Source organism: Bos taurus, chromosome 4 (genome assembly GCF_002263795.3).
Source record: "Bos taurus isolate L1 Dominette 01449 registration number 42190680 breed Hereford chromosome 4, ARS-UCD2.0, whole genome shotgun sequence".
Lineage (NCBI taxonomy): Eukaryota > Metazoa > Chordata > Mammalia > Artiodactyla > Bovidae > Bos > Bos taurus.
Window position 1 is genome coordinate 37850832 of NC_037331.1, and position 1075278 is coordinate 38926109.

General features: G+C 37.2%; 1 protein-coding gene and 1 long non-coding RNA gene across 14 annotated transcripts; one reads left to right on the top strand and one right to left on the bottom strand.

Moving 5' to 3' along the window:
- The first annotated feature begins 302376 nt into the window (after positions 1-302376).
- Positions 302377-822346, top strand: CACNA2D1 (calcium voltage-gated channel auxiliary subunit alpha2delta 1). 13 transcript variants are annotated; one of them, XM_024990478.2, is made up of 40 exons: positions 302377-302984; positions 416222-416303; positions 438987-439103; positions 584344-584403; positions 616659-616700; positions 634538-634667; positions 676301-676432; positions 690855-690924; positions 693170-693220; positions 696643-696742; positions 731318-731476; positions 737557-737661; positions 751778-751856; positions 752691-752740; positions 753915-754004; positions 759136-759213; positions 761143-761217; positions 761436-761510; positions 764422-764478; positions 767720-767791; positions 769075-769146; positions 772266-772327; positions 778511-778587; positions 779855-779875; positions 780529-780589; positions 788069-788166; positions 789330-789417; positions 791153-791215; positions 791884-791987; positions 792890-792976; positions 794496-794563; positions 794892-794930; positions 796323-796394; positions 796901-797053; positions 797139-797191; positions 798732-798787; positions 799159-799288; positions 801289-801398; positions 802528-802610; positions 818273-822155. In XM_024990478.2, the coding sequence occupies exons 1-40, from the start codon at positions 302890-302892 to the stop codon at positions 818387-818389; spliced, it is 3333 nt and encodes a 1110-aa protein (XP_024846246.1). In that variant the 5' UTR covers positions 302377-302889; the 3' UTR covers positions 818390-822155. The 13 variants fall into 13 exon arrangements, with proteins under 13 accessions (XP_024846246.1, XP_024846244.1, XP_024846245.1 ...); XM_024990476.2 differs by lacking the exon at positions 818273-822155 and adding an exon at positions 804296-804497; XM_024990477.2 differs by lacking the exon at positions 818273-822155 and adding an exon at positions 804296-804497 and having other exon boundaries at positions 767735-767791.
- Positions 822347-966271: 143925 nt separating this feature from the next.
- Positions 966272-974439, bottom strand: LOC132345079 (uncharacterized). Its single transcript, XR_009494206.1, has 4 exons — positions 974124-974439; positions 970919-971551; positions 969868-970001; positions 966272-967210 (listed from the first exon to the last, which is right to left on the bottom strand). It is a non-coding gene; the product is annotated as an uncharacterized lncRNA (long non-coding RNA).
- Between the last annotated feature and the right edge of the window lie 100839 nt (positions 974440-1075278).

The following is a 1075278-nucleotide window of genomic DNA, read 5'->3' on the forward strand; positions in this document are numbered from 1 at the left end:
AAGCCTCCCATATCATTGGACTTAAGGGCTGTAACAATATTTCTATGTGCACAATGTTTTCTAGCCAAACCACCAGAGTCCTACCATGTGTCGTGGTTTCTTCTCTACTATCAGATCATATCAGACCAGTCATCCAGTCGTGTCCGACTCTTTGCGACCCCAAGAATCGCAGCACGCCAGGCCTCCCTGTCCATCACCAACTCCCGGAGCTCACTGAGACTCATGCCTGTAGGAATTAGTAATTTTGTCTTTTACCCTTCAGGAGATATTACAAATACCCCTGACCACTAGACCACTAAATGCTTGACAGAAACAGCTGTTCTTTAAAATGTGTCTTAACAAAGTCTCCAATGTACTAGCTACCAGTGTTTCATCAATGTAATGGCATCAATCCAATAATGCGATAATCTGTGACATGTCCAAATGATTTAGATTCCTTTTGAATATATTATGACAGAGAAGTGGGAGAGTTAATGTAATCCTGGGGAAAAACTATAAGTACATATTTTTGTCTATTCCACACAAATGTAGCTTTTCCCTGATCTTTTCTGATCAAAACAAACAAATATTTTTTAAAGTACACCTGCAAAACCCATGTCTGTGTACCATGCACCTGAATCCTTATTGGTCAGCATTTATCAACAATACCACATGTAGCATAGCAACCATGACCAGAGCTGTTACTTGCCTCAGCTTACATAGGCTACAGTCATTCTCCACAATCCATTCATTTTCTCTGAGGGCCAGAATAAAGAAGTTAGGGCCAGGCTCTCTAATGTGATGCTAATTTCCACTATCTCTTCCTATTCTCCAGGGATGCTTTGATTTACTATCTTGGCTGGGAGGAGGGAGAAGGAAATAATTTTGGAATCTTCCACTTGGTCTTTCCAATAAAATCAAGGATTCAAAATGAAGAACACTCCAGCCTCCAACTGGCAACTCAATTGTATATTTGGAGACAGAGAAATGACAGCCAGTTATGTCTGTTGTCACAGTGGATCCACTCTGAGCCAGACTTTAGCAGGATTCCATTCATTCCATGACTCCTGTGGTTTGCACTGTTACTGGAGGACCATGATGATACACGGAGTCAACTCAGACTCTGTGTCTTATAGTTCTCTGGTTATTTCCCTCTCCCCAGTACATTAAATCACATGAGTAAATGACTGTAAGTCTCTTTGGGGAAGGATTAGGGGACTCAGAACAGTGTACACCTGCTGTGGTGGTACAGACTTGTTCCTCCTGTGCACATGGTCATCTCTTCGGTCAGAAAGTTCTGGATCTCAGGATTGTTTTAGGTTTGAGAACTGAGCAGAGAATTGTGAGTTTTTATTGAGACAATAGCCCTCAGCTTCCTGTTCCCTTCTAGCCTGCTTCTGATCATAGATGTCAAACAGCACACTTCAGGGCTATCTATTTGGCGTGTGTTGGTGTCATGTTTTACTAGCAATCTCCATAACTCCCTGAAGGTCCAGCCCCTTTTGTCTATGACTCCAGTCCTATGGACCCCTTGTTTCTGGCAGTTAAGCATTGCCACCTAGACTCAATTACTTCAGGGCTTGTCATCCTCATGGATACTGATCAGACCAGCTCTGTGAGCGCTCCTCCTTGTTTCTGCCCTGTCGCTCTGGGATGAGCTGTCACTGAACTTCTCTTGGATGCTTGTACCCCTACCAATGCATTCCTGACTGCCCTGCTGAATGCTGCATTCCCCTATTGGGATTCTCTATTGGGCCTTCGGATGTCATAAAAATTCCATCAGGCCCACATTCCTGAGTCATCATCTTCTTCCTCTACAACCTGTCAGACAACAGAGGCATTTGCACTTTGTTCAGCATGAATCATCTTATTCTTAACTTCTATGAGTTACTTTTAGCAGTGAGTGTTCCTTTTCTGGGGCCCTTACCCAGGTGTAAAGTCAAACATTCCAGGAAAATGCTGCCAAGTCAATATATTGCTTTCGTTCAGTTCTTAATCCTGGCCCCCTTGATTAAACACCCTCAAAACCTCGCCCTACAGGTATTCCCTTGGCTACCACTGAAAGCTTCCTCAGTACATAATCTCGTTCCTTCCTTGTCAAGTTCACCATGTCTCTCATTAGATGGTGCTAGAATTTAATCATAATCAGCACCCTTGTAGCCAGAAGTGGAAGAGAGCAACTCTGGAGCAGGACAGCTGTTGTCTTGCAGCCGTTTCCTACAGGAGAAGTGTTAGCTCCTTAATAAGAGGGGCAGCCTCCTCCCCTCGGCCAGTCCCCAAGGTCAGAGGGACCTGAAGAGCTACTCTTCTTAGGGATGTTGTTAAAACAAAAAGTTGCACAAGAAGACTTTGTTCAGGCCTATTGAAATAGAGAAGAGGGATCAGAACTCGGTCTAACATAAGCTGTATGGAAACAAATGGTAAGAGGGTTTTCAAGCTCTAGGGTGAGCTATGGATGCATGCTGGAGGATGTCAGGGGCACAGGTTGACCAGTAGGATGTGTCTAGCACGTTGAGGTATTCCTGAGTTCACATCTGTTTTTCTCTGTTATTAGGCCATCTGTATAATTGGTGCCTATGGAGCTTAGGTTCCTACCCTCCCACAGAGCCTGGGGAATGATGTACTAGCTTTCCTGATGATTACATTTGAAAAAGATGGCTCCCAGGTCATCCCAGAAAGACCTTCCTGAATTGTAAATCAGTCAAGAGGTTTTTAAAAGGATTTACATCTGAAAAGGGCAAAAAATGTATAATTACACATTTTCCAAAGTGAATGTTCCTAAGAAAGAGAGTTCAGGAGCTTAGAGACAGGAAGAAGTCTATCTAAAGTTTAATTAAGGTGAGAGGAGCATTAAGGCCATCTCGGTCAGCATTTCCAGGGTTCAGCTTTTCCCAACCACTGCTCTGACCTTAGGGTATCAGTACTGTCTCTGCTGCACTTTTAAACATCTCTAGAGCTCTGCAGTTCTAAATACAAAATCTGGGTCAACTCTCCTGCATCTGCCCTTCCAAAGCAAGAAACAAAGGCCTCTATGTAGACTACCCTAACAGTCCCCCAGCTGTCACACTTTAATTATTTGTTAACTGCCCTCAATTTACCACTGTCCTTCTATAAGGCCTCAGTTTAATTTAGTACTAAACAGTCATTTAAAATACCTTAATCATCATACCAGCAAGGACAGTCCTCTCCATGGGGACATTTTCCTGGGTTGCCACTCATGAAATCATCAGCAGTTGGGCTGCCACTTGACTGCAAGGACTGTGGTGGCTCACATGGTAGAGAATCTGCCTGCAATGCAGGAGACCCAAGTTCGATCCCTGGGTGGGGAAGATCCCTTGGAGAAAGAAATGGCAACCCACTCCAGTATTCTTGCCTAGAAAAATGCCATGGACAGAGGAGTCTGGTGGGTGCTACAGTTCATGGGGTCGCAAAGACTTGGACACAACTGAGCGACTAACACTTTCACTTTCATATCTTCTTTGCCTGGCACTTCACTCAGGATGAGGTCTCACTTGCCAACTCCAAACCACATCTCTCCACCTGTGCCCTCACAGCACACTGTGTACAATTTGTGTCACTTTGGGTCTTCCAAGAAGAAGATATCTGGTGTAGACCCTTGGGCAAGACTGGATGTGCCAGGGATTTGGGGTGTTTCCTGTGAAGGATAAGGCAATAGGGAGGAGAAGCAGACAGGTAAAGCCTTCAGGTTGGGATGGAAGGGTGACAACCACGAAGACAGAGAAGAAAAGGAAGGCTGGGGAAGGAAGAGAGCCTTAGACCACAGAACAGCTCTGAGAAAATCTGGGACCAGCTGAGGGTAGGCTAAGTAAACAAGCAGAGACCATTTCCCCTGCATTGTCAGGCAGATTCTTTTCCACTGTACCACCAGGGAAGTCCTTGATGTTCTTTTAAAGGAATGAAAAAAAATGTTTGAGCCTGGTGTAAACATGCTGTTGGTGCCTGCATTTTAATGCTGGCTTTTAATGATGGTGCAGCAGACTTTTAGCAGAGCTTAAAGTTTCTCCTTAGTACACTCTTCAAAGGAATGCTGAGCCATTGCCTCTGCAATTGTTTGGTACTCTCATAAAATGGAAAGTGAAGGCTATCTGCTCCCAAGGTAAAAGTAAAATCCCAGGACCTAGCTACATTCAGATACATAACTGTGGTCAGGTCACACAAGACAGCTGTTCTCTTGCTCTCTGTATCCCGTTTGACGAGTGCCTGCTTCCCCTATACCTTACTCACGAGACTGACCTTCCACATGCTTGCCTCAGGCTCCAGCTAGCAACTGTCCTTATCAAACAGGTGGTTCAGTTCAGTTCAGTTCAGTCACTCAGTGGTGTCCGACTCTTTGCAACCCCATGAATCACAACACGCCAGGCCTCCCTGTCCATCACCAACTCCTGGAGTTCACCCAAACTCATGTGCATCGAGTTGGTGATGCCATCCAGCCATCTCATCCTCTGTCGTCCCCTTCTCCTCCTGCCCCTAATCCCTCCCAGCACCAGGGTCTTTTCCAAAGAGTCAACTCTTCGCATGTGGCGGCCAAAGTATTAGAGTTTCAGCTTTAGCATCAGTCCTTTCAAAGAACACACAGGACTGATCTTTAGAATGGACTTTTTGGATCTCTTTGCAGTCCAAGGGACTCTCTAAGGATTATCAAATCAGCAGTTTCTTATCAAACTGCTGCTTTCCCTAACGGGCCCTCCTGACTTAAGCTCCCCTAAAATGGGCATTGCCCTCTTCCCCTTGCCCCTGCAGGAAAGAACACTGCCACAATGACCTGTGTTGCACATGGTGGGATGTAGCTCTAGGACCCTGTTTCAGACTTATGAGCTCCCCATCCCTTAAACCAGAGGTCCCCAACCTCTAGGATCTAATGCCTGATGATCTGCGGTGGAACTGATACAATAATAAGAGAAACAAAGTACACACTAAATATAGTGTGCTTGAATCATCTTGAGACCATCCCCCCACCCGCTTCCACGGAAAAATTGTCTTCTCCAAAACCAGTCCCTGGTGCCAGAAAGGATGGGGACTGCTGCCCTAAAGGTAGATGTAACAGACATCTCTATTACAAACTCTGAGCTCTTTCTTCAGTCTTAAAGCTGGGCAAGTGCAAGAGTTACAGGCCTGTGAGGTGCAACCCCAAATTAGTTGAGATGGATTTTTTTTTAAATAAAGATCTAGGACCTCAGTTGAAATATATCTAGACTATTGACCTTTCTATTCATTTATTTTTCCTATATTTTTGTTCCTTTTTCTATTTGCACAGTGTTGTTTTTCATCATTATCATTAATAGCTTTATCAAAAGTCACTATTAGAAGTATTATTTGCCTTCAATATGTTATATGTTATCCAACCTGAGCTAATATCTGCAGCCCCCTATGTATTAATACAACAGGATTGTATTCAGGGCTGATTCAGGGCTAAGGGCCAAATACAAGGTAAAGCCAAAAACTCAAACCCATCTTTTTCAGAAACATCAAAACCAAAAGGTGGGCTCTTGAATCAGAAAGTGAGAGAGAGCTAACAGGGACATTTTTCTTCCAGTCATCATGACATTTAGCCTCACTTGAACCTGGATGTTGGGTGGGGGGGAGGGGGTGGGCTGACCTCACCCACAGAGGGACATTTGTATGGAAACTGCTCTGAGATCAGGAGATTTTAAGGAGATAAAGAAATCCTGCTCATGGACATTGGTCCCTCCATGCCTTCTCCAGTTTCCTCACATTCCTTGAATATTTTGACATCAGGAATATTTTAAAAATTCAACATACATATTTTAAGATACTTGCCTGAGAAGCAGAGCTTATTATTATTCAGTGATTGGGTGTGTGTCTGTGTGTGTGTGTGTGTGGTGTTTAGAATTCATTATTAAGAACTCTTATCAAGCTCTGGGTGCTTTCTCACTGCAGTCACTTTTCCTTCCTAAGATAGGTTGCTAACTTGGCATTAAAAAAATATGATTTTCCCCCCTACACATTCTGGACTCAATAAGGCAGCTCATATCCATAAAGGAAGAAACATATCCAAGTATTTTAAAGAAAAACAATTTAACAAAAGAATCATTTTTCAGTAAATATTTTAAAACACTTTATTCAATAATTAATCTCTCTGTGGAAAGCCAGCTTCCTGTTTCTCACTGCCATCTTCTAGGGTAAGAAGCATGAAGTATGTTATATTTGCTTGCATTGCCACCTACCAGACTGAGCTCACTGCAAAAGGGAGGGGAGCTGAGGTTGAAACAAACTAGAAATTTCAGATCCATCTCTAGATAGAGAGATAGACAATAGATCATTAGATAGATAGACAAGTATATAGAAAGGTAGATAGATAGACAGACAGATAGACAAATGAATAAATAGATATAACAGAGAAAACTTCCCCTGCTGTAGGCTTTGTGAATCATGCCCTCTGCTGGAGCCCCACAGCTTCAGTTTAAGGGTGTATGATCAATACTACATTGTTATACTGAGTGCACCAAGAACCTGTTCATTAGTGATGCTCTCGCTAATGGAGAAGATGCTCAAAGTGTATGCTCAGCAGTCTCTCAGAGACGAGAACCTTTTTATTGTGATCTATTTGTGATTTATTTCTTAAATGACTAATGAGACGTAGATTTTTCTGACAGCTTAGGGTCTTCAGCTTTCTGCTTGCATCATTTATCCTGAATAGCAAAATCTAGATTTAAGGAACTTTAGTTTTCTCTTCATTCACATGTAGTTACGCAGGTAAAAGATGTAATCATCCCATAAAAATGGACCCTTCCCCACTTCTACCTCTCAATATTTTGTGGAGATTTTTGTCTTTATGCAAGGAGTGTACCTAGAGGGCATGGGATGCGAAGGTCCCCTGTTTAAAGAAAATTACATTTAATGTAATTCAAAATTAATACGTTATACCCTTTAACACCACCAATATGTCACTCAGGCTGTCCTAAAACATCCCCAAAGGAGTTCCGTGGAAAATAGGAAATAGGCTGTTTTCAGTTCAATAAGGACACCCCAAATACTATTCCACTGTATTTTATGTCAAAAAAAAAAAAAACACAACCTCTATCAATTTGAAATATCTTTTAGAAAATTTGGATATAATAAGATATATTTGTTTTCCTTTTCCAGCTAACCTAAAGCAATAGCAATCAGATCAGAGCAGATCAGATCAGTCGTTCAGTCGTGTCCGACTCTTTGTGACCCCATGAATTGCAGCACGCCAGGCCTCCCTGTCCATCACCAACTCCCGGAGTTCACCCAGACTCATGTCCATCAAGTCAGTGATGCCATCTAGCCATCTCATCCTCTGTCATCCCCTTCTCCTCCTGCCCCCAATCCCTCCCAGCATCAGAGTCTTTTCCAGTGAGTCAACTCTTCACATGAGGTGGCCAAAGTACTGGAGTTTCAGCTTTAGCATCATCCCTTCCAAAGAAATCCCAGGGCTGATCTCCTTCAGAATGGACTGGTTGGATCTCCTTGCAGTCCAAGGGACTCTCAAGAGTCTTCTCCAACACCACAGTTCAGAGCATCGATTCTTTGGTGCTCAGCCTTCTTCACAGTCCAACTCTCACATCCATACATGACCACAGGAAAAAACATAGCCTTGACTAGATGAACCTTTGTTGGCAAAGTAATGTCTCTGCTTTTCAATATGCTATCTAGGTTGATCATAACTTTCCTTCCAAGGAGTAAGCATCTTTTAATTTCATGGCTGCAGTCACCATCTGCACTGATTTTGGAGCCCAGAAAAATAAAGTCTGACACTGTTTCCACTGTTTCCCCATCCATTTCCCATGAAGTGGTGGGACTGGATGCCATGATCTTCGTTTTCTGAATGTTGAGCTTTAAGCCAACTTTTTCACTCTCCACTTTCACTTTCATCAAGAGGCTTTTGAGTTCCTCTTCACTTTCTGCCATAAGGGTGGTGTCATCTGCATATCTGAGGTTATTGAGATTTCTCCCAGCAATCTTGATTCCAGCTTGTGTTTCTTCCAGTCCAGCATTTCTCATGATGCACTCTGCATAGAAGTTAAATAAACAGGGTGACAATATACAGCCTTGACGTACTCCTTTTCCTATTTGGAACCGGTCTGTTGTTCCATGTCCAGTTCTAACTGTTGCTTCCTGACCTGCATACAAATTTCACAAGAGGCAGATCAGGTGGCCTGGTAGTCCCATATCTTTCAGAATTTTCCACAGTTTATTGTGATCCACACAGTCAAAGGCTTTGGCATAGTCAATAAAGCAGAAAGAGATGTTTTTCTGGAACTCTCTTGCTTTTTCAATGATCCAGCAGATGTTGGCAATTTGATCTCTGGTTCCTCTGCCTTTTCTAAAACCAGCTTGAACATCAGGAAGTTCATGGTTCACATATAGCTGAAGCCTGGCTTGGAGAATTTTGAGCATTACTTTACTAGCATGTGAGATGAGTGCAATTGAGCGGTAGTTTGAGCATTCTTTGGCATTGCCTTTCTTTGGGATTGGAATGAAAACGGACCTTTTCCAGTCCTGTGGCCACTGCTGAGTTTTCCAAATTTGCTGGCATATTGAGTGCAGCACTCTCACAGCATCATCTTTCAGGATTTGGAATAGCTCAACTGGAATTCCATCACCTCCACTAGCTTTGTTCATAGTGATGCTTTCTAAGGCCCACTTGACTTCGCATTCCAGGATGTCTGGCTCTAGGTGAGTGATCACACCATTGTGATTATCTGGGTCGTGAAGATCTTTTTTGTACAGTTCTTCTGTGTATTCTTGCCATCTCTTCTTAATATCTTCTGCTTCTGTTAGGTCCATACCATTTCTGTCCTTTATCGAGCTCATCTTTGCATGAAATGTTCCTTTGGCATCTCTGATTTTCTTGCAGAGATCCCTAGTCTTTCCCATTCTGTTGTTTTCCTCTATTTCTTTGCATTGATCGCTGAAGAAGGCTTTCTTATCTCTTCTTGCTATTCTTTGGAACTCTGCATTCAATGTTTATATCTTTCCTTTTCTCCTTTGCTTTTCGCTTCTCTTCTTTTCACAGCTATTTGTAAGGCCTCCCCAGACAGCCATTTTGCTTTTTTGCATTTCTTTTCTATGGGAATGGTCTTGATCCCTGTCTCCTTTACAATGTCACGAACCTCATTCCATAGTTCATCAGGCACTCTATCTATCAGATCTAGGCCCTTAAATCTATTTCTCACTTCCACTGTATAATCATAAGGGATTTGATAGTAATCATTTATTGAGTACTTAGTATGCTATACAAATTATTATCTTTGCAAAACTCCTACGGTGTAGGCATTATAATTTCCATTTTAGAATGAGGAAACTGAAACTCAGAAAGACAACATAATCTGAGCAGTGTTGCACAGTTACTGAGCGGCAGAGCTAATATTTAAATCTGTCTAGTCATGTTCCAAAGCCTATGTCTACAATAAAATAGGAAGACTGTAATTTTCTGATACTCCCAAAAGAGTGAACTGTAGAGAATATGAAAATTCCCCCCAAATGAGAAAACTAGTCTAATTTTAAAAAGAAGCATCATGAACAGAATCAGGCAATTAAGCAAAAGGACTTATTCAAGTACACAAATCACTATGATCATTGAAAACATATCACTGTCATATGAAAGCAAAGAGAGGAGAGTAGCATTTACAGTAGTAGGAGAAAATTTCTGTATCTTTAACATATTTTAAAAGGAAAAGAAGTATGATCCCACTATGATAAATCTAAAGCAACAGTAAGGTTTGTTTCCCTCCTAAGGCTTGTCCAAAAGCTGCCGTTAGTATCTTCACTCTAGCTAGGTAAGGATACTTAACAGCACCATAACCTAGGTGAAGCTTTGCCTAGGTTGGCTAGGCCAGTGGGGCTTACATTATTTCTTTATGTATATATTTAATTTTTAAAGCCATCTATTTATAATTATGATATAGCTTTGTTGCTATATATTCAAGCCATAGAAAAAGGCACAGCATTTTGTTTTGTTATAGACTCCCAAATTCTTCTATTTTTACTTCCTTTTCCTTTCCTACCTGTATTTGAGATTGCTTTTTACAAAACCTTCTCTAGGGTTTCCAACCCAGGGATAAAACCCAGGTCTTCTGCATTGTGGACGGACTCTTTTGATCACTTTTTGTTCTTGTACAACATTTTAACTTTGAGCTAATATTTTATCTCTTTCAAGTTCTATTTATTCGTTTATATACTCTTCACTAATTTCACCCCAATTGCTCCTTCTGTTATATAATAAACTTCTTTTCTCTTCTTACTAAACAATAACTTTCCTGGGATCTTCCAACCTGCTACAATCTGAACTGATTCCTCTCATGCCCACCTCTGGTCCTGGACACTCTTCACTCTCATATTCATTCCCTTTACCTCTCTTTTGTAGGATCTCCTTTCTTCGGGATCCCATCTTCTGTTTGGGTTGAAGGAAGTATTTATTTCTTTGCCTCCTACTTGGGTGGGAGTATGTCTTTTGTCATATCCCTAATAAAGCTTTGCATGTGGAACTTTTTTTGAGAATTTGCATTGTGAATATTCTCTTATTCTATCATCTTTGCACTTAGTAGTTTGGCAACGTATAGAATACTAGATAGGAAATCAGTGCCTTTCAAAATCATTAAGTTATTTCTCCACTGTCTTCTAGGCTCAGAAATGACTAAAATCATTCAAATTCTTGATCCTGTCTTTGAAACCTAACTTCCCCCTTGTCAATACTCCTCTCATTTCACAGGAATGTACTTTGATTGACTGTTTCCATCCATTATGTTAGGCACTCTAAGTGTGAATCCCTTTTGAATGGGAACTCATGTTCTCTAGATTTGCTAATCTTTTGAAAATTGTTTTATTCATGATTTTATCCTCTCTATGCACTTTTCTTTTTGGAAAATTTTTTCAGCTCTTTTTAACTGCTCCCCCTGGCCCATTTCCAATTTTGAACCCTAATTTACGAGAAAATTGCTGGGCTTCCCTGATAGCTCAACTGGTAAAGAATCTGCCTGCAATGCTGGAGACCCCAGTTAGTTCCTGGGTTGGGAAGATCATGGGGTCGCAAAGAGTCAGACATGACTGAGTGACTAAGCACACACACACAACAGAGAATTGCTAACTATATTCCAAGTCTTATTTTCAATTTTTAACTTATGCTCTTATATTTTTAATTGTAAAAATATCTCTTTTAGTCTTTGAATGTTACTTTTTCAAAGCATTCATTTTAGTTTATGAATGCAATAACTTCTTTTTGCTCCAATGATATTTATGCTGTTTTAATGATTTTTTTCTTCTATCTGCTTAACTCACATTTTCTTTTTTTCCTACCTGTTTTTTTGCTTATGTTTTTGCCCATATTTAAGAGTGGTACATTAAGAACCCAAATGGAAGCTCTGAGAGCTGATGGGGCTCTTCAACTCTGGCTTGTACATTTGGCTGGAACATTTCCTAGTGGAAATCCTGGTGTTGGCATATTTAGAGCTTTCCTCTGGGGCTACTCAAATTCCCCAGCAAAGATTCCTCTGTCCTGTTTGGAGGGAATGCTTCTGGCTGCTACTTGGGAAAATTGTTTTTTTTTTCCCCAGGTTGCTAACACACATCCAATTCTGTGATTTATTATTAAAATTACATTCTCTCACTTGAACATGATTTATGTAAAAGACACTAAGATTGCCAGGAGACAGAGATGGCGAACAGTTACAATTTATCTCGATGGAATTTGTCTTTCTAATGATGTCCTTAATATTTTATTGTTTATGTGTTTATGAAGGCTGATTAGAAGGCTGGAACTTTCACTTTCCTCCTTCCACCCCTCAGCCTCCAACATCAGGAGAGAGGATAGGACTGGAGATTGAGTTCAGCCATCAATGGCTAGTGTTTTAATCAATCATGTCACAAAGCCTCAATAAAAACTCAAAAGGACAGGTTCAAAGAGCTTTCAGGTTGGTGAACACGTGGAGATCTGGGGACAGTGTCTCACCCAAAGAGGGCAGGGACGCTCCATGCCCTTTCCCATACCTTGTCCTGGGAATCTCTTTTATCTGACTATTTCTGAATCATATCCTTTTATAGTCAACTCACAACTGGATAAGTAAAAAGTTTCTCTGAGCTCTGTGAACCACTAAAACAAATTAACCTCAAACCAAGGAGGGGTCATTGAAATTGCTTGTTGGTCTATGGCCAATCAGTGAGAAGCACAGATGATAACCTGGGCTTGTGATTCATCTTGTGATTCATGTCTGAAGTGTGTGTGTGTGTGAGAGAGAGAGAGAGAGAGAGAGGAGATGGGGGCCAGTTGGTGGTCATGCAGTGTGGTAGAACTGACCCCATAGCCTGTGGAATCTGGTGCTACTTCCAGGTATGTAGTATCAGAATTGAGTTGAAGTGTAGGACACCCGTTGGCATTCAGAAAGCAGCTTGGTGGTGGGAAACACCCTCTCTCCACTCATTAGAACTGGAGTGTTCAGAATACCAAATAGTGAGTTTCCAAAAATACAGATCTGACACACCCAAATCCTTCACTGTGTCCCTGAAACTCACTTTATTTAATAGAGCAGGAAGTTTGTCAGTGTATGAGGGGAAGGGAAAAAAGAATACAAACCTCACTGAGTAGAAGTATTTACTCATATTGAATATTTTTGCTGTTTTAGAATAGACAAAAATCTGTGGCTTCAGATATTGAATAAAAAGGTAGCATGTCTGCTGGTAAATTTAAGAGGCCACCCTATAGATGACTTAAAAATTACAAGACTACCTAATTTTATTTCCAAGTCAAAATCTATAATAATTTTATGAATCTCATAACTAATTAATGGTTTCTCAGGATAGATCCTCAACCAAATGATAGCTTCTCATATTCCATTCCAATAGTTGGAATATTATTTTTAATTAGTTTAAATTCTTAGGAAAGTGAATCAGTTTGGTCTAGCTAATCCTAATAAGCCTGTTCACCCAGTTCATTGGTCACCTTCCCTCTGAGCAATGAATTTTGGAGGAAAAACAACTGGGGATGGGCTGCAGTTGAAGGAACAACCTGCATAAAAACTTTTACCTGGAAGGGAACTCTCATCAATTCCTCCCTAAAGTTAAGATCCAATCATTTTCCATTGTTTTTTTTTTTACTTTTTATTGGAGTATAGTTGATTTACAATTTTGTATTCATTTCTGCTCTAAAGTGAATCAATTATGCTTATACCTATATCCACTCTTTTTTAGATCCTTTTTACATTTAGGTCATTACAGAGTAGTGAGTAGAGTTCCCTGTGCTATACAGTAGGTCCTTCAGTTCAGGTCAGTCACTCAGTTGTGTCCGACTCTTTGCAACCCCATGAATCACAGCACGCCAGGCCTCCCTGTCCATCACCAACTCCTGGAGTTCACTCAGACTCATGTCCATCGAGTCAGTGATGCCATCCAGCCATCTCATCCTCTGTCGTCCCCTTCTCCTCCTGCCCCCAATCCCTCCCAGCATCAGAGTCTTTTCCAATGAGTCAATTCTTCGCATGAGTGGCCAAAGTAGGTCCTTATTAGTTATCTATTTTATACACAATAGTGTTTATATGTCGGAGAAGGCAATGGCACCCCACTCCAGTACTCTTGCCTGGAAAATCCCATGGACAGAGGAGCCTGGTGGGCTGCAGTCCATGGGGTCGCTAAGAGTCAGACACCACTGAGCGACTTCACTTTCACTTCTCACTTTTATGCATTGGAGAAGGAAATGGCAACCCACTCCAATGTTCTTGCCTGGAGAATCCCAGGGACGGGGGAGCCTGGTGGGCTGCCGTCTATGGGGTCGAACAGACTCAGACATTACTGAAGTGACTTAGCAGCAGCAGCAGTGTTTATATGTAAATCCCAATCTCCCAATGTATCTCTCCCTCTCTTTGCTATCTGGTAACCATAAGATTGTTTTCTACATCTGTGACTCTCTCTTTTGTAAATAAGCTCATATGTACCATTTCTTTTAGATTCAACATATGTGATATCACATGATATTTGTTTTTATCTGAGTTATTTCACTTGGTATAATAATATCTAGGTCCATTCATGGTGCTACAAATAGCATTATTTTGTTCTTTTTATGGCCAAGTAATATTCCACTGAATTTATGTGCCATTCCTTCTCTGTCAGTAGACATTTAGGTTGCTTCCCTGTCGTGGCTACTGTAAATAGTGCTGCACTGAAAGTTGGCATAGATGTGTCTTCTTGAATTACAGTTTTCTCTGGGTACATGTCCAAGAGTGAGGTTGCTGGATCATATAGTAGCTGTCAGTTCAGTTCAGTTCAGTCACTCAGTCATGTCCTAACTTTGTGATCCCATGGACTGCAACACGCCAGGCTTCCCTCTCTATCACCAACTCCCAGAGCTTGGTCAAACTCACGTCCATCGAGTCAGTGATGCCATCCAACCATCTCATCCTCTGTCATCCCCTTCCCCTGCCCTCAATATTTCCCAGAATCAGGGTCTTTTCCAATGAATCAGTTCTTCATATCAGGTGGCTTAAGTATTTAAGTTTCAGTTTCAACATCAGTCCTTTGGATGAATATCCAGGGTTGATTTCATTTAGGATTGACTGGTTGGATCTCCTTGCAGTCCAAGGGACTCTCAAGAGTCTTCTCCAGCACCACAGTTCAAAAGCATCAATTCGTTGGCACTTAGCTTTCTTTATAGTCCAATTCTCACACCCATACATGACTACTGGAAAAAACATAGCTTTGACTAGATGGACCTTTGTTGGCAAAGTAATGTCTCTGCTTTTTAATATGCTACCTAGGTTTATCATAGTTCTACAAGGGGAACCTACTAGAGGGTTAATAGGAATGTAAATCTGTATAGGACTGTGCAGAACAGTATGGAGGTTCCCCAAAACAAATGAAAAATTTTGCCTACTAATTTAACTAAATAAGTAAGTGTTAGTTGCCCAGTTGTGCCCAACTCTTTACGACCCCATGGACTGCAGCCCACCAGTCTCTTCTGTCCATGAGATTTTCCAGGCAAGAATACTGGAGTGTGTTGCCATTTCCTTCTCCAGAGGGTCTTCCCAACCCAGGGATCAAACCCAGGTTCCCTGAACTGCAAGCAGATTCTTTACTGAGTGAGCTACAAGGGAAGCAGGAGTACGATTTCAATCCCTGGTTAGGGAGCTAAGATCCCATATACCTTGTGGCCAAAAAAAACAAAAACAAACAAACAAAAAAACACCACCAAAACACAAAACAGAAGCAATATTGTAACAAAATTCAATAAAAACTTTAAAAATAGTCCACATTAAGAAATAATCTTAGAATTGACAGTAACACAATAATAGTAGGAAACTTTAACACCCCACTCACACCAATGGACAGATCATCAAAACAGGAAATTAATAAGGAAACACAAGTGTTAAATGATACATTAAATGAGATGGATCTCATTGATATCTTCAGGACATTCCATCCAAATGCAGAAGAATACACATTTTTTTCAAGTGCATATGGAACATTCTCCAGGATAGACCACATCTTGGGTCACAAATCAAACCTCAGTAAATTTAAGAAAATTGAAATCATATTAAGCATCTTCTCTGACCACAATGCTATGAGGTTAGATATCAATTACAAGAAAAAAACTGTAAGAAACACAGACACATGGAGATTAAACAACACATTTCTAAATAACCAACAGGTTACTGAAGAAATCAAAATGGAAATCAAAAAATTTCTAGAAACAAATGACAATGAAAACATGACAACTCAAAACCTATGGGATGCAGTAAAAGCTGTCCTAAGAGGGAAGCTTATTGCAATACAATCCTACCTCAAGAAACAAGAAAAACATTGAATAGACAACCCAACTTTACACCTAAACCAACTGGAAAAAGAAGGGAAAAAAATCCAAAATTAATAGAAGGAAAGAAATCATAAAGATCCAAACAGAAATAAATGAAATGAAAGAAACAATAGTAAAGATTACTAAAACTAAAAGCTGGCTCTTTGAGAAGATAAACAAAATTGGCAAGTCTTTAGCCAGACACATCAAGAAAAAGAAAGAGAAGAATCAAATCAACAAAATTAGAAATGAAAAAGGAGAGGTTACAGCAGACAATGCAGAAATACAAAGGATTAAAAGAGACTATTATGAACAACTATATGGCAATAAAATAGATAACCTGGAAGAAATGGACAGATTCTTAGAAAAGTTCAATCTTCCAAGACTGAACCAGGAAGAAATAGAAATTATGAACAACTCAATTACAAGCACTGAAATTGAAGCTGTGATCAAAAATCCCCCAAAAAACAAAAGCCCAGGACGAGATGGCTTCACAGGAGAATTATATCAAACATTTAGAGAAGAGCTAATGCCTATCCTTCTAAAACTCTCAAAAAATTGCAGAGGAAGGAACACTTCCAAATTCATTCTACAAGCCCACCATCATCATGATACCAAAACCAGACAAAGACAACACAGAAAAAGAAAACTACAGGCCAATATCACTGATGAACATAGATGCAAAATTCCTCAACAAAATTTTAGCAAACAGAATTCAGCAACATGTCAAAAAGCTCGTATACCACGATCAAGTTTGGTTTATTCCGGGGATGCAGGGATTCTTCAATACATGGAAATCAATCAGTGTGATACACCATATTAACAAATTGAAAGATAGAAACCATATAATCAACTCAATAGATACAAAAAAGCATTTGACAAAATTCAACACCTATTTATGATTAAGACTCTTCAAAAAATGGGCATAGAAGGAACCTACCTCAACAATAGTAAAGGCCATAGATGATAAGCCTACAGCAAACGTTATTCTACTGGTGAAAAACTGAAAGCATTCCCCCTAAGATCAGGAACAAGACAAAGGTGTCCACTTTCACCACTATTATTTAACACAGTTTTGGAAGTCCTAGCTACAGCAGTCAGAGAAGGAAAAGAAATAAAAGGAATCCAGAATGGAAAAGAAGTAAAGCTCTCAGTGTTCACAGATGACATGATACTGTACATAGAAAACCCTAAAGATAGTATCAGAAAATTACTAAAGCTAATCAGTGAATTTAGCAAAGTTGCAGGATACAAAATCAATACACAGAAATCACTTGCATTTCTATATACTAACAATGAAAAATCAGAAAGAGCAGTTAAGGAATCAATCCTATTCACCATTGCAACAAAAAGAATTAAATACCTAAGAATAAACTTACCTAAGGAGATGAAAGATCTGTACACAGAAAATTATAAGACACTAATGAAAGAAATCAAAGATGACATAAACAGATGGAGGGATATTCCTTGTTCTTGGGTAGGAAGAATCAATATTGTGAAAAGGACAATACTACCAAATGCAATCTATAGATTCAATGCAATCCCTATCAAATGACCAATGGCATTTGTCACAGAACTACAAAAAAACATTTCACAATTCATATGGAAACACAAAAGACCCCAAATAGCCAAAGCAGTCTTGAGAAAGAAGAATGGAGCTGGAGCAATCAACCTTCCTGACTTCAGGTTATACTACATAGCTACAATCATCACGACAGTATGGTACTGGCACAAAAACAGAAATATAGACCAATGGAACAAGATCCAAAGCCCAGAAATAAACCCATACACCTATGAGTACAAAGGAGTCAAGAATATGCAATGAGGCAAAGACAGCCTCTTCAGTAAATGGTGCTGGGAAAACTGAACAGCTACATGTAAAAGAATTAGAACACTTCCTAACACCATACACAAAAGTGAAAGTGAAGTTGCTCAGTCATGTCCAACTCTTTGCAACACCATGGACTGTAGCCTACCAGGCTCCTCTGTCCATGAGATTTTCCAGTCAAGAATACTGGAGTGGGTTGCCATTTCCTTCTCCAGGAGATCATCCCAACCCAAGGATCGAACCCGGGTCTCCTGCACTGTAGGCAGATGCTTTACTGTCTGAGCCACCAGGAAAGTACACCATACACAAAGATAAACTCAAAACAGATTAAAGACCTAAATGTAAGACCAGAAACTATAAAACTCTTAGAGGAAAACATAGGCAGAAAACTCGATGACATAAACCAAAGCAAGATCCTCTATGACCCACCTCCTAGAGTAATGGAAATAAAAACAAAAGTAAACAACTGAGACCTGATTAAACTTAAAAGTTTTTGCACAGCAAAGGAAACTATAAGCAAGGTGAGAAGACAACCCTCAGAATGGGAGAAAATAATAGCAAATGAAACAACTGACAAAGGATTAATTTCCAAAATATACAAGCAGCTCATACAACTCAATACCAGAAAAACAAACAACCCAATCAAAAAGTGGGAAAAGGACCAAAACAGACATTTCTCCAAAGATATACAGATGGCCAAAAAACACATGAAAAGATTCTCAACATCGCTCATTATTAGAGAAATGCAAATCAAAACTACAATAAGATATCACCTCACACTGGTCAGAATGACCCTCATCGAAAAGTCTACAAACAATAAATGCTGGAGAAGGTGAGGAGAAAAGGAAACAGTCTTGCACTGTTGGTGGGAATGTAAACTGATAAGCCACTATGGAAGGTGGTATGGAGATTCCTTAAAAAACTAGGAATAAAACCACCATATGACGCAGCAATTCCACTCCTAGGTATATACCCTGAGGAAACCAAAATTGCAAGAGACACATGTATCCCATTGTTCATTGAAGCACTATTTACAATAGCTAGAACATGGAAGCAACCTAGATGTCCATCGATAGGTGAATGGATAAAGAAGTTGTGGTACACATGCACAATGGAATATTACTCAGCTATTAAAAGGAACACATTTGACTCAGTTCTAATGAGGTGGATGGACTTAGAACCTATTATACAGAGTAAAGTGAGTCAGAAAGAGATAAATACTGTATTCTAACATGTATATACAGAATCTAGAAAAATGATGCTGAATAATTTATTTACAGGGCAACAATAGAGAAACAGACATAGAGAATAGACTTTATGGACATGGGGAACGAGGAGGAGAGGGTGAGATGTATGGAAAGAGTAACATGGAAACTTACATTACCATATGTAAAATAGATAGCCAACGGGAATTTGCTGTATGGCTCAGGAAACTCAAACAGGGGCTGTGTATCAACCTAGAGGGAGATGGGAGGGAGTTTCAAAAGGGACGGCATGTATGTATACCTATGGCTGATTCATGTTGAGGTTTGACAGGAAACAGCAAAATTCTGTAAAGCAATTATCCTTCAATAAAAAGTAATTAAAAATAATCTTAGAAAAAATAATAAAAATAGAGCTTCCATTGCTTTTAGGAAGGACCCGACAAAGGCTCCTGCAGCTGGGTCCCTGCCTCACCTCTTCTCTCATCACTCCCCCCTCTTTTTCTCAGCTGCAGCCACGCTGACTTTGCAGTATCTCAAATCACCCTTGTTTCCATGTTACCCCCACAGCATTTGCCAAGGCTTTTTCCTTTGCCCACCTAATAATCACCCTGTAGATTTCATCTCAAATTACGTCCTCAGTGTCCTTGAAGACGTGTACAGAACGATATACTTTTGGGAATTAGAGCTGCCAATTAAATGCCATTTTGTTATGAAACTGTGTGAAAATGGGATTCAGGAAAAGCTAACCCCAAATATGACACCAGGGCATACCGAATATTCTAAGCTGAAGAAATCAGAGAAATAGCATGTGTAGAAGGGACTCTGACCTTCCCCTGAAGGAGATGATTAAGACCCTTATGTGAGGGGGTGCCCTTTCTATACCTAGAGGAAAGGTCCATTCTAGTCTCCAGGATGTCAAGAGAAATTAAACTGAATAGGCTTTGCTTTTTCCCCTAATTTACCATGTTCAACTCACACTCCTTTTTGTCCTATCATATTCTTACAAGACTTTCCTCTCTACTTCTAACCAAACACTCAGATTTTAACCTAAACACTTTCAGGTTTAACTACTTCTTCAGGTTTTCATTTCCTTGTGACATTTCCAGTGTCACATGAAACCTAAAATAGACAAATTTACATGCTTTTTTTTAAGGTTTGCTTTAAAAAAAAAAAAAATTTGGCTGCATCAGGTCTCGGTTGTGGCATGCAAGATCTTCCTTGCAGTGTGCGGGCTCCCCTCTGGTTGGGGTGTGCTGGCTTAGCTGCCCTACTGCATGGAAGATCACAGTTCCCCAACCAGGAATTGAACCACATCCCCTGCACTGGTAGGTGGACTCTTCACCACTGGACCACTAGAGAAGTCCTGATTTGTATGGTTTTCTCTTGACAGCCTGTCTCTTGTCAGAGGAGTGTCAGTCAAGAACTTAGAAGGGTAGAGGAAACAACCGTTTTTCATCCCTATTTCAGTAACCAGAGGCTTCCTTTGTGACTCAAATGATAAAGAATCTGCCTACAATGCAGGAGACTTGAGTTTGATCCCTGGGTCAGGAAGATTCCCTGAAGAAGGGAATGGTTACACACTCCAGTATTCTTGCCTGGAGAACACCATGGACAGAGGAGCTTGGTGGGCTACAGTCCACGGGGTCGCAAAGAGTCGGACATGACTGAGTGACTAACAGTACCCAGATAAGAGGCTGTCAATATAGGCAAGAATGAGGAAATTTCTAGACAATCAGAGGGGTCACACTGTGTTGAGTAGTGATTGTCAAGAAGAGATGAGTTAGTAGCAGGGGGTGACACTACTCTCAAAAGTAACCTCTCCTGTCTCTAAATCTCCTCAGAGTTGCTACTTACACACTCAATTGATCCCATAATGGTTTTTTTTTTTCTCTTCTTATCTGAGAAGCTCATTAAAGACCACATTTCTAAGGTACAACTTGAGCAATATACATAGATGGCTTAGTGCATTATTATAGAGTAATAAGCTTTGTTGAAGACTTGTTGCTGTCATTTAGTCGCTAAGTCCTGTCCGACTCTATTGTGACCCCATGGACTGTAGCCCACCAGGTTCTGTCCATGGGATTTCCCAGGCAAGAATACTGCAGTGGGTTGCCATTTCTTTTTCCAGGAGGTCTTCCCAACCCAGGAATTGAACCCATGTCTCCTGCATTGGCAAGTGAATTATGTACCACTGAGCCACCAGGGAAGCCCTGAAGTCTTGTATCATCACTTAACCAAATAGAAGAGCTAGGAGTCTTTCATGTTATTTTTAATGTCTGTAATATACTTTATTTTTTATAGACATGTAGTTAATTTACAATGTTGTATTAGTTTCAGGTGTATAGCAGAATGGTTTGGTTTTATATATACATATATTAATATTGTTTTATATATACTTATAAAAGAACATAATACATATGTCCTTTTTCAGATTCTTTTCCATTATAGGTTATTATAAGATATTGAATATAGTGCCCTGTGCTATACAGTATTTCCTTTTTCATGTTCTTGCTAGGTTTAATCTTCCTGTATTTTACTTTTTAAGATGCATTTTTTAATGAAACTTTTTTTTCTAATTATGTTATTCTGTGAACTATCATGGTTCTCTAAATTCAGAAATTTATATTAGTAAATGTTCCCTTCCTCATCCCTACATTCATGAGTAATGTTCAGTTAATTATCAGCATGCTAAAGTAAATTAAGGAAGCCATTATTGGGTGTATATGTTAAGAGTGATAATTGGATAACAGTGGGTGAAAATTAAGTAGGAAATGTCAAGGTGAGTTCAGAGAATTTTCACTAAAGAAAAAAATAGGAAAATGCTGATCCTACAAGCAATTGCTTATTTTACACAAAATGGCTTTTTTAAATTAATTTCTTCTAGCCTGAAAAAGTCGCTAAGCAGTAGAAGCTACACTTGAGCTGGTAAAAATTGTCAGAGGAGAAATAAATTGTGATATGTTTCACATTTGTGGAAGATTAGATAAATGTTTGATTTTTCTAACATTCAAACAGCAAAAGTAAAATAATCTAAATAAATAAAATCTTATGAAAGTTGTGCTGACATTCTAAATCAATTATCCCATCACTTTGAAAATGGTCAAGATGGGAAGTGGAGGTAGAAAGATAGGTGCGCATGCTTGCTAAGTCGCTTCAGTCATATCCGACTCTATGTGACCCTATAGACTGTAGCCTGCCAGGCTCCTCTGTCCACGGGATTTTCCAGGCAAGAATACTGGAGTGGGTTGCCATGCCCTTCTCCAGGGGATCTTCTTGACCCAGGGGTCAAACCCACATCACCTGTATTTGCAGGTGGGTTCTTTACCACTAGTGCCACCTGGGAAGCCCCAGAAAGATGGGATTCCATGTCAAATTACTCGGAAATATTTTTGTAAGAGGATTCTTAGGGTTTCAGGCATGTCCCTTCTGTGTATAACATACCTATCTGCACATGTACTTTGGTGAGCATCAATTGGCTGGCACACTTGCCCACTGTCCTACCTACAGTGAGTTATCTGAGATGTGGTGGGAGCTGCCTCTAACCTGGACCAGACACCCAGAGCCGTGACACTGTTGACTCTTCAAAGCCCGATTTTTGGCTCTTCACTTCGCTCTGTGGGCCCAGCACAACTTGAACATCTGACGAGACAGGAAGTTGGCAGCTTCCTGTCTCTAAAGGATTTGCAATTCTCGAGTGAGAATTGTGTTTCTCAATTTTACTTTTATGTTTAAGGATGAGTTTGTTTGTTTGTTCATTTATCCATTCACATATTTACATTTATTGACAAATATTTGTAGAATTACACTTGTTTCCTCACTTTTATAAATAATATTTTACTCCATGATGACTAAGGTACGAGCTGGTAAATGGTTGTTTGCTCTACAGTAGTTCTGCCACAAGGTGGTAGTCTAACTCTTTGGAGGAAAAAAAAAAAAAAAATTCAAAAAGTGTTCATTAAGTGCAGCTTACTTTTGCTTCACAGTTTAATTTATGTACAGCTTTAATAACTGTAGAAATTAGATATCTATTGGGAATGAATTTCTCTTTTTTTTACTATGATTTGAATTTTCTTAAGTGATACATAAATTACAAGAATAGAAATTGCTCCCTGATAATGATGATAAAATACAGTTATAACAGCTAAAATTATCTAAGGCCTTATTTTGTGCTAGGCACCATATGAGGTGTTTTACATACAGTGACTCAATGCTCACTGTCCTGCCATTCAGTTCAGTTCTGTCACTCAGTCGTGTCCGACGCTTTGAGACCCCATGGACTGCAGCACGCCAGGCGTCCCTGTCCATCACCAACTCGTGGCGCTTACTCAAACTCATGTCTATTGAGCTGGTGATGACATCCAACCATCTCATCCTGTCATCCCCTTCTCCTCCCGCCTTCAATCTTTCCCAGTCTTTTCAAATGAGTCAGTTCTTCACATCAGGTGGCCAAAGTATTGGAATTTCAGTTTCAGCATCAGTCCTTCCAATGAATATTCAGAACTGATTTCCCTTAGGATGGACTGGTTGGATCTCCTTGCTGTCCAAGGGACTCTCATGAGTCTTCTCCAACACCTCAGTTCAAAAGCATCAATTCTTCAGCGCTCAGCTTTCTTTCTAATCCAACTCTCACATCCATACATGAAAACTGGAAAAACCATACCTTTGACTAGACAGACCTTTGTTGGCAAAGTAATGTCTCTGCTTTTTAATATACTGTCTAGGTTAGTCATAACTTTTCTTTCAAGGAGCAAGGGTCTTTTAATTTCAAGGCTTCAGTCACTATCTGCAGTGATTTTGGAGCCCAAAAAATAAAGTCTGTCACTGTTTCCATTGTTTCCCCATCTATTTGCCATGAAGTGATGAGACCAGATGCCATGATCTTAGTTTTCTGAATGCTGAGTTTTAAGCCAATTTATTCACTCTCCTCTTTCACTTTCATCAAGAGGCTCTTTAGTTCTTCTTCTCTTTCTGCCATTAAGTGTGATGTCATCTGCATATCTGAAGTTATTGATATTTCTCCCCACAATCTTGACTCCAGCTTGTGCTTCATCCAGTCCAGCATTTCTCATGATGTACTCTGCACATAACTTAAATAAGCTGGGTGACAATATATAGCCTTGACATACTCCTTTTCCTATTTGGAACCAGTCTGTTGTTCCATGTCCAGTTCTAACTGTTGCTTCTTGACTTGCATACAGATTTCTCAGGAGGCAGGTCAGGTGGTCTGGTATTCCCATCTCTTGAAGAATTGTCCACAGTTTGTTGTGATCCACACAGTCAAAGGCTTTGGAATAGTCATTACTTAAATACAATTACAGCTACCCTCTGCAGATATAAGAACCAACACTTTAGACCAATAGGGATTTTTACTCATCTGATCTTTTAATGGTGTGTCTTTTATTAATTAGGTTTTATACTTGAATTACAGCTATGTTTCATGGGGTAGCAGGATAGTAATCTCTAGGGGGTACATTTTCATAAAAAATAGTTTTTCAGAGTCCTAACCTGAAAACTCTAATTCCATGAGTCTAGAATGGGGACTGAGTAAACGGACCCTTTTGATTTTTTACTGTTAAAATTTTTTTCTTTTTTTTTCTTTTTTTTAAATTTTATTTTATTTTTAAACTTTACAATATTGTATTAGTTTTGCCAAATATCAAAATGAATCCGCCACAGGTATACCCGCGTTCCCCATCCTAGACCCTCCTCCCTCCTCCCTCCCCTACCCTCCCTCTGGGTCGTCCCAGTGCACTAGCCCCAAGCATCCAGTACCGTGCATCGAACCTGGACTGGCAACTCGTTTCATACATGATATTATACATGTTTCAATGCTATTCTCCCAAATCTCCCCACCCTCTCCCTCTCCCACAGAGTCCGTAAGACTGATCTATACATCAGTGTCTCTTTTGCTGTCTCGTACACAGGGTTATTGTTACCATCTTTCTAAATTCCATATATATGCGTTAGTATACTGTATTGGTGTTTTTCTTTCTGGCTTACTTCACTCTGTATAATAGGTTCCAGTTTCATCCATCTCATTAGAACTGATTCAAATGAATTCTTTTTAATGGCTGAGTAATACTCCATTGTGTATATGTACCACAGCTTTCTTATCCATTCATCTGCTGATGGGCATCTAGGTTGCTTCCATGTCCTGGCTATTATAAACAGTGCTGCGATGAACCCTGGGGTACACGTGTCTCTTTCCCTTCTGGTTTCCTCAGTGTGTATGCCCAGCAGTGGGATTGCTGGGTCATAAGGCAGTTCTAACTACTGATTGATAGTTTAACTGCTCTGCTTATAAAGATGCTTAAAATCACCTATTTTCAGCACTGCCTCTTTTACCTCAGGATTTTAAAGTCAAGATTCTAAAATTAAAATAAAATGTTCATTCAGGTTCTTCAGTACTACTTTCACTGTGATTCTGAGGATTTGGGCAGATGATAAAGAGGTGAATGCTTTCTCATTTTATTGTAAAAAAAACAAATACGTGGAGAATTTATTTTGTGCTCTGTTACAGAAATATCTAAATGAAATTTAGGCTACACAGTATAGTAAAATGGATATAAAATGCTTTATAATTTTAAATATTAAAAATTCCAATGTATATGTTAGTGATGCATATAAACTATTAAGAATTCAAATATTATATGGCAATAGTAAAATCTCTTACAAAATAACTGATCTCAACTCTTTAAAAGGCCTGTAATATTTCACCTCACCAACTTAACCCCCCTGAAACTTAAACATGAACAAAGTGCTAAAGTCTAGGGACAACAGCTACCAGAATATTTTCCTTTATGGCTAAAATGTTTATAGTGCTCTGTGTATTCAGATCTCTCTCATCCTAGATATCAGATATCAGGATTTTCATTTTTGCATTTTTTCAAAACACTTTTTGTTTGCTCTTCTTGTTTTTGCCTCAAGGTGGTGATATAATCTTCTATCTTAGATTCCTTGACACTCCCCAAACCTAACTGGATTAGAATTGCTTAGAGGAAAAGTATCCTATACCTTTGGAATATCTTAACAAACTTTAAGCTGTTTAATTAATTATTATGTGTTGCCAATGCACCTATAATTTCTGTTCCTTTTATACCAGTTTGACAAATGATATTTTCTTGAGAGTCCCTTGGACTACAAGGAGATCCAACCAGTCCATTCTGAAGGAGATCAGTCCTGGGATTTCTTTGGAGAGAATGATGCTAAAGCTGAAACTCCAGTACTTCGGCCACCTCATGCGAAGAGTTGACTCATTGGAAAAGACTCTGATGCTGGGAGGGATTGGGGGCAGGAGGAGAAGGGGACGACAGAGGATGAGATGGCTGGATGGCATCACCGACTCGATGGACATGAGTTTGAGTGAATTCTGGGAGTTGGTGATGGACAGGGAGGCCTGGCGTGCTGCAATTCATGGGGTCGCAAAGAGTCGGACACGACTGAGCGACTGAACTGAACTGAACTAAGATGATAGATCTAGTTTTAAAACTTTTGTGTGCTATACCAAGGGATGCCACTAGATGGCGCTAATCACAAGAAAAACTTAACCTAAATCTGGAGCTGCTGGAGCTGCTGGAGCTGCTGGAGCTGCTGGAGCTGCTGGAGCTGCTGGAGCTGCTGCTGCTGCTGCTGCTGAGTCGCTTCAGTTGTGTCCGACTCTGTGCGACCCCACAGGGGGCAACCCACCAGGCTCTCCCGTCCCTGGGGTTCTCCAGGCAAGAACACTGGAGTGGGTTGCCATTTCCTTCTCCAATGTACGAAAGTGAAAAGTCAAAGTGAAGTCGCTCAGTCGTGTCCGACTCTCAACGACCGCATGGACTGAAGCCTACCAGGCTCCTCCGCCCATGGGATTTTCCAGGCAAGAATACTGGAATGGGTTGCCATTGCCTTCTAAATCTGGAACTAGCCAACATTAACGGAGATTCTATAATGGGAGCAGTAGGATGGGGTCTCAGGATGTTTTTCATTGCCTTTACTTTTAGACCTTGGTAATTTATCTATTTAACGTTTACTCTGAAATTGAATTTTTCAAAGTTAATTTCTTCTTCTTTTAATACTGGTAGCAGCTTTAATCATAAGTGCCTCAGGACTTCTCTGGTGGTCCAGTGGCTAGGACTCTGTACTCCCAATGCAAGGGGCCAGGGTTCCATCCCTGATGAGGGAACTAGATCCCACATGCAGCAACCAAGAGTGCCACAACTAAAGATCCCGCATGCCACAGTGAAGATCAAAGATCCCATGTGCTGCAGTTAAGACCCTGTGCAGACGAATGAATGAATGAATGAATGAATAAAGAAATAAAATATTTTAAGTAAATAAGTAAGGGCCCCATATGAAACATTTATATATATCCATATTCATCAGGTGTTCAGTTCAGTTCAGTCGCTCAGTCGTGTCCGACTCTTTGCGACCCCATGAATCGCAGCACGCCAGGCCTCCCTGTCCATCACCAACTCCCGGAGTTCACCCAGACTCACGTCCATCAAGTCAGTGATGCCATCCAGCCATCTCATCCTCTGTCGTCCCCTTCTCCTCCTGCCCCCAATCCCTCCCAGCAACAGAGTCTTTTCCAGTGAGTCAACTCTTCGCATGAGGTGGCCAAAGTACTGGAGTTTCAGCTTTAGCATCATTCCTTCCAAAGAACACCCAGGACTGATCTCCTTCAGAATGGACTGCTTGGATCTCCTTGCAGTCCAAGGGACTCTCAAGAGTCTTCTCCAACACCACAGTTTAAAAGCATCAATTCTAAAAAAAAATAAAATTAAATTAAAAAAAACTGGAAATAGAACTGCCTTATGATCCAGCAATCCCACTGCTGGGCATACACACTGAGGAAACCAGAAGGGAAAGAGACACGTGTACCCCAGGGTTCATCGCAGCACTGTTTATAATAGCCAGGACATGGAAGCAACCTAGATGCCCATCAGCAGATGAATGGATAAGAAAGCTGTGGTACATATACACAATGGAGTATTACTCAGCCATTAAAAAGAATTCATTTGAATCAGTTCTAATGAGGTGGATGAAACTGGAGCCTATTATACAGAGTGAAGTAAGCCAGAAAGAAAAACATCAATACAGTATACTAATGCATATATATGGAATTTAGAAAGATGGTAACAATAACCCAGTGTACGAGACAGCAAAAGAGACACTGATGTATAGAACAGTCTTATGGACTCTGTGGGAGAGGGAGAGGGTGGGAAGATTTGGGAGAATGACATTGAAACACGTAAAATATCATGTAAGAAACGAGATGCCAGTCCAGGTTCGATGCACGATACTGGATGCTTGGGGCTAGTGCACTGGGACGACCCAGAGGGAGGGTATGGGGAGGGAGGAGGGAGGAGGGTCTAGGATGGGGAACACATGTATACCTGTGGCGGATTCATTTTGATATTTGGCAAAACTAATACAATTATATAAAGTTTAAAAATAAAATTTAAAAAAAAGAATTTCCATTTAGTATATATAATGCAGTCCATCCTGCAACAGATTCTCTCAAATTGTCTGAAAATATCTTTATTCAACCCTTATTTTTGAAGGATGTTTATTATATGTATAGAGTTACAGGTTTGGTTACTTTTTTCTTTTCAAAGATAGATTCCATTGCCATATGTTCTTTTAACAGACGGCAGTCTTAATTTTTCACCTCTATGTCCATGAACTTTATTAGAGTTTGGACTGGGCAATAGAGAATTGGTTGGTATTAATATTCCTTTTCTCTTCATTTCTTTAATAAAAATTTAATTTCTTCCTTTTGTAAATTATGTATTCTTAAAATTTTTTACTATTGAAGGTGGCCAATGAAATGTTGATATTTCTTATTATGTATTTCCAATAAAAGACCAAGATAAGCTTTCTCAAAAAAATAAAAATAAAAAATAAAAGCATCAATTCTTCGGCACTCAGCCTTCTTCACAGTCCAACTCTCACATCCATACATGACCAGAGGAAAAACCATAGCCTTGACTAGACGGACCTTTGTTGGCAAAGTAATATCTCTGCTTTTCAATATGCTATCTAGGTTGGTCATAACTTTCCTTCCAAGGAGTAAGCGTCTTTTAATTTCATGGCTGCAGTCACCATCTGCACTGATTTTGGAGCCCAAAAAAATAAAGTCTGACACTGTTTCCACTGTTTCCCCATCTATTTCCCATGAAGTGATGGGACCAGATGCCATGATCTTGTTTTCTGAATGTTGAGCTTTAAGCCAACTTTTCCACTCTCCACTTTCACTTTCATCAAGAGGCTTTGTAGTTCCTCTTCACTTTCTGCCATAAGGGTGGTGTCATCTGCATATCTCAGGTTACTGGTATTTCTCCCGGCAATCTTGATTCCAGCTTGTGCTTCTTCCAGTCCAGCGTTTCTCATGATATACTCTGCATATAGGTTAAATAAGCAGGGTGACAATATACAGCCTTGATGTACTTCTTTTCCTATTGGAACCAGTCTGTTGTTCCATGTCCAGTTCTAACTGTTGCTTCCTGACCTGCATACAGATTTCTCAAGAAGCAGATCAGGTGGTCTGGTATTCCCAGCTCTTGAAGAATTTTCCGCAGTTTATTGTGATCCACACAGTCAAAGGCTTTGGCGTAGTCAATAAAGCAGAAATAGATGTTTTTCTGGAACTCTCTTGCTTTTCCCATGATCCAGCGGATGTTGGCAATTTGATTTCTGGGTCCTCTGCCTTTTCTAATACTAGCTTGAATATCAGGAAGTTCATGGTTCACATATTGCTGAAGCCTGGCCTGGAGAATTTTGAGGATTACTTTACTAGCGTGTGAGATGAGTGCAATTGAGCGGTAGTTTGAGCATTCTTTGGCATTGCCTTTCTTTGGGATTGGAATGAAAACTGACCGTTTCCAGTCCTGTGGCCACTGCTGAGTTTTCCAAATTTGTTGGCATATTGAGTGCAGCACTTTCACAGCATCATCTTTCAGGATTTGGAATAGCTCAACTGGAATTCTATCACCTCCACTAGCTTTGTTCATAGTGATGCTTAGAAAGCATTTGACTTCACATTCCAGGATGTCTGGCTCTAGGTGAGTGATCACACCATCGTGATTATCTGGGTCGTGAAGATCTTTTTTGTACAGTTCTTCTGTGTATTCTTGCCATCTCTTCTTAATATCTTCTGCTTCTGTTAGGTCCATACCATTTCTGTCCTTTATCGAGGCCATCTTTGCATGAAATGTTCCCTTGGAAACAAAAAATCTCTAATTTTCTTGAAGAGATCTCTAGTCTTTCTTGGCCTATAAATTTCTTTCCTTTTAGAGTCCTTATCTGGTTTTAGTATCAGGGTAATCCTGGTGTCATAGAATGAGTTTGGAAGTGTTTCCTTCTCTCTTCTTTTTGGTAAGAGAAAGATTAGTATTAATTTTTCTTTAAATATTTGGTAGAATTCACCAGTGAAACCATCTGGGTGTGGAGTTCTGTTTTGGGAGTGGTATTTGACTGTTGATTCAATCTCCTTACTAATAATTGGTCTGCTCAGATTTTCTATTAATTCATCAATCAGTCTTAGTAGGTTGTATGTTTCTAGGAATTAATCCATTTCTTCTAGACACTCCAATTTGTTGGCATATAATTTTTCTAGTAGTCTCCTTTAAGACTTTGTATCTCTTTAGTATCAATTGTAACATCGTCTCTTTCATTTCTGGTTTTATTTATTCGAATCCTCTTTCTTCCTTATGAGTCTGGCTAAAGGTCTATTTTGTTTATCTTTTCAAAGACCCAACTCTTAGTTTCCTTGATCTTTTCTCTTGGCTTTTTAGTCTCAGTTTCATTTATTTCTATCTGATCTTTGTTATTTTCTTCCTTATACTAACTTTTGTCTTAGTTTCTCCTTTTTCAAGTTCCTTGAGGTGCAAAGTTAGGTTGTTTTCTTGAGATTGTCCATTTTCTTCATGTAGGTGTTTATCCATATAAATTTCCCTCTTAAACTACTACTGCTGCTTCCATAAGTTTTTGGTATATTATAGTTCCACTTTCACTTGTCTCAAAATATTTTTTTATTTCTTTTTGACCCACTGGTTCTTTGGTACCATTCTATTTAGTCTCCACATATTTGTGAATTTTCCAGTTCTCTTCTTGTAGTTGATTTCTAGTTTCACATCATTACTATTGGGAAAGATGCCTGATACTCTTTCAACCTTCTTAAATTCATTAAAATGTGTTTTGTGGCCTAATACATAATCTATCCTAGAGACTGTTCCATGTGTAAATTAGAAGTATGAGTGTTCTATTGCTTTTGGGTGGAATAGTGTTTAAATGTATGGTAAGTCCACCTGGTCTAAAATGTTATTTGTCTACTGTTCCCTTATTGGTTTTCTGTTTGGATATTATATATCTATCTGTTAATGAAAGTATGGTATTAAAGTCCCCTACTATTAATGTATTGCTGTCCATTTCCCCTTTGGTTCATTAATATTATATATTTAGTTGCTCCTTTTAGGGTACATACATATTTACAAGTGTTACATCCTCTTGTTGGATTGACCCCTTTGTCATTTTAAATATATAATGGCCTTCATTGTCTCTTGTTAGTCTTTGTCTTAAAGTCTATCTTGCCTTTTATAAGTATACTATCTCAGCTTTTGTTTGGTTTCCATTTGGGTGGAGTATCTTTTTTCATCCCTTCACTTTCAGTCTGTGTGTGTCCTTAAAAGTGAAGTGAGTCTCTCATAAGCAGCATATAATTGGATCTTGTGCATTTATCTTTTATAACACCTAACAAGATCCATTTATCATGGAATAACATGTTTAATAATATAAATGCCATTTATCATTAGCATTACTATGAAAAATAAGAAATATCAAAATAATTCCTATATTCATGTGGCTATTGTTATTCATGGAAGTGAATTTTTAAATAGAAAAATTTGATCAGAGAAGTTATTAACTTTAGAAGCAAACAAGTGAAGAGATCACTTCTATTACTGCTTCCACTCCTCTCTCCTTTGCTCAGTCTGCTCAAGCCACATCGGCTTTCTTGCAAGTTTTCTAACATGCTGAGAATTATCCTTAAACGTTTTTCTGGCTGGTTCTTCTGACAAAAAACTCTCTTATGAGATATGACTTTGTCACCAAACACAAGTTCATGTGTCCAACTCACAGTGAAATCAAACAATCTGAAAGGTTGGAGTTGGGAGCAGAGAGAAATTTATTGCAGAACCATACAAGGAGATGGGTGGCTCCTGCCCCCAAACCCCCAAACTCCTTGAAGTGTTTCAGTAAAGCATTTTAAAAAGCCAGGTGATACATCATAATATAAAAAAAAAAAAACAAGGTGAAGGAAAGATGTCATAGGACATGTGATCAGCTCATGCACAAGTCTCTGATTGATGGATGGTGAAGTAACAGGGCAGTGTCTTAGGGGTTAACACTACCAATTCTTGGGTACCAGAAGGCCCAGGGGCTATGTGCTGATGGTCATCACATAGTTCCATCTTCCATCTGAGTGGGAGGTGGGGGGGATATGAGGGGCAGGGTTTTGCACCTATAAAATAACTCGGGGAATGTGCAGTAGATACTGTTATCTAGGTGCTTCAGAGAGGAGCTAAAGCAGAAGGTACAGTTTGGCAAATTCTATCTTCTTATAGATGGCTGACCATTTTAATACAGTAACATCTTCCCTCCTATTCCCTCCCACCACCTCATTCCTCTTACCTTTCCTCTACTGTCTTCATTTTACATGCTGACAAAGACTCCCTCTTTGATGAAACTTGAAACAGGCTCTTGCAGGGAATTCCCTGGCAGTCCACTGGTTGAGACTTCATACTTCCACTGAAAGCAGCACAGGTTCAATCCCTAGTCAGGGATCTAAGATCCTATAAGCCATGTGGTGCAGCCAAACACTAAAAGAAAAAAAAGCAGACTCCCATGAACCCTTTTTGGACTAGGCCTTATTTCCTTAAGAGCCCAATTTTATCAAGAATCCTGCTAAGACAATTTAGCAAGAATATTCCACCATCAATAACTGATCATCCTCAATATCTGATCAAATTCCTCATCTTCTACCATCCCCCAGATTATATCTGACATCCATGGCCTGCCTTCAATAAGAATCCTGTCAAATTGGTTTCACCAGAAATCCCCCTTTATCCCTGATATTTCCTCTTTGTAATTTGCCATCCACTGGCCCTTCTGCCCCACTACTTGGCTATAAATTCCCACTTTCCTTGCAGTACTCAGAATTGTAGCCAGCTTTATAGTGAGGGATTTTCTTTTCTTAAATTACAATCGTGTCTGAATAAAATCTGTTTTTACTGCTTTAACTACTGTCAAGCTCTTGTTTTCTCTGACAGTAGTTCTTATCACATTCTATCAAGCTACATGTTTTATTATTATATGCATTGTTTTTTTGTCTAGCTCTACCTATTAGAAATGTAATCTCCACGAGGCAGGGATCTCTTCCCCCTGCCACTGATATATCACAAGCACCTGTAAAAGTGACTGGCATGTAATAGGCACGTAATCATATCTTTTGAATTTATTTGATTTGTTGACTTGAAATGAATCAACTATTTATTGTATACCTATGATGATACTCTGGTGGTTCAGAGGGAAAGAATCCACCTGCAATGCAGGAGATGCGGGTTCAATTCCTGGGCTGGCATTGAGTTAAAGCAGTTGATTGCTTCAAATTTGTGACTTATGCTACGTGTGTCTGTTCTTGGCATTTACTGTCCCTTAAACCAGTGGTTAATATAAATCTCAAGTTACTTTGATATTTTGCTTTGTCCCCATAATCAAGATATATAGATTACACTTCATGTGCTTGCACTTACTTTCCTGATTAGGAAGGGAAGAAACTGCCTTTCTATGTTTGGTCAGCGAGTGGAAAAGAAACGTTCCAAAGGAGAGGCAGATGGGGATTTGGTAAAACTGAAAGCTGTAGAACAGAAAGAGGAGCCCTGCCTTGAATGAAGGCAGCACTGGTTTGCTATTAAGAGGACATAACTTTGACACATTATCACAAGACAATGCATATTGAAAGATTTTTAGTCTTGTTTAGAATTTTTTTAAATGAGATTTTAATTGGTAGGAAATGTCCTACATTGTCAAATAGGCTGTTATTTCAATACGAGAAAATTTTACGTATAACCATAGGATAGAGGATGTGAGGCTGTTAAATGGTAAGTCTTTAAAATGCTGCCCCTTTGAGGGATTTTTAATAGTATTCCTCAAAAGAAACAGGACATGCATGCTCTGCCCAGGGAGAAGTGTACTCACAACTCAGATCTTGAGACCAAGATCCTGCCCAAAAAAAGAAAAGGTTAAGAACTTTTCCTTCGTGTTTCCACCTGCTACATTTTCATAGGACCCTATGATAAAATTAGGAAATGAAAGAAGTGGAAAGAGATGTAAATACAAGTTAAATACACAGTAACTAGGGTTAGGTCAATCCTCTCTAGCAAGAGAACAGATTGAATCTATGTTAAAAGTGAAATTTGACAGTCCTGTTAAGTGCATCATTATCCACAACTAGCAGTAAGGATCATGACAGAGAGATTTGCAAAATTGAAACCTATTTAATTCCTTGTCCCTCTATTGAATAATACTGAGGACAAGTAAATGTAATTTAGATATTAGATCCTGGAAATATTTGCTCCTAAAAGATAACAAAGAATAAATTAAAACGGCATAATTATCAAAATAAAAAGCTTTGTTCAAGGCTCATTTTAAGAGCTGTGTCTTTTTGTATGTATCAATCCAAAATCACTATGCCGTAAACTCAGCCAAGTCCCAACAAATTCTTCACCTTGCAAGAGCCACTTTAAAATCACATAGCCAAAGCCCTAAAACCTTGTAAATTTCTTCCCCTAAACTTTTCACTTTAAGATAGTCCTACTCCAGTCCTCTTGCCTGGAAAACCCCATGGATGGAGGAGCCTGGTGGGCTGCAGTCCATGGGGTCGCTAGGAGTTGGACAGGACTGAGCGACTTCACTTTCACTTTTCACTTTCATGCATTGGAGAAGGAAATGGCAACCCACTCCAGTGTTCTTGCCTGGAGAATCCCAGGGACAGGGGAGCCTGGTGGGCTTCCGTCTATGGGATCACACAGAGTCAGACATGACTGAAGTGACTTAGCAGCAGCAAGATTCTATCAAGCAGGGGTTCTGCAGTAGGACTAACAAACTTGGTTTCATTGTAGTCATCAGTAAGTGCCTCTGTTGGTCTTTGGCAGGTCAATGGTCCACTGATAAAAACAGCTCAATACTGAAAGACAGAGGACAAGTCAGTGCTTAATAGCCCAAGACAAATACATCTGTGGTTGAACAAATTTGGGGAGGGTTGTAATCTTTGCAACAGGGGAAAATGCACACTAGGGAGAATTGTGGGTATGTTTCATTGAGAATGAGTTTGGAATGCATTATAAAATTGGGGCTTATATTAGGTGATTCAGGACAGCTTGGAGGAAGTGGATCTTTGCTGTGGATTGAATGTTGTCATGAATTGGAGGCAGTTCTACAACTGGCTATTGTATTAGCTAGCTAATGCTGAATAACAAATGGCTACAAACTTAACAGTTGAAAACAACACACATTTGTCTCATTATTCTGTGAGTCAGGACTCTAGCCACAGACTGGATGGATTCTCTGTTTTAGAATTTTTCACAGGACCATAATCCAGGTGTCAGCTGGGGATGTGATCTCATCTCAAGGCCTGATAGGGAGAGGGTCCATTTCCATGCTCCTCCTATGGTTGTTGGTGGGATTCAGCTTTTTGTGGGTTGTCATACACTCACCTACAGCCAGACATCCTGGAATGCGAAGTCAAGGGCCATTGGAAGCATCACTACGAGCAAAGCTAGTGGAGGTGATGGAATTCCAGTTGAGCTATTTCAAATCCTCAAACTTGATGCTGTGAAAGTGCTGTACTCAATATGCCAGCAAACCTGGAAACCTCAGCAGTGGCCACAGGACTGGAAAAGGTCAATTTTCATTCCAATCCCAAAGAAAGGCAATGCAAAAGAATGTTCAAACTACCATGCAACTGCACTCATCTCACATGCTAGCAAAGTAATGTTCAAAATTATCCAAGTCAGCCTTCAACAGTATATGAACCATGAAATTCCAGATGTTCAAGCTGGATTTAGAAAAGGGAGAGGAACCAGAGATCAAATTGCCAACATCCTTTGGATCATATAGAAAGCAAGAGAATTCCATAAAAACATCTACTTCTGCTTTACTGACTATGCCAAAGCCTTTGACTGTGTGGATGACAACAAACTGTGGAAAATTCTTAAAGAGGTGGGAACACCAGACCACCTGACCTGCCTCCTGATAAATCTGTATGCAGGTCAAAAAACAACAGTTAGAACTGGACATGGAACAACAGACTGTTTCCAAATCGGGAAAGGAGTATGTCAAGGATGTATATTGTCACCCTGCTTATTTAACTTATATGCAGAGTACATCATGCAAAATGCTGGGCTGGATGAAGCACAAGCTGGAATCAAGATTGCCAGGAGAAATATCAATAACCTCAGATAAGCAGATGACACCATCCTTATGGAAGAAAAAGAAGAAGAACTAAAGAGCCTCTTGATGAAGGTGAAAGAGACAAGTTAAAAAGCTGGCTTAAAACTCAACAATGAAGATCATGGCATCTGGTTCCATCACTTCATGGCAAATAGATGGGGAAACAATGGAAACAGCGACAGACTTTATTTTCTTGGGCTCCAAAATCACTGCAAATGGTGACTGAAGCCTTGAAATTAAAAGATGCTTGCTCCTTGGAAGAAAAGTTATGACCAACCTAGACAGCATATTAAAAAGCAGAGACATTACTTTGCCAACTTTTGTCTGTCTAGTCAAAGCTATGGTTTTTCCAGTGGTCATGTATGGATGTGAGAGTTGGACTAGAAAGAAAGATGAGCGCTGAAGAATTGATGCTTTTGAACTGTAGTGTTGGAGAAGATTCTTGAGAGTGCCTTGGACAGCAAGGTGCTCAGGAAGCTGAAACTCCAATTCTTCAGCCACCTGATGTGAAGAACTGATTCATTTGAAAAGACCCTGATGCCAGGAAAGATTGAAGGTGGGAGGAGAAGGGGATGACAGAGGATGAAATGGTTGGATGGCATCACTGACTCAATAAACATGAGTTTGCTCAAGCTCCAGGAGTTGGTGATGGACAGGGAAGCCTGGCATGCTGCAGTCCATGGTGTCGCAGAGTCAGACACAACTGAATGACTGAATTGACTGATACTTGAGAGCCTCAATTCCTTACTGGTTGTCATCTAGAGGCCACCTTAGTTGCTTGTAATGCAGGCTTCTCCGTATGGCGACTTACTTCATCAAAGTCAGCAGCGATGGGTAGTAAATAGAGTCTGCTGGCAAGATGGGTATTTCTACCATCTTATAAAATGTAATCATGGAAATAAAATCTCATTATCTTTATCATATTACACTGGTTAAACGAAAGTTAAGGATTCTGTCTACATTCAAGAGAAGAAATACATAAGGGTGAGAACTAGAAGATAGGATAACTGGACCATTTTGGAGTGGGTCTGCTATAGGTATTTTAATGATTCTTATCTGGAATGATGGAAGAGTAGAATGTGGCTAAAATTCTGATTAGTATAGAAGCAGCACTTATTCATGTTACTCAGAAAAGGAGAATATTTGCTCATTTTTGTCCTTTTGATTATGTTCATGTTTTTAATCTGTGTTTAGACATATGTATGAAATGGTCTTATTTTGTCTTAATCCATTATAGTAACATATGTTAGTGACATCTTTGTCATTGTCTGATTGGTGTCCTATAAAATTGTTTATAATCAGCAGGAGGATACCAAGACATGAGATCAGCAGCTAACAAGACCCGGGTCTAACTGATGGTTCAAGAGCAGCTTCTAGGTGTCAGAGGCTACGTTTCTCTTTCTCATAAGAAATAAGTTAAGACACATAATAGAGAGATAGGAAAGCTTGGGAAACAAATGAGAAGGGAAAATATACACAAATAAGATCATAGATGATTTTCTAAATAAGCAAGACTAATTATTTTTTAATTGTTTATTTTTAGATTTTACTGAAGTGTAGTTGACTTAAACTGTTGTGTTAATTTCTGCTGAACAGTAAAATGATTCAGTTATACATGCATATACTCTTTTTACAAATTCTTTTCCATTATGATGAATCAGAGTATACTGAATATAGTTTCTTGTGCTATATAGTAGGACTTTGTTATTTATCCATCCTATATATATGAGTTTGCATCTTCTAATCCCAAATTCCTACTCCTTCCCTCCCCTACCTCCTCCACCTCTTGGCAACCACAAATTTGTTCTTTATGTCTGTGTTTCTGTTTCTGTTTTGTAAATATGTTCATTTATGGCAAGACCAAATATTAAAGTCGCATCTTTAATCAAAATGGATTTGAAAATGATCTCTAAGGACTCTTATATAAAATGTATAGATGATTATGCATAATTTTACTTAAGCTACCATTATAAATGAATATAGTTTTATCCAATCATGTGACTATATAACTTTTAACATTTGTTTTTTTGGCTTGGTTTTCTAAAGTCCTAGGCTAAAAGATAATGAGAGATATTTGAAACAAAAGAACTTTATTATTAATTATCAGGTTTCTTTGGCCAAAAATTGGCATAGCAAGAATTTCAACAAAGTTTTTTTTTTCTTGTGTTAGAAAAAAGACTTAAGAAAACATGAATTTGAAAATAACAGAAATTATAGTGATTTAAATATAATCAAATAAAAATTTAATGATGTCAATGGTTATTCCAGGGTTTATGATTGAAGAGGAAAGTGTAATATGGGGTTAAGCATTCTCCTCTCTTACACTAGAGTCAGATGATGAATTTTTGTTGGGCTGTTACTAAGCACACTTGTATATATGATAAAATGCCCCTGTGGAATCTACAAGCAAGCCATCAAACTGTAATAGCTGTTCCTGTGGGGAAACCATGACAAGAGAAGTTAATCATAAGTAGTATCAGCACTATTACCTTATGAAAATGGCAAGGTAATTTGTGGTCATGAGGTCCAAAATTATTCCCCAGTCAATTACCTTTCCCAAGATACTAGGAGCATTCCTCCTGATATGAAGGCTTTGTTCTTTGTTTTCTATTTGCTCCAGACTTTCTGAGTCGGATTAATCTTTCTATTAAAAAAAAAAAAAGTCTGCTTCCCACCCCTGCACATGCTCGTTACTCAGAATAGTTTCTTTTTTACCTGTTTTTTTTTTTTTTTTTTGTCTCATATGCAACACATATCAGCCATTCTAGAATCAAAGGCAGAATATCAATGAATATGTTTCTATTCCTGAAGGATCCTTTACTGCCTTGTTACTTGTTTTTCAGATCTCAAGAAAATTGTTCTTAGCATTTCAGCATCTTCCTTAAAAATACCTTTCCTCTTGTCCTGCCGTCCCTTGTTGGTACTGTTTTACTGTGGTTTGATAGTAGCTTACTCCTGCCTGCACTAAGTACTGGTCGTATTTTAATCTGAGTTACTGATCTCTCATTCCTCTCACTAAGAAAACTATCCAAAACTTATACATAAAGTAAAGAAATTGCTGTGTTTTCCTTCGGTGTTTTTGCTGAGCATTATCAGGCCAAGCCAAGGATTGTCTGATTTCTTAGAGTATGTGCCTTTGTTGAACTTGCTATTTTACTATTGGTTTAGATAATTGACAACTCTGTAAGGATAGTCATAACTGGTAGACTTACATGATGCTTGTCCTATATCAATGCAGTTTTATTGCCCAATAGGACATTAACCAGGCTTCTACTCAAATAAGTAATCTTATTTAAGCATTAATTTCTTTGGCTACTCTGAATACTTCCTTCTTTCTAATTCTTTTTGAACCATCCTTACCATCTTGCAAGTTCTATCATTCACTAGTGAATTAAATATTTGACATGTGCTCACTTTATGTTCATAGAAAGTTATATATTTAACTTCTTGAAAATGCTACTTTGACACCACTATTCTGTTAGAGTCTGTACTTTTCTTTGTTCACAGCGTTTTGAATATAGCAGATGTTCAGGAAATAGTTATCGAGTATTTGAGGGGAGTATTACAGGAAAAGCAACTGGATTTAGAATAAACACTTGGTTACATTCAAATGGCTTCTGATATAATAGTGAAACCGGATTGAAAACCCTCAATTTCTAGTTCAAGGACATTTTTATTGGCACAGGACAGCCTGAATACCATATATAGGACTAGATATTCAAATACTATGGTTATCACATGCCTGGGACAAAATATTCTGTTACCTGAAATAAAACTGAAAAATGGTATAACTGCTTTAAACATTATTATGATATTCAATCACCTTTATGGATGTCAAAATTATGTATAACCGTAATATAAAGTAGGCAGTTAACATAACAATATCACCCATTGCATATGCAGTGAACAGTTTTACTACTGTAATACCCAGATATTAAAATTTCAATAAGAAAAGGTAATAAATATGAGTTATTTTTAGAAAAAGGAGAATAGGTCAAAAGAGAGCCATATTTTTTCAGTTTTTATGAATCATAATATTTATATTACAGGTTCAAAAATGTGCATTTGTAGAACAAGAGAGAAAATCACACAATCTGGCATAAACTTACACTTATCTTTCAGAGGATAAATTCTAAAAATCTGGCCAAAATAATACCTTTGTTTTGACTTTATAAAAAGAGAGGAGAGGACTTCCCTGGTAGTCCAGTGGCTAAGGATCCACACTTCCCATACAGGGAGCCTGGGTTCAATCCCTGGTCAGGGAACTAGATTCCACATGCTGCAATGAAGACCCAATGCAGCCAAATCAATAAATAAATATTAAAAATAATTTTTTAAAAAAAGAGCAAGAAGGAGAAAGAAAGGAACCTAAGTGGTCATGAAAGGAGTCTTGGAAAAGTGACTTTTGAAGAATGATCTTGAGTTTCTTAAAATACATAAACAGACATGCCATCACAATCACTCACAAAAAATATATGTTGTTGACATGTTTAGTGATGACAAAATAAGATACTAAGGAGATTCCTGTGGATGGAGGAGCCTGGTGGGCTGCCATCTATGCGGCTGCACAGAGTTAGACACAACTGAAGCGACTTAGCATACATGCGTGCAAGGAACAATATTTCCCTAATATGTAAGTTTTGAATACATTATGTAAGTGTTATACCAGAAATATTTATGAAAATCTTCTCATACAGAAATTTTAAATGGTGCTGTTTATTTTATGGCTTTTTTTCCCTCTAGATATCCTCATTTGAGAAAATAATTATAATAAAATTAATATGTTTGAATTACTGATTTTCATAGGCAGCATTTAATTTGATAGGTCATATCCTCCTGATTCAATTCAAATACTTGATAATTTCCTGTATGTAGATTTTCTACCCTGCCCTGAGAAGAGAACTGTGACATTAAAGATAGCATTGCCTCTGCCCTCAAGAAGCTTTTATTTTCATAAGGAAAAAATGCATAAATAAATAGCAATTATCATGAGAAGAAAAATGATACAGAAGTCCCCAAACGGAAGACAGTATTTTGCCATGGAGGCAATTATTGTGAAAAGATGTTTGAACAGATTTTGAAACAATGGTTATCAATTCTACATTCATTCAACAAACTTTTAGTGATCTTCTACTCCCTTTATGTAAAATGTATGTGATAAAAAAAAAAATGTGTGGGATACAGAGGTGAAGGACCTTGATCTTGACTTCAGAAGGTATACCATCTAAGAGCAGAGATCAGAAATAGCAAACCATCTACACTCTTTCACTTTAATCCTGCTTCTCTCATAATTTCCCATGACCTCAGTCACATGAATGACAAAGCCAGCACTCTATTCTCCTCCTTCCTTGACATGTTTGCCCTCTCCACAGAAACACACCCCTCTGTCTCACCTGTGTCATCCATTCCCAGGGGCATACCTTGTTTCCTGAAGATACTGGTCGGAAGGAAAGAGTTGAGCCACTAGCCTATGGCCAGTTTCTCTTTCTTTACTGGGCGTATGTGGGAGATGTTACCAGAAAAGAAAGATTTCAGATGGTTTTGTCTAAAGTCAATTAAATATGCTAATACTTGACTAATGATCAAATCACTGTTGTATTCTAGATGTAAAATCCTTATCTAATGAAGACTTTTGGCAGAATAAGCTTCAGTCTATGACTTTATAAGGCACAGCTTCCTAGAGAATGTTATATAAACTATGTAACCATGCAGTTACACAAATGGGTGTATTTCATAGCCTAAAATGCTTCCTGTTGTGTGAGGTCACCAGCACAACTTGCTCAGACTGTTCACCTGTTACTCTGGGCTGAAAGGCAGATCTGACATGAAGGAAGAAGCTGAGGACCTATACTCTGGATACCAGAACAATTTCTGCTTTCCCCATTCTTCTTCATTATTTATATGAAGCTTAATAGTAAGATACTTAATTTTAGTGAATCTTATTTGGCAAACCAATTCCTTTCTGTTAGTTCAACCAGCAACTACTTCCTCTCATAATTTCATGTTTTGTTTTCTGTCCAGTACCTCCCATCCTCCCAGTTAAGCTCTGGAAGTAGTTGAGTTTGTATTACTACAGTATTGTATGAAATCGCAATACACTGTATTATATCACTAACAAAAAGTTTTTTAGTCTCTCTCTAGGTAAATGTATCTAGTTCTGCTTTAAATAGCATCTACATGTTAATGAATTGCACATTTAAATTTTTAACCCAGATTCTTGCCCTCTACTCCGTATGTCTTACTTGACATCTCTATTTGAATCTTTGGTGGACATCTCAGACTTAGTTGATGCTAAATAACCTCTTAAAATTTCCCATCTCTTCTCCTCCAGTGACCTTCTGTCTTAAGGAATGGAGCCATCAATCATCGAGTGGTGCAAGCCACAAATATGTAAGCCATCCTTGTCTCTCTTTTTCTCAACCTCCCTCCCTGACAGCTAATTTATCAGCAGTTCATGCTGCTCGACAGCCAAAATGTACCTGGAGGCACTTCCCTGGTGGTCCAGTGGCTAAAACCCCGTGCTTGTATTCAGGAGGCTGCACTTCAGTCTCTGGTGGGGGAACTAGATCTCACATGTGCAGCTAAGACCTGACACAGCCAAATACGTTAATTAATTAAAAATCAATAAATAAAGCATCGAAAAAACAAAAACAAAACAAAATGTACCTGGAATCCATCTAGTTATTCCGTCTTTACGGACAGTGTTCTAATTCAAACAACCATCATATTTAACCAGGACGGTTTAATTCCAGGCTGATCTCCTGCTTCCCCTCTTACCTCCTTACATTTCATTCTTCACATGGCACTCAGGGTAAACTCAAATTCTGATCACAACACCTCTCCTACTTAGAAACCCTCGGTGGCTCCCAAATAGTCTAGAATATTAATACAACCCAACTTCCTTATTATACCTTTACCACAATATGTGTGACTGGGCTTCTGCCATTGCCTCAGATCCCATCTTGTAAAACAATCCCTCATTCACAACACTTGAGTCAAACTGGCTTTGGGGGTCTCCCCTGCTGGCTCAGCAGTAAAGAATTTGCCTGCAGTGTAGGAGATGCAGGTTCGATCCCTGGGTCAGGAAGATCCATTGGAGGAGAAAATGACAACCCACTCCAGTATTCTTGCCTGGGAAATCCCATGGACAAAGGAGCCTTGAGGGCTACAGTCCATGGGGTCGCAAAGAGTCAGACATGACTGAGCAGCTAAACGAACTGGCTTTTGGTTACTCAAGCTAGCTAAATACATTTGGTCTTCATGCAAGCTCTTTATGTAGTCTACTTTTTAATTTTTCAGCTTCTAGACAAATGGCATCTCCTTAGAAAAGCTTTCAGTTCTTGCCCATCTTCAGCATTTCTTCCATCATTTCTATATGTTACAGAAGAATCACTCACATCATCTATTTAAATCCTCTTTACCTAGCTATTATCTCTCTACTCCCTACTAGATATAAACTCCTAAAGATGAACTATTTTGACTGTTTCATCACTGTCTCTAGGGCCAGGCACATTTTAAACATCTAATAAAGATTAGCTATTATATTTGCTATTTTAAAACAAACATTTATTAACTGCCTAAAATATTCTGGGTGCTTCAGATATATTATCTCAGATGTCTTTACAACAAATCTATGAGATATAAGCTTTTTGAGATATACATATTCATATATCCATATCTCTTTATATCTAAATACGTATCTATATATAGATATAGACATAATTTTTTTTAGTGGGGAACTGAATTATTCCCAAGGTTTTATTCACTAATAAGTAATGATATAGGGGAACTGGTGTTCAGTCCTCAAGAGTCCTTGGCCAAGTCTACTTTCAGTTGTTGCCTGTAAAATTCTTTATTCCATAATAGTTATTCTTATGTCAATTTATGGTAAGAAATTAGAGTAAAACAATACTGGGCTAAATAGACTTTGGTAAGCAACAAATTATTAATAACAGATAATTATATTCTGAGATATAAAATACTATTAAAAATTCTAATCCTTCAAATTATTCATAGTATTTACACTAGAAGTATAAGTTGGAATCAAGGGAAATAAAAAATACTCAGAAACTCTGTGATGCGTGAATATTCTTTTATTAGATTTCAACTCAAGTGTTTTTACAGAGACTTGAAACTTTTACTCAAATTGGAAACATATTCAGGAAGTATTTTTTGAGAGGGAAGATTTGCCTCATGAAAGATTTATAAAATTATCATATAAATTAATGTCCTATTTGGGGAATTATTACATTTAGAACATTAGGGAATTATTACTTTTCTGAGGGAGAATTTGGGACAATTTATATCTGAATTATAACAATGATACTTAGCTCTGAAATTCTCTTGAATAGTCTCATAGTATTTTCATCTTCTTGTCAATGTCTTGAATAATATTCTATGATAGCATTCACTCAAAAATTGTGAGAAAAACAAAACACCCCAGCACCAATAAAAGTATGATCTAGTTGATGAATATGAATTGAACCCAAACTCATTTTCCAAAGTTCACACTGGATATTTATTTCATAAACAAAAGGTTGAAAGAAAATTATGTTTAGAATACGAGTAAGAAAAATCACAAAAGGAGGTGGCAAAATTTGAATGCCCGTTAATTCAGCTACAGCATCAAAGAATATTTAAGTTCCATTGAAATAGATACAGGACATTTTAAGGGTCAAAGAACAAATATATATATGACATGACTTTTAAGAACCGTTATCCTTAAGCTTACTTTGATAGTTTAAAGTTCATTTTGTGTAGCTTCAAAAATAGCAATCTTTAGAAAAGTGATTCATTCAGTTTTTATCTCCATTACATTCCTATTCCAGTTTTGCTTTATAGCATTCTCACTTACTTTCTGAGCCACCAATGTTAGGCAATTCTCTAAACTCCTACTTTATTATAAATGCCTTCTAATTCTATGTGACAGACACTGTCTTTCAACTTTACTGTCCATGGCATTCATCTTAATGTGCGGAAAATGAGCAACAACCGCCCTGGGACTTCTTCACATTTTCTTTTTACTAACTATGATCTAATCTCTCAGCCTCAGTGACACAAGTATAAAACTGGGTTAATCCCAGTCAAGAAGATTTGGACTAATAGCTAAATTGAGGTAATGTTTGTATACACGCTTTGTAAAATATAACATGTTTTGTGAATATAAGGTATTATTTTTGACCTGATTTCACTGAACTCACTATCAGTTCAGTTCAGTTCAGTTGCTCTATTGTGTCCGACTCTTTGTGACCCCATGCAGTACACCAGGCTTCCCTGTCCATCAACAACTTCCAGAGCTTGGTTGAAGTCATGTCCATCAAGTCGGTGATGCCATTCAACCATCTCATCCTCTGTCATCCCCTTCTCCTCCTGCCTTCAGCCTTTCCCAACATCATGGTCTTTTCCAGTGAGTCAGTTCTTTGCATCAGGTGGCCAAAGTATTGAAAGGTTGTTGTTGAATCACGCGAATACACCGGGATTCTTGGCCCCCGGAGGAGAAGAATTCAATCCGGGGCTAGAGACGAGGCTTGATCGCTCAGAGCTTTTGTGTAATAAAGTTTTATTGAAGTATAAAGGAGATAGAGAAAGCTTCTGACATAGGCATCAGAAGGGGGTAGAAAGAGTACCCGCTTGCTAGTGTTAACAATGAGGTTATATAATCCAAAGAATGTCTGGAGGTTGTAAAGACCTCATCAGACCTACTCCCATAATTTACATTTTAAGATAACACTGTCCTCAGGTAAGATACACCCTTGTAAAGACCAGGTCTACTCCCATAATTAACATTTTAAAATAACAGAAGGTTGAATCCAAAGACTGTCCTTAGGCAGGATACATTATTGGTATATAATCCTAAGGAATGTGGAGAAAGAAAAAAAGTTTGTCCTTTCTTCCTCCTTGAGAATTCCAGACCCCTCTCTCCTTGGGGACCCCTAGACTCCCTATCAACCTGCCTAGGAAATGACTCTCTCAGTATTGGAGTTTCCATTCAATCATCTTATCCTCTGTCATCCCCTTCTCCTCCTGCCTTCAGCCTTTCCCAACATCATGGTCTTTTCCAGTGAGTCAGTTCTTTGCATCAGGTGGCCAAAGTATTGGAGTTTCACCTTTAGTATCATTTGCTGATCAACATGAATTAGAAACAAGAGATTAGATAGTTATTCTAGACTTATTTTTGCTTCTGTTTCTCAGATAATTATGCCTTATTTTCCCTTTAAAAGGAAATGATGACTCAAGATACTTTGGTTGGATACAATATCTATTAACATAGCAAAAGTGATACCCTAATTTAAATCCAATACTCACCAAGCAGAAATCTATATGAAAATACCTTTATTCCCCATTCAAAAATTGTGAAGCTTCCTTTAACAGTTATATTTCTTGTAAATGATACATCAAATACAGTGCACACATAGACACATACATACAGACACACACTTCTGTGAGAATTTGTTTACAATGTGTCAACCTCCAAATTTAATTACTTGCCAAAACTTAATTTTAAAAGTCTTTAAAAACTGAGGACAAGTCTTGGATATAGTGACAAATAAGGCTTCCTAAAAGCCAAACTAAACTGTATAATATAGGGATTATGTAGAGAGAATATTATTGCATAGATACAAATAATAATATAGAGCACAGCAGTCATTCTTACTCCAATTTTAGATAAAGATCTTTTTAAATCTTTATGCTCCAAACTTTGTCTTGAAGGGTCTTTATATGACTAAATGACATATAGTAATTTAATTCAAGTAATACTTATTACATGTCTAAATGGTCTGACACTGATCTAAATGCTAGAAATGCAACAATGAATAAAACACTGAAATAATAACTCCATTCATCCCTGAAACTGGTATTAACTATTGATGCGCTACTCTGTGCAGCATAACAAACATATTGTTGTACAACCCATAGGAAGACACCAGGGAGTTATGAACAACTCTAAATGTGCGTATGAGCTGAATGTTCAGCAAAAATCTAAATATCACAATAATAAAAAAATAACTTGGGGAAAACTTGGTTACTGATCTTTTAAACAATATTTTACCTTGAAAGTGTTTGTTGCATCCACTGCAACCACATGGACTGGAGCCCGCCAGGCTCCCCAGTCGATGGGCTCCTCCAGGCAAGACTACTGGAATGGGTTGCCATTCCCTTCTCCAGGGGATCTTCCTGACCCAGGGATTGAACCCAGGTCTCCTGCATTGCAGGCAGCTTCTTTACTGTCACCAGGGAAGCCCCGTTTTACGTTGAGGGTTGTTGGATTTGTAACAATTCAGTCTAGTCCCCGACTGGAACTACATCATATATCAAAAGTTTCTCTTCCTTGGCAACTTAAGGCTAATTACAGTAACATTGCATTTGCTTTACATCCTCCATTAGGATGTAAAAACTGCCACCATTGCTTTCATTGGACATACTTATATACCATTTTTCAGTGATTAATTACCCTTTATCTCTTTTTTTATTCTGCTAAGAACTGTTTGCCCAGCTGTTCAAATACAAGCTGTAACTAGAATATAAACTCATTAAAAAAACTTATTTTTTCAAACTAGTGATAATATCAATAGATTAATTCATATATTCTAATGTGTTTGACTATTAAAGAAAGTAAGTAAAATGATGCCCAGGAAATGGCCTTTGAGCCTTTTTTATAGTCTTTAAGGGTTTCCCAAGTGGCACAGTGGTAAAGTAGTTGCCTGCCGAGGCAGGAGTCATAAGAGAGACGAGTTTGATCCCTGGGTGGGAAAGAGCCCCTTGAGGAAGGCATGGCAACTCACTCCTGGATTCTTGCTTGGAGAATCCCATGAATAGAGTAGCCTGGCGGGCTACAGTCCATAGGGTTGCAAAGAGTTGGACATAACTGAAGCAACTTAGCATGCACACACATAGCCTTTGAGCTTCTCCACAACTTTACATTAAAGATGAATCTGAAAAGAAATGTGATAAAACTTTCTGACTTTCTTCAGGCATGGGAAAGACAGTGTTATAGAGCAGATCTATGTCCATATAGACAGGATTCTGAAATAAGTGAGAGTAGCAGAGAATATAGCTTGCATTCCTGTGTATGTATTTATTTACACATGTAAACTAGAGATCTTGTGTTCAACCAGTCTGTGAAATCACAAATGAATTAAATGTTTTTCTGGAAACAGAGCTCCAGAAATTCTGATTGTGAGTAGCATGATATTTTACCAGGTTCCCCTCCCTAAGGATTTGTGGAAGTTGCTGAAAAAATTGAACGTATTCCAAAATGCATCGTGAATGGCATTTACCAGTTCAACCAGCTTCCTGCCTCCTGTCATTTGCTCCACACCACTGCAAGAATATCTCAAATCTTCTGTAATCCAGGGATCTGCTTTACTCAAGTGATAGTTGTAATCTAATACATCACTTTCCCATGATTTCCCATTACTGCTTACAATCCTGTTATGCACTTTCTAATCTTCTACTTTCTGACTTATACTTCATTGATGGGAATTTTCTCACCACTCCCAGGAATCTATAAGCATGCCCTCAACTACGACCATGAAGTTCTTTCCTGTGACAGCAGAGTACATGTCCTTTCATTCAAAGACTGGTTGCTCTGTATACGTTCAAGTTCTCATTTCTTTCCCCATAAATAACTTTGCTTTCTCTTAAACTAACAGATGCTCCTTTGAAAGTCATCTGTCATTTCTAGTCTAGCAGCTTTAAGGATTTTCTATTTTTTTTCCAATTTTTTCATGATGTGTCTAGCTATAGAATTCCTTTCATTACCTGGATTTGGATTCTTTTTTTTTTTTTTTTTGCTACTTGATATTGTGAGTTCGTCTATCATCAGTACTGGAAATCTCTCAGCTGTTTAATTTAAATATTGACTAATTCTATTCTTTATTTTTTCCTTCTGAGATTCTAATTAAACTCATATTTTCTCTTTATATCCTCTCTATCACTTCCCTGCTTTTTTGTATTTTCATTCTTGTGTCTGTGAAATGAAAGTCACTCAGTCATGTCCAACTCTTTGTGATCCAATGGACTAAACAGTCCATGAAATTCTCCAGGCCAGAATAATTGGAGTGGGTAGCCATTCCCTTCTCCAGGGGATCTTTCCAACCCAGAAGTCAAACCTAGGTCTCCCTCATTGCAGGCAGATTCTTTACCAGCTGAGCCACAAGGGTCTGTACTAAACTCTGAATATTTAACTCTGATATAAATTTTATTTCACAGGATTTTCTCTTTAGCTATGTCTGATTGGTTATTTAAAAAAAGTATTATTTTGCTTATTCATTTGTTTATTTAACTGAAGTATAGTTGGTTTACAATATTGTATTATTTTCAGGTGCATAACATAAAGACTCGATATTTTAGGGTTCAGTTCATTTCAGTTGCTCAGTCATGTCCAACTCTTTGGGACCCCCATGGACCTCAGCACACCAGGCCTCCTGGTCCATCACCACCTCCTGGAGCTTACTCAAACTCATGTTCATCAAGTCAGTGATGCCATCCAGCCATCTCATCCTCTGTCGTCCCCTTCTCCTCCTGCCTTCAATCTTTCCCAGCATCAGGGTCTTTTCAAATGAGTCAGTTCTTTGCATCAGGTGGCCAAAATATTGGAGTTTCACCTTCAGCATCAGTCCTTCCAATGAATAGTCAGGACTGATTTCCCTTAGGATGGACTGCTTGGATCTCCTTGCAGTCCAAGGGACTCTCAAGAGTCTTCTTTGAACACTACAGTTCAAAAGTATCAATTCTTCAGCACTCAGCTTTCTTTATAGTCCAACTCTCACATCCATACATGACCACTGGAGAAAACCATAGTTTTGACCAGACAGACCTTTGTTGGTAAAGTAATGTCTCTGCTTTTTAATATGCTGTCTAGGTTGGTCATGGAGAAGGAAATGGCAACCCACTCCAGTGTTCTTGCCTAGAGAATCCCAGGGGCGGTGGAGCCTGGTGGGCTGCCGTCTGTGGGGTCGCACAGAGTCAGACACAACTGAAGCGACTTAGCAGCAGTAGCAGCAGGTTGATCATAGCTTTTCTTCCAAGGAACAAGCTTCTTTTAATTTCATGGCTTCAGTCACTATCTGCAGTGATTTTGGAGCCCCCCAAAAAATAAAGTCTGTCACTGTTTCCATTGTTTCCCCATATATTTGCCATGAAGTGACAGGACCAGATGCCATGATCTTAGTTTTCTGAATGTTGAAGTTTAAGCCAACTTTTTCACTTTGCTCTATCACTTTCATCAAGAGGCTCTTTAGTTCTTCTTCGCTTTCGGCCATAAGGGTGGTTTCATCTGTGTATTCCCACTGGTAACCACTGCTGCTACTGCTACTGCTAAGTCACTTCAGTCGTGTCTGACTCTGCGCGACCCCATAGACGGCAGCTCACCAGGCTCCCCCATCCCTGGGACTCTCCAGGCAAGAACACTGGAGTGGGTTGCCATTTCCTTCTCCAATGCATGAAAGTGGAAAGTGAAAGTGAAGTCGCTCAGTCATGTCCGACTCTTAGCGACCCCATGGACTGCAGCCCACCAGGCTCCTCCGTCCATGGGAGCTTCCAGGCAAGGGGACTGGAGTGGGGTCGCCAGTGCCTTCCCTGCTGGTAACCACTAGTTTCTTTTTTATAGCTGTGAGTCTGTTTGTTTTGTTAAGTACATTCATTTCTTTTATTTTTAGATTCCATATATCAATGATAACAGAGAGTGTTGTCTCTCTGACTGACTTCTTTTACTCAGCATAATATCTTCTAGAATCACCCACTTTGCTGAAGGTGGCACAATTTTATCTGTTTTATGCCTAAGTAATATTCCATTGCATATATGTGCCACATCATCTATACCCATTCATCTGTTGGCAGATATTGTTGTTTCCATTACTTGGATTTTGTCGGTACTGCTGCAATCAATGTTGAGGTTCATGTGTGTTTTCCAGTTATAGTTTTCTCCACGTATATGCCCAGGACTGGGATTGCCAGGTCATATGGAACCTCTTCCTTTAGGTTTTTAAAGAACCTCTATGCTGTTCTCCACAGTGACTGTTACCGATTTACAATCCCACCGGTCATGTGGAGGTTTCCCTTTCTCCCACACCCTTTCCATCATTCATTGTGTGTGGACTTTTGATGGTCATTCTGATGAATAAGAGGTGGTACCTTATCGTAGTGTTGATTTTCATTTCTCTAATAATGAGTAAACATGTATGGATGTGAGAGTTGGATCATAAAGAAGGCTGAGCACCGAGGAATTGGTGCTTTTGAATTATGGTGCTGGAAAAGATTTTTGAGAGTCCCTTGGACTGCAAGAAGATCAAACCAGTCAATCCAAAAAGAAATCAACCCTGAATATTCATTGGAAGGACTCACGCTGAAGCTCCAATAGTTTGGCCACCTGATGCAAAGAGCTGACTCACTTGAAAAGACCCTGATGCAGGGAAAGATTGAGGGCAGGAGGAGAAGGGGACGACAGAGGATGCAATGGTGGATGGCATCACCGACTCAATGGACATGAGTTCGAGCAAATTCTGGGAGATGGTGAAGGACAGGGAAGCCTGGCATGCTGCAGTTCATGGGGTCACAAAGAGTTGGACACAACAGTGACTTAACAAAAACAACAATAATGAATGATACTGAGTCTTGTTTCATGTGCCTTAAAAAAAAAAGTGTAAGTAAAATATACCTGTTAAAAATAGCTTCTTGAGAAACCTGAATTGTTTTGAATTCTTATTCGACTGCCTACCCCAGGCCATTTCTTGAGAACAGGCGTCATTTACCTGTTAGCAATGGTTTTAAGGGACTTCCGGGGTGGCTCAGCGGTAAAGAATTTGCCTGTAATGCAGAAGACTAGGGTTTGATCTCTGTGTCAGGATGATACCCTGGAAGAGGGCAAGGCAACCCACTCTAGTGTTCTTGCCTGGAGGATCCCATGGACAGAGGAGCCCAGCAGGCTGCAGTCTATAGGGTCGCAAAGAGTTGGCTAGAACTGAAGCAGCTGAACACCCTCACATGCTCCGGTTTTTAAGTTGTAGTTATGGGAAACAGCCACAAGGGGCAGCATTTCTTCAACCCCACTCTGGTTACTGTGATAAACAGAGCCTTAGGGAAAGGCATGTTCCTGAGTTGTGAATGAGACTGCAGTGCCACAACAAATGCTCAAGGGCCTCTGTCTCATTACTTCTCCATTACACTGCACCCCCCTAATCCTGAACAAATCACAGTTCCTGCAGGTCTTCTCTGCTGTTGTCTCTGTTCTCTGCTGTTCTCTGAAGGTGATGTTGTCCCTGTGTAGGGCAACTCAAAGTAGGGGGCTAGAGAAAGGAACCCAAGCACCAAGAAATATGAAGACCAGGTTACTTTTCAAAGCCCTTCAGGACCAGAAAGTCCACCATCCTTTGGGTGCACAGGCTTGGATTAGCTATTGGAGGTTCGCCTGGATATGGAGATTGCAAGCCTGACGGGCTACAGTCCACAGGGTCACAAAGAGTCAGACATGACTAAAGCAACTTGGCACCCACCTTTCAGAGGGGAGCAGGCACTAATGGTCCAAGGGCAGCTCATTTACTGGCACTTCCTTCCAAGCTCCCTCAGCCCCATAACAGTCCTGCCTTGGGAACTGAGTACACTTAGGCTCCAGGAATGACAGCCAAGACAGGAGGAAAATAGATGGACAATTTAAAAATTTAATCTTAAATTTATATTACAACGTACTTCATTTATGGTACAACATTGTGTATGGTTTACACAAACAGTACACTGATTCAGTTAGATGTAGATATATATCTACTACTTTTCAGATTATTTTCCCATATGCATTATTACTCTGTTGAGTAGGGTTTCCTGTACTTTATAGAAAGTCCTTGTTGATTATCTGTTTTATACACCTGAGTGTGTATATGTTAATCCAAACCTCCTAAATTATTCCAACACCCACCAACATTTCCTCTATAGTCATGATGAGTTTATTTTCTAAATCTAAGAGTCTGTTTCTGTTTGGAAAATGTAGTTCATTTGTAGTAATTTTTAGTTTCCTTCTATTAGTGATTTGTTATGACACTGTCTTTCTCTACCTGATCTACTTTACAAGGTATGTTCATCTGCAAGTGGACTTATGTGGTTGCAAATGGCATTATTTCATTCGTTTTTATTGCATACTAATATTCCCTTCTATATATGTATCATTCTGCATCTGACCATGGACTGTTTGGTGTTTCCCTGTTTTGGCTATCGTGAAAGTGAAGTGAAATCGCTCAGTCGTGTCTGACTCTTTGCAACCCCATGGACTGCAGCCCACCAGGCTCCTCCATCCATGGGACTTTCCAGGCAAGAATACTGGAGTGGGTTGCCATTTCCTTCTGCAGGAGATCTTCCCAACCCAGGGATTGAACCCGAGTCTCCCACATTGTAGGCAGATGTTTTACCATCTGAGCCACCAGGGAAGTGGCTATTATAAACAGTGCTAAAGTGAAACTTGGGTTCCTTTGTCTTAACCAACTATGGTTTTCTCTGGATGCACCCACGAGTGGGATGGCCTGATCAGATGGTAGCTCTATTTTTACTTTCTTAAGAAACCTCCATAGTGTTCTCGTAGTCCCTATTACCAATATACAGTCCCACGAAAATCAAGTGATGTTTCTTTTTATCCACATACTCTCCTGCAGTTTTTCTTTGTAGACTTTCTTATGGCAGCCTTTCAACCAATAACAAGTAACACGTCATTGTTGTTTCAATTTGCATTTCTCTACTGCTAAGTGACCTCAAGCATCTTTCAGTGTCCTTTATTTATTTACTTTTTTGATCAGTGTGTGTGAATTTCACCTTTTGCAGGTTGCTTCTTGAAAGTGTGCCCTTTAATGAATTCTGTTTCAATTACCTACTCCCAGGATATTTAAGGTGTCTTTTACATCCCTATGGACTTCCCTGGTGGTTCAGACGGTAAAGCATCTGTCTACAATGTGAGAGACCTGGGTTCGATCCCTGGGTTGGGGAGATTCCCTGGAGAAGGAAATGGCAACCCACTCCAGTACTCTTGCCTTGAAAATCCCACGGACAGAGGAGCTTGGTGCAGGCTACTATCCGTGGGGTGGCAAAGAGTCAGGCACAACTGAGCAACTTCACTTTCTTTCACTCTACATCTCTATAGGCCTTGTGAATGGAAAATAGCCCAAGGAACTGATTTTCAAGTTGTAGTTCCAGAAAAATGTCCACAAAGTGGAAGAATTTTTTAAACCCCACTTCGCATCCTTGGGGTAACCAGAGCCTTTGTGAGAGTCCTCTTCCTGGACTGTAAAGGAGAATGGACTGTGGTAGAATATATACCCCCTATCTTGTGTCTCTACTTCTTCCCCATTAAAGGACACCCTCTCAACAAGTCCAAGGACTGCCAATGTCCTGAGGGTGCTTTTGGCCATAGGTGCAATGAGTCTAAAGGAGGTGGAGGTGGGACCCCCAACGCCAGGAGTCATGGGTACCAGGTGCCTATTCAGAGCTCTTTGGGCCTCGAGGGTCCACCATCCTTTGGGTGTATTGTGCTTGGTTTTGCTGCCAGAGATCCCGAATGATCCTGGAGACTGTCACCCATCCCAAGGGGAATAGGCACTACGGTCCAGTGGGAGCTCATTTGCTAGCTTATCCTGCCCTGCTCCCTCAGCACCATACGTCCTGCCTTGGAAAACAAAGCTGCTCAGGCTCCAAGGATGTGAACAAACATGAGTTTCTATGGCCCAAGAAGAATAGAGTAGGCATTCCTATTTTTTTTTTTCATGTAATTTAACTTCATTTTAAAATTATATCTGACTAGAGTTGTTTTATGGTGTTGTGTTTGTTCTAGGATTACAGAAGATTGACTCAGGTATATGGAGACATATTTCTACTGTTTTTTCAGATTCTTTTTTTCAGGTTATTACAGTGTTGAGTCATGTTTTCTATAGTTTGCAATAGGGCATTCTTGATTTTGTATTGTACATAATAGCCTCTGTATGTTGATTCAAAACTCCTAATTTCTCCAGACACCCACTTACTTTTCTTTTCTGATCACCATAAATTCATTTTTTGAAATCTGTTTGAAAAATGGAGTTCATTTGTACTAAATTTCAGTTTCCACCTATCATTGATGTCTTACATTATATCTTTCTATACTTGATCTACTTCAATTAGTATGATTGTCAGCAAGTGAATTCATAGGGCTGCAAATGTCATTATTTCATTACTTTTCTGGCTGAGTAATATGCCCTCTATATACATAATATGTCTCCAAAATGAATCCAGCCATGGGTATTGTGCTGCTTGCCTACTATGGCTCTTATAAATAGGGCCACAGTGAAGGCTGGCGCCCATGTGACTTTTCCAACTATGGTTTTATTTGGATATATGCCCAAAAGCAGGATATCTGGATCATACGCAGCTCTGTTTTCAGTTTTTTAAGGAAACTCCATAGTGTTCTCATAGTGCGTGTTACCAATTTCCAGTGCCCCAAAGAGCTTGCCAGGATTCCTTTTTGTCCACATCCCCTCCTGTAATTTTCTTTCTAGACGTTTTTATCATGCCTCTCTGATCAGTGCCAAGGAATACATGGCTTTTGTTTAGATTTGCGTTTCTCTGGTAGTTCAGACAGTAAACAATCCACACGAAACGTAGAAGACCTGAGTTCGAACCCTGGGTCGGGAAGATCCTTTGCAGAAGGGAAAGGCTACCCACTCCAGTATTCTTACCTGGAAAATTCCATGGACAGAGGAGCCTGGAGGACTACAGTCCATGGGGTAGTAAAGAGTCGGACAACTGAGCAACAAACATTTTCCCTTTGGCTGCTAAGCAAGCTTAAGCACATTTCTATGTCCATTTTTTTAAAAACAAGGGTATGTGAATCTTGTGATTTGTAGGTGGCTTCTCAAAACTGTGCCCTTTAGTGATTTTTGTTTCGATTATCTACCGCAGGACATTCTTAAAGCTCAGGTATAAACTACGTTTTCACAGCCTTTCTGAATGGGAAATGCACCTAGACACCGGTTTCCAAGTTGTAGTTCCCACGTATTTCCACAAGGGGGCAGCATTTCTAAAACCTCCTCTCCTATTGCAGGGAGACGCAAGGCCCTGCAGACAATCTCCTTTCTGTGTTGTAAACAAGAGTGGACCATGGGAGAACAGCCCCCCAAAGTCTTTTGGCCCTTTACGTGTTTTCCCCTTAAAAATATACTACTGGTAAGGCCAAGGCGTGCTAAAGATGTCCAGTGGTTTCTTTGTGTCATAGGTTCAGTGAGTCAAATGAGGAGGCCTGAGGTGGGCCACTTAGCACCAAAAGCCCTAACGACTAGAAGACTTTTCAAAGATCTTAGGGCATAGAGGAACCAGAATCCTTGGGTGCACTAGACTTTATTAGCTCCCAGACTTTCCCACTGATCCCTCAGAGACTGTCACCTGTCCAGAGGGTTCCAGGCCCAATGGGTCCCATGGGATCTCTTTAGTAGAATATCTTGCCAAGGTCCCTCAACCCCATGAGAGTCCTGACTAAGGAAACAAGGCAACTCAGTTGCCAGACATGGCAACGTTTTTTAAATGTACTGGACTATAGTTATTTCACCAATTTGGATTTTCTTTTCTTTTCTTTTCTTTCTTTGGTATATAGCAGCTTCATTCAGAGAAGGCAATGGCAACTCACTCCAATACTCTTGCCTGGAAAATCCCATGGATGGAGGAGCCTGGTGGGCTGCAGTCCATGGGGTCGCTACAAGTCGGGTACAACTGAGCGACTTCACTTTCACTTTTCACTTTCATGCATTGGGGAAGGAAATGGCAACCCACTCCAGTGTTCTTGCCTGGAGAATCCCAGGGACGGAGGAGCCTGGTACGCTGCAGTCCATGGGGTGCACAGAGTTGGACACGACTGAAGCGACTTAGCAGCAGCAGCAGCAGCTTCATTCACTTATATGGAGACAACGGGTAGTATTTTTTAGATTTTTTTTCCCAAGTAGAATGGTACTGTGTTAGAGTTGAGTTTCCTGTGGTTTACAGGAGGGCCTTCTTGTTAAGTATGCCAGGTATATGAGTGTGCATGTCAACAGCAACCTCCCAATTTGTGTGGAACCCAACCGGATTTATTTTGTGCTCACCATGAATTTAATTTCTAATTCAGTGAGTCCCCTGTCTGAAAGATGTACGTCACTGGTACCATATTTAGTTTCTACTTATCAGTGATCATCTTGGGTATTTGTTTTCTCTACCTGGTGTAAGTCCTTTTGTATGACCATCTGCATGTGCAGTCATGCTGCTGCAAGTGTCACTATTTCATTCCTTTCCATGGCTCAGAAGATTCTTTATCTTACAATGTTTTCTCAATACTTCCCACCATGGACATTCTGGTGTGTCTTAGTGAGTGTAATTAAGGCTGCAGCAAAGGTTGGAGTACGTGACTTTTCCAACAGTAGTTTCTCTAAATATATCCTCACCCTTGGGGTGCGCAGCCAATATGCATCTGTCCGTTTCGTGTCCTGCAGGATACCCGTAGTGGTCTCACACACACTTCATACACTAATACACTCATACACACCAGTGCCAGAATTCACATTTTCCCACACTCACTCTTGGAATTCTTCATCATAGACAGATTTCCTGTGGTTTCTCTGATCGGTGACAATTAACACCTGGGTTTTGTTTAGATTTGCATGTCTCTACTTGTTAGTGATGCACTGATCCTGGGGAGGTTGTCCCCATGCACTGTCCATCCCCTGAGAATATACTTGCAGGCATAGTCGTGCCCCGCTTCCCCAAGCCCAAGCCATTCTTATCTAAGAAAAATAGGCTTCTAAGTCTACAGGACTCACTCAGGCTTCCAGGTCTCCATCAGAAAAGCGTGGATTTCCTTAGCTGAGGTTTGTTATAGTGGAATTGCTTTATTTCTTTTTTTCTCCTCTTTTATCTAATTTTTCAATGATATTGTCCATGATGACTTCAACGTGTCGTATTTCTCTTAGGCATAAAAATAGCTGGATTTAGTTATAAGTAATAAATCTGGAGTATTTTTCAGATTCTTAACCCATATACGTGGGTTAACCCATATACATGTACTATAGTGATTAGAGTTTCCTGTGTGTACAGTAGGTCCTTCTTGATCGTCTATTGTAGCTATTTGAGTGTGTATGGAGATCCAATCTCCTATCTGCCTTGGCACTCAAGTAGATGACTTTTCTAGTCAGCATGAATTTTATTTGTAAATCTGTTTTAGTTTGAAAGAGATACCTAATTCTGTCTTAATTTTTTTTTTTTGAAAAGGACTGTGTGTAAAGTTTACCATTTTAGGGTGCCTTCCTCAAACAGATTGGATTACTGAATGTTGTTTAGACTATATATCAGCAGCTCAAAACTTCAGGACACAAAAATAATTTAAATCTTCACAGGCTTTTTGACTAGGGAATGGCCCCAACACTGCTTTCCAAGTTGTAGTTCCCAACAGTGTCCACAAGACGGCAGCAGTTCTTCAACCACACTGCCAGTCCTGGAAGATGCAGACACTTGGAGCCAGTCCTCTTGCTGCATTGGAACTCAGTGGGTGGTGGGAGAACAGCCTCCTGAAGTGCTCTGCGCAGCTATGTGTTTTGGGTCAAAAAGCACACTGCCGATCAATCCCGACCGTGGCAAAAGTGCCCGGGGGTTTCTTTCAGTCTTAAGTTCACTGAGGCTCAAGTAGGTGGCTTGAGCTGGGACCCCTGAGAGAAAAAAATCCTCGAGACCAGGTGACTTTTCCAGGTTTTAGGACGTAAGCATCCGCGATCCCTGGTGCCAAAGCGTTAGTGGCTGCCTGAGTTCCGCCCCAGGCTGGGGAGAGGTCACCCGTCCAGCTGGCCCTCTACATCTCCTGGGACCTTCTTAGATGGCACATTCTCTGGCCCAGACCAGGTCTGTTTAAGGAAACAAAGGCTGCTCCTTTGCCATGCATGGGTATCATATCGGATATCCTTGGGCTGGGTTTATCCAGGCGGTCTCCATTCTTTTTCTTTCTCTTTTTGTCCTTTAAACCACTATTGGCATTATATTGATCACCAGTTATTTCACGATTTTTGGCTTGTTTAGGTGTACAGCAGCCTGCTTCAGTAATATGGGCGAATCTTTGGTGTTTTTCAGATTCTCCAGGCAGATATTTACTGTACTGAGTAGAGGTTCCCATGGTTGACAGAGGTTTGTAGATTCGGTCCTTCAGGTATCGAAATGTGCATGTCCACCCAGCCTCTTCATTTATCTTCATTGATGTCCACCATGGTCACCGCCAATTTGATTTCTCTTTCAGTGAGTCTGTTTCTGTTTGAAGGGTATATTTTATGTGTACCAAATTTTAGCTTCCGCCTCTCAGTGATGACTCTATGTATTGCTTTCTTTCTCTGCCTGATCGACGTCCTTTCGTATGACCTGGTGCAAGTGAAATCAAGTGTCTGCTAGGATCAATATTCCTTTCCTTTCCATAGATCAGAAGATTCTTTATGTATAGCACGATTTTTCCCGAATTTCACCTCCCGCCCCCTCCCCCCACAGATATTCCAGTGGTTTCCGGTTTCGACAACTGGAATAACTTCCGCACAGAAGGCTGGAGTCTGTGTGTCTCTTCCGACTAGGGTTTATTCCGAATTTTTCTTCAACCTCAGTATGCAGATCCTATGTACCAGTCAGTTTCAATTCCTACAGAATAACCGTAGTGGTCTCATACAAGCTGGGACCAAGTCCAGTTCCCTGAACTCCAGTCAGGTATCCCATTTTCCCACTCCCACTCTGAGAATTCTTCAGTGTAGACATATTTCACCTGGCCTCTCTGATCAGTGCCAATTAAACCCTGGTTTTTGTTTAGATTTGCATATCTCTACTTGTTAGTGACCCACTGATGCTGGGCATTTGTCCCCCATGCAGAGGGGACCAGGCACTGTCGATGCTATGGGGCTTTAAGCGGGCATATCCTGACCAGCATCCTCAACCCAATGCCAGTCCTGTCTAGGAAAAATAGGCTTCTAAGCCTACAGGGATCCTAAAGGCTTGGATTTCCTCGCCCAATTTTTAGGAGAGAAGGCTTTTGGCGGCGGGGCGGGGGGGGGGGGGGGGGGGTGGAGCTTTCACCTCGTTTTTCAATTATATGGTCCTCCAGTGATTAAATTATTTTATTTCTTGTAGGTGTAACATAGCTGCATTCAGTTATATGTGGTCAACCTGGAGTATCTTTTAGATTTCATTCCGCATAGAATAGTACTATAGAGAATCAACTTTCCTGTGGTTTACAGGTAGTCCTTCCTGATAGTCTGTGGTAGCTGTTTGAGCATGTATGGGAATATCACCACCTAAGCGGTCTTGACACTCGAACAGATTTCTTTTCTGGTCACCTTGAAATTGCTGTATACATCAGGAAGTCGGATTTTGTTTAAAAGAGATATACCTTTCAGTGTGTCCTTTTTCTTTTTTTTCATTTTAATCAAGTGTGTGAAGTTTCCCTTTTCAGGGTGCCTTCCTGAACGGGTGCCATTATTCTCAGTGCTGTTTGGCTTACCTCCCAGCAGGACATTCCCGCAGGGCACATATTATAGAAGTGTTCAGGGGCTTTGTGAACGGGGAATGCCCCTAGGCACTGGAGCATTTCCAAGTTGTAGTTCCCAAGAGTGTCCACAAGATGGCAGCATTTCTTCCACCTCACTCATTCCTGGGAGATGCAGAGACTTGGAGACCATCCTCTTCCTGCGTTGGCAATTAGAGTGGATGATGGGAGAACAGCCCCCTGAAGTGCTCTGCACTTTTATATGTTTTGGGTCAAAAAGCACACTATCGATTAACCTGGCAGTGCCAAAGGTGTCCAGGGGTTTCTTTGGGTCTTAAGTTCACTGAAGCTCAAGCAGGCGGCTCAAGGTGGGACCCTTAAGAGAAGAATTCCTCGAGACCAGTTGACTTTTCCAAGGTCTTAGGGCGTAGAGCATCCACGATCCCTTTCTTTAGTAGTGGGGAGAGGTGGGGAGAGGTCCCGTCCAGCCGGCCCTCCATATCTCCTGGGACCTTCTGAGGTGGCACATCCTCAAGCCCAGAGCAGTTCTGTCTAGAGAAACCGGGCTGCTCGTTTGACAGGGATGGCAATCGTCTCAGATATCCTTGGCCCAGGTTTATCCAGGTGGCCTCCGATTTTCTTGTTTGTTTGTTTTGTTTTTGTCCTTTTGCCCACTATTGGGATAATATTGATCATCCGTTGTTTCAGCTTTTTTGGTTTGTTTAGCTGTACAGCAGCCTGTTTCAATAAAATGGATGAATCTTTGGTGTTTTTCAGATTCTTTCCCCACGCATACCTTTACTGTGCTGAGTAGAGGTTCCCGTGGTTGTCAGAGGTCTGTGGATTTGGTCCTTCAGGTACAGGAGTGTGCGTGTCCACCCAGCCTCCTCATTTATCCCCATTCCCAACCCAATGTCCTCCAGGGTCACCGCAAATTTGATTCTCCATCAGTGAGTCTGTTTCTGTTTGAAAGGTGTATTTTATGTGTACCAAATGTTAGGTTCCGCCTCTCAGTGTGGAGAAGGCAGTGGCACCCCACTCGAGTACTCTTGCCTGGAAAATCCCATGGGCGGAGGAGCCTGGTAGACTGCAGTCCATGGGGTAGCAAAGAGTAGGATATGACTGAGCGACTTCACTTTCATGTTTCACTTTCATGCCTTGGAGAAGGAAATGGCAACCCACTCCAGTGTTCTTGCCTGGAGAATCCCAGGGATGGCGGAGACTGGTGGGCTGCCGTCTAGGGGTCGCAAAGAGTTGGATACGACTGAAGTGACTTAGCAGCAGCAGCAGCCTCTCATTGATGACTTTATGTATTGTTTTCTTTCTCTGCCTGATCAACGTCCTTTCGTATGACCTGGTGCAAGTAAAATCAAGTGGCTGCTGGTGTCGATATTCCATTCCTTCCCATGAATCAGAAGATTCTTTACTCTATGGATTACACATTTTTTTCCCTCAATTCATGCCACCATGGACATTCTGATGGTTGTGTTTTCAACAATTGCAATTACTTCTGCACAGAAGGCTGGAGTCTGTCTTTTTTGACTATGGTTTTCTCCGAATATTTCCTCCAACTCCGTATGCAGTGATCCTATGAACCACTCCCTGTTGATGCCTGGGTGTTGAGACCACCTGCAGTGGTCTCATACAACCCAGGACCAAGTCCAGTGTTCTGATCTCCAATCAGGGTTCCCATTTTCCCACACCCCCTCTGCGAATTCTTCATCTTACCCGTATTTCACTTGGCCTTTCTGATCGGTGCCAGTTAAACCCTGGTTTTTGTTTACATTTGTATGTCTCGAGTTGTTAGTGACCCACTGCTCCTGGGCACATTGTCCCACACGCAGAGGGGGCCAGGCACTGTCGATGCCATGGGGCCTTATGTGGGCATATCTTGGCCAGGTTCCTCAGCCTCATGCCAGTTTGTGTAGGAAAAATAGACTTCTCATTCTGCAGGAATCAGAAAAAGGTCTTTTTTCTTGGCCGACTTTTTGGGATGGAATCTTTTTTTGTCTGTTTTCACCTAATGTTTACATTATATTGTTATCCAGTGATTAAAAGTGTTGCATTACTTTTAGGTATAAAATAGCTGAATTCAGGTATATTTATTCAACCTGAGTGATTTTACTCCATATTAAATAGTAGCATAGCGACTAGAGTTTACTAGTGCAGTTTACAGGAGGTTCTTCCTGTTGTCAGCTGTAGCAATTTGAGTTTGTTGGAACTCTCACTTTGTAATTTGTCTTGTCAGTCAAGTGGATTTCTTTTCTGTTCACCAAAATTTGCTTTAGAAATCAATTAGTCCGTTTTTGTTTGCAAGAGATACTACTTTCTGTGTATCTTTTTTTATTTTATTTTTTATACTTTTTTTTGGTCAAGTTTACCTTTTCTGGTGGCTTCCCTAATGTGTGTCATTTACTCAGTTGTTGTTTGGATTGCCTACCCACGGAATACTCCTTCAGGGCATGTATCATTTGCATCCCCTCTGCTGAGCACGGAAGAATTGATGCTTTTGAACTGTGCTGTTGGAGAAGACTCTTGAGAGTCCCTTGGACTGCAAGGAGATCCAACCAGTCAATCCTAAAAGAAATCAGTTCTGAATATTCATTGGAAGGATTGATGCTGAAGCTGATGCTCCAATACTTTGGCCACCTGATACAAAGAACTGACTCATTTGAAAGACCCTGATGCTGGGAAACATGGAACGCGGGAGGAGAAGGGAATGACAGAGGATGAGATGGTTGGATGTCACCGCCAACTCAATGGGCATGAATTTGAGTAAACTCGGGGAGTTGGTGATAAGGAGGGAGGCCTGGTGTGCTGCAGTCCATGGGGTCGCAAAGAGTCAGACAGGACTGAGCAACTGAACTGAGCTTGGGAACAGTAAATGCCCCTAGGCATTGGTTAGACAAGGCTGTGGTCCTAGTGTGATTAGATTGACTAGTTTTCTGTGAGTATGGTTTCAGTGTGTCTGCCCTCTGATGCCCTCTTGCAACACCTACCGTCTTACTTGGGTTTCTCTTACCTTGGGCGCGGGGTATCTCTTCACGGCTGTTCCAGCAAAGCATAGCTGTTGCTCCTTACCTTCAATGAGGGGTATCTCCTCACCGCCACCCTTCCTGACCTTCAACGTAGGATAGCTCCTCTAGGCCCTCCTGCGCCCGCGCACCCACCGCTCCTTGGACATGGGGTTGGTCCTCCTGGCTGCCACCCCTGGTCTTGGGCATGGGGTTGCTCCTCCCAGCCGCTGCCCCTGGCCTCGGGTGTGGGGTAGCTCCGGGCGGCTGTGACCAGTGCACTAGAGCGTGGGCGGCTGCGACTGGCACACTAGCCTTGTCTAACTCAATGAAACTAAGCCATGCCCATGGGGCAACCCAAGACAGGAGGGTCATGGTGCAGAGATCTGACAAAATGTGGTCCACTGGAGAAAGGAATGGCAAACCACTTCAGTATTCTTGCCTTGAGAACCCCATGAACAGTATGAAAAGGCAAAATGATAGGATACTGAAAGAGGAACTCCCCAGGTCAGTAGGTGCCCAATATGCTACTGGAGATCAGTGGAGAAATAACTCCAGAAAGAATGAAGGGATGGAGCCAAAGCAAAAAGAGTACCCAGCTGTGGATGTGACTGGTGACAGAAGCAAGGTCTGATGCTGGGAAGAGCAATATTGCATAGGAACCTGGAATGTCAGGTCCATGAATCAAGGCAAATTGGAAGTGGTCAAACAGGAGATGGCAAGAGTGAACGTCGACATTCTAGGAATCAGCAAACTGGAATGGGTGAATTTAACTCAGATGACCATTATATCTACTACTCTGGGCAGGAATCCCTCAGAAGAAATGGAGTAGCCATCATAGTCAACAAAAGAGTCCAAAATGCAGTACTTGGATGCAATCTCAAAAACGACAGAATGATCTCTGTTCATTTCCAAGGCAAACCATTCAATATCACAGTAATCCAAGTCTATGCCCCAACCAGTAATGCTGAAGAAGCTGAAGTTGAACGGTTCTATGAAGACCTACAAGACCTTTTAGAACTAACACCCCAAAATGATGCCCTTTTCATTATGGGGGACTGGAATGCAAAAGTAGGAAGTCAAGAAACACCTGGAGTAACAGGCAAATTTGGCCTTGGAATACAGAATTAAGCAGGGCAAAGACTAATCGAGTTTTGCCAAGAAAATGCACTGGTCATAGCAAACACCCTCTTCCAACAACACAAGAGAAGACTCTACACATGGACATCACCAGATGGTCAACACCAAAATCAGATGGATTATATCCTTTGCAGCCAAAGATGGAGAAGCTCTATACAGTCAACAAAAACAAGACAAGGAGCTGACTGTGGCTCAGATCATGAACTCCTAATTACCAAATTCAGACTTAAATTGAAGAAAGTAGGGAAAACCACTAGACCATTCAGGTATGACCTAAATCAAATCCCTTATGATTATACAGTGGAAGTGAGAAATAGATTTAAGGGCCTAGATCTGATAGATAGAGTGCCTGATGAACTATGAAATGAGGTTCATGACATTGTACAGGAGACAGGGATCAAGACCATCCCCATGGAAAAGAAATGCAAAAAAGCAAAATGGCTGTCTGGGGAGGCCTTACAAATAGCTGTGAAAAGACAAGAAGATAAAAGCAAAGGAGAAAAGGAAAGATATAAGCATCTGAATGCAGAGTTCCAAAGAATAGCAAGAAGAGATAAGAAAGCCTTCCTCAAAGAAATAGAGGAAAACAACAGAATGGGAAAGACTAGAGATCTCTTCAAGAAAATTAGAGATACCAAGGGAACATTTCATGCAAAGATGGGCTCGATAAAGGACAGAAATGGTATGGACCTAACAGAAGCAGAAGATATCAAGAAGAGGTGGCAAGAATACACAAAAGAACTGTACAAAAAAGATCTTCACGACACAGATAATCACAATGGTGTGATCACTCATCTAGAGCCAGACATCCTGGAATGTGAAGTCAAGTGGGCCTTAGAAAGCATCACTATGCAAAACTAGTGGAGATGATGGAATTCCAGTGGAACTATTTCAAATCCTGAAAGATGATGCTGTGAAAGTGCTGCACTCAATATGCCAGCAAATTTGGAAAACTCAGCAGTGGCCACAGGACTGGAAAAGGTCAGTTTTCATTCTGATCCAAAAGAAAGGCAATGCCAAAGAATGCTCAAACTACCGCACAAATGCACTTATCTCACATGATAGTAAAGTAATGCTCAAAATTCTCCAAGACAGGCTTCAGCAATATGTGAACCGTGAACTTCCTGATGTTCAAGCTGGTTTTAGAAAAGGCAGAGGAACCAGAGATCAAATTGCCAATATCCGCTGGATCATGGAAAAAGCAAGAGAGTTCCAAAAAAAAAACATCTATTTCTGCTTTATTGACTATGCCAAAGCCTTTGACTGTGTGGATCACAATAAACTGTGGAAAATTCTTCAAGAGATGGGAATACCAGACCACCTGATCTGCCTCTTGAGAAATTTGTATGCAGGTCAGGAAGCAACAGTTAGAACTGGACATGGAACAGACTGGTTCGAAATAGGAAAAGGAGTACGTCAAGGCTGTATATTGTCACCCTGCTTATTTAACTTATATGCAGAGTACATCATGAGAAACGCTGGGCTGGAAGAAGCACAAGCTGGAATCAAGATTGCTGGGAGAAATATCAATAACCTCAGATATGCAGGTGACCCCACCCGTATGGCAGAAAGTGAAGAGGAACTCAAAAGCCTCTTAATGAAAGTGAAAGAGGAAAGTGAAAAAGTTGGCTTAAAGCTCAACATTCAGAAAACGAAGATCATGGCATCTGGTCTCATCACTTCATGGGAAATAGATGGGTAGAAAGTGGAAACAGTGTCAGACTTTATTTTGGGGGGCTCCAAAATCTCTGCAGATGGTGACTGCAAGCCATGAAATTAAAAGACACTTACTACTTGGAAGGAAAGTTATGTCCAACCTAGATAGCATATTCAAAAGCAGAGACATCACTTTGCCAACAAAGGTCCGTCTAGTCAAGGCTATGGTTTTTCCTGTGGTCATGTATGGATGTGAGAGTTGGACTGAAGAAAGCTGAGCGCCGAAGAATTGATGCTTTTGAACTGTGGCGTTGGAGAAGACTCTTGAGAGTCCCTTGGACTGCAAGGAGACCCAACCAGTCCATTCTGAAGGAGATCAGCCCTGGGATTTCTTTGGAAGGAATGATGCTAAAGCTGAAACTCCAATACTTTGGCTACCTCATGCGAAGAGTTGACTCATTGGAAAAGACTCTGATGCTGGGATTGGGGGCAGGAGGAGAAGGGGACGACAGAGGATGAGATGGCTGGATGGCATCACTGACTCGATGAACGTGAGTGTGAGTGAACTCCGGGAGTTGGTGATGGACAGGGAGGCCTGGCGTGCTGCGATTCATGGGGTCACAAACAGTCGGACACGACTGTGCTACTGACCTGAACTGAGGCGTTGGTTTCTAAGTTGCAGTTCTCAAATATGTTCACTAGGTGGCAGAATCTCTTCACCCACTCAGGGTGTGTGGTAGTCTGAACCTTGGTGACAGTTCTTTTCCAGGATTTTAAATGAGAGTGGAGGGTGAGAGAACAGACACTCGAGATCTTTCAGCTCATTCCATCTTCCCCCTTAAAGTACATCGTTCTATCAAGTCCGAGACCTGCCAATGCTGTCCTGAGGTTTCTTTCCGCCACAGGTTCAATGAGTTTTAGGAAAGAGCCTGGAGGTGGGACCCCCAACATTAGGAGTCCTTGGGACCAGGTGACTTTTCAGTGATCTTTGGGTCCTGAGCATCCACCATTCTTTGGGTGCATTATGCCTGGTTTAACTGCATAGGTCCTTAATCATCCTGGAGTGATTTTTGCCCTTTCAGTGGGGACCAGGCACTGCAGGTCCAAGGGGAACCTATAAACTGGCACAACCTGCCCAGTCCCTCAGCTCCATGGCAGTCCTGCCTTGGGAAGCAAGTCTGATTAGTCTCCAGAATATGAACAAGCCTGGGTTTCCTATGCAGGAAAAATTATTGTAGGCATTCTTTTTGTTGTTGTTTGTTGTTTTAATTTTGTTGTTAACTTCAATTTTATATTATATTGGAGTATACTTTTTTTTTTTTTGATTAGACTTGGTTTAGCACCCCACTCCAGTACTCTTGCCTGGAAAATCCCACGGACAGAGGAGCCTGGAAGGCTGCAGTCCATGGGGTCACTGAGTGTCGGACATGACTGAGTGACTTAGCTTTCACTTTTCACTTTCCTGCATTGGAGAAGGCAATGGCAGCCCACTCCAGTGTTCTTGCCTGGAGAATCCCAGGGATGGCGGAGCCTGGTGGGCTGCCGTCTATGGGGTCACACAGAGTCGAACATGACTGACGCGATTTAGCAGCAGCAGCAGCAGGCTTTTGTGGGTTTGTTTTTTTTTTCAAGTGTATAGCAGCTTGAGTTATTTATATGGAGACATATACCTACTCGGAGAAGGCAATGGCACCCCACTCCAGTACTTTTGCCTGGAAAATCCCATGGATGGAGGAGCCTGGTAGGCTGCAATCCATGGGGTCGCTAAGGGTCGGACACGACTGAGCGACTTCACTTTCACTTTTCACTTTCATGCATTGGAAAAGGAAATGGCAACCCACTCCAGTGTTCTTGCCTGGAGAATCCCAGCGACGGGGGAGCCTGGTGGCTGACGTCTATGGGGTCACAGAGTCGGACACGACTGAAGTGACTTAGCATAGCATAGCATAGCATATACCTACTATTTTTCATTTTCTTTTTCCATATAGCTTATTCCTATATTGAATAGATTTTGCCAGTGGTTTACAGTAGGTCCTTGTTTATTACCTAGGTTAGGTATGTTCATGTGTATTTGTTAGTTGCAACCTCCTTACTTAATATCCTGTCCCCCTTTCTCTGTTGGTCACCCTAAGCCTGTTTCCTAAATCTGTGGGTCTCTTTGTTTTGCAAATGTAGTTCATTTGTATCAATTTTTATTTTTCACATGTCAGTTATATCATATGGTATTTGTCTTTCTGTAGTTGACTTACTTCACTTACTGTGTTTATCTCTAGGTCATTTATGTTCCTTTTAGCAGGAAAATTTTATCCATTTTTATGGCTTTGTGATATACCTCTGTGTGTGTGTATGTGTGTGTATCTAATGTCTTCTTTATCCGTTCATCTTTTGATGGACTCTTAATTTGTTTCCATATATTGGCTGTTGTATATAATGCTGCTATGATCTTTGTTGGGCATGTGTGTTTTTCAAAATGTGTTTTTATTTTCTTCAGTATATAATAAAAAATGGAATTGCTTAACCATGTCATTGTTTTTTGGGTTTTTTTTTTTTTTTTTTGTCTTAGTATTCGGAGGAAACTCTATACTGCTTTTCATAGTGGCTGTACCAATTTACATTCTCAACAGGAGTGTACTAGAGTTCCTTTTCTCCACATTTTGGGAACATTTGTTACTTGTAGACTTTTGATGATAGCCATCTTGACAGGTGTGAGATGACATTTTCTTCTGGTTTTCTTTTGCATTTCTTAGATGGTTAATGATGTTGAACAATGTTTCATATGCCTGTAGGCAATCCCTGTATCTCCTTTGGAAAAACATCTATTCATGTCTTCAGCTAAATTATAATTAGGTTTTTTTTAAACAGACTTATGAGCTTCTCGTATATTTTGGGTATTAACCCCTAATTGGTCATATCATTTGCAAATATTTTCTCCTATTCAATAGGTTGTCTTTTTTTATTTTAATTGATGGTTTCATTGCTGTGTAAAAGCTATTCAGTCTAATTATTTACTTTTGCTTCTGTTTCTGTTTTTCTTTTTTTTTCTGTTTTTTTTTTTTTTTCCTGTTTTTCAATTAAATTTTTTTTTTTTTTTAGCTGTGCTGTGTCTTTGTTGCTGTGGCTGTGCTTTCTCCAGTTGTGGCCCAGGGGAGGCTTCTCACTGAGCTGGTTTCCTGTGTTGCAGAACATGGACTCTAGAGCTCCAGGCTTCAGGAGTTCCAGTGCACATTCTCAGCAATTGTGGCACACCGCTTAGTTGCTCAGCAGCAAGTAGGGTCTTCCTGGACCAGGAATTGAACCTGTGTTTCCTGCATTGGCTGGTGGAATCTTAACCATTGAATCACTAGGGAAGCCCTTCTTTGTTTTCTAGGTTTTGTTTTGTTTTTTTACCTTAAGAGACTGATCCATTAAGAGAGCCATGAGCTCTCCCCTGGGCCATGGGAGCCCTTGCCTCAGTGTGGAACGGTGTTGTGAAGGAAGCAGGGCTAAGGTGGGCACATGATTCAGTTTGCGACATACACCAGGGAAGCTGGACAGGGACTCAGGACCCAACTTCATCTCTTCTCTTCCCTTCCTACCTGATTCTCTGTGGGTCTTTCTTACAGCCTTCTTTGTTCAAGAGTCCTTCTGCTAGTTGCCAGTTAGTTTTCAGTGAGAATTATTCTACATGTGGATGTATTTTTAATGTATTTGTGGTGGGAGGAGAGTTCCATGTCCTTCTGCTCTACCGTCTTCATTTCCTCCCTAAAATTAAAAAAAAAAAAGTTTTAAAAATTTTTTATAAAATATTTGTTTATTTTTATTCCCATAAGTTTTTGGTTCATTTTAAATAATTCTGTGTCACTTTGGTTACTTTCCAGCACTTTTCCACTTTGGTTATCTGTTTCCAGCAGATATCGTCAAGCCTGTCTATTGCTTCTTTAAATATACTTGTCATGACTGTTTAATTTGAATATGATAATCCCAGTATCTTGCGCATTTGAAGGGCTGTTTGTGGTCCTGCTGTTATTTTTATTTTTTGATGTTTTTCACTCCTGAGATCTGCTTGTTTTTTCTGCCTAATTATCTTTAAATTTTTTTTTCCCATTTTGGTATTGTACCTAAAGTGAAAAATTAAAGTGAAATCTACTCAGTCGTATCCGACTCTTTTTGACCGCATGGACTACGTAATCCATGGAATTGTCCAGGCCAGAATCCTGGAGTGGTTAGCCATTCTCTACTCCTGTGGTTCTTCCTGACCCGGAAATTGAACCAGGGTCTCCTGCATTGCAGGCAGATTCTTTACTAGCTGAGCTACAAGGAAAGCCCCATTGTATCTAAACATTTATTTATAGAAATCATTTGAAGCCTATGATATAGTAAATAAGATAACTTCCCTCATTTGTTTCTGCCATGTGTAGAAGGTCATCAGTTTAGGACTACTTTAAGATAAAGGTCACAAAATTTCGAGACATCCTAGGACATTTTAGGAGACTAATTTAGTCTTATCTGTTCCATACTTAGTTCAGTCTAACCTTTAGAATACCCTATTTCTGGATGTGCTCTTTTTAGACCTTCAGTATCCAATGTGGTTGTTGTGAGGTTCTTGTGGTTTACTTAGAAATGGATTTCTGTGGCCTACTTAATACTGCAATGTTTACTTTATATTACTCAACCACACAAAGCAGTTAATTATTTTTTAACTAAAAATGAAATTATTTAATCTAATTCAAATAATATTTAGTTCCATTAAAAAGAATTTTAATGTAATGGTTCAGAAATTAAACAGTGAATAAACTATTATTCTAAATCCTATTGATAATTAACATCCTGATAAATGTACTTTATGTTTTTAATCCATTTATTAAACATAAATAGCCACCTGTCTGCATTTTTTTTTTTTTTAGAAAAGAATAGAAGGTGATGAGCATATATAAAGGCTTTGGAAGTGTAAATACTGTCTTCTGTTCTGAGTCAAGTACCTCCTGGGAGTATGCTATGATCCAAGTTTCAATTATAAGTTTAAAAATCAGAGAAGTAAGTGCTAATACTAAAATATATTGTCCTCTGAAACAGTTTATATTCTTGACACAATTTAACTACCAGTGAACAATAAGAAGGTTTTTTTTTTTTCTAGTTTTCAACTGTGATGTTTCTAAAATAGTCTACTGAAGAGCAGAGATGGGAAAAAGTAAAGAATGCTGTCTTTAGAAGTATAAGAAGCTGACTAGTGAGGATATCTAATCCAGGAGGACACACCAGGAATCCTTGTTAATGTCTATTCCCTGGAAATACACAACAAAGGTGGAGATTTCCAAGACAAGATTAGACCAGGACTAAAACAAGTGACGTGACTAAATTCATCCTCTTAAAGGTCTGGTCTGTAATACAAATGCAGACGAGTATCCTAACACCTTATCATTCAAAGCATGGTCCATGGCCTGCACCCCACTCCAGTACTCTTGCCTGGAAAATCTAATGGGTGGAGGAGCCTGGTAGGCTGCGGTCCATGGGGTCATGGACTCTTGTTCAGTCATTCCTTGACACTAAGCTAATAACAGAAATTTCAGTGGCCATACATGACAAAGGATGTAGACTTTAAAGAATTAATACTGGAAATTTTCTAAGGAAAAGTAAAAACAATGACAACAAGAAGAAATAGAAAAATGGCAAACCTGAGTGGGGACAGGGGGGATCTAATTTCCAGATGTGGTGCATTATTTTATTTCAGTATCTACTTTTAACAAAAACTTTAGATATGTAAAGAATCAGAAAAGTGTGGTCCATACATCAGAAGAAAAAAAAAAAGACACACAAAAAACAGCAGCCAAGAGAAGCTATACCTTAGGAAGCTCAGATGTTGGACTTCCCAGACAAAGACTTTAACTCGGCTGTTATAAATACGTTGACAGAACACAGGACAAGTCATACAAAATGCATTTTAATATACTTTTTATCTGCAAAGAGTACAACAACAACCAAAGCACTGGCATTTCAGGATTTTTTCCCTTTTTTCAGAAAAGCTAATTGGCTTTTTTTCAAAGATTCAAGAATTGGGCAGCAGCTCACCTAACAACTAGAAGAGCATTCCCATTTCAGGGAATTTTTAATTTAAAAATATTTAACATGCTAGGCATGGTAAATGGAAAAGGATATTAGGAAATAACACTCTTGTCTCAGAAAACTAAATTATATTCTTATTTATTGGGCATTGTTATTATATGATAGTAAATATTTTTAAAATTGTTAAATTTTTAAAACTTTGCCAACAAAGATCCATATAGTCAAAGCTATAGTTTTTTCCAGCAGTCATGTACATATGTGAGAGTTGGACCATAAAGAAAGATGAATGCCAAAGAACTGATACTTTTGAACTGTGCTGGACTCTTGAGTGTTCATAGGACAACAAGGAAATCAAACCAGTCAATCGTAAAGGAAATCAACCGTGAGTATTCATTGGAAGGACTGATGCTGAAGCTGAAATGCCAATAATTTGGCCACCTGATGCAAAGAGCTGACTCATTGGAAAAGACCCTCATGCTGGGAAAGATTGAGGGCAGGAGGAGAAGGGGGTGACAGAGGATGAGATGGTTGGATGGCATCATCGACTGGATGGACATGAGTTTGAGCAAACTCAGGAGATACTGAAGGAGAGGGAAGCCTGGCGTGCTGCAGTCCATGGGGTCACAAAGAGTCGGACATGACTGAGCAACTGAACAACGACAAATTTTAAAAATTACTGCTTTACATATAAAGCCTTAAGTCCATCAACCTTAGATCATAAAAACTTAAAATCACATTGGAGTAGTTCAACGACTAAACATGAGTGGGTTGCCATGTAAAGTAGGTCATTTTGTTTTGGTGGTGGTGAAGTGAAATATACATGTCTGCTTATCAGTGTTGCTTTGGAAAGGATTCTGGTTGAGAGTGAGAATCCTAATTTCCTTTCCAAAGTGATAAATTAAAGATTCTGTTGTGTCTATACAGAAGTGTTGTTTTCCCTAACTTACAAAGTCTCATTTTTATACAAATAAGGTACATTTTGCCTATATATTAATACATGGTGATATTCTTTCCAAGCCTACGTAAGGAAGATTTTAGAAATAGAAGTATAAGAGGCACACATAAGTAATGGAAAAATTAAACAGGAAATGACAACAACCCAAAACCTGTGGGACACGGTGAAAGCAGTCCTAAGGGGAAAGTTCATAGCAATACAGGCATACCTCAAGAAACAAGAAAAAAGTCAAATAAATAACCTAACTCTACACCTAAAGCAACTAGAAAAGGAAGAAATGAAGAACCCCAGGGTTAGTAGAAGGAAAGAAATCTTAAAAATTAGGGCAGAAATAAATGCAAAAGAAACAAAAGAGACCATAGCAAAAACCAACAAAGCCAAAAGCTGGTTCTTTGAAAGGATAAATAAAATTCACAAACCATTAGCCAGACTCATCAAGAAACAAAGGGAGAAAAATCAAATCAATAAAATTAGAAATGAAAATGGAGAGATCACAACAGACAACACAGAAATACAAAGGATCATAAGAGACTACTATCAACAATTATATGCCAATAAAATGGACAACGTGGAAGAAATGGACAAATTCTTAGAAAAGTACAACTTTCCAAAACTGGACCAGGAAGAAATAGAAAATCTTAACAGACCCATCACAAGCACGGAAATTGAAACTGTAATCAAAAATCTTCCAGCAAACAAAAGCCCAGGTCCAGACGGCTTCACAGCTGAATTCTACCAAAAATTTAGAGAAGAGCTAACACCTATCCTGCTCAAACTCTTCCAGAAAATTGCAGAGGAAGCTAAACTTCCAAACTCATTCTATGAGGCCACCATCACCCTAATACCAAAACCTGACAAAGATCCCACAAAAAAAGAAAACTACAGGCCAATATCACTGATGAACATAGATGCAAAAATCCTTAACAAAATTCTAGCAATCAGAATCCAACAACACATTAAAAAGATCATACACCATGACTAAGTGGGCTTTATTCCAGGGATGCAAGGATTCTTCAATACCCGCAAATCAATCAATGTAATACACCACATTAACAAATTGAAAAACAAAAACCATATGATTATCTCAATAGATGCCGAGAAAGCCTTTGACAAAATTCAACATCCATTTATGATAAAAACTCTCCAGAAAGCAGGAATAGAAGGAACGTACCTCAACATAATAAAAGCTATATATGACAAACCCACAGCAAACATTATCCTCAATGGTGAAAAATTGAAAGCATTCCCTCTAAAGTCAGGAACAAGACAAGGGTGCCCACTTTCACCATTACTATTCAACATAGTTTTGGAAGTTTTGGCCACAGCAATCAGAACAGAAAAAGAAATAAAAGGAATCCAAATTGGAAAAGAAGAGTAAAACTCTCACTGTTTGCAGATGACATGATCCTCTACATAGAAAACCCTAAAGACTCCACCAGAAAATTACTAGAACTAATCAATGATTATAGTAAAGTGGCAGGATATAAAATCAACACACAGAAATCCCTTGCATTCCTATACACTAATAATGAGAAAACTGAAAGAGAAATTAAGGAAACAATTCCATTCACCATTGCAACGAAAAGAATAAAATACTTAGGAATATATCTACCTAAAGAAACTAAAGACCTATATGTAGAAAACTATAAAACACTGGTAAAAGAAATCAAAGAGGACACTAATAGATGGAGAAATATACCATGTTCATGGATTGGAAGAATCAATATAGTGAAAATGAGTATACTACCCAAAGCAATTTATAGATTCAATGCAATCCCTATCAAGCTACCAACGGTATTCTTCACAGAGCTAGAACAAATAATTTCACAATTTGTATGGAAACACAAAAAAACTCAAATAGCCAAAGCTATCTTGAGAAAGAAGAATGGAACTGGAGCAATCAACCTACCTGACTTCAGGCTCTACTACAAAGTCACAGTCATCAAGACAGTATGGTACTGGCACAAAGACAGAAATATAGATCAATAGAACAAAATAGAAAGCCCAGAGATAAATCCATGCACATATGGACACCTTATCTTTGACAAAGGAGGCAAGAATATACAATGGATTAAAGACAATCTCTTTAACAAGTGGTGCTGGGAAAACTGGTCAACCACTTGTAAAAGAATGAAACTAGAGCACTTTCTAACATCATACACAAAAATAAACTCAAAATGGATTAAAGATCTAAATGTAAGACCAGAAACTATAAAACTCCTAGAGGAGAACATAGGCAAAACACTCTCCAATATACATCACAGCAGGATCCTCTATGACCCACCTCCAAGAATATTGGAAATAAAAGCAAAAATAAACAAATGGGACCTAATTAAACTTAAAAGCTTCTGCACAACAAAGGAAACTATAAGCAAGGTGAAAGGACAGCCTTCAGAATGGGAGAAAATAATAGCAAATGAAGCAACTGACAAACAACTAATCTCAAAAATATACAAGCAACTCCTACAGCTCAACTCCAGGAAAATAAATGACCCAATCAAAAAATGGGCCAAAGAACTAAATAGACATTTCTCCAAAGAAGACATACAGAGGGCTAACAAACACATGAAAAGATGCTCAACATCACTCATTATCAGAGAAATGCAAATCAAAACCACAATGAGGTATCATTTCATGCCAGTCAGAATGGCTACTATCCAAAAGTCTACAAGCAATAAGTGCTGGAGCGGGTGTGGAGAAAAGGGAACCCTCTTACACTGTTGGTGGGAATGCAAACTAGTACAGCCACTATGGAGAACAGTGTGGAGATTCCTTAAAAAACTGGAAATAGAACTGCCTTATGATCCAGGAATCCCACTACTGGGCATACATACTGAGGAAACCAGAATTGAAAGAGACACATGTACCCCAATATTCATCACAGCACTGTTTATAATAGCCAGGACATGGAAGCAACCTAGATGTCCATCAACAGATGAATGGATAAGAAAGCTGTGGTACATATACATAATGGAGTATTACTCAGCCATTAAAAAGAATACATTTGAATCAGTTCTAATGAGGTGGATGAAACTGGAGCCTATTATACAGAGTGAAGTAAGCCAGAAAGAAAAACACCAATACAGTATACTAATGCATATATATGGAATTTATAAAGGTGGTAACAATAACCCTGTATATGAGACAGCAAAAGAGACACAGATGTATAGAACAGTCTTTTGGACTCTGTGGGAAAGGGAGAGGGTGGGATGATTTGGGAGAATGGCATTGAAATACGTATAATATCATATATGGAACAAGTCGCCAGTCCAGGTTTGATGCACGATACTGGATGCTTGGGGCTGGTGCACTGGGACAACCCAGAGGGATGGTATGGGGAAGGAGGAGGGAGGATGGTTCAGGATGGGGAACATATGTATACCTGTGGCGGATTCATTTCGATATTTGGCAAAACCAATACAATATTGTAAAGTTTAAAAATAAAATAAAATAAATAGGAAATGAAAAAGTAAATTTGTATAATTTTTGTTTAAATTAAATACGGGTGGACCCACTTGAGAGGCTAAAATTTTTAAAAGTGACTTAACAAATGCTGACAGGGTGTGGAACAACACAAACTCATGCATTGTTGGTGCGAGTATTAAAATGGCATTACTGTTGCTGTCATTCAGGTACCAAGTTGTGTCCAACTCTTCGAGACCCCATCAACTATAGCATTCCAGGCTTCCCTGTCCTTCACCATCTCTCAGAGTTTTCCCAAGTTCATGTCCATTGAGTTGGTGATGCCATCCAACCATCTCAACCTCTGTCGCCCTCTTCTCCTTCTGCCTTCAATCTTTCCCAGCATCAGAGTCTTTTCCAATGAGTCAGTTCTTCACATCAGGTGGCCAAAGTATTGGAGCTTCAGCATCAGTCTTTCCAATAAATCTTCATGGTTGATTTCCCTTAAGATTGACTGGTTTGATCTCCTTGCTGTCCAAGAGACTCTCAAGAGTCTTTTCCACTACTACAGTTCAAAAGCATTAATTCTTCAGTGCTTTGCTTTCTTTATGGTCCAGCTCTCACATCTGTACACAGCCACCGGGAAGACCACAGCCTTGACTATATGGACCTTTGTTGGCAAAGCGGCGTCTTTGCTCTTTAACACACTGTCTAGGTTTGTCATAGCTTTCCTGCCAAGAAGCAACCATCCAATGTTTTAATACTGCCCTTCTTGGGAACTGGGATGAGGATTGACCTTTTCCAGTCCTGTGGCAACTGCTGGGTTTCCCAAATTGGTGACATATTGAGTACAGCACTTTAACAGCATAATTTTTTAGGATTTTTAAATAGCTCTGCTGGAATTCCATCACCTCCACTAACTTCATTGGCATCAGTGCTTCCTAAAGCCCACTTGACTTCACACTCCAGAATGTCTGGCCCTGGGTGAGTGACCACACCATCGTGATAATCCATGTCATAGCTACTTTAAAAATGCTCTGGCTAATTCTTATATAGTAATGGTAATTAACCTAGATTTAACCCATAACCCACAAGCAAAAACATATTCACAAAAAGTCTTATGCAAAACTGTTCAGGGAATTCTCTGGCACTCCAGTGGCTAAGACTCTGTGCTTTTTTATTGCAGTGATCCAGGTTTAATTCAGTCTCTGGTTAGGAACTAAGACTGTGCAAGCCATGCAGCATGGCCAAGAAAAAAATGTTTATAGCATCTTTATTCATAACAAAAAACTGGATACATTTCAGTTGGACTGTGCCAAAATCATACAATGGAATTTACTCAACAGTGAATGGCTAATATACAACGTACTGTTGTTCAGTCACTAAGGCATGTCCGACTCTTTGTAACCCCATGGACTGCAGCACACCAGGCTTTCCTTTCCTTCACTATCTCCTAGAGTTTGCTCAAACTCATGTCCATTGAGTCGGTGATGCCATCCAACAATCTCATCCTCTGTTGTCCTGTTCTCCTCCTGCCCTCAATCATTCCCAGCATCAGAGTCTTTTCCAATGAGTCAGTTCTTCACATCAGGTGGCCAAAGTATTGGAGCTTCCGCTTCAGCATCAGTCCTTGCAATAAATATTCAAGGTAGATTTCCTTTAGGATTGATTGATTGGATCTCCTTGCAGTCCAAGGGACTCTCAAGAGTCTTCTCCAGCACCACCGTTTGAAAAGTATCTATTCTTTGACACTCAGCCTTCTTTATGATCTAACTCTTACATCCATACATGACTACTGGAAAAAGCCGTACTACTAGAAATAGGTTTGACTGTGTGGACCTTTGTCAGCAAAGTGACGTTTTTGCTTTTTAATACACTGTCTAGGTTTGTCCTTGCTTTTCTTCCAAGGAGTAAGCATCTTTTAATTTCGTGGCTGCAGTCACTGTTCGCAGTGATTCTGAAGCCCTAGAAAATAAAATCTGTCACTGTTTCAACTTTTTCTCCATCTATTTGCCATGAAGTGATGGGACTGGATGCCATGGTCTTAGTTTTTTTAATATTGAGTTTTAAGCTGGCTTTTTTGCTCTCCTCTTTCACCCTCATCAAGAGGCTCTTTAGTTCTTCACTTTCTGCCGTAAGGGTGGTGTCATCTGCATGTCTGAGGTTATTGATGTTTCTCCTGGAAATCTTGATTCCAGTGTGTGCTTCATCCAGCCCAGCGTTTCGCGTTATGTACTCTACATAGAAGTTAAATAAACAGGGTGACAGTATACAGCCTTGTCATACTCCTTTTCCAATTTTGAACCAGTCTGTTGTTCCATGGCCAACTCTAACTGTTGCTTCCTGACCTGCATACAGGTTTCGCAGCAGCCAGGTAGCATGATCTGGTATTCCCATGTTTTTAAGAATTTTCTACAGGTGTTTATTGTGATCCACACAGTCACTGGTGGCTCAGAGGGTAAAGAATTCACCTGCAATGCAGGAGACCCAGTTTCTATCCCTGGGTCAGGAAGATCCCCTGGAGAAGGGAATGGCAACTCACTCCAGTATCCTTGCCTGGAGAATCCTCATGGACAGAGGAGCCTGGTGGGCTACAGTCACAAAGAGTCAGACCTGACTGAATGACCAGTACTTTCACTTTCATGCAGTCAAAGGCTTTAGCATAGTCAGTGAAGCAGAGTAGATGTATTTTTGAAATTCCTTTCTTTTTTCTGTGATCCAGTGGATGTTGGTAATTTGATTTCTGATTCCTCTGCCTTTTCTAAATCCAGTTTCTACCTCTGGAAGTTCTCAGTTCACATACTGTTGAAGTCTAGCTTCTCTAGGGTTAGGCAAAAAGGGTCTTTGTTTTACAATGAAGAGGGAACAGGGCTTCCCAGGTAGCACTAATGGTGAAGAATGCACCTGCCAGTGCAGGAGACATAAGAGACGTGGATTTGATCCCTGGGTTGGGAAGATCCCTTGGAGGAGGGCGTGGCAACCCACTTCAGTATTCTTGCCTGGAGAGCCCCCAGGGACAGAAGAGCCTGGCAGGCCACAATCCTTAGAGTCTCAAAAAGTGGCACATGATTGAAGCAACTTAGCACACTTGCAAGAGACAAGGCTGGAAAGAAGCGGTGTGGGGAAGCAGAGTGGAAAGGTGACTTGGTTGGATAGCACATCAAAGAATGTTTGCCTTTGGGCCAGTGGATACTTAAGACAGTTGTATGCTGCCTGAGGCTGACGATGGGTCAAAGTTGAGGTGCATAAAGGAAGAAAAGAAGCTGAAACAGGTTTAACAATCATTTTGTTCCCATTCATCAGTGGGGACAAGCAGTTCAGCTAATCATTTCTGAGGCAAAGAATAGGAATTTGGAGCATCTATATTTGGCTTTGATGTGGGTAAACACTGGAGTACATCCATGAATCTTATCAGAATCATCTGAGGAAGTATGGTTCTCTGCACTAAGCAGTTTCCTAGACGAAGGAGTCAGGGATTTCTTTAACCGATGCTGTTTTCCAGTATCACAGGATCCAGTAAAGCGCAGCACTGTCACAGTTTGTAATTATACATCCAATTGTATGACTGTCTGACTTGTGTGTGTCTCACTCATGAAATGATGTTACAGGAAAACACAGGCTGAGTCTGTTTTTTGCTGGACACCATGGAAAACTCAGAGCTGGGCATCGTGAATACTAACTTGTAGTCATTAGTAGACAAAGGAAAGAATAAGCAAATGGATTCACAATAGTCAATAGAAAGTTTATTTCTCTTTTTCACATCCATTAAATGAAGGATTTATACAGCTACTTCCTATTCTGAAATATTTCAGTTATGAGAAAACAGTTGTTTTCACAAACACATAGTTCAGGGATAGAACTGATTTAACAAAGCTTTTAGTTGTTGAGGGCAAGGTGCCTTTTCATTTGGTATTTTGTCTTGTGCTTGTGAAGTTCTGTTGAAGTATAATTCATACAAAAAATAATTGCAGAAGAGAAATTTGAATTTGTGAAAAGTGTAACATTTTAGTTTAATTGCCTTTCTTCTCCATCTTCCTGAGAAAGGGAATTACCTCTCTCATCAATTTTGAGATTACACCTGCACAGTGTCTAATGACTCTCGTGAGTTTTTCTTCCCTTAGAATTTCACCTCACTTCCATCCATTCTCCTGTTAAGAAATTAGCCAATCCACACTCTGCTTCTCATATCCTGCCCTAAGAACTTCAGTGTTCAATGCAATAAGCGATACAAACTTGCTCTCATTCTCCTAATGAGCTGCCATTTTGAATTGTCAGTATAAGGTGTTCTCTTAGGCAGTAAGTCATTAAAACTCAATTTGTTTTCATAATTACAGGTTACTGTATTCAAGAGGGATTTTCTACAGTTTAATATGATGAAACTGGAAGAAACATGCCAGAAAAGGAAGCATTTGAAGAAATTCATCATGTAAGTAACCACTCCTTCAGAAGACTCCTCTTTGGAGTAGATTGCCATGCCCTCCTCCAAGGGATATTCGTGACCCAGGATTCAAACCCATGTCTCTTACATCTTTGTGGGTAGGGTCAGGTGGAAATTCTCTTTTAGTAAAATAGGGTCTAAGTTATGTGCAAGATGGGAATATCATGTCTAATATAGCAGAGACATTACTTTGCCAACAAAGGTCCATCTAGTCAAGGCTATGGTTTTTCCAGTGGTCATGTATGGATGTAAGAGTTGGACTGTGAAGAAAGCTGAGCACCAAAGAATTGATGCTTTTGAACTGTGGTGTTGGAGAAGACTCTTGAGAGTCCCTTGGACTGCAAGGAGATCCAACCGGTCCATTCTGAAGGAAATCAGTCCTGGGTGTTCATTGGAAGGACTGATGCTAAAGCTGAAACTCCAATAGTTTGGCCACCCCATGTGAAGAGTTGACTCATTGGAAAAGACCCTGATGCTGGGAAGGGTTGGGGGCAGGAGGAGAAGGGGATGACAGAGGATGAGATGGCTGGATGGCATCACCGACTTGATGGACATGAGTTTGAGTGAACTCCGGGAGTTGGTGATGGACAGGGAGGCCTGGCGTGCTATGATTCATGGGGTCGCAGAGAGTCGGACACGACTGAGCGACTGAACTGAACTGATAGACAAACTGGGGGTTTCAGAAGGAAAATAATTCTCAAAGTCCAAGATATGTTTACTATTATAGATACTTGAGAAAAAACATTAATTGGAACTTGAGAGTCCAAGGAACCCAAGGTCATTTCGGCCCCTTCCAAGGTACCTTGATATCATCCTTCCTACTTGATATCATCCTTCCTACTCCCCAGGAGAAGAAACTTAAACACAGCAATTTAGAAGGAAAATTTTAAAACACAGAAGGTGGGCTTCCCTGGTGGTCCAGTGGTTAAGAATCTGCCTTTCAACCCACTTCCTGGGCTAGGAAGTTCCCCCATGCCAAGAGGCAACTAAGCCCATGCAACAACTGCTTAATCCACTCTCCAGAGCTTGTGCTCCAAATTAGGAGAAGCCACCTCAGTGAGAAGCACACACACCACAGTGAGGAGTAGCCCACGCTTGCCACAAAGAGAAAACGATTGATCAGCACCAGCAAAAACTAAAAATTAATTTTAAAAAACCACATGCACAGAAGGGAAACTGGAACTCAGTAATTTTAGTAGAGGAGTGAAATAATACTTTCAGAAGTAGTTGATTTCAAAAAGAAAGGGCAATGAGAAGGAGGTGGCTGGTGAGCCCCTTAAGAGCTTAAAACAGTGCTTCTCAGTGCAAATAAATCACCTAGAGATCTTGGTAAAAATGCAGATTCTTGTCCATTAGGCCTTGAGCGGGGCCTTAGATTTTGCATTTCTAACAAGTTTTTCAAGTGATTCTCAAAACTATTGGTCTTTGGTCCACACTTTGAATAAACAAGTCTCCGTGGAATATCTGAAAGACACACCAAAGACAGAGATACTCGTAGTAACAAGGAAATCATACCAGGAAGTACAGCCCCCAGTCATCAACTGAATGGCTAGGCTCTGTCTGGATTTCTAAAAGGAAGCCTTTGTAAGGATCTGCCGGGGACCAGCCCCAGCTGATCCAGGGTATTCGAAGGAGAGACGGCGTAGGCGAAGATCAGGAAACAACTGCTTAATTAAACGTTAATTAAGGATATAAAGAGTAATAGAATGAGTATAGCTCAGTAAAATTCAGTGAAGAAAAGAGGCTGAAATAAGGATAGCTCAGTGAGGAAATTCAGTGGAGAAAAGAGGCTGAATAATTCAGCCAGAAGGTAAGAGAAAGAACGACATGGTGAGACCAAGTTTCGGTGAACAAGGCCCACACTTTATTTTTCAAAGTAGTTTTTATACCTTAAGTTATGCATAGAGGATAATGGGGGAAGGGGTAGAGTCTTGCAGCAAACCAGGCTTTCTTCCTGCAAACTTATCATATGCAAAAGCTTAGGTGATTTGCATCATCTTCTGGCCCGGAGGCCTGTTAACATTTTAAGACCTTTTCTTCAGAAAACTTATTTTTCTCTAAAGGTGATTGGTCAGGAGCCACCCTCCAAAAGCATTAGATAAAGTTGCATTCCTACAGAGCAAAGGTGTGGTGGGCTATAACAAGAAAAATAATTAACTTAAGGGTCCCAGGTTACAAACATTAAAGCTACTACTTACACCAATTATATTAATCAATACACTGCCAGGGACACAGCAGGTAAGGGATATGGAGACTTAGCAGCAAACATTGGCCCAACAAGTGAAAATCCCTTCACCAATACAATTTCTAATCAATCGTTTAACTGCTCAAAGGAATCTGTATTTAGACAGTTTAGAACATTTCCTGCCTCTCACAGTTGGGAGGCTCTGAACAATCACATGTGGCTGGAAAAACCTATTCAGGCAGGCTAGAGGATTTCCAAAGGAGTTTGTAGGTTAAACACTGTCACAGCCAGGAATTATTAACTGGAGCTGTAAGCTAACTCTTTTTTCAGAGAGGTAGTGGGGGACAGCCCCCCGTAATGTCAGAGGTGTAGGTGAAAGCACAAAGCAGAAAGTAGGCAGACTCTGGTTTGGGGGGTATATGCTCGAGAATTTCCAGGGGGACTCCTGAAGCTCGATCCTGCCTTTGCGTATGCCGAGCCTCCTTCCTCATGACCTTTGTCATTGGCGGAGTTCCTCACGCTGGCTACCGGCAGTGATAGAATTCCAGTTGAGCTATTCCAGATCCTGAAAGATGATGCTGTGGAAAGTGCTGCACTCAATATGCAATATGCACTCAATATGCAATATGCCGGCTCCCGGCAAGGATCTTTGCAAATTTTCTTCAGAATGAACTCTGGGAGTTAGTGATGGACAGGGAGGCCTGGCGTGCTGCAATTCATGGGGTCGCAAAAGAGTCGGACACGACTGAGCAACTGAATAGAACTGAACTGAACATGCATCAAGCAGGTGTGTTTAAGGGCTTCTTCTGAATGAATATTAAACTTTAAATTTCTTTTTTATTCTTTAACCTTCAAGGTGGTTTTTATATTGTCAATGAAAAAGTTTAATCCATAGTTTGAAGAAAGGAATGGAAAATTTTATCCAAGCCAACTTGAAGATTATAACTTGAAAGAGAGCCTTCAGAAAACTCTGAAGTTGTCTTTCATTATGTTTATGGTTTCCTTTATTGTGCAGAAGCTTTTAAGGTTAATTAGGCCCCATTTATTTATTTTTGCTTCTGTTTCCATTGCTATAGGAGACAGATAAAAAAAGATGTTGAGATTTATGTCAGAGTGTTCTGAGTATGTTTTCCTCTAGGACTTCTATAGTATCCCATCTTACGTTTAGGTCTTCTTACATTTGGCGCTTCTCTGGTGGCTCAGATGGTAAAGAATCTGCCTGCAATGCAGGAGACTTGTGTTCAATCCCTGCATTGGGAAGTACCCCTGGAGAAGGAAACGGTAACCCACTCCAGTATTCTTGCCTGGAGAATCCCACGGACAGAGCAGCCTGATGAGCTACAGTCCATGGGGTTGCAAAGAGTTGGAAATGACTGAAGCTACTTGGCATGGCACATTTAGGTATTTAATATGTTTTTAGTTTATTTTTGTATATGCTGTTAGAGAATGTTCTAATTTCATTTTTTTACATGTAGCTGTCCAGTTTTCCCAGCACTACTTATTGAAGAATAAGTTTTCTCCATTGCATATTCTTGCCTCCTTAGTCATTGGAGAAGGCAATGGCAACCCACTCCACTACTCTTGGCTGGAAAATCCCATGGATGGAGGAGTCTGGTGGGCTGCAGTCCATGGGGTCGCACAGAGTCGAACACGACTGAAGCGACTTAGCAACAGCAGCAGCCTCCTTAGTCATAGATTATTTGACCATAAGTGTGCAGTTTTGTTTCTGGGCTTTCTATTCTGTTCCATTGATCTATGAGTTTGCTTTTGTGCCAGTTTCATACTGTTTTCATGACTGTAATCTTATAGTATAGTCTGGAGTCAAGGAGCCCAATTCCTCCAGCTCTATTTTTCTCTCTCAAGATTGTTCAGGGTCTTTTATGTTTCCGTACAAATTTTTAAGTTATTTGTTCTAGTTCTGTGAAAAATGGTGTTGGTAATTTGATAGGGATTGCATTGAATCTATAGAACTGCCTTGGGTCATATGGTCATTTTAACAGTATTGGTTCTTCCTATTTAAGAGCATGGTTTATCCTTCCATCTGTGTGTGGGCTTCAATTTCTATCATCAGTATCCTCTAGGTTCAGAGTACATGTCTTTTACCTTCTTAGGTAGGTTTATTTCTAGATATTTTATTCTTTTTCATGCAATAGTAAATGGGATTGTTTTCTTAAGTTTTCTTTCTGATATTTCATTTTTAGTGTATAGAAATAAACTTAGAAGCTTTGCACAGCAAAAGAAACAATGAACAAAACAAAAAGACAACTTACAGAATGGGAGAAAATTCTTGCAAATGATACAACTACCAGGGGTTTAATTTCCGAAATATATAAACAACTTACACAGTTCAATATCAAAAAAACAAACAATCCAATCAAAAAGTGAGTAGAAGACCTAAGTACACATTTTCCCAAAGGAGACATACACATGGCCTATAGGCACATGCAAGATCCTCAACATACTAATTACTAGAGAAATGCAAGTGAAAGCTACAATGAGATACCTCTTCAAAGCATTTAGAATGTCTATCAGCAAAAAGTCTACAAGAAGTAAATGCTGGAGAGGGTGTGGGAAAAAAGGACACCCTTCTACACTGTTGGTGAGAATGCAAATTGTTGCAGCCAGTATGGTGAACAGTATAGAGGTTCCCTCGGCTTCCTGGTGGCTCAGACAGTAAAGAATCCACTTGCAATGCAGGAGACCTGGGTTCGATCCCTGGGTCAGGAAGATCCCCTGGAGAAGAGAATGGCTATACACTCCAGTATTCTTGCCTGAAGAACTCCATAGACAGAGTAGCCTAGCAGATTACAGTCCATGAGATTACAAAAAGTCAGACATGACTGAGTGACTAACACTTTCACTTTTTTTCATAGAGTTTCCTTAAAGAAAAAACAACACTGAAATTACCATATGATCCAGAGATCCCACTTCTGGGTATATATCTGGAGAAAACTATAATTTGAAGACATATGCACCTCAATGTATTTAGAAGCACTCTTTACAAATACTTAGCCAAGACATAGAAGCAACATAAATGTCCATTGACAGAGGAATGAATAAAGATGCGGTACTTACATGAAGTGGACTATTACTCAGCCATAGAGAAGAATGAAATAATTCCATTTGCAGCAATATGGATAGACCAAGAGATTATCATACTGACTGAGCTAAGTCAGACAGAGAAAGACAAATATATGGTATCACTTATATGTGGAATCTAAAAAAAAAAAGATACAAATGAACTTATTTATAAAGCAGAAATAGACACACAGACATAAAACCTAAAGTTACTAAAGGGAAAAAGGTGGCAGGGATAAATTCAGAATTTGGCATTAACACACTATTATATATACTATAATAATACACACTATTATATATAAAATAAATAGACAAGGACCTCCTGTATGGCACAAGGGACTATATTCAGTATCTTGTAATAATCTAATGGAAAAGAATCTAATATACTATAAAAACCTAACATATGTAACATATGTGTATGTATAACTGAATTGCTTTGCTATACACCTAAACCTATACCTTAATACAATTTTCTTTTAAAGAAAGCTCTGAGGTCAAAGCACAGTTATATATATATAATTTCTGAGACATAGGGTTGCTGTCAAATGACATAGTGATAGTTTACACAATCCAGATCTGCATATACAAAGGCAGTAGTGGGTCATCTTTATAAGACTGAGAAGGAATGTTATCTCCTAAGGAGGTCTGGTTAATGCAAATACACAATACACACTAAAGAGGAGGGACAAGACCCAAAGGGGCAGAGAAAAGTTTGTTTATATTTTTCTTGTCTTGCCATAATATATAAATTTTATTTCACTGATATAAAAATATGATGCTGGTTACAAATTTAAATTCAGTGCTAAAAAAAAGTTTCTAAAGCAGGACTTTGTCCATCTTTCAATTTAGCCTTGTCAATCTTTGCCGGTGCCTGCTCCTTAATCCCCATAGAGGCTTGAGGCTAAAATTGTGACTAAATACTTAACACTGAATGATGGAGAAGTGAAAGACATCTTGTTTCCTGAAGCAGAATGTGAATTAATTCTCAATGGAAATCACGGCTTTGAATCTCCAAGTACCTTAGAGAATTAGTCGTCTCTGTTGTTTAGGCGCTAAATTGTGTCCGACTCTTTTGTAACCCCATGGACTGTAGCCTGGCAAGCTCCTCTGTCCCTGGGATTTCCCAGACAAGGATACTGGAATGGGTTGCTATTTCCTTCTCCAGGGGATCTTCCTGACCCAGGAATCAAACCCAAATCTCCTGCATTGCAGGCAGATTCTTTACCACTGAGCCACCAGGGAAGCCCCCAAATTGTCTCTAACATGTGAATATTTGAACGGTTTTGGAAGTATTTCTCACAATAACTAGCCTATTTATCAGAAATATATTTAATTTTTTAATGGGATTTTTAATGTTTACAAGCATTAAAATTTAATTAAAAGTAATTAAAATTTAATTTTTATAATACATTTTTAAGTATTTTATACAAAGCTATTTATAAATAGTGCATGCATTTAACTGTGTAGTAGTTTTCTAGTGGAGGTTGTTTAGAGCATGTAGTTGAAATCAGCCCCGAGCGTAATCAACATGTACCAGTTAAGCTCTCCCTAAACTCAAAGCTAAAGCGTGCATTTATCCTGATCAAAATAAGAATGATCTTTTAAATTAAACCTCTATCTCCCATTGCTGGAGCACAGGGATCACTTTATATTCAGTTGAGTCACAGTTGATAACCATTTCCCCAAAATTTATATTTCATATTCAATATTCCTATGAAACTCTTACACTATTTAGTATATAGTTAGTTGATAGAAAAATTTACTAGAGACCATGTAGAAAATGAATTTCTTATTTTAAACAATTTAAAAAGCATTATTTGCTTCCCTGTTAATGGTCCTGGAGGAGAATGTATAGTGAAACAATTGTGACTAAATTTTTGACTTTATAATTTTCAATTATTCTCTCTATGGAATTGTTGCAGGAAGGTGGACCCCTTCCAGGACCCGAAACTGGGCTCTTGTCTAACACTCAAAAATGAATTGTCCAAGGAGACACATGCGCTGATAAAGCAAGAGATTTTATTGGGAAAGGACACCCGGGTGGAGAGCAGTAGGGTAAGGGAACCCAGGAAAACTGCTCTGCAGTGTGGCTTGCAGTCTCGGGTTTTATGGTGATGGGATTAGTTTCTGGGTGGTCTTTGGCCAATCATTCTAATTCAGTCTTTCCTGGTAGCGCACACATCACTCAGCCAAGATGGATGCTAGCGAGAGGGATTCTGGGAAGTGGACGGACACGCGGTGTCTCCTTTAGACCTTTCCTAAACTCTTCCGGTTGGTGGTGGCTTATTAGTTCCGTATTCCTTATCAGGATCTCCAGTCATAAAACAACTCATGCAAATGGTTACTATGGTGCCTGGCCAGGGTGGGCGGTTTCAATCAGTGTGCTTCCCCTAACAGAATTGGGTATCTTTTCTTTTGCTAAGATAGTCATTTGTTGGGGGCCAGAGTGAGGTACTCCACCCATGGCAAAGGTCATGAGGAAGGAGGCTCGACATACGCAAAGGCGGGATCGAGCCTCAGGAGTCCCCCTGGAAATCCTCGAGCGTCTACCCCCATAACCAGAGCCTGCCTACTTTACTACTTTGTGCTCTTACCTACACCTCTGACTTTATGGGGGGCTGTCCCCCACGACCTCTTTCGGAGAAAGAGTTAACCTAGAGCTCCAGTCAATAAAAACTCTTGGGTGTGACAAGAGTGTTTTAACCTACAAACTCCTCTGAAGGTTCTCTAGCCTGCCTGACAGGCTCGTGGGGCCACATGTGATTGCTCACAGCCTCCCAACCGTGAGAGGCATGAGATGCTTTAAACCCTCTAAAAACAAGTTCTTTAGAGAAGTTAGAAAACTATAAGTATAGTGGGCTAATTAGAAATTGTGTTGGTGAAGGGTTTTTCATTTGTTGAGCCAATGTTTGTTGTTAAGTCTCCATATCCCCTGCCCTTACACACATTAATGAATATATAGAAGGAATAAGTATTAACCTTTGATATTAATCACGTTAGACCTTAGGCTAAGTAAATTCTTTCCTTAACTAAAACCCACTACACCCTCACCCTGTAGGAATGTAACTTTATTTGGGTGGCGTCTGTTTTGAGAATAATCAGCCCTGGAGAAATAAGTGTCCTGATTGACTGACCGCTGTCACAAGGAGAGGGTCGTAAATTGTCAGCAGGCCCCCCTGGCCAGAAGATGATGTAACACCCCTAAGACCTCTGTATACCTTTGTATGAAGCACCTGACTTTGATAAAAGTCAGGACTGCTGACCCCGCGTGACTTTTGCATAACATCTCAGTGTATAAAAGTAGACCATGGAAAATAAAGAATTGGGATCAGTTTCTCGAAATACTGGTCTCCCCATGTCGCTCTCTCTCTCTGGCTGAGTCTCCATCTGGAGCGCGGAACCCACCATGCTTACTAATTATGCCTGGGCTTCTAAGATCCGACCGGGGAGGCCTCAGTGTCTCCTCTCCTTCGGGAGAACGGAAGGACGCCTGCGGCCTACGTAAGTGGTGCAAGCTTCTTGTCTTGAAGTTTTATTGGTCCCCCGCGTAAACCAAGCTACTCAGCCTCTTTTCTCCACTGAATTTTCCTACTGAGCTATCCTTATTCTATTACTCTTTATATCTCTAATTAATATCTAATTGAAGCTATCGTATCCTGACCCTCGCCGACGCCGTCTCTCCTTCGAGTACCCTGGATCAGCCGGGGCTGGTCCTCGGCAGTCATTACCTTAAAAACATTCTTTCAGTCTTCCCTGGTAGCTCAGTGGTAAAGAATCCATCTGCCAATGCAGCAGACACCAGTTTGAGCCCTGATCTGAGGAGATCGAACATGCCACAGAGCAGCTAAGCCTGAGCTCCACAGCTACTGACCCTGTGCTCTAGAGCCCAGAAGCCACAACTATTGATCCCTTATGCTTCAACTGCTGAAGCCCACACACCCTAGAGCCCACGCTCCACAACAAGAGAGAAGCCACCACAATGAGAAGTCCAGGCACCGCAACTAGAGAGTAGCCCTCGCTCTCTGCAACTAGAGAGAAGCATGCACAGCAACAAAGACCCAGGGCAGCAAAAAATACATTAATAAGTAAATAAAAGTATTTTTTTTAATTCTTCAATTAAGGATTTTAAAAAGCACTGAATTTTCATATTTTTAGCATTTTAAAATGACTTATTATTTGTATCTTTTAGCAATGTAGAGACTTCTTTATTCTATCCATGTACATATTTTAGAAGGGAGAAAAGCTAACTTGATTACTGTGCCCTTTTTCTGTTTCAAGGACAAACTACATCTGATGTATTTCAAAAGATATATAGAACTTTCCATTTTTATTCTAATTACCCTTTTTACGATGTTTAATGTTGTCACATACAGTGAGGCCATAAAACACTATACACTGAGGATGCAGATGTTAATGACTGCTTCAAAAGACTATAGTTTAGGGAATGTGCAGCATTGCAGACAGAAATGTTTTTTTTTCCTATCTCTGGAGGGATTTTCAATGCAGCAGTACTCAGAGGAACTGCATCTATGATTCTGCTGAGTTTACCTCAAAGACATTTTCTGTTTTATCTTTCTTTATTTTCCAGGTAGCCTTCAAGCTACAAATTTACATGAGAAAACCACAGTGTACTGACTTTTAATTAAAACTTCACCCCCAAAAATGCATTGGGATTGAATTTAAATATTTAATTAAAACACAGCTTTAAAAAGAAAATAAGAAGGAGGGATTTGAGACTAAGTTATCATTTGAGTAAGAGACATCCTAATTTAACCATGACAAGTACCCTGATGGGTCCCTGTCTAAGGGACTCACCTGACCTATGGACCATTAAATTTGTCTTGCTAATGAGTAGCCCCTTCTGTGTATTTTGTGGGCACTAAAACTCAGGTCTCCCAACACTGAAATCATCATCTTATCATTCTCCTGTACTTTTTATTGTGATGAATGATACTCATATCCCTCTAGTTACCAAAGCTTGAAGCCCTAATTTCTCCCACTCCCTCCCTCTGCTTAATAATCAGTGTCTTTTATGAAGATAACTTGGCACACAGCTCTGCTTACATAGGGACAATGTTAATTGGCTTCATCAGTTTCTTTTTCTACATTTTGTGCAAGTGGGGTCAAATTGATTCTAGAATACAGTTTTAGAAATCAATGAACTTTTTCTCTAGAGGTGGCAAGATCATGTGAAAGTCACAGTTGTATTGAATTCAGAATGGTGTAGCTTCCAATGAGGTGTGGCTGTAGTACTTCTTGTCTCTTCCCTGAAAATCGGGTAGGTAGCTTTTTCTAGGTCCCAATGAGATTTAGCTGCAAAATACTATTCCCATTTTTAATAGTCCCAGATTACTTGAGGAAATGTGAACAAGTCTTTTCTGCTAACAACTGATGCATAGATGATCCTAAATCATACATGTTAAAGGGATATTGTTCAGCTGTTTGTTGTTCAGTCTCTAAGTTGTTTCGACCGTTTGCAATGCCATGGACTGCAGCATGCCAGGTTCCTCTGTCCTCCACTGTCTCCTAGAGTTTGCTCAAATTTGTGTCAAGTCAGTGATAATATCCAGCCATCTCATCCTCTGCTGCCCTCTTCTCTTTGGCCTTCAATCTTTCCCAGTATCAGGTTCTTTTCTAATGAGTAAGCTTTTCACATCAGGTGGCTAGAGTATCGGAGCTTCAGCTTCAGCATCAGTCCTTCCAATGAATATTCAGGGTTGATTTCCTTTAGGATTGACTGGTTTGATCTCCTTGGTGTCCAAGGTACTCTCAAGAGTCTTCTCCAGCACCACAATTCAAAAGCATCATTTGTTCAGATGCTGTGTCAAATGGGCATTAATGGCAAAAAGCATGGACTTTGGATTGAGTCCTGGCTCCGCCACTGACCAACTGTGTGACCTTAGGCAGATCATTTAACCTCTCTGTATTTCAGTTTCTATGTGTAAAATAATGATAATAAGAATTTGCCTTATGAAAACTTTCTGATTATATGATTGGAATTTTTTCTCTCCAATGTGTATCTTATGTTTTCCTTTTGATTTATAGGAATTTTAAAAATGTATTATAAATAGTAATTTTATATGCATTGAGTACATTTTGAGAGATATAGTTGAATACTAACTTCCTTTTACTTCTGGCATTTTCTATAGATAAGAATTATTCTGATCACTTGACATACTATTATGATGTTAATCCAAGAAATTATGTACTACTGCAATCACCTTAAAGACTGTTTCCATTCACTTCCTAAATTCCATGATTTATTTTTCTAAATGTAGATCTCAAAGTATATAGGTACCTTCAGAAAGACCACGCCCAAAACAATCTGCCATATGAAAAAGGAGATACTTTGCACCATTTTCCTTAAGATTATTTATATTTTTTCTTCTATGTTTAAAGCAGTAATAAAGTAACATCTCTTTGGTACGGTGAGGGCTAAAGCTCATTTTCTACTTTCACTTTAAGTGGAACTGTCATTCTTTTTTGATTAGGTCATTGATGAGCTTAAAACTCATTGCTAAAAATAAATTTCAATGTTTAATTCACTTATATTCTGAGGTCAGCATGCAATGGCTGTCACAAGCATTGGTGTTTTAGGAATTTATAAACCATTTGACATGACGTTGGTGACTTGAAATTGCAAATGTTAGGAGTATTTACATCAAGAATATCAGCAAATGCTACAAATTAGGGTTGGGTTTTGTGTTTCTGCTTTCTTTTTTCCAGAGAGTTGGCTTTTAAGCATCTGCTAGCACACCACTGATAACATTCTTTCAGCACCCCATGTTTTTCCTATTTTGAAACAGAATGACTCTTTCAAATCTACTCAGACATTCAGCAGCAAATGTAAATAGATTTATGACAGAAGCCTAGCATCTTCTGTCCTTGGTAGAAAATAGGAACATAAATCCATTCTGCTCAGAATATGTGCAGAGTAAAGACTGTTGCCCTGTCTTCCTTATCCCATCTGTCATCATAGGTAAAATTTCAACTAAATCTTTTGAGGAGTCAGGATAGAATATTTATAAAGTCTTATATTACAGGTGGTACTCAGAAATTTCAGTTACAGAAAAACTAGATTTTCATCCAAGAATGTTCTCTAAAGGAAAATGCATAGAAATCACAGGAAAGTTTTGAAATTATCTTGGCAAATATGCAATTCATAAAAACATTAACTTCTAATCTCATTTAAACTGCCTTTGAGGGAATTATTTGGTCATCTTATTCTGGAGGTAATATTTGGGTTTCACTGAAAAACCTAGACTTGTTTCTCTTTATGTTTGATAATGAGAATTCTCATTAATAAAAAAATAAACATATTGTGTAGAAATCAATGAAAATCATACAACTTTCCAGGGTTCCCTACTTAACTGTGAAATTACCCTTCCCAGATGCAGACCAAGAGGTAGATTTGTTATTCCCTTTAGAATTCCTTTTGAAGTGTATGAGCTGGTAGTATTTAGAACATTATCAACAAAAAGCAAAAATTCTGGTTAACAAATAGCTTGATAAACAGTTTTATCAATATAACATAAGGTAGGATATCTATCTGTACTAGTTGAAAGGAAACAAATTTATCTTAGTCTAATTTGTGGGTATTTATTTAATAATCACTATGTTTAATGTGACTTTACTAAATGTTGTTGGAAGTACTAAGACATAACCACAGACATCTACAAGCGAATCTTTTAATTATTTTCATGCTGGAATGATGCAAAGCTAGCAAGTACATCTTAGCAATTAATCCAAAGACATAACTTAATTGTGCTCCCATTTTTCTTTTCCTATTTTTTCCTTTACTGAGAAAGAAGTCACATGCAATAAGATCTAGCTAAGTAGACAGATTGGTGAGTTTTGAACAAATATGTATTGTCATGTAATCACTATCACAATCAAGATATAGGACATATCCATTGCCATAGAAAGTTACTTTTTATCTTTAGAAGTTAATTCATTGTTTTCTAGTGCAAATGCTCACTTGTTTTCTGAGGTAATTTGCCTTTTCTAAACTTTCAAATAAGTGAAATGATACAGCATGTATGCTTTTGTATACAGCTTCTTTCGCTTAGCATGATGATATTACATTTTGTTCTATACATATATCAGGAGTTCATTCTATTCACCTACTGATGGGCATTTAGTTGTCTGCAGTTTGGGGTTATTATGAATGCAAGTGTGCAGCCTTCGGTTGTGCATGTGCTTTCATTTCTCCTGGATAAATAGTTAGGAATTAAATTGCTCAATTACATACTAAGGGTATGTTTAACTTTACAAGAAACTGCAGAACCATCTTCTAGAGTGGCTGTGCAATTTTATATTTCCACAAGCAATATATGAAATTTCCATTTACTTCATATTCTTACCAATACTTAGTATTTTCCAATTTAAAAATTTTTGATATTCTAGTGGGTGTATAGTAACATTTCTTTTTGGTTTTAATTTGCATTTCCCTAATTCGACCCCATGGACTGTAGCCTACAATGCTCTTCTGTCCATGGGATTATCCAGGCAAGAGTACTGGAGTGGGTTGCCATTTCCTTCTCCAGAGGATCTTCCCAACCCAGGGATTGAACCTGGGTCTCCTGCATTGTAGGCAGATGCTTTACCACCTGAGCCACCACGGAACCCAATGACTAATGATACTGAGCAGCTCTTCTTATACTTATTGTTTGTCTTTTCTTTTGCCCCTAATTTTTCTTCTGTGTCTGTGTCACATGCTAGTAGTTAGGCCTCTTTCAAATGTAAGTAAATGAAACTCACTGGGTGGTTTTTACTAAAAATGTACTCATAAAGTACCAGAGAAATTAAGAAAAGTTGTACAATCAAGCCTTGTGTGAAAAAGAATAGGAGGAGGTATCCTTTAGTATAAATATATAACTAGATCCTTTCCTTACAGAGATGACATTTAAATGACTCTGTTCCAATGCCTGCATACATCACAATTCCAAATTTTAGATTTCTGTAAGAATTGTATTCTTCTATTTGAATTAGGATCTTCTTTAGAAAATTGTATTTCTTAAATTATGGGGGGGGATGTCACATGTGACATAATTTCCTCTCTTATAGATTCTTCTAATTACTCTGATCTTTCCTTACAGAACAGCTTATCCTCGAATTCACCTTTATATGGTGATGATAAAGATTCTAAATGCACAGGGCAGAAAAGAGGAAAGAAATCTGATTCACACACACGTCTTTGATGATGAAGAGAAGCAGACCATCATGGGGATTGTGCCCAGGTATTGCAAGTGGACACAGAAGGCAGAGTGAATGGTGAACCACAGAGCCTGGAGAACTGGGCAGGAAACTTGCTCATGCCAGAGAAAATGGACCATGGAGCCCTGGGCCAGAGACCAGTGCTGCACCCACGGAGGCAAGGATGGCTGTGGATGAATGAGAATCTGCAGGTAAGTGATTGGAAGTTGCGAAGCTTCTTGCTTCTTATTTTCTTGGTCAGGAATTCTGATGGTGAGAGGAGAGATGTGGAACTTAAGAAATAAGGGAAGAAAATAACCTCAGTGAGAAACAGCTTTAAAAAAGATGGAAAATCTAAACTCACCAGGTAGTGTTGCATAGAGGCTCCAGGAGAGGCTGTAGCCTGCACCATTTGTAGTGATCCCTACCTGAATATTTCTTTTTTTTCTTTATAAATTGTATTTATTTATTTATTTATTTGATTTTTGGCTCTGCTGGGTCTTTGTTCCTACTTGGGCTTTTCTGTAGTTGCATAAGAGGGGCTGCTCTCTGGTTGCCATGAGTGGGCTTCTCATTGCAGTGCCTTCTCATGTTGCAGAGGACAGGCTCTAGGGCGACTTCAGCAGTTGTGGTACATGGGCTCAGAAGTTGCGGTTCCCAGGCTCTAGTGCACAGGATCAGTAGTTGTGGTGCTCAGGCTGAGTTGCTCTGGAGCAGGTGGGATCTTCCCAGATGAGGGATCAAACCCATGCCTCCTGCACTGACAGGCAGATTCTTTACCACTCAGCCACCAGGGAAGTCCTACCTGCACACTTTTCTAAGATTCTCTGTTAAAGCCCAGCAATCTGGAATAGGGGGAGAATAGCAGGGAAATTAAATTATTACCAAGACTGAAAAAATTTTAGGAAGTTGTGAGAGAAGAGAAAGACTAAGGTGGTCAGTCTACCTTAGAGTTTATTTTGGAAAGAGAAAAAAGTGGAGCCTAGCATTTGAAGCTTAATTAACTTCATTGTTTTGGTATTTGCTTTTGCTTGTGTGAAGTCCTTCATATTAAGAAAGGAAAAGGATACAGATCCATGTCACTTGCTAATATTTTATTACATTTCACAGTGGTGTTGGTATTTTGCTGACTATAAATCCCATTTTATTAAATATTTTGTGATGAAATATATTATTGGTAGTCTTAATAATAAGTTCAACAATATAATTAATTTGGGGTACAATTTCTGAAATCTCATATCTTCTTTTGTGAAATATCAAGATATTCATGCGAATAGCATAAAAAGTAAGCAAGTCAATCATATAAATATAACTCATTATGCAGAATTATAAATAATTCTAGAAAATGACTAGTTTTTCTGAAATGAAAGTCATAAAATTTGTTGTTTTTTTTAAATGACCTAACCATTACTTTCTTTCCTATATTCTTATGTGTAAAAATGAATATCTTCAAAAACATAGTTTTTTAAAATATCCCACCAAGCTTATGTTGAGAAAGTATGACTATATGAGCATCATATTGCTATAGGCAAGAGCATGGAGTCAGGTGACCCAGCTCAGGACCCAGCTCTACTGTTTACTACAATATTTGTGTGTTGTCAGAACAGCAATTGAACATAATTATATTTGTTGTTCTTATTTGTAAAAATGGAATGACAACAATAGTACTAACCTCATAGAGTTGTGGGATTGAAAGCAAAATACTTAAGAGACTGGTGCATAAGAAACGCCATATGGAGTTTTGTGTGCAAATTAATTTGATCCACACGAGTACCATGATGACTCTCAAGATGACAGCATCTCAACTGCCCACTGAGTCAAAGCTACTTTCCGTTTCCTACTAGTGTCAACATGCCCTTGAAAACAATATACACATGCTGCTTCTTCCTTCACTCTGGATTCCTTTCTTTTCTCCATTGAAAACTTCTGCTTTCCCTGTAAGACTCACTCAGCTTAAAATATCACCTCTGTATTAAGTTTTCTTTAACTATTGCAGGCTCTTGTATATTCCTTAATATTTTGTAAAAGTTCTCTATTAACATAAGTCACATTGTTTGGAAAGTTTGGGCACACTTATGTTTCTACTTCCTCTACTAACAATTGAGCACTTCCAGCATAGAACTGCGGAGAAGGCAATGGCAACCCACTCCAGTGCTCTTGCCTGGAAAATCCCATGGACGGAGGAGCCTGGTGGGCTGCAGTCCATGAAGTCGCTAAGAGTCAGACACAACTGAGCAACTTCACTTTGACTTTTCACTTTCATGCATTGGAGAAGGAAATGGCAACCCACTCCAGAATTCTTGCCTGGAGAATCCCAGGGGAGGCGGAGCCTGGTGGGCTGCCGTCTATGGGGTCGCACAGAGTCGGACACGACTGAAGCGACTTAACAGCAGCAACAGCAGCAGCATAGAACTGACATCTTTCTCTCATTCTTGCTTTAAAAACCAATACTTAATCTACTTCACTGAATCACTTAACCTACTTCAGCTAATACTTATCTACTTCAGTAGATAAAAAATTTGGAGAATCAAGAAATGAAGCAGTCCATCAGCCAATCCTGATACACTTTTTTGAGAAATGCTTTACTAATATTTATTGAGTGCTTACAATGTGACATTCCCAGCTGCAAGTGCTTATTATATCTTCCCAGTAACAACCTTATGATATGGGGAAACTGAGGGGTAGCTGAAGTAACAAGCTCAAGTCCACAAGCCACAAATAGTAAAGCTGACCTGTAAGGCCAGGAAGTATGGCTGTAGCCTAAGTGATTAACCTGATGTCATTTTTTATTATATTGGTGATCAATATGAAAATCATTCATCGATATATAACACACATCCATATAAAATCACAAGTCTATATTTATATCCAGGACATTGTGAAAGATTTCCTCTTTTGTATTTCCTCTTTGTATTTTCTATTTATCACTATCATTGCATTCAAAATAAACTTGCTTTGATACACTAATGAAAACCTGCCTCACCTAACAGTTAACTACATTTTATTAATTTGCAGTGATGGATTGCTTAGTATATTAAATTAACTTTTGTGTTTGAATGTTCACTTTTTCCAGTGCTTTTGTAATGTCCCTGACATCAGTATCCCTGATTTTAAAAATAATAAGGCCTCCTCCACCTGCACTTTCTTACCCTATATACTATGCATTCTCTCAATCGTTTTTTAACTTACTGAATAAGATTGACTGAAATGTTAATTAGGTTTTTAACTAGTAATCTAAATGTAAAGAAAACAGTAATCATTGGTTAAAGTCCATTTGTTTTCACAAAAATATGCGGTTAACTACATATGTGGCTGAAAATAAATGTTTAGTCCTGGAAACTTGATGTAATTCTTAATAGATTTTAACCACTTGGCTCCCAGTAACCAGTGAGTGAGCTGACACTGACTCACACATTATTGTTTAGTTTTGTTTTTAGGTGAAAGTAAAAGTGTTAGTCACTCAGTCGTGTCTGACTCTTTGTGACCCCATGGACTGTAGCCCACCAGGCTCCTCTGTCCATGGGATTCTCCAGAAAAGAATACTGGAGTGGGTTGCCATTTCCTTCTCCACGGAATCTTCCCAACCCAGGGATTGAATCCAGGTCTCCCGCATTGCAAGCAGATTCTTTACCACCACCAGGGAAGAGCCACCAGGGAAGCCCCCAAAAGTACTCTACATGTTCAGAGAAACTTCTCTAGGAATGAACTATAGAAATAATCCTTGAAAGTATCATCTTTAGGTAAAGTTGTTTTTAACTAAATTTGATATATTTGGCAACATTTAAATTTCAGGAGAATTCAAACAAACTCTTTTTTCTGCTTTCCCTTTTAAAAATCAGATCTGGCCACACTGAGCCCACCATTTTTCAAGGCAGCAGTTCACTCCTCCTGAGCAGTGACAATCCCTTTAGACTGTGACTATGATCTTATTTCCCTCAGTCCTCCCAGTTACTAAGTTCAACCTGGTTCAGGTTCACTTGGCTACATAACCTGCCAAATTAACTTTGACATTTAATTTTGTGCCCCATATTCCAAGCTGACATTCATGGCAACACTACTAAACACCAAGGATAATTTATTATTGTTTACAGTTGTTAACTATAATTGTGCTATTATTCAATAACTCTCTGGTTTCTACTTCTTTCTTTCTTCAGTTTAAGTCTGAATTTGGCAAAAGGAGTTCATGATCTGAGCTGCAGTCAGCTCCCAGTCTTGTTTTTGCTGACTGTATAGAGTTTCTCCATTTTTGGCTGCAAAGAATATAATCAGTCTGATTTCGGTATTGACCATCTGGTGATGTCCATGTGTAGATTCTTCTCTTGTGTTGTTGGAAGAGGGTGTTTGCTATGACCAGTGCATATTCTTGGCAAAACTCTATTAGCCTTTGCCCTGCTTCATTTTGTACTCCAAGGCCAAATTCGCCCATTATTGCAGGTATTTCTTGACTTCCTACTTTTGCGTTCCAGTCCCCTATAATGAAAAGGACATCTCTTTTGGGTATTAGTTCTAGAAGGTCTTGTAGGTCTTCATAGAACCATTCAACTTCAAGTTCTTCAGCATTACTGATCGGGGCATAGACCTAGATTACTGTGACATTGAATGGTTTGTCTTGGAAACAAACAGAGATCATTCTGTCACTTTTGAGACTGTATCCAAGTACTGCATTTCAGACTTTTGTTGACTGTGATGGCTACTCCATTTCTTCTAAGGATTTTTGACCACAGTAGTAGATATAATGGTCATCTGAATTAAATTCACCCACTAGCGCATTCTGGTATGACCTAAATCAAATCCCTTATGAATATACAGTGGAAGAGAGAAATAGATTCAAGGGATTAAATATGATAGACATAGTGCCTGAAGAACTATAGATGGAAGTTCATGACATTGTACAGGAGGCAGTGATCAAGATCATCCCCAAGAAAAAGAAATGCAAAAAGGCAAAATGGTTGTCTGAGGAGGCCTTATAGATAGCTGTGAAAAAAAGGGAAGCTAAAGGCAAGGAGAAAAGGAAACATATACCCATTTGAATGCAGAGTTCCAAAGAATAGCAAGGAAAGATAAGAAAGCCTTCCTCAGTTATCAATGCAAAGAAAGAGGAAAACAGTAGAATAGGAAAGATTAGAGATCTCTTCAAGAAAATATCAACGGAACATTTCATGCAAATGATTAGAGATCTCTTCAAGAGATATCAACGGAACATTTCATGCAAAGATGAGCACAATAAAGGACAAGAATGGTATGGACCTAACAGAAGCAGAAGATATTAAGAAGAGGTGGAAACAATACACAGAACTATACAAAAAGATCTCCATGACCCAGATAACCACGGTGGTGTGATCACTCACCTAGAGTCAGACATCCTGGAATGGGAAGTCAAGTGGGCCCTAGGAAGCATCACTACGAACAAAGGTAGTGGAGGTGATGGAATTCCAGCTGAGCTACTTCAAATCCTCAAAGATGATGCTGTGAAAGTGCTGCGCTCAATATACCAGCAAATTTGGAAAATTCAGCAGTGGCCACAGGACTGGAAAAGGTCAGTGTTCATTCCAATCCCAAAGAAAGGAAATGCCAAAGAATGTTCAAACTACTGCACAACTGTACTCATCTCACACGCTACCAAAGTAATGCTCAAAATTCTCCAAGCCAGGCTTCAACAGTACATGAACCATGAACTTCCAGATGTTCAAGCTGGATTTAGAAAAGGCAGAGGGAACAGAGATCAAATTGCTAACATCTGTTGGATCATCGAAAAAGCAAGAGAGTTCCAGAAAAACATCTACTTCGTTTTATTGGCTATGCCAAAGGCTTTGACAGTGTGGATCACAACAAACTGTGGAAAATTCTTGCAGAGATGGGAATACTAGACCACCTGACCCGCGTCCTGAGAAATCTGAATGCAGGTCAAGAAGCAATAGTTAGAACTGGACATGGAACAACAGACTGTTTCCAAATTGGGAAAGGAGTACGTCAAGGCTGTATATTGTCTCCCTGCTTATTTAACTTCTGTGCAGAGTACATCATGTGAAATACTGGGCTGGATGAAGCATAAGCTGGAATCAAGATTGCCGGGAGAAATATCAATAACCTCAGATATACAGATGACACCACCCTTATGGCAGAAAGCAAAGAAGAACTAAGGAGCCTCTTGAAATTTAAAGAGGAGAGTGAAAAAGTTCGCTTAAAGCTCAACATTCAGAACACTAATATCATGGCATCCAGTCCCATCATTTCATGGCAGATAGATGGGGAAACAATGGAAACAGCGACAGACTTTATTTGGGGGGGGGCTCTAAAATCACTGCAGATGGTGACTGCCACCATGAAACTAAAAGACACTTGCTCCTTGGAAGAAAAGTTATGACCAACCTAGAAAGCATATTAAAAAGCAGAGACATTACTTTGCCAACAAAGGTCTGTCTAGTCAAAGCTATAGTTTTTCCAGTAGTCATGTATGGATGTGAGAGTTGGACAATAAAGAAAGCTGAGCACCAAAGAATTGATGCTTTTAAACTGTCGTGTTGGAGGAGACACTTGAGAGTCCCTTGGACTGCAAGGAGATCCAGCCAGTCCATCCTAAAGGAAATCAGTCCTGAATATTCATTGGAAGGACTGATGCTAAAGCTTACTTTGGCCACCTGATGTGAAGAGCTGACTCCTTGGAAAAGACCCTGATGCTGGGAAAGATTGAAAGTGGAAAATGGGGATGACAGAGAATGAGATGGTAGATGGCATCACCTGCTCAATGGACATGAGTTTGAGTAAGCTCCAGGAGTTGGTGATGGACAGGGAGGCCTGGCATGCTGCTGTCCATGGGGTGGTAAAGAGTCGTACATGACTGAGCGACTGAACTGAACTTCTACTTCTTAAACTTTAAAATAAATGGCACAGAAAATTCTAAATGAGCTAAGCTATTTTGACAAGCCCTGCAATATCTGGATTTTCATACCCGAGTCATAGTGCTTAATGAAAGTGACTAGTCATCCTTGACATGCTAAGAACCATGGAAGAATGCAAAGAATAAATTACATGGCCTTCAGTTTGACAGCATCAATGTATCTTAAGGTTATAGCTTTATAACTTTCAATTTTCAAGTGCAACAAAGAAAATGAAATCATGAATGAAACTTTTATAACAACAGTGAAAGGAGTTTTCTTGATCAAAGGAAATTTGGAAGTGAGATACAACTGTTAGAGAAAAAAGTTCAAGTCTTGGAAAATAATTTCTATTACAAAAAGATTTTTTTAGCATACTGAGTCAAAGTTACATTTTTAATTAATAATTTAAACTTCACATAGACTTCATCTATCATCTCCCCATTCTACCCCACTTTAAGTTCACTTAATAGAAGACTGTCCATTTTCTGAGAAAAAATGTAACCGATGTTAATATAAGGATTTTAAGAAATATAATGGCCTTTAGGAAAGCTGATATGGGAAGGGGGGGGAAAAAGCGACAAGATATGTACAATAGTTTGGACTAGCACCAAGGAAAAGTATGAGTAGGGCTGAATCTGCCCTATAATTTTCACCAGCATCTTGCAACATTACAACAAGCTATACAACTGGCCTTTTAAAAATATTTTGAAAGCAGTGTTGACTACATGTATGAAATGTAGTTAGATTTGCAATATGCAATTTTGGGACTCTGTCTGTAGTCACAGTACCAACCTGATGGTTTAAACTACCTAAGCCATTTATTGGTTCAAATATACTGTACACTTCAATGAAGGTTATTTCTACCCTTCCCATTATGGTGTTGACCATGTATACACTTGAATCTTGCCTTAAATGCTCCTGGAAGAAAACATGGAATAAATATCAATTAGCAAATGTAAAGAATAAAAGACCACATTTTCTCAATGGAGTCCTACAAAATTGAACAAAAATGAAAAAAATATAGAGAGAATGTAAAACTAGTAATTCCTCAACAAAATACATTTGGGAGCTCATAAATATTTTAAGAAATAGTTGTTGAGAGGAGAAAAATTGACCAAAAAACTAAAATACCAAGTGAGCTGTTGAATGATCATTTTCTTGGAGTTTGGCATCTTGTTCTCTCTTTATCTAACTTGTATTTAACACACTCTGATACCAACCACATACTCTCCTTGGAAACAATTTTCTTGAGACTAGCTTAACCTTTAAAAACATGTGTGTGTCTTTTTTTCAAACTACAGAAGAATATTTAAAGGAGCCCAAATTCTTACCATTTTATTTTTTATTACTGGGTAATAATTGGGTATAAATGACAAATAAAATTGTATACGTTTAAAGTATACAATGTGATAAGTTAATACACACATATATTATGCAATGATTACCAAGGTTAATATAATAAACACATTCTACACCTCACAAAGTTAACTTTTTTTTTTTTTTTTTTTGATGGTGAGAATGCTGAAGATCTACTCTCAGCAACTTTCAAGTACCATATTCTTACCCTCTTGACTCCTATGACAAGTAATGTAAAGTATTACATAAAGTTAGAAAATTGTTTTCCAGGAAACAGCAAAACGCTTACCACAGGATCCTCCCCTCAAAACACCCACTATTAACAGTTTCTTATGATTCCTTTGGGCTTCCCTGGTGGCTCAGCAGTAAAGAATCACCTCCAGTGCAGGAGATGAGAGTTCAATCCCTGGGTAGGGAAGATCCCCTGGAGAAGGAAATGGCAACCCACTCCAGTATCCTTGCCTGAGAAATCCTGTGGATGGAGGAGCCTGGTGGCCTACTGTCCATGGGGTCACAAAAAGAGTCATTCACGACTTAGTGAATAAACAAAAACATGATTCCTTTCCCTCACCAAAATATATATTTATTCACATACACATAATTAATTTTGAATTTACTTTCACAAAAAGGATCTTAATATATAATTCTGTATCTTTCTTTTTTCAACTAACATGCATCTTAGAGATCTGTTCACACTAGAACATATATCAATATTTTATTATTTATCATATGGTAGAGTGTACTTTCACTTTTCATTTCATGCATTGGAGAAGGAATGGCAACCCACTCCAGTGTTCTTGCCTGGAGAATCCCAGGGATGGGGGAGCCTGGTGGGCTGCCGTCTACAGAGTCGGACATGACTAAAGCGACTTAGCAGCAGCAGAGTGTACCATCATATACATACATTATAATATATTAATCTGTCCTCTTCTGATAAATAGCATTTTGTTTTTAGCATTTTGCTCTTATGAAAATTTCTGTACTGAATATCCTTTTACATAAATTTTGACAGGCTTTTGTAAGGATATTAATAGATTAAATTTCAACCAATGAGCTAAAGGTATTTGTATTTAAAAGTTTGATAGATGTTGTGAAATTGTCCTTCAGAAAGAATGGAGCAATTTACATCCCTACAATAAAGTATGTGACAGACCATTTATTCACACCCTGGCCACCACTGGAAAAATCAAAGTATTTTAAATTTTGACAGTGTAATAGCAGAATAATATACCTTTTCTCAAGGGCTTCCCTTGTGGCTCAGCTGGTAAAGAATCCGCCGCAATGTGGGAGACCTGGCTTCAATCCCTGGGTTGGGAAAGGCTGGAGAAGGGAAAGGCTACCCACTCCAGTATTCTGACCTGGAGAATTCCATGGACTGTATAGTCCACGGGGTCAAAAAGAATTGGGCATGACTGAGTGACTTCATCAGTGAACGAATACTTTTTCATAATTTGCATTTTCCACTGATACTGAAATTGAGCATTTTTTACACGTAATTTATTGTTGTTTGTATTTTTTGAAAAAATCCCTTGCTCTTTTAAGAACTTGGTTTGTTCATCTTTTCTTATTGATTTGCATAAGTTCTTTATAAATTAAAAAAATTATATTTGGTTATATACATAAAATGATTTTTACATTGTTATTAAATATTAATTTTTCAATTTTGGTTGTGAAATCTATTATTTTCCGGAAGTTTTGTTGTTAATTTTATAAGATCAAATTTTTCAATCCTTTAGTTAAAGCTATTCAGAAAACTGTGTGCCAGTATTGTGACTAGATTCACTCACACTTTCTTCATTTGTTTTAATAGCCTCATTTCCCCCTGTAATTTCCAATTTTATTTCTATTTTTACCGTGAGTAATAAGCAGAAATACATATTCATAATAATTTTGAGTAAAGCAGCTTTTAAAGCACAACCTTATGTATCTAGTAATCTAGCTTTCATTTGTCCATTTTTAAAAATCTTTTAAACATTTCATTTTGTATTGGGATATAGTTGATTAAGAATGTTGTGATAGTTTCAGGTGAATAGTGAGGGGACTCAACCATGTATGATGTTCACTCCCAAACTCCCCTCCCATCCAGGTTGCCATGTAACATTAAGCTGAGTTCCACAGTAAGTCCTTTTTGGCTATCCATTTTAAGCATAGCTACATGTACATGTCCATTCCAAACTCCTTAACTATCCCTTAGCCTTCTTCTTCATCCCTATAACTTCATTTTTTTTAAATGTTTACTTCTTTGTGCTATTGGAAACATCTTTTTTGAATGTTTGTTCCAATTTGTAATTTTTTTCATACCACTTATTGAATGATAGATTTTTTAAACATTTATTTATTTATGTCTTGCTGGGTCTTTGTTGCTATGTGGGCTTTTCTCTAGTTGCCATTAGTGGGGTCTGTAGTTGCAGTATGTGGACTTCTCACTGAGGGGGCTTCTCTTGCGTGGAACACAGGCTCCAGGGCATGTGGGCTTCAGTAGCTGTGGTGCATGGGCTTAGTTACTCTGCAGCCTTTGCTATCTTCCCTGACCAGGGATTAAACCTGTGTCTCCTGCATTGGTAGGTGGATTCTTACCACTGAGTCACCAGGGAAGCCCTGTACTTAAAATTCTGATATGCCACAATTACCGTTAATCTAATTATCTAATCCCCCTAGCTGTTTAGATCTGTATATTAAAAAAAAAAAATCTCTTTTCTGTTTCATTGCCCTGGCCTTTTATTTTCTCTGCCTTACTACCTTAAGTATGTTCAGTAAGAATAGGTACATTTTATTGAGTGACTCTCCTATAAACATAAGTAAATGTTCATTAAGAAACATTTTATTTATTTATTTAATTTTTAAACTATGACACCCTAGAAGTGGGAGGAGGTGGGGTACACCAGACTTTCCCTAAACACCTGTATTCACTATCTCATTGTTCAATTTGCCACATTGAATAATTTAATTTATTCCTAACCACAATACTTCTATGCAGGCGTTAATTATTCAGTGTCACAGATGGAAAAAAATAAACTTCAAAAAGGAAAAGCATTTTGCACAAAGTCATAAAACTTATAAGTGGCAAAGTTGAGATTCAAACCTATATATGTCCAACCGCAAATTCCATTCTTTTTCCATGACTCTCCAGTGTCAGATGCATAAAACTACTTGACAGAGTTAATGACAGACAATGACAGGATCATCCTCCAGTATTAAGCATCACTTAGACAGCAAGATTTTACAGTGGAATAATGCTAAATATTAAGGGAGGTAGGAAAAACAGGTATGGAATTAATACATTTCCTAGGGATCAGAAAATGGTTTATTGAGGTTGCTGATGAGGTATGCTTCCCAGGTGGTACTAGTGGTAAAGAATCCGCCTGCCTATGCAGCAGACATAAGAAATGAGGATTCCATCCCTGGGCTGGGAAGATCACCTGGAGAAGGAAATGGCAACCCACTACAGTATTCTTGTCTGGAAAACCCCATGGACAGAGGAGCCTGGTGGGCTACATACAGCCTGTGGGGTCGCAAACAGTCGGACATAACTGAAGCGACTTAGCACGTGAGGTATGCAAAGAGACATAGGAGAAAGAAAAAACTGATAATAGAGTTTGGGTCAGACAGTAGAGAGCTTTGACTACCTGCCTAGACAGCTTGTGTTATATGTATGATTTTATCAGAGGAACGTTTTTCAGTATTTCTCAAAGAGCAATTTCTACCAACCAGTGTTTTTTTTTGTTCTTGTTTTAAGAAAAAGAAATGAAAAAGGCAAAATGGTGGTCTGAGGAGGCCTTACAAATAGCTGTGAAAAGAAGGGAAGCTAAAAGCAAGGAGAAAAGGAAAGATATACCCATTTGAATGCAGAGTTCCGAAGAATAGCTGGGAGAGATAAGAAAGCCTTCCTCAGTGATCAGTGCAAAGAAAGAAGAAAACAATAGAATGGGAAAGATTAGAGATCTCTTCAAGAAAATTAGAGATATCAATGGAACATTTCATGCAAAGATGAACACAATAAAAGACAGAAATGGTATGGACCTAACAGAAGCAGAAGCTATTAAGAAGAGGTGGCAACAATACACAGAACTATACAAAAAGATCTCTATGACCCAGATAACCACAATGGTGTGATCACTCACCTAGAGCCAGACATCCTGGAAAGGGAAGTCAAGTGGGCCCTAGGAAGCATCACTACAAACAAAGGTAGTGGAGGTGATGGAATTCCAGCTGAGCTATTTCAAATCCTCAGAGATGATGCTGTGAAAGTTCTGTGCTCAATATGCCAGCAAATTTGGAAAACTCAGAAGTGACCACAGGACTGGAAAAGGTCAGTGTTCATTCCAATCCAAAAGAAAGGCGATGCCAAAAAATGTTCAAACTACTACACAACTGTACTCATCTCACACACTACCAAAGTAATGCTCAAAATTCTCCAAGCCAGGCTTCAACAGTATGTGAACCATGAACTTCCAGATGTTCAAGCTGGATTTAGAAAAGGCAGAGGAAACAGAGATCAAATTGCTCACATCTGTTGGATCATCGAAAAAGCCAGAGAGTTCCAGAAAAACATCTACTTCTGCTTTACCGACTATGCCAAAGCCTTTGACAGTGTGGATCACAACAAACTGTGGAAAATTCTTGCAGAGATGGGAATACCAGACCACCTGACCTGCCTCCTAAGAAATCTGTATGCAGGTCAAGAAGCAACAGTTAGAACTGGACAGAGAACAAGAGACTGGTTTCCAAATTGGGAAAGGAGTATGTCAAGGCTGTATATTGTTACCCTGCTTATTTAACTTATATGCAGAGTATATCATGAGAAACTCCGGGCTGGAAGAAGCACGAGCTGGAATCAAGATTGCCGGGAGAAATATCAATAACCTCAGATATACAGATGACACCACCCTTATGGCAGAAAGTGAAGAAGAACTAAGGAACCTCTTGATGAAATTTAAAGAGGAGAGGGGAAAAGTTGGCTTAAAACTCAACATTCAGAACACTAATATCATGGCATCCAGTCCCATCATTTCATGGCAACTAGGCGGTGAAGCAATGGAAACAGTGACAGACTTTATTTTGGAGGGCCCTAAAATCACTGCAGATGGTGATGGCAGCCATGAAACTAAAAGACACTTGCTCCTTGGAAGAAAAGTTATGACCAACGGAGACACCATATTAAAAAGCAGAGAGTGACATTACTTTGCCAACAAAGGTCTGTCTAGTTAAAGCTATGGTTTTTCCAGTAGTCATGTATGGATGTGAGCGTTGGACTATAAAGAAAGCTGACTGCAGAAGAATTAATGCTTTTGAGCTGTGGTGTTGGAGAAGACTCTTGAGAGTCCATTGGACTGCAAGGAGATCCAACCAGTCCATCCTAAAGGAAATCAGTCCTGAATATTCATGGGAAGGACTGATGCTGAAGCTGAAACTCCAATACTTTGGCCAACTGATGCAAAGAGCTGACTCCTTGGAAAAGACCCTGATGCTGGGAAAGATTGAAGGCAGGAAGAGAAGGGGACATAGAGGATGAGATGGTTGGAGGGCATCACCAATTTGATGGACATGATTTTGAGTAAACTCTGGGAGTTGATCATGGACAAGGAAGCCTGGTATGCTACAGTCCATGGGGTTGCAAAGAGTTGGACAGGACTGAGCAACTGAACTGAACTGATGGGAGCACAGCCAGCCTCATTTGTTTGCGTTATGTGACTACTTCTGTGCTACAATGGCTGAGTTAAGTAGCTGCATAAAACCCCAAAAGTCTGAAAAAATTCTGTCCTCTATAGAAAAAACTTGACAACCCTTGTACTAGTGTATTTTCTTAAAACCTCACTATAGCTGCCCTGAATAAACAGATCAATTTTGTTTGTATGAACAACATGCCAGGTAAGGATTTTGGACATTGATTCAATATTGACTGCTTGATTCTTCAACTCCTGTCACCATGTAAAAACACTTGAAGTACTATTAAAACTTGTACTTAATTTTGTCATTATCTAATGATACCCCTTGACTCATTTGATGAGTAAATAAAAATAAATAAGAGAAAGATCAGAATATAAATTGCAAAATTGGTGAAGATATTTATAAGGCCTAGATGTGTAATAAAATACCTTAGAAAACACTCTTTTAAACTTTGCAGTAATGTGAAAAATTTTAGAAATATCCAAGGGGTATATCATGAATAAGAAAATGAGTCTAATGTAATAAGGAAATAATAATGTCAATACTATGCAAATTTAAGTTGCTGCTGCTGCTGCTGCTAAGTCACTTCAGTTGTGTCTGACTCTGTGCGACCCCAGAGACGGCAGCCCACCAGGCTGCCCCTGTCCCTGGAATTCTCCAGGCAAGAACACTGGAGCGGGTAACTTACTCTTGTTCAAAATAGGACAAATGGACATTGATGGAAATGATTATTTATTTGAATTTTTGTTATTAAAACACTTGAGCCATTAGCCAATTAACATAAAGTGCAATTTGTGAGATCAAAAGAGGGAAAATGTCACTAGACTATAACCAAAGTGATTACATTCCAAGAGCCAACTGACCTTTCAGCAGCTCTGCCTCTTCTGCTCCTTGACTGGCCACCCCATTCTGTGGTACTCTAAGCCTTTCCTCCAAATGTCACACTCCTGCTGAATGATGTCTTCCTTTTGAACTTGTACTGAGCTTGAATTGCTTCTAAATTAATCGCAGATAATTTATAGAAAAATGTGAACATAAAAATTTAGGGGTTGTTTACATTGATATGAAGGACAAATTAATAAGCTTCTAATCAAGGCATAAAATGACTTTTTATAATTATTTACGTGAAGAATAAAGTTTTTCATATCCCAGGGTGACCTATATTTGTATCTGTACCCTAGACCAAGGTTGCTCAGGTTTGGCACTCTTGACCTTTTGGGCCAAATGGTGTTTTGGTTGTGCGGCTGTTCTGTGTATTGCAGAATGTTTTCCAGATTGCCCAGCCTCTACCCACTGGATGGCAGTAGCAACAGCCTGCCCCTTGCCAGTAGTGGCAAAATTAGCCCTGGCTGAGATCCACTGCCCTAGATAAAAATGTGTGAAAAAAACTGTATCAGAACCTGTACTTTATCATCTAAGTCGTTGTTAGTCACTTAGTTGTGTCCAACTCTTTGTGACCCCATGGACTGTAGCACACCATTTTCCTCTATCCGTGGAATTCTCCAGGCAAGAATACTGGAGTAGGTGGCTATTTCCTTCTCTAGGGGATCTTCCCAACCCAGGGATCAAACCCGGGTCACCTGCATCACAGGCAGATTATTTACCATCGAGTCACCAGGGAAGTCTTAATTTATCATCTAGTTAGCCATAAAAACCATGATTTAAATAGGCAGACTGTTGCTCTTAGTTCTGCTCTTTTTCTTGAGAATTATATTTATTTATTAATTTTTATGGGGAAGCATTACATGCATTCTCAGATGTGTCCCATTCTTGCGACTCCATGGACTGTAACCTGCCAGGCTCCTCTGTCTATGGGATTCTCCAGGCAAGAATACTGGAGTGGTTTGCCATTTCCTCTTCCAGGGGATCTTCATGACCCAGGGATCGAACCCATTTCTCCTGTGGCTCCTGCATTGACAAGTGGATTCTTTGCCATTGAGCCACCTGGGAAGCAATACAAATGTTTAGTCTTCAGATTAAACTATCTTTGCCACTAGGCTCTGCCATTTATAGCTGTGTGACCTGACAAATTACTTGACCTCTTTTTGTCGTTGCTGTTGTTTAGTTGCTAAGTCGTGTTTGACTTCTAGGGGGCCTCAAGTTTCTTCTGAGGAATAGTAGTACAATAATAAAGTACAATATTTAGCACTATGCTTGATATATGTTAAGTGATTAACAATTTGGGGTTATTATGGGTAATTGTATTAAATTGTATTATGATTAAAAATGTTTTTTCCTTTCCTATAAAAAGATTTTATATTTTCATCCTATGGATTTCCTGTATGATTTGCTTTGGCTAATGAACTGTGAGTGAAAGAACCACTTTCTAGAAAAAGCTTTAAGAACCATTGTGAGGGTCTAATGCCTCTACACTGGCTCTCTCCTGAAATCAGCAATGTCTCAGATAAGCTGTTCCTTAAGCCTAGGACCTGTTCCCTCAGAACAAAGATGACACAGAACAGAACGTGACCTGTGATAAACATATAACTTGACCTAGGAATAAAGCTTTGGTTGTCTAGAAGGAATGAGTCCTCTAAGGTTTTTTTGTTTTTTTTTTTTTCAGTTTTTAACTGGAGGCTATTCTGGTGTAAAGTAAGTGATAAAGTAATTTATCGAACATTTCTTGAACATACATCACATGCCAAACATTATGTTATAGAAGAGATTAGCAAAACTTTCCATGCTGTCTTAGAACAAAGATTTCAGTGGTAGAGAAGGGGAAAATGGTATTAAACATAAGACATTGAGATAGAAGCGGTAATAGATAGGGGACAATGAGGAGCCTCTTAGAGTTAAAACCCTGAACAGAAGGGCAGAAAAAGAGTCAAGCTAAAGGAAGCGTAAGTCAGGGAAACATGGGAGCATGGGACATTTTCTTTTAATGGTGAAGAGACAGGAAAAGGAGATACTATGGACAATTTAAGGACATATTGATGCACATGTTTTGAAATTCAGAATTTATCTTTTTAGTCAAAGGGAAACCATCAAACATTTCTAATCAGGAAAATGACAGTGTCCTAAATTATCCACTTGGTCATTGACTGTCCAAACCTATTGCCTCTTTAGAAGCCTAATGCCCTTGAAACATTATTTAAAGATGTTTAGCTGTGTCTGAATGTCTTATTTCTCAGAACAAACTCAAAGAATATTATGCTCTTATAATAAGCCAACATTCAACTTTTCTAATTGAATGTATTACTTTGAGAGATTAGTTATGATCCTAAAAGTAGAGTAATCTAGAGAATTCATTTATTGAATATCATTAGCTAGTTATTTCCTTCCTGTTACAATGTAGCCAGTGATGGTGCACTAAGGTAGTATTTCAGGGAGAAAGATAATAGCAGCAAGAGAAATAATAACAACAACAATAAACCTAACATCAGCAGGTCCAGAATAGAAACGGAAAGTTGTCATTGAAAAGGATTCTGGAAATGGAAGATTCATCTCTTCATTATTTGAATTCTTCCTAGTTGAGATTCAGAAGGAATCATTGTCATTTTTTCAATGGCAGATCTATTCCATTGATAATAATGCCTTCCTTTATAGATTTCCTGAAAGCTGTTTCTTGCTGTAGAATAAATTCCTAACTGATAAATTAGGATACTCAGCCCTTCCAACAATTGTGTATCACCATTATCATCATCATCATTATTATCGTATCATTATCATCACTGTTATTATATATCAAGTGGTTCTGCTCTCATGACTACACTCTGAGATACAGTCTCATTAATCATAATTATGACACATGGCCACACTCAACTGTAATGGGATACAGAGAAAATGAATTCTTAGTTTTTTAACTTCTATAGCCAGCCTGTCCAATTTTACAGCCCTAAGCCACATGTGATTATTTAAATGTAAATTTAATTATTTTTATTGGACTATAGTTGATTTATAATGTTGTGTTTCAGATATAAAGTAAAATTATTCTGTTATATATAATTGAATCATATATATATATTCTTTTTCAAATCCTTTTCCCATTTGTGTTATTATAGAATATTAAGTAGAGTTTCCTGTGCTTTACAGTAAGTCCTTTTTGGTTATCTATTTTATATATAGTAGTGTGTATATGTTAATCCCAAACTCTTCAGATCCATTTCTCCCCCCACCTTTCTTCTTAGGTAACCACAAGTATGTTTGCTAAGTCTGTGAGTCCATTTCTCTTTTGTAAGTTTATTTGAACCATTTTCTTAAGATTCTGCATATAAGTGGGTGTGATATGTTATTTGTCTTTATCTTTCTAACTTACTTCACTTAGTATGATAATCTCTAGGACCAGTCTTATTGCTGCAAATAGTTAAAAAATACAATTCAAAATTTAGTTCCAAAGTCTCAGTAGGCAGATTTCAAGTGCTCAAAGCTATATGTGCATAGTGGCTCCCATAATCCTCTGTGCAGCAGCTACAGGACATTTCATTATCACAGAACTTTCTGTTGGAAAGTGCTGCCCTATAGTATAGACATGCAGTGGGGAAGAAGTTTTGCTAAACTTCCACAGTGACAACAGTGTTTAACATAGGATCCGTGTGCAAGGGTTCTTTTAAAAGATTAATAATTACTTATCTATTTTTGTTGAAGCTCAAATATTGTTATCTCCTCACTAATTAACATATTTTATATTTAGAAGGAGGAAGGTAACAATGAATAAATTAAAAAGTGACTGTTGTCTGAATTTGTCTAAAATTCAGTTGAATCACCTACAAACTTTGATCCTGTACTGTGGCTTCAAAATTCAAGTAAAGGCATAGACTAAGCAAGACGGCAGCATCTCAGAGATTTAATGCCACTTTCTGTGCCAGCCATTCTATAAAATATTAATGAGGACATTTGTGGTAATAAATGTTAATACATTCTTTTGAACGAGTGAACGATGGCAGATAATTCTTTATAGTGGCATTCAGCAATAGGAAGAGTTTATTAAAACAATATATTAATTTTTAGGAAGCTAAAAATAATGCTTAAATTCATATCCAAAGTTTTTAATAGTTTTCTCTTTTTTTTTAATTGGAGGAAGGTAATATTTTGCAGCAGAAATTATTTAAAACCAAGAACCAAAATACTGGGTTCTTAAAGTACCTGACTTTTGCTGTCACTTCTTCATCACAGCATTGCTAGGCTCAGGAAAGAGTATCAGACATCTTATAAGCCTCCCGTATATGACTGAGAGACACGCTAAGCCATCCCTAGTTACTTAATGGACAAGATTTAAAATATAGCATCACTCAATCGTGGTGTTTAGAAACAATGCAAGAAACCTCTGATACACTAAAAGCCAACTCTAGTTTTATATATACCCAAAAAAATTCTCATTTGAGAAAGAATGGTATGGATACTTTTCATCTCTCTTGATGTAACAATTGTGGTCTATGTGATGTTTATGTGATATTTCTTGGACCACTCAAGAATGAAAGCACGATTTTGAAATTTGTTTTTCACTGATCTGTGAATCATATAACTGTCGACATGTGTTTAACTGTCATGATTTCTCCAAACACTAAATTTGCCTTTTACAAGGCTGACAGTTTTGTTTGATGTTTCTATTTATGGTCGTAGTAATGTAAAATTAAATTTTTGGAAATTAGGTAGTGAAAGTAGAGAAGCCCAGAGTAAGAGTCCAAATTCTATGCTAGTGATTTTAATTAAGTAGTAAAGCCATGCCAAGAATATTATAAACCCTCTGCTTTTATATGGCACAATTCATTTATTTAGCAAATATGTGTGAAGTACCTTCCTCAGGTGAATCTTTGTGCTGCATATTTTGAGGGGCCAAAGAAGAGTTAAAAACACTAACATGAAGAGTCAGACACGACTGAGCAACTTCACTTTCACTTTTCACTTTCATGCATTGGAGAAGGAAATGGCAACCCACTCCAGTGTTCTTGCCTGGAGAATCCCAGGGATGGCGGAGCCTGGTGGACGGCAGTCTATGGGGTCGCACAGAGTCAGACACGACTGAAGCGACTTAGCAGCAGCAGCAACAATTCAATAGTATGCTTGACATCCCTACAAGAGTCATTTTATTCTAGCAGCATACTGGAATCACCTGGGAAGCTGTGACAACCCGAATGTGTGTTTTCCTTCCAAATTCATATGTTGAAGCTCTATCTCCCAAATGTGATGGTATTCAGAGCTGAGTCTTTGCAAGGTAATTAGGGTTAGATGAAGTCCCATGGCAGGTCCCTCATAATTGGATAGCTGTGCTCATGAAAGGGCTTCCCTGGAGGCTCAATGGTAAAGAGTCTACCTGCCAGTGCAGGAGACTCCATTGTTCTCCAGTATTCTTGCGGGAAAAATTCCATGGACAGAGGAACCTGGTGGGCTACAGCCCATCGGATCGCACAAGAGTCAGACATGACTCAGCAACTGAGCACACGCGCAGGCACACCCTCATGAAAAGAGATACCTGAGCGCTTTCTCCCTACCTGCCATGTGCAGAGAGGGCACGTGTGCACAAAGCAAGATGGCAACGACTCACAAGCTGAGAAGTGAGGCCTCGGAAGGAAACTTGCCTTGCTAGCAGGTTTATGTGGTACTTCTCAACCTCCTGAATGGTAAGAAAGCTTTGTTGTTTAAGCTACTTTGTGGTGTTTTGTTATAGCATCCTGAGATAATGAATGCAGATGCTAAGAGAAATTTTAAAAGCCAAACAGCAAAATCTCAGGCCCACTCCCAATTCAGATACTCTAATTTAATTGATCTTGTTCTCAGGGCATTAGTATTTTTTAAAAGCTCTTCAGGTAGATTTACTCTATAGACATGTGTGAGAAACACTGTCCTGCAAGCAGTCTAGTGTTGTTGGTTTTTTTCCACTTGTGCACTCCTGAGGACTGTGACACTGCCCACAGAAGCTTCTCTGTTACTCAGAGTAAGGAGATGGGTGGGTACAGCTTGCAGTTCCCTAGAGTAATGAGTCTTAATTCTTCTCTGTTCCCATTGGGAACCACTCTAAGATAAAGTATTAGGGCATATATCAAAATAAATACGTTGTAGGTACAGGTATTTCCCCTCCCTTTTGAACTTCCTTTCCACCTCCCACCCTATCTATGGCAGAAACCAACATAATAATATAAAGCAATTATCCTCCAATTAAAAATAAATAAATTTAAACAAAAAAGAAGTATTAGAGCAGAATATATGGTCATTGTTTTCATGAGGCTTTCTGAGAACAGCGTTGTTACTTTGGTGCTCAGGTGATAACAGTTGGCTTAGTGTTTAATGAGAGGCGAACCTACCTTCTTCTACATGAACTCCCTTTACTTCCCTTATGTTCCGAGAATAGAACTGAATATTTGAGAGATGTATGGGACAGCAATGTTGGAAAAAAGTGAGAGTTCTCAAAAGGTGCTCTTTCTCGGCATGTACATTATTTTCACTTTGGGGAAGTCTCGTGAATCATTGCAAAACTGTGCAGTTCATAGAATGGGAGGTCCTACTGTGCAGCTTGGTGTCAAAAGAGGAATTTGGGGCTATTTATGTGGCTAGATTTTTTTCTGTTTATAGTGCTGTAAAGTCTGGGCATACAGGTGTAGTCATTTGTATCTTTGCATGAATTTAAGCTGATGTGCCATTAGTAATACCCATTATTTGGGAATTCAAGTTGAAGTTCCCGTTAAAGAAGTTTTAGTGTCGTACCAAAAGCTGCATAAGAGAATGAGAATTTACCATTATTTCACCTCCTTCATCCTTTTTCATTCTCTTAATTTGCCTGCTTCTGTCTCAGAACAGGAGAAAAGAAAATAGAAATTGTTTAAGTAATGAGAGCAGGTTTTCCTGGTAGCTCAGATGGTTAAGAATCTGCCTGTAATGCAGGAGACCTGGGTTCAGTCCGTGAGCCAGGAAGATCCCCTGGAGAAGGAAATGGCAACCCACTCCAGTATTCTTGCCTGGAGAATTCCATGGACAGAGGGGTCTGGCTGAGGGCTACTGTCCTTGGGGTCCCAAAGAGTTTGGACATGACTGAGAGACTAACACACACAAGTAATGAGAGTGGACACTTCAATTTTGTCGTGGTGAAGAGAGTCTGATAGTCAGTGAGAAAATGGTAAACAAATTCTTTGGTTAAAATGCAAAGTTTTCTCTTTTAGTCTTTGCTCAGGTCCATACATACATTTGTGTGACTGTTTCTGTTTGGTTTTGGTCAATCTAAGGAAAATAGACTGAGTCTTACATTTGGATTAAAGCCAAAACAAAACTGAAGGATATAAAGTGGAATTGAGGGATTCAGAAAGCACAGACATGAAATAAAATACAGATGTTAAGTTCTGATAAATTTATTGAAATTTGGAATGAGAATTTCCTAGGGTATGGAATGTGTTTTTAAGATATCCTTATCTAGATTATATAAGTCATGTGAGTTATACTGTTTGCAGAGGAATATCCTAGTGGGAAAAAAAAACAAAAACGTCTTTTTTTAAAGAACTGGAGTCCTGTTGTGCAAACAAAAATTCCCCTAAAACCCTTAATTGCTATTGAATAATATTGCTTCTTTTATTGCATGAACTCTGACCTCATGTTTGGTATTTTATACACACATATTTGCTGCAGCTCCCTGTGAAATTTTTGGAATTCAGTTATTTAGGAGACTTTAGGAACCTGCTTAAATCCTTCAAGTCATAGAAGTACTAAAATGTGTTCCACTTAGTTATGAGATGAACTATCTCCCCGAATCCCTCATCTTCCTTGAAACAATCAACATGAAAGTCTGCAAGGCAACTTTGCAGCAGTGGTTCTCAGAGAATATAGGTGGTGGTGGGTGGATCAGCTGCCGCTGCAACACATAACATTGATTAAAACTGCTAATTACTTGGAATCAGAAGCTCTCCGGGTAGGTCCTGCAGTCAGAGCTTCAACAAGCCTTGCAGGTGATTTGGATGCCAAGCTCCAACTAAGAAGCATTGCTTTAAAGTAACATCAGCTGTGGGAAGGTGCAACAGTGGCTGCAGAAATCAAGTATTCACTGGACACCTACAAAATAGAGCAATGATAATAAGCCTGTGAAATCCTTACTTTGTGAAAAGCACTGGGCTTTATAAATGTTGTCCAGGGACAATGTAGCACAGTGATTAACAGCATAGACTCTGGAACCAGACTTTAAGGCTTGAATCCCCACCCTTACCATTTAAGAGCTCTAGGGCTGTAAATAAGTTCTTTAAATTTTGTGCGTTAATTTCTTCATCTGCAAAATACCTAACTCAAAGAATTGTCAAGTGGATTAATGTGTTAATATGTGTAAAGCATTTCAGACACATCTGGAAAATAGAGCTCTAAAAGTATTGACTATTATGTTTATGAATATATAGTATATAATTTTATATTGTATTATTAACATTTCTTACTCCAACTGTAAATTTTGTATTACTCCCCCTTTTATACATGTGGACACTATATCTTTAAGAGTTTAAAAAACTTGATGAATTAGGATCCTTTCAATTATAAATGTCAGATCTAGTGCTTTTTTAAAAAATGGATTTTACTGACTTGCATAGCTGAAAGTTCTAGAGATAAATCCAGGCAAGGTCTGTATTCATGGAGTTCAAATAATGGTGTCAAGACCTGTGTTATTTCCATATCATTACTTTGGGAGGACAGCTGTGTACCCTGTCTCTGCCTCACCCTTTCTGCTAACTCCTAGCTGAAAAGAATGATCAAGTTGGATCTTATGACCCACAAGATGGAGGGTGCCCTAGTGGCCTGGTCCATATCACAACTCTAAACAAGTATCAGCCTGTACTAACGGGAAACAATGGTCAAGGAATCCTAACATACACCAAACACAATCTTCCAGTTTAGCTTAGCTTCCCTTGCTATAGAAAACAGGACCTGGTAGCCTTAGAAGAAGATCCCCAAACTCCTGGCCAAGCCATGCCGTTTCGATGTTGCCTCTTTTAACTCTCTGTAACATTCACTCTTGCCCCAAATCCCTTGGGAACAGAATTCTCTGACTTGTGAGGCATTGTACTCCCAATCTATGGACCATTTTCCCTGGAATAAAGGACAGCAATCTTATTACTGAATTGTTTTAGTTTTGTCTTTGACAAGAGGCTCTCTCTTCCACCATAGCTTTAAGAAGCCCCAGGCTTAACTGGAAAAGTCTGGATGGTGCATCTGTTTTGGAGACAAGTATAGGTTAGTTAGCCTGGGTCATGTCACCATCTTTCCCACTAGAGGTGGTGTCAGACCATCTGATGAATATCCTCTTTCTCCCATAGGAGGGAAAAACTTAGGGTTCCACAACAGAAAGAAGGGGAATCATGGTAGAAAAGAAAACAAAGATGTTGCCTACATTTGCCTAGGATCACACAGCTATCCAGTGGTGGTGGTTCCTCAAATCTAGGTCTGCTTAACTTGGAAGAAAGTGTTGTTGAACAGATTTAAATATTGGTTCTTAAAATTAAATATGTTTGCTCTTCACTATGTACCGATAAATACCCTAGGCCCTACCTAGGAATGTAAAGGTGTATAAGACATATTCCTGCCCTGAAGAGCTTTATTTAGTGGTGGAGACAAGTGTACAGTTGACAGTGCCATGATTAAGGTACTCCGAAAGAGGCATGGAGGCCTCATTAGCAGTGATTAGAAGTACTTCCTGGATGATCATTAATCACTAACCCACACTTCTGAACTCCAGAATCTCCACCAGGGGAGAGACTGTGTGAACACAACATTTATCTCCTGAAAGGAGAAATTGTGCTCAGTTATTCTAATTTGACTAAAAAAAAAAAAGCCACCTTGATGTTTTATGGTCAATTTCAGGAAGTTACTGTACTAGACAAACAAAAATAGGAAAAAAACTAAAATGTAAGAAATTATTCTCTACAATGACACATTAGAATATTCACTGAAAGTGTGTATCTTGGTCCTAAACCCCCTCAATTTTTCTAAACACTTTTTTAATGCATCATGGAGAGCATAAATTCATTCACAAAGGAATAAAAGCAAGTTCATTTTCCTTTAGCACTTAATGGTGAAATGGTTCATTTAGTATAAAAATGACACATTGGGTGAAACTAGCTTTGTCTGGATAAACTAGAAGCTGATGTTGAAGCTACACTGAGCTCCAATCAGAGTTCCGCATTTGGCATTAAATGCTGTGCTTGGCTTGCAAGACAGAGTGACTAGATTATAGTAGACAACACATTTTTCATTCAAGTAAGTTCTGTGAATTTATAGTGAGAAATACAAGAAGAATAACCCACAGCACTCCATGGTTAAATCTATGAGATGAGGATAATGTACTAGTGATGCTATGTGTCTGATTTGAAATTCAGTGATTCTGGTACAAAGAGAGAAATGAAAACTATTCTTGCATTTTATAAAACTCTAGTTATTTATAAGACTATATGCTATAAGTTTTAGGGCTGCTAGCATTGCTCAGCACTTTAGATGTCTAAACTGTTCTTAACGGACTCATTCAGCGGCCGCCTGGTCTGGCAAATTCTTTAGGAAGAGCAGCACTCCTCTGCTCAATAGCATCCACTTATCAGTGGTCTCATTTTACACAATCTGTTGTGGACATCTGCTAAGGAAATTTTTTTGACTAAAATAACAAAAGCGTTTAGAATTCAACTGTGCAAAAAAGAATGTAAGAAATTTGAAAATCAACTCTATATGCTTTGATCATAAACAATAAAAAGTAAACTTTCTATTTAGTAAACCTGACAGTCAGGTTTAGTATTTGACAGAATTGGCTGATGTATCCGATTAAGTGGCTGATTATTTTTGTAGAATAATTGTCTTCACTGTTTCAATAGGTTAGATATAGAAAGACATATGGACTGGTTGTGTATCCCCCAAATTCAAATGTTGAAGCCCCCACCTGCAGTCTGGCTGTATTTAGAGTGAGAAAATGAAGATAAATGAGGTCATAAAGGTAGGGCCTGATCTGATAGGATCAGTGTCCTTTGAAAAACACATCAGAGCTCACATTCTCTGTGTATACTCAAAGGAAAGACTATAGACTGAGTCTACTGGATGAGACCACAGAGCTCTTCAGCTTTAAACATGCTTTATCCTTCAAGAAAAAGAATGATACAAAGGGGACCGAGAGATCTTAGGGCTATTGCCCCCACCACTTCCTCCATGTCTTGGGGACAAGGCTGGGTCCTTCATTTCAAGTAGTGGGGCTATACTGAGTGCCTCAGGGGAAGGACTTGGCCCAGTGTTACCAGGGCAGAGCTGCTGCACAGCCAAAGGGGAGATGTGGCCCCTGCAGTGGGAGAGCAGAACATCAAGCCAGAAGAATATTCTGGTGCCTTAAGATCCAATGGAATTCACCTTAGCTAGGTTTTGGAATGGGAATGTCCACCATATGCCTGTCTGTTCTGTCATTGTATCTTGGAAGCATACAACTTGCCTGGTCTTTACAGGTTCACAGCTGAAAGGCAATTCACCTCAAGTTAAATCATATTGGGACTCTCACCCTAATGGATATAGATGATATTTAGATGACACTTTGGACCTTAGATTTTAGAGTTGATGCAGGAATAAGATGTTTAAGGCTGTTGGGATGGAATGAATGTTTTTTTGCTTGAGAGCAAAAAATATGGATTTGAATTTGGGGGTTGGAGTGAAATGTCCTGGACTGAATGTTTGTGTTCCTCTTAAATCCAAACGTTGAAGCCCTAACCTCCAATGTGACTTCATGTAAATAATTAAGGTTGAATAGGATAATAAAGCTGGGACCCTGATCCCAGTGGATTAGTGTCCTTATAAGAAGAGACACTAGAGAGTTGGCTCTTGCTGTCTTTGTTCATGCTCAGAGGAAAAGCCACCTAAAGTTTATCTATTTATGAGCCAGGAAGAGGACTCTCACCAGGAGCCAAATCCTACCAAAACCTTCTTCTTGGACTTTCAAGTCTCCAGAACTTTGAGAAAATAAATTTCAGTTTTTAAACCACCCAGCCTGTGAGCTGAAAAATTACAGTACATAAGATCATGTTCCTATATGCTACTATTATATACACCTCTCTGTATATTATTGGAAATTACAGATCTTATTAAAAATCTATTATTGAATTCATTCAATTGATAATATAAATTACTTTTCCTGATATACTATTCTAGTAGCCCTTATAAAGTAATATTTACCTAATATAAAATTTCCTCACTGTTTCTACCTTAAGATTCTGTCATCTCTTACTTTATCATCCTATCTAGCAATGAACTATTTCCAGTTCCTACTATAAATAGTATTTATACCTTTAGATGATTGATCATAATATTCTCTTCATAGAAGACCCTTTTGCTTTTTATGAAACTAACAGATTTGTAACTTTCAGTGTTTGAGTTATGTATTACATTGAGATTCTTTGTGAAACCTAACCTTAATAAGCAAAAAAAAATCTCTTTCCTCTGAGATACCAATGTATCATGTACATAGTTTAATTACTGTATTTAGACAAATACGTAAGACATATACAAGGAAAGGACTGGAAGAGCTTGTCAGTTAGCTCTGTACAATATTTCTTAGATGTAATTAAGAGGATATAATTAAGAGTTTTTCTAAACTACAAAAGTACAGAGTGACACCATGATCTAGGTATCATCCAGAGATGTAATAGCTGATTTTAAATTTAGCTGTTGATGAGTCTAATCCATGCAGATTTAAGTGCAGGCTAGAACTCAGAGTTCAGTGACCCATAGAAGTGACTGGGAGGTCATTAGCATTACTAGATTATAGAACAAGGAGAGTTATAGTTGGATTACTAGTATGCACTTTAAAAGAAGATGAGCCTAAAGAAGATGGGAGAGTAACAGTCTAGAATTAGGAGTGAAAATAGTCCAAATCAGCAGGGGTGATGGGGTGTGTGGAAATACATCACTAACACCATCACTTACATCTCAGGTACCCAAACTAGAAGTCATAGAGTCATTTTTGACTATTATTTGTCTTTGGTACCATTAGGTCACATCCTGGTTACTATGCTTTTTATATATTTTTCAAATGCTACCATCTTCTTTATTCCCAGGACTTTTGCTTATGTTCTTAAATTAATATCACTACAATATTGGATATTGTTCATTTATCCTCCAAAGATCCACTTCCTTGCCTTCTCTACTGGCCTTGTGCCCAGGGAGGCTATGCCCCATAGTTTCAGGGTTTGGCTATAGAAAGCCTTAGTAGGAGATTAAAGTTGGGGAAGAATGAGATTGGGGGTATCGAATCTCCTGGTTCCTTCCATGTCTTTAAGGATGCCCATGTTGTGACAACAGGTCACTGCTCCTTTTCAAACCAGCCACTTTGCATAACTCTTTGCCCAGGTTCCTTTAACCTTTCATTCTCCTCATCCTTTTGCTCAGAGTGCTTGTTTCATGCATCATCCTTCCTGATGCCCCTATGTTCTGCCCATGCCTTTGAAATTATCCCATGTGCACACCCTTTCTGGTTTATCCTAGGTTGAGTGTGCCATTTGTTGGAATCCTGACCAGTATTAACTCTTAGTTCATTTCCTGAGTCAGTCCCACTCTCATACTCTTTCTCCAATCTTCTGAACACATTTCAAAAAGGGGTCTATTCATTCATTCTCCAAACTTGTAGATTCCTCTGCAAGATTAATTTAATTTCTTTGATATGATGTGTAAGACAGTATAAGTCTTTTTGTCCTTTTGTGAAAGAACCTCACCTCTCATCATACCCACAGAGGGACTCTGCGCTCAGGCCACTGTGAACATTCAGACCACATGTGGCTCTTCTTGTCTCTTTGCTTTTGCATAAATTGTGTCCTCTGTGAAATACCTATCTCCTCCTTAGGTCACATGGAAGCATCTCTATTTATTATCCAGAAACAAATATCATAGATATGGGGGGATGGTAAGTTCCTAACTTATCTGAAGCAATGAAAGACTGTTCACTATAATCCTCTGGGAAACTGTACCTAGTTCTATCACATTGCCAATGATACTGTATTTTCATGATTATTTGGCAGATTTTCTTAGGCCCACTAACTAGACTCTCTTGGCTTCATTGGGAAAGAAATGTGGTCTTTCAAAATCTTGATATCTTACTCAGTATCTACCATAGAGCAGATGCTCAATAAAATACATGGAATAAATATGCTAGCCTGTACATTATTACTCTAGAGATCTCATAGCTAGTTAAAAGGTGAGATGATCCAGTTGTGAAATTTTATTCTATTTGTTTATGGCCAGAATGAGCTTATCTGATGCATCTGGCCAGGCAGATGCCCTTCTCCCCCAGTTACTCATTCCATACACATCATTGCTAAAATGTCAAACACAAGAATGTTGATATAGGCAGAATATTGTGAAGTTTACACTAAAAGTTAAAATTCATAATCATTAGGCATAAACATCATACCATTTTATATCAAAAGCAAATATTTACTATATAGTTTACTTACACATTTAATAATTTTCAAAAGAGCAGTGAAAAAATGTTTGTACAAGCCTTTTGACTATAATTCAATGGCTGATATATATATATATATATATACACACACACATATATATATGCATATATATATGTATATATAGTGGAGGTACAGTTAGTTAAATAAGAAAAATTGAATTTATCCTACTAGAATATAGGTAATAAAATATTATTACATTGGTAATTCAGACCTAGTAAGTTAAATGGAGACCATCTTTCCTAAATCTGTGAGTCCATGCTCCTTTTGGAGAAGGAAATGCAACCACTCCAGTATTGTTGCCTGGGGAACCCCATGAAGGAGGAACCTGGTGGGCTGCAGTCCGTGGGGTTGCAGAAGAGTCCGACATGACTTAGCAACTGAACAACATGTCCATTTAATGAACAACCTATAAATAATTGGTGAATAGAATACAATGCAAACTTCTAGGAGGATTTTTAACTCAGCCCTTTGCCACTCTGCTTAGTTTAATAAATAAACTTAATAAACTAAGGGTTGTGTCTTTCTTTGTTTTCCTGCACAGATGAAGCTTTAAAATAAAGTTTCCCACCTTCTGTTAAGCTTTCAGGGTGGCATCTGTGCCTCTGTAACTAAGCAGCTAAGAGGCTGAGGCACATATTTTTCAACTGAAAAGTCGGATCTGTATTCCTCTGCTGCCTCACTTATGGGAGACTCTGTGGCAGCCCTGGCAGCCCTGCTCTGGTGAGGATGAAGGTGAAAGAGTAGCTGTTAGGTGCGTTGAGGTTGATCTAACGCCAGACCATGGTGGGTCACAGATTTCCTCTTATACGGGGTTTTATGAGACACTGGCCCATGAGAAACAGGAAGAATTTTTCTTCTGAGGACCAAATTATACTTGAGAGGCCAGAGAATAAAGACTAAAATGTAAATCACAGATTCAGCCCTGAGGATACCTGTTGAAGGAATAGCACAGAATTCTTATCATTATTTGTTCCCTAAGAGCAAACACACTATTAAGAAGAAATTATTAATAAACTTGTTGAGCTTGAACAGAAAAATGATCAGTCGCGTGATTTGGAGTAATTCAAACTACTTCCTGGCACAGGTATATTGTAACATATGAAGTAAAAGTTCAGTTTAAAATTTGTTTAAACCAAATTTTCCCAATGAATTAATGATAAACGCATTAGCTGTTTGCCTTTTAAGGAAAACCTGAGGATTCCTTGTGAAAAATCATTTATTTGGTAAAACATATATTTGGATCCAAATGATCTGAATACAGATTTCAGTCTTCGTGTTCAGTAACAATGTTACTTCAGGTGACGTGTATATACTGTTTTTGCTACTTGGCACACTTAAACTGGTATGAAGGTGAAGATGGAATTAACGTCATCAGCGGTCTGTGAAGCTTACAGTCTACTTCTTACAGCTGTAAAAAGTAAGTGAAGTGTATTTCATCCCTAAGGTAGACCTTCAACAGTAGTACCTCTCCAAAGCACTAAATCACAGCAATAAAATGGAGACAAAATAAGTTGACTGTATCTTTCTGTCTAATCTGTATCCAATTTTTAAGACATTTTTCTTCATAATAAGTATTGCTTAATACAGCAACTCTTATATATTGAGGTGCCATATATATTGAAGATATGCTCTAAGAGTAAAGCATCTGCCTACAATACAGGAGACCCGGGTTCAATTCCTGTGTCAAGAAGATTTCCTGAAGAAGAAAATGGCACCCCACTCCAGTATTCTTGCCTGGAAAATCCCACAGATGGAGGAACCTGGTAGGGCTACAGTGCATGGGGTCGCAAAGAGTCAGACACGACTGAGCGACTTCACTTTCCTTTCTTTCTGAGAGTAAAGCTAAGTACATGTTTTGATCCTGGAGATGCCTCGATTTTTTAATGAGCTGTGATCAATACCATTATGTATGCTTTTGTTTTTTTAATATTTCAAAATAAATGTTTCCATGTTAAGAGGCTTATACAGTGTTACATTATATTGAGATTCTATGATTATGGACTCATCTCCTTAGATTATTTTCAGCTTTTAAAAAAAATAGTGTAAGTAATGCTACCACAAGTATCTTTATTCATAAACTTGTTTTTATTTTTACTCAGTACATAAATGCTCAGTAATGTTATTGTCATACATCAAATAATTTTACTTTGCACAGCTACCTTCTTCACATTGCTAGGGCTGAAGTCATCACAGTGCCATAGTAGTGGGTGGTATGTACAGCTCACTGCTGTGGCTATGGCAGCACTGGGTCATTCCAGATTTGTTCTTGCTAAATTGTTGTGTACAAAATAGTGCCTTAAGATAGCAAGTCTTTTACTTATATGTTTGATGATCTTTCTGCACTGGTATTTTCATGGAACATCTAAACTTGTAGACAATTGATTCCAGAGAGATACTCTGTTGCTTCCATCAGATGATTCTCAAACTATATAAAGAAAAGCCTGGTACTTTCCTCACAAGCATTCACTCTATAGGCAGCTGAACAAAGCACTGAACAAAACAAAACAGGTTTTGTTTTGTTAACTTCAGAGAACCAAGAAGTGAAACAGTGCCTGATACAGGAGGGACAAAAAATTAAGTGTTAAAGATGAATTCAAAACATTCGTGAATCCCCCAAATCTGAGTAGACAATGCTATGTGTAGCGTAAGGACATAGAAAAGTTCTCAGCCAAGGCCTTATAATGGAGTCAGGGGAAAATGGTCAGGTAGTTCTGTCCTTTCACATACTGTTTGTTTAGGGAGTAAAACTAAAGAAATTCCTCTTCTTGATTTTTAAAAATCAAATTGCCCAGGTGTAGCTTCTTAGATTTCTTCTGTATCACTGGCAATAGCTTGTACACACACACACACATTTCATGTAGTTTTATCCCACTATTAAGTTACTAGGTAAGCTAACTAAATTAAGAATCAATGAATCAAAATAAAAGTTGTAAATACTGTGCAGATAGCTAGGCTTAGTATAAATAAGTTAACTGATTCAAACTAAAATTTCAGATTATAAATCACATGTGTAGTAGGCTTTCCAAATAACTCATTTTTAAACCTATAATTACACAGTTGTCAAAAAACAAAATTCTATTGTACTTAGAAAATAAATTACTTTATAAGAATGACTCTCAGCCATTGTGCTGGTTAATGTTGAATAATTTTGTTAATCTGAAATTTCCTAATTTACAAAGAGTTTTTAAAGATATTTTTAAAAATTTAAGGCATATGGTGATATATATACCAATATATGTATAAATTTAAGGAATATGGTGCCTATTTACGTACTTTATTTCCCATTATTTACTAGTAGTTTTATTGATGTTTGAACTTTTTAATATATTGTAAAACTCTATCATTCTTTTTGTGAAATACATGCTTTTTAAAAAACACATAGAGGCATGTTTTATGTTTATAATATTCATTTTATACATACATTAAGACTTTTAGGTGATCAAATTAATTCTTTAATAGTCTAACATTCAGAGTCATGTTTAGAAAGACCTTCATGCTCATGATTATTTTTTAATCTTTAAAAAAATTTTAGAAGATATTTTACCCAGTTAAATCTGACTCTTCTGGAATTCTCACAGGCAAAAGGAACATGGAAAAAAGCCAAAAAAATGGCTTGTTTTATAGCCATTCCCCTTAACCTTTAAGAGTTTATATACTTCCTTGAGACCATTTATTGATCAATATTTACTCCACTGATTGGAAATACCTTATTTGCCACATACTAATTATTTATGTCTATTTTTAAAAATCTCCATTTCTGACTGTATGTTTATGCCTCAATATGAAATTGTTTTTTAGTTCATAGGGCTTTATGCAATAATAGAACTAGTCTTAGTTTTTTCCATGTGTTCCATATCTTTTATGAAATTTAGTGATCTTCTCTTATCAACTAAAAATTATTTTGGTATTTCATTGGAATTCATTTAGAGAAAATTGCACTCATCTCACATGCTAATAAAGTAATGCTCAAGATTCTCCAAGCCAGGCTTCAGCAATACATGAACCATGAACTTCCTAATGTTCAAGCTGGTTTTAGGAAAGGCAGAGGAACCAGAGATCAAATTGCCAACATCCACTGAATCATGGAAAAAGCAAGAGAGTTCCAGAAAAGCATTTATTTCTGCTTTATTGAATATGCCAAAGCCTTTGACTGTGTGGATCACAATAAACTGTGGAAAATTCTGAAAGAGATGGGAATACCAGACAACCTGACCTGCCTCTTGAGAAATCTGTATGCAGGTCAGGAAGCAACAGTTAGAACTGGACATGGAACAACAGACTGGTTCCAAATAGGTAAAGGAGTACGTCAAGGCTGTATATTATCACCCTGCTTATTTAACTTCTATGCAGAGGACATCATGAGAAACGCTGGACTGGAAGAAGCACAAGCTGGAATCAAGATTTCCGGGAGAAATATCAATAACCTCAGATGTGCAGATGACACCACCCTTATGGCAGAAAGTGAAGAGGAACTAAAGAGCCTCTTGATGAAAGTGAAAGAGGAGAGTGAAAAAATTGGCTTAAAGCTCAACATTCATAAAACGAAGATCATGGCATCCGGTCCCATCACTTCATGGGAAATAGATGGGGAAACAGTGGAAACAGTGTCAGACTTTATTTTTGGGGGCTCCAAAATCACTGCAGATGGTGACTGCAGCCACAAAATTAAAAGACGCTTACTCCTTGGAAGGAAAGCTATGACCAACCTAGATAGCATATTCAAAAGCAGAGACATTACTTTGTCCACAAAGGTCCGTCTAGTCAAGGCTATGGTTTTTCCTGTGGTCATGTATGGATGTGAGAGTTGGACTGTGAAGAAGGCTGAGCACCGAAGAATTGATGCTTTTGAACTGTGGTGTTGGAGAAGGCTCTTAAGAGTCCCTTGGACTGCCAGGAGATCCAACCAGTCCATTCTGAAGGAGATCAGCCCTGGGATTTCTTTGGAGGAAATGATGCTGAAGCTGAAGCTCCAGTACTTTGGCCACCTCATGTGAAGAGTTGACTCATTGAAAGACTCTGATGTTGGGAGGGATTGGAGGCAGGAGGAGAAGGGGACAACAGAGGATGAGATGGCTGGATGGCATCAGTGACTCGAAGGACATGAGTCTGAGTGAACCGTGGGGTCTGAGTGAACTCCGGGAGTTGGTGATGGACAGGGAGGCCTGGCGTGCTGCGATTCATGGGGTCGCAAAGAGTCAGACACGACTGAGCCACTGAACTGAACTGAACTGATTCAAGAATATTCTGTAGAATAGTAAGGTATATATTTAAAATAAGTCAATATTTATTTCCTCACTTTCAGAAGTTAGGTTTTGCAAAATCTTACAAGTATTATTTCTAGATACTTTAGTTGTTTTTTTTACTACTGTAAAAATTTTTTTCTTTCAAATATATGGCTATTAATTTTTAATTGTGTAACATGTTACTGGGTTATGTTGTTAAAATACATTTAAATCAAATGTTTAAGTATAAAATCATATTATTTACAAATGATAGTTTATATCTTCCTTTACAAAATTTTTTGGGACTCAAACTTTTTGGATCTGTGGATTTATAATTTTCTTCAAAATTTAGAAAATCTGGGCTATTATTTTTAGTTTAGTATTTTTAGTTTTTTTTTTTTTTTCCTGCATACCACCCTCTACTCCTTTTTCTATATTTCCAATTATATGCTGTTAAACTGTATGATATTTTTTCATAGGTCATAGACATTTTTCATTATTTTTCAGTCTTTTTTATTTCTGTGCTCTTAGGAACTCTGCTAAGCTGGAAGAGAGCTGATCTTAGCTACAAGTGTTGAGTAGCTCATGAAAGCAACTAACCCAAAATAAGAGTTCAGTCTTCAACACTTACTGTGATGGAGTAAGCAAGAGGATAAACCAGAGAAAGTTTCCACTTCTGTTCATTGTCTCCCATAGAATACACCTCTTGGAGGTTAAAGTGGACTGGATCAGTGCAGACTTGTTTTCTCACTGTTGGCCTACACCCCCGCCTCCCTGCGCAACACAGACAAGTAAAGGCCTAGGCAATTTTGTGTTTACTGGGGTAGAAAAGAAGGCAAGGGGGAAGGTCTAGAGGTGGAGAAGGACTGGGTACTGGAGTAGAGGGTGAAATGTCTTCAATGTTTTCTTCTGTCCTTAAGGCCCAATCTCTCCCCTGACCTGAAAGGAGGGCTGAGCAGAAGTACTTGAAGGTCTCTGCTCAAGACCCCAGATAAAGATATCTAAGAATGAAAGTACCTGGATTGGAATGGAAATATTCAAACAGCATGGCCAGCCAATTGAGTCCTTGACCTCAACTCTGTTCAGAAACGAATATGCCCAAGTCTGGTGTGGAAGGACGGTTTTCCCAATGTGGCTTGTCTCCACAATGGCCTGTGGTCAGACCTGAAAAATTACATGGATTTTTTACCAGGAAACAAGTTCCTCATGTGCTTAGTGTTAAACAGTTGCTATTTCTTCAATTTCACTGATATGTTTCCTGCACTGCCTAATTCAGTATATTTTTCATTTCAGTGATCATATTTTTTATTTAGATTGCATTGTGTCTTAAAATATCTTTCATTTCACTCATTGTGCTCATGTTTTCCTCTGCTTCCTTGAACGAACACAGCATATGTCCAACAGTTGTTTCAGTGCCTGCCTGCCTGTGCCAGATCTACCATCTCTGTTATTTCATAGTTGGTTTCTACTACTGATTTTTTTCCTCCTAGTTATGGAGTATATTTTCCGTTTTCTTCTTTCACCTACCTGGTAATTTTCTTTTACTGGATACCAGATATTGTGTTGTTGATGTTGTGGATTTTGTTGTTATTGTTTTTGTTGATTGCTGACTTTTGTTGTGTTCCTTAAAATCATTTTGCATTTTGTTTTGGGATATAGTTACATTAATAAAAACCAGTACAAACCTTTTTGAGGCTCGCTTTAAGGCTTTATCAGAAGTAAACAAAGAGCCTCGGACTTTTCCTTGGCTGAGTCCTTACCAGTAAAGAAGAGCAGTCTTCCTCCTGTTGGACTCTGCTATTGTCACAGGGCATGAGAGCTCCCCTTTCTGGTCTTCCAACTCTATTTAATGGAAGTTTCTGTTTATTTGTTTCTCACATGTGTATTAAATGGCCACAAACTAAGTGGCTTAAAACAACACACACACACTTATCTTACAGTTTCCATAGGTCAGAAGTCCAGGCATAGCATAATTGGGTCCTCTCATCAGGGTCTCATAAGCCTGAAATCAGGGTGTTGGTGGAACTAAATTCTTTCCTGGACCTTGGAGTCCTCTTCTAAGCTCTGTGTCTGTTAACAGAACTCAAGCTCCTTGTGGCTCTAGGTCTGAGGTCTCCGTTTTCTTGTCAACTCTTACCCAGGGGCCTGTCACAGTTATCAGAAGCCACCTGCATTTCCTTGTGCCCCTTAGAACATGGCAACTATGTTTAGGGCAGATTTTTAGAGTCAGACCCAGTCAGGACAGGATCCTTTTTGATTAGCTTTGAATCAGCTGATTTGGGACTTTTGTTCTGTCTACAGAATCTCTTCACCTTTGTCATATTCTCCTGACTAGAAGCAGATTACATCTCAAGCCTGCACTTGAGTGAAGGAAAGTATACAAGGATATGACTCATTGGGGATAATCCTAGAGTGTGTCTTCCACAAGACAGCAAGGGTCAATTTTTCATTATATTTCTTGGTTGGAAGTGGAAATGTAGTTTCATGTCATCTTTTCTAGTAAAGTCTGCCAGTATAGCCCTCACAATTTTAAATGAGGTTATGATAGACATTCTTCTCCAGTAGCTCATTTTAAAGAAACTTTTTTCAATATTGATCGTTGAATATTTTGGTATATTAAGAAATCACCTGTTTATTTGTTATTAAAGATGCACCTTAAATGTTCAGATGCCTTTGCATATCAATGGAGAAGATTCTATGATTTTTCTCTTGAGGTGAAGCAAATTCACTTTTGTAACATTAGCTTCAGTTGGTTGTCTTATTTTTCCTAGTATTTTATTTAGGTTTTCATTTTTTCATTAATAGATAAAATTAAAATTATTCTCCAGCTTTATTCTTTTTTTGTAATGTTTTATATATTAAAGATATATCTGTTCCTTTATAAGAAGTGGGAAGTTTTCCTTTGTTTATGTTTTGAAATGGTTTAAACAGTCTATCAAGTTTTTTCCTTAAGTATTTTATAGAATTCAATGTTTGACATTTTGAGAGAATTGGAATTATTTGATTATGTTCTCAGTTTCTTTTATAAAAATTGGTCTGAATTTCTATCTCTTCTGTAGTCAGTTTTATTAGGATTTTTCTAGAAAATTATCCTTTCATTTATATTTTCTAATATGTTTTTAGAGAGCTTGGAAAAGTAATAACTCATAGTTAATTCCCATTGTATGTTTATATCCATTTTCTTCCTTATTTTGTATATTTGCTTCCTTTTATTTTTAATTAGGTTTGTAAATAATTTTACTGTTCATGAAAAAAGATATTTCCCAGATTATTTCCAATAGATTATCTAATTTTTTATCTTTACTGATTATCAGTTCAGTTCAGTCGCTCAGTCATGTCCGACTCTTTGCGACCCCATGAATCACAGCACGCCAGGCCTCCCTGTCCATCACCAACTCCCGGAGTTCACCCAAACTCACGTCCATCGAGTCCCCTTCTCCTCCTGCCCCCAATCCCTCCCAGCATCAGAGTCTTTTCCAATGAGTCAACTCTTCGCATGAGGTGGCCAAAGTACTGGAGTTTCAGCTTTAGCATCATTCCTTCCAAAGAAATCCCAGGGCTGATCTCCTTCAGAATGGACTGGTTGGATCTCCTTACAAGGGACTCTCAAGAGTCTTCTCCAACACCACAGTTCAAAAGCATCAATTCTTCGGCGCTCAGCCTTCTTCACAGTCCAACTCTCACATCCATACATGACCACTGGAAAAACCATAGCCTTGACTAGACAGACCTTTGTTGGTAAGGTAATGTCTCTGCTTTTGAATATTCTATCTAGGTTGGTCATAACTTTTCTTCCAGGGAGTAAGCGTCTTTTAATTTCATGGCTGCAATCACCATCTGCAGTGATTTTGGAGCCCAAAAAAATAAAGTCTGACACTGTTTCCACTGTTTCCCCATCTATTTCCCGTGAAGTGATGGGACCAGATAACATGATCTTCGTTTTCTGAATGTTGAGCTTTAAGCCAACTTTTTCACTCTCTTCTTTCACCTTCATCAAGAGGCTTTTTAGTTCCTCTTCACTTTCTGCCATAAGGGTGGTGTCATCTGCATATCTGGGTTATTGGTATTTCTCCCGGCAATCTTGATTCCAGCTTGTGCTTCTTCCAGCCCAGCATTTCTCATGATGTACTCTGCATATAAGTTAAATAAGCAGGGTGACAATGTACAGCCTTGATGTAGTCCTTTTCCTATTTGGAATCAGTCCGTTGTTCCATGTCCAGTTCTAACTGTTGCTTCCTGACCTGCATACAAATTTCTCAAGAGGCAGGTCAGGTGGTCTGGTATTCCCATCTCTTTCAGAATTTTCCATTTATGTTTATTATATTCATACAAAATATTTCAAATTATGAGGTATGTTTAAATGTCCTGTAGAACAAGTTAACACAATGGAATTTCAGATAAAATGAAAGGGACTTCATGGTAATTAAGTTCTTAGGACTTTTCAGACAAACTCCTAAAGATGGAATCCTAATTAAGTTTATTGGTGAGCCTACTCCATTTTCTTTTCCTATCTTCCTCAGAATCTGTACACTTAGGTCTTCCCTGGTGGTTCAGTCAGTAAAGAATCTGCCTGCAATTTGGGAGACCTGGGTTTGATACCTGGGCTGGGAAGATCCCCTGGAGGAGGGCATGGCAACCCAATCCAGTGGGTTTCCTGGAGAATCCCCATGGACAGAGGAGCCTGGCGGGCTACAGTCCATGGGTTGCAAAGAGTCAGACACAACTGAGTGACTAAGCACATAGCACTACAGACAGGTTCACAGGAACTGTCTCTACCCTAACCTGCAGTGCTCCAAACTTGTATAATCAATTCCGTTATTCATACTTGCTGCTGACAGTCACTTAAGCACCCAGCACACATCAGGAGTGGTCCTAGGTGCTGAATTCTTGGTGAGGCGGGGTTGAAGGGGGAGTGGGGATGGAGGAAGGGAGAGGAAGAAATAAAAAATATTTAACAGTATTACCATTTGTGATGGTGTAAGGGAAGTTACAAAATGCTGTGGGAACAAAGAGAAATGAGTTTGCCCAGAGCATGAAGGAAGGTAGAGATGAGGAAAAATATGGGGAAATATTAGGGACATTAGATATTGGTAGAAAGTTTCTAATTAGTCAGTTGTAGTAAAGATGTTAATTGAAGAGGAAAGAGTAATCATGAGGCCCAAAGATATTTAGAGAGAAAAGACTGAAGATAGGTGGAAAGAAAGTTTATGATAACTGTTGTTTGAGTGTTATATATCTTGCTAGAGGCTTCCAGCTCTTTCCATAACAGTATTGCTGGAAGAGGACTGTGACGCATCATCTCTTCTCCCAAGTCTTGCTGCAGATTCCAAGATGTTATTATTCTGAGTGTGTTTTGTAAATTACAGACAATGACACAAATGTTAAGTATTAGCTCCAGTGGGTTCCAAAACTGATCCATGGGCTTAAATATGTTACATAATTATCCTAACTTTTCAAATGACAATGTCCTAAAAGTGATCATTGAATAAAATGAATAGAATGCTGATGGTTGTCATTTTAAACAGATGTGATAATAGTCAAGAATTTTGGAAAGAAAGAATATTGTGCAGAAAAAATAATTTACTTTAATCAAATGTCACAAAAGAAGACTTGGAAATTTTATAAAGGAGAAGAGGTTATCTGCATTTTTAAATCATATATAGGCAATGTTGTTTTACTAAGTGGCTCATTTGACATTATCAAATTCCTGTGCTTTGTATTTCAGCAGCTTTGTGCTCATTTTATAATTGCAGTGTGCTTTATCTACTTTTTTATCTATACTTCAAGAAGAAAGTTCTTGGATTATATTTTGTCAGATACTGGAAACTACTTAATAACAAATTACAAAAAGAAGAAGATGAACACCAGCAATTAATTTTTGCCCCCCTTTGGCTTTTATGTATGCAATAGACTACAAACAAAGGAAAGTAAGGACTTTCCTTTCAACTTTAAATTCTTAGTGCTAACTAGTGTTTGATAGAGAATAAGCATTCAGTAAATATTATTGAATAAGTTAATGAAAGACATTGTATTATAAAAGAAAATATTGATCATTGATTAGTCAACAGAAATGTTCAAACTCAAAAGAATAAAAGACAGGTCAATTAACTGAATAAGCTGACATTTTTTCATCACATTAACATAATAAAGATGATAATAGCTAGTGAACAGAGAAATTGGTGTATTCAAGTACTACTTATGAAAATTAAATTGAGCTAGATTTTGCAAAAATTTATCTCCTTAAAAATTATTTATATCCTTCTACTCTAAATTATTTTCTTAGCCATCTATCCTAAAGAAATAATCCAAGCTTTTTAAAGAGATATATTTGTAAACAGATAGTCATTTTAAAAATTACAAAATAATTGAAGCAGCCTAAATGGCATCTAATGGAGAAATGTTGAGGTAAATTCTTGTACCCTTTTAGTGTACCATTAGGCAAACAAAAAAATTATGTTTAGGGATATAGTCATAGAAACAACTTCTCACAATGTCAGAATTATTGTGATAAAAATCTGTAATTTATTGACTCATGTGCATGCGATATGCACAGGAGAAAAAAGTGAAAGAAAATGGTCAATTCAAATTTTGCTTATGATATTACTATGGATTCTTTTATAATATCTTGTAATTTTTATGGCAGTTACTGACTCTTGCCAATGCAATTTCTATGACTTATTATGTATTCACTCATTAATAGTAAACATTCACTATTATTTCACTATATGCTTGTCGGTCTGTTAGGCACTGAGAACATAAAATTGAATATAATGTATTTATGATGCTCACGGGGGATGTTTTCCCTGAATTTCAGCCTATTATCAGCAATCCTGCTAGCCTGTCCAGGTAGCGCATTTGGTCACTAACAAAGCTTCTGTGAGGGAAATATTGCAGTAAGAGAGCTTAAAAAGTTTCTGTGGAGGTGAAGGAAAAGTCAAAAGAGGATTTCAACAGATAGTTTTTCCAAAAAACTGGTGATGGGGAAGGGATGAGAAAAAATTTTTAAATAATAATCTAGGTGTTTCTGTAAAATTATGAAAATGTATAAATTCCAAGTACTTCAGCTTTCTAATAGTATCCTGGCTCAAAACCTAGACTTGTAATATTAATACAATAGTATTCTGAAATTTTTCTTTGCACCTGACTTTTCTCTGCTTAATAGTCACAAATGTCACGGGTTCTCTCACACTACTCCTTGAATTTAAAAGTGGTAGAATGTTACTGAAATGAAGGTTTGGCAGAAGTGAGAGCAGTGCCTGAATGTCATTTAATAAACTGAAAGGCAGATAAGCTGAATTTGGGAATTGACTGTATTAGCAGCTTAGCGTGACAGGGAAAGACACTGTATGTGGAATCAGAAGCCTAGTGGTTGAGTTTCTGCTCTCCTGCTGCTCAACATAAGATCTTGGACAAGTCTCTTAAATTGATTTTCCTTATTGTTAATTGATGATGAGAAATAGCTTTATTTACCTATCTACCTATTAAGATCAGTTTAAAGATCAAATGAGAAATGTAAATGAAAACTTTTTTATCCACTAATGTGGTGTAGATATATTAATCATTACAAGTGGTAGGTAATAATCCTGATAAAATCAAGATACTATATCTGGTTTATGACCCTTATGCCTTTATCTGAAAGAAAAGGACCCAAGGATATTTTAGCATTCTTTGTATTCAATTCTTTTTTTACCACCTCTAACTTGTTTCAGTCATGTCCAACTCTTTGGGACCCTATGGACTATATAGCCCACCAGGCTCCTCTGTCCATGGGATTTTCCAGGCAAGAATACTGGAGTGGGTTGCCATTTCCTTCTCCAGGGTATCTTCCTGACCCTGGGATTGAACTCACATCTACCTGTTTCTCCTGCATTGCAGGCAGATTCTTTACCCGCTGAGCCACGTGGGAAGCTCCTAAAATTTTTAGCAAACACTATATAGTTAAGCAACTGTAAGAAGAATTTCAGTAGTTAAGATTGATAATAAATGGGCTGTGCTACAAGCATGTTCTACTTGCACAGGGCTGACATCTCTTTAGTCCATTTGTACTGTTGTAGTCATTATGTAATAGGTGTTATACTTTCAAACTAATGGGCTATTTTTCAAAGGTAGAGTAATTGTTACTGATGAGGAAATCACCCAAAAGTTGTTCTTAAATGTTCAACTGTGTCCAGATTTCACTGACCTTTTGAGTCTGAGAGCATTGTCTTTATAATTTATTCATTTTTTAATTTAAAATTTTATAAACAATTTCATCATATGGAATTTCAATTAGTCAATTTTCATTTCTATTTTTAAATTCTTTTTTACCACTTTTTAAAAATTATTTTTTAAATTATTTTTAATTCAATTTTAATTTCTTTTGTATGAAAAACAATTGAGCTAAGAGGAACAAATTGAACTTTCTTCTCTTTATGACATCTAATAAAAGGGCATAGATCCATAGACAAATGGATGAATGGCTAATGATATTTATCACTGCATAAACTCTACATTTAAAATGTCTAAGGGTTTGAATTTGTCAGTAAATCTCTATGGGAAAAAAGCAATTTCAGTATGGCACATCTACTATTTGTATCATATGAGTTGGCACAAAAGTTCTATTGAGATCATTTTTAAAAATCTATTGATTTGTGCATTCCTGGTACAAATTATTTGCCCCAGAAAACACATTCTTCTTCTCTTTTATAAGTTCGACTAAATGGACAAAAAGTACAGTCTGAGGTATACGTGTGTGTGGTATTCATCCAACTCAAATTTTAAAACATGAATTTATTTCTATTTTATGACAGGAAAGAATAACTCAGGAGAAATGGAAATATATACAGACCCCATCATTCTGTCCTGCTTTCCCCAAGACATGTACACGCCTTAACTGAATTGAATTAGACTTGTTACCGAATGATCCATGGTCCTTACCTAGTCATCTATGTATATAATTTGTACTAGATATTCATTAGTTACTTTTTACTTTTTTTAGTGCTTAAGAGTCTTGAAAAAATAAACCCATACAAGAACTTGGAAAAGATTTAGAACTGTCAGAGTTTATAAAATTGCCTCTAGCTAACTTAAACAAAGTCATGTGTTTGTTTAAAACACTTATTCAAAATGCTGTTTGTAGCTCATTACAGGCAGGTTTTATTTTTGCCATTTTATTAATGTAACCCTTTTAGTAAGATTATATTATATAAATATTAACAATAGTGAAAGATCATCTGAATAAGTATAAAATACTTATTGGTACCCACTAATATTCACAAATGCTTCTTATTACCTTTAGAAAGAAGACAAGTTAATTGCAAAATGATAAACACTTTCAATATTCAACACACTTAGAATGCCGACCAAGTTTGGGATATTTGATTTACAAGTTTCATATACAGTTACCCATATTTATAAAACATTGCCTCCTGAGCAATACAAGAAGTGATTTTATCTGTATACCTACAATAAGAGGTAGTACTGCCAAACAGCTAGTTGTGTCATTTTAGATTCCAGATTAATAGGCAATCTACTGGGAACAGATGTTAAATCCTCATTTATATTGCTGTACATGTACATCTATTTCCGGTGGAATGGGTTTCACTCTGATCAATAACTGTATCAGCCTAGTTTTTCATCTTATTAGAGAGGTCAAAGCAGTGACAGAGGTACATCTGTTTTCATGTCAAATAATGTTGGAGGTAATGAATCCTCTCCAAGTAGATAAACAACACTTCTGCAATTGTCCTTCGGTCTTCTACTACAGAGCTGATTGTGATTAAGCACAGGCACTTGGGGAATTGAAAGTGTTGGCACATCCTAACGCATTTTTTACTCTGAAATTCATTTTCATCTCTGTGGTATTTTCAGTTCTTGAGTAGTGACCTGGTTGCATAATATACATCTAAGATGATGCCTGTTATATAATGTCTTTGCATAAGTGGGAAAATGTAGCAGAGAGATGGTTCCAAAATAGAGCCTGTTAAAACTATTTGCAGTTGCCTACATAACACTGAAACACCTCTGTAAGCTTAGATAGTACACTTATCATGATAATAGTTAATAAACCATGCCTAATGAGCACAATGCAAATGTGCGTGTAAATGCATGTTAACCTTCATACCTTGTTAACACTTGGTGGATGAAAATCTAATATGGTACTCTCTTAAATGCCTAAATGAGATCAACACAAGTCTACAGGGAGGCAAAGCACAAAGAGCTGTTCAGACAAATCTACAAAGTTTCTATATGGAAGTTGAGTTGTTTCCAAAGGAAAAATATGAAGGTGATGTCTTGCTTGATGGATACAGCACATTGTTTTTGGTGGATTAAGTTACTGCCTTTCATCAAGCCTATTTCCTATAACAGAATTGGATGTGATGAATAGATTCAGTCACTCTGATTTGTAGTCACTTGCTGAACTGCTAGTATTCATTTTAACCACCATTTTGACTTTGATCGAGCAGGTAGCCCTGTCACTTGAGCCCTGTAGTCGTCAGTATCTAGATTGATAAAATACAGAAAATAACACCTCACCAAACAGCCATCCTTGGGGACAGAGAATTCTTCAGGCTATAGAACAAGGTGAAATCTTGCCAATTAGCAGAATAATTGGCAACCCGGGGTAGTGGACAGGCTGTGAGCATCTGGGCAGCCTAGAGACAAGTAAATGCTATTTGTTGTTCAGACTGTCCTCTGTTCCGACGTTTGGGATTTTTATGAGGTTGTAAAATTTCAAAACTGTAGGCAAACGTATTATCCGCTTGCTTTTTCAACTGGAGACTTAAATATTAAACACTTAATGCCAATATTAATCCACAAATTAAAAGGTATTTTAACATCAAGATTGGGAAGGATGAAACTAAAATATATTAACAGTAATTTTTCAATATAATTTTCTTAATTTATTTCAGTACAGAAACTCATTTACTGGCCCCAGATGATGAGCAGACATTTGGGAAACATGATTACTAAGCACTAGCAAGGCCCTGAAATAAAGATTCTATTGTTGGCCAGACTCTGGAGACCCAAGACCAGAATGCAGCATCCAAAGGTCCAAGATAGACAGCAGTGACTTGGTGTCAAAGCTGTGCTTCACAGGCCAACTCCAATCCTGACTGAAGCACTAGAGGAAACAGGAGCTGGCTAGGTTACTTGAGGTCACACTCAAATTCGAAGGGCAACATATTGAGACCAAACCTCTGGGGCAAGGGTAAAAGTCCAGTATAACCACGTAGCTGAGTTCATACTTCTGGCATGAAAGCAGAAACAAAAGAGAAGCTTAACACGGAATCTCCTCAGTTTCTGAATTAGGAATAGTCCTTAAATTTCTGAGGATGAAAGACACAGTTTCCATTGCTAAGGCTGGAGTTGAATCTTATGTAGTGGTCATTTCCCCATGTATCCAGGTGAGAAGGTTATGGATTCAGGACTTTTCATGGAGTCAGGGTGGGACCACTCCATGGCTTCATGGGAAGCCTCTCTGTAGTCACTTATGTCTCTGGAAAACTTTGTAAAATGTTCATATATAATTTTTCCACCCATGGGACAGTAAAACAAAATACCTATCCTTGTAAGACCTGAAAAGAAATCAGTAGCATGATTCCCATTCTAGGGTGAAAACTATATAATAATATTAACAGTATGGAAATTCATCTACATACAAGTCTTCTTGCATTTGCCAACAATGACTCGTTGACATGTAGTTGGGACAATTAAGCATCAAGTTTATGAAAGGTTGCAATAGATAGATCATAATTTTCCATACACATCTATAGATAATAATATTGGGTTTCATTTTTGTTATTCATTAAATCATATAGCTACAGTGAAAACTGTTGTAACATTTTCTTAACTATTTTTAAAATGTTCAAATTTTTCTGAAGCATCCTTTAACTCAGAGGCTAGTTGGCAAACTACAGCCCACAGGCTAAAAAAATTAATAGCTGATTAAACTAAATAAAAACTGAGATTGAAAAACCTTAATAGAAAAAATATTTTATCAAAATTCTGAAAATAATACTAAATATATCTATAGGTATTTAATATCAAATTATTTTTTTAAAAGGACATTAATGGAAAAATAAAGAGAATGATATCATATGTTTTATGTCAATATAATGGAAGTAAATTATATATTTTTTTAATGAAAGTAAAGCATATGATTTTAAAAATCATATTTTTTAAAAGCTTAAATACTGAAACTTCCCTGGCAATCCAGAGGTTAAGACTTTGCCTTCCATTGCAGGGATTGTGGGTTCTATCCTGGCTGGGGAGCTTAAGATCCTATATGCCTTGCAGCAAAAAACCAAAGCATAAAATAGAAGCAGTGTTGTAACAAATTCAATAAAGACTTTTAAAATGTCCCACATCGAAAAAAAGCCCCCCAAACAAAAAATAAGCCTTAAGGGAACTTCCCTAGTGGTCTAGTGGTTGGAATTCTGCACTTTCAATGCAGAAGGAACAGATTGGATCTCTGGCCAGGGAACTAGGATCCCACATGCTGTGGAGTGGGGCCAAAAAAAATTAGAGAAAAACCTTAAATGTTTGCATAAGTAAAAGAAAAAAACAACAGCAGTAAGTTGTATAGAAAGACAAAATTTTTGTAGATGCATAATTCTTAAGTTTATAATTACCCACTAATAGGCACATTTACAGAAGTATTAAATCAATGATGCATCCAGGTTGCTTCCATGTCCTGGCTATTATAAACAGTGCTGCGATGAACATTGGGGTACACGTGTCTCTTTCAATTCTGGTTTCCTCGGTGTGTATGCCCAGTAGTGGGATTGCTGGGTCATAAGTCAGTTCTATTTCCAGTTTTTTAAGGAATCTCCACACTGTTCTCCATAGTGGCTGTACTAGTTTGCATTCCCACCAATAGTGTAAGAGGGTTCCCTTTTCTCCACACCCTCTCCAGCATTTATTGCTTGTAGACTTTTGGATCACAGCCATTTTGACTGGCGTGAAATGGTACCTCATTGTGGTTTTGATTTGCATTTCTCTGATAATGAGTGATGTTGAGCATCTTTTCATGTGTTTGTTAGCCATCTGTATGTCTTCTTTGGAGAAATGTCTGTTTAGTTCTTTGGCCCATTTTTTGATTGGGTCATTTATTTTTCTGGAATTGAGCTACAGAAGTTGCTTGTATATTTTTGAGATTAGTTCTTTGTCAGTTGCTTCATTTGCTATTATTTTCTCCCATTCTGAAGACTGTCTATGGATAAGAAAGCTGTGGTACATATACACAATGGAGTATTAGTCAGCCATTAAAAAGAATACATTTGAATCAGTTCTAATGAGGTGGATGAAACTGGAGCCTATTATACAGAGTGAAGTAAGCCAGAAAGAAAAACACCAATACAGTATACTAACGCATATATATGGAATTTAGAAAGATGATAACGATAACCTGGTATGTGAGACAGCAAAAGAGACCCAAATGTATAGAACAGTCTTTTGGACTCTGTGGGAGAGGGAGAGGGTGGGATGATTTGGGAGAATGGCATTGAAACATGTATAATATCATATATGAAATGACTCGCCAGTCCAGGTTCGATGCATGATACAGGATGCTTGGGGCTGGTGCACTGGGATGACCCAGAGGGATGGTACGGGAATGGAGGTGGGAGGGGGGTTCAGGATGAAGAACACGTGTACACCCATGGCAGATTCATGTCAGTGTATGGCAAAACCAATACAATATTGTAAAGTAATTAGCCTCCAATTAAAATAAATAAATTTATATTTAAAAATAAATAAATAAAACACACACACACACACAATCAATGATACAATAAATTCATAGAATGATACAGCACGGCCGATAGGCCAAAATGATAAAGGAGGTATCTTGCCAGTAATTAAAGATGAAAACATTATTGCTTCTTGCCTTCTGTTCTTAAATAATGTGCATGCATATTGAATATTGTATATTTCATTTCTAAAAAGTGACATGAATAAAGATATATTTTGTGCCATGATGGTAATTACATTCTTGGGAACCGATCAACTAAAGTAACTTTAGTAATAGAATATATGCAAACATTACCTATTTTTCTCCAAAAATCAAGACTGAATCATGACAACAAACCTGTCTTTAAGCTTGAATTTTAAAATCAGAGATCAAATGATAGGACTGTTCCCTCTTATTTCTCTTTTTTTAAAAAAAGAATGTGTCCCCATTTCACATAAGTAAATTTTTAAAATGGAAATGGATAGATAAGATTTGATGTCCTTATTAACATTTTAAACAAACATGTCTAGATACCTAAGTATCACCCATCTTTTATTATTTTGTTTAGCTATTAGTGTTTTGATGATACCTCAAGTCTCTTTATCTGGTCCCCAGAACCATCGATATCATAAAATGGTTAATTGTAGTAATATGGTTAAAGCTAGTGATGCAGGGTCATTCCAACAAGTGGCACAGCCTGGATGCTAATCCAACCCTGCCTGAGTGCATAGAACAGGAAGGAACTATTCATCACTGTCATATTCTCCTAATATCCTCATTTTCAAGTTGAAGAACCTAAGACATAAAAAGCAATAAATTGTCTCAGATTGCCTGTATTATACTTCAGCTGTGTTCTCATCAATAGAATCCTGAGATTTAGAAAGTTTTGTACAACTTACACCCAGGAATTTTTATGTAAAACTTCTATTCTATTGTATATCCTGACATAATATTGCTATGCATTTATGACTAATAAGTGAATACCATTAATGCCACTTCAATAAAGAATAACATTTTAAAGTCATGAAATATTTCAGTATTGTTCCTTGACCTCATGACAACTGTGAGGAAACAGAATTCTTCCTATAAGCTTTAACATTCAACAGCCTTCATATATTTTATATATATATATATGTAATAGTCATGTCTGACTCTCTGCTGCCTCATATGTGTGTGTGTGTGTATATATATATATATATATGTATATATATATATATATATATATATATATATATATACGTGTCTGACTCTTCTCCTGCCAGCCTCCTCCATCCATAGAATTTTCCAGGCAAGAATATTGGAGTGGGTTGCCGTTTCCTATTCCAGGGGATCTTCCTGACCTGAGTCTCCTGTGTCTCCTGCATTAGTAGGCAGATTCTTTCCCACTAGCGCCACCTGGAAAGCCCATAGTTATATTTATTCTTACTTATATATGCTTTTTTTAATTGGAGGAAAATTGCTTTGCAGTGTTGTGCTGGTTTCAGCCACACAACAACGTGAATCAGCCATAATTATGCTTATGTCCCCTCCCTCTCGAGCATCCCTCCCCTGCCTGCATCCACCCCTCTAGGTCATCAAAAAGCACCAGGCTTAGCAGCCTTTTTAACCTCTTTAACCATCACTCAAAAATTTGAATATCAACTTTATAAAATAATTTTAATATTTATCCCTCTCTCATGCCTGTTAATTCTCTACAGGGGCTAGACTTACTACACTTACGTTAACTTAGTAAAAACTTCCTTTTAAATGATCTAAAGGTAAAACTCAACATATCTTAAATGTAAGTTTGTTCACCAGTAATAGCCACTCCTCAAACCCACCTTGGATGTTGACTTTCCCCTCACATTTCATTAGTATTTTATTACTGTAATCCTAAAATATTCACCCAAATCACCTCCAAGCCTTCTTCCCCATGAAAATCACTTTATTTCACAGCTTCAATGTTTCAAAAATCCGTTACAATAATCTATTCTCTTCATACTGGAATTAATTCTCCACACTACTTTCAGATTTCACATTAATTCTCCACACTACACACACACAGAAACACACAATCTGATTTGAACACATGTGTGTTTGAAACTCTTTGGGATAGTCCACTGTCTGCAGAATAAGATTTCAGTTTCTTAGCATTACAGGCTCTTCATGATCTGCGTCCTTTTCTTCACTAATCATCAGTTTTCCCTTGTTGTGCTCCCTAATCTTGGCCCCAGCCAGCTTCTCAGACCCAGATTCAGTGATGCCACTTATGCTGCTCTGCTTGTATCACTTTAGAGTTCTTTTTATTTCACCTTTTCCCCTTATTTATCCTTCACGTTTTAGGCTTTTCTCTTCTGTAGCATTCATTTCTGGACCTGTCTTTGCTCTATTCAGTTACTACTTACATAGTTGATATACAGTGTTGTGTTAATTACTGCTGTACAGCAAAGTGACTCAGTTCTACATATGTATGCATTCTTTTCCATGTTATTCCCATTATGGCTTATCACAGGATATTGAACCTATGATTTTATAACATGCTATAGCATGTGTATTTTATTGCAATTTTTTTCTTATCCCTACTAGGCTGTGCATGGCTAGATAACAGAGACTGAGTGATTCTTATCTTTTTATTCTCAATATCTAACACAGAGCTAATTACTTAGCAGTAGTTCAAATATATTAGAGAACTAATAGATTTCAATGAATAAAAGCATGAATAAAAATGATTCTTTTTTATTGACAGCAAATCATGTCATAACTCCTAATCATAGTATTAAGCACTTTAATAGCACAACCCTACCTGCTCTAGAGAGTTATTCTACTCTGTGTTCGCTATTCTTATACAATATGCTAACCATGTAGACAATAAATCTCTATTGAATACAGTATTTCTCTAACTAGCTTATACTTCTACTTGAAAATATTAATAATAAATATATAATTACATATAATTTAATGTGTAATTAGAATGTATACAATATGAATTTAACATATCAAATTATATATAATAAATGTTAATTTATTGACAAAATATTATAAATTATAAATTGATCATGATAATATTATAATGCTTGTTACTAAAATGTTCTCAAAATAGTAAACTATGTATTATCCAAGAAATAACATTTTACATTTGTAAAGTACCTTTTATAGTAGTAATACCCTTCCATATAAATTTGATATATTTTTAAAAATTTGGTATTTGCTAAGATGTCTTATCCTCATTTTGTAGAAATTGAAATTGAGCTTCAAATTGCTGAAATAATTTGTTTCTGGGTCACAAAGTAAGGAATGAACCTACTGACAACTTCTGTTTCCCAGGGCAGTTGTTTTCTGCCATATCACATTCACAGAAAAACAAAATGGGGTAAATACACAACAGACAATTGTATTTTGCCACTTCCCACTTCTATTAAACGCATAAGAGGAAATTAGATTCATTCCAGTTACATGCTCAGCTGCTAGAAAGTTCCAGTTCCGGAAAGTTGAAGGAGATGACAAAGGTAATTATGTTGCTTATACAACAATTGTTTCTTTCAAAATTCTTCCTAAAGTTAGCTCTACTAGAATTTTTCCACTCAACAACCTCTTGTGACTGTTTACCCGCTGAGCTGTCAAAATTATATCATAATGTAAGGGAGAACTTTTTTTATCTTAAAATAAATTTCCTCTAAAAATAAATGCAGCCACTCAAGTTCACCCTGTCCCTAGCCATCTTAGATGAATATGCATTTCCCTGACATCCTAGAAGAGCAAGGGTTGAGGTCTTTCCTGGCAGACTGACAGTTGTTCCACTAAGTGAAGAAAGGGGGAAAGGCATAGCCAAATCTCTCATGGCTGTCTTCTAAGCAGACAGAGTGCTTCCACTAAGTTTAACCTCCTTACAGAAAGACGTCTCTCACAATATCTATGTGTTAGAAGAAAGCACCTACACTGACAGGCAGCTTCCAACTTCACATAAAAGCCATATTTGAATTTGCAGCTGATAGAACATTTGGAGTTCTCATTAAAATAGTTTAAAATTTTTCTGGGCAATATAGAACTTAGGTGGAAAAGACACGCAGTTTTCTTCCTGTGCCTCAGTAACCTAGAAATGACTGCTCCCCAGTGATCAAAGAAAAAGACCAGTTCTCTTAGAATATATCAATTCCAATTTATTTGATCCATTTATTTATTCATTCTTTATTTGAAATTTTTAAGGGTAGTTGATTTGCAGTGTTGTGTTAACTACTGCTGTACAGCAAAATGACTCAGTTATACATATGTATACTTTCCTTTTCATATTATTTTCCATTATACTCTATCATGGGCTTTCAGGTGGTGCTAGTGGTACAGAACCCAGCAGCCAATGCAGGTTAGATGTAAGAGATGTGGATTTGATCCCTGCGTTGGGAAGATCCCCTGGAAGAGGGCTCGGCAACCGGCTCTAATATTCTTGCCTAGACAGAAGAGCCTGGCGGGATGCAGTCCACAGAGCTGCACAGTCGGACACAACTGAAGTGACTTAGCATGCTTTATTACAGGATATTGAACATAGTTCCCTGTGCTATACAGTAGTACCTTGTTGTCTATCTGTTCTATATATACCAGTTTGCATCTATTAATCCCAAACTCCCACTCCGTGCCTCTCCAACACCTCTCCCCCTTGGCAACCACCAGTCCACTTTCTCTGTCTGTGATTCTGTTTCTGTTTCATAGATAGGATTATTAGTGTTATAGTTTAGATTCCACATACTGTATAAGTGATGCAATTTGGTATTTGTCTTTCTCTGTATGACTTCATTTAGTGTGATAATCTCTAGTTGCATCCATGTTGCTGCAAAGGACATTATTTCATTTTTTATATGGTCAAGTAGCACTCCATTGTATACATGTACCACATCATAATGCAGGCATTGTCGATGGACACACAGGTCGTTTCCGTTTTTTGGCTGTTGTGAATAGTGCTGCTGTGAACGTAAGGATTCCTGTGTCTTTTTGAATTACAGTTTTGTCTGGATATATGCCCAGGGTAGGACTGCTGGATCATATGGTATATTTATTCATTCTTGAAACAAAGTTAAGTATCTCCTTTGTGTCAGTAGTTAGGATGGGCACAAATAAAACACCTAGGTAAAAACAAGTAATTGGGATGAATACATCAGGAAGAGCTTTCTGGAAGAGCCAGTGCTTTTGCTGATCCCTAAAAGAGACAGACAGAAAATTCGCCCAAGCAGAAAGATCAGTATGTGATTAGAACTCAAGGCAAGAGAGTACTTGACACATTCATATCTAACTGTGAGTTTAATAATACCAGGGCTAAGTAAGATTCAACAGAGACAGAGAAAAGAAAACAGATTTCAAATACTATAAGGACGTAGGATTGATAAAATTCAGTGGTTATATGTTGAGAGTAAATCAGAGAATCATGATGTTTGGTTTCCTGAGTTGAGTGATTGGCTGAATAACTGCGCTACTTCTGCTTGGAAATAATGTAAGAAGAGGGGAGGGTCGGAGGAGTGGGGGTTGAACAAGCAGCAGCAGGCTGAGGAATAAGAAGGCAGTTATGAACCAGGCAATGCGGATGTCAAAAAGCAGTAAGACAGGTCCAGAGAGATACTTGAACTAGAATTTAGTTTGGCAATTATTGGCATAGAGTTCTTAAATGGAAATTGTTTTGAATCTTATTTAATTATGTAAAAATTTGTGATACATCTGTAGTATAACAGGGACTTCCCCAGGTGGCTCAGTGGTAAAGAATCTACCTGCAATGCAGGAGACTTGGGTTCAACACCTGGGTCGGGAAGATCCCCTGGAGAATGAAGTGGCAACCCACTCTAGTATTCTTGCCTAGAAAATCCTATGAATAGAGGAGCCTGACAGACTATAGTCCGTGGTGTCGCAAAAGAGTTGGACAGTACTTAGCAACTAAAACAACAACCTCAATAGTTTAATAAATCAAAATTTCTATTAATGCAAAGGTACAGTCCTGCCTCACCTTTCACTTGAAGTGAAGTGAAAGTGAAAGTCCCTTAGTCGTATTCTGCTCACTGTGACCCCATGGACTATATCTTCCTGACCCAGGAATCAAACCAGGGTCTCTGCATTGCAGGCAGATTCTTTACCAACTGAGCTAGGAGGGAAGCTCACCTCTACTTATCTCTAGTTATCCCCTTTATTTCACTCCCAGAAGTAAACTTTTTAAACTCTGTAGTTCTTTTATATATCTAATAACATGCTATACAAGCATTTGTTGAACTGTTTTTTCAGTTTTCAGTTCAGTTCAGTCGCTCAGTTGTGTCCAACTCTTTGTGACCCCATGAATCCCAGCACGAGAGGCCTGCCTATCCATCACCAACTCCCAGAGTTCACTCAGACTCACGTCCATCGAGTCAGTGATGCCATTCAGCCATCTCATCCTTTGTCGTCCCCTTCTCCTCCTGCCCCCAATCCCTCCCAGCATCAGAGTCTTTTCCAATGAGTCAACTTTTTTTTTTTTTCAGTTTTAGGTATTATATATTGACTTTCTGTTACAAAAGCTGAGAATTTTCTTTTTACATTTTCCCTGTTCATCTTTTTGATAGTTATGTCAGTTTTCATTAAAAAATAACCTGTGTTTTTATCACTATAACTATGGAAATCTTATTCATAATTAGGCATGTAATACGCTATGCTAGCGTTTCCTTTCTTGTGCAACTCTTTTCTTCTCCAGGGATTTTATAACTGCCACATTCTTTCTTTGCTTAGTTTTCTGGGTACATATTACCACTTCACCTTGAGGTATCAGCAGAAGAGTAACATCCTCTCAATGTTGTTAAGCACTTCAGCCAAATCTGAGTTTACTGTTTCTACTGTGAAAATCACTGTGGGAATCTTGTATCTTCCTGTTTCAAGATGAACTGGATACTCTCTGGCCTGCTGAAGCTGTCATACTGGGAAGTTCATTAAAGTATCATCCCTGAGAAGAATTTTTTTTTTTTTTACTATTCTTGTTTCATAGACCCCTGCTGTGGTTTAAATTGTGTTCCTCCAAAACTCCTGTCTTGAAGCCCTGACATCTGGTTTCTCAAAATATAGCTGTATTTAGAGATAGGGCCTTGAGAGAAGTAGTCAAGTGAAAATAAATTTGTTACAGTTAACCCTTCATTAATCTGACTGGCGTCCTCATCAGAAGAGGAGATAAACATACAGAGACAAACCAGGGACACGTGTGCACATAGGGGTAGCTATGTGAAGGGCAGCAACAGGAGAGAGACCTTAGAGGGTCAACTCTCTCTCTCTATCTTGGACTCCCAGCTTCCAAGAACTGTGAGAAAACGCATTTTTCTGTTGTTTAAGCTAACCCATCTTTTTAGGGCAGACCCAGTAAACTTTTTGTTTGCTGTTGTTTCTGTTACTAAGTGATGTTGGACTCTTTATGACCCCATGGACTGTAGCTGCCAGGATGCTGTGTCCATGGTATTTCCCAGGCGAGCGTACTGGCGTGGGTTGCCACTTCCTTCTCCAGGGGTCTGCCAGACCCAGGATCAAACCTGTGTCTCCTGCATTGGCAAGAGGATTTTTTACCATTGAGCTACCAGGGCAGCCCCAGTAAACTAATACAACTCCATATAGTGTTCTTGCTTTCTTGCCTCCCTATCCCACTATTTTTTAGGCAGAGTACATTTTCTAGATTTTTTTTTTAATTAAAAAAAAAAAGGGGATGAATAGGAGCAGGGATGATATTTTGACTTATCTGAAAATACCTGTATATGAAACTTATGTAAGTATGATCCATTTTCTGGTTATAGAATTCTAAGTTGATTATTTCCTGTCATCTTTTTCATCTCCCCTCCTATTATGAAGATTGTACTCTGTGTATCTATTATTTCAGTATTTACCTACATATGAAACTTAGCATTTGAAAATATACTTATTCCCTCTTCCCTAGAGTACTTCTAAACTTATAATTTATTGTCATAATATCATTTCATTCTTTTAATACATTAGAGCATTATTTTTTATTGTATACAGTCAAGGTTTGCTTAAATCACCTGTGTATTTTCTGTATCTTTTTTTTTTAAATTTCTTCTTGTTTCCAGAAGCTTCCAAATAGGACCATTTGCTTCCCCCTACAAATTTTGCTTGAAGCTTGAGTTTTGTGGGCTCTATAAATTTATATCTTTCACAAGCGGTGGGGTTATTATTTTTTCTGCACTTTTTTTTCTCTCTTGTAGATTCTATTTTAAACCATACTTTACAAAGTGAGTGAAGTTGCTGTCGTGTCTGACTCTTTGCGACCCTGTGGACTGTAGCCCACCAGGCTCCTCCGCCCATGGGACTCTCCAGGCAAGAATACTGGAGTGGGTTGCCATTTCCTTCTCCAGGGGATCTTCCCGACCCAGGGATCGAACCCAGGTCTCCCGCATTGCAGGCAGATGCTTTAACCTCTGAGCCAGCTGGGAAGCCCAAAAGCTATCAGTAATTCATAGTAATTTTACCGAAAGAGTCAGTTTAAAAAGTAAGTGCATCTAAAAAGAGAAGTATGTCTGTTAGGATAGACTACATGATGCTGCAGTCTGAAACAACCTCCAGATCTTTATGGTCTAAAGTTACAAAGGTTTAAATTCTCATTCGTGCTCCATTTCCAAACAGGTCATCTGAGGTCTCTACCCTGCATCATTTTCCTCCTGGGACACTAGGCAGCCTCCATCTGGAATACTTTCTCCATGGTTGTGAGGGGAGAAAGAAAAAGAGGGAGGGGAGTTAAGTAATTTATTCCTGAATTTTACCTCCCAAAGTAAAATGTGTAATTCTACCCACACATCGGTGGCCAAGGCAAGATATATGGCCACTGCCTAAATTCACTGGATCAGAGAACTGCAATTCTGTGTGTTCAGAGCACTGGAAATACTTGATGAAGAGCATTAATAAGAACTATAAGGAACAATGTAAATCAATTGAAAAAATCAGAGCAATAATAACTTATTGTTGATTTGAGGTAAATTAAAAACTGATAAAATTTTCCTTGGCTAAATTTCCAAAAAGCTGTTGGAACTGAAAAACATTTAAACAGAGTTGCCAAGATTTTATATTTTCTTCTTAATCCAGTTTACTTGTTACTGATCATAGAGGATCACAATCTGATTTTTTAATTAGAAAAGCGCAGTAGAACATTTTCAACCTAAATTAGGACCACATATGTCAAATAAGGGGAAAAGAACCTTAAAATTATGGCTTTGTATAGCATGAACAGTCTAGACCACATCCACACAGTGAGGAAATCTATTTTATCCTGGTTTACTCACATGGTACAGCAATAACGGTAATATATGGCATCAAGGTTGTTCCAGACTGTAGCATTTATCAGGTTCTAAATTTATCAGGTTCATTGAAAAGAAGTCTGTCAATACAGAAACAGTAAAGATTGTTAAATACATCACAAAGTGAGTGGTTATGCAGATATTCTTAACATGTATATATTGTGATTTATACATTAGCATTTTTTTCTCAAAGATCTCAAAGATTTATTACACTTATAGTTAGGGACGAGGGAGAGTATCAGTGTAACTGTAATAATCTGTTTGTACACTAAGGGGCGCCAGGGCCATGTGTTTAACATGACATTTCTAGATTAGAATTAAGAATTTAATGATCAAATCTGAGGTATTATTTCCCAGTAGAAGCTCATTTCATTGTGATACTAATGGGGGTCATCATTGTTTAATAAAGATTTCCCCCAAACAAGGGTTCATGGTGGTCCTTGAAATTTGAACTTAACTACACTGAAGAAATCGATGTCATTTAATTTCCCTTAATAATAACATCATTAAAGAGCTTTTCCATAAATTCAGGTAGCAACATCTTAGTAAATCTCAGTAAACAAGAAACTCTTTGTCTAAGCTTTGGAAAGCCCTAAATGCGAGTAATGAACTATCTTTTCAAGTTTGAAGATGGAATAGTCCCATGTGGGTCTCCACTCTGCTCAGTAGGAAAAGACAAGTTCAAAATAATATTAGGGGAATTTTTTTTTAAGACAGAACTAGCTATAGCTAACCATATAGTGAGATATAGGAGGAGCTCTCAAAATCCTCCTTCTCCTCCACTGCCACCTGCAGACTCTTTGTTTTTTTGTTTGTTTGTTTGTTTTGTTTTGTTTTTTATCATAGGATAGTTGGTTTACAACACTATTTTCTGCTATTTCCAGGAGCATTCAGTTCAGTTCAGTCGCTCAGTCATGTCTGACTCTTTGCGACCCCATGAATCCGCAGCACGCCAGGCCTCCCTGTCCATCACCAACTCCCGGAGTTCACCCAAACTCATGTCCATTGAGTCGGTGATGCCATCCAGCCATCTCATCCTCTGTCGTCCCCTTCTCCTCCTGCCCCCAATCCCTCTCAGCATCAGAATCTTTTCCAATGAGTCAACTCTTCGCATGAGGTGGCCGAAGTATTTGCTTCCAAAAATGCCAGGTCTTGAGGAACATCACAGTTCACTAGACATCAAGAAAAGATCTACATGTAATAACACTGTTACTCCAAGGAAGAAGGGCCTTTTAGAATCATACAATAAATCTATAAAGAAAACTCATTTAGTAATAACTTTTAGTTAGTATGTTCACTGTTGCTTTAAATGTTACCTCATATAATTCTCACAGTAAATCCAAGAGGCAAACATTATTCCTGTTTCAAATGTAGGAAAACAAAGCTTGTAGCGGTTAGGTAAACTTGCCCTGAGTTTTACTGGATGTGGATGCTAGAGCCAGGATTTTAATTAAAATCTGATTTCAAGACTCTTATTTCTGATATGTAATTAGCACTTTAATTGCTGCCAAACTGTTATACTGAAAAAATTTTTTTCTATATTTATTATAGTAATAATCTTACCAAATTTTCCTTCAGAGATGTTGCAAAAGTGCATTTCCCTAAAGGAAATGTAACAAGATACTATAGTTTTCATACCTAATCTTATAAGAAGGTTTACTCTGAATTCATGCAATTTATTTAAAATGAAAAGGATTGGGGCTTCCCTGGTGGCTCAGTGGTAAAGAATCCACATGCCAATGCAGGAGAACGGTTCACTCCCTGATCCGGGAAGATCCTACATGCTGCAGAGCAACTAAGCCTGTGCCCCACAACAACTGAGTCTTAGTAGTATTAGTCGCTCAGTTGTGTTCAACTTTTGCAACCCCATGGACTAGAGCCCGCCAGGCTCCTCTGTCCATGGGATTCTCTAGGCAAAAATACTGCAGTGGGTTGCTATTTCCTCCTCCAGGGGACCTACCCAACCTTACATAAAGGAGACTTAATTAATGTGCATTAGAGGATTCCCCAGGTTAACCTGTCATAGAAAACTGTCTCTTGAGCCTTTAAATTCTGTACAACCACTGAGCCTGCGCTCAGTAGCCTGTGAGCCGCAACTACTGAGCCCATGTGATAGAGCCCGTGCTCTGCAAAAAGAGAAGCCGCTGAAATGAGAAAGTCCACACACCGCAACTAGAGAAAAGCCTGCATGGCAGTGAAAACCCAGCACAGCCAAAAATAAATTAATTGATTAAATTTCAAAAAGAAAATGGTTAGATACAGGTTTGAGGGGCAGTATTCTTCATAGGAACTGACTGACAGGTTCACTTTACAACTTACGTTCAAAATCTGTGAATTATATGCTAGTTTGTCTCCAGGGCCTTAAAATGTTGAGAATTTTACTAAGAGTTAGAGTTTCAGACAAACTGGGACCTTTTGTTCCAAGGGTTTGTCACATCTCTGGATTGTTTCATGTATCAGTGAGACTGAATGCATTAGTGTAGGTTACACTTTAGTATATAATAGTTTGTTATCTATTCATCAACAATACCTTAGTTCTTTAATAAGGCAAAAATAGGTATATAAATTTAGAACTTGGAAGATATTGAGCTTGTGATAAAAGGAAAGCAAGAGAAGCAAAAAATGTTTAATGTAACATATAGTTTGACCATTTTATATGTTAATATTAAATAAGATCAAAAGGTTTTTACATTAATTAAAAAGGAGATTTTCTGTACTTTGTTTCTTTAATTTAAAACTGAAACTATGTCAAAGAAAAATTTTTTATCACTGGTAGACTGATGGCCAAAAATGCAACTTATGCCTTTAGGGCAATAAATATTCTAAGGGCATGGATTTTAAAAATACAATGAAAAATTTTACCTTGTTAACAGAGAAGAAGAAAATTTTGGTATCTACTAGAAGATACTTACATACTAGAAATATGGGATGGTAGTGTAACATATTGGGAAAAAATGGAATGAGCAGTATAAACTCATAACCATAGACAGAAGTTTTGGCCTTATGGAAATTATATTCCAGTTGTGCAATAACTAGCAGGCCAAGAGCTGTATCTTTCTTTCTGTACATCTTTCTTCTGACTCTAATTCCTCCAGTGCACTTCTAGTGTCCACTTTTTGGTTCTATCCTGTTTCACCCCTCTAAGGGTTCAGTGCTTTTTGGAGGATGACTGGTTACCTGTGCCAGCGCAGAAACTATCAGGATAGTGCTGATCATTCTCTGAAACACCCTTCAAAGCTTTCAAGGGCAGTGCTAAAAAGAATCAATGCCTAACTTAAACCAGCTTTTAATGGTCAATTTTGATAATTTGAACAATAAAATAATAGTAAAAATGAAAATGTTGATTACAGTGGTGATGAAAATGACAGGCAGAACATAGTGAATCTCTAAAAGGGCTTGAACATACAGTAGTCAAGACAAAAGTTATTTCCAAGTGTGTGGGAAGATAATGATCCAGGAAAATTAGGGTGACTAGAATAGGAAATCAGGAGTTCTTTCATTCACTTTAATATGTATTAGAGTATTTGTTTTTATAGATAATATTATTTTTACATTCTATGTCTGTTTTAGAAGTATACAAATGTATGTGTTTAATGGAAGGATAAACACAAAGAACAATGAATAAATCAAATAATGCAGGGAAAGTTGATACTACAAGAAAAATAGGAAGGCGTAATAAATATTATTTGTCACAAAAAATAATCAAATATAAAGAGAATGAAAAAGTGATTGACAGATAGGCATTGTGTATTAGCAAGTAATATTTCATAGTAACAATAACCCTTAAAATATTTCAGTGCTTAAAGTATACTAACTCATTCGATCCCTCTAATACCCCTGTTCATGCGTGTGTGAGCTCAGTCACTCAGTTGTGTCCAACTCTTTGGAACCCCATGGACTGTAGCCAACCAGGCTCCTCTGTCCATAGGATTTTCTGGAGTGAGGTTGCTGTTTCCTGCCCCAAGGGATCTTTCCAATCCAGGGATCGAACTCAAGTCTCCTGCATTGGCAGGAGGGTTCTTTACTACTAGCACCACCTGGGAATCCCAGTAGTCCTGTGAGTTAGGTGTTATTAACATTCCTGTCTTACAAGTGGAAACTGAAACACAGGTTCTGTATTGTGCTCAAGATGACACAATTCATAGCATGTATGGGGCTCTTCAAGTATTACTGAACTCTTCAGAAAGAATCAAAATGATATCACTGAATCTCTAAAACGTTGTCAAAATACGAATGACAATGATATAGTTCAGTTCAGTTCAGTTGCTTAGTCCAACTCCCTGCGACCCCAGGGACTGCAGCACACCAGGCCTCCCTGCTGCTGCTGCTGCTGCTAAGTCGCTTCAGTCATGTCTGACTCTGTGCGACGCCATGGACTGCAGCCTACCAGGCTTCTCCGTCCATGGGATTCTCCAGGCAAGAACACTGGAGTGGGTTGCCATTTCCTTCTCCAATGCATGAAAGTGGAAAGTGAAAGTGAAATCGTTCAGTTGTGTCTGACTCTTAGTGACCCCATGGACTGCAGCCTACCAGGCTCCTCCATCCATGGGATTCTCCAGGCAAGAGAACTGGAGTAGGGTGCCATTGCCTTCTCCCCAGGCCTCCCTGTGCATCACCAACTCCCAGAGTTTACTCAAACTCATGTCCATAGAGTCAGTGATGCCATCCAACCATCTCATTCTCTGTCTTCCCCTTTTCCTCCCACCCTCAATCTTTCCCAGCATCAGGGTTTTTTCAAATGAGTCAGCTCTTCGCATCAGGTGGCCAAAGTATTGGAGTTTCAGCTTCAGCAATAGTCCTTCCAATGAACACCCAGTCCCTTGCAGTCCAAGGGACTCTCAAGAGTCTTCTCCAACACCACAGTTCAAAAGCATCAATTCTTCAGCATTCAGCTTTCTTTATAGTCCAACTCTCAAATCCATACATGACTACCGGAAAAACCACAGCCTTGACTAGATGGACCTTTGCTGGCAAAATAACATCTCTGCTTTTGAATATGCTATCTAGGTTGGTCATAACTTTTCTCCCAAGGAGTAAGCGTCTTTTAATTTCATGGCTGCAGTCACCATCTGCACTGATTTTGGAGCCCAAAAAATAAAATCTGCCACTGTTTCCCCATCTATTTCCCATGAAGTGATGGGACCAGATGCCATGATCTTCGTTTTCTGAATGTTGAGCTTTAAGCCAACTTTTTCACTCTCCTCTTTCACTTTCATCAAGAGGCTTTTGAGTTCCTCTTCACTTTCTGCCATAAGGGGGGTGTCATCTGCATATCTGAGGTTATTGATATTTCTCCTGGCAATCTTGATTCCAGCTTGTGCTTCTTCCAGCCCAGCGTTTCTCATGATGTACTCTGCATAGAAGTTAAATAAGCAGGGTGACAATACACAGCCTTCACGTACTCCTTTCCTGATTTGGAACCGATCTGTTGTTCCATATCCAGTTCTAACTGGACAATGATATAAGGAATATGCAAAAACAGGAAAATAGAACAAAGATATTTAGTCTGTGGTGCTGACTGTTGATATAGGTGCATTTACATAAACTTAATGAGTTTTGAGGTTTTCTTTGCATGTCTTCCTCTTAAGGGGTGTCAAGAGTTAACCATGGCCATACATAATTGTTTAAAAACTAACATCAAATTGACAAATAGTTTAATACTAAAGAAAAAAATATTTTTTTCAGTTTTAATTTCAGAGTGCACCTCTCCATGAATCCCTTCCTATAAAGTTCCTATGAACATGTATAATGTTATAATTACACATGGTATTCATTGTTGTTGTTATGAAAAGCATCACTTTGTAAAGTCCGGGCTTTGGACTGTCTGGGCTTCCCAGGTAGCTCAGTGGTAAATAATCCACCTGCCAGTGCAGGAGTAAAAGAGACATGGGTTTGATCCCTGGGCTGGGAAGATCCCCTAGAGGAGGAAATATAAAACCACTCCATTATTCTTGCCTGGAAAATCTCATGGAAAGAGGAGCCTGGCGGGCCTCAGTCCATGGGGGTCCCAAAAATTTGGACATGTTTTAGTGACTAAGCATGCATGTGTCTGACTGTCTATTTTTAGAGTTTTCCTAATTCAGACCCCTATCTATGCAGTTAGGTACAAGAATTTCCTTTTAATGTTGGTTATTTAAGAGAATTTACTGAAAGTAACTAAAGGGCTCTATGAGATGAAAATCATTTAATCATATATGTGTGTGTGTGTGTGTGTGTGTATGCTGATGTGTGTATATATTCATATGGTGGTGATGGTTTAGTTGCCAAGTTGTGTCCATATACATACATACATATATCCCAAACCAGAAGTACTTATACATGTGGTTTTAACTTCTGTAAGCTTCTCACAAGGATCTAATGGAAACACAAAGCTGTCCAAGCTATTCCCACTCAGATTTCTATCTTCTTTCATCTTTCAACTCTGCACCACCTCCTGGCATTTTCAAAGTCCCACGAGGCTCATATCCTGCTCTGTCTGCATTGTTGTAGTTGCTGCTTGATGCCATGGTGTTTACTAACAATTGCACAGAGAACTGTTTACAGTTTAGACTTTGTGTATAGAATTTTTGTCTATTTTTATCTCTAGCTATGGGAAAATCTGTGCACTCCTAGAATTTAAGAGTGTTAACATGGACCCCTGGGACTTTCTTTCTCTAGTTTATTATCAAAGAAATTGTATATATTCTTCATATATTTTTTTAGCTTTGTCTTCTGTTTTTAGCTCTGTTCTGTTTAATTCTGTCTTCTCCACTATAGAAATAGAAAGTGTTTTATATAATACTGAGTTTTTAATAGAAAAGTAGCTTCTGGGCATATGTTGATTTTTTTTTATTATTCAATATGCAATATGTTCTAGGTTCTTCTAAGTGCTTTTACAAACATTAAACATTCATTTAATCTTTAAAACAATCCAATAAGACAGTCATTATCTCCAATTCACAAGAGAGGAAACTAGGAAACAGAAAAATATAAAAATAGAAGTCTGCACTAAATCTAGATCTTCCCAGAACCTATTAGAATATTATTGGTGAAATCATTTCCTAAATGGAAATGGCATGGTTGGAACAATCTTAAGGAGCTGCAGTTACAAGGCTATTATTCACTAAGAGGGTATCTCTAGTGCCGTACCACAGTGAATATTTTGTGATAGCTAGAAAATGACAGAGATGGCATTTGAATCCAGGCAGTCTATTTCAGTCCATGTTCTTAAAGTAATGTGGAAAGAGTACCTCTATTCACAGAAATCACTAGATTCCATGATACATTTGCCCCAGAATTATTACTTCCCAAGTCTCACTGCCCAGTTTCCCAAATGTCACATTAATTGTAGTCTATTTCATGTCAAAGTCTATGGATGCCTTATTACCCCCATAACAAGTTTAAACAATAAATTCTTGATGTACATAGGGATTAATATTACATTAGAGTGGTGTGTGCTCAGTCATGTGACTCTTTGCAGTTCCATGGACTGTAGCCCACCAGGCTCCACTGTCCATAGCAAAGACATGATTAAAATTTGTAGAAAAGATGTGATAAGTCTACCCTTAACAACAGCATTCTGCCAGTGACCAGTAATCATAGTCCTAGGGGTTGTAGAAGACTAATCAATCAGTATAAAGCAAGTAATTCCTTTGTACCAAGTTATACTCGGTGGGGGTTTTATGAAATCTTTTGAATCATATGGGGAAAAAAAATGTTGGTATAAGCATTTCTTTTTAGAATACTTAACACTTGATGCTTTATTTTAAACTACTACTTTCTGACTGAACTTTGGTGATTTAAAAAAAAAATCTGCACTGGGTGCTAAATTCTCACACAGGGTATTAGCATTTAATTGGTGAAGTAGTCCCTTGGGCCCAAATGCCAAAATCAGAACAAGCCTAAGAAGCCTCAGTCAGTAAAGAATCGGCCTGCAACGCAGAAGACTAGGTTTCAATGCCTGGGTCGGGAAGATCCCCTGAAGAAGGGAATGGCAACCCACTCCAGTATTCTTGCCTGGAGAATCCCATGGACAGAGGAGCCTGGAGGGCTACAGTCCATGGGGTTGCAAAGAGTCAGTCACAACTGAGTGACTAACACACACACACACACACACACACACACACACAGCCATACTTATGCATTGTTTAGTAAGAGAGCTTTCCTTCTTTATCTTTGCAAAGATTAAGCTGATGTTTTAATTTCCCTCATTAGATAAGGATCCATTAGATAAGGATCCTCATTAGATAAGGATCCATCTGTAAAGCCTATCTTGACGATTATCACTCAAGATAACAAGAGGGTGGAGTATGGCAGAAAACTGTGTTGCCTTTTACAGGATAATATTTTCAAGACTTGGTTTTATGCTGAGGTATTTTGCTAAATTAGACATACCAAGGGAACATTTCATGCAAAGATGGGCTCAATAAAGGACAGAAATGGTATGGACCAAACAGAAGCAAAAGATATTAAGAAGAGGTGAAAAGAATACACAGAACTGTACAAAAAAGATCTTCACGACCCAGATAATCATGATGATGTGATCACTCAACTAGAGCCAGACATCCTGGAATGTGAAGTCAAGTGGGCCTTAGAAAGCATCACTACGAACAAAGCTAGTGGAGGTGATGGAATTCCAGTGGAGCTATTTCAAATCCTGAAAGATGATGCTGTGAAAGTGTTGCACTCAATATGCCAGCAAATTTGGAAAACTCAGCAGTGGCCACAGGACTGGAAAAGATCAGTTTTCATTCCAATCCCAAAGAAAGTCAATGCCAAAGAATGCTCAAACTACCGCACAATTGCACTCATCTCACACTCTGGTGAAGTAATGCTCAAAATTCTCCAAACCAGGCTTCAGTAATACGTGAACTATGAACTTCCAGATGTTCAAGCTGGTTTCAGAAAAGGCAGAGGAACCAGAGATCAAATTGCCAACATCTGCTGGATCATCGAAAAAGCAAGACAGTTCCAGAAAAACATCTATTTTTCCTTTATTGACTATGCCAAAGCCTTTGACTGTGTGGATCACAATAAACTGTGGAAAATTCTTCAAGAGATAGGAATACCAGACCACCTGACCTGCCTCTTGAGAAACCTGTATGCAAGTCAGGAAACAATAGTTAGAACTGGACATGCAACAACAGATCGGTTCCAAATAGGAAAAGGAGTACGTCAAGGCTGTATATTGTCTCCCTGCTTATTTAACTTATATGCAGAGTACAGCATGAGAAACGCTGGGCTGGAAGAAGCACAAGCTGGAATCAAGATTGCCAGGAGAAATATCAATAACCTCAGATATGCAGATGACACCACCCTTATGGCAGAAAGTGAAGAGCAACTAAAGAGCCTCTTGATGAAAGTGAAAGAGAAGAGTTAAAAAGTTAGCTTAAGGCTCAACATTCAGAAAACTAAGATCATGGTATCTGGTCCCATCACTTCATGGGAAATAGATGGAGAAACAGTGGAAACAGTGTCAGACTTTATTTTGGGGGGCTCCAAAATCACTGCAGATGGTGACTGCAGCCATGAAATTAAAAGACGCTTACTCCTTGGGAGAAAAGTTATGACCAACCTAGATAGCATATTCAAAAGGAGAGACTTTACTTTACCAACAAAGGTCCATCTAGTCAAGGCTATGGTTTTTCCAGTGGTCATGTATGGATGTGAGAGTTGAACTGTGAAGAAAGCTGAGTGCCAAAGAATTGATGCTTTTGAACTGTGGTGTTGGAGAAAACTCTTGAGAGTCCCGTGGACTGCAAGGAGATCCAACCAGTCCATTCTAAAGGAGCTCAGTCCTTGGTGTTCATTGGAAGGACTAATGCTGAAGCTGAAACTCCAATACTTTGGCCACCTTGTGCGAAGAGTTGACTCATTGGAAAAGACCCTGATGCTGGAAGAGATTGGGGGCAGGAGGAGAAGGGGACAACAGAGGTTGAGATGGCTGGATGGCATCACTGACTCAATGGACATGAGTTTGAGTAAACTCCAGGAGTTGGTGATGGACAGGGAGGCCTGGCGTGCTGCGATGCATGGGGTCACAAAGAGCCGGACATGACTGAGCGACTGAACTGAACTGACTGATTTTGCTAAATAGGAAGACCTGGTTTCTTCTACAGACTGCGCCCAACTCTTTGGACATAATGCCTGTGCTAGAGATGAAAGTGAAAGTCAGCTCAGTTGTGTCTGACTCTTTGTGACCCCATGGATTATACAGTCCATGGAATTCTCTACACCACAATGCTGGAGTGGTAAGCCTTTCCCTTCTCCAGCAGACCTTCCCAACCCAGGGATCAAACCCAGGTCTCCCGCATTGCATGCAGATTCTTTACCAGTTGAGCCACAAAGGAAGCCCAAGAATACTGAAGTGGGTAGCCTATCCCTTCTCCAGAGAATCTTCACAACCCAGGAATCGAACTGGGGTCTCCTGCATTGCAAGTGGATTCTTGAACAACTGAGCTATCAGGGAAGCCCCATAGAGAAGTGATAGAGATCACTTGCAGGGAAGTGATAGAGATACTTTCAAGGAAAAGGAAAGTTTGTCTTTTCTGGTCCTGAAAAACTGTGGAAGGAGGAAAGGATAAAAGATTTCCAGAGTAGGTGATATCATATATTTGTCTTTCTCTTACTTCACATAGTATGATCATCTCTAGATCTATCCACGTCTTTGCAAATGGCCCTATTTTGTTTCTTTTTATGCCTGATTAATATTCCACTGTATATATGTGCCACATCTTTATCTATTTCTCTGTTGATGGGCATTTAGGTTGCTTCCATGCCTTGGCTACTATAATTAGTGCTGAAATGGCATGCATCTTTTTGAATTAGTTTTCTTTAAAAATATGCTCAGGAGTGGGTTTGCAGGATTATATGGTAACTCTTGTTTTTTAAGAAACTTCCATATAGTGGCTGTAGCAATCTACATGTAGAATCTAAAAAAAATTTAAAAGATACAAGTGAACTAACATTTTTATAAAACAGAAATAGACCCACAGACATAGAAAACAAACATACAGTTACCACAGGAGACAGGTGGTGGAGTGATATTGGGATTAACAAATACATACTACTATATATAAAATAGATAACCAATGAGGACCTGGTGTACAATACAGGGAACTAGGCTCAATATATTGTAATAACCTATAAGGAAAAAGAACCTTAAAAAGTATGTATATTTATATATGCTATATATAGAGGTGAATCACTGGTGTATACCTGAAATGAACACAACATTGTAAATCAAATATACTTCAACAAAATAAATATATGTTCTTTGTAAAAATAAAATAGAATACAATAAAATAAAATTTCATCTGCTCTTTAAAAAAAAAAAAAAAAAACAGAGTAGAAGAGGAAATGGTAGATAGGTTTTACTCTTCCAACTGGGACTGGGTCATTAGATAAGGTAAGAGAATTACAGTGGACAAGCGGGTTTTCCTACCTTCTTGAGTGTCTAGAAGTTAGTTTTAGATACTAATTTTACTTGAAGTGGTGTGGAGCAGAGAACTAAAGGTTATGAGAAGCAGCCATTTTAAATGACTTCAATGAGGTTGGCACTTCCTTACTGAGGAGTTCCTGCATCTGACCTCTGTCCACAAGGCCTGAACAGACTGCAGAGTAACAGCTGCAGGTAGGAGGTGACCATCCTCTCAGAGTCTAAGATCTGGCTGAAAAAGGATGAGTCCTTCAAGGAAGCCCCAGGTATTTTTTAAGGGTTTCACAGATTATTGTTGCTGTTTAAGAATCTAAGAAGCTGCATTTTATAGCAGTGTCAGTGCAAGGGCCTCTGACAACTATTTAAAATTGTCAGCAACTCCCACCTGCTGCCCATTTCACTTCCAACCACGGTACTCTACGTGGGGTCTGCAAGCGGCAGCTGGAATGCTTAGAAGCCGAGCAGAAATCCTGACTGATTCACAGGGCAGAGGAGTTAAAATAGGACTCCAAGACTTGCTGAGGCTTTGTTTGCAACCTAAAAGGCCATCTTGTCCTTTAATAAGAGTAGCATGAAAACAGATCAGCCCTCACAGAGATTATAATTAGAGCCTCAAATTATTCTATGATTTTTCATATGTAATCTGACATTCAGTTCAAAATGATCTTGTGTTTGAGAAGGTGGCACTTGATAGGCAACCAATAGAACAAAATAGAATCAAAACCCACATCCGAATAAGTTCAGTCTCTGTCATCTTCCCTTGCTTTGCTTTTTACCTTTCAATATGCTGTGGGGGGGTTTTTTGTTGTTTATGGTCTGTCTCACTAGAATATAAGCCTCCTTAAGACACAGATTTGTCTCTGTTTTATTCAGTGTTGCCTGACAAATAATAGGTGCTCGAGAAATTTTGTTGAATGAGAGCACAGTCAAATTAATTTGCACGACAAATGATTGCTGTGAAATGTTAGTGATTTGAGCTTTTACTTCAGAATGGTCACCAAAAGAAAAACTTTATGGAAGTTAGGGAAAAAAGCAAGAGTTTTTTTGGTAAAAAATGAAAAGAAGAATAAGAGGAGGAGGGAGAAAGTAGTGGTGAGGGAGAGGAAAACTGAGGTCACAAGGAGAAGAACTCTCTATGTATGTTAATGTAAGAAAAATGAAAGAGTGCAAGACTGCAAATTCCAAGTAAATATAACAATGTTTTAACAATATCAGGATTGTTGTCAATATTAATAAATTTGAGAAATAAGGAAAAAGAACCATATGCTAATAAAAAAGATGAGAGTCTTCACATTTTAATGAGCTTAACTGAATCCAAGTCAGTACAACTGTATATTTAACTGTATGGGAAAGTCAGTGAGACTGTGATGAAATGAATCAGAGCATCTCCTCCTCAGAATGAACTGAAACTATACTAGACTCAGTTTCGATTTCTCATCTAAGGAAGGAATCAAAGCTTTAAATGGTTTACAAAGGTCAAAATCAAGGAGAAATTTTTTTTTAAGTGAACCCAAAAGGATACTTAAAAAAAACCTTTATTTGAGGAAGGAGAATTTGTTTTTAATATATGGAATATACTAGTTGTGAATGAAACTATTCTTCATGTACAAATGATAAGTATTTAAGATGATTGAGAAAAGTTGCAGAATCATCCACCATATATTAGAGCAAGGATTAACCATAAATGGATTTTGTGTTTTTTTCTCTCAATTTTGTCAAAATTGATAAATCAATTTTATCAAAAATCAATAAATCTTTTATTTTATTACTTGCACAGTTATTTATGTGCTGTTTTTAAGTACAGAAATTATTAGAATGTTTCCGTAAAATAAAGGTTAAAAATTTCCTAAGAACAGACCACAGCTACATATTTTTTATAACCTAGTATATCATGGGGGCCAAGTGGCTGCTGAATCATAGTCAAATTAATAAAACAGTTTCTTGGAGTATTGGTTGAAATGAGAAAAATGACAATGTAACAAGGAAAGTGTATGAGGGATTAATTGTGATACCTAATTGAGTTTTTAATGACAAATCTCATATGGATTTGGACAACTTTAAAATTGCAAGAAAAGCAGAATACGTACCAAATCACTTTTTACAGATCGAAAGCTTTATTGTAGGAAGATTTCTACAGAATTCAATAGTCATGGAAAATTGACATAGACTATAATTAATTATTCATTGGGGGAAAAAAAAAATCCCTGGGAGAAATAAGCAAAAATCAAATTGTAGACACATAGAAGAAAATGGGAAGAGGCCAAATAAAATCTGTGCTGTGCCTGTCAGAATGGTCTGCCTTCCTCCTAGTAGACAGAATTAAACATGATAGATGTGAGCTTTCAAATCCACCATGAGAGCTTAATTTTTTTTTTTTTTTTTTGGTCATTGTTTTCTGAATTTCTCTGCATACAAAACAACTCCAAAAGGTCTTTTTTAAAGCAAAGTATTTTAAATCGTGTTTTAAAATTTAGGAGGTGGATGTATTTAATTCTGCTTAATGGGCTTTTAGTGACTGAATCTGAAACTCCTGGAGTCTGACCCTTTACTCTTTTTTTGATCCCCACCTGGTACCATGGCTCTCAAGACTTAAAAGTACCTGTTTGGTTTAGTACAAAGAATGATCCTGAAGTAGCTGTGAGAAATGGAGTCCCCCGAGGCCAGCTAGATATTAAAAGCTTTGTGCAAGTGGGATCCAGTGGAGCTGATGTAACAAAAACCAAGGCAGTTTTCTCTCAGCTCAGTTTTACTGAAAACAGCAGCACAGCAGAGTCTGTTGCCCGTGGTCCGTCTCTTCCTTCGATTCGAGGAGGAACTTTTCTTTTTCTTTTCACTTTGATTAGAGAGCTGTTGCTTCCCAAAGCAGGGGAAAGTACTACATCAGCTTTTAAATATGGGCTTTCTGTCTTAGCCAAGTAAGAGTGTTAGAGACATGGAAGGATTTAAATTAGTTCTCATCCTCACTATTCCTTACCAGCCTTTGTACTAGGTTAAACCTTTTATGTTTAACCAAGCTCATGGGTAGCTATCCAGCTCAAAACTGGAGATATTGGGTCAGATAACATCTTCCCATATCAGAAATCTTTTTCTCTCTTTTTGTCCAGCCTCCTCTTTTATTAAGCATTACTTTGAAAAAAAAATCACCTCTGTGTTTTATAAATCAATACAAAAAAAAGACTGGTTCAAATGTTCACAAAGGCACAGGGGATTCACTAGCTTTCCATTGTGTACATTAAACTCACACAGGTATAGACACGCATGTGCACACAGACTGGAATTTTCATGATCATTCTATTTTTTGAAAAAAGCAAGAGAGTTCCACAGAAATATCTACTTCTGCTTTACTCACTGCGCCAGAGCCTTTGACTGTGGGATCACAACAACCTGGAAAATTCTTCAAGAGATGGGAATACCAGACCACCTTACCTGCCTGTTAAGAAATCCGTATGCAGGTCAAGAAGCAACAGTTAGAACTGGACATGGAACAACAGACTGGTTCCCAGTTGGGAAAGGAGTACGTCAAGGCTGTATATTTTCACCATGCTTATTTAACTTATATGCAGAGTACATCATGCGAAATGGCAAGCTGGATGAAGCACAAGCTGGAAACGATTGCTGGGAGAAATATCAATAACCTCTGACACACAGATGACCCCACCCTTATTGCAGAAAGCAAAGAAGAGTTAAGAACCTCTTGATGAAAGTGAAAGAGGAGAGTGAAAAAGTTGGCTTAAAACTCAACATTCAGAAAACTTAAATCATGGCATATGGTCCTACCACTTCACGGCAAATAGATGGAGAAACAATGGAGACAGTGACAAACTTAATTTTTCTGGGCTCCAAAATCATTGCAGATGGTGACTGCAGCCATGAAATTAAAAGACGCTTGCTCCTTGGAAGAAAACCTATGACCAACCTAGACAGCATATTAAAAAGCAGAGACATTACTTTACCAACAAAGGTCCATCTAGTCAAAGCTATGGTTTTTCCAGTAGTCATGTATGGATGTGAGTTGGACTGTGAAAAAAGCTGAGCACTGAAGAATTGATGCTTTTGAACTGTGATGTTGGAGAAGACTCTTGAGAGTCCCTTGGACTGCAAGGAGATCCAACCAGTCCATCCTAAAGGAGATCAGTCCTGAATATTTTTTGGAAGGACTGATACTGAGGCTGAAACTCCAATACTTTGGCCACCTGATGAGAAGAACTGACTGATTTGAAAAGACCCTGATACTGGGAAAGATTGAGGGCAGGAGGAGAAGGGGATGACAGAGGATGAAATGGTTGGATAGCATCACTGACTCGATGGACACGAGTTTGAATAAGCTCTGGGAGTTGGAGATGGACAGGGAATCCTGGAGTGCTGCCGTCCATGAGGTTGCAAAGAGTCAGACACGACTGAGCGACTGAACTGAACTGAACTGAATATTTAAATAAATTACTTGATGTCGGATTTACTGTTCAGTCATTAGGTTGTGTTAAACTCTTTGCGACCTCATGGACTGAAGCATACCAGGCTCTCCTATTCTTTACTATCTCCTGGAGTTTGCTCAAACTCATGTCCATGAAGTTGGTGAGGCTGTCTAACCATCTCTGATTTACTTAGCAATAATTTTATCTTTCGGAACTCATAACAAATTAGTGGGGGGAAAATGCCACAATAATGGGAGTTTTTGTCATGTACTTATGTAGACATAGGCGTTTAGCTGAATTTCACTCCAACGTACAAATACTCATTAGTCACTGCAGCCCCTGAAGGTTCCATATGCTCCTGACAGTCCCCCAAGACAGATGTGCTCTGTTCTTTAAGATTGATGGTTATGCCCATGAATCATCACTATATATATAATTCAAAAACTGGCACTTGCCCTTGTGCTAGAGCATTCATTTTTCCATTCTATCAATGTTTACATCTTATTTTCTTAGAAGTTTTACTTATTTTATTTTAATAAAATAGGTAATGATATATGTTTATGAGCCAAGTGTCTTTTAAATTACAATTAATTAAATATGAGAGGAAATACGATTTCAAAGAAATACAGGTATGTTTGAGTTGTTAGGGTTAGATGTTTGGGTAAGCAGAAAAGTTTTGGTTTTTAGAGAAGGCCAACATTTTTTGAACTTGGAAGTCAAACTAGAGAAGAAAGCATGGCCTCTAGGTCAGCAACAATGCTGTTCCATGTGCTTAGTCTGCTAATAGGAATGAGGATGAAATGCAAGGTGCAAAATTGATGGTATCTGAACTGGAGCATGTAACTGTGGTGGTCTGTACACACAATATAAAGTAGGTTGTTGTTCAGTAGGTCAGTCATGTCTGACTCTTTGTGACTCGATGGACTGCAACTCGCCAGGTTTCCCTGTCCTTCACCACCATCTCCCGGCTTTTGCTCAGACTCATGTCCATCAAGTCAGTGATGCCATCCAGCCATCTCATCCTCTGTTGTCCCCTTCTCCTCCTGCCTTCAATCTGTCCCAACATCAGAGTCTCTTCCAACGAGTGAGCTCTTCACATCAGTTGGCCAAAGTATTGGAGCTTCAGTTTCAGCATCAGTCCTTCCAATGAATATTCAGAGTTGATTTTCTTTAAGACTGATTGCTTTGATCTCCTTGCAATCCAAGAGCCTCTCAAGAGTCTTCTCCCATACCACAGTTAGAAAGCATCAGTTCTTCGATACTCAGCCTTCTTTGTGAGGGGTGGGGGTTAAGCTGGGAGCTGCCCACAAAGTAGGTTTGGCAGCTACATAAAGTAATTGGACATTCAGAAAGATGAATTCTAATCCTGTAAGCAGATATCACAGTGCTAAGATTAACCTTCAAAGTCACTCCCAGTTTAAACCCTGCCTTTGGCTCCCTAGTGCCTTAGGGATGGAATCTCTGTTTTATCTTGTCATAAAATATCTCTCAGAATCCATCTTGAGCTTTTTTCCCAAATTCCCTCTGTCTTTTCCCATATATCAAATTTCTCATCATCTCCCAGGAAACTTCTGTGATTTTACAAAATTCTCTTATCTCAGAATACTGTTCCCATTTTTTAATTTAAAAAACAAAACAAGGCAACCTCTCAGATACCTTAGATGGAATAAATTCTCTCTCTTCTCTGTATGCTTTCCATGTCTCTCCAGGTGGATTAATTGACTCCCTCTGCTGTTTCCTTTTGCACTTTACGTCTCCACTTGAGCTCTTACCATGTTGTATGGTAAGTGGATGTTTATAGGTATTTATTGCCCATTAGACCTTAGAAGAATTTAGAGTCTAATGCATCTTAGAAGAACTTAAATTCTATTCTGAGTTCTGAAACACAGATGCATACAAGAGGGCAGGCAGATAATGGAGGTGGAGTTTTGGAACACTGCAGCAGTTATGACGATAAATGGCAACTCACTAAAAGTGTTGAAGACTGAATAACTGCAAAACACGTGCTGAAAAATGCAGCTAAGTGATCTCAAAATGCAAGTCAGGTAATGTCTTTATTGCCTAATGCCTCAGTGTTTTTCTAATGTTTTATCCATAGTTTAATCAAGTTCTGCCTGACTTGAAATCTCCTAGCCTTTCTATGCTCACGATATCATGTTCCTTCTTGCTCTTTCTTCTTGAAGCCTCTCTCTGTTCTTATACCTAGAGTGCTTCTACTGTATGGCTTTTTACATGTTTCTCTCCTTTATTAATGCCCACTCATCTGAGTTCTACCGAAAGTTCTTCATCCAAACTACCAAATACCTCTGTTTGTATCACTCACCACAATGTAGCACTAGTTATTAATACAATGTGTAAGTGGTAATCACAATTATCTGTCTCTGCAGACAGATCCTAGATTTTGAGGAGGCAGTGATCTTTTAACCAGTTATTCTTACTGTATCCCCAGAAATAAGTATAGTGCCAGGGAAGAGATAAGTAATGTATTTTTTAAATAGATGGTTGAATAAATAAATGAAAAATACTAAAAATACATTATTAATTTTTAAATGGATGGACAAATGGAAATGAAGATGTCCTGAAAATTCCATTATTCTAATTATACAATGAGAGAATAGGTCTGTGAAAGAAGAGACAAAATTGTTTAAGATCTTATTGCACACCTTTAATTTATGCATGGAGTCACTATTTCAATAGCAAAATTATTAAATAATAATATTTACATATATATTAAATGTCCATGTTTATTAACATCCATAAATAATTTGATATCAGAAAGATGGGAAGTAGTTTTAAAAGGTTCTTTTTCAATTTCATTAGTGGTGGAGAATAGATAGCTTGATGAGAAAAGATAACCTTTAGCCCTCAGAGAGGCGCTTCTGCTTCTGCTGCCAGATATTTTCCAGCCAGGGTTTCTCTACATCATTCTATTAGAGATTGATCATTCCCCTTTTGACTTAACTCTGGAGAGAAGTAATATTTCACTGAGTGCAGTTTTAACCTGAAAACACAAAAATCCATGTGTAACAACAGTCATTCCTTGATGAAAAATAGGAAATAAAAATCAGTAATGATCAAGAAAATATTTAACTTCTAAAAGACAAGAGAAGAAATAGAAGTTGTAATAGGAAATGACATAAAAAATAGTCTCATTTCTTTCAGCATTTAAATTTGAAATGCTTTTGTTTCTTTCAGCAAAATACTTAAATAATGCTAATTACACTGCTCTTAACACAAACACATTAAAAAAGACATATGAAATATATTTTAAAATATGTTATATGCATATATATATTTCAAATATATATGTATAAATGTGTTGTTGAAATACATCTAGAATCAGAGGAGTTCAGTTCAGTTGCTCAGTCGTGTCCGACTCTGAGACCCCATGGACTGCAGAACGCCAGGCCTCCCTGTCCATCACCAACTCCTGGAGTTTACTCAAACTCATGTCCATTGAGTTGGTGATGCCATCCAACCATCTCATCCTCTGTCATCCCCTTCTCCTGCCCTCAGTCTTTCCCAGCATCAGGGTCTTTTCAAATTAGTCAGCTCTTCGCATCAGGTGGCCAAAGTATTGGAGTTTCAGCTTCAACATCAGTCCTTTCAATGAACATCCAGGACTGATCTCCTTTAGAATGGACTGGTTGGATCTGCTTGTAGTCCAAGGGACTCTCAAGAGTCTTCTCCAACACCCTCAGCTTTCTTTACAGTCCAATTCTCACATCCATACATGACCACTGGAAAAACCATAGCCTTGATTAGACAGGGCTTCCCTGGTGACTCAGATGGTAAAGCATCTGTCTTTGCAGGAGACCCAGGTTCGATCCCTGGGTTGGGAAGGTCTGCTGGAGAAGGAAATGGCAGCCCACTCCAGTATTCTTGCCTGGAAAATCCCATGGACGGCATCCATGGGGTCACAAAGAGTAAGGCACGACTGAGCAACTTCACTTTCACTTTCACTTGACTAGACAGACCTTTACTGGCAAAGTAATGTCTCTGCTTTTTAATATGCTGTCTAGGTTGGTCATAACTTTCCTTCCAAGGAGCAAGCATCTTTTAATTTCATGGCTGCAGTCACCATCTGCACTGATTTTGGAGCCCCCCAAGATAAAGTCAGTCAGTGTTTCCACTGTTTCCCCATCTATTTCCCATGAAGTGATGGGACCAGATGCCATGGTCTTCGTTTTCTGAATGTTGAGCTTTAAGCCAACTTTTTCACTCTCCTCTTTCACTTTCATCAAGAGGCTCTTTAATCTTCTTCACTTTCTGCCATAAGGGTGGTGTCATCTGCATATCTGAGGTTATTGATATTTCTCCCACCAATCTTGATTCCAGCTTGTGCTTCTTCCAGCCCAGGGTTTCTCATGCTGTACTCTGCATATAAGTTAAATAAGCAGGGTGACAATATACAGCCTTGACGTACTCCTTTTCCTATTTGGAACCAGTCTGTTGTTCCATGTCCAGTTCTAACTGTTTCTTCCTGATCTGCCTACAGATTTCTCAAGAGGCAGGTCAGGTGTTCTGGTATTCTCATCTCTTTCAGAATTTTCCACAGTTTGTTGTGATCCACACAGTCAAGGCTTTGGCATAGTCAATAAAGCAGTAGATGTTTTTCTGGAACTGTCTTGCATTTTTGATAATTCAGTGGATGTTGGCAATATGATCTCTGGTTCTTCTGCCTTTTCTGAAGCCAGCTTGAGCATCTGGAAATTCACAGTTCACGTACTATTGAAGCCTGGCTTGGAAAATTTTGAGCATTACTTTGCTAGCATGTGAGATGAGTGCAATTGTGTGGTAGTTTGAGCATTCTTTGGCATTGCCTTTCTTTGGGATTGGAATGAAAACTGACCTTTTCCAGTCCTGTGGCCACTGCTAAGTTTTTTAAATTTGCTGGCATATTCCGTGCAGCACTTTAATAGCATCATCTTTTAGGATTTGAAAGAGCTCAACTGGAATTCCATCACCTCCACTAGCTTTGTTTATAGGGATGCTTCCTAAGACCCACTTGATTTCCCATTCCAGGATGTATGGCTATAGGTGAGTGATCACACCATTGTGATTATCTGGGTCATGATGATCTTTTTTGTATAGTTCTTCTGTGTATTCTTGCCACCTCTTTTTAATATCTTCTGCTCCTATTAGGTCCATACCATTTCTGTCCTTTATTTTGCCCATCTTTACATGAAGTGTTCCCTTGATATCTCTAATTTTCTTGAAGAGATCTCTGCTGCTACTGCTGCCAAGTCGCTTCAGTCGTGTCTGACTCTGTGTGACCCCATAGATGGCAGCCCACCAGGCTCCCCAGTCCCTGGGATTCTCCAGGCAAGAACACTGGAGTGGGTTGCCATTTCCTTCGCCAAGGCATGAAAGTGAAAAGTTAAAGTCAAGTCGCTCAGTCGTGTCTGACTCTTCGAGACCCCATGGACTGTAGCCTGCCAGGCTCCTCCATCCATGGGAGTCTCCAGGCAAGAGTACTGGAGTGGGTTGCCATTGCCTTCTCCAAATTCTCGTTCTGTTGTTTTCCTCTATTTCTTTGCATTGATCACTGAGGAAGGCTTTCTTATCTCCCCTTGCTATTCTTTGGAACTCTGCATTCAAATGGGTATATCTTTCCTTTTCTCTTTTGCCTTTCACTTCTCTTCTTTTCACAGCTATTTGTAAGGCCTTCTCAGATGGCCAATTTGCTTTTTTGTGTTTATTTTTCTTGGGGATGGTCTTGCTCCCTGTCTGCTGTACAATATCACGAGCCTCATTCCATAGTTCATCAGGCACTCTGTCTATCAGATCTAATCCCTTGAATCTATTTCTCACTTCCACTGTATAATTGTAAGGGATTTGATTTAGGTCATACCTGAATAGTCTAGTGGTTTTCCCTACTTTCTTCAATATAAGTCTGAATTTAGCAATAAGGAGTTCATGGTCTGAGCCACAGTCATCTCCAGGTCTTGTTTTTGCTTACTGTATAGAGCTTTTCCATCTTTGGCTGCAAAGAATATAATCAATTTGATTTCAGTATTGACCTTCTGATTATGTCCATGTGTAGGAACTTCTCCTGTGTTGTTGGAATAGGGTATTGCTATAGCTGGTGCGTTCTCTTGGCAAAACTCTATTAGCCTTTGCCCTGCTTCATCCTGTACTCCAAGGCCAAATTTGCCTGTTACTCCAGGTGTTTCTTGACTTCCTACTTTTGCATTCCAGTCCCCTATAATGAAAAGGACATCTTTTTTGGGTGTTAGTTCTAGAAAGTCTTGTAAGTCTTCATAGAACCATTCAACTTCAGCTTCTTCAGCATTACTGGTCAGGGCATAGACTTGAATGACCATGATATTGAATGGTGTGCCTTGGAAATGAATAGAGATCATTCTGTCATTTTTGAGATTACATCCAAGTACTGAATTTCAGACTCTTTTGTTGACTATGATGGCTACTCCACTTCTTCTAAGGGTGCTCCATGCTGGAGTGGTGGCTGCAAGGTGCTGGAATGGCTGTGAGGAGATACCCCACATCCAAGGACAGAGAAACCCCAGCAAAAGGTAGGCACTGGAGCGGTGGCTGCACAGTGCTGGAGTAGCTGTGAGGAGATATCCCATGCCCAAGGGCAAAGGAGAAGCCCCAGCAAGATGGTAGGAGGGGCGAAGTTGTGTTTATTATCAAACCTCATTCCTGCCAGAGACACTCAGAGGACCTAAACAAACCTTGTGTGCAGCAGGACCCAGGGACCCCACAGAGACTGAGACAGAACTGTGTCTGAGCATCTCCTGTGGAGGTACAAGCCAGCAGTGGACTGCCACAGGGGCAGGGGCTCTTGGTGCAGCAGACTTGGGTATGGCATAAGCCCTCTTGGAGGAGGTCACCATTAACCCCATCATAAAGCTGCCAGAACTTACACAGGACTGGGAAATAGACTCTTGAAAGGCATAAAGAGAACCTTGTGAGCACCAGGACCCAGGAGAAAGGAGCAGTGACCCCACAAGAGACTGACCCAGACTTGCCCGGCAGTGTCCAGGAATCTCCAGCAGAGGCGTGGGTTGGTGGTGGCCTGCTGCAGGGTTGGGGCACTGAGTGCAGCAGTGCATGCATGGGACCTTTTGAAGGAGGTCACCATTATCTTCATTACCTCCACCATAGTTTGGGCCCAGATAAAGAGCAGGGAGGGAACAAAGCTCCACCCATCAATAGGAAATTGGATTAAAGATTCACTGAGCATGGCCATCAGAACAAGATCCAGTTTCCCCCTCAGTCAGTCTTTCCCATGAGGAAGCTTAAGCCTCTTATCCTTCTCCATCAGAGGGCAGACTAACTGAAAACCACAATCACAGAAAACTAACCAATCTGATCACATGGACCACAGTGTTGTATAACTCAATGAACATATGAGCCATGCCGTGTAGGGCCACCCAAGATGGATGGGTCATGGTGGAGGGTTCTGACAAAAGGTGGTCCACTGGAGAAGGGACTGGCAAACCACTTCAGTATTCTTGCCTTGAGAACCCCATGAACAGAACGAAAAGGCAAAAAGATAGGACACTGAAAGATGAACTCCCCAGGTCAGTAGGTGCCCAATATACTGCTGGAGATCAGTGGAGAAATAACTCCAGAAAGAATGAAGAGATGGAGCCAAAGCAAAAACAACACCCAGTTGTGGATGTGACTGGTAATAGAGGCAAAGTCTGATGCTGTAAAGAGCAATATTGCATAGGAACCTGGAATGTTAAGTCTATGAATCAAGGCAAATTGGAAGTGGTCAAACAGGAGATGGCAAGAGTGAATGTCGACATTTTAGGAATCAGCAAACTAAAATGGACTGGAATGGGTGAATTTAACTCAGATGACTGTTTTCACCATATTTCTCCACAAAAACATTTTGTTTTTCTATTTGCTTTACATGACTGTTCAGTGTGTACTTTGTGACTTAATTTTTCATTGAAATACATTTTAGGTAATCAGCCATGTTAACATGTGAGATGTATTTCAGTCATTTACACAGGCACATAGTATGTCATTGTAGGCATACGGTGTATTGTATTTATTCATTCTCTTGTGGATATTTGTTCTGTTTTCCATGTTAATTTCTTAAGAACAAGGCTCTTATGAGTAGTGTGATTCTTCTAGTGGATATGTGCAAAGTTTCACTGCAGTATATATCTAGGCAAAGTATGGCTAAATGCAAAACTGCTTTTTTAAGTGACTGCACTAATGTATACTCCCACCATCAGTGAATGGGAGCACTCACTAGGCTTTGGATATCCCCTGATCTTGGTAGCATTAGCAGACTTTTAAAATTTGCCAGCCTAGTTAAAATGGTATTTCATTGTTTATAAGTTTGAGAATGAAATTCAGTTAATTTTAACATATTCACAATTATGTCACCATCAACACAACTGAATTTTGGAACATTTTTATTACTCCAGAAAGAACGCATTAGGAGTTACTCTCCATAATCTTCTGCTCAGTCGTAGGCAGTACTTTTTGTCTATATAGATTTGTCTAATCTGAGTATTTCATATAAACGAGAGCATACAATTTGTGATCTTTTATGACTGGATTCTCTTAGCATAATGTTTTCAAGGATTGTCAGTGTTCACATGTATCAGTATTTCATTTCTTTATATTACTGTATAATAGTTCATTGTATGGATATATTACACTTGGTTTATCCATTCCTCAGTTAATGGACATTTGAATTTTTCCACGTTTTGATTCTTATGAATGATATCGCTATGAACATTTGTATACCAGCCTTTATATGGATGTGCGTTCATGCTCAGTCGCTTCAGTTGTGTCCAACTAGCAACCCTATGTGCTGTAGCCTGCCAGGCTTCTCTATCCGTGGGATTCTCCAGACAAGAATACTCGAGTGGGTTGCCATGTCCTCCACCAGGAGATTTTCCCCACCCAGGGATGGACACACATTTTCATTTCTCTTAGCTATATGTATAGGAGTGAAATTGCTGGATTATATGGTAACTCTATTTGTTTAACATTTTGAGGAACTACTAAATTGTTTTCCAAAGTAGCTTCAGTATTTTATCCTCCCACCTGCAGTGGTTGAAGACTGATTTCTCTACAACTTCATCAACACTGATTTCCTGTATTTTTGTTTATAGTCATTCTACTAGATGTGAAGTGGTCTCTCATTGTGGTTTTTCTTTGTATTTTCCTATTGGTTCATGTAGATATTCATTTCATTTGCTTATTCACCATTTATATATCATCTTTGAACAGATGTCTATGCAAATTCTTTACCCAAATTTAATTAGACTGTCTTTTTACTATTGAGTTGTAGGTTATTTTTATATGTTCTAGATACAAGTCCCATACCAGATATATCCTTCAAGTGAATTCCATTTCAGGTCAAATAATGACAACACTCCATAGACAGGTATCTTCCAGGGAGCTGTAAGGTTATCTAATGACAGTTCTTGGCCATAGGCCTTCTTGCCAAGCCTCAAATCCAGTCTTCCCCCATCCAATGACTGCAAGGCTTCTGGTTCTCATAGCTCTGTGGTTTTGAGGCTGATAATTTTCAAGGCTACTGTGGAGCTGTAAAGAAGAGGGCTTATATCCAGAATCCATAAATAACCCTCACAATTCAATAATAAGAAACCAAAAACTCAATTTAAAAATTGGCAAGAGACTTAAAGAGATACTTTACAAGAGCAGAAAATATGAATGACATATTAGAATTTGAAAAGATCCTCAATGGCATTAGCTGTTAGGGAAATGTAAATTAAAATCCTTATGAGATAACATAACATACCCACTAGAATGGAAAAGACTCAATACCAACTGCTGGTAAAAATGTAGAACAACTGGAGTTCTTTCACTGTACTGGTGGGAATGAAAAAACAATGGTACAAATATTCTTGAAAATGGTTTTTTAATTTCTTACAAAACTAAAGAATTTCTTACATGTCCCAGCAGTTCCACTCTAGAAATTAACCCAACAGAAAGCAAAACAAAATCCATTAGGTGAATGTTCATAGCAGCTTTATTCATAATAACCAGAATCTAGAAACAATTCACATGTCTATCAAAAGGCAAGTGGATTAAATCCATAGAATGTGAGCAGCATTAAAAAGGAAAGAACTGCTAAAAGGTACAATATGGATGGATTTCAAATGCATTACACTGAAGAAGCCAGACACAAAAGACTGTATACTGTGTGATTCTGTTTATATGGCATTCTAGAAAAGGTGAAATAGTAGTGACGGAAAATGGATCAGAGTTTGCCAGAGGCTAGGTGTAAGGGAATGGAATTGCCTGCAGTGAGGCTGAAAGGAACTTTTTGGAGTGATTGAAAGTTTTCAGTATCTCGATTGTGGGGGTGATAACTATGTACATTTATCAAAGCTCATTGAATTATGTACTTATGGTGAATTTTGCAGTATGAAAACTATACCTCAATAAACCTGGCAGAAAATATTTACACAGATATTATATTGACCTTTATATTATTATAAATATTAAAGATATTTATATTTACATTTAATAGAGACTAGACAAAAATATGTATCAATAACATTACATACATAGCAACAGTATCAACAATAGTAAATGTATAAGGTTAAGAGGAATAAATCTAATAAATTGTGTGAAAACATCATGTAGGAAACTTATGAAGCCTTATTAAAATAATTTAAAGAAAATCTTTATAGATGAGGAGAGCCATCATAGTCATGCATCAAAAAACTGAATGTTATAAAGATATCAGCTTTCTTCAGATAAGTCATAAATTCAAGTTAAATTCATTCAATCAGCAAATGTTTACTGAGTACATATCTTTACTCAGGCAAGATTTATTTTAGGTACTTGAGATGTACCAATGAACAAATCCAAGAATAACCCTGCCAATTTTAAGTTTATAGTCTAGCTGGTGGGAGATGGCTAGGTGAGAGGGAGAAAAAATAGCAATAAGCATATGAATAAATAAACCATGTAGTATCTTAGAAGATAATCCTTTACTGTGAACAGAAAGTAGAGGCAAGAAAATGATTAAAAATGGTGGAAAGGGGGTTACAGCACTTTTAAGTGAGGTTTTCTTTAAAATCGGTTTTATTCTAAAATATGTATGTGGAAGGACAAGTGAGCCAAAAAAACTAACTCTTTACTGAAGAATACATACATACTAGAGAGAGATTCTCTAAGAGATACTAAGACTATATTAAAGCTATACTAATATGGTAGTATCATACCCCACTCCAGTATTCTTGCCTGGAAAATCCCATGGACAGAGGAGCCTGGTAGGCTGCAGTCCATGGGGTCGCTAGGAGTCGGACACGACTGAGCGACTTCATTTTCACTTTTCACTTTCATGCATTGGAGAAGGAAATGGCAACCCACTCCAGTGTTCTTGCCTGGAGAATCCCAGGGACGGGGGACCCTGGTGGGCTGCCGTCTCTGGGGTCACACAGAGTCGGACACAACTGAAGCGACTTAGCAGCAGCAGCAGCAGTAGCAGTATCATACTGGTGACTGTTAGACAAAGGGAGAGAATGGAGAATTCATAAATAGACCCAAAGAGATATGGAAACCATATAAGCAAGGAAAGGATGGATTATTTAATAAACAATCCTGAAATAGGTACCTACTTCACATGTCTCAGAAATAATTTCAAATGAAAAGACTTACAGGACAAAATATTTAAGATGGTAGTATAAGAGAATACCCTCATGAAATTGTGTTAAAAAAGATGTTCTTAAGCAGAGTTTAAAATGGCAAAAATTGCAAACTTTTTAATCAAGATTTAAAAAGGAAACTATACCGTATTTAAGAACTTTTAAATTTCAATAAGAATACCTACTGTATTAGTAACCAAAATCTGAGTTAAATTCACAGCATCATTTCATATTCATCAGGTTGACAAAAAGTAGAGACTAACAGTTTCAAATAACAGCAAGGATGTGAAACAAGAATACCATACCTTACTTCCAGGAGTACAGAGTGGTATGACTTCTTTATAAAGAAACTCATGATGCATCATAAGATACTTGCTCCTTGGAAGAAAAGTTATGACCGATCTAGACAGCATATTAAAAAGCAGAGACATTACTTTGCCAACAAAGGTCTGTCTAGTCAAAGCTATGGTTTTTCCAGTAGTCATGCATGGATGTGAGAGCTGGACTGTAAAGAAAACTGAATGCCAAAGAATTGATACTTTTGAACTGTGGTGTTGGAGACGATTCTTGAGAGTCCCTTGGAATACAAGGAGATCCAACCTGTCCATCCTAAAGGAGATCAGTCCAAAATGTTCATTGGAAGGACTGATGCTGAAGCTGAAACTCCAACACTTTGGCCACCTGATGCGAAGAACTGACTCATTTGAAAAGACCCTGATGCTGGGAAAGATTGAAAGTGGGAGGAGAAGGAGAAGGAAAAGATGAGATGGTTAGATGGCATCACTGACTCAATGGAGATGAGTTTGAGTAAACTCCAGGAGTTGGTGATGGACAGGAAGGCCTGGCCTGCTGCAGTTCATGGGGTCTCAAAGAGTCAGACACGACTGAGTGACTAGACTGAACTGAACTGAACTATGTGATACCATACAGTATTTGTCTTTTTTGACATGTTTCACTTTAGCATAATGCCCTCCAAGTCTATCTGTGTTGTTGGAAATGGAAAATTTTCATTCTTTTTTTAGTTGAATAATATTCCACTGTGCACATGTGTATCTTTATATCTTTATTCATTTATCGGTTCTTAGACACAGATTGCTTCTGTAGCTCAGCTATTGTAAATAATGCTGCTATGAATATTGGGATGCATGTTTCACTTTGAATTAGTGTTTTTGTTTTGCATAGGAGTTAAATTGCTGGGTCATATGCTCATTCTGGTTTTAGTTTTTTGAGTTTGGAGTTTTTGAGAAAACTCCACACTGTTTTCCATAGTGGCTGCACTAATTTACATTCCCACTAACAGTATACAGAGGTTCCCTTTTTCCACATCCTCACCAACATTTGTTATTAGTATTCTTTTTGATAATAGCCATTCTGACTGGTATGAAGTAATAACTCATTGTGGTTTTAATTTGCATCTTTCTGATTAACAGTGTTGAGCATCTTTTCATGTGCCTATTGGTCATCTGTATGTCTTCTCTGGAACAATGTCTGTTCATGCCTTCTGCCCATTTTTCAATTGAGTTTGCTTTTTTTTTATGTTGAGTTGTATCAACCATTGATGTATTTTGGATATTAATCTCTTATGGGTCATATCATTTACAGATGATTTCTCCCATTCAGTAGGTTGCCTTTTCCATTTGTCATTGGTTTCCTTTGTGGTGCAAAAGTTCATAAGTTCAATTAGATCCCATTTGTTTTTGTTTTATTTTGTTTTGTTTTGTTTTGCTTTAGAAAGAAGATCCAGAAATGTTATGGTTTATGTCAAAGAGAATCTGCCTATGTATTCTTCTAGGAGTTTTATGGTTTCTGGCCTTAAATTTAAGTCTTTAATCCATTTGGGTTTTTTTGGTATATGTTATGAGAAAATGATCTAATTGCATTTTTTACATGTAATTGTCCAGTTTTCTCAGGACCACTTGTTGCACAAACCTTTGTCATCATTATATATTCTTGCCTAGTTTGTTGTGGATTAATTTCACAGAAGTAGAACAACTAATTTAAAATTTTGTATGGAAAAACAAAAGACCTTAAAAAACTTTAAACATTTTTTTTTTTTGAGAAAGAAGGACTGAAAGTCACATTCTTCATGACTTCAGACTGTACTACAAAGCTATAGTAATCAAAACAGTATGGCACTGGCCCAAACACACACACACACACACACACACACACACACACACACAGATTTATAGACCAGTAGAAAAGAATAGAGAGCCCAGAAACAAACCTATACACTTATGGTCAATTAATCTATGACAAGCCATGCCAGACTGTATATTAGAGAAAAGACAGTATCTTTTAAGTGGTACTGGGAAAACTGGAAAGCTACATGTTAAAAAATGAAATTAGAACATTTCCTAACACCATACACCAAAATAAAATGCATTAAAGATTTTGCTTAGTTTTTATAGCTAAAAGTTTAATGTTTGCATAGGTATTTTACTGTATTAAAACACTGAACACTCTTTAGTGAAGTGAAGTCGCTCAGTCATATCCAACTCTTTGCGACCCCATGGACCCTACCAGGCTTCTCTATCCATGGGATTTTCTGGGCAAGCGTACTGGAATGAATTGCCATTTCCTTCTCCAAGGGATCTTCCCAACCCAGGAATCAAACCCAGGTTTCCCGCATTGCAGGCAGACACTTTACCCTCTGAGCCACCAAGGAAACCCAAACACTCTTTGCTGCTGCTACTGCTAAGTCACTTCAGTCGTGTCCGACTCTGTGTGACCCCACAGACAGCAGCCCACCAGACTCCCCCGTCTCTGGGATTCTCCAGGCAAGAACACTGGAGTGGGTTGCCATTTCCTTCTCCAATGCATGAAAGTGAAAGTGAAGTCGCTCAGTCGTGCCCGACCCTCAGCAACCCCATGGACTGCAGCCTTCCAGGGTCCTCCACCCATAGGATTTTCCAGGCAAGAGTACTGGAGTGGGGTGCCATTGCCTTCTCTGCAAACACTCTTTAATTCTATATAAAAAATAATTGCTATTTTAATTCTTAAAAATATTTTTCCTTATTCTTTTATTTCTTAGCAAAAAGTTATAAAGTGTTTCTTTCCTGTAATAACTAAACAGAAGTTGATAATAAAAGATATGTTAGTATGTGCAGAGTGCTTCCACAAAAATGACTGAAAAGTAGATTGGTTTACATAGCAAAGATGTTTCTTTCCCTCATGAAAAAATTTGAATTGCATTTTTTTAGGCTGCCAGGAAGTTCTGCAGGGAGTTATTTTTCCCTTGCGGCCATTCAGGGGCTCGAGTTCTTTCCAGGTTCTTGCGTCTCCCATTTTCCAGGGCAGTTAGGGTTCTCGAACTTTTTTGTGCCGTGGACCTCTTTGGTAATCTACTAAAGTATATGGACTTTCTTATCATAAATGCCTAAAATACAATTCATCAGATTAAAAAGGAAACATGCATAAAATAAAATGCATCAGATTAAAAGGGAACAAATTACATTAAAACACCATAATCAAAATATATAAATGTATACTTCCTTAAAAGTTTAAATTATGATGTAAAAAGTCTGTATTATGGGTATAAATACCATAATTTTGAAGCAATTGTGGACATAAGCAATATTTTAAAATATCTGCAATGACTGTAATGATTTGAAGATACCTGTAATTTCTATTTTTGCCAAAGTTGCATGTATTACAGTGTATTGTCTCTGTTTTCAACAGAAGAAAATCTTAAATTAATAAAAATGAGGATAAAAATGTTCACTATCCAAATATCATAAGCACATTGAATTCTATCTAGTGGTAGGCCTTAGGTTACAGGTTGAAAGCTCTTTTTCTATGATGTTGATATTATGGTCATGGTCCAGTCTGAGTGGAATTGGCAGGAGAATGTGCGGGTCTGAAAAATTAGGTCTAGAAGTTGGCATATAATTCTTCCAGCCCATTCCATTTGAGATAAATCAGTCTCTAGAGACCTGGAGAAATATAGACCAGTCATACATCAAGATGAAAGTACAGAATTAGAGGGCCACCAGCAGATTGCCACAAAGGCTACACTCTTCATCTCCCGTTTCCTTCTCCTTCCCTTTTGGTGTTTGTTTTATTTTGGTTAAAGTCAATTAATTTTCTTATATATGTTCCTTTTGGGTAGTCCCTCAGTCTTTTAGAAAATCTCCTAATATTAGGATTTTCAAAGGATGTTTTACTTCAAGGTGCATTAAGTATATGAAGACATTTTTAGCAACATAATCCAAATGCTGGGCAGATTATTCAGAGATAAGAAAATGCAAGTAAATTATACATGATCAAGTGTATGATCCAAGTTGATCTATTTTTCTAAAATTTCATTAAATAAAATAGTTCTTAAAATAAGTGTATTATCAGACAGATATGATATTAACTATATAAATGTATTAAATTGTTAAATTTTTCGTATATATTTTTGTATATGTACATGTACATATTGCCTTTAATTTTCAAAAGTCTAAATCATACAAATTTAGTTTTTTAGACTCATACAAATTAGTCAGTAACAAAATAACCTTGTAAACCAACAATATGATTATAAGCTGACCTTCTAACACTGCCTAAGGAAGAAGGACCAGTTTTGAGCAATGAAGGTAACTATCCATCAGATTATTCTGTTCCAATATCTCGGCTATAACCAGTGAGACTCCAATAATTATGCCCTCTGGTAGTCAGATGAGAGAAAGGAGAATTCACCTTTATTAACTATTTATTTATAAGAACATTTTAAACTTGAAAAGTTATTAGATCTGAGAACTTTATATCACTTGTAATCACCTCAAAAAAAGTTTTTAAAGGATATAAGTTTGAAAGTAAAAGAGGCTACTGATAGAAGGAAAAAATTGCTGCTGGGAAATCAGTTCCATGTGATCCATCTGCATGAGGCCCGTCTTATCTTCATCCAGTGCAGAGGTGTATATACAGTGCTTATTTTAGTGGTTTATATAGTGCGTCTTTAAAACCATAATTTTCTTATTTAATAGACAGTGATGAGTGATTTCTTTTAGTAATTTTAAATAGAATATATTATCTTGAATCTGTTTAATAGTGACAATTACATGATTATATCACTGTGTTGCGTCAGTGTTGCTTAACCTTTTGGGGGGATCACTTGGAAACTTGGTAAAAAGCTATGGACTCTTTCCCCCAGGGAAAAAAAACACATGCACACAAATAAACACAAATTTCACATAAAGTTTAGGGGTGTTTACTGACACCTTAGTACTCTTCCAGAGGCATCTCTAAGATTCAATTCAGGACCTGTTTAAAACCCTGCTTCTACATTTTCATGTAATGGCGAAGGAATCAATAAAGGAGTGGTAAGATCATTTTTCTGTAAGTCACTTCTACAACAGATTTCCTTTTTTCATTATGCTGGTCTTTTGGCTAGCAAAATCACCTTGGTGATATTTTCTTGTTCATTCTTGGTACAAATGTATCAACTCTATCTTTCTACTATAGTTTGATTCTCACTAGTACAAACTAATGAAAGTAAGTGATGTTGTGAGTCATCTAAAAAATACATTATTCACAAGGTTCAGTTGTTTCCATACACTTATTTAAAACAATATAAGACCCTAATTGTAATTTATTTACATTTAATATAAAATTGTATGCATTTCTCAGTATATATTACCCTAGAAGAGACAGAAATTCAGAAGTTTATTAAATGGCAAAGGAAATTTCTCGTATATAATAGGATGACCGACTGGGCATTTTCCAGATGTTCCAGAATTGGTGACTAGAACCCAAAGCTTGCATTTGAAGAGGTACTCGCTTTCTGAAGAGATACTCCAAAAATGGAGTTCAGAATCCTCTCTGTAGGATTTACCAGGCAGGATAAGAACCAGTCCTGGAAAGCTACAGAGTGGTTAGTATTAATAGCACAGGTGCTGTACTGAGTTGGCTTGCTTCAAATCCAGACCTGGCCACACTGTGTATCTATGAGCAAGTTACTTAATCTCCCTTCCCTGCAGCCTCCCCAATAAAATGGGAATAATAATAGCTAGAAAATAGTGCTCACAACACTTACACTTAGCATAGTAAATGCTCAATGTGCTTATACCTAGCAGTTAGTGATACTACTGGATAATTTCTGTGCTGCAGTGTCCTCCTTTGCAAATTCCTACTTCATAGGATTATTGTGAAGATTAAATGCCAGCACAGGCATAGACAACAGGAAAATTAACTGGGCCTAGATAAGTAATAAATGTGTATTATATACATTTACTAGTTAATACAGCCATTCTCCCAGGTGCGTGTACATGTGGACGGCTGTGTGTGTGTGGAAAACCTGGAGAAGAGACAACATAGAAGGCATGGGGGTAGCAAGCCCTGTGGAATGGAAAGTGTTTTCTTTGATGGCATTCTTTCTGTATGAGGAAAGGTGTTTCCCCCACATCCAAAGGAAATTAAGGAGGCTTCATAAGAATCACGCAGAGATGAGGGCTCCCTGTTGAAGGAGCAGGGACTCCATTTGCTTAAGTGCCTCTTTAGCAAGACTTACTGACATGCCGTGTTGCCAGTATTCCTTCCTATTCCACTTAATGTCTAACCATCCGTTAGGTATTACCTCCAGTGTCACTTCCATAGGTAGTTTCTCCTATCCCTCAAATCAGATAATATCTCCTATATAGGCACATAGCACTTCTTTTTATAGAACGTATCAGAGTTGACACTTTAATATTCATTTAGGTCTACTTAATACCTCTCTACCTTATTAAAGTAAAAAATTTAATATGGCAGTGACTATGTATTTGTACCTCACTCTAGTGTCTAGCTTGATGACTGGCTTATGGATAAACACTTGATAATTTGGGGGTAAATAAGTGAATGATGTAAATTGGGGGAGAGATTTCTCAATGTTCAGTTGAAATTGAATGGTATTGAATATTGGGTTAACAAGATCCTAAAGAAACACAAATGCTGATGAGTTCAGCTAGGGAAGAATGAGATCAATTCTCGTTAGGTGATCACAGGAGGTTTATCATATAATGGTGGATTAGAATGAGAATTTGAAGGAAGGTAGGTTTATCTGTCTTCCTTTATATGATAAACCTTATATGGTCATCTAACCAGGATTGTGAATAAATGAATCTGGGAATAAAAAGAAGGGACTTTATTTTTAAAAAAAGATACATATATAATTGTGAGAAATTTATCATTATACAGCCCCTTTCGTGTAATGTTAAGTATTTAGATTCCTATAAAGAGTGTTAGATATTAAAGCATTTAAGCAGAGAAGAACATGAGAGTATATTCGACAAGGTTGATATAGAAAACCAAAATTATTTTAGGTATTTTGCACAGAAAGTGACTTAACAGAGGATTTGGTAATTGAAAAATTGTTGAAACAGTTTAAGAAGTGAACACCAGCCTAGATCTTCAGAGTTGGCTGCACAATGCTTCGCAAAACCCAAGAAGCTAGTAAGTAGACACTAAGACTCTGCAAGAAAAGTTTTAAAGCTGCTGCCAAACTTTGTATCCATATGACTTTGATTAGTGGAAGAAACAAACAAACCAGATCAAACATACAAAATGTCTCCATATTAGTCCTGCCTTTCAAATATTACAACATTGCATGTAATAGGCAAAATGTAATTTGCATCAAGAGAACCAGCAGTGGAGCCTCTAGGCTGGTGAACACAGGGATGTGCTGGTGTACCCACAGGGGTCTGAAAGCCCCCCGCACACCCGTATTTTGTTTTATGCCTGTGTTCCATTTGGCTTTTCCAGAAATGCATTTTTTTTTTTTAATAGAAGCAGAATCTTGAAATTTATAAGGAAAGCATTGGGGTTTCACAGTTCCTACCAGGTCTCCTTACAGATGCAATCAATTGCAATTCTATCATACCTTGATGATGTTTCCCTTGGCCAGAAATGCACTAAGCACAATTAACATTGAACAACACAGGTTTGAACTGTGCATGTCTACCTATATGTGGATTTCTTTCTCAGTAGTAAATACTATGGTACTCAAGATCTGTGATTGGTTGAATCTTTGGATGGGGACACCATATACAGGAGGGGCCAACTATAAGTTATTCCTAGATTTCTGACTGCACAGAGGACGGCACCCCAAATCCCCTCATTGTTCAAGGGTCAACTGTAGTCTCAAAAATCTAAGCATTCAGAAAGTCATGATAAGAAAGAACCACTTAAAATACTCACTGGATTTCCATAACACATTAGGTAACGTTGTGGTAGCTAGCAGAACCATTTTCTGTGTTGTCATATGAGTGCTTGCTATCACAGGATGGAATAGAATGGAACCTCGTAGAGACATCCTAAAGGGGTAGAGAAATAAGCAACCATTACAACTGCTCTAATACAGAATTATTTCTAAATCAGTTTGTCATCTAAGCACTCAGCTGCTCATTATAATATAATTGAAGAAAGGAAATACAATTGAAACCTAAAAAAGAAAGCAAACAAAAAACCAAGCAGCGAAGAAACCAAGGAAATGTAGTCTTGGCCTCTGTCTCTTCAATCTTGACCTTCTCTTCTTTCTCTCCACACCATACTTTCTGCTGCCACCGAGTTTGGGTCAATGCACAGCATCCATTACAAAAAGTTTCTTTTTTAATTAATTCACTGCCAGTGTACTAGTTGGCTTGGAGTTAAAATATTGAAACAGGTGGTGAATGGAATTGTTCCCTTAATTTCTCTTTCTGTATTCTCATTATTAGTGTATAGGAATGCAAGGGATTTCTGTGTGTTGATTTTATATCCTGCAACTTTACTATAATCATTGATTAGTTCTAGTAATTTTCTGGTGGAGTCTTTAGGGTTTTCTATGTAGAGGATCATGTCATCTGCAAAGAGTGAGAGTTTTACTTCTTCTTTTCCAATTTGGATTCCTTTTATTTCTTTTTCTGCTCTGATTGCTGTGGCCAAAACTTCCAAAACTATGTTGAATAGTAATGGTGAAAGTGGGCACCCTTGTCTTGTTCCTGACTTTAGAGGAAATGCTTTCAATTTTGCACCATTGAGGATAATGTTTGCTGTGGGTTTGTCATATATAGCTTTTATTATGTTGAGGTATGTTCCTTCTATTCCTGCTTTCTGGAGAGTTTTTATCATAAATGGATGTTGGCCAGACATGGAAGCAACCTAGATGTCCATCAGCAGATGAATGGATAAGAAAGCTGTGGTACATATGCACAATGGAGTATTACTCAGCCATTAAAAAGAATACATTTGAATCAGTTCTAATGAGGTGGATGAAACTGGAGCCTATTATACACAGTGAAGTAAGCCAGAAGGAAAAACACCAATACAGTATACTAACACATATATATGGAATTTAGAAAGATGGTAACAATAACCCTGTGTACGAGACAGCAAAAGAGACACTGATGTATAGAACAGTCTTATGGACTCTGTTGCAGAGGGAGAGGGTGGGAAGATTTGGGAGAATGGTATTGAAACATGTATAATATCATGTATGAAACGAGTTGCCAGTCCAGGTTCGATGCATGATACTGGATGCTTGGGGCTGGTGCACTGGGACGACCCAGAGGGATGGTATGGGGAGGGAGGAGGGAGGAGGGTTCAGGATGGGGAACACATGTATACCTGTGGCGGATTCATTTTGATATTTGGCAAAACTAATACAATTTGTTTAAAAATAAAATTAAAAACAAACAAACAAAAAAAAAGAAATAGGTGGTGAGGGAGAGAAGTCACCAATTACTTACTCCCTGGTACTTTCAAATATGTGGTGCTTTCAAACATGACAAAAAATTCAGCCAATGTAATAGATAACTTTTTCTTTCAGGGTTAGTTTATAATCATTTATTCCCTTTAAAGTATATAATCAATATGTTTAAAAAATCCTTTAGAAACTGAATTTGAACTGTAGCAACATTTCAGTTTATATTGAGGAAACAAAAGTTCAGTAAACCTTTTGAATTGTTTTCCATGAAAAGACAGAAAAGTGGACAAAAAAAATGTAATATTGTGCAATGATATGGTATTAGCTTTTAATAAAAGTATTTGATGTAATGACCAAATTTCATTAATTTTTAAATATTAAGGAAATATTGGCTATCAGTATTAGTTTTCCGAGAATAGCATCCATACTTGGTTAATCACTAATAATCCATTCATCTAGTTTATGTATAGCCATGACCAGTCTACAGCCCACATCCCAGCCTACATTTTGCTTTTTACAGTTCTTCCATTTGAAAATGAAAGTTAGGATCCTTGCCAATAACAACCACCTCCAATGTTTTCGATATTGCTACCATCACCCTGGCAACACAGAAGACAGGACATAAATAGTTGCTCTGCCAAACATATCTATTGCCTTGTTATACTCGTGGGAGTTAGAGTTGTCAAGGAAAGTTTATACCAAAGTTAAAAGTAAATTTGGACTTAACAATGGCAAGATTTTTCTAAAAAGTACATTCTACTATATGTAGATAATTAAGTAAAAGTGTAAATAAAATATAAACGACATGATACAAAAAAAAATCTATTTTGTTCCCCAGCACTGAGCATTAGTAGATGTGCTATAAATATTTGCTCAATGGACAGATTTCTTCACTGCATATTGGATTTCTAAGGTCAAAGCATACAGTTTAACATTATTTATGATTACTATGTTATTGTAGTCATGTATGGATGTGAGAGTTGGACTGTGAAGAAAGCTGAGCGCCGAAGAATTGATGCTTTTGAACTGTGGTGTTGGAGAAGACTCTTGAGAGTCCCTTGGACTGCAAGGAGATCCAGCCAGTCCATTCTGAAGGAGATCAGTCCTGGGTGTTCATTGGAAGGACTGATGCTGAAGCTGAAACTCCAGTACTTTGGCCACCTCATGCGAAGAGTTGACTCATTGGAAAAGACCCTGATGCTGGGAGGGACTGGGGGCAGGAGGAGAAGGTGACAACAGAGGATGAGATGGCTGGATGGCATCACCGACTCGATGGACGTGAGTTTGGGTGAACTCTGGGAGTTGGTGATGTACAGGGAGGCCTGGTGTGCTGCGATTCATGGGGTTTCAAAGAGTCGGACACGACCGAGCAATTGAACTGATTGATGTTACTGTATTGGTGACATTAAAACTTTTTAAAAAAATGATAGTCCAGAATGTTTTTAGGTGACAGAATTGTAAATGCATATGGAGATTTAGTTAACTAATTTCAGTTGAACTATCTGGTATCTATAAATAGACTTAATATTGTCAGATATCATCAATGCTCTTGACACTGAATTAGGTGCTTTTTTATACATTTGTGGCATTTTAACCTCCCCAGTGCCACATGTTGTAGATATTTTGCAGATAAGATCTAGACTTTAATCAGTCAGCAGAGTTAAGCAAGATTAACATACCTTGTTAGGGGAAGGCAAGACATGAACCCAGTTTCATCTGGTATCAAAGCCTGCAGTCCTGCTGGAATAGTCCTCTGACTACCTCTCCTGGTATCTCTCCTCCATCTCTCAAGTTGTTTGGACCTTTCTGGAGGTGGTGTTCAGTTGCTAAGTCATGTCCGACTCTTTGTGACCCCATGGACTGCAGTACACCATGCTCCTCTATCCTCCAATGTCTTCTGGATTTTGCTCAGACTCATGTCCACAGAGTCATGATCCTATTGAACTCTCATTCTCTGCTGCTCCCTTCTTTTGCCTTCAGTCTTCCCCAGCATCAGGATCTCTTCCAATGAGTTGGCTTTTCACATCAAGTGGACAAAGTATTGGAGCTTCAGCTTCAGCATCAGTCCTTCCAATGATTCAGTGTTGATTTCCTTGAGGATTAACTGGTTTGATCTCTTGCAGTCCAAGGGACTCTCAAGAGTCTTCTCTATCACCTCCTTTCTGGAGGTAGGAGGCTAATTTAGCAATTAGGCTGTTGTGCAAACCTGGTTTTACTTGCTTAGAATCCCTGCTATCATCTCTCTTGAATAGGACCCTTGGCACCTTTTCCATAGCTCAGATACTTGCCACTTTCAAAGGACAAGGACTGTGGGAGCAGAGCAATATGGAATATCCCACATGTGTACTGAGGATCTTTTTGAGAGTAGAAAATTAGATACATCACTGACCTCCCAGATGAGGAAACAGTTGGCCTGGTAATGAAAACATGAAATTTGGAATCAGAAATTTCAGGTTTGAATCTTAGCCCCCTCATCTACCAATTATTCTCTTGTAGAAAAATTCCTTAAAGCCTGATCCCTCTTATTTGTAAAATGACTTATTACAAACTTTGGCTTTTGAGGCTATTGGGAGTTTAACTGATAACATATGGGAGCATTTTCTAAAGCATAAAGTGTTGTCCAAATATGTTATTTGTGATAACAGTATAGTTATTATGGTATTGACCCTAGGACAGAACACAGAGTATCTAATCTGACATTGTAATTTTACACATAAGAAAACTGAGACCTAGAGGAGTGAAGTGAGGCAAAGCTTCCCAATAAAGGTGGAATAAAAAGAAACTTGAAAACAGACACAAACCAATATTGCCCAGAATCTATGTATTCCAGTGCATTGTCTAACCACATATACAAGATTTTAAATGGCAATCATTGCTTTCTATATTTAGCTAGTCTGAACTTTTCTTAAAAATTGAATGGAAAAAAAAAAAAATCATTACCACAACTGCTATTTTGTCCAGACAGAGAAGTCCAATTTGTAAGATATTTCTCACTCTGTTAGGAAACAAATGATTGTGTCCCTCCAGAATTCCTAATCTGGAGCTTCAGCCCCCAGTGAGATGGTATTTGGAGATGGGGCCTTTGGGAGGTAGGTAGGTTTAGATGTGGTCATGAGGTTGACCTGGGGCCCTCATGATGGGGTTTGTGCCTCCCCCTGCCCTGGAGAGTGTGAAGGCAGCTGTGTACATGTAAGAAGAGAACTTCTCCACTGTGCTGGGACCCTGATCTTGGACTTCCTATCCTCCAGAACTGTGAGAGGTAAATGTCTACTGTTTAAATCTCTCATTCTGTGTGTGCTTAGTCACTCAGTCATGTCCAACTTTTTATGACCCCATGGACTGTAGCCCACCAGGCTCTTCTGTCCATGGGGATTCTCCAGGCAAGAATACTGGAGTGGGTTGCCATGCCCTCCTCCAGAGGATCTTCCCAACCTAGAGTTCAAACCCAAGTCTCCCACATTGCAGGCAGATTCTTGACCATCTGAGCCACCAGGGAAGCCCAAGAATACTGGAGTGGGTAGCACATCTCTTCTCCAGGGGATCTTCCTGACTCCGGAATCGAATCAGGGTTATTTGTGTTATTTTGTTATAGTAGCCCAAACTGACTAATACACTTTGCTTTCTCAGATTTCTAAAGTGTTGGCCTAGGCCATAGGTCTGTATGCTTTGCTTCTTTGATTCTTATTTAAATATTTTTTTTCAATATTTAAAAAGGCTTCTCTGACTTTCACCAGTTCTCTAATGGAAAATAATGCTTGCAATGATCCTCTATTGACCACTTAAAACAGAGAGCTTTATTTCCACCAGGTGGCACCAAACCATAGCAGGGATGGGAATAGATGGCTTTAGCTTCTGCAGCGAAAGGCTGGAAACCGGGGCTAGGGGTCAGGCCTGGGCACTTGCAGAAAAAAAAAAAGCAACCTATGTTTTATTCAGTTGTATTTTTAAGGCAGACTTCTTGGTTATGGCAGATTTTGCCGTAGTTAGAATGAATGCTTCTTCCTCACTGTTTCTAAAGATGTTATTTCCTTATTAGGGCTGATAAAACTTCCTAACTTTTCAGCTAATGCCAAATTCTTCTAAATGCTAAATTCTTCTTCAACCTGCATGTTCAGATAAGTTTTACTGGCCATTAGACTAGTTAAAGCTTATTTTGCATTCTGTTTACTTTTCTAAATTTTTTAATAATGATAGCAGTTTTAAAAATTTAAGGAAAGTTTAGTTTGATTCCCCCAGTACATCAGCTCACAATGTATTACTATAGAAGTGCCAATCTCTGTCTACATTCAACCTGATGTTGGTTAGCCAAGCGGTGCCATGTTCAGAGTGTTCGTTATGGTCAAAGTTCTCCATTAGACAGTATGCGCTAACATTACAAAAAGCTTGGAACAGTCAACATTCCCTTCATAACACTTAAGAATCTACTTCTTGAGATTTTAACTACATAAAACAAATATTTCTAAAGACAAACCACTCTGTTCTTCTAACCTCATTTTAAGAGAAAGAGTAGTAATCATCAGAGTCCTGGTGGCCTGCTTTTGTTTAAGCATTATCTGTTGAAAATATGTAAGGTCATCCCTTGGAACTTCAATTTACGAGATAGCCTTTACCACCACTCTTATGGACATTACAGGAATCTGAAATGTATTTATCAAATCTCATATTTTTAATAATTTACTATAAAATTAGTTGAGACTCCAACTAGAATACAGAATTGTCGTGTGTGTGTTTACACAGTCGAGGCAAACATTTATAAAATATTTTTTAAATGCTGAATTGAAAGTGTTATTAGAGAACAATGAATCAAAACCCACTAATTTTACAATGGAAAAGCTGTGATATAGAAAGGACTTCTTGAAAAATTATACACAATTAGGTAAAATAAAAAGGGCCAGAAGTTAATGTTTGTTCATATTGCCTTATATTCTGTGTCTTTAACCAATCATTTTATAGCTCATTTTAATAGGACAACTTAGAAGATTTAAGAGTCTTCTGGTGCCTAGTGAAAAAAATCCCTCTGATAGCTTTCCCTGCTGCCTGATTCTGGATTTAATTAATCTCCTCATCCTCTTTTGGAAACTATTATCACAGAGATGACCTTTTTGTTGTAGAAGTGTTGCTATTGGTACAGAACCTGCCTGCCAATTCAGGTTAGACATAACACACGTGGGTTCAACCCCTGGGTCGGAAAGATCCCCTGGAGGAGGGCATGGCAACCCACTCTAGTATTCTTCTCTGGTGAATCCCATGGACAGAGGAGCCCGGCAGGTTGCAGTCCTTAGGGTTTCACAGAGTCAGACACAACTGAAGCAACCTAATGCAAAGCACGGTAGTGTTCAGACCAAAGTCATTGAAGTCAGTCCTCATTTTGAATTCAAAATGGTTTACTTGTTAAATGCGAAAGTCTCTCAGTCATGTCTGACTCTTTATGACCCCATGAGCTGTACAGTCCATGGAATTCTTCCAGGCTAGAATACTGGAATGGGTAGCTGTTCCCTTCTCCAGGGAATCTTCCCAACCCAGGGATTGAACCCAGGTCTCCCACATTGCAGGTGGGTTCTTTACTATCTGAGCCACCAGGGAAGTCCTACTTGTTATGTAATTTTGGGCAAATTAATTAATCTCTTATCTAATCTCTCTGTATCTCAATTTCCCTATCTTTTAAAGGGGATTGCCAACTACCTCTTTTATGGAGCTAGTCTGAGGTTGAATCAGTTCAGTTCAGTCGCTCAATCGTGTCCAACTCTTTGTGACCCCATGAATTGCAGCATGCCAGGCCTCCCTGTCCATCACCAACTCCTGGAGTTCACTCAAACTCATGTCCATCAAGTCGGTGATGCCATCCAGCCATCTCATCCTCTGTCGTCCCCTTCTCCTCCTGCCCCCAATCCTTCCCAGCATCAGAGTCTTTTCCAATGAGTTAACTGTTCGCATGAGGTGGCCAGTACTGGAGTTTTAGCTTTAGCATCATTCCTTCCAAAGAACACCCAGGACTGATCTCCTTTAGAATGGACTGGTTGGATCTCCTTGCAGTCCAAGGGAGTCTCAAGAGTCTTCTCCAACATCACAGTTCAAAAGCATCAATTCTTAGGCGCTCAGCTTTCTTCACAATCCAACTCTCACATCCATACATGACCATTGGAAAAACCATAGCCTTGACTAGATGGACCTTTGCTGGCAAAGTAATGTCTCTGCTTTTCAATATGCTATCTAGGATGATCATAACTTTCCTTCCAAGGAGTAAGTGTCTTTTAATTTCATGGCTGCAATCACCATCTGCAGTGATTTTGGAGCCCAAAAAAATAAAGTCTGACACTGTTTCCACTGTTTCCCCATCTATTTCCCATGAAGTCATGGGACCAGATGCCATGATCTTCGTTTTCTGAATGTTGAGCTTTAAGCCAACTTTTTCACTCTCCACTTTCACTTTCATCAAGAGGCTTTTGAGTTCCTCTTCACTTTCTGCCATAAGGGTGGTGTCATCTGCATATCTGAGGTTATTGATATTTCTCCCACCAATATTGATTTCAGCTTGTGCTTCTTCCAGCCCAGCGTTTCTCATGATGTACTCTGCATAGAAGTTAAATAAGCAGGGTGACAATATACAGCTTTGACGTACTCCTTTTCCTATTTGGAACCAGTTTGTTGTTTCATGTCCAGTTCTAACTGTTGCTTCCTGACATGCATATAGGTTTCTCAAGAAGCAGGTCAGATGGTCTGGTATTCCCATCTCTTGAAGAATTTTCCACAGTTTATTTTGATCCACACAGTCAAAGGCCTTGGCATAGTCAATAAAGCAGAAATAGATGTTGTTCTGGAGCTCTCTTGCTATTTTGATGATCCAGCAGATGTTGGCAATTTGATCTCTGGTTCCTCTGCCTTTTCTAAAACCAGCTTGAACATCTGGAAGTTCATGGTTCATGTATTGCTGAAGCCTGGCTTGGAGAATTTTGAGCATTACTTTACTAGCGTGTGAGATGAGTGCAATTGTGCGGTAGTTTGAGCATTCTTTGGCATTGCCTTTCTTTGGGATTGAAATGAAAACGGACTTTTTCCAGTCCTGTGGCCACAGCTGAGTTTTCCAAATTTGCTGGCATGTTGAGTACAACACTTTCACAGCATCATCTTTCAGGATTTGAAATAGCTCCACTGGAATTCCATCACCTGCACTAGCCTTGTTCGAGGTGATGGTTGAATGGATACTGCTCATGATGGAGTCTGAGGAAGCCTCCAGTACTGTCAGCTGTGGTTGCTGTCATTATTGCTGTCCCAGTCATCCCTGCAGTAGTCATTGCAGTGTAAGTGATTCCAGATGTGTTTATACTAGTTTATAAAATCAGTAGAAGGTGAATACAGGATTTAAAAGGCAGTTATAGACCTCAAGTGTTACATCTCTAAATCCTCACTGATGTATGTACAAAGTTGCATCGAGTAATGGATAAGAGAATTTTAGCGGGATGGGAATAAAGCAGATAATATTTATCACAAATAGTTACATCAGTGGGGGTGGAAGTGAACAGCAACTTTATAATTCATGAGACTGTTTAACTCCATTTGGAAAAAAAATAACATTTTTTGAAATGTGTTCATTTCATTATTACCATTGGAGTAAACTAAGAAAATATTTAGGTATTCAAATATAAATTTAAAAATCCCCTTAAACTCCACCATGTGAAGAGAACTAGTTTGATATGTGTGTATTCTATAAAATGTAAAGATAACATTTTGATATATAATCTTGCATACTTTTTCTATACATCTATGAAGACTTTAGGAGAGTGAGGGAGTAGGCCATATGGCCAACCAAGAGAACAGTGAAGCAGTTTTAAAGGCAGAGAAAATAGTAAGTACAAAAGCTCTAAATTGGGAACATGCCTAGTATATTCTAGTAGCATCGAGGTGGGTAATGTAACAAAAATAGATGGATGAAGAGAAAGAGTAAACTAAAAAAAGTAGCTAATTAAAAAGTTAAAGTTGACAGTAGCTTAGATCAGAGTGGTGGCACTTGGTCTGGGGAAAATGTGATGTATTTGGATATCTGGATATATTTTGAAATTATAGACAAAAAATTTTTTTGGTGAATTGTAAATGAGTTGAGCTGAAAGAGACCAGTCAAGTGCAACTCCAAGTTTTGTGTATGAATAATCAAAAGACTCAGATGACTGGAGCTGCCAGCTACTAAGATTGGAAAGAACACAGGAGAAGTTTAGTAGCAAGTGGAGATATGTCAGGGATTCCATCTTGAACATGTTAAGCTTAAGAGGTAGAGCAAAATTCCAAGTGAAGACATGAAGCAGGCAATTGCTTATATTAACCTGGAGTTCAGTGGAGAACTCTGGGCTGGAGATATGAATTGGAGAGCCATCTGGACCCAGATAGTTTTTAAATCAGAAGAATGGATAAGATCATCTAGGGAGTGTTAAATAGAAGAGTTTAAGGATCTGAGCTGTGGGGCACATCATAGAGTTTGTAGGGCCAGCAAAGGAGGCTGAGATGAGTGGTCAGGAAGTTGGGAGAAAATCAGGAAAATATGTGAAGGCAATATCTTAAGAGGAAAGGAGTGATACACTATGTAAATTGCTGTCTGTCATTCAAATTGTGCGACAGTGGATTTAGCAAGGTGGAAGTCATTCACTGGTGTCCCATTCTGCTAGAAAATCCTTTATCATATTTTAGAATTGTCTTCTAATTTCAAGTACCTCCTCACCCTCAACTAATGACCTGCTGCTTATTCCAATGCAAAAACAGAAGCAAACAGAGAAGGATTTATGCAGTCTCACCTATGTCTCTGCCCAGAGTGTGCCTGTCTCTTGTTACACAAAAGACTCTGTGCTCTTAACAGTGGCCAACCCATCTACCTGTGCAAGACCCAATCTGTTTTTGACTATCCATGAACATTGTCTCAGCAATACTCCCTTCCAGTATGATTGTTTTCTCCATATTTTATTATTCTCATCAGCATTCATCTTTCTGGAAGTAAGTTTATTGGTCAGGTGACTATGTACTTCTTAAAGGATGCACAGAATCTTTTTTACTGAAATGGTTTAATAATTACCACTATCCATGCACATTCATATACGCCCTGATCTATAGTTATTTTCTTAGCATCAGAATCCATCTGTGTTGAGATTTAACTTCCTTTTAAATGTGTTAGGTATAAGGACCTGACTTGGTATGCATATCATCAGAAGTATCTGGTGATTGACAGATTCTGATTCCATAGACCTAGAGAAGAAGAGCATCATCATTTTCTAGTTTGAGGAACAGCTACCACACAGCATCAGAGCTAACTTTACCATAATGCATACCTGGAGTGGCCTGAAGTTCCCTGTTATGCAATTCCTTCAGGCAAAGTGTCTTGGATATATTATATCATGGATGAAGAGGTTATTTGCAGTTGTACTGGTGGGGCTGGGCAGTAGACTTCAAACAGTGATTAATATCTAGTTTCTTTTCTCAAGTTTAAGTTCAATATGGGTACTAATATGTAAACGACTTACTTCAGTGTAGTGTAATTAGTTCTCGAATTATGGAAACACATAGAAGGGATAGTTAACCCAGCTTAGAAGGATATATAAATTTGATTAATAGAACAGTTGCATGTTAGATCAGGAACACAGAAAAGGAGCCAGCAGAAAGGAGTTAGGTGAAACCCAAGGACTCTGATGTCACAGAAGCAAAGATACCTTCCTATATTTCTAGACAGCAAAGTGAAGAAACAGAAGCAGAAGGTAGAAAAATAGGAGGGTACAATCAACAGTCCAGATTCACAGGGAAAAAAAATGGAAACCAAATTTAAAGACAGAGATTTAGACATGTGCATCTCAGAGGTCACAAAAATGCTGATTTTTTTAAAAAAAATCACTTTATTAGTCTGCCTGGAGGACTGGGCAGATGCATAGTTATTACTTAGTAGACACTTGTCAACCAAGAATAAATACAGATGGAGGTCAAAAGCGGGGCAGGCAAGCACAGCGCTCCAAAGAGGGTGTGTGGAAAGGGAAATCTGGCAGAGTGTTTCAATGGCCAGGTTTCCCAGATGAGATAAAAGTCTTTAAATCTTAAAGTTACAGTACCATTTCTGGCAGTTGCTTGAACTAAAAATAAAACTCTACTTGTCTGCATGATGTCCCAGCATCTTTAAATGTGAAAGAAATTAGTCAATAACCACACTATTTAATCTACCTAAGTCAAACAATCAAGTCCTGCACTGAATTGAGGGAATATTTTGGCGGCCGCAATCCATCCCATCTATAACCACCCAAAGAATTGATTTTGAATCAAAGGTACTTTAGGCAGATTGTGAAATTTTGAACTGCATTTAGCACTCCAAGATGTCAGAATGTAATGAGCTCAGAATCTACTTTTTTAGAGTTCTGACAAGGGACATGGCCAGCTTTGGCAGCCACGGGAAGTAGGCTGTTTGCCCACAGTGTCCAAGGCTTCACTTTTCTGGGCCTGTTTATTGTTCCTTGGCTTCTCTCTCCTCCTTTGCCATTAAAACCATTAAAAAAATAAAAAAGAACACTTCAGAGAGTGTCTCGTATCAGTCAGTTATATTTTAATTTGAGTTTAGATACGTGTGTTCTCTATCCCAGGTTATTTTGCATATTAAGTCTTAGCATAACTTCTTCATTCTCTCTAAAGAATTTCAAAAATTAGAAGGCAGGAAGACTTGACAGTGGGAGATGATCCTTCCCAGGTCTCTAAATATGTCAATCCATAGATTTCAAATCTAGCTAAACATAGAAATTTAATAAAGAAGTCTCTGGGGACATAGAAATATTATACCTTAATTATGGTCCGTCTAGTCAAAGCTATGGTTTTTCCAGTAGTCATGTATGGATGTGAGAGTTGGACTATAAAGACGGCCAAGTGCCAAAGAATTGATGCTTTCGAACTGTGGTGTTGGAGAAGACTCTTGAGAGTCTGTTGGACAGCAAGGAGATCCAATCAGTCCATCATAAAGGAAATCAGTCCTGAATATTCATTGGAAGGACTGATGCTGAGGCTGAAACTCCAATACTTTGGCCACCTGATGGGAAGAACTGACTCATTTGGAAAGACTCTGATGCTCGGAAAGATTGAAGGCAGGAGGAGAAGGGGAAGAAGACAGAGGATGAGATTGTTGGATGGCATCTGCAACTCAATGGACAGGAGTTTGAGTAAGCTCCAGGTTTTGGTGATGGGCACGGAGGCCTGGTGTGCTGCAGTCTATGGGGTCGCAAAGAGTCCCACATGACTGAGCAACTAAACTGAACTGAATCATGGTGACACCTGGCTTCCCAAGTGGCGCTAGCGATAAAGAAACCCGCCTGCCAACGCAGGAGATGCAAGAGATGCAGGTTCAATCCCTGGGTCAGAGAGATCTCCTGGAGGAGGAAATGGCAATCCACTCCAGTACTCTTGCCTGGAGAATCCCATAGACAGAGGAGCCTGGCAAGCTACAGTCCATAGGGTTGCTCAGAGTTGAGTACAGCTGAAGCAACTTAGCATGCACGCCTGGTGACACCTATTCTTGTTAATCTGCCCCAAATCCATTTAACCTTTCTTGGGAATAGCATCCTATTTTTCTGTAAGGGATTGTCATTCTCTTACTCTTCTGATTTGTGTAGTGTTAATTTCAACTCTGGCTACCAAAATGAGCCTATGATTTAAACTTAATTAATCAGAGCATCAAATTCCCCCAAGCTCAGTGATTATTTACCATTAGCCTCAAACCAAGAGGCTCTGACGTAAGGAAAACAAAGACACATTAACAACATTCTGAGTGGGACAAACTAGAGCCAGTGAAACTCAATCTTGGGACTTTGCCTGGACTTAAAGGGGAAGAAATATCTCTGTTTTCTGAGCCGCCAAGTGGAATGCATGTAAGGTGGAACTCCTGCCATTAAGAGAAGCACCGTGCCTCAGAATGAAGCCTGGAAAGGAAAGTGAGGTCAAGAAAGAGGAGAAAGTGTTTCCAAATCTTGATCATTTCATTTGAGCCCACTAGTCTTTTCAGTTATGTGTGTCAATACTCTTTAGTCAGTTTTAGTCATTTACAACTAAATGAAGCATCAAAATATTCCCATTTCTGTTTCATTGGATTTCTTGAACAAGCCCAAGCTAAACCTTTAATGATGTTCCAACTGCTGTGAAAGCTCTGAGGACTTCAGGCTGCTACTCTGACTCATTTGCTGTCCTGGAATTTCTTCCCGTTAACCCCCAAAGCCTGATTTATTTTTGACATTTATTTAATAGAAATTTAACTTCTTAATTTCTATTTAATTAATAGAAGTTTAATTTCTTATTAATTAGAAATTTACATAGTCATGGCTACTGTCCTAATTACTTTACAAATCTCAACTTATTTAATTTGTTCAGCAGTCCCATAACGTAGTCACTCTTTCTCCATCCTTATTTTATAAATGAGGACACTAGGCAAAGATCACACACCTAGGGTGTGGGGGCAAGCGGGGAGCCAAGAACCCATTACTAAAAGAGCCTAATCCTTAATAAAGCATTTACATCACTGTTTCTCAACCTGTGCTCAATATGAGCATCTCAGGAATTTTTAAAAATCTAAAGAATACTGTTTCACAGGTTCCAGCCTAGAGACTTTGATTTAATTGGTCTGTCCAGTAAACAATACTGGACATGAGTATTTTTGAAAGCTTTATAGGTGATTTCTGTGGTTTATGTAAACAAACAAGCACCTGTTTACCTAAAAGCCTTGAGTATCCAAGAAGGAACTCATTTCAAATCCCCTGTTTATGTGATTCTGTATTATCACTAGGAAATAATGGTTTTAAAGGCTTATAAAGACAACCCATTGTGATATATTATACATTTAAGTTGAAGTTGATATTTACGAAGACTAGGGGTGGGGCTATGTCTCATGAGACTATGACTATACCTAATGTGGGAAATGGAAGGCAGCAAAAGTGAAGGTACTTAAGTTTAAATAACAAATGACTCAGTTTTAACCGTTTCTGCATGTTTAAACTGTGAGTAAAATGGAAAAGTTTTCCATATGTGACTTGTACCTAGCCGAGAAGAATTTAATAGCAATAAAATACTGTTTATTTGCATGTTATCTACCTCTAGGAATATAGACTCTTTCAAACTCACTACTCTCCTTTTTGTCTGGGTTTTAAAAAGAAGGAAGAAACAATGTCTAACTTTCCTTTCCATTTTCTATTCCCTTCTTACCACGCTCAATCCCTCAACTAGTGTCTAGTGCTTAGGATCACAGATATGCTATGCTTTCTGAGAAATATATGAATAAAAGGAGGAAGGTTTTAAAGACATCTTAAATAATGAAGAAAATATTTTGCTTTAAAAAATCTTCAGTTGCATTGCTTCTGATGAATGAACGTTCTTCATGTCTTGGAAAATTTATGTAGCATAATTAACAGTCTCTGGTCATCCCTCCATTCCAACTTCCAGTTCAGTTCAGTTGCTCAGTTGTGTCTATTTGCGATCCCATGGACTGCAGCACACCAAGCTTCCCTGTCCATCACCATCTCCCTGACCTTACTCAAACTCATGTCCATCAAGTTGATGATGCCATCCAACCATCTCATCCTCTATCATCCCCTTCTCCTCCCACCTTCAATCTTTGCCAGCATCAGGGTCTTTTCTAATGAGTCAGTTCTTCGCATCAGGTGGCCAAAGTGTTGGAATTTCAGCTTCAGCATCAGTCCTTCCAGTGAATATCCAGGACTGATTTCCCTTAGGATGGACTGGTTGGACCTCCTTGCAGTCCAAGAGACTCTCAAGAGTCTTCTCCAACACCACAGTTGAAAGGCATCAATTCTTTGGCCCTCAGCTTTCTTTCTAGTCCAATTCTCACATCCATAAATGACCACTGGAGAAACCATAGCTTTGACTAGACGGACCTTTGTTGACAAAGTAATGTCTCTGCTTTTTAATATGCTGTCTAGGTCGGTCATAGCTTTTCTTCCAAGGAGCAAGCATCTTTTAGTTTCATGGCTGCAGTCACCATCTTCAGTGATTTTGGGGCCCAAGAAAATGAAGTCTCTCACTGTTACCATTGTTTCCCCATATATTTGTCATGATGTGATGGGACCAGATGCCATGATCTTAGTTTCCTGAATGCTGAGTTTTAAGCCAACTTTTTCACTCTCCTGTTTCAGTTTCATCAACTGGAGCCTATTATACAGAGTGAAGTAAGCCAGAAGGAAAAACACCAATACAGTATACTAACGCATATATATGGAATTTAGAAAGATGGTAACAATAACCCGGTGTACGAGACAGCAAAAGAGACACTGATGTATAGAACAGTCTTATGGACTCTGTGGGAGAGGGAGAGGGTGGGAAGATTTGGGAGAATGGCATTGAAACATGTAAAATATCATGTAAGAAACGAGTTGCCAGTCCAGGTTCGATGCACGATACTGGATGCTTGGGGCTGGTGCACTGGGACGACCCAGAGGGATGGTATGGGGAGGGAGGAGGGAGGAGGGTTCAGGATGGGGAACACATGTATACCTGTGGCGGACTCATTTTGATATTTGGCAAAACTAATACAATTATGTAAAGTTTAAAAATAAAATAAAATTAGAAAAAAAAAAATAAATAACGTAAAAAAAAAAATAAAGTAATATTAAAAAAAAAAAAAAGAGGCTCTTTAGTTCTTCTTCACTTTTTGCCATTAGGGTGTGTTATCTGCATATGAGGTAACTGATGTTTCTCCTGGCATTCTTGTTTCCAGCTTGTGATTCATCCAGCCTGACATTTCTCATGATGTACTCTGCATATAAATTAAATAAGCAGGGTGACAATATACAGCCTTGATGTACTCCTTTTCCTATTTGGAACCAGTCTGTTGTTCCAAGTCCAGTTCTAACTGTTTCTTCCTGACCTGCATACAGATTTCTTAGGAGGCAGGTCAGGTGGTCTGGTATTCCCATCTCTTTAAGAGTGTCTTTAAATATTACCTTTCTTATTCAATTTCAGTTAGAGATCCACTTATTCAAGGTAGAGAATAAATATTTAAGCTTGTTTTCTGATTTCTTTTTCCTTGGGGAAATGAGAAGCCATTTTTCTGAAATGTAAAAATATCGTTGAAGATTGTTTTTTTTTTTTGGTTAGAGTCTGTGATCAGCAATCTATGTTCATAGTGCAGATAAATATAATCCTAGTGTCTAAACAGGCTTCCTAGGTGTCCATAGTGGTGAAGAATCTGCCTGCCAATGCAGGAGACTCAAGAGACATGGGTTTAATCCATCTGTTAGGAGGATCCCCTGAAAGAGGAAATGACAATCCACTCCAGCATTCTTGCCTGCAGAATCCCATAGACAGAGGAGCCTGGGGGGCTACAGTCCACAAAAGAGTTGGAGGGTCACAAAGAGTTGGAGATGACTAAGTTTCTGAACAAGTAGTGTATAAATACTTATATGTCTTTTATCGTGTTTTTAAGTAAGAGACTTTTCCTAAATAAAATTTTTAAATTCTTGTAAAGGTTTTACTAAGCTCCTATGGTCTAATGGCACCCTGCCATCCTCACCCAGACTTTCCATAAATCATTTTGTATTTTAAATAAATAAATATTCACACTCAGAAGAATATAACATTATTGGTTCAAGTGGTGAACATAGAAAACAAAATCTTTGCCCATTCTCATTATTTAATGTTATCACAAATATGTAAGCTTTATTAATTATTCCTTAATCTGAGACTGTTAGTCAGGGAGGGTAAAGTGACACCCACTCCTTTAAATTAGTAATAATTATACATAGAGTTCATGCCTGAGAATGCTGACCTTTCCGGGGGAATGAACTGTGTTGTCTTCATGCAGTCTAAAACAGCCCAAAGATTTGCTGGTATTATTTGTGAAAGACAGAAATATAGTTAATAAATATATTTTTTATTTATTTAATTTTTAATTTAAAAATAAATTTAACTACATTTAATTAAATAAGGAAATATATGAGAATATGTTTTTTACTGAGAAGAAACATAGGAAAACATATTCTTAATTACTGAAAGATAGTAACAGTTTAATAAGTAGCATTTGGCCACCTTTTTGACACAGCACTGGATTCTGAATGAATTGCTTGATTGAATGTTGAGGCTTTTGTTTATGTGTCATGAGAGAGAATTTGGGAACAAGTAGTGTTCAACGATTTTCTCATTTGCACCACCAGCAGGCGCATTCAACAATTAGATTGCCGTCTACAAAGTAGTTTCTGTATTCAATAATGACTCGTGGCTTATGCTTCCTCTTAAAAAAAATAACCAAAAAAACACCTTTAAACACACACACACACACACACAGAGAAATTTCTAGCGTTTCTACTGAATGTCCTACTGCTCATTCCTTTCTTTCTGAGGCTCCTGCTAGGTTGACAGGGTCATCTGGGTCTGGGATTTTTATCAATATGTGGTAATAAATACCAAGGGTGTTAATAATTCTAAAAATACGATAGAGTGAGAAAGACATTTTCCTAAACTTCATTTACTAACTCAGTAAATAAAAGTCAGCCAGTCCCACATTAAACTGTGAAACAGATAAAATATGCCATTTTCCCCCCATAGGAAGCTGACTTCTTTGCCAAGCCTCTGTGTGATTCAATAAACATGTATTGACTTTTAAGTATACACAAGGCGATATGCTAAGTGGTTGGAATACAAAAATGGGTAAGATGGATGAGTTGTTGTTATTATAGTGTGTTTCTCAGTAAACCCAGAAATTTTTTCTGTAAATAGGGTAACCATACACTCCAGCTTGCTCTGAACACTCCCTGTTTACTCCTGTTGTACCAATACTTATAACGCCCCATTTTACTTTCAGAAAATCTGGTTTAATCCACATGTATTTGTATGTATTTCCTTTTATCCTTAGTGACAGCAGTCATCATTACCAAGAAAGTGATATTGATGCTAAAAAGAGCTTAATATAGGACTCTTTCTTAATAGATATTGACTTTTATCCAACAATGACTTGATGTTAGAAACTAGTTTTTTAATTTTTTCTTTGAAATTAATCATATATACAGTTAGGCAAAAATAGCCTAAAAAATTTCTGTTTACCCTTCCACTAGATTTCTTAAATGTTGACATTTTATAAAACCACAGTAAAATGAAAGAAATCAGGAAATTAATACTGATACAATACTATTTATATTTTCTAATCATAGACCTTATTCAACTCCCCCACTGATGTCTTTTTTTTAGTCCAGGATCTAATCAAGGATCACACATTGAATTTAATTATAATTTCCCCGTAATCTTCTTTAAGTCTGGAATAACTCTTCGGTCTTTCATTTCAAGACCTTTTTTGAAGGATACTGGTAGATTATGTTGGAAATACCCCTCAATTTCACTTTATCTTTCTTTTTTATGGTTAAACTGAACTGTCTTTTTAGCAGTAATACCAGAGTATGCTCATTACCTTGCATTAGGATATACTCACAGAACTCCTTAAATTATAATACAAAGGCAGATTTTCACTTTTCTCTTTCGTAGTGATAGTCTTATTCACATTAGACATTTTAAACCTTATATAATAAAGTCCTTTATTATATTATATTTTTTTCTGTTGGTTTTATAAGTCAAAGATTCATACTGATCTCCTTGAAGAAGTTTAACCGTGAGGACAGTTAATCCCCTTACAAATTATTAATAAATTTACCTGCATAACCTAGAGGACCTGGTTCTGATGCTGAAAAAAACTCTACATGGTCCACTTAATCTAAAAATGTCTGAACAAGCAATTGCAGAGGGCATTTCTTATCCTGGAGAGGGCATTTCTTATCCCTTGTCCTCAATTCACATGTGACACTGATGAGTGAATAAGTTGAGTTGTTTATTAGTTGTAAAATACAAATCTTATAAATTTTAAAATAAATAATGAAGCAATTTTTAAGTCTCCCAAAATGCAAATAGACAGGCTCTAATGATTCCATTCTATTTAATTTGTACCAAAAGAGACATTAAAATTGGGGCCATGTGTTCATGGCATGGAATAATCAGATAAGAATAAAATAGTAGGAGGTTCTGGTTTGTCACAACCTAATTACACATCCTTATGAGTACAGAAATGAAGAATTTCCAGACCTTTTTACACTATTTTTTATTTAGCTATAACAAATCAAAGTACTGAAACTTTTGGTTATATTAAATTCAAGCATGAGCCTATAGACACAGGATGAGAAATGTCATTATAAACAGACATGGCCACCAGTTGCTAGTAGTAACAGTTACTACATTATTTTCTCTTGTAATATATTAAGCATTCTGTCTTTGCTTCCTATTTTCAACACAATTTAAGTTAGCACACTAGAATAATAGTGAAAACTTTACATTTATAAGTGAATTAAATTCTCTGACGTTTCATGTCTCATCTGCAGAAATATAGTCATACTTCCTTAGAAGATTTTTTAAATTTAATTTTTATTGAAATATAGTCGCTTTACAATGTTGTGTTAGTACATCAGTTATAGATATACATATATCCTCTTTTAGATTTCCTTCCCATTTAGGTCACCACAGAACACTGAGCTCGCTGTGCTATACAGTAGGTTATTAGTTACCTCTTTTCCCGGGTGGCTCAGTGGTAAAGAATCTATCTGCAATGCAGGAGACCTGGGATTGATCCCTGGGTTGGGAAGATCCCCTGAAGGAGGAAATACTGGAAACCCATGCCAGTATTCTTTTTTTTTAATTAATTAATTTTATTGATTGGAGGATAATTACCTTACAATATTGTGATGGTTTTTGCCATACATCAACATGAATCAGCCACACGTATATGTGTGCCCTCCAACTTATGTAGACCCCCCCCAACCTCCTTTCCCACCCTGTCCCTCAGGGTTGTCCCAGAGCACCAGCATTGGGTGCCCTGCCTTGTAATGGTCATCTGTTTTACATATGCTAATATACATGTTTTAATACTAGTCTCAAATCATCCCATCCTTGCCTTCTCCCACTGAGTCCAGAAGTCTGTTCTGTGTCTGTATCTCCTTTGCTGCCCTGCATGTAGAATCATTGGTACTGTCTTTCTAATTCCATATATATGTGTTAATATATAGTATTTGTCTTTCTCTCCCTGACTTACTTCACTCTGTATAATAGGCTCCAGGTTCATCCACCTCATTAGAACTGACTCAAATGTGTTCTTTTTATAGCTGAGTAATATTCCATTGTGTATATGTACCACAACTTCCTTACCCATTCATCTACTGATGAATATCTAGGTTGCTTCCATGTCCTAGCTATTATAAATACTGCTTCAATGAACACTGGGGTACATGTGTCTCTTTCAATTCTGGTTTCCTTGGTGTGTATGCCCAGCAGTGGGATTACTGGGTCGTATGGCAATTCTATTTGCAGTTTTTTAAGGAATCTCCACATTGTTCTCCATAGCGGCTGTACCAGTTTTATTCCCATGAACAGTGTAAGAGGGTTGACTTTTCTCTGCACCCTCTCCAGCATTTATTGTTTGTAGACTTTTTGATGGTGGCCATACTGACCAGAATGAGATGATACCTCATTGTGGTTTTGATTTGCATTTTTCTAATAATAAGTGATGTTGAGCATCTTTTCTTGTGTTTATTAGCCATCTGTATGTCTTCTTTGGAGAAATGTCTGTTTAGGTCTTTGGCCTACTTTTTGATTGGGTTGTGTTTTTCTGGCATTGAGTTGCATGAGTTGCTTGTACATTTTGGATATTAATTCTTTGTCAGCTGCTTTGTTTGCTATTATTTTCTCCCATTCTGAAGGCCACTCCTGTGTTCTTGCCTGGAGAACTCCATGGACAGAGGAGACTAGAGAGCTATACAGTTCATGGAGTTGCAAAGTGTTGGACATGACTAAGGGACTAACACACACATATATAGTAGTGTATATATGTCAATCCCTACCTCCCAATTCATCCCACCCCACCCCTCTTTTCCCTCTTTGTAAGCATAAATTCTCTACATCTGTGTCTCTATTTTTGCTTTTGCAAATAAGTTCATCTGTATAATTTTTATAGATTCTGCATATAAGCAATATTACATGATATTTTTTTCTTCACTCTGTATGACAGCCTCTAGGTCTATTCACATCTCTTTAAATGGCATGATTTCATTCACTTTTATGGCTAATATTCCATTGTATATATGTACCACATCTTCTTTATCCATTTATCTGCTGATAGACATTTAGATTGCTTCAGTGAATATTGGGGTGCATGTATCTTTTTGAATTGTGGTTTCCTTGGGGTATACACCCAGGAGTGAGATTACGGGGTCATATGGGGTTGTTCTATTTTTAGTTCCGGGGACCCTCCATACTGTTCTACATAGTGACTGCATAGTACCAATTTACATTCCCACAACAGTGTAAGGAGGGTTCCCTTTTCTCCGGCATTTATTATTTGAAGATTTTTGGATGACAGTCATTCTGTAGGTCTGTCTTAAGGATAAATGAGAGTGGAGGTTTTTTCCTGGAATTCAAAAACGTGTCTAATCAGTAAACATTGCCCTCTTAAAAGATAAAAACCGTACTATTCTCTTTGGAACTTAATTTTAAGGGCATCCAACTTTTCATATGCATATTCTCTCATTCATTATGTTTGTTTGTATCTTGGAAAAGAACAGGAAATAAACGCTATCTAGATTACCCAAAACTTATTTGTTGACCCAATAAGGGTTGATTCAGTATACTTATTCTATATTAAATTAATCTTATTGCTGTAGCACAAAATTATATATTTAATTGTTGGGGAGGGATTTTGTTGTTTTTATTTTCTTCTATAAGAACTGTACCTATTCAAAAATGTGATAAAGCATAAAAGGCTGTTTTGATAACTTACATTTTTAAAGCTTTGAAAGGGAAAATAAGTCAGTATCTTTCATCCAAATGTTCCATAGATAAATATTAGGATGATCAAAGACTATTTGTGAAGATGTGTTTTTATATTTAAACATATCTTTGAAGGAAAATATATTTAATTTACTAAAGAAAACCATTCAAAATGAAAATTTTGACAACGTATTTTTATAGCAGAGTTCCTTCATTACTCAAGTTCATTACTTCGAAGGTAAGGAAAAAGAGGAGCACATTGTACATATGGGTGCCGTTGTTAAAGAAGACAGGTTTTTCTGTGTGATTATGTAATTTATATCTGTACTTTGGTCCTCATATCCCATATGTGCATAGGATGCTGGACTGGAGAAATATTCATAAACTGTCTGAAAAAAACCAAGCCTCTTGTAAAATACAGATCTTATAAATTTTAAAATAGATGTTGAAGCAATTTTAAAATTCTATCAAAATGCAAATAGACAACCCTCTAATGATTCCCTTCTACTGAATTTGTACCAAGAGAAACATTAAAATTGGAGCCATGTGTTCATGACACGGAATAATCAGATAAGAATAAAATAGTAGGAGGTTCTGGTTTGTCACAACCTAATTATACAACCTTATGAGTACAGAAATTAAGAATTTCCAGACCTTCTTTTTATACTATTTTTAATTTGGCCATAGAAAATCAAATTACTGAAACTTTTGGTTATATTAAATTCAAGCATGAGCCTATAGACACAGCTTGAGAAATGTCATTATAAACAGACATGGCCACCAGTTGCTAGTAGTAACAGTTACTATATTTCGTGTATTTTCTCTTGTGATATGTTAAACATTCCAACTTTGGTTCCTCCTTTCAGCACAACTTTAAATTAACACACTAAAATAATAGTGAAACCTTTACATTTTTAAGTGATTTAAATTCTCTGAAATTTTATGTCTCATCTGCTGAAATGCAGCCATACTCCCCTTTTTTGAGAATTCAATAAAATAACGTATATGAAAAACTCACTTTATCTCATACAGAATAGAAGCTTATTTTTTAGCTATGATAATATTTTATCTTTATTGCTTTCTGATAATTTCACCAGATCCAAATTCATGTTCATTATAACAGACCAGAATATCTTTGACCTTTATCATTCGGGTATTTTTTTTCCTATTTATTAGAGAGCTCCACATACTATTCTTCACAAATCATTATTTCTGAAGCCATTCTCTGAGGTGTGAGCATCTGCTCGCTGTTAACAGAGGGTGCAGCTGTTGTTCGGAGGCTGCCTGTGTTGTGTTGCCAAGCAACTGCTGCAAACCAAATCCCGGGGCAGGTTGCTTGCCCAGGCGCACCTGCCTGTCGACCCAGCTATTTATTTAATTAAAAATCTGTTCCTGCACAACAGCTTGGCCAGAAAGGCAACAGCAGCAATCGATTACAACTGTATTAAATGACCTACCCACATTGTTTCATTGACTATTCATTGTGAACCTGAGGTGTCTCGGACCACCCTCACTTACTGTTAATGATTTTGCAAAAAGTGTGTAAGAGCAAAGTAGAAATGGATTCTATTTGCACGTCAGAGAAACTGAAACCTATTTGTCAGGCACATCACCTCAAGTAATCAAAGGTGCCAAAAATAAAATGTTTCATCAACAAGAAAGCTTCTAAAGAGGCATTACTGCATTTTTATGTAAAATAGGGAGAAAAGATGTAAAATATGTATTTACTATTAATTGAAATTTGGAAAGTCAGTGTTTTCAGAGACCAAGTTATTTTTTTCCTTCAATTAAAAAAAACAGACACCTTTAAGTGCATTAGATTTCACTCCTAGATTATACTGCTTTTCTCATTTTACTTTCCACATTTTCTAAATTGACAGTGGCTCTTTTATGTCAACCAGATGACATTAGAAATAAAACGGTCAAGAATTAATACCAGCCATTAAAATTTCTTTTAAAACCACAGGGAGTCTTGGTAGTACTTATATATATGTCAGACGTGCTCCATCCTTTGAAGTTCATTCCAGCTCCCTTTCCCTCTTAGGAACAACTAGATCTAATAAGGATTTCAAGAGAAAAACATAATAGTTTTGACTGTGATTGCTTTACAGGTTTATTTTTAATACCTGTGAAGGAATGACTTAAAAGTGGGACACAAGTAACTAAAGTATTCCTAATTTTTATGGCAACTATTAAAGTCAAGAAAGGTCTTTATTAAGAATTCAGTGTTTGTTATATCACCAAGAGCAGCATAAATTATTATTAAAAAGCCTAGAATTCTCTTTGAGTGATGTATAAATTACATGTGCAAAGGAAGCTTGTTCTCAGAAAAGGTACTAAATATAAGTAATGATAATTTGATGTTAACTGGAGCTCAATTTAAAGAATATAAGAAAGTATTTTTTAATATTGTATGTTTATGTCTTATTTGCATGTGTGTGTCTTATTTTAAAATGATAGTGTTTTACAGTTAAAACTGGGATAAAAGTAAAGAACAATTCTGCCAACAAACATATCAGTAGTCTCCCTTGTTTAATGCATTTTCTATTTTTACTCAGATATGTAGCTCATAGGCTTCTGTTTCAATTATCTGTTTCTTATCTGTGCCATATTTATATTTTTATTGTTGACAAAGAAGTTATATCTATTGACTGTATAGAAAATGTTTAATCTTACTAATTATGTTATACTCATAAGGTACTGAAATTTCATGATACCTATTTCCAAGCAAATTTCAAAGGAGGATCTCCTATGAACCTACCTGATTCAATTTTTCTTTTTATCTCTGCAGAGTTTCACCAATTAAATGTCTACTTTTATAAACACTAGAATTTGCCAGCAACACACATTTCTTCTGTGTATGTATATTTACAGTATTTTTTTCTTTTTTTCTCTCATTCCTTTTCCTTCTAATGAAATAATCTAAATCTTCTACTGGATGTAATTTAGGGGCCTGAAAGTCATTTTGAATCTAAAACAGTTACAGTGTTTTTAGTCCAGATTGATTACTTTTAACCACACAAAGAAGTAGCATTTAATCGGGTGTTTCTTTTTTTTTTTTTTAATCTAAAAACTATTAATTGGACCATCACTGAGTTTAAGATAATACATACATGTAAATATGACTCTCATATCATGTTCCCAAACTTACTGTTTTCTTCTGCTTCAGTATACTTATTCAGAATCTACCCATTCTTCAAAGCCTAGTTAAATATCATCTTCTTTGTGAGGACATGTCTTCTCTAGTGTATCATGATTTCCTCTTACACCAGGTAAGTATAATCGTAAGGGATTTGATTTAGGTCATACCTGAATGGTCTAGTGGTTTTCCCTACTTTCTTCAATTTAAGTCTGTATTTAGCAATAAGGAATTCACGATCTGAGCCACAGTCAGGTCCCAGTCTTGTTCTTGCTGACTGCATAGAGCTTCTCCATCTTTGGCTGCAAAGAATATAATCAGTCTGATTTTGGTATTGACCATCTGGGTGAGTCCATGTGTAGAGTCTTCTCTTGTGTTATTGGAAAAGGGTATTTGCTGTGACCAGTGTGTTCTCTTGGCAAAACTCTATTAGCCTTTTTGTACTCCAAGACCAAATTGCCCGTTACTCCAGGTATCTCTTGACTTCCTACTTTTTCATTCCAGTCCCCTGTAATGAAAAGGACATCTTTTGGGGGTGTTAGTTCTAAAACGTCTTGTAGGTCTTACAGAACCGTTCAACTTCAGCTTCTTCAATATTACTGGTCAGGGCATAGACTTGAACTACTGTGATATTGAATGGTTTGCCTTGGAAATGAACAGAGATCATTCTGTCATATTTGAGATTGTGCCCAAGTATGGCATTTGTTGTACTCTTTTGTTGACTATGAGGGCCACTCCATTTCTTCTAAGGGATTCTTGCCCACAGTAGTAGATATAATGGTTATCTGAATTAAATTTGTCCATTCCAGTCCATTTTAGTTCACTGATTCCTAAAATGTTGATGTTCACTCCTGCCATATCCTGTTTGACCACTTCCAATTTACCTTGATTCATGGACCTAACATTCCATGCTGTGTTCCAACAGTAATATGCAATACTATTCTTTACATCGGACTTTACTTCCATCACCAGTCACATCCACAACTGAGCGTTGTTTTCACTTTGTCTGAGCTTCTTCATTCTTTCTGGAGCTATTTCTCCACTCTTCTCCAGTATCATATTGGGCACCTACCAACTTGGGGAGTTCATCTTTTAGTGTCATATCTTTTCGCTTTTTTGTATTGTTCATGGGGTTCTTAGTATTCTTGGCTCCATGCCTCTATCAGAGGCTCCTAGACACTCACAGACCTCCAGAGTGGCAGCTTCACTGTCCTCAGCATGATGGTGGTAGCCGTGACCCCGAGCAGGTGCCTGGTGCCACATCTAACCCATCTCCCTGAACTCCCTTTCCAATCTCTGAGGACCACCTAGCATCCATGCATAAGCATCTTATCCTTATCCATCAGAGGGCAGCCAAACAGGCAACTACGTGTACATAAAACTAACCAAACTCGTCACTTGGATCACAGCCTTGTCTAACGCAATGAAACTATGAGCCATGCAATGCAGGGACACTCAGGATGGATGGGTCATGGTGGAGAGTTCTGATAAAATGTGGTCTACTGGAGAAAGGAATGGCAAACCACTTCAGTATTCTCACCTCAAGTTATATCCTTATTACTAACATAATTCAAGAGACACAGTGTCTTAGAATAAATGAGGGAAGAAGTATGTTTTAATGTAGGGGATAGAAGTAGTAAACACTGATAAGAATAATTTGGTTGCTCTCAGGATATAAGACAATACTTCCAAACCTATAATATTACCAGAATATTGGGAAGCTTTATTTAAAAAATAAAGTTTCCATAGCATCAATATTTATGTTCTGAATTAGAATTAAGATGGCTTCTCAGGTGATTCTAATGACTAGCCAGTTTTGGCAGTTTTTAGAGGAGACCTTGGAGAAGGCAGTGGCATCCCACTCCAGTACTCTTGCCTGGAAAAGCCAATGGACGGCGGTGCCTGGTGGGCTGCAGTCCATGGGGTCGCTAGGAATCGGACATGACTGAGCGACTTCACTTTCACTTTTCACTTTCCTGCATTGGAGAAGGAAATGGCAACCCACTCCAGTATTCTTCCCTGGAGAATCCCAGGGACAGGGGAGCCTGGTGGGCTGCCGTCTATGGGGTTGCAGAGTCAGACACGACTGAAGTGACTTAGCAGCAGTAGCAGCAGCAGAGGAGACCTAGTAGAGTAAGGATTAATATTTTGTGAGCATTTTGGGATTTGATATCTTATCTCCTACTCCCACATTCTGGAGCCCAAAGACTAATACAAAGGGCAACCTTGTATAAGATCTTGGCTAGATATGGGCATCCTTTTAACATAATTTACAAACCGTATGTTAACAGGAGAGTAATTGTTCCAGCGTGAGAAGTAGAATTTTTGATACGACCTCTGTGCTGTGATCACCATGGAGGTTCCTGTTCCTCCAGGCCTCATTATCAAGCCCTTAAGCCCCATGAGCACTACTCCCTTGTCACTCTTCCCAGAGTGGAAATGGATCAAGTGGTTATTTATTGCCATCCTAAGCTGAAGGCAGGGCCTTAGGAGATTTATAGGGTAAGAAGTTGATGAAAAGCAAAAAAGAGAGAAGGCAGCTAGTGCATGGAGTTCTCTGCCCTTTACAGACCCACTTCCCAACAGGGACCAGTTGGATATCTTAGAAAAACTGTTCTCAAATCTCCCACCATGTAAATTCAATAAGGGTTAAATTACACTGTTTGCACCTAAAATTAAAAAGAAAAAGAAAAGGGGAAGAAAAGAGGAAGTGTACAGAACAGATTTAATATTTACAAGATTTAATTATGTGCTCAGTGAGATAACAAGAAAATATTTCACTTATGGAGTATAGCAGCCATTCTTTATACAGTAGAATTTAGTGTCAGAGATACATAATGATGCCATGTTCTTGTGGGTGTTTATATTGCTTTTCCAGAGCTAAGCTCTGTGATAGACTGTATTATCAAAGATATATAATACGTGATCTCTACTCTCAAGGAACTCAGAGCCCAAGGAAAATCCTATTAGGAAACAAGCAATTACAGCTTCCTATGTTAAATATCCTGGTGGAGACTGAAGTGACTGGAAAAGCTTGATCATATCCTTCAATGGAAGGATATACAGGAATTTTTCTGATGAACAAGAATAAAGGTATTTCTAGTTAGGGAAGTTGAGGATGTAAAGACATGAGTGTGTTAAATAGCATGGTGGTTTATGAGAAGTGAGTAGGAGGCTATATATCAGCTTAGAATGTAAGGTTTGGGATCACATGGAGATTGGAATTCTTGCATCTGCTACTGACAGTGACACTGCAGCCTTGCCTGTCTTTGTTTAGATTTCTGTTTCTTCTGCAGTGAAATGGTTATAATAATACCTCTGTCAGTTTTTTAAGTTGCATATTATGTATGTAAAGTGCTTACTTAGCACAGTACGTAGCAGTGCTTAGCAAAGTACAACTTAAATAATAACTTAGTGGTTCAGTATGGTTGGACTAGGAAATACATAGAAATGTGTAATGGAATTTCAGTCTTAATTTATACATGACCAGATCAAAAGAGGCCATACAGCATTGCTATAGAAAAATCACTGCACTCTCAAACCATACAAAAGATCTTTTGTCCTTTTATGTCTTGCAATGAAATATAATTGATTTTGAGTATTTCCCCTGATACTTAAAAGCAAAAAATACCTCAAAGAAAACAATCCTCAAAAAAAAAAAAAAAACCTAAAATGGATGTTTTTATAATGTTGTAAAGTATATTTATACAAATGACTCAGAGAAATGTATTTGTAAAGAAAATCTGTACTGTTAGACCCCAAGGTAAGTAAACAAGAAAATGGTAATATAACCCGCCCTTCACCATATGTCATTGTGTGCCTAACATAAAAATCAATAAACAGAGAACACATGCAGTTTTTTAGCCTTTGTGTGATTTGCTCTTGACGCCAGTCTTAAAATTCAGAGCAAAACATGACCCAGAGTTTTACTTACTTAGATGTCATTTGTATTACCATCGGGACAGGAAGTACACTGGCCTCTGTCGTTTGAAGATGTGACCCTCTCACTCATGTGACATGTAGTTCACTTTAAAATTTCAAACACTGGATCATTAGCTACACTTGTGCAAGGGCTGCCCTTTCCTTTCACTTCCTGCTGCTTTGGTTTTATTTTTATTGAATCTGTTACTCCCCTCCACCTCAACATGTATGAATATTATGAACAAACATAAATTTAGCAGAAGAAAAAGAATTTGAACCAGAAATATGTATGAGAATTGTCACCTGTTCATATTATGGAGGTGTACCAAAATAGTAAAAAATGTGTTTTACTCCTGCTGCTGCCGCTGCTGCTAAGTCGCTTCAGACGTGTCCAACTCTGTGCGACCCCAAAGAGAAAGTGAAGTTGCTCAGTCTTGTCTGACTCTTAGTGATCCCATGGACTGCAGCCCACCAGGCTCCTCCATCCATGGGATTTTCCAGGCAAGAATACTGGAGTGGGATGCCACTGCCATCTCCATTTACTCCTGCTTTGCCCATTAAATGAAATTGAGCAGCTGTTTAGGCTATATGGGTTTCAGTTACTACACTTACAGAAGAGGTCACTTAAATAGTTGTACTCTGAAACCTATCCCACTGTGTGTGTGTACTCAGCTGCCTCTGACTCTTTGTAGTCCACCATGTTCCTCTCCCCATGGAAGTTTCCAGGCAAGAATACTGGAGTGGATTGTCATTTCCTATTCCAGAGGATCATCCTGACCTGGGAATCAAACTCCTGTCTCTTTCATCTCCTGCATTAGCAGGCTGATTCTTATCCACTGGGCCTCCAGGAAGGTCCTCAGTTTTACATTTTAAAGCCCTCAGATCCTTGGGCTTGTCTGAATTTATGGGTTATATATTATGTACACCTTATATAACCACTGTATCTTTCTTAAGTATACATAATAGTAAAGATATATCTATTTCAAGATATAGAATTTAATAGTTAGCTGTTAGCTGTACTATTTACTGTGTTATAATAATAATTTGCCCAGTTATGAAATAACTGATCCAAAAGATTTCAATTTTGAACCCATTTAATAAAAACTCAGAAGAAAATGCTGCCAGATAATAATCAAATATTTTGTTAATTTATGCACAAAAAAACAGAACCGGTCTTACCGTATATTATAAGTAATACTTACCTTGACTTTTAGCCAAGTTTTCTATGATAGCTAGCAGGTAATATTAAAAAATTAGACTCTTCTCTAGTATCGATGTATTTCTGTGTGTGCTGTCAGGTCATACATGATATAAAGTCTAGACAGTAACGTCTATGTTGATTGTGTTGATAAAATTCTCTGTAATGCTGTGGAGCTAAAACCAAAGTGGTCATACAACAAACTTAACAAGGATGGCAAATCATTATCTAAAATCTAACTGAAATTGCATTAGTTGTTTTTTGGTATCAGTGCCACTTCTTTAGAGTATGTTTATAAAAAAAGAAATCACAAGGTATCTTTATTGAGAAATTTTGTTCAGTAATATTTTTTAATATATTAATGAATTTGACTAGAAAATGTTCTACTTACAAATGGGCAATGAGAAAAAGGATGCTAGTGTATAACAGAATTATTGGAGTTTAGCTAATTGTTATAATATAAAAATAATTTGCCCAAGAAGACCTATCTAGCCCTGGTATTCTTTATTATAATCCACTTTTAATTAATTCCTTGGGGCTCAAGGGTGTTTTTGTTTTTGTTTAATGCTGTCATATCAACTGCAGAACCATTCCTTAAATATGGTGGTCAGGAATTTTATTTCCAGATCCTATTCACTTTTCTAATTAGCTTGCTTTATAGACAGAAAGGAGATCCAACCAATCTATTCTAAAGGAGATCAGTCCTGGGTGTTCTTTGGAAGGACTGATGCTAAAGCTGAAACTCCAGTACTTTGGCCACCTCATGCAAAGACTTGATTCATTGGAAAAGACTCTGCAAGGGATTGGGGGCAGGAGGAGAAGGGGATGACAGAGGATGAGATGGCTAGATGGCATCACCGACTCGATGGACAAGAGTTTGGGTGAATGCCAGGAGTTGGTGATGGACAGGGAGGCCTGGCGTGCTGCAATTTATGGGGTCGTAAAGAGTCGGACATGACTGAGTGAACTGAACTGAACTGAACTGATAGACAGAGAATGTGAGGTATTATTTGCCCTGAACAAAATAAAAAGAATATACTTTTTTATTTTTTTAATTTTTTTTTTTCAAATTTTAAACTTTTAATTTTGTATTGGGGTATAGCCAATTAACAACAATGTGGTGGTTTCAAGTGAACAGCAAAGGGACTCAGCCATAGATATACATGTATCCATTCTCCTCCAAATTCCCCTCCCATCCAGGCTGGCTCATAACATTGAGTAGAATACCACATGCTATACAGTAGGTCCTTGTTGGTTATCTATTTTGAATATAGCAGCGTATACATGACCTTTCCAAATTCCCTAACTTTCTCTCTCCCTCAGCAACCATAAATTCGTTTTTTTTAAGTCTGTGAGTCAAAAAGGGTATATATACTTCTTTTAAAACTGATTCTCCTCCTAGCTAGGTGCGTGCTAAGTTGCTTCAGTCATGTCCCAGTCTTTAAAATCCTTTGAACTGTAGCCCACCAGGCTCCTCTGTTCATGAGATTCTCCAGGGAAGAACACTGGCATGGGTTGCCATTTCCTGCTCCAAGGGATCTTCCTGACCCAGGGATTGAACCCGCGTCTCTTATGTCTCCTGCATTGGCAGGCAGGTTCTTTACCACTATCGCCATGTGGGAAGCCCTCAGTAGTTAACTATCTGATTAAAACTCTCTCTACAAAGAAAGTGGGCATTAGGACCTCTGCTCTCATTATATTCCAGAAGTAGCAATTATATCCGCTGTGGTTATTGTGTCCCACCAAGAGAAGTGGCAATTAGTAAAATCATTTATTTTAGGGTGGCTCCTGAGTAGCTGAGAGTGCTTGATTTTATTTGTTGCTTTTCTAGGAATGCCAAGGTCACCTTGTCTTTTAACAAAATAGAGAAAGTTTTCAAGAAGGGAGCCATCAAGACTGTCAAGTGCTTCTAGGCACTAAATCAACATAAGAACTGAGAAGTGTTCCTCTGATTAGTGTTGGGGAAATCATTGATTTCCTTGGCAACTGCAATTTCAATGAGATTATTGATAGCAAGAAGCCAGATTGCAATGGGTTGAGAAGTGGGTGGGAGGTAAGAAAGAATTCATTACAAGTGTAGAAAATTCTTTCAACTTGTTTTGTTATGAATCATGATGAAGAAGATAGCTGGAGAGGGTTAGGGAACTAAAAGAGAGTTCTTTCATTATTTTCTAAATGGAACCTTTTTTAAATATTAATGGAATAAAGGCAGAAAAAAAAAGAAGTTGAACTAGAATAGAGAGGTCAACGTAGCAATTTCCCTGAGAAGGGATAGAAGAGTCTCAGGTAGGAAAAATGACATCACTTCTGACTTTAACAGAAACAAGATGTCCAAGTGTTTATTTGGGAACATTTACTAAGCCACTGGCAGAATATTGAGGGGTTTTCTTTCTAACAACTTTCGATCTGACATAGCAGAGAAGATACTTGTTGAACATAATGTAGAAGATGGGAGAAGTAGCATGGTTAAGAGCTCAAAAAAATAATTTTTATTAAAGTGGAGAACTGGGGAAAAAAAAAGAAAACTTTTTTTTTTTTGAGGTGGGAATCCTGGGGAGTGTTACCAGCATAGCCAATATTAACACCTCAACCAGGAAAAAAAAAAAAAAGAATATATATATATATCAAAGCTTAATCTAATTAAATTTCTCTATCATCTCAGGGGAACTATGAGAGATATAGGGATGTGTTAAATGAAACTAGGAAAATGTAATTAGTTAAGACCCATGGTATATTTGATCCAACTGCTTCATCAAAAAACAGCAGTTTAAAAGGATAAAGGAACACTTTTTAAAAAATACAACTGAAAAAAAATGAGCAGTAATGAGGTATTAGGTCATTTAGGATGACTGTTATTTTGTTAGGTATAGAATTAATAGCATATTTATTTAGAGTTGACTATCTGAGAGGTATGGAAAAGTATGAGCAATAGGGAATGATGTTTGAGATTTGTTTTGAAATTTGTCAGAGAAAAAAAAACGGGGGTGGGGGGAGTAGAATTAGAAGAAGCAAGAAGGGGGAAAATGCCAATAATAAATGTTGATAACTGTGGAGACAGTGATCCTGGGCATCTATTTCAAGAGGTTTTGTTGTGAAAACTGAAACTGTGAGGCAGCTGGCAGGGATGTGGGACAAAGCAGATTACTTATTTTAAGATTTTAAGTGGTATTCAAGCATGTTTGCCTGCTGGTGGAACTATCCAGTAGATAGGAAGAAACCAGTGATATAAGGAGAAGAGTAATGACGGGCACAAAGTTGCTGAGCTGAGAGGTGATGGCGTCCAGAACTCAAGCAGAGAAGTTAAAGTTCATCTTTGATAAAAGCAAGGAGGTTTCATCCACAGCAACAGTGAAGGTGGTGTGTCTGTGTACAGATGTAGGTAGGTTACTTGTGGGAGGAACTCAGAGTTCCTCAGTGAAGTCTTCTCATTTCACAAGTCACATAAAAGGTGGGAGAGTAAGATTAAAGAAGCAGTGAGGAACTGGAAGAAGTTTGAAAAGAAAAGAGAAATATGAAATGGTCCTAGAAACCCAGAAAGTGCTTTTCAGTTGGATTTTTCTTCTGAGTAAAAGCATCTGTCTATATATATATTTTTTAATTGGAGGATAATTTCTTTACAAAGTTGTGTTGGCTTCTGCCATACAACAATGCTCATCAGCCTTGAGCATGTGTATATCCCCACCCTCTTGAACCTCTCTTCCACCCCAGCCCCTTATCCTACCCCACCCTCCCATCCCACACCTCTAGGTCACCAGGGAATGCCAAGCTGGGCTCCTTGTGTTACATAGCGGCTTCCTGCTAGCTATCTATTTTACCCATGGTAGTGTGCGTAACAAAGGTTCGTCTAGTCAAGGCTATGGGTTTTCCAGTGGTCATGTATGGATGTGAGAGTTGGACTGCGAAGAAAGCTGAGTGCCGAAGAATTGATGCTTTTGAACTGTGGTTGGAGAAGACTCTTGAGAGTCCCTTGGACTGCAAGGCAATCCAACCAGTCCATTCTAAAGGAGATCAGCCCTGGGTGTTCTTTGGAAGGAATGATGCTAAAGCTGAAACTCCAGTACTTTGGCCACCTCATGCGAAGAGTTGACTCATTGGAAAAGACTCTGATGCTGGGAGGGATTGGGGGCAGGAGGAGAAGGGGATGACGGAGGATGAGATGGCTGGATGGCATCACCGACTCAATGAACGTGAGTCTGAGTGAACTCCGGGAGCTGGTGATGGACAGGGAGGCCAGGCGTGCTGCGATTCATGGGGTCTCAAAGAGTCGGACACGACTGAGCAACTGAACTGAACTGAACAGAGTGTGTGTATGTCCATGCTAATCTCCCAGGTTGTCCCACCCTCTCCTTCCCCTAATGCGTCCACAAGTCCATTCTTTACATCTGTGTCTATTTCTGTCCTGCAGATATGTTCATTAGTACCATTTTTCTGGATTCCATATATATGCTTTAATTTATGATACTTGCTTTTCTGACTTCACTGTATAACAGGCTCTAGGTTCATGTTTATTTACTAATGAAGGCTGTGATGTGGTTCTAAAGGGAATGATACCATGTTTGTTAGATTATTTTCCTGTGAAATTACTTTATCTTAACTTCATCTTATCTTGAGGGAATCTGGGCAGTGAACAATTCTCAGTCGTACTCTAATGAGTCTACTTACTTGGAGATAATCACATGAAGAAAAAAAAGGTATTTTTGACACTCCTGCCACAGGGCGCTGTGCCTCTCATCTCAACCTTCAAAACTATCAGCTGTTCAGACTGTGAGATTCCACAGTGGCTTTATGTAGAAAATGCTACTGTAGATGCAATGTCTTTCTTTACCTTCTTTGAAGAAGTATCCTTTTAAAGTAGCTGTAGAAGGAGAGGAGTGATTAAAGGGAATACATGGATGACACAATGGAACTTTGTTAGTATATCTGAAACCAGGCTGTGTTCACTCTGCACCACGTAGCACATATCATATGAAATAATAATAGATTAACCTAACATCCTGGTGGAAGTGGGAGTCTGAAGGCCAGTTACACAAAACAAGTTTTTTTCCTAATGTATCAAAACAGTGTAAGTGGCTGTGCTAAATAAATTCACGCTGGTGCACTGCTGTGAAAATTGAATGATTAATAACCTTCAGTATTATTCCTGCTTCATTTAAGACACAGTAGACTAATGATCAGACATCATGCAACAATACCTTTCTATATGGGTATTATGAATTCCATTTTAATTATCTGCTTTCTCTGAGATATATATTCCTCCAGATTTGCTTTTGTCCCTTCTGAAGATTAATATAAAAGGTCTTAGGTCTTAGGCTCAGAAGAAAGTAAGCTTTGAAACTTTAACCTAAAATGGGCTAGCTGTTTGGAAATGGGTTTCTAATGAATTCAGCATGCCTGAAATGCTTCCCTAAATTGGAGCTGAATTAATGCAGAAATATATATATTTATTTGTTTCTACCTGTAATTCTTGTTCCATAGTGACTTGATATGAAGGGAAATTTTAAGGAAAAACTGAACTTAAAAATACTTTATCAAAAATGTAGTGCATTATCATGGGTGTTTATGATTTAAAGTTTCTATTAAAAATGAGTACTATTTGAATCTTATAATTTTACAGTGACTTACATTTACTTATTGATTCTTTCCTTTATGAGGATTCAATAAAAATATGAAGGAATAAAGGATAAATATTAAGACTTGAGGTCCCTTCCTCATCTGGACACATTTTACCTTCTTTGAGGTTTTCTTGATATGAGATGCAACTTAGTTTTTTAATTATATGGTAAAAATTTTATAAAATGCTATATGTCATATTTCTTAAATTCCATGTGCATATATAATTTAATATTCTTTTTACCATCCATTCATTGCAAGAAAATAATGTGAAACAAAACTAGATACAATCTTTGCTAATCAGGTGGTGCTAGTGGTAAATAACCCGCCTGCCAATGCAGAAGGCATGAGTGATTCAGGTGCGATCCTCAGCTGGGGCAGATCCCTTGGAGGAGTACATGGCAACCCACTCTGGTATTCCTGCCTGGAGAATTTCCTGGACAGAAGAGCCTGGCAGGCTACAGTTCTTAGGGTTGCAAAGAGTCAGACACAACTGAAGCAACCCTGTACACACACACACAGTCTCCCTATAGGAGAAATCTGCAGTGAATAAACTCGCATATAGATTAATTATCTCATTTCAAAGTTACTACATGAAAAATTGGAGTTTTGACATGCCAAATATTTAAAAACTGAAGCTTATAATTGACATTTTATTTGGCATTTTTAATGAAGTAGTATAATCAACAATAGGTAGTCACTAAAACACTTGGAGTTAGAAGAATCATAAAGTATCAGAAGCCAAATCAGTTCACTTAAAACTTTGCTAGATAGGACTTTGCATACTGATATAAGATACCTTTCTTCTCGTCATAATTTTAGTTTACAAAAGCATATATTAAGTAAACATATTGTATCCAAGTTAAATTTCTTGAATTAAGTAGTTGTGGTAATAAAAGAGAACAGCCCATTTCTTAGGAAAAACTTGCCAAAGTACTGAGAGATGATGTGTAGAGTCATGATGTCTGAAAATTAATCTCACTGTTTAAGTGTGTGTGCAGTGCACCTGTGAGTATCTGATGGAGGAGACAGAGAGACACCTGGAGGACCTTCTGTTTCTGTAAAAGAAAGAACAAGTTGACTGTTTCAGTGAAACAAACTTTCTGACGTTCTGAAGACGTTTCCTTGTAGTTCCTCTTGATTAAACAATAGATTTCTGGGAACCTTAAGGGCACTGTCCCCCAGAAGCTTCACTTTGGATACAAAATAAAGAGAGGCTTGTCTGAAGAGATCTGCAGGTATGACTTTTAAATAATAGGTTGAATCCCATTATGATTCATAGAACAGTACGAGCAGAGATGCCACAAAGTGAAAAACAGCCTTTTGGCTCCTGAACCTTCCAAGGGCAAGTAGAAAATCCAGAAATCTATTCAGTTGCAAGTACAGGCTATTTCTTATCAAAATGACCAGATGACTCAGCCAGTAGAATCAAGCAAGAGCCCAGATGATAGATCCAGGAGTTTGTAGAATTATTCCCAGGGAATAAGACTAGATTCTAATCAATGGAGACAAATGCCTAGCTGGCATTGAGGATTGCAGAGGATGAGTAACTTAGTACTAAGATTCTGTTTCCCAGTCTTCCCTCCCTTTCAGTGGGAGTGTGTGCTGTGATTATTGTATCTCAGCTTCACTATTTTATGTTGGGTTTGTGGACAGCAGGTAAATTCTCTCTTTGGTTGATAGGCCTTCAGATTGAAAGCAGTCATGCTCAATATATATCACCCATGTAGCTTCACAGGCACCTGGACTTGAATTAGACGACAGGACCTCAGGCTAATTCTGGACTCATGAGACTTTGGGTTCTTGGGATGGTAAAGGTGCTAAGTACATTTTCATATGAAAGAGATGCAAATAATTTATAGGCCTAAGATGGACTATGGCAGACTAGTGATGGCCACACACTCTTTGTTCATTCCAGTAAGAGGTGAAGTTTGTGTACCATCTCCTTGAATGCAGGAAGACTCTGTCTTTGCTCTGGCCAATAGCACATGGCAGAAGTGGTGCAGTGCTGGTTTCTGGGCCCAGGCATCAAGAGACTGGAAGACTCTACATCCGATGGACAGTCACCATGCTGTGAGAAACCTAACAGGAGTTTTTAAGTGTAGATTTGGTTCTTATTCAGCTATAGTAAGACCAGCAGTTCAGGAAACAACTACCTCTGAAAAAAAATAGCTTGTTGCTCATAATTCTCAAGAGGAAAGGATACACTGTACCATTCAGGGCCACACAGGGTTTCACCAGGGTGGATCAGGAGGCAGAAGGAGTGACGGAAAAGTATGATAAAGCGATGGAATCTTTATTATGATCTCCAGAGGAAAGGCAAGGCAAACAGGGTAAGAAGTTTTAGGATTGGCTAGTTTACATAATGTCAGCAGGCTTGTCATCTAGGGACTGTGTTTACTGATCTGGTACTGGTGCTGGGATGATTAGACCAGAGGGAAGATTGCCTCCTGGCAGTGTAAGAGCCAGTATAGAAGAGGCAGTAAAGAATATGGGCTCTAGATCAGTCACTTGCATACAAAGGGCATGCTTCCTTGTGAGTCATAAGCTGTCTCCCAGAATTGGCCAGCCCTGGGAGTGGCAGTCTCTCTCTCTGCAGTCAACAATGCCTCAGAGGCCAGTATACCAATAATATAGAAAATGTTCTATTTCTCCATCAGTCTGGAAAAGCCTTGTTGTTCAGGAGAATAACTACCATGGCTTCTAGTTCTTTGATGAAACCTCAGAGTCATGGCAGGAGCATTTGTTGTCTCCCAGTAGATTGCAGCTTTCTATACGATTGCTGTGGCTGAGCCAATAAAGAAGGCATATGCAGATTTCTACAGAAATTATGATTCCATAGACGATTTTGAGGAGATGAGGAAGGCTGGTATCCTTCAGAGTTCATAAGTGAGTCTGAATGTAAGAATTTCTTTGGGTTGCTTTCATGGAAGTTTGCCACTGACCTGTGTTCCTAAACCTTGAAATTAGGAACTATAAGTATGTGAGCTAAGGAATAGTTTCTCTTGATAAATAAATGATTAATGATACTGTGGGAGATGGAGGATACAGAAAATAAGAAAATATAGTTAGTACAGGCGGCTACTTTAGCCAATGAATGATAGCCATGTGAGTGGACTGTCTCGAGGGTTCAATTAACTGAAAACTTCAACTGACTTCAGCCATATAAAAGACCCTGAACAAAAACCACCGAGCTGAGCCCAGCAACCCACAGAACCGTGAAAGGTAATAATGAATTGTGTTTTAAGCCCCTAAGTTTTGGGGTATGCAAATGAATTGTGTTTTAAGCCCCTAAGTTTTGGGGTATGCAAATTCCAACCGTAGATAACCGAAACAGAATCTGTGTGTGTCTATGGATATATGTGTGTCTATACACACACACACACACACACTAACACACACACACACACTAACACACACACACACACGGGGAGAAGAGAACAAATGTGGCAAAACAGTAACGGTTTGTTAGTAATCTAGGTAAAGAGTTTAGGGGTATTCTTTGTAATTTCTTTTAACATTTCTGTGGATTTGAATTTTTTTTTAATTAAAAGTTTTGAGGAGGAAAAACACACATAGAAATACCAAAAAACTATCTTATGTGAAATGTGGACATGAATTCAAATTGTATTAAGAAAGCCAGAAGGAAGAATGAAGACTTTTCATTAGGTTGATGCTTACATAAATAGAAAAGCATCCCCATTGTGGGTGAAGCCTACATAACCAGAGCCCTAACTTTTCTGCTAAACTATAAAAGAGAAAGAAGCTCTGTAAATAAAAGAAATGTTTAAAAACACTGCCAGATTTAAAAATATTCTCACATTAGTTTACTTTCAGAGATTTGGGAATTATTGTTGTTGCATCCCAGCAAATCTTTGGGGAAAAAAGATGTTATTACATTCCGATAACTGCAAAATAGACATGCCTCTAGCATTCAAAAAATAAAATAAAGATACTTTGTTAGCTCATATAACTGAGAAGTCTAGAGATGGGTAAGGATTCATATAAAGCTGACCATAATTTCTCAAATACTTTAATAAGGGTCAAGTTTTTCCTGTCACTACCTTCTGCCTTTCTCAGTGCCAGCTTGATGCTAAGCCTGATTCCAATATGGCAGTGCATCCCAGGGCTACCTGCATTCTTATTCATTTAAGAAAGTGCAAGTGTCTAAAAATCTGAGATTCACTAAGACCAAATGCTTACTATGCTCATAAGGCACCAGGCCATTTTTATTTCCAGCAGATGTAATGTGATGATCAGCCCTGCCTTGATTATATGGTTTGCTTCATAAGACAGGAGTGATAGGAGCATCTCTCATGCCACCTAAAGGAGACATAGATAGGCTAATAATTCAGCAAGAGAAAATAGATATTCCATGGGCAGCCAACCAGTAACTACTGCAGCATATAGTCTTTCTCCTGTGCGCATGATTTTCTCTTTGTTCAGAGTTTCATTTTTTTCTCTCTCTCTTACACTGGCTGCCAGAGTCGAGTTTAGAATACTTCCTTCAAGAAGATAGCCAGGCTTACATTAGAAAGTTCTTCTCCCAGATCAGATCAGATCAGTCACTCACTCGTGTCCGACTCTTTGCGACCCCATGAATCGCAGCACGCCAGGCTTCCCTGTCCATCACCAACTCCCAGAGTTCACTGAGATTCACGTCCATCGAGTCAGTGATGCCATCCAGCCATCTCATCCTCTGTTGTCCCCTTCTCCTCCTGCCCCCAATCCCTCCCAGCATCAGAGTCTTTTCCAATGAGTCAACTCTTCACGTGAGGTGGCCAAAGTACTGGAGTTTCAGCTTTAGCATCATTCCTTCCAAAGAAATCCCAGGGCTGATCTCCTTCAGAATGGACTGGTTGGATCTTCTCCCAAGGCAAATTTATAGGCAGCAAATACTGCCTGGCCTACTCTGAGTCGTGTGACCAAATAAATGTGGTCATGGCCTTGAGTCAGTTCCAGTAAGCAGAAGGTATCAGATTCATCTTTCTTTATTGTTGGATCATGGATGTCACTTTAAAAAGGAGGTTCATGGGAGGACTGTAGAGTCAACCAAAAGTTGTCCACTCCAGGTGTCATCCTAAGTGGGGTATTGGTTATTGATTTAAGATCCTGTGATAGCCAGGCTCCAAGATGGCTTCCAATCCTTCATTCTCAGCATTCTCATCCTGTGTAATTCTCTTCCACCATGAATGGTTTGCTCTGTGTGAATACTGTGAGTGTGATGGGATGATATCTAAGACTGGTTAATAAAAGGTGTTGTAACTTTGGCCTTGCTTTCTTGGATTGCTCACTCTCAAGGAAGCCATGTACCATGTCATGAGACTTCTCAAACAGCCCTAAAGAGAGGCTCACGTAGACAAAACTATGGTTTTCTCCAACTGCTAGTCTCATCTGAATCGCCATAATGTTTTGGCAACAAGGGAAACAGAATTTTGAATGCTGTTTAAGCTTTCAGATGACTACAACCTCAAAGAGTATCTTGTTACCATGTCACAAGAGGCTCTGAGGCAGAACTCCTCTATCTTATCTCTTCTGAATTTTGTATCCACAGAAACTGAGAGTGATATAAAAGTTTATTACTGTCTTAAGCCACTGAATTTTGAGGTAATTTACTATGTAGCAACAGGTGGCTAAAATAGTCTTATATTCTCTATTTTATTAAAGAAAAAATGTTTTATTGCTAGGAGTGTGTGTGAGAAAGAGAATTCTGTCCCAGGTTAAGCATATTAGGTATTATATTTCATTATGTTCTTTTAGAAGCAAAGGCAGCTACTGTTAATTTTTTTCTGATTAGATAATTACTGATGTATCTTCTACTTTTATTTTTTTAATTTAATTTTATTTTTTTACTTTACAATATTGTATAGGTTTTGCCATATATCAAAATGAATCCGCCACAGGTATACATGTGTTCCCCATCCTGAAACCTCCTCCCTCCTCCCTCCCCATACCATCCCTCTGGGTCGTCCCAGTGCACCAGCCCCAAGCATCCAGTATTGTGCATCGAACCTGGACTGGTGACTCGTTTCATATATGATATTATACATGTTTCAATGCCATTCTCCCAAATCATCCCACCCTCTCCCTCTCCCACAGAGTCCAAAAGACTGTTGTGCACATGTGTGTGTGTGTAAGCTTATTTGAATGATTTCCCACAACATAATGAACTAGGTTTTAAGGAAGAAGCTGAGGCTTAAAGAGGTTTGGGAACCTAGCCAGATTCACCCAGCTAGCAAGTGCCAGCTCAAGGATTCAAGGTCATGATATTTTACTTCATATTTTAGCCCATGCTTTTCATCATTACATTTTATATAAACCTTCTATTCTTACTCTTGACCTTAATTGCTCATGATGTACTCTGAAATTTGGAATGGTGGTATTCATTTAGGATTTTGTATTACACTCACAGAAATGTTTTCTCTCTGTCATATATACTATATTGTGACATTTGAGCATCAGAATGTTAGCTTCATAAACCAAATTGAACTACTATGCCTAGATTCTGTACCAGTTACAGTGTGAAGATCACATATTCCATTAAAATATCAAATTATTTTGAAAGTGTGGAATCAAACTTCATGGTTTCAGAATCATTTTAAGAGTATCTCTGAATCAACATATTTTTTATGTTTTTAATATTTTTATTGTGAAATAATCACAAAATTTACAAAAGAGTAAGATTTTGTTATTGTTGAAGTATAGTTGATTTACAATGTGTTAGTTTCTGGTATATAGCAAAGTGATTCAGATATATATATATATTTCTTATTCTTTTCAATTTTAAGTTGTTACAAAATACTGAATATATTCCCTGTGTTATGCAGTTGGACCTTATAGTTTATCTGTTTCTACATATATGTATTAGTATGTATCTATTCATCACAAACTCCTAATTTATTCCTCTCCTCCTTCCCCTTTAGCAACCATAAGTTAGTTTTCTATGTCTGTGAATCTTTCTCTGTTTTGTAAATAAGTTCATTTGTATCAGAATTTTGATTCCACATTTAAGTGATAGCAGTGATAGTTATCTTTCTCAGACTAGAAGAGTGAGACTTTATAATGAATGATTTAAAAGTTAGTTTGTCAAACTGATAGCATACCACCCTCAAATACCATATTGTGTAATTCCTATAAACAAAAACATCCCCCCTATCCAAACTAACACATAATCATCTAATCCTTGGATACCATTCAAGTTTCACTAATTGTTCCAAAAATATCTTTTCTACAAAATGGTTCAGTTTGTAACTACTGGCTATACTTAGCTTTCATGTCTCTTTAGTCTTCTTCACTCTGGAAGAATTTTTCAATGTTTAGTTGATTTTGGTGACCTTGGTATTGCTGTGAAAGCGTTAGTCACTCAATCATGTCCAGCTCTTTGCAACCCCATGTACTATAGCCCACCAGGTTTATCTGTCCATGAAATTCTCTAGGCAGGAATACTGAAGTGGATAGCCATTTCCTTCCCTAGGGAACCTTCCCATCCCCGACATCAAACCTGGGTCTCCTGTGTTGCAGGCAGATTCTTTACCATCTGAGCCATCAGGGTAGTTTACAATATTTCCTGACTTGAGTGTTCCTTTGTAAATATGAATTTTTATTTCTTTTTAATTATTTTAAAATATTTAAACCTTTTTCTTGATCTTAAAGATTGTGTAGATTGGGGCTGGGGAGGGATGAGGGGTGAGTGAGTCTAAAGTGAAGTCACTTAGTCGTGTCTGACTCTTTATGACCCTATGGATTGTAGCCTACCAGGCTTCTCAGTCCATAGGATTTTCCAGGCAAGAGTACTGGAGTGGGCTGCCATTGCCTTCTCCAGGGGATCTTCCTGACCCAGGGATCGAACCCAGGTCTCCAGCATTGTAGGCAGCGCTTTACCCTCTGAGCCACCAGGGAAGCCCAGAAGGATAATAAATAATCAGTGACTGAAACCATTTCCCCATCATCCTTTGTTCTGAGCATTCTCTATGCCCTTTCAGATACCCATCTTTTTCATTTAAAACCCCAGTCTTTCACCTGAAAGATTTTATTGTATAAAAGTTCCACAGGTAAAAATATTTGGTCCAAAAAAAAAAGGAAAAATAATCAATATTTTAGGGCTTTTATTTTTTCTTTTGTAATTGCGTAAAAAAGGGGGAAAAAACACATAAAAAGCAGAATTTTAACGTGAAAACATTTTTTGCTATAATCATTGGTTTTAGGGGCATTGTTAGTTTAGCGTGTGTGCAGAGTCTGTTTCCCACATCTTTCCTCAAGTATCTTCTATTTTTATCATGAATTCCCTTTTAATCAACTGTAGGTTATTTAAAATAAATTCTTACAACTTAATGGGAAAAAAAAGTTTGGATTTATCTGCTGTTTTCTTATGATTGATTTCATGTATGGGTCTTTGACAGGACTGTAGCAGAAGTGGCTGCATCCTCCTCTTAGCATCCTTTCAGGTGACACATGATCTCAGTTTTTCCCATTACTGTTGGTGGTTCACTTTGATCCCTTGATAAGCTGATGTCTACCAGAAATGTCCATTGTCAGGTTACCCTTTCTTTTTAAATTAGTAGATATTTTGAGTTGGACTGTGAAGAAGGCTGAGCGCCGAAGAATTGATGCTTTTGAACCGTGGTGTTGGAGAAGACTCTTGAGAGTCCCTTGGACTGCAAGGAGATCCAACCAGTCCATCCTGAAGGAGATCAGCCCTGGGATTTCTTTGGAAGGAATGATGCTAAAGCTGAAACTCCAATACTTTGGCCACTTCATGCGAAGAGTTGACTCATTGGAAAAGACTCTGATGCTGGGAGGGATTGGGGGCAGGAGGAGAAGGGGACGACAGAGGATGAGATGGCTGGATGGCATCACTGACTCGATGGATGTGAGTCTGAGTGAACTCTGGGAGTTGGTGATGGACAGGAAAGCCTGGCGTGCTGTGATTCATGGGGTCACAAAGAGTCGGACAAGACTGAACGACTGAACTGAACTGAACTGAACTGTGTGGAGATAGTTTAAGGCCATGTAAATATGTTCTCTGTGTATTTATTAATTTATTTTGGGTATGGATTCATGGTCAGAAAGTGTCTGACCCAGGTTTGATCCGAAAGACCCGGGTTTGATCCCTGGTTTGGGAAGATCCCCTGGAGAAGGAATTGGCAACCCACTCTAGTACTCTTGCCTGGAATATCCCATGGATGGAGGAGCCTGGTGGGCTACAGTCCACGGGGTCGCAAAGAGTCTGACACGACAGAGCGACTTCAGTTTCACTTTCATGGTATAATTCAAAACTATCAGTATTGGATTGTTTATATTCTTTCTGAATATATGAGACCAATGGGAGCCATCTCAAGCCAGCTCTTATGTCCTCTTCACATGTTCCCGTCATTCTTTGAGCAATGCCTAGTCTCTGGCACAAGATATTCTTGATTTATCTTGTAATTTCCTTGATCAAACATGGTATTACCATTTCTTCCAGGACCCCTGGTTGCTTTTAGTATAAATGGTTTTGAGAAGCCAAATCTGAGCTCTGTTTGCTTATGTTATTGAAATGTCATTAGTTCCAGACAGAGAACAGAGCTACAGAGTATATGCATGTATGTGTGTATGTATGAGTATATTCATGTATGTGTGTATACACATGCACACACACACAGACACGCACACAATGTGCACTCTATTGCTTTGTCTGTCTATGTCTCTATATTGGAAACTCTTAGTTCACACTAACACATGCAATTCCAGGTCAATGCCACATTTTCATTTGTTCCCCGTCCACACCCCTAACTCCCTTCTATGATATTGAAGAATGTGGTTCTCATGGTACTTACTATATTTACTTATTTGACCCCCTGTTCATGACCTATTTCAGAATTTCCCTGCCACCCTTCCCCCACATAGAAGCATCCCTCTTCCTTTTAATCTAACTCTTCAGAGCATTCTCCCTATTTGCCTGGAATGAATGTCAACTCAACCTGTCTGAGCCTAGTGTATCATTACCCTCCACACCCAGCTTGGGCTGTGACACCCTACCCTGTTAGGCGACACTCCGATACAGATGCCATCTTTATTTTGCTCAGTTCTGACACTTCATTCCAGGCCACAGTTCTGTGAAGTGATATCCTCCTTCCCCTGCGTGGGTTCTGACTTCCCACGGTGAGCAACTTCTATAGCTGCTTGGATTGACACCCCACTTTGGGCCTCTCCCCTTCCCACTCCACTACAGACACCTACTTTTCTCTGCCACACCTAATAGACTTGGGACCAAGTTGTTTGGGAAGGGAAGAGGAAAAAAAGAGTGGATAACTTTTCAATAACTGATTTCAATTTCCTGTACCAATAGTCTTTCCAATAATTTCAAGTTTAAACTTATTTACTGTATAAATTTTTTCAAAGAGATGTAGTCATTTCAAAATTCTCAGAGCACAGAATAATGAGGACAAAATTCTAAGCCACAGCAGCTACAAATTTTGAAAAACAGTTGTCTGATATCATAGTTGTACACATCTTGTGAGAAAAGGCATTCGATAGCAATTATTCATGTTTCTACATGAATTGTGAGTTGTCTTTTTCTTTAGACTATCTTTTTTTCTTAGACATGGCACCCCACTCCAGTACTCTTGCCTGGAAAATCCCATGGACGGAGGAGCCTGGTAGGCTGCAGTCCGTGAGGTCACTAGGAGTCGGACATGACTGAACGACTTCACTTTCACTTTCATGCATTGGAGAAGGACATGGCAACCCACTCCAGTGTTCTTGCCTGGAGAATCCCAGGGACAGTGGAGCCTGGTAGGAGGCTGTCTATGGGGTCACACAGAGTCGGACACGACTGAAGCGACTTAGCAGCAGCAGCAGCAGCAGCAGCAAACAGCTTTGGATGATAGAGATTCTTTCAGAGCAGAGGACAGTTTTGTTTTCTTTTTGCCACCCAGTGTAATAAAGATGTCTTCTTCGGGGGAAAAGGTTGAGCAGGTTTGCTTGCAACATGTAATAGAAGACTGAGATTTTCTCTCTTGTAACACAACCCACTGTGTGGTAAGAACCCTTATCCTAACACTTGTAGGAGATGGGAACTTGGGAAATTGGCACAAGAAAATAATGATGCTCTAGCTTCTGATGCTGCTGGAGGGTAATCAGCTATCCTTTGTCTATAACTTAAAGTCTTGTGTCTTCTGCCTGCTTCTGTGAAACTGTCAGCATTACTTTGAGCTTGCAAAATGGGTAACATATCAAATATTTTATAGTTTTTATAAGAAATGCATTTGACTGCAAATAACAGAAAGTCTAAATATTACTGGCTAAATAAAAATTTGTTTTTCTAAAATAAATAAATATGTAAATAAAAATCTTGAGATGAGTGGTACAGTAATAATGCAGTTGCTAAAGAATCATCATGATTTGGATTCTTTCTTTCTCGGCTTTGTCACCTTTTCAAGCATGGTTTATTCTCAGAATATAGGCATCATCTATTTACCAGATAGGAAAATGAGAGAAGAGAAAAAACAATGGATGGGACCATTAATTTTGCCAGAAAAAAATTGTTTTTTTCCCTGGGAGCACTGGCCAAGCCAACTTCCACTTACCACTTATTGTCACAGAGACTGCCCTAGGGCCTAAGAGCAAAACTTTGAGAATGTATCTTAAGTCAACCAAGAAACAGTATTATTGAGTATTATTCTATAATGCTTAGTCTTCTTTGAACACATTACAAAATTTTCTCATTTCTAGTTCTTTGAATTCATGTTTTCTCTGACTGATCTTCAATAGGTTTGCCAAGTATATCTTTTTATTATTATTAGTTTTATTTGAAAAACTTATATTAGGGGACTTTTGCTTTTGACTACCATGAAGTAATAGGAACTCGATTTACTCTCACATCTGAAACAGTTGCAAATCAATGTAAAATATATTAAACAATGATCTTCAGACTTTTGACATCAGACAGCACTGGAGGGTGACACTGGAGAGAGGAGATGTCACGTAGTCCAGCAGTTCCTAAAGCAGGGGCATGGTGGCAGCTGCTAGGTTGATTTGCCACAGAAAGGAAGACAGTGAGCCAAAATGGATCTGGACAGTGCGATTCTTATAGCACCAGTAACAAGTTGGAACTGATTTTCCAGAATTCAGTTCCTACAAGTGTTACCTGTATACCCACTGGGGGTGCATTACACTAGGGAGAAGTATCTTGAACTTAGGAGACTCCTAATCACATCAGGAAACTCCAAGCAAGCCTGGCCAACCCATGACCTAGAGGAAGACATTGTATTTATTATCTTGGTCAGATATCTCTCTTCTGCCCTAGAGGGAAAACTATGTTTGTTATACAAACATCTTTGAAAATATAGTCCAGGACAAAAACTGTCACAGAGCATGTAGAAATGCCATAGAGGGTTAGCAACAAGGAAAACAAATAAGATGAGCTTTGCAATAGCTCTAGTTTACTGCCTGGAGAGAACCATCAGGGTGCAGTGCAACAAGGGGTAACCAGGCAGAGCTTGCTTCTGAGAAGCACGGCCTCAATAAACGACAGGCATCCAAATTTCTGTCTCATCTTCTGCTTCTGGAGATTTCAAACTATGAAAACCATTTATAGTCAGTTTTTATAAGTGCTTCATAGACACTTTAACAAGAATGGGTATGTAAGATGTACATTTATAGACCTATATTTATGGGCTTTTCAGGTGGCTCAGTGGTAAAGAATCCTTCTGCCAAGCATGAGACATGGTTTCAATCCTTGGGTTAGGAAGATCCCCTGAAAAAAGAAAAGATAACTTGCTCCAGTATTCTTGCCTGGGAAATCCCATGGACAAAAGAGTCTGGTGGGCTACACCCATGGGGTCATAAGCGTCAGACACAACTTAGGGATTAAACCACCACTGTGGTGAATGTGCAAGTTACCAGAAAAATGGAGGACTGTTTTATAGATGGAAAAGGAAGTTGAGAAGACCCCATAAACAAGGAGTCCATGGCCTTTCATTGGCTGAGTCGTTGCCAGGGAAGGAGTTTTTCTTCTTCCTACTGGGCTCTGCTATTGTAGCTGGGCATGAGAACTCACAGTTCTAGTCCCCTTACTCTTTTAATTTAAGATTTCTGTTTATTAATTTTTTATACCTTTTAGGCCTGCTGTTTAACTGTCACCTTAGGACCTGCCTTAACTTCTAGAGCCAGTTTTTTAGAGCCAGTTTCTTAACCATTCTTGTTCTCATTCAGTCGCTCAGTCATGTTGGACTCTTTTCAATCCAATGGACTGCAGCACACTAGGCTTTCCTGTCCTTCACCATCTCCTGGAGCTTGCTCAAACTCATTTCCATTGAGTTGGTGATGCCCTCCAACCATCTCATCCTCTGTTGTCCCCTTCTCCTCCTACCTTCAATCTTTCCCAGCATCAGGGTCTTTTCTAATGAGTCAGTTCTTCACATTAGGTGGCCAAAGTATTGGAACTTCAGCTTCAGCATCAATCCTAATGAATATTCAGGACTGATTTCCTTTAGGATTGACTGGTTGGATTTCCTGGCAGTCCAAGGGACTCTCAAAAGTCTCTAAAACCACAGTTCAAAAGCATCAATTTTCAGTGCTCAGCCTTCTTAATGATCCAACTCTCACATCCATTACACGACTACTGGAAAAACAATAGCTTCCACTAGATGTATCTTTGTCCACAGAGTAATGTCTCTGCTTTTTAATAGCTGTCTAGGTTGGTCATAACTTTTCTTCTAAGGAGCAAGTGTCTTTTAATTTCATGGCTGCAGTCACCATCTGCAGTGATTTTGGAGCCCAAGAAAATAAAGTCTCACTATTTCCATTGTTTCCCTGTCTATTTGCCATGAAATGATGGGACCAGATGCCGTGATCTAAGTTTTCTGAATGTTGAGTTTTAAGCCAACTTTTTCACTCTCCTCTTTCACTTTCATCAAGAGGCTCTTTAGTTTTTCTTTGCTTTCTGCCATAAGGGTCGTGTCATCTGTGTATGGGAGGTTATTGATATTTCTCCTGGCAATCTTGATTCCAGCTTGTGCTTCTTCCAGCCCAGCATTTCATATGATGTACTCTGCATATAAGTTAATAAGCAGGGTGACAATATACAGCCTTGACATACTCCTTTCCCAATTTGGAGCCAGTATAGTGAATCCATTATTTTGCCAAAGTATATCCTTTAATTGATCTCTCTTATTCTTATGCTAATGCAGTCTCTCTTGCTCTCTCTCTCTCTCACACACACACCCACAGGCATCAAAAGATCTTACCTTTATTCTTAGATCTTTTTTCATTCATCTGCATCAACCCCCTGAGGGAGTATTTGATCTAAACATTTTTTTGTCCCTGGTGTATGTTTTTTCTTTCATTATTCCCTCTATTCCCAACAGTTCTGTTTTCTCTAATTTAGACTCAATCTGAATTAAATTTCATCAGATATTGAGACATTTAGATTAATCATTTATGTCTTAGAGTTTTCATCTTCTTCTCTTTTTTTTTTTTGCTCTACATCCTTTTGATCTACAATCAGGGAGAACTTATTTACTCTATTTTCCAAATTTATTATACAATTTATGTTCATCAATTGTGCATTTTATTTCCAGGAGGTTTTTTATTTGTTACTTTTCCATAACATTGATTATTTTTCATGGATGCAATATCTTAGTGAATGTGTTTAATGACAAGAAACGATTTTTTTAAATGTTATCTTCAGTTGTGCAAATTAGTTTCCTTGAAGTTAGTCTTTATTTTTCATTTTGATCTTTTACTTTCAAACACCTTGATTATCAGTTCATAATGATATTGTAGATAATATCTTGGTATCAATTCCTAGTTATAAGAAAGAGGAAGGGGCACATTTTATATATTCATGTATTATATTGATTGATTCTTTTAAAGGTAGTGTCAAGGACCTGGCATTTATGCTATGTGTGCCTTGAATTCCAGGATTAGAAGAAATTTGTGCTGGGATGCCAATAATCATACTTGTTTTACTTCTCAGTAGAATTCTATTAAGTTATTTAGAGCACTCTACTCTGTTAGAAGTTGTATTGGGTACTAGCTAACAGCAGGCTGTTCTTCATGAGGAAGTTTGGGAAAGGGGTGTCAAATGCCTAGTGCTCAGTAATTCATGACATTTCCATGTTCAAATCTGGACTCCCTCCTCTTCACTTCCTCTGTCAGAATTGTACAGTGGATTTCTCTGTCTGTTGGCAGGCTTTAAGCCACTTACTGTCTTCCAGATATTTGATTAAGCCTCTTGTCTGCTCTACTTTCATATAGTAGAATACACTTTTAAGAATTCTATTATTATCATTGTTCTGTTATATGGGGAGAGAGAGGAGTTAAGCATAAGTTTTTAGTCTACCCTGTTGACCCAGAATCATTATGATATTGTTGATCCGTTATTTTTAAAAAGTAATCAAATATTTGATTCAAGTTTTTTCCATCTCTAAAAAGAAAGGAAAATTTAACAGAAGGTCTCAGTTGTAGTGTCATTTCTGACTCTCACAGAAGATCTTGGCCAATGAACTTCTGCGGACCTCAAACTTAACACCTGTAAAATTGAGCATCTAGATCAAGAGAGTTCTAAATTTCTTTCACCTCTAAAATTTTAATACCAAGTGTACTGTAAAATATTTATTAGTTGAAAAAAATTCTTCTGGTTATCATAGAATGCTTTCTTATTGCATATTCTGGAAAGAAAAAGCAAGAATTAGAAGACAGTGTTATTAAATAAGAAAATCTCATTCTTCAAGAAAAAAATCCTTTTTCCATTATAAATTGTATTCTGAGGGGGTAAACCAGCTGGCTTTAAAACAGTAAGGTTTTATTTATAGAATAAAAGAATGACAGCTCAATTCACTTTAAAGAGATGCCACACCAACAGCTTATAAGAAAAGATTCTCTCCTTTGCAAATGTTCATATTGCTCTCTGAATCTTTTTCCAATTATGAAAATTAGAGAGCACCTCCTGTGCAGTGATGGATTTGCTTTTGTTCACAGCACGTTCACAACACTTTTACAGATTTGGGGTCAGTAGACTGAGATTTTAGATTCATATTCTTAAAAGATTTATTTTTTAATTCTAGGGAAATGTACAGAGAAAGGCAGTTGTAATATTTTTATGAGCTAAATTATACCATCGTTGGAGGCTGTTTACTTTTATTGGTTCTTACTTTGAGCTCCCTAACTTAATCTGAGTTAGTGCCTGTTCTTTAACATGTCATAAAAGTGATATTATTTGAAAACCAGTGAAACACATTTTAGTTCTCATTTTACCCTTGGAGCTAAAGTGCTGTTGATTGGTGAAGCACTATATGGAACCCACATTAGTAAATTCTGACACAGATGAGTGGAAACTTTTACTCCATGGGCATATAGAAGAATTGGAAGGAGGCATGGATACATCACAAAACATAATTGGCTCTATTTTAATTGGATCTTGGGGAAAAATTGTGCTTCTTCAGCTTGAGGGTTTTCTTCTGGGAATAAGAAAACCATGGCTCCTTTCTTAACAGTTTTATTCTTATACATTTTAGCATCAATTTAAACTGCAGAGATGATGATACTAAAATATTTATTAGAAGGAAATACTTAACTAAACTTCATGAAAATATCAGCTTCATAAATCTGGTCCTATGTCATGAAGTTGTATATTTGACAGAAAACTTGTTTTCATTGTATTGAGTACTTTAACCTATGTTTATATTATGTATATATATTTTTTAATTGTAAATCTATGGGAAGAGAAACAAAATAGTTTCCAGTCATTAAAATTATATAAATTAAGATTATTTGCAGAACTAGGAAAGTTAGAACAACAGGATTGAAGGGATCGACATCTTTCGTAAAAGATTTGCTGCTTTCTTTGGGCTACATGATGTTTCTAGTTGTCTGTTATTACTAAAGTAGGATATTTAGAAAATTATTTTAAATACCAATTCTTACATTTGTTATAGGAATAATAAAGAAATCTTGTGTCTTAGTTATGTTTTGAATACTCTTTGTTGACAAACTTAGTCTCTTTTTAATTGTTCTTTTTATTCTAGCCTGAAGTCCCTTTGTTCCTCAGGCTAGCTCGGGCCTCATTTTATTTGTCTGCTTGTGTTTTTTGTGGGTGTGACATTTTTCTCAGTCTTGTGAGATTCCAGATGTCAGAGATCATATTTTATTAGTTATATTGTTTCACTACTTAGATTAGTGCTTGCTAAGGGCTAGATAGATATTTGTTGAATTTAATATTGGGTTATCTAGATTTTAAAAACTAGGTCTTTATAATCATTTTCTCTTTCCTGTAAATTCATAGAGGACTGTAAAAATAATACAAGAATATTTCACTTTGACCAAGCTGCTGAAAATTGTTGTTATTGTTCACTCGTTAAGTCATGTCCGGCTCTTTGCGACCCCATGAACTGCATGCAGCACACCAGCCTTCCCTGACCTCCATCATCTCCCAGAGTTTGAAGAAACTCATGTCCATTTAGTCAGTGATGCCATCCAACCATCTTATCCTGTGTCACCCCCTTCTCCTCTTGCCCTCAATCTTTCCCGGCATCAGGGTCTTTTCTAGTCGGTCAGCTCTTCGCATCGGGTGGCCAAAGTATTGGAGCTTTAGCTTCATCATCAGTCCTTCCAATGAATATTCAGGGTTGATTTCCTTTAGGAGTGACTGGTTTGATCTCCTTGCAGTCCAAGGGACTCTCAAGGGCCTTTTCCAGCACCACAATTTGAAAGCATCAAAAAGTAAGGAACAAAATGAAACAAATTTTTACAAGTGACATATCAGAGTAGATTTTGAGGAATCTAAGCATATAACGTTGAATTATTACAAGTTGACCCTTACAATATGGGTTTGAACTGCAAGAGTACACTTATACATGGATATATTTCAATAGTAAATACTACAGTGCCACACCATTCAAAGTTGGTTAACTCTGTAGATGCCAAGGAAATGTGGATACCAGGACGAAGTATAAATTGTAGGCATATTAATCTGTGCATTATTCAAAGGTCAACAAAGTTCAACTGTATTGAAAGAAATTTTATTTTTCAGAAGATTTCATAAAGAAAAAGTTATCATTGCCAAGTGCTTTAAATGCAAAAATTGATAATATTCTTTGTGAAGGTATTGTTTGTAAAATGGATTATTAATAATCTCAAAATACTTGAAGTAAGAGGACCATAATGAAAACATTCATCATTTTCTTAAAAATTTTTTTTTCTAACTTTAGTATCTTTTAATTTTACTCTCACATTCTTCAGTTCTGTGAAGAAAGCAATTTCTGAGATAAGGTGATTTGAAGCAAATAATTATCAGATCAGGCTTTCCAGGTGACTCAGTGGTAAGGAACTCGCCTACCAATGCAGGAGACATGGGTTTAATCCCTGGGTTGGAAAGATCCCCTGGAGAAGGAATTGGTAAACCACTTAAGTATTCTTGCCTGGGAAAATCCTAAAGACAGAGGATCCTGACTGGCTACAGTCCAGGGAGTTGCAAAGAGTTGGACATGACTGAGTGACTGAGCATACACACACATATATATAAAATTATCAGATCATAACTATAGAAAAGAATTATTTAATCAATGCCTTATTTTAAATCAGCCGAATCCTGGTCTGCTCACACTTGCTGCTACCTTTCTCCAATTTCCTCTCTTTGTCCATAATTTTTGGTTTCTGTTAAAGAGCCTATTCTTACGCTGTTTGAACCTTGTCTTTCACCCACATACATCCTGCTGCTTTGCAGGTAACCATGACAATGTTTCACAGTTCTCAGGTTATATGCCGTATAAAATGCAGCCATGCTGTCTTAAATTTATTAGCAAATACACCTTTCCCAAAATATGCACACGCACACAAACAAATACCGTATTAAAGCTGCATGACATTTGGAAACTTTTACAGGACTGAGTATAAAATCAAATGATTTAATGGGTGGAAACAGCTCATGATTCTTTTGTTAGGAACAAATAAAAGGATATGAATCCTTGCTGATATAGACATTGTAATTTTTTTCTGAATTATTTCAAATACTTTCATGTCTTCAGTGTCTGCCTTCTGAGATGTACCTTATAAGAAACATTTGGTTACTAAGCACAGTAATGTTGGAGATAGATGTATTTTCTGGTTAAAAAGTGCTAATAAATACTAGTTGTTTAATATTTCTAATTAGACAACCGTGGTACAGCATAAATACACTGGTCAAGATTCAGGTTCTGGGAAGCCATAGAAATCACTGGATCAAACATTCACAGCTTTTCAACATGTATATTGTATGCTGTTTGGGGAAACAAAGTATACTATACATTGTTTATAGTATACGTATAGTATACAGTATATGCTATATGGGAAAACAGTGGAACAAAGAGAGACTTTATTCTTGGGCTCCAAATTCACTGCAGTAGTGACTGAAGCCATGAAATTAAAAGACACTTGCTCCTTGGAAGAAAAGCTATGACCAACCTAGACAGCATATTAAAAAGCAGAGACATTACTTTGCCAACAAAAGTCCGTCTAGTCAAAGCTATGGTTTCTCACATGTATGGATGTGAGATTTGGACTATAAAGAAAGCTGAGCACTGAAAAACTGATGGTTTTGAACTGCAGTGTTGGAGAAGACTCTTGAGAGTCTCTTGGACTGCAAGGAGATCCAACCAGTCAATCCTAAAGGAAATCAGTCCTGAATATCCATTGGAAGGACTGATGCTGAAGCTGAAACTCCAATACTTTGACCACCTGATGCAAAGAACTGACTCATTGGAAAAGACCCTGATGCTGGAAAAGATTGAAGGCAGAAGGAGAAGGGGATGACAGAGGATGAGATGGTTAGATGGCACACCAACTAATGGACATGAGTTTGACTAAGCTGCAGGAGTTGGTGATGGACAGGGAAGCCTGGCGTGCTGCAGTCTGTGGGGTTGCAAAGAGTTGGACGTGACTGAGCAACTGAATTGAACTGATACTATATGCTAACATATTGTTTGCCCACACTTAAAGATCTGATTATCACCTCTTCAAAAATACATCTTCTTTTGAGCATTGGTGGAAACATTGATTTAGACCCTGAGATTTAAAGAAAGACGTTAGATGTTAACCCAGAACTTGGAAGATTTACAATTAAGTTGGAGATGTGCCATATCTTTGTAAGCTTTTTTCCTACCTTTTCCCCACTTGTTAAACTAGTATATACTCAGTGATCAGTATGGCTGCATCCTCTCTTAGATATGCCCAAGAAAGGAAGGCACAATGCTGGCCTTCAGGAACTTGTATTCTTCATCCTATTCTTCCTCAGTCTACTTGCTCCCTTAGTTCATGCTGTAATTTCAGTACTAGCATTAGTATCTTTTTCTTAAACTTCCTCTGTCAATTAATTACATAGCAGATTAAACTCTTAAAAACAAAATTTCCAGTATAACAACAACTGTAAAACTTTCTAACAGGATGGAGTTTGTCATTGAAGGATCAACAAAACCTAGCACTTAGTAAACCCTGTGTTATTCCGTTGTCATATTTTTGCCAACATTTTTCCTTCTACCTAGAAATTCCTAATATTTATAGCTTATCAATATTTCAAGACCAATTCAGGCTACAACTGCTCTTTGAAGTTTTCTCAGACATTCAGAATGACATCATTAATGATAAATAATAAAAGCAATAATAATAATAATATACAATATTTAGGGAATAGGCCTGTACTTCAGATAAGCACTATGATCAATGCCTTTACACATCTCCTTTAATCTCTGTATGAACTTTTTATCTGCTATAATAAATTGCCACACATTTCCTGTCTTATAAACAATAGAAATTTATCATTGACAGTTCTATAGTTTAGAAGTCTAATGGGTATCATTGACTAAAGCCCAAGGTATGGACAGGGTTGAATTCCTTTGTACTAGCTCTTGGTAGAATATTCCTTGCCTTCTCCAGCTTCTGGAGGAACTATTGTATCACCCTAGTTTTCTTAAGAGTATATGGGTTCTAGGAGAGTGATGGCTAAAAATAAGAGCTCTAGATTCAAAAATCCTGCATTTGAATCCTAAGACTTCTATAAATTCTTTGTGGCCTTGAGAAGTTGCCTTTACTAATTCTGTGCTTCAGTTTCCTTTTCTTTAAAATAGGGAAAACAGTGGTCCTTATCTCATGGGACAATTATGACTATTAAATGACTTAATCCCTGCAAGGACTTGAAGCAATAGAAGGTACATGTCATTTCCTATGAAGAATCCTTGCAAAAAGTCATCTAACTGGAATCCAATCATGTAAAAAGGATCCAGACAAATCCAGAATGAGGGACCTTCTGCAGGACAATTGACCTGGAATCTTCAGTAAAGCAGTCAGTCAGTGTTATGAGAAACAAAGACAAGGCTATCGTTCTAGATAATAGAGACTAGAGAGACAAAACAATATTGTTAACATGTAAACTTTCATGGGATCCTGGATCTGCATGGGGGGAAGTTTTGATAGACATTTTGGAGACAGTTAGAGAAAATTTTCATGTGAACTATGTATTGATTACAGGGAATTACTGTTAATTTTTTACAGGTGAAAATGGTGGAATTTTTTAAATTGCTACTGTACCAGATTGCCCAAAACTTGGTTAAAAATAATACATATTCTTTATCTTAAAGAGCTGTAGGTTAGAAGTCCCACATGGGTCTAGCTGAGCTAAAATTGAAGTGTTGCCAGAACTACGTTCCTTTCTGGAGGCTCTTTGAGGCTTTAGAGGTCACCAGCATTCAATGGCTGGGGAGCTGTCTTCTTCCATCTTCTAAGTTAGCAAATATTGCATCGCTCTAACTGTTCTTTTTGTAATCACACCTGCCTCGGACCACAACAGGAAAGGCTTTGTACCTTTAAGGATCCATGTAATTAGATTGAGCCCACTCAGATTAACCAGAATACCTCCCCATCTCAAGGTTTTTAATTTAATCACATCTGCAAAGTCTCTTTTTCACTGTTAGGTAATTATTTATAAATTCTAAGAGTAGAACTTTGGAATGATGGAGTAGGAGGGAAGCATGATTTTCTTAACTCAATGGTATTGTGGCTATTTAGGAAATTCTTTTTATTCTTAGGAGAAACATAATTAACTAGGAATAAATCTACAGTTTAAATATATATGCTGCTGCTAAGTCACTTCAGTCATGTCTGACTCTGTGCGACCCCATAGATGGCAGCCCACCAGGCTCCCCTGTCCCTGGGATTCTCCAGGCAAGAACACTGGAGTGGGTTGTCATTTCCTTCTCCAATGCATGAAAGTGAAAAGTGAAAGTGAAGTCGCTCAGTCGTGTCGGACTCCTAGCGACCCCATGGACTGCAGCCCACCAGGCTCCTCCATCCATGGGATTTTCCAGGCAAGAGTACTGGAGTGGGTTGCCATTGCCTTATGTATATTAAAAATATATACGCATATACACAACCATAAACACACGGGTAACCAAATATAGCAAAATGTTAACAACAGCTGAATCTAGACGGAGGGTTTATGGTTGTTTTTGTTCTGTTCTTTCAACTATCTGGTAGGTTTACAGTTTTTCAAAAGGTAAAAGAGAGGTGCTATCGAACACCTTCAAGTCCCCTGACAATCCAGGACACATCTGATTAGAGATGATTTTAGAAAAGGAAAGTGGGGACAATTTTAAAGTGGAATATCTCAATAAAAAATCTATAGTGAGAGCCAATTAGAATAATAAAACAGTAATTGGTTAAAAAGATGTTACTCATATTTCTTGGAAAAGGGAGGTGTTCACTAGTTTGTAGGTGACATAGAGACCTTTTTGGGACTGTTTAAATAAAATTACGAAGTGAGCTTGTTTTGTTTCATTGTGGTCTTGTCTGATATTGATGTTCTATAAGAATGTCTAATATTCAACAGGACAGCATGGTCTAGCTGTAAGCACCAGGCCAGTTTCTGACAACAGCAAGTCCCAGCTGTCAATGTCAGACCAGTTTTAGGCCACCTAGGACTGCTTTTCCCTTCCTTTTTTTTTTTTTTTTAAATCAAGGCTCCCAGCATAGTAAGAAGTGAGTTACTTTTCATTCCAATGGTAAATTTGCAGAATATAGTCCTTAAAAGTGGTAACTAAACGTAGGGTAAATATTTCAAGGAAAGTGAATATTACTCATACAAATTCATTCATTTGATAAATATATTGAGTATTGAGTAGTTGGAAAGAACTCTCAGTAGCCCAAAGGGGAATGAGTATGTAGTTGCATATGAGACAGTGATTGTCTCTTAAAAAAACGTACATTTTGGTCATATATATAATAAATATTTCTTCTAACTTAGACCATTTATTATAAATAAGGAAAAACTGTCTGTGTATTTGTTAACTAAATTCTTGTTTAGAGCTGAATTCTAAATAATTATATGTAGTAACTTTAAGAATATTGTCAGAGAATCCTTATGGAATTATTTAGCCTGCTATGTTTGTGACTATGTTTGTGAAACTCAAATATTTACCTCCCACAGAGTTTATCAAGGCTGCTATACACTGAGTTGTCAGTAGAAATAAATACATGACTGAATTTAACCAAAGAAATCAGTGTTAAATAATATATGACAAATAGCTGTTCGCCACAAGAATCACCCTGCATGTCGTCTCTAGCAGTGCTCTGCACTCACACTGATATGATAGATGTATGATATAAAACCAGAGCTGTGTCATGTAGTCTTGGGTATTCTTATATAAAATAAAGATTTCTTCGTAATTTTTTTTTCTATTAAGTCACAGCAAAATGTGATGGTAGGAACCACTGTTCTTTTTGGTATTGTCATCAGCCTTTTATAGTCAATAAATGCAATCCTCTAAAAGGAAACACAAGGGAAAGCAGCCCAGTTTAAAGATGTTGTTACCAAAAGTAATTGACATGCAGAAAGAGAGGTCTTTAAGTCCTGTATCTACCCTGTGGGGGTATATTTGAATGAGTATAGTTTCTATGAGCTTAAAATCTCCACGTTATCCAAAATGAATGAAGCAGTTCCTCTTTTTGTTTTATGGCCTCTCAGACTTCCAGCTGGATTGGGAGGAAGTTAAACTATTTGAAATTTAACTTAGCTCTCATGTCTTTTGTTCATTTTCTTTTTGAGTTATTTAGTTTTCTGCTATGGAGTTTTGAAAGTTCCTTGTTATTCTAGATCCTATTTTTCAGTCATTATGTCTTAGTACCTTTTCAGCCCTGCCCTCTCTTCTACTTTCCTTCCAAGATTCCTGGAATGATAGAAATGTTCCATCTTTTGTTATTATCCCACAAGTTCCCAAGGTGATGTTGACTGGGGGAGGCGGGGGGCGGTGTATTTTTAAAAAATTTTATGTTGAAGTATGGGCTTCCCTGGTGGATCAGTAGTAAAGAATCCGCCTGCTAATGCAGGAGACACAGGTTCAGTCCTTGAGTTGGGACGATCCACTGGAGAAAGAAATGGCAACCCACTCCAGAATTCTTGCCTGGGAAATCCCTTGGACAGAGGAGCCTGGTGGGCTACAGTTCATGGGATCACAAAACAGTTGAACACAACTTAGCAATTGAACAACAAATTGAAGTACAGTTGATTTACAGTGTTCTGTTTCTGCTGTCCAATAGAGTGAGTCAGTTATACATACACATACATCCACTCTTTTTAGATTCTGTTCCCATGAAGGTCATTACATAGCATTGAATAGGGTTCCCTGGGCTATTCACTGGGTTCTTATATCTATTCTATATATGGCAGTATGTATATGTCAGACTCAGTCTCACAATTTATCCTTCCTGCTCCCCCAACCTTTTCCCCCTGGTAACCACAAGTTTGTTTTCTACAACTGTGACTCAACTTCTGTTTTGTAAGTAGGCTCATGTGTACCATGTATTTATGTACCACATCTTCTTTATCCATTCCTCTGTCGATGAACATTTTGGTTGGTTCCGTGTCCTTGCTATTGTAAGTAGTGCTACAGTGAATACTGGGTGCATGTATCCTTTCGATTTATGGTTTTCTCTGGATATATGCCCAGGATTGGGATTGCTGGATCATATGGGGTCTATTTTCTTTCTGTTTTTCCAACAGGTAATATATATCATTCCATCTTAGACATCATTGATTCTTTCCTCAATCCTCTCTCTTCTGCTGTTGAGTTTACTTTATGGCAGTTACTGCTTGCCATAAAATTTCCATTTGGTTCTTTTTTCCTTTTATTTCTTTGCTGAGACTTTCTTTTCTGAAACTGTCCATTTTTATTTGTTTCCAACATTTTTATAATACTGGTTGAAGCATTTTAAAATTCCTTCTTTAACATCTTAGATATTTCTAATATGTCATTTCAGTGTTTATATTCTTTTTAAATTCAAATTGTGATTTTCCTATTTCTCAATATGAGATGTGATTTTTAAAAACTTAAAACCTGTACATCTAAGGTATTAAATTTATGAGACTCTGGATTTCACACAAATCTCTGCCAAGAAGTTGGCTTTCTCTGGCACTGCTGGAGCAGGGGAAGAAAGAGGTACCTTCTTGTAACTGCCAAATAGATGTCCAATTTCCTACTCAGTTTCCAGGGAGACTGAGGAGTGTCTTTTCCTGCTGGGTAGGGGTGGAATTCCAGTTCCCCTCTAGGTCTCTGCTGACACGACCCTGCCTAGGAATGCTTCCTGTCTACAGAGTGTGAGTGGGCACCCTGGCCTCCAGTGATATCAGGGCAGAAGGAGTGACCTCATTATCACTGGGTTTTGGGGAAAGTCCTAATCCTTCACCAATCCTCACCTGCCATTCACCTTGGTAGGGAGGAGAAGGGATGCTCAGTGGAGATGAAGTCTTAGCTTCCAACGTGGTCTTCTCTGGCACCATTCCAGAAGTGGGTTGCTGAAATTTGTTACAGTCTAGAGACAACTTTCTTCAACTTTTGCTGGGGTCAGAGGCCGAGTTGGAGCCATAGTTTTTTTTCTCTGATGTCTGGCTGGAGTAGTTATTTATTGTTTAAAATATTTCTCTGTGGCTAACCTGCCCATTTCCTGATCTTTGGGCTGGAGAGCACAAGCTTTTGTTGGAGTTATTTTTGTCTGCCCCTATTTGTATTTCCAGGTTACCACTTTTCCAGCATGCAGTCTGGGATATATGGGGCTGAAAGAAAACCCATGCTTTTAATATCATGCTTTTTTTTTTTTTTTTCTGGTCCCAAGATATCTAGCTGATCTGCCTCTTCTCTCTACCTTTGAGAATTGCTATTTTTGTTTTATATATAATGTCCATGATTTTCAGTTGTAATTAGTGGGAGATATGTGAAAAAGAATCTACTCCATCTTCCTGTAAGTGGAAATTCAAAAAGAAATTTATTTTTTATATCTAAATGTGTAAATTTTATTTATTATAAATTTTATCAGTGAGGACAGTGAGACTATTTGATGGACATCTCAGATGACCTCCAGCATACAATTTATTTTTACAGTTTTTTTAGCCTTGTAGTGAGAAAATTCTGCCTGACACAAATAAGGAGTTACCATAATATCCTTTTTTACTTCTCCTGTGACTCATAGGGCACATCTCACCCATTGCCTGCTTTGGTAAGCAAAGTTAGATTGGCTCACAGTCACATCAATTTTTTACATGTGTGTGGCTACATTTGCAGTACAATGTCAGAGTTGAATAGTCATGACAGAAACATTATGGCACACAACACTGAAAGTTTTTTCTCTCTGTACCTTTAGAGGAAGAAGTGTGTCAACCCCTACTCTACAAGTTTCACTTTACCTTTTCATGATACTAGTATGTTAATCCAACCCAGAAACTGAAATGAGAAGTGTGAAATATTTTTATCACAAAGAAGAATTGCCAACTATCCTCAATAACTCATTATTTGGTTAATAAAGGAGTCTTTAGCCATTTAAACAATCATTTATTGGTGTAAATATTTTTAGACTAATTTTTGTTAATGTGGTACATTCAGTATTGTGAGTTAAAGAAAATAATAGATGTATTAATTGGAAAGTCAAATTTTTTTAAGCCCCTTTATTAGAACATGTTGCATCTAAAATTTTAAATGTGTTGAATTGCTGATACTTTTTAATCTCAGTTGGAGCACTGTAGTATTGTGTTCAGACACTGCAGTACCCAGTGGAGTTTTTCTGAGCAACGTGCAAATGCGTGTCATTGGAAAAGACTGATGCTGGGAGGGATTGGGGGCAGGAGGAGAAGGCGACGACAGAGGATGAGATGGCTGGATGGCATCACTGACTCGATGGACGTGAGTCTGAGTGAACTCCGGGAGTTGGTGATGGACAGGGAGGCCTGGCGTGCTGCGATTCATGGGGTCGCAAAGAGTCGGACACGACTGAACGACTGATCTGATCTGATCTGATCTGATACCTCACATGAGACATATGTGAAGGTAAAATAAAGGAAGAGAGTCATGGGGATAAGTGCAAAACTTTTTTCTAAGACTGTATTGAAAATCTGAGGAGTAGTTACAAAATTTTCATGGCTGGGAAAGAGTGAAGGAGGAGGAGAAGACTGATAGAAGATGAGTTTAGATACGTGACCAGGGGCCAGTCATGTCAGACTCCTTTACCATGTAAAACGTTAACTTCTACAATGAGTGAACTAAGGAGCCATTGGATGGTTTGGGGCAAAGAAATCACATGATTCCACTGAAGTTTTGAAAGGATACTTTAATGTTTGGAGAATGGGCTGAAAGAAAGTAGAAGAATAAGTGGAATATCATTTGGGAAGCCATTGCATAGTCCAGGCAAGAGATATTGGTGATTTGAGCTAAGGGGGTGTATGATACAATTTTGACTGGTCTTCATCCCTGGTTCCTGGGAGGCAGACTTTCAATTCTTGGAATTTCCTGAGTGATAGGAATGTCTTTGTTTTCGTGTTGGGCCCTGATAATTATGCCAATCAGGTGACTTATAGTAGGCGCCAGCATAGTTTAAGCTGGCAAGATGACTCAGAATGGTGGTAATTCAGGCCATAGAGACCAAATTGTGTGATTGGAGGATTGAGGCTTTGAGCCACACATCATTAGCCTGACCCTAGCGAGGAGAAGGCTCTGGAGAATCAATTCAGTCATGTGGCGAGTGATTCAATCAATCATACCTATAATGACCCCATCCCACCCCCACACAGTCACACACAAGAGCTGGACACCAAAGCATGGATACAGTGATGTGTACAGAGAGATTTTATGGAAAGAAAACAAATGCTACTTGAGCACTCTTTGGGCAGGTCAGTAAGATGCTGTGATGTTTGGAGTCATATTGGTTCAGACAGTGAAGAATCTGCTGGCAGTGCAGGAAACCTGGGTTTGATCTCTGGGTCAGGAAGATCCCCTGGAGAAGGGAATGGCAATCCACTCCAGTATTCTTGCCTGGAGAATTCCATGGGCAGAGGAGTCTGGCAGCCTATGGTCCAGGGGGTCGAAAAGAGTTAGACATGACTGAGTGACTAACACTTTGACTTCTTTCACCTTCTTCCTTAAAAGCAAGATGTTACATTTGACAAGCTGTTAGTCATGAAAATAAATATAGAGTTTACAATATCTTTGTGAATAGAGAAACGTTCCATAATATTGTGTATCAATATTTGCACTTAGTAAATACTGGAGTGGTTACCGGTGTGATCTTGGCTACATTTCTGTATGTTACAGTACCTTGGACTTTTAAAGCATATGTATTTGCTTTGATAGAAGATTAAATGAGTACTATACTTTCCAATCCCTACCCTGTCAATTACATTTATAGAACTGGGGACACTCTTGACCTGACAATGCCACAGCTCTAAACAGTTCCATGTGTATATGTCAAATCACAAAGAACTATACTTATATGAAGTGACTGGTTAGAGGGATGTTCAAATAAGTGCATATAGCTTCAAAGGATCTGTAGATCTTAATTTAGACAGAAACTTAGACTTCATTTAGACTTTAAAACTTTAACTGAAAAATTCTTGAAGCCATGGGAATAGCATTTGATAAAGAAACACTAGAAATCTGTGATAAAAATTATAGATTTTCAATGTCATGTTAAAGTTACTACTATAAAAGTTAGAATCACCAATTCAGAGCAGACGACAAAGTTATGACATATATATAAAGCTGGCCTTAAAACATATATATATATATATTTTATATACATATAAAAATATATGTATATATATATATTAAATTTAATTAAGCTAAATTAAATCTTTGAGCTATGTTTGTGTATGTAGAATAAAAGAGGTTTTGAGGCACCAGAAAACTCCATTATAGGTGGCAGAAAGGAGTCTTCACCAAATATAGTACTGTATTTTAGCAAAAAAAATCTAGAACACAAAGATACCATGACTATAGTTACAGGAATAAATTGGGGCAGTAATAGATGTTTTTAATAAGAGAATTGCATGTTGCTTTTGAATTTTCCCCAAGCTCTTTCAAAGATTTATATAAAACCAGCCAAAAGCTTGATGTTTGTCAACAACTCTATATTGTAAGAAATTTAGTGGTGGTATACAGAGCTCATCTATTATAAGCTACCTGGAGGAATGTGTTCTTTTGTATTATGTTTAATATAAATAGTGAAATTAACTGAATGATTCAAATGCCTGGATTCACAGGACTAGTCATTTTTTAAATTACCATCACTCTCTTATTAGGTCATAAAAAGTATATTGAATTACATCAACTAGAGTCATGCAAGAGATGTGTACCCAGTCTGAATCTGTAAGCAGATATGAGCTAATTGGCCTAACTGGCTTAGATCCAGTGTTATTTAAAAGGTATGGATACTTTCTAAAATAAACTTACTAAAGAAGGTAGGATAATGTTATATTTTGAACATATATATTTAAATCTCAGGGAGTAAAGCAATTATTTAGGTTTATCTGGACATTGATTATTGCTACTTGAAATCTAGACTAGTATTTAATCTGCAAAAGTCAAGGTCCACTGGTGTGGATTAATAGATCAGATCAGATCAGATCAGATCAGTTCAGTCGCTCAGTCGTGTCCGACTCTTTGCGACCCCATGAATCGCAGCACGCCAGGCTCAGACTCATGTCCATCGAGTCGGTAATGCCTTCCAGCCATCTCATCCTCTGTCGTCCCCTTCTCCTCTTGCTCCCAATCCCTCCCAGCATCAGAGTCTTTTCCAATGAGTCAACTCTTTGCATGAGGTGGCCAAAGGACTGGAGTTTCAGCTTTAGCATCATTCCTTCCAAAGAAATCCCAGGGCTGATCTCCTTTAGAATGGACTGGTTGGATCTCCTTGCAGTCCAAGGGACTCTCAAGAGTCTTCTCCAACACCACAGTTCAAAAGCATCAATTCTTCAGCACTGAGCCTTCTTCACAGTCCAACTCTCACATCCATACATGACCACAGGAAAAACCATAGCCTTGACTAAACGAACCTTTGTTGGCAAAGTAATGTCTCTGCTTTTGAATATGCTATCTAGGTTGGTCATAACTTTCCTTCCAAGGAGTAAGCGTCTTTTAATTTCATGGCTGCAGTCACCATCTGCAGTGATTTTGGAGCCCAGAAAAATAAAGTCTGACACTGTTTCCACTGTTTCCCCATCTATTTCCCATGAAGTGGATTAATATATATATGTGATAAATAATTTCTGCATTTAAGAAATTTATGATACTATGGGAAGTATAAGATGTTCACATGATATATAATTTATGCAAGACAGTGCAATTACCAGGCAGTTAGGGCATGAGATAAATATCTCTAACCTAAGATGGGCAAATAAAGTTGTTCATAGTAAATGCATGTTGACATACAAGGATATGTCACAGCTGAATATGATAAGGAGAAGGGTGGTATCAGCAAAGGATCAAGCAAGGACTGTGTGTGTTTGGAATTGGCAAGTTGATATATTTCCCAGGATATTTAAATATATGTGAAAAAGCAGTAAAAGTAAGATTGGGTTTTCTTGTGGAGGATATTAAATGCCAGATTGAGAAGTATGGATCTCAAACAGTGTATTAATATTTTCATTTGGATTCTGAGTCACTACATCCATAAATCAAAACATAAACTTAAGATCTGGATCAGTTAAAAAGTGATGAACTTGTTTAGCTGAAAACAGCAGTTGTTCATTACATGCCTCTTTTCTTTGACCTGAGAAGAGATTTTTTGCAAAAGTAAATACGTAAAAAATTTAAACAGTTGGTTAAAATGATATGAACATCTTTATCAATCTTAATGACTTCATGTCTCTGAAAGAGGATTTCTCACTGTTAAAGCATCCCCTGTAATGATTCTCCAGGGCTACCCAACAGTATATATTAACAGGCTTTTGTGGTTTTCCTGCCCAGCACCTTTCCTTTGACTTCACTCCTGTTTTTCATTCTCCATTGTAGGGGATTTGCCAGTGAAAGCGCCCTGACCTTCTCTAACGTTGAGAGAGACACGTGACCCAAATGAATCAGATTCCCTGTCCTTGGAACTGAAATCTTGGCAGAGTGCCACCAACTCTGGAACTCTGAGGCAAAATACCCCAATTTGTAGCACCGTAAAAAGATAGTTCATTAGTTTCTATTACCTAGCCTCCAGGAGCTGTTCTACTTCCTGGGCTCTAGGACACTGGCTTTTCAGTTTTCTCATAATATGCTTCCAAATTCATTTTTTGCCTAAGTTTTCCCAAAGAGTTTTTGTGGCTTGCAACTCATGACGTTGACTGGTAGCAGGCAATTTCTCATAATATAGTTAGGGGATTTCAGCGTGACATGCTATTGTTGATGGGTTATGCTTTGGACCCATTAATGTCTTGTAGGTAAGGTAACGATATAATTCATGATCTTAATCTGGGACACTTCTGAAAGTCACAGAGGGCATCATTTAAAATTAGCTATAACCACAGTAAAGACCAAGACATAGGTCCTACTCTTACTTTTAGTATATCTTGTGTAAAAAAAAAAACTTTAGATAATAAGCTCTGGTTTGTATTTACACACCTTTGTTTTAAGAAGTAATAAAGAATGGGCTCGTCATTGAACAATCATGTCTTTCTACAAAATTTTGAGTGTGCCACTCCTGAGATTCCAGAGTGGTGGTTTGCTATCTTGAGAATTTATCTGACCTTATAGTTCAAGTCTTCTGCATTAAAACATTATTGCTAAGGTTGTTACTGTATGAAGTAATAGAGGCGCAACAAACAAAACCACCAACAAAGACGAAAAGGTCTGGCTGATGCTCTCCAAAACATATTGGCTGTATGAGACAGCCCACACTCAGCCCATATTCTTTTGAATATGTTCCATTCTATATAGGTCAGTAGTACTCTTTGTTTTTTAAGGAACAGAAAAGTTGAAAAAGTCCTTTTAATAGTAAAATTCTTTTAACCATGCCTACCATATATATACATACAAATATATATAATATATACATATACATATGTGTATACATATACATAAATACTGATCATAATTTTCACCTACTGAATTACCCAGTTTACACAGATATTGTGAATAAATTATGTGATAATGTAGGGATGTTCATACATGGAAAAAATTCCACAAAAAACCATGAAGAGAATAAAAGTACAGTTTTGTAGTGTAAGGATTAATTGTAAATATGACATCGTAATTCACTTTTTAGCTATTTTCCACCTTTAGGGTTTTTTTTTTAACCTAGGAAAGACTTTTTAAATGAAGGAAATACAGTTGATTTACAATGTTGCATTGATTTCTGCTGTACAGCAAAGTGGTTCAGTTTTATATACATTTATGTGTGTGTGTATATATATATATATATATATATATACACACACACTCAGTTCCATATTTTTTCCATTATGGTTTACCATAGGATACTGAATATAGCTCTCTGTGCTATGCAGTACGACCTTGTCGTTTAGCCATTCCATATATAATAGCTTGTATCTGCTAACCCCAACCTCCTAGTCCATCCCTGTCCCAGTGCCCTCCTCCTTGACAAGTCTGTCCCTGTGTCTGTGAGTCTGTTTCTGTTCATGGATAGGTCCATTTGTGTTATATTTTAGATTCCACATATAAGTTATACCATACCACATGGTATTTGTCTTTCTCTTTCTGACTTATTTCAACTAGTATGATCAATAGTTGCATTCTTGTTGCTGCAAAAGGCATTATCTTTTTTTTTTTTATGACTGAGTGATATTCCATCGTATGTGCCACATCCTCTTTATCCATTCCTCTGTTGATGGACATTTAGAGTGTTTCCATGTCTTGGCTGTTGTGAATAGTGCTTCTCTGAACACAGGAGTGCATATGTTTTTTCGAATTATAGTTTTGTTTGGATATATGCCTAGGAGTTAGATTGCAGGATCATATGGTAATTCTATTTTTAGTTTTCTGAGAAACCTTCATTCTGTTTTCCATAGTGGCCACACCAACTTATATTCCACCAGCACTGTCCTATACTCCTACCAACCTAAGTGTTCCCTACCTTAGGACTTTTAAGTTCTGCTGCCTGAAAAGCTTGTTTCTCACTTTTCTTCTGATTCTAACCTTTCAGGTTTCCGTTTAAATATTATTTCCTCAGCAAAGTCTTACCTACTTGTCCAAATCTAAATCACATACTTCTGATCTTCAACATATCCTTAATTTTCCTTCATTGTAGAATTTGTAGTCATATCCTTATTTATATTATTATTCTATACATTAGAAGAATAGAATATACCTGAAAGCAAAGGTCTTGCCTGCTTTGACTCTTATTAGATGTTCATCAAATTTAATGAAACTCCAGCTAATTTCTAAAACTGCTTATTTTTTTCTTGTCATGTCTTGATTCTGTTCCAAGAGCACATAAGCAAAGATTCAATAATGTACAGTCTTCTGTATGATTAAATTTGCTCCAAAAATTATGTATGTAGTTATCAAGTATTATCAACCACAGATTTTGTAGGCAATATTTAATTTCCTTTCAGTCAGAATAGCAAACAAATGATGAGAAAAATCATTAAAATTCAAACTTTATTATGTCATAATTAAAGGTGGGCAAACTTTAGTGTTATTGAGATAATTAAAAACATGAGGAATAGGAACTCCCTGGTAGTTCAGTGGTTAAGACGTTGTCTTCCAATGCAGGGGATGTGGGTTTGATCCCTAGTCAGGAAGGTAAGGTCTCATATGCCTGGTGACCAAAACGTAAAACAGAAACAATATTGTAAAAAAAAAAAATAATGGTCCACAAAAAAAATTTTTTTTTAATCCAAAAACCATGAAAAATATATTGTGACCTGATAATGTTATCAGTGTTGCTATCAAATAATAAAATACTTGAATTCTGAATTCTCCCATAAAATTATTGGGAGAAAAAAGAGTGTTACTTCACAAATTTTAAAAATCTCCCATAGACCATAATTTTCTCCTTACTGGGTCTTAATGAAAAGTTACTTGCATGGTTTGTTTACAAACATTTTTTACATACATTCAGTGTCACTGAGGGAATCTATAATTCAAAGAAGACTATTTCACGTTTGCTTAGTTGACATTTTGATAAAAATACATCATATCAATGTAAATGGTTAATCATAAAGACAGAAACCAAAATAGCACATTTTTTTCATTGGCTAGCCATTATATTTGGAGAAGGCAATACCAGTACCCTTGCCTGCAAAATCTGATGGATGGAGAAGCCTGGTAGGCTACAGTCCATGGGGTCGCAGAGAGTTGGACATGACTGAGCGACTTCACTTCAGCCATTATGTAGAAATTGATATATATTTCAAACTTACAAATTAGATTGGTAAAAGGTGTACATTTATCCTTCTTTTATCAAGGTAATGATCTTTTTTACCACCTCATGATTTTTAAATTGAGTCAAAGATGAGGAATATTCAGGAGAAAGCCAATTACTTTTTCCTTCCATGAGGATCTTCAGAGCAGATTTTGGAGGTATGGCATACTCAACAAAAATACTTAATTAGAAAAGTGTGAGTAGATGAACATCACTAAGACAATAAAATAAATTCATTTCCTTTCTATGGCTATAAGAGTAGTATTTTAGCATATGCTAAAAAGCTGTTATCCATGAATTTAGAGACGTTATTTAACACTGAACAATTGTTTGCCAAAGACAGTAGAGATTACTGAGAATTGACAAAAAGAGATAACGCAGTGTTAGCATAAGGCCACTAGAGGGTGAAATGAAAAACAGTCACAATTCCATATGAAAACATTTCTGCAAAACAACGTTTTATTTAATCAATATATGACCATTTATTACACCTTAAAGCATTATTTACCTTCACAGAATTTTATCATAGGAAAATAGTCATACTTTGAGATAATTTATAAACACAGATGATTTTATGTTTTGATTTGAGCCACATAATTGGAAATATAGCTCTCCTTTGTTGTTAGTGTGACATTTTGTTCCTTATTTTGAAAGGGATTTATTTGAAAACAAACCAAAAGCTACGTTTTAGTTATTTTGATCATTTATTACTTAGATAAATCCAATAGAGTCAATTTAATAAGATAAACCAGTAATTATGTTAAATGTTTGAAGGATAACTCTGCACTCTGTGGTTGAAGGGAAATCTGGCAATACACTTGTGAAAAATGGTAGATTGGTTGGAATTCATAATAAATCCTAACTTTACTTTATAAGTATCAGAAAGGCCTACAGGCTTCTTCAGAGTGTCTCCACTTTAGTCATAAATTAGATGTTTTAAATTTGACTTGATTAAGACTCGCGGCCAGATATCATTTGGTTCTTTTATTTTTAACCTGAAACTGCTGTTGGAAAATCTGTAATCTTCTATGTATATTCTTCCTTTTCAAATTGTACAAGTATTAATTTCATAGACTTATTACTGTTTTTGGTGATGAACCTGATGATAGTGCCAATGACTGGCATTATTGAATTAGGCAGTGTTTAGAGTCAATAATGATCTCTTTAAATGTACCAAAAACTATCCTGAGTGTGTTAGATGAATTAACTCATCCAGTCCTCAAAACAAACCTATGAGGTAGGTAGTATTGTTGTCTTTGTTCTACAGATAAACTAAGAAAGAGATTCATTAATTTGCTCAAAATCTCATGCCAGTATGTGGTGAGGTCAAGATTTTACTTTTTTTTTTTTTTTTTTTTTGAGGTCAAGATTTTAACCCAGAAAGTTTAGCTGCTCATACGCTGATAAATTTTTGGCTTTAATTTTGTTTTTGTTTAGTCTCTAGGTCATGTCCAGCTCTTTGCAGCCCCATGGACTGTAGCCCACCAGGCTCCTCTGTCCATGGAATTTCCCAAGCAGGAATACTGGAGTATTGCCGTTTACTTCTCCAAGGATCTTCCTGACCCAGGGATGGAAACCGTGTCCCCTGCACTGGCAGCTGATTCTTCACTGCTGAGCCACTGGGGAAGCCCCTTGGCTTCAGTTACTTAGAAGCAGTTAAGTTCTGCTACGTGGAAACAACACACTGTTAAAAGTCATCAAATTCTCATATCTTACCATACAGTCTTAAAGTTTATGCCCATTTTTGGTTATTTATTATTCATTTCTATTTCTTAAATTCATAAGATCGTAAAACTTCCCAATGATATGACATATCTAAAAATCCTGTTTTCTGAATTATCAACCATATAGATTTTTAATTTCATGCCACATCTACACAGTATATATTACTCCATGGTCAGAAGAACTGACTGACTTATTCTTTTTTTTTTTTTTATCACCAAAACTATGATTTAATAGAAAAACCTGTAATCACTTTTTAAAATCCAGATGCACATAAAAATTATCTTGAAACTTTTTGAAAAGTACAAATGCCCAGGTATTGCTTTTTCTCTCCAGAGTTCCAGATATATTTCTAATGAGTAGTCATGTTTAAAAACAACTGTATTATATGATGATCTTTTACTTTAATCTAATTTGTTTCACTTTTTCTATTTCATATTCAGTGCTCCCATTGCATTTAGTTTCAGTTCAGTTCAGTTCAGTCACTCAGTTGTGTCCAGCTCTTTGCGACCCCATGAACCGCAGCATGCCAGGCCTCCCTGTCTATCACCAACTCCCAGAGTTTACCCAAACACATGTCCACTGAGTCAGTCATGCCATCCAACCATCTCATCCTCTGTCATCCCCTTCTCCTCCTGTCTTCAATCTTTCCCAGCATCAGGGTCTTATCAAATGAGTTAGTTCTTTGCATCAGGTGGCCAAAGTATTGGAGCTTCAGCTTCAGCATCAGTCCTTCCAATGAATATTCAGGACTGATTTCCTTCAGGATGGACTGGTTGGATCTCCTTGCAGTCCAAGGGACTCTCAAGAGTCTTCTCCAACACCACAGTTCAAAAGCATCAATTCTTCGGTGCTCAGCTTTCTTTATAGTCCAACTCTCACATCCACACATGACCACTGTATTCATTGACTGACTTATTCTTAATCTGTTTTCATATTTGCTTTAGCTATTCTGTTAAAGCTATATTAGAAATATTTAATTATATAAGTTACTTAGTGATATTGATTTACATTTATATTTTGATTCGTTACCTGTCTTTTTTATTTAATAGTAAGGTTGATGATGCTAAAAGGTGTTTATATGATAACATGATACTGAGGCAGTTTCCTAATGTGAAAAAAACAAACACTGGATTAAGTATGAAAGATGTGGATTCTGTTTCTGACTCTGCCACTTAAGTGGTACCAAGCAGATGCAACTTTTTGAGCTTCAGTTTCTTGATGTAAAAACAGAAGATAATTCCAACTATGGTAGTCCTATCACAGAGCTTTTAAGAAATAAAGCATAATTATATATTAGACAACATTTTTGCAAACTGAAAAAAATGCAATGGTGTGTTTATTATCACTGCTTCAGTTAGTGTTAACTCACATAAACATATATCAAAAGATTAAAAAGGAGCATGTGACAGCTTATAATAACTGTTTGTAGCAAATAACTTGCGGTTTAGTTCTGTAAGCTATTAAAATCCGTGAAAGAGTACAGAAGGGAATAAGTTTTGAAGAAATTTGGATTCAGATTATGAAGAGTTTTGAATGTCTAAGACTTCTGTCCTCCATCTAAGAGAAAATCTGACTCACTGAATGCTTTCCCACAGAATAATGTATAATACCTGTAGTTTAAGATTGATTTTACAGAAGTGTTTAGGACAGACTAACATTACTAAGAGTCCAAAAAGGAGAAGGCCAATTATAAAAGAGTAGGTAGGGCTTCCCTGGTACCTCAGCTGGTAAAGGATCTGCCTGAAACACAGGAGACCTCGGTTTGACTCCTGGGTTGGGAAGATGCACTGGAGGAGGGCAGGGAAACCCACTCCTGTATTCTTGCCTACAAAAATCCAATGGAAAGAGGAGCCTGGCGGGCTATACTTCACGGGGCCGCAAAGAGTCAGACATGACTCAGTGACTAAGAACAGCTCAGCACAGGTACGAGATAAAGAATGCCTGCATGCTATTGCAAAGACAGTTTAACTTTGAATAATTTGCTTCAGACTTGAATATTAAGATTAGTGCTGTGCTATGCTTAGTCACCGGAGGAGGCAATGGCACCTGACTCCAGTACTCTTGCCTGGGGAATACCAAGGACGGAGGAGCCTGGTGGGCTGCAGTCCATGGGGTCGCTAAGAGTCAGACATGACTGAGCGACTTCCCTTTCACTTTTCACTTTCATTCATTGGAGAAGGAAATGGCAACCCACTCCAGTGTTCTTGCCTGGAGAATCCCAGGGACGGGGGAGCCTGGTGGGCTGCAATCTATGGGGTCGCACAGAGTTGGACATGACTGAAGCGACTTAGCAGCAGCAGCAGCATGCTTAGTCGCTCCAAATCTTTGTGACCATGCCCTCCTCTAAGGTTAATCAGTTCAGTTCAGTCACTCAGTCGTGTCTGACTCTTTGTGACCCCATGAATCACAGCATGCCAGGCTTCCCTGTCCATCACCAACTATAGGAGTTCACTCAAACTCATGTCCATCAAGTTGGTGATGCCATCCAGCCATCTCCTCCTCTGTTGTCACCTTCTCCTCCTGCCCCCAGTCCCTCCCAGAATCAGGGTCTTTTCCAATGAGTCAACTCTTCACATGAGGTGGCCAAAGTATTGGAGTTTCAGCTTCAGCATCAGTCCTTCCAATGAACACGCAGGACTGATCTCCTTTAGCATGGACTTGTTGGATTTCCTTGCAGTTCAAGGGACTCTCAGAGTCTTCTCCACCACAGTTCAAAAGCATCAATTCTTCGGTGCTCAGCTTTCTTCACAGTCCAACTCTCACATCCATACACGACCACTGGAAAAATCATAGCCTTGACTAGATGGACCTTTGTTGGCAAAGTAATATCTCTGCTTTTCAATATGCTATCTAGGTTGGTCATAACTTTCCTTCCAAAGAGTAAGCATCTTTTAATTTCATGGCTGCAATCACCATCTGCAGTGATTTTGGAGCCCCAAAATATAAAGTCTGATATTGTTTCCACTGTTTCCCCATCTATTTCCCATGAAGTGATGGGACCAGATGCCATGATCTAAGTTTTCTGAATGTTGAGCTTTAAGCCAACTTTTTCATTCTCCTCTTTCACTTTCATCAAGAGGCTTTTTAGTTCCTCTTCACTTTCTGCCATGAGGGTGGTGTCATCTGCATATCTGAGGTTATTGATATTTCTCCCAGCAATCTTGATTCCAGTTTGTGCTTCTTCCAGCCCAGGGTTTCTCATGATGTACTCTGCATAGAAGTTAAATAAGCCAGGTGACAATATACAGCCTTGACGTACTCCTTTTCCTATTTGGAACCAGTCTGTTGTTTCATGTCCAGTTCTAACTGTTGCTTCCTGACCTGCATATAGGTTTCTCAAGAGGCAAGTCAGGTGGTCTGGTATTCCCATCTCTCTCAGAATTTTCCACAGTTTATTGTGATCCACACAGTCAAAGGCTTTGGCATAGTCAATAAAGCAGAAATAGTTGTTTTTCTGGAACTCTCTTGCTTTTTCAATGATCCAGCGGATGTTGGCAATTTGATCTCTGGTTCCTCTGCCTTTTCTGAAACCAGCTTGAACATCTGGAAGTTCACAGTTCACGTATTACTGAAGCCTGGCTTGGAGAATTTTGAGCATTACTTTACTAGCGTGTGAGATGAGTGCAATTGTGCGATAGTTTGAGCATTCTTTGGTATTGCCTTTCTTTGGGATTGAAATGAAAACTGACCTTTTCCAGTCCTGTGGCCACTGCTGAGTTTTCCAAATTTGCTGGCATATTGAGTGCAGCACTTTCACAGCATCATCTTTCAGGATTTGAAATACCTCCACTGGAATTCCATCACCTCCACTAGCTTTGTTCATAGTGATGCTTCCTAAGGCCCACTTGACTTCACATTCCAGGATGTCTGGCTCTAGATTAGTGATCACACCATTGTGATTATCTGGGTCATGAAGATCTTTTTTCTACAGTTCTTCTGTGTATTCTTGCCACCTTTTCTTAATATCTTCTGCTTCTGTTTGGTCCATACCATTTCTGTCCTTTATTGAGCCCATCTCTGCATGAAATGTTCCCTTGGTATCTCTAATTTTCTTGAAGAGATCTCTAGTCTTTTGCATTCTTTGTTTTCCTCTATTTCTTTGCATTGATGGCTGAGGAAGGTTTTCTTATCTGTTCTTGCTATTCTTTGGAACTCTGCATTCAGATGTTTGTATCTTTCCTTTTCTCCTTTGCTTTTCGCTTCTCTTCTTTTCACAGCTATTTGTAAGGCCTCCTCAGAATAGGTAAGTTTAAATAAAATAGGTAAATTTGAGTTTATTGTAGATAAATAAACTCTGAGTTTTTTTAGTTTATCCTTATTTTATCCTTTGAGTTTACTGCAGATAATTTAAGCTTTGAGTTTATTGCAGATAATTTAGGCTTAATTTAAAAGCAAGTTGTCTAGAGCAGATAATTGTCTATTAAAATCCTGGTAAACTGTATATAGTTTTGCTAATATAATTTGCTAATTCTCATTTTAGGGAGTTCCCTTGATCATTTAATTTTGAAAAAGCCCTTGTATTTCCACATGTGAGTAACAGTGTTTGATTAAGTGCTATATATTTATCATCTATCAATATTTTAGAAATTTGACTAAGCATAATTTAATAACAGTTTAACCCTTATGTACTTCAATACAAAAATGGTCCATAATATACAAAATATTAAAACATGAATATGAATACACATGCATATGCAGTCACTTAGTGTTAATGCTGAGGATAATGGCATCAAACCAACATGAGTGATCACAGCAACTAAGAAGTGAGTGAGAGTATAAAAACAGCAGTTCTGGGTAAAGATTTTCCTGAAGAAAGCCAGAAAAACATTAGTAAGGTATTTTCACTTATATTTGATCATAAAGAAATGACAGGCTGGCAAGATTATCTTGGGAGTGAGCCATCAAAATACAATCAAGAAAGCAAGGGACTTTACAGACAGAATGAGCAAACCTTTGAATTAAGTATACAGTGGCCACAAGACAGAACACTGCATTTTCTGTCACAGCTTTTAAGATGGAAGGATAATGTATGATGACCTCAAAGAGACTCACTTTAACTGACTAACGCTTTCTGAGAAATCCATTTTGGTTTGTCTCTTCATGAATAATGAAACTGTTGAAGGAAAGGGGACCCCTTCCTGGGCCTGAAAGTGGGCTCTTGTCTAACACTCAGAAATGAATTGTTCGAAGAGACACATGTGCTGACAAAGCAAGAGATTTTCCTGGAAAGGGCGCCCAGGTGGAGAGGAGTAGGATAAGGGAACCCAGGAGAACTGCTCTGTGGCGTGCAGTCTCAGGTTTTATGGTGATGGGATTAGTTTCTGGGTTGTCCTTAGCCAATCATTCTGGTGGTGCATGCCTTGTTCAGCCAAGATGGATGTCAGCGAGGATTCTGGGAGGTGGTCAGACATGTGGTGTCTCCTTTTGATCTTTCCCAAACTCTTCCAGTTGGTGGTGGCTTATTAGTTCCGTGTTCCTTACCAGGACCTTCTGTCCTAAAACAACTCATGCAAATGGTTACTATGGTGCCTGGCCAGGGTCGGCGGTTTCAGTCAGTTTGCTTCCCCTAACAAAACCACATCTAAGTTTAGCTGTGCTGTGAAACTGAATCTCACTTATTAAATAATAAGTGACATCTATTGGCAAGTTAAGGAATAAACATGTTGGTATCCTCAATCTCAGAATAAACATGATTGATATACTCAAACTCTGTTAGATGTAGTGTGACTACTTATTCTGCATATTCTTGGAAAGATCAGTTGATTAAATAAATCAGGATGAGTTCAAATATATGTTGGTTTAGATAAGGAAATCTTTGATTACTCATGGTTTCCTAACTATACGAATTCAAGTACCTTTAAAAGTCTTATGAAACTAGGAAACACCAGAAGTGGTCTTAACTAGCAATAGGATATATTGGTGGTGCTAATTTAAAGAAAAACTGTCTCTGTCATAACAGCTGGTCACTGCTGTGCTCAGACTCTCCACGCTATTGCTTCTCATTTAAACAGAAATGACTGATGTCTGTAAAAAATCGTTTTCACCGTTTAGCTGGCAGTGGATAAACCTGCTAGTTACCAGCCAAATATCGAGAACTTACGAAATAATATTTTTTCTGTTGCTGATTAGATGGTGTAGCTTTACCGCTCTGAGGTACGAGTAAAATTAGAAACTCTTTGGAGTTGATTTAAAATAAAATTCTTAAGGTTGGTTAGAGATAGAAATCAATCATTCTTAAAGTCATACTGTTCCACAAGCAGAGTTGTAAACAAGAGTACACATAAAAGGAAAAAATGATGTGGAAGTTTCTTGATACACTTTTCAGTGGATTCAAGAGGAATTGTAATCAACTTTGGAACATGAAATAAAAGATTGTTATTGTGCTTAAGAGAAAAATATAAATTTTAAATTAGTATCTTCTCTGCAAAAAAATTAAATGTAGACAAACTAGACCCAATCTAAATTGATTCAGTCTATTAAAACGTCTTGTAGTGTCTCCAGTTGGAAAATCATTCTTACTCTATGTCTATGTAAGCCTAAAAACATGTTGTAAAGGAAAAAATTGTTTGTATATCAAGCACCTAAGTTTTTATCCTAAATAATCACAAATTTGGCTTATTCTCTCAACTGACCAGTCCAGGGAACTAATCAAAGGAATAAATGATTGTTGCAATGCCAGTAACATGTCCAACATCCCTTATGTGTTGATGATTTGCTCATGATTTTTCTGAATTCCTAGCCAGTAGGATTTTTTTTTTTTTTTTAAGTAAGCAAAATTGTGATTCCAGATGAGTGGGTTTTTTTTTTGTTTGTTTTTTGTTTTAAATAGGATTTGCTGGAAATAGCAGGCCAGTGGAGACTGAGGAGTCTTAACCTTTTTCTCTCACTTTCCTGCTGCATTATTTCTCTCTTCAAAATACATTGTTTTTCAAAATGGTCCTTTTTCTTGGCACTATGGGATTAAAAGGGAAAAGAGGGAACAACTTGTGGAAGGGGAAATTACCTGACAATCAGAAGTCTCAATCCATTCCTGTATTATAACCAACAAAAGCAAGTCCCTTAGCATGTCTGAGTTTTTGTTTCTTCATATGCAAAAGTAGGAGTTAGAAATTATGCTCTCTGAGGTTCTTTTAGCTCTGTAATTTATTATTCTGAGTATGTGAGAACAGATAAATCATCATATATTATTGAAGGAATATTTGTTACAACAGAATGGCAGTACTTTTTTCCTTCACAGAAACAAATGTGTTAACTTCAAAGCGTAATAATTTGATTTGTATTTCTAATGTTTAAAAAAGTAGAATATAAACCCCAAACACTGGTATAATCTCTAGAGAGTTTTAGAAATCCTATTATAATATACCCTGTCTTTTCAAGATACCTCATTTTACCAAATGTTTGCGACTAACAGCTCTTTTTCCGGAGGAAATAACAGTTAAAATCAGTTAAGGCTTGATAGTGCTGAGTTTTTGTAAGTTTTCATACAGCAAAAACTTAAATGGAGAATTATTGGGGACTAAATATTTAAAGCTAGAAAGAAATCATTGTTTTCATGACCTTTAGCTTTGATCACTGCGGTACATATATGTATCAAATAGACTGGAAATTTTATCGTACTTTCAAGCGTACAAGTTGGCCTGCCACAGTTTCATGGTTGCTGACAAAAGACATGAGACTTCTGTGTCAAAGACAGAGGACTTTATTCCTTGTTATATGAGCCAATATTAGAGTATTGACATTTATGTCTGTGTCCCAGTTTCAGCAGGGAGACTTGAAGCAGGGTAGATGTTATTCATGGGCTTCGCAGATGGTTCAGTGGTAAAGAATCCACCTGCCAATGCACGAACCCTGGGTTGGGAAGATCCCCTGGAGTAGGAAATGGACACCCACTCCAGGATTCTTGCCTGGGAAATCCCATGGACAGAGGAACCTGGAGGGCTACAGTCCATAGGGTTGCAAAGAGTCAGACACAGCTGAGCAACTGAGCGCAAATGTTATTCATATACATTGTGGGTTACGTTACTGAGAGGAATCCTGAGCTTAGGGAACAAGTCCTTTAAAATGAACATTAAGTCTGACTGACCTTTGCCCCAGTAGGAGACATTATATATATTTGCATGCAACAGTAAATAAACCAGATTTTTGCTCCAGAGAGAGACTTCAGTTTCAAATATTATTCCCTGTATGTTCAGACATCCTTGGGAAGGTAGTTCAGAACAAAGGCTGTCAGGATGTACAGAAACCAAAGAGACGTGTGGAGAATTATTCCCAACTATATGTTAAATCAAACTGTCTATGAGTGACTTCCCTGGTGGCTTAGATGGTAAAGCGTTTGCCTACAATGACAGAGTCCTAGGTTCAATCCCTGGATTGGGAATATCTCCTGGAGAAGGAAATTGCAACCCATCCCAGTGTTCTTGCCTGGAAAATCCCATGGACAGAGGAACCTGGTAGGCTACGGGTCCATGGGGTCACAAAGAGTTGAACACAACTGAGCGACTTCACTTCACTTAATGAGTGACTAATCATTAAAGCCACATACAGTAAAAATATGTATTGTGTTATATTAAAACTGTTTACCTTTCAGATGTCAATCACAATTGGAATTTGGGATAATAGTGAGGTAGGAAATAAAGCAAACCCAAAATACTGTTTTAACTCAACTCTTTAAATAAGAGTTGACTATATTGTCAATGTCATCAACAAACTTCATTTTGCTGAATCATCAGTCAATCCAAATTCCTTCTCTTACTCCACCACTCTACAGCACTGACAAAGTTGACTACCTCTCAGTCCTGAAGCACTTCCTTCAAAGATATCCAAGATGTTACAATACCTTGATTTTACTATTACCTTATTGGTAGCTACTGTCTAGGTTACTTTACTAAACTTTATTCATTTGACAAAATTTTACATTTTAGTGCACCTGTCTGCTGATATAAAAAAAGACAACCTAAATTTGAGAGTTATGTTTTATCTGGTGGACCATTTCTGGGGACTTTAGTCCTGGAAGATAAAACGTTCGGCTTATTCTGAGGGACTGCTCCAAAGAGACAAGGTAGAGGGAGTCAGGATATATAGAATTTTTTTGCAAAAAAAAAAAAAAAAGGCCAGGTAGCAAGAACATCAAAAGATTACTGTTAATTAAAGCAAACTGGATATCTCAAGTTAAGGAATCTAGTGCTCTTCTATGTATGGGAGGATACAAAATTCTTGGCTCACTGAAATGATTCCTTTGATATGCACTTAAGCTATCTGGGGCAAGTATCCAGTGTTTTCTCATCCTGAGTTTCATGAGGGTGCCAAGGGTGGTTGCAGTGGCTGACTGCTAGATGGACTTGGCAGTGGGCAGCCCATTTGTCTCCATCCTGGGTTCCATCAGGGTTCACCATCAGGGCAGCTGTAATGTGGTGGCTTGATGGCTGCAACATCCTTTGTTTACTGATATGGCTGGCAATATTTTTCATTTACATGACTTTGGATAAAGTTGTTAGCCCTCTTCTCCATCTAACTTTGTCCTAGGTGGTCTCACTCAGTCCCCCAAATTAAAATTGCCAGCTGAGAACCCTTTCTAGATATCTAGGCTCGTATATCCAACTCTCTATATTTCTACTGGGATACAACTGGTATGTCAAACTCAGAATATCCAAAAAAGAGTTTTTAATTAACCCCAGCTCAACGGGATCAATTTCTTCTTAATAATTCCCTACAAATATCAGCTCGTTTGCTCAAGCTCCAACCACACTCAGAAGTTACATTTGGATTCTCTTTTCCATATCCTTGACAAATGATCCATTAGTAAATCACATCAGCATCATCCCAACATAAACCTGTCATCTGACTGCTTCTAACCATCTTTCACACACAACTATTATCCTAGCTATTATCATTTCTTGCCTGTTCATTAGCTTCTTAAAATGCTTTTACTCTTGGCTCACTGTAATTCATCCCTATATGGCAACCAGTTTGACACTGGATTAAGTATGAAAGATGTAGATTCTGTTTCTGACTCTGCCAGCAATGCAGGAGACCTGGGTTTGATCCCTGGGTCAGGAAGATCCCCTGGAGTAGGGAATGGCAACCCACTCCAGTATTCTTGTCTGGAGAATTCCATAGTCAGAGAAGTCTGGCAGCCTACAGTGCAGAGGGTCACAAAGAGTCAGACAGGACTAACACTTTGACTTTTCACCTTTTTCCTTAAAAGCTAAATGTTACATTTGACAAGATGTTAGTCACGACAATAAAATAAACATAAAGTTTACAATATTTTTGTGGATAGAGAAACCTTCCACAATATGGTGTATCAATACTTGCGCTAAGTAAATGCTGGGGTTGTAACAGTGTGATCCTGGCCATTTTTAAATGGCTTAAAATTTTCTCAGGCTTAAAAACCTTACTATGACTTCCAGTTATCAATAGAAATGAAACCAATTCCTAGTAGCCTCTAAGACCTTGCAGCTTTAGTTAGTGCTTCTTTCTTGGTCCCCTTCTCATGCATTCTCCCTGATATTCTCTGAACTTCAGTCACACACACTGTCTTTCATATGTTTGTCAAGCACATCAAACTTCCCCATCTTGGGTACATTTCTCTCGGTCTTCACTTTGCCTAGAATACTCCTCCTCTAGATTTCTACGTGGCTGTGTCCTTCTCATCAGTCATATCTTGGTTCGATTTTATCTCAGAGAGATTTCTTGGAGCTCCCACTCCTTCCAAACTAGCCATTCACTGTAGCAGACACTCTTATTTGCTTATTACAAAGTTCTTCTTTGGTAACAGAACCTTCACATTCACTAAAAATTTTAGAACAAAGTCTTCAAGGGAGACTGGACCCTTCCCAATGCCAAGGCATGACTCAGTTATTTTAAAACATAAGCCTATCAAACAATTCACAGGAAGCTCTGGATGGGGGCAAGGAATTGTACTTCTAGAAAATTGTATCTCTTTTAAAAAAAAAAAAGAATGCTCCCTTTACTACCTCAGGATATCTAACATCTGAGACACTCTCAGCTATTTTGAAATCCTGAGGATATCTAGGCAAAAATACTGGCAAACGTGCTGAAAATGGCAAAGAAGAAAGCATTTCTATAAATAATGAGGCAACTGAGCTTTTGAATTAATCATCCTGGAACTTTTCTAGACCCTGACTTCATATTTTGTGAGATAATAAATGTCCTTACTGACCAAAAAAATTTTTTTCTGGTAACTTGAGACAAGAAATATCCTGACTGCTATATCAGATAGCCCATTGTCCCGTGTTTTCTTCCCAGCACTTTTCTCAGTGAGGCTAGGGAAATCTTTACCTTGTTAATCCTTATTTGTATAGCACTCGGGATAGTGCCTTGACATAGTAGGTACTCAGTAAATATTTTTAAATTAAAGAAAAAGAGTAAAACAAAATCAATGTTCAATGGAACTTATATTAAAAGGAATTTGAAAAAATTTCATACACACTCGTGTGATAGATGTAAAATCCTTTAAAATATGTTACAGAGCTTTTTTGTTTTACCTTTCTGTCCTCTGTAATCTCCTCATCAGCTATTTTTGTGTGTTGGTTAGGGCAGGGAGAGTAGAGGGGGTAAGGAATTAGGGTTAAGGAAAGAGAAAGACATAACTGCTCAACTTTTAAGACCAAAAGTAATTTATGGGGTATTTGTCTTGCAAGAAACTCTCTAATCTCCAAGTGTTTTGACAAAGAAAGGGATTTTATATGTTCTTTTCTTGAAAATATTGATTTTATTTATTTATTTGTGTCAGGTTGCAGCATGTGGGATCTAATTAGCTGACTAGGGATCAAATCCAGGCCCCCTGGATTGGGAGCACAGAGTCTTAGCCACAAGACCACTAGGGAAGTCCTGATTTTCTATATTCTTTAAGTGTCTGTAAGCATACTAAGATTTCAGCCCTCTCAGCGGGAGTGTTAGAGCTCTTGTAAGATAGAGAAACATCAAGAAAGTGAAGTGGCATTTGTGGAAGAAAATGTTTTAAAGAGGTTTTGAAGGTAGGCAGCAAGGAGAAATTACAAGAGAGAAAAAAGAAAAATATTTTCCTATTCTCCATGAGATTGTGTGAGTTTGAAAAACACTGTAGATGTATCAAGACAAGTATCAGAAGAAATGGAAAATATTTGAAATCAATAGCTCACTTTTCTGGGCAGTCATAGAAAAGGTTGAAAGGTAATTGGAGAATTTTCCTATGTGATCCATCCCAAGCATAGAAGGAAGGGACGTGTCTAGATGGAGGTACCCCAGGGGAATGGAAGGTTGGTGTGAAAGGTAGAAACAGAGGTTTTCCACAAGCAAGGACAAACGCTTGAAATGCAGAGCTTTAGAGAGTGTCAGCAGGGTGCAACAAAGGATCAGAGCCCATCTCACTAGAAACATGGTGAGACCAACCGACCCACAGTGGAAGCCAGTAAGGATCCTCCAAACAGTGTATAAATTTGTGGCTACCTCTTTGCCACAAATGTCTATCTATAGTCCAAATCTCAAAAATGTCTGTCTGTAGTCCAGACCTCACTTTTGAACTTTAACATGCATACCCAATTGTCTACTCAGCATTTCCATTTGGATGACAAATTGAAATCTTGAAACTAACATGCCCCCTCAAAACTAGCATACCTAGATGGGATGTGGAGGGAAGTGGTAGGGGGGCTCAGGATGGGGAACACATGTACACTCATGGCTGATTCATGTGAATGAATGGCAAAACCACTACAATATTGTAAAGTAAGTAGGCTCCAATTAAAATAAATAAATAAATAAATAAACTGGCATACCTAAAATGGAAATCATATTCCTTACCCTTGCATTTATTCCTCTTCCTGCTTTTTCTATCTCAATAAATGTTCACCTTACTCACTTGTTCAGTTGAATGTCTTCAACCTCATTCTTGACTCCATTCTTTAACTAATACTTCATTTCAAATCCATTACCAGGTTTGACCATCTCTAAATTTAAAGCACACTCAAAATCTGATTGCTTCCCACCCATGTCTTCTGCTCCCATTTGAATCTAAGCCACTATCATCTTTTACCTGATAATGTCTTAACTGTTTTTTTTGCTGATGCTAGTTTTGCCTACTTTAAGTCTATTCTGTACACACACACATCTGTCAATATGATATTTTCAAGATATGTCATATCATGTCTCTTGGCTTAAGCCCTACAATAATTTCACAGTGTGTTCACAATATAATATCCAAGTCTCTCACTGTGGTCTAGGAGGCTACTCTTTATCTAGTCCTTAGTACATTTCTGATGCACTCACCAACTACTGCTCACTCTGCTAGAGCCTCACTGACCTCATGATTAATCCTTTGTCAAGACAAGATATGCCTGCATTAGGGTCTAAGAACCAGTTCTATGGGTTTGATGTTTAGTGGTCCCTTAGCTTGCTCATTTACTTCATTGAGTTCTTTGATCAAATGTCCTTTCATCAGCAAGCTCCTTTATGACCACTACCAAAGGAGGGCAAACATATATATTTTTACTACCATAACACCAAAGCTTTCCCTTACAATTCTTTTCACTGCCAACCAGACTATAGTGTATCAATTGCAAATTGCAATCCTGTTATAGAAAATATAAGACAAACTTAGACAATGAAAGCTTTTATTATTTAAAATATACCAGTAAGTTATGTAGAGTTCAAATGAAGGAGAAATCATTTCCAATGAATGAAATGTGAAAAATATTTAGTAGATGGCAAATAAAACAGACCTTGAAGAATTCATACAGTTTATCAAGACCTAGTCAGAACCTAAATGTCAATCAGGTCCAAGTAATGAATTGTAAAAATACTTAGAAGTATTCATGTGTCTCCAGCTTCTAGGATACTAGGTTCTATTATCAAAATATTGGTTTTCATTGGAATTTTAAGATGAGAAAAGGCAAAGTGACAAAGGCTAAAGTCATAAAGTACCAGGTTACCAAGGCAACAATATAGGGATGAAGAAGCAAGAATGTTCTTTGTTTTACAAGACTCTGGAAACTAAAATATGATAGCTTGGTATATAAGAAAATGTAACAGTCCACTTTATAGGTTTATGAAGGAAAAAAATTAGAGATTTGAGATTGGTTTGAGGCTGACATGCTCAGATTTTGGACTTTTCCTGTTACCCTGCCAGGAAACAGGGCGCTATCTAGGATCCAGGGCTAAGTGTTTTGGTCTACTTGGGCTATGCTATAGCCCAAGATTCATATGCTGAAGCCTTAACTCCCCATGTGACTGTGCTGGAGATGGTCTTTAAGGAAGTGACTAAGGTTAAACAAGTTCATAAGGGTAGAGCCCTTATCCAGTAGGAGTGGTGTCCTGGTACAAAGAGGAAGAGACATCAGATCTCTTTCTCTTCCATGAGAGGACATAGCAAGAAGGGAGCCACCTACAAGTCAGGAAGAGAGCTTTTACCAGAACCCAACCATGCTGGCACCCTGATCTTGGACTCCCAGCCTCCAGAACTACAAGAAAGTAAATTTATGTTTTTGAAGCCACCCAATCTATAGTATTTTGTTATGGCTGCCCAACCTAACTAAGATGGCGCCAATCAAAAGTCTGCAATTTCATGATGATCCACATGCCAAAATGAACAGACAAGTCAAATAAGTGAAAGTCACTCAGTCGTGTCTGACTCTCTGAGACCCCAGGGACTGTAGCCCTGCCAGGCTCCTCTGTTTGTGAAATTCTCCAGGCAAGAATGCTGGGTTGGGCTGCCATTTTCTTCACCAGGGGATCTTCCAAACCCAGGGATCAAACCCAGGTCTCCTGCCTCAGAGGCAAATTCTTTATCATCTGAGCCATCAGGGAAGCCCACAAGAGTCAAATAAGAATTCCAATATTACTACATAAATTCTTCAGATAACAGAAATCAGGCAGTTCTGCGAGATCATGGGCCTCCTAAATGGCATTTCCCTACAGTCTTCCTGCTCACTGATAGGACCTGTTCAATGCAGAGTGATGGCTCTACTGCACCAACCTAATCATGACATTGGCTTACTTCTTCAATAACAGCAAGTCTGTGGCACAAAGTTAATACTGATCCTGGCAAACAATGTCCTTTGTGATCTGGCCCCAAAAGCACTCAGGATTCATTTCCTGCCATTTCCAGAAACACCCTAATTATCAGCCTAAAGGAACTACCTCATATTTCCCAAGTTGCCATGCTGTTTTCACAGCTTTAAGCTTTACACCTTGCCTGAGAAACCTCCTTTTCTTCCCAATCCTCATCCATTTTAAAAACTATTCATTTTTCATGTTCTGGCTAAAATTTTGCCCTCATTCCTAACCATATAATTGTACCTTTCTTCACTGCATCTTGAACATTAGTCCTGTATATATAATCAATTGCCATATCTGGTCCATGTCCTTCCCTTTCCTGGACTTACTTAAGAGCCTCAATGTATCACACATTATTCATTGATCTGGAAATTCTCTCTCTTTAGTGCTTCTCTGTTTGGCTTAATAATTTTTTGGAAAACCTTCCCAGTCTCTTAAAATTAGCTGGTCTCTCTGTAAATATCCTTGATCACTTGCATCACACCTTGATTGCAATGTTTTTATTTGCTATTTTCCTCAGGCTGGAATAATGAATGAATAGCATCTATTTGCTAACTGAATTGCTTAGTTCAGCAGCCACCAATGACATGTGACTAATAAACAATTGAAATCTAGTTAGGCTAGGTTGAATTATGATGTAAATGTAAAATATGTACTGTATTTTGAACATAGTACCAAAAAGAATATAAAATATCACAATAAAATTTTTATATTGTTTGCTGCTGCTACTGCTGCTAAGTCACTTCAGTCGTGTCCAACTCTGTGCGATCCCATAGACAGTAGCCCACCAGGCTCCCCCGTCCCTGGGATTCTCCAGGCAAGAACACTGGAGTGGGTTGCCATTTCTTTCTCCAATGCATGAAAGTGAGAAGTGAAAGTGAAGTCTCAGTTGTATCTGACTCTTAGTGACCCCGTGAACTACAGCCCACCAAGCTCCTCCGTCCATGGGATTTTCCAGGCAAGAGTACTGGAGTGGGGTGCCATTGATTTTAACATCTCAAATATATTGAGATAAAATATATTATTTAAATTAATATCACTAATTTTACTCCCTTTAACCTGGCTACTGGAAAATTTTAAATGTTCATATATGCCACTCATTATATTTCCTTTGGATTGCTACTACTGTAGCTCATGGTCTTCAGGAATAGAGAAAACATTTTATTGATCATAAATTTATCATATGGCCAAAATATTTATTGAAGGAGTCAGCTAATAAATGGCAAGTAATCAGTAGAAAACACCTGCATTCTTTAATTAGCAACAAGTAATTTGCACAAGTTGTATGTTACTAATCCAGCAAAGTAATTTTAAATCCATCATGATAATATTTTTATATGCTTTTTTATATGCTTATAAAATGAAAGAAATCAGGGAAAAAGAAACTACCCTGAAACCCTTATGATGGTACAGTTCTGACTCTAAAATAAATATACATCCTGACTTTTCTTTAATATATTTTTTAAATTTTTTATTTGAATCTATGTTTGGGGGGCAAATCTAAATGTGCCTGTCATAGGCAGATGCTTCTGTTCTCTAAGACTAGAGACATAGGAATCAGTAGGTGGTGGTGCAGATGGCAAAGAGAGGGTGGGGTGACATTTCAAACTGTGGGCGGGACTAATGCAAATTTGGCAGCCCAAATGGAATTTTTGTGGGCCTGATCATTTTTGTAAGACTCTTGCTTCCCAAACGGTCTTTGCCTACCCCCCCAGGATATACATATATATATATATATTTATATATATATATATATATATATAAAATAAATATATATGTATATGTGTGTGTGTGTATATATATATATATTTTTTTTGCTAATGAGATGAGATTTCATACTTCTCTAACATTGGACATTACAGGAATTTCTATGATAAAGAATATTAAATATAGATAAATAGATTTCATTCTTTCTCAAGCATTATTAAGATCATATATGCAGATAGTTTCAATAGAAAGTGCAACTTATTTCATCTGAATATTTTAGCCATTGTCACTGGAATTGAAGAGCCATAGAATGCAAATGGTTTGAGAGAAGTCAGCCTTCACACCAAGCTTTGTGGCATGACTCAATACTGTTTCCAAAGTCATGGCAAAAGAATTTCATCTCTATGTTCTTGATCCCTAATCTTTTAATAGAGAATGTCCTCCAGGTTGACAACATCTTCATATAGCAATGATGTGTTTCCAACTGTCTAACCATATCCCACTGTGTTAAATCTTTTTTTTTTTTTTTCTTTCCCTTTATGTGCTTGATCATGGGAGGGCCAATTATGGTATGGTACAAAAACTTTAAAAAATTCTAAGTTTTTGCAAACTATTATTTCCAATGTTCTCATCTATGTAAAAATATGAGAAGTTTCAAAGATGAAACTTAACTGGCTGCTATAAAACATTGCATGTCTTTAAACTTAGCAAAATACTGTAGACCATTAGGTTTTGAATTCTAGGTAAATTTCATTTTAAGCTCTTGCTGTAGCAGGAGAAAAAAAAGATACTATCAAGTGTAACTGAGGCTCTGGAATATCCCATATTCTTAACACATTGTTAGTTGGATCACAAAGCATGATAGCTACTGTGAAAATAATTTGACATTGTCTAGTAAAATTGTGCATTCCCAGCTACTCAACAATTCATTCTTAGGATTGTATCTTGAAGAAATTCTCAAATACATGAGGCAAGAAACAGGTGCAAAAATGTTCACAGAAACACTATCTGTGAGAATAAAGAATTAGGGGGTATGTAAGGATCTATCAACAATAAAATAATTCAAAGAATTGTGATAAATTTATGCAATGAAATGTTAACTAGCAATAAAATGAATGCTCTTTAGCTAAACTTAGCATGAATCTACCTTGGAGTCATGAGATTAAATAGGGAAATAAGATATAGAAGACTAAATACAGTAAAATTCCATTTATATAAAATTTAAACATGTACCATAAAACAATACATTAATTTTAAATAAAGACATAGATAAAATTACATAAAAATTGGGAGTTTCCTGGTGGTCTAGTAGTTAGGACTCAGCTCTATCACTGCCAGGGCCCAGGGTCCATCACTGGCTGGGGAACTAAGATCCTGAAAATTGTGTGTCATGGCCAAATTAAGAAAAAAAAAAGCTTAGAGAAAAGATTATGGCTAACTAAAAGTTAGATAACTGTGAATTCATGGTAAGTGAGAAGGGTTGATGGAACCAGGATGGGACAAGGAGGGGCTTTCAAGATATTCTGGTAATACTTTGTTTCCTAAACTGAGTGGCAGGAATGGAAGTGTTCAATTTTTTATTACTGATTTTAGCTTACAATCCATAATAAATGTTTTACTATTTTGTGCATATCAAATATTAAATTTAAAATAATTTAAAACATGGAGTTATAAAGGAAAAGAAAGAAAGAAGTGAGAGAGGAAGGAAAAATCATGGACAAATAAAGATGAAAAATAAGGACCAGACAGAAAACTGCCTGGAAGGGGGGTGGAATGGACCGTTTGGGATCATCAGAGAAGGGCATTCATTGAGCCCACTTGACTTTCCCTCACTACTCACAAAAAATGGGTCCATGCAGGATTTCAAACACCGTGGGCCATTCTAGATATGTACTGTTCAAAGCATCTAAAATAGAGCATACCTATGGCTAAGCAACCCACTCCAGTATTCTTGCCTGGGCAGTCTCACAGACAGAAGAGCCTGGCAGGCTATAGTCCATGAAGTTGCAAGGGTTGGACATGACTTAGTGACTAAACCACCCCCACCACCATGGCTACTAAAAAAAAAAAAAAAGAAAAATAAGGACCAGGAGAGGAGTAAATTAGTTGAGCAGTCTGAGCAAACAGAAATCCAAAGGGAAAGTTGAAAATAACAGGAAAATGTTGGTCACGATGACATATTAACAATAACATTAAAATGATGATGACAATGATGATATAGTAGCTAATGTTTATGGAGTAGCAGTTATTTTCCAGACAGTGTTCTCAGTTTATGTACATTAATTCATTTAATCATTTCCAAAACTTTATGGGATAGGTCTACTATTTCTATTTTTCACATTGCTAAACTAAGCAAATAAAATCTGAGTAAACTTGAAAAGGTTTCACGCTGATAAGTGGCAGAAGGGGGATTTTAATCCCATTCCAGATGGGCTGCTTCCTTCTTCTTTGGTTGTTTTAATTGAGGTCTAATTGACATTTAGACAGGTTAATTGACATTTAACCTGTAAGTTTCAGGTATATAGCATAATGATTCAATATCTGTATATATTGTAAAATGATCATCACAATAAGTCTCGTTAACCATCCATTTACCAGACATAGTTATAAATTTCTTAACATCATAAAGTCTGCTAGAATCATGGTCTCCAGATGAGTGATTGATTTTTCATAGTCTATCTGGAAACACTTCCATGAACATCCCTCAGTCTGTCCTAGACTCTACTAGGTCATTTCTGGGAATTTTGTTTGGTCTAATAGATTTTAGGCAGACTGTGTGAGAGGCTATAAGATTAAAAGTCTGTTCAAGCTTCTATTTTCACCTTTTAAGAAAGTTTCCTGCTCCTTCTCAAGACTAGTCATCTTCATGAGATACTGAGTTTGGAATCTGTAGCAAAGGTATTAGATCACTTATAATAAAGGCATTCTTGTGCATTACTGTATTTCTATTTCAATTCCTTCTTCCGAAACAAAGAGTAAGTCTTATGTGATGTATAGGATTTTCTATGTCACATAATCTTTCATTAAAGATTAAAATTGGATAAAACTATTTCCCATAATTTTATCTCAGTCTTAACTAAAAGCTTACTCAGGATGATGCCAAGCTTAGAGATTTATACACAGAAACAATTACAAATTGTTACAAAGAAGAATGACAAGGTTCTATATATTTTTCCAAAATGTCACTCTGTGTTGTAACTGTCTCTTATTTCTTCTATCACTGTGATGACCTTATTCTGTGGAATTATGTATGCTTATTAATATTTTATCAGTCTTGTTAGCAGAAGTCATCATAAAATTATATGCGACTCACCAAGTTGGGGAAAAATAATCATAATAATCACTGAAACTAAGTCACCTTCTCTTTATTATTCCATCCTGTGGTTCTACAGCCCATCTACAATGGGATTAAAAGCAATGATTATGCCTTTACCAGTCTAACTTCCTTTAGAACCTAAGTTCCCTCTTTAGTATTTCCTGAAAAGTGTGAATAAGAATGTGAAGCTCTAAAGAGCAAGATGGAGTAAAAACACCACACAGGCTTTAAGTCAGTGACCTCTGTCTATTTTTAGTTCTGCTATTTGACAGTGTGCCTTGCTAAACAAGTTTCATAATCCCTGTTTCCCTCAACAAATCGTTTAAACTTAGTTTCAATTTTCTCACCTGTGTAAGGAAAATAAAGACCTCCTTCATATGGTGGGTGTGAAAAGTCAGTGAGATGACATATATATATATATATATATATATATATATGTAGATATACAGATGAATAGACATAGATACGCAGAGTCAGACACGACTGAGTGACTGAACTGAACTGAACAGATACATACATATAACACAGTGTATGACTTGAATACTTGTTAGTTTCCTTTGTGGTTGTTGTTCAGTTGCTCAGTCATGTCCGATTTTGCAACCTCGTGAACTGCAGCTCTCCAGGCTTCCTTGTTCTTCACTATCTCCAAGAGTTTGCTCAGACTCACGTCCATTGACTCAGTAATACTATCCAATCATCTGTCACTCCCTTCTCCTCCTGCCCTCAATCTTTCCCAGAATCAGGGTCTTTTCCAATGAGTAGGTTCTTCACATCAGGCGGCCAAAGTATTGGAGTTTCAGGCTCAGCATCAATCTCTCTTCAGTGAATTTTCAGGACTGATTTCTCTTAGTTTGGACTGGTTGGATCTCCTTGCAGTCCGAGACTTTCAAGATTCTTCTCCAACAGCACAGTTCAAAAGCATCAGTTCTTTCTTGTTCAGCCTTCTTTATGGTCCAACTCTCACATTCATACATGACTACTGGGAAAACCACAGCTTTGACAATACAGACCTTTGTCAGCAAAGTCGGCTTTTTAATACGCTGTCTAGGTTTGTCATAGCTTTTCTTCAAAATAGAATGAGTCTTTTAATTTCATGGCGTCAGGCACCATCTACAGTGGTTTTGGAGCACTCCCCCCCCCAATAGTCTGTCACTGTTTCCACTGTTTCTCCATCTATTTGCCATGAAATGATGGGACTGGATGCCATGATCTTCGTTTTTTGAATGTTGAGTTTTAAGCCAGCTTTTTCACTCTCCTCTTTCACCTTCATCAAGGGGCTCTTTAGTTCCTTTTCACTTTCTGTCTTAAGGGTAGTGTCATCTGCATATCTGAGGTTATTGATATTTCTTCTGGCAATCTTGATTCTAGCTTGTGCTTCATCCAGACTGACATTTCACATTGATGTACTCTGCATATAAGTTAAATAAGCAGGGTGACAATATACAGCCTTAACATACTCCTTTCCCAATTTGGAATCAGTCCATTGTTCCATGTCCAGTTCTAACTGTTGCTTATTGACCTGCTTACAGGTTTCTCAGGAGCAAGTCAAGTGGTCTGGTATTCCCATCTTTTGAAGAATTTTCCGCAGTTTGTTATGATCCACAGAGTCAAAGGATTTAGCATAGTCAGTGAAGCAGAAGATGTTTTTCTGGAATTCTCTTGCTTTTTCTACGATCCAGTGGATGTGGGTAATTTGATCTCTAGTTCCTCTGCCTTTTCTAAATTCAACTTTAACATCTGGAAGTTCTCGGTTCACATACTGTTGTAGCCTGGCTTGGAGAATTTTGATCATTACTTTGCTAGCATGTGAAATGAGTGCAATTGTGCGGTAGTTTGAAAATTCTTTGGCATTGTCCTTCTTTGGGATTGGAATGAAAACTGAAAAGGCAAATAGGTTAGTTTCCTTAACTTCCATTAATTCATTTAGATTTTCCCCCCATAGTAAATATATGTAACCTCAACATCTCTAAAATTATATAGATAAAAACAAAATAATGAACAAAATATCTTCCAAGGATCTGTGAGCAGTATTACATTGCTAGATCCTCACCTTGGCAGCCTTTAATTTCCCACTGGTTTCATCAGTGATCACTGGACCCTGTCAGGTAATCTCAGCCTTGCCAGTATCCTAACAACCACTGGTTAGAGGCATTTTTACAAAATCTCACTCAACACATAGAGACTTTGCTTGTAGTTGTTCTTTGAAATTGTGCCTAGTTGTTCCCAATGTGCCTCCATCTTACTTTAATACTTTTTGTTCTTAATTCCGGTAACCAGATTTCTGATCTCCAGTATTTATACTTGCCCCCAATCAATTATCTTCAGAACTGCAAAGGTAAAGCTTTTAATTGTGCATATCTGATCATTCAATTCCCCAACTAAGTCCTTCAGTGACTTTTTATTATACTAAGATAAAATCTAAAACCCTTCAAGATTCTCTATAACTTTTCCTATTTTCTTCCTTTTCAGCCTCATATTGAATCACTCCTTTGTTTATTTATTTACTGAAGACCAACAAGTTTAGCTTTAAAATTTTTTTTCCTTGTGACAAACTCTGCCTATTTCATTGAACTGCTTTCAAAAATGTCTCATTGTTTCTTTTTTATTTTCAGCAATTTGCTATGTGCCTAAATGTGATTTTCCTTTTAAATATACTAATTGAGTTTCACAGTGCTTCCTAGATTGCTGCTGCTGCTGCTAAGTCGCGTCAGTCGTGCCTGACTCTGTGTGACCCCATAAATAGCAGCTCACCAGGCTCCTCTGTCCCTGGGATTCTAGAGGCAAGAATACTGGAGTGGGTTGCCATTTCCTTCTCCAGTGCATGAAAGTGAAAAGTGAAAGTGAAGTCACTCAGTTGTGTCCAACTCTTTGCGACCCCATGGACTGCAGCCTACCAGCCTCCTCCGTCCACGGGATTTTCCAGGCAAGGGTACTGGAGTGGGGTGCCACTGCCTTCTCCCCTAGATAGCTGAGCTGACATCTTTCCACAATTTTAGAAATTCTCAACCATTCTCTGTCCTTTCCATTTCAGACTCCAATTACATGTGTGTTAGACCTTTTTCACTCTGTCTTGCATGTCTATTCATATACTTTTCTTTTTAATCTGGATAGTTTCCATAAGTCTGTATTCCAATTCCTTAGTTTTGTCTTTTGCATATTTATTACATTGTTAAATGCACCTCTTTTTCAGTTATAAAATTTTCCTTTTAGTTTTTGATTTCCTAGAAAAAATTTTCTGAATCTTATTTTATTATGCATGGTCTTCTCTGTTTTCTTGAATACATTAATAATATTTGAATGCTATTGTCTGATACATCCACTATTTAGAGCACTGTAAATCTATTTGTATTTTCTTAAATTTTCTAAATGTTTAGTTATGTGATTTGATCTTTAACATCTCTAGAAATGTCTGACTAAATACTGGACATTAGGCATTGAAAAAAATGGAGATTTTAAATTATGTTATCTTCTTTTCTTTTCTAAGAAAATATATTGAGACTGATCTCCTCAATATAATCACAGACTTATGGGTTGAAGTTTTGATGGTATTTTGTTGACTTCTGGATTTCTCCTGGAGCATATTCCCCTAGGGCTTTAAAATGAATGTTTGAGATCTTTTTCTGGCAGTCTAGACCTCTAATTCTTGTCCTCTAGGCACAGTGAAACTATTGTAACCTCTCTTAGGGTTTTCAGAAGCGTTCGTCTTAGTTTATTAAACTGATCATGTGTCAAGCACACTTCTCCAAACGTCTCTTCTTATCAGGATCTTTGATCTTAGCCCCAGAGATCTCCTTCCCATGCACACCCCTCGCTCTCCTACTCCCTTCCAACCTTACAGGACTCCTGAGATCTCTAGTCATTTCCCTATCCTTCAGCAGTCATCTTTTGCCCAAGAAAAGTCCATACTCTTGGACATTTGCTGAGGAATATTAGCTCATCCCTCTACAGTTCCCATTTCTCCAAACTTCTGGCCTCTTTACCATGGTTGGTTTTGAAGATCTTTGGTGCTTTCTGAACATTTTATGTGACTTTTTAAGTTGTTCTTAATAGAGACTGGTATGCTACAAGCTGCCTCATTCTATCAGGATGGGAAACGTGCCTCCACGCCTTCACACAATTATCCTTTCTTTGGGATGTCTCTGATCCACTCTACCTAACGATCATTCTTCTTCTGTATGTCTTTCTCTGAGAAATGACTTATCCGTATTAAGTCTTATTGTTGGATTCTCTTATAGTACTTTAGATTTTTCATCTGTAGCACTTCTCAGCTCTTGTAATTGTATGTGTGACTTATTTAATGCTTTTCCTTGACAAAATTGTAAGGTCCAAAAGGATAGGGATCCCTGTGCTTTTTTTTTTAATGTTTTTTCCCCCAGAACCTATTACGGTGCTTGTGTTTTCCTGACCTTTCTATCAGTACATATTCAAGTACTCCATTCTCCAAAGAATCAACATTTTTGCTTGCTACTTCTCCTCTGAGATGTAGCATAATACCTCAAAACCAGTGGTTTTCCATCCTGGCTGAGGACATCGTCCTAGTTAGCAAAGCTCTTATAAATAAGAAAAACTTTAAAATACTCTTTTTCGAATATGATGAATATGTATTAGTAGCAAAAACGGTTCACTGTCTAGCAAAATGTGCAGCTCTCCTTTCATAGTATAAAACTGACTTTAGAGAGGCCATGCTATGAAAAGAGACTAGACTTCCTAGCCTATCTGCATCTAGAGAGGATCATGTCTCTCCACTGAAAAGTGAACAGAAATTCTGTGACGTGCTCTTATACTAAATCTTTTTAGAAAAAAAAAAAAAAAAAGCCTGCCTTCTCCTCCCCATCTCCTGCTGGTGACTGTGAGTTTCAGGGAGGTTGGGACCACAACTTGAAAACATCTAGGTGAATCCCCATATTGTACTGTTAGCAGAGTGAGAAAAAAAAAAATGCCCATTTTTTTTTTTTTTTGGTGAACCACTGAAACATATGGGGTTATTGGTGAGACAGTGAACATTCTCAAACTAATGCAATTATGGATTCTTTGAGCTGGGGTGATACCAGAACCAAAGCCTAAAATATGTAGCATTGGTTCAGTGGTCAGGAGGTGGTGAGCAAAGAAACTGATCTAACAGACTAGGAAAAGAGACACATATTATGCAGATTTCATCAGGGTATCACTAGCAAAATGTAATAAGGAAACTACATAGCTACCAGACCTATAGTTCTTTCTAGAAAAGAGATGGGGGGGCGGGAAAAACCCATAATAAAGATAATGGATGGTTCTTGTGTGACTTAACGGAATTTGATAAGAAGGGCTCATGAAAGAACAGAGTGAAAAGTTCAGCCCTATGGCAGAGATTAAGAGTATTTCAGTCCAAAGATGTTTATAATCTCATGTGGTCATGTGGTCTTAATGCAGCTTATATTAAGGGAAGAGGGAGAGAAATAGAGAAGGAAGAAAAGAAAAAGACTAAAGCTGGTTTGAGTATGATATCTAAGAACTTTTGAGTATGATAATGGTAACTTGGGTACTAATGGAACTAATTAGATCTGAAGTCTCTAAATTTTTAGAGAATTTTATTGTTAAGAACAAAGCACAAGCGTGGCCTAAAAAGAATTTTTTTGAAGTTTCTATGACCTGCTAATTTATCGTAATAGGAATTGAGATCCAAAATCTATTGCTGCTATAGCAGACCACCTGACCTGCCTCTTGAGAAACCTGTATACAGGTCAGGAAGCAACAGTTAGAACTGGACATGGAACAACAGACTGGTTCCAAATAGGAAAAGGAGTATATCAAGGCTGTATATTGTCACCCTGCTTATTTAACTTACATGCAGAGTACATCATGAGAAACGCTGGGCTGGAGGAAGCACAAGCTGGAATCAATATTGCTGGGAGAAATATCAATAACCTCAGATATGCAGATGACACCACCCTTATGGCAGAAAGTGAAGAACTAAAGAGCCTCTTGATGAAAGTGAAAGAGGAGAATGAAAAAGTTGGCTTAATGCTCAACATTCAGAAAACTTAGATCATGGCATCTGGTCCCATCACTTCATGGCAAATAGATGGGGAAACAATGGAAACAGTGGCTGACTTCATTTTCTGGGGCTCCAAAAGCACTGCAGATGGTGACTGCACCATGAAATTAAAAGACACTTACTCCTTGGAAGGAAAGCTATGACCAACCTAGACAGCATATTAAAAAGCAGAGATATTATTTTTGTCCACAAAGGTCTGTCTAGTCAAGGCTATGGTTTTTCCTGTGGTCATGTATGGATGTGAGAGTTGGACTACAAAGAAAGTCGAGCACTGAAGAATTGATGCTTTTGAACTGTGGTGTTGGAGAAGACTCTTGAGAGTCCCTTGGACTGCAAGGAGATCCAACCAGTCCATCCTAAAGGAGATCGGTCCTGGGTGTTCATTGGAGTGACTGATGTTGAAACTGAAGCTCCAAAACTTTGGCCACCTGATGCGAAGAGCTGACTCATTTGAAAAGACCCTGATGCTGGGAAAGATTGAGGGCAGGAGGCAAAGGGACAACAAAGGATGAGATGGATGGATGGCATCACCGACTCAGTGGACATGGGTTTGGGTAGACTCCAGCAGTTGGTGATGGATAGGGAGGCCTGGCGTGCTGAGTTTCATGGGGTTGCAAAGAGTTGGACCCGTCTGAGCGACTGAACTGAACTGATTATAGATTATCACAAATATAGAGACTTAAAACAACACAAATTTATTATCTTAGAGTTTCGGAGGCCAGAAATCCAAAATGACTCTCACTAGATTAAAATAAAATACTGGTAAGCCTAAATTCCTTCTGGGAGTCGGTCTGTTTCCACCCCCCAGCCCTGGCTTTCAGCATTAAGAGACCCTTGCATTCCTTAGGGCATGTTATTCTTACATTTTAAAAGCTACTGGTGGATGGTCAAATCTCTCTCATTCTGCGTTATTTTGACATTGGCTCTCTTGCAGGAGAGACAGGTCATCAAAATTTGTGCTCCATCTTCTGTTGTATTTATGGGAAGTTACTGCTCTGACAGAGATCTTCATCTGTCAACCTCCACTTTCATGTAGGCAGGGCCATTGGACTAGTTACCACAAAGCAATGAGAGAAGTAGCTGTTAAGAAGTGGAGATTCCTTATCCAGTCTGCCTTTCTTCTTTTGTTTGGATGCAAAGGACTCCAGGGCTCTGGGTAACAAGAGCTAGGAGCAGGAATCAATCTGTTTCCTTTAGTTACCACTAAGCACAGTCTGCTTGGTGATAAGCAAGCCTGCAATGGATTACTAAATGAGCAAAAACAAAACAAAAAACCTTGAAGTCCTTAGATGTAAAGTTATATTTCTCACATAAATCAATGTTAACCTAATATAGAATTACCTATATAATTAGTTAGAAAAACAAACAAAAAAACAAAATGAAAATACACCTTAATCTTATAAACCAAAACATTAACTTAAGAGGATGTTCATTTTTCCCCCCACTGAAATACCAAAATTTTACAGAGCATGATTTCATAATTAGTTCTGTGACTATTTTAATGAATGCCAAATATGTGATTATTTAGGTACAAAAATGCCTATTCTGTTGAATACTCCTTTAAAAGTAAAAATTAGATAAAATACATTGATAGAATCTAGCATGATCCCCAATTTATATTTTTAAGGGTCTTAGTTATATTAAGATATATATGAATATGATCCTATCATATCAACTCCAACATTCTGTGAAAAATTTTGTATTAAAGGAAAACGTATATATATGTGTGTGTATTATTATTAACAATAGTATTATTGTTTTATATAAAAGAAGTAAGCAGAACCAAATTTCATAGGTGATAACATTTGGAAATGTTGAGTATATCATAGTAAGAATTAACCTATTCAGTTTTATAAACTACAGCTAAAGTAGCCCTAACATTTCAGGGGCTCAATTTTTTTTTATGATATCAAGATACTTTAATAATGTTACTTATAGTTTAATTTAAACCCCAGAATTACCTTGCTGAGTCACATAATGCATAGTAAATGTAATAGTGAATAATCAAATAGTTATAATAACAGTGCTGTATTTCTTATAAATTAAAACATATATATATTTTGGTTTTGCAGATGGTTTTCAGAAGTCACAAAATCTAATTTAAACTTCCAAATCTTACAGTAACCCAATCCATGTATTTACCAATGCCAGTCTCCATATTAGTGTGCCTACCTGTTTATTCATATTGACATAATACAAGTAGGGAGCAAACATCTATCTCCAGATGATACACATTTCTTTGGAAAACCTGGGGAACTAAAGGAAAAGGAAGACTGGATTACAGTTCTGTACTTTCTCTATCGAATCCTTTAAATTTTATAACCATATTTTTTTTGGGCATCCAGATTACTTTTATGCCCAAGGCATTAAGGACAGTTCCTTTTTTTTTTTTTTTTTTAATCCAATAAGGATTTTTTTTTTAGTTTTTGCTCTCTGAAAGGATTCTGTGTCCTATATGAGGCTCTGCTGCTGCTGCTGCTGCTAAGTCGCTTAAGTCGTGTCTGACTCTGTGCGACCCCATAGACGGCAGCCCACCAGGCTCCCCTGTCCCTGGGATTCTCCAGGCAAGAACACTGGAGTGGGTTGCCATTTCCTTCTCCAATGCATGAAAGTGAAAAGTGGAAGTGAAGTCACTCAGTCGTGTCCAACCCTCAGAGACCCCATGGACTGCGGCCTTCCAGGCTCCTCTGTCCATGGGATTTTCCAGGCAAGAGTACTGGAGTAGGGTGCCATTGTCTTCTCCGATATGAGGCTCTAGGTCTTATTAAAAAGAGTGAAATTGTCCTTTAGGGTCACATAAAGTAGATTTGAGAAACAGCTAATAAGACTATGTTTAAAGCACTCTTTGTTAATAATGTTTCTTGTTGATTATTGTTCTTACAAACTTATTTTCATGGTAAATTAAAAATCTTAATCATTTCATTTCAGAGTGAAATGGTTACAGTGATTTAAATCTGTACTGACTTTCTTTACCAAAACAAAAATAATTTTTCATAGAACCTGGAAATCTCCTTTCAAGGTGATAACTAGTTCAGCTGATAAAACAGTTTTTGATAAGAACAAACGAATATTTGTTACCTCTCAATGGGAGTGGTATTTCCACCCTAATAGCTTGTGCATTTGAATATACTTCTTAATAAACCTAATGTAATAAATTTGATAACAGTGTTTTAAGCTAAGTAGGGGAGGGAGGTGATGTTGAGGGTATATGTTTGGAGAAGAGTGAGGTCTTTGACATATTCCAACTCTCATACTGAAGGGTGACCTTCCAACTTGGCCTCACATGTTGCTAGAGCTATTATAGGGGCATGCCAATATCAGTTAATTTGAAACATGAAAGGAAGCAGGAGATCTGATGGCAATTTAGCTCAGGAATTGGTATGAAGGGTATCATCTGGTAGTAAAACTCCCTTACTGAATCATCCCTCTCACCAGGTACCAAGATAATCCACCAGTGTTCGCAACTTTGCTCTGAGTTGGTTTATCAACTTACAGAATTTATATTCAGTATGTCATCCCCTTTCTCTACTTTTCCCTGACTCACCTCACATCACTTTCCACTTACAAACATTTAATTTATGAGTAAGCAGCAGAATTTCCCTGACCTGCGAGATCACTATCACTTGTGAATTTGTTAGACATGGAGACTCTCAGGCCCCATTCTGGTCTATGGAATCAAAAATTCAGGGCTTGGAACCATTTATGGTTTAACAGGTCTTCCAGGTGTTTATGATGCCTAATCAAATTTGAGAACCACTGATTTGTGTGACTGGTACAGTACCTTCAGTGTTACCACTATAGCTTTCTCCTGTCATTAGCATTTTTTTTCTCTGTAACATCTCAGTCCAGCCTCTATCTCAGGAAAGTGATTATGGGCTGAATATGTCCTTTGAAACTGCTTAGGAGGGATAAATCCTCTTCTCTATGAATTCACACCTCCCAGGAATTGATCTTGGCTCTTAGGAGGATATTTAGAAGAAATTTCAGTTATGCGAGATTTACTTTAAATATACAGAATACCAAATTTTGATTAGTTTTTCTTGCATGTAATACTTTTGGTTCATTTACCTTCTGTTTTGCTTCTTTCATAATATAGGTATAGAGTGTAATTCACAGCCCAGGTACTTAACTAAAGGCAGTATTTTGTATAAAACTTGTGATGTAGTAAATACACATACACACACACATAGATTATATAGTATATATGAGCTGTAATTCAGGTAAAGTTGATATGCCATTCACCCATGTAAAATGTACTATTCAGTGGTTTTTTAGTATATTTACAACGTCGGCTGCCATAACCACAATCAATCAAAAGTTCTACACAATCTAATGTTCTAAATCTTAGAACATTTCATCACTCCAAAAGAAACCCCATACCAATTTGCAGTCACTCCCCATTTCACCCAACAACCTAGTGTAGTCTGAAATGACAGTATTTAGACATGTCATGTATTAATACATAGAGTTACATTATTTAGCCTTTTGTGACTGGCTTCTCTCACTTAATATATTTTCAGGGTGTATCCATGTTTAGTATGATCAGTACTTCAGTAGTTTTTATTGCCAAATAATATTTCATTGAATGGGTATACCACATTTTATGTATCTTTCAGTTGATTGACATTTGGCTTGTTTCTGCTTTTTGGCTATTATAAATATTGCTGCTCTGAACATTTCAGGTACATGTTTTTCTGCAGACACAAGTTTTCATCTCTTTTGGATATATACCTGGAAGTTGAGTTGCTGGGCATATGGTAACTCTAAGCTTAACCTTTTCCAAAGCTCTTGCCCATCCGTAGTGTAATTTACAATGGTTTTTGACCTGGTATTCTGGATAGAAGTTTCAAGTTCTAAAAGTTTGTTTTTAGCACCAAAGGGCATGATGTACCTTGCCTTAAGGCTAGAAAATAAGTGGATATCTCATCTAATGTATGTATCACCTACACACACACACATTTCACTCAATTTCTGGATGGTGAGTAGAAACATATATACATTTATGAAGCTTATGATTCCTATTAGAATATATAGCTCTTAGCAAGTTCTTAATGACGAATAGATGACTGACTGAAAGAATAAAATATGAACAAATTAATAAACACACATCTAAGTTTCTAGTTTACATCAAACAATATACTATGTTCTTTATGTACTCATGTATATACGCTACATGTGTGAAAGGGAAGACATGGCTTTTTTTCTTAATGGGATACAATAAATTACTCTTTATTTTTGGCTGCACTGGGTCTTCGTTGTTGCACATAGGCTTTCTCTAGTTGTAGTGAGTGGGGGTAAATTACTCTTAATGCTGTTAATGAGATTAAGTGATGAAAATAAATCCACATTAATCAATAGGTACTTCCAAGGTTATTAATTTAACTGTGTTTGAGGTCTGTTAGACTTTGTGACTAGAAATGGTAATTCTATACACAGCATTTGAAGCTAAGTGGGAATTTAAATACATGCTCATGTTGCTAACTAAAATTCACATCTATGAGAAAATGCAACCTGGGTTTCAAAACACTGATATAATTGTTTGAAACATATTTATAAGTTGGAGATTGACTGTATTTTCAGATTACTATTACTATAATGGTGTTTAGAAAGTATTTTTACTTGTTTTTAAAAAATTAATTAATTTTAATTGGAGGCTAATTACAATATTGTAGTGGTTTTTGCCATTTACTTAAGTTTTTAACAAAACTTCTAAGAGAAAGCACTTGATTCAGTAACTGTTACTATTTTATTGAGTAATAAAATGACAAATCCTCCACATATGATAGATTTGAGGATCTCATAGAAATTATCAAAATAAAAAGCATTTAGTTATGAATTTTATTGATCTTTTTTTCTGGTATTTTCATATTCAGTTTTTAAAGCTTCTTATTTACTTGATCAGGGTGAGATTGTTTCATCTCTATAAAATGTTTCTGCCTTTCTCATCTCCATTGAAAGGCTCAAAAATCAGTACTATGAATATGTCCTGGTGTCCTACTGAGGTATTGCTGTTTATGGAAAAACAGTACATAAAGCAATAAATAGCTCTAGCCTGAGATTCAATGTAGAAGCAGAGCTGATGTATCTGATGAATGGCAAATGCCATTTACAGCCTCATATCCTTCAGTATCATAAATACTAGTCTCAATGTAAACATGGTAATACAAAATGAACTGTATAGTATATACTTTGGAGAAGGCAATGGCACCCCACTCCAGTACTTTTGCCTAGAAAATCCCATGGACGGAGGAGGCTGGTAGGCTGCAGACCATGGGGTCGCTAGAGTCGGACACGACTGAGCGACTTCCCTTTCACTTTTCACTTTCATGCATTGGAGAAGGAAATGGCAACCCACTCCAGTGTTCCTGCCTGGAGAATCCCAGGAACGGGGGAGCCTGGTGGGCTGCCGTCTATGGGGTCGCACAGAGTTGGACACTACTGAAGCGATGCAGCAGCAGCAGCAGTATATACTTAAATGATAGAAATGAAGAAGTAGGTGCATATGCCAATCTGAATTATAATTTGTTTTTATGACTCTATCAAGAGTGAGCTCAAAGTAATTATTTTTATCATTTAAATTTAAATAGAAACTTTTATAGTGATTAGTTGCTTGAGGTGGACTATGTGAAGGATATAGGCTAAGGTTCTATATTTGGCTATACCCTAGTCATCAGTAATTTGTATAAGTATCAGGTTGTTAAAATTTGTTTAACATTAATATTACTTTGATTAACATATGCTACATGTCTACATAGCTAATACTTGCAGATCTCATAAAATACTCTCTTAGTTTAAATATGTAATAACTGATATTTTAAAAAATAGAAATGATAGTGAAAACCTTTTTACAAAACTGAAAGCCATTGGACCATACTCTTTATTTTTAATTTATTTTTTAAATTGGGGTATAGTTGCTTTACAATGTTGTGTTAGCTTCTGCTGTACAACAAAGTAAATCAGCTGTTATGTATACATATATCCCCTCCCTCTTGGACCTCCTTCCCACCCTATGCCCCCATTCCACCCATCTAAGGTCACCACAGAGCACCGAGCTGAGCTCCCTACACTACATAGCAGTTTTCCCTTGCTATCTGTTTTACAAATGGCAGTGCACAGATGTCAGTCCCAGTCTCCCAATTCATTCCACTCCCCTCTTCCCTCTCCCCTCACTGTGTCCACAGTTCATTATTTACATCTGCATCTCTATTTCTGCCCTGCAAATAGGTTCATCTGTACCATTTTCTCTAGATTCCACATATATTCATTAATATTCAATATTTGTTTTTGTCTTTCTGATTTACTTCATTCTGTATTACAAACACTATGTCCATCCACATCTCTACAAATGACTCAATATCATTCCTTTTTATTGCTAATATTCCATATCTTTATCCATCCTTGATGGACATTTAGGTTACTTCCATGTCCTGGCTATTGTAAATAGTGCTAACAATGGGATGCATGCATTTTTTTGAATGATAGTTTTCTTAGAGTATATATGCCCAGGAGTGGGACTGCTTGGTGATTTGCTTTTAGTTTTTTTAAGGAATCTCCATACTGTTCTCCATTGTGACTGTACTAATTTACATTCCCACCAACAGTGTAGAAAAGTATCCTTTTCTCCACACCCTCTTCAGCATTTATTGTTTGTAGATTTTTTTGATGACGGCCATTCTGACTGGAGTGAGGTGATGCCTCATTATAGTTTTGATCTGCATTTCTCTAATAATTAGAGATGTTGAGCATCTTTTCATGTGCCTCTAGGCCATCTGTATGTCTTCTTTGGGCAAATGCCTATTTAGGTCTTCTGCCCATTTTTTGATTTATTTTTTTTGATACTGAGTTTCATGATCTGTTTGTATATTTTGGAGATCGATCCCTTGTCAGTTGCTTCATTTGCAAATATTGTCTCCCATTCTGAAGGTTGTCTTTTTGTCTCATTTATAGTTTTCTTTGCTGTGCAAAAGTTTTAAACTAGGCCCATTTGTTTATTTACATTACTCTAGGAAGTGGATCAAAAAGATCTCGCTGTGATTTCTGTCAGAGTGTTCTTCCTATATTTTCCTCTAGGAGTTTTATAGTATCCGGTTTTACACGTAGGTCTTTAATCCATTTTGAGTTTATTTTGTGTATGGTGTTAGGGAGTGTTCTGATTTTATTCTTTTACACGTAGCTGTCCAGTTATCCCTGTACCACTTATTGAAGAGACTATCTTTTCTCTATTATATATTCTTGCCTCCTTTGTCATAGATTAGGTGACCATAGGTTACATGGGTTTGTCTCTTAGTTTTCTATTCTGTTCCATTGATCTGTATTTCTTTTTTTGGGGGGGGGGACATATCCTTTAAATGGTGAATTATATGATTTTTTAATGATCAGTAAAGCTATTAAAAAGAACAAAAATTGGGGGAAATAAAGACCTTATCGTATATTTCCAGTATCTATTTTTTTTCCAGTCATATTTGCCTACCTAAATTGACCCTTGAAAACCACTGATTTATTGAGATAATTTTTAACTTAATTAATTTTGGGCTGTGCTGAGTCTTCATTGCCTTCCCCAGGTTTTCTCTGGTCGTGGTGAGCAGGGGCTACTCTCCAGTTAGGCTGCTCATTGCAGTAGTTTCTCTTGTTGCGGAGCACAGGTTCTATTGGTATGCGATTCTTAACCACTGGCCTACCAGGGAAGTCCATAACCTGGCTACTTTTAAAGTAGAAAAAGAAAAAAAACAAATAGAAAAAGAATTTTTTTTTCATATTTTTGTACATTCATGAAGATTTGTATCATATTTGTATCATATTTCTTTAGCAATAACAATTTTAGATGATTAAATATTTAAATCAGTGATTTGCCCTACTCTTTTGTGTCATGAATGCTACAAGTTTCATTCTCAGTTTTGGCCTTTATGTTTCTGTCTCTGCTCTACTTCTTTCTTCTTTGCATTGTGTTCATCTGTGTTACAGGAATAAACCCAGTCTTCCTTTCACATTGCTCTTCTTCATGCATCCATTTTTCTCTTCCCTGGATAATTTTTCTTTGCATCCCTTGATTTTTTTCCCACTTTTCTCCTTGTTACTTAAAAAAAACAAAGTCCCTCTTGTGGTATTGTGTTAAAGACAGTCAACTATTGTATGTGGGGGAAGAAAAAAAGATCAAAAGAAGGGGTGGAGAAGGGGCGGAGTGGGGGTGGTTGGTTGACTTGGGGAAGAAAAGGGGAAAGAATAGCAGAACCTTCTGTTCCTGAACAGGGGTGAATCATGGACATTTGTTAAGGCTTGAATTGAAGTTTTGTCACGAAGTTGTAACTAAGTTTATGATGAGGGTTCATCTTTGATAAGTATTTTGTTGTAGTTGAAAGGGAAACATTGTACACATTTTGAGGGAAAAAAAAAAAGAAATTTAAAGGAAATGCATAATCAGTCCAATAAGTAGGAAATCCAAAAGTACTCTCATAATCTTTTGAAAACCATCAGATCTTGAATATAAAGAATTTTTAGATACTAACAGAGAAAGATATAGAGATGAGTGAATCTACATAGTCTTCTCAACCAAAACATACTTGTTTTTAATACAAATAACTACTACTCACATGAATGACATAAGTATTTCACTATCAATGGCAGCTAGATTATGAAATGTTATTAAAATGTTATAAAAACAAAGATCTTTATTTTGAAGTTATTCATTTGATATTTTAAAGTTATGCATTTAACTTACAAAATTAATCTGCATGTATTCTGACAGCATTAATTCTATCCATAAAATGAATGAGATTCTGGCAAAAGATAGATTGATCTCTGTGTAACAGAAAGACTGGCAGTAATGTCTAGGTAATAAATAGGCTCAGCTTAAAACTCAGAATTTAGTTTACCATTTTACATTGGACTATCATCACCCAGGTTGGCAAATTTATGAAATCAGTTCTCTTCTTCTAGCTGGTTATGGACATTCTGAGAGTACCATATTCTTTAAGAACAAGTTACCTTAGAATAAAATTTAAGGAATTTGAATAAGAAAGAAAAATCAATTTATATAAATCCAGTTGTGCACAGTGCAAGCTATCTTTAGTATTGTTCTTAGTTTTAGAGGTATAAAATGTTGAAATATTACTGATTTAATTATGAAAAAACAATAGGACGTTTGATAGCATATGACAATATCGTTCAGTCTATTAGGCATTACAGTATTTCCTCCCCAAATTACCATAAACCCTATTATATCCCACCACCTTATATATCTTGAAGAAAATACTGTTATTATATAAATATGTTTGCTCTATTGATTTTCCAATGTTTCCTGATACCCAAATTAGAAGTTTATATCTTCCATTTGCAATAAGGGAGTAAAAAAGACATCATATCATTGTTGTTTGTCAATGGAATATGGGATTTTAACTCTTAAGTTTATCTTCTTTGTACTAACAGTTGGCATTTTAATAACCTAAATCTAAAATATGTGGCTCCAAAGTCAAATGATTGATCTTTTATTTTCTATCCATGCTCATTTCAGCAGGAGAAATTCCTAGCAACACCCTTTTGTGGTGCTTCTGTGGATACTCATCTAATTACCTATGTGTACAGAAAGTGAATCTGATCCCTAACATATCCATATGTTCATAGAAATATGCTGGGTTATAATGGTGTTTTATTATATAAAGTATATTTAAAAATCTAGTGTCAGAAAAATAATATAAAAAATGATTTTCCTTTCTTTCTCATGGAAGGCTACATCCATGAAATTAAAAAACAAAACAAAAAAAGAGCATCAAGAGTTATTAGCTTTGATTATTTCAAATGTTACTATCTACTTATTATTAACCACTTCACATTGTGTTTTTGTTGTTAGTGAATACTTAGATAAATAACTGAATTGTCTACATTCTTTTGTCTCTGTAGGCCTAAGTAAATGGATTCTATATACTTTGTGTTATAAATTATAGTTCAAACAACAAACTCCACCTCTATTTATGGCGAAGGATCTTACTATGAAATCTAGATTTTGGAGTCTGAGTTTTGTTTTTTTTTTAATGGAAAGTCATACTGTAGATGCTGACTTTTTCTGAGATGTGTTTGAGTTTAATGGTGGAGGAAGAGGAAGAGCAAAAATAAAACAAAAATTAATGAAAAATTCTATGATTAGTAGAGACTGAAAAATAGAATGGCCTAAACCTATTGCTTGTTGAAGATACAATGATGTTTTAAATGCAACAGCTTATTTTTCTACATACTTAAGTTAGCATAAATTTGCTAGCAAGAGACTCCTGTGGGGAAATGATAAACTTCCAATAAATACTTTTAACTGTTACTTTGTGTCCATTTTAGAAAAGGTATTTCCTCAAAAGCTTAATGTGGTTATCTGTCAACAGGTGTATTATTTAGGCCAAGGAAAAATGTCTTCTAAATATTTGTCTTGATTTTAGGAAGTACTTGACCATACCTGTTCATCTAAGACAGCGTCTGTTCCACGTTGCTTTGTATCAAGGCCTTCATGTGCTGCTTCAGTTTGAAAGTACTGAATGTGAACACTGACTTAAAAACCACTACACACGTGCTTAACCATTCTCCTGGGAATTGATGGTTCTGAGTTGCTTTCTTTGGTATTCCCATCTCCTGAAAACATTCCCCAAGGACACAAATAGCGGAAGCTTTCTTTCCATTTGTCTTTAACTTTGCTTTCCTCAGCACACATCTGTGCAAGGCAGCGTGACAGGACCTCAAATCAGAAGTATTTCTGATGTGATTCTTCCACATATATTGATCTTAGAACCAGGTCTTTTACTCTATTTGCATATAAAAAAAGAAGGTCTTTTGTCACACATTTTGCCTTAGTTTTCTACAGATATGACAAAAAACTAAAAATTCATCATTTCCTTTAAAACTTTTCTAACTAAGGAGGATTATTTTCCTTTCTAGTGTTTGTACATGAGAGGGGGGGAAAGTGAGGGGAGGAGAGGCCATTTTTAGAATTTTTTTGTCCTTTTCTTAATCTCAAATGTTGAAGAAATTAGATTTGACTTACTGAAAAATAAATAATAGAAAGCATGCTCATACATACATAGAAAAATATGGGAACATCCAACAGAAATAGAATTTTATGCTAGCAATACACACAGTATAACCTAAAACAAAAAGGTAGAAAGAGGAAACATTTTATGGCTGTTCTATTCATATTGTTTTTTGTTCATTCTTAATAAAAATGAAATTATATGAACAAATTAAACATTTACATATTATAGCAATTGATGGTTAGCTAAAAGTGACAGATTATAAATATGAGTAAAAGTGCTGTGCATGAAATCTTTAAAGTTTATTAAAGGAATGATTAAATACAGACATCTAACTTTTCATTAATCTTTACTTTCTTTTTAGAATATTTCCTCCTAAATGAATAGTAGATACTGGTTTCTTATATCTTTCTCACTTAAAGCCCATAATTCAAGTTTTATCATCAATCCTTATGGTATATAAACATTTTATCTTGAATGGCAAATTTTGGTGACTTAGCAAAATTTAATTAAAATTGATAGGCTATGATCTAATCTTCATGAAATTTTCCAAAATAACACAACTGGACAGAAACTGTACATTATAGAATGCTATGGTTAATCAATTGACACATAATGCTGTATTGTGAAAATGGTCTTGGTTTAGTTTTCATACAAAAGAAACAAAAGCCACATTTTGAATATCATCATTAAAAAGGTTTAGATTGATAAAAAGCAATTAACACAACCGAGGATTAAGCAATGATTTCGGCTTACAGATGACAATCAACCCCATCAGAAAGAACTGTAGATGTAATATCTTTCTTCAACAGCTTCAGAAATGAGAGAGCACAGTGTTTCATCAGAGCGATCCAAAGGAATTGAGATTTGGCTCAAAGGCCAACGAACTTAATAATGAAGGCTGACTACCTTCTCGAGAAGTTTATTACATTCTTTTATTCCTTAAGCTCTTTCTCTTAAAGATGTAAAATTGGAAATGGTGTACCTTAGTAGGAAGTCTGAAGTCATTATTGAAATAATTATTTCAGAATTTATTAAAATATTTTTCTGCAGTGTGGCTATTATACCAACATATCATGTAGACAGTAATGGGCATCTGATTCTGCCATTCTTAATCCCCATGCTGGGGAAGAAAATTTGCTTTTTAATCACTAAAAATTGGAAAAAAAAAAAAAAGATGGACTTTACTATTTTGTTATCTAATTTTGGAAAAGAAAGCTATCTATGGTTATATAAACTATCTTTGTGAGCTGAGTTCTCAATCCTACTCCATCACATCCCACTTTATCGCTCATTTGCTCCCTCCTGCTGCCATTCTCTTGGTTTAGCATAAAACAAACTAAGTCAAGTCACGGTGGGGTGCCTTTTGTGAGGTCACTCAGAATAAGAGGAAAGAAAGGGAGAGCAAGATATATATGTACAGAATTAAAGAAAACAAGGCGTGCACGCGCACGCGCGCGCACACACACACACACACACACACACACACACACGAGAGGTTAGGAGGAGGAAACATCACTGGGTCAAGAATCATAAAATCACATCACATTTTAAAATGTTGCTATTAAGTATTAATAGTCTTCTGTGTGAGCAGATTGCCTTTAGAGAGATGGCAAATCAATTCCGAATTAATAAGGGTCTTTCTGTTTTCATAATCTCAAGAAACTAGAGAAGGGCTAATTAAAAATCCCAGGCCTCCCATAATGACAACTTTTAGGCATATGCAGGATGGTAATTTTTTTTTTTTCCCCAATCAGAAATGGTGTCAAAGTGCTCTAATACACTACTAGAGGGGGCTTAATAATTTAAGGTGTTCAGGGAAACCTTTTTATCTGGTGCACCAGCTCCTTCCTGAAGGAAGCCTATGTGGTCCGAGAGGCCTACGCAAGACCCACCTGTTTTTTCTAATGGAAGGCCTGGGCACGCCTGCCTGCGGATGCAGGTGAAACTAGTCTGTACCGCAGTGCTGTTCCCTAGCTCTCTCCCTCAATTCCTCCTCCATATTTTAGGCGCGTTTCGCAAATTGCCACCTGTTTCTGCTTACCCTTTTCATGCCTTCATCCGGACCAAGTGAACTTGTTTTGCAGCAACCTTGTCAGGGCAGGGCAGACCACAGGCCAGACCAGGCATTTGGGGGACTTTTGGAAGTAGTACAATGCTTTTCTCGCGGCACAGTGCTCCTCGGGTATAGAATTTGTCCTTCCACCCCTCGGTCCTACCTAACACATGGCCAGAGTAGGAAGATTTTACAGCATTGGGTCCTTCTCTGATTGTCCTCAGCCCGGACCTTGCCAGGTCTGTCTTGCCTTGCTCTGTCTTGCCAGGTGAGAGGTACCTGGGCGTCGGGCGGCGCTGCCACAGTTGGCACTCAGCCACGCCGGAGGCTCTAGCCTCTGGCACTCCAGGGCAAATAAATAGTGCCACCTGGTAGGGAGTCAAAAGTGGTGCTTTAAAATGCAAATATAAACCCCTCCTACACTCGTTGTCAAATCACTGCCCCACGATTCTCAGGCAGGCAGTGGATTCTGCGCCTGGGAGAAGGGCCGGGGGAACACTGCCTGCCTGGGAAAAATAACCCCCGAAGACGCGAGCCAAGTGCTGGCCCGGAGCCCCTGCTGCCTGTGGATACCCACCCAGCGGCTAGCGGTCCCCTGGGAGCTCCGCGGGGCCCGCCCCGCTCTCGTTCTGCACGCCGGGTGGCTGGAGCAAGCCGGCGCCGACTTTGGGAGTTCCTTTCTGCCTTGTATGGAGGGCCGCTCCTGCCCGTCTCCGCCCGACTGCTCTGACGCCCAGCCCTCCCGCTGTCCACCCCCAGCCACCTCCCTCTGACTTGCCCGGAGAAGCCAGACGAAGCCTCTCTCTCTGCCACAAGTCTCTCCGCCTGCCATTCCCCCATTCCTGCAGCCACCCCCACCCTCCCCAGTGCCGTCACCCCTTCTCCGCCCCCGCCTCCGCCCCCCGCCTTCTCCACGGCAATCGGGGGAATAAATCAGGGAGGAAACCGAGAGGGAGCGAGAGCGCGCCAGCGCCGGCGGGCTCGCCCAGGTCTGTTTCCAAAGTCGCCCTTGATGGCGGCTGAGGCGAGGCAGCTGCGGCGCGGAGCTGCCGACGCGCGCTAGTGGGTCCGCCCGCCGCCCCTTCGCCCGCGCCGGGCTTAGCCCCTGCGGCACCCCCACGCCAGCCCGCGCCCCAGCCACAGCCTCGGCCGCGCCAGCCCGCAGACGCCTGTAGTCCGGGCGGACCTTGCTCCTTCTCCTCCCGCGGTTTCCAGCACCGGTCCTTCCCCCGGCTCCGGAGGGAAGCCAGATTGATCTTCGATCGCGAAGATGGCTGCTGGCTGCCTGCTGGCCTTGACTCTGACACTTTTCCAATCTTTGTTGATCGGCCCCTCGTCGGAGGAGCCGTTCCCTTCGGCCGTCACGTAAGTGCTCGGGCCGGGCAGGCAGGGCGGAGAGTGGGGGCCAAGGGGTGCCGTGGAAGTAGGACGGGGGCTCCGTTCCCGAGTTGAGGGGGCTTTTCTGCCCGTGGGGGTGGGGAGCGAGCCGGGCTCAGATCTGGAGAGGCCGAGCGGGAGGTACGCGCGGCTCATCGCCGGAATGCGCACGGAACCGGCGTCTCGGGAGCCTCGGCGGGGCCGGGCTGTCCCAGGAAAGGTCTGCTGACGACTTGCCGGCACCTCAGCCCATCTCTAAAAGGATTCCTTGGACTTAAAGAGTTTAGCTGCACTGTGGGAAAAAGTTTCCAGCCACATACCCGCTCTCATCAAACCGACTCCAGTAAAAAGTTGTGTTTGGCTAGGGCATTTTGCAAACAAGTAACTGCAGGCTGGCCTGGGTAGCATGCACTTCTCCCGTACTTGGCCTCTGAGATGCTAATTGCTGTGGTATCCAAACTCGTTTAGGTCCCAAATTACTGGGCGCACTTGACAGCCTTTCTGATATGAGGAGTGCTTGGCCCTCGCGGCAGAGGTGCTGTCCACCCCCAGGGGCTCGCAGGAATTGACACCCTGCCATCCAACCTCCCTCACCCTCTATTTGAAACAGTGTCGGCAGACACGCGGTTCCTGTTGTTAGAATGAATAGAACCCTCTATTCCTTGGGGGGGAGGGACTGAGCGTTTTCCAGAGTCTCCTGCAATTTTTCTCTTATTTTTAACATTTCTAAAATAGCTTAAGAAAACCTCGCTGCTGTTCTGGAAATAGTGTTTGAAGGTAGCTGTATAGTCACACGGCAGGAAGGAAGGGAGTGAAAAATAATAATTCTCTCGTGTTGGAGAAAGGAATCAAAGTCAGTGGCACATAAAAATATATACATATTTTTAAATGTGCTGAATAGCCTATTAGGCATTCTGGGAAAGCATTTATTTTGGTTGTTGAAGCTACTTTAAAGCTTGTAAGAGTAGGTAATGGTAAGTGGATGAGTCACTTTAATGCATTTTACATAACAAAAACAAAGCCCAAGGTAGCCTTCCCGGTATTTTTGCTGTTGGGAATTATTTGCTGTCCTTTGTTGGCAGAGTGCTGAAAACTGGAGTTTTTGGTGTATACTGACCTTAAAGCTTCACTAGTTGAAACCCTGCAGTTATTATTTAAGACTCAGCTTAAAGTATTTATTGCATTAGGTGTCAGTGCAAGAACCCGAAGGATGCACATTCTAACCCGGAGAAGGGGAGTGTCTAATATTTTTGTCATGATTTACAGTCATGTTATTTTTTAGATAATCTTCCATAAAAATAATAGCAGATCCTTTTTGTTATGAAGCAAAAGGGTAAATGCCATCTGTAGATCTTCCTTTAATTGGCAGTATATTCCAAGCGGATATTTTGAAACGTGAAAAGAGTAAGAATTACACTAAAGATGCTTCAATATTATTCATTCATTAAGAAATTACACTTTTATTCTTTTTTAAGTCTTTTTGTAGCTTGGCCTATAAACTGAAAACTGAAGTGAGTCGCTTGCGTTTTGTGTCAAAGAAGTGGCGCTTTAAAAAGGAGTCAGTGTGTTCAGTTTACAGATTTTTAAAGTGTTATTTTTAACTGGCAGTTTATCAATATTTCTATCATTTGGAGGGAATGCATCATCACACCATAGGGGGAAACTATGACTTTTAAAGATACAACAAAATACAATCTTTTGTTCCTGAACAGACCATGGTAAAATATTAATGTAAAAAATTCTTGTTGTAAGAAGGACATCTGCAATAAGTGTTTTCCCAAAATTAAGATAGCTAAATTTTCATGGTCAGAAATTCACTAAAGATAAGAAAGAAAAGTGAATAGTTGGCAAAAATAGGAATTAGAAAGCCACAATTTCTTTTCTTTCAAAGGATTTTAAATTTATTTTCTAACAATGAAAATTTGAGATATTTTCAAATAATTTGAAACTAATTATTTTGTAAAAAAAAAAAAAAAAAAACCTAAAAGATTTTGTATATATCAGTCTCTTGTAGGAAATACTATTTTTATAAAGCTTCTGCATCTTTAATTATTAATTTGAAAAGTCAGTCATTTCTCCTTCTCTTCTGAGGAAGATGTACTTCATGTTAGATTTCTGAGTAAACTTTATGAAATTTACAAAATGTAGCATTAATTATATCATGATGCAGTGCCATTTGCTTTTCTTGCAAAAAGAGTTCATATGGCGTATTTGTCAGGATAAATCTCAAATCTTTGGGAAAAATTCGAAGTTCATTAAAAACTCAGTACAAAGATTACAGCATCACTGAAGACAATTATTGTGCTTGTCTATACACATTTTTCATTAGTAAATTCTTTTGGTTTTCTTGATCATTCTAGTTTTTCCAGAAAAAGGTAATATAATAAATTTTTTTATCAGAAGAGGAAGAATATGCCACTAACAGTATAAAATTCATTATGCACTCATTGGAGTGGGATCTGAATTAGAATTAGTAATACAAAGTTTTTTGTTTTGTTTTTTACAATTTTTACAATAAGGGCTTAAATATTATTATAAAAACATAAATATCATTCTAAATATTTTCTTTAATTTTCTCTGGTTTAACATACATTCTCATATAGCATATTCTGAATTAGTGGTTAAATTGTTCTGAGTTAACACTAAAATAGCTTTTTTTTTTTTTTTCAGACAAAGGGAGGAATTTTGATACAGTTCTTTTGCTAGTTTAGGTTTTTCTTTTGGAAATGATTGTTTTAGTAAGGTGTAAAACATAAATATGCCATATGGTTGCAGCCACCTCATGCATATTGGTTTGTATATAAATGGAAAATACATAATTTTCATGTTACAGTATGCACATGTTATATTGATAGTTTAAAATGTAGTTTTCTAAAAGGGAGTTCTCGTTCTAGAAATAATTTGGCTCATATGTGAAAACACTTCTATTTTAAAACCCAAGAGTATTATGTATGGTAGCCAGTATTGTAATGTTAATTTGAATTTGTCAGTTCTAATTTTAGAATCTATTTACAAATCCAATTTTTTAAAAAGAAACATAGTTATAACTACTATTCATTTTAAACTTTTAGTTATAACTACTATTCATTTTAAACTTTTATCTCATCATATCAAAATGCCAATATGTCCATAATAATTGGCTGAGAGCCCATTGGCATATGGGGATTTTTAATATATTTAAACTATATAATGGGATAAATATACTGGTAAGAGTTACAGGATCTATAGGAAATATAGCATCTCATAAAAGAATAGGACCTTGGGGTTTAAGTACTTAGTTTATAAATTTTTTATGTATTATGAGACAAATTTATATTTAAAGGCTATTAAAAATAAATATTTTCATTGGAATGGATATCTCTTTCATGTATTAGAAGTGATATAATTATTCTTATTTGGGCTTAGCAATTTTAATTTGCATACTATATATAGAACAAAATGTACCTTATGATAAAATATGAGCTAATATATTAGATTGTAAAGCAAAATCTAAAAACAATGAACATTAATAAATCCCTTTCTCACATCTTTGTTCTCATCAGTTTCATCACACATTTTTCCACAGGTGTATCTTTAAAGTATGCAACAATAGATACATTTTTCCAGATGAGTTGTAACATATTAAATTTTAGTGGGTATATGTGTAGTTGTTTGGATTGGCATTTGAATATACATTAGACAGGTTGAAATGAATATAGTCTAAACATTTGGAAAGGTACAAGAATCTAAGCTTATTATGGTTTGTAAAAGGAAATAAAATGTGCCTTTATTATTTTTCTTTGGCTTTCACCAATTTTAATTTAAAAAAGAAATATATAATCAGAGACTATAGCAAATTGTTCATTGTGAAAATAGGTAAAATTTTACCATTCTCTTCCTTCAAAGAAATCTTGCTTTGTAGACAACTTTCCAATGTTTCTCCTACATTGATACGTTGTTAGGTTTTGCAGAAACATAAATAACACATGCAAATTATGTATTCAGATTTACTGTTTATATTTAGAAGTATGTATTCATAAGAAATGCATTTAGAAATTTTAAAATTAATACAGAAATTATGCCCATAACAAACTGTATTATTTAATTAATGTGTTCTCTGAAGTATCACTATATACAACACATACACAGAAATTTCTTGTTAGTTTTCAGTACTGATGCAAATATCCAAGGAAGTAATCTGTTCTTCTGAATTCATATCTTGTACCTAATGTGTGTCGTCAAGCTATTTAGAACCTTAAAGTGGAGATTTAAGTGGTTAAATTGAAATATTTTAGGCAATTGTCCAGTTTATTGATTTCATTCAGTGTATTTCATGTGTGGACATAACCCTCACATGAGCATATTTGGATGAAAGTTTGGGGAAAAAAATCAGAATTTGCTTCAGTATTTCTAAAAAGTAACATTTCATTGCTATTCAGGTGACAGCTTCCATCATTTGTAATAAAAGAACTGGCTGTCATAGTATTTCAAAAAGCATGTAAGTTGCTGGTAATGCGTAACTGATCTCTGTTCTATGACATCTATTGCAGGTTTACTTAAGGCATATGGTATGTATCAGGCACTGTGTCACACTGTGTCAGCCAGTCTTTCTTTTCCTGGACTATTTATGCATTGTACTACAACTGTTCCCTAGGCTTTCATATGGTGGCTTTCCAATAAACTTGAAACGGCACCGAGATAGTCAACCATGCAGCTTACACATGGTTTGTTTTCTTCTGTGTGCACAAAACTTGGAAATTACTGTGTCATTACTGTTGACAGAGTTTAAGGAAAAAAAAACGATTGACTTCGGTGTCAATTGAGATAAAATGGTAGCACTTTGTGAAAAATACTGTATTTACCACCTTTTTGTTTTTCTGAGGGTTTAAAATATATTAGCATTGCATCATTATATAATTTGTATAGTGTCTTATTTTAATATTGTATTTAATACATAGTATTTTATGTCTCTATATCTTTATGTATCTATTATCTCTATATGTGTGTATACACACCCGTTTTTTTTCTTAATTCTTCAAGTGGCTTGTTAGAGTAGAAGAACCTCAGTAAGATGTTTATTAACAAAGGTGCATGCTGAAAGCTCCCTGCCAGTCCACAACTGTTCATAGGGAGTAATCTCATTCAGAATATTTTTATAACAGCAGCATTTAAAAATATTTCATGAAGAGAATCAGATGAACTATTCAAAATGTTCAGGTCCTGTTAGACAAGTTATTAACACAACTGATGAGTGACAAAAGAAGTGTGGTTGTGAAGATAGGCTTACTGTCTTTTAGATAAAAGGAGGAAGAGACTATTGCACTTGAACTGTTGAGTGCTTATTAAAAGGTCTTTGCATGCTAAGCAATTTTATTTCTACCATTTAGATATAGGATACTTGAAATTTTTAAGAATTAAACATTTGGTGCACCATGTTTTAGGGTTGAAGGATAAATATGCACAGGTTTTAAAATTTTGTTCGTAAAACCTAAACTTTTCTTTCTTATAGGCGTTATATAATTTGTGGTAATTGAATTCCATTGCTCCTTTAAAATTTGCCATTTGCATAGATTCTAACAAGATCTTAAGGAAAAGATTGACATTGTGGCCTCAACAAACTGGCACACTTTTACCGTTAATTTCAATAATACAGAATCAGGCTGTTATATATGAAGCAATATTTAAAGGTCTCTTTGAATATGAATGTGGGATATTTCTGGCTCAATGTTATTTTAACATTTGCTTCTGCTGATTTTTTTTAACCATATGCTTCTGTTGGATTTAAAAAAATTAGGATAGATTTTAAATTCTATATCATAAATGGAAGAACAACTTAAGCTAGAAATGATAGCAATGGAAAACAGTGGTGTTGCCCATTTTAAATGATTGAGATTTGGGAATAATCTGTTTATCTGAAGTTCTTTTCCCTGAGTACTTAAAATTTTATTGCAGTAGTCTCCTGGCAAATTATGAAAAACAATTCCTGTATTCTTTTGTGTAGATAATGACTTGCCAATTCTTCTTTCTCTTTTCCTTACCCACCCCCCCCCCCCACACACAATTAGTATTAGTCATACTTGATTTTTATTTGTATGTAATGTCAAATCAATTGGAGAAAAAAGTTTTTGATTTGTTTTCCATCAGGTTACCTGTAACCAGACCTCAATTTTGGGTCCTTCAGACTTGAATTTTCACTCTCTGTTGCAGGGGACTTCCTTTTACTACTAGATTTTTCTCTCTGTAGGGATATTGTTTAGAGGTTTCGATGCATAGATAAATCTGTGATACATTATAAGTACTTTCATCAGAATTGTCAGATGGTTTGGACTGTTGTTGCTTTTGACATTTGCCTATATACTCTGGGAATAATTGGGGAAAGAGTGAGAAGAGCTGACGAGATTGTTCTCTGACTAAGGTATATACTGTCAGGCTATATAAAAGGATTGTCATACATTAATAATGTTTTATTTTGAGGGTCAAAGGAGAAATGGCTCAGAAAAATAAATGCACTTAGGTATACTGGGAAAAAAATCTGTTTTAAAAAAGTAATCAAAAAGTGTTGTGATAAATATGCTGTGAGGAATGGTATGTATTTAAGTGGAGGCAGACAAAGGAGCCCTCAGATATATGAAGTGTGAAATTACATTAAAGATGCTAAGGTGGCAGTTGATTATTTTATTTTTCTTTTATTTTCTCCCCACCCCCATTTTCCATGTGAGCTTGGTTATCCTGGAAATGCTGTTTACTTCACATACTTGATTTTACTGACCTAAATATTCATATATTGGAAATTCACCTGAGAAACCAAAGACAATAAAATTGTCTAGATTAAAAAAATAGAAGCAATTAGATATTCCTTTTTTTTTAATAGAACCTTGGGAAAATGGGGTTCATTGGATAAGACATTGGTGTAATACTGTATCAAAAGCTTAAATACTAATAGTCAAGAAAATTATCTTAGTAAATTTCTTCCATTAGATTATAAGAAATGAAATATCTTGAAGGTTATAGGCTTCTAGTTAGTACACTGAAGACTATTTAGACATCTGATACACAGTACATCTTATTTTTAAAGAATAATTTTGATTTATGCTGTTTCTTTTAACAACTTCACAGATTTTTAACATCAAATGTAATTTAATTCAACAATTAATGCAGTTACTGTTATCCAGAGCAAATTATGTACTTCTCGGAGTTACATGCTGGGAGTCCAAATTGAGGAAGAGCATACCCAAGGAAGACGTTCCCAACTCCAGGCTGCCTGTGAAGCAGTGGAATCTAACAAAGCATGACCAGGGAAAAACACACAGTGTGGTGAAGAAGTACCCATGGGTTGTTTCACGTCAGGCATGGGACTCCTGGGCGTGAAGACAGGTTGAGGCTGAACCAGCAGTCTGAGGCTAGGTTATACAATTTTTGCATTAGAGTTATCTTCTCACATGACCCGGAGGGGAGTTGGGCAGTGTGGTAGCCCAGCTCTGTTTTATCAAACAAATTTGGTTTTCATCCTAAGACTTTGTAATTAAAAATAAAAGTCATGGGTTTTAAATCATAGTATGTGGAAGATGGATTAAAGAGGACCATTATTTAAAGGGACAATGGGAGCAGTTAGTAGACCATCCTAGAGCGAGAGATGCCGAAAGACAAGGAGAAGAGTGGCAGTGGGAAGGCAGAGCAGGGATGAAACATAGTTTAGAGGTGCATATTCAGGTGCTGTTGGTTATGGGGTTGGGGGAATCGGGAAGAGAGTAGTGTTAGAGATGGCTCTAAGGTCTTTATTTCTAAATTTTATTTACTTTTGACTGTGCTGAGTCTTCGTTGCTGTCCGTGAGCGCTCTCTAGGTGTGGTGAGTGGGGCTACTCTTTGTTGCAGTGCATGGGCTTTGGTCTTAGAGCATGGGCTCCAGGGCACACAGGCTTCAGTAGTTGTGGTACATGGGTTCTAGAGGGTGGGCTCAGTAGTTGTGGCGCTTGGGCTTACTTGCCCCATGGCATATGGGAATCTTCCTGGACCAGGGATTGAACTTATGTCCCTGGGATTCTTAACCACTGGACCAGCAGGGAAGTCCTCCAAGCTCTTTAAAAGGTAATGCAGAAAGAACAGCAAGTTGGTGGTGAGTGAGGTAACATGCTTGCTGTTGGGCATTTTGACATTGAGGCATCTCTATAGATGACTATTAAGCTGTTAGAAATACCTATCTGAAGGGGATTTGGAGGCAAAATGAGTATCTTTGAAAATGGATCCTTCCATTTACTTAGAAAATATCTATTTAGTATCTTTTATGATAGGCACTGTGAGTTTCAAAAGATGAATCTTGATCTACAGTTTCATTTTGCAGAGAGGTCGACGATGGGCTCTTTAAGGAAGTCACCAGACCTTTGCTGACATGACAGCAATTTCAGTAGCATGTTTTGGGTGCAAGCATGGCTTCCGTGCCTTGAAGAGTTGTTGTGTGTGTGGTAGTCGCTCAGTCATGTCTGACTCTGTGACCCCATGGACTGTAGCCCTCTAGGCTCCTTTGTCCATGGGATTTCCCAGGCAAGGCTCCTCTGTCCACTGGATTTCCCAGGCAAGAATACTGGAGTGGGTTGCCTGTTTCTTCTTCAGGGGATCTTCCTGACCCAGGGATTGAACCTGGGTCTCCCATATTGCAGGCAGATTCTTTACCGTCTGAGCCACCAGGGAAGCTGTGAAGAGTGAGAATATGAAGGCAGCAAATGCAGATTCTTTCAAGGAACTTGGCAATGTGAGGAAAGGGAGAGAGAGAGCAACTTTAGAGGAAGATGGAAGGGATTTGGCTTTCTTTTGTTTTGCTTAAAGAGTAGGAGTTATAATAGGTTACTTGGGATTGCAGGTAGTAGAAAACTACAGGACTATCTTGAACCAAAAAGAGAAATATTTTTCAACGGTCGTGAAACTGGATGCTCAGTTATGGGAATCAGCAGGAGGAATATGCCCCCAGTTGCAGAAAGGGGTGGAGCTGTTATCAAGATCATCTCTTGTTCTAGCCTCTGGTTTTCTTTGACTCCTTACTCGTCCCTTTCCTTGCTAAGGCTTTATCTGCTTCCTGGAGCTCACTTTGTCGAATGGCTGTAAGGATTTACATTTTTTTCCCATTGAAACTTTGAACCAGCTTGAGAGTAGAATCGAAGTCCAAAACATAGCCTGCTAAAGAAGATGTGTTGGTAATCTGAATATGAGTCAGATAGTCATCAATAGCCCATTAATTTGAGATCAGGAGATGGGATTTAAAAAGGTTTTGATTGCCTGAGCTTGGGTCACTTCTCCCATCCTGGTCAAATCTCGTTAGGAGGTATTGCATTGCAACAGGCCAATTGCTAGTACCATGGATAGAGGAAGAGGCAGTTCTTATAAAAAGGCATCTGCTGGGAGGGAGAGGTTGTAGAGACAACTAAATAAGTGTTACCAGAGGGAAATTTAAGCATATCAGAGGAAACCAAATGGCAGAGAGATGAAAGGGATGAGAGAGGCCATGATTGATGGGTGAATGTTCTGACCAAGGCAGGTGAGAAAGGGATCAAGACTAAAAACAATGTCTTACAAAGTAACTTTTGAAATATGAAACAGCCCTGAGAATTCAAAACAGATGGTTGGAATATAGGATAGATGCACTTTTGATATACTGGAGATGTTTTTGGAGGATTGTTCCAAATTATGTATTCCATTCTCAAGAAGACATGACATTCAGAAATGTAATAAATGGACATTAGTAATGTTCACATTTTGAGATATACAGGCCAGAGTTTATCTTTTCTTGGTAGTAACAAGACTCTAGTATGTCACTGTGTTTCCTTTGGACACAACAATGTTTGTTTCTTTTTCTTTTCTTTTTAAAGTAGAGATTATCATCCCGAAGATCCATGTAGTTTTGCAAAATGTCATTGGTTTTAATAAGTATATATGCTTACGATAGAAAGATGTTTCAGAAATATCAAGGAAGAGGAAACAAACAAACAAAAAAAACAAATAGTTCTTGTTTGGGGCAATTTACCATTATTCACTTATAGATTTTTTGGCAGATAGGAACAGTTTACGGCTGGTTTACAGCCTTGCTCTGCCTGTGCTTCCCTGCACCTCCCAATCCCATGTCCATTTTTTAGCAGAGGGCAGAAATTTGAATTGAAACAAGATTGTTTAAAAAAAAAAGTGCATTTGATAACAGCAAACCACTGACAGAATATTCCAGCAGAGCATGTCCCTGGTCAACTCATACAGAGGCATCGCAGGTCTCTTGAAGGTCTGAAAATCACTGGCAACTGCTATCTCAGCAGTTTTCTGAATTTCCCAGATGACTGACTGAATGGTTAGGATCACAAATGCTGGCAGATCTAAGAATCAGTCTTGATCTCATTGGTCCCACGGCAGTGTGAAGAAACTACCCTTGTGGTCTCTAACAAGAGAAGAGGAGAATCAGGGTGGATATTTATTGCCATTTTGTGACTTTACTCTTTTTTCTCTTCCATAGGTAGTCACAGTTTGCGGGAACTAATTTTGATGTCTCTACCTGCAGAATGTCTGGACACTAATAATTACTCACAGCTATCTTTCAGTTATTGTGATATTGCTTTCTATAATTTAATTTTTGAGCTCTCGAATGCCAGGCACTGTGAATTAATACTCTGCTTATTTTTTAATCCATCTAACCTTTAAGTCCCTTCCCTAAAATAAGTATTATCCCTATTTTATAGGTGAGGAATGTGAAGTTTTGAGTATGAAGGAGTTTTCTGAGTTTTTTTAGGAATCAAGTTTGACCCCAAGCAGCTTGATTTTAGAGTCCTCTGCTTACCTGCTATACTTTGCTGCCTTTCCCTGGCAGTACCCTGGATGTCTTTGCATCCATTATCTTACCTGTTCAAGTTGTAGCTGGCTGCATATTCTAACAAGGAGACCAAGGGGGAAAAGGAGTCAGTGTAAAGTAGAGCAGAATTAACAATAAGTCCAGTTCCTCTATCTGCAGATCAAGGGTAATATTAAGCTAATCTTGAATCACGGTATTCCATTATGGGGATCACATGAGAGGATGCGTTGGGAACCTTGAAGGACCATTTTAGAGCCAGGCTTTATTATTTGTACCACATATTATTTTTTTTTGCCTTCAAGAGGTCATGAATCGATGCCTAAGGGTTAGTGAGTTAGATTATTGTACTAATACATCATTTGGGCCAACAGAAAAAACTAAAATGAATGAGAAAAGGGATGCTTAGCTGGCCTTAAAAATGTCTCTCCTTACAAGTTGTGTAGCCTTAAATGATAAAGAGGAAATGAGAAGAGATGCAGTGGATTCCAGTGAGGGAAGTGTTTTGTCTCTAGGTTCAGGACACAACCTATATCTTAAAAGGGACCGAAAGAAAGCAGGACCGCAAGGGATTTGATGTGCTTCATCTTGGCATTTCAGCCAGCACCTGTTGTATGAGTTCTGTGCCACAGGAGGTTGAGTCTATTTTTAATCGTCATAATTTTGCCCCTGATAACCTCTCATTGTCAAAGATGGGAGTTATCAGTTTCAAGACAGAATATTTGAAAGTGAATAAAGCAGTCTGTCTATGATGTTTATAGAAATGATTCCAGACAACCCTGAAAACTGAATGAGCACAGAATAGTAAAATTGAGACCAGTTGCATTTTTAGCAACCAACACAGAAGTCAGAAAAAAAAAAAAATCTGCCAAGAGCGTACTGAAAAAGGCCAATTTTTTTCGTCTGACTCATCCAACTGATGATTAGTTAAACTCATTGAACCCCACCCCTTCACTTTACAATATAAATGGAGCCTAGCCTTTCACAAATACTTTTCCCATTTTGGTAGAAATAAAACACTTAAATTTCTGCTGCACGTTTTTGATCGATTTATGGAGGGAAGAGATATTTTAGATGAAACTGTTTTAATACCAATGACAAATGAGCACGACTTGAGGATAACCATTGAAACAGTAAGTGTTCCATGCCAGGAACCTGCCTTCTTATGGCAGTCATTTTGACATTTGCTACAGAAAGGAATGTGTAAAATTCTTATTATGTCTGTCACTTTAAAAATACCAACCCTTCTTTGCCATTACATTACATTAGAATTGACTTAAATTTGCATCTGTGAAAATGTTAGGAGAGATAAACAAATGGGCCATGTGAAGCCTCAGGAGGATGGGCACAATGAGGGGTGTGCAGATTGCTCTAAATTAAACATGTAGAATGCTTGGTTGTTGCTCAAAACACCTGATTTTCCTGTCGATGTAAATGTAGGAACCAGAGTTAATTTTCATGAGGTGAAATTTTATTGTGCCTGTGTAGCTCAGTTCCCAGGGGGTTGATCCATGCTGTTAAGATCTGCTAGTGAGTAATTGTTTAAAATTTATAGTAATACTTGATGGTAATAAATAAACATAGGGGAATGGTAACTCATCACAGAGCAAACCATGCATGATAATTAGATGAGGTCATTTATCTCCTTAAATTATCAGAGGTGACGCAACCTGTCTGTGTGGTGTGTAAAAGCCAGCTGAGACCCTGGGTGTAAATGATCCTGACAGGGGCGATTTGAAGGTTGCAAACTTTGGATTTGGTCCTACACCTCTGTTTTTTTTTCCCCTATAAGTGATGTAGGTTGGCTCCTGGGATTTTCTGCTTTTATAATAAACACAAGGATCTAAAACCTGAGTTCAGAAGGTTGCTCAGAGTCTGTTTTTCAATTTCATTTTTATGTTTCTTCAATTTCATTTTTATGTTTCTTCTGTATTTTTCTGTATTGCATTTTAATCTTTACAAAGAAATGAATCAACTATATATATAAAAAACTATAAATGTGTATAAACACACATATATACATAGTTTATAAATATTAGATGTTGGTTCTATGCTGAGTGCCATTGAAGCTGTGTTTTTTGAGGTGACTATTAAGTACTTCTGAATTCTAGAAAGTGATCATTTGTGGTGTGGTTGTAGCCTTCCTAACCAGGTTTCCTCATCTGAACCACAGAACAGATAATGATTGTGTTTATTTAGTGACCATTCCAAAGGTATAGGGTGAAGTTAATAATGGATGCTTTTGAATATTAGGGCTTAATTCCCTCCTGGAATTTGCCTGGTTGGCCAATAGTGTGGGTTCAGAGATCAGCTCTACCATTTGAACAAGTTAACTCTTTCATTGCTAAAACTTCATAAGGTTGTTGTGAGAATTAAGAATGCTAATTCATATGAAGTATGGCACAAAAAAAGCACTGGAAAATATAATTTGACTAGAAGCAAGGGAATTTAGTGGAGTCAGGTGACTTGAGTTCCTTTTTGCCTCCACCAGTATCTTGTAAGGAAGAATTCCTGGCTTTAGCCCTTTCTATAATTACTCACCGTCCAGTCATTTCTGAACAAGTTGGTCTTAGTTGTCATGCATTTGCATTCACGTGTCTGTTGAGCATAAATGAGAAGTTTCTTGGTACTCAAGTATTCCACTGCCGGTAAGGATGCTTCTGAAGAGTTCTCACCTCCAGCCCCCACATTTTAGTATCTCTCTAATAATCTTTCTGATAGCAAAAGTGGTAAAATTCGATGTTTTCCTCCTTTTTCTTTAACTCTGTGCTATCCCCACTTGTACTTAAGTGTGATATGGTCTCAGACTCCTTTCTTTATTTGATTGAAGGGCCCACAAATAAATATATAAGGAGGTCAGTGACCTTGCATTCTTGCGTGCAGAGAAATAATGTTAGTGGCCTATTGACATATGAGGTTTTGGTTCTGTGAAATACACCCTAGATGTTCTCATTTGATAATATATTTCTAGTAATGGTTGCAAATGGTCTGAAAATGGTAACTTTAAATATCAGTAATAATTGTGTGTAACATAGAATAGTGCTTTCATTTTCTTTAAGATGAGCAAAAACCACGTTATCATACATTACCCATGGAATAAATGAATATTATGAGTGTTTTTAAAAGAGTAGAACTCAATTGTACTGTTTAAAATATCTAATTTTTCAAGGAGAATTAATATTAGGACTCATTATACATCTTAAAGTTTCAAAGAGGTATGTGTGTAGAATCACATGAAGTATGGCCTTTCGTTGTGCCCAGTTGACCAGCTTTCCTCATAGTAAGGAATGGAGAAGGAAATGGCACCCCACTCCAGTACTCTTGCCTGGAAAATCCCATGGACGGAGGGGCTTGGTGGGCTACACTCCATGGAGTCGTGAAGAGTCGGACATGACTCAGCGACTTCACTTTCACTTTCATGCATTGGAGAAGGAAATGGCAACCCACTCCAGTGTTCTTGCCTGGAGAATCCCAGGGACGGGGAAGCCTGGTGGGCTGCCGTCTATGGGGTTGCACAGAGTCGGACATGACTGAAGTGACTTAGCAGCAGCAGCAGCATAGTAAGGAAATTCCTAAATGAGAGAAGTTAGAGAAACAGTTAAATCCTCATGATTTATGCAAGAAAGATGTGAATCAGACTATACAAAGGGGATTGAATACTGACCATGACCACTCGTTTAAAGTATAGTGAATGAAACAAACCAACAGAATCTTTGTAAAGGCATTTTATGTGGAGATTGAGAGAGAAAATGAATCCTTTGTTTAGAATTAAGTAATCTAGACTCATGTGTTTATTTTAGTTTGATGTCTTCTGTGTCGTGAATACCACAAATTCAGTGGTTTCAAACAATGGGCATTTCTTTTCTCAGTTTCCATGGTGATGAGTCTAGCCATGGCTTTGCTTGTTCCTTTCCTCAAAGTCTCACATGGTTGCAATAAGGTGTTGACTGGCTTGCATTCCTTTCCAGGGCTGTTCTCTGCTCTTTTTTCAGGCTTTTGTGGTTGTGGATGCTTGCTTGTGGTTGTGGGACTACTTCCCCACTTCCTGTTTGTTTTCAGCTCTTGGAGGCCACTCACTTCCTTTCCACAGGGACCTCTCAGAGGTCTTCTCACCACATGGCAGTTTACTCTTTCAAGGCCAAGGCCAGCAGTAAGATCTCTAATCAGAAAGGGGTCCCAATCCCTCTTTAAAGGACCTTCAATTAGTTAAGTTAGACCATTTGCACTCTTGATTATATCTATAGAATTCCTTCACTTTAGCCCTATAACAATCATGGGAGTGACAGCCCTTCTTGATCCCAGGTTCCACCCCTGCACCAGGAGTGTGGATGATGCACGTGAGCTGTCTCAGAATTCTTCCTCCCTGGAGTTTTATTATTAGACAACCATCATATAAACACTAACAACTAGAAAATGGGGAAACTTACTCCTTTCCACTTAAGATGTTCACAAACTTTGAAGAAGCACTCAGATAACTGTCATCATTTTTGCCTCAGGCGATCTGTGCTTTGCCACATTGGTGCTGATCCATCCCATCAGGAGTCAGGAAAGCAAATCCCAAAAGCTCATTAACTGCTCATTACTGGTGTAGTTAGTTAGCTGAACTTTTCACCCTCTACAAAGAAAAGAGTTCTCTGTACTGTGGTTTAAGCCAGTTTGCACAATTATTGTTAATAAATGTGTGAAAAAACTATAAGAGTTCTTTTGTAATGTAAAGGATCAAGTTACTTCTAAATTAAGGTTGCTGCTGCTGCTACTGCTAAGTCGCTTCAGTCCTGTCTGACTCTGTGCGACCCCATAGACGGCAGCCCATTAGGCTCCTCTGTCCCTGGGATTCTCCAGGCAAGAATACTGGAATGGGTTGCCATTTCCTTCTCCAGTGCATGAAAGTGAAAAGTGAAAGTGAAGTTGCTCAGTCGTGCCTGACTCTTAGTGACCCCCATGGACTGCAGCCTACCAGCCACCTCCGTCCATGGGATTTTCCAGGCAAGAGTATTGGAGTGTGTTGGCATTATGAAATCTTAGATCTCTCCCTAAATTGTGTGCCTTTCCCTGCCTGAATAAACTAGGTGATTCTGTAAATTTAATCAGCATCTAGTTTTGCTTATATGTATTTATGGTATGGTCATGTTTTCTAACTAATGCCCCGGTTACAGAGTATTAATGCAGGAATGTTCATATGTAACTGAAAGCATCCATACGTGATTTCTCCTCTTCACTGACTAGATTCAGGTGAATAGCTGTGGCTTCTGCTTTTCAATGAAAGTATTATAAGATACTTCTTCACAGTACCTAAGTACTGGGTACTCAATAAGTTTACCTGGAAAAAAAAAGGCCCCTCTTATCTTGCATCTAGGTGTGCCTTTGCTCTGTACCATGTATGCCTACTGACTTTGTTTTAGAAGTACTGCTGATTGTCTAATTTATTCAGGATTTGTCTTGTTATACCTTTAACACTAATTAATTTGCTAACATGACGAGATTCTGGCCAAAGTAATTGTCTGTCTAATTCAGTGCTTTTCACACTAACTGTGCTAAAGGAACACAGTTTGTTTATTTTTTGTAAATTTCATATTCATTGCAAATGTGTATTTTTCTAGCATACAATGAAAATCAGTAGAAAAATAAGATTTAGAGAGGTATGAATCTTTGTTTTTAAATAACTATATTCGGTAGTCATAACATTACTTTTTCAGACTGTTATCAAAGTGTCTAAACACCCTTCGTTTCTGTACTTTACCTGAGCTGGATTTGCAGAGTGTAATCTGAATAACTCTAGTTAAATTGATTTGGCTATTTAAGGTAACTAAATGTTTTCAGTTTAAAGTGGCATAAAAAGAAACAAAACTCCCAAAATTGAAGGTTTTCACATTAAAAGATTTTTTTAAGTGATATGTCCTACTTTAATGCTTATCTTTTATTTTGGCTATTAGATAGAAATGGCATTTTTTCTCAAAGTCATCGTAATACTTTGGTTTGGAAGGAGCTGCCAGTTTCACATTGTTACATGCTGTAGTTCCTTACCGGCATTTTATGTTCTTCACAAGCAAACTTATTTGACTTTTAATGTGTTTTCTTTAGAACATTTACCATTTGCCATAGGTCTAAACATTTGCTATCAGTAAAGCAAATATTTTGGTACTGTAATGAAGTTATATGGGCTGCATACCCTTCTTAGGACCATTTCAATAAGTCAGGACTCATGTGAAGATAACTAGTATTCCCTTTTGATGGATTATGGAATTATTTGGATATATTCAAAAACAGAGAGACACAAAATTATTACTTTACAAAGATTTTATGTCCCAGAATCAAGATGAAAACATCTTAAACATTCCTGAGGTAGGTGAGGTTTTTTTCCTTTCCCCCTTCCTTACCTTGTCTTTAAAAAATCATATGTATTAGGTGTAGTTGGTCTCTGAGGCTGAGGCTATATAAAAATGTCTACCTATTTCTCAGATTTCAGTGTCTGCTGAAGTATAAAAGTATAAACGTTTTCACTGTGTTGAATAACATCCAGAATCAAAATGATTCTTGCAAAAGGCAATTTTTTTTTTTCCAAAGAATGCAATGTGCCATTTATCTTTGGTTCAAATGTTCACTTAGTAAGTAATGAAAATTCAAGAACTTTTTCATTTTGTAGAATTCACTTACTCCGTATGCATCTGTGCACTCTAAAGTTGACATGTATATTAAAAAGCTTTATTGGACAAGAATATTTTTGCTTTCTGTTGGTTCAATTAGAGATTTTTCTGACAGTTTGTTACCAAAGATGTCCTTAAGTTACATATATGATTTTACCTAACAAAACTGAGGCATATTAAATTATATCAGTAGACTGGCAGAATAAGATTAGCTGCTCTTTATTTTCTGTCTTTTCTTGCAGTCCTTCTGAGTAATATCTTTCTCTATACACTTATTCCTGAACAGTTGTCTCAAGGATTTTTATATGAATTTTCCAGACTGCTGAGAAATTAGCTTCCTAAAAAGTCAGAATTATATGTTTTAAGAATGTCTTAAAGGATTCTTAATGTTCTTGAGTGGATTACTTAAAACGAACTGAATTACACTAGATCTTTTTATAAAGATGTTGCTTCTTTCAGCTAATAGTTGGGATGTCAGGTCAAGAACAATACCAGTCTTAACAGTGCTAGACAAACTCTTGCTAAACTTCCCAGAATGGTAATCTCTTTTAAATGACTTTCAGGATAAGCTCACAAAAAATACCTTGTTGACAAATTCTTTAAACTTCATGAATTTTACATAGTAAAAATTGTAGCTGTTTCTATGTAGTTTGAAGAAAGATTTCTTGAAAAGGATGTTCAATTCAGCACATTACAAAGGCCATTGATTTTAAGAAATCAGCTGAAATCTTACCAATGAAATTGTCCAACACCTTGGTAACCATTATAGTTATTATTGCAATGAAATATCAATTATTACATTTTATGTGCATATCATTTAAAATATCTTGCTGAGATGACCTTCATACATGAATATTTTAATGTAATTTAATATATTTGCAATTTGGCCAAAAATATGGCTAGAAATTTAGAACCAGATGTCATTGCCTTTTAAATGTCACATCTGAAAGTAAAGTATTATCTTCGTAGTGAGCAGCTTTGGCTAGGGGTTAGTTAGGGCTGTTTCTTAGAGCTACATGAAACAATAGGTAGGGAAAATATGGTTAAAGACTATATGAACAAGAAAAACAGAACCTTTGCTGCTTAAAATTAAATAAAATTTTTATTTTAATCTGAGAGGTTATTCTGTTGACCTTAGATGGCCCAGAAATGAAAGTCGCTGCAGTATTCTTTCTTTTCCCTGACCGTCCTCAATTTTTAAATTAGATTTCATTTAAGGCACACCTTTGCACACGTGAACCCACTCCAGTGTTCTTGCCCGGAGAATCTCAGGGACAGGGGAGCCTGGTGGGCTGCCATCTATGGGATCGCACAGAGTCGGACATGACTGAAGCGACTTAGCAGGAGCAGCAGCAGCAGCAGCAGCAGCATGCACACGTGATCTGATTCCATCTGAGCCGCCCTTCCTCCGAGTGAGCTGCTTAGGACTGACAAGCGTCATATTCAGTGGTATGGAGGCAGTCTCCAACTGTGTTGAAATGTGCTTTTGTGTCCATCTGCCTCTCTTTTGCTATTTCTCTGCCACTATATTTCTTCCTTCCTTGATGGAACAGGTGTATACAAGCTCTTTCTTGGTTTTATGCTCCATCCATGATTTTTCATTTGACAGTCAGAAGCAAAGTTTTATTTATACATAAACTGGTTTTAAAACTTGTATTTAAAGTGGTGTGTTTCAACATCTGTTTAGTGATGCTGAAGTTCTAGAGGTAGAATCAGAAATGAAGATGGGATTACCTGGTTCTTGTCTTAAGCCAGAACCTAGAAAAATGTAAACTTAACCTTGCACAATTTCTCAATGAAAATAAAAGTTAGGAGAAGATATGATGAAGTTGGAGTCCTTTTAAAAATATCCTTTAAAGTTTTATTCCAGTCTTTGTTTTAATAAACTTATGCCTTTCAGAAAAGAGGGGATATATTTATACATATAGCTGATTCACTTTGCTGTATAGTAGAAACCAAATCCCATGGACGGAGGAGCCTGGTAGGCTGCAGTCCATGGGGTCGCTAGAGTCAGACATGACTGAGCGACTTCCCTTTCACTTTTTACTTTCATGCATTGGAGAAGGAAATGGCAGCCCACTCCAGTGTTCTTGCCTGGAGAATCCCAGGGACGGGGGAGCCTGGTGGGCTGCCGTCTATGGGGTCGCACAGAGTTGGACACGACTGAAGCGACTTAGCAGCAGCAGCAGCAGCAGAAAACAACACAGCATTGTAAAGCAACTATACTGCAATAAAACTTAAGAACAAACAAACAAACAAAACCCCAAAATAAAACAAAATAAAAAGTTACTGTTGTATGGAAATTAGAGAAAGTCTGATTCTTGTAGAATTTTCTGTTGTGTGATTCCACGTTACTGTAGCCTGTATTGAAGAAGATAGCATATGTCAGTGTGCTCCACAGACCATCTGCATCCGTCATGAATTTACTCAGAATCTAAGGTGGGCCCAGGAACCTGCTTTTTAACAGCCCTGCCAGGTGGTGCTTATGACTTTTCATGTTTAAAATCATGGCATTATGGACAACTTGTAAGAGTAACTAGCTGGCAGCTTACTTTGATAAGTTTGACTTAGATGTGGCAGATCTAGTGTAGAAACACCTCAGAACAAATTAAAAACGACACCTTAGGGCAAATGAAGTACCAGAAACTGGTTAGAAAGGCACTTACTTCCAGGGAAGACTATAATGAATCAGAGTTTCCAGCATTCAAGTTCAACAGTTTTCATTTTGATAGTTTTGTGATTCTTACCCTTAAAAATATTTTGATAATGCTGCGTGCATATTCTTTCCTAAGATGTTTGCATATGAGAGCCCACGTTTGTTTATGTTATGATGGTTTCTGGGTTAGAAGATGTTCACATATACATATTAATCATAGAGTTTTCTGTGTTTTTGGCATAGCAAAATATTGTATTAAAAATACTAATATGAAAAGAATTGTGACAGGAAGTCCACAATATAATAATTTATGAGCACAATTTTTTTCACTGTACATTTATATTTTGAATGAAATTGGAACTTGCCTGACTTAACACATTACTGACCAGGAAATTTTTGCAGAAACTTATGCCTGTGACTGGTGATTTGTTATGCGAGTGAATATTGAAACCCCCAATATTCAGGTGCATTTGAGTAAATAGCGACAAGGTTTTTTTGCACTTAAGAAACTTACAGCATGTCAAATCACTCTTCTTTCCTTCTGTAACAACCAAGAAAACACCTTTTATCCTTCTGGTAATCACCTCTCTTTATTATTTAGAAATATCCTAACACTGGAGAAGGAAATGGCAACCCACTCCAGTATTCTTGCCTGGAGAATCCCAGGGACAGAGGAGCCTGGTGGGCTGCCGTCTGTGGGGTTGCAGAGTCGGACACAACTGAAGCGACTTAGTAGCAGCAGTAGCAACCCTAACATTGAATCTGTTTTAATGATAATTATGCTGTTTTAGGTTTATTTACCAGAGGCCATTTATTCAAGTTGATGTTCTAAGATTGAGTTAAAATAAGACTGCTGTGCTTTTTTTTTTGAGCCAAACTGCTATATTATGTATGTATATGTGCTTTATAAAACTCAGGGATATGAAAGGAGTCCAAAGGTTACAAAGAATGCTTATTAAGCAAAAAGGAAAAGGCAGATGTGTTGTGATAAAAAACAATGAAAAATAGATGATTATTTTTCATTCTGTTGGCTCTGTCTTTTCCTGTGCTTCAAGTTCCTTATGTGAGCCTTTTTGTGAAATCCCTGTCTTTCAAAAAGTAATTTGGGATGTGGGGTAGGCAGGGAGAAATAAGAGTGTAAAAGGCGCAGAAAATACACTGTAAGTTCAAGTCTTTAGAAGCACATATAACTAAGTCCCCTTTAACCCATAGGCGGGCTATCCAAAGGAACTGCCATGGACTCATATTTAATAGTATGGAGGCAGTACCCAACTGTGTTGAAATGTGCCTTTGTGTCTTATCTGCCTCTTTCCCTATCCCTCTACCACTATATTTACTCCTTTCCTGATGGAACAGGTGTACACAAGCTCATCCTTGGGTTTATGCGCCATCCAATGTTTGAGACCTGCCCCCCCACCCCAGCCCCTTTTAAAAAATTCAAAGGACCTCTTCTCTCTGAAACATGGGATAAACAGAATCTTCCCAGAGAGGTGATTTTAAAGGTAGTCTATTACCAGTGGTATATCCTCATTACGTAGACCATGTAAATGCAAATCATAGTTTAAGGGAGGAGTTTTCTCTGATTCTGTTTTGACTTGGTGATTGCAGCTGTCAAACTGTCAGGTAAATATCATCTGGGCTTTCTGCTTCTGAAAGTTTTCTCACCAGTGTTTTGCCACAGAGTCCTGGAAAAAGCTGTGAGAGCATGATTTCTTGGGGTTTTCTATGTAACTTCAGATACTACCCCTTAGAACTCCTCATACTATTCTAAAGTCTTTGTAGATAGTTATCAGTGGCACTATAAAGAAAGCTGAGTGCCGAAGAATTGATGCTTTTGAACTGTGGTGTTGGAGAAGACTCTTGAGAGTCCCTTGGACTGCAGGGAGATCCAACCAGTCCATCCTGAAAGAGATCAGTTCTGGGTGTTCATTGGAAGGACTGATGTTGAAGCTGAAACTCCAGTACTTTGGCCACCTGATGCGAAGAGCTGACTCATTTGAAAAGACCCTGATGCTGTGAAAGATTGAAGGCAGGAGGAGAAGGGGATGACAGAGGATGAGATGGCTGGATGGCATCACTGATTCTATGGACGTGAGTTTGGGTGAACTCCGGGAGTTGGTGATGGACAGGGAGGCCTGGCATGCTGCAGTCCATGGGTTCTCAAAGCGTCAGACATGACTGAGTGAGTGAACTGAATTGATCAGTGGCACATAATAAAGTGCTGATAAGAAGCTGGACATAGCTAGTATAGAACTACTCTGAATATATGTGGTATTTTATAATAATGAAGCAAGAATGCTATTTTACATAATTATGGTTAGTGGAATACCAGTGTGGTAGATTAAGAGGACAAGACCATTGGAATAAAAAGGTAAAGATATTTTAAAGGACTTGCACTTGAAGAAGTATAAAGGATAACTGAATCATAAAGACATAAGTGATAAAGCCAGTGTTAGAGGAAGCTGTGGCATGATGACTTTCTTCCTACTCTGATTTTTCAGAATACTTTACATTCTGAATTGAAGATCGAAAATCTGCTCCACGTAAAACATAATAGAAATTTATCAAAGGCATGTATTCTCCAAAATTGTTGTTTAAAATATGGAAACAAGAACCTCAAACTGCTTAAAGCAATTACTCTGTAAAGTATATCACAGAAAAGATATTCTAGTATTTTTCAAGATATAGCAATAGATTTCCTCTTTATATTCATTTAGGTACATTTTTGAAAGCATTTGTCATTCTTTTATCTTTCAACAAGCATGGTTCTGTTTCTGGCCCTAATGATGTGGTGGGTTAAAAGTGATGTTTTATTAAAAAAAAAAAAGTTGGTTATGAGGTGAAAACTGGAAATTAAGAGGTTTTTGAAGTTGTCATTTGATATTACATGCAGCTCAGTTTTGATTCATATATATTTCTTACCAATCTTCATTTCTCCTAAATTCAGACAGTATGATAAAGGCTAGACTATTTTGTTTTAATTTTATACTATTTTTCTTAGCATTTCATAATAATTTTATAGTATTTGGGAATAATTCAGAATTATAATTTTAACAAGTTAAAAAAATCAAACCAAAGAAGCTTCACTGAAAATAACTATTGAAGTCTATTAAAATGTACCTAGGAAAAATAGTATTGCCACATTTAATTTATTTTAAAAACCCATGAATTTTCCCATACATTGTAAGGCTGGGTTTCTCAGGCTTGGTGCTGTTGATATTTTGGACTAGATAGTTCTTTGTGACAGTGGTCTGGTGTGTGCTTTGTACTTAGCAGCATCCTCGGTCTACCTGTTAGAGGCTAGTGGCAGTTCTCCAAGTCAGAGTAATAAAGAAACATCTCCAGACATTGTCAGATGTCTTCTTGGGTGCACAGTCACTCCTGGTTGAGAACCACTGATCTAGATGGAATCTGCACAATAAATTGGCCCCTGATATGTATTCCTCTTGCCAATGATGTCTATTTTTGGCTCACTCCCACAATGCTTAGGTGGTGTTTGCATTTTGCTAACATTTTGTCACACCAGTGAGTTTTATTCATTGATCCCTGATAATAAGTATGCCATTAAAAGGGTAAATTAGCTAGTTCAAAATATTTTCAAAATTAAGCTCTTAAATTTAGTGCTTGGTGAAGCAGGAAGTGTAATTATTTAACTTATAGTCACATGTGCAAGGGTAAAATTCTCCTGTTCCTGGAGATCTCAATTTCCTGAAGGAAAATTTTGTAGTGAAACTTGTCTTTAACAGAAGCATATTGGTGTCTGCTCTTTCCTGCTGAGTCTGGAGCGGAAATGAGACAATCTTTCCTGTCGTTGTGCACATTGAATAAAATGCTTTGTAGATACCAGAAATGTTGGACAGTTGCCAAAGTGGCCTGTGGGCAAAGTGTAATTAGCATGGACATACACTCTCCTTATGGGTATTTGTTTCACCTGGGAAAGCGGCATAGTAAGCTAATGAAGATTCTTCTTGGTTGAAAGTACTCCATGTTTTTCAGGGGAGAACAATTGACAGAGTCCCTGAAACAGTACAAGTACTACTGGGACAAAGTCATGGCACTGCTCAGTTCTATTTGTAGGTATACTGTATAGTGTTCTGTCTTATATGGAGCTTTGAAATTTTATAGTGCTGGTCTGAGCTGATCACGCACACAAATATCTTGATGACTATGAAATGAATACCAGGTGTTTCTGCTCATCTACTTTTTTCTGTAAATGGAGAATAGCTACATGCTGTTTGTTCTCTTTTAGGACAGTACACTTACAAGAATGGCAACACCAAGTGGTGTAGTATAGAAACAGTAATCCCAGTGATCACTGTCTACATTGGTTAGGAGGGAATGCTATTAAACAAGTGAAAATGGAAACCCAGGATCTCTGGTCCAAGATATTCTTTTTTTTTTTTTCTGTTGTTCAGTCAAAAGAAATTTCTTTGCTTCTTTTATTTCTGTTGTTAAAAAAAAAAAAAAAACAAATAGTTTACCTTTTTAGTTGATTGGCTTAAATGGGGGTAAGACCCCAAAAGAGTCCGAAATGCAGTACTTGGATACCATCTCAAAAACGACAGAATAATCTCTGTTTGTTTCCAAGGCAAACCATTCAGTATCACAGTGATACAAGTCTAGGCCCTGACCAGTAATGCTGAAGAAGCTGAAATTGAATGGTTTTATGAAGATCTACAAGACCTTCTAGAACTAACACCCAAAAAAGATTATAAGGGACTGGAATGCAAAAGCAGGAAGTCAAGAGATACCTGGAGTAACAGGCAAATCTGGCCTTGAAGTACAGAATGAAGCAGGGCAAAGGTTAACAGGGTTTTGCCAAGAGAACACACGGGTCATAGCAAATACCCACTTCCAACAACATAAGAGAAGACTCTACACATGGTCATCACCAGATGGTCAATTGACTATATTCTTTTCAGCCAAAGATGGAGAAATTCTGTACAGTCAGCAAAAACAAGACCGGGAGCTGACTGTGGCTCAGATCATGAACTCCTTATTGCTAAATTCAGACTTAAATTGAAGTAAGTAGGGAAAAACCATTAGACCATTCAGTTCAGTTCAGTCGCTCAGTTGTGTCCAACTCTTTGCAACCCCATGAATCGCAGCACGCCAGGCCTTCTGTCCATCACCAACTCCTGGAGTTTACTCAAACTCATGTCCATCAGATGCCATCCAGCCATCTCATCGTTTATTGTCCCCTTCTCCTCCTGCCTCCAGTCCCTCCCAGCATCAGGGTCTTTTCCAATGAGTCCATTCAGGTATGACCTAAATCAAATCCCTTACGATTATATGGTGGAAGTGACAAACAGATTCAAGGAATTGGATCTGATAGACTGAGTGCCTGAAGAACTATGGATGAAGGTTTGTGACATTGTACATGAGGCAGGGATCAAGACCATCCCCAAGAAAAAGAAATACAGAAAGGCAAAATGGTTGTCGGAGGAGGCCTTACAAATAGCTATGAAAAGAAGAGAAGTGAAAGGCAAAGAAGAAAAGGAAAGATACACCCATTTGAATGCAGAGTTCCAAAGAATAGCAAGGAGAGATAAGAAAGCCTTCCTCAAGAGATCAAGACAGAGAAATAGAGGAATACATTAAAATGGGAAAGACTAGAGATATCTTCAAGAAAATTAGAGCTACCAAGGGAAATTTTCATGCAAAGATGGGCACAATAAAGGACAGAAATGGTATGGACCTAACTAACAGAAGCAGAAGATATTAAGAAGAGGTGGCAACAATACACAGAAGATCTATACAAAAAGGATCTTCATGACACAGGTAATCACGATGGTGTGATCATTCACCTAGAACCAGATATCCTGGGAATGGGAAGTCCAGTGGGCTTTATGAAGCATCACTACGAACAAAGCTAATGGAGGTGATGGAATTCCAGTTGAGTTATTTCAAATCCTAAAAGACCATGCTGTGAAAGTGCTGCACTCAACATGCCAGCAAATTTGGAAAACTCAGCAGTGGCCACAGGACTGGAAAAGGTCAGTTTTCATTCCAATTCCAAAGAATGCTCAAACTACCACACAATTGCACTCATCTCACATGCTTGTAAAGTAATGCTCAAAATTCTTCAAGCCAGGCTTCAGCAGTACATGAACCATGAACTTCCAGATGTTCAAGCTGGATTTAGAAAAGGTAGAGGATCCAGAGGTCAAATTGCCAACATCTTGGATCATAGAAAAAGGAAGAGAGTTCCAGAAGAATATCTATTTCTGCTTTATTGACTATGCCAAAGCCTTTGACTGTGTGGATCACAGCAAATTGTGGAAAGTTCTTCAAGAGATGAGAATACCAGAGCACCTGACCTGCCTCCTGAGAAATCTATGCAGGTCAAGAAGCAACAGTTAGGACTGGACATGGAACAAGACTGTTTCCAAATTGGGAAAGGAGTACGTCAAGGCTGTATATTGTCAGCCTGCTTATTTCACTTCTATGCAGAGTACATCATGCGAAATGCTGGGCTGGATGAAGCACAAGCTGGAATCAGGATTGCCGGGAGAAATATCAATAACTTCAGATATTCAGATGACCCCACCCTTATGACAGAAAGTGAAGAAGAACTAAAGAGCCTCTTGATGAAAGTGAAAGAGGAGAATGAAAAGTTGGCTTAATATTCAACATTCAGAAAACTAAGATCATGGCATCTGGTCCCATCACTTCATGGCAAATAGATGGGGGAACAGTGGAAACAGTGATAGACTTTATTTTTTGGGCTCCAAAATCACTGTAGATTGGTGACTCCAGCCATGAAATTAAAAGACACTTGCTTCTTGGAAGAAAAGTTATAACCAACGTAGATGGCATGTTAAAAAGTAGAGATATTACTTTGCCAGCAAAGGTTTGTCTAGTCAAAGCTGTGGTTTTTTCCAGTAGTACTGTATGGATGTGAGAGTTGGACTATAAAGAAAAATGAGCCCCGAAGAATTGATGCTTTTGAACTGTGATGTTGGAGAAGACTCTTGAGAGACCGTTGGCCAGCAAGGAGATCCAACTAGTCCATCCTAAAGGAATTCAGTCCTGAATATTCATTGGAAGGACTGATGTTGAAGCTGAAACTCCAGTACTTTGGCCACCTGATGGGAAGAGCTGACTCATTCGAAAAGACCCTGATGCTGGGAAAGATTGAAGGTGGGAGGAGAAGGGGATGACAGAAGATGAGATGGTTGGATGGCATCACCAACTCAATGGACTTGAGTTTGAGTGAACTCCGGGAATTGGTGATGGACAGGGAGGCCTGGCATTTTGCAGTCCATGGGGTTGCAAAGAGTTGGACAAGACTGAGCGACTGAACTGAAATAATTCAGAAGTGTTGCTACTCTGATATATGTAGGAGAGGCTAGAAAGATCCCCTTTATGTGATTAACAATATTTCCTTTTCATATTGTCCACCTCATACTTTGTTCTCAGGCATATCATTCATTTTATTCACAAAAGAAATATATATTATGCTCTGATACTGTGGAAAATCTAGTGCATTTCCTCACATTTCTCTCTCCTTATAGGTGTTCTCCTTATAGGTATTCCTACGTGAGTAGAATAATCACTGCCTTTCCCATTCTCTACTACAGACTAATAAAGGAAAAGATATCAACCTTCCAGCATTTTCGTTCAGCCCAGTTCTTTTTCTTACGTATCCTCATGTTGGGCTTGACCAGGACCCATTTGGTTCCTGCTTGTTAATACTACACTGTCACTTTCAAAGTGTCCAGGTTCAGACACCAAATTATATAGTCCTGTTGTGCTCAGACTCTATCACCAGTATGCCTTACCATGCATTCCAGTATATGGTGTCATTAGTAGGAAATTTAGATTGTGATTTATTAATGTATATGTAACATATAGTAAAATATTGAGTATTTATAAACTAATATACGTATGTCTGGATTATAGCTATATCAACTCTAAAAAAACAAAATAGTTGAGACATACTTGTTCTAGCTTTTTCTTATCCTGAATATATGCTTTCCTTAAATACATCGAGACGTGGGATATTTATTATATATCACATAATATTAATCTTTTAAAAAATATTTTTATTTTGTGTTGGGGTATAGCCAATTAACAGTGTTGTGATAGTTTCAGGTGAACAGCGAAGGGACTCAGCCATGTATGCTGCTGCTGCTGCTAAGTCGCTTCAGTCGTGTCCGACTCTGTGCGACCCCATAGACGGCAGCCCACCAGGCTTCCCGTCCTTGGGATTCTCCAGGCAAGAACACTGGAGTGGGTTGCCCTTTCCTTCTCCAATGCATGAAAGTGAAAAGTGAAAGTGAAGTCGCTCAATCGTGTCCGACTCTAGCGACTCCATGGACTGCAGACTACCAGGCTCCTCCGTCCGTGGGATTTTCTAGGCAAAAGTACTGGAGTGGGGTGCCATTGCCTTCTCCACAGCCATGTATACATGTATCCATTCTCCTCTAAACTCCCCTAGTATCCAGGCTGTCATATAACATTGAGCAGAGTTCACTGTGCTATATAGTAGGTTCTTGTTGGTTATCCATTTTTTTCTCTTAAGATACATATTTTATTGAAGTATAGTTTCAGGTATACAACAAGATGGTCAATTATATACATATATTATTTTAAAAATTATTTTCCTTTTAATGTTATTATAAGATATTGACTATAGTTCCCTGTGCTAACAGTAAACCTGTTGCTTGTTGCATATCTTTTTTTTTAAAATAGGAATCCAACATTCTATTCATACTGAGTCAAACAAGTAGAATCAAAATGGCAAAGTTTTTAGTGAGGCAAAAATTCACAAGTCTTCTAAAGTATGTCTACTATAATCATTATGATGATCTTTTTCTTTTATCTCATTTGTTTCACTTTCTGTATTTCAGTTTCAGTGCTCCCATTTCATCTAGTTTGTTTTCCAATTTCTCCATCTCTTTTTCTTTTTCTTCTTTTGATCTTAAGCTTTTATCAAGCATAGGTTGACTTGTGTACTCCCAGAATCCCTGTGTTGAAGCTCTAACCACCTTTGCTTCAGAATGTGTCTTTAGTTTATAATGAGGTCTTTGCAGCTGTAATCAGTTTAAATTAGTTCAAGCTGCAGGAAGGTGGGCTGTAGTCTATCACAGGTATCCATATAGAAAGAGAAAATTTGGACCCTGACGCAAACATAGGGACAGTGCTGTGTGCTGCTTAAATCAAGGACCCACCAGAAACTAGGCGAGGGGCCTGAAACAGTTCCTCCCTAGTGCCTCCAGAGGGAGCATGGCCCTGCTGACATCTTGATCTTAAACTTCTAACCCTCAGAACTGTAAGGTGGTAGATTTCTCTTCTGCGCCACCCATTTTGTGGTAGTTTGCTTTATGGCAGCCTCAGTACAGTAGTACAGACACCAAGTCTGAGATGCTCTGCTGAGGAGGTCAGGATATCACACTGAGTCATTCAATATCTGGTGGCTTAGATTGTCATCAGATACCATAAACTTCAGTGGCTTCATTTTAAATGAGACATCATTAAAAATAATTCCTGTAGAACATTTAACTATGAATGCTTCATGTATTTATATTCCCAATATTTTTTTACTGGGTGTGTATATATGTACTTGTTGTTCAGTCACTCAGTCCTGTCTGACTCTGCGACTCCGTGGACTGCAGCACGCCAGGCTTCCCTCTCCTTCACCATCTCCTGGAGCTTGATCAAACTCATGTCCATTGAGTTGGTGATGTCATCCAACCATCTCATCCTCTTTCATCTTCTTCTCCTCCTGCCTTCCCTGATCTTTCCCAGCATCAGGGTCTTTTCCAGTGAGTCGACTCTTCCCATCAGGGGGCCAAAGTACTACAGCTTCAGCTTCAGCATGATGTACTGGCCATACACATATATGGTTGCCTGCTAACTGGTTTGTCTTTGAGATGTTTTTTTCTTTTAAAAATTAAGATTGAACTAATGAAAGATAAAGTGCAATACATTTAAGCTAAGGAAAAATATTCAAAGACTACTGTTGCATATTCCTGCACAGCCTGTGCAGTGGGTAAGAATTGTGCAAAACCTACCTGACTAGACTAGAAACAAGATGTATGCAGCAACAGAGCTTGTCTTTGAGATCTCAGAGGTAAAAATTCTAGGGAGTTTCATGCAGCTCCTAGACTTCATGCTGAAGGCATTTTTCTGGCCTTCCCTTACAAAGAGAGACTTTTATCTGATATTATTATGCTTGTACTCCTCTCTGGCACAACACCAATAGGTCTGCTCTAGATTTAGGAAAATATGTGATGGATGAATAGGATGATTCTTGCCAGACAGACTTCCCAAGAAATAACCCAGAACCCTTAGGCCTTTAAAGATTAGTTTAATTAAAAAAAAAAAAAAAAAAAACAACCAGAGGCCAATTGGAAAGCTTTTATTTCTTCTCATAAAATAATATGATGATAGTACCTTCTAGTTTGGTACATTTTATGTTAGAAGAGTATGAATTTGTTACTGTGTACATTTTTAGGATGCTGATGATGTGATTATAAGTATAAATGATAGCCAGTACCAGGACGTTAAACGCACGGTTTCACTGAGGTGTACACTCCCAGTATGTATAGTCTCACAGAATTGGAGGTGGGGCTCACTGTGAACTATCAGCCTGGTACTGTGTCCACCTTCTTGAAGAAAACATTGTTATAATAAACCTTTTGAACACATAGACTTCCCTAGAGTGGGTCAGAACCACTTGTCTGCGGAATCAGTACTGCATGTGTCTTCTTTCAAGATTTGATGCTCTTTGTACCCTGGTCTCTCTGGATAGATGCTTGATATGTGCTTCTAACACTCATGGCCACTCTTACTTACCATAGATTAACACTCTATATTTCATTGTTATTATGCTTAGTTGTTCTTTACACTTGTCATTTTTCCTGAAGCTTGTTTGATGGTTCCAGTAACCAGCTCTATAGTATATGTGTAGGGTCAGTTGTGACCTAGGCTTTCTTGCTGGCTGTGGGCCCATGTTTGCAGTGTTTGACACTTCAGTCTCCGTTTCCTCATCAGTAAAATGCTTTCAAATGATCTTTCTTACTGAGCTCACTGTGTGGTTGTGACATTCAAATGTGGTGATATTATGGAGTACTTTGAACAAGCTGTAGAGCACAATATTGATATGTGACATTAGACTATTCGTTTTCCTCATTTAAGCCAGTGTGTTGGATTTGTATAATATTAAACCCATCGTTAAGATTGGCGGTTCTGTTCCTTGCTTTTTCTGTGCTCATCTTATGTTTGAAAAGCAGTGTCGGCTTCCCAGGTGATGCTAGTAGTAAAGAACCCACCTGCCAGTGCTGCTGCTGCTGCTGCTGCTAAGTCGCTTCAGTCGTGTCCGACTCTGTGCGACCCCATAGATGGCAGCCGACCAGGCGCCCCCGTCCCTGGGATTCTCCAGGCAAGAACACTGGAGTGGGTTGCCATTTCCTTCTCCAATGCATGAGAGTGAAAAGTGAAAGTGAAGTTGCTCAGTCGTGTCCGACCCTCAGCGACCCCATGGACTGCAGCCTACCAGGCTCCTCCGACCATGGGATTTTCCAGGCAAGAGTTCTGGAGTGGGGTGCCATCGCCTTCTCCACCTGCCAGTGTAGGTAGATGTAAAAGACAAGGGTTCTATCCCTAGGTCGGGAAGATCTCTTGCATACTTTTGAATACTAAAGCAACCCACTTTAGTATTCTTGCCTGGAGAATCCCATGGACAGAAGAGCCTGGCAGGCTGTATGGTCTATAGCGTCGCATAGAGTCGGACATGACTGAAGTGACTTGGCATGCACGTAGACACCCACCGTCTTGTTTAGACACTAGCATTTGTGTTCTATAATTTTAAAGTTATGACTGTGTTACAATTGTGTCTTGGTTTATCATTTTCGTATTTCATTGGTATTCTAGTATTTCTGGCATATAGATTGTTATAAATACTATTCATGATAATATAGCCTCATTAGTAAAACATTCAGTGTAGTGTTTCTATAAATATGCATTGTATCTATAGATGCACATACACATCATGTACCTCATGTATCACATATGTATTGTGTCTATATAATATATAGGTACAGAGGATGAGATGATTGGATGGCATCACCAACTTGATGGACTTGAGTTTGGGCAAGCTCTGGGAGTTGGTGATGACAGGGAAACCTGGTGTGCTGCGATCCATGGGGTCACAGAGTCAGACACGACTGAACAACTGAACTGATGTAAATATGTGTGTATATGTAACATATACTAATTAATTAGATGAGTAAGATAATATATATATATTTTTTGTCCATGGGGTCACAAAGAGTAGGACACAGCTGAGCGACTGAACAACAACAAAATAATTAAACATTATTAGTCATGGTCTAGGCCGTATATTAGTTCTTGAAGAAACAAAGGCATTGAGCAAGATCATAGCCTAAATAATTCATAGGACAGTTATAAGAATACTTAATACTTATTTTTACTTATTAATACTTATTTTACTTTTATTATTTTTTTCTAGATTATTTTGGGTTAACAAGTGTTTTGGTTGTAATCAAGAATTAAAAAAAAAAACCTCGTTTTTTTGTAAACCACCCATACAATAGAATAAGCTCCGTTTATTTTTCTAAGGAATAATGAGACTCTAGCCAAAATCAGTGTCAGACATTGTTCTGGAGCCCTTAGGGACTTGCTGGTCATAAGGATATGACCAGCAACTCATAGAGATGGGAAGCTGTCTGAAGAAATAGTCTCAGCCCAGGCCTGAAAGTGCAGACCCATCACTTATTTGGCTGAGAAATCAGAGCATGAATAGAAATAAACTTGCTGATGACCCATTTTCCTTTGGGCAAATGTTAGATATTATAGAAGGAAAATTAATAAGTCAATACAGTGTTCCTCTTGTACAGACATAAGAATGGTTCTGCAGTCAAAAAAAGTGATTGAGAAATATCCACTTAAGAAATGCTCAGAAAAGTTATCCAAGAAATGCTCATGTAGGCTGTGTAAATCTGTTTAGTTTGTATAATAGATACGCAAACTAATTCAAATAGTATTGTTTCTTTTTTAGATACATTGAATATAGTTAAAATACTTTAGCAAACTAAATACCTTATTTTTAGCAAACTTACGTAGTTATACTTACTTAGAAGTAAGTATAAACTTCTAGTTTATACTTCTATACTTGCTAGTAGTTTATAAGCATTTTGGAACTTTTTTCCCTCATCATTTTACATCTGAAAGAACTTGGGAAATATTTCAGTTACTTCTGAGTTTAATACAATGTCTTGTTAATCTCAAGGGAGGTATATGATGTTTACTCTAAATGGACCTTCTGAATTTCAAGTATTTTTGCATAATATTCCTCTTTTATACCAATAATTAATGACTTCTGGTCTAAAGGATAAGGTGAGAAGCAAACTTAGTATATATACTGTGTAAAAAATAAAACTAGTTTTCACCAGATTTACAACTGGTTTCTATTTTCTTTGAGAACCAAACCAGAGAAAATGGCTGAAACAGTTAGGACACAGATAGCTTCAGATACAAATACAAAAGTGTAACATGTGAACAGTCTCTGGGAAGACAGCTCAAGAGTCCAGTGGTGATGCCTGTGAGATGAACCCAGAATTTTGATCAAAGTTTACTTTTTAAAATGACTTCTCATGTATTCCCTGACACCTTGGAGGGAGGAAACTCAAATACATTGTTTGAGATTTAGGTAAAGTGATAATGATTAACCATGAATCAGGATTTTTCTGGGGTCTGTATTAATGGATTGTGTGTGTGTGTGTGTGTGTGTGTGTATAGTTTCTGTTTTGGCTTGAGCTTAGGAGTTGAGCGTTTTGAGGCACTATCAATTTCTATGAAATAATTTCCACTTGTCATCAAATATAGGTATCTCTAGTATGTGCATGTTGTGAGAAATGTACCAAAATGCAAAATTTTCTCTAGCAAAGTTTACCACCCGGGAAAAAAAAATTCCCCAAGATATTTTTCACTTCTATTATGCTCTGTCTGCCAGAAAAACAGGAAGAGGTAAACCTGTTTAGAAAAAAGGCTTTGAGATTTTGGATTCTTAGATGTAAATAGTATGTGCCTACTTAAAAACAGCAGCAGCAGTTAAAACAGTATTGCTTCTTGATGGTTCGATCATCTGCTGCTCATTGAGTAATATCAATAGATTATTGTCACCAGTAACCATCATCTGTAGTATTTATTGAGTGCTAAGGGGCTGACAGTAAGCTAGTGTCCTGCTGATACTGTCTTATTTAATTCTGACCTCAACTTTATAAAACAGGGATAGACATTATTTTCATCTTTAATAAATGAAGAAGCTGAGATCTTGAGCAGTTGAATTCTGTGCTTCAGACCACCAACAGTGGATGGGGGATGCAGCTCTGAGCTGATTCCAGACTTGCTGTCCTCCTCAACATTTTATTACCTTCTCATGCAGAACTATTCTGGACCAAACATTTAAAATAGCATTTAAAATAAGGATGACCTTATTTGGCTCATGAAATATGTTATTAGGAAGTCTGTAATTTTCCTTTTTTTGGGCCAGTGATTTTTCAGTGGAAGACATTTAAATTGCTATTTCTCTGGATGTGTTAATAACTCTTTTAACTCTTACTTCTTAGACCAAGAGTCCCAGAAAGAATACATAAAATATTAACAGATAAACAGTTTTTCCCCAGAATAATACATGTGAAAGCAATCTTCAAAGTAAGATAGGCAAATGAATATCAAAGACACTTATTTTAGAGTGTAATCCTACGAGAGAGCAGTCTTGAAAGATTAAAAAAAGATTCTCTTTATGATTATGAATATGAAACAGTTGGAATGAATTCAGTCATGGCAACATAACTGAGGATCATTTCTGAAAGTGAGGGATACAGAAAGTTAAAAGACTCATTGCTTGGTGCTGAGGTCACCTGCTTCATAACAGACTAAAATAGAAGAGAACAAGTGTTAGGAATTCATTCTGCCTTCCCAGTGCTTTTGTAGTTTTATTTTTAGAGATCTGCCAACAGTAGTTGGAGCATTGTTTGCCCTTCTGCGCCTGCTCAGTCAGACTCAGCCTCTCTCTTGCAGTCTTTGCCTCCCTCGACAGGTGTAAGGGACTTCCTAAATGTTGCAGACCAGTCACCTGTCGTCAGCCACCCTGAGGTAGCTTGCTTCTTCACTCACTGAGCTCATAAGAGAGGTAATTTTTATCTGACTGTTAACATGCATTACTTTTTTCTTAAGGCTGAGGTAATCAGAACAAAAGGGTGTTGGATAGACAGTGGTGCAAGAGTGGTGGAAAAATACTTAATAAAGAGTATGTGTTTCAAATACTTAAATATTTAAAACCCAGGAAACAATAGTGAGCAGAAGAAGTCTTAGTGACTTTCTCAGAAACTGTCAGCAGTTCATGTTGTTCATTGAAATTAAGTGTGATTCAATGGTTTTAAGCACAGATGCATATTTGAATTACCTGGGAAGTTTTCAAAAAACCATTATTTAGTTCCTATCCTAGAGACTATAATAATTGGCTTGGTATTGGTATTAAAAATTTTTTTTCTCCAGATGATTTTATTGTATAGCCAGGGTTGAGGGCTACTGACTTAGACAACTCAGCAATTAGTTCTGCTTTTGCCAACATCTGCATCATCCTTGGGTACCATACTTCAATATGTCAGTGTCCTTGTATTAAGGACTATTAGAAGAAATAACATATTTTAAAACTGGAAAGCCGTGTAAGGTGTGTTCAGAATTACATGCAACCATTTATATTTGGCTTGCATGATTTGTAGAAAATAACATTTTTTTTTTTAATTTTATTTTATTTTTAAACTTTACATAATTGTATTAGTTTTGCCAAATATCAAAATGAATCCGCCACAGGTATGTACTGCTGATGCTACCGCTGCTGCTGCTAAGTCGCTTCAGTCATGTCCGACTCTGTGCGACCCCATAGGCGGCAGCCCACCAGGCCCCACCATCCCTGGGATTCTCCAGGCAAGAGCACTGGAGTGAGTTGCCATTTCCTCCTCCAATGCATGAAAGTGAAAAGTGAAAGTGAGGTCGCTCAGTCGTGTCTGACTCCTAGCGACTCCATGGACTGCAGCCTACCAGGCTCCTCCATCCATGGGATTTTCCAGGCAAGAGTACTGGAGTGGGGTGACATTGCCTTCTCCCTTAAATATACTAGCATTAATTAAAAAAGAAATAGCACAATGCTTTCATTACCTGACCATATACATATAATGGTCATTCAAATATTTGTTGAATACCTACTATGTAGAAAACACTGACGGAAAGCCTAAAGAATCTGGCTTTGTTTTGTTGTGAATGAATTTGTGATCTGGTGAACTAATAGGTATAACTTAAGAAGTAATTAACATTCCAAAGCTCTGTGTGCTTTACAGCAGTGTACAGTTAGTGCTACAGTGAATGCAGGAAGAGTAACAACTCTGGGCTTCTGCTGTCATGGAGAGGGAGAGAGTTCATAGAAGGTATGACACTTGCAACGTTGACCAAGTTGCTGGTTTGCAGTCCTCCCCATTACAGCTTTTCTTTTAAAGCCTCAGAGACTGAGAGGGAACTTTTTGTTGGTGGCTTAAAGTTCTGAGATCAGATCACTAATTTAGACCTATCTGTTCTTCCCTTACAGATAATTATTTTCTTACTGAATAACAACATTATCTAGGGCCCGCCCTTAATTAGCTGATTACCAATTGTGTTTACATCTGCTTGGTGCTTGAATATGATGCTTATGTAAGACAAGAGTAGCTTTTGAGCTGGCCTTACAAAATGAACAGAGTTTAGGTGTCAGTAATAGTAGGTTGAATTCTCTGTTTCAGCTATCAGGAGGAACATACTAAACAAAGGCTAAGGGTATATAATCTGATTGGGAAAGAAACATTACTGCAGTAGAAGCGGAGTTCATACAGTTCTTCCTTCCTGTGCCCTATCAGTTAAGTGTATTTTGATTTTTATCTTTTGTTTACAACTTCTGCCAGGTAGTAATTACTTTTGTTTAGTACAATGTGAGGTTCAAAGAGTTTGTAATATCATACATCAGTAAGCCATCAAGTCAAGACTCACACATAACTCAGTAACCATTCTGATATCAAAAGCAGTGCCCTTTCTACTCTGCCGTGTTGCCTTCTATAAAGGATTAATGAGCAGAGACAGAAGGAGAGTACCAGGGAGAGACTGGGTTGTGGAAGGCCTTTGATGGATTTCATCCAGATGGAAGTGGGTAGCCACTAAAAACTTTTGAAGTGGAAATATATTTTAGGTATTTTAGGAGACTTACCTGGCAAGAATGTATAGGTTATATTCGTTCAATAAAAATGCTTATTCATTCAAAACCTATTCTGTTGAATACTGTGTTCTACGCTGTGTGTAGTCTCTGGGAATGGAGTTGTATTAGTGAGTGCTTTTAATCCTGAACTCTCTATATAATATACTGTGCTACACACTTTGGAGAGAAAGAGAAATATGACACAGCATCTACCCTTTACACGTCTTACGATTGAACTAGCCTGTTGGATAATTGGGTCCTTGTTGGTATTTTTGTCTGCCCAGTGGCAACAACGATGGCTTCTAGGAGAGGAAGGTAGAACCGGGATCACCAGGCTTTTGTAGTGGTCTGGATGGTTTCAACTCAAGCGGTTAAAGAACTGGAAGTATGGAAAGAAGAGATCGCTGTAAGAGTAGGCAGACTTTAGTTACATGATACATATGGGAAAAGTAGGGACAATCAGAGACAGTGTCAGTAGGATTGGTCTGGGTAACATTTTAAAATTTCCCCTCTACTCACATAAAGCTGCCTAAATAGAGGAGCGAGCATTTAAAATGTTTCTCTATTGTCTACTTTGTTTCTTTGAACCTTTATGTTTTATTCCAAACAAACTTCTTAAAAGTTCTGTCACCATGAATTAATACGTAGCATGCTGTGATGTTGTGTATTTGTGCTGTGCTCAGTCATGTCGACTCTTTGTGACCTCATGGACTGTAGCCCGCCAGGCTCCTCAGTCCATGGGATTTCCCAGGCAAGAATACTGAAATGGGTTGCCATTTCCTACTCCAGGGGATCTTCCTGACCCAGGTCTCCTACTTTGCCGGCAGATTCTTTGCCACCAGGGAAGCCCTAGTGTTCCAAATATAATCAGTTTTTAACTTTCAGCATGGAAATAAGTTCATCTTATGTTATATAACTGTCTCTTTATGAAATGTGTGACATGTAAGACTATGAGAGATACCACTCCTTGCATGTTTCTTTATAGCAAAAGAGAATTCACATTTTGACATGTTGTGTTAAGAAAGATTATATTAAGCAAGAGAAAAATTATGTATTAAATTATATAATATTCTTCCTGCGAAGATTTAATAATTCACTAAATTTGACCAACATGTTTTTTGAACTGTCTTTCTTGATGGCAGATACTCTTTCAAGAAAAACTATGTGAATACCATTAGGTGTCAATATTATGTCTAGAGTACAGAGTAAAATTACTTCATTGTAGCATTAAACACGACTGAGCGACTTCACTTTCCCTTTTCACTTTCATGTACTGGAGAAGGAAATGGCAACCCACTCCAGTGTTCTTGCCTGGAGAATCCCAGGGACGGGGGAGCCTGGTGGGCTACCGTCTATGCGATAGCACAGAGTCGGACACGACTGAAGTGACTTACCAGCAGCAGCAGCAGCAGCATTAAACCCTCTTCCTGGTCTTCCTTAGTACAAGCTCTGACCTAGTCTATGTGTAAGCAGAGGCAAGAAACTCATCAAAACCCTATGGATACCACACATTATCTATAGCATAGACATAAACAGCTATCATGTTCATAATAATTATTGTTATTTCTCAACTGTATGTCAATTTGGTGTTCTCAATATATATTTGGACATGTGCCATTCCTTTTTGTTAAAAGGAACCCTGATTCAAAATTCTAGCAGCAAGCTCTTAGTCTTTTTTTTTTGGCCAATGTGGAGATTATCAAGAAAAACTTAGTTAATGAGTATATTAAAATAGCAGTACTTTTCCCATATTTGTGCGATACAGGAATGTATATTTTATGGAGGTACAGCAATATGAGACATTTTGCTTATGCATGTTTTATTTATCTAGTGATATGAAAAACTCATCGAAGTAAAACTACATTAATAGGGATGTCAAATTCATTTCCCATTGCGTCTTCAAATTTCAAATACATTTTCATAGCTCTAGAAAAACAATCTCACACACCTAGTGTGTGTGCTCTTTGTGTTCACACTACTTAGGGTGCTAGGCAAATCCCTCAGAAAATAATTGAAAAAAGAATTGGAGACAACTGTCAGGCAGCTATTAAATTAAGCTGTGCTAGAGTTTTCTGTCTGTGCCAATCACATTCTTCAATTCGGCAGAATACTTTTACCATTAACATATCTGCCTTATTGGACTCCTTATAATATTTTTGGAGGGGTTCAGTTCAGTTCAGTCGCTCAGTAGTGTCCGACTGTTTGTAACCGTGAGAAATGCAGCACACCAGGCCTCCCTGTCCATCACCAACTCCTGGAGTCCACCCAAACCCATGTCCATTGAGTCAATGATGCCATCCAACCATCTCATCCTCTGTTGTCTCTTTCTCCTCCTGCCCTCAATCTCTCCCAGCCTCAGGGTCTTGTCAAATGAGTCAGCTGTTCGCATCAGGTGGCCAAAGTATTGGAGTTTCAGCTTCAGCATCAGTCCTTCCAATGAACATTCAGGCCTGATCTTTAGGATGGACCGGTTGGATCTCCTTGCAATCCAAGGGACTCTCAAGAGTCTTCTCCAACACCACAGTTCAAAAGCATCAATTCTTCTGCACTCAGCTTTCTATATAGTCCAACTCTCACATCCCTACATGACTACTGGAAAAAACATAGCCCTGACTAGACGGACCTTTGTGGACAAAGTAATGTCTCTGCTTTTTAATATGCTGTCTAGGTTGGTCATAACTTTCCTTCCAAGGAGTAAGCGTCCTTTAATTTCACTGCTGCAATCACCATCTGCAGTGATTCTGGAGCCCCCAAAAATCAAGTCTGACACTGTTTCCACTGTTTCCCCATCTATTTGCCATGAAGTGATGGGATCAGATGCCATGATCTTAGTTTTCTGAATGTTGAGCTTTAAGCCAAATTTCCACTCTCCTCTTTGACTTGCATCAAGAGGCTCTTTAGTTCTTCACTTTCTGCCATAAGGGTGATATCATCTGCATATCTGAGGTTATTGATATTTCTCCCGGCAATAGTAAATAGAATATGTGATTGTTGACATTAGTTTATATATATATGGGCCTATCATTTGAAATTGCTTAAACATAACCGTTAATTCATTATAATTACTGAAAAAAATTTAAAAGTGATTAGCTGGTTAGGTTGTAAAGAAAGTGGGAAGTCTAAAATTAACAAAGTAGGGATGGGGGAAAAAAGCTTCCAAGATTAAAATAGGTAAGGATTTACAGAAAAGAAATGCAATGTGTTGAACACTAAAGCTATGATTTCTGAGCCAGGTTTTCTCCAAAATGAGAATTTTTTAAAAAGATTTTATGTTTTAGAGTCCTGGAGAAGGAAATGGCAGCCTACTCCAGTGATCTTGCCTGGAGAATCCCATGGACAGAGGAGCTTGGGGGGCTGCAGTCCATGAGGTCATGGAGAGTCAGTCATGACTGAGTGACTACACTATATTTTAGAGTAGCTTTATGTTCACAGCAAAATTGAAAAGAGAGTAGTACATTGATTTCCCACATCCCTCCTGGCTCCACATGTGCACAGCTTCAGTGTCAGCATCCTTTTCCTTTTACATAAAGCACAAGAATCCAGACTATTGCTCAAAGATAGGAACGCTTGAGGACGTGATGCTCTGTGATGTTAGTTTGGGGGGTGTCTTCCGACCAACACCATTCAAACTCCAGTGCCCACACTTGAAAAATGGTTCCAGTTGTACAGACTTGATAATTTGTGCTGTGTGATACATGCTGAGCCATGTTCTTTGGAATCCCCTTCTACTTTCCACCCACAACATTGCTAGTGGCCCACCAGCCACAGTGTGAATTCCTAGAGTTCATCCATTATTTTCCTACTGACCAGCTTCTATATTTTATCCAGGTTTTGTTTTTTGGCTTTTTTTAGGGGGTGGGCAGGAATGTTGTATTGCCTTTACTGATAAATAATTTCCCCAATTTTAGAAATATGATTGTGTTCACCTAATCTGTAAATCTGAATTTATATGATGATTTTAAACCTTAATTCTATGTCTTCAGACCATTCTGGTAAATTTTAATATACAATTTTATATTTAAAATTTAATATATTTAAAAGTAATGTGTATTAATGGTCTATTATTTTCATGTTACTATTATAATAATTAGAAATACATCTTCATTTTTAAATTGAGAGCACTTATTGTATTTTGGCATTGGTCATATTTTATGTTTGGAATCCCCATGAACAGTGACATGAAATGACCAGTCAGATAATCATAAACTGGTAAAGAGAAAGTTAATTTTTTGTTTGCTCATCCTCTACAAAATTTATGATAATACCAATAGAATTTTATTTAACCAGTTTTGAAAGACTATAGCTCCATGAGAGTAACTCTCAAAAACAGCTAAGTCAGGAAAGGAAAGTACCTTGGATGCTTTGGATTTTTCTATTTAAATCTCCACTCACTGCCCCAAGTAAATATAGATTTAGTATCTGAGTGACAGCGACAAATGTTGAAACCTAACCCTAAAGTCCCAGTGCTCCAGTGGACCATATTTGGCAAATCACTGCACTCTCTGGACTTTACTGATCTAGCAAATATCTTTTCTGTTGACACCAGAGGAGAAACTACGTGAGACATAGGGCACACAGGCTCCTGGTTTTCTTTTCTGAGTGTAAAATTAATAGTACTGGCTGAGGGTGAGAAATAATGAAGTGGTTTTAATTAAAAGTTATCTTGTGGTGCAAATGTAGAATTAAAGTTTGGCTTTAATCGAAAGTTCTATGATACGTACAAAAGCAAGTATACAGGAAATATAATAAAATTTATTCCCCTATGATTGAACTTGATTTGGAATTTGAGCCTTAAGAATAATGATAGAGAACTTAAGCTAGTTACTTATAACTGCTGCTGCTGCTAAGTCGCTTCAGTCGTGTCCGACTCTGTGCGACCCCGTAGATGGCAGCCCACCAGGCTCCCCCGTCCCTGGGATTCTCCAGGCAAGAACACTGGAGTGGGTTGCCATTTCCTTCTCCAATGCATGAAAGTGAAAAGTGAAAGTGAAGTTGCTCAGTCGTGTCCGACTAACCTCAGTCAATTTGAACCCATTTGAACCAGGGCTCGCAGTTTAAGGTCTGAGGATGGCTTAAGTAGTTTCTCCGGCTTTGAAAAGGAAGGTTTTGTCTAACATTCTTTGACGTGACACGAGTTTGGCCTCTCTCCCTGCTGCAGACACTTAGATATGCATGTTCCTCCACATGTCACTCTGTGTCCTCCTTATTGCAACCCTGAGGTTCCTTCAGGTCACTGGCCTCAGCCGCTTTCACATCTCTCTTGGCCAGGGTTTCAAGAACTTAGAACTCTCATCCAAGAATTTGACTCTTTTCTTTCATCTTTGTACTTTGGTGTCCTCCTTTGGCTACTGACTCAGTATAGGGGTTGGGAGTGGAGGGTAGAGAAAGGGGGAAGAAAGCGAATTCAGTTCGTTGCAGTAGGTTTTATCCCTTTAGTGGTTTAGTCACTAAGCTGTGTAAGACTCTTGCCACCCCATGGACTGTAGCCTGCCAGGCTCCTCTGTCCATGGGATTCTCCAGGAAGGAATACTGAAGTGGGTTGCCATTTCCTTCTCCAGGGTATCTTCCAGACCCAGAAATCGAACCCGAGTCTCCTGCATTGCAGGGAGATTCTTTACTGACTAAGCTGTGAGGGAAATCCCCACCCCTCCTTTTTAAATCCCTTTGCACATATTAAAAACTTCTGTATTTACAGTATTAATATATTTTCCTCATAGAGTTGGAATATTTCTATTGTCATTACATTTGGCGAGGGAGTATAGTTGAATTTGGGTGATGCTGGAAGCTTAATCAATCCTTAAAAAGCCTCTAAATCATAGATAAATAACTTTTTCTTCAATGTGATGTTTGAAAAATATTCTCCAGTTCAGTTCAGTTGCTCAGTCGTGTCCAGTTCTTTGCGACCCCATAGACTGCAGCATGCCAGGCTTCCCTGTCTATCACCAACTCCCGGAGCTTACTCAAACTCATGTCCATTGAGTCGATGATGCCATCCAACCATCTCATCTTCTGTTGTCCCCTTCTCCTTCCACCTTCAATCTTTCCCAGCATCAGCATCTTTGCAAATGAATCGGTTCTTTGCATCAGGTGGCCAAAGTATTGGAGCTTCAGCTTCAGCATCAGTCCTTCCAATGAATATTCAGGACTGATTTCCTTTAGGATGGGCTGGTTGGATCTCCTTGCAGTCCAAGGGACTCTCAAGAGTCTTCTCCAACACCACAGATCAAAAGCGTCAATTCTTCAGTGCTCAGCTTTCTTTATAGCCCAGTTCTCACATCCATAGGAATGTGACATTGTCCCTTAAGGAAATGGAATAATAACAACCACTGTCAGCTTTGGAAGGCAATTGAGCAGGACACTGGAAATACTTCCTCGTCATTCATTCCAGTTTTCCCCCACTGTGTGGCATCTACATAGTTTAGGTCAGCCCTCATTTCATGCTAATCAGTGTAATCCCATCCCTTGTGACAGTGGTGGGAATGACAGAGCTGGTGGGAATGATGTTTAAGACTATTTTCAGTAAGTAGGGAAGAAAATATTTCTCTTCTAAGCTGATTTTGTGGTCAGCATAGTAAATGAATGAATGTTTTATTTATCTTTTATTATAATGCCTAACACAAAAGCTGGCATATCTTCAGTTCAGTTCAGTTGTTCAGTCATGTCTGATTCTTTGCGACCCCATGAATCGCAGCACGCCAGGCCTCCCTATCCATCGCCAGCTCCCAGAGTTCACTCAGACTCATGTCCATTGAGTTGGTGATGCCATCCAGCCATCTCATCCTCTGTCGTCTCCTTCTCCTCCTGCCCCCAATCCCTCCCAGCATCAGAGTCTTTTCCAATGAGTCAACTCTTCGCATGAGGTGGCCAAAGTACTGGAGTTTCAGCTTTAGCATCATTCCTTCCAAAGAACACCCAGGGCTGATCTCCTTTAGAATGGACTGGTTGGATCTCCTTGCAGTCCAAGGGACTCTTGAGAGTCTTCTCTAACACCATAGTTCAAAAGCACCAATTCTTTGGCACTCAGCTTTCTTCGCAGTCCAACTCTCACATCCATACATGACCAGTGGAAAAACCATAACCTTGACTAGATGGACCTTTGTTGGCAGAGTATTGTCTCTGCTTTTCAATATGCTATCTAGGTTGGTCATAACTTTTCTTCCAAGGAGTGACCGTCTTTTAATTTCATGGCTGAGGTCACCATCTGCAGTGATTTTGCAGCCCAAAAAAATAAAGTCTGACACTGTTTCCATTGTTTCCCCATCTATTTGCCATGAAGTGATGGGACCAGATGGCATGATCTTTGTTTTCTGAATGTTGAGCTTTAAGCCAACTTTTTCACTCTCCTCTTTCACTTTCATCAAGAGGCTTTTTAGTACCTCTTCACTTTCTGCCATGAGGGTGGTGTCATCTGCATATCTGAGATTATTGATATTTCTTCCGGCAATCTTGATTCCAGCTTGTGCTTCTTCCAGCCCAGGGTTTCTCATGAGGTACTCTGCATATAAGTTAAATAAGCAGGGTGACAATATACAGCCTTGACGTACTCCTTTTCCTATTTGGAACCAGTCTGTTGTTCCATGTCCAGGTCTAACTGTTGCTTCCTGACCTGCATACAAATTTCTCAAGAGGCAGGTCAGGTGGTCTGGTATTCCCATCTCTTTGAGAATTTTCCACAGTTTATTGTGATCCACACAGTCAAAGGCTTTGGCATAGTCAATAAAGCAGAAATAGATGTTTTTCTGGAACTCTCTTGCTTTTTCTATGATCCAGCAGATGTTGGCAACTTGATCTCTGGTTCCTCTGCCTTTTCTAAAACCAGTTTGAACATCTGGAAGTTCACGGTTCATGTACTGCTGAAGCCTGGCTTGGAGAATTTTGAGCATTACTTTACTAGCGTGTGAGATGAGTGCAATTGTGCAGTAGTTTGAGCATTCTTTGGCATTGCCTTTCTTTGAGATTGGATTGAAAACTGACCTTTTCCAGTCCTGTGGCCACTGCTGAGTTTTCCAAATTTGCTGGCATATTGAGTGCAGCACTTTCACAGCATCATCTTTCAGGATTTGAAATAGCTCAACTGGAATGCCATCCCCTCCACTAGCTTTGTTCATAGTGATGCTTTCTAAGGCCCACTTGACTTCACATTCCAATATGTCTGGCTCTAGGTGAGTGATCACACCATCGTGATTATCTGGGTCATGAAGATCTTTTCTGTACAGTTCTTCTGTGTATTCTTGCCACCTCTTCTTAATATCTTCTGCTTCTTTAGGTCCATACCATTTCTGTCCTTTATCGAGCCTATCTTTAGGTACCAAAAAACAGTTGCTTGAATAAATGAATGAGTGATGCTATAAACCTGAAAATTGGAAGAATGTGATTGAAATACAGAAGGGTTTTCTATCATAGTTTAGGTGCATTTAGCTTTAGAGAAAGTGGATGTGAATTGTAATGATAAGTCTTCAGTGCCTTATTTTGGGCCTTTTTTTTTTTTTGTCTTTTTTTGAGATGGAGGGTGCAAAATGGAAAGAAAAGGTGCGTGGGAGATAAAGCTTTTAGTTTATACCCATTTACAAATGAAACTGTTATATAAAGTTTTGCCAGTTTATAAAAGGGAATTGTAAGCCTAAACTTGTTCTATTGGTAAGAGAATTTTTTTTTTCTAAATTATTTTACTATCTGGTGGAAAAGTTAAGTTTCTACATAGCTATTTAAAACATAAAGCATTGTTAAATCACAATGGAGACAAACAGAATTGAGTGGAATCAAGAGTGCCTTTTCATGTTGATTGTGACTTTTATGAGATGGAAAACTTTACTCAATTTCATAATAGTCATAGTCCAGTAAGATTTTGGTGACTGATCTTATTGGTCTGACTTGAATGGGTGACTTAACTGTAGAAGGTTCTCTGTTCCAATTTCAAAATAACTCCTAGTTGATAATTCAAAGAAGTAGTGAAAGAACAGAAGGATGAACAAAACAAGGAAGAAAAAAAGAAGCAAAAACAGATGAAAGGGAGGGAGGATAGAAGTAATGAAGGAAAGAGACAAACTACTGTGATTTTTCAGTGAAACCTCACTCAGAAATGAGTAAAGCAATTCTAAAATGTTATTTATTTTATTCATTGTGTCTAGTAGCATATTGCATCTCTGGGTATAGTACTGTAGTGTGAATAGATAAGTACACACACATATGTACACATGCATATATTTATGTAATAGTTCAATACATAGTACATAATAAGGAATTAAAACATACAGACTCTGATTTGAAAACTCCTTTGTTGAAATAAGTGTCTGTAAATGGAATAATGTTTGTACTGTGGCAAAGACAGTTCAACTGTAGGAGTGGAAAATCAGCTGATTGATCCTTTTCTCCCAGCTCAGTATTCTTTCTTCTTTACTGTCTGTGAGTCTCTCTCCTAAGTATTTATTAGGTCTGGGGCTCTGAGGCTGCTGAATCATTCTTTCTTGTATGTTGATAGTTGTGGTTTAACCTGAGTTTCCTATAGACGCAATGTTCAAAGAATGACATCACTATAGATATTTAGGTAGAAAAGCAGTTGGAGGCAGCCTGTTTATGAGGCCTGGCCTTGGGCTGCTGTCATCACCTGTCCGATCCTGTCCCTCTGTGTCTCTTTGACATACTTGTGACTATTGGCTGTTAATACATTTTGTTCCCATCACTGGCCTACTCTTTCCCACTTTTATCACCTAATGAAAAACATTTCATCTTTCAAGACCCTGTTTTGTCTTGAAAGTGAATCTTGACTCCGCTACTGGATTACTTTGGTAAGTTGTTTAACCTCTGTGTGTCTCATCCATATAAGCACCTGTCACAGAACACAGCAATGATGATTAAATGAAGTCATATGGGCTTAGTACATTCTATAATATGGCAATATATGTTCAGTAAATTTGGCAATCAGAGGAAAATTTGTTGCTGCCTTCAATACTAATATTGCCCTTTCATTGTCAGATACGTCATTAAAACTCTTAACTACATTATATTGTTATCCTTTGCCCTGTGTTTCTTGCACGAGTTTGTGGGCTCCATCAGCATAGATGTTTACATTTTCAAATGCTCAATTCTATGCAAAATGAATATTATTATTAAGAATGATCACTTAGAATCTAAAATAGTCCCATAAATACAAATATATAAAGTCTATAAGTATATTCAGTATACTTCCCTCATGCCTTTCTCCTTTGGTAATCATAAGTTTGTCTTCTTTGTTTGGGGGCCTATTTATACTTTGCAAAAAAATTTATATCATTTTTTTAGATTCCACGTGTAAGTGATACCATTCCTTCATTTGTGGATATGTAAAGTAGCAAGATAGCTGCCAGGAAAACCAAACTTCAGAACAATAGTGAGTTTTACATAAAAGGTTCTACACAGTGAACAAAATTGAAGGGCAGTATTACAAATTGAGGAGGGTAATTCTTGCCTGGAGAATCCCCATGGACAGAGGAGCCTGGCTGACTGCAGTCCATGGGGTCGCAAAAGGACGGACGCTACCGAGGGACTGAGAACACATGCACATATTACAAATTGAGGAATAATTATTCAGAAGTAAAGGAGTAGCAAGTACAAGGAATCCCCAGGGAAGAAATATATTGTGTAGCCACTAAGTGGTGAATCAGCCCTCAGAAGTGCTAATATGAAAGAAATATTAGCTGATTTAAGATTATCCAAATATCTTCATCTTAAAGCCCTAGATTATGGGACTTATATAGTTATACCTAGCACTCTGCATTGCCTAAAAATTGGATAGAACCTGAAAGTGGGAAAGAAAAAACTTGGAGAGTAAGGGAGCAATATGGCAGTTCAAAAGGTAGTATCAACTGAGAAATAATGGTTACTAAAACATGAGTTTGGGTTAAGGAGTTAAGGGCAGAATATTTTATTTTGAATTGTACATAGGCAAAGTTTAATAATTACCAAAGTAATAGAGTATATTAGGAAGTCCAAATAATTCTGTAGTTCTGTGAAGAGAGAATGATAAAGAACACTGCATTCTTTAGTTTGCATAGCATTTTTACATTTGTCTTACTTAAGTCTATCAAACAAATGCCAGGAATGTGTCTTATGCCCATTATTTATTTATTTTTAAATACATCGATGGAGACTCAGAGTAGAGTCATCTGCTTGACTCTAATTGCAACTTTCTTTCTGTTATAGAATATTTCTTTAGGCTGAGAAAATATGCTCTTACTACGAAACATTGATGAAAATGTGAAATGTCGTAAGTATAGACAGATAATGCGTGCTATTCTAACTTCCTTTAGAGTATAATTGAAATCATATAAACTATTAATTGTAATCAACTATTTATATCAATGACCATTATAATATTCAGTGTAGTTCCTCAAACACTTTTAGAGTTAGCATTTTCACCTTGCCTGCTTTTTGAGTTTTGTGCTTAGAGGTTTTGTTTTTTTAAAAAAAATGTAACCGTATTACAATTGAATTACTCCTTATACAGTATCAAGTAGAAAAATATAAAATCTGAAAAGCAGAGTGCCATGTCTGAGCCCTGGCCGGTGTGCTCTTACATCCAAAAGAGTAAAGTCAAAAAAAAAAAAAAAAAGAGTAAAGTCCATGGTATGAAGAAAGGGGTCCCGGAATCAAATTGCTTGACATTGCCCTTGTCACTTACCTGGTGTTCAATGCTGGGCAAATATCATTTAAGTTCTCTGTAGCTCAGTTTACTCAGCCAGATTGTGTAATCTATCAGAGTTATGTTTTATGTTTTTTGTTCAATATTGTATTCTGAATGTCTAGAGTAGTGTCCTATGTGTAATGAACATTCAATAAGTATTTTTAAAATACATTTGCAAAAAACTGACTATATTATCTACCCATAGGTTGCTTTGAAAGTAGGCCATTTACCATTTACCATAGCTTTTGGCAAATAGGAGATGCCGTCTCTTCTTTCTGCTATGCTTTTTATCATCATTATCATTATTAGTGTCTATTATTGTGGCTGAGGGTGAAGGAGGTTTAAAAGGCAAGACATTGTAGACTGTTCTAAGTAAGTGAGCCGGTGTTTTGGGAAAGGACTCCATTCTGGTAAAGTATCTGGTGATTGATTCTATTTAGTTAAACAGAGAGGAGGGTGATGGCTTTATGTTAGTCTCGACTAATAAAGGTTTCAAGTGGCCTTGACCCTCTTGGTTTCTTCTTCTGTTCTAGTTATCCCTTTTCATCTCCTTTCACAGATAATCAGTCTTTGATTCTTTTACTTCTGATGGTTGGGTTTTATCAAGTATTTGAGACTTGGAACTTAAACCATTGGTGTCGTTGCTCCATTTTTCTCTTCCCTATCACTTCTTCTTCTCTTCATGCTTTCATATGCAATGCTGCTGCTGCTGCTAAGTCACTTCAGTCGTGTCCGACTCTGTGTGACATAGCTGTAGCTAATTAAATTAACAACTAGTGTTTTAATTTTCCTCTCCGAAATGTAAAACTAATTTGGAAAGTCACGGGCCTAGTCCAATATTACAAGGGCTTAGGAACTTTTTATAATATACTAAACATTAATAGCTTGAGATATTTGTCATTTTTTGGAGAAATCTCCTTTTTTTAAAAAAAAAATAGTATTCTAGGAAAACAAGCACAAATAAGCCAACAACCAACAAGCAAAAGCAAACAAGCCCCTAAAATCCCCCAGATATTTGTTATGCATGTTGCTTTTTTGAGAGTGGTCTTTTATTTCATGTTCTCTATGCAGGATACACTGCTTTCATAAAAAAGGGTCTGTGAAGCAAACTAGCTGACATGTGATTGATTACTGATAACCTGACACTCAAGCGCTCTTATCTGTCATGATAGATTTCAGCATGGAAAGTTTAGTTTTATTTTTTTCCCTTCCTTTCTTTCCTCTTTTACTTCCTGTCTTCCTTTCTTCTAGTTTTCTTGATCCTCCCTCCCTCCCTTCCTTCTTTCTATTCTTTTAAACTCTTTATAAAGAGGATTGAAGGTATTAATGATAAAATCACTAAGTTTTGATTTAAATTCAGGTAGATGTATTCTCTAGAGCAACAATCCCCAACTTGTTTGACACCAGGGACCAGTTTCTTGGAAGACAGTTTTTCTATGGATGGAGTTAGGGAGGAGTGGTTTTGGGATGATTTAAATGTGTTACATTTATTGTACACTTTATTTCTATTACTATTATTACATTAGCTCCACTTCAGATCATCTGGCAGTAGATCCTGGAGGTTGGGGACCCCTGCTCTAGAGCCCTCTTCAAATCCTCTCATCATCCATTTCACCTCAGAGTTAATCAAACCCTCCTCTAGGTCGTGTTGCACTTGTACTTGCCTTTATTGATGTACGTACTACACTTCATTTATTCTCTATTATCTGAGTAAGAATTGAATCTTTTTTATTGCCATTCCTCATACTTGGCACGTACCAAAGGCTCAGTAGATGTTTATGTTCTACTTCTGACCTTTAGCAGAATTTTTTTCACTTCTCATTCGAAGTTTCTGTTGTTTCTGCTATTTTCCCACTGGTATTGCATTAGGGATGTATAAGATTATCTGTAAATAAAATATGCAAGTTATATGTACACACAATGTACATATATCAGTAAGTCTGGTATCTAGTTATTTTATGTTTATATGATCATTTTACATTTTAGAATATCAAGAATAGTTGTTTACAATCATTTTTCATAGACTTCTTTATGTCAGACACAAGTGAAAGTTTTAGTGTAAATGTGCATGTGTGCTAAATTACTTGAGTCATTTCCAACTCTTTGAGACTGTATGGACCATAGCCTGCCAGGCTCTTCTGTCCCTGGGATTCTCCAGATAAGAATACTAGAATGCGTTGCCATGCCCTCTTCCAGGGGATCTTCCTGACCCAGAGATCGAATCTGCCATCTCTTGCGTCTCATGCTTTGGCAAGCGAGGTGGGTTCTTTACCACTAGCACCACACGTTGCAACATTTGGTAGCTATGCCTCAGATAGATCATTCATTATCAGGTATTCTCATAAATGGATTTTATGTGTTGGAAAAGTTTTTTCAAGTTTTTATTTTTTATATTAAAATAATTTAAGAATGGACAGAAAGTACATCTTTTTTGGTTGCTTATTATATTGAAATAAAATAGATGATTAAGGTTTTTTTTTTTAAAGGTTTCTTTATTTACTTATTTTTTATATGTATATGTTTTGGCTGTGGTGGGTCTTGTTGCTGCATGCAGGTTTTCTGCAGTTGCCGAGAATAGGGGCTACTTTTCGTTGTGGTGCTCGGGCTTTTCACTGTGGTGGCTTCTTCTGTTGTGAAGCACAGGCTGTAGGCACACAGACTTCAGTAGTTGAAGCACACGGGCTCAGTAGTCGTGTCTCGTGGGCTCTAAAGAGGAGGCTCGGTAGTTGTGGCGCATGTTCTTAGGTGGCCCGAGGTATGTGGAATCTTCTAGGATCAGTGATTGAAACTGTGTCCCTTGAATTGCAGGGTGGATTCTTAACCACTGGACCATGAGGGAATCATTCAGTTTTATTTTAATTCCACTTTCTAATGTAAATATATATCTTATTAGCCTCTCTTTTTGTCTCTATTTTTGTTAATATAGATACAGTACTATTATTTGAGTTGATGGTATAACGAGCACATCTGTGTAGCATTTAGCTTGGATTATACATATACTTTTCAGGTAATAACATATGCAGCATTATTTTTTCTGTAAGAAATAGCATTACCCTTTTGCATAAAAATACTGCATCTCCGTATATAGGTAAAAATTCTACATGCAGATGCTGTTTCAAGGTAATTCAAGAATCACTGCCCTTTGCTTTTTTTGTAGTCTGTCATTTTATTGTATTTGAATCTTTCACCACTGAGCTTTGAAGACTGCTTACTTACAACTTTATTTTTACAAAATTCATGGAAATTATTGATAATACAATCAAATTGTTATCACTCCTAGAATATTTATTACTTGGATGGGGGAACACTATGTTTCAAAATGAAAGGTAATAAATTTATTTCTTCTCTTTGCTGTTTCCTGATGACTTACAGAGACACTTGAACCTTTACATCTAAGGGGCAATATTTATAATCAGAATTTTTGCACTGACATGGGATAGAACCCAGTGATGATCTCTTTTTCTCTGAGGTACATATTGTTCAAAAATATTGTTTTATCTGTTTTCTTAATCATAATAAATTTATTCATTCTCAGCATATAGTGCTTTAATATGTCACTCCTCACAGGGGCATTCTGAAATAAAAGAACATTTCAGGAAAGGGAGAAAAGTTTATATAAAACAAGGAATGACTAATTACAGGTGGGAAGGTAGTTAATCTTTCTAGCTCCCTTTAAATGCTGCCATATGGGACTACCAACTTTACCTTCTGTTTGGTTTGAATTTGTACAAGGGAACAAAATAAGCCTTAAGAAAAATCTATTGTGTGAAAATATTTAAGGTACTTAAAGGCCAAATATAATATTTTTGTGCTGTAGTCTACCTTAGTCTGCCATAATATCAGTATCCTTTATGACATGGATAATTAAATTTCATTGCATTTTGAATTTAAACAGATCAGTTTGGATAATCTGAGACTTCAGAATTAGATGAGTGGGAAAAACATCAAGGGGGTCAGCAGAAGTGAAGATTACACTGTGTAATTTGCCAGTCCTGTTCAATTTAGTGCTAGAAATTGAGTAATTTTTCATGGACATAGAAAACATGCAGAGGACGTAACTTGTTTCCATCTAGTTATATGCTTGTGCAGTGAATGTGTTATCCGATTCTAAAACCATCTTTGAATTAGCTTTTTTTTTTTTTTTCACGTTGGTACTCTGTGGTTTCTGAGATTTTGTATGATCGTACGAACTGCAAGTGATGCTCAATATTGACAAGTACAGTACAAACAGCAGATGGTAAGATACTGATGGAGACATTTGTTAATGGGCCAGTAGTCTTCCTTAGAAGTACAGATTTTGGGGAGAGTTTTTGGCTTTTTTAACCCACTGCTTTTCTATACTGAGTACCTGGGAAGGAAGAAAGAATCCAAAGATTCTTTTGTGTTTCTTCATGGGTAGAAAAGGTGAGTATCAGGATTCCATCAACCTTAGGTGAAACCACTGTTAGTAAACGGAGTTGCTACGTTAGGAAAAAGAATGTATGTAAACACCAGCTCTCACACACTAGTTGGTAAACTTGGACAGATTTCCTAACCCTTCTGAATTTAAGATTCTTTTAATGTATGTTGAAGATCACAATATCTATTTTATTATGTTTTCCATTTACTAGGATGAAGTAATACATGTATAGAAAATGTACATAGTGATGCTCCTGGATATTATTATGTAACTGGGAACTAAACAATGTCATGGGAGATCATAGATTCTACTGGCTTAAAGTATGGGCTTCAGAAAATCAGAAAGATCTGGATTTGAACCCCAGACTTACAGCTTCCTTTCTGTGGGAGCATAAACAAATTACTTTCTTAGTTTAAGCATTAGTTTCTTTATAAAATGGAGTATTGTTGTTATATGGATAGTGCTGCTGCTGCTAAGTCGCTTCAGTCGTGTCCGACTCTGTGCGACCCCATGGATGGCAGCCCACTAGGCTCCTCTGTCCCCGGGATTCTCTAGGCAAGAACAGTGGAGTGGGTCCCATTTCCTTCTCCAATGCATGAAAGTGAAAAGTGAAAGTGAAGTCCCTCAGTCATGCCCGACTCTTAGCGACCCCATGGACTGCAGCCTACCAGGCTCCTCCGTCCCTGGGATTTTCCAGGCAAGAGTACTGGAGTGGGGTGCCATTGCCTTCTCCCATGGATAGTGCTGCTGCTGCTGCTGCTGCTGCTGCTAAGTCACTTCAGTCGTGTCCGACTCTGTGCGACCCCAGAGACGTCAGGCAGCCTGCCAGGCTCCCCTGTCCCTGGGATTCTCCAGGCAAGAACACTGGAGTGGGTTGCCATTTCCTTCTCCAATGCAGGAAAGTGAAAAGTGAAAGTGAAGTAGCTCAGTCGCGTTCGACTCTTCCCGACCTCATGGACTGCAGCCCACCAGGCTCTTCCATCCATGGGAGTTTCCAGGCAAGAGTACTGGAGTGGGTCGCCAGTGCCTTCTGGATAGTGCTACTTATATGCAAATTATTCTAGAGTTAGCATGAATTAATTGCTTTATAAAGCTTCCCAGGTGGCTCAGTGGTAAAGAACCCATCTGCCAGCACAGAGACTGAGGTTTCATACCCTCTGGGGAAGATCCTCTGGAGAAGGAAATGGCAACCCACTCCGGTATTCTTGCCTGTAAAATCCCATGGACAGAGGAGACTGGTGGGCTACAGTCCATAGAGTCACAATGAGTCAGACATGATTGAGTGACTGAGTACCCATAAGTGGTAATTACTATCTCTTTCTCTCTCTCTCACTTTTTTTTTATCCCCCACCAGTGACCATGCTGTCACTATTTTTTGTTAGTAAAATAATAACTATTTGAAGGATTGTTGTAAGTTAAAATTATTTTTGACAGGTCAGAACATGAGCCATAACTAAAAAGATGAAATTGTATAGGGTTGAATGTAAAGTCCTGCATTTAGGCTTATGAAAAATATTTAGAAATGAAAAATAAGAGAAAAGATGAACTTTGTAAACCTTATGTTAAGTGAAATAAACTAGAAAAGAAGACTACATAGTATATGATTTCATTTGTATAAAGTTTAAAAGATAGACAAGTTACAGAGACAGAAAGATTAGCAACAACTCTGGACTTAGTCCTGGGGAGGACAGGTAGAAGAAATAGAAGTTGCTTACTAATGGAAGCATGGGTTCTTTCAGGGGGTACAAAAGTGATCTAAAATTACATAGTAGTAATGGTTGCACAATCCTATGACTTGACTAAAACAGAACACTAAACTTTACATTTTTAGTGAGAAATTGTATGTAAATTTTATCTCAATGAAGTTCTTTAAAAATGAAAATAATACTACATTCAAAATAATTTCTGTGATAAGGGTTAAAGTGATAGTTTCACTTTTAGAACTCGGTTAATCCATTCAGTAATGAGCATTTTCCACATTAGAGACATAGTTTTGTATGTATTATGTTTAAGTGTGTATGGGAGGTGCTGTCCCATGACTGTAAACATCTCAAGGGGAAAAAAAAAAAAGGGTCCCAGGCTTCCTCAGTTCTCTGAAACTATACACATTGTCAGTTAATAAACCCCTTTTCTAGAAGTGGTATTTTGTACCTCTGCTGTTATTTTATTGTTAATTGGCTATTTCTTATTGATGATGTAGTCCTTAAGACCTGCTTTCAGGAATCCCTAAAGAGCCTATGAAGCTTCAACTCTAATTTACCTCCAGGTTCGCACAGTTACCTGAGCCCTTGGAGAAGACTTAGTTTTCCCAGCAGACTTTTCTTTTACTCAAGAAAACAGGAATATTAGCACACAGATAAAGATTGGTGACTCTGCTTTCTGATACAGGCAGGTGAAGACCCCAAAAGAGGAATTGCTCTTTCCAGTCTTGAAAAGGTACACAACTATACAGGGGCTCACACTTACTTCAAACAAGTCTTTTTTGCTCTTTTTTTTCCTGAGAAGAAAATACTGCTCTAGAGAAGCCAGTGAGCCTCAAGTTTGGTGAACTTTGATGGCCTTGAATGTTGCTTGGCTGCTCTCTGGCCTCTTAGACAACATCCTATGGCTTATTCCCTCACAAAGCATAGGGCACAGGGCCTCTGACTTCGTGGACTGTATGTGAAATGGAAAATGCTGCTCAAAATGAGCAACCCACCTGAACTGATTTTCATGGTTCTGTGAATTTTGCTCTCAGAACAGAGTACTATGGTGGCTGGAGCATCTAGAATTCTAATCTGTGCTTTAAGAGCTCATCACACCTCCACCTAGCCACTAATAAAGTAAGCCAACACAAAGCCAAAACATAACCTGCTTTTTTGAATATCAGGTTGTCAGGGGAGTTTCTAATTTCCTTGGTTCTGCCTCGCCGCAGCAAAAATTTGAAGCAGTGGATGGACAAGTGTTACAGCTCAGTTTTATTTGGCAAGCAAAGGAAAATCAAGGCATGAGGGCGGGCTGACCCAAAAGACATGAAGAGAAGAGAGGCCTCAGGCTCAATTTTGGCTCCTCTTTTTACATGTTTTTTTCTCCTCCCCCTGAGCCTGCCCTGTGTAAATTGGGCTAGCCAGGGGGGTTGTTTGTTTCACCTGAGGTTCTCACTCAGGTCCTCAGACCTTCCTTTGTTCTATTTTCACAGGCTTTTCCCTTTCTTTATCTTTTAGCCAGCACCGTTTTGGATTCCTTTTTCCTATTCTAACTACCTAACATTCCCCCCTCAGGAGATGGGAGGCCCGATTCTTTGGGAATAGGGGTGTCGGTCTCTCTGGCTACTTCCTGCAGAACTGGGATGGCAGGGGGAATTGGGCCTCCCTCTCTTGCTAGTCTCAAGCCTCAGAGTTCTCACTGTGGTGTCCATCTAAGGGTGAGTGATATTTTCTGTGGTTGGCTGTAGTTTTATATATCCTTGTTGAAGTGGCACTGCATGTTGTAGTTTGTTGACCTGGGCAGAGACAAAACAGGTTAGACAATTGATAATACATGGAGCGATCATAAGCAGCATCAATATGGTGATAACAAGGGTTAGTAGGGGCATTAGCCAACTCCATATTCCCCCTCGCCAGGAGAAGGATCCCAGAAAGAGAGATTGTAGCCACCCCGAGGACTCTCCAGCTTGTTCTTTGAGGTCCTGTAGGCTTTGGAATGTTTTTCTTGAGGACTGTGAGACTTTCTTTAACTTAGCTGGAAGGTATTTACCCAGAAACAACACGTCTCATTCAAGATGGCTCAAGTCCCTCCTTGTTCAGGGATCAGAAGATCTGTCTCCTGTCTATTTTGGAGTATAATCCCTGCCAAACTGTGTTGGCTCGTTAGAGCTGTCCAGAGAAGCCTTATCCCCAGAAACTTAATTTTGGGGGTGTTCATTAGAATGATACTCATCTGTAGTCCAGAATAGGTATCTAATAGCTCCCAGGGGCTCACAGGTGGATTGAGTCCTCTTCTGTTTTCTTCCAAAGCTGGACTCATGAGTAGTGAATCTAGGAGTCGTGTCCTGGTACCTTGACTGCTGTGGGGATAGAAAGTATTACAGGGTAGGGGCCCTTCCATGTGGGCTGGAGTTGAGCCTTTGGGGACCCATCTTTCCAGACTTTAATTAGGACTCGAGCTCCTAGAGCATATAGTGGTGGCTCTTTAGAATCTTTTGTGTGCTGGTTGACACCCAACAAGCATATATCTTGTTGGAATTGCCCAATGGCCATGGCCTAAGACCGGAGGGTCTGAGCCTCTGGATCTAGGAAGAGGTCACTGACATAAACAAAAGGTCTCCCATATAGCATCTCATAAGGACTACGTCCAACCTGTTCCTTAGGGGCAATATGGTGTGGAGGAGAGCTATTGGTAAAGCCTTCTTCCATTTGAGAGAGGTCTCCTGGGTTATTATTTTTTATCACTGATTTTAAGAATTGGTTGGCTGTTTCTACTTTTTCTGAAGACTGAGGCCTCCAGGCACATTGTAGATAATAAATAATGCCCAAATGCTTTAGAGACCCCTTGAGTGACCTTAGAAGTAAATGATGTCCCATTGTCACTTTGTAATGACTTGGGCAGACCAAATCTCAGAATGATTTCATGGAGCAGTTTTTTTTAACCACCTCCTCAGCCTTCTCAGTCTGGGAAAGTCTTCAATCCGTCCTGTGAATGTATCTGTCATGACTAATAGGTATTTATACCCTTGAGAAACTGGCATCTGGTGAAGTCCATCTGCCAGTTCTCTCCTGGGTAGGTTCCACGTTATTGGATGGGATGGGCTGTCTGGGGTCTTTGAGCTATTTGGGGGTTGTTTAACTGGCAAGTGAGACGGCGGAGACTGGCTGCCTTATAGTTGTTTGGAGGCCTGTCCTTCTGAAGGACCTTTTTAGTAATCTTTGGAGGGCCTTTTCCCCTAAATGAGTGGTGGCATGTAAGGAGTTAACCAACTTCCGTTGGAGGTTCCCAGGCAGAAAAAGGAGTCCCTCCTTTTGGAACCACCCCATAAGATCTTCTTGAAAGTCCTCACTCTTAGATTTAAGAGTCTTACCTTCAGTATATGATGGAGTTTCTGGCATATTAGTCTGTGGAACTAAGGTGGCAACCCCTATTAGGTCATTGTTCTGTAATGCTGCTCTCTTAGCTGCCTAATCGGCAGTTTAGTTCCTTCGTTCCACTTCCTCGTGCTCCCTTTTGGTGTACTTTACAATGGGAGACTGAAACCTCGGTGGGCAGATGGACTGCCTCCAAGACCCTAAGGATGTGGTCAAGTGGCCTCTTTATTTCCAAATAGCGGCATGTGCATGTAGCACCAGAAGGGCAGGCTTGGAGTCAGTGCAAATGGCTACTCTTTTTCCTTTTCCCAGCTCTAAAGGTTGAGTCAGGGCTATGAGCTCAGCTAATTGGGCTGAAGTACCTGGTGGCAGCAGCTTAGTCTCTGTGGTCTCAAAATTGGAGACTACTGCATATCTGGCCCTTATTTTTCCATCCAAGACAAAGCTGCTTCCATCAGTGTACCGTATTTCCTCAGAATTGGTCAGAGGATCTTCTGACAATCCCTCTCGGGGTTTTGGCCAGTGGTCTAAAGTTTCTAGGCAAGCGTGAAAGGGGAGAGAGACCTCAGGTAGGCAGGAGGGTAGCTGGGTTAAGAACCTCACAAGGGGATGTAGTCAGGCCTGGATTTTCTTTTCTTTTCTTTTTTTTAAAATTAATTAATTTATTTTAACTGGAGGCTAATTACTTAATATTGTAGTGGTTTTTGCCATACATTGACATGAATCAGCCATGGGTATACATGTGTCCCCCACCCTGAACTGCCCTCCCACCTTCCTCCCTATCTCATCCCTCAGGGTCATCCCAGTGCACTGGCCCTGAGCACACTGTCTCATGCATCGAACATGGACTGGCGATCTGTTTCACATATGGTAATATACATGTTTTAATGCTATTCACTCAAATCATCCCATCCTCGCCTTCTCCCAGAGTCCAAAAGTCTGTTCTTTACATCTGTGTCTCTTTCGCTATCTTGCATATAAGGTCATCGTTATCATCTTTCTAAATTCCATATATATGCATTAATATACTGTATTGGTGTTTTTCTTTCTGACTTACTTCACTCTGTATAATAGGCTCCAGTTTCATCTACCTCATTAGAATTGATTCAAATGCATTCTTTTTAATAGCTGAGTAATATTCCATTGTGTATATGTACCCCAGCTTTCTTATCCATTCATCTGCCAATGGACATCTAGGTTGCTTCCATGTCCTAGCTATTGTAAACAGTGCTGCGATGAACATTGGGGTACCCATGGCTCTTTCAATTCTGGTTTCCTCAGTGTGTATGCCCAGCAGTGGGATTGCTGGGTTGTATACCAGTTCTATGTCCAGTTTTTTAAGCGATCTACACACTATTATCCATAATGGCTGTACTAGTTTGCATTCCCACCAACAGTGTAAGAGTGTCCCCTTTTCTCCACACCCTCTCCAGCATTTATTGTTTGTAGACTTTTTGACAGCAGCCATTCTGACTGGCATGAGATGGTACCTCATTGTGATTTTGATTTGCATTTCTCTGATAATGAGTGATGTTGAGCATCTTTTCATGTGTTTGTTGGCCATCTGTATGTCTTCTTTGGAGAAATGTCTGTTTAGTTCTTTGGCCCATATTTTGATTGGGTCGTTTATTTTTCTGGAATTGAGCTGCAGGAGTTCCTTGTATATTTTTGAGATTAATTCTTTGTCAGTTGCTTCATTTGCTATTATTTTCTCCCATTCTGAAGGCTGTCTTTTCACCTTGGTTATAGTTTCCTTCATTATGCAAAAGCTTTTAAGTTTAATTAGGTCCCATTTATTTATTTTTGCTTTTATTTCCATTTCTCTGGGAGGTGGGTCATGGAGGATCCTGCTGTGTTTTATGTCATAGAGTGTTTTGCCTATGTCCTCCTCTAGGAGTTTTATAGTTTCTGGTCTTACATTTAGATCTTTAATCCATTTTGAGTTTATTTTTGTGTATGGTGTTAGAAAGTGTTCTAGTTTCATTCTTTTACAAGTGGTTGACCAGTTTTCCCAGCACCACTTGTTGAAGAGATTATCTTTTCTCCATTTTATATTCTTGCCTCCTTTGTCAACGATAAGGTGTCCATAGGTGTGTGGATTTATCTCTTGGCTTTCTATTTTATTCCATTGATCTATATTTCTGTCTTTGTGCCAGTACCATACTGTCTTGATGACTATAGCATTGTAGTAGAGTCTGAGGTCAGGCAGGTTGATTCCTCCAGTTCCATTCTTCTTTCTCAAGATTTTTTTTGGCTATTCGAGGTTTTTTGTATTTCCATACAAATTGTGAAATTATTTGTTCTAGTTCTGTGAAAAATACCATTGGTAGCTTCATAGGAATTGCATTGAATCTATAGATTGCTTTGGGTAGTATACTCATTTTCACTATATTGATTCTTCCGATCCATGAACATGGTATATTTCTCCATCTATTAGTGTCCTCTTTGATTTCTTTTATCAGTGTTTATAGTTTTCTATATATAGGTCTTTTATTTCTTTAGGTAGATTTATTCTTAAGTATTTTATTCTTTTCATTGCAATGGTGAATGGAGTAGTTTCCTTAATTCCTCTTTCTGTTTTCTCATTGTTAGTGTATAGGAATGCAAGGGATTTCTGTGTGTTACTTTTATATCCTGCATCTTTACTATGTTCATTGATTAGCTCTAGTAATTTTCTGGTGTTGTCTTTAGGGTTTTCTATGTAGAGGATCATGTCATCTGCAAACAGTGAGAGTTTTACCTCTTCTTTTCCAATCTGGATTCCTTTTCTTTTTCTTTCTTATTGCTGTGGCTTAAACTTCCAAAACTAGGTTGAATAGTAGTGGTGAGAGTGGGCACCCTTGTCTTGTTCCTGACTTTAGGGGAAATATTTTCAATTTTTCACCATTGAAGATAATGTTTGCTGTGGGTTTGTCATATATGGCTTTTATTATTTTGAGGTATGTTCCTTCTATGCCTGCTTTCTGGAGGGTTTTTATCATAAATGGATGTTGAATTTTGTCAAAGGCTTTCTCTGCATTTATTGAGATAATCATATGGTTTTTGTATTTCAATTTGTTAATGTGGTGTATCACATTGATTTGCGAATATTGAAGAATCCTTGCATCCTTGGGATAAAGCCTACTTGGTCATGATGTATGATCTCTTTAATGTGTTGTTGGATTCTGTTTGCTAGAATTTTGTTAAGGATTTTTGCATCTGTGTTCATCACTAATATTGGCCTGTAGTTTTCTTGTTTTGTAGGCCTGGATTTTCCATCAGTACTATTTGATGCTTGAGGATTCTCTGATCAGACATCCATTAAATGGCCTCTCCCATTCAGGAGTTGTTTCACTTGGTGGCTGGTAAAAATAGTTATTTTGCCCCCAAAAGAGTTTTCACACATCTTCTATCAGGACTGTAATAGCTGCAGGATTTTGAAGGCAGGGAAAGATCTCTTCCCAATGAGGGAATAGGACTCTCAGGGGCCATCAGAAACTGGTGGGAAAAGATTTGTCCATCCCAGCAACAAAGAAGTGCTTGGGTGAATCTTTTTGTAATTGTTTTCCTTGTAGCACCCAAATTGGTACAGGTTTGGGAGGAGAAGGCTCCAGAGTATGGAGGTCAGAGTAGGTAGCCCCTGTGTCAACCAAGAAATTCTCAGACCTACCTGCCACATCCAGTTGCACCCTTGGCTCCAGCCCCATGATGGTTATTTGTGACAGGTGGGCTGGCTGGAGTGGGCTGCTTCAGTCCCGTTGAACCATTGTGAGGGAAGGCTTGGCGCTTGACCTTGAAACTCTTGGGTCCCCAGGGCAGAGTGCCGCCCAATGTCCCAATTGATGGCCTTTGTAGCAAGCTGTTTTAGGAAACTTGTCACGGTTTAGACACTCATTGGCCCAATGTCCCACCTGTCCACAGATTTAGGCATTTGCCTCAAGCCTTGTTGTTCAAGGACCCAGGGTTTGCCATAGGGCTTCCCTGGAGGGCAGCCAGCATCTGGGCATGCCTTATCTCTTTCCTTCTCTCCCTTTCCTGGGCCTTGGCCTCCCTCTCCTGTTCTTTGTTATAAAAGGTATTGGTTGCTGTCTGGACCATCTCATTTAAAGAGGCAGCAGGGTCCTGCTGCTATAGCTGTTGTAACTTTATCCTGATGTCTGATTCACATTAGAACAGGAATTTATCCTTTAAAATCACCTATCCCTTGTAAGAGTCTAAGTCCAGATTGGTAAACTTTTGGAGGGCCTCTTTTAGCCTTTCCAGAAAGGTAATGGGGTTCTCGTTGGGCTCCTGAGTTATTGCTGAGCCCCGGGCATAGCTTATTACTTTTTGCTAGGCTGCTTATAGTCCTTTACACAGATCAGAAAATGATCCCTTTCCCAGATGTGCTCAGGGTCATTATAATTCCAATTAGGATCTAAGGAGGGGTCCGCAGTTTTTCCTACTGAGTATTTATCGCTTGACATGTGAAGCCCTGTAGCATACCTTCTTGCTCTCTTTAAGATACTAGCATGCTCAGGGTCAGATAAAGTTTGACTAAATATGACCATGATGTCCTTCCAAGTCAAGTCAAAGGCCAAGGTAATGTGTTGGAATGTATCTATATATTTGCCTGGGTCATCCATATAGCTTCCCAGGTCTTTAGTTCTAAGAGGGAGAAAGGCTTAAGGACCCGGGTTGGTCCGAATTCTCCCAGTTTCGACTAATGGACAAATTTGAGTTGGCTTTTGTGGAGGGGGTGCTCCCAGATATGGAGGCACATTTGGATACAAGGAAGGAGCACCAGGCAACTTGGGAGCCATGGGAGGTGAGCCTTCAGGGGGGCTTCCTTCTCTTAGTTGTCTGTGCCTAATACCATTTGCCCAGTAGGCTCACTTTTAGGGCATATAACAAACCCATACTTAAGACAGAGTTCCTTCATATCTCTTAGCCGGAAGAAAATTTGAACACGGGGCGGGGGGGGGGTCTCTGTTCATTCCCTTGTCTTTTGCAGAATAGATCTAGCTGCAGGATTGTATTGTAATTTAAATTTCCATCCTCAGGCCAGTGTTCCTTGTCAGCCAGAGGGCACCATGGCCACACAGTGGTACAAAAGAATTTTAAGCGACTTCTCCTTAGAGTTAGAGGATCAAACAGCTTCCAGTTATCAAGGATGCATCTCAAGGGCATCTGTCTGGAAGTGGATTGGTTATTTACCATGTGAAAGACAGTGATGACAGGGAGGAAAGGAAAAAAGAAAAAAACTAATAGTCCTTCTGTTTTTATGGATGGACACCTTAGGGGTGAGTCTTTCTGAAGCTTGTTCTACCCAATAGTGTTGCAACCTGAGAGCCAGGCATTCCTAGGTCAGGGTGCAGATCCACAGGCAGGCTGAGGTATGACAGTCTCCTAAAGATCGACTCCCTGGGCAGGTCGAGGCAGGTAAGCCTCCTGAGAATTGGGTCCCTGGGCAGGTCGAGGTATGTCGACCTCCTGGGACTCCCAGACTGGAGTTGGGCATCCCCAAGGTATCCAGTGTGACCAATGCTGGGTAGGAGTTCAGTTCAGTTCAGTTCAGTTGCTCAGTCGTGTCCGACTCTTTGAGACCCCATGAATCGCAGCACACCAGGCCTCCCTGTCCATTACCAACTCCCGGAGTTCACTGAGACTCACGTCCATCGAGTCAGTGATGCCATCCAGCCATCTCATCCTCTGTCGTCCCCTTCTCCTCCTGCCCCCAATCCCTCCCAGCATCAGAGTCTTTTCCAATGAGTCAACTCTTCGCGTGAGGTGGCCAAAGTACTGGAGTTTCATCTTTAGCATCATTCCTTCCAAAGAACACCCAGGGCTGATCTCCTTCAGAATGGACTGGTTGGATCTCCTTGCAGTCCAAGGGACTCTCAAGAGTCTTCTCCAACACCACAGTTCAAAAGCAGCAATTCTTCGGTGCTCAGCCTTCTTCACAGTCCAACTCTCACATCCATACATGACCACAGGAAAAACCATAGTCTTGACTAGACGAACCTTTGTTGGCAAAGTAATGTCTCTGCTTTTGAATATGCTATCTAGGTTGAATATGCTATCTAACTTTCCTTCCAAGGAGTAAGAGTTTTTTAATTTCATGGCTGCAGTCACCATCTGTAGTGATTTTGGAGCCCAGAAAAATCAAGTCTGACACTGTTTCCACTGTTTCCCCATCTATTTGCCATGAAGTGATGGGACTGGATGCCATGATCTTCATTTTCGGAATGTTGAGCTTTAAACTAACTTTTTCACTCTCCACTTTCACTTTCATCAAGAGGCTTTTGAGTTCCTCTTCACTTTCTGCCATAAGGATGGTGTCATCTGCATACCTGAGGTTGTTGATATTTCTCCCGGCAATCTTGATTCCAGCTTGTGTTTCTTCCAGTCCAGCGTTTCTCATGATGTACTCTGCATATAAGTTAAATAAGCAGGGTGACAATATACAGCCTTGACGTACTCCTTTTCCTATTTCGAACCAGTCTGTTGTTCCCTGTCCAGTTCTAACTGTTGCTTCCTGAACTGCATACAGATTTCTCAAGAGGCAGATCAGGTGGTCTGGTGTTCCCATCTCTTGAAGAATTTTCCACAGTTTATTGTGATCCACCCAGTCAAAGGCTTTGGCATAGTCAATAAAGCAGAAATAGATGTTTTTCTGGAACTCTCTTGCTTTTTCCATGATCCAGCAGATGTTGGCAATTTGGTCTCTGGTTCCTCTGCCTTTTCTAAAATCAGCTTGAACATCTGGAAGTTCATGGTTCACGTATTGCTGAAGCCTGGCTTGGAGAATTTTGAGCATTACTTTACTAGCGTGTGAGATGAGTGCAATTGTGCTGTAGTTTGAGCATTTTTTGGCATTGCCTTTCTTTGGGATTGGAATGAAAACCGACCTTTTCCAGTCCTTTGGCCACTGCTGAGTTTTCCAGATTTGCTGGCATATTGATTGAGTGCAGCACTTTCACAGCATCATCTTTCAGGACTTGAAATAGCTCAACTGGAATTCCATCACCTCCACTAGCTTTGTTCGTAGTGATGCTTTGTAAGGCCCACTTGACTTCACATTCCGGGATGTCTGGCTCTAGGTCAGTGATCATACCATCATGATTATCTGGGTCATGAAGATCTTTTCTGTACAGTTCTTCTGTGTATTCTTGCCACCTCTTCTTAATATCTTCTGCTTCTGTTAGGTCCATACCATTTCTGTCCTTTATCGAGCCCATCTTTGCATGAAATGTTCCATTGGTGTTTCTAATTTTCTTGAAGAGATCCCTAGTCTTTCCCATTCTGTTGTTTTCCTCTATTTCTTTGCCTTGATCTCTGAGGAAGGCTTTCTTATCTCTTCTTGCTATTCTTTGGAACTCTGCATTCAGATGCTTATATCTTTCCTTTTCTCCTTTGCTTTTCTTTTTTTTTTAATTTTATTTTATTTTTAAACTTTACATAATTGTATTAGTTTTGCCAAATATCGGCCTCCCCAGACAGCCATTTTGCTTTTTTGCATTTCTTTTCCATGGGGATGATCTTGATCCCTGTCTCGTGTACAATGTCACGTCCACTGCAGATGTGAATAGATAACTTGATGTAAAGCAATCCATATCTGTGCCCTGAGACTTGGAACCTGGTGAAACACCCATAAGCCTTATCCTCTTATTGCTCTGAGGGAAGGTAAGTCACTGACTTCCTCCCCTAGTCTTTCATAAGAACAGCTTAGGGTGTTTTCAGTGGTAAACATTTCATTGTCATAGACCCACTTTAGGTAATAACAGAAGTAATGACAAAGGAGTGGGTGATTTGGTTCTGTTAGGAGCATTAGGAATATTTTAATAATAGGTGATGTGGAGCAATGTTGCTTACAAGGGGGCAGGGTCCTGGTTGTAGGAGTTAGTAAGTGGCTTAAGAACAAATTGATAAGAGGCAACAGACTGGATGTTCCATAAAAATGGAGTGGAGATTTGATCCAGGGGTATGTTTGTAACTTTAGGAGAAGGGTGGTAAGGATTTGGGCCCAAACCGCCTGCAGGGCTAACTCCCAAAGTGGCCAACATTACCCCTGGAAGCCTATTTGCCCTTGAAGGGATGCCAGCAACAGACGGAGTTCTAGCAGGCATTGTGTGCCTATCACCAGACCTAGCGGGTTCACTGAGATGCTTTTGTTGCACATGTTGTAGGAAACATGGAAAATGAAGGCCTGAATATCTAGAGGGATTGAATATTATGCAGTATTTCCTTCCCAAGGGCCAGCTGTTTTCTGGTTGTCCCTCCAGAAGATTGTAGAGGCAACATTGTTGGCCCAGACCAGGCTCAGGAAAAGAGCATGGAACTGGAGGGAAGGGGGCGGGTCACAACTTTCGAAAGAATAACATAGCCCAAGGGCATAACATAAACTGATTAAAATCAAATGTGTCTAAGAAGACAAGTCAAATTCAACTAAACCTTGATCCTCAATCTACAAGCTAAATGACACACCTAGAGGTGTCAGGACAGTTCCAAGGCACTGTCAAAAGTCTTGAGGAGTGGGTGATTCCCCAATTGTTGGAATGATCCTCCAGCTCATTAGCATATGAAATCACCCAGTTCAGGAAAACTAACTACACTATATTCCATGGCCTCTGCACTTGCCCTCTGTGATGGCCCACACCCTGTGGAGCATGCTTCTCCCTAAATCTGAACAAATCTACCTCCTACCTATTGCTCTGTTTCTCACTGAGCTTTTTCAATGAGACATCAAAACCTGAGATTGATTAGGTCCTGAAACCAGGCACTGTGGGTTTTGGCAGGGCTCAAATCCCAGTTGAACATGAATGAGTGACTAAGCATAGCACAGAGTCCCTGCCATGAGGATTTGAGTCCCAATCTTAGGTAAACGGTTTCAAACACAACTTTCAGAAATGGAAAGCTGATGACCTCCCCAGTCAAACAGTGGCATAGATGGAGAGAGGAGCTGAAAGGAGGGAGGAAAAAGCAGTAGGAAAAATGTGCTGAGGAATCTCCTTCATAACCTGCTGGAAAATCTGCTAAATACCTGACCTGTGCTCACAGTTTTTATTGGCCTGATCCTTGGCACAAAGAAGATTAAGGAAGGAAGAACCCCTACACCTTGGCAACAGCTACTAAGGCACAGCAGATAGTAGAGCCTTCAGGACACCCTGGAGCACCCATTGCCACTCGCCTGTTCCCAGGGGATTCGAGGAAACAAGAAATGAGAGATTGTAAAGAAATTAAGATTTTGTTAGCCATATGTCCTTCCAGCCATAGGAGGGAGGATTTCCTACTCCAACTGGAGGTCTTCTGGAATCTGAGACTGAGCTGCATGAGCTTTCTGCTGAGTTTGTTTTTGCTGGGTTCTTGCATGCTGGGCTTCTTGTCACTTCTACCGCGCTGAGTTTTCTTGATGTTTGGCTTCCACTGTGGGAACTTTCGCCAAGTTGAGCTTCTGCTGTGCTTGGCCTCCACCTCTCAGTGGCCAAGCTGAGGTTGTTTCAGCCAGGTTAAATCTGAGAAACGGCACCATATATGTCAGGGGAGTGTGTAAATTTCCTCTGTCTGTCTTGCGGCAGCAAAAATTTGAGGCAACAGATGGAAGAGCGTTTGGAGAAGGCAATGGCAACCCACTCCAGTGTTCTTGCCTGGAGAATCCCAGGAACGGGGGAGCCTGGTGGGCTGCTGTCTATGGGGTCACACAGAGTTGGACACGGCTGAAGTGACTTAGCAGCAGCAGCAGCAGCACGGAAGAGTGTTACAGCTTAGTTTTATTTGGCAAGCAAAGGAAAATACATCCTCGAGGCATGAGGGCGGGCTGACCCAAAAGACATGAAGAGAAGAGAGGCCCCAGGCTCAATTTTGTCTCCTCTTTTTACATGTTTTTCTCCTCCCCCTGAGCCTGCCCTATGTAAATTGGGCTAGCCATGGGGGGCTGTTTCACCTGAGGTTCTCACTCAGGTCCTCGGACCTTCCTTTGTTCTATTTTTGTGGGCTCTTTCCTTACTTTGTCTTTTAGCCACTGCCATTTTGGACTCCTTTTTCCTATTCTAACTACCTAACACGGTATAATGAAACTTCTAGAATATTTGCTAATTCATAGACTGAAAGTGAATTTGTAGGCAGAAAATCAATACTTCTCTGTTTTCCTGTAAAGGGAAGATAACTCTGCTTTATGGTATTCTAATGTATTTTAATTTTCTTTGCTACTTATTTGCATTTAGCTAAGAAAAGAGCAGAAGCATTCATACTGTGTTCTCAGGTATTTTGCAATGAAACATATGTGATATATTATGGGAAAGTCAGGTGTTGATTAAAATTTTTCCTTTTGATTATCTAAATAGTTCAGAAAATTTAATTCATAGCTCAGAAAATTGCATTTGCAATGTGAAAACTAATATTTTCATGGTAATTTTCATTGTTGGATTATTGTATCAGTACATTGTAACTTCATAAATGAGATTTGCCATCCTCTGCACTTCTGAGCATGAGAAAACATTTGTGAATATGTAGAAACATTAATCAAATTTGGCAGTGCAGAACAAACTAACAATATTACTAAAAATGTGTGTTTTTTACTCAGATCTGGTCTTCATTGATCTAGCATTGATCTTCAGTTTCACAAAGAGGATAATGTTCCAGAAAATGCTGTTTAAGGTGGGATGTGTTACTGAGCAGGACCCTATGAGGCTTCCGCCGTATCCTCTGCTTTAGTGCCTCTGAAGTATCTACCTAGATAGTGGTATTTGAGGCACATTTCATGAGTTGTTTTACAGATATGAAACCCCTCCCACCAAATTTTGGTGACCATACTTCCAGGCTTTCCAGAGCCTAAGGACTGATAATGTTAACTCCTGTGACTCCATTCTATTACTGCACCATCAGCCAGTCAGAGAATTGTACATGAACTGATTGCTTAACTCTGAGACCCGTTTCCCTCATCTGGCTTTAAAAATACTTTACCAAAACCCTTTGGGGAATTCAGGACTTTTTAGTCCTCCTTTTTCTTTTTTTTAAAAAAAATAACTTCTTTAGATTTTTGATTTGGTGTTGAGGAGGAGGTTGCTTGCTAGTCTCCTTGAATGGCCCTGAAGTAAATCTTTCTCTGCGCCAAACTCCAAGGTTTTGGTGTATTTGACCTCACTGCATGCTGGGCACATGAACTCATGCTAACAGATTGGAACAAAGAATGATTTAAAATTTGAAGGATGAGAGTGCTTATATGCTTGTATCCAAGGGTTATTTCACAAAAAATTTTGTTCTTCATTAGTATTACTTCTTATGGTTGTTTATTATACAAAAAAAAAAAGTCTGGGGAAGGGCTCACTGTGGATTCCTATACTAGCCCTCATAGTAGGGGCATTTAATGATTTATAAAAGACATGTGGCCATTGCAAATGATATATTTTTTCAAAGAAATATCTTCAAGTGTAATAATTAATTACCACATTAATCTTTAACCACCTGATAAATACTTTTAAGTTACTTCCACTTTATACACTGTATGTGTGTGTGTGTGTAGAGGGTACTAATCTAATTGCTTTATAATAATTTTAAATTCATTGTTAAAAGCCCAGTTAACATAGTATGTTTTTACACTGAAACAGTAGTGGATTTAGAGGCTTTGAATAGGTGTAGTGGTATATTTTATTTCATTTTTCATACCTGCATGTATATTTCTGCTAAATACTGGTTCTCAATGGATACTCCCTTGGCTTCAAAAGGTTTTTATTATGTTAAAATGTAGTTTGAAACAGGAACTAATTTCTTCCCTCAGTCTCATGTGGAAAGGTATCTCTAACGTATTGTCTTATGTATTTTTCTCTTTCTCATCGTGTACAGTTGCATTTGATATAAAAGTTTCCACTGGAGAATAAAGCACAAAATAAGAAATGGGAACCTGGTTCATTAAAACAGAGGGATATTCAATACTATAGAAATTTTTTACCTTTGCTGAATGTGTTTATTGCTATGATCATTGCCATTTAAACAAGCAGAACCTGCCGCTTACTTAATGGTAGCAAGTGGTCTCTAGGGGAGTTTGCAAAAGATTTCAAGGATACATAGTCATTCCATGAACCAAAAATATTTTGAAATTGCCTGAAAAAATCTTAGCTCACTTATTTCTAAATGTGTTGGTAATTCTAAACCTAAATATAAATGCCAGCATATAGTTAATGTTATATAATGAAAAACAAACTTAAATAAAAAGTCAGAAAGTATATCCAGTATAGGTGGTATCTTTCTGTAATGTTCCAGAATTTATAAGAATATTCTTTGGAAAATGAGCATATATTTTATCATAAAAGCAGTAGTTTCCCATCTCAGTTTGTAAAGCCCATTTGAACCAGATGTCCTACACACAAAAAAATTATTTCACCATCAGGTTTTTTGCTCATTTACTCACTGTGAACATCAGTGGGGGACACATAGGCACTTTGGAAGAAATAAATTTGGAAAAGTCCTTTCTCTATTTCTCTGATTGCTGTGGCTAGGGCTTCCAGACTATGTTGAATAAGAGTGGTGAGAGTGGACATCCTTTTCTTATTCCTGATCTTAGAGGAGATACTTTCAGCTTTTCACTGTGGAGTGTGATGTTAGCTGTGGGTTTGTTATACATGGCCTTTATTATGTTGAGGTATCTTCCCTCTGGGTTTCCCACATGGCTCAGTGGTAAAGGATCCACCTGCCAATGCAGGAGACATGCATTCAATCCCTGCATCAGGAATATCTGGTGGAAAAAGAAATGGCCACCCACTCCAGTATTCATGCCTGGAAAATTCCATGGACAGAGAAGCCTGGAGGGCTACAGTCCATGGGGCTGCAAAGACTGGATAGAACTGAGCAACTGAGCACAGCACACTGGGTACTCTGCCCATTTTCTGTAGAGTTTTTATTATAAATGGGTGTTTATGATTTGAATTTTGTCAAAAGCTTTTCAGGCATCTATTGAGATGATCATATAGTTTTTTATTCTTCAATTTGTTGATGTGGTGTATCCCACTGATTGTTTTATGGATATTGAAAAATCCTTGCATCTCTGGGATAAATCTCACTTGATCATGGTGTATGATCCTTTTAATGTATTGTTGGGTTCAGTTTGCCAGTATTTTGTTGAGGATTTTGCATTGATGTTCATCAGTGAAAACTGGCCTGCAATTTTCTTTCTTTCTTTTTTTTTTTTTTGTGATCTCTTTCTCTGCCTTTCTTCAAAGATTTAATAATCCTCTTATAGTAGGTTTTTGCCCATTCCAGTTTGACATTCTAAACTATCTTCCCTTTTCCAGCAGTGGGAGAGAAGACACTCTCCAGCTCTTTGGGCAGCAGCAGCAGGAGTGGAAAGGGAAACACAGCAAAGGACAAGTTGAACAAAATGTGATTCTGTGCCTCAGGGAGCTTGCGATCCAGAGGGCAGGCAGGCAGTTCTTTGATTTGTTGTCTTGAGAAATAGTGAAGTTTTGTAGATGTTGAAAAGAGGAGGAGGAAGCTAATAATGCAGGCAGAAGAGAAAGATTTGCAAAGCCCAGTGTTTCAGTAGAGGATTAGGATGCAGGAGCATTTCAGTGCAGTAGTGTGATTTATGTTCCATCTACATGCATTAATTGATTCTTACATCATGCCCCATTTTCCCTTGTGTCTTGCAGTTGAAAACAAGTCCATCTTTGCTTTTTTTTTTTTAGTAGTGAAATATACTTACTTTCTGTTGATTTCGATGCTAACTTTTACTGATTTCAGGTTATATGAAAAATCTCTTCCTCAACTAGCCAGGTATTTTTATCATTTATATATAAGGCTAACAAATAACTTATGAGGCTGAAACTCCAATACTTTGGCCATCTCATGCAAAGTGTTGACTCATTGGAAAACACCCTGATGCTGGGAGGGATTGGGGGCAGGAGGAGAAGGGGACGACAGAGGATGAGATGGCTGGATGGCATCACCGACTTGATGCACACGAGTTTGGGTGAGCTCTGGGAGTTGGTGATGGACAGGGAGGCCTGGCGTGCTACGATTCATGGGGTCACAAAGAGTCAGATATGACTGAGTGACTGAACTGAACTGAACTGAACAAATAACTTTACATTTCTTTTATCTTGAGTATTTGAATGCAGCATTTATTTCATACCATAAAATATAATTCTTTCTAGGGCAAAGGTATTTTTTCTTTCTTTCTTTTTTCAGTTTGACTGTCAGTCATCTATTTTTTTTTTCTCAAAATATTTTACAACTAATTGTGTTAGTCTGCTTGGGCTGCTATAACAAAGTACCATAGATTGGGTGTAAACAACAGACTTTTTTTCCTCATGGTTGTAGAGACTGAGAAGTTCAAGATCAGGGTGATGGCAGATTTGGTTCTCGGTAAGAACCCTCTTCCAGCTTTGCAACCTTTTTGCTGTGTCTTCACATGGCAAGGAGGGAACATTTCTCTCTTCCTCTTGTAAAGCCTTTAATTCCATCATAAAGGCTCTACCTGCATGATCTCATCCAACCTGAATTATTTTCCAAAGATCCCATTTCCAAATTCACTCAGTCACATTAAGGATTAGGGCTTCACAATTTAGTCCACACCATTGAAATTGAAAACAACAGCAATGACCCTGATTTTTCTTTAATTGCTGCATTAATTTCCTAGTGCTTTTGTCAAGTGAAACTTGAGAAATGAGAGATTCAAGTGTATACTCTAACTGAAAAGGAGCTATATACTTTTTCTGTATATTTTATTTCATATTTTCAGGACTCACTTGGCTATGCATGGTAAGTATGTATTTCATATAGACTTGCAAATTTTTCCAGAAGCTGCTTTTGGCTTCTTTAGTTTTCAGTAAATCATTTTGTTTTTCAAATATGTAAAAATGACGTGTGCAGAAAGAGTCGAGTTCAGGTGAAAAACAGAAAGCAATATAAATACTGTGCTTGTTCCTACTCTGGAAGCCTCGGCTCATTCAGCATTTCTTTGAATTTTTCATACATATTTGCTACTAATTTAGTTTGAATGTATGAAGACCCAGGATGCTATTTTTGTTAGAATTTCTGAGGACATTGTGTATGTCCCTTGTTTCAGTACCACCTTTCTTCTGTGATGCTTCTTTCCTGCATGCCTATTATAAATCCTCTTCCTTCCTTCTTGTATTTGCTGCTCTATTTCTCCTTATTGTTTTCTCTTCCCAACGAGGGCTGAATATGAATAATTGAATGGGAAGTAGTTTTTAGTTCAGAGTGTCAGTGTTCTAGCTGGCTGTCTTGCCTACAAACATCCTTGGGATGGAATAGTTTAGCCTTAGGGCTAATTCTTCTGTTTTGGAATAGATCAATGGCCCAAACATCTCATTAAAAGAAGCTGCAGCACAAGTTCTGTAAACTCTAGTGGAGGAAAAGTCCCTAGTATCAATTATGATCTATTTTCTAATCAAAACTTTATTCGAAGTGACAAATGTGTAAATATCCCTAATGGTTTATTTCTCAATCTCTACTGACTTTTACACTACTAGGTAAACTATCAGTGTGAATCTTTCTTCTGCCACTCTGGGACTGATGATTTGGAAGGAATCAGAGTACCATTTTAATAAATGCAGTTAAATAGTGGGAGACCTAAGTCGTCTTCATATCTCGTAATACCATTATATGTTTTCAGGCAGAAAAGTCTTAGATACACTTACTGTTTTATTTTTGGAACAAACATAGTAAATATTTATGAATGCCAGTTATATAATAGATTTTGTATTTTTTCTGTATATCTAAGCATGTCACTTGATTAGTTTTAAATACCAATAATTCATCTAATCTTTTCAGAAGCCCCATTTTAGGCCATGTAACATTTACGGTATCACAAAGCGTATTATAGAGGAGGTGGTTCCCTTACATTACTTAGACAACCAATGACAAATAGAAGGTCATTTTCTGATTTAAGGGGTCACTTTCCTTTCTTCTGTGGAGGGCCACCATCCCGCCCACTGCCCCTCCCCTAACATTTCGCTGAATAGTCTCAGTGAATGGGCCAGCACGCCTCTGTTTAGGCCTCAGGCACTCTTGGTGCAACACTTGAAAAGAGCAGGTGCAGGTCAGAAGTGAATGGGATAGCCCAGAATCACTGCTGGGAAACATGTGCACGCAAGTCTCAAGCTAATCTGGGAATGACTTCAGACAAAGAAAACAAAGGAACACTTTAGGGTCTAAATCACCCACTTGACAGAGGAGGGTTCCGGGATGAGAATGCCTATAAGGACCAGTTGCTTCTGTTTTCCTTTCACTCAACTTCTAGTGCATTTAAGAGATGAAAGACAAAACTCTGGTCATCTGAAAGTCAGAAAATTTCCTTACATTTAAGTGAATCCTATATGGGGCTATTCATCATATATATCTTCCTTCTTTCTAGAACTCTGTACGTATACAACTCAGCTTCAATTTAGACTATTGCTGTTACTGTGGCCTTCAAAGTATCTTTATTGAGAGGATGCATTCTTCAAGTTAGTTTATGTCTCTCCCCAGTGTATGGTTTGATTAAATATTTCTCTTTTGTGATATGGGCAAAATAAATCTATTTGGAAAAAAATTATATCTATTAATGTTTTGTATTTATAGAAATACAAGAATATAAAACAATATGGTAAAATATGAAAATAATACAAAGTTAAAGACAGGAAAAGAGTAAATATGAATAAGAGGTGTGGATAGTTTGAGTGCAATATGTAAACCACAGGGTATTATGTAGTCTGTCAAAATTCACAAGCCATCAGGGAAGACCCACATGCTAGTAAGGTAATGTTCAAAATCCTTCAAGATAGGCTTCAACGGTACGTGAACTGAGAACTTCCAGATGTACTTTCAGAAGCTGGATTCAGAAAAGGCAGAGGAACTGGAGATCAAATTGCCAACACCCTTGGAGCATAGAAAAAGCAAGGGAATTCCCAAAAACATCTGCTTCATTGACTATGCTAAAACCTTTGACTGTGTTCACTGTTGTGGATCACAACAAACTGTAGAAAATTCTTAGAGATGGGAATACAAAACCACCTTACCTGTCTCCGAAGAAACCTGTATACAGGTCAAGAAGCAACAGTTAGAACCAGACATGGAACAATGGACTGGTTCCAAATTGGGAAAGGAGTACTTCAAGGTTGTATATTGCCACCCCTGCTTTTTAACTTATATGCAGACTATATCATGCAAAATGCCGGGCTGGATGAAGCACAAACTGGAATCATAATTGCAGGGAGAAATATTAACAACCTCAGATATGTAGATAATGCCAGTCTAATAGCAGAAAGCTAAGAGGAACTAAAGAGCCTCTTGATGAAGTGAAAGAAGAGGGTGAAAAACCTGGCTTAAAACTCAACATTCAGGAAACTAAGGTCATGGCATCCGGTCCCATGACTTAATGGCCAATAGATAGAGAAAAAGTGGAAAGTGTGACTGGTTTATTTCTTGGGCTCCAAAATCACTGCAGATGGTGACTGCAGCCAGGAAATTAAAAGATGCTTGCTGCTTGGAAGATAAGCTATGACAAACCTAGACAGTGTATTAAAAAGTAGAGACATCACTTTGCCAACAAAGGTCCCTATAGTCAAAGCTATGGTTTTTCCAGTAGTCACGTACAGATGTGAGAGTTGGACCATGAAGAAGGCTGAGTGCCGCAGAATTGTTGCTTTCAAAATATGATGCTGGAGAAGGCTCTTGAGCATCACTTGAACAGTAAGCAGATCAAACCTGTCAATCCTAAAGGAAATGAATCCTGAATATTCATTGTGAAGAACTGATGCTAGAGCTGAAAATCCAGTACTTTGGCTACCTGATGGGTGAGCTAACTCATTGGAAATACCCTGGTGCTGGGAAAGATGGAAAGCAAGAGGAGAAGGGAGTGAGAGAGGATGAGATGGTTGGATGACATCACTGACACAAATGGACATGAATTTGAGCAAACTCTGGGAGATAGTGAAGGACAGGGAAGCCTCACATGCTGCAGTCCATGGGGTTGCAGAGTCAGACACAGTTTAGTGATTGAATGACAACAATTCTTGAAATAACCAATAACCATGCAGTCAAGGCTGTATATTGTCACCCTGTTTATTTAACTTATATGCAGAGTACATCATGAGAAACACTGGGCTGGAAGAAACACAAGCTGGAATCAAGATTGCCAGGAGAAATATCAATAATCTCAGATATGCAGATGACACCACCCTTAAGGCAGAAGGTGAAGAGGAACTGAAAAGCCTCTTGATGAAAGTGAAAGTGGAGAGTGAAAAAGTTGGCTTAAAGCTCAACACTCAGAAAACGAAGATCATGGCATCTGGTCCCATCTTGGGGAAACAGTGGAAACAGTGTCAGACTTTATTTTTTTGGGCTCCAAAATCACTGCAGATGGTGACTGCAGCCATGAAATTAAAAGATGCTTACTCCTTGGAAGGAAAGTTATGACCAACCTAGATAGCATATTCAAAAGCAGAGACATTACTTTGCCAACAAAGGTTCGTCTAGTCAAGGCTGTGGTTTTTCCTGTGGTCATGTATGGATGTGAGAGTTGGGCTGTGAAGAAGGCTGAGCGCTGAAGAATTGCTGCTTTTGAACTGTGGTGTTGGAGAAGACTCTTGAGAGTCCCTTGGACTGCAAGGAGATCCAACCAGTCCATTCTGAAGGAGATCAGCCCTGGGTGTTCTTTGGAAGGAATGATGCTAAAGCTGAAACTCCAGTACTTTGGCCACCGTATGCGAAGAGTTGACTCATTGGAAAAGACTCTGATGCTGGGAGGGATTGGGGGGCAGGAGGAGAAGGGGACGACAGAGTATGAGATGGCTGGATGGCATCACCGACTCGATGGACATGAGTCTGAATGAACTCCGGGAGTTGGTGATGGACAGGGAGGCCTGGCGTGCTGCGATTCATGGGGTTGCAAAGAGTCGGACACGACTGAGTCGGACACGACTGAGCGACTGAACTGATGGAGTTATGTTTTTTTTTTTTTTTTTAATTTCTGATACATAGAAACTGTTGACACAAAGTTGATATTATGAGTTATCAGAAAGCACAAGCTAGAGTTGTAGACCTATTTGACTGATACCTTTTTTTTTTATAAGTCAAAGTGAGTTTATTTATAAAGATACACATTCCACAGGCAGAATGCAGTACCTCTTTGAAGGTGCAAGTGGCTCTGAGATATGAGGTGACTTATACCTTTCTCATTACTCATAAAACTAATTTTTTTTAATTTTATTTTTATTTAATTTTTTCTATTTAAATATTTTATTTGTATTTGAGATTTAAGGTGAACCATGCTGTAATGCCAAATGGAAGCATTCTGTTTCTTGGGTAATGTAATGGAAGACAATTACAGTTAGAGAACAGAATGTAAATGTAATAAATGCTGACAATTTAAAAGTAATTCTGTAATGGAGAGAATCTGGGTTATGAGTGGGGGTTAGGTGATGGAGGGATGTGGCGTGGTACTAATATTTTTACTTCTAATACTTAAGGTCTGAGTAATATTGCCTAAAGCCTATGGATAGTCCAATAGAGTTTTTTTTTTAACACTTATTTTTTTGAGATATAGTTGATTTCCGATGTTATGTTAAATTCTACTGTGCAGCAAAGTGATCAGTTATTCATACATAGACACACATTCTTTTCCATATTTTTTCTATTGTGGTTTGTCACACGATATTGAATATAGTTCCCTGTGCTATACAGTAGGATCTTGTTCTTTAACCGCATCTGTCTTTCTATCAATGGATGTGCTAATCCTTAAATCCCAAGCCATCTCTCCAGTGCCAATAATAATAATACTAATTAGGGTATTATTTAATTGTTAAAATGAAAATAGTGGAAAAGTTACAAGTCACATTATGGCAAAAGTTGGAAGAGGGGAGAGAAAAAGATAGACGGGTTTATGGTGGAGGAGAGGAAAGGTATACATGTGAGCTGATTTCTATATAGCTCATCGCAAGAGTGAGTGGTACTTCCTACAGCTGAAAAATCAAGAAATGGAAGTGAAAACAGATTATTTCAAGTTCTGAACATGACCAAAACGAGGCATATAAAGAGAAACTGGAGAAAATAATTGTACTTCCATGGAAAAAACTGGGTAGGGAATGATAGGAAACATTTGCTTTTAATTTTTTAACTTTCCATACCATGCATTACTTTTATATTTTCAAAGAGGTGATGAGCAATTCACTGGATATATTATGTGTGAAACTCCAGACCAGTTTCTGAGTAGTCAATAATATTTTAATGTGTCTGAAGACAATATAAATACTTAACACATATTTTCCCAAATGCGATTTTGAGAGAAATTCAGATAAATGTAAATAAATTACAAAAGCATCGTTTTTTTTGGTAAAATCAGTTTATACAGTTGTTATAAAGGTAATTAAGAGTATGATAAAGTACTTTATGAATTTTAAATGGTAAAAATGTTATATGTTACTATTAATTTATCAAGATTGTCTTTGAAATGTTTTTCTAGGGAGAAATAAATATTTAATAACTTTATGAGAAAAAATGGTTTGTGTATTATGCTTCCATGGATTCTTTTGACTCATGCTCTGAAATTCACTATTCAGCAGGCATAGGGCTGGACCAGCAAATGTTTAATTTTTTAAAGTTTTATTTTATATTAATCAACTAACTACACTCCAATATAAAATAAAATTAAAAAACAATTACACATTTGCTGGTCCAGCTCCATGCCTTGCTAAGTAATGAATTTCAGAGCAGGGGCCAAAGGAATCCATGGAAGTATAATTCAAAAACCATTTTTCTCATAAAGTTATTATATATTTACTTCTCCCTAGGAAAACATTTTAAAAACTATCTTGATAAATAATGGAAGCATGTAACATTTTTTTTTTCAGTTAAAACAATGTTGTGTTAGTTTCAGGTGTTCAGCTGTGTGACTCAGTGTTACATATACGTGTATCTATCTATTCTTTTTCAAATTCCTTTCTCATTTAGGTTGTTAAAGAATATTGAGCAGAGATCTCTGTGCTATGTGGTAGGTCCTTGTTGGTTATCTGTCTTAAATATAGTAGTGTGTACATGCCAATGGCAAACTCCCAGTTTATCCCCGCCCCCCGCCACAACTCTTCTCCCCCGGTAACCCAAAGTTTGTTTTCTATGTCTTTGGGCCTATTTCTGTTTTGTAAATAACTTCATTTGTATTTGGTTGTTTGGCTCCACATATGTGTGACATCATGTGCTACTTGTCTTTCTCTTACTTCATGAATTATGATCATCCCAAGGTCCATCCATGTTGCTGCAAATGGCATTATTTCATTCTTTTTAATGGCTCAGTAATATTCCTTTGTATATGTACAACAAATATGTAATTTTTAAAGGCATCTAATTTATTATAAAGCAAATGGTTGGAGAAAACACTTTGAGAAACTGAATAAAAAGTAACTGGTACAGATCACTAAAAAATAGTACCACTTTCCCTGGTCTTCTCTTTCACTCTCATTAAAAAAAAATAGTTTCACAAGTAAAATAAAAATTCTTAGTGTAAGTTTACTGTCTGTAGTGTAGAGTGGAGAAGAACTGGCTTAGGTGCAGCACCTGAGTTTAACATACATGACACAGACACACTCCAGCAGCACCAGTAACCAGCTGATTATAAGCAAAACATATCATCCCTACTGAGACCCAAAACTCTATCCTGGTCAGATGACAGTTTGTATGTTGGCTTCAGGTCTCAAAGTTGAAATTTTATTTAATAAGCTGATTGACAGATTATTTTCAAGGAGACTAGGGTGCTCAAGTAGCAGGGAATATTATTCTAATAATTTGGTGTTTTTTAAACAAAAGATTTCATGACAGAAGTAGATATAATGAAAGCATCAGAAATTTAGGCTACTGAGTGAAAGTTACAGGGTGGCAGAATATGGTTTCAAAACTCAAAGTGAACTTGTCATTAATCATCTTTAATACAATTATAATAATTGCTCTTTATTGAGAACTTGTATATTAAGTACTTTTAAATCCCTTTAATCTGTCATTTTTTAAAATCCTTACAACATCCCTGAAAGAAAAGTATGGGTAAATAACTCCATCTTACAGGTGAGAAAAATAAACACTCAAGATTATTTGTCCTGCTTATGATCTCACTGGCTGTACATGGCAGGGAATCGAATCTTAGCTCTTCAGAACTTTGAACTTCCAAATAAGAAGATGAAGTCATAGTTTAATATACTCAGGTTACCTATGTTTGGAAGAGGAACTGAGTTAGATAACATCAGTGGTTTTCTTTTCTTTTTTAAATGTTAAGTACATGTTTAATGATTTTCTTCAATCTTATGTTGGAACCAGATTGATATGACCTGTTAATAGTTACAGTTGCCTTATTTAATGATAGAAGGTAGGAAGGTCAGTCCTGTTTGCCACCTAGTGGAGTTTGGATGTTACCATGTTGGGACTTAGAAAAAAGTATTTTGGTCTTACTCAGTGGTTGTACAAAAAAAGATCTAGAAATGCATGAATTTCTGCCAGACTTTTTTTTTTTTTTTGCCTTTTCAGAGAAGTTTCTTATAAAGGCACATAATTCATGGGCAAAAGTACTATCGTGGGTGCTCACAAAGTGATTGATAGCCTCATGCAATGTTTGGAGCTAATGACTTAGCTGTAAATAACCTCTGTGTATCTAAAATTCGAGCCCATTATGCTTGAGTACTTGTAGAAACAGTGAGAGTTGAAGCACGACAGAAAAAGAAAGCTTGATCCACAGAGGGGGCTTCTGCTTTCTTTTCCATCCACATTCTTAGAATCAGGAAGAGAAGGAGAAGGATGTAGTCTGAAGTCAGATAATCATGTGGCAAAGAGCAGAGAGTGCAACAGAGAGAGAGAGATCTTTTCTGTTAAAGAATCCTTGCCCTTTAAACCATAGTGATTGCTGATTATTACTAATAGTAGTCACTGGAGAATCATTATTTCAAGTATGAAGCAGTAAGATTATGAAATCCTTCTTTTAGGTAGGACAGACTGAGAGGGTGAGATCCCATTCAGGAGGATGGAGAAAAATATTTCAAGCAGTGGAAAGCAAGCAAAAATATTCCCTCACTTGGATTCTTTTGCCTACATTCTTGACAATTTTGCCAAACTCCCTAAGAGTCATACTGGTTGCAGTAACTGTAGATAAGCTCTGGACTGAGACAAGCCAATATGAATAGCTGAATCTGACAGATGGCCACAGCCTTGGTCTAGTATAGCAATCCTGATCTAAATGAAAAGGAGGATCTGATACCTTCCAAAGCAGCTCTGAAGCTTTAATCAATAACTGGAATGTTAGGTTTTGGCAAAAGAAACTGACTACATGACCCAATTAAAAAAGGATCAATTTTTATTAGGAATGGAGCCTGGTAGTTTTGCATAGTAATCCAGAATTTCCTTGACAAAATTTGAGTAATGGATTAGCTCCAGTGGAAACTGCGCAGTTTTTTTTTGTGGGTGTTTGACTTAAACATGATGCACAAAAAGCTTCAATCAATAATATCCTTGCGTTGCAGAACAGTGTTTAAGTAGGCAAGCAGTGTGTATAATACTGTCATATGTATATAATTATCTCAGCATGCGAATGGGTAGAAAACAATCTTCAAGTGGCAGAAAGTTAATAACCTTCTATTTCACTGTTCAGCATTTTCCTCTAAGTTGTGTTGGTTTGTTTCCGTTTACCCTCATCGCTTGAGATTGCCTTAAAAGTATAAGCCTGACATTGCTCATTACAGCTTACTTTCCCTCAACAGTGAGCTCAATGCTGTTGAAAGCCAAATATTTTACTTATCAGTGTCTAGGAAGGCTAGTTACAAGGAACAAAATTAATCAGCCTAGCTAGTATATGGAAATTCTGTGCATATATAGATTTGAGTCTAACCCACATGAATTCTTTTAAATTAGATACAGAAGTATATATTTGGAAAAGAAGTATGGAACTGTTCATTTCAGATGAGAAGATTTTAACCTTTGCTGACATTACTGAACTAAGATACTTGCTGTTTTGGAATATATATTGTTTACTGTTAATAACTGTGATAAGAATATATGGTTTATGATCAAAGATTATATTTTACCTCATGGTCATTTCTCTTTGAAGGGGATATTAGCCTTGAATAAGGAAGTCAAGCAAGGACAACATGTACTGGAATCATGAGTGTTGTGCTGGCATTGTGAAGTTTCCAGCTGTTTCATGTTTTTTATAGCAATAGGACAAACTGTAAGAGTAGTGCTATGTGCATTAAAGCTTGTTTCATTTTGAGTTTGTGAATGACAGGTATTTATTGAGTTGCTTAAGACATATAGCAAGATGGAAAAATATTCATTAAAAGCTCCTAGCCCCTTGAAAAATATTTTTAAAGAATTCAAAACTAAATTTGGCAGTGTGTGGGATCCAACTACGTTTCTTACCAACCTCCCAAGCCAGTGAATTGGACAAAATCAGCCATACCTTTTGTTTGTTTTGTTTTGAGGCAAGAAACACAGATTTCCTGTATTTTACAAGATGGTAGGGGTGCTCAGTTCCCTGCAGATCTCCTTTGTGACATCTATTTTCTGTACCCCCAGCTCTGGCTGACACACAAAATCAGTGACATGTGGCCTTGTTCCACTGACGGACAGCCAGTGTGTTTTTAGTCATTAAGCTTGCTCCTGAAGCCAAGAGAGCCCAAGGCAATCACCCGTAACTTGATTTTTCACCCCAGAGACCTCACAGACACGGCATTTGGGGCTGTAGGCAATTAAGACAGTCTAGAGTGAAATCAATAATATTTGGGGGGGGGGCATTAAGTATATTTATAAGCTTTGTGCCACATGTGTTTGTTTCCTGCCCACAAACATCTGCCTCTTTGCGGATGAGAAAGTACACACAGGCAGCTTGTTAACTCGATGATAAGAAATTGGAAAGAGAGAAGGGTTGTGCGGTGGAGCTATAACAACTGGGAATTATTTGTAGGGGAAAAGGCTTGAGCAGAGCACACACTTCCATGTCTCCACACCTCCACACTCCTGTGATCAATGTGACTGGGAATTTAATCGGGCGCTTGCAGTTCCAATAGGAGAGATTTTATGATGTGACCAGGGTATCTCTCTGTCACTGAAAATGCTAGGAACAATTCTGACATGGCATTGCTAGAATCTGAAATGCAAGGAGTCTTTGAAATAAATGCCTTGATTTTCTCTAGTGGCCTGAAATATGACGTAGGGTGATGGGGGGCTAGACGAGGCTTTTCTGTATTCTGAAGACCCCATTATGGATGATGGGATATGGCAGGATAGTGGCAAACCTAACTGCTCTGAATGTGTGTGTGTGTGTGTGTGAGGAGCATTCAGTTTGGAGTGGTTTTTCTACCTCTTTTCTGCTCCTTGTTTTTATTTTATATATCTCTGACCCAAATCTTTCGTTTGAGTTATCCCACAAAACTTAGATCCAATATGATACTCGTAGGGATAAATCTCTTATATTCTGTCAATTTAATGCCCTTAGCTTGTTGAGGATTAGAAAACTGGAATCTGTTTTGTAAATTCTAAAAGCCAGCTGCATCTTTAAGCCGTCATGAAAATGCCTTATTTTCCTCCTTTTAAAATGCTTTTGGTTAAGAGAGACTTTCCTTATGGTAAAGTGAATTATTTTGGTCAGCAGATACTGTATACATCTCCAAGAGGGCTGTTAATCAGAAGGACAAGGAAACATGATTGTGTTAACTTGCTGGATTCCCTGCTTTGCATGAAGATGTGAGAATTGGTTGGCATATTTCAGGACTTCTGAGCTTCAAAAAACCCTGCAACTGCAGTAATTGTGAATCAGGTTCTAGTGACGAAACAAATTTTAATTGCCAGGAGATTCACTTATTCTGTATATTGTGTGTATGTTTTTTGTTTTGCTTTGTTGGATGTTTTTGTTTATTGTGCTCTGTTTTTAGTAATTTTTTGAAAACAGCTATTTTATGAAAAGCATTGCTGTATAAGAAATTTGTAGTAAGGTATTCCTGAATCTGAATTATGTTAGCTTTCATTTAGCTTTATTTATTTTTCCATCTATGTATCTGATCTTTGGGTACTGAATGCAGCCACCATAAATTCTCATTTGCAGAGATGGATGTAGCAATGACTAAAGCATGGAACAAAGCTTAGAAGGAGTGTGTGTTTGTCTGTGGGTGGTGTTTGTGTGTGTGCATGTGAGATGTCTTGATCCATTTGTATATTTCTCTGGGGAATTCTCAGGCAATTAAGTCAACCTATTACAAATAGAGCCCTCTCTGTACATTCTGATTTGATAGGAGAATGGGTAATTCCTGTTAATGACTAGTACATCTGTTCAATTATATTGTTTTGTATTGATGCTTAATTAGGTGTCAAGTTGGAGGAGAGGGAGACCTGAATGCATGATTCCCTTTTAAATGTCAGAGACGCTTCCTAAATTACCTGTCTTTTTAACATACACAGAACACTTTGACAGGCATTATGTTCTTTTGACCTTAAAACATTTACACTGTCTTGCAGAAGTATAATGTTCCTTAGAAAGTGAGCTGTATGTATTGGAACTGGTTTGCCATGAATGTCACTCATGTCCAGTTTCATGTGGAGTGACCCTTGTCAACCTTTAGCTGGCAACAGAGAGGAGCTTCCCATGGGTAATACAGTTTTTGTTAAATAGCTTTCTTTTCTCTGGGAGGTTTTCATTAGAAAATATTGCCCCAAATAAAGTTGATGCTGTATTGTTTAAAAGTATAACTTGGTTTTTTTTCTAGGTGTATTTAGATATAAGCAAATGAAAGACCAGTTGCATTTTTTTTTTTTTTAAATGGTAAGATCACACTGAACCTATTTCTAGAATATAGATGGACTAATGTGTAGGTTTACTCAATGAATAATAGTGAGTATTTATAAATCTAACTCTTGAGAACAAAACAGGAAAAGATTTGTAGTAGAATGGAGAGTGTCTAAGGAGCTGAATAGTATTTGTTACATTATCTGGAGAGTTACAAGAGTACCACAGTATAAGAGCCTTTTTAGCCAGCCTTGTAGGTGTAATTTTCATTTTTTATTGATGTCAGTGGGTGCGTTGAGGCCAAAGATTATTACGCTTTACTTGACAGCTCATGCTATGTCACAAGGCAATATGATGTGTTCTGATAAAATTATGTATTATGTATGAGATCCTGTAACAATTAAAAAGGGAGAATTGACAGCACAGAAATTAAGTTCTTAAAAATGAATCATAATAGTCAAGGCTTGCTTGACTAGAAGACTGATCTTGTTTAAAGTGTTTGGAGTGTTTTTTTGTGAACTGTGGTTTTCCATAACAAAGGAGAAGGAGGTTAATACGATATTCAAGAAATGAATAAAGAGTTGTTGATTGTAGTAACTTTGGTTAGAAGCCCCTTGCCAAAAGAGTCATGTGGTTAAGGCAGTCTAGTAATAATCCAGCAATTCTCAGGTCTGGTCCGTTCTCTGTTTGGTATTGTTCTTATTAGTAAATTTTTTTTCTTAACTATATCTTAAGATAGTAAAATATAAGAATATGTAAAGGAAACTATAAGCCATCTCTTGACTCTGGACACAGTAAAATTTAATCATCCATTGTAGGTTCTTTACAAGTCCTCCCTTTCACAAATTTCATCAATATTTCAGGTTTTATAAATAGTGCTCAGGAATATTATTTGTAAACTATATTTTAAATTTGAATAAGGTTATTTTCTTTTATTGTTTAGGTAAGATTGGAAAATAAAAATCTACTTTGCATCATATATTGCAGTAATTTTATACTGAATGACATTTTGCCTTACTGAATTTCTTTTTTCTTGTATCAATTCTATAAGTTATTGCTTAGAGAACTAATTTGTGCACGTCTTAAATGCAGTGAGAAATCTCACACTAATTTCCAGAAGACTGAACAAATTTTTTGAGTCACGATTTGGCTCATAATATCTGAATTTTTATAGTTTATTTTGTATTAATACTTATATATATATTTGAGAATATTGTCTTAGAATGGAAGTTAAATGTAAGTTAATGCTGTAACTGAGCATACTTTTTGTAATATACAAAATGTATTCTAATGATAATACAAATCAAATAACTACAGTTTTTAAGCTTCTTATCTTATTAATTTGTTTAATATATAAAATTAAACAAATTTTATTTTTTATAAATAAAAAATATATTTATATATATTTGAAATATATATTTCAAATAAAATATATATTGAAATATATATATTTCAAATATATTTCAAATAATATATATATATAAATATATATATGTATTTCAAATAAAATTTTGAAATTTTCTTTTCTAAGAAAATTCATTTCATTTTCTTTTTCTAATAATAGAATGTTTATTAAACATAGAAAAAGTACTGAGGGGGATTTTAATAAAAGGATGAAAATGACGAACAGTTGTACAACATTCCAGGCCTGTAGCCTTGTAATGAAATCACACATTAAGCATTTCCTGGAATTTCATTATAATGAAAGTTTTTTTTTTTAATTTTTTAATTTTATTTTTAAACTTTACAATATTGTATTGGTTTTGCCAAATATCGAAATGAATCCACCACAGGTATACATGTGTTCCCCATCCTGAACCCTCCTCCCTCCTCCCTCCCCATACCATCCCTCTGGGTCGTCCCAGTGCACCAGCCCCAAGCATCCAGTATCGTGAAATAGAACAAGTGATTTTTCAGAGGAGCTGTGTATAAAGGGCACAGTAATCCCAATGTGGTAACTTGAAGTTGCAATTACTGGAAGACAGAGGAAGAGAGAGTCAGTTTGACCAGGTAGGGGACTACTGCAATAGTCTATGCACTAGATGGAAAAGTCCTTAAAAACAATGGCAGTGAGAATGGAAAGAAAGAAGGGATGGCAAAGAGATAATCATTTAATAGAATTAACATTAATTCATTAAACATTTAATGAATTCACACTAGCTGTCAGTCTAGTCAAGTTTAATGGCAAGCTTGTTGACAAATAATTACTATGAAATTTAATACCATTGTAATATTATAAGTAAAGTGTATGATATCCAGGAGAGATTTGCTGAGAAGTTAGTATTTGACTTTGGCCTAACAAGGAATTTTCCAGGAGAAAGATTTCAAGGAAGAGATGTTTCCAGTAGAGAAAGTAGAATGCAGAGAGTTTGTACATTAGGAAAAAAGAGTATGTAATGTTGTTAGTAATGTGCTATACCTAAATTATTTTGACTTTCTGAATTTTTATACCAAATAATGTTTTGTTGAACTCATGTTATTCTGGGATGAGAATGATATAAGAATCATTATTTATTACATACAGCAAAAGAGAAAATATTGATAGAAAAAGGATTGGAAATATAGGAGGTGCCAGTTTGTGGAAGCTGCTCATAAAACATTAAAATGTAAATAAATGGGATGTACCTGGAAATTTCTGGACAGGGAGTGAAATGATAGGTTCTGGTTATCTGAGTAACAGATTTGTAAGGCTTTAATTTGTTGTTGTTACTGTTAATCGATAATAGAATGCCAATCCCAAAGCAACTACCTAGGAAAATGAGACTGGATTAAAGCATTTGTAAAACATGTAAAAGAGTGCATTCCTTGGAGTTAATAGTCTCTAGACACTTAAAATAAAAATGGTACATTGATTTGTTTAAAGTCTAAAAATGCAGAAATAGAGACATTTTGTTTATACTTTAATTTTAGATTCTGCTTTTGACTGAATAAGATATCAGCTATGGTATCATTACTTTCCTGATTCATAGAACTTAAAGAGCTTTTAAAAGTAATTTTAGCCATTGACAAAGTCAGACAATATTAAATAGTAACCTGATTGTATTTCGACACAATTTGTGTAGGTGCTGTTCTCCAAAGAATCTAAAAATTACCCTTGTATGCCAGAGCTTTCAACTTCACAGGGAAAGTATGCCTGTGTGTGAAAGTCACTCAGTCGTGTCCGATTCTGCGGCCCCATGGACTGTAGTCTGCCAGGCTTCTCCATCCATGGACTCTTCCAGGCAAGAATACTGGAGTGCTTTTCCATTTCCTTCTCCAGGAGATCTTCCTGACCCAGGGCTCGAACCCAGGTATCCACGTTGTAGGCAGACATTTTCCCGTCTGAACCACCAGGGAAGCCCTCCTTAGTTCCTTGTGTTGAGGTTTCTGCAAATGATGAGAAACATTCCCACTATCAAAGCAGTTGAAGTTTAGGTAGCTGGGCAGATAGACAGTGGCGTGCAGTGCTGGATCCCACCTGGTGGAGATGGACAGTGTCCAGAAATTGTTACTCTGATTGCATTGCCGTTTCTGATACAATGGCATCATCCCAGTTGGATTGTCTACTTTTTGCTATAGGAAAACAATGATCCTTTTATTTTTCTCATTCAAAACTGACCTGACATAATTTTATGGACATTTTGCATGAAAATCCAGACATTTGAAATGTAAATTTTTTCCACATGACTTTAATAGAAACTTTATGGTCTCTGTGTCAGCAAACATTATGTTTACCTAATCTTCTCCATTCTATTAATTGTGAGTAGACTTAAGAAACAATAAGAGCCTGATATGGACAGGAGGTGGGACAAAGAGGTAGTTTAGCTAGTGTGGTTGGGAATGTGTCCTTGCCCTGGGTTTTAAAGGAATGAGGAGAAATGAGAAGCCATGGAAAGCAAATTTGGTAGGCAGAAGAAAGAGTAGATAAGAACATGCTATTCAGTGATGGTGTCAAATTCTAGAGTGGCAAATTTGAGATCTAAGTCTCTTATATCTCTGCCATAGCATTGAGCTAGCTAGGAGAAGAGTTGGCTTAAGAGTTACTTGACATTTAAGTTCATTTTCCATTTTGAAGGTCCAAGTGCTAAAGAATCTCCAATTCATTAGCTGAAAAGTTAGGGAGTAAAACCCCCAGCCAGGTTATAAAGCACTATCAAGACTACCTCCCCACAGTAGCTTGACTTCCCAGATCCTGTGTCATCCACTGTGTTCAATAGAAAATAACATGTATGGTTATGCAAATCAAACAGTATGACCTTAGCTCTCCTTTAAATCTCCGTTATTAACCACATAGAACTCCTAAAGAGAAGGTGAAAGATGGGGGTCAAAAGTGTAGAGGTAGCATATGCAATGGCACTTCAGTATTTAGTGCAATAAAATAAATGTGTGTCTTTCACAGATATGTTCAGATATCAGTGTAGCTAAGATGTGAAGATGCACAAATATGAGCTCTACTTCTCTGCAGGGAACCAGTTTTATGATTGCTGTAAACAAATTATCATTCATTTATTGGTATGTCATTGATCTGCACAGCAAAAATCAATGTTTTTCAAATATTTGTCCACACTGAAAAGATGTATACTTGATTAGCAAAGGTGAATGAACATTGTTTTTTCCTAACAATAAATTGAATGTAAACAAGAATTCATATAAATGAACATAGTCTTAAAAGTGATTTGATTTCATAATTCTATGAGAAATAGAGTAAAACAATCATATATCCCATTATAACCAGATTAAGGGCTATATCAGTTTATAGGACTATTAATTATATATCTCAAAAGTTGCAGTGATGATGTAAATAACATAAATAACGCTTAGTTTAAAGTTTTTGGTGATAAACCAAAATTTTTAAGAGGTGCAAAAGTAAATTTTCATCTTCTTAGAATTCAATTGATTTTTAGAAATATGCAGATATTTTTAATATCCTTTTTTCTGTGTGTGTACTCTCCTCCTCACTCTTCCCAAATTCTGTGTGTCCCTATTCCTCATTTCTTCTCGTGATTTCTTTCTTTTCCTTTGAATCCATCAAGTCTCTTTCAATTTCTTCTGTTTCATTTTCCTTCATTTAATCATATCTACTACCAGGTGACTATGTTATAAATTCAGGGAGAGTTGGTTAATCAGGAGCATGTTATTTCCCCTGGGCTTCCCAGTTCTGTGCACTCCTGGATTTTTCTAATGAAGAGTAGAAATACTGTGATGGGTGTAATGGAGTCTCTTCTGTTAATTCTGTTGCCTGCCCATTCATTGCACACACTTCTCCTTCTGTCAAATCGGAAGAGTGAAAGTAGAGAATAAGACCAACTTGGATGGAAATGAGAACACCTTTACCATAGTCCTGATAGAGGTGTTTCCTTTAGATGGAAAGTATATATACTGTTCTTGAATTTATCCAAAGATAGTCCCTTGGCCTTTTTAAAAAATCCAGCAGGAAGAATTGATTGAGAGAGTCAAGAATAAGGTTCTAATTTGAGTTCTGGCATTAACATAAAGATGAGTATATTTACTTCTTAAACTTCAGTTGTCCAAAAGAAATAGTAAAACCAAATGAACTTTCCATTGTAGTGACATTCTGCATGATACACTTTGGGATCCTCAGAGTAAGAATTTAAATAGATGTGCTTAGTTGCTTACTCGTGTCTAACTCTTTGAGACCCCAGGACCACAGCCCACCAGGCTCCTCTGTCCATGGGGATTTTCCAAACAAGAATACTGAAGTGAGTTGCCATGCCTTCCTCCAGGGGATCTTCCTGAGCCAGGGATTGAACCCAGGTCTTCCACATTGCAGGCTGATTCTTTACCATCTGAGCTACCAGGGAACCCCAGTATTGGAGTAGATAGCTTATCGCTTCCCCAGGAGATCTTCCTGACACGGGAATCAAACCAGGCTCTTCTTCATTGAAGGCAGATTCGTTACCAGCTGAGTTACCAGGGAAGCCCTTATAAAGATAGTAAAGGTCTTTAAACACACCTTCATGTCCATGGCCCAGTCAGGGCTTTTAGCAGCTCCCTTTGAATCCACAGATGGACAGGAACACAGGAATTCCATAGATAAGTCCTTAACCACATTGTGAAATTATTGGACTACTCCTTTGATCCCCAGTCACGCTCTATTTTTGTCTATTGCTGTATTATTGTCTCCAGTTGCTATTCTCTTTCTAGAGCCCCTGTTCTCTTTTTACCCAGCTTATTCGAACCTTTATTTCTATGGGCAACTTCTTTGGTTCTTGGCTCCAACTTTCCTTTTGGACACTGGCTGCTGGCTCTTCTTTAACATTCGTAATCCAAAGAACTTGACTGAAGCCAGGCCCCAGTCTACACCTAAACCCAGACCCAGGTTCTAGAACTTACCATTTGAGCAGAAAAATATTTCTATTAAACTTACATGGGATGTTCATTAATCATTATTACCTGTTTGCCTTTAATTGCTGATTGTTTTTTCTTTTTTTAATAGGAAGGAGAAGATATAAATTCTCATTTTTTCCTTTACATACATGTATTTTGTTTTCCTTTTTTATTTTGTTTAAATCTTAGTATAAAGACAAATACAAGTAGGGCAGTCAGATGGCCACAACTGTATTAACTGCATTCATTGTTCTTTTTCTAGGCATTAGGAATTGCATGTCTGAAGACAATTGTTTTTCTGAAAATTTTATAATTTTATTTGTAAATTTCAAAGTGATGATAAATAAAAATCAAGCCACATAGAAACATATATAAAAGGTATTTTGGATGGTTGCCTGATATGTTATAAGATAAATATACCATGATTTTTTTTCACCAGAAGAACTTTCTAATAGTTCTGCCCTTAAAACAAGAACATTGTCAGTAAGATACAGTAAGCCCCCTTCATACGAACCTTCAAGTTGTGAACTTTCACAGATGCGAATGTGCGTTTACATGTCTAGTCATGTTAGTTCACGTGTCTGGTCTACATTCTCGTGTGTGTGCATCCTCTCCCAGTGGCTGTGCTTTTGTGTACTTTACTGTACAATTCTAAATAGAGTACAGTACTACAGTATCTTTGTTTCAAGCGTAGGATGTCCGGAAGCAAGCATAAAAGTAGTGGTGATGTAGCTCATACTGCTAAGAGGTGCCGAGTGATAACACTGGGAACAAAAGGGAACATAATTGAGAGAGTGGAGTGAGGTGAAAAGACGGTAGACATTATTCATTCTTCTAACATGAATTGTTCAACCATCAGCATGGTTTTAAAGGACAAAACCATGAAACATGTGAAATCTGCTGTGCCAATGATGTCAACTATAATTTTAAAGAAGCATGGAAAAGTGATGGAGGAGATGGAGAAAATTCTCAGTGTGTGGATGTAGGATTAGCATCAGTGTTGAGTCCCACACAGCTTAATGCTGATTCAAGAGAAAGCTAAAAGCGTTTCTGAAGACTTCAAGAAACACAGCAAGAAGCATAGGGTTCACCTTTTAATGCCTCTCATGACTGGCTCCTGAGAAACCTGTATCCAGGTCAAGAAGCAACAGTTAGAACTGGACATGGAATGACAGACTGGTTCCAAATTGGGAAAGGAGTATGTCAAGGCTGTATATTGTCACCCTGCTTATTTAATTTATATGCAGAATACATCACAGGAAATGCCAGGCTGGATGAAGCACAAGCTGGAATCAAGATTTCTGGGAGAAATATCCATAACCTCAGATATGCAGGTGATACCAACCTTATGGCAGAAAGTGAAGAACTAAAGAGCCTCTTGATGAAAGTGAAAGAGGAGAGTGAAAAAGTTGGCTTAAAACTCAACATTAAGAAAACTAAGGTTATGACATCTGGTTCCATCACTTCATGGCAAATAGATGGGGAAACAATGGAAACAGTGACAGATTTTATTTTCTTTGGTTCCCGAATCACTGCAGATGGTGACTGCAGCCATGAGATTAAAAGATGCTTGCTCCTTGGAAGAAAAGCTATAACCAACCTAGATAGCATATTAAAAAGCAGAGACGTTACTTTGCCAACAAGGGTCCATCTAGTCAAAGCTATGATTTTTCCATTAGTCATGTATGGGTGTGAGAGTTGGACTATAAAGAAAGCTGAGCACTGAAGAATTGATGTTTTTGAACTGTGGTGTTGAAGAAGACTCTTGAGATCCCTTGGACTGTAAGGAGATCCAACCAGTCCATTCTAAAGAAAATCAGTCCTGAATATTCATTAGAAGGGCTGATGCTTAAGCTGAAACTCCAATACTTTGGCCACCTGATGCAAAGAACCGACTCATTGGAAAAGACCCTGATTCTGGGAAGTATACAAGACAGAGTGGGAAGGGGATTGACAGAGGATGAGATGGTTGGATGACATCACTGACTCAATGGACATGAGTTTGAGTAAGCTCCGGGAGTTGGTGATGGACAGGGAGGCCTGGCTTGCTGCAGTCCATGGGGTCACAAAGAGTGGGATGTGACTGAGTGACTGAACTGAATTGAACTGATGACTGGCTTCAGCACTTCATGGCTAGAGCCATCTTTCATAACATAAAAGTAAGTGGCGAGGCAGTGAGTGCAGATATGGTAGTTGCCTGGGAATTTCCTGAACCGATTTGAGAAATTATTAATGAGGCATGTACAGTATTTACCCAAGCAAGATTTTTTTTTTAACTAGTTAATTTATTTTAATTGAAGGATCATTGCTTTACAGTACTGTGATGGTTTTTGCCATACATCAACATGAATCAGCCATGGTTGTACATGTGTCCCCTGCATCCTGAAATCCCCTCCCCCTTCCTCCCCACCCTATCCCTCTGGGTTGTGCCAGAGCACCGGCTTTGAGTGCCCTGCTTCTTGATTCACACTTGTCCTGGTCATCTATTTGACATATGGTAATATACATGTTTCAGTGCTATTCTCTCAAATCATCCCACCCTCTCCTTCTCCCACATAGTCCAAAAGTCTGTTCTTTACATCTGTGTCTCTTTTGTGGCCTTGCATATAGGATCATTGTTATCATCTTTCTAAATTCCATATATATGCTTTAATATACAGTATTGGTGTTTCTCTTTTTGACTTACTTCACTCCGTATAAATGGCTCCAGGTTCATCCACCTCATTACAAGCGACTCAATGTGTTCCTTTTTATAGCTGAGTATCCATTGTGTGTATGTACTATAACTTCCTTATGCATTCGTCTGCCAGTGGACACACAGGTTGCTTCCATGTCCTGGCTATTGTAAACAGTGCTGCAGTGAGCATTGGGGTGCACGTGTCTCTTTTTTAGTTCTGCTTTCCTCGGTGTGTATGCCCAGCAGTGGGATTGCTGGGTCGTTTGGCAGTTCTGTTTGCAGTTTTTTAAGGAACCTCCACACTGTTCTCCATAGAACAGTGTTGTACCAGTTTGCATTCCCACCAACAGTGTAACAGTGTAAGAGGGTTGCCTTTTCTCCACACCCCTCTCCAGCATTTATTGTTTGTAGACTTTTTGATGGCAGCCATTCTGATCAGTGTGAGATGATACTTCACTGTGATTTTGATTTGCATTTCTCTAATAATGAGTGACGTTGAGCATCTTTTCATGTGTTTATTAACTATCTCTTTGTTTTCTTTGGAGAAATGTTTGTTTAGTTCTTTCATCTACTTTTTGATTGGATTGTTCATTTTCCTGGTGTTGAGCTGCATGAGCTGCTTGTATATTTTGGAGATTAATTCTTTGTCAGTTGTTTCATTTGCTATTATTTTCCAACATTCTGAAGGCTGCCTTTTCACTTTGCTTATAGTTTCCTTTGTATGCAAAAACTTTTAAGTTTAATAAGGTCCTATTTGTTTATTTTTGTTTTTATTTCCATTACTTTGGGAGGTGGTTCATAGAGGATCTTGCTGTGATTTTTGTCAGTGTTCTGCTTATGTTTTCCTCTAAGAGTTTTATAGTTTCTTGTCTTACATTTAGATCTTTAATCCATTTTGAGTTTATTCTGATCCAGTTTTTAATGTGGGTGAGATAGGACTGTACTGGAAGAGAATGCTAGGCCAAAGTTACATCAGTAAGGAAGAAAAAGTGATGGCAGCTTGTAAAGCAGCAAAGGCTAGGCTAACTCTGTTGTTTGGTGGCGGTGCTTCTGGTGATATGAAGCTGAAGCCTCTCTTAGTTTATCATTCAGAGAACCCAAGAACCCTTAAAAACATAGCCAAGGGTTCTTCTCCTCTTGTGGAAGAGTAAGCCCCCAAACATGGGTTACACAGGATGTTTTCCAGGAGTGGTTTTCCCATTGCTTTATCCCAGATGTAGAAAAATACTGCTTGGAGAAGGATGTCCCATTCAACATTCTTTTGCTGCCCAACAGTGCCCTGGGCCACCCCCCATAGATGGACAACTTTCATCCCAACATCAAAGTAGTGCATCCACCACTGAATACTACCATGCTTAGTCAACCAATGGACCAAGGAGTTATAGTGACTTTCAAGAAATAACTTTTACATTACAGTTTTTGTTAGGTGGTAAAGGCAAGAGATGAATCATGAACAACCTTGTGACAATTTTGGAAGGATTATTACATCTACAAAGCCGTAAAACATATTGACTTTGTCTGGCATGTGGTTTTGGCTGTCACCAAGAATGAGATTTGGAAGAACCTTTGCCTGCACTTTGTTCATGATTTTTGTGAATTTGAGAAGTTAGATGAGTTGTTCAGAGAGGTCTTCAGTAACTTAGTGACCCTCAGTGAGAAGCTGGAGCTAGATCTGCAAGTGGATGACTTCATGGAAATCGTTGTTCTACACCATGAGGAGCTTACCAACCTGATGGAATTGGAGGCCCAGAGAAAGGGTGAAGGGAGACAAGAGGAAGAAGTAACTGAAGAGATTCGTGACACAGGAAATGGTAAAGGGATTTTCTTTAGTTGACGAGGCACTGTTCGTTTTTGACTCACAGGCCCTGAATTTAGAATGGTATGAAGGTTGCAGCGGTTCTTCAGAATGCAGTCCAGTGCTACTGTGTTATGTATGATGAGAAAAAAAGAGCTACTACTCATGCACCACTGGATCACATTTTTCAAGACAGTAGATAGAATTGGAATCACAGGGAACCTGTGCCGTCAACATCAGTCATAAGCGAAGTTGCACCTTGCCTGTTGTCTCCTGTTGCTGATGATTCTTAAGCTCTACCATCTCCCATCTCCTCTCTCTCCTTCATTCAGGAATTCTTCTTGCCTGTTCACTCAGTGCCAGGCTCTGTATGCCAGCTGCACTGAACTACTGTAGTTTTCAAGGTACTATACTGTAAGGTTAAAGATGTTTAATTTTTTGTTTGGTTTTATGTATTATTTGTGTCAAAAGTACTATAAATCTTTTACAGTACTATATCGCCGATTGTGTTAGTTGCGTTCCTTAGGCTAAGTTTGTTAGACATAGGAACACATTGGACTTATGAACAGGCTCTCGGAAGAGAACTTGTCTGTAGTATGTAGGGGACTTAAAATAGTGAACACCTGCTCCGGGAAGTATTTGGGTGAATTGACATGATCATTTTTTATCGGTAATGATATGAAAATCATCCATTAAGTAGGAAACTGGAGTGCAGGCCTGAGGTGTATAAGAACTGAAATAATGTTTATTGCCTGCCTGAACTGGAAAAATAACTTGAGTTAAAAGATGTTCAAAGGTGATATAAATGTCTATGAGGTTACTCGTTCCCTGATGTGATCAAGAGACAAGAGAGCATGATCTGGAACTTGAGGGCAATATAATATGAATAGTTGAAAAGATAGTTCTCTAGATAGCAAGAGATGTGGCAATGGGCTTTTTCTTTTTTCCTTTTTTTCCCTCTATACTACAGTGACCTAAAAGTGGTATTGTGAATTCTAATGGAGCGCCTGAGCTCAAATTCCTTTGTGTTTTCTGAATAGTAATAAGGGAGTTCATTCAGCCTCTCTTTTACAGAAGGAACATTTTCTGGGAAAATATATGGGATGTCAGGCCTGTGGGAGGTTGCTGAGTCACATATGATTCACAGATCTGGCTTCAGAAATCTTTAGATTTTTGTATTACAGTACAGGGTGGTCTGTTTCAAAACTGCTTGTTGAAATCCACATTGAGGTGTCTAAATGGAGCATGAGGAACACTAACAGTAACTATTAATGAAAAAAATTAGAAGCCTGCAACAGCTCTTTCGGAATGTTGATTTTTAATTCATGCTGCTGGCTGCTTTGTGATTCCTTCCTGTTTCATGAAGATGATGAATTCCATGGACGTGCCATCTTACCTTAGACCTCTGGAGCCAAAGTTACCTTTTTGGGTGAGGGCTTATGAAATGCTTCCTCCCTGTTTCTAAAATGACTGAATGAGATCAGTTTCTCATCTTCCCTTCTGATTGTAGAATGAGTATTTCAAATGTGGAAGATAGAAAGTAAAAGTGAGTATTCGTTGCTCAGTTGTGTCTTATTCTTTGCAACCCCAAAGTGTAGCTCCCCAGGCTCCTTTGTCCATGGAATTCTCCAGGCAAGAATACTGGAATAGTTATGCAGTCCCTTCTCCGGGGGATCATCCCGACCCAGGGATTGAACCCAGGTCTCCCAAATTGCAGGCAGATTCTTGACCGATTGAGCCACCAGGAAAGCCCTGGAAGATACAAACATTAGCACAAATGAGACTTTGAAGAGATTAACCATTGTATTTTAAAGTGTTTATATGTATAGAAATAACTTAAATTCAAGTAACCATCTTGTTCACTGTGTGATAAAGGAAAATATGCCCAAGACTTTGATTTTTTAAATTTTTTAATAATTGTGAATTATCTGATAATAAAGATTGATTTTAACTAGAAAAAATTTTTTAGTTTGTATTTAAATTGGACTTCTAAGTAACTATTCATACATAAATCATGCTTTACAGTGTTTTTTTTTTTTTTTTTTTTCTTTTCTTGTCTTTCATTCATTTAAAAATGTATTTTGGCTTCACTGCACAGCTTATAGGATCTCAGTTCCTTGCTACAGGGGATCACACTGCGGCCACAGCAGTGGCAGTGCCAAATCCTAACCACTGCATCACCAGGGAATTCCATACACTGTTTTTAAAACTTACTAAATGCATGACAAAGAAGCTTCAATTGGATTTCATTATATAAAGTGCAAACTTTTTCCTCTTTGATATTTTTTTCTATTTAATTGCCTAGATTTTGACCCATCTTTCCATATATACTGCATCAAAGGTCATAATCTTACAATGTCGTTGATTAAACAATAGCAATTATGACATAATTTGGAAAATTATGTACATCATGAGTACCTCATGAGAAACGCTGGGCTGGAAGAAGCAAAACCTGGAATCAAGATTGCTGGGAGAAATATCAATAACCTCAGATATGCAGATGACACCACCCTTATGGCAGAAAGTGCAGAGGAACTAAAAAGCCTCTTGATGAAAGTGAAAGAGGAGAGTGAAAAAGTTGGCTTAAAGCTCAACATTCAGCAAACGAAGATCATGGCATCTGGTCCCATCACTTCATGGGAAATAGATGGGGAAACAGTGGAAACAGTGTCAGACTTTCTTTTTTGGGGCTCCAAAATCACTGCAGATGGTGGTTGCATCCATGAAATTAAAAGACGCTTACTCCTTGGAAGGAAAGTTATGACCAACCTAGATAGCATATTGAAAAGCAGAGACGTTACTTTGCCAACAAAGGTCCGTCTAGTCAAGGCTATGGTTTTTCCAGTGGTCATATATGGGTGTGAGAGTTGGACTGTGAGGAAAGCTGAGTGCCGAAGAATTGATGCTTTTGAGCTGTGGTGTTGGAGAAGACTCTTGAGAGTCCCTTGGACTGCAAGGAGATCCAACCAGTCCATTCTGAAGGAGATCAGCCCTGGGATTTCTTTGGAAGGAATGATGCTAAAGCTGAAACTCCAGTATTTGGCCATCTCATGCGAAGAGTTGACTCATTGGAAAAGACTCTGATGCTGGGAGGGATTGGGGGCAGGAGGAGAAGGGGACGACAGAGGATGAGATGGCTGGATGGCATCACTGACTCGATGAACGTGAGTCTGAGTGAACTCCGGGTTTTGACTCACCAACTCAGCCCACACACCAACTCAGAGTTGGTGATGGACAGGGAGGCCTGGTGTGCTGTGATTCATGGGGTTGCAAAGAGTCAGACATGACTGAGTGACTGAACTGAACTGAACTTGGAAAATTAATTATTTGAATAATACATGTTCAAAATTGTGACCAAGGGACTGAAAATGATTTCTTTTCCTGTATTCTTTGACATGTATATAAAATTTTCCCAATGGTTGACAGTCTTTGCAAGGAGTTATTTGATAGTGCCAAAAGTTGTAATTCTTTGACTGTTCTATAAGCATAAATTCATTGTTAAACGCAGTTTGCATAATTTCACTACGTTAATGGAAGAAAACCTATTTGTTTAAAAAAAGTAGTTCTGCTTTGTGTTTCTATTGAGCTCAGACCAGGAAGGGCAACTGGTTGTAGTCCCTACCCAAGGAGCAATTTTCTACTTGGAATATTTGGTGCTCTTCGACCATCAGAGAGGAGTGCCAGGGCAGTGAACATACTGCTCAGGCAAAGAGGGTCAAAGAGAACCACATGGCTATGAGGACAAAAAGGTTGAAAGCAATTAAATTGTAGTGTATTTCTGAGCTGGGAAGATGTGTACTATTTCACATTTGAAAAACAATTTTATTTTTCTAGAATCCTGTGCTTAAATATTCAGGAATAAAAATCTTACCAGTGGGCTACTTTTAAAATGTTCCTTCTGATGGTCTTCAGAAAGAAAGTTATTGTTTTTCTAATTTGTGCATTAATAAATAAATTTGCATGAAAATCTTTTTGATTGATAAGTTAGCTTTGTCCTGGAATAGCTATCAGACAAATTACACTATGAGCTGTCTTTAAATGGAGCATGATACAAGTTGGTCTGGGCCCAGACTTTTGTATTCTTATATTTGTTTGCGATCTGAACTTGCAGTATGAACACAATGAAGGCCAGCTGCGAGAGTCTCATAGTTGAAGGATGTAATGTTGCTTCTAGAATATTTTATATGTAAAAACACATCAGGGCTGACTCTACATCTGACCTGCTACTCCGTGTCAGATCTTTGTGCGTGTTGTGTATAATACGAGAGTCTGGCTATGTACCTAATGCTGAGGAGCCATGATATTATGTTAATGAAAGCAGCAAAATTCATGGTTTTGTAAATATAAGAACTAATGCTTGTTTATTTGATAATATGGATAAAACTTAATTTGAGGAAAAATTGTTACATAAATAGTCATGCATATCTTTTTAGGAAGATGCCTGGGTTTTCTCAGTTATAGGTTTTAAATTGTTATTTTTTAAATATAACTAATTCTTTTCTTACTGTGTAAAAATAAAACTTAGGTAATTGTTATTTCCTCTATTTATATCAATGAAATACACTTAGAACCTAGGCCTATGAAAGTCTATAAAAGTGAAAAACAGAAGACTTTTGTAAGTTAGGATGAGAAGAGGATTAGCGTCTACTGCCTGGTGAGATAAGAGATGAGAACAAGCCATGTTTTAAATAACATCGATTAGCATTTATTAAGATGGTAGACTCTTGGCTTCTAAGGGTAAATTGCTCAGCTCTGTCGCTTACTAATTCTGTGACCATGGACAGGTAATATAACCTCTCTATGCTTCAGTTTCCTTATCTGTAAAGTGTGATTTGTAATAGTAACTGCCTCATAGAATTTTGGTGAGAATTAAAGAGTTTGTTCACATAATGTGTTTAGAACAGCTGTTGGCACATAGGTGTGTGATAGATGCTATCTATTGTCTACTGAGCATTTACTGTCTGTTCAGAAATGTGCTAGACATTCTCTGAATACAGAACTAGAAGCTGTGTCCCATCCACTCAGGGAAATCAAGCATTGTTGAGGAAAAATAATACTAACGTAAGACAATATATCAGTGTGTATGCTGTTTTGTAGGACAGGCTATGTCTATTTTTAGGAACTTAGGAGGGCTTGAGGGCTTGCCCAGAAGAAGAAACTGAAGTATCGACTTGAAAAATGATGTTCAGGCACTGAAGAGACTTAAGAGAGGTCATTTGAGGCTAGTGGAAAATGTGATTAAATAACATGACAAAACTGACATGTTTGTGAAACTCTTAAACTGGCCTCACTTCAAATACCGATCTATGAAGGGAAGTAGATGGGCTCTTTAAGTCAGAATCCGAACATAATAAATATTTAAGGATTTTGCAGTATTGGAAATATTGTGGATGTGCAGTAAATAATTCAGAGAAGAAAGGAAATGAGGATAATTTGATTATGACATTAAATAATCTTTACATGCTTGAATTAGGCTAAAATAAAATTTGTGAACTATCTACAATCCCTAAGAAAAAATATAGATAAACAATGAAAGAGAAGATCCTCAAGAAAGTGAACGGAGGTTTTATAATATGCAATTAGAAATTCAGCTCATTTGGTTCATAGAAACACCAGCAGATTGTGTGGCCATTTGGGACACCTCCCTTGGCACCAGGCTGGAGGGACAATGCCTCAGGTTGTAACTAAGGGTGATGTGGAAGCATAAAAAACAAAGCTCTTCAGGCCTCCAGGGAGCAAATGCCTTGTATGAGAACCCTCTTCCCTCTAGCTAATCTAGGGAACTACACTAACATCGACCCTGAAGTGTATTGCTTATTTGTTGTTTTGGAAGCTGGCAGCACATTGCTGCAGCTGAGGCAAAAATAATAGCTAAATAAAGAAACAATGAAAAAGCTGGGATAAAACAAAAATCAATCCAAGATGGTGGGAAAGGTAGATCTCATGAAGAAACTTTGGTCTTTGAGAATTATGAGTATATATATTTGTATTATATATGTAGAGGATATATATTACATATAGTAATATGTATAGTATATATATTTGTATTATGAGTATATATATTTGTAAAGCAGATTAAACAGACAGACACGACAGCGAAAAGCAAACAGAAAATGAAGGCAGAGGAACACAACAGCATAAGAATCCATTTTTAGTTTTAAAACCTTTTTGCTTCTATTCTCATGTACTTTAGTTTTCCACTCTGATTAGCACGATCACATCCTTCTCTGCATTTCTTTCAGGATTGACTCTAGACAAAAATGAAATAGTAAGACATTTCACAAGTCTAAACAGCTTTCTAAAAACAGAGCAGCAGTGTTATTGAAAATGGTTTAAATAGAGGATAATTTCAGGAACTAAGGTTCCTGTCATGACATGCATCTCACAAGCAATTTTATGTTTAATGTAGATACCAAGTGTTCCTTTCACACACACATACACACACAGTATTTCATAATACAGTTATCCATGTTATAAGAAATGCATATTTAATAAAATAGTATGTATAGGCTATTTAAATCTTTGGCTTACTTATGTTATTTTTTATCCAACTATGAGAACACTGTGGGTGTTTTATTATATAACAACTGGGAAAAGTTTGGCATTGGTGGGATATTTATAGCAAGTGGAACAGTTTTGAAATACATGGTCTTATTACTTCAAATTTATGAAAAAGCTGTATATCAACACAATTGAAACGGTCAGTTTATTAGACCTTGTGATATTTTTATGTTTTCCCAGGCCCACAGGGCAGAATTGTTTCTAATTTCCTTGGGTTAAAAATAAAATTATTTCTTAAAAATACTAGTGTAGGCTGAGAATTGCCTTAGGACAAGGACTCCAGAGGGCATGGGCTTCTCACTCTCCTGCCTCCTCTTCCTCTCAGTCTCATACTGTACCAGCCCTCTTCTGTTTGCATTTATTTTCTGTGTATCTACAATAACTTAAAAAGATTTTTAAAGATTAATTTTTATTGGAATATAGTTGATTTATAATTTTGTTTTAGTTTTTGCTGTACTGCAAAGTGAATCAGCTATACATATACATGTATCCACTTCTTTAACGATTCTTTTCCCATATAGATCATACAGAATATTGAGCAGAGTTCCTGTGCTATTCAGTAGGTTCTTTTGTAGAAATCAAACTTTGGTTACCAAGGGAGAAGTGGGGGTTGGGAGGGGGGATACAGTGGGACACACCAATATCTTCCTTTTTTGCTCTCGCGTCTATAATTACTAGTGGGATAATTCAGGATGGATGTAGGAAAAAGATGTCTGTTTCAATACTCTATTACTAATAGCAGGAAGTTCACACATTCTTTTTTAACTGAGGACTTACCATGTGAGGGTAGGAAGGAAGACAGTCAGCCTCTGTAGGACCTGTTACAACATTTCTTAGCTTTCAGTTTGGCTCTATTATTCCAACCAGTAAAAAGGCAAATTCTCTCTGTAGCATTTAAAACAATTAAATAGATAACTATACAAACTTGACACTTTGTACTCAACTACTACACTTTACAGTAGATGGAGCAGGGTGTAATTTGTGCTGTTCTGAATTTGATGTTCCTCAAATGCATGCAAAATGAAATGAATTTCCATCTCTCTCTTTCTTTTTTTTTTTTAAATAAAGTTTTCTGAACTATGCAATACTCTTTTGAAAGCCATTGACAGGCAAATGTCATCTCAAAAGGAACAATATTAATTGCATGACTAGTTTTTTTTCTCAAGTTTAGTGAAAACTTGATTATATTATTTGCCTTCAGAATTTGTGCTGTTTGTGTACAATAAAGTGAAGTAGAGGATATAAAAGATTGTCTCAACTATTCAATAAAATATTTGCTTCAATTTTTAGCAATCTTTCCAAATTACACTGGATCTGCAGACATCATAAAACAATTGGAAGCATATACTGATATTTGAATTTGTAATAAGTTATTGTAGAGTTAGAGAAGGATTACAAGACTTAATTTTTTTCTGATGAAATTTAATATCCAGTTGAAAGATTTAGAATTATAATATAAGTTATATGCATGCTAGAGATTTAAAAAAAATTATTTAAACTGTTAAGTCATATTTTACAATTCTTCTACTTGTTGAAAAGTGGGTGCTTTTTATAGAAACATGGATTCAGTAGTTTATGTTTTTCTCATGTGAATTTTGGAGAGAAGAAGGAATTTAGTAAATAAATCACTTACTCTGTATGCATTAAGTAAAGATAATTGTACATTTTAAAAAACATTACAATTACATTTCATTTCAATACACTTTTCTATTTATTCAATAAATATATGTGTGCCTGCTATATGCAAGGCAGTATAATTTTGATTGAGTGACAAATGAGAATAAAAGTATATCTAATCATGAGAGTCTACAGAAAAAGAAGCACAAAGCATATTTTTAGTTTGGGAGTTTGTGAAAGGTGATATTAAAGTATTTGTGAAATTTATTCACAATGATGGTAGAGGCTTAATTTCAGGGAGAAGTTATAGAGCAAAAGCAGAATGTGAAAAAGGACAGTCTACGCACATGGAAATATGGGAGGTTGGTCTAAGTAAATGGTCTTAGAAAAGCAGAAGCTAGAAGGCTGAACAGTTAAATTTCAAATTTCTCTGAACTTTGTTTTCCCATCAATGAAACGTGAGCACTGTTTTTCTGATGACGGAGAGAGAATGTTAAATACTTAGGCAAGAATTTTGGCAGAAAATAAGATCTCAGTGCATTTAGCTATCAAGTGTGTGTTGGAAAAACACTGAGATGCAAAGGATTGATTGAAGAAGGGATATGATGATGAAATTGATGGCAGGGATGTGGATGACTGAGAATATGGTTGGTCAACAAGTAGAAGGAGCATGGGAAGATTAGTGCTACTGGGAGGAAAGATTTTGAGTTCAGTTTTATAGATTTTTGGAAAAAAATGGTGGAAAATCAAAAGGGTGTAATCTGGAAAATAGTTAAGACAGAACTGGAGCTCAAATTACATATGTAAAGGTGGTAATTGAAGTCATGAGATTTTGACTTTTTATGGTTGTAGAAACTTGAAAAACACAGGGTTTCAAAAAACATTGGAAAATTGGGAGACAGGGGTAGCAGAGTGATAGAAAGTAGTTGTGTTACATTCTGTGGTTGACTACATACCCAGTCTCTGGAACTTCTCACCATTTTCCTCTATAAATATCATGCATTCTCACTCTCCTGCTTAGATCATGCTCTAGTCCTATCCTTGTTACCTTGAAGCCTCTGTTACCACTTAACACTTGAAGCCATGGTTACATTTCTAATAAGCAGAGTAAGTGTGTTCTTGACATCACAATTTGAAAAATCCCATGCATTTTCTCACTGAAACACTATACCTATTAGTCAAGTTCTGTTGTATCTATATAACCAGATCTACATTGATTCAACTTTTTTTGAACTGCTCAGGTATTCTAATATGTATTTATTTCTAAGAGAAAGATGTTCAAGCAAATTGTTAAGCTTTCTGAGAGCAATCTGTTTTATTGCAGTAATTTTAAGAATTTTTTCTTTTAGAAATTATATGTTGTTTCAGGTGACTTAAAGTGAGATATGTGTTCAGGCCACTTTCTTCATTTAGTCTTCTAACATATTATTTTGTGAGATTATTAGTCTAAAAATGTCCCAAATGATGAGAAATTTGAAATTTGGTAATGTAGTATTAGTATTTTTGGTTCCATAAGAAAAGTGTTTAAGAAAATAAGCATTGTATATGAATATAATACTATAACATTTTAATGACTATTTTTGGTGGTCTTTGTTATTTAGAAATAATAGAGATCTTAAAATTTTCAGGTCCTTCAATTTATTTTTCCTGGTCCTTTATTTCCCCATCTGCTGGTATCTGCTGCATAGTCATCTGAATGCCTTTTTTTCCCATCTTGCCCTCTTTGACTTAGTACTGGTAGAAAAATTCACAGTTAAGCTGATTAGTACTGGTAAAAACTGATGACCTCCAGTATAGGACTGGTCCTTACTCTCCAGCTATTGTTCTTTTTAAACCTTCAGCTCTTAAACTACCCTACCTTAAAACCTCCTGCCTTTCTCTGAACAGAGGACTGTGTCTCTGTTTCTGTTATTAAAAAGAAAAAAATAGAACTTGTTTCCAGTTCTGTTTGTTTTTTCTAGTTATTACAGTTATTTCCATTTACTTAAAACCTTTTACATTTTCCCTTCAGTCTCCATGGAAGAAGTAACCCGCCTTCTAGCCATGGAGTAAGTTTCTCCTGTGTTCTGCTTCTCTCTTTACTCATCCGCCATCTCATCATATTTGGAAAATAGGGGGTGAGCAAGAAAAAGCTGAATGAATTTGGAGTCTTTTGAAACCTTGCCCTGTCAGTAAGTTACATGTTCTCTCCTGAAATCTCTCTCTAATGTCTCCTTTTCTCCTTGCCGTCTCCTTTTGCATGAAACCATGTCTTTGTCTCTTGTGGCAATGTAGTGTTTAAGACTCTGTGTCCCCGTGCGGGGGACATTGGTTTGATCCTTGGTCAGTGAACTGAGATCTCACATGCAGAGTGGCATGGCTGAAAACAAACGAAAAGGAGCACTGAACTGCTTGTTCTCCATTTATTCCTAGGTTCCACACTGTTTTCTCACTCTCCTCACATATAAGATTGATAAATTTCTCTCTTCTTATTTGGTAACTCTCTTTGGAAAGTCTCCCCTTCCCTGACTTTTTTGATACCATTGTTCTTGGATTCCCTTCTCTCTTGCCACTACTTAGATTGCTGCGTCTCCTCTTTTAGTGTTGTTTACAGAGTTCTAGGTCCCGTGTGTTTTCTTCCCCCCTCTAAACCTCTCCTATGGGAATCATATTAGTTTACCTTTGTCCTTTGTAACAACCAGATCTTTCAATTCTACGGAAACTTCTGAGAGCTTAAAATCTGTGTATATTCAGATCCTACTGAGTTTCTATACATCAATCTCAAAAATATCTCTACTTCAACCAATAGCAATAAACTCATCAATATTCCTTTAACTTGTTCTTCCTCTTATACTATCATCGTGTAGCTGAGAAATTCCCTGAGTCATCTGCATTCACTATTTAAATCAAGTAAGACTTGAAATCCTGTTGGCCATCCTTCAGAATTTTGTTGAGCTGGTTTCTTCAACTTTCTCTCTCTATTTTTGGACACTCCTATGGCATGGCGTGGCTTAGCATGTAGGATCTTCGTTCCCTGACCAGGGATGGAGCCTGTGCCCCCTGCAGTGGAAGTGCAGTGTCCCTAACTACTGGACCAGGAAAGTCCCTACTTGGTCTTCGTTTTGTTCCCCTCTCTACTCTCGCTAATACTGAGCTGTTTTGAATACTACTCATTTCTTATGTCTTGTCTTGACTTCCCTCCTCACTTTTTGTTTTCTCTTTAAGCTACCATCCACTCGGCTGTCACAGGAATTATTTAATAATGTCATTATATACTTAATTGATCTTGTTACTTGCTAACTTCACATTTTCCATCATCTCTCCTTTATTCTGAGGATACAGTTTAAATGCTTTAGAATGTAATTTAAGACCCTGGGTCTGGCAGCTATTTGCTTGAATTTCTTCCTGACCATTCCTGCCTCCTTTCTATAATTTGTTGAGCCAACCTTGGACTCTGGCTATACAGGCTACTTGTGGTTGCTGACTAGGCCATGGTTTACATTCCCTCTGCCTTTGTTGTTACTGCCTTCCCTTCTCGATTTTGTCAAATTCCACTTGTATTTCATATCTTAATTTAAGTAGCTAGTGCAGAAAGCCTCCTCTATCCACCCTCCCACACAACTGTCTGGTAAACTTTAAGGGACTCTCATATTGTACTGATGGGATTGAGTATATGCTACCCCAAAATATGGTTACATGGCCTATTGAGTATTTTAAGCTGAAGGTGTTTGGGAAGTGGTGTGTTTGGGAAGGACCTCCTGACCTTACTCTCTGGTGAACATTGTCTTCCCTGTACTTGGAAGAAAAGGGCATCCTTATCTCTTAAGACATGGGGCAGAAATAGAAATGTGTTGTTTTCCCCAGTTTACTATACTTAGCTGATATTCTTTGTCCCAGCATATCTTTTTTTAAAATTAATTTTTTGGCCACACTGCTATGTAGAATCTTAGTTTCCCGCATGGCATATCAATGAACCCGGGCTCTAGGCAGTGAAAGTGCAGAATCCTAACTATTAGACTGTCAGGGAAATCTCTATCATATCTTTCTGCTTTTCATCAAATCTAGCATAAAGATATTATGCTTAACCATTTTTTGATTAGGCTTAACTATTTTTTGAGGGGATCTTCATTTCCTTATCAAGGCTCTCGTGTCATATAAAATTTAAATTAGATAAATTTGTGTGCATTTCACTTATTAATCTGTCTTTTGTTACAAGGTTCTCAGCCAAGAATTTAGAAAGGTAGAAGAAAAAAATACTTTTTCCTCCCCTACATCACCTTATTCTTTTTCTCTTCTGCCTCTTTCATATCAGACTCGGTTTAAAGCTCAACCAGATAGTAAGACATGTATCTTTCATTTCTGCCCCTCCAGGTTTTAGTATCTTTTCCAACAATGTTGTGTTATATGGGTGGATAGAGAAGAAACAACACATTCTTCCTCATGGAGTGCTATGTTAGTTTCTTATCATCTTAAAAGGCTGTGTCTTCTGTAGAGACATTTAATAGTGCTTAGTGATTATACAAGGCTTCCCTGATAGCTCAGTTGGTAAAGAATCTGCCTGCAATGCAGGAGACCCCAGTTTGGTTTCTGGGTCGGGAAGATCCACTGGAGAAGGGGTAATCTACCCACTCTAGTATTCTTGGGCTTCCCTTTTGGCTTAGCTGGTAAAGAGTCCGCCTGAAATGCGGGAGACCTGGTGATTATACATATGTGCTTGACAGTTTACCCTAGAAAGACTGATGGAGAATTTGCCCATGTGAATATTTTCCCTTGTGATCAATGAAATCTTTGCTTATATCCTAGCCATTATTATTTTCTAATTCCAGGTTTGAAAAGCAAAGTGCCTATACATTTTAGAAAAGCCAGGTAACACCTTTTGTCTATAAAAAATAATCTTTGTTCCTATAAAATGTTGTTGACAGCTTGTCAGTGGGACAGAGAAGACTGGACAGGCCCTGAATTACTTTTCAGCCAAAACGGGTTCACCCCAGTGAACACTGGCAGTGACAGCAGACTCGGGTGTCAGGATAGAAAGCGCGTTTTGGATCAGTTTAGCATAAATCAGAATTCTAGAGTTAAGTTTTTTACATATATAGTCTTTGTCTCTCAGTTTCCCAGCCGAAGACTTGTATAACACTTCTTACTATTTTTTTTTTTTTTTCCTTTTTTTGCTGGGAACACTATTTGTCAAGGTTGGGAATTATATTTGAGAAGAGGTGATTCATTTTCTCTGGGTTTTAGGACTTGTTCAGTAATTGCTTGGAGAAATGAAATAGTTTCTCTGAATTTAGAGGATGATATCTATGTCTTTTTCTCCTACCCATCCCCTACTGTAATTGTTTGTTCTTGATATAAAAGTGGATTACATTTATACTTAACTTAATAGAGTAGTAAGAATTATTAGCAGTTATAATATTTTTCAAATATATACACCAGGTTGTAAGTAGTACAAAGTATAATATTATTCTAATAATGTGGTGTACATCATTTATTTTAATGGAACTATAAATTTTTCTTAATTTTACACCCTTTTTCCATTTATTTATGTCTTGTTTCTTGATAATCATGTTTAAAATCATACTCATATAGCATAATTCAATAAATATTCTTTCTTATTTTCATTTGTGTGAAAAGTACCTGTTGTTTTTTGTGTTTCATTTACCACCTATTTTGTTTCACATGTAAATCAAGCCTCTGTGTTTTCCTCTAAGGCATTCCATCCTTTTTCATGATTGATTTTCAATTTTCCTTGTTCCTCTTTAGTTAATCAGCTCATTATTCTTTTATATGTTCTCCTGTATATACCTAATTTAAATCCCTTTCCCATGTAGAAGTTAGACTTCTACATTTAAGTTTTAATACTGTTCCATTCAAAATTAGCAGAAAAAAGTTGATGACCTTGTAGTTCTGTCGAATTTTTTGTCTAAGGAGAAGACATACATGCTAAGTTAAATTCTTGTGATTCCCACTTGTGAAATACAAAGTTTATTTTCAAAACAGGACTTTTCTACTCCATTCTAGGAGGAGTGGAAACTAGGCCAGTGAAACCGGTGAACAGGGCTGGGCTTTGAAATAATGAGAACCAGTTCCCTTGGTAGGGGTGGTATAGCCACCTGCCATTTTAGATTCAGATTGTTGGTCAGTCAGAGTAAGACAGCGGTTCAGTGTTACTCTTCATCGCTCTATTTCCTAAGCGAAAATGTGCATAAGTGCCTTTTAGATACTAATCATGAATAATGTGATTTTCCTCAGGGTAAATTTTTCTGAAATGTTTGGGAGCCACTCACAAACTTCTGGAGAATAGGGAGAGGGACCAGAATTATTGTTCTTCTACAGAGTCAATCCACTGATGAGCTAATTCTCTAGCATTTTAAAGAATCCGTACATTTAGAGTTTCCTGGTGGAATCAGCAGAGATGATATCTACTCTTAGACATTTTCAAAGCCCATGCCCCTTGTCCTTCCATTGAGAAGGCTAGTAGTCAGGAGGGGGCAGGCTCAGTTCGGTGTGAATGCTGACTGGACAGAGTCAGTGCTATTGTGGGCAGACCAGCTTCAGTCCTTGAATTAGTTTACTGAAAGAAGAGTTACCTTAAAAAAATTTTTTTAATTGAAATAAAGTTGATTTACAGTGTTGTGGTAATTTCTGGTGTATAGCAAAGTGACTCAGTTATACGTGTGTGTGTGTGTGTATAAAAATGTATGAAAACTGAAAGTTGCCCAGTCGTGTCCAACTCTTTACGACCCCATGGACTACACAGTCCATGGAATCCTCCAGGCCAGAATACAAGAATATTAGAGTGGGTAGCTATTCCCACCTCCAGGGGATCTTCCTAAACTAGGGATTGAACCCTGGTCTCCCACATTGCAGGCAGATTCTTTACCAGCTAAGCCACCAGGGAAGCATATATACACACACACACACATACACACACACACATACATACATATATATTATTCTTTTTTATATTCTTTCATTTTGATTTATCACTGGATGTTGACTATAGTTCCTTGTGCTTTACAGTAGACCCTTGTTGCTTATCTGTTCTGTATATACTAGTTTACATCTGCCGATCCCAAACGTCCAATACTTCCCTCTCCCACCCCACTTTCTCCTTCGCAACCACAAGTCTATTCTCTATGTCTGTGAGTCTGTTTCTATTTCATAAATAAATTCGTTTGAAAGTTTATGTTCACTCTAAGATGAACATATCTAAGAGTTACATTTTAAATGTATGAATTATTTGCTATTTCAGTATAATGAAACTAGATCACACTGTCAAAAGGAAAAGGAAAGAAAACACTGTCAGTCAAAAAAAAAAAAAATTGAGGGAATACACTTAGTGCCAATGAAATCCAAAGAATAGAAGAGATAAGCGACATATAGCTACACATGCCATATATATAGAGAGAGAAAAATTAAAATACTGATAAATCATTATTTCCTATTGTTTTTATTAGTGTTTTATTTCTATTTGAATGGACAGAAAAGAATACACACTTTTTGCAACATGAGGATGAATAAGTAAAATAATATGAAGGGATTGCAAATTAATTTATTAGAGTGGGAAAAATTGTGTGGCATTTGGTAATCTCTAGTAGCGGGAAAAATACGACCATCAGTTTAGAATTTTTCTAAGATCTCTAGACATCCATACCTCCTATTTTAAGATCTCTGTTACATTAATCTAAAGTATGTACAATTGTCCCTCAAACAACATGGGTTTAAACTTTGTGGGTCTACTTATAGTAGATTGATTTTCAGTAAATGCACAGTACTACATGATCTGTCATTCGCTGAATCTGTGATGTCAGCCAATGGATATGGAGGGATGACTGTAAGTCATTTGTGGATTTTCAACTGCTGGGGGCTTGGTACTTTTAACCCCCAACATTGTTCAAGGCTCAACTGTACATGGAAAGGATTTGAACTGGATCCTTCAGCCATAATTTTAATGCTCAAAACTATCTCTTTAGAACTTAAGCCTTGATCCAGTAATTCCAAATCTGAGTCTAGCTAAGGACTAAGCTTTTAAGCTTTATGTACTAAGATATTTGTTGCAGTGAAACTTTTAGTGGTTAAAGCTGATGGCATTCTAGCTATATATTTATTTATTTTTTCTAAAAAGGAGTATGGTCAAGTGTATTAAGTGATTTAGAGATAATGGAATATTAGGTGGCCATTAAAATGCAGTATTTATAAAATACTTGGCATGGAAGAGTATCAAGTGACTGATGTCAAAGACATGAATTTTACATAATATGTGCTCAACTATACAAAATGCTTTTAAAAGACTAGGAGGGGAGTGCCTCAAAATGTTAAGAGTGGCTATCCTTGGGCATTGAAATTATAAGAAATTTTAAAATATTTATTATTTTCTTGAATTTTTCAAATACTCATTTATCACACCTTTAGTATTATATTAAGAAGACTTGGGCTTCCTTGGTAGCTCAGCTGGTAAAGGATCCACATGTAATTCAGGAGATCCCAGTTCAATTCCTAGCAGGAAGATCTCATGGAGAAGGAGTAGGCTACCCACACCAGTATTCTTGAACTTCCCTGGTGACTCAGATGGTAAAGAATCCACCTGCAATGTGGGATACCTGGGTTTGATCCCTGGCTTGGGAAGATCCCCTGGAGAAGGGAACAGCTACCCACTCCAGTATTCTTTCCTGGAGAATTCCATGGCCAGAGGAGCCTGGCAGGCTATATAGTCCATGAGGTTGCAAGAGTCAGGCATGACTGACTGTTACTTCACTTTAAGAAGACTTGTAAGCCAAAAGATTAAGTTTAGTTTAGAATATTCTATTTATTAACTTATTTTAATGGAATTTTCATAAAAATTAAGCATATATTTGTAATTTCTCTCTGTTTGAATTGTTCATATTTTAGCATCCTAAGAGGTTGGCCCTTAAAGGTTCATTGGTCTTGTAACTTAAAAGTGGGCTGGGGAGGTGTAGGCATAGTAGGAGCTAGGAGGGAGGAGAAATATTTAAAGATAATTTAAGAACTATCTGTGGATAATGTGTACATATCAAATGTCAGTCTATGACCTTACTTTGCCAGAGATTTGATAGAACATTCTTTCCTCTGATTTCTGCAGTATCAAGTCATGGGTGGATAAGATGCAAGAAGACCTTGTCACCCTGGCAAAAACAGCAAGTGGAGTCAATCAGCTTGTCGATGTGAGTAAAGTTCCTCCAAACTTACACATCATTTCTTTAATTTGAGTGCAATTTTTCTAAGAAATCTTATTTCTATGTTTTAAATAGTACGTAATTTTTCATGGGAATATGATAGTGAAATTGAGAGAAACTCTTGGTATTGCTATTTATTACCATCCTTAATAGTTAGTGAGGTGTTTATATACAACCCTCACTTACATGAGTTCACGTGATATATATTCATTCCTACAATTCAAATCAGGATATCCTGTTTCCTCCATCCTTCAGAGCATATTGGAATCTCACATGTAGTGGTTACTTTAAGGCTTGTGATGGATTCTTTTGAATGTCTCAGTGGGAACATATCTTCATTCTTTGAGGGTAGATTTTATTTTCAAAAGTGGTTTCCAGTGTTTACTACAGCTATGCCTGAAGACATGAGTGAATCACTGAGATGGGTAATACAGACTTTTGTGCAAGAGAAAGAGACACTTTTATAAAAGATAGTTTTTCTTATGATTATGAAATGGCTATGAATGTCACTCTAAAATGATTTTTAAAAATGATAGCAACATATAAATACTTGTGTGGCATCTTAAATAGATCATGTTCCTTGGGTAAGAGCATATGCATATAGAGCTTCTGTAAGATTTATTAAAAAGTAAATGTCATTTCTTTGGAGTCTCACTGCTTCCATTTTAATGTAAGTAATCTAACAATTTGAAAATATCTCATCTGTGTTCCTAGTGATGCAGTGAGGTCTTTTGTTTCCAAAAAAGTGATGGGATCAATGAGGTGAAATGGTGTAAAAGTGGTTTCATGTATGGATATATGAGTATTTTTTTTAACATGTGAATATTCCTTTCTGGTGGAAACTAGAACGAATGGTTGGTTACCTTGTGAATTACTAGGAATTCACAAGGAAAACATGCTAAGCATATACTTCAATATATTATTCCAGAATTTCTTTGTAAAACAATTGTAGTTTTCAAACTGAATATCTTGAGTAAACTTAAATATCTGTGAGATGACATAGGAATATGCTTTGAAATGATGTGTTCTTTGTTAATAACAATTATCACACTTAATTCTAATGAATACTTATCGAACACATGCTATATCCCAGGCACTGTGCAGGCTACCAAGGGTTTATGGGGAGATAGTTCCTCTCCTCAGAGAACTGACAACCTAGTAATCAAAAATCTCCATTTTTGAAGGTGCAAAGATGCCTGAAAGCTATTGTAAGCTGATGTTTGGGAACTGCAGTGATTCTCTGTGGGAGAATAAATTGAAATATGAAAGTGTGGTGGGTAATAAGTAAGCCTCTATGAAAGTCATGGTGTTAGTGGAATAAGAAAAAATAAATGAGAATTGACAGATTCTGGTTAAAGATTTCATGACAAAATAAAATTAAAAATAAGCTGCTCTTGGGAGCTCTCCTTCACTCCTGCAGTGTTTCTCCAGCCTCAAAAACCAGCTTCTTGACTGACCTCTTTTTTACTTCTGGTGTTAATATGTGGACCCTCTCTTACCAAATCTGCAGTTTTCAATGAATCTATAAGGGAAACAATAAGTGTCGTCTCATTTCCATTATGCTTTATGAGGTGTGGGTTACTAAGAAGAGTGTGAATACTGATGAATGAGGAAATGGCCTTGTCTGAATTAGGATAACGAAAGAGAATTGACAGGATGGAATAAAATCCTTACAATGTTGCTTTTATAAGACATGTACCTTATTATAGTCACAGGGAAAATACAGATAAAAGAATCATATGTATGTAACAGGGAGGGAAAGAGCAAACTTTACTATTGAAATTTAAGTATTAGGGGACAAGAAGGTAAATGAATGAGTCTATATGCCTCTTCCCTTTCATCCAGAGAGAAGGTACGTGATGGGGACAAAAGAGGTGCATTTTTTTTTTGGCCACAGGAACTCAAAGCACAGACTAGCTGAAGGACACCAGAGTTGAGAATGAAATTTGTGCTGAGACCGGGGGTGTTAGGTGCATGCTGAGGACAAAAGTTGAATAAATAGAAGAATTTAGCAGGTTTATGGGTTGAAATTCAATATTTTAAAATGATGGATCTTCCAAAATTATCAAATTTAGTTTTTACTGACTTCACAGGACACATCTTGCTTTTTACCTGCAGGCTCAACCTCAGTGAGTGAACATATCTAAACAGGATATTTTTGCAATTTTATAAAGATTACTTTATGGTATCATGAAATATTAGCTCAGAGAAGATTGATAAATAGTATTGAATAAATGCAGAACTTTAACTTTTAAAAGTTAGAGACTTTGCCAGGTGCCTGCCTGCATGTACGTGCATGCTAAGTAGCTTCAGTCATGTTTAACTCTTTGTGAGCCCATGGGCTGTACCCTGCCAGGCTTCTCTGTCCATTGGATTCTCCAGGCCAGAGTAATGGAGTGGGTTGCCATGCCCATGTCCAGGGGGTCTTTCCAACCCAGGGATTGAATCCATGTTTCTTGAGTCTCGTGCATTGGCAGGATTCTTTACCACTAGTGCCTCCTGGGAAGCCCTGATACTACCTAAGTTCGGTTAAAGATCACAGTGAATAGGCCTACATAAAACTGCTCTCCCTGATGCTTTCAACTTCTAAGATATCTTTTATTGGATTTTTCCATTTCTAATAATATATTGGAAGAATACATATGTCCTTCAATTGCATATGATTATCCACAAAAGTAGATTAAATAATTGAGGAAAAAAATAAGAGAGATAAATGTATTACACTTTTTCTTAATATAATATTAGAACCTTTTAAATACAACTAAAAGGCTACATTATTTTTTCTTTCTAAATTAGTTCAAGTACTGTCCTGAGCTCTTTTCACCCATTATTTTATTAATCTTTAGGACAACCTTGTGAAATGAATATCATCATCTTTGATATGAAGAAAGAAATTGTTTGCAAGGTTAAAGTTTTTTTCTAGGTTATACACTGTTGGAATGTAATTCCAACAGTGAAGAGAGTCTTGTTATGCTTTAGAATATATGTTAATATTTTATGTTTTTATATTGCCACATGTATTTTGAGAAAGTGAGCAGATCCCCAGTTAGGTACAAGGTTAATATGTCTTCTTATTCCACTGCTCTTTTTATAAAAAATATAAAGGAGAAGTCAAAGCTTTGCCACCAAATATCCAAATATCCAAATAAAAAAGAAAAATGCAGAAGGAAATTCTAAGACCAAAACTTACATGTATAATTTTAAAAACTTCCATTATTGTGGTGTGCATGGAAGTGGCTTTGTATGTATATCCATTGAAAGAATTGCTAAGAATGGTACAGAAAGTTTTTCTTGTCTTCATGGTCATTCAGCTGAAAGAAATACAGTTAATTATGTTTTTATATAATGTTATAACATATTCTTTTAAATATCATTTTAAGACTGTTATACCTTGTGGTTCTTTCAGTTAATATAGCTTTGTGATCTACCCAAGATGTTTAACCTCATGGAATTGTTGAGATAGTGGAGTGGGTTGCCACTTCCTTCTCCAATAGTTGACATAATCCATATAAAATATTCATTGACCTGTAATCAGAACTCAACAAATGTCATTCGTTTTATTAAATAAGGATATAATATTGTATTAGTTGGAGATACAGATGGAACTAATGTAGCAAAGAGATAAGTTAACCATATGTTTTCCTCTCATATAACAGTCTGGAGGTGAGCAGTGTAGGGTCAACAGAGTGGCTCTGCCATCCTCAGTATATGGCTTCCTTCCTGGGTCTAAGGTGATCCTTCTAGTTGCCCTTATTTCCCAGACTTCATGCAAAGGAGAGAGACTAGGAAAGCAGGTACACAGTCATATTTGCTTCCATTCAAGTGGTCAGAACTTACTGTCAGGGCCATATCTTACTGAAAAGAAGTCGGAACAGTGAAATCTTTAGCTGAGTGGTCATATATCTCCTCTATAACAATGGAAGATGAGAACGAACAGTGGAGGATAACTAGTAGTCTTTCACTGATAATGTATCGTTATTTGAAGAACTATATCTAAAAATGTATTAAACACCTGCTAATACAAAATGGAATATGTATGTATATTTAAACATAATTAAGAATAAAATTGTAGATGAAGGAAAAATAAAGACTCCCAGATTATGAAACAGATGGTATTTTTTTTTCTTTAAGATCATTTTATGTAAAATATAATACAGTCTCAAATTTTATCCTGCATACAACATTACATGGGAACTTTATGCATTTACAAAATTATTTGACAGGGAGGCCTGGCGTGCTGTGATTCATGGGGTCACAAAGAGTCAGACACAACTGAGTGACTGAACTGAACTGATACATTTATGAAGAAAGATTTAGCATACTATTCTGTCCTCATTTTTAAAAAATTTATTTTAATTGGAGGCTAATTACTTTTCAATATTGTGGTGGTTTTTGTCATACATTCACATGTATCAGCCATGGGTGTACATGTGTTCCCCATCCTGAACCTCCCTCTCACCTCCCTCCCCATCCCAGTGCACCAGCCCTGAGCACCCTGGACTGGTGATCTGTTTCACATATGATAATATATATGTTTCAATGCTATTCTCTCAAATCATCCCATCCTCCCCTTCTCCCACAGAGTCCAAAAGTCTGTTCTTTACGTCTGTGTCTCTTTCGCTGTCTCGCATATAGGGTCATCGTTACCATCTTTCTAAATTCCATATATATGCATTAATATACTGTATTGGTGGTTTTCTTTCTGACTTCGTTCTGTATAATAGGCTCCAGTCTCATCCACCTCATTAGAACTGATTCAAATGCATTCTTTTTAATAGCTGAGTAATATTCCATTGTGTATATGTAACACTGCTTTCTTATCCATTCATCTGCCGATGGACATCTAGGTTGCTTCCAAGTCCTGGCTATTGTAAACAGTACTGCAGTGAACATTGGGGCACACATGTCTCCTTCAATTCTGGTTTCCTTGGTGTGCATGCCCAGCAGTGGGATTGCTGGGTTGTATGGCAGTTCTATTTCCAGTTTCTTAAGGAATTTCCACACTGTTCTCCATAGTGGCTGTACTAGTTTGCATTCCTACCAGCAGTGTAAGAGGATTCCCTTTTCAGGTGGAGTCTTTAGGGTTTTCTATGTAGGACTTCCCTGGTGGCTCAGATGGTAAAGCATCTATCTACAATGCAGGAGACCTGGGTTCAATCCCTGGCTCGGGAAGATTCCCTGGAGAAGGAAATGGCAACCCACTCCAGTACTCTTGCCTAGAAAACCCCATGACGGAGGAGCCTGGTGTTTCTATGTAGAGGATCATGTCATCTGCAAACAGTGAGAGTTTTACTTCTTCTTTTCCAATCTGGATTCCTTTGATTTCTTTTTCTTTTCTTATTGCTGTGGGTTAAACTTCCAAAACTAGGTTGAATAGTAGTGGTGAGAGTGGGCACCCTTGTCTTGTTCCTGACTTTAGGGGAAATGCTTTCAATTTTTCACCAGTGAGGATAATGTTTGCTGTGGGTTTGTCATATATGGCTTTTATTATATTGAGGTATGTTCCTTCTATGCCTGCTTTTTGGAGGGTTTTTATCATAAATGGATGTTGAATTTTGTCAAAGGCTTTCTCTGCATCTATTGAGATAATCAAATGGTTTTTGTCTTTCAATTTGTTGATGTGGTGTATCACAGTGATTGATTTGTGAATATTGAAGAATCTTTGCATCCCTGAGATAAAGCCCACTTGGTCATGATGTATGATCTTTTTAACATGTTGGATTCTGTTAGCTAGAATTTTGTTAAGGGTTTTTGCATCTATGTCCATCAGTGATATTGGCCTGTTTTCTTTTTTTTTTGTGGCACCTTTTCTGGTTTAGTATTAGGGTGATGGTGGCCTCATAGAATGAGTTTGGAAGTTTACCTTCCTCTGCAATTTTTGGAAGAGTTTGAGTAGGATAGGTGTTAGTTGTTCTCTAAATTTTTGGTAGAATTCAGCTGTGAAGCCGTCTGGTCCTGCACTTTTGTTTGTTGGAAGATTTCTGATTGCACTTTTGATTTCTGTGCTGTGATGGGTCTGTTAAGATTTTCTATTTCTTCCTGGTTCAGTTTGAAAAGTTATACTTTTCTAAGAATTGGTCCATTTCTTCCAAGTTGTCCATTTTATTGGCATATAGTTGCTGATAGTAGTCTCTTATGATCCTTTGTATTTCTGTGTTGTCTGTTGTGATTTCTCCACTTTCATTTCTAATTTTATTGATTTGATTCTTCTCCCATTTTTTCTTGATGAGTCTGGCTAATGGTTTGTCTATGTTATTTATCTTCTCAAAGAACCAGCTTTTGGCTTTGTTGATTTTTACTATGGTCTCTTTTGTTTCTTTTGCATTTATTTCTGCCCTAATTTTTATGATTTCTTTCCTTCTTCTAACCTGGGGTGCTTCATTTCTACTTTTCTAGTTGCTTTAGGTGTAGAGTTTGTGATTTATTTGACTTTTCTCCTGTTTCTTGAGGTAGGCTTGTATTGCTATGAACTTTCCCCTTAGTACTGCTTTTACCGAACCCCATAGGTTTTGGGTTGTTGTATTTTCATTTTCATTCATTTCTATTCATATTTTGATTTCTTTTTAGATTTCTTCTGTGATTTGTTGGTTATTCAGAAGTATGTTGTTTAGCCTTCACATGTTTGTATTTTTAAATTTTTTTTCCTGTAGTTGACATCTAATCTTACCACATTGTGATCAGAAAAGATGCTTGAGATGATTTCAGTTTTTTTGAATTTACCAAAACTAGATTTATAGTCCAGGATGTGATCTATCCTGGATAAGGTTCCATGGGCACTTGAGAAAAAGGTGAAATTTATTGTTTTAGGGTGAAATGTCCTATGGATATCAATTAGGTGTAACTGGTCTATTGTATCATTTACAGTTTGTGTTTCCTTGCTAATTTTCTGTTTGGTTGATCTATCCATAGGTGTGAGTAGGGTATTACAGTCTCCATTATTATTGTGTTACTGTTAATGTCCCCTTTCATACTTGTTAGCATTTGCCTTACATATTGTGGTGCTCCTATGTTGGATGTGTATATATTTATAATTGTTATATCTTCTTCTTGGATTGAGCTTTGATCATTATATAGTGTTCTTCTTTGTCTCTTTTAATGGCCTTTATTTCCAAGTCTATTTTATCTGAACTATGGAATGAGGTTCATGACATTGTACAGGAGACAGGGATCAAGACCATCCCCATGGAAAAGAAATGCAAAAAAGCAAAATGGCTGTCTGGGGAGGCCTTACAAATAGCTGTGAAAAGAAGAGAAGTGAAAAGCAAAGGAGAAAAGGAAAGATATAAACATCTGAATGCAGAGTTCCAAAGAATAGCAAGAAGAGATAAGAAAGCCTTCTTCAGCGATCAGTGCAAAGAAATAGAGGAAAACAACAGAATGGGAAAGACTAGAGATCTCTTCAAGAAAATCAGAGATACCAAAGGAACATTTGATGCAAAGATGGGCTTGTAACAAAACAGGTAGTTTGACCATTAAAAGATTACTGTTAATTAAGGAAAACCGGATATCTCAAGTTAAGGAATTTAGTGCTTTTCTGTGTATGAGAAGACACAAGAGTCTGGGCTTACTGAAATCATTCCTTTCATATGTATCTCATCTATCTAGGGTCAGCATTCTTTGATTTTATTATATCTATCCTTAGTTCCTTGCTTATTGTAAGCAGTGGTGGCAGCTCAATGGCATTGTTCTTCCTGGGCTCAGAAACTCACATTTGGAGGGCTGGAATCCCTGATGGCTGTGATATCCTTGTTTACTGATTTGACAGGAAATACTCCATTTCACAGTGCTGTAGCCATTTTAACAATATTAATTCTTCCATGTACACAGGGTATCTTTCCATTTGTTTATGTGTTTTCTAATTTCTTTCAGTAAAGACATTTTATAACTTTTAAACTCATATACAGACACACAAACACAAACTTTTTACTATCATGCTGGCAAATGAAGCTGATAATCATATATTAATAAATAGATGACATTTAAAAAATTAAAGTCTTAATATTCTTTGCATATTCTTTGTCTTAATATATTTGGAAACAAAGTTTATAAAACATTCTCTAGCAACCATTTTTTCATTTAATACTTTAATAGCATTCAACATTGTGTAATATATAATTTAATACTATAGTTAATTATAGTATATATTAAAAATTAAGATATTAAATTTAATATTTTTAAAATTAAAATATTAAATATAATATAATTTAGTAATACTTAATATGTAATAAATTTAATAATGAATTTCATTTGAGAAAACATTTAATGATAAAATTGTAGCTAAATTTCAACCAATATCTAAATGATCAGATATTCTAAATGAATTGGCTCTATAACAATAAATTTTGGTTTATTTAAAAGATTTCTAATAATAAATTGATTAGAAACCATTGTTGATTTTATAAAATGCCATTCTGAATCCACAAAAAATTATATTAAAAGGAAAGCTAAGTCTGCTATCTGTCAGAAATGCTCCGTTGCTGCACTTGATGCCCCTACCCTGGGAAAGCAAACCCCAGTAGTAATGTCAACTACAGCCATCCAGGAGCTTTGTTGTCTCCTTTGTGCACTATTCTCTTCACACCTCTTCTTTTGCCTTTAGGAGTCCAAGGCTTTCTTATTCCCTCCTCTTTATTACAAAAGGAAGGGATTGATAGTTATCACTTACACTTGCTTATTTAAGTCTTTGTTTACTCACTTTAATCCCTGAATAGAACATATTTGGTATTAGAAAGCAGGTGTGAAGGCTGCATTTTGGAAGAGGTAGAGTTTCTCCTCATACCGAGAATGTCTGTCTTTTCTGGCAGGGACTGGGTAGGGATGGGAGATTTGCAGAATCTGGAACAAGATGAGGCACACGATGCACTGAGGGTGGGGAATTTAGGGAGGCTCACTCATCCTGAGAGTCTAACGCTTGTACGATTTTCAGAGTGAGTGAGCAGCTCCTGAAATTTATTGCCTCACCCTAGTCCTAGCTCTGGGGCCCAGGAACAGTAAAGGCTGACTTGCTCTGCGTCTTCTGCTCCTCATGGCTCAAAGGAGAGGTGTTTAAGCCTTTGAACATCACAGGAATTCCAGGCTACCTATTCTTCCCTGTGCATTTCTCCCCAACATATAATGTTAGGTCTTTCTTGCAGCTTTACTTGATGCTTTATAAGCCTTCCAGACTCTTATGTCAATGTAAGGTACAGTGGCTCTTCCTCTAGTTTTAACAATATGTGCGTTTTGAAATTTTTACCCCATTATTGGACACTCTTCTCTACTTTCCCTCTATTTCAGTTCTAATGTGTTGTGTCTTATAATGAAGGATGTTAGGGAAATCCAACTTTTTGTTGACAGAGACTATTGTATTCCTCTTGTTATCTAAGAGAGTTGAAATGATGCTTGTCACATTGTTTTTATAAGACATACTTCTTAAAAGTAAATCTTGTCTGGATTTTTAACATGTTAGGCTAGAATGTGCAAACACATTTAAGAAACTTACTGAATAATTTTTCCTGGAAGTTTATTCTTGAAGTAGACTCAGGCTGCAAAGGCATTATCATAGAATTTCCTGGCTTTTGATTCACTGTTATGATTTCATAATTTAAAATTTTGTTGACATTAATATCTTCATATTTTAATATGCTCTCAAAAATGTAAATATGAAATGTGTCTAAATATTGAACATTCAGAACTCTTAATTAAGTTAGTATTTACATAACTGTTTTAAGTGAAAAATTTATTTTCATTAGTTACTTATGGGACTAACAGACTGATGCTCTGACACTGTGGTCATGCCATCTTTATGTAAATAAAATATTTTCTAGAATCAGAATGTAATTAATCATTGGTGATTGTGTCTAGGAAATCAGCAAGATGCAGAGTCAACAACAGGATTGGGGAATCTTCTTTTCTACTCTAGGTGATTCTATTAAGTAGTACCATGATGCTAGCTTTCTCTTTACCTGCTTGTCCAGTGAGGCAGATAGTAATATTCTCCCTTGCTTATAGAAATGTTACAGGGGTAAAAGGAAAATAACATGAAATGTGGAAACAATAGTAGATGCTGTGAAGAAGTTAAATTCTTATTACTTTAAAAAAAGTAGCTTTGTATTACTTTGTAAAAGCAATATATTTTATATATTTATAATTACTTTATAAAGGCAGTATAATGATTATAAAGATAATATAATTACTTTTCGAACAAGGCTATTTATTTTTGTTTCATATGTCCTGGTTTTATTTAGAGTTGCCCTATTCCCTCAATGATGAAGTGTTGTAATTAAATCAGTTACCATTGCATGTCAGCAACCTGAGATTATTATGATTTTAGGGGTGAAACACTTTTTTTCTCTTAGGAGAAAGAACTCTATTTAACTATAGACTATATTATCAGTAGAGACTGTGGACCCCCTTTACCCAACTACTGGAGATTTTAAAATAAGAAGCTATTTTTTTTTTTTTAAGACTGTAGTTAATTACATTCATTTTCAAAGTTACAGAATACACTAAGGGAATTTCTAATCTTAAAGTGACTTTCAATATTTTATTAACAGATTTTTAAGTACTGTTGTTTCACACACACGAACAGTGAAGGATTATTACAGATGTTTTCTACCTTACAAATCTGTTCCATTGTCAATCAGTAATTAACACTTTAAATTATGCTAGTACTTGAAGGATGAGTGATTTGTTATTGTTTCTCCAAATAGCAATCAAATGCTTTGGTAATAATAATTAGAGAGTAATGTATAGTCGTTGTGTTCTTTGCTTGTCTATGAGCTGCACAGAGAGAGGAAGACTAAACGCTCATAAGTGTTGTAGCCAAGTGTTGACTTCTTGTCCAGAATGAAGATGAATGGTATAAAAGACGATGATTTACTACTGCACACTCTGAATATGCAACACGGAGCTACTGCTGCTACTTTCCCCCCCCCAAAGACGTCTGTCATTAATGTCTTTATATCTAGAGCAGTGGTTCTCAGCCAGGGGCAGTTTTGTCCCCCAGGGGACATTTGTCAGTGCTTGGAAACATTTGTGATTGTCACAGCCAGGGGCGGGGGAGGGGTGAGTGCTATAGGCATCTAGTGTGGAGACTGAGGATGCTGCTAAGCATCCCATAATACACAGGACGCCACCCCACAACAGACTTATTTAGTAAAAATGTCCACAGTGCAGTGCTTCTAGAGCAAAACCGCTCTAGAAGGACTTAAGAATTTAAGGCAAGGATAAAGCTCCCAGAATTCTTTAAAAGAATATACAGTTGTAAAAATTGGATCTCAGCATCTCTGGCTAGCAGTTTTACTTTCCAAAAGCTGTTTGTTAATAAAGTATTGTGGTTAAGGGCGAATTAAACTCTGCTCCTCTTCAAAATTCTTTTGTTGGCAGTGAAATGAATTTAGGTCGTTTGAGGTTAGGGACATTAAAAGAGCCTCTCACTCAGCCTATGGTTAATTATTTTTTTAATTTAGTTTTTATAAAATCTAATATTACCTCTTTTAATTACATATGAATTTTCTGGTCAAAACACATACACAATTCATATATAGCTTCAGATATTCAAAGGGAAACAGAATAGTTTAATAAGTTATTTCTGGAATTAAAACCAAACAGAAAACTAAGTAGGTAGGTTTTATACATATCTTAATATTTTTCTTGTTTTAATTTTAAGTATTCTAAGAGAAACTTAAAACTTACCATATGTGGGCGATGTTTCCAACCTAAAAACTGAAGAATTCTTGATCTGGATTTTTTTCATGCTCATCTTAGTCTTTGTTAGAGTTGTTTTCCTTATTCCAGAAATGACCCCTCGTATTTCACTTGTATTTTTTGTTAAAAATAATCACCGATTTCCTATGTGTAGTATGGAGAAAGTGAACAGGCATATTTATGGTTGTCACTTGTTCTGTTCTTTCTTACATTTTTAAATATATTGCTCAAAAGTGTCACCATAAAATTCTTGTGACTAGGAATTAGGGCAAGAAGGAGTATATGCTGTGGAAGACTAGGAATTAGGGCAAGAAAGTGTATGCTGTGGAAGAGTCACTAATTTTGACTTCTTTCTTAATATTCTTCCTCAAAATACTGTCCCAGTTGAAATGTGATCCTGTCCCAGCTAAGATGCTGTGTCATATCAAATGGAACGAATAGGGGAAGTAGGGAAAATATTATCAAACTCTGGTGTCTTATTTTAGAATGCCTGTTTGATGTAATTATGACAGGAAAAACATGCACTGTAGAAGTGAGAACATGACATATTGTATATGTGTATTTATGCATATGTGTGTATATGTACATGATTAACATGTGTAAATATGTTTATACATACGTATGTATATATATTTGGATCATGTTTATAATAAACAAGCCTATGTTATATTTTAAATTCTTCCTATATATGAATTGTTATAATAGGCACTAGACGTTCTAGGAGTCAGTTTAAAATAGCTTGGACTTGACTACACAGTAAAAGACAAACCAATATCTTGAATTTTAAAGCTTTTCATCATAGTGTTCCAGTTTGCCTTTCAGTATTGTTCAATAATTCCTTATATCACATTCATTCGGATATCTTTCTCTCCTATTAATACATATTTCCTCTAAAACATGGCTGTAATACCATCTTTTGACTGTCACAACCCATGTAATCTTTTCTTTGAATTCTGATAGCCACATTTTCTGTACCTCTTCAGTGAAACTGTAATAATATTCTTCCTCATATTGATCAATACCTTATTTGTGTATTTATTATTAGAATCTAATTATCATTTAGGTGTTTTTATTTCATTATATAACTGCAAAACACCTTATGTAGCCTTTTTGGGGGGTTCAAAATAGATATGCATTTTTAAAATATAAGGAAGACTTTGTTAAATAAGCATTTACATTGCTAGAAAAGCCTGACGTAGTGGCAGTATCAGTGTCCATTCACTGATTCATGTCATCGGTATTTATTGAGTGCCTGCTACATGCCAGGCACTATACATGAGCTGGGCTGAACCAGTGAACAAAATGGACAAAAATCTGCCCTCTTAATACTAACAATGTGATTAAGAGAAGTAGGAAATACATAATAAACATGATACTTACATGTTAATGATGTTTGCATATGCTCAAAGGGAGCAAAAATACAGAGAACTGAAGCTGTAAAAATTTCAAAGGCAGTATCCTATCTCAAAAAACTAGGTTATTAAAAGAAAAAAGGAACTGTAATTTACTTAAAATGAAGTTGTAGACAATCAAATCTGATTCTTTTAATGATATTAACATATTCTTTCATCTTATGAATGCTTATATCTTCATAAATTTACACAAATTCTATTGGATTAATATACAATTGATGTTGTTATTCATTTTTTTACCCAATTGTGTTAGCTGATACAACACATTTTAAAAGCTTGACTTTTGTTTGAGATTGCATTATTTGCTTTTTAAATCAAGAGGGAAGAGTTTGAATAGTTTAGGGGGTTATTTAGGAAATACTTCATATTTTTTATGGCAAATTTCACCTTTTAAAATTCAGCTAGCTTTCAACGGAGGAAGGAAGGTTTTGTTTTGTTTTGTTTTGTTTTTTGATAAAATATATTCCAACATCAATTCAGATTTGGTGTTAGTAGTTACTCTTTACCTTAGATGAAGGACTCTTCACATATCTTAATGTCTCTCTCTGCTGGCCAGCTTAGATGATGATGAGATTTATAATAAATTTAAAGGAAGACTGTACCTTTGAATTGTAAAAATTTCTCAAGGGAACTTTCATCCTTGAAAGTGACCAAGAAAAAAATATATATATATCATACTTTCGTGTTACTGCATCTTTTAAGAAACAAGACATTCTTAAGTTGTTAGGAAACAAGTAATTCAGAAGCCCACAGAACACTATTACAAAGGAAAAAAAAAAAAAATCCCAAACTGCAGAATTCAACTAAAAGTAAATGAAATTGATTTTATGATTATCTAAAGCCATCGAGGGGGTAGTAAACCTCTTTTCCTGCCTGCATCAGTAGTGAAGATATATGAATTTAGTTAATAAAGATAGTGAAATTGGAGTGATGGTGAGGTGTATATTCTTTTTCTCTTACGCCACCTTTCATTATTATGAGGTAGAATCATATTTATTCACCTAATTCATATATATTTTTGTACAGTGTATGCCATCTATTCTTTATATTTTTAGCTCCTCTTTCTAATATTTCTTTTCAGGCTCCTAAACAATTATCCAGGCTATAATGTGAGTCCTGAGATAGCTTCATTATTTCATAAAGTCTAATGGAAATTGTACATTTCTCACAATAGAGCTTATTTTTTCATTTCAGTGAAGAGAGTCTGATGACTAATGAAAATGGACATTCAAAGAGTATTTAATAAACAATGTTAATCGCAACTTAGAAAAATACTCCTTAGCGTTTTTAGTTTTTATAGAGTGAATCACTTGGGGAATTTATTGTAGGACTACATGTAAAAGAAATGTAATGGTACCACATGTAAGTGAACTCAGGAAGAGTGGGTTTCAGCAAGAATTTAAGGCGTTTGGAAGATAGTTTGGGCAGTGGAAGGGAAGGTCTAGAGCCAAGACATCCCCTGAGGCTGAGTATTAGCATTGTCTCCACTGCTAACTCCTTGTGTTAGTTTTCTATTCTGAGTGTGACAAATTACTCTAAATTTATTGACGTAACACATTTATTATCTTACAGTGCTGTGGATTAGAAGTCCTTTCCTTGCCTCATGGCCCATTTTCCTCCCCCTTCAAAGCCAGCAACACATGATAATTTCTTCTCACATTATCATCCATTTGGTTTTCTCTTGCATGGTTGCGTTTTCCTCTTCTGTTTTTTAAGGATCTTTGTGAATACATTGGACTCTCCAGGACAATCCAGGATAATCTCTTTAAATGCAACTGATTAGCAAAACTTCATCTACAAAATTAATTCCTCTTTGCCATGTAACAAAATATTCACAGGTTCTAGGGATAAGGATGTGTTTATCTTTGGGAAGTCCTTACTCTACCTACCATAGCCATCATTTATCGCACTAATAGTATTTGAAGACTGTTTTTCTCCTGCTAGTCTTTTCACTTTTGCTACTGCTTTTAACTTTGATCCATCTGTCATTCTATGTGGAGAAAACTTGATTTCTTCAATATATTATCCTTGTTCATGTAGATCTTTTCTATCTGATTCCTCACAGATTATTAATTCAGGAATTAGCTGCTTCCAGGTCCAATATCAGTTCAATTCAGTCGCTCAGTTGTGTCTTACTCTTTGCGACCCCATGGACTTCAGCACACCAGGCTTCCCTGTCCATGACCGACTCCTGGAGGTTGCTCAAACTCATGTCCAACGAGTCAGTGATGCCATCAACCATCTCATCCTCTGTCATCCTCTTCTCCTCCTGTCTTCAATCTTTCCCAGCATCAGGGTCTTTTCAAAAGAGTCAGCTCTTTGCATCAGGTGGCCAAAGATTGGAGTTTCAGCTTCACCATCAGTCCTTCCAATAAACACTGAGAACTGATCTCCTTTAGGATGGACTGGTTGGATCTCCTTGCAGTCCAAGGGACTCTCAAGAGTCTTCTCCAACACCACAGTTCAAGCCTCAGTTCTTCAGCGCTCAGCTTTCTTTGTGGTCCAGCTCTCACATCCATTCATGGCTACTGGAAAAACCATAGCCTTGACTAGATGGACCTTTGTTGGCAAAGTAATATCTGTGGTTTTAATATGCTGTCTAGGTTGGTCATAGCTTTTCTTCCAAGCAGCAAGCATCTTTTAATTTCATGGCTGCAATCACCATCTGCAGTGATTTTGGAGCCCAAGAAAATAAAGTCTGACACTGTTTCCACTGTTTCCCCATCTATTTCCCATGAAGTGATGGGACCAGATGTCATGATCTTCATTTTTTAAATGTTGAGTTTTAAGCCAACCTTTTCACTCTTCTCTTTCATTTTCATCAAGAGGTTCTTTAGTTCCTCTTCACTTTCTGCCATAAGGGTGGTGTCATCTACATATCTGAGGTTACTGATATTTCTCCTGTCAGTCTTGATTCCAGCTTGTGCTTCATCCAGCCCAGCATTTCACATGATGTACTGTGCATATAAGTTAAATAAACAGGGTGACAATATATAGCCTTGACGTACTCCTTTTCCAATTTGGTACCAGTCTGTTGTTCCATGTCTGGTTCTAACTGTTGCTTCTTGACCTGGATACAAATTTCTCAGGAGGCAGGCAAGGTGGTGTGGCATTCCCATCTCTTGAAGAATTTTCCACAGTTCGTTGTGATCTACATGGTCAAAAGCTTTGGTTTAGTCAGTAAAGCAGAAGTAGATGTTTTTAGAGAACTCTCTTGTTTTTCAGTTGATCCAGTGGATGTTGGCAATTTGATCTCTGGTTCCTCTGTCTTTTCTAAATCCAGCTTGAACATCTGGAAGTTCACAGTTCATGTACTGTTGAAGCCTGGCTTGGAGAATTTTGAGCATTACTTTGTTAGCGTGTGAGATGAGTGCAATTGTGTGGTACATTGAACATTCTTTGGTATTGCCTTTCTTTGGGATTGGAATGAAAACTGATCTCTTTCAGTCCTGTGGCCACTGCTGAGTTTTCCAAATTTGCTGGCATATTGAGTGCATCACTTTAATAGCATCATCTTTTACAATTTGAAATAGCTCAACTGGGATTCTATCACTTCCACTAGATTTGTTCATAGTGATGCTTCCTAAGGCCACTTGACTTCTCATTCCAGAATGTCTTGCTCTAGATGAGTGATAACAACATTGTGATTATCTGGGTCATGAAGATCTTTTTTGTATCGTTCTGTGTATTGTTGTCACCTCTTAATATTTTCTACTTCTGTAGGTTCATACCATTTCTGTCCTTTATTGCGCCCATCTTTGCATGAAATGTTCCCTTTGTATCTCTAATTTTCTTGAAGAGATCTCTGGTCTTTCCCATTCTGTTGTTTTCCTCTATTTCTTTTCATTGATCACTGAGGAAGGCTTTCTTATCTCCTTGCTGTTCTTTGGAACTCTGCATTCAAATGAATATATCTTTCCTTTTCTCCTTTGTTTTTAGCATAGGTCTGATATGTCCTGATGCTATTAGGCAGGGGCCAATGGCAAGATCTTACATTAAAATATTGCTACCCATTTGTATAATGCTGGACCTCATTGGGATAAGAAACTCAAGTACTACATCCCGAAAGTTGTTTACACTGGCGTCTACCCGTCTTATGCAGGAGGAGGCGGATTCCTCTACTCCAGCCATCTGGCCCTGAGACTGTACAATGTGACTGACCGGGTCCTTCTCTACCCCATCGATGATGTTTATACTGGAATGTGCCTTTAGAAACTCGGCCTTGCTCCAGAGAGACACAAAGGCTTCAGGACATTTGATATAGAAGAGAAAAGCAGGAGTAACATTGTTCCTATGTAGATTTGATGTTGGTACATAGTAGAAAACCTCAAGAGATGATTGATATTCGGTCTCGGTTGCAGAGTGCTCATTTAAAATGCTGAATTATGTGCAAACTACATTTAACATAGAAATGTATCTCAAATAGTTCCCATTTGTGTTCTTTTCCATTAGAGGTCATTTCTATGTAAAACCATCAAAATTGCCTTTATAGGTCATGTCCATTTGACGGCCTCTAAACCCTTCAGTTCAGATGATAAAGCGTCTGCTTGCAGTGCGGGAGACCTGGGTTTGATCCCTGGGTCGGGAAGATCCCCTGGAGAAGGAAATGGCAACCCACTCCAGTATTCTTGCTTGCAGAATCCCATGGATGGAGGAATCTGGGGGGCTACAGTCCACGGGGTCGCAAAGAGTCAGACACGACTGAGCGACTTCACTCACTTACTCACTCACTCACTCACCCATTTGTAAGGAAACTCCTCTGACTCCTGTTTCATCAGGGACTTCCAAGAGAAAACTTCCCTCAGAAAGATGGCAGAGGTTTTAATGGCTTGTCCAGGACAAGTTCCAATGGAGGGAAGTAAATGCACAACTATTGAAGGGGCTATCAAAATGTACATATTTTGATTTACTCTGCAGACATTTGACTGTGTTTGTCTTTGGGGAACTTAACTTACTGCCAACAACAACTTAACTGAGCTGCCATTGTTTCTCCCAGAATGGGGGAAAAATTATTCTCACAATTTCAAGGTTCAGCTTTTTCAGTTTAAAACAGTCTCTTGTGATCAGTTTTATATTCAGTTAATTCAGAGTTTCAACTCCCTTTCAGTATTTTCTGATTTTCTTGACTTTTTTCTTGGGCCTCTGGGTACAAGGTAGACTGACATGACAAGATATCTGGTGTATTTACTGTTTCTGTTGACATGGATATTAATGTTATTGGTACTAAGAACTTGGTCAATCTTTCCAGATAGTTTTCACCATTATTCTTCAGCTGGATCTCTGCTTCCCACTGGCCATTCAGTCTGCATTGGGATCCCCTTGAACTCATACCAGGGTCATCTCCTAGAAGAGATAATTATCCTTAATTTCCAGCCTCCTTACTTGTTCATCCCAAGGGGCTTTGCGATGAATATTTCAGCACATCCTGCTGAAACAAAGAGAGGTCCCAGATAGACAGTGGCACTCAGATTCCCTTTGTGTAACTATGATACATTAGAATTTCATTTCCTTCTGCTCTGGGCAGTGGTTTGCTCCTGAGCGATGTGAAATGGGACTTAAAGTCTCTCCACGCTTACATTCTGGAGGCTGACACCCACTGTTCCCATGAATAAAATGATTAAATGAAAGTGGTGGATGGTTTTGGCTTCCTGGGTGGCTCAGACGGTAAAGTGTCTGCCAGCAATGTGGGAGATCCAAGTTTGATCCTTGGGTTGGGAAGATCCCCTGGAGAAGGAAACAGCAACCTACTCCATTACTCTTGCCTGGAAAATTCAATGGACGGAGGAGCCTGGTAGGCTACAGTCCATGGGGTCACAAAGAGTTGGACATGACTGAGGGACTAAGCACAGCACAGCCTACATATGAACCTGCAAGATGCAAACTTTCAAAGATGCTAAAGTGCATTCTCATGATCAATCACATGAGATTGATCACAGTAATTCACATGTGTGAAATTCATCATTACATGCATGCATCCTCTCTAGGTGTTTGTGCTTTTGTGTACTTTACAGCATAATACAGTAGTACAGTATCTTTATTTCAAGCCCAGGATATCTGAAAGCAAATGTAAAAGCAGCAGTATGTAGCCAATTGTGTTAGTTGGGTACCTTTGCTAACTTTGTTGGACTTAACGAGAAAATTGGACTTATGAACGTGCTCTCAGAAGGGAGTTCATTCATATGTAGGGGAATTACTGTATTTCACGGTATAATTCCATGGTGTGATACTAATATTATGATTTTTGAAACATTTCATTAATTATGTTTATTTAGCGATGGTGTCAGTGAGTGATGTTGCTTTTTAGATAATTACAGGTGAGTTATTTTTAAATGTATTGTTCTGGAAATTATCGCTGAACCATGGGCTTAACTATAGAGCAAAGAGACTTAATGGATGTTTTCAGTGAAAAAGGTAGGGAAACCATGGTTTCTGTAATCACAGCAAATCTTGGCCTGTGAGTTTTGTAGTGAAAGAAAATTAAAACCAGCTAGTTAAGATGATGAGAAGGAAATAATGTACAAGGCGACAAATATTCTTTTTGTCAAGACTAGTGTTAAGGGTGGCAGTGTGAAGATTTGAGTTATAGAAAAAATTAATAGCATGTTAGTGTTATCAGTCAGGAGGAAAAAGATCCTGTCTTGAATTCTCTTTATGTGCTCCATTCTTTCTAGTAGAAGAAACGGAAGCCAGTGTCACATGGCATGTGAGGAGCTGACATGTGATTTGAAAGTAGCTCTGTCTGGTGCCAGAAACTCATGTTATTCCCATCATGTTGTTTTCTGTCAGGAAAGACATTGGATAAAGGGGTAAAGCATATAATTAATTTTTTATAAAGGAAAAGAAAAACTAGGAAGAAGAAAAAAAGATATTTAAGACTCTTTAAAATATTCATGTTAGCATGTTAAATATTATAGAAATGTGGTTTATTTTAGTGGTGGAAGGAACTGTAAATACCTGTAAGTTATGGAAATATAATATCTTAAAAATCCATGTGAAACCTTCTACTCTGAAAATTGTTCACTAAACATGCACCAGGCTGTTTCTCTTTGAGAGCCATTGCAATATCTCATGCAACAAAAACAACAAGATTGCATTCTTTGAAACCAGAAGCAAAGTCCACTTCTTTTGATGGTGGCTGTTACATGATTCTAATTCATGTTTTATTACAATGAAAACATTTCAAATGTGATATTGTACCTAAAAATGTATGGCAGGGCATTTGCATTGGGGCTCTAGATTTAAGCTTCCTTGACTTTATTTATTAAAGTTTATTTGCATTCTGGATCTTATTTTTTATTTCCTAAGCTTTTAAAAATTACTGTATAAGTGGAACTTGAGAGAATATTCTCTGTTTGAGAAAATATATATACTTGAACTAGTTTTTTCTTATTTATAATTCATTCATCCTTTATAGCATTTAATATGTCTGGCATACATAGATAGTGGCTAATAATTGGCATTAGCTGTAGTACATAATATGAAGTAGAGACTGTGTCCTGAACTAATCTTTACCAACTTTCAGTTCTATTAGAGTCCCAATACCACAGGAAGGAGGTTAGACTTTATACAGAAATGAGCAAGATATTCATGATACAAAGCACATCTGCCTTTCACAGCAATTAATTATATTGGCTTTTCTGCAAAGAACTAAATATCCTTGATCAATTAGAGTGATGTTGAGTTTTATCTGTTTGTACCTCAAATCAATCTGTTTAGGAGTTCATGTTCCTGGATGAGGTCTTAGGCTGAAACAAATAGCTTTGGACTGGAGGGAGTCCTTCATGGATAACCTGGGTCTTTAAAAACAGGACACAATAATCTGTCCATCAATAAAAAGTAGAAAAAATCCAGTAATATGCAGGAATCATGAATGACATTAACTCTTGGGATTTTATATGACTAAATTACTGTGCCTTGAATAATTGGGATGAGAACCTACAAGGTCAAAGTTCAAAGTGTGAGGGAAAGCCTCATGGTTTGAAAATGATAAACAATTTTAGCAATAGAAGTTTGATTTAAATCTCCAAAAATATTTATTAGATAATTAATTTTATTATAGTTAATTATTTTAACTTATTAATTAAAATGTTGATATATTTTAAATCACTTAAAACTGTGAAACTTCATGTGAAACCAACACACTTCAAAAAATAAATGTTAGCCAATGTATATTGCTCCTTTTGAAACCAGTGTTTACCAGCAGCATTCATGGTCGGCTGGGACCAGCTGTAGAACCTGTTGGTAGTAACCAGAATGCTGGCATTATGCCAGTAAAAAGCAGGGTTGAACTGGTTCCTGCTTGTGCCTGGATTCACTTCTCATAAGACAGTAAAAACCTGCCAGTCCCTGGCTTTGAAGATGGTTTAGTCATGCATGTGCAACCCATCTGTTGGATGAATAAGGGATTTCCTTTTCAGCCCAGCCCTTCAGCAACAGACATGGTCACTGTCTTTGTGCTCCTCACTGCCCCCCCCCCCCCCCGCCCCCGCCCCACTTTTCTTTTAATCTTTATTTCCTGCCAGGAGTATACACGCTTGATAAACCAGGTGCATCTTATGCTACTCTAGGGAAATCCTTCCATAAATGTTGATGTGAGCCAGAAATGTAATTGTTTTCTCTTGCTGTCTAGGTTACTTTCAATATAGTCTTATTCAGTGAATTTAAAAAAAAAAATTCAGTTTCATAATATAAATGCTTATACTATTACAGCTTCAACCAAACTTTAATGTAGACCTCGGTGACCTTGTTCTTCACTGTGAAATGTGAAGCTCCCTGTGCCACCAGGATGAACCTGAGGAGGGGAAGGTCTTCATTCTCTGTGTTTCTCTTTTTGGTTATAAGCCTATTTAGCAGCGTACATCTTAGCTTCAGTGATGGAAAAGGTGTGAGTCTCCCTCAGTGCAATATCTTATTCCCTTGTCCTGACTTTTGTTCAGTGCACACATCCTCCAGTTTTGATGTCCCATGCTTAAGTTCTTCTATTTTCTAGAATAACCTCCCTGTTTCTTTAAAATGCTGAAGGCGGTAAATACCAGGTTTGGGGCTTCCCTATAGCTTAGCTGGTAAAGAATCCGTCTGCAGTGCAGGAGACCCCAGTTCAATTCCTGGGTCGGAAAGATACCCTGGAGAAGGGAACAGCTACCCACTCCAGTATTCTGGCCTGGAGAATTCCATGGACTGTATAGTCCATGGGGTGGCAAAGAGTTGGACAAAGACTTTCACTTTCAATTTTTCACTTTGAGGTTGGAGGTACAACTTGAATTTGCAAAATTGCACACACAAATTGTTGTGTTACAAGATGTTTTACAACCTTTTAACATGATATACTGTTTTGGTGAGCTTGTGGTCTTACAGTTAATTGATATTTATATGTATATCAACATATATATATTTATATATGCATATATATGTATATTTTGAACACACTGGAACTCCAAAAAGATCAAGATGAAGCGAGGAATAGATTTGTCTTTCTAATCAGTTGTTTATGGTTTTAAATACATTCTAATGTGAGGACGGGAACCAAATAAGCAATTATTGTTCTTACTAATTATATTTCCTCTTCATACAGATTTATGAGAAATACCAAGATTTGTATACTGTGGAGCCAAATAATGCACGTCAGCTGGTGGAAATTGCAGCCAGGGATATTGAAAAACTTCTGAGCAACAGATCCAAAGCCCTGGTGGTGAGTTTAAATTGTATCTACTCATTTTATTATTCTGTATTACTCATTTATTATTTATCTTTCATGCTTTATTTGGAGGTTTTCTTTAGTATGCTGTTTTATCTGAGAAACTGTGTTCATCTAATATATGTTCATAAAAGATAAGATCATGGTTTCATTGTGGACTTGAAATAATGAATTAGCTTGTTTCTAATTATTTTATTTGTATAAGGTGATTTTAATACAGAGAAATAGTATATTTAATTAGAACATACATCTGTTTACACATATGTAAATAATCATGTGTAATAATCCTGTTTAAACTGATCATACAGTGTAAAACCCTTGAATATTGCAAGCATCCTTAAACCTGCCTTTGTAGTATTTGTCTCATCATCCTGCGTCTATACCAGAGATAGCCAGTACACTAGATATTTGATTATTTGTTTCTTTGCTCTTTAAAAGTAGCTGTACCTCACATAAATGTTTTGCTAAACATGTGTTAGTCATGATGCTGTATGTGGTCTTCAGCTACATCCTTTCTTCCATCAACATTATGTTTGCATGAGTTTTTTAGATGTTTGTGCTTAGCTTTAATTCATTTTTATTCATGGTAAAATATTTTTTGAGCATATATCTTAATTTATTCACTTATTCTCTGCTGGTAAATTATTATTTGGATAGAACCATGAATAGGGTGGCTTCATTTTCTTGAATGAGTTTCTCAGTACATATGTGCAAGAATACGGGTCAGTATGTGATAGTAGAATATTAGAGTATAGGGTGTTCATAAAATCAGATTACATAAGTATGACACTGATTTTCCAAAATAGTTCTATCAGTTTAGACCTCTACTACCAGTATTTGAGTCCCCATTGGTCCATATTCTGGCCAATGAGTGGCAATGTCAGAGTTCTTAACTATAGGCAGCTGAGTGGGTGCCAAATGGCATCTCTGCTTATCCCTAATGACACGGTTATCTGTTTTGTATTCTGAATATTCTTGTTTCCTCTTCAGTGACATATTTCTTCATATCTTTTACACATCTTAATCATTTAAATTGATTCGTAGATTGTATATTCTTGATGGTAGTTCATTTCAGTTACATGTGATGCAAATCTCTTTTTCCAGTTTGTGACTTGTCTTTTTATTGTCTTTATGGTATATTTTGATCAAATAAGTTCTTAATTTTAATGCTGTCAGAGTCAACTTTAAAAAAAAATATTTTGAGGTGTATGCTTTGTTTAAAAAATCGTTTCCTACTCTGATGTTCTAAATATTTTTGTGTATTTTATTGTAAAAGATTCCACTTCTGTCAGATCTATTTAAGCCACCTGTAGCTAATATCAGTATACAGTTTTAGGTCACAATACAAATGATTTTTTTTTTTCTGATCAGTTCTCCTGAGACCATATATTAAATATTTTACCTTCCCTTGATGAAGCCCCATTTATCAAGCTAGTATGCTCAGCAGCTCACCATCTTCTTCTTCAAAAGGAATTGACTAGTCTTGAATGTTCACACATTATTTAAAATTTATATTCAGCATGCAATTATTTGAAACAATCTTTACTGGGATTTTAAATGGTATTCCATTGAATTCCAAATTAAGACAAAATTTGGAAGAATTTATATCATTATGATTTTTGTCTTTATATTTATATACATGATTTTTTATCCAGTTAGCTGTTTTTTATGCCACTTTATAGCATTTTAAAATTTGTTTATAAAGTTCTTATATATATCTTTTGTTAGATGTAATGTTGCAGTTTAAGTTTAACTCCTTGTTCTACAAATCTCAGCACTGTTGCAGGTGTTTGTTCCAGGATAACTCTGAATTTTGTTTACTGATCACTTACAGTTCAGATTTTTAACTTTATATATATATATATATGTATACACACACATACACATCTCTTGGCATTCAGAAATTGTCTGTTTTGTTTTTGATCCTTACACATTTCTATGTATCTTAAAATATCGAGGATCTTGTTGTAACATAATAAGAGGATCCTTTGGAATATTTGGTACACATTGCCAGAAGTTGAAACACTTTTTTTTTTTTAAGTATAGTTGATTTACAGTAGTTTGCAAATTTCTGCTGTATAGCAAAGTAACTCATTTATACACATATATATATACCTTCTTTTCATACTGTTCATGGGGTTCTCAGGGCAAGAATACTAAAGTGGTTTGCCATTCCCTTCTCCGGGGAAATAGATGGGGAAACAGCAGAAACAGTGTCAGACTTTATTTTTTTGGGCTCCAGAATCATTGCAGATGGTGATTGCAGCCATGAAATTAAAAGACGCTTACTCCTTGGAAGGAAAGTTATGACCAACCTAGATAGCATATTCAACAGCAGAGACATTACTTTGCCAACAAAGGTCTGTCTAGTCAAGGCTATGGTTTTTCCTATGGTCATGTATGGATGTGAGAGTTGGACTGTGAAGAAGGCTGAGCGCCGAAGAATTGCTGCTTTTGAACTGTGGTGTTGGAGAAGACTCTTGAGAGTCCCTTGGATTGGAAGGAGATCCAACCAGTCCATTCTGAAGGAGATCAGCCCTGGGCTTTCTTTGGAAGGAATGATGCTAAAGCTGAAACTCCAATACTTTGGCCACCTCATGCGAAGAGCTGACTCATTGGAAAAGACTCTGATGCTGGGAGGGATTGAGGGCAGGAGGAGAAGGGGACGACGGAGCATGAGATGGATGGATGGCATCACCAACTCGATGCACATGAGTTTGGGTGTACTCCGGGAGTTGGTGATGGACAGGGAGGCCTGGAGTGCTGCGATTCATGGGGTCGCAAAGAGTTGGACATGACTGACTGAACTGAACTGATGGCCTCTTTTAAAATATTCTATTAAGGTTTATTTTGAGAGATTGGATATATTTTGCTTTGCTACACAGTAGGACTTGTTTTTTATCCATTCTAAATGTAGTACTTTGTATCTGCTAAACCCAAACTCCCAGTTTATCCTTCACCCTACTCCCTTCCCTTGGCTGAACCACAAGTCTGCTCTCTTCCATCTGTGAGTGTGTTTCTATTTTGTAGATAGGTTCATTTGTGCTATGTTTTAGATTCCACATATAAGTGATAACATGTGGCTTTTATCTTTCTCTTTCTGACTTCACCTAGTATAATAATTTCTAGTTGCATCTGTGTTCCTGCATATGGCATTATTCTGTTGCTTTTGATGGCTGAGCACTATTGCATTACATATATGCTACCACATCATCTTTATCCATTCATCTGTCAATGGATATTTAGGTTGCTTCCATGTCTTGGCTATTGTGAATGGTGGTGCTATGAACATGCTGCTGCTGCTAAGTCACTTCATTCGTGTCCGACTTTGTGTGACCCCATAGACGGCAGCCCATAGGGATGCATATATCTTTTTGAGTTATAGTTTTGTCTGGGTAAATGCCTAGATGTGGGATTGCTGGTAACTCTGTTTTTAATTTTCTGAGGAATATCCATACTGATCTCCATACTGGCTACAGTAACATATATTCCCACCAACAGGTATGAGAGTTCCCTTTTTGCCATACTTTCTCCAGTGTTTGTTTATTTGTAGACTTTTAATGATGGCCATTTTCACCAGTGTGAGGTGGTACCTCATTGTAGTTTTCATTTGTGTTTCTCTAATAATTAGCGATTTTGAGCATTTTTCCATGACCCTAATGGCCATCTGTATGCCTTCTTTGGAGAAGTGTCTACAAAGTCCTCTGTGAAGCACAATTTTTAAGAAATGTGTAATGGTAAGGGAAACTTTCTTGATTAGAAGATTCATAACATTATCTTCAGATTTTGTTATATGAATTTACCTCTTTAAAGCATCATTTATAGATGTAAATATATTTTCATTAAAAGTTTATCTAATAAAAATTACTTCTTAAGTGATTAATATTCACTAATGACTACTGAAAATGATTCCATTTATATTGATTTTTATCAGCTTACATTTTTTTTTTTCGCCCTGAATGTAGGAAGCAGATAATTTGGTCATCACAGTCTTTAGAAGAATGTGTTGGAATGAAGTAGGATGTACCTTGCCTTAACTGGATTAAAATGGGAGCTTAATGAGACTTTATTTTTTATCATTTGGAATTGAAGATCTAGATACCTGGTATATTATTTGAGTCCTGTGGGATCACTGGCTATCTTAAGCGCATGATGGGAGAGTACAGAAAGCATAATTACTAATGAAATGTAGAATTTGTTAGATTTTATGTGAGGGAGAAAGATTCATGTTTGTTTGCAAACTAAATTTTTATTTAACTTTTTGAATACATGGAAATAAATACATTATTTGAAAGAGAAATATTTTGAGGATAATTAAAAAACAGGTTCTATAATGTGTTGTAAATGAATATAAGATGAATATGAATTCATGAATAAATTAATAAATTTATCCATATTCATATTCATAAATTCATTCATACAAGACGGATATGAATGAATATAATATAGTAATCTTATATAAGAATATAAGATTACTATATTATTAATAGTAATGTATATTATTAATTCACTTCTTCTTTTGTTATTGGCTTATACTCAGGGAGACTTCAGTATTAAAGGAGCTTTAATTTATCTGCATGGGGTACCAATGTAATTGCATAAATAAATACTTTGGAAATATATCTTGAATATACAGGTTTGAGATTGATGATCAAATTTAATGCCAGTTATACATTATTGAGTGTTTATTAAGTACTGTTACGTGATGATTTCTCATAATAATGCTGTGCACTATATACCATTAGTAGTCTCATTTTTCATTAAGGAAATGGAGTCTTTGAATATTCTTTTAACTTTCTTCCAAAAACATATTTAATAAGCAGTGTATTCCAGTGTTTCTCAAACTTTAATGTGCATGTGGTTCACCTCTGGCTCTTGTTAAAATGCAGATTTTTATTTAGTGTGTGTATGTGTGTGTGTGCGCTCAGTCATGTCTGACTCTTTGTGGCCCCTGGACTGTACCTTCCAGGTTCCTCTATCCATAGGATTTCCCAGGCAAAAATACTGGAGCGGGTTGACATTTCCTACTCTAGACGATCTTCCCATCCTTTGGATCGAACCTGCATCTTTTGCGTCTCCTGCATTGCAGGTGGATTCTTTACCACTGTGCTACCCTTTTTATTCAGTAGATCTGGCCAAATATACTGAATTTCTAATAAGCAAACAGGTGACGGTCCTGCTACAAAGACTGTACTTTGAATCAGTTTAGTTCAGTTGCTCAGTCGTGTCTGACTCTGTGACTCCATGGACTGCAGCACGCCAGGACTCCCTGTCCATCACCAAATCCCGGAGATTGCTCAAACTCATGTTCATCGATTTGCTGTTGCCATCTAACCGTCTCATCCTCTGTCATCCTCATCTCATCCTGCCTTCAGTCTTTCCCAGGATTGAATCAGGATCTTTTCCAATGAGTCAGTTCTTCCCATAAGGTGACCTAAGTATTGGAGTTTCAGCTTCAGCATCAGTCCTTCCATTGAATGTTCAGGACTGATCTCCTTGCAGTCCAAGGGACTCTCAAGAGTCTTCTCCAACACCACAGTTCAAAAGCATCAATTCGTTGGCACTCAGCTTTCTTTATAGTCCAACTCTCACATCCATACATGGCTACTGGAAAAACCATAGCTTTGACTAGACAGACCTTTGTTGACAAAGTAATGTCTCTGATTTTTAATATGCTGTCTAGGTTGGTCATAACTTTCCTTCCAAGGAGTAAGCGTCTTAATTTCATGGCTGCAATCACCATCTGCAGTGATTTGGGAGCCCCCAAAAATAAAGTCAGTGACTGTTTCCACATGTTTGCCATGAAGTGATGGGACCGGATGCCATGATCTTCATTTTTTGAATGTTGAGTTTTAAGCCAACTTTTTCACTCTCCTCTATCACTTTCATCAAGAGGCTCTTTAGGTCTTCACTTTCTGCCATAAGAGTGGTGTCATCTACATATCTGAGGTCATTGATATTTCTCCCGGCCATCTTGATTCCAGCCTGTACTTCATCCAGTTCAGTGTTTCTCATGATATACTCTGCATATAAGTTAAATAAGCAGGGTGAAAGTATACAACCTTGACATACTCCTTTTCCTGTTCTTACCTTGAGAATTCCATGAACAGTGTGAAAAGGCAAAAAGATAGGACACTGAAAGATGAACTCCCCAGGTTGGTAGGTGCCCACTATGCTACTTGAGATCAGTGGAGAAATAACTCCAGAAAGAATGAAGAGATGGAGACAAAGCAAAAACACCCAGCTGTGGATGTGACTGGTGATAGAAACAAGGTCTGATGCTGTAAAGAGCAATATTGCATAAGCCAACTAGAGTGATATAAAAAGATTGCAAGTTTATTTTCTCTCAAAGCAAGAAACCTGGATGTAGGTAGCTCAAGAGATTTCCAGAAGTCTCATTCTGTTACATCTGCCTTCATCCCACTGGGTTACCCTTGGCTGCAAGGGGAAATAATAGATGGAGTTTTTTCAGCTGGGACACCACCTCTCTGTACAGAATTGTGGTAGTCTTAATTAAAATGTGGATCCAGCCAGCCAGTGTCTGTATCAAATCTTTTCAAGATTGAATGTGAGTTTTAGGGAAGAAAGTCTGGAGAAAATTCATTTTGAAGAAGCTGAGGAGGGGAAGGAAAATGTTGCTTTCTTTGGCTTTTTATATAAAGTCCCATTTTGTAAGAATATTTTATTGAAAATATAATGATTGCATGGGTAGTCAAATCAGCTTTTTCTAACAAGGCTTGGCACAGTGTGAACAGCAGTAGATTGAAAGGACTATTGAATCCATGTTTTAAGACTCGTAAGAGTAAATTTTTTAAATATCATGGGTACTTGAGAATTAGTCAACGATAGTTGAAATATTTGAAATCATGAACCATGGGTAGATCTGGTAATAGTTAGAAATTGTGAGTTCAAAAGAGTAAACATTGTTACGATAATTTGTAGTGAACAGTGGAGAAAAAGAAGTTTTGATAAATAATAGAAATGAGAGAAATTAAGAGTTCTGGGTGATAAGGTTGAGGCATGAGTGAATGCTCAAGGAATTTTGAAAAATGTGTTCAACTTTACACAGCAAAGAATTCATTTCTGTATATGTATATGGAAATGTGGTTGGATACAAGCATGAGGTATTTTTTTAACAAAATAAACATAATACATGGTGTCATATTTCTCACTCAGAACATATGATTTTTCTGAAGTAGATGACAGATTTAAATGGGAAATGCTTGTCTTTCTTGATACCATTTGCTAATGTGTTAAATGAAAATCTCCAGATACAACAGCACATTTCCTCTCTCAAGTTATATACTTTAGCAGCATTTTTATGGATTTTAAATCTCAAGTAATGATAATGCTCGAAATTTGGGGTCAGACAGAATGAATGGGGAAACACTAAGTGCTGTGTTTGGAACCTCTTAAAGTACCCTAAGGAGTAAACAGATCCATATACTCATAATGGTGCTGCTACTCACTACCACACTCAGCACTTTAATTTTTATAAAATTCTGTTCTGATTATTTGAAGGTTATTTATATTATTTAAAGGTTAGCAGCAAGGTGTTTTTAAAATATTTCCTGCTGTTACTCGCGCTCTGCTATACAGTACTTTCTTCCTTGTCCATTCTGTGAAATAGTGTTCGTACTGAATTGTCTGAGCAAAGACACTTTTGGAAAAAAGATAGCTGCCAAATACCCCTTTAAGACAGAGAGTAGAATTAATGGTAAAATGAAAGTGAAAAATTTTCTCATGGAAGGTGTTCAGAAAAGGAAAAGTTCTGGGCAACACTGATAGTCTCTTTTTACTAAAAAAAAAAAACAAAAAAAAACTTTTGGAAATATGATTTTCATAGACTTGAGTTGGCTTAATTATTTAGGATCAGAAACTAATGTCAACACCGCAGTATTATCGTGTTGATAACTTAACAAACGTAATATATGCTCCGATAGCACTGCATTTGCAAAAATTAGGAGAAGAGGGAGTGTTGGGTTGTTGATCACATGAAAGATAATGAAAATTAGATGAATTGAATTGGAAATCTCACACAGGCAGTAACAACTATGTAATTTGTGGGGTCTTGTCCAAAATGAAAATGTGGGGCGCCTCTTGAAAGAAGTTATTCAGAATTTAAAGACGGCAGCCACAGAGCTTTAGAACAATTGTGGGATCCAGCTGGGTGATTGCACAGGTCCCACACCCATGGAGCTGGCCAGCCCTCACACCCAGGTGGTCAGAGTCAGAACTGGAATTGGACTTGGGATTCTTAATCATGCGTGCTGTGCTGTTTCTACAGTGATAATCATTGAACTTTACCTGGAGACTTAGGAGTCTTCAAAACCTATGATAATTGTAAAAGAATGTCAGAGTAAGATCCGTATTTCATTCCACTTCTGTTCTAGAAAATTGCAAACTCAACCCAGCAGAATAATAGACATGCTCTTATCTAAATGTGCTAGTGAATGATGTTGACAAGGGAAAAATAAATAGAGAGAAGCAGTGCTAATCCAAGGTTACCATCTTTGATTCACATAATGGAATCTTTCAATAAAACTTCATAACATGCTGTACATTTGGAGACAGTCTGATCAAGTAGTCTTTGCTAAAGGAAGGTAAACAGTGTCTTAGCTGTTTATGGAATTCAGCCTTCCATGGTGTTCTGATTCTTTTTCTGAGTCCTTACTAACTTTATTTTTTAATCTTTTGATGTTTAGTTTTCCCCTTGCCCCCATTAACTCCTTATCATCCTCCTACAGAAATACATAAACTCTCAACCTTCCTCTGAATTAATTTTTATCTTTAATGGAGAACAGAAGGCAGCAGAAGCCCTTTGTGAGATACCCAATGCCATCCAGGTTTTTTTTTGTATATACAGGAATTCTTTTAAATCTATTCCAATAATTTTTTTTTTTAGAGCTTGTAAAATCATGAACTACATTTTGCAAAGATGAGCTGTCTGTGCTTTGCTTAAAACCTCCTGACACAATTTATTGGGAGAATGATGGAATGTCCTGTTAATTTAATTAAAGTATCATAGAAACGTGAAAGTTGAAAGAATTGGGGAATTCAGTTTTCTGGTCCTCTTCTCATAAGTAGGTGAATGTCTAAACCACCGAGTTTGAGAAAATAGCTGTTTCTTTTCTCAGATATTTTTGGTGATGAAGCTTCCATAATTATAATATCCCATTATTATTGCTTAGCTTAGTATTCAGGAAATTATTTCTAACATGGATGTCCTTGTCTAATTTAAATCTATTTTCTTTTCTGTTCCCTATATATGTTAAAATTTGTTTGGCTTTCTCCTTACCAGAGTATCTCTCTGTGTTGGGTTGAGGAGTGCTGTGGGTGGGAGGACCCATCATCAGCTCCTCATAGCTAAGTGTTCCTGGCAGATCCATATTGATGATTCTCAGTTGGTGAGCAATCTTTATTGCCAGCCATCGTGTTAAATGCTTTACACACATTCTCAGAACAACTCTTAAGAACAACTCTTAATCTTCAGAACAACTCTAAGAGGTAGGTGTTGTTGTGTTGAGGTTGTGTCTAAAGCTAGAGGTATTACCTAACAAAATTGAGCCATCTCAGTTAGCAGGTAGAAGAGATCTTCAACTCAGGTATCCCTGATTGCTAAAGCCTCTGTTTTTTTTTTTTTTTTTTTTCTGTCAGTATGCTGTACTCTGTAATCTAATGAATTCTAATTTAACTCCCTTATATAGACATATTTTTTGGTTTCTTTTTCATTTCTGTATTCTGGAAATTATCAAATATTCTCCAACTTTGTTAAAACATGGAGGATGCAATGGAAGGTGGTTCTTTTATTAAGGAGTAATTTGATAAAGCATAGTATAACAAGTTTACCATTTTTTTTTTTTTTGTCACATGATCCAGGTACAGTGAGAACTGCTTTATTCTCTGTGGGTTGTGTATTAGATGATACCACTGTGAATGTTAGATGATTCTGATATATGTTATACTTATGTTGCTAAATTTATAATATATTCTTATAAATAATTTAAGCAATATAAAATGAAAAAAAAATTCCCTATGAGTTAAAAACAGTACCTTCTATAGTGTGGTGACTACCCTTTAGGACTCTTTTGAGTGTGTGTGTGTGTGTGTGTGTGTGTGTGTACTTATGAGTATTCCAAGAAGATTTTATGTCTGTGGATATGAATACATAATTGCTTCTTATGGCTTTGTATATATGAGTATATTATTTATTTAACCATTCTTCCATTGATAGTTTCTATATTTTTTATATAGACAATATTTAATATTCTTTATGTCATACCTTTGTATATGGGAAAACTGATTATTTGAATTAAGACATATAAATGGAATGGTTGAGTAAAAAAGCTTATGGGATATTATTTATATTTTTATTTTAAGAAAATAGAAATCTTTAATCTTTCCACTGATTTCTTCCCTCCTTTTTCTTTGTTTTTAAATAACAGAACTTCTGATAGACTCAGGTAGGAGTGACTAGGTTGCATTTGGCCCAATATAGTGAGTTAAATATGTACACAGAACTTAATTTTAAATGATATATATATTTCTAATTATTATAATAATGTCAAAAACTGTTCTCTAAAGATTAGTCCCTTTGTTGTTGGCAACATAATCAGTTCAGAATTAACAGGCTGGCTGGGGCAAACATCTGTCTTCCAGATTTATGAAAAAAAACAAATTCCGCCTAAGAGTTGCAGTTGCTGATTACATATACCAGCTCATATGCTCTAACTTGCATGCATCATCTCAGCCACAGGCAGAGTGCCAAATGCTGCACTGTGGATACCTGATCCTGTTGCCCACAAACCTTGTATTCTAGGGCAACTGACACTGTCAAGGCCCAGTTAAGAGCAAAATCCAAGTTATGTCTTGACAGCCAATGTATTTGTTATAGGATTCTGTCTACCCTTTCTGTGATTAAATTTATTCATTTAGTTCCAGGACTCATTATTCCCCAATTACAGCTACTCCTAGAAATGTTGGTCTATTGTTGCCTGACAAACCAATCACCCCTGATTATTTACACTGCCTTTTATAAAAAATTCTAGGTCAGCCGACTTGAAAGTCCTGTAATAAATAATAATGACTCATTTTCTCCAAGAGTGTTTACAGAGAATTTATTGCCCTATACATCACTGCCTGTACCATTTTTTTCCCCGGTGTAACAACATAATATGACCTCTTAAAAAGCAAAATAATTAAATAAATCATCCAGTATGGTATTTGTGTGCTTTGGATGTTTCTTTAAAATGTGGATGTTCAGTGGTCATTTTTTGCTTGCAGCTAGTTCACAGTAATGGGTTTGACTCTTGCAGAATATTAGTTCACTTTCATTAAATAATATTGTCTACATGAACTCTTCCCTCTAAAACAGGTATTTTTTAACTTGAGAGATAAAAATAGATTAATCAAGTGTATAGTTTATGATGCCTTTATTAATAATTATGTTTTGACTAATTATATTATTTGAAATGAAATTGATTCTCACATATTCTCATTAGAGAGTGATGGCATCTTTAGTTTAAATATTAAATTGTTTTTGTAAATAGCATTATATGACATCTTATATTGAGGGATAGTAATAACATTTTATGAAGCACTTATGATATACTAGGCCCTGTGCTAAGGACTTTATTTGGATTTACTGATATAATTCTTACAACATGCTTCCACTTCATGTATTATTGTTACTATTTAATGGATATATTTTCCCCAAGGATTTGAAACAAGATGCATTTCACTGCCAAGTTTTATAATTGTGGTTTTGCACTTATGACGTATCAGGCACTCTGCTGAGTATTTTACATGTATTTTCTGTTTCATAACTTCTCTCTTTCTCTTCCCCTGTTCCTCCTCTTTCTCTTCCACTTTTCCTCCTCTTCCTTTGACCTTCAGCTTCTTGTAATGAGCATATAATATGATCAGGTAAGGAAGTATAGAACTAGAAAATTTTTAAGTGTATTATCCAAGGTCATGTTGCTCTAGGTTGGTATTTTTGTTCCAAAATAGGATTATATATTAATGTATTTTATTTTATATAAGATTTGCTATATAAAAGAATTAGTGAAAGTGAAAGAGTCGCTCAGTCATGTCTAATTCTTTGTGAGCCCATGGACTGCGGTCCGCCAGGCTTCTCTATCCATGGGATTCTCTAGGTAAGAATCCTGGAGAGGGTTGCCATTTCTTTCTCCAGGGAATCTTCCTGACCCAAGGATCAAACCCATGTCTCTTGTGTCTCCTGTGTTGGCAGGCGGATTATTACTGTGCCACCTGGGAAGCCCCGAGCCTTAATGTTATTTGTCTTGCCTTAAGTATTTACCTAAAAATATGTGGTTGTCTGCTGATGGAGATAGAGCTAATAAGATCCAAAAGTGTTATTAAGCTCAGTGTAATTACTTGGGCTTATATCTGAAAACCAACAATTTTACAGTATCTACAAGCCACATGCTGCTGGGGCTTTTACTTCAATAAGTGGATATATTTTGAGAGTGTTTTAGGGAAACTCTGGTGCAGCATATACAGTTGTGGTCTAAAGATAAAAATTAGAAAGGTTCTTGTTTCTAAACCCAAGCTTCAATACTATGTGGATATGCACTCTCTTAATGTAACCAATGAAACCAACAACATTTTTTTGTTGCTATGCTCCTCACTTGATATTTCAAGGAGTAAATTTTAATATCTTATAAATATTGGTTAAAGACAGAGATGCAGAGCTCAGTGGGCTATTTGCATGTCCCAGCCTAAGGTATTCTTAAATTAACCAACTTTCTTTTTTTTTTTTCCAACTTTCAATTATAATGAATAGTGGGAAACCCTGGCTGTGGACACCTGTCAGCCCACTGATCACTAGGGTTGATTCTGCTGATCTGGTAGACTGAGTGGTATCCCCTCCTCCCTCATTGCTCCAAGTGCATCTCCCCTGAAGCTGTACACTGATAGAAGAGGATGACCTTCTCTGAAAGAGGCAGACATTTCTTTGGTGAAGGTTTCAAGAGTAGCTGCACTCACCTGCTAGAACCTCCAAAGTGCTCCAATGGGGTATTTGTAGGACAATAGGTAGTCAGCTTCCAGAACTCCAGACACACCCAAATGAGGTGCTGCATGTTGCAGTCAGCATTTCTTAAAAACATTGTGAGAAAGGTAGGGCTATGGTATATATTGAAAAGGCAAAATCACTCCTTTAAAGGGGAGAAAGAGGCATCATGGGAAGAGGAAAGTTAGAACTTGGAGGCCAGCTGAGTTAGTAAAATACAAAGAACCTGGATCAACTCCTAGACTTTTCATTCTTCTTCAAATGTATAGATGTTTAATATATTCACTGTCTGTCATTCCTTTGTCCCCAAATGGTGACTGTGGCCATGAAATTAAAAGAGGCTTGCTTCTTGGAAGAAAAGTTACGACCAACCTAGACAGCATATTAAAAATCAGAGACATTACTTTGTGAACAAAGGTCCGTCTAGTCAAAGCTATGGTTTTTCCAGTGGTCATGTATGGATGTGAGAGTTGGATTTTAAAGAAAACTGAGCACCAAAGAATTGATGCTTTTGAACTGTGGTGTTGGAGAAGACCCTTGAGAGCCCCTTGGACTGCAAGGGGACCCAACCAGTCCTGAATATTCATTGGAAGGACCAATGCTGAAGCTGAAACTCCAATACTTTGGCCACCTGATGGGAAGAACTGACTCATGTGGAAAAGACACTGATGCTGGGAAAGATTGAAGGTCTTTCTGAAGGAAAGAGGAGAAGGGGACTACAGAGGATGAGATGGTTGGATGGCATCACCGACTCAATGGACATGAGTTTGATCAAGCTCTGGGAGTTGGTGATGGACAGGGAAGCCTGGCGTGCTGCAGTCCATGGGGTCACAAAGAGTCGGACACAACTGAGTGACTAAACTGAACTGTTGGTTTATAATTCAGAAGTGATATTATCAGTTGGGAATTTGGAGGAGGATACCTCTGTCTTTAATTTCAGTGATGCCAAATGCCTACCTGTCATCTGGCCAGGAAAATCAGGGCTGCTTACTGTTGTTGCAGTTCTGTGATCAGATTTCCCTTCACTAAATGGTAGTGTCTAGTGGGAGGGATTGGGGGCAGGAGGAAAAGGGGACGACAGAGGATGAGATGGCTGGATGGCATCACTGACTGGATGGACGTGAGTTTGAGTGAACTCCGGGAGTTGGTGATGGACAGGGAGGCCTGGCGTCCTGAGATTCATGGGGTTGCAAAGAGTCAGACACGACTGAGCGACTGAACTGAACTGAGTCCTTAGCTGCCATTTCACACCAGTTGCTCCATTGCTGATGGAAGCTAAATCAGCGTGTCAGGAAGCAGCAAGCGGCACTAGTGCCTGTCTTGAGAAAAGCCCCCAGGTTTGAGTCGCCTTGGAGTTCCTCAGCTGCTCTCCCTGAAGAGTCTCAGACGCTGATTTGAAACAGCTTTTCTCAGCTTGGTAGAAGGCACACTGAATAGATGCTGGAAGGAGGACAGTTTAAAGACTTAAAGGCAGGTCCTGTCAAGGCAGGCCTTACTTTTGCTCTCAGCTGCACACACACTAGAGAATCAGTCCTGTGACCTGCCAGTGTTTTATTGCCGTGTTAAGTAGGCGTCCATTACAGAAGTAGCTGCAAGGCAACATTTTTGTTGTGTTTGTGTGACAATAGTAATTTCCAACCTCTCCATTTAGTGACAGTGTTTAAAAAGGAAAATAACGTTTGCATTTTAAGAAACAGTGAGCTCCAAAAGACTCTTGGGAGCTTATAGAAACACCAGTCGTGTGTGTGGTACAGCTGATGTTTAATAGTTGGATAATGTTCAACTGATGCTGACCAGTGAAAGACTGGAGTGTGCTAGTGTGCCCTTGATGATGTTGGTATACCCTATTTTGGTTCCCTTTGTGGTGTTACCTGTTCGAGTATTACTGAATTAGATTATTTTTGATTTTATATATTAGATCCTGATTCAGTTGTTTTAGCTTTCTGGTCATAGGAAATCATTCCATTATATTTAGTTCTCATTATCAAAGAGGTTCTCAATAAGTTTAATTTAAGGGCGTGTTTCCCTTGTGGCTCAGCTGGTAAAGAATCTGCCTCCAATGCGGGAGGCCTGGGTTCAGTCCCTGGGCTAGGAAGATCCTCTGGAGAAGGGAAGGCTACCTACTCCAGTATTCTGGCTTGGAGAATTCCATGGACTGTATAGCCCAAGGGGTCACATAGAGTTGGACGTGAATGAGTAACTTTCTTTTCTCTTTTTTTTCCCTTTTAAGGAACTGGATTTTTCTCTTTATAAGAAGTTGGGAGTGGGGAAAAAGAATTGACGGTAGAACCAACAAGGCTAAGGATTTTTTTTTATTATTATTGAAGTATAGTTGGTCTGGTGGGCTACAGTACATGGGGTCACGAGAGTCTGACATGACTTAGCAACTGAACAACAATAGTCGATTTACAATGTTGTGTTAATTTCTGCTACACAGCAAAGTGATTCAGTTATGTGTATAATGCATTCTTTTTTAAAAAGTCCTTTTACATTATGGTTTATCATAGGATATTGAATATAATTCTCTTGTCATTTATCTATTCTATATAAAATAGCCTATATCGGCTAAACCAACCCCCTAAATCCATCCCTCACTCAACTCTCTACCCCTTGGCAGCCACAGATCTGTTTTCTATGTCCTTGTGTGTCTGTTTCTGTTTCATAGATAGTTTGATTTGTGTCATTTTTTAGATGCCACATATAAATGATATCATTTTTTTTTCTGACTTACTTTCTCTTTCTGACTTAAATCTCTAGGTTCATCTGTATTGCTGCAGATGGCATTATTTCATTTTTCTTTTTGTGGCTGAGTAATATTTCTTTGTATATATCTACCTTGTCTTCTTTAGCCATTCATCTGTGGATGGACATTTAGGTTGTTTCTGTGTCCTGACTATTGTGAATAGTGGTGCTATGGACATAGGGATGCATTTACCTTTTTGAATTATAGTTTGTTTTTCCCCACCCGCACCGCACCCCCCCACCCCCTGCACCGCACCCCACCCCCCCCACCCCCAGGTATATGCCCAAGAGTGGGATTGCTGAATCATATGGTAATTCTATATTTAGTTTTTTAAGGAATTTGCATGCTGTTCTCCATAGTGGCTATACCAGTTTACATTCCCACCAATGGTGTAGGAGGGTTCCCTTTTCTCCACATCCTTTACAACATTTGTTATTTGTAGCATTTTTAATTATGGCCATTTTGACCCCTAGAGGTGATATCCCATTGTATCTCACTGACTGTATTATATAAGAAGATAGTGTGCTGAAAAATCTAGAACAAGAGAAACAAAGCTATTATTCCTTTTTTTTTCTTACAATGTAATATGAAGTGGAATGGTGAAACAGAAGGTGCTGAAGCCTTGATAACTATAGTCATATCTGCTTTGAATCATCTCATTATTATGAGTATAATGATGAACAAGGTTATCTCATGCATTTCTGTACCACATTAAAATGTCATTATTTCTGCTGCTAGGGTGACTGGACATTTTTCAAGTTGGGAAAGAATGCCTACTGTTTAAAATCACTAATTAAAATAGGTGAATATTTATTCCTTAACCATATTTGAACCATATAAATTAACTAAGATTTTGTATTTTTTAAAGGCAAAGGTGGCATGCAGAGGTTCAAGCAGCATAATTTCTCTCAGGAGCTTTAAGATAGCCCATGTTGTATTTTCTTACAGTTCTTCCTACATATTGTTGATATTACTATGTTTATTTGATATGCTGACTACAGGAATAACTTAGAATGCAAACTTTGCCAAAAGTCTCATTATCCTGGTTTTTTGAAAAATTGGACAAAAACAGTATTATCTGATTTTCTTACATTCTTTAATGAATAGCACAAATACCTGACTGGGAGAATAAATGGTTTTAGCATTTTGAAAACAACTACAGTCCTTTAATGTCTGTAAAAAAAACAATGAAGTTACAAATAAAGCTTTTTTTCTTCATTTTTTAACAAACTGAAGATGGAAAATATAACAAATAGAAAAAAATAAAAATCAAGCAAACCGAAATACTTACCTGTGCGCCTTGGCATCCTTTGATCCCTTGAGATTCATATATAAAAGAAACCAAACATTATTAATATTGAAAATATGATGTCATAAATACTTTTCATCCAATTCTTTTAGAAAGCCTGTGTTTTTTTCAAAGCAGCATTGGATATATATAAAAATTGTTGAAAATAATGTACCCTACTTTTCCTTAAAAATATTTAATCTATTGGTAGAAGTCATTGATGTAATATAGTTTTAATTTTTATTTAGTACTTATTAAGGTAAATTTTTTTTTGGTCTCACAGATAAGCATGTTCAATATAAGAAATATGAGAAATGGAAATACATTAAGTCCTGTTATCCAGAGACAACCATGATTTGCATTTTTAGTATTTATTTTTCAATTATTTCTGTATACATATTTAAAAGTAAAAATTGAATTGTTCTCTGGACTGTTGATGCCTATATATTTTACATGCTTGTACATGTGTTCACCAGACTCTTGTAAAATATTTCAAATGTATTATCTCATTTAATCTTGACAATTATCATTTTAGAGAGGAGTTACCTGAAACTCAGATAAATGTATTTTCCAAAATCACAAGTATAATTAGCAGTACACTTTGTTGGCAAAGTGATGTCTCTGTTTTTTATATACTGTCTAGGTTTCTCATAGGTTTTCTTCCAAGGAGCAAGCATCTTTTAATTTCATACTGGATGTTGTTTATCAGGTGATTTTTCTTTTATAGCATTTAAATTTGGAAGTTGTCATATATTCTTTATAATTCCTAATGTCAGTCTTCCAGATCCTACTTCCTTATCACTATATTGGATTGATTTGGATCTCTTTTCAAGGATGAGATTATAGGCATAGATTTTTAATTTTAGAAACTATATTATATATACTTATGATATTTAATGTCATTTTCTGTTTTATTTTTATTCTACTACAAAGGCAGATACCTGGACTGGATGTAAATTACCAACATTCTGAATGCCTTCATCTCAGTATGCTAAATATTCTAACTTCAAAGCCTTCTTTTGGTTAACTCTTAGTTTTGGTCCTCTGTTGAAAAGTGTGGTTGCTTGTATTTATACTTAAGATAGGAATAATTACTGCCCCCAAAATGGTATTTCCTGCATACTTATAGAAAATATAGCAAAACACTGGGGCTTTTAATATATATTATCTGTAAAACTCTAATTTTATGAATAACTCAGTGTTTTCAGTTTTGTTTAAGGAAGACAGTATGGTCTATATATTAAGTCATACAAGAGCTTTCAAGTTCTCATCCACTTACATATTAAATATTATTTATTTAGATAAAGTTTGTATTCCTATCAGTGCCTTTGAGCCTTTAAACATCTGGCTTCTTTCTTTCTCTTTGGTTTTCTTCATTTCCCTTGTCCTTTCACACTGCTTTAGTTCATGGGTCTTTATCTTTATTCCCATCTAAGAGTATTTCCATATTCTGTTTCCTCCCTCAACTTAGTGCTTTATTCCTTAGATTTCATCGGGAAGGTCAGTTGGTCAATATATCCATGTTTGACTATATTTTTTAAATCATTCTGAATTAGAGACTCCTATATTATCTTTAAAACAGTGATCACAAATTGGTAGTTATTGAAGTTTTTGTTTGTTTTTTTTTTAATTGTCTTTGTAAGCAGTAATGTCCACTAGGGTTCATTTCAGTTTTTATTAATCTTGTATCTGCAGTGCCTCTAATAGTACCTGATGTATGATGAATATTCAGTCAATATTTTCTGAATGTTTAAGTTCCTTCATGATTAAAATATAGTTTTATTTCCTTAATGATCTCTCTAATATTTTCTGGTTTGCTATAGTCATAATCCTTTTGAGCTACAGAAATGATTTTGAATCATTTTATTGCTACTCAAATAATAATAAAACTAAGTTTGAATGAAATAACAGTGAGGACACTTTGATGTTATATAAGCTTATTCTTTTTACATTAAATAATCTTTGCTCTTGTTTCTTAGAACATCATGATTGAAAAAAATAAAAAGTAAACAAAAAAGACCAATAAAAGTTCCTATGTTAACCTAACCCCTCTAAAAACAAAACAAAACAAAAAACTACTAAGAGTAGTTTATTGTAAGATGATCTTTTCATTTTATCTGTAGCATTTCTTTAATGTTAACCATGTGTCTATATAACAAGTAGATATTTTTTTCCAGTTCACAGGTCAGAAAAAAATAGTTTCGCAGTTACCATTATTTCCCCTTATTAATTTGTGCCTACCATAACTTGCATCATTGTGAAAGACATTTGTAGGATTCTTCAGTTTAAATAAATTCCATAGTGTGATTGAGCTATAAATATGAACTTTAAAATAAAGAGAGAAAACTAGTTCATGAGCTCTAGTCTGTAGTTTTAAAGATAGAAGATAACTGTCATTCAGATGTTATAATATATCATTCAGATGTATTATAGAAGGGAATGGAATAACCTGAATTATGACAACTCTTGAAATATATAAGCATATGAGAAAGGAAGACAATGGAATCAGAGGATTTCATAATGTGACTCTAATATAGTGTATCTTTTAGTGAAAATTAAAATTATAGTCCTTTTCTCTAATATTATTTATTAGTAAAGTCAAAAATAAAAAGATGAGTAGTCTGTGGGAATGTCTACATTTCTGTTAGGTTTCAAGTTTATAGAAAATATTTATGTGATACAGATATTTACTGCCATTATTTAATACTATAGCACTTTAAAAATTCACAATAAATATTATTTAGTAATTATAAGTAATATTTATAGTACTGCAATGACAGTATATGTTTCTTTGTATTGAATTGAAAATTTGAATAATATTTTCTAATTAGTCATGCATTTTATCATTTTCTTTTAATGTATTTAATGAGGAAAATCTTTGTTTTATTATTAAAGCTCCAATTGTACTCTACTTGATTCTAATTAAAACTGCCTCTTGGCAATAAATTCTGCCTCTGAGATATCCATACTACAAGAGTGATTGTGAAAATTGTTTGGGTCTCATTTGGTAACAAGGTTGTTAGGAAGGTGAATGAAGACATAATTATTTATAAGATTGCTTATTACTTGTTCTGTTAGATAATAACATTCTTTATTACTTGCTTTCAGCACCTTAAATAACACAATCCTTAGAATTTGTCTTATATAGAATGGACTGAACGATGCTGAAAGACACAGATATTGGTGAAGACCAAGCTAGATTAGGGCTTCCCTGGTGGTTTCTTGCCTGTCAAATTCCCATGGACAGAGGAGCTTGGACAGCTATGGTCTATGGGGTTGTACAGAGTAAAACATGACTGAGGCAATGAGCATGCCCTCAAAGCTAGATTAAAAACCTGAAGGTAATTGCAGGAATAAATGTGGCCACAACATTTTAGAAATCTGTTGTTATTATTTTTAATGAGGATCCTACTTATTCTGTAATCATAATGAACCTTCTTTTCATTTTAATTTCCTTTGAGAATGAAAATTGACCTTACTTAAGGTTTTCTAGCACTCCAGTATTCTTGCTGGAGAGGGGCCTGGCTGGCTGCAGTCCATGGGGTCGCAAAGAGTGGACATGACTGAGGGACTAAGGATACACACACAAATTCTGTACGTTCCTTCCATTACTGCTTTTATAATAAGATTAAAAGAAATTCACATCTAATTAGACACAGTTACATATGGAAAACCAGTGGTAGATTGTCTTCAACCTTCACCTCTAAAGAAAGTATCTTTATTCAGTATTAGCTGTCAGGAGACATTTATGTTACATTATCTATTATCAAAATTGTTCTTAAACTATTAAATGGGGTAGGTAATGCATTTAATGTTATTTTTTTAAGTGAAGAAACATAGTATTCTAGACCCTGAAATATAAAAGAATTTCTGCAGATATATAATCTCAGTTACATGTAGAAATCCTTTTAACATCTTAGAAACTTATTTATTGAATGTGTTTGGTCATGTCGGACTCTTTGCAACCCCATGGACTGTTGCCCACCAGGCCCTCTGTCCATGGAATAGACAGAGCACATATATTTGAGGAAAGCTTTGAATATAATGAGAACATCAAAATGACAAACAGGATAAAAAGGAAAAAGAAGACAAAAGCAAAACAGAGACAACCATGACAGTGCAGGAAACGTAAGAAAATGTCAATTAAATGATAATAAATATCCTTAGATAAGAGATCTTTCATTTCTGAATTAAGACTGGAGTGTTATGTTAAGAGAACATGTAAAAATTTGTAACAGAAACAAAAACATTATGTAAAAGGTAAGGAACGTAAAGTTCAGGACACTTTCTTAGGAAAAAAAGCCAAAAGAAATGAGACAGAATCTTAGAAAATTAGTCTAGGAGGTCTGTAGTGAAATAAGAGTTCCAAAAAAGAGAAAATGGATAGGACGAAATGATATGTACATATGTGTATATGTGTATGATTTTTCTTATGAATTTTATATACATTTTGCATATATATTCATAAATATTTATGTATTTACATTATGTGTGATGATGAAATGGACTACAGCCCACCAGACTCCTCTGTCCGTGGGATTCTCCAGGCAAGAATAGTGGAGTGGGTAGCCATTCCCTTCTCCAGGGGGTCTTCCCGACCCAGGGATTGAACCCAGGTCTCCTGTGTTGAGCTTCCCTGGTGACTCAGATGGTAAAGAATCTGCCTGCAGTGTAGGAGATCTAGGTTCTATCCCTGGGTTGGGAAGATCTCCCGGAGAAGGGAATGACAACCCATCCCAATACTTTTGCCTTTAGAATTCCATGTACCGAGGGGCCTGGTGGACTACAGTCCATGGGACGCGAAGAGTTGGACACAGCTGAGCGACTAACATTTTGTCCTGCGTTGCAGACGGATTCTTTGTAGTCTGAGCCACCAGGGAAACCCTAATTCCCTGTAACTGAAGATCAAGAAACCCAGTTTGATGAGACTCACTCTCATCAAAGTATAAGAAAGTATACTCATCAAAGTATAAGAAAAAAATCATTGGCAGGAGGTTTGAGAACATTAGAGATGATAGTTCTGGCCCAGAGAGAAAAATAAGGGATATTACATTGGAATAATAGTCAAAAGACAATGGACTTTTGAAGAATAACATTGGGAGCTAAAGACAATGGGAAATGCTTTCAAAATTCTGAGAAATGATAATTTCTATACAAGATTGCATATCTAGTCAAACTATCAATCAAGTGTGAGATAGGGTTAGTAAATTCTTATAAAGTTGTTCTTCCATACATTCTTTCTCAGGAAGCTACTGCTGTAAATACTCCCAACAAAATGAGGAAGCAAGTAACAGAAGAAATGCATGGATGTTTTAAAAAAACAAGAAAATGAGAACAGAAAAGGTAGTGAACTACATGTCAACAGAATGGCAGGCCAAGAGTTTGGAGTTCAAACATGCGCAGGGTGGTGGCGAAGTCCACCGTGAGGTCTCCAAAGAAAACATGAGTTTTATATTGCTCAGTGTGTTGATCCTGTTGGAAGGATTGACTTTTCCTTCAGACAGCCTGGCAATATGCAACTCCAGGGATATTACAAGGTTGTAAGAGAAACAGAATATTTTCCCAGTACACTACATGGCTTAGCTTTGAGTAATGTCTACATTATAATTGTATCAACACTGAGCATTGAATTATCTAAAAAATCTGACTATACTGGTAAAATTGATGGAGGAAGAAAGTGTGTGTGTGTGTGTGTGTGTGTGTATGTATGGTAGGGAAAGGGAAGTGACATAAGTCACTGACGACGTAATTTTTCATAGGAATTTTATGGATATTAGTGTCATTTTTAAATGGAGGTACATAACAAAAGAAAGATAATATGATTGAAAATGCTTGAGTTGGGGGGTCAACTGTGAGTTGAAAAAGGTGTAACAGGAATTTAAGAAATCTTTTTCCTTTTAAGAGTTATAATGCTTATTGACATTTAAATGTTTATTTTTGTTATTTTGGCTGTGCTGAGTCTTTTCTGGTTATGGCAAGCGGAGCTACTCTTAAGTTCATAGGCTTCTCATTGCGGTGGCTTCTCTCGTTGTTGAGCATGGGCTGTAGGGCACAGGGACTTGAGTAGTTGTGGCATGTGGGCTCAGTAGCTGTGGCTCCCAGACTCTAGAGTTCGGGCTCGGTAGTTATGGTGCACAGGCTTTGTTGCTCCATGGCATGAGGGATCTTCTGGAACCCAAGGATTGCACCTGTGTCTCCTGCATTGCCAGGTGGATTCTTTACCACTTAGCCACCAAGAAAGCCCCTGAATGACTTTTAAATGAAACATCTGTATTATTCGGGGAAAATAAAGTTTAATTAACAATAAAATATTCTGTGCATTTTCTAATTGGAAATAAATATCCTGCATTTTTATTGCTTCTATAAAATTATGTATTACCCTACAAATTTGGCTTGTACACTTATATCTTTGCAACACTTGTGTATAGTTTTAGGCACTATAAAACTGCTGAAAGATATATCTATTTTCTTCTTGAAATCCTGTATTTTTGTATTTAGTAAGAATGAAATAGCAACAATTTATCACTCTTCTTTCTGTGCCTTAGCACGTAGGTATATGAGGCATCCTTTGGGGCTTCCTAGGTGATGCTAGTGGTAAAGAACCCCCTTGCCAACACAGGAGATGTGAGAGACCTGGGTTCAGTCCAGGAAGATCCCCTGGAGGAAGGCATGGCAACCCACTCCAGTATTCTTGCCTGGAGAATGCCCTGGACAGAGGAGCCTGGTAGGCTGCAGTCCATGGGATCGCTGAGTTGGACATGGCTGAAGTGACTTGTAGCATTTGTATTTGTATCTTTCTGCATTATGCTTGCCCCTGTTCTTGAGTCTTCTTTTTATAGATGCTATCTTAGCCTGGATTTTTACTACTTCATACCTGTCATGTAGCAACAACTTGTGAAATGATTTTCTACTCACCTACTCTTCCCATGCTTTAATTTGTTCTACAGTGCTTACAGGTTAAATTGCAGTAATCACTACAGGGATGCAAGTTCTTTCAATAAACAAAAAAGAATTAAAGGGAAAATGATGCAAAATATTTTCATTGGAAATTAATTATCTCAGGATAGTCATTTCACATCATTGTTCCTGGTGCCAGTGATAAGGTTATTCACTCAACAGTATTTATTGATTATTGAGCAGACACTCTACTAGGTTATAAAGATTAGAAAGACAATTCCCTTTCTGTTCAGCCACATTGGTAGAAAGGCAGTTAATACTAGCATTTTCACAGAAATGGCTGGGGTTTCAGAGCCAATAGTTGGCTAAGTATTTGCCAAGAGAGATTCAGGATCATTGAGGTATATTTCAGCTGTGGTAGATTAAAAGGTGGTTCCTTTTCCCTCTTATGTTTTTACTCACTGAGAATAATGTTTATTTTTTTAATCAAAGGTTTTCAATTATCGTAAGTCACAGTTAAAAATAAATTATGTAATTGGTTACATTCTTGAGAATGGTGTACCCTCTTTCTCTGTGTTCATTTCTATGCTCACTTTTACTTACCTTTTTATTCTGGGCCTCTGCACACTTCCATCCACAAACAATTGCAATTTCAAAATGAATAATTCATCTGATTCATTGTATCCTGAATCGGCATATCTTAAAGCAAATATAATCCTGTGTGTTCATACAGGAAGCCTTTTGTTCTTTTGCAAAAGGAGAAAAAAAAATGTGAAGTGTCAAAAGATGTTTGTGTTAAATTATTTACATGTTGAGCATTTGATTCTTACAGTCATGCTAGGGGGTATATTTAAATGTGGGGATATATAACTAGATTTCATTTTCCTTTTCTGCATTGAATACATTTAAATAATATCATTTCAGTTCTCACATCACTATAAACAAATAGCATTTATCTTTTCCTTTAGAAAAGACAAATAGATAAGTATTTTAGTTGGATCCTATCAAGATGTACAACTGTATGGAACTAAATATTTGTGCTGTGTGATCATGGTGCCCTTCTGATGGTAGTGGCTGTTGCAGGCTGGCTACATGGCTGTGATTTATTATTTAACCACAGGCTGTGTTCATTTCAGCAGGGAGCCTCTCTTCCTGCAGCTCCTTTGAGATCTCTCACTGTCATCATACTTTGCACAGTGGCGTGGACATTGTTCATAGTTGCAGATCTCTCAGAACCCTCTCTCCAAGAGGGTTCATTTTCATAACCTCAGCGGAACACACAGAGAACGCAGGCCTGAGCTTCTTGACTCTCTGATAACCAGTGTGTTCATAGTAGCATAAAACCATAGGCAGCTGTTTTGGGCCCCAGTTGCCAGGTGGGAAATTACGAAGAGCTTCATGCTGCTCTAAATAATTAAAATTAATACCAGAAGAAAGCCTGCTCAGTTAGCATTAGATTCCTTACAGATATGGAAGATTAAACTAGTGTCTGGAAGAGACAGATGTGTATTTATGAGATGCAAATATTTAAGTAGGACTAATTTTTAATCTGCCTAGACTATTCAACAAAGTTTATCAATTCAGTGGCTTGGTAAGGAAGCTAAGCATTCTGGTGTGTGTGTGTGTGTGTGTGTGTGTGTGTGTGTGCGTGCGTGTGTGTATTCGTTAGGTAGGGAGCCTAAGGTTTTGATGTGAATGTTCTTTCTTCTATCTTAACCTTCAAAGCAATCCTCCCTCCCTTCAATTTCTTTAAAATAATTCATAGAATAACTTTTGGAAGACAGACATGAGACCAAAGGGAACAAGGAAAAAACATTTTTAAAAAGAAATACTGAATATCAAAAACAACTTCTAATATTGGAATGGATGTACAGATGACAACTGCAGAAATGTTTACTCTGACACTCGATGACCTATATAAAATTCTTGGGAATATTGTACCTGAAGCAGTATTTCCTACAGCAGACAACTTCAGCAGGTGCCCAGCGTCCAGTGCTCTGCTCCACATATGAGCTGAGAAAAGCATCACACTGTGAAAGTCTGTAACCAGGGTAAAAGTAAGAATATGAACAAATTCTGTTCTTAGTCTTTGTGTCTCTTGGAGCTCTACTCCTTTATAGTGATGTCATTAGATAGTTTATAGTTTGTTTTCTCATTATTTAAATTGTCTGCACCATTTTTAAAAAGGCTTGTCAAAGATATCTTGCCAAAATACATGACATTTGAATCATTAAAGGATTGTATTGTGATATCCTAGATCTGAAAGTAGAAAGTGCACTTTAATGCTCTCATTTGAGAATTTGGGTCAGTACTCCTGGGAGTTCTGAGTTTGATACTCATTTTCTTTCTCAACTACATTTTTTTTTTTCCACTGAAAAGACACTGCATTGAAGTGTATAGGACAGATGTTGTGTATGAGAAAGAAAACTGAAAAACAAGCACAACTGTGCAATGGGATGTGGTTGGGAAGAGATGTAATAGAATCCAATATGGTTATTTCTCCAGAACATCCAGCCAGGTGTAGCATCCATTCTTGAGGCCCCTGACCTTACAACTTACCTGGTCTGTCTAAATAAAATGAAAATTTATAAGAAATTGGTTTTTAGAAATAAATGAGAGATTCTCTAGTGTGCAAAAAGACAAGTAAAGAGTCCAGGCTAGACTTCCCACGTGTTAATTGATTTGTATGTTAGTAACCAGACAGTTGGTCTTGAAGCTACTTTCTGGAAATCCATTAAAAAAAAAATTTGATGCTAATTGTCACTGCCCTAGGTTGAAGACATAGGTTATTAAAAAAAGAATGTTCAAAAGACAGTGATAATAAATTGTAAATGAACTGTAAATTAGACCAGCTGATGATTAAAACACGAGGAAATTACTCTTTTAATCTGTATGTGCTTGTTAAATGGCGCAGGAGGCAGAGAGTACCTGCCTGCCTTTTCTATGCCCTGGACATGCTGTGCTTTTGAAACCTCTAGACAAGTCAAATATGTTCCCAGCAGCCCATGGAGTCCATTTTATCTTCATAAATGGAAACGCACACATGCATGTGCGCATACACACACACACACACACACACACGTAAGGCAACAAGATAAAGTAACTTGGTTAAGGTAGTTAAAAACCTATTGGGAAAATTTTTTTAATAAGGCATTTTTTTTTTTTTTGCTTCCTTCTTCCTTTCTTATCAGAACAAACTAAAGCTTTTTAAGGCCAGATGAAGTATTGAGACATGATCTAATCTGCCCTCCTCTGACCAGGCTGTGCCATCAATAACCAGAGTCAGCTGTCAGAATATGAAAGTAGGGAAATGTAGGGAAACTACAGTTTCTAGGAGTCAACTAGAAAATTCAGGACTTTGAGAAAAAAAAATTGATATGTTTCTATAATATTGTGTTTTGTTATCTTAGATTGCAAAACATTGTCGGATATTTGCCATTTTTTGTTTTAGAGTGGAACTTGTGTCTATTTCAGTGAGGTTATTTTTTGATTTTTTGAGTGGAGTATATGTGTGTGTCAGTAAAACTTGATCAAAATTTCCTGTGAGGGGTTATAAATCCACTTCTTCCTCTGAAGTATAAGAATATAAGTAGTGTGGGGACTGGCAGAGTCAGGAAGGAGAGGAACAGCCTAGATGGGGCAGAGAAGAGGTAGGAAGAGCAGAGACTCCTGGGAAGTTCCATTCTATCTGGCCCTCACAGTGAAGTTTCCCAGTAGCCGGGATCCATTTTCCCCAAAGTGTTTCCTGTTGCTCTCTGGATGACTAGGCCTACTGCTTGGCACATAGTATCCACTATGTGAACACTATTAACAGACATAAGAATGCTGTGAGATATTCCCTATAAGACATGGGAGAGAAGGAAAAACAGGAGGAAAAGTAGGAAATGATGGTGTGGTACAAGAAGCATGGAGAGCAGTGAAGGAAGAGGGACAAAAAGACAAGACCAAAGGAGAACAGCGAAATACTGCTGTTGGATTACCTTTGAAAATGCTCTCATCTTCTAAGGAGTAATTTAGTAGACTCTGGCTTTTTTCATATTTGATCTGCAAATAATGGAACTAATTATTAATTCAAATACTGTTGTTTTTTATAAACTATGTTTGTTGAACCTCTTTAACCTATTTAACTCATCATAAAGTGGGAGAGATTCTTTGTATACCATGTTCTCCATAGAGGGCTGTGGGCTCCATCCCAAATTCATTAATATGTTATCACTAAACTAATGAGGGCACCCTTGTATTCCAGTTGCCCAAGGAATTCCTGATTCTGTCTGTAATCCAGTGCATTTATATATACCACTCAATTTTATTCTTTTTGAAAGGGTTCCATTTAAATGATATGTTATATGGTCTACTTCAATGAACTCCAAGCCAAAACTGTCATAATATGTCTACAGGTGTGTCTCTGAGACTATCTCATCACCCCCTTATTGGACCTCAGATTCCTTATAAAAGTTATATGACTCTTAAAAGACTGAAGTTAATAGATATTTAAAGTTCTTTATATGTTAAGTGCACATAAGGAAATAACTATTTCAAGAGTAGCTATTACATACTATGACACTTTGCCATCTACAGTTGGTCCTTGGGACTGCATTATCCTAGCTGGGTTGTGTAGGGGTTTTGAAGGATTTGGGACCTGATCAAGGAAAAAGTCACGACCATGGGAAGCAGTAAAATACAGCAAGCTTTATTGGGTGGCACTTGGACAAGGTTGCATGAAAGGGGGGAATCCATAGCATGTGACTGTCCATAAGCGTATGGGACAAGGAGCACCTTCCAAATGGGGCGGGACAAAGGAACTCCTGGAGAAGAGGGGCATCAGAGAGGGATTTCCATATCTGGGTGGTGTTGCTTGGCAGTACTGCAGGGAGCCTCCATGTCAAAGAGCTCTGAATGGCAGAGACCTTAGGGTCCACCAATTAGTTGTTACTAGCACATACAGGGTAGGATTTTTGACGGGGTTTGCAAAGGATGCAGGTACTAAAAGGCTTAACATCTGTTTGGGTTATTTTTTAAATGGTTGTATAAATTTTGAGTTTGATGCTAGTGGGCTTTTGAGCTCACAGAACTCAGTCTGCTGGGAAGATATAAGCAACCTAGGGATCAACATACAGAGGTCGTCTTTGGCTCATTTATATAACTGACCCATGCAGTTTCCCAGAGTCAACTGAATGAAGGACTGGACCATTCTGGCCCTAATGTATGTTGAGACAATCCAAACAGCTTTGATCTTTATTAACCCCCACAGTGAGAGAGAAAATAGCAAATACTTGGACAACTCCAGTGACTTCTTATGTATCAGTTACACCTCTAAAACACTTCTTTCCAAATACACAGCGATGAGCCACCACTGCTTCCTCTCAGACTCATGGCCATCAGGGTCATTAGTCTTGTGTTTTTCCTGGTACAGCTCCTGGTATAACTTAAGACCAGCAAAACTTTGGTTGTTTTATAAATTTAGGTTTATTTAGAGTTTGCCCAAGTATTTACTTAGTTAAATACCTCTGTCTTTTCTGTAATAGAGGAATAGAGATTTTACAGTCTCTGGGTGCTTAGAGCTGGCCCAAGCTACTAGAGCACTGGTAACATTAGTAATAATAACATTTTGGATATGTTTAATGTTTTGCATTCCTGTAGTAATTGTAATGATACAGGGAACATTATTGGCCAGGTATTTTAGTTTCTAAGAAACAATGACTCTTTGGTTGAAAATCATGTCCTGTATGTGAACTGCAAAATATATAGTTTGTTTCACCCCTTTTCAGAAATAGTTGTTCATTGGCAATCTGTTTTATTGCTGGAAATGGGCAGGTTACAGTCTGGAATAGAAAAGAGGAGCACAAAGGGCCTGTAATGATACATTTTTTCCAAAACATACACAATTCAGTTTATTGCTCCTTTTTGAACATGCAGATTCTTTCTGGAATAGGTAAATGAGTCATAAGGGAATTACCTTAATAGCAAAATTTTTTCTTTTTCCTCTTCAAATATGAAGATCATGTAATTGCCCATGAAATACAACAAAGTTTTCATGAAAAGGGAAGAAAACTTTGGAGCTGATTTTCTGCAAAGTTTCTGTAAATGGAAATACTGGGACAGGTAGCTAAGTGTTGGTTGGAGGGTTTCAAGTGTGTCAAGAGCTGAAAAGGAAGTTATCTGGGTTTTAGATTTTTAGATTTCCATAAACCTTTGAAAATTACTGAGAACCCACTCATGTGTTCTGTTGACACATAGGACATTTATATATGCTTACCTTTCAAGTCTTTTTTTTAATTAATTTATTTTAATTAGAGGCTAATTACTTTGCAATATTATATTGGTTTTGCCATACATCAACATGAATCCACCACTGGTGTACACGTGTCTTATGCCCTGTTTTCCCTTCAGTGCCTTTGTTAATTTAAATTTTGGATGCTTATTCAAATGAAACTAAGACAACTTTAAACATGGAGATTAAACTACAATTTTGTACTTTATCATTAATGTTTATTTGAATTGTTACATTATTTACTCGAAAGAAAGGAGAGATGATAATTCAAGCATTTTATAACAGATTTTACCTAAGTTTCATTTTTGGAATTTGGCTTCATCCAAAGATGGGAATTTCTTCATGTAGGGAAGATGTACATTTTTGTTCATTGATACCAGTGTATTAGGTCTATCAATGATGTTTCAAAAAAATTAGTAAATTGTGTTCCATTTGTGGTATAAATTGTATTAATGTAGGAGGTTGACAGCAGTCTCCTATGTTTATAAGTGATACATTACTAAAAGTAGAATGTATGAAAGTTATACATGTTGAGAGAGAAAAGCCCTGCTATCAAATAACTAAAAATATATAGAAATTTCTTTTATGTTATGTTCTTTTTTTAAAAAAAAAAAAAAAGATTTATTTTGTTTTTTGGTTGTGGTGAGTCTCCGTTGCTGCACAAGGGCTTCCTCTAGTTGCAGCGAGCAGGGGTTACTTTCTAGTTGCTGTGTGTGGGCTTCTCACTGTGGTGTCTTTTCTTGTTGAGGAGCACAGGCCCTGGAGCGCGTGGCCTGAGTAGCTGTGGCACACGGGCTTAGTTGCTCTGTGGCATGTGAGGTCTTCCTGTACCGGGGATCAAAGCAGTGTCCCTTGTGTTGCATGTTGGATTCTTAACTACTGGACCACCAGGGAAACCCCTGGTAGGCCCTTTTTATGACGTAAGCTCCAAGGATAATTCTGAACATTTTGTTTGTATGCATGCATGGGTATATATACACACACTAATAGTTCCTTATCTCCAGTTGACGTTAGGGATTGGTCAGTTTTGTTAGGTCAAATTCCTATCATTGTCCAAACTCTATTAATGCAATCATATTAATGATTCTTTGCCCAATATCTCCAACATTACTTTTCCAGTCTGCAGTCATTGCATAAAATAAAAAAGGGGGACTGCAGTTAAGAGGTCAAATATAAAGTCCTACGGACACTGCTGTGCAGACAAATGTGACTATGCTGTTCAATAAAACCATTGGCTCTTAGATAGTAGCACTTTGAATCAGCTCTAAAAGGTCAAATGAGTTGATTTAAAAAAAAAAAAAAGAGACGGTGTCTGTCTATAACCTATCAAAGTGTCCATTCCTTGAAAGTTGTCTTCATGACATTTTTAAGTTTCATATAACAGAGAGTGGCAAGCCGATTTAAATAGCAGACGTATTTATTGCATGAGTATATTGGCTAATTCACAGAAGCACATTGCATACAGAGCCAGGCTGAGGAGGACACACTTGTCACCACCCCAAACGCGGGTACCATGGCTTACACTGCCGCCATCAGCATGGGTCACCGGGGGCGCTTGTTGCTGCCTCTGAAACTGGATGTTGCTGCTACACAGGTTGAGTGTGTCAGTGTCCCTGCTTCTCTGGGTGACAAACCTCATTCAAAATCCAGGGCAGGTCCATCAGCTTGGCTGAATCAAAGAGGTTGGTCAAAACTCAGGGGCAAAGAAAATAGACAAAATAGGTTTTTGATTTCTGTACTTGATGTGGGCACTGCCTCTCAGCATAATTTATATCTTGAGACATTCTCTAAACAGAGAGAGTGAAAAATAAGTAAACTGAGACAGTTTAGCTTGTTGTAAAGTTTAGCTTACTGCAGTTAAGTATCTCTAAACATGCCTCTGTCGAAATAATTTGACATTCAGGTTTCTGTGATTACTTTAATCAGCCTGGGCAAAATAGACTCAACTCATTTCAAGAACATGATAAAGTAAAACTGCTTATTTGATTGGTTTGCCTGTCAGGAAATTAGAACAGTTAAACAATTACTTAATTGGTATAGATGTAAATGAGATAATGTGAGTGGAGACCTTGGAAGAGCATATCCTTTATGGTGGGATATATATAATAAGTGACAGTTCAAAAGCCCATTATGATCTGCTCAATTTGCTTTTTAAAAATCTATTATGTTTCAGCAGAAAATCAGTAATTACCCTGTCTGTCAAAGGGCAAATGTTCTATCTTCTCAAACAATTATTTAGTGCTTAGTGTGTGCATGCCCCTGCACTGTTGCTTTACAAGATACACACTCACAAGATACATCGCTTGAGCACTGTTGATCTTTGCCTTCCAGTGTGTATTGCCTTTAATCAGCCTGGCAGGATGAAGTGTTGCTTGTGGAAAGTAATTACAGGCTTTCAATGGAAATGACAGTGTAAAACCAGCTAGATGATATTTGCCGCACTGGAGAGTGTATGGGAAGCGTATACAAACTGCGCGCTCTCTGCAGAAAGACCCCGTCCAGAGATAATGATAGAGCTGCTTTGGCAACTGATTGAGTCAGAGAGCAACGTGATAGGGGGTGCCGCCCTCACCTTGGGGGCACAGCTGTGCCATCTGTTTAGGAATATCAGGGAAGTTTAAAGAAAGTGTTAAATAATGAGCACATGCTGCTGGATATGTGGCTCTGAGCTGGACAGAATTTAAAGAGGTATTATAAATGGGGGTAGAGATGCTATTGAAATTTTGATTACTTGGGAAAGCAGTTCAAATGCGGTATTGTTTCCAGGTCTTTTCAGGGAACTAGGTGACAGAGCTAAAGCTCTTGTAGGTCTTGGGTAAATTTTAATGTTTAATGAAGTAATAAATTTAAACTGTGACTTAATTGGTAGCACCAGACAACTGGCTGCTTGATGAAAAAAGCTTGCATTGTACAGCAGTGTATATATTTCATATAAAACTTACTTAACATTTGCACGTGAGATTGGCTCATGAACAGGTGATTTTCATTCTGTATACTGTTATACTTTTACTGCTACATGCTAGAGGTCACAGCATGTATGTCCTCGCACAGAATTACATTTGGCTTGTTTTTCCTATTCCCTGAAGTTAATGTCATTTTTTAATGGATGCAGGTGTTGCAAGAAGAGGGACCCCTTCCAGGGCTTGAGAATGGGCTCTTGTCTAACACTTGGAAATGAACTGTCCCAGGAGACACATATGCTGACAAAGCAAGAGACTTTGTTGGGAAGGGACACCCAGGCAGAGACCAGTAGGGTAAGGGAACCCAGGAGAATTGCTCAGCCATGTGACTCACAGTCCTGGGTTTCATGCTGATGGGATTAGTTTCCAGATTGTCTCTGGCCAATCATTCTGACTCATGGTCCTTGCTGGTGGAACAGGCATTGCTCTGCCAGGATGGATTCCAATGAGAAGAATTCTGGGAGGTGGTAGGATGTGTGGTGTCTCATTTTGACCTTTCCTGAACTCTTATTAATTCCGTGTTCCTTACCAGGACTTCCTATCGTAAAACAGCTCATGCAGATGGTTACTATGGTGCCTAGCCAGGGTGGGCAGTTTCAGTCAATGCTTCCTCTAATGCACGGGATAAAATTTACTGGTGATGCCCTCATTCAATAATACATAAATATATGTATTCAACAATTTTATTTATTTTCAAGTGCCTAATTTATATCGTGTTGATTTACGGGCTAGAAACAGCAAACAGAAACTAATCACCTCCCTCATGGAGCTTATATTCTAGTAGTCTTTGAATGTAGGAATGCAGTTGCATTGAGAGGACTGCCCACGTATTGTTACTGATGTAGGTCTGGTGGTCTCCACTTTGCTTAACCCTTTGTTGTGGTTTAGTAAGGATAAACAAGCAGTAACAGACTTCAGTGAATGAAGTAGAAACAAAGAAGGAAAAAGAGTACAGTCCCTCCATATAAGCCAAGAGGGGAGACTGTATGAAGACTAGGTGATGGTCAACAAGGTATTCACTCTAGCCTTCATTCATTAGAAAATATTGCGTGAATTGCTGCTATTGAGTAGGCATATTTTTAGGGACTAGGAGTACGGCAGTTACCAAGATGGATAGATTTCCTGCTTTAATCTTATATTTTATAAATTAAAGGAGATAGACCATAAACAAGAAAGTAAAAAAGAGATTTTTTTTTTTTATAGTAAAAAGTACTCTGGGAAAAAAAAAAAAATGGTTCTGAAGATTGGTAACCAGAGGGACATAATTCTTAATTTGTTGCCTGGGCAGAATATGATTGTCAGTAAAGCTCCTCTGTGTTGATGTGAGAGGAAAATGCATTGGGAGAAGGAGCCATGCTCAGGAATGAAAGTGCTGCTCCAGGAAGAGGGCAGGGGTGGTACGTGCAGAAGCCCTGAGGTCCATGGAGCTTTACATGGTCCCAGGATAGAAGGGCCAGGATGACTGGAGTTTAATGAACAAATGTGAGAGTTTCAAAGAATAGTTGAGAGAGGCAGTCAAGGGTTAGATGACATATGGTATTCTAGAAGAGCACTGACAATGTGACTTTGCCTTACTCTTTTCTTCACTAGATGAATTACTTTCTCTTTGTATTAGATGTCGTCACTAAGTCATGCCTCAGCACTTGAAGAAGGGACTGTCAAAGAATTTGTAGACATTGTTTAAAGTTGCTCAATAGATTTTACCATTTTCTCACTGGCATATTATAGGACATTGACAGTATTACTACAGTTAATACTGGACAGTGGACAGTCAATGCTACCATCTCCCTGTCTGTAGTCCAAATTTTACTCATTTTACTATTTTACATGCTTATCATATATTCCAATTCCCGTGCTGTCATAATTGTTTATTTTTAAATGTTTGGAATGCTACAATTTAGGTTATATTCATATTGTTTAGAATACCTGTCATTTAGAGATTGTATTAGGGAAAAGATTCTGTCATACATTTTGATTCATAAATTCATTATTTGGATTTCTGCTTCAATGAGTTTTGACTTGTATAAATTTATAATTTGTATTTGTGTATACTATTTGAATTGTTGGTCTATATCTACTATCTAGGATTATAAATTTTATTTATTTCAAATAGGTTAAGATAGTCAGGAAAGAAGAAAATGATTTAGAGTTTTATACTGTAATTAACTGCGTTCCTCACTCTAGCCAGTTACTTTATTCTGAAACCTTTTTATCTCCTTGGCTCTAATTAATAACTCTCTTTCTAAACTTCAACATTGCTCAGCTTCTAAATATGGATAATAAATGAGCTTTACAGCCACAGCATGCTTGTAATATTAGTTAGCTATCACTTTCTTAGAGGTGGTGATAGTGGTGATTGCCTGAGGACCAAAATCAGCAGATGGAAAACTAGCAAGCTTGTGTGAGATCTGGCCAATTGGAATGTATTAATTTATGGATGGGAGAAGATACATAAAGTTAGAGTTAAAATCTCCATTTTAATGGAATGAGTATATTTTATGGGATAAAGAATGGAAATAAAATTTGAGAGAGAATCAAGATAATTCATAGACTACATTATAGGGGAGAAACATGAGCAAAAAGAATTGACTCAGTATTTTGAGATTGAATGATTGGGTGAATAATGGTATTTTTTTGAGTAGTAAGAGGAAAGTCTAGATGGGAAGCTAGGTTCTAGAGAAAGCAGTGGCTTTACTTGCCTACAGAGGAATTTGAGGTGATGGTAGTGTTTCTTGCTGTAGCTGGTTAACAGCCAGTGAAGTTAGAGGATTGACACTTCTGAGAGAAAGGATGATAATAGAGATGTGGTTTTATATGCTGGCAGTTGACATGAAAAGCAAGAGCAGAAGGTTGAATCTGTAGTGAAAATACGATATTTGTAAAGTGGAAGTAGGGAATAGAGCCAGAGTTCTTCTTAATGAAGAAATTAACATGACCAGTACAGCGAGGGGAGGAGTTTGCAGTTAAGTAAGAAATTCAGTTTAAGTAGGTGATTATTAAAAAAAAAATACAGTTGAGCTACAAATTGTAGATATTAGAGTAATTAGGCAGAAGACATAAGGAAACAAGTAAAAGCATGAGTGAGACCTAAAGAAGTAGTTAGAAGGAGTTGAGTAACGGAGACGGTAGGAAGTCTGTTTTTTCGAGTTCACCAGAATGGCCAAAATTTTTTTAAAGTTTTATTATGTCAAATTTTTTAGAAGACTCACTATGCCAAAGATTTTTTAAAGACTCACCATGCCAATTTCTGGAATGTAAAATACATTAGATGTAAGGATACCCATTTTTGTAGCAAACTTTGTGGAAAATTTTTTGAGAGTATCTCACCCTAGTAAATCAGTCCTGAATATTCATTGGAAGGATTAATGCTAACGCTGAAGATCCAGTGCTTTGACCACCTGATGCAAAGAACCAACTCATTGGTAAGGACCCTGATGTTGCAAAAGATTGAAGGCAGGAGGAGAAGGGGATGACAGAGGAGGAGATGGCTGAATGGCATCACCGACTCAATGGACATGAATTTGAGCAAGCTCCGGGAATTGGTGATAGACAGGGAAGCCTGGTGTGCTGAAGTCCATGGGTTTGCAAAGAGTCGGACATGACTGAGTGACGGAACTGAACGCTACGACCCAGCCAATTCTTAGAATATACTCAGGAAAAGTGAGTGCGTGTGTCTACCAATAGTCATGTAAAATTATTTGTAATAGTTTTTGCCTGAAAACTCAAATGTCCTTCAACAGAAGACATTTTTGGATAAACTTTAGTGAATTCATACTTGGGAATGTTGCACAGAAATAAAAAGAAAGGAGGATTGTTACACACAACAGCAGTTACACATCTCCCAGGTATAGATAAGAGCCCAGAAAACCAGACCAAAAAAAACTGCATACTACATAATTTGATATATGTGAAGTTCAAGAACAAGCAAAACTAACCTGTAGTAACAGGGGTTAGAATGGTGGTTACCTCAGGCATGGGGACAGAGGAGGATAGCTCTTGACTCAAATAAGCATAAATAAATGTGAATAAACCTGAAAAAGTAAGAAATAATTGGCAAAGTTAGAAATAGCTAAAGAGAACTGGTTAAGAACTTAATTAGCGGAAGCCCAATGATGGATCTTTAATTCAAGATACGGAAACCAGAGAGACAGAACAACAGTTAGAATTGTATAACAACATAAAACAATGGAGTCTCGCTTGCCTACTTTTTATGTCTCTTAGAAGTCCCAGTTTAAGGCTGTGAGCTGGGAGGAATGGAGAATGTAAATGAAGAGGTTAGTTCTTTCTGCTGCTTTCTTCCTGATATCTGTTAGGCCTCAGTCATTTATTTGCTCAGAAAAATTTTTAATAAGTACCTCTTATGTTCTAGACATTGAGCTGAGCTGGGTACTGCTGCTGCTACTGCTGCTAAGTCGCTTCAGTTGTGTCTGACTCGGTGCGACCCCATAGACGGCAGCCCACCAGGCTCCCCTGTCCCTGGGATTCTCCAGGCAAGAACACTGGAGTGGGTTGCCATCTCCTTCTCCAATGCATGAAAGTGAAAAGTGAAAGTGAAGTCGCTCAGTCGTGTCCGACTCTTAGTGACCCCATGGACTGTAGCCCACCAGGTTCCTTCGTCCATGGGATTTTTCAGGCAAGAGTACTGGAGTGGGGTGCCATTGCCTTACTAAGGAAATACAATTTAAAGATGGTATCTTTGCCTTATGGAACTTATAGTCCATTAGAGGAAGACTGTCAAGTAGACAAAAAGAAATTTTTTAAAATTATAGTTGATTTACAATGTTTTTTTAATTTCTGCTGTACAGTAAAGTGGTTCCGTTAAACACACACACACATATACACATACACACATTTATATACACACACACACATATATATGTATCCTTTTTTGTATTCTTTTCCACTATGTTTTATTACCAGAATTATTGAATATAGTTCCCTTTGCTATACAGTAGGACCTTGTTATTTATCTATTAGACAAACAATTTTAATAGATGTACAAATACTATAGATGTGGGGAGAACACTTCTCAGACTCTTGAGGTGAAGAGAAAGCTTAAGAGAATTTCAGATGGTACACAATAAGGTTATTGTGCATAAAGGAAATGATGAGATGCGAGACCAGAGAAGTCCGTAAAGTGAAGTGAAAGTCACTCAGTTGTGTCCGACTCTGTGTGACCCATGGACTGTTGGGTTTCTCCAGGCCAGAATACTGGAGTGGGTAGCCTTTCCATCCTCCAGAGGATCTTCGCAACCCAGGTCTTCTGCACTGCAGGCAGATTCTTTACCAGCTGGGGAAGCCCAAGAATATTGTAGTGAGTAGCCTATCCCTTTGGAGAAGGCAACGGCACCCCACTCCAGTACTCTTTCCTGGAAAATCCCATGGACGGAGAAGCCTGGTAGGCTGCAGTCCATGGGTTCGCTAAGAGTCGGACATGACTGAGCGACTTCACTTTGACTTTTCACTTTCATGCATTGGAGAAGGAAATGGCAACCCACTCCAGTATTCTTGCCTAGAGAATTCCAGGGATGGGGGAGCCTGGTGGGCTGCCGTCTATGGGGTCGCAGAGTGTTGGACACTACTGAAGTGACTTAGCAGCAGCAGCAGCCTATCCCTTCTCCAGCAGATCTTCCCGATGCAGGAATCAAACCGGGGTCTCCTGCATTGCAGGCAGATTCTTTACCAAATGTGCTATGAGGAAAGCCCACAGAAACCAGATAATCAATGGGGCTTGTATGACCTGTGCCCTGGGAAACCTCTACACTTGAAAGTGGACATGTCTGGACTTGAATTTTATGACTTAACCAGTAAGATGGAGAAAATGTTGTCCATTTTAAAGCATTGTGAGAATTATAGGCTTAAATCCATGCTTGCTGTTGCTTTAGTGAAGGTGGTCCTCTCATGACTAATAAAGAAAGTAAGTATTGGTATTATTTTAAATTCATGTTGGTAGCTTTAGCACTGTATGGGCTGGAGGATTTCAAAATCAGATTGGGGAAGACCAGTGCTGTAGAAATCCTAGAATGTGAAGACATCTTGAAAGAAAACTGTTCTAATGCAAATGTAGAAGGCCTCCCTTGTGGCTCAGATGTTAGAATCTGCCTGCAATGCTGGAGACCCAGGTTTGATCCCTGGGTTGGGAAGATCTCTTGGAGAAGGAAATGGCAATCCATTCCAGTATTCTTGCCTGCAGAATCCCATGGACAGAGGAGCCTGGCGGGTTATAGTCCATGGGGTCATAAAGAGTCGAACAGGACTGAATGACTACACCTGGTGTGAGATAAAAGAGGAGAATATGTATTTCATGATGAGTCTCTGAATGTGACCTTTGAGAAAAAGGTATTTATGTTTCTGATAATCAGGTGGACGCTGGTCTTTTTCAGTTGGGAGAGTGTACAGGGGCCATCCACTTTCCGTTGCAGACTACTCAAACTTTGTGGCACTTTTTTATGCCGGTTCATCTTGTGCTGTAATTCTGGCCTGTGGAAACATCATCTTTTCAAGTTCCTCTCTTCACTTTCTTGTACAGATCAGGAACTCTGGACTGAAGCTTCCTGACTTCCCTCTTAGGGAATGTATCATGAGCATATCAAAAAGTTATACTTTCTACATATCAATAAGTAAAAAATGAACAATCCAAAGAAAAGCAATGTAAAAGAAAAGTCGTTACACACCGCCTCTCCCGTACACTCCCACACCAGTAACATATGAAAGTGCTTGTTCTCTCCAAGAGAAATGCAAGTCAAAATATTGATATATCCTTTTTCTCCGTGTATATTTTAAATAATTTTAATAGGGACCTTTTTGGATTTTGATATTTACCTTGAATTTATTTGAGTCTAAATTAATTTATTAATTTTAAAGGTAGCCAAATTCTGTATACAACCATTGGAAGCATCTAGTTGATGAATCTGGTAGAAGAAAATATACTTCAGAAATAGTTTGTCCTGTTATTGAAATGTAGATATAGAACAAATCAAATATATCCTGGATGGGTTCTTCTTTAGGATAGAATAGTTCTCCTTACAGTGTATCTGGACAAGGAAAAAGGTCAAACATATTTCTGTTAAGAATTAGTCAAAGACCTTTTCTACCAATAGACAGTGATGGAAAGCTTCAGGCACTGACCTGCTATATTTGGGATTTTATAAGATAGTACTTATGAGTTGATTTCTACAACTGCTATGATTTATTATATTTCAGATGTAGATGAGAATGAACTCAGATCCATTATCACTGTATATTCTTCTAAACTAACTTAAGAGTATTTGGAGAAGCATATAATTAGTGGCAATCCACTCCAATTTTTTGCCTGGGAAACCCCATAGACAGAGGAACCTGGTGGGCTACAGTCCAAGGGGTCACAAGAGTTGGACACGACTTAGCAACTAAATCACCACCACCACCATACTTACTTAAATCAATGGAAGTACATGTGTATTTTTAACACCAGTGACCAGTGAAGGAGTCTGTCTGCTGATAACTAGTAGCACCTTGCACTTATAAATCTTAAATCAAACCTTGGATTTCACATAGGCAAAGGCGATGTAGCTCATTATTATCTAAAGGCCAGGCAATTTCTCTTTCATTTTCGAAATTGGCTTATTGAATGGAAATGCTTTCGTGGCTTTTTAAAGGTAATTGAATGGCTACGGTAAAACTGTCTCTGTCATAAATTTCATAAATGTCATAAATTTCATAAAAAACAGTGCATTATATGCACACACACAAATAAATATACCACCATGTAGATCTAATAGATGGTTTAATGAGGTAGAATATATTTCCATCTATTTCTTTTAACATCATATAGACAGAGCTAGAACTATTAAAAAATAGCTAACCAAAAATATAAGATTCTGTACTGTCTCTCATTTCTCTGAATCAAATCCTGGATAATGGAGAAGGAAAATAAAGAGGAGAATGATTGAAAAATCAAAAATTTAATATATAAAAAATGGAAAATGGGCTGCAAATAATGGCATGTTGTTGAAGTATGAGATGCAGTTTTAAGATAAATTTACTCTTGAGACTAGCTATATTATACTCTTACATGGAGCCCAAAAGACTTTTCCAAATCTTTCATAAGGGCTTACAGAAACAGGCAGATATTCGGAGAAGAAAAGGAACTCAAGGCAGATTAAATTTCTAGATTTATATCTGTACATTGATAAAATAAGCCAAAAGGACCTATTACAAGTGGGATTTGGGGATGTTGAATGAAATCCAGATGTATTCATTGTTAAATAAAGGGATGAAAACACTACAGGCATCAAAAAATGAAAAAAATTAATCATTAATATGTATGGGTTAGGTTTGGCGCCAGAGATCTTAGGTTAAATACTACTGGGTCTGCATTGCTCTAGGAAAAATGTAAGGCAATATTTAGAAGAAAAAATGATGCAGTGAAATTTAGCATTTCAATTCGAGAAATAGTGCTTTGCTTCTAATGAGCAGATGCTCAACTGTGTATTGAGAGACCTGATGCAATTAAAAGATGTTTTTAGGTGGGAGGAGATCATTCAGCCTTGTATTGCCTGTCAGATCTACCTTGGCCAGCTTTCCACACGACAGATGCAGTTAGATTTTCCTAAGTCTGTTCAGCCAGCCATTAATTTGGCAGCAGTCCTTCTAACAATAACTTGTAAGACCTGGGTTTGGGAGAAGACTTATATGTCCCTTTTCTAATATAACAGAGATCAGATGTGTCACTGCAGTGATAGGAACATGCCTAATAATACAGTGAACCTCAATGGATTTTCAGGACAGAAGAGAGAGATTGAAATTAGACACAGAGGAGAGACCTAATTGGGAGAGGCTGCTGTAATATAGGGATGTATTTGGATCTCTGTGTGTGTGTGTCTATACACACACGTACGTACATACCTGCGATAGAAAGCTCCTTAAAATAAGAGCAGAAATGCCTCTTTTCAGAGTGAGTTACTCCATCATTAATGTTGTCTTGCATCACACTAATTTTAGTTTAGAACATCTTAGGTGAGTAAGCAGGTGCATCTTAAGTAATAAAGTGGAGCTTTGAGACACCAAGTCATAAACTGGATTCAAAATTTGACTCAACTGACATGCTTTCCCTTGTCCATTCTTTTCCTTTACTTTCTTCATTTCTCTTCAGGTCAGAGGCTGGCAGCATAATTAAAATTTGAATTATTTATGAAGAGCCATTAAAGTGGGTGGCTTGCAGATTAGTCAAAGACAGCCGAGCTGACACTAAGCTGTATTTCTTTTACTCTCTCACAGTAAATGATACTGTATGCCTTGAAAATCAGCATTTGAGGTTGAAGCTTTTAAAATAGAAAAACAAAACATTGTGGCTGTTTACACTGAGGCAGACTTAAGTGTGTATCTATAATCATCTTAATGTGCAAAAACATCCTTTGTGTGTGCCTATATAAATACAAGACATTTCTTGACCAGTCACTCATTAATATTGAGTAGAAATATAATTACCACGGGGAAGAGGTTTCTGTAGATATAAAGATATGACTGGAAATATAAATGCACACACATGGGTATCATTAAGTGTGCATTTTATATTTGGATAGGGACACTGAAACAGTTCAGAAACATCTGTCACCAGTGCGACGTGTTGAGAAGCAAAGAAATGGAAATGGGTGTCTGTTTTCTCAAAAGCATTAGGATCTGTAAACATAAACATCATTTTTTAAAATCTGCCAATTAGAATGAGTTTATGGGCCTAATGCAATTTTTGAAAACAGTGAGAGCCTACATAATAACGTCAAACTAGAATATTCTCCAAATTAACAGAAAAAAATTCCCATATGATGTGCTTCTTCATAGCTTTATCCTAGTCTGGGGGAAAGCAGCATATTGTGATATGTTTCATTTGCAGAGATTGAAGCAACCCTCTCTATTTTGTTTACCATACCCGTGTAGATTTATTCATACCGTTAAGAGGAAAATTAAACATACCTTTGCTTTTCTGGTTTTATTCTTGTTCATGAGAAATGGCCCACAACAATTTAGTTCTAATAACATTAAAACTGAAAGAACATTAAATATATTCATATGTTTAATTTCATTTTTAATGTCTCTTGTAAGACATCTCTAAGCAGAATTTTTTTAATGCTCTATTAAGATAATCACTCTTCTCTGATATTTTTTCAGTCATATTCATTTGTAATTTCAGAGTTAATTCTGTGGATAAGATCAATCTCCTTTTTTTTTGTTGTTGTTTCTTTTTTAAAGGAAAAATACTAGGCTTAAAAAAAAAAAACTTGGTAGCAGTGTTTTTGGAGAAGGCAATGGCACCCCACTCCAGTACTCTTGCCTGGAAAATCCCATGGATGGAGGAGCCTGGTGGGCTGCAGTCCATGGGGTCGCTACGAGTCGGACACGACTGAGCGACTTCACTTTCACTTTTCACTTTCATGCACTGGAGAAGGAAATGGAAACCCACTCCAGTGTTCTTGCCTGGAGAATCCCAGGGATGGTGGAGCCTCGTGGGCTGCCGTCTTTGGGGTCGCACAGAGTCGGACACAACCGAAGCGACTTAGCAGCAGCAGCAGCAGCATTTTAAAAATAATAGCATCCAGGTTTAATCATTTAAGCTTAGGCTGTTTGTCTGGAGCCAAATGACCAAAGCACGATGCTTTCTATGGCGTGTTGATATATGTATATAAGAGGAACAAATCCCTCTCTCTCTTCTTGTGTTCTTTCTTTTATGTAAGGTTTTGAGTCATCTTTAGCAGATTTTTACTTGTAGTTCAGTGAATTACATGATAAAATAATAGTAGCACAGCAACAACAACAATAATAATAATGAAAAGCTTATTACTTTTTGTTAGCATAGAAATGTTGCATGGAAAGGATAGGCTGGTCGCCTTCCTCACTAGCACTTGGAATTGAACTCTTTGAGTGCAAAGGTCATTGTAAGAAAAGTACCAGAAAGATCCTGAGCTTTACCAACACCGAAATATCGTTTGTCTCAGTTTTTCCACTTACAATGAACTGTTGTTTCTATGATAAGATGATTTTTTTATTAGAAATGATTATGTACAATACTATCCTTACATACATGTAGAAAGGCTACCTTTATGATGTTGTTTCAAAAATGCTTAGAAGAGTGTTCCTTTCACCAGTCCTTATCCAATAATTGATTTGTACCAGAAAGGAGACTTCATCAGCCTAAGGGAGGGTTATTAGAATGGAAATACCTTTTTCTTAAATCCTGGGCTTTATTTTTGCTTAATTTTTTTATATTTTACTTTATTTTTTGCCTAAAGCATAAATTAGAATCTGGAGATAAAAAAATAAGAGCCAGTAGTGCAGCACTTGTAAAAGGAAATTGATCCACTGGCTTCAGCCACACCGGTCATGTGGAAAAAAAGAAAAAAGATTAGTCTGAAAAGTTTACAGATAATGAAGTTCTTAGAGCCATACTTGCTGCTAAGGAAAGGAATGCTAATTACACAATGCAGCATTTGCCAAAATGTGTTCCATAGCACCCAGGTTTAGAGAGATTCTAGAAAAATGGGGCCATGATCCATTAAATTTTGGACATACTTTATATATCTTCATAGACTCATTAAAGCCTGGGATTAGGGTCATATATTTCAGAGATTTATGTGAGTTTGTTTAGTCCAGCATTTCATATATATTCAAATGATATCATGTGTATATATGTGATATAATGGGGTCCCTGGTGGTTCAATGGTAAAGAATCCTCCTGCCAACGCAGGAAACACAGGTTTGATCCCTGGATCGGGAAGATCCCCTGGAGAAAGAAATGGCAACGCACTCCAGTAATCTTGCCTGGGAAATCCCATGGACAGAGGAGCCTAGTGGTCTACAGTCCATAGGGTCACAAAAGAATTGGACAAAACTGAGCGACTAAACAACAGCAGCAAAGGTCCTACATTTAGGAGACCTATTTAAGTTTGTTTAATCCAGTGTTTCATATATATTCAAATGATATCATATGTATATATGTAGTGTAGCATCGTGATATTATTTGGCTATTATGGGGGTGAATGTATCTATATATGTATTTTTATGGGCCAAAAAGCAAAGTAGGGAGAGGTTAAAAAAGTAGCTCAAGGTGACAAAGCTAATAAGTGGTTGAGTTAGCAGTCAAACCAATGAATAGGACTACAGAGTATAGGCTTTTTTAATTTTTTTGGCCACACTCCATGACATGCAGAATCTTAATTCCCTGACCAGGAATTCCCTCTGCAGTGAAAGTGCAGACTCAACCACTGGACCCCCAGGGAAGTCCCTCCAGAGTCTAGGCTCATAACCACTGCAGTACGTGGAGAGAAAGGCTTTGTGCACATCCCTGGTCCTCACTTCCCACCTGCTTGAGCTTGTGACCCGAGGCAATTCTAGTTTTTCAGTTCTTTATCCTTCCAATATCAGTGTTGCTGGATAGTTGCAATTGTGTCTTTCTATTTACTTTTTAACCCCTTTAGCTTTTAGGACTGAATTAATGTGTACTTAATAAGTATTTAATCAAAGAGTTCTCATTATCTTTTATCCCTTAACTACTGATCAAACCAAACAACACAACTCTAGACTTGTTTTTTGGAACTAAATTTATCAGCTGAATGATTCTCAGAGTTGTTCTGCTACCAATATGTTATCTTCCAGTAGACATTTATAGGAAAGGACTTGTTGTATTTCTCATGTTGTAAAAAGTTCCTAAAATTCTCTAAATAGTTATTCAAATGATATTCAATAGCCACTTGACAATATATATATTCCAGAGAATATAATAATAATAATGGTAATAATAATATATATTAATATTGTTACTATTAATTATATTATGAGAGTCCCTGGTGGCTCAGAAGGGTAAAGCATCTGCTTGCAATGTGGGAGATGCAGGTTCGACCTCTGGGTTGGGAAGATTCCCTGAAGAAGGAAATGGCAACTCATTCCAGTACTCTTGCCTGGAGAATCCCATGGGTGGAGAAGCCTGGTAGACTACTATGCATGGGGTTGTAAAGAGTTGGACACTACTGAGCGCCTTCACTTTCATATATATAATATATATTCCAGAAAATCTTTGGAATCTCAAAATCTGTAGAGTGTTCTGCCATTTCAATTCCTAATTGTTCTCATTTATAAAGGAAGGACAGTGATAACTGCCCCAGCAAGATTGGGAGGCTGTGATATTAAGTAGCAAAAAGAGGCCTTTAGTTAAGGTCAATGACTGAATAATTTGCATTCAAATTTAAGTTGATGGCCTAAATAACTCAAATGTATATCACAGAAAATTGCAAAGAGGTTCACATTAAAACTTTAGATTGCTTACAATGTGGGAGACCAGGGTTTGATCCCTAGGTCAGGAAGATGCTCTGGAGAAGGAAATGGCACCCCACTCCAGTACTCTTGCCTGGAAAATCCCATGGATGGAGGAGCCCGGTAGGCTACAGTGCATGGGGTTATGGGTCGCAAAGAGTCGGACATGACTGAGCTACCTCACTTCACTTCACTTCACATGAATGTTACAAGCATGTTTGTAAAAGTACACTGATATATCTATAATTTGAAATAAAATTAAAGGTACATTTTGTATTTTAACCTTATCACCACCTAAACTTTTATGTTGAGGCCAGACATAATGGTCCTTTTTTGGATGGAAGATGACACAATCCTCAAAGAGCCTATAATACTAAACATGTCTGTCTGTCTAATTGTCCATCTATCCATTTATATCTGTCTATATGTATATCTGCATAATCATCTACCTTTCTATCTATATCTATCCCAGTGTTTATTCAGGAATAAGTTATAGGATTTTATAATTTGAGTAGTTACAGTTTTCTTCTAATAAGCAGAACCACTTTCAAAAGTATTGGCTTTTGTGTTCCTCTGTTGGTTCAGATGAATGATTCAATATATAGTGAAAAGAGAACAGTGTGTTTGGAAGAGAGGGATGTGATTAATATTTAAATGCCTGCAATGGAGCTTTCTCAGTGTTACATTTTATCTTGTCATCTGAAACTGTTTCGAGTGACACTCCAGATTTTAAACTAGAAATTCACTGTTTGTCTGAGTACTACAGGATATGATTTGGGACCCTTAATTCTATAAACCCTACTGACTCAGTAAAGTTTGCATAAGCCTGGTGTAAACTGTACTAGACTTATATGTTTTCAGATTGACCAGGAAATCTTGGATGAAACTCACAGAAGCACTGTTTTTCATCTTTCTTCATAAGGAGAAAGGAGTAAGTCAATCTGACTATAGAACTGTAATCTCTAAAGGAATTGGAGAGGGGGAAAAGTCATTGTGAGTATATACTCTTCAGAATGGAGAATATTTGATTTACTTTAGTTGTGAGAGTGGAGGTCAGACTTTCTTCTTCTTTCAGCTCTAATATCTTCAGACTTTATCTCCATCTGTAGCTGTTTCCCTCCAACCCAGAATGTGTCCTTTCCTATGTCAGAAGTTAATGTCATGGCCTGTTTTTAAAACCATTTGCTTCCCATCTCTCCCCAAACTGGGGTTTCCCTCCACAATCTGAGTTCCTATTTTATTTTCAGTCTCTTCCATTTTGCTGTCTCTTGGCTCAAAGCTTACAAGTTTATACCTGTTCTAATCTCTCCCATCTTTTAAAGAGAAATCTACAAACAAAACAGATATTATTAAAGTTTGTGTTCCTTTTAATTAAAATATTTCTTCTTTATTTATAGCCAGATTTTACTAGACCTTTCCAGATTTTTAGATTTCACAGACCAGTATATTCTTTTAAATGTAAGAATTCATCTAAATTACTAACAATTACCATATCTTGCAGCTAAGTTTCATCAAAGAGAGCATCTTATATTAGTAACCATAAAGGAAGAAGGACATATTTAGGTTATTCTATTCTTACTACTTATTTTAGGGTTTACATAGTCCTGGAGTATAGAATTTATGTTTTCATTAATTCTTCATTTCTTTATTGTGATATTGTTGCAATTCAGTGCCTGTATTTAGATTTTAGGCATCACTACATTGGCTTTGAATCAAACAAAGAATGTGATTTAATTCTTTGGATTGTGTTGCCAGTTGTAAATGGGAATTATCCCAAGATGCATATGCGTTTTCCCCGAAAATAGATGATTGGCACAGAGTGTGTGTTTTCAGTGTCAAGATAGGGGTAATATATATGATTCTTGGTAAAATATAGACTGCTGTGGGCTTGGGGCCAGAATCCTGTCTCGTATTCTATGCCAGTCCCTTCGAGGAGCAGAGCTGACTGGAGCTGATCTGCTCAACTAAAATGCCATATGTAAGATACCAGACTGAGTTGCATTAAAGGAGGGAAGAACGAACTATTTTTTGGACTGAAACTCACTGAATTTTTATTTTTCTTTGTAATGAAAAGTATTAAAGGTTAACACAAATACAAATAACAATCTACTATAATCTATCTGGTTAATATGGGGAAATACTGACAAAATACTTCCAAATTGTAATAATTCAAGTTAGATTTGTTGCTCCTACTTCATTGTTGGCATCAACCCTAATCAATTATCTGAACTTATTATGAGTGAGATTTTTACATTTTGGAAACTTCCAATATATTAATATATATTATTACCAATGATGGTAATCAGAGCATCTACTAAGTCAGGTATTTTTTAATAAAATTTATCTTATTTAAGTTTTTCTGCTTCAAATTTTAAGTGACTTATGGATTCAGATTACTTCAGTTTTTTGTGCTTTTCTTTTGTCACAGTATTATCATAATATCTTTTAATGGATGGCTTGATTAAGGGTCTTCATTGTAGGTTATAACTAATTAAAGTTTTCTAAATAGGACAATAAAGTCACTCTGAAAGATTCAAATGTATTTTTAAAGCAGTTCTCATAACTATATATTCTTTATTCTCTTTGATGTATACAATAGTAGTATATGTCTTTATTTCCCTGCATCTATTAATGCATATAATTATTACATGCTCTCCATAATCAGTATTACTGTGTGACTAAATTTAATGTGATTATAGTAAATATATTAGAAAGCACACACAGTGAATTATGGAAGATATAGAATAAAAGCTGGAACTGAAGCAACTCACAACTTGGAAAGAAGATCAAAATTCGATAGTCAAATTTTAATCGATATACACAGACACATATAGTCAGTGGATGGCTGAAGCATGAATCTTAGGAATTCTGAAACCAGAATGCTTCCATAACTTGACTGAATGTATTCACTTACTTCAAAAATAAAAGTACTAAGTTAGTTAACTGACTTACTAATTAAGTTAGCCAGTTAGTTGATCAGTAGTAGTTCAAGTAAAGAAAGAAGGAAGTTTATAAAGAAAACCTTTTCTGTGTTTAAACATTACCTTTTGAGGGAGACACTTAGCCATTGGTTGTGGAACAGAGGAGCCTGGTAGGCTACAGTCCATGGGGTCGCAGGGTTTTGGACAGGGCTTAGTGTGAAACGCCATTGCTATTGACATTTAGGTACCATTCTCAAGATTATTCCTAGATGCATAATGTATTCTCACCATTTCCCTTAATTATTTAATTCATCTAAGGCCCCTTCTTCTTCTTACATGATCAAAAGCTTTTTATCATTTGGCTTTTTAAGAAGTTTTACCTGCAGCGAAATTACTGTATAGGTTATGCCAAGAATGGTGATCCAAAAGGCGATATTTCTTAGAAGTAATTGATGATTTTGTATTATACCACAGTTTTGTGGGGCTTCCCAGGTGGCGCTAGTGGTAAAGAATCTGCTTGCCAGTGCAGGAGATATAAGAGATGCAGCAGATTGAATCCCTCAGGAAGGCATAACAACCCACTCCAGTATTCTTACCTGCAGAATCCCTTGGACAGAGAAGCCTGGTGGGCTACAGTCCATAGGGCCACAAAGAGTTGGACACAAATGAAGCGACTAAGCACAGAGGCACAGTTTTGTGAACCAAGTTAGTTCTTTCCCTTGTGAAGTGTTTATCAGGATTCTATTAATAGGCCAGCTGTATTTCATACTCAGGGTAAATCAGTAAATAAACAGGCAAGTTGCTTGTCCTTGGAAAACTTAAACTGTGGAATGGTGAGGTAGACAAGATAGATTCTCAGAGAGAAAAACACAATAAAGTAAGCGAACATAATGATATAATAGAGAATAACTGGGAGAGAGAGAAGGAGTTTTTTGGAGGAAGGGAGGGGGAAGTGGAATCTGTAATGACTTTTAAAAGGAACTAAAGGCTCAGAGAATTTATTTAGCAAGTGAGAGAACAGTTTTCCAAGCAGAGAAAACCAAAAGTTCTGAGCAGACTAGAGTTTTAGTATACAAAGAAAGCTGGTAAAGGTAGGAGTATATAATACTAAGTAGAATCTTATAGATGAGGGAGTTTGGATTTTTTTTTAGATCTACTTCAAGTACACTGATGAAACCAAGATTTTGAATTTCTGAAGCTGAAAGCCTGATTCTGGAATATCATCAATTTAAATACAATAAATAACTAGAGCCTGTTATATCTTTTGAGACCAGTTTTTCTCACAACCTGAGCCTGTAGACTTTTCCTGTATATGCTAGCAACACCATGAATGATAAGCATAACATTACACATATCAACAATGCTATGTAAAATGTCATACTTCTGACCATTATTGTTTTAAATCATAGGACTGATATTATGTTGCTAACTTAGAGAATGATATACTTATTTAGGCAAAGGGAGACCATGCAACCTAAAGAGACATAAATGCTGCTTCACAGCTAGATCTTAAATACATCCTGCCTTCCACTACTGGACACATGAAGGGACTTGCCTGGTGGCACAATGGGTAAGAATCTGCCTGCCAGTGCAGGGCACATGGACTTGATCCCTGGTCCTAGAAGATTTCATATGCCATGGAGCAGTGAAGCCCGTGTACCACAGCTACTGAGCCAGTGTTCCACGCTTGCCAGCTGCAACCACCGAAGCCTGCGTGCTTAGAGCCTGTGCTCTACCAGAGAAGCTGCTGCAATGGGAAGCCTGTGCATAGCAACTAGAGAGTAGCCCCTGCTCTCTGGAACTAGAGAAAGCCTGAATGTAGCAGCAGAGACACAGTGCTGAGAAAAAGGAAATAATAAATAAATATTAATCAATAAATACAGATAGTAGTGTGTACATGTCAATTTTTTAAATAAAAGGCAGACAAAGAATTATAGCCAAAGTCAAAGTGCCAAGAAAAGAAAAGTGAGCCAATAAAACATTATATACATAAACAAGCAATCATTTATAGCTCCTTTATCTCACAGTTACCTACAAATTATACTTACTGCACTCCCACTCCCCACCAATTAAGCATATTTCAGGAAAACACAGGATTTTCCATGGAAATTCCATAAAAACCATGGAATTTATGCTGAATACTACTAATTTATTTGTTTTCTATTCAGTTTTGAATGGAAGGAATAAGAACTAGCCAAGTTGAATTCTAGAGATGGAAGAAGGTTAGAGGAATGAGAATATAATCTTTTTAAGTCCATCAGTTCAGTTCAGTCACTCAGTCCTGTCCGACTCTCTGCGACCCCATGAATCACAGCATGCCAGGCCGCCCTGTCCATCACCAACTCCCGGAGTTCACCCAAACTCATGTCCATTGAGTCGGTGACGCCATCCAACCATCTCATCCTCTGTTGTCCCCTTCTCTTCCTGCCCTCAATCTTTCCCAGAATCAGGGTCTTTTCAAATGAGTCATCTCTTCGCATCAAGAGGCCAAAGTATTGGACTTTCAGCTTCAACATCAGTCCTTCCAGTGAATATTCAGGACTGATCTCCTTTAGGATAGACTGGTTGGATCTCCTTGCAGTCCAAGGGACTCTCAAGAGTCTTCTCCAACACCACAGTTCAAAAGACTCAATTCTTTGGGACTCAGGTTTCTTTATGGTCCAACTGTCACATCCATACATGACTACTGGAAAAACTGTAGCCTTGATTAGACGGACCTTTGTTGACAAAGTAATGTCTCTGGTTTTCAATATGCTGTCTAGATTGGTCATAACTTTTCTTCCAAGGAGTAAGTATCTTTTAATTTCATGTCTGCAATCACCATCTGCAGTGATTTTGGAACCCAAAAAATAAAGTCAGCCACTTTTTCCCCATGTATTTGCCATGAAGTGATGGGACCAGATGCCATGATCTTCATTTTCTGAATGTTGAGCTTTAAGCCAACTTTTTCACTCTCCTCTTTCACTTTCATCAAGAGGCTCTTTATTTCTTCTTCACTTTCTGCCATAAGAGTGGTGTCATCTGCATATCTGAGGTTATTGATATTTCTCTTGGCAATCTTGATTCCAGCTTGTGCTTCTTCCAGCCTAGCGTTTCTCATGATGTACTCTGCATATAAATTAAATAAGCAGGGTGACAATATACAGCCTTGACGTACTCCCTTTCCTATTTGGAACCAGTCTGTTGTTCCATGTCCAGTTCTGACTGTTGCTTCCTGACCGGCACACAGGTTTCTCAAGAGGCAGGTCAAGTGGTCTGGTATCCCCATCTCTTTCAGAATTTTCCACAGTTTATTGTGATCCACACAGTCAAAGGCTTTGGCATAGTCAATAAAGCAGAAATAGATATTTTTCTGAAACTCTCTTGATTTTTTTATGATCCAGCAGATGTTGGCCATTTGACCTCTGGTTCCTCTGCCTTTTCTAAAACCAGCTTGAACATCTGGAAATTCACGGTTTACGTATTGCTTAAGCCTGGCTTGGAGAATTTGAGCATTACTTTACTAGCGTGTGAGATGAGTGCAATTGTGCAGAAGTTTGAGCATTCTTTGGCAATGCCTTTTTTAGGGATTGGAATTTTAAGTCCATAGTGACATATAATTTACTTTTTAATAGTCCCCACTTGGTAAGTGGGTGTCCCTGGTGGCTTCGACAATAAAGAATCTGCATGCAATTTAGGATTCCAGAGACCAATCCCTGGGTCAGGAAGATCCCCTGGAAGGAGGGCATGGCAACCCACTCCAATATTTTTGCCTGGAGAAATCCATGGGCAGAGGAGCCTGGCAGACCCAACTCAGTCCATGGGGTCACGAAGAGTTAGACACCACTGAGTGACCAACACACACATTTAGTAAGTAGCAAAGCAAAAATAGAATTTGTATATCCTTATTGGTCGATTAAACTAAAGTTTAGATGAATAATATGTTCATGTAGTCAACTTTTGATGTTGTTTTGTTTTTTAGTCAGATCAGAAATACTCCCCAAGCACAGATCAGCAGAAGGGTGAAGCTACTCATCAAATTGAATTGTCAGGGAAGAAAAACATTCCTTTCCAAAAAGCCTGCCACTTAAAACAATATTTGACCTCATGTTACTTAGCCATATGGGAATATACTAAATTCAAGGTTCAGTAGCTTCAGGGAATCTGCGCTAAAATCTTGCAAGTGTCTAGAGAATAAACTGTAAGTATATTTTTTTTCTAGTATAAAAATATATGATAAATACATTATGTGGGACCATAGGAGTTATTAAAGGAAAAATACTGGAGAAAGATTTAATATGAAATACATTCACAGAATTAATGCACATTTCTTTTTTGTATACCAGTATTATGTCTTACCAGATTCTTTTGGTAGTCTTTGTTTTGTGTATTAAAATATTTATTGATATATTTCAGATTTTCTTATTAAGTGATGTCATTTTTCAGAACCAGTACTTTTTATCATTGTTTCCTTGACTAATGTTTTGTACATTGTATTATTCAAAGAATATATGAAGCCATACTTAGAGAGTTTTTCTCTCATTGCTGGTCTCCCTTTTTAAAGCACATTTAAGAAGTCTTGCCCTAGTTCTCATCACTACCTCAGTTCATGCGTTTATCATTTCTGACTTGTGTTTCTGTGTGTCCTCTTGCTTTAGATTCCCACTGCTCTTTGATTCACTTCAGTTTCCATACTACAGCCAGTCTTCCTTTTCAAATTAAAAAAATTCATTTTCCTGTCCCAAATTCCATAAGGCTTCCCTGGTGACTCAGTGGTAAAGAACCCATCTGCCAGTGCCCAAGATGCCAGTTTAATCCCTGGGTAAGGAAGATCGTTTAGAGGAGGAAATGGCAACCCACTCCAGTATTCTTGCCTGGGAAATCCCATGGACAGAAGAATCCAGCAGACTGTAGTCCATGGGGTCAGAAGAGTTGGATGTGACTCAGCAACTAAACAAGAGCAGCACCAAATTCCATACTCATTTCTCCTCCCCTTCAGGATGTAATTCTCATTATTTTCAAAGTGAGACTGAGTCTGTGTTCCAGCACAGCCTCTGCTTTCTCTCTTCCTTCTTGGAGCTTCTCACACTTAGCTTCCCTGAATGCCTACAGGCTGTGTCCTAACTTTTGAACACCCTTAATTTTATTCTTCAACAGGTGAGCTACTTATCCTTACACAAGTGTTTCCCCACAAAACCTTTCTAGATTTTAGTCTCTTTGATATGCACCGCTCCCAACTCATTCTCTCTACCTTCTACAGTTTGTCTCTGGGTTGAATGTTTCTTCTTTTGCTTAAACAACTTAGCTCTTATTAATACTGTAGTGATGTTAGAAAACACTAGAAAGTGCTGTGATCCTTCCTATTTTGAAAATCCTTGAGTTTAGGAACTCTTTATCTTCACTGATGAATACAGAGGTCATTCAATCAATATATATTTAATGAGTGTTAATACATGTTTAATTAAGACAGAGAGTAGAACTGATGTAGTTGTGATAATGTCAGGCAGCTCCACTGTTACCAGCTATTATGAACAAGTAAGTTACTTAAACTCTCTGTGCTTTACTTTTCTGATTGGAAAATGAATGTTACATGGATTTCTAGCTCAGAGCATAGATGCAAGGGCATAAGGCAGTTAGCAAAATGCTTGATGTATCATCAGAGCTCAAATGAATGTTAACTGTTATTGCAAAAGAGGGAAGTTTATCAGAATTACAGTATACAGTATCTTTATTTTACTATCCCAAAGCTTGCTCACAATTTCATTTTAGAGTACAAATAAGAATAGGGTACAGCATATTTGGAAAATAGTCATTATTGTAATGTCTAATAAATGAACTGTAGTAGATAAAAATGTGATATATTTATATTTTAAGGACATAAATTCAAATAATGAAAAGTAAATGAATCATAGAAAGAAAGTAATGATTTGCTAGACTTTTTATCACATATGTCCTTTGTAGTCCTATAACTGATAAAAAATGTTGACAAAACATTAGCAAAAATGGTTAAACATCCTTAGGGAGTCAGGCATTTGGCGTCAGGCAGATCTAGGTTTGCATTCCATCTCGTACTCTCTCCATGCTGATTGACTACTTGACATTTCCTAATTCACTTAGGAGTTATTTTAATGAATATAATGTATGACAAAATTTCATTCTTTTCTGAGACTGCATACACACACACACACACCTGGAGAAGGAAATGGCAACCCACTCCAGTATTCTTGCTTGCAGAATCCCATGAACAGATGAGCCTGGCAGGATAGCTTCCATGGGGTTGCAGAGTTGGGTATGACAGACACCCCCTCTTCCCCGCCCCCCACCCCCACACTCACTCACTCACTCGCTCATCTTCTTTATCCATTCATCTGTTGATGGGCACCTAGATTGCTTCAATATCTTGGCAATTATAAATAATGCATGTATCTTACTGAATTTGTGTTTGGCTTTTTCAATTATATCCCCAGGAGAGGGGTTTCTGGGACATATGGTAGTTCTGTAGTTTGGTAGTTCTGTAGTTTTGTTTTTAGTTTTTTGAGGAACCAATAGTGTATGAGGATTCTGTTTTCTCCACATCATTGCCAACATTTCTTTGTATTATTTTTGATGATATGGTTTTGATTTTTATTTCCCTGGTGATTTTATTAAGGAGTTTTTTTTGTTTGTTTGTTTGTTTTTTAATGCAGAGGAATTGCAGGGGAAGTTTAGAGACTGATTTGCTAGTTGGCTACTCATAATTCATTTCCTACCTTTTCCCTTCTCAAGGCTTTCCTATAGTACCCAGTCAAAAGATTTAGGTTGGACTGATTTAGGCCCAGAACCCATCACTTATGAGTGGATTTTGATTGTTTAAACTACGTCAGTTCAGAATTGGAGATAAAGTCTTCCCATATCAGTCAGTACAAGATCTGTGCTTGATTACAGAGTGTTCTAATAGTTAAGATTCAGAATATTGTTTAATTGTTTTGAGAATATGACCTCTGTTCTGCCACTGGATAAAAATAAGTGTGATTTCAGCAATTTCTGGTCATTTTGCAGCAATGAGTTTGGCAAAGCTGAAGATACTTTGCTAAAGCTAACCCTAACACAGGGAGATCAAAGCTAAGGGTGTGTCTTTTCTTTCTTTAATGTGGCAAAAGTAGTCTTTCATTATCTGATTCTTGCACACTTTTTTAGCCTCGTTTCCAGGCTCTTCCCTGCTATATTCTTTAACCTAGCTGCGTCATCTGTGGAGAATTTCCAGATTGTCCCATACACTTGTTTCCATCAAATTCCTTTTTTCCTTCAAGTCCTTTTACCTAAAATCCTTCATTCAATCATGTTTCTTCAATCCACAGTTACCATTTATTTTTTAAGACTCAGCTCTAGGGAAACTGTCAGCTATGGTCTGAATGCTTGTAGGCTCCCTGCCGCTACCCCCGATTCATGTGCTGAAACTTAATACCTAATGTGATGGTTTAGGTGGGGAAAATGGGGAGGTGATGAGTTCATGACGATGGAGCGTACATGATGGGATTAGTGCCACTTACAGGTTAAATTACACATTCAGATAGGCTTGAAAAAGATCAGTTCAGTTCAGTCACTCAGTCGTGTCCGACTCTTTGCAACCCCATGAATTGCAGCACGCCAGGCCTCCCTGTCCATCACCAACTCCCAGAGTTCACCCAAACTCACCTCCATCGAGTCAGTGATGCCATCCAGCCATCTCATCCTCTGTCGTCCCCTTCTCCTCCAGCCCCCAATCCCTCCCAGCATCAGTCTTTTCCAATGAGTCAACTCTTCGCATGAGGTGGCCAAAGTCCTGGAGTTTCAGCTTTAGCATCATTCCTTCCAAAGAAGTCCCAGGGCTGATCTCCTTCAGAATGGACTGGTTGGATCTCCTTCCAGTCCAAGGGACTCTCAAGAGTCTTCTCCAACACCACAGTTCAAAATCAACAATTCTTCGGTGCTCAGCCTTCTTCACAGTCCAACTCTCACATCCATACATGACCACTGGAAAAACCATAGCCTTGACTAGACAGACCTTTGTTGGCAAAGTAATGTCTCTGCTTTTGAATATGCTATCTAGGTTGGTCATAACTTTCCTTCCAAGGAGTAAGCGTCTTTTAATTTCATGGCTGCAGTCACCATCTGCAGTGATTTTGGAGCCCAAAAAAATAAAGTCTGACACTGTTTCCACTGTTTCCCCTTCTATTTCCCATGAAGTGATGGGACCAGATGCCATGATCTTCGTTTTCTGAATGTTGAGCTCTAAGCCAACTTTTTCACTCTCCTCTTTCACTTTCATCAGTATGATTTAATTCCAAATTAGTTACTGAAATGTTATTTTTCCACTTCAGATCCTTATTTTAAAACCCCGAGAGACATAAAAGAGGAGAAAGCAGGTAGCAGGGTTGGCAGTCCTAACTCGTCCTCTTGGTCAGTGCAGCACACTGTGGCTTCCCTTCTTTCAAAGCCTGTTGCTTTGATAGATAAGTGATGGCCTGAGTTACCTGGAACGAGATACTAGGAGTGGGAAGCATCTCTGTACCTCATGTGCCCTTGGTGTGACTGTGTCTCTGTGTATGCATGTATATTTGTGAGGTAGTAATGCGTAGGGGGTGAGCATGTAGAGTATCTTGATATATAAAACTATCAGGATAAAGTCAAAAGGGTCCTAGAACCCCACTTCCCTCTCTCCCAGCCCTCTGTGTCTGTATCACCAGCCAGAGGTGGTTTGCCCTCTTCATAAAGATAAAAACTGTCTAAATATTCCCTCCAAATATGTTTAGATACTTTTATGAAACAACTGGTAATTGGAGGAGCTTGTACACTTATGTCAACTACCGTGTCAGCCAATCAAAGAATAAAGCCGTTTCTTGCAGCCCTGCTCCCTACACTGTCATTCTCCTTGCCCTGCTAACACACACAAATGCACACATCCTATAGATCAGACCAGGCTTCAAGCAGAGACTTTGCACAAGTAACATCTGACTTTTAATGAGATAAGGCCACAGACTTACTGATATATACACACATAGAATGAACATATAGCAGTAAGTAACATACTGATAAACTATCATAGAGGGATATTTAAATATAAACATAGCTTATGCTATGAAATGGCAACCCATTCCAGTATTCTTGCTTGAAGAATCCCATGGACAGAGGAACCTGGTAGGCTGCAGTCCATGGGGTTACAAAGAGTTGGACACAGCTGAACAACTTCACTTATGCTGTGCCAGAAGGTAAAGTTATCAGGGCTTTTATAACTAGCCATCAATATATATTTTATTCTTTAATAACAGTCTTTAATAAAATTCTGAATTCTCCTCTGTGAGAGTGAAGACTTGACAACATTTTCTTTGAGGTGAACTTTACAAAACTGAAGGGTTTTTTAATGTGTGTGTGTGTGTGTGTGTGTGTGTGTGTGTGTGTCGCTGGATAAAGAATTTACAACATTTTAAGTAACTAAACATTTAAGAATCCTTGGCTTTTTTACAACATTTGATGTTCCCTTCTATTTGTAGAACAGATATCTTCACCAAGCTTACTGTATATAATGTCTAGTTATTCCATTATAAGAATTTTCTTCCCCCTTGGGAAATACCAAAATGGAGAGTTTAGTATTCTAAAAAAAGTGTCTCTTTTGCATGAATATATAATTATCCAGGGGTTTATTCAAGACACAAACAAATTATGCATCAGTGCAGAGCTGAGCAGTCTGTAAGCTCAAGAGGATTCAGAGAATTTTGTTTCACCTGTGGTGAAGGTGAATAGAGTAAAACAGTTATCATTGACAGTATGAAACATTGATGTTCCATGGCTGGCCTAAGGTTTGCCATGGACATGCTGCCAAGGTTACATATTACATAGTTCTTATTAGAATTGTTGCTGTTCCCTGGGTTTAAGTGTATGTGCTAGAGTATGCTTTAAGCTTTGTTAGAAAATCAGCTTTAAGCTGTTGCTACATTTTCAATTTTATTATGCTTTTCCCAAGCGTGAGAGGCAGTAATGATCACAGATTTTTTCCCCCAAGTATAATTCATATGATGTTGATGGAAAGCACATTGCCTTTGTCTGTAAGTGGAATACAGTTAAAATTATACCTTTAAAATAATACTAGTAACTGTGTTTATATGTGCTAAAGTTGGAAAGTTGAAGTATTAGGAAAATATTTGTATTTATTTTTTCTTCATTTAATTTCATTTTCCTTTCATTTCAACTGATGTGCAGGCATTTGGCCTGCTGTGTTATTTCTACATGGACTTTAAGCTCAGCTCCTAGTAGTTATTGCTTGATTCAGTTTAGCATAGGTTAGTGATGGTGGTCTACTGTAGACAACTAAGATTAAAGCGAAATTCCAATGTGTATCTCAAAAAATGTTTGTGAAGACCATTTTACAAAAGAAATTATGATCACTAGTTACTTTAGATTTCTTTCTTCCTCAAGCTCACTCTTCCGTCTTATGGGACTGTAGAAACCTCTTTGATAAATAAAAGGATTTGTGTGTAGCTTTGGATACCTCATCCCTTAGTGTCATGAAGGATTTGAACTTAAAGCTAATTAAAATCCTAATAAATGAATATACATATGAAATATTTATCCATTGAGATAAAATGGCAGTTCCAATAACAAGAGTGTATTTTGTTTCTATGAAATGTTTTCCTTCGAGAGGCTCAATGCCTTAGAAAAAAATAGCAAAATCCACAAATTATCTCACTGATGTGCACATTAATGAATGAAGGAAAATACTTTTCCCTCTCATTTACAGATACAAATCAAGGTGAAATATGAAAGGCTTTTCACCTCTAAATTAGTCTGTCAAAAGAACAGTGAGTTCAGTCCTGAAAATTCTTAAGTCTTTTGTCTTTATTCCCTTCTTGAAACCAGCATGAAATTTCTGGTCACCTTTGAAAATGGGAATTTTGATATTTAAATGCAAGAACCACAAATCATACTTTTAAAAACTCAAAAGCCTGAGTGAGAATGTAAATAATTCTGTGATTTCACTGTTGAAGGCCATATAGAATAAAGTTTAAGGTTTGGGGATCCGGAGTCCTCCCGTGTGGGTTTTCTTCTGGCTGCACCCATGCAGTGTGTGGGGTGAGAGTGAGCAAGAGACATGACCTTTTGGTACCTCAGCTTTCTCACCTCTGCAGGGGAATCTTGACACCTTGTTTGGATTTGTTGTGAGGATTGGATGAGATACTGTATGAAACACACCATATCTGCTTGGCAGGTAGCATGTACTCATTAACAATTGGCTATTTTAATAATACTTTAATAGTAATAACTGACAATAACAAGTAAATATTTGTATAGCTAATTTGTTCTAATTGGGAATTTTACTTCCCTATTTCAGGAAGAGATGAAGCAATCATATGTCAAGCTGTTTTTTAAAAAATGTTTACAAAGCATGAAATCCATTATAGGATTGAATTTTTAAATGATCTGTAACTAAAATCAGCCAGGACTCTTCTCTTTGGGAGAATATGAATAAAATGTGTTCTTTAATGGTGCTTGTGGAAGATGGGATGGTGGAGGGGATGATGGGGTGAAAGATGGGGCAGACTTGAAATAAAAAAGAAGTCAATGGTTTAGTTCCATATACCATATTTAAAGGTTTGCTTTTATTATAAAACAAAAGATCAGAACAGCACAGCTTAAAATGGTTTTCTGCAAAACTTTAAATAGATATTTAATTAAATATCTATTAAATATCTATTTAACATATGACAAAATGTTTTGGTATCCTAACAATCCAGAGTTAAATATACAAATTTTTGATGCTTTAAAAATTTTCTTGAACATTCAATTTGTGATTTTAAAAGAAGACTGACTTTCATAATATGATGAACTGTTTCCTAATTGTGACAATAACTGTGGTTTTAAGGCACAGTCTTAATAAAATATGAACAGAATATATTTTTCTTGCTTTTGCAAAGTATTTTTTTCAATAAATTTGGAATGAGCCAACTAAATAAAATTGACTTATAACATATGGATGTGTAAATCCAAAATAAACAAATAAAAAAAAATGAATGCAGTGAGTTCATTTACCACAGAAAAAATTTATATTTTATATAATGAAAATCTCTTCCTTGTTACTTGATTTACTGAGTAAGATCTTTTGCATTTAAGAAAGCCATGTTCTTTCAGGGACTACTACTACAAAAAACTTAATGTCAGTTAGGGTATGAAGGTGAAAAAGTAGACTTTATTTAAAATGATGCAACCTAGAAAATCTTACCAGGAGAAATGAATATAAAGTACTTAAGATCCACAAATAAAATTATTAGTCTAACAGAGAAGTGACATAGTTGTAGTGAATTTGAATATGAGTGCTGCTGCTAAGTCGCTTCAGTCGTGTCCGACTCTGTGCGACCCATAGACGGCAGCCCACCAGGCTCCCCCGTCCCTGGGATTCTCCAGGCAAGAACGCTGGAGTGGGTTGCCATTTCCTTCTCCAATGCATGAGAGGGAAAAGGGAAAGTAAAGTCGCTCAGTCGTGTCCGACTCCTAGAGACCCCGTGGACTGCAGCCTACCAGGCTCCGCAGTCCATGGGATTTTCCAGGCAAGAGTACAGGAGTGGGTTGCCACTGCCTTCTCCATTGAATATGAGTAAATAACGTTTATTTTAACATTATAAGAATTGCTTATAATAGCTATGTCCATTGTCAACTATACTTTAAATTTCTATAATTTTACATCTTAGAATGTTCACTTTTAGAGATATTAATATTTCAGATAGATTAGAAAATTCTGATTATTTTAGTTTAGTGTATCATATGCTACTTTCTGATATTATTTTTTTGGCAATAAAATCCACTTGTTACTTCAAGAATATTTAGATGCACATAATATTAATTAATCCATAATTAATCCCTAGATCACATACTGAATAAGTTTGTCTTATTCAAACCTCATAGCAGACTTTGGATGACAGGTTTATCCTCTTTATAAAAGTGAAGAGAGAGAGGAAGATTTTTAAGAATAATCTTAGAAGCTTATATTTGAGATTAAATGTACTTGAGGAGGTATGAGCATAATTCTGCTGTTACAGCTCAGGATGTTATATTTTATCCTGTACTAAGATTTTTAGTAGACCAATACTATGCATAATTAGTCAGTTTTACTCCTAGAGAAATTAAAAATAGTAGCATGTATTTCTCCTATTAGCATGCCACTTTATTTATTTAATTTCATTTTTTTTCCTTCTAGAAACTTGCCACTGTATGTAAGTTCATACTGTTAATACAGCAATGTTAGCACTAAACAGGAATTATTTCCACTTATGTGTAGTTGGGTCCAGCATTATCTCTTCTGACCTGGTCTCCCTACCTCTCCTTACATACACACACGCTCTCTCTCTCTCACACACACACTGTCTGTCTCTCTCACACACACAGGCACACACATACACACTCTCTCTCCCCAGTGATCTCTCAGTCTCTCAATTCTAGAATGATTAGGAGATTAACATCTAAAAGGTAAGATTGTGTTGGTATAAGTAGAACTCTTGGGAACACTTTTCTCATGAGTTCCCAAATTGATCCCACAGAGATGAAGTGAGTATTCCCAGTGTTGCTGAAGTTTCCTTGTGGGGTATTGGCCTGTCTTCAGTTGTCTGAACGTTGAAAATCATTTCCCTGGAGCTTAAGAAGTCCCTGAATTAATTCAAAATATAGTCTAGATTAGCATGATTCTTTCTGAAGCTACTTCCTAGTGTTGAGAGCAAAATATAGATTAAAAAGTATTTAGGTCAAATCTTGAAATATAGAAACATAGTTTATCTTTAATAAGTAAGCATTCATTAATTAATAAAGCTTATAAAGATATCTGATTCATAATTGAGCTATAACTATTGAGAAAATCTAAAAAAATTATTTTCAGTATATATTTGAGTTACATCAGTCCTGCTATACAACTGATAGCATTGGAATACTGATCCAATAACCAAATTAAAGATGTTTTTAGGACTACCCTAGATTCTTTGGTTTGCATGCTGTTAATTCAACTGCAGTTTTTAAATGATTCTATAATGATAATCTACAACACCTTTTATGCAAAACCTTAAAGGTGACTTTTACATAAAATTTAGGAAGAACACTTTATTAAATAGAAAAATTATTAAAATAATTGAATTAATTAGCATATAAGGCAACAAAAAATTAAAGATACATGATTTGTGAGAATGCTTTGATGCATTCACACTGCCAGATGTATAATATAGTTATACTTGCTGCTCAATACTTGCTGCTCAACTTTGAGATTTTAAAGATCATTGTATTAATATGTTTTACATCGTCATGAAAGGGTAATATTTTTTCTAAACTCAGTTTTACATGAAATTATTAGCTCAGGAATGATTCAAATTCTCTTGAAGTTTATTGTGAATTAGGAGATGGATAAGGAATATAACATACAATGAGAGCCTGTTGTTTGAGAGATTCCATTTGATTTAATAACCACAGTAAACTTATGATGTCAGCAATGTTGTTATAGTTTTCTAGAGGAGGAAACAGAGGCTTATTAACTAATTTGTCCGAGTGATACAACTGGCAGGTGGGTGAGGGTGAGGGGTGGGATTTAAATTTGAATCCAAATATGATTTAACTGTGACTCCAAAGATGAGGATCTTTTTTCTATTCCATAGGTTCCACAGAGAGTCTGAAACTGTAATTCATGTTCATTGCTCAGTCCTAGCTACATTTTGATATTCCTATTCTTAGTTAAACATGTAACATTTACATTTGTTCTTACTTTTTTACACTTAACGTCTTTATCTTTTTTACTACGGACTGTGGAAAGAGTTTGAGCAGTGTGGCTGAGATCTTCTACATATGTCAAGACATTGGAAACTGTTCCATGGTGATGGGGTGTGTGTGTGTGTGTGTGTGTGTGTGTGTGTGTGCGCGCGCGCGAGTGTGCATGTTTACACATCATAAGCACATAGACAAGTTCAAGTAGACCTTGTGGATAGGCTAAATACTTCAACAGGCCTTCCTGCCTTGGACAAAGTCATTTGCTGGGCAGGAAAATGCAATTTCTTTCTTTCTTTCTTTTTTTTTTTTAGCATTTATTAAGCTTCTAATATAATTTAAAATGAGGCAAATGATTTAAACTTCTCTTCTATGGAAAGCTTTAGTGCTGGTTTCAACAATATAAATTATGGTATCTTTATCATGGATACTGGGACTATTACTCTTTGTGTTTGTTTTTGTGAAAAGCTTTGTAGCTACATAAATGTGCCTTAAAGAAAAAAAATTAATTTACTGGAAAAAACCGTATTTCAAGGCCAAATTTGCCTCTTACCCCAGGTGTTTCTTGACTTCCTACTTTTGCATTCCAGTACCCTATAAAGAAAAGGACATCTTTTTTGGGTGTTAGTTCTAAAAGGACTTGTAGGTCTTCATAGAACCATTCAACTTCAGCCTCTTTAGCATTACTGGTTGGGGCATAGACTTGGATTACTGTGATATTGAATGGTTTCCCTTGGAAACAAACAGAGATCATTCTGTCGTTTTTGAGATTGCATCCAAGTACTGCATTTTGGACTCTTTTGTTGACCATGATGGCTACTCCATTTCTTTTGAGGGATTCCTGCCCATAGTAGTAGATATAATGGTCATCTGAGTTAAATTCACCCATTCCAGTCCATTTTAGTTCGCTGATTCCTAGATTGTTGACGTTCACTCTTGCCATCTCCTGTTTGACCACTTCCAGTTTGCCTTCATTCATGGACCTAACATTCCAGGTTTCTATGCAATATTGCTCTTTACAGCATAGGACCTTGCTTCTATCACCAGTCACATCCACAACTGGGTATTGTTGTTGCTTTGGCTCCATCCCTTCATTCTTTCTGGAGTTATTTCTCCAATGATCTCCAGTAGCATATTGGGCCCCTACTGACCTGGGGAGTTCCTCTTTCAGTATCCTATCATTTTGCCTTTTCATACTGTTCATGGGGTTCTCAAGATAGAATACTGAAGTGGTTTTCCATTCCCTTCTCCAGTGGACCACATTCTGTCAGACCTCTCCACCATGACCCACAAGTCCTGGGTGACCCCACACGGCATGGCTTAGTTTCATTGAGTTAAACAAGGCTGTGGTCCGTGTGATCAGATTAACTAATTTTCTGTGATTATGGTTGCAGTGTGTCTACCCTCAGTCAGTGTGTCTGGCACAACAGACTGATTCCAAATAGGAAAAGGAGTACGTCAAGGCTGTATATTGTCACCCTACTTATTTAACTTATATGCAGAGTACATCATGAGAAACCCTGGGCTGGAAGAAGCACAAGCTGGAATCCAGATTGCCAGGAGAAATATCAATAACCTCAGATATGCAGATGACACCACCCTTATGGCAGAAAGTGAAGAGGAACTAAAAAGCCTCTTGATGAAAGTGAAAGAGGAGAGTGAAAAAGTTGGCTTAAAGCTCAACATTCAGAAAACGAAGATCATGGTATCTGGTCCCATCAGTTCATGGGAAATAGATGGGAAAACAGTGGAAACAGTGTCAGACTTTATTTTTCTGGGCTCCAAAATCACTGCAGATGGTGACTGCATCCCATGAAATTAAAAGACGTTTATTCCTTGGAAGAAAAGTTATGACCAACCTAGACAGCATATTGAAAAGCAGAGACATTACTTTGCCAATAAAGGTCCATCTAGTCGAGGCTATAGTTTTTCCAGTAGTCATGTATGGATGTGAGAGTTGGACTGTGAAGAAAGTTGAGCACCGAAGAACTGATGCTTTTGAACTGTGGTGCTGGAGAAGACTCTTGAGAGTCCCTTGGACTGCAAGGAGATCCAACCAGTCCATTGTGAAGGAGATCAGCCCTGGGATTTCTTTGGAAGGAATGATGCTAAAGCTGAAACTCCAGTACTTTGGCCACCTCATGCGAAGAGTTGACTCATTGGAAAAGACTCTGATGCTGGGAGGGATTGGGGGCAAGAGGAGAAGGGGACGACAGAGGATGAGATGGCTGGATGGCATCACCGACTCGATGGAGGTGAGTTTGGGTGAACTCTGGGAGTTGGTGATGGACAGGGAGGCCTGGCGTGCTGCAATTCATGGAGTGGCAAAGAGTCGAACATGACTTTGTGACTGAATTGAAATGAACTAGAAAAAACTACCAGATGACACAATTATTTTTAGCTGCTGCTGCTGTAATTACTAATGAAGAGAAACTTGGAGAAAACGAGGGAGGCATCACTATCGTAGCATTTTTTTGTTTGTTTGCTTGTTTTGATTTTTGGAGGGGATGTGGCCTATTAAATAGTTTAAAACTATTAGTTCATTGAATCATGATTGAGTGGAGCTTAAATTTTCGTTCCCTCATGGTGTTTTTATATAGTCCTGATCTTTTTTTGGAGCATACTCTGGATTTATCACATATGGCCCACATATAGGTTTATTTGACCAACTTATTGGCATTAGAGGCAATAAGATTTAGCTTTCTGCTTAGCGTACTCTTCAGTGACTTTATTCTCCTGACATAATAGTATTTCTAAATTAATATTCTGTTGCTCTTAAAGAAATGAGAGAAAAGGGGGTAAAGAGATGGATTTAACTAAAATACTGCTGTAAAAATGAACACAGGTTACTAGAGCTTCTGTTGGGTTGCCATTATTGATACTTTTTTATCAGTTTAATGTATCAGTTCCTAACATATTGTAAGGAGCCTCCTACGGATTATTACTTAGTAATATTTTAGTTTTCTCATAATGTCCTTATCCTAATACATCATCTACTGAGTAATTTTTTTTTAACTCTATAACGGTTTGTTTCCCATCTGTTTAGTGTTGGATATTGTAATGAGTTCTGGAAATAATGAGATGAATGAGTTGTTGTGGTTGTCCTCAAGCAACATCTAGTCTGTCCATAAAGACAGAACCGTCAGAGCCAACTACATGTGTGTTATTAAGCCATGACAGTTTTCGACTCCGAGAGCATTTAATGCGTGTCTGTCGTGTGACTGGTGTAGTGATAGCCTTGAAGATACTAATGTGTCTAAGTCTAGACTGTGCATTTAAAAAACTCAGAGACTTCTGGTACGTGGAGGTGTAAGTATATGGTTTGTTTTGACCGTGGCTATTAGAATTACCTTCATGTGTTTGGGAAGTACAGAGAAAGGAGTGGTTACTTGTGTTGGGCTGGGAGTAAGGAAGGTATCGGTACTACCTGATTTAGGGATTGCTGAAGCAAAAACATGCTTGCCAGCAACGATAAAATAGTAATTCGATGGGACTAGAGAAACACCATGGTTGAGAGAAATCTTTTTCTTCTGTTATTTCGGTAGCAACACAGACTGTCATGTTAACGAATTTGGGATTTTTCTTGAAAATGACATGCAGCTATAAAGAGACTTTAAATGGACTACATTGTTTTCTTAAAACAACAAAAACAACAACAAACAGCCCAGGAGTGCAAACAGGAAGGACTAAGGCCAGAGGCCAGATGATTTCTCATTAACAAGATATTTCACTGCTAAGGACCCATGGCCGGCTGGCTGTGTGTCACAGTTGGCAGGCTATTTGTTCAACTGAATTTCTTCAAGTACCTTTAATTTCCTGGGCTCTGAAAATAAGAAGACCATGACATGGTCCTTCCCATAGGCATTTTTTGGCAGATGAGTATACCCCTGCCCTGAGGTTGTTAGAGATGATCTTTAGCTATGTTGGAGTTATTAAAGACCGTTCCTCAAATTTTCTTCCATACACTTTTTCAGTTAAGCTTAATAGAGAGTTTCCTAGGTTTATAATTAATGGATGTCTAAAAATTGCATATCTTATTCCTAAAGATGCTGCTGCTACTGCTGCTGCTAAGTCACTTCAGTCGTGTCCGACTCTGTGCGACCCCATGGATGGCAGCCCACCAGGCTCCCCTGTCCCTGGGATTTTCCAGGCAAGAACACTGGAGTGGGTTGCCATTTCCTTCTCCAATGCATGAAAGTGAAAAGTGAAAGTGAAGTCGCTCAGTCGTGTCCGACTCTTTGCGACCTCATGGACTGCAGCCTACCAGGCTCCTCCGTCCATGGGGTTTTCCAGGCAAGAGTACCGGAGTGGGGTGCCATTGCCTTCTCCTTCCTAAAGATGAACATATTATAAAAGAATATAAACAAAGTGAAATATATATCAAAGTATTGTATGCCTATGAATTTGGTTCCTCAGAAGAATCTCATGTTTACCATAGATACATAATGATAAATAAAAAAGAAAATCATTTCAATGAATTTTTGACTTCCTAGCAGGTTTTGCTTTTATTTTCCTAATTTGTAAATAGGAAGAGCTCTGTTATGGGAGAGAGATTTTGATGGGAAGAAAGGCTTGCAAAGACTTTGGAAATCACCCTTAGAGGTGGGACTAATGTATCCATACTTGGCCTCTAGTTATATGTTCATAAACTCCTGATGGTTTTAGCTCTTCACCTGTAGTCCATGTTATTTTCTAAGTCTTAGGGTCCTTAAGCATTTTCAAGTCCAGTGACTTTGGTGTTTGAAGTTTTCTCTTAAGACCTGATCTGCTTTCTGAACATCACTAATCAAAATTAGTGGAATGAAAGTTAAAACAATAGTTACACACCAACTCACATCTGTCATAATGTGTATTATTAAAAAGACAAGAAATAGAAAATGTTGGTGAGCATGTGGAGAAAAGGAAACCTCTTGCACAGTTGGTGTGAAAGTGGTGTGGGCACTGTAAGAAATAGTATGGAGATTGCTCAAAAAGTTAAAAATGGGAGCTGTTAATACCATATGATCCAGTAATTCTGCTTATGGGTATTTATCTGAGGAACAAATGCACTAATTAGGAAAGATACATGTACCACTGTGTTCACTGCAGCATTATTCACAGTAGCCAAGGTATGGAAGCAGCCTAAGACAAATGGAAAATGACGTGGTATCTATATGCAATGGGATATTCTCAGCCATTACAAAAGAATGAAATCTTGGCATTAGGAACAGCATGAATCCACCTAGAGGGTATTAAACTAAGTGAAATAAGTCAGAAAAAGAAAGACAAATACTTTATGATTTCACTTACCTATGACATCAAAAAAATAACAAATGAACAAACAAAATGGAGATAGTTATAGATACAGAGAGCAAACAGGTAGTTGCTAGAGGGGAGGAAATAAATAAGGGAGGTTAAAAGGTACAAACTTCTAACTGCAAAATAAACAAGTTGCATATATCATATGTCTAGTGTGGGAAATGCAGTCAGTAATTATGTAATATCTTTGTGTTGTAACAGGTCATAACTAGACTTACTGTGGTGATCATTTAAAAATGTATAGAAATATCAAATCACTGTCCTGTACAACAAGAGCTAACATAGTGTTGCAGGGCAGTTGTACTTCAAAGAAACTCATAGAAAAAAATACCAGGTTTGTGGTTACTAGAGGCAGGAGGGGGAGGGAGAGGCAATTGGATAGAGGCAGTCAAAAGGTACACACTTCCAGTTAATGTAAGTGCTAAGGATGTAATGTACAACACCATTAATACAGTTAACACTGTTGTTAAAGGGTAAGTCCTAAGGATTCTCATCACAAGGAAAATGTGTTTTTTTCTATTCCCTTTACTTTATATCTGCGGCTTTTGTGGTGGCTCAGTGGTAAAGAACCTGCCTGCCAATGCAGAGGATGCAGGTTTGATCCCTGGGCTAGGAAGATCTGGAGAAGGAAATGGTAACTCACTCTAGTATTCTTGCCTGGGAAATCCCATGCACAGAGGAGCCTGACCAGCTGCAGTCCACGTGGTCACAAAATAGTTGGACATGACTTAACAACTAAACAGCAAGAAATTTTGTATCTATAAGACAGAGGAACCATAGATCAAATTGCCAACATCTGCTGGATCATTGAACAAGCAAAAGAGTTCCAGAAAAACATCTATTTCTGCTTTATTGACTAGGCCAATGCCTTTGAGTGTGGATCACAACAAACTGTGGAAAATTCTGAAAGAGATGGAAATACCAGACCACCTGACCTGCCTCTTGAGAAATCTGTATGCAGGTCAAAAAGCAACAGTTAGGACTGAACATGGAACAACAGACTGGTTCCAAATCGGGAAAGGAATATGTGAAGGCTGTATATTGTCACCTTGCCTATTTAACTTACGTGTAGAGTACATCATGTGAAACACTGGGCTGGATGAAGCACAACCTGGAATCAAGATTGCTGGGAGAAATATCAATAACCCTTATATATGCAGATGACACCACCTTTATGGCAGAAAGCAAAGAAGAACTAAAGAGCTTATTGACTCTTGATGAAAGTGCAAGAGGAGAGTGAAAAAGTTGGCTGAAAACTCAACATTCAGAAAACTAAGATCTTGGCATCTGGTCCCATCACTTCATGGCAAATAGATGGGGAAACAATGGAAACAGTGACAGACTTTATTTTTTGGGCTCCAAAATCACTGCAGATGGTGACTGCAGCCATGAATTAAAAGCCATTTGCTACTTGGAAGAAAATCTATGACCAACCTAAACGCATATTAAAAAGCAGAGACATTACTTTGCCAACAAAGGTCCATCTAGTCAAGGCTATGATTTTTCCAGTGGTCATGTATGGATGTGAGTTGGGCTGTGAAGAAAGCTGAGCGCCGAAGAATTGATGCTTTTGAACTGTGGTGTTAGAGAAAACTCTTGAGAGTCCCTTGGACAGCAAGGAGATCCAACCAGTCCTTCCTAAAGGAAATCAGTCCTGAATATTCATTGGAAGGACTGTTACTGAAGCTGAAACTACAATACTTCGGCCACCTCATGTGAAGAACTGACTCATTTGAAAAGACCCTGGTGTTGGGAAGGATTGAAGGCAGGAAGAGAAGGGGACGACAGAGGATGAGATGGTTGGATGGCATCACCAACACGATGGGCATAAGTTTGAGTGGGCTCTGGGAGTTGTTGATGGACAAGGAAGCCTGGTGTGCTGTAGTCCCAATGGGTCGCAAAGAGTCAGACACAACTGAGTTACTGAACTGATAATAAATGATGGCTGTTCACTGAACTTATTGTGGTAATCATTTCTTGATGTATTTAAGTCCAGTCATTATGCTGTACACCCTAAATGTACATAGTGCTATATGTCAGTTATATCTCAGCAAGGAGTCGGACATGACTGAGCGACTGAACTGAACTGAACTGAAAACTGGAAGAAGAAAAAGAAGACTGGATCTGTTCTGATCATGGCTGGTTTGACTGGTTAGTAGTTCCAGCATGCATTTGGGAATGCTCACTGGTGTGATGTGATTTTTCTTCTCTCCTTTTAGACTAGATTTAAGTGAGTTTTGGTGATAATAAGAACTTACTCAAAAGGTTAGCATAAGCCTACCTGCTTGCTAGTGAGGAACACAAGAAATATTGGTTCTGTAAGACACACATTAGTAGTTGAATGCTGGACTTTTAGACAGATAATCCTGAATCCTTATTAATATTCTTGTTGCCAGTGTGAATTTGTTGTGTGATTTCACTTTCCTTACCCCGCAAAAGAAGATAGTATCTATACTATCTAAAATGTAGGATGGTGGAGAAGATGATGGCAGATTATGTAGGAGATAGTGCGTGAAAAAAATTACTGTTACTGTATAACAATAAATACCTGAGAATAACAGTAATGGTGGGTAATGCTTATATCATCGTAAGTCCGGTTCATATTTCCTTATTTTTTATATTGACATTTCCAGCCAATTTTAAATTGGTTTCCATGTAAGCCACTGGTTGGACCAATTGCTTTGACTTTGGAACGAATTCCATTAGTGAGGTTAATACCTCCTCATGATTTGGCTGTAAAATTAAAAGTACTTACTTGCATAGGGTTTGACACAACCTATTCATACCTGAGAGTAACAGTAGAAAAAATATCAGGAGACATGGGGAGAAAAAAAAAACTCTTAAAAGTCAAACAGAAAGATATGTTTGTATGTATATGTCTGATGTTTTGCCAAAAACACGTACAACTCTGATATGTTGTGTTGAGTAATTATTCACTGAGCTAGTTTTAGAGGTTCTAGTTGTTAAATTTTCTGTTTAGTTCCTAACATTACCCCAAGTTTTAAAAGACTATAAAGGGAAGGGACTATTATTATTGAGATTTATTAAGAGTAGGAAAATACTTTAAGAACTTTAGCTTTAGGGTTTAGGAGACTGTGATTGTGAGTTTCTTTGTAATTTAAAAAAGTGTTCAGTAAGTTTTCAGCTATTAGACACTTTAAAATATATTCATGATAAGCACAATGTTATAGAATTAGTGTGACAAATTTCAGTTCTATAGGTGCTAGTATATGATTTAGGTGTACCCACTAAAATAAAGACTATTTAAATTTATAATTACATTTAAAATACCTAGTTAGAAATGTAAGTGGATTCCACTATTGCTGAGGAAACAGATTTCCAAGTTCTAGCCAACTGGGTCATTTGTAATTTTGTTTCTCTCTTCAATATAAAATTTTAGAATTCAGAATAAAAATCACCTGCAATAGATGGCAAATTAGTTTTATGTCATGGAACTCTGCCATTAGTGAGGAAACATTGTTAAGAACATAAGTCAAATAGAACTTAAAAATAATAACCTTTTTCTTCTGCTTTTGTTATATTGTCAAGTTGGATACTTTTATAAAAAGCTGAAATGTAGGCAACACTACTGAAGGAGGAGAAGAAGGCTTCTGATAACTTTATTTGAATTCCTCTTTGTAACTTAAATCAGTGAAGAAAATGGCTTCCTTGGAGTCAATTTTTCTGATATACAATTGGTTAGTGTAGAGATTAAATTATGAGTGTCACATTTAATTTAAAACCAAAGAGAGAAATAGCATTATCACGGAGAGTGTGCTCTTTTGTGAATGTCAAGTGCAACTTGTTGAAGGTCTTTTGAAAAACAAGTAAGACTTTGTGCATTAGTTATGCATGCCTGGAGCACCTACCAGTTTGGCATACAGATGCCAAGTACACTATTGATCTGCACTGTTTTTAATGCAGGTTGGCTCTTGGAATGATGCTGTCTCTATTTTCCCTTCGAGCCCAATGAGCCTGTGCTTTGGAATGGATCCAGAGCCCCAGAAAATTTGCTTAGAAATACCATTCTTGCCTAGGAAGTCGGTGTTCACTTTCTGTAAGTTTGGGGTTTACCTAGTAACAGCAGAGTTTCTAGAGAGGCCTTTTCTCTCGATGCTGCATTTTTCTCCTCATATCTTGGTTTTCCTTAGGAAGCAGGTGTCTTTTTGTTAGTCCAGTGCTACACAACTGAGAATGTTAACAGTTGTCAGTCTGCTTGTTTCTGTTCTCTTCTTAGCCTTTCACGTAAGTTTTTGAGAGTGTTAGTAGGGTTCATTCATGGAAAGTTCTTACTTAGTTCCTAGCACAAGTCAGTCATCCTTAGGGCTAGTGGGGAGTGTATTTTCATTAGAGAGAGGAGGGGAATGAGACACAGAAATATCATCTCCTTAGTCTAGAGACATCATTGGGCCTCATGCACCGTGGCGTTTTAGGGATACACCCAGGTCATTCTTGTTTCTTTAACTGTTGCCCACTGCTTATCGTGCCTCTATCGCTCCGAAGCTAAAAGTCCAACCACCAGAGTCACTGGACAGTCAGTGTTTCTTGGCATCTTAGGCAAAATCTGTGAGAATGAATAAAAAAGATAAAATTAGAAGAATCATCAGTAGATCTTTTATCAGTATTCTTCTGATTAATCTTTGATTATTCAGCTATTTCTATCATTATCATCACTTTTCACTTCTCTGGTTTAACAGAATTTGAAGTGATGTGTGAGAATGGATGGAGTTTCTGGCAGTTAAAAGGATCATTGGCAATAGCGAATTCATAATGTTGCCAGAGCAGGGAAGGAAGCATCCCTGTCTTTCTAATTCAAGTCCATTTGCCTTTGGTGGTTATGCTGGATAACTTGGCCCAAGGCACCAGCTAAAGGACTAAAATATAATTGGTGTAGTTCCACTTTACATTTAGGACTGGTTCAACTGTTCTCTCAGGAGACAAGCATATCATTTTTATCTGCAGAGAGGAGTTGATTTTTGCCGATTGCACCACGGAGAATATTTGAGCAAAATGTTTAGTAGCTTTATATAGCTTACCAGTCCATCTGTTTTGTAAGTAATTTTAATTAAGAGGAAGAGGGACAGAATTAAAGCATACCATTGTTGGACATTACTTTCATCTTTTAGTTTGCTTGTTTAGCCTGGTGAACATGTTTTAGTAATTTTACTCCTTCCCAAGTTTCTACTCTGCTCACTGCATTGGATGTTGGGTAGAGTTTAATATTTGCCATGTGATATGTTGCAGCAGTTAAATAGTAACAGTTTTATTAGTAATTCTCAAAGGCCATCACATTTAATACTAATTCTATTTAAAGTAAAACTGTATTATGAGCCCAGAGGCAGATATGCCTGTTTAGGAGAGAAGTAAGAAAAAGTTTCTCTCTTCAAATGCATAGTATATGTATATGGGACAAAGCAAGGTAATTTGTATTCATTTTCACTTTCAAAAATTATACTTTGCATTAATAAACATTTCTTTAACTACTTAATTTTCATTGATTGATTGACTCCCCTTTCAGTTTTCTGTGGGTTGTCTGAAAAATTCAAAGAAGATTATTATGGCCCCCTTGTGGTGAAATAATGTAAAATTTTTCAAGATTGAAGAATAGCTATCTTTTTCTAAAACAAAAAAAAATTATTCTTGAAAAACTTTTGATGGATAATAAAGACACAAATTCATTGAACATATATTTAACATATGGCTAGATATTTAATTTTTAGAAATTAATAGTACAAATATATTACATATGTTTATATGTAAGTGTTAATTGTTAATGCTTATGTGAATGTCATATCTGGATAATTACATTCCTTACCCCACCTTCTGTGATATTTTAGTTGAGATATATTATAAGGTAGTTTAAAAAGTATGTCTCACATGATGATGAATCTGCTAGCTATATATTATTTAATACTTAAAAACAAAATAGGATGTGAAATAGCATGTATATACTTCTGGTAATTAAGTCTTAACATTTTAATTAAAAGAATTATCTAGTTTCTCATATAATCCTATTTTATCATTGATTAGGAGAAGCATTTTGAACCATTTCTAAGAAAATAAACATTAAGAAAAGTAAATTTTGGAAGTTTTTCTCCTGTGTTCAGTGTATGTTTTATGTTTTACAAAAGGATTCAAGAGGTTAACATCAGGAGGCATCTTAATATTCATTATTTATCTTAACATATCATCTTAATATATACATTATTTTAATATATCTTAATGCATATTTCAATTAATAATTGATTGTAAATGGAACAAGCAGTTGTTCTTATCACAGTGTAATGAGGCTTTAAATTATTTATACTGAGAACATTTACTGACATGAAGAGTTTGTGTCCTACCTTTTGGAAATGACTATACATAGAAAAAATTGTCTAGATTTGGGCCAACTGCTCTCTAAAATAGATGTGAAAGGTTATGTAAGATTGTTACATGTATAAATCTTTCTACTTAAAATATGAAAACAGATGGTAGTGAACTAAGCACGAATAAATCATGTTATGCAAATATAACTACTATCTCTGAGTTGTTTTAGTGAAACATAATCTTTTTGGTTTTGCTGTGATTGTAAGAGTGGAAGGGAAAAATAGAACCTGCAAGTGTATAGTATGTGCCAATGAGAGACTTTCAAAGGCTGTCCCGATCAGTGCCAATTTGATATTACTATTTTCATCAGGTCTGCTTCACTTGATCTCAGGGGATAAATTTCTGTCTTCAGTGAAGAAATGAAAGAGCTAGCAGAAATTAAATGAATACTTCAATAAAGGTCACAAAGAATTTATCAGAGCTTTGCTAGATTAAAAAATATCTGTGAAGGCAAAACTAATCTCTGGTGTTAGAAGTTAGAGCACAAGGGACATTTCTGAGATGCTGGTGATTTGCTTTTGATGTGAATGCATCATGAGTACTTCCTTCGTGTTCAAATCATTATACTTGATACACTTTTCTGTATGGATACTATTTTTCAACAGTAAACTAACTTAAAAAGGGAAAAAATATTTGTGAACACCTGAAGAAAATTCTGGAAATGTTTGTGTTCTAAAATATTGATATGTTAGGGATAAAATGTTTTCTGGAACATACTTTTATGATGAATTTAGTTTAAGATGCTTTAGCATTAGTTCTTTCATCTAAGATAAATTTTATAAAGGGTTTCTTTTCTATAAGTAGCTCAAAGTCAGGAAAGAAAAAGTTTTCATCTAAATGTCATCTAAATTAATTGCTTTCCTGTTGTAAGAAATTACCTACCTGATTTTAAATATTGAAGGATTTCTGCTTGAAAACAATCCTGAAGCATATATATTAGTTTTAGTCTTTTCTGTGTGTATTTGTGATGTTAGAAACCAAGTGCATTACCGTGAATTTTGTACAAATGAGAGCAGTTACAATATGCTTTGCAGCCTTTGATAACACATGAGAAACTCTATAACATAAGGTCTGGTACATGACATGTTTTCAATAAAAGTTTGTATATTCTTTTTTTCCCCATGGATATCTTATCTCAATCTACAGTTAGAAATGTGTGGATTATCTGATTTGCTGGCAGCACAAAGAAGGGGACATTTGTTACTTTAAAACATGTATCACTTTATCAAAGCATTAGCCAGATGAAAAATCTTTATGTTTAGTAGATGATATGTATCAATGTGATGTGAATTGGGGCTAAATGAGTGTGGTATCCTAATTTGAGATGCTGCTGCTGCTGCTGCTGCATCGCTTCAGTCGTGTCCGACTCTGTGCGACCCCATAGACGGCAGCCCACCAGGCTCCGCTGTCCCTGGGATTCTCCAGGCAAGAACACTGGAGTGGGTTGCCATTTCCTTTTCCAATGCATGAAAATGAAAAGTGAAAGTGAAGTTGCTCAGTCGTGCCTGACTCCTAGAGATCCCATGGACTTCAGCCCACCAGGCTCCTCCGTCCATGGGACTTTCCAGGCAAGAGTACTGGAGTGGGGTGCCATTGCCTTCTCTGATTTGAGGTGCAATTTGGTTTTAAATTTTAACATTAGGACAATTTAAATTTGTAATACTGGCAAAAGTATTTTAGAAATAAAAAATGTATTTTCTTTGGCCTCATATTCCTATTGCTGGGTATATGTCCTCAAAAAATAGTTTATAAAGTAGGAAAAGGGCTAGAAAGCCACAAACACAGAATAGTAGAAAATTGTTCAAAATTTAAATATCACACAATAATAGAATATTTATAATTTAAACTTTTTTGGTGAGTAGAGTATTTTATATTTTACAAAAAAAATACTATAAGATGTTTGTTTCAATACAGACAGTGTGTCATGGGGTAAAGTAAAAGTTTAAAAGTGTATGCACATCATGATTTATTAGAATTGTACAACTGAACAAAGACTATAAGCATTAGGAAAAGTACATACCTCTCTTGGGCTAACGTTGTGGAATTAGGGGTGATAATGTTCCTTTATCATTGTTATTTTCTTTCTTTTCACTTGGGCAGGATCACCTGGAGAGCGAGAGTACGTAATAAACTACCAATGACATTTTTTTGTCACACTGGTATCTATATATCTTACAATGTAGTTTTGTTTTTTGGTGGTAGTATATTGAAATCTTACAAAAGTGAAGTGTTTTGCTACAGGGTTCTTTCTCTGGTTCTCCCCAAAACATGTTATTGGCAATCTGACCTAACCGTCTCTTGAAGTGAAGTGAAGTGAAGTCACTCAGTCCTGTCCAACTCTTTGCGACCCCATGGACTGTAGCCTCCCAGGCTTCTCCATCCATGGGATTTTCCAGGCAAGAATACTGGAGTGGGTTGCCATTTCCTTCTCCAGGGGATCTTCTCAACCCAAGGATCAAATCCTGGTCTCCCGCATTGCAGGCAGAGTCCTTACCCTTTGAGCTACCATCTCTTAGCAAGTGTAAAAGATTAATGCCAGTTAATCACAGTTAATGTGGCAACAAATGTGAATCGAAGCTTCCAGGTTTGGTGGCTCACTTGCATTTCTGACTTCTTCTTGTGCCTGGTTCCAGGTACACTGATACCAAGCAGAATTTCCCTCCATCCAGCGTTGGGGTTGGAGGGCTCTTACACAAATCATAGGTGAACAGTCTGTGTAACCAGAGTGGGTAAAATGCAAACAATTACTTTTCTTCTTTTGGTTCAAGTCCTTTCCAGTCTTCCACTGTGGCAGGGTCTCTGCAGTTTGCACTGGGGCCTGAAGCACAAACAACAAAAGGCAAGCTGGGGAGGCAGTTTTAAGTAATTTTATCAAGTGTCCTACCTTCTCATTAAAAGAACATTTCAAGGGGAACATTTGCTGATGTTTCTTTTTGAGGATTCATTTATTTTATAAGCATTGAACCAGAGCCTTCTATGTACTGGAGGTATAAATGTAGGAATATAAAGGTGAATTTGACCTGGTCCCTACCTCAAGTAGCTTATATAAGGGAGAAGTTTGTCCTGCTCAATTTTAAGATTCTCTAAAATGGAAGCAGCTTCTTTTCTTTTTATACTATATAAAAGGAAAGCCAAGGATGCTTTTATTATACTGGTATTCTTGGATAGATGTATTTCCAGTAGATGTAAATTATTTTATTTCACAAAAGCTAGTCTGTATATTTCTAGAAGTAAAACTGGCATACTATCTGCAGTGTTTTTCTTTCTCTTTTTGCAGAAGTAAAAGTTTAAAGCAGTCTTTTCAAATAACAATAGCATGATAGAGAATACAAGGTTGGGGTTGTATCAATTCAAACACTAAGTTTCTTCCTTTAGTTTTAATTGGGAGCCAGTACATGGTTTCCATGATTTATTTTTAAATTAGAGATACACTTTTGTATATATCAAAGTGAAACATATGTATACACTATAATCGTGCAGTTCTTAGATACATTTCTTGATAGAAATGTGTAGGTTGCCAAAAGACATACACTGCAGTGTTTGTTGTTGTTTAGTCACTAAGTCATGTCTGACTGTTTGCGACCCATGGACTGCAGCACACCAGGCTTCCCTGTCTTTCACTTATATGAATGTAAGAGTGCAAAAATGTTCATTCATAGCAGTGCTATTTAAAAAAAAATTATTGAAGTATAGTTGATTTACAATGTGGTTTTTAATTTCTGCTATAGAGCAGAGTGACTCAGTTATACATGTATACATAGACTCTTTTTCATATTCTTTTCCATTATGGTTTATCACAGGGTAGTGAATATAGTTACCTGTGCTCTACAGTAGGACTTTGTTGTTTATCATCCTATATCTAATAGCTTGTATGTGCTATCCCAAACTTCCAATCCTTCCCTTCCTCACACTTCTCCTCCTTGGCAACCAAAAGTCTGTTTTCTATATCTGTGAGTCTGTTTTTTCCTTTCATAGATATGTTCGTTCGTGTTGTATGTTAGATTCCACATATAAGTGATACTATTTGGTATTTGTCTTCCCCTGTCTGATTTACTTTGCTGCTAAGTCGCTTCAGTCGTGTCCGACTCTGTGCGATCCCATAGACGGCAGCCCACCAGGCTCCCCTGTCCCTGGGATTCTCCAGGCAAGAACACTGAAGTGGGTTGCCATGTCCTTCTCCAATGCATGAAAGTGAAAAGTGAAAGTGAAGTTGCTCAGTACTTACTGTTAAAGTAGTCTCTAGGTCCATCCATGTTGCTGCAAATGGTGTTATTTTATTCTTTTCAATGGCTGAGTAGTATTCCATCGTATATGTTCCACATCTTCCTTATCCATTTATCTGTCAATGGATATTTAGGTGTTTCCATATCTTGGCTATTGTAAATAGTGATCAGCACTATTTTTAATAGCACCAAACTGGAAGCTACTCAAATGTCCATCAACAGTAAAAATGGAAGCATAAACCGTGGTACATTTATGACATGGGAATATGATATGGCAGTGAAAATATGCAATAAAAAGGACAAATCTGAAACATAGCCTTGAGTGAAGAAAGCTGGATACCACAAGTGGATACTTTCCCCTAATTCCATATCAATAAAATATCAAGCAAGCCAAGCTGCACTGGGATCAGCAGTTAGCATGGAAGTTACTCTGGGGGAAACTCTAGTGCCTGGAAGGGAGTGCAAAGGAGGGTATTTGGGGGCTGCTCAGAACATGGAGTTTTTTCACCTCAGAGCTCATTACACAAGTGTGTTTGTTATTGATGTTCAGTTGCTAAGTAGTTTGACTCTGGAACCCCATGAACTGTAGCATGCCAGGCTTCCCTGTCCTTCCCCAACTCCTGGAGTTTGCTCACACCCTTGTCTACTGAGTCGGTGATGCTACTAACCATCTCATCCTCTGTCACACCTTCTCCTCCTCCCTCAGTCCTTTCCAGTATCAGGGTCTTTTCTAATGAGTTGGCTCTGTATCAGGTGGCCAAAGTGTTGGAGCTTCAGCGTCAGTCCTTCCAATGAATATTTAGGCTTTATTTCTTTTAGGATTGACTGGTTTGATCTCCTTGAAGTCGAAGGAACTCTCAAGAGTCTTCTCCAGTACCACAATTCAAAGGCATCAATTCTTCAGTGTTCAGCTGTCTTTATGGTCCAACTCTCACATCCATACTCGACTACTAGAAAAACCATAGTTTTGGTTTATAAAAATTCATTGAGTTTTATGCTTGGGAGATGTGACTTTCTGCGTGTATGTTGTCCTTCCACACAAAGTTTAAATGAATGGATGGGGAAAATGTAACAGGAAATGGAGCTGTGTTCCTAGCCTTTATGCTGCTCATACACTGACCTTTGGAAGTAAATGAAGACCTTGCCTGTTAGAAAAGACAGGCTGTCTATTCTGAGTTTTATATGGCAGCCACCATCACTTGTACTTGGCCTAGACACAGGGGCAAGGAGGGGAGTGAGACAGCATTACAAAAAAAAGAGGAAGGGCTTAGAGTGTTCTGTGATAGGAAGATGTTGGCAAGGGGAAGCTACGGAGGACTGTCCAGAAGTGGGGCATCTCATGTGATTGGTTGGGCACATAGATGGCTTTCTTTGGTTGATCCTGAGTTGTAATACAGGGCAAGAGTATAGAGATGCTGGCAGAACTTTGACCAAGTTCTGACAGTGCTGAGCAAGTTGCTGCAGAAATGTAGTGTGGTTTCCCAAGTTGGTTGCTTCAGAGGTTGTGAGTCAGAGCTCTGTTGTCATACAGGGTCTGAGAGGGTCTCATCATAGAGGGAGCCATGTGCAAGTGGAATCATTACACACAGGCTGCAAGGAAAGTGATGTGCTCTTCCAGAGCCTCACAGTTGATGCACTGTGGATCTAAGCCTCAGTCTCTTGTATTTGTGGGGCTAGACATTTTCCTCAAAGTAGTTAGACTGTGAGAAAACAACCACCTAATAATCTAAGTCCATATACACTGAACTAATTTAAGAAATTTCTAATGGAAAGACTGTTTATGTAACCTGGCAGACATATCTTCTTAAACAATTGGTCATTCCCTTTTTTGATGATGAATTTGTTCAGAGAGTCATTAGATGCTACAAAAAGGAAAAAAAAAAAAAAAAAAAAAAACCAGCAGCAGCATCCAGGATTCCCAGTGATGATATATTTAGAGTAGTGGTTTTTAATCTCTCTGATATCAGAATCAAGAGGGACCTTTGAAAACTGTCATGTTCCTGGTCATACCAGCAGAGAGAGAAATACCAGTGCAACTGATACTGTGTGGGACCCAGGTATTACTTTTTTTTTTTTTTTTAAAGATCCCTTTTTGTTTTTAGTGTGGCTAGTATTGATCACTCGGAGAAGGCAATGGCAACCTACTCCAGTACTCTTGCCTGGAAACTCCCATGGACAGAGGAGTCTGGTAGGCTGCAGTCCACGGGGTTGCTAAGAGTCAGGCATGACTGAGCGACTTCACTTTCACTTTTTACTTTCATGCATTGGAGGAGGACATGGCAACCCACTCCAGTATTCTTGTCTGGAGAATCCCAGGGACACAGGAGCCTAGTGGGCTGCCGTCTATGGGATCACACAGAGTTGGACAGGACTGAAGTGACTTAGCAGCAGCAGCAGCAGTATTGACCACTAAACCACTGGTTTCGGGCAAAGGTTGCAAAATTAGTAATTTGTTGTTGTTGTTCAGTTGTTAAGTCATGTCTGACTCTTTGCAACCCCATGGACTGCAGCACACTGTGCTTCCCTGTCCTTCACTGTCTCCCAAAGTTTGCTCAAACTCATGTCCATTGAGTCGGTGATCAGTGGATTGCCATTCAACCATCTTATCCTCTGTTGTCCCCTTCTCCTCCTGCCCTCAATCCTTCCCAGTATCAGGGTCTTTTCCAGTGAGTTAGCTCTTTGCATCAGATGACCGAAGTATTAGAGCTTCATCATCAGTCCTTCCAATGACTGTTCAGGGTTGATTTCCTTTAGTATTGACTGGTTTGATCTCCTTGCTGTCCAGGGGAACACTTAAGCATCTTCTCCAACACCATAGTTTGAAAGCACAGTCTTTTTTATGGTCCACCTCTCACATTTGTACCTGACTTTTGGAAAAAACTTAGCTCTCACTGTATGGACCTTTGTTGAAAGTGATGTCTCTGCTTTTTAATATGCTGTCTAGGTTTGTCATAGATTTTCTTCAAAGGAGGAAATGTCTTTTGATTTCATGGCTACACTCACAGTCCACAGTGATTTTAGAGCCCAAGGAAATGAAATCTGTCACTGTTTCTATTTTTTTTCCTCATCTGTTTGCCATGAAGTGACAGGACTGGATACCCTAATCTTAGTATTTTGAATGTTAAGTTTTAAGCCAACTTTTTCATGTTCCTCTTTCATCATCATTCAGAGACTCTTTAGTTCCTCTTCACTTTCTGCCATTAAGGTGGTATCATCCGCATATCTGAGGTTATTGATATATCTTCTAGCAGTCTTTATTTCAGCTTGTGATTCATCCAGCCCAGCATTTCACATGATGTACTGGGGGCTTCCCTGGTGGCTCAGATGATAAAAGAATCTGCCTGTAGGGCAAGAGGCCCAGGTCTTATCCCTGGGTCGGGAAGATCCCCTGGAGAAGGGAGAGGGTACCCACTCTAATAGTCTTGCCTGGAGAATTCCATGGACAGAGGAGCCTGGCAGGCTATGAAGTCCATGAGGTCACAGAGTCGGACATTACTGAGCAACTAACACACTCTACATATGTTAAATAAGCAGGGTGATACTATACAGCCTTGTCATACACTCCTTTCCCAAGTTGGAACCAGTCTGTTCCATCTCCAGTTCTAACTGTTGCTTCTTAACTGGCACACACAGATTTTTCAGGAGGCAAGTAAAGCAGTCTGGTGTTCTCATCTCTAAGAATTTTCCACCATTTGTTGTGGTCCGCAACTCTTTAAGTCTAAGGCTTTAGAGTAGTCAGTGAAGCAGAAGTAGATGGTTTTTTCTGCAAATCCCTTGCCTTCTCTATGATCCAGCAGATGTCGGCAATTTGATCTCTGGCTCCTCTGCCTTTTCTAAATCCAGCTTGAATATCTGGAAGTTCTCGGTTCACGTACAGTTGGAGCCTTGTTTAGAGAATGTTGACATTACTTTGCTTAGTGTGAGATGAGTGCAATTGTGCAGTAGTTTAAATATTCTTCGGCATTGCCTTTCTTTAGGATTGGAATGAAAACTGACCTTTTCCAGTCCTGTGGCCACTGCTGAGTTTTCCAAATTTGCTAGCATATTGAGTGCAGCATTTCCACAGCATCATCTTTTAGGATTTGAAATAGTTCAGCTGGAATTCCATCACCTCCACTAGCTTTGTTCATAGTAAATGCTTCCTAAGGCCCACTTGACTTTGCATTCCAGAGTGTCTGGTTCTAGGTGTGTCATGATAATTCCTGGTTTTCTATCCAGTGTTTTACGTACACTCTTTTATTAAATTATCACCAGCATCCATTAAGATAGTTGTTCTTACCTTGTTTTTCAAGATGTGGGAACTGAAATTCATAGTAACTAAATAATTTGCCTGTAGCAATTAAATAATTAATGTGAAGTCACAAAACTATAGGTACGTGAGCCCTTATTTATAGAGAGCTCTTATTTACTGAATTCCCATAACCCAGTATTAAACACAGTGCAATTGACATTTCACTGTGTTTAATATTGGGTGCTGGGAAGTTTAATGTAATAGCATATTCATTTGTATATATTCATCTATACAGTTTCTCTGTAAAATTTTTAAAAGTATTCTAAACTCTGGCCCTGAAATTTTCAGATAAAGGATTATGAAACAGGAATAAGAACAGAATCAGATCTAATCAGATCCAGAGAATCCCTCTAAATTACTAGGCCATATACTGCTATCATGTGAGGTTTTTATTAAACTGTGTTAATCTAATACATTTTCTTCATCATTCTAGGAACATGTTTATCCAGAGAACCCAAACCAGTCCCTATTACTGATAGGCCTATAATTTCTGGTTCAGAAGAGATCTTAATAGCTTTCTAAACCAATAACCAGTCAGATACTTGATGCAATATAATCTTCTCAGGACTCAAAACCTATCCTAGAGCCTTTGCCAGAATCAATAGCAAACTCTCAATTTTGTAGTTTATACAATTTATTTTCTCATACTTTTTGGAAGATCAGTTGCACTTGTATATCTTGGCGTTTAAAGACCTTTTCCTGTTCTTTGTGAGCCATGTAACACGATGACGTATTTTTGGCTGGGTCATTTTTAACTTTTTCCAACCTTTCAGACCAAAGGTCCTGAGCTCTTTTAGTATGAATAAGTTTGCTACCACGAAGGTGGGGGATGGACACTATTTTATTATTTTTTCAACTCTTTATATCCTAGAGACTGTATTTAGCCCTAGAGCAACATCTTTCAATTTTATTAATCTGTATTCAGGTTTTTTTTTTTTTTTTTTAAGTAGTTTAAATTTTAGCATGAAATTTCGGGAGCAAATCATCCCAAGGTAGTTTAAAATTTTTCATTGTCCAGCAGATAAGAATTGTACTAATTTATGTGTTTTATATAATGCAAAGTGAAAACCTCCTAAAATAGATTTTATACTACAAGTTAAACTGAGCACAGCATCTGGTTCAAGTGATTCTTCATTTAGAAGGACTAAATGAAGGACTAAAAGATCTAGTGTATAATGAAGTATATAAACACATACAATTTGGGAGTTAAATGAGAAGTGCAGAATAACAGTTAAGATAGTTTCTCTAATATTATAGGAGTAAGCCTATATATGAATCTCATATTTCTTCTTCTGTTACTGCTTAGTCATTTCACTTGTGTCTGATGAATCTGTTTTAATTTCTAATATGATGGATAATTGAAGGGATCCTTTCCTTATCTGTACTCAGAAAGCCTGTTCCATTGTCCCTGTAACTCAGCTGTTTTTTAATCAATCCCTCTGAAGAGATGATATGCTAGCAGAATGACGAAATGTCTCAGAGTCTGCACACTTGTCTGAGAAGTTAAATCAGTTCTTCCCTTTCTCCAAAAAAAATGTGTAATAGGAAAAGCCTTTGACCCAGAAAGGAGGTCTAGGTAATAATCCTTTACCTCATTTAAAATGCACTTCAGTAGCCTTCCTTTCAATCTCTTGTGAGAATAAATGAGAAAATATGTGTGAAATGCCCAGCAGAGTGTGAGTCAGCCCTCAATAAATGGTGGTTGGTGAGCTGTGGAGGCGATTGTTGGCATGTTGGTGACGGCATTTTGAACTGTTCATATTTCTTAATGAGAATCAGTGAGTCTTTGGTGTAAGAAAGTCAGTTGGTCCTAAATGGACTCTTATTCACCTGTACTTTTCAAAAGATGTCTAAGAAGGACTGACCACCTAAACCAACTGAACAACTACGTAGGACATGATTTTTTAAATATAATTATATATTTTGTACTGCTACTGCTGCTAAGTCGCTTCAGTCGTGTCCAACTCTGTGCGACCCCATAGATGGCAGCCCACCAGGCTCTGCCATCCCTGGGATTCTCCAGGCAAGAACACTGGAGTGGGTTGCCATTTCCTTCTCCAGTGTATGAAAGTGAAAAGTGAAAGTTAAGTCGTTCAGTCGTGTCTGAGTCTATCGACCCCATGGACTGCAGCTTACCAGGCTCCTCCATCCATGGGATTTTCCAGGCAAGAGTACTGGAGTGGGGTGCCATTGCCTTCTTCATATTTTGTACTGAAGCAGCACTAAAGTAGAATTATGATGGATCTTTTAACATGTGTTTTGCATTTGGGAATTGGTTTCATTTTGAATGATGAATAAACTATTATCTTTATAGCACTTAATTTCTCTACAAACCTTAGACCTATTTCAAGTCTGCATTTGCATGGAGAGCCATGATAAATATGCATGGGTGTTCAATTAAATGGGTCATTGTCAGCCATTTTGGAAATACACTTATGTTGATAGAAAATAGGATCAGAAGGACTGCCTCTGTCTATTCAACACATTAATAAATTAGCAATTTAAAAACTGTGCTCTGGTAGAGGATGAGTTGACATTCCTTTATGTAGGTAACTTAAACCCAAACGGAAATCTTGGTTGTGAGTCTTATAAAACTTCTCTTCCATATATTTCTATATGCATGTGTGTATGCATATAAAATACATAAATATCAAAGAGCACCTATTTTTCATGATTATATTGAGTAGGCTGTTTTTTCTTAAACTCTGTTAAGTCATGGAGTCCCTTGAAAAATTGGTGTAAGATGTGGAAGTTTTTACAGAAAAATTGACATATAAATGCCTACACAAAATACTGTGGACAGTTTCTAGAGATTGATGAATCTCATTCTGGTAGGTGATTCATGAATCTCAAAATCAGCACCATTCTTCATTGAACTTTGAGTCAGGCAGGAAATCTAAGTGATTACATAAATTTTATAGTGAGCTTATTAAAGTACAGAGTAGGTAAGCCAGTCAGCTACCTTTTGTAAAGAACAAAAAGTCTAGTTCTTGATTTTTATATTAGCATTCTATTCCCCTATTTCCTAGCTGTATCCATAGTGATTTAATTCCATAATTGGCAGAGGCTGTAGAATAGGTTCTATGTTATATAACATAACTACTTCTGGTCATAATTCTTACTGCTCCCTGCATTAATTTCTGTCAATTTATTTTTCTACCTTTGAACAATTCTCTCAGCAAAGTAGCAGGGTCACTTAAACAAAAATTAGTCTATAAATTAGAATACAGCAAAAGTTAAGAGAGAATGACTTTTGTATAGTTCTGTGTATTAATTTTTCATCATGAATTTGAAAGTGAATACATTTTTACATTGGACAGTCTTATCAAGCATGAATTTTGTGTCTCATTAGTGATCTAAGTTTGTTTTCCAACTGTGAGACATTCCAACTTAGTTTTGAATTTCACATCCAAATAGGAGCAGAATTTCATCTGTCATTGCACATTGTAGCTTTGCTGAGAGGAAGACCCAGATGCCGTGTGGAGGGAAATGTGGCCTGGGGATGAGTAAACAGCCACTGCATGATTGATGAACAGGAGCAGTTCATGCAGCTTCTGTTGAGACAGAGAGCTACGTCTCCTCAGACCTCTGTGAACTACCAAGTGTGGGCTGACTGAGAAATAGGTCCTGTCTTATTTCCTACCCTTCCCAACATGACAGGAAAAAATGCTCCTTGAATCGCAGCAAATCATTTGACACATAGTAACAGTAGATCAAAATGATTTTATGAACCCTACAAGAAAATGAATGTTGTAAGACTTAAAGTATTTCTGTTGTGAAGTTCTTCTTGAAAATTAGTGTGTTGAATCAGATAGACTCTGGACCCAGAATATCTGAGTTAAAAATCAGATTCCTTCCTTTGCTGAAGAAAGGACCTTGAGCTAATTATATAGCTTGTTGAACCTCAGTTTTTTCATCTGGGACAATGATTATTCCTACAGCATCAGTTTTGTGTGAGGAACAAATTAGTTAATGCCTCATGTATGGTAAATAAGCTTTCAATGAATACTAGCTATTCTTATTTTTAAATTAAAGGTCATGCAACCTAAAGGGGTGGGATGGGATGAGGAGGGATGAGAGGAAAGTTCAAGAGGGTGGGGACATGTATATACTTACGACAGATTCACAGTTTTGTATGACAGAAACCAACACAACATTATAAAGCAATTATCCTCCAAGTTAAAAAATAAAAACAAACTAATAATAGTTAAATAAAAAATTAAGTTCATGAGAAATGTTTTTCCATAATTTTACAATTCTGCATGTATTTGGAATTTTTAAGAATTATTATTAATTATATATTCATTCATTTAGCAGATACTTTTGAGGGGCCTCCAAGTAGCAGAAACTTTCTTGATCTTCAGCAGGTAGGACTGGATGAAGCAGAGTGACAGGAGTGGAGTTGCAGGAGGTTGCTGGGAAGGGGTGACGATAAGGGAATATTTGAGTAGACCATGGAAGCAAAGTAAGGGAAGTGAAAGGAAGAGCGTTCCAGGCAGTGGATCTTCAGATGTAATAAGTCTCCAAGGCCAGAGTGTGCCTAGTCTGTTTATGGAACCAGAAGGCCCCCAGCAAAGTAGTGTGAGGAATATCTCCATGGGAGATGAGGTTGGTAGTGGGAGTGCAATGCACATTGCTTCCGATCTTTCATAATAGGTGCAAGAAAGGGAAGCCATTGGATGATTTTGAGCAAGAGAGTAACATCAGATTTATATTGTAAGAAGGCTGACTGCATGTGTTGGGAATGGGGGACACACATGGAATCAGAAAAATCAAATAGGAGCAGTTGCAGTTGTTTAAGTAGAAATGATGGTGTTTTGGACAAGCCTGATGGCAGCGAAGGTTTTTTTTTTTTTTTTTTTTAATAAGGCTCAGTAATGTGTTAAATGGGAGAAGGCAAAGGCACCCCACTCCAGTACTGTTGCCCGGAAAATCCCATGGATGGAGGAGCCTGAAAGGCTGCAGTCTATGGGGTTGCTAAGAGTCAGACATGACTGAGTGACTTCACTTTCACTTTCCACTTTCATGCATTGGAGAAGGAAATGGCAACCCACTCCAGTGTTCTTGCCTGGAGAATCCCATGGATGGAGAAGCCTGGTAGGCTGAAGTCCATGGGGTCGCACAGAGTCGGACACGACTGAAGCGACTTGGCAGTTTGGCAGAATGTGTTAAATACCTACTGTGCATGGGATGCTTTCCATGTATATTGTCTAATCCACACAACAACCCTGAAAGGGAAATATCAGTACCATTCAGAGGTATGATTTGCCCACAAGGTCCTTCAACTGAAGTACAAGTATAGCACGAGGCTCACTATGTTCCCCTATTTCTACATCTAGACAGAAAGGAGAAAAGAAAAATGACAAGTACTGCATGCTGATCACGTTGCCTGGCTGAGTAAATTTTTCATGTGTACCGTAGATATTTTCAGTAGTGGATACTTTGAGGAAAGGTTGTAAGGCTGACAGATGGAAGAGAATGGAAAACGTTGTACAGTGTGTTTTAGAGTTTTTAATGTTTAGAGATCTAGTGCATTGAAAGTAAAATCTTATTTTCGGAAATAGCTGAGTGACAATTTAGCATTTTAGATAAAGCACTAGAAGCAGAATACAAAAGTGAAGCTAGGAACAATAAAAAATCCTGAAAAAACTTTTAAATTTTAATGGGATATTTATTTAATAAGTAAATAATCATTACACTTGTTTAGTATCTAGTCTGTGGCAATTAGAAACTTAACATTTAATAAAAAAAAGTTAGACATGATATCTGCCCTCAAGAGCTTAGCTGTATGGTAAATGATAATAGTTTAAAAGAAACCATAAAGTGTTCTCTAGAAAGTAGAAGGGCTTCCCTGGTGTCTCAGATACTAAAGAATCTGGTGGCAATGCAAGAGACCCAGGTTTGATCCCTGGGTCAGAAGATCCCCTGGAGAAGGGAATGGCAACCTGCTCCAGTATTCTTGCCTAGACTTCCATAGACAAAGGAGCCTGGCAGGCTACAGTCCATGAGATCACAGAGTCCAACACAACTGAGCAACTAACAGCTTCACTTTCCAGAAATCAGTAAGCAGGTATGTGTCTTGAGGATGGCAGGGAAGTTGTCACAGGGGAGAAAGTAGTTTTGATAAATAATCTCTTCTGTTAGATTGGACCCAATGAAAAAGTTCACTTGATTCATGGAATAAAAATCTTCATTTTTCAGTATATAAAGTCATACAACTTTAGCCATAGGTCCCTATCACTATAGTTAATATGTCTGTAGCCTAGAATAGCTTTTTCTGGCCACCCAGATCTCAACTGACCATGAACGATTAGCTTCTGATAATGACTCTTAAAAGTTATTGTTGTTTCTCAATTTGAACTTCATCTTTGGACTGCCTCTTTCTATTCTGGGGCCAGCAGCAACTCTATTTTTCCATCATCACTCCTTTATTGGGGCTTCCCTGATAGCTCAGCTGGTAAAGAATCTGCCTGCAATGCAGGAGACCCCAATTCCTGGGTCAGGAAGATCCGCTGGAGAAGGGATAGGCTACTTACTCCAATATTTTTGGGCTTCCCTGGTGGCTTAGCTGGTAAAGAATCCACCTACAATGCACGAGATCTGTGTTGAGTCCCTGGTTTGGGAACATCCCATGGTGAAGGGAACGGCTACCCACTCCAGTATTCTGCCTGGAGAATTCCATGGACTGTACAGTCCACGGGGTCGCAAAGAGTCGGACACGACTGAGGGACTTTCAGTTTCCTCCTTTATTAATTATTTTGCTCGTATTAGGATGATATTCTACTAGCACCTAAAGAAATGGGTCCTGATTTTGAAGAGGGGCCGTGATTCCTCATATAGTGGTAAAAACAATGGGTATTTTAGAGAGATTGAAAGGAAACCCTTATTTTTATTACAGCCGGCAGGCCTTTCATTACTTAAAATTGTTCAGCTCTTTTGACTATAAGGATTTTTTTTTTGTATCAAAATCATGGTATTGACTTTAAAAGCACCGTTATAGAAATTATTCTGTAACTTGTCTGGCAGTCATTTTGATGTGCTATTAGCATTTGTAAATACTTTAATATTTTCTAACAGTGAGCTGATTTAACAACAAATAGTTGTTTCACCCTGAGGTTGGAAATCTAAGACCATGTGCTAGCTCTGGTAGGAATTCCAAGAATCTATTGTAGACAAAGTGTTAGGAGTGAGTCTTATGTGTAATATGCAAACTCAAAGTGTAATATTTATTTGGCATGTGTATAATGTGAAAGTGTTTGAGAAGTTGTCTGTATTTAAACATTCAGAATCATTGATTCTTAAAGTGTGGTTGAGGCTCATCTGGGACTCTATAGAACCCTTTGAGAGGGAGTGCAAGTTACACATTATTCATGAGTAAAAAAAATACTTCACATGTAAAATATACCAATAATCTATTTCAGTGTAATACAGAAGGAAATGTTCGTTGATAGGGTTTCAGATTTTTCATTGCCCTAACCTTTAAGAAATTTTAGAAATTTCTATTTGTTGAGTTATGATGTGGTATCACAAAAGTTTATCCACAGTTGTCTATAAAGCACACTAAAATATTCCTTTATTTTCACACTATGTATCTTTGCCACTCTTCTCATTGTTTTCTTAAAAAATCTGTTTATTTTCATGAAACTATGTTATTTAATCATATAATATGAAGATTATTATTTTTACTAAAAGAATCAGTAGGTTATAAATTAAAGACTCTTAGTTTAATTGCTAATAGAATAAGTGCTAACAGATATAACCCACATACCCAAAACCTTTTGGAGTCCTCAGTAATTTTTAAGAGTATAAACACATCATGAGATTGAATGTGTATTGTGACTTCCAGCCTTCCAGACTTCACTTCTGTTGCTTAAGCCACCTAGTGCACAGTGATTTTTATAGCAGCCCGAAGTGAGATGCTTATAAAGGTTTTTTTATTAATGGTCATGACTTCTGTCATTCTCAGAAACCATGCTTACTACTTTTGAAGAACAAACCAATAAAGAAATCTGCAGTAATCTTAATATCATTAAAAGGGAAGTTATCCTTTCATAAAGATTCTACATATGAAAATCAACTGTCAACATTGTAGACTTTTCCTGTCTAAAATATTTTGTATGGGTATTCTATTTTTGGTAAGTACCTTTTATATTGATATTTCAATGTTCTCATCAAAATAAGATAAAATTAATCATAAAACAGATGAGAATGTTGTTCAGGTATTTTTGTAACTAAAATGTAGTTTTAATTTTAGGATCAAGTTTGTACTTTTTACTTAAGTATGACTAGATTTAAAGTTACTTTGTGAACCTTTCTAACAGTTTTCTTATTTATAAACATTTAAAGCAGGGGAACTATGAAAATATATCTTTTTTATTCAAAGAAAATAACTTTCCTTTGAAGATATTCCTAAAATGTTAAAATATAAGGTCACTTATACTTCTGGTTATAATTCTTTATTTAAAAATAAATGCAACAGGTATTAGTCTTTTAATAGTTACTAAGTATTACATATAAACAGCAAAAATAATAACGAAAAGCTTATGGTTTTCTGGTACTATTGGAGGCATACAATTCTCGAGGTAGAATCATGATACTGTTATATAAGTGACAAAGAAACTGGAAAAAATAATGTTCTCTCCAGGTTTTAAGAAAAGCTATATAAAATAATTTTTATGAAGTATGCACTATATGGCTGTCAGTAATAAAACAATGAAATTCTTACTAAATCAAAAATGTTTTACTTATACTACTTGTATCTATATAGTTATAGGTTGTATAGGTCTCTTGTAAGTCTTTGTTGTCCCAAAACCGTTTATATTTTTTAGATAAGTATATATTATGTAAATAATTTACACAATTGTAAATTCCTTAGGGGATCTTACACTGTCATTTTACAAGTGAATAAGTTTTTGAAACATCTTCTTTGATCAGTATTTTCAATTTAAAATTAATTTTAGCACCAAAGAAAAGAAACAAAGCTGTCCTGAAATGGAGGATCCCATGAAGGCCATTTAGGGAAAGCTTAAAGAGTTGACTCATTGGAAAAGACTCTGATGCTGGGAGGGATTGGGGGCAAGGAGGAGAAGGGGACGACAGAGGATGAGATGGCTGGATGGCATCACTGACTTGATGGACGTGAGTCTGAGTGAACTCCGGGAGTTGATGATGGACAGGGAGGCCTGGTGTGCTGTAATTCATGGGGTCGCAAGGAGTCGGACACGACTGAGAGACTGATCTGATCTGCCTACCCTGGTTCCTTTTTCACAACTATAGGCTAATTTCTTTACTCTACTCTTTACTCTACTCTACTCTACTCATTATTTTAAAATGTTAAAAACAAAGCTGTATGTCTCAGGAAACTCAAATAGGGGCTCTGTATCAACCTAGAGGGATGGGATGGGGAGGAAGATGGAAGGGAGGTTCAAAAGGGAGGGTTTATATGAATACTTAACGGCTGATTCATGTTGAACTTTGACAGAAAACAACAAAATTCTGTAAAGCAATTATTTTTCAACTAAATATAAATTTAAAAACATGCAATCCAAAATATCTAACTGTTCAAAATTTTAATTGGCTCATATCATAAGCCACTTGCTTGAGAGTTCTTGAGAAAAAATATTCGAACAGAATATTTTAACAGAATATTCTAACAGAACAAAATTCTAACAGAAGTCAGTAAAGATATGAAACTCAGATGGACCTGTATTGTGTCTGGTTCTCAGCTGCTATAGAGAAAATGAAGCTTTGCATCGGTATCAGAAGTTGGACCTTCCTTCTCTGATCAGTTCTTTCTTGCTGCTGCTAAGTCACTTCAGTCGTGTCCAACTCTGTGCGACCCCATAGATGGCAGCCCACCAGGCTCCCCCGTCCCTGGGATTCTCCAGGCAAGAACACTGGAGTGGGTTGCCATTTCCTTCTCCAGTACATGAAAGTGAAAAGTGAAAGTGAAGTCGCTCAGTCATGTCTGACTCCTAGCGACCCCCTGGACTGCAGCCCACCAGGCCCCTCCATCCATGGGATTTTCCAGGCAAGAGTACTGGAGTGGGTTGTCATTGCCTTTCTTGGTGATTAATAAATTTGTAACTAAAAAAAAAAACTATAAATTTGCAATGCAGAAAAATCCTACACTCCTATTCTATAATAGGGAATATCTTTGGAAATATTATCAAGTAGAAAACAATTTGGAGTAAAGAAGATAACTTAAATGGCCATCAACAGAGCAATGGATTAAGAAAATGTGATACATATATACAATATTACTCAGCCATTAAAAATAATGAAATAATGACATCTGCAGCAACATGGATAGAACTCATACTGAGTGAAGTAAGTCAGAAAGAGAAGGAGAAATATTGTATGACATCCCTTATATGTGGAATCTAAAAAGAAATACAAGTAAACTTACTTTTGAAATAGAGGCTCAGAGACTTAAAAAATGAATTTATGGTTGATGGGAGGAAGGTATAGTTAGGAACTTTGGGAAGGTCCTATACACACTACTGTATTTAAAATGGATAACCAGTAAGGACCTGTTGTATAGCACATGAAACTCTGCTCGATATTATGCGCTGGCCCAGATGGGAGGAGATTTGGGGGAGAATGGATACATGTATGTATAGCTGAGTTCCTTTGCTGCTTACCGGAAACTACCACAACATTGTTAATTGGATATAACCCAATGCAAAATAAAGTTTAAAGTTTTTGGGAAAAAATACTTGCAGATAACCTAGCCATTTCCTGGAGAAGCAGCATATTGCAGGCTTATAATTCTAGGTCTGAACTGTGTTACTCGCTCAGTTGTGTTCAACTCTAGATCTAGGTCTAGAGAAAATTTTCTCTATTTTAAGATCAGTATTTACTAACTGTCTGAACTTCAGTAAGTGAGCCTCCTTAAGCATCAGTTTTCTTATCTCTTAAGTGTGGATAAAAGTAGTACCTTCTGTAAGAATTTATCTGAGAATTAAATAATAGTCTCGGTAAAGCTGTAGCATAATATCTCCCACATTAGAAAAAACAACTTAATGTATGTTAGCTCGATTTACATTGATTATGATGATGGTGTCAAATCTGAGGAAGAAAGAACTGGACAAATGTTCAAAAAGAAATATTAATGATATTTTGCTCCTGAAACTATTTTGCATTTTAATATCCTTAAATTTATTTTTCCTTTCTTTTCATTTGAAATTAATGAGATAGACATATGGTTATGTACCAGCCTGATAAAATATTTCCACGATAGAAATATTATTTTGTATGTGTGTGGAACTTCACCATGACTGATAGTAGATCTTGCTTGTGGCAGTAATATAATAGCCACCATAAAATGATTGCAATTTTATCTTTACCTAAAATGAAATTTCCTGTCTCTCTTTAATTTTGTTTAAATTTTTAGTTGGCTTTGGAAATGCATCAGATTTATTTGACCTGGCTTTGAAATTTCTTTATGTCAAAGGCATGTTTTTTTCCTGATATTAAAACAAAGACAAACACACACAGGATGTAACAGACATCAGCATAACGTAAGGTACAAATCTAGACTTCTAGTTGCTCTCGTTATCTCCTGTGTTATACCTTATAGCTTCAGGATACTGCCATGTCGTGTGTGTGACTTGTAATTAATTGAAAGTATGTTGTTTAAAGAGTTCAGGAAAAAAGATTGTTGAGAGGAACAAATTGACTCACAGAAATCTCTCACATGCTTGGCCAGTCAGACAGGTGATAGCTTCTGTCCTTAATAGAGATGGTCAAAGACATTATAAAGGAAAAGAAAATAGCACTTTTAAAGTAGGTGACTGCAAAATAATTCTCCGCTGATCTGACTAAAGGATATCATATATTGTGATTAAAGTATCTTCAACCTCATCTTTTAGAAAAAAATGTGTATTCCTTGAATCTCTTTTTCTTCCCTCCCTCCTTTTCTTTTTTCTATCCTGTTTTTATGTTTTTCTTTTTCAAGTATTCAGCCATGAAACTTGAATTGATATTCATTTAGGCTTATAGCTAGTGTGAAGATCAAGAGGTTTTAAATTTACAATTATTTTTTGATTGTTCATTAGTGTATGTACTGGTTTTTTGGTTGCTTATTTATGGAGTTTTCTTTGACATTTGGGACATCATTTCTTTTTGTACTTTACTTTTGGATCCTTTGAACTCTAGTTATTTAATTTTGCTAGAAATCTGATCTTTGGGTAACTGAAATACTTCATAAAACCATTGTTAAGAGTAAAGTGTCTCATTATGATGATGCTTTAAGTTCCGGAATATCCCATAGAAGTAAGAATATATCAGCAGTCTAACTTTTAGAAAGGGAAAGTTTAGAATGTTTATTATGAAATATCTCATGAATATGTAGCAAATCAAATTGATTTTGATAAACTACTTCATATTCTACTGTTATTTCTCTTCTAGAAAATTTTACTTTGTGTGGTGGGAAATTAAAAGAATATAAGAAATATATTGGAAACAAGTGTATTTGGAAACAAAAAAAGTGGTCTGAATATTAGGGGAATGAAAGAAAGAAAAAGAAGCCATTACTTTTAAAATGCTGCTGCTGCTGAGTCGCTTCAGTCGTGTCCGACTCTGTGCGACCCCATAGATGGCAGCCCACCAGGCTCCTCTGTCCCTGGGATTCTCCAGGCAAGAACACTGGAGTGGGTTGCCATTTCCTTCTCCAATGCATGAAAGTGAAAAGTGAAAGTGAAGTCGCTCAGTCGTGTCCAACTCTTCGCAACCCCATGGACTGCAGCCCACCAGGCTCCTCCATCCATGGGGTTTTTCAGGCAAGAGTACTGGAGTGGGGTGCCATTGCCTTCTCCGACTTTTAAAATAGGGTAGAACAAATTCAGTACAGCAGTGCTTTGCAAGGACAAGCCTATGTTCAAGATCAGAAAATAGTTTGCAGATCTCTGTTCTGATGGGCCCTCACTTCTGGTTTTCTTATGACCTTTCAATGGATTATTCCAAACGTGGGAATGAATTGGTTCTAGACTGATGTGTTGTTTATAAAAAGCTCCCTCACCTACAGCATTCATTTGAGATGCCTTAGAAAGCTTTTTTGAATCCATATATAATTCTTCAGGATAAAGAGGTCCAGTTATTTGAAGGCCACAATGTAATATCTCTTAATGCTGAGGACAGCGCATACTGGAAAATGAAGAGGCACAGTTTTATAATTAAATAGTATGGCCAAGGAATCTGTGATAAAGTAAAAAAAATAATGTATTAAGCAAAAAAAAAAAAAAACCCTCAATTTGAGGTAAAATTGTTTTTGACTAGTTAATCAAAGGTACAATCAGGATTTATTTTGCATATTTTTTTATGTCTGATTAAATTGGACTATATGAAGTATTTATTTTGCACAGAATTTTTCATGACTATTAGAGTAAATCTGATCATTAAGAAAAAGATGCAAAGATGTTAGTAGGACTAATCAGAAAAACATTATTTTTAGCTGAAGTAAATTTTGAATTTTAGTGCTTTAAGAAAATGATTGCTGTTGAGGAAATTTTGGCATAAAAGATTAACTCATGACAAAGAAGAAATATAATTAAAAGACTATGGCATAGGAGTTTAAAGTATTAATTGGATAAAATTATTTTACATGCCTTATATATCAGAACATACTGAATAAATGAAATGGTTTAACAGAAATTTTTAAAAAACAGTTATAAAAGAGATCATATATAAATTGATTTAGACTTTATGTGTTATATAGTGTCATTTATTGCTAAATCATTCTGAGAAACTAGTATTTCTTTTTATGAAATGTGAAATAGAAGTGTGAGGCTCAGATTCTGGATGTTTTTGGACCAAAATTTTAACCTCTCTTGCTACAGTGGTTCAAGTATATGGCTAACTGCTTTCTATAAAGTTTCTTTTAATTGTTCTTGGGATTGTTAACTTTAGTGATTTCTTTCTGATGCTTCTGGAAAGGAAGAGACTATTGATAAAGCTGGAATGACATATTCTGTTAAGAATTAATGGTTAAACCCCTTGGAAATTTATAAATGCTTCTTAGGGTACCAGAATATTTTCCTTATTTTCTCAGCTACTGAGAGCTTTGGTAGTTGAGGTTGTCAACCAGAGAAAACCACTCAAGTTGTGCCCCCCCCCCAGAAAAGACCTGCAGTGAATGGCGGGTTAATCAGACGTTAAATAAAGAATGAAAGAGGCAGCCTACACACTGATTTCTTTTATAAGTTGAAGAGCATTATATCAACAATAAGGGGTAGTAACAAATCATGGAGATAGACATCCTGGAATGCGAAGTCAAGTGGGCCTTAGGAAGCATCACTATGAACAAAGCTAGTGGAGGTGATGGAATTCCAGTTGAGCTATTTCAAATCCTGAAAGATGATGCTGTGAAAGTGCTGCACTCAATGCCAGAAAATTTGGAACACTCAGCAGTGACCACAGGACTGGAAAAGGTCAGTTTTCATTCCAATCCCAAAGAAAGGCAATGCCAAAGAACGTTCAAGAAGAATGTTCAAGGTATTGCACAATTGCACTCATCTCACACACTAGCAAAGTAATGCTCAAATTTCTCCAAGCCAGGCTTCAACAGTATGTGAACCGTGAACTTCCAGATGTTCATACTGGATTTAGAAAAGGCAGAGGAACCAGAGTTCAAATTGCCAACATCTGCTGGATCATCAAAAAAGCAAGAGAATTCCAGAAAAACATCTATTTCTGCTTTATTGACTATGCCAAAGCCTTTGACTGTGTGGCTCACAATAAACTGTGGAAAATTCTGAAAGAGATGGGAATACCAGACCACCTGACCTCACTCCTGAGAAATCTTTATGCTGGTCAAGAAGCAACAGTTAGAACTGGACATGGAAAAAGAGATTGGTTCCAAATAGGAAAAGGAGTATGTCAAGGCTGTATATTGTCACCCTGCTTATTTAACTTCTATGCAGAGCACATCATGAGAAACGCTGGACTGTATGAAGCACAAGCTGGAATCAAGATTACTGGGAAAAATATCAATAACCCTTAGATATGCAGATGACACCACCCTTATGGCAGAAAGTGAAGAAGAACTAAAAAGCCTCTTGATAAAAGTACAAGAGGAGAGTGAAAAAGTTGGTTTAAAGCTCAACATTCAGAAAACGAAGATCATGGCATCTGGTCCCATCACTTCATGGCAAACAGATGGGGAAACAATGGAAACAGTGACAGACTTTATTTTGGGGGGGTTCCAAAATCACTGCAGATGGTGACTGCAGCCATGAAATTAAAAGACGCTTGCTCCTTTAAAGAAAAGCTATGACCAACCTAGTCAGCATATTAAAATGCAGAGACATTACTTTGCCAGCAAAGGTCCATCTAGACAAAGCTATGGTTTTTCCAGTGGTCATGTTTGGATGTGAGAGTTGGACTATAAAGGAAGCTGAACTCCAAAGAATTGATACTCTTGAACTGTGGTGTTGGAGAAGACTCTTGAGAGTCTCTTGGACAGCAAGGAGATCCAACTAGTCCATCCTAAAAGAAATCAGTCCTGAATATCATTGGAAGGACTGATGCTGAAGCTGAAACTCCAGTACTTTGGCCACCTGATGGGAAGAACTGACTCATTGGAAAAGACCCTGATGCTGGGAGAGATTGAAGGCAGGAGGAGAAGGGGACAACAGAGGATGAGATGGTTGAATGGCATCACCAACTGAATGGACATAAGTTTGAGTCAGCTCTGGGAGTTGGTGATGGACAGGGAAGTCTAGCATGCTGCAGTCCATGGGGTTGCGAAGAGTCAGACACTACTGAACGACTGAACTGAACAAACAAATCAAAGAAGGCTTTTTCAGAGGAGTTATATTAGTTTAGCTTTCAACTGATAGCAGGGCATTCTAGGGATACAGAATAGCATAAGTATTTGGAGGTTAAACTGAAAAGCATGGGTCCTATATGGAAGTTCCAGAAGTTCATCATGAGCGATCAACAGATACAAGTAAGAATGTTACTGGGACATGGAAATGGACAAAATCCAGACAATGACAATTCTTGCGTGTCTGTAAAGGGGAGTATACTTGACCAGTAAGCAGGGTACTGCCATAATCAAGTTTGTGTTTTAGGCATGTATTCATCTCTAATTTGAATTATAGTTAGGTTTTGTTTTAGAGTTTTTTGGCTATTAATGAGCTTGGATTTTGAATCTAGTTTTGGGGTGAGAGAGAGAGCAGAATGTTTACAGAAGTACAGCCATGTAGGAGGGAGTACTGACTTTCTTGAGCACAGTTTGGAGATATACATTTGCCTCAGGTTATATGAGCCATGTGTATACAGCCAGGGATATGTCCTCTAACCTGCCAGTCTAAAGGAGACTGGCCCTTCTCTAGAGGGCGTCTCTCTTGGAGTGTGTGTAAATGTTCTTTTGTTTTGTTTTTAAAGAACTCTTTGCAGTTTATCATGTTATATATTTATTTTTTAGAAAGACAGTCTACAATATTAAGAACTAGGATATTATATTCGTATTTTGTTTTCAGTCCCAAATCTACCACATACTTACTCTGAGACCTAAAATCTATCAAAATAATAATTGATTTCTTTATTTATGAGAATGACAAAGGCATATTAGGTCTGAATATTTCACTGCCATGTGATAGAAAACAAATTCATGTTTCAATGTAAAATTATATTGGCATAATAACTTTGAATTGTACCTATTGAGACAACATGCAGAGGCAATGTTGAATCCAGGGGTTCAAGTGACACCATCAGAACTTTGGCTCTACTCTGCTCTGTAAAGGTTTCATTCCTAGGCTGACTTTCTCCATGTTTAGCCAAGGATGGCACCGACCCAATCATAGTCTTATGTACTACAAATTTAGCCTTACCAGGAAAATATGAAGGGCTTCTTGTCTGATGGTTCAGTATAGTCTTGGTATTTGAATTTCAAATAAATGAATCATTTCTTAAAATCTTAGGTTAAAGATTGCATGGAATGCACTTACATTAAGAAACAATTTCTCTGTATATATGAAATTCAACTGGAATTGGGTATCCTGTACTTTTATTTGCTAGCTATGATAACCCTTCTTAGAAACCTATCAGTTTCTGAACTCATAACTCTGTTCAGGGTGATAGAGTGTTGATTAGGCCTGGGTAGGTACCTTCTTAACTAAACTCTCCCACCTTAAAGCAAACGGATCAAGAAAGGGAGAAAGGTAATTTTATTAGAAAATTTGAAGTGCTAGTATTATTCTGTGCATATAGAAAACCAAAAAATATACACAAATAAAAATGTTTTAGAAAAATGATATCTAATAGGACTCCCGAGGAGGTTCCATCATAAATCATCCTTTTAAAGCTGTTAGTACAGTGCCTGGCACATAGAAAATCTTAGTAAGTGCTTTCCACTGCACATACTATTACTGTTCTGGTAATTCTAATACATAAGTATTGACTGCATTCATTCAGCAAATATGTATTGAGCATGTCAATATTGTTTCAGTTTTCATGCCTTATTTCAATAGGAATAAAAGACATAATAGGAGAATGATGAGATAATTCTGTTGAACATCTTTGTTCCTTGGACTTCCCCTCCACTCCCCCCCACCCCCTGCAATGAAAATTTTCCTAGGAACAGAGAGGAATTACTAGCTGAGGGGGAATGAGTGTTCTGAAATCCAGTTACTTGTGCTGAACTGTCAGTTATAGCTCTACAGTTTCCATGTTCCAAAGTCAGAGGCTATTTGTCTCCCACTACCCATAGATTCCACCCTATTTCCAAAACCAGAGCATCCAGGTATCTACACTCTCAATCTAGTTCACAGCTCATATGACCCCTTACTAGTAAAGTCGCATGGAAGGTTAAAAATTAGTTTCTATAGTTGTCTGGCCTGAGAGAGACATTCTCACCTTCCACCCCAATACAAAAGTCCCAGTTTAGACTTGAAACTTCAGTGCTGTTACTGTTTTTCCAGAGCTCCTTACTCTTCTCTGATGACTTCTTCCAGTATATCTTTAACCTTCTGAGGTTGATTTGCCCTTCATGTAGCAGGTAAAATAAGCAGTAGATTGAAAATTTACTTAGGAAAGCCTTATCAGAATAAACCTAATATTAGAGAAAACCAGAATCTTAAAGTTGCTCAAATGACTGTTTTGAAGTGGAAATATAATCTCCAGCCATCCCCGTTGACCACATTGATCTGCTTTCCTTAATCCAGAGGTTCAAAGAATTATTCTCCTCACTTTCAGTTCTTTCTAGTTCTTTTGTTTAGAAGACTGAAGAGAAATTAATGAGGATTGCAATTTTTAAAATAAAATAGGAACTTCAAGGAAGGTTAGTCTTATTGATGTTTAGCTTTGTCTGTTAAAGAAACAAGTTCAGCTAAAATTCTCCGTAACAGGGATCTGAGTGGACCCACGTTAGGGAGTTTCATTCACACTTTAACTGTGTGTACATGTAGGAAATGGATGTCCCTCATAGCTCAGTCAGTAAAGAATCTGTCTGCAATGAAGGAGACCCAGGTTCGATTCCTGGGTTGGAAAGATCCCCTAGAGAAGTAAATGGCAACCCACTCCAGTATTCTTGCCTGGAAAATCCCCTGGACTGAGGAGCCTGGAGGACTGCAGTCCATGGGGCTGCAAGAGTTGGACACAAATTAGCAACTAAACCACCACATGTAGGAAGGCAGCCAAAAGGGTATCCTAAATTGTTTCACACATCTCTCTAAAGGAGATTGAAATTTATAGGTCAATTGGGAAATATCTAATGTTTAGACAACAACAGTCATTGTCTTAACCTAATATTCTGTTGATGCCAAAACTTCCCAGTCTCACCAAATACTACTTTATCCCTGTAGTTAAATATTTATGAAAATGGTAAGCACTCAACTTCTTTGAAAGTCAATGGTCTATCAATTCATACTTTCCACTAATATAAAATACTGTCTCTTTTTGTGTCTAAGACTGATTCTGTTGCACATTTTCACTCTTGTGGACCTGGATTTTAGTAGTGTTTTGCCACATATCCAAATACATCCTCAACACTCATGGTTTAACCATACATTTCATTTGATTGACTGGGTTCACTTGCCTCCACACCACTGACTGTATTACACAGAGGCTCATCTACTCTTGGAAGATGAGAAATTCATTGGCTTGCATAACACTTCAGATGGCTGCTTGTTCAACACTAATTTTGACAAAAATACTATGAAATCGTATAAAACATAGCTCAAAGAGTCACAAAGAAAATTAAGCTCATAATGCTGAAATTATGTTCTGCATAGCAAATAATCACGATGGTGTGATCACTCACCTAGATCCAGATATCCTGGAATGTGAAGTCAAGTGGACCTTAGGAAGCATCGCTATGAACAAAGCTAGTGGAGGTGATGGAATTCCAGTTGAGCTATTTCAAATCCTAAAAGATGATGCCTTGAAAGTGCTGCACTCAATATGCCAGCAAATTTGGAAAACTCAGCAGTGGCCACAGGGCTGGAAAAGGTCACTTTTCATTCCAATCCCAAAGAAAGGCAATGCCAAAGAATGCTCAAACTACCGCACAATTGCACTCATCTCACACGCTAGAAAAGTAATGCTCAAAATTCTCCAAGCCAGGCTTCAGCAATACGTGAATCATGAACTTCCTGATGTTCAAGCTGGTTTTAGAAAAGGCAGAGGAACCAGAGATCAAATTGCCAACATCCACTGGATCATGGAAAAAGCAAGGGAGTTCCAGAAAAACATCTATTTCTGCTTTATTGACTATGCCAAAGCGTTTGACTGTGTGGATCACAATAAACTGTGGAAAATCCTGAAAGAGATGGGAATACCAGACCACCTGACCGAGATGGGAATACCAGACCACCTGACCTGCCTCTTAAGAAACCTATATGCAGGTCAGGAAACAACAGTTAGTACTGGACATCAGTTAGAAATGAACAACAGACTGGTTCCAAATAGGAAAAGGAGTACGTCAAGGCTGTATATTGTCACCCTGCTTTTTTAACTTGTATGCAGAGTACATTATGAGAAACGCTGGGCTGGATGAAGCACAAGCTGGAATCAAGATTGCTGGGAGAAATATCAATAACCTCAGATATGCAGATGACACCACCCTTATGGCAGAAAGTAAAGAAGAACTAAAGAGCCTCTTGATGAAAGTGAAAGAGGAGAGTGAAAAAGTTGGCTTAAAGCTCAACATTCAGAAAACGAAGATCATAGGATGCAGTCCCATCACTTCATGGCAAATAGATGGAGAAACCGTGGAAACAGTGACAGACTTTATTTTTTGGGGGGCTCCAAAATCACTGCAGATGGTGATTGCAGTCATGAAATTAAAAGACGATTACTTCTTGGAAGGAATGTTATGACCAACCTAGACAACATACTGAAAAGCAGGGACATTACTTTGCCAACATAGGTCGTCTAGTCAAGGCTATGGTTTTTCCAGTAGTCATTTATGGATGTGAGAGTTGGACTATGAAGAAAACTGAGTGCTGAAGAATTGATGCTTTTGAACTGTGGTGTTGGAGAAAAGTCTTGAGAGTCCTTCAGACTGCAAGGAATTACAACCAGTCCATCCTAAGGGACTTCAGTCCTGGGTGTTCATTGGAAGGACTGATATTGAAGCTGAAACTCCAATACTTTGGCCACCTGATGCGAAGAGCTGACTCATTAGAAAAGACCCTGATGCTGGGAAAGATTTAAGGCAGGAAGAGAAGGGGATGACAGAAGATGAGATGGTTGGATGGCATCACCGACTGAATGGGTATGCGTTTGGGTAAACTCCGGGAGCTGGTGATGGACAGGGAGGCCTGGCGTGCTGTGGTCCATGGGGTTGCAAAATATCAGACACAAATGAGCAACTGAACTGAAAGCAAATAATAATGAAAATTTCTGATTGGATTTTTAAATTGATAAATAGAATAATCATGACAGAACTAGCTGCCACTTACACAATGTAATTTAGAGAATACTTTTATAAACATACAGGGCAACATATAAAAACATATTAGTGTGTCAGTTTTTCTTCCAGTTTTTGGAAATATTACCTTGCTAGAGGCATGTAATTTAGAAAGTGAATTTCATCATACTCTGGTATTTATGCTTTGCTCATCTAATATTTTGGTAATGTAACTGTATTTATGTAGAAGAGTAAATCTATGTGGAACATTGTCTTTACTTTGTATCTCATTTCTGTATTTATAATTCTGTGAAAGAATTATGCATTGTTTGACCAAGTGTCTCAATTTATCCTGTTAATATTATTAGGACCTAATAACAGTAATAATGTCCATTTATTCACTGCTCAGCATGTGACGAACATTAGTTAATTCTCTCCAGGCTGTGAAAGAGCCCTTGCTACTCACGTATTCATGGAAAAGTACACAGAATTTTATTTTGGTTAGGGAAGCCTTGAGGATATGCTGGGAGAAAAGGCCTGTAGATGAGCTAACAGAGGAAGGAGTCAAAGACAGGCTGCTAAACATAGGCCAGGAGAGATTAATTCCTTCATTTCTTAATCTCTTTTGAATTCCTTAATTCCTTCAAAATAAAGGAGTATTTTCCTCTGGGGTGGAAGAAGAGGAGAGGGTTGTAGCAAATATTAATAAATTGAAAGGCAAACATTAATGCGAGTTTGGTTGACTGTGATTATGTACTGTCTTAGGTTTTGGCAACTCTAACAAAATACCATAGACTGGGTGACTAATAAGCAATAGAAATTAATTTTTCATGATTCTGGAGCCTAGAAGTGTGAGATCATGGTGTCAGCCTGCTGAGGTTGTGGTGAGATCTCTCTTCTGGGTTGCCAAGTGCCGCGTTCTTTTCTCCTCACACAGTGAAAATGGGAGAGGCAGCTCGCTAGGGGTCTCTCCTTTTTATAAGAGCAACAGTGCAGTTCTTGAGGATTCCACCTTCCTGACCTGATTACCTCCCTAACACTCTTAACTCCAAACACCTTACATTGGAGGCGAGGATTTCAACATGAATTTTGGGGGGACATGAACATGTACTATAACATGAACCAGTTTGGAAGTGTTGTAGATGCAAAAAAGAGCAGATTTTGCTGATCCAAGACTATGAAGTTTTATGCAAGTTAGGACAGAAAGGCAAAAGAACATTCCAAACTGAACGTTAACTAATTATTCGGTTTTCAAGTTAATCATTAGATGTAGAACAATTGTGTGTGCCTCACACCATTATAGAGTATTCTCTGCTCTGAGTCTCACAGTCCCATCTAGAAGACAATACATACAGGCAAAGCTGTAAACAAGGAAATAAACTGTTAGTCCAATGGTGGATGTTAGTCATTTTACATGGCCAGTGTTCAGAGTGATGTCAGAGAAATTTTAAGTTCAAAAATTCTCTTTAAATCTAGGATGTTCCCTTCATTGTAGGACACAGGATAATACTGCATTTTTTAAAAATCTGCAAACTGTGAGTCATCATTCATTGTAAAACCAATCCAGATTTTATAGATATCAATTAAAATGGGCAAAAATGTATCTCTCCAAGGCAATAAATAGATGTGTAATACTTATATTAGAATTAAAACTTCAAACTATTGCAAATTTAACATAATTTTGAAGAGACCCATTCTGAACTTAATTTACAAAAAATGAATCCATTATTAATTACCTTCTCAATGCATCAGTACATGAAAACTTGTACAGTTCATGCCATATAGTAGGCATGGTTCTTGGGGATCATCATTTTATTTACATTAGCTTCTGTGAAAAAAATTGATTTCATGTTTGATAAGTTTTAATTAAATGACTGCTGATTTCATAGAATTCTGGTGCATAAGGTCATTTGCTTTATGGATGGCAATTCTCTTTTTAAAAAAAGTTTTTTAAGTTCACAATTAACATGATTTAAGACTTAAACTTACCTTGAGGATATTTTTAGATTGTGTTGTAAATGTTGGTCTGCAGGAACCAAAAATATACCTTAATTTGTTCATTTATAGAAGCTAAGAGGCAAGGTTTATTTGATTCGTACTGTGCAAAACTGTGGCACTGGCTATATAAGGAGCAATTTGGGAACAGCAAACCATTTCACAACATCCATTATTTCAGAAATAATGCCTGTTTTATTTCGTTGACTATAAGAAAGAATTAGAACTTTCCTGGCATATGTACAGAAATGAGCTCATTAGCGTTGGAATATCTTCTTATAACTGTTGGGAACAAGAAAAGAAAAACCAATCTGTTTGTTCCTTACTTCATATTCATGAAGCTGCTCAGAGGCAGTTTGATTGACACCGCTGGTATATGTTTTCTGCTTTCTTTAGATCAGGCCGAGGGTTTTGGTTCACCTATCACTCACTTTCACTTAGCTACCAAGGGCTATTGTGGCTTTCTAAAATTGTGTTGTGATGAATTGCCCATTTGGGAATTTTTAGGACATCTTAATCCCAACCTGACAGAAATCCCTTCGATAAATAATCTACCAACCCCTTCTGCCAAATCCAAGTGGATCAGTGGACATAGATTTATGACAGCTTTCACAAATGAAAAGCAGTGGCAGAGAGTGTATGCTTAGCATGCTCAGAATCCATGAATGGTCTCTATTTCCCAGTTTAATTTTTCCCCACATGTATTTGGTTGAAACGTGTCCTGCAGGAGTTTCTTTAAAGCTCTGTGTGTGTGTGTGATGTGTGCATGTGCATGCCCTGTGTGTCTGAATGTGCAGCTGCTTCATTGATTAAAAATGGGAAATTATTTATAAAGCAATCACTGGAAATCATTTTTATTTATCATTTGGGATTTTCTTGGGTAAATGTATAACTAATAGAATCTGAATGATAAGAATAGGTCACTCATTTTAAGGGATTAAATTTTCTTCAAAGAAAGTGGTTTTCATTGAAAAGCACATGAAGTTACCTGTGGATGAATTAATCTGATTATTTGAATCTGAGCTGTTTGGATTTATGCCATGTGATGTAGAAATAGCAAAGAAAAAATTGTTGGGTAGATGAAATACTTGTAATATTTTTAGTGTAAATTCTATTATTTATGATAAATTATTAAAAATATCAAACCGTTAATACTATGGAATAAGCTTATGTCATAGAATAGACTCAAAGTACTATTTCATGTGTATTATATACATACATATAATATGTTTTATTTATTGAACATTTAAAAAGTGAGAAGTAATTTTAGGGAACAAATTCTGATAATTAGTCTTTTTTTTTTTTTTTAGTATTTCTTGCATTATCACAGTTAGACTGTGAATTTTGTCACTCTATTACAGAAGCATCGATCTTTCTGTAAAGTGACAGCCACCTTTTCTCACCCTTAAGGCATATGGCACAAGTTCACAGCAAGTTAGAATGTGACATACTGCTTTTTCCCGTTAAAACTTAGACAGCTTTATAAGCTCCTTATGAGGCTGAGAGTTTTCTTCAGTAATGAAGAAAAGAGAGGGTTGTGTGCACACGCGCACACATGATCCCGTCTGATGGTGTACTGTGTGTTTTTTTCCTTTTCTTTTTGTATATATTTGTAAAAATACTGGCGGCAAAAAAATAAAAACAAGAACTATGGACTGGAAAAGTCTGTAATTTACTAAATCCATAGAAGTAAGTTAATATGGGCGTATTGTTGTTTAAAAAAAAAAAAAACAACTGGATTTTTTCAGAACAAATCCCAAAGAGGTTCTTGACTCTCTAATAAGTACCACCTTCTTTTCCTTTGCCAACAGAGCTACCTGCAGGTGACTGCAGCCACATTAAGGCTGTAACACAAGGTCAGGAGCGAAATTGCTTCTGGCATGGATAACTGAAAAAAATCAGAGCCTTCAAATTAGTGTTTGTGTTCAAATTAGACAGTAATACCGGTAATACATACTCTTTTTTTTTCTTCTTCAAATCTTTCTTAATGAACCCTGAAAAGTATGACACAGGATAATTGTTAAATGAAGCCAAATGTTTTAATTTTTTGTGGCACTGACATTATGCAGCACTTTTTCAGGTCATTTTCACCTTATGTCCATACAATGATTTTTGTAAGGCTTGAGGGCGACTCTTGTTGAATCCACATCACAGAAGAATAAACCAAGGCACAGAGAGCGGTAATTTACCTAAGATCACAGAGCTGCTAGGATCAGGTTTACTGAATTCTGTTTCATTTCGAGCCTTTTGATCATGTTTTCAACCAGGGGTTGATGTAATACCCCTCCTATCACACTTTCTCCCTCTGCTTGCCCAGCAAGAGACTTTTTGTGTGGGACTGTTTTGATTATCATAATATAACAGCTGCTGGTGTGTAGCGGGCAGGGCCAAGGGTAGTTCCACACAACCAGGGCTTTTTCTACCTAGACATTCTGTAATGCCTCTCTTGAGAAACATTTACAGTCACGCACATGCCGGGAAAGTGGTTCTTATAATTTTATATGAATTTTTAAATTTCTGTTTTCATGTGTTTAATAAATAAGTCTAAGATTGTATGGTTAAAAAATTTTATTCTCTAAAGAATATTATAAATAGAACTAGTAAAATAACAAATGAATAATTATAATTCCTCATTCCTCTTTTGACATTTAGCTATAATACATACACATAAAAGCATATCTATATCTTTCTATACATTTTAATATACTTCATTTATTATTCTTCCAAATTAGAAATATTATTAGGACGGTAATTTTTAGCCTCTTTTAAATTTGCTATCCCATTATTTATACTATATTACCAAATGCTGTGGTTTGCTCCTGCTGTTCTGAGACTGAGAGGGAAGGTGATAAGCCTCAGGCTTTGCCTGAAGAAGCAACAGAAACTGTCCAGTTAGCAATTACATTTGCACTTTTTTTGGCATGAGTTTAACATTTGATTTGAAGGGTGCTAATTATTTTATTTTCTAAGTATCTAATTTGGTTTATGGAATGTTAATAGTGGTAGTATTGTTACCATTTGACAAATTAGGAAATAAAATATATATGGTTGTTACTTCTAAGAAGTTATCACAATCAAGATAAATGTTTAATTTTATGGTTATTGTAGACTTATATCCTCTATGTTCCTCATTCATCAAAGGGATAAAAAAATTGGTAAATTTTTGATAGTTTACTATGTAATAGCATAGTTTTTGAATAAAAAATATATATAATATAGACATCTGCCAATAAATAACAATATATATGGCTTGTATGGAATTGACTCTTGTTGTTTTAAAATATGCTTTTAGAAGCAACAGGTTAGGATTTAGTTAATAAAGTTAAAAAGAACCCATAAAATTCACATTCATATTTTATTGAATATATATTTTAAGGTCATGATTAATAGAAGTTCAATATGCCTCAGAAACAAAGTTTTCTTTGGACATTAATGGGAAATTTCCATTTTGAAGCACATTCTTGGTGCTTGTATCTTTCTTTTAATTAGCTGATTTTTAAAATAAAAATGTTTAATATTTTCTATCAAATTGAAGAAGATTAGAAAAGGCATGTATAATATTGAAATTACTGTAGTGAATTGGTTTAATTTGATTTAGTCTTTTATGGGGACTGTTTCAGGGTTCAGCATAGCTCTATGATTTTTGTGGTTAAACCTCTTAATACTTCAAGGCATCAGCAATTGCACATTATATGAGTTGAATTTTATATTTGTGTAGATCTGTTTTTAAAAATCAGGTTTTTTAAGGAAAACTTGTTATTTGAAATGACATATAATATAAAAACAATTGCGACTACCTGCATTCTTCTAGTAACATAGAATAAATATTTGGGTTTTAATCATTTCTGACTTGAAAATTAGTTGGTGTTTCTTAAGAAAGATATATAGTATGACTATTTTATTTCACTTCTGTCTTCTTCCACTTGTGGAAAGACATAGCCATGCTATCCTAGTTATTATTGCAATTGCTTATAGAGAATAAACTGCCCAGAAATTAATATCAGAATTTCCCTAAGGGGTATCACAGTGAGCAGACTTAAAGGATAAATTACTTGAGGGGGAAAGTTAAAATAGCAGAGATCCATGTATTATATTAAATTATGAGTGACAAAATAAGCAACGTACAATTCCAAGAGGTTAGAAAATGGAATCCTGTGGAATAAATTTATTAACCCGTATAAGTCTTTTGATAAATTGTCGGTGGCTGCTTTTTAAGATTTTCATTGTAATAGTATTTTCCCACTTACAGGGAATGAGAGATCACTTAGTTCAGAACAATAGTTAGCTGGAAGGAAGTAAAAATTTAGTATGTATTGTTCTCCATTCTAGTAGAAGTGGTCTTTGTGTGTGTGTGTGTGTGTGTGTGTAATTATTTTGTAGTATTGTATTGGTTTCCAGTGCGCAACAAAGTGGTTTAGTTATGTGGGTGTATGTATGTGTGTTTGTATGTATATACTTTTTCAGATTTCTCCCAATAAAGGTTATTACATGCTCTTGAGTATAGTTCCCTGGGCTATACAGGAGGTCTTTGTTGTTTACCTAGTTTCTATATAGTTGTGTATGTTAATCTCAAATTCCTAATTTAGCTCTCCCTTGTACCTTGTATCCCTTTTGATAACTGTAAGTTTATTCTGAGTTCAGTGGAAGCAGTCTTGATGAGCTAACAGTTCTATCAAGTCTTATAAATAAGCATTTACTATACATATTTATATATATCCACATTGTAAATATGCATATAGTTTAATAATTATACACACACATATAACTGAACCACTTTGCTGCACACTGGAAACTAACAACATTGTAAATTAAATTTCAGTTTAAAATTAAAGACCATTTCTACTAGAGTGGAGAAGAATATCGACTAAATTTTTAATAAATATATATATATATATGCATGTATGTATATATGTAGAGAGAATGGCTTCCTGGGTGGGGCAGTGATAAAGAATCCACCTTCCAATGCAATGGATGCAAGAGACATGTGTTTGATCCCTGGGTTGGGAAGATCCCCTGGAAGAGTAAATGGCAACCCACTCCAGTGTTCTTTCCTGGAGCATTCTATGGACAGAGAAACCTGGAGGGCTACAGTCCATGGGGTTGCAAAGAGTCAGATGTGACTGAGTGTGTGCACACACATACACACACACATGACCACATATAATTGTCTTAGGTCTCAGGCCTCAAGGGAAAATCTATGCATTTGTATACTGGTCAGATTATTCAGACACATACTATATTGTTTGAAGTATTGTTTGTGAGTAATAACATAATCTCTAATGATTAAAACAAATGTGATTAGAACTATGAGACACAAAATGCAGAAAATATTGTTGAATTCCCACAAGTGACCAGATTCTCCCTAGAGGTTTTGCTCCCCTTCCCTCCTTCATGATTCTTCAACCAATGATCATTGCATGTGGGAAGGCAAGAGGGCAACCCCGTCCCCAACAGGAGACCAGTTTCGTGCTGTGGTTCATACTAAGTGTTTGCCATGGGATCCAGCTTACAGTTTTCTGTCCAGTATATTAGAAAATGATATGCCTGTCAGTTCTCATCTTTGCAGTAGAATGCCTTACATATGGAGAAGGCAATGGCACCCCACTCCAGTACTCTTGCCTGGAAAATCCCATGGACAGAGGAGCCTGGTGAGCTGCAGTCCATGGGGTTGCGAAGAGTTGGACATGACTGAGCGACTTCCCTTTCACTTTTCACTTTCATGCATTGGAGAAGGAAATGGCAACACACTCCAGTGTTCTTGCCTGGAGAATCCCAGGGACGGGGAGCCTGGTGGGCTACTGTCTATGGGATCGCACAGAGTCCGACACAACTGAAGCGACTTAGCAGCAGCAGCCTTACATATGTATTCTGATTTATGGTTTACAAAGTTGTAACACATACATGATTCTAAATATTTCTAGTGTTTTTCAATTATAAAACTCAGTTTATTTTAGCAATGTATTCTGAAGCACCTAAAACATCAGATATTATTCAGAGAATGATAGATAAGGTAAAATGAAAAATATCCTATTTCCAGTCACCTCATAAATTACTCTTCAATTTTAGATTTTCTCTTTGAGCATTCCTAACTTTTATATCCTGCCACAGGGCAGTGTTTTAAATTAAATGATGTTTAGTAAAGATTTATTGGCATACAACCTTTAATCTCTAATGAAATAATCTATTGTCTTTTGTGTTATAATAAAGTTATTTATGTGATAGTTAAATGCTTAATTAATTAGCCACAATTTTTCCTTGACTGATTTTATCTAGTACTGAGGTTTTCTACAGTTTCTACAATGAATACTACAATTCATTAAGACAAGGATATCTTTCCTTAAAAAAATTATACAGTAAATTTACTTATTCTCATGTAATGCTCTTACTCAAATCACCAAAAGAAATGTGTTATTTCATCTCTGTACTCCTTTCTTCCCATTCTACCATATTTTCCTTGATTTTCAAACTCCTGACATCTTTTCATTCAGATATGAAATTGAGGATGTCAGTTGGAACATCCTCAATTTCTTTGCCCAGCCTTTTCTCACCTGTAGCCATATTCATCCATCTCCTTTATTTCTGATTCAGGGAAATAATACTCTACTTTGCCCAAGTCTAACAATCTTTTATTATTTGGATCTCTTTCTCTTTTCTTTAAGGACTTTACTCCCCTCCATCAACTATTGTTGTTTTCTCCTGTTCTTTCTTTAAAGGGGGAAAAAAAATACAGACCAACTAAGGCCATAAAAAACAAAAAACCCAATAGCAGCAGTAGTTCTCAGATCTCTATATCCCAATCCTCTTAATTCTGTCTCCTTCAGTTTGGTTCAGTCGCTCAGTCAGCTCCGATTCTTTGCAACCCCATGGACTGCAGCACGCCAGGCTTCCCTGTCCATCACCAACTCCTGGACCTTACTCAAACTCATGTCCATTGAGTCGGTGATGCCATCCAACCAGCTCATCCTCTGTCGTTCCCTTCTCATCCCACCTTCAATCTTTCCCAGCTCAAGGTCTTTTCAAATGAGTCTGTTCTTCGCATCAAGTGGCTAAAGTATTGGAGTTTCAGCTTCAGTGTCAGTCCTTCCAATGAATATTCAGGAGTGATTACTTTAGGATGGACTGGTTGGATCTACTTGCTGTCTAAGGGACCCTCAAGAGTCTTCTCCAACACCACAGTTCAGAATCATCAGTTCTTCAGCACTCAGCTTTCTTTATGGATGTGTCCAACTCTCACATCCATACGTGACTACTGTAAAAACCATAGTTTTGACTAGACGGACCTTTGTTGGCAAAGTAATGTCTGTGCTTTTTAATATGCTATCTAGGTTGGTCAAAAGTTTTCTTCCAAGGAGCAAGCGTCTTTTAATTAAATGGCTGCAGTCACCATCTGCTGTGTTTGGAGCCCCAAAAATAAAGTCTGCCACTGTTTCCACTGTTTCCCCATCTATTTGCCATGAAGTGATGGGACCAGATGCCATGATTTTAGTTTTCTGAATGTTGAGTTTGAAGCAAACTTTTTCACTCTCCTCTTTCACTTTCATCAAGAGGCTCTTTAGTTCTTCACTTTCTGTCATAAGGGTGGGGTCATCTGAATATCTGAAGTTATTGATATTTCTCCCGGCAATCTTGGTTCCAGCTTGTGCTTCATTCAGCCCAGTGTTTCTCATGATGTACTCTGCATATAAGTTAAATAAGCAGGGTGACAATATACAACCTTGACATACTCCTTTCCTCTTTTCGAACCAGTCTATTGTTCCATGTCCAGTTCTAACTGTTGCTTCCTGACCTGCATACAGATTTTTCGGGAGGCAGGTCAGGTGGTCTGGCATTCCTGTCTCTTTAAGAATTTTCCACAGTTTGCTGTGATCTACATGGTCAAAGTCTTTTGCATAGTCAGTAAAGCAGAAGTAGATGTTTTTCTGGATCTCTCTTGCTTTATTGGTGATCCTATGGATGCTGGTAATTTGATCTCTGGTTCCTCTGCCTTTTCTAAATCTGCCTTGAACATCTGGAAGTTTACATTTCACGTACTGTTGAAGCCTGGCTTGGAGAATTTTGAGCATTACCATGCTGTCATGTGAAATGAGTGCAATTGTGCAATAGTTTGATCATTCTTCGGCATTTCCTTTCTTTGGAATTGTAATGAAAACTGACCTTTTCCTGTTCTGTGGCCACTGCTGAGTTTTCCAAATTTGCTGGCAGTACTTTCACAGCATCATCTTTTAGGATTTGAAATAGCTCAACTGGAATTCAATCACCTCCACTAGCTTTGTTTGTAGTGATGCTTCCTAAGGCCCACTTGACTTGGCTTTCCAGGATGTCTGGCTCTAGGTGAGTGATCACAAATCGTAATTATTTGGGTCATGAAGATAATTTTTGTATAGTTCTTCTGTATATTCTTGCCCCCTATTTTTAATATCTTCTGCTTCTGTTACGTCGAGACCATTACTGTCTTTATTGTGCCCATTTTTGCATGAAATGTTCCCTTGGTATCTCTAATTTTCTTGAAGAGATCTCTAGTCTTTCCCATTCTATAGTTTTCCTCTATTTGCATTGATCACTCAGGAAGGCTTTCTGATCTCTCCTTGTTATTCTTTGGAACTCTGCATTCAAATGGATATATCTTTCCTTTTCTCCTTTGCCTTTCACTTCTCTTCTTTTCTCAGCTATTTGTAAGGCCTCCTCAGACAAACATTTTGCCTTTTGCATTTCTTTTTCTTAGGGATGGTCTTGATCCCTGCCTCCTATACAATGTCACAAATCTCTATCCATAGTTCTTCAGGCACTCTGTCTGTCAGTTCTAATCCCTTGAATCTATTTGTCACTTCCACTGAATCTTTTTTACGTCGCCATTCCTCATACCCTTGGGTTTAGTCTTGTTTCCCATTGTTGTCTCCCGACTGTATTAGTGTGATAGGTACCTAACAGAAATCTCTACCTCAGATATATCTCTCCTATCTATCTTTCCAAACATCCATCATAGAATTCTTTAGTGTCATTGCCTTTATGATACGTTCTAAACCTCATATCATATAAAACTGATTGTTGACATGAGAGTCTTCTCATCTGGAAATTTTTTCTAGGCTCCAAAGCTGAGGATTATGAGTGTAAAGTATCCCTGTTCTAAAGAGAGTTATTAGACTGTGTATGTAGCATTTGAAAACAGTGGTTCCAAAATCTGTTTCTAGCTTTTGCTAATCTCCTCCCTTGAGGCTAGATAATAAAAAGTGAAGAGTATACCTGGTGTGAGTCAACAAGTCCCCAGCTAAAAGAGCCTGACTTGAATCATCAGAATCTACATTGGATGGAGAAACTTACACCCCATTCCAGGGGTGGGAATCACCATTTCTATGTGATCACATTGAGAGATCTCCAGGGAGGGAATTTCTGTAGAATGGTTAAGATTTCCTGGGAAACGGATTTAGCACTGGAATTCCTTCAAACCCACACACAGCAAATTATAACTCTTCAGCCAAAGGGGACCCTTTCTGCCATCATTTCTCCCTCTTCCCCTGAACCAAACTATTAAGGGTTGCGTGAAGTGTGGGAGGTAGTCTTAGAGTCTGGTGTGTAAATAGTGTTAGCTATTCTGTAGATCTTTCAACCTGAATCAGGACAAGAAGGTACAATGTTCAATCTGATAAAGATCTCACTAGACAAGAGGTTTTTTGCTTCTTAAGATCTGAAATTACAAAGTCAGAGGGGATAATATTCCGACTTAGGGAAAGGAGATTTGACATTGCAAGGAAGAAAGGCTGTTACTTGCACCATAGTGTCCTAGAGACCTTTAAAAATAATCCAGTTCTGATAGCAGGCAAAATCTTTAAATATTTGTTCCCTATTTATCTAGCAGTCCTTCAAAAATCAAACTCTTTATCTTATCAAAACACTTTGAACACCCTTCATCATCATCTTCCTTATTTAACTCCCATTTGATGTTAAGACAATTCAGGAATCACCTTCTCAAAGGCACTTCCTGTAATGTCACACCCCACCTCCTTTTACATTAGATGTTCCCATTTATATTTTTCTGGCACCTTACTTACTCCCATCCAATCACTCATCAATCTGAATAATGGTGGTTTTGTCTTTCTCCCTTATAAGACTATGTAATTCTTTAATGCACGGACTCTCTTTTGTATTTACATCCCTGACACCAATTGTATTGCCTCTTTTATTTTTTTTTTTGGTAAATGAAAATTGTTAGTGGCATTTTTGAATTGAGATATATTATAAATCTGAAGAAATACATGGAAATACATGGAGTCTAGTTCACTAATTGAAATATTTAAAAATTGCGGAGCAAAAACATTCTTTATATAAGATAAGAGGAAAATTAAAAAAGTTACCTTTGTGTTACTTCTTGTGTCGCTGCTCTCCCTACCCCTCACCCTCATTCTGTCTCATTCTCTCCTTGTGCTGAGCAGATACAGAACTGCAGTACTGCTCACCTTCCGTCTGTCAAGCACTTTCACTGTATCTTATCTCGTTATACACTCTAGATACACTAGAGAGTTGCTTTTCATTATAGGTTTGCAGCCCTTTTTTACAGAGAATATGCCTCGATATGACCTTTGCCAAACATTGTTGTTATGCCTTTCCCCCAAATCTGATCTGAACATGTTTTTGAAATTAATCTTCTTTAAACATGCAATAATATATATCAAATAAAAATATCATGTAGTTTTATTTGCCTCATCTTCTCATTAAGATTTCTGATGCTTCTGCTTTAACTTTAGCTTACTAGCTGCAATTAATTAAAAAAAAAAAAAAAGACTTAAGGAAACATGGGTATGAGATCCACCATGTAAATACCTCAACTATTGAATTTTTTTTCCACATGCAGAAACACCTGTGCATGCAAATCATTTTAGGATGATTTGTTTTTTTTTTTTTTTTTAGCTGTTCCAGTATAGGAAATAGGGACGTGCTTGGCCTAATCCTATGTGAACTTGGGAAAGTTTATTTACTTGGTATTTGCTATCTTTGCACAAAGCATAATTACATTTGTCATCTTGAAGGAGAGAGTTGTGGCAGTCACAGGAGCCTTTGTGCCCTGACGTGACTCCCAGAAGCACTTGGGGAGGCAGACCCAACTGGTGGTTGCTTGTGGTAGCAGATACCCAGGTCTTCTGAGCAGCTCATGGAAGAACACCAGAAACTCGGCTAATGACTGGTACCAACCTCTGGGGATACATATAGGGCTTTCAGCAACTGCTTTGAAATCCTGCTGGTTGGTTAGTTTTAGAGGTTTAATTCAACACAAAATTTGTTATTTAAAGGGATTTGCTACCAGAGCAGCAATGTAATCTCCTCATTTGGATGCCAAATTTATTATAGTGATAGTCCAGCCCAATCTGAAAGCAGTTAGTTGTACAAATGTGACTTTAAAAAATATATATATAAAAGTGATAAAACATGCATAAATATAAGGAATACTTGCAAAGCATTTATACATATTAGTGTGTGTGTATGTGTGTGTGTGTGTGTGTGTATATTCTTAGATTTTATTTAGGAACATCAAATGAATTTTTTGGTTTTAAACCAGCTAATCAAAGATAAAGTTAAACATAATAAATATTATAATTAGCTATCATGGTAAATTTGTTTTTAGTATTAATAATATGTACTGTTCCCATGTTGAATTTTAGGTGAAGTTGAAAGGGTAAAAACTCAGGCATTCTCCAAGATTTCCAAAACATTGCTAAAATGATTTTAAAAACTCTTAACTATGAAATGCAGTGCATTAATTTTAATACTCATTTCAATGTAGTATGCATTTCTGTATATTACAGTGTGTTCAGGTATAGTACATGTTTTGTGAAGATTCATTGTTTTAATGTACTACAGAAATCAGACTTTTCATTTTGTCCATGCTGAATCTTTATTAGACTTAAAAATGCTCCTACAAACCCACACATCTCAAAAAATTTGGCAAACTACAATGAAAGCAATTTTTGTTAATTCCAAACACTGCTAAAATTTCCCAGATATTTGTCAGTTTGCCTAGATCTATTTTGGACACACATGTTAGAAGAGATTAATTTTCTATTGTCATATGGCCATTAGTCATCAAAAAAAAAAAAAAAAAAAAAAAACCTCGATAATGTATAAATGTGTATTGTTTGAAATTACTTCAGAAAAATTTCCAGCTGTGTCTACCATTAATACTATTCAAACACTTCTCTTACCTGTTTGGCCTTGTTTGATATTTTGAATTATAAGGAGTTAGAGGCTGTTCTATTTAATGCTGTTCTCTATCCAAATCTAGCTATAAAGCTTCAGGATAAAATTTGTATACCTTTGAGATCAGCGTATCATTCACCAATATAGTTGGGCAAAAGAAACATCACAAAAGGGATTAGAAATTAGATTAGGAGTGTAGTTTCAGTTTATCTATTGATTCAAAGGTAAACTTGATAACTTTAATGTAATAAGAAAATTATGACTAAACTATCATTAATCAACTAGTATTTTTTATATAGGTCAGGACTTTAGATGTCCTTGTATGGTTGTGTGTTTGTATGTGTGTGTGCTTGCACACACATGTGCACACACAGTATTTCATTCAGGTGTTGAAATAAATTTTTTAAAAAAGGAATGACTGCTCAAGTTACTAGCATTCAAAAATCTATGTTGAAAATGCAGAGACAATGGAGCATACTGAATAAAAGAAATAAGAAAACCTATCAGGGAGTTGGCCTCTGCCAGAGGGAGACGATCTGATACTTACACCGCCATCATTTCAGCTTGTGACCTATACATTTAGGAATCAGTTTTGAATCATCTTGGATGCTGACATTCTGTTTTCTTTACTGGTTTCATTGATCCTTGTACTTAAGAAATAGATATTTCTCAAAGATTAACTCTGAACTCTCTTTGCCATTCTCTTTGTAGTCTCCTTCTAGGATCACATTTAATATTTTCACAGAGAAGAAGATGGCTGTCAGTCAGTACTTCTGCATTTTTAAGCTATTGTTCCTCATTCCAAAACATTAAAATCTTACTCAGATTTCCAGATTCCACATGTATCTCAAAATCCCCAACTCCCAAACCAAATAGATAATGTTTCCCTCAGAAAGTCCTTCTTCAAGATTTTGTGCCTTTAAAAGCAACAATGTTATTTTTGCATTGGAATTCTGCTTCCACAGTTGCAGCCTTTTTCTTACATACCTTATTGGCCCCAAAGAAGCTAAATGTGTTTCTTCAATTTCCCAAAGTGATCATGTGTGTCATACTGAAGATTTCAGAGAGAAGTTAGAGTAAGGGATTAACTCTGCCACAAAAGTCATGCTAAATTGAAAATTGAGCTTCTCAATTGTTTAAAATTGTTTTGACTGTCCCCAAATGAGAAATTGTCCCTAGTCTCTCATTCCATCTGCTCTACATATACATACAACCTTGAAGTGTCGCCTTTCCTTCCTAATACCCTCCAGAATTTCCTTCCTCACCTACCTTCCTCAGAACTGTAATTTCATTTTACCTACAGAGAATTATTCTGGTTTTCTTAGCTTGATTCCCAAACTTGTGTATGTCAAGCCAGCTAGATGCACAGCAGAACAAAATGCATTTCTTTTTCATAGGATTTAGTCTCCTTAGGAAAAATTCATTTTTTCTAGGAATAATATTTTGTGGTGCCAGCCACACTTACTCTGCTTCTTCCCTATGCAGTCCCCAAATTCCATTTTGATTTAGAAATTGAAATTAACTTTTTTCAGTCTTTCCTATGAATCAAACACTATCTGGACCGTCATTTCTTAAAAAAATATTCTCCATTTTTAAAGACTGTATTCGATAGTAAATGAAACTATATATATATAGTTTCATATATATATGTGTGTGTGTATATATATATAGTTTCGCAGGCCTGCTGGAAAAGGTTTTTACACTTAGAACATGGTGATAATAATACTGTTGATGGGTTATTGTGAGATTATCTAGCACCATACCTGGCACTCAGCACTAAGTGATTAAAAGTCATATTCTCATTTTTTCTTTGGAACCTTAGTGTTGATTACGTGACTTTAGGATGCTCTATTAATCATCCCATTAAACTTTTTCCTTTTCTCTTTCTCTACATTAAATTGTGAAGTTCTTGAGGGCAAGAACTGTATCTTGGTGCTTAAAGATATGTACATATATCTCACAGAACAAAGTGCATTTGAGTAAAGAAGATTCACGCTTTTTTACCTACATGGATTTCTGAAAATATGACTTTAAGAAGTTCCTTGTAGTGTGTGGTGAGATTGTTTTGGAGAGTTGTGGGGCTTAAACTCTCAGTAAGTAGTGATAATTTTTCTGTGGGTTTCTAAGATAAATGTGAGTCCAAATTGAGAGAAAATCATATCTGACTAAAGTTGTTTATTGCAGCCTGTCCTTTGAAATATAGTTATTAATACTGTGATTCAGCATTTTCATTTTCTTTACTTTTCTTTGTCCTTGTCTTTTGATTAGCTGCTTTCAAATGCCCATTTATGCTTGAAGATTATTACACAGGCACACATTCACACACACACACAGATATGTATGCCCCATTAACAAGAGAAAAGGAAATTAGTTGGGTTTATTCATGCTTTGATGTTTTACATTTTTTTCTTTGATTTTAAAAGATATGGAATACTTTTAAAGTCAAAACTTTCCTGGATAGAGGTGGTAATGAGTGGAAAGAAAAACCAAAAGTTTTGTACAGGATAATATTCAAAGCAGCTTGCCTATGTTCTTTGAGTTTGAAGGTGGTGATTAGGTTTTCAGATTTAGAAAAGTGTGAGACAACCTAATTAAACACCTTTTTGCTGAAAAGCAGCTCAGTAAATTCAGATTGCTTTGGGAAGCTCTCAAAGCTTTTATCAGAAAACTAATACTGCAAAAGTCTTCTAAATTAATAGCTTTTGAAAAATTATTTCTAAGGCTGGAAATAGATTATAAAGATATTTAAATAAATATGCCTGCTAGGATATCCTTACATTGACTAGATGCAAAAATATGTCTTAAAATATATGAAATATACAGTCAGTAAAAGTGTTAGTATATATTTCCTAGTAGTAGTTAAGGTGAATTAACTTAAAAGGTAACTTTTTGACCCCTTAGCTCTCTGATATTTGTTTACAGATCTTTAGTAATTATACATGAAGGGGGTCATATGGAGATCTGGATGAAGAAAGAAAAGCAAATCTCCAAACATACTAGATTTATTGAGTTGTACATAAAACCTGGATTTTCTTTATAAGCATATGTTTATTATTGCCCTCATTAGCAGTATACTTACTAAATGTGAATCATTTACCTGTAAATATAGTGGAACAGATTTTGTAATTTTGTGGTATCATGCGATAGCATACCTTCCTTTCTAACAAAAATCCTTTTGGATAGCCTTATTCAGTGCCCAGACAGAAGGATCTTTATCTAATTTGTTTTGTCATTCCTTTGTGAGAGGAATAGCCTCTAAAATCCTTTCCAATCTTTAATAACATAAGATTTTATGGCTTGATTTTTTTATCATAATGCCAAGAGGACATGGTGATGGGTTTAGATGTTGGAGGATTCCCTTATTCAATTGAAAATAGTCCAGGGTACTAGAAGAGAATATTTAATAAGATGATATTACAATTTGAAGAGAGCAGGAGATTGCAGTTAGATAATGAGTAATAGTGGTGTAAACAAATCCACACACTATTGGGTTGATTAAATTTAGCTTTCTGGGAATTGAATATATGGTGGTCTTTTATATTACAAATGAGATTTAAGGAAAGTTAATGAAGCTGAATCCTCATTAGGTGGCCATGCTTTTCTGCCTGTTTGATTGATAGCAAAGGATTGCTATTGTCTTTTAGTAATTAATCTCCTTTGTGTCATAGAACACATTTTTTATTTAAAACAATTTATTCAAAGTTAATACAATTATGGATATGAAGCAATTAAATATTGGCTCACATTCAGGATAAAGAAAAACTAATCGATAAGCTGAATTTTCCATACATACAACAAGAGCAGTACTATATTACTGTGGAGATAATTCTGTGAATGTGAATAGCAATATTATTTTGGCTTCTAAAGTTGTTACTTTTAAAGTTATAAAATTTTGCTTCTGTGACTTTATCATTTAATAAAGAGTCCAAAAATGGCAATTTCCTGTAGTTGGACACTACACTACTTGATTTCATATTCTGTAACAGAATTTTTTTTTCAAGGTAAGGCAGGTTTAGGTAATAATAAATTCATTTTAAATTGCTTATCTTTGAAATGTATCTGTGATAAAATTTATGGTTCCCATCATTTCATTTATTTACTGTAAATTTGTAATTCATAACTTAAAAATAATTTAAATTCAAAAAAATATCACATCTGAATTTTTTACAGCCATTTAAAAACATTGTATAGAAAAGGGAGGAACGGGGATGGCATTTTAATTTTTTAAATTTTTATTTATTCTTATTATAATTTTTTATTTTTCATTGGGGCACAGCCAGTTAAAACAATTCGTGATAGTTGCAGATGAACAGCAAAGGGACTCCGCCGCATGTATACATGCATCCATCCTCCCCCACATCCCCCTCTCTTCCAGGTTGAGGAATGGCATTTTTTTTTTTTTCCAGATTAGTAGTGGATGATTCTGATATGGTAAAAAATAAAGACTAGTAAATTGGGTATTTTGCCAATTTGATTGACTGATTTACAATTTTCCAAATCCTTAGAGGAAAAATTATACATGTGGGGGAGGAGCACACAGCATGCAGTTTTATCTACCAAACAATGCGATACATTGACCCCTAATGTATTAGCAAAAGCAGAAAATAAAAGGAGTATTTCTATAGCAACATTCTCAAAACACAAAATTTTCCTGCTAAGACCAGATTTTTTTTTTTCTCTTCTGAGCCAACAACCCACCCACCAAATTGGCAGCCTGTGAGTTAATTAAACTCAAAGGTAGATTATTTAAAAGTAAAAAAAAGATTAAGATAACATAGCAGGAATGATAAATAGTTTACAAGCAGTTAGTAGCCTGGGGTAAAGGAAGCAAATCTCCTTTGACAGAAGAAGAATCAAAGGGAGAGTAGTTGGAGAAGGAGAGCTGAAGTTGGCAAATCATTAGTGTAAAATTAAAAGGAGAGGGTGCTGAAGCAGCTGTAATCCGACAGGATCTTGGGTGCATGCAGTTTATTTAGACTATTGTGATATATAACTGTTTGATTATACTTCAATAAAATGAAAAAGCTCCTTATTCCTGTTCTTAATTTCTAAAAGCTTTTGTTGACAAGGATATCTTTCACTGCTATGTTTGTTTAGCAAAAATCTTAACTAATGCCTAAACAATTCTGTGAAAGGGTACTATTGACCGTTTTACAGATGAAAAAACAAAAGTGCAGAGAAATTAAATAACTTGGCCCATATTTTCAAAGTCAGTATTTTTTTTTTATGGTTTCCTTAATTCTTCTTGAACAAGCCCTGCACAAAACATTTTTTTTTTAATGTTTTTGACTATTTGGCATATTTTATTTTTTAATTTAATTTTAATTTTTTTTATTTTTTATTTTTTCCCCAAGCATCCAGTATCATGCATCGAACCTGGACTGGCAGCTCGTTTCTTACATGATATTTTACATGTTTCAATGTCATTCTCCCAAAAAATAATTTTTAATTTATTTAATTGGAGGCTAATTACAGTATTGTGGTGGTTTTTAAACTAACCTCAAAATTAAGTTCCGAATAGCTGAATACTTTCTATAATATCTTTGGTTACTATGTAATATTATGAAGCTTCTGCATTTACTGTTACTTTAAATTTATGTGCGGTAGCTACCCTCTCTAGTTATTTGTTCAAAGAGCAGGTTAGGGCAGTGGCAGGTAATGAATTTCTGTCTGTCTGTGAGTTGATTTAGAGGGTTAATAATTCAGGCTGTTTTAAAATTCTTTAATTATGACAAGGGAAATACAGTTATAAATGCTTTATTGGTTATAATTGCTGAAAGATGTTGTATCTGAAAAGAAATGATCCTTTACTAATAGGATAAACCTTTTAAGTTTTCACTATAGGATATCACAAGAAATTTGGTAGATTTTTCAGTCCACCCTTCTTGACTGGGCTTCCCTGGTGGCTCAGAGGTTAAAGCATCTGCCTGGAATGTGGGAGACCCAGGTTCGATCCCTGGGTCGGGAAGGTCCCCTGGAGAAGGAACTGGCAACCCACTCCAGTACTCTTGCCTAGAGAATCCCATGGAGGGAGGAACCTGGTAGGCTAGAGTCCATGGGGTCACAGAGTCGGACACGACTGAGAGATTTCACTTCACTTCTTTACTGGCTCAACTGGTAAAGAATCCGACTGCAATACAGAAGACCCTGGATCGATTCCTGGGTCAGGAAGATCCCCTGGAGAAGGGATGGGCTACCCACTGCAGTATTCTTGGGCTTCCCTTGTGGCTCAGCTGGTAAAGAATCCACCTGCAATGCAGGACACCAGGGTTTGATCCTTGGGTTTGGAAGATCCCCCGGAGAAGGGAACAGCTACCCACTCCAGTATTCTGGCCTGCAGAGTTCCATGGACCGTATAGTCCATGGGGCCACAAAGAGTTGGACACACGACTGAGCGACTTTCACTTCTTGATAACCACCCCCCAACTTAGTATCAGTTTATTGCTAAATATGTAAACTTATACATATGCATGTATAAAACTAAAGATAAATTATAAACATCCTGCTTCTAGTTATGGTCTTTGAAGAGAGTTGAAGCCTTTAGATTCACCTTCTGTTTTTTTCTTAAAAACAAAAAGGTCAAAATAAAGTGTCAAGAAATAATTTCAAAGGTACTTCTTACCTATTATACTACATCTTTTTAAAAATTATGTCAATTTGCATCATGTTCAATTAAATAGTATTTTTGTTATTGTCATAAACTAGTAAAACTCAAGTGAACTTTGGTTCATTCCTAGATTTGTAGGAGGGCAGAGCCTCACACAAAGCATAAGACAGTGAAAAGTGGTCTTTCCACATCTTTTGCCTTCTTTTTAAAGTGGTTATATACTTCACCAGTTCTTTTATATTACCTGCTTCCTACAAAATCTGATCCCTTTTTTAGAAGTACCACCTTTCCCCCATTCTCACTTGTCTACACTTCTGTGCTTTATGCTGTATTTGCCAACCAACATATAAAAACCAAAATGAAGCCCTGCAGCCTATAAAAGTACCTGCAAATTGTGAGTGGTGGGCTTAAAAGAACTAAGAAAGTTTAGCCCATTCAGTGTCCTGTATACAAGAAAGAAGAGAAATGGGAAGGGAAGGATGCAGGAAGTAAGGCAAGAAAGAAGGAGAGAACTGTGGGTTATAAATTAAGGCAGTGTGTTTTGATAATATATTCAAAGAATAATAGTAAGATAATTTTAGACATTTATAAAGTTCACTTTTATTGATTTCAATTAATCATGTTTTAGTATATTTTACTGAAGATTCAGAGATACTTCTCCAGTTTCTGATGTACATTTAATACTCTGTTCTATAACATTATGCGATTGTTTTACATATTTTTCAAACTGGCAAGTATTATTTTCAGTATTTTAATGCTTTGAAATTAAAGTTAATGATCTCAGATACAAAGTTCATAAACTGTATTAATCAGTAAAAGTAAGGCTCTAAATTACAAGTAGACTTCTGAATTGGTATCTTGTGATTGGGGTTAATCATATCATGGATTTTTGCCTCATGTATTCATCTCTAGTATCTCTGAGATACAAAGTTTATTATTTTAAAAAAGACTTTAGAACAAATAGTTTATTCTTATTTTATTTGTTACAGCTATAAGAGCTTACTGTTAAGATAATAGAAACTTCAGTAGAACAGGCCTTTTCTTTTAGAACAGTGCTTCTCAAACATTAGTTCACATAAGAATCACAGGGAGGGTCCTAAGATGGCGGAGGAATAGGATGGGGAAACCACTTTCTCCCCCACAAATTCATCAAAAGATCATTTGAACGCTGAGCACCTTCCACAGAACAACTTCTGAATGCTGGCTGAGGACACCAGGCACCCAGAAAGGCAGCCCATTCTCTTTGAAAGGAAATAGGACAAAATATAAAAGACAAAAAGAGAGACAAAACAGTTAGGGATGGAGACCTGTCCTGGGGAGGGAGTCATGAAGGAGGAGAAGTTTCCAAACAGCAGGAAACCCTCTTATCAATGGGTCTGTGGGGAGTTTTGGAATCTCACAGGGCAACATAACTGGGAGGGGAAAAAAAAAAAAACCCACAGAATATGTGCCTAACCACATCTCCTGGCGAAGTAGCCCAGACACTCAAACGTCTGCCACCAGCCAGTGAGCAGGGGCTGGACAGGGAGGCGTGGGTTGATTATCTCAATAGATGCAGAGAAAGCCTTTGACAAAATTCAACATCCATTTATGCTAAAAACCCTCCAGAAAGCAGTCGTGTCCGACTCTGTGCAACCCCATAGATGGCAGCCCACCAGGCTCCCCCGTCCCTGGGATTCTCCAGGCAAGAACACTGGAGTGGGTTGCCAGTTCCTTCTCCAATGCATGAAAGTGAAAAGTGAAATCACTCAGTTGTGTCCGACTCTTAGCAACCCCATGGACTGCCGCCTTCCAGGCTCCCCCGTCCAGGGATTTTCCAGGCAAGAGTACTGGAGTGGGGTGCCATTGCCTTCTCCAAGAAGGAACATACCTCAACATAATAAAAGCCATATATGATAAACCCACAGCAAACATTATCCTCAATGGGAACAATTGAAAGCATTTCTCCTAAAGTCAGGAACAAGGCAAGGTAGCCCACTCTCACCACTACTATTCAACATAGTTTTGGAAGTTTTAGCCGCAGCAGTCAGAGAAGAAAAAGAAATAAAAGGAATCCAGATTGGAAAAGAGGAAGTGTAACTCTCAGAGTCTGTGGATGACATGATCCTCTACATAGAAAACCCTAGAGACACCACCAAAAAATTACTAGAGCTAATCAATGAATACAGTAAAGTTGTAGGATATAAAATTAACACACAGAAATCCCTTGCATTCCTATACACTAACAATGAGGAAACAGAGAAATTAAAGAAACAATTCCATTCACTATTGCAATGAAAAGTATAAAGCACTTAGGAATAAATCTACCTATGTATAGAAAACTATGAAACACTGATTAAAGAAATAAAAGGTGACACAAATAGTTGGAGAAATATACCATATTCATGGATCAGAAGATTCAAAATAGTGAAAATGAGTATACTACCCAAAGCAATCTATAGATTCAATGCAATCCCTATCAAGCTACCAGCAGTATTTTTCACAGAACTAGAACAAATAATTTCACAATTTATATGGAAATACAAAAAACCTTGAATAGGCAAGGCAATCTTGAGAAAGAAGAATGGAACTGGAGGAGTCAACCTGCCTGACTTAATACTGTACTACAAAGCCACAGTCATCAAGCCAGCATTGTACAAAGACAGAAATATAGATCAATGGAGCGAAATGGAAAGCCCAGAGATAAATCCACACACCTATGGACACCTTATCTTTGACAAAGGAGGCAAGAATATACAATGGATAAATAACAATGTCTTTAACAAGTGGTGCTGGGAAAACTGGTTAACCACTTGTAAAAGAATGAAACTCGAACACTTTCTAACACCATAGACAAAAATAAACTCAAAATGGATTAAAGATCTAAATGTAAGTCCAGAAACTATACAATTCCTAGAGGAAAACATAGGCAAAACACTTTCTGACATAAATCACAGCAGGATCCTCTATGACCCACCTCCCAGAGTAATGGAAATAAAAACAGAAATAAACAAATAGGACCTAATTAAACTTAAAAGCTTTTGCACAATGAAGGATACTATAAGCAAAGTGAAAAGACAGCCTTCAGAGTGGGAGAAAATAATAGCAAACAAGCAACTGACAAAGAATTAATCTCAAAAATATACAAGCAGGTCATGCAGCTCAAACCAGAAAAATAAATGACCCAATCAAAAAATTTGAGAAAGAACTAAACAGACATTTTTCCAAAGAAGACATACAGATGGCTAACAAACACATGAAAAGATGCTCAACATCACTCATTATCAGAGAAATGCGAATCAAAACCACAATGAGGTACCATCTCACGCCAGTCAGAATGGCTGCGATCCAAAAGTCTACAAGCAATAAATGCTGGAGAGGGTGCGAAGAAAAGGGAGCCCTCTTACACTGTTGGTGGGAATGCTAACTAGTACAGCCACTATGGAGAACAGTGTGGAGATTCCTTAAAAAACTGGGAATAGAACTGCCTTATGACCCAGCAATCCAGCTGGGCATACACACTGAGGAAACCAGAATCAAAAGAGACATGAGTACCCCAGTGTTCATTGCAGCACTGTTTATAATAGCCAGGACATGGAAGCAACCTAGATGTCCATCAGCAGATGAATGGATAAGAAAGCAGTGGTACATATACACAATGGAGTATTATCCAGCTATTAAAAAGAATACATTTGAATTGTTCTAATGAGGTGGATGAAACTGGAGCCTATTATACTGAGTGAAATATGTCAGAAAGAAAAACACCGATATGGTATATTAACGCATATATATGGAATATAGAAAGATTAACGATGACTCTATATGTGAGACAGCAAAAGAGACAGATAAAGAACAGACTTTTGGCCTCTGTGGGAGAAGGCGAGGCTGGGCTGATTTGAGAGAATAGCATTGAAACATGTATATTATCATATGTGAAATAGATCACCAGTCCAGGTTCTATGCATAAGACAGGGTACTCAGGGCTGGTGCACTGGGATGACCCTGAGGGATGGGATGGGGAGGGAGGTGGGAGTGGGGTTCAGGATGGGGGACACATGTATACCCATGGCTGATTCATGTTAGTGTATGCTATTCTTGCAAATCATTCCACCCTGTGTACACCTGTGGCTGATTCATGTCCATGGATGGTGAAAATTAGTATAATATTGTAAAGTAATTAGCCTCCAATTAAAATAAATAAATAAAGTAAAAAAAAAAAGAATCACAGGGAGGTCTTGGTAAAATACAGATTGATAGAGCTTCTGATTCAACAGGGCTGAGATGGGATCTAACAATATGGGTATCTAACCTATTCCCAGGTGACTCTGCCCCCTCTGATCTAGGAATAATTTGAAAGGGGTGCAAAATGCATGCTCAGGAAATAACTGAAGAGAAAATAAAGGACATCAGTTATATGATGGTGAAAGTTTAAAGATAGGAAGATGGACGAGTGAGCATTTTCATAGAAGAGGACTCAATCAGATATGGTGTGTTGAGAAGTGAAAAGGGTCTGAGATTTTACTCTTCATGTACCTAACAAGCTAGCCAACTACCATTTCACAGGTTTAGGAGACTCCCTGAGTCGGACACAATGGACTTGGTAACTCCCAGCATGGGAAGTCCCACAGGTAACTCCTTACCATCAAGTCTAGGGCAGGCCATTTCTGAGTTGCCCAGATAGATTGTGCCTATGCTGTGAGCTTTTGTCACAGCTGAGGAGCCCTGAGCTTGGGAAATGCCCCTCTTTTAAAGGGAGTCTGCCCAAGTTTTGCCCCATGGGGTTATTTTTATTTACCTGAGGAACAGATAAATCTTTCTTCTGCCCTGCAGGGAGACACTCTGTCTTCCAACTCTGTTTGCTACACAAACATTCTTGAGAAGATAATTTAGAGCAGAATCTACCCCACCTCTGTTAACAGAATGTGCATAAACATGAGAGAATTGTCTCCCAAATGGTGATTGGATATAGAAATAGTTCATAGGGAACAGTGATGACATATTTAAGATCGTTTAAAAATCAAAATGAAGTAGCTGTGGTTCAGGCAGCCAAAATGGACCTGGTGGCCTTTAGGGATATATGTCTTGGGGTTCTGAATCGGCATTTATATTCAACATTTGAAGAATAAGGCAACTGATTATAAATTGGTTTTAGAATCTCAGAGTGGAATTAGAATTACATGGATTAGTTTGGATCCATATCACATTCAAAGCCAAATTCTACTAAATTTTAAGGATCATGTGGTGATGAATTGATCCAGCAAGTTTTAATAATTAGATAGTGATGTATTGATCTAGGAATATGCTTGTCTTGTGGGAACGAGTTTTGTGACCTCCTGAAGTATCATGAAAATGAATGATAATAATGTAGTGAACTTAGTTATTAATCTTGATACAACTGAGATAAAATATTGACAGTACTTAAAAGTGATTATTTATACATTTCCACACATAGTAATTGAGTATCTGTTCCCTGCTACACATGGCATGAAATGTTGGCTGGGTACAGACATGAAAGAAATGTGTCCTGTGCCTAATGGACTTGCTGCTGCTGCTGCTGCTGCTAAGTCACTTCAGTCGTGTCCGACTCTGTGTGACCCCATAGACGGCAGCCCACCAGGCTCCCCTGTCCCTGGGATTCTCCAGGCAAGAACACTGGAGTGGGTTGCCATTTCCTTCTCCAATGCATGAAAGTGAAAAGTGAAAGGGAAGTCGCTCAGTCGTGTCCAACTCTTCGAGACCCCATGGACTGCAGCCCACCAGGGTCCTCCATCCATGGGACTTTCCAGGCAAGAGTACTGGAGTGGGGTGCCATTGCCTTCTCCGAATGGACTTGCAGTTAGTGTTAAATAGAAAGTCTGAGAGAGAGAGAGAAAAGAGAAGGAAAAAGGGAATTAGGGAATAGGAGGGAGAGACAACAAAGATATGGATAAGTTAAGTATGTGATGGGAGTCAGGATAGTGTAAGGCTAGGGAACTAGTGGGTTATTTTTGTTTGTCTATCAACTTGTGCTACTGTTTCAAACAGTGTTTTTCAAAGTGATTAAATTCATATGTCTGGTATAGCTAAGATGTTTTTCTGGAACTCTCTTGCCTTTTCCATGATCCAGCGGTTGTTGGCAATTTGATCTCTGGTTCCTCTGCCTTTTCTAAAATCAGCTTGAACATCAGGAAGTTCACGGTTCACATATTGCTGAAGCCTGGCTTGGAGAATTCTGAGCATTACTTTACTAGCGCGTGAGATGAGTGCAATTGTGCGGTAGTTTGAGCATTCTTTGGCATTGCCTTTCTTTGGGATTGGAATGAAAACTGACCTTTTCCAGTCCAGTGTCCACTGCTGAGTTTTCCAAATTTGCTGGCACACTGAGTGCAGCACTTTCACAGCATCATCTTTCAGGATTTGGAATAGCTCAACTGGAATTCCATCACCTCCACTAGCTTTGTTCGTAGTGATGTTTTCTAAGGCCCACTTGACTTCACATTCCAGGATGTCTGGCTCTAGGTCAGTGATCATACCATCAATAAACTGTGGAAAATTCTGAAAGAGATGGGAATACCAGACCACCTGATCTGCCTCTTGAGAAATTTGTATGCAGGTCAGGAAGCAACAGTTAGAACTGGACATGGAACAACAGACTGGTTCCAAATAGGAAAAGGAGTTTGTCAAAGCTGTATATTGTCACCCTGTTTATTTAACTTATATGCAGAGTACATCATGAGAAACTCTGGACTGTAAGAAACACAAGCTGGAATCAAGATTGCCGGGAGAAATACCAGTAACATCAGATATGCAGATGACACCACCCTTATGGCAGAAAGTGAAAAGGAACTAAAAAGCCTCTTGATGAAGGTGAAAGTGGAGAGTGAAAAAGTTGGCTTAAACCTCAACACTCAGAAAACGAAGATCATGGCATCCGGTCCCATCACTTCATGGCAAATAGATGGGGAAACAGTGGAAACAGTGTCAGACTTTATTTTTCTGGGCTCCAAAATCACTGCAGATGGTGACCACAGCCATGAAATTAAAAGACGTTTACTCCTTGGAAGGAAAGTTATGACCAACCTAGATAGCATATTCAAAAGCAGAGACGTTACTATGCCAACAAAGGTTCGTCTAGTCAAGGCTATGGTTTTTCCTGTGGTCATGTATGGATGTGAGAGTTGGATGGTGAAGAAGGCTGAGCACCGAAGAATTGATGCTTTTGAACTGTGGTGTTGGAGAAGACTCTTGAGAGTCCCTTGGGCTGCAAGGAGATCCATCCAGTCCATTCTGAAGGAGATCAGCCCTGGGATTTCTTTGGAAGGAATGATGCTAAAGCTGAAACTCCAGTACTTTGGCCACCTCATGCGAAGAGTTGACTCATTGGAAAAGACTCTGATGCTGGGAGGGATTGGGGGCAAGAGGAGAAGGGGACCACAGAGCATGAGATGGCTGGATGGCATCACTGACTCAATGGACATGAGTCTCAGTGAACTCCGGGAGTTGGTAATGGACAGGGAGGCCTGGCGTGCTGCGATTCATGGGGTCGCAAAGAGTCGGACACGACTGAGTGACTGATCTGATCTGATCTGAGTATAGCTAAACTATTACCTTCTCGAGCAGGGTTTCCCAACGTCCAGGATCTAATGCCTGATGATGTAAGATGATTTAAGGTGAAGGTAATGTAATAATAATAGAAATAAACTGCACAATAAATGTAATGTGATTGAATCATCCTGAACTACCCCCCCACCCCCCACCACACACTCTCACAGTTTGTGAAAAATTGTCCTCCACAAAACCGGTCCCTGTGCCAAGAAGGTTGGAGACTGCTGTTCTAGAGGAGCCTTTTCAAGGTTTAGTCTGTGGAAAAGATGTTCTCTATGAAACAGTGTAGATTTCTGGGAATGATCCCAGAATCAGAATCTTCAGATGGTTGTGGAGTTGAGTGGGTTTGTATGTATTCTAGGTGATTTGAACAGGTTCATCTGGTGATTCTTTTCAGGTATCAAAGTGTATCAAAGAGGTGTGTATCAGGCTGTGTATCAGCTTTTTCAGGTATCAAAGAGCTGATGTAGAAATTACTTTCCGTTCAACAGCTTTTTATTTTAGTGTTTGTGCTGCAGAGCCAAAAAAAAAAAAAAAAAAGTGATAATTGCCAGTTGTGTATTATTTACTTTCAGTATTGCTAAAAGGAGTTTTGCTATTCTTACCAGATGACATCTCCTTTACCCTGGCTTATATATTCCAAGCCTCTGCCAATTTATTTGGAGCTAATTGCATCTTGGAATATTAGACTTGAAGCTTTGTAGTTAATTTCAAAAGCATTTCCTGAATATGTTAGATCCTGGCTGAAATCTATACAACAAGATCCAGAAGCCATGTTCCAAAAGATTTAATTTTCACTGGGCCACAAATAAAAGAATAAATAATGACTGGCTTGATTTCAGCAACTTTTATTTGTATGTTTTGCATATATGATACTCCCTTAAATCTTACACTAGAAAGGAAAAATAGCGTTCATATACTGATCTGTTCTTGTTTCTAATTTCATTTATTATAAGATGAAATAAGACTGAAGAACTCATTTTACTGACTACTGTGTAAATCTGCTGTATTCCCTAAATTGTGATTGCTTTAGGTACACTCTGTAGTTCCACAGATAAGAGCTTTTCTACAGATCAAAATACAGTGAAAACTTAGGGACCATTAAGATGCTTTCATTCATTTCACTCACATATGTACACATTGAAGTGGTTATCATTGATTACCGTGCTGAGATACTCTGTCCTATGTAGTTGTGTTTGTAAGATTCAAATGGAAGTAAAACTTTATTGAGTTTATAATATGGTAGATATTGAAATACCAATAGAAAATATATAAAGTAGATATTGTTGTGAAATGCTGACAGAATGTTAAGTCCATTTCCTGTGATTCCATAGTTAGTGAATAGCAGCACCAGAATTGGAAACTGGATCTGTTTGATTCAAAAGTGCATGCTTATTTTAACAATTTTTTAATTGTTTAATTATTTAACTTATTTTAATGCTAGGGCTTTCCTCAGATCAGATCAGATCAGATCAGTCGCTCAGTCGTGTCCGACTCTTTGCGACCCCATGAATTGCAGCACGCCAGGCCTCCCTGTCCATCACCAACTCCTGGAGTTCACTGAGACTCATGTCCATTGAGTCAGTGATGCCATCCAGCCATCTCATGCTCTGTGGTCCCCTTCTCCTCTTGCCCCCAATCCCTCCCAGCATCAGAGTCTTTTCCAATGAGTCAACTCTTCGCATGAGGTGGCCAAAGTACTGGAGTTTCAGCTTTAGCATCATTCCTTCCAAAGAAATCCCAGGGCTGATCTCCTTCAGAATGGACTGGATGGATCTCCTTGCAGCCCAAGGGACTCTCAAGAGTCTTCTCCAACACCACAGTTCAAAAGCATCAATTTAAAGAATTTGCCTGCAATGCAGGAGACCCGGGTTTGATCCCTGGTTCAAGAAGGTCCCCTGGAGAAGGAAATGGCTACCCGGTAGCCATTCTCCAGTATTAGTGCCTGGAGAATTCCATGGGTAGAGGAGCCTGGTGGACAACAGTCCATGGGGTCGCAAAGAGTCAAACACGACTGAGCAACTAACACTGTCCCTATCCAGACTTATCAGTGGCACCTGTACACTGTTCTTCAGAGCCCAGAAGTCTGTTCTTTTACTTGGTTGCTGTTTTCAGTAGATGTTGTTAGATCATTCAAATGATTATCCTGATTCTTTAGGTATCTTAAGAACATTGGATGAAAATAGGGAAAACTTGTCAACAGAAACATAATACAATAATTTGCTCATTCTTATAGTTTGTTGACTATTTGAACATTGATTATATTACACTTGCATTTTTTACCAGTCTATTGTACAGAACTAGTATTTACTTATTAGAAAGAAAAATCTTGACATACACTAACCAAAGAAATAGTTTTGAATTAGTTATTTATTTGAATGCTGTTTCAGTTCTTCATATTATTAACATTGAGTATCAACATTATTGGATTCTAGCAGAAATACCAGTTGATCCCTGAAGATTTCCTTTCAAAGCTATCAAAGGAAAATTCTTTGTAATTAAATGTTTCAGAGAACTTTATCTTTCATATGCAATTAGCATACAGTCTAGGAAGTAAATTTTTTACAGGTTTGGAAAATATTCCCAAGAAAAAATATCTTTAGATATTTTTAAGGAAAATGATAGAATTATTTCTTCTTACACTGTATAATTATACTGCTTTTATTAAACCTGCACATCACTTGGTAGAATGCAATGCTAGTGGAAAAGATAAAGATATGACAAAAAGGTGAAGGTTGAGAATAAATAGACCTTCAAGGGAGCTGATCTTTCTCTGATCTGATAAAACCTCTCCCATTATCTGTTTCTTTCTTTTCTTTTTTTTCCTTGCAGATCACTGCATATCAAAAGCTTTCTCCCTGATTAGCAACATTCTCTCTGGATTTGAGGGCAAGACCAAAAGAAAAAGATAGTATCCAAACTGACATATGACATTCTGTTCTATTTTTCTTGTAGTCTTTAGCAAATTCTAAAAAGTACTGGGCGTTTTTCCATTAACCTTAAATAGTTTTCTGCCTGTGTTTGTTTTTTTTTTTCCTTGATTCTACTATGTGTCTTCGTATATTCTATGAATGCCAAGTGATATTAACACTTTGATAGGTTTAGTGGTAACTAAAGGTTTGTCTTGTGGAATAAGAATAAGTTTTGGAGTTGGAAGGCTTAGGTTCAAGTCCATTTTGTTAAACTTGTTCTTAAAATATATCTTTAAGATGATTTTTTATTTTACATGCTCAGACCAACAGGTAGGTAGGGATGTATATATTATCAGTACTTTAATGACATTGTATCTATGCTTATCATTCCATACCCAAAGGACTTTTAAATCCATATGTGCTATTTTACTTTTATAAGCCATTTAATGAAAATTTCTGGCTTATCTTAATATGACAGAATCTTCAGTTTTTTTCTTGTAGGTGTTTATGCTGATCTCGGTTTTTTGTTTCTATCTGGTGCTACATCTGGTTTTAGTGTTTGATACTGTACTAAACTGTATTGTAAATTAAATGAGAGGAGATACATTTTCTTTTTCTGAAGTAAGTTAGTGTTCACTTCAGTTCAGTTACTCAGTCATGTCTGACTTTGCAACCCAATGGAGTGCAGTACGCCAGCCTTGTCTGTCCATCACCAACTCCCGGAGCTTACTCAAACTCATGTTCATTGAGTCAGTGATGCCATCTAATTATCTCATCATCTGTCTTCCCCTTCTCCTCCCGCCTTCATTCATTCCCAGCATCAGAGTCTTTTCCAGTGAGTCAGTTCTTCACATTCAGGTGGCCAAAGTATTGGCCATTCAGCTTCAGCATCAGTCCTTCCAATGAATACTTAGGACTGATTTCCTTTAGGATGGACTGGTTGGATCTCCTTGCAGTCCAAGGGACTCTCAAGAGTCTTCTCCAACACCACAGTTCAAAAGCATCAATTTTTTGACGCTGAGGTTTGTTTATAGTCCAACTCTCACATCCATACATGACTACTGGAAAAATGAAAGCTTTGACTAGACGGACCTTTGTTGGCAAATAATGTCTCTGCTCTTTAATATGCTGTCTAAGTTGGTCATAACTTTTCTTCAAAGGAGCAAGCAGCTTTTAATTTCGGGGCTGCAGTCACCATTTGCAGTGATTTTGGAGCCAAGAAAAATAAAGTCTGTCATTGTTTCCATTGTTTCCCTATCTTTTTGCCATGAAGTGATGGGACCATATGACATGATCTTAGCTTTCTGAATGTTGAGTTTTAAGCCAATGTTTTCACTCTCTTCTTTCACTTTGATCAAGAGGCTCTTTAAGGGTGGTGTCATCTGCATATCTGAGGTTATTGATCTTTCTCGTGGCAATCTGGATTCCAGTTTAATTCCAGTTGATTCCAGCATTTCTCATGATGTACTCTGCATATAAGTTAAATAAGCAGGATGACAATATACAGTACTTTTGAAAGTACTCTTTCCCTATCTGTTGTTCCATGTCCAGTTCTAACTATAGCTTCTTGACCTGAATACAGATTTCTGAGGAGGCAGGTCAGTTCATCTGGTATTCCCATCTCTTGCAGAATATTCCACTGTTTATTGTGATCCACACAGTCAAAGTTGATAAAGTAGAAGTAGATGTATTTCTGGAACTCTCTCACTCTTTTGATGATACAACGGATATTGGCAACTTGATCTTTGATTGAACACGTTATTGTTACAGGGTTTATATATATAGGCAACTATGAAAACAGGGATTTCCTACTAAGCAAACATTCACATTTTATTAGGTAGGAATTTTATCAGTCTTAACACAATTTCCCCATGGCATTTAATGGTAGATCATTGGCTTTAAAATATAAAATGTCACTTTACCAAAATAAAAGCTAATTAGGGACTTGCAGTGTCCAGAAGATGTCTTTTTTCTTTTTTTTTTTAATTTTATTTTTAAGCTTTACAATATTGTGTTAGTTTTGCCAAATATCGAAATGAATCCATTAGAAATGAAAATGGAGAGATCACAACAGACAACACAGAAATACAAAGGATCATAAGAGACTACTATCAACAATTATATGCCAATAAAATGGACAACGTGGAAGAAATGGACAAATTCTTAGAAAAGTACAACTTTCCAAAACTGGACCAGGAAGAAATAGAAAATCTTAACAGACCCATCACAAGCACGGAAATTGAAACTGTAATCAAAAATCTTCGAGCAAACAAAAGCCCAGGTCCAGACGGCTTCACAGCTGAATTCTACCAAAAATTTAGAGAAGAGCTAACACCTATCCTGCTCAAACTCTTCCAGAAAATTGCAGAGGAAGGTAAACTTCCAAACTCATTCTATGAGGCCACCATCACCCTAATACCAAAACCTGACAAGGATCCCACAAAAAAAGAAAACTATAGGCCAATATCACTGATGAACATAGATGCAAAAATCCTTAACAAAATTCTAGCAATCAGAATCCAACAACACGTTAAAAAGATCATACACCTTGACCAAGTGGGCTTTATCCCAGGGATGCAAGGATTCTTCAATATCCGCAAATCAATCAATGTAATACACCACATTAACAAATTGAAAAATAAAAACCATATGATTATCTCAATAGATGCAGAGAAAGCCTTTGACCAAATTCAACATCCATTTATGATAAAAACCCTCCAGAAAGCAGGAATAGAAGGAACATACCTCAACATAATAAAAGGTATATATGACAAACCCACAGCAAACATTATCCTCAATGGTGAAAAATTGAAAGCATTTCCTCTAAAGTCAGGAACAAGACAAGGGTGCCCACTTTCACCATTACTATTCAACATAGTTTTGGAAGTTTTGGCCACAGCAATCAGAGCAGAAAAAGAAATAAAAGGAATGCAAATTGGAAAAGAAGAAGTAAAACTCTCACTCTTTGCAGATGACATGATCCTCTACATAGAAAACCCTAAAGACTCCCCCAGAAAATTACTAGAACTAATAAATGATTATAGTAAAGTTGCAGGATATAAAATCAACACACAGAAATCCCTTGCATTCCTATACACTAATAATGAGAAAACAGAAAGAGAAATTAAGGAAACAATTCCATTCACATTTGCAATGGAAAGAATAAAATACTTAGGAATATATCTACCTAAAGAAACTAAAGACCTATATATAGAAAACTATAAAACCCTGGTGAAAGAAATCAAAGAGGACACTGATAGATGGAGAAATATACCATGTTCATGGATTGGAAGAATCAATATAGTGAAAATGAGTATACTACCCAAAGCAATTTATAGATTCAATGCAATCCCTATCAAGCTACCAACAGTATTCTTCACAGAGCTAGAACAAATAATTTCACAATTTGTATGGAAATATAGAAAACCTCGAATAGCCAAAGCGATCTTGAGAAAGAAGAATGGAACTGGAGGAATCAACCTACCTGACTTCAGGCTCTACTACAAAGCCACAGTCATCAAGACAGTATGGTACTGGCACAAAGACAGAAATATAGATCAATGGAACAAAATAGAAAGCCCAGAGATAAATCCACACACATATGGACACCTTGTCTTTGACAAAGGAGGCAAGAATATACAATGGATTAAAGACAATCTCTTTAACAAGTGGTGCTGGGATAACTGGTCAACCACTTGTAAAAGAATGAAACTACAACACTTTCTAACACCATACACAAAAATAAACTCAAAATGGATTAAAGATCTCAACGTAAGACCAGAAACTATAAAACTCCTAGAGGAGAACATAGGCAAAACACTCTATGACATAAAACACAGCAGGATCCTCCATGACCCACCTCCCAGAGAAATGGAAATAAAAGCAAAAATAAATAAATGGGACCTAATTAAACTTAAAAGCTTTTGCACAATGAAGGAAACTATAACCAAGGTGAAAAGGCAGCCTTTAGAATGGGAGAAAATAATAGCAAATGAAGCAACTGACAAACAACTAATCTCAAAAATATACAAGCAACTCCTACAGCTCAACTCCAGAAAAATAAATGACCCAATCAAAAAATGGGCCAAAGAACTAAATAGACATTTCTCCAAAGAAGACATACAGATGGCTAACAAACACATGAAAAGATGCTCAACATCACTCATTATCAGAGAAATGCAAATCAAAACCACTATGAGGTACCATTTCATGCCAGTCAGAATGGCTGCGATCCAAAAGTCTACAAGCAATAAATGCTGGAGAGGGTGTGGAGAAAAGGGAACCCTCTTACACTGTTGGTGGGAATGCAAACTAGTACAGCCACTGTGGAGAACAGTGTGGAGATTCCTTAAAAAACTGGAAATAGAACTGCCTTATGATCCAGCAATCCCACTGCTGGGCATGCACACTGAGGAAACCAGAAGGGAAAGAGACACGTGTACCCCAATGTTCATCGCAGCACTGTTTATAATAGCCAGGACATGGAAGCAACCTAGATGCCCATCAGCAGATGAATGGATAAGAAAGCAGTGGTACATATACACGATGGAGTATTACTCAGCCATTAAAAAGAATTCGTTTGAATCAGTTGTAATGAGGTGGATGACACTGGAGCCTATTATACAGAGTGAAGTAAGCCAGAAAGAAAAACACCAATACAGTATACTAACACATATATATGGAATTTAGAAAGATGGTAACAATGACCCTGTGTACGAGACAGCAAAAGAGACACTGATGTATAGAACAGTCTTTTGGACTCTGTGGGAGAGGGAGAGGGTGGGAAGATTTGGGAGAATGGCATTGAAGCATGTATTATATCATGTATGAAACGAGTCGCCAGTCCAGGTTCGATGCACGATACTGGATGCTTGGGGCTGGTGCATTGGGATGACCCAGAGGGATGCTATGGGGAGGGAGGAGGGAGGAGGGAGGAAGGTTCAAGACATCTGTTTTCTGTGAGTCATGACTAGCTGGTTTTTTGCTACAAGAAAGGGCACTATCAGCAACTATTTGTTTCCATTCCCAAGATAGGCTAAGTAGCTAAAGTTCTGTATTTTGCTTTCTCATGAAAAATGCTAGGTAAAAAAATTATTTTATTAATTTCTTTGTGAAAAAAGAAGATAGTAGTAGTGCATTTTCATAATATGTATCTCTTGATTTCCAAGCTGGGGATATAAAATTCAGCAAATTTTCAGCTCTCAACTAATGTGTTAAAATACTTTTTTGCTTCTACAGAAATACAGGTCTTTAGGCTTCTAAAGCTATTTAGGAATCTTGCAATAAATGGCATTTACTTCATAAAATTAGTGTATCTATATATATAATTATCATATATGTATAGGAAAGATTATTTGGACTCTCTACCCTCTAAGAGAGTCGTCTTATAGTTTATGACCGTTGTTCATCCCTGTTTAGTTTTTTCTAGCAATAATTAGCTGATGATTACTATCACTATGGCTTGTTATTAAACGTGGATTATGTTCCCATTATGAACCATGTGATTCTGAGTTAGATCAGAGTACAGCCCAGCATGGTTGAGTGAGACCTGGTGCCCTGAAACCCATGTATGGTCCTGTGGGTGAATGTCCCCCAGTGTGTTTTGTTGGATTAGCAGCCTCCTTGTGTGTGTCTTGCAAGGAAAAATCTTAATATCCCTCTTCAAGAAATGTTAGAGTTCTAATATTTCTTAACCTAAAAATTATATAACTTGTTTATATTCTATCCAGTATTTTGTTTAAATTTACAAAATGCTTAAGTTTATTATTGGCCCTATTTGTATGAGTAATTTAGTTCTTATATGGATTGTTAAAAATGGGGGAAGGACATACATTCTGAATTTTCTGAAGTCTATGCATTTTTTCCCCTCATTCTGTCTTTTCTTTTTTTCCTAGTAAAGTTTTCTTATAAAGAAATTGCTTCCAATTACATTTCTTTTACCATTTTATTAATTTTTTTTAGCAATATTTTTATACTGTATGGGTTTTTAATGTATTGTGATACAGTGTGACTTTCTGAAATAAATACACTTTTCCCATGATTTTGGTCTGTTTAGGAGTTTGTCTTTTTTTGTCTTTTTTGGGTTACTCTCCCTGGTACAATTTCTAACATTTATTAGATTCTCCTAAGTTACATCACTGCCTAGTAGTTGATAAACTGGAACCATTGTCATTTAAGCACACTGGGGAATTTTTCCTTTACAGTGATTCAGTGGGCTTTCCTGATAGCTCAGTTGATAAAAATCCACCTGCAATGAAGGAGAACCTGGTTGGTTTCCTGGGTCGGGAAGATCCACTGGAGAAGGAGTAGGCCACTCCAGTATTCTTGGGCTTCCCTGTGGCTCAGCTGGTAGAGAATCTGCCTGCAATGGAGGAGACAGGGGTTCGATTCCTGGGTTGGGAAGATACCCTGGAGGAGGGAAAGGCTATCCACTCCAGTATTCTGGCCTGGAGAATTCCATGGACTATAGGTATAGTTCATGGGGTTGCAAAGAGTCGGACATGACTGAGCGACTTTCACTTTCACTTTTCGAGACTCTTGAGATTTCCCACTAGGCAATATTTTGTAGTCATTGTGAATAGGTACATAATAGTTTAGAAAAATGAATGGGTTATAGCATTAAATGGGCTTCCCTGGTAGCTCAGCTGGTAAATAACCCTCCTGCAATGCAGGAGACACCAGTTTGATTCCTGGGTCAGGAAGATCTGCTGGAGAATGGATAGGCTACCCAATCCAGCATTCTTGTGCTTGTCTGGTGGCTTAGATGGTAAAGAATCAGCCTGCAACGTGGGAGATCTGAGTTCGATCGCTGGATTGGGAAGATCCCCTGGAGAAGGGAACAGCTACCCATCCAGTATTCTGGCCTGGAAAATTCCATGGATGATATAGTCCATGGGGTCACAAAGAGTCAGACATTTCTGAGTGACTTGCACTTTCACTCTCACAGTATTATATAAAAGGGAATAAAGCCAGTACAGTCTTCCCAGGTGGCACACTGGTAAAGAATCTGCCTGCCAGTGCAGGAGATGCAAGAGATGCAGGTTTATCCCTGGGTCCGGATGATCCCCTGGAGTAGAAAATGGCAACCCTCTCCAGTATTCTTGCCTGGAATATTTCATGGACAGAGGAGCCTGATGGGGGCAAAGAGTCAGACACGATTGAGCCGCCCCCCCCCCCCCACACACATACACAGCCAATATACTAATATAAAATTTATCTTAAAGAATGTTTCCATTCCTAGTCTGGGCTAGACTTCCACAACAAGACCACATACTGAAGTGTACAGTTTATACTGAAAGACCAAAAACATGAAACAGCAAACCACTATGAGATTTACACTTTTCTAAAGCCTAACTTGATCATTTCTATCTCTAAATAAATTAGTTTAATGCATATATTTACTGTTAAACTTGTCCTATTTTGCCTGTCTCCTAGCTGTCTAGGGGGCAGGATACAGATGAAGTGACATAGAGTACAAATGTAATCATAATTATCCTTCACAGTTAGATAGCTGATGTATATATTTGCTTACTGTCTGTCAGGCACTGTTCTAAGCAGCTTATATATAGTGTAGTATAGTATTTAATTCTTTCAGCAATCAATGAGGTAGATTTTGACACTATTCCCATTAGAAGTTAGGAAGAGAAACTTAACTTTCCCCAAGTTTGCACAGCTAGTGTGCAGCAGGGTTAGTATTTAAAACCAAGTAGTCTAGTTTTTAATCTATTCTTAATCACTAAGTGTTACTGTCTTTTGTGAAAACTTAGCCCAATGGAGAATGTGATAGCATCAGTGGGAAATACAGAGAGAAAATATAAAAACTATTGGAAAAAAATTTATCTGCAAAAAATCATTAGCAGGCTGACAATAGGTATTTCATCTCCAACTAAACCTAACGAAATAACCTTTTAGAAGTGCTAAAGGTAAATAAGTCAGACTAGAATTCTCTAATGACTTTGGAGTACAAGAAAGAAGGGGAAATAAAGCCATTTTTGAGTGTGTGGATTGATAGTTTGCTCCTCACAGGTATCTGAACAAACTCTTAAGAATGTATTTTACCAAGGAGAAAATTATTACAATTTTGTCTTTTTTGGTTAAAAAATAAGCTAAAAATGCTATTAAGAATGTGTGTGTACAAAATTTGGCCCATATTTATTGATTTCCGAATGTCATTTCTTTCCAGTATATGTTATAAAGGTATTCATTAAAAGCAAGGTTTTACCGATTAATATACTTTAGTGACGGAGAAGGCAATGGCACCCCACTCCAGTACTCTTGCCTGGAAAATCCCATGGACAGAGGAGCCTGGTGGGCTGCAGTCCATGGGGTCGATAGGAGTCAGGCACGACTGAGCGACTTCACTTTACTTTCACACAATGGAGAAGGCAATGGCAGCCCACTCCAGTGTTCTTGCCTGGAGAATCCCAGGGACGGTGGAGCCTGGTGGACTGCTGTCTATGGGGTCGCACAGTGTCGGACACGACTGAAGCGACTTAGCAGCAGCGGCAGCAGCATACTCTAGTGATCAAAGCTTTTCTCTTAAATAATTGTTAGTCGTTGATAGATGGCATCACACTACTGAAGAGGCAGAGGTAGTAAACTTACTGGTATTCAAGAGTACTATGCTATTTACATTTAAGAGTAAATACATATATATCAACTTTAGTAAATTAGGTTATTAAATCATTTAGAGTTTATGAATCACAAATAAGGAACGTCTCTTTTATGTGTTAATAATCGATTTGAAAACCCAAGCATTATATAACAATTATATAATCATGTGGTCATTTGAATTCTAAGAATCTTGTTTCCTTTGCAGCGTCTAGCTTTGGAAGCAGAGAAAGTTCAAGCAGCCCACCAGTGGAGAGAGGATTTCGCAGTAAGCACCCTTTTAAACTACTTGAATTAATATTTACATTAATGTCCTGTGTTTTGATAACCTAATGGTTGCATTTAAAATATATTTTTAGTGATGGACTTTGGGACAAAAAACAGTTCACTATACTTCATTTAAAAAAGTACCTTCAAATATTATCCCATACTCCAAGGTATTTATAAAATTAATAACAAAAATAACATTAAACTGTAGTATATGAATAATCTTTGCATGTATTATGAAAATATAGTAGTTGAAAAACAAGTGGCATTTTCTAAGAAATGCCATGCATAATGTAATCACTTTGGTGGGCAATACAATTGAAGTTAGAATAAATGTATTAAGATTTCTTTAATTTGTTCCACAGTAGCTAGACATTATTGATTGTCTGTTCTGGTTTGTTTTTACAAATATCAGAGGATACTAACTTTTGTCTGAGTTTTTTTTTGAGAAACTAGTTTTGTGCTTCAAGAGTCATTGGGGTGAATTATACAAATCTCAGAAATTCTTGTGATGAATTCCCTTCCTTTTTTGCCTCCCTCCCTCCCACCCTTCCTCCTTCCCTCTTTCCTTTCTTCCTTCTCTCCCTCCTTTCTTCCCTCCCTTTTGCCTTCCCTTCCTTCCTCCCACCTGTAGCTTTGTCTTATCTTCTTATGTCCTTGAAGAAGTCTGACTTTAATAGTTAAAAGACTTCTGTTACAAATATTTGAGTTATTTCATTTATAGTGAATATCTCTTTCAGTTCAGTTCAGTTCAGTCACTCAGTCATGTCCGACTCTTTGCGACCCCATGAATTGCAGCACGCCAGGCCTCCCTGTTCATCACCAACTCCTGGAGTTCACCCAAACTCATGTCCATCGAGTTGGTGATGCCATCCAGCCATCTCATCCTCTGTCGTCCCCTTCTCCTCCTGCAAGAACAGTTCCAGACAACTCATTTGGGGAATGTTAACTGTGTCCTCCCCCGTTTAAAGTATCTTTCTCTAATATGATTACAGTAAGAATGACAGCTTGAATATACTGTTCAATTGTCTTTGAAAAACAAAAATCTCAAATTTCAAGATAAAGTTGTGCTTCAATAAAACACTAAACTTGTTTAGTGTTTAGGAATTAAGGTTTAAGGTTTAGAAATTAGCAGTTTTACTTTGTGTTTCTGTGATTATATTGTATATCAAAGGAAAATGTAGTAAATGGCACTTCATTTACTTATAGGGTAATAGTTAAACAGTCTTTTGTGTTTATTAGTTCTGATATTATTTACTTTTACTCTCTTCTACCAATTTATATTTCTTAAGTAAACTCCTAGTCTACTCAGTTGAGACTCTGATTACTGTCAGTTCAATTCTTTCATTTGGATTGATCATATTGCTTGATTTATTGGTATCATGTAGATACTGGCTTAATCCACAGTTGTTTTTTATAGATGCACAGGTCAATATGGCATCCATAAAATATATATAAAGAAAAAAATTAATGATTAAGTTAAAATGCAGTCTTTTTCAATATAGAGGAGAAATTTTAAACTCATCCAGTGAAGATTTTACAATGCAGTTTGTTGCTGTTACATGAAAGGAAACTAAACTTGCATTTGTTTGGTGTGGCTTGAATAAACCAAAAATAGCCAAATATTCTTTTGATGAACTGATAATTAATGCAATTTATTTTTCCTCCCCTCTTAGAAGTGGCATAGTAAAAGCATAATAGTTGTAAAGTTAGACCTTGTAGTCTGCCTAGTCTTGATATAGTAAGTTGGTGCTTTTAGTTTTAATCATGAGTAATTCTGAGAATCTAAAAATTTTAAGTTCATTCAAATCAGACTGCACAGCATGTAGATTAGACTGGTCTTCTCAAAAGCTTCTCTTGCATTAAAGGAATTTGGTAATATTTCAGTCATTTATTAGTGGTATGTCTTTTCAAATTTTCTAGGGAGAAATGCTGTATGAAAATAACTTTACAAGTAGGAATGTAGTATATAAAATTTCCTTTCCCAGATATGTTGACTCATTAACGCTATGTTAACATTATGGCAATGATTTATTTTTCCTTATAGAAGTAATGGGTGACCATTGTAGGTGACATGGAAACTCTTAATAGATGACATGAAAACTCTTAAATGTGTGCTAGCCATTACTCTTTTATTTAATCTAAACCATCATCTATTGTATTGCACTTTACCGTTTATGTATAGCTAAGAAGGAAAAAAAAAGGGAAACCAGTCAAATTATGATACATCAACAATTTTAAGCAGTATTTATACTTTTCGGATATCAAAATGTGTAAAAATTTACCTTGAAATATAGCTTTTTAAAATCTACTCTCTCAGTGCCTGTATCCATACAGAAGTATGGCTAGGAAAAGTTATGCAAGAGAACAAGTCAGTTACACAACGACAGATGCCATCACTAGATGTTCTATTGTTAAATAGAAAGTAAATGATTTACCCAGATTTAGGAGTTCTTAGCAAATAGTCATCACTGTGTGGGAGAATTTTGAACAAATTCAGTTCTAAATTTCCCCCTAAATTACTTCACAATTTATTCAAGATCTATGAACATAGTGATTGACATTAAAAGAGACCATTTAAGGGAAAACAAATTAGTGCACTTTAGAGCCCTGTCAACTCATTTCCTGAGTACCCTTCTTGATTAACTATAAATGGTGTTCACAGTATACATATCTGTCACAATTTGCATGTTAAGAATTGATATTTTCCATGAAGTCTTTACAGTAGCTCTTCCCTTTGAAATAACACAGGTGAGGGACTGTTGAGACAATAGTGATCTTATATTTGAAGAATAGAACCTGGATGAAGATTGCCTTTGGATTCAAATAAGTAAATATTGCAAAAATAGGAGATCCTTTTCCTCCCTTTTGTTTGTTTTCTTCTCTGATAAACTAGATGATGCTACAATTCATTTACATACAGTAAGGTTAAACAAATCCTTCAAGACTGTGAAAAAAATTAAGTTCACTTTCATGAGTGGTTGGTAATTATTAAATCTCCCTTTATTTTGTGAACACAGGCAAAACAACTGCAAATTTATCAATTTCTTAACCAAACATTTAAAAATATTTAAGTTAAATTCTTCCATACTCCAAAAGATCCTTCTTTTAAACTTTATAAGCCTTTTATCTTTTGAAGGATTTAACTATTTGCATCAGTGCAATACTTCTTTAATGCCACCCTTTAATAATTTAACACTAGGATGATTTAGAAGGCAGAAATAATTTACTAAAAGGTACATTAACATTTCAAAAAGAAATATAATATGCTAGTTCTTCCCTCCAGTATAAGTAGGGTGGTTTCATTAACATTACTTAGGCAAAATGTTGATTAACATTCTGTAGTCTGTACTGTAGAGAAATCTCAAGAACAACAAGAACAAAAGGCAAAGCACTAAAATGCTGGCAACAAGAAAGGGCTCCTGTAATTCACGCTGTCCTTCAGCTCCACTCAATTCCCAGTTGGATGTACAATTGAAGGAACAAAAGGCGTATACTGTAAATGGATTAAGATTTATGTGGTCATGCATTTACAAGTTCAAACCAATATTTGTAAATAAGCTGTGTCTACCAGCTTCCTTTCAGGTCTGCATACAACTTACTGGCATTAAAGGGGACTTTTTATTTCATGTATGATGGGGCAAATTATTTTATTAAGGGCAGGTGGGAGAAGGAAAAAGGAGCTTGGAAAATTAATTGTTCTGCATTAAATAATTGCTTTTATTTCTACTGAACAGATCTTTTCCATTCGCTTCTGAAATCTCATTTGATTGCATTGCAATGGTTGGTTAACTAAAGCAATTTTGTTTCCAACTAAGCCTGCAATATTAATTGTACTTACACATGTATAAACATAAGGGGTACCTAATTTGTATTTTAATAAGTGGGATCCTTATGTATGGCTTATTAGCATCAGCTTGCTACTGTGAAGGCTGAGTACAGACAGGCTAAATTGGCCAGTAAATAAAACATTTGACGAGCCTCCTTTTAGCTCTAGCTTCACAGAGAAACTAAATTAGACAGTAGAAATTTTTCTAGTGAAGTTGAATGCTATTGAGTGTTAATCAGGCTAATTTAGTTTTCCTAATTTAGTTTTAATTATATATATATTTTTAAATTACCCTACTCTAATAATATTTTCAAATGTTGCTTTAAAAGTTGTACTGTGTAGAATTTTGTGTTTATATGAGTTAAATTAATGGGCACTGGCATTGTATATTTATTATTTCACCTATCCTTATCATTTCATGAAATAGCCTAACCTTTATTGATTGCAGCACAAACAGTTGTGAATATGGGAACTATGAAATCATACTATATTCATTTTGGTTACAATGTATAAGAGAAACACTGTTCTAAATTTGTGCAGGTGCTGGATATTAAAGTGCTGACTTCCTAGGAGTAAAAAATGAAAAATGGTGGGCAAGGTGGCATTTTGTCTTAATGAAAGAATGAATGAATTTAAAAGATTATCAAGATACTTTAGTCTGTAACGGATTTAGTCTTTGTCAGTTTCTACCTTTGGTAGAGTCATTTTTTGGAATCAAGAGCGTTCATATTTCAGTATATTTTTGCAACACTTCTTACATAGGGAAGTAATCAATTTTTTACTACTGCTTTTTTGAGTCTTACCAATTTTCTCCTCATCATCAAGACAGATGAAAAGGAGCCACAATGCAAAACTGATTTACCCCCAAATTGTGGGAAACCAATTTAATAGAAAAGATCCAGACAAATATGTGTTATCTGACTCTTGTTTGTTTGTGCATGCACATAAAAGCCCATGGTAAAATGACTATAAGACACCAGAGTAGAAAATAATAACCAGGGGCGTTAAATGATCCATTATCCTGATTACCCCTTTTTTTTCTTATATTGAAAAAAAAAAAGCAACGTATTTACTCATTATTTACCTAGCCAATACTGTTTTTTAAAAAAATAATTTTTAATATATTCTAGTAAGTATTTTGTCCTCACTATTATTTCTTTTGAAGCCAAAGTCACATGATAGTATACGATGATACAGTAGAACTCCTGCAAGTAAAGCATCATGACAGTATGTGCTGGAATAATGCAAATGTAGATCTAATTGGAGCTTCGTAAATTTTTTTTTTTTCCCTCCTCTCAGGAAGGTAGAGAGAACTTGGGACAGGTGTCTGATTTGGGAAATGGGGAGGTGGATGGAATCTTCTATATTTTTCAAACCTAATCTGCTGCTGTGTATCCCAGGATTGAGCTGATTTTACATTAAGGGGAGATTCCTGGAATTACTGCCATGTTCTAAAAATTATAACCATGAAGAACACACAAAATCATCCTCATTGATACTTAAGTTAGAGTCAGTTATTATCATCGGTAGATATTAAATTGTAATTGTCACGAGAGCTTTTGAATGTACTCATTTCATTAACTTCACTATAAGTTGAGCTGCATTTTATTACAGTTTTTGGATACCCCTTATTTGCATTAAGGTGAGGTTTACTATCTTAATTTCTCAACCGCAAAAGAAATGAAAAGATGAAGAAAAATGTATCAGCATTACAAATCAATGTAGAGTCTACAAAGATTTGCTATATAAACTTTTATCCGATTGATTTTCTTACTTAAAAATCTGCAGTTACTTTCCATTTTCAGTGGAATGGTATACCAGGTATACCAGGCCTTTCATGATCTTGCCCCATCTTATCTTTAGTAAATTTTCCATTGCAACATTTTCCCAGTAGTTATTACCCTTTCCCTGAAATTCTGAGTCCTAAGCAGAGTAAACTACTTGATGTTTTCCTTAGACAGTATTTCCTTCCTCTTCTCACCTTTTGAAAATTTCTGCCTAGAATATTTCATCTCTTCCCCAATTTCCTTTTGGTTTTGATCCACCAATCTTGGATTCATTGTTTTATATGGTCCTCTAATGCTGAGCATGTATTCATATTCAGGTATATACTCCCTATATAATTTTCCTTTTACCATATTTTTTCAGCACTGAAATGTAAACTTCTTGGGGATAAAAAAAACTTTGGCTAAAGCATAACCAAAATAACTATAGTACAGTGGAACCCCACTCCAGTACTGTTGCCTGGAAAATCCCATGGACGGAGGAGCCTGGTGCTCTGCAGTCCATGGGGTTGCTAGGAGTCGGACACGACTGAGCAACTTCACTTTCACTTTTCACTTTCATGCACTGGAGAAGGAAATGGCAACCCACTCCAGTGTTCTTGCCTGGAGAACCCCAGGCACTGGGGAGCCTGGTGGGCTGCTGTCTATGGGGTTGCACCGAGTCGGACACAACTGAGGCGACTTAGCAGCAGCAGCAGCAGCAGCAGCAGTACATAATAAGACAGTAGTGTATAAGTAAGTAATTTTTAAATTAAAAGTACTGAGATATCCATATTTTACTCTAAACATCTATTGTCAATTTTTCTGGGGGAATAATTTTTAAAGTTTGTTGAAACTGCACATTTTTAATGTCTGAATATGTTTGCCCACAGCTGTGGTATAGGTCCAGAACACTGGGCTTGGAGGTATGCAAATCTCCTTTAAGTACTGGCTTTCCTACTAACTTGCAATGCAATTTTAGAAAACTAGCAATCTTTTGATATTAATTTCTTTATATAGAAATCTTGGTTCTTTTGTCTCCACTGGCATAATTATTTTTGTGAGATGCTCTGTGCCCTCCCTAGCTCCATAACAAAGAAGCTATTTACTAGAAACCTTGAGATACATCTCAGGTGCTCACATCCAGGTTGGTACAAGACCTGTGATGGCTGTTTGCCTAGTCCAGTGAGCATCTCCCAGCTGCCTTGACTCTGGTACTCAATCTCTTTTCATTGCTCTGATGAAAGAAATACCATTCTGCTCAAGCTGCTATCAACTGGTGCGTCCTTAACTGTAAAGCCTTTGAACTGCAGTCTTAGGGTATTCTGTGCAGAAAGAGGGTAAATGACCTTATTCCTAACCATAGACAGTTTTTAAAACCTAGATAAATAATATTTTAATGTACCATTTTAAAAAGTCAGAGTTCATACAAAACATCCACTGTGAACAAAATATCAAACTTACTTTTCTTTATAGAAAATGGATTGTCATGAGAACACAACATGAGATCTATCCTCTTAAGAAAGTATAAGTAAGGGTACAGTACGTTGTTACCTAAGGGTAGTGTTGTGTGGTTGACGCTCATAGCTGTTTCTCTAGCTTGGTTGATATTTTATGCCATTGATTACTGACTCCCATTTCTTCCTCCTCTCCAAACCCTGGTAACCACCATTCCAGTCTTTGATTTTATTAACTTGACTGTTTTAGTTATTTCATGTAAGTGGAATCACGTACTATTCGTCTTTGTGTCTTCTTTATTTCACTCAGTGCAATGTCCTCGAAATCCATCCATGTTGCTGTATTTATTGTAGAATCTTTACTTTGTGTGTGTGTGTGTGTGTGCATTTAGTCATGTCCAGCTCTTTGCAATCCCATGGACTGTAGCCCCCCAGGCTCCTATGTCCATGGAATTCTCCAGGCAAGAATACTGGAGAGGGTTGCCATTTCCTTCTCCAGAGATCTTCCTGACCCAGGGATCGAATTCATGTCTCTTGTGTCTCTTGCATTGGCAGGCAGGTTCTTTATCAGCTGAGCTGTTGGTGAAGCCCTCTACTTTTTAGAGAGGCTGAATAATAATATATTGTATTTATATACCATAATTTTTTCATCCATTCATCTGTCAATGGATGTTTTGGTAGTTTCCACATCTTCAGTTCAGCTCAATCACTCAGTCGTGTCTGACTCTTTGTGACCCCATGGACTGCAGCACTCCAGGCTTCCCTGGCCATCACCAACTCCTGGAGCTTACTGAAACTCATGTCCATCAAGTCGGTGATACCATCCAACTATCTCATCCTCTGCCGTCCCTTCTCTTCCTGTCTTCAGTCTTTCCCAAGATCAGGGTCTTTCCCGATAAGTCAGTTCTTCATATCTGGTGGCCAAAGTATTGGAGTTTCAGCTTCAGCATCAGTCCTTCCAATGAATATTCAGGATCGATTTCCTTTAGAATTGACTAGTTTGATCTCCTTGCAGTTCAAGGGACTCTCAAGAGTCTTCTCCAACACCACAGTTCAAAAGCATCAATTCTTTGGAGCTCAGCTTTCTTTGGCACTCAGTCCAACTCTTACATCCATACATGACTACTGGAAAAGCTATAACTTTGACTAGACAGACCTTTGTTGGCAAAGTAATGTCTTTGCTTTTTAGTATGCTGTCTAGGTTAGTCATAGACAGAGTTCCTGAAGAACAATGGACGGAGGTTCGTGAAATTGTAAAGGAGGCAGTGATCAAGACCTTCCCCCCAAAAAAGAAATGCAAAAAGGCAAAATAGTTATCTGAGGAGGCCTTACAAATAGCTGAGGAAAAAAAAAAAAAAAAGGAATCTAAAGGCAAAGGAGAAAAGGAAAGATATACCCATTTGAATGCAGAGTTCCAAAGAATAGTAAGGAAAGATAAGAAAGCCTTTCTCAGTGATCAGTGCAAAGAAATAGAGGAAAACTATAGAGTAGGAAAGACTGGAGATCTATTCAAGAAAATTAGAGATACCAAGGGAACATTTCATGCAAACATGGGCACAATAAAGGACAGACATGGTATGGACCTAACAGAAGCAGGTATTAAGAAGAGGTGGCAAGAATACACAGAGAAACTATACAAAAAAGATCTTCATGACCAGATAACCACGATGGTGTGATCACTCACCTAGAGCCAGACATCCTGGAGTGCAAAGTCAAGTAAGTGGTCCTTAGGAAGCATCACTACAAACAAATTTCTAAATTTCCATATCTTAGCTATTTTAAATAAGGGTACAATGAAAATGAAAGTGTTATTATTTCTTCTAGATCTTGATTTTAATTCTTTTGGACACATAGCTGCAAATGGAATTGCTGGATTAAATGATAGTTCTGTTTTTTGTTTTTAATTTTTTTTTAGCAACTATACTGTTTTGTGTAATGATTGCACCATTTTGGATTCTCATCAGTAGTTTGCAAGGGTTCCAATTTCTCTACATCCTCACCAATGCTTGTTGGTTATCTAATGCATTAAAGACCTAACGGTAAAAATCTAAAACTGTAAGACACTTAAACATAGCGGAAAAGTTTCATGACATTATTCTTGGCAGTGATTTTATGGAGGGACACCAAAGCATAGGCAACAAAACCCAAAATAGACAAATGAGACTACACAAAACTAAGAGCTTGTGCACAGCAAAGGGAGCAATCAGCACAGTGAACAGCAGCCTGAGAACGGGAGAAAATATTTGCAAACCATATATCTGATAAGAGGCTTATCTCCAAAATATATAAGAAGCCCATACAACCCATTAACAAAAATAACAATCTGAGGCCTTTCTCGTCATCAGACTGTGGAGCTAGTTCTCATATTCCCATGTGTTTCAAGTGAAAGTCACTCAGTCATGTCTGTCTCTTTGCAATCCCATGGACTGTAGCCTTCCAGGCGCCTCTGTCCGTGGAGTTTTTCAGGCCAAAATTCTAAAGTGAGTAGCTGTTCCCTTTTCCGGGGGGATCTTCCGAACTCAGGAAGCAAACACAGGTCTCCCTCATTGCAGGCAAATTCTTTATTGTCTGAGCCACCAGGAAAGCCCGTTTATTTAATTCTTCTTTCAAATAGGGCAGACACACTTTTCCTTAGGAGTCTTTGAGGAGACTTAACCTTATCCTCTGGAGAAGGCAATGGCACCCCACTCCAGTACTCTTGCCTGGAAAATCCCATGGACCGAGGAGCCTGGTGGGCTGCAGTCCATGGGGTCACTAAGAGTCGGACACGACTGAGCGACTTCACTTTCACTTTTCACTTTTCATGCATTGGAGAAGGAAATGGCAACCCACTCTAGTGTTCTTGCCTGGAGAATCCCAGGGACCGGGGAGCCTGGTGGGCTGCCATCTCTGGGGTTGCACAGAGTCAGACATGACTGAAGCGACTTAGCAGCAGCAGCAGCAGCAACCTTATCCTCATCTTATAAATATCCCTGTAAACTCTTCTTCATGTTTTTCTCCTTTTGTAGAAAACAGTCCTCCTCCAGCAAATGAATGCATGAAAATAGATTTCTGATAATTTTTCAGCTTTCTTCCTATATTATTATAGTTCTTGTTCATTCTGAATGTCCTCTGTTTTTAAATACATTCATATTTCCAAAAAGCTCTTTGAAATTAAATGAGATAATTTATGGGACTATGCTTAGCACTTTTGAAGGTCTCAAAAATGGTAATTTTAATAGAGGATGCACTATCTTCTTCAAGCCTTATTCTTTTTAAGAAGTTCTCATTGCTTCTTAATGATTAAGTGTGGCTGGGTATATCTGCTTAAGAAGGAAAATATGTATTGCCCATAATAACCAATAGATGATTGCTTATTAAATTGACTTAAATCCATTTTACTTACATTCCATTTATGAAAAATCAGTGCATTTGGAAGTGACAGGTACTCAGCATGAGACTAAGAAATTTTTTTTTGTTCTTACTGATATTTGTCTTTTTGATTGTATGAAGTTCTAGTTTATTTACTGCCTAAAACTACCCTGGTAGACCTTAGTAGAATTTAAAAAAAGTTGTATCTAAAGATATTCTTAGGAAGTACAGAGATTAATACATATTTCTATTTACTGTAGATCCTTTATGATCGACCCTAGGGTAATAACTCTATTCTCAGAGATAATTTTGATATTGAGAATAGCATTAGATGTAGGAGAAAGAAGTGGCAACCCACTCCAGTATTCTTGCCTGGAGAATCTCAGGGACAGAGGAGCTTGGTGGGCTGCTGTCTGTGGGGTCCCACAGAGTGGGACCGGACTGAGGCGACTTAGCAGCAGCAGCATTAGATGTTGGAATGGTTTCACTTTAATGGCATTAGAGATATGTTAATGTTTGCACATATTGCCATGGGAAAGAGAATGCTTCAGGAATTGAAGAACTGGCGTAGAGAGCTTTTGTTCCTGAAGGACTGGCACTACAGGGATGAAATTTGGAGCTTTTTATAAAGAAGCCAAGTGATAAGATGCAGGCAATTAATATACAGTCATGGGGTTTAGTCACTAGTAGGATACAGTTTGACTTTGGGAGTCACCTAGAAAATGACCATGAGAACTGTGTTTAAATGGAGGGATGATATGTGTTCAGACAGAATACATGAAAACTGTTGAAACATGGGTCTGGATAATGTTGGGAGTATTGCAATGAGAAGTCTATCAAGTAAGTCTCTTAAGTAGACAGAAGGCATTTTTAAAAAGGTCTTTGAATTAAACTTATAAGTTTAAAAGACAATGAAACCTAGAGAATATTGATCCACGTGATTGAAAAAATATTAACTGGACTTTAGTGCTGGATTTGATTACATATAGGAAAATACTATGAAAATTTAGATAAATTATTATTTCCATTCATGCAAATCGGCTTTCTTCTTTAAAGTTCATGCTTGTGTTGTCTTTTAACCTTACAAGCCAGTTTGTCAATGGATTTTGTTCCTCATGCTATTCTAAGTTGTCAACATTTTTGTTTGTTTTACTTTCTCATCAACATAACATACTGGTTCCCTTTTATCATTAAAAAAAAGTCACCTCTTTTAGTTTTGCCACATTTCTTTTGTCTTATTCTTCAAGTTTCAAAAAAAAGAAAAAAGAAAAAAAGGTAAACCTGCTCTATCTTTTCATTTTCATCTTCATCCAGTGGCCAGCCAACTCCAGTCTAACAACAAAATTCATCCACGGTGAAAATATTCTCAGTGGTCACATTTACCTCAGGTCATCAAATCTAATGAACTTTTTTATCTATCTCTGTACTTGCTCCTTTCCTATCATTTTAGTGTACCACTTCCTATTTATTCTTTCATCAAGCACACGTTTCTTCTGTTAGTTTTCAGGAAACTCCATTTTTCTGGTTTTCCTATTTTCTCACCTTTTATTCCTTCTTAATCTCCTTTTTTAGTACTTCTTTCTGTACTGTAGCTCTACAGTACTTCTGTAGTTTAAATTTAGGGAACAGTCTTAAAGCTGTTCTAAGTTTAAGGAACAGCCTTAATCTGCTTGTTTTTAATGCCCATATTTTCTCCCAGGACACTGCATCCATTTTGTTGAAATTATATAGAATTCTACCCAAATCTCTTTTCTGAGCTCTAGGCTCATTTATGCAACTGATCATTTGCTGATTCCATTTAAATGTCTCACCTGCATGGCACTAACATGCCCAGAAGAGCTGTTGTTTCCATCCTACTCCCCACCCTCCAACCCGCCACCACCACCCAGTACCCTGATCATCTGTTTGTTTCTCTACCTCAGATGAGATCAAGTTCTCCCATTTCATCTAGCCAAAATTAAGTCATAATCCTTTATTTCAGGACTTCCCAGATGGTGCCTGTCAGTGCAAGGAGACACAAGAGAAACAGATTCGATCCCTGGATCAGAAAGATACCCTAGAGTAGGAAATGGCAACCCACTCCATTATTTATGTCTGGAAATTTCCATGGACAAAGGAGTCTGGTGGGCTGCAGTCCATGGGGTTGCAAAGAGTCAGACACGACAGAGCAACTGAGCACGTGCACGCACACACAGTCCTTTGTTTCTCCCTCTGCCAGAACTGCTCACATACTGTAATTCGTGTGTAAATTCTGTTCCAGGCCCATATATATCATGCAACCATCCATTTCTTCTTTACAAACACCATGTTTATTTGAATTACTGGGATCCCACAGGCAGAATAATCTTGAAATTATTAATCAAATTATGAATCAGAAGTCTACTCTACTGAACTGGGGGAATCCACAGGTTTGTTTTACAGAATTTTAGTGGCCCAGGATATACATAATTAAATAAGATTTTAGACTGTCAGTTCGATAGAAGAGAATGAGATTTTTTAAAAGAATAAACACAATTTTATAAGATGGCGGGAAATGGAGCTTTATATATCCTTCTGATACAAACATTTTAGACACCAAAGAAGATGAACAAGATGTACAAATTTTAAACTAGGAAGTCAGGGAAATATCAAAACAGAGTAGTTTAAATAACACAAAGCTGTATGTAGAAAGCAATAACTGCTGCTTTTCTCAAAAAACAGAGTAGTTTAAATAACACAAAGCTGTATGTAGAAAGTAATAACTGCTGCTTTTCTCAAACTATCCATGAAAAATGTGTGTTTGTAGCAGTAACAACAGTAAAATCCAGGCAGCACAAGTAACAAAAAGAGGGAAAAAAAGCCAAATATTACTTCTAGCCAAAATTAATGATACAAAATATGGAGTTTTGTATGAATTTCATTGTAAAATAGCAATATCTAAGTGCCTACTTTTGCTTTGGTAGAAGACATTATGGTCTGAGAGAGAAGGCAATCAAGAGAGCTTGTAATTGCTGGATGTTGTAAGAATCAGCTATCATGGGAATTGTGGTGTTGTGTGCCATGGGATATATTATATGTTAATTAAATTATTAGATTAAAAAATTATAAAAGTAGAAAAAGCTATTTTGTTATAATGTTTCACCAGTGTGTGTACAGCTCTCCTAGGGATCGTATAAGAATCAAGTGGAATCCTTTGTTTGTTTTCCAAAGTCTTTTCTTACATTCTCGCCATAAGGTTCTCTGTGACCTCAAAGTCAAGACATTGAGAATCCTTCGGCAGTGAGGCAGGGTAAATAACTGGAATGTGATTTCTCTCTCATGGGTCTTAAAACTGAAGAAAGCTTGACAGACACTAACTGGAAGTCTTACTAATTATGAAAATAAATATAATCAGTCTAAATGCAGTTCTAAAGGTTGGAAAAAAGGAACTGAATAGTAAATAGACCTGAGGTAGAAAAGAAAATTATAATAAGCAAGTAGAGCTCAAAAAAACTGAGTAGTATGGCTGCTCAGTTACTCAGTCATGGCCAACTCTTGTGACCCCATGGGTTGCAACCCACCAGGCTCCTCTGTCCATGGAATTTTCCAGATAAGCATACTAGAGCAGGTTGCCATTTCCTACTCCTCGAAACCATGTCTCTTGCATCCCCTGCATTGACAGGTGGATTCTTTACCACTGTGTCACCTGGGAAGTCTGGGAAGTTGGATTTAGTTAATAACAAAATAGCAATAACAGTAATAATCAGGGCTATGCAATCACTTTTTCCCTACAGTTATAATACCTTAATTGTTTTTGTAAAAGTTTTAGTATCATGATTTAAAAATTAAAATAATTACAAAAGAAAACTTAAAATCTTGCCTAAACTCCATTCCTTGTTTACATTGTCTCATCATGTTCAGTTTATCTGTTTTTACTTTTTTCATGTATTTTTTCATGATATACATACAAAATTCATTGATATAGTCAATGTAACAGAGTGTACAGACTTATAATCAGAGAGTATGCTCTATTTGAATAGATTAGCATGTCCGTGCATTCTCTCACTTTCTTCATACATCCCCCAATCTTCTTAAACTACTACTTTTAAGATTCATCTTACTTCTGTAACCACAGTGTTTAATACTGCTTCTGTAATTTGATAGATTAAATGCTATCAGTATAACTTTTATGATAATTCTCCCATTACTGCCCTTATTTTTTTCTCTTTAAATTCATAATTTGATTGAATGCATTTTGTTGTGAAGTAGTTGGAACAAGACGAGCTGTGAGATTCCTTAATTCCTGAGTTCTTGTGTGACTGAGAATATCTGAGCATTTCATTTTGGGCTTGAAAACCTTGACTAAGTATGCATTTTTTCCCACTCGAAATTTTGGGACATTACTTTACAGTCTTCTGTCAGTTTTCGTGGCCATCAAGAACTCTTAAGGGGCTTCCGTGGTGGCTCTGACAGTAAAGAATTTGCCTGCAGTGTGTGAGACCAGGATTCAATCCCTTGGTCGGAAGATCCCATGGAGAAGGAAATGGCAACCCACTCCAATATTCTTGCCTGAAGAATTCCATGGACAGCCAAGCTGCAGTCCATGCGGTCACAAAGTCAGACACAACTGAGCAACTAAATCACACACACACAACCTACTTAACTAAGCTATTCTGATTTTAGCCCCTGGTTTCCATCCTGAATTGATGTGATTCTTTTCACTGATTCTCTAATGATATGTTCTTTGTTTTTGAGGTTGAACAAGGAGTGATACATCTGATTGTTGATTGTTTGATGTCTTCTTATTAAAATTGTAATTTCATTTCAGAGATGTTTATGTTTACTGTCAGCATAGTTTTGAATATTTCTGTGTGTAATTTTTCATGGTTTTTCAAGAATATTATTTAGTGTAAGTTGGGACTCTATTTCTGGTTTCCATAACTGTATATTCCCTATTACAGTTTTTAAAAAATATATTTTTACTCAGTTACATTTCATTTGATATGATTTTCTGAAGCCTGTCTAGAATGATGGTCTTTTCACCTGCATCCGTGCTTTTGTTGTTTTCTTGTGTCTTTTTTCAATAAATAATCTTTTTTTGTATCTCCCACTTAGTTCTCTGTGTTCTGGCAGCTTCTTTGCCAACTTATATTGGTTTATAAACTAATATTTTGAACTCCTCTATCTTTTATTTTCTTTTATTTCCCCCCCTTGCCTTCTCCCTCTACCCTTTAATTTAAAGAATTGATCTACAGTTTCTCTGACCCTCTGAAGAGTCATGGATCTTAATTCTTTCTTTTATTTTAGAATGTCATATGTTGGCAGTTTTCCTATCTTCCCTCCCTTTTCCAAAATGGCTATGTGCAGGTTCCAGAATCTTTGCATTAAGTAATGATTTGATAGAAGTTGATGAAAGTTAAAAAAAAAAAAAGAGAGAACCAAAGATAATTTAGAGAAAGTTCAGGCCTTCTGCTCATAGGACTCTTCCACTAAGATGAACAGTCTTAGCTGTGTTCCTTTGTACATTTTCAGCCAGTTGTTATCATCCAAGAAGTCTGTAAGACATGGTAAAAACAATTAAGTCATGGCTTTTCTTGAAGCAATATGCTGATTGTCATTTCTCTTTCTTACCAGGATTTATTTTCTTTTATGCTTTTGGTAGTATTAATCACATTTTCAAAGTCAAAATAAGGAATGTCTGACTTATGTGTTCCTGCAAATATTAACATGTATATGTAATTATCCACTTGGTACCAGCTGGATATCATAAATTCCACTTTAAAGTACATTATTAGAAAATATGATGAAGAAAATAAAATATAATGTAAACCATTATGAAGATAGAGAAATCAGAACATACTCTAAATAGAAACCCTACAGTTACCATTTGTACATTAGAATTATTGATTCTCAGCTTATAATGTGCTTCTTGCTTCATTTAATAGGTTATTTTGTTGCATAACATTCAGTCTAAAATGATTTTTTGAGCCATGAAACAATTAAAACCTATGATATTAGAAGTGGCAAACAATAATAAATTTTGACCAGGGTCCCAGAAAGATTTAGTTTGTTTGTTTCCTATTATGTGATTTTTAGCTAACTAATGTCTAAACCACAGTTTTTTTTAACAATAAAAAGGGGATAATATCAGAAATGTTAGCACAGAATTTTGATACTTAATGAAAATTATGCATGGAAGCCTTCATGCAGGTCTTTGACAAGTAGATTTAAGCATTTGAGATAACTGAAATTTGCTTAGCAATCCAATTTAGCTTTCTTTAAAAATTTATATTCTTCCCACTTGGTTTCAAGTAGACAGCATCCTGCTATCATGAAATACCCTTCACATACACATAATTAGTCCATTTAATTGAGAACAGTTATGCTTGCAAATGTGTTGTTTCTCTTTAAACATGGTTGTAAAGATTAAAAAACAAAACAAACAAACAAAAAAAACATGAGATAGTCAATAAGGCAAATAGTACAGAATCAACATATCCATGTTGATAAATGTTTCTTTGTTCTGAGGGGTTTTGGTTGTGAAATAAAGAACATGCAGTATACTCAGAAGAGAATAGATTACAGAATTTAAGTTGTGATAAATCTAAAATACATGTTTGACTGCTAAATTCCTTTTCATCATATTTGTGCTGAGTGAAAATGACCCCATCGTATATTCAAGCTGACTTAAGTCCATTTCTTTGACTAGAAGGGAAATGAAACTACGTGACAGTGAATATCAATGTTTCTATTATTTTAGTATCATAGATGTTAATCCTAAGGCTTCCCGGAAGTGTCTGTAACTTTTACAGGTTTTTCTCTGAAATTCTGATTCAGAAAGTCATTCATTTGATGACCTAGATTTTAATCTCTGGTTTCTTCTATATTACAGGCTTTTAGTTTTAAATTTTCATTCATAATGAGCTACCAGCTTGGGGTGGCAAGGACAAGTGGTGGGAAACATGAATAATTTTAATCTGTAAATGAGTTATACACCATTTTAATCAAACTCTTATTTTCTAATCTGAACGGCCACAGAATAAGCACCAAGAGTTGTGGAACTATAGAATGCTGGCTTGTCTGGCATCTGAAGCTTTGTCTGGCTTACTTGCTCTTGTTTCCTTTCTCAGTGAAATGTCAAGGGTATTTCATTGATGATTATGAATTGTCTTGAGTCATGCCATGTGACTCAGAAAAATACAGCAATGACAAGAAAAGCCAAGGTCTCGCTACAAAAGCACTGCTCGGCCATGTTGAAAGCTTTGTGAATTCAGAATGAAGATGGGCAGTTGTACTATAATTCATAGCTCTGCTTCAGTGCCAAAGAATCATATCTTTCAATAGCTTTCAAGTTCTTCAGGAGATGTAAAATTCAAGGTTACTGTTGAGCAAATTAAATTCGTCAAATACTTAGACTTCAAAGGTATAAACATCTATTGTGTGGTTTGAGAGAAAGTCTGTTGAATCATGTTGGTACTAGTCAATTTGCTAATACAGAAACTATACAATATAAGAAACTTTCACAACTGATTATAACGTGCAAGCATATTTTCATCAAAAAGTGAAATTTCCTTGGCTTTCCTTCCACTCCCCCTCTCCATCCAATTACAAAAGGAGAAAGAAAAAATATTCTAAGTGAGGACTAAAGTTTAAGTGTGTGTGTTCACTTGTTTTTGACTCTTTGCAAGCCCATGGTCTGTAGCCCGCCAGGCTCCTCTGTCTGTGAAATTTTCCAGGCAAGAATACTGGAGTAGGTTGCCATTTCCTCATCCAGGGAGTTTTCCTGACCCAGAAGATCAAACCCATGTCTCCTGCATCTTCTGGACTGGCAGGCAAATTCTTTACTGCTGCACTGCCTGGGAAGCCCTTTAGTGATGAATAGTTTGGTTATTATCTGTTACTTGAGATTTTATACATGAATCTTTTTTTTTTTCCTTTGAGAAATATGGGTTTATTTACTCTTTTACTAAAAATCGTGGTTCTTTTTCAATTATACTTTTTCAGAGGTGCAGTTAATATAAATGTGAAATGTATATTATATATGTTCATTACATATATAATTTTTCTTAAGAAAAATGCAATATATGTATGTATGTCACATATATATCTGTTTTATATATATATATATATAATATTTTCTTAAGAAAAAATAGGGTGGCTATGTATTTATTTGGAATTATAAAGGGCAGGTTGATTACCCAGAAAAATTGGGCAAACTGTTGCTTGAGCTGCTTGTAGATTGATTTCCGAGCTTCTCGCTTGTTAAAAACTGAGTATGGCAGGAGCTTAACTGCTCTCAAGCTTCCCTGCGGCTTTATTTGTACCAGACAGTTTGGTGACAGGCAGATTCCTGCTGGGACACCTGATCCCAAAAGTAAATAGAAACCAAAAGTAAGGAGATGACAACAAAATAGGTCACTAAATAGGCTTTATTGGCATTGATTGTCCCTAAATTTAAAAGCAAGTTTTAGTGAATTAAAGCAAATGTGTGGGCAATTAACTTGTCTGCATAGTGTGTCAACACATTTTGAATAAAATTAATTTTTATCATCTTGCCAATAGGTATTTTGTAATGATATCTTGGCACACATTTAAAATTTAAATCTTACATATTAGCACCAGGTCTTTAATGATGCAAAATTCATTTGTTTCTAAACTTGACTTTTTAAAATTTTAAGTGAATTGAAATGTTTTAAGAATCAGATGAGGGAGCAAATAAAATATTACAGTACATGATACTGATACGATATAAGCAAATATGCCGTGCTGGATATGTTTCTATCCAAATGTAATTATATCTTGCTTCTGTATTTCTGTTTCTCCTTAACTTTCAGCTGTCTGTTTAGACTGCCCTCTAGTGAAATAAACAGTAATGAAAGCAGTAATGAAGACAGTCTTTGAGCTGGTGAAACCTTATTTTCTGTACCCTTTGTCGTTTTCCTCTTTATGTCATCTGCATTATCTCAATAATTTGACTTGCTAGCAATAATCAGTGAGGGAGAGTTGAAGAAGCCCAGAGACCAATTTAAAGAAAAGTCTAGCTTTGTGAAGCTGATTTCCTTTTGCTAATGGGAAAAAATATCATTTCAGAAGCTCACTGGAAGGGAACATTGTTATTCAGAAATTGAGAGATTTTGCATTTGATATTTCCATATTAAAGATGCTTGTTTGGTTTATTATATTTATTAAATATTCACAGGTTTAAAATATATAGCATATGATGTGAAATTAGTAAGGGAAAGAAGAATGTTCATTTGCTCCAGAGGAAAATATGGAAGCTTTAACATATATCTGGATTCCAATTCTGTGTTGCTTCTTACTAAGTAACTTTGAGAAATTGGCTTACCTTCCCAAACCTCCGTTTTCTCGTCTCCAAATTATAATAATATACATATCTTTAATATTTGAGATGAGCACTGCATGAGAGAGTATGTTTACATACTAAATTATCAGTAAAATGACATAATGTTATCATTATTATTGTCATAACCTGTTTTACAAAAGACAGGTCTATAAAGATTAACTGGGATTTATTCTTTGAATCATATTTTATACCTCCTTAAATTCAGTGCAAGTCTTTTCAGTGTTTATGTGAGCATGCATATATGTTTTATGTATTATGTTGTTCTTCTTCTGGAATTAGAAATGAGGGCTGATAATCTCAGATTCTTGGGTTTTCCTTTGTATACATACAAAACTCACACATTTCATAACAAAACATTTCACTTAAAGTTTTGTGCTGACAAATGTAAAAACAATCCTGAAAGAATGATATTGGATCATTGTCTGTTATTTTTCTATGCAAGTAATGTTAATACTTACTGTGGATGAAGGTTATGGGAACAGAGAGGGAGGAAGACAGAGAGTGGCTATTTAAAGAATTTTTTTGTGTTTTATCAGAAAACACCTTTGAAGATCTCCGCCCACTGTATTTTTTAGTGTCTGTCATGCTTTGGTGACAGGGAGAACCAAAAAGGATTGCTGGGAGCAGAATGGACAGTACTTAAGCATCACTTAAAATAGTTTTCAGGTTCTACCAAGATGTCAGAATTTTGTACTTTGATAACAGGAATGTCCTCTGTCTGAGAAAGTTATACTATTTGACCTAGGGTGGGAGGATCAAATAAACTATAGTTGGAATGTAAGTGTGTATGTACCTGGCCTGTCAGGTCATGGATATCAGTTTAGGTGATCTGTGCGATCGTAAATATGACAGCCTTCAAAATTTAACATACTGCTACTAAGTTACCAATGTAAACATTTTGATGATTCCTTAGTATATTTCAAAATGAGAATTAAATGAACAATATCAGGTAAATATATGTGTAAAATTGACAATACCATTGAAGCATACAGTACATTTGACTAAGCATTTATTCCAACTTTGCAAAGCAAATATCCCTTGGCCTTTATGGGTAGTTAAGTTTTCTAAAGACTGGAGCAGTTTGTAATTTTGATATCACTCCTTTGAGATCGTTGTTCCAAATTTCATTTCAAAGCTAATGTTTAATGATACAGCATCCTTCTCCCCTCCAAAATTTCCTGCAACAACATTTAATTTTTAAAGTGTTGGTAATAATATAAAATATACTTAAATTATATAATACTGTCTTATAAATTAGGGTTGCCAGGTTTAGCACATTTTAAAAAACCCAACATGCCCAGTTATATGGCATTGAAACATGTATACTGTCATGTATGAAACGAGTCACCAGTCCAGGTTCGATGCACGATACTGGATGCTTGGGGCTGGTGCACTGGGATGACCCAGAGGGGTGGTATGGGGAGGGAGAAGGGAGGAGGGTTCAGGATGGGGAACACATGTATACCTGTGGTGGATTCATTTTGATATTTGGCAAAACTAATACAATTTGTAAAGTTTAAAAATAAAATTTAAAAATAAAAAAGAATTTCAGATAAATAACATATATCTCTTATTATAAGTGTGGAACGTATTTTTACAAAAAACTATTGTCTGAAGTTCAAATTTAATTGATTGTCCTCTGTTTTATCTGGAAAATTGTATTTTAAATACTTGTATTAAGCTCTTAAATGAAAATTCTTAGCTCAAGCTTTCATCAACTTTCTATACTTATGTCTGTTTTTGCACAGTCTCTGAACGATTTCTAAATAACACTAGTTCAATCATATAACTAACTTTTATATCATTTATTTGGTGAATGGGAAGGATATTATGTATATTAGTATTTATCAGCTTGGTTAATAATTTTTAGCTTTGTTTTGTACTCTGTTGATAAATAGTTTGACAAATTTACCTTTAAAATATGAAATATAGAGGATAATTTAACTTGACCTGCTTTCAGTTTACTTCTCTTCAGTGTTTCTAGAAGAGCTATTTTAAACAAATAATCCATGAGAGATGCCAAAATATGCAACAGATTGGAGGAAAAAACACAGCTTTCTACTTTTTTTAGGGAGGAAATAGTGTCTGTAAAGGTTAATTGGCTGCTAATATATTCTATTCTCACCTAGATATTAACTTTGAAATCTCTTTCTTCTTTAAATGTAAAATAGTTTTCATACTGAGTTTCTTATGTGCTAGGAGAGAAGTGATTCTGATCAAAAGATGAGTATCCTTTGTTCAGTAACACATCTGGAAGCATAGTTTAAAATGTAGACAACTCTGTAATTGGCTTGCTTTTTTGCAAGATTTCTGCTCTCCACTGAAGTGACATCAGCCTCTTGTGATTAAAATATCTTCAATTAGTCAAGTACTTAAGCTGGTCAATGTCTCTTTTCCCTCAGTTTCTTGTTTAAAAACTGTCTAAGTGTTATTATTGAAAAGAAAAGCTATGACAAACCTAGACAGTGTATTAAAAAGCAAAGACATCACTTTGTCAACAAAGGTCCATATAGTCAAAGCTGTGGTTTTTCCAATAGTCATGTATGGATGTTAGAGCTGGACCATAAAGAAGGCTGAGTGCTGAATAATTGATGTTTTTGATATGTGGTGCTGGAGAAGACTCTTAGGAGTCCCTTGGACAGCAAGATCAAACCAGTGATCAATCTCAAAGAACATTAACCCTGAACATTCATTGGAATTTCTAAAGCTCCAACATTTCATCTACCTGATGCAAACAGCCGACTCATTGGAAAAGACCCTGATGCTGGGAAAGATTGAAGGCAAAAGAAGAGGGCAGCAGAAGATAAGATGTTTGGATAGCATCACTGATTCAATGGACATGAACTTGGGAAAACTCTGGGAGATAGTGAGGGACAGGGAGGCCTGGTATGCTGCAGTTCCTCAGGTCTCAAAAAGTTGGACACGACTTAGTGACTGAACAACAGCAGCAACAAAAATCATTATTTATGTTTAACCAAGTTGAGTGCCATTTTTATTTTTAGGAAATACTTATTTCCGTTTCAACCTTCTCTTAGTCTGTTCTGTTTATATAATCACATCTCTAACACAAATACTTTTTGGTTCTTTAAGTAATGGCATTGATTATAATTGTATAAAATAGTCCTAAAATAATTTGAATACTTGAAAGTTGTATATATAATCTATGCACATCTTAAAATTTCAAAGTTCTTTCAAATAAGTCAGAACTTAAATTTATCATTGCAGCCCTTTGAAGTTGGAGTTCTTTCCCTAGCTAATAAATGAGACGACAAAACAACTTTGGCTGTATCAATTTACTCGTTTGCTGCCACAGACTAAGAATTGAACAAAGGAATAGAATTCTAAAAGTGCTTTTTAGATGCTTTCGATTTGTGGTGCCGGAGAAAACTCTTGGGATCGCCTTGGACAGCAAGGAGATGAAACCAATCAATCTCAAGAACATCATATTTGAGGAACCGAGCACGGTCCACAGAATTCCTTTTCCCTGTCCGTTGTTTAAAAATTTTGCACAACAGATGAAATGCATTATACTCCTTAGGACTCTGTTGAGTCTTTTGGATTACTTGAGAATCTTTTGGATTGTGACTTTCATAAATTAACATTCTAACAATCATACATGTTTTAATTAGAGATGTTATATCTGAGTCACTGAACAGTTTGAATTTAAAAAGCTCTTTGAATTATGACTTAATTAAATGCAATTACTAAAACTAGGCTAATGAAGTATATGCTACTAGGAAGTTTTTTGTTGGTTTCCAAAGCAGTTATGTATTATTCAGATGGAATGGAGTGCTTCAAAATGTCAGAAATTATTTCATTTATTTCTTCTGCAGTAACCTTTCTTTTTTTTACTGTGAGCAAAATTATTTTCACAGAGAAGTAGCTCAAATTATTTAAGCTGTAATTTATTCCCTAGAAAAACACTGATTTCTACTCCAGTTTAAATAAAACTGAATGGCATTCCATTATATTAATGAAAGGTAGCAGCAATTGATCTAGAGCAGTTCCTTTCTACCGTAATGAAGAGAGTGCCAGAATAGTTGTGCTAGGAGGCAAGTGGTTGATTTAAGCTAGTTTGGGGATGCTTCTATCTCAAAACATCCATCCTCAGAAACAGGTACTGATTTTCAGAGATGAATGAATATACTTTGACTTGACGTTTCAAGACATAAAGAAAAATAACAGTATAGAATCTTCTTATGCTTTTACATGTTTCTACAGAAATATGTCAGAGACATTTCCAGTGTGGCGGGGACCGGGGTGGAGAGGAGGGGAAGTGGGGGAGAAATAGCTTTGTCTTTGTTTTAAAGAATTAAAAGACAATTGAGTTTTGTTGGCTATTCAAATGAGAGGAGAAGCAAATCTATCAAAGCCTCATTGAACAAAATAGATGGAAGACAGCTACTGGGTCTTGTGTAATCTAAAGAAAAATAGTTACTTAGTGGACACATCAAAATATATAGATGGGAGAAATCTAGAGACCATGGCTGTCCAGTGACTCATTTAAAATTGAAGAATGGAAGCCTCAGGAAGTCACAATGTCAGCTAGTCAGTATTTTAAAATCGTTTCTTGATTGAGCCATGTGCTCAGTAAGTATTTCTGATGGACTCGCTATGTGACTGTGGTAGATGTTGGTTTCCTGCCCGCAGCTCTTCAGAGCACACACACAGTTGTCTAGCTTCCTACTCTAAGCATATATAGATCTTTGCTTGAGGGCTTTCTATGGAGTCAGGAATTCACAGAATTCAACGCTTTGAACCAGTGATGACTGGTGTGGGTGAATACGAGCAATCTTCTCACTCTTCGGATACAACAATGTTGAGCCATGTTTGAGAGCATCCTAGCATCTATTATGCTTATTCTTATTGGGGTATGACCACAGGCCTATTGGTAATTGTCCACTGCTAACTACCTAGGCTTAAAGCATATGAATCATGGGTTAACTTTGATTGTATCTTTCTTTTCCTTTGTTCAGACTAGTTTCAGGGAATTTGGGGAGGTGGGTTTGGGCCCGTACACTGAGGGTATATAAGGTTTCTTCCTTCAGTACTACCTTTGGAAAAATTAACACATATTTACTCCTAGGACATCATATGCTGTTAAGATCAAGTGCTGTGAACTTTGGTCATGAGTCAAGAAAATCTATGAGTTGTGTAAATCAGTAGGGAGAAGTATAGAAACTGGAATATTTTGGTGGATTAAATTTTAATGTTTTAGTTGATGATATCCCAAGCTTCAATTGAATCATAGATTAAAGGAAATTAAAGCTAGGTCATCAGCATTTTAGATGTGTTTGTTCAGTTCTGGTCTGAATTTCCTGGGATATTTGGTAGATGAAAATAACATTTATCTTATTATATTCTACTTTGGCTTTTATCCTATAGTTTAAATAATGTATTTATTGATGCCCTTTGGAACACTACTAAAAAAGATTACAAGCAGATTCTTATTAAAATTTACCAGATGAAGAAATAAGTTGCTGCACTTAATGTTTAATAGGAATTGATTTCCTCAGAAGTTCAAAAACATGAAACTCTGGAATCACAGTCCACTTGGAATTCCACCTTGATTTCTTAGAAGAGTGAAAGTGGTCTCTATTTTAACTCATTGAGGCTTTTTAGAAGTTATATACTTTCTACTCTGATGCAGTGTATGTGCCTATGTTCATGCAAGCATTTATGGATATGTGCATTTTGTTGTTATTTTTACTCCAGAATTTCTAATAGTTCTTTATAAGCTTGTGATAGTCATTTATCCATTGTCTGTCCATTCAGTAGCTCAGTTGTGTCCGATTCTTTTGACCCCACGGACAGCACATTTTCTTATAAATCTCTTCATTTATCAGATTAAAAATAACAGCTAGTAATACCATTCTGTTATATGGAATCTTTGAAGAAGGGACTTTACATGAGTTAAATCGACTCAAGCATAATATGTGATCTAAGAACATAAAGTTGTAAACATTTACTTTAATTCATAAGTAATTACCAGATAAAGCTAATAGATAAATTCTATGGATATTCCTGATTTTTGTGTTTCAATTTGTAAAACAATAGCTTATAATTTGTAGGGGACCCATACAGGCACTCTGCTCAGCACTTGATGTCAGTTCTTTATTGTCTCTTATACATAATGTGAATCAATGTAGGTTTATCACATGATTTCAATCTAGTGATCTGGGAACAGATCTCTAAATGGACCTGTGCCCATGTTTTTCTTTTTTCTCTTCATAAACAACATTTTCATCATTCCAAACCCCACACAGCTATAATGACATAAAAACATTTTTTTTTTTTTAAGAACCACTGTCCTTAGTGCTTCAAGCTACTTTTAAGCTATCTTTGGAAACTTCACTTACATTCACACCACCTCCCAAACACACACAAAGACACACAAAATCATATACATTCTGCACCCCCCACTCACCAAAACATCTTCCTAAGTTGTTTTATTCACACAGTGCTATTCACACACCAGGGCTGCTGGTTATCCCATCTCATGTACCATGGTTGATTTGGGCACAGTCAATAGTAGTGGTGTGTCTGGTTGTATGCATGCATGCGAAGTCACTTCAGTCATGATGGACTCTTTGTGACCCAATAGACTGTAGCCCACCAGGCCCTGGGATTCTCCAGGCAAGAATATTAGAGTGGGTTGCTAAGCCCTCCTCCAGGGATTCTTCCTGGCCCAGGGATCAAACCCATGTCTCTTATGTCTGCTTCACAGGCAGGCTGGTTCTGGTTACCAGGTCAAATTGTTACTACGATATGTTAATCAAAAAAATTTGAAATTTAAATGATTTGAACTAAACAGTGTGGTTCTTGTTTGGCAGGAATCATTAACACAACTACTTTGTAACATAGAGTATCCTTTATGTTGAGCTTTCCTGGTAGCTCAGTGGTAAAGAATCTGCCTGCAATGCAGGAGATGCAGGAGGAATGGGTTCTGTCCCTGAATCTGGAAGATCCCCTGGAGGAGGAAATGGCAAACCATTTTAATATTCTTGCCTGAAGAATCCCATGGACAGAGAAGCCTGGTGGGCTACAGTCCATAGGGTCACAAAGAGACATAACTGAGTGAGCACAGCGCGCGCGCATGCGCGCGCGCGCACGCACGCACGCACGCACGCACACACACACACACGCGCACACACACACACACACACACACACACACACACACACCCTTAATGTTCATCCTACTGACTTCATATTTGGAAATAGAGATAAAATGAAAATGAGTTGTTTTTTTTTTTTAAGTGATTTAGCAGGCGATAGAGTTGCCCCCAAATTTTCATGCTGTGGATCATATGTAGAGTCAAGTGTATAACCCAGAAAATAAAATTAGTAACTTGGACAGGAAGTTAACATCTATTTGAGTTTTAAATGTGTCATATATTTCAGATATTGGCTATAAAATCCTAATATTTGGTTCGAACACTTAAATCTTATCCTTGGCAACATCTTATTCCCAGATTGAAGCTTTGTGCTTATGGTTCAGGTTTTTAACATGAACTATTCATCAGAGGCTGCCTTTTATAGGCAAGTAGCATGCAAGGTACTGTCATTCACAGTATGTTTTTATGATGGAATGGTCTATCTTGTCCAGATTGAATTTTTGACTCCCAGTAGACTCCCAGATAAACTAAAGTCATTTATCTGTCAGCTTGCTAGGGGATGTTTTAAATTTCAGTAAACAGCGGTATTGTATTAGCATGAACCATTTGGGTAAATTTGTTTCAAGGAGATAATAAATAACTAAACTACTTGGTTAAAAATCAGAAACAATTTGTTCCTGTCATCTGGTGGTGCTTAAATTAGGAAAAATAACTCTCTAAAGGTGTAACTAATCCATGAATCTAGTTTGAGGCTCTTGCTGGCTTTATCTATCAGATTGCACATAATGCACTGAAATCCATGGATATCCCCCGTGTTTGGGTGTAAAATATCTTCTAAGATGATGTTATTTATAATTTGCATGAAAATGTTTAACTAGAAGGATAGCAGGGAAAGAAGATGATTCAATTCTATAATCTGTGCCAGCGATAATTAGTTTATATACTATAGTTTTGCAGTCTTAAATGATACTGATATAACTGTGTACCTTCTGGAAAAGGGACTGAAAGAATTTTGAGTGATAGGATAGGTAAACGATTTAGGAAGAAACATACATACACATGTGCAAACACGCATGCTTGAGTTGATCAACAGAGGAGGAATGTCTCAAATATCTGAAATTCTTAACTCTCACCTGTTTTAATATCTAGGAAGGTTTTGTGTTATATGGTGTTACCATCCATGTATGATAAGACATATTCTTCAGTTATAGCAGATTGAAGCAACTGGCCCAACTGCCTCCACATCTTGTCACATGTGAATCAGGAGAGCCAGAACTTAACTCTTAGGTCAGGGTTAATAGTCTTCATCTTCGTTTCCCCAGCATTTAGCACAGAGTGACGTCAGAAGAGTACTGTTGAATGAGTGGGGTGTGTGGCGTCATCTCTTGGTCATGAGACCTCAATATCTTCCTGTACAAAGTCTAGGTGAGATGGAGGCAGAAGCAAGGTAAAGGGAGAAGGAACTCAGCTGATTGATACTCTTGCCTCTCCTCCAATTTCCCCCCCACAGACCATTAACTATTAGCTGTTTTTAAACAATATCTTTCCCTAATTTTCTTTTAGCATAGAGTTCATTTTAACCAAAAATTTTCCCTATGTAAACATCAGGACATAGAAGTAGGCCTGATTCACTGTGAATTGTCCTTTATTCCTGGAAATTGTCCTTTAACCCAATCGTCTAAAGATTATTTCTGGATTATTCTGGTGATTCAGTGATTTATGTGATTTGATTTCAGATTGATTTAGTTTAATGTAGCTGCACACATCTGAAAAAAAATATATATATATTTATATACACACACACCTATATATATAATAGCAGAGCTAATATATACCTCTCTGAGGCAGAAGAGATGGCTCTAAATGAATGTGATGAGAAAGAGAATTAAGATTATCATTATTATTAAAATTATGGTTTTTTCTCATCTATATTCAAAATTATTATTGAATCAAGAACTCTGAAATTATGCAAACAAAAGCCACAGTAAAGCAAATCACTGCAATTTTCCACAAGAAATTATGATGAATTATGACCTAAAATGTGTTTTATATAGTTACACAATTGAAAGGTCGCATGGATATTTGCCATTTATTTTAGCATCATGCTGCCATGTAGGTGGACTAGGTTGACAGATTAAATACAGAGTTACAGTTTTCCCAAGTCCTGATGCCCTAGGGTGATTTATCTTTACTAATGTTGATCAATTTAGCTTTTCTGTTAGATAAAATAAGGGAATAAAGCAGTGTTCATGCTATCAATGCAGAGTCTGAGGTTTGAGAAAGGAAAGTGTACTTATAAAGATTAAAGAAAAGCTTCTGAGCCAAAAGCAATGTGACGTTTATTGAAGAGAAGAAATTTTGTTTTAATACAGTGGACATAATCAGTTGCACATTCCACTCAGGTCTGTGTTCTCTTATTGAAATGTGACAGCCTGTCTAAGCATATGTGTTTGATTAAGTACTTCCGAGATATGTTGTTGTCATATAAAAAAGACACACTTGTTTTTCTTTGCATTTATATTTTGACCAGCAATCTTGATTCCAGCTTGTGCTTCATCTAGTCCAGCATTTCTCATGATGTATTCTGCATATAAGTTAAATAAGCAGGGTGACAATATACAGCCTTGATGTACTGCTTTTCCTATTTTGAAAAGACCCTGATGCTGGGAAAGATTTAAGGTGGGAGGAGAAGGGGACGACAGAGGAAGAGATGGTTGGATGGCATCACTGACTCAATGGACATGGGTTTTAGTAAACTCTGGGTGTTGGTGATAGACAGGGAGGCCTGGCGTGCTGCAGTCCATGGGGTTGCAAAGAGTTGGACACGACTGGGTTACTGAACTGAACTGAACTGATATTTTGACCATGTTAGACTTATAAGGAAAGAGCTCCTTAAATGTAGAAATATAAAATACCTAGTCACAAGAAGTACTGATGTTTAGCATGTAGTATTACTTTACGCATAATATGTGTTGTTTTCAGTTTGCTTAAAAATTTTTTTTAAAAAGCCAGGTTTGGCATTATATGTCTTCTGATTTCCAGAAAATTGTCTGTAAATCCATACATAAAAGTTACATACAGTTAGCAATACACATTTTTAATAACAATTTTAGCAGCAATATACAGCTTTATAGGTTTTATATAAAGTATAATACAGTAACAAAGGAAAAATACTGAAATTCTCAAAAAGATTTTTCTCTATTTTAATTTTTATTTCAACTTCAGTCACAGTCTATCTTAATAGAGTCAAATACTTAGCTTGAGTTAAAACTAGTGTTTCTTTATCACACCTTACCCTCTTCTAAAACTGTGTGATACTCTTCATTTTGTATCTGTAAAGTAAATTCTCTTTGTTACTGTGACCACATGTCACACATAAGAAAAGATTTTAAGTAATCATTGTAGTCCATTAGCTCTGGTTCCAAGGACTAAGTGTAATCCTAGATAAATGAATTATTTTATATAGTTATCTGAACATTTTATTTTACCTAAAAATAGAGGTGGGTGTCTTTAACTTACTTTGTGTCTTTCTTGGCACAGATGTATTTACAAATAGGTATTGAATGAGTGTTGAAAGGATGCTACTGAACCAGGTGAAATTTAATGCTATTTTACCTTGTTTTCCACATGTTCCAATTTGGTAAATATAAATATTCAGTTGGCAAACATAGTATCTAAAATGAAGTAAACATATTCAGTGTTTTAACATTTGATAGAATCCACAATCTAAATTGAAAATTGTCTCCTAAGTATAAATTACAAGGCTCCATGAGGGATCAATAAACTAGTAATTGGATTTGAGTCTCAGGAGAATTCCAAAGATTCTCTTGATTTATGTATGTGATGAGTTCTGATGTGTATTTTACCTTTGTTACAAACCTAATGCTATAAGTAGGAAATGTTCCAGGATATAGAAGTTTTATGTGTGTGAAAATTCTCTAGCTACTTATTCTTTTTGAAAAAACTAATATTAAATGGTAATTTTAAAAATGTTAATGATGCTAAATGAAATTAAAACTCCCAAGTTTCATTCAGTATTACAAATCATATATTTTTATATTTATTTATGTAGTATTTGGTTGGTTATTTGGTCTTCAGAGAGATCTGTATTTTATAAATCTTCATTATCATAGTATGTTTCTCAAATCAAAAAATAGGCAGAATCTGTGACCTGCCCAAATCAAAACAAAACAAGATCTCAATTTTTTTCTTCTTTTGGAGATTATAATGTGCATTCATACACTGAAGCTATATGAATTCCTGCTGAAAAGAGAGTTTTAACTTTATCATTTATTCTGAAATCATGACCTTAGAATAATTTTGATTATAAAAAATCTATTACATCTTTAAGAACTATTAATTTTCTTTAGAACATACTTTAAGAAGCACTAATTTAGTCTGTTTTCCCCAAGTAATTAAACAAAATTCTATCAATTGTGTTTTTGTTAGTCAACTTTTGGATTGTCCTTATTTGTAAATGTTTAAGAGACAGAGAAAAGTACACTTTTACATGATACTCAAAATACAAAAGACATACAGAAGATGAAGAATATGCATCTACAATCATTTCAGGAAAAGAAATAAAAAAGAAATCAGTATATATGTATTATTTTTAAATTGCATAGAACTAGCCTTGTAGATAGAAAGAACAAGAATGTAAAATTCCTTGATAGTTCTTTGATCCACTTTCCTTTCCATTTTTTCTCTGTAACACAATTTATGTCCATAATTTATACTTAAGACATATTCAGCAACATTGATAGCTAGTAAAAATGTCCACACACATTCATTCTTGAAAAGTTAACACTCATTTGCTACTTTAGTAGAATATGAAACCATTAGAGTGTTGGATTATTTGATATTTTTGCTGTCTAAATTCACAGACAATCTTGATTCCTTATCTGAGTCTGCTGAAGAAATTCCTGCCAATATCATGCAGTTACACTTTTCTTCAAAGAATAATTTCAACACTTGATATATATTTTTTAAACGTCATGGTTTTAGCCAAATTTTAACAAGCCAGTTATTCACTTGTCTAGAATTATCCTATCTATCATTTCATGATTTAGGTGAAAGAGACAGAGAGAGAGAGAGAGAGAGAGCGTGTGTGTGTGTATAAATTATTGTGTTAAGGATTTTTCAATTTTTTTCTTGACAAATTGACCTCAGATTTGCACTGAGATATTTTGCCCCATTACAAGATGTGGTTTTCTAATGTCACTGATATAGTGTTTTAATATGTTCTTATAGAAAATATTGGCTAATATTTATGCATCTTTGTGGAATATATCATAAAAGGAATACTATGTGAGGCCTTATTATTTCATATGTGAATAAAATATACTTAATGTTTGCTCCAATATGTTTTTAAGTTTTTAATCAAATCAATATCACATTCCTTTTTCCTTTTTTTATAGAGCAATGAAGTTGTGTACTACAATGCAAAGGATGATCTTGATGTGAGTATTAAAAGTTTTACATTACATTACAGGCTAAACTTAACTAGACTAGGGTGAATGGCTTTCTAAACAATCTGACCATGAAGTATATTTAGTTGGATTCATGTTCCCATCCAGCTTTAAAATTGTAGTTGCTTATAAGCATTAACACCTATGTACATTCAAACTGTTTTTCTTTCATCTTAGGCGTGCTACAGTTAATTCTGTGATCCAAAAATTTCATTGTAGTCTTACGTATTCTTGAAATCCTGCTAACTTCATCAGGTTTGCTGGAGATGGGCCATTTCATGTAAAATTTTTAAGAATTTGTAAACAATTGTAAGATAATATATTTTAAAATTCATTATAACTTTGTTGGGGTAGTTTAAAGTACTTTAGATATGTTAATAGTATTGCTCTTTTAAACCCTTAGATGGTGAATGAAAAATGAACTGTGTTTTATGATTGGTATATTGGTTTAGCTATTACAGAGAGACTGAAATATGCTAAACTGAAAATGCTAAAGCAAAACAAAAGATTATTCCTCTCTAATGGCACTTTCTGTGTGCAAGGCCTGATAGAACAACTCTCTATAATCCAGGCCCTGCAAATCTTTCACTCATGATTTTTCCTTTCCTCAAAATAGCTTTTCCATTTTATGGTCCAAAATGGATGCTGCAAAACCCACAATGATATTTGCATTCTGTCATCAGAAAGGACTCAGATGGCACTGAAGGTCATATTCTGGAAATTACAGAAGACACATCTGTCTGTACCTGTTGTCTACTACTTAATTCCTAGTGTTACCTGGTTGCCAGAAGATGTGCAGTGTAATTCCCTGTCCTCCTCCCACCTCCCATAAGCATGTAGACAAATAAAATATAAGGTTCCGTTACCAAAGAGAGAATAGAGAGAATACTAGTTGGGAGTTAATTAGTAGTTTCTATACTTAACTTCAATTTGCTCTTTCTGGCATATTGAAGTTAGTGCCCACATCTACCCGTCAATTGAGTGACTTCTATCAGTTCAGTTCAGTAGGTCAGTCATGTCTGACTCTTTAAGACCCCATGAATCACAGCACTTCAGGCCTCCCTGTCCATCACCAGCTCCCGGAGTTTACCCAAACTCACGTCCATCGAGTCTGTGATGCCACCCAGCCATCTCATCCTCTGTCGTCCCCTTCTCCTCCTGCCCCCAATCCCTCCCAGCATCAGGGTCTTTTCCAGTGAGTCAACTCTTCGGATGAGGTGGCCAAAGTATTGGAATTTCGGCTTCAGCATCAGTCCTTCCAAAGAACACCCAGGACTGATCTCCTTTAGGATGGACTGGTTGGATCTCCTTGCTCTTGAGGAGGATCTCTTCTCTCAAGAGTGTTCTCCAACACCACAGTAAACTTATATTAATATAGTCAAATTCTTCAACTTGGAATGGAGCAAAAAATTCTCATTTATAGTACAATGATTATAACATTTTGTGCTATGTTTAGTATTATTTAGTTCTTAATGCATATGTTTTGATCACTGTGACCAAAATGTTCTCTGCAATAGAAATATATAGTCCTTATTTTTTTAATTAATTTATTTTTTATTGAAGGATAATTGCTTTACAGAATTTTGCTGTTTTCTGTCAGACCTCAACATGAATCAGCCATAGGTATACATATATCCCCTCCCTTTTGAACCTCCCTCCCATCTCCTTCCCCATCCCACCCCTCTAGGTTGATGCACAGCCCCTGTTTGAGTTTCCTGAGCCATATAGCAAATTTCCATAGGTTATCTATTTTATACATGGTAATTAAGTTTCCATGTTACTCTTTCCATACATCACCCTCTCCTCCCCTTTCCCCATGTCCATAAGTCTGTTCGCTGTGGCTGTTTCTCCATTGTTGCCTTGTAAATAAATTCTTCAGTACCATTTTTCTAGATTCTGTATATATGCATTAGAATATGGTATTTATCTTTCTCTTTCTGACTCACTTTACTCTGTATAATAGGTTCTAAGTTCATCCACCTCATTAGAACTGACTCAAATGCGTTCCTCTTTAAGGCTGAGTAATATTCCATTGTGTATATGTACCACAACTTCTTTATCCATTCATCTGTCTGTGGACATTCTAGGTTGCTTCTATGTTCTAGCTATTGTAAACAGTGCTGCGGTGAACAGTGGGATACATGTTTCTCTTTCAATTTTGGCTTCCTCAGTGTATATGTGTAGGAGTGGGATTGCTGGGTCTGTGGTGGTTTTATGCCTAGTTTTTTAAGAAAATGAAAGACAGTTAAGAAGTGTTAGTAAACACTGAACTTGGATATTCACTTTAGGACTTTTAGTGGTTATACATTTTTTTCTTAAGATTATTGCTTATCAGATGAAGTTGGACTTATATAGATGATGAAATTAATTCACCCTCACCAAACATTTTGCAATATATGGTTGGATTTAGTTGGTTCTTATCCTCCAACTTTATACGTGTAATGATATTTTTATTTATCAAATGTTTGTACAATCATAATGGCATTTTGTTTTAATTTGAATTGGCTTACCCCTCACTGTTATTTATTTCACTTTTCTATGTACCAATTTAGGGCTTCCCTGGTAGCTCAGTCAGTTAACAATCTGCTTGCAGTGCAGGAGACCCAGGTTTCATCTTAGGGTTGGGAAGATCCCCTGGAGAAGGAAATGGCAACCCACTCTAGGTCCTTGCCTAGAAAAGCCCACAGACAGAGGAACCTGGCAGGCTGCAGTCCATGGGGTCATAGAGAGTCGGGTATGGCTGAGAAACTAACATATACCAACTTAGTTTCATGTTTTTAATTGCTCAAATTCCACAAAGCCATATTCATTATGAAAAATTGGCAACTGGAGATTATATGATGTGAATTTATAATCTCATACATCAATATCTAATAGCTAATGAACACAGGAACTAATTGGAATGCTAAATATTGAAATGGTGTTATCAATTAATACATTTGTCCTCATGTGTTTGAATGGGGTATAAATATCTGAGATCTAAATACGTTTTCTATTTTCTGGAATAGTTATATATTTAACCTATGAGTGGATTTTGAAACCAAGGGGCTGAAATCTTGCCAGTAATGTGAAGCTATAGAAAATAGGCCAGATTTAACTGTAGACATATTTTGATATGCTGTTGCCTTTGGATGTCATACATTCTCCAGCTTGCCTCAATTCCACTCTCCTTGTTGTTTATTCTCTGTCTATATCACACATCTACACACATAAAAAATAAAGTAGAATTGCCTTAACATAATACAGGGATAGAATCCTCAGCACACCAACATTTAAGGAAAGGTCTTGAAGGCAGGGTGTGGTGTGTAGAATAAAAGTAGATAGAAATGAGGAAAAAGTAGCTTTCATAATAGAAGTAAATCATATGTAAAAGCCCATAACTTAAGTTTATGTTGAGTTAAAGACTAATTGTTCCTATTTTTCTTCCATGTTTGTTTTATTTGTCCATCACCAATTAAGATTTGAATATAAAGAATGACATATTCAAGTGTAATCTATTGGTTTTGTTCATTATAATGATGATACATGGCCTCACTTAAAGGTAAAGCAAGCATTTAAAGCTGATCAGTTATCTCTTTGGAGTGTAACTTTCTATTAGCTACATCTGAATTAGTTTGTGGAGAGCTGTCACGTTGTAAGCTTTTCAAGGACTTTGATATAAGACAGTTCCTCAGGGGCATTTTATAATCTCCACGCTACTCTAGATCAATTCTATTTATATTCACCTTCTGGGTATAAAAATAAAAACTTAGTGACAGCCAGATTTAGCTAAAGTGGTGACTGAAATAAGGGTAAAAGTAATGTCCCTTAGGATTGTGTAATATTATATAAAAACTATGACTATAGTCATTCACACAGATTTTTGCTTTGGAACTTCAAAATGTAAGTATTACTGGGCTAAATTATTTGGTTATGTGGTTAGCCACAATTCTCCTGGTTGACATAAGTTACATAAGGTATATAGCCGTGCTAGAAATGTAAGATAATCATTTCTGTCCCTTGTGCTAGTTATATTAGCATATTCTCTCCTCTAATTACCTGATTATAATATCCTACAGTTTTTGTGCTAAGTATTCTTTAAAAACTAATTCAAATACTACCTACTCTTGAAGCCTGCCTTGGTTTTTCTAGATAGCAAATGGTATTTCCTTCTTCTGAGTTCCCTAAATAACTTGCTACACATTTTTGGTTTTAATGGTCTAATACCATACACTATAGTATTTTTAAGTATTTTTATATAGGGATAATCTTTATTAAATTTTTGTGTCTTGAGATAAGGGTCTTACTCATTTTCTCTCTTTAATGATTTAGAGTAATTGTTGACATGATGCTATTAAATTGGATAGTTGATTTTCAGTTCCCCAGTTGCTTACATCGCATTCATGAAGATTGTTTACTTTTTAGATGGTGCTGTATTTGCAAAGTAAATAGGAAACCCTTTGCAAGCATGGTAGAAAAAAAAAAGTTTGTTTTGCTTCAAGGTTGGGTGGAAACAAGATTAAGAGAGGATTGGCAAGACTGGCTTTGACTATGGACTGTCTTTGAATTAATTTTTTTTTAATATAGACATTTGAAGATGGGATCAGAGTGGACCTTGTTCCTTCCTGTACTCTCATGTGTTCCTTCTTCCTGTTAGCCTCTGGTTCAGTCATGAGGACTAAGTAAAGACAGACAGTCTGCTTTGCCCTATGTCTAAAACTGATTCAAGTTGAGAATAAGTATTAGAGTTAGAATATTTGTAGGCAGTTACTACAAGTAATAGAAGATCAGAAATTTTGGTTCTAAGACTGAAGAGATCTGATAGGCTAAGTTTTTATGAATCTTTATGAAATGTGAAATCAAGCCTATTAGTCCATTGAACTAAATTTTGTCTAATTTTGCATTTAATAAAAGTAAATTGCTGAATTTCATTTTCAAAGAGAATACAGCATTAATGTGCATAGAATGTTTTAATGTAAGATTAATTTTTAACTTTTTATCAGGAAAAGTGTTTTAAATATAAAAAAGAAAGAATAGTAAACCGAGTCTCCATAGTTGCTGTATCTAGTATTTGTGTAAATATTTTAAGATAAAATAGAGATATGATATTTCACTCCTAAATTCTTCCATATGAAACTATTTTCCCCAATTAATAACAATACATACATGTATAATTACTATCAGTAATTATACCTGTAATTACTATCAGTAATTATTATCAGTACATTGTTATATGGAGGAAATAGAGTATGATACTTAAGAGACTTTATTCCAGAGTTCCACTGCCAGCATTTGAACCCCAGCTGTGCCGTTTTCTAGCCTGGTGATTTGGCAGTCACCTAACCTCTCTGTTTTTCCCTCTTGGCTTGAAAAATAAAGGTAACAGTGATCCCTACCTCATACAGTCACTGTGAAAATTAACATTCCCTGTCTTACAGTAGGCAGTCTAGAAATATTAGTGAGTGTAATTTTTAAAATGAGTAATTATATTTTTACAATACATTTAATATTGATTTGAAGTGATTTTAGTTCCACATGGGGAAACATTTATGCATGTGGGTGTGTTAACAATAATTAAAGAGTACTAATTTGAGTTATTTTATTGTTAAGAATATCCTTATATTTGTGTGAAAAACTTAAGAAAATGCTTAACAAAATAAAAATTGAAATAGAATCCTCTAAAACACATTTAGAAATGCATGTGACTGCAATGCAGAAATTTGTTGTAAAGTCCTTGTGAGTGGTATATATCCCAATTAGAAAAGATAATTAAATGTCTAAATAAAATGGAAAATAGCTAACAATGCAACAATTAGTTATGAAATTCCACATTCAGGTTCTCCTTAGTTTTGATGGGTGGAGATACCACTATGCCAATGAGGAACTGCCCTCTCCTTAGTTTTGAAGTTTATTTAGGTTCTTAGAGACATCTGTCCCAGTAAATCCTTAACTTTGCTAAAGGTTTAGCGAAGTAGATTCTGCAGAAGGTTTGAGTTGTGCTAGCATGCAGCACTGTTTTCTTAATTCCCAAAGCAAGCAAAGAGAAAGCAGATCATTGCAAACCCTTATTAACCTAATTCGAAGATCTATGTTTTGGACTGAAATCCAAATGAAATAAATTCAACCCAGAATTCCCATGTCAATAAATTAGGTTGATTTATTTGCTACATTTTATTTTATTGATTACATTAAAAATGTGACCTATCTGGGACATTTGGCTAGTCTGCTGAATTCCCTTGCATATTTATGTTGCTATTTATTTTCTTACTGGCCTTGTCTAACATTAAAATTAATCCCAACCTAATGTCCTTTCTAAATGTCTTTTTAAAAGGCCAATCATTCATTTTATTTTATGGAAATATCAGTCTGCTTCTAGAATGAATCAAAAGCGGTATGTATCAAACAATGATGAAATATGTTCTGATTATTAAAGAAGGAATCAAAGTCTAGGTTTCTCTCTCTCTCTCTCTTTTTTTAAAATTATCTGATAGTATGTGGCCTTTATTTGAGGCTCTGCTAATGATTATTGTTGAGTCCTCATAGGAGATAGTATAGAGATAGAATATTAATTGCTTTAGTAAAATAAATGGTATAATCAGAGTTGCCTTTTTTCTGTGTGAATCCAAAACAAATGGTTTGAATATTTTCAATGCTGTTTGTTTGGATTAGATTATAATAATAGTTATAATTGTATTATATAATATATATAAAATAATAGTCACTCAAACATGTGTTAGCTTAATGGACTTCCCAAGTGGTGCTAGTGGTAAAGAATCCGCCTGCCAGTGCAAGACGCATAAGAAACTGAGTTTCATCCCTGGGTTGGGAAGATCCCCTGGGGGAAGGCATGGCACCTCTCTCTAGTATTCTTGTCTGGACAATCCCATGGACAGAACAGCCTGGTGGTCTACAGTCCATAGGGTTGCAGAGTGGGCATGACTGAAGTGACAACATGCATGCGCATACTTACTCTAAACTAGGAAATGAATGCTTTGTAGGTAATGTTATCATTCACACTCATCTTTTGTGGCACATACTATTATTTAAATAATTTTCAGAAAAACCAAGTGAAATTTAGTGAGCTGAAGTGACTTGTCCCCTATCACATATGTGTATTTGGAAGAGCAGAGAATTGAATGAAGTGCAGTCAGAGTGATGCACAGCAGGAGCCACGTGTCACTGTGCTGTGCTGCCCTGCATATGCCATGGGCATCCGCGGTGCACAGGAAGGACCCTGTGATGGAGCTGTTATAAATCAAGATTTTCAATTAAAATTTTTGAAGATGGTTTTGATTTAAAATTTTAATTTATTATACCTATCCATCATTCTTTCCATATTTAATTTTGATGTATATGGCTTGTATTTATCCAGCCAGCTTCATCCTTGACTGTTATTAACAGTGACTTGCAAGTAGGCAAAATAAAATCTGTGATTAAAAAAGATGGTTAGACTTTAAATCAGAAATCTTCACTGATCTGATCCATCATTCCCAGTGGTATTTTCCATGAACACCTTAAAATGAATGCATGCACCTTTGTGTGAAATATAGCCTTATTAGAATTCCTGGGAGGGGGAACTGTTAAGACTGATAATAAGGAAGATTATTTCAGATTCTGTTTCTTGTAGGAATAGTGCCGTGTGTTTTTGGTGCCTTCTTCCAAAAATTGAGTCTGGTTTAATATTTTTGTAATGCTTTGTACACTTGTGTATGTGCTGGTTTTGCAAGGATAGTTAAAACATTGGTCCTAAGCTGCTTTGGAGTGGTGGCATGCATAATTCTCTTTCAGATTCCACATGTCATATTCTTCCTTTACAGAAGGTAGTGTATGGTGTATTTACTTAGAACTCACTGAATTAAGTTTGGAAAATTTGGTGGTATTATGTAGGCATTATCTATTCACCCTACCTACAACACTGGGTAAATAATTATGGGGACCGGATTGCTTTGAATGAGATCTTCAACCTTTTCTTGCTTGCATATACATATCAGTTTAAAAAGATCACCTATTTACTTATAAATTATATGTAAACACACACACACAAACACACCTGAAATGATATGCTGAGAAACCTCCCAAGCGATTTCCAAATTTTTAAGATAACTGAAGTTTTATGAAGTGTTGGTTTAAGTGGCATTTCACAATAAGAATTGCCAGAAAAAAGCAAAAAGTTTTATCTAGATACTTACTTGCTAAATGCCTTTGATTATGATGACTTTGTATTACCACTGGAAATACCTCAGCAGGCCATATGAACACAGGGATTTGTTACCAATATAGTACTAAGAAATCTAAACCCATATTTATAATAATCTTCTTGATAATGTTAGCTTTTTTGACTAGTTTACTGGTTGAATTAATTGAATCACTTTTCTATCTGGTAAGAAGAGCTAGTGCTGGCAATGGAAGCATCATCTCTGTCATTCCCTTTTTGTTCAGTGCAACTTCCATTACTAGAATTTCAACTTCAGTCATTATTAATTACAGCTGGTAGCACATATGGAGTAGGTTGTAGCTAAGAAAATAGTAAGTAAATTTACACATCAGTTCAATTCAGTCACTCAGTCATGTCCGACTCGTTGCTACCCCACGGACTGCAGCACGCCAGGCCTCCCTGTCCATGACCAACTCCCGGAGCTTACTCAAACTCATGTCCATTGATTTGATGATGCTGTCCAACCATCTCATCCTCTGTCGTCCCCTTTTCCTCCTGCCTTCAATCTTTCCCAGCATCAGGGTCTTTTCAAATGAGTCAGTTCTTTGCATCAGGTGGCCAAAGTATTGGAGTTTCAGCTTCAACATAGTGCTTCAATGAATATTCAGGACTGATCTCCTTTAGGATGGACTGGTTGGATCTCCTTGCCGTCCAAGGGACTCTCAAGAGTCTTCTCCAATGCCACAGTTCAAAAGCATCATTTCTTCGGTGCTCAGCTTTCTTTGTAGTCCAACTCTCACATCCATAAATGACTACTGGGAAAACCATATCCTTGACTGCTGCTGCTGTTGCTAAGTCACTTCAGTCGTGTCCGACTCTGTGTGACCCCATAGACGGCAGCCCACCAGGCTCCCCTGTCCCTGGGATTCTCCAGGCAAGAAAACTGGAGTGGGTTGTCATTTCCTTCTCCAATGCATGAAAGTGGAAAGCAAAAGTGAAGTCGCTCTGTCGTGTCCAAGTCTTTGAGACCCCATGGACTGTAGCCTACCAGGCTCCTCCATCCAGGCGATTTTCCAGGCAAGAGTACTGGAGTGGGTTGCCATTGCCTTCTCCTATAGCCTTGACTAGATGGACCTTTGTTGGCAAAGTAATATCTCTGCTTTTAATTATGCTGTCTAGGTTAGTCATAACTTTTCTTCCAAGGAGTAAGCATCTTTTAATTTCATGGCTACAGTCACCATCTGCAGTGATTTTAACCCCCCAAAATAAAATCTGTCACCTTTTCTACTGTTTCCCCATCTATTTGCCATGAAGTGATGAGACCAGATGCCATGATCTTCGTTTTCTGAACGTTGAGCTTTAAGCCAACTTTTTCACTCTCCACTTTCATCAAGAGGCTCTTTAGTTCTTCTTTGCTTTCTGCCATAAAGGTGATATCATCTGTATATCTGAGGTTATTGATATTTCTCCCAGCATCTTAATTCCAGCTTGTGCTTCATCCTGCCCAGTGTTTCTCATGATGTACTCTGCATATAAGTTAAACAAGCAGGGTGACAATATACAGCCTTGACATACTCCTTTTCCTATTTGGAACCAGTCTGTTGTTCCATGTCCAGTATTAACTGTTGCTTCCTGACCTTCATACAGATTTCTCAAGAGGCAGATCATGTGGTCTGGTATTCCCATCTCTTGAAGAATTTTCCACAGTTTGTTGTGATGTGATTAACACATAAAGTGTGCACTGAAAGTGACTTTGTAGGAAGTAAGCTCTCCTTTCTCCTGTTGTACCTGGAGGGTGAGTGATGACTTGAGACCAACTCACATACATTTAGTAAGGCCAGAGTAGATGGAGTGCTAATGCCACTCCATTTAGTAAATATTAATAACATTTAATTTTTCTTATTTACTCAAAATGGGTGTAACTGTAAGTTCAAATGTTTTTTTCCACCCTTCCTATGAATTCTTTTGGGGACCATGGACACATGGTATATTAAGTTTTATTTTAAGTTCTTCACAGAGAAAAAGTCTTGGTTGTCACTTGAGAGAAGTAATTGAAGTAATTCTACTTGTGAAATTGAAGTGAAAAGCCCAGCTAATATTCTAAGCTATGTTCACCTACACAATGTCTCTTTGACTGATTGATATCTATACTATGTTGTGAATGCATTATCATAAAATAAAATGAAAATTCTCAGGGCCAAGGGGTTTGGAAACCAAGAGACTCCTTTGGTAAATGCTTATTTATACCCACCTTCCATCATTTACATGTTTTTGTAGTTACATGACATTTAGGAAAAGAAAGGTTGGAAACAATTCACTTTAAGTTAAAGTTCATAGATTTCAGAATTATAATTTTCAGAGCCAGAAGTAGCCTTACAAATCTTATTTTCCCCTGTTTCTTTAAAAAGAGAAACAAACAAAAAAGCACCAACAAAAAACCCTGAGGAGCCATAGCAAGAACACAAAGAATTGGAATGAGAATGAGAAGCTGAATTCCTGACTTAGGTGCTGTCTGTAAATTTACTGGGCTGCTTCCAGTGTTTGTTCTTTCTTCAGATGGAAGTAGAAAAATCATGAATTTGGGGAGTAAGAAATATAGATTCAAGTTGATTTATTCACTGAACAAATAGTATAAATAGGGCAAGCAGATACAATTCTAAACAATTTGCCAGGTGCTAGGGCCACAACTGAACAATGTCAATGAGTTCTCTTGCCCTCGTGGTGACTATATTTTAGTGTAGTGAGACAGCAAACATGGGACAGATAAAATGGCTGGTAACATTCTTAAGAGGTGCTTGCTCCTTGGAAGAAAATCTGTGACCAACCTAGACAGCATATTAAAAAGCAGACACACTGCCAATAAAAGTCCACCATCCAGTCAAAGCTATGGTTTCTCCAGTAGTCATGTATGGATGTGAGAGTTGGACTATAAACAAAGCTAAGCGTCAAAGAATTGATGCTTTTGAGCTGTGGTGTTGGAGAAGACTCTTGAGAGTCCCTTGGACTGCAAGGAGATCCAACCAGTCCATCCTAAAGGAGATCAGTCCTGAATATTCATTGGAAGGACTGATGCTGAAGCTGAAACTCCAATACTTTGGCCACCTGATGCGGAGAGCTGACTCATTTGAAAAGACCCTGATGCTGGAAAAGATTGAAGGCAGGAAGAGAAGGGGATGACAGAGGGTGAGATGGTTGGATGGCATCATTGAATCAAAGGACTTGAGTTTGAGTAAGCTCTGGGAGTTGGTGATGGACAGGGAAGCCTGGCGTGCTGAAGTCCATGAGGTCGGAAAGAGTTGGACATGACTGAGCGACTGAACCAAACTGAACTGAACATTCTTACACATCCATGAGTCCTTAAATACCATTTCGAATATTAATTTGTTGATGACAAATTTCTGATTTTAATTCAGAGAATTCTGATCATTGAATGAGCTTTGTTGCAAATTTGATTTTTAAAAGATATCTGAAAATAAAATGTGGTAAAATTATTGCTTCTAAAGTCAAATTTGGTACAATCTATGTAGGACAGAATGGAAATAGAGGCAACTGCACCAAAGCAGTTATGTAACCACTCTTTATCCTTTTTTTGACATTTTATACACAGCTGTTAATTTATTCTCTTTATCTTGAAAGGGTTGTCCTGCCATCTATCCATCTATCCAAATTCTGTCCATGTTAAGACATAGCCTGAGGTTATATCTTAGAATATGACTTAAATTTTGCGTTAATGAATCTTTGACAAAACTTACTGTGAAATTCCGTAAAGTCAGTCACATCTGCATTGCTCTTAAGGTGATAAATGTGATGTAATATTTCCATGATTCTATGGGCAGTAATTTAGATGGGAAAATCTCCAAGAGAGTACTTTTCAGCTGAGATCCGAAGAATAATCTGATACTATTAAAAAAGACCAGGAAACAGCATACCAGGCAATGGGAACAACAAGCACATGGACCTTAAACCAGGAGGAGCATGAAGTGTGTGAGGAACAGGAAAACAGGCCAGGGCAGCAAGAACACGATGATCAAGGAGGACAGGGCAGGGGACGTGGATAAAGAGTCAGGCCAGAAGTAGGTCGTTTGGAGTCTGTGAGCCATTGAGAGGTTTTCATTTCTTTATAAATATGGTAGGGTTTTGGTTTCCTGGAGTCTGGGCTCTGTGTACATTAGTTGTAAGGTGTTAGTCTTGGCCTCCGATGTCAAGGATAACATCTGGTCTACCCTACCAATTTTTTTTAAACTTATTTTGCCCTGAAAGTACTTTTTTTTTAAGTATGTTTGTCTGTCATAATCTTCACAATATAAAAATTTGCTTTTAATTTTTTAAGAAATAGATGGGCCTCATTTAAATCTTTCATAATGCAATGCATATATACCACTATGTGCTTTCCAGTGGGAGTTTCAGACTATTTGAAATCACACAGTGCTTTTCATATGTAAGAAACCATTTCACAGTCCCTTAGTAGAGAAAATACGCTCTCTGTCACTCCCTAAAATTTAGGTTACATATTTATATATAGAATAGATATGTATATGTTTTAGAGTATTACATTCCTTTGTAATGCTAATAATTTGCAAATTTATACTGCTCACGGAGTTTACATCAGCTTCCAGCTCTTTTCATAACACTTTCCTGTACCATGGTTGTGATGGCTTTCATGCTCACTGTGGGCTAGGTCCTGGATGGGTGAGTCACGAGCATTCATCCAGCGTGCAAACTATCAATAAAAATTCATCAGTTTCATTTTGAGAATATCCTCAGATCCTGTATTCCTACTTAATGTTATCGGCTTCCCTAGCGGCTCAGATGGTAAAGAATCCACCTGCATTGCGGGAGACCTGGGCTTGATCCTTGGATTGGGAAGATCCCCTGGAGGGGGGCTTGGCAACCCACTCCAGTATTCTTGCCAGGAGAATTCCCTTGGACAGAGGAGCCTAATGGGCTACAGTCCTGGGGTCATAAAGAGTCGGACATGACTGAGCGACTAAGCACAAAACATTATCATTGTAATTTTCATCAGCAACCTCAGTATCAGATCAGATCAGTCGCACAGTCACGTCCGACTCTTTGCGACCCCATGAATCGCAGCACACCAGGCCTCCCTGTCCATCACCAACTCCCGGAGTTCACCCAGACTCACGTCCATCGAGTCAGTGATGCCATCCAGCCATCTCATCCTCTTTATATTTTATTTGAAAATGCCTATTTTTGCTTTTAAATTTTAATATGCAAGTTACTACAGTGATCACTATCCCTTTTTGACAGTTGAGTTCAATGTTATGTTTCATATTTGTATTTATCTTTGAATCATTTCATCATATTTATAAAAGGTATGTATTTTTTGCTTTAATATCCCCTATGTGTTTTTAAACTTTTCCCCTGTGTTATTGTACAGTTTCAGTTGCTTACTGTTTTCCCTGCCACCAAAGTCAGGTTATTCCAGACTGTTTCTTCTTTTTATTTTATTTATCATAATTGTAGTAGAAGAACACATGGAGACTTAACAGTGCATCTAATTTTAAGAAATAGAATTATTCATTCAAGTTTCTTCTGACCACTAATGGTATTGTATCTTTTATGTTAACTGTGAAACATTCTTTTCTTAATATATTGAGTAAATTGCCTCTGAGGAATCCATTTTATACTTTTTCCATAGAGTAAATCTAAGAAGTTAAAAATTTTAACTACTTGACGACCTGGAGAAATCTTCTGAATTTAGAAGAAAACTTTTATTTGTTCATCAGACATGATTAGCTGAACTCATCTTTTTTTTCTGGGGATAATATGCTATTCATTACTTTATAATTTTTTTTGTTTTGTTTTCTTGTTGTTGGGATTCAATAGAGCATATGTACAAATATTATATCAAAATCCTTAGTATCATTTTAGTGTCATATATTCAGTGTCATCCAGTTCATATTTCCAGTTCAGTTCTATTCATTTACTCAGTGCATCTTTGACTCATAGCGTCCTCAAGGAGAAAAACAGCAGCTTAAACCAATTAACTCAGGAGACTGGACGGTGTTCATATTGCATCATAACTGAATTCATTGTTTACAGTTCAGCGTGACCTAACACCCTGACCAGAAAAATTATAACTGGCTGAAGGCTCAGCATCTTTTTCTGTCTATTCATTATTCATTAACTGGGCATGGGCAGCTGCAGCTGCCCTGATGAATCCCCACTGCTTATTGATGCAAGTGATTTACTGAAAGGGAGGCTTTCCTGTATATCAGTCAGAACTGGTAACCAGCCTTAATGCTTAGATTCCAGTGGTGAATAGTGGTTACAGAGCCAGTCTTATCTTTAATCCATAGAGCTGATAACAACATGTCAGCATAGAGCAGCCTTTTAGTCTTGGTGTCTCTATGAAAGTCTACTGTAAATATCATACATCTATGATTATTATTTTCATTAGGTGATAATATGCCTAGAGACACATTATGTATCCAAAATTTTATTTGATAACAGTGACAAAAAATTTCAAGAATCAAAAATATCTATATTGAGAAAGTGGCAAGGCCCTATTGTAAATAATATCTACTAAGTAGTTGTAAAAAAGAAAAGGATGTATTTGGAGGTGGAAGTTTTAAAATATACACATATAGACATTGTAGAATTTTATATAAGTCTATAGTCTTTGGTTTTTGAAAAACTTGTTTTGGTACACAAGAACCCATTCATTTAACCCTTTCACTGCTGCTGCTGCTGCTAAGTCGCTTCCGTCATGTCTGACTCTGTGCGACCCCATAGACAGCAGCTCACCAGGCTCCCCCGTCCCTGGGATTCTCCAGGCAAGAACACTGGAGTGGGTTGCCATTTCCTTCTCCAATGCATGAAAGTGAAAAGTGAAAGTGAAGTCGCTCAATCGTGTCCCACTCTTCGCAACCCCATGGACTGCAGCCTACCAGGCCCCTCCGTCCATGGGATTTTCCAGGCAAGAGTACCAAGCCTTTTCATGGTTTTCTATAAGTATGTGGTTTGTAATAGGTTTTATATGAAAAAAACAAACAATCAGCATCACATGAGCTTGAGAACACTGAGGGTAAATATTATTTTCTTTAGTGGAGCTTATCTCAGAGTTTTGATGTGCCAATGTGCTTTGTTATTTCCTTAATGGAAGAGCAGAAGAGTATTACTACCTCAACTTATTTTAAGTTGCAGCCAACCCTGATAGAATCTGCAGGGACTGTTTTCTTTTCAAATATCCTTTGACAAATATTACTGGCCATATTGCTATGTGCATGCATCTGTTATTCAGTAATAATAAAACAGTGTTTCTGCCCTGTGGAGGGTAGAAAAATTGAGACATCCGTTAATATGCTTATTACTAGTCAATTCTAATTTTTTAATGAAAAAAATTGTGTGTCTAATTTAAACTATTGATATTTTAAAGGAGTGAACTTGCAGTTTTAATGTGTATCACGATCACCTGGAGGGTTTGTTGAATTACTGAATTGCTGGTCCCCTTCCTGACATTGGGGCTTCCCTTGTAGCTCAGTCAGTAAGGAATCTGCCTGCAGTGCAGGAGACCTGGGCTCGATCCCTGGGTTGGGAAGATCCCCTGGAGAAGGAAATGGCAACCCACTCCAGTATCCTTGCCTGGAAAATCTCATGGACAGAGGAGCCTTGTGGGCTGCAGTCCATGGGGTCGCAAAGAGTCAGGCACGATTGAGCGACTGACATTTTCCTGACATTTCTGATTGACTGGGCCTAGGGTGGAACCTCTGACTTGCATTCTAAAATGCTTCAGTGGTTGGTGATATTGCTTCTTCAAGGACTAAACTGTTAGAAGCCTCTGCTTTAAAATAAATATTGAGGCTTTTTACTAATTTAGAATGTTTGCAGTGGAGAAGCATAATGACATCATTTATTTGGTGAGACCTGCTTTACATTCATATTATTAATGGAAGTAGTTTATTTTAATTTTCCCTCCTCTTATTCAAGTCAATTGTGCCCATAGATAATCATAGAATAGAGGATGAATTTTAAATTATAAGAAAATTCATGACTGAATCCAGGACCAAGTCCCAGTTATTATTTTTATTCTTTCCTTTATTAACAGTTGGAATCATGGTAGATGTGTTAGGTTAAGTGTTTTGTTCTGTGGTGCTTCTTTGCCTTATCATTCTTTCTTTTTCTTATCCTTAACACTGCACACACCTAACCTTTGCTTTAGAAAATAATATGAGTTAGTAATTTCTGCATGTAGGCTTTTTGTCAAATTTTAGACTTTCAGCACTGCTGTTTCATTATTTTGTATATTCAGTTTGTTACTAGAGGGGCAATTATATCTTTGTTGCTTTCACATGGATTAAAGATAATGATCCTTCTTTAACTCTGCTTATCGATGACAAATTTTACAGTCCGAATGACATATAACCAGATGTGCACACATACACAGAGAGTCATATCTAACTAAACCACAGTTGCCAAATATAGTCCTTCTCCTTATTATAGAGAGTATATTTTCATGTCTTCTTCAACATTGTTTCATTTGAAAAATAATTTGGTCATGACCTGTTAAATTGATTTCATTACATAATAATGAGTTGGACTTGCAGCTTTAGAAATCATTGATTTTTTTAAAGCCCTTTTGCTAATATTTGTGTCTAAATAATCTTTCCCATGTTGCAACTTCCCTAGGGAAACAAGGAAGTGTGTATATGTGTGTGTGTGTGTTCTTGGGATACTAATGGGTTATCTGGTTGTCCAAATTCTCAGAGCCATCTAGAAAGCTGGACACTATTGCTTCTTTGTAAAGTTTGTTTTTGCCACATCCTGCCACCCTTATGAGACTGTCCACTTAAGTTCTTTCTCTTGTTTATCAGTTGTATTACTGCAGTGTGCTGTAAAATAGTCAAATGTTGTGGTTCTTTTTTCAGTTTTGTTTTGTGGAAATTTCCTTAGGAAAGTGGAATACATTTACAGATACGCATTTTGGATAAATGAGTGAGATTGTTAGTTACTTGCCAGAGGAGAAACTGAATTACCTTGCCAGGGTAATTTAATAATCAGAAACATAGTTCAAATAGGCAGAAAATTAATCTTCAACCTTAAACTCTGTGGGATTTTCTTGAATCAATATTGATTGAATCTTTGCTCCTACCTCAGGAGACAACTTGGTTGAAGTTAGGATTCAATTGTACTTAGAGTTACAATAGATCTCTTCTTTCTGAGCATTTGTACTTTCCTTTTTTAAAGCAAAAATTGATACACATGGAAAACATGCAAAAATCAAGGGAATATGACAAAATAATCCTTCATTGCTATTATTTTTTGTGTTCATGTGTAAGATTAGTTGTCAAACCAAGAAATTATATAAAGTTGTAGCATAAGTGGTGAATTTATTTCAAGGGGAAACTTTTACTTTGGTTGTATTCTATTCTTTAAATGTATATTTTAATAAGTGCTGTGCATGGGAAAGCTCTGGTCCTCTCAGGATGTTCCTGGGTGACTCCAATGTTGAGGAAATTAGGAGAGAAGTTAGGTTATAATGTGAATCCTATCATGAAGATACAATGTGAATGTTAGTGGCTGAATGGAAATTTGTGGTGTCTGATATTATCGTGGGAATATTTTAAAATATTCTTACAAGAATATGCATTTGGCAAATGAAGAAGTGAATGTGAAACTATCTGTGTTAGGATACATTGTAATATTCTCTTTATTGTCTGTCTTTTCTTTATAGCCAGAAAAGAATGATAGTGAACCAGGCAGCCAGAGGATAAAACCTGTTTTTATCGATGATGCTAATTTTGGGCGACAAATATCCTATCAGCACGCAGCCGTTCATATTCCCACTGACATCTATGAGGGCTGTAAGTAAAAGGATGTGAACAACTCTTGGAATACCATGTTTTTAATCTAGCTTATGTATCTTATTTTTGGGAAAAAAAAAAGGGAGCAAACTTGATGCTCTCATTTATATGTTATTTAAGAGTCTATGGTAAACTCTGATTTATGCAAAAGAAGAAACCTAATTTCCATGAGCAGTATATTGTCATCGGGCCTCACTATGTGAATAATTGCAGGAGAGCCTGTAACCACGGAGGTGTCCTCCTCTTTTAACAAATAATTCTGCCTTTCCAGTTGGTATCAATAACTTCCAAGTAATACATGCATTTATAAAAAATTAAAACTATGTAGTATTAGTGCACACAAATATTTTTACAAGGACACCAAACTGGTAAAGAAAGAGCAATGTGCATTGTAGACCCTCCAGTTCTTACCACAACTTACTGTGTTTTACCTGTCTCTCGCTCTCTGATCTGCCTCACCCTATGATGTAAAGATACCGCCCTCCTAGTTTACTGTGAACTCAAGGTAGAAAAGGGTTGGGTAAAGGAATAAATGATACCCTAAAGAAAAAGAAAAACTTCAAATTGAGTGAGAAGGCTTCACTGCAAGGAAGGGAGGGGAGTACGTTTTTAGGAAGATACAGGGGAGGAAGCTTATGGCAGTGATATTCCTTGGACAGCCTATGTGCTAATAAGGGCAGAGCCTGACAGTTCTAACTAGGAATTCTCCTAAGGGCAACGTAATCGCTTAGGAAGATGAGCTGTGACCCAGAAAGCAGAGTCTTTGCCCAATCACAACTCTGGTTTTACATGTTATCCTTTTCTAACTGGTTCCTACCCTTCCTGCTTGTACCCTGCCTTTCACATAAGTAAATGGTAAGGAGAAAGAACCACTTGAGATTTTTAAAAGTGTGTTTCTAATAGTCCCCTTAATTAAAGACACTGTAAAATGTATTGAGTGTCCAGAGTGTATACATAATTGCCTGGATTCTGGATGCAGACAGCCTAGGTTAAGTTAAATTTCAAACCTAAATTTTAGCAGTATTTCATTGGGCAAATTTATTAACTTTCTGGGCAAGCATTTTTTGCACCTGTAAAGTGGGGATAAAATTACTAGCCCAAAAGTTCATTTGAGAATAAAGTAAGTTAATATACTTGAGTTTCCACAATAGTGCCAAACTCAAAGTAAGCATTATATAAATGTTTGCTGTTATGACTAATTACAAATGAAGTTTATTTAGTAGTAGTGTTAGTTAATCAGTTGTGTCCAACTCTTTGCGATCCCACAGATTGTAGCCCACCAGGCTCCTCTGTCCTTGGGATTCTCCAGGCAAGAATACTGGAGCGCATTGCCATTCTCGTCTCCAGAGGATTTTCCCGAACTGGGGATCAAACCCAGGTCTCCTGCATTGCAGGCAGATTCTTTCCTGTTGGAGCTACAGGGAAGACTAAAGTTTGTTTAGACGAAAGAATTAAGTACAGGATGAATACAAGAAATTAGCTTTTGTTTTTTGGATTCACTCTGAGATTGTTGCTTAAAAGGGAATTTTTAAGTGCATGCCTGACTAATCTCATAATATAAATCTCATCTTCTGTTTTATTTTATTCATTTGTTTTGTTTCACCTTTTTAATATTTTAAAAAGTACATGTTTTCATCATGTCATTTCTTTAAAAATATTAAACATATGATTTTGCTGTATGATAGGAACAATATGGTATATGTAAGTAGTTACATAATTTCATTTCTTTACAACTTAGCCATATTGATTCTAAGTCCTTTTAGAAATTACTAGGATCCAGGTTTGATTTTTATATTTTTTTGTTTTTACTTTGCTGCATTCTTTTTTTGAGAATATTTTTGATGTTTGCAATTAAATTTTATAACTTATGACAACAATTATCAGATAATACTGAGCTGTATGGTTGTGTTTCTCATTTTTTAAAAAATCATGTTTCATCCACTTTATTTCTATTAGAAATTGTTATCACCTGTTGATTTTTGGGTATGTCAGCAAGAAAAATATAATTTTAGAGTAATTATCTTATTACTCTAAAATTATATTTTTCTTTCGAATTCACTTTAGAAGAACAAACTGGTTGGATATAAAATTTCTGAGTCAAAGCATTTTTATGTTGACACTCTGTGGTCATCATGTCACTGTTGTCTGGTCTATATTAATATGTTGAACAAACATGAGGCCAGCTTGAGTGTTTTTAATTTGTTAGCAGACTTTCATGATCATGTTTCTGTTTTGTTGCCAATAGTGATTATCCAGATATTCTCAAACTTTCCATTAAATTCTCGAGGAAGGGTAACAGAACTTTGTCCAGGGAGAGAGAGATCCCCCTCTTCCCCAGTTCTTCTTGAGTTTTTTTTGGCTGGTCTAAAATTGACAGAAGACAGATTAATAGATTAATTTAAAATCAGTTTGCATGTATGAGTGGTGCTAGTGGTAAAGAATCTGCCTGCCAATGCAGGAGACACAGGGACACGAGTTTGATGCCTGAGTTGGGAAGATCACCTGGAGTGGGAAATGGGAAGCTGCTCCAGTATTCTTGCTGGAGAATCCCAGGGGCAGAGGAGCCTGGCAGGATATAGTCCATGGGGCTGCAGAGTCAGACACGACAGATCAGAGCAGACCAAATCATAAAAATGGTACCCTCACAGTGTCCAAAGCAGGCCAATTACATATCACTTTTAGACAAACAAACAATATGTGAAGAGATAAGACAAGGCAGCTTGTGCTTGGGGTAGCTGACTAACGAAGTAACAACATATGTTTGTACAGCTCGCTTAGCTTTGAATTCCTTACCTCTGCTGATAGGAGTGCATACCTTCATGTGGAAGATGTATTTCCTACTTTTAGAGGGTAAGAGAGAAATGGTTGTATTTTTTTATACTTTATTTTCCATTGGCTGTTTCTCACATAACTCTTAATTCAGAATAATCAATATGCTACTGAGGTATATTTTGGAGCAGCCTACTCTGGGCTACAGCAACCTCACACATTTAAAAAAAAAATTTCTTTTTCTAAAAGCTGTGTTACCACAGTAGAAGAAATTTTAATATTGCATGCATGTTTAAAATAGAAAATAAAGGTCTCAAACAATAACAACTCCCGAAGCTAATCATGACTAAGTTTGGGGCATAGTCTTATAAAATATGTATTTAAATGCAAACACAAACTAATGAAATAATCCCAATGGGATTTTTCATATTGCTTTTCAACTTGCTTCCCCACCAACCTGTTCTGCTTGCCTTGCTCATAGTAGAGAGATTTGTTGTTGTTAAACTATTAAAAGGCTGAAAATAGAGAGGAGAAAGGTATCTCTTTAGGAGTAGGTTATCCAGGGAATAGAAAAGCAAAATAACTTTGATTAACTTTTCAATGAAGTGATATTGAATAAATAAGTGAAAAATGCATTTTTCGCTAGGTAATTAGAACCTAAAATCATTAGAACCTAATTTACCAGTCTAGTAAATTATACACCAGTAAATTATAGTGTCTCATTTTATTACTGTAACTTTGTTAAAAATTTTTGAAGAGGAAACTCAAGCTGAGTTTTTAATGAAAGTCCACATCACTGGTAAAAAATGGAGTCAAGTTTCATATAAATTCTAATTCTAAACTTTATACTTTACAGTACAGTAATAGATGAAATTTCTAATGTTTTCATTTGACTTAATTTTGACTCATATTACTTGTGAGCCAAGATCTAACTCCACAGGAGTTAGTAACATACTGATTTTGCATGAGAATCTTCATTTTCTTATTTCTTTTGCTCTTTTGTTTTTCATGAAGTCACATTCATTAATGTCTTCATCTATTTTATGCTGGAACAAACATAAAATTGACACATAAAGTAAATCCAAGTATCCTTTCTTCATATTGATGTCACATAATATACATATCTTCTTTTAAAATCCTATAGAAGAGTTTTGACTTTTTGTAAATGTTTGTTTCTTATTTAGAATAAACTGTTGGTGGATATTTACAAAGGATGATTTTAATAGTCTCAGAGGCTAAAAAGTATTACTTTGATTACTTTGAAAATCAGGAAGATAGAATATTGAAATAGATGTTTTCAGAAATTGTAAGAAATTTTGGTATATGACATAATTTAAAAAAAGAAAATGAAGCTATGTCTTTGGATTGTGTATTTAGTCCTATTTATCTTGAAGAAATATTGGCTTCTCCTTTTTTGATGAAATCGCATCAGTAAGACTCTGACCTTGCCTGGCCTGCACTGCTTTAAAATTCATATCCGGTGTTATGAGCTATGTGAGTAAATGACATAGGAGTAAAATCAGAAATGTCAATAAGATCTTGAAAATTTAATAATTACTGGCATTTTTCATGCAGTTCATCAAAACATATCAGATGCACAGAATCATTCTAGATTCTGAATTTAATAAATGGAAAAGCATACTTTAATTGAAGGCTTAACTGAAGGGAACAGCCTCTTCTTGCATTCAAAGACAGTTTGTGTCTCTGAATTCTCATAAGATATCTTGTGTTCTAATTTTCCAAAGGTGATTACTTTTGAAATTCCCTTGAATTCAATATGATTGCTTTTGCTCCATGATATATTTGAAGTTTTCAAACAGTGTATTTAATTAAAATATTGTCTGAAAGCTTTTAGTTTTGAGGATTTTACTGGTTAATACTTTAATTTTAGAGGGCACCCAAACTACACTTAATTTTTTAATCACTTATCTGTTTCAGTATAAAAATAGTAAACTCGATAGAAAGGGCTGAATATTCTGACAATTTGTTTTAATCACAGAGCTTTATTAATGTGTTAATTATTTTTGATTCAAATATAAGGAATGCTTTTATAGAATATTTTGGTCATTTGTCATTAGAAATTTATGTTAATATTTATTTGCAGAATTATTATAGTTGTAAAAATTATACATTACTACGAGAAATCAGTAGGGAACTCCAACTTATGTAACTTTCAGGTACTAGATACTTTTGTCCTTATACTACCTTTTGAGGTAAACTAGAAGGCAATGGCACCCCACTCCAGTACTCCTGCCTGGAAAATCCCATGGAGGAGCCTGGTAGGCTGCAGTCCATGGGGTCGCTGAGGGTCGGACACAACTGAGCAACTTCACTTTCACTTTTCACTTTCCTGCATTGGAGAAGGAAATGGCAACCCACTCCACTGTTCTTGCCTGGAGAATCCCAGGAACGGGGAAGCCTGGTGAGCTGCCATCTATGGGGTCGCACAGAGTCGGACACGACTGAAGCGACTTAGCAGCAGCAGCAGCAGCAGCAGCAGGCGATTTATAATTTCTATTTTAGAAATTTAAAAATGAACATACTTCTGTCACAGAGATACAATGATTTTGATCCAGGAAGACAGAATTTTCTGGAGTTATATTAATATCCTTGGAGGTCTCATATACTTTAACAAATATACTCTTTATAAATTGAATTATCTATAATCACTAATACTGGGTTCTCATTTATCTTTTCTTACATTGAGGTATAGTCTGTGTACAGTATTATATATAAATTTCACATGTACAGCATAGTGGTTCACAATTTTTTAAAGGTTATACTCCGTTTATTGTTATAATAAAATATTGCCTATATTCCCTATGCTGTGCAATATATCCTGTAGCTTATTTATTTTATAAATATTAGTTTGTATCTCTTAACCCCCTACTCCTATCTTGCCTCTCTTAATGTTCATTTGTTTTGTCATAGAAAATATAACTACTGTATGTAAAATGATGTTAGTGTAAAAATTACAGAGGAGAAAGCTGCTAGGCTTTTGCTGATTGTGATAGTCTTTCATAAGCCACTAATCTATTTCAGGATATGTGCACTATTTAATTAGAGAATGCTTATAGTTTACTTTTGCTGTTTTAAAAATCTGTTTATAATGGAAATATAGCACTGAACAAACAGATTTAAAAAATCCTGTACTGAGGGAGTTTACATTGTGATGGAGATAGGGCATAAAATAAACAAACAGTTAAATAATGAAATATATTGTAACATAATAAAAGCTTGAGATAAAAATAAAATAAGGGAGGGTTATATGCAGTTCCTGGGCTTCCCTATTTTCTGGTAGCTCAACTGATTAAGAATCCGCCTGTAATATAGGAGACCCCGTTTCGATTCCTGAGTCAGAAAGTTCTCCCAGAGAAGGGATAGGCTACCCACTCCAGTATTCTTGGGCTTCCCTGGTGACCCAGACAGTTAAGAATCTGCCTGCAATGTGAGAGACCTGGATTTGATCCCTGGGTTGGGGAGATCCCCTGGAGGAGGGCATGGCAACCCACTCCAGTATTCTTGCCTAGAGAATCCCCATGGACAGAGAAGCCTGGTGGGCTACAGTCCGTGGTGGTGAGAAGACCTGGACATGACTGAGCAACTAAGCACAGCATAGCATAGGCAGTTCCTGGGTTAGGAGTTGGGGAGTTGATATTTAAAACATGGAGATAGGGAAGGCTTTGTGGATAAGATAACATAGCCTGTAGTTGGTGAGCATGAGAGTTGAAATTCTCTAGATGTTGTTGCAGGCAGAGGGAAGAGAAAGCACCAAGATCTTGAGCCTGCTAGGTTCATAAAGAGCCTAAAGACCAGGGTGGGCATAGCTGAGGTAGCAGGTGGGAAGGAGCAGGTGTAGCAGCAGAGGCCTCATTGTATACAGCCTTGTGGATAATTGCAAAATACTTTGATTTTCATTTTGAGATTATTTTAGTCTGTTTGGACTGCTCTAACAAAATGCTGTAGACAGAGTGGCTTATATAATAGATATTTATTTTTATAGTTTTGGGCACTGGAAGTCCAAGATTAAGTTGCTGACAGGTTTGATTTCTGATGAGGTACAGAGAGCTTCCTGTTTTGTAGATGGCCCCCATCTTGCCGTGTGCTCACATGACTACTTCTTTGTGCACATGCAGAGTGAGTGAGATCTGATATTTTTTCCTCTCTTTATATGACAGCAATCTGCTTATGAAGGTGAGACACTAATTCCACTACAAATGCTCTGCCCTCATAACCTCATCTATGCCTAGTTACCTCCCAGAGGCCCCACTTACTACTACTGTTGCATTGCAGATTGGGTGTTCAACATACAGGTTTTGAGAAAACATAGAGATTAAGTCCATAACAGAGAGGGAACTCTGAGGTGTTTTTTGGATGAGGAATTACACTTTCATAAAAAGGTAGATGCTGAATACTTGATTGAGAACAGACATAAAAGGCAAGAATTGAGGAGGAATGATGGGACCTTGGACCAAGGTTGCAGCTCAAAAAAGTATACCTATTAAAATATGTGGATTTTTATTTACAGGGCAGCAAAGGAGAAACGGACATAAAGAATAGACTTACAGACTTGGGGAGAGGGGAAGAGAGGATGAGATGTATGGAAAGAGTAATATGGACATTTACACTGCCATATGTAAAATAAATAGCCAACAGGAATTTGCTGTAAGGCTCAGGAAACTCAAACAGGGGTTGTGTATCAACCTAGAGGGGTGGGATTGGGAGGGAGGTTCAAAAGGGAGGGGATATACGTATACCTATGGCTGATTCATGTTGAGGTTTGACAGAAAAGAACAAAATTCTGTAAAGCAATTATCCTTCAATTAAAAAATAAATTAATTTTAAAAAATTGTGTAAATCTAATATACTTTTGAGATATACATTTTTCCTTCTTATTTTATGTGATGGAGACATTCTATTCAATTAACTTAATTATCTCAAAATAGTGTGGCAAATTTTATCCTCATAAATAAACATTATAAAAGCACTTTTAGTTGAGAACTAGTAAACTAAGATAAATTTCTTGAGATCTTTAAAGAGTAGTGAATTAATTCAAGTTCAGTAGAACATCAAAAGACCTTTTTTCTGTCTTTCTTCACAACTTTTAAATTTTCTTTTTGAGATAAATAAATTCCATGCAAGTTAGTTTCCTCTTCATCATTCAGTGTTATAAGTTAGAAACAGGATTGTAAAAACAGAGGGAAAATATATAGACATATTTCATTTTACCTGTTTACATAAATCCTTACATATCCTTTCATTGGTGCAAACTGCTGAGCTTTTTTCAGGCTTGCCTGGTGTATTTCCTGTGATAGGCTTCTGGTTTGGGATTCACATCTCAGTACTGGCAAGTTTCGAACTTCGTAACTGTTGATGTATAGGTATGTGCATGGTAGTGTTTTAGCTGTTGTTTTCTGTAAAAACAAATAATCTTGAATTAATGCATAATCTATTTCTTTCAAGTAAAATGTTAATAGGGTTGTTCCACTTCCAGAATCTTGATTGGAATAACATATGTGTTCCTGTTAAACATCTTATGACTTTTACAATTGCTTTTGAGGCAAATATAACATTAAAATGCTTATTTTTCTTACTAAAATAAGTATATGATGATTTTATGAAATACAAACTAGTGTAAAGGAAAATATGTAAAATTGCACTGATACAGATACTGTATGTCTGTGTATATGTTCATTAAATATACTAGTAGCAAATATATAATTACTAAGCAAATATACTGAAACCCTACAAAGTTTAAGCCTGACCTTTTACCTTATCAGAAAGTATTTTTATATATTTAATAATTTTTATCATGAGATATAGATAAATCTCTGTATTTCTCATTATCACCTTAAGATAAAACAAGAACTTATATTAAAAGGACAAAACTATTGATAAATTTTCTTGATATTACAGGTTAGTACCAAATTAGATTATACCTTCAATGAATTAGTTCCTTTCTAATTCCAATTTGTCAATGACACTATTATCTTTTAATTAATGTTTTAGAGATTATGTAGAATATTGATAGTATATTGGAATAGTTTACTGCCTTTTTTTTTCAGCATTGTCATATGTTTGTTCTTCAACACTAGGTTCCATTGCTATGTAAAATAAAATGCTAGGGCACTATGAACTGTAGCAGCAGTTTGTCTGAGGGATGGTAACAAACATGTTTAGAAATTACCCTGATTTTCCCACATGCTAGATCTTTCACAACATATATTGTAAAGTTTTCACTTTTACCTGATTAGCCTGAATTTAGTGACTGTGCTTAATTGAACTTTGATAAGTATATACATTTAAAATTTCAAGTAGCAAAATGTGTTTAAGTGTACTTTGGCAATAAAATCACAAGCTTTAAAAAAAGATTGTCAAGGCTGTTGGAAAATGAGAGAAAATATGAAAAGTAAGAAGTACAACTCCAGAAAGTGGAGATTAAAACCATGAAAGGGCATTAGGGGCAACTTTACAGTAAAGTGCTATAATCTGTAAGAAGAGTGGATGATTTATTATAAAATAAAGTCAGATCAACTCAATAATATGTCAGTAATCATAAAATAAATTGGAAACATTCAAGTTTATGGCCAAAAAAAGTAGTTTCTGTTGAGTCATTTCTATAAAATTTTCAAATAAATACTTACAAGTTTTGAATGTTTTTCTAGAAATGTGAAAAGTTAATTAACTCATTGCTTCATTATAAAAAAAAAGATGTAGCAGAAAAAAATAAAAAATTGTAAGCCAGTTTTACTTTATGAATAATAATGAAAAATTGAATGAAAAGATTTCCAAGCAAAGTAGCAATGAAAGAATAATGCCTGGAAACAAAACAACTGACTCGATAATTGAGTATTTTAGATGTCTAATAATGCTTTTATATTCTGTATCAATTGATGCAAATTAAGCATTTACCTTTTTTTTTTCAGTTTGAAATAGAATTGGCATATAGAACTATATAATTTTAAGGTATAAAATATAATTTGACTTACATATATCATGAAATGGTTGGCACAGTAGATTTAGTGAACATTTCATATAATTTAGTATTCAGGAAATGGAAAAAATTTACATTCATTTTTAATTGAAGTCATTTTAATTAAAATCTTATCAAAATACTCCTACCAATGATAAAAACTGCTCTGATGATTAAGGAGAGCTGAGAAATTCCCACTACTTCTGTACAGGTTTGTTTTTAGAGTATTTGTTGTCCTTGTTTTTATTTATTACAAATATGATTTTGGTTTAATATACAATTATATGAATTGTTTTGTGCTAATTTTTTTCAGCAGATAATTACCAAAAACAAAGTTTTTGAAATTCTGGGGGATACATCATTCCATGCTATAGAGTTGTGTGTTCAAAGACTAAAAAATACCAATACATGGAGAAGGAAATGGCAACCCACTCCAGTATTCTTGCCTAGAGAATCCTGTGGACAGAGGAGCCTGGTGGGCTGCTGTCCATAGTGTCGCACAGAATCAGACACAACGGAAGCGACTTAGCATGCATGCCTTGGAGAAGGTAGTAGCAACCCATTCCAGTATTCTTGCCTGGAGAATCCCAGGAACAGAGGAGCCTGGTGGGCTGCTGTCTATGAGGTCGCACAGAGTCAGACACGACTGAAGCAGCTTAGCTGTAGCAGCAGCAGTGCCACAAAGTGAAAATATAGGTCACTAACTACAAACCACCAAACGGTTCCATTTCCACTTAAACCAAGGTTGTACACTTTATGTCTGAACTTTTTTTATTTTTTGTCTTCATTCATATCTTGGTAGTTTTCCCTGCTTTCCAATAAAGTTTTTCTATGAGGGCTAACAAAAAAAAATAAATAAAAAAATAAAAAATACCAATACAATATTGTAAAGTAATTAGCCTCTAATTAAAATAAATAAATTTAAATAAAAAAAATAAAGACTAAAAAAGTGAATGACTTTAACATATTATCATGGTTATCATATTAACAAAGTAGCTTTTCTTTTTTCTTTAAAAATGCTATTTAAATCATAAAGGCATGATCCTAAGCCATGAAAGCAGAAATCTGGTAAAGGCTAAAAAAAGGACACTTTTAAGAAGTACCATTTATTCTCTAACAAAATATCATCTTATGTGTGTGTGTGTGTCTGTGTGTGTGTGTTTAAGGTTTAGCTTAATTAACTAGCATCACTCCTCATTAAGAGCATAGCAATGAAATAATAGAAACATGAGAAGACATGAGGTACTAATACAATTTTAGGATAGGATAATTTGATCATGCTTAAAAGTATGAGACAAAGAGAGGAAATTCCACTTCTAAGGGAAAGTTTGCACTTCATTTCATTGTTTTTCTCTAATGATGTTTCTATAATACATTCATCTTATAAATGCAATATAGTATTCATTTTCTAATAAGAAAATGTTGACCAAAAGTAAACCCAAATGCCAAAGAATATATAGTCTTCTGATCTTACAAGATAGATACTAGCCCTTTAATTCATTCAGACTTATAGAATAACAGACCAATTAGCAATAACAGTTTCATGGATCTTGTAAATTGCTATGGACTGAATTCTGTCCCACATGGATTCACATGTTGGAGTCCTAACCCTCAGAGGTGACTGACTATATTTGGATAGGGTCTTTAGGGGGCAGTCAAGGATAAACGAGGTCATTAGGATGGGGCCCTAATCTGGTAGGATTGGTGGTTTTATAAGAAGAGGCATTCCTGCACAGGAAGGGCCATGTGAGGAGACAGCTGGAAAGGCAGCAGTCTGCAGGCCTGAAAGAGAGTTCTCACCAGGAACCAAATTGGCACTCACCCTGATCTTGGACTCGTCAGCCTCTAGAACTCAGAGAAAATACCTAGTCTGTGTTATTTTATTATGGCAACCCAAGCTGGCTAAGACACAGTTTTGTTTCCAGGGAAAAATTGGAATAGGCTTAAACTTGTTTATATATATATATATATATATATATATAATATAAAAATAACAGTATTGGAGAAGTCTCTTGAGAGTCCCTTGGACTGCAAGGAGATCCAGCCAGTCAATCCTAAAGGAAGTCAGTCCTGAATATTCATTGCAAGGACTGATGCTGAAGCTGGAACTCCAATACTTTGGCCAACTGATATGAAGAACCAACTCATTGGAAAAGACCCTGATGCTGGGAAAGATTGAAGGCAGGAGAAGAAGAGGATGACAGAGGATGAGATGGTTGGATGGCATCACTGATGTGATGGACATGAGTTTGAGTAAGCTCTGGGAGCTGGTGATGGACAGGGAAGCCTGGCATGCTGCAGTCCTGGCATGCTGCAGTCCATGGGGTCGCAAAGTGTTAGACACGACTGAGTGACTAAACTGAACTGATATATAATGAGCTGAAAATTTAAGTTGGTTATGTCATACTTCTAAACATACATCAGAGTGTAAAGTATTTGCCTGTTTAAATTTGAATTTGCAAAACTATTTTTGGCATTTTAATTTAGAATCTTATTTTCTGTACTTCCCCTTTGAAGTAGTTGTGCTGTGGAAATCAGTTTATGCTTGCCAACTCAGTAGATGAATAGACTTACCTATTTATTGGAGAGACAGTTAATTTGTAATTCTAGGTATATATAGCAGTAATGATTAGATTGTTTTCTTGGAACATTCCCTAAGTTATAATTCCCTAAATTTATAGATCCATAGGCTGTGCAGATATAGAGCCTAAAATTTATAGTTACTGAAGTGTGGTTTTGTTTTGTTATTTTTTAAGAGAGGGCAAAAGAATATTGTAACAACTTGACTGACGGTCCATTCATTTGATCATGTATCCTGTGTCCAAAATGGTGCCAGAGTCACTCTGACAAGTTTTTTCTTGTCTGTGCAGTAAACATTCTCCTGTGTACATTACAAGGTGATTATAATACTCTCCCCTGGTTGAATCTGTGAAGCATTCTAGTCTCTTATTTGAAATTTGAAGGATATTTTAAACCACAATTATATTTAAGATCTATAAAAAAAACCTAGATCTTATTGAAAATAAAGTGGTACATTAGTTAGCCCTTGTGATAGCTTCTACTGCAAGATCGACTCAGTTCTTGTATATAAACATCTATCATGGTGATTGTATCCATCTTCTGTATCATGTATTGACACTGTTCATTCAACCATGCCATGTTTTCTCAATTCTGTTATAGGTAATGAAATTATAACAGGATTCTTAATTGGGGTAATGATTTGCTGGCCAAACAAATTTGGGAAATGTTATATAGCTTCCTCTTTGGAGATTCCTAGTACTTATTAACCTTTAAAAGTGCAGAGAAATTATGCTAGAAATAAATAAAATTTGTCATTTTACTGATAATTTTTCATATTTCTATTACCGTGTAACATTAACATACTATAAGCTAGAAATAAAATTTAATTCATTTTACTGATAATTTTTCATAATAATATTTCTATTATTTCAAGATAATATTTCTATCGCTGTGTAACAGTAACATACTATAAGCATATATTTAATTTAATTCAAATAACACTACCCAAAAATTTTATATTATTGGCAAGTGCCACAATACTTTTGATAACATTTACAACTCATTTTGTTTTCTCCTTGAGTCACCTTGTCCAACTGTGCCAGGCAGTTTCTTGTAAAGATTTAACTTTATTTTGTTAGACTCAAACTTTTTCAGTAAATGACTAGATAAAGATGACTTTCCTGGTAACAGATAATAAGATGGTCTCAGTTACTTTTAGATATAAATACAGTATATAAAAAGCAAAAACACAACCTTAGTTCCAAATTTGATTTATTATTAACCCCTACTGCTCTAGCACCCTGCACCGTAGGTTAGGGCTAATGGAAGCCGACAGTGGAAAAGAGGCGGAAGGGATGGGGTACTTCCTAGCTGAATGTATTTTGCCTCCACCAGGTGGAAGTGCTAAGGTGAAGGGAGGGCAGAGAATGGTTGGTATCTGGCTGGCTGACTTTGGCAAGGCTAGGTAGATGTAGTTATGTGGTAAATAATTTAAACTAACTTTTTCTCTTGGGGAGAGATTGTATGGGTTATTTAGAAATTTCTTATGTGGGCATCCTCTCCGTAGTTCCTTTGAACCAGCAGACACATATCTCTATATCATGTGAAGATGTTCTGCTACTGTTTTCTGTGGCTTTGGGTGTCATTTTGGATTTGTCTCCTCAGTACTATAAGAGAATAGTGCATTCTTCATGCTGCAAGGCAGCCTTAGCAGATGTTACCCAATCAGCCAAAATTTGGACATAAAATGTTGCATCATTCTTAATGTTTTACAGTATGTTTTTTACTATTTTTCTTTGCAAAATTTCTCCTATATTGTTGCATATTTGGATAAATATTTAAGAAAGGGCCACTGGAAAGTCTTTTATTTCTAGGAACCTCATGAAGATTGTTTGGTGAGTCCAGAAAAGTTTTTCAAGAATCTCTGTCAACAACGAAGTTACTCTTGGTATTGCATCAGTGTTTTTTATCTAATAATATTAATGTACATGTGTAAGTCACTTAGGTACCAGCCTTCCGTAACTCACTAAAGAAAAATCACAGATCTTTCTGTAACTTCTTGGAACTGAAATATATTTCTCAGTGTTGTTGCTAAGGAAGGGGGCCTTCAGATATTGTATAATATGATTATTAAACTTCCTTAATTTCTATTCATTTTTCATATTTTATCAGAAGTTGTGAAAATTTTTTTCTGTTAATTTTTTAAAATCTGTTACTGAACATGGATATTCAGGGATTTGTTAAAGGTCAAATTATTGCTGTTTTTTAAAAAATTGTTAGGAGAATACAAATAAAAATCCATTGTCTCATTGTTTATAAAAAGATATTAAAAAGGGAACATGGAAGACATCAAAAAGGACATGTGCACAATTCAGAATCTCTATAAATTGATAGCTGGAGATGAGACGTCTACTTGGCTAGCTTTTTATGATGGCTATAACAAGTGACAGGCCATTCAAAGGCTGAAGAAGAAAGATAATGAAATATTAAATTAGAACAGCTTCCAAAACAGACTGACAGTACTGTTCACAGCAAATTAAAAAGGGATTGACAACTGAAGAGAAAATAGAGGTCTGGAATTTGAGATGAGAATTTTTTAATCATCTGGCATTTTGCTTCATGGATAAGATCTTACTCAGATTTCTCCCTAGAGATAAAGAGGCATTTAAAAGATATTTCTAAAATCCAATTATTCAAAGAGAAAGATTCTAAACGGGTTTAAAGATTTCAAAGCTATTTTGTCACAAGATACAAGATCAGGTTTTTAAAGTATGGAGCTATGAGTTATGCTTGCATTGAGATGGAATTTAGTAAGTATTTTTGTAATTAGAGCAAATCAAGTCATATACAATTTTACCCTAATGAATAATACATGACAAAAAATACTGCAGTCCTTTCTGGTTATTTCAGTCTTACATAAAAATCGTTTTGTTTTTAATTGTTTCTTGCAAATCATAGCAACTAGAAGCTGTGAGGCAGTTCATGGTGGGGCCTTTTTTAATCTTACATTCATCCAGACTAGAACATGACTGAGGAAATGGCTCAGTACTATCCTGCCAGGTCTGTGAAGACCAGTTGTGGTTTCTGTACTTTCTGTACTTTGTTATATGATTGTTGGTAGTCACTACCCAGTATATAAAAAAATACATCAACATTATTATTAGGTGCAGAGTATAAGTCCCCAGGAGAATTGGCAAAAGACTTTATTTTTGAAAGAAATGAATATATAAGGATGGTCTCTTTCAAACTGAAAATGACTTCTCTATTTGTTCTTCATCTGTTTTAAGCCACGGAGTTTCTTTGACTCATAGAAAAACATATTTATTTCAGAATAATGTAATTCTTTTATCCTCTTCAGCTATCAGTGTTGATATTTCAGTGAATATTTAGATAAACAGCTTTTTAGCAGTACATGACAAAGTTGCTGTTTGTCAAACTAATGTAATATATATCTTACTTACCTCAAAGGACTGTTATGAAAATTTTAAAAACGTGTAAAATGACTAGAACAGTCCTTGATGAATGTTAAACTAAAATCTATCTCATATATCAGCAGGTTTTATTTTCCTGAGAAACTGGATTCAGTCCAGTTCAGTTGCTCAGTCTTGTCCGACTCTTTGCTAACTTCAGCATCAGTCCTTCCAATGACTATTTAGAACTAAATTCCTTTAGGATTGACTGGTTTGATCTCCTTGCAGTCTTTTAAAGTAAATCACTTTTATCTAAGTCTAATGAGAATATTGTCATCTACTAGAAGTTCTTAATATAGAACTGAAAACATGTACACATTTTTTCATTAATTGAGTTAAGCAAGATGAATGTTTTCATAAATATTGATAAATTATGGAATTTTTAAAATGCATTTTAAGTAATTCAGAAATATTTGATAATGATTAGTTTCTTTCATAGTTCTTTGTTCAGATATGGTTCTGTGTTCTTTGTATGGTTCTATGATCTTTGTTCCCTACTTTCTTCAATTTAAGTCTAAATTTGGCAATAAGGAGTTCATGATCTGAGCCACAGTCAGCTCCTGGTCTTGTTTTTGCTGACTGTATAGAGCTTCTGCATCTTTGGGTGCAAAGAATATAATCAGTATGATTTTGGTATTGACCATCTGGTGATGTCCACGTGTAGAGTCTTCTCTTGTGTTGTTGGAAGAGGGTGTTTGCTATGACCAGTGTGTTCTCTTGGCAAAACTCTATTAGTCTTTGCCCTGCTTCATTCCGTATTCCAAGGCCAAATTTGCCTGTTACTCCAGGTGTTTCTTGACTTCCTACTTTTGCATTCCAGCCCACTATAATGAAAAGGACATCTTTTTTGGGTGTTAGTTCTAAAAGGTCTTGTAGGTCTTCATAGAACCGTTCAACTTCAGCTTCTTCAGCGTTACTGGTTGATGCAAAGGCTTGGATTGCCGTGATATTGAATGGTTTGCCTTTGAAACAAACAGAGACTATTCTGTTGTTTTTGAGATTGCATCCAAGTACTGCATTTTGGACTCTTTTGTTGACCATGATAGCTACTCCATTTCTTCTAAGGGATTCCTGCCCGCAGTAGTAGATATAATGGTCATCTGAGTTAAATTCACCCATTCCAGTCCATTTTAGTTCGCTGATTGCTAGAATGTCGATGTTCACTCTTCCCATCTCCTGTTTGATCACTTCCAATTTGTCTTGATTCATGGACCTAACATTCCAGGTTTCTATGCAATATTGCTCTTTACAGCATCGGACCTTGCTTCTATCACCAGTCACATCCACAACTGGGTATTGTTTTTGCTTTGGCTCCATCCCTTCATTCTTTCTGGAGTTATTTCTCCACTGATCTCCAGTAGCATATTGGGCCCCTACTGACCTGGGGAGTTCCTCTTTCAGTATCCTATCATTTTGCCTTTTCATACTGTTCATGGGGTTCTCAAGGCAAGAATACTGAAGTGGTTTGCCATTCCCTTCTCCAGTGGACCACATTCTGTCAGACCTCTCCACCATGACCTGCCACCTATCTTGGGTGGCCACACAGGGCATGGCTTAGTTTCATTGAGTTAGACAAGGCTGTAGTCCTAGTGTGATTAGATTGACTAGTGATCTGTGAGTATGGTTTCAGTGTGTCTGCCCTCTGATGCCCTCTCGCAACACCTACTGTCTTACTTGGGTTTCTCTTACCTTGGACGTGGGGTATCTCTTCACGGCTGCTCCAGCAAAGTGCAGCTGCTGCTCCTTACCTTGGACAAGGGGTATGTACTCAGGGCCTCCCCTCCTGACCTTGAACGTAGAGTAGCTCCTCTTGGCCCTCCTGCGCCCTCACAGCTGCAGCTCCTTGGACATGGGGTAGCTTGTCTCGGCCGCCACCCCTGATTTCACATGTGGGGGTAGCTTGTCTTGGCCGCTGCCCCTGACCTCGGACGTGGGGTAGCTCCTCTCTTAAATTGAAGAAAGTAGGGAAAACCACTAGACCATTCAGGTATGACCTAAATCAAATCCTTATGATCATACAGTGGAAGTGAGAAATAGATTTAAGGGACAAGATCTGATAGACAGAGTGCCTGATGAACTATGGACGGAAGTTCGTGACATTGTACAGGAGACAGGGATCAAGACCATCCCCATGGAAAAGAAATGCAAAAAAGCAAAATGGCTGTCTGGGAAGGCCTTACAAATAGCTGTGAAAAGAAGAGAAGCAAAAAGCAAAGGAGAAAAGGAAAGATACAAGCATCTGAACGCAGAGTTCCAAAGAATAGCAAGAAGAGATAAAAAAGCCTTCCTCAGTGATCAGTGCAAAGAAATAAGGAAAACAACAGAATGGGAAAGACTAGAGATCTCTTCAAGAAAATCAGAGATACCAAGGGAACATTTCATGCAAAGATGGGCTCGATAAAGGACAGAAGTGGAATGGGCCTAACAGAAGCAGAAGATCTTAAGAACAGGTGGCAAGAATATACAGAAGAATTGTACAAAAAAGATCTTCAGGACCCAGATAATCACAATGGTATGATCACTGACCTAGAGCCAGACATCCTGGAATGTGAAGTCAAGTGGGCCTTAGGAAGCATCGCTATGAACAAAGCTAGTGGAGGTGATGGAATTCTAGTTGAGCTATTCCAAATCCTGAAAGATGATGCTGTGAAAGTGCTGCGCTCAATATGCCAGCAAATTTGGAAAACTCAGCAGTGACCACAGGCCTGGAAAAGGTCAGTTTTCTTTCCAATCCCAAAGAAAGGCAATGACAAAGAATGCTCAAACCACTGCACAATTGCACTCATCTCACACGCTAGTAAAGTAATGCTCAAAATTCTCCAAGCCAGGCTTCAGCAATACATGAACCGTGAACTTCCAGATGTTCAAGCTGCTTTTAGAAAAGGCAGAGGAACCAGAGATCAAATTGCCAATATCCGCTGGATCATGGAAAAAGCAAGAGAGTTCCAGAAAAACATCTACTTCTGCTTTATTGACTATGCCAAAGCCTTTGACTGTGTGGATCACAGTAAACTGTGGAAAATTCTGAAAGAGATGAGAATACCAGACCACCTGACCTGCCTCTTGAGAAACCCATATGCAGGTCAGGAAGCAACAGTTAGAACTGGACATGGAACAACAGACTGGTTCCAAATAGGAAAAGGAGTACGTCAAGGCTGTATATAGTCACCCTGTTTATTTAACTTCTATGCAGAGTACATCATGAGAAATGCTGGGCTGGAAGAAGCACAAGCTGGAATCAAGATTGCCATGAGAAATATCAATAACCTCAGATATGCAGATGACACCACCCTTATGGCAGAAAGTGAGAGGAACTAAAGAGCCTCTTGATGAAAGTGAAAGAGAGTGAAATAGTTGGCCTAAAACTCAACATTCAGAAAACTAAGATCATGGCATCTGGTCCCATCACTTCATGGCAAAGAGATGGTGAAACAGTGGAAACAGTGTCAGACTTTATTTTTCGGGGCTCCAAAATCACTGCAGATGGTGACTGCAGCCATGAAATTAAAAGACACTTACTCCTCGGAAGGAAAGTTATGACCAACCTCGATAGTATATTCAAAAGCAGAGACATTACTTTGCCAACATAGGTCACCTAGTCAAGGCTATGGTTTTTCCAGTGGTCATGTGTGGATGTGAGAGCTGGACTGTGTAGAAAGCTGAGCACCAAGGGATTGATGCTTTTGAACTGTGGTGTTGGAGAAGACTCTTGAGAGTCCCTTGGACTGCAAGGAGATCTAACCAGTCCATTCTAAAGCAGATCAGTCCTGGGTGTTCATTGGAGGGACTGATGCTAAAGCTGAAACTCCAGTACTTTGGCAACCTCAAGCGAAGAGTTGACTCATTGGAAAAGACCCTGATGCTGGGAGGGATTCGGGCAGGAGAAGGGGATGACTGAGGATGAGATGGCTGGATGGCATCACTGACTCTATGGACATGAGTTAAGTAAAGTCCGGGAGTTGGTGATGGACAGGGAGGCCTGGCGTGCTGTGATTGATGAGGTTGCAAAGAATCCGACAAGGCTGAGCGACTGAACTGAACTGAACTGAACTGACATTCTTTGTTCAGATATAATTCTATATTAAGTTTTTTGTTATGGTATCATAGTAAGTAGCTTGTGAATGAGGTTTTTTTGATAATTTTGAGATGTGTTTTAATATTTTAATGAATAAATTTTGAATCTGAATATTTGTATATGAAAGCATGTTTACTTTGAGGATCATTAAGTTACTAATTTATAGTCTTCTTTTTTTGTAATCAGGTAATATATTTTAGAGTTGTTAAGGTTTCAATTTTAAATTTGCTGCTCATACAGTAATAAAAACAAAATATTCTTTTGTTTCCATAAAGCCAGTTATTATAAATGAATAGAATTAGCTATACATAAAGTAAGGCCTCTGGATGATTGAAGCTCATGGGTATTTTAGTGTATTATAATATCATACTAGACTATATATAGTATAAATTATATATAGTAAACATTAAGAATTAGGTACGAAGAGTAGTTATTAGGGCTGTATGTCACCTCATAGCATAATCATAATATTCATTTAACCTTTCAAGAATTTCATTAAGTGGCTCACCTATTCCCAGTGCATGGTCAAAACCAGTCTTTTATTAGGTTGCTCCTCTTGTGTTCTTCTACATTAAAGTCATTATTAAGTGAAAAGCCATTATAGTCTAGTTTATAGGTTTTTTTAATGAAATTAAAAATCATCATTCAACCAGGACACCTTCCTCAGTGTGACGTGCTATATGACAAGGCCTAGTATCGATGGCATCGCTTCACTGCGTCTGAAGCTCTCTTTTGGACATGTAGGAGAATTACACCTCCTCCCACCGGCACCAGGGTGGCGGTCCATGGCTAGTGCTAGCCAGTGGGTTATGATGGAAGTGATATCTGTGCCTTTCAAGTTGGTGAATTTAAAATTGCCAGAAATAGACTCTCGAACTCTCTTCCTGCTCCAGGATCAGACGGTAGAACCATGTGGAAGGAACTTCTGTCAGTCTACATCCCCAGGGTGAATGAGCTCATACTAGAGACTACCCCCTCTTCCATACCTGGATTCCACCAGCAGTAAGCTCTGGGTTTGTAGGATGAGACAAATGAAACAAGATAGACAAATGATAGATAGAGAAAAGATAGACAAATGAAACAAAAGATAGACAAATGAACTACTTGGATATTTAATCCACTGAAATTATATGCATTTAAATGCACACATACATGCTCATGTAGCAAATAATTTTCTAATAGTTTTATCTAATTAATTTTCCTAAAATATCATTCTTCATCTAATTATCCTTACATCATCATTCTATTTACAAAATGACTAATCTCACTTTCTCAGTTTCTCAGGATTTTTTCCCCAAATGTTTAAAAACTGAAAATTTCAATCTAAAACTTTGTCTCCAAAATAAATGTTAAGAGTTACTATTTGCTAAGTGTTAAAGCTCTCATCAAACAGATTTATATTGAGGTACGAAATAAATGTCAGTTCCATTCTCTTATTCTTAATTTTTCTTTTTTTTTCCTTCTGATTCAGATTTTAAAACTATGACAGCTTAGGGAAAACAAAAACTCACTGTTTATTCTCTTATCAGGTTGGATGATAGATTCATTTCAGACTCTTGACAATTTAAAATCTATATTTGTGCTCATTTCCAAGTTAGCAAACTAGTACAAAAATACATAAATTGTACATGTTGAAAAAATACTATCTCTAAACTTATTAGTTTATTTTATAAAACTCAACAGTAAACTATTATTCACAATATGTGATGTTAACTGCCTTCCCACTGAATTATACTGCTTATAATATATGAGAAAATAAAATTGACTTAACATGTACTCTGTAATCACTAGGCTATAGTACATATTCAAATGAAGAGACTTGAATTTAACCTGGGTTAGTAGGCTATAAAGTATATCCATAAATATGTTTGCTGTATATATAAAAACATGTATGTATAAAATATATACATAAATCATATGTAAATTATTTATATATATATTATATATGTCTATATATACTTATATAGACATAAATATATAATGTACATATTGTACAAATGTATAAATTAAAAAACATAATATTTTTGCATTACAGTTGTCCATATATTAAAATACCATTACTATAAGTATGACATTGCTATACTCACCTTAGTTTAAATATTTTCCATTAATTCTTATGAAGCATAAAATTTTAATGAAATTTCAGGTTTGCAATCAAAGAGCAATATTATATACCTTTCTGATTTTCAGTTTAACAATAAGGTACATTTTATAAGAAAGTTTATTTTGGAACGTTTAGATTTTTGTTTGTCTTAGGAGTTCAGTGTCTAATTTGACGTTTACTGTTTTTAATGGGTTGAATTTCTGTGCAAATAATGTAGAAGTTGTGGCCCATCGTCTGATCTATCTCGGTTAGATTTTGGCCAAACTTACTTCAGACCTTTTATAGTAGTAAGGGACTGGGAGATCTTCACAATGAAAGTTAGGAATTCTGTTCTGACTGCGACATTGTTAACCTCCATTTTTAGAATCATTTGGTGACATTGAGTGGCACGTGTGCAAAGTTGTCTTCCTCTTTTGATTTTCGTGTTTGTTAGTGTATAGTTACTAGAAACTTAATCTCTTTACATAATATATAAGAATCCTCCATGTTAAGGAGTAGATAAAGGAATATTACACTTACACATTTATCATGTTTGCATCTACTTTTGTGTTTGGTATAAATAGTAAGGTCTAGATTTCAATATAAAATAGTGCCAAGTAATCTGTTTCAATTCAAAAATTTATCTACAAGCTCATGATCTTGAATATGATCTATACATACCAAAAATCACATTTACAGGTTCTCTATATTTCAAAAATACAAGCTATATTTCAAAAACTATAATTGTAGACTCTTCTTAGAAAATGACATTAAAGCATTTGCCAGAAGTAAGTTTAAAGAATCAGTCTTGATCCAAAATAAAGACAGGAGTTTGGAAAACAAAATCTTTGTGTGAAAATTTTTCTGAAAATTCAAATATTTAAGATACTATTTCAAATCTCCACATAATCTCCATGTTACTTGGCATACATGCACATATGTATATATCTCATGTATGTATATTATTCAAGCATAGAACTCTTCCCAGTAAGCTATTCATTGAATCAAATTTCAGATAATAATTCATTAAGCTAGGAAAAAGGGAATGCTTCCAGTCTGTATTTTGATGTTGATAGCATAAGTTTCAAATTATTCTGAGCTAACAGAAAAAAAAATTTTTTTTATAAATGACAATAACAAACAATGGTCGTGTGTTTCAGGCAAGTTTTCATTTTAATGAACACGTCTTTATACTCCAGAAAAACCTGATAATACCTGTGAAAGGTTAACTTTAATAAAAGATACTAAATTCTAGACAATAAGATGAGGTTTTTTAATGATTTTTTTAAAAGTAAATTTCCTATGAAATAGTAAGATGTGTCCCAATGCTAGGCATAACTTTGTGAGGAAATAAATGTGCACTCAGGAAAAGTCAGAAGATTACAAAAGAAAATTCAGAATATTACAAAGAAACGGTAAATCCAGTCTCAATCTCAGTGTATTTGCACTTTCCAAACCAATAAAAAGTCTGTTGATCCTCTCTAAAAATATTTATATTCAGTTTTGGCAGTGTCTAGAAGAGCTGTTATATAAATGCTTCTAAATGAATTATGTTACTGGTTATGTGTATCATAAGCATGTGTATGTGCTAGGTTACTTCAGTCGTGTCCAACTCTGTATGACCCTATAGACCATAACCCACCAGGGTCCTCTGTCCATGGGATTCTCCAGGCAACAATACTAGAGTGAGTTGCCATGCCCTCCTCCAGGGGATCTTCCCCACCCAGGGATCAAACCCAGTCTCTAATGTCTCCTGCTTTGGCAATTGGGTTCTTTACCACTAATGCCACCTGGGAAGCCCATCATAAGCATGTATCATTTTAAATAGAGATCTAAATTATATGATATGGTGCCCGTAGTGATTCACACACACACACACACACACACACCCACCCAGCTACCTTCTTGTGTAAGAAGATATTGCTGCCTTGTTTAAGGGTATGTAATTTTAAAAATAGAAGAAATATGGAAATAACAAAATGCACAGACTTTTGCTTTTAAACAAAAAATGTTGGAGATGTCACGTTTAGGAATAGCATGTAAAAGGACAAGACAGGGAGAAATTGATACTTAAATAGAATACCTATGAAAAAATGACAGTAGAAAACAAAATCAAAAAGCTTCGCTTCAAATTTATTTGAAAGGCCAGAGAACCTGACAGATAATGTAAAATATCCTGGCTTCTATCAGTCTGACGTGAAATGCAAAGTGACAAGGAAGTAAAGACTTGTTTCAAAATCATGAAAAAGGTTAATGTCAACGAAACTACAGTTTTGGTAAGAATGGTAAAATCATTTAAATAAGTTATTCATGTTTATATTAGAAAATGGTAGCTATGTTTGTAAAGTTAAATGGAATTTATTATCTCTTTACACTTGCCTAATTTGATGTTTTATGAAATAGAAGGTTTGAAGTCTTCATCTGTATGTAACCTTTTGATATTAAATTTCGATTGAAGTTTTGTTTTTAGAAATAAATATCTGAGATGCTGTTAAGTAATTAAATCTTGTCACTCTTGTGTATCGGATGAATGAGGGTGGTTGGCATTTGTTCATTTAGAGCTACTGATGCAAGTTTAAATCATTTCTGAAAGTCAAAGGCACAAGCAATTTGCAGAAGAGAGCCAACAATGATGATAAGAAAACCATGATCGGCAATTTGAAGTGTCTTTATAATACATATACGACTCTTGTGGTAGAACTTTATGGTCTTATAAGACCATGTAATCATCAAGTTTCAGTCTCGTGGGGCTCTGTGTAAGTGTAGAGGCACAATAGATTGCCTTATCATTCTAACCGAGCATAAGGGGAATTGCTTATTCTTCAAGTACACAGCAAGCATTAAGTGCTCTACATAACAAGAGTTTCAGGCATTGTATCCCTGGGTACTTCATTTAAGTCAATAACTCTTTTAAAAAGGCAAAATTCAAAACAGTGCATTAGAAGATAATGGGTTTTTATTGGTTCCAATATCTTTTCATATTATTTCTTCTTGATGGACTGAGTTGGGCACAGATACACTGAATTTGTGCAGTTGAATTCAGTGTAGTTGTTTTAACGCTGATGTAAAAATTATATTCAAAAGGCATATTTTGTGGCTTTGATACATGAAAACAATAGGTACGTATTACAGCACACTATGCCCTGGTGACTTTTCATGGGAAACAGTGTTCTTGTTTATGAGTGTTGCTGCTGCTGCTGCTAAGTCACTTCAGTCGTGTCCGACTCTGTGCGACCCCATAGACAGCAGCCCACCGGGCTCCGCCGTCCCTGGGATTCTCCAGGCAAGAACACTGAAGCGGGTTGCCATTTCCTTCTCCAATGCCTGAAAGTGAAAAATGAAAGTGAAGTCCCTCAGTCGTGTCCAACTCTTAGCGACCCCATGGACTGCAGCCCACCAGGCTCCTCTGTCCATGGGATTCTCCAGGCAAGAGTACTGGAGTGGGGTGCCATTGCCTTCTAGGTCCATGTTATTTCCTTCTGGCAATCTCTCTCGGCTAGGTAAAGCCTCCTTTGTACTTAAGGATCTGTAGCACTTATTGATGTCAGTAACCATGAACATCCTTCAAACAATTGTGACTGTCACTGAAACAATGACTTCCAAATCTGATTCTTCCATATGGATCCATGACTAAGCTGCAGATTCATTTCTCTGCCTTTTGGATAACCATTTTCAATGGATTAAAAGGCCTAGGCACCTCACATTATGACATCAATATCTCCAAATATGCCCCTCCTCCACTGTTCATATCTTTGTTAGTAGTATCATCCAGGTCCAAGCAGAAAACCAGGGCTCTTCTCTCCCCCTGCCCACCATCTGTCACTATGGTCTGTGGATTATTTACTCTTCTTCCACTCCCCATGTCCAGCACTGGTTTTTTAGTTCCAACCATTGTCATTACTCTCCAGCCTGACCATACTAGCTTTTTGTCTTCTCCCCATTCATATGTGGCTTTTCCCCAGTCCACTTTCAATCTTCTTCCATGCTGGCTTCTTGAAGCCTCAAGTACAAATATGATTATTTTGTATTTTAGCTTTTATGACTCTGTAATTCTCAGCATACAATTATTTTTGTTTAGTACTTCTGTATCATTATACAGGATGTCTGCATTCTTTGTTTTGCTGCTTTGGGCCATCAGTTTAGTTGCTCAGTCATGTCCAGCTCTTTGCTACCCCATGGACTGCAGCATGCCAGGCTTCCTCTGTATTCTTCTTTTATTCAACCATTTTGAAGCATGTAGAGCTCCTGAAATGCCTTATGCTTTTTTTTTTTTTTCCCAGCCTCTGTTTTCTACACAAGGAATTCACTGAATCAGTCACTCACTTCACTATTCTTCTTTAAAACTGTACCACTTCCTCCTGGAAGTCTTTTTTGACCACCAACCTTTTGACTCTCAAACTACTCACCTCCTGAGAGGCAGTACTGTTGTTAATAGGGTGTATGATACAAAAGCAAAATTGGATGTAAGATGCTTTGTCTCTCTTTCTCCATTAGATGCAGATCAAACTGAGAAGAATGGTCACGATTTACTTTAATTCTGAGAGCATAGTCAAGAGTTATTATTGTGCATTGAGGGACTGAATACAATGCTGGAATTAGACCTCTAGAATTCAATCTATTACAGTAAGAAGACCCAAACCATCTTTAATGTCACAGTATTCCTTTTGTGCCGTGTATTTTTGTTTGGATGTTTTGGTGTTGCAGCAAAATTGTGTGAGATTTATCCTTGAAATACTGCACTAGATCCTAAAGCTTTCTGTTAATAAAGTGAACAGTGGGAAAGGAGGTCTGGAGATGGGGTAGAAGAAGCCATAAAAGACCAACTTTTATGGAGACTTAACTGAAGACTTTTCATTCAGGAAGTCATTTGCCATGTAGAAGACCATGGCAGTGGCGGTAGGAAAAAATGGCTGAAAATGAGGTGAAATTGGAGGCAGGGAGACTAAAGGCTGTTGTGAGAGACATAAGTGAGTTTGGCCTTGGAGTGAGAAGACTGAGAGATACACGGATCTAGAACCAGTGTGGCCTGGTCATTTACCATCTCATGACATTTCGTCAGATCAAAAACCTTTAAGCCGCTTGTAAAAGTTTGTGTGCAAACTGTTTAGATCAGGTATTGAATCCTTTATAGTATTTTTTTATTACTTTATAAAAAGGTTTACTTATTCTTTTGAACATTTTTCTTTAGGTAAAAGACCAAATAAATGAATACAGGGGGATAACTTAAGAATTCATTTGATGCCATTGAGGAGATTTATGAATCTACTTTCCTAGTTACACTAAATGATTATTTTATGAGGAATCCTTTACTGTAGTTTAAAGCTATGTCAGAATAACTTGAATTTATTCAACCAATTTGGCCGATACATGAAAACTTTTGTGGGATATTAAGTTATGAATGAAAATTAAAAATACATGAATTATTAGAATAGAAAAAGAATTATTTCTTAAGGTATTTGTTGAACTGGCAGTAGCTAGGACTGATAAATATAAATTCAACATCAATAACTATAACAAATACATTAAAATCTGAACAAGTAATGCTTACTATGTTGTAAGCATCCTGAAAACTAATATAGTTGATATATTTTTTCTTTTTATATATAGATGTCTATCTTTATAAATGATAAAATAAGTTATGAGTGCTCTGTATGCCTGTATGCTTATTTGCATATGGCAATTTTTTATTTGTATTCAACTAGAGATACAAAGATATAACCTCATTTTGTCTTAGATACAGAATTAGATTTCATCCATACCTTTATGGAACATGACTCGGTAAGCAGCGATCTGTAGTACAAAAGATTTATTTTTTGTTTAATTTCACTCTGAAGCAGTGCATGGTATTTAAGTGATTGTTCTTTTTAATTATAGCAACCTACTATGTGCTGTGTTTCAGTGCATCTAATCTTTCCATCTTAAAATCACCAGGCAACTCTTTGTTCTGAAACTAGTTGACAGAAAGTCTTAAGTACTAAGCAGTCTGTGCCTCATTGACAGAATCACCCTTGCCCCCACGAGCCTTGTTATCCTTCTCCAACCGTACCTCGTTAGTCAGCTCCAATACTTTTTGATCCTTCTTTGTAAATTCAGTAGTCCAGATTTGTATGTAGACACTAAATTCCCTGTGCAGTTAGGCAGTCTCAGAGCAAAGGCAAGGGATTTCCCATATCTAATTTAGTCTGCAATCTTGGCCAGAGTTTCCTCTCTGCCTTAAAAGAACTGTGTACCCATCATTCTGTGTGTGTGTGCATGCGTGTGTGTGTGCCTGTGTTGTGTCTGGTATGTATATGAGGTCTTATATAATTTAATATCCCCTTTCAGAGTTTTAATGTTTTCATTTGTATTCACCAGTATGTATTCACCAGTTGTATTCACAGTCACTGTGGTTTATTTTCAAGAGCACTGGGAACATTCCATATGAAAAAATTATCCTCACTGAAATTATACAGTACATTACATACTATCATTACAGAGATTTTTCTTCTTCATTTGTGCCTTCTCTTGTAACAATGTAAGTGGTTTGGGAAGGGTAACAAGCTGTTTTCTTCTTGAGATTTATAACAAGAAAATTAAGTAGTATTTCTGAACGTTAATTTAGGGCCAAGGAAAGAACAAAGATTCTTTGAGGAAAAGAGAGGATGTTAGATTTTTATCACTCATCCTAGCATTTTAGCAGCATGGTCAGAATGGCTCCATAAATATATATTTTAAAAAAATCTCTTAAATGCTGAGTATTAAGAGGTAAATAAGAAAATAATGACAGAGGCAGATAGCGTTTATTGTGCAGTTAGTAAGTGACAGAAGTGTTCTAAGTACATATAACCCTCGGCACAGGGCTGTGAGGCAAACACTATTGTCATCCCCATTGTGCAGGCAAGGAAAATGAGGTTTAGAGAGGAGAAAATGCTTTCCCAAGGTCAAATGTATACTACACAGAGACTCAGCCTTTCGGTGGAGGGCAGTAAGTAACAATATTCTTTGCTCATGCTGCATACATACACGTGTGCTGTGTTTAGTCACTTGGTCATGTCCAGCTCTTTGCGACCTCATGGACTGTAGCCTGCCAGGCTTCTCTTTCCATGGAGATTCTCCAGGCAAGAATACTATAGTGGGTTGCCATTTCCTCCTCCTGAGGATCTTCCCACCCAGGGATCAAACCCCACTCTCATATATTACAGGCCGATTCTTCACCGTTTGAGCCACCAGGGAAACCATGCATATACTGAGTTCTAAAATGCCGATTTATTTAAAGGAAAAAGCATCATCAGCAAAATAAGTGGGCATCTAAAATCAGCACCTCAATTTGAAGTTCTTTATATTTGGTCTTAATTGAGCATTTATTCTTAAATGGCTTTGACTTCACCTCTGTGTTCTCATAGCTCCTGATTTCTTTTTTAAACTCATGTATTTATTTCCCTTTTTAAAGTTTAAATTTTAAAAAGGTTTAGAATATTTTTGTCTGTTTTTTGTTGGTTCAGAATTAGCAAGCTGTATTTACTAAATATTGCTCTAATGCCTACAATGCGGGAGACCCGGGTTCAATCCCTGGGTCGGGAAGATCTCCTGGAGAAGGAAATGGCAACCCATTCCAGTATTCTTGCCTGGAAAATTCCATGGACAGAGAAGCCTGGTAGGCTACAGTCCGTGGGGCCACAAAGAGTCAGACATGACTGAGCTACTTCACTTAATGTATAAAATGGATATTTAACAATCTTTCCAAAAATTTTAGTTATAAATAGTCACATTTATGATGAAAATGACTTTGTAAAATAGTGTCAATGGAGGAAATTGTGTTGTCTTCCTTAGGTAATTTCTGTAAAGTTCCAACTTTATGTTTACAAATTATGCAGTATTTCCAAAATGTAAAATTAAAGTATTTCACTATATGATTCCAGTGAAGAGTATCTCATGATGTGAGAGGGTTTAAATAAATTAGAGGGTGGACATAAGGAATGTAGTTTTATTTAAGTTGCTATATCCGAAAGAAGTTATTAAGTAAAAGAAAATAACTGACAAAATTTTAATGTTTATTCCAGCTAAGGAAAGGACTATAATCATATCATGCACCCTGACATCCTTTTATTCATAGGCTTATTTGACATTCATGTTAACTCTGTCTGGCTCCCTTAATGTGTTTATTTTTATTTTTTTTAGATGAAGGGACAACAGAAGTATAAGACATTAAATGACTAGTTTGAAGTTGAGGCTGTGCCCATGAGAGAGAAACTTAAAATGCTTGCAAGATAAACATTTTGCCTCCTAATCTTATGACATTCTTGTGCATAATACTTCTACCCCTTCAAGAAAATTTTTGCAAGTAATTATCATTTTATTAAAAATGACATTAAAAATCCTCAATTAACCAATCCATTAGGTCTGAATGTCTTCTATTCCCCTTGCATTATTCTTATTTTCTTTTATAAAAGTTGTTTCTCCTGAAGTCCTTCTATGTGCTCTGCAATTTGCACATTTTTTTTAAAAGCAGAGCAGCTGTGTTCTGAGTATTAGCCAGGTGCTCAGTCTATGGGAAACTAGACACTGGGAGCAACACCAGAAATCTCAGCAATACAGAGGTTAGAGCATTGACAAAGACAAGAACCTTTTAATATTTGTACCAAATTAACAGTAGGAATAAGGCTTATCTCCTCATCAGGGCCCACAGTGGGAGGTGTGTGGTGGTGCCTGAGATATGATTAGAGAGATTAGATTTGGTCTTCCCATCTCCCTGTACTTTATTAATATTTCATTTACACTGGCATTAGATTAGATTCCTTTAGCCAAATCCACCAAAAAGATTCGTTCATTTTAATATTTATGAACACTGCTTATACCTTAAAGTGGATTTTTTTTGTTTGTATGCTTAATTGGATCAGTCGGTTTCTTCTTATTAACATTTTTCTTTTTTGAGATGAAGGTTGATGAATTAAATTAGTGACATCTGGCTCAGCTCTTGGACTAAATGCAACTCCTTTAATGACTGTGTTATATACTGTGGGATAAAATGAACATTTGCTATAAAGATAAAATTAAATTTAGTTTAGAATCATACAGTGTTGAATCATTTTTTTAAAAAAGCAAAACTCATAATATTTTTTGAATCTAAGAACAGGAAGAGGGAAGGATAACATTTTTGGGGGAAGAGTGTAGCAGTAAGTACATGGCCTCTTATTAATTTATTCATTTTATTATTTAGTTGGTATATTTATTTTAAATTAATTTTTATTGGAGTATAGTTGCTTTACAACATTGTATTAACTTCTACTGTACAGCAAAGTGAATTATCCATATGTAGTCATATATCCCCTCCCTTTGTGGTGTTGGAGAAGACGCTTGAGAGTCCCTTGGACTGCAAGGAGATCCAACCAGTCCATTCTGAAGGAGATCAGCCCTGGGATTTCTTTGGAAGGACTGATTCTAAAGCTGAAACTCCAGTACTTTGCCCACCTCATGCAAAGAGTTGACTCATTGGAAAAGACTCTGATGCTGGGAGGGATTGGGGGCAGGAGGAGAAGGGGACGACAGAGGATGGGATGGCTGGATGGCATCACTGACTCAATGGACGTGAGTCTGAGTTAACTCCGGGAGTTGGTGATGGACAGGGAGGCCTGGCGTGCTGCGATTCATGGAGTGGCAAAGAGTCGGACATGACTGAGCGACTGAACTGATCTGAACTTTGACTTCCTTTCCATTCAGGTCACCACAGTGTATTAAGTAGATTCCTTATACTATAGAGTATGTTCTCATTAGTTAACTTATTATACATAGTATCGGTAGGGTATATATGTCAATCCCGATCTCCCAGTTACTCCCACCCCATCTTTCCCCCTGGTATTCGTATATTTTTTCTGTATGTCCTTGTGTCTATTTATTCTTTGCAATTAAGATCACCTATACCATTTTTCTAGATTACCCATTGTATATTAATATACGATATTTGTTTTGTCTTTCTGACTTACTTTACTCTATGATTTTCATTTCTTTTTGTGGCTGTATAATATTTCATTCAATGGCACTAAAAACATAGCTTTAAAATCCTTATCTCTTCAATTATATGAGAATAGTGTGTTAGAGGGAGAAGGCAATGGCACCCCACTCCAGGACTCTTGCCTGGAGAATCCCATGGATGGAGGAGCCTGGTAGGCTGCAGTCCATGGGGTTGCTAAGAGACACGACTGAGTGACTTCACTTTCACTTTTCACTTTCCTTCATTGGAGAAGGAAATAGCAACTCACTCCAGTGTTCTTGCCTGGAGAATCCCAGGGGCGGGGGAGCCTGGTGGGCTAACGGTCAAACACAGTCGGACACGACTGAAGTGACTTAGCAGCAGTGGGTTAGAATTTCTGGGACTGCAAATGAAATTTCTCAACCCAAAAAGTGTGAAAATATAGCCTGAAGTATTGACATAATTTAGTGTGAAACAATAATATTTTTAAATGTATCAGCTTTCATTTGAAGAAGTTTTCCTGTGGCTTTTTGTGGACAGAATTTGTTGGGAATATTGCTTTTTACAAAGTGAATTGATTTTGTTTATATTTGTGCTTGAGCAAAGTTTCTAAACTTGTGCCCTGCTGACATTTTGAGCTGAGTGATTCATTGTTGTGGAGATTGTCCTGTGCATTGTAGGATGTTTAGAGTGTCTTGGGTTTCTACCTAGCAAATGCCAATAGAACTCCTAGTAGTCTTTCTTTTCTATTATTTTGGCCCTGCTTTGTAGCATGTGGGATCTTAGTTCCCTGACCAGGGATAAAACCCTTGCCCCTTGCATTGGAAGCTCAGACTCTTAAATCCTGGACCTCCAGTGAAGTCCTGCCTCCTCCTAGTGTGTTTTTTTTTTTTTTTTTTTTTCTTCATTTTTCATTGAAGGATACTTGCTTTACAGTGTTGTGCTGGTTTCTGCCATACATCAGCATAAATCAGCCATAGGTATACATATGTCCCCTCCCTCTTTGAAACTCCCTTGCACCCCCTACCCCATCCAACCCTTCTAGGTTGTCACAGAGCATCAGGTTGAGCTCCTTGCATCATACAGCAAATTCTCACTGGCTATAGATTGTGCAAATGGTAATATGTATGCTTCAGTGCTACTCTCAACTGTCCCAGTCTCTCCTTCCCCTGTTGTGCATGCAAGTCTGTTCTCTGTCTCTTTTGCTGCTCTACGAATAGATTTATCAGAACCATTTTTCTAGATTCCGTATATATGTGTTAATATATGATATTTGTTTTTCTCTTTCTTAACTTATTTAACTTGTAAAACAGGCTCTAGGTTTATCCACCTCACTAGAATCGACTCAAATGTGTTCCTTTATTATGGCTGAGTAATATTCCATTGTATGTATGTATCAAAACGTCTTTATCTGTTCACCTGGTCAATGGACGTCTGGATTGTTTCCATGTCCTGGCTTTTGTAAATAGTGCTGCAGTGAACATTGGGGTACATGTATCTTTTAGAATTGTGGTTTTCTCAGGATATATGCCCAGTAGTGGGCTTGCTGAGTCATATGGTAGATTTACTCCTAGTTTTTTAAGAAATCTCTAGACTATTCTCCCTTGCGGCTGTATCAATTTAGATTCCCACCAGCAGTGTAAGAGAGTTTATTTTTTCCACATCCTCTCCATCGTCTGTTGTTTGTAGATTTTTGATAATGGCCATTCTGACCAGTGTGAAGTTACATCTCATTGTAGTTTTGATTTACATTTTTCTCATAATAAGCAATGTTGAGCATTTTCTCATGAATTTATTAGCTATCAGTATGTCTTCTTTGGAGTGATGTCTGTTGGAGCTAATCAGTGAATCTAGTAAAGTCACAGGATACAAAATCAATACACAGAAATTTCTTGCATTCCTGTACACTTAACAATGAAAAATCAGAAAGAGAAATTAAGTAAGCAATCCCATTCACTATTGTAACAAAAAGAATAAAATATCCAAGAATAAACTTACCTAAGGAGACAAAAGAGCTGTATACAGAAAACTATAAGACACTGATGAGCGAAATCTAAGGTGACATAAACAGATGGAGAGATATGGCAAGTTCTTGGATTGAAAGGATCAATATTGTGAAAACAACTATACTGCCTAAAGCAATCTACCGATTCAGTGCAATCCCTATCAAATTACCAATGGCATTTTGCACAGAACTATTATAGAACAAAAATTTTCACAATTCGTATGGAAACACAAAAGACCTCAAATAGCCAAAGCAATCTTAAGAAAGAAGAATGGAGCTGGAGGAATCAACCGTCCTGACTTCAGACTCTACTACCTGTCTTGACCATCAAAAATGTCTCTAGATATTGCTGAAAGGAACAGTCTCAGTTGATTGAGAAACAGTATTTACAAGTGCATAGGTGATTTTTACTTCTTCAGATTTGAAATTCTAAATTAGAGCTACATAAATAATGAAAGCTAGAAATAAATAGCTCATGAACAGTGAGGATCTTGAAATGTGACTTATTTGGGTGCTGTGTCTATGACTGCCTCTGCATGAATTTTGGTAAATTACTCTTTCTAGATTTTATTTTTATCATCTAAAAAAGAGTGATATTTTTAGGTTGCTGCAAAAGTAATTGTGATTTTGCATTTTTGAATTTTTCCATTTGATATTGGAATACATTCTTATATAAATGTGATTGTTATACATCATTTTAATGTACATTTCTCACTGTATTTTTTTGCTAATGACTTAATACTTGCTGTTTATTTTATATTTATTTTATACATAGAAATGATATTCAACAAAAAGCAAATTTGAGCAATTTTTTTGAGTTCAAAATGGATTGTAAAGCAGCTCAGACAACTCACAACATCAACAAAACATTTGACCCAGGAACTGCTAATGAATGTACAGTGCAGTGATGGCTCTAGAAGCACATGAGAGCCTTGAATGTGAGGAGTATTGTGGCCAGCCATAGGAAGTCAACAGTGACCAATCGAGAGCAGTCATTGAAGCTGATCCTCTTAGAACTGCATGAGATTTGGCCAGGAACTCAATGTCGACCATTCTACAGTCGTTTGGCATATGAAGTAAATTGGAAAGGTGAAAAAGCTCAATAAGTGGGTGCCTCATGAGCTGACTGAAAGTCAAAAGAATTGTCATTTTGAAATGTCCTCTTCTCTTATTCTGTGCAACAACAACAAACTATATCTTGCTCAGATTGTGACACATGATAAAAAGTGGGTTTTGTAAGACAATCAGCAATGACCAGCTTAGTGGACTGCGATGAAGCTCCAAAGCACTTTCCAAAGCCAAACTTGCACCAAAAAAAAGGTCATGGTCACTGGTTGGTGGTCTACTCCTGGTCTGGTCCGCTACAGCTTTCTGAATCCTGGAGAAACCATTACATCTGACAAGTGTGCTCAGCAAATCGATGTGATGCACCAAAAACGGCAGCTCCTGCAGCTGGCATTGGCCAGCAGAAAGGGCCTAGTTCTTTTCCATGACAACACTTGACCACACATAGCTCAACCAGTTGCTTCAAAAGCTAAATGAATTAGCTACAAAGTTTTGCCACATCTGCCATATTCACCTGGCCTCTCACCAACTTATTCAAGCATCTCCAAAACTTTTTGCAGGGAGAATGCTTCCATAAACAGAAGGAGGCAGACAATACTTTCCAAGAGTTCATCAAATCCTAAAGCACACATTTTTGTGCTACAGGAAAAAACAAACTTGTTTTTTGTTGACAAAAATGTGTTGATTGTTAACGGTTCCTATTTTGATTAATGAAGATATGTTTGAGCGTAGTTCAGTTAAGTTTAGTCACTCAGTCGTGTCCAACTCTTTGCGACTTCATGAACCGCACCACACCAGGCCTCCCTGTCCATCACCAACTTCCGGAGTATACCCAAACCCATGTCCATTGTGTCGGTGATGACATCCAACCATCTAATCCTCTGTCGTCCCCTTCTCCTCTAGCCATCAATCTTTCCCAGCAACAGGGTCTTTTCAGATGAGTCAGCTCTTCACATCAGGTGGCCAAAGTACTGGAATTTCAGCTTCAACATTAGTCCTTCCAATGAACACCCAGGACTGATCCTTTAGGATGGACTATTTGGATCTCCTTGCAGTCCAAGGGACTCTCAAGAGTCTTCTCCAACACCACAGTTCAAAAGCATCAATTCTTCTGTGCTCAGCTTTCTTTATAGTCCAACTCTCACATCCATACATGACCACTGGAAAAACCATAGCCTTGACTAGACAGACAAAAGTTGACAAAGTAATGTCTCTGCTTTTTAATATGCTGTCTAGGTTGATCATAACTTTCCTTCCAAGGAGTGGGCTTCTTTTAATTTCATGGCTACAATCACCATCTGCAGTGATTTTGGAGCCCAGAAAAACAAAATCAGCCACTGTTTCCCCATCTATTTGCCATGAAGTGATGGGATCAGATGCCATGATCTTAGTTTTCTGAATGTTGAGCTTTAAGCCAACTTTTTCAGTCTCCTCTTTCACTTTCATCAAGAGGCTCTTTAGTTCTTCTTCACTTTCTGCCATAAGGGTGGTGTCATCTGCATATCTGAGGTTATTGATATTTCTCTCGTCAATCTTGATTCCAGCTTGTGCTTCCTCCAGCCCAGCGTTTCTCATGATGTACTCTGCATATAAGTTAAATAAGCAGGGTGACAATATACAGCCTTGACGTACTCCTTTTCCTACTTGGAACAGTCTATTGTTCCATGTCCAGTTCTAACTGTTGCTTCCTGACCTGCATATAGTTTTCTCAAGAGGCAGGTCAGGTGGTCTGGTATTCCCATCTCTTTCAGAATTTTCCACAATTTATTGTGGAAATAGATGTTTTTCTGGAACTCTCTTGCTTTTTCCATGATCCAGCGGATGTTGGCAATTTGATCTCTGATTTCTCTGCCTTTTCTAAACCAGCTTGGACATCTGGAAGTTCACGGTTTACGTATTGCTGAAGCCTGCCTGGGTTGGAGAATTTTAAGCATCACTTTACTAGTGTGTGAGATGAGTGCAATTGTGCAGTGGTTTGAGCATTCTTTGTCATTGCCTTTCTTTGGGATTGGAATGAAAACTGACCTTTTCCAGTCCCGTGGCCACTGCTGAGTTTTCCAGAAGCCTAGTTATAATGATTTAAAATTCATGGTCTGAAACCACAATTGCTTTTGTACCAACCTAATAGTGTCTTGTTTCAAGTGTCATTTTTAGTAAAATGTGATAGTGGATAGAAAATAGTTAACTTATCTGCTTGCTCTTAATACAATATACTGACTGTTACTATCAGTGGAAATAGTTTAAATAATACATGCTAATTTTATCTTAATGCAAGTCTATGATAATGGTATGATTAAATGGCAATAGTGTAGTCAACATTTTGGACAGTTCCCTTTTTTAAATTATTTAATTGTATCATATTTAGTGTTGTTAAAAAAAATTGTTACTATCCACTCCCTTATATAACTTTAAGATTTACAAGTCTTAGGAAAGACCTGCCAAGGTATTTTATGTTTTATAAAGTATATTTGTGGTGCATATTTATCAAAGTTATTTTATATTTTCAGTAAATCATAAAAATTGTTTTTCTTTTTTTTCTAGCATATTTTTGCTTCATTTCAAAGCTATAGTTGATAGTATAAATAATCTTAAGGTTTTTCAAATAGTTATATAGTGCCTTCAACACACGGTGAGGCCCAGAACCCTGAATAAGTCAACAAAATAAATTCAGACTTAAGTGGGAGCAGTAGTGGAATACTTCTTGGCTGAAGTTCGCAGGAGAAAATTGGATTCTGAACTTGTTAACGATTCTACATTCATGTCATAAACAAGATACAGCTATGTCACATATTTTAGAAGAATTAGCAGCAAATGAAAGGTCCTTTTTTATGCTGTTACAAATTAGATTTTTCTTTCTTCCCTTGAGAAGCCAAACTGAACAAAAGAATCCTCTACAAGAGAGAATTGCTGAACACCAAGGCCATGTTTTTGAAAACTAAATATAAGAAGAATAGAAAGAAACACATGCTTGGCTTTCTGAATCGATTAGCAGTAAAATCCTTTTATACCATTCAGATTAGGGGCCCCAAAGTCAAGGTTTGCTTTCCCAGCATTCATTGCTTTTAATCAACTTAGCCTTGAATATCTATGAAAGATTTGTTTTCACAAACTCTAATTTTCAAACAAAGATTAAAATCTTAATTTCTTAAAAGTTGACAGAAAAGCAGTACTCATGTTACTCCTAAGGAAGTCATAAGACAGTTAGCTAAGTTCATTAGAAATGGCAGCAGGTTCAAGGCTAGATCACAATTGGCCGGTATGTCTTACACAGTGAAAAATACATAAGCCACTCATGTACTTCTATGTACACCCATGTACTCCATTCGAGCAAGAAATTAGAAATTTGAATGTGTGAATATAAAACGTTACTACTACTTTAGGAGGTGGATAAGAAAGATGTGGGTGCATATAGAATACACTATATTAAATAAGGCCATATATATCCAGTATATAATTGAGAAAATAAAATACAATATGATTTTAAAGACTGACAAATGATTTATGGAAAACCAATCAGAACTATTCCCTATGTTCTTGAGTATATCTGTCTTAATAGACAGCTAAGTTTTATTGGTGGACAAGAAGTATTTCAAGGCCTTTTAGAAAGATCATTTATTCTGGAGTTATTACATAAAATACAGTTGAGCTACTAGTTTATATCAATATTTATGCAAGTAAAGAAAATCCCTTGTGTCTTAGTTTCTTGCTCAGGATATTTATATAAAGATAATGCTTTACAGAAAAAATAATTACATTTGAAAAGTTTCAGCATTGCCAGTGTTCTGCATTAGTTTTATTATGCCATCATTTGCAAATGACCCAGTTACTTCAGTATTGTTTTTCCTTAGTTTTGCTGATAATATAGAATTGTGGAAATGTTGGGCACTTTAGTAATCTCTGGATTAAGTATTTAGTTTTTACAAGGTTAAGAAGGTAAAAATCTACTTCTTATAGAATGCCAAAGTAATATATGTTTATTGTGTTATTTGCTCAGTTTTGTTCAACTCTCTCTGACCCCATGGACTGTAGCCAGCCAGGCTCCTCTGTCCATTGGATTTCCTTCTACCCAAGATGGATATAAAAGAGGATTCATACTTATTTGTTTGCTTATATATTTTACGTATCTCCTTTTACATTTTTAGCTGGATTCCAGTGTAATTTGAGAAAAAATATTTCCTACTGCAGCAATTTATTTTTGTATTTTAAGGAATTTGAACAGTATAATTAAAAGAATGATTCTTGGTCTAAAATTCTCTGACTCAGGACTGAATATCTGTAGTCTCCCCATGGTATAAATTCTTTCAAATAGAATTGCTGGATTAATGACTGCATTTTGATAGATAGCTTTTGCCGAACTCTCCTCTGCACTAATTTTGTACTCCCATGGCAGATCCTTTTAATTTTTTTCTTGTGATAGACATTCAAATAAAAATTGTGGCCACAAGAATAATGATTGCACTCAAGTCTTTATAAATACACAACAACAAATGCAGCTCTCTTGTTACAAGAGAGCTCATTAAGTTTTATAAACTTTGCTTATTTATTAAGTGCACAATGCCATTTCTTTCATTCTGAGTAAATAACTTCAGGTGTCTATTCTGCAAAAGCTTTATGTACTTTTCTCATTTGCATATGAACGGCTTTTGTGGAAATCATTTTGCAGTGTCTTATCTGAAAAAGAATTTTCAAACATATAATCTACTATTTTAAAACAGATCACCATCATGATAACATTTCAGAGTTTGACTTTTTCCCCCAATACATAAAAGTATAATTCTTTATCAGTGTATCAGAGCCTAATACTTAGTAGTTGTTAGATAATAAAACTGAGTAAGACTCTGAACACAAAGAAAAATTCATTAAAAATAATTAGATCTCAGTTGTTGCCTAATGTGAATTAAAGAACCAAGGAAACTGAAGAGACAGACTTCATTAATCCCCAATCTATTCTAAGTATCTGGAATATAAATAAACATGATTATTTTGTTGAGTAAAATATAACTGTATAATTCATGAATGTTTAAAAAAAAGAGGATGTCCCTCTTTTTCTGTGCTATTTTGTGTAGTACCATAAATATTCATGGATAGTGAGTATCAGTTTAGGTTATCTATGTGAATATAAATTTTCATATAACTGATCACTCAGTGTTCATTGGATCATGCTTTTGAATTTGAATTCACTAGTATCTCAGATGTGCTATGGATCTGACCCAACTCATGAATATTTACACACACAACTGATCTTTCTGAAGATAATCACATCCATAAAGATGGGAAACTCATTAGTTTCCAATAATGAGAAATGCATTAGGATGCTGGTCCCAGAACAATTTGCAGTATGCTTGTTTTCATTTTTTGGGTGAGTGATAAAACCTTAAAATACAAATACATATGCTGTATGTCTTTCTTGAAAGAAGCTCTTTGTTCTTTTATCTTCAAAACATCTTGCATATGTTTTAACCATGATTGTATTTGTTTCTTTTACTTACTGTGGTCACAGAAATGAATGGAAAAAAGTTAAGCAGTAATTCTACTCATTATCCCAAGCTAATGTCCATTATTTAGGCTTGGACATATATTCTCAAAGGCAAGATTTCCCAATCTGCTAATCTGCTGGGGGCATGGTACATATTTTACATATATTAAGACCCTCCAAGAAAAATTAGATTATCTCATATGTCATCTTTTTTGTGTAAAGGGAAAATAATATTCTAAGCTGATTAAACTTTTATCATGTTAGACATAGGATGCTATGATCATGGAGAGCCATAATTAACATTTATTAGCCACAATTAACATTAATTATATTTAGCCCATGTTATAGCCTACATTATAATTGTTCCTCTTTCATTATAATGACTGGCATATGTTTGTGATACCTATGCAGGATCAGTTAGTCAGTATAAGTAGGTGTCAAAATCAATGACCTGTCCCTTGTTAGCACCACACTCTAATTGTTAGTTGAACTAACCAGAAAAAAGAAAATTATTGTTCATAAAGCTAGTAATAAGGTATCAGCTACATCTACTTCTATTATTGATGTTGTCAAGCCTCTGAATGAGTTTTTCTTTATCAACATGTATGCATTTTTGTTGTTACAGAAATATAGTTAATAAGCTATTCTCAATGACAGACATCTATTTTTTTTTAACTCAAGTAACAGATCAAACCATGTTAGTATATCACAGAGAATCATCAATAGTTGAGGAAAGTAGTCATCAAACTGTGTCCTAAGGTGCCCTATAGGTTTCTTTAGAACTGCCTCAATTGGAGAAATGCTTCCCACCACCTCTCAGCCAGCAGAGCTTGACTATTGCCTGTTTTAAATTTTGTGTATCACAGTGGTTCTCAGCAGAAAGTAATTTTGCTCCCCAGGGCTTATGTGATGATATCTAAAAACAGTTTTGCATATCACAACTGGGAACATGGTACTGACATCTAGGGTGTAGAGGCCAGAGATGCTTGTAAACATCTACAAAGCACAAAACAACCCCCACTACAAAAAAGTCACCCAGCCCCTAAATGTCAGTAGGGCCACCATCATATAAACATTTGTTTGAAGAAATTATTCCATGTCTAAACTTTCTGATTACCACCAGATCAGAGTGCTTTTATAGATAAAGCAATAAAATATATATAACATTACTGTGCACATATATGAAAACAGGCTCAGTTACTAATTACAAATTTGAATTGACTGATTTTTCCATTCTTTCACTTTTGGTAGCAACAATTGTATTAAATGAACTCAACTGGACAAGTGCCTTAGATGAAGTTTTCAAGAAAAATCGAGAAGAAGATCCTTCATTATTGTGGCAGGTGTTTGGCAGTGCCACAGGCCTGGCCCGATATTATCCAGGTAAGTACTTAGTGGTTCAATAGGTATCAAGTAAAACTGTAAATACTAGACTTAGTTTTTCTTGACAACACTCTGTTACCTTCTCCTATTTGGTAAAAGATGGTTATCACATGGCTTTTGTAAGAAAAGTCACTTCTCCTTACATGGCTCTTTAACTACCTAAATCACTATAAGTCAAAATACCTGAGAAGTAGCTGGAACCATTGTCATGTGAAATCAGGCTGGGCTGCCATTGAGACTGTAAGCAGGTATCTGTGGACCTGGAACAGGAGGTTGTCATGAATCCTAAAACAGTTCTAAGAATCCAACTGCATAACATGGACCACGTTGTGAATCACGTTAGAGACCTGAATAGAAATTTTAGAAACTAATTGAAAGATCTCTTTCCAGATTTTAAGTCTGTGTGTTTATATGAAAGGCGTTGATGCTTTTCTTTAATCAGTGAATGTGGATTTGTTAAAATGAGAAGAGGAATATATTTTACAAATTAACACGAATAAATCCTTGTGTAATGTCCTTTATTCTTATATAAAAGTTTAAGAGGAAATAAATTTATAATGAAAATGAAAGATTAATCACTAGTACATACTGAGAATCTATTGAAAAGACTTTAAGTGAAATGTCTGTTGGCATTTTTAACTTTTCCACCTTTCCAAGCAAGCTGACAAACACAAATGCATTTTCTTTCTCAAAGTGTGACTGAGTTACGGGATACATACTAGGTCATTAGGCTTTAAAAAGCACAGTATATATGAGAGTTTATTTAGACTTGCATTTTTTTAACATTTAACATTAGAGTTGTTAACAATAAAAAGTCACAACAGTGAAAAGGGGGTGAAATAGAAATTAGATAATGTATGTCTTTGTGAATAAAGTATGTGGGCATCATCAAACTAAATAGCTCTAAAATTAGGTAAAGATATATAACTTATTGCAATTAGTGCCAGATAGTAAGATCATTGACAGTGACTTTTTGCAGAAATCCAGTGGGCTAGGAAAGGCGTACTGGTATTTCATTGTTGAAAAAGATTCATGCACCACCAAAATGTAAACATTAATATCAGATGTTGGGGAGATATCACATAGCTCGTTATAATAGATGAATTTTCTCCTTGGAAATGCTGTTCAGTATAATACAAAACTTCTCCTAAAATACTGTTACAGTACTAGTATGTTCAATATCATATATCAGGAATTTGAAAACTTTCATATGTAATATAAAGAAAAAGGTATTTATTGCTCATGTACATAGTAAACCCAATATAATAAACCTTAATATTATGGCAGGTCTTATCAAAGTACATTTATAATTATAATTAGTATGCAATAACACTAATACATAAATATAATTATTTATATTTATCAGTAACTTACAGCATTATGTAGCTTTAAAATGTATTAAGTCAATACAAAATTCCATTTATGAGCAGCTGAGGATAGGAGGAAAAAGATAAGTAAGAGAAAATATGGTAACAATGAGAAACCTAGAGCCCAGAACTACAGGGAAGTTGATAATGCTGCAAAAGAAAGAACACACATTATTATAAGAGAGAAATAGGAAGGAGAATGGAAGGAAAGATTGTATAAGAAAGGGAGAGAGAACATTGGGGTCAAGAGGTAGGAGGAAAGATAGATCCTATTATGTATGTTTTTCCAAGATGAGTCTTTTTACAAGTAGTTAACTTTAGAGCATACTAATAAATCACCAATAAATTTTCTTTTAAATGCTAATTGAGGGATTATGGCTTTAATTTTTTTTTTTAATCCTAATCATATACTTCCTAACATGTTGACATTTGTCCACTTTTACCTTGGAAAAACTCCATAAAGATTTAGTTTAGTTGAATCCAAATGGTCCTCCCAGAATGTTAGTTGAGGAAGCAACCCTGGGCTTTCCTATAACTCCGTGTTTTTTAAGATTTGACTCAACAAATCATCTCAGAGTCTCATAATGGCTCTCTTGATTGCTATGGAATACACTCAATGAAATTTCATTGAGTCTATGTAGTGAGTATGTTGCTGAGGTGCTCTTTTATTAAAAAAAATTTTGACATATGAAAAGCTGTACATAGTTAACATATGTAACTGGATGAATTTGGAGATAAGTATACGTTGGTGATACCATCACCACAATCAGTGTCATCAACCTATTTATCATCTGGAAAAGTTTCCTCCTACTCTCTTATTTATTAGTATATTTTGTGTTATAAAAACACTTAATATAAGATCTAGCCTGTATGGACGGAGGAATCAGCAGCCAAGATGACTATTCTCTTGTTCTCTGTCCATATCCACTCATCTAGTCCCTGCTTCAGCTACAATCTGTTCACCTGACTGACCTTCACTCTTAATAACAGGTAGAACCTAATTAATAAATTCCTACATACTTGCTCCCAGCCCCAGCTTGTGATTATTCTAAGCTTTATATCAGCTTTATATACCTGATAGCTTATCAAAGAGCAGTGAGGGGCATGCTCTCTGCTGCCTTCACTGGTAACCTATGAGCTAAGCTGAGATCAGTGTCAATTCTCCCTATAACTGGCAACTTCCTCTCCTTCCTTCCCTCATTCCCTCCCCACTCTCCACTTCCAGCTAAGAGTGGGCTATATTTCTGCCCACCAGCAGCCACACATGGTGGAGTATTGCTTCAGGACCTTGCTTCAGACCCATAAGATCCCCCAGTCTTTTAAACCTTTGATGTCTCTGTCACTATCTCCAGGCTCTTTAGCCTTAAAGCTGCAGGCCTGTGGAACACAGCCCAATATACCCTCTTAGCAAAATTTTAAGTGTTCTATACTGTATTGTTATCTTCTGGTTCTGTGCTAAACAGAAGATCTCTAGGGCTTACTGGTTTTGTATCACTGAAACTTTGTACTCTTTAACTGATATTTCCCCACTTCGTACTTTCCCCTGGCAACCACCATTCTACTTTCCTTCTATAAGTTTGATTATTTTAGATTCCTCGTGTAAGTGATATCATATTGTCAGGGGCGAGTGTAGTTTCCTCGGTTCTGTCTCACCGCAGCAAAAATTTGAAATGACGGACCCAGTGTTACCTCTCTGTCACAGCTCAGTTTTATTTGGCAAGCAAAGGAAAATACATCCCCGAGGCATGAGGGTGGTTGACCCAAAAGAAGAGAGGGCTCAATCTTGGCTCCTCTTTTTATATGGTTTTTCTCCTCCCCGTGAGCCTGCCCTATGTAAATTGGGCTAGCCAGGCTGTTTGTTTCACCTGAGGTTCTCAGTCTGGTCCTGGGATTTTCTTTTGTTCCATTTTTGCAGGCTTTTCCTTTCTTTTTCTTTTTCTTTTAGCCACCACCATTTTGGACTCCTTTTTCTATTCTAACTACCTAACCATATAGTACTTGTCCTTCTGTGCCTGCTTATTTTGTTTAGTGTAATATCCCTCAAGTTCATTGATATTGTCACGAATGGCATGATTTTTGTCTTTTTTAAGGCTAAGTGAGTTGATCTTCATGATAATAATGTTCTAATAGAATCAAATGTCTTTAGCAAAGACACTAAGACATTATTATAATCTAAAAGTGGACCTCTATATTTCTGTGTATGCTAAGGCATGCTTTCAACACATTTTACATGTCTTGCAGGTTTAAAGAGTTTTTAAAGTAAAGGATTTAAAAAAATTTTGCAGTAAGCCATACTTTCCTCTCTGATTTTAGTCTTTCCATTTTGATACTGAACAAAATAATGTGAAACAGCTCATCCCTGATTACTGTCTGTTAAAACGAAGGTCAAAATAGCCTTTAATTATTGTTAATTATCTTGTGAGTTGAAATAGAATAGATATTACCTAACTGGATTTTACATGGTAAGATTTGGACCTCAGGCTAGGATCTCCCTACTAACTGTGAGAAACTAGATGGGTCTTCTAAATTTTCTGAGCCTTACTCATCAAATCTAAAAATAGATATGGGCACTAATGTTTCAATTTTAGAGTTCCCTGATGGCCTAATGGTTAGGACACTGAGCCACTGGATAGCCCAGGTTTGATCCCTGGTTGGGAAACTGAAATCTTGGGGCTTTCCAGGTGGCTCTGTGGTAAAGAACCCGCCTTCTTTGAAGGCAGGGGTTGAACACAGGTTCAATCCCTGGGTTGGGGAGATCCCCTGGAGAAGGAAATGGCAACCCACTCCAGTAATTTTGCCTGGGAAATCCCATGGATAGAGGAACCTGGTGGGCTACAGCTCATGGGGTCATGAAAGTCAGACATGAATTGGTGACTAAAGAATAACAACAATAACAACAAATGTTTCAATTTATCCCCTGAGAGTTGTGATCGATGAGACAATATAATGAAAAGTACTTGCAGTTACTCCACATGGTGGAGTTGGTCAGGAGATGTAGGTTTTAACCTATGACCTTAGTTAAGTCACTTCTCAAGAATGCCCAGTTAAATTTCAGTTTCAGATAACAAAGGACTTTTCAGTGTAAGTATATGATGTTTGAGAAATATTTACTCTTAAAAAGTATTTAGGATTTACTCTAAAAAATATTTTTTAATTAAAATTGATATTTAATTGGATGTCCTTAATTTTCTTTTCCTAAATTTATTAATCCTATCTCTCCGGCACTGAGTTTATGAGAAAATATGAGAAATAAACTTTCCTATTACCTCATGGCATTGTGAGGATCCAAGAATCTATTTCATGTATTAATATAAATGCAGAATTTGTGTTTTTTCTTCTTTTTTTAATTCTACAAGCTACCTTTAAAGCCTTTTTGCCATATTATTTTAAATGAGTTTGTAGAAACTAGAGTCCTCTAACTCACAATATAGGGTCTAAAATAAAGTGTATTCTTGTGAAATACTAAGATGCTGCTTAAAGCAGAGCTAATAGTATGAGTGGGTTAACCAGGTATATAACCTGATAGCCAGTGTTTAAGTCTCACTGCCATATCTTGATATCATGGTACCCTTGGGGAAATATTCAGACTTGAACTGTTAAACAAAAAGGATAAAGTAGAATTAAGAGAAGAAAAAAATTAAGTGCTTCTTATTTGCTAAGACATTTAGGAAAAAGCCAGTGATGATTAGCCACTCTGCTGATTTCCATTTTTCAGGTTATTTAAACTGCATGGAGGCACTCCACAGAGGGCTCCAGAGCTGACATAATATAAGGGCACCTCTGTAGAGCCAATTCTGGATAGCAGTTTGATATGACTGGGAATGGATTTGACCTCTCACATCTGTCCTTAGATTGAATATCAGTAATTTGTCTGTTTTCTAATTTTGGTTGATATGTATGGAAATACGGTATAAAAATGGTTGTTGTATGTCTTTTTCTTCTTTTTTCCCCTTTTCGCCTTCTTTTCCTCTTCCTTCTCCACCTTTCCTTTTTCTCCTCTCTCCTCTCCAACTTAGCAGATAGTTAGGCTGTGTGATAATAGAAGGAGGATCATTGTATTGAGAGGAGTTCTTGATTTCATATTAAAACTTTCATGGCTAAGTCATATCTCTGAACCTGTTTCTTAACCAGTAGCTTGGGATGATTGAAGAAGGTGATTTCCAAGGCAGGCACTACCTTTATTTACTTATGCATTTAGACCTCATTTGCTACACCACAGTCCTTGTTTTGTTGGGTAAACTAGAGGTACTTGCCCTAGTCATACAGCATGTCATGGCAGAGTTGAAGCTGGAACCCATATCTGATGACATCTTGTTGACTATGTGCTGACTGGACAATCAGTTTAATTTATGAGTGCTTTCTCAATTCCTGGGTTTGGAAGATCCCCTGGAGAAGGGAAAGACTACCACTCCAGTATTATGGCCTGAAGAATTCCATGGTCTATAGTCCATGGGGTTGCAAAGAAGCAGACATGACTTAGCGACTTTCACTTCACTTCCTTTAGAAGCCCTTAATTGATTTATATAAATTAACCTGACTGTTATTAAAACTCCTCTCAAGAGCTATCAACTGTTTGAATTTTTATGCATCATAAAAACTATAGGTATACACAACACATTTCATCCATTAGTGTCTCTTGAAATTGTACCAATTACTGCAATAATTAGGACTGTAATTAGGAGTTACTGGCTTGTCAGAATGCCAATATAGACAGCACTTATTCTTTTTAGGTAATTAGTTGCACTTATAAAGAAAGGAAAAAACTTAAATCTCAAACTTCATGTTACATTTTTGATTAATCATTTAATTAAATGTCTTATTGAACATTTGTTCTTTCTTCATCCTCTTTCATTTATTTGTTTCAAAAACATGGGTTTACAAAACAGGAACCTAGTATATGTTGAATTAGTATTAAATATTCCTTATGGAGACACTTCCTTGTTCTTGGATCTGCTAGGATTTTGCTAAAATACAATGTAAAGGAACCCGTGTGCAGAGTATATCGAGGGACATATTTTTGCCATGTGTATAGCCAGTTATTCTTAAGCTGCTTGACTCTTTTTGAAAAATACCTTTAAAATGTTTTAAACAGCAAATAACAGATGACAACAGAGCAGTCCAAAGAATACTTTTTTAGTTATTTATAAAGGGAGCATTTGCTAGATTTCTGGTTAATTTGAAGAAAACATGATAGCAATGGAGCCTCAGCATTTTGAGGTATTTATAAAAGAATAACTGCTTTCAGTGATCAGTTTTCTTCAAAAAAAAAAAAAGCCTGATTTTTTTTTTACTTTGATATTTGTGAATGGATATGAAATTTAACTGTAAATATGTTTAATTATATTTGTTGAATGCTGTATGAATACACTTTAAGTTGAAATGATTACCTTATTGCTTTTTTATAATAATAATGATTAGAGTCCAAGCATCAGTTAGGAATAAAACTAGCTACCAGTTACAGGAAATCCAAAACAATGGTGATTTCAACACTATAGAGGTTTATTTCTTACTCAGTCAAAGAATATCAGTTACAGAGACCAGGGCTGATAAGGAAGCCTCACATACAAGGGTTTACACTCCTGTCTATTTCTCTGACATTCTCTGAGTATATATTCTGCAGTGTCCACCATTGTTAACTTGTGTTTTTTTCTTAAGGAACAAAGAATAGTATTCCCGTTTTAAGGCACTTTCTGGAAATCACACAAAACCTTTCCTCTTAAGCAACATTGGCCAGAGTTTAGTGGTCTCATGGTCATAGTTTACCTTCAGTTTATATTGTTAATTATACAATTTGCTTTTCTGTATACCATTGATCAGTTGTATTACTTGCAAAATCATCATATATATATATATATAAATGCACACACATATACAGAAAATAATATATTTTTAAATTCTCACATGATCCCAACTTATAGAGGTAATTCTGTAACCTTATTTTTGTTTCCTTTTATATGACCCCATCTCTTACCTGAATCTGTCTTATTTTTCACATATAAGGGTGGAAGAGTCGTTAACTTTACAGTCAACTATGGGTCCAGTCATTTCACAAATGAGAGCAGTTAAGTAAGATCCTGATATGAAAATGGGATGTGCTCATAATTTGATGGAAGATAAAATTGTATGTAAAATGTCTGCATCTGTCTGTGTCTGTGCTAAGTCTCTTTAGTCGTGTCCGGCTCTTTGCGACCCCATGGACTGTAGCCCACCAGGCTCCTCAGTCCAGGGGATTCTCCAGGCAAGAATACTGGAGTGGGTTGCCATTTCCTCCTCCAGGGGATCTTCCAGACCCAGGAAAAATTAAACTTCCTCTCTTAGGTCTCCTGCATGGGCAGGCAGGTTCTTTACCACTATTACCAGCTGGAAGCCCTAAATATGTGCACGCTGCTGCTGCTGCTAAGTCGCTTCAGTCGTGTCCGACTCTGTGCGACTCTACAGACGGCAGCCCACCAGGCTGCCCCATCCGTGGGATTCTCCAGGCAAGAACACTGGAGTGGCTTGCCATTTCCTTCTCCAATGCATGAAAGTGAAAAGTGAAAGTAAAGTCGCTCAGTTGTGCCTGACTCTTCGCGACCCCATGGACTGTAGCCCACCAGGCTCCTTCATCCATGGGATTTTCTAGGCAAGAGTACTGGAGTGGGGTGCCATCACCTTCTCCAAAATATGTGCATAAGTATTAAAAATCTTTAGCTCTTTTTAAGTTCTAAAGTAGCTCATTTTATTCCTTTTTCTTTGATACATTGCTAAATTTGCTATCCATTTTTAGATACATAGAACCATCTTTGATGTGCAGCTCTTGTTGTGTTCAGTATATTTATTAAGAAAAATTTAAAACTCTTTTGTCAAAATTTAGACAACTTTTTAAGCACTTCTCTCAGATACACCGAATATAAACTTTGTAAGAAATACATCCTTTAGCCCCATTTTCTAAAAAGATTATTGAGTTATAAAAATGATAATCTTGTCCCTATAGACTCACAATTTACTTTTGTATCACTATTATCACCTAACTGGATTTATTTGCTTACAAAAGTAGAAACTTTTTTCTCTGTCAGAGTTCAGTTTTTCTCTGTCTAGCATACATGTGAAATTATTTTCCAGTAAAATTCTCTTCATGTTTTACTTAATAGAACTTGTCGTGTGCAAGTTTATTTTTGCACTAGAGCTAATAATAACATATGGACCATCTAAATGGTTAAGTCTTTGTGTACCATTTACTTTATTGAATATTTCATTTAATCTCACAGCTTGTCCTTGTTATCTGCTACTTCTGCTGACAAATAATCCTTGTTAAATGGAAATGTTTTACATGGGCTGTCTGATATATGCAGAATTACCAGCAATTTGCTTTGTAACATGTGCTTTAATTTTTAAAACTTATGATTTATCCTTGGCTGTAATACCTTATAGCTGTATGAATTTCCAATGTTTATTTACCTAAATTAGAGAAGTGTTCTGGACATATGACCATACAGACGTCAAAGGCACTCTCAGACCAATACAATGCTATCATTGAACATCAAGTCTAACTTCTTAGAAACAATATTAAAATCTAAAAAGAATTTGATTAAATATGTCAATATACTCAAGTGTAAGTTGGAAGGAGGAAAACATAAACTAGCAAAACTGCTGTTTCTGAAGGAACTGAGGTTCCTAAGGATTCAGGTACCAATAGGAGAGAATTTTGCTCTGAAGAAGCTCATAGGTAGATGAGACAGGAAATGTCTTAAACACATTAACATGCAATGCAAAGAGACATCTAGTACATTTATTAAAAAGTTATCTGGAGTTAACTTAGATTATTACTTCTCTAGTAAAATGCAACTGTCTGGGATTGTTTACTTAATGACATCTGGCTCACTTAATGTGGCTTCAGGCCATCCCAAGAATCTAACCTAATCTACATTTTGAGTTTTACAGTGGCACCCCATTCTAGTACTCTTGCCTGGAAAATCCCATGGATGGAGGAGCCTGGTAGGCTGCAGTCCATGGGGTCACAAAGAGTTGGACATGACTGAGCGACTTCACTTTCACTTTTCACTCTCATGCATTGGAGAAGGAAATGGCAACCCACTCCAGTGTTCTTGCCTGGAGAATCCCAGGAACGGGGGAGCCTGGTGGGCTGCCATTTATGGGGTCGCACAGTCAGACACGACTGAAGCAACTTAGCAGTAGCAGCAGCAGTACAGTTAAACCTCCATGTACTCCAAATTGTTTTCCCCCCCTTTAGTATTTATTTGGTTTTATTTTCTCCAACCTGCCCCATTGTTCATATCCCTATATGCTTTGATCCCAGAGCCCCATTTCTAGTCATATACAACTTATCCATAATTCCAAATAGAATACATTTGGCTTTCCCCAGAGCAGTCTGTCTTTGTTTTGCTCTCTCAGAGAACTTGTTTTTTTAATCTAGATTACAACAGCTATCAAATTTTATCCTTCTTCAGAATTTATTTGCATATGCCCTTTAAAAAAAAAGCATGGCGATGTAAGTAATTGCAGGTAAACTCTGTGTGTATGTGTGACAGAGAGAAAGAGAAAGAGATCCAAGCAATAGAATGACAGTTGGCTTTTACAGGCATTTTTTAGTATGAGAAAACTTACTTTTTTTGTCTTTCCATGAGACTAAAAATATGAAGTCTTTTTGAATTTTAAAAATGCATTTTAACTTGTTAATTGAACATGCAATTAAATGTCATTCAAAACGGTGTTTTTACCAGAGAATCAGCCCTCAGTTCATCATTTTGTACTTTATTACTTCCTAGCAGAAATGAAAAACTCATACTCTTATTTTTAAGCATATTTACTAGAAAATGGCTCAACAGTGTGCATACTTTCTCAAGAATATTTCAGTATTCTGAGTTAACATATAGGTAAACACTTCAAATCAATGGTTTGATCACTGACATAGCACACCCCAAATGTCTTGTAAAGCAGAAATGCCAAAAAAAAAAAAAAAAGGCAGAAATGCCATCAGGTAGATTTAGTCAAAGATACACCCACAGTTCATTTTTTATCAGGATAAAAAAACAAGTGATCATTATCACCATTAATGATGGCCTTCAGAAATGAGATGCCCACATTGTAGGCTTTCATTTCTACTTCTTTCTCCTGCCATTCCAAAATCTTATTGGAAAGCAGAAAGGACTTTTAAAATGAGCAACATTTCACTTTTTGCAAGGTTTGTAGAAACTCTGATTTTCTTTTACGCAGTGTTCATTGAACCTCATTATGAAACTGATTATTCTAGGGAATTGCAATGTATGGTTATTATCTTTTTTTTTTTTTTATTATTTGACCTTCCTTCTTTCTGAGCCTATATAAATAATGTACCATATAAGTACCACAATGGGATTTTATAATCAACTAATTAGTATCACAGAAGAAAGTACATTATTTAATTTTAACATAATGTAAACATCTTAAAATAACTAATGGTTATTTCCCTCTGGTAAATATCTCTGCAGACTTCTATGGGAACAATATTAATACTTTTAAATAGAAGCCATCTAAAGTTATAAAACATGTTACAATTTAATGTCTGACTCCTATTGTAAATTATGACCCTTTTTTCTGTCTTTAAAGAAATAATTTTATGGAACATATTAATAAATGTCAGTTCATTTCAATTAGCAGTTATACCAAAACCAGAAATCCTAGGTGAATTTACTCTGTAAAGAGTTCAGAAATTTAATTTTTTTAATTAATTTAGTTTATAATTTAAGGATAATTGCTTTACAGAATTTTGTTGTTTTCTGTTAAACATCAACATGAATCAGCCATAGGGGACATATGTACACCTATGGCAGAAATCTAATTTAAATGTGACTTTCAAATTCCTGTTTTTTTAACCGTTTTCAAATACACTGGTTGATCACTTTCAACTCATGGTGATCACTTTTATTGTCAGTGGTAACCAATCCCAGTTCTCCTCTCACGAAAATATTTGTATCAGTCTGAATCAGAAAAGAGATAATACAACATTTTAAACAGGGCTAGTTAATTTTTTAATAAAGAATTATTAACTTTGGCAGGGATTAAAGAGGAATTAGCTAGAAGTAGGGATAAGTCTAAATAATACAGGAATTCCAGATACAATATTGTGTAACTACCACCCGTAGAGCAGAAATAGGTAACCAAAGGAAGAGACTTTGGTCCCCAAGTGCCCCTGGATTGAGATGCAGATCCTTTTACAGAGAACATGGTTCTGGCCCACCAAATGGCAGAGAAGGTACTGCAGTGTCACAGAGTTTGCTGGAATTTCACCCTCGGAGTTGCAGGTGTCTCATCAGAGGCGCTCCACAAAAAATACCTGAGGGTACTGCTGGAGAGCCAGACAGCAATCCATAAGCCTTGTTCTAGAGAAGCTGTGCATGAGCTCTGGAGGATATGTACTGCCAGAGCCACACCAGGAAAGCTGCACTTACTGCCAGAGCAAACAAACCAGACCAGGATGTAGAAACCCTTTCTCACAATGTCTGTTTTCATCATCTGAGAAAGCTTAAATTGTCCTTGTTAGGTAAAAGAAAAATATTTAAGGGACCAGGAGACATTTTCATAATACAAGATAAAAGAGTGAATTTGGAGTTAAGAGGGAATAAATGTACAACCAGCCCAGGATTTTACTGAAAGAAGAATGAGATAAATTTGAAGTTATTACAAAGACCCAGACTTGAGGAATTATGTAATAGTTGAATGTGAACTGAAATGTCTGCCTGTGTGCTTGTTGCTGAATTAATTCTAGCACTACCACAAACAGAAAAAAAGTCATAATTTATCTCACTAACTCTAAGTTTCTGCAGATGTTAATGGGAATAATTAAACTTGCCATTTCAGTTGCATACTATATCAGTACATATTGTTGGGGCAGTGCTATATTTAAACTTAGCTGTTTCTTATAAATGTGATTAGTTATTTTAAATGAATAAATCATTTTCTGATATAGGTGCTAATAAGAAAGCCATTTCACAGTCAAGGAGAGGCTCAGTAATATATATTTTTGACAAATCTTAATTGGCCAAGTTATCTTAGTCAGCTAATAAACATGATTCTCAGAAAAGTTCTACATAATTTTCATCATTTCTCAATAAAGGGCAAAATACATTGAGAGACGTACATCATATGAAGTATTATTGGGAATTTTCCCAAGAGTTACATGTCTAAGTGTGTTCAAGGAGAAGAGGATTTCAACATAAAATTATCATCCAATTCATAAGCACTTATTGTTCTCCATTGGGTCAAAGGGGTGTGTGTGTATGTGTAAAGCTTTCTAAAGTATTTTAATTAAAGTAAGTTTAGAGTTAATTGGAATAGTATAAAATAATTACATTTTAAAAACAGTTAAACATACTTTTTTCAATTTACTGCAAAATGATAAAGACTCTGAAACATCTTCTGTTAGTTAATAGAAGATTCTTGAATCTGTACTTGAATTATTTCACATCATTCAAATAGATATCAGGAAAAGTTTTTTTCGGTGCAGTTATGTTAATTATAATTTAGTTTTTAAGTTATAATTTTAAATTATCAAATATGCCACTATAATGGCAGAAAGTGAAGAGGGACTAAATAGCCTCTTGATGACGGTGAAAAAGAAGAGTGGAAAAGATGGCTTAAAACTCAACATTCAAAAAACAAAGATCATGACATCCAGTCCCATCACTTCATGGCAAATATATGGGGAAAAAGTGAAAGCAGTGACAGATTTTACTTTCTTAGGCTGAAAAATCACTGTGCAAAGTGACCTTTTGAAATTAAAAACCACTTGCTCCTTGGAAGGAAAGCTATGACAGACTTATACAGCGTATTAAAAAGCAAAGACATGACTTTACCAACAAAAGTCCATATAGTCCATAGTCATAGTTATGGTTTTTCTAGTAGTTATGTATGGATGAGAGAGTTGGACCATGAAAGATGAGCTCTGAAGAACTGATACTTTGGAACTGTGGTGCTGGGAAAGATTCTTGAGAATCCCTTGGACAGCAAGGAGATCAAACCAGTCAATCCTAAAGGAAATAATCCCTGAATATTCATTGAAAGGACTGGTGCTAAAGCTCCAATACTTTGGCCATCACATGTGAAGAACTGACTCATTGGAAAAGACACTGATGCTGGGAAAGACTGAGGGCAGGAGAAGGGGGCAACAGGGCATGAGATGGCATCATCGACTCAGTGGACATGAGTTTAAGCAAACTTAAGGAGATAGTAAAGGACAGAAAAGTCTGGTATGCTGCAGTCCATGGGGTCACAAAGAGTTGGACACAACTGAGTGACTGAACAAGAAAAAGTACTCAATCTGAAGTTCCAGTACTTTGGCTACCTGATTGGAAGAGCCAACTCATTATACAAGACCCTGATGCTGGGAAAGGTTGAGGGCAGGAGGAGAAGTGGGTAACAGATGAGATGGTTGGATAGCATCACTGACTCAATGGACATGAGTTTGAGAAACTCTAGGAGACAGTGAAGGACTGGGAAGCCTGGCATGCTGCAGTTCCTAGGGTTGCAAAGAGTTGGACATGACTTAATGACTGAACAAAACAACAAGGTTAAAAAATTATGCTGTTATAACAATCCAAGAAAAACAGTCTTTTTATAGACCAAGATAATATAACATTGAATGAAAATAAAAGGATCAAATAATTTAAAGTACAGTTTTCATTAGTGGCAAATAAATTTTCTGTTAAATTTTTCTGTTAGTAGAGAGGAAAGAAAATGTATATTTTCTTGACACTTGGTGAAACATACTCATGGGCACTCTGAACATCCCTATGCCTACAGGTTATTTTTGAAATAATATGAAAAAAATTGACTTAAGCCACTTTCTTCTGTATTGCTATGTTGTTTTCCATTTAAAAATGAAAAAGATTAAAGGCATAAAACTCTGGTATCTCCCAGTTTAACATTGCTGTGGGTAAGTGGAATGTGTCCCTTAGTGCTTTGTAACTTTTAAAAATATTGCTTTCCTAGATAACACCTAATATTTTGGTTTTACTTCTCTATTTTAAATTTAACTTCTCTTGTTCTTTCTAATTCTTTTTGTGTCTCTTTTTTTAAAGCTTCTCCATGGGTTGATAACAGTAGAACTCCAAACAAAATTGACCTTTATGATGTACGCAGGAGACCATGGTAAGAATGTTTGGGTAATAATGAAAAGATGAAAAAGACAAAATAAGTTTTATTTCTTTTTCTTTCTTTTTTTCTGGTGTAAAAGTTGGAGGGACTTGTTCTACTATTAGTGTTAATATTGTCTGATTATTATAGAGCTCTTGTGTGTTTTTTTTTCCTTCTATACATTTGCATTTTCTATACACTTCTACTTTTAAAAATAAAGTTAAATGAAAATGATGAGTTCAGTGGGCACTGATAATGAATATTGTTGAACTGATTCATCAAATGCATTTGAAGTGGACTTCCTTTAAGTTTTTAGTTAGTGTCATCTCTAAATCTCTTTTAGCTTTTAGGGATTTCTGTTGAAATACTCCCACTTCCTTGTAGTAGGGCTCTAACAAAGTGTCCAGATAGAGTAGAAGGTAGTTTGCCTCTGGCAGTGAATTAATGAGAACTAGCCCCAAGGAAAGAGCTACCCCTAGTTATAGACATATTGCTTAGGTTTCATTTTTCCAAAAAGAAAGTTTAATTGTTCCTTCTAAAGAAACTCATTATTCTAATATATAAGTAGAAGAATACCAAAAAAGTCATAATTACCCTTGTTGGGAAATAATTGTTAAACTTATGTATTTAATTGATTTTTTAATGTATGTAATACATGGCTATACATTTTTTAATGAGTATGCATGTTATTATACAGTATACTGCTTTGTAAGCTACTATTTCATATCAATACCTTTGAGTACCTTTTCATAAGAAACACACTTAACATCGTTTTAAAAGAATGACTAAATGGTGAATTATTTTAAAAATCCTCTATTAATGGACATATAGGTGATTTCTCACTTTTTGTTAGGATTCAGACAAATTCTAAGACACATAATGGTCAATTCAAAGAAATATATTTAAAGCTTTTAAAATGCTCTGTTAAATGTCCTAGTAGCAATTTACATTAATACCAACCATGTATAATATTACCAGATGCTATTAATCCACATATTATTCTTGTTAATATTTCTCCAAGTTCGTGGCTGTGGAGCCATAGGTTGCTGAATGGAGGCAAACCCTCTGCCACCATGTGATTTAGGTTCAGGAACCAGTTGTTTTGGCAGAAAATTAGAAATTAGGTCCCAACCAGAGGAGACAGATGAAATTCTGTCCTCTCATTTTCCCATGGAGACACATGCCAGGACCATTTGTCAAAATGCTAGACATGAACTAGATTTGCCTTTCATTGAACTAACCCAGCAACCCTGCCATTTTACCCTCTGACAGAGAAGCAAACTTGAATGCAAGCTAAAAATTCTTTTCCAAGACCATATAATCCTGAACAGTTACTAACTGTGCTGAATGTTGTCTGAAAGCTAATTGGCAAGTTATCTGGCAAGCTTCTGAGAAGTTAGATTTACAGTGGTGGACAGTAAGTAGAACATGGAGTTCAGATTCAGGTCTTTTTGTTAGGCAGGCCCCAACAAAGGCAGGCCCCTAGTTCCCATCAGTCTACAGCCAGGCGCCATGAGCTTTTGGGATTATTCACCTTTAGTTAACTTTATGTCTGCAGTGACTAAGCTATTCTCCTAGAGTTTGTTTTCATACACAGAGATGCTGAATCTATAGGAGTTGGGTTTAGTATGGCAGTCAACATTTTGAACTGACTCTCCAGGTGATTTTTAGATACTGTAAAGTTTGAAAACCACTACTTGAAACTCTTGGAAATAACATTATATATTGCTGTGTTTCTAATTACTTTATTGTCCCTTTGTATTTCCCTTATATTGATACTGCTTTTTCACTTTCCTAGACTACCTATTTATTTTTGTGGGAATTGTGTGTGTGTGTGTATTTAAATTAATGACATAATCTTAGTATTTATTTTTATTATTATTTCTTAGAGTCAGTTTTGAAACTGTGATCAGCAAAATGGAATTTAGGATAACTTTTTTCCCCCTTAGGGAAATACTCTTCCAGAAGTTAATTTCTTGTACTCCTAGTATTAAAGCACACCTCTTATTCCTTTGTTATAAATACCTGTAAAACATACTTTAAATATTATACCTCTGATATCTCTATTATGTTAAACATTGTGTTTTTAAGTTGATGTTGCAGAATCATGAATTAAATAGTATCATCTACCTAGATAGGAAGGACATAGGGCCATGCTTGGAAAATGTCTCAGAGATCAGTAAATAGCAATTCAACAAATATCAGTGTTTGAGATTTTACAAGAGAAAAAAAGATACTCATATGAGTTTATTTGTTTCAGGTACATCCAAGGAGCTGCATCTCCTAAAGACATGCTTATTCTGGTTGATGTGTAAGTAGTTAAACATTACATTATTTTTTATATACTGAGAATATAGGAAGGGTTTTCAGTAACAGTAATAGTTTGAGACTAGAAATAGGTGGGGAAGAAAAAAACCAAAGAATAATTATTATGACTTTGTTTATATCCAGACAAAGAAATCAAATTAAGACAGTAACAAAACAAACAAAAATTCTCTTGTTGAAAATGAGAGGAATCTTTGTCAGAATTGAAAATTATAACTTGGTTCTGAAGTCTAAGCTTTTTGAAAAATTATTAATTTGCTTCTAGTTTTTTGCTTGTTAAACAGTATTAAAGTACATGATTGCTAAAACCAATCATTTTCTGCTACCAAAAATGTAAAATTGTTTAGGTGGCACTTAGTCACTATTGATCCAAATATCTTTTAGGGATTGGTCACAGAATAGATTACTACTAGATATATTGCATTTCCATACTGGAACTTTCTCAAGGGAAATGCTGAAATACACGAAAAAATTCATTAGTTTTTATATTGGTTATGTATTTGTCGCCTTGTTTCAAGTTAGGTATGTGTGTATAATCTTCCAATAAGATTGAAATTGAAATTTGAAACTGTAGGACATAGAGAAGACTATATCCTGCAATGAAGATTCCGTTTTTAAGACCAATACTACAGAATTAAAAACATGAGGTATAAAAGCTTTTATTATTTTCCCTGAGAGACAAAGATTATATCCTTATCTGTTCTTTATTTCTCTGGTGGTGTAAAAAGAATTTGCCTGCAGTGCAGGAGACTTGAGTTCAATCCCTGCGTCAGGAAGGCCCCCTGGAGAAGGGAATGGCAACCCACTCCAATAGTCTTACCTGGAGAATTCCATGGACAGAGTATCCTGGCAGGTACAATCCATGGAGTCACAGAGATTCGGACATGACTGAACAACTGACACTTTCACTTTCATCTGTTCTTTGCTACTGGAAGTAACAAAATTCCATGTTTTATAGGCAACTAAATTCATTTCACAGAATATTGTCAGCATTTGAAAATTTCTCCATTATAACCTGAAGTAAACAAGTTTAAAATCTTTTAATCTTGCCTGAGAAGAGAAGATAAATGAAGTCAACAAATATAACTTAAATATTAAATTTCATTTCATTTGTTAAAATGAGTTTAAACTTCATCTTTTTAAGTTAAATTATTGTAGATTTTGTACATTTGCTAATCCTTGATAGTCTTCTGAAATATAAATCTAAATGGGAATGCGATATGTTGTAATCCTATTGGATATATGCTAATGTCCAGACATAATTTCTTATATTAAGATATTTAGAATGCATAAGGTCTATTAAAGTTAAAAATAAATGAGCATGAGGTTGTAATGGCATTTAAAAAAATTATTTCAACAGAACTAAACTGAGAGTATCTTATATACAATGTGATGATATAGAGACAAAGATTATTAAGACACAGTTCCTCCTCTCAAAGATGATTCAAATGTATTAGTGAAATGAAACCTTATTCACAAATAACTTAAAACAATTATAGAAAGTGTGAGATATAAAGTATGACATAACACTGAAGGAATACATAGGTGAGAGAGCACATTTCAATTTGAAGTGTCAGGAAAGACTTCATTAAGGAGATAAAATTAGAATTGAATCCTTATAGCTAAGATTTAACAAGGCAGGCATGGAAGGGAGAGAAAAGAGTGGAATTTCAGATGGGAGAATTGATAGAAGCAAAGTAACATTGTTGAGAACATCTAGAGGGACTATATGGAAGGTGGAGGTAGGAGAGAGAGAAGACAATGAAACTTTCTGAATGCAAGGCTTTTAAGATTCTTGGATGTTTTGTAGGTAACTGTTTTGTAGGTAGGGCTTCCCTGGTGGTTTAGTGGTAAAAATATGCCTGCTATCAGGAGACACAGGTTCACTTCCTGGGTCAAGAAGAATCCCTGGAGAAGGAAATGGCAGCCTACCCCAGTATTCTTGCCTGGGAAATCCCATGTACAGAGATCCTGACGGGCTACAGTCCATGGGGTTGCAGAGTTGCCAGATATGACTTAGTGGCTAAACAGCAACATTTTATAGGTAACAGAAATGGATGAAGATATGCTGCCAGAATTTTCACCTGTTAGCATGGGGCAGAGAAAGAACTAAGAGATGAATGGTTGTCACTCTGGCTCTGGATCTTGAGGTGGTAAACACATAAGCTAGAATGGAAAGAGGATGGAGAGAATACTGTAAAGTACAATGAATAAGAGAGGCTGTCTGAATGGGAAGGAAAGTTGAGAGGGAGAATGAAATTGAATGACTGAGATCTAGTGTGGTTGGTATCAAGGGCATATGTAGGAAGGAAAAATAAGTTTTGGGACTAATGTGTCATTTTGGACATTGAACCCATAGTCATTTAACAAACAGCTAGAAAAATAAAACTGGGGAAAAGTTAGGAGCTACAAAAGTGAATACAAAAGATATAAAAGTGAAAGTTAATTGCCCAGTGGCAAGGAAAGATTGAGCGACTTCACTTTCACTTTTCACTTTCATGCATCGGAGAAGGAATTGGCAACCCACTCCAGTGTTCTTGCCTGGAAAATCCCAGGGACGGTGGAGCCTGGTGGGCTGCCGTCTATGGGGTTGCACAGAGTCAGACACGACTGAAGCGACTTAGCAGCAGTAGCAGTAGGAAAGATTGAAGGCAAAAGGAGGAGGGGGCGGCAGAGGATGAGATGATTAGATAGCATCAGCAATTCAATTGACATGAATCTGAGGAAACTCCAGGAAGATAGTGAAAGATAGGGAAACCTGGCATGCTGTATTCCATGGGGTCACAAAGAGTTGGACATGACTTAGTAAATGAACAACAGCAACAAATTGCCTGGAGATGAGCCACAGAAATAGATGAGGTCATCCAGGATCATAAAATATATAAAGACAAGATAAGTGATGACTAAATCCCTGAGAATATCTACTTTAGGAATAAAACAAGGCATTGTGTTTACAAATCTATTATCAAATTCTTATGCTGCTACATAATAATTGTTTAATCAAGTCAAATAGTGTGCTCTTAGGGCGATGACTGCATTATATTAACCTCTGTAGCCCTCACTTCTAACTTGGCTAATAGAGCTGATATTCAGTATATATTTCTTGCAAAAGTGAATATGCCATGAGTATCTGTAGTTTCTTAAAATTATCACTTGAAATGTAATTTTCATCCTTGTAATTAGAAATAAATACATTCTGATGCTTGTAGCAAAGAAAGACAAAATTTCTTGTACTTTATTTCTACTTGCTATCAAAAGTCGGACTTTTTCTAGTACTGATATTTTAAAGACAAATTATGTTAATATTATATAGCATCAGTGCATAAGTTGCATTTCCTTAGGGTGTCTGATGTTGACTAAATGCATAGTCATTAACATGTGTGGATCTGTTTTTTTGTTTTAAAATAGGAGTGGGAGTGTTAGTGGTTTGACACTTAAACTGATCCGAACATCTGTCTCCGAAATGTTGGAAACCCTCTCAGATGACGATTTTGTGAATGTAGCTTCAGTAAGTATATGATGATTGCACTTTTGTTGAGTTAAATCTGCAATTTTTATCTCTCTCTGATTTTAAGTGTCTGATTGTGTTTTGTCATAGATAGACTGAGATATTTCTGGTCCTATTACAAGACTGTCTTACTAAGCTGTTCTCTCTTGTTACTCATTCTCCTATACTTTCACACCAAGGTCCTTTCTCAGTGTTTGTGCCCATGAGAGAAATGATTAAAGCAATGAATATGAAGGGAAAACATTATATATATATTCTCCTTGACTCAGAGGAGCTTAAGCTGACATGCACCCCTGTACTCGTTGATGTCATTGTAACTCCTAATAAGTATTGACTTTGCAGTATAATTGTATGACTTTTTTGTTCATTATAATTCTCAACTTTCACACTGGACATATGTTCATAATGTAGTATGTTTTTAAAGTTTATTTATTATTATTATTAACATGAGAACTAATAGATATTTGAATCTGCTTTCTTAAAAATCTTATTTCCAGGAACCATTTTAGACCTTTCTCTCATAAGTAGAGAGATTTGATTTCTGAAGCAAATAAAGGAGGACAGAATGAATGTTACTGTATTTCATTTTAATTTATAGTATTTTGGCAGAAAATTTCATGACTGTGCACTGGTTGATTTAATTTCATGTTTGAAGTGGTTATATTCATAGAGATGAAAGTAAAAGAAGATGTAATTGTGGTGAGGTCATTTTGTATTGAATGTAAGAGAATGGCTCTGCCTCTGAAACCATGTGGGAGGAAGTTAAAGCAGGTGGTTTACAGTCAGTTTACTCCCTTCACAGGAAGGGCACCCACTAGAAGATAAAGGTAGTCAGAGGAACTGAGTTAATCTCGTCAACCAGAGCCTCAAGTAGCTAGATAAATTGTTTACTAAGGGGAAGACAAATTACTTTGAAATGCTTTTAGCAGAATATCCCTAGCTAAGGATAACATAGGGCTTCCCTTGTGACTAAGCTGGTAAAGAATTTGCCTGCAATGCAGGAGACCTGAGTTCAATCCCTAGTTTGGGAAGATCCCCAGGAGAAGGGAAAGGCTACCCATCCAGTATTCTGGCCTGGGCAATTCCATGGACTGTATAGTCCATGGGGTTGCAAAGAGTCAGACACAACTGAGAGACTTTCACACAGTTCAGTTCAGTTCAGTCGCTCAGTTGTGTCCGACTCCATGCACCCCCATGAATTGCAGCATGCCAGGCCTCCCTGTCCATCACCAACTCCCGGAGTTCACCCAGACTCACGTCCATCAAGTCAGTGATGCCATCCAACCATCTCATCCTCTGGTGTCCCCTTTTCCTCCTGCCCCCAATCCCTCCCAGCATCAGAGTCTTTTCCAATGAGTCAACTCTTCGCATGAGGTGGCCAAAGTACTGGAGTTTCAGCTTTAGCATCAGTCCTTCCAAAGAAATCCCAGGGCTGATCTCCTTCAGAATGGACTGGTTGGATCTCCTTGCATTCCAAGTGACTCTCAAGAGTCTTCTCCAACACCACAGTTCAAAAGCATCAATCCTTTGGTGCTCAGCCTTCTTCACAGTCCAACTCTCACATCCATACATGACTACTGGAAAAACCATAGCCTTGACTAGACGGACCTTTGTTGACAAAGTAATGTCTCTGCTTTTGAATATGCTATCTAGGTTGGTCATAACTTTCCTTCCAAGGAGTAAGCGTCTTTTAATTTCATGGGTGCAGTCACCATCTGCGGTGATTTTGGAGCCCAAAAAGATAAAGTCTGACCCTGTTTCCAGTGTTTCCCCATCTATTTCCCATGAAGTGATGGGACCAGATGCCATGATCTTCGTTTTCTGAATGTTGAGCTTTAAGTGAACTTTTTCACTCTCCACTTTCACTTTCATCAAGAGGCTTTTTAGTTCCTCTTCACTTTCTGCCATAAGGGTGGTGTCATCTGCATATCTGAGGTGATTGATATTTCTCCCAGCAATCTTGATTCCAGCTTGTGTTTCTTCCAGTCCAGCATTTCTCATGATGTACTCTGCATATAAGTTAAATAAACAGGGTGACAATATACAGCCTTGATGTACTCCTTTTCCTATTTGCAACCAGTCTGTTGTTCCATGTCCAGTTCTAACTGTTGCTTCCTGACCTGCATACAGATTTCTTAAGAGGCAGATCAGGTGGTCTGGTATTCCCATATCTTTCAGAATTTTCCAGTTTATTGTGATCCACACAGTCAAAGGCTTTGGCATAGTCAATAAAGCAGAAATGGATGTTTTTCTGGAACTCTCTTGCTTTTTCCATGATCCAGCAGATGTTGGCAATTTGATCTCTGGTACCTCTGCCTTTTCTAAAACCAGCTTGAACATCTGGAAGTTCACGGTTCACATATTGCTGAAGCCTAGCTTGGAGAATTTTGAGCATTACTTTACTAGCGTGTGAGATGAGTGCAATTGTGCAGTAGTTTGAGCATTCTTTGGCATTGCCTTTCTTTGGAATTGGAATGAAAACTGACCTTTTCCAGTCCTGTGGCCACTGCTGAGTTTTCCACATTTGCTGGCATATTGAATGCAGCACTTTCACAGCATCATCTTTCAGGATTTGAAATAGCTCCACTGGAATTCCATCACCTCCACTAGCTTTGTTCGTAGTGATGCTTTCTAAGGCCCACTTGACTTCACATTCCAGGATGTCTGGCTCTAGGTGAGTGATCACACCATCGTGATTATCTGGGTCTGGAAGATCTTTTTTGTACAGTTCTTCTGTGTATTCTTGCCATCTCTTCTTAATATCTTCTGCTTCTGTTAGGTCCATACCATTTCTGTCCTTTATTGAGCCCCTCTTTGCATGAAATGTTCCCTTGGTATCTCTCATTTTCTTGAAGAAATGTCTAGTCCTTTCCATTCTGTTGTTTTTCTATATTTCTTTGCACACTCAAGGGTAACATAAATAGAACTTGCTGGGGACCAGCTTCAGCAGAGTTCAGGGATATCCTCAGGATGAACGGCATTGGTGAATGAATGACACGGGGAGGCCAAGCTTCGGTGAGCAAGGCCCATAACTTTATTTTCAAAAGGAACTTTTATAACCTGACTTGTACATAGAGAGAAATGAAAGATGCAAGGTCATGCAGAGTCAGCCCAAACACTGCAGCAATTTTTCCCTTATCGAAAGCAGGATTTTTTTCTGTATGCCTTTCCATAAACAAGGGTCTTATGCTATGTACCTTATCTTCTGGCCTGGAGGCCTGTTGACATTTTGTGACCCGTTTTTGATAACGGTTGATCAACCAGAAAACTTGTTTTCCCTTGAAGTGTTTTTTCTTTATATTTCTAATCTGTGTCCGCCTCAGAAAGTACTAAACAGAGTTACATTCTCACGGAGCAAAGGTGCAGTGGGTCACAATAAAGAAAGAACTTATTAGGTCAAAGGTGTGATGTGGTTAATACCAAGGCTACTACTTGTGTTTCTTACATTCCAATACATTAACTAATGCACTCCCAGGTGCACAATGGATAAGGGATATGGGAACTTGGCAGCAAGCATTGGCTCAATCACGAAGCCCTTTACCAGTACTATTCTAATAATTTTTCACCCCTTAAAGGGCTCTGTGCCCATTAGGACTTTTAGAAAGTTTAGGCTTCCCGTACCTTGCATGGTTGGGAAGTTATGAACAATCATGTGTGTTAGTTGTAAGAGTAACGAAAAACTGTCAAGCAAGCTAGCATGCCAACGGAGGGGTTAGAATAGAAATATTCGTTTCATGCCCAGGAGACTTGTCAACTTAGAGCCCTAAGTTGATTTTCTCCAGAGAAAGGTGGTTGGGGATAGCCCCCTGCTAATATCAGAAGAGTGGTTGAAAGGCATAACATAGTGAACAGTAGACAGACAGATTTTGGTTTCGGGGTACATGCTCGAGCAGGTCCAGGGAATCCCTCGAGTCCTCATCCGCCTTTGCCTGTCAGGTCTTCTCCGCATGACCTTTGTCATGGGTGGAATCTCCCATGGTGGCTCCCGGCAAGAACTCAAGATCAGTGTGGCAAGATGGCTTTAAAAATACCTAGTAGGTAATATAACACTCTGGGTAATAAACAGGAAATATTTCATGGTTTAAATACTCCCACTATACAAGGAACCCTGCAAACCTCTTTTGAGACTTATTTCATCTGGCCCCAGAACAGTGTCTTCAATACAGTAAGGGAGGATCTGTTCTATTAGTGTTCTAAGGCTACTTAACCAGAATAATGCAGACTAGGTGGCTTTAACTGAAGAAATTTTTCTCTCACAGTGCTGGAGGGTGGAAGTCCAAGATCATGGTGCCAGAAGGGTCAGGTTCTCCTGAGGCCACTTTCTTGGCTTGCAAACTGCTGCCCTCTTGCTGCCACTTCATTTGGTCATCCTTCTGTGCAGACTGATTTCTCTTCTTCTCCTTATAAGGACACCAATGATATTGGTGTCATATGCTCTTACCCTGATGGTCTCATTTTTTTTTTCCATGTGTCCCCTCCCTCTTTTTTAAAAATTTATCTGTTCTTTAACTGAAGGATGATTGCTTTACAGAATTTTGTTGTTTTCTGTCAGTTCATTAAAAAAGATTACCTATGTTTACTGTTACATTTGGAGATAGTAGGGATTAGGACTTCAACATAGGAATTTCAGGGGCAGACAGTTCAGCTCATAACACCTAGGAACTGCCCTCCATGCCCAATTCTTTCTGTGTTTTATCTGAACATTTAGCAGTCCTTTAGCTTAGCCAAGAAAGTATTATTCATTCAGTCATGTCCAACTCTTTGAAACCCCATGGACTATAGCCCACTAGGGTCCTCTGTCCATAGAATTCCCCAGGCAAGAATACTGGATTGTATACTGACTCCCTTCTCCAGAGGACCTTCCCAACCTAGGAATGAAAACCAGGTTTCCTACATTGTAGGCAGATTCTTTACCTTCTGAACAACCAGGGAAACCCTAGCTTGTTTATATCCTTGATATTATTAGTAAAGTTTGATATTACATAAGAGCTCTGATTAATGTTAGTCTGATTTTATAACCTGACTCCATGTGTTATCTCATAACATATTCAACAAAATGTGTACAAGTAAAATGTAATGGTCAGTCTCTGAAATAAATTGATTAGAGAAGGTAATCAATTAATTTATATATAAACATATTTATTATAACTGCATTGGAAAGGTTGTTAACAAAATGTTATGTTTGGCATAGCAAAGAGGAAATTGTAAAAACACTAAATTCAGTACAGATTTGGCATATCAAATGAAATTTATATAAAACCAGCTGACATTAAACATGACTAATGTCTTAATATGGCTTCTTCCTGGTTCTCACTCATGGATTCCAGTGTAAATGGATTTATTTGTGACATGGTCCCAAGAAAAACAAGGAAGCGAGACAAGGAAAGGAAGGAAACCAATTAAAGAAATTTAATTTAAAGGAACTCAATCCTACTGAGGATGTCTAGAAGCTGTATAGTATATGAACTGTTATTCTGCCTCAAAGTCAAGTGAACTGGGGTTTTAAGTGTGTACCAGCATTCCATATGTGTGGAGATAATAGACTCCAGTCATAATAGAACTGAAACAGAAAGTTGCAGGTGATGGTAGCTAGAAACCTGCCCAGAATCCACTATATTCAGTTAATAGTCCTTAAAGATGGCATCTAACATGTCATTCAAAACCAGTGTTTCCTCATTGATTTTTTTATATGGATGATCTTGCCATTAATGAAAGTAGGGTCTTAAAGTCCTCTACTATTACTGTATTACAGTCATTTTTCCTTTTGTGTCTGTTGCTATTTGCTTTATGTATTTAGGTGTTCCTATATTGTGTGCATAGCTATTTACAAGTGCTATATTCTCTTGTTAAATTGATCCTTTTACCATTTAAAAGTTCCTGACAGGGTAACCATTGTTTTTTTATGAGTGGATACAGTCTTGTGCCAGGACATTAGTGGACTTCATGCCATGGTTCAAAGTATAAACTGCATCTTGATGGACAGCATTTTAATTCAAAGACTGAAATCTCCAAGTTGGAGCTTTCACATTTAAGAGGCTATCCCAATGTTGTTGTTTTTTTTTTTCCAGACTGGCAGTTCCCAACTGATGCATTATATCATAGACCCAGTGGATTCTGTGGTCATTTGTTTGTTGTTAGACCTCCTTTACCATAAAACAGATTGCTTGATTTAATGTGAGGTTATGCAACATTCTATAATGATAACCCTTCATGATAAATCAGACAGTTCAGAGGATTATCTTAGTGGATGAGGAAATGTAAACAGGAAGAGGAACGCTTAACTGAAATATGTATCAATAACAAGGAAAACAAAATTGACCATACCCCATTCCAGAATTATAAATAAAGACTGGTTATAACCTATTTGATATCAAGTTGTTAAATGTCTTTTTAAAGAGTGATACTGTTTTGAATTCTCACCACTGGATGATTTCCAGTGGGTTGGCCATTCACCAGTGGCAATAGGTATACATGCTAGGTGAGAAAGAGCCTGTATTTTTAGGTCCACATAAATTCCCTTTCTCTCTGCTACCTGGTTATTGCATTTATTTGCAGTTCCTACATACAAAGGCTGGATGACTTCCAGTGGACGAATCCTCCTATCCACTCATTTAGTACCTCCTCTGTAATGAATCGGAGGAGTACTCCAGTACTCTTGCCTGGAAAATCCCATGGACAGAGGGCCTGGTGGGCTGTAGTCCATGGGGTCGCTAAGCGTCAGACACAATTGAGTGACTTCACTTTCACTTTTCACTTTCATGCATTGGAGAAGGAAGGGGCAACCCACTCCAGTGTTCTTGCCTGGAGAATCCCAGGGACGGGGCAGCCTGGTGGGCTGCCGTCTATGGGGTTGCACAGAGTCAGACGTGACTGAAGCGACTTAGCAGCAGCTGTAATGAATGTTGTCCAGTGGTGATTGATTTCAAACAGACGTCTGCACACTTGATGCCTGCTCCCATAGATCCATCCTTATGCTTCTCCAGAACTCTTTGTCTTGGGAAGGTCTTCCAGTCTTGATTCTTCAAGGGCATTGGCCAACCAGCCAAGCCATTCGCCACTGTGCAAGAGTCCACGTGTTTTCTTATCTCAGTCTGCTTACTTCTTCACACCAAGTTAATACCCAGGTGGTTTTTGCCTCGTAATCCATCAACATCCATTCCCTGGCATGTTCTCCCACTATCTGCTGATTCATATTAAACAAATATTGCATCTCTTTTGTTGCATATTTTCTTCTGTTACCCTGGAACAGAGACTATTTTTCCAGGTAAGCTATGTTGAGACCTGGTCTATTTGTTGGCTAGAACCATGAGGAAGATGAGCTCAGATCTTGAGGATAGCAGGCTTCATCATGTATGCTCTTTAGCATGGAAAAACTACTATGCTCTAAGGGGAAGAGGTTACTTCTGCCTATTCAGAGGGTATAGGGGAACCTGGAAGTTTAGTGTTCTCAGTCCTATTCACTGGATGTCCCCATTCTCCTTTGAAATAGTTCATGAGGTAGGATTCAAGTACAAGTGGCTTGTATGGAAAGTAATTCTGGGAAAGATTTAGACAAATGTAAGAAGTAAAACCAAAAAAGAAGAGAACTAATACACAATGGACTACCAAATAGGTTACCACTCAGAGTTAATAGATGTAATCCTTGGAAATTCTGAGAACCAATGTAGATTGCAAGAATTGAAATTATTCTTTTTTTCCAAGCGGACGATATGTTAGAGCATTTGAAGTTAATGATGGCTCCCAAGGAATGTTAATTACCTAGTGTTCCCAGGCCACCATGGGCACAAGCAGAAGGCTCCCAGAAACCTCGTGCAATTAAATTTGAGATGACATGTGTGGAAATATGGGTGGGGCACGAGTAGCATCTACTTAAGTTGAAACTGAACAATACTTTTAAAAGTTTGTTTTAAAAGACTTCCTGACTAAACAATAGAAATGAATTTGAATGAATTTTGTGCTTTCAACATTTAGCCAGCAACTAATGATTCTTTCCTAACTAAAATAAAGAACTTTGATGGAATTGTGATTGACCTTTGCTTTTCCTGAAAATATAGCTGTCAAATGTGTGTTTCTTTAAAGAGAGTTGTTAACTAAGTTCTTTTGAAACAAAATTGCAAGATGTTTCCTTGTGATCTCAGTGAATCAGGTTAATACAGACTTTACTGATGTATTGACAGCTCTCTGACAGCTCACAGTAAATCCTTGCTGGAGCATGCTCACATGATGTAGCTTGAATATGTGACTGAAAGCATGTAAGTAAAGTGAATATGTTGCTTTTAAAAAGAACTCTGCATGCATTTGATATGGAAGTAATATATCTCAATATCTCAGGTTAAAATTATGGAAATACCTCAGTTACATATTCAAAAATAGGGGAGAAGAGTGATATTTAAAGATATATAATTCGTGCAAGTTCTAAGATGAATATTGCAAAAAATATTTGAAAGATGAAGTCATAGTGATTTCACACTCTACTCCTAGAGAAATTTATTAGTGGTCTTAGTTCCTAGTATAATTGCTTGTTTGGTTGAGATTCATTAGTATAATTTACTTTATTTTAGTGGTTTATGGCTGTTATTTACCATAAGGAGATACTTTTGTCAACTATACTCTGATTTTTTATTAACTATATATTTTTGTTTGCTTTTGTTATCTGAGAAAAATGATTAGTACATTTTCAGAATTGAAAAGTCACTAAATGATAATAACTTATATTATTCCAGACATAAATTTGTTCTTCAGAAAATAAATACAAACAAGATCTAAAGTAGATATTTGTCATTGTTTATCTAGTTTATGTATTAATCTTTAATTTCATCATATCATAGTGAATTCTTAGAGTTAATTTTTCTTACCACTGCTCATGATGTGCAGGGAGTGGTCTATGTGTTTTAATAGTTACTCATTTGTTCTCTATGACAACCTTGTGAGGGAGATAATATTACTGACGTAAACTTTATAAAGAAATAGAAAATGTAGTTTGCTATTTCCAGTGTATTCTCCTAGCAAAACTCTGTTAGCCTTTGCCCTGCCAAATTTGCCTGTTACTCCAGGTATCTCTTGACTTCCTATTTTTGCATTCCAGTCCCCTATAATGAAAAGGGTATCCTTTTTGGGTGTTATTTCTAGAAGGTCTTGTAGGTCTTCGTGGAACTGTTCAACTTCAGCTTCTTCAGCATTACTGGATAGGACATAGACTTGGATTACTGTGATATTGAATGGTTTGCCTTGGAAATGAACAGAGATCATTCTGTCGGGGGAATCTGTAATTTCCTTGGTTCTGTCTTGTTGCAACAAAAATTTGAAGCAATGGACAGACCAGTGTTACAGCCCTCAGACGGACCAGTGTTACCGTGCTGTGTTACAACTCTGTTTTATTTAGAAAGTAAAGGAAAATACATCCTCAAGGCGTGAGGGTGTGCTGACCGAAAAGACGCAAAGTCAAGACAGTCCCCTGGCTCAGTTTTGGCTCCTCTTGTTACATGATTTTTTTTTTTCTTTTTCCCTGAGCCTGCCCTATGTAAATTGGGCTAGCCAGGAGGGCTCTTTGTTTTACCTGAGGTCCTCACTCTGGACCTCAGACCTTACTTTGTACTATTTTTTTCCCTTCTTTGTCTTAGCCACCACTATTTTGGACTCCTTTTTCCTATTTTAATGACCTAACAATTCTGTCTTTTTGAGATTGCGTCCAAGTACTGCATTTCAGACTCTTGATGACTATGAGGGCTACTCCATTTCTTCTAAGGGATTCTTGCCCACAGTAGTAGATATAATGGTCATCTGAGTTAAATTCACCCATTCCAGTCCATTTTAGTTCACTGATTCCTAAAATGTTGATGTTCACTCTTGCCATCTGTTTGACCACTTCCAATTTACCTTGATTCATGGACCTAACATTCCAGGTTCCTATGCAATATTGTTCTTTACAGCATTGGATTTTATTTGCATCACCAGTCACATCCACAACTGGGTGTTGTTTTTGCTTTGGCTCTGTCTCTTCATTCTTTCTGGAGTTATTTTTCCACTGTTCTCCAGGTGCATATTGGGCACCTACCGAGCTGGGGAGTTCATCTTTCAGTGTCATATCATTTTGCCTTTTCACACTGTTCATGGGGTTCTCAAGGCAAGAATACTGAAGTGGTATGCCATTCCCTTCTCCAGTGGACCACATTTTGTCAGAACTCTCCACAGTGACCTATCTGTCTTGGGTGGCCCTGCACGGCCTGGCTCATAGTTTCATTGGGTTAGACAAGGCTATGGTACATGTGATTAGACTGGTTAGTTTTCTGTGATTGTGGTTTTCATTCCATCTGCCCTCTGAGGAATAAGGATAAGACGCTTATGGAAGCTTCCTGATGGGATATACTGACTGAGGGGGAAACTGGGTCTTGTTCCAATGGGTGGCGCCATGCTTGGTAAATTTTTAACCCAATTTTCTGTTGATGGGCGGGGCTGTGTTCCCTCCCTGTTGTTTGACCTGAGGCCAAACTATGATGGAGGTAATGAAAATAATGGCTACCTCCTTCAAAAGGTCCATGCACACACTCAGTGCCCCGACCCTGCAGCAGGCCACTGCCAGCCCACACCCCGACTGAGACTCCTGAACACTCACAGGCCAGTCTGGGTCAGCCTCTTGTGGTGTCACTGCTCCTTTCTTCTGTGTCCTGGTGCACAGAGTTTTGTTTGTGCCCTCCAAGAGTGTGTTTCCCCAGTCCTGTGTAAATTCTGGTGGCTCCATGGTGGGAAATGGCAACCTCCTCCAAGAGGGCTTATGCCACACCAGGTCAGCTACACCCAGAGTCCCTGCCCCTGTGGCAGGCCACTGCTGACCCGTACCTCTGCAGGAGACACTCAAAACACTCAAAAGCAAGTCTGGCTCAGTTTCTGTGGGGTCTCCTGGTGCTTACAAGGTTTTATTTGTAGTAGCTTTTCTAAGGGAGAAGCCAGGATTGGAGCATAGCCATATTCATTTTTTAGTCTAGATTTATCCACAAAGTTATGTGACTGGCTCCTGAAGGAAATTATAAAAAAGTTTACTAATTTTAGTGCATATCTGATGTATTTAAGTAAAATTCCAAACTATTACATTTCTTAGAAATTCAAAAGTAGAGTATGATTAGGTTATAAAAACAAGGAGAAATGCTTCTTTTAAGTCTAAATTTATTACTAACTTTTGAAGAAGAAAATTATGTTTTAGTAGAGGAATTCTTTTAAGAAATCTGCTTTATTTTGACTTGAAAAAACATATATGAATTGGATTATTATAATTACAAATAAATACTTAGACATTGTATCTGGATTATATATCTTGCTTAGGTATCTTTTTATAAATTTATTTACTTCCTTTATCATATGTCCTCTTGTTTCAGTCATACTACCTAGATTGTTATGTGCATTTATATAATATTTAATGTTAAAAACTACTCCAGTACTCTTGCCTGGAAAATCCCATGGACAGAGGAGCCTGGTAGGCTGCAATCCATGGGGTCGCTAAGAGTCAGATACGACTTGAGCGACTTCACTTTCACTTTTCACTTTCATGCATTGGAGAAGGAAATGGCAACCCACTCCATGATCTTGCCTGAAGAATCCCAGGGACGGGGGAGCCTGGTGGGCTGCCGTCTATGGGGTCACACGGAGTCGGACACAACCGAATTGACTTAGCAGTAGCTTAGCAATGTCAAAAATATCAACCTCATAATTTAAAAGAAATTCTTCAGTTTTATTAGTTAGGTGAAAATAAAATACCTGAAAGCAATACATATAAAGAGAATTAATTCTTATGCAACATTTGGGTCAAAGGAAAGTAAAATCCTATTTCTGTCTTTAACAGATAGGCCTTTCTCATTAAATAGAAATGTAACAATCTAACTAGGTAGAGATTCAACAGGAAATAAAACCTGCTAACACAGTTCTTCGGAGAAGGCAATGGCACCCCACTCCAGTACTCTTGCCTGGAAAATCCCATGGATGGAGGAGCCTGATGGGCTGCAGTCCATGGGGTCGCTAAGAGTCGGACACGACTGAAGTGACTTAGCAGCAGCAACACAGTTATTATCTCCTGGACTGTGTGTGTGTGTAGGCACACAGATGTGCCTGTATATATTTTTCTTTCTGAAACTATTTGAAAGTCTAAGAAAGAGATATTACAACTTTTAGCTGTTGTAGTTTCAGGGAGGCATAATAATAAGGCACTGAGGAAACATGGTAGTGATTCTGTAAATTTGACAATAATCTTCCCACAAAGCCTGCCTGCATTTCTCTTCATCCTCACACCTGAGATCACGTCTGCCGTCCAGAGTCTGATGCAGTCTGTATGAACGCTTTCCCAGTGTTGCCTAGAACCACCAGACAGAAAAATCAAGCAGCTTCTCACCTTTAGGCTTATATATCTAAGTTTCTTTTTTTTTTGAGACCGGTAATTTTTGTGCTTCAATCACACATAAGATGTCAAAACAAATATTGCATCATTTCCTAGTGTTTCTGTAATCTCCAGGGCTGTTCTTTGTTACAGAAAGGAAGCCTGCTGTTAGACAAAGCTTTAATGCACGCATAATGTAGCTGTTTTCCCACTAATCCAGTTATATGCTTTGATAGAAGTAAGTCGTAGATGATAAGAGCAGCAATTCAATCACAGCATGTTCTGATTTACAAGCAAGATTTCAAATGTTGACACAAAGAGGGGAATTTGTTTATGAAAGTGAGCAAGCTTGACATTTTAAGAGTAAAATACTGCAAGCCAGTGAAGGATGAAAGGAAAATGTAAGCTGATGGTGGGCAATATATAAAAATTAACAACTGAGGAAGATGGTCTTGTGTTCAAAAAGAAAAAAAAACCACGTATCTTTTTATTTAAGGACTAGATTGAAATGTTATTTATGATCTAGTAAATCTGTGAGTCAGTTTTCTTGTAGGAAGCTCTTCTAATTTATGGTCATTATAAAACTCTTTCTAAATGTTATTTATGATTTAGTAAATCTTTGAGTCAATTTTCTTATAGGAAGTCCTCCTAATTTATGGTCATTATAAAATTCTATCTTTGATTACTCATCAAAAAATAATTAAAATATAGTTCCTTATATTTGCTATTAGCTGTACAAGATAGCCTTTTAAAAATAAATAAATAAACACTACTCTTTACCCAATTGTAGTCATGAAGCAGTAGTTCTAGAGGTGACAATCTGTAAATGCCAGGGCAAAATAAAATGTGAGACCCCATAGCCTTATTGGAGGCTGGGAAGGGATGATCATGATGAAAGGATCTGGTAACAGTAGTCAGGTTCACCTCTGGTTAAGTGTCCTGTGTCCCAACCTTCTCACAATCCTGCCTCTTAGATGGACTCATAAAATTGCATAGAGATAATGCAGTTGGCTTCCCTGATGGCTCAGCTGGTAAAGAATCTGTCAACAATGCAGGAGACCCAGCTTTGATCCCTGGGCTCAGAAGATCCCCTGGAGAAAGAAATAGCAATGCACTCTAGTATTCTTGCTTGAAAAACCCCATGGACAAAGGAGCCTGGGGGGCTATAGTCCATAGTGTCACAGAGTCAGACATGACTTAGTGACTTCACCACCACCACCATGTGAGCTTATACAATCAACCTAAGGCCTGAGAGATTAGCTCTTTTCCTTCTCTTTGAAATGGACAGAATCATATTTAACTTGCCACCCTTTGTTGAGAACCAAATGGAATAACATGTAAAGTACTCTTTTTATTGTAACCATTATTCTGGTTATTATTTTTGTTATCTTTCAACACTTTTCTACCAACCATTAGCATACAGTTCTTTGTGAATATGTCACCTTTCTTCAAGTCTGAACATTAATAAATTTGCTCAGATTTATATACATTATTGGATAAGTACAGATAGAGAGGTCTCCCTCCTCAGTAGAGATTTACAATGCCTAGTAATTAAGATATTGTCAATCTGTGGGAAGGAGGAATGGGTCAGCTGTCAGCACCCCCTAAAGAAAATCAGGACTTCCTCATCTTGTGATCCCTTGCCTAAAACACACCTACTGCTTATGCATGACCCCTGGCCCTCTTCCCATTCCTCTGTGGGGATTTAAGATGGCACTCTGGCTATTGGTACTGCGATTGGTATTGCTGTGAGTAATAAGCAGCAGTCTTTGCTCTCTGACCCCAAAAGCTTCCATTTTTCTGCCAGTATCTGTGAAGCTATAGGAGGATTACTCGTTAACTTGGAAGAAGGATAAAATCTCAGAAACTTCCCAGTTCTTGGCTTGACAGTTTAATACCAGCTAATGTCAGAGTGGGGGTTTGTTTAAATATCAAATCACAGTGTATATGCAAGAAAGACATGATTTGGATTGTTCACTTTCCTATTTGATTTAAATTTCAGGGTTTTTTTCTAAAATACCCTTGAGTGTTCCTAGACAAGGGCATGCTTTTCTTAGATAGGAACTTTCCTTCTCTGCATATGACAGTGAGCACATTTGTTGGTTATGGAACAAAACTTAAATTTAAAAGTGATTTCTCCACCCTTGCAAAACAAGCCCTTTTTGCCAGGGTTCAAGTATAATAAAAGACATTTAGTATGCCAATACAATTATATGACAAATGAATTTTAGGAGAGTGATTTCATTTCATGTCTTATACAATCGTCATCTGTCTAGGAAAACTTGATGTTGATTCATATCTCATTTATGTCAGTGAACAAGAATATTGTAGTTTATGCCCTTCCTACTTAAAGTGAGGTCTCTGGCCAAGCAGCCTGAACAGCACCTGCAGCCTGTAAGAAATGCAGAATCTCGAACTCCACCCCAGACTTAAGAGCCAGAATCTGCATTTAGCTAGTCTCCCAGGTGATTATTAAGCAATGAGGAAATCAGGGTACTTTAGGGAGGTGCTGTGAGCGAAGTCATTGGACTTCGCTATTGAGGCACCTGTCTGGGCCTTGTTATGACTAATCATGCTTATCATTGTCTTAGAGTCTGACATCTTTGTAATCAGAATTACTAGTACTATGGAAATTTGTGAATATTTTATTTTATAGCCATTTGCTTTTTGGAGGAAAGTACTAAAAAAGAGAAGAAAGAAGGAGTAGAATTATGTTCATTAAAAGAACCAAAGTTTTCTCTCTTTTATATACTTGTACTTTTAAGGAAAAAAAGAAATCTGAATCACTGTGCTGTATACTTGAGCACAAGTGTACAAGTAAGTACAAGTATGTACTTGTAGTACGTACTTGTACAATATTGTACTAAGACAATATTGTAAATCAAATATATATCAATTTTTGATACTTATTTTTATTGATTGATTGCTTTACAGTGTTGGTTTGATTTCTGTCATACATCAACATGAATTAACCATAGGTACACATAAATCTCCTCCCTCTTGAATCTTTCTCCCACCTCCTGCCCATTCCCCCCATCTAGGTTATTACAGAGCCTCAGTTTGAGGCTCCATGAGTCATACAGCAAATTCCCATTGGCTGTCTATTTACATATGTTAGTGTATATGCATCCATGCTACTGTCCATTCATCTCACCCTCTCCCTCCTCTCCCCTTGTCCATAAGTCAGTTCTCTATGCCTGCATCTCCACTGCTGCTCTTTAAGCAGGCTCATCAGTACCATCCTTCTAGATTCCATGTGCAGTGCTGTGCTTGGTGGCTCAGTCGTGTCTGACTCTTGAGACCCCATAGACTGTAGCCTGCCAGGCTCCTCTATCCATGGGATTCTCCAGGCAAGAATACTGGAGTGGGTTGCCATTTCCTCCTCCAGTCCAACTCTTTAGGACCCCATAGACTGCAGCCCTCCAGGCTGCTCTGTCCATGGAATTTTCTAGGCAAGAATACTGGAGTGGGTTGCCATTCCCTTCTCCATCTAGATTCCATATATATGCATTAATATACAATATTTGTTTTTATCACTTCATTCTGTATAATGGGCTCTATGTTCATCGACCTCATTAGATCTGACTCAAATCATTCCTTGTTGTGGCTGCATTGTATTCCATTCTATTTATGTACTGCAGCTTCCTTATCCATTCATCTGTCAACAGGCAACTAGGTTGTTTTCATGTCCTGGCTATTGTAAATAGTGCTGCAATGAACATTGGGATACATGTCTTTTTCAGTTCTGGTTTCTTCAGGGTATATGCCTAGAAGTGGTTTTGCTGGGTCATATGGTGGTTTTATTCCTATTTTTTAAGGAATTTCCATCTTCCGTAGTGGCTGTATCAATTTACATTCCCACCAGCAGTGTAGGAGGGTTCCCTTTTCTCCACACCCTCTCCAGTATTTGTTGTTGGTGTATTTGTTTTTTTTTTTTTTTTTTATTATTATGGCCATTCTTTCTGGTGTGGGGTGATATCTCCTTGCAGTTATGATTAGCATTTCTCTAATGATGAATGATGTTGAGCATTTCTTCATGTGTTTATTAGCCATCTATATGACTTAGCATAGCATAGCATAGCATGCCTTCTTTAGAGAAGTGTGTGTTTAGGTCTTTTGCCCACTTTTTGATTGGGTTGTTTGTTTTTATGATATTGAATTGTGTGAGTTCCTTGTATACTTTGGAAATGAAAAGTTTGCTTGTAAGGCAAAAGAAAAAATGAGTGCTTCTTAAAATTTTATTCATTTAAAAAACATAAAAATTATAGGCTGTGCAGAAAAGACTGTATAAAGGATAAATTTAGGAATGATAACAACAGGGCAAGTGATCAAGGTTATTTAGTTTTTGAAAAGAGAGAATACCAGAGGATAATTTAATTGCTTTGCAAGTATAAGGAAAGCTTATAAGAAGGTGTTGACAGTATGATAAATATATTCTCCATTAATTATATGATGAACTAAAGTTTTAGGTAATTAGAAATTAGTTGTATTTGCAGTTTGAAATAGCAAAGGAAGGTGAGGCAGAGAGGCAGAGGAAATACTTTCATTTTGAATTGAACTGTAGTTTTTTAAAAACTATGAGAACTATTGACTTGTTTGTTGAGGCCAGAAGAATTATGAAAAGACTTCACATCCAGTAATAACAGATCAGCATTTATGAGTACAATTTTCAAAGTTCAGCCGTACCTCAGAGATATTGCAGATTCAGTTCCAGGCACCACAATAAAGCAAGTTTCACGAATGTTTTTAGTTACCCAATACATATGAAGGTTATGTTTTCACTATACTGTAGTCTATCAAGAATGCAATAGCATTATGTCTAGCAAAACCAAAATACATATTGTAATTAAAAATACTGTAATGCTAAAATATGTTAATCATCACCCGAGCCTTCAGTAAGTTTTAATCTTTTTGCTGATGAAGGGTGCTTCCTTGATGCTGACCGTTGGTTGCCGGATCAGGGTGGTGATTGCTGAAAGTTGGGGGAGCTGGCAATTTCTTAAAATAAGACGAGTAAAGTTTGCTAGAGGAAAAATTTCTGCATAGATGTCAGAATTTTATAGTAAATTTAAATCAGTGATGAAATAGTTTTGTGTTTGTAAGTGACCAGAGTCATCCTGATTCATTGTTAGTGTGTCATATCTCTGCTCTGTAAACACATTAGGTGTTCTTTCTCATTGTGTTCTTCAGGCAAATCCAACCATCATCACAAAAGTTCTTTTTTCAACTAGGTAAGCTGTTCCAGGTAATCAGCTTTGTGACCACTAAAATATTAAGCATACTGACCAGCTCTGCATCATGAGTTGGTGAAGAGAAAGTGAGAACGCTTGACACGTGATCATTTGATCATTTTAGTAAAGCTTCATCTGAGAGCTGGCACTCAAATTTCCACAGGGCTATGAAAATATACTTGTGTTAGGAATAATATGGATATGATTATTGTATCTCAAGAATGTTGGGGAGACAGCCGTCCATATTTCTAGTTGAGTGAGTGCTCTGGAGTCAGAATTGTACACTGGTTACTTATAAAGCTGTTTGAGAAAATACAAATATCAATGAGAGATGAGCAAGGAAGCTAAATACAAATTAATTCTAGAGCAAAAGAGTAGCATATGCTTGCTTGAAATTCTTCTAAATGCCTATAATTAGAGAGGTTCAAAAGTTTTCTGTCCCAAAATGTAAATTGACTATATTAAAAAAGATAATTGAAACTTATTCAGAAATTCATTCAACATTTTGACAAAATTTAACAGACTGAATTTTGAGCATGTCATGATTCAAGTTAATGGGAATATTTGAAAATGACAGCATTTATCAAAAATTTTAATGGCCAATGATTTATAATTAGAGGTAAACATAATCTTCTCGATATTTTCATATGCTATTGATGCCATTTTCTTTGGGTTATATAAAATTTATTATTCATATTCATTTATGTAATTTTCCCTAATTGGTAAAATTAACAGATATAAATGATATGATTTTAGAATTTCAGGGGCTTTCCAAGAGATCTACCAAAGCCTTTTCCTTCAGAAAAGAAAAACCTGAAACTCAGAGGGGATAATTAAATAAACCTTGACCTTGGGTGCTTATAACAGGCAGAGTGAGTGAGTGATAGGCACTCTGTCGTGTCCCACTCTTTCCGACCCCGTGCAGGGACTTTACCTTGCCAGGCTCCTCTGTACATGGAATTTTCCAGGCAAGAATACTGGATTGGGTTGCCATTTCCTTCTCCAATAACAGTCAGGGCCTGGACTAAACCTGATTTTCCTAAACTGAATTTAAAAATGGTAAATTTAAAAAAATATATTTTTCTGTAAATCAAGGAAACTGTAAACGAGCAGCCATTATTTGGGGACAGCAACATCAATTTAAGAACAGGAGTGTTCAAGTCCAGAGTGCTGTTGGCAAAGATTTTTGTGACACCTCTAACCAGGGGAGGGTGACCACACTTTCTGATTTTTGCTAAATAGAGATTAATAATAGAAATTAAAAGCACATTCACAATATTTGCCAAATCTGTGCATTAACTAACATTACTTTTAATAATATATTTAGGGTATGCATTTTACTTTTTATTGAAGTATCATTGATTTAAAATTATTTCTCAATTTTCGGTATATAGCATAGTGATTCAGTATTTTTACAGATTATACTTCATTAAAAGTTATTACAAGATAATCCCTGTGCTTTACAATATAGCCCTGTGGCTTGTCTATTTTATACACTGTAGTATGTGTATCTTAATCCCATACCCCTAGCTTGTCCCTGCCCTCCATCTTCCCAAGGTAACCACTAGTTTTTTTTCTATATCAGTAATTCTGTTTTACTATATACATTTTTTATTTTTTAGACTCCACATAAAAGTGATATGTTAAATGTCTCTCTGACTTACATCATTACACATAGTATTCTCTAGGTTCATCTTCATTGTTGTAAGTGGCAGATTTGTATTATTTTTAATGACTGAATAATATCCCACTGCATGTATACCACATCTTCTTCATATATTTGCCTATTGATGGACACTTGGATTGCTTCCAAATCTTTGCTATGCTAAGCAGTGCTACTGTGAACCTTGAGGTGCATGTATCAGTTAGAATTAGTATTTCTGTTTTTGCTGGATGTAAACCTAGGAGTAGCATTACTGAATCATACGGTAGTTCAGACTGAAATTGAAGAAAGTAGGGAAAACCACTAGACCATTCAGGTATGACCTAAATCAAATCTCTTATGATTATACAGTGGAAGTGAGAAATAGATTTAAGGGCCTAGATCTGATAGATAGAGTACCTGATGAACTATGGAATGAGGTTCGTGACATTGTACAGGAGACAGGGATCAAGACCATCCCCATGGAAAAGAAATGCAAAAAAGCAAAATGGCTGTCTAGGGAGGCCTTACAAATAGCTGTGAAAAGAAGAGAAGCAAAAAGCAAAGGAGAAAAGGAAAGACATAAACATCTGAATGCAGAGTTCCAAAGAATAGCAAGAAGATACAAGAAAGCCTTCTTCAGCGATCAATGCAAAGAAATAGAGGAAAACAACAGAATGGGAAAGACTAGAGATCTCTTCAAGAAAATCAGAGATACCAAAGGAACATGTCATGCAAAGATGGGCTCGATAAAGGAGAGAAATAGTATGGACCTACCAGAAGCAGAAGATATTAAGAAGAGATGGCAAGAATACCCAGAAGAACTGTACAAAAAAGATCTTCCAGACCCAGATAATCACGATGGTGTGATCACTGACCTAGAGCCAGACATCCTGGAATGTGAAGTCAAGTGGGCCTTAGAAAGCATCACTATGAACAAAGCTAGTGGAGGTGATGGAATTCCAGTTGAGCTATTCCAAATCCTGAAAGATGATGCTGTGAAAGTGCTGCACTCAATATGCCAGCAAATTTGGAAAACTCAGCAGTGGCCACAGGACTGGAAAAGGTCAGTTTTCATTCCAATGCCAAAGAAAGGCAATGCCAAAGAATGCTCAAACTACCGACAATTGCACTCATCTCGCACGCTAGTAAAGTAATGCTCCAAATTCTCCAAGCCAGGCTTCAGCAATATGTGAACCATGAACTTCCAGATGTTCAAGCAGGTTTTAGAAAAGGCAGAGGAACCAGAGATGAAATTGCCAACATCCGCTGGATCATGGAAAAAGCAAGAGAGTTCCAGAAAAACATCTATTTCTGCTTTATTGACTATGCCAAAGCCTTTGACTATGTGGATCACAATAAACTGTGGAAAATTCTGAAAGAGATGGGAATACCATACCACCTGATCTGCCTCTTGAAAAATTTATATGCAGGTCAGGAAGCAACAGTTAGAACTGGACATGGAACAACAGACCGGTTCTATTTGGAAAAGGAGTACGTCAAGGCTGTATATTGTCACCCTGTTTATTTAACTTATATGCAGATTACATCATGAGAAACGCTGGACTGGAAGAAACACAAGCTGGAATCAAGATTGCTGGGAGAAATATCAATCACCTCAGATATGCAGATGACACCACCCTTATGGCAGAAAGTGAAGAGGAACTAAAAAGCCTCTTGATGAAAGTGAAAGTGGAGAGTGAAAAAGTTCGCTTAAAGCTCAACATTCAGAAAACGAAGATCATGGCATCCGGTCCCATCACTTCATAGGAAATAGATGGGGAAACAGTGGAAACAGTGTCAGACTTTATATTTCTGGGCTCCAAAATCACTGGAGATGGTGACTGCAGCCATAAAATTAAAAGACTCTTACTCCTTGGAAGGAAAGTTATGACCAACCTAGATAGCATATTCAAAAGCAGAAACATTACTTTGCCAACAAAGGTTCGTCTAGTCAAGGCTATGGTTTTTCCAGTGGTCATGTATGGATGTGAGAGTTGGACTGTGAAGAAGGCTGAATGCCGAAGAATTGATGCTTTTGAACTGTGGTGTTGGAGAAGACTCTTGAGAGTCCCTTGGACTGCAAGGAGACCCAACCAGTCCATTCTGAAGGAGATCAGCCATGGGATTTCTTTGGAAGGAATGATGCTAAAGCTGAAACTCCAGTAGTTTGGCCACCTCATGCGAAGAGTTGACTCATTGGAAAAGACTCTGATGCTGGGAGGGATTGGGGGCAGGAGGAGAAGGGGATGACAGAGGATGAGATGGCAGGATGGCATCACTGACTCGATGGACGTGAGTCTGGGTGAACTCCAGGAGTTGGTGATGGACAGGGAGGCCTGGCGTGCTGCCATTCACGGGGTTGCAAAGAGTCGGACACGACTGAGTGACTGATCTGATCTGATCTGATGATAGTTCCATGTTTAGTTTTTTGAGTAATCTCCATTCAGTTTTTCATAGTGGCCACACCAATTTACCCCAGCATTGAATGTTACATTGACTGTGGGTTGTCATAAATAGCCTTTATTAAGTTGAAGTATGTTCCTTCTGTACCCACTTTGATGAGAGTTTTTATCATGAATGGATGATGGACTTTGTCAAATGCTTTTTCTGCATCTATTGAGATGGTCATGTGGTTTTTGTTTTTGTTTTGTTAATGTGGTATTTCAAATTGTTTTTCATATTTTGAGCCATCCTTGTGGCTTAGAATAAATCGAACTTGATCATGGTGTATGATCCTTTCTATGGATTCTTGGATTAAATGTACATTTAAAGTAATTATTGGTAGGTTTATACTTATTGCTGTTTTATTGTTTCTGATTGTTTTTGTAGTTCTTTTTGGTCCATTTCTTTCTTTTTTTGTTTCTTCCCCTTGGTTTGCTAAGTTTATTTTTTAGTATGCTTGTGTTCCTTTTTAAAAAAAATTTTCTGCATCTATTGGTTTTTGATTTGTGATTATTACAGGGTTCATATATGTTGACCTATAACTTATCTAATTGTTTTCAACTGATTGTCATTTAAGTTCAAGCACATTATAAAAGATCTGTATTTTATTCCTGTCCCCTACATTTTGTGTTTTTGATGTCATATTTTGCATTTTCATGTTTATCCCATAATTATTGTAGTTATGATTGTTTTCGGGTGGCGCTAGTGGTAAAGAACCTGCCTCCCAATGAAGGAGACATGAGACATGGATTTGATCCCTGGGTCAGGAAGATCCCCAGGAGGAGGGTATGGGAATCCACTCCAATATTCTTGCCTGGAGAATCCCCATGGACAGAGGAGCCTGGCGGGCTGCAGTGCATAGGGTCATAAAGAGTTGGACACAACTGAAGCAACTCAGCATGCACGCATGTTTGCTTTTACAGTTTTTTGTCTTTTAATCTTCATATTGGCATATGTAAGTGGTTGATCCTTAGTACTTTCAATATATTTGCATTTCATAGTAGGATTTTTCCTTTCATATAGATTTTTACTTCTTTTTCATTTAGAGAAGACCCTTTGACGTTTCTTTCAGGCTGTGTTTAGTATTGATGATCTCTTAGTTTTTGCTTGTCTGAGAAATTCTTTGTCTCTGCGTCTATTTGAAATTATAATCTTGGGTAGAGTATCTTGGGTTGCAGATTTTTCCTTTCAGGACTTTGAATGTATCATGCCCTCTCTTTTAGCCAGAGGGACCTATGCTTGTCAGCCATAGGTCCCTCAAATACATTTTAGATGCCCTTTTCTCTCTCTTCTCCTTTGGGACCTCTTTAATGCGAATATTGGTATACTTATTGTTCTCCCAATACAAAGAGCTGTTAAAACTGTTTTCATTTCTGAAATTCTTCTTTTTGCTCTTCTAAAGGATGATTTTCATTATTCAGCCTTCCAGATCACTTATGCATTCTTCTGTATCACTTAGTCTCCCACTCATTCCTTACAGTATTGGTTTTCCTTTTTTTCTTTTTCTAGTTATTGTATTCTTTATTTCTGTTTGAGTCTTTATATTATTTTCTAGATTTCTCAAATTTTTCACTGTATTCATCTATTCTTTTCCTTAATAAATTAACATTTTTATTACCAATGCTTTGAATTCTTAATCTCGTAAATTGTTTCGTTAGTTCTTTTTTTTCAGGGGTTTTCTCTTGCTTTTCCAGTTGATAGCAGTTCCTCTGCCTTATAATTTGCTTAAATTCCTCTGTCTCAGTGAATTTAGAGGAAACAGTTACCTACTGCAGTCTTAAATGTGTGTTCTTTTGTGGGTGCAGTCTGTCCCTATACAGACTGCGTGTGCTCATTTGCCCTTTCGTGGGAGAGCTGGTTTGATGTGAATGCAAGTGACATCTTTTTCAGGATATGCTGACATCTGTCACCTTGGTAGAGGCAGGGCTGCACACAGAGGGGTTAAAGCTGGAGCTGGATGTGAGGCAAGGCTTCCCCTCTGCTCTGTGGACGTCACTGCCCTATGGGATGTGGGGTCTGATCCCACCTTGTTGGGGAAAAGCCTTTATGGTCAGGCCTGAGTTGGTTCTGTTCTCTTTAAGTTTGTGTTTTCCCCCTCTCCAGGATGGGATCCTTGCCTCAGAGAAGGAGGGGTGCTCAAGCTAGGGGGGGCCCGAGTGACCTCTTGGCCTATCTCGTCTGCAGACAGAGATCTGAGTTATCTCTGATGAGCTGCTCCTTCAGGCACCTGCCCTTGTTTTCTTGCTCTGCTCAGACACAGCCTTGGCTACAAGTCCCTTTTGTCCCTCATAGCTCATCACAACCGCAAGACTTTGCTGCCCCCTTCTGTTTAGAGACACATCGCAGGGCAGGCAGGGCCTGTCTGGACTCTCAGAGTGTACTGGGGCATGAGGTGTGATGGAGATGGAGCAGCTGCCATCAGAAACCCAGGCTTCTTCTGAGGCACTGCGTGAGTAAGTGGCGGCAGTGGCTGCTGCCAGCCCACCCGGGCTCTGCCTGGGGACAGAGTAACCTTTGTGTGCCTGGGCTGAGTCTGCTCGGTTGTGACAACCCTGGATCCAGTGCCCATTGTGACATAGAGTGAGTGGGGCCAGAGTGTCCTCTCAGCTTGGACTGAGGTGAGCAGCAGGGTGCTTGTGGGAAACTAGCAGCCACTAGAGAAGTCTCTCTCCACCTTCTATCCCTGATTTAAGGGCTGGCTAGCTCATGCATTCCCCCACCAAGTGGGGTCCAGGCCTCTCACACCCCTCCTGTTCATCCCAGAAGCCTTCCAGCCAGCAATAGCGTCTCATCTTCCCTGAGTAGGTAGCCAGTATCAGGCCTCCCAGTCTATGGCTCTCACCGTTCACTCCCCAGGAGGCTCTCCGCCTGTGTAATCTCCCTTTTCCTTTGAGTCCCTTCCAAGGGGCATAGGTCCCTATCCATTACTTGACTTCCCTTCCTACCCAGTTTCCAGTTAGATGCAGTGAGAACTGTTCTACACATAGATATATTTTTGATGTGTTTGTCAGGGGAGGTGAAATCCATGTCCAAGTCTTACTCTGTGATCTTGATTGATCTTCTTGATTGATGCCTTGCATTTTAAGAGATGAGTATCTGAAATATATGTATACATATATTGAGGTTGATGGAGAATTCTTCCTGGATTGAAAAGTTGATTCTTGTGAAGATACCAATTTGTTCCAAAATTAATTGCTAAATGTGGTTTTAATTTGTCAGAAGATAATTCTGAAGTTCAGTGAAAAAAGTAGCATGACAGAGTATGGCAGTTTACCCTCATGGTATAAACTGAAGGTGATGAGGCACCACGGAGAAAGTCTCAAGGGGTGGAGTTTGAAGTAGAGTTCTGACCTTGGTTTCTTCGTGACTCTGAGCACTTTCTTTGACACTCTAAGCCTCATTTCCTCAACTGTACAGTGGAAACCATGTTACAGCTAAGGCCTTAATCTTGGTAAAGGTTATGTGAATTAACACATGTGACAGTTTTTGATTGGCATAGTGTGCTTCTCAGTACATGTTAGCTAATATATTAATTATTACTAATAAAAAGTTAAAAGCCAGTAAAATCATGAAAATAGTAAAGGAATACATTTACAGTTATTAAAGGAAATGTATCCATAATTTTTATTATACACAGTGGGTCAGGAATGAAAAATTATTCAATAAAAGGGAAATTGACTATGTGAAAAAGCACTTTAATCTAATTGTAACTTCATAATATTGGGGGTAATAATTTCCACCATGACTGAAAACCAAAATGTAAAATAAGCAAACAAAGCATCAAATATTAGAGAGTGCAGACATGTATTTACCTTAATAGTAGATGGTTTTATAAACGTAAAACTATCTCGCTATGCTATGCTAAGTCACTTCAGTCGTGTCCGACTCTGTGCGACCCCATAGACACTAGCCCACCAGGCTCCCCCGTCCCTGGGATTCTCCAGGCAAGAGCACTGGAGTGGGTTGCCATTTCCTTCTGCAAGGCATGAAAGTGAAAAGTGAAAGTGAAGTCGCTCAGTCGTGTCCGACTCTTAGCGACCCCATGGACTGCAGCCTACCAGGCTCCTCTGTCCATGGGATTTTCCAGGCAAGAGTACTGGAGTGGGGTGCCATTGCCTTCTCCGAAAACTATTTTAAGAAGTCATAAAGTACAGGTTCAAAATTTTAAATTAGAAGGTAAAAAACAAACTGGAAAAAGTAGAACTTACAATTCACAGCTTTATGTCAACTAATTTATGAAAAAAGTTTCACTTCACTTGCCATCAACAAATTGTAGTAATAATTGAATATTGAAATATTCTTTTCAATTACAATCTAGCAAGTAAAAATGTTGTGTTTGTGAGAGTGAATCTGAAAAGTAATTTGGCAATATATAAAAAACTTAAAATCATTCTTGACTAGGAGTAGGTACATATGCAGTTCAGTTCAGTTGCTCAGTCATGTCTGACTCTTCGAGACCCAGTGAACCGCAGCATGCCAGGCTTCCCTGTCTGTCACCAACTCCTGGATTTCACCCAAACTCATGTCTTTTGAGTTGGTGATGCCCTCCAACCATCTCATCCTCTGTCATCCCCTTCTACTCCTGCCCTCAATCTTTCCCAGCATCAGGGTCTTTTCAAATGAGTCAGCTCTTTGCATTAGGTGGCCAAAGTACTGGAATTTCAGCGTCAACATCAGTCCTTCCAATGAACACCCAGGACTGATCTCTTTTAAGATGGACTGATTGGATCTCCTTGCAGTCCAAGGGACTCTCAAGAGTCTTCTTCAATACAACAGTTCAAAAGCATCAATTCTTTGGTGCTCAGCTTTCTTTATAGTCCAACTCTCACATCCATACATGACTACTGGAAAAACCATAGCCTTGACTAGACAGACCTTTGTTGACAAAGTAATGTCTCTGCTCTTTAACATGCTGTCTAGGTTGGTGATAACTTTCCTTTCAAGGAGTAAGTGTCTTTTAATTTTGTGGCTGCAGTCACCATCTGCAGTGATTTTGGAGCCCAAAAACATAAAGTCAGCCACTGTTTCCACTGTTTTCCCGTCTGTTTGCCATGAAGTGATGTGACCAGATGCCGTGATCTTAGTTTTCTGAATGTTCAGTTTTAAGCCAACTTTTTCACTCTTTCTCTTTCATCAAGAGGCTATTTAGTTCTTCTTCACTTTCTGCCATAAGGGTGGTGTCATCTGCATATCTTAGGTTATTGATATTTCTCCCAGCAATCTTGATTCCAGCTTGTGCTTCATCCCACCCAGCGTTTCTCATGATGTACTCTGCATAGAAGTTAAATAAGCAGGGTGACAATATACAGCCTTGACATACTTCTTTCCCAATTTGGAACCAGTCCATTGTTCCATGTCTGGTTCTTCTTGACCTGCATACAGGTTTCTCAGGAGGCAGGTAAGGTGGTCTGGTATTCCCATCTCTTTCAGAATTTTCCACAGATTATTGTGATCCACACAGTCAAAGGCTTTGGCATAGTCAATAAAGCAGAAATGGATGTTTTTCTGGAACTCTTTTGCTTTTTCCATGATCCAGCGGATGTTGGCAATTTGATCTCTGGTTCCTCTGCCTTTTCTAAAACCAGCTTGAACATCTGGAAGTTCAAGGTTCACGTACTGCTGAAGCCTGGCTTGGAGAATTTGAGCATTACTTTACTAGGTGCATATGCATATGGGTAAATGCTATGAGCTATTTCTCGGATTTTAGGATAACCATTTTGTTTCTTTACAATATTTACTAGTTTCCTACAAAAACTGGAAAAATCAAAATAAAGGGAAAATATTTTGGAAGGAATAAAAAAAACCTAGACTTTAATGATCACAGCCTCTGTTCACTTTGCTTTGCTTTGCTTTTCCTGCATCGCCATCTGGTGTCCAGAATGTGGATAGCTTCTGATATCATAATTTGTAACTACTGCCTGATATGTGCAAAATTTTATGCAATTTATTTAACTTAGATACTCCATCTAAATGATTTTATATAATATAAATTTGTTATATAAACTATTTGTAGTAGACCACTATGTATAGTATTTTACACCTATTTTCTAGTTTTAGAAAATACCCATGTTCCAAGGCAGGCCAGTCTGAATTTGATTTGTTTTTGCTGACTATCTACACAGTGTGAGCCCACAGTTTTACACTGTATTACTTTTTCATGTCGAAAGAAGAAAGAATTTTAAATACATAAATGAAGTAATTAAAGGCATACTGAGTGATCGACAGTAGTAAATAGGTCACGTTTTCTCTGCAGTTTGAAGTAGAAGAATATCAGTTTTGGGTTTATTTTCCCTTTGCTTCTTCAGCATCGCAGAGGAAAACTGCTTGAGCCCACCTACCTCTTCAGGGTGAGCTTTTGTGCTCCGTGAAGGTTATTATAGGTGCCATTCCTCAACAGGGTTGCTTTCTAGGAATTTGATACTTCTTTGATTTGTGTGTATCAGACAGTGCCAGCCTTTCAGTGTTTGTATCCTAAATTAATCCAATGAGCTGTAGGGCCTCCTCTCTCAGAAATATTTTGTGTTTTTTTTTCTTATTCAGGATATCAAAACAAAAAAAGACACCGCCTTTTCAAAACCAAAGGTTTAAAATATTTCACTTGAGAAATTAACAGTTTGTTTGGGCCCTAAAGTATCTTTTAATTTGGTGTGTGTACTTGACTGTGATATTTAATAGGAAAGTTCATTGGAAGCACTGACATTTACTGTTCCTGGTTATGCTCAGAGACTGTTTCAATCACTAAACTAATGTTTGAGGGACACTTGTATCATTACACTAATGAACTTTATGTAAGCTCACTAAAGCTGATATTGCTTATATCAATCTGTCTCGTGAATATAGGAATCCATTCTTATTTCATCATGTGGCATATACTAATGGTTTTACTAAAATAGTTTTTAAAACCACAGAGTTGCAGCTGATTTAAAATATACTCTGTGTTGGGCTCCGTGCTGGGTGTTCAGCATACATCTTCATTTGGATATTTTAGTAGTATCTGTTTGGACAAAGTATATTTACAGATGTACACATTCAATAAGATATGGAGAACTAAAATACAGTTCCTACACTTAGAAGCCTTTAGCTCAATAATTGATTGATGTCTGTGCCCTGTTTTCTAATTTTCTTAAACTCCACATATTCATTCAGTAAATATTGTTTTCATGTTTATTGTATACCAACTATATGTATACCTTTTACTATGTCATTTACAGTGGTAGGATGGATGTTTTCTATGACCATAGCTTTTAATCCAGTTGAAAGTTTAATCAGAATATCATAGAAAGAAATATAGAATTATAAACATTATGTATTCCATATAAAAGATAGATTTAGGCCTATGAGAACTTTTAATGGGGATGATTTGACCTAGTCAAGGAAGATCATGAAAGCCTCATATAAGGAGAGAATGTTGAGGTAAGTGGACAGGCAAGTGAAGAAAAGAGTAAGTGGAAGGAGCAGGGTATATGGAAGAGGAGAACAAAAGAATGTCTGAGTTCTGGGGCAGAGAGACACATCCCTCCTGAATTCTACCCCAGATGCATACGTTAGCCCACACACCTTCCTGGCTCAGTGTGCTAGCAGATTTTCTCAGCACTTCTAGGAAGGAACCTACTTGGTTGAATTTTCTGGGATCAGGAAAGGAATGAGTATGATGTTAGTTTCAATTTGAGTCTTTGTAGGGTTAATGGCAACCCACTCCCGGACTCTTGCTTGGAAAATCCTATGGATGGAAGAGCCTGGTAGGCTGCAGTCCATGGGGTCGCGAAGAGTCGGACATGACTGAGTGACGTTACTTTTGCTTTTATGCATTGGAGAAGGAAATGACAACCCACTCCAATGTTCTTGCCTGGAGAATCCCAGGGACAGCGGAGCCTGGTGGGTTACCATCTATGGGGTCGCACAGAGTTGGACACAACTGAAGCAACTTAGCAGCATCAGCGGGGCTGGTTAGGTCTTTCCTGATAGCTGAGGTGGTAAAGAATCTGTCTGCAATGAAGAGAGACCTGGGTTTGATCCCTGGGTCAAGAAGATCCCCTGGAAAAGGAAATGGGAACCCACTCCAGTATTCTTGCCTGGAGAATTCCATGGACAGAGGAGCCTGGCAAGGCTACAGTCTATGGGGTCGCAAAGAGTCGGACACGACTGAGCAACTAACACACTTTTTAGGGTTAATTAAGTGTACATATGTAAAAGAAGTATTTTCTTAAAAGATGAAAAAAGCAGGATTCCTTAAGTATATTTTCAATCACCGTGTAGTATTTCAAAGTTTTATGAGTGATAGTTGTTCAGTTGTAAAGTTGTTTAGTTGAAAGAAGGTTATGCAGTTTCAGTTCATGAAAGTAAATCTGTTATTCTTTTTCTATTCTAAAAGCAAGTAAGCCTAAGATATCTGTTAAATATATACTTACCTAAGCTGGAACTTTTCACATTTCTCATCTCTTTCTTTGAGAATAAAATTTGCCATAGGGACTTATACCTTGTAAGTTATTCTTTTCTCTGCATTATTTATGCATTTTTAATTGTGATATTTCTGTTATACATCACTGAATTTGTATTTAATGAATCAAATTTACATTTAATCAGTTTGTGTTGAAGTGATTTAATGAGATACTTTCCTTTTCTGTGTTAAAAGCAGGTCAAGGTCAACTGAAAGACTCAGGGCAATACATTATTCAATGTTCATTTTTTATATATCTTGTAACTTTATCAAGTTTTATGATTTAACTAAATCACATAATAACATTCCCTGTAATAATTTCTAATTATTTTTTAAGGTCAGACGTTTTACTATTAATGTATTGACAGTCTATTGTTTACTTTTGCTTTATTTTATTTTATTTCATTTACTTTCTAACATGGGAATTCTCACATTCTTCTACTTTCAGAACAGAATATGTAGATTAAGATTGTGTCAGATTATCAAATAATGTGAGAAAAAAGGCAGTGCATTTCAGATCTGAAGATAATATTCAGGGACTTCCCTGTAGGTCCAGTGTTTAAGGCTCCACTCTTTCCTGCAGGGGCACAGGTTTGATACCCGCTCAGGGAACTAAGATCCCACATGCTCTGTGGCACAGACAAAATAATAATAATAAAAGATACGGTATTTTCAATGTTTGAATTTATTAAAACCAGAAAACAAGTATATCAAAGCTTTGTTCTCATATATATGATGTACCTGAACGTAGCGTTCAAAGTAAAACTGACAAAGAACTGAGTATTTATCTGTGTGGGACATTTTTGTTGTTGTTCAGTCACTCAGTTGTGGCCAACTCTTTGGGACCCCATAGACTGCAGCATACCAGGCTTCCCTGTCCTTCACCATCTCCTGGAGCTTGCTCAGACTCCTGTCCACTGAGCCATCTCCTCCTCTGTCGTCCCCTTCTCCTGCCCTCAATCTTTCCCAGCATCAGGGTCTTTTCTAATGAGGACATTTTACTTCCTATTTTATCTATACTCTCTCCAAACCTTCCACCTCTGCCTTTATCCTGATGGCTTTGCCTCATAGTCCATTCGAGACAAAAGCCACAAGCAACAGTGTCATCCTCCCACATCGAATTTCCATACACCCATTGTCTATATTTAGCCCTCAGTCTTCTTTCCTAGAACAATGAAGTGGACACTGTACATGGTTTCTTAAAGGGTTGTTCTTCTACAAGCCATCCGTATCCCATCCTTCCCCGTCTTTGCAAGATATTTGGTTTTCACCTCTGTTCTGTTTCCCGCATCATTTTCTTCCTTTTCTCTTCAATATATATCCTCTGTTGCTCTGATGACCCTTCGCTTTGAAGACTTTCCTTGACCCTAGTCTGTCCCTGTAGGGCCCACCCTTTTCCTTCTCTGCCTCTCAGCCGAGGTGCTCTGAACACTTGCTCTGCAAGGCCAATCCTTGTCACTGTTGTTCAGTGCCTCCATCGTTCCAGTTATGTTCCACCCCGCCTCCAGATGCTGCCTGTGCAACTGGATGAGTTCAGTGGGCTCCTTTAAGTCCTCATCTTTTCTGTCTCTGTACCACAATGTGTTCTACTTGAGACCGTTGTTCTTTTTCCCCTCTCGTCATCTAAGACAGTCCCATCTCCTGATTTCCTTCCTGCCTCCATGGGAACTTACTCCCACTCAGTTTTCTCAAGGACTCCTCCTCTGCTTCACTTTTATTCACATGGTTTTAAACCAAATTTTTCTGCTGAAGCTCTCCGTTTTTTTAATATTTAATCAAGACTTCTTTTGAGCCTATTGCTTTTAACATGATTTCTTGACATTTTCATTTGTGTATCTCACATGTTGAAATCTCACCCGCACTTGAACTCTCTGCCTCTCTTCTCTAATCCTCAAGTGTCCCTGAACCCATCCTTTCTCCAGCCACCCAGATACCCATGTCAGAAACCTGGCAGTCATTAAAGATACCACTCTTTTCTTAGTCTCCACCACCACTGCCTAGTGATTCTGTCTCCAAAATAAGTCTTGAATCCTTCTCTTTGACCACTTCCATGAATAACAAAATCCCTTGGTCTAGTAAGCTAGGTTACTACAGTAGCCTTCTGCTTATTTTTCATCCTTTACATTTCACTCACCTTAAAACTTGGGGAAGGCAATGGCACCCCACTCCAGTACTCTTGCCTGGAAAATCCCATGGACGGAGAAGCCTGGTGGGCTGCAGTCCATGGGGTCGCTAAGAGTCGGGCACGACTGAGCGACTTCACTTTCACTTTTCACTTTCATGCATTGGAAAAGGAAATGGCAACCCACTCCAGTGTTCTTGCCTGGAGAATCCCAGGGACAGAGGAGCCTGGTGGGCTACCATTTATGGGGTCGCACAGAGTCGGACACAACTGAAGCGACTTAGCAGCAGCAGCAGGACCTTAAAACTACATTCCAAACAGCAGCTACGGTGAGCTATTTAAGTTCTAGTTTAAATTATTTTACATTTGACTTAAAACTTTTTGTGACTGGCTGTTCAACAGAAAATACGTTCCTGATTGTTCAGCATTTCCATCAGACACTGCACAGTCCAAGCCTGCCTCCTGCCTGAGGTCATTTTTATGTGGCTGAGCTAAACTCTCCATTTTCATGTTTCCCTAAGAGGGTTTTTTTGTTTTTTTCTTTCTGTCACATAAGGGGCTTTTTGCATGTGTTCTGTTTGTCTGGAATGTTCTTCCTCTACTGTTTTCAAGGAAACATTTCTTTGGAATCACAGGAAATGCCATTTCTTAGGGAAACTTTCCTCCAACTGCTCACAGTCTGAATTAGAACCCATTATCTCTTAGAGCTTAATATTATATTGCTTTACAGAACACATCATGATTTATTGTAATATTTTGAGAGGTGCTGCATGAGTAGTTAAAATCCCAGACTCCTGCCACAGTGCTGGTTTGAATCCTGACTATTATTTCCTATGTGAGTATGGACAAGTCTTTTAACTATGCTTAAGGTTTCTCGTGGATAATAATAACTTAATTGTAGATCATTTCAAAAGCATAAATGCTTAATATTTGTAGAGAAGATAGTCAGTGGAGCACAAAGCAAACCTTGTGTATGTGTGTGGATAATCTACCTCACGTCTGAAGGCACAGGGCTCTCAGCTGGCACATGCAGTCCGGGGCATACAACAGGCTGCCAGCGAATGTTTGCTTCATAGAGTGGTGAGGGGCACAGTTCATCATATCAGTGTTCAGGGAGGACCTTCAGAGAAAAAAGAATGGTATTTGTAAGAGTATATAATCACTATGTAAAATTTATGTTTTGGCTTATGATACACTTTTATTATTTAATGGGAGGGTAATTGCTTTATAGTATTGTGTTGGTTCTACAGTAAAACACAAATCAGCCATAATTATATATATATCCCCTCTCTCTTGAACCTCCCTCCCCTTCCCACACCTATGTTTTTGATCTGAGAATATCTTCATTATTTGATCTATCTAGCCCCTTTTAGCACGAATGTTTTTGTTATTATTATTATTCTATTGCAGATATGACAGTCTAGCCCCAAGAGCCTAAGGGGCTTGTATGCACAGCAGAGGTAATAAATGATAGGATGATCCCCTCATAGCAGCTCCCTGGTCTTCTTGCTGAAATCTTATTGTTTCTATCTTTTTGGAAATATCCCGTGAACTATATAGATACTTTATATGTGGTTGGTGAAATTACTTTGGTGATCATTCTTAAATTTTCAGTTTGGGCAGATATTGTTAGAGCTTGTTTTCTCCTCCTGCAGCCTCTTTGGACTTCAGGCCCTTATCGCTCACAGCAGTAGCTCTGCAGTGACCTGCCTGCCCATTGTCTTGCTCCATGATTCAGCTGTTTTCCTTGTAGAACCTCTAGAGTGATAGTGCTGAAAGGCCACTTGTTGTTCTTGATTCTTTGAGATTATTGTCCTGTTTTCACTCTCATGGTGAGACTACCATCAAATTTCAAATATGTTAAACCCCCATTCCTATCATTCCATGTACTGCATTTCCATTAAGCTTTCCCTTATGTGAGGCAAGTAAAACGCTCAGTTTCTCCTGTATTCTCTGCAGGCATCATCATATCATTTCTGGATTCTGAATTTATTTCATTGTTGAGTTGTTTTTTTTTTTTTTTTTTTTAATCTAAATGCTCATAAAATTTGAGAGCTGGAAGGGACCTCAGATAACTCAAATCCCAAATTTATCATCAGGGAAACCAAGCTAGCTTCAGGAATGTAACTGAGCGGCTTAATTACTGTTACAATAGGACTTGGGGCTTAGATGAAATTACTGTTTGATCTGTAGTGCACTTTTGTTACCAGTCTATTCACTTTTCTTTCTGAACGAGAAAGCAGTGCGTTAGGATTGAGAAGTATAACATGAATTCAGTGAAAATTACATGATTGATTTTAATGTTCATTTATATATTTACCTCTTTATCTTTTGCAGTTTAACAGCAATGCCCAGGATGTAAGCTGTTTTCAGCACCTTGTCCAAGCAAATGTGAGAAATAAGAAAGTGCTGAAAGATGCAGTGAATAATATCACAGCAAAAGGAATCACAGATTATAAGAAGGGATTTAGTTTTGCTTTTGAACAGCTGCTTAATGTAAGTATCAATGCTGTCCCCTTTGTCTTTTATTTTTTTATTTTTCTGGAGACTTAAGGATTTTATTTTTTAACTTTATAATGTTGTATTGGTTTTGTCATATATCAACATGAATCCGCCACAGATATACACGTATTCCCCATCCTGAACCCTCCTCCCTCCTCCCTCCCCGTACCATCCCCTTTGTCTTTTATTATTGAGTTATAGTATCTGAATTTCAATATCCTGGTAGTTACAGCTCTGTAGGATTAAGTAATAGTGCTATTTTTCATTCATTTAGAAAGCATATATATCCAGGCTTTAGAAATCTTCTGAGCTTTTTAAAACATTTTTAAATCCAAAATTCAAATGTAGATTTTTTTTTCTTTTGTATCTTTTCTTCCATACTTTTTTTTTCCCAAACTATATTTAAAAAACACATTTGTTGGGTAATTTAACTTTGAATAAGCACTGGAAACTTAGTTGACACATTTAGAATATCATTTATTTTTTCTTATCTCAATTAGTACTATATTTATTTGGAAACTTGTGCTTTCAATCATCAAATGGTTTCTGATGAAATATTTTAGTTTTAGTTTTAAACATCAGGTTTTGAGTCTTTAGGTTGTTCCTAATGTATAGAAAGGTCCAAATGGTAAAGATCAAAATGGACAGAAGGATAAATCTCAGAGATTCCTTCCAAAGTGAAAATTCCTTTGAATGAGTCATTGATGTCTATAGTGTTTTATATTTTCCACACCTATTCCCTACCCCATATCATAACAATATTATAACATGAATCTCATACTACAGACTAATATTTTCAAATGGCCATGTTGTCTGTTTCATTTTGAACTGTTTGAAAGCAAGAGTTATCATTCGGATTTATATCTCTCATAAGGTGATATTATTGCAGTGGTTGAGAATACAGATTTAACCTCTCTCTGTCTTGGTTCCCTCACTGGGGTTGTAGAAGGAATGTCCATAGAATCTGCAGATACAGCCAACTACATGAGTGTGTAGTTATTGGGTTGGTGAAGAATTAATACATAAATAGCATGAGGCTGGTACAGAATCAGCTTATAATTCCTATCAAATTTGCTAAGTCATTGAATAAGCTCTTATATTTAGTCTTTTCTGCAAATTTGATTTTGTTATTTCCTATGTGGATCTTCTAAACAGTTTTCAAGGTCTCTGATTGGATGATGACTCATTCATTTGTTCATTCAGCCAATATTTACCCAATGCCTCACAATTTCCTATCATAGCACATTGATGAAATTGTAGAAATAAACAAGAAAGACCATTTGTTGTCAAGAAAGTTGAGCATAACTTGCTAAGTCATCATTTCTCGTATAACATGTAGTGCTGTTACGGGGTATTCATAGTGTGTTTGCTCAGAGTGTCTCGGGGAAGTGGCTCAACTTACCCAAAGAAGTCAGAAAGTGGTTGCTTTTCCTTGAAAATGGGATTTTGAAGAATGAGTAGAGTCTAGGTAGATGATGAGGGGGGCGGGCAATCATTTCAGATTAAAAGAACACCAGATTTTTAAGGAATCTCCACACTGTTCTCCATAGTGGCTGTACTAGTTTGCATTCCCACCAACAGTGTAAGAGGGTTCCCTTTTCTCCACACCATCTCCCGCATTTATTGCTTGTAGACTTTTGGATCGCAGCCATTCTGACTGGTGTGAAATGGTACCTCATAGTGGTCTTGATTTGCATTTCTCTGATAATGAGTGATGTTGAGCATCTTTTCATGTGTTTGTTAGCCATCTGTATGTCTTCTTTGGAGAAATGTCTGTTTAGTTCTTTGGCCCATTTTTTGATTGGGTTATTTTTTTTTCTGGAGTTGAGCTGTAGGAGTTGCTTGTATATTTTTGAGATTAGTTGTTTGTCAGTTGTTTCATTTGCTATTATTTTCTCCCATTCTGAAGGCTGTCTTTTCACCTTGCTAATAGTTTCCTTTGATGTGCAGAAGCTTTTAAGATTAATTAGGTCCCATTTGTTTATTTTTGCTTCCACTGCTGGGCATACACACTGAGGAAACCAGAAGGGAAAGAGACACGTGTACCCCAATGTTCATCGCAGCACTGTTTATAATAGCCAGGACATGGAAGCAACCTAGATGTCCATCAGCAGATGAATGGATAAGAAAGCAGTGGTACATATACACAATGGAGTATTACTCAGCCATTAAAAAGAATACATTTGAATCAGTTCTAATGAGGTGGATGAAACTGGAGCCTATTATACAGAGTGAAGTAAGCCAGAAGGACAAACACCAATACAGTATACTATTGCATATATATGGAATTTAGAAAGATGGTAACAATAACCCGGTGTACGAGACAGCAAAAGAGACACTGATGTATAGAACAGTCTTATGGACTCTGTGGGAGAGGGAAAGGGTGGGAAGATTTGGGAGAATGACATTGAAACATGTAAAATATCATGTAAGAAACGAGCTGCCAGTCCAGGTTCGATGCACGATATTGGATGCTTGGGGCTAGTGCACTGGGACGACCCAGGGGGATGGTATGGGGAGGGAGGAGGGAGGAGGGTTCAGGATGGGGAACACATGTATACCTGTGGCGGATTCATTTTGATATTTGGCAAAACTAATACAATTATGTAAAGTTTAAAAATAAAATAAAATTTAAAAAAATAATTAAAAAAAAAAAAAAGAACACCAGCGATTAAAAAGGCACGGAAGCATGAGGGGTTGTGCACATTGAAAAAATTGCAGGTTTGTTGGCATGGCTGGGCCATAAGCAGTAGAGGAGAAATGATGGGAATGGAAAGGCCATGAGCTATCCTTAAGTGAGGTATGGAAGAGCAAATGGAAAGTGTGTGGTTGGAGAATGATACAGTCTGATGAGTGTTTTAAGTTAAGAAGCTATTTTAGTAATCCTGGTGTTGGATTAGAAGTGATGTTAAGGTAAGTGACCTAGTAAATATTGGAGTGGTAGGAGGGGTTGCTGAGAAGGGAGTGGGGGTGACTCCAAGTTCTCTGAACTGGAAAACAAGGCGGAGGGTGGCCTAGGAGTCTACATTAAAGGAATGTGGGGGTAGAATTTTTGATTATTTGGAATTTGAAGTAATATTTTTCTTAGGTACAATTAGATAAAGCAAGTAAATAGTAGAAAGGCAAAGAAATTCAGCACTGCAGTTTTCCGGGGAAATTATCTTTGCTAAAATTCATGTGATTATTAAATGATGTATGTGCATTAATAAAAATGAAAACTCAAAACTTTTGAAATTCAAGCACAGGTGATTACTAAAATAGGATATATCCTTTCTGCAGTAAAGGAATGTGAGGGCTTTTCATAACTAATTTTTCTCTCGAGTCAATAATCAAGTTTTCTAGATCTTAGCATTTTAATTATTCTTAGTGTTGTCAGTTGGCCTCACTCATTCCCTCATATTCAAGTTTCTGTTGTGGAATGATGAGGCGTCTCAAGCCTGATGTACTACCCAAGGCAGTCACAATAGAGGGGCCGGGTTAACTCCCACATTCATTATTAGTTACTTATAAAATATGGTCGAACTTCTACTGGCCTCTCCTACTGCCTTTGTGAGTTGTAAATGATTTTTAACATGTCCTCAGTTATTCCTGTAGTAAATCTCATATATTTTGCTTTCCACATGTCCCTTAGGTATTACAATACTTCATTTAAAAATAATTTTCCCAAATGCACAGCATACCTTGTTGAGCTGAAGCATGTTTTGTCTTTTTCTTACACACAGTACCATTCCTTGTCTTCTGTTGGTCCTGGCACGGTTTACCCTTAAGATTCCTGAATCAAGTGTCCAATAGAATTAGACATTGATTTGAATTAGTCTTCAGTTAGCATTTCATAAAATATTGACAAATATATGAGATGGATTTTTCAAACAAAATTTTGAGTGTGTATGTAATAGATGCTGTGCTGCAAGCTACAGAGATACAGCCAAGTGTGCTATGAAATACCACGAAAGTCAATAACCAACCCTAGCCATTGTGTTTTTATTGACGTAATCAAGTTTTTCCTTGCCTCAATTCCTTCCAAGCCAGTTTTGTATACTTGTTGTGACAGTGTGATTCTTTAGATAGTTGCAAATCCAGTGAGAATTTGCTGAGGTAGACTATTCTACCACAAGTCCTGAGAAATCTACTTAGAAAAAAAATGTTGAAAACAAAACATTTCTTCATTTCTCCTTTTGTGAGTGTACTAAAAATGAACAGCAAGATGCAGTGTGCTAACTTTGATATTTATATTCCATAATAATAATAATAATACCCCCACTATTTTAAAAAATGAAACCAAGTCCTGTGCTAAAAACTGTCACTTTTTTGAGACGGTCTTTTAGGTAAATATTAGTTTGCCCATTTTACATATGCAGATAGAAAAGATAAGTCATCAGAGAATTTAGTTTTCGATTCAGGGATTTCAACACCTTTCACAAAAGTATATTGATGATAAAATATGTAACTATTTTATGGTCAAATTTTCAGATAATTACCTTCCAAGATAAGAATGGTTTTTGAATGTGATAAATAGAATTAGTCACTACTTGAGTTTTCACAATGCTTAGTTAAAAGCTTTAACTGCCACTGGGCTAATGGCTTAATCAGTGGAATAAGAATATATGAAACAGGAATTTTTCATCAGATAAAACAACATGTTGTCCTCATTACCTTTTCCAACAGGAAATGTGATTTACCTTTTTTGAAAAATAGAAATAAGGACCTTCAATAAACTCCAACACTATTGGAGAATTAGTGATTTTTAGACTGTGTTGTCCAGTATAACCATAACCACAAGTGGGTGTTGAGTGCTTGCAGTGTGCATAGTCTGAACTGAAATGTGTTATAAGAATACACTGAGATTTTAGAATTTACCATGAAAGAAAAAAATATTTATTTTCTCAATTTTTATATTGTTTTGATGTTGAATTGACTATTTGAGTGACTGAGTTAAATAAAATATATTATTAGAATTTCAGATATTTCTTCTTATATTTTTTAATGTGGCCATTAGAGGTATAAAATTACAAATTAGTTTCAGATTTTATCACCTTTAAATATCACTAAACTAGAAGGCTGACATTTTCAAAGAAGCTGAGCAGTCATAAATTAGTGTTATTTTTTTTTTTTATTCTCAGCAATTTTGCAGACATATTTTACAACATTAGGAAGGCTGAGATGATAATTTCAGGCCTCAAAGAAGCTCAACTTTGTATATTTCATGTGGCCCTTTGATGCTAATCCATTGTTTTCCTAAGTCCAGCTCTTTGAGGGACCTTAAAGAAAATGTAAGAGAGGATTTAACATTGGAATTGAGCCTTTCAGAATTAGAATATATGTAGTAGGTTGAGAGCAGATAAGACAATATTATGGAAATAACTGTTGACATTTACCAAAATATGAAAGAGCACTGTGTGTTGGGATCAGCATTACAATTTCAGAAATGTAAACTGAATAAAGTAGGAGGGAGGAGGAGCAAAGAGAGGAACAAATATTTGTAAATGGATTGAAAACATACATGAAAAGATATGTATGTTTTATTAATATTTTTTTGTTTCTGGTATATATTATAGAGGTATAGAATTGATACCATGTCCATTAATCACTTTAAAACCCATGTATTAATTAAACCCTGAGAGGTTATTATGTATTAGGCATTCGTTCAGACAAGGAAACTATTGAACAAAAAAGACAAAACTTTATACCTTTTTGGTACTTAATATTTTATTGGAAGTCAGTAATAAAAAACAAACACATTATATACTGCATATAACAAATGTGAAATGCTATAAAGAAGAATACACCTTGGGAGGGCAGATTGCAATTTAAAATGCAGTCGTCAGGAAAGTCCTCAAAGGTTAGGTGACATTTGATCAGAAACCCAAAGAAAGGGAGAGTGGTGGGTGTTGAAAATGAGGCAGAGCCTGTGTAGGCAGGCACAGGCCTGCTTGATCCAGGAACCTGTTCTTAAAATTGGCTTTTGAACAGATACTTCAGTCATCACTTGCAATCTGCACATACTTTCCATTTTGCTTTTATACTCCCTCCCTTTTACTATGAATGATATACAATTTTATTGATATATTTTACAGTATAATGTGTCTAGAGCCAACTGCAATAAGATTATCATGTTGTTCACGGATGGAGGAGAAGAGAGAGCTCAGGAGATATTTACCAAATACAACAAAGACAAAAAGGTGAGTGTAATTTTTCTGATATTTTAAATTTAATATTAATTTAGGTGGTTTTAAGAGAGAATACAGCAAAAGTGGTAAGGGAAGATGTTTTTGGTTAAAACATTAGTGTGCTGACTATAAAGCCATACAGCTCATGGATTATATGCCAATCACTGAATTAAATGTCAAATATCTTTTGTGAAATTCACAAGTACTTTATGGCTAATTTATTAATAAAATAATTTGAACCTATATAGAGGCCTGTATAGAGGCCTATATAGAATGTATTTGTTTCTTTGATTGCTTTAGTGCAGAGAAAAGTATTGTACACAGGCCTGTTTTGAAAGCTCACCAGTGTAGCTGAACCTACTGATATTGTGGAAGATATCAAATGTAACTATTTTTTCTATCACTCCTACTGTCAGCTTATTTTAATTTCTGATACTCTCCATATTTTATGAGAGGACAATGATTCTCAACTTAATTTCCTAAAATGCCAAGAATCCATAAATAAGTAATGAAAAATTATAGCTTACGTCTTATGCTTTCAGAACTTCAACAAAAATTATATATTTCACAAGGCACCCTTCAGGGTAAAATACCTATCAACTTTGCTTTTAATTAGAACTTTCATCATTGACTCATCATTAATGCTAAAGAATTGTTTTATGAAGGATTAAAAAGAAGGAAAAATTAAATTAATACATTTAGGTAAATATACATAAGTTATATATCGGCAGGCAAAATACTGTGGATAATAGGGTAGAGTATTAATGAAAAATTTTGAAACATTTCAAAAATACCAGTACTTTCAGAGTTGACAACACACATATGTGTAACTTTGAATTGTTTACAAAATGTTTTAATACTCAACTCTATGCTACTGCATATGCTATTAAAGTATAATGTCATATGACATAAGTTTAATGTGAGGGTTAAGGTTTTTTAAACATCTGGTGACTCTGATTATATAGAAGAGCCATTCCTTTTGGAAAAGTTGATAAATGGACTGAACTGTTAATAGCCTATAAATATTTTGAGTGGTATCTTGTTATTGTGAATATTTGTTTCAGAAATATCATTAGAATGAAAAGTAATGGGAAAATACAGATGCATTAAGATATAATGTACATTTCTTACTTTTTAGTAACTGTGACTGATCGTTCAAAATCCAGGGCAGCCGCCACCCCTTGGAGGATGTCCTGACATCCTTTCCTCCCACTTCATGTTTGTTCAGGCGCCTATGCTCTGATCCCACAGCACAGTGTCTGAGCCCTCCACGTCTCTTCACACTTATGCTACCCGTGAGGTCTTTTCTCTGTTCACCCTCTGGATCCAAGGTCCCACATGAGTAGGCCTTTGTGTTGTTTAACTATGAACTCTCAGCATCCTACAAGAAGCACAGATTCAGAGTTAATTCTCAATACATGGCAATAAATAAAACTTGAGAGTGTCTAACAAAAGTTGGAAGCATAATTTCTGTTATAGAACAAATTCATAATCATAAAAAATAATCTGGGTTACAGAATATTTCACTTATTTAAATATTCTCAGTGATATAAAATTACCATGTTTGGAAGAATTCAAATGTAATAAAATAAATTTAATTAAATTCATTTCTATTAATATAATACATTTATTTCAGTATTCTTCTAATTAATCATACACTGATAATTTGGAAAGGACTTTTTAGCATCTTCTAGTCATAAGCTTATTTTATTATCTTATGACAGAGGTGCATAAGTTCAAGCCCCAGTGCTTTTCATTTTTTAATGAATATAAGTTTAGTTAAATCATCTTTTCTTAGATTTTGATATCATCCAAACTGACAAGCAGGAATATCATTCACCTCTAAATATTTTTCTTCAAAAAGAAAGTTTCTTAAATATGGCAATAAATATTGCATTCTGTATTGCAATTTGTGCCAGAGATATATTTTAATTTCAGAGTACAAAAAAGTTTAACAAGTTTGAATAAAAGAATTTAAATGTATAAAAAGAGAAAAACAATAAACTTGTTATTTATTTTTTTCCTCTCCAAAAACTCTTTTTGCATGCAGAAGTAACACAATAACATGTCTTGGGGGCATATCATAATTTTATTTTTTTCCATAAAAGAGATTTTATGTCATAAGGAAAACAACTGTATCCTACCCTCCATTTTCACAAATTGTCTAGTTGATTGAATAAATGAAGAATTTTCTAGTTGAAAGCCATTTTTCTATGTATATATCCAAAAAATGTCCAATCTAAATATTACTATCTTGTAACACTCCTTCTCATCTCCTTCACCTTTTATAGGAACTCCACGTTTTAAACAAAGTCATTTTGTGACATTCTAAACCACATAAGAAATGATTCATATCACATTCACTTTTTTAAAACTGATGAATCTAATCTTACTCAACAATCTTGCTGTTTGCCTATTAATAATACCTCTCTGCTGTAAGTACACACACTTCTCCTAAGGACATAGAATTTTTGTGAATTCCAAAGAAACTTTGAAAATTAAGTAGTCAGTGCTTTCTATGATTTTTGAAATAAATGTATAGTTAGCTAAGAAAAATTAAGATGTCCTTGGAATTAGAAACTACATTTTTTTTTAATGGGAGTCTAATTTAGGGGCTATAGCAAAGTTCCGTGATACACACTTATACATGTGTACATATTTACATACACAAGTATATGAACACACATTTATATCTGTTTTAAATGGACATTGATTCTGTCAATCATATCTCTAGAAACAAGGGACCATGTGTGGAACTATGGCTAGCTCTCTTATGTAAAGTGCTATGAGTAAATTTTGACCACTGACAAGTGGTTAAGAAGTGATCAAGGAATGAGGAAATAGAAATCTGAACATAAACTAATTTTTTTCTAAAATCTTTGCAAATTTGCTAAGAAAAAATAGGAAAAATTAAGACAGTCAACTCTGGGTGAAGTTTTGCACACATACATGTGCATGCATACATGTTTTTTTTAACAATGGAAGAGCTAAGTCATTATTTTAACTTAAGGTTAGTAAAGGGATATCCAGACAGATAAAACTTATAGATACAAAACAGAGAAAGGATAATTGATGGTGATCCTTGAAAGAGGAGGGATTGAGAGATAGAGAGCACAGATTTGTGAATTAGACAATTAGGAATTGTGTTTCTGAAAACATTGTTGTGCCACATTTCATTGCACTCTGCTTCCAAGTTCAATGGCTTTTTAAATTTTCTAACATGGAAAACTATGTTAGACCAAAAATTTGTCTCTTGGCATTTGCATGTTCTTATCCACTAACAGTGATGATAGCAGACGATTTTTAAGTCACTTATGTTTTTGAGTGTGTTGGTATTTTGTCAAGACAACATTACACAGTTAATTGTTTATGCCAAGGGTGTATGTATGCAACTAGTGTGTATAAGAGAGATTTTTCCTCCATCTTCAAAATGGTTTGGGATGAACTGTCAAACCCTTTCTCACTTTCTCTGCTTATTCTGACTTCTCTACCTTCCACTCATCCACCCAGTGTGAGAGATTTGCCACCCTCAGACATGTGGATGCATGGAAGATCCTTGTCTATCTGTGTCATCTAAGGATGTGTATGACCAGTTATTTACCTGCAAAATTCATATTTATTATGCAATAAATTTATCAACTCAGAACTTAACTAGCTACATTTTCTTTCAAATGGCCAATATGTAAAACTGAAATTTGATAGGTAGTAAAATATAAACTTTCAATACTTGTAAAATTCTATATTCAACTATAATTTTACTTTAAAACATGCCCCTTAAGATGGACATTCACTTGTAGCTTAAAAATATAGAAATTGCAAAGTCACAAAGTTTGGAGAGCTTTTAAAGAAAAAAAATCTGAAAACCTCTTTTTGAATCCTACTTTCTCCCCAGACCTCTTGCTTGGCATGAATGTAACTGAATGCTTCATTTAAACCCATTTGTCACCCAGATGACATTAGAAATCACTCAGAGCAACCCAGATAGGTGTGATGAGGTCCACCCATAGAGCTGATGAATGAGCCTGCAGATACAGAGCACAATTTAATGAGGCCAAAAGGTTTGAGAATTAGAACAAAATGTTTGGGTTCTTTTGAAATGTATTACTCTTGGGAATTAATCTACCTGATTATAGATAGGTACAGCTTAAAACCGAGTCCATGTTAATCTCCTCACACAGCTGTTCCACATTAAAATGCATTCACTTTCTAATCTTTACCTGCAACTCTGCCATTCCTTAGGGCTCAACCATGTGTATGAGACTGCCTTAAAAATGGTGCCAAAACCAAAATGAACTCTATCACAGATTCCAAACAAATGAACAAAGGAAACTGACACCAGACACAGAGTTGAAAGATAATTCCCAGGTCTAGCAAAAGTAAAGATATTTAATTTTCTGTAGATTAGCAAAGAGATTGGTTAGCATATACACTTAAGATTGTCTAGCCAGCTATAAAATTGTTCTTGGATTTTTAGGTTAATTCTCAGAATTAATCAAAAATAAAAAGACATTCAAAAATCTATAAGATGAAAATTTCAAAATAGTAAACTAAATGAGAAGAAGAAATGAAAAAATGCATATGATAGATGTGGAATAATTTTGTAAAATAAAGAATGCACAGCTAAAAAATTATAATTGCCTGACAACAGATGCTCTATTTTTCAGATTCTTTCAAATTTGATTGGCAGTCTTTTCTATTTTTTGTCAGATCCAGAAGAGAAATAATCTGTAGTCTACAAAAATCGAAAGCAAATCACAAACGGCTAAATCTGTGTATGAGTTTTATACAGTAAAAGTGAAAATCATCAACTACTTTTTCAACATATGGTAGGAAAAATAATTCATGGGAAATAATTCATTGCCTTCTTGGTAGTCTCTGCCTGGCTTCTCCATCAGGCAAGAATGAAACCTTTGGAAGGAATGTTCAATCCTCTTATAATAGAGTATATTAGACTTGTAGAATATTTAATACTCTTTAGAAATGCACTGCTTTTAAAAATTTTCATGTAATTTGGCACTTTCAACCATTTCCAAAGGATTTTCAGTTTTAGAATGGGAACTATAGCTGTGTTCATAAAAACCAAATATATTACTTGTGCTAGATTAAGATATAACTAAAAACAATAATTTTCAGTAATATTGGCCCTGCCAATAGATGATCAACTTAAAATTCAGGTCGTGTGCATCTGTGTAGTGTCCTTCTCTGACAGATTTGTTTACATTTGTCTTCTTAGAATGATATTAGTATTGATAATTCATTACCTAAACTAAGGAACAGTTTTCTTTGGGTCTGAGTAGTTAATACACTACTTCCATACATTTTACAGAGTCCTTAATTTGATGGCTAGAACAAATCCATTGAAAAGTGAGAATAAGTATTACATTAAACAAAGTATATTACATGATATAGGCTATAGAGTGCCACAAATACACTTGAAATAATTTCTAGGTAGAATTGTGCCACCTAACATTGTGATTGCCTTTTGTTGATGTGAAATCACAGGACCAGGAAGGGCATTCTGTCCTGCTTTTCCTGAGGCTGTCTTCTTAGACTGAAAGCTCTGCTTGCCATGGAGCTCCACACAGAGATCTTCCCTGCTCAGACTTTCTAGGGTGGTCCCCTTTTCCTACACACCTCATTATTCTCTATTTCAGTACCATCTCTCCTCCTTGTTTTCTTTCTCCCAGATTACCATTTTAAAAAAATCATTTCAATTATGTACTTATTTACATTATCTTGAACTCCCTTCTGTTAAAAGCTCGAAGAGGTAGGGGTTGTATCAGCTTGTAAACCTACCATTGACTCCTTAGCGGCTAAGAAGGGATTGATGCACAGTGGTTGCTGAGTAATTACTGAAGATGCCCAACATAAATGAATAAATGTAAATATGCAATAAATAATCTCCAATAGTAAACTAAGTCTAGTCAAGGCTATGGTTTTTCCAGTGGTCATGTATGGATGTGAGAGTTGGACTATGAAGAAAGCTGAGCGCCAAAGAATTGATGCTTTTGAACTGTGGTGTTGGAGAAGACTCTTGAGAGTCCCTTGGACTGCAAGGAGATCCAACCAGTCCATTCTGAAGGAGATCAGCCCTGGGATTTCTTTGGAAGGAATGATACTAAAGCTGAAACTCCAGTACTTTGGCCACCTCATGGGAAGAGTTGACTCATTGGAAAAGACTCTGATGCTGGGAGGGATTGGAGGCAGGAGGAGAAGGGGACGACAGAGGATGAGATGGCTGGATGGCATCACTAACTCAATGGACATGAGTTTGAGTGAACTCTGGGAGTTGGTGGTGGACAGGGAGGCCTGGCGTGCTGCGATGCATGGGGTCGCAAAGAGTTGGACACGACTGAGCAACTAAACTGATAGTAAACTATATATAAAACATTCATATATGATACTCAATAGCTTTGACCTTTTACAAGAATATAATTTAAAATTATATTTTTTCCTTATAAGTGGAATGTTGTTGTTGTTGTTCAGTTGCTGAGTTGTGTCCAACTCTTTGAAACCCCATGGACTGAAGTGTGCCAGGTTTCCCTGTCCTTCACAATCTCCTGGAGTTTGCTCAAACTCGTATCGAGTCGGTGATGCCATCCAATCATCTCATCCTCTGTCATCCCCTTCTCCTCCTGCCATCAATCTTGCCCAGAATCGGGGTCTCTTCCAATGAGTTGGCTCTTCTCATCAGGGTGGCCAAAGTATTGGAGCTTCATCTTCAGCATCAGCCTTTCCAATGAATAATATTTGGGGTTATTTCCTTTAGGATTTACTGGTTTGATTTCCTTGCAGTCCTACGGACTCTCAAGAGTTTTCAAAACCACAGTTTGAAAGCATCAGTTCTTTAGCACTCAGCCTTCTTTATGGTCCAACTCTCACATCCATACATGACTGCTGAAAAAACCAGGCTTTGACTAGATGGACCTTTGTTGGGAAAATAATGTCTTTTTGTTAGTATGCTGCTAGGTTTGTCATAACTTTTCCTCCAAGGAGCAAGTGTCTTTTAATTTTATGGCTACAGTCAACATCTGCGGTGATTTTGGAGCCCAAGAAAATAAAGTCTGTCACTGTTTCCATAGTTTCCCTATCTATTTGCCATGAAGTGATGAGACTGGATGCCATGATCTTAGTTGAATTTCAAGCCAGCTTTTTCACTCTCCTCTTTCACTTTTATCAAGAGGCTCTTTAGCTCTTCTTTGCTTTTTGCCATATAAAGATATCATCTTTATATCTGAGGTTATTGCTGTCTCTCCCGACAATCTTGATTCCGGCTTGTGCTTCATTCAGCCCAGCGTTTCGTATGATGTACTCTGCATAGAATTTAAATAAACAGGGTGACAATATACAGCCTTGACATACTTCTTTCCCAATTTTGAACCAGTTCATTGTTCCATGTCTGGTTCTTCTTGACCTGCATACAGGTTTCTCAGGAGGCAGGTAAGGTGGTCTGGTATTCCCATCTCTTTAATTTTCTACAGTTCATTGTGATCCACAAAGTCAAAGGCATTGGCATAGTCAGTGAAGCAGAAGTAGATGTTTTTCCGGAATTCTCTAGCTTTTTCTATGATCCCACGGATGTTGCAATTTGATCTCTGTTTTCTCTGCCTTTTCTGAATCCATCTTGTACATCTGGAAGTTCTCGGTTCACTTACTGTTGAAGCCTAGCTTTGGAGGACTGAACATTACCTTGCTAGCATGTGAAATGAGTGCAGTTGTGTGGTAGTCTGAACATTCTTTGAACCCCATAAACAGTATGAGAAGGTAAAGGGAATGTAGAGTAAAATTAATGTTCCACCCTTGTATATGTCACTGTAAGAATTAGGGAGACTTAAGTTCATATAACAGAAAAGGCAATGGCACTCTTGCCTGGAAATCCCATGGACAGTGGAGCCTGGTGGGCTGCCATCTGTGGGATCGCACAGAGTCGGACATGACTGAAGCAACTTAGCAGCAGCAGCAGCAGCAAGTTCATATAAAAAATGATTGTACTGATGGCACCTCTCCTTTCATACTAATCAGTCCAACACATAGTTTTTCATGAGTATTCTCATTATTTGTGTCAGTGAAGTATGTAGCCTTACCCAAGAGGAACAGCTGAAATAAGTATATCACTTATGTTGTGACCTCTCCGCTGACAATAGTCTCTGCAGAGCTAAATTGCTTAGAAATGAAATGTATCCATAGCTTCTTCCTCTGTTATCAAATCCTGTCAGTGCATGCAGATAGAAGGGGAACCTGAACTTACTCCCTTATAATCTTAATATGCAAGGATGATTCATTGTAATTGTTAACATTTTTAAACACCAACATAATCCCAAGGGCATGTATCTTTGTTATATACCCACATGCAAGACATGTAAGAGAAATATCAGCTAGGTCTTTAAGATCATGTAAGCAAAAACTACTGCATTTCGATTTCCTTTTTAAAGTTGCTTGGTGTGATTTACTTAAACAAACTCACTGGTCACTTACTAAATTTGTTCTTTTGTCAGGCCCTGGGAAATTCCATACAGGCATATCTTATATGGACACAGCGGCATTTAGACAGTATCTTTTTCTTTGGAGTTTATTCTTAAATGCAGTAAAGCAAACCAAATTTGTCCCTCTGGGAAGGTATTATTTCAAGTTATGTTCTTTTTGAGGCATGAAAATGGAAAATGTTACCTCATTGAATTCTGATAGTTTGACTATAGAAGACATTGTAGTCATCATCATCATCATGTCATCTTTATTACTGCAGCTAATATTTATTGTGCTTATAATTTTCCATATAATACAAAAGCTTTTCATGTATCACTTCATTCACAGTTGTAATAGCCATATGATAAAAAGGTTTTTATCACCATCAACATCATCCTCATTTTGGAAATAAGAAAACCAAAATTTGAGAAGTTAACGAGCTTGCTGAAAGCTATACAGCTACTAAGTGGCAAAATCAATCATTTAAATGTTCTGCAGTCCAAATTTCATAACCTCATGTGGAGTGTGCTGGCTAGTCCTGCATCTCTCTCTCTAGGGCAGCCTTGGGGCCATGCCAGTCATCATTTGCCCACCCAGGATCCTTCCTTCTAGTTGGATAGCAAGATTTCACGACTAAGGAACATGCTTCCCACAGCTTTAAGAAGCTAAAATGGATTAAACTAAGCCATCAAATCTTTGCAGACTTGCAAGAACCTTTCAGATCACTGGGCTTTATAAAATAAATTAAGTGTGAAAGGTACATTTGGACACTTTTATTTATTTCATAATGCTATAAACCGAGAGATGTGGGTTATTTTAAATGCTGTGGATCCTGGTATACTTGTGAATTATGAAAACGACTGTAGAATTTTCTCCTAAAATATTCAGTCCAATCTAGTATTTTTATAGGCTTATTGCCAAAAATTTTAGTACACACAGTAAATTAATAAAACCCGTTTCTGACATCATTTTTCTAACATGATTCGATAGCTGAAGTTTTTATTTTAGTTTTATTGGCTTTCTTTCTTCATAGTCTCATTTCCATTATTCCTTGGAGATTTGCCTATTGTAAATTAAACTTGAACTCTGGGTAACTGATAATTGTTGAGGTGACAGTTTCCAGTAACTGGGTTCTGCTGGGAAACAAGAAATTCCTATGACTTTTAAAATAGGTTGACCCTGTGGTTTTGGAAAAATCTTAATTGAAGACAAGTATTTTTGTCTTCAACAAACAAGACAAAATAAAAAGCAGAGTAACAGAAGTCTAGAACTAAAGGACACATCAGTAGTGTATTATAGGAAGCAAATGAGTAACCCAGTTTGCTGGTAATTAAAAGTTTTCTCTGGTCAAATAGGCCAGGCTTAACATATAAATTATAATTCAAATTTACACTTTGGAATTATAATTTTCTGTTCAGAGAAAAATGATTTTTGGACCAAGTGAAGGCCAAATTATATAAATTGCAACTAATAATAGAGACTGATTTTTAGTTAAGTTTAATTTTATTAAACTTGTTCTCAAATTGCAGTTTATTTTGTGAATATTCTTATATAACTAAACATGAGTCAATAATTATTTTTTTATTTTCTAGGAATAATACAGCATATAAATGATATGTGTATTATACATACTTTAACTTGCCTGAAGAAATTTGCTCATCTGCATTTATAAAAAGACTATGTAACAACAACAAAAAAAAGATTACGAATTTGCCATGATATAAGTGTAATGAAACAAGGCTTTGAATGCAATTATGAATGCAAGGCTTCTATCACTCTGGTTTTGGCTCTACTCTGTTATAATGAACTAATTTATATATCAGATGATATCAAAGTGTGTCTTATATCCCTCTGGGAAAACATGAAGACCACTCATTTAGCTATTCAGTTTTTTTTCATTTAATAAATACTTATTTTCATATCTATGTAAAGTACTATAATAGATACAATAGTGCAATCCTGAAACTGTTTCAACCCAGTCCAGTGTTTATTCAATTTCTAATTTCCCATATTATTTCTGTTAGAGATCTGGCCAGCAATGTGAAAAATATTTTTCAAAGCCATCTATAGCTATGTATGTTTCATATATGACCCTCACAGAAGTGAACATTCTAAAACATAGCCTATCTAACATCAACCAGTTCAGGATCATTTAGCAAATTTTCTGGGAATATTACACTTAGAACAGTGAATCTTCAGTATGTACTTGTTCTATGGATCTAGTGTTGTGATTATAAATGCACTACTAGGCCTAAGTAAAGGGATTTTTTCTCCATAAAAGCTGACTTTGCTTTCATGGAGGCCTGATTTAAAGTAATTTACTTAATGGAGACTTTAGATGAAATATTTAGCTTGTGTGACTGCACATTGTGTTTCAAGGTTTTTTTTTTTTTTTTTTAATGTCATTTTGTTTTTTTGTAAGGCCACGTAAAGAAAAGACCTCTGAAAATGCACATCTTTGAGAATGTAATTTACCTTAATCTCTAAATTGTGCCTATTTCAAGGAATCACTTTATTATTTTATTTCCCCAAATTTATAGCTAAAGAAGAATGGAACACTTAAAGAGGTGAAAAACATCAGACTGCGGGGACAGCAAACCTCTCTGTAAACTTGGCATTGGGGTTAGTTCATTAACTCATCCACAGGGTGGCAGTCACATAGTGCGGAATAGGAGAATGAAAGTAAATCTCCCAAGTGGAAAGTTAGAGTTCAAAAATTATTTTTTAAACTATCAATTCATTGTATATATGTACTATGAAATGTTGAATATCACACCTGATTATGAAATCAATCTAGTTAAAATCTTATTACATAATTAGTTCAAATTTTTAAAGCAAAGACAAAAAGCATGGTACAGCACCTGGGATTGAAGTATAATATTCATGTGTATTTTTCATTGTCATAGAAAGAATTAAAAATTTATATCTGATTTATATTAAACTTTTTATATTTGATATGATTTATATTAAACTTTTCTCAATCAAATATATATAATATTTATCAAGTCATTTTGGAAAATTATAAGGTAATCTATAAAATCATTAATTATTTACATGCATATGTTTTGTGTGTATGTATATCTACCAAGAGACAAAATAAGTATTTTAAATATACTGGAAAGATTTTATAATTATTGTAATGGTAAGACAGTTGCTGAAACTATAGAAAGGTTGAATTTGTAATTTTTAAGATTTTAGTAACCATTGGGAGGATGTTTTCAGAAAAATGTCTTTAAAAACATCTATCACAAGGCAAATATAATTTTAAAAGTGAGTTAAAAATTATACATTTGTAATATGGGAATGATTCAATCAGTTGAGTTCAGTCGCTCAGTCATGTCTGATTCTTTGAGACCCAGTGAACCACAGCACGCCAGGCCTCCCTGTCCATCACCAACTCCTGGAGTTCACCCAAACTCATGTCCATTGAGTCGGTGATGCCATCCAGCCATCTCATCCTCTGTCATCCCCTTCTCCTCCTACCCTCAATCTTTCCCAGCATCATAGTCTTTTCAAATCAGTTAATGCATCCTACCTGTATTCAAATAGACAAGGAAGGACCTATGAGATAAATGAATAAAGATAGAGAAGAAAAAGTAAAAAAAAAAAAGTGTATTAAACTTTTATTAAATTACAATTAATTATGACAGTGTATACTTTGACACCCAGCTCTGATTCTAAATTCTTTAATTTGAACAATATCTGAGCTTTCCATGTAGGCCAACAATTAGGGTCAGGCAAAACTGTAGTAAAACAAATAAAGCAATATGTTTTGTTGTTGTTTTTTACTAGTGTGTTTTTTGCCTGTGTTGTGTTTATTTGGACTGTTTGAATAACATCAGTCAAATATTCACATGGTGTATGTCTGTGTATGCTTAGCCTCTATGTTGTTAGAAACGCTTGATTTCTAAGGATGTAGATATGTAATAATAATTCATTTAGTCTTATTCATTTATGTCCTTGTACTGAAAAGTACTTTATGGAAACCATTTTATGGAATACTGTTGTGGTAAGAGAAACAACAGACAAAGCAGTGCTTTAAATCGAAAATTTGAGACATGCTTTCAAATGTTAATCATGAAAGTGATCCCCAGGTGCTTTCTAGAACATCTGGATTGTTTCCGTGTCCTGAATTCACATGACAATTGTTTAAGGTATGGCAATTAAATTGAATCATCAGTGGGGTGGCCAACCCGTTCGTAAAAATAATCCATTTAGGAGTAATTTTAACTCTGTTAAGTAGTAACACTCCACTAAAATGCATATCCCCCAAAATGACCAATTGAAGATTTTAGGAAATGAAACTAGATTTTTGTATTTTGAAGGACTAAGGGAGAGAGGGTAGTAAGTAACACCAACTTAGGTAGCAAGAGAGGGTAACACCAGGATAGGGAGAGCGGGTAGCAAGAGAGGATAACACCAACTTCTGTTAAGCTAGAACCAGTCACCTGTCTTTACAGTTTGGGGTGATTAAAACTCTGATGTATTCACCAAATGGCTTCTTGCATAACTAGCCAAGGCAAACCTGGATGATTGGCTTGAGTGAAACTTTACAAGTGAAACAACCACCTCCCCAGTGTACTTTCTGGGGCAAGGGTTGTTATGATGTGATCTCTGTGTGGCCAAGACCAGCAAAAGAACAGAGACCAGATGTAGAATCTCTTGAGATTTGTGCTCTGCAGTCATGTGCGAAAGATGAAACAGATGAAACAATTAGAAAATGTCAATTCAAACAGTCAATCGACATGAATTAGGGAAAAGCTCTTAACATAGTTCAAACCAGACCATGAATTCATGGAAAAGTGCTTTTCTGCATGTTTATCTTTAGAAAAAACTAAACTGTTGAACTTAGAGTATTGGTTTACTCTGATTACTAAATTGGTAAAAATCAGTGTAATTCAAGTAACCATTTTATTAAATATTTGTTGACCTCATTGAATTTATTTTCTATGCTTTTATACTGTTTAAATTCAGCACCTTCCAATGAATATATAAATTACAATAATTAAACAGTATCGCAATTATATTTTAAATATTTGCATATTAGAAGCAGTCAATATTTTAATTCTTTTAAAAAATGCTCAGAGCTTAAAATATTTATTTATATGTTCCAGTCATCTTTTATAGAAAGTAAGTCATATGACTAACATCATACTCATGCATATGCATATTAAATATTTTCATGATGTGAAAAGTAGTGAAACCATCATTAAGTATAATGCTCTAAGCAACTAAACGTAGAGTGACCTCCTTTCTATATAGATTTTTGTAACCTTGTACCTATTAAGTAGAATTTTTTTTTTTTGGCAGTGACTAGATAGATATGTGAATAATATGTTTTCACCAGGTGAGACCGCTGATGTTGAGTTGAATCTGAAAGATGCCATTTCTGCTAATGAAACCTTAGTCATGATCCTGCCACAGAATTGAGATATGATGCAGAGCACCCAAGTACTAACTTAAATTTAGTAACTAAAGTCTATATTTAGAGTAGATTATGTGGTTTCTCTCTGGTGCCTTCCAAGTGATTTAGAGGCCTCAATTTTCTTGTCACATAAATTAACTGAAAAACATGCTTTTATTTATCTTTAATTTTAGCTCTTTTGTTTTGGCTTTCAATTAAATTTTATGCAGCCTAACAGATACCCATTTTTAAATTCACCAGGTCCGTGTATTCACATTTTCAGTTGGTCAACATAATTATGACAGAGGACCTATTCAGTGGATGGCCTGTGAAAATAAAGGTAACAAGTCTGTTTACATGACCACATTTTATTATAAGAAGATGAATTTAATAGTTGTTACTTCACATATTATTTAAAATACTCTAAAGTTGTAGCTAATTTTTAAATCAAGGCAAGAATAAGATATGTTTTCTCTAGAGAAAACACACGAGAAACTTTGACATCAGTGTTACATTACATTATAGTATTACTTTGACATTAGTGTTATATTTTATTAAATTATGCTAGTGACTCTCATCAAATATAACTTTTCATGAAGAATTAAGAATCAAATAATATCTGAATTGTGTAAAACTTAGCTATCAGAAAGTGTAACATTATATGGTACTATTTTTCCTGAGTGGCTAAATTATTTTTTTAAATGTCTTATACATTCCTAGATAATTCAGACTTTGTATAGTGAACCTATATTTCACTTATACTCAGAAAAAAATGTTGTTTGAACAATGACACATGACAATAGCAAGAGCCTAGATTTACTCTCAAAGTTATATTTTGGCAGATATAAAATTATTAGATACCCATCATTGTATACTTTTAATTATTTCTCCAATGAAAACAATTTTTCAGGTTTTCTACTGCTTTCTAGAACAATGACATTTATTTTATACAATATAAGAAATGTAGTGAAGTTTCTGATAAAGCTTGTGTATTTGCTATGAGTTTACGTTAATCACACATTTTCCAAACTGATCAGTGGTATTGATATTTTAGTGTTTGGTGAATTAGAAGTACTCGGTTTCTCCTAGAAAGCCATAAAATAGTTCTGTGTATTTTATTATATCATAATATGTAAACATATAAATCTATTGTGTATATATGTGTATATTTCAGGTTATTATTACGAAATTCCTTCCATTGGAGCAATAAGAATCAATACTCAGGTATGGTTATTTAAAACTTGTTTAAACTGTTTTTTCAAACTAAATTATTTCTCTGCTACTTTAAATATGCTCAATATGAAGAAAATAGGTGAAAATGAATAAATGATCGATGTATTACATGAATAAATAATTCATACTATTTCATTTGTAATGAGTATCATGGTAATGTATTGGTTTTTATTTCATTAAAGTTCCAAATGTTTTTAAATATCTGAAACTCAGACAAAGATGTGTAATTATGTTTGTCTTCTCCTATTTTAAAAACATCATAGAAAATAAATAAAATCAATTTAGTAACAATCTCATCATATAATTTCAACTTGTTTCTACGGCAAATCATTTAACTGAGTTTCCCCAAATTATAGGTTCAACACAGAAAATTAAACAATAATTATTTGCAACTTACAACAAAGAGATGGTTTTTGTACAGCCATTCAGTTGAAAACATACTTGTTAAATAGGTAGATTGAACCAATAAGTTAATTTAAATATAAATTTAATATTCATAAATTGCTGTTTAAAATCATTTATTCAGTTTTAAACATAACTGAAAGTCTACAAAATAGACTAAGTCAAAATTTAGCCCAAATAACATGGCTTTTGTGGAAATGAATACTGAATATGTTGAGTTTTGAAATGAAACAGCAGCTGCATTCAAGTCTGATGTCTAGTTTTGGCACAGTATTTCATTTATTTTTGATATGTTTAAATGTAGTTTTGAATTTCAGCCAAACAATCTGTGATATGAAAACAAGTATGTGGCTGCTTTAGTATTTCAAATTTGTGCAGTTCCATCCAGTAAATCACAGAGCCTTAAATAGTTTAGATTAACATAAAACAATTCACAGGGAACTTATTTCACTTATCCTTGGCTGTACCTCAGAAAGAGAATGTTTTGTTAGGAGGAAAAAAAAAAACAAAACTGGGGTAGATACATTGTATAAATAATACAAGTCAAATATTGTTAATTCTGAGTATGCAGACATACCATTTATGGAGTACCCAAAGTAGAAATTGAATGATTATATGCTTAACACTCTTAATAATTTTAATTCCATCTTCATTTTTACCTCTAGGTAAATTTTTCTCTGTGGAGTTTTTTTTTTTTTTTTTTTTTTAAGAACTGCATTCCTAGTTATCAACGACTTAAATTTTTTAATGTGTTTTTATATAGGAATATTTGGATGTTCTGGGAAGACCAATGGTTTTAGCTGGAGACAAAGCTAAGCAAGTCCAGTGGACAAACGTATACCTGGATGCACTGGTAAGCTAGGCTGTTCAGTCAAAGACTGTTATAACAAAAGCACACAGCTAACTTCTATTTCTCTCTAGCTTCCATTTCTCTTTTTCTCTTCATGAAACCCTTTCAGAATTCCTTCTATCACAACCTTCTTTGCTAGAATTTACATAATTTACTTAAAAATCTAGACTTGTGTGCAATAGAGAACCAGAGATGTAAAGTGTTATTTTTCAGTTGTCGTTGAGGATATAGAGTTTCAAACCTCCAATCTTGAATTTAAGATCATTCTAATAATTTTGTGAAGTTTTATGTAAAAAAAAAATCCTAAAGTCACATGAATTAGTAGATTTTGAACAAGAATTGTGAAGAAACTATTTTTAAAGTAGATTTCAGCTAGCAGAAGCTTGTAGCTCAGATGGTAAAGAATCTGCCTGCAGTGCTGGAGACCCAGATTCGATCCCTGGGTTGGGAAGATCCCCTGGAGGAGGGCATGGCAACCACTCCAGTATTCTTGCCTGGAGAATCTCCACAGGGTCGCAAAGACTCAGACATGACTGAGCAACTAACACTTTCACATTTTTAGCTAGCAGGAGTCTGTCTGCTGTCTCCTCCATATTTGAGATAGCCTCCATATCTTAAACCAGACTCAACAAAACTCAGAAGTACTTGCAATTAGATAAACAAATACCTTATCCCACCCTGGAACAATCACAAACCTAATCACCTCTTCGTATTATAAGTTCTTGCTTTAGAGTCAACCTTAAATACTTATGGAAATAGCCCATTGAAGTGATCCAGTCTGATGTGAAGTAACAAATACAAACATGTTAAGTTGCCCACTGCACAGTGGGAATTGTAGTACAGGCTTGCCATCGTATTTCAGAGCAGTGGTTCTTTCTCAACTGGGGGCAGTTTTGCCCCTCAGATCACTTGGAGATATCTATAGGTTTTATTGATTGTCATGACTGGGACAGAGTTTGCTACTGGCATCCAATGAATAGGTGTAAGGGATGCTGTTAGACATTCCCACCATGTACAAGAGAATCACACACATCCCCAACACACTCATGTGTACACACACACACACACGCACACAAAACAAAGAATTATTCAGCTCAAAATGTCAATAGGGCTGATATTGAGAAATCATATTTTAGTATAACTTTTTCTTTCCTAATATGAAATTTATAAATAGTAATAAGATTTATTCATATGCTTAACTTAATTAGAGAAGACTTAATTAACAATTTTGCTAGTGTAACATCAGAGAGACTTACAATACTAAGCTCTGAAAAATAGGTGCTGATTCAGTAACCCCTTTTCCTACTTGGAGTTTAATTATATGCTGATACTACTTTCCTGAATACAGTGATGAACCCACAGGGCAGAATGCAATCTATTTAGAAAGAATTACTTATCATTTGGTTCTTGTAAAATAAACAAATACAGGAAGTTTAGGAGAAAAACAGGCACTATTAGCAGCAGCCTTGCACGCTAAGAATGATAAAATGAAGCTTGCTTACCTCAAGCCCTTGCTAAAATTACTGTCCAGTGTTCCTTCTTGACATCACATATTTATTTAAGGTCACATGGTCATCTGAAGCTGTGGTCAAAATGTTTCACGCATTCAAATCCATCACAGGACAGAGTATGATAGGAGGAGTCAATAATTATTCCCTCTTGTATTTCCTATGAACCAGAAGTTCATTAACCAGCATGTCTGCATTGTTGGTGAGGTTCTTGCAGATATCATAAATGACTTTAGGAAGCGATTTTAGTTTTGAATCTGCTGTTCTGCTAGCTGAGACTAAATGTAAAAAAAAAAAAGAACAAAATGAGACACATTAATTGACTGGTCAGTGGATACATAGTGCATTCTTTCTTCTAACTTAAGACTCAAACATGACCCATTTTTATTTCCAATTACTTGTTTATAGTCTTTGCACATAGCACATTCAAAAAATAATCTGGTCAGATTCACAGTTTTTTTTTCTTTTTTTTTTTAAAAAGGTAAAAATATTGCAAGACAAAAACATAATGAGAAAAATGGAAAGAACTCTAAAATCAGAAGAAAGAGGCCACATATTTGGTGACAGAATAAGGTTAAAAAGATGGTGTTGTTTTAGCTAAATATATGAGTCTAGGTAAGGTTTCTACAGTTGATGTGCAGAGAAATTACAGAAAGGAATAGCAGTATGAAAATTGGACAAGTGCTATGTATATTGAAAGGATGATATTTGGTCACTTTTGCAGATAATGGAAGGTAAGACTAGAACCAAGACTGGGACAGTATTGTGGAAGGTTCATTTTATTTGAGAGATAAAATAAGATTCTTTAGAGGAAAAGAATTGCACTCTGGAAACTCAATATCAAATAAATTCCAAGATAGCAGATATCTTGTTTCATTTCTCTTCTTAGTTCTCTAGAAACTTGCACAGTGCCTTGGAATTGAGTGCAGTTTATAAGTTTGTCTAATATGTTAGAAGCCTTGTATCTCATTTGGGAGCACATATTACCATATTTAGAAAAAATTTATGGTATTCTATGTAAATGTGAAAGTGATGCAAAGAAAAAGATTGCTTCTATTATGCCATGTTAGTTAGTTCAGTCGATCAGTCGTGTCCGACTCTTTGCGATCCCATGAATTGCAGCACGCCAGGCCTCCCTGTCCAACACCAACTCCCAGAGTTCACTCAAACTCACGTCCATTGAGTCGGTGATGCCATCCAGCCATCTCATCCTCTGTCGTCCCCTTCTGCTCCTGCCCCCAATCCCTCCCAGCCTCAGAGTCTTTTCCAATTAGTCAGCTCTTCTCATGAGGTGGCCAAAGTACTGCAGTTTCAGCTTTAGCATCATTCCTTCCAAAGAACACCCAGGACTGATCTCCTTTAAGATGGACTGGTTGGATCTCCTTGCACTCCAAGGGACTCTGAAGAGTCTTATCCAACACCACAGTTCAAAAGCATCAATTCTTTGGCACTCAGCTTTCTTCACAGTCCAACTCTCACATCCATACGTGACTACTGGAAAAACCATAGCCTTGACTAGACGGACCTTTGTTGGCAAAGTAATGTCTCTGCTTTTGAATATGCTATCTAGGTTGGTCATAACTTTCCTTCCAAGGAGTAAGCGTCTTTTAATTTCATGGCGGCAATCACCATCTGCAGTGATTTTGGAGCCCCCCAAAATAAATTCTGACACTGTTTCCACTGTTTCCCCATCTATTTCCCATGAAGTGATGGGACCAGATGCCATGATCTTAGTTTTCTGAATGTTGAGCTTTAAGCCATGTTACCATTCCTAAAACTGTGCATATACTCAATATATACAGAGTTGGTCCTCCATATCTGTGTCCTGTGTCTATAGGAACAACCATTGCAGATTGAAAATATTTAGGAAAAAGATTCAGAAAGTTCTAAAAAGCAAAACTTGATTTTGCCAGGCACTGGCTTAATGTATACATAACATTTACGTTGTACTTACAACTGTTTACGTGGCATTTGCATTGTAAGGGGCTTTCCTGATGTCTCAGATGGTGAAGAATCTGCCTGCAATACAGGAGACCCAGTTCGATCCCTGGGTCAGGAAAATCCCCTGGAGAAGGAAGTGGCAGCCCACTCCAATATTCTTGCCTGGAGAATTTCATGGACTGAGGAGCCTAGTAGGCTACAGTCCATAGGGTTGCAAAGAGTCGGACATGACTGAGCGACTTCCACTTTACTTTACCTTTTTGCATTGTAAAAGGTATTGTAAGTTATATAGAGATGATTTGAAGTCTGGAAGAATGAGCATGAGTTATATGTAAATAGTCCCCAGTTTATATAAGGGACTTGAACATCCATGGATTTTGGTGTCTTTTGGATACTAGGTTTATAAATTATCTATAATATGACACTGTTTGAGGTGGAAAGTTTTCATTGCAGATATTAATTCACATATTCAATTAAGGATGTTTTCATGGTCAAATTTTCTTCCTTAATACTAAATACAAAGTCAACATACCTATCATGCAGCCAACTATGTGTCATCATTTCCTTAATTTTCTTGGTCCCAAATAATTTGATACCTTGTTCTGCTGAAAGTGTATGATTGTCCTTTCCCACTAATTCAGTTTCCACTGTTTCTGAGCTTCCCACGTGTATAATTAATAATAAACCATAGCCTAAACCATTTTCTTTATAAGACTGTGCTGTTTCTATAATTAGAACAAGAGTCAATAAATTTGGATTTGGGATCATTATTCACACAAAGATTACTAATAATTTCTCAGTAAATTCAGAATTTTCAACAATAATTTTTAAACTATTTTAAAGAGTAATTTTGTTAAAAATGTAGTTCTGACATGAAATATTTGTAACAGAAATATAATTGTTGCAGATGACAATCATAAAATGCAACCTATGACCTGAAAAATCAGTTTTTTTCCAACTAATCTCTGTGGATTCATGTAACATATGAAATTATCTACATGCTGATTAATACTGTGTGATTATTTTTACTCTACTGAACTGCTTCATGACTGGACTTTCATATTTGATTACTGCACTTGTCTGCATCGTTTCAGTTTGTCAAAACGTTCATTTTGGAGAGCATATAGAAGCAGTGTTGCTTCTTTTGAACATCATAATGCTTACCTAGAATATCCTAGAAATGTATTATCAGTAGCATGTTTTTTCTGTTTATAATTATTTTGCTACACATCTGTGATTTAGCCTGAAGCCTTTGGCTTGGGGCATGAAAAAATTTAAGAATGGAGCTGAAAAAAAAAGCAAAGTTAAATCATTTGAAACAATATTTTAATATCACTCTGTTCATAGTGGCCTCTGATATTAGGTGGACTCACTGTGGAAAAAAAGAGTAGATGGACAGGGTTACTACAAGGCTTAGTGTAATTTGACTTTTAAAGTTATTGCAATGCTCTCTTGAGAGTGTTATTTTAGATGTTGCATGCTTAAAGAACTGACTAATAGATACTACTAATTTCTAAGGCATTTATTTCATTGACTTTTAAATAAGCTTTCAAAATAAATTTCTAATTTTTATGACTGTTTATAAAGCAACTAAAATACAGTGTCAGATATCCAAAAACTAATGCATAATGACAAAGTTTAAATTGTTATTTGAATTTGACTTTTTTCTGTGAATCTATTTTTAGGAACTGGGACTTGTCATTACTGGAACTCTTCCGGTCTTCAACATAACCGGCCAAAATGAAAATAAGACAAACTTAAAGGTTAAAAGTTAATTGATAAAATTAATAATAATAAATGATAAACTATGACGTTGAAGCTCATTGTGGATAAGATATTTCTATAAGGAAATAATACAACGTAACTGTCTCATGAGGCTGAAAGTAAAAGTCAGCAGCTGTCTATGTGATAACCACCTGGGAAAAAGGAAATGCAGGACAAATTCTCAGTTCCCCCAGAGACAAGATTCAACTTAACTCTATCTAACTGTGACTTGACAAGAACACAAGTTCAGGATCTGGGAGTAATTATTGCTTGGACCAGAAAGTTCATTTGGGTTTCCCGTAAGATGTTACGGAATACATGATAAATGGGCAGTACTACTGTGTGCACATTTTTAAATGCATCTAAGATACCCATGGAGTTCAGGAAAAAAAAAATAACATGGTAATGTTTGTATCAGATATATATAGGTACCTTTTTAGGATCGCTCATCCTCCCAGTCCCATACAATAAATTATTTTTTTTTAATTATCATGTAACTTAAGGATATGATTTAAATGAATAGTTCTCTTTCTGTTTTTCTCTTTTTTAAGATTGAGGAAAAAATGCTTACTGAGTCTCATAAAAATACTTATTTCTATAGCTCTGGCATTGTCAATGCTACCAACTTAAAGTTCTACAAATGTTGAAAAATATATATCTTGTGCTTGTTAAATTATCTCATTTTAAAAAATACTTTTGATTTAAAGTAGGTTTGCATTCCTTTGTCTTAGCTTGCATTAGAAGGAATTTAAAAATCTAGGAGAATTAAGATTTTTAAATACTAAATACTGATTTTATATTTTGGCTGACATTCCTGATTTGAGGGAAATTTATTTCTAGTTTATAATATAATGAATGTTGCACTTAAGCATTATTTGTTCACTTATTATAAATTTCAGTTGAAATCCTTATTTTAATAATGTGGCCGTAGAGAAAATTGGTTATTCCTCTTTGGGGGCTCATTACCATTCTTAAATATATGCTGGTTCTGATTATTGTAACTCATGAAGGGAGTAATTCTCTTAACTCCTCATATAGACTGTGTAAGGGATTGCTTAAATTTGGGGAACATGCTCTGAGTTGGCTCTGGGTTGGTTCATGGGAAAACAGCATAGCTGTTGACCTAACTTTCTCATTCTGTGTGTACCTACACAGGATTTACAATGTGCTTATAATAACTGTTGACTGGATTTAATGACTTTCTGTGTAACATTTTATTTTATAATTTATGTAATTATATTTAAAACAGATTCCTGATTCCAAATTTTAACACCATTACCATCCTTATGTCCCATAAAAGACTATGATAACAATTTGCCACATGGATTCTTTGATTTGCAACTAAAACTATGATGCCCATTGTTTGGTATTTAGAAGTTAACAGCAAGCAGAAATAGTGTTGTGAGAGTTTCCATTTTATTACACATAAGATCACATACTTTTCACATATACACTAGTATTATCAGCAGCAAAAATGCATGGTTCTTTTTTATTTGGTATTGTCTAATTAATTTTAAGTGGTGATTTCTGAATTGTATTATAGCACAAAGTCAGTTTATACTCACAAATATACATACAACCCCCACTTAGAGCTGTTGACTGTATAGTATCAATTAAACTATAGGGTAATTAGTACAAAAAGCAACAAATTTAAAATTTCATATTTTTTTGTATTTTAGCTCTAATAATCAAGATTTCACTTTTAACCTAATAACAATACAGTTGAGGGAAAAGAAAAATCACAGCTGAGAATCACTGCAAACTGATAGCTTAAGTGCCTCACGCTTACACATAAAAAAAAATATATATATATTTAACCTAATGTGAAATACAAGCATTGTCAAGCAAAAGGAGGAATGTATGTTATAATTTTGTATAGAAATGTGCAAATTTTTGGTAAAAATATACTGCCTTTTTGCTTATTATAGAATCAGCTGATTCTTGGTGTGATGGGAGTTGATGTGTCCTTGGAAGATATTAAAAGACTAACACCACGTTTTACAGTAAGATGCAATTTTCTCTTTTGATATCTTTTTTATTTTAAAACTGTACTAATTTAGCTTGTCTTTAAGGCACTTAAGAAATTCTCAAAAATTGTGCATTTATCTTTGCAAAGTTACTAAATATTTAAAATAATTCTTAAAAGAATGTTATAATATCATGTTACCTTTCTTTATGCTTTAAAATATGTATTTAATAATTTATTATTATTATTTTTCAGTTGTGCCCCAATGGCTATTATTTTGCAATTGATCCTAATGGTTATGTTTTATTACATCCAAATCTTCAGCCAAAGGTATGTCTATAATTTGTTTACAGTGATAGTGTTCTGTAAAATTAGTGATTAATGTTCTTATTAGGTTCATCATTTTTTATTCACTATATAGCACTAAGTATAAAAAAGCATTTTATGTGTAATGTTAATAATACATGACAAAGCCACAGTTATGCGAAGAGTGAAAGCAGTTTTCATTTTCGCTTACCAGCTTAGCTCTGCAATATTCCTATCCAGTGTCCAGCTAACCAGGAGTCCTGTCTCGGAGGCAGTCATTGTCACCTCTGGGCCTGAGCTTCGCACATCCTCCTGGTGTTTTAATTAGGCTGTAAGGTAGTAAAGGCCGCTGCCTGGATGGGCATAAACCTGAGAGCATTATTCATGTTCCTCTCTGCATAGGCCATTTCTCTCTCTCTTTGATTCTGGTAATTATCTCTCCTTTCCCTCTCCCAGACTTATAAAGATATGTATAAAATGCAGTAAGTAAAACTCAGTGAGATGGACTTCATAACTGGGAAGGGGTTATTAATCAGTGAGTTATATGAAAGTTATAAAATGCCATACATTAAAGATTTTATCCAAATCTTTATTCCTACTTTCCTAAATATCTCATCCAATTCATTTCACTTTTCATTAATGCTTCACAGGTAAAGCACTTATGTATCTATATGTAAAGCTGGCAAAACCTTATTTATTTTTAATTTATAAGCAGCTTCAAGTTATTATTTAACTTTGAAGATAATATTAAGGATACTTTAAACCATGCTTCAGGGAAATCTATGCAGACTTACACATACTATTTCCTTCTCCCCAGGCATAGATATTTAATGTTAAAGATATTTTAGTGTATCAAGTAGGGTCATTAAAAATTATTCAAAAAGTAATAATTAAGAACCATTAATATTGAATATTAAAAAACATTTATTGTTATAACTAATATCTGCATTTTATTTCTCACTCTGGAAATTATTTCCATACAAAATCCATCATTATCTAAATATTTACTAATTATTTATAGCTACTGATCACACTGAATTATTTTTAAAGTTGTTACTTTAATGTAAATATGAGATAAGCATTTCACATGTTATCATTAGTCTGTCACAGCTCTTTAAAAACATGTCAAGTTTCTTATAATAGAGTTGTTTATGATTGGCTAACATTATGATTTTTTATAATTGAAAATTTTGATCTTTCTGAATCTTAAGATTTGTAAAAACTTTATAGTATTATTTTGTATTATGTTGTATAGCCAATATATTTAAATTATATTCCCATAAGTAACATGATTTAAATGCTATAATAATATAATGTGCTGAAGGGTGTGAAGGAGCCCTACTTTTATGTAGCTGGACATTTCATGATTGTGAGTGTAAACTCCTTCCCCAAAGGAACTAAAATATATCATAGACAAAATAAAAAAGAAGAATAATGAGAATAATGAATATATGTAAATATATAAATCCATCATTTAGAGGTAATTATTTGAAAAGTTTTTCCCTTTTCTACATTCTTGTACTAATAACCAGTATTTATGTGGAAAATATTTTATTACTATTTGAATGCTTTAAACATGTTTCTGGCTCATACTTGGAATAATTAATTTACTAAAATTTTGAAAGCTACAAACAAAATATAAATTATTTATAAATTCATAGTAAAGCCCAAGTGGTTGATTTTTCTTCAGGATTATGTTATTTTTTCATATTTTATATAGGAAATTATTAAAAGAATAGTTTTAGAGAACCATTTAAAATGTTTAAACTATCAGTGTATTTTTTCTGAAGTTCATGCTTTTGAATTAAATATGGTTATTCTCATTATTAACAGGTTAGATATTATAATTTCTTTTTGTGGGTGATGTTACTAGGTATACAGATAGATACAAGAACCTGATAAAGTATAATATAGTGTATTAGAAACTGATAAATACAAAGGACCAATGTGGTTAGAGTAGCATGCTAGCCAAATTAATCTTAATCTTTTTCATTCAAAATTCACCAGTGAAAATATAGAAAAATAATGCCATGTTCCATAGTATCCATTATTATTTAGCAAGATCAACATTTAATCTTACGCAGGCATTCTTTGCTGAATGCCTTGTGTTTCCTCCTGAAACTATAATCTTAATTCAACTTATTTGAGTACAATTCTGAAGTTTTTAGAAGGCAGAAAAAGTATCCTAAAGCCAAGAATAATGGAAAATAAAATAGCTGTGAATCTTTTGCTTATCTAATTTCCTAAGGAATCATTACTTATCTTCTCAAAGTGACTCTTCAGAGTCTCTACCATGACTATATTTTGACAAATGCTGAATTATGTATCCTCCTTTATTCCAAAATAGAATTTAGAATTCCCTCATTTTGTTTCATTGACATAACCAGATTAGGTATACTTACTAGATATCTCATTTTTTATCAGTCTTAAGAAATATTTATTGTATAGGAAATTGTGAATAATTTACATTCAAAATATTTAAAATGAACCTACAGTGTTATGGGGAGGGAGGAGGGAGAAGGGTTCAGGATGGGGAACACATGTATACCCGTGGCGGATTCATTTTGATATTTGGCAAAACTAACACAATATTGTAAAGTTTAAAAATAAAATAAAATCTAAAATAAATAAATAAATAAATCAGCATAAGAATTGTCTGAGAGAAAGCATCTTTCTCCTTTCCTACTTTATTACTTTTTTTTTTTAGGAATAAAAGGAAAATATTAGTAATTTTTCTTTAAATGTTACGTAATTTTACTAGCTTTACATATTTTTTCACTAAAAATATTTTTGAACTTTCGTTTATTAACTCATCATGAACTTGATGATACCTGTTTCTGATTGAGGAAATATCTGACCAAAATTGATGATAAGGTAGAACCTTTACCCAGGTTGATATGTAGTATGATGAATTACCGTCTTTCTGTTGCTTCAGCCTATTGGCTTAGGTATACCAACAATTAATTTAAGAAAAAGGAGACCCAATGTTCAGGTAACTGAAGTTAGCAGTGCCTTCAAATTTGCTAAATCAGAGTTGCGATCAAGCTTCTTTTCCTAAAAGCATATGATTAATGCCGCCTTTCTTGATAGCAAGCTTCCAGAGCATGAGATGGAGATGAGCATCATTTTTCAATAAATTGGAGCAAAAATGTTATTAATGATGGCAGAGGGTATGCATTTGCTGACTAAAGACTGCTAGCAAATTATGTAACAATGATAATCAGAGTAATCACAAAATTAAAATTAGGTTTGTTATTAAATATTATTGTGAAATCAGTGTCAAATCAGTGTAATCCTAACAATTGGTTGTAAAATTAACTTCTAAGTAGAAATAAAAATAAAATTCTGATGTGTAATTTCTATGAATCACACAATTTAAGCAAAAATTCTGGGGAATTTCTAAAAGTATATTTTCAGGTTAGCAGTTAGAGAAAGTTCACGTCACCTAATTAAAAATGTCCAAAATTGCAAATTAATACTGTCTGGAAAACTCACTTGCAAAATCTTTCCTCTGGTGGGAAAATAACTTAAAACATTAACACTAAAAATAATCATCGTGAAAGGATTCTTCCTATAGTTTAGTAAAATTTAGTAAGAGCATTTCAAAATTTTGAAGAAAGTTCAGCGTGACTTAAGGCTTTATATGTAAGCCTATTTCTTTTTAAAAAATGGTGATATTGTAATAGAGAGGTAGTGTGATATTAATGGATCATTACAGTATGCATTTGTAGAACTGAACTCCAGTTTGTTCTACTTATAACCAACACTGTATCCTTGAGTAGTGCACTAAACCCCATGGTACTTCAGTTTCTTCATCTGAAAAGTAGGAAGATTCAACTAATAATAATTTCCTATCCTACACAGGATATTCTGAGGAAGTTAAATATAGATCCCCAGCTCCATCTCCTGAAAATTCTGACTTAATTTGGCCAGGGATAGGCCCTAGGCTTATGAATAGTTTTAAAGATTCCCAGGGGATTCTAAAGAACAGAGCCTTTGGATTAATAAAAACTTCAGTTCCCTTCTAGCTCTAAAATTCTGTAACAATCTGAATTTCATGTTGCTGTGTCAATCTTCATATCTTTTATGGTTCCTCTACAGTTAAAATTTGCCTTTTCTTGATTTATTAAACTGTTTTATGTTACTCCTCTTGCATGTTTCTTTTTGTGTATTACCTTAAATTATACTCATTGCAGTCATGTGAATTTTAGCGAACTTTTAGTTTTGCGATACTTTTAAATATTGCATGTAGATATTGTGATATAATTTAAAAAAAAAACAACCTGGAAAATGGTTTATTTTTGTTTTAAGGAAACTTTAAATGGCAAACTAGCAACCACACAAGACTTCTAAATTTAGAAAATATTTTTTGAACTATGTAGTATTTTTAATAATGCTGTTAATTATTTCAATTTAAAATTTAAGAACATTACATTCTGCCTTTTATTTTAGTTCCACAAATAGTATTAATCATTTTATTAGTTGATATTTAAATTTTTCAAATGAGGATTGTTGGATATTTAAAACATTTTAAAATATTTGAAAAATGAAAAATATTAAATAATGAAAGTGTTGGGAACGCAGGGACTGGATTCAGTTCTCATGCGTCTCTTGGTTCTCTTCGATATGAGTCTGCTTTTGAATTTTTCTGTCACTTTACTTGTGATGAGTCTTTTAAAAACTGGTCAGCCAGATTGCCATATACAAAGTACAAGTGGTGCATTGACATTTTTCTTTTATGATTTCCTTTTCCTTTCTGTGTCTTTATATGTTGGATTGGGACATGATCTTCATATTGCCAATTCTTCCTGATAATGCCTCCTCCATGCATGCTGTTTGGGTCTGGTCATGCTATGCATTATCCATTGCATGTAAGATGATATTCTTATTTATGTTTATATTTTATCATTTTATTTTGACTTTGTTTTGCAGTGAGTTAAAATTGTCATGCTGATAGGGTGTTTGTGTAAAGATAATTTATTTCATATGACTTTAAGTAAGGAATTTAGAATAACTGTCAACTTTAGAGTCTCCTTTTGATAGAAATGTGTACAATTTCATATTTTAAGCAAAGGACTAGAATTATTTTCAATGCTGATTTTTATTTTCTTCTTCAGAAACATGTTACTTTTCAAAAGGGTATTTACTTCCAAACCAGTAAAATGCTGCCTAAAAAAAAAATCAGTATTTTAACCTGTTGAACAATCCAATACTTATTTTCAATAGTCTAGAACCTTCTGAATTTAGATATAAGTTTCATAAGCAGTGAATTTTTTTTTAATAGACATGCCAGGCACAGTTTGTTTTTGTTTTTTTTCTTTTTTTCTTTAAGAATTCCCATTCATCAAAACCCATGGGAATTATATATTTTTCATTATTTAAATGGAATTACTCCCTAAAGGCATTTCTGTCATTATTATAAAATGAATATATGCTATGTATATTGTGTTATTCAGCATTTGATATAAATATTTAACTTTAATATATTTCATGTTTGGCATTGTCTTTGGTAGTCAGCATTTGTAAAACAGTGTTTAAAATAATGATGATTCAAATATATTTTAGAAGAGCCTGTGAGGCTGTAATTTTTTAACTTCCAGTGACCTTCCACTAATATGGCATAATTTGTGTTTATTACTTCTATCTAATTAGTTATAACATATTGATGGTATCTAATTTAGTAAACATTAAAATCCAGTTTCTAAATTTTTAAAGTTGTAAAATTTTAGACATGTATTATGATTTTATGTTCTAGTGAACTTTGAAATTCTACTACAACATGTTGCATTACTAGTGTTACAAGAGAATAGTATATGTTTCTTTATCAAATATTTTGAGGTCCTTACTTTATGATTAAGAAAAATTTTTTAAATGTCACGTGGTCATTTCACATCCTGATTAAAGAAAAAAAGCTGTAAGTGGATCTTCAGAAGTCATATTCCCACAGGATTTGTGATTATAAATGTCCCATCTAACACAGGACTCAAAATATAAGTATCTTCAGTTGGTGATAATCAGAATTTGCCACAATTAAGGCTCAAATTCCTAGCCTACTTATTATAATTTTAAAATATATATGAAAGAATCTACATTTATACAATTATTTAGTCAGCTTTTTCATATATCTTAGGTAAGTAACTTTTATGGAATTAATTCTATATTTAAATATCCCTTGAATTATTCTCTATACAGCATTTTACAATGTCCTATATGCTTAATTGTTCTCTGTGTAGAACCCCAAATCTCAGGAGCCAGTAACTTTGGATTTCCTTGATGCAGAATTAGAGAACGATATTAAAGTGGAGGTAAGTGCAGTTGGCCTGAACAACACCCTCCTATCAGATGCTGGGATTCTTCCAGTCCACAGGATTTGTTGAGCATTTTCATGTGTTGGTTCTCTCTTTGGACTATATGCACAAAGATGACTGTCTTTTGTCTTTAAAAATTTCCAGATCCTAGGCTCTCTGATCCAAAAGATCATATGAAAAGGAATAAATATTTAAAATTGGGTGTGACCTTAGTTTTTTCTTTCTTTTTCCTTCCACAGGTAGAGTTGTGTATTTCAATACAAATATAACTTGTAAATTTCAATTAAAAAAACATAGGGAGGAGGATGTTGCCATAGAATTGAAAGAAAATTTTCAGAGAATTTAACCACTCAATAAGCAACATGAGGAAAGAAGCTGCCATGTTTTTCTTAGTACTCTATTTCAGAAAATTTCTATTTTCTTTCAAAACCAACATTGCATGCCACTTCCTCTGAGAGGACCTGCCATAATAATAAAGTGAAAAGTGAAAGTGTTAGTCGCTCAGTTGTGTCCAACTCTTTGCAACCCTATGGACTATAGCCTACCAGGCTGCTCTGTCCGTGGGATTCTCCAGGCAAGAATACTGGAGTGGGTTGGCATTTCCTTCTCCAGGGGATCTTCCCGACCCAGGGATAGAACCCAGGTCTCCTGCATTGCAGGCAGATTCTTTACCATCTGAGCTACCAGGGAAGCCCTCCATAATAATAAAGATAATTATTAATAATAACACGTATTGAGTATGTGATATGTGTCAGTCATGGCTTTTCAAGAGCTTCTGAAATAGGTTCATTGTTTTTGTTGTTATTACTACTATTATTATTATGTCTGTTGTACCGATGATCTATTTGAGGTACAAGACGTTACATAACTTATCTCCAGTTACTCAGCTATTAATAGTAAGTAGCAGAACCAGAATTTGAACCCGGCTTTCATGTGCCAGAGCAGAGATTTCTCAGATTCTTTCAAGTGGATTAACTCTGTCTCTTATCTATTCAAAGACTCTCGTATTTCTTTTACAGTTTGTCACACATTTGTACTTGCTTTCCACATTTTACACATTTACTCCCTCAGTGTAGAACGATAAAGTCTATTTATTACAATTACCTTAGACTGAGGCTTCATGCTGGGATATTTTAGGTAAACAATGAATATCTGTTGTAAAGTATTCTGACAGGATGACCTAAAATAACAATAATGCAGTAACTTTTAAAAAAGAATATTTCCACACTTGGTTGGTCTGTTGAGTGTCTGCATAAAGTAACTGTTTCAATTTCCCTTAGATTCGAAATAAAATGATAGATGGAGAAAGCGGAGAAAAAACATTCAGGACTCTGGTTAAATCTCAAGATGAGGTAAGAATTAAGCCAGATTTATTCTTAAATAAAATGTATATATTAATAATAATAATTGACATTAGTGGTCAGTTTGATCTAGTAAAACAATATTTATTTATCAAACAGATGTTTCTAGTAAACAGATTTATTTAAAACACTCCTTGCTGGAGGGATATTTTCAGTAAGATTTTAAAATCTGAAACGTTTATAAAATAATGTTGCTATAGGTTTCTTAATGTATTCTTATATCACTAATAATATATTCTTGAAAATTACATTTTTAAGAATTTTATTGAAGCATAGTTGATTTACAATATGTTTCAAGTATATAGCATAGTGTTTCAGCTATACATACATATGCTAAGTTGCTTCAGTCATGTCCGACTCTGTGCGACCCCATAGACGGCAGCCCACCAGGCTCCCCCGTCCCTGGGATTCTCCAGGCAAGAACACTAGAGTGGGTTGCCATTTCCTTCTCCAGTGGATGAAAGTGAAAAGTGAAAGTGAAGTCGCTCAGTCGTGTCCGACTCTTAGCGACCCCATGGACTGCAGCCCACCAGGCTCCTCTGCCCATGGGATTTTCCAGGCAAGAGTACTGGAGTGGGGTGCCATTGCCTTCTCCGATACATACATATACATACATATATATTCTTTTTAGATACTTTTCCTTTTAGGTTATTACATAACGTTGAATATAGTTCCCTGTGCTCTACAGTAGGTCCTTACTGGTTTTCAAAAATAGTATTTTATGTCTCCATTTTTTCTATCACAATAAGAAATAGAACACACAATATAATGTCCTGCCTGCCATGTTCTTTTAGGCCATTTCAGTCATACAATTTGAAGTCAGTACTTAATAGCTGTATGTTTTGTATGGCTTGTGTATGCAGATGTTTTAATTGTTGAGTTACATATATTAATTTTTTTCATTACTTGCTTACTTGTTTCTGGCTGGGTTTATTTTCTTTTACTCTTTCTGTATGATTGCCCTGCATTTAAATCTGAAATTAAATCGAGAAAACATAGCTACCACTTTAAAATCACTGGTACAACCATGTAATGCTTGTATTGTTTTATAATGACGTTGGGAAGTTCCTTGTGTATTGAAAGTGTGTCTCTCCATTATCAGTCACATGGGGATATGTGTTTGTATATTTGGGTATTTGAAAAATACATAGAGCCCACAAGCTTTTGAGCCTAGACATTTAATTTAAGCTTTTATGTATAATGTAAGTCTTATTTCCTCATAATCTCATCCATTTTAAGTGTAACAATTCTCCTGAGTTTGTTAAATCCATTTTAAGTGTAACAAATCTCCTGAATCTGAATCAGCAGAATTTTTTCCCTAAGATGAAGCCGGGATCCAAACATATAACTTCATCAGCACCTGCCCTTTCTCACTTTAATCAGGAGTCCCTGTTACCAGAACACAAGGGGGACACATCAGTGTCAGTCTTGAGATTTGAAATGTCAGCTCTGTTTACTTAGACTTTAGCCATGCTGTTTATACCTTCACTTTTCTGAAAGAAGAGCTAAACCATTCAGCAGTTCTGCCACTTCTCTCTGTTGATCTGCCAAAAAGAACTCTTTGACCTGTACCTTCTTTTTTTCAACGTATAAATCCATTTTGTTTCTATTAAGTCACTTTTTAATTTTTCTCCTCCAACTTACTGTAAATTTTTTTTTTTTGACCAATATCCCTCCATAGACTTTTCGTATTAATTACCTTGAAGAAAGTGGTGTCTTGTGTCTTTATTTCTCTAATCTGATACTAATTTGATACTATTGATACTCTAATTTGATACTCTTTTTTTTTTTAATATCTTGTGGAACAATACTAGTTTGCCCTGGTTTTTTAGGAGTAGTATTAAATACATAAACTTTTTTTAAATTATTCTTTTAGGAATGTTATGAGTCCAGAAACTTCCTGTGCGCTTCCTGTCCTCTCTCCCCCATCTTCCACACACATAAATAAAGCCATGGGGATATTTGATTAATAAAACAACATTGTGTGGTTGTTAGAAAATAAACTTGGAATCATGCATTTTCCTTCATCCTGCTAGTTAAAGTCCTCTTGAAGATTCATTTTCCAAATCAGTAAATTGTGGAAAAGAATAGTATTTCATTTACTCCAGGGGCTTGACTAAATGAGACAAGGACTGAAAAATGTTTTGTGTATTGCCTAATATCAAGTAATAACTTTAGTGAATATTATTGTTCTGCTGAGGATGATGACACTGGAGATAACTGAAAATATTAAAAGATGCATATGTATCATCACTGAATCTAATAGAAGAAGGAATGATAATTTCTTTACTACCCTTCAATAGCTACATAAGAAAGATTCAATATATATGAAGTCATTTAGCTCTTTCTTCCTTTCCCTGGTGGATATAGTTGTTTTTCTAACCTTCAAAAATATTAAGTAATTAGAATCTAAGATAAATACTGTAATAATACCTTAATAAGAACTGCTACTGCTAATCCTGCTGTTTAGTCACTCAGTTGTGTCTAACTGCAAACTTATGGACTGTAGTCTGCCAGGCTCCTCTGTCCACAGGATTCTCCAGGCAAGAATTACTGGAGTGGATGGTCATTTCCTTCCCTAGGGTATCTTCCTGAAGCAGGGATGGAACCTGTGTCTCCTGCTTGGCAGGCAGATGTTTACCACTGAGCCACATGGGAAGCCCTAATCATAAGAGTAATATGCTAATCATACATTTGGATCTAGACACTGCATTAAATTCCTGATATTACCAATTTATTTTAAACATACTTTACTATGGAAAAACCTGAGTGTTATGTAACATTTCAATCATGTTTCATTATTAAAATTTATTTTTCTAAGAAATGTTTTTAAAGTTTTGATGTTAGTAATTTCATTAATTACTGATTTTAAATTAAGATTTTCCACTTACATGTCCTTAAAATTGATCATGTGGGTACTTTTTGTCCTAAAATTTTGCTTTACACACACACATAACAAAATAAATAATTGTAGAGTGGAATAGATCAGACATTTGTGAAGAAGGGTATTGAATCACCACTGAATTTATAAATAGAGCCTAATGTTCTGCTGTTCTTATAAATTAACATAGGATAAAAAGTGATCATAATCAAGTCCAACTCTTTTTTAGAGATATATTGACAAAGGAAACAGGACATATACATGGACTCCTGTCAATGGCACAGATTACAGGTAATTAACCATATTTATATGTGTGCTTATAAAAAATATTCAGTTCAGTATCTTTTAACTATTTTTAGTATCTGTTTTTCCAGTGGATGAATATTGTTTTTATATATTCTCAAGCTGTTCTCAATGTAATTAAAATAGAAATATTATCCTTTCCAACATTAAAATGCATTAAAATTATACATTATTTTCAAAATGGGTAAAATGGGGGAAAGCTGGAAATATAAAATTTAGAAATGAAAATTTGTATGATATACATATATTTGATATTTTGTATATTTATGTTAGTAACAGTTGACAAAATCCTGTTACTTTGTAGTCATGACCTCCACTGACTTCCTCATTAAATTATTATGTAGTTTACAGTACTTAAATTTAGGCTGCAAATTAACTTAAAACTTCTCACATCATCATATAATCTGATATAAAATGCTCAACTGATATAATTTAACCCCATGAGTAGAAATTCTGTAATATACTGATTCTTGCAGTGGACTGGACTTTGAAAAACTGGACAGACTAATACCCTAAAATTTCTTGGAAATTCTTCATTCTTCAACACTTGCTGAGCATTTTCTTTGCTTGCTCTAACTTTAAAGTCACCTCTTTCCCTGTGGTCCTGCTTCCTACAGCCTCGTAATACTGAAGCTGATACGATTACGTCCTGCTTATCCATTCTCTCTTCCTCCTCCATCACATCCCCACCTTTGGATTTCATGTCACCAGACAATACCACCTACCATTCCTCCCTTTAAAGAGTCATCCCCTTCTCATTTCAGGGATTTTGATTCCTGGGCTGGTTGCCACCCTCTCCTCCATTCATGTGGATCACTGTTTCTCAAACTATTTGGGACATAACCACAGTTATAAAAAAAAAATGTTTACTAAAATAAACACTAAAAGATGAAAAGTCAAGTGGACAACAATTTTTATTGGACTTCATAGACATAAAATTAGTCTGTCAGATTACTATAAAAATTTCTAAATGCTTACTCTCATTTTCTATATTTAACTATTCATGACCTGGTAATGGGTAGTTTGCAAAGGGACCAGGTTCCCTGGACATACTTTAAATACCACTGGCATAGATGATTTTTCTGGTGCCTGGACTCGGTTTTTCTGTCTCCTTCTCTCTGATGATCTTGTCAATCCCATCTTAGCTAACTGCTTCAAAGTCATGTCCTGCAACTCTAACATTCAGACTTCAAGTCCTTCATAGTCTTAATTTGAGGTGTTTTGTTTTTTTTTTAATCCAACTGTCAGATGACTACATTTTAGCTTTCCATCCCCTCCTTCTGATAGCCTAACTGCAGCAATCCTTTGACTCAGTTGAGACCTGAAATCCATCAACTCCTGAGACCTTTCATTGTCCTTGTCTTCCTCATGTGCATGTACCTGTTATTTCAGCATAAATTCATTGGATCTTATATTCTCTCATAAAATGCCATCAACTCGTACTCAAGTATAGCAAAGAGTAGTTTGACCAATTTCAATCCTAGTTAAATTATTACCAGTACCACCCAGCATTGGCACAGCTACAGATGGGGAAAATAAAATATTCCTTGACTGATAATGTCTAAAACCTCTAAACCTCAAGTAGACTTTTGTCGCGCCTTTTGATCTCAATAGTCCAATAAATTTAGGAGGCTTCTAGATGACTTTTGATAGCTTCACTCCTCAAACCCATCTCTTTCCCATCCATTTTCTCTGTTGATCTGAACCTCTATTTTTCTCAGTGAAATAGGAAGCAATCAAAAGAGACCTTCTACCACCATAGAACATAACTACTAGCATCTGTTTCTCCATCTCCTATCTCTATTTCTTTTCACAACACAAGGGTCATATTTCACAAGAGTCATAGTATTAATACTTGAGTTGTATTGTTTCATTTATCTATCCACAATACTCCAATAATTTGCTGTCTTAATATTTATAAAATGTAAGGTTCGCCACAGCCACTAGAAGCCTTACAGCATATGACTTCATTTACCATCAGTCATCTGAAGTTGTCGTCTCAGATGCTTCGCTGAACCACCTTCATCTCCATCCTCCTTGCTGCTCCTCATAAACCTGGAACCACTCTGCCTCAGGACCTTTGCACCTAACTTACTTCTCTGAGGATGTAAAGTGCCTCATCATTTCACATTATATATATGTGTGTACATATATATATATATATATGTACATTATATATATGTGTATATATATATACATGTATATATGAAGCATATATAAAGAAATTTTTTCTACTGTTTATTGTCTCCCCCTCACTGTTAAGTTCTAAGAAAGCAACATTCTAAGACTGTTAAATTCTGAGATTATAAGATTGTTGCCTGCTTCATTTACTTTTGAATCCTCAGATTATAAGACAGGGGCACACAGTAGACATTCTATATATCTTTAGACAGTTAAGTAGATTTTCAACTTGTTTCTTTCTGTCGAATTCAAATAATAGTGTCCAAACTTCCATTGAAATATTCAAATATGAAGGATTCTTTGACTACATATTAATGTATGATTAATATGTAGCCCAATTAATAGGCTGTGGCAGACTCAACCATTCATTTCCTAATAAAACCAAACTATATTCCTCCTGCCTCTGTCTCAGAGCATACGCCTAACTTTGCCGGAGAATCTAGAGTGCTGGGCTTCTCTTAAAGCTGTAATACTATCACAGGGGACCATTGCCTTTTCTGTTGCTAGGATGGCATGCAGACTCAATCTAGAAGAGGAGCCCATGGATAGTAATGTCATGATACACCACTACATGCCAATATTTCTCCATTGTTTTAGTTTTTCACAGAATTTTGAATCTGCTGAAAAATACCAGTATGACTGTTTTACTTTTATGTATCTCTTGGTTTCTCTCATTGCTATTAGGCATTTCTTTATACATATACCATCTTTATGTATCAGTATATACATAGGTCATTTTTTTTCCTTCCTCTTTCATGGTTATTGCCAGCTTGATATTTTTTTTTATTTTATTTTTAAACTTTACAATAACTTGACAAAGGGTGTAATAGCCAAGAGGAAATCTGGGAGTCCTGTCTCTTTAGAGATGACTTCATGATAGGAATGTGCTCTTTGCCTCTGTTGGTTAGACAAATAAATTCCAAGTTAGAAAAATGGTTTCTTTTTGACCCTGACAGTGAGTCATTCTGATGGTTGGTCCTACTGCAGTCATAATTACACTCTGGGGGAATTTAAAATTATTATCCTTAAATGTTTTTAATAATCTCACAAATGTCTCTGATATTCCTCCCCTTCCCCTCCCACCCCGAGTCATAACTCAGGTAACCAGATTAATGTTCTTTTCTTCAGTTCTGAGTATTTCTCTCCTTGTTCACAGAACTTTAGTCTCTTTCCATTTTCATTCGAGTTCAGACTTACAGGCTTGAAATTCACATCATGCATCTCTAGCCTAACCTTTCTGCCCTGTCATTTGCCCCACCATCCTCCCCACAGTAACCGCTATTCTCTGAACAAGCCTCAACTTCATCATCTTTGCATGTTTTCTTCACACAGTCCCTTCACAAATCTATAACTTTGGGACAGATTGAATTTATTTTCATTGTAAGTACTCCCTTGAATCTCTGTGCAAAGAAAATCACAAATAACAAAGTAGAACAAAACATTACATCTAAATTGAAAAAAGTGGAAGTGTTTTTATGTAATGTATGAGATACCAAATTTTACTTAGTGATTTCTGTCTCCTTAAGCTTTGATATAACTTGATATAACATATTTTGAAGTATAGAAATTATTTTAATAGAATATTTTCTTTTTAATGAAGAGTGATTTTATGGTGATATAAATGATGGAATAGAAAAGTGTGCTATATTCCATTTAACTATGTTAACCATGTTTATGGGAGTTGCAAAAACATTGCTTGGGCTGTACCATCCATCTGGTGCCCACTGCCTTTATTAGATTTTAATCCCTTGGAGAAAATAAAGCAGCCTTAGTCAATTGGTTTTATATGGAGAAATACAACAAAGACTGCATATGGCAGCATCGTTGACTTGGAATGTTGATTAAAGATCTTATCGGCTATAGGTTGAAAAAATAACTATTGCCTCAAGACAAAAAATCATTATGTGTAACTATATGTTTCTATAAAATATAGATATTATTAATAATAGCAACTTGAGACTTGCAGGCCAATAAAATGTATATATGATATGTCAATTTTAAAATTTCTACTGTGTTCCTCATGGGTTTCCACACTAATTTTTATGGTACGTGAGCTGTAACCCAAGCTTGCAGTGTGACACTGTAGCAGCCACATGATATATTGTTATCAGTTTTAATTTGAAGTTTCTCTTAGTAATAAATGCTGATGGGCAGCATTAAAATGTCGTAATTTCCCTTGAGAGGAATTTGTGGGAGACAATCTTCAAATGCTCACTAATTCTGTGCTACATTTTATAAATGGCAAGTGAATCATGAAAGGTCATCTTACTTTCAGACTAATTGCACTGTTTTTTTTTTTTTTTAATTTTAATCTCTTCTACTTTAAAGGAAGTTACCTTTAAAATGAATGTAGAGATTTTCATTAGATCTACATAACATTTTGTTTCTCTGACCTTTACCCATAAGGGAAGTCTATGAATTACTTAATGATGGAGAAAGATTTGGGAATTGGAGGTAACAAGCATCCAATTATTTTGCTATCTTGACTGCATAATTAAACTGTAGCAAATCAGCCCTTGCTTTTTTCCTCTTCATGGAATGAATTTTTAACATATATTCATGAGAAGAAAAACCTGGAATTTTATATTTTGTCCTGTTCAATATTGTTCGTTAAAAATGCATAATGGGATTACAGTTTGGACATCTGTATTCAGAACCTGGGAAACATGAGGCTTGAGTGATGTAAAAGATGATCTTCTACAAATACCTAGAAATCTCAGAAGCCTAGAAATGGACACATTTTTCTGTATTGCTAAATTAGGGGTTAAATTGTAAAAATGAATCTGAACAACTCAATTGGTGACTTTAATCAAGCATCACTTTTTTTAAATTTTTAAATAATAGTTTAATTGGGAATCTTAAGAGATTACCTCATTTTTGGCATTAGTTTCCTTCTGTATTCAAAGGATAGCAAAGGTCATTTGCAACTGTAAGTATGGATAAGGAATAATTATGTTCTGCACATGTGTATCAGCCATTGTGACAGTAGAAGAATTGCATGTATGCAATTGTTACTGGAAACTGCATAATATTATGATTTTTTAAAACAATTCTTGTGTGTATGTTCATTAATTGGCATCTTCAAAATGAGTTGGGTTATCTGCCTGTCTGTGTTTTAATTTTTACAGTCATATTAAGACAAGGTTGGACGACAGGCTTGACAGTCTTTGTGTCTAAAATGTTCTGAATCTTGCTTAAAATTTGCACTGGAAATTGCCTTCAATGTGTATATCTACCACAAGACTAGAGTAGCCCCGTGGCTCTTGTAAAGTATAAAAATCACGATGTTTCTCCTATTGTACCTCATAACAATCTACCAAATGATATGGGATATCCACATTTAATGAATTTGAAATAAATACAGTTACACTGTTGGATAAGAACCAATGGGATGAGCAAAGGAATCTGAATTTCCCCTTCAAAAGACACAGGGGAAATTGCAAAGAGATGAGTTCTATAATAGTAGGTATTTAATCCTTCAAAAGAAAATATTTCAAATGATTGTGTGCATTGTATAATACTAATAATACTTCTTATATTTGCTATTGTTAATAGTGTACATTTGCTAGCAAGCACTGTAACGTTATGTATGATTCATTAGGAAGGGTATAGCCAATGTGCATGATGCAATTACTTTGCCTAAACATATCCCTACTATTCTTCTGTTTTTTTTTCACAAAGTATTTTAACATACTTTTCTGGAAATATAGTATCCATGACATTTTCTTCAGCTCATTTATGGGCACTCTTAGTAGCTAATTTTCCTTGTGTCTATTCTAATTCCCCACAATGTAGAGTACTGGATAACTCTGGATGGCAAAACAAATTAAGTGCCTTATTTGCTGAAAGCATTTTCCTGTCAAAGTAATGTCTTTTCCTTCCCGCGAGGAAGATCTTTGGATTTCCCGTGAACTTGATGTGTCTTTTTTTTTTTAAGTTATGTTTCATTTTTGTTTGTTTGTGTTTATGCTTCTCTTGTTTCTATTGCAGTTTGGCCTTGGTATTACCAACCTACAGTTTTTACTATATAAAAGCCAAAATAGAAGAGACAATAACTCAGGCCAGATGTAAGTACTGTGAAAGTGACTTCAGGGTCTATTTGTTATCTCCTAGTACCAGAGGTTTAAATACGTCTAGACTTTTGACTACCCAAGGCTTATACCTTTTAGTAGGTGTTATTACCAAATCAACAGCAATGATTCTAACCCATTCCAAACATGCAAGGAACAAGAAATATTCTACATGGATAGAATATGAGCAGGTACTCCAGCCTCACCGGCAGTCCCCACCACTCTCCCCTGCCTTGCTTTGTGCTCATAGAATCATTGCGGTGCTGTTGTCTTCTGTTGCTGTTGTTTTAAGGGTCTGCTAACTGGCGCAAAATGTTTCACATAGTCTCTACTCATGGCACTCTGCTAGTAAAGTTGCTATTTTTTTTCTTTCTTTTCTTCTTGTTTTTGCATTCAGAAAAATGATATGCTCCACATCTGCAACATTGTTTGAATAAATTGCACTGGTCTTTGGCTTTGGTTTAGCAATGAACTCCCTTCTAATTATCCAAATTCATGTCTTCAGTAACCTAAATGGATTAATTTTTTAAAACATCATTTGTAATGTGGAGTAATTATTAACACTAGCGCATATTTCAAGTCATTATTAATCTTTGTTTTGGGTGGCTAGATTTAGCAAGGTAAAGTGACCATCATATCCTTTACATATCACTCAAGTATTCCTGACCACCGAAATTTTTCCTGTTATGATAAAGTAAAAAAAAAATGTGTATATATATATATGTATATACTTTTTATATCTGACCTTACAGAAACTGCCATTTCTTTTGTTTCTATGTCAGTTCTCTTTTTGCTCTCCGCAGTCCTAGTCCTCATTGTAAATTGTAGTAATTTAGACATTTGTATTTCTACTTTCACTTGATAGATATGATGGTCTGTTAACAACCACTGACTTTGCATGAGCTAGTTCGTCACTTGATAAATGAGGGGATGACTAGTGGGTCTTTGATGATTGGTAAATGCTTCTGTGTATAGGCTAGCATCATTGGGATTGCACTTGAATTAGCCACTTTGCAAAATAGACCCTTGAAATAACCACAGTACAGAGAGGGTGCTCTAGTAGTAATTGACAGGACATACTTTCCAGTCTTCAAAATATGTGTCTTTTTTTTCCAGAACTACAGCTGTACATAAATAAACCTTTGATCTATGCACAATATTTTTATTCAAGAAAGTCATTGAATAAAATATTGTTTGTGACCCCCTTTGCTTTACCCTCTTTTTTTTTGTTTCCCTGCTTTCTCTTTCTGATGGATTTTCACAGCCAAAAAGGGCAGAATGAAGGGCAAGTATTTTCTTGTTGCTCAATTTCTTTTTCTTTAGTACACTTGACATTTCCACTGGTATTTCCATTCCTATTGGATATTATCCTCTGTGCTTCTCATTTGCTAGATTTTCCTCCATGATCACTCAGACCTTAGTAGCAGAAAAGGGGGAAAGAATATGCTTGTGTTTTCATATATAACCTGTTTTACTTTCTGTTTTTTTCTAAACTGGGATACTTGTGTGTTTATCCTTCCACTTACTAATTCATACTAATATGAAGAATGCCGTTAATTCACTAGGGTGTTAATGGGTTTATTGAAATAATTTTATTACAATATTGGTAAAATATTTATGTTGATATTTTAAATTAATACCTCTGGTGTAACGCTGACCTAAGTCGTTTTTTAAAGGATATCTTGGTTACTGTAGGGTTAGTTAGTAAATGGGAAAATTATAGACCTAGCATTATCTTTGATATGACCACTGTAATCCATGTTATGAAATTAAAATTGATTTTATTACTGTGAAGTATTGGGGAATCTTTATGTGTTTCAATTTAGGATGAAAGTCTATGTTTTTCCTTATTAGGTTATCTTTCTAACGCCTTATTGACATCAAATATCAGGATGCATATTCTGATTCTTATCTAACCCTATAATATTGTATTTTCAGATTCAGAAACTCTGAAACCGGATAATTTTGAAGAGTCTGGCTATACGTTCATAGCACCAAGGTAGGTTTTGTTTGGTTTTCTTTTTTAAGGCTCATTGTGGATGTATAGGCCTTCAAGAATAGGTCAGAGTTGGGGGTCAAGACTGCTCTGGGTTATGCCATGTCTAATTATGGAACCAAAGGAAACAGTAAGTTTAAAACTGAAGGAGAATTCTGTTCGTTCAGTCATTCACCCATTCAGGTACTTAGCTGCTGCATTGTGCTAAACAGGATGCCGACTTGGGGATCAGGTGGTGACTGGGACAGATGGAGGTTCTGATTTTGTTGGAGCCAACAGTGTATTCAACAGAAATGGAGAGTTGTGTATTTGCATTTGTGGCTGTGTATGCACATACAGCTCTGTATACATATACACATACAGATAGATATGTACAGATATATACCTGTATGTGTGTGTATACACATAAGAATGTGTATACCTCAGAGCATGACTAACGTCATTATTGATTTAACACAAATTTTCGGAAAATATATTTTAATATAGTGAGATTTTCTGACATAATTTTTAAAATGAGCATTCTTTTTCCTCCTACATAATTTTACTTCTCTTTCATATAATCCCCCTTTCTCTATCTCTGTACATCTTCATCTCTACCTCTATTTTCATATAATTATTTGGGACTCCATTCATGAATCCAAGATTATCCTTTATTTCTATTTCTTTCCTTAGTTTTTGACTCCCAGTCTCTAGCAGACACATGTAATAGTACATATCAACATAATTTCTATTACCCTAGGCTAAATTATTGAATAAAATACATTCAGAAGCTTGTAGTATTCTCTCCTCTCATCTTTTCCGTCTTAAAGAAATTCCTTTCAGAAGGTTCCTAAAAATTGGTCTCAGTTATTCTTTCATTTTATTTCTGCATAAGCATATCTGAATTTTCTCTTCTTGAAAAAAGGAATATGTACATATATATATGCACACAGATATATATAAAACTTTTCAGAAATCTGTATTAACAAAGCATATTCCTGCTTTGTAAGTGACTGCCCTGGAGCGGCTTTCTTGCTTGGATTTCCTTCAGTGTGGACACTGCTAATCCCATCTCTTTCGACACTTGCCTCCTCTTGCTTGTTGACGCACTTTTCTAGGTTTCTCCCTCCCTCCCCAGCTGCATGCTCAGGCTATTCCATGAGCTTCCCTTCTTGTGCACATCACTCACATGAGCTGCTGGACCCTCTTATCTTCGTAATGTGCGTCGATAGATACACCACAGACTCTCAAGTATTCTATGCTTTGGTTTGGGCTGACAGCTCCCACATCTCCAGGATGATCATATCATCCAGAAACACAACAGATATAATATGTAGTTTATTAACCTTACATTAGAAGATCAAACAGTATACCAATTTCTAGACTTCATGTGTATCCTACCTATTTCAATATGAGACGTTCATGTTTGTGGAACATGATGGGAATCTCTCTTCAAGGTCCTTCAAAGTCAGTATCTCCTGAACATTTGTCTTCTTTTGGGGGAGCTCTTCTTTCCATGTTGCCTCAGTAACAAAAATACTGTCCTCTCTAAATGCCATTCTTGAAAGCTGATAGATACAAAGAAAGGGAGCAAAGATGTCTAACTTCTGGTCAATCAATAAGTCTTGCCAAGCAGGATTTATCTTATGAGTATCCAGTATGTCTGTCAGACTCTGCTGCTTTTGTTCAGCCTGGTGTTTTCTCTCACCTAAACTAGTAAGGCTGCCTCCTAATTGATCTCCCTGCCTCCAGTATCTCTCCCTTACTTCCTATTTCTGTCTCCTTTTTATAACAAGAGGGAATTTCTAAACTTTCAATAAAGTTTTGGTTCTCATCTGCTGAATACTAGCCAGTGGCTTAGCACTGTCCTCATGATGGTCTGTTCTGCACAGGATGGCTTTCAAACATCCTGTCACTAGATACCAGTTTACCAGTGTGGTACCCTATGCTCTAAATCAGGGGCTGACAAACTGGCCTGGAGACTGGCTGCCTGTTTTAAACATGAAATTTTACTGGTAGCCATGGCCATCTGTTGAGGTACTGTCTCTGGTGGTAACCTGGACCTTTTTAGCCCACAGAACCTGAATCATTCACTCTCCTACCCTTTAAGAAGCAGTCTACCAACCTCTGCTTTAAAGTCCAGCCACACTAAATTTTTTTAGTTCCTAAATGTGTTTTATCCTGCTTACATTAACCTTTTATTCTGGTTTGAACACACCCACCACCAGTCCTTTCCACACTCCAACTTCATAGCTCCTCCACCTGGGAATTTCTTTCCTGTCCTCTCTGGATTAGACATCCTTGCTGACTGCCTCACAGAGTCCTATATTTCCCATAGTAGAGCACTGGCCACATTTCACTTTACTTACTTTCCCCAGCCGAGATGATGGCATCTCTTTGGCTTACCATTCAATATTCAATATCACATCTGCTGCCTGGCACACAGTAGGGGCTTCGTAAATATTTGGTGACTGGAGAATCTATAAATATATGAAAAGTATTTTTAAAATCATGTTAATAATGCCTGCAATCTTATAAGCAGTTTTTTGCTACAAGTAACTTTGAACAACTAAACTGCTGAAACTAGTAGGAGATGGAAAGCAGAATATTACTGTATAGCACAGAGATGAAATGGCATTGCGATACTGAGTGTGCTCTGTTGATGAGACTCTCCCTCCATCTCAGATCTGTGATTTTCTCTGGGTAGCTTCTTGACTCATTTCTCTCAATTTTTAAATAGCAGACCACGCAGATTGGCTTTTTCAACTTCACTCTTAAACAAAGTAGAAAGCATGGTAAATGTCCAAGTTCTCCTGGAGAGGATGAATATATCTCTCAATCCCAATTTGTAGGCAATCAATTTTGTTTAATTCAGCAAAGATTAGCATATGGACCACTGCTGCAGCCTTAAGTATGTTCAACATCATGGCTGGAAGAGTGGAATTTGCCTCTAAAATTTAGGGAAGGAGTAAATACCAGAGAAAGAAAGACACATTGTAGCTTGTAGGATAAATCAATGAGTGTCTCCCTCAGTTAACATATTAAGCCTTTTACATGCTATGATTACATTTACCCCTCAAAAGAATATAATAAATTAGTATTATTATCCTATTTCATGGATTAAGAAACAGTTTTAGAGGTGGTAAATAATAAGGGATTTGAATCCATTTCCTTGCTACTCTAAGGTATAAATATCTACACCGAATATGTAAATACTTAGGGAATTTCAAAAGAACATCCAGTACAGCTGAGCAAATATTTTTGTAGGGAACATTTCCTGGGAAAGTGGGCATTGAATGTATATTCAAAGATTTGTGGAAAATAAACTGATAAAAATTAAGAAAAAGAAAAAAAAATGGTGAGGAAAGACAGACATTTATGTTACCCAGGATATCAGGCATATGTTTTTGTCACTGTTATTAATGGGGAACAGTGAAGCAAATTAGAGCAATACTATCAGAGTCTGTTTCCCAGATATTCATTGTCATGCTGTTACTCAGATTTCCTGCATCTTAGTTTCTTTACTAGCAAAATAGTGCTAACAATTATACCTATCTTATAGAGTTTTTATAAACTTTAAATGAGATAATACTACATGTAATATATACTTGTAAGTTTATTACTTAAGTAATATATATTTAATATAGTTCTTGGTAAGAGATGAGCTCTAAATAAATATTAGTTATTATTTATGGTTCTAGTGGAGGTAGGAGGAAGAGGGAGTGCTATTTAACAAAGAATGTTAAAAAGCAGTTATTTTAAAATAATTTAAAGGCAAAAGCTTGCAATTTTTAGAGGTAGAACCATTTCTGTTAATTCCTAAATAATTATACTATTTGATCCTGATTAGTACTCAGTTTTAACTTTTCCTTCAGTCTTAAGACTACTGGAAAGGAAAGCATTGAGAATACAGATGCATGTAGCATTATTCCTCCCTTTATGAGAATTACCGTCAGAGGGTTGAAACATGAATTAATTTTTCTATCTTTCTGGGATAATCAGAAATAAGAAGGCACTTCAAAGATATGTTGGAATGAGAAAGAAATAAAAGTATGTGATCCCCAATAGTTAAAGACTAATTTGTGACGTATGACCTATGTAAGTGAAATAGAATGAGAACAAGCAGTATTTTAGAAATAATTTGGCAAATTTCTAATACCAAACATCTTTTAGTTTCAAAGTAATTTAAGTTACAAATTTCATTTGCTCGGAAACACAAAGTGAGCAAATGAGATCATTTTTAGCTTTCAGATTATGAAGGTATTTTCAGGAAATGGAAATTGGTCAAAACCCATCCAGAGGTTTCTCCATCTTTCTAATCTTTTTTAGAAGAAAAAAAAAAAAAATTCTCAGAAAAATTATGATCCAAAGCGTGTAAACCAGATCTCTCATAGGAAAACAGAGCATCTTAGAACGTTTGCCAGCGAGTTTTCCAACTCATCCTAAGGGGAAGTCAGCAATTGTGGTAACCGCAGTATGTTGCCTGCACAGACTTGCCTGGGGTGGTTCCTCTGGAACAGGAAGTGGCGATTATCTTCAGTGTCAAGCTCCCAGCCATGTGCTAAACAATCGTTAGGCTAACAGGCAACTGATGTTGGTGCTGTTTAGCCACACATTCACACCTCAGATACTTAAGTCAGGCTACTGCTGCTTATTGCTTGCTGCCTTGGGGGGTGACTTTCTGTTGTCCAGGATCATTCTTATTACTGGACAACTCATTCTTCTGACACAGTCAACACTTTGTTTTCTCACATTTCTGTTGTGCAATTTTTTTTACTTCTGCTCCTATCCTAATTCAGCTTGTCTCCTTAATGACAGCTCCAACACTTTTCACTGCTTTGCCATTAGAATACATCAACAAGTCAATAATATCTTGAGACTAATTCAAAATTGGGTATAATCCAGCCAGTGAGGATAAAAACAAAAGCAAAACATTATGACATTGTCTAAATTAATTGCTCAGAACAGCCTTCTGTTGATAGAGGTTGAACCTGCTTTTGGTTTGAAGCTTTGTGGGTGTAAAAGCTCATGAAGTAAAAGTTTAAAGCACATTGTATATTGTGTTAAAACACTAATTTGGGATCTGAAGACTGGCTTCACCTCTGGGCTTGACCATTTGCCAGTTAGGTGCCTTTGGATAAATCTTTTTACATCTTTACATCTCAGTTTCCTCACCATTGAAATATTAAATTATCTCCTGGTAAAATTATTTTTAGAATTAAATGAGAAAAGATAATTTTAGAAATGCCTTTTAAATAATAACATGGAATTTTAAATGATCTTTATTAATAATTATTTTATTTAGTCTTTCTACAACATTTTACTTAATCCTTCTAAAATCTTGCCATCAGCTTCTAATTCTGTGAGATGCTACTTCAATATATTGGCCTTTTGACTTGCAGGCTAGTGTTATTTCCCAAAAAGCATAACACTGTGGGAAGAAGTCGATTTTAGCTCTGTCAAAAACTGAGTATCAATTATGAAAACTTTTTAAACCTTGCCTCCAAACTAAAATTTTCAGTGAAACAAGAAGTTATGACATTCTGTTGCTCTCTGCTCCCTGAGGCTTTGTGTTTTAAATCATGGGCTTGCATCTGAAAATATTTGTTTCTTAATTGCATTTTTGTCTTGAATATTTGATTGTTTAGCCTGTTAGTTGTATTAACCTAGTTATTATGATTGCAGTCTTCTTATATTTATGGGACCTTACATTTATTCTGCATTTTCAAAGCGCTTAGGACAGCAGTTTTCAAAGTATGAAGCCCAAACAATGGTTTCCAAACACTCTTTCCAAGAATTCACAAGGACAAAGCTATTTTCCTAACAGTGTTAAGTGGCATTTGTCTTTTTCATCGTATTGATGTTTGCAGTGCTGTGACAGTACAAAAGCAACGGTGAGCTGTTACCGCATTGGGAGTCAAGGCAGTTGTACTAAAGTGTACTGGTAGTCACTTAATCTTCGATGCAAGACACCCGCATTGGGGAAAAAGCCAGTGTCACTTTAAAATATCCTTCAGCATGTATCTTTTAATACTCTGAATAAAGAAAATGGAAATCTACTGTATACTAGAGTAACTTGGCTGACTCCAAAAAAGAAAGAAAGAAAGAAAAGCACTTGTGTGATTGTTTGAATTGAGAGCTAAAGTAAGAGTGTCTTGATTTTTTTCATGAAATGTTTTATTAGAAAGAAGGAATGACAGATGAAGTATGCTTATTCAGACTTGGGATGGCAGGCATTTTTGCAAAAATCCATTAAGTGAGCCTTTTACTTTGAAGAATACGACTGAAAGTAATTGTTCTCAATGACAAAATCTGAACTTTAAAACAGAAGTTAGAATTTTAGGAAAGTTATATTTATTACTATAAGCAGGACTGCTTTGCAGTAGTTATAGACTTATCTAATGAGATCAGTGATATAATTTATGAATGTGAATTTTTAGTATAGTATAATGAAATGCGTCATTGTTTGAAAGATCTACATTATTCACATTTTCCAAATAACCAATATGATGTGAGAAAATCATGGGTGGGTAAAAGAGTCACTCAAAATGTAAGATTGTGCATCGAATTTTAATATAACAGGGTAGAGAAGTTCATTGGTATTGTTTCAGATTCTGTATCACAAATCACAAAGCAAGAAATTACAAATAATCAAGTTTTAGTGTTAAAGCATAGTGACAGTTATCTGAGAAGACAATTAAAATAATTCTCTTTTTTCCAACTGGTTATTTTTATGAGGACTGATGTTTTTCATGTGCCAAAACAATCTTGCAGTCACTTGAATGCAGAGGCACGATTGTCTTCTATTAAGTCAGGAGTTACAGAAATTTGCAAATAAGCACATCAATGACATTTGTTTTTAGTAGATTATTTTCTGAAAATTCAGTAATTTCTCATAAAAGTGCTATCATGTGAGGGGTTTATTGAGATATTTAATAAATAAATGCTTTTTAATTTCTTGATATTAATTTTTTAATTTCTTGATGTTAATTTATAAATGTAAATCACTAACCTACAGCATTCAATAATAGCTCAATCAGTAAAGAATCTGCCTGCAGTGCAGGAGACCTGGATTCGATTCTTGGGTTGGGAAGATCCCCTGGAGAAGGAAGTGGCAACCCACTCCAGTATTCTTGACTGGAGAATCCCATGGACAGAGGAGCCTGGAGGGGTACAGTCCCTGGCATTGCAAGAGTCAGACATGGCTTAGTGACTTAACCACCAAACCCACAGAAATAACAGAAGTTAATTTTTATTGAGCATCTTTTGGTCCAGAGGTCAAAAGCTTAATATATATTGTCTATAATCTTTAGCACTTAATGAAAAAATATTGTTCTATTATAGAGATAAGATGGAGATAACAATTCAACAGCTTACAAAATCATGCACTAACTAAAAAAATAAAACTAAAAATAAAAAAATTGTTTCCACTACCTATGATTGCTGTGAACATATTTTTAAAGTTTTGAGTTTAACACCTAATATCCAAAATATGTTTTTCAGAGATTACTGCAATGACCTTAAAATATCAGATAATAACACCGAATTTCTTTTAAATTTTAATGAGTTTATTGATAGAAAAACTCCAAACAACCCATCATGTAAGTATGCATTTATATGTAATCATTGTTTCACTGTGTTTATATTCAAAGTGGTCAAATCTTGGTTCAGTTTGTTGCTATGCTGGTTTATTTATTTACTTTTTGAATTTTTAATGGTAAAATGAAACAATTTGACTCAATTTTTTGCATATATTAAAGAAATTTCATGCCATTATTAAGTAAACTTTAATTTTCAAAGCCAGGTATTAAATACTTGCAAATGGTCAGCTGTAAATAAGATAGGCTTACCTTTACTCCTCTCAAATTTGAGGAATTTAATTTGGAATGATCTTTTGAAGGTTTTTTTCATTGCATTGTTCTTGCTGTGTAGAGGAAAACACAACACAATTTTATCAAGTTATTTATATCCTCCAATTCATATAATGAGTTTTAATATAGATAGTATAAACATAAAACTAAATAAAGATATAACACCTAATAATTTTCTCTCCTTGATATTCTATTTTTATCACAGTTAACTTTAATCTTAAAAAGTATGGATCTATAATTCTCCATTTTATGAAGTAAATCAAGTTGGAATAGATAAATTTTACTAGTTAGTTTTTAACCATTTTATTTGTCTTTTAGATAAATTTACATCATTTTACTATGAAACCTCATAGAGATTTATGGATTCTTGGCTCTTAAAACATTTCAAAATCTTAACTATTCTTTTTTTCCTAAAAATACCCTAGTTACTAAAATGTAACATCAGCAGAAAATGCAGAGATCATAGGAAATGAGAGGAAGAACCATTTTTAGGCTTAGAACATAATGAAAATATAAAAGAAATTGTGAAATTACTTGCAACATTGATTTATATATATTATAGATTAAAATAATGGTCTCCTTTCCTAGAGTGAATTGAAATGAAGTCTATGAAATTATGATGCTTTGAAATCCCTATTTTTTTGATAACATTTAGAAAATAACTTGCCTAATGTAGAGTTGGCTTTTCCACTTCTAATTATGTCCATATCCTGAAAAGTGGGAGGAAGAGGAACACACGTGAAAATGCAGATAATTAATAAGGGTACATTTTTAAATTCATAGAAATATTATCCACTCTAAATTGCTTTGGAAACTTAAAATATACATTTGTTTCATTATTATCCTAATTAAACTATGTGGGTATAATTAAGCCTCTCCTTTTTCTGTATTAGGCAACACAGACTTGATTAATAGAGTCTTGCTGGATGCAGGCTTTACAAATGAACTTGTCCAAAATTACTGGAGTAAGCAGAAAAACATGTAAGTATTTGTTCTTATTAATAAAAAGATATATATTCTGTATTTCAGTTTACCAACTCTGGGAAATTTGAGGGAAATTGGCCTCATAAATTTAAAGTTTATTATCTTTAATAACAATTTCTCAAGAAAACCATTTTGCAGTTGTTAAATTTTTAGTATTGGGTGTATGTCAGGGCTGAGTTTACCAACTCGGGGAAATTTGGGGGAAATTGGCTTCATAAATTTAAAGTTTATTATCTTTAATAACAATTTCTCAAGAAAACCATTTTGCAGTTGTTGAATTTTTAGTATTGGGTGTATGTCAGGACTAACATCAGCTGTTACTCAGCTTTACATATTTACACACCTCACTGTGAATAACCAAATTAAATTGATGTGCTTGCATGGGTCTCAGTGTTTGAGGTAAAATAGGATCTCTAGTGAATGTTCAGTTAGGTTTCTAATAGTACTGCCCTCCACCTAGTCAGGGAGAAGGCAATGGCACCCCACTCCAGTACTCTCGCCTGGAAAATCCCATGGGCGGAGGAGCCTGGTAGCCTGCAGTCTGTGGAGTCAGGAAGAGTCCAACACAACTGAACAACTTCCCTTTCCCTTTTCACTTTCATGCATTGGAGAAGGAAATGGCAACCCACTCCAGTATTCTTGCCTGGAGAATCCCAGGGACGGCAGAGCCTGGTGGGCTGCCGTCTATGGGGTCGAATAGAGTCGGACAGGACTAAAGCAACTTAGCAGCAGCAGCAGAACACCCAGTCAAGAAACTGAGAAATCTGACGATTGTTCTGTTCCAGTCTCTTCTCCACTCCATTTCTAATCAACCACCAAATGATAAATATTTTTTTCTAAAAAAGTTTTCCTCTCTTCTTCATTCTCAAGGTTCTAAAGTTTTTCCATTTCTAGGACATCACAAGCAGGTGATTTTTCTGCCTTTAGTGCTTCTGATTTCTCCGCCCACAACCCCGTCCCATCTATTCTCCATGTAACACAGACTTGCCAGAGTCTCACTTTTAAAACAGAGTCCTAATTTCAGGATAAAGGTGAAGCAGGCTCTCCAGCTTGGATTTCAGGATCATACATGAGCTGACCATTCTTCAGAAGCTTATACGTGGAATTTTACTTCCTATTGTTTCTCAGCTCATGCCTTACGCTTTTGTGCACCAAACGCTACCGCTCTCCACTAGCTTCCCCTCACGTGTACTCAGTGCTTCACATGTGGTGTCTTCCTGTCATCTCTGTTAAGTCCCATTTTGTCTTCAAAATGCAACTATATCATTGTTTCTTATGAAATGTCTTCCTCGAAGATCCTCTCTTTAACTATTTCTTAGACATTTTAACTGTTAAACTGTAGTGTGCATCTATTCATATATTTACCTTGACTTGCTTTGTTGTCAGTTCAGTTCAGTTACGTCCGACTCTTTGTGCCCCCATAAATTGCAGCATGCCAGGCGTCTCTGTCCATCACCAACTCCCGGAGTCCACCCAAACCCATGTCCATTGAGTTGGTGATGCCATCCAACCATGTCATCCTTGGTCGTCCCCTTCTCCTCCTATCCTCAATCTTTCCCAGCATCAGGATCTTTTCAAATGAGTCAGCTCTTTGCATCATCAGGTGGCCAAAGTATTGGAGTTTCAGCTTTGTCTTAGGAACCCATTTTATTTCTCTTTGTACCACCAACATCTAAATATTGTACAAAGACTCAGTTGAACGAAACTTTGCTTCTTCTGTCTTCTGTTTCAGCAAGGGAGTGAAAGCACGATTTGTTGTGACTGATGGTGGGATTACCAGAGTTTATCCGAAAGAGTAAGTTCAAATAACATCTGTAAAAGTTAGTACATTACAGAGGACTTCTCCATAGATCTGTGCATTACTGTATTAGGAAGCTATTCTTCAGAGAAACTGATCACTATTAAATTAGAGTTTATTTAAAGTACTTAATTATTAAACTCCATTCTTGAAAAACATGCTATGATTCTTCAATTGTATTTTTCCTTGTCACCTATATTACAAAATTTAAGAAGTTTTAAAAGAGATTTTTCTCTTTGTAGACATAACCAACCTGGTTAAATGAACATAATGTTATTATGAATATGACTATTGGCAATATTTGCATAGCACTTCATTATTTTCACTCATGTATGGATTTTATCTGTGTTTATCTTTAGAAGAGTCCATAAAGTGGGCTCTGTAGGCTTTTTAATATTAATTGACTTACTAACTGACTTGTCCTTAATTACCTGGCTAGTAAACGTCAGAGTAAAACTTGGAGTCAGCTTTTTCTGCTCCTTAATTTAACTCTGTGCTGATCTATTGCTTAGTAATGAATGTCATTTACACCATCAATTACCACTAACTTCCTTACACGTACCAGAGATGCAGACATATCTGTAAAGTTCAGTGATGTCCACAAATGGAAAAGTAAGTTATCACATAGATTAAAGAATAAAAATGATGAGCCACTTCCTCCTTAGGGCTGGAGAAAATTGGCAAGAAAACCCAGAAACATATGAGGACAGCTTCTATAAAAGAAGTCTAGATAACGATAACTATGTTTTCACTGCTCCCTACTTTAACAGTAAGTACTACTTTACAATTCATTCATCTCAATTCCCCTTTTTAAAATAAATTATTGCTCCTACCTGCTTTCCTACCAAACAATATATTTTATGATAGTTGTTCAGCTCAATCATTATTAATTATATACCATGTGCACGACACTGAAAAGACTGAAGTATCCATTTAGTTGAAGAAGTAAAATGCATCTACAGGAAATCAGCCAGCCAGTAATGTGAATACAGCATATCTACAGGCATGCACGGTACAGTGAAACAGATGTAGACAATCCCTAATTTCACCAACTGCAAATACACTGAAGAATGTTTAGTGAATTTTTAAAAACGGAATTAATCAGTTTACTCTGCTTTAATCAGTATTAGTTGCATAATATTTGTACAAATTATTACTAGTCTATATTTTAAAAATATTCTATTGGGCTGTTTCCCTAAAACTTTCTATTTTAATCCTTCAGCCTTTCTAGAGGTTGGGCTTATTACCATCATTTTCACAAATGGGGAAACTGAAGTTCAGGGAATTTCAGTTTTTTCCAGGGACATGTATCTTTTACAGCAGTTTCATGAATCTAAGATCAATCTTTCTGCTTCACTTCAATAGCCTCCTCAATATTTTAGCAGGTATCATAAACCAGAGATTTGGTGTGCATCCTTTAACTTGTGAGAGTGATGCAGCCAAGCTAATAAGTCCCATTCCAAAGTCAATTAATGCAACCAATTCATGGACACTCCAATTAGCCTGGTATAAAAAGGAAGAAAAGGGAAGAGGAGACCACCCATTCCTTGATAACATATCTATGCTAGAATATTTAAGCAAAATACTGTTTTCCTATATATATTAAAAGAAATATAATATTATTTGATTTAGCTAGAGTGGTTTGTTTTCCTTTTTTTTTCTTTCTTTTAGAAAGTGGACCTGGTGCTTATGAATCAGGCATTATGGTAAGCAAAGCTGTAGAAATTTACATCCAAGGAAAACTTCTTAAACCTGCAGGTAAGCATATATACTATCCACATACACAGGACTGAAATTAAATGTGACCTACTTTTTCTAAATCAACTGGCAGTACTTATCAGGAAAGCAATCAGTAAGCTTCAACCAAAATACAGTCAAAGACATGCGAGTGTGAAAAAGAAAATGAGACACAGTTACCTATGAGATTGGGGATAAAAGTAAATTGATACTATAAAGAGTTGACAGATTTTTGAAAGAAGGGTGTATATGTTTATACACTGTTGACACAAATTTATGGTGTCAGTTTTATACTATATATCAAAATTCTAAATGTTTGATGCAGCAATCTCCCTTTAGAAATCTAACCTATAAAGTATTTCAAATATACAAAAGTAGAGGGAATTCCTTGGCAGTCCATTGGTTAGGACTTCACGCTTCCACTGCACAGGGCACGGGTCTGATCCCTGGATGGGAAACTAAGATCTCACATGCCAGGTAGCAGAGTAGATATTGCCAAGGATGTAAATGTCTGTGATATTTTAAACATGAAAAGTTGTTTACATCATTGAGAAAGATAAATTATGTCATATCTATATTATATATCTGTTAAAAAGTAGGGATCTTTTTTAAAAGCTTAGAATAAAGAATATGAAATTTTTGGTAAACTAAGTCAAGCAAATGCAAAAGTTCTTAAAACTGAGCATCAGTGGGAGAGTTAGAAGTGGGCTAGAGTAAACAGATAAATAAAAGTTAAGGAAAAAAAGTATTGTGTAAATCAGTGTTGTTCGAATTCTATAAAGGGTTTAGAGAGGCCATATTGAAGAAGCAGATAAATCCCTTTCTGCTCCTAAGGGCAGTTTTAGCCTTCAGTGGTTCAACTACATGGATTCACTCTGTCGCTCATGCAGTGACCAGCTCATTTGCTCCTTCCTGCATTCTCGCAGTTGCTTATTTACTCATCCAGTCTTACTCTTTCAGTCTCTCATTCACGTGCCCTTTCCCACCCACTCACCTACCTACTCACATGCTCATGTTTCCACACTTTAGCAACATTTCTTCAGCAACTACTGCATGCACTGGTTAGGTGAGGGAAGCCCCTTCAAGCTCACCCTTCAAATGACTGCATATTTATAAATCTATTCCTGACACTATCAATTTTTAAGCTTATTGTATTAATTGGCAAGGTTGTAGAAAATGAACTATGAATATAAAGAAGTTTATGTAATAGTTTAAGAGCTATTAATATTACTTCTTAGTGAAAACCTCAAGAAATATCTCTAATTTTAACATTATATTCAATGTAATGCTATTTTATAAATTACCTAAATATCATATAGCAAAGTATATATCTAGCTAATTAAATGTGTAACCTTTTACATAAATTTGAATCAGCATTTCTCAGTGTATCTGCAATTAAATGGATGTTCTGGTGTTTTTTTTTTAAGAAACTTACATTTGCCTCCTTAGGAATTTTCAAATGTGAGAGTAAAGATAAGTGACAGTTATGGCTACATTTCTTTAAAATTTTGTGTTAATTTTTCTTTACATGGTTTTTCAGTTGTTGGAATTAAAATTGATCTAAATTCCTGGATAGAGAATTTCACCAAAACATCAATCAGGGATCCGGTAAGATTTTTTTTTAATTCCTATGCTACATTTACTAGTCTCAAAAACAGTGGCAAAATCAACTTTTAATGCTACTACACTGAAGCATAATTATGAATTCCTATTTTTTTGCAGATATTTTTTTTGTTTAGTCAACCAATATTAAAAATATTATCAACGTAAGAATTTAAAATGCCCATTTAAATATTTATTGATATTCTCTAATTTATAAAGGTAAAACTAATGATTAGACTATCATTTAATCTTTTATGGTAATAATTAAAATGATATAATTAAAATCCAGTTATTAAGAAAATGTGAGGTGATAATTATACTTTCTGTCTTTCAGTGTGCGGGTCCAGTTTGTGACTGTAAAAGAAACAGTGATGTAAGAAAACTCTTTAAAATGGAATTTTTAAATACAACTTTTTGTGTTACTCTTTCTAAGACTAATGGTAAAAAAATGCAGGAAGTTTTCATCAGATACCAAAATAATATTGTATGGAATGGTGAACTTATTCACTGATGAGAATTTGAATTATATGCTTTTAATTCCTAAATTTAAACTTTAGAAGCATTTAAAAATATTCATTTAAAAGCCATATCAATATGAACTATATTCTCTTTGGACCCAATTGTATTAGATTCTTTTGCACATATTTATTTCAGCTTTGTTTCTGACCATGGTTTCTAACTGAAACATACTTATTATCAATGCAGTCTTCCCTCATTTTTTGCATTTTATCTGAATATTTTTGTGCTGTATTATAGTAGTGAGAAAGTTTCTTTTAACTGAACCTTAGAACTGTAAAAAAGTTTTACTTGCCTGGATTGGATTCTATCACTTCCATTTTTGTTTCCAGTTTAAGATGTTGTACAAATGATACGAGATAAGTTATGCCTATCCTCAATAAGAAGGATGAATTCCCCTATTTTCTTTGAGTCCCTGTCTAAATGCTTCCAAGGGAAGCAGGAGTTTTGTATCATTTTATCACTCCTAAATCTTGAGAAGCCATAGCCAGTAACATTCATTTTACATAGACTATGTATCAGCTGTTTTTAAAAGAGCAAAAGATTTAGCAAGCTTCTTCCATATTAGGAAAACAGAATGTATTATGTCCTCAACTCTGAAAACAATGCTTTTAATTGTAATTTCATACAGTAAAACTATTAAATTGATTGATATATTTAAGCATAATTTAAACTGGGAACATTTTAGGATATATGATTATTTTTCCTTAAAGGCATTTTTTCCCCTTGATTCTTGCTTTTACATCCCAAATTACCCAAAAATTTTTAATATAAAACAATTATAAATAACCTCATGGTGTTGCTTTTTCTTTTTAAGTCTGTGATGGATAGTGCCCCAAATGGATTTTTTTGAATGTCTTTCTTGTCAAAATCTTAATTATGTGTTTAAATATAATAATAAAAAATAATGATACATTATTAAATATTTGATTTATCCAGTTTCCTTGTTCATTAAGATGACCACAGAGTGGCAAAAGGATTTTTTCTGATTTGTTCTTATGTATTGTTCGGACTGAGTTGACAATTTTAATGGCTGGATGGTGGTGGAATTTCAAGCCCTGATGGTTTGATAGCAATCTATGCATACCCTGATTTCATCAGAATCTCCTGAGCACATACCTTCAAGATAAGATATAGTTATTTAAGCTTTTCTCCTATTTTTATTGTTATAATCATCTACATAAAATGGAGTCATAATGTAACTTAACCTTCCTTAAAAGTGTATTAACTGCTGTTTTTATTTTGATAGGTAATGGACTGTGTTATTCTAGATGATGGTGGGTTCCTTTTGATGGCAAATCATGATGATTATACTAACCAGGTATGTACCTAAAGTGGGAAGGGGTAGAGTTTCCTAAGTGTGTTTCCCTGATCAACATTATGAAACTCCTCCAAACCACTATAAACATTGATAACCAAAGTGTTTAATGTAATAGAAACCATAAAAAAATACATCCTAAAAATAGTTTTCCTTTTACTTGTTAGTTTTACTTTCTGGTATTGTTTCTGTTAAAACTTATTTGCTAAAGATTTTAACATGATATGAACTGTTTTATTTTTGATCTCTCGGGAATTTAGAGAAATTTCACATATTAGTCTGTTGATAATATGAGTCTTAATACAAACTGGTTTGAAACAGATGAAAACACCTAATCTCATGGGAGTTCTTTCAAAGTGTCATATACTCATTTATTACTTGCTTTTGTTTTTAAGCTCCTCAGTGGTTTTAGTTCAGTTTCTTTGTATCATTTCTTTTCTTTGTACTGATTCAAGTGTTAATAAAGTTTCAAATGTGAGCCAAATATTAATTATTTTTTTCTGTACCAGATTGGAAGATTTTTTGGAGAGATTGATCCAAGTTTGATGAGACACCTGGTTAATATATCAGTTTATGCTTATAACAAGTCTTATGATTATCAGTCGGTGTGTGAGCCAGGAGCTGCACCAAAACAAGGAGCAGGGCATCGCTCAGCATACGTGGTCAGTAATATCCACTCGGCTTCCCATTGTGTCAGAGGGACACTCAGGGTTCATTAGTGTAATACTTTCTTATCCTGTTTTATAGCCATCAATAGCCGACGTATTACACATTGGCTGGTGGGCCACTGCTGCTGCCTGGTAAGTCCAAATTTTAGTTTTATGGGTAATGAGCAAAAAGTGTTGTAAAATAGGAAAGAATTTGATGAAAGTACAGACATGTAGATAATTATTATGGGAACTACATTATTTCCTACAGCACATATTGTTAACAGTCATAAGTATTTTTTTCCTAAATGATCAGTATAAAACCATTATAGTTATTCAGCTTTTTCTATGAAAACAGTTTTATGCAAACTTCAGCCTCTTCAGGGGATCCTTTTATCTATGGATCTGTTGAAATTCTTTTCACTGGTATTTTGTGTTGATATTGTACTCAGTCCTTAAATTTTAGGCATCACACGTTAAATGTCTTCATCCATCAGATTCATGATATGACGACTTCTCTTTCTACTTCTTCACTTTTCATACAAAGGCTGGCCTCGTTTTAGAGGCGTCATATTCCTGAAATGGATCTAATTCTTTTCACCAGTTCTACCCTTCCTCCCATTTCCCCTCTACCTATATCCTGCCACCAATGAAAAGAAGACATTTAAATTGCTTATTGAGGCACTGTGGAAAGTCTGGAAGATCAAATTTGTCATTGTCTGGGTCTGGTCAGTCAAGTAACTAATCCCCCTGTGATGTCCGGGTCCATCCCCCCTTTCCTCCGTGTTTCTCTTTCGTACCATTACCCAACTGGATTGTGTAAGTTTTGTTCCATGTAGGTCAATACATAAGGTTCACTTGATTTTGAGGCTTTCCCAGCTAAAATTAAATGATTATGCATTTTATTAAAGTAGCAAAGATTTTAGATTAAAAATCTGATTTCTTAAAAATTATGAAAAATGGTACTTTCTGTTGTCAAATGCTATTTTAGATAGGCTTTACAAAGTCTATCTCATAGTCATCCTGAAATACTTGTTTTTATGCTATTTTCTGGCCAGAAAATCCCTCCTCCTCAACTTCCCCTTCCCTTCTCCCCACTTTTGTTTTAACTAAATTCAGTTCCAAATGAGTTTTTACCAGTATTTGGCTCAATTGTCATTTATTGTAAAACTGAAATGTGCCATATGTCCTATATTTAAAGGTATATTTCATGAATGCCACATTATGCATTTTATTTTATGCCACCTTACGTAAATAGTTAATAAACCCATGGTACACAGTCATTTTTGTTTGTTTTGTGGTGTTTTTTCCCTACCATAATACAGCTTCAATATTGAAAATAAGGATAAAATCTTGAATGTCAAAACTATGCACTAAAATGATGACATTCTCCCTAGAGTTATCACTTCTCCTCACTCAGATTTTATATTAAGTGTCTTCACACATTATGTGTCCCTCACAGGGTCCTGAAGACAACTGACTTCATGACTTCTTTTACAGAAAGAAATTTACAATGTCTTATATAATTTAAAAACACTTCTATAAAAATGCTTGCAAATTCTCAGTTTTTCCAGAAAGATGAAAAAAGAAATATGTGTATGTGTACATGCAAAAATACTCTGGTTTTTATGATATAATTTATAAAATAAAACACCTAGCTTTTTATCAATAGTTTTCTGTATTTAAAATTTAGGTCTATTCTACAGCAGTTTCTCTTGAGTTTGACCTTTCCACGACTTCTTGAGGCAGGTATGTCATAGCTCAGATGCTATCATAATAACTTAAAATTTTCTTTTTGGGTATGCTGAGTGTGTGTGTGTGTGTGAGAGAGAGAGATCGACCATTTAACATTTTTGTAGGTTAAATTCTTTTTGTCACAACTTTCCTAATGCCTTAGAAACATTCCTAGGTCACATTGATTTCTGTTTTGCAGCTGTTATATATTCAAATTCATTTATTCTAATGAGAGTTAATGGGTACCTTTAGGAGCTGCCACTGTACCTCATGGAGTAACTAGCCAATTATGGTGCCTGCCCTTATACTGATTGATTTGTTTTGCTCTTTGAGAAATGGAGGCTCTGGGAGACCCCTCATAATAATGTTCTTTGTTTTCCCCACAGTTGAGATGGAAGATGATGACTTTACGGCCTCTCTGTCAAAGCAGAGTTGCATTACTGAACAAACTCAGTATTTTTTCGATAACGACAGTAAATCATTTAGTGGTGTATTAGATTGTGGAAACTGTTCCAGGTAATTCATTTCTTCAATTCTGGACTAGTCTTGCTTCCCTAAGAAATTGTACTCACTTGTATAATCATTACAGAAAATAACAGAGATTGTCATTTGAGTATGAGAGAGAGGAGTAACTACTTTACATTGAAAACGCCACAGATCTTCAGTTTCTCTGAAGGTTTTTAATGTTAATTCTGACTTCGATAAGTTGTAATTCCTTCAACTTATTTTAGTAATTGTGTAATCAAGAAAATTATGCCCACTTTTAGGCAGAATATAAAGGAATTTGTATTTTGTCTAAAAGAATCCATATTAAATTTTTTCTAATGTAGAGCTAGTTTCAGAAATGATATTAATTTTGATTAGAATTATACTTACTAAACAGATTAACAGACATATCCTTGGGCAGGAAATTGTTTTAGTTGTAGTATTCACTTATCTTTGATTTGAAACTGAAAAAACTAAGAACATATTTCCTGAAGTCAAGGTCAGTGTTGGTCATCACGGTCCATAAAACACTTGGAAAAATTTTTGGAAGAAATGGAAAATTTTATTTTATTTGTATCGAGAGAAAGAACGAATGGCAGGGTGGAGATTTTTGAAGTTTTAAGAGGAAAGGGATAATCTATGTCACAGTATCCCTGAGAACAGAGCAGGAAGGCACATGGAATACTTTGTTTTTAGTAACTTAGGACAGCTTATTCTAGAAGAAATGTTAACAGAGAGAAGAGGAAATATGAGGAGGTGAGGTAATCTGAGCAGGTGACAGGGCAGGAACAGTTGGTTGCTAGGGAATTTGGAAAAGAAGTTTATAACAGGTTGTTTTTTTTTTTTTTTTAGTATTTTCAGGAAGGGGTTAACTGCAACGAGCACAAATTTTTAATCGATGTGGTCAGTATGATTTTATGACTGACTTTATTAAACCTCCATGTCCTACGAGGAGGTGGAGGGTATGCAGAGGAGAGGAAAGGGGTGGAGTCCGGCATGTAATCAGCAAAAAGCAGACCATCTTATTTAGAGATTAGCATATCAGGACCTCACTTTCAGAAAATAGAACTGTGGCAAGTTAAGTGGATTTATCAGTTTAGAGTCTTCGGTCTTTCATTAATTGATGTCCAAGAGTAGCAATGTATACTTTAAAAATGACTAAGTTAAACTGTAATGTAAAGACCAGTATAATAAGTTGAACCACGGTTACTTTTGATTTGCTCTATGCTTGTGTCCCAACTTAAATAGGTTAAGAAAAAAAGAAAACCCTGCTTCCTTGAAAAATCAATTACTCTTTAACAACAGACCTACATTTTTATTGTGAAAGGTAGAAACAGCTTAAGATGTGGGAAAAAAACACTACATGGAATTCAAAGCCCTTAATTCTGTCTAGACCTGTGTTGTCCTAATTCAGTAGTAACCGGCCACAGATGGCAATTTCTGTCATCTAGTCATTAGTCATTGCAACTAATTAATAGTACAGTTTTGTACCTCAGCAACACTAGTCACCATTCCGGGCGCTCAATATAGCATCCTGTGGCAAGCGTTTGTCTACCATATTGGTTAAAGTGGACGGCATTTCTGTCTTCCCAGAAGGTTTGTTTAACAGCCCGATCTAGACTTCAGCCTGGCATGAGCCTGGGCAAATGCTGAGTCATTTTATACTCCTAGTTTCCTTCACTGTAAAATAAGGCACCTCTGGGACATTTTTAGTGATAAATACCACACTTCCTTAAACATATAAACTAAAACATTTCTTACAACTCTAAACAACAGAGTGGTACTTATTTTGCATTTGGTTTATCGCTTAAGAAACATCTCCTGTTGGAATTTTTTAGTATTCGTTTGAGAGATAATATGTCCATGTTAATCTTTCTCTTCAAAACACATTCTCATTCAGTTTTACTGCTTGTGCATGTGATGCTTTGTTTCAAAAGTCTTGTTTTCTTTTCTTTTTAATATGTAACAGTCTTTAAAAACTGTTTTTTTCTCAAATGACATTTTCTCTAATCTTTTATAATATTCTACAGAATCTTCCATGTAGAAAAACTTATGAACACCAACTTAATATTCATAATGGTTGAGAGCAAAGGAACTTGTCCCTGTGACACACGGTTGCTCATACAAGCAGAGCAGACTTGTATCCTTTCACATTGGAGAGGTTTGGAATGAAAATTCCATCTTAAAGCCATGCATTTTTAACCACATCACATTGTTCATGCCCAGAAAGAGAAAAATACCACAGAGGGCTGCAATCGCCTCACAGAGGCAGCATGGACCCGTCACACAAAATTTCATTTGGATGCCAAGACTCATGATGCTACACATGCACTCAGAGAAGGCGAGAGGCTTCTCACTTGCACAGTGAGTCTTTGTGGAGAGCGCAATGCAGATTCCCAAGGGCCTCTGAAGATGGCTAGAGAGCACCAGGGAATGCCTGGCTTGGGGTTTGGTGGTGGTTGGGAGGATGCTGGGTTTCTGCCAGTGCTCCCTGGGGCTTGTTGGCCCAAACTTCCACACGGTGCCAGATGAGGGAGTACTCTGTCTTCCCTGTCAGCTCGCCCAGGTATAGGACAGAAGGGAAAAAGGGTCTGCTTGTGCCTTGAAAGCTGTCAACAGCCAGTCATCATTAATGGCGTTGAATGTGGTCTGTACCCACAATGGAATATTATTCGGCCTTTAAAAGAAGGTAAGTCCTGTCATATGCTACAACTGTGATGACAGCAATGCTAAAAATACTTCTGCGAGTAAATATGCTAAATAGCAATGCAGTGACTATTCAAGCATTACAGGCCGAATTTTGGTAGACTGCCTCTGGTTTTTGCTGTTTCTGGGAAGATAGTTCTCCCATATGTTATGTTTGGAACTGACGTTTATTACTAGAATTAGTTTCTACTTCTATCTTGCTGAATAGGGGAAACCAGGGTCCTCCGTTATGGTCTTACGTGAATGACTCTGTCTTACAGGTGCGTCATTTGCACATTTCAACCACTTAGATTCTACAAATATTTACAGAGTACTGTCTTGTGCCAGCAACCATGCTGTGCACAGTACAGATAAAAAGTTGATCTCTTCACACAGTCCCTAGGCTAACAAAAGAAAATCTGTGGCAGTTTAGTTCCTTAAAGCCTATAGTAGTGTATGGCACTAGAATAATGTCATAGGTTTCTCCTGCTTGCTTTGAGAAATAAATATATGGCATTGTATTTTTTCAGTTTTGTGGGGGGGGGGGGAAACATAACTTCATATCCCTTAACAAGTTTTTTTAGCTGATGGTCCAGATCCTTGTGATATGGTGAAGCAACCCAGATACCGAAAAGGGCCTGATGTCTGCTTTGATAACAATGCTTTGGTAAGTGTGTCCAGAGAATTTCAGGGGACAAATTACAGTTTTAATTCCAACATAATGTCTTAACCATAGTATTCTCATTAACACGACATACTTGCTGGTATATAGATTTTTTCATTTCAGTATTTCTTCATGGTTAGCATAAGCTTAACAGTTGCTTCTTCTATCTATCTGTCCTTTCCACAGAAATTGTACTTTCAAACACAATGCCAGTTTAGCAATGTTCCAAGATCATTAATGATTTTAAAGGCTTTCTAATAAATAGTAACTGACAGTAAATGTTACTAATAGTATATGAGTTGCCTACCTTCATTTGTTATTATAGTATTTTATTAATTTGTTTAGTCTTCATTCAGTATATTTAAAAACTTGTTAAATCGCTGTTGTCCCCTTATTTTGTAATTCTATCACCTATTAGCTTTGTATTATTTTTCTTAATTACTTTTTATATTGTTTGAAATTAAACTAGGTTAGTAACACAGGATTAAGTTGGTAAAATTTTACACACCCATATTTAATGTATGTTATCTGAGATGAATAGTCCTTTTCCTATAGGTTAGCTGTCTTCCTTTCCTAAGCACTATCCAGACTACTGTATATATAAGTAGCTTGATACTTTTCAAATTAATTTAATTTTTAATAAGCTTTATTCTGAATCAAACCCCATATAAAAGGTGCTCACTACTTATAAAAACTACACTTCTTTAATATTTCTCAATTTTCCAGTCTTCATGTCTCTTTGTATGAAGGTTTGCAAAGAAAGCATTATCATCTTAGGAATTGCTTATTATAAAATATGTCAGACCATTTATTCAGTAATGTGCATTTCTAGAAGTTATTTATTTAGAACTGATTTACCTATTGTGTACTTATTTACTCAAATACACATAATCACATTTGTTTCAGAAAAGAATAAAAATTTCCATAGTTACATATTATGCAAGTACATAATACAGAGTAGAAGCAGAGCAGAGAAGTAAAATTGGTGATGGGGAATACGGGTGAAAACCCAAAATGTTTTAGCCACTAAATCCTTTTACCTCCCTAAGGACTGTTGATCAGTTCGTCTTTGAAGGGGAAAACTGATTCAAAGTTAGAGCTATTTGACCTTTTCCTCTTTTACAGTGAGGCTTACGTAAGACCCAGATACGAGGACTCTTTTGTTCTGTCTACTTTACCGTAAGGAGTTTTGCCGCGTCAAATCATTCCCCAAAGAATGTTATTTTTGGACCCAAGGCTAGTGTCACTCATTAGGGAAACTTCACTTGTCAACTGTTTGTCACCAAAGACAGATTAAATTTACTCAGGTGCACTTCCAAGATCATATAAAAACCTATTACCCAAAATATTTTCACCGTCGGAAACTGTATGTTTTGATCACGACAAGAAGAAGATTTTACAAAGACAGAAATTTCCAATATTAAAGTTCCTATAAATTGTAAAATGGATTGTGTGTGAAAGTACAACTCTTGCTCAGTAGCTCAATGTGCTAATAATGTCTTGTGTTTTTTTAGCACTGGAGTATTTTGGTAATGCTTATTTGCAATGGTCACTGTGAATCTGCTCTGAATGGAGGCTCACATAAACTGCTAACTGCCAGCAAATTGCATGAAATCTCATCTTGTATGTCTTCTTTTCTGTGTTTTCTTTCCTTTTCCTGTACTTGCTACTTTGCCCGTTATTAATAGGATCAACTTGTATGCACAACGAATCGTGCCTGTACCATGATGTCAGCTCCTATCTTCATTTTTCTGCAAGTTTTCATGTGCTGTGGATGGTCAGTCACTTTCTCGAATTTTTCTTTGTTTTTGTGTTTGGCTTGAAATTTTTAAAAGTAATCCATATCCCTAAATCCACTACAATAAATGTCCTGAAACCAGGTTATTAAAATGCCAGTAGTAATGTTGTTTTGTAAATAACAACGTTCAAATATTACATGTTTCTAATCCTGAACAGAGCATATCAGTTTCCTATATTTAGTTAAAAATTAGTTATGTCTCTTACAGGAAGATACCCTGGAGAAGGGAATGGCACCCCACTCCAGTATTCTTGCCTGGAAATGTTTCTTAAGGTTTTACTAAAGGTTAAGTCAATGTGGAAAAAAGTATACATTCTTCATGATGTCTTACTTAAGAGAAATACCCTAAGGACAATTATTAGAGACGGTCATAAGTTTTGTTTCAAAAGTTGTTAACATAAAATTAATGAAATATTTCAGTTTTATCAAGCATTATTCAGTACCTTCTAAGCTCATTATCCTAATTTTTCCTTTTCCATATAAATGGATATTGTCTACACAGCATTTCTTTAGTGAAATATTTTAGTATCACTAAGTGCTTCTAATTTCTAAGTTAATTTTCCTTACTATTATTTACATTATCTAGGCTAGGATTATCATTATTTGTTATTTTCTGACAAATTTCTGAATTACATACTCAGTACGACTGAATAGATATTTTAGGGCCTGAATTTATAGTCAGAGTTCCATTACATTTTTTCTTTTCTTTTTTGATGTTTTGGAATCCTGAATGTAGTAACTAGACAGCATTCGTTGTGTACTTTCTTCGTTGCTGTCCAGGTAGTCTTTGGTTAGGAAACCACTAGATGGAGATGTGGCCATTACTGAAGAGTGAGTTCATCAGAAGGAGACAAAAGTGGAATAGCAGGGGGAGTGTCAGAATGTAAAATAATGCTTTTGAATTTAAGTGGTAAAGAAAAACAGCAAATCAATAACATGTACTATTGAGGAAGTTCATTATTTTATGCAAACATAATTGGTAAATACATATTATTGAGAACACGAAAAATGAATATGTAGAAGAAATATGTGTGTATACATACACATACATTAAACCTACCTCATGATTGAATGTGGTTAAATGTATTAAGGTGCTATGTAGGAAATGATTTGTTAGGGACCTTATTCCTATTAAGAGAGTTATGTGTGGTATCTACCTGCGTAAATAATTTTAAATATGCATTTTCTTTGAAGCTGCTGTGGGTGATGTAAGTATGCTGCTGCTAAGTCGCTTCAGTCGTGTCTGACTCTGTGCGACCGCATACACAGCAGCCCACCTGGCTCCCCATCCCTGGGATTCTCCAGGCAAGAACACTGGAGTGGGTTGCCATTTCCTTCTCCGATGCATGAAAGTGAAAAGTGAAACTGAAGTCGTGTCCAACTCTAAGCGACCACATGGACTGCAGCCTACCAGGCTCCTCCGTCCATGGGATTTTCCAGGCAAGAGTACTGGAGTGGGGTGCCATTGCCTTCTCCGTAAGTATAGAGCTATCTAAATTCCAGATAGCTCATATTTAGTGGATGCTTTTTACCAATGATTTGAGCTTTACTCCCTGGAGGAGGAAATGGGAAGCCGCTCCAGTTTTCCTGCCAGGAAAATCCCGTGGACAGAGGAGCCTGGCAGGCTGCAGTCCATAGTGTCGCATAAACAGATATACTTACTAGTATATCTGGTCTTAAAAAGTAAGCCTTGGGACAAAATCATGAAAAAGTAAGCCTCAGGGCAAGAATATGGTTTAGATATTTTTTCCTTGAGTAGTAATGGGACAGAAAAAAAAAAAAAAATGAGGGATTCTTAGTTGAAGAGTATTTTGAGACAGGTCCCTAGAAGGAAATAAAATTATTCTTTCATATCTTAAAATATATGTAAATAGTTTTGGCACTTTATTCCTTTACTATTTAAAGCTGAAACAAGGTACCAGTCTGTTATCTTCTCCACTAACCTTTAAAAATCAGACTGATTTATCTGGTTATGGTGTTAGTGGGATTTTGGTCTCTCTAAGATAGGGAAAAAAAAATGCTGAGGTTTCTCCCACATCTATGCATTTGTGATTTAGAATGTTTTTAGAATGTATCTCATAATTTATTTTCATATAATAATTTCAAGTCTTGGTATATGTGGTTGCCCATGCAAAACATTTGAGAAAACATGATCAGGAAACTGAAGGGACAGATTTTTCAGTGTGGATCAACATGCAGACTTCAGGGACTCCAAATAAGTTATCTGAACTACCACCTCCCAGACTGAACAGACATATCTCATCATCACACAGAGGAAATTACCCCCCCCCTCAAAAAAAACACTGGAAATATAAAAATAAAAGCAATGGCAGCAGAGCCAGAAAGAATATTTTTCTTTCCATAACATTTCTAGAACATACAGATGTATTTTGCGTTAATACGTCAACGGGTCTCGTATGTTTGCTAATTTTGCATTCTATCAAATTAATACTTAACCAGAACTGGGAAGCTCTCCTAATGAAGTGACAGTTAAGCCTTTAAGTTGGTATTTTATGTTTGTATTGTTCCTAACTAATCAACCAACCACTGCTTTATTTGAGTACGAGTACTCATTTATCAAGTACTCGTAGTACACCACCTATGTGTCAGGCCACTATTATATCCCTGAGATTAAGACACATTGATACTAAACTGTAAATTTTCATCTCAAAGTCGCATGTAATTCAGCATCCTGTTTTTTTCACCTGGTTAATCTACCTAGAGGGAAGGCTATTTGAACAAAGAGAAGAGGAAATGCAAAGGTCCTAAGATAACAAATACCTTTACCTGTTGCAGAGAAAGTGTTATTGGAGCAATGTGATGTGGGAAAGAATAGAGGAGGATGAAGATGGAGAAGCAGCCAAGCTGCACATCACATAAGGCTTTGTAGCCCTTTATAAGAAATTGGGATTTTGTTCTGAGAAATTTCAAAAAGGGCATGAAAGGATTTGGTTTTAAGAAGGCTGCTTTTTGGAGAGAAAATTGTTAAAGAGCAAGAATAGAAGCAGTGAGTCAAGGGAGGCCGCAAGTAATAGTAACCTGGACATGACATAGTAAGTAGTAGGTCTGGGGATATATTTTGAAACTAGAGTTAAGAGGACAGGCTGATAGATTAGATTTGAAAAAAGGAAGACTCACAGATGATGTGTTGTCTTTGACTTGCTTCATTACTCCTAGAAATATCATTCATAAAAATAATATTTAGGGGCAAGTTTAAGATATTTCTGAGAATCAAAAGGAGAGGTGATGGAGCTCAGAGGCGCATTCAGGGGTAAAGGTTTAGAAGCGTGAGTTACTGAGTTTCTGGTCCAAGATGGTGACAGAGTAGACTTAAAACTCACCTTAACTCACAGACCTAACAAACCTACAGCTATAAAAAGAGCAATACCCTCTGAGAGAAATGTAGCAAGTAGATGAGCAACTCTTACGCACTGAGGGAATGTAATACGCATCCAAATGAGTAGGAAAAGCTGAGGAACATTGTCTCCGTAAACCACACACTCGGCACAGCAACATACAATTAGAAAGGAACTCACAACTTCCAGCTTCGACCTGAGCAGTGCAGGGTTTAGGTTGAACATCTAACATCCCAATTTTTTTTTTAATTTTTAAAATTGTTATTTTTAATTGGAGGATAATTGCTTTACAGTGTTGTTCATTTCACCTGTGCAACAACATGAATCAGCTACAAATATATGTATATCCCCTCCTCCCTCTGAGCCTCACTCACCCCTGCCCCCATCTCACCCATCTGGGTCATCACAGAGCACCGAGCTGAGCTCCCTGTGCGGTACAGCTTCCCACCAGTCATCTATTTTACACATAATAGTGCATATGTGTCAGTGCTACTCTCTCAATTCATCCCACCCTCTCCTTCCTCTATTGTATCCTCACATCCATTCTGCATCTCTGTCTGCTCTGAAAACAGGTTCATTGGTACCCTTTTTATAGATTCCTTATATATGCATCAATATAAGATAATTGTTTTCCTCTTTCTGATTTACTTTACTTGGTTTTCTTTTTATGGCTAAGCGATGGAATCATTGTATATATGTACAACACCCCAACTTTTAAGACTCTAACCTGAGGGATGGGCCCCCAAAACTTCTAGCTTTGAAAGCCTAATAGGGCTTGTGTCCATACGACAGACAAGACTACAAATACAAAGAAACAATTTTTAACAAATTTGCAAGGACTCCCTGTGGTTATCCTTCCAAAGCTCAGAAGAGGGAGCAGAGAAACGCACTTCTCCCCACCTTTCCTTTAGGGAGGCTATTTGCATACTTTAAAAGATTGCCTGCAAGTAAGGCTTCTAATTTAGCTCACATTTAGGGACTTCCCTCACGACTCCCTGGAGACAGGCGAAGGGGTAGACTATGCCCATTGACCCTCTGACTCACTCCAGGTCAGTGGTATCTTCCTAAAAGAAGCTTGTGATCCCATCTGGCACCTTGACTTTTGAGGTAGCTTCCCAAAGGACACACCCTTTTGTCACTTGGCTCTGAGAGCCGGCAGGGCTCGCGTTCACGTCCATCAAAGGACCATAGCAAACAAATAGTTCTCAAATGCCTGTCCCCTCAGAATTCAGCACAGAGGGAGCAGACAGAAATGCCCATCCTGCAGTCTTTCCCTGAAAGAGGTGCTTTGGCATACTTTGGAAGCTGCTGCCTGAGGATCCAGCCTCCAATCAGCGGGTTTCTGAGTGCTGACCGAGATCTTCCCCACTGGGACACTGACAGATGTTAGCACACCCTCAACTACTAGGATGCAAGGGAAACCACAGCACAGAGTGTCAAGGAAAGTGAAGAAACACAAAAATATGTTTTAAAAGAAAGAGAACTCCACAAACAGACCTTAATGATACAGAGAAGAGTGACTGACATGAGGAAGAGTTCAAAATACGGTCATAAGGATGGTCACCATATCAGGAAAAGAATGTATGAACTGAGAATTTCAGCAAAGAATATACAAGAAAGTATCAAACAAATGTCACAGAGCTGACAAATACAGTAAGGCCAATAGAGAGGAGTTCAAATAGCAGACTAGATGAAGTGGAAGAAAGTATCAGTAAACTCACAAACAGAGCAGTGATTCATTCCATCAGGAACCAAAAAGAATAAAGAAAGTGAAGATAAAGTGAAGCTAAAGCAACTTACAAGACAACATCAAGTAGACTGAAATTCACGTTCTAGTGTCCCAGAAGGAAAAGAAAGGCAGACGTGGGTAGAAAACTGTTTGAAGAAATAATGATTGAAAACCTTCCTAACCTGAGAAAAGAAACAGCTATCCAAATCTAGGAAGCCTAGAGAGTTACAGATAAGAGGTATCCTAATAACACGCAAACCAAGTAAGGAAGAGGAAATACCTCCAAATTCATAGCACATGATACGATTCTGTATATAAAAACTACCCCAAAAAACTCTCACTAATCAACAATTTTATTAAATTTCAGGGTCTAAAGCCAGCATACAAAAATCAGTTGTATTTCTCTACACAAAAGATGAAGTATCTAAAGCTGTCACATTCACAATGCCATCAAAAACAATGAACTATCTGAAAAGAACTTTAACCAACAAAATGAAAGTTCTCTATTAAATCAAAACTACAAGACTTTCCTGAAAGAAATGAAGCCAACACAAACAGATGGAAAGACATCCCATATTAATTGATCATAAGTATTGATATTGTTATAATATCTATACTACTCAAAGTCAACTGTAGATTCAACACAATCTCCATCAAAATACCAATGGTATTCTTTACAGATAGAAAAAAAAAATCTCAAAATTTATATGAAGTGACAAAGTCTGCAAATAGTCAAAGCATTTCTCAGAAAAAATAACAAAGCCGGAGGTATCATGTCCTGTTTTTGACTTTACTACAAAGCTACAGTAATAATAAATTATTTTTAAAGGTATGGTAGTGGCATAAAAATGGACAGAGACAACAGAACAGAGCAGAATTAAATCCCTGCATACACTGTCAACTAATATTTGCTAATGGAGCCAAGAACACCCAATGGGAAATAATAGCCTCTTTAACAAATGATGATGGGGAGATGGGATAAACAAATGCAGAACAATGAAATTGGACTCCTATCTTACACCACTCACAAAAATTAACTCAAAATGGATAACAGATTTAAAAATAAAGCCTAATAACTATAAAACTTAGTAGAAACATAGGAAGCTCCTCAACATTGTTATTGGCAATGATTTTTGGATGTAACACCGGAAGTACATGCAGTAAAAGCAAAAATAAGCAAATGAGACTACATCAAACTCGAATGCTTCTCCACAGCAAAATCAACACCTGACCAGATGAAAAAGCAACAGATTTCAAGAAAAAATTTGCAAACCATGTATCAGATAAGGGATTTTATCTCCAAAATCCAAAATATATAAAAAACTCAAACTCAAAAACAAAATAATCCAACTAACAAACAGGCAGAAAAACTAAATAGACCTTTCTTCAAGGAAACACAAGACTGCAGTGACCTGCCACCTCACACCTGTTGGAATGGATATCATCATGAAGATGAGAGACAATAGGTATTGGTGAAATACGAATAAAAGGGAACATTTATATACTGTTGGTTGAAATGTAAATTGGTGCTACCAATATGGAGGTTCCTCAGATAAAAATAAATCTAGTATTATGATCCATCAATTCTATTTCTGGGTATATATGCAAAAGACATGAAAACAGGATTTTGAGGCAATAACCGTACTCCACATTCAGTGTAGCATTATTCCCAATGGTCAGGAACAATCTTATGGACTCTGTGGGAGAGGGAGGGAAGATTTGGGAGAATGGCATTGAAACATGTAAAATATCATGTATGAAACGAGTTGCCAGTCCAGGTTCGATACACGATACTGGATGCTTGGGGCTAGTGCACAGGGACGACCCAGAGGGATGGTATGGGGAGGGAGGAGGGTTCAGGATGGGGAACACAGGTATACCTGTGGTGGATTCATTTTGATATTTGGCAAAACTAACACAATTATGTCAAGTTTAAAAAAAAAAAAAAAAAGATATGGAGACAACCTAGATGTCCGTAAACCAGTGAACAGATAAACAAGAGGTGGCATTTATGCTTATGTGTGCATATAGGCACACAACAACATACTTTTCAGCCACGAGAAAGTGCAGACTGCCCTTTGCAACAGCATGGGTGGACTTTGGGCATATTATGCTAATTAAGAAAGACAAGTACTGTGTGTAAAATCTAAAAAGCCAGACTCATAAAAACAGAATAAATGGTGGTTACCATGGAATAGGGGGTAGGGGATAAGACAGATGTTGTTCAAGGGTAAATCTTAGAACAGGTAGTAGATAAGCTCTAGAGAGCTAATGCACAGTACACTGAATATAGAAAACTACTATAGTCATCGAACTTGCTAAGAGACTAATAAATGAATTATTCCAACTACTAAAAAAAAGGATATTTATGTAATATAATAGAGGTGCTAATTATCACTACAATGGCAATTATATTACAGTACATAAATTATCAAATTAACATGTATGCCTTAAATTTACATAGTGTTTTATTTCTAATATGTTTTAATTAATGTGTCTTTGTATTGGTCTCTAAATTTTCAAGAGTAAATCTATGACAAAGATGGCAAGACAATCTCTGGTAAATCTATGACAAAGAAGACAAGACAGCCTCTTCAACAAATGGTGCTGGGAACACTGAACAGCTACATGTGTGAAAGAAAGAAACTAGAACACTCTCTAATACCACACACAAAAATAGACTCAAAATGGATTCAAGCCCTAATTGTAAAACCAGATACTATAAAACTCTTAGAGGAAAACACAGGCAGAATACTCTTTGACATAAATGACAGCACTATCTTTTTGGATCAGCCTCCTAGAGTAATGAAAATGAACACAAACAAATGGAACCTACTTAAACTCAAGAATTTTTTCACAGCAAAGGAAATCACAAACAAAATGAAAAGACAGTCCACACAGTGCGAGAAAATACTTGCAGTGAATCAACTGGCAAGGCATTACTCTCCAAGACATGCAAATAGCTCATGCAGCTCAATATCAATAAACAATGCAATCAAAAATGAGCAGAAGATCTAAATTTCTCCAAAGACATGCAGATGACATGTGGGATCTAAAATATGGTACAAATGAACCTATTTACAAAGCAAAAAACAGAGTTACAGATATAGAAAACAAACATGGTTATTAAGGGGGAAAGGGGGCAGAGGGGTGAATTGGGGGATTGGGAATGACATATACTGACTATACAAAATAATTTAAACTTGTTAAAATGTTATTATATACTATAATAATTTATGGAAACCTGTTTGCACAGTGAACTCTTTTCAATAATCTGTAATGACCTACATGGGAAAAGAATCATTCTTTTCTATCTGTCATATCATATATGACATAATCAATCATTCTATCTGTCTATCTATACACACATATAATTGATTCACTTTGCTATCTAGAGAAAACCAACAATGTTGCAAATCGTCTATACACTAATAAAAATTAATTATAAGTAACTAAAACATACATGGCCAAAAAGCACATGAAAAGATGCTCAACATCACTAACTAGAGAAATTGAAATCAGAACTGTAATGAGGTGTCACCTTGCACCAATCAGAACAACTATCATAAAATGTCCACAAAACACTGGGTGTGCAGGAAAGGGAGCCTTCCTGCATTGTTGCTGGGAAGGTGGCCACTGTGGAGAACAATATGCAGGTTCCTTAAAAGCTAAAAATAGAGTTACTGTATGATATAACACTCCCACTCTTGGGCCTGGATCTGGAGAAAACTATAATTGGAAAAGAGACAGACACCCCAGTGTTCATCACAGCACTATCTACAATAGACAGAACATGAAAGCAACCTACATGTCAATCATCAGAGGAATAGGTATAGAGAACCTGGGGTACATATATGCAACAGAGTATTATCTGGCCATTAAAGAACAAAATATTGCCATTTGCAGCAATATCATGGATGGATTTAGAGATTATCACACTAAGTGAAGTAAGTGACAAAGACAAATAGCATATGATATCACTTATATGTGGAATTTAAAAATATGATATACAAATGAACTTATTTACAAAACAGAAACAGATTCACAGACTTCAAAAACAAACTTATCGTTACCGAAAGGGAAATGTCAGGGAGGTATACATTTTGGGATTGGGATTAACATATACACACTAATATACCTACAATAGATAATCAACAAGGATCTACTGTAAACCACAGGAAATGCCACTCAACACTCTACAATAAGCTGCTAAGTCACTTCAGTCGTGTCCGACTCTGTGTGACCCCAGAGACGGCAGCCCACCAGGCTCCCCCATCCCTGGGATTCTCCAGGCAAGAACACTGGAGTGGGTTGCCATTTCCTTCTCCAGTGCATGAAAGTGAAAAGAGAAAGTGAAGTCGCTAGTCATGTCCGACTCTTAGCAACCACATGGACTGCAGCCCACCAGGCTCCTCCGTCCATGGGATTTTCCAGGCAAGAGTACTGGAGTGGGGTGCCATTGCCTTCTCCTGTAATAAGCTATATAAGAAAATAATCCCAAAAAGTAGATATATGTCTATGTATAAATGAATCACTTCGCAGTACACCTGAAACTGACATGACAATGTGTATCAACTATACTCTAATATTAAAAATTTTTAAGTAATAAGAGAATCTTAAAAGAAGCAAGAATACTTGTTACAAACAAAGAGACCTTTAAGGCTACCAGTATCTTTCCACCAAAATGAGCGAGCCTGATGTGAGTAGCATGATGTATGTAAAGTACTGAGAAAAAACCCTACCAACCAAAAACACTCTTATCTAGTAAACTGTCCTTCCAATTCGAAGGATAAATAGAGTTGTAGACAAGCGAATACTGGAGTTCATTACCACTAGACTGACCTTACAAGAAATGTTAAAGGCACTCCTTTAAACTGAAACAAAACAGCACTAATTAGTAACAGGAAAACATATCAAAGTATAAATCTCACTGGTAAAAATAGATAAATTCAGAATAATCTAATATTGTAATGACAGTGGGTTAATCACATAAACAAATATAGTAAAAATAGCTATCATACAATAACCAGTGGTTACACAGATGAAAAATATGTAAATTGTGAAATCAAAAGCACAGAACATGAAGAAAAGAGTAGTTTCAGAATACATTTGAATTTAAGTCTCAAAATAAGTCGGTAAGATGTTATAACTTATTGTATATATAGCACTAAATATTATGAGGTTTAAATAAACATGTTATATTTATAACAGTTATAATAACTATAGAGTCCCATTTCAACTTTACAGACATTCATGGACTGAAATGGAAAAAGGTATTCCATACAAATAGAAACCAGAAGAAAGCTGGATAGGTATATACGTAGACAAAATAGGCTTTAATACAAAAACTGTAGTAAGAGACATCATGATCATCACATAATAAAAAAGGTCAATCTAACAAAAGGATATAAACATTTTGTAAATATTTATGCACCCAACATAAAGTGAAAGTGAAGTCGCTCAGTCGTGTCCAACTCTTTGTGACCCCATGTACTGTAGCCTACCAGGCTACTCTGTCTATGGGATTTTCCAGGCAATAGTACTGGAGTGGGGTGCCATTTCCTTCTCCAACATAGAAGCACCTAAATATATAAAGCAAATATTAACAGACCAAGGAAGAAATAGTAATACAATTTAAAATTGCAAAAAAATCCAACAACCTAGAAGAAATGGATAATTTTTTAGAAACATACAACCTATCAAGACCCATTCATGGAGGAATAGAAAATCTAAACAGACCAGTTACTAGTAAGAAGATTGAATCAGTTATCAAAAACCTTCCAACAACGTCCACAACCAGATGGCCTCACTTGTGAATTCTACCATCATTCAAAGAACAATTAATACCTGTCCCTTGTAAACTCCAAAAAAATAAGAGAGAAATGAATACTTCCTAATTCATTTTTACAAAGCCAGTCTTATTACCATGATACCAAACCAGACAAGAGCACTACAAGAAAATTGCAAGTCAATATCCTTGATGAAAATAGATGAAAAATTCTCAACATTATCAAATTAATTCAACAATACTTTAAAAAGGTCATACACCATGATCAAGTGGGATTTATTCCTGGAATGCAATGATTGTTCACAAACCACAAAATCAACTGATGTGATATACACATTAATAGAATGAAGGCTAAAAATCATACGATCATCTTAACAGATGCAGAAAAAGCATTCAGCAAAAATTCAACACCCGTTTATGATAACTCTCAAAACCGTGGATATAAAGGGAATGTGTATCAACATAATAAAGGCATTATTTATAGACTACATGATATTATATATAGAAGGTCTTAAAGACTCAACCAAGAAACTGAGTTAATAAATTAAGTAAAAATACAAAATATAAAATTAATGTACAAAGAACATTTATTTCTGTATAATAATAATGAACTCTCAGAGAAATTAAGAAAGTAATTCCACTTAAAATTGCATCAAAATGAATAAGAATAATTTTAACCAAAGAAGTGAAAGACCTATATATTGAAAACTATAAGGCAGAGATGAAAGAAATAAATGGAAGATATTCAGAGCTCAGAGATTAGAAGAATTGTTAAAACATCCATACCACCCAAAGTAATTCACAGATTCCATGCAATCACCATCAAAATTTCAATGACATTTTTCACAGAATTAGAACAATCCTAAAATACATATATGAAACTATAGAAGACCCAAATATCCAAAGCAATCTTGAAGGAGAAAGTTGGATGCATGATACATCTTGATTTGATGTATATATAGCTGTTCACTATATTATGTTTACTATATGTATGTATAGCTGTTCACTATATTAAGCAGCTGCAGTAACAGGAAAACTGAACAGCCATATGCAGAAGAATGAAACTGGACCACTATCTTAACACCATACACAAAAACCAACTCAAAATGGATTAATGACGTGAAGACCTGAAACCATGATAAATCTAGGAGAAAACACAGGGAGTCATCTTCTTGGCACTGATTTTGGTCATGACTGTTTGGACTTGTCACCATGGAAAAGCAAAGGCAACAACAAAAAAGTGGGATAACATCAAACTTAAAATTTTCTGCACAGCAAAGGAAAACAACAGAATTAGAAGGTAGCCCATAGAATGGGAGGGAATGTTTGCAATTCATGTACGTGATAAGGGGCCAGTATCCAAAATCTATAAAGAACTCATATAACTCAATATAAAAGAAATAATCTGATTTTAAAATTAGCAAAGGATCTCAATAAGCATGTTTACAAAGAAGATGTACAGATGTCCAATAGTACATGAAAAGATACTTAATGTCACTAAACATCAGAACAATACAAGTCAAAACCATGAGTATCTCCTCATACCTGTTAGAATGGCTATTATCAAAATGACAAGAGATAAATGCTGGCAAGGCTGTGGACTATCTTTACACATTGTTGGTGGGAGAGTGCATTGGTGCAGCCACTATGGAAAACAATATTGAGGTTCCTCAGAAAATTAAAAATATAATTACTATACGATCCAGGAATCCCACCTCTGAGATGTGAAAAACAAAATGTTCTTTAGTGGATTATTTTGCTTCAGATTTACCTTTAACAGACTTCTACTGCCTTAAAATACAATTCAAGAAGAAATTTATATGCTCGGTGACAGGCACTGTATTAAACGCTACTGAGCAAAAAGAGCCATTGTTTTAGTGTCTGGGAGTTCAGAGTCTTTGTAAAAATATTCTTACTATATTCTTTCATAACCTGTTATTCTGACTATTAGATGAACCTTGGATTAGTGAATTCTTAAAAGATGTTTAGGAAAACAATGAGATAAGGGATTTTCTTGTGGAGTTTTTTTTTTTTTTTGAAGTATAATTGACCTATAATATTAAAGTTCCAGGTGTAAAATATAGTGATTCACAATTTTTAAAGGTTTTTATCCCATTTATAGTTATAAAATATTGCTACATTCCCCATGTTGTATAATATATCCTTGTAGCTTATCTTATGCCTAGTCATTTTACCTCTTAAGATAGGAAGTTTTTTTAAAATGCAATTCATAAAGGAATCAAAGGATGCAAAAAATATTACAGAATACAGAACCTAGGAATAAAAGTAACTTTGTGTTACCAAGGAATCTAATGATCCACGAGTAGACAATAGGGGATGCAAATGAGCAAATGGGTAGCTTGTATTTCATGGTTCTCTGAATAGAACAAATCTCTCTTGCTAGCTTAGCTCTTTATTTTGGATATAAGTTTTCAAAGTGTCCTTCCTTGAGGGTGCAACTACATTATTGTTTGTTTAATTCTTGACGAAGGTCCAGATGCTACATGTACAACCTTTGATACTGGATATGGAAAATAAATCCTCATTTTTCAAATTTACTTATTTATTCTACCAGTCTCAAACTTTGCCTTATAGAGCATAATTGCTAATATGTTAATTCTTTGGAATTATAAAACAGACTGTTACATTTTTATATCTTATATTTATAAATATATAAGGATGCTTGACACTGTGAAAGTAAGGGTTTTCTTTTACTTCAGAAATTGGTGTATCACTCAACTCAGCATTTATTATTAAAGTATTTCCTTTAATAATCATCAGACTCTACAACTAAAAATGTAAGGCATTCTTCAAATGGTCCTGGGAAAATTGATTAATCCAAAATTGTTGAATAGTGAAATATAGGACAATGTAATTTATCTGGATTCAAAGCAAAGCAGCATTTTAAGGTGAGTGGACTAAGCATAGGGTACTTGGAAAGATGTCTTAGGAAATATTTTTCAGGAGTTTTCTTTTCCCTTTTCTTTCCAACAGGAGGACTATACCGACTGTGGTGGTGTCTCTGGATTAAACCCCTCCCTGTGGTCCATCATCGGCATCCAGTGTGTGCTACTTTGGCTCTTATCTGGCAGCAGACACCACCAGTTATGACCTTCTCAAACCAAATCTGCAGATTCAACTCCAGACCCTGCTGAAACAGGAGCCCTCAACTGCATTAAAATAGGGTCAACTGCGAACTCAGCAGACCACTAGCTGGGCCCACCCCATGGCATCCATCTAAGACGCAGACTCATAAGGCACCCACTGGCTGCATGTCAGGGTGTCAGATCCTTCAACTTGTGTGAATGCTGCATCATCTATGTATAACATCGAAGCAGAATTCTATACATGCTCTATTGGAAATTTTGAAAACTTGTTGTTGCATTGTTGGTGATTACATGTTAAAGGGCTCCCCACACAGTTGTTTATGGATCGTGCAAATTGTCTTGATTTTGACTTGCTGCAATCCTTGTTCTTTTACCAAGAAAATCTCTTGGGGAAAAGAGTTGTTTTTTTTTTCCTTCACTTACTCTTCTGTTAAAAATTATTTCCTGCTTTGAGTAGTTATTATTGGAAATATATAGAGAGAGACAGAGGGAGAAAGAATTAACATTGGTATAATCTGACAAAATAGAAATAATGGCTTATTTTCTACAAAAAAAAAAATGCCATGAATAAAATGCCTTATGAAGAATGGCTTCTTTGCCAGAAATATAACACAAATGATGGCCAAGTTTTGGTGGGTATAATGGATTGATTGTTTGAAAATAATAACTAAGAAATTAATTAAAGGTGCTTGAGGGTAGAATTAATATGCGACATATGTCCTCATATATGTGAGCCCTTAATAAATGCTTTGATGTAATGTCCTTTTTGTTCACAGTAAAGTTCCGTAGTGCTAGCCAGAAACTTCAAAATGCTCTAAGAAAAGCTTGTTGGGGGGAGGGGAAATGTTTTTTCTTGTGATAAATGAACTTTGGTTACCAAGGGTATTTTGCATGATGCTGCTGCTATTTTAACTTCGGTTTGTTTCTCTCTTACTGTAGAGTATAGTCCATTGAAAAGTTAACTGAGTGACATTATTGTTATGTAAGAATCTGAACCTTGCAGTGTAATGCACTTAAGTCATCTTTTAAAATGTCTTTAAACTACTCTGAATATACTGTGCAATGTAAATGCTGAATGATTGGATTAGGTAAATGGTGAAATGGGAATTAATGGATTTTATACAGATTCGTGCTTTTGCCTGAAAACCTATGTACAGATATTTTAAGTACATAAATCAGATTTGACACATTTATTTTTTGAAGAGTACATATATGTTCTCAGTGAAGAGACATCCTAGGTTTCCTCTCTGTTCGCTGGAATAGTAGCACGTACAATCCCAAACTCGCTGCTGCTTTTGTTGCCTCCGTTTTAAATGATACGAGCACTTGACCAAAATTTCCACACAGTTTGATGAGGGTTTTACAATACTCTGAACAAATAGGAAACCTTGAATCTCTATGTATGCACATGAATACTTGATTGTGAATAATCAAAATTGTTTTTATACAACCTCATTAGTGAAAATGGTTAGTGTATTAAATCAGATATTTCATTATAGAGTAATATGGTAGAATTTATTTATGCTTTAAAAGATTATTTTCAGGGTTAAACAGTATTTGAAGAAAGGATAAAAACAATGAATGTGTAACAATTATAGGGAATAATTCTGCTGAAGGCTGGAAGTATGCAGATATTTGCTCTTTTTTCAAACATGCCAGAAACTGGTATGTGTCTATGCTGGAAATTTTCTTATATATCATTTTTAAGTAAAAATCTTATTAACATTATCCAGTATGCTTTAATATGCTTCATATATCAAAGATATAACCAATTCTTTAGCATAGTTTAAAAGATATATTTGTTTTGTTTTTAGCTTTGCACACATTTGTAATTCCCTTCACCACTACTATACCCTAGGCACCACTTGTGTACATTTCCTTATTTAAAATATTTTTTTATTTAAAAACGGGGCTAGGGGGAAATGGAATCACTTTGCCAACTATCGTTCTAAGAGTTGACATCAGTTACCATTTCTAATACATTGTTGTGGTTTTGTAGTCTCATTTGTAACTGGTATTGACATTTTAGAAAACACCAAAGTGATTTAAAAAAATATGGAACTTCTCACTCTAGTAACAATATGTTTAAATCATGTTGTTTGTTAATTAAATATTTAAAACTTATTGTTAACTTTTGCTAGACTATTTTAAATCATGAAAGTGTTGAGAAGGGGATATCGAAATATAGTTATGTTAGCTTGTGTACATAAACGACGCACATTAAAACAAGCAAATTGCTTCCAGCATACAACAGACTACCTTAAAATTATCTTTAAAATCTATTAAATATATTTTCATGGCTAATGTCACTGAAGTGTGTTTTCATCAACTACATGTTGTGTTCATCACAGTGAAACTTGGCATCTCCTGGCAGAGTCCTATTTGATTTCATTTGCCATCAAAATATATTTATGTATATGAGTCTTGCCATGATCCTTTATTTTCTGTTATAAATTAAACATATATTATGACAGCCACATATATGTTAATAAATTGGGTAAGAACATGCTCTCTGACTAAAAATTGTTCTCATACCTAATACTAGTCTTCATGCATTTTGAAAGACCGTAACACTCATCCCATCCAATTATTATGTTTACTTTAGGATTTTTCTGAGTTTTGATTGTTGAACAATAACTTAAATCACAGCCTGTTATAATATTAATTTTCAAAGACTTAATAGTACAAGAGATCAAGAAAAAAGCTTTTGAACTCCTTTTGCTTACCTAATGTTTTGCTGTGCTCACGCAGCTGTGTAGTTTTCACTAAAACAAAACCAAAATAAGTCTTGTATTGGAGTTGAATAACAGAAATGGATTTTGCATTAATGATTTGTTTATATTTTCTTCATTTGAACAACCAGCATTACTGCCAAACACCAATCGTGGTCCATATTTGTAACAGGTTTTTAACATGACATAGTTAGCAAGTTTGACTGAAGAGATTTTTAGGTCCTGGGTCTAATAAGATTTTAGTATGATCTTTTTTCATGTTTCTAATGCTTGAGGCATTATTGCTTAACTTGGAAAAATCTAGACAGTGTTGCTGCCATTTGTAAGTTTTCCTATACTATTCCTTTTATTAACTTTAAAACTGGCCTTACTGGGTTCAAATAGGCAGTATCCCTTTTAAGTGACCTTTGCAACTCAAGTGTTACTTGCTTATTTGATGCTCTTTTGTATTTTACATCTCATTTAAATCTTTCTCTCCACCAAAGCTTAAATTCTATGTCTTAATTTAAACTCTGAACTATTCCATTAATCATGTTAGTTGACATTAAAGTGTCTAGAGGTACAGAGGCTGACCTAGGGAAACAAAATGGATGTTGTGACTCAGAGGATACAGTAGAATGATGGTCTCACCTGCCCACAGTTTCAAATATGTTACAATTATCTGGAGCCGGGACCTGTGTTGTTTTCCCATAGCACAGAATGTTAATACTGCTATTATTCCATGTACATTTCTGTAAAGAACAAATCAATAAAGCAAAGGTATGAAGTTTCTTGATTTCTTGAAAAAGTTCCAGGATGTTAAAGTCTTAGAAAACCTTTACCAACAGTTTCATCTACTTTATTTCTAATTCACAAGATTAACTCAAAGAAATTCTGAGACTAATGGGATACTGTCTTGAAAAGATGCCAATTAAGTCTACAGTGTGACCTGACAGAGCTGTCTTTTTTGTTGTGCTGTATGTTGTTGGATCATTTCTATTAGGGATACTTTTATTGAAATGCTCAGTGTGCATCCATGAAAAAGGCCAAGTGGCTTTGTGAACAAAAGATACTTTCTCCCCTTTATTATGTTCTCTTGACACTTTTGTGGAAATTAGCCTGATAAAAACATTTTTGTAAAAATTTGTATATTACTGTTATAAAAATATTTATAATCCCAGAAAATGTTGTGTTAAATCTTGTGCAAAAACAGTATATTCAGAATAAAAGTTTATCATTTAAAGTCACCAGCTTTGATTATTTAATTATTTAAAATTCAGTTCAAAGAACCAGAGGTCTCTGTCATACATACAGTTTAAGAAAGCAGGCTTTCCAGTGGAGAGAATTGTAGATTGTGAAAATAAAATCTGGCATTATAAAAGTGCTTTTACAGTTTCAACCTCAACTCACAAACAAATTTAATTGCAACTCCTTTGCATAACTCTGACCCTTCTCACATGTGCTTCTGCCATCAAGATAGTTAGGAACTTATTAAAACAAACTTTTGACTTACGTAAGAAATTTTTTTCTATACAAAAATAATGTTTCCATGCTTCTTTAAAGACTGTGGGAAAATAGTTTGAAAGAAACAAGTGAAATATATGAAATGCATATAACTGTTATACATGTGATTAACACAACTATCCCTCCTAGCTGATAGCTACGTTATAGCAAATAAAAGCTGACACAGTGAAATATAATATACAGAATTTTTTAACTTGTATATGCCTTTTACATTTAGACCAGCTTACCACCTGCCCTCCTATGCTCACCTATTAAGTAATGAGCCTGGTATTCTGTAGAATCTAATATAATGTAAGCCTATTTTTCATTTTGGGAACTCTTTAAGAAAGAGAGCAAGAATACCTACACAGAAGAGGAATGTAGTATGTGGGCTACCAATGATGGTGATTACTGGAAAATCTGACTCCTTGTTTCTGATCAAGGCATTTTAACAGGGAAACTAGTAAAAAGGGTAAGGTGAATAACATTTGCTTTTTGAACATCTGGCTTCATTCTGAACCAATTTATCCCCTCAATCAATCCTCTTACTCCCTGCTACCCTCATTTCCTCTATCAATCATCTTGATCCCATCCCCACCTCTTCCCTAGGGACCACGCCTCATCAATCCTCCTTTCTCAAGCATATTCAGTCTCCCTTTTCTACAGACTTTCTTCCCTCTACCTGCAAACACATTCAGAACACCTCTACTTAAGACACGACTCAGTACTAAACAACAATTTAATACAGTAAAATCAACTATCCGTTGCTGCACAGTTGCCCCATTACTTCAAGTATAACACTAAAAATATGTGTGTGTATTTAACATTTATTCTTTGCAATATCTCAACGAGGCCTTAGAATTTTAGATATGAAAAGCTTGTTCTCTCTGACCTTATGGGTTAGTGCTGAAAATTTTAAGTTCCTTATATGAAGGTCTGATAACTTCAAGGTCTTGGGCACTTCTTGATTCTCAAATTCTTTATATCTTAAAATTGGGTCATTATTCACAAAGCACCAATACAGTTTTCTATAAATTGGTATATAATCAACAATACTATATAATAATATTTTTATTTAATAGATTATTTTAAATAAGCATATTTTTAAAAATTTAACATTACTATGTAACTGGAAAGCCAATGTAATTTGCTATAATTAGTAATCATGTCACATGTTCATATCTATTATAAATTTTAAAAAAGCATACACCAGTGTCAAGTGTGCTAGATTTAACATTTCTTCAACACATTTATTGTAATGATAAATTAGGCAGTTTCTCTGTTGCTGCCATGAATGTTTTCAAGATTAAATCTGGACTCAGTCACCTGACTATATATTGTAAGTAGTAGTGGATTAAAATATTTACCAAAACGCACACTCGTGAAGTTTTTCAAAGTTTGAGTTTTCTTGGATGCATGGGTTTAGTTTTTCAAAACTACTTTATCATAGTAATTTTTCAGTATCTCAGGACCCTGACATGTCTTTAAAGTTTACTTGTAAAATATATTCACTGATATAAGGACAAAATATAATGTACCAAGGTTGGAATAACAATAGCAATTTTCTATATTGAGGACTGTTTTCTCAAATTGTTTAAGAAAAACTGACCTTTTGTGAAATTATGGGATAGCTGATAACTATTGTAAATAGTGAAACTGTTAATAAACTTAGGTTAGATACCATTTTATCTGCACTCTAATCCCTCCTTTTATAATTGCAAAATTATACTGATCTGTAAAATTCCTAAACCTGATAGATACTGACCTAGTCCTTAGGAGAGCAGTGTGCCACGTAGTAACTGCAATCTGCTGTTTAGATTTGGCTTCTGACTTTACTACTTAATAGCTGTGTAACCCCGTGCAAATTATGTGATGTTTCCAAGCTTCAGTTTCCTCATCCTTAAAAAAGTAATAGTAACTGCACAGTAGGATGGTAATGATGACTAAATGATATAATTAATATATAGGGCCCAGACTGTCAGCTCTCAGCAATGGTCTCCATGATTATTATATATTGTTACCATAATCATCTTCCCAGCCAGCATCATCATTTTGACCTAGAGCTTTTCAGATCCTAATTAACTGCATCATTTGTCATTTAAGATACTTACTGATTCTCTATTCAACTGAACTGTTAGAAGTAGAGCCTTATTTAAAATAAAAAGCAGCACCTTCCTTAATGGAACTGCTGGGTAGGAATATTGAAAATTTAACAAGAATTTACAATAAAGTGCTATAAGAAATGATTGTTCCCACATTTATTTCTTATAGAAATAAGAAATGAATTATTTCTCTGATGTAAGAAATAATATATATATTGTGGGAGCTTACAATACAATAACCTAGCTAGACTGAGTGGCCAGAGGAGGTTGCCATGATACTGAGTTAAGGGAAAGAGGCAGCAATACAATTACAAGAGTGGAGAGTATGTGAAAGCTGAGGGGCGCATGCAAGAACCTGGAGGGAGCTGATTATGAGTTCAGTATGGCTTGGGGGTAGGGTGATAAGTAGCTAATATGAAGTGGAAGATGACGCTGAAAATAAAAAGGACCATAGCCTGGAGCCCCCTCCAGATGACATGGGGTTAGGTAACTGGAAGCTGCTGAAGGTTTTTAAGCAGAAAACAGTTTGATGAGATTGGCATTTCAGGGAAAACCTGGATGGAATATGGGTTATTGGTAGAATACCTACAGGAAAGAACCAATTAAGAGGCTATTGTCAAGGTGAGAAACTTCTTGATTGGCATATAGGAAGCTAGATAGAAAAAGTGGACTGATTTTAGAAGTATTCAGAAGGGAAACGGGAAAGAATTTCATGATCTACTTGTACTAAAAAAGAAAGGACAAAATATTACAGTTACTCCCAGGTTTTTGAAGTTTAATATTGTGTGGAATAATACAGTCCCCCAAGTTAGGAAAGAATGGAGAGTACTAGAAATAGGGACAGGTGAGACAAAACCAGAGGAGAAAATGAGGGCTTCCTCTTTAGAAATATTGTCTAAACGTAAGACCAGAAACTATAAAACTCCTAGAGGAGAACATAGGCAAAACACTCTCTGACATACATCACAGCAGGATCCTCTATGACCCACCTCCCAGAATATTGGAAATAAAAGCAAAAATAAACAAATGGGACCTAATTAACTTTAAAAGCTTCTGCACATCAAAGGAAACTATTAGCAAGGTGAAAAGGCAGCCTTCAGAATGGGAGAAAATAATAGCAAATGAAGCAACTGACAAACAACTAATCTCAAAAATATACAAGCAACTCCTACAGCTCAACTCCAGAAAAATAAATGACCCAATCAAAAAATGGGCCAAAGAACTAAATAGACATTTCTCCAAAGAAGACATACAGATGGCTAACAAACACATGAAAAGATGCTCAACATCACTCATTATCAGAGAAATGCACATCAAAACCACTATGAGGTACCATTTCACACCAGTCAGAATGGCTGCGATCCAAAAGTCTACAAGTAATAAATGCTGGAAAGGGTGTGGAGAAAAGGGAACCCTCTTACACTGTTGGTGGGAATGCAAACTAGTACAGCCACTATGGAGAACAGTATGGAGATTCCTTAAAAAACTGGAAATAGAACTGCCTTATGATCCAGCAATCCCACTGTTGGGCATACACACTGAGGAAACCAGAAGGGAAAGAGACACGTGTACCCCAATGTTCATCGCAGCACTGTTTATAATAGCCAGGACATGGAAGCAACCTAGATGTCCATCAGCAGACGAATGGATAAGAAAGCCATGGTACATATACACAATGGAGTATTACTCAGCCATTAAGAATACATTTGAATCAGTTCTAATGAGGTGGATGAAACTGGAGCCTATTATACAGAGTGAAGTAAGCCAGAAGGAAAAACACCAATACAGTATACTAATGCATATATATGGAATTTAGAAAGATGGTAACAATAACCCGGTGTACGAGACAGCAAAAGAGACACTGATGTATAGAACAGTCTTATGGACCCTGTGGGAAAGGGAGAGGGTGGGAAGATTTGGAAGAATGACATTGAAACATGTAAAATATCATATGAGAAACGAGTTGCCAGTCCAGGTTCTATGCACGATACTGGATGCTTGGGGCTAGTGCACTGGGACGACCCAGAGGGATGGTATGGGGAGGGAGGAGGGAGGAGGGTTCAGGATGGGGAACATATGTATACCTGTGGCGGATTCATTTTGATATTTGGCAAAACTAATACAATTATGTAAAGTTTAAAAATAAAATAAAATTAAAGAATATATATAGAAACAACAACAAAAAAAAGAAATATTGTCAATGATCTTTTGCAAGGTGCTGAGGATACAAAGATGATACATTCTCTAGTGCCTGGAATGTATACTCCAGAATAATGATTTTTAACACGGACTTATTTAGAAACCCTTGTTGGAGGTTTTATTCATTCATTTTCTTTAAAATACTGACTCAGGATGCACTCTAATTCAGAATCTCAGGTATTTCTAGTGTGCAGTCACCATTACACTACTGGCGGCGTGTTAAATGACAGGTGTGACAATTCTGGTGCAGATGATCTGAATTAGACTTTTCAAACCCAATTTAGATGTATGTTACTGGCTCAATTTTAAATTAACCCCCTTTTTGAGCACTTTTTTGGCAACATACCCTATGATTCCAACTCAATTGCAATTTTTCTGAGGACTACTTCTTAAGGTTTTATTTTCTCTTCTAATCCAGATTCTGTATCTGTACATAGCTGATAACCAATAAAGTTTTCATTGATTGTGGTTGATAAACAAGACCACCATTAAGACGATTTCTACCAGAGGAAATTCTATTCCTATTAGTCATACTGATGATATCAAATGTCTCAGAGTTGAACCACAGATTTCTATAAATATTATCAGTGAACTCCGTCAATAAGGTTCATTCTTATGGAAATGATACTGCAAGTCAGAATAAAATTAGGAAATAATATTATAACAATCTGGTTTCTATAGATACTGTATTTAATTAAATGATGTTTTCCCTGATAAAAAGCTAACCAAAACTTTTAAAATTCCACTAAAAATATAAGTGCTTCAGATTGATGTCAGACTGCCCCATTCATCTATTCCACAGAACCTCAAAGAGCTCTAACTGAAGCAAGACCATTAGGTACATAATAGAGATGCCAGGCTCCACAGTTAGACTACCTGGGTCCACATCCCAGCTCCCCAACATGTGCATGTTATATAACACCTCTAACTGTTATATATATCAGTCTTATTTATACTATTGACTCCACAAATATTTGTGTATAAAATTAATAGTCACTATCTAATTGCTGTCCAGCCTCTGCTTCTTGTTTCAGAAGCTCAATCATTCTGATGCTGATGATTTCAGGAGTGCCTAGAGAAACTTGGCATTAAGATTTCTAAGGTGTGAGGGATACTGCAAGAACTTCAGATTTTTTACTTGCTGGATAGTATGGATACAGTGATGACATTGATGAGAAATACAAACAGCAAAAGCTATAGAAGAATGTGGGGAGAAAATTCATCCAAAAATTCACATAAATATATTATTACTAGCTCTGAAAAATCATTGCAATAAAAGATCTTGGTAATAAGAGACAAATAGCAAACTAGAGAACAGGGCCAGATGGAAACTGAATTGGGTTTAGTTACAGGGCTGGGAAGAAGGAAGATCCAAACTGTCCCGGGTATTTGATCCAAATCTCAAAAACAACTATACCAATATCTCAGATGACTATAGATGCAACAATTCCAATAAAATATTAGCAAACTAAAGTTAACAACACATTAAAAGGATAATACACTATGACAAAGTAGTTATTTTTCTTAGGATAGAAGGATAATTAAATATGTTAATAAATTAATCACATTAATAGCATACAATATAAAAATATTATCATCTCAATATATGTAGAAAAAAGTCATTTGACAACAATACAACACCCTGTAATGATAAAAACACTTGACCTATAGGCCCGCACTCCCATCACACACTCCCCAGCCTGAGATGTTCCCCCATGGGTGTGGGTGGGGGCTGGGCGCTGAAGCTTAGCCTTTGGAGCTGAGACCCAGGGAAAGGACTCAGGTTGGCTGCACAGAGGCAGGCTGACGAGGCTGCAGTGTTTCAGTGAGGGTACAGTCAGAGGGGTCTGTGCCCGCACAGAGTAGAAAGGTGCCCTTGTTGCGGGGGAGGGGAGAGAGGTGGGCATGAGGAGAGGGCAAGACCACCCGAGGAGCTTCTTTCCCTGCGTGTGTGTTCTCTATAAACAGGACACCACCTATAGAAGCTCCGGGGAGCGGGTACAGGCAACTGCCTCTGCTAGGGAACCTGCGAGCAACACCGAGGACTGACCCTGCTGTCCTGGGACAGCTCAAGCAGCGCCACCACTAACACGGCCTTCTGGGGAGCAAGAACTGGCTGCCACACCTGCACAACCCATATCAGAGGAATAACGGCCGGGACACACTGAGGAAAGAGTCAGCAAGCATCCGAAGTAAAAGCAGCTGCTCGATTCCAGACAAGGTGGCAGATTAGAAGGACTTGAGCTCACCTCCTTTCACAAAAACAGCAAAATCACAACTAAATGCTGAACAACCATACATTAAAAGATTTAAAAACAAACAAACAAACTTGGAATCAACCAAAAATATTTTACATCCAAGGGCAAAGAAGAAGCCACAATGAGACAACAGTAGAGGCATTTTCATGATGTAATCAAGTCCCATACCCACTGGATGGACAAGGCAGAAATTGGAAAATAATTATATCATAGAGGTTCTCCCACCAGAGTGAGAGTTCTGAGCCACACATCAGTCTCCCCAGCCTGGGTGTCTGGCACTGGGAGGAGAAGACCAGAATATTTGGCTTTAAGGACCAGCAGAGCTTGAGTGCAGGAATCCAAAAGGACTGGGAGAAACAGATTCTACTCTTGAAGAGCACACGTGAGAAGTCACGTGCACTGGGACCCAGCACGAAGCAGTGACTCCATAGGAGACTGAGTTAGACTTGCCTCTGGGTCCTGGAGCATCTCCTGGGGAGGTCGTATTGGCTATGGCTCACTGAAGGGCTAAGGGCACTGGTGGCAGAGGTCCCAGGACATAGTGATGGGCTTGAGCTCACCTGAAGGTCTCCATTTTGGCACAAAGACCAGGCACCATCTAACAGCCTGCAGGCTCCAGCACTGGAATGCCTCAAAAAAAGGAATCTGAAAGAGAAAGGATACATGTATCTGTTTTACTGATAACTGAGCTGCAAGCCTTAAACCAACAGAATACTGTATGTCAACTATATTCTAATAAAATTAAATGATTTTAAAAGGTGGCAAATTATACCTAATTATGACTAGATATAAAATTTATACATGTAATGTTAAGATTAAAACAGAATCTGAAAGGTGAAATCTAGAATGTGCAAATTTGTAGTAATTAAAAATGTATTTCTGTCATTTTGTTAGCTTTATCAAATGTTTAACACGTACTTCCAGAGTAGTTCTATGTAATGGATTCAACATTATAATGAAAAGGGTCACAAAGAACAATGCTCCCCAACTCAGTAGATCTGACCTTGACTGAAATTCTAATATGTATGTGGTCTAATTTGAAAAAACATTATTCTATCTGAATATATAATCCACAAATTAGCATTGTGATCTATGAAATTACTACTATAAATTGTGTCCAATATATTGAACAAAAATTCTAAAATTTAGTGAGTGACAAAATCAACCAGAATTCATTTATAACACATTCCAGTAAAATGTCAATTAGAAATTAAAATTAAATAAAAGGAGAGGGAAAATTAAGAAAACAACTCCATCTACCATTACATCAAAAAGAACAAAATACTTAGGAACATATCCAATTAAAGAGATAAAATACTTGTACTCCCAAAACTCTAAGACATGAATTAAAAAAAAAAAAACACCTATATATGATGCAAACATGGGAAAATATACTCATTTATAAAATGGAAGAATATTGTTTAAATGACCATACTATACAAAGAAATCTAGAGATTCAATGCAATTCCTATGAAAATACCAATGGGATTTTTCACAGAGCTAGGAAAAATAATTCTGAAATTTATATGGAAACACAAAACACCTTGAATAGCCAAAACGATCTAGAGAAGAAAAATAAAGTGAGAGGATTGCACTTCATGATGTCAAACTCTACTACAAAGCTACAGTATTCAAAACAGTACTGGCACAAAAGTACAGACACGTAGATTAATGGAACTGATTAGAGATTCCAGAAGCAAACTCACATTTATGTGGAAAATTAATCTATGATAAAGAGGGCAAGAATATACAATGGGGAAAAGACACTCTTCAAGAAATGGCAATGGGAAAAATGAACAGCTACATGCAAAATAATCACACTGGACTGCTCTATCACAGCATGCACAAAAATAAATTCACAAATGAAGCCATAAAACTTCTAGAAAAAAATGGCAGTACAATTTTTGCCATTGGTCCTCACAAAATTTTTTTATATGTCTCCCAGCTCAGGTGAAACAAAAGCAAAAATAAGCAAATAGGATTACATCAAACTATGAAGCTTCTGCACAGAGAAATGAGTTATCAACAAAACAAAAACATCAGCTACAGAATGTGAGAAGATATTTGTAAATGATGTGAGTTATAAGGGATTAATATCCAAAAGATACCAAGAACTTATTCAACACAACATCAAGAAAATAAACAGTCTGATTTAAAAATGGGCAGAGGATCTGAATAGATATATGGTCATCAGCAAATAAAAAAGTTTTCAGCATCACTAATTATCAAGGAAATGCAAGTCAAAACCACAGTGAAGGGACTTCCCTGGTTGTCCTGTGGTTAAAACTTCGTTTTCCAATTCAGGTGGCAGTGGGTTTAATTCCTAGTCAGGGAGCTAAGATCCACATACCTCATGGCCAAAAAAACAAAACATAAAACAGAAGCAGTATTATAACAATTTCAACAAAGACTTTTAAAAAGTGGTCCACATTTTAAAAAATCTTTTAAAAAAACACAATGAAATATCACTTCACACTGTCAGAATAATGATTATTAAAAAGACATAAAATAACAAGTGTTGGTAAGGATATGAAAAAAAGCAGAAATTTCATGCTAGGGGATTGTGAGTATGTAAATTGGTGCATGGTTCCCCTACATGAATCACAACCTTGTTGTGGCAAAGGGGCTTGCATAGCTCAATGAAGCAATGAGCCATTCCATGCAGAGCCACCCAAGATAGATTATAGAGAAGAAATGTAATCCACTGGAGGAGGAAATGACAAATCGCTTCAGTATTATTGCCGCAAGAATGCCAGGAAGAATATAAATGAGACAAAAAAAAGACACTGGAAGATGAGCCCAGCAGGTTGGAAGGTATCCAATATGCTACTGGGGAAGAGCAGAGGGCAATTACTAATAGCTCCAGAAATAATGAAGTGGCTGGGCCAAGGAAGACATGACAGTTAGTTGTAAAGAACAGTATTGAATAGGAACCCGGAATGTTAGGTCCATGAATCAAGATGAATTGAACATGGTCAAGCAGGAGATGGCAAGAGTGAACATCAACAACTTAGGAATCAGTGAACTAAAATGGACAGGAATGGGCAAATTTAATTCAGATGACCATTATATCTACTACTGTGGGCAAGAATCCCTTAGAAGAAATGGAGTAGCGTGCATAGTCAACAAGACTCCAAAATGCAGTACTTGGGTGCAATCTCAAAAATGACAGAATGATCTCAGTGTGTTTCCAAGGCTACAGTAATCCAAGTCTATGCCCCAACCTCTAATGCTGAAGAATCTGAAGTTGACTGGTGCTATGAAGACTTCAAGACCTAGAACTAACACCAAAAGAAGATGTCCTTTTCATCACAGAGGATTGGAATGGAAAAGTAGGAAGTCAAGAGATATCTGGAGTAATAAGCAAGTTTGGTCTTGGAGTACAAAATGAAGCAGGACAAAGGCTAACAGAGTTCTGTCGAGAGAACACACTGGTCATAGCAAGCACCCTTGTCCAAGAACACAAGAGATGACTCTACACATGGATATCACCTGATGGTCAATACCAAAATCAGATTGATATATTTTTTGCAGCCAAAGATGGAGAGGCTCTGTACAGTCAGCAAAAACAAGATCTGGAACTGACTGTGACTCAAATCATCAGCTCCATATTACAAATTTCAGGCTTAAATTCAAGAAAGTAGGGAAAACCACTAGGCCACTCAGGTATGGCCTAAATCAGAGCCTTTATGATTATACAGTGGAGGTGATGAATAGATTCAAGGGAATAGATCTGGTAGACACAGTGCCTGAAGAACCACAGACAGAGGTTTGTAACACTGTATGGGAGGCTGTGACTGATACAGTCCTAAAGAAAAACAAATGCAAGAAGGCAAAGTGGTTGTCTAGCAGGCTTTACAAGTAACTGAGAAATGAAGAGAAGTGAAAGGCAAGGGAGATATATTCAACTGGATGTAGAGTTCCAGAGAACAGCAAGGAAAGATAAGAAGGACTTCTTCAATGGAAAATGCAAAGTAAAGGAAAACAATAGAATGGGAAAGACTAGAGATCTCTTCAAGATGGAGATATCATGTGAAAATTTCATGCAAGGATGGGCATGATAAAGGACAGAAATGGTAGGGACCTAACAAAAGCAGAAGAGATTAAGAAGAGGTGGCAAGAATGCACAGAAGAACTTTACCAAAAAGGTCTTATGACCCAGATAACCATGATGGTGTGATCACGTGCTAGAACCAGACATCTTAGAGTGCAAAGTCAAGGGGGCCTTAGGAAGCATACTATGAACAAAGCTAGTGGAGGTGATGGAATTCCAGCTGAGCTATTTCAAATCCTAAAAGATAATGCTGTTAATGTGCTGCATTTAATATGTCAGCAAATTTGGGCAACTCGGCAGTGGAAAGGTCAGTTTTCATTTCAATCCCAAGAAAGGCAATGCCAAAGAATGTTCAAACTACAAAACAATTGTGCTCATTTCACATGCTAGCAAAGGTAATGCTCAAAATCCTTTAAGCTGTGCTTAGCTGCATGTGAATCAAGAATTTCCAGATGTACAAGAAGAGTTTAGAAAAGGCAGAGGAAGCAGAGATCAAACTGTCAACATTTGTTGGATCATGGATAAAGGAACAGAATTACAGAAAAACATCTACTTCTGCTTCCTTGACTTCACTAAACCTTTGTGTAGGCATGCATGCTAAGGCACTTCAGTCATGCTTGACTCTTTTGCAATCCCATGGACTGTAGTCTCTCAGGCTCCTCTGTCCATGGGGTTTTCCAGGCAAGAATACTAGAGTGGGTTACCATGCCCTCCTCCAGGGGAAGCTTTCCAACCTAGGGATCAAACACATGTCTCTTATGTCTCCTGTATTGGCAGGTGAGTTCTTTACCACTAGTGCCAACTGGGAATGTGTAGATCACAAAAAACTGTGGAAAATTCTTAAAGAGATGGGAATACCAGACTACCTTACCTGTCTCCTGAGAAACCTATATGTAGGTAAGAAGCAACCGTTAGACTGGGACATGGAATAACTGACTGGTTCAAGATTGAGAAAGGAGTACAACGGGGCTGTACTTGTCACCCTATTTAATTTATATACAGAGTACATCATGATAAATGCTGGACCAGATGAATCACAAGCTGGAATCAAAATTGGTAGGAGGGAGAAATATAACAACCTCAGATATGGAGATGTCACTCTAGATGTCACATTAGATGCCACTCTAATGGCAGAAAGCAAAACGAATTAAAGAGCCTCCTGCTGAAGGTGAAAAAACTGTCTTGAAACTCAACATTAAAAAACTAAGATCATTGCATCTGTTTCTCTCTCTTCATGGTAAATACAAGGGGAAAAAGTGGAAGCAGAGACAAATTTTATTTTCTTGGGCTCGAAAAATCACAGCAGACAGTGACTGCATCCATGGAATTAAAAGATGCTTGGCCCTTGGAAGGAAAGCTATGACAAATCTAGACAGTGCATTAAAATGCAGAGACATTAATTTGTCAACAAAGGTCCATATAGTCAAACTATGGTTTTTCCATTAGTCATGTACAGATGTGAGAGTTTGACCATAAAGAAGGCTGAGTGCTGAAGAATTGATGCTTTCAAACTGTGGTGCTGGAGAAGATTCTTGAGAATCCCTTGGAGTGCAAGGAGGTCAGAACCGTTAATCATAAAGGAAATCAACCCTGAATAGCCACTGGAAGGACTGATGCTGACGTTAAAGCTCCAATACTTTGGCCACCTGATGCAAAGAGCTGACTCATTAGAAAAGACCCTGATACTGGGAAAGATTGAAGGAAAAAGGAGAAGTGGGTGACAGAGAATAAGATGGTTATATAGCATCATCGACTCAATGGACATGAATCTGAGCAAACTCTGGGAGAAAGTGGAGGACAGAGAAGCCTGTTGCGCTATAGTCAATGGAGTCACAAAAGAGTTGGACATGACTTAGCGACTGAACAACAAGAACAACCACAACTGTTTATTACAGTATTATGTACAATTGTCAAGGTATGGAATAATCTAAGTGCCCATCAATACATGAGTGGGTAAAGAAGATGTGGTTTCTATGTACACTAGCATATTACTTAGTCATGGAAAAGAACCAGATCTTGTCATTCATGACAACATGGATGGATTTAAAGGATATTATGCTAGGTGAAATAAATCAAAGAAAGAAAAATAGTGCATAATTTCACTTATATGTGAAATTTACATAAACAAATGAGTAAGCATAATACAGAAACAGAGTTATAGTTACAGAAAGAAACAGGTGATTTCCTGAAGGTACAGTGGTGGGTAAAGAAAGAAATAGGTAAAGAAACTTAAGATGTACAAACTACCAGTTGCAAAATAAATGAATTACAGGTATACTATGTACAGTAATGGGAGTATAGTTCAGAACTGTTTAACAGGTTTGTATGGTGACATCATAACTACACTTACTGTGAGGATCATTTTTAAATGTACAAAATTATCAAATCACTCTGTTGTGTGTCAGTAACTAACACAGTATTGTAGGGCAACTATACTTAAAACAAACAAATAATCTTAAAAAGAGTTCAGATTTATGATTACCAGAAAGGGTGACAGTAGATGGGAATTGGATAAAGTCAGTTGAAATATACAAACTTCCAATTATAAAGTAAATAAGAACTAGGAATATAATGTACAACATGATAAAAATAACTAACACTGTTTAGTGTTGAATATGAATGATACTGAGAGAAAATCCTAAGATTCTTACCAGATGAAAGTTTTTTTCTATTTCTTTAATTGTACTATGAGATGATGAATATTCACTAAACTTACTGTGATAATTACTTCATGATATATGTAAGTAAAATCATTAAGTTATACATCTTCTACTTATACAAGCTCTATGTCAATTATATCAATAAACCGGAAGGGAAAAGGAACATATAACAGGTGTCTAAGGCCTAACTAAAGTTGTCTGAATATTAAGTGCCAGGTTGACCTCTGAACCTGAAATGGCCCAACAGGAACTTCCCCTCCCTACTCTGCTCCTGTGGATGTCTCTTTATCAAGTATATAAGGAACAGTTTCTGATTGTACCCTTGTAACAAATTTCAGTTCACTGTTAGCACTTGGAGTTATTCAAGGAAGTCAATCACATTCTCCACTGGACTCAGATACAGTTTTACCTTTCTGATACTCGAAAACCTCTCCTAGTGTCTGGTGGTTCATTCTGTTCTCAAGCACAACTCCCAGGTGGACTCTTAGTGTGCACCGTGTCCTCCTACCACAGACTATGTGTATATGTGACTAGTCAAACGTTGTTGGTCTCATCTTCCCAGTGTTGGAGGTTGTGTACAGACATCCCTATAACTCTAGGCTGGTGCATTCCTCTCATGAGTGTGGTAAAAAGGCAGCAATTAAACAATCAAGTAGATAAGACAAAGAATCCTTCAGATTTTAATCAGCCTTTGCTTCTTGAAGCAAAAGAACACTAATGGAAACAAATGGACTAAGTTGAACCATGATTCCAGACACATGACGGAAGCATTCACTAAGTAAGGGAAGTCAGGAAAGGGACTGGATTGGAGGAGAAACCACGAGTTCAACTGGCAAGATTTGGTTATATGTGCCATGAAATAACAAGGTATCATGTAGCTGTAGAATAAGAGTCTACATCTCAGCAGGAAAATGCTTAGGAAAAAACACAAATGTGAGGGTTCCATTTATAAATATCACTTGAAGTCATCAGTTTACATGTGGAAGGCTAGGCAAATTAAAAAAAAAATTGCAATAAACATGTATTTATTGCAATGAATCCTTTGACTCTAAACTACTATTCATGCCAATTTACTCAAATTTCTTATAAAGGTAGAATTTTAAAGAATCATAATGATGTTTTAAAGAAAGGTGTTAATTTCCATGGGTATGTCCATAATTTCTAGCTTTTTAGGTAAATTTTATAGAGAAGCTACGTCTGAGGTCTTAGATCATATAAGAATTAAACACTAAATATTGAGAGGATTTTTTCATAAATTCCTATGAAAGAATTGAACATGTCCCACACTTGGCTTAAATGAACTTATGGCAGGAGCAGCAAAAAAAAAAGAATATAGAAAGAGAAGCAAAGGACTGGGTGGGAAAAGAAGAGGAGGAACATTCATCTCAAATATGACTTCTCCTATATAGACTTTCTAGTATTAACAGGAAAAGGAATTTATTCCTATTAAGTAATTTTTCTACTTGTTTTGTTATCTTAAAAAAAAAACAAACATTGTATAGTTGTATTTATTTATCATCATTCCCTAATAAATACTGAGATCTTCCAAACAAGGGCCAGTTATCTTTGAAATCTCACTATGACATCAAAGATGAAAAGTTTGATATTTGTCCCATAAATCTAGTAAGAAGAGATCTATAATATAGTTTTGATATGTAAAAAGAGATGATTGGAAAGCACTTGATCTATTTTTCCTCATATATTTAGGTGTGTCCCAATGAAAGACTTTTAGTCTTTCAAGGCCAAACTATACACTATTAAGGGAAAACACTATTTAGCTTCAGATTGAGATGCCAGATAACACACAGAGTTTGTTCCACATCTCAGTGAGACTCCTCTGGGAAACATGGAATGAATTACAAGGAAGAGAAAAGTATAACACCCAGGAGAATAGGAGGCGGGGTGGAGAATTGCTGACCAATGAGAAATATCAACACTTTTGTTGAAGTAGGATAGAAGATGCAACCAAGCATAGGCTAGATGGAAGGAAGGGAGGAGCAAGTTTTCACAGAGAGTCTCTCTAAAACTCTCATCTGAGAGTGAGGCGGTATGCTTAAGCATGGAAATGGAAAACAGAGCTGAAATTCACTGTAAGTGTCAGTATGGAATAACTGTCCTCAGAAGGTCATTCACATTTCTTCAGTGTTGAACACGCAAATCACTAGCAATCCATGTTCACTCCCAAGCACTGGCCCAGACGTTTGCAGAGGTTAGTGTGATTGGTTATGATGTACGAACAACCAGAGAATGACATGTCTTTGGCAGGCCAGATCATTTAATTATTACCCTTCAAGAGCCTTTCCATCAAAGACAGGCCAGCAACACTGGCAGCTTTATCAGCCTACACCCAGAGAAAAGAGATATGGACAAAGATATCTGCTGTTCTTAAAATCACTGAGTTTACTGGCTTTCTTGTTATCTTAGCAAAATCTAATCTTTTATTATTTTGGCTTTGGTCTTATCTCTATCTAAATATAATTGATTATATTCTTTGCAGCCAAAGATGGAGAAGGTCTATACAGTCAGCAAAAACAAGATCAGGAGCTGACTGTGGCTCAGATCATGAACTCCTTATCGCCAAATTCAGACTTAAATTGAAGAAAGTAGGGAAAACCACTAGACCATTTAGGTATGACCTAAATCAAATCCCTTATGATTATACAGTGGAAGTGAGAAATAGGTTTAAGGGCCTAGATCTGATAGATAGAGTGCCTAATGAACTATGCAATGAGGTTCGTGACATTGTACAGGAGACAGGGATCAAGACCATCCCCATGGAAAAGAAATGCAAAAAAGCAAAATGGCTGTCTGGGGAGGGCTTACAAATAGCTGTGAAAAGAAGAGAAGCAAAAAGCAAAGGAGAAAAGGAAAGATATAAGCATCTGAATGCAGAGTTCCAAAGAATAGCAAGAAGAGATAAGAAAGCCTTCTTCAGCGATCAATGCAAAGAAATAGAGGAAAACAACAGAATGGGAAAGACTAGGGATCTCTTCAAGAAAATTAGAGATGCCAAGGGAACATTTCATGCAAAGATGGGCTTGTTAAAGGACAGAAATGGTATGGACCTAACAGAAGCAGAAGATATTAAGAAGAGATGGCAACAATACACATAAGAACTGTACAAAAAAGATCTTCAAAACCCAGATACTCATGAAGGTGTGATCACTCATCTCGAGCCAGACATCCTGGAATGTGAAGTCAAGTGGGCCTTAGAAAGCATCACTACGAACAAAGCTAGTGGAGGTGATGGAATTCCAGTTGAGCTATTTCAAATCCTGAAAGATGATGCTGTGAAAGTGCTGCACTCAAAATTCCAGCAAATTTGGAAAACTCAGCAGTGGCCACAGGACTGGAAAAGGTCAGTTTTCATTCCCATCCCAAAGAAAGGCAATGCCAAAGAATGCTCAAACTACCGCACAATTGCACTCATCTCACACGCTAGTAAAATAATGCTCAAAATTCTCCAAGCCAGGCTTCAGCAATACGTGAACTGTGAACTTCCTGATGTTCAAGCTGGTTTTAGAAAAGGCAGAGGAACCAGAGATCAAATTGCCAACATCTGCTGGATCATGGAAAAGCAAGGGAGTTCCAGAAAAACATCTATTTCTGCTTTATTGACTATGCCAAAGCCTTTGACTTTGTGGATCACAATAAACTGTGGAAAATTCTGAAAGAGATGGGAATACCAGACCACCTGATCTGCCTCTTGAGAAATCTGTATGCAGGTCAGGAAGCAACAGTTAGAACTGGACATGGAACAACAGACTGGTTCCAAATACGAAAAGGAGTACGTCAAGGCTGTATATTGTCACCCCGTTTATTTAACTTATATGCAGAGTACATCATGAGAAACACTGGGCTGGAAGAAGCACAGGCTGGAATCAAGATTGCCGGAAGAAATATCAATAACCTCAGATATGCAGATGACACCACCCTTATGGCAGAAAGTGAAGAGGAACTAAAAAGCCTCTTGATGAAAGTGAAAGTGGAGAGTGAAAAAGGTGGCTTAAAGCTCAACATTCAGAAAATGAAGATCATGGCTTCCGGTCCTATCACTTCATGGGAAATAGATGTGGAAACAGTGTCAGACTTTATTTTTCTGGGCTCCAAAATCACTGCAGATGGTGACTGCAGCCATGAAATTAAAAAGCACTTACTCCTTGGAAGGAAAGTTATGACCGACCTAGATAGCATATTGAAAAGCAGAGACATTACTTTGCCAACAAAGGTCCATCTAGTCAAGGCTATGGTTTTTCCTGTGGTCATGTATGGATGTGAGAGTTGGACTGTGAAGAAGGCCGAGCGCCGAAGAATTGATGCTTTTGAACTGTGGTGATGGAGAAGACTCTTGAGAGTCCCTTGGACTGCAAGGAGATCCAACCAGTCCATTCTGAAGGAGATCAGCCCTGGGATTTCTTTGGAAGGAATGATGCTAAAGCTGAAACTCCAGTACTTTGGCCACTTCATGAGTTGACTCATTGGAAAAGACTCTGATGCTGGGAGGGATTGGGGGCAGGAGGAGAAGGGAACGGCAGAGGATGAGATGGCTGGATGGCATCACTGACTCGATGGACGTGAGTCTGGGTGAACTCCGGGAGTTGGTGATGGACAGGGAGGCCTGGCATGCTGTGATTCATGGGATCTCAAAGAGTCAGACACAACTGAGCGACTGAACTGAACTGAATTTATCTCTAAGTTGGTGTAGGGGGAGTAGAAAATCCAAGCCTTTTCTGTGGCTATTGGTACTCCAGCATTTATCCCTTATTGATCTAGAATTAGGAAATTCACACAAAGGAGAGGAGAGAAACAGATCTGAGAGGAAATACAATTTTTTGAATGAAAGAGTGCATCACTTTAAATGGCTTACACTTAGACATATTCTCATTGCACTTCAGAAAAATAAAAGAGAAGATATTAATGGCTTCTAAAGACAGATTTTAAAAAGTCACTCAAAAAGCAATGAAAGAAATATAGATATGCCAATAGGCACATGAAAAAATGGGCAACATCACTAATTATTTGAGAAATGCACATCAAAACTACAGTGAGATATACCTCATACCTGCCAAGAAGATTATCACCCAAAAGTATACAAACAATAAATGCTGGAGAGGGTTTGGAGAAAAGGGAACCCTCCCATACTGTTGGTGGGAATGTAAACTGGTACAGCCATTATGGAGAACAATATGAAGGTTCTTCAAAAAACTAAAATTAGAACTAAGTTATTATCTAACAACCCCATTCATGAGCATATATCCAGAGAAACCACAATTTGAAAAGATACATGCCCCTAATATTCATTGCAGCACATCTAACAAGAGTCAAGACATAGTCCATTGACATATGAATGGATAAAGAAACTGTGGTATATGGAATGCATAGAATACAATATGTAGAACATAATGGAATTCTACACAGTTACAAAAAATGAATGAATTTTCCATATGCAGCTCTTTGGATGGACATAGAGATTATCATAATAAGTGAAGTAAGTCAGACAGAGAAAGACAGTATCATATGAAAGCACTTATATGTGGAATCTTGAAAAAACAGATACAAATGAACTTATTTACAAAACAGACTCAGTGTCTTCAAAAAACAATCTTATGTTTACCGAAGGGTAAACAAGGGGGTAAAGGGAAGAATAAATTAGGAAATTGGTATTAACATACATACACTATTAGATGTGAAATAGATTATCAATAAGAATCTATTGTATAGCACAGATAATTCTACGAAATATTCTGTAGAATGGGTATATAAATATGTGTATATGTACAACTGCGGAGAAGGCAATGGCACCCCACTCCAGTACTCTTGCCTGGAAAATCCCATGGATGGAGGAACCTGGTGGGCTGCAGTCCATGGGGTCGCTAAGAGTCGGACACGACTGAGCAACTTCACTTTCACTTTTCACTTTCATGCATTGGAGAAGGAAATGGCAACCCACTCTAGTATTCTTGCCTGGAGAATCCCAGGGATGTGGCAGCCTGGTGGGCTGCCATCTATGGGGTCACAGAGTCGGACACGACTGAAGTGACTTAGCAGCAGCAGCATGTACAACTGAATCATCTATCTGTATATCTGAAACTAAAACATTGTATATCAACTATACTGCAATATATAATAAAAATTAAATTTAAAAGATAGTTCAAATAATACTTTACTATGACTATGATATGGAATACAAATATGTAAAGGTCAAATTTTAAAGAGAATGTTGAAAAATGAAATCTAGAATGTTCATATTTATAGCAACTAAAATATATATTTCAGTTTTGTTACCATTATCAAATGTTTAAATAGTACTTCCACAGTAGTACTAGTTATATAACAAATTCAAAACTATAATTAAAAGGGTCATGGAGAACAATGCTTCCCCCCTCAATAGATCTGATCTTGACTGAAATTCTAACATGTATGTGCTCTAATCTGAACAAATATTATTCTATCCTAATTTACAGTCCTTGATTTATTTTTGTGATTTTTATATTAAATTAGTCTTTTAAATGATATCCCATATAGTAAACAAATAAAATTCTAAAATTTAGTAAAAGACATAATCAGCCAGAACTGATTTCTAACACACTACTGTAAAATGTGGACTGTAAATTAGAAATAAAGAAAATAATTAAGAATTCCTACCTACCATCGCATCATAAAAACTTGTAATTCCTGGGAATGAATCTAACTAAAGGGCTAAAAGACTTGTATGCCAAAAGCTCTAAGACATGACGAAAAAAACAACAAACTGCGTGTGACACAAACAGGGAAAAAAGATAATCTGTTCATAAGTTAGAGAATATTGTTTAAATGACCATAAAAACCAAAGCAATCTACAGATTGAATGAAATTCCTATCAAAATATAAATGGCATTTTTCAAAGAGCTGGAACCAAAAAATTCCAAAATTATCTGGAAAGACAAAAGTCCCTGCATAGCACAAACGACCATGAGATGATTAGTCAATGCTAGAGGTAGCAAACTCCCTGACTTCACACTATAATACAAAAGTACAAAAAAAAAAAGACACAGAACAATGCAACAAAACAGAATTCCCACAAACGAACCCACATGTAAATGAAAATTAATCTATGACAAACAGGACAAGAATACCCAGTTGGGAAAAGATAGTCTTCAACGAATGGTAGTGGGAAAACCAGACAACTGCACACAAATGAGTGAAACCGGACTGCTCTACCACACCAGGCACAAAAATCAATTCAAAATGAAGCCATGAAACATCTAGAAAAAAATGGCACTACACTTCTTCCCAACGGTCCTCACAATATTCTTTTTTGATATAGCTCCTTGCACAGGTGAAACAAAACTAAAAATAAATAGGATTACATCAAACTATGAAGATTTTACACAGGGAAATAAGTTATCAACAAAACAAAAGGACCTGCTGTAGATGGGAGAAGATATTTGCAAAGTCCGTGACTTAAAAGGGGTTAATATCCAAAAGATACAAAAAACTCATACAACTCAACATCAACAAAACCTGGTTAAAAAATTTGCAAAGGATCTGAATAGATATTTTCCCTGAAAGGTATACAATGGTCATCATACAAATGAAAAGATTTTCAACCTTCCAAGTCATCAGGGAAATACAAATCAAAACCACAGGGAGATATCACCTCATACCTGTCAGAATAAGTATTACCAAATACAGCAAAGAACAAGTGTTGGCAAAGATGTAAAGAAAAGGTACATTCACTCTGGAACATTTGCTGCTGCTGCTGCTAAGTCGCGTCAGTTGTGTCTGACTCTGTGACCCCATAGACAGCAGCCCACTAGGCTCCCCTGTCCCTGGGATTCTCCAGGCAAGAACACTGGAGTGGGTTGCCATTTCCTTCTCCAATGCAGGAAACTGAAAAGTGAAAGTGAAGTTGCTGGTCATGTCCGACTCTTCACAACCTCATGGATTGCAGCCCACCAGGTTCCTCCATCCATGGGATTTTCCAGGCAAGAGTACTGGAGTGGGTTGCTATTGCCTTCTCCGCTGGAACATTTGAGGGTATGCAAATTGGTGTAGTCAATATGGAAAATAGTATGGCGATTCCTCAATTACAAATGGAACTACCATATAACCATATGCAATGCTGCTCCTAGGTATATATCAGAAGAAAGCCAAAACTCTAAGTAGAAAACATATATGCACCCCTATGTTCACTGCAGCCTTATTTACAATCATCAAGATATGGAAGCAACCTAAGTGCTCAACAATAAACGAAAGGGTAAAACTGATATGCTCTATATATACAATGGAATATTACTTAGCCACGAAAAAAGAGCTAGATCTTGCAATTCATGACAATGTGAATGGACCTGTATGGTATTATGCTATGTGAAATAAATAAGACAAAGAAAGACAAATCATGCATGATTTCACTTAGATGTGAAATCTACATAAAGAAACCAAACGAGTGTATAAAACAGAAATAGAGTCATAGTTACAGAGAAAAAAACAGGTGACTGCTAGAGGAAATGCTGTTGAGGGGAGGAAAGAAGTAGGTAAAGAAGTTTAAGATGTACAAATTTCCAGTTGCAAAATAAATGAGTCAAAATAAATAAGTGATGGAAATATATTCTAGAACTATATAAATGTTTGTGTAATAATATATCATAACTAAGGTTTCCCAAAGCGGTACAGCGGTAAAGAATTTGTCTGCCAACGCAAGAGACACTAGAAACACAGGTTTGATCCTTGGGTCATGAAGCTCCACTGGTGCAGGAAATGGCAACCCACTCTGGTATTCTTCCCTAGGAAATGCCATGGAGAAAAAAGCTTGATGGGCCACAGTCCATGGGGTTGCAAAGAGCTGGACATGACTGAACAAAGCAGCACACACACGTATAACTAGACTTACTGCAGTGATCATTCTGAAATGCATAAAAATATCAAATCATATATTCTGTATTTGGAACTTACACAGTGTTGTAGGCCAACTATGTTCCAAAAATGAATGAACAAACAATTTCCTAGAAAAAGAGATCAGATTTGTGTTTACCAGAAAGGGGGGCTTTGGAAGGAATTGGATGAAGGCAGTCAAAATGTACAAATCTCCAGTAATAAGACGCATAAGTCCTACAACATGATAAAAATAACTAACACTGCCCTGTGTTATATATGAATGTTATTAAGAGTGAATCCTAAGGCCTTCATCAACCAAAGAAACTTTATTTTTCTTTACCTGTATCTATGAGATGATATTCACTAAACTTACTGTGATAATCACTTCTTGATGTATGTAAGTCAAATCCTTACAAAGCTGTATACCTTAAACTTATACGAGCTATGTGTCAATTATACCTCAATACACCTGGAAGAAAAAAGAGCACAACTCTTAATATTTGTGTAGGGCCTAACTACAATTATCTGAATATTAAGTACTCCATCGACATCTGAAACTGGGATGGCCCAATTGCAAGTTCCCTTTCCCACTCTGTTCCTGTGAACAAGATATTTCTTTATCAACTATGCCAGGGACAGTTTATGCTTATAACTTTGTCACAAGTTTCAGTTTCCTGTTAATACATGGACTTATTCAAGGAAGCCAATCATAATCACCTAATGAATCCAGAGGACATTTTACTCTCTTGATACTGCAAAGCCTCCCCCAGCGCCTGGTGGTTTGTGCTGTTCTCAAGCGCAGCCCTCAGGAGCACTTTTGGTGAATACCGAGTCCTCCCACCCCAGGCGGTGGGTGTATGTGATTACCCAACTGCTATCAGTCTCATCAGCCCAGTATTGGATATTGTGTTCAGACACCCCTAAACCTCTAGCATGGGAATTCATCTCATCAGTGTGGTAAAAAGCAACAATTACAATAACCACAATTATAAACCCTTTAAATTTTTGTTTTATGAATCTATGAACCCTAACCAAAACAAATGCACCTAACTGAAGCATAATGAACCAAGTATATGTTAGCTGTAGGATATGAGTCTACATTTCAGCAGGAAAATTCATAGGAAAGTAGACATATGTGGAGTGTCAGTATATAAATAGCTTTTGAAGTCACTAGTTTTGACGTGGAAGTTCAGGCAAATAAACAGAAAATTTGGCAATAAAACACGTATTTATTCTAATGAATCATTTGACTGACTTTCTTTTGTGGAAATCTTATATATAAAAATTTGTTAAACTTTTAGATTTTGAAAGCATGTAACAAATGTTTCAAAGAAAGGTGTTAATTTGCAAATAATTTCTTGCATTTTAATTAAGTTTGACAACAAATCTATGTCTGAGGTCTTAGATCATAGTTGAAACACACTGTAAATATTTAGTAGGAATATTCTCAAATTCTGATAAAGGAACTGAATGTGTTCCATACTTAGCTTAAATAAATTTATGAGACAGCTTAAAAAAAAAAAACCAAAACCCTAGAATATGGAAAGAGAAGTAAATGCCTGGGTGAGTAAAGAAGAGGAGGAACATTCATTTCAAATACTTCTTCTCCTCTGTACAATTTTCTTGCATTTAACAGGTGAAACAAATTTATTTGTCTTCTGTAATTCCCTAGTTGTTTTGTTAAAAAAAAAAAAGTGTATTTTTATTTATGTATCTTCGCACCCTGACACTGTGATAAATCCTGAGCATCCACAAAATAAGGGCCAGTTATCTTTGTAATCCCACTCTGACAGGAAGATTAAAAGTCTGAAATTTGTCCACTAAATCTAGTAAGAACACATCTATAATATACTTTTGGTGTATAAAAAGAGGTTATCTCAAAGCACTCATATTTTTCCATATATGTGTGTGTGTGTCTCAGAGAAAGAATAAAACACGAAGCTAAATGGGGGGAAAAAAACTATTTTGAATCTAGTTTAAGATGTCAGTTCATTCCTAGAGTTTGTACCCCTTCTCTGTCAGATTCCTTTGGAATAGATGGAATGAATTATGAGGAAGAAAACAGTAGAACCCCAAGGAGAACAGCTGACTGATCAATGTGAAAGATCAACTTTTGATGAAGAGAAGGAGAAGCCGCTACCAAGCCTAGGCTAGAAGGAAGAAAGAAGGAGCAAGTCTTCACAGAGAAACTGTCGAAGCTGTCGTCTCAGAGTGAGGATGTATGCTTAAAGCACAGAAATGACAAATAGGGCTGAAGTGTTAGTACAGAATAACTGTCCTTTGATGACAATTCACCTTTCTCTGAACTTGAACATACAAATCACAAGGAATTAAAATGGCCCTGTTGCTTGTACAGGACCATGTGATCAGTTACAATGAATGAACAATCAAGAGAAATGGCATCTGTCTTTTGTGGGCTAAATCATTTAAGTATTACCTTTCCAGAGCTCTCTTTCTATCAATTACAGGCCAGCAACACTGAGATGTTGGTGGCTTTATCAGCCTACCCCCAGAGTGAAGAAATGAAGAAAAGAGAACCCAGTCTCTACTGTTGTTAAAGTGACTAAGTTTTTTTTTTTTTTTTTTACTTTACAATATTGTATTGGTTTTGCCATACATCGACATGCATCCACCACGGGTGTACACGTGTTCCCCATCCTGAACCCCCCTGCCACCTCATACCATCCCTCTGGGTTATCCCAGTGCACCAGCCCCAAGCTTCCTGTATCCTGCATCGAACCTGGACTGGTGACTAAGTTTTTTGCCTTATTTGTTATCTTAGCAAAGTCTAATCTATTCTTATTTTGCATGTCATTTTATGCAAAAATTGGAGGAGGGGGAGTGGAAAATACAAGTGTCTAGGTTGCACATTTGTACCACAGAATTTACCTCTTATTCTATTATTTGGAGGTTCACACAAAATACAGAAACATGATGTGGCTAGGAGAAAAACAGACTTGACATGCTGCTGCTGCTGCTGCTGCTGCTAAGTCACTTCAGTCGTGTCCGACTCTGTGCGACCCCATAGACAGCAGCCCACCAGGCTCCCCCGTCCCTGGGATTCTCCAGGCAAGAATACTGGAGTGGGTTGCCATTTCCTTCTCCAATAGACTTGACATGAGACACAACTTTTTAAATGAAAGTTCATCAAATGATCATCACTGTAATTTTAAAAGGCTCACATTTAGACATATTTTCATTAAACTTCAGAAAAACAAAGGAGATATTAAAAGCTTCTAAAAACATTTGTTAAAAATCTACTCAGAAAGCAATATATAGATGGTCAAGAGGCATATGAAAAGATGACCAACTTTGCTAATTATTCAGTTCAGTTCAGTTGCTCAGTAATGTCTGACTCTTTGTGACCCCATGAACTGCAGCACACCAGGCCTCCCTGTCCATCACCAACTCCTGGAGTTCACTCAGACTCACGTCCATCGAGTTAGTGATGCCATCCAGCCATCTCATCCTCTGTCGTCCCCTTCTCCTCCTTCCCCAATCCCTCCTAGCATCAGAGTCTTTTCCAATGAGTCAACTCTTCCCATGAGGTGGCCAAAGTACTGGAATTTCAGCTTCAGCATCAGTTCTTCCAAAGAAATCCCAGGGCTGATCTCCTTCAGAATGGACTGGTTGGATCTCCTTGCAGTCCAAGGGACTCTCAAGAGTCTTCTCCAACACCACAGTTCAAAAGCATCAATTCTTTGGTGCTCAGCTTTCTTCACAGTCCAACTCTCACATCCATACATGACCACTGGAAAAACCATAGCCTTGACTAGACAGACCTTTGTTGGCAATAATGTCTCTGCTTTTGAATATGCTGTCTAGGTTGGTCATAACTTTCTTTCCAAGGATTAAGCATCTTTTAATTTCATGGCTGCAATCACCATCTGCAGTGATTTTGGAGGCCCCCAAAATAAAGTCTGACACTGTTTCCCCATCTATTTCCCATGAAGTGATGGGACCAGATTCCATGATCTTCGTTTTCTGAATGTTGAGCTTTAAGCCAACTTTTTCTAATTATTAGAGAAATGCAAATCCACACTACAATGTGGCATTACATCACACTGGTCAGAATGGCTATCATGAAAATGCCTACAAACAATAAATGCTGGAAAGCGTGTGGAGAAAAGGAACCCTCCTACACTGTTGATGGGAATGTGAAGTGGAATAGTCAGTATGCAGAACAGTGTGGAGGTTCCTTAAGAAATAGAGCCACCACATGATCCAGTAATCTCACTCCAGGCCATATATTAGGAGAAAAACATAATTTGAAAAGATACATACACTCCAGTGTTTGCTGCAATACCATCGACAATAGTTAAGACCTAGAAGCAACCTAAAAGTCCATCGACAGAGGGATGGATAAAGATATGTTACATATATTCAAAAGACAACTACTCAGCATATGAAAGGATGAAATAATGTTATTTGTATCAACATGGATGGACTTAATGATGATCATACTAAATGAAGTCAGTAAGACAGAGAAAGATAAATATCACATGACATCACTTATATGTGAATCTTAAAAGAAAAGATACAAATGAACTTATTTACAAAACAGAAACAGACTCAGACATTAAAAACAATCTACGGTTACCAAAGGGGAAGCTTGGAGGAGAGAGAGGGATAAATTAGGAGATTGGTATAAACACTACTCTATATGAAATATATAATCAACAAGGATCTACTGTACAGTACAAGCAACTCTACTCAATTTTCTTCAGTAAACTATATGGGAAAAGAATCTAAAAAGAATGAATGCATGTATTTGTGCAACTGAATACTTAACTATATATCTGAAACTAATCTCACAAGGTAAATCAACTATACTTTAATATAAAGTATTAAAGAAAAAGAAAAATGAAATTTATATAAAATAAATTCATTTTTATATAAAATGAAAATTAAATAATAGACAAAGTTTTCCATTACTATTATAAATGATGTCCCATACACTGAATAAAGAAAATTCCAAAATTTACTGAATGACATAATCACCCAGAATTTTGTTCAAGCTTTTCCATTATTCAGTGAGTGCTATGAGTTAAAAATTAAAAAAAAGAGAAAAATTAAGGAAACAATCCCTTGTACCATCAGCCTAAAACAAACAAAACACCTAGGGATAATCAAACCAAAGAGATTAAAGACTTGTATTCCAAGAACTCTAGAATGTGAATGAAAGGAATTCTATACAACACACTGTGTTCCTAAATTGGAACTGTGTTCCTAAATTGGAAGAATATCGTTTAAATGACCGTACTACCCAAGGCAATGTACAGATTCAATGAAATTCCTATCTAAGTATCAGGACATTTTTCAAAGAATTCCAAAATTGTATGGAAACACAAAAGACAAAACAATACAATTTTGAGAAGTAAATCAAAGTTGGAAGTACTTCACTCCATGATTTCAAACTATAATGCAAAAATAATCAAAACAGTGCTGGGCATTAAAATCAAACACATAGATTAATGGGATAAAATAGTAATTATAGAAATGAACTCACACTTATATAGAAAATTAATCTATGACAAAGAAGGCAAGAATATACAGTGGGGAAAAGACAGACTCTTCAGCCAATGGCAGTGGGAAAACTGGAGAGCTACATGCAAAAGATTCAGACAGGACTGCTCTATCACACTATGAACAAAACTAAATGCAGAATGAAGCCATTAAACTCCTAGAAGAAAACCGGCAATATATATGTTGAACCTGGTTCTCACAATATTTTTATTTTGTTGCTATGTCTCCTTGCACAGGTGAAACAAGAGCAAAAATAAGCAAATCGGATTACATCAAACTATAAGGCCTTTGCACAGACAACTAAACTGTTGATAAAAGGACCAGTAACTGATTGGGAGAAAATATTTTTAAGTGATGTGACTTATATGCAATTAATGCCCAAAATATACAAACAACTCTTTCAACTCCACACTAATGAAACAAAAAACCTGATTTAAAAAAATGGGTATCGAATCTGAATAGACATTTTCCTCACAAATATGGTCATCAGTCAAATGAAAAGATTTTCAACATCACTAATTATCAGGAAGATGTAAATCAAAACCACAATGAAATATCACCTCACACCTGTCAGAATAACTATTATCAAAAAGGCAATGAATTGCAAGTGTTGGTAAGGATATGAAGAAAGGGAACCTTTGTGCTGGAGGATTGGGGGGTATGTAAATTGATGAAGCCAATATGTAAAATAGTAGGGAGATTACTCAATTAAAAAGAGAACTGCATATAAACAGGAAATTCCTCTCCTGGCTATATCAGAAGAAAGCCAAAGCACTGAGGAGAAAAGATATATGCACCCCTATGTTCATTGCAGCCTTATTTACAATTGTCAAGATATGGAAGCAGCCTAAGTGTCCATCAATAAATGAATGGGTAAAGATAATATACTTAGACATGAAAAAGAATGAAAGCTTGCCATTCACAAAAACATGGATGAATCTAAAGGGTATTCTATTAAGTGAAAAAAGTCAAAGAGAGACAAATAGTGTGATTTCACTTACATGTGAAATATAAATCAGCAAAATAAATGAATAAACGTATATCAGAAACAGAATCATAAAGAGAACAAATAGAGGAGAGTTGGTACAAAAGGGAAAGAAGTAGATAAATATTAAGAGGTACAAATTTCCAATTGCAAAATAAATGTGTTACAGGTATGAAATGTACAGTGATGGAAATATAGTTAAACTATAAAACAAGTTTATATGGTGATGTATCATAATGAGACTTATTGTGGTGATGGTTTTGCAATATAGAGAAATATTAAATCACTATGTTCTGTATCAGGAATTACCACAGTGTGAAGATCAAGTATACTTCAAAAATAAATGAACAAACAATCTCATGGGAAAAAGAGATTAGATTTGTAGTTATCAGAAAGAAGGTGTGGATAGGAATTGGCTGAAGAAAGTCAAAATGTGCAAACTTCCTGTTATAAGATACATAAGTCCCAAGGATGTAAGACAACATGATAAATATAATACTGCCCTATGTTACATATGAATATTTTTAAGAGAGTAGATCCTTAGGGTTCTCATTAGGCAAAGAAATCATTTTCCCTGAATTTCTTTAATTTTGTATCTATATGAGGTGATGGATATTCACTAAACTTATGTGACTATCACTTCATAACGTATGTAAGTCAGATCATTATCCTGCACATCATCACTTCAGTTCAGTTGCTCAGTTGTGTCTGACTCTTTGAGACCCCATGAATCGCAGCATGCCAGGCTCCCCTGTCCATCACCAACTCCCAGAGTTCACCCAAACTCATGTGCATCGAGTCAGTGACGCCATCCAGCCATCTCATCCTCTGTCGTCCCTGTCTCCTCTCGCCCCCAATCCTTCCCAGCATCAGGGTCTTTTCCAGTGAGTCAACTCTTCACATGAGGTGGCCAAAGTACTGGAGTTTCAGCTTTAGCATCAGTCCTTCCAATGAACATCCAAGACTGGTCTCCTTCAGAATGGACTGGTTGGATCTCCTTGCAGTCCAAGGGACTCTCAAGAGTCTTCTCCAACATCACGGTTCAAAAACATCAATTCTTCGGTGTTCAGCTTTCTTCACAGTCCAACTCTCACATCCATACATGACTACTGGAAAAACCATATCCTTGACTAGATGGACTTTTGTTGGCAAAGTAATGTCTCTGCTTTTGAATCTGTTATCTAGGTTGGTCATAATTTTCCTTCCAAGGAGTAAGCGTCTTTTAATTTCATGGCTGCAGTCACCATCTGCAGTGATTTTGGAGCCCAGAAAAATAAAGTCTGACACTGTTTCCACTGTTTCCACATCTATTTCCCATGAAGTGATGGGACCAGATGCCATGATCGTCATTTTCTGAATGTTGAGCTTTAAGCCAACTTGTTCACTCTCCTCTTTCACTTTCATCAAGAGGCTTTTTAATTCCTCTTCACTCTCTGCCATAAGGGTGGTGTCATCTGCATATCTGAGGTTACTGATATTTCTCCAGGCAATCTTGATTCCAGTTGTGCTTCTTCCAGCCCAGCGTGTCTCATGATGTACTCTGCATATAAGTTAAATAAACAGGGTGACAACATACAGCCTTGACGTACTCCTTTTCCTATTTGGAACCAGTCTGTTGTTCCATGTCCAGCTCTAACTGTTGCTTCCTGGCCTGCATATAGGTTTCTCAAGAGGCAGGTCAGGTGGTCTGGTATTCCCATCTCTTTCAGAATTTTCCACAGTTTATTGTGATCCACACAGTCAAAGGCTTTGGTATAGTCAATAAACAGAAATATATGTTTTTCTGGAACTCTTTTGCTTTTTCGATGATCCAGCGGATATTGGCAATTTGATCTCTGGTTCCTCTGCCTTTTCTAAAACCAACTTGAACATCTGGAAGTTCACAATTCACTTATTCCTGAAGCCTGGCTTGGAAAATTTTGAGCATTACTTTTCTAGCATGTGAGATGAGTGCAACAGTGAGGTAGTTTGAGCATTCTTTGGCATTGCCTTTCTTTGGGATTGAAATGAAAACTGACCTTTTCCAGTCCTGTGGCAACTGCTGAGTTTTCCAAATTTGCTGGCATAGTGAGTGCAGCACTTTCAAAGCATCATCTTTCAGGATTTGAAATAGCTCAACCAGATTCCATCACCTCCACTTGCTTTGTTGTTAGTAGGTCAGGGGCGGCGGCCTAGCTGAGCTACCCCATGCCCGAGGTCAGGGGTGGTGGCTGAGAGGAGCAACCCCAAGTCCAAGGAGCAGCAGCTGTGTGGGTGTGAGAGGGCTGAGAGGAGCTACTTCACATTCAAGGTCAGGAGGGGCAACCTCCTCCAAGGTAAGGAGCAGCGGCTGTGCTTTGCTGGACCAGCCCTGAAGAGATACCCCACGTCCAATGTAAGAGAAACCCAAGTAAGATGGTAGGTGTTGCGAGAGGCATCAGAGGGCAGACACACTGAAACCATAATCACAGAAAACTAGCCAATCTGATCACGTGGACCACAGCCTTGTCTAACTCAATGAAACTAAGCCATGCCATGTGGGGCCACCCAAGATGGATGGGTCATGGTGGAGAGGTCTGACAGAATGTGATCCACTGGAGAAGGGAATGGCAAACCACTTCAATATTCTTGCCTTGAGAACCCCATGAACAAACAGTATGAAAAGGCTATACATCATCAACTTATACAAATTCTATGCCAATTATATCTCAATAATACTGGAAGAAAAAAGAACACAAAATAGGTGTGTAAGGCCTAACTAAAATTGTCTGAATATTAAGTGCCAGGTTGACCTGTGAAACTGGAATGGCCCAATGGGAACTTCTCCTCCCAACTCTGCTTCTGTGGATAAGATGTCTCTTTATCAAACATACAAAGAACAGTTTCTGCTGTTACCCTTGTAACAAGTTTCAGTTCACTGTTAGCACATGGAATTTTTCAGGGAAGCTCATCACATTCTCTATTGGATTTAGAGCTTTTATCTTCCTGACACCCCAAAGCCTCCTCTAATGTCTGGTGGTACACTGTATTTTCAAGTGTAACTCCAGGTGGATTCTTGGTCTGTACTGTGTCCTCCTAACCCAGGCTGTGGGTGTATGTGACTAATCACCTGAACTGCCGTCAGTCTCATCTGCCCAGTGTTGGAGGTTGTGTACAGACATCCCTCTAACTCCAGGCTGGTGAACTCCTCTCTCACCAGTGTGTTAAAAAGACAGTGATTAAATAATAATTAAAGAATTCTTCAGATTTTAGTCAGCTTTTGTTTCTTGAAGCAAAAGAACCCTAATGGAAACAAATGGACTAAGTTGAACCATGATTCTAGATACATGATGGAACCGTTCACTAAGTAAGGCAAGTCAGGAGAGGTATCAATTGACAAGGTTTCATTATATGTGCCCAAGAGATAACAAGGTATCATGTAGCTATAGGATAAGAGTCAGCAGGAAATGCATAGGGAAAAATATAATTTTTTTATATTTTATAAAATATATTTTTATATTATAAATAGGGGTCCATTTATAAATATTACTTGAAGTCATCAGTTTATATGTGGAAAGCCAGGCATATAAAAAGAATATTTGGCCATAAACATGTATTTATTCTAATGACTGCTTTCACTTTAAACTATAGTTTGTGCCAATCTTATTTATTTAAATTTCTTACAAAGATAGAATTTTAAAGGATCATGGATGTTTTAAAGAAAGGTGTTAATTTTCACAGGTATGTTTGTAATTTCTCACTGTTTAGGTAAGTTTTATAGAGAAGCTATGTCTGAGGTCTTAGATTAAATGAGAAGTAAACACTAAATACTGAGTAGAATTTTTCGTAAATTCCTATGAAGAAATTGAATGTGTCCCATACTTCGCTTAAATGATCTTACAGCAGTGGAAAAATCCAGAATATGGAAAGAGAAGTAAAGGACTGGGTGGAAGAAGAAGGGGATGAATATTCATTTCAAATATTACTTCTATGCAGCCTCTTGGCTCAGAGGGTAAAGCGTCTGACCACAATGCAAGAGACCTGGGTTTGATACCTGGGTGGGGAAGATCCCCTGGAGAAGGTACTCTTGCCTGGAAAATCCCATGGACGGAGAAGCATGCAGCCTCTCATTCATTTAATAGGAAAAGGAATTTATATATATATATATATATATATATATATATATTCTCTAATTTCCTAGTTGTTTTGTTATTTTAAAATAACAACACTGTATGTGTTTATTTCTCATCCTTCCGTGATAAATTCTGACCTTTTCCAAACAAGAGCGGGTAATTTTTGTAATCTCATTGTGACAGCAATTAAAAGCCTGATATTTGTCCCATAATTCTAGTAAGAACAGATTCATAATATAATTTTGATATGTAAAAAGAGGTGATCATAAAGCATTCTATGTATTTTTTCTCATACATTTAGGTGTGTTTCAGTGAAAACCTGAGCCTGAACAGAGGGGAAAAATTGCTATTCAGCTTCTGATTGAGATGCCAGATAATACATAATGAAGTCGCTCAGTCATGTCTGACTCTTTGTGACCCCTTGGACTGTAGCCTACCAGGCTCCTCTATCCATGGAATTTTCCAGGCAAGAATACTAGAGTGGGTTGCCATTTCCTTCTCCAGGGGATCTTCTCAACCCAGGGATCGAACCCTGGTCTCCCACATTGCAGACAGATGCTTTGCTCCAAGTCTCAATGAGAGTCCTCTGGAAAACACAGAATCCAGAGGTGTGGAAGTATTACTGACCAATAATAAATATCAAAACTTTTGTTGAAGTAGAATAGAAGATGTAACCGAGCATAGGCTAGAAGGAAGAAGGAAGGACCAAGTTTTCATGGAGCATCTCTCCAGAACTCTCACCTGACAGTGAGGGGGTATGCTAAAATGCAGAAATGGAAAACAGAGCTGAAGTTCACTGCAAGTGTCAGTATGGAATAACTGTCCTTAGCACATTCGTCTTTCTTCAAAGTTGAACACTCAAATCACCAGCAATCCATGTTCACTCCCAAGAACTGGTCCAGACGTTTGCACAGGACTATGTGATTGGTTATGACGTATGAACAATCAGAAAAATGACATATGTACTTTGGCAGGCTGGATCATAATTACTACCCTTCCAGACTCTCTTTCCATCAATTACAGAAGAGCAACATTGAGATGTTGGTGGCTTTATCAGCCTACACCTAGAGTGAAGATATGTGGACAAAGATCTCAGTCTCTGCTATCTTAAAGTCACTAAGATTATTGGCTTGCTTGCTATCTCAGCAAAATCTAATCTTTTCTTATTTTGCATGTCATCTTATCTATAAGTTGGGGTGGTGGGAGTGGGAAATCCAAGCCTTTTCTGTGGATATTGGTACCCCAGCATTTATCCGTTATAATTCTAGTATTTGGAAATTCACATGAATGAGAGGAAGAAACAAATTTGACAGGAGATACATTTTTAGAATGAAGAGTTTATCAAATATTCATCATTTTAAATGGCTCAAACCTAGATGTATTTTCATTACACTTAAGAAAAATAAAGAGAAGATATTAAAATCATCTAAAGACAATTTTAAAAAGTCATTCAAAAGGCAGTGAGACACATACAGATGTGCCAAGACACACATGAAAAGATGGGCAGCATCACTGATTATTAGAGGAAATGCAAATCAAAACTACAATGAAATATCACCTCATACTAGTCTGTATGGCTGTCACCAAAATGTCTACAAACAATAAATGCTGGAGAGTGTAGAGAGGAGACTCCTCCTACCCTGTTGGTGGGAATGTAAGTTGGTAAACCAGTATGGAGGACAATATGGAAGTTCTTTAAAAACAACTAAAAATAGAACTATCACATGATCCAACTATCCCACTTCTGGGCATATATTTAGAGAAAATCATAATTTAAAAAGGTGAATGCACTTCAATATTCACTGCAGTGCTATTGACAGTAGCCTAGACCTAAAAACAACCTAAATGTCCATCGACAGAGGACTGGATAAAGAAGATGTGGTACATATATACAGTGGGTTACTTCACAGTCATAAAAAAATGAAACAATGCCATTTGTAGTAACATGGATGGTCGTAGAGATTATCATACTAAGTGAAGTAGATCAGAGAAAGACGAATATATGATATAGCTTATATGTGGTACATAAAAAATGATACCAAGGTACTCACTTACAAAGCATAAACAGACTCACGGACTTTTAAAACAATCTTATAGTTACCAAAGAGGAAACATGTCAGGGAGTGATAAATTAGGATTGGGGATTAACATATGTACACAACTATATATGAAACAGATAATCAAAAGGGTTCTAAGTATAGCACTGGGAAATAAATTCAATACTCGGTAGTCATCTCCATGGGAAACAATCTGAAAAGAATATATACATATATGATATATATACATGAATAAATGAATCACTTAGTGGTACACATGAAACTAAGACCACATTGTAAATCAACTATACAGAAAAAAAGTTAGAAATTACAAATTATACTCTAAAATTATAATTTTAGAGTAGTCTAAAATTATAGGATATAAAATTCACACATGTATGTATGAAGATTAAAAAAGAATGTGGAAGTGAAATCTAGAATGTGCAAATTTGTAGTGATTAAAAATATATTTCAGTCATTTTTAAAATTTTTTATTGAAGGATAATTGCTTTACAGAATTTTGTTGTTTTCTGTCAAACCTCAACATGAATCAGCCATAGGTAAACATATATCCCCTTCCTTTTGAACCTCCCTCCCATCTCCCTTCCCATCCCTCTCCTCTAGGTTGATAGAGAGCCTCTGTTTGAGTTTCCTGAGCCATATAGCAAATTCCCCATGGCTATCTATTTTACATAAGGTAATGTGAGTTTCCATGTTACTCTTTCCATACATCTCACCCTCTGCTCCCCTTTCCCCATGTCCATATGTCTATTCTCTATGCCTGTTTCTCCATTGCTGCCCTGTAAATAAATACTTCAGTATCATTTTTCTAGATTCCATATATATGCGTTAGAATATATTTATCTTTCTCATTCTGACTTACTTCACTCTGTGTAATAGGTTCATCCACCTCATTAGAACTGACTCAAATGTGTTCCTTTTTATGACCGAGTAATATTCCATTGTGTATATGTACCATAACTTCTTTATCCATTCATCTGCTGATGGACATCTAGGTTGCTTCCACGTTCTAGCTATTGTAAATAGTGCTGCTAGGATACGTGTGTCTTTTTCAATTTTGGTTTCCTCAGGGTATATGCCTAGGAGTGGGATTGCTGGGTGATATGGTGGCTTTATTCCTAGCTTTTAAAGGAATCTCTATATCGTCTTCCATAGTGGCTGTATCAATTTATATTCCCACCAACAGTGCAATGGTGTTCCCTTTTCTCCACACCTTTTCCAGCATTTATTGTTTGTTAGTAGACTTTTTGATGATGGCCATTCTGACTTGGGACTTCCCTTGCAGCTCAGTCAGTAAAGAATCTGCCTGCAGTGCCAAAGACCCGGTTTCAATCCCTGGGTTGGGAAGATCCCCTGGAGAAGAAATGGCAACCCACTTTAGTATCCTTGCCTGGAAAATCTCATGGACAGAGGAGCCTGGTGGGCTGTAGTTCATGGTGTTGCAGTCAGGCACAACTGAGTGACTAACGTTTACTTACTTATTCTGACTTGTGTGAGGTGATATCTCATTGTGGTTTTCATTTGCATTTCTCTAATAAGTGATGGTAGGCATCTTTTCCTGTGTTTGTTAGCCATCTGTATGTCTTTGGAGAAATGTCTATTTAGGTCTTTTTCCCACTTTTTGATTGGGTTGTTTGTTTTTCTGGCATTGAGTTGTATGAGCTACTTGTAAATATTGGAAATTAATCTTTTGTCAGTTGTTTCATTTGCTATCATTTTCTTCCATTCTGAGGGTTGTTTATAGTTTCCTTTGCTGTGCAAAATCTTTTAAGTTTAATCAGGTCCCACTTGTTTACTTGGTTTTAATTCCATTACTCTAGGAGATGGGTCATAGAGGATCTTGCTTTGTTTTATGTCATCAAGTGTTCTGCTTATGTTTTCCTCTAAGAGTTTTATAGTTTCTGGTCTTACATTTAGGTCTTTAAACCATTTTGAGTTTATCTCTGTGTATGGTGTAGGAAGTGTTCTAATTCATTCTTTTACATGTAACTGTCCAGCTTTCTCTGGAGAAGGCAATAGCACCCCATTCCAATACTCTTGCCTGGGAAATCCCATGGATGGAGGAGCCTGGTGGGCTACAGTCCATGGGGCCGCTAAGAGTCGGACACGACTGAGCAACTTCACTTTCACTTTTCACTTTCATGCATTGGAGAAGGAAATGGCAACCCACTCCAGTGTTCTTGCCTGGAGAATCCCAGGGACAGGGGAGCCTGGTGGGCTGTCATCTATGGGGTCGCACAGAGTCGGACATGACTGATGCGACTTAGTGGCAGCAGCAGCAGTCCAGCTTTCCCAGCACCATTTATTGAAGAGGCTGTCTTTGCCCCATTGTATAGTCTTGCCTCCTTTGTCAAAATAAGGTACCTATTGTACCCAAGATGCATGGGTTTATTTCTGGGCTTTCTGTCTTGTTCCCTTAGTCTATATTTCTGTTTTTGTGCCAGTACCATATTGTCTTGATGACTGTAGCTTTGTAGTATAATCTGAAGTCAGGAAGGTTGATTCCTCTAGCTCCATTCTTTTCTCAACTGGTTATTCAGGGTCTTTTGTGTTTCCATATGAATTGTGAAATTTTTTGTTCTAGCTCTGTGAAAAATGCCATTGGTCATTTGATAAGGATTGCATTGAATCTGTAGATTGCATTTGGTAGTATAGTCATTTTCATAATATTGATTCTTCCTACTCAGGAACATGGACTATCTCTCCATCTGTTTAGGTCGTCTTTGATTTCTTTCATTAGTGTCTTATAATTTTTTACCTTTGTCAAACATTTAACAAGTACTTCCACAGTCTATGTACAGTCTATGTAATGGATTCAGAATTATAATTAAGAGAGTCATGAAGAACAATGTTCAACCACTCAATAGATCAGATCTTACTGAATTCTAACATGTATATGTTCTCTGATCAAATGCTATTCTACCCTAATTTATAATCTTCAAATTAGCATTTTTTAAATTTTTATATTAAATAACTATTGCATAATGTTTCAGAAACAAATAAAATTCTGAAGTTTAGTGAATGACAGAATTAACCAGAACTTATTTTTAATATATTAAAATAAAATGTGGATCAATATGAAGAATAAATAAAAAGAAAGAAAATAATCCCATTTACTATGACATCATAAAGAACCTAGGAATTAATCTAAGTAAGGAGGTAGAAGACTTGTATTTCAAAAGCTCTAATACATAAATGAAAGAAATTGCATATAAAATAAAAATGGAAAAAATACAGTATATTCATGGATTGGAAGAATATTGTTAAAATGACCATACTATCCCACATAATGCAATTCTTATCAAAATACGAATGGCCTTTTTCACAAAGCTAGGAAAAATAATTCCAAAATTAGTACAGAAACACAAAAGACTCAGAATAGCCATAATAATCTGGAGAAGGGAAAAACCAAGGTGGAGATAGCAGACTTCCTGATTCCAAACTGTAATACAAAGCTACAGTAATCAAAACTGTAGCAGCACACACAAAAAGCACACATAGATTAATGGAATCAAATAGAGATTCCAGAAACGAACTCACACTTATATAGAAAACTAATCTACGACATAGAAGGAAGAACATATGGGAAAAAAAGAGACTTTAACAAATGGCAGTGGGAAAACTAGACAGCCACATGCAAAAGAGTCAAACTGGACTGCTCTGTCACACTATGCATAAAAATAAATTCAAATGAAACCATAAAATTTCTAGAAGTAAACTGGCAGTACATTTCTACACTGTTTGACAATGACCCTCACAGTATTCATCTTTTTTTTTGGATTATGTCTCTTCACACAGGTGAAACAAAAGCAAACATAAATAGCATTACATCAACCTGTAATGCCTTTGCACAGTGAAGTAAACTATCAACCAAAGGAGAGCTACTAAATGGGAAAGTACAGTTTTAAATGATGAGACTTATATGGGGTTAATATTCAAAATACACAAACAACTCATTCAACTCCACATCAAGGAAACAAACAACCTGATTAAATAATAAGTAGAGAATCTGAATAGATATTTTCCCTGCAAAGACATACAGATGGTCATCAGCCAAATGAAAAGATTTTCAATATCACTGATCATCAGGAAAATGCAAATCAAAACCACAATGAGATATTACCTCACACCTGTCAGAATTTAATTATTATCAAAAAGTTGACAAATAACAAGTGTTGGCAAGGATATGGAGAAAGGGAACTTTTGTGCTGGAGCCTTTTGATGGTATGCAAAGTGGTGCAGCCAGTACGGAGAAAGTATGGAGAATCCTCCAACAATTGAAAAGGGAACCACCTCATAACTTAGCAATTCCACTCCTGGGTGTATTTCAGAAGAAAACCAATATACTAAGTAGAAAATATATATGCACTACTATATTCATAGCAGTAGTATTTACAAAGATCAAGATATGGAAACACTGTAAGTGCCAATCAACTATACAATAGAGGAAAGACAGTCTCTTCAATAAATGATGCTAGGAAAACTGGACAGCTACATGTTAAAAAAAAATGCAGTTAGAACACTCTAACACCATACATAAAAATAAACTTAAAGTGGATTAAAGACATAAATCGAGACTGGACACCATAAAACTCTTAGAGGAAAACATAGACAGAACACTATCTGACCTAAATTGCAGCAGTATCTTTTATGAGCTGCCTCTCAGAGTAATGGAGATAAAAACAAAAATAAACAAAAGGGCTCTAAATTAAACTCAGAAGCTTTTCCACAGCAAAAAAAGCCACAAACAAAACAAAAAGACAACCCACAGAATGGGAGAACATATTTGCAAATGATGTGACCGACAGGGCATTAGTCTCCAAAATTCACAAACAACTCGCACAGCTTAACATCATAAACACAAGGAACCAAATCAAATACAGGGTAGAAAATCTAAGTAGACATTTCTCCAAAGAAGCCATACAAATGGCAAGAGGCACATGGAAAACTGTTCAGCATCACTAATTATTAGAGAAATGCAAATCAAAAGTACAATAAGATATCACCTCACACCAGTTAGAATGGCTATCATCAAGAAATCCACAATAATTGCTAGAGAGGATGTGGAGAGAAGGAATGCCCTTACACTGTTGGGGGAAAGTACACTGGTATAGCCACTCTGGAGAATAGTATAGAGGCTCCTTAAAAAACTAAAAATAGGGCTACAATATGATACTGCAACCCTACTTCTGCACATATATCTGGAGAAAAACATGGTCCAAAAGGATGCATGCACCCCATTGTTCACTGCAGCACTGTTTTCAATAGCCTAAACATGGAAACAATGTAAGTATCTGCTGATAGATGAATGCATAAGCAAAATGTGTTGTGTGTGCACACAGACACAAAATGGAGTATTACTCAACCATTAAATAGAATAATGAAATAATGCCATTTGGGGCAACATGGATGGATCTAGAGATTGTCATACTGAGTGAAGTCAGAGCAAGACAAATATCTTAAGATATCATATATGTGGAGTCTAAAAAAAGTGGTACATATGAACTTATTTACAAAATAAAAACAGACTCACAGACTTAGAGAATGAATGTATGGTTACCAGGGGAAAAGGGTAATGGGGGGAGGGTTAGTTAGGGGGTTTGGGATTGACATACACACACAGTTATATTTAAAATTGATAACCAACTAGGACCTATTGTATAGCACAGGGAACTCTGCTCAATATTATATAACAACCTGAAGAGGGAAAAAAAATGGAAAAGTAATAGATAAATACATAGGAATAACTGAATCACTTTGCTGTATTCCTGAAACTAAAACAACATTGTAAATGAACTATCATATAAAATAAAAATTAAATTTAAAAAAAGAAAAAGTATAACACTAAGAAAAAAAGAGTAGAGTGAGCACCACTGACCAAGGAGAAAGATCAACATTTTTGTTGAAGAGGGAGAGAAGCTGCAACTGAAACTAGGAGGGAAGCAAGAAGGAGGGAACAAGTTTTCATATGGAAACTATCGGAAGCTCTCACATTAGAGTGCGGAGTTGTACTAAAACATAAAATTTAAAAATAGGGTTGAAATTCAGTGAAATTGTCAGTTTTGAATAACTGACCTTTCTCTAATCTTGAACACACAAATTATAAACAATACATCTTCATTCCGAAGCAAATTCACTGTTGGTTGTGCAGGACCATGTGACTAATTATGGCCAAGGAACTATCAGAGATAGTGCTATGTGTCCATTTGAGGACAAGATCATTTAGTTGTTAGCCTTGCAGTACTCTGTATCCATCAATCACAGGCCAGCAACACTGAGATGTTGGTGGCTTTATCAGCCTACACCCAGAGTGAAGAGATGTGGAACAAAGGTACCAGTCTCTACTGTTGCTAACATCACTAAAATTTTTGATTTGTTTGCTGCTGTTGCTAAGTCGCTTCAGTCGTGTCCGACTCTATGCGACCCATAGACAGCAGCCCACCAGGCTCCCCGTCCCTGGGATTCTCCAGGCAAGAACACTGGAGTGGGTTGCCATTTCCTTCTTCAATGCATGAAAGTGAAAAGTGAAAGTGAAGTCGCTCAGTCGTGTCCGATTCTTAGCGACCCCATGAACTGCAGCCTACCAGGCTCCTCTGCTCATGGGATTTTCCAGGCAAGAGTACTGGAGTGGGGTGTCATCACCTCAGCAAAATCTAAACTAATTTTATCTTGCCTATTGTACTATCCAAACATTGGTAGTGGGGGGAGGGAGAATCCACGACTTTTATTGTGGATATTTTACCCTGGAATTTGGCCCTTATCATTCCCATTTCCGGAGGCTCACGCAAAATAGACAGAAAAGATGGGGAGGAGACACATGAGTGCTTGCCAAGTTGCTTCAGTCATATCCGACTCTATACAACTCTATGGACTGTAGCCTGCAAGGCTCCTCTGTCCATAAGAATCTCCAGGCAAGGGGTTCTTCCTGACCCAAGGATCAAACCCACATCTCTTAAGTTTCCTGCATTGGCAGGAGGGTTCTTTACCACTTGTGCCATCTTTTCAGAAATAAAGGGGTTCATCAGATGCCCATCTCTTTAAAAGACTCACACATAAAAATAAAAGAGAATATATTAAAAGTTTCTAAAGACACTTTTTTTAAAGCCACTCAGAAAGCAATGAGAAAATGCCTGTCATGAGTCTGAGTGATGTAGTATCTATGCAATGAGGTCTAGAGTCAGGAGCTGAAGTTTACTAACCACGTGACTGGGGCAACTTATTTAACTTGTTCAACTTTTAACTTGTGTTTAAGTTATTTTGACTATAAAATGGAGGGAGTAATAGTTTCTACCGTTTATGAGTGAGAATTTAAAGTGTTTAGTGCAGTACTTAGACCTAATAAGTTGTTAATAAGTGTTGACTATAATAATTTTCAGACTAAAAGAGCAATTCTCAATATGAGAAGAGAGTAGGGCAACTACTCAGAGCTTATAATATGCTTTAAATGATTACAGTTATGAAATGAACATAATTGCAGTGTCCATTTAGAGTGTCCATATTTCTTTCAAACTGAAATTTGTTTTTAGCTCATGAATCCCAAATAGTGTTTGGCAGTAGAAATTACTATATGGCCATTCACAGTAACTCAGATACTTAGGGTTTTTAAGCTTGGGCTCTTGAGACTCTTATCTTGCTTCTCTTGTTAATAGAAGGGATTAGTGGGAACAGGAGGTACTTAGGAGAGTTATGTCTGCTCCAAGTGCTGACGTCTATCCTTGATAGCCTCCCGTGTCTGGCCTAGGATGTTGGCGACTGTCTCCATTGCAATAATTTGTTCCCAGATGGAATAACTTATGGTCTCTAATTTCATAAGAAAAATACACTATTTTTTCTGAATTGGAGCTTTTTGGTTCTCCTCCTGTCAATCTGGGTTCCATCTTAGTCTTTGTTGCAAAGACTGATGTTCTAAACTCAGCCATCTCCCAGTACAGCCTGGACTATCTTTGTATAGCCTCAGCTACAAGATCCTTTTACCTCATTCCACCATGAATTCTCAGCAGGCATGCTGGTTCGAAATGCCAGCTACATTTTGCATTACACTCAGAAATTTCCCAGTCTTCTTCATGTTGGTGACAGCCATGAATATCTAAGTTGCAGCTATGCTTTGGCACTCAGTTGCAAGCATGCTTTTATGTACTGGGTACATACTAAAGGGTGTGTAAATCAATTATGTGACTGGTGTGAAGATGCTAATGAGATTTAGAGATGAAAGAAATTAAAGTTTTGCACAGAATCAATGAGAGAAAGAAAGCTTTATTTATAAAAAGCAATTAAAATTAAATTTAGACTAGCATATAGTTTTAGGCATTTCCATTGAGAAGAAACTTTTATTCTAAGCTTAGTCTTTTCCAAAGATCTTGATCCCATTGCTTAATCATATGTGGTGGGTACAATTTTACTCTCCATCATTTAGACATGCCATGATCAGTGAATGGATAAGAATAAACTTCAGCCCTTAATGTAACCTGATACTTAGAGAAAGTGATCTAAGGCTCTGTTTTGACCTTTAAAATTTATAAATGTCTCTGGGATTCACATACAAAGCCACTTGAATGTGGTTTCTTATGATTAAAATGTAAAGTTCATGATTTTTTTCATTTTGGTACACCTGTATTTGATAACGTAACTTTGAAAACACAACAGTTGCTATTATTTCTTGTAGGACAAATAGATACTTCTTTAAGTTTTTACTGGTCAAAGGGCAAACTATAACATGATGTGCGTATCTAGTATGACAGCTTTATTTACAGAAATATGATCCTTAAGAATGGTTTTAAAGACTAATATCAATGACAAAAAGTAAAGAGGGAAAAAAGATATGAACATTATGACTTCTTACAAGATACATCAGTAACCAATGATTTAAGTCACATTCTTGCTATTTTATTTCAAGATTCTTTCAGTATTAGAGTGTGAAAAGTAATTTGTATTACCAGTTTTTTTTTTAAAACATAGTTGTGGGGACCTATGCCTTTGAAAAAAAAAGATATCAAAATTTCTCATCAACTGATCATGTTTTTTTATAACATCTAAGTTCAAGGAAATGTGGAATGAAATGTGATAAAGGGTCGATATACATTACATATTACATTACCAATGTCTATCTTCAATAAAAACTTCATCCAGCTTCTGTACCATGTGGTATATGAGTTAGACTCACTTTAATTGACTCCAGCTGTTAGTTACTACGTGGAATAATGAATCATGATCTTTTCAGCATTGCCTAAAATGAGATATGTGTACAAAGGGAGAAAATGTGTAAAAAAAATACATAATCACTAATCTATATTTATTGAGTGTACTAGACCCAAATGTGGGAAAAGAGGGAGAATCTAGAACATGGCAAAGTAAATAATGAACTAAATTAAAGGCATTCAGGCATAATGCAAAGAACAGATGTCTAGAAGTCAGTACACCTGGTTATAGGCCCTGGCCTTACTGCTAACTTCTCGTGTAAGCAACACTTAAATGTAAATTATGCTGGCTCCCTATAGTCTAGGTTGCATATGGAGAAAGGAAACAGTTTACCAGATTTCAACAGGCTAACAGGTGAGCCAGGGTAACAAAAGAGCATCTACCAGGGAGATAATACAGAGAACAGTGGTCAAAAAAAATTGATAAACCCAGGCTTATCTAAGGCCCTAGTCCCCTGTAGGTGTCCAGTACTGGTAGAATGTCATTTAGACAGAGAAGATGGGCAGATGACATTTTACAGTCAAGTAGGATCATAGGATCATAGTTCTCATTACAGTCAAATAGGATCACAGTTCTCAGACTACTACCTGGTGGGTGAGCCCACTCTAGATTATTGAAATTGGATATTTAAGGCTCAAATCCAGACATCTGAGGTTGAAACAGAGACATGTATACATTTTTTATGCTCCACAGATAATTTTAAATGCATTCAAGGTTGGGAACTACTGGATTACATGGTCATTTTAAAGTTGTGTCCTTGAAGTGGCAGGTCACAGGACAATGGACTGGGGTTCAGTCCCCTCAGTGAAGTCAAGCTTTGAAACAGGAATAAAGAACAAAGGGTAGGCAGAGCTATCACTCCAGGATTAACATGAGTGATCAGTGGACCCAAGTGGACAGTGGATCTCACATGTAACTGGTAGCACATTTGAGATGACCACACTTAGCCCTCAGTACTAAAGAAAGACCACAGAGTAGAGAGAGGTGATGGCCTGAGTAGACTGAAGAAGCCCTATTTCGCTTTGCAGGTGGCAGTACTATTAAAGAATCCGCCTGCCAATGCAGGCGACGCAAGAGATGCGGGTTTGATCCCTGGGTTGGGAAGATGCCCTGGAGCATGAAATGGCAAACCTGCTCTAGTATCCTTGTCTGCAAAATCCCATGGACAGAGGAGCCTGGCAGGTTACAGGCCATGCACCACAAAGAGTCAGACTTGACTGAGTGACTAAGCACTATACATACTGTCAGCATTAGAAACTGCTTAGGAGAGAAAAGCAAACAGAATGATGCTAGATAAACCAAAAGGAAAAGGAAAAGCCAGATACTCCTGCTGTGATCACTACATCAGCAACATGAGGTTGACACATCGTTTTTTGCAACATTAGTGTCCCTATCAGTCATCTGTTCCACTTCAGAAGCTTCTCACACAATATTACCCTGTTAGTTACATTCTCATTTATTCTGTTTATCAGTATTTCAAAACATTCTTTCACAAAAAACTGAAAAATGACCTAATGAAATTATGACAATTTAGCTCAAGTTATCTTGAATAATAATGGACTTCCCTGGTGGCTCAGATGGTAAAGCGTCTGTCTACGATGCGGGACACCCGGGTTAAATCTCTGGGTTGGGAAGATCCCTTGGAGAAGGAAGTGGCAATCCACTCCAGTACTGTTGCCTGGAAAATCCCATGGACAGAGGAGCCTGGTAGGCTACAGTCCATGGGGTCACAAAGAGCCGGACACGACTGAGCGACTTCACGTTCACGTTCATCTTGAATAATACTATATAAATAATGCAACAAGAAAGAAAAAAGTAAATGAGTTTAAAAGTTGGAAAGGAGAACATAAAATTATCATTAATCTTTGATGAAATGGTAATAGTTAAACTCGAGAATAACACAAATACTAAGTTATATAATAAATTCATAGGTGCAAAATTAATATACAATATTAGGAGTTTTCCTCAATACAAACAATACACTGGAAGGTAGGAATAAAAAGATTAAATATCTAGGGGAAAAAGATAATAGGAAATGTGGAAAAACATGTTTAAAAATAAATGCTACAAAAGAACTTAAATGAATAATTAGAAAAGTGTGTTTTGAGCATGATTAGAAAATCTGTAATAAAGACATCAGTTATCCCTAAATTAATTTTTTAAATTAGCACAAAAAATGTAATAGGAATTCATTTTTTAAACATGTTAATTTTAAAATTCATAAGGACAATGATACCTGTAATAATATTAATTTTTCATAAGCTAAAAAAAGAAAATTAAGAATCATATTTTGGTTGCCTAGAAAAGACTACATCAAGGAAAAGGAAAGACTGAAAAACATGGGGCATCCCAGGTGACAAAGAGGTAAAGAATCTGCCTGCCAATGCAGGAGATGCAGGTTCCATCTGTGGCTCAGGAACATCCCCTGGAGAAGGAAAGGGCAATCTGCTCCAGTATTCTTGTCTGGAAAATCCCATGGGCAGTGAAGCCCATGGCTACAGTCCATAGGGTTGCAAAGAGTCGGATGTGACTGAGCCTAGAAGAGACAGCATGAAAAAAGAGGGCTTTTTGTCTAGGCAGGAAGTATTTTCTGGATGAAGGTACTGATTAGTAGTCATTCCATCACAGATGAATCACAGACAGAAGTCTGACCACTTCTTCCTCAGAAATCCATATATAAAAACTAGGCTTTCAAGGTTCATTTGATATAGGGGGCATTTATGTAGTTCATCAGTTTCATTCTTTTTACTAAATCTAATAAAACATTGCACTTCCTTAGAACTCAACATAACACTGGTAGTCTTCTGATCTGACCCACATTTTTCATCTTTGAATTTTTCCTAAGACCTTCCTCCTATCTCCTCAAGTTTACCCTACCTTGACCTCATTTTTTCCATCCTTCAGTTTTCCAAATCATATATTTCCTTCCTGTAGATTCTAAGAGAAACAAGACTTGAATCCATTCTATTTAACTGTAACTGAAAGTATTAAGCATTCCTATATTTGCTGTAATGAAGATAAGAACACTGTTGCTTGTCTTTACATACTGATTCAATAAACTTTGATGATATCACTATTTATTGAATCTTAATGTCCTTATCACAATCAAATTGTTATGACATGTTTTATTGGAAAATAATCTGCTTTCAGAGTTTTAAAAATTATTAGCTTTTAAAAATTATTAGCTGCATGCTACATGGATTTATTCCATACTTTTAGATCCATTGTTAATTTATTCAAACACTGACTAGTTTACAGTTTCATAATTTACTGTATTACTTCAGATGTATGGTATATTCATGAGTTTTGGGGAAAACATTTAGAACAGCAATATTTTAAGTCAGAAAATGAAAACACAATTTTTTTTTGCTAAAAATATATATCTAGTTGACATTATTTTTGTCTGATGTTCATCCATATGGTTGAGACATAAGTAAGCTTTATAAGACTGATGGGACATGGTACTACATTTTAGTTTAAAGTTTTGTTTTTTCTGTGAGTACAAACTGCATATATATCCATACAGGGGTGACACAAAGATTATTCTTTACAAAGAAGTTCTTTTATATTTTATAGTTTATCTATATCTTTATTGATAGTTATAGTAGAGAAAATATATTAAACATTTCTTTCCTCTAAGTGAACTGTCACCCCATAGTGTTCATTTAAAAAGGATAGATTTCTATTCATCTGAAGCATAGAATTTGGCTCCAGGCCACTGAAACAGTTTGAAAAATGATATTTAAGATGTGTAAATTAATAAAACACCTGTATTGTATGTATTCATTTTTGTTTCAGAAGTTTTTCATTTTACACCCTTTGAGCAATACAGTTAATTTATCACTGAAGTGCATTTTATGATATAATTTAGAAAAGGCATATTGTTTCAAATGAATTTTATAAATGGCATTAAGATCATATGAAAGGTTTTTACACCTCTGGAATATTTTTGCCACAATGTACACAGAGTTTGGGCTTCCCTGGTAGCTTAGGTGGTAAAGAGTCTGCCTGAAATGCAGGGTCTCCCTGGTTTGATTCCCGAGTTGGGAAGATCCGCTGGAGGAGGGCATGGTAATTCACTCAAGTATTCTTACCTGGAGGGCTACAGTCTATGGGGTGACAAAGAGTTGTGTTAGGTAGTTAGAATAGGAAAATGGAGTCCAAAATGTCAATGGCTAAAAGACAAGGAAAGGAAAAAGCCTGTGAAAATGGAACAAAAGAAAATGCAAGCACCAGAGTGAGAACCTCAGGTGAAACAAACAGCCCTTCTAGCTAGCCCAATTTGCAAAGGGCAGGCTCAATGTGGGGGGAGGAGACAATTGTATAAAATGAAGAAGCCAAGAGGGATTGAGGCTTCTCCTTTGGGGTCGGCCCACTCTTACACCTTGAGGGTGTACTTTGCTTGCCACCGAATAAAACTCTGAGCTGTAACTGAGCTGTAACACTGGTCCACCATTTCAAATCTTTGCTGTGGTGAGACAGAACCGAGGAAATTACACACACCCCCAACATATCTGGTGCCATGTCTTGGATTTAACCTAGCTGAAAGAACCTCGGCTTGGCCCTAGCAAGGCGGAGACCAAGCACAGAAGCCAAACTTGATGAAAGCTCATGCTGTGGAAGCTGGACGTGAAGGAAACCCAAGCACGGTGGAAGTGACAAGAAGCCCAGGGTGCTGGAAACTGGGACAATGACAACAAACTCGGCAGAAAGCTCACACTGCTCAGTCTCAGATTCCAGAAGACTTCTGGTTAAGGTAGGAGGTCCTCGTCCCTATGGCTGGAAGGACATATGGCTAACAATCTCTTGTTTCTTGTTTCCTCAAATATCCTTTGAACAGGTGAGTGGCAGTGTGTGCAACTGAGGGACTCTGGCAGGGACTGCTCCCCAGTGTGTCCCAAAGCCTCCATTATCAGCTGCGCCCTAGTGACTGTCGCCCAAGTGGGTTCTTCTCTCCTTAACCTCCTTTGTGCCAAGGATCAGGCCAATGAGAATTGTGGGCACATGTCAGGCATTTAGTAGTTTTCCCAGCAAGTTGTGAAAGGGGTTCTTTGGCACATTTTTCTCACTGCTTTTTTCTCCTGTCCTTCAGCTCCTCTCTCCATCTATGCCACTGTTTACAACGTATTGGGCAGCTCATTATCTTTCTATTTCCGAAAGTTGTGTTTGAAACTGTTTACCTAAGATTGGGACTCAAATCCATCTGGCAGGGACTCTGTGCTGTGCTTAGTCAGTCAGTCGTGTCTGACTGGGACTTAAGCCCAGCCAAAACCCACAGAGTGTGGTTTCAGGACATAATGAAACTCAGGTTCTTGAGGTCCCATTGCAGAAAAATTCAGTGAGAGACACAGTGAAAGGTAAGAGGTAGATTTGTTTGGATTGAGAGAGAAGCACAGTCCACAGAGCATGTGCCATCACAGAGGGTGTATCCGGCAGCCATGAAACGTGTGGTTAGTTTTTGTGAGCTGGATGATTTCATATGCTAATGAGTGGGAGGATCATTCCAATAACTGGGGAACCACTCACTCCTTGGTCTTTTGATAGTGCCTTGGAACTTTCATGGCACCTCTTGGTGTGCCATTTAGCTTGCAGATTGAGGACCAAGATTTAGTTGAATTTGACTTGTCTGCCATCTTGGACCCATTTGATTTTAATCGGTTTATGTTATTCACTTGGGCTATGTCATTCTTTCAAATGTTGTGCCTGCCCCCTTCCCTCCTGTTTCATGCTCTTTTTGTGAGCCCTGTCTGGGGCCACAGTGTTGCCTCTACAATCTTCTAGAGGGACAACCAGAAGATAGCTGACCCTTGAGAGGGAAATACTGTAAAATATCCAATCCCTCTAGATATTCAGGCCTTCAGCTTCTATGTTTCCTACAACATGTGCGTCAACAGTATCTCTTAGTGAACCTGCTAGGGTGGGTGATAGGAACACAATGCCTGCTAGAAGTCAATCGGTTGGTGGCATCCCTTCAAGGGCAACTGGGCTTTCAGGGACAATGTTTGCCATTTTGGCGGTTAGCTCAGCAGGCCATTTGGGCCCAAACCCTTACCACCCTTCTCCTAAAGTTAAAAGCATATCCCCTGGATCAAATCTACACTCCACTTTTATGGAACATCTGGTCTGTTGCTTCTCATCAATTTGTCCTTAAGCCACTTACTAACTCCTACAACCAGGACCCTGCCCCCTTGTAGGCAACATTGCTCTACCCCGCTTATTATTAAAATACTCTTAAAGCCCCTAACAATACCAAATAACCCACTCCTTTGTCATTACTTCAGTTATTACCTAGAGTGGGTCTATGACAATGAAATTTTTACCATTGGAAACCCCCTAAACTGTTCTTATGGAGGACTATGGGAGGAAATCAGTGACTTATATTACCTCAGAGCTATAAGAGGATACAGCTATTTTGCCAGGTTCCCAGTCTCAATGCACGGGCTTGGATTGCTTTACATCATAATATCTATTCCCATCCATGGTGGACAAACCAGCAATGAGTTAAGATTACAACCCCTTAATCCTACCCAGCACTAGTCATACAGGAGAACTTGGGGATGCCCAACTCTAGCCTGGGGGTCCCAGGAAGCCGACCTGCCTAGGGATCTAGTCCCCAGGAGGTCATCATGTCTCAACCTGCTTGGGGATCCACCAGCCTGGGGTCCCAGGAAGTTGACCTGCCTAGGGATTTGGTCTCCAGGAGGTTTTCATGCCTCAACCTGCTCAGGGATCCTCCAGTCCAGGGGTTGCAGGAGATTGACATGCCTTGACCTACCCAAGGACCCCATTCTCAGGAGGCTGACATGCCTCATCCTGCCCAGGGATTATATCTCCTGGAGGTTGTCACGCCTAACTTGCCTGGGGATCTTCACCCTGACCCAGGGATGCCTGGCTCTCAGGTTGCAACAGTAGTGGGTAGCATAAGCTTCAGAAAGACTCACCTCTAAGGAAGTCTACCCATGGAAATAGAAGGAAGAATATTAGTTGAGGGATTGTGCCCGGTCTCAGCAATAACTCAGGAGTCCTATGAGAACCCTATTGGCTTTCTGGAAAGGCTAAAAGAGGCCCTCCAAAAGTTTACCAATCTGGACTTAGACTCTTACAAGGGACAGGTGATTTTAAAGGACAAATTCCTGTCCCAATGTGCATCAGACATCAGGATAAAGTTACAACAGCTATGGCAGCAGGACCCTGCTGCCTCTGTCTGATGGTCCAGACAGCCTCTCTTTTGCAACAGAACAGAACAGGAGAGGGAGGCCAAGGCCCAGGAAAGGAAGAGAAGGAGAGAGACAAAGCATGCCCAGATGCTGGCTGCCCTCCAGGGAAGCCCTATAGCAAAACCCTAGTTCTTGAAGGACAAGGCACAAGGCAAATGCCTAATCTGTAGACAGGTGGGACATTGGGCCAGAGTGTCCAAACCATGATAAGTCTCCTAAAATGGCTTGCTACAAATGCCATCAATTGGGACATTGGGTGGCACTGTGCCCTTGGGACCCAAGAGCCTCAAGGTCAAGTGCCAAGCCTTCCCTCACAATGGTTCAACAGGACTGAAGCAGCCCACTCCAGCCAGTTTACTTGTCGCAGATAACCAATGCCCAATGCCCCTTGCCATCCCAGCTCAGCAGGAAGTAGCCAGAGAGACTTCGATGCCCCTATTCCCAAAGAATTGGGCCTGGGCCTCCCGGGCCTCCCATCTCTTGAGAGGGGAATGTTAGGTAGTTAGAATATAAAAAAGGAGTCCAAAATGGCAGTGGCTAAGACAAAGAAAGGAAAAAGCCTGCGAAAGTGGAACAAAAGAAAATCCAAGGACCAGAGTGAGAACCTCAGGTGAAACAAACAAACAGCCCTCCTAGCTATCCCAATTTGCATAGGGCAGGCTCAAGGTAGGGGGAGGAGACAAGTGTATAAAAGGAAGCCAAGATGGATTAAGGCCTCTCCTTTGGGGTTGGCCCACTCTCATGTCTTGAGGGTGTATTTTCCTTTGCTTGCTGAATAAAACTCTGAGCTGTAACAGAGCTGTATCACTGGTCCACCATTTCAAATCTATGCTGCAGCAAGACAGAACCAAGGAAATTACACACTCGCCTGACAGCTGGATATGGCTGAGTGACTAAGCACAGCACATACAGTTTATCTGAAGATGGCAAATTATTATTTTTAACTTTTTCACTGAAGATTTATTTCATGCCCAGTATCATGAAAGTGCCATGAAAAAGAGGAACAGAAAGAAGAGAGAAGGAGTGGGATGTGGGAGAGACTATAAAGTAACCTATTAGGTTAATGGTGTTGATGAGATTAAACAAAGTAGGTATAAAACAGCAAACAACTGACCTTAATGACTGTGACTGCAGTGAAGTGTTAAGGACAGAAACCAACCTTGATGAATTAAACAGGAATTGAGATAATGGCATTAAAAGCATGTTATGTTACTAGTGAGCCAATGTGTTTTTCAGAGAATAACTGTAAAAAGATATAGGGGAAGGTTGGGTTTGTTTTGCTTCTTGAAACAAATATGCATTTTGACCCTCTTCCAAATTTGCATTTGAATTGAAAAATCTGTAGGATTAAAACAGCCTCTAAAGAAGTCTGAGGAAACTTAAATAAATAATTGTCATCACTAATTTGTAGTATGAAATTGACAGGAACCCTTTTTAAAAAAATTTTTGCAATAGAAAATCTTTTTATTCAATCTCAATAGTCTCATAACGATGACAGTAAGGTCTGAATTATTTGTCATAACACACATTATTCAATCATCCTGCTTCAAACAGATTTTCTTAGTGTAACTGCTGATCTGTTCTTGATATTGTTTGTATCCTTTCAAAATAAAATACTAAGCCAATGGAAAAAAATTTTTAATTAGAATGAAAATTCACTATAAGTGTATCAAACATGAAATTAACATATCATCAACTCTCTTCAGACATAAAATTCTAGCAAGCTTGAGAGATTTACTTTTCTTTCAGTAGCATATATCATGCAATACAAGTCTTAACATGTTGGAGATAGCTTTATGATAGCAGATGTTAGTACAGAAAAATTTTATAGTATTTTAAGATTAACATTTTTCAATGTACAGGATTAAATACATGTACTATGCCTTAAAAATTGTTTGACCTCAAGTTAGTACATGGATCTCCATTATCTCTAAGTCATTAAAAAAGTAATAATAATTATATAAATTTCAAATGCTTCCATTATATTAATACAAACATGGATATATTTTAAGATAAGCTATGGAATCTATTAATGCCATGCCAGCCTGTCACTTTAGTTGTCTCTGACTCTTTGTGACTCTATAGACTATAGCCCATGAGGGTCCTCTGTCCATGGGATTTGCTAGGCAAGAATAGAATACTGGAGTGGGTTGCCATGCCCTCCTCCAGGGGATTTACTGATCTAGGGTTTTAACCTGCTTCTCTTATGTCTGCTGCACTGGCAGGCAGATTCTTTATCACTAGTGCCACCTGAGACTGTTAATAAAACATATTACTTCTCCCAGTGTTTCTAGGATGACGTCAGTGAAAAGAAAGTGGGCTTCCCTTAAATACATCAAAAAGTCATCAAAATATGGAACAACTCCTCCAGAACAACTTCTAAATGATAGCAAAAGACACCAGGACTCCAAAATGACAAGCTAATCTCTTTGGATTGAGGTAGGACAAAGATAAAGACATTAATAATTAAAAAAAAAAAAAAAAGAGGACTTCAGGACAGGAGCTTGTGCCCCAAGAGAGAGAGGGAGTCATGAAGGAGGAAAAGTTTTCCATGTACTAGGATACTCCCCCACAGGTGGGACCAAGGGCGAGCTGTGGAACCTCAAAGTGGCATGCGACAGTGGGGACTCAAAAGGCAAAATACAGAGAAAGCTGCAGAATACCACTTATCACACTTATCAGCCCATCAGCAGCTCACAAGCCTCAGCCTAGACCAGAGGGTCAGGGTGGGGAGCTGAGAGAAGTAGCTAGCAAGCTTAGGCCTGCAGCAGAGGGTAGGACCGGGGGTGGAGGCTCCAGCAAAGATTCCAGGAAGAGGTAGGGGGCTGGTGCCGTGAGGATGTGCTGAGAGGGCTGCTTCAGCATGGCTGCAGAAATACACATGACTACCACTGCCAAAGCTCAGAAGGGTACCAGAGGCAGTGAACGAAACACCACTGATGCAGTCCTAACCCCAGAGGTTGCAGCTACCACCAGGCTGTGTGCAGGTACAGGTTACTGCCCACACCTTGCTGGGAGTTTAAGTAGCTGAGTTCTAGGGACCCACGACCTGGGGCCTTTTTCTCTGGGAGAAATCACAACCTGACCCAGACTGTAAGAACTCCAACAGGTCTCTATTGCCCCAGGTGCTCCCCAGTACATCCCAGTTGTAGCCACCATAATCCTCCCCTCTCCCCAGCCCAAGACAGCTAGTGAGCCCTAATGAACTTTGGCCTTTGCACCGTTGGGGAACACACTGTGGACTCTAGGGGCAACTGTGAACCTTAGGAGCAACTACAAGCTGGAATAAGATTAGATCTGAAACTGAACTGACCCCATGCTCCCACAACAGGTCCAGAGACCTTCCTAAAAATATTAGAGGACTTTGGTGTAAGCCTCTGGGTGTTCTGGGCTGAGTATTGCCTTCACTGAGAGTATTAGGAACTTGTATTTTGTGCTCTGTGGCTTGTGAGGTCTTAGAGTTTCAGTGGGCTTTGAACCTGAACTCCTCAAGTGAGAAGCCCAAGACTTTGAACCACTAGAGAACTCCTGACACCAGGGAACATTAATAGACAAGAGCCCTCCAAAAGGCTTCTATGACAATACCAAAACCAAGACCACCTAAAGGTCAGCAAGCACCAGTGCCCAGATAGCCCCATGCCATTTGTTCAACAAAATAGAAATACAATGCTACACAATGCAGACAGGCTGCCCAAAGCCATACCAATCCTACAGACACCCTAAAACCTACTGCTGGACACAGCAGTGCCCTTCAGAGAAATGAGATCCAGCCCCATTGACTAGAACACTGGTATAAGTCCCCCAAACCAGGAAATCATCACAGGGTACTAGTACAACCCCACCCACAGGGGGCAGACACCACAACTAAGAAGAACTATAACCTTAGGAAATGTTATCTTTTTAAAAAATCACACTGTTCATTCCCCTTACATACTTCTACCTGTATGTTGGCCTTCTGTGATGTTATAGATTTTCCCTTTTTAAAAATAATTAAAATTTTTCTTCTTCTTTTTTCAAGTTTTTTGTTCTGTTTGACTGTTTTTCTTATTGTCCTTTTCCTGTTGTACTTATTCTTTAATATGCATATATAAAAATCATTTATATATACTTCTATTTAGCTTTGCTTTTCTATTTTTTTTTTGTCATCCTTCCCTTGCTTTTTTCTTCTTTCTTTCCCTTTTTCTTTCTTTTCTTTCACTCTCTCTTTTTTCATCATGTTTGTTAATTTGTTGTGTTTTCTTTGCTTTATTCCCCAGTTGGCACTCTGCTTTGGCTCAGTTTCCTGGTTTAAGTTTTATTTAGCTCTGTTTTTAACTGGTTGATATCATTTTGGCTTTCCTTGCTCACCAAGTCAATCTCTTGTACTTTCTTTTCTTTGGAATATTTTGGTTATATTTGTGTGTATATACCATTGTTTTTGTATTTATATGTCTGATCTTGTATTTACCACTTGTCTGGGTTCATCCTTCGTTTCTTGTTATGTTTTGCTTGTTGTCTTCATGTGTTTGTTTTAATCCCCTTTAATACTATAGTGAATGACTGTGGAGTCTTGGTCTCCTGACCAGGGATTGGGCCTGAGCCATTGAAGTGGGAGCACTAAGTCCAGGACCACAGAATGCCAGAGAACTCCTAATTCCAGGGAGTATTAATTAGTGACAACTTCCACAAAGGCCTACACCTGTATACAAAGCACGGTATCACCCAGCTGCTGACAGCACCTAGTGCAGGATGCCTCACCCAAACACGCAAGGCAAAAGCACAAAACCAATCATCAGCAGACAGAATTCCTACAGACATTCCAAAATATACCACCTCACACAGCCCTGCCCCTCAGAGGGAAAAAAGAAAATACCTCCTCCCACTGGAACACAGTCAAAAGTCACCCCCAAAAGGAAATCAACACAAACCACTTTGTGGTGGGTAAGGACCAAAACACAGAAACCGAAAGAAGGAATAGACCAACCCTAAAGCCTGGGAAAGGAAGATCTCAAATGGAGTAAGTTTGGAAAAAAGAAAAGACAGAGAAATATAGTGCAAATGGAGAACAAGGTAGAAACTCACAAGACCAAATAAATGAAGAGGAAATAGGCAAACTACCTGAAAAAGAATTCAGAGTAATGATAGTAAAAATGTTCCAAAGCCTTGAAAATAGAGTGGAGAAAATGCAAGGACCAATGAACAAAAATGAACATAGCCCTAGATGAAATAAATAGAGACAAATAACACAATTACCAAAAGTAAAAATACTCTAGAAGAAACCAATAGTATAATAAGTGAGGCAGAAGAATGAAAAAGTGAGCTGGAAGATAGAAAGGTGGAAATAACTGCTGACGAGCAGAATAAAGCAAAAAGAATGAAAAGAACTGAGAATAGGCTCAGAGACTTCTGGGACAGTATTAAACACACCAACATTTGAATTATAGGAGTCCCAGAGGAAGAAGAGAAAAATAGAGGGTGTGAGAAAATGTTTGAAGAGATTATAGTTGAAAATTTTCCCAACATGGGAAAGGAAATAGTCAATCAAGTCCAAGAAGTGTAGAGCCCCATACAGGATAAACCCAAAGATAAACACATTAAGACACATACTAATCAAGCTAATAGAGATTAAACACTAAGAAAGACTATTAAAAGCAGCAAGAGAAAAGCAATGAGTAACATACAAGGAAAAACCCATACTATTAACAACTGATCTTTCAGCAGAAACTCTGCAGGCCAGAAGGGAATGGCAGGATATATTTAAAGTACTGAAAGAAAAAAAAAAAAAATCTACAACCAAGATTACTCTACACGGCAAGGATCTCATTCAAAATTAATGGAGAAATCAAAAGCTTCACAGACAAGCAAAAGTTAAAAGAATTTAGCAGTGCCAAATCAGCTTTATAACAGATGTTAAAGGTTAAAGAGACTTATACAGACAGGAAACACAAGAGAAGGAAAGACATACAAAAACAAACCCCAAACAATTAAGAAAATGCCAATAAAAGCATCAGTTCAGTTCAGTTGCTCAGTCGTGTCCGACTCTTTGCAACCCCATGAATCGCAGCAGGCCAGGCCTCCCTGTCCATCACCAACTCCCGGAGTTCACTCAGACTCACGTCCATTGAGTCAGTGATGCCATCCAGCCAGCTCATCCTCTGTCGTCCCCTTCTCCTCCTGCCCCCAATCCCTCCCAGCATCACAGTCTTTTTCAATGAGTCAACTCTTCGCATGAGGTGGCCAAAGTACTGGAGTTTCAGCTTCAGCATCATTCCTTCCAAAGAAATCCCAGGGCTGATCTCCTTCAGAATGGACTGGTTGGATCTCCTTGCAGTCCAAGGGACTCTCAAGAGTCTTCTCCAACACCACAGTTCAAAAGCATCAATTCTTCGGCACTCAGCCTTCTTCACAGTCCAACTCTCACATCCATACATGACCACAGGAAAAACCATAGCCTTAACTAGACAGACCTTTGTTGGCAAAGTAATATCTCTGCTTTTGCATATGTTATCTAGGTTGGTCATAACTTTCCTTCCAAGGAGTAAGCGTCTTTTAATTTCATGGCTTCAATTACCATCTGCAGTGATTTTGGAGCCCCCCAAAATAAAGTTTGACACTGTTTCCACTGTTTCCCCATCTATTTCCCATGAAGTGGTGGGACCGGATGCCATGATCTTCATTTTCTGAATGTTGAGCTTTAAGCCAACTTTTTCACTCTCCACTTTCACTTTCATCAAGAGGCTCTTTAGTTCTTCACTTTCTGCCATAAGGGTGGTGTCATCTGCATATCTGAGGTTATTGATATTTCTCCCAGCAATCTTGATTCCAGCTTGTGTTTCTTCCAGTCCAGCGTTTCTCATGATGTACTCTGCGTATAAGTTAAATAAGCAGGGTGGCAATATACAGCCTTGACGTACTCCTTTTCCTATTTGGAACCAGTCTGTTGTTCCATGTCCAGTTCTAACTGTTGCTTCCTGACCTGCATACAGGTTTCTCAAGAGGCAGGTCAGGTGGTCTGGTATTCCCATCTCTTTAGAATTTTCCACAGTCTATTGTGATCCACACAGTCAAAGGCTTTGGCATAGTCAATAAAGCAGAAATAGATGTTTTTCTGGAACTCTCTTGCTTTTTCGATGATCCAGCAGATGTTGGCAATTTGATCTCTGGTTCCTCTGCCTTTTCTAAAACCAGCTTGAACATCAGGAACTTCAAGGTTCATGTATTGCTGAAGCCTGGCTTGGAGAATTGCATATATATCAATAATTACTTTAAATGTAAATGGATTAAATGCTCCAGTGAAAAGACACATACTGGTTGAATGGAAACACCAGCCATACTCCTTATGTAGGAGCACCTCACTACATAAGGCAAACACTAAAAGAGTATGGGACTTTAACACCCCACCAATGGACAGATCATCAAAATAGAAAATGAATAAGGAATGCAAATCTTAAATGAATTATTAGACCAAATGGACCTAACTGATCTCTTCAGGACTTTATATCCAAATGCAGAATACACTTTCTTCCCAAGTGTACATGGAACATATCCAGACCACATCTTGGGTAAAAATCAAGCCTCAGTGCATTTAAGAAAATTGAAATTGTATAAAGCATCTTTTCTGACAGCAACACTATGAGACTAGATATAAATTACAGGGGAAAAAACTAAAAAACACAAGCACATGGAAATTAAGCAATGCGTTTCTAAGTATTGAACAGGTTACTGAAGAAATAAGAAGGGAAATTCTTAAAAAATTCCTAGAAACATGACAGTGAAAGCATGATGACTCAAAACCTATGGAATACAGCAATAACGTTTCTAAGAAGGAAGTTTATAGCAATACAATCCTACTCCAAGAAACAAGATAAACATCTAATGGATGACCTAACTCTACACCTAAAACAACTGGAAAAAGAAGAACCAAAACCCCATAAAGTTAGTATAAGGAGATAAATCATAAAGATCAGACAGAAATAATTGAAAAAGAAATGAAGGAAACAATAGTGAAGATTAATAAAACTAAAAGCTGCTCTTTGAGAAGATAAACAAAATTGACAAACTGTTAGCCAGACTCATCAAGAAAAAAAGGGAGAAAAATGAAGTCAACAAAGTTAGGAAAGAAAAAGGAGATATTAAAACAAACAATGTAGAAATACAAAGGATCATAAGAGACTATGAGCAACTATATGCTAATAAAATGGACAACCTAGAGCTAATGGACAGATTCTTAGAAAAGTTCAACCTTACAAGACTAAACCAGAAAGAAATAGAAATTATGAACAAGTCTATTATAATGACTGAAATAGAAACGGTGATTTAAAAATCTCCTGAAAAACAAAAAGGTCAGGGCCAGATGACTTCACAGGTGAACTCTATCAAACATTTAGAGAAGAGCTAATGCCTATCGTTCTGAAATTCTTGCAAAAAAATTACAGAGGAAGGAACATTTCCAAACTTATTCTACAAGACCACCATCACCCTGATACCAAAATCAAAGACATTACACAAAAAAGAAAATTACAGGCAGACATCACTGATGAACACAAATTCTCAACAAAATTCTAGCAAACAGAATTCAACAATACATTAAAAAGATCATACACCATGATCAATTTGAGTTTATCCCAGGTATGCAAGGGTTCTTCAATATAAGCAAATCAATAAATGTGATACACCATATTAACAAATTGAAAGATCAAAACCATATGATAAAAAAAAACCATATGATAATCTCAATAGATGAAGAAAAAGCTGCCAATAAAATTTAACACTCAATTATGATAAAAATTCTTTAAAAAATGAACATAGAAGAAACCAATCATAACATAATAAAGACCATATACAACAAACTCACAATAAACATTATTGTCAATGGTGAAAAACTGAAAGCTTTCTCTCTAAGATCAGAAAAAAGACAAGGGCACCCACTCTTGCCACTATTAATCAACATAGGTTTGGAACTCCTAGCTACAGCAATCAGAGAAGAAAAAGAAATAAAAGGAATCCAGGCTGCAAAAGAAGTAGAACTCACTATTTGCAGATGACATGATACTGTACATAGAAAACCCCAAAGATTACTAGAGCTAATCAGTGAATTTAGTAAAGTTGCAGGATACAAAATCAATACAAAGAAATCATTTGCATTCCTATATATTAACAACAAAAATCAGTAATAGAAATTAAAGAATCAATCACATTTACCATTGCAATAAAAGAATGAAATACCTAGGATAAATCTACTTAAGGAGACAAAAGAGCTGTATACAGAAAACTACAAGACACTGATGAAAGAAACCAAAGACAACATAAACAGGTAAAGAGATATACAATGCTCCTGAATTGGAGGAATCAATATTGTGAAAATGCTACCAAATGCAATCTACAGATTCAGTGCAATTTCAATCAAATTATGAATGGCATTTTTCACAGAAGAAGAACAAAAATTTTTGCAATTTGTGTGGAAACAAAAAAGACCAAAAATAGCCAGAGGAATCCTGAGAAAGAAGAATGGAACTGGAGGAACCAACCTACCTGATCTCAGACTATACTACAAAGCTACAGTTATCAAGACAGTATGGTACTGTCACAAAAACAGAAATACAAACAAATGGAACAAGATAGAAACCCTAGAGATAAACCCACAAACCTATGGGCACCTTATCTTTGACAAAGGAGGCAAGAATATACAATGGGGCAAAGATAGTCTCTTCAATAGTGATGCTGGGAGAATTAGACAACTACGTGTAAAAGAATAAAATTAGAACTCTTCTTAACATCATACACAAAGATAAACTCAAAATTATTTAAAGACCTAAATGTAAGACCAGAAACTATAAAACTCTTAGAAGAAAACACAGGAAGAACACTATATGACATAAACCATGGCAAGATCTCTATGACCCACATCCTAGAATAATGGAAATAAAAGGAAAAATAAACAAGTGGGGACTAATTAAACTTAAACTTTGCATGGCAAAGGAAACTATAATCAAGGTGAAAAGACAGCTCTCAGAATGGGAGAATATAACAGCAAATGAAGCAACTGACAAAGGACTCATTTCGAAAATATACAAGCAGCTCATGCAACTCAATACCAGAAAAACAAACAACCCAATCAACAAGTGGGCAGAAGATATAAACAGACATTCCTTCAAAGAAGACATATACATGGCTAATAAACACATGAAAAGATGCTCAATATCACTCATTATTAGAGAAATGCAAGTCAAAATGCAATGAGTTATCACCTCATACTGGTCAGAATGGTCATCAAAAAATCCATAAACAACAAATGCTGGAGAGGTGTGGAGAAAAGGGAACGTTCTTGTGCTGCTGATGGGAAAGTAAGTTGATACAGCCACTATGGAAGACAGTATGGAGATTCCTTAAAAAAATTAGGAATAAAACCACCACTGTTGTTGTTGTTCAGTCAACCAGTCATGTCTGACTCTTTGTGACCCCATGGATTGCAGCACACCAGACCTCCCTGTCCCTCATTCCCCAGAGTTTGCCCAAGTTCATGTTCATTGTGTCAGTGATCTTAGTTTTTTTTTTTTTAATATTTAGTCATAACCTTGCTCTTTTACTCTCCTCTTTCACTGTCATCAAGAGGCTCTTTAGTTACTCTTCGCTTTCTGCCATTAGAGTGGTATCATTCACATATCTGGGGTTGTTGATGTTTCTCCTATCTATCTTGATTCCAGCTTGTAACTCATCAGGCCTGGCATTTCTCATGATGTTCTCAGAGTATAGGTTAAACAAACAGGGTGATGGCAGACAGTCCTGTCATACCCCTCTCTCAATCTTTAACCAATTAATTGTTCCACACAGGGTTCTAACTGCTGCTTCTTGACCCACACACAGGTTTCTCAGGAGGCAGGTAAGATGTTCTGGTGATTCCATCTCTCTAAGAGCTTTCCACAGTTTGTCAAGATCTACACAGTCAAAGGCTTTAGCGTAGTTGATGAAACACAGATAGATGTTTTTCTGAAATCCCCTTGCTTTCTCTGTTGCTGCTAAGTGGCTTCAGTTGTGTCCAACTCTGTGTGACCCCATAAACGGCAGCCCACCAGGCTCCCCCATCCCTGGGATTCTCCAGGCAAGAACACTGGAGTGGGTTGCCGTTTCCTTCTCCAATGCATGAAAGTGAAAAGTGAAAGTGAAGTCACTCAGTCGTGTCCAGCTCTTCGCAATCCCATGGACTGCAGCCTACCAGGCTCCTCTGTCCATGTGATTTTCCAGCAAGAGTACTGGAGTGGGTTGCCATTGCCTTCTCCACTTGCTTTCTCTACAATCCAGCAAATGTTGGCAATTTGATCTCTAGTTCCTCTTCCTTTTCTGAACCCAGCTTGAACATCTGGAAGTTCTTGATTCACATAATGCTGAAGCCCAGCATGCAAGATTTTAAGCATGACTTTCCTAGCATGGAAGATGAGTGCAACTGTCCAATGGTTAGCACATTCTTTGGAACTACCCTTCTTGGGAGTTGGGATGAGAATTGACCTTTTCCAGTCCTGTGGCCACTGCTGGGTATTCCAGATTTGCTGACATAATGAATGCAAAACTTTGATGACATCCTTCTTTAGGGAGGGCAATAATCCCATAGAATAAATGGAATAACCCTCATAATCAACAAAAGAATGCAAAATACAGTATTTGGTACAACCCCAAAAATGACAGAACAATCTCGGTTTGCTTCCAAGGCAAGCCATTCAACACCACAGTAATGCTGGGAGGGATTGGGGGCAGGAGAAGAAGGGGATGACAGAGGATGAGATGGTTGGATGGCATCACTGACTCGATGGACGTGAGTCTGGGTGAACTCCAGGAGTTGGTGATGGACAGGGGGGCCTGGCGTGCTGTGATTCATGGGGTCACAAAGAGTCGGACACGACTGAGTGACTGAACTGAACTGAATCCAAGTCTATGCCCCTACCACTGATAACAAAGAAGCTGAAGTTGATCAGTTCTATGAAGACCTAGAAGAAATCCTAGAACTAACATCTAAAAAAGATGCTCTATTCATCATCAGGGATTGGAATTCAAAAGTAGGAAGTCAATATATACCTGGAATAACAAGCAAGTTTGGACTTGGTGAACAAGATGAAGCATGGGAAAGGGTAACTGAATTCTGCCAAGAAAATGCACTGGTCATAGCAAACACTCTTGTCCAAGAACACAAGAGATGACTCTACATATGGATATCACTAAATAGTCAATGCCAAAATCAGATTGATTATATTCTTTGCAGCTGAAGATGGAGAAGCTCTATACAGTGAGCAAAAACAAGACCTTGAACTGACTATAGCTCAGATTGTCAGCTTCTTATAGCAAAACTCTGGCTTCAACTAAAGAAAACCAGGAAAAACACTAGGCCAGCCATGTATGACTTAAATCAAATCCCACATGAATTCACAGTAGAGGTAATAAATAGATTCAAGGGACTAGATCTAGACAACAGTGTGTCTGAAGAACTATGGACTGAGGTCTGTAATATTGTACAGGAGGCAGCAAACAAAACCATTTCAAAAAAAAGAAAAGCAAGAGGACAAAGTGGTTATTTGAGCAGGCTTTACAAATAGTGGAAGAACAAAGAGAAGAGGAAAACAAGGGAGAGAGGGAAAGGTACATTCAATTAAATGTAGTTTCAAAGAATAGCTAGAAGAGACAAGAAGGCCTTCAGTGAACGGTGTTTAATAAAACCATCATATGACCCAGCAATATCACTTCTAGGTATATACCCTGAGGAAACCAAAACTGAAAAAGACACATGTACCCCAGTATTCATGGTAGCACTATTTACAATAGCTAGAACATGGAAGCAACCTAGATGTCCATTGATAGATGAATGGATAAAGAAGCTGTGGTACATATATGCAATGGAATACTGTTACTGCTACTGCTAAGTCGCTTCAGTCGTGTCCGATTCTGTGCGACCCCATAGACGGCAGCCCACCAGGCTCCCCTGTCCCTGGGATTCTCCAGGCAAGAACACTGGAATACTACTCAGCTATAAAAAGGAATACATTTGAGTCAATTCTAATGAGGTGGATGAACCTAGAGCCTATTATACAGAGTGAAGTAAGTAAGAAAGACAAAAACAAATATCATATATTAACATATATATATTAATATGGAATCTAGAAAGATGATACTGATGAATCTATTTGCAGGGCAGCAATGGAGACACAGACATAGAGAACGGACTTATGGACAAGGGCAGGTGGAGGAAGGAGACAGCGAGATGAACAGAGAGAGAAGCATGGAAGCATATACACTACCGTATGTAAAAAAAGATAGCCAACGGAAATTTGCTGTATGACTCAGGGAACTTAAACTTGGGCTCTGTAACAACCTAGATGGGTGGGAAAGGGTACAAGGTAGAAGGGAGATTCAAGAGGGAGGGGACATATGTACACCTATGGCTAACTCATGTTGATGTATAGCAGAAATCAAGCCAATATTGTGAAGCAATTACCCTTTGATTAAAAATGAATAAATTTTTTAAAGTTTTAAAACAGAATTATGCATTCATGACACAAACCAAGAGATGTTGTGCAAAGACCTTCTTAAACAAAAAATGTGTAAGAACTTAAAATTTTGAAATATGCTATTCATTACTAGCAAACAACAATTTTTACATAGTTCCATGCACCAGGACCATTTTGTTTGAGTTAGCAATTTTTCAAAGGGAAGCTGCATATCTTTGTTAGCTTTATTTAGTTTCATTTTCCCTTGTTTTGCAAGGCAAGACAATTCTAGATTTTTCTTATCCTTTTTACTGAAATATAGTTGATTTACTCAGTTTCTTCTACAGCTTGCTTACTATCCAATAAAACTAGTACTACCATAGTCGTTTATGGTAATTGTCATTAATTAACATTTGGTTTTTGTGTAGTGTAACCAGAAAATGTTGCATATAGTAGTACTACCATATAGGTAGTATATAATATACTACATAAAATATTACTATAAAAGTAGTACTTTTAGAACATTTTCTTTGTGAAATATTATATAGTCAATTTTTATGACTACTCTATGAACTCTGCAAAAGAAGATAATTTCATTTTTATAGCACAAAGTTTGTTGTATATAAATTAGATCTACTTTCTTAATTATATTGGCCTATATCTTTCTTTAATTATCTTCCTGCTTTATTAGAGAAAAATATAAATTAAAACCTTGTATCTCTCCATAAATCACACTGTCTTATTAGGTGAAGCCTACATTCTACCTAGGAATTCTAACCAGGAAGAAAAGCAAGGAGACTAACCAATATCATGAATCAAATGGAGATAAAACTACTGATTAAAAGAATAAAAAGTGCTACCCCTCCCCAAAAAAGCCTATGTCCATAAATTCACTAACTTAGATGAAATAAATTCCTTGATAGACACAGAATACCTAAAATCGAAGAAATAGATAAATCAAATAGTCTTATGTCTGTTAAAGATCCCCTCCACTTATAGGCCCACTAAATTTACAAATATCTACAGAGCATATATTGATAAGAAAGACTAAAATCTAGCAGAAAATATCTTCTACAAAAAATACATAAAAAGGAATTACAATGAGATGAGGCAGGGCAAAGTCAGAGTATAGTCAAGATCCTTATCACAAATGTGAAAATAATTACAATTACAGAGGTTTTCCTTAAAGAACAATGGTTCTGAGACAAATATCAGGTTTCCCAGACCAGGGGTCCTATAACAGAAAGATAAGCCCCAAGAATGATTGGCTTTGAAGGCCAGCAGGGCTTACTTCTGAGAGGTGCAGAGTGTTGTGGGAAATAGACTCTGCTCCTAAAAGGCACATACAACATCTTATAAGCTCCAGGTCCCAGGAAAGAAACAATAATTTGAAAGGAGCCTAGATCAGACCTACTTGCTGATGTCAGAGGGTGTCCTGGAGAAGGAGGAAGCAACTAGAACTTGCCCTAACGACACAGACACTGCTGGTGCCATTTCTGGAAGCTCTTTCTGTCACGTGGACACTAGTGCTGTCAAGTGCCATTTGGAATCTTGCTTCTGGCATATTTAGCACCGGGAACCAGTCCCCAATACCAGTCTGTTGGCACTGACAATGGGAAGCCTCAGGCCATGCATCTAGCTAAACAGGGACACAGCATACCCACCAGCAGACAGGCTGCCCTGACTCAGCCAACCTGGGACACAGCCCTGTCCAACAGAAGGCCCAAGAGCCTGTTCTAAATCAGAGGGCCTAAGGCCCTATCACAAAGCCAGAGGGCTGGCTCTAGCCCTGTGACCATTCTCACACACTGGTGGGAAGGTACCAGCCCCAGGATACCTGAGCCAGCATGTGGACACCAATCCCAAGACCCCTGAAGTCTCACAGCTTTAAATAGCAGGCCACAAAACAAGTCTCAATAAGTTTAAGAAACCTGAACTCTTATAAAGCATCTTATGTATCCATAAAACTACTGGACTAGAAATAAACTATAAGAAAAAACTGCGAAAAACAAAAACGTGGCTAAATAATATGATACTAAACAATCAATGGGCCAATGAACATATCAAAGAGAAAATAAAATAATATCTGGAGAAAAATGAAAACAAAACCACAAAGACCCCAAATCTATGGGATGCAGAAAAGCAATTGTAAGAGAGAAGTTTATACCAATACAAGCTCTATCAGGAAACAAGAAAAATTTCAAAGAAACAGCTTAAACTTATACCTAAAGGAACTATAAAAAGAATGAAATCCAAAGTTAGTAGAAGGAAAGAAATAAAAAAGGACAGACATAAATGATATAGATACTAAAAAACAAACAAACAACAGTAAGAAAGATCAATGAAAGTAAGAGCTGCATCTCTGGAAAGATAAACAAACTTGATAAACCTCTGACCAGATTCACCAAGGTGGGGAGGCGGGGGCGGCAACCCAAATCAATGAAGTCAGTAATGGAAAAGGGGAATCATCAGCCAATACCACAGAAATATGAAGGATCATAAGAGGTTACCATGAGCAACTGTACACCAATGAATGGACAGCTTAGAAGAAATGGACAATTCTTAGACATTTACACTTTCATAAAACTGAAGCAGGAACACATAGACTATGTCTTCTGTTTCCTAGAGCAAACCAACTGCCAGTAATGAAACTGAATCAGTAATAGTACTTTTTAAAAACTCCAAAAAAAAAAAAAAATGTCCAGAACCAAATGGCTTCATAGATGAATTCTACCAAACATTTAGAGAAGAATTAATATATTTTTATTGTTACTGTTCAGTCTCTAAGTCATGTCTGAGTCTTTGCCACTCCATGAACTGCAGCATGCCAGTTTTCCATCTTTCACTATCTCCCAGAGTTTGCTCAGATTCATGTCTGTTGAATTGGTGATGCTATCTAACCATCTCATCCTTTGCTGCCCTCTTCTCCTTTTGCCTTCAATCTTTCCCATCATCAGAGTTTTTTTCCTATGAGTCTGCTCTTTGCATCGGGTGGCTGAAGTATTGGAGCTATAGCATCAATTCAGTTCAGTCGCTCAGTCGTGTCTGACTCTTTGCGACCCCATACACTACAGCACGCCAGGCCTCCCTGTTCATCACTCAATTCCCGAAGTTTACTCAAATTCATGTCCATTGAGTTGGTGATGCCATCCAACCATCTCATCCTCTGCCATCCCCTTCTCCTCCTGCCTTCAAACTTTCCCAGCATCAGATCTTTTCAAATGAGTCCATTCTTTGCATCAGATGGCCAAAGTATTGGCATTTCAGCCTCAGCATCAGCCCTGCCAATGAATATTCAGGACTGATTTCCTTTAGCATGGACTGGTTGGATCTCCTTGTAGTCCAAGGGACTCTCAAGAATCTTCTCCAACACCACAGTTCAAAAGCATCAATTCTTTGGCATTCAGCTTTCTTTATAGTCCACCTCTCACATCCATACATGACTATTGGAAAAACAATAGCCTTGACTAGACAGACCTTTGTTGGCAAAGTAATGTCTCTGCTTTTTAATATGCTGTTTAGGTTGATCATAACTTTTCTTTCAGGGAGTAAGTGTCTTTTAATTTCATGGATGCAGTCACCATCTGCAGTGATTTTGGAGCCCCCTAAAATAAAGTTTGCCACTGTTTCCAATGTTTCTCCATCTATTTGCCATGAAGTGATGGGACTGGATGCCATAATCTTTGTTTTCTGAATGCTGCACTTTAAGCCAACTTTTTAACTCTTCTTTTTCACTTTTATCAAGAGGCTCTTTAATTCTTCACTTTCTGCCATAAGGGTGAACTATGGAATGGGGTTCATGCATTGTACAGGAGACAGGGAGCAAGACCATCTCCAAGAAAGATGTACCCATTTGAATGCAGTGTTCCAAAGAATAGTAAGGAGAGATAAGAAAGCCTTCCTCTGCGATCAGTGCAAAGAAATAGAGGAAAACAAAGAATGGGAAAAACTAGAGATCTCTTCAAGAAAAGTAGAGACACCAAGGAAACGTTTCATGCAAAGATAGGCTCAATAAAGGACAGAAATGGTACGGACCTAACAGAAGCAGAAGATATTAAGGAGCTGCTGCTGCTGCTAAGTCGCATCCGTCATGTCTGACTCTGTGCGACCCCATAGACGGCAGCCCACCAGGCTCCCCATCCCTGGGATTCTCCAGGCAAGAACACTGGAGTGGGTTGCCCTTTCCTTCTCCAATGCATGAAAGTGAAAAGTGAAAGGGAAGTCAGTCTGTTGTGTCTGACTCTCAGCGGTCCCATGGCCTGCAGCCTTTCAGGCTCCTCTGTCCATTGGATTTTCCAGGCATGAGTACTGGAGTGGGTTGCCATTGCCTTCTCCGATATTAAGGAGACGTAGAAATAATACACAGAACTGTACAAAAAAAGATCTTCACAACCCAGATAATCACGAAGGTGTCATCAGTCACCTAGAACCAGACATCCTGGAATGTGAAGTCAAGTGGGCCTTAGGAAACATCACTACAAACAAAGCAAGTGGAGGTGATGGAATTCCAGTTGAGCTATTTCAAATCCTAAAAGACGATGCTGTGAAAGTGCTGCACTCAATATGCCAGCAATTTTGAAAACTCAGCAGTGGCCACGGGACTGGAAAAGGTCTGTTTTCATTCCAATCCCCAAGAAAGGCAATGTCAAAGAATGCTCAAACTACCGCACAATTGCATTCATCTCACATGCTAGCAAAGTAATACTCAAAATTCTCCAAGTCAGGCTTCAAAAGTATATGAACTGTGAACTTCCAGATGTTCAAGCTGGTTTTAGAAAAGGCAGAGGAACCAGAGATCAAATTGCCAACATCCACTGGAATAAAAAAAAGGCAAGAGAGTTCCAGAAAAGCATCTATTTCTGCTTTGTTGACTATGCCAAAGCCTTTGACTGTGGATCACAATAAACTGTGGAAAATTCTTCAAGAGATGGGAATACCAGACCACCTGACCTGCTTCTTGAGAAATCTGTATGCAGGTCAGGAAGCAACAGTTAGAACTGGACATGGAACAACAGACTGGTTCCAAATAGGAAAAAGAGTACATCAAGGCTGTATATTGTTACCCTGCTTATTTAACTTACATGCAGAGTACATCATGAGAAATGATGTGCTGGAAGCAGCACAAGCTGGAATCAAGATTCCCAGGAGAAATATCAACATTATGTATATATTATATATTTTATTATTATAAAATTATAACACATATAATAAAACTAGAAGTCAGTAACAGCTAAAAACAGGAAAATTCATAGACACGTGTAAACAAAACAACACATACTTGACAACCATTGAAGAGGAAATAAAAAGGAATTTTAGGGCATCTCTGGTGGTCTAGTGGTTACAAGTCCTCTTTGCAATGCAGGGGGCACCAGGTCGATCCTGGTCTGGGGGGAATCCTACGTGTCATGGGACAATGGAGCCCAAGCGTCAGTTACTGAGCCTGTGCTCTGGAGCCCACAAGCCACAACTACTGAGTCCATGTGCAGCAACTCATGAAGTTCACACACCCTGGGTGCATGCTGCACAACAAGAGGATAACCACAATGAGAAGCCCATGCACCACAACTGGAGAGTAACCCCTGCTCTGCACAACTAGAGGAAGCCTGAATGCAGGAACAAAGACAGAGCACAGCCACAAAACAACGAAATAACATTTTTGAGAAACAGAATTTAAAAATATCTCAAGCAGACAAACAGAAAAATGTAATATCCTAAAGCCTATGCTGCTGTGCTCAGTCACTCAGTCACGTCTGATGCTTTGTGCCACATGGACTATAGCCCACCAGCTGTCCACTGTATTTTTTAGGCAAGAATACTGGAGCAGGTTGCCATTTCATATTCCAGGGGATCTTCCCAACTCAGGGATCAAACCCACATCTCTCGTGTCTCCTGCATTGGCAGGCAGATTCTTTACCACTAGCACCACTTGAGAAGCTTCCCTAAAACCTACGAGATATAGGAAAAACAAATATAAGAGGGAAGTTTACAGTGATACTTGTCTATGTTAAAAAAAAAAGAAAAGCTCTTAATAAGTAACTGAACTTTACATCTCATAAAACTAGAATAAAAAGGACAAACGAAGTCAAATTTAGCAGAAGGAAAGAAGTAATAAAGATTATAGCAGAAACAAGTCAAATACAGAATAACACCACCAAGAAAAGAAAACAAATCAATAAAACTAGGTTGGTCTTTAAAATAATAGAGCTAGTTAGTAGTTTAGTCAGTAAGTTGTGTCCGACTCTTGCAAACCCATGGACAGAGGAGTCTGCCTGCCAGGCTCCTTTGTCCATGGGATTCTCCAGGCAAGAATACTGGAGTGGGTTGCCATTCCCTTCTCCAGGGAATACAGCTAAAATGCTGTCAATGTAAGTAGGAAGAAGATTCAATAAATAAAACCAGCAATGAATGGGAGACACTGCTATGGATTCCATAAAAATTTTAAAAATAACATAAGAAACTATTATGGATAATTATATACCAACAAACTGGATAACCTAGAATAAATGAATAAATTTCTAGAAGCAGACAACCTACAAAAATTGAATCAAGAAGAAATATTAAGCCTGAGGGTATCAGAGGAAAAAAGAAGAGGGGGAGGGAGATTAAATAAGTAATCAAAAATCTCCTGAAGAAAAGCAAATGATATGATGGCTGCATGTGTGAATTCTACCAAACATTCAAAGAATTAATACCAATTTTTACTGAACTTAAAAAAAAAGAGGAAACACTTCCAAAGTTATTTTATGAGGACAATATCATCCTGATACCAAAACAAAGAAGACACTATAAGAAAACTATATGCAAATATCTGTGATGAACACAGATGCAAGCATCCTTAATAAACTACTAACAAAGCAAATTCAACAGCACATTAAAAGCATTCTGCATCATGATCAAACGGGACTTATCCCATCGATGTAGAAATGCCTCAACATATGAAAAGCAATTAATGTGGTACATACAATACATAACAAAATAAATAAAAACACTGGATATTTTGAATAGATGAAGAAAAAAATCAACTGACAAAGTTTATAATTCATTCATGGAAAAAACTCTCCACAAAATAGCAAGATAATGATCATACTTCAACATAATAAAGGCCCTAATGAAAAGCCCACAGGAAATATCAGACTTAATGAAGTGTTTGTAGGGGTCAGGGGGAGATGGAAAGTCTCCTTTTAAAGATCTGGTACAAACCAGGGATAGACATTCTTGCCACTCATTCAACAAAGTATTGGAAATTCTATTCAATGCAATTAGATAAGAAATAAAGGACATCCCAGTCAGAAAAAGAAAACAAAAAATTACTTCCGCTTGCAGAGGACATGATCATATGCATAGAAAACACTCAGCAACAATAAAAAAAAATAGACTAGAACTAATAAATTCAGCAAAGCTGCAAGATACAAAATTGGAACACATAAATCAATTATGTTTATATACACAACCAACCAACCATTCTATAGAGAAATTAAGTAAATGATTCCATTCACAATTGTAATGAAAAATAATACTTAAGAAAAAAGAAACAAAAAAGTGAAAGACTTGCACACTTACAATGATTAAATACTGATGATGAAGGAATTAAAGAAGGCACAAACAAATGGGGAAAAACATCGCAAGCTCATGAACTGGAAGAATCAATACTGTTGAAGTGTTCATACCACACCAGGTTTCCACTATCAAAATCTCAATTACACTTTTTACAGAAATAGAAAAAAATTCATGAAGAAGAATAAAAAAATTCAAATAGCCAAAGCAATCTTGACAAAGAACAAAGTTAGAGGTAGCGCACTTCCTGATTTCAAAATGTATTTATAAAGCTATAGCTGTCAAAACTGTATGTCAGGTAGAAAACATATAGACCCGTGGAACAAAATACAGAGGTCAGACCTATATCCCCACACCTGTATTCAACAGATCTTTGAATAGAGTGCTGAGAACACACAGTGGTGGAAGGGATATTATATTCAAGAAATTGCGGTAGAAAAATTAGATATCCATATTCAGAGCAATGTCATTGAACCCTTAACTCATACCACACAAAAAAATCAACTCAAAATGGATTAAGGGAATAAATATAAGGCCAAAACCATAAAAATACTAGACAAAACCTGGATAAAAAGCTTCTTGATGTTTGTCTAGGCAATTAATTTCTAAATATGACACAAAAAGTACAGATGACAAATTCAAAATAGACAAATCATATTATAGCCATCTAAAATGCCTCTGCACAGAAAAAAAAAAAAAAAAAAAACTACCAGCAAAGCAAAAAGACAACCCACAGAATGGGTAAAAATACTCGCAAACCGTGTATCTAAAAAATAATTATAAAATATATAAAATATAAAAATACACAAGAAATCCATTCAACTCATAAGCAAGTACTATACAATACAGTTTTTAAAAGGGCAAAGGGGATTTCTGCTTCAGGAGTGTGCCATCAGAGTCTCTTGAACGAATCTCCTCCTATGGACATACCAAATATACAGCTATATACACAATTCTCCCTGAAAAAGACCTAGAAAGATTTAGAAACTAGTTTAGCAACTGCTACACACTGGGTGAATGAGAAAAACCCCATGTTGAAATTTATATAACAGGCTGAGACCTACTCTTACCATACACTCCACTTCAGATACAGTGACACACAATTAGAAGGGAATTAACAAATCCCAGCTTTTCTCTGAGGAATGAAGGGTTTGGTTGGATCCATATGTGGTGCTCCAGCTTTTAGGATTCTTACCCAGAGACAATTCTCCAAATCAAATACCTAAGAAAGCCAACAGGGTTTGCACCCATTCGAGTCACAGAGATATAGAGTATTAAGAAACAGTCTTGAGTGCTAGTTCAAGATGGTGGAGTAGGACGTGTGCTCATCTCCTTCTGTGAGAACACCAAAATAGTAACTAGCTGTTGAACACTCACTGACATGAGGATGCTGGAACCCAGCAAAAAATGATACCCCAAGCCCAAATACAAAGAAGAAAGGTGCAGCATGATGGTTCAGTTCAGTCACTCAGTCACGTCCGACTCTTTGTGACCCCATGAATCGCAGCACGCCAGGCCTTGTAGGAGGGGCTAAATCATAATAAAATCAAATCTCATACCCACTGGGTGGATGACCCTCAAACTGGAGGACAATAATACCAAAGAAGTTCTCCCACTTTTATGAAAGTTCTGAACTTCCCATCAGGCTCCCCAGGCTGGATATCTGACAAAAGGCCTGGGAATCCCCAGGGAATCTGGCTTTGAGGGCCAGCAGGATTTGATTATATAACTTCCAGAGAACTGAGGGAAACAGACACTCCAGTCTTGGAGGGCACAAACAAGATTTTGTATCCATCAAAACCCAGAGGAGAGGAGCAGTGACCCCTAGCCACTGCAGGGCACTGGCCAAAACTACCCGCTAGTGTTGGAAGGCCTCCTGGGGAGGTGTGAGTTGGCAAGGACTCACCACTGGGACGGGGCACTGAAAGACCCAAGGGCTGGGTCCTCTCAGGCCAAACAACTACCAGGGAAGAAGTGCAATGCCAACCATCAGCAGAAAATTGGATTAAACCTTTACTGAGCAAGGCCCTGCCCACCAGACCAAGACCCAGTCCCTCCCATCAAGAAGCTTACAAAAGCTTCTTAGCCTCATCCACCAGAGGAAAAACAAACAGAGATGAATAATACCCTAGAAGGAATTAATATCAGAATAACTGAGGCAGAAAGGGTAAATGACCTGGAGGACAGAATGGTAGAAATCACTGCCACAGAATAGAATACAGAAAAAAAGAATGAAAAGAAATGAAGACAGCCTAAGAGACATCTGGAACAACATTAAACATACCAATATTTGCATTATAGGTGTCCCAGAAGAAGAGAAAGGACCTGAGAAAATATTTGAAGAGATAATAGGTGAAAACTTCCCAAACATGGGAAAGCAATAGTCAACCAAGTCCAGGAAGCACAGAAAGTCCCAGGAAAGATAAACCCAAGGAGGAACACACCAAGACATACTGTAATCAGACAGACAAAAATTAAAGACGGAGACAAAGTATTAAAAGCAACAAGGGAAAAACAATAAATAGCATACAAAGGGAACTCCCATCAGGCTATCAGCTGATTTCTCAACAGAAACTCTGCAAACCAGAAGGGAATGGCATGAAATATTTAAAGTAATGAAAGGGAAGAACCTACAGCCAAGAATATCTACCCAGAAAGATTCTCTTTCAGATTTGATGGAGAAATCAAAAGCTTTCCAGACAAACAAAAGTTAAGAGAAGTCAGCAGCACCAAACCAGCTTTACAACAGATGCTAGAGAAACTTCTCTAGGCAGGAAACACAAGAGAAAGAAAAGACCTATGGAAAATAAACCCCAAACAATTAAGAAAACAGTAATAGGATCATGCACATTGATAATTAACTTAAATGTAAATGTATTCAATGCACCAACCAAAAGACACAGACTGACTGGGTGGATGAAAGCATGTGTATGCATGCACTTCCACTTACCACATTGCTCTGCTTGACTCCCTCCCCCCCAAATTGTATGCAATTATTTTATGTTGTTAAGTTAATCATGGGCCTATTATGGCTTCCAATTGTAATCATCTTTTATTTTTTTGTTTAGCTATTGATTGTGAAAACTGATAAACATCTTTTACTATTGTGATTATGTAATTATTACTCAATACCATTGTATCATGATTGGTCAACAGAAAAATGGTAGAACTCTATATCACCAAAAGTAGGATCTAATAGAGAAACCTGTAATCACTGTTTAAAATCCAGATGCATATAGAATTATACTGAAATTTTTTGAAAAATACAAATGCTCAGGTATCGCTTTTTTTCCTCCAGAGCTCCAGATATATTTCTTTTTTTTTTCTAATTTTATTTTATTTTTAAACTTTACATAATTGTATTAGTTTTGCCAAATATCAAAATGAATCCATCACAGGTATACATGTGTTCCCCATCCCGAACCCTCCTCCCTCCTCCCTCCCCCTCCTCCCTCCTCCCTCCCCATACCATCCCTCTGGGCCGTCCCAGTACACCAGCCCCAAGCATCCAGCATCGTGCATCGAACCTGGACTGGCAACTCGTTTCCTACATGATATTTTACATGTTTCAATGCCATTCTCCCAAATCTTCCCACCCTCTCCCTCTCCCACAGAGTCCATAAGACTGTTCTATACATCTAGATATATTTCTAATGAGCAACCATGTTTAAAAACAACAGGACTATATGATGATCTTTTCTTTTATATCATTTGTTTCACTTTTTCTATTTCATATTCAGTGCTCCCACTTCATTTAGTTTATGTTCTCCAATTTCTCCATCTTTTTTTTTTTTTTAATGTTCTCTCTCAAGCCTTTGAGAGTTGGATTATAAAGAGGGCTGAGCGCAAAAGAATTGATGCTTTTGAACTGTGGTGTTGAGAAGACTCTTGAGAGTCCCTTGGACTGCAAGGAGATCCAACCAGTCCATCCTAAAGGAGATCAGTCCTGGGTGTTCATTGGAAGGACTGATGTTGAAGCTGAAAGTCCAATACTTTGGCCACCTGATGTGAAGAGCTGACTCATTTGAAAAGACACTGATGCTAGGAAAGATTGAGGGCAGGAGGAGAAGGGGACTACAGAGGATGGATTGGTTGGATGACGTCACTGACTCAATGGACATAAGTTTGGGTGAACTCTGGGAGTTGGTGATGAACAGGGAGGCCTGGCGTGCCGCAGTTCATGGGGTCACAAAGAGTCAGACATGACTGAGTGACTGAATAGAATTCAAGCCTTTATTAAGTGTAGTAGAAAAGCTTTTGTACACATATACATATAAATATATATAATACATATTTTTTAAAAACATGAATTTTTGCCTAACTAAAAAAAATTATGACATTTTGATTTCACCTGTTTGACTTAGTATGAATAGAATGTGAGATTTCTAATTAATACATAGATATGCAAAAAGCAACAAAGGTTTATTGTATAGCATAGGGAACTAGAGATAATATCTTATAAAAACTTATGATGGAAAATAATTTCAAAAGTAATATATGTGTGTTTGTATAACTGAATCACCTTGCTGTGCACCTGAAATATTGTTAAGTCAACTATACTTCAATAAAATATATACATTAAAAAAAAATAGTCTTAACAGGCTCATGGGAACTCATCACGGCCCAGTGCAGAGGCAATAGACAAAAATGTCCTGTATTTCTGTGGAAGAGATTTCTTTAAAGATCCTAAAAACAGAAGCCTGAAGGTCAGGCTTCTAATTTAACATACATACAGGGTCTGACTGCAATCCTCTCCAGAGATTAATGAGGCCAGCAGATAACATTTTGGTGTTTTCCCTTTGTCTTGAATCAGCAGATTGGTGTCTCCATTAAAGGAGTTGGTTCACATGTTTGGCACCCCAGCTACTGCAGTTGTCACTTAGAGGATTTGTGATTGATAGCCTGGTTATGGTAACCAGTGAGTCTTGTATTCACCAGTTCATTGGGTTGGTAGTGAAAAATAGGTTTTTTGTTTGTTTTTTGGCTATTTCCCCAGATCTCAGTGCAAAATAGGAAGAGATAAAAATACCTATCTCCTCTAAAAGAAGCATACTTGCCTACTTAAAATCTTCTGCCCAGTGTTCAGGTTCCAATCTACCTGCATTTAGGTGCTAAGATCTTCTGAGCTACTGGACATCACTAAGAAAAAAGGTAGCTGCTTGGGCAATCACAAAAGTTTGAGAAACAATTAAGAGCTAAGTCAGGATTGAACAGCAAGATTCATCTCCCCAAACAAGACTAATTGGGAGGGATGGCTATTTAATAAATGTATTGAAACCTGAGTCAGGAAAATAAAAAAAAAACAAACAAAAAACAGAGGACTATGTTTCAAATTGAAAAAAACAAAAAGATAAAACTTATGAAAAAGACCTTAATAAAACAGAGAAGAGAGCTTCACTGATAAAGAGCTCAAAATAAGGCTCGCAGACATGCCTACTGATGTCAGAACAATGCATGAACAAAGTGAGAATTTCAATAAAGAGACAGAAAATATAAGAAAATACAAAACAGAAACCACAAAGCCAGAGCTGAAGAATACAATAATTGCACTGAAAAATTCAAGAAGGGTTTAACAGCAAACTAGATGAAGCATAAGAAACAATCAACAAATGATGAAAGCAGTGAGATTCCTACAATCAGGAGGGTAGGAAATAAAAAAAAAATAAACATAGTTTAAGGGACTTATGAAAGTGAAAGTCGCTCAGTCCTGTCCGACTCTTTGGCACCCCATGGATTATACAGTCCATGGAATTCTCCAGGCCAGAATACGGGAGTGGGTAGCTGTTCCCTTCTCCAGGGGATCTTCCCAAACTAGGGATCGAACCCAGGTCTCCCACATTGCAGGTGAATTCTTTACCAGCTGAGCCACCAGGGACATATGGGACAATATAAAACAAACCAATATTCACAGTATAGGGATCCCAGAATGAGAAGAGAGACAGATAACAGCAGTTTCTTTAGGAAATCGTGGCTGAAAACTTCTCTAGTTGAGGAAAGAAATAAAATATCTAGATCCAGAAACCTGGGTTCCAGACAGGAGGAATCCAAAGAGACTGACATAAAGACACGTTACAATTTCATCGTCAAAAATAAAGATAAGGAGAAATATCTTAAAAGCAGCAAGAGAAAAACAACTTGTTATACACAGTGAAACCCCCTAAGGGTATCAGCAGATTTCTCAGTGTAAACACTGCAACACAGAAGGGAGGAGCAAGATACATTAGACTTGCTCAAAGAAAAAAAACAACAAACTGCTAGCCAAGAATTAGTTCAATTCAGTTCAGTCACTCAGTCATCTCCAACTCTATGCAACCCCATAGGCTGCAGTATGACTGGTTTCCCTGTCCTTCACCAATGCCCAGAGCTTGCTCAAACTCAAGTCCATCAAGTCGGAGATGTCATTCAACCATCTCATCCTCTGCCATCCCCTTCTCTTCCTGCCTTAAATCTTTCCCAGCATCAGGGTCTTTTCCAATGAGTCCGTTCTTCGCATGAAGAGGCCAAAATATTGGAGTTTCAGCTTCCGGTCCTTCCAATGAATATTCAGGACTGATTTTCTTTAGGATAGATTGGTTGGATCTCCTTGCAGTTCAATGGACTCTCAAGAGTCTTTGCCAACACCAGAATTCAAAAGCATCAATTCCTCAGCTGTCAGCTTTCTTTATAATCTAACTCTCACATTCATACATGGCTACTGGAAAAACCATAGCTTTGACTAGGTGGACCTTTGTTGGCAAAGCAATGTTTCTGCTTTTTAATATGCCATCTAGGTTGGTCATGGTTTTTCTTCCAAGGAGCAAGCATCTTTTAATTTTGTGGCTGCAGTCACCATTTGCAGTGATTTTGGAGCCCAAGAATATAAAATATGTCACTTTCCATTGTTTCTCCATCTATTTTCCATGAAGTGATGGGACTGGATGCCATGATCATAGTTTTCTCAATGTTGAGTTTTAAGCCAAGTTTTCACTCTCCTCTTTCACTTTCATCAAGAGGCTCTTTAGTTCTTCACTTGCTGTCATAAGGGTGGTGTCATCTGCACATCTGAGGTTATTGATATTTCTTCCAGCAATCTTGATTCCAGTTTGTGCTTCATCTAGTCTGGCATTTCACATGATGTACTCTGCATATAAGTTATATAAGCAGGGTGACAATATACAGCTTTGATGTACTCCTTTTCCAATTTGGAATCAGTCTGCTGTTCCATGTCCAGTTCTAACTGTTGCTTCTTGACCTGCATACAGGTCTCTCAGGAGGCAGGTAAGGTGATCTTGTATTCCCTTCTCTTTAAGAATTTTCCAGTTTGTTGTGATCAAAACAGTCAAAGGCTTAGGCATAGTCAATAAACCAGAAGTAGATGTTTTTCTGGAACTCTCTTGCCTTTTTGATTATCCCACAGATGTTGGCAATTTGATCCCTGGTTCCTCTGCCTTTTCTAAATCCAGCATGAACATCTGGAAATTCACGGTTCACATACTGTTGAAGCGTAGCTTGGAGAATTATGAGCATTACTTCGCTATTGTGTGAGATGAGTGCAATTGTGTGGTAGTTTAAACATTCCTTGGCATTGCATTTCTTTGGGATTGGAATGAAAACTGACCTTTTCCAGTCCTGTGGCCACTGCTGAGTTTTCCAAATACTTATATGCAGGGTACATCATGAGACATGCTGGACTGCGTGAGGCACAAGCTGGAATCAAGATTGCCAGGAGAAATATGCAGATGGCACCACCCTTATGGCAGAAATGAAGAAGAACTAAAGAGCCTCTTGATGAAAGTGAAAGAGGGGAGTGAAAAAGTTGGCCTAAAGCTAACATTCAGAAAACTAAGATCATGGCATCTGGTCCCATCACTTCATGGCAAATAGATGGGGAAACAATGGAAAAGAGTGACAGACTTTATTTTTGGGGCTACAAAATCACTGCAGGTGGTGACTGCAGCTGCAAAATAGACACTTGTGCATTGAAAGAAAAGTTATGACCAACCTAGATAGCACGTTAAAAAGCAGAGACATTGCTTTGCCAACAAAGGTTCATCTAGTCAAAGCTATGGTTTTCCAGTAGTCATGTATGGATGTGAGAGGTGGACTATAAAGGAAGCTGAGCACTGAAGAATTGATGCTTTTGAACTGTGGTGTTGGAGAAGACTCTTGAGAGTCCCTTGGACTCCAAGGACATCCATCCAGTCCATCCTAAAGGAAATTAGTCCTGAATATTCATTGGAAAGACTGATGCTGAAGCTGAAATTCCAATACTTTACTTTGGCCACTTGATGCAATGAACTGACTCTTTGGAAAAGATCCTGATGCTGGGAAAGATTGAAGGCAGGAGGAGAAGGGGATGACAGAGGATGAGATGGTTAGATGGCATCACTGACTCAATAGACATGAGTTTGAGTAAGCTCAGGAGTTGGTGATAGTCAGGGAAGCCTGGCGTGCTGCAGTCCATGAGGTTGCGAAGAGTCAGACACAACTGAGCAACTGAACTAAACTGATTACAACACTTTCACAGCATCATCTTTTAGGATTTGAAATAGCTCAACTGGAATTCCATCTCCTCCACTAGTTTTGTTCATAGTAATGATAAAATGTGGCCCACTGGAGAAGGGAATGGCATCTCACTCAGTATGTTTGCCTTGAGAATGCCATAAACAGTATGAAAAAGCAAAAAGATAGGACTCTGAAACATGAACTCCCCAGGTTGGTAGGTGCCCAATATGCTACTGGAGAAGAGTGGAGAAATAATTCCAGAAAGAATGCAGAAATGGAGCTATGAAAACAAAGTGAAAACAAAGCCAAGCTGTGGATATGACAGGTGATGGAAGTAAAGTCTGATGCTGTAAAGAACAATATTGCATAGGAACTTGTAATGTTAGGTCCATGAATTAAGGTAAACTGGAAGTGGTCAAATAGGAAATGGCAAGAGTAAACATCAACATTTTAGGATCAGTGAAATAAAGTAGACTGGAATGGGTGAATTTAACTCAGATGACCATTATACTTACCACTGTGGGCAAGAATCATTTAGAAGAAATGGAGTAGCCATCATAGTCAACAAAAGAGTCTGAAATGCAGTTCTTGGGTGGAGTCTCAAAAATGACAGAATGATTTGTTTTTGTTTCCAAGGCAAACCATCCAATAGCACAGTAATCCGAGTCTATGACCCGACCAGTAACGCTAAAGAAGCTGAAGTTGAACATTTCTATGAAGACATACAAGACCTTCTAGAACTAACACCCCAAAAAGATGTCCTTTTTGTTACAGGGACTGGAAAAAGTAGGAAGTCAAGAAATACTGGAGTAACAGGCAAATTTGGCCTTGGTGTACAAAATGAAGCAGGGCAAAGGCTAATAGAGTTTTGCCAAGAGAACGCACTGGTCATAGCATACACCCTCTTCCAACAACACAAGAGACAACTTTTCACATGGACATCACCAGATGGTCAACACCGAAATCAGATTGATTATATTCTTTGCAGCCAAAGATGGAGAAGCTCTACACAGTCAGCAAAAACAAGACCAGGAGCTGACTGTTGGTCAAATCATTGCCAAATTCAGACTTAAATTGAAGAAAGTAGGGAAAACCACTAGACCATTCAGGTATTTACCTACATCAAATCCCTTATGATTATACAGTGGAAGTGATAAACAGATTCAAGGGATTAAATCTGATAGAGTCCCTGAAGAAATATGGATCGAGGTTCATGACATTATATAGGAGGCAGTGATCAAGATCATCCCCAAGAAAAAGAAGGCAAAAAAGCAAAATGGCTGTCTGAGGAGGCCTTACAGATAGCTGAGAATAGAAGAGGAGAGAAAGGGAAAGGGAAAGGAGAAAAGGAAAGATATACCCATTTGAATGCAGAGTTCCAAAAAATAGCAAGGAGAGATAAGAAAGCCTTCTTCAATGATCAGTGCAAAGAAATAGAGGAAAACAAAAGAATGGGAAATACTAGAGATGTCTTCAAGAAGGTTAGAACTTCAAGAAGGTTAGAACTCATCCATGTGAGTTCTGCCAGAGGTAGCCATTTTGGCACCAGACCTGGCCCCACCCAACAGCCTGCCATTTCTAGTGCTGGAAGGCCTCAGGCCAAACAACCAAAAAATTGAGAACACAGTACCACCCATCAGCACACAGGCTGCCTAAAGTCAAGCTGACCCTACAACTGCTTTTAAACAAACCCTTTGACATGGCCCTGCCCACCTAGGGAGAAAACCCACTTCACACCAGTGGGCAAGAACCAGTGCCTCCCATCAGGATGCCTGCAAAAGCCCTTAGACCAACTTCACCTGTCAGATAGACGTCAGATCCCAGAAGATTTATAATCCTGCAGCCTGAGGAACAGAGACCACAAACACAGAATGTTAGACAAAATGAGAAGACAGAAAACTATATTCCAGACAAGGAATAAGATAAAACCCAAGAAAAACAACAAAGTGAAGTTAAGATAGGCAGTCTACCTGAAACAAATTCATGGTAATGATGATAAAGATGAACCAAGATCTTATTAGAAAGCTGGTGGCAAAGACCAAGAGGAAAAAGAATGTTTAATAAAAAGCTAGACACTTTAAAGAACTAAAGAACAGAGATGAATAATATAATAACTGAAATAAAAAATACTAGAAGGAATTAACAGAATAAAGGAGGAAGAAAAATGGACAAGTGAGCTGGAAGACAGAACTATGGAAATCATTCCCGCAGAGCAAAGAAAAAAGAATGAAAAGAAATTAGGACAGTCTCAGAAACCTCTGGGACAACATTCAATGTACCATCATTCACATTGTAGAGATCCTAGAAGAAGGAAAAAGAAAAAGGCCTGAGAAAATATTTGAATACTTCCCTAACATGGAAAAGAAACACATTTATTCAAGTCAAAGAAGCTCAGCAGTCCCATACAGGATAAATCCAAGGAACAACACACAAAGACACATATTAATCAAATTGAGAAAAATTGAAGACAAATAGAAAATATTACAAGCAACAAAGGAAAAGAAACAAATAACAGACAAGAAAATCCCCACAAGGTTATCAGTTGATTTTCCAGTAGACACTCTACAGGCCAGAAGGAAGTGGCATGATATATTTAAAGTGATAGAAGGGAAGAACCTACAACCAAGAATACTCTACTCAGCAAGGCTTTTGTTCAGTTTTGAGAGAGAAATCATAAGTTTTCCAGACAAATAAAAGCTAAGTGAATTCAACACCACCAAACCAGCTTTACAAGTGTTAAAGAACTTCACTAGATGAAAAATAAATGACCACAACTATAAACTAGAAAATTATGAATGGAAAAGCTCACCAGTAAAGCCAAACATACAGTAAAGGAAGTTAATCATCCACATACAAGTACAATAGCAAAATCAGCAGTGGTGAGAAAAAGAGAAACCTCTAATGTACAATATTGGAAATGCATTTTGAAATTAAGAAACCAGGAACTTAAAACAATGTATATATACAGACTGCTATATCAGAGCATCATGGTAAATGTAAATTGCAAGTCAATAGTGGATACACAAAAAAGGAAAAGCAACCCAAACAACACTAAAGTTAGTGATCAAATCACAGGAGAAGAGAACAAAAGAGGAAAGAAGAAAAAAGACTTACAAAAACAAATCCAAAACAATTTAAAAAATGGAAATAGGTACATACATATTGATAATTACCTAAATGTAAATTAACTGAATGCTTTAACCAAGAGACATAGATTGGCTGAATGGATATGAAAATATGACCTGTATATATGCAGTCTTCAAGTGACCCACTTCAGGTTTAGGGATATACATAGACTGAAAGTAAGGGGATGGAAAAAGTTATTCTATGCAAGTAAAATCAAAAGAAAGCTGGAGTAGCAATACTCATATTAGACAAAATACTGTTACTACATAATTATCAAAGGATCAATCCAAGAAGAGAAAATAATCTTAAATATATATATGCACCCAACGTAGGAGTACCCTAATATATAAGGCAAATGTTAACAGCCATAAAAGGAAAAACTGACAGTAACACAATAATAGTGGATAAATTTAACACCCCACTTTCATCAGTGGACAGATCATCCAGACAGAAAATCAATAAGGAAACAAAGGCCTTAAAAGACACATTAGTCCCAGTGGACTTAACTGATATTTACAGCATTCCATCCAAAACAAGTGGAATACACATTCTCCAAGATAGATCATAAGCTGGGCCACAAAACAGACCTCAGGATATGTATCATATTAAGCATCTTCTCCGACTACAACACTATGAGATTAGAAATCAACAAAACACAAACACATGGAGGCTAAACAATACATCACTAATTGATCATTGCAGAAATCAAAGAGGAAATAAAAATTACCTAGGGACAAATGAAAATGAAAGCATGACAATCCACAGCATATGGAACACAGCAAAAGTAGTTCTAAGAGGGAAGTTTATAGCAATACAGTGTTTCTTCAGGAAACAAGGACAATCTCAAATAATTCACCTAATCTTACACATACAGCAACCAGAGAAAGAACAAACAAAACCAAAAGTTACTAGAAGAAAATAAATCACAAAGATCAAAACTGAAATAAATGAAATGGAGACTAAGAATACAATAGAAAAGATCAATAAAACTAAAAGCTGGTTCTTTGAAAAGATGAACAAAATTGATAAAGCTTTAGCTATATTCATTAAGAAAAAAAAGGAGTGAGCTCAAATTAGTAAAATTGGAAATTAAAAAGATGTTAAAATAGACACCACAGAAATACAAAAGATCACAAGATTTCTATGAGCAACTATATACCAATAAAATGGACAACCTAGAAGTAATGGACAAATTCTTAGACAGGTACCTAAGAGGTACCTTCTAAGACTAAACCAAGAAGAAAAAGAAAATATGAACAGACCAATCACAAGTATTGAAATTGAAAGTGCAATTTGAAAATTTCTATCAAAAAAATCTAGGACTACTAATTCAATTCACGATTGAATTCTATCAAACATGTAAAGAGTTAACACCTATTCTTTTGCAGTTCTTCCAAAAACAGAAGAAGGAACTCGCCCAAACTTATGAGGCCACCATCATCCTGATTTCAAAAGCAGACAAAGATACCACAAAAAAAATAAACTCACAGGCTCATATCAGTGATGAACAGAGTTGCAAAATTTCTCAACAAAATACTAGCAAATTGAATCAACTATACATCAAAAGGATCATGCACCCTGATCAAGTGGGATTTATCCCAAGATTTTAAGGATTTTTCAATATCCCCAAATGAATCCATGTGATACACAACATTAACAAGTTGAAGAATAAAAACCATATGATCATCTCAACAGATGCAGAGAAGGCTTTTGACAAAATTCGACATCAATTTATGATAAAAACTCTCCAGAAAGTGCATAAAGAGGATCTTCTTCAATATAACATAGGCCATATGTGACAAACCCACAGCAAACATCATTCTCAGTGATGAAAAATTGAGAGCATTTCCTCTAAGATCAGGAACAAGACAAGGATGGCCACTCTACAACTTTTATTAAACTTTTCTGAAGTCCTAGGCAAGGCAATCAGAGAAGAAAAAGAAATGCAAGGAATCCCCATTGGAAATGAAGAAGTAAAACCATCACTGTTTGCAGATGACATGAGACTGTACATATTAATAGAAAATCCTCAAGATGCTACTAGAAAACCACTAGAAGACGTGCAGATAGATGGCCAATATCATGTGAAATGATGTTTAACACTGCTAATTATTATAGAAATGTAAATCAAGACTTCAGTGAGCTTCCTGTGTCACAAAACAGATTTCCACTTGCTATATACTTTAATACAGTAATGTATATGTTTCCATGCTATTGTCAACTCATCCCACGCTCTCCTTCCCCCACTGTGTTTGCAAGTCTGTTCTCTACGTCTGCGTCTCCATTACTGCCCTGCAAATCGGTTCATCATTGCCATCTTTCTAGATTTCATACACACGGGGTGAGATGGGGTGGGAGATGGGAGGAGAGGTTCAGGAGGGAGGGGACATGTGTATACCTGTGGCTGAATCATGTTGATGTATGGCAGAAAGCAAGACAATATTGTAAAGAAATTATTCTCCAGTTTTAAAAAAAGACCATCATCAATATGTCTACAAATAATAAATGTTGGAAAGGGGGTAGACAAAAGGAAACCCTCCTGCACTGTTTGTAGGAATGTAAATTGGTACAACCAGTATGGAGAACAGCATGGGGATTCTTTAGAAACTAAAAATCAAGCTACCATTTAATCCAGCAATCCCTTTCCTGGACATATATTTGGAAGAAACCATGATTCAAAGAAGCACATGCATTCCAATGTTCACTGCAGAGCTAAGACATGGAATCAACCTAAATGTCCATCTCCAGATGAGTGGATAAAGGAGATGTAATACATATATACAATGTAATATTACTCAGCCATAATGTAGAATGCAATAATGCCATTTGCAGAAACACACATGGACCTAGAGACGGTCATAAGTGAAGTATGTCAGACAAAGACATATGGTTTCATTTATATGTGGAATCTAAGAAGCATGATATAAATGAACTTATTTACAAAGCAGACTCATGGACTTTGACAATAAACTTATGGTCACCAATGTGGAAAGGTGGAGGGAGGTGTAAACTGAGGTTGGGATTAACATATACTCATTACTATATATATAATTAATAATCAACAAGGACCTCCTATATAGTACAGGGAACTCTATTCAATATTCGTTAATAACCTATATGGGAAAATAATCTGAAAAAGAATGGATATATGCATATGTAAAACTGAATCACTTGCTTTGCACCTGAAACTAATAGAACATTGTAAATCAACTATAATATCATATAAAAATTAATTTAAAAAAGAGAAAATAACAAGCCAATATGCCCAATGATCACAGATGCAAATATTATCAACAAAATATTAGCAAACCAAGTTTAATAATACTCTAAAAGGGTCATATAACATTATTGAGAATAATACATTTCAGAAATGCAAGCATGGTTTATTTTTCATAATCAATTACTGTGATATACAATATTAACAAATTGAAGGGTAAGAATTATATAATCTGAATAGATGCAAAGCACTTAAGTCAATATCAATTTGTGATTAAAAAAATTACAATAAAGTGATTATACAGGTAATGTACCTCAACATAATAAAGAGCATATGTGACAAGCCTCTGGCTAACATCATATTCAGTGGTGAAAATTGAAAGCTTTTCCTCTAAAATCCTCAACAAGACAGGGATCCTTACCATTTCTGCCTTTACTCAATATTGTACTAGAAATCCTAGCCAGAGCAATTAGGCAAAATAAAAAAATAAAATACATTCAAATGATAATAGAAGTAAAACTGTCACTTTTTGCAGATAACAAGGTATTACATATTGAAAATCCTTAGAACTCTACTGAAAAGCTGTTAGAACTAATAAATTTAGTAAAGGTATCAGAAATATAAAATGAATACACAAAAATCGATTGCATTTTATACACTAACAATGAGGTATTAGTAACATAAATTAAGAAAATAATCCTATTTATAATTATATCAAAAAGAATACAAACACAACTATATAAAATCTATGGAATGCAGTGAAGTAATAGCCATACATGCCTTCTCATAAAACAAACAAAAAAACCTTTTTTATAAACAATCTAACCTATCACTGAAAAGAATTAGAAAAAGAAGAACAAAATCTAAGGTCAGCAGAAGGAAGAAAATAATAAAGATCAGAGAGGAAATATATAAAATAGAGATCCACAAAACAATAGGAAAAATATCAATAAAATCAAGAGCTGATTCTTTGAAAGGGGAAAGAAATTTGACCAGGGGAAAGAAATCCTCTAGCCAGGTTATCAAGAAGTAAAGAGAGATGACCCAAATAAAATGAAAAATGAGAAGTAACAACTGATACTGCAGAAATATTACACAATATAAGAGAATTCTATGAATAATTATATGCCAATAAATTTGACAACCTAGAAGAAATGGACAAATTTCTAGAAACATACTGTCTACCAAAATTGAATTAGGAAGAAATAGATAATTTGAACAGACAGATCACTAGAAATGGGGTGAAATCTGTATTTTTAAGGGAAAAACGCCATAAAAATAAGCATCCAGTACCAGATGGCTTCACAGGTGAATTCTACCAACCTTACAAAAAAGAACATATACGGATCCTTCTCAAAATCTTCCAAAGATTGAAGAGGAAAGGACATGTCCCAAAGACATTCTATGAAGCTATTATCACAATGATACCAAAACCAGACAAAGACTTTACCAAAAAAGAAAATTAGAGGGCAATTTCTTTGACAGGTATTGACATAAAAATTCTCAGTAAAATACTAGCAAACCAAATCCAGCAACACACAGAAAAGATCATACACCACCACCAAGTTGAATTCATCTTATGGTCACAAGGATGGTTCAATATATACAAATCAATGTGATACATCACATCAACAGAGGGAAAGACAAAAAAAATATGATCATTTCAACAGTGCAGAAAAAAGCATTTGATAAAATTTAATATCCAATTTTATCCATTCATGATAAAATCTATTAAAGTGGCTCTTGAGTGAACATATCTCACCATGATAAAAGCCAGGGATTGTTATACTAAGTGAAATAACTCAGAAAAAGAATGATATTGTTTTTATGTGGAATCTAAAATATGACACAAATAAATCTATTTATGAGACAGAAAAAGACTCAAGAGACATAGAGAACAAACTTGTAGTTGCCAAAGGGCAAAGGATGTGGATGAGAGATTGGGAGTTTGGGATTAGAAGATGCAAACTATTATATATAGAATGGATAAACAACAACGTCCTATTGCACAGCACAGGGAACTACATTCAGTATCCTGTGACAAACCATACAGAATATGAAAAATAATATAAAAGAGAGCATACACATATGTATGTATAACTGAACTACTTTGCTGTACAGTAGAAGCTAACACATTGTAAGTTGACTATGTCTATCTAAGTAGCCATGGCTGAGTGGTTAAGGCTATTGACTAGAAACCCATTGGGGTTTCCTTGCACAGGTTTGAATTCTGCTGACTATACACCTTTCCTATTGAGACATAGCCAGCTAGGAAAAAATGCTGTTGCCCTAAAGAAAGAAACTGGATTGATCTCCAAACTGGCTCTTTATGTTTGAAAGGCCCCCAGCATGCAGACTGTACCCTAAACAGCATGGGATCTTTTTGTTTTTGTTTTGGCTTCCCAGATGACTTAGTGGTAAAGAATCTGCCTGCAATACAGGAAATGCAGATTTCATCCCTGGGTGGGAAAAAATCCCCTAGAGAAGGAAATGGCACTGCACTCCAGTATTCTTTTCTGGAAAATCCCATGAACAGAGGAGCCTGGCAGGCTACAGTCCATTTGGTCACAAAAGAGTCACACATGACTCAGCAACTAAAAAACAAAAGCAACAAATCAACTATATTTCAATAAAATAAATTTTAAAGGGAATAAAAAAATGTTAGGATTAAATGTAACCAAGGAGGTAAAAAACCTGTAACCTGAAAGTTTGAAGAACAGATGCAATCTAAAGATTCAATGTAACCCCTAACAAAATTCCAATGGCATTTTTCACAGAAATAGAAAAGTAAAATCCTATACTTTGTTTTGAAGCACAAAAGACTAGAATCACCAAATCAATCTTGAGAAAAAATAATAAAGTTAGATGCACCACATTTCCTGATTTTAAACTATACCACAAAGCTACAGCAATAAAAACAGTATGAGTTTGTCATAAAAACAGACACATAGGTTTCCAGATTGGATCTGGACAAAGAAATGTTCAAATGAAGACTGAAGTCTCCATGAGGGATGGACCCAGCAGCTCCTGAGGCCAGAGAGACTGCAAGCTCAGGGCTTAGCAGAACACAGGCAAAAGCCACCACTAACAAGAAATCATCATGAACCACTCAACCAACCTTTCCCTCCAAGGGCAAAAACCAAAAGGAAGAAGGAATGCAACCCTAAAGCCTGGGAAAAGGAGACCTCAAGTAGAGCAAGTTAGGGGGAAAAAAAATTATAAAAAGACAGCAAAATACAGCACAAATAAAGGAGCAAGGTAGAAACTAACAAGACCAACTAAGCAAAGAAGAAATACACAAAGATGCTCTCAAGACTTGAAAACAGAATGGAGAAAATGCAAGAAACACAGCTAATACAGCTAATACAATCACCAATGACATAGAAGAAATAAATGAGATGAATAATATAATTACTGAAATTAAAAATATTCTACAAGGAACCAATAGCAGAATAACTGAGGCAGAGGAATGGATAATGAACTGGAAGATAGAATGGTGGAAATAATTGCTGAAGAGCAGAATAAAGGGAAAAGAATGAAAAGAATTGAGGATAGCCTCAGAGACTTTGGGACAATATTAAATGCACCAACATTCAAGTTATAGTGGTTCCAGGGGAAGAAGAAAAAAAGAAAGGCACTGAGAAAATTTTGGAAGAAATTATAGTTAAAAACTTCTCAAACATGGGAGAGGAAATAGTCAATCAAGTCCAAAAAGCACAGCGAGTCCCTTACAGGATAAATCCAAGAAGAAACATTGAGACACATATTAATCAAGCTAACAGATATTAAGCACAAAGAAAGAATTTTAAAAGCAGCAAGGGAAAAGTAATAAATAACGTACAAGGGAAAACTCATACAATTAACAGCAGATCTTTCAGCAGAAACTCTGCAGGGCAGAAGGGAATGGCAGGATATATTTAAAGTATTGAAAGAGAAAAACCTACAGCCAAGTTTACTACACCAGCAAAGATCTCATTCAAAACTGATGGAGAAATCAAAAGTTTTGTAGACAAGCAGAAGTTAAGAGAATTTAGTGCCACCAAACCAGCCTTGCAACAAATACTAAGGGGACTTACATAGCCAGTAAACACAAGAGGAAGGAAAGACCTACAAAAACAAGCCCAAGACAATCAAGAAAATGCCAATAGGAACCTATGTATCAATAATTACCTTAAATGTAAACAGATTAAATGCAGCAACCAAAAGATTCAGACTGATTGAATGGATACAAAAACAAGATCCATATATTTGCTGACTGCAAGAGACCCACTTTAGACCTGGACACACATACAGACTGAGAGTGAAAGGATGGAAAAAGATATTCCATGTGAATGGAAGCCAAAAGAAAGCCAGAGTGGCAATCCTTATTTCAGACAAAATAGACTTTAAAATAAGTAATATCGTAAGAGACAAAGAAGGACAGTACATATTAATCAAGGGGTCAATCCAAGAAGACGATATAACAAGTGTAAATATGTATGTACCCAACATAGGAGCACCTCAATACATGAGGCAAACACTAACAGACATAATAGTATAGTATAGTATAGTGAAGTCACTCAGTCATGTCTGACTCTTTACAACCCTGTGGACTGTAGCCCACCAGGCTTCTCCATCCATGGGATTCTCCAGGCAAGAATACTGGAGTGGGTTACCATTTCCTTCTCCAGGGGATCTTCCTGACCCAGGGATCAAACCTGGGTCTCCCACATTGGAGGCAGATGCTTTAACCCCTGAGCCACCAGGGACATAATAGTAACACAATAATAGTAGGGGACTTTAACACCCCCTGTACACCAATGACAGATCATCAAAACAGAAAATTAATAAGGAACACAAATCTTAAAGTATCAGATCAAACGGACCTAACTGATTTCTTTAGGACTTTCCATCCAAATGCAGAAGAGTACACTTTCTTCTCAACTGCACATGGAACATTCTCGAGGATGTACCACATCTTGGGCCACAAATCAAGACTCAGTAAAGAAATTCAGTTAAGAAAACTGAATTTGTATTAAGTATCTTCTCTGACCACAATGCTATGAGAGTAGGTATCAACTACAGGAAAAAAAAACTGCATTAAAAATGCAAACTCAGTATAGAATACATTACGAAATAAAGAAGAGGCTACTGAAGAAATAAGAAGGGAAATCAAAAGATTCCCAGAAACAAATGATAATGAAAACATGACAACCTAAAACCTATAACAGTAGCAGTGTTAGTCGCTCAATCATGTCTGACTCTTTGCGACCCCACAAACTATAGCCCACCAGACTCCTCTATCTATGGGATTCTCCAGGCAAGAATACTGGAGTGGCTTGTCATTCCCTTCTCCAGAGGATCTTTCTGACTCAGGGATCAGAAAGGAGAACCCAGGTCTCCTGCCTTGCAGGCAGATTCTTTACCATATAAGCTATAGGGAAGATATTAAAACCTATGGGATTCAGCAAAAGCAGTTCTAAGAGGGAAGTTTATAGTGATACCATCATATCTCAAGAAACAAGGAAAACATCAATAGACAACCTAACTCTAAAGCTAAAGCAGCTGGAAAAAGAAGAACTAAAAACCCCCTAAGTCAGCAGAAGGAAAGACATCATGATCATTAGAGCAGAAATAAGTGAAAAAGAAATGAAGGAAACAATAGCAAAGATTAATAAAACTAAGAGATGGTTCTTTGAGAAGATAAAATTGACAAATCACTAGCCAGACTCATCAAGAAGAAAAGGAAGAAAAATCAAATCAACAAAATTAGAAATGAAAAAGGAAAGGTTACAACAGACAACACAGAAATACAAAGGATCACAAGAGAATATTATGAGCAACTATATGCAGGAGGAGAAGGGGACGACAGAGGATGAGATGGCTGGATGGCATCACCGACTCAATGGATATGAATTTGAGTGAATTCCAGGAGTTGGTGATGGACAGGGAGGCCTGGCATGCTGCGATTCATGGGGTCTCAGAGTCAGACACGACTGAGCGACTGAACTGAACTGATATGCTAATAAAATGGACAACCTAAAGAAAATGGACAGATTCTTTTAAAAATTCAATCTCTCAAAACTGAACCAGGAATAAATAGAAATGATGAAACCCAATTACAAACACTAAAATCGAAACAGTGATCAAAAATCTCTCAAAAAACAAAAATCCAGGGCCAGATGGCTTCACATAGATAGATAGAAATTCTATCAAACATTTAGAGAAGAGTTAATGCCTATTTTTCTGAAACTCTTCCAAAAAATTGCAAAGAAAGGAATACTTCCATTTCTCATTCTACGAAGCCACAATCATCCTGATACTCAAACCAGGAAAAGACAAGACAAAACAAAGAAATTATAGGCCAGTAAACAGCGGAAACAGTGACAGACTTCATTTTCTGGTGCTCCAAATTCACTGCAGATGGTGACTGCAGCCATGAAATTAAAAGGCGCTTGCTCCTTGGAAAAAAAGCTATGACCAACCTAGACAGCATGTTAAAAAGCAGAGACATTACTTTACTGACAAAGGTCCGTCTACTGAAAGCTATGGTTTTTCCAGTATTCCATGTATGGATGTGAGAATTGGACCATAAAGAAAGCTGAGCACCAAAGAATTGATGCTTTTGAACTGTGGTGTTGGAGAAGACTCTTGAGAGTCCATTGGATTGCAAGATCAAACCAGTCAATCCTAAAGGAAATCAGTACTGAATATTCATTGGAAGGGCTGAAGCTGAAACTCCAATACTTTGGTCACTTGATGGAAAGAACGGACTCCTTGGAAAAGACCCTGATGCTGGGAAAGACTGAAGGCAGGAAAAAAGGAGACGACAGAGGATGAGCTGGTTGGATGGTATTACCAACTCAATAGACATGAGTTTGAGCAGGCTCCAGGAGTTGGTGAAGGTCAGGGAAGCCTGTTGTGCTGCAGTCCATGGAGTCACAAAGATTCAGACATGACTGAGCGAACTGAACTGACTGATCAGTGATGAACATAGATGCAAAAATCCTCAACAAAATGCTACCAAATAGAATTCACCAAAACATTGAAATTCTCATACACAATGATCAAGTTGGGTTTATTTCAGGGGTGCAAGGATTCTTCAACATACACAAATCAATCAATGTGATATGCCATATTAACAAATGGAAAGATAAAAACCATATGATCATCTCAATAGAGGCAGAAAAACCTTCAACAAAATTCAGCACCCATTTATGATTAAAAAAAAAAAAGCATCAACAAATGGGCATAGAAGGAACCTGCTTCAACATGGTAAATGCCATATATGATAAACCCACGGCAAACATTACACTCAATGATGAAAAACTAAAAGCACTCTAAGATCAGGAACAAGACAAGGGTGTCCACTCTCACCACTATTATTCAACATAGCTTTGGAAGTCCTAGCTATGGCAATACACAGAAATCACTTGCCTTCTTATATAAGAACAATTAAAAATCAGAAAGAGAAATTAAGCAATCAATCCTATTCACCATTCCAACAAAAAGAATAAAATATCTAGGAATAAACCTAACTAAGGAGACAAAAGACCTGTAAACAGAAAATTATAAGACACTAATGAAAGAAATCAAAGACAACATAAACAGATGGAGAGGCGTTCCATGTTCCTGGGTAGGAAGAATCAATATTGTGAAAGTCACTATACTGCCAAATGCAAACTACAGATTCAATGCAATCCCAATCAAATTACCAATGGCATTTTTCACAGAACTAGAACAAAAAATTTCACAATTCATATGGAAATGCAAAAGACTCCAAATAGCCAAAGCAGTCTTAAGAAAGAAGTTGGAGCTGGAGGAATCAACCTTCCTGACTTCAGACTGTACTATAAAGTTGTCATCAAGACAGTATGGCATTAGCACAAACCCAGAAATATAGACAAAGGAACAAGATAGAGAACCCAGAGATAAACCCACACACCTAGGGGTAACCTTATTTTTGACAAAGGAGACAAGAACGTACAATGGTGCAAAGATAGCCTCTTCAATAAGTGGTGCTGGTAAAACTTTGCCATACACAAAGATAAAATCAAAATGGATTAAAGACCTAAATGTAAGTCCAGGAACTATAAAACTCTTAGAGGAAAATATAGGCAGAACACTTGAATATATAAATCAAAGCAAGATCTTCTGTGACCCACCTCCTAGAGTAAGGGAAATAAAAACAAAAATAAACAAATGGAACCTAATTACACTTAAAAGCTTTTGCACAGCAAGGAAATTACAAAGAAGGTGAAAAGACAACCCTCAGAATAGGATAAAATAATTGCAAAGGAAATAACTGACAAAGAATTAATTTCCAAAATATACAAGCAGCTCATACAACTCAATACCAGAAAAACAAGCAACCCAATCAAAAAGTGGGAAAAAGACCTAAAAGGACATTTTTCCACAGAAGACACAGAGATAGCTAACAAGCACATGAAAAGCTGCTCAACATCATTCATTATTAGAGAAATGCAAATCAAAACTACAATGAAATACCACTTTACATCACTCAGAATAGCCATCATCAATGGGGGGGACACACGTACCCCAATGTTCATTGCAGCACTATTTACAATAGCTAGAACATGGAAGCAATCTAGATGTCCATAGACAGATGAATGAATAAAGAAGTTGTGGTATATATACAATGGAATACTACTCAGTCATAAAAAGGAACACATTTGAGTCAGTTCTAATGAGGCGAACAAACCTAGAGCCTATTATACAGAGTGAAGTAAGTCATAAAGAGAAATATAAATATTGTGTACTGACACATATATAGGCAATCTAAAAAGATGGTACTCATGAATTTATTTTCAGGGCAGCAATGAAGAAACAGACATAGAGAACAGATCTATAAACACAGGGGGAAGGGAGGAGGGAGAAGGTGAGATGTATGGAGAGAGTAACATGGAAATTTACAATATCTATGTAAAATAGATAGCCAATAATACTTTGGCCACCTGATGCAAAGAACTGACTCATTTGAAAAGACCCTGATGGTGGGAAAGATTGAAGGCAGGAGGAGAAGGGGATGACAGAGGATGAGATGGCTGGATGGCATCACCGACTCAATGGACAGGAATTTGAGTGAACTCCAGGAGTTGGTGATGGACAGGGAGGCCTGGCATGCTGCAGTCCATGGGGTTGCAAAGAGTCAGACACGACTGAGTGACTGAACTGAACTGAATGGGAATTTGCTCTGTGATTCAGGGGACTCAAACAGGGGCTCTGTGATAGTCTGGAAGGGTGGAATGGGGAGGGAGATGTGAGGGGAGTTTGGGAGGGAGGGGACATAGGTGTACCTATGGCTGATTCTTGATGTATGACAGAAAACCACAAAATTTTGTTAAGCATTAAAAAAAAAAAAGACATAGATCAATAGAGAATAGAGAGCCCAGAAATAAACTTAGATGTGTATGATCAGCTAATTTACAAGAAAGGCGGCAAGAAAATAAAATGGGAAAGGACAGTCTCTCCAGTAAATGGTGTTGGAAAGAATGGAAGTCACAAAAGATGCAAAAAGAGTGAAAAAAATGCAAAAGAGTGAAACTGGCCTATTATATCATATATACAAAAATCCACTCAAAACACATTAAAAACTGAATGTAAGACCTGAAACCATTAAACTCCTAGATGAAAACACAGTAGTATTCTCCTTGACATTGGTGCAAGCAATGATTATTTAGATTTGACACCAAAAACAAAGCAAGTTAAGCAAAAATAAAGTGGGACTACATCGAACTAAAAAGCTTAAACAGCAAAAGAAACCATTAAAAAAACAAAGCTATTCTATTAAATGCTGCTACTGCTGCTGCTGCTGCTAAGTCACTTCAGTTGTGTCCGACTCTATGCGACCCCATGGACTGCACCCTATCAGGCTTCTCCATCCATGGGATTCTCCAGGCAAGAACACTGGAGTGGGGTGCCATTTCCTTCTCCAATGCATGAAAGTGGAAAGTGAAAGTGAAGTCGATCAGTCATGTCTGACTCTCAGCGACCCCATGAACTGCAGCCTACCAGTCTCCTCCATCCATGGGATTTTCCGGGTAACAGTACTGGAGTGGGGTGCCATTGCCTTCTCCTTCTATTAAATGGGTGAAAACATATTCAAATCATATATCTGATAAAGGGTGGATATCCAAAATATATTTTTAAAAACTCATACAATTTTACAGTAAAAAAAAAAAAAAAAAAAACCCAAAAAACAAACAATCTGAATTTAAAAATGGGCAGAGGAACTGAATAGACATTTTTCCAGAGAAAACATCCAAATGGCTAACAGGTAAATGAAAGGTGCTCAACATAACTACTCATCAGGTAAATACAAATCAAAGCCACAATGAGATATCACCTCGTGCATGTTTGGATTGCTATTATCAAGAAGATAAGAAATATTCAGTGTTGGTGAGAATACGGAGAAAAAGGAACTGTTGTAAATTGATGGTAGGAATAATAGTGATTATGAAAACAGTCTGGAGGTTACTCAAAAAATAAAATAGAACTATCATAGTATTCCTCAATTCCACTTTCAGTATTAATCTGAGTAAATGAAAACCATTCTCTCAAAAGGATAATTGTGCCTCATGATCATTGCAGCATTATGTATGATAGTCGAGACACTGAAACAAGTCAAGTGTCTATCAATGGATGAATAGGTAAAGAAAATGTGACATACACACACACTGGAATATTATTTAGCCATTAAAAGAAGAAAATTTTGGCATGCAAAACCTGAATGAACATTGAGGATGTTATGCCAAGAAAAATAAGTCAGAGAAAGACAAATACTTTATCCTGTTACTTATATATAGAATTTTAAAAAAACGCCTTGAATTCATAAATATAGAGAACAGATTTAAGATTGTCAGCACAGGGCATAGAGTTTAGGGGAAATGAATAAAATTGGATCAAAAAGTTACAAACTAAAAAAAACAAAGAGAGAAAATGCAACAACAATTCATAACAGCAACTCTTAAACTAGTGACAAGGAAATTTGCACAATATGATAAAAGGTATCTCTGAACAACCTAAAGGAAACATTATACATAGTGGTGAAATTCCAAGTACTTTCCTCCTAAAAGAAGAAGCAATGTAAGGATATTCTCTCTTATGTAAAACATTTATTATTCATTAATAAGATTTTTAAAATAATCTTTTAACAACTTAAATACTGGTAGCCATGTAAAAATTTATATTTTAGGTGGTACATAGGGTAGATAGCATACAAATTAAGTAGACAAAAAAATCTAAGAAATTTTTTCAGTGTCGTGTTATAATGAAGTGTAAATGGACAAGTAGGTTACACTTAAAAAAAATACACATATTGAGAACAGAGAGAAAAGGAATCAGTGTTTGAAAATTCTTGATAAAGTAACAAAATTATACATGATATAAAAATCCATTAACAACAAAATATGTAATGAACTCTATACTTAAAAAGATCCTTAGCTATTCAGAAAACTAACAGGCTTTCCTTATGTTGTGAAAATTTAGCAAATACATTTTAAATTAAAGCAATATAATAAAAATTTTTATATCATTCTGCAATGTACATTTAAAGGAGAGTAAAAATTATTCAAAATTGAACAAAAATCAAACTGGAACTGAAGTTGATGATTTAGAACATGATATAAACACTTCAGTTCTAAAATTAAATGTTGTCAAATAAAATTTTCATCTGTAGTTGGAATTTTTTATGTTTGAAATTACAGTTTCTCTCAGATATGAAAATGGCTCAAAAAGATTTAACACATATTCTCAACATATAAAAAATATTTAAAAACAGGAAAATAAAAGCACTAGCAGTTAGATATTGAAGCATTTAAGCACATAGTGTTCTGAATAATTTTAATAAATATGATTGCAAAGTGGGAGGCCAACTACAAAAATAATCCTTCCTACTTCATAGATGTTTAAAAGTATACTACTTAACAAACAGGATCTAAAAGTGAAAAATACATTCAATAGAGGAAATAACTATTTGGCCCCAATTTTAAGTGTTTTTAATATTTATATACTATGTTTGGTGTTTCCCGGCTGGCTCAGCGGTAAAGAATCCACCTGCAATACAGGAAATGCATGGCTTTCATTCCTGGGTCAGGAAGATTCCCTGAAGGAGGGCATTGCAACCCACTCCAGTATTCTTGCCTGAAGAATTTCATGTACAGAGGAGCCTGGCAGGCTACAGTCCATAGGGTAGCAATGAGTTGGACATGACTGAAGCGACTTAGCACCCACATGTACTATGTTTATAAAATAGTTAGTTTTTAATATAATATGGAAGCTACTCATCAAATTGAGTTGTAAGGGAAGAACAGCATTCCTTTCCCAAAAAACCCTGTCACTTAAGAAAATATTTTGACTTCATGTTTCTTAGCCATATGGGTATATACTAAATTCAAGGTTCAGTAGCTTCAGGGAAACTGCTCTAAAACCTTGTCTGGAGAATAAACAGAAAGTATATTTTATTTCTAGTAAAAAAGTCATATGATAAAGAGACATTATGTGGGACCATAGGATTTATTAAAGGAAAAACACTGGAGAAAGATTTAATATGAAATATACTGACAACATTAATGCATACTTCTTTTGTATACTAGTTTTATATGTCATTACCAGATTCTTTTTGGTAGTCTTTGTTTTGTATGTTAAAATATTCATTGATATGTTTCAGATTTTTTAATAAGTGATGTCAGTACTTTTTATCATTATGTCCTTGATTAATGTTTTTGGACATTATATCCTGCACAGAATATACCATGCCTTACTTAGAGAGTTCCTTTTCATTCATTGCAGATCTCCCTTTTTAAAGCACATTTAAGAAGTCTTGCCCTGGTTCTCATCACTATCTCTATCATTTCTGGCTTGTGTTTCTGTGTGTCCTCTTGCTTTAGATTCCCACTGCCCTTTGATTCACTTCATTTTCCATACTACAGCCAGTCATCCTTTTCAGATTAAAAAAATTCATTTTCCTGTCCCAAATTCCATAAGGCTTCCCTGGTGACTCAGTGGTAAAGAACCCGCCTGCCAATGCCCGAGATGCCAGTTTAATCCCTGGGTAAGGAAGATCGTCTAGAGGAGGAAATGGCAACCCACTCCAGTATTCTTGCCTGGGAAATCCCATGGACAGAAGAATCCAGCAGACTATAGTCCATGGGGTCAGAAGAGTTGGATGTGACTCAGCAACTAAACAAGAGCAGCACCAAATTCCATACTCATTTCTCCTCCCCTTCAGGATGTAATTCTCATTATTTTCAAAGTGAGACTGAGTCTGTGTTCCAGCACAGCCTCTGCTTCCCCTCTTCCTTCTCTAGAGGGGCTCACACTTAGCTTTCCTGAATGCCTACACACCGTGGCCTGACCTTCAACACCCTTCATTATATTCTTCAACAGGTGAGCTACTTATCCTTACACATGGTTTCTCCACAAAACCTTTCCAGATTTTAGTTTCTCTGATATGCACCACTCCCAGCTCATTCTCTCTACCTTCCACAGTTTGTCTCTGGGTTGAATGTTTCTTCTTTTGCTTAAATTTAGCTCTTATTGCACTGAAGTGACATTTTCTAGTGCTGTTGTGCTTCCTCTTTTGTCACCCCTTGGGTCTAGGAATTCTGTATCTCCATTGATGAGTACAGAGGGCATTCAGTAAATATATATTTAATGAGTGAGTTAATAGATATTTAATTAAGACAGAGAGTAGGGCTAATGTAGTTGTGATAAGCTCAGGGAGCCCTGCCACTTTTCAAATCCTTGCTCCACTGTTACTGGCTATTATGAACAAGTAAGTTACTTAAACTCTCTGTGCTTTACTTTTCTGACTGGAAAATGAACGTTACATGAATTACTAGCTCAGAGCACAGATGCAAGGGCATAAGGCAGTTAGAAAATGCTTGATGTATCATCACTGCTCAGATGATTGTTAACTGTTATTGCAAAGGAGGGAAGTTAATCAGAATTACAGTAAACAGTATCTTTATTTTACCATCCCAAAGCTTGCTCAAAGTCTCATTTCAGAGTGCAAATAAGAATAGGGTAGAACATATTTGAAAAATTGTCATTATTGTAATTTCTAATAAATGAACTATAATAGATAAAAGATAAAAATGTGATATACTTGTATTCTAAAGGACATAAATTCAAATAATGGAAAGTAAACGAATCATAGAAATAAAGTGATAATTTGCTAGACCTTTTATCACACATGTCCTTTGTAGTTCTATGACTGACAAAAAACGTTGACAAAATACTGACAAAAGTCAGTAACAGTCCTTAGGAAACCAAGCATTTGGCATCAGGCAGATCTAGGTTTGCATCCCATCTCCTCCTCTCTCCATGTTGATTGACTACTTGAAATTTCCTAATTCACTCAGGAGTTATTTTAATGAATCTAATGTATGATTAAATTTCATCCTTTCTTGTGACTGAATATTTATGTACCTGGAGAAGGAGCTGGCAACCCAGTCCAGTATTCTTCCCTGGAGAATCCCATGGACAGAGGGGCCTGGCAGGCTAGAGTCCATGGGGTCGCAAAAAGTCGGACATGACTGAGTGACTAACACACACATGGAAGTCAGATTTGTCATTGCTCATCAAAAAAAAAAAATAATAATAATAATAAAGAGAAATTTTAAATTCATACAGGTAGAATGTATAGATTGCTAAATACTGAAAAAATATAACAATAAAAGAAGCAACCTATAAAAAGTGACTCAAAATTTTTAAGACTGAAGAAATCTATAAAACTTCCTTCTCTGCTTATTTTAATATGTATAAACACTCATAGTAAAAAACTTACTTAAGATTAATTGTATTGCATTAGAAATTAATTTTAATTTCACAATGAAAATTTTAAAAATCATATTTTAAAAATTAAGGTCTTTCTCCAATAATTTTGCTACAAAGCCTACAGCCATTTTCCTTAAAAATGGCACTAAGTTCAGTGTGTGCAAATTAGTTTAATTCTGCTCCAAGTAACTCTCAATATGAAGACTGCCATTGTGGGTATGAATAATAAATTGATTTGGTGGGTTGTCTTTCATATGGTAATACACATGCTATTGTTGACAAGCAATTAATTTCAACCATTTTCTATTTAACAGAAAACTGCAGAAAATCCACACTCATAAAAGTATGTGTTAGCAAACAGAAACAGTGAATTATCATAGCCACTTCCCCAGGTAAGGGCGGCTTATGTTAAGGAAACCCAGAAATCTCTGACATTTCTTTGAAATCATGTCAAATCTTTTCTTTCGTCTTCAAGGCTGACATCATCTTTGGCAAGGTATACCTTACTGATGTTGTCTCTGTCAGGCAAGAAATGAATAAAGAAATCCACATTTCAATTCTGAGGTTGTCTGAGCAGCAGTTATCTTCAAAAGAAGGCTGCAGGGCTCCCAGGTGTCTTCAGATTCTTGCTGTTAGTGAAATTGATATATAGACTCCTGACTCTGTTCTGCAGAAATAGTTCCAGCATTGGAAAGTTCACATACTGTTGATCTCCCATCTCCTCCTCAAGTGGCAACTTATATAAATAAACTAAATACTTTAGGAGAGTCCATAATATTGCCTCTAAGGCCAAGGCAAAAATATCCACCAAAAAAACCCATGTTAAGTGAAATCAGTTCAGAAAATGGAGAATTTCCTTTGAATTCTGTGAACCCTTAATTGGAAAAGAAACTGACCTCAAGGAGTTTAGTGGGGGTAGAGAGAGAAGCACTACCCCATTTTTCTGGGAAGTATCCTGGGATAGATTATAGAATAGACATTTACCTATGTTTACCAGTCTTGGTGTTTTCTGGCAATACTCTCAGCTGTTTAGCAAGGGTACCTCTCTGATAAAATACCTTGTTCCCAAACTACAGCTACAGTCTCAGCTTTTACCTCCTTTATGCAAAGATGAGGCAGATCTAATATATCCCCTGCCCCATGGTGCATTCATGAAATATCATATTATGTTGTGGGGAAAGGAGGTGGAAATGTTACTATTCTGGTGTAAATACTACATGCTGCTGCTGCTGCTAAGTCGCTTCAGTCGTGTCCGACTCTGCGTGACCCCATAGATGGCAGCCCACCAGGCTCCCCGTCCCTGGGATTCTCCAGGCAAGAACACTGGAGTGGATAGCCATTTCCCTCTCCAATGCATGAAAGTGAAAAGTGAAAGTGAAGTCGCTCTGTTGCGTCTGACTCTTAGCGACCCCATGGACTGCAGCCCACCAGGCTCCTCCATCCATGGGATTCTCCAGGCAAGAGCACTGGAGTGGGGTGCCATTGCCTTCTCCAAATACTACATAGCAGAGTTAATACAGAGATGCCTAAAGTTTTCCCATCTTTACCCATCACAACTCAATTTTATGCCTTTGCACATATGAACTTTATTTAGTAAATGACAGAGAACTGTCCCTTTAAAGTTCTGTAGGATTCTTCTTGCAATGAGTCATTTTAGAAACTTGTCCATGAGAAGGACTTAAAAGAAAAAAATTGCCTTTATGTCTCTATGCTGTCTTTGATGGCTCTTCCTTTCTTAAGACCTTCCTAGAGTTCCCAAAAATTAGATTAAAATATTCCACTACTTTAAACAAAGTCCCCCAGACTCTTGCCTTGGTAGACTTTTTTCTGGATTTCAAATTACAACATGAAGCATGTTTCCCAGTTATTTCAAAAATATATAACAAGGATTTTAACGTGCCAGACTTGCTTAGAGAAATCACCACTGAGAAAATGTTCTGCCTTATTTTTTCCTCACAAGAGAAATCAGATTATTTTGAACAGATTTCTAAAACTTAAGAAACATTCAATCAGTCAATTCAAAATCAACATGAACTTTTACTCACAAGAGCTTCCATTTTTGGTGAACTCATGGTGAGAGGTGGTAGAAGAGAAGAGAAGAGAAGAGGTTAGGATTGGGGGCAAGGGGAAATTTTAGTTGGATCTTTAAAAAAAAAAAAAACAACTTAGGACAATTATTATTAGGACCTAAAAAATACCCTCCCTAAAATCTTTTGGGAGGGATAATAATTATAAGCTAACTATTTCTGTGTCTTTATAATCATCCTATGGCTGGAGTATGTTCAACAACAGGAAAATCTCACTAAATTTCTGCTCAGGGAGATGGCTCAAGTTGTTCAGGCTATCATTGAAGACAAATCAGAGTCAAAATTTTATTTTTATCTCATCCAAATTTTCCATAAAATGTGTTGCCTTCCTGGCTCCTCTTCCCTTTTTCCCTTCTTGACTTCAAATTAAGATTTTCACAGTGTATTTATCTTTTCAAATTAATATTTTTGTTTCATTTATATATACATATCCAGGAGTTAAATTTCTGAATCACATGGTAGTTATATTTTTATACAGGGATAGTTGATTTGAAATCATATATATAAAGTATGTGTGTGTGTGTGTGTGTGTGTGTGTGTGTGTATATATATATATATATATATATATATATAATGCAACATTACTTAGCCATAAAAAAGAATGAAATTCTGACATTTGCTACCACATTGATGAACCTAGAGGGTATTATGCTTAGTGAAGTTTGAGAATTGTATGTTATCACTCGTGTGTGGAATAAAAAAAAAAGCCAATGAGAATAACAAAACAGAAATAGACTCACAGATACAGAGAACAAAGTAATGGTTACCAGTAGGGGAAGGGATGCGGGAGGGGAAAAATGGGGGTAAGGGATTAAGATGTATAAACTATTATGTATAAAATAAGATACAGGGATATATTATACAGCAGAGATTACAGTCAATAATTTATAATAATTTTAGATGAAGTATGATCCATAAAATACTGAATTACTATTTCTATATCAAAAATCAATATAGTATTAAAATCAGCTATACTTGAATTAATAAAAAAGAATGGACTAGAGCTACATTCAACAACATGGGTGAATATTACAAACAAAATGCTGAGTGAAAGAAGCCAGATTCAAAAGATTACACATTGTATAATTGCATTAATAAAAAATTCAAAATACAGATAATATGGTATTTTATTATTTAGAGATGCATGCCTATGAAGAAATATATCAAAAAAAAAAAAGAATTTAAGAAAAGTTCAGAAAAGCAGTTACTTTGACAGGATTTGTAGGAGTTTATAAGTTTCTTTGGGTACTGTAGTTGTGGTGGTTGCTTATGGTTGTTTTGTGATAATTCATTTATGCTTTACACTTTCCTGGGCATGCGCTATATTTCATAATAAAGAGTTTAAAATACTTACTTGGAAAATTATTTTTGTGTGTCAAATCAGATCAGATCAGATGAGTCACTCAGTCATGTCCGACTCTTTGCGACCCCATGAACTGCAGCACGCCAGGCCTCCCTGTCCATCACCAACTCCTGGAGTTCACTCAGACTCACGTCCATTGAGTCAATGATGCCATCCAGCCAGCTCATCCTCTGTCATCCCCTTCTCCTCCTGCCCCCAATCCCTCCCAGCATCAGAGTCTTTTCAATGAGTCAACTCTTTGCATGAGGTGGCCAAAGTACTGGAGTTTCAGCTTTAGCATCATTCCTTTGAAAGAAATTCCAGGGCTGATCTCCTTCAGAATGGACTGGTTGGATCTCCTTGCAGTCCAAGGGACTCTCAAGAGTCTTCTCCAACACCACAGTTCAAAAGCATCAATTATTCGGCGCTCAGCCTTCTTCACAGTCCAACTCTCACATCCATACATGACCACAGGAAAAACCATAGCCTTGACTAGATGGACCTTTGTTGGCAAAGTAATGTCTCTGCTTTTGAATATGCTATCTAGGTTGGTCATAACTTTCCTTCCAAGGAGTAAGTGTCTTTTAATTTCATGACTGCAGTCACCATCTGTAGTGATTTTGGAGCCCAGAAAAACAAAGTCTGACATTGTTTCCACTGTTTCCCCATCTATTTCTCATGATGTGGTGGGACCGGATGCCATGATCTTCATTTTCTGAATGTTGAGCTTTAAGCCAACTTTTTCACTCTCCTTTTTCACTTTCATCAAGAGACTTTTGAGTTCCTCTTCACTTTCTGCCATAAGGGTGGTGTCATCTGCATATCTGAGGTTATTGATATTTCTCCAGGCAATCTTGATTTCAGCTTGTGTTTCTTCCAGTCCAGCGTTTCTCATGATGTACTCTGCATATAAGTTAAATAAACAGGGTGACAGTATACAGCCTTGACGTACTCCTTTTCCTATTTGGAACCAGTCTGTTGTTCCATGTCCAGTTCTCACTGTTGCTTCCTGACCTGCATACAAATTTCTCAAGAGGCAGATCAGGTGGTCTGGTATTCCCGTCTCTTTCAGAATTTTCCACAGTTTATTGTGATCCACACAGTCAAAGGCTTTGGCATAGTCAATAAAGCAGAAATAGATGTTTTTCTGGAACTCTCTTGCTTTTTTTATGATCCAGTGGATGTTGGCAATTTGATCTCTGGTTCCTCTGCCTTTTCTAAAACCAGCTTGAACATCAGGAAGTTCACAGTTCACATATTGCTGAAGCCTGGCTTGGAGAATTTGGAGCATTACTTTACTACCGTGTGAGATGAGTGCAATTGTGCGGTAGTTTGAGCATTCTTTAGCATTGCCTTTCTTTGGGATTGGAATAAAAACTGACCTTTTCCAGTCCTGTGGCCACTGCTGAGTTTTCCAAATTTGCTGGCATATTGAATGCAGCACTTTCACAGCATCATTTTTCAGGATTTGAAATAGCTCAACTGGAATTCCATCACCTCCACTAGCTTTGTTCGTAGTGATGCTTTCTAAGGCCCACTTGACTTCACATTCCAGGATGTCTGGCTCAAGATGAGTGATCACAGCATTGTGATTATCTGGGTCATAAAGATTTTTTTGTGCAGTTCTTCTGTGTATTCTTGCCATCTCTTCTTAATATCTTCTGCTTCTGTTAGGTCCATACCATTTCTGTCCTTTATCGAGGTCATCTTTGCATGAAATGTTTCTTTGGTATCTCTGATTTTCTTGAAGAGATCTCTAGTCTTTGCCATTCTGTTGTTTTCCTCTATTTCTTTGCATTGATCGCTAAAGAAGTCTTTCTTATCTCTTCTTGCTATTCTTTGGAACCCTGCATTCAGATGTTTATATCTTTACTTTGCTCCTTTGCTTTTCACTTCTCTTCTTTTCACAGCTATTTGTAAGGCCTCCCGAGACAGCCATTTTGCTTTTTTGCATTTCTTTTCTATGGGGATGGTCTTGATCCCTGCCTCCCATACAATGTCACGAACCTCATTGCATAGTTCATCAGGCACTCTATCTATCAGATCTAGGCCCTTAAATCTATTTCTCACTTCCACTGTATAATCATAAGGGATTTGATTTAGGTCATACCTGAATGGCCTAGTGGTTTTCCCTACTTTCTTCAATTTAAGTCTGAATTTGGCAATAAGGAGTTCATGGTCTGAGCCACAGTCAGCTCCTGGTCTTGTTTTTGCTGATTGTATAGAGCTTCTCCATCTTTGGCTGCAAAGAATATAATCAATCTGATTTCGGTGTTGACCATCTGGTGATGTCCATGTGTAGAGTCTTCTCTTGTGTTGTTGGAAGAGGGTGTTTGTTATGACTAGTGCATTTTCTTGGCAAAACTCTATTAGTCTTTGCCCTGCTTCATTCCGTATTCCAAGGCCAAATTTGCCTGTTACTCCAGGTGTTTCTTGATTTTTATGTGTAAAAGGTGTCAAAAGAAAATTCAGGATATGGCTATTTTATTGGATGAAAGACAAATTGTTGTTGAACAGGAAGTTTCAAAATCAAAACTGGAAGGAAGTTTGTTTCAAGAAGGTTACAGTAAGGCTTATGGAGTATAAAAAAAGAAGTTCATAGAACTTAATTCTCATTGGTTTGGCCAAGCACTTTACTTAGGTCATTACTGATTGGCTACAATGTGCTGAGTCATCCTGACAAGGAAACTTTGCTTACAGTTTAAAGGATATTTCAGGAAATGGATTTTCATGAGTTTTGCTAAAATAGGGTAATTTAAGAATTTATTTCAATCTTGATATATTTATGTATAGGAATTGGTAGATTCTTGATTTAAGGAAAAAGCCTACTCTTCTTTTCCTGAGCTACCTGTTGACCTGAATTCTAGTTCCCTTGGTAATATGGCTCCCAAAGTGTAATGTATTTCTTAAAGTTATACAATAAATTTAGAGTTGTCAGAGATTCCCTTGGTCTAGAGAAACATCCACAGAAGGCAATGGTACCCTACTCCAGTACTCTTGCCTGGAAAATCCCATGGGTGGAGGAGCCTCGTGGGCTGCAGTCCATGGAGTCACTGAGGGTTGGACACGACTGAGTGACTTCACTTTTACTTTTCACTTTCATGCATTGGAGAAGGAAATGGCAACCCACTCCAATGTTCTTGCCTGGAGAATCCCAGGGGAGGTGGAGCCTGGTGGGCTGCCGTCTATGGGGTCGCACAGAGTCGGACACGACTGAAGTGACTTAGCAGCAGCAGCAGAGAAACATCTTCATTGATAGAAACCGATTCCTGAAAAGAAGTTAACATATGGCTGCCTATTTCTACATGTATTGGCAGGACTTACACCCAGAGAACTCATGGGCAGCTGTTTCTGATACATTGTTGCTGGTAACCTCCAACTCCACTTTTTTTCAGGGACTAACCTCATTACTGGAACAGTTGATGGCTCAAAAGCTTCTCTATGTACTGTGGAGTGAAGATGGCATGCAGCTGGGTGATGTTACAAAGGGGTGGCCCTCTGCCAGCATTTCTAATTCTACCAACCTCCTCAACCATTGAAGGAAATGGCAACCCACTTCAGTATTCTTGGCTGGGAAATCTCATGGACAGAGGAGCCTGGCAGGCTACAGTCCAAGGGTTCACAAAGAGTCAGACACAACTTTAGCAACTAAACAATATCGACCCTTGGTCTTGGTTTTGCCTTATTGCCTGATTACTTAATCTAGGTTTAACTAGTTATATACAGTTGCCTGTATATAAAGGCAAGTAAATGGACCATAAACCATTCACAAGTAGGCCTCCAAATTTTAATCTATATGTATAATTTATTTTTGTTTCTATTGAAGATACTTGCTCTTAAGTTGATGTTTGTCATGTTGACTTTCAACAGAACAGATTGTAAAATATGATAAAGAGCAGATTACAATTTAGGGGTTAAGATAGGTAGCACCATAAATAACTCAGAGCTAGACCTATATAGTATTTATTTGGGATATCAAATACTTTTGTCTGGTGCACAGGAGAAAAAAAGTAGTTACATCAAAGAAAACAGCTCTCTTAAGCAACCAAATAGCTCTACAGAATGACTGACTAAATAGCACAATATTTGTGGGCTGTTTTTTATAACACATATTCAGCAATTTGCTGTTTTTAAGTCAGTATTTGCCTCTTAACCTTTCCAAACTGGAGAAAAAAGCAAGTCTAATCTATTTATTCTAATCTCCTTCTTTTGAAAATGAGTATACTCACAGCCAGAGAGAATGCCCATACTAGTTGCTTTCTTGGTCAGCCCAGGCAGACTGCCAATTATGAAACCATGGAAATGTGGGGGGAAAAAGTCTAGATATTCATTCCCAAAGCCGAAATTGCTAGCATATCTGAAGCATCTGTATTGGTGGTAACTGTCAAACTTTGCATTGCAAAACTCAAAGCCAGAACTTGAGTGGGATATTAAATATGAGGATTCTGTTCTCAAGCACTGTAAAAGGCAAAAAAGGAAACTAAAAGCCCTAAGGCAAATATATTGCACTGACATTTGAAACTCTTACAATAGATTTTATTATTATGCTTTTTAAAAACAAAGAACTAGAAATACACATTCCATTTTGCAAGGTGAGATACAGTCTCTCTATGACAATAAAAATGTAAAAATAAGGTATTTTATGTATTGAAATCCCAATGAATTTGGAATTTGCAAATGATCTCTTTCAGAGGACCTCAGGACAATAGTTTAAAAAGCTCTGGTAACTATATAATGATTCATATCCAGAAAGTGCTTGAAAATTGTTAAACACTGATGGTTTGTAATGCAAGTTGAAATAGTCCATACTGAAATGACCTCTGGTGAATTGGACTGGGGCTGAAAAAACTGTTTTGCCAGGGATCATGTTAAGTGAGTGCTAGCAAGCAGAGAGACAGGTGTTTCCTGTTCCCAACCACATGGCATAACCATATAGATTAGCTGCAGGGAATCTAGCCAGAGTATTTTTTTAAAACCTAATTCAATTTACCACCACTCACATGGAAATTGGTTTAGGTTTAAATTATATTCTAAATAATTTGGGACTCATAATTAAGATTTATATGCTTTTCTATATTCCTAATATAGAAAAACAATATAATATCCCAGAATCATAAATGCTAATAACAGAATGTGCTCTTGAACTATCTCATCCAAACTCTGTTAATATAGGTATTCTGTCTATTACTGTCTTGGAAGGTAGGCTACCACCCTTTTCGTGAACACTTCCAGTGTAGGGAAGGGAGGAAGAAAAACTCAAGAATGATTGAGACAAATTTGGTTTGTTTTTTTTTAGATACCTCTGAGGCTGTTTAATGCTGACTGTTTGGATATTTAAACTATAATTTAAATAGTAAGTGCATTATATGCAAAGTGGGAAAACATCATATTTGCACATCCTACTTTAAGTATATATTAAATATATTAATGCCAACTTGGACTACCACACAATACTGCTTTTACATTTCTCAAAGAATTTTATTATATCTAGCAGAATAGTAAATTGGAAGGGATGTTTTCTAGGGAAAACACTAACAATGACATGAAGTGATTATTCTCCATATGTCTGTCACACTCCTTCCCCTGAACATACCCATCCAATATACTATGGGATGTTGGGCACTGCAGAGTCTTTAAAGAAGAGAATTTCCAGATTCAGTATCATTGCCCTGCCATGTACTATAGTAAATCATCTGATTAGTTGTTAAAGAGTGAGAGAATGAAAGAGGCTGAGTCATGTGGCACCTCATAGGCTTATAGAGGAGGGAGTCTTGGGATGTCACTGAGGAGAGAATCTAAAACAGTATGTGTTAAGGGTTGAAAACTTTGTGGAAGTTATGGGCCCACAAAACAGCAGATCCCTTCCATATTCTCTTATTAAAAACTAAAAAAATAGTTATAATACTTTATTATCTATGGTACTATGAAAATTCTAAAAAAGATATATGGATCTCATGCATAAATCTATTCTAGTGATGGGACAGCACAGGCCAGGGTCCTAGTCTGTGGGAGTAGGAGACCCATGAGTCAACTTCCAGCACCACTACTTAAGCCCTAGAACTTTGGATAATTTAACTTCTCTGTGCCTCAATTTCTTTATGTACAAAACAGAGATAATAATCTGTACTAAATAGACTTAAGAGTGAAAGTGAAAGTGAAGTTGCTCAGTTGTGTCCAACTCTTTGTGACTCCATGGACTGTAGCCCACCAGCTTCCTTAGTCCATGGAATTCTCCAGGCAAGAGTACTGGAGTGGGTTGCCATTTCCTTCTCCAGGGCATCTTCCTGACCCAGGGATCGAACCCAGGTCTCCTGCATTGCAGGCAGACGCTTTACCGTCTGAGCCACGGCAAATGAAACAAACAAACAAACAAAAAATAGACTTGAGGTGATGAGTAAATAGGTAAACTCTGGCACAGAGCTTTCATTTGGTAAATAGATTATTTTTCACTTTTGTAGAAATATTCTTAAATGTCATTAAGGGTGCTCTGTGTTTTTTGTTTTCACCTATAAGGGAACATACACTCCTGGCTCTCTGCTTTGTGTGCAGCTCTGGCTATGAAACCCTAAAAGATGGTATTTTGGTGAAATTGCAGAAATTTCTTTCTTTCCTCTTTTCTGTCTCTCTCTCCACTTTGCCCCTCGCCTCTGCTTCCCCCTCTTTCTTTTTGCTGAGTCCTCAGTTTTGTGGGACCTCACAGTTATGCACTGAGGATCTGCCCACACAGGTAGTAATTTCCTGGGCTGCAGGCTGAAAGCACAAAGGCTTGCATGTGGTGGCCGGGACTTCCTCTGCTCTGGACAGATGCGAGCATAATTTTGGCCAAAAGGCAAGGGGGTGGGAAAGGGAGAGATTTCTCAAAGCAGTGCTTTGCTGATGTCTTTCAAAAGGGGAAAAAAAAGATTATACCTCTAGGTTAAAAAGTAAGACTAAACCACAGTTATGTAATTTTGAAAGATTCCTAAATCTGTATTGGCTCATTTTAAAAACATTAAACTTCAAAGAAATAACAAAGAATTTCTCCTGACCTCATACTACATATATTCCATTAAAAATTCAATTTGTAAAACATATTTCAAATGGTTATTCTCAAGAGAATATGCCTCAGTGAAGACCAGACACATGGAATATTTCAACTGTGTGTGGTTCTTCTTCATTTTTTTTCCTTTCTCTTCACATACAGGATAGACCTTCTAGATGAATAAAGATATGGTGTGTGTATTTTCCAGGACCAAATTATCTTCGGGTTGTGATCAAGCATGAGAAATTTCCACCCTGAGGAAAAATATTTGAAGGGTGCAAAATGAATGTAAGTTCATGGATAAAACTACTTTTCTACTGTAAACATACTGTGTTCCAAATATATTTTCAATAGAAAACACCTAGGAATTCCTAAATTATGTAATCTCTGGGGACATATAGATTGGTGGGCTTCATAAAAATTTCAGGGTGGCAGAATGTTTAGAGATTTTCCTGTTCAAATGCCCCATTCTGCAGATAAATAAACAAACACCTAAATTATTTCAAGGGGAGAATTCATTCTAACTTTGTGATAGAAAATAGCTTTGTGTTTGAATGCTAACTAAAGCCAATTGCTAGTGCTTGTGTGCAAATTTCTTTTGAGACAGATTGAGAGTTAAGTTCAGATTTGGCTGGAAAGGGTGCTAGAAAGGGTCCATTAGCATCTGCCCCAGCCTCAGGATCAGTTATAAGACAGCAAGAATGTCATGTGGTTGCTGACGGTAGCTGTTGGCTATCGAGAGCAGAGCCTTTAAAATCAGTTAAGGTCTGGCAGTGGGTCGTGGTGTTACTTCTGCTTGTTAGGTAGATTTGTTTCTTAACATTTCTGCACTTCAGTTTCCTTATTGATCAAGTGGGAATTAATTAGTTATTGGGAAGAGATTTATTGATATAATCAGAGCTTTATCTACAGTTTTAGATTTGGTTTTTAGAATGAATGATGCTATCTTTCATATTGAGTGACCTCTTATCCAGGTTGGATCTGGTAGCCCAAGACTATGATTGCAAAAAGAAAATGGAGGGAAGCTGTGAAAAATTTGGTATGACCAAACATAGTGAGAAAACGAAGAGCTTTGAGCAAAAGTCATGTGGAAGGAAAACCTGAGGAATATCACTATACATGAATGTTAACACTGCTTATAAGAAATCTGAACAGTGAACAGTGAAGTCGCTCAGTCATGTTCGACTCTTAGCAACCCCATGGACTGCAGCCCACCAGGCTCCTCCATCCATGGGACTTTCCAGGCAAGAGTACTGGAGTGGGGTGCCATTGCCTTCTCGCATAAGAAATCTGAAGAACCATATAAAAGTCACCTCTGTGGAGATTCTCTGAAGGACAAGGTCGAGAAATCATGGCAACATCAAGCCTATCAGAGATCAGGGTGTGCTGCAGAAACAATACTTTCACAAGACCAGGAAACTGGTGTCTCTAAGCAAGAAAACTTGAAAGACTGTAGGTAAGCTGGGACCAGCGTAACAAGCATGACAGTATAAGCTTTCCTGTCAACAGCTTTGATCATCTGAAACAAAATAGTGGCATCAAAATAAAAACTTCTCTGCTTTTAAGCTATAGAAAAAAATTGAAAATACTTATCTGTAGGTTTATAGATAAAACATGGACTTTTCTGCCTCTGTGGACCATGCGTATGAGAAAAAGTGCAACACCAAAGAAAAGTCTTTTAACATTCTGCAACCAGCATGAGTACATCTTTGTGGGTATCTTCAGTAACACCCAGAGTGTCCAATAGATCTTGGGTTTTCAATAATGAAAATTGTTTCAGTGGTCAGTTTATACCTGATCCTATTTTCCTGATTCTAAGATGTAGTATTAGAGGAAATGACAACCCACTCCAGTATTCTTGCCTGGAGAATCCCATGGACAGCGGACTCTGGTGGGCTACAGTCCATGGGATCACAAAGAGTTGGATACGTGATTAGTGACTAAACAGCAAAAAGCTGTGGTACAAGAACTAGATTGTCAAAAGGAGCCGCTGTGAGAATTGTGAAGATGGAGATTTTGTAAAATGACTAAAGGCAAAGAAAAATCTATGGTTGACAGAGAGTTGTGATGGTATCCACTAGACCTGGGGAGAAAGTGAAATGAGGACAGGCCGTAATAACATTACTAGAACTGTTCAAGGCCAAAAAATTCCACAAGAAAGACAGGACAATTTTTAGAGCTGAAGAGAACATTTGAAATGTTACTGCCTGTTTTAAACACACTTGTATAAAACACGTTTGCTCATGTTTGACTTGGCAGGTGAAATTGATATCTTTATGTGTCATGTGAGACTTTCTCTTCGAACCTACATAAATATTTAAAGCTAATAATAATAAATACTTAGTTCCTACTCTATGCTAGTCACTGATAAGTTTGTTTACCTACTTTTAATGATTAGGAAAAATATATTTATGATACCTGAGAGGGTAACTCCTTGCTGAAGGGTGGTTATTATTTTTCCCACACCCACATTGTTAGGAAGGGATAGAGTATGAGCTAGAATTGAGCCTGTGCTCTTTTTTCTATTATACTAGGCTTGAATTTCTGAAAGCCAGTCATATTATTTTAATAGTCTCCTGATGGATGAATCACTTTTATCTCATTTATTTATTATGCACCCCCGAACAATTCATGACTTATTTTCCTAATAAAACTTACATTTATAGATGTTACTGTCTTCATTACTTCATAGAAGATTGAGGGAAGTTAGATACTAATGGCAGAAACTCATGTTTGTCATGAGAGTAGGAAACACACACAAACATCTGGAAACCTATTGCATATATATATATATATTTAATGTAGGCCATTATCTGATAAAAATTATATAGTACCTATCATTTGTGTTGTCTCATATATAATGGCCTACATTAAACTATCAAAAGATGTCATTAGTCTTGAAATTCCCTTTGTAAATGATTTAGGGGGTCAACAATGGAGTGGTTCAAAATTGGAAAAGGAGTACATCAAGACTGTATATTGCCATCCGGCTTATTCAACTTATATGCAGAGTACATCATGTGAAATGCCAGGCTGGATAAAGCTCAAGCTGGAATCGAGATAGCCAGGAGAAATATCAATAACCTCAGATATGTAGATGACACCACCCCAATGGATAAAGTGAAGAGGAGCTATAGAACCACTTGATGAAAGTGAAAGAGTAGAGTGGAAGTTCAGTTCAGTTGCTCAGTCGTGTTTGACTCTGTGACCCTACAGACGGCAGCATGCCATCCATCACCAGCTCCCGGGGCTTGCCCAAACTCATGCCCATTGAGTCGGTGATGCCATCCAACCATCTCATCTTCCATTGTCTCCTTCTCCTCCTGCCTTCAATCTTTCCCAGCATCAGGGTTTTGTCCAAGGAGGCAGTTCACATCAGGTGGCCAAAGTATTGGAGCTTCAGCTTCAGCATCAGTCCTTCCAATGAATATTCAGGACTGATTTCCTTTAGAATGAACTGGTTGGATCTCTTTGCAGTCCAAGGGACTCTCAAGAGTCTTTTCCAACACCACAATTCAAAAGTATCAATTCTACAGCACTCAGCTTTCTTTATAGTCCAACTCTCACATCCATACATGACTACTGGAAAAATCATAGCTTTGACTAGACAGAAAAAACTAAGATCATGGCAAATAGATGGGGAAAAAATGGAAATACTGACAGACTTTACTTTCTTGGGCTCTAAAATCACTATGAAGAGTGACTGCAGCCATGAAATTAAAAGATGTTTGCTCCTTGGAAGAAAAGCTATGACAAACTTAGACAGTGTATTAAAAAGCAGAAACATCACTTTGCCTACAAAGATCTCTAGAGTCAAAGCTATGGTTTTTCCAGTAATGTATGGAAATGAGACTTGGACCATTAAGAAGGCTGAGCACCAAAGAATTGATGCTTTCAAACTGTAGTGCTGGAGAAGACTTTTGAGAGAAAGGAGATCAATCAAGTCAGTCCTAAAGGAAATAATTTCTGAATATTCATTGGAAGGACTGATGCTGAAGCTGAAGCTCCAATACTTTGGCCACCTGATGTGAAGAGCTGACTCACTGGAAAAGACCCTGATGCTGGGAAAGATTGAGGGCAGGAGGAGAAGGGGATGACAGAGGATAAGATAGCTGGATGGCATTACTGACTCAATGGACATGAGTTTGAACAAACTCTGGGAGATAGTCAAGGACATAGAAGCCTGGTGTGCTGCAGTCCATGGGGATGCAAAGAGTTGGACGTGACCAAGCAACTGAACAACAGAGCATCAAGTTATGCCGATGCATGGTAACTAGAATTTGGTGATGACCCTTTTAATTAATACATATGTCAAATCATAACGTTGACACCAGAAAGTTATATAATGTTATATACCAATTTTACCTCAATTAAAAATATTACGCTAAACATTCTATCACTGCAATGTGCTTGTAAATGAAGAAAATCAGTCATTGTACTGTGAGTGGAAGATCTGGTTAGTGTGTAAACAATTGGATGGAATGGATTCTCAGAGTTAGGGAAGATTTTAAATAGAAAAGATTTATACTTTACTGTTGAAATCCTTTTGAGCTTAATTAGGCCCCATTTGTTTATTTCTGCTTTGTATTTCCATTATTCTAGAAGATGGATCAAAAAAGATATTGCTGCAATTTACATCAAAGCATGTTCTTATGTTTTCCTCAATTGTTTTATGTTTTTCCACTAATTGTTTTATCATTTACAGAATCATGCCTCATACTTAGACCCTTTAATCCATTTTGAGTTTATTTTTGTGTACAGTGTTAAAAAATGTTCTGGCTTCATTCTTTTACATGCAGGTGTCCAGTTCTCCTAGCATCATTTATTGAAGAGACGGTATTTTTCTCCAGTGTAAAGTCTTGCTTCCTTTATTGTAGACTGATTACCACAGATGTGTGTGTTTGCAAAATGAAAAGACAATCCAAAGAATGGGAGAAAATGTTTGCAAATTAGGTGACTGGCAAGGGATTAATCTCCAGAATATGCAAACTGCTCGTACAGCTCAATATAAAACAAAACAAAAAAAACCTTAAAAAACAGGCAGAAGATCTAAATAGACATATCTCCAAAGAAGGTATTACGGATGGCCAATAGGCACATGAAAAGATGCTCAGCATGGCTAATTATTAGAGAAATGCAAATCAATGTCACCTTACCCCAGTCAGAATGTCCATCATCCCAAAGTCTACAAATAACAAATGCTAGAGAGGATGTGGCGGAGAAGGCAATGACACCCCACTCCAGTACTCTTGCCTGGAAAATCCCATGGGCGAAGGAGCCTGGTAGGCTGCAGTCCATGGGGTTGCTAAGGGTCGGACACTACTGAGCGACTTCACTTTCACGCACTGGAGAAGGAAATGGCAACCCACTCCAGTGTTCTTGTCTGGAGAATCCCAGGGACGGGGGAATCTGGTGGGCTGCCATGTATGGGGTCGCACAGAGTTGGACACAACTGAAGTGACTTAGCAGCAGCAGCAGAGAGGATGTGGAGAAAAGGAAATCCTCTGACTGTTGATGGGAATGTAAGTTGGTACAGCCACTGTGGAGAAGCATATGGAGATTTTTTTTTTTTTTAAGATTTATTTTTGGCTGAGGGCCGAAGAATTGATGCTTTTGAACTGTGGTGTTGGAGAAGACTCTTGAGAGTCCCTTGGACTACAAGGAGATCCAACCAGTCCATTCTGAAGGAGATCAGCCCTGGGATTTCTTTGGAAGGAATGATGCTGAAGCTGAAACTCCAGTACTTTGGCCACCTCATGTGAAGAGTTGACTCATTGGAAAAGACTCTGATGCTGGGAGGGATTGGGGGCAGGAGGAGAAGGGGACGACAGAGGATGAGATGGCTGGATGGCATCACTGACTGGATGGACGTGAGTCTCAGTGAACTCTGGGAGTTGGTGATGGACAGGGAGGCCTGGCGTGCTGCAATTCATGGGGTCGCGAAGAGTCGGACACGACTGAATGACTGATCAGATCTGATCTGTGCTGGATTTTTGTTGCTATATGAGGGCTTTCTCTAGTTGCAGAGAGAGGGCTACTCTTTGCTGTGGTATCTTCTTTTGTTTTGGAGTATGGGCCCTAGGCACACAGGCTTCAGTAGTTGTGGTGCACGGGCTTAACTGCTCTGCCATATATGAAACCTTCCCAGAGCAGGGATCAAATGTGTGTCACCTGCATTGGGAGGCAGATGCTTAACCACTGGACACCAGGGAAGCCCTGGAAGTTCTTGAAAAACTAAAAATAGAGCTTCCATATGATATAACAATCACACTCCTTGGCCTATATTTGGAGAAAACCATGGTTCGAAAGGATATATGCACCCCAGTGTTCACTGCTGGGAAAGAGTGAGGGCATGATGAGAAGGGGGTGACAGAGGATGAGATGGTTGGATGGCATCACTGACTCAATGGACATGAGTTTGAGCAAACTCTTGGAGATAGTGAAGGACAGGGCAGCCTAATGTGCTTTAGTCCGTGGGGTTACAAAGAGTTGGACACAACTGAGTGACTGAACAACAACAATGTTCACTGCAGCATGATTGGCAACAGTCAAGACCTGGAAGCAATGTAAATGTCCATCAACAGAGGAAGAGATAAAGAAGATGTGGTATATGCATACAATGGAATATCACTCAGCCATTACAAAGAAAAATGAAAAAAAAATTGCCATTTGCAGCAACATGAATGGACCTGGAGATTATCATACTAAGTAAAATAGGTCAGACAGAGAAAGCTAAATATCATATCATTAATATGCAGAATCTAAAAAATGATGCAAATAAACTTGTCTAAAAAATAGAAACTCACAGATTTAGAAAACAAACTTTTGCTTACCAAAGGGGAAAGGTCAGGGGAGGGACAAATTAGGATTTTGAGAGTGACATAACCAGCAAAGACCAAATAGTATAAATGAGAAAATAATTTAAAAATCGATATGTATATATGTACATATGTATGGATATGTATATATGTACTTTGCCGTACATCTGAAACTAACACAACATTGTAAATGAACTATACTCCAATATGACATAAAATATTTTTAAGAAGATTTAAAGTTTGTATTATATTCCCAAAACTTGTTTCATACTGGAAGAACAAACATCATTTTACCCTGCAAGGCAAGTGGATATTCTTGAGGAAGACAGCATACAAAATCCTGTATTATTTCCATTTAAGGGGATATTGTTCTAAGGTTCTTATATATACATATTCACATATAATATTCAAAAACTACCCTATATGTACTACTGTTATCAAATTATTTATTTTCAGAAAATAATCATATATGATGATCAAAAGTAAAATGTGCTGTATATTACAATTTCCTCAGTGAAAGCTGTCATGAGCAAACTTCATTAATCTCACTGACCATTTAATGGGCATTTATAGGAATTTCTCTTAGTTTTTGTTTGGATTTTTTTTTAACTATGAATGAACTCTCTTTGGATAGGTAAGATTTAAAAAGCTAATATGAACTGGATAGGAAGACAAAAAAAGATGTAGAGCATCTTCCTCACATACATGAAAGGAAGCTAGACACGTGTGCGTGAGTGCTCAGTCACTTCAGTTGTGTCTGACTCTTTGCGAGCCCATGGACTGTAGCACACCAGGCTTCTCTGTCCATGGGATTCTCCAGGCAAGAATACTAGAGTGTGTTGCCATGCCATCCTCCAGGAGATCTTCCCAGTCCAGGGATCAAACCCACATCTCCTGTGTCTCCTGCATTGCAGGCAGATTCTTTACTCAGTCATATGTAGTGTTATATATGCCATCTGTCTGTATTATTTAGTTTATGATGATTGTTTTTTAAAATCAGAAATTACTATATGACCTTTTAACATTGAAAACAAAAGAGAATAATCATCCCAATTCCACCACTCCAAATAGTTCTAAATATTTCCTTTTGTTGTTTTCCATCAATGGGACTGCATAGGGTATGTGTCAAAATCTCACTTAATATTGTATCATGAGCATTATCCCAACTCCTAAAATTGTGTGAAAATGTATTATTTATGTTATAACAAATGAAATTTAGTCATTCTTCTATTGTTAGACCTAGAGTTGATTTCTAGGTTTTGTTTTTATTTTTTACTAATATCCATCTATTTGCAATAAATATCTCTGTACATCAAATTGTGTATATGTGTATCACTGATAACTCACTTATAATTCCTTGTAGCAAAATCATAGGGTCCTAAATGATGATCATTTCTAAGGCTTTGATACATTCAGTTTTTGTGTGGTCAACTTTGCTTTAATTGTATTTCCTTTCAGTTTGTTTTCATAATTTATACTTAAAAATCTGAACAAATCTAGATTTTGCTGCTATTATTATTTTGTAGGAGATAAGACTCCATCTTGTATTTCCTAAAATATCACATATTACAATTCATTTTTAAAATGTGCTTTATAGGTAAGATACTGATGTATCAGAGCCATACAATATTGAGATTCTGAATAATATAGTATATTTTGCTGATATCTAGGAAATGGCAACCCACTCCAGTGTTCTTGCCTGGAGAATCCCAGGGACAGAGGAGCCTAGTGGGCTGCCTTCTATGGGGTCACACAGAGTCGGACACGACTGAAGCGACTTAGCAGTAGCAGCAGCAGTATCCAAAAAGCTCTTGTGGGAATAATTCTCTCAATTTATTAGAGAAAGCAGAGAGGCAAGTTAATTTCTAGAAGATCTGTTCAGGGATGTAGAGGTCTAGTGTGGAATGAATATTTGTTGAAGTTTGTAAATAAAGAGTTGAACTGAATGTTACATAAAACATATGAATGAAAAGCTCTCCCAGGATGGCTTGTGGATCACCATGAATTTTCTTATTAAGAAATAAAAAGATTTCTTTTTATTTTATAAAATAAAAATATTTTCTTAATAAAAATATTTTTCTTATTAAGAAAAAAATTATGCCTATAGATTACAATATTTATTGAAATATTTGAATTTAAAGGATCAGAAGTTGATCCAATTGAACCAATCAGAAGTTGGCCTGATCCAATGGAGGCATAAAACCCTATTTGCCACTTTTTATTTTCCCACTATTGGCCTGTTACCTGTTCTGTCCTCTAGTATTGACTGTTACTCATAAAATTGACACTATACCCTTGTCTGTACATTTAAGGAAATCACACTTGGTGGCTTTGTTGTCTGTGCAAATTCAGAAGTTATTGAAAAATCATATAACTCACATAATTAGATTGGGCTTCTCTGGTGGCTCAGTGGTAAAGAATCCACCTGCCAGTCCAGAAAACACGGGTTTGAACTGTCAGGAAGATGACCTGGAGAATGAAACAGCAACCTACTCCAGTAGTCTTGAGTGGAAAATCCCATGGATAGGGGAGTCCGGCAGGCTACAGTCCATGGGGTTTCAAAGAGTAGGACACAATTTAAGCAACTAAACAACAACAATTAGGATTACATTATAGCAAACACTCAGAAGAGACTTGGGTTACAATTTCCCGAGTCTCCAAAAAAAAAAAAAAAAATCTTTTGTTGTCTTGCTGCTTAATCAATTCACCTTATTTTTAATCTTTATTCTCAAGAGAACGCTTAAACCCTGTAAATTCTTAAGGGTTAACCACGACTATAGGGTAAAGTATACATTGGAATAAACTTTCAATAAAATCTTACAAGCACATTTGGGCAGTTCATTTTAGATACATTCCAGAAAGAATGAATATTTTTGTGTGTGCAATTCCAGATAATTTCACCATACACATCATCCCTGAGAGTTTAGGATTTATGCTGATTTTATTATAGTCATAATGAATTTATTATATTGTTACTAGAACTGACACAGGGAAATTTAATAGTCTGAGCAAAGTGTATTTTAAAATAACAACAATGATTCTATTTGATGACGGTTAAATTAATTGCTCATAGCAAAATATTACAAGAGGCTTTCCCTCTATTCTGTCATTATTTGTTATAAGGCTTTTATTCAAACAGCTTTTTGGTGAGACTGAACTGGATGTTGAACACAGTAATGGTAACAATGCCTATAAATAATTGAGATACTATAGGAGAAGGGGACAAGAGAGGATGAGATGGTTGGATGGCATCACTGACTCAATGGACATGAGTTTGAGCAAGCTACGGGAGGTGGAGAAGGACAGGGAGGCCTGGTGTGCTGCAGCCCTTGGGGTTGCAAGGAGTCCGACATGACTGAGCAACTGAACAACAACAACATTATGTGTCAAACTGCTCAGAATTAAAATTAACAAAAAATCTGTATGTTCAACATTAGCAGCCCATTTTTTCTATTTGGAAATTGTGCATAAAACAGTTAAGTAATATGCCTAAATCCCAAGGCTTATAAGTAAGAGAATTAGGATTTCAAACCCAGATTCGAATGACTCAAAAGTCCTACTCTTTTCCACTATGATGCATCATCTTTACTTGATGAAAAGGATCCAGGCAATGTTGAATCAGAAATTAGTTCAAGTGACACATATGTGACATCAGTGCTTGATGTGAGGAGAAGAATCATGTATATTCTATGTGAAGTTAATGCATTCCAGCAGCTAGAAAGTCACATCATAATTCTGTGAGACTCTAGACCTCAGAGAGAAGAGAGAGAAGTCGCTCAGTCATGTCCGACTCTTTGTGACCCCATGGACTGTAGCCCACCAGGCTCCTCGGTCCATGGGATTTTCCAGGCAGGAATACTGGAGTGGGTTGCCATTTCCTTCTCCAGGGGATCTTCCTGCCCCAGGGATCGAACCCAGGTCTCCCGCATTGTAGGCAAACGCTTTACCGTCCAAGCTACCATCTGAAGTGTAGAGCAGTTCTTGCGTCTGTGTCTGTTGTTAGGAAACCACAGAGCAGGTGAGCCCTAGGGCTAGCAGCTTCACTCTCTGTCTATAATAATACAGTTAAAGAATATTGGTCCAAATTCTCTATACAAAAAATAATCTATATGTAACACTAGCTCTGTGATTCCTCTCTCAATTATTTATAGAAAGATTTTTTCTTTTGTTATGTATCTTTTGTTTCATATTGTTAAACTCTTACAGTATAGTAATATATAAAACAACTTGAATAAGCACTGACTTGATCTTAGAAACATGATTTATACTTAAGAAGTTGCCTTATCATGACTGGTGGCTTATAGCAGTCAAAAAATTTTTCAAAATCAGATTACTAGTACACTCTTAGTTTAAAGACAAGACAAAAATTTAGCCTAACAAATACACATAACATGGTTTAGTGGTATAGACACAGGCTTAGTATTCTCAGTCGGAGTTGAATTGCTTTAAATTTTATTTTTTACTTTTAAAATATTTCTACATTTCTTATTTTATTAAAAATATAAACTTAACAAATATTGTAAATGACCAAAAATTGTAATATGCCATGTATAAAGTTTCCCCCTCAATACTCTCAGCCTTCAGTCCCAATGGTATTTATGATATAAACTATTTTTAATTTGTTCTTATAATGCACTGAGGCAAATTCCAAGTATTTATGTATCTTTATTTTCTTTAACAGCATCATAAACTTTCATAGGGTTCAAGTATACTAATTTTCAAAAAAAGTATTGTTATGAATAATGATGCTGGTTAGAAATTTTATTAGTTACAAAGACAGAAATCAGTTGGTAATAGCTTATCAAGAATAAGCAGTGTATTGGACATATTGTGGTAGCACAGAGACCTGAAAGAAAAGCTAAACACCCAAATCGTAGAGAAAACAGCTTCAAAACTAGACCAGTTCAAATCACCCAACAACCTCCTGTAAGATTTTGTCCATCACTGGTTTCTATTTCTTCCTGTGGGTCGCCTTTATTATCTTAACCATAGATGGGCTTCTCTACAAGATGGGGGTGGAAGTAGCCATCTACAACTCTGTACCCAAATACTTTCAAAAACCCTTGAAAAAAAAAAAAAACAACAATTTCCAAAACCATCTGCCTTTCAAAAGGGCCAATTTGGGCACTTTTTGACATGAACCACTATGGCTGGGAGAATAAAATATCATTTGTGATACAGCTGGAGTTCCTGCTCTATCTCCAGTGCCTTAAAATTCTCAACAAGTATTTATGGAATTACCATCCCAAAGACAACTTTATTAAAATAGTAACATTGAAAAAAGCCCAAGTACTTAAGAAACATCTTGTGTTGATAAACTGTAATTATTGTAATTTTACAATGTATATATATATAAATTTTCTCTGTAGACACAATGAATTAAAATGTATTCAATGATTTTTACTAATTCTGACAAGATTATTTCTACATAATCACTAAATCCACCATTTAATCAATCTATTGTTGCTATTTGAGATGAACCAAGAGAGAGATGACTACATGCCTAGTTTGAGTATATGAGAATGTCATCTCCTCAATTTGATTTGAAGCAATGAATAAACTTTTTTCTTGAAAATTAATGGTTTAAAATCTTTAATCTATCCTTCCTTCCAGCAATACTCATTGAAATTATACCCAGTGTGAGGCCCTTGTCCAGGTGCTAGAAATACAGCTGTTTATAAGACAAATCTTTGTTATCGTTGAGCTTATAATTAGAAGGGTAATAAATCCAAAAAATGCAAATCAAAACAGATATTAAAAAGAGTTATTAATAAAGCACAGCTATTAGGATAAAGCAAGAGAGTAATGACATAGAAGACGCTGGTATTTTAGACACGGTGCACAGATTAGCCTGTTCTCTGGGTGTTTTTTGAGCAAGCCCTAAATGAGGGAGGGGGGTTGTGCAAGTAACTCAGGACAGAGAGAATTACATGTATAAGGATCTAAGGAAAGGATCCAGGGTCCAGAAATCTCCAAGATAGCTGTAGAGGCTTGAGGAGGCCTGAGAGTGGTAGGAGATGGGGTTGGATCATATAAATCTTTATAGACTATGTAAGAGGTAAAAGAGTTTATTTTTGTTTTAAATTATCTCTGGAACTGCCCCATATCTATTATGTTAAGACTGCTGTTAGGTGAGCAGATCTGCAGAATGAACTGGGGACTCCAACAATTGTAATTTTTATTATTTTTTGCCTAGTCTCTATTGTGCTAGCAACTTTTATTTGATGACTTCAAATAAAATAAAATTTCCACAAAAAATTTAAATTTGATTGCATCAAATCAATTTTATGTTTTAGATGGGGGATCCACTAAGCATTGAGAATAAAAATACAGAACATATTTAAGCAACTTCCAATTAGAGGAGACAAATAAAATGATTAATAGATGGGGATGCTATGGTGTGACAAGAAGACCATCTAAACCAGTCCTTAAAAAGACAGGAGGTTCCTTAAAAAACTGGAAATAGAACTGCCTTATGATCCAGTAATCCCACTGCTGGGCATACACACTGAGGAAACCAGAAGGGAAAGAGACACGTGTACCCCAATGTTCATCGCAGCACTGTTTATAATAGCCAGGACATGGAAGCAACCTAGATGTCCATCAGCAGATGAATGGATAAGAAAGCTGTGGTACATATACACAATGGAGTATTACTCAGCCATTAAAAAGAATACATTTGAATCAGTTCTAATGAGGTGGATGAAACTGGAGCCTATTATACAGAGTGAAGTAAGCCAGAAAGAAAAACACCAATACAGTATACTAACACATATATATGGAATTTAGAAAGATGCTAACAATAACCCTGTGTACGAGACAGCAAAAAGACACTGATGTATAGAACAGTCTTACGGACTCTGTTGCAGAGGGAGAGGGTGGGAAGATTTGGGAGAATGGCATTGAAACATGTATAATATCATGTATGAAGTGATTTGCCAGTCCAGGTTTGATGCACGATACTGGATGCTTGGGGCTAGTGCACTGGGACGACCAAGAGGGATGGTATTGGGAGGGGGGAGGGAGGAGGGTTCAGGATGGGGAACACATGTATACCTGTGGCAGATTCATTTTGATATTTGGCAAAACTAATACAATTTGTAAAGTTTAAAAATAAAATAAAATTTAAAAAAAAGACAGGAGGGTCTAACAAGGCTTATTGAAAGGTAATTTTTAAATTATTCTAAAAATTGGTGGAGACAAAAGCATGTACAAAGACTGGAGGCAAGGAGGGGGAGTGTGGTCAATTCAGAAAATAAATGATCAAGGAAATCAGCATGACGGAGACAAAGGGCAGAGAGGATTGTTTCATTGTTGGCTTGTTTGCTCATTGGGATTTGGATTCTAGAGGTAGAGTTTGGGAGGCTGGGAGAAATAAGGAGCAAAGATAAGCATAGGTCAGTTCAAGAGACATGAAGAAAGAATTACTAATACTTGATCAACTTCAACAGTTGGGAAATGCCATCAGGCAGGTTACTATAAAAAAGACTATACACAGAGAAAGATTAAAAAGATACTGAGTCCTCAAAAACCCACCATTCTAAGTCCCTTCCAGGGAATTCTTGTCATCTAAGTCATGGTGTGAAAAGTCAAAGTTGCTCAGTTATGTCCAACTCTTTGTGACCCCATGGACTGTATAGCCCGCCATGCTCCTATATCCATAGAATTCTCCAGACAAGAATACTGGAGTGTGTAGCCATTCCAGTCTCCAGGGGATCTTCCCGACCCAGAAATCGAAGCTGGGTCTCCTACATTGCAGGCAGATTCTTTACCATCTGAGTCACCAGGGAAGTACAAGTCATGGTGCACATATGCACAAGTTAATTAGATTGCCCACCATGGGGTCATTGTTAGAAAGACATGAATTAATATAATTTCATTTATGAAAGGCATCATCATTCTGAACCCCTAATTAAATACTACTCTATTGGAAACATTGGAATGGTGATTTTTTACTCTTATTACTATTATTTCAGACGTTCAGATATGATTTTTTCTACGACCTTTGCCCTTGTCAGGTTTACATTTGAAATTGTAACGATTAAGACACAATCTTTTAGTTGCCTATCATTAAAATAGTTCTCTAAAGGAATAATTTCCAGAGGAAAATGAATACATCAAAGCTTGCACCGAAAGGAATCAAAGGCAACATTCTCTTCCTTTGCATTTTTCCTTAATGCATCTGTGTTTGCAGAATGAGTATTTGTTTAGTCATGTTTAACTTCGTTAAATTATCTCTGCATAAAAACTTAATAAAGTTCTCTTTGTAAGTTTCAATAAATCCTTTTTAAAAATATAGAGTCTTGACTATCTTAACAATTCATTGATACTGTTTGTTTTTATCTTATGCAAATGGTAGGATCAGTTATAGCAATAATTTCAGATTCTTTTAAATAAACATCAGATTCTAATTACTGTAAACTGAAACACTTCTAAGAAAACAGTTTAATTTATGCAATTTAAAAAAACCCTGAAGCTGTACTTGTGAGACACATCATTGCTTTGACGCCAGTGACCTAACCACATGTACTATTTTTCTCTTGCAACATTTTTTAAAGTGTCCTTGACAGCATATTTTACGATCTTTGATGTCTTAGCCATTCCCCAGAAATGCTTTCAGACAAGAATTTCTAAGTAATATAAGTACATCATTTACATGGAAAAAAGATGAGTGATTCTAAACATTGAGTAGACATTATCAAAAAATTAGTTTTTGGTTTATATAGCCTCTTACACTGTGTTATGAAAATAAAGCATGAAAACGTGTGTATTTTAAAATGAATAAATTAAGTTGTGAAAATTTCAACTAGTTCGCTATTTAGATCAGCAGTCTCCAACCTCTGGGATGTCAACTGGTACCTGCTGTCAGATCAGTGATGGCATTATATTAGAAATAAAGTGAACAATGCACTTGAATCATGCCAAAACCATCCCCCAAATCCCTGGTTTGTGGGAAAACTGTCTTCCACGAAATCAGTCCCTGGTGCCAAAATGGCTGGGGACTGCTGACCTAGAGAATCTTTATACAACAACAATAAAACAATATGTAACGTATCTTAAAAGAAACAAAAATATCTCAGAAAGAACATACACCCCAATGTTCAGAGCAACACTATTTACAGCAGCCAAGACATGGAAACAACATGTGTCCATCAATAGATGAATAAAGAAGATGTGGCAAACACATACACACACACACTGGAGTGCTAATCAGTCATAAAAGCAATGAAATCTTGCCATTTTCAGCAGTTTGCATGGACTTGGGGGGCATTATGTTAGGTGAAATAAGTCAGAGAAAGTGTATAATGTCAATTATATGTGAAATATAAAAGATGGAACTAGTGAGTAAAACAAAAAAGAAATAGACTCACAAATATAGAAAACAAGCAAGTGATTACCAGTGGAGAGAGGGAACAGGAGAGGGGCAAAATAAGGGTAGGAGAAGAAAAGGATTATTTCAGAATTACATGAAATCATGTGTGTGAAACTTTTGAAAATTGTATAGCACTACAAAATTTGTCATTTAATAGGAAAAGCAATATTGTAGCATATTTTATATTTTATAAGATAAAGCAGATAGACAAAATATTGAGTTTCTTCAGAAGGGTTAATGAATGAATTGATAAAAATGAGTATTCTGTTTTCCTTCAAAACAATTCAAAGTTCATCTCAATTCATGGTGAGTCTGTTCTTCTCACCGGTCAGACAAAACAGTTGTAGACATTCCTATTCTTTCGCTCACACTCTTTATGCAAACCGTAAGTAAATATTGTTAGTTTTACTTCCAAAATACACTGAGAATATGACTACTTCTCATTACCTCCACAGCTATCACTTGATGCCAGCCACAGTCATCTCTAGCCTGAGTTATTTTAAGATTATTGCAACTATCTCTGCCACATGTGCCCCTACAGTCTGCTCACATCACAGCAGACAGCATGATCCTATTAAATAACTTATCTTTTACACTTGAACCTCCCAATGGCACCCCATTTTACAGAGGGAAATCCAAATTCCTACAACAAATGTTAAGTTCATCCAAGCTCCTCTCTTCCTAATCTCATTTCTTACAGGTCTCTTGCCTACACCGCTTCATCAAAACTTGCCTCTTTGCTGCTTCTTAAGCAAGGAAAATGGTCATACTCTTGCCTCAAGGCCCTAGTGTTTCTCTCAATACAGAATAGTCTTTCCAAACATATTCATATCGCTAGCTCCCTCTTAAAATATTTTTGCAAATCTTACCTTCTCATACTTCCATCAGACCTTCCATGTCGGCTGGCGTCCTGGCAGAAATGCGTTGGTAGCTTAAATTTGTAATCATCAGGGATTATTCGCAAAAGCTGTGTAAAGGCTTAAGCAAACTACAAAATGATGGTGAAGCAGCCAAAAATTAGCAACAGCTGTAAGCCATTACCATCCCTAGGTGAGAGCACCAAGGAGAGAGACTCTTATCTGAAAGTAGTAAGAGCTGTAACATTAAGAGGAAAGTTACCTGATAGAAGCCTGCACCTGTAAATAGAAAAGCAAAGGCACTAACAAACTATACTTCATCAGGGAGAGAATAAGGGGAAATAAATATGCCGATCTCTCTTTCTTCTCATCCTATGACTGACTGCTGGACCTTACATTTGCTGTATTTCAATAAAAGCCAAAGAGTGAGGGAATCTTGGATATATACTCTAAGAGCGCAGAGTGGGGGCAAAGAGAGAGACTAGATCTGATGGGTAAAATGACAAATAATCACAGGTGTTCATCCCTTTCCCACTCCCAGAATCTACTGTTTTTCAAAAAAAATAATAACCGTACCAACAAAATACTTTACATGCCACAAAATTGGCATTTTCCCACCAAGAAAGATAAATAGAAGTAATTGGCTTGCACCTGGAAAAATCAGAAGTCTGTGCTCACTGCTTACCTCAGGGTTATGCCAGCTTGTCTCTCTGTTGTATTATAGTCCAGAGGAACCACAGTTATCTTCCTGGCTCATTATAATGACATCCTACCAGTACCTAATGTGCTTGCATGTCACATCCTGGAAAATCCCATGGACAGAGGAGCCTGGTAGGCTGCAGTCCATGGGGTCGTGAAGAGTCGGACACGACTGAACAACTTCACTTTGACTTTTCGCTTTCACGCATTGGAGAAGGAAATGGCAACCCACTCCAGTGTTTTTGCCTGGAGAATCCTAGGGATGGGGGAGCCTGGTGGGCTGCCGTTTATGGGGTCACACAGAGGTGGACACGACTGAAGCTACTTAGCATGTCACATCCAGCAAGCAAATCTTCCACCTTTCCAGATGCAAGTCAGCTCCTTCTCTTTGTTGGTGACAATTGAAAAGAAAGTGATGCCTCATCAATAGCTATATATCAGGTACCAAGAACTGATTTGCTGCAATTATACCAAGAAAAGCAGCTGTGATTAGCCCAAGCTACTGACCATCCTCAAGAAAATCCGGTCATTATTCAAGAAACATTTGGTTTTATAATGGCTAAAGAGACAAGTTAAACAGGGATCTGTGAGGAATTACAAACCATGCATTTTTCAAGACCTTAATGATAGTGCTAATCTGTGTAATTCTCCTAGAGATGCAGTATTGCTTTGAATGTACCATTTTGGGTGTAGAGCAACATTTATAGAGGCTTCCATTGGACTTTTTTTTTTTTTTTTTTTATCATACTAGCCCTTACTCCATTGGAGAAGGAGATGGCACCCCACTCCAGTACTCTTGCCTGGAAAATGCCATGGACGGAGGAGCATGGTGGGCTGCAGTCCATGGGGTCTCGAAGAGTCGGACACGACTGAGCGACTTCACTTTCACTTTTCACTTTCCTGCATTGGAGAAGGAAAGGGCAACCCACTCCAGTGTTCTTGCCTGGAGAATCCCAGGGACCGGGGAACCTGGTGAGATGCTGTCTATGGGGTAATGAAGAGTCAGACACAACTGAGAGACTTCACTTTCACTTTTCACTTTCATGCATTGGAGAAGGAAATGGCAATCCACTCCAGTGTTCTTGTCTGGAGAATCCCAGGAACCGGGGAGCCTAGTCAGCTGCCGTCTATGGGGTCGCACAGAGTCGGACACAACTGAAGTGACTTAGCAGCAGCAGCCCTTACTCTATGGTCAGGTAATTAATGTGGGGAGTTTGGCCAGTTGCTAATTAGTATATGCATTCTTACTGAGCGTGCTTGGACTAGACAAATAACCACAGGATGGATTATTGGTTTCATGGTGAGACAGATTCAGATCAAGACTCCATCACTGTACTTTGATAAAGCTCCACTCTAAGCTGTAGCTATAGTGGCATTTTGGAGTTATAGGGATTAGCTTTAGTGAAGAGGCCCTGTGTAAGTCTAACAGCCTTCTGAAAACACAGCGTTTTCTTCTCTGGTATAGAGTTCTACCACCCCCTCCCTCCATTTGGAGAAGACTGCAAGAAAGATTCGTGGTATAACTTGCGGCCACATTGCAGTGTCCTTTTTCAAATACTTAAGGTCTATTGTCTTTAATGGTTTAGCCTGTTTCTGGCACATTTGACCAGGAGTTTTGTATTAAAATTAAACTCGAAGATTTCATTTCCATCATTATCTCTGGTCTAGAGGGGACCGCCATCCCACAGCTTTCACTAATGCTTTGGAAAAGAGCATAACTTCTGGGTTTCCAAGAAGACAGGATGTGGCTGAGCAACTTACGCAAGCAGCACATGGAGATCCACTGCAACATCCTTAGGCTTTCCCGCCCATTCATTGGCATGCCAGGTAGTGTTGTCATTTCAGTTTCATTGACAGTACTTCACCACAGGGTTCAGTTTCACTGGGTTAATGAATCAAGCCACTGTTAACCCTGCTACCAAGTGTTCAAGGTAACATGTAAGATGCATCCCAGTTTCCCTAAGTTCAGCCAAAATCAATAAATCAATATTTTATCCTACTTTTTCCTATACTCTTGTAAAAAATTTTCACTTATATTGCCTAATCTCTGGATTATGCTAGGTCTTGACTATATAATGGGGCTTTCAGTATATCTCTCTGTTTTCATGTTTTTAAGTTATTCAGAAATGACTAGCTCATCCCACAGTTCTTTATCATCGTCATCAGAGTGACTGAAGGCTTTACTACTACAGATTTGCAAACGCCTTATTCTCCATCAGCGTTCCATCCCATGTCACTACCAGTATTAATCTGAGTAATGCTAATACAATGCAAGCCACAAATTGTGTCCCATTTATTCCTACAAGGAGATTCTTCATTTGCATCTTTCAATATGTGAGCAATAGTTCCAAATTTAATGTAGAAGTTCTATTTGGGGATGCCAAAATTTGCTAAAAATTATAATATTAGAAATTAGCCAAGCAGGACACAATATACTCAAAACAATTTCAACAGTTTAGTTGAGAAACAATTTAGGCATCCAGTCCCATCACTTCATGGGAAATAGATGGGGAAACAGTGTCAGACTTTATTTTTCTGGGCTCCAAAATCACTGCAGATGGTGATTGCAGCCATGAAATTAAAAGACACTTACTCCTTGGAAGGAAAGTTATGACCAAACTAGATAGCATATTCAAAAGCAGAGACATTACTTTGCCAACAAAGGTCTGTCTAGTCAAGGCTATGGTTTTTCCTGTGGTCATGTATGGATGTGAGAGTTGGACTGTGAAGAAGGCTGAGCACCAAAGAATTGATGCTTTTGAACTGTGGTGTTGGAGAAGACTCTTGAGAGTCCCTTGGACTGCAAGGAGATCCAACCAGTCCATTCTGAAGGAGATCAGCCCTGGGATTTCTTTGGAAGGAATGATGCTAAAGCTGAAACTCCAGTACTTTGGCCACCTCATGTGAAGAGTTGACTCATTGGAAAAGACTGTGATGCTGGGAGGGATAGGGGGCAGGAGGAGAAGAGGATGACAGAGGATAAGATGGCTGGATGGCATCACTGACTCGATGGACGTGAGTCTGAGTGAACTCCGGGAGTTGGTGATGGACAGGGAGGCCTGGCGTCCTGTGATTCATGGGGTCACAAAGAGTCCGACATGACTAAGCGGCTGAACTAAACTGAAGGACAATAAAGAGAAGTAATGAATGCACGTGTGCAAAGTCACTTTAGTCATTCCTGACTCTGCAACCCTATGTACTATAACCTGCCAGGCTTCTCTGTCCATGGGATTTTCCGGCAAGAATACTGGAGTGGGTTGCCATGCCCTCCTCCAGGGAATCTTCCTGTCCCAGGAATCAAACCCACACCTCCTGTGGCTTCTGCATTGCAGGTAGATTCCTTACCATTGAGCCATCAGGGGAAGCCCAAAGAGAAGCAATAGCAGATGGCATTGCACCCAGAAAGATTCACTGATGAGAATCCCTTAAAACACCTAGGCTTGACAGACAGAGGTAGGAAACTATTAAGAGAAACTTGAGAGCTATCTCCATAGTATACAAGTTTCCCAGCAGTAACCATGGTTAGGTTAGTGCACCAAAGAGATGAAACATGGTGGCTGGTTGGGAGAATAATCAGATTTCTCTCACTTCATATCTCCTACTGGTAACTTCTTTGCTCAAATTCAACTAGAAGTCCAGAGGACAAGAGAACTGGATGATACATACAGTCATAGTGATCATTTTTCTGGGGCACAAGACAGGACACAGAAGTGTGAAGAATGGATTTAAATAGGCAAAGGGATGTAACTAGCATCCTTTCTGAACTCTGACCTCCCTATTAAAATCTGCACACTCCCTCCTTAATTTTTCCCAAATAACACTGTCATATTTAATAAACTATAGTTTACTTACCTATTTTGCTTATCATTTGTCTCTTCTATTATAATGAGAGCTTCATAAATTTCCCTGTTTTGCAGTATTCTCAGTGCCTAGAGTGGCCACGGGACTGGAAAAGGTCAGTTTTCATTCCAATCCCTAAGAAGGGCAATGGCAAAGAATGCTCAAACTACCGCACAATTTCACTCAATTCACACGCGAGTGGGCTTCCCTGGTGGCTTAGACGGTAAAGCATCTGCCTGCAATGCAGGAGACCTCAGTGTGAGCCCTGGGTTGGGAAGATTCCCCTGGAGAAGGAAATGGCAACCCACTCCAGTATTCTTGCTTGGAAAATCCCAAGGACGGAGTAGCCTGGTAGGCTACAGTCCATGAGGTCGCAATAAGTTGGACACGATTGAGCAACTTCACTTCACTTCACTTCACACGCTAGTAAAGTAATGCTCAAAATTCTCCAAGCCAGGCTTCCACAGTATGTGAACCATGAACCACCAGATGTTCAAGCTTGTTTTAGAAAAGGCAGAAGAACCAGAGAACAATTGCCAACATCTGCTGGATCATTGAAAAAGCAAGAAAGTTTCAGAAAAACATCTATTTCTGCTTTATTGACTATGCCAAAGCCTTTGACTGTGTGGATCACAACAAACTGTGCAAAATTCTTCAAGAGATGGGAATACCAGACCACCTGATCTGCCTCTTGAGAAATCTGTATGCAGGTCAGGAAGCAACAGTTAGAACTAGACACGGAACAACAGAGTGGTTCCAAATAGGAAAAGGAGAACGTCAAGCCTGTATATTGTTACCCTGCTTATTTAACTTATATGCAGAGTACATCATGAGAAACGCTGGCTTGGAAGAAGCACAAGCTGGAATCAAGATTGCTTGGAGAAATATCAACAATCTCAGATATACAGATGACACCACACTTACGTCAGGAATTGAAGAAGAACTAAAGAGCCTCTTGATGAAAGTGAAAGAGGAGAGTGAAAAAGTTGGCTTAAAGCTCAACATTCAGAAAACGAAGATCATGGTATCCAGTCCCTCCACTTCATGGCAAATAGATGGGGAAACAGTGGAAACAGTGCCAGACTTTATTTTGGGGGGCTCCAAAATCACTGCAGATGGTGACTGCAGCCATGAAATTAAAAGACACTTTTTTGGAAGGAAAGTATGACCAACCTAGATGGTATATTGAAAAGCAGAGACATTACTTTGCCAACAAAGGTCCATCTAGTCAAGGCTATGGTTTTTCCAGTAGTCATGTATGGATGTGAGAGTTGGACTATAAAGAAAACTGAGTGCTGTAGAATTGATGCTATGGTGTTGAAGAAGACTCTTGAGAGTCCCTTGGACTGCAAGGAGATCCAACCAGTCCATCCTAAAGGAAATCAGTCCTCAGTGTTCACTGGAAGGACTGATGTTGAAGCTGAAACTCCAATACGTTGGCCACCTGATGTGAAGAGCTGACACATTTGAAAAGACCCTGATGCTGGGAAAGATTGAGGGCAGGAGGAGAAGGGGACGGACGACAGAGGATGAGATGGGTGGATGGCATTATCAACTCAACAGACATGAGTTTGAGTGAACTCCGGGAGTTGGTGATGGATAGGGAGCCTGGTATGCTGAAGTCCATGGGATTGCCATTTCCTTCTCCAATGCGTGAAAATGAAGTTGCTCAGTCGTGTCCGACTCTTCTCGACCCCATGGACTGTAGCCTACCAGGCTCCTCCGCCCATGGGATTTTCCAGGCAAGAGTACTGGAGTGGGGTGCCATTGCCTTCTCCCAAAGATCCACTGATAATTGCTTATAGCTAAAAAAAATCTAATGTAAGAATAAGTGCATAACAGATTAAGAAATAGTGGCACCTCTGTGCAATCACATATCTCTGCAACATCCACATATGACTTCAGTTCACTAAAATATTATATATACACATCTGAAAACTTTTATCATCCATGAGGATTTTAGAGGAAGACTGAAGTCAAATGGAGTCCAAGATGTTTCAGTAATCCTCTGTTACTGCTATATCAAGTATATCAACAGTTCAGTCTTATCCCCTTGGACGCCATGAAGACACATATTTACAACAGCGATATTATTGGGCCATAGCTTATTCTTCCCTTCAAGTTTCCCTACCTTTGACTTTTTCTTGGTGCTTTTCTTGACCTCAATTTTCAACTTAAAATTTATGATCTCTGGTCTAATTTATCTCTTTTCAGTTCATCACTTTATATTATTTTTGTATTCTGAAAGGTTATTTTCAAAGTTAATCTAACATTTTCTGCAGTGTTCTAAATGTCAAGTGGTTGTTCCTGATGAGATCATAAATTCCTACATCACAGACCAATAGAGTGGATGGACTGATTAAGTCTCCATAGAGCTCAATACTAGAGAAGGCAATGGCAACTCACCCTAGTACTCTAGCCTGGAAAATCCCATGGACAGAGGAGCCTAGTAGGCTGCAGTCCATGGGGTTGCTAAGAGTCAGACACGACTGAGCAACTTCACTTTCACTTTTCACTTTCATGCATTGGAGAAGGAAATGGCAACCCACTCCAGTGTTCTTGCCTGGAGAATCCCAGGGACAGAGGAGCCTGGTGGGCTGCTGTCTATGGGGTCGGTCACGACTAAAGCAACTTAGCAGCAGCAGCAGAGCTTGACACACATTGGGCTTTAAAGTATTATAAACATGTGCTCATTTCTGAACTTTAGAGTCTGCTAGGTAGGATATACCTTTTATTAAAATAAGGATAACACAACGGTATTGAAAATCCTCTGTTATATTGAAATAATGTGAATATTCCAGGTGTATCTTAGCCACTCAGTTGTTCAGTTTCTGAGTTCTGGATTATTATGACTTTCTTTTTCCTTTTCTTTCCTCGTAGGGTTACTTTGCTACCTTTTTATTGATGTTTCTCTGCCATATTTGTGAAATAGCATAACTTCTCATCATGTTTTAGAGTGTTGTGTACTTGCTAAATGTGTGGATGAGAGATTTTTGTAGCATTCTTATTTTTTTAAATAGCTGTTTTTGAAAATCATTTTCTATTTACCTCAGCAGGTCTGTGATCACACCAGTAAAGTATTATTTCAGTAGGATATGAAAAACAATAACAATGCTGATCAAAAGAGTTTGAGGAAAGATGTGATTACAATTCAGAAAAACAAAAGACAAAAAAAGCAGATGAACAGATATAATCTATTATAACTGCAGACTGAGAGGTCACTATAGCTGGAATGAGCACAGAATAGGTGGGTTTTGAAATAACATTGTTTTATTTTTTTTCCTGATTTGTAAAAGTAACACATGGATATGACTACTAGAGAAAATTTTAAAAAAAAAGATAAATATGTAAAAAGAAAAAAAAAGTGGCATCTAGAAAAATACATTTTGACAAATGAATACCTCAAAAAACTGTGGTACATAATTTTAACATTTTTTTTGATATTTTACTATCAATTAAAAATCATTTAATATAAAGGCTTTGCTGCTGCTACTTAGTCACTCAGGCATGCCTGACTCTTTGGGACCCCATGGACTGTAGCCCACCAGGCTCCTTTGTCCATGGGGATTCTCCAGGCAAGAATACTAGAGCGGGTTGCATGTCCTCCTCCAGGGGATTTTCCCAACCCAGGGATTGAATCCAGGTCTCCCACATTGCAGGTGGATTCTTTACTTTCTGAGCCACCAGGGAAGCCAAGAATACTGGAGTAGGTAGCCCATCCCTTCTCCAGGGGATCTTCCCAACCCAGGAATTAAACTGGGGTCTCCAGCATTGCAGGCAGATTCTTTACCAACTGAGCTACCAGGGAAGCCCATAAATGCTTTATTACTATGTAAATAATATATACTTAAATTTTTATCATAAATGAAGCCTTTATAGCTTTGTACTTATTTTTTTTAACATACTTCCAACTATTTTCTAGAGAATACATTTCTCAAAGTGAAATTATTGTGCCAAAAATATGAACGTTTTACATCTCAATAATTACTGCTAAATTTCCTCCAGAAATGTTGCCAAATCTTTGATAGCACATTATGAAATGTCTGTTTCTTTAAATCATCACAAGTATGTATATATCTGCCATGGGTTGAATTGTGTCCCAAAAAGATGTTGAAGATTTAATCCCAAGTACCTGTGAATGTGACCTTATTTGGAAATAAGACCTTTGCAGATTAATGAATTTAAGATGAGGTCATACTGGATTAAAGTGGGCTCTAAACCCAATGAGTCATTTCTTAATAAGGAGAGGGAGCTTTGGAGATACAGAAATACAGAGGATAGCAGGGTATATGGTCCTCTGAAGTCAGAGCAAAGATTGGAGCTGGGCTACCACAAATGAAGGAATGATAGGGATAGTTAGGAGCCCCCAAAACTAGGAGAGGCAGGAAAGGATTTTCCCCTAAAGTCATTCAAGGGATCATGGCCCTGCCAACAACTTGATTTTGGACTCCTAAACTAAGCCTCCAAATTTCTGTAGTTTTAAGCCAACCAGTTTGTGGCAATTTGTTATAGCAGCCTTGGAAAAGTAATACAATAAATACCTAAAAAGAAATGTCTATAGTTATATAGCCTTTTAAAGATGTATGTCTCTCAATAATAGTGAGGAGAAGCCATTTTCCTTATGTTTGTGGCAGAGTAGCTGTTGTCTGGCACGTCTGCTTTGACAGATCCATCTGAGGGTCTGTTGTGACAGACCTCTTATTTCCTGGTTCTTCTTTATGGCAGATATTTTCTAACTGTGGCTTTCTAATTTTTATTTGTGAGGTTCCCTCATCACAATCCCAACCCTCCACCAAAGGATGCCGTGGGCACAGCGCTATGTAAAAGCTTGGAATTCTTACTTTGCATGAAAGACTATTTTCAATACCCAAATCCTGACACAAGCAAAATTTCCCTGTTGTGTCCCTGGGACAAGGACAATTATTTTTTCTAGGCCCTCTTCTTTGTCTTAAGTGGACAAATGTGAATTCCAGGTGTATTTCGAAGTCTTATTTCCAACTCTACACTTAATTCAGATTCAATACCCCTTTTCTCTTGTCAGTTTTATAAAACTGCAGCTCTCTAGACGTGGATTCTTTATTGGGGCCTAATTCTCCTGCTGAAGTATGAACTAGTGAATTTTCCATTTGCCTTGACATTCCCTCTTCATTACTGGAATGAAATGAAGCTTCAAATTTCCTTCTGAAAGCTTCAAGTTTCATTTTCTTTACAGTTCAGCTATGCTAAAAAAACAAAACAAAACAAAACTCAACCATTCATAGTAGTTACTACTAGTTAATGTTTTTAGCTAGTTTGGCTCATGTTTATATCTCAAGCAAAACGGGGGATGGGAGAGAAAGAGAGAGGCAAGGAGAAAGTTACTGAGGCAAAAGTTATGTGATGTATAAATATGATGTTACTATAGTGAAATGGAAGACATTAAACTCAGGCTAGAAGTATTACTCCAGTTAATTAGTGCATGTGATTATAATGTATAACCATCCAAATTCAATGGTTTAACACACTGAAGGTTTATTTCTTGCTCATATAATAAAAAAGATAATAGTCTGAGCAAGTGGTGACTCAGGGGCCCAGTTTCTTTCACCTGTGATCCTGCCCTCTTGATCGTATGGCCTCCCAGATCACTACTGAAATAGGTGGAGTGAGGATAAACACAAAGGCCTAAAGAGGCCACAGCCAATGCAGGAGAAGCCAGTCACTTGGTCCAAACTTAATTTGAAGGGATCTTGGAAATGTAAGCTTCCTAGATTCCTAGGAAGAGAAGTAGATATGAGTAATCAGGCTGTATCCCAATAGGTGAAGTGAGGAAGATCCCCAGGAGATGCTAATAAAGTGTCTATGTCATTATATTTACAGGTTCTCTAAGAGATCGATAGCCAAATATAGCAAAGTTCCTTAAATCTGTGCACTGAGAGGAATGCAGGAAATTAAGAGTTCACAAATGGCATATATTCAGAAACAAACCACCACCAAATATATCTCATTTTTGATCTTGCCTTGTTGAAAGGAAAACTAAGATCACAGAAAAAACATAATTCTCTTTCAGTAATGCAGATTTATGAAACAATGGATGACTAGTGTAATTTTATATTGCCGTTTCTTAAGGGAGCTAAATATTACACCGCTTCAAGTTATTGATGTTTCTTCTAAAGCTTTTAGTGTTCTATTCTGTTCTCATCTTTTAAAGTATCTTTCAAATTTATACACACCTGCTTTTAACCTGAAAGCGAAGCTTCCTGGCCAAGGCTAGCTTTATAAAATGCTTACTATTATTTAATATTGAAACTTTTATGTACAGAAGTTTCTGTGATTGAACTCTGGACACCAGAAAACCCACTAATCCAGAGTTTTCTCTTATCCTCTTAGTCATTCCCTACAACTCAGCTTATTCCAATTGCTAATTAGCTCTGCAATTTCCTCATTAGATTTAAGGCTTACTCAGAGGCCCACACCTGGATTGAAAAGATGAGTCCTGTGCTCTCTACTCTTTGTACTTTCATTTGCTGACTGACATACTATTTTAAAATGAACTGATATCCTGGTCAGTAACATTGCCCCCTACTCAAAGTAATATGATTCCTTGAGGATTTCAGCTGTTGGGTTTTCCTCCACCAAATCAGGCTACCTTCAACAGAAAGGCCAGTCAAAATCAAACCTATGTGGATCATATCCATTTGGATGACAGAATTGGATCTGCTGGGCATCTTCTTTAATCAAAGAGATTCTCTAGGTCAGATCTCCAAACTGCTTTAATAAAAAGTTCTGACAATACTGGCATTATCTTTTCTTAAGCACTGTAGCTAAGACTTTTTTCTTCAAGTTCACTTATAAAGTTTCATAGCTCATAATATATCTTCATTTCTCAAAACTGTTTGAGTACCTATAGAGCCAGCAGTAACACTGAGTACTATAAAGAGAAACATGAGTAAGAATGATGTCTTATTCTGAGATATTCATAATCTAATCAGAGTAATAGATATGTAAATACATGTATCATTGTTGTTTAGTCCCTAAGTCATGTTCAACTCCTCTGCAACCCCATAGATTTCCCTGTCTATGGGATTTTTCCAGGCAAGAATACTGGAGTGGGCTGCCATTTCCTTCTCCAGGGTATATTCCCAACCCTGGGATTGAGCCTGAGTCTCCTGCATTGCAGACAGATTCTTTACCACTGAGCCACCAGGGAAGCCCAAATATATATATAATACAACATAATTGCTACAATGACTATTTGAACAAAGTGCTAGCAATCTGTTAAGGAATAAAAAGCAATCAAATATTAAGGAATATATCAAATTAATGAATATTTCAATATTTTCTTCTCTCTTTACAAGGACATTTGAGAGTGCTTCTTCATTTGTGGCCACTATATTTTACCCACATTTCAATGTGGCTTTCAGTCTGCAATCATACTCTCAGAGTCTACATGCTCTAGTTCAAGTTTCTTACAATACACTGAGGGACAGGACCTGTTGGGTGGCTGAGGCGCTGGAGGATGGTGACATTACAGTAAACTCATTTGGAGGAGAGAAGGCTAAGATAAGGCAACAGTTAGTGCAGACACCAGTGTGAGGATGGGCAGTGAGAAGGAGCCAGGGACTTGCAAGAAGCTGCCTACTATTCAGGAAAGTTAAGAAGTTGAAAGACTGTGCTCCTGGGTGAATCGATAAGTTGCCTTTCACAGGCTGTGTGTTTCCTAATGCTTTCTGTTCTTCATGGTAAACTTATGTTGATGGGCTCTGCTGTTTATCATTTGGTCCTTCTGGCTGGGTGGTAACTCAGTTGCAGAAGGAATAGCATGACTTCTGAGTTTGTTTGGCAGTTGAATCTCATTTTCTAATCTAGCTCTACTGGAAATAAAGAGAAAATCTGAAGTTCCATCTGATCCTTGTATCTATTTCTCAATCAGTTTAGTATACACTTGGCATGCTGGGTCAGAAAACTTGAGAAACAGTCTTAAGAAAATTAGCATTTGGGGTCCAATTAATTGTATAGGGAGACAGCAGATTTTTATTAATGATGCCAGGTGACTTAAATCTTTTCATGAGGCAGAGAACTCAAGTTCTGAGATAATACATGGGCATTGTTCTAAGCCATTAAGTTGGCTTATTTTTTTTTTTTTTTCCTAAAGCAAAAGAAAGATAAAACAGGTAGAGTGGATGGAAGAGGAAGGGTTATGAATCCAAGAAAGACAACAAGGTAAAAATTACCTTATTCTCGATGTTCTAAGTCTTAAATGAAGCGGGGAATGGATTCATGGTTGCTCTTTTACTGTCCTTCATCTGTGTGTGCTAAGTTACTCTGACCCTTTTCAACCCCATGGGCTATAGCCTGCTAGGTTCCTCTGTCCATGGGATTCTCCAGCAAGAATACTAGAGTGGGTTACCATGCCTTCCTCCAAGGGATCTTCCTGACCCAGGGGTTGAACCCACCCGTCTTACGTTTCCTGCATTGGCAGATGGGTTCTTTACCGCTAGTCCCACCTGGGAAGCTCACTGTGCTTCATACCATATTTTAAATATTTAATACTTGTTTCTCTTGTATGCATCTCATATTACCTAGAAACAGTTTAAATCTCTTGTGCTGTTTCATTCATGGTTTTGTGGCAAAAGCAAGGTATAATAAATCACAAATATTTTCAAATGAAACTTTCCCTTCATGAAAAAGATACACACTGCACAATGTATTTTCAGGAAGGACAGGAGTGAGGTTCTCATTCAGGCTTTTTGATTCATGTTGATTCCATGCTAACATTAGAAATATTAAAAATTTGCTTCCCCATCATATTAATGAAATTTTAAAAACCCATGGGATAAATCTTTGCTTTACTTTTTGTCCCTCACATGATTTGCACTACGTGAATTGTGGTATTAAAAGAGAAGTTAGATGCCACTTAGCACACATATTTATTGAGCACCTCCTAGGTGTCTGGCTTTCTGCATTTGGTGGTGCCTGCGCCTATTTAACGGTCAGTAGTCACAACTGAAGGGTGTGTTTTCTTCAATTTGTAATCTTGGATACTATATTAGTTTCCTAGGGCTACCAAAATAAATTGGGCTCCCCAGGTGGCGCTAGTGGTAAAGAATTCACCTGCTAAGAGACGTGGGTTTGATCCCTAGGTTAGGAAGATCTGGAGACCTGGAGGAAGAAATGACATCCTGCTCCAGTATTCCTGCCTGGGAAATTCCAAGGACAGAGGAGCCTGGCGGGCTACTTTCCATGGGACTGCAAAGAGTGGAACATGACTGAGCACAGCACAGCACCTACAGCCAAAACACAGGACCATAAAGTAGGTGGCTTGTAACAACAGCATGTATATTTTCACAGTTTCGGTGGTCAGAAGTGTGAAACTGAGGTATCAGCAGACCCAAGTTCCCTGAAAAGGCTCTAGGGGACAATCCTTCCACGCCTCTTCCAGCTTCTGATGCCACTGATATTCCTTCATTTGTGGCTGCTGAACCATGATTTCCGACTCTATCTTCACCTGGCTTTTCTCCTTCTCCCTGTATGTCTTTCCTTTGTGTGTCTCTTCTAAGAACACTTATCACTGGATTTAGGACCCATTCCGATAAATGCATAATCATTTAATTTTGACATCCTTATTTTAGTAGACTTTTTATTTCAAAGAAGATCACACTCTCTGGTTCTGGGATTAGAATACAATCATATCTTTTGACTGCTACCATGTAACTCACTATAATTCTAGTCTAGAATTCACAACATTGAAATGTTAATGATACTATATCTTCATTAGAATTACATGACTCCTTATACTACTTTGTTAATAAGTAGTATAATACTTATATTTGTAAAATGTCTAAGTAGTAAATGAGAATTTCCTTCAATAAAATTTTAAATGTTTAAAGCAAGAAAGTAGTTCCCTGCTTTGTTTTAAATTTAATATATTTTAAATTTTATTTATGATCTTTTGACCCCTAATAAAAAATTCATCATTTTAGAGTTATTCTCCACTAGGGATTGGACCAAAAAAAAAAAAACAACAAAAAACCATATTTTCTGAGGAAAGGGCTTACCATTACCAAGGTTGTAGATGGAAAAATTATTCTGGGATTTATGAAAAACACTGGTATACCTACTGCCTTTATAACCCACAGTAGATATCAAAACTGAAAAATTATTCACACCTTGAAGGGATTCAGTTCAATTCAGTTCAGTCGCTCAGTCATGTCCGACTCTTTGTGACCCCATGAATCGCAGCACGCCAGGCCTCCCTGTCCATCACCAACTCCCAGAGTTCACTCAGACTCACATCCATCGAGTTGGTGATGCTATCCAGCCATCTCATCCTCTGTTGTCCCCTTCTCCTCCTGCCCCCAATCCCTCCCAGCATCACAGTCTTTTCCAATGAGTCAACTCTTCGCATGAGGTGGCCAAAGTACTGGAGTTTCAGCTTTAGCATCATTCCTTCCAAAGAAATCCCAGGGCTGATCTCCTTCAGAATGGACTGGTTGGATCTCCTTGCAGTCCAAGGGACTCTCAAGAGTCTTCTCCAACACCACAGTTCAAAAGCATCAATTCTTTGGTGCTCAGCCTTCTTCACAGTCCAACTCTCACATCCATACATGACCACAGGAAAAACCATAGCCTTGACTAGACTTTGTTGGCAAAGTAATGTCTCTGCTTTTGCATATGCTATCTAGGTTGGTCATAACTTTCCTTCCAAGGAGTAAGCGTCTTTTAATTTCATGGTGCAGTCACCATCATGGCATCTGGTCCCATCACTTCATGGGAAATAGATGGGGGAAACTTGGAGGGATAAGGAGAAAGAATTATAGGTTTAAAATGAAACAAATAAATAACCTCTGATCAATAATCATACCATTAGTAACCTCATAGAGTTCATATCTATTAAACATATTTTTCTGTCACATTGATTTAGCACTAAAATACTTATGCTAATTATATTGCAAAACTGTGCAATAATCCTTTGGGCTATAATGATGACGATTAAACTTACACCTTAAAATTCCTGTCTGCTTGTATAATCTAGTGATCATAGGCTTACATAGGCCTTATAATATGTCTGTTCAATTCCTTTGCAAAATTTCCTTAAAAATACTTTTTTAAATCTTAGTTTTAAAACATCAAGAATATATTACATATTTTCCTTCCTGTATTGAGAGCTTCATAAACTTAGAAAACATACTTCACCTATTAGAAAAAGCAAAGAGCAATAACATTTTGCCTCACATCAGTGGTAATGTATTTCCTTCAAGACTCATGTGGACCTAAATGCTATGTCATAATTTTTGTCTCTTTTATTGTATTACATCTCCCTCTCTCTTTCCCTATCCTTTAAAATAATGCTTATGACAAATGCTAAATACATTTTGGCCAATTTTTCCTTCTATTATGAGAACATACTTTGATTTCAGGGGCTACTCCCAAATACCAATTCATATCAGGAGATATGTACACAAAGGAAAAAAAATGTAAGTTAATGAAATACAAGATAAAATACAATTTAAAATGTAAGATACAAAAAGTTTGAAATGTGGTTTGAGACATTTGATGCACTTGTGTGCTCAGGTTTGATTAGCATGTCAGGCAAACTGAAGGGTTGATCTGTTATTTAGAGCATGGATCAAGAAGCACCCAGGCGAAGGAGAATGACTCTTAGTTCAAAAGTGTGGGTCAAGTGTCTTTTCCTATACTACATCATTCGTATTTATGTCATCATGATGAATGCAATGTAACCTAACACTAATACTGTCTAAATCCAGCTGAAAAGTGGGCAATTGTATCACAATCTATTTGTTTTTACAGCCTACCACTCGACAGCACGACAAAAGTCAAGGGTTATCACCAATGGTCAGCAACATCCTATAATAATTCCATGTGAGCCAAGGAAGGCTTTTGTACATTTCAAAAAAAAAAAAAGCAAATGTGTCCCCAAACTGTAAAACCTGAAGCATTTTCTTCTGGAAACTTAATCTGGACATATTTTATTTCCTTTCATATATCATTAGCATAAGCTTAAAATTAGAGGAAAATACTTGTGGATGCTATATTTTTTACCATAAACTTAAGAATGTAAGGTTAAAAAAAAGTGATAACCTGTGTGCTTTCTAAATGTATCCTTTGCACATAAATCAAACCGTAAGCAAATAATCATTAAAGTAGGAAAATGCCATGAATTCTGTTCATGCATATTAATAAATTCAGCTGAAAGAACATACTCTGTAATGTTATTTATTTTAAAAAGTGACATTGTTCAGTATAACCTTTTCCTTTTTAACAGAAGGTGACTCCTTTTCAATAGTCTGATCATCAGAATTAGATGATAAGTCAGAACAAGTTCTTCTGAGGTTAAACCAGAGGGCTTTTCCCCTCAGTTTTCATGAATCAGAAGTTTGTCTCCATTGCTTTTCTTAATCACCACACAATAAAATTCAAAGGCAATAAGCAGGGTTTTATTTGCTTTTTTGAGCAAGCTTAAGGTGCTTCAGGTTTTCTGAAATGTCTACATGGTGCGCTAAGTAAGCTAGTTTTGAAAAGATACTATGATTTATGGCTTCTCATGTTTACACTTGGTCTATATTTAATTACCAGTATCTGGATGTCAGTAAGTCATATATTTTTAAAGGATAAAACCAAACAAATCTAGGCTTCTTTAAGACATTTGTAAGAGTAGGTCTAATTAAAGCACATCCGTCACCAAAGTCACTTTACAACATTACTCTGAAGTACAATACCTCCTTATCATAAAAATTCATTTGGAGTCAAACATTTGCCTTCATCACAACAATGATCTAACAATGAATTAAATGAAAAATAATTACTACGATTAAGAGCAATCTTTTTCTGATAATTATAATGAAAACCTAACCAATAAGGAAGGTTGCCAAAATTAGATTTAAGTGGAACAAATGCATGTATACTTTTTTATCTTGAGATAAATTTATTTATTTTGAGATTTCTTGAAAACTGCCTTCTATCAATTATGTGGGATTTAGTTAGGCTAAATGAAGTTCAATGTTATATTTGCATTTTCCCTCTGATTCTCATAGAGCATATCTTGTTACTTAGAAAGGTTTTCCATAAGGGTGGGCTTGCAAAAGTTTGGAAAAGTATTCACATTTTTATAGTCATGGAAAATTTGTCATATGGCCAACGTTTAGCATATTTTCTTTACTCTGATATAACTTTATCCTGGAATTGCCTTCCTCCTTCCTGTCTTATCATATATAGATTTGCTTCATACAACTATACAGAGTTTATACAACTATACATACAACTCTACAGTAAATCCACTAGGCTTTTGAATCTTTGAGCCTCAAAAAAGTATTGTTCTTACTCATATTTACTGAAAAATCAGTTCATTCTTATATAATATATGCTATTTGCATGCAGTTTCCCTTTATTTGTATGTACGTATGGACAGGGAGGGGGAATAAACCTACTTGCTATTAGGAGGGCGCTCCAGAATCAAGCATTTTCTTCACCTTTCAGGAAACTTTGGTCATCTTGGGAGTCACTGATGCTGTGGACATATAAGCAAGGCAGAGGCCTGCTTGAGAGCTGGGCTTTCCAGAGACTAGAAATAAGAATTAAAGCACAAGAAAGTGTAGTTCAATCAACTAATCTTATTGATTATTTTTATATTATGAATTTTTTGAAATTCATACATAAATTAATGGAATAGTAAAATGAAACCCATATATGTATATTCTAATTTCAGTAATATATCTAATTATCTTACCTACTGTATCCCTCCAGATTATTTTCATGTGAATCTGAGATATTGTATCATTTCATCTATATGTATATCAATAAATTTCTAAAAGACACATACTCTTTAAACAAAAACATAACCATAATATAGTTATGACAACTAAAAGTGAATAATAATTCCTTACACTGCAGAATATTTTTATATAAGTTTTAGATGCTTGGGCCATATTGAGTCAGGTGCTATGCTAACTTCTCTATTTGAAACAGAATTTGGTTTTCTGAACAACACTTTGTAGCAGGTATTATTATTATGTCATTTTTTCACATTGAAATCTACATGAAATTAATTTCCCAAGGTAATGGTAGCAGAACAGGTTCAATTCCTGAAAACTTGTTCCAGTACCTTCTCACCTAGATCCATATAATTTAGTATTTCAGAGTAGCAGAATTATACCCAAATGTATATATCACGTTTTCATAAAATTCCACATGTATTTGAATATACATAAAAACATACTTTTCTTGTATCCTACAAATATCTATTTTTTCCCGTTCTTTCCTTTCCTTTCCTCTTTTTGATTGATAGTAAACATACTTGAGTATTACTCATAACTCAGAAATGCCTATCCTATATTCTATAAAAATATTCTATATTCTTAATAATGAATATACTAGAAGTTTCTGTTTTATTTTCTATTAGTTTATGTATTTTTGTTGTTGTTGTTCAGTCACTAAGTTGTGTCCTACCTACTCTTTGCAACCCCAGGAACTGCAACTCACCAGGCGTCCCCGTTTTTCAATATACTATGCTCAAATTCATGTCCATTGAGTCAGTGACGTTATATAATCATATCATCCTCTGCCACCCTCTTCTTTGGCCTTCAGTCTTTCCCAGCATCAGGGTCTTTTCCAATGAATCGGCTCTTTGCATCAGATGGCCAAAATATTAGAGCATCAGTTTCAGCATCAGTCCTTCCAGGAAATATTCAGAGTTGATTTCCTTTAGGATTGACTGGTTTTATCTCCTTGCAGTCCAAGGGGCTTTCAAGAGTCTCCTCCAGCACCACAATTCAAAAGCATCAATTCTTCAGTGCTCATCATTCTTAATGGTCCAACTCTCATAACTGTACATGACTACTGGAAAAACAATAGCTTTGACTACATGGACCTTTGTCAAAAAATACTGTCTTTGCTTTTTAATATGTTGTCTACATTTGTCATAGCTTTCTTTCCAAGGAGCAAATGTCTTTTAATTTCATGTCTGTAGTCATCATCCACAGCAATTTTGGAGCCCAAGAAAAGAAATTCTGTCACTGCTTCTACTTTTCCCCATCTATTTGCCATGAAGTGATGGGACTGGATGCTATACCTTAGCATATGCATACCTTAGCATATAATGCTTTTTTCATTTGCCTAAAATATTTCAGAAAGCAAGAGTATTAGAGAATATTTAAAATATATTTTGGTATGCAATTCTACATTTTCAATTTTAAAGTAGGTTCCATAGTTAATTTCTGCATGATAAAACATAAAAAGCTTAACAGTTTTAGGACTTTGAAACTATAGGAACTATAAAATCAGGGAAAACACTAAAATCAGGGACTTGGCATATACAGAATGAGCACTGGCTGTAGCAAAAGAAACTCACTTACAAATGTATTGGTTTGAACTAAACTGTGACTGAACCTTGTTTAAAAGTTTATATGTGGTTGTGAGCACTCCTGCAAAGTTGATTACAACTGTTCTTTTTATTTTCATCTTGTGCTTCCCATTGTCCTGAGATGTGAGAGTAAGAATTGGTGAAATTAACCACTTCTGGGAAATTATTCCTACATATGGACTCCTTACTTCAGTTATTAGGGTAGTCTACTATGTGGAAGATATTCTACCAAGCTTTGCCATGGATGTAAGGATGAATAAAGTTCTGTGTCCTCCAGTGGAGAGACTGAAATTCCCTATAGAGGAACCTTACCGGTTTCCTTACAGTAAAGAGTGGAGACTCAGAGCCTTTGCACGTGCAGTCCCCTCTGTCTTGCTGTGCTTAGTTGCTCAGTCATGTCCGACTGTTTGCAACCCCATGGACAGTAGCCCACCAGGCTCCTCTGTCCTTGGGGATTCTCCAGGCAAGAATACTGGAGTGGGTTGCCATGCCCTCCTTCAGGGGATCTTCCCAACCCAGGGATTGATCCCAGGTCTCCCTCATTGCAGGCAGTTTCTTTACCATCTGAGCTACCAGGGAAGCCCAAGAATACTGGATTGGGTAGCCTATCCCTTCTCCAGAGGATCTTCCTGACCCAGGAATTGAACCAGGGTCTCCTGAATTGCAGAGGGATTCTTTACCAGCTGAGGTACCAGGGAAGCCTCTCCCTCTGTCTTACATCACTTCATTCTCTCATCTTTTCTTGTGACTAGGATCTCAGTTCAAAATCACTTCATTGAGAAACCCCTGCCTCCCAAACAGTAGAGAAAAACTCTTTCCTATAGCACTATGTATCTTTTGTTTCAAGGTTTTGTTTATAATTTTATAGGCATTTCTGTTTTACTTATGTCTGTTTTCTGTCAATAGCCTATAAGCTCCACAATAGTCTGTTTGTATTCATTATTATAGGGTCAATATTTAACAGATATCTGGTAAGAACTCAATATTAATGTGGAATAGCCAGAATTTACTTTTCTTATTCCCTTTCTTCCTTCCTTTCTCTTTCTTTTTCCTTTTCCACATCCCTCCCTCTTTCTCTATCTCTTCCACAGCTTCCTCACTCTAAGAGATCAGTGAGAGAGATTCATTCCTATAATCTGCAAGTTATTCCGAAAGCCTACCTACGAGGCTGTAATGGTGTGATTCTTAACCATGGCTGCATATTAGAATCACCTGGGGAGTTTTCAATAAATACCCATGCCTAGGCCCACCACAGACCAATTAAATCAGCATTTCTGGAGGTGGGACTCGGGCAGCATTTTTTAAAAGCTCCCTAGGTGATTCTAATGTATAGCCAGGGTTGTGAAACACACTCTAATGGATGAAATCTGAACACCCGAATGTTCGTGAACTAGATGAGCCATTATGTTTGGCCTAGGAAACTTCTAATTCTAATTAAATTATCCTTACTCATTCACTCATTCATATATACACTCAAAATTTATAATTTTAAACCATATGTTATTAAATCCTGTATTTGTTGTACTAAATAGTGTATTTATTACTAGAACCAAAGATTTCTACTAGGAGTTGTAAAAGGCTATACAATGTGGCTAGATACTTTCCAGAGTCTGATATTTTGAATGAACTCTTTCCTCACTTTGCTGATACCATGGGTTTTTTCAATTTAACCCCATACTTTTCTCTTTGCTTATCCTTTTACTGTACATATTACTTGAGTATACAGTAGACTTTCACACTGATTGTGCATATGTGATAATGCAGTCATTGTTTTTGCAAGAAAACCTGTGACCCTCTTCTGTGAAATAGGCACATCCATGCAAAAAAAAAAAAATCTTTGCTCTACAAACTGAAGGGTAGCCTTTTTGATAGCTATGGCCTCTAGGGGACAGTGGTTAGAGACGTTGCAAAAAGAGAAGCTGAAGAGGTGTTGGGGGTGGGCAGGAAGGGCAGAAATATTTAAAAAGAGACATGGTGAAATCAGGAAGCTTTTTCTTCAAAGGGCAGTTACTGCTGGAGCAACTGAATCATCCTCCCAGTATTGTCTGTCCTAGTTACAGTGAACAGGAAGTGAAAGTTCAGTGTTGGTTACTGTCAATTACCATCCACATAAACAGACACAGGAAGATCAAGTCATGTTATTTAGCCTTATTGCCCTTGGATGTTTTGATAAACATGTTAGCTATTTAGTCAATATAAATACTAAACTTACATACCCCAAGGCAAAATTTTATAGTTTTTCTTTTGAATTTCTGTCTTTTAAAAGCTTTCTCTTTTCCCATGCATTTTCTTCTGAATTCATCGGAGCCCTTTGCCTCTCCTTACCTTCTGCTTATGGGAGGGAAGGTCTCATCATCCAGGCCCCTCATAAAGGTAAACTTGGTGCCAGGGAGTAATCCCCTTGGGTCACTAATGTATATTCACACATCTGAGAATGCTGTTAAGAAGCTTCTGAAGTGGAATGCGATTCCAGCCATAGCAATTACATACTGCTCATATTTCCTAGTTTAGACTCCAGGGAGTTCAACCACTGCTTATTAGCAAGCTGACGATGGAAGGAAGTGCTGTAAATCTCACAACAATGATAAAGCTGAAGCTCCTGGAAGAAGCGGGAAAGAGTGAATTGCAATTAAAAAACAGAACCGTGAACCTTGGCCTTTTAAAAGAACACCCACAGTAAGTTAATGAAGAACACGAGAGGATAAACTAAACTGTAAACATTTCTTATATCTCTTTTCAGTTATCATCTGGGTTGTAAGCAGAATGAAAGAGGAAACTAAACATCAAGAATCCAAATTAGTCTGTAAGATACATCTAATTCTCAAACAAATACCATATCACTTTGAACTTTTTAGAATATTTGGTTTACATATAATTTGGCCACTCCTGTTAAGACAAAGAGGCAAAGAGTTTACAGCTCCTATCACATGTGTGTGTGTTAGTTGCTTGTTCGTGTCTGACTCTTTGTGACCCCATGGACTGTAGCCCTCCAGACTCCTCTGTCCATGGGGATTCTCCAGGCATGAATACTGGAGTGAATTGCCATTCCCTTCTCCAGGGGGATCTTTCTGACCCAGGAATCAAACCCAGGTCTTCGGCATCGCAGGCAGATTCTTTACCATCCATCCACCATACTTTCACTCCTTTTACGTTCTCTACATTTTTAACGGTGAGTAAGAGAGTTTTAAAATATTTTTATAGGATCTGAATGTCATGGGACCATGGTATTTTTCAGCCATGGATGAAACTGATGGCTTCTTTTTCAGCTTCAGCTTTCAGTGTCATTTGATGGTCCTGAACTCCCCTGTCAAGTGAGGCCTGTGTGTCATTCTGTGCTTGATGGCACTGTGATAACCAAATCTTGATATTTTACTTACAAAGCCACCATTCAGAGTGTATTCGTTGGCCTAATTTTCTTTACCCTTTGCACTCAGCTGACTGTTGTGTCCACTCTTTATCCTTTATCTCCCCTCCCCCCAAGGCAATCCATCTTTTTCTTCCTCCCCTGTTCCTCTTCCTCACCCTAGTTTCTCTCCCTCCCCACTCTTCTCAAATTAAGTCTGACTGACAATATTTTATTAGTTTTCAAGTGTATTCCATAGCAAGACAATATTTTTGTACATGACATGGGTACCATTAAAAAACACTTAAAAATAAATAGTTCTCCAAATACAAGTTGACCTTCATTGTTATCGGAAAATGTACTAAATCTCATGCATAGTTTACTAAATGTAGTAGGTTGCATATTAAGCTTTATAACAATTTAAGAGGTTTCATTTCTGTGCTCACTAGACAGCTATGAACACTGATATTGAGAAAAATTATGTAGTTCACTGGTGAGTTCAGTGGTAAATCCACAAACACAAAATAACAAACTAGGAATGGGGGCGCAGTTCTGTCTGACTCCACTGACTCCAGAGTTCATGTGTTTAATTTCACCTGGTGTTTCCTACTGTGAATCTAACTAGGATCTATTGGAGGGAGGTGGAGATAGGAATTTAAAGACCCGCAAGGAAGTATCAAATCACAGACACTTTAACTAGAAATGTTGGATTTTTAAAATGGCACTATGGTGCCATCATCTCTTCCCATTGCTTAAACATAGCAAATTAAAATTTTGGAATATGACATATGGTCAGTTTCCTGACCATACTCTATATAATGGCTTCATTGATTAATAACTAGTCAGAAATCTACCCTGTGTGGAATGAAGGGAGGGCATTTTGATACTTAGGAGGAAGGATAGGGAGAGGGAGATATAATATAATAATAAAAAAAAGATGTAAGAATGATGAAGAAGAATACCTAGTTTACACTTTCCATGGTGATTTTGCATATATTATCTTGTTTTACATTCATGGTTTGAGGAGTATGATCCACTCTCTATTAAAGCCATGGGACACTTAAAAATAAGAAAAAACAAAAATTGCCATATACCACAAAACTGTAGAGCATTATTATCCTTTTGCTTGACATAAAAGAGGTATGGCATTTTTAAGTATTTTGCTTTTTTTAATTGTTAATGTCTCACAGTACCATTGCCAAGTCTATGAAAACGATACCCATGTGCCTTATTGTCAAATGTACCCAAAACAATAACACTAGATGAGATAGGACCATCCTAAGTAAGTATAGCTATCAATAGTCCATTTTGAAATGGGAGAAAAATAGAACTATAAATTTATGAATATGTTTGTAAAGCATTCTCTCTAAGGTGCATAATTTAATCATTTTTACAGTTTAAATATCTTGACTTTGTATGGCATTGATAGCAGGTGAAAGGTTAATCTGTAAAATTCACAGTTCACCAAGAACTTAGGAAGTACCAATGAAGAACACATTTTTAACACGTGGAAGACCCTACCTACTAAACATAATCATTTTGTTTTCCTGCAAATACATTTAGCATTGCATTGCAAATGAGCTTACAACATTTTTTGACCAAATCTTTCGAGCCATTGGCTTTAAGTAGAATACATGACTGCTCCTTTCTATATAATGGAAAGTCCTATTCCACTGCCAGCAATCAAGATAATTTTGGGAAAATTTGAGGAACCATATTTTACAATGTAAATACCAACTTTATTTTCTTGGGCTCCAAAATCACTGCAGATGGTGACTGCAGCCATGAAATTAAAAGACACTTATAATTGGCTTCTTCAAAGAAAAGCTATGAGAAACCTAGACAGTGTATCAAAAAGCAGACACATCACTTTGCTGACAAAGGTCCATCTATCAAAGCTATGTTTTTTTCAGTAGTCATGTATAGATGTGAGAGTTGGACAATAAAGAAGGCTGCATGCCAAAGAATTGATACTTTTGAACTGTGATGTTGGAGAAGACTCTTGAGAGTCCCTTGGACTGCAAGGAGATCAAACTAGTCAATCCTAAAGGAAATCAACTCAATATTCATTGGAAGGACTGATGTTGAAGTTGAAGCTCCAATATTTTGGCCATCTGATGCAAAGAGCCAACTTATTGGAAAAGATCCTGATGCTGGGAAAGATTGAAGGCAGGAGAAGGAGACAACAGAGGATGAGATGGTTGGATGGCATCCCTGACTCGATGCACATGAGTTTGACAAACTCTGGGAGATGGTGAAGGACAAGGCAAAGACTGAAGGACTGAACAACAACAACAAAAAATTTTACTAATTTATTTACTCTGTCTCAAAAAAACCAGTGAGGACAGATGAACTTCCCAAATAGTCTAGATTCTGTGTAAGTTAAATATATGCAATTTCATTTCTTAATTTTTTTTTCTTTTTCTTTTTTTTTTCTTTAATAGAAAATTATTTAATTAGTATACATGTGTTCCCCATCCTGAACCCTCCTCCCTCCTCCCTCACCACACCATCCCTCTGGGTCATCCCAGTGCACCAGCCCCAAGCATCCAGCATCGTGCATTGAACCTGGACTGGCATCTCGTTTCATACATGACGTTTCACATGTTTCAATGCCAAGACAGCAAAAGAGACACTGATGTATAGAACAGTCTTATGGACTCTGTGGGAGAGGGAGAGGGTGGGAAGATTTGGGAGAATGGCATTGAAACATTTCTTAATTTTAAATGACACCTTAGAATTAGAGAAAAGGAATGTTATCAGAAAGTTTTTCAGAGAGAACTTTTTAAAGACATTGTTTTGTATTAGCCTATAGCTGATTTAAAATGTTGCAATAGTTTTTGGTGAACAGCGGAGGGACTCATCCATATGTATACATGTATACATTCTCCCCTCAAATCCCCTACCAGGAACTTTTTATTAATTAGACCAAAAATAAAGTCTAGATAGATTTTAGTGGGTTCCTTGAGACCAACTCCTATAAGTACATAAAATGCTCAAAAAACCTCCAAAGCCTCCGATTGACAATACTATGTGCACCACATATGTGTATATTCAACAGTTTTCTGTAAATGAATTATTCAATGTGCATATCACATGATATTAGTTGATTTTGCTGTTCAGTCTCTCAGTCATGTCCGACTCTGTGACCCCATGAACTGCAGCGTGCCAGTCTTCCCTGTCCTCCACTGGTTGGTTGACATATTTAAGAAGAGTTCCAAAGAGCCATGTTAGATAACACTAGTGGTAAAGCATTGCAGACTCTGGAGCCAGCGTGTCCAGACTGCCTAAGTTCATATCCAGGATTTACGTAGTCCTTAACTTTTTATAATTTAGCTTTATCTATAAAATAGTTTGTCAATAGTACCTACTTCATAGATTCACTGAGCTTCCCTGGTGGCTCAGACAGTGAACAATCTGGACTGAAGGAGCTAATGTTTGTAAAGAGCTGTAACAGTGCCTGGCACCCAAGAAGGACCGTGTAAGTGTTGTCTATTGTCCTTTCCCCCTTTATCGATTTTATAGATCTATTTCTCATATCTGGGCAGCTTTTATTTTCTGAAAGGTTAATAAAATTTAGGGGTAAATGTGGAATCTTTACAATGTATTTACTAGAAAACAGTATAAATAAACATGTGGTAGTTGCCCTCATGTTCCTTAGGATTTAGTGAGTAAAACGGGAAAAAATGGAACTTATGAATATATGATTAAATTTGAAAGGATTGAAAACCAGTAATCTATGATAAATGATATGAAATAGCAGTGAAGAATCAATGGCAAAACAAACTGATTGCCTCCTGGAGTTGACTAAAACAGCCAAGAAGACTTAATGGAAAGAAACAAAGCATACTTATTGTTAAGTATTTTCATGAAATAAAATTAAATAATATTGCTAAGAGTTTAAAATTTAAACATACATACATACTATCGAACTTAATGCCCATTTAAATCTATTTTCTGTTGCACACACTGGGATATTTATTAAACACATACAATTTAGATCTTGCTTTTTCACTTGTTATTTTTGTTAAATATGCTCTGTCAAGTTCCTATAAAGGTTCATAATTACTTTTTTAATGGCTGCACAATTTCACATCAAATAGCATATTCTCTTAGTGTTGTACACATTTGCTATTTTAATATTTAACAATTATAAATCATAAATTATAGTTTATAAATAAACTAATTCTGTAGATTTTTCTTATTTTGAACTATTATCTTTGGATTAACTAGAATAAGTGAGATTATTGAGTCCAAATGTATGACTTTTTTCTGCTCCAACTTTTCTTTCAAAATTGATCTTATGTTAATGTTTTGTAATTATAAAAATAATCTTTGATCTGTGTGAAAACTTCAAGCAGTACAAAAATATATGAGGTAAAAATCTAAAATTTTTTATCTTCCATGCTGCTGCTGCTAAGTCGCTTCAGTCGTGTCCGACTCTGTGCGACCCCATAGACGGCAGCCCACCAGACTCCACTGTCCCTGGGATTCTCCAGGCAAGAATACTGGAGTGGGTTGCCATTTCCTTCTCCAGTGCAGGAAAGTGAAAAGTGAAAGGGAAGTCGCTCAACCGTGTCCCACTCTTCTCGACCCCATGGACTGCAGGCCACCAGGCTCCTCCGTCCGTGGGATTTTCCAGGCAAGAGTGCTGGAGTGGGGTGCCATTACCTTCTCCATATCTTCCATCAGATCAGATCAGATCATATCAGTCGCTCAGTCATGTCCGACTCTTTTCGACCCCATGAATCGCAGCACGCCAGGCCTCCCTGTCCAGCATCAACTCCTGGAGTTCACCTAGACTCACGTCCATCGAGTCAGTGATGCTATCCAGCCATCTCATCCTCTGTCGTCCCCTTCTCCTCCTGACCCCAATCCCTCCCAGCATCAGAGTCTTTTCCAATGAGTCAACTCTTTGCATGAGGTGGCCAAAGTACTGGAGTTTCAGCTTTAGCATCATTCCTTCCAAAGAAATCCCAGGGCTGATCTCCTTCAGAATGGACTGGTTGGATCTCCTTGCAGTCCAAGGGACTCTCAAGAGTCTTCTCCAACACCACAGTTCAAAAGCATCAATTCTTTGGTGCTCAGCCTTCTTCACAGTCCAACTCTCACATCCATACGTGAACACAGGAAAAACCATAGCCTTGACTAGATGAACCTTTGTTGGCAAAGTAATGTCTCTGCTTTTGCATATGCTATCTAGGTTGGTCATAACTTTCCTTCCAAGGAGAAAGCGTCTTTTAATTTCATCGCTGCAGTCACCATCTGTAGTGATTTTGGAGCCCAGAAAAATAAAGTTTGACACTGTTTCCACTGTTTCCCCATCTATTTCCCATGAAGTGGTGGGACTAGATGCCATGATCTTCGTTTTCTGAATGTTGAGCTTTAGGCCAACTTTTTCACTCTCCACTTTCACTTTCATCAAGAGGCTTTTGAGTTCCTTTTCACTTTCTGCCATAAGGGTGGTGTCATCTGCATATCTGAGGTTATTGATATTTCTCCCGGCAATCATGATTACAGCTTGTGTTTCTTCCAGTCCAGTGTTTCTCATGATGTACTCTGCATATAAGTTAAATAAGCAGGGTGACAATATACAGCCTTGACGTACTCCTTTTCCTATTTGGAACCAGTCTGTTGTTCCATGTCCAGTTCTCACTGTTTCATCCTGACCTGCATACAAATTTCTCAAGAGGCAGATCAGGTGGTCTGGTATTCCCATCTCTTTCAGAATTTTCCACAGTTTATTGTGATCCACACAGTCAAAGGCTTTGGCATAGTCAATAAAGCAGAAATAGATGTTTTTCTGGAACTCTGTTGCTTTTTCCATGATCCAGCGGATGTTGGCAATTTGATCTCTGGTTCCTCTGCCTTTTCTAAAACCAGCTTGAACATCAGGAAGTTCACGGTTCACATATTGCTGAAGCCTGGCTTGGAGAATTTTGAGCATTACTTTACTAGTGTGTGAAATGAGTGCAATTGTGTGGTAGTTTGAGATCATTCTAATTATTAGATGTATATTTTTCCAGACTTTGTCTTAATATTTCGGGATTATGCTCCATAGTGTAGACACAAACTGAATATAGTAATCTGCTTTATATTACTTGATGTTTTATGAACATCTGTTTATTACTTTGTCATAACTGAGAATATTTAATGACTGTATAATAAATATTTCCCTGCATGGTTTTGCTTATTTGTGTGTGTGTGTGTGAATAATCCACCACTGTTGATCATTCAGGGTGTTTCCAAGTTATTATTACTATGCTCAAAGGATCAAACATATCATATTTTTTGTGCTTGTCAAAATATTTCTATTTAATAAATTCTTGGATTACAAATAAGGAAAAGTACATAATCACTTGTCAAATGAATTTCCAATCTTCGTTTATGGTGACTTTTGCTGTGTAGTAACTTTTGTTATTATGTTTTATGTAAACAAATATATCTGTTCTTTCCTTTATGGTTTTTGTTCAAAGCTTCTTTTTTTCTAAACTTAGACCCTCCCTACACCAAGATGATGAAAATAGTCTCTTAAATGTTTCTTAAATTTTTATGGTTCTATACTTTAAATTTACACCTTTAATTAAACTGGAGCCTGTGAGTGTGTTTTTATAAAATGGGGGGGGGGGTATATAACTTGTTTGAATAACTTTTTACTAGTTTTAAATTTGAATTTTATCATTTATGAAGTTATTGCCAGAATTTCTTTTATGTTTGTTCATGCATGTGTTTATTCTTATTCCTTCCTACAACAAACAGAGCTTATTTGTTCTTTTTTTTTTTTTAACTGATAGGATGATCCACTGAACTATAGTTGTAAAGTTGTCCTATTTTCTTGTTTTTCAAATAAATTAATTGAGTCACACCCTTCCAGTGGAATCATAATTATGGAGAATTATAATAATTAATTTGGAAGAAAACGTAAATCTTTACTGGTTGAGTTTCTCTATCCAGGAGCAACCCACACCTAATTGCTCACGTGTTCTTTTCTTTTGTGATTGAACTTTTCTTTCTTTTGGTCCTTTATACTTAGTTTTTTAGTTCTTTGGTTGAGAGCAATGAAACTACTCTAACAAACCATTTCAAGTCAACTGAACCTTTATAGGGTAAAAACAAACAAAGAAAAATAATGGATTCAGACAAAGCAGATGGCCAGCTGGGGACCCACACAGTAGCATGTAATGGGCATCTCGAGATCCTCACAATAGAATGAGGAGTCTGCTTACAGAAAAGGAGGAAGAGACAGTGGGTAGCCAAAAGCCAAAGTAGACTCTATTTTAAGCTTATTATCATTATTACTAGAGTGAATAGAATAACAGTTTTAATTTGATGACTAGTTGATTATTTCTGGTATTAAATTATTTTTTAATCTTGCTTTAAGAAAATTTTCTATATTTTCAGTAATTTGAATATTTTTCATTTTTATTGAATTCTCTAAGCATTCAAAATATATAATGATTACTTTCTCTATTCCATTTGAAAAATTATTATTATATCTTTTCTTATGTTATTATAATATAGAGAATAATCCAACATGGTGATGTATGTCATGCTTTTCTTTTTCCTAATTCTATTAGAAATAACTCTAGTAGTTCACTATTGAATAAGATATTAAAATTTTTAATGTATACTTTTTACCAAGTTAAGAAAGTTTCTTTCATTCACTAGAATAGGATTATAATTTTTTATATGGATTGAATATTAAATTTTTTGAATACTATTTGGGATATGTTGAAATGTAGTTTTTCTTTATTATTTTTGAGATTAAATATTGCCAGATTTGATTTTGTTGAATCAGCCATGCACTTCTGAAATAAAGCCTTCTCTGTCATGTGCATTATTTTAATAAAAACATAGGCCTTGTTCATATTTTATTGGTATAACTGCATCAACCATTGGAAGCAAGCTTTATTAATAATTTTATCACAACTATCTTTGATAGTTCAAATTTCTTTTCTCTTCAAATATAAACCAAGAATAAGCTTTTGGCACTTTGCAACTTTTTATTCTATTTCAGAATTTCTCAACTTTGGCACTCTTGACATTTTGGGCTAATAATTTGTTGCTGTAAGACAGTCCTGTATACTGTAGGATGTTTAACAGTATTTTGACCTATGCCTTTTCCTACTGGAATATGACCATCCTCAAGAAAAAGACATACAAAAAGGCAAAATGGTTGTCTGAGGAGGCCTTACAAATAGCTAAGAAAAGAAAGGAAGCTAAAGGCAAAGGAGAAAAGGAAAGATATACCCATCTGAATGTAGAGTTTCAAAGAATAACAAGGAGAGATAAGAAAGCCTTCCTCAGTGATCAATGCAAAGAAATACAGGAAAAGAATAAAATGGGAAAGACTAGACATCTCTTCAAGAAAATGACAGATACCAAGGGAAATTTTCATGTAAAGATGGGCACAATAAAAGACAGAAATGGTATGGACCTAAGAGAAGCAGAAGATATTAAAAAGAGGTGGCAACAATACACAGAAGAACAATACAAAAAAGATCTTCATGACCCAGATAAACATGATGGTGTGATCACTCACCTATAGGCAGACATCCTGGAATGTGAAGTTAAGTGGGCCTTAGGAAGCATCACTACAAACAAAGCTAGTGGAGGTGATGGAATTCCAGTTGAGCTATCTCGAATCCTAAAAGATGATGCGGTGAAAGTGCTGCACTCAATATGCCAGCAAACTTGGAAAACTCAGCAGTGGCCACAGGACTGGAAAAAGTTTTCATTCCAATCCCAAAGAAAGGCAATGCCAAAGAATATTCAAACTACCACACAATTGCTCTCATCTCACACGCTAGTAAAGTAATGCTCAAATACTCCAACAAAGCTTCAACACTAAGTGAACCATGAATTTCCAAATGTTTAAGCTGGATTTAGAAAAGGTAGAGGGATCAAAGATCAAATTGTCAACATTTGTTGGATCATTGAAAAAGCAAGAGAGTTCCAGAAAAACATCTACTTCTGCTTTATTGACTATGCCAAAGCCTTTGACTATGTGGATCACAATAAACTGTGGAAAATTCTGAAAGAGATGGGGAATACCAGACCACCTGATCTGCTTCCTGAGAAATCTGTATGCAGGTCAAGAAGCAACAGTTAGACTGGACATGGAACAACAGACTGGTTCCAAATAGGAAAAGGAGTACATCAAGGCTATATATTGTCATCCTGCTTATTTAACTTATATTCAGAGTACATCATGTGAAATGCTGGACTGGATGAAGTACAAGTTGGAATCAAGATTGCCAGGAGAAATACCAATAACCTCATATATGCAGATAACACCACACTTATGGCAGAAAGTGAAGAAGAACTAAAGAGCCTCTTGATGAAAGTGAAAGAGGAGAGTGAAAAGTTGCCTTAAAACTCCATTCAAAACATGAAGATCATGGCATCTGGTCCCATCACTTAATGGCAAACAGATGGGAAACAATGGAAACAGTGACAGACTATTTTCTTGGGCTCCAATATCACTGCAGATGGTGACTGCAGCCATGAAATCAAAAGACACTTGCTTCTTGGAAGAAAAGGTATGACCAACTTAGACAGCATATTAAAAAGCAGAGACATTACATAGCCAACAAAGGTCCGTCTAGGCAAAGCTATGCTTTTTCCAGTAGCTATGTATGGATGTGGGCGCTGGTCTACAAAGAAAGCTGAGCACAGAAGAATTGATGTTTTTGAACTGTGGTGTTGGAGAAGACTCGTGAGAGTCCCCTGGACTGCAAGGAGATCCAACCAGTCCATCCTAAAGGAAAGAAGTCCTGAATGTACATTGGAAGGACTAATGCTGAAGCTGAAACTCCAGTACTTTGGGTAACTGATGAGAAAAGCTGACTCATTTGAAAAGACCCTGATCCTGGGAAGACTGAAGGCAGGAGAAGAAGGGGATGACAGAGGATGAGATGGTTGGATGGCATCACCAACTCGATAGACATGAGTATGGACAAACTCCAGGAGTTGGTGATGGACAGGAAAGCTTGTGCTGTAGTCCATGGGGCTGCAAAGAGTTGGACATGACTGAGTGACTGAAGTGAACTGACCTATTCCTCCTAGAGGCCAATAGAATACTCTCCTTACACCAGTCCCTTTCCCAGTTGTGACAATCAAAAATGTCACCCAAAATGATGAATGTCTCCTCCCAAAAAAAAACTGCTCCCTGGTTGAAATCCACCGGTGTATGCTTTGGAAAATTTTAATGTTTGTGAAACTTCTCTGTGAATCATTTGAATTTGGTACCTCATGTGGAGTTGTATGGAGTTTGGAGGAAGCTGTTTAGTTTTTTAAAATATTATCTTTCCAGTTGGGTAGTTAATGTCACAGTTTAACCAAGTCCTGTGATGTCTCCCATAGATGTCTCTCCTATGATTCTTTCTTCTGCATGCTCTTCTTTCTCATCTACATGTTTTTCTTGAGCAAGTACATCATTCCCTATGGTGTCACACCATGCTTGTTTTACTGCTGCTGCTGCTAAGTCACTTCAGTCGTGTCCGACTCTGTGCGACCCCATAGACGGCAGCCCACCAGGCTCCCCCGTCCCTGGGATTCTCTAGGCAAAAACACTGGAGTAGGTTGCCATTTCCTTCTCCAATGCATGAAAGTGAAAAGTGAAAGTGAAGTCCCTCAGTTGTGTCTGATTCTTAGCGACCCCATGGACTGCAGCCCACCAGGCTCCTCCATCCATGGGATTTTCCAGGCAAGAGTACTGGAATGGGGTGCCATTGCCTTCTCCAGCCTGTTTTACTAATGAACTCCAAATCTTTTTCTCCTCTCTAGAGTTTCTAGAGCTCCAGATTAACATATCTATCTATGCTTTCTGCATCCATGTCTGGATATCCCACTGGTACCTGACACACCACACATCTACAATAACATTTACTGTTGTAGTTACCTCTTCCTAAGTCCCATCCTCTGTCAGCTGCAGTGCTGCATATACTCCATCACACACAACACAGATTCTGCCTCCCCTTTTTTAAAATTCACTTTGAATTAGCCCAAGTTCTGCAGATTCTACACTCAAATATTTACTTATATCTTTTATATCAGATACCTACTATTTCTACCTGAAATATTTGTATTTTACCAATGAAAAAGAAATTTTAACTATGAATTTTAAATGCTAGAATACACATTTATTTGTTGAATATTTTCCAACTACTAACAACATCAATGTTATAGTAGCAAGAAGGGAAGGGCTAAAACTCATAGAGTTACTAAAGACTTAGTAAATTATGGAACGTATTAACTCAGAGAATTTTCTGTATAAAAGAGCTGCAAGTCTCTACACTTGACTTGTCCAAAGTTTGCTTTAGTTACTTAGTAGATATAAGGGGATAATTATAATTTTTTTCAGAAGCTTTAAAACTAGAATGCATATGTGTAACTTACGGCTGAAAAGGTGTTTAAACATGAAATGATGTATCTAACTAGGCAAATGTAGTAGAGACACTAGTGAAGTTCTATTTTTGTTGTTTAGTTGCTAAGTTGTGTCAAGCTGTTTCGACCCCATGAACTGTAGACTGCCAGGCTCCTCTGTCCATTGTATTTCCCAGATAAGACTATTGGAGTGTGTTGCCATTTCCTTCTCCAGGGGATCTTCCCAACCCAGGGGTAGATCCTGGGTCTCTCATGTCTCCTGCATTGGCAGGTGGGTTCTTTACCACTAGCAGCACCTGGGAAGCTCAGGGTCTTCTATGTACTAAGTCACTTCAGTCGTGTCTGACTCTTTGTGACCCTTTGGACTACAGCCTGCCAGGCTCCTCTGTCCATGGGATTCTCCAGACAAGTACACTAGAGCGGGTTGCCATGACTTCCTTCAGGGGATCTCCCCAACAAAGGGACTGAACCTGTATCTCCTATGTTCTTTACCACTAGCAGCACCTGGGTGTTCTATACTGAGGTTCAAAAAGTGAACTATAACTTACAGTTTATTGCTAAAACAAGCAACATGGAGCAACCAAAAGGAAAGAATAAACAGAAAACATGAACACTTTAAAGGCCCTTTGTGAATGTTTTGGGACTATAACTCTATGCTAATTTAAAAATGGTCACAAACTTACATCATCAATTATATGGGTAGTAAATACTATTATTAAGACTAAAAATAATTCAAACTGTTACACAACACTCAGTTAACCACTATTTACATTAAAAAAGATGAAAGTAGCTGTGACTTACCAATGCTTAGCAGATCATGTAGATCACCAGGAGTGGGACCTGAATTTGGCCCTGTGTTCTCATGGAGTTGACACTAAGGGATCCAGAGCCTAAGCAGAAGCACACAAATCAATACAACAGGTAGTACAGGAACAATTACAAATGAGGATGCTGGGATAGCAGGGAAACACAACAGCCAGATTCTTTGTGAGATACAAGCAACTTACCATTTGTCTAAAGGCAGTAATAGCATCAGTTACTGTGCTAGGGCTTAGGGTCTAGGCACATGTTTTGGAATGGCAAGGTTCCAAGCAGGAGCTTCTGCACAGGTAAATAAATATGCAGTGACTCAGTTATTAGAATAGAGATTCAAGTGAGAATAAGGTAAAAGCTGAGTTATCTGAACATAGCTGTGGGTGATTGCAGGGGTGACTTCTGTTTAGTCTGATAGTTAGCTAGAGCTCCAAGTATCCCTCTAGGATGTAAGGAAGTACTGAGCCTGCGGGTGGTTTGCAAGGAATTCCAGCTGCATAGAGATTACTGCTTCAGCCTTGAGAATTTTACTTGACTGTGAATTCAATATAAGCTAATTTTGGATACCTAGGAATATAATGTAGTTGTCATATAAGAATATAGCATCATAATAAGAGTGGTCTAAAAAGTTCTGTATTGTGCTTAGTTCTGGATGTAAAGTTTTATGAGGGCTAGTGACATACAATTTAGGAACAAATTTAATTGCTTTTAAGGTACCAGGTATGTATTGTAAAGAAGTTAAGTGGACCTAGAACTGAAAGAAAGAAGAAAGGAAGGCAGGAAGGGAGAAAAGGAGGAAGGAGAAAAAAAGGTGGAGAGGAACAAAGAGAAAGAGGGAGCCAGATGTTAAATGGCAACTGCCGTTTGGCCACCCTCAGGAAATTAGAACAGGCAAAGCATATGGTGAGCTGGGTGGTGCATGACCCGTCAAGGGGCTACCACTCCAGGGGTCTTTGATCTTGGGATCTTCAAGTATTTACCAAACTGTGAGATATATTTATTAGTGTCTATTATCTTCTGATTTTTAATCCCGGCAGCTAATTTTTTTTAGCTATGTAATGGGCCAAGAAAAATATTCTGCACACACGGGACTGTTCCTCAGGGTAGCCTCTGTTCCTCAGGGTAGCCTCTGTTCCTCAGGGTGGCCTCTGTTCCTCAGGGTAGCCTGTTCCTCAGGGTAGCCTTATTCCTCAGGGTAGCCTCTGTTCCTCAGGGTGGCCTCTATTCCTCAGGGTAGCCTCTGTTCCTCAGGGTGGCCTCTGTTCCTCAGGGTGGCCTCTGTTCCTCAGGGTAGCCTGTTCCTCAGGGTGGCCTCTGTTCCTCAGGGTAGCCTGTTCCTCAGGGTGGCCTCTGTTCCTCAGGGTAGCCTGTTCCTCAGGGTGGCCTCTGTTCCTCAGGGTAGCCTGTTCCTCAGGGTGGCCTCTGTTCCTCAGGGTAGCCTGTTCCTCAGGGTGGCCTCTGTTCCTCAGGGTAGCCTTTTCCTCAGGGTGGCCTCTGTTCCTCAGGGTAGCCTCTGTTCCTCAGGGTGGCCTCTGTTCCTCAGGGTAGCCTGTTCCTCAGGGTAGCCTCTGTTCCTCAGGGTAGCCTCTGTTCCTCAGGGTAGCCTGTTCCTCAGGGTGGCCTCTGTTCCTCAGGGTAGCCTGTTCCTCAGGGTAGCCTCTGTTCCTCAGGGTAGCCTCTGTTCCTCAGGGTAGCCTCTGTTCCTCAGGGTAGCCTGTTCCTCAGGGTAGCCTCTGTTCCTCAGGGTAGCCTGTTCCTCAGGGTGGCCTCTGTTCCTCAGGGTAGCCTCTGTTCCTCAGGGTAGCCTCTAGAAGAATGCAAGTTGTGACTTTTCTCCCCACAAAGGACAAACACCATAATGTTTAGTCCAGACAAGTCATGAGACATACTTCAAATATGTCTAAGACTACTGTGTGGAAAATGTAATGGTTATTTGAAAAACAGGACTAGGACTAATGAGGCAGCTTTTCATACAATGTAATAAAAGACTTTCTAATGATTAGAGCTGTTCTGGCACAGAAACGTCAGAGCATCTTCTTGTTTAAGGCATGCTGCACCTGGTGGATAAATATTTATTGAAGGAATAAATAAACCATTGAATTGCATTGGGATAAAAGATTTGGACGCCTCTCTAGGACATAGGAAGACATCCTATGTATTGACAATACATATATCTTTAAGTTGGTTGATGATAGTACTGTCTCAGGAATGTAAAAAATTTGAGACTTCTTTGGATATGTATTTTCCATTATTACCCTTTATTTAACGTGGCAAACAGATTTACTACTTCCAAACATATGTCTTATATTGATATAAATTTTAAGAAAAATATTATTTTTTTGCTTTGTTTTTATCATTTAATTATGAATTTGCTCCTAGATCTTTTAAAGATGGCTCACAAAGGAGAAGCATCATGAACTGTGTGGAAATTATAAGATTTGAAAGGTGATGGAAATGGGTTAAAATTGTGAGTCCTCTTAATGTGATTTAACTAATTTCTATGAGTCTTAGCTTTCTCATCTACAAAATACTTAGTTTGCTTTTGCAAACTATGTTTAATTTTAACATCTGTAATAGAATACCAGTATTTACTACAGAGTTGAAGGAATCATGGGAGCTAAACCATGTCAAATGACTGATCTGTATTTGCCTACAGTTTGCAATACACATTTACAACTAATCCAAATTCATGTGCAAATACTATATTTCCCAATGGGTAATGCGAGAACCTGTGCTGAGTGCTGAGCTTAGTTGCTCAGTCATGTCCGACTCTTTGTGACCCCATGGACTGTAGCTCACCAGGCTCCTCTGTCCATGGGGATTCTCCAGGCAGGATTACTGGAGTGGGGATTACTGGAGCCTTCCTCCAGGGGATCTTCCCAACCCAGGAATCGAATCAGGGTCTCCTCCACTGCAGGCACATTCTTTACCAGCTGAGTTATCAGGGAAGCCCCAGTGCAAGTACCTATAACAGAATATTCCCTTCCCTTAAGCCATAGCTATCATTCATTTCACCTATCCACAAGCTATAATCACCAAATATGTTGTTGTCATTATTTTGAACAAACTGTTATCTATTAGATCAATTAGGAATAGAAAAATAAGGTATTTTACCTTCGCTTATCCTTCTCTCATACTCTTCCTTTCTTCATGTAGATTTGAGTTTCTGATCTGTATAATTTGCCTTCTTTTTGAAGAACTTCTTTTAATATTTCTTGCAAGGCAAATCCAGAGGCAGCAGTCTCTGAATTTTTGTTTGTTTGAGAAAGTATTTCTGCTTTACTTTTTTCTAAATATAAAAATGCAATGTTTTCAAAGACTTTATTTTTTAGCAGTTACAGGTTCAAAGCAAAACTGAGGTGAAGGTACAGACATTTCCCAAATACTCTCTGTTCACACATGCATAACCTCCCCCACCATCAACATCTCCTGCTAGAGTGGTATGCTTGTTATAGTGGTGAACCAACACAGACACATCATAATCACCAAAGTACTCTCCTTTCCTTTGAAGGATAATTTTGTTGGATTCAGAATTTTAGGGTGGCATTTTTTCCATCTCTTAACACCTTAAATATTCCATTCCATTTCTTATCTTACTTGCACAGTTTCTGAAGAGAAGTCCAGTGCAATTCTTATCTCTCTTTCTCTGTAGATAATGCAGTTTTCTCCTCTTTGGGCTTCTATCAAGTCTTACTCTTTGTCTTTGATTTTTAAAATTTGAATATGATGAGCTCAGGTATAGAATTTCTAGCATTCTTCCTGCGTGGTGTTTCTTGAGCTTCCCCTATATCTGTGATTAGGTGACTATCATTAATTTTGGAAAATTCTCAGCCATTTATTTTTTCAAAATTTTCTTCTACTTTTTCTTTCTTCTTTTGGTATTCCCATTATACACATGTTACAATTTTTATAATCATTCATCAATTGTTGGATAGTCTGTTCCATCATTTTCTTTTTTTTTTCTTTTTGTTTTTCAAATTCTGATTCTTTTTCTTTAATAATGACCTTGTTTGCAAGTGATTTTCCAGAAGATGGATGTTAACTTAATTGGGGAATTGTATATCCAAAAGGCAAATTCAAATCACAAGTAAAACGCACAAGCACCTAAATAAATAGCTCAAACAAAACCAGTGGAAATTATCTTTGGGAAAGACTTACTGGGAGTTGAAGAAGCAATGTTGATCTATGACAGCTGCTTAGCTGAGAGGTTCTGATGAGGGTCTCTCATGAAGTTGCAGGAAAGATGACTGCTGGGGCCACAATCTTTGAAGCCTTGCCTGGGGCTAGCTTTTTTTTCTTTATCTTTTTTTATATGTCATTTTCCGAGGTTTCTGTTGACATATCTTTAAACACTGATTCTTTCCACAGCTATGTACAATCTTCTGATGAGATTGCCACCAAAGACATTCTTTTTCCTGTTCATCTTGTGATCACTACTATTTCCTTTTGAGTTTTTCTTAGAAGTTTTATCTCTTGGCTTACAGTACCTATTTGGTCCTGCATGTTGTCTGCTTTTTCCAGCCCCTGGAATATTAATCATCGTTACTTAAAATTCCTAGTGTGATAATTTAAAAATCTCCATTATATCTGGCTTTGGTTCTGACACTTACTTTGCCTCTCAGAGTGTATTTTTATCTTTACCAGGCCTTGTGATTTTCTTGTTGAAAGCTAGACATGACTATCAGGCAAAAGAAATGAGGTAGCGTGACTTTTAGTATGAGATTTTATATCTTTCTGTCCAGGGCTTAGGTTGTGTGTATGCTTGCTGTATCCATAGTTTCAGAGACTAACATTTCATTTACTGTCTATGTTTCTGCCTCTCCTGTGATTCTGAGTTTTCCTAGAGACTTCTTAATAGTGTCTGAGGTTTCAACTTCTTTTAGTTGTGTTCTTGCTATTATACAGGAACCCTGTTGATATGGTGGTAAGGTGTAGGGGAAGAAAAGTTATCTCTAGTACCATAATTAAGTCTCTCTTTTTTTTTAAAGTGAGTCTCAGTTGGGTATTTCCCTTCTTTAATGTCAAAGGCTAGATGAGGCTTGAGTTGGGTATTTTCCTCCAGGTGGGTAGCCTCTGATAGAACCTCAATCAATTAGACTTTGGTAAATAGTTTCCTTGGGGCCAGGAGCAGAGAACTCTGAAAATACATTAGAAAGGTTACTTTTTCCTGCCCCCTGCTGCAAACATGAAGTACTTTTTCTCAAATCTTCACAGAATTTGATAAGGCAACTGGGAGTAAAAATCATGAAAGCGTGCCCCTCTCCCACCAAGAATGTGCCACCTCTGATTTTTTTTTTAATGAAGACTAGTTTCTATTTATTTATTTTAGTTAGTATTATTATTATCATTTTTTTTGCTGTGCTGGGTCTTTGTTGCTACATGTGGGCTATCTCTAGTTGAGGCGAGTGGGGCTTGCTCTGTTGTAGTGCACGGGCTTCTCGTTTTGGTGGCTTCTTTAGTTGAAGAGCACAAAACTAGGCATGCAGGCTTCAGTGATTGCAGCTCATGGGCTCTAGAATGCAGGTTCAGTATTTGGTGGTGCCCGGACTTAGTTGTTCCAAGACCTGTGTGTTCTTCCTGGATCAGGGATGGAACCAGTGTCCTCTGCAATGCAAGGTGGACTCTTAACCACTGGACCACCAGGGAAGCCCCCAACTCTGAGTTTTTAAATCTCACTGTGTCTCCAGCAATTCATTAATCATAGCTTAGAGTCTTCCTATTGATACTAGCTCCATTACAGATTCTGCTCCAGTGAGTCTGCTTCAGGTTAAGTAGTGATTCTCTGTATCTGCCTGTCTGTCTTTCTAGTGGTCAGAGTAACAGAGCTACAGCCTCAGTTCTCTGATGTATCTAAGATTTCTTGATTTTCAGTTCGTTTAGCATTTCTCATGCCTGGATGTGAATTATGACTACCAAGCTGTTGCCATCAGAAATCAAAATTCAACTGGCCCATATTAAATACTCAGCAAGCATTGTATCTCTTATCTATTTTATATTTTTCTTTTTACCTTTACCATATATATAATTATTTTGTTGTTGAGGGTCTACCATTTTGTTTCTTTAAATAAAATTATTCTATCTTGCATAACTTTCTAAAATATAAAATTAGAAAAGTCATAATTAGGTGCATTTTTGCCTCACATGTATTAAAATGTGCACTTTGGCACTGCTATATTTAAAATGGATAATCAACAAGGACCTACTATATAGCACATAAACCTCTGATCAGTGTTATGTGGCAGCCTGGATGGGAGGGGAATTTTGGGGGGAATAGATACATGTATATATATGGCTGAATCCCTTTGCTCTTTACCTGAAATTACTGCAACATTGTTAATCAGCTATATTCCAATACAAAATAAAAAGGTTTCTTTAAAAATGTGTACTTTGTTATTAAAATAATAAAGTGAAAATAGATGTGCAGGTTGTTTGTGTGGGAATTGTTGGTCTTCACTGTGTAGTAAGTGTCTCATTATTTGAATAACACTATTAGCATAATCAGTGTCTGTATAATGTAAGTCAGAAGCTAGAATGCAGTATACAAAAGCTACTATTTCATGATGGAAAATTCCTTGGTGGAAAAGGAACAGCATTGCAGCCCAAAACACAGGTTTATACTCAGACTCATTCCCCCCCACCAAACACACAAATAACTGGAGGAGTGCAAGAGAATTATTTTTGTTTTGCTCGTACTTCCTATTTATTTTTCAGGAGTCAGCTCTCTATAATTTGTGATGTAACTTTACCTTTCGTCTTGGAGTTGTGTTTTCTAATTTTCTTATATTATCAAAGTCTACTTTCTCAGTTCAGTGTAAAGAGGAAAAAAAATCCTTAAATCGCACTTGGTGAGAAGCAGCAGGTGCTCCATTCTTTGCTAAACCTATTCTTCTCTTGAGGGGTAGCATATTCTGTCTCGGATCTCATGATGTCTCATTTCTGCCTAATCAATAAACATGGCTTCTATTGATGTGTGTGTTCCAATAAAACCAGATCATAGTGTGCACACTCAGGAATGCCATCATATGTCAAGTATCCTTAGCACAGAATCATGCCTGGAGTGATAGCTCTACTAAGCTGACACGCTAACTGTCTTCACCATCAAACCTTTCTTCTCATTTTGCAAGCATCCATTTCAGTAATAGAAGCCTGCCACGTTTAAGTATCTTATCTGACCTCTTACTGTTCATTGAAATGGTGTGAACTTGTTTCCTAAAAAACCTATGCTGGTCTCATTCATACTGGTATGGTAAAAATTGCTCTCTCTTGAAATTCCATACACATCCTAAAAATAAATTGTCCTCCTTCTTATTTTGGGACTGTCAGTTATGTTTAAAGAATGTAGTAGGAAAGCAGGCTGTGCTAATCCAAAGTACCCTGCCTGGTGGAAAGTCTCCTGAGGCATCTGTTTTAAAACCAAGAAAACGTTTGAAGGCTTTACATCTGAGTTTTTAGACAGCTGTGCTAATTTAACTAAAGGAGTTACAGGAGGGGATGGAGGGGAAAAGTCTGTAAAGTGTTTGGTTGACATTTGAAAAAGAAATTGGATATTTTCTCCATAGCTTCATAGCAGTGTATGACATAAATTGTGATACTGTTCCCAGATTCATAGGGATAGATATAAGAATTGTAAAGCATATTTCTAGATTTTTTCAGGAGCAAATGCATCCAAATACACATATTAATTTGTATATTTAGGTGTACATATGTATATACTGGTGTGAACAACATAAAGTTATTCAATAATAGTTATTCATGCATGTGCTACACACACATGCTAAATGTAGCCACTTCATATATTTTGATTGAGAATTCATCTTGAAAAATAAAGGTTAGGGGTAAGTTAACATTTAACTAAGTAAATAAAACCAAAAGTTTTATTTACTTTAAACCAAAAGTTTATTTACTGAGTTTTCAAAATTAAAATATTTCATTAAAAAGCGAATAATTCAGATAGTTATTACATAGATGGATATAAAAATGTCTTTTTATGATCACAAAATTGGTATATAAATAAACTGCTTGCTTTTTGTCTTCAAAAAAATGGAATGTGAGGATAGACCATATGGAATGTAATTAATCTTCTTAATGTTTAGAACAGAGGAATGAATAAATTTTAGAAAGAGAGAAAAGAGGAAGCAGGAGTAGTGAGAGCAGGAAACAGAAAAGCATACAATTCATAAAAAGAGGAAGAATTTCTGAGACTGTTTTGTGATTGAATCAATGGATCCCCACTTCTTGGTTGGACTAGATGATCCGTTGTTTTCCCACTGCTTTCCTCAGTTGAACAATTATTATTTTTACCTGGAGTTTGCCACTTTGTTCCTGTGACAAGTGGAAAAAGGGATTCAAAGTCCTGGGGAGGCAAGCTATGATTTTACCAGGGCCAGCCCTAGGGTTAAGGAGCAGTGGAATAGAACAAAAATAATCTGTACTCAAGGTGGATATCACTATCGCCATCTTGTCTTTGTTAAAAATACATGCTAATAAACTGAATCAACTAGCCAGAGGTATATATTTTTCTTTGTTTTCTTTTTTTAAAGTCTTTTTAATATAAAGCTAAAATTTAAGCAACATATTAATAGTACAGAATGAGGATTGATTTGACAGGAAGAAAAACTTACCCTAATATGGAATCAACAAGATACCTAATCTGATAATATAGTATAAGAATTTTTATAAAAGGGCTAGATATAAAATAATAGATATTGTAAGAAGTACATAATGCCAAAATGCCAGCAAAATATCAGCAAAAGTATCCAATCTGGATACTTTGACCTTGTGGACAATATTCTCATCTACTTTTCCTAGTAGATATTTGATTCGCAAGTATATATGTCAGAATATTGCATGACATCTATGCAAATAAGAAAGACAGAATTAACATTAATTGAAAGATTACTTATGTAAAATTAAAACCAAACAACAACTCTACCTGATTAGTATTATTATTCCCAATTTTCTGCAGGGAAACCTGCTGATTTCCAGGGCAGCTAGAATCCAAGGTCTGCACCATATGGTTGCACATTTTTACTTCTACTGCAGCAGGTGAGAAATACTATTCAATACGTTAGAAATAAAAACAAATAATATATTTGGTATTCATTCTATAAAAATACGAAAAAGACAAGTAAACATACAAAGAAGGTTTTGAAAGGATCTCTATTGTTTGTGGGAGTCCAGATCAGTCCAATAAATTCTTCTAAAAAGGCTGCTTATAGCCACAGACATAGGTCACTTTATCAGACAATTACTTGACTGTCCAACAAAACCACCTTCTTAAACATTCCAATATGTTGTTAAGAAAAAGATATGAAGTGTGATGTTAAGTATTAAAGTACTTAAAAGCATGCCTGCACTTCTTTGGTGAATGGACGTGTCATTAATGAACGTATATAAACTTCAGTAAATAAGAGCAGAGTGTGCGAGGAGAGATTTACTTCAAGTGAAATCCTCTGCCCTCAAAGGGTTAAATGTTAACAAAGTTAAAAAGCAAAAATCAGGCTCCTATTAGTCTTGAACACTAATCTTGTTGACGGCTGAAGTGTTTCCTTATTTTATCCATATTTATTATATTGAAGGTGGGTTATATGGTGGTGACTAATGACCAAACATCTGGACCTAGTGACCCTTAAAATCCTCCAGCCATTGCTGTTCACAATTAAATACCACATGAACTAAAATGATATTTTGGCTTGACCAGGACAAATTAGTGTGGCAATGCTAAAGAAATAGCCTTGTCTTTAGTTGTAGAAATCACAGGGAATAGAACTATTAAAATTTAAAAAAATAAAAATGTTTATAAAATTTGCATATCTCATCATCATTATGGAGCTACAAAAGGTAAAAATGAATATTTTCAGAAGAAAATGAGTATTCTGGTGGACTGATCATAGTTGATATGAAGAACATTTGTTTCAGAAGTTTTACCTACCTCCCAGAATTTTGACTGAGCTGTGGAAAATGGGATTACTTCAGGTTAAATAATTGGCAAACCTCACTTCCAGAATAATTAATTTTATCTGCAGACAGATGGCTAAAGAGAAGAAAAGGCAAATGTCATCATCATCATAAGAATTATTGACTGAAGATGAATGAGTTTGTCTTCTTACAGGTAGAAGGGCATGGAAGCAACAATAAAGATGGAATTTTCCAGACAGAAACATGAGAAAGTAACTTACACGAGAATCTCTGAGGTTGTGTAAGAACCCAAGGGAAGGGCCTCACAGGAAGCTCTATTTGAGCGCTACAAAATGTGTCTAGTTTTCTGTCCTCTGGCTAAGAAAGGAGGTGGAGAGCTGCTGGGGAAAGTTTGGCAGAAGTGCAGAACTCAACTCCTCTGACTGAGTCCTTGAGAGATGGCATCTTCATAATTTGACTTCAATATTCAAATGTATCTCCTGTTGCCCTAGGAGAAACCTGTAAGTAGATGGTATGAAACTTTTAATAAAAAAAAAATCAGAGAACAAATGTACCGATCATATCAACACATAGCCTCTCCTGATGAATCCATGCCTCCTATCTAAAATAAGAGCACAAAAATACAGACAGAACACAAAGCAAAAAATAATCAGCCCTCAAATTTCATGATAGTCTGGGGTGAACACCAAAAGAATTCAGATAAAAAAGTAAAAGAATCACAGGGAATTATATAAACTATATCTGCAGAAAAATATTCAGATATAACTACCCACATTAAATATGAGAAAGATGAAAAGAAAAACACTGACCACTATGGAAAAAAAATGCCACCACAATTTAAGAAGATAAAATGCAATACAAGCTTAAAAACATTTCTTATGGAATTTACGCAAATACTGAAAAAGATTTTCTTAAAAAATACTTTCAAATACAGATGATATACTACTGCTAAGTCACTTCAGTCGTGTCCGACTCTGTGCGACTCCATAGACGGCAGCCCACCAGGCTCCCCTGCCCCTGGGATCCTCCAGGCAAGAACACTGGAGTGGGTTGCCATTTCCTTCTCCAATGCATGAAAGTGAAAAGTGAAAGTGAAGTCGCTCAGTCGTGTCCAACTTTAGCGACCCCATGGACTGCAGCCTACCAGGCTCCTCCATCTGTGGGATTTTCTAGGCAAAAGTATTGGAGTGGGGTGCCATTGCCTTCTCCGAGATGACATACTAAGAAAGATGAAATCAATAAAACAAAAATTAAATCAAAATTAAGATAATGAAACCTCAGACAGACATATGTTGAAATGGTGGAATTAGGAAAACAAATTGAGAATCAAAACATATCATTACAGAATGAACAAATAAGTGACTATTAGGAAAAAATAAATAAATATGTATATCTAAAACCTAAAATAATGACATTAAAAAAAGACATAGAAAGTAGTTAGTAAAAGTGTTAGTCACTCAGCTAGGTCCAACTCTTTGCAACCCCATGGACTATAGCCTGCCAGGCTCCTCTGTCCAAGGGATTTCCCAGGCAACAACACTGGAGTGGGTAGCCGTTCCTTTCTCCAGGGGATCTTCTTGACCCAGGGATTGAATCTGGGTCTTCAGCTATGCAGGCAGATTCTTTGCTGTCTGAGCCACCAGGGAAGCCTGGGGGGGAAAAAAAAAAACAGCTAAAGATAGTTTATATTGGGCACAGAATTAAAACTAAACTTCTAGGAGATGTCCCTAATGTTACTGAACTAGAGAATGAATCATTTAATACAGTTGACCCTTGACAATACAGATTTGAATTGCAAAGTACACTTACACTTATTCACAGACTTTTTTTCAATGGTAAACACTATAGTACTGCAATGGCACCCCACTCCAGTACTCTTGCCTGGAAAATCCCACAGCGGAGGAGCCTGGTGGGCTGCAGTCCATGGGGTCGCACAGAGTCGGACATGACTGAGCGACTTCACTTTCACTTTTCACTTTCATGCATTGGAGAAGGCAATGGCACCCCACTCCAGTACTCTTGCCTGGAAAATCCCATGGATGGGGGAGCCTGGTGGGCTGCAGTCCATGGGGTCGCTAGGAGTCGGACATGACTGAGTGACTTCACTTTCACTTTTCACTTTCATGCATTGGAGAGGGAAATGGCAACCCACTCCAGTGTTCTTGCCTGGAGAATCCCAGGGACGGGCGAGCCTGGTGGGCTGCCGTCTATGGGGTCACACAGAGTCAGACACGACTGAATCGACTTAGCAGCAGCAGGAGCAGCAGTTGGTTGAATCTTTGAATGGATACAGAGGGCTGCCTAAGTTATACACAGATTTTTTAATGTGCAGAAGGTCAGTGCTCTTATCCTACATATTGTTCAAGGGTCAACTATATATCAAACAAGAATGGCAGATTTTCAAAGACAAACCTATAGAAACAGGACAAATAAGAGGGTAACTCAAGAAATCCTATAATCCCAGATAAAACAAGTAGATAAACAAAACATTATAAATGTACATAGTTGTAAAGAAGATTGATCCAAATATATGTATGAAAAAATATTGTGGCACTAAAGTAAGACTTCTTGTTATTTTATAACATTTCCCCAAAATAGTATATTTTGGATAACATTCTCATATATATATATATATATATATATATGAATATATTTGTGTTTGTGACTATACTTAATATTCAGAATAGACAGAAAATATCCAAAATGAAATCACCACATACACAAAATATATGATAAGAGCTAAACTTAGGTCTTAGATGAAAAATTTAGAGCTTTACAGATTAATGCTACTTAATTTGATATATAATAATGCAGAAGAGTAAACATTTAATACAACAAAATAGATCACAAAATAAACTAACAGAAGATTAATGAAGGGAACAAATAGAGTTAAAAGCAGCAATACATTAATTAACAAATAGAAAAAATACAGTGAAGAACCAAATTTTTTAGATAAAATAATTTACATAAAGAAACAAAACATAGTTACACAATCATAAAACCTGGAAAGTAAAAAGGCACAGACACAGAGGTAAACCATTTTTAGTGCCCTATTTTGCAAAAGTAAAGGTAAATGAATGCAGAAACAGAAGAAATGGAAGATTTTCTGCAATAAAAGCCAAAGTACATAATTAACTTGAAGAAGGAAATGGCAACCCACTCCAGTACTCTTGCCTGGAGAATTCCACAGACAGAGGAGCCTGGTGGGCTACAGTCCATGGCATTACAGAGTCAGACACTGAGCGACTAACACTACTACATAATTAACTAAAAAACAAAAACAAAATAACAACACCAAAGTGATCCTAGAAAAGAGAACACTGAGCAAACAGTTACCCATGGAAACAAATTGCCATGGGTTAATATTCCATGCAGTGTCAGTCTTAGATAATTTCCCAGGTAACTTTTCTTCTTCAATCCTTGAAGGAATAGACAATGCTGATATTTAGTGGGTTCCATAACACGGAGACAAGTAAGTATAATAACATAACTCTGAACATAAATCCACATACAGATTTTTAAAAATTTATAGAAAATTTACGCATGAGAATATCTTATATGATCTCTCCTATTGTCTAGTATCAGTTTTCAAATAACTAAATTACTCCCTTTAAGTCATCTGTCCTAACTCATGAGTGTAAGGTACAGCAGTAGTTTAGAAGCTGTAATTATTTTTCCCATACCATTTCTCCCATCACAAGCTCACAAGCCGGCTCAAATTTGTTTAACATCAAAAGAAAAATGAATCCCAAGTGAATAGTCCTTCCCTCTAGTGGTTTGCATTTGGAGATTACACACACACACACCACTGCATATGAATATGTGAAACTGATGATTATTGCATCAAGTTCAAGTCAGTAAGTCAAATCAACAAATATTTGTTCAATACCTATTCCTCTCTAAGTAGTTTACAATCTGTAAAGAACCAATTGGAGAACATTTAAAAAGAATGCATCCTCAAAAGGTATTTTTTTTACAGTAGAGATTGTAAATGACATGTAAGTTGAGATAAGAGAAATATCAAATTATCTACAAAGGTCAATATCTTTATTAAAAGAAAATAATGAATTCCTAAAATTTTAAATCCCTATCCCAAAATAACTCTATTTTGATCAGGTAGTAAATCACACATGGAGAATAACAATGTGGTAAAAAAAACTAAAATTAGTCATGGGAAATAATCTCCAGTTTTTGAAATGCGGTTATATTTTCTCAATAAATGAGTTGAGCAGACACCATTTGTTGATAAGCATCATATGGGAGAACGGAGTGGTTTGCCATGGTCAGAAAGTAAATCAATCATAGGTTTGAAAATAGAATCCACATGTGCAGACTTGCAGAGCTGGTTGAGCCACTGGCCAATACTCTCTCATCACACTATATTAGCTCCATTTCTGTCCAGGAGAAGATTGTTAATGGTGAGTCTGATTAAACCATGAAACTCAATCCCAAGGGGACTGACAAAGGCACCATCTTATGTGTCATTTAAAGTAACTTTAGGACCTGGATGATGTCATTTGGTGTTAAGAAGTAAATAAAGGGCTTGATTATCCTGAGATATTTACTAAATCCATCAAACTTGAGTAAGCCACTTTAAGGATTTTTTTTTTTTTTTTTTCCAGAATCAGACATCACTGTCACCCAGTACCATGCAGTACAATAGTCTGAAAATAATTTTTACTCAGGAATTTTTTTTTGAGAAGGGCACCAAATTGTTGGTGTGCTAGAACTACAACAAAAATGTGTGTTTGCCTGTATTCCTAGGATACACTTCACTTCTTTCTTTCATTCATCCATTCATTTCTTCATCTCTTAATGTAAATAAACTGAGTACTCACTTTGTTCCAAGTCCTTTCATAGAATAGAAGAGGCAATTTCTACATCACGGTGTAGTGACAGACACAGACATGATGTAATAATGCAGACTCTTCTGGTTGCAGATGATGAAAACTCAGCCTAAACTAGCTGAGAGTAATGTCCATTAGCAAGCATACCTGGAATATCCAGGGGGTACAAATGGCTTCAGCCAAAGCTAAATCCTGGCACTAAAATAGCATTTTACTGTTCATTCTCTTCCTCTTGACTTCTTGATTGTTCTTTACTTTTTAATAACTTCACTCTCAGGCATGCTTCCAATAAATGGGGGAAAATCCGACCCTCAAATTTACATGATGCCTAGCAATTGCAATCTCAGAAAAGAGGCCTTTCTTTTCAGGTGTCAATATCAATTTTAAACTGGAATCTGGCTTTTACCTCTTGGGTCATTTGTTCTTCCTCAGTTATTCATTGTGGCCAGAGGAATTTTGTATTATGATTCGCTTGTGTGTCTATCCTGTGAGCAGGAAGGTGAAATCAGTTCAGCCCGAACTGTAGTGACCAAAATGAGGAGAAATAACTTTCCAAAAAGTATCTAAAAAGGTAAAATATGTTTGTGATGAATATTTTAAGGATATGCTATATAACTTAGGTATTATTATAGAAATAGAGAAGAGCTTAATCAGAGCACAAAGGAATTGGTGTCAGGAATTCTAGAGGGATGGGAGGGGTCAAGAAAGGCTTATGAGATTAGGTAAATTTAGGCCTGAGTTTTAAAATATAAAGAAGATGTTTAATTTTTATACTGTTACAGTAAGACATGCAAGAAGAGACAGCAAGAAGACAGACCTTAAGTGGAAAGTAAAGAAGCTTTAAACAGCCTGGGAAGGTATTTGTTATGAACTCAAGACAACAAAAACTGGTAAAGTTTTAATCCACAGGTTGACCAGTTCAATTCAGTTCAGTTGCTCAGTCATGTCCAACTCTTTGCGACCCCAAGGACTGCAGCACGCCAGGCCTCCCTGTCCATCCCCAACTCCCGGAGTCTACTCAAACTCATCTCCATTGAGTTGGTGATGCCCTCCAACTATCTCATCTCATCCTCTGTAATCCCCTTCTCCTCCTGCCTTTAATCTTTCCCAGCATCAGGGTCTTTTCCAATGAGTCAGTTCTTCACATCAGGTGGCCAAAGTATTGGAGTTTCAGCTTCAGCATCAGTCTTTCAATGAATATTCAGGACTGATTTCCTTGGTAGTATTTATTCAATAAAAGTTTGATGAGTGAAAAAAAGTTAAACAATTTTCAAATCAAGTATGAAATTATGGAGGAGATAGAATGAACATTTGCCAATTACAATGATATTTTGCAAAATTAAAGATGAGGACTTTGGAAGAATTTGAAGTTTAATGACGTTATTTTAATTTCTGGACAAGCTGCTAGAAGAAAATGTGAATAAGCTAATCTCTTTGTTATATATTCAGCATCCAGCAGGACATGTAGATTCAGTCTTCTGCTTGAAAGAAGAAAATCATTTTAGGTGACACAGAATTCTAGTAAAATCTAGAGGCCACCCGATGTCTAAACATTTTTTCCTTTCCCTATTGAGTTAATTTTTAATTCAATTAGGACTTTTCCCAATGTTATAAAATCTTTTGACCTTATTCTCTTACTGTCTTCTCTCTTCTCATTATCTTCCAACATTTTCACTTCTCTGTCAAGTCACCTAGCTCATGACTTAGGAGAGATATCCTTCCAATAATGAAGACTCTGTGTTATGCTCCCTGAAGGTAGATAGGGGTGCCTTACCTGTCATTTTTGGAAGAGTTTTAAAATATTTCATATATTTACAATTGGAGCATCACAAAAGCTAAGTAAACTATGCCATTGCTGGTATAGTCCTCCTCTTACCAAAGATATCCTCTGCCCTAATCTTAACACCATGGGTGAAGAAGGGAAGGGACAAAAATGAGGAGGGAAGTATCCTGACCTCCTGAATTTCAAAGTTAAGAAATGTATGTTTTTAAAGAATCATCAAAAAAGCAAGAGAGTTCTAGAAAAACATCTATTTCTGCTTTATTGACTATGCCAAAGCCTTTGACTGTGTGGATCACAATAAACTGTGGAAGATTCTGAAAGGGATGTGAATACCAGACCACCTGACCTGCCTCTTGAGAAACCTATATGCAGGTCAGGAAGCAACAGTTAGAACTGGACATGGAACAACAGGCTGGTTCCAAATAGGAAAAGGAGTACGTCAAGGCTGTATATTGTCACCCTGCTTATTTAACTTATATGCAGAGTACATCATGAGAAATGCTGGGCTGGAAGAAGCACAAGCTGGAATCAAGATTGCCAGGGGAAATATCAATAAACCTCAGATATGCAGATGACACCACCCTTATGGCAGAAAGTGAAGAGGAACTAAAAAGCCTCTTGATGAAAGTAAAGGAGGAGAGTGAAAAAGTTGGCTTAAAGCTCAACATTCAGAAAACGAAGATCGTGGCATCTGGTCCCATCACTTCATGGCAAATAGATGGGGAACAGTGGAAACAGTGTCAGACTTTATTTTTCTGAGCTCTAAAATCACTGCAGATGGTGATTGCAGCCATGAAATTAAAAGACGCTTACTCCTTGGAAGGAAAGTTATGATCAACCTAGACAGCATATTAAAAAGCAGAGACATTACTTGTCAACAAAAGTTCGTCTAGTCAAGGCTATGGTTTTTCCTGTGGTCATGTATGGATGTGAGAGTTGGACTATAAAGAAGGCTGAGCACCGAAGAATTGATGCTTTTGAACTGTGGTGTTGGAGAAGACTCTTGAGAGTCCCTTGGACTGGAAGGAGATCCAACTAATCCATCCTAAAGGAGATCAGTCCTGGGTGTTCATTGGAAGGAATGATGCTAAAGCTGAAACTCCAATACTTTGGCCAACTCATGTGAAGAGTTGACTCATTGGAAAAGACCCTGATGCTGGTAGGGATTGGGGGCAGGAGGAGAAGGGGACGACAGAGGATGAGATGGCTGAATGGCATCACCGACTTGATGGATGTGGGTTTGGGTGAACCCCGGGAGTTGGTGATGGACAGGGAGGGCTGGCATGCTGCGATTCATGGGGTCGCAAAGAGTCGGACATGACTGAGCAACTGAACTTACTGACTGACTGACTGATGGTGAATTAAGAGTGTATTTTCTTCAATATTTATTAGCCATTTCCTATTCCGTCATACATGTGCATATTCTCCTAATAAAAATTCCTAGTTAGTTCAGTCTCTCAGTCGTGTCTGACTCTTTGTGACCCCATGAATCGCAGCATGCCAGGCCTCCCTGTCCATCACCAACTCCCAGAGTTCACTCAAACTCATGTCCATCAAGTCGGTGATGCCATCCAGCCATCTCATCCTCTGTCGTCCCCTTCTCCTCCTGCCCCCAATCCCTCCCAGCATCAGGGTCTTTTCCAACGAGTCAACTCTTCGCATGAGGTGGCCAAAGTATTGGAGTTTCAGCTTTAGCATCAGTCCTTCCAATGAACACACAGGACTGATCTCCTTTAGAATGGACTTGTTGGATCTCCTTGCCATCCAAGGGACTACATATTATTAAATCCCATAATAAAAGTTTACTTAAGATCTTTTCCTTGATATTAGACATCTTCCAATATTCTATTAAAATCAAGGTGTGCTCATTAGTAGAACTGAAATATTTTCTCACTGAACCTATGAGTAGAATGAAGAAAGGGACAACATAAATAAATATATAAAATTTCAGAATCCTTTGTCTGAACCAGGCAAATGCATTGTTAGACATTTCTCAGATATCATGTCTGAGAAAAAGAAAACGATTAGAGGACAGCAATTGTTTGGATTTGCAATATCCTTTGTGACTTGAAGTATAAAACTAAGTACAAGGAAATATGCCTGGTGGTTATGGCACTGAGATTTAAATTAACCCAAAATATATTTGATTTTGAGTCTCACCACATTTTTATACTAGTTTTACTTTGGGCAAATCAGTTCAATTTTCTGAAATTCATTTTCATTATTAGTAAAATAGGAGTAAGTTATGAGGACAATTGTGAAAATTAAACGAGAAAATATGTGTGAACTAATTAGGTCTTGTACATAATAAATCGGTGCTCCATAAATATAACTATTATGGAGAAATCTGCCTTTGAGCAAACAGAACAGATCCCAGGTGATACCAAAATCAAAGGGAGGTAACAATGTATATAAACAAAGAGGGTGTTGCTTTTAAAAGCAGTTCCTCAGCAATAGAGATTCTGAGAAGGAATTTCACTGGCAGTGCTCATTTACTTACAGCCAGGAGACAGGAGAAAAGGATATGAGCTGTTTAGTCAGAAGGCTGGTATGTGTTTGATGTGGAGGTCAGCACATTTGATTGACGTAGAGCGAGTCCAGTGCACGTTGGATGGTCTCTACATCACATGCAAAGTGGTGCCAAAACTGAGCTACTTTCAAAGTACAATTCCCATTCCCCACCCATCATCTCCAGAGAATGGTTAGATAATCTATACTTTTAAGCAAGCTCTTGAGCTTATGATCCAGATGCTGCCAATGTAATTCTCTCTGTTCTGATTTTGTGCTTCACCCTTAATTTTGGTTTGGATCCCAATGTTAGTCTCTCAAATACAGAAAATGAGCCAGTCACATGGGCAAGGTTTTCAATTTCCCACACAACTGTGTATTTCTTGCTGTAGACTGATAATTGTCATTCTGGTTTACCCAGAGTTTACTGTGAACAAGATTAATATATTTGCTTTAAACCACTTCTGGTGTGGTGACTAAAATTTCTACACTTTTTTAATTATGAAGATTGTATAACTCCCTTAGGGAACTGTCAAACGGTGAAGCCTTTTAGAAAGTCACATAGCTGGCTGAACCCAATCTCAGCGTAGTTGCCGTATCCCCAAAGACCAGCATTGCGGGCCACCGTGACTCCATGTCCTGTGTTCACAGACATGTACTTTCAGTTAGTGTAGTTAAGAGTCACTCAGTATCAGGGTCTACTGGGCTGACCTATTCATTCAGTGTCTGGTTTTCTTCACAAAGTACTGTACAGGAATTTCAGAAATTCCTGTACAGTAATTTCCATGTAATATCCATCTTGGATGGATATTACAGAATTTGCTGTCTTTTCTTTGTCTCTAAAGTAGGCTTTGTGTGGTGCCAAGCAGTCCGCTGAGAAGTGGAACTTTATTTCACATGGTTGACTTTGCTGCATCAGGTGTTGTTGATTTGGTCAGAGTCTCCATGTATGTATTGCCTTCTTAGGAATAAAAAGAGGAATTTTTCTCTCATTTGCTTTTTTTAAAAAAACAAAAAAACAATGAACTCAAGACCATTAAATAATGCTTAAAAATAATCCTGCTGCCTCAGCAAGCAATCCCCATATTGTCAGCACAAGACTCTGGTAGACCACATGACCATGTAGACTGGTGGGAGTTCAGAGTCTTGCACTGACCACTGTAAGCAAGGCTTGTAGTCTTCTTCATTCCAGATCCCTAAGAGACTAAGGTTTCTTCTTAAGACAGTATCACTTGCTTCTCTTTTCATCTGTAAAGGGCCATTGCTCTAATGTTTAGTTAAAACCAAACTCTTTTAAGCATGGCGATGCCAACTCTGGAAAGTATCAAAAAGTAAAGATTAATGTAAAGATTTTACCACTATAAATATATTTATGTCACAAACTCTTGCTCAGTTCCCTAAATTAACTTTGGTATTTCTGGTGTGACCACATACGTAACTTCACTTCCCCCACTTGGTGCTTATGACTAACGGGATCAAGTTATAGATGAAACTTTTAAAAAAACATCTAAGTTTTTCTCATGAGCATGTAAGGTGTCTCGCAGCAGGCTGCCAATAACCCCAAAGCAGCATAGCAAACAGGCATTCAAGCTGGGCTTCTAAGATTTCGTTTCCCTTTAAAACTTGTTTTAATGCTCAGTTTAATGTTTTGGGAAGTGTCTCGAACAGAATGACGTTCCCTTGGATTTGAGCTCTTCTAAGTGAGACCTGAGTGGAGATTGTTATAAACCAGCTGATAGGAGGCTGAGACGATGCCTCTTTGCAGCTGTGCAGTCCAGGGTGGAGAGTAAAGCTCGTCCCCACTGCATTCTCTTGAGTGGTGAGTGGTAGAGCAACGTAATCGAGGTCCAAGGAGAGTAGGCACTCATCTCTATTGCAGTTCGTGTTAGTATGCGCCAAGCTTGTATTTATAAACCGTGGTTTTGTTAGAAGACAATAAACAGAGGCTTTTCAGAACAGTGCCACTGCATCTTTCAGCCCCAAGGAGAGTGGTATGCGTGTGTGTTTGTATGTGTACTGCATGTACACAAGCTCATGCCCTTAACCTCTGTTCCCTAGAACAGTGCCAAGCATGGTGGGGTGCTTAACAGTTTTATTAGGTTTTATGTTGTCTCTGTAAGGGTTGCCTCATTGATTGTTCCTAACAGCCTAGAAAGAAAGGCCTGATTAGCCCTATTTCATAGAAAAGGCAAAGGGAAATGAAATGACTTGTCCTGGAAGCTGAGCTGGTATTTGACGAACTCTGTCTTATTTCAGTGTTTAGATACATTTGATGTTATCTCTGGGTATGGTAAAGACCAAGCCTCTGAAACTAAAAAATATTTTATGAAAAGAATTCTACACGCCAAACTCTGGAATAAAGGAAACGGAATCTTTTCCACTGAAGGTTGCTGGTGCCAGGGAATATAGCAGAATTCTTGTGAACGATTTGTACAGTATCTTTATGATAGGAATCACAACACAAAACATGAGAGTTTCCCTCAGAATGGGAGTGAATAGAGAAAAATATCACTGACTTTCAGATGAATAAACATACTATTTTACATTTCATTGATTAAACAGGGAAATGCCTGTAGGAAGTTCATAAGTTTATCAAAATTGAGGAAAATTTTCTTTAAATGGAAAATACACATATATTATATTGCTCTATTATTAAAATATTTAAATTTTAATTGAAGACAGATGCAATTTATAATTTCACTTGCATAAAATAAGCTTAGTGCCCAAATGGATTAATATATAATGAAAGAAAAGAGATGTATTTGTAATATGCAAGTTATAAATTTTTAAAGCTATTTCTAGTATGAGGTTATTTTTTATTTAAATTAAAATTTTTATTTAATCTTAATGATTCTAATAATCAATAAAAACTAAAGCTAAATTAAAATATATATTCACAAATTTATTAGCAATAGCATTATGAGCATCGTCCGTGCTTGTTTTCTGTTATATCTGTGAAAGTAGGCACCTGGATGATTCCCTCTGTACCTGTTTTCCTGACCCTGCCTTGATGATGAGCCTAAAATGTTATTTAGATACAGTGTAGGTCGCAACTGGGAAAGGAAAATTCTGCCAGTAGCAAACTGTCAGTGGGTCGGGAATGCTTAATCTTTCAACAGCACATGTGTCTGTCTACTTGTTTGAAGTTCTAAACATCTATTAATACTATTTTTATCCAACTCTCCTTTCTCTTAAAAGGCAACCTTTTTCTCTATTTGTAAAGGATATTTAAATCTTCATAAAATCAAGAGTTTTGAATTAAAGATAATTCAAAGATGTTTAATTCATTATACAACTTGTTTTTTAAATTTCTTTATTCAATCTATTACTGATGTCATCCCATATTGCCAAACATTTGTGATTCTCTCATTAAAAAGTAATAAAAATAGAACTTCAAAGCTGTCTCCAAAAACTAATAGTTAACAAATGTTCTAAGTATATTACTTACTTTAAAGGTCACAAGAGCCCAGTGAGATGAATATTATCATCTCAAATTTACATTGAGGGAACTAAATTTCAGAGATGACATACATTTAAAAAGACTGAAATCAGTGTGATTTGCCCAAGGCTCCTGAGGCAGAATGGGGATAAGATAAAAAAAAAAAAATTTGGTTCAGGGAATTCCCTGGTGGTCCAATGGTTAGGACTCAGTGCTACCATTGCCATAAGAGTGGGTTTGATCTTTTGTCAGGAAAATAAGACTCTGCAAGTGGCTTGGCGTGACCAAAAATTTAAATAAATAAAAATTTTAGTTCAGTGCTTTTTTCATACAAAAATATAGAGAAGTTTCCAAATATTTCTTAAAAAAGAAATCAGAAATTATCATTGATTGAAACTCACTTAGAGATTAAAAAATTATAACAAACACATTATGAACAGAACAATGGAAAATAGATTTCCCAAGGCTTAAATGTTAAGAAATCTTTGAAAATGCATTGTGTACAGTGACAGGAAAGCAAAAGGAATATAAAATCTTTACCTTCAGTGACATCAACCTCTTTTTATAATAGTGAATTTTGAGGTCAAGAAGGTCACCATTGTGATGGCACAACAGTGTAAAGGCAGAAAACTGTCTCATTTCTTACTGTTCTGTCCCTTTTATGTCCTGCTAGATGTTGAGAGATGGTGATAAACAACACTTACCCCAACAGTAGGCCAATGGCACTGTCTGCAAGACTCTGGACCTAGAGATTCTGGAAAGGACTCCAGGTAGAGGCTGGAGGAGACACAGCAGAACTCAAGTATCAGAAGTTCAGTCAGTTCAATCGCTCAGTCATGTCCAACTCTTTGCGACCCAATGGACTGCAGCATGCCAGGCCTCCCTGTCCATCACCAACTCCTGGAGTTTACTCAAATTCATGTCCATTGAGTCAGTGATGCTATCCAACTATCTCATCCTCTGTGGTCCCCTTCTCCTCCTGCCCTCAATCTTTCCCAGCATCAGGATCTTTTCAGATAAGTCAGTTCTTCGCATCAGGTGGCCAAAGTATTGGAGATTCAGCTTCAGCATCAGTCCTTCCAATGAATATTCAGGACTGATCTCCTTTAAGACGGACTGGTTAGATCTCCTTGCAGTCCAAGGGACTCTCAAGAGTCTTCTCCAACACCACAGTTCAAAAACATCAATTCTTCGGTGTTCAGCTTTCTTTATAGTCCAACTCTCACATCCATACATGACTAATGGAAAAACCATAGCTTTGCCTAGACAGACCTTTGTTGGCAAAGTAATGTCTCTGCTTTTTAATATGCTGTCTAGGTTGGTCATAGCTTTTCTTCCAAGGAGCAAGTATCTTTTAATTTCATGGCTGCAGTCATCATCTGCAGTGATTCTGGAGCCCAAGAAAACAAAGTCTCTCACTGTTTCCACTGTTTCCCCATCTATTTGCCACGAAGTGATGGGATCAGATGCCATGATCTTAGTTTTGTGAATGTTGAGTTTTAAGCCAACTTTTTCACTCTTCTCTTTCACTTTCATCAAGAGGCTCTTTAGTTCTTCGCTTTCTACCATAAGTGTGGTGTCATCTGTGTATCTGAGGTTATTGATATTTCTGCGGGCAATCTTGATTCCAGCTTATGCTTCTTCCAGCCCAGTGTTTGGCATGATGTACTCTGCATATAAGTTAAATAAGCAGGGTGACAATATACAACCTTGACTATCAGAAGTTAGGGACCAAGAAATAGGAGTGAAGCATTCAAGAGGGGTTCTAGAACATTTTGGAGAAGGAAATGGCAATCCACTCCAGTATTCTTGCCTGGAGAACTCCGTGGAAAGAGAAACCTGGTGGGCTACAGTCCAAGGGGTCCAAAGAGTTGGGCCCAACTTAGTGACTTTCACTTCGCTTCACTAGAACATTTGCTGGTGATTAAAAATTACTCTGTTTTCTTCTTTTCTTATGTTATGCTCTCCTTCTCAACTTCATTATTGGCTTCTCTTTTGTCCTCTTTCCTTTTCACTTCCTCTCTGCTGCAGCAGGAGAGCTGTAGAATACTCTGGTTTCTAACAACCTAATGACATCTGGGGCACAGGGCACTCTTCTCAGGCTTCCCCTCTCCTCAACTGTCAGGGCAGCCATGTCCCACTGCTCCATGGGCTTCTAGAATGAGGTAAGCAGAAAGAAATGGTGTTAGACAGTTGTGGTGGGTTGCAGTAGACTTGTTAGACATCAGTCGGGTCATGTTCCCCATCAGATGGGTAAGGTAAGTGTTACACTTTACAATAACACATAGGGTAAGCCCCTTGGCTGGCCAGTTGAGGTAGCTATCAGTAAGTAGCCAACACAGATGTGTGTAGTAGTCAGAAATTAATTGCCATATATATTTTATATCTTATGTAAATATCTTTATATCACTAAGAGATAAGAACAAAATCAAATACACACACACACATGCACCAAAGAAAAAAAACACAAGAATTTTTTTACTTGTTGGCTAACTGTTAACCAGATGCAAGAGACATGGGATTGATCCATGGGTTGGAAATATCCCTTGGAGTAGGAAAGGGCAATCCACTCCAATATTCTTGCTTGGAATATTCCATGGATCGAGGAGCCCGGTGGGCAACAGTCAATGGGGTTGCAAAGAGTCAGGCACGAATGAACACAGCACAGCACAGCAATTGACTAAGTAGGGATTTTTTTAAAGGTAAATATAAAGCATTTTTAGATTAAAAAATTATATATGTCCTTTTGATATATGTTCTTGGAAAGGCCAAGGTTATTATCCCCAACATCCAGATAAGGAGACTGATATGCAAAGTGGCTGCAGCACTTATCTGGGGTTGACAGATAGTAAGTTTGAATAAATAAGATTTCTTAATATAGCATTTTGTTTTTACTTATACCAGAATGGAAATGAATTTGTTTCCCAATTTCCTGTTTACTAATTTTGATGGTATGCATCTGAGTGTCATAGAAACAGTTATATCTCAAGAGATATATAAACACTTTTATCTCAAGAGATATATATCAGAACTTTCAGCAGTTCTCCTGAGTCATATTTCCAACCACTTTTAGGGTATTGCCATTGAACTGTTTGCCACTGCATTAAGTTTATCAAGTCCTAACTGCATCATATCTCTCACAGATACTATTATTCTTCTAGTCATCTGAATGAGACTAGAAATTTTGGAGACATCTTTTACTCATTCTGCTCCTTCATCATCTAATTACAATCTGTCCCCAAGAGTTATCATACCTTCATCTTTGCCTCCCCTGCTGGATTCCCTCAGCTACCTCACTACTAGGGGTTTTCATCACCTCAGGCTTAAATTACTGAAAGAGCCTTCAGGATGACTCCCTTGCCTACACTCCATCATCTGCCACTCTGGCCTCAGATCAGTGGCCGTCAATATGCACAGCCACTAGCTAGTCCAAACACTTCTTCTGGGATTTGGGACCTTTCTAATCTAAGTTTATTTTCTAGGAAAGTCTTAACCTTTACTCTCAGCTCAAGGGAAGCCATTTTCCATACATTCTCCTGCACAAAGTCACCTTTCTCCTTCAAAACTTTAGCTTGAATACTTTATCTTTCTTCCTTCTTATCTTTTATTAAAACTGTAACCACACTTGGAGGGCCACCTCAAAAGCACTGTCCCCCATCTTCTATGATCAAGGAAGTTCATAATGATGTTTCCATTTTCTGAATTCACATGATTCTCATCAGTATCATTTGCTTTGGTCCTTCATTGTGCTCTAATGGATATGGTATGTTTATTTTACCAAAGAGATTATACATACTTATTGTGCTTCCCTGGTGGCTAAGAGGTTAAAGCGTCTGCCTGGAATTCGGGAGACCCAGGTTTGATCCCTGGGTTGGAAAGATCCCCTGGAGAAGGAAATGGCAACCCGCTCCAGTATTCTTGCCTGGAGAATCCCACGGAGGGAGGAGCCTGGTAGGCTACAGTCCACGGGGTCGCAAAGAGTCGGACATGACTGAGCAACTTCACTTCAATGTTAATTGCACTTTTCATAGCACCAAAACAATTCAAGTCACATAGAAGTGATATTATACTAATTGGCTAATTCACTGCTGCTGCTGCTGCTAAGCCGCTTCAGTCCTGTCCAACTCTGTGCGACCCCATGGACTGTAGCCCACCAGGCTCCTCCATCCATGGGACTTTTCAGGCAAGAGTACTGGAGTGGGGTGCCATTGCCTTCTCCAGGTTAAGTCACTAAACGTACATTATTATTTTTTATAAGCAGGTAGGAAAAGCTGGAAAGGTACCCCTCAGTATCAAATATCTCAAAGAGGTCAGTGACTTCTTTAGATTTTACAAGTCTAACCATTTTGACTTTATTTATATACCTATCATGAGACAGCTACTCTGAATATTCTGCTGACAAGTGAAGTATCAGAATAAGATGCATCGTTTATTTCATGGATCAGAGATTTACAGGCAGAATTACATACGGACATTCTTCACTATTACAAAATGTAACTAATGTCTGAGATACATCCTCTTTCTAATTGTCTTTCCCTATTGAAATATCAAAATGGATGTGCATCTGAACACATATGCATGGCCTGAATTTCTGCATTTTTTTCATGTCAGCAGTATATTGTCACGAATCAAAAAACTGGAAGATACACACAGCTCCTGGCTAGGTATTCTTGGACTTAAATAGAAAAATATTTAAACCAAGTCTTTGCCACTCTCGCCACTTATTCAAAATCTTTGCAAGAAAAGGCAGAAAAGAAACAAATTGTTCTAGTAAAATGAAACTGTGCATAAAATCCCCAGCAGTTCAAAACTTGGCTTTCTGGACTTTTTCACGAATTACAACTGCAAGTTTAACAGCCAGCCTTTGGGACTTCAGTGCACCAGGTAAGGGATATTGTTCCATAGAATAATTGCTCTCTGAGGAAAAGGCATTTCGGTGACTTTCATGTTATAAGGCAGCACGAGCCAGTAGGTCATTAATCATTAGTGAGTGTCACTGAGGAGTTTAAATATAAAAAACAGGATCCAATGACATTAAATATCAGAGCAAAAAGGAATCTTGCAAATTTTTATGATAATCTGTCTTACTGATACTAAAGTTTCATAACTATACCTTGCAGCAAATTTCAGATTTAAAGGAAATCTGATAAGATAAACTTAAAGACTAATTTATTACATTGAATAAAAATTTATATCTTCCCATTTGATTCTTTAGGGCTATGTATAGGAGAGCAGCAGAGTAGATGAAAATGCTTTAGAGTCTGATATAAAAGATAAGTACCATCTCTATTTTTGATTTATTTTTTAAACATAAAGGGAGCAACTTGGAATACAAGGCAAACCTTTGTTGAAATTTAAAGTAAGTTAAAAAAAAACTTAAAAATAAGGTAAAGAAGTACTATTAGCAGAAAAACGACATTATTATTTTCCTCAAAATCCTAGCTTAAAGATAACCACTATAGTCATGAACTATTTCTGGTCCTAAAGTTCCTAGTGGCTAGGCAAAAAGAGGAATAGAATAAATTATCTAATGAGAAGCACGAGATAGAATGCCAGGAAAGCAAATTTTCTCCTACCACTAATTTTCAGGAGTTTATCTCATAAGTGACACTCTACATCATTGATTCAGTTAGTCTTCAGCTTCAAACAGCAGAAACCACCTCTGGGTAACTTGAGGAATTCTCTAAAAGATATGATGCAGCTTGCAGACTCAAAGGGACAGTAGAAAAAACTAGACTCGGACCCCAGAGGAAGCAAACTTCAACAGTCAAAGTCTCAACAAACTTCAAAAGTCAAAGTCTCAACAGCTGGAACGATCTGACAGCCACTCTCAGGCAATAACAGTTCAGTAAGTACCACTTTCCTGCTCTCCCTGAGTCTATTACTATAACAAGGTGACTCCTGTCTCAATAGTAGAAAGTATTTGACAGTTTCTCCCAGGCACTATCACTCTAACGAACGAGTCCAACTTTTCCATTACGTTTGCCTTTATAACAGGCATTTAATTGTGGCAGTCACTCAAACTCTGTAACTGCTTTCCTTCTCTTGCCATCAATGTCAACCTCCTCCCCATCCCATTATGCCAGTAGCTAGTAGCCCTGTCAGGTCAAGATAAATATGGTTAAGCAAATTATTCTGAGGGGAGAGGGAATACTGCACTGAAATGAGAGTGAAATTTAATAATCTGATAAGACTACAGGTCATTGCTCCCAGAGACAGAAGTTTTCAGGAGAAAATGAAACACTTTAAATGGGAATCTTAGTCTTGTTCCTCCTCACCCCTGCCCCCTGGCCAGAGTGCAGAAGGAAGGAGTGGGAGGAAGTAAGCCTATCGCCTTCTGGGAAGGAGAGATATAAGGCTGCACCCACGAAAGCAAAGAAGCATATTGGATATTTTTTCTAATGGGTTCATATGGGTAAGGAGCTCAGGATAAACTCCCATACGGGAGTGGCTGGCTGAGTTTGGTGACATACAGTAACTTACAAGTGCTATATGGAAAGAGAGAAGACGGCTCTGAAGTAAGGAGCCTTCAGGGACCACGCTGGCTTCCCTAGTGGGAAAGAAGGTGCTGAATTTACAATCTCCTCAAGCCACACAAAGTGTGGGAGTGGAAATTCCCCAACAAAGATCAGTATTGTCTTTAGAAAGGGGAAATGGATTGCTAGGCAATCAATCCAAATGTATCCAAATCCAAATGCTCATCATGCCTGGCAGTGGCAAGAGCAACAGCAATAGTAGCTGACCTGACACTCGGTAGGACCTGTTATCTGTCTGGCACTGTTTGAGATGCTTTACCTTTGTTCATCCTCACAATCTCCCTATGAAGATGGCATACCAATTGATGACTGTAATTTTAATAAAAAAGTTGCCAGAGACACTCAGATGATAAGGGATGGCATTAGGATTCAAATCCTACTTCTGGATTCATGTTATTAATCCGTATGGACACCATCAATAGCTGTTTTAAAATAGATGCAGAAAGTGCTTCCATACAGCTGCTTCTCATAAAAATAAATATAAAATCAGAGATTTTGAAAATAATGTGTGTATTCAAATGCATTCTGAAAATATATGTTAAATATATTATTTTCAAAATTCTGTGGTATCAAGTACATACCGAAAATAAGGCTATGTAAATGACACATAGAGGAAAGTCAGTATTATTTTAGAAAAATATTTTTTTATATGGTAGACAGTTTAAAATAGCTTTCCTGAAAACATATCTTTCTAATCTAAATAGGGTAATTTAATTGTTTTTGCTACTTGCGTATTTTTAAAAGGAAAACCAGTAATAAATACATTGCCAATAATTTAATAAAAATTTACATATTTCCTACTTTCAAAGAAAAAGTTCCTTGTCACTGATGCCCAAATCCTCTACCAGTTCCATTCCCTAGATGAAAACAGTAGGAGGTATCATTTTTTAAAACATTCCTGTTCACAATAAAACAGGCAGACTCTGTGATGGCTGTGGGATTTCTATCTCAGAATTAGAGCCAGAGAAACCTATTAATTGAAATTCTATATCACCAAATCTTAAACATATCTTTCATTTTTCTCCAAAACAATGATAATCAAATTATTGGAGTGGCAAGGATAAGAAGTTGAAGAAAGATATCCTTCTACTTTTCCCAAATTCTGTCACTGCTCTGTATTCTTAGTTTCACAAAAAAGAATGATTTTTTAACTTTGTCAACATTCGTATCCATGGAGGATTTGATAATTCTGAAATTTCTTTGTCTCTTTCTTTCAGGGGAAAAATACACACACACACACACACACACACACAAATACACACGAACACAGACTCATCAGACTCATATAGAAATATGTACTTCCCACAAGTCTATAAATGATTGGGGGCATTAATTGTATAATAAAGTCATTCTAGTGACAATAGTTTTATGGTTCAGTTCAGTTCAGTCACCCAGTTGTGTCTGACTCTTTGCGACCCCATGGACTGCAGCACGCCCGTCTTCCCTGTCCATCACCAACTCCCAGAGCCTGCTCAAAGTCATGTCCATCAAGTCTGTGATGTCATCCAACCATCTCATCCTCTGTCATCCCCTTCTCCTCCAGCCTTCAATTTTTCTCAGCATCCGGGTCTTTGCAAATGAGCCAGTTCTTCACATCAGGTGGCCAAAGTATTAGAGTTTCAGCTTCAACATTAGTCTTTCCAGTGAATATTCAGGACTGATTTCCTTTAGGATGGACTGGTTGGATCTCCTTGCGGTCCAAGGGACTCTCAAGAGTCTTCTCCAACACCACAGTTCAAAAACATCAATTCTTTGGTGCTCAGCTTTCTTTATAATCCAACTCTCACATCCATACATGACTATTGGAAAAACCATAGCTTTGACTAGGTGGACCTTTGTTGACAAAGTAATGTCTCTGCTTTCTTTTTTTTTTTTTTAGTTCTACCAGTTTATTGCTATCAACCCATATCCCTCCAGGGATTCCCTGGTGACTCAGATGGTAAAGCGTCTGCCTACAATGCAAGAGACCCAGGTTCGATCCCTGGGTTGGGAAGATCCTCTGGAGAAGGAAATGGCAACCCATTCCAGTATTCTGCCTGGAAAATCCCATGGATGGAGGAGCATGGTAGGCTACAGTCCATGGGGTCGTGAAGATTTGGACATGACTGAGGGACTTCAGTTTCAGTTTCATATCCCTCCACCCTCCTCATACATATGTGCTCAGTCATGTAACCCCATGGACTGCAGTCTGCCAGGCTCCTCTGTCCACAGACTTTTCCAGACAAGAATAATGGAGTGGATCGCCATTTCCTTTTCCAGTTTCTCTGTTTTTTAATATGTTGTCTAGGTTTGTCATAGCTTTTCTTCCAAGGAGCAAGTGTCTTTTAATTTTATGGCTGCAGTCATCATCTACAGTGCTTTTGGAGCCCAAGAAAATAAGTTCTGTCACTGTTTCCGTTGTTTTCCATCTATCTGCCATGAAGTGATGGGACTGGAGGAAATGGTTTTAGTTTTTGAATGTTGAGTTTTAAGCCGGCTTTTTCACTCTCCTCTTTAACTTTCACAAGTGGCTCTTTAATTCCTCTTCACTTCCGTCATAAGGGTGGTGTCATCTGCATATTCAGAGAAGGCAATAGCACCCCACTCCAGTACTCTTGCCTGGAAAATCCCATGGATGGAGGAGCCTAGTAGGCTGCAGTCCATGGGGTCACGAAGAGTTGGACATGACTGAGTGACTTCACTTTCATTTTTTACTTTCATGCATTGGAGAAGGAAATGGCAACCCACTCCAGTGTTCTTGCCTGGAGAAGTCCTGGGATGGCAGAGCCTGGTGTGCTGCGGTCTATGGGGTCGCACAGAGTCGCACACGACTGAAGTGACTTAGCAGCAGCAGCAGCATTTGCATAACAGAGGTTATTGATATGTCTCCTGGCAATCTTGATTCCAGCTTATGCTTCATCCAACCCAGGGTTTTGCATGATGTACTCTGCATATAAGTTAAATAAGGAGGGTGACCATATACAGCCTTGTTGTACTCCTTTCCCAATTTGGACCCAGTCTGTTGTTCCATGTCCAGTTCTAACTGTTGCTTCTTGACCTACATACAGATTTCTCAGGAGGCAATTTTATGGTAACACTTCTCATTTTAATTTAGTCTTTTTTAAAATTTGAGAACCTATTTATTTCTGCTTTATTAACTATGCCAAAGCCTTTGACTGTGTGGATCACAATAAACTGTGGAAGATTCTGAAAGAGATGGGAATACTAGACCACCTAACCTGCCTCTTGAGAAACCTGTATGCAGGTAAGGAAGCAACAGTTAGAACTAGACATGGAACAACAGACTGGTTCCAAATAGGAAAAGGAGTACGTCAAGGCTGCTTATTGTCACCCTACTTATTTAACTTATATGCAGAATACATCATGAGAAATGCTGGGCTGGATGAAGCACAAGCTGGAATCAAGATTGCCGGGGGAAATATCAATAACCTCAGATATGCAGATGACACCACCCTTATGGCAGAAAGTGAAGAAGAACTAAAGAACCTCTTGATGAAAGTGAAAGAGGAGAGTGAAAAAGTTGGCTTAAAGCTCAACATTCAGAAAACGAAGATCATGGCATCTGGTCCCATCACTTTATAGGAAATGGATGGGGAAACAGTGGAAACAGTGGCTGACTTTGTTTTTCTGGGCTCCAAAATCACTGCAGATGGTGATTGCAACCATGAAATTAAAAGACGCTTACTCCTTGGAAGGAAAGTTATGACCAGCCTAGATAGCATATTCAAAAGCAGAGACATTACTTTGCCAACAAAGGTCTGTCTAGTCAAGGCTATGGTTTTTCCAGTGGTCATGTATGGATGTGAGAGTTGGACTATAAAGAAAGCTGAACACAGAATTGATGCTTTTGAACTGTGGTGTTGGAGAAGACTCTTGAGAGTCCCTTGGACTGCAAGGAGATCCAACCAGTCCATCCTAAAGGAGATCAGTCCTGGGTGTTCATTGGAAGGACTGATGTTGAAGCTGAAACTCAATATTTGGGCACCTGATGAGAAGAGCTGACTCATTAAAAAAGACTCTGATGCTGGGAAAAATTGAGGGCAGGAGGAGAAGGGGACAACAGAGGATGAGATGGTTGGATGGTATCACTGACACAATGGACATGGGTTTGGGTGGATTCCGGGAGTTGGTGATGGACGGGAAGGCCTGGTGTGCTGGGATTCATGGGGTCGCAAAGAGTCGGACACAACTGAGTGACTGAACTGACTGAACTGATTTATAAAAATGTGTACTGAGAAATTAAACCAGGAAATATGACTTGCAATGATATCCAATTATATTCTATATTAGATAATATACTAATATATACAATATATAATAGATTATGTATACTATATTTTATATATTACATTATTAATGCAAAATCATATTTTATTTTGTACAAGTTCAAGTTGTGTTTCTGTCACATAGAATGAAATGATACAGTGAATTTTTATTCTTTGAGTACATTTTGAGAAAAGTTACTGACTAGAAATTGCTACTAGAAAAATTGCACTTTGGCATATTTTTCAAATTTTAAAATTACCAAGACTTTGAATATGATGTGAGTGTCAGTGAGACAATTAAAATGAAACTTGATTTTACTAATTTTTCTCAGTATTAATAGGATTTTCAAAACTTTTCTAACTCTTATTAATGCACCAACTCTTTCTATAATTAAAAAGATAGAGGATGAAATTCCCACATATGTGTGTATGGGACACAGAGGCCTTAACATTTTCTCAAGTTCACAATAAACACTAAAGAATCTTATCTTGAAGTTACCTGTTATCTTCTGTGCCTGAACCAACTTCATATAATGAGAGTGTCCTTTAGCTACTCAAACAGCATTACTTCCATTAAGTCAACTGTAAAATTTTCTACTGTTTAACTCTTGAAATGAATCATTTGTTAAGCGTTTGATGATAAAATTATAAGATCATCAAAGGAGATGGATTTTCCTGGGAAAATAATGTATAGAGCTGTATTCTGCTACATGTGGGAAAGATAAAGATGGGTTTGTTTTCATTTTTACCTTGGTGTGACCCTAGCTTGAAAGGTGATTTTATCAGTATTACACTTAATTAGATATTTGTTCCATGGAGAAATTGAATGTCCCAAGAAGAAGCTTTAAATCCCTGCAGAAGCGGATGGCTCCTTGACTGAGCACTTTTAAGACAGAGCAAAGCCCTTTGTCTGTGTACACAGGAATACCAAGAGCATTGTTAATCTTTTCATCTTAAAAACACTGGACAAGCAACCAAAGAGGTTTGAAGAGTCATAGAAAAGAAGCAGGACAAGGCAAACAATGAGAATAACACTGGCCCAAGAAGGAAGAACAGACTTAGGATCAGGAACACAATCATATAATTTGCAGGGCCCAGTGAAAAAAAACTGGGGACCCTTTGTTCAAAATTTATTAAAGATTCCAAGATGGCTATAGCAGAGCATGAAGCCAGGAGACATCTTCTAACAGGGCTCCGTAATACGCAGAGTTGCCTACCCATGAAGCAGGCCCTCCTTGTTTAAAACACAGAAACAACTTGAATAAATCTTTATGGGCTACCCTCAGAGAGATTTGAAATGATAACCAGTTCCACAAACCAACAGTAAGACATAATAAAGGGGAAAAAAATAGGAGACAAGAAAGAACTCATGAAGTTTAAATATATTTAGAGATGAACCAAGGAGATGTTTAAATACATTTAGAGATACAGCAAGAAGAGATAAGAAAGCCTTCTTCGGTGATCAATGCAAAGAAATAGAGGAAAACAAGAAAATGGGAAAGACTAGAGATCTCTTCAAGAAAATTAGAGATACCAAGGAACTTTTCATGCAAAGTTGGGCACAAAAAGAACAGAAATAGTATGGACCTAACAGAAGCAGAAGATATTAAGAAGAGGTGGCAAGAATACACAGAAGAACTGTACAAAAAATACCTTCTTGTCTTTTTTGACATGGTGGTGTGATCACTCACCTAGAGCCAGACATACTGGAATGCAAAGTCAAGTGGGCTTTAAGAAGCATCACTATGAACAAAGCTAGTGGAGGTGATGAAATTCCAGTTGAGCTATTTCAAATCCTGAAAGATGATGCTGTGAAAGTGCTGTGCTCAATATGCCAGCAAATTTGGAAAACTCAGCAGAGGGCACAGGACTGGAAAAAGTCAGTTTTCATTCCAATCCCAAAGAAAGGCAACGCCAAAGAATGTTCAAACTACGACACAATTGCCCTCATTTCACATGCTGGCAAAGTAATACTCAAAATTCTCCAAGCCAGGCTTCAAAAGTACATGAACTGTGAACTTCCAGATGTTCAACCTGGATCTAGAATAGGCAGAGGAACCAGAGATCAAATTGCCAACATCTGTTGGATCATCAAAAAAGCAAAAGAGTTCCAGAAAAACACCTACTTCTGCTTTATCGATTATGGCAAAGCCTTTGACTGTGTAAATCACAACAAACTGTGGAAAATTCCTAAACAGATGGGAATACCAGACCACCTGACCTGCCTCCTGATCTGTATGCAGGTCAAGAAGCAACAGTTAGAACTGGACATGGAACAACAGACTGTGTCCAAATTGGGAAAGAAGTATGTCAAGATTGTATGTTGTCACCCTGCTTATTTAACTTATATGCAGAGTACATTATGTGAAATGCTGGGCTGGATGAAGCACAAGCTGGAATCAAGATTGCCAGGAAAAATATCAATAACCTCAGATATGCAGATGACACCACCCTTATGGCAGAAAGTGAAATGGAACAAAAGAGCCCCTTGATAAAAGTGAAAGAGGAGAGTGAAGAAGCTGGCAAAAACTCAACATTCAAAAAACTAAAATCATGGCATGTGGTGCCATCACTTCGTGGCAAATAGTTGGGGAAACAATGGAAACAGTGTCAGACTTTATTTTATTGGGCTCCAAAATCACTGCAGATTGTGACTGCAACCATGAAATTGAAAGATGTTTGCTCCTTGGAAGGAAAGTTATGACCAACCTAGACAGCATATTCAAAAGCAGAGACATTACTTTGCCAACAAAGGTCTGTCTAGTCAAAGCTATGGTTTATCCAGTAGTCATGTATGGATATGAGAGTTGGACTATAAAGAAAGCTGAGCACTGAAGAATTGATGCTTTTGAATTGTGGTGTTGGAGGAGACTCTTGAGAGTCCCTTGGACTGCAAGGAGATCCAACCAGTCCGTCCTAAAGGAAGTAAGTCCTGAATATTCATTGGTAGGACTGATGTTGAAGCTGTAATTTTAATACTTTGGCCTCCTGATGCGAAGAACTGACTCATTAGAAAAGATTCTGCTGCTGGGAAAGATTGAAGGCAGGAGGAGGAGGGGATGGCAGAGGATGAGATGGTTGGATAGCATCACTGACTTGATAGATGTGAGTTTGAGCAGGCTCCAGGAGTTGGTGATGGACAGGGAAGCCCAGTGTGCTGCAGTCCATGGGGTCACAAAGAGTTGGACACGACTGAGCAATTGAACTTAACTGAGAGATGCACCAAAGTTTCCCTCCACTTTTTATTTGGCCTACTTCTGCTAATTGGCTTTGGTTTCCAGCCTCACTTTTTGGAAAGTCAAAAAGGTGAATGTTTCCTTGTCATTTTGGCATTTCTCAGCTTGTATATGAAAAGTTGATTTCCCAGGTGGCTGAGGAGTAAAGAATCTGCCTGCCAATGCAGGAGATGTGGGTTCAATCCCTGGGTTGAGAAGATACCCTGGAGGAGAAAATGGCAACCCACTCCAGTATTCTTGCCTGGAGAACCCCATAGATATGGAGTATGGCCAGCTACAGTCGCTGGTGTCACAGAGTCAGACACAACTGAGCATGCGTGCATATGAAAAGCACCTGAATTCCCATGAACTCTAATTGGCATATCAATGCCACTAAAAGTAACAGGCCCTCCAGTTCAGAATTATTTTTCACATGTGAGTATTTACTTTCTTTGGAGTAAAAGATTCTTGTGTATTTCATATGTTGAATTCTATTAGTAATTTAAGTGTAACTATGTATTTATTATTACAAGTGTAAAAATGCCATAATATTTAATGATGCCTGTATAAATTTGCATTTTCATAAGAAATGTAGTTAACTTTCAAACAGCTAAAGTGAGAAGTAAATCAGCAACCAATTTGAATACTGAACAAAAATCCTTAATTTGAATATGGAAATCAGTGTCATAGGACATATGTGAATGCTATAAATACTACAAACACTTTTATATATTTATCTTATTGAAAGGATACAACAATCATTTGAGATAAGTAGAGATCATCACGTACATTAGATATTTGAGAGCACAGAGGCTCAGAGTAGTTAGATTTTCCCAAGGTCACCCATGCTGAAAACGGAGGCAAACAGAACCAATATAGATTTTTTTGCTCAAAATCCACTGTTATTTCATACCACGTGTCTTTTCAGGATAACTATGGATGACTCCTCTTTCACTTTCATCAAGAGGCTCTTTAGTTCTTCACTTTCTGCCATAAGGGTGGTGTCATCTGCATATCTGAGGTTATTGATATTTCTCCCAGCAATCTTGATTTCCAACTTGTGCTTCCTCCAGCCCAGCGTTTCTCATGATGTACTCTGCATATAAGTTAAATAAGCAGGGTGACAATATACAGCCTTGACATACTCCCTTTCCTATTTGGAACCAGTCTGTTGTTCCATGTCCAGTTCTAATTGTTGCTTCCTGACCTTCATACAGGTTTCTCAAGAGGCAGGTCCAGGTGGTCTGGTATTCCCATTTCTTTCAGAATTTTCCACTGTTGAGGCTGAAACTCCAATACTTTGGCCACCTGATGCGAAGAGCTGACTCATTGGAAAAGACCCTGATGCTGGGAAAGATTGAGGGCAGGAGGAGAAGGGGACAACAGAGGATGAGATGGTTGGATGGCATCATTGACTCGATGGATATGGGTTTCGGTGGACTTTGGGAGTTGGTGATAGACAGGGAGGCCCGGCATGCTGCAGTTTATGGGGTCGGAAAGAGTCGGACATGACAGTGACTGTATTGAACTAAACTGATGGATGATTCACATAAAATATTTTTCTAAATAAATGGAAAAGACTACTTAAAAGTGTAGTCATTGTTGTTAAGGATTCATTGGATCAGACTTTTAAAAAAAAAAAACTATGAAAAAATTCCTGAAAAGATTGTTTCAAACTGGGTTCCATGGTACATTAAGATGGTAAGATGGTTGGGATCAGAGTATGTAGGTTTTGCTCGAAGCTGAAAGAATGCCAAAGTACCATCTCCACTTCAATCAGAGAAGATGGAGTTTTATGTTTCTTAGATAGCAGGCATATGAGTAAGATATCTTTTGAAGTAAGGATTTGATGATTAAACAAAAAAAAAACAATTAAATAAACAAAATAAGATGATAAAAAGCCAGTGAGACACTGACCTGCATTATTGTTACTAAAACAATGTGTTCAGTGTTTTATCTGTGGCCCAACAAATATCAAGTGAATAACTGAAAATTTACCACTTGTTTAGCAATCGCCTCCATATAGATCTTTATGGATAGCACACTGCATATGATTTAATTTTGAACTTCTTTTAGATATTATTTTCTAAAACATGAACCATGAACATGGGCTTGGGCATATGGCATTAAAAGAATTATATGCGAGTATTTCAGTCTTTTCCTGATATTATTTCCACAATTCCTATTGTTATGAGTAATAATTCCACTTTCTTTTATATAGAAATACCATGATCACAATTCTCTGGAAAAAAAAGCCCAATTTTATATATATAGTCAGCCATGTGTAAAGCCAGATTTACTTACAAGAGTATAAATCATGCATTTACACCTGCATAAAAAATCCTGCACTGTACAAATTATTTGCTTTTGCCAAGATGATATTAAATAGAGCCAAACCTAGCAAAACTGTGGCGTTTTCTATTCCTGTCCTCTGTCTGAAGGACATAAATAGACAGGCTATCATTTATTAAACTCCTCTTCTGCATCAGGCATTTTACACATGCTATTTGTGAATCTCAGCACAACTCTGCAAGACATTTATTAGTTTCCATATTTTTCAGATGAGAAAAGCGTGGTTCAGGAAACCGAAGAGATCACACTGATAATCGCTGTGGTTTCATAGCTACTTTTTCATGTCACCTTCTACAAGATTTTCTTTCTAGTCTTTGAAGGGAAATTGAGGATAAAATTTGATATATTCCTTTGTAGCCTAAGCTTATTTTGGAAATTAACTTGATATATGAAGGAGTTACTGAATACTGTTTTTACTCAAATTTGATATCTTTCCTGACTTTTTGATATTTTTCAAGATCAAATTTCAAGATCAAATTTGTCCAGCATGTCACAATTTCACAATCAGAAAGTAACATTTTTTAACATTTTTACTTTGCAAAATAATCTTTTTTTTCTTTTCATTTCCCTTTGTAAAAGTATCAGTTGTAGATATTGCTGAGTTTATTTCCATTATTCACTTTATTATCAGTGACATTGTTTCAAGTTCTTCAAATGTTTGCTTCCTTTCCCACTTTGAAGATTTGCACTTCAGTCAAATTGTTCACATTTTTAGTGTCAACTTTTTCAATTTTGTTTATTTTGAATATATTGTATATTTAAATAATGATTTTAGTGCAACAGTATTTAAGGTTTTCGGGTTTAGTGGTGTTATGAGCTATGTTTCAGTATTTAATATTCACATAGAAGAAATAAATGAAAGATCCACTTTTCAGTAGATAAACCAGCCAAGGGAAAAAGAGAGCTGTAGGGCATTAGAGAGTGGTCACTGGGGAGATGGTGCTGCAGGGCTATAAGGAAAATTTAAATGACTGAAATAATCCATAACTTACTTATTCTCGGGGTGATTAAATAATAATTTATATTATTTCATAGACAAATCTATTTTTGTCTTATAAATTAATACTTCATGTCCATTTCCATTTTTATTTTATTTTGATTTTTTTAGTTGGTGTGTGGTTCTGTAACATGCTTTCTTAAGCAACAGAGGTAAGAAAAGAAAAAATATCACCGGAATTCTATTGATCTGATTATGCACGGATGGATAGCATCACAACTCAAAGGGTACATAGTAATGTTCCTCCCTTTTTCAGTTTATGGACTTTGTTCCAATTAGTCAACACCAAACTAAAATAATTCTTTAAAGTACACATAAGTCTTAATTGTTTCATGATCAGATTCTTTTATTTAATAAGGATCAAATAAACAGGTTACTTCTTTTTATCAGAAATTCACACTCTTTTCTCTCCTCCATTAAAAAAAAAATTTCAAATGAAAACTTCTTTCCACAAGAATTTATTTAAATTTGTCACCTACTTTTATATGCTTCCATTTTAACATCTAGTTAAATATGCACACATTTGGTCAATTGCAGATATACATGCAGAATATTTTATGAGAGACACTATGGAATTGTAAAAAAGTGTTCTGGTCTTTGAATCAGGAAAACAGATCTCTAGCTCGTGTTTGCCAGTAACTGTCAGTGCACACCGCAGCAAATCACTCCAGTGATCTGGGTTTTAGTTTCCTGATCTACAAAGTGCAATGGTTAATTTACATAATTTCTAACTCTTTATGCTCTAATATTCTAATGAGTCTATTCTTTCTCCCCACTTCACTAAGAAATCACAATGATGGAGAATGATGAGAAAGACTTCAAACTATAAAGTTCTATTTATTTCCTTTAAACATTTTTAAATAGAAATAAAACAGTTTTCATAGTCTTCAGAAGGCTCTCTCTCAGATCTATCTATAAATTTTAGGCACTGAATAAAATTCACTGTGTATGTGTGTGTTCCTTGGTAGACTGGTAACTATTAACTTAATGTGACATTTCCTTCTTATTTTTCCTTTCAGAGAAAAGAAATCAAATTTAGAATTAAACATTATAACCCTTATTATTTCATTCTTTGCAACTGCATAAAATGGTTTACAAATGAGATTACTATGTATTTGAGAGAAAAATTTGCAGGTTAACCTTCCTGATATTGGTTAATTGCAACCTTCTGTGAGTCTATGGTAACCTTATTTCCAGGGTTAGAGCCAGTTTTTTGCATTAGTTCTTCCAAAGGGACCACATGTCAAATATCCTTGGAACAGGGTACAATTTAAATTACTGGTGGTCTACTAGTTACTTTCAGTCTAGGAGAACAAACACCAGATGTATTATAGACAGACTTTAAAGGGCATTATAAAGAGAAATTGGCTGGGGCGGTGTTGTGGGGGAATGATCCATTTCTCAAACTGTGGGATCCAGCCACTGTTGCTCTGCATAATAATCTCATTCTAGAAGAATTCAATTCATATTCATCATCATGTTCTTTGAAATGAATCCATGAATGAAGATTCTGTGCATAGAGCAACCTTATACAAGCAAGACATAATTCACTCCTGATCTCTAGCAAGTGACTTGGAATTTGCATGCCTGAATTAAAGAGAGGAATTGATGATGTACAGTGTGTCAAATCTTATTTAAGGTTACTTGATAGTGTCCTGTGGTTTTGTTTGAAAATCAAAATATTTACTAGTTCAAAAACAGTTTAGGAAAAGTATGTATAAAATTAATCAGCTTATTAAAGATGAAATAATTTTAAAGCCCAAATCACTTTTCTTCTCTGTAGAGCAAGTTTTTCCTGGGGATTTTGCCAATATTTTCAGTTTCTCTTACAACCCCCACTCCATTTACCTCCCCTGATCTCCAACTATACACTGCTTTGGGGGTGACACTGACCCTCAGCATAACTATTAAACATGACTTTGTTAACTGCTCAGTGAGGCCTGGTGTGAATTGAGTGGCCACCATCGCCAGCTGTGCAAAGCCTTTGATCTTTATTTACATTTTGATTTCACATATTGGCAATAGAGGTGGAGATTTTCTAACCAACACTGGTAAATGGATTTAAAATTCGATACAAATATTCTTTTTAGCCATTATCTAACTAGTTAGAATCTATTAGAAACCTTTTCAACATAGGGTTATAACACAATGAAGAAAATAACTACTACTTATTTTCCCAAACATAAAGAAATATACACACTACATTTTAAGGTAAACATATTTCCTATTGAGCCTTGACTATTTTCTAACCTATATCTACATTTCCATCAGGAGTAATTTAAAGTTCTTACCAGCTCAAGAACATCACTGGACAATGTGCGTTATAGAATTCACCTGAAAATATTTGCATTCTTTGTAACAATGCATTACAATTCCTTAAGGTATTATTAGGGAGATAAAGATCAATCAGGGAATTTTATTACAGTATCTAAGTATTTGTAAATACATACATTTTAAAGTTCTTTTAAATCAGAAGTAGGGATTATAGATAGAATCTTATAGGCATGACTAAATATACCAGGATTTAAATCTGTAAGTTTTAAACGTTCTTGTGCATTTTGAGTTAACAAAGCAAATATTTGTACTTGCAATCAATATGTACAGACAAATTTGTATATCTACCTCTATCTTCAGTTCAGTCGCTCAGTCGTGTCTGACTCTTTGCAACCCCATGGACTGCAGCACACTAGGCCTCCCTGTCCATCACTGACTCCCGGAGTCCACTCAAATTCATGTCTATCTAATTGGTGATGCCGTCCAACCATCTCATCCTCTGTCGTCCCCTTCTCCTCCTGCCCTCAATCTTTCCCAGCATCAGGTCTTTTCAAATGAGTCAGTTCTTCACGTCAGGTGGCCAAACTATTGGAGTTTCAGCTTTAGCATCATTCCTACCAATGTATATTCAGGACTGATTTCCTTTAGGATGGACTGGTTGGATCTCCTTGCAATCCAAGGGACTCTCAAGAGCTTACTCCAACACCACAGTTCAAAAGCATCAATTCTTCAGCACTCAGCTTTTTTTATAGTCCAACTCTCACATCCATACAGGACTACTTGAAAAACCCATAGCTTTGACTAGACAGACCTTTGTTGGGGCTTCCCTTGTGGCTCAGCTGGTAAATAATCCATCCACAATGTGGGAGACCTGGGTTCGATCCCTGGGTTGGGAAGATCCCCTGGAGAAGGGAAGGCTACTCACTCCAGTATTCTGGCCTGGAGAGTTCCATGAACTTTTCAATATTCAATTTTTATCTTTTATGGGATCAAATAATTAAATGAAGCCATAGAATATTTAGAAGCAATGATATCATTCTGTTAGACATAAATCACATTTCAGAAGAAAAAATCTACAATGTTTAACCTGTTTCTTAATGAAAAGATATGTTAGAAATGAGATATTTAATGTAGAATTACTTATGATAAATCTAGAAACAACCAAATCTACAGTAACCCTGTTGGTCATCTAATGGCATATCCTGGATGATTTAGTCTCAAGTAATTGATAGCCCCTGAAGATTCTTGTATGCACCAGGACCCAGGGACCCCACAAAACTGAGACAGAACTGTGTTTGAGCATCTTCTGTGGAGGTACGGGCCAGCAGTGGACTGCCACAGGGACAGGGGCTCTGGGTACAGCAGACCTGGGTATGGCATAAGCCCATTTGGAGGAGGTCGCCATTAACCCCATCACAGAGCTGCCGGAACTCACACAGGACTGGGAAATAGGCTCTTGGAGGGCACAAACAGAATCTTGTGCACCAGGACCCAGGAGAAAGGAGCAGTGACCCCACCAGAGACTGACCCAGACTTGCCTGTGAGTGTTGAGCACTCTCCAGCAGAGGCGTGGGTTGGTGGTGGCCTGCTGCAGGGTTGGTGGCACTGAGTGCAGCAGTGCATGCATGGGACCTTTTGAAGGAGGTCACCGTTATCTTCATTACCTCCACCAAGTTTGGCCACAGGTAAATAACAGGGAGGGAACAAAGCTCCACCTACCAATAGAAAATTGGATTAAAGATTTACTGAGCATGGCCATGAGAACAAGATCCAGTTTCTCCCTCAGTCAGTCTCTCCTATCAGGAAGGTTCCATAAGCCTCTTATCCTTCTGCATCAGAGGGCAGACACACTGAAAACCACAATCATAGAAAACTAACCAATCCAATCACATGGACAACAGCTTGTCTAACTCGATGAAACTATGAGCCATGCCATGTAGGGCTACCCAAGACGGACAGGTTATGGGGGAGAGTTTGACAAAATGTGGTCCACTGGAGAAGGGACTGGCAAACCACTTCAGTATTCTTGCCTTGAGAACCCCATGAACAGTATGAAAAGGCAAAAAGATAGGACACTGAAAGATGAACTCCCCAGGTCAGTAGGTGCCCAATATGCTACTGGAGATCAGTGGAGAAATAACTCCAGAAAGAATGAAGAGATGGAGCCAAAGCAAAAGCAATGCCCAGTTGTGCGTGTGACTGGTGATGGAAGCAAGGTCTGATGCTGTAACAGCAATATTGCATAGGAACCTGGAATGTTAGGTCCATGAATCAAGGCAAATTGGAAGTGGTCAAACAGAAGATAGCAAAAATGTCGACATTTTAGGAATCCGGGAAATAAAATGGACTGGAATGGGTGAATTTAACTCAGATGACCATTACATCTACTACTGTGGGCAAGAATCTCTTAGAAGAAATGGAGTAGCCATCGTAGTCAACAAAAGAGTCTGAAATGCAGACTTTTTGGATGAAATCTCAAAAATGACAGAATGATCTCTGTTCGTTTCCAAGGCAAACCATTCAATATCACAGTAATCCAAGTCTATGGCCCCAATCAGTAATGCTGAAGAAGCTGAAGTTGAGTGGTTCTATGAAGACCTACAAGACAGTTTAAAACTAACAACCCAAAATAATGTCCTTTTCTTTACAGGGCACTGGAATGCAAAAGTAGGAAGTCAAGAAACATCTGGAGTAACAGGCAAATTTGGCCTTGGAGTACAAAATGAAGCAGGGCAAAGGCTAACAGAGTTTTGCCAAGAGAACGCACTGGCCATAGCAAACACCCTCTTCCAACAACACAAGAGATGACTACACATTACATCAGCAGATGGTCAACACCGAAATCAGATTATGTTCTTTGCAACCAAAGATGGAGAAGCTCTATAGAGTCAGCAAAAACAAGATTGGGAACTGACTGTGGCTGAGATCATGAACTCCTTTATTGCCAAATTCAGACTTGAATTGAAGAAAGTAGGGAAAACCACTAGACCATTCAGATATGATCTAAAGCAATTCCCTTATGATTATACAGTGGAAGTGAGAAATAGATTTAAGGGACTAGATCTGATAGACAGAGTGCCTGAAGAACTATGGATGGAGGTTCGTGACATTGTACAGGAGACAGGGATCAAGAGCATCCCCAAGAAAAAGAAATACAAAAATGCAAAATGGCTGTCTGAGGAGGCCTTACAAATAGCTGTGAAAAGAAGAGAGGTGAAAAGGAAAGATATTTCCATTTGAATGCAGAGTTCCAAAGACTTGCAAGGAGAGTTAAGAAAGCCTTCCCTCTGTGATCAATGCAAAGAAATAGAGGAAAACAACAGAATGGGAAAGACTAGAGATCTCTTCAAGAAAATTAGATACCAAGGGAATATTTCATGTAAAGATGAGTATTGTTCTTTATTGTTAAAGAACAGAAATTGTATGGACCCAGCAGAAGCAGGTAGCAAGAATACACAGAAGACCTATACAAAAAAAATCTTCAAGACCCAGATAATCAAAATGGTGTGATCACTCACCTAGAGCCAGACATCCTAGAATGTAAAGTCAAGTGGGCCTTAGGAAGCATCACTATGAACAAAGCTAGTGGAGGTGATGGAATTCCAGTTGAGCTATTTCAAATCCTAAAAGATAATGCTGTGAAAGTGCTGCACTCAATATGCCAGCAAATTTGGAAAACTCAGCAGTGGCCATAGGCCTGGAAAAAGTCAGCTTTCATACCAAATCCCAAAGAAAGGAAATGCCTAAGAATGCTCAAACTACCGCACAATTACACTCATCTCACACGCTAGTAAAGTAATGCTCAAAATTCTCCAAGCCAGGCTCCAACAATATGTGAACCATGAACTTCCAGATTTTCAAGCTGCATTTAGAAAAGGCAGAGGAACTAGAGATCAAATTGCCAACATCCGCTGGATCATCAAAAAAGCAAGAGAATTAAAACAAACAAACAACAAAAAAAAACTGCTTTATTGACTATACCAAAGCCTTTGACTATGTGGATCACAACACACTGTGGAAAATTCTGAAAGAGATGGGAATACCAGACCACCCGACCTGCCTCCTGAGAAATCTGTATACAGGTCAAGAAGCAACAGTTAGAACTGGACATGGAACAATAGACTGGTTCCAAATAGGAAAAAGTATGTCAAGGATGTATATTGTCACCCTGCTTATTTAACTTATATGCAGAGTACATCATGAGAAATGCTGGTCTAGATGAAGCACAAGCTGGAATCAGGTTTGCCAGGAGAAATATCAGTAACCTCAGATATGCAGATGACACCATCTTTAAGGCAGAAAGTGAAGAAGAACTAAAGAGCCTCTTGATGAAAGTGAAAGAGAAGAGTGAAAAAGTTGGCTTAAAGCTCAACATTCAGAAAACGAAGATCATGGCATCCGGTCCCATCACTCCATGCATATACATTGGGAATCAGTGGAAACAGTGGTATACTTTATTTTTGGGGTTCCAAAATCACTGCAGATGACGACTGCAGCCATGAAATTAAAAGACACCTACTCCTGGAAGCAAAGTTATGACCAACCTAGACAGCATATTAAAAAGCAGAGACATTACTTTGTCAACAAAGGTCCGTCTAGTCAAGGCTATGGTTTTCCAGTAGTCATGTATGGATGTGAGAGTTGGACTATAAACAAAGCTGAGCACAGAATTGATGCTTTTGAACTGTTGTTTTTGAGAAGACTCTAGAGAGTCCCTTGGACTGCAAGAAGATCCAACCAGTCCATCCTAAAGGAAATCAGTCTTGAATATTCATTGGAAGGATTGATGTTGAAGCTGAAACTCCAATACTTTGGCCACCTGATGAGAAGAGCTGACTCATTTGAAAAGACCCTGATGGTGGGAAAGATTGAAGGCGGGCGGAGAAGGGGACAACAGAGGATGAGATGGTTGGATCACATATCTGTTTCAATGGACAAGAGTTTGAGTGAACTCCAGGAGTTGGTGATGGACAGGGAGGCCTGGCCTGCTGCAGTGTATGGGGTTGCAAAGAGTCGGACACGACTGAGCGACTGAACTGAACTGAACAGAAAGATTCTGGAGGCTTAAGAGGTGTTAACTTTTTGTCTTTTGAAAGAGTACTGTATGACATTTCCATTAGCAGTTTAAGAAGATGAGCACTGTTTACTGTAATGTGGAATTAAAGCTTTCTCAAAAAAGAAGGGGTTTAAAAAAAAAGGGGGTTTGTTCAAATATAATTGACAAATCTTGGGAATGGCTTTCCAATGGACACTTTTTCAATGGTCATTTCTTCTCTTGCTGTTACTCTTTAGTGCCAACACTAAACATCTGAATTTGTAAAATCTGATTAATGTCTGAATTTTTATTTTTGTTGTTTGTTTCACACATTATTTGTAAGATATATATAATTACCCCCATATGAAAACAATTAAATTAAACCCAAAATATTGTCTCCAAGCAGATTGTGGACAAACCATGAATAATTGGGACACTGGTTTATGAACTTGCTGGAATTGGCACGTGCGTTCAACAAACTTCTGAATTCAAGAAAGTAATTTAGCAGTTCTACTGACCTATGCCTCAGAATTAGTAGGAAACTTTAAAACATATACTCTTCTGTATTCACAAATATTTAGCAGTTGTTCTTTCAACATTCATATTGTGTTCCTCTAGTATGTGCTTCAAACTAAAAATACATGATGTTAATAAAGGCCTTGCTTTCAAGGAGCCAAGAGCCAAAAGTGAGAGAGAAGTCATGTGATAAATATTTTATTCAGTTTATGTACAAATCAAGAGGAAGGAGCTACTTTTTGTCTGGTGAAGACAGAGAAGATAATTCAGTAAAGGTGTTGGATTATAAGATGGAATGATGAATGATCATGAGGTAGATAAACTGGGAAAAGTGTGTTCTAAGTAGAGGGGGTCCTCCATGGGCATTTTTGGGGTTAAGTGCACAGAACATTTATAAAGCTTGCCAATAGTTCTGGTGAGCTTCGACATTTCCTTGAGTGGAGAAATTTGCCATGAGATGGAGCTGGAGATTTTGATTGGAACTGGGTTGGGTTCACCACCAAGTGTACATGTGAATCTAACAGCCAGCTACACTTTGAGAGCTGAATTCAGAGACAGACCACCACCAAGATGGCAGGCTGGCTACTGGTGATACATACATGGAGTTGATAAGAACAGCACTGAAAAGGCTTTGAAAAAGAAGCTGACATTGAAGCCATACTCACTGAAAGCTGATCATAACTTGTGGTCTGTTAAAGTTAAAATAACAACATTCACATCAGTTTCTCAGGCAAATAAATGTCATGACCATGTTTTGAGATAATTCTGGTGTAGAATAAATTTGAGATAGATAATGGAGACACTGGAGAAATGTAGAACATTATTAGAGTAGTACAAGGAAAAAAGTGATAAGAATGTAAATAAGTAGAAAAAAAGAGTAATAAAGGTTATTTGAAAAATATGAGTGAACAGGTAGATAGCAGGGACTTATTTAATACAAAAAGGTTAAACAAAGCAGAAGAAATGAAAATAATAGCTGTTTCTTCCTTTAAAAAATTCCCACTACTGGAGATAAGATGGGAAGGCAGTAAGGGTGTATGGAGAAGATAATGAAGTCACTTTAGGATATTAGAAGAACTTTCAAAAATGTTCACATAGATGGTGCTGAGTAATTACAAGCTCAAAACTAGATCTCAGGGAGAGGCAGAGATGTACAGTAACAGTATTGTAGTCATTGGGCTGTACAGAAAGCAAAAAGAAAAGATGAGAATTATAATAATATTAATAATAAATAAATAAATACCATCTGTCTTAGATTAAGTTCCACAGAGACCGTTGGAACTGAAACAAGACTGAAACAAGGACACGTATGAGTGATTTATGAAGGAGTCACCCCAGGTAATGTGGGAAAGGATGGAGAAGCAAAACAGGGAAGGGAAATAAGCCAAACCAAGGAGCATCTCAGGCAAAGCCTCCAGAGGGTAGCTTCACCATGACTGTGTAGAGGAACTCAGAAGTTTAAGACTTGCCTCAGGTGTTATTCCTCCAGGCAAGGGTGCTTTGGAAACTTTCAGGCTTGCTTACCATTTAGAGATAACAATATCTAAGTCCTTACAGTCACCCTCAGATGAAGAGTCACAGATGCTGAACACTGATAGCGAAATTACACAGTGGAAGGGTGGATGACCTAAATCAAATCCCTTATGATTATACAGTGGAAGTGAGAAATAGATTTAAGGGACTAGAGCTGATAGACAGAGTGCCTGATGAACTATGGACAGAGGTTCCTGACATTGTACAGGAGACAGGGATCAAGACCATCCCCATGGGAAAGAAATGCAAAAAAGCAAAATGGCTGTCTGGGGAGGCCTTACAAATAGCTGAGAAAAGAAGAGAAGCGAAAAGCAAAGGAGAAAAGGAAAGATATAAGCATCTGAATGCAGAGTTCCAAAGAATAGCAAGGAGAGATAAGAAAGCCTTCTTCAGCGATCAGTGCAAAGAAATAGAGGAAAACAACAGAATGGAAAGACTAGAGATCTCTTCAAGAAAATTAGAGATACCAAGGGAACATTTCATGCAATGATGGGCTCAATAAAGGACAGAAATAGTATGGACCTAACAGAAGCAGAAGATATTAAGAAGAGGTGGCAAGAATATACAGAAGAACTGTACAAAAAAGATCTTCACGACCCAGATAATCACGATGGTGTGATCACTCACCTAGAGCCAGACATCCTGAAATGTGAAGTCAAGTGGGCCTTAGGAAACATCACTATGAACAAAGCTAGTGGAGGTGATGGAATTCCAGTAGAGCTATTTCCAATCCTAAAAGATGATGCTGTGAAAGTGCTGCACTCAATATGCCAGCAAATTTGGAAAACTCAGCAGTGGCCATAGGCCTGGAAAAGGTCAGTTTTCATTCCAATCCCAAAGAAAGGCAATGCTAAAGAATGCTCAAACTACCGCACAATTACACTCATCTCACACGCTAGTAAAGTAATGCTCAAAATTCTCCAAGCCAGGCCTCAGCAATATGTGAACCGTGAACTTTCAGATGTTCAAGCTGGTTTTAGAAAAGGCAGAGGAACCAGAGATCAAACTGCCAACATCTGCTGGATCATCGAAATAGGAAGAGAGTTCCAGAAAGACATCTATTTCTGCTTTACTGACTATGCAAAAACCTTTGTGTGAATCACAATAAACTGTGGAAAATTCTGAAAGAGATGGGAATACCAGACCACCTGACCTGCCTCTTGAGAAACCCATATACAGGTCAGGAAGCAACAGTTAGAACTGGACATGGAACAACAGACTGGTTCCAAATAGGAAAAGGAGTACGTCAAGGCTGTATATTGTCACCCTGCTTATTTAACTTCTATGCAGAGTACATCATGAGAAACACTGGGCTGGAAGAAGCACAAGCTGGAATCAAGATTGCCAGGAGAAATATCAATAACCTCAGATATGCAGATGACACCACCCTTATGGCAGAAGGTGAAGAGGAACTAAAGAGCCTCTTGATGAAAAGGAAAGAGGAGTGTGAAAAAGTTGGCTTAAAGCTCAACATTCAGAAAATGAAGATCGTGGCATCTGGTCCCATCACTTCATGGGAAATATATGGGGAAACAATGGGAACAGTGTCAGACTTTATTTTTCTGGGCTCCAAAATCACTGCAGATGGTGACTGCAGCCATGAAATTAAAAGACGCTTACTCCTTGGAAGGAAAGTTATGACCAATCTAGATAACATATTAAAAAGCAGAGACATTGTCAACAAAGGTCCATCTAGTCAAGGCTATGGTTTTTCCAGTGGTCGTGTATGGATGTGAGAGTTGGACTGTGAAGAAAGCTGAGTGCCGAAGAATTGATGCTTTTGAACTGTGGTGTTGGAGAAGACTCTTGAGAGTCCCTTGGACTGCAAGGAGATCCAACCAGTCCATTCTGAAGGAGATCAGCCCTGGGATTTCTTTGGAAGGAATGATGCTAAAGCTGAAACTGCAGTACTTTGGCCACCTCATGGGAAGAGCTGACTCATCTGAAAAGACCCTAATGCTGGGAGGGATTGGGGACAGGAGGAGAAGGGGACGATAGAGGATGTGATGGCTGGATGGTATCACTGATTCGATGGATGTGAGTTTGAGTGAACTCAGGGAGTTGGTGATGGACAGGGAGGCCTGGCATGCTGTGGTTCATGGGGTCACAAAGAGTCAGACATGACTGAGCGACTGAACTGGACTGAACTGAACTGGGTGGATGAGAAGGGACATGCTGGGTGGGAGGATGACATCATCCTAACCATCTAAACCCAGCGGTTATCTATCACTTGTTTCTAGAAAATTAGGCACAATTGATGTGAGAGGGAAACATGAAGTGGCTGGACAACAGGAGTAGAAATGATTTGACTTTAGGACTCATGTCAGTTTGGTGTAATGGGATTTTTCAAGTTCCTTGACCTCTTTATTCTATAGTTTTCGAATCTGTTAAATGGAAAAAGTGACATTTGCCTTGCTGCTTGGGAAGTAATTTGATTTAATGAAAAAAAAAGCAAGTAAAATTTCAAACTGGAGCTGAAGAATCTTTTTCAAAAATTTCTGTTTTGGAATGTTACAACTATTAAAAAATAATCCTTAATAAACTACATATAAATGCAAGTGTTATGGTCCAGACCTCTCTCTATTATATTACCAATTCAAGAAAGATTTAAGGACTGAAGAGAAATCAGCTTTATCAGAAATGATTAAAATGTTTCTCTTGAAAATCAACTCCTATTGCTCAAATTCAGAAGAAAGGAAACTTTTGCCATCAACATCTAATAACTTGGCAAAAACAAATGTACTGTTCTGTTCTTCTTCTCCTTGTTAAAACTTTTTTTCACAGTTAGGTTTTTCTATTCACCCATCTTCTGTGAATAGGTATTATCCAAATTTATAGGCACTAATATAGTTATATGAGTTTAGGACACTTGTTTAACATCTGTGTCTCAGTTTACTCATCTACAAAATGGGAGATAATACATATTTCATTAGTATTAGTGGGTAAAGTGCTTCAAGCAATTTCCAGCACAGAAAGACATAAAAAGAGCTCTGTAGTTGCTGGCCGATATATATATATATAAATATAATATTTATTTATATATATTTATTATATATAAATATATAAAGGCTACCCACTTTAGTATTCTGGCCTAGAGAATTCCATGGACTGTATAGTCCATGGGGTCGCAAAGAGTCAGACATGACTGAGCAACTTTCACTTGTCATATATTTTTATGTTATATACATATATATTTATTATATATACATGTCACAGGGTCATATACGCACATATATATATATACATGTTAATGTATATAGTGCTTCCCTGGTGAATCGTCGGCAAAGAATTCGCCTGCAATGCAGGAGACCTTCTGCAGTACAAGAAACGCAAGAGATGTTGATTCGATCACTGGGTTGGCAAGATCTCCTCGAGTGGGAAATGACAACCCACTCATTTTTGCCTGGAAAATTCCATGGACAGAGGACCCTGGAGTCTACAGTTCATGGGGTCACAGAGTCAGACACAACTGATGTGACTGAGCACGCACACACCATCAGATCAGATCAGATCAGATCAGATCAGTCGCTCAGTCGTGTCCGACTCTTTGCGACCCCATGAATCGCAGCACGCCAGGCCTCCCTGTCCATCACCAACTCCCGGAGTTCACTCAGACGCACGTCCATCGAGTCAGTGATGCCATCCAGCCATCTCATCCTTTGTTGTCCCCTCTTCCTCCTGCCCCAAATCCCTCCCAGCATCAGAGTCTTTTCCAATGAGTCAACTCTTCGCATGAGGTGGCCAAAGTACTGGAGTTTCAGCTTTAGTATCATTCCTTCCAAAGAAATCCCAGGGCTGATCTCTTTCAGAACGGACTGGTTGGATCTCCTTGCAGTCCAAGGGACTCTCAAGAGTCTTCTCCAACACCACAGTTCAAAAGCATCAATTCTTCGGTGCTCAGCCTTCTTCACAGCCCAACTCTCACATCCATACATGACCACTGGAAAAACCATAGCCTTGACTAGATGAACCTTTGTTGGCAAAGTAATGTCTCTGCTTTTCAATATGCTATCTAGGTTGGTCATAACTTTCCTTCCAAGGAGTAAGCGTCTTTTAATTTAGGTATATAATAAAACATAAATAATTTTTTGCTTACCAGAGAATTATAACTGTTAGAGCCATAGAGAGTATTCAACAACATGTTAAATGAGTGGTTGAATTCTGTCCTGATTCTTTGGCCAAAGGAATGATACTAAAGCTGAAACTCCAGTACTTTGGCCACCTCATTGCGAAGAGTTGACTCATTGGAAAAGACTCTGATGCTGGGAGGGATTTGGGGCAGGAGGAAGAGGGGACAACAAAGGATGAGATGGCTGAATGGCATCACTGACTCGATGGACGTGAGTCTGAGTGAACTCCAGGAGTTGGTGATGGACAGGGAGGCCTGGCGTGCTGCGATTCATGGGGTCGCAAAGAGTCGGACACGACTGAGCGACTGATCTGATCTTATCTGATCTGATGGTGTGTGCGTGCTCAGTCACATCAGTTGTGTCTGACTCTGTGACCCCATGAACTGTAGACTCCAGGGTCCTCTGTCCATGGAATTTTCCAGGCAAAAATGAGTGGGTTGTCATTTCCCACTCGAGGAGATCTTGCCAACCCAGTGATCGAATCAACATCTCTTGCGTTTCTTGTACTGCAGAAGGTCTCCTGCATTGCAGGCGAATTCTTTGCCGACGATTCACCAGGGAAGCACTATATACATATAACTGAAATTATTAAAAATAAAAATTAAAAATACTATCTGTTCTATTCTGCCCCCATTAATGTCCATTATTTACTGAGTCTGGGGAAATTACTTACTTTTAAGAGCAAAAATGTATTCAGTGAATTCAATTAAACATTCAAAGAACTAAGATCATGGCATCTGGTGCCATCACTTCATGGCAAATAGATGGGGAAACAATGGAAACAGTGACAGACTTTATTTTATTGGGCTCCAAAATCACTGCAGATTGTGACTGCAGCCATGAAATTAAAAGATGCTTGCTCCTTGGAAGAAAAGCTATCACCAATCTAGACAGCATATTAAAAAGTAGAGACATTACTTTGCCAACAAAAAGCTATGGTTTTTCCAGTAGTCATGTATAGATGTGAGAGTTGGACCATAAAGAAAACTGAGAGCTGAAGAATTGATGCTTTTGAACTGTGGTGTTGGAGAAGACTCTTGAGAGTCCCTAGGACTGCAAGGAGATCCATCCAGTCCATCCTAAAGGAAATCAGTCCTGCACATTCATTGAAGCTGAAACTCCGATACTTTGGCGACCTGATGTAAAGAACTGACTCATTGGAAAAACCTTGATGCTGGGAAAGATTGAAGGCAGGAAGAGAAGGAGACACAGAGGATGAGATGGTTGGATGGCATCACCAACTCGATAGACATGAGTTTGAACAGGCTCCGGAAGTTGGTAATGGACAGGGAGGCCTGGCGTGCTGCGGTCCGTGGGTTTGCAAAGAGCAGGACAGGACTGAGTGACTGAACTGACTGACTGATTGATGCAAATAATAACTTATTTACTTTAAAATTTGCTTTTTAATCCTATATGTATGCCACATTCAGGATGACATAATTAAAATTTCAGTTATTTATAAAGTAGCTTTTTTCACACATAAGATGGTGTGAATAGATAGATAAGGTTGGACCTTATAGATAAGGTATTTAGCTAACAAGATTTCTGAGAGAATGTCAACCAAATTTGAAAAATGTACAAGATTAAATAATTTACTTAAACATGATTAAAAAGATATATCCTTTTAAGGTGCTTCATTGTATATGCTTTTGTGAAATACTTCCTTTTGTCAATGCCATATTGCTTTTTGTTTGATATATGTACAATTTTGCTCAGCATGAATGGTTCGTAACTTTCTTACAGTTAAAAAGCACTCAGCAGAACTGGTGGTCCAGTTCCTTCACTGAGTGCAGTTGGTTATCTGATTCTGTAAAAACATCCAAGTTCCACATTTGGTTCTAGACCAATTAAGCTCTGCCACCTATAATTACTTTAAAAAGTCCACCAAGGACCTTAGAGAATGATTAATTGTAAAATGGAAAGGAATACCTGAGAGCTGGATTAAATACTGTTGATATTCAGTCTGTGATAAGAAAATGATTGCATCATGGACAAAGCTGTGGTGAGGCAGGCAGCTGAGCCACATCGCTTCCTGCTCTACCAGTGTGACCATGGGTGATCAGGGGTTTCAAAGCCAGTGCTCTTTGTATTAATGGCTTATTCCTCTACATCACCAGTCTTGCTGTTTAGCCCAACATACTTTCTGCTTAGCCAGTTCCATTCAGGATTTTCTAGTTCCTTCCCATTTGGCTGCAGCAATGCAGTTTTGTGAATGGGTCACATTCTGAAAAGTTTCCATTTTTCTCTCTGGGAAAGAATGTGGAAATTAGACCTATTCTAATTTTTATTCAAAAGAATTCCATTTAGTTTGATTTTCCTGAGAAAATAATCATAATGCTGATAGTAATAGCAGTAATTGAAATGTACTGAGTATGTAGTACCTGCGAAGCTCTATGCTAAACACTGCGCATTTATTATTGTAACACTTAAAACAACCATAAAAATTAAATGTTGGTATTATCACTCTTTTATAGATGAAGATAATGAAGCATAGAGATGGTAAGCAGCTTATTTACAGGGCCGTGGCAATTAAGTGGTAGAGCCAGGATTCTAGCATTTGAAAGCTGACTCCAAAGACTGGGCACTCGTGATACGTTTTTTAAAAGATATATGTAATTATCTCATAACCTTCTTGGTACTTACCAGAATTCATGCATTGAGTAAGTAATAAAAAACATATACAATTAAGTCCTATGCGTTTAGTAGTTACCACAGGCAAATGAGGGAAATCAAAAGGTAAATGTGAATCTGGGAATCTTCAGGGAAGATGGTCAGGTTTTTGAGTTTTTAGAAAATACATTAAAAAAAAAAGGAAGAAAAGAAAAAAAAAAGAATTGAAGGTGGGAGCACTTAATGGAAGAACAAGTTAGAGGGGAAAGGGGAAAAGGAGGAAGCATTTCAAAGACATCAAGAAAAGAGCCTTGTTCCTTCTGAAGGCTCAAAGTATCAAGAGCAGACAGATGCATCAACGCTCTTCTAGCCTAGTGGCTTCCAAGTGCTCTCCTGAACTCTAAAATTTCTGGAGTCAAGTAATGCCATGCCTGCTTCAACTGAAGTTGCTCTGCACCTATTTTCACTATTTGTACATACGTGTACTTTCCAGCAGACAGTTAGCAAGTAATCCTTACAGCTTGTCTCTTTGCCCTAATCACTTTATTTGAAAAGTTAACAGCCACACTGACTGCTTATGTCTGTTTTTAGGTTTACAATCCACATGAATAGCTTTCATGGCATCATATCCTCTCATCTTTCTTACAATCTGGAACACAGTAGATGTTCAGTAAATGAATTTTAAAAGAACAATAAAGAAAGAAAAAGGAAAAGGAAATCTGTTATAGGTATATCAGGAACTCCTGCTTGCTTATTCCCCAAGAACAAGATTTTAAACTTTTGAAAGTTTATTTTCCACTATTGGCTCTCTTCTGCCAGATTAGATCTGAAAATAAAGAATGTAGAGACTGGGTCCCTTTTTCCCTGTTTGTAATTATTTCCTCCAATCAGGATGTAGTTTCAAGGGTGGCCAACACTGTCAATCACTCTCTACCCTCCTTTGAAACTCCTTGATTATGGGAAAGGGCTTTGAATGTAATCACTTCAATTACTTGGTAAAACTTCCTGTGTTCCATCTGCTGTGTTTTGAATTTATTTAAAGAGGCTTTGCACTTTTTCCTTACATTCTTTAAAAAATATAAATACACACACACACATATATATATATTTGGAAGGAATAGAACAAAATGGCCTTTAAGGATGACCAAACATCTAGTTGTCCAAATTAGCTTATCCAGCCTGGAGAGTCCCCAGAGTTGGAGCAGACAATTGGATGCCAGAGGCATCAGAATGAGGGGCTTTTAGCAGAGGGTTAATCTGAAACTGCAGATTCCAGGGAGATTGCAAGCTGGGAACTTGGTAGCAAGCTGTTGCATTTGAAACCATTCATTTTGTCAGAAATTCCTCTGGCATGAAGTTCTGGGGTTACTTTATGGGTGATACACTTCTTTGGCCTTGAACTTGGTTTAAAAAAAAAAAAAATCAAAAACAAACCAAAACCAAAACCAAATAAAGCAACCACAGCAAAAGACCCTCTTTGCTGGACCTCCCAGTGCAGGGAATGATAGTTTCAAAAAGAGATCCTCTCTTGATCTTTGAGGGCTTGACCTGCTTTATGATATTATAGTCACTCTGTTGGCAAAATCTGCAGAGTAAGCTGCCAGGCTCCTGATCACAGGGGGTGGTGTGGGGTTTACAGGACTAGGCACGGACTCTCTTCCCAATTGGCTCAATGACTGCAGTCCTTTCAGAACAACCAGTCATTCAAACCACACAGTGCCAGGGGTCACAGATTTCCCCGTGTGAATCTCTGCACCCTTAGAAACTCAATCATGGGAAGTGTGATGAAGTTTTATATTTAGTAATATATCCTTCTCTTATTGAAAACTTACTCAAGACCATATCAGCATCACTTGAAAATAAATACATTTTAAGCACCTACCATATTCTAGGAACTATGCTAGAAACTAGGCACGGGTGATACTGAGGCAAATAAGACCTGTGACCCACCCAGGAGTCACAGTTAAATGGAGAAGTTTCTCCTTCTGATGGAGATTGGAACCCTCCTTCTATCTTGCACAGACTTAGGCTTTCATTCCCAAGGGACTATTTCGGGTAGAGGGAAATCAAATGATACTTGAACTGTCACAGCTCTTCTCAATGACAGTTTTCATCTCCTATAATCAATTCTAGTCAAATCTCCAGGCTGTGTGCGCCAATGTAACAATTTCCATTTGCTAGATAAGAGAGGTAAAGACACAAGGATTCTGAATTTTTCACTTAGCCAAAGATTAGAGAAAAATTCAACTGGGAAGAGATGATGATTTGAATCAGATAGTGACATTAGGAAAGCAAGAGCAAGAAAGATAAAAAAGAAACCAACAAAGTATTTGACAAAATATCTTATACCATCAATAAAATAGTTTCTCAAATCATTCAGTTCCACAATCAAAACGGACAGGAAGTTTGCTTAACATTAACTAAATACTTGTTAGGTTTTTGGTGTGATATCTTCCCCTATCCTTTACAAAATTTTTGTGAAGCAAGTACACCATATCTACTTTATGAATTCTCTAAGATAAGGAAACTGAGATTAAAGTAAGTTGTCACATAAAGAGGGTGTGGAGAAAAGGGAACTCTTCTACACTGTTGGTGGGAATATTAACCTATACAGCCACTATGGAGAATAGTATGGAGATTCCTCGAAAAGACTAAAAACAGAGCTACCATAGGATTCAGCAATCCCTCTCTTGGGCATATATCCAGAGAAAACTATAATTTGAAAATATACATGTACCCCAATGTTCATTGCACACTATTTACAATAGCCAGGACATGGATGCAAGCCAAAAGTTCAACAAAAGAGGAATGGATAAAAATGATGCAGTACATATATAAAATGGGATATTACTAAGCCATAAAGGATTAAAGAAATGCCATTTATATCAACATAGATGGACATAGAGATTGTCATACTGAGTGAAGTAAGGCAGACAGAGAAAGAAAAACACCATATGATATCATTTATATGCGTAATCTTATTATTTTTTTTTAATATGCGTAATCTTTAAGAGAGCTAAAATCTGAACTTATCTACAAAACAGAAATGGAGTTACAGATATAGACAATAAACTTATAGTTACTGGCGGGGGTGGTGGTAAGTGGAGGGATAAACTGGAGGACTGGGATTGACACATACACACTGCTGTATATAAAACAGATAACTAATAAGGACCTCCTGTATAGCACAGGAAACTCTACTCTATACTTTGTTATGGCCTATTCTTGAAAAGAATGTAAAAAATAATGGATATACTTATATGTATAACTGACATAACATTGTAAATCAACTATACTTCAATAAGAAAAAAATTAAAAAGTAAATCAGTTGCCACAAAAAAGCAAAAAAAAAAAAATACTAAATTATTACATTTCTGAGGTCATAGCTAATAAGTGGTGACCTACATTTTAAATTTGTTTGGCTCTCTCCAAAGCCCATGTTATTTCCTCTAGAAGTATATACAGTTATTACCTTTGCTTTACAGAATAAACTTTGTTTTGAGAAAGTCATGGAATTAGTCTAGGCTGATGCCTGCAGGAAAGTAAAAAGAAAGAGATGGGAGAGCATGACCAAAGAATATTGACTGATGTTTTCTGAAAAGAAAGGAAGTGGGTGTCAGCTAACTCAAGATTCTGAAAGTGTGTTAGTTGCTCAGTCATGTCAGACTGTGGAACACCATGGGCTGTAGCCCCCCAGGCTCCTCTGTCCATGGGATTCTCCAGGCAAGAATACAAGAGTGGGTTGCCATGCCCTTCTCCAGGGAATCTTCCCAACCCAGGGACTGAACCCAGGTCTCCCACATTGTGGGCAGATTCTTTACCATCTGAGCCACCAGGGAAGCCCCAAGATTCTGAACTTGATACCAAAAATGGTAACATCACCAAAAAATATTTTAAAGGTAAAGGGTTAGCAAGTTTAAAGAGGAAGTTAATAAGGTGGTCTGCTAAACTGACTCTGAGTTGACATCCAAATATTTATTGAGATGACCAGAAGGTAACTAAAGATAATTAAGAGGGTAGGTCACGTGACAAGCTTACTCTGGAAATACAACTTTGAATTATAGCTCCTATTTCCTTTAGATATTCTGGTCTTAACTCTCTTGTTACCTCTCCCACTTAGTCTTTCTTAATTCAATCTATATTTCTACCTATGTGTCACTGTTCTATGTTCTCATAACACTTATTATTTCTGAAATAGCCTTAATCATTTTTTTATTTACTTGTTTGCTGTCTTTTCCCATTAAAATATATCCAGGTGACCAGGGGCCTTTGCTTATCTTGTTTACCAGTGTATCTTCAGAGCCTAGAACTTTTATTGGAAGAAAGTAGACAATGAATAAATTTTTATACAAAAAAAGTGAAAGAAGGAATAACTGCAAATAATTAAGCTGAAATGTATGCGTGTCTCTGAGTTAAATACCGAGGATTCATAATTTAGTGAAGCTTATTACTTGGTGTTAAGGAGTTAAGCCATGACCGTAAAACACTTCTCTATGAGAAAGTATTTAGCTATAAAGACAAAATGAAAGACTTAACTCTGGAGAGCAGCCAAAGGTACGGTGTATGAGACAAAACTGATGCAAGGAAAAAGAAAATGAAAAATATATAATAAGAATCTGATAAAACAATATAAAAACCATAAGAGAAAATTCATTGTGGTGAATATTTGTGATAATAGGATAACAAATTAAATTGTATTCACTGATTAACTTCAGAGATAGGAAAAATATGTAGGGCCTAGTTAGATGCTAACTTACTAACTCTACCTTTCAGTCTTTCAGTCTTATTCAAAGATAAGTAATACTGGATTAGTCAAAAAGTTGATTCAGGTTTTTCCATAAGATCCTACAGAAAAACTCTTGGCCAACCCAATATGTTAAAAATGTATAGTAATTTGGTTTTTTGTTCCAAACATTCCTGAAATGTTTCAATGATGATGTCTGCAATACAAATTTGTATGTGGTTTTGGATCACATTTACATAGTATAATAAGTATTTAAGAACAATAGCAAACAGTTGGTACATCTGAACAGTTAAATGGAATTATCCTTCTCTACATCAGAACACATTATTTGGCCTGTTACATATCATCATTTTCCTCTGAAATCAGTGGCCCTATTTGGAGATAAGTGTAACATTAGTGCTAGTTCAATAGCTGGAAAAGATTAGCAAGAATGAAAACAGTATTTCTCTTGGCAGAAAATTAAAATTACATTTTAATTAGTACCACTAAAATTTTTATTTTAGTTAAAGTTATACTCAATTTGTAGCTCATGGGGTATCATGTGCTTAATAGTTTAGTCTCCAAATTTGTTTGAGTTTTGACTATTTTATCTTGAATGTTTTTGTTATTATGATATATTGAATGGGAAGTGAAAAAAAATTGAGGTTCTTTGTTTTTATTTCAAGAATTAAAATAAAACAAAGAATCTATAAAACAAATCTATTTTTTCAAAAGTCATTTTCCTTTCTGTCATTAACAATCACTTATTGGTCCATTTAGAAGGTTCACATTCTCTATTTATATAACTATATCCTATATACATTTTAACCATAGCAGAAGAAAATTAGGTTAATCATGAACACAGTTAATGTACCACATCAGTAAGGCCTTGGGTAACTTTTATCCTATTGACAACAATTCATTCCTAAATATTTTGACTCACTTTTAAATTTTAAAATGGATTTGTCTTTTAAAAATACTATACTTCCAGAAATTTTTAATGGATAGCTATCAAAATCTTTGTAAATAAAAGCAACACAGTAATTTCTCTGCACACATTTAAAATATTTATATATATATGCATTCATGTTTCATTAATATTTTCTTGTTTTAATAAAGAATGGTAATTTAGATGTATTATATTTCTATAAATATTAAAAAATACTTCTTATCCATTGTTTTATTATTTCTTTTGAAAAAGCCACAGCCTAATATTCCATGCCTAAAGTCCAGTAATACAAGGGTGATCAAAGTTCTATATACCAAGGTTCTATTTAAATTCAAGTTTTAGATGAAAACAAATTTAAGAGATCAGTGTATGTGACAGAATCATCTAGTTAATACGCTTATATTCATCTTTCTCACTCATTATCATGACACATTTACTTCAGTAAGATTTTGATAACATTTGCCAGAATGAGTAGAATTCAGGTTGCAGCAAATCTATTTTAGAACTTTATTTCAAAAAAAAAAAAAAAAAAGCAAAAGAATGGTAAGCATATGATAGATAAATACTAAGGGAACTCATTATTTCATCATTTAGCTTCAACCTGCTTTGCTCTGCTGCTTTACTTTCAAGAGGTTATTTTTCTTACTCATTTTAAACTTTAATCTGCAATATAATTTTTTTTCTCCTGCAGGCATTCTGCCAAACCTCACTAATAAATTTAGTGAGGTCTGACAAGTCTGTTTATATTTTTGTGAACTATGAAGATCAGGGGTTCCTAGAGTAGATGTGAAAGAGTGTAAGGTGTCATTTGCTTAATTTAAAACACATTATTGGACAGTTATTCCTGATCCTAATGGTATCATAATTAAATTTTATTTCAGTTAAAAAGCAGGATATTTAGTTTTAAATGTGGGTAAATATTTCAAAGGCTTTTCTTTGTGATTTATGAATATTTTCTGCAGAGCTGTTTTAATTTTTATGTTTCAAACAGCTTTCTCTTAATGACATGCATTTTTTTCCTATTATGGTGTACTTTAATTTTGAAAAAAAGATAAACATTCTATTACCAAATATTTATCTGTAAATATTAAATAATCATCATATGTAAATATGAGCTGACATAACCTTATAATTCAGTTCAGTTCAGTCGCTCAGACGTGTCCGACTCCACGCGACCCCATGAATCGCAGCACGCCAGGCCTCCCTGTCCATCACCAACTCCCGGAGTTCACTCAAACTCACGTCCATCGAGTTGGTGATGCCATCCAGCCATCTCATTCTCTGTCATCTCCTTCTCCTCCTGACCCCAATCCTTCCCAGCATTAGGGTCTTTTCTAATGAGTCAACTCTTTGCATGAGGCGGCCAAAGTATTGGAATTTCAGCTTCAACATCCATCCTTCCAATGAACACCGAGGACTGATCTCCTTTAGGATGGACTGGTTGGATCTCCTTGCAGTCCAAGGGACTCTCAAGAGTCTTCTCCAACACCACAGTTCAAAAGCATCAATTCTTCGGTGCTCAGCTTACTTCACCATCCAACTCTCACATGCATGCATGACTACTTGAAAAACCATAGCTTTGACTATATGGACCTTTGTTGGTGAAGTAATGTCTCTGCTTATAAATATGCTATCTAGGTTGGTCATAACTTTTCTTCCAAGGAGTAAGCATCTTTTAATTTCATGGCTGCAGTCACCGTCTGCAGTGATTTTGGAGCCCAGAAAAATAAAGTCTGACACTGTTTCCACTGTTTCCCCATCTATTTCCCATGAAGTGATGGGACCAGATGCCATGATCTTCATTTTCTGAATGTTGAGCTTTAAGCCAACTTTTTCACTCTCCTCCTTCACTTTCATCAAGAGGCTTTTTAGTTCCTCTTTACTTTCTGCAATAAGGGTGATGTCATCTGCATATCTGAGGTTATTGGTATTTCTCCTGGCAATCTTGATTCCAGCTTGTGCTTCTTCCAGCCCAGCATTTCTCATGATGTACTCTGCATATAAGTTAAATAAGCAGGGTGACAATATACAGCCTTGACGTACTCCTTTTCCTATTTGGAACCAGTCTGTTATTCATGTCCAGTACTAACTGTTGCTTTCTGACCTGCATACAGGTTTCTCAAGAGACAGGTCAGATGGTCTGGTATTCCCATCTCTTGAAGAATTTTCCACAGTTTATTGTGATCCACACAGTCAAAGGCTTTGGCATAGTCAATAAAGCAGAAATAGATGTTTTTCTGGAACTCTCTTGCTTTTTCTATGATCCAGCAGACGTTGGCAATTTGATCTCTGGTTCCTCTGCCTTTTCTAAAACCAGCTTGAACATCAAGAAGTTCACGGTTCACATATTGCTGAAGCCTGGCTTGGAGAATTTTGAGCATTACTTTTCTAGCGTGTAAGATGAGTGCAACTGTGCGGTAGTTTGAGCATTCTTTGGCATTGCCTTTCTTTGGGATTGGAATGAAAACAGACCTTTTCCAGTCCTGTGGCCATTGCTGAGTTTTCCAAATTTGCTGGCATATTGAGTGCAGCACTTTCACAGCATCATCTTTCAGGATTTGAAATAGCTCCACTGGAATTCCATCACCTCCACTAGCTTTGTTCGTAGTGATGCTTTCTAAGGCCCACTTGACTTCACATTCCAGGATGTCTGGCTCTAGGTGAGTGATCACACCATCGTGATTATATGGGTCGTGAAGATCTTTTTTGTACAGTTCTTCTGTGTATTCTTGCCATCTCTTCTTAATATCTTCTGCTTCTGTTAGGTCCATACCATTTCTGTCCTTTATTGAGCCCATCTTTGCATGAAATGTTCCCTTGGTATCTCTAATTTTCTTGAAGAGATCTCTAGTCTTTCCCATTCTCGGAGGCAGAAATAGGGCCAAATACATGAAAGTTATAAGGTGGTAGACTTCAGATCAAGATGAAAGCGAATTATCTAACAGCACAAATGCTAAACAGAAAGAGCTACTTAAAATGATGGTAGATTTCTAGTCTTCGAAGAAATAAGAGAGATAGTATGACTACTAGTTCACGTGTTATTTGCAAGAATGGGCCACTAGGATTTTGGAATCAATATTTTATTTCAATATCCGATAAATCTGTGACCACTGAAAGAGTTCAGAAAAAAAAAAAGGAAAGTTATATAGATGTATACAGGAGTGAGGAAGTTCTGAGTAACGATTAAGAGAAGAGGCTAATCCATACCGTCACCTACCAGACGGGGATATCAGTTATATTAATGGACAGGTTTCTCCCTTTTTCCAGCCTTAATTCAAATTCAAAGAGAGGAAAGTCTTTGCCCTCTATTCTTAGGCTACTGTGCAGTATTTTACTCTATTTTTTTTTTTTTTTGTTAAAGATAGGCTAGCAATATAGACTTCAGAAGCAGAATGCTTGGCCAATCCTATATTTGCCATATACTAGTTGTATATAGTAAAACTCAGAACCTCACCTGTAAAGTGGAGATAACAATAGTACCTATCCCTATCTCTTTTTTGATGATTTTTTTATAGATTGTGTATTGAATAGTGCTCCAGAAATGTTTACTATTATTTATGATCTGGAGTTAATGCATTTAAATTATTTGATGCAAAATCAATAAGGGAGATAACCTGATGATTTCCCAGGCACATTTCTTAAATTAGTGAAAACAGTATTTCTAGTTATTTTTAAATTAGAAAATACTGTAAAAATAATAAGGCTGGCAATGAATGATCATCAACACCAAAATCTATGATAAGTGAGAAAGAAACAAAGAAAATAAACCTAGTTCTACTTGCTTACTCAACAGTTTAAAAATCACAAGAAATGTAATACAAAGAATGGAAACACAAAATTAAATATAAAAATACATGAAATAATGCAGTATATCTCTAGTGGCTCTCTCAGGTTATCATTGTTAGGCTTATTGGTAGATAATTCATCCTTTGGAAGGGATCATGTCTCCTATTCCTTTGTATGATCTCACATTTATTAGTACATTGGGCACTCAACGATTATTAATGTCATTTCCCAGCAGGTGCAAGAATTGGAGTAGGTTTTAATAAATGATTTATGTTAGTAATAAGATGTGTAAATACAACAGTCATCCAAGAAAAGTAAATGGGCCAACGAGGTTGGGGGATAAAAGTACTTTCAATTACCCACTTTACACCCACAGGTCTAAGATTATGTGGCCAGGATTTTTAGCAAAACCCACCTGTGTTTGACAGACTTCGTGTAATTCCTATAACTATTTTTCTGCTCCTTTAAAATAAATTATTTGACTTTTTCTTTGCACTGCTACATCAATTTTTCAGTTACTTTTTGCACAAGAACTTTGGATTTACATCCCAGAGGAGGCTCTGGGAAGTCTTAGGGTATCAGATAAACTTGGACTGGAGGAGTGCCAGACATATTAAAGCGTCTACAACAAGGATAAGACTAGTCGTAAAATCCTCCTTCCTTAGGAATCTGAATAGATAAAGGAAAAGACAGTTTTGCAACTTCCCCTTTCAAAGATACAGATCTTTGTCTTTCAAAACAGCACTATTGTTTGTTAATCTTCCTGCAATGTCAAGTGTGACTTTTTCTGTCTTTATTTCCTTTCTCCTAATTACTTGAATAAACAGCACATTGCAAAATGTTTCTCTCAGAGAGCAAGTAGTGCATCACTGCAAAGGGCAAGGCAGAAACCAAAATGAGGTTAAGATTGCCATCACAAACTGGTTAGTACAAACTTTTTTTTTTTTTAACTTCCTTATTATATCATTCAATCAAAACATTTTGAATACTTACCAAGTGAAAATACTAAGTGAAAGCATCTCTTCAAATTACCTTTCCAAAGCTAATTTGGAAAAATAATAAGGAAATATAAGGCTCAACTCCTACCTTTAAAGACTTTACAGACTACTCAGGGAGGTTAGACATAAACATATGCACTGGTTTTCATCTTTGCTGTAACCAATAACTACAAACCAAAAACTACAAAATCTTGGCTTAAACAATACAATTAGTTATCTTCTTAGTATGTCAGAAGTCTGACTTGGGTTTCACTAGAAAAAAATCAAGGTAACAACAGGGCAATGTTCTTTCTGGGTGTTCTAGGGGAGAGTCTGTCCTAATTCCTTAGCTTGTGTCCCATTCCCTTTTATCATCAAAGTCAGCAATTTGCATTTCTCTGATTCTTCATCAGTCATCATGGCTCTCTCTGAAACAGCTGGGAAAGTTTCTCTGATTTAAAGCACTTATGTGTTTGGGGAAAATGGATACATGTATTTGTATGTCTGAGTCCCTTTGATGTCCACCTGAAACTATCACATTATTGTTAATCAGCTACAAAATATAAAGTATTTTATTAAATAAAAAGTTAAAAAAATTAAATAAAAACGTCACAAAGGGAAAAAAAAGACATGTCATGAGATAGGGTCCACATTGATAATCTAAAATAATCTCCCATAAAAATATCCTCAACATTAATCACATATGAACAGTCTCTTTTGCTATATACATTCATTGGGTTGAGGGATTAGGACAGAGACATCTTTAGGAGCAATTCTTTCGCCTCAGTTCAGTCGCTCAGTCGTGTCCAATCCTTTGCAACCCCATGAAAGATTACAGCATGCCAGGCCTCCCTGTCCATCACCAACTCCCAGAGCTTGCTCAAACTCATGTCCATTGAGTCGGTGATGCCATCCAACCATCTCATCCTCTGTCATCCACTTCTCCTCCTGCCTTCAATCTTTCGAGCATCAGGGTCATTTCCAATGAGTCAGTTCTTCACAGCAGTACTGCTACGAAGTACATTCATTCCTTCCAATGAATACTCAGGACTGATTTCCTTTAGGATGAACTGGTTGGATCTCCTTGCAGTCCAAGGGACTCTCAAGAGTCTTCTCCAACACCACAGTTCAAAAGCATCAATTCTTTGGTGCTCAGTTTTCTTTATAGTCCAACACTCACATCTATACATGACTATTAGAAAAACCATAGTTTGACTAGACAGACCTTTGTTGGCAAGGTAATGTCTCTGCTTTTTAATAAGCTGTATAGGTTGGTCATAAGTTTCTTCCAAGGAGCAAGCGTCTTTTAATTTCATGGCTGCAGTCACCATCTGCAATGATTTTGGAGCCCCCCAAAATAAAGTCTGTCACTGTTTCCACTGTTTCCCCATCTATTTGCCATAAAGTAAGGGGACCAGATGCCAGGATCTTCGTTTTTTGAATGCTGAGCTTTAAGCCCACTTTTTAACTCTCCTTTCACTTTCATCAAGAGGCTTTTGAGTTCCTCTTCACTTTCTGCCATAAGGGTGGTGTCATCTGCATATCTGAGGTTACTGACATTTCTCCCTGCAATCTTGATTCAGGCTTGTGCTTCATCCAGCCCAGCATTTCTCATGATGTGCTCTGTATATATCAAAATTCCCCAAGCCAGGCTTCAGCAATATGTGAAACGTGAACTTCCAGATGTTCAAGCTGGTTTTAGAAAAGGCAGAGGAACCAGAGTTCAAATTGCCAACATCTGCTGGATCATAGAAAAGCAAGAGAGTTCCAGAAAAACATCTATTTCTGCTTTATTGACTACACCAAAGCCTTTGACTGTGTGGACCACAATAAACTCTGGAAAATTCTGAAAGAAATGGGAATACCAGAGCACCTGGACCTGCCTCTTGAGAAACCTGTATGCAGGTCAGGAAGCAACAGTTAGAACTGGACATGGAACAACAGACTGGTTCCAAATAGGAAAAGGAGTACGTCAAGGCTGGATATTGTCACCCTGCTTATTTAACTTATATGCAGAGTACATCATGAGAAATGCTGGGCTGGAGGAAGCACAAGCTGGAATCAAGATTGCTGGGAGAAATATCAATCACCTCAGATATGCAGATGACACCATCCTTATGGCAGAAAGTGAAGAGGAACTAAAGAGCCTCTTGGTGAAAGTGAAAGAGGAGAGTGAAAAAGTGAGAGTAACAGTACACCTATAAATATACCACTGGTTTTAATTTTAATTTTGTGAAATTATGAAAAATAATGTTGATGCATGTAATAGTTTCTAAGTTTCACTATTACTGATCATGTACTATTAAGATAGCATTTATTAGAGCTGAAATCAATCTCAAGAGTATTAATGGACACAGATCTTGTGTTTTTGTTATAAATCAATGTCTAAAGATGTATGTCAGATAATAGGGGATCTTTAAGTATTCTACAAAAGCAGAACTTTGCTTTCAGCTTAAATTTCTATTCTGTAAAATGATAGACTTTGGTTTACTTAAAAATCCAGCGGTCTACTAAATGGTAACCTGACTTTCCTTAGAGGAGTTTATGGTAGTTTTGGCCAACATAATTTTTTTTAATGTACTCATGTGTATATGTGTGCCTAAGTGCATAAAATCAAATGGTGAATTTTACTACTATTTGTAATGCTGTTTGAAGAAAAATATCAAAATTTTTTCGATACGTTAGGTAAAAATTCATAAAGCTTATTCAGAATATAAATTGCTTTTGTTAGTCACTAGGATATTTCAGTGGAGAAGGCAATGGCACCCCACTCCAGTACTCTTGCCTGGCAAATGCCATGGACGGGGGAGCCTGGTGGGCTGCAGTCCATGGGTCGCTAAAGTCGGACACGACTGAGCGACTTCACTTTCACTTTTCACTTTCCTGCATTGGAGAAGGAAATGGCAACCCACTCCAGTGTTCTTGCCTGGAGAATCCCAGGGATGGGGGAGCCTGGTGGGCTGCCGTCTCTGCGGTAGCACGGAGTCGGACACGACTGAAGCGATTTAGCAGCAGCAGCAGGATATTTCAGACATTGTTGTGGGCTCTAAAAAACCATTGTCCTTCTGCTTCCCATAAAATTATGGGAGTAAAATCTTCGAGCGAGGAATGAGACAGGAGGGAAGTCAGCATGGCACAACTATTAGCCATTGAGGATATGACAAAAAGTGATTAGAATCAACCAGGCCCAAGATGGTGGTAGATCTGACTTCCCGTAGAACTTCAGCCTTATTGTAATATATAAGTATGCTAAATGACACACCCATAGGCAGCAGGACAGTTCTAAGGCTGACCATAAAAGACCAAAAAGTGAGCAGTGATCCAATTCCTGGAAATCTCCTCCCTTCCCCCAAATAGTTGGAATAATCCTCCCACTCATTAGTCTATGAAATTACTCAGCCCATAAAAACTAATCACCCTATGTCTCAGGCCTCTCACCCTGTCTGATAGCCCATACACTGCCTACGAAGTGTGCATCTTCCTGAATAAATTTGTTTTCACTTAAAAAAAATTATTATTACAACCCTTACATTTTGCCAATGAGTAAAATGAATTAATTTTTCCAGGTTTGCTCAGTAAGTTAGATAATTAGGACTTGAGTTAGCTGGTCTTGACTTTGCACTGTTGACATACATTAAGAAAGAATTAAATAAATCTATAACAAGAAATGGTAAATTGTAGGGCATTAAGGTTATATATTGTATAGAAATCCTGAATTAGAAATTAAGCAAGACACAGTTTTGTTTTTTTTTTCTGATAAGTTGTCAGATGATGCAGAATAACCATAATGTGAAAGAGTACTTGAAAGAGTCAGGAAGTTATTTCTAAGGAAAAACACAGGGAAAAAAAAAAGAAAGGAAAAAAAAAAAAAAACCAACAAAAAAAATCCAAAACCCAAAACCTGAAAAATAAAATATTTAAACATAAGAAATGTTAAAATAAATATATTGTTTGGGGAGGGTAGATGGAATAAAGAAAATATTTTATTTATTTTTAAAAGGTTATTCATAAAGAATAAAAGTTTAAAGTAACTGCAATCTAGTGTTCTCCATTATGGGTATTCTGCTAAATGTCATCACCTATTCAATATTTGAGGTAGAATTCTGTTTTAGAGTTTCAGGGTGACAACATTTGGTTCACTCTAGAATTATTTTTTCTCCCTTCATTCAGTATTAGATTAAAACATCCAGTAACATCCTTCATCTGTTCTTTAAGCCTGGCATTTTACATAAGTTTGCTATTTCCCCCAAACATTGTTGTGAATTGAAAAAGCATGTAAATTTTAGCAAGATTAAACAAGTAAAGAATATAGATAGTTTTAGGAACCATGAATTGAATTGCCTCCACATATTCATTCAACATTGCGTGGCCAGTGAAAAATGATATTTCTGATGGATTTGGTTGTCCCTTGGCTCTATAAAGTCTGTAGGGGTCCCAATACCGCCAAACTTGAGAGAGGCAAGTCAGCCAAGGACCCTACCATATAGAGAAATAAGTCCCAGGCTCATAGATTAGGAAAAGGGTAAGCTTATTTAACAACCGAAACTGTATTGCCTTACAACTAAATTAGATAGAAATTCAGTCATTTAAAAAAAATTACCGTTAGTATGTTATATGGGACTATGCTACTACAGCATTAGTTAGATGTCTCTTTAAGTAATTCATAAGTAGAGTCAATAGACCAGATGAGCTATGTACAGTATAGTATAAGCAAAAAGCACCCCCACCCACCTGCCCACATACACATTCACGCAAAAGCAGTACTCAGCTGGGTGAAGACTTTTTCTCTCTAGTTTGAAATGTAATTCTTGGTATGAAGTGCCATCTGGTAAATGGAGTTGCCCTCAGTTATCCCCAAGACCACAATAAACATGCAACGTGTACATATAATAAAAAAGGAAACCTCCATTTTATTACGTGGCTTTTAAGATGTAAAATAAATGGATTAAACAGTTGCTTTGAAAAATACCTCATTGTGAATATTTCAGTTTTCTTACACTATGATTTAATCATTGTTGGATTCTAAATTCAGAGAAAAGACATGGATTCCCTAAATTCATACATTGTACTAATATACTAGTGTCCAACATCCCAGGTGTGGAATGCTTAGGGTTTATAAGTTTGGGGGCACTCCCAGATTTAACAAAGCAGCCAACAGCTGGAAATACATAAAAGCTGGCCTCTAAGCACAAGGTGATGAGTGTTAGTTAACTAGGCCCCCTAGATTCAAAGAATGGCCCCTCGTGGCTCAGAAAACAAAACTGAAAATGCAACATCATAGAGTTTAGTTTTAGCTCAGATTTCCTGGTGTTTTCAATGCCTATCTTCTCTTTACTCCCCAAAGACAAGGAACAGCTCTAATCATATGACTATCCTTTGATTTTAGAAGAATTGTTTAAATCCACTGTGCTATTGCTTTATAGACATGAATGAACTTCACAAAGAAAAGTGATGTATGACACATTTCTAGAGGAAAAAAAAAATAACACTGCTTTTTTACACACTTGACGATTCCTACCTTGTGACGATGTTATTGTCATTTTTCTGGATGTTGCCTTGTGGTTGGTCTTACCACAAATTTGGCAACAGATTTCCTGGGAGGGTAGCAAAAATTCGGGTGAGGGATGTATGATTTGATTGAATAATCATTAATCACTTTAGTGTTTAAGCAATGTTGAATCAATTTAAAGCACCTTACATCACATCTATAATGTATCATTAAGTCTTGCCAGTCGTTTTCAATTAGGTCATTAAAAAAAATGTAATGGACAAAAACTTGCAGGTCACTTTCTCAGTAGGTGTGGATTGTATCACATTCCATAGTAGACAGGTGTCTTGTTACAAATATAGCTAACTTTAAAAGTTTTTCTCATGACAAAGTGTTGTGTGTGTGTGTGTCTGTCCTGTGTGCCTGACATAGTCTCCAAACAATGAGCTGTCGAGCTGTCTTCTATCACAGCTATTTTATGCTCAAAAGATAAAGTAACTGGAGTCCTGTTATACTTGTTCCAACAATATAAAATACTAATAGAAAGTGGGGGGCTTTCAAAGTATCAATAAATGTCACCAACATACAAATTATGTTTTAGTATTCTAATTTTCTTACATCTTTAACAGTCATTGTTTACCCCTCTGCTTGAGTCCAAAATCACATTTAAATGACATCTTAGACTAGATCAATATTATCTAATAGAACTTTCTGCAATGATGGAAATATTCTATATCTGCATTGTTCATGATGGGAGCCACAAAAATTTGACTGCTAAGCATTTGAAACATGGCTAATGCAACTTTGAAAGTTTAGTATTAATTTTACTTAATATAAGTTTTTACGTAGCAACATATGGCTTTGTGCCCAATGCTGACAGCACAGGGTAAGGTAAGGTTTTTATGTGGCCATTGTACCCTGTCTTGGAGAAATTTTCAAATAAATATGCCATCATGCCTACTTTTATCATGTTGTTTTCTGATTCTGCTTCCCTTATTTATAAATGTTTTCTGTCTGGGCCACAGTTTTAGTTGCACTAGTACTCAGTGTTCGGAGAAGGCAATGGCACCCCACTCCAGTACTCTTGCCTGGAAAATCCCATGGGTGGAGGAGCCTGGTAGGCTGCAGTCCATGGGGTCGCTAAGAGTTGGACACGACTGAGTGACTTCACTTTCACTTTCCACTTTCATGCACTGGAGAAGGAAATGGCAACCCACTCCAGTGTTCTTGCCTGGAGAATCCCAGGAATGGGGGAGCCTGGTGGGCTGCCGTCTATGGGGTCACACAGAGTTGGACACAACTGAAGCAACTTAGCAGCAGCAGCAGCAGTACTCAGTGTTAGACTGAGTACTTCAGACATTAGTACTGAGTCTGAGTACTGAGACTTTAGTACATTAGACATGAGACTCAGTACTCAGACTGAGTACTGAGACTTAAGTACATTAGACATAACTTTAAATTTGTTTTCTGAAAAGCAATTACCCAATAATCATTTTCTATCCCTAGAACATATACTCCTTTTTCATTAGGAACTACTGGTATAGTATCTGTGTCTTAGCCTGTTTGAGCTGCTATATAAAGACTGGGTGGTTGATAGAGCAGAAATTTATTTCCCACAGTGCTGGAGGCTGGGATTTCAAGATCAGGGCACCAGCAGATTGGTGTCTAGTGAAGGCCTGCTTTCTGGTCCATAGATGGTACCTCTTATTGTTCATCCTCACATGGTGCATGAGGAAAGGGAGCTCTTTTGTACTTTAATAAAGGCACTAATCCCATTCCCAAAGCACCTCCCAAAGACTTTGCCTCCTAATACTATCATTTTGGGGGTTATAATTTCCATATTAAATTTGGGAGGGAGCAAAAACATTCAGGTAGTAGCACTTTGAATATAAGTGAAGGCAAATTGATATATTGATCAAGATTTTATGTACATGTTCTGTATTATCGAAAGGAAATCAATACAACTCATAATGAAGTTTGTAATATTTCCTATATTATATGTAGTCAACATGATTATCAGTGGTGAGGCCTACATTTGAAAAATTACCATTTAGAAGGTGGAACATATAAGAGGGCGGAAGAATGAGAAGATATGGTTGTATGGGAAAGATAAACCATCTCAAAGATTACATAGGAACTTTTTTCTCACGTGGAAAGATCAGAATTATATAAAAGTATAGTGACCATTAAGTAGAATAGTCAAATTTTAAAGCTAGGAAGAAGGTTGCTAATCTTTCAATCTGGATCTCTGTCTCTGTGGTATACTATTTGATAGCAATGACTTGATATCTAGACAGCTGGGGCTTAGAACCACATGTTATTAGCAGCTTAACTAATGCAAGTTACTTGTCGTCTCTAAATCTCAGTTTTTAATATGTAAATCAGAGACAGTAATAACAAATACATCTTACGTAGCTTCTGTACAGGGGTGCGTGGGTGAGATAATGCATTTGAAATGTTAAGCAAAGTACTGCCACATAGTGTCCCATTTTACTGGTGAGGAAGCTGAGTTTTAGGGAGATTAACTTTCTGAATTAGTAACTCTAGGGAAATTAAAATGGATGAAATCTTGTTTAGGCTTCAGAAGCAGGAGAGCAGGCCTCTGACCTTGCTTCTGACCTGCTTGGACACTGCCCTGGTTCCATGCCTGCCCATAAGCACAGCTAGTCAGGTGGCACTTTAGATAAGAAAGGGAGTGAGTCTTAGAATTCTTGAGCCCTGGAGGTCTGGCCAGCCTTGCCTGGAGTTTAACAAAATCCCATGACTCATGAGAAAAAACAAAGAGCACTGTACACATGTTAAAGTAAAAGCAGAACTGCATTTTTGCATGCACACTGATGATGTGCATATCAGTTTGCAGCTTAGGATTATAAGCTAGAACCCCCCAAACTGCAACGTGAAGTTTCATCTGTGGAGCGGACACACTGCATGGGACCTGTTCCCCACTGAGACTCCGGATTGCTGTTACTTGAGACTTCCCAGCATGCTGTTCAAGGCTGGATGAGGACTGGTCCAATTTGGTGATGTATGTGGTCTTACTCTTCTCTATTGTTTCTATTTTTCTTTTCTTTTAAAGACTGTATATTGAAATTAAGTTAAATAATCCTCTATTAAATATTGAAATTGTGTGTAACAAGTGGTTTCTTTTGTTCATGAATCTTTTGAACCTGAAACAAAAGTAAAACTTTTGGCAAAACATAAATTATCACTGTGAGAAGGATTTGTGAAACAAAATGCCACTCTAATAGGAAAGAGGCTAAAATTAATGAAGTTTTCATTCCCGAATGGGAAGATTTCCCTTAGTGCTCATTAACTACTGAATACGGCACCCTCACTGGATTGTGTGAAAACTGGGACTCTGAATTAAAGTGGGCTGAACATTTTGAAGTTATTGTATGCTTGGGGTGTGCATCAATTTAGAAAGGACAAGAATGTGTCTCTTAGGCTGCTGTAAGGTACATGAAACCAAAAATTAAAATTGGTTGAAGAGAAGTCACAATTGCAAAAATAAGTATGTGATTTGCTAAGACAACTGTCCTTGTCAAAATTATATTTTAGCTGACCTAGTCTCCACATTTAAGTTGGCAGCTGAAAAAGCCACCATAAAGGTTATGTAAGCTAAATATCAAAAGTGGCACAGCAAGGTTAACATAAAAGAAAGTTCATCTGGTAATACCTAAAGCAGGTGTAGACTGGGACCCTGATGCTTGGGACGGGAGATTAATCCTTCCAAAATTCATGGACCCACCCAGACTATAAAGTTTTGGGAATATAATGGGCTAAAGAACATAGAAATGTAAGGGCAATCGGTTTCTGGCAACAGCATATTCCATATTTGGGCCAGATATTGAACCCACTTTACAAAGTAACTTGGTGTGAAGAAACTTTTCAGGAAAGAAAATGTAAATGAGAGAAGAGGTGTAGGGATAATTATGCTTTATGAATTTCTACCTAAAATAGTTTCTCCAGGTTTTGGTGACCTGCATTTCTAGAGTTGTACTTAATTAAGCTAAATGATGGAAGTTTAAATAATTAGGCCATTTCCAAATAAAATAAGATGCTGAACCAATAATTACTAAACACTGGCTTTTTTTTTTTTTTTAAACAGAGAAACAAAACACTTAGAACTATTACTGGATATGTTTGGTATCATCCTGAGATGTTCTTTATAAGAAAGCAAAAAAGTTTTAGAAATTATCACTGGCATTTATGTTCACCAATCAGCAGAATGCTAATATAAAGGACAGTTTACAGTTGCTTAAGGAAAGCAGATGTATGTTTTGAGTAAATAAGTCATGAAGAATGGAATTGCATTTTATTAAGGAACAAGAAAGTAGATCTGACTTACATGTGTCTGTTTCTGAATGGGAAAATAAAGTGATGAATACAGAGTGATAAAAAAGGTTTGTGAAAAGTGGATCCTGAGAACAGAGCTCTATGCATGGTACAAGTTTTCTGGGGATGTTGAACTGCCTTTGACAACAGATATTAAGTTTCTTTACCTCTTAAGTGATATATTCTGTATTAGCTTCTTAAATCTTTATTGTTACTTTGTCTAACTGAATACTATTGTTTCATAGTGACCTATGATCTCATCTGACAGTGTTCTAAATGCTTTGACGCATTTTGACAGAATCTCCTAAAATCAAATTCCAATGAACTTCTTTTGACCTCTAGTTAACTTTGTGGTTAACTGACAGAATGTGGTCCACTGGAGAAGGGAATGGCAAACCATTTCAGTATTCTTGCCTTGAGAACCCATGAACAGTATGAAAAGGCAAAATGATAGGATACTGAAAGAGGAACTCCCCAGCTCAGTAGGTGCCCAATATGCTACTGGAGATCAGTGGAGAAATAACTCCAGAAAGAATGAAGGGATGGAGCCAAAGCAAAAACAATACCCAGTTGTGGATGTGACTGGTGATAGAAGCAAGGTCTGATGCTGTGAAGAGCAATATTGCATAGGAAACTGGAATGTCAGGTTCATGAATCAAGGCAGATTGGAAGTGGTCAAACAGGAGATGGCAAGAGTGAACGTCGACATTCTAGAAATCAGCGAACTAAAATGGACTGGAATGGGTGAATTTAACTCAGATGACCATTATATCTACTACTGTGGGCAGGAATCCCTTAGAAGAAATGGAGTAGCCATCATGGTCAACAAAACAGTCCAAAATGCAGTACTTGGATGCAATCTCAAAAATGACAGAATGATCTCTGTTCATTTCCAAGGCAAACCATTCAATATCACAGTAATCCAAGTTTATGCCCCAACCAGTAATGCTGAAGAAGCTGAAGTTGAACGGTTCTATGAAGACCTACAAGACCTTTTAGAACTAACACCCAAAAAAGATGCCCTTTTCATTATAGGAGACTGGAATGCAAAAGTAGGAAGTCAAGAAACACCTGGAGTAACAGGTAAATTTGGCCTTGGAATACGGAACGAAGCAAGGCAAAGGCTAATAGACTTTTGCCAAGAGAATGTACCGGTCATAGCAAACACCCTCTTCCAACAACACAAGAGAAGACTCTACTACACATGGACATCACCAGATGGTCAATACCAAAATCAGACTGATTATATTCTTTGCAGCCAAAGATGGAGAAGCTCCACACAGTCAGCAAAAACAAGACTGGGAGCTGACTATGGCTCAGATCATGAACTCCTCATTGCCAAACTCAGATTTAAATTGAAGAAAGTACAGAAAACCAATAGACCAATCAGGTATGATCTAAATCAAATCCCTTATGATTATACAGTGGAAGTGAGAAATAGATTTAAGGGCCTAGATCTGATAGATAGAGTGCCTGATGAACCATAGACTGAGGTTCGTGACACTGTACAGGAGACAGGGATCAAGACCATCCCCATGGAAAAGAAATGCAAAAAAGCAAAATGGCTGTCTGGGGAGGCCTTACAAATAGCTGTGAAAAGAAGAGAAGTGAAAAGCAAAGGAGCAAAGTAAAGATATAAGCATCTGAATGCAGAGTTCCAAAGAACAGCAAGGAGAGACAAGAAAGCCTTCTTCAGCGATCAATGTAAAGAAATAGAGGAAAACAACAGAATGAGAAAGACTAGAAATCTCTTCAAGAAAATTAAAGATACCAAGGGAACATTTCATGCAAAGATGGGCTCGATTAAGGACAGAAATGGTATGGACCTAACACAAGCAGAAGATATTAAGAAGAGGTGGCAAGAATATACAGAAGAACTGTACAAAAACGATCTTTAAGACCAAGATAATCACGATGGTGTGATCACTCACCTAGAGCCAGACATCCTGGAATGTGAAGTCAAGTGGGCCTTAGAAAGCATCACTACAAACAAAGCTAGTGGAGTTATTTCAAATCCTGAAAGATGATGCTGTGAAAGTGCTGCACTCAATATGCCAGCAAATTTGGAAAACTCAGGAGTGGCTACAGGACTGGAAAAGGTCAGTTTTCATTCCAATCCCAAAGAAAGGCAATGCCAAAGAATGCTAAAACTCTCGCACAATTGCACTCATCTCACATGCTGGTAAAGTAGTGCTCAAAATTCTCCAAGCCAGGCTTCAGCAATACATGAACCGTGAACTTCCAGATGTTCAAGCAGGTTTTAGAAAAGGCAGAGGAACCAGAGATCAAGTTGCCAACATCCGCTGGATCATCAAAAAAACAAGAGAGTTCCAGAAAAACATCTATTTCTGCTTTATTCACTATGCCAAAGCCTTTGACTGTGTGGATCACAATAAACTGTGGAAAATTCTGAAAGAGATGGGAATACCAGACCACATGACCTGCCTCTTGAGATATCTGTATGCAGGTCAGGAAGCAACAGTTAGAATTGGACATAGAACAACAGACTGGTTCCAAATAGGAAAAGGAGTACGTCAAGGCTGTATATTGCCACCCTGCTTATTTAACTTATATGCAGAGTACATCATGAGAAACGCTGGTCTGGAAGAAGCACAAGCTGGAATCAAGATTGCCAGGAGAAATATCAATAACCTCAGATATGCAGATGACACCACCCTTATGGCAGAAAGTGAAGAGGTACTAAAAAGCCTCTTGATGAAGGTGAAAGAGGAGAGTGAAAAAGTTGGCTTAAAGCTTAACATTCAGAAAACAAAGATCATGGCATCCGGTCCCATCACTTTATGGGAAATAGATGGGGAAACAGTGGAAACAGTGTCACACTATTTTTTTGGGCTCCAAATCACTGGAGATAGTGATTGCAGCCATGAAATTAAAAGACACTTACTCCTTGGAAGGAAAGTTATGACCAACCTAGATAGCATATTGAAAAGCAGAGACATTACTTTGCCAACAAAGGTCCGTCTAGTCAAGGCTATGGTTTTTCCAGTGGTCATGTATGGATGTGAGAGTTGGACTGTGAAGAAAGCTGAGTGCCGAAGAATTGATGCTTTTGAACTGTGGCATTGGAGAAGACTCTTGAGAGTCCCTTGGACTGCAAGGAGATCCAACCAGTCCATTCTGAAGGAGATCAGCCCTGGGGTATCTTTGGAGGGAACGATGCTGAAGCTGAAACTCCAGTACTTTGGCCACCTCATGCGAAGAGCTGACTCATTGGAAAAGACTCTGATGCTGGGAGGGATTGGGGGCAGGAGGAGAAGGGGACGACAGAGGATGAGATGGCTGGATGGCATCACCGACTCGATGGATGTGAGTTTGAGTGAATTCCGAGGGATGGTGATGGACAGGGAGGCCTGGCGTGCTGCGATTCATGGGGTTGCAAAGAGTCGGACACGACTGAGCGACTGAACTGAACTGAACTAACTTTGTGGTACCTCAGAGGGCCCTTGAACCATCCCAAAGAAAGATATTAAACTAATTAGGTTCATTTGGTATGCTAAAGTTATATGGGAAATACTGTCAAATAAGTCATAAATCTTTTCAATAAGTTTATATTATATGGTAAATGTTACTAATACAGATATTCTAGAAATTATACAGAATTCATAAAGTTCTGATAGGTCCTGGTAAAATATTATCAGTCATAATTCTAGTTATTACATTAAACTGTTACATGTCACCTCAGTGACCAAGTTACTTTGTCACATGGATATAATCAGGTTTTAAATGTACCTTCTTAAGCCTTTTGTCATCAGCAGCTATAGTTTTACACTGATGCCTTTGCATAAAAAAAAAATAAATTACTATCACCTCTCTAAGATTTACAGAAAGGACTTTCTAAATCTAAGATAATTAAGATTACCTAGATAAACAAAATTTTTTATTAACAATAAGCTGGTATCAGACTGGAATTATCTTTTCTCTCTGGGTTAAGAGAACAGTTTTCTTGACACTCTTTGACAAAAGTTGAAGCAAGATCCTGTATGACCTACCTCCTAGAGTAATGGAAATAAAAGCAAAAATAAATAAAAGGGACCTAGTTAAACTTAATAGCTTTTGCACAGCAAAGGAAACCATAAACAAGATGAAAAGACAACCCCCAGAATGGGATACGATATTTCAAAATGAAGAAACTGACAAAGGGTTAATCTCCAAAATATACAAGCAGCTCATGCAGCTCAATATCAGAGAAATAAACGACCAAATCAAAAAACGGGTAGAAGACCTAAAGAGACCTTTCCCCAAAGAAGACACACAGATGGCCAATAAACACGTGAAAAAAATGCCTGTCACTATCAGAGAAATGCAAATCAAAATAATAATGAGATATCACCTCACACCAGTCAGAATGGCCATCACCAAAAAATCTACAAACAATAAATGCTGGAGAGGATGTGGAGAAAAGGGAACCCTCTTGCACAGCTGGTGGGAATGTAAACTGACACAGGCACTGTTCTCCACACTGTGGAGAACACTGTGGAGATTTCTTTAAAAACTAGGAGTCAAGTTACCATGATGACGTGAAGTGAAGTGTTAGTCACCCAGTCATGTCTGATTCTTTTCGAACCCCTGGACTATATTCTGCCAGGCTCCTCTGTCCATGGGATTTCCCAAGTAGGAATACTAGAGTGGGTAGCCATTCCCTTCTCCAAGGGATCTTCCAGACCTAGGGATCCAATCTGGGTCTCTCTTGCATTGCAGACAGATTCTTTAACATTCCGAGCCACCAGGTAAGTCTAAAGCTACCATATGACCCACCAATGTCACTACTGGGCATATATCCTGAAAAAAACATAATTGAAAAAGACATCTATACCTCAATGTTCATTGCAGCACTATTTACAATAGCCAGTACATGGAAGTAACCTAGATGCCCCTTGACAGATGAATGGATAAAGAAGTTGTGGTACATACATACAATGGAATATTACTCAGCATAAAAAGGAACAAATTTGAGTCAGTTTTAGTGATGCAGATGGACCTAGAGCCTGTTTTACAGAGTGAAATAAGTCAGAAGAGGAAAAGAAACATCATATATAAACACATGTATTTGGAATGTAGAAAAATGGTACCGATGAACTTATCTGCAGGGCAGGGAAAGAGACACAGACATAGAGAACAGACTTGCGGACACAGTAGGGAAAGAAGAGAGTGGGAAGAATTGAGAGAGTAGTATTAAAACATATACATGTCCATATGTAAAATAGCCAGCTAGTGAGAAGTTGCTGTGTAAAACAGGGAGCTCAGCCTGGTGCTCTGTGTGTGTGGATGGGGTGGGAGGCATGTGAGGGAAGTTCAAGGGGAGGGGACAAATGTATACTTATGGCTGTTTCACATATTGTTCAGCAGAAACCAACACAACATTGTAAAGCAATTATTGTCCACATTAAAAAAAAAAAACAAAAAGAGAGAGAGAGAAAGTGTTCTTGCAATGTGGCTATTGATAATAGACAATGTGATTTCTCTGCCTTTAAGTTATTTATATTTGTTTTTCAAATCTTTTGTTACTTTGGTAAGGTAAATATTATTTCACAATGATCTATGAAGATTGTGACGTAGATAACGCTCATTCTCCTTCTACAAAAAATTAACCACTCATTGTCAGACTTTTGCTATCCTGATGTCCTTAGAAAATGGCAACAGTTTACTCCTAAATCAAGGAATTTAAAATGTGTAAACAATAGCTGTAAATCCAACAGTTGGAGCCTTTTCTGGTAGTTCAGTGGTAAAGAATCTGCCTGCCAATGGAGGACACATGGACTTGATCCCTGATTCAGGAAGATCCCACGCGCCATGGAGCAACTGAGCCTGTGTGCCACAACCACTGAGCTTGTGCTCCGCAGCCCAGGAGCCACAGTTACTGAGCCCGCAGGTCACAGCTACTAGAGCCTGTGCTCCTAGAGCCCATGCTCCACAAGAAGAGAAGCCACCGCGACGAGAAGCCTGCTGAGCACTCCAGCTGGAGAGCAGTCCCCACTCACAGCAACTAGAAAAAATGCAGAGCAGCGGCAAAGAGCCCGCACAGCCAAACGTAAAAATAAATAAATAATAAAAGACAAAACAGTGGGTGCTGTGGGAAATCCAAGACAGTCACTTGCTTTTTCCTGGCTCCGTCAAAACCTTCATTTTGTATTTTATAAAACCTTCCCTGACTGCAGGGTTAATGCCCCACCTCCTACCTGTCTACACACAATTATGTATTTTACTGAATATTAAATTCTAGCTTAACTAACTGAAATTTATGTTGACCAAGACTCACTTCCCAGATAGTTACTGACTGTTATGTTTTATTGCTAAAAAGTTTAATTGAATTATTCTAAAGCTTATCTCTGCAATCTATCTTTGGATGGAGATCAGATACCCCATGAACTATAGCCAGGGGACATAAAATTACATGTATTTATCAATGAACTATATGCTAATTGAAGCTTATGGCATAAACAGCATGGCAAATGAGTGCCTTTGGGCTTCTGGAGTAGGAAATTTCCAGAGGCTGGGAGAAATTACATTACCTTTGAAAAACAGCTATTGGTTTATTATCGGGCTTTGATTGATATGGAACAATTGACTATAGATCATACTGTAATATTAAGACATCAAGTGCCAATCATGCAATGGGTACAAAGTTTACCCCAAACGCACAGGGTTGGGTAAGTTCAGGAGTCCAGCATAATAAAATGGAAATGGTATATTCATGAGCAAGCCATATCTGTGCCATATGGGGTTACTGCCTTGAATGAAGAGATTTCTGAAATTGCTATTGAAGGCCATGAGCAAGAGGCTATAGTTACACATGAGAACTGAGCTGTCTATAAAACGGGAAAGCACTTTGACTCTTTAACTGCACAAGAAAAACACCACACATGATTCACTGATGGATCAGCTAAATATATAGGATTCACTTGCTATTGGAAAGTGGTGGCTCATAACTCGGTCACTACTAAATTGCTGACATATGCTGAGGAAAGTAAAAGCAGCCAATTTGCCTAGTTATATGCTGTTTATCAGGTAGTACAAGATAATTTAACTGAATGCTGTATATACACAGATTTTTTATCAGTAGCCAATGGATCGGCCACCTTACTTCCCCTATGGGTAAAAATTAACTGGCAAATTCACTCTGAAGAGTATGGAGAAAGCAATTATGGTCTGATGTTTGGGAAATTGTTTAAACTACTAATGTTTCAGTCTTTCATGTTGATGCTCAGAGTGTTCCAAATTTTATGGAACAACAGTATATCTCTATTATAGATGAGCAAACCCAAATCCAAGCAGTAGAAGTCTATTCAGACTCCAGAGAGTTGAACACTTCTACTTTGTGGGCACACCAATAATGTGGCCATCTGAGAGAAAAAGCAACATACAGGTAGGCTCAGGATCAAGATTTCCTTAACTACGGATCTCATTAAATCTATTTCTTTACAATGTCTAATTTGTCAACATAGCAAGCTTGGAAGCTTTCCACAATTAGTTAAAGGAAAATTGGCATGTGGCAAGCTGCCTGGGGAAATATGCTAAATTTTCTATCAGTTCAGTTCAGTTCAGTTGCTCAGTCATGTCTGACTCTTCGCAACCCCTTGAATCGCAGCATGCCAGGCCTCCCTGTCCATCACAAACCCCCCGAGTTCACTCAGACTCATGTCCATCGAGTGAGTGATGCCATCCAGCCATCTCATCCTCTGTCGTCCCCTTCTCCTCCTGCCCACAATCCCTCCCAGCATCAGGGTCTTTTCCAATGAGTCAGCTCTTCGCATGAAGTGGCCAAAGTACTGGAGTTTCAGCTTCAGCGTCATTCCCTCCAAAGATATCCCAGGACTGATATCCTTCAGAATGGACTGGTTGGATCTCCTTGCAGTCCAAGGGACTCTCAAGAGTCTTCTCCAACACCACAGTTCAAAAGCATCAATTCTTTGGCACTCAGCTTTCTTCACAGTCCAACTCTCACATCCATACATGACCACTGGAAAAACCATAGCCTTGACTAGATGGACCTTTGTTGGCAAAGTAATGTCTCTGCTTTTCAATATGCTATCTAGGTTGGTCATAACTTTCCTTCCAAGGAGTAAGCGTCTTTTAATTTCATGGCTGCAATCACCATCTGCAGTGATTTTGGAGCCCAGAAAAATAAAGTCTGACACTGTTTCCACTGTTTCCCCATCTATTTCCCATGAAGTGATGGGACCAGATGTCATGATCTTCATTTTCTGAATGTTGAGCTTTAGGCCAACTTTTTCACTCTCCACTTTCACTTTCATCAAGAGGCTTTGTAGTTCTTCTTCACTTTCTGCCATAAGGGTGGTGTCATCTGCATATCTGAGGTTATTGATATTTCTCCCAGCAATCTTGATTCCAGCTTGTGTTTCTTCCAGCCCAGCTTTTCTCATGATGTACTCTGCATATAAGTTAAATAATCAGGGTGGCAATATCCAGCCTTGATGTACTCCTTTTCCTATTTGGAACCAGTCTGTCGTTCCATGTCCAATTCTAACTGTTGCTTCCTGACCTGCATACAGATTTCTCAAGAGGCAGATCAGGTGGTCTGGTATTCCCATCTCTTTCAGAATTTCCCACAGTTTATTGTGATCCACACAGTCAAAGGCTTTGGCATAGTCAATAAAGCAGAAATAGATGTTTTTCTGGAACTCTCTTGGTTTTTCCATGATCCAGCAGATGTTGGCAATTTGATCTCTGGTTCCTCTGCCTTTTCTAAAACCAGCTTGAACATCAGGAAGTTCACGGTTCATGTATTGCTGAAGCCTGGCTTGGGGAATTCTGAGCATTACTTTACTAGCGTGTGAGATGAGTGCAATTGTTGATCCATTAATTCTGAGATAAAGGATGCCAGTAAGTGTGTACTCCTATGGACACCTATTCTCAATATTTAGTGGCTATTCTTTTTGGGAAAGCCAATCAGACTATAACTATTAAAACATTGGAGATAATTAATTTATATTATGGTGTTGCACTTCAAATTCAGAGTGCCAATGGGTGACATTTTAAAGGTAAATTAATATAAAAATTTGCTCAGGAACATAATATACAATGGGTCTTTCATATTCTTTATTATTCTCAAGCTGCCTTTGACTGATAGAATGAATGGTATGCTTAAACAGCAATTAATTAAACTTGGAGACGGCTCTTATAAGAACTGGAGGACTAACTCAAATATGGGGCTTCCCAGGTGGCGCTTGTGATAAAGAACCTATTTGCCAATGCAGAAGATGCAAGAGACGTGGGTTCAATCCCTGGGTCAGAAAGCTCCCCTGGAGAAGGGCAAGGCAACCCAATCCAGTATTGTCTGGAGAATCCCATGAACAGAGGAGCCTGGTGGGCTTTGATTGTTAGGGTTGCAAAGAGTCGGATACAACTGAAGTGACTTAGCATGCACGCACACACAACTTAAATAATGCTCTCAATATTTTAAATAATAAACCTATAGGAGAATCAGAAACACCTTTGATGAGAATGGGCATTTCAAACTTAACCAACTCATAAAATAGACTTCCATCCTGAAACAATTGAGTATTAGAAAATTAGCACATGAGTTTTTATTCTCGTGAATAGATTATTCTTGGAAGCCTGGCTATAATGCAGCTTGTCCTTCATGGCTCAACCTTCAAGGATATGCTACAATTAAAGGAAAAACATGAAGAAAGCTATTGGTGAATCTTTAGCTGGAGAAAGCAGAGCCAGACCAGAACTCAGGATAACTTCATCTGCCCAAAAGACTTCAAAGCCAGTCTTTTCTTAACTTTACCTTTCCATAGACAAAATGTATCTGTCTGTTAGATTATACCGGAGAAGGCAATGGCACCCACTTTAGTACTCTTGCCTAGAAAACCCCATGGATGGAGGAGCCTGGAAGGCTGCAGTCCATGGGGTCGCTGAGGGTTGGACACAACTGAGCGACTTCACTTTCACTTTTCACTTTCATGCATTGGAGAAGGAAATGGCAACCCACTCCAGTGTTCTTGCCTGGAGAATCCCAGGGACGGCGGAGCCTGGTGGGCTGCCATCTATGGGGTCGCACAGAGTCGTACATGACTGGTGACTTAGCAGCAGCAGCAGCAGCTAGATTACACAGCTCTGGTAAAGATTCAGCTCAAGCCTTTAACACAAGTATTATGTGACAATTTCCTGTGTCACTGTAATTGTCGCAACAACTTACTGATAGACTGTGACAAGAGTAATGAGAGACCACTATGTGGACCAACTTCTTGCACTTGGGGAACTCCACTTATTGGAGAACCCATCAACTATTGTGAATGAATTGTTTTCCCTAAAACCTATGATATGTTTTTTGAAATAGCCCCTGAATTAGTATGTATTGTAACTGATGATGTAAACACTCCCTCTATGTATCTGTTAGGAAGCCTTTTCCAGATGTCTAACATGTGTTGATCATTTATATTGGAAGGGGACCATCTATTATTTTCTCTCCATGAAAATTCAGGTATTATTGACTCAAATGTCCATGTCACCGACTCAGTGGACATGAGTTTGAGCAAGCTCTGGGAGTTTGGCATGCTGCAGTCCATGGGGTCACAAAGAACCAAACAACTGAGCGACTGAACTGACCTGAACTGACTCAAATGCTATTTCCTACTTTGTCTGTTGCTAATATTAGCTTTTCCTTAGCACCCCTATGTAAGATTTTGCAAAGAACTAAAGTATTACAAAATTTCATAGAAAAAAGGAATCATTCCTTGATAGAACATTCTGTTGTTACTGCTATTACAGCCAATAAGTTAATTGAAATAGGAGTTAATGTACAAAATCTTACTTCTAATTCATGGTGAAACTTTTTGTTTACAACATCCCCTACCACTCAGAAATGGTTTTCTATATTGTTTAACCCCTTGCTTGTTTCTTTAATTATCTTGTTTCTTTTGGGCTGTTTGGAATTGTTATTTGACCTACAGAATTAACAAGACTGCTCGTGTTATATTGCCTTATTCCTATGTTCTTCAGCCTCAACAATCCTGCGGCTGACTGTAAGGAAAATTAAAATGGAGGAAGTCTTGTTCAGGTTTCAGAAGCAGAAGAGCAGTCTTCTGATCTTGCTTCTGATCTGCTTGGACACTGCCCAGATTCCATGCCTGCCCACAAGCACAGCTAGTCAGGTGGCACTTTAGATAAGAAAGGGAGTGGGTCTTGGAATTCTTGAGCCCCTGGAGGTCTGGCCAACCATGCCTGGAGTTTAACGAAATCCTATGACTCACAAGATAAAACAAACAACACTGTAAAAATGTTAAAGTAAAACCAGAGCTGCATTTTTGCATGCACAGTGATGATGATATCAGTTTGAGGCCTAGGATTATAAGTGGGAACCCCCAAAACTGCAGTTTGAAGTCTCACCCATGGAGCGGATGCGCTGCATTAGACCTTTTCCCAACTGGGACTCCAGACCGCTGTTCCTTGGGAATTCCCAGCATGTGCTGTTCAAGTCTGGATGTTGACTGACGCAATTTGGTGATGCACATGAGGTTGTTAACTCCATTGTGTCTATTTTGCTTTTCTTTTAATGGTTGTATATTGAAATTAAATAATCCCCTACTAAATATTGAAATTGTTTACTTGTGTATAATGAGTGTTTTTTTTTGTTTATTAATCCTTGGAAACTGAAATGAAAGTAAAACTTTTGGCAAGATAGTAACTGGGATTTGAAACCAGGCATAGGACTAAACTGAGTCTACAAAGTA

Excerpts from the sequence above, each read along its gene's own strand:
- CACNA2D1 (XM_024990476.2), top strand. The coding sequence starts at position 302,890 with ATGGCTGCTGGCTGCCTGCTGGCCTTGACTCTGACACTTTTCCAATCT. Across the intron at positions 416,304-438,986 it reads GAGTCAATCAGCTTGTCGAT|ATTTATGAGAAATACCAAGA; the intron begins GTGAGTAAAGTT and ends CTCTTCATACAG. Across the intron at positions 789,418-791,152 it reads TGGAGTAAGCAGAAAAACAT|CAAGGGAGTGAAAGCACGAT; the intron begins GTAAGTATTTGT and ends CTTCTGTTTCAG.